At 29.4% G+C, this 975,175-nt stretch overlaps 3 protein-coding genes and 1 pseudogene across 3 annotated transcripts; all 4 read right to left on the bottom strand.

Annotated features, from left to right (window-relative positions):
• Positions 1–3,463: 3,463 nt before the first annotated feature.
• Positions 3,464–540,803, bottom strand: kek2 (leucine-rich repeat, immunoglobulin-like domain-containing kekkon 2 protein). Its single transcript, XM_075369227.1, has 5 exons — positions 540,765–540,803; positions 193,770–193,816; positions 94,985–95,089; positions 8,169–10,654; positions 3,464–4,633 (listed from the first exon to the last, which is right to left on the bottom strand). The coding sequence occupies exons 4-5, from the start codon at positions 10,052–10,054 to the stop codon at positions 4,177–4,179; spliced, it is 2,343 nt and encodes a 780-aa protein (XP_075225342.1). The 5' UTR covers positions 10,055–10,654; positions 94,985–95,089; positions 193,770–193,816; positions 540,765–540,803; the 3' UTR covers positions 3,464–4,176.
• A 62,768-nt stretch (positions 540,804–603,571) lies between these two features.
• LOC142326870 (pseudouridine-5'-phosphatase-like) lies at positions 603,572–604,261 on the bottom strand. The gene has a single exon (XM_075369603.1). It carries the CDS (start codon positions 604,259–604,261, stop codon positions 603,572–603,574), a length of 690 nt encoding a protein of 229 aa, XP_075225718.1.
• Positions 604,262–614,381: 10,120 nt separating this feature from the next.
• LOC142326869 (pseudouridine-5'-phosphatase pseudogene) lies at positions 614,382–615,071 on the bottom strand (annotated as a pseudogene).
• A 12,500-nt stretch (positions 615,072–627,571) lies between these two features.
• On the bottom strand, positions 627,572–628,261 carry LOC142326868 (pseudouridine-5'-phosphatase-like). The gene has a single exon (XM_075369602.1). It carries the CDS (start codon positions 628,259–628,261, stop codon positions 627,572–627,574), a length of 690 nt encoding a protein of 229 aa, XP_075225717.1.
• Positions 628,262–975,175: the final 346,914 nt, after the last annotated feature.

Raw genomic sequence — 975,175 nt, 5'->3', positions numbered from 1 at the left:
ATTAACTGAAACGATTTTTTTGTTTGATTCTTTGTGAGTAAACAACCAAATTTTATCCACTATTGTTAGTTAATCGATATCAGACAATACATAATAATCATCATTGATTAAAATTGTTACAATTTCAGATATTATTTTTAGACTATATATATTAATACGAAAGTACCTTGACATTGTAAAACAAATTTGAAATTTATCATCTCTGTGTAGACTGTTTCTAGTAGCGCCTTCATTTTCTTTTTATTACTAATGTTATCTTAGAGAATTTTTTAATTTTCATTTTAAAAACAATTCAAATCTTATCAGATAAACCCAAAAATTGAATTAAAATAAAAAAAAAAAAAATATTTTTTTTCAATAAACACCTAATTTTATGTGATGCAATCAAGTTGAAACGCTATTTTTTTTAAAAAATCTGTTAACTAATTTCTGAAATGACAGTATTTACAAAAATAAATTAAACATTTTTGTATTAAGAGAAAGGTTGTTTAATTTAAAAAAAAAAAAAATAAAGTTATAAAGGGCATTAGTAAAAAAATTAAATGTATATACTTTAAATCGTTAGTGAACTACACTTATAGTTGTAAACGTATAATATATTATAAAATTTGTTACTGCCTACATTGGAGGGTTACAGAACTAATTTTTACACTATCTACTTCAAACTTAATCATTACATAATGCAATCGTTCTCACGCAACTAAAATACGTTGCAAATTTCAAGTTTTAATTTATAATGAAAGGGAAATTTCATTATATAATGAAATTATATATATTTAGGAGAAAATTAATTTTTAGTATGTTTTATCGTGTAGTATAATATTAGAAAGTAGTTTTACATAAAAGTATAATTTAAGAGTTCTGTTGAAGATGTCTTGTCATTTACACCATCGTATAATTTAATAAAATATACTATTTATAAAATTATTCCGATTTACTCGGTTAAAGAAAAAATCAATTGGTTCAACACATTAAAGAAGTGGATTGTTATAAAAACTAAGAATAATTAATTTTTCTTGATATATCTATTATAGTAGTTAACTAAAGTTGAGTAAAGAATAAACTTTAACTTTCTTGAGTTAAGAAGAATAAACTTTATTGAAAAACAATTCATACAGAAATTACGATGATATTACAACATTTACGTAATTTATGCGTTTAATTATTATTTCTAATGTAATTTTCTACATCATAAAGGATCAATTATTTTGTTGCTTTCGTAATATATTCTAGTCTTTATTATATCTGTAATGAATATAGTATATCTTAGATACCAAAATTTTCCCATTGGCAGGTTAGAAATATTTTTATAAAGTGAATAGAGTTAAGGTATTGCAGGGCTGAATATCAGCTCAGTTTGAATGGGTTTCGCTTGCTGGTCTGCAACAATAAATTCATTTTAGTGAAAAAAGTAATGTGAAACAACTTCATTTCTCAAATTTTGTGTACGCATTGAATGTGATTGTTTCATTGTTGAGATGCTTATTCCGTTTTCAGGAGTTACTATTGATTATGTCAGTCATCTATTTACATTACAGTTGGTAAATAACTAACAACGTACTGTTTTTATATGTATACTGCAAGCATAAATAAAATATATTTTTTAAATTCATAATTATATTTACTTGATTCTTGTATTTTTTATTAAATTTTATACATATCAATTAACATTTTATTATTTTTAAAAGTCCTTTTTCATGAGTAACGAATCTAGCAATTTAATTAAAACAGCAAAGTTGAATTAATTAAAAATGGTAAAACTTACAAAAATTCAAACATTCAAACACAGTGCCGCATTTGAGTATTTACGTACTTGAAGCAACAAAAAATACTACGTAACTCATTGTGAATTTTCTGGGGTTGTTTCAATATGCTACACTATTTCTGGTTTGCAGATTTTTCCTTAGGAAAACTTAAGCCTCTTCTCTGGAGACTTATATCTTGAGAAAAAAACGTGTAGTGAGCATATATTTGAGTTAATTTATATAAAACTAGATTGAAACTAATATGTGCTGCTCTCATCTTGTGTAAAGGTACCCCAATCCCTAAGGAATTGTGGGTAGGATGGATACAGATGCCGGGAGACTGTAATGAAATGCTCTTTAATATGGGGCTATTTTATTTTCTTTTAAGGTCCTTCTTATTCATTCCTCCACTTTCTCACTAAATCAACCCTTTTCCTTATCATTTATCTTTTCGTCTGTAATAATGTTCTGTGGAGTTTAACAAAAAACACATTGGATGTGGCTTATGATGTGTTAATTTGTTTTACTTCGACTTTAATATTTACGAGCTTTGAAGGGAAGCGATTCCTAGAGAGCTATCTATGGTAACCAGTTTTCTAAACGATTGATAAGAAAGAGCTCCACCTAGTAGTGATTATGAGGTAAAGATGGTCCTTCTTACCGTACATACATACCATACTTACCATACATAGCGTGACTGGTTTATATTCATCGCAAATTGAATATAATCACGCACCACCTTTTGACTAAATATATGATCGTTAGGTTATGCCTCAGTAACGATCAATTTTAGATTGTATAAATAACTACTGAACTGATTTATTTTTCAATTCTTTTTTGTTTTATATTATGAAATTGTTTCAAAAATAAAATGAAAATTATGAATAAATTTCTTTAATTAATTCTTGTATTATGTGGTTCACCTCATTTTCTTCTTTTAGTATTTGTTTAACAGAATGTCCGGTCACAATAATACTTTTTTCAGCTAGGTTCTCTCTCAACTCTTAATTTTACTCTCTTCTTTCAAAGCGTGACGTTCCAACTGCCAAGTTGAAATTCGAATTTTCTGTTTGTGAGTAGAACAGCTCACCTAACTTTGCCTCAGTGTATTCAAAATATATATCTATTTTATTCTGTATGCTGTAAAACCTTTCTGTATTGTATTGTTTTTATGCTATTTTTTTTGTTGGGGAGTAATGTATTAATTAATTATAAATAATAATTTGTACATTTATCTCATAAAATCAACACAAAAAACCAGAATAAGAACATAATACTAGCTAAAATTATAGTACCATAGCTAGGATCTTCTGATAACCACAAATGATATCCAAATAAAGGAAACTTAATTAAAAAAAAAAAAAAAATTAAATAACCCAAAAATATCAGTAACATAATTCCTAATAACGTAGTTCATGTTGTTATAAAGATTCTTTAAAAATTCTTATGGCTGGGATTAAATAATTCAAAACTTTCAAAATATTTCATTAGACGTTATTAGGCCCTTTGATAAAGTCCTGATATTACTTGATCGACAATATCTTGTTTCAATAATTACAGATATTAGTCGTAGATAAAAATAAATGTATATATATGTATTATATATACATTTGTATTGGTTTGTTAGGCGTTGAAAAAAATCTTGAAAACAAGAGAAATATTTTTGTGCTACATGTAAGGCAATGAGGTATATATTGTTTAGAAGATTTTTACTTCGATACTAACTTAGGCCAAGAATTCGAAAGAAACCACCGTTAAATTAATCCTCAACAAACATACACAGTAATAAAATATTGCTTTTATTTATTTAAAACGTTACAACAAAATTGTGAAAATAAACTTATTGTTCAACATGTATAAATTTTGATCGAGTGTTTGATTGCATTTTGCCTGAGTACAGGGTTTAAAAGTTAAGCACAGAAAAAAAAAAAATATTTTTACAACAATACTGTTCTCTCAGTTAACAACTGGGTTTTAAATAAAATTAGAATTAATTAAAAAAATAAAAAATAAAAACAATTGTATTTTGCATGTATTTTTTGAAATTAATTAATCTGTGATAAAAATAAATAAAATAATCTAAACAAATACAGTTGTATATTCACTGAGATTATATTTCATGGATTTATATTGAATCTAAATAAAATTATCTTTATTTTTATTACACAGTTCATAAATGTAAAAAAAATCCGAGCTTTATTTTTCAGAGATTTCAGCTACACGTGATTACTAAAGCTCGTTTTACTGTTATTTTAATAATAATTATTTTATATAAAATGTTTAAAACATTTCAATTTAGTATTGTTCTTTACCCGAATCATCACTCTTTCATTTATTTTTTAAATTTTATAAGTCTGTATTATATTTTTACTGTTAAATAAACTTATTCGTTTGTGGATGTTGGTGAATCTTCGGGCTATTTCTGAATTCGTCAAATATCTGTCGAATCAGCTGTTTCTCCTTCATATCCTTCATCAGGACTCTCTGTAAGTACAGGTTGTAGCCGTAAAGAATTATGAGAAAGATTTTGATCACCAGTCTTAGTACTGCCTGTTGTAGAACTATTATGTTCATCGGTTGTTTGAGCCGCCGCGTTACAAATCGATATACCTCTGGGTGTATCTGGAGATGTTTCTGGCCATTGCGCTGATGCATCACGTGGAAGATTGCAAGTCGCTTCGCCTTTGTATTGGGCTGGCGGAGATGGTAGGTGATAAGGTGCTGCAGCGTCCGTAAAAGTATTATGAGGTTCGGAAGAAAACAACGACCCTGTCTGCGGTTGGGCACACGGGTATCCTTCTACTGTATATCTTACATCGGCAGGATTGAAATGTTCATAAGATGGTGGTTGAACCGATTTTGATAGAAATTCTGCTTCTCTGGAATACCTTAACAGAACAAAACAATGGAAATTATTTAATAAAATAACATAAAATTAACCGCGAGGTAAGAGGGGATATATAGTTAAAATTTTACTAAAACGTAGTAAAAATATTATAAATAAAAAAAAAAAAAAAACTAAATTAAGTGATCATACATTCTAAACAATTTACATTTTGTTTCATTAAAATTGTTTAGGGTATTTTTTCAGTTGAAAGGAGCTATGGACGTAAGACCATTTGAAGAAAATGAATAGTATTAGCACCTTACTTGAAGATATTGCGGAACCTTTATAGTTTGTAAGCCGATATAATATTTTATTTTTACTGCAACGTTTTTTAAATATTTCTCAAAAACTAAATATCGGTAAATTCAATATTGTTTATTTTCTTGACTAAGTGAATTTTATGAGTAAAAAGCTGAAAAAAGTTTCATTATTTTATTTTTCTGCCATAATTGATCATACAGCTTTTTCTATTAGTTTCTTCCCAAATATTTACCTCAAATATTTCTCACAAATATTTTCTGTACGTTTTTTTATCCTTTGTCATCGCTTACAAGTCTTTCCTTCATAGTAACAACACTTACTGACATACATATGATACATGATCAAACAATCTAGTTATATTTTTATTAAGAAATAACCTTACAGTTCTTTTACTAAAATTTATCTCAAAATTCTTCACTTCAAACATTATCTGAAAATGTTCAACACTTTTATGAAATTCATTTTTAAAACCTTCCATTTTCTGACTGTCTGGGCAAATTTTCTTTTGAGTATTTGACATCTCATTTTACACGCAAGTTGAAAAGCGGCAGAAATAAATTACTTACTCCTCAATTCATTAATTTCCTCATTCGCCTTTTTTGATCTTTTTTTTTATCACAAGTACATTATTTTTTAAGCAAAATATAAGTATAACTATAAATATAAGTAGAAACTTCATTCTCTTTATTTCAGTACTTTATTTTAACAACAACCTTTTCAAGATTTACAGAAGCTATTTAGAGTGCTTTTAAGATTAAACTTAGAATAAAATTCCTTTTTTTATAACCATGTGCTTTTCTATTTGAATGCGTTCAGAATGAGGCTTCTATTTCAAGTTTAATGGTGATATTTTCTTTCAATTATTATGTCAAATTGTCAAATTGTCAAATTATAAATTATAAATTATTATTATGTCAAATTATGAATGTCAAATTGATTTTGGGTTTTTACTTATTGTTATTTGTTTCAGCTGATAAATACCTGTCATTTTTTAAGATTTAACTTCTCTAGTTTTTTATGTTTTGGACAGTCTGTTTAATTCTACCTTTACCAAACAACATAGAAATTTAGATAGCGAGTCATCATCTACTCCTAGTGCCTTACTGTTTAGGTACATCAAAGCTTCTATGAAATTTCAATGATGGAGAAAGGTCTCTGCTGAACTCATGATTTCTTTATGACGTCTCGATATGTCATATTCGAATTTTTCTTTTTGTAATATTTTCACTTATAACCTTTTATTAGAATGGTTTTTTGATACAGATTCTTTTACATTTCATGTCTATGAAATAGTTCTCAATTTTCCTAAAACATTTATCTAATCATCAAACTATTTTCTTTTCTATATTACAATATATATCTTTCAACCCTTTATTTTTTGAAGCTTCAAATTTTCTGTTCGCTTTATTTCTAAAAACTACTAAAAAGTTTTGTACTTAAAGTACAAAACTTACAGTTTTGTTTAAGATACTGTTCGTCAGTTTGAGCAAATTCTTTTTTTTATTTAGGAGAAAATATCGAACTAGAAATAAATATTAAAATAATTCAAATTTCTTGTTCTAGTTAACAAATGCAATGTTTGTGTTTAAATAGAAACTTTGCAAATATGTTCGAGTAAAAAAAAAATATATATAAAAGTTCATGTAATTATGTATTTTTTAAATGTGAGACTTTTATTTATCTAAATCTATTTTATTTTTTCTTCCAGAAGTTATTGCCGTATTGAATTTTCAGTTCCTCATAACTTTTAATTAGGTAACTTTTCCTTATAATTTTTAGTTTTAAACTTTAAGTATCTTACTTTAAGTAAACAGTATCTGAATAAATCTAACAGAAGTTGTCAGAATAAATGAGAAAAAATTCTCTTGTACCCCATCATTTAAAATTAATTTTTTTTCTACATAGTTATACTTTACAACAGTAAATAAATAAATAGGTATTCCTAATAACAGAAAAGGTATAATGTTGTTGTAATTCATGCAATCTGTGTGTTCTAAATTGTGCACTAATAATAATATTAGTGTTTTATTTTTTCAGAATGTTTTTTACTTTTGTTAAATACGAATAATCCACGTGCATGTTGTGTACATCGAAAAATTTGGAAATGAAATGTAATATAAGTATGTACATAAACATATGAAAGTTTTGAATAGTTTTCTAACTGATTGAATACAAATTTCTTGCAACTAGTGTTTGAATTGATATTAAACAAAACGAGATAATGCTTTGTTTGTATGTTTATACTACTAGCACTTTTAAGTCATGTATTTATGAATTTTTAAACAATTTTAAACGCTTTGATGTTTTACATAAATACTGAAATTATCAATAGTCCGTTTGAAATAATTTTATGTTTAAGTGTAAACACTTCTGTCTGTACGTGTACTTGTTTGTTTACTAGTTGTCCTTTTTTTGTCTTTTATTTATTTTTATGAACTGTTCTAAAAGAAAATTAAAACCAACAATTTTGTATAAATATCTACTTTATTCCTCTTCTTTTTTTTTTTGTCTTCAGTCATTTGACTGGTTTGATGCAGCTCTCCAAGATTCCCTATCTAGTGCTAGTCGTTTCATTTCAGTATACCCTCTACATCCTACATCCCTAACAATTTGTTTTACATATTCCAAACGTGGCCTGCCTACACAATTTTTCCCTTCTACCTGTCCTTCCAAAATTAAAGCGACTATTCCAGGATGCCTTAGTATGTGGCCTATAAGTCTGTCTCTTCTTTTAAGTCCAAATGCTTCTTTCTTCATCTATTTGCCGCAATACCTCCTCATTTGTCACTTTATCCACCCATCTGATTTTTAACATTCTCCTATAGCACCACATTTCAAAAGCTTCTAACCTTTTCTTCTCAGATACTCCGATTGTCCAAGTTTCACTTCCATATAAAGCGACACTCCAAACATACACTTTCAAAAATCTTTTCCTGACATTTAAATTAATTTTTGATGTAAACAACTTATAAAAAAATTTATTCCTCATAAGAGATATATTTTTAACAACCTAATCAATTCTACACGCACGCGCGCACACACACACACACACTCGCGCGCGCGCGCGCGCGCGCGCGTTAATTTTTCTAAATTTATCCATAATTTGACTTTTTCTATGTAAGATACATATTTTAAATTACCTGCAAATGCAAGTAGTAATTGTTAAACTAGATTTTAATACGAGTTTTTGAATTGCCAACAAATTACAAATTCTTTACTATATGTAGGAAAGTATAATGCAAATTATAGGACTGAAAATAAGATAAATCGCTTACCTAGCACCAGGATTTGCTGCTGTGTGTCTTGATGACTTGTGTGGAAGAGTCCTGTAAAACGCTGCAGCGGGCACCATGACTGGAAAATGGGAACCTACTTTTGGCAGTCCATAATCCACCGGATAACCATCATTTCCGATGAATTTGCTAGGTGATAAATGAACATCTGCTGTGAGATGTTGCTGTTGATATATTTCCCTACTTCCTGTTACTCCTCTGGGCATGGCTACCATGTTTGTTTTGTAACGTTCATCTCTCCAACTCGGCTCTTCCATAATGCTTTCCATTGCTTCTTTACATTCTCCTGTAGCAGAATCTTTTTCTTCGCTTCTGGGTTTTACTGTTCTTCTTTCTTTGTTAACCGATTCCATGTCATTTATAAGATCAGGATTTTGTTCTAAAGGATAATTTCTAAGAGATGTCGGGCTGCCGTATGATGTACAACCGTGATTGTTTGGTAGTACTAATACACCTCCTCCCCCTGTAGAATATAAAAGCATTTCATGAGGCTGTCTCTCGGATATTACTATAGAACCATTTGCTTTTGCCGGTATCGTATTTGCCGCAGAAGTTCCCAGTCTTGTAATATGCTCTGAACTTTCACGAGAACCCGCCGACTTTGAAAATTGTTGAGGCATCTGAAGCGCCACTTCTTTACTCCTTTCTTTCTTCCTTCGTCTCTTTCTTTGTCTACGACACCTTATAAAACACAGAGCGATCGTCACAAAAATCATCAAAGCTAAGACCGATACAGCAGCGGAAATAATAATCACGTATTCGTATGGAAATACAGCAAGCCCTACGACCGGTTCTTCTTTGAGAACGATTCTGATAGTATAATTCGACTGTGATCTTCCAGCTGGATTTTCAGCAACGCATACAAACGTGCCGTTGTCTTCTATATTTGTATTAAAAATAAAAAGTTCACTCTTCTTTTCGGTTGTTCCTTCTTCAATATAATAATAAAGATGTAAACCCGGAGCTATCATTGAATCATTCTGAAGTACGTTACCTTGAAACCACCAAGATACTCTAGCTTCAGGTGTTGCTGATACACGGCAAATTAATGAAACATTCTTACCCTCAGCAATTTCTAAGTACAAAGTCGTAGGTGTAACGTCAGGTAAACAAGCCAGATCATCGATCTCAAGGCTACGAACCGTATAACCTTTTAATCTTTGTGGTCCATTACATTTAGGTTCTACAGTATGCGGTACATTATAATTCAGCAACCATGCTCGTAAATCAAGAAGCTTACAGTCACAATACCAAGGATTGTGATGTAAATCGATACCGTGTAATGTCTCTGGTAATATCTGATTACCTTCTATTCTTGTTATTTTATTATTATCAAGTTTTAACCATTCTAGATTATCTAGGCCAACAAACGCCCCATCTTCTATTCTTTCAATTTGGCAATTATTTAGATCAAGATTTGTTAAAAACGAAAGCGGTTGAAAAGCACCACTTTTTAATTCCTTTATAGAATTTCCATTTAACGTGAGCCTCATAAGCGATGGATAATCGTAAAATGTTTCTGTCGGTATTGTTGTTATAAGATTGTCTGACAGATCGAGATCTACTAAATTTGTTAATCCTTTAAAAGATCTATCATCTATTTGGATGATTCTGCATCTTGATAAAAATATTTTTTGTAAATTTATTAGACCCATCCTTTGAAATCTTTCTCGTGGTAGGTGTTGTAAATTGTTCCCTGAAAAGTCTAGTACTTGTGTACCTTGATCCATACCATCCGGTATTGTAATTAAACTTTTGTTCATACATTCTACCGTTTGTTTACCTCCTTTCCATTTACAGATACAGGATATCGGACAGGTTAGGGATCGCCCTATTACTCCTAACAATATTATTATACTCCACAGCATTATCGGCAATGATTAATTTTTAATTTCAATTTTTTTCGACAGTGTGTCCATAATAATTTAATTTTATTTTCATTCTAACATTCTCTTGCATTTTCTTTTCTGTCTATAAGAATTAAGAAATTATCGTATGTAGATTTCATAAAAACTGTAGTCTGTTTGTCAAAGAGATTTTAAAAGTTCAATTATGGATAACGAATCTACATCTTCTATCTCAGTGATGAATGAAAAAACTATGAACGAAGATCGTTATGTAAAAAAAAATAAAATAACTTTTTTTTTTCAATTTTCAATAGAAGTCATCTGATAAAAATCATGCTTTTCTTTCAATAGAATAAAAAAATTTATTAAAGGAATATTTCTCCGTCGACCAAATACTAATCAGTTAAACGATTCATCTTAATCATACAGAAACAATTCCAAGTTGTTTATTCCTTTTTTATTTTCTTGTTTAAATGTATTTCGTGTGTTTTTTTTTCTGCTTTAGTAGGCTGAAATCATTTGTCCTTGGAAGTCTAAGCTTCTTTCCGGCCAAAAATGAGCAGAATCGATCTTCACCAGGATTCACTTCACGAACCAAAAGCGTAACAAGCCAGGCACCGTCTGTAACAGACAAACAGAATTATGAGATGTTGTTTCTGCCAATAAATCCCTCTTTACGAGGTTTTACAGCTTTGTACTGGGACAGTAACTTTCTCATGTCAATCGACTTATTCCAAGTAAATTCAAATTGATTTCATCCTTCGCTTAGCAACTAAATAACACAATAAAAGCTAAACTCAATAATGAAACTTTATTTATGTTATACTATATATAAATATATTTTTAAAGGTTTAGTCATAATTACCACAATATTATTTTTATTATTACTCTTATAAAAAAAATTAATTGAAAGAATCATTTAGTGTATATTGCAGTTAATTGTAAATTTCCCGAGGTTTTAATAACATACATAGTTTTAAATTTTTCTTAGATGTCATCTAAAATTACAAATTTAAATAAATAACTCCCTTAAATAATATGTATATATATTTATATATAAAGAAAAAAGAAAAACATATAAAGATTTGAAGAAATTTTAAGTGGGAAATTACAATAATTTTTGTAATAAATTTTAATTTATCTCCATAAATTATTACACACTATACAAGAAACTTCTTATAAATTAACGAATGTAATAGTAAAAATAAGACAAATTTACCAATAATAAAACTGTTATAAATATAAGAAAATTATCGTCGTAAGATTAGTAGAGGTAATAAACGAAATTATTAATTTCCATTGAATAATATTATGTATTTGACTACAGTACAGAACTTTTATATTATATACTATTAACATCAATAATATTAATCCTCTTTTTTATTATGTATTTAAATAAATTAATTTTTGTACAATATTAAAAGAAATTACTGTACTCGTAAAAGCATATTTTTGTTTAACTTTTTCGTAAAAGTTGTTAGTCTGAAATCCTATATTACAATAAATTTTTTTTTGTAGTTATAATAGTTTTTCCGTTTAATTATATTTGCAATAATTACCTTTTAAAGTAAATCTGTTCTTAAAAAACTGTTGTCAAAATCTATATTAATTTTAAAAAAAATATTTCCTTTGTTTTTCTTTATGTCACATTCGAATCGAATAAAAAAATCCATTTATTCGGAAAAAACTGTCTTTCATTTTTCAACCATGAGGTTCTCTTTTGATCTGGACCTCAGTTCTATGAATATGCCGTATGAAATAGGAATATCAAAACTTCTCTGGATACTTGAAAAACTTGATTTACTCCTGTTTTTCAACTTAGCAGTCTTAGCTATCCTCTCATATTCAATCTTTTGAATACATCCTCATTTTTAAACTTGCATCTCAAATAATATTAAGCTGTCGTCAGTAGTAGACTGTTTAAGATTATATTATGTTAAACCAACAGGTGTATGTTCTTTAACCATGGTATGATGACACAGATAAAATTTTAGATGTTGAAATGTAAAAAATAAATTAATTGAACTCCCTGTTGTTGTAAGTAAAGCAACGTATTATTAAATCATAATTTACACACACACACACACACACACACACACACACACACACACACACACACACACACACACACACACACACACACACACACATACACACATACACACACACACACACACACACACACACACATACACACACACACACACACACACACACACACACACACGAGAGAGAGAGAGAGCGAGAGAGAGAAGCATCTAGCATCCCCCGTTGCGGCTCGCTTGAGCTACCTGTTTATTTGCACTTCCCGTTGCGGTTAATAATTTTTTATATTTTTAATCATGTAACCGTAGGCAGATGCAGCCAGTCGCGTCTCGGACAGTATTAGTGGCAGTGGCTGTGTTGGTTGAGACGATACGCTGTTCACCTTGGCACTCTAAAAATTTTAAATTAAAAAAATTTCGAAAATGTTTTTTAAATATATTTCAGAATAATGTTTGCTAGCCTGTAAAAATAGTACATTCCCATCCTGGCTTCGCCCATGCTTTACGGTTACTTGCGTTTTATAACCGTCGTGGTTAGGGGATATTTATGTAGTCTAGCTAGAGGGCTCTGCCTATTCGACATCACTTTGTTCATTAAACTCATATTTGTCAGAAAAATAATGTTAAATACAAATAAAGCCTGTTTAGTTTATAAAAAATATCAGTGTACTGTAATTTCTTCAGAGCAACTGTCTGGTAAATACAGGACCCAAAACTTTGAGCGAACTATGAATGTAGGTTTCAAAACAGTCATCCTCTATCTTAAAAATATTTAAACTGGTTACCTTACTTCCTACGAGTAAAAATGTATTTTACCCGGTTCTTAACGTACTCGACAAACACCAATACAGGGAACCGTAATTTGTTTGTTATTTTTTTTTAAGTTTTAATTTTTTTTTCTTGTCAAGTAACCGGAGGCAGTTGCAGCCAGTCATGTCACACGTACAGCAACAGTAGCTATTTTAGTTGAGCCGCCACTCCGTTATACCGTCGAACCACTAGATCTCGAAAAAAAACTGGAAAATAGTTTTAAATATTTACCTGAAAAGTATTTCCAAGCCCCAATCTAGTGAATACCTAGTTTAGTATTGTTGGAAATGGAAAAAATTAATTCATTATTCAATTTTTTTTTTTACCTTTCTTCACCCCCTTTCAAGATTGTATCTCGAAAAAGTCTAAAAACTGTTTGTTTTTTTTTTAGTTATTTATATGAAAATCATACACACCAAAAATTATGTTGATATCTTGATTTTTTAGTGAGAATTAATAAAAAAATAACTTGGTTTTAAAAATATTCAAAATCCATTTTAACCCTTTAAATTTGGAATTTTATAAATTCTTTAAATTGTTTTTTAAATTTTTACATAAAGATTACACACAAAAAATCCAAGTTGATTTCTTCATTTGTTACTGGGGGGAAAAAAGTAAATTTCATTGTACTCAGTTTTAATCCTTTTTAACTGGGAATTCAAAAAATATTTCTTTTTGTGTACTTACACCGTAAGAAGAACATGTATACAAATTTTCATAAATTTATCTTCAGTAGTTTTTGCTGGGCATTGATGAATTGGTTAGTCTGGGCAGGTTGCTTTATAGGTACAGATATGCATGTGTAAATCTACTTAAATTTCTGATAAAAATATCCGTACATTCTGATAATAAATAGTAAATTGGACAATTGGGTACTAACAAAAGACAGCAGTGTACGACGTTTGATTTACCGGAATGTAAATAATAAAAATAGTAACTTTAAGGAAATCGAAATTTTAAAGAAGATAATAATTTAAAAATTAAAGTAAATTATATTAACTGATGTAAAATCTAAACCATGGATGGATAAATGTCCCTTGCTGCTGTATCTTTCTTTTATCGGTCGGATCATTATTTTTTTAGTGGAGGTTATAGATTTTTATGTTTTATTTATGGACGAAGTTGGTTTATGCATTCCGGTCCTTTAGACCGATACGAATTAATTGACCGGGGCTGATCGTGGGAGACTAGGCGCATACGAACTTCGTACTCCCGGCGTAATTCTCCTTCAGTTCGTCCACTGAAGTCCTTTCGGTGCTAGCGCCTTTCGGCCTAACAGCGTCTTCCGGGGCCCTAGTATTTGGAGAAAGTAATGCGCTCCCTTCTCTGGAGGGAGTCACATGTGCTGACTGAAGTAAAATTGTGAGTTTGGAAACCTTTTAACCGTATAATAATATTTTATTTTTAATAAAATATTTAATTTTAAATAAATAAATGATATATGAATTCATGTGTCTAATAGTAATAATTTAATTTAAAATGATACAAAAACCTATTATGCAATACCTATTATTTTTTTCACAATAGCTTATTGATCGCAAAATAAGGGGAAAGTATTGTCCCTGTCTCATTATACCTTTAGTTATAACATCGTAATAAATTATGTGAGTAAAATCTAAAAATTTTGTTATACACTATCACAAATTTTTATCAATAGATGTTAAAAAAAGCCAACAATATTGGTTTACAGGTTTAACTAAATAATATCTTATAATTATAATATTTTATTATTATAAAATCAATAATTGATGTAATACTTGGAAAAAGTTATACTTATCAGAATGAACGCATATAAAACACTTTATTTCTAAAAATATTTCAGTTTAGCTAGGACTGTGGTCAGATGAGCAGAATCCATTATATGTTCTAAATATGAAGGCCTTATCAGCGAGATTAATCTGAATAATGGGTAGAATTAGTTTAATTTATCGTCACTAGAGCTCTATTCTGTCACTTATGGAAATTTTAGGTCAAGAAACTTCTCTGATCAGTTTAAGTCGGTGCAATAGTCTCTACGATGAACTACAGTTAGTTCGTCGTACAATGTATTAGAACTGTTTAACAAGTTTGATGTCATAAATTAATAAATCAGAAATATAAATTTCACAATGCTACAGTAAATTTTTTTTCTTAAATCATATTTTAAGTAGTTTAATCACTGTAATGACAACGATGTGCGTATTGAATATTTAATTTATTTATATTAAAAGGATATATCTTTTCAAATTCAATCAGTATATTTCTAAAAAAAAGATCAACCACTTATTAGCAACCCCCGGATGGCCAGGGGGCTCGCCTAGGTGCTTGCTTCGCCAAGATAGACGTTTAGGCATCGAACTCCGATTAGCTGAGATGGATGTATGGAAAACTCTGTGATTGAGTAGCGATATGGGATGGTCCCAAAAGCGGACCAGAGCAGAAAGAGATTGGGTATGTTTTGATTAGAGACTTACTAAATTTGTGAATCTTTTTCTTGATTCTTAAGTAAATCAAGACGACTTTAAGTAAATTGAATTGTAGGCCAAAATTGTCGTTATTGCGATCAACTTGTTTTTTTTTGGTGTGTGAATATTATTTTTGGTGTTTGAAGACTAAATCAAATGATAATCTGAATGCATAGTGTAACTGAAGTAAAATATATGAAATGTTTCTGTGTGAAATCTTTAAAATGATTATTATTTTTTATTACTTCCTTGTACGAAGTAAAGGAAGTATTGTGATCGTGATAAATTTCGGTTATCATATTTCAACGGAAATATCCATTTTTATGATTGCTGAATCCATTTTGACTGGTTTTGGCATGACGTCTGTACGTATGTATCTCGAATAACTCAAAAAAGATTGGCCGTAGGATGTTGAAATTTTGGATATAGGACAGTCAGTTGTAAAATCTAGTTGTGCACCTCCCATTTTCATTGCAATCGAGTTGATCAAAAGTGTCTAAAAAATTTGGATTTTGGACTTTTTCTTAAGTGCAGTAATAAGCCCTCATTTACAGCTTTTCAACGATATATCATAAGTGGTACTTATTTTCATTGGTTCCAGAATTATAGCCAAATAAAATTTTAATTAGTGAAATATTTGGATCATACGAGAGCAATGCACATCGGTTCAAATCTGACTTTGTCTCCTTTTTCTTTTTAACTTTATTTTTTTTTAGTTTAAATATATTGATTTATTAATTATTATTAACCTGTGATTAATAAAAAAAATAATATAAATAATAATTTATAACAATAAAAAAAAGAAAAAATATTAGAAGATATTAATGAAATAAAATTTTATGTACTTTTCTTTATAAAAAATGTGTATATGTATTTTAGTAAGCGTCTAAAAATCTATAAAATTAAATACTGCAATTTATAATTTATATTAAGTTATCTATTGTAAGGGAAGAATAAGTTACTTTTCTACCATAAAATACAAAGTAAGATGGATGAGAGTAAATCGAGAGAAAGCTTTAAATTTATAAAACCAAAAGGTATATATAAGGAATATTTATTTCCTATTTAAAGCTGCAAAATTAACTTGCATTATGATGGAATGCTCACGTTAGGATTGTGTATATTTCTGCACGGTTGGAAGTAATCTAGGGTAAGCTGTTAGCCGCACCTTAGGTAACAAAAGGTCTCCTAGAGCTAAGGGACTATTAGTCCTGCCCTTTAAAACCAACTGAAAATAAAAGCACAAAGAAGCAGCAACTTTCATTGCATCCTCATTCTGTGCTCTTGAGTCCATATCCAGTGGGAATAGAAGAGCAGAAGTTTTCATTTTTTCCCATGCCGCTCGATCTCGTTAGAGCCCACAGATCTCTCTTAGTTTATCGCTTCATCTCTTTTTATCTCATTCTAGAATTCTCTTTTCCAGTCCATCTCCCTTTCTCTTTTCGTACTCAACCTAGCAAAACTCTGTCCTATTCATCCTTGCAAATTCCTTAATTGGCAGCACAGCACAGTCTTCTCTTTATTTGCCTTTGAAATTAACATACCCTTATCTTCATAATATAACCAACCCGACCCGCCTTTATTAATAAAACTTGTGGTTTTAATTTAAAACTTCCTCTAGTTGATTTTACTTAGAAGGGTGCATTCTTTTAGCAATTTTGCCACCTTGCATTTATTTTATTCTCTTATTCTAAAATCTGTGCTTTACCACAAAAGATTTTTCTGAAAAAAAATTCTTATCAAATATTTTAATAATATCAACTGCAATTTTACATTAATACCACATCTAAAATTGTACAATATGCATTATTTTTTGTATAAACGACTTGTAAACGAAAGCATCTGATTTTTAATTAGTATTATTTAAAAATATTCTAATTCAAAGTGGTTAACAGAGCTGGTACTCTTTTGAGGATCTAATTTTAATTTTTAATCACACACAATAAATTTAAAATATGTAAAAGTATTTAGGTTAAAAAATGAAATGTCATAAAATTACACGATTATACAAGAATTGGATTCTTCAAGTAATACGTTTTCTTTAAAAAATGATGTATGTAAATTTTCAGAATAATTTTTTTTATATTGACAAATACTTTATGTATAGGCTAGTAAAACATAAATTTTAATTGAAAGAATTTAAACATATATCGGAAAATAAATTTATTTACTTGTCATTTATCTAACAGAAATAAACTAAATAAAAATTCATATTTAATTAGACGATTAATTTATTATAACGCCTATTCAATTTTTATTTTCATAGAAACTAACCTTATTTTTTAGGTTATGTGTTCGCGTGTGTGAGTATGTTTGAATATATATTTCGCTGAGATATAAAGCTTTAGATTCCTTCCTACAAAATAAAGATTGGAAAATCTTATAGTCTTATGTTTGCCTAAATTATCTGTGTTTATTTTTTTGTAAATTCATATCCTGAGAGTGCATTGAAATATTTTAATCATATTCAAACCGGATAAAGAAAATATAAATCTGAAAATATTTCGTTATCAAATTGAAAAATTGATTGCCGTATTGATTTGTAAATTTTCTTTTTTTTTATATAATTTTGTTTTATTGGAAGAAAATAAAAAAAAAATTATTTGAATAGAATGGTGTAATTTTTTTAATGCAATTAATCAACTTCGTTAAGACAAAAGATCTTACAATGAGTTACGAAAATTATGATCTACGTACATTTATATATATTTTAATCATGTAAAATATACATTTTTACACGTTAATTCAAGGTTTGAAGTAATATTTAGTTAAGGTTTTTAACTGTTTTAATAAATAAAATTTTCTGCTACAATCAGTTTGGTTTATTTAGTAATTTTCAATTTTTTTTTTTTTTTAACAACTCAAACTTTTAAACTGATTCAATAAAAATTCTAATATTTCCTTTTTATTTGTTCAACTGCAAAAGATTATCACTACTTTTTAACTTTACTATTCAACAGCGTTATTCATTCAGTTTTTTTTTTATATTCTATGTTTTTATTCAAGAAGTATTAGCCAAATATCTGGTTATAATAAAATTACTAAGGACAACCATCATATTTTTCACATATGTATTTCTAATAACATTCGAATTGTCAAATATAAAAAAAATGATCAGAATTTAATTGTAAACGGTTTGTTTCAAATTAAAGCACAACTAATATTTCGATTACTGGAATAAATAAAAGTGGACATTACTGTGATATCAGTTGAACATTGTTAAAGGCATTTGGCTGATCTATGTAGTTCAATAGAATACTTTCTCATATAATTCCGTGTATGGAGGGATTCTTTTACTCTGCTACTTGGGGTCGCTTAATCTGCGAGGTCCTTCATTCTGAGGATATTGAAAACTGTGCATACGTAGTATTATCTAATACGGTAGTTTGTGTACCGACTGAGTTATTTTGTTTTTTGTCCAGTGACTTTACAATATGCCTAATGACTGATAGACCTGTCGGGTAAAGCTGGGCCTTCTAATCTCCTAAAATATGAATTCAAATTCAAATATGGAATCCTGTCCTCAGTATTCTTACTGTATTTAGATGCAAATTCTCTAAAGGATAAAAATTAAAAAAAAACAAACTGTTCTCTTGGCGACATATATTTTAAATATATATATATATATATATATATATATATATATATATATATATATATATATAAATATATATATATTATTATTATTATTATTATTCTTGTCTTTAAAACATGACTGTTATTATTCTGCTAAGGAAGTAACTTTTGCGTCCTAAATCAGATTTTTTTAAAGTTTTTTTTTAAATTATAATTTATCGATAATTAACAGATTTAATTTTATTACTAGCTAATATATTAATATTACAAATTATGATGTATATTTTTGTTAAACAAGTTTGAATATTAAGTTGTATTGAAACATAGAGCAATCAATGTAAACTATTATAGAGCAACATTTTATTATGGTAAGTTGAAAAGAGAAAAGTAATGTTGTGTAACGATAAAATTATTAATGGTAGCAGCAAAAATATGAAAACAGAAATTGATGTTATATAACTTGAATATTTCCATTATCAAAATGAATGTTCAATTCTATTGAAAAGTAAAATAAATTGACGTTTTCTATTGAAAAACAGACAATCCTTCAGTAAACTAGTATTTCAACCAAGAGGCCATTCATTCGTTTCGAGTTGGAAAAGAGAGATATTAGAAAACAGAAGAGAAAGGGAGAACTAAAGTTGGAAAAGTAAAATAAGACTGTAGAAAAAAAAGATGAAGGCAACTGCCGAGTTACTTCAGTTTTGCAAAGATAGACGATTGAGGATGAGTAGGGTGGTTGAGTTTTCATAGATTGTTGTACGGTTTGAGTTTCACTTGATACATGAGTACAATGACATTCTATAACATGTTACGTACGTCAGTCTAAAATAGTGGAACAGTGAGATAGAGTGCGTATGAGTGATTTCAACATCCCAACTTTAAGAATTATTTTATCTATATATATATATATTTTTTTAAAAAGTTATCTAGGTCACCTAATAAAACTCAAGGTAATAATAACATATTTATTTATCCATAGAAAAACAACCATAATTATTAAAATGTTTTTTAGTAATAATAATAAAAAAATAGAAAAAAAAAATTATTACATAAATAAAAATAGGAAATCAATAAATAAATACATACATATACACAGTGATTCACGTAAAATGCAATAAACTTTCAGGACATGTTCGCTTTGTTAGCGAATTTCTGCTTGGGAAAAATTTCGCCTTGATCTCTTCGCCTTTGTAATTCTTGATTTCGCACTGTAATTCTTGGAATTTAAATTAAGTCATATATTTGGTGGTTTTATATGAAATCTGACCTAAAATATTGAAAACATAGACCCCTTAACAGTATTATAATAAATAGTTTTTGAGAACTTCAGTCTAAATGGTAAAATATTGGTTTGAAAAAAAACGTTCTTTTATGTTTGACGTAAAATAACTGTTAAATGGGTAAAAAAATCACGTAAAAATATTTAAAAAAATCTTATTTTTTAATTTTTAATTTGGTATATGCTAGTACAATTCAAAACTGCTGCTCTGAATTTCCACTTATATTATAAAATGATCACGAGACATTTAAAAGACAGATTTGATTAATAAAAACGGTTAGAAGGTTTAGACGCTTTTTTCCTTATAAATTTTGGAAAATCGATTACAGTAGAATATTTAAACATCAATAGTGGTAAAATATCTTTATCATATAATACGAAAAGTTTTATACCTTTCTTATATACATATACGATTTTATTGTGTAGATAAGAATGCAAGGGGGTTTGTTTCATTAGGTGTTTTACAAAAACTAATTCGGTAGTGTAAAAAAACTCATTAGCTCAGACCTTTTGACTGATTTAAATTTACTCCAAATTTTCTAAATTTTAGGGTTATTTTACTACTAGGAATGCTGAATATTTTGGTGCACTTCACTGGACGCTAGTGTTCGAAATGAGTATTACAATATCATTATTTTTAATTACCTTTTCCAAGAATGTGTGAGATTTAACATCTATTTATTTGTTCGTTTAGAAAAAAATACATTTGTTGCCTTCGTTTTTCTTATTTTATGTATTGCTTCAATTTTTGTGGAAGAGTTTTCCATTTTTATCCATATATAGGAAACAAAAATATTATTTGAAACTCTATAAAAATAAATGCATAAAAATTAAATAATAATAATAAATAGAAAATAAAATAAGGTGAAAAATAAAAAAGATAATTTCAAAAGTAATGTAAAAAAAAAACAATGGAAAAAATTAGAATACTCAGAGCAAAATAAAATCCTGAGTATCGATAATTCAAAATATTACTTGATGTTAGATCCCAAAAAATTACATTCAAACGATAAAGAGTTAACGATACGTATTTGACTGTTATGATGAGAAGGTTATTTATATGAATGAATATAGAACTTTCTCTTACTGTAAATAAAAATTAGAAGTATTTATGCAAACGGAATTTACCAAGCCAGCTTACAGAAGCAAGAACAATACATTCATTAAAAAACTCTTCTATCCTGTTTAGTTTTTTACCATCAATGTACGCAATTTGTTCTAATTAGATCCATTCAGTAGAGTAACTAATACTATAATTTTAACTGTAGTGTAATATACTACTATTGATACTAATAACAACAACGATAATAGTAATAATAATAAAATGGGTAATTTTTCTTTGAAGTTTTTGGGGAATGGACTGCTATGGTCATTAGTCCATTTCTACAACAAAAAAAGAAAAAAGAAAATTTTTCTTTCCATCCCGGATAAAAACATTTGCGACAGAGTTAGAAGCTTAGTCTTATCAAAAGAAATCTTCTAAAAATAGACTTGTCAAAGGCTATTGAAACCCCAATGAAAGCGCTAGATAGTTAACAAGGGTTAAAAGGGTGCTTGCCAATTAAAAATATATACTATTTAAAAGGAAATGTTGTCAGAAGAACTTCATTATCATACAAGAAATTAAATAAACACATATAGTAAAAATTCATAAACACAGATTGACAAGATTTTAAAGGGTTCTTGCTACTTAAAAATACACAGACATCTAGCAAAAAGTTGTGAAATCAACATAAGTTTTATTCAAAAATTAAAAGCACAAACTTTCATTAAAGTTTTGTCAAAATGAAACAAATAATATCTTTTTTTTCTATCTATCTTCTAAGATTTTATCCCCTAGGTTTGCCTTAGGCCATAATTTCGTTCTTATTTTTCCATCTTCCTGAAGATCGAATTTCAAGTTATGTGAGGCCTCGGAGATGGACTCTTCTGATCCTCCGCAGCAAATTAACGGAGGATGTCTAGCTGCCAACATCAGATGATATCGGCTTTGATGGTGCGGTTAGCAATGCGTCAGAGTCAGGACTCGACGGGTCTCCCGCTAAGACATGTGGGCTGGCTGAAATCCTTGCCCTCTCACCACAGGGATTTTGCGCTTTTTGAGGTTCTATTGTTGGCCGTTAGAGATCATCTTTTTCTAATATCTTTACGTCTGGTTTTTCAGGTCCGTGACTGGGGGTATTTTCGATCTGTACTTTAGCTTCAATCTTTTTAATTTTGGTTTCGCCTTTTGACTTGTCGAAGGCTCATTTCTCCGTTGTGTAACATCCTTTTGTGTTGAGACTTTTACTTTTTTCTGTGGCGCTTTGGATTATTTTCTCTAACAGTCTAACTGGTCAACTCTTTAATTTTTCATCAATGTTACATTCGCCCATGTTTGCTTCTGCTGATGCCAGTTTAGAGATGACGTTCTTTGGTTTGAAAGAGGCCGCCGGGGCGGTAGCAACCTGTGAAAAGGAAGTGATCTTTGGTGATGTAATAAGCACATTTTTTGTGGCTTCGAGGTATATGACCTTTTGAATGTTTTTTATTTCCTATATTGTCACTTCTTCCTTGTAATTCGGACAATTTCTTCATCCCGCCGTGTGACGTGTTACATTTGACACATATCGATAGAACCCTACATGGGTCATCCTGACGTAATGCGTCTCCGCAAGCCAAGACTTGTTTCTTCGTACATCGCGTTGCTGTATCTGTATACTGAACAGCTATCAGCTGTGGTGATTTGGGATACCAAATCACCGCATTTGAGTTGGGATGAAGGAACGAATATCTAATCTATGATAACCAGCCTTAATTTTCTCAGAACATTTGAGTTTATTAAAAGTCAAAACATGCGAAGCGAAGGATACAACTTCTCCGTTTCGTCGGGTGTTCAAATGTCGATAATGCAGCCTCCTTGATCTTGAAGCTCCAAGCCGATTTCTTTTTCTGAGTTGCAAGTCCGTGCACACAACAACATCCTTGGGGATGCTTAGCGCATCATATTTTACAACCTCAACGTCGTAGTCTTATCTTTTTAACTTTCAGTAGTCTTGATGACTAGGTCAGTGACGGTCTCAACTAAGAAATGGGTAGCAGTCTTCCTAGTCTCTCTCTTACAGGTGCTCCTGCAGCTTCCATCATCCCATGAGCAATCACAAAATGAAAGATTTTGGAAAAATTCTCTTCTTTCTTCTTTATCACAAGGTACTTTGAAATTGGTCCAAAGCTCTCAGGTCAACTTAGTTCGGTTCTTCTTCTCTGCTTCACTAAACTTGACGCTCTTTCTCTCTTTGTTTCCAAAGACAAAGGTTCTCCTACACGAGGGTTTAAACGTGGACATTTTACCACGGAAATTGTGGAAGGTGAAGTTTCCATTATTTCTAGATTCGTCAGTCAATATGTTACAAAATGGGGGCAGTGAGAATGTTGGGAGTGCCCCGGATCATTGATCATGCCTGGGTTTCCCCATTCAGCATACTCCCACAAATTTAACCCGGACCGGGAAGTCAGGTACTGCCCGACCCACTATACTGACATCCTAGTGCTCGTACGTAGAAGTAAGATCTCCAATACCCTTACCCATGGGACAATTCGTGCCGAGGGCTGAAGTGACTGACACATTGAGCGGCTCAAGACTTCGGCAGAGCTAAGCTCACAGCAGCCCACCCTCAACATGTCTCCTCAACTGGGAAGAGGGATGATTACTCCCCGTCCGCACGCACACCTTCCAGAGTTAGCAGAAACAGATTACGATCATGCCTCCATCCCAGCCACAAACAGCGAAACCGCAACCAGTTTGGATCGTTCGGCACCGCCAAACCCGTACTCCTCAGGCGGAGCTTCTGAGGAAACCCTGTTGGCCGACATATGCGAAAGTACCGAAGTACCATATCGTTGTCCGTCACGAACGTCTGCGTAGATGTTACTGCACGGACGTAGGGTTGTACTTTATCCGATGCAACAACAACAATAATAATTATTATTATATATTAAATTTTTTTTTTCTGTAAACATTTGTAACTACATTAAAAAAAAAAAAAAAAAAAAAACTTTCAGTGATTAAATTTAAATTGATATTAAATACTTGTTTTCATGTTACGACAAAATAGAATTTTTGTTTTATTCGCCAGATTTGATGAAAATTTTAATAACTAATACATTGAAGAAAGACATATATTATAATCATTTTTTTTAAATTCATCATAGGTCATAGGTCTCATCATTCTATTTAATTTGAATGAAAAGTTAATCGTGAATATAATCATTAAAATACAAAAACTGAATTTATTTTTTATCATTGGAAAAATAAATTAATTTTTTATCAACTAAAAAGATTTTTAATTGACGGGTTGTTTAATAATTTAAAAAAAAATGTTTCTTTTATCACAGATATTATTTTTTATAAAAATTTATTTAATTATTTGTCAACCGAAAATAGGTTAAAGTATTACAATGTCCAGTGGGTCTCAACAAGTCTACTTCTTGTATTTCTTGAATTTTATAATTATAAATGTTTCAATATTTCTTTAAAAACCTGTCTACAACATATTATTTCATGAAAAATTCAAAGAACCTTCATCAAAATTGCGGAATTTTAATAGAGCGCACACATTTCCTGTTTCCTTATTTCTTCCATATATCGATAACTTTCTTCCTTACATTAAAGAATAATTAAAAATTTTATCAAAACTATATTGAACATTATATGTAGTAGCTTCTCAATTTGTGATATACTATACTCATCATTTTATCATCACCTAGTTTAAATATTATTCTTAAGTAAAGATTTTCGATTTTTGTTTTCATACGCAGTGTTTAAGATGATTGTAATATAAGTTATAATAAATCGTTAAACCTAAGAACTTCAATGGCGATGATTGTTCTTTAGTATTGTTGCGTATCAGGACATTTATTATACACAAACATACAGCAGTAAAAACTATATTGACCACTTTTCGAAGAAAGATATCAAATGGAGTTTTAGGAATATTGAGTTTATATGTTTAAAAAAAATATGTATATAAAGAAAAAAATTAAAATATATATATATAAGGAAGATATCTAATTCTTCTTGTCAAATTTTTTTTAGAGATACTGCTTAAATTTAGATATAAAAATATTATATGAAAATCTTTCAAAATTGTTATGAAGAATTCCTTTACTAAAGATTATATGTTCGATGGTTCAGTTTCTTTTTTTATATAAAAGTAAAATATTTTATTTATTTCGGCAGATTAGATTATGGAGAAAATTTTTAAATGTTCAATACGATATTTTCCCTAAAAATGTGATTTCTTTTAACTTAATTTCTGTGTGATTTCTTTTAACTTAATTGTGATGGTTTATTATTTTTTTATTTATTTATATACAAATTTTCATTTATTACATTGAAATTCAATTTTTTTTCTAAATCTTTTTGGCCTTTACATATTTAGTGTTGAATAAGAAAATTCTTTAATACGTACTCTACACGTTGATCAATAAAAAAAACTTTACTATGTAGTATCTGTTCAAATATTTCTTACTATACGGGATTTTTGTAGTAAATATTAAATAAAAAAAAAAAAAATAGTCGTTTAATAAAAAATGTTCGACCATGTAATTATAAAATTTCTTTGTAGAATTTTTAAGTTACTTATTACTTAAAATATTTCATTTTAAATGTTTAAACAGATTCTAACAAAAATTATTTTTACATAAAGATACCTAAACAGTGGTTCTTTGTAGATTTACCTGAGTTTTTACTTTGAGAAATGTACGTGCCGACGATGTTGTCTGTTACTATACCAGACTACGCAAGGGTTGTAGCACATACACTCTGACTTCTTCAAGTGTTCTTCCTTTGTTTTATTTATTATCATAGAAAAGACAACTCGTACGGAAAATTCCCCCCTTTTAAACGAAAATGCTAAAATAGTGCTGAATTTATACATGAAAAGAATAAGTCTTACTTTTATCCTTTACATTGACGGGATATAAATTCTAATTTTAAGCAGTTTTGATACATAAATTAGATTTTGTTTAGTTAGCTATTTGCTGTATGTCAACATTGGATAAATATTAAAATTCCATAAATCTATCAACATAAATCTTTAATGAAAAGTTATATTTGGACATTTTAATTAATTAATAAACCAAAACTAGTGTTCATATTTTGACTACTCTATTTTAATTAATCAAATAGCCAAGTAAAATTTAATAAAATTCAAACGTTAATAAATAATTAATAAAAACAATATTATAAACCTCTTTTTATTTTTAAATGAGAATAAATTTTTAATTTTTATTTAGGTATTTTAGGTGGATTTCACAAGAACGCTACTTATTGTAATGGGTACCATGATTCGACTTCCGGAAAATTTCGATATATCTTCGCGTTTAACAGTTAACAGACCCCAAAACTACCGTCAGTACAAAAGTTAATATAAACATTTATATATATTTCACTTTTTTGTGGACACAGTAACTGCCGTTATTTTGCGCTAATCACTTTCAAATTGGTACATGAAATATAACGACCCAAAATTTCATTCGAGTTCGTTAATGGGCAAAATCGGACCATGGGGGTGGAAATAGGGGAGCTTTTTCGAAAAAAACAAAATACGTTATAACTTTCTTATTAAGTAAAATATTGAACTCGTTTAAAGTTCCTACTATTTCTTGGATAAGGGCCTAAAACTTATCAAAGTAAAGTCTTTTGATATCACCAATCGTTGGGCCCACAGAGATAGAAAAAAATGGGGTTTCGAAGACAAAAAAAATCATACTTCCCTTAATAGGCACAGTATCGAATCGGTGTAAAGTGGTTTTTAGTTCTCTACATTGCCTAAAACTTTGTCGGTAACAATTTTTGATATGACCAATCCTTACGGCAAGGGACTTCCAAAGTGTTGCTGGAATTGTAAGAAGATAGGGCTTGTCGTATGCTAAACATTTGAAACTTTTTTCACGTATATCCATTGTCGTATTGAGTAAATTTTAAGTTTTTCTTAACTTTAAGGTGGAAATATTTTTTATTCCCTACTTTTTTTTGACGATTTCCCGCCTCTTGGAGCTGGATTCGCAACTAAGCATAAATTCAGCTCCAAGGTGTGCCATCGCCTCAAACTACCTCGGAAGGGCGCAAGGCCCAGCCCAGGCAGTCGGGACTCGGTCTTCCTTACTTGCCATGCCTCAAATGAGGGGACCCAAAAGGTTCCTTTCACCGAGTCTTCGGTCTTAACGCCTCGCCCCTTAACAAGAAACCCCAAAGGGATACCTTTGGGGTTTCTTGTAAGAGAAGGCTTCTTGTAAGAGTGTAGTCCGCCGGGACTACACTCTTACTTTCCCTACAAGGGTACTGCAAGAAAGTTCCCACCCGATCATCGACGATGAGACGCCGGAAAGATGAGGCTGTCCCTTGAAGATACCACAGCGCAGCTAGGTACATATTCATGGCACTGGCGCAGGTGTGACCACCTTACATCCTTGACCTCCGGGTGCATGTCCGTACGTACTTTTTATCCCCAACTTAGCACACGTGAAGTCTACCTCCGCCTTCTGGCGTGCCGAAAGGGATTTAATTTATTTTTAGTTACAAATCAAATTAAAATTTATTTTGCCAAATATTTTAATTCTTTATTTCAGGTTTAAATATTATACCATAAAGTTAAGTTAAATAAAAGCAAGAAAGGTTTATAGTCAAAATATTATAAAATTTTAATCGGTTCAAATAATTTTCTTATTACAAAAATGTGTGGTCCAGTCAGGAATTAAATCATAATGATGATTAATAAATGCTGCTGTTCGGTTGTAGATTCCCAACATTTTCACCCTAGCATAAATATTTTATCTTAATTTAACTGAAATTTCGAACTAATAAGAATATTTTTCAGTAGCATTGTAAACCCTATAAAAAATTAAATAATAGATTTATAAAAAAAATGGCTAAATTTTATTTTAAAAATTGAACATACCGCTTGTAAAATTTGTGTAGCTTATATTTTTTATTACTAAACGAAAGAGAAAGAAAAAATACTTCTATTCTTTTATAATAACTTTTATATCTCCGCTTTTTTTTTGTGCGCTATCACCAGATACTATATTATTCTATACTCGATATTATACGATACTATATTCGGGGAAGAAGAATCACAAAAGCCATAGTTTATACCTAGATTTAAATTTTGTATCACCGTTTCTAATATAGGTTTGCTTAAATTTAACTAATGAAGTGGCATATAGTAGTTTACAAAATTTCTTTTCTGAATATTTTAAAATTCCGTTTATTTAAAAAGTAATCATTCCCTCTGTTTTATTGATTAGTATATTTTCTTCTATTTAAAATCTTTAGTTAAACTATACGGCCAAGGTAGATGAAATCCTTTCCATTTGATTAATTAAATATTAAAATTCTGTTTTGAAGTAATTTTTTCTTTTTTTGTTTTTCATTTACATAAAAATAGGAATATGGAAATGAGGGGTTTTATAGAATAATAAATTAAATGTTATAAAGGTAAACAAATTTAATAAGACTACCTTTTTAATATAAATAACTATCAGAAATTCTTGGTAAAAAGACTATAATAAAAATTCAGCTTGAAATATATCTACTCCAAAATATTTAATGGTTAAAATCAATTTCAATATTTAACAAAAAAACAATTACTACAACTAATAGAAATCATTCATGCTTAATAATAATAGTTAATAAAAGGTAAAATTTAACTAAAGAAATGGAAAAGACAAAATTATAATTTTCTTACGAAAATTATGAAATCGTTGAAGTAATACTTCCCAAACTTAAAAAAAAATTGTTTGTTTTTTATATTATTTCATTTTTATTGTCGCTTAAGTCACACATGCTTTCTTTTTCCTGTTTAGCCTCCAGAAACTACCGTTTAGATAATTCTTCAGAGGATGAATGAGGATGATATGTATGAGTGTAAATGAAGTGTTAGTCTTGTACATTCTCAGTTCGACCATTCCTGAGATGTGTGGTTAATTGAAACCCAACCACCAAAGAACACCGGTATCCACGATCTAGAAGTCACACATGCTAAAAGCACACATTGGTTTGGTCTACCACTTTGGATCGTTGTTATAATAGATATAATTCATGACTTACAGTAGTAAAAAAAAAAAGCTAAACTGGTATTATAATACAATGCAGAATATTATGAATGTTGATAAATAGATAAAAGTTTACTATATATATTTCCAGTTTTTGGCGTACATTGAGCTCTTTGTTCGTTTCGTCCGCTATTTTAATTAAAACTAATGAATCTATCCCACAGTATTTAATTGAAAGTAATCATGCTTATACTCTTTGTATATTATTATTTGGGAATTGTGGTAGAAAACCTTAAAAATTTACTCAAAATTTCGTAATTATTCGTCATATATAAGGTTATCTCATATATATGTATGTAAAAACACCAAAAATACAACTTTAAATTATGTATAATTATCAATTATAAATATTTTTATTGAATATCCCTCCAAAAGGGTAATAGTTTTCTTTTTTTTGCATGAAAAACAAATCGTTTCTACTCTTAATAATTTGTATTTTTTATCGTCTGTAGGATTCTGGTCTGTTTGTCCTTTCTTTTCCATGTGATTTTGTTTCATAAATTAATTATTATTCATATATGTAATACATTATTCTAGATGTTTTTATGTGGTACTTTTAGAAATTATTGTTTTATGTAAAATATTATAATTATTAAGTAATAAACTGTTCATATTCCAATTAATTAAAATGTTTATTACTTTCAGAGCTTCGTTAGTCTGAAGCGATTAATGGTACAGCAGATTATTAGTTACGAAAGATCTTTGAAAGTAATGGATCGATTTATCTGAAAATGAATCGTTTTAATATTTTAATCTTTTTAGTTTTAAAGTGGTTTCAACGTTCTGCGAAACGGACGAAAATATTTCTAAGCAAATTAGAGGTTTTTATTGGAAAAGATTGATTTAAATTAGTTTGGTTTATTTATTTATATAAAAGAATGATCAAAATTATAAAATGAAATATTTTTAACGACTATTGTTTCGTTTATAAGTACATAATATTTAGTTTTAAACCGTGAATTATTAAAACATGTTTTGCAATATATTGAATATTACCTATATTCTCGTGCGCGAATTGTAAACAAACAACTTTAGTGTATATAGTAGTTATTATCATACTCATAAATTCATTCGTATTTTATGTATGCTGGTTTTTTCTGTTTAACCATTTTATACTTCTTTCGTAAAAATTTATTGGAGTCGCTTTCATGTTATAGAGGCATTGAACAAACATACTACAAAATCCGTATTCGTATACAATTCCTCTCGTACGCTGTTAAAACAAGCTGATAAAGTTAAAAACTCTACACCAACTGATAAATAGAATTACTGATAATTAATATACATCATAGGATCATTTTTAGTGATATTTGTCAATAATAAATAATATATCATGGTCATAAATAATTGCACATTTATTTTTCATAGTCTGCAGGAAGTTGGATATACGTTACTTGTACTTTATAATAAAAGGAATAAACATTTTTTTGTATTACTTTATTTTTGGAACAAGTTATTACGCATTGCAGTATTTCAGTTCTAATGGATCTTTAAAAACAATTTAATACAAAATAAAAAAGCTCATATGCTACAATATTACAGTAGAAATTACTAGAAAATATTTAAGCAAAATGAAATTTCTTTTTAAGATGGTAAAGAAAAAGCAATAAATGTGAACGTTTTTCTGTATTTATATATACCAGCATGTATTCTCATCATCGCCATCCATCTCGTTTTCCCCCCCTCTTTTAATGTCTGTGACATTCGGAATAAGGTTACGTTTGATTTATGTGACAGAAAAAAGTACAAAATCTGTTCCTTAAAAAAATTGGTAATCTTTCAGTTGTAAAGTAGGTAGAACGATAGAAGGGGGTAAGGATGGAAAAAGGCGAGCTTTGAAAGGGAGAAGGCACACCTTGCTTTACCTTAATAATCTGGATATACGTATAGTGATGACTCAGCAATTCAAGTATAAAATTCGTTTTGATGCAATCTAATATCGTATTTCAAGTTAGTAAAATGATAACTTTTTATTTTATAATTGGTTTTTTTTTATAGAAATCTTGCGATTATTTTGTTCAATTACTGAACAATTTATTAAAATAAATTTAAAAATAATTATTTGTTTGATTTAACAATATATTTTCATTCGTTAAAATGTTTGTTAATTTTGTTAAATGACTAGATTATGTTTTTAAGTATAACCTTTAATATGTAAAGATTTTAAAATCGTCAAGAATGACAAAAATGTTTAAATCTCTAATAATTTAATGAGTTTAGTAGGCATTTTTCCCATACATGTTAACTAGTACTTAGCAGCTGCATGATCACAGAATAATATCTACTTTATTATTTCTCTTCTGAACTGAATGTATTTATTCTATTTTTATTTTATTATGAAGTCATCAGCCATTTTTTTAAATTTTAATCACCATTTCTTCTTTTTTGTTCCCATCTTTTAACTTTAATATTATTTAATACATTCTAAACTTATACGGACGTTTATACGTCCGTAGAAAATACAAGAGTGTTTTTGGACATATCACATGAAAATCCTTCCAATCTTCCCTTTCTCTATTTGAACAACAAAAGGATCAAACAGTAATGTTTGTTCATAATGGTTTATCTCTCTCTATGTTCAATACAGAGTTCTTCAGCACTTGGTTGACAATAGTAAAGTGTCCTTCGATATTGGCGCCTATCCTCCTCTACCCAGCACCAAGAACTTTAACTCCCAAAACTTGTCTTTACCATTTATTTATAGATCTATCAGCGAAAATCTACAGAAATTTGTGGTACAGCTATGTGGAAGGATTCTTATAAACCTTTTAAAAATATAAAGGTAAAGGTCTGGGGTTCTGAGTTTTACTAGTAGAATATCGAACTTTCATCGTTACATTATCTTCTTAATCATCCTATTACTTTCTAGTTTTGGATTTCATCAATCCAATAGATTTGATAAAGGGACTATTTTTTTCTAATTTTTTTTTTCTAGTATAATTTACATTTAATATCTCTCTCTTACTTCGTTCATTCTTTGTAGATTTGTCATTTGAAATATAGAGTTCTACAACATCTGGTGTATTTTGTATCCGTAATTTATTTTCCTCATTCAGATATATTCGCATAAGTATAAAATTTATAACCGTTATACGGTTTTAATGGGTATTACAGTCGTTTTTGTGTATGTTAGATGTAAAATTAAACGATTAAAATAAAGATCTTTGCCCTTGGTGAAATTAATCCATATCGGAAACTTATCAAAATATATGGACTTTTGTAAAATTTCCGATAAACAAAGATAAACAACTAATTTTGTGTATCGTTAAGATTTATATGATTTTATTTAACTGGTTAGATGGTAGTTCTTTCTACTTCAAATTAATTTGCTTGGTTCTTAAATTCCAAATAATTTAAAAAAAGTATTGGGTACTTGTTTCTGTTTGTGTTTTCACATGAAAAAAATTATCCTATATAAAATGAATAATAATTCAAAAATTGGAAGATGTGTAAAAAAAGCCTTTTTAAATAATAATTGAAAATTAAAAATTCTCTAATTCAAATATCGTAAATTTCAATTTTTTATTTGTTAAGTAAACATTTTTTGGAAAAAAAATTACCAATCCCAAAACAGAAACTTTTAATTTGTATTAGGCATATATTTGATTTTATTAATAGTCTAGCTTTTATAATCATAAAAAAATAATTGTGATAAACTTGAAAATTTTACCCATTTATGATGGGAGGAGTATAGTCAAAGATGAAGTTACATGTGCCCGTTACCACCATCAAATCAGGTCGGGAGAACAGCACACAAAACTTCACATAACTTCATTTTAAAATCCTGAATGTTACTTAACTATCATATTTCATTACGGTACATGCATAATAATTTTATTCACAGAAATCCTTACATTTCATGAATATATATAAGAATAATTATTGTGTAGTTATGTCAGAATTAGTGAAATAATAAACTATTTACTGATAACTAAAGGGATATAAGTATAAACTTCATCAAAATAAACACATATACCGTCAGTATATCATCATGAAAACAAATATTAAAATGGGATAGCATAATTATAACATAAATATGACAAATATAGAATTTACACTGTAATTTTTCTCCTGAAAGACATTTTTCTCCTGAAATATGATGGAAATTGAATTTTTGTAGCGTATGAAAAATGCCTTACGTAACCGAGATTTGAAGTCGGGGTCTCCGAATTTTTTAGCTCATAAAAAAAAAGTTTTATAGGCATAAAAATTTTCTTATTACTTATTTTTTTCTTTTTTTTTAACCTCCGGTTCCCACCGTTAGCCATACTTCAGAGGTTGAGATGAATGATTTACAGCGTGTGTAAAAATGCCATGCTTGACCTGGATTTGAAACCCGGGATCTGCGGATGAAAGGCCGAGACGCTACCACTCGCGCCACGGAGGCCGGTAATTGTTGCTAGGTATTATACGGTCACAAATGTTTAAATACCACTGCCAAGCTGAAAATTTTAATAGTAATAATAAGTGGAAAATAATTATATAATAAAAAATCTTTGAATAAAATTACTCTTTTATAACATCGATTACGGCTCTTTAATTTTTTGTTAAATTATCAATACAGACGCATTTTGCTGGTGTTTGAAAAAAAGATAAGATGACTGTATTTAAAAAAAGACAATTTGTTGGAATGAAACATAAATATGTCATGATGTACGATATTTTAAGGGAATATTTTAAGAAAAAGAAGTTTGTAAATTGATTTTAGATGAACTGTATAAGTTAATGATCTATGTTTTAATTGATCGCATTTAATTAAATTTACATTACGTGAAACCTCTGACAAAACGCTTAGAATCATATTTTATTTTCCTAGATAATAAATGTCTAGTTGTCATTAATTGTAGAAAACGCTCCATATAACAGTCTTTCTCTTTGTAACTGTTATTAGAATTTTGTTTAGTTTTGCGTGCATCTGTAGACGTACTAGCTTAATAATTATACTTCTTGTTCTTACATAACTTCTATATTACATTACAAAGCTGAACTAGTTACGTCTGGCTTAAAGTTATTACTCGAGACCGGTTAAAGCCCAGTTTAGGCACAAAGATAAACGCCTGGATTATAAGACAGCTTCATAGTTAAAGTTCTCAGCTAAGTTTTAAAGGGTGTTTGGTGAACAAAGCTGTAGACTATTGGCCAACTTTAATATTACTACATACTATGTTTGAAGGACACTACTCAAATACAACTCTACAACTCTTTTAACAGAGTCATCTCCATTTATTGAAATTATCATTAATTTTATATTAAAAATTGGTTTAAGTTGAATATTAGTATATATTGCGTTTAAACATAAAATTTCTCATTCCGGGTTTTCAAACGTTATGTATTTAATCGTATATAAAATACAACTTTTAAGTTCATCCAATATTTATAACTAATTATATTCACATCAGTAATAAATGTATTATTTGCATATTTTTCAGGCGAAATAAGATTTTTTCCAGAAATTTTGTTTAGTAACAAAAGTATTTAGTAAGATAGTTACTTTGTATTTAACAAGTTTAGGATAGAGTTCATAAAAACCATTATCATAATGATATAATCAGTAACACATTAACATAAAAATTTATTTGTGGGGTTATAGAAAAATGTAAAGAAAATTATTTAAAATACTATTTAAAAGTTGGTTCATTGCGTACCCAACTTGGGTCTACAATCCGGTCTAATCAAACGATAAGCAATATTAAAAAAACATCTACCACAACACATTTTGCGGACAGAATAATTTATTTTTATTTAAACAAATTCAATAAGATTTTGAGGGATCTGAATGATTTTATCAGTGCTAAATTAGGCTCAATTTAATTTAAACAAATTTCTACGTCTTTATAAATTCTAGTTCAGATTATTTGATCCCAAACTTTTTTTAGTTAGGTTGTTGATCTATACTTTACAACAAAGAATGTAATACAGATTTGGTCTATTCCCTTATTACAGCAACCAATAATCAGTGTTAAAAAGTGCTGTTAACTGAACCTCAACCACTAATATGAACTATACATAGGTAAGCAAACTCATACAGATCATTACGTTTTTGTAAGTTTACTCTTATATCTAAATCACTTGATTAAAATTAATAATAAATAAAAAGTGGTTTATAAAACAGTAGTTTCTATTTTATTTCAAATATAATGGTTAGGTTTGTCTATTAAAATTCTAGAAAGGATTATTTTTCTAGTATCTCTTTCTTGGGTGATTTACATTCTTTTTACTAAAAAGAGAACAGAGTATGATACTGTTAAAGTCATCCATTGTATTCACACTGCTCCTTATTTTTTTTTTTTAATTTACTATTTACTTTTCAGCAGTAAAATGGAAAAATAAATTACCTGTTTAGTTAAAAGATACCTTTTTTAAAGTACATTTTTCTTAAATATTTATTTAGCAATGTATTTTATAAAACCTACCTTTACATTATCTCTTAATATTTTTTTACATCTTTTCCGGAACTGTTTTATTTTAATATTTCCTAATAAAGTTTTATCATGGTTCTATTGTATAATATATTTATTTTTTTGTAATTTAGTTTTACCTGAAATTAGATATTTTTCGGCAGTACTATAGTATGTAGATTTTGTTTGTTAATTCAGTAAATTTTTATGTGAGGTGAAGTTTTCTTATGATATTGCATATTTTGTTAAAAGTATGTTAATAGGTATAAAGGTATTTCAATTAATGATATTGTCTCGGGTATAGTATGACCAGAGTTTGTAGCAGAATGTTTAACAAATGTTGTTTTAATTCTATCGAGTCTTAATACTGCATTATGTTTAATATATTATTTTAGTAGTATCAGAATATAACTTCTAGCACATTGTTATCTTTCTTCGGTCAACGCTGTAAAAAATTCGCTTCACAGTATTATAAAATCTAATCTTTTGTAAGACATTATTTAAAAATTCATGTTGTGTTTTAATTAGGGGCCAAAAATAAGGTTCCAAAACCCATAACTAATTATTTAAAATTAAGTTTATTTCTATTCCAGAAGATTCAATATTAAATATAAATATTTATCTCATAAAATAACTAACCTTTTCTTGTAAAATGTGTCTTAGAATTTTAAGAAATGTAGGATTTTCCCTAGATTACTAAATAATAAAATTCTCCCTAATCAATCTTTTACTAATATATCAATCTTTGTTTGAAAACAATACCTTCTACCTGTTTATTCTTAAAGATAAACATTCCATTTTTACATTTTCCTTTTGTTTGTTTTTTTATATGTACATCTTTACATAAATATAAATACTGCTACATTTCGGATTCAGAATCATCGAAATGATCTCCATAGAAGGTTAATAATAATTGTAATTTTTATCAAAAATGAAAAAAAAAATATGTTGAAAATGAATAATAAATAAATAATACGAGTAATAAACAAAATAAATTATGTGTAAGCACCCATTTTTTTTTTTAATTTTATTTAAAATTTTTTATTTAGTTTTTAGAAAAAATTCGGTATTATTATTATCTTTTATTACTTTTTTCTTTAATTAAAATAATTAAAAAATAATAATTTAATTCAAAATAATTAAGTAATAACTTACATTACGCGTCGACGTTTAGTGAACAGGAATTTTATGAGTGTATGTGTATGTATATATATTCTAATTTATCTTTGTGTTATACGATCTTATAATTATTATCCCTTAAACGTGTGAAAAGGCACATTTCATTAACTTCAGAAATTCTAAATTTAAACGACGTCATCCCTACCTACCTTTTTCGCTGAATCATCACTTCCTCTTCCTTTCTCTATGCTGTCGTGAGGATACTGTGTCACGTGTTAACATCTGTCGCTATTCGTATGGTACAGCAAACTTACTAGTACTGCTTATTCGCTTTCTCTCATCCTGTTATTTGTACTGAGAGAAACGTTTTTGACGTTTATCGTTCCCGAATCTCATTTGTTCTTTAATGATACAGATGTTAACTTTCATTAATAACGATTTTTTGCAAATAAATAATAAACAGCTAAAATCTTATCTTTTATTTAATTTTTTATTATTCTGTGTTTAAAATGAATTTAAATAACTACTGACAATGTCCGTATTGTCAGTTGATTAATATCTTATTTCAACAAACTATATAAATCAATACTTGTACAATCATATGTAACTAAAAATTCATCGTCTGTATGTAATTAATAATAAAAAACTTAAATTATATTAATAAAAAATGCAGAAAATAGTGATAAGCAATAATATTCATATATATATTTCCGATCTGATTTGTGTTTTCAATCAAATCACAATGATATGTTACGATCGATCATACCATAGTCAAAATTATAAATAAAAACTCCATTATTTAAGATACTGTGAATCCAAAAATTTCTGGAAAAAGACAATAATGAAGAAACTAAAGATATAAAATCTGATTTAAAATATTTCAATTTAATTTTTTAACTTTTGTTTCAAGTTCAATTTATGGTAAAATAAAATTATAATATTTGATTATTAATTTAATCTATTAAGTACAAAACGGGATCTAATTGAGTTATTTACATTGCATACAATTGTCGTGTTATTCAATTGAGTGTTGTGAAATGTTTCAATTTATTTTATTGCAATTATGGGTATCGACTGCCATGGTCATTTATTTAGTTCATGCATCAATAAAAAAAACATAAAAAGAAATGTAGCCTTTACTAGCGATATAATCAGAAGACTAGTCTTGCCAAACAGATCATCAACAAAACTTGTAGGATATTAAAATCCAAAAAAGAATACAAGTTGACAAAGGTATATAGAGATTTCCACTTAAAATCACACAATCCATTACTAAAGAAATATTGTCATATTTAACAAAAGAGTTGCATAGTCATGCAATTATTAAAAACTCATCTTTCAATTAAATATGTCAATCTTTGACATATTCAATGCTTTGGCTAACTTTGCTAACTTTGGCTACATTCAATGCTTTTATCGCTTAGATTTAACCTTAGACCATCATCTTTTATTCTTTCTTTCTTTCTGAGGCCTCCTCGTGAATTCGAAGTTGTGAGATGGAATTTGATTCTCTGCAGTAAATTATGAAGGATGATTTTTACTGTCATCAGATGATACCGGCTTAGATGGTGCGGTGAGCAATGCATCAGAGTCGGAGTCGATGCACTCCGCGCAAAAGCGGTTGCGGGGGGGGATGGGCGACTGAAGTACTCATCCTCTCTTATAGGTCAGTACATTTGGGTGCTCCATTGTAGGTCGTTCAAAATTCTCTCTTCTAACATTTCTACCTATCTTGCTTCACAGTTAACCGAATGGCGAATTTTTTTTCAATCTGAACTTCAACTTTTGCGGTTTCACTTTCTTTCAATTTAGTCCTCGAAGGAGAAGAACTCTTGTTTGTTCAGATCTTGGTCTATTTTATTTAGTTGGTTGTTTATTAGATTTCTCATCAATAATCCGCTCAACAATATTGGCTAAAGCCAATATTAGTAAGTTCTGAAATAACATCTTTCGGCTGAACAACGCAGGAGCCGCAGCAACCTGTGACATTACCTTCGATGATCTACTTTGAACAATTTTCTTCCCTTCGAAGTAACTGACCTTTGGATGGTCGTATTTCCTGATTTTCCCTCCTTATTCCTTGGACAGTTCCATAATCTTGCTAGGTGATGCCATGAAAATTTATACAAAAATTTGGATCCTTACCATAGAGTGTAGGAGTTCACGCCAAATGCAGTTCTGCTTTCTTGCACAACGTGCCGATATATGTACAAATCATTGACACCTAAAACACGGAAATGGGGTCGAGATAAACGGAACATCTAATCTACGGAATCTAGCCCGTTTTTTCTCCGGATACTGCGGTATATTGAAGGTTAGGATATGCGATGCAAAGAGTACAATAGATTCAATTCATCGTGTGTTTAATCGTCTACACGCAATAACTTGTTCATGTAGTCTCCGACCATTTTCACTTCGGTGCAGTCCATTAGGTCCTTGCAAACAGCAAGAACCTTTGAGGTTCTTAATGTGCTGTGCGAAGTAACCTCAATGTCAAATACTCTTAATTCTCTTCGTCTTGCGTAAACGTGAAGTTTGTAAATCGTTGTCGCTTTCAAAAATATTCCAATAGTCGCCTTTTTAAACTCCTTCACCTGTCTACCAGCAGCTTCCGTGATGCCTCGAGCTATACTGATGGATAAGTCCTGCCAAAATTTCCCTTCCTTTGATAACCAAATGTTTTCGAATCACTGCTCTGTCTTTCACTCAAAACTTGGTTCCATCTGTCCTTTCTACATACGTAATCTCTGCACCTTTTTTCGCCTCGCTTGCGAAGACAAAGGCTCTCCTAGAAAAAGATTTTTTGTGAACCGTCTACCACAAAACATGTGGATGTAGTAATTTCCGTTTAAGAAGATTGGCCAGTTAAGATGCCACATGGTGCGACCGTAGTCGCGGTTGGGAAAGCCCCGGTTCGGCTTTCCCAACCGGGCCTGGTTTTCCTAGTCAGCCGCCTACCACAGATTTAACATGGGCCGTGGTGTCTGCCTGACTCGCTGTTCCGTCATCACTGAGCTCGTCACGTAGTAGCAAGAACTTGTATACCTTTACCCGTGCGACAATCCCCGCCAAGAGCCAAAGGACTTGACTCACGTCCACCATCGGGAGGAGGGATAAGCACTTCCCGACCGCACACCACTCAATGTCAACAAAAAATATATCACGGTCATTCCTTCCAACCACCCTGCAAGCAGAAAAACTGAGAAGTACAACTCCGACCAGCTTAAGACGTACAACTCCGTCCTCTAGAGGAAATTTTTCTGAGCAGTAGAATCGCCCCGTTGTTGACATAAGTGAAGAAAACGAAGTACCTTGTCGTTGCCGCCTTGGACTAATAATGCATAGATGTAATTGCATGGACGTTCGGTTGGATTTTTCCGCAGTAATATTATTGTTGTTATTATTATACATAAAATTCACAAATAAATAAAATTTGAGGAACTAATTATTTCCAGTCACGTTCTGAAATTATTTCTCAAAAATTTACGTAAGGTAATTATATAAAGATATTTTAATGAAAAGTACAAAAACTGTTTTATAAAAAAACACGTTGTATACTTGTATTTATTTACGGTTAGCATCAATCAATAGTAGTATACTTGCGTGTTATGAATCCCGTGTTTGATTCCTATCTGAAAACTGGAAAAAGTTTCCACGATTCAACTTCAACATACTTATTAATAACAGGTATTTGGTGCAACTTGAAAACATACTTAAATACTTTTAATATTTTTTTCTTCAAATAAAATTATTTCATCATCATATGGTCTACCTTTAGGAAGGTCCTTTGCACCATTTTTCTAAATTCCAGCTAAAATGTTAAGATACAGTCAGTTCATATTTCCTTTAACATTGTCAGTAATCTTTTTCGATCGTCAAGATGTTTTAGCTGATCTGATGTTTTAGCTGTTTTAGATGATCTTTTAGCTTTGTTTTAATCAATCCTTCTCCTCTGTAAGTCATATTTCGTAATCTGAACTGTCCTATTTTGATTAAACATTTATTTTCGTTAGCTTTTCTAATCACTTTTTCTTTCTTTGCTGTCCATGTTTCTCATCAATACCCAAGTATATTCCTAACAACCGTCAACATACCGGTTCTTGAAATCCATCTTATTCCATAATAAGAGCTTTCATTTAAATTCATCCTTAGTCATTGTTATTCTTAGCTTTTATTTTTTTTTTCACTTCTACTTTTAACATGATACCTAGACCAATAATTGTGTAAACGAGTAAAAATTATGGTATGTGTACTGTTTAACTAGTTAAATTCTTTCTTTTATGCATACGTTGTCTTGTAGTCTCCTTTCCTCGTTACGTTACTTGTCCGAATATTCAGTTTCCTTCCATTTTCAGTCATATCATCATAAAATTTTGAACCATCTGTTGTATATCCATCCCAAAAAGAACCATACCATTTATGTGTCTTACAAAATTTTTTCTCCCATCTCCTACATTGATTTCATCTAAATTTACATCATTTCCAAACTAAATTTTAAAAGAATCTTTCTAAATTATGTTCATCATTAATTTATACTCTATGTTTGTGATAAAATATAAACGGTTCGTAGAATCATTAAACGGCGATATTTCATATCCTGCAATTTTAATATACGGAAGTTAAATGTATGAACTTAGTCTTACATCAGTAAATTTTGATCCAATATTTCCTAAAAGGTTATTAAAAAAAAAACAAATAGCTTAATTACTTGAGGATTATCCACAATTCCAGTACAGTTTACTGTGATATTGCAGTAGATGACAATAAATTGTCATATGTTAACAATGTTTAAAATGAAAATGGGATTCGTTGTTGTAAGGTTTATTACATTCGGCTTTTATTTAATTTTGGTGTTCTATTTCTAGTAATAATAAAAGTGAATAAGAGTTCGTATGCAGAAGTTGTAGCTGAAAAAGACGTTGCTATTTTGAATATATTATAAACAAACTTGTTTCTATTTTAATTCTTTGTAATAATAATCATTTTGTGCTTAGCATTTGAATTAAGAGAACAGATAAACAGATTTAATTCTTTTGCTTAATAATAACAAAATAAAAATGTTTCCATAGCTAAAGAAGTTTAAACAAACAAGGTTTGTTTTTTTAGAAATTTTAAATCTAGATTAATGTTTAATTAGTTTTGTTCACTCTTTAGTAAACGTTGTCGCATATTTCCTGATGTAATAATTTATTCCTTCTATTTTTCAGTGGATTAGGAATATCTTTCCCGTTTATTATCATATTAAAAAGTAGCTGCTAAAACTCATTTACTTATACGTAAAAAGGTACTTAGAAACAATTTTAGGAATGGCCAGGAATTAATTCTATGAAATTGCATAAATTACTATTTTGAACGTAAAAATTCCTCAGCTACAGTTTGTCACGGAGGAAACAGTTTTACAGAATTTTTACGATATTATTTTAAAAAGGGTATTTAATTTAAATATTCATAACTTTACCGTTTGGCAGTCACCCTTATTTATTATTAATAAATCAATTAGTAAAACTAGTCCACAATTATATATCAAAATATAAATCCATACGTTGACGTATCATTATTTTTGAGGAAAAATAAAGCTACCCACAATTTATTTAATAATTTTATGTAAACTTTTAATTTTTATTTTCATTATTTAGTTTTTGTTTAATTTTGACAATTATTTAAATTTTAATTCATCGTGTTTACGACAAAAATTTATTTTTCTATATTCTTCTCACACTGTGTGATGGCATTTTATCTTTTTACTTAAAATGCTTTCACTTAATGAATTTTTCTGTCCTGTACTACTTGCATGTCAGATAATTTTATTTATGAATACTTTGCGTTATTTATGTTTTATCTTTCCTGTTTTTAATACAGCGTATTTACACATTTTATAAAAAATTATTTTTAAAATTAAAAATCAGGATTAAATAATTTTAAAAATTTATAAATGTAAATAAGAGATTTTTAAAAGATTCTTTTCGTTGATATCATCTCACTGTAACAGTCCTCATAAATTAACGTCCCTTCTGAACATATACTATACATTACTTCTATACATTACAGCATGGAAATATTCTTTCTTTTTTTTCTTTTTCCTGTTTAGCCTCCGGTAACTACCGTTTAGATAATTCTTCAGAGGATGAATGAGGATGATATGTATGAGTGTAAATGAAGTGTAGTCTTGTACATTCTCAGTTCGACCATTCCTGAGATGTGTGGTTAATTGAAACCCAACCACCAAAGAACACCGGTATCCACGATCTAGTATTCAAATCCGTGTAAAAATAACTGGCTTTACTAGGAAATATTAGCATGGAAATATTACACATTCATAAACTTAAATAGTCATCTATGAGTAAAATGACAGTTTCTCCATTGATTTTTTTTTTTCTAAAACAGAAGTCGGTTTATTTATTTTAGTCTTTTTTTGTGCTAATATTTATTTTATCCTTTTTTGTGCTAATATTTTAACTCGTTTATTTACTCCATCCTACAGTCTCAAATAATTCCTTTTCCTTTTCAATATTAATTTCTTCAGTTTAACTAATGTGTAATTTCTCTGTTGCTAAATAACCAATTTTGTTTATCTCTTTAAAACATTCTGTTTCTTCTGCTTTAAAATATCTGTTCTCTTTTACTTAAACTGCAACCTCCTTATTCCTAATTTTATCAACTAATTCTCAACATCCTTTTTAACACTACACTTAAAGGCCTACATATTTTATTCTTACTTTTTTTATTACATCTTCATATTTCACAACCATAAAGTACTACAATACACGTAAATGTTTTAAAAAATTTATGAATCTAGAATTCATTTCCACATATATACGCTGAAAGATAACTTTGCTACATATAGCGATAGCTTTGTTACAGTTCGAATTTTATGTCTGCGTAACTTTGTCCGTCATTATTAACACAACAACATGCTTTCTTTTCTAATAGTTTTCCTGAATTAATCTTCAATTCCCATTGTCCTCCTTTCTGTTGAAAATTATTACCTTTAATTTAATCTTATTCATTTTCAAAGTTAATTTTTGTTCTACCAGTAAATCCATTTGACTCACCTGTTAGAATTCAAATCTGGTTATTATCATTACATGAAGTTTACAATGTAAGACCAACATATATTTTCTTTCAAATCTATCAAGGTATTTTCTTTTAAATTGTCTTTCGTGATCAAATGGTATTTTTTTTAAAGTTGATATAATTTATATCCTGAAGACGCAAAATTATTTTTGGTTTAATTAAAAATAAAAATATCTGTAAAGACTGTTTTTTAAAACTTGATTTTATCCACTTATTATTTTTTATCTCATTTTTATGAAATATATACTCAATTTCTTAAATAACGATTTTTCCGAAAGAGCTTTGTATATAATTTTTATTTTACCAAATAAAACTATAATATCAATAAAGATAAGATAAACTCATTTCTGCAGAAACGAGGCTTTCTTTTATTACTTTATTTGTTAAACTTTAAAAACGTAATTTACGTGCAGGGACGGAATGGATTGCTGAACTAGTTACTTAATATCTGTGACGTTCTGTTGTAGTACAATATCACAGTATACAGTACTATTTGGCGTTTCATTATTATTTAAAACATTCTAATAGACTTCTAAGCATCTATGTGCTTACGCTTTCTAAGGTTTGACAAGTTACACAACTTTAGAATTGTGTACTGTCTTACTGAATTGTGTCACTAAGTTTTACAGAGTACTGAGTTGTGTCACTGTGTTAATGGGATATGAACTTATAACTTTTAAATCAGTAAACCAAATCTTAATTTTTAAATTCTTGTGATTTGAAGTAACTATGAAATCAATTATAAAAGTTTATATAAAGGGTTTTTGTTCCATTACAATTATCATAATATTACTGAAAATCCGATTCAATATTTAAACAACAACATTAAAAAAAATAACAATAAAATATGTGAAAATTCAACAATTTACTTAGTAAACTGGTCAATATATCGCTTATATATTTTAGTAAAATGCCGTTTTGTTTCAGTAATATGAAGCAACATTTTATTAATAATATTACTAAAAGTTAGTTGACAGTTATTCAAGTAAAATGGTGTTCAGTGTAAATTTTATATCAATGCTATAGATAAATATTAGACATAAACCATAGAATTAAATTACAGAAGATTGTTCGCCAAACCAAAAAATTACAAAATTAGGCAGTTAAAAAGTTATTTAAAAATTAAGAGAAAACGTTATAATATTTAATTAAATTAGTTAACTAATATAATATAATTTAATTTACGATTAATTATGTTATTGCTAAATTAAATTTATAAAAGTAAATATTTTTTCTTTGTAAAATTTAAAATAAAATAATTCTATTAGTAATTAGCCCTGTCAAGCTTCACCCTGTTTGGGAAGGTGATAAAATTAACGAGATTCCGAAAAATCTTCAAATGAAACAAAGTTGTTACCTAATTCAGGAGTTTTCTCTGTCAGATATACCATCCATACTTAAAATATAAACATTAATTTACTCAAAATCAATTAATTGACCAACAAAAAATACTTTTTTGTAACTGGTGTTCTAAATAAATCTGGAACGAAGTAACAATTTGTAATAAAAATAATGTAATTTTATTATAATTCCACTGTATTTAATTAACTGAAATAGGATAAAAGCGGGCCTACGGCCCACCACAAAAATGTTATTAGGTTTATACTTCATTACACATGATTTTGTTAAATTCTTTTGCCAATTGTAACTAAATAACCTTCATGAATTTAGCGTACTAATAATAAAAAAACTTTAACAACTTTTTATCTGTTACTTGAGTTGTGATATTTAACACAGCTCTAACACAGAATATTATGTAGGTTTAATAATACTCAAAGACAATAATGAGGGGTATACCGTCTAATCATAAAATCTACTGGAAACAAGTTTAAATTTCCATATGTAGAAGAAATGATTATTTCTGAAGATTCTATGATTATTCTTTTAAACATTAACCCTCAAACAGCCTCTAGTTGATAAGAGAAATCATTATTTATTTTTTAAAGATTTTAGAAAATTTGAAAATCTAAGTTGAATATTGGTCAAACGGTGTTCTTTAATAGTTGGATTTAACTGTGTATATTTGTTTTTGGTTTTATTTAATTTATGTAACTCTTGGAAGAAAATGTTATTGATACTGGTTTTTTTTTTGTAATTTGTAATTTTGAGGAAGATAAAAATAAGTAAGTAAATAAAATAAATAATAGTTGTAGTGCAAGAGGTTTTTCCCAGTTAATTTTTAAAAATATATTTTTTTTTAATAAGAAAATGAATTTTAATTTTGAAGACCACAATATTCCTGTAATATTGCATGTATTAAAATATAGCTAATTTAAAAAAAAAATCAAGTTAAAAAATTTAAAATTAAAGCATTGAATCTGTTTTTTTTTCTGGAAAATGATCCGAATATTTGGTTATTATATAAAATTATATGTGATAATCAAATACGAAAATTTGTATAATAAATAGGCACTTTGAATTCAAATTTTATAGTAGATTTTAAATTTATTATCACTTATTTTAATAATTAACCACGTATAAAATATGTAATTAAGATTTATTAAAATCCATTTGCATATTTTAAAAGAAAAAATATACCAATGATATATTTCAGACTAATTAATGATGAATGGCAAAAAAATTAATTGATGAAAAAATACTAATATAAAGATAAATCTTAAGCTGGAATCAAATGCGTCATCTTCTTCAGAGTCTTCCATTTTTAATTATTTAAAAACAGTAAAACACTTATAAAAGTATTTAAAATATCAAATAATGTTTAAATGTAGCTTACGTTATAGAGAATAGAACAAAAACTCTCTTTGAAATATTGAAAGAGGAAATTGAGAAAGTTTTTATCCCCACTAAAAACAACGCTTTGAGTAGACAACAATCCACAGAACAGGAAGTTTCCTTGTCCACTTATCTTGCTCCAGGGAATACTAACGTATTGTCTGAATGCCTGCAACTGAATGGATATGAGTTGTAGTATACAGTACAAACACAACCACCATTGTCTAATACTGAATTGCAAGTTGTAAACTTTATCAGCTATGATATTAAACTTTTCAGCGTAACGTTTCCAAGGAAAAATGTCAAAAATGTCAAAAACGTTTAACATAAGAATCCTGATCTAAATTTTCAAAGGAATGATAAAAATAATTAATCAAATCGCATAGTGAAGGTGAACTGGAAAACAAAATTAATTAGTTTTATCGCTTTTACTTTCCTGGCATCAATTTTCTTTTATTTCTCAACCTTTCATGGCCCATGGGTCCCAAAAAATTAAAAAAAAAAACTTGGGGAGTAATGGTCGTTTGTTCACACCTATGTACGTGCGTTGGCTTGTTTAAAGCTTAGTAACTTTTGACTGGATTAAATGATTTTGATGAACGCTTGTACAGAGACTCGTGAATATGAGGTAGTTTGTTGGTAAAATTTTGGCCTTATTATTCTCAGTTGTTGGGGGAGTATTTGGTGGTCAATTTTCTCAAAATTTTGCAAATATAGTCCCACTTTATATTAACTGTGTATGTTTATCTTAGAATTTTTTCTTTAAATTTGCCCAAAAATTCTCCCCCTTCCAAATCATATTTTTTAATGACTTCCTAGGTATAGTAGGTGATCTAAAAAAAAAATATTTTGGAGCAATAATGGGGGTGACCAACCGAAAAAATTGTAAATTTTTTTTTTTATTTCTCAAGGCTTTTTATGGATTACCTAACTTTTTAATAACATTAAAATCTTTTATGTTATTAAAAATTTAAATATAATAAACTTTTAATAATAATATTACAATAAAACTTTGTCTTAATTCACCCCCACACCGCCAAAAAAATCTGAGGTAACCTTTTATTAATTGTATATATTTTAATCAAGTTTTTTAAATTTCTTCCATTTAACGAAGTAAAGGTACAAAATTTTTCTTGCTAGTTGATTTTGGTGGTCGGGGACTAGAAAAATGAAAAATATGCCGATTTTTTAAATTTGTTATGCTTTTTTGATTTACTTAAACATATAATGATAATTTTAGAATAAAAACTCATCATAAATTATATCCTACCCTAAGTTTCTTAGGAAACTTTTTTTATGTAATATTATTTTTCTAATATATAAGTATAAAAAAATATCGAATGACCGGCCGTGTAGATAACTAAACGATAGTGTAATGTAGAAGTGTGGAGCCCCTGAATTTCGAACCATTGCCATTTCATTGGTGAACGCGTTACGCCATTATGACTGAGTCCTCGAATATTACCCATCACAAAACGAACGTTTTGAATAAGATTATTAGGCTCAACACCATGTTAGCGTAAGCGACCACAAGCAGAAACATTTTGCTGAGCTTTATGTAACTCTACACTTGAGAGAGCGTAAAATATATATGCGTTGGTTTGTAATCTCCTTTCGTTACTCATTGTCCTTGATTTAAGTAAACAGTTGGAGTTATGGGCATTGATCAGTATTCTCTGTATCCTTCACTGCGGTCTGGAAACAGTCTGACCCGTGCCAATTCCTCTGCCCTTTGTTCACATATAACGCTAATGGGAGGAATTGCTTTACGCTTCAATTGATAAATTGGTATCGGACGGTCGCCGATAATATCAGGTAAAATAGAGTTCATATTTGGTATATTGGTATGAATTGGCATTATACTAGTGGTAATGATTTCACCGTCATACATATTATCAAGTAAATCTCCACATTCATTCTCTAATACTCATCATTTGCAACAACTTGCGCTTGCGTTTCAAACATTTCTCTTTAATGTAGGACAATTACTATTATAGGATAATTGATGAGCGAGCGGGTGACAATTTTGGTTGTAGTATTTGTATGTAGTATATTTTTTCAAATCATTAAAATTTATTTAAACTATACACACACACACACATATATATATATATATTTATATTAGACTATATATTTATATTTATCGTAGACTCTATATATATAGTTTACTACATTTCCGGTAACGTAACGATTCCAACGAGGGTCATACATCTAAATCAGTTCCAAGCAGCTTTGGTGGAACAAATATACCTACATAAACCCTAAATACATTACACTCGTTTTTGAGCAGCCGTGTAATAACTATTGCCAGAAAAGTATTACAGCTTTGAATTCGACTTTTTAATTACCCGCACTAAATGTTTGAATTCCTTATCTGAATTTTACGATTCTTTCTAAAAGAGGTAATTGAGTTTGTTTTATTTTAGACCTCATGTTAACTATTTAATCAGAAAAAAATTCCATCTTTTTTTTAATAGATCCTGTTGAATCCGGAAATTTAGATTAAAAATGAAAATTAATTTCATTTTATTGTTAGTGGTTTAATGTGTATCTATTTTAGTACAATTGTTACGTTTATCGTTTTACATTGTACTGCATATATAATACATCACCTTATAATCTACACAAGTATAGCAGGCGACGTATTGCTGTGCACGTAGGTTGACGTCTGGCTTACCACGCTATTAACTAGCCTGAACAACTCTGATAACGTACTGCATATCATGTAAGTATGCGGAGCTGTACGAGATGTTTTCGTAAAGGAATGACTATGTAACTGTTCCACCCGTCATATCGACCTATCTCTCTAGCACGCAATGTGAACAGCTATACGTCGCCTTCTATAATTTTATTCATGTACAAAGAAAATATGATAACTTGCGTTTTTCCATAATTCTGTATATTAAACGTATTATACATTCTGAATTATGAAACTGAAGGTAAAATAATTTGTAAATTAAAATTATTGAAGACATAAAGGGCATGTTACGTTGTTATACAGTAGAAACGTAAGCTCACATATTAATGTGAGAATAATTATGAGTAAAGTGCACATTAATGTTAGTTTCGCTCAAATTTAATGTAGGTTGTTATGTTTATAACCTCAGATATTCGAGGATAGCGATGTCGGTGGCAGCAAGAGGGTGGTTTAAGTAAAGAGAGATAGTGGATAAATAGAGTGAAAGGGTGGTAAAGTTTGTGGTGAAGTTTGACTGGTGAAATCTAGGTCGTGATGGATATCCCGCTGCCAACAGCTATCCCTTGAGAACCATTCTTGCCTATCTTATAAGAGAAATTGCTGCCCTCTGAACTTGCCAAAATAACAAGAATATATTATTTTTAAACCACAAATAATAAAAATATATGAAAATAATATAACAATAATGTTAACATTTCTCGTCTTTTTTCTTCTACGTGTGACCGTTAACAATATATTAAGCAAATATTAGATCCTACAAAATTCATAAATTGAAGTTGGTAGATGTAGTAAGGTATGGATCTTTAGTTACTAAAAAAATAATAAATTGAAAAAATATTTATTTATATAAATATTAATAGGTGGTTAGGGTTCGCTTAACTTGCCCTTCACGTCTAGCCAGGACTTCTGCTGTTTTCGTTATTCTCATGGTTGTGAGAATAATACTGATAAAAGTATTATTTAAATCGATTAAATTATAGACTTTAAAAATATCTGAAAAAGAAACTAAATTACAAAAGACAGAATAGCAATAACTAAAGTATACAGGTTTTTGATGAACAATTGCGTTTAAATTTATACAAGCTAGCTCATTCTACTAACTAATCATCACTTATATTTAGAATGGTAATTATTTTGCATTGTGTAAATTATATCATCTTTGGATCTACTTGAAAAAACACTTTCATCGTTCTTTTGAATATACGATTACGATGAATACTTGAAAAAAACGTATTGATAATTACATATTACCATGTATTTTTATTTATTAAGAAAATATTTTGGGTTATTGCCTCTAACTGAATGGAAAAAATTCCTGGTGTACAAAAAAACAAAGGAAATTGTCATTGAGAACGGAAATAGTATCGCGATGTGCAACTTGCCGTTGTACTGTTAACTTCCCTTAAAAATCAATCTAGAACAATATTAAATAATACAGCGCTTATCTCCTGTAAGTAAATAAATGCTCTTTGGCATATGTTATTTTTAACTTGGTTTATTAAAATTGGATATTAAAATCTGTGCCGTTAGCACTTCTCCATTTAAAATCACAAAAGGTTATACTAGATAAGGTGATTTATTGCTATTTTGATTTCAAAATATCCGGAGTTTTCTTCCGAAGTTCTAATTTATATATTTCATTAGGTTAATATTAATTTATCTTTTATTTCTCATGCTACTTTTTTTTGGTGAATTCTATTTTTAAATTCCCTATTTTATACTATTTACCAAATCTATCATTAACAGTGATCACACAAAATCGATAATTTTAGTATACTATTAGCAGTTATAATTATTATTATTAAACAAATTTATTTTAATTATTTGTCGGTTGTTGGGCTTGTAGAATACATGTTTAAATCACTATTTAACGTATACACGTGTTCAGTACAATGATAAATTATTTCGGTAGTGAACGAACATTTTCATTCTAGAGTAGAAAGCTTAACAATAGCTACGCAAATGTACTTTTCACATTAAAATATTTTTTATTTATTTTAAGAATTATTATTATTATTATTATCCCAGTTCATTAGTTCAGATGTGATTCTAATTTTAACAATAAAGTGGGAAAAAGTTCCCACTATAGACTCTTATCAAAGCTTTAATATCCCACAAGCCCTTATAGACTTGCGGAGTATTACGGCTATTATTTTTATTTTACAAATAAGGAAGAATAAACAACTCACTAAAATCCAAAATCAGCTGTCGAGTCCCTAATCTTCAAAATCAAGGTACTGTACTTAAAATGTATTATTTTATACGACAAGGTACTTTCTATTTATTACTGATTCATAAACAGGCTAATATAATTGAAGTCATTTAAAAATACAATCTATAAATAATTAAAATATGAAATTGTCACGGTAATAATAGTTAATTTCTATTAAAATATAAAAGAAGCTTTATTTTAATGAAAAATGATAAGGGAGGAAAATATTCAAATGCTTTGTTATTTCCATTTTTCTTTTAACTTGAAGAAAAAATGTTTAAATAAAACTCTGCCGCTAATAAGTTTTGAAAAACAAATTAATTATACTCATTAAGAGTTTTTTATATAATTTTACAATTCATTAAATTACATTTCAGAAAAAAAGATTCTTATTTATTTTTGGTGTAATGAATTTTATAATAATAACACATTTCAAGGGAATGGAATTAGTTTTGTTATAAAATGATTGAATAAACGATATCTTTTTATGTAAGTATACAATAAATAATAAAAGAGGATTATTTTCATTTTCTATAAATTTTTCATTTTTCTAAAATTTCCACAGTGCGTTGCTAATTACTTCCGTAATTCTTAGTAGTACAAAATTAAAAATATCAACTGTTTTAAACTTTAGTAATAGAAATTGTCGCCACTGTAGAAATCATCTCATAGCTGATTCATTAATATCTTTTTTTTTTAATCTTAATTCTTAACGCTACTGCTCAGTTTTTCTTTATACTATCTCTTTAAATATAGTAGAGTTTTCTTATCCATAATTTTTTATCTGAATGAAACAGTGATTATTAACGAAATCCGTTTCCATAATTTCAAGAGAAATGGAATAGGAAACATCTAAAAGTATTTTTACAAAAAAATATGATTTTTTTAAACTTTAATAAAAATAATTTAATGAATTAAATTATGTAAGTATTAGTAGCTCTATAAGTAGTTATAATATTTCCGAAAATCCCATTCTGAGTGTGTCTAAGTAGTCTGAAATTAGCGCCATATAAATGAACTGAACTGAATATTGTAGAATTAATCCTTCATAACAGCTCGACAGATTGGTGAATCATAGCTACTAATTCTACTGCCGTAATAGCTTTATATATTTCATTAATTGTAAATAATAAAAAAATAATATCTATTGTAATAATTTATATGTAAAGTTTATCCTCTGACTCGATTATTCTACTAAATCCGAAAAAAGTTGTAGTAATAATATTAATAGAATTAAATTGAACTTAACAAATAAATTCCGGATTAAATTTTCGATTAATATTGATTTTTTCCTTTGCAAAATATTTTAGAATTGTTATTTTCAGTCTTTTGGAGTAGAAACCAATCAGTTGACTGTGTTATAAATTTGCATTAATGTTGGAACGATAAAAATTCCAATCGTTTTATTTAATAAAGGAATCCAGTCTCAGAGTGACTTTAAATATTTTTATTTATTTGTTTTTTCATAATTAATCTTTTTGAAATATAATTTTTTGTATATTATGGGAAAGAAGATTCTGAAAAATTAAAAGCAAAAAATTATAACAAAACTGAATAAAGAATCCATTATAGTTATGCTTGCGTTAAAGATCTTATGTATTATTCTTTCCATAATGGGTTTCTAATTAAATTCAATAGCGCTTTTTGATTAACTTGAACCTCTTTCTGCGCTGAATTTCCGGTGTTTATATTTAGGATTATAAATATTAATCAACCTTCTGGTGATGTAAAATCAAAACACTTAGCGACACAAAATTAACAATACACATTGTAAATTATACTCGAGATAAAAATAAGTAATGAGTTAATTATCCGGTATAATACTTAAAGCATTATTTGTAGAAATTTTTTGGAATTAAATTTTTTTTATATATACAAAACACGCGAGCGCGCACACACACACAAACACAGAGGAAGAGAGAGAATCGTTTTTGTAAAAGTATCAGTTTTCATGCAAGAAAGTGTTTATTTTAAAAACAGATATTTTTATAATTTAATTTTGTATGATGACAAGTAATATCATGATAAATTAACACATGGTTATCTATGAGATCAAATTTTCCAAAAAAATAATGTTTTATTATAAAGAATTTTATTTTAAAAAACTTAAGAGGGTTGGTTTTTTTTAAGCTTAAGTAAGATATAAAGTGGTTCAGGTTAGGTACATGTTTTCTTAAAAGGAGAAGAAAAGAAATATCTAAAAGTATAGAAAGCTGCTAGGTTATACCACTTGGATGCGGAATAGCGATTACTCAGTGTGAAATGACCTCCTTTATCATAACATAATGCCAATAAATGTAGAAAATATTTCATAGTTTTATGTTTCCCTTGTTCACTCGAAAAAATTTAATAATTTACTTTTCTTTCAGATATTTTTCTGTTAGTTTTTCAAATATTTTATTGCCATATTGTTTTCGTAGACCTAAAGAAAAATATATTTATATAAATATTTTTATTATGAAATGCATATAGAGTAAAACGATAACTTATAGCTCTGTATTAATTTCAGTTGTAATTAATAATAAATACTTTTTCTTTATTGGTTATTATATAATTATTATTTGAGTAGATTATTTTTAAATGGAAAGTATTCTAATAGGTAAAAGATTTTGGGTGCCCAGTTTCTTCTTTCATTTCGGCGGTTGGGTATACCCTTGAGTGAAAAAGTCAAAAAGGAAGCTAACATATTTTTTTTTCGTGTTATGAAAAAATTCTACGTGTTAGAAGTTTTCTCTAGGGTCCAAAAATGAATCTGTGGAGAAGGGGTGATTTTTAATTTTTTGTACAATAATATCTTTGGCGAGATATGACTGGTGTAAGGACAGATTAACGAAAAAAAGGTTTGCAAATCAATACCTAGTCATGCAACAGGACAGTGTCCTCATGATGATTTTAGGAAGCTACAAAAAATTATAACATAGATCGGACAAAATATATTGCAGTATTTAGTGATGTGTAAAGATTATAACAGAAAAGAACAGCGGTTTTCTGAAAAAATAAAGGTTTGTCTTTTACCAATGGCGGAACGGACACACTGTTTCCTTCGCAGATATCCTTTGCCACAAAAAATTTGGTGAAAAATCTCAAACAAATTCTTTGCAAAGCTGTAAAAATGGTTAATTTTTTTAATAGTCGACCACTGCATAATAGACTGTTTGCTATACTGTGCGATAAAAAACTACGCGATGATCGGTCTAAAACAGAAAATCTCTTCTTTTCCATTCATTCTGACCCCCATAGGGAAAAACACAAGCCATGTGACGGTTACGTTCGCCACGCCACCCTTTCCGTTCCTAGCCTTGATGGGTTTTACTGGAGGTCATCATCAAAACCTAGGCAAAAGGCATATCTCAGCCTTGATCTTATCTCAGTTAGGATGGCACCGATGCGAATGCTACATATGACATTCCCGTCGGTGTACAGCTACCTAAGGAACTCATAAAAACAAACAAAACACATCTCATCAAGTTTTGAACAAGACTGATTTGACAATACCCGAAGGAACTGACCTATTCCCCCAGAGTATATTGGGCGAGTTCAACACGCAACAATAAACTATACTGAAAACAAAAATGTAAGCAAATCATAAAAACATAAAGCAGGGAATAATAAAGCAAAACCGCAGCAGGAAAAACCCAGGCAAACCCGTAGATCCCCTCCACAATCCTCTTCTTTGCAAAATAAACAAGAAATGTTTCCAAGATCGTCCATTCAGCCTGGTTTCACAAATTCACATGGAGATCCATCGTCTACCCGATGATATCGAGCCGACAAATAGTCTCGGTGCGCATTAATATTCATATTTATTGCATTCATACACCACGTGGAAGGCGTCGTCCAGTTGTCCACACTGGGAACACACACCAGAATCCACACCAGGCTGAATCGCTGCAGTCAGTCTCTGAAGGCACCATGCCCAGAAAGAAATTATGTCACATACTTATTTAGGATTCTCCAAGAGACGCCCCACAAAGGAACAACATCCGATACATGGGATATCGTCCTTCTGGCCTGCTATAAAGCATTACCATGTTGTTTAATTTCCTGAACGTTATCTGAAGTCAACTCTCCTAATCTCTTAGCAACATAACGCAGTTGCCTTTCTGACACAATCATGTCTATCGGTTTCACGCGTGGAATCATCAAGATTGCCTCTCGTAAAATAGTGCGTTAACCTCCTATTAATATTAAAAGTATAAGGCGTTGAACCCTTAGCAATATATCTCGACAGTTTTTGAATTTTAGCCTAGCCGTCCCAACGGGCGTCGCGCATAGCATAATTGCCTCGAAAACGCCCCTATACAAGATACACATGGTCTTAAAATTAAGAGCACAATCAGGATTGACCACACGTGGAATACCAAAGAAGGCACTGCAGCTCTTCTCCGCGACGTATTGAAGGTGCTAAATAAATTGCAGATTCTCATCAACAAACATTCCAAGGTAGTTTTGAATTTGAACACTTAATACGCCAGCCTGATATCGAAACACGTGCTTGAAACCTCACCGCCAAACGGCCTTCGAGGAGCATAAATCTTCTCCGGGCTGAAAGTCATCTTGTGTTGATAACCCTACAGCTCAAGTATCCTGCATGCTAGAATTCAGCCTCAGTCCGCGAATATCCTTCGACCGGCAGAAGCCCATCAGCATAAGCCACGATAGAACACCCGCTGACCAACCTCAGCCGCAGAGGAGAATCAAACTCCACCACCCACTACAAGGGATCCAACATGCTGCCCTGGGAAAAACCATTGTACAAAGCCTCACAGCCACACTTGTGGAGCAGCACATCTTGGTGACTGAAGTAACTTTGCACAAGTATCCGCTGTTTGGCTACAGAACTTTACTCAGTGTCCAAACCGACAACACTTGAAGCATCACTGTACGTCAGTATATTTCCTTACCCTGGAAGACGAATAAACTAAAAATAATCTGCCCTCAGCAACGAAACTCTTGAGGAGTGCCTGGCTTACCTGAAAACCCCCATGGTACTGCTCCACCTCTCGTCTATCCGTTTTGAATAACAGTCAACACTCTCCCTAAAAAGTCACCTCATCCATCTGAGTGTTTTTCTCTCGTAAAAGAGTCGAAACCTCCTCCTGAGACAGGTATCGATCTATATCATAGACGACAATTCTTGGGCGCCTCTCATGTCCCGTTTACCGACCTTTTAATCTTCCGTTATCACTTTAATATTGTCTTTGTCGTCAGTGATGACTACTAACACCGTTTTTATCCTTAATATTTTGAATCCTCAGGTTCGATCTTTTGCTTTTAAGGAAGACCTGAAACTCGTGCTTAATTTTTTAATAGATTTTGTTGTAGACCCTTCCTTCATATTCATAAAACAATATCTGGTTGCCGATAGGACTGATTGCCCTCTCCTTTCTCCCTGAACACTTCAGTCTACCGCTTCTGCTGTAGAAGCGCCACCTGAGAAATAGGAACAGTAACCGTCTTTGACCACCACCTCTATCACCACAACAGGCTTTGCAGCCAACTTCTCTTATCTCTCAGCCAGAGCACTTACGATCGACTTAAAATACTTTACCTGAGTAGTAACCTTAGTCCGTATTGTAAGTGAACTGCAGTTTGGATTGTTGAGGAATTAAATCCAAAACTCAAACCTTTTCTCAAAATTCCTAACCAATTAATTTGAATTTCCAGCCCTCCCAGGAACTTTTCAATTAAATCTTCTCTAACTGCAAGAGAAGTCTCAGAAGTCCCCGATCCTCACCAGAAGAGGTGGGAGAGTAATGAAATACAACCTTAGTCACAGTCCGAGAAACAGTTTGAAAGGGCCGTTTAGCCCGCCTGGGTTTACCCGCCCTTATACCTGCAGTATCTGACATGGTGAGTATGTAACCTATAAATAAATACCCTACAGGAAGAAAATAAAATATATGATTATATATTTGTTTACTCACTTTATAAATTTATTTACTTAATGTTTATATATTAAGCTTGTTGTTGTTTGTTTATAAACAAACCAAAGCATTTATTGGTCTTGACTAATAGCGTGCCATGTAAACAAATGACGTGGAGCCAATAGCATGCCTCGTATAAGACAAGATGGTTGCTATCAACAACTACAGCTTTTATTTGAAGTAGCTGTTATTTATAACAGCTACCTCAAATCTGAGGCGGTATATTAATAAAGAAATGTCAGATACTGAAATTCACAAAATACAAAAACTAAACAACGAAATAACACACTATAAAAACAAAAAAAAAAATGTAACTCCACCGGGAGAGTGGTTTGAAGGAAATCAAATCACCAACTAAATTAGGCTAGATAGCCGGTTAGGCTGCCTTTGCAATATAAACCAATAAACTATGTCCAAGGACCCTAAAACAACAATAAGAAGAAAAATTTAACCTTAAAAAACACAATTCAAAATGCTAACTTTAAATCAATTATGAAATACAATTAAAAAATAAAACAGCGGAACCTACAGAAACTCAACTTCCCTTGCTCGTGTTGCGTGATGGTTGTAACAGGGTAAAGTGTTGATCTTAGAACTACGAAATGAATTAATATTTTTCCAGGATAAATAAACGCCATTCTCAATGGTTTTTTTACAGAAAAATGAGTATATGTTTTTTTTTTGCTTACTTGACTTATATTTTCGCATTTAAAAGACTTAATGTGAATTTACAAGAACGTGATAAAAATATTTTATTAATAACAGATGAAGTTCCTGCTTTCATTAAGGAGCTTGATTATTCGCTTTCAAGGCAAAGATTTTGATATGTTACTACTCACTTACGATTATTCTGAGAAAACGTTTTATGAAGATAACCCTGTCATTCAACACAGTTTCGATAGGATGATGATGCATTTACGGGAGCGAAAAAATTCGGTTGGCGGAGTTTTTTTCAGAAATTAAAATTATTTTTCGAAAACATGGCTGCTGAATCCATTTAGTGAAAACTTTGTTGCAGTTGCTAAATTCCAAGTTGAGATTTAATACCAGCTCATCGAAATATCTGCCGATAATACGTTACAACTACAATTCATATCTGAAGATTTAGATAGATTTTAGCCTCTGTTCGTCGAAGTGTATATGGAAATTTAGTTATACAAGTTTTGAAAATATTATTCCCTTTCGCCAGATTTACTTCTGTGAAAAGGGTTTTTCGTCTATGGTTGCGCTAAAAACTAAATCCAAGAATCATCTTTTCTCAATTGAAAACAATTTTAGTTTTTGTGTTTCTAACATAGATCCACTTATGGGGAAACTGTTAAATGAAAAATTAGACTCTAAATTATCATCAGTTTATTTTCTTTACATGCTTACTAATTCATATAAGTAAATTGTTTATAATATTAATTTTTTTATCATAAAATAATGTTTATTTGTAACATTGTAGGGTAATTTGGTGATACACAAGTTGAGAAATGCTACTTTTAATATACTCATATATTACACTGTATATGTATATTTAATGTAATGTATATTTAATTAATAAATTAATTTAAATGTCAGGAAAAGATTTTTGAAAGTGTATGTTTGGAGTGTCGCTTTATATGGAAGTGAAACTTGGACAATCGGAGTATCTGAGATGAAAAGATTAGAAGCTTTTGAAATGTGGTGCTATAGGAGAATGTTGAAAATCAGATGGGTGGATAAAGTGACAAATGAAGAGGTATTGCGGCAAATAGATGAACAAAGAAGCATTTGGAAAAATATAGTTAAAAGAAGAGACAGACTTATAGGCCACATACTAAGGCATCCTGGAATAGTCGCTTTAATATTGGAAGGACAGGTAGAAGGGAAAAATTGTGTAGGCAGGCCACGTTTGGTATATGTAAAACAAATTGTTAGGGATGTAGGATGTAGAGGGTATATTGAAATGAAACGACTAGCACTAGATAGGGAATCTTGGAGAGCTGCATCAAACCAGTCACATGACTGAAGACAAAAAAAAAGTATATGTATATATAGTCAATCCATATACTTAGGTTATAAATATTTATAAACACATATTTTATAAATAATTGATCACTTTTCTGAAATATATGAAAAAACGGTAATATCTAGTGTGAAAAAATTAAATTAAATTTTTATTTTTTAATAAGTCATTCCTGCAGATAAATATTTTTTTATAACGCTTGAATTACGCGGCTGGAGCATAAATCATAATGAGGGTCCTATGAAACATTTGCATTATGATATAGATGTTCACCCAAACAAAAGGCTACTTTTTTCAAACAATGATAATCAGAAAAGGATATTCTTTAATGTATCTGCTTTTTTATACTTTAATTGTAATGCGAATTAATTGTTAGCAAGCAATGGTTAATTTGAAATTACACCAATAGTTAACTAAGCTTCTATATTACATCCCAGTCTAGTAGTGAACGCGTATCCCAAATCTGCTGATTTGGAAGTCGAGAGCTCCAACGTTCAAGTCCCAGTAAAATCAGTTATTCTTACACGCATTTGAATACTAGATCATGGATACCGGTGTTCTTTGGTGATGGTTGGGTTTTAAACCACACATTTCAGGAATGGTCGAACTGAGACTGTACAAGACTACACTTCATTTACACTCATACATATCATCCTCATTCTTCCTCTAAAGTATTATCTGAACGGTAGTTACCGGAGGCTAAAACGGGGAAAAGAAGATTCTACATTACAGTATTCTTTTGTTAATTATATCGGATTTTGAGGAAGGTGTCTTTAACATCAATTGATATTTAAGAAAATGTAAAACTTATAACCAATAACTTGTAACCTATTGCCACATATAACTTATAACCAATAACCTATCGCCACAGAAATGTATTGTTTAATTTAAAAAAATATGTATATTTCTTAAACAGTGTATTCTGCCATTGATTTAAATCATTATTCCCAATATTTTTTCGTAGTAAAAAATGCGTTGTGCAGCTCTTTATAATGGCCATTAACGATTTCTTGCAAAGTAAACAACAATCGCCAAGGCTTGTGACATAACTTATTTTGTAATGGTACATTAATGGCTATCATTATAGACTCGTTGCATAATGTACTATTTCTTCGTATAAAATTACCTTTTAAATAAGTGTTATTTTTAAATTTAATTTTAGACTGCATATTTTATTAATTTCTTTTATACGTGTAACATACATATGATCATATGAAAGTTTACATATGATGATTTAAAAATGTATGATATACCACTAACTCACACGTAAGTAGATGGAAATAAATAAACCTTGTACATTATTTATAGGTTATAAGTTGGCAGGTAGGTTATATTATGTTCTAAGTTTACGTAATACTATGATTATGTGTATCGTTAAGTTACGATAAAAATTTTTTTTTTGCGATGTGTTTGTTATTTCACCGTTTTCCACACTTTGTGTCAAAATTGGAAGGCACATTGCGTATGATATTCTAATTTTTTATAAGTACTTCTACTGTTTTTATATCTACTTACGCAACACAAGAACTTTGCTGGAGTTTCCATTCTGGGTAGGGTGATACCTTATAAAATGAAAGAATTTGTTTTTACTTGCGTAACAAGCACGTCATATATAGGACAACAATATATAACAACTACATTTTTAATAAAAAAAAAAAAAAAAAACACTAGAGGTGCTTCGATTTGAAATACTTTTTATAAATTTTTCTCTTTTTATCTCCTCATTCTCTCTTCCTCACTTCTATTTGTTTTTGTTGGATTGGATCAAAAACTTTTTGAACAAATTTCAAAAGAAACTTGAAAAGTTTCAAGATGCTTTTATCGTAAGTATTGTTTAATAATATGTTTATCATATCTTAATTTTTTCTCTTTTTAGTGGATCTTCCCTTTTCTCAGTGTGATAAAAAATAGCTGTTTATTATTGTTTTCCTTTAAAATGCGTTCCACAAAAACTTAAAAATAAATAAGTAACTTGAAAATTTGAATAATTTAAAACTGTTTTGACAGGACGTTTACTTATATATTGGTAAATTTTTGCTTAATTTACATAATATTTTTAAAAAATGTTGACATAAATATAAAAATTTATGGTTAAATTTGGATTGGACGTGTTACTAAATTCTTTTATATTTATTACGTAAAATGAGTCCACCATGAATGACCGTATGTATGACAGCTATATAGATATACTATCTATATCTATATACAATGATTATTTATTCATTTACGCTGGTGACCAATTACAATTGCCATACATTTGTTTTGGAGGAATGATGAATTATGTATTATCAATGTGCCAAGATTGACGGGCATTTAACCCAGAGCCTATATATATTGTATATAAATATATATATATTTTTTTTAATGAATTTGCAATTCAGTATCATAAGAATGTAATAATAAAAATCATACTTACTGCTTCTTGTTTTTTGTAATGTATGAGCGCTTTCGTAGTGTCACTACTTCATCAGATATTATAAAAAACATTTTTGTTAACAAAATATAATTGAAATTAAGTTTGTTTCATCTTCTAGATCAGTTAATTAAATGGCAATAATTTAAAAGATGAAACAAATTTCTTTTCTCTTTTTATTTTTAACACAAGGTTTTTTGTAATATCTGATGAATTTGTGATCACTACGAGAGCGCGCATACTTTACAAGAAAGCAGAAAGCAGTAAGTGTTATTTTAATTATAGATGCTTGATAATGTAGATTGATGCTTATAATATTAATCAATAGTGTGGATTAATTTTACCGAAGGCGCAGATGAAATCAGATCAAATTTTTTCGACAGCCGACACTCGCTAAAGAATCGTATCAGAACCTATTTTAATATGAACTTTATTTTCATCGTATCCTGAAAATTTGTTACATTCTTGGTAAACACTCTGTATGTCTACTCTTATAAATATATTTATATTAGAATATTTGTAAACGGATTTTAGAAAATAATTATTGTTTTTAATTATTTTTATATTCATATCTTTAATAAAAATGATTGAATTAGATGGCTTTATTTATTTATTTATTTAAAAATAAATCTTTAAGTTTATCTTGTTCTTATTATTTTTGAAGGGAAAACTTTTAATGGTTATGATAATTTAAAATTGTATTGTTCATCTATATTTTTTTAATGTTTTAGTGGAGTAAATTTATTTTTTTCTTTTCTATTATTAAATTAATCAGTCTTAATTTTCATTCAAATTAGGTTTTTTTTTGTATGTAACGTTATTATAGATAAAAGAACCATTTTTAATACATTTTTATTGATTTGGATGGGTTACTCATATAATGCTTACATCGATTGCTTGAAGTAACGCAATATATACAGAAGAAAGTAATTTTACAATTGCTGTAAAAGTTACACTAATTCTTTTTTAATCTATAAAGTGTAATTTTTAAAAATGTAAATATTATTTTACATAAAATAATAAAATGTAATATTTATACAAAAAATTTATTATTATTTTAATAAAATTTATCATATTCTTAGAACAATTTGTTGTGTGAACAAACATTGATGTTGGGTCATCTTATATTTGAAAAAAAATCTTTACAGAAAATCCTATACTTTTACTATAAAAATATAACGCTTTCGTAGAACATGGTTAGGGAGTAAAAGGTATTGGCAGGTAACATAGGTCATTCTATGTAAAGGACCAGAGAACTAAACGAGATTAGGTCAAGCTACTGTCAATAGTATTGCTCCGAATTTGGTATTACAATCGATTATTGGTAACCGCCAACTGCAGGGTAAAACATTTATATTTTTTGATAAGGTCTTTTTGTATTTTATTTTGTAAGGGATTGGACATTCCGTCTTTACCTGATAAATAAGCTAACCAATTAGACTTATTTCATAACCTCTGGTCAACGTACTTGAGCCCACGCACAGCTTCTAATTTATCCTCATCACGGTATAACCCAACTTCACGGTATATTGTATCTGCAATCTACTGACTAGATCGAGAACCTGGAATATACGGGATCCAAACACCGTGGAATGTATGGCATGGTCATCAGATTACACCAAAGTCCTTTAGGTCCGGTGATTTTTAATTTGGAATTAAGAGCATCAAATATTTACTCACAGATTCAGAAAACGGGAAAAGTGATTAAAGATAAAACAATAAAAGTGAATGGTAAGAGAAACAAATTTCGCTTGGAATTATAAAATAATTTCCAGCTAATGAACAACAAAAACTTTCCAGTAGAATACTCAACACCTTTCCAAGCAGTGGGCACTTTTAACATTCAGAATAACGGCAGAGATCTTGGCGTTTCTGTACTGATGAAAAAACATAACAGTTCATCGATTTTATTCGTTGAATAACTTGAATATATTCTCCGTTTAAAATTTTTTATCCGAATTAGTAGAACTTTCTGTGTTCACGTGTAGGATTTTAAAGGAAGAACAATGTACATCTTTACATTGTATAAGGTTTGGCATTTTCTAACTGGATCCTTTCTTTCACGCTAACGTAAAACACACCACTTTGACACGTGAGAAAAAAACTAATAAATAAACCAGCTGATTTTAGGAATCGAATCTTTACATGGAATTTTATAATTTTAGAATAAATTCATCTTACCGTATGTGTAATTAGGTGTTTTTTTGTTCCAGAAAAATTAAGATAGTTAAGTTATTTTAATAAAATATTTGTGGCATACGAAAATATTGATATTTTTGTAATATTAAAATTTTTTTTTTTTTTGATAGTATGATTTAAGATCGTCTTGTATATCTGCAATGTATAGTATTTATTTAAATAATTTATAATAAAACTTAGCGGTATCATACGTATAAATAAATAGATGACATAAAAAAACACAATCACGTAAAATGAATTTCATTTACAAACATGACGAAGTTGCAATTTATAAAGTGAAAAAACCTAAAAAACCTAGGTTTTTTAAGGAAAATGGAAAAATAAAAGATTGGATTGATGAAGAAACTGTAAGAAAGCTGGCAGTAAAGGAAGAGATGGGATATTGGAAGTAAGAATAGCATTAAGATAGGAATGAAGTATAGGGGTAGATGCTGCATCCATCACTTCTTTGTCAAGAGCTCTTGTCACTCTTTATCAGACCCTCTGTCTTTCACAACTTCGTCTCCTATAGCATAATAATGATTCCCCTCAAGACTACTTATTGAATCTATTTTTATCAGCTGCACAAAAAGTTGATTTTATAAATGGTTTACATTATTAAAATAAAAGTATTGTAAAAACTGTTATGAAATATTTATGTATTTTCTTTAAATTTATATATATATAATTTTTTCTAAAATTTGAAATCATTTATTATGATTTCCTAATTTTTTATTATATCTTGAGGTTCCCGGTTCGAATCCCGGTTAATTTTACACTCTACAAAATCCATTAACATCTACCATTGACTATTATTGGGTGTCAGGCTGTTGTTGCTGTATAAATAAATAATTTTATTATAATATTGCTGTTGAACGTAATTTACACAGTAGTTATCAATAGGATACTATTTATTTATTTTAATAATTTTATACAATAATTTACTTCCAATTATTTAGAATTTACCGTAGGAAAATTAAAATAGAAAAAGGTGTACTGTTATTTGGAACTTCCAATTTAATTAATTCTTTACTAGTTATATCTTCTTTTAAATAATTTCAACGAATGGTTTCCTACTATTTAAAAATCTTCATCATTTTGTAATAAGTTAAATTTAATATTTAATTATTTAGTTGACACACACGTATATAATGTTACAGAATTTTTTTTTATCGTAATGAAAATTAGAAGAATCAGTTGGACTTGTTAATTAAGTTCTTCCTAGTCATTGAAACTTGAATGAAGCTAAAAACTACCAACTGTAACAAAAATTTGTAAACCATATCAAAAATTTGTAATAATTAAATAATTTTATTTAAAATAATAAAATGGGTTGTACTAGAAACCACCCGTTTTTCTTTTCTGCGATAAAAATTAAGTGAGCTTGTGAAGTAAATTAATTAATATATGATAATATTGAACACCAATTTAAAATATTTTAAATAAACAATTTATATTTAATATTTTTTAACAAATATTAATTCTGATTCATTTATTAATAAATTTATGTACTTAATTTCTAGATCTTCTAAAATTTTTATTTATTGTTTGACAAGATTTGGATTCGAATTTGATGAGAGTATAACATAATTAAGGGTTGAAATATAACAACTTTTAATATTTTCAAAATACTCTGTGGCAAGATATAGTTTTGGTAGTGAGCACCTTCGGTGCTTAGCTTCGTCATAATTAAATCATATGTTAATGAGTTTCGAATTTATCCCATTTTCAAAACTCACTGTACTAGGCATAGTATAGTGAGTTTTAAAAACGGAGTATATTCCAAACGCGTCACCTTACGATTTAATTAAGACAAAGCTAAGAAAGGTATCTTACTTTAACGTGTAAAGTAATAGTTATGAGTTAAAATAATAATTACGGTAAAAAAACTTATAACTTATTATTAATATAAGTATTTTTTTCTACTAAGATCGTCATAAATTTTGTATTTCGTGCAATTGTACTCAATAATTGAGATTGATTTAAATTGGTTAAAAGGATACGATTTTAGTTATAAAATGTAGTACACATTCAATAAACTGTTAATAATACGATACAATCTTGCTAGAAAATCAAAACTCAAATAGAAATTCTGGAAATTTACTTGTTTTCAATTTCTGATTTTAAATATATATTTATAAGTGTGCATAAATGTACAGTATGGGGTGAAAAAATATCTGAAGGTCTTTAAGGTATTGTGTTTCATATAGTTAATATTTAAGTTTTGAGTAAATTCAAAAACCCACATGTAAATTTAATTAATTCATCTAGCAACTGAAACATTAATATTTTAATCAAATTTGGTTGTGGTGCAATAAAAATTGTGAAATTTCATAGTTAATAAGCTGAAAGTTTTAGGCCAAATATTTCAGGAAATTATATTGTGGTTAATGAATCCTATGAAATGTTTTGATATAATGGTGGTTCTAATATAGTATAATATAGTTACGAACAACTCCTAAACAAACTCTGTTTGACTCTCAGTGAGTTAATTAATATGTAATAGACAAGAAAAAGGGAAGTTAGACTATATTTGATACAAATGTTGTTTTGTTTTTTTTTTAATTTAATTAATTAAATTAGTTTTTTTTTTAAATAACATTTTATTTAATGGAAAAAAATTATTCAAGTTAAACTTTTAAAATTTAAAAATTTATGAAGGAAAAGTGTATTGGACGTTTACTGAAAAAAAAAAATCCTAAATTAACTTACAGTAGTTTTACTATATCGTACAATACTTTCGTTTTACTAGTGTGTGTGTGTATTTTTAGTACCTCTTAAAATCAATATTGTTTGCTCAACAGAAAGTGGATAATGAAACGTCTATAACTTTGTTATTAATAATGTTTTTCAATGGTTTTCTTATTTCGAAATCCTGTATAGATCAAATTTAGTAATTAAAATTTGACACTTCCCGTTATCCAATCAAGCTGAAATTTTGCACAAAGCTTTGGTTTTGATGACAATATTATATAGCATATTTAACACCGTTCTAAATCCAATCAGGCAGTCATTGTGAAAACATATTTCTTTGTTTACATACAGATGACAAATTATATGTGTTGGTAACTAAGGGTTTGTTGTGGCAGCGAAACGATTTTGTTACGATAAAATGGATTTGTTACTATAACCCATCGTTACTGTAACTTAGCTGATTTTGTTATGTCGACAAACCGATTTGTTATCTTAAGTAAATGAATTTTGTTTCTATAACAAAATCATTTGTCATCCCGTCTTTTGTTATTTAAAAAAAAAATCATTTTTCTTCGCGTGAGGATAGTAAAGATTCTCGTGAGAATAAAAAAATAAACCAAAGAATACAAAACAAAAAGAACCTGTAACACAACGTAAAAGATGGTTGGAGAAAACGTGTCAAAAATACCATGAAAAGCGAGCGAATGAAAGTGAAAAGGCGAAGCGGGCAAGAGTTTATGAGTTTATTTTTTTACTTTATTTTTTACGCAGCAGTAGTAGAGTTAGAATGAGAAAAAGTTTTAAACCAATGTGAGTGAATTGATGGGATCTCAATGAACTAGTACGGTCAGGAAACTAAAAAGTGAAAAATAAATTTAAAGAAAAACATTTTAAAACAATGGGTTTCCCTTTAAAACGAAATTGCTCTAAAAAGTAGAAAATATTTTTTCAGTGATTATAAGATAATTAAAATAATTTTCTACATTTGTAGAAAGAAAATCATTGTGCGTTCATAAAATATTACTGAACAATTCCAATAGTGTTCTATGAGAATTAATAAAGGTAATAATGTCACCATAAATTAAAAATGATTAGACAAATTAGTATTTTTTGAGCACACAATGATTTTATTTTTACAATTGTTGAAAATTATTTTGATTATCATATAACCACTGAAAATATTTTCTATTTTTTTAGAGCAATTTCGTTTTAAAATAAAACCATTATTTAAAATTAAAATTTAAAAAATATATTTATTTCATACTTGCTTCAGAAAAAAAAACTATCTTAGAAACATGTCGAATTTTGTAGAATGACAAACTTTTATTAATTACGGTACCAAATTTTATCACTTTTACTTAATTTTTTTTTTTGTTATAAATAGTTGTAATAAATTAGATATTCATCTAAATCTGAAAAAAGTGAATTATCGATCGACGATAGTGTGATATATCTATTAAATAAAGTTAAAATTGTTTTATTTCAATTTTTTTTTTAAATTCCGTGTTAGATAAAGAATTACCCTTACTAAAGAGTTTTTATTGCTTAGGTTAGTGCTTTCATTTTATTTTCTATTTGTTTTTATAAATATTAGTTGGTTAGACTGTAAAATGTAGAGTTTAGTATTTTTAATCTTGTAACAACAAAAAGTTGTTTGTATTCTTTAATTTGAATTCTGTGTACATAATTAATTTCATAAAAGAATATTACATAAAAAAAAAAGAATGGGTACAATAACTACTGTGTGAAAAAAGTTCCAAGGAGAGGGTTAATACCAAACCATCAGCGATCCTTTGTATTATTTACATCATGAAATGTACAGACAAGAGAATGTCTATGAAAAAAAAAATTGTAAGCATATTAAAAAAAGTTTACTAACTTCTTGAAAAAAAAATTTGCAACAAACAAATAAAACTAAATTGCACCATATGTAATTGTATTCAGAATAGAAATTTGAACTTGTTTTTTAATATATTTTAGTCTGAGGCTTATCCAGTGTATCTGACAACGGTATAGGGTTATTAAAAACATATTTGAAAAGGCCGTAGGTCTAGATGAACGCACGGTAATAGGTGCTTCTAACGTGAAAAGGTAATTCATTTTTCCTCTAAAAAAATTTTGAAAACTCTTTTATCATATTTAACACCATATAATTAAAATATCATATATTCTTTCACAAATTTAAACAAATGCGATAAAAACGTCTGATAATAATCATTCACTAGTTTTGAAGCCTGCAGCCTACAGAACAAATACGGGGAAAAGATAAATTCAAAAAATTAATAAACCGTGATACAAAAGCTACTAAAAAAAATTATTATTCTAAAATAAAATTTTATTATTCAAACAGCCTCTAGGTAATTAAACTGGTTTTACGTGTTATATATCCATACTTCAAATTTTTTCCGTATTATTATTATTATTTATATATGCATATATATGCATAAAGTATTATACGTACATATAATATATACAAACGTTAAAATATGTACAGGATAAAGCTCAGTATACATGAATGATTCAGGAGAAAACGGAAGTAATTTGTGAAGTAATTCTAGATCTAAGAATAAGGAATAACGAAAAATGCTGTATTCAAACACAACAACAACAACATTGGTAACAATAATACCAATAGTGTGTCCGAAAAAACCTTGTTATCAAGTTACGGCTAGCGAATAATTTCGTCCGGAATTCCCTCAGTTGAATGATCATACTGAAATTTTTAGGGCTTTATATAAAATTGTTGTTGGTTGTATAGGGTTGATGATTTCTTATGTTTTTACCTGAAAATCGAAAAATCAGGCCCTAGAACTGTGTAGTTCTAGGGCCTGAAATGATATTCAACTTAACAAAAGTTATATTCAACTTAGCAAAAGTTATGACGAGAATCATGTGTTTTTAGGTATGTTTTACAATAACTTTGTTAAATGACATACAAATTCGTAAATTTTGTTATCAAAATTTATAGTGAATTTTACTTTGAGAAAATTGATCTATTATTAAAGTCAGTAAAAAAAAAAAAAAAAAAAAAAAAAAAAAAACAGATTGAAAACAACAAAACTTCGCGAAGAAATAATTCCAGCTCTGGTGGAAGAATACCGCTGCAGGTATCTTGAAAGATTTACACGGATTTGAATACTAGATCGTGGATACCGGTGTTCTTTGGTGGTTGAGTTTCAATTAACCATTCATCTCAGGAATGGACGAATTGAGACTGTACAGGACTACACTTCATTTACACTCATACATATCATCTTCATTCATCCTCTGAAGTTTTATCTGAACGATAATTACTGTAGGCTAAACAGGAAAAAAAAGAAAGCTATCTTGGACTAGTAGTTCCAAACCGTAAAGTATATTTTAGAATTTTTAGTAATCTTTGTAGAATGGTAGCACTCATGATTCATCTAATCGTCAACCCGTTGTTGCTGATGAAAGGAAAAGTATTTTTCAGATGGTACTGCTTAGTTTTACAACAAACACGCTAAGAATTACTAATCAGCACAAAATTTCACAAATAATATGGACGAAATTACATACTCACGGATTGCGTCCTTATCATGTTCAGAAAGTTCCTCACCTTCAGCTTGGTGAAAGCTACAGTCATCCGCATGCCAGATGACTAACGTTTTGTCACTGGATTAACAATATATATAAGTTAATTAATTTTTAACAATTTTCGGACCAAGTTACTTTTACCAGTAATAAGATCAGAAAATCGACAAGATTTTGAATCAAATTTCCTGCAACGATTTTCGGTAAGCGTTTGCTGTGACATGATCGAAAATCAATTAATAAGATCTTTCATACTACAACAACATGTTACGGGGAAAAATAAGTTTTAAGGTTAACTGTTTACTAAGTCGATAAATTTTGACATTTTCTTATTTATTTTGAGTAGTTAAATTCCTTAGTTAGTCTGTAGTAAGGTTTTCCATATAAAATGAGATTTTTAAATGAAATTAATGTTGCCTACACAGACAATTAGGCAACATTTTACAAATTTGGTCATCATAATTGGTTTCTGTTAAATTGTTATAGCTTAATGATATGAGGTCATTCTGACATTTAAAGTATTTTGTTTGAAAATTCATGAAGATTAATTGCTAAACTTAGATTAAGTGTAAAATACATTTCCACAGTCCAACTCTGGACGGCTGGAATGCTTTTTCCTAACTGCTATAATATAACATTAAGTTTTCGAATTTTATTCTTATCCAGTTTTACTTTTTAATAATTTTCTGATTTGTGTCTCAGATCTTTGGAAAGTATAATCATTAATTCTCATTAAAATTATTAATTTATCATTTATTATTAATAAAAAGACTGACTTATTGTAACCTTAATTTTATTATATTATCCAAGCATTTAAAAAAAAGAATAATTATGAATATTTATGTATGAAATATTCATGTACTTTTAAAAATTTATTCTTTAAAGCTTACTAGTTAAAAAATTAACCACATTTTTTGTAAAAAAAGTTATTTGTTTTACTTGTAAAAAACTAAAATACAACTTTTTAAAATTAGGTATTATATCGTTTGATATGAACATTTTTACGAACCATTTCTTAATTATTGTAGAATAATGTTGTTTAGCTAGCTATTAATTCTAATATTATAATCATATTTACATGAAAATGTTAAATAAATATAGTAGAAAATTGTAAGAGAATTTATCTTTATTAAAATAAAATTCCTGTTATAGAAAAAAATAGAATTGGTAGCATTATGTATACAACGTTTTTCTTATTTTTATTTTTACATGTTTCTTATCGTTACGATAATATACAAATAAATATTATGAAGTATTTTTTTCATATTCTAATTTATATACAGAAAAATGAGATGCGATTATGTTTATAAATAACAAATATACTATAAAACTGACTTACAAATATTACAAGCCGTAAAGCGAACAAATTCGATTTTTAGTTATTCTTCTTTAAATTTCATTTTTCTCGGCATAAAATTAACGATTAATAACTTTTGTTTGTTGTTTTTAATTTTTTGTAGAATAAAATGTTAAAATTAAAAAAGTGTTAAAAATGAATTTTATTTTTAATTTCTCAAACGGGTTTTTGAAATTTGTAATTTTTTGTTTTTTTCTGATACTGTAATGTTATACAGTTTTACTACTCGTATGCGTATTATCTACCAATTAATATATATGCTATATACTATTTGTAACATATATAGTATTTTTTGAGTATATTTTGCTACTTGTAAAACTTTTACATTTTGTATTATTATTTTGTGATGTAAGTTCATTTTTTTTTCTATTGCTACCTAAATGCAGTATAAGAATTTCATTAATTTACTAAAATCATTTTAAAATCCATAACGAGATATAAATTTACGATGTAGTAGAAAATATATTTTATACACAAGATTCGTATTATTGTTTTAAATATAATTTAATGAACGACTATTTTTCGGAAAGTGTAATTATTAATTCTAATTAAAATGATTAATTTTCATTTATTATTAATAAAATGACTCTGACTTACTGTAACCTTAATTTTATTATATTTTCTAAGCAATTTAAAAAAAAAACGAATATTAATGTAGGTCAAAAAGAAACACAATATTCTTTTACAAAATAAATATAAATGCAAAATCTATGTAACTAAGCATTATTCTCATTAATTTGTTTTATAAAAATGTAGATTTTTAAAATAATGTTGATAATAATTTAATGAATAAACTTCAGTAAAAATTCAATAAATTGAAGAAGATCGTGTAGTCATGTAGAATAGCTATTCTTGTTAAAAACTGCTAACATTTCCTTTTATTACGATTTAGGTCAATAGCTGTTTTATTTGAGTAGAATATTTTAAATGTATTTTTCTCTAAACTAACATGTTCCAGTAACGCTTTGTTTTAGTAGTGTTTTGTTTTTGCGAGAAATTTCTTTTAAAACAGTAATTCTTGAGATTAATTCGGTTTTAAATACATAGATAAAAACATCATTAATTCAAGTTTTTATATTAAGTTAATTATTAATGCTACATTTTCTTTTATTTTTAACGGAATACTGATTAAAAAACTAATATTATTTTTGGTTAAATAATACAGTTTCATTAAGCCTTATGTTTATTTCTATCCGCTACATTAAAATTCTTGCTTACAATAAACCAACAAAAAATAGGGTGATTATAAAATGCATGAACAAATGACATAAAAGATGCGAGGAAATAGACCAATCAGCAACACTTCAGTGATAAATATTGAGAGCAACCTGTTAAAAAAACTTAACATTAAAAACCACTAATTTAATTAATGTAACTTTTAGAAAAATATTTTTTATAATTTAAAAAAAAAAGGAATATATTTATTGAAACTTTTAATATACAAGATCATTCTGATATCCATTTGGACGTATGCTATACGGTTATGGGATACGACGAGCAAGATTAACGTTGAGGTTATACAACGCTTCCAGGAAAAGTTGGCGGAAATTATTATAGAAGTGCTGTAGTTGCCCGGGACGAAGAAATTCATAACTATCTGGAACTTCCTTATGTCCGAAAGGAAATCATCAGTTTGGTTCACGCTAAAAACAACGGATAGGTAATCACGTGAGCTATCTAGTATCTCCTGAACTGAGGTGAATTTCCTAAACAACAGTGAAGATATTCGGTGACTCAAATACCTTCACGTGCTCGATCTGAAGGAGTCTTAGTGACTCGAGAGCTGGAACGACATTCCTCAGGTAATGAGCGTCTTCTCTGTTCCTGATGAACGGCGTAAATTCCTTTCATAAGCAAATTATGTTATTGTTTTTTTTTTCATTCCTTTGTCTTGTAATATTATTTGATTTTTTGTTCTTTGTTACGATTTTACAGACTTTTATACTTTTTATGAAGTGAATCTGTACAAATGCAATTATGTAAATGAATCTTTGTCTTATTTATGTATGTTTTATTGAGGGGATTCATTGGAAACCCCTCAAAAAGCGCTTGTAATTTTATTTACTTATGGCTTGCTTCTACTTGGAGCCAATTGTTAATAGACGAATTGTGATACAAAAAATATATATATTTATTAATTACTTATCTTATATTTTCGATATTTGTCCAACACATTTTTACTTTTTGTGGTGGATAACCAATTAATTATATTTTCTTTAATTATCTGACGAGTGAATTTTAGATCTCCATAATTTATCTTGAAATCTTTTGTAAAATTATTACTCTGTTGTTTTTAAGTAAAACATATTAGTAAAATTTGGTATATACGTATTCAACACGTGACATCTAAACGATTAGCAGAAAAAGAAGCTTATGAAGAGGGAGAAAATCAATACGGTTCTATTTCCAATAGTTATGTATGACCCTACCAAGTTTTGTCAAAATCGGCTACGAATTGCGTCCAGTTGCTATTTCTCCCTACAGATCGCAGAGCCTGGTCAATGTCCCTTCTTCTGCTGTATCTTTCTATAATTCGCTTGGTTATTTAGCGTTATTTAGTGGCGGTTGTTAATTTAAAGTTTTATTTATGACGGATTTGGTGATTGCGTTCCTATGAGTGATCGTGGGAGATTAGGCTTTTGAGCCTCGTTCTCCCGGCGTAATTGCCCTTCAGTCCGCTGAAGTCCTTTCGGTACTAGCACCTAACGGACTAGCAGAAATAGGCCTATCGGGGCCCTAGTTATTTTGAAGGAAGCAATGCACGATCTTCTCCGGAGGGAGTTGCATGTATTGACTGTTGTTAAATTATATAGTGGTTAAATCGTCGTCGTAAATCAGGTGATTTCGAATTAGAGAATTCTCATGTTTAAATCTTAATAAAGGTTTTAAAGTAAATTAACTTTTACTCGGATTTGAATACTAGGTCGTGGATACCGGTGTTCTCTGGTGGTTGGATTTCAATTAACCACACGTCTCAGAAATGGTTGGCTTGAGTTTGCTCAAGACCTACATATTTACCGGTACAATTACATTATATTTAAATTAAAAGCTTTAAACTTATTATGCTTATTTATTTGTTATTGTTTTTAAATTAGCAAGTTCCTATTATCTGTGACAGAAATACATCTATTAACGGGGGAAGGAAAGTCAACTATTTTTACAAGAATTTACTTTTATGTGGATTTGAAGACTAGATCGTGGATACCGGTGTTCTTTGGTTGCTGGGTTTCAATTAACCACACATTTCAGGAATGGTCGACCTGAGGTTGTACAAGACACTTAATTTCCATTCATGCATATCATCTGAAGTAATACCTTGTGATGGTTCCGGTGGCTAAACAGAAAAAAGAAAATTGTTAAGTCACTAATGACTTAATTATTGATGCTACTATAAATAAAATTAATAAAAAGAGAAAAACTGGTAAAAATTGCATATTGTGCATATATCATAACTTTACGTACAGCTTCTAATAAAGTATAAACGAATACGTTATCAAATTTTGAGCAAAATAATTAGAAAAAACTTGATAATGTAACAAGTTCATTTTAATGAACTTATCGCGACGAAGCCCAACTAATAAGACGATATCTACCAGCTTGATAAATGTCACCCTCCTGTGATAAATTGTGTACTTCCAGTTAATGATCTAAAAATCATTATATTTTAACCTTTAATTTAAGAGGAACATTTCAACAAAAAAAATCAGAATCGAATAAAGGAATAAAAATGTTATTGAAAGGCATCCTTGCCCCGTTAATAATTATATTTCTCAATGATAATAGAAACTTGCCAATTTAAAAATGAAATATAAATAAAAATACTAAGTTTAAACGTTTGAATTTACTGTTGTTTTCTTTTTCAACCGTATAACAATTTATGGGACAAAGAATTGTCGATAATAAGATGTTTTGTACATAAGAAATCATTTCTTTACTGGTTTTAAAAAAAAGAGTTGGTAGCAGTTTGGAGTTTTTGTACACTCGGATATTTTTGTTAGTTTTTAAAAACGTATTAGTTTTTTTTAATTTTAATATTATCATTCCAAAATGAAAAAAGATATTATTATTAAAATATTCTTCCATATATTCAACAATTCAAACCCTATAATTTCCATTTTCTGTTAAATTCTTTATTTAATTCTGATAAAATTCTCTCTAAAATGTCTTATATTTTATTAGTCATGAATTATTTAATTATTATATTTTAAAGTAATTTCTCAAAACTACATTTCTCGGTAACAAATATACATAGACATGCAACCACAACTTCATACCATTCTATTCAGTGAAGTGTTCATCTGTCATGATAAAAAACTGGGTTAAATTGTCTGTCTAATAAAAAAAAAGTTTAGTTAAATAAAAGAGTTTATTTGCAATTTTAAAATAAGTTATCTGCTAAATTCGAAAGTTTTTACAACTTTTTAACTTTAACTGAAACTAATGATTTACACCTGAATATACAAAACTTATATTTCACAAAAATTGGTGTATTATTTAATAGTTCAATAGATAAAATAATAATTATTTATTCTATTAAAATAAAATTTATGTAAATAAATTTGGAAATGTTATAAATAATTTTATTCGTCATAAAATAATTATATATATTACTATTGAAAATCGTTTCGGAACATTTCTAATTTTTTTTTTGGTGCAAAAATATGATAGTTTATAACAAATATGCTAAGTAGGTTAAACTAAACTACCACCCAATAGGGTTCTACCAGCCAATAGTAAAACGTGGATCCTGCTTAATGTCATAATATCACATTCACATTTCGAAATAGTACCAAAAAAAACTTAGTAACTTATAAGAAACTGAAAAAGGAAGAATAATTTTTAAATTTAACAAATTTTTAATTAAAAAAAAAAATTATTTTTAAGTGCAACATCGACCGGATGTACCTAGTTAGTAATAAATTAAATATTAAAATAGTTTCATATTTTAGTACTGATATAAAATTATATTTTCTATTTATCTCCTTTTTTTAAATTTTAGATTACTTTTTAACCATTTCTTTTACGTAAAGTAAGAACAAATTTTTAAAACGAAAAAGGTATCGATGGAGCTATGAAGCCAATTTTTAAGCATCGATAACTCGGTAACCAAGTAGAGGAATACGTAAACTGTTGATCAGTAAATTAATGTCGAAGCACTGACACGCATTAAGAAAAATAAAATTGCATTTAACGAATGGTTGTTGACGGTGAGGTATAAGGAAAAGAAAAGACAGCCGAAAAAAGACAAGATGATGTGATAAGAAAAGACAATGATGTGATAAAAAAAGGAAAGAGAAGGAAGAAGGTAATACAAGTAAAAGATGTGGAAGAGGAATGAAATTCTCATTAGCATTTTTACAGTTTATTTTACTTAGAACAAATCTATAATCTTTAATGCAAACGAAAATTGACAAAAATTAACACCTAGTAGTTATGTTTTATAGGAAAATGGTTAAATTTCGCTTCATATCCAATAAAATTTCCACTATCAGAACTAAAGTTACAATTGAAGTTACAAAGAAGGCGCATAAACTTTTCTCAAGGGATATCCGAAAACAAATAAAGAGAAACAAATTGAAATTTAAACATAAAACTAAGATACAGTATGTTCTTAGTGAAGAAATAATCGCCAGTCTATGTTGAGGTGTAAATGTAGCATGTAAATGTCCTGTTTACCGGTTGAATCTTCTTGTATTTTAACGACTATTTGTTCTTCGGTCTGGTCACGTTTAAATTAAACAGTCTAACTTTTTCACATTAAGAACTTCAGTTAACTTGCTGAATTTTCAATTTTATCTTATTTTAAATGCATTATTGAAGCTATAATTGTAAAAATAAGACTTTAATGAACCTACTAACAAATGTTTTAACACTGGCTGCATAGATTATTTTAAAAAAAAAAAAATGAATAAATTAGAATAATTTTATAAAAATTAAGAATTGTGAATATTATAATGTTATAAAAAGTATTTTACGTATAATTGTAAATATTTTCCTGCTAAAAATGTAATTATCTGTGTAACAAAACTTCAACCAAGAATTCTATGTGATGATAAACTATGACAAAAGTATTTTAAATGATGAAATAAACAAGTTTACGTTTTGAAGTGTTTTTAAATCAATGTTACAATACTATTTAACGTTTATTATTTTTTGTTAAATATGAAAGCATCAGTTATTTAAGTTATAGTAAATTGTCTACAATTAAAGAACATTTTTTTTTTAGAAAAGAAATAAGAGGTTTTAATTGAATTAGGAAATCGATTCTTCATAAAAAAAATCTACAATTTAAAAAAAAATGTGATTTCTATGATATATATTGGATAATAGTGAAAAATAATAATGATAAAGAAATAATTAAAATAAAACAGAAAAGCTTACGACAATATCACTTATGCAGGTTAATGTTTTTACTGAAAATTCAAAATCTTTTTCTTAATGAAGAAAAATGACAACAGAATGGTTTGGTTTATATAATTTTTTCTTCCTAATTATTTTTAAATTTGAAAATTCTATTTTGTTATTCAGAAAATTCAATTTTTATTTATTTATATATTACTATATAGTACACAACTTCTATTACATATAACTTTTGTAAGACTTTTTACTTTTGTATAATACTGGTATTATACGAGACATATTTTACTTAAAAATATTATCTTTAATTATCTCTTGTGTTAACCAATCAACTATACAATTTTTCTTTTATTTATAATTTTTTAAACACCTCCAACGCATCCGATCCCCCCCGATTAGACATAACTCGGTTGCCTTAGAGTGCCGTGGCAGCAGCCTGCCCCCCTAACTTGGCTCAACCCAGAGGCCACTCACCGGGGTCCCCGCTGGCTTGCAAAGACGCCCCGACTCCCTTTTCTGGGCAACAAAGATGTCCCCCTCCTCAGGAGGGCTACCCGTCCCCGTTGCTTTCCTAGTAGGATCCAGGCATGCATTCCGCATGCTCTTCCGCTTACTCGCGGGCTCTCACACCGCAAGGGTCTCCCATGCCATCATTAGAAGCACCCGGACTCCATCGCTCTTGGATGCAGGCGACCAAGTATGTCCTAGGCAAGAGGGCTGCCTACACGTCGCCACCTTTCGGATGGTTTTTTATTTTTTTTCCAATCTGGAAAAAATATTTTATCACCACCCTTGTTGTAATAGATCCTCTACTGATACATCTTATATTTAGATAATTATATTATCTCTTTATATAACATGATTGGTATTTCCTGTGTATTGAAATCTTTACAACGCACATATTTTTCTCAAAAATTACAAATATTAGACATTATTTTCCTTGAAACTAAATTTACAATATAAATATGAATTATTTTTATTATTGTTGCGATATTTTGAAATAAAGCAGGATCCATGTTTTACAGTTGGATGGTAGAGCTATGAATTTAGTTTATTACGAGGGTGTGGATAAAATATTGTTGTCTAGGATGAGTAGACCAGTTAATTTCTTAGTATGTAAGAGAATTTTGTATAATCTGTATATGAATGAGTATTGTCACCTGAGGAAGCTTAGAGAATTCTACGTGAAACGCAGTGAATTTAATTTATAAGTTTGTGTATTTGATTGGTTAATCCAATATATTTATAAAAATATTAATCTATTTAACTTAAAATTATTAAGTTAAATATGTCTTATTATATTTAATTCTATCCAATCAATAGAAAAATAAACTTAAAATAATTACATATTTATTAATATTCATTATTTATGTAATAAATAATTACTGGTCTAGTGGAAAACTATTCATGGCAAAATCACTTGTTAACAGTAGATTTTTTCAAAGTCAAAAGTTTTGAGGTACGAATTCTAGTAAATGTCTGTTCTATAATATGGATTTGAATACTAGACAGTGGATACCGGTTTATTGATTGTTGGGATTCATTTAACCACATAAATCAGGAATGTCGGCCTGAGTAGAGACTCAGGCCGACATTCAGGTGTAGTCTTGTAGAGACGAGACTATACCTCATTTACATGTCATACATATCATCTTGATCTCATTACGTCTTGAATGGAGTTGCTTATTTTTCACTAGCTTAACAAATTACAACATACACGTTTGGAATAATAATAAGTATAATGTAAAGTCTTATATAAAGAACTAGAATTTAAAACAGTTTCATATAAATTTTATTAATTTAATCAGAAATTTTTTGTTACGGTTAGAAAATATTTCGTACTGATATCTGGTTCAAGGGAAAATGAAGCTGTACCATAATTCTTGATACCCAAATGAAAAGACAAACATAAAAGTTTTGAAAGTATATTGACCTGAAAAATTGATTAAAATCAAAGTAGAATATGTACTTCCTAAGAAACCACTAAACATTTTCCTTTATTTGGGTCACATGAATTTCAGAATAGCCTAATTTTTTTCCATAGAAATAGAGATTAAGACAAAATATTTCATCAGCCGTAAAACGAAATCAAAGTATTTCCTGATCAACATAATTATATATTTTTTTACTCTGGAATCAAATATATGTGTGTATGTGAGCGGGCACGAGTTTGTATTTTTACACAACTTCTGAAACTAGAAAAATTACATCCCAAATTTGGTCAGTCTTAAGATACGTTTTACTTCTGCAATCTATGAGTCAGTGTTTATATATTTGTTATATTTATGACATTGGGAAGGTTCTTGTAAGTCAGAGAGAGACGTATTAAGTTGAAAATTGTTTAATACATTTAACTCTTGCTTTTAATTAATTCTCAGTAAAATTAACGAGTTAATGTAATTAATTAACGCTCCCAATTATTTAATAATTTAAAATTACATATATAAAATGAAATAATTCTGTAGAAAAATTTCTGATTAAAACTTTGCAACCTTATTCAAATTTATTTTTAAATTAAAAGATCCTGTAAATAACGGAGATTTTTAATATTACAAATTATTTTCAAGTAATTATACTATCACGCAGAAATTTAATTGTTAAAAGTAATTAATATATATATATTATTAAAAAATATATTTTACCACAAATTATTTCTAAGACAAAATAAACATGTGGTCGGGTGAAAATAGAGCGCTAATGAGAAGTCTCTAAAACCCTTTTGTGATAAGTTCGTGCTGTAACCATGGCAACCAAGGTAATGAGTCTTCTCTTCTTTCCCTCTTATTCTATCTGATTGTTTATCTCTCTTTCTTTTTCACTTGCACGTATCCTCGATCTTCCCAAGAGTTTTACGTAAAAATTAAGTTTAAGTTATTAATTTCTAAAATATATAACTTTCGGCCTATTATTTTATTAAAATTGACTCGTTTTTTTCAGATTTAGTTAACTAATTTAGTTCGTTTATATAATTTGATCTCTTACGTTAAGTTTTTAAGATTCATAATCGTATACAAGTCTGTGATTTTTTTCACTTAGACGAACAAATATATAATGTTTCTTGTAATGAATAATGCTACTTATTTAACTGAATATAGGTGCTAACCAACTAACGCAAATATAACATGAAAGAAAGAATTTTTCCGTTTAGGAAATATCAATTTTCTTTAATGAATATGACACTTATCGGAGCATCTTCAGGAGAAAAGTGGCGAGAAGAGAACTGAATAGTCGTCACCAACTATCAGAGAATTTCAGTAGCTTCTCTTCTCCCACTAGTGGAAAATGATTAGAAGGGACGAAGAAATAAAAAAATGTAATCTCTTCTAAATAAATAAAAAGGGGATATTTAGAACTATTCAAACGTTCACTCAAGGTATATACGTACAGAAAATGTACAACCTCTTTTTTGCTCAGGTCAATAGGTATTATATAATATTTTCATTAGATACATTGTAGGAATCAATATTTATTTTCTAATTTTCTCAGTTTAATCTCTCTTTCCCTCATCTACAGACTGATTAATGTCCATTTGAATAAAATGAATAATCATAATTTGAATCAAACGAATATGACCATTCTTTTATTAATTTCAGATAAAATTAATTATTTTACTAATTTTACTGATAAATGAGTTCAAATTTGTACTCAAATTTGTATAGTGATATATATATATATATATATATAAGTTTAATTAAAACGTTTTAGGATAAATGTTCTACATAGATTTCATTTTTCTTACTTCAATATTTTATTTAGCTTAGTTCGCGTATTTCAATATAAATCTGTTAGTTTTATATATTTATGATAAATTTATAACGTTTATTAATTTAAACGGACAAGATTATTCAATTTATCATAATACAGCTCACATTTCATTATGGTTTACCCTACAGTATGTATAGGTCTTTGTATGGTAGGTTCCAATACATGCACGAGTGGATGATGTGGGTTATTAATATTTACCTAGTAATTTCACTCTTGTACAACCTTATATGCTATTCTAATTTCAAAAGCCTGTTTAATATTTTACAAAACACTCTGTAACTAAAGCGGAGCCTCACTTTATATTTACTTGGCACGCGAACAAAGTGTACGTGTATTCCACGCACATTCGTATGAATTTTACACGCACGCTTTCTTACACAAACGAAAGGCTATACATAATTTTCTAAATTACTGCAATTTATAAGGAAATTTACTATTCCTATTATCAAAAAAAAAACTAGTAATATTAACAAAACTAATATTTTTTCCAAATAATTATTTGTTGTAGTCAATGAGAAATCAAACATGGTTTAAGTCTAAGTAGTAAATCGGATCGAATTAAGTTAACATAGTGTAACACCGCTATAACGCAATTATCGGGGGACTTACGTGACACCCGAATTATATGCTAACCGTAATATTTCAGGAAGTAATTTTTAAATCACAAAGGTGATCAATTAAACAAAAAATTAGGCAAAAACAAGCAATAATACTTTAATAGAAACATTCAATACAGTATAATGTGTACTTACATAGAAAAAAGTTAAGTGCGGAAACCCACCGGGTTGGTCTACTGGTGAACGCGTTTACGTAAATCAGCTGATTTCGAGGTCGAAAGTTCCAACATTCAAATCCTAGTAAAGACAGTGAATTTTTCAAGGATTTGAATACTAGATCTTGTATACTGGTGTTCTTTGGCGGTTGGGTTTCAATTAACCACACATTTCAGAAATTGTGGACCTGAGATTGTAAAATCACTTCACTTTCACTCATAAATTCTCTTAATCCTCTGAAGTAATACCTGACGGTGATTCCTGGAGGTTAAACAAAAATAAAAATTTAAGTGTGGAAGATAATATATTTTTTATTTGAATGTAAATTATTTGTTAAAGTAAGAAATTATTGATTTTTGTTTCGCGGTTGTATGTTTCTTCTTTATAATATATGACTTTACACTTTGTAAATGCAATAAATGGCGATCATCACTTCACTTTGTTGCTCCATTCACGTTATTACACTACTTATGTTTTCCAGAACGTCTTTTATTGAGGTTGTAGACATCTCCGTAACGGCGACCTCTGCAATCCCTTCACTCTTTTCCACCAATAAATTATCGTTAGGTTGTAGAACGGAGTTTACAATTGCTTCATCGGTCATGTAATGGGCAACGGATGTTGATTGTCTTCTTGAACCCAGTCATTGAGATCACTTACAGACAATACTTGCCCGGTTGAATTTGACAATTCTAGTGCGTTTTCGTCAGTAAAAATATGATATTTTCTTGTTTCAATGTACTCGTTATTACTCTGTGACAATACCGACCAAAATTCTTAATTGTTAATAGAATTTACGTTTCGCCATGCTGTTCCAACGCTATGTACAACACTTTTTAGAGACACAGTTTTAAGAAATTCTGTTACTTTTAATTATGAGTTAAGGATAGCGATCAATAGCTCTCGTCAGTAATAAGCTTTAAATGCTGGAATAACTCCTCGGTATAATTGTTTGATCAAAGATGTGGTGTTCTTGCGTAAAAATTTGCCATTATTTTCCCATCTTTAGATTTTAGCAAGTCAGTAGGCGGATAAGCAGGGCAATTGACAAGAAGTAATAACGCTTTTTTCTTCAAGTTTTTTTAATTCATTAATCATTTTTAACACCAGGCACAAATCCGTCGTTAAACCACGTTAAAAAAAATATTACACGTCATCTAAAGATGATTAATTTTTTAAAAATAACCGGTAATGAATTCATATGAACAAGTTTGAAGCAACGCGGGCTGGCATACTTGGCGATGAGCAACAGCTTCAATTTATGATTTCCTGACTTATTGGCACATAAAAGAAAAGTTTCTTCTTCTTTGTTCATTTTCATACCAGATTTATTTGGTGCCAGCTTCGCATCTAATGTCTTTGTTGGTAGTAGTTTATAAAACAAAGCATTTTCATCACAATTATACAAATGATCATCACTGAAGTTATTATCTTCTATAAATGATTGTAATATTGTTTGTGAAAAATATGCGGATGCCGTCACATCTGCTGAACGAGATTCTCCTTTGATATTTACTTGGCCTATGCCATGACGGATTTCCCATCGCGAGAACCACTGAATTCTTCTCCACTGTTAATTTTTTCATGACAATTTAGTGCCTGAGCATGAAATATTGGCCCTCATAGCGACACTCATTCTCTCCGTTTTTGCAAAAATCACAGGAAGATACACTCTTCTACAACATTAAAATCACCGAGTCTAATCTTTTGCGATCAAGTCCGAATCTTTCATCTGTCGAATCAATAAAAGAACGCAATTTCTCTTCTTCTTTTACCCAACCACGTATAGTACCTTCTAGTGTATCGAATTCCCGGGATGAGCTGGCTTTCGAACGACCTGCCTTAAACTTTTCAATTATTTTCTAATTTTTCCTTTACAGTATACTTTTTTCGTTTAGACGACATGTTAGGCAAATACAAACGAAAACAAACACTAAATAATCTAATAAATTAACCAACGTAATAAAAAACTTAACGGTACTAATAAACACAGTAAAAGCAGCTCTAAATAAATCACAATATTAATAACATTCAGATACCGTATATGTGCCTTGTACATTGATGGTCTTATCGGTGTTACAGGAAGTGAGTCATGTACAATATATCATAAGAATTTTTCCTATTATATATTTGAATCATGGCTTAGTTTTAATGAATCATGGGAATTCCAATGGTTTAAAATTGATCGTGATTAATTGGTACATCTTATATTAGAAGCGTATTGTTACTATTTCAAAGGACTGGTGGATTTTACACCGATATCGAATATACTGGTAGGGTGAGTAGTATTTGTTCATCCTATTTTATTTTTTCATATATTTTCGGGGGACAGGTTGTATCCGTATCCGTGGTATATAGATCCGTGTTACAGCGGGACTATACAGCAATTTTATTATATAAATAAAAAACTTAGAATAATAAACGTAATAATTTCCTCTACAATACATTAAAATGAATTTTTTTTTGTCTTTTATTAGTAATTTATGTTTTCAATAATTATTAACATTCATAATGGTTTACAAAAATTAATTTTTGTATTTTATTTTGTAACATAATTTAAAAAGATAAATTAATGCAACATTCTTTTACGTATTATTTTCTAACAGGACCACATCGGCAAAACATAAGTGTATGTGGTATAGTTATGTTGTACATATTAGTTTGTGATCAAAAATTCATTTTTATATTTCTAATATATTTTATCACTAAACAATGTCATCAACTACCCCAATACTGCATTTTACCTCAAATTCCATTTAGTAATCATAAATTTCTTTTGCGCTTTATTGATATCACAAAATCTCCTGTAGTATTCATTTATTTGAAGATATTATCAAATACTTTAATTTGTATATTAAATTTTTACCTTCGTTTTAGTTTTGAGATTGTTCCTTCCGAGGATGTGGCCTGTTTTGAAGCATGTACACGGCCATGCTTCAAAACGAAGGAAAATAAATAAAGGAAAATACGCTACTAGTCTGTCATGATTGATGGAAATATTAACATTTATGTGTATTTGTACAAACGTTTTCAAATTGATCCAGGTAGTATTTTATCAGTATTTGTTAAGAAATAAGAGACAAAAATAATCATTAGTCGAGTTTTATTTTTTAAGAAGGATAAATTTGTATTTACATAAAGGACTAACGAATTCGATAAATACAAAAAAAGGATGGAATGTTTCATATCACTAACCAATTCTTCTATCAACTTTATGTTTATTTAGAAAAAATACAATTGTTTCTTTATATTCTAAAAAAAGAAGAAATTTTATTATGCTTGGAATATTAAATAAAAAAATGTATTTTCTGAAAATAAGGGTTTACTGTTAAGCTGTCAAAATGAAAAAATAAAATTTTTTACTTGCTTTAATTGTTATTTTTTTGTTAATATAATCAGCTTATTTATGACAAAATACTTTAATTACAAGTAGCTCTTTACCAAAAACAGTTGAAGCTACTTTATCTCATTGTCGTCTTGTTATTCCATTAAATCATAAGCCTTCCACTTCGAGAATCATTAAATTATTTACTACAGCTCTAATTGTATGAAAAATTAATCCTCTAGTGGCATAAATTTTGCGCACAAAGGATAAGATCCAATTAAGTTGTGGTATTTTATAGCAATAAATTCGGGTTTATTTATCTGAAAATATGATTTTTTCTAATTTCTGCAGTGCTATTTTCAACTGTTAAAAAATTACCGACTATTTTGTTATATAATTTCGTTTAGTATTGTAATTTTTTTTTAATTAACATGTTTCTGGCGTATACGTTTTAAGTTAATATCGAGCTAATACTAACAAAATTTATGTTGTTGAACTTGACGATTTTTTTAGTGTATTGTTAATTTTATAGTTTTTTTCGAATAATAAATTCGTATTTCTCTTACGTCGCTTTTTATTTTTAAATAAACAAGCAAGGATGGAATTGTCTAGATAAGAAGAAAGCTTTTTTCTAGTAGTGAAAAAGTAGTTGAACAGAATGACACAGACCACTCCTTTATGTGTTCAATCACTTCCCCTAGCTCTCAACAGATCAAGCTGTGTAACAATTTGTCACTTGGTAGGGGCTCAGGTGGAATGTCTTACAGCTTTCATTTCTAAGCGATTCCTTCTCCACAGAAAAGATGGTTTCGCTGGTTCTTCGGAGCTCGCCAGTAAATTGTTTACAAAAAAATAGGATAAGAATAAACTATAAAAAACCTACATAAATGCCCGAGCACTTTATTTAAAAATACTTTTACGTATAAAAAATATTTGTTTAATGTTTTATTCATTTTTTCATTAACAATAATCTTTTCAGTTTTAAATTCCGTTGTTGTAGTAAAAAATATTATTCACAGTTATAGAAATATCAGTATAGTTGCAAAATTAACGGTTGAATTGAATGATAAAGTGTTAAGTTAAGTGATCAAAACATAAGTTAAGTGATCTTTCTACCACTGTTACGTTTTAAATAAGTTTATTTAGCTACATTTAAAAATCCTGCTTTGTGGTATAATCTATAAAGTAGAAATTTATGTCAGTTTTATAGAATTTTCTGTTATGAATTTAGACATTTTGTAATATTCCAAAAATAATAATTATACTAAATGAACATCGACTACTTACACCTAAACTTGTTATAAAGTTTTTTAAAAAATTATTGGAATATATTATTTTCTATATTTTTCCATAAATGTGATACATTGGCTAATAGCTGCTTTGAAGAATTGGTAAATAATTTGATAGATAGTGTTAGGCACTTTCATTAAAAAAGCTTGAAACCATTTAAGTGGAAGGCGAAAAATCCATTTATTTTTTTGGAAAAAAATTATAAAGTATTTTTCATACTCATCGACAAAAAATGAAGAGACTGTTATAAATCGCTTAATTCAATAATAGATATTTAAGTGTAAGAATTTAAATTATTTATCATGAATGCTTCACAAATTAGAGTGAATATTAAATTAATTTCCAGACCTATTTGCGTTATGTTCTTACTTTGTGTTTAACATAAATATTTGTTCAATCTGTTATAGAAGTTGTAGTTAAAGCTACAACTTCATCAATCCTACTTCCTAGTCTTGCGGAATTATCTTGAGGGGTGTTTTGCTCAGGTGAAATGTAATGACGAGTTTTCAAGGTTCTTTGAGATTGGATTGGGTGTCCCTCAGGCCTCTGTGCTGGGCTCTGTGTTGTATTCCACATTCCAGGACATTCCAGTCCTGGATGATTGCATCGTCGCCACGTTCGCTGATGACACTGCTATACTGGCCGTTAACGAAAACCCTGGCCTAGCCTCAGAACCTACAAATGGCGCTGGATCGTGTGTGCGTGTGGCAGAAAAAGTGGAGGATTAAGGTTATTCAAGGTAAGTCGAGGCACGTCACATTTGCCATGCGGAGAGGTGACTGTCCCGGTGTGTATTTCGATGGTGTTTTGATCCCGCAAACTGAGACTGTGCGGTGTCTGGGACTTCACCTGGATCGGCGTTTGACCTGGAAGTGTCACGTAAGGATGAAGAGGAAACAGCTAAACGCAAGGTACAGGAAACTTCATTGGCTGCTACGGAGGAACTCAGGCCTCACGTTATCCAGCAAGATCTTAATTTATAAGATTCTCCTGCGCACAATCTGGACGTACGGTGTGGAATTTTGGTGAACGGCTAGTACTAGTAATGTGGAAATTATACAACGATTTCAGAACAAAGTAGCGAGGGTATTTGCCGAAGCTCCGTGGTTCACGCGGAATGATGAGATTCAGGATTATCTGGAGCTCCCGTCTGTTCGTGAGATTGCGCGACAGCGCAATGTCAAATAGCTGTAGAGGCTTGAGAATCATGTAAACCACTTTGCAATTATTCTTCTCGATAACAGCAGAGACGTTCAACGGTTGAAACGAGCCCATGTACTCGACTTAGGGTCTGCATAACAGTTTGGAATCTAACACTGTCAAGTTTAGTGGTGTCATATCTAATTTCGTTTATTTCCCTTTCTTTTTCTTTTTTATTTGTTATTAATGTTTGTTTTGTAGACTATATGGTGCTGAAATTAATGGTTTGTGATTTTTTAATGACCTTGAAATTTCATATTTTACTTTAAGTTTGCTTGCAACTATTTATTTCCTTAAGGACCTTCTTATCTTTATTTCCTTAAGGGTTCCTTAAGGACCTTCTTATCACGTGCTTTTGTCAGGAAAATTTGTATGGCTCCGCTGTAGAGCCGATTGCAATTATAATTGTTATTGGGGAAAAAAAAAATTGGTTATAAAAATACATATGTACGTAAGTTTTTTTTTAACCTCCAGGACCACCCTTAGGTATTGCTTCGAGGATGAGATGAAATTATAATTTTCTTATCGTGTGAAAATGCGATGCCTGACCGGGATTCGAACCCGGGACCTCCGGATGAAAGGCCGAAACGCTATCACTCGCGCCACGGAGGCCGGCATGTAAGTATATACGTAATATTACATGTACACATCCCCGTTAAGGTACCAAATCTTATATTTAGTATATTTTTTTTAATTCATCAACAGAATTAAAAATAGTTAATATAAATTTTGTCAATTTTATATTTGACAATTTTTTATTAGCCGGCCTCCAAGCCGAGAATGGTAGCCTCTCGGCTTTTCACCCGGAGGTCCCGGGTTCGAATTCCGGTCGGCATGGCAATTTCACACACACTAAAAATCATCCTCTGAAGCAATACTTCAGACCCGCAGGTTAAAAAAAGAAAAAAAGGTTTATTAAAAACATAGCATATAATTATTATCTTTAACATATGTAAAAATTATCGGCAAAGCTAGTTTTGCTGAGTTGAAGGAAATTCGATTTGAGATATGATTTATTCTTAGTATTGTGTTTTTAAAAACTGTAAACTGTATAATTAGTTCCAAAAAGTCGTCTCGAAGAATAATTTTGATGTTTGGAGTCGTATATTTTATTATTAATTTAAAAGAGAATTTTTATTATTTAGTTTATCATAAATTCTCGGTAAAGTTAACTAACTTCATAGAACAAGTATTGTGTAACTTTCTTTTACAGTCAAATTTCAACTTTTTTTTTTAAACGGAAAAGTTAAAAATTTGTTGGAAATACTAGAAAAATTGGATTTATTAATTCCAAAAACTACTACACTTCATTTTTACCATAATTATAAATAACTAATTATAAGAAAGTTGTAAAATTCATCTTTGTTAAAAGATAATTGACAAAGATGGTTTTTATGCATTTCAAGAAACCGAGAGCCATTTCTATCCCAATATTATCATTCATATTTAAGCAGTTATTAAAAATTTGTTTTGCCAGAAACCTTTTACCTGCATTATAATTTTTGTTAACATTCGAGACTGTGATTAAAATGTATTAAAAATATTGAACTTATGTCCAGATGTAAATTGCTGCAAATGTTTTTATTTCAAATTTAACACACTTTAAAACAGTGGTATAGGTCTGGTATTGCTATCTTCACATTTCCCTAACAGACGAAAATCGTAATTAAAAGAAAGAAAAAAATAAATAGATTATTGTATTTTAAAGAATTTCTTTATCTTTTAGTTTATAGTTAGCTACCATAATCTAATTGTATTAAATTTTTTCTTGAAAATTGTACCTTAAAGTTGGAAAAGTTAAAATTTACTAAGTATTTGGCACCGATGGTATTAATACAATTGTATAAATTAAATTTCCACTTGCCAACAATTTAAAAAGTGCTAATCCTAGTACTTCCGAAGCTGTAACTTCATCTTCAGGGATTTTCAGGAATGTTAATTTAAATTCAACTCAATAATCAGTTTTAAATTAAACTGTTATTTTATAATAGTCGGTCGTCAAGAAAAAAATTAATTGGTATGTCCATAAGACAGTAACCTCATGTTTGTAAGATGTTTGCGACTATTATTCGACTCATAGTTACATAGTTAATCTTTTTTGCGACTCATAGTTACAAACATTACAGGTATGACGTTACTATGTTATTGACATACGAATTAATTTTCTTCTTGACGACCGACTATTATAAAAATAACAGCTTAATTTATAACCGATTATTTATTTGAATTTAAATTAACATCCCTGAAAGTCCTCTGAAGATGGAGTAACAGCTCCGGAAATACTTTAAATTGTTGGTAAGTGGAAATTTAATTTTTACTTAGTTAGAATTTCTTGAGAACTTTTTCATAAAAATGAAAAAAATAATAAAATTTATTTTACGGGAAATACACGAACAAATAATTTTATTTGTGTATTTCCCGTAAAAAAGGCTACTTTAGAGTAATAACGGAATAATTTCTGAAAAACGTTAACTAAAACGTAATAATGTGAAAGAGGTAGACTCTGCAGACAGAGTAGTGGCATTTTATTTGAAATTTCTTCTGTCGTACTAAAACGCTACAAAATGATACTCAAAGCGTGATAATATAATATTTACTAATGTACTACTGAAACAGTGAGGTTATATTCGTTGCAGATTAAATAAATGAACAAAAGCATGAAGGTTTACGGTTGATGACTCGTTTTTTCACTTATTTGTTGGTAACAGCGAATAATACGGCCTTTACAAATTCATAGACTTTACATTGAAGTGGACATAATGTTTTTGTCAGTTATGGAAGTTGTTTTCCTTTTAAAACAATTGCAAATTCCTACTACTATATTTCCAAAACACTTTTATTAAAAAAAAATTGTACATCAGATCTCTTTTATTTTACATTACTTTAATAATTGCAACTCATTTGACAAGAAATTTTAACAGTCGATTTTCCAAAATAGGTAGAAAACAAAATTTTTAATATATATAATAGTAAATTTATTTACCATTTATAGTTTCCAATACGTATAAATTTGATACTGCATATTTATCATATTTATATTCATTTAACACATATTAAAAAAATATTGCCTTTTATCTTTATCCATATTAAAATGTGAATAATATTAAAATTTAAATAATAAATATCGGTGGCAGTATTATTAAAAAAAAATCTCCATCTTCTGTAATCAGAATGTCTCTTTTTCTTTTTGTTCTTTTTTTTCTGTCAATTAACACTTTTTAGTCGAAAAATTGTCTCGATCTTTGCTGTTTAGAAATTATTCGTTAAATGATTTAGTGTACAACAGGTTCTTATTGTTCATGTCTAAATATATATATGTACAGAGTGATACACGAAGAATATAATTAACTTTCAAGACATGGAATTTTTTTAAACTTTTTTTATGAAAAGTTGTTTTACGCTAAATATAAATTAGTGTGTTATTCGACCGCAATAATTTGTATTTATTCAGTTTTCTCAAAAGTTCATAAAAATTGGGTTCTGGAACCTATTTTTATTTCAATTTTTCAGGTCATAAATTTATCCCTTAACTTGAATCAAAGAATTTCAGTTTGGTATAATTTTACAAAAGGCACAGGAATCAGCGCAAAATCGTTCTCCAGCCGACACTCGCTAACGAAGCGTTTCCAAATCTGTATATGTTTACATGAACTTTCTTCTTTATTTTCATCAGTAGAAAATGTCCTGAAAGTTTATTTCATTCTTGATTAATTACTCTGTATATTTTTATTTTTTTTATTTTTAATATGTCATTGCAAAAATTAACTGCACAAAAGTATTCTTTAGTTAGGCTATTTGCATACCTAAAGAAAATTATAAGAATAAATCTGTAATTATTTTACCCAGTGTTTTGTTTTTTATAAAAAACAAGTAAATTTTAATTAATATGTAGGTTCAGTTAATTTCAATTAGTTTTAAAATAGCAACAAATTCAAATTAATTTGGCTAATATTGTTTTATTTAATAATTCGATGGTAATTATTTTTATTCATTCGCTGTAAACCCAAAAATAAAGATTAAAAAAGCCGAGTTCATTTTAGAAATTAAAAACTATCCTGAAAAAAATTAATGAGGAGTTTACAAGACCAACCAGCTTACGAGACAGTAAATATAGAAAACAATTAATGCGACATAGATTAATTAATTATAATATTATTAACAATTAATCAATTTACCACTAGATAAGTATTCTGCTATTAAAAGTTATTTCCTGGATCATTATTAATATTTAGTTTCAGATATGTCTGTAGTTATCCAATCTACAAAATCCCAGTATCACTGATAGATTTCAATTTTGAAGCCCAGTTAACGCAACTGTCGGAGATATTAGCCTAATTCGGATAAAAATCTGCAAAACTGTAATCAATTTCACCACCAGAATTTTTATTTAAAAGGTCTAGTCAAAAGAAAATTTAAAAAAAACTTCTGGTTTTTATAGTAGGAATATCATTGATATTTTTTAATTAGTTAAGTAATTTGTAAAGAAGTTTGTTTTTAGTATTATAGCTGTAAATATGTTAGAGATGTATAGAACTATATTAAAGGAATATAAAACGTTACAATATATCTGAAAAATATGTATATGATACTAACTTTTTCTTAAATACAAAAGAAACATTAAACCTGCATTGAAAATCTCATTAAAAACTCATTAAAACTGTTATTTTCTTTTAAGAAATTACTGAATTATATCATATCTAAATAAAAGAGTAGAATGTTGGGCAATTTTAGTTTTTTATGATGATAAAATAATGTTAGATAAAATATATTTTACTACATTAAAATTTATATGACTTCATTTTAGTCTTCTTCCGTTTCTATTAAGAATATTCATTATTTTTTTCTAAATTTCTCTACTTAGAAAGGATGAAACTTTTTGCCTATCTTCAATTAAAAAAAGAAAATTATTTAATTACTGTAACACTTTATTTTTAATTTAAAATTAATGTAAGTAAGCTACAATACTATATTCTTTTTGACCAAAATTGTAAAACTATTCTGACTTTTTAAGTTTTTAAATTAATAGTTTTTTTTTTATCAAACTTTAAGAAGATTTTATTTATATCTCAATGTAGAAAATCATTTGTCATTAAAAGTTAAATTACAATTACATAACTTTTGTTATAATTATTAACTGGTGACTTGTAATCACCAATTTTTTGTTACAGTGTTAAAGAATAATTTTCAATATTATTTAATGCAAGAATTTAGCAGTCTCTAACATGTTTACTTTGGTATATACCGGGTGTTTATAAAATAGGTCATTATATATGAGTATTATATAAAAATGGAGTGATTTTCAGTAATTTTTATAAAAGTTTCAGATTCGCTAAATTTTAACATAATTATTATTCAATATGACATTAATTAAATGTACTAATATATTTTCCTCTTAGAATCAGATAAGTGTTTACATTTGTAAATGGTACATCCGTAACAGTTTTAAACGCTCTTATGTAAGTAATACTCCTGTAAACAAAATAAGAGTATTTGTAAGGAAAATTAAATTGATCACAAAACTGTTCTTTAAAGAATAAAATAATTATTAAAATTGTTCAGAAAGGAATTGCTGAAATATTACTTGAAGCGGATAACGCACAATCACACTCAGACTTTAACGTAAACGCATGAAAATAATTCTATGGATAAATTGTACCATAAAGAAAGCTGAACTAGGAAATATATTCAGAAAATACTAATAAAATATCCCAACATTACACGGAAATCCTTTTTGCCTATAAAATATAATCTTTTTATTTCAGTTAAATATCTTGCAAATAAGTAAATTCTTTTCTTATTTTTTCTTTTTCTAACTAAAATCAGTAGATCATTATGTTTGTTTCATCGGTTTTTTATTCTCCTTACGAATAAGTAAAAAGCCAACGCAATTCTTTTGATAAGAAGGTCCCTATATCAGATGTCCAACAAAAATATTTACTTTGTCTTCGTCATCAAACTCCACTTGAAGCAAATAATGTTGATTCACACGTTTCTTGGGCGGGAATGCGGCTTAGGCTTTGATTAGCACTTGGATATCCCATTTGTAGGTGAACAGCACTAATCCTATTTCGCTTTTCAATACAATAATTGGTAATCGGTCAGGATAGCCTTTGGCCTACAAAACTGACTACTACATTCATCAGTTTTGATACAAGAGTGTATAGGAGATCATACCCACGGCAGACGAAGATGGTGATGAAATAAAAAGGTAAATCGGTGATACCGTGAAAGAACCTGCACCTACTGTATCCATATTTTTCTAATGTTGCTCGAACGTGAGGAAAAGCGGAAAGATTCAATTGTGTTTTTCCAACCAGTGGAATTAATTTTATTTCTAAAAAAAAATGTTAAAAATGCGACAAAAATAATACCGTCAAAATAAATAAACAAGTAAAATACAAAATCTGATATGTTTGTCCGGAGACCAATATTTTCTTTTCTCACTTTTCATTTCTTCGGAGAACTTGTATAAGGAAGAATAATGAACAATACTAAGTATTTCTTCAGTTAAAAATTTCGCTTTTGTAATATTTAAGCCACTTAAAAATAATTGTTAATTCAGTCATAGAATAAATTATCAGTCGGATAAAAAGATAAGAATATAAAATAATGGCAAAGTCGTAATTTTAATGTAGATTACCTTTAGTTTAATGGTGTGACGAATTTTTTTCTTTAACGCTTTTTATTCTTCAGTGTTGTTTAAAAAGTCTTCTTGTATTCCTGCAATGAAGTAGAATCATTTTAACTGGAAAACAAAAGAAAATTAATTTATTAGCTATTTATGCAATTCTAATGGACTACAGATATGTAATTTACTGTGCTTCAGTAACTGAAAATATTCCATATAATGTATCTAACATCTTGTCTTAGCTACAAGATAGTGTTAGCGATGTTTATGATACATATATATATATATAAAACGTAATTATAAGTGTTTAATTTATTTAAATTATATTAATAATTCAATTCCTTGTGAAATTTAAAATATATTTATGTATAATTTATTCAGGATAATTTCAAATTATTTCGATTTTCAAACGATGAAAATAATTTTTAACAAATTTTGGTATATGTTGAAATTGTTATGATTCGTTATTTAGAAATGAATATATGATTTTATGGAATTTCATATTGGTATATAGTAACTGAGTTTGTACGGCAGTTCAACGGTGGAACCAGCAGGAATATTTCATGATGCCATGCGATAGTTTTGTTTTATATATATATATATATGTGTGTGTGTGTGTGGGGGGGGGGGGTTCTATAAAGTATTCATCAGTCGGTTAGTTAAAGCCATATTTGTGAGGTTTTCAACAAATGAAGACCGCATTAATATTTAATTAAAATATTGTTTGATCAACGGAAAAACATATTGTATAATATTTATCGTATAATATGCAAGGCATGAATTATTTCATACCTTTACATTAACATTATGTGTACGGAATTTACCTCTTTATTTATCTGACAACGTGGTATCCTAAATTATTAAAAAAGTGTGTTAATCTATATCTGTATATTTTACTCAGACAATTCAAATATATCTGTTTTTTAATGAAATTTTTCATTTCGTAAATATGAAATTTTTGTTGCCTGAAGTTTTTTCTGTTTGCCTTATTGTGCCTAAATATCACGCAAGAATGATAAAATCAATTTACGGAGACTCGCCTACTTTTTGACAATAAACAATCTTTTACCATTTGTTTTTCAGTATACATTTTAACGAAGAATGCACTTTGACATGAATTTTAACAGATGTACTATGATAATAACAAATATTATAAAGTTACTTGAAAAATATGTTTTGAAATTTTAACAAGCAATTCTACTATTTCATTGATGGAAACGTTTTTGGCAAATGTAATCTGTAGTGATATGAACCAGCAAGAGATTTCACAAAACACAATTGAAATAAAGGTATTGATTTATTTAAGTATGTTGCTAAGGAAGTAGCTAGAAACATCTTTTTTGCAGTGTACAGTTTTACAAACCGGTGTAGCTGAACAGTGTTTCCTTTTGAACCGTTTTGCTATATTTCCGTAGTTGGATATTACTTCGTATATAAAACTAAATTCTAGTTGCTTTTTGTAGTTCTAACCGTAAAAATTATAAGATTCTGTCCTGTACAGTACCAATACATACCCCAGATGATAAAACGCGGTCATACTTATGTATATTTACAATTAAATATTAGTAGGTTGATATGATGCATTTATATTGGGCCACACAACACAGAGTAACGGAAGTATGTTAAGAAGCTGAAAGTTTTGGTTGATAGACGGAAACCTCGTTTCATACATTTAAAGATTACGCAAAAAGTAGGTGATCCAGAAACATTCGTTGAAACAGTGGTTAATAAGCCAGGGAAATTCATAGGGAGAATAAAATTATTATGTTATTTCATGTACGTTATGTGAAGATCATAAATATAATGTCTGTCAAGGTAGTTTAATTTGTTCTTAGGTAAAATATTTCCAAAATTACATAGAATGCCCTCGGGAGAACAACCAGGCTTCTAGTATTAACGATAATTTGTTTAGATTAGCATTCAAATTTCGGCTTGTAGTCGGTAAAACATGATTTACTAATCACCACATAATTTAACTAATGTTTTTTTGACTGGATTAATAAGGTCTATGACCGAGCAGATTATTTGAGTAGAAAGGACTGCAGGTCGTATTTTTGAGAATAACCTTATTTGCTTATTTTATTTTATTGTGACAAGTACAGATTTAAATTTCTATTCAATCCCTGGTCTATTCTATTACTGGTCTGATCGACTTGAAGCCAAAAATATATGTATTTGTCAGGTTACAAAGGAGAGGTGTATTTATTATCAATCTATATAGAACAAGGAAAAAGATATTTCACTGAAATAGACGATAACCGTAATTTTCTATAGGCTAGATAAGGTATGAATTTTTGAGCTCCCACGTCCGAATCTATTCGCCACGGTGGACGCATTTGCCTTCTACAGATAGAAAAAAAGTCTTGAACTTTTTAAAGAAAAATTATACTATGGCTTCACTTTTATTTAAAGATGATTCATTATCTACAGTGTGATGAATTTTAAACAGAAATTACTGACACTAGTTCAATGTGTAGTACTTCTTTGAAATCATTTTTTTTTTTTACTTGTTTAAAAGTAATTAGGTAAAAAAGCAATTAAAACAATCTAAAATTACAATATTAAATTTTTGTACAACATTTTTAGGAAATTTTTCAAAACAAGATATAAAACTGTTACTGGCAGGAATAATGGACAATTAAGTTAGGATAAATTGTAGTTACATGATGGAAAATTATTTAGTACTCAAGCAAACACACATTAATTTCCTTTTCGATTTATTTAAAAAACCAGTACAATTATATTAAATTTTGTCATCTATTATTTTCTTTTGAGTGATTATGAAGTATTTATACTACTTTAAAAAAAATGTCGTATTCTTTATATTTTAGAAAATTGTTTATTTCTACGTGGGCTAAGGTTATTTTTTGCATAGTTTTTTGTAGCATAGTTATTAATTCTTATAGTTAAGGAAGATGCAAATTTTGCAGTAAAAGTTAGTGAAGTTAGTTCAGTTAAAGTTAGTTTTACTTATGTAATCGTAATATTTTCATTATTACTTAAATCATGACAGATTTAAGTATATAAGTCACGTTTAACCAACATTTCATCTAACTTCTCTGCGTCACTTCTATAATAGATGCTATTCATAAGAATATATATGAATGTAAAGTTCCTAACTTTTTGCAGAAATTTTAATTTTCAATTTCAATAAGTAAATTTTAGCTTGTTTTAAATTGAAACGCATTAAATGCATTTATCTCTCACTCTGTGTGTGTGTGTGTGTGTGTGTGTGTGTGTGTGTATGTTGTCTAAATGATAAGTTGACAGTTGTAATAGAAGTTTCTGTACGAACAGATGTAGTTCGGCGCTGATTCTTAAATAATTAAAGTCACAAGTTGTTACTATCAGTTCTTTATTATATTTGAAAATACTTTTGTATGCATAAATTGAATATTTAATTTACTTGAAATATTAAATAAATTATTTATATATGATTAAAATTTTATTATAATTGAATTATGAACTGGAACTCTTACTGAATGCGATTGTACAAGTATGCGATTGCGATTTGTAGGCGACGGGAAACTGAACGAGAGTGACGACTGAAGAATGAATAATGAATGACTGTAAACTTGCTTAAATAATGTTGCTGGAGTTGCTGCTTAGTCAGGAGCCGAGTGTATCTGAAAGGAGCCGTGTGAACTTCCAACCCCGTAGGGGAAGACACCCTCCTAGTGATGTTCCGGTCGCACTCCCCCTACGTTCCTTGCCCTGATGGGCTTTAATGGGAGTCGTCTATCACCCTCTTGCTTTTTACATCTCATAGTAATAAGCCTGGCCTCGTTGGGATGCCACCGATATAAATACCTCGGTAGAAATTTACATTGGTGATTTTTGCACTCAGCTATTGCCTTCGCTGTAGGCTTCGTCCGGACATATTGAATGTTCTACATCGTTTCCCTTTGAATTAGCTAACCGAGTTCGCGGAAGCAGGAGCCGTTTGAATTACCAAGAGCCGAGTGATGTCAGGGGTCGAATGCATCCGAAAGAAGCCGAATGACGTGTAAGGAGCCGCTGAATTGTCAGCAGCCGAATTCATACGAAAGGAGTCGAGGGTACTGTAAATATCCGAATGAATCCGACCGTAGCCGAAGACATTAAAATCTAAAAATTCTATTTAAAACATTAAAGCTCCAACACTTAAATGATAATAACAAAATATAAATATGTAAAGAGTATTTAAAAATTAAAGAAAGGACAGTATCTAAATTAATAATTAAAACATATACTAAATTAAAATTAAATCGTACACCGCGGATAAAATGATGAAAGGTTATTGGGAAAATTCCTTTTTTTATTTGAATCTTTACTGAAGGGGTATTAGATTTACAGGAAACTTTAGTTAAGCAAATTATTTAAGCATAACCTGTACATGAATATTTTTAGAAAACGTTTTCTTAGACTTTATTCCTCACTTCTAAAATATGTAAACTCTGTTTTTAACTCTTTTAATTTTTATTATTAATAGCCGGAAAAGTCATACTTAGTCATCTTTTTAACAATTTATATTATTTTTTTATATTACTAATTTTCGTCAAAGTACTTTTTTAATTTAAATACATGTTACCATGTGTATTAGATACCGGGTTAACTATGTTTTAGGATGAGAGCCATAACCTTTATATCAAGAAAGATAGTAGAGTTTCATGCTATATGACAAAGGAAAAAAAGGATTTTTTTACCCTTTCTGCTGTGCTCAATATACCTATATACCCTTTTTTACCTGATTAGCCTCTGGAAATTATCGTCAGGTAATTTCAGAGGATGAATGAAGTTGACATGTATGAATGGAAGTTAAGTCTTGTGCAGTCTCAGGTCGACCATTTCTGAGATGTGTGGTTAATTGAAACCCAACTACCAAAGAACACCGGTATCCACGATCTAGTATTCAAATCCGTATTAAAGTAACTGCCTTTACTAGGACTTGAACGCTGGAACTCTGGACTTACAGATCTGCTGATTTGCGAAGACGCGTTCACCACTAGACCAACCAGGTTGGTTTGTGCTCAGTATAGCCACTCCTACTAAAAGTAACCTACATTCAGTGTTAAAAGTGATAACTTCACTCTTTTCATTAGAATATCTGACCGATTATGAATATCACTTTTCTCAAATGTAGCAGCTCTGACTTTTATCCCTGAGCTTATGAATATTTGAAACTAAAATTACATTAGCAAATTTCCATCGCGACATTTGCAGCTGACAGGATATAGAATTAGTAAATTATTATCGCATAATTTTTTTCTGCATTTTTCAGCTTACAAGATTGTGGAAGTTGTACTCTTTGTATTTATTAAGTATAGGGTAAGTGACACAAAATCATTAAATTAATATTGGTATTGGTTTATTAGATTAGTATATTGAGAGTTCTATAGGCTCTGATAATAACAAATTGAAATATTTCATTGAAATTGATATGTATATACCCAGAAAAATCTTGGACCTTGTAAACTGTATTTTTGAAAATTTTAAATAACTTTTGTGATCATTAATAACTCCAAATTAATGTCAGTAAATTTTAATTTTATTTAAATTTGCCTAATGAGATAAAGTGTCAAATCTTTTATTGTAAATTAAACGACATTTCATTTGTTAAAATTAGTTGATGAATAGTCGAATTATGGTTCAAATTTTTTAATGTTGATCAAAAAAATAATGCAGCCTGAGAATATTAGGTCTGTTTTAATTTACTAATAATAAGAAATTATTGATAGGTAATTATTAATTTTAATTATACTAGACTAGGAGGAATAAGAAAGAAGGCTAACAATTAATTATGTAGTGGACTTAGAGAAGGATGACAAGGTGCAATGGGTCCAAGAGAAAGGATAAAGCGCATATTCGGTATAAAGTAAAGTGTAAATAAGACTAGTAAAAAGGATTATACTATTGTCATTAATATGTATGAATAAATTAGTGTTCTTTTCAAAAAATATATAATAATACAGTTAAAATTTAACGAGGGATAAATTATTATATTTCGGAAAATCCTAACCTGCAATTACAAAATTATGAGAAAGAAAAGTTGTAATGAAATAGCAATAACGAAAAATATATCTCTGGTATATATAAATATATATATATATATATATATATATATATATATATATATATATATATAGCTTGTTTATACATAATATAGGAAGGAGTAAATGTGAGTGTATTATATGAGAAGCTTTGCAGCAATTTTAAGAAAACCTCTATAAAGGAGAAAACTGATAGCACTAGAGGTATAGGTAAAGTTTTGGTGAGAGGGGAATGAGTAAGGTAGGTAGAGGTTTCAAGGTAGACTTTACATCTAAGAGCGGGTCGTCCATTATTCACAGCTTTTCCCTACGACTCCTCATCAACCATAAAGGACGCTCTATCCACTAATTCGTTTTATCTTTCACTTTGATCTCAAGTAAAAGTTCGAGATATACGATCTGTTTAATGAGACCGATCCGTATTACTTGAGAGGTAAGTGATCACTTACGTTATATGTTATACCTAATGAAATATTTCATTTGTTATCACTTCATTCAGTCAACCAAAATTATTTTATCCTTTTGAATTATTTAAAATATTATTTTGGAAAACTGAAGATATCTAGTTAGCTATACGATTCATGACGGTCTTTTTTCCACCTGTATCTTTACATTATTTACATCTGCCAAACATAATTAGCAAGGAAAACAACGGAGATCAGAAATACATTGCAGATCGTTCATGTTTATAAACTTTCCCTTTGAGTTTTCTCTTTTTCTATCTACAAGTTTCCTGAGCATTTATGTATATTCTTCAATTTATAAAAATTTTTAATAATGTTTTATCAAATTTTGATTTTAAGGTGATCATTAAGACTTATGTAGAATCTAATTTAATTTTTATAGTATCGTCTAATTTTATTCATTCTGAAGTCGTATTGTAAATCTATTTCTCCTTATAATTTATGAACGACTACCAACATTTTTTCTGTTATATATATTTAACTCCACTCTGAGTTTATTAGCTTCCTAGATAAATCTAAAAAATAATTTATATATTTTTTATTACTTCCTTGTACGAAGTAAACAAAGTATTGTAATAAAAAAAAAATGTCAGTATTCAAATTTCAATAGGAATATCTACATTCACCATCCCTAAATCCATTTTGATTAGTTTCGGCGTGACGTCTATACGTATGAATGTATGTATTTCGCATAACTCAAAGAAGATTAGCCGCAGAATGTTGAAATTTTGTATTTAGGACTGTTTAACATCTTGTTGTGCACCTCCCCTTTTGATTGTAGTCGACAGCGCTAAAAATGTGAATACAGTCAGAAGTATTCATACATCTAAATAAAACGTGGTTCAATTTTGAAACATTTGGGTTTTGGACTTTTTCTTAACTGTATTAATAAGCCGTCATTGAGAGATTTTCAACGATATATTATAAGCAGTACTTACTTTCATTTTTTCCAGAGTTACAGCCAAATAAAATTTTAATTAATGAAATATTTAGATCTTACACGGGTAATGCACATCGGTTCAAATCCGACTTCATATAGGTATATGTTTTTTAACTTTTTTTTTCATAATATTATTATGAAATTTTAAACGATTTTATATCTTTCTTGACTTTTTATAATTTGTTCATAGTTTATTTAGGTTAATACGGAAAATGTTTTCAGCAAGAACTGAAGGTTTCTAATGCTTATATTACAGTATCATCTAATGCTTTTAGTACAAGGGGAATAAGTAAACAATTACCCTCAATTTACAAATAAAAAATGTATGCACTTTATTCAAATCAATATATATAACTGTACATATAATAGATCATGGCAAGAATGTAATTGTGATTCTTTATTTGCGTCTGAGAGTGGTAGGTCTGCAGCGCCACTATTGTGGGAGAACTGCGCGGTCATCTGCGCGGTGGGAGTGATGCTTGTATCAGCGCGTCCGTATACTGTGCGCCAGCTCACATCGTTGCTGTCGTGGTTTGGCCGCCGATGTTAAATTAGGCATATATGTGATAACAATATATAAATATATATATTTATCTATACAAATTAATTTTAAATGTGTGAAAGAATATCTTTAAAAAGGTTTGACATTTGATTAAAACAGTATATTGAAGCGTTATAAGGTTCTTTTTCATAAATTGAAGTACTTAATTGTTGTATTTGATTTTCGATTAAGTACCTTAATCGAAACTACTTTCTGTTTTCTGGTATAATAAATGTGGTTATTGCCACTTTTAAGAGATAAAAGACTACTTTTTTCTAAATCGTATGATTGTAGGTAGACAGATCTTTTCTGGTAATTCTATTTCTTCTTTTTGCTTTATTAATATATTTATAAATGTAAAGTAACGGAAAAGTAAGACTTATTTATTTTGTAAATATTCGTTTATGAGATCATTGTTGTCATAGGCCATTATTTATCTTGAAAACTTGTTCTGATATTTTAAAATGCCTCGAATATTTTATATTATGATACAGCATGGAATACATATAATCATAATAAATATTTTATAATGGTCACTTTATATTTAAATTTTTCTTAATAACGCATTTTCTAAACGTCTGAAAAACCGTAAGCGAAAGGTAAGATTAGTTTTTTTTCAGATGAAATCAATTTAATTGTCTCATTACAATTAATTATTGGACAAGACATCTGATAAGTCCATTTTGTGGACAACGAAAATATTACCGATGAAACAAAAATATTTGTGAACATTATCAAGAACTACTGAATTTGAGAAAAAAAAAAATAATAGCAACTATCTACTGTATAAGCGATGATGAAACATTTTCATCCTGATAATTAATTATGTTTTGATATTAATGCTGTAATTTCATATAGAAAAAAAGATAACAACGAATGAAATGAAATGTTTAGAAAAATTAATAATATTTATAGAGAAAAATAAAGGGACAGGAATATTTCCTTGAGGTACACTAGGATAAGGATTTTTTGAATTAGGAACAAAATTTTGTCCTGTGGTGTTGTTGTCGATAAAAGACTTTTTTCAATCATCTGTTTAAAATAAAAGATATCATTTTAACAAGCAAAAATAGCAACCAATATTACTGTCGATTGGTCTTAACATTCGAATTCTTAATTAGTATGGCCTTGCACTGGTGTAATCAGCAATCATTTTGATTATATATTTTTTAATAATAATTAATCACAAACTGCAATTTTTTTTCTTCAATATAATGTGAAGGATTCCGCTCGGTCGATAGTTTCCTTATTTTTCCGTTAAACAAAATTTTATTTTCAGTCACGATATGGAGTAATTCAATATAACGCTGCGTTTGGAAATGAAAACAAAACTTTTAGCTCTTTTACGAATTCAGTTTAGGAAATTATTTTTTATTTTAAGTTTAATGTTTATTAACAATAAATTTAATAATGTAAATAACATTATCTATATAAGCATATTGACTACAACTTATCACCAAAAATTCAAAACATATTATTGTTCGAATTTGTGTAACTTTTCTTCGTTTTCAATTTATCTCCCAACATTTTGTTCAGAAATAAATTTTCTACAGGTTTTGTTTAATAGTTTTATGTGTTTACTTCCTATTTAACAGAGCTATTGTACGTGAAATATAAAAAGGTTTTTCCCCAGTTTATTGGATTTCACCACATTCTCAAAAATTACTGCAGATATGGATGTGCAGAAGTTTTTAATACGATCATGGAAACGTTTCTATGACTTATTATATTCAATTTTTGAGGTCAAAAATCACAAAAAATTACTAATTTTACCCCTTAATTAACGTCTTAAAAATTTCAGTACAACCTCATTTCACCGTAGTTGCTGGATCCGAGCAAAATTCTCACTAGCCGTAACTAGGAAACAAAATATTTTAGGATATGTGTTCATTTGAATGTTTCCATTACTTTTACACGTGTAAAACAGGTTATGAAAGTCCTGATCAAACGCAGTGATATATATATATATATATGTTATGAACGATCTCGATTGAATACCGTTAACACGTGGTAGATTTTAGAGCGAGGTTGGACTGTATTTTCGTAGGTGATGAATTGAAACAACGCCTTGTTACTTATTGAATTTTTCTTAATTACTTGTTGTCTTGACATTTCGATAATGTATAATTGACTATTTAACACATATGATTAAAATTTAATAACATATAACTTATACTAATACTAAGCGATAGAAGTTGCTACCTCAATGACCACTCCCTGCGGCATTATGATGTAGGACGTGGCATGATTATATCGCCTGACCAAACTTGCCGTGAGGCCTCTAGCCCCTGCTGGGTAGCAGAACCCGATGGCACAAGTGGAACGGAACTCAATGTATATATATATATATACAGAGCCTGTAAATATATCCTCTGGCTTTTGCTGGATCTGACATCGGGTGCCGCACCAGAAATGGGGTATGCTTGCCGAATAGGTGATCAGAGGGTACTGGGGAAATAAAATACCAGATTAGACAAAAGCCAGAACATCGGGTCAACGGCCTCAAAGGCGGAGGAGGAACGTTTATCCCAACGGTGACTTGTGCGAAGGAACCTAAGAGGCGGGTCTTTGAAAGAAACCGGGTCAGGTCCAGTGGTTCTAAGATGGCAGAACCACAACTGGTCTCACCTTACAAGACGCCAGAAATGTCTTTAGGGAAAATTTCTATTCTTTCGAAGTCGTTGATAAAGGAAGCCGGAATTAAGGAATTCAAAACTTGATAATGAAAAAGCTGGGGTGGGCACCATGAGACTTTATTGTACGCATATTAAATTACATATAAACATTTTTTTAAATTAAAAAGTACGTAAAAGTTTATTTCAATAATACATTTTGATATTTTTTCTTATTTTTTACTAAAATTATAATTATGAATTATTTATTATAAAAATGTTTTTAAAATCAGAGGTTAATAATTATTAATAAATTAATATATATAAGTTAAAAAGAAAGTTAAAAAAAGGAGATGTCTGATTCGAACCGATGTGCCTTCCACTTGGTAGAACCAAATATTTCATTAATTAAAAATTCATTTGGCTATAACTCTGGAACCAATAAATGTAAGTACCATTTATGATATATCGTTGAAAAGCTGTCAATGAAGGCTTATTACTGCATTTAAGAAAAATAGTCCAAAATCCGATTTTTTTAGATTTTGGGCTTTTTTGGACCCTTTTGGTTTAGTCAATTGCAGTCACTAAGGGAGGTCACAACTGGATATTTATACAGTCCTAAATCCAAAATTTCAACATGCTACGGCTAATCGTTTTTGATTTATGTGAGATCGAGATACATACGTACGTACAGACGTCACGCCGAAACTAGTCAAAATGGATTCAGGGATGGTCAAAATGGATATTTCCGTTGAAATCTGAAAACCGACATTTTTCGCAATTACAATACTTTCTTTACTTCGTTCAAGGAATTAAAAAGAGAAGAATTGTTGGAAAACGGATATATCTAGCCTGGCAGTTTGGAGAGTACACGGTTTAAATAATAAAGAGGTTTATGCGAGGTAAGGGCGTTTGAGAGTACTGCAGTGAATATTGTGGTAATACGTGAGACAAAAACGAAACAGAAAGGTTGTAAAAGAATATTATATTCATGTATATTGGAGTAGATATGGATAAACGGCTACTGAAGGAGTTACCGTTATGATAAACAAAAAAAATAATTATTGATTCGTATACTTTTATTGATGGGAGGATTGTTAGTGTTCATTTAAAGACATGGACGTAGTTTTTAACGATCTTTGGAATTTGTGCACCTAATGACGGGAAGAGGAATGAGTCGAAGTTATTTTATTATGTTCAGTTGGCAATGGTTGGGCTAAACTCCAATTACCTTCTAATTTCAGGTGACTTTAATATCCGAGTAGGCAAAAACGTGGTAAAGGGATTGATGGGAAGGCATGGAAAGGTGACAGTAAATGCTAAAGGGCAGATTATTTTGGATTTTGCATCGATAAGTTCTTTACAGATCATGAATACTTTTTTCTGCATAAGGATATACGTAAATACGCATGAGCTGCGCGAGAGATTAGTTCAACTATTGATTACGTCATAGTAAATTATAAACTATTTCCTCCCATTCAAGATACTAGGTTTTATCGCACGTATGATGTGACTATTGATCACTTATTTTTACGGTCAAAAACTGCAATATTTTGTTGTTGAAAAAGACCACAGTTATCACAACTGTTTCTTGAAGAAACATTTAGAGTTAATCTACTTGACGATTTAAGGGCAACGTCGATCCCTATCTAACACAATGTTAACAACGTTGGTACAATTTTCTCTTGAACCAAACAAGGTATATACCTAATATTTTATTTTATTTTAAAGGATAATATGTTTTACATATTTTGAATGTACAACTTTATATTTAGTGTAAAAATAATTTTTTTTTCTAAAACAATATTTAAGATTTTTTTAAATTGTAAATTCAGTTGAAAGAGCAAAGTGAGTTGCACATTCACAAAAAAATTTCAAGTTTCTATTTTTTATAGTAGCTGAGAAATGTGTACCTAAATACAAAAAAAGTAATTTTCTTCTGCTGAAATTCCTCTTCTGTCTACTCTTTTTCTCTAGTTATTGGATGTCTCGCTCACTATATCTCACACGTTCCTTATCTAGCTTTTTCATTGCATCAAGTAAATATTTGCCTGGATCTAATTTAATTTCTTGTAAAGCCAAAACGTTTGCTATATTGCCGTCATTAAACTTGCAAATATCATTCTGTATTCCAAAGTGAATAGTTTTTATACCAAAAAAATTTCTTTGGGTATTGTCGACCAAATCGTATTGTTTCATTGATATTTTTGGTTTTGCCAGATAAACATTTTTTCAGCAACACACTATCAGATAAATCCTTGAAAATTGGCTTAATTTCATCCTTTATTATTTCATTTAAATGGAAATGGAGTATTTTATTCTCTCAGCATTCGGGTACTTAGTTACTTCCCTCGACGTCGAAATTTTAGTGTTTCCTAAAGAGACAACAGGAGAAATGTTTTGGGTTGTTGGAGTCTTGGAATTGAACCTATCTTTTCGCTTTTGAAACCAAGTTTCAATCTCGGCATATTAGACAACTATTTACATATCACTTAATAATTGTATTGATTACAGTAGGAAATCTGTTATTGTGAAGAAGGAGATACGGAAATATAAAAGGCAGGTCTATACCTGCCTTTTATATTTCGTTCCTATGAACGATTTGTGAGTGATATTAAAAATAATAATGGAAAGCATATAAAATTTAAATCGGTTAAACTCAGGAAGTAAGGCTACTTTACAAGTAAATACAATATCAGAAGAGGGATAGTTAAATTATTTTCAAACTTTAAAGACTTCAGAAGAGGGTAATGTCACAAACTTGCAAAAGGATTCAAACATTGAAGTTCTGACGATGGACGAACTTAGAAATCCTGTAAAAATCTGCAGAAATAGGAAATCGCTAGGTCTATACAAAATAAATATGGAGCTATTAAATATGCATCATTGAGATTCAAGATAAGATTACTTTCCTTTTATAATGGTTGCAAGAAGTTGGGAAGTGTACTGGATTCTTGAAAGGAATCTCTTGTAATACCTGTTTTTACGAGGGGAAACAGAAAAAATTATGATAGTAATAAGGTTATATGCTTCTTGAATGAAGGATACGAAATTTATGCGCGAATATTAATGAATACATTAAAGGAACTACGTAATTGAACTTAGGAGAGGAATAACATGGATTTCACCTAGGACTATCTTTAACAGACTGTGTTTTTGCATTGGGACCTGATAGCAACGTGAGTTAAACGTTTTTAGCTTGTTTATAAGCTTGTTAACAACGTTTTTAGCTTTTATTGACATATACATAAATATTAGTTTTTTCTAATTATATTTTTTAAAAAATAACTGCACTTGATTATCAGAGTTGTCATCTTCTTTTGTAAATCAGAAGATGTTGAAAATAAGCTGCATAAATTTTAGAAGCTGCTAGATACCATGTAAAGGACTTTTATTGGCAAACTAACGAAGGAGACAGTTCTTATATTTTACAAATATATGGCGGTCCCGGCTTTTCCCTTTGCTTTTGAGACTTGGACACTTAGTTCACATTAATATCGAAGGAAATATGAAATTTTTGCGTAGAGTGTTGGGCGTTCATTGAAGGATCATATGAGTAGCGGTGCGATATGTCTGTCACCAGTTAGAAGGTAACAGTGTTGGAAGCATGATATAAAAAAGTAGGCAGCATTGGATGAGTCATATAGACAGGATGGATGGATTCCAAGTTTAATGTGGAATTATAGTGCGGATGATATAAAAAAAATAGGACGGCCGCGGAATAAATGGAGGGAGCAGTTGTGAGACTGAATGGTTGAGTTTATGGCCATAGAACAGACATATTATGTATACGAGTATATATATATATATATATATATATTGAAATGCAATGTCATTTAAGACAGGATCTTGATATAATAGAAATGTTGAAAGGAATTAGATACGTAAAGGTAAGCGTTGAGGAAAACCGACTCATGGAACGTAAATAAGATAAAGTGGTGTTGTGCAGCAAATTTCAGAAAGCGAATTGAGAGTTGTTTACACTGTTTACGATTAGGCGATGACCGGAAACTTCATCTTGAAATAGAGTAATTTAACTAGTTTCAATACCCTTATCTTGGGTGATTGAATAATCTTCCGTAATTAATCCTAACATTATAAAGTTCTTTATAAGCTATATTATAGAAAATTTCTAAATAGGGTAGCTTTATTGGAATATATTTAATTAATAATGTATTATTTCAAATGCTCATTTGAAGTCAAATTTTCCTTTAATTTTAAATGATTTTGATATCAAAATATTTCATTTAAACATTTATTTACCAAAATTATATATTTGAGTGTGTTGTCTACTTAATTTTTGCCAACGTTAAACCGTTTTTCGTTACTATCCAACCGCATTAAAAAAAGGTCTGCAGGTACTTTGTTTTCCAGCAGTCCTTTTCGTTTATTTCTATCGATAAGAATCACTTCGACTTAAGTCCAGACTCTATAGCGGTGACTAAAATTGTTGCATTTACATTTCTGCCAAACTTCGGGTCACAGTGACAGATTGTAGACAGATATTAACAAATAAAACTATAACGCTTTTTCAGCCATTCTCGTCGCTGAAATTTGGTAACGAGTCCTAAAATGCCAAATGATATACTGAAGGCTAGTTGAATAAGTGTTTTTCATTATAAAATGAAGACGTCCAACAGGACACGGCTTCTACTGTTGTATCAATATATATTTAAAGAAAAGGTTATAACAATAAATAACCTAATAAATCTTCTACTAAATGGTTTGATGTTAATAAGTCTCCTTATTAGCCCGACATAGTCGGGCCTGGTAACCCTACTTCGGGAATTAGAGCAGGCAATAAATTAAGATCCAAACGGCGAGCCGACCTGTCGTGCCGGACGTACTACCGGTAGACCTGAAGGCTCGTTACAGTGAAAGGACACTCCCTCGGACTGTCATGCGTCATTGTGGTATCCAGTCCGGTGGTGAAAGGGAAAAGAACGAATAAAAGGAGATAATGTACAAGAAGTAATTGTAGATTTCTCTGAACGTAGAGTCCTTCATTAAAGTCTAAACCTTATAGTGAATGTAGACGAAAATATTTCTTAAATGGATGATTTGAACTGTAATTGGTATAGTTATGTCGATAAACAAACAAAAATATATTCATCTCGGTGGAGAAGCCATCGTAAAACCACTTTATTATTCGCTTTTCCTGGTACAAGAATAACAGATTGAGATATGTTATTCTTGGGAGTGGTATATTCTATACCTTTTCTTGAGATCCATGTGAATTTCGTCATCTCATGTACGACAGTTACGTTATGCTTCTAGTTTTAAAACTGTTAATATTTATGTTTTATCAGTTCACAATGAAATACATGTGAATGTTTACTACATCGTCAGTTAAACATCGTGGTTTAATTTTTAAAAACTTTTAAATTGCAACTTTTGAATTTATGACCTGCAGTACAACGGTATTTTTTTCCTTCTGTTACGGACAATGTAATTAAAACTAAATAAACTGTTTTGTTATTATTTATATAATAAAAATATATCATGTATTTTTTTAACACTTTACAATATTAATCTATTTAAATCGCTGCTAAAAAAACAAAAAAAAACCGTAAATAATACTTTTCCTTTTACTTGTTTTAAAAATTTCATTAAAGTTTTATTGTTATTAATTGTATAAGATTTAACCGGTGTGTTTCAGGGGGTTAAACGACTGATTCATAAAAATTATTGAAAAAAGAAAAAATAATTAGAATTTTGTTTTTTGTAAATAACTTTTTGACATTATGTGAAGGTAATTTTGTAAGTAATAATTTTCTTTGTAAAAAAAAGAAATACTCTAATTTAATTAAGAAAAAATAATGTATGAATAATAAATTACCTAACGCGTGTAAAAACAACAAGGATATAAATTATAATGTAAAATTTAAAACAATTAAATTCGTAAATTAATATTAAGCTAAATTATTCTTATATTAGTGCAGTGATTCCTTTTTACGGTTTTCCATTTACTTTTGTTGGATTGTTAAGACCCATTATACATGTATCCTCGTACATTTAACACCATATTTGTAGCCAAACGTTCATACTGCCTAGTTTCATTTAAGTTGTGCCTTATGACGGAGAGGAGAAACATCCGGGGAGTACTCTACTACCCACTCCGTCATAGATACTCTTTTTATTTTTATACCTTGATTCTTGTATAATATTTACAGCCAGTTAAGTCAACATCTATCTTTCAATAGTATGCGTTATGAAAAATTCAGTTTTATGCAATCCTTGAAAAGAAAAATAATTTTATCTTTCTGTGGTGGGCACAAAATAGGAGTGTTCTTTTTATATGACTTTGATAAGGTATTTAGACTATGAAAAAAATTATGATTTTTATGTATAAAGCTGTGAAGTGTGATAATTAGTTTGTAGTTAACTACTAAATTTTTATTTCAAATTTTTATTAAACATACATAATACGCTGATTAAAGAAAAAGCTGACTGGACATCACATGACTTCCTTGCACGCCTATTATATTTTATATACACATATTTTTTTTTTAAATGAAAAGTACATAAAATTTTATTTCATTAATAACTTCTGATGTTATATCTTTTTTTTTTATTGTTATACTGAGTTGTTATTTATTTAATTTTTTTACAATCAGAGGTTTATAATTATTAATATACCAATATATTTAAATTAAAAAAAACTTAAAAAAAAAATGAGATGAAGTCTGATTCAAACCGATGTGCCTTCCAGTTCTAAGATCCAAATATTTCATTAATTAAAACTTTATTTGGCTATAACTCTGGAACCAACGAAAATAAGTACCACTATGATCTTTGAAAAGCTCTCAATGAGAGCTAAATACTGCAGTTCAGAAAAAATCCAAATCCAATTTTTGATTTTGGGCTTATTTTAGACACTTTTATTTTAGTCGATTGCAGTCATAAGGGAAGGTGCACAACTAGATGTTACAACGGTCCTAAATCCAAAATTTCATCACCCTACGGCAAATCGTTATTGACTTATACGAGATACATACGTACGTACAGACGTCAGACAGAAACTAGTCAAATTGGATTCAGGGATGCTCAAAATAGATATTTCCGTTGAAATCTGAAAACCGATCACAATACTTCCTTTACTTCATAAAAGGAAGTAAAAATGTATACTATTATTATGTAATATTATTGAATTATTCATAATTACTCTAATTTTAGTTATCATCAAAGAGCACAAAGGAACGTTTTGGTTGCGTAGCTTAATTCCTCCTGAACAAAAACCCTTTCTTGTTTTCAAGTTTGCTAAATCTGAATCTATCGTTACCGTTCAATGTGCGTTCCATAGATAGTTGGAATTGTTGTCATTTAATCGGCAATAATATTCGTGGATGGCACGTTGAAACGACCGGAGGTGTAAGTAAAGGAAAGAGTGCGAGGTAACCATGAGTGTTTGAAGAAACTGTTGAACTTGTTAGGAAGTCTTTTCAACGCAGTTTTAAAAAACCATTAGGAAAAATAAATGTGTCGAAAATTTAAACAAAATCATTATGTTTGCTTCCGTTTACAGCAGTTACAGAATTCAATCCTACCAACTACGTTATTTATACCGACTTCTGAATCGAAATCTTCCTGCTCAAAGATTACGACTTTCTTTGGGTTCTTTGGGATTGGGTTAATTGATAAGTAAATATTTCATCTCGGTGGAAATTTAATCCACATAGAGTCCAAATCTGGTGGTCAGAAATCCCTATAAACTCTTACAGAGCGAAAGGGACTTCCCAAAATTAAATGCTTTCTATGCGGATAAGCTTACAAGCCTTTCTTTTTCCCTGAACATGAGTAAAACAGGAGTTGCGTATTTGGATATTCTGCGTACATGGCTCTTTCCTCAACTGCAAACTGGACTAGTTAATTTTATTTGATAGCAAAATGATGTGTCGACTCAATGTCATAACTATGCATGGGGTTGGTTGAATAACTTTTTCCTTAACCACTGGATCGGTCCCATATTCCCTGTGATAAAGCTTGTTTGCGGCCTTCTTCAAGGTCAACCAATCTGACTTAATGTGTTTTTTCCTTTGGGATTTTTATAAGACTCTTGTGTGTTTACCTCCGCTACCTACCCATCTACCTGATTTGAGCCACAGAAGTGAAGCATCGTCATTTCCATTACTTCATATATTCTCTGACGAACTTTCCTATTAATCTGTGTGTAGTGCTTGAGCTAAGAAAGCTAATATTGAACACTTTTATTGAAAAATTCTAAGAGCTACTTTCTATTTTGTTTATGATTCATTGCGTAAGTAAAAATTAAGTATAGCTTAAACCCCCTATATATATATATATATTCTTTTTGGGAAAATATATTTCTACTTGCTATAAAAGTCGAGTAGCAATGCGTAGTTTTTGGTGCTTCAATACTTGGTACCGTTTGTTTGTTTTTGTTTTCAATGAATGCATAATTTCCGGATGTGTTATGATATCCTTTTTTCTTGAATAATTCAAAGCTTATAGACAATTCTGTCCTTTATTTTTGTAACGAATATGTTTATAGTTTGTTAATCTATTATTCATCTAACCACGTTTTGCTTTAACTAGATCCTAAAAAAGAAATATTTTGAGAATATTATTTAGAAATTTTTGAAATAAAATTTTAAGGCAAGTGGATTATTAAAATATTAAAAATGTGAAGAATGATTTCAGTGTAAAAAGATTTAGTAACATTTTATGTAAATGTTAGAATAAGTATACCTGACGAAGTGTGTAAAGGACATTCCTTGATTATCCAACTGGCATAAAGATGGGCGTTGATGATAAAATCAACAAAAAATATTTTAATGTTCTAAACCCAATCTCAAATTTTCTAAATTTATTTTTATTGGTGATATTTATAAATATTTTCATGGGAAAACTGTTTACCTTGATTTAGAATACCATAAGATTTGTCAGCATACCGTATATATAAAAATAAATGCAATTGAAATCAATGTTCTAATATTTTAAGCAACATTTTAATGGTTATAATTGTATCGATCCGATTGTTGATACCAGTGATAAAACATGGGTGTCGTATAGTAACAAAACACTGGGTATAATGTATTCTAGATACGATTGTCTCTCGTGAGTATAAGCAAAATATAGCTTTTATTACCATTTTCCAAAAAAAAAACTAATCAATTTATGATCAAAATTTTAAAAATATCCTGTAAATGACGGCATTTAATTAAAATAAAAAGATTTCTTATCCTTATGTTTTATTAATGTTAACAAGATATTATTATATAAATTTCGATTTGAATAGAAATCACAAGATTTGTTGAAAACAAAACGAATTTCTCAAAAATTGTTATGTGGTTTAACACAATTTTTAATGGAGTTTCTTAACATCCCTTGAAAATTTTATGAAATATATTTTAAATAGATAAATAGGTAATAAGGTTTTTAAACAGAGTTTTTTTAATGAAATTAGTAAATTTGTCGAATATGACAAGGTATAACGTTTCATGTCTGAGGAAATATCTGTATTCAGCAGTTGAATTGTAGAGAAAATTAAAAATATATTTTCGGTAATAAAATCAGTGAAATTGAATAACTGGTTTTGGAGTTAGAATGAAATTAATATAGGTTATTAGAAAAACATCCTGTAACGTGCATTCTAATAAATTTATCAATTTAATCATTGATTTTTTGAATGTTCTTTTTAATTCATCAACAGCATAAAACCAAACTGTTTACCTATATGACTTTTCACTATAATTTTAAACAAATTCATAATATTAATATTATGTTAATCCACTGAAAAATTGCCGAAAAATTACGGTTTATCTGGAAAATTACGTTCTTTCTTATTAAAGTAATAATTAATGTAATATCTCAATATAGAGAATTCATTTATTAATTTAAACACATAACTGAACAGAATGCAATATAATTTTTTAAAAGAAATTTAACTTGCATGGTTTTCAGGAAGTTTAATGATTACTTTTTGCTGCTGTAATATTTGTATGTCAATAGAAACCGTACTTTCCGTTGTGAAAAGTAATCTTCTCATAAAATACATAGTACTTGAGTATTGCATATATACCTACATCAGTAAACAATTTCTTCCGATATTTTAGAGTAACTAATATAAAAAAGACCATTTTAGTACATCAAATAGTAATAAACCTATTTAAATATAAAAATATAAAATAAACCTTTTTTTAGAATTTTTGATTTTCATAATAAAATCATTCATTTTTAAATGTTATATTACAACCGTAATGTAGAATTTATAAAGGAATAGCCGGTTCTAACAATGAAAATTATTAGCTAAATGAAAAATATGTCCTCAGCCTTATACTTTAAAATTTTCTACTAACAGAAATTGAGTATTTATTAAGAAAATTAGTATAGTTAATATTACTTGATTATTTATATTTATAATTTTATGAAGAAAGAATGCATTTTATATTATCAGTGAGATAAATTATGTACTTTTTTATGATAAATTGAGCCAGAGGTTTGGTGGGGTTACCCCCACATAAATTTAGGGTCGTTATTTTACAGTAAGTTATCAATTAACGTTGGAAGGCAGTTAGTATACCGTTTACATCGTACAATCACTCCCCATTCTCTTTATATCCTGTACTGCCAGTAACGGCCTCTACCATCCAATCTAAACTTAGTAATTTGACAGCGGCACTGTCAAGCTAATTCCTGTTAGGCTTAAACACAATTATTGAACTCAATATTGTTCGGTTTTACACTGACCTTTTTAATTACAATCGAATTTTCTCTTTACGTTTGTTTATTTTTAACTAAAAAATATGTGACATCTCTTTATTCTGGATTCGTTGTAATTTTCTTTGTAAATAATCTTCTAAAATATTAAAGTTCATATCGATTGTTTTTAATGGTTATTAAATGCGAGTAATAAAATAAAGATTGCTGATCCTTTGTTGAATATTTTAACATTTTTTCACTGTGTTTCATTCTTTCTCATTTCTATATTTTTATTAGGTATTAAAAAGTATTACTTATCCATACAACTAACATCGCGTTATTGTATGAATATTTGATGTATATTTTTTAGGTTTTTTTTTTATAAAACTGCCTTAACTATTACGTAAATAGACCTAAATAATTAACAAAAAAGTTAATAAAAAAATGTAAAAAAGAAAAACTTTTTCTATTATTATAATATGTTTATTACAAATAAGAGGAAATGTTCAAAGTTTAGTCATTCTCGAGTTTGCAACATCAGTGTTTGGTTGCTAAACTAAACTTATTTTTCCAGTATACATTATCCCAATTTAATAACCGAATAAAGTTTTTAATTGAAAGTTTAAAGCGATAGAGGTCATTTGTTTGAAGAAAATACCATGGTGTAGACGATTCCCCAAGATAAAACTTCAACATATAAAATCAGATAAATTTTTAAATGAGTCATCTCTTTCAAAAAATGTTTAAATGGGGGAGTCTGTAACATGAAGACCGCAATGAGAAGGTAACCAACCAAACATTCAATCAAATATAGGAATGATCAGTTTCAAACACTGGTTTTTTTAAATATTTCTAGGTGAAAAAAACCTGTTAATATCTGATAACATATATCTCCTGTTAAATTTCAGCCAGATAATAAGTTAAGGTCAACACGCTTTTTTCTGAACCAATACAAAGCACTAACTCCAGGTAAATTAAGTTATTTCTACATAATTACGTGTGGATTTTCATTAGACTATATTAAACGATCTGATGTCCATCATACACAAGTATGATGGTGTATTAGGTCATTCAATTCGAATCATGCTTCATCTGATCATATCGGTTAGCAATCGAAACAAAGTTCGGTTTCACAACGCATAAATTCGTCACCAAAGTCCAATCTTCTGTCAATAAAATTCACGATTTTCTGTCAAAGTCATTTCGTCGAGGTGCATGAAGATACCTTGGCGAACAACACTTAAACTTCAATTCTTAAAAAAAAAATTATTAAACTTGTTTTGGGTATTTCTAGTCTAACGTAAGTCTTGGTTGATGAATTAGTGCAATTTATCAAAATTTCTACCTGTTGTATTTTCTTTCAAAAATGTCTTAAATTCAAGGTATACCTGATATCTTGTAGCATTTCTAATGCCTTCAGTATTTTCTAATTTTATGTTTCCTTATGCAAATATTGAGTATTTGTATTGAATAATTAGGAAATTTTGCATGGAATTATGGAATTCTTCATTGACGACAGCAGTCTCAGTCCACCGATGATGAAGAATATGAAAACATGATTTGTATGTGCACTTAAACTCCGTTATTCTCAATACAGAAGCAAAAATAAACTAATAATTGAATGTCAATTATATCAGATGATTACTACCAACTGGAAATTAAAATTTAACCAAGTTACAGTGTGTTAAAAAAATATATTAATTTACATGTAGGGTTAACTGATTTTCAGTCAATTTATTTTATGTGTGTACGTTTTTTTGTGCGCGCTCGGATATATATATATTTTTTTCCATATGGCTAGTTGTTAAACGCATTATTCCCTACATTTAAAGTGTAATTCAGCTTCAAAAAAAGTTAAAAAAAAAATTATTCAAATAATATAAAATCTTTTATAACCTCTATTTAAAAATAATATAGATAGATTCAATATAACTTAACCTATCCAAATTTCTTGAACCCGGATGTTCTCATCATCGGAAAGATAAAGAATTTGAAAAATTATTAAAAACTCAAAAATATTTTTTTATCATTCATTTCTTGTAAATTTTAGAAGAGTAGAAATTTTTATAAAACATTATATAATTTATTTAGTTTTGTAAACAAACGAATAATTCAGATGTTATTCTGGGATTTACTATTTAGGTAATTTGCTGAAAATTACTAAAATATTATATACAATATATAATGAGTTGGAATCTATTAATATAAATAATTAAAACAGACGTGTAGTTTATATGTAAATATCATCAATCTAACAAGTTTGTATTAGCCTGTTGCAAAATGTTGACTCATAATATGTAGTAGGATAGAAATCCGAAATCCAGGTGGAAATTAAATTATTTGTCTGTTCATAAACAACTATTTTAAGTTTGAGTATGTTAGCAATTTGGTTTTGAAGTTTGTTAATTAATATTTTGTTGTGGATAAGTTTGTTTGTAATAAAGTTGCTCCTTTATTTTTGTGCGTTCAACTATTAATTAAAATGTGATGTCAAAACGAAGAAAAATAAAAGAAACAGGTAGATGGCATTGTAAGACTTGAAAATGAAAAGGTTGTGGTAATCAGTTAATAAAAATATTAATAAAAAATATAATAAATATTAACAAAAAAAATATAATAAAATTTTGAACATTGATTTTTAGTATCAGAATTAAATTCGAAGTCTGAAAATTCTGAAAGTGTCATTAACAAAGGTGAAAAGTACATGATTTTATATATGCAGTTGCTTGCGAGCGCGCGTGTATATTTGTGCAGTACTTGAAGCCAGTACATGTATAATGTAGCCATATTCGTTTTGTTTCATCAACGGAAAAACTCTCATTTCGTCTTGGCCTAATCGATTAGAAGAAAGGAGAAAGACTTTTGTAACAACGAAGAATATTTATAATGAGCTTTATAGTAGGTATAAATGGTTAGTCGACTGAAAATCTCAGCATCAGACAGTTTATTTACAAAAGCAAAAATTTAATGGAGAAACAATTATGTAAAGACATACCGTAAAATTGGTGTAATTTATATTTCTTTCTTAATAAATACTGTACGTTTACTAAATTTAATAAACCTTACTTTTCACTCCGTAATCGATTGTACTGCTCATATTATACCTTTATGAAAAATTTTATTGCCCATATATATATATATATATATACATATATATGTGTGTACATACATAAATACAAATATACACATGTAAACAAGTGCATATAAACTCATACGTTTAATAGAAAATCAGACATTTTTAAAAAAGAATCTAAGTAAAGGTTTTTTTAAAAAGAATTGTTTAACAAAAAAAAATTAAAAAAAACAATTATTTTTTCTATTAGTAATAATATTTCTAGCTATTTACAGATAACTTTTATATACTGAAGAAGCATTGCAATCAATTTGAAATATTGTATAATATAACGTGTTCTCAAAGTTACGATGTGTAGTTAAATTTTACCTAGAGATGTTTTACCAAGACATAATGAGCATTATTGGCAAAAACGAGTTTATGATGTTTGTATTAAATCACTAAAGAGGATATATTATTTTAATTACAGCATTCACTATCTGATTTAATCACAGGATTTAATCAAAATAAAGTTTACATCTAAAAAAATTAAATTTTAAATTAATAAAATAAATAAAAAAATTGAAAATATAGAAATTTAAAGATTAAAAATACACATTAAATTAACATTTTTCTTTTAGAAAATAGAGGCCTCTTTAAATTAAAAATAGTAATAATTCTATGATTTTGAAAAAATATAAAGATTCTAAAAATAGTTTTGGTTAAAATCTAATCAGTAGTTTTTAAACATAAAACAAGACTACGCTTTCTCTTAAACATGTAGATTCGTAAGCAGAATTTTAATTTTACGACTACTAAAAACAATGGAAACGTATAGTTCTGAAACTTCTTGGAATTTGTTTGAGATAAAAATGTAAGAAGAAAAACAAGTACGAGTAAAAAAAAAAAAAATTTCAATATTAGTTGCATTTATATTTTGGAGATATTATTTTACAGACTGGAAAACCACGCACTAATAATATTTTCTTAAAATTCACACTCTTTAAATTTAATATCCGCTCAATACTTTCCTCCCTTCCTTCTCGTTTGAGCTTTTATAAAATTTAATATAATCACTTCTTTTTAAATAAAAGTTATTGCTGCACATAGTAGATTAAACTTTTCATGATGTATAAAGTCAAATAAAAGCAACCAGATTTAAAGCTGCATGAACCCACAAATACCCTTATGCATACTACAAAATATTGCGACAAAGATTTTAATATAATAGTCGGGTAAATAATAAAATTATTATTTTATTTTTCTATAAGATTTTTTTTTATAAAAATGAGCAAATTTAAATATTTTCAAATTTTTATTAATAAAAGTATAAACTTTATAATAAAAAATAATTAATTTTCTAAAATAAATTAGTAATTATGTGAAAGAATTCCATACATTATATTCCAAATGCATACTCCGCATCTACCTTAGCTCGAAGCGTATAATGTGTATCTAAAGAAATCTTACAATATAACAAACAATATTATTATATTAGAATGTAAAGAAAGTAAAAATGGTTTATCACAACTTTGAATTAAGAATATTATTGAAAACTCTTCCAGAAAATATTTTAAAAGTTGGAAAAAGACGGTATTAATTTTGTAATTAAAATATATTTTACGTACTTTTCATCTAGTGTGAGTACAGTAACACAAATTCCGTAACGCAGTGATGAAAAATTATGCAGTTCTACATTTGAATTAGTCAATGTGAGTGTTACATTTCTATTGCTAATTGAAGGTCGGAAAATGAAATGATGACACAACCGTAGGAAGATTTATGAAGGTTTGTAGTAATGTTGAATTTGTGGAAATTTGAAGAGAGGTAGTTTCAAAAGCTGATCAAAGTCTGCTTATATCAAAGGATTAATTTACAGTACCAGATGAGCGTATTACTGCGGTATTCTGATCAAAGTTCTCCAATCCATTTCGTTGAATTACTTTGAAGTATTCTTTTTCGATTTGTAAAATAAGAAAAAACAAAATTAGTTAAATTTCATAACCGTACGTAAAATAAATCTTCTGAATTCTAAACTTGTTTGGCAGAAAATTTATTTACGTTCTATTAATTCTTTGATTTTTCTCATTATTAACTCACGTTCAATGTAATTCAAATTTTCTAATTCTCTAATTAATTCAAGTTGAAAAATTACAAGTGCATGACTTAAAATAATATTAAATATCTGATGTTAGTGACTACTTCCTTTATGAATAAAATAAAAATTATATGTTTCGAAAAGAAGATAATAGTAGTCGTTTAAGCGAGCCAAAAAGTTTTTATCTTATTAAAAGTTCAGAAACTTCTAAAATTATGCATAACGATAATATTATAAAAATAAAATTAACATGATAAAAATTTATTAACTTAACTAAAAAACGGATTCTTTCTGAATTTAAAAAATAGTTTAAATTGGTTAGTATTATATTGCAGTCATCACTATTAAAAATTAATAACAATAACTCCGTCATTAATTAAAATTATTCCTACACTGAGCGTAACACGATCAGTGATTTTTCAAGATTGCTAAGGACCAATATTCTTGGTTTGCCTTATGGTTTCAATCAGATGACTATGACCTGGCTATACGGAGTGCTCTTGTGTGTCATTCCTTTCATTTTGTTGTTATCGAGTATGTCTGTGACTACTTAATAGTAGTTTAAACATAGATCTTATTACTTATTATTCAATTATCTTGCTGAAAATATTGTAATGTAGCTGTGTCGTAATAATAAAAAAAAAAAAATTTCGTAAAGGCACAATCATTCATTACAATGTGAGTATGTACTAATTTCGTGATTATCACAAAAAAAAGATAAATAATATTTTCGTAAACATAGTTCTGTATTATAATAAAAGAATTTGTAAACATATTCCTCTTTTGACTAAAATAAAATTAGTAGAAATAGTTGCTTTTTTTATTTTTCAAAATGTTGAAGATGAAAATACGAAGAGCTAAACCTGAAAAGATCATTTTTTTATTTGCACCAATGTATATTTTTTATAGAAAACCAATTTATTCAACATTTTTACTTAAATGCCTGTGAAAGTGTAGTTAATTTCTATAAAATATTGAAATAAAAATTATATTTTATAAACAGGGAAAATCGGTATTATTTGGAAAAAGAACATTCGAAAATCAATCCTGAAGTACACATTTGTAAAACTGTACAGTTATTATAAAGTAGACATATATAAAGTCCATCGGGTTGGTCTAGTGGTTAACGCGTCATCCCAAATCATCTGATTTGGAAAGTCGAGAATTACAGCGTTCAAGTCCTAGTAAAGCCAGTTATTTTTACACGGATTTGAATACTAGATCGTGGATACCGATGTTCTTTGGTGGTTGGGTTTCAATTAACCACACATCTAAGGAATGGTCGAACTGAGAATGTACAAGACTACACTTCATTTACCTCATTATTCATCCTCTGAAGAATTATCTAAACGGTAGTTACCGGAGTCTAAACAGGAAAAAAGAGAGAGAGACATATATAAAATAATTACGTTTAAGTGTTATAAAGGTTTTTTACACATTTGAGACCGACCATTCAGATTCCCCATTACAGAAGGCTAAAAATAGTGTATCTACGAAACGAAAAAGAATCATACCGCTCTTTCGCGATTTACTACTTCATATACTGGTGCTAATTTTAATTAGAACATAGCAGTCATTCCCCACCGTTGAGTCTGATAACTCATACAAAACCTAAAGTATACAGCATCAGGTGTAATGATGATAATGAATATGGTTATACTTTTCCTATTCTACAGAAAAAAAAATGAAAAAGCTTACTTTTTTGTAACATATATTAATTCTCCTCCAACAAAGTAGCGACTGGAGAATGGCTTGATGCATCATTCTCAATGTATCGTAGAGTTTAAAATTAGCCTGATACGAGTGCCATTTTGCAAAGTAGAGTCTGCAGGAGGAAATATTCATCTTATTAAAATATTTTCTGCGACAGGCTTCCTGTTTTAAACAAATAAGTAAAAATTAAGTTCTCAAGTTGCATAACTTTCTCATCAGTATGTGTACCTTTGTTTTTCTAAACGCAATACAGTTTGTTAAAGGTATAGTCGATATCACCTGGTGACTTCCAAAATGTTTTTGTAGAATTTTTTATTTCCTAGAAAAAACATTTTCAGCAGATTCTCCACAATTCATGCGATTAATTAATAATTTACCCTCTAATATAAGCTTGAAGCTTGTATGTGGGATACGGAAATGGAATTTTGTAACTTGAAAAACGCCATGCCTGATCGGGATTTGAACTCTGGACTTCCGGGTGAAAGGCCGAGATTCTATCATTCCGCCACGGAGAGGAGCGGAGTAATTTTCTAATTACTGTACTTTTTCTAATTCCTAAGAAAGCTACAGCTTATCAGTCGCGGCTGAAGTAAAAAGCACATGATTTTTCAGCAGTTATGGAATGTTTTTGGAGAAGTGCAACATTTTAAACAGTTGGAGTATATAAAATTGGAAGGTACAGGCTTTCAGTGATTTTGTTAGCCCGACACGAAAATTTTAAATTATTTTTATAATTTGTAATACTGCAATTATATTATCTTAGTTTTTCATCCTTTCTTGAAAAAGTAATTTTCACTCTTTAAAAGTAATTTTATATAATTTTTTCAGCATATTTAAAAGAATTAATCATTATTTATATTTAAAGAAAAAACTTATTTTTTCTAAAAAGCTTTCTAATATCATTTAAAAGTTCTAATATAGAAAAGAATTTACTGATTTATTCCTGTATTCTGTAGTCAATGATTATACAACCGGATCATAAAGTAACATAAACGTAAGTTTCCTTGAGCAAATTAGAACTGAGTAGTCAGTGATTAATCATAAATGCAGTTTGAGAATAGTCATGCATGCCACCTGGATTTATTGATTACTCTGCTCCAAATTACCGGTTTGTTCTGTAACATTAAATTCTTTATGGTTTCATTTCGGTAAACTTTACAGTAATAATCTTTAAATTAACGTGCAAGATATCACTACTTGTATATTCTAGTTAAGTGATAAAATAAATTATTAGAGTATTAAGATATAAAAATTTTTTACATAAAAATAAACCTTTTTTATTACTATGTAATTGAAAATATTTTTCTTTCTTTCCATAACAATTTCATAAATTTTTAATAATGTTACTATTTTTTTTTCTTAACAAGAAATGTATGAATTATTTTCCCCATGTCAATAAAATTAAATATCAAATCAATAATTTACTGTTGTTAAGATAGAAATCCAAAGTTGTTTTAAAATTAAATCAGTAAACTACAGGCTCTTTTCCTGATCCTAACGTCCATTTGAGTGGAAAACAAGATTAAACTGTGTACATTCTCTTCTACAAATCAACCTCTGTGAATTTTAGCTACACATCATAGTCTATCACTAGCACAGTATTCCCATCCAAGAGATGCATGAATCACCCCTTGTCCTGTTGAGTGAGGATTCATCAAAAGTATTAATAGAAACGGATTTTGTCAGATTATAATTAATATTTATTGAAAAAAATAGCTTCTACTTTTGTGTTTAAATAAGTTTTTGTGATTGTTTAAGAACCAAATGTAATGAAGTAGCTTACTGATTTAAAAAAAAAAAAAAATTAAATATTCACAAATCATATAAAATAAATATTGATAAATTATAAAAATTATACTTAAAAACTTATAAAAAAAACTTAATGATTCCTCAAGCACTTTAAATTATTATTATTATTACAAAAAAAATATTACGACTGAAATTTATATCGATAAAATTTCAAAATCGAATTTTTCTTTATTTTGCAACGTGGAGTATATATTTTATTCATGATAAATAAACATATTTCTATTAAAAAAAATGAATAAGATTTTATAATATAAAAAAAATAAATAACGTTTTTAAGAAAGGTGAATTTTGGTAATAACAATGGAATGAAGATATATAACATATATATAGATCCAGATTTTGTGATTAACGATAGGAAAGGGTGCGCAATATTTTTAGCGGACTGTGTTTCCTCCGGAAGCTACAATGACATAAATCTTTGCTTCGAATCTACAGATTTACAGTACACCTAGTATTTACACTGTTTGAATGAGAACAAATGTAATATCCATTGGTTTTATTACAAAGCGATCGTACTTCATGACTTATTGTTATTAAGTTATAACAAATTATATTACAACTTTTTATTATTATTTTTTAAGTTAAACATTTTTAAATTTAAGGTTTTTTCACATTAATCTAGTTTCTAGTTCACTTATTATTATATTCCTTGGTTCCCCAGTTATAAAAAGAATTCCATTTCCTGGTAGGTCAAGTTTAGTACACTATGGTGTTTTTCACTGTCTTACAACGTTTATTTCAACATCTAAAAACACTTTTTTCCAAAATATCTAGAATAGGATTCACTCAGCTTTCCCTAGTTTAGATTATCTTCATGGGTATTGGGTGATTGAAATATTTTAACGCAAAAAATTCCAAAAGTTAACAATAAAAATTAAGTTTTATAAATTTATATTTTAAAACAGTTTCCATGTGATTATTAAAGTTAATCAATTTCATACAACTCAGTAAGTTATAGAATCTTATTTTATTTCCTTGTCAGTCTTGTAACTACAATTTGCTTACACTAATAACATTTTTATTACCTAAAAACATGAAAAACCAAACAAAAAAACCCTTATTTAATTTAATTTTATTTTTAGTTATGAAATAACTGTTGTTCTAATAGAAATTGTCAAACTAAATGCAGCTGTTAAAAATATGAGGACAGAAAAGCTCTAGAACCCGATGAAATTCCATCAGAATTATTTAAATATGCCAGTCAATCGATGCAATTTAGGGTGTTCCACTTTCTCAATTTGTGCTGATCCAGTGATGTTGTTTCTCAAGAATGGTTATATATTCCTCCGCGGGATATAAAATATATTCTAAAATCATAACATGAAGGTTGAAAATATTAATGGATTCATTAATTACAGAACAATGTGGATTTCGCAAAGGTTGCTCCTGTAATGATAGGATTTTTATACTGCAACAGTTAACAAAGAAAAAAAAAAAAACAAAACGAGAGATTCAACGAGAACCCCACTTGGCATTCGTGGATTTGGGTAAGGCCTTTGACCGTGTTGACAGAATAAAATTAGGCTAATTATTGAAGGCGATAGAAATTCCACAGCAAATGATCTTCGTAATTCAGAGTTTTTGTAGGGGCATGTGAGTGAAGGTTGTTGATGAAAGAAAATATATTGATGAGTATAGGTTAGACAAGGTCTAATAATATCGCCGATACTATTAAATTTGTATATCAAATCTAATTGTAGAATGGAAAAGACATGTATCTTTGGGCGTGCATGTTAATAATTTGTTTTATAAATTCCCTCTTGCTTCCTGATAATTTAGTTATTATTTTAGGTGAATCAGAAGATGAACTTCAGTAGCTTGTACAAATTTACTAAGAGCTAGATAATACAACTGTAATTTTCCACCACGAAAATCAAAATCATACCCATTATTGCCGACGAACCTATTCGATATAAAATTGTCATAAACGGTCAGATTTATAATAAGAAACTTATTTTATTTACTTAGGATATGAAATTGCTCACTTAAAAAGTAATGATGTAATATAAATAATAATAATAAATATATAATAAATCGATATAATTATATCGATTTCAACAAGATTGAGAAACTGTGGAAAGAATTTAAAAATAAAGCTCGCATTGATACCACTATGAACCTTTATAAAACATTAGCATTGCCTGCTCTTCTTGTGGGTGTGATACTTGGACGATATTAAAAAAGAAAAACAACATGTTAAGACAGCTGAAATGAAATTTTTAAGAAGAGTAAAGAGAATGTTATCTAGTCATTCTAGATTGGACAGATTCAGGAATGACAGAATTTGGTACGAATTTCGGATGATGACTGTCAATGAAACAATTAAATACCTCAAAGATAAGTAGTTGGTTCATGTTCAGAAAATGAAAGTTAGTAGGCTACCTAAACATGCGTTGGACTACATTCCAATTGGAAGTCGAAAGATTGCAAGACCGAGATTACGAAGATGGAACAGGTATAGAACCTAATCATTGGCCGCAGATGACAAAGAGTTATGAAATTACGCGTTACTTCTGCGCTGTAAAATAACGTAATTAATTTTTAACGATTTTTTTCAAAAACTTATTTAAATAATTTCTGCACCAGTATCTATATGATGTAAAAAAAAAATCTTTTTTAGATTGAAATTATGAATTAATTTATGACTAATTTGCCTCAGTAAGCCAGAAGATATGAGAAGATATGACTGTTTTTGCATGGAAAATAAGGAAAACCTGACCAGGATTAGGATGCAGAAGTTTCACAATGCATGACAAGGTATATCACACTGTTACAGAGGTTAGAATTTTGTTCGTGCTGTAAGTAATTAATAATCCTAATTTACTGTTAGCTAAGGGTCACCATACTTTTACTACGTATGATAAACTTACATTGTATCCATATAATTTGCTGCCAACCTCTTTAAATTACATTGTTGGCATTTGGTTCTTTGTATACGGTTACAATAAATGATTATTGATAAATTCTATTTAATTTACTCAGTCTAATAAATGAAAACATTTAATCAACGTATAAAAAAATTATATATATATAATCTTTCGTAAAGTTTGTGCTATATATTACAGGTAGGTCTATACTCATTAAAATAAATTTTATGTTACGGCTCGTAAGGTTTTGCCCAGAAATCTACTCCAAGGTCAAACAATCCTTTACTAGAATACTACGCAAACACATTATTAAGCAAATTTAGTGATTTCAGATGTAAAAAAACAAAACAGTGGGTTTCATAACTGTATAGTAACTTCCAATTTTTGTGATACCCAAAAAACTGAAGTAGAAAGAATAGATATTTGAAGGTTTTGGGTAACTTTGCTTTGTTTTATTCACAATAATCAAATCATTATAAAAATTAGATTTGATTTTAAGAGGCAATTCTTAAAATCTAGTTCTGAGATATTTGGAATACTTAAGTCAGTAAAAACCGAAAAAATCGATAAAATCAATTTCTATAGAAAAACTAAACAGCTGATAATCTTGGACTAAAAATGAATAAAACAAAACCTAAAACAAAGGGTTTCAGACCTTTGTTTTGTCTGATTATTCTTTTTTATAATGTGAGGAAAATTCCTGTAAATACGCAGAACCTTTCTGAAACACTATATATAAATATATATACGATTTTACATGTATATCGTATATATGTATATATATAAAACAAGAAGTATATTAGCAGTTGATTATAAATATATTATGAGCACTTATATAGTTTAATATTTATTTATGTGTTTAAATTGCACTGCAAAACTTTTCATCATATTTAACCAACTTTATTGAACGAGTGAAAAAGTTTACAACCTTTACATGAAGAAATTTAATAATCTCCTTTATTTGAATATATGTGTGTCTACGTCCTTGTTGACAATATAACAAATTATTTCCTATTATTATTTTTTTCACAATATTATATATTTCCGCTAGGATTATCATAATAGGTTTGAATGTTATTTTCTGCCTTTCCTAGCATTGTCGTTCTAATATTTGTAACTGACGCGTTTCGGAGTGTCTCCATTCTCAAAATTATTTTTAGCACTGAGTCTTCCTGATTTGAGATCAAATTGGATTTTCGATATATACCAAATTCTTGTTCTCCTGGCTTCCTTCTTATTTTAGATATTTTTATTATTAAATATATTTCTTATCTTTCTTATTTCTGTTTAAATTTGAAAATAACACTGAAGCCAATAGAACTAGCTAGAAGTTTGTATATGTAAAAAAATCCACATATATAGATAACATTATAAATGCGAAATCTAACCATCCAAGAAAACATAAATTAGCTGGGGTTTGACAATGCTTAATTGAGTAATCAGTTTATCGTTAAATAAAGTGGATTTAAAAAAAAAAACTCGATGTTATCTTTCATATAGGAGTGTACAATTATTATGAAAAAGAAATAATAAGGAAACCATTTCGAAAGTAAAAAAAGCAAAAAAGGAACGATAATAGTCAAAAGAGAAAGAAGAAAAACGAAAATAGAAAAATTTAGTCACAGGAAAAGAAATATATAAATTAATGGACCTTTTTTAAGAAGCATGAATGTAACATTTACCATAAATAATACCATCAGGAATAAATTTAGAAATAATATACAAGAAATAGATAATTAAAATTAAAATGAAGTAAACCAAATGTGATTGTAACGCAAAGTATGTAGGACAGACGGAGAAAAAATTTAAAACAAGATATAATGAACGTAAATGTCATATAAAAACGACAAAAGATTCAAATTTTGCAACATATTTAATAGAAAAAGAACATACCTAATGAGATAAAATATTACATTATGCAGAAAAATAAAAACGTTAAATATTCTAGAAAGCATGTAAATGTTTCAGCTAAAGATTAAAAGGACAGTTAATGAACAAATAAAACTCAATTTAATTTGAATGTTTTAGATACTTAAATATCCAATTTAATGTTTATAAATCTAAAATTGTTACAATAAAAATTTACAAAGATTAATTTTATTTACAAAATAATTTTATACCCGTTAGAGCGGGAGTGACGAAGCAAAAGAGGCCATGATAAAAGGGATGGTGGTTGGGAGGAGCTTAACACCGTTATTTATTCGATAATTCCAACTCAGGAAGACTTAGTGCTAAAAGTAGTTATGAAAATGGTGGCACTTCGGAACGTGTCAACTACGAATTTTAGAGACAATGCTCTTGGAAAGGCAGAAAATAACACTAAAATCAATTTTTTCTTGCGCTTAAAACTTCTTTACGTAAGAATTCGAAGTTTACGAAGAAGAAATAAAGTTTATACAAATAATTAGCGTTAAAAAAAATAATAAAAAAACGTTAAAAAGTAATTAATTATTTTTAAATTACGGTTACAGTTTGAAATCAGTGTTCTTGGGTTATTATATAATTTAAGGGAGTAAATTAAATTTATATAATAGAGTAAAAGTTAAGGCCTAACATCTTCTGCATTTTCTCGATTCGTCATGTACAAAAAATAATACTCTCAAATAAGTCGGATATGCATTCTTCGGCAAGATGTACATCATTTTGCAAAATGAAACGGTGACCTAATAGGACATACTAGGCGATTGAGAGAGCAAGTTTCATATGAATTTATCTATTGATTTTTATTTAGTATTTACTATATATTCAGACTGAGAGAGAGAAAGAAACAATATTTTATTATTCGGAGATGTATTTTTTTTTGCAACGGATGGTATAGAATAAACTGCTACGAATTTGTTATCTAATAATATCCTCTCCCATTTATTTGTATTATGGGTCGACTACCACCTCTACTATTTATTTTTACAAGGTAGTTTGATCGCAGTTCTGCCCCATTACCCTATTTTTATATTTATCTACGAAGTGGTGTCGCTGTATTACATTAATAGAAACACATCACTCCAGAAAAGGAAGGAATTTGTTTAAGCATAAAATAAGATAAAATTATTAGCGTAAAATGTTAATCTATGTACATTAATATTACAATACATACATACATTATCAATACAATATTACATTCATACATCATTATTATTACATACATACATTATCAATTTTAATCAAACTAAATGAAAACGTGATGGATCAGTTCAGTAATATGTTAAAAAAATTAACTGAAATAGTTGTTTTTTTTTAATTGGAATGGATATTTTTCTCTAGAGCTTCTATTATGTTAATATTTTAAAATTACTAACCAGCTGAATGACATATTACAACTTTTTTCCTTTCTTGTATGAAGTAAAGGAAGTATTGTGATCGCGAAAAATTTCGGTTTTCAGATTTCAATGGAAATATATACTTTGACCATCCCTGAATCCAGTTTGACTAGTTTAGGCATGACGGCTGTGCGTACGTATATACGTATATCGTATACCTCAAAAACGATTTGCAGTTGAAATTTGAAAATTGAATTGTTGAAATTTTGAATGTAGGATTATTGGAACATCTAATTATCCACTTCCCCTTTTGATTGCAATTAACTAAACCAAAAGTGTTCAAAAAAGCCGAAAATTCCAAAAACTTTGGATTTTGGACTTGTTCTTAACGGCAGTAATAAGCTCTCGTTGAGAGATTTTCAATGATAACATCATAAGTGACAATTATTTTCATTGGTTCCAGAGTTATAGCAAAATAAAATTTTAATTAATGAAATATTTGGATCTTACAAGGGAAGGCACATCGGTTCTGCTCCGATTTTATCTCCTTTTATTAATTTATTTAAAAAAAATTTTTAATTTAAATATATTGATTTAATTAATAACCCATGATTTTAAAAAAACGTTTACAATAAATAATTATTCAATAATAACAATAAAAAAATTTAAATCAGAAGTTATTAGTGAAATAAAATTTTTGTACTTTTAAAACGTGTGTTTGTAATTTAGTAGGCATTATTATAAATGTGTATATGTAATAGATTTGGTGAAGCATTTGATTATTTAATATTAATTGAAAATTATAATTTAGAATCGTATTATTTTTGGATTTTCTAGCTTAATTTCTGTGTAATTTTATTTAATTATTCTGGAATTTCTGTTTATATTTATCTACATTAAAGTTAACTACATAGTGACTGAAAAATAGACCCTTACAAGAACAACGTGTACACTGAATCATATATGCCCGATGTTTAATGAATTGCAAGAAATTATTATCTTTTAGTTCATTACTCCTCTGATATTGTCGGATAATACTCTCCCTAAGTCGGGATTGATCATCATTTTATTCATTTGTATTTTGTTGCCAATCGTTTAATCGTTCTTTGGTTTCATATAATTCTTCTGATCTTAATTTGTGTTTACGTTCTTTACTTTTCAAATTTTTCTCTCTTTATATTCACCATCATCTTAATCTTTTTATTCTTCCCGTGATCTTAACATTTTCCTCCTCTTCATATTCATCTTCTTATCGTTTTATTTATTGAGATATATTTTTTCTTGTTATCTTTATTTTTCCTTGATGATTGTTTCTTTTTCATTTTTGATCATTCACCAAATAATCCAATAATAAAAACTGAATATTTTACGGCGTAAGGTCAAAATTAACATTGTAACTAGAATACAGGAGTTCAATAAACGGAATTGTTTAATTAATTTTTAATTTATACGACACACCAGAAATCTAAAACCTTTGTTAATCAGCGTCTCACAAAGATACGAATAATCCTGATTTAGTAATACGAGTAATAAAGGGACTTTTATACTATCCTAATATTTCCTGTAAGATTGTTGATTTTATAATTGTACAAATCTTTCATGTTAATAAAAACTAATATTTAAGCAATTGTGTAACTGTCCACTTTACTAAAAAATTGGAGGATCGTTTCTCATTTTGAAATGAAACTAGTTTAAATGAAGTGCAATAAAAAAATGGAAACATGTAATTTAATAGGCCTACATGGAAGTCATGGGGTGTCCACATCAGATTTTTTTAGTGGTATAAATTAAAATATAGTAATTCCATGCCGAGCCGTAATCATCTTAAAATTATATGAACCATCTATAAAACTTATTTTTTAGTTAATTTAGAAAAAAAATAATTAGATAAAATATATACTATTCAAGGGAGTTAACCTGGCATTTTTTAGGTATAACTGTATTGAGTTTTCCCTGTGATAAATATTTGACTGCTGAACGAATTTTGATTACTATTTATTTATTTCCTTCAACTGCAGAAAGGAGAATGTACAGGGATTAGATAGAAAATTATCTAAATAACTGTGAGATTTTATTGTAATATAATCGTCAAATAGCTTCCCTAATTTTATACGTGATCTTATCTTCATTTTTGATGTAGTTTTTTGTAAAAATGATTTTTTTTTAAATTAAAAAGAAATTAATTTGCGTATATAAACAAACTTTGAGCTCTGTTTTACATAATAAATAGTCTTTAGCGTCAAATAATTCCGCTTTATTAGCTATTAATAGGTGGAAGAGAAGTCCGCTTTGTTGATAATATTACGAGCAGTGTTACTCGTTAGGTAGCATTTGGTAGTATAGTAATATTATTATTACTGAAAATGAAGCAAAAGGGTTGAAAGCTTCATTCAAATGGTACAGTAGGGCGTAATACCTATTTAAAACGGACTTACGTTCAAGTGATATTTAAACTTCAACCGTACGTTTAATTTATACTTGGAAGCATAACTCGCTTTGTATAACCTACGGTATAAATATAAACTAGTATTACGGGTTTTAAACCGTTTTGGCGTAATTTGTAAAAAATGCAATATTGCCGGAAATTAGCTATTAAGAAGAAGATTTTAAACAAAATGACAAAATTGGTATAACCTATTTACATCCATGTAAAAAGATCTTCTGAAAACATCGATTAAAGAAATGAATATTAGTTTAATTTCTTTAAAACTACACTTCAACAAACTTTTACAAAAATTGATTTAGCTTTATTCATGATGTAGATGTTTTCAATCATGTAGGGGCGCTTTTATAAAAACTAAAGAGGTTTCTTAAAAAACCGCGCTTTTAATATACAAATTTCAAGTAACTATCGAGAAATATACCAGAATCGCCGTGGTTTGCGAAAAACATTGTAATACACGATTATCTGGGATTATCAACCGTTGGAGAGGAAATACCCCGATTCGGTACAAGATACAAACTGAGACTGAATCATCATTGAACTAGTTCGTGGTTAACTTTCTAGATAATAGCGAGGACGTTAGGTGCCTAAAATGACTGCGTATATTATAATTGTAAGTTGAAGATTCGATGTAAATCAGCTACTCTAGGGTGTTGTGCATTGTCAAAACCCTTCATTTCGTTTCGCCACAAAGTTCTTTTGTTTCTTTAATTTTTTCTGTTTCTTTTTTATTAGTTATTATTTGTGCGATTGGTAAGAATATATTTTGATATTTTCTTTTTTTTATGTTCTTAACTGTGGATTTTGGTTTATGTACTTGGACTCATCTTTGTATGTTCTTATTTAGTACTGTAGTACTCTATAAGGTGTGTGTGTATGTATGCATAATATGCACATACATACACATACATACGTACACAGTTCTTTAACGGATGTCAATGAAAACCCCTTTCTGCGTGTTACTCTTTTTTACTTTTTAATTTGAGTACCACAAAAAACCCCTTTTTTGTGGTACTCAAATTTATTTATGGTTCTGGTAAATTGTAACCAATTCTAAATTAAACACTGCAGTGTAAAAGAAATAAATAATATACCAAATATCAGTTGATACAAGAATACATAATACCAAATTTTCCGAATTATTAGAATTAGTAAGTAAAAATAAAAAATTATTTTCTATATTAGGTACGTATAGGCATGTGCATTTTTAAATTATAATCTCTGCAATGTGTATATAAAAAAATTCTTTTGCCCTTAGCTAGCTCAGTAGATTAGTATTATTATCGTTGAATGAATAATACATCTTATCTCCTCGAAGCTTTCACATGAGAACATAGTAGGAAAAGTTTTTACCCTATGATAAATACCGAATAGAAATTTGAATCAGAAATTTTCCTGAGGAAAGATTTCAACCTACCATTCCACCAACATGGTAAAATATTTGAATAATGAATTGCTTAGGTAATAATAATAATAATTAATTTCCCAATTGCAGAAATTTCTAATTTGTCTTTTTTTCAGATTTTTTTTGCTACGTTTTCTTTTATTACGCTTACATTTAATTAGAACTGATTAAAAATACTGCTACGTTAATATTACCCAACACTTCTCGCACCAGTTAGTACATATTCTGTTAGAAAAATAAAGTGTTAGAAACTGTAACTCGTTTACGTAACATAAAAGTTCTCAAACTGAAATTTCGAAATTGACTGAATAAAAGAGTCATTATATGGTTATGTAATAAACTGTATAAATAATTAAATTATATAACAGCCGTAATTTAATAATTATAATTAATTGTACTACTAAAATTATTTTACAACTGATATCAAATAGGAATTTAACATTTGAAATAATGTTTTGATTTTTTTTAATACAAAAATTGCTACCTATATTATAATGTGTCTCGAAACTGTGGTTTTAATTTTTTGATTTTAATTATCTTATTATTTTTTTTTTTTTTTACTTCCATTTATTTGTAATATTATGGTACATCTGCGTATAATTTATTTTAAAATTTACTGTTAATTTTATTCACTGCAACTACTGGTGATGATAGTTCAACAATTAAAACAGTTATGTAATTAGAATCTTATTTTTAATTAATAATTCTACATCTGTATTTAAAATTATTTAAATAACCAGTTAATATAGTTTACTCTTGTATTATTGTGTAAATAAATTTAATATTTACTATAATTACTATTTGATATCTTTTCACACTCATGTGGGCGCGCGCACACACACAAAATATTAATTTTTTGAGTCAGTTTTTGTAATTAAAATAATATTTCTTGCAAAATTAATAATTTATTACGTTAAATGCATAAAACAAATTTGGTCGAAAAAATTGATGTTATTTTTGTTAATGTGCTGTGGTTTTTTTTTCATACCCGGTTGTCTACCGAGTCACAGTGGTGAGCGAGTTGTAACGTTTCGCTTGTTTGTAGGGTCTGCTGGCTAATCGAACTTTTGGAGTGCGTTATACTCTGAAAATCAGTGCGTTTCTGACTGCGAAATAATGAGTGCGTCAGAAACGAAAGGTTGGTTTTCTTCGCAAAACTGCGAAGAAGAGATTTTTATTATTATTTTAAAATCGCTCATTTGTCAATTTTCCTTGTATAATTTCTTTTTTCTAAATTACTGAATTAAATCTCTATTTTGTGATAAAACAATATATCTATTGTTTTAAAGAATACATGGTATTATTTTAAAAATCGATTAAATATTATTTTAAAGACTATATGGTATTATTTTTATTACTGTTTTTTTCCGCAAGGACAAGTAAATAAAAGTTATTTGTTATCTTTATAACTATTACACTCATTGAAAATTTTATTGTTTTTTTTTTTTAATTTATTAAATTAATTAATATTTAACTTTATAATATTATAAATAATATTTTTTTATGAGATGTTATTTAATTATTGTTTTATTCCTACGTTTGATGGTGTTACTAAAATTCAATCTAAAGATTGAAACTAATTTTAAATTTAAAAGATAAGCATCAATTCTATTTTACTAAAATAAATGAACATAAAATAAATAAAGGTAATAGTAGATAATAAATAAACAATAAATTTAGCAGGATCTTATAAAATATTTATTTGAAGCTGTGTGTATAAAACAAATTAAAAATTATACATCTTGTTACAGTTTAAATTAAAAGTGGGAACTTAATTTAAAAAAAAGGCTAACTCGTTTAGAACGCCCCACTTAAAAAGGTCATCGATGCCAAATCAGTGATAATTATGCAAGACAGGAATTTCAACTGTCATAGTAATTTTCCTTGGTTAAACACATTTTTCAAATTCAAACAGGCCGTTAATATAGGTCACCTAACGTTATTCAACAATCAGTTTACTCCATTATTATTAATAACGTATCTATATTTACCGATCACGATAAATTATTTTCAAACAGAGACAACATTTAATAAAAAATACATATAGTTGAAAAATTAGTCGGTAAAATATTTTTTTTTATGAATTCCCTCACAATCGGTGACAATTTGGCTATAATAAAAAAAAAACAGAATAACATTGGTTTTATATGGGATGAATTGATTATTAAAATGTTTAAAAATTATACAAACAAAATATATCAGAAAATAACTTGTTATAACAAAAGATACAAATATTTTCATATGAACAATTATTTAAATTATATATCAAAATTTAAAAATTAAACCTTTTTCCGTACTTTTTGTAATCAGTTATTTTTATTTTATTCATTAAAAAAATTAAAAATATTTAGCTTCATCTTGCTTTAATTCGTCTTTATTTCATTTATTTTTGCGATGAAAATTAATTAAACACATTAAATAGAATTATGTAATCTCGACCTCAAATTTTCATATAAAGTATAAAATAATGTTTTATTCCTCAGATTCACATACCGTGTTGACGCATACGCTACAATTCGACAATGTTTTTAACTAGATACTGAATTCTAAAGCGAAATTATTTCAAATCTATATTTCGTGTTTTGGAGTTCAGAATAATGATTAAATTTACTCGTAAATAACAGTTGATTTTTTTTTAATCGGAATTATAGTTAAGAAATTGGATACAGGCATTGATTAATCAGTATTTTAAATATTACAATTAAATATTTAATTGTGTAATATTTATGTAATATTAATTTTTGTAATTTAATTATGTAATATTTAAATATTACAATATTTTAGAACTGAGTATAATTACTCATATAATGTACCATTTAAAATGGAAGAATTCGCGAAAGCGTTGGAAAAAGCAGGTAACACAGCTGCTGGCCCGGATGAAATCCATTATAATAGGATCAGGCAGCTGAATACCACTGCAAAACGTAGATTATTAGAACTTTATAATAAAATATGGCGGGATGGAACGTACCCGCAGCAGTGGAAAAAAGCTCATGTTGTTCCAGTACCAAAGAAAAATAAAAATTTAACAGACCCCAATAGCTATCGTCCTATTTCTTTGACGTGTGCTATGGGAAAAATACTGGAAAAAGTGATTAATAATCGACTCGTCTTGGTTTTGGAAAACGAAAACCTGATATCACCGTTTCAAGCAGGTTTTCGGCAATACCATTCTACCACTGATCAAATGATCAGCTTAGAGGACGTTATATATAACAGCTTTATTACAAGGAAACATTGTGTCGGAATCTTTTTTGATCTTCAGAAGGCTTTCGATATGACCTGGCGCCATGGTATAATGCTCCAGATACATGAATGGGGCATTCGTGGCAATCTGCCTATACTGCTCACCAACTATATGAATGACCGTACCATCCAAGTACGCGTCAACAATGAATATTCATGTGAAAGAATCTTGGAAAATGGCATACCGCAGGGTTCGCCGTTGAGCGGTACCTTGTTTACCATTGCCATTAATAAATTGATATTAGCCATTCCAGTAGAAATCAGCAAAAGCGTCTATGTTGATGATCTGGCAATTTTGTATGCCAGCAACAAGACTGCTATGGTGAGGTACAAATTGCAACGAACGATCAATGCTGTAAATGAAGTTGTAAGGAATAACGGATTCCAATTCTCACCAGAAAAAAACGTGCTGTGTACACTTTTGCAGGAAGAAAATTCCTCATCAAAGTCCTGCGTTGACAATTGATGATAATCCAATACAATATAAAGACAGCGTAAGATATTTAGGACTAGTATTGGATAAATCCCTTATATGGGGATTACATATACAGGACTTGAGTGATAGATGCAAAAGAGCCCTAAACATTATAAAATGTTTATCGAACTTAAATTGGGGCTCAGACAAAGAGACATTATTGAGATTGTATAAAGGATTGGTTCAATCTAAACTAGACTACGGATGTATCGTATATTCATCCGCTAGAAAGTAGCACTTAAGAGAGTTAGACGTAGTTCATAACAGCGGAATAAGATATGCAACAGGCGCTTTCCGCATAAGTCTGGCGGTTAGTCTGATGTCTGAAGCCGGAATAATGCCACTACATTATAGAAGAGAGATCCTTTTGTTAAGATATGCAGCAAAGTATGGGCTTCCCCTGCTCATATAAATAATAAATTGTTTATGAATCATCCTATGACTGCAGTATATGAACATCGTGCTACCTATTCCAGAGCAGCCTGAATAAGGTACCACGAATTAAGAAATAAATATGAAATTGCCATTCCAGAGACACTAGCAATTTCTACTAGAGAAATACCGCCATGGCTCTTGCCAGCGGTAAATACAAGTTTGGATCTCTCTCAAGGAGAAATAAAAAAGAAACCAGCAGTGATCATCCAGCAGGAATTTTTGGCAACCGTCAGTAGTTACGAAGAACATATTAGAATTTATACTGACGGTTCTAAAACCGAACATGGTGTTGGATGCTCGATATATGTAAATGAAGAAGCCCACTTTTGGAAACTGCCAGATGTGGCCAGTGTCTACACGGCAGAACTCACTGCAATTCAGCAAGCTCTTCGCTACACTGAACACTATTGCGAAGAGAGTGCTAATATGTTCCGATTCATTAAGTGCACTTGTTGCAATTCGGAACAAGAACATTAAGGATGTCCTAATTGCAAACATCCTGTCCATTTTATACGTACTAAAACAACGAGGACAGCGATGCGTATTTGTATGGACTCCGGGGCACGCTGGTATTACAGGTAATGAAATCGCAGACGATGCTGCCAGAAAGGCAACAGTCTGCGATGATTTAGATGCATTTCCTGTAAGAGTGGCAGATGTTAAAAACCATCTAACAAACATAGTAAGAAACAAGTGGAACGCTGAATGGAGGAGTTTAAATACAAAATTAAACTCAGTTAAAACTTCTCCTTATAAATGGAAAAGCGACTTTAAGTTGACTTGCCGTGAACAAGTAGCGGTGACCAGACTTAGAATAGGTCACACGCGATTAACAAATTTATATTTGTTAACCGGCGAAGAGAGACCAATGTGCGGTGTTTGTAATAAAACACTGATAATCAAGCATCTAATAGAAGAGTTTACCATATATGATGACCTCAGAAAGAGGTTCCGTCTTACAAATAATATTAGTGCTGATCTGGATAATGGAAACGAAGAAAATATAGTTGCATTTTTACACGCCAGTGGACTTCTTAAAAGTCTATAAAATGGAAGTTTAAAGCTGTGATAAAAGATACTCTAAGCGGTAATTTTATATATATATATATATATATAAGGGAGTCTCGAAGCGTGGCACGCTTAGTGACGGGAGGTAGCCCTCTTGCCTAGGCCATTTTGGCTCACCTGCATTCAAGTGCAGTGAGTCGGGGTGTGTCTGATGATGGCATGGGGGACCCTCAAGGGTGGATTGAGGGCGCGAGGCTATGGATGTATGCCGTGCATGCCTATAGCCTGTTTATAAGAAGGATTCAACTGCCTAGGCACCCTGGCGCAACTGATATACTGCTCAACGGCGGTTCTGGTCGCCCCGAGGGTGCTTAAACAAACTATAAATGAGACTCGTAGAAGAAAGAAAGAAAGATATGGTATTGACAAGCTGAAATTTTAATTTTTATGGTCTTTTGAGAACCTATCCCAAATTTGAATATTGGGGCCCTTTACACCCCGTAAGTGTTTGTGATTGTCCTTGTCTTTTATGTCTTAATGTTTATTGTGAAGTTTGTCTTTTTAAATAAAATGTAAGGGCCCTTTACACCCTTACGTATGACGATCCTGATGGAGATAATAATTTCTTTTAAATAATGTGACGAAGGCAATGACCTTAGCAGTCGATGCCCGTAAAAATTAAAAAAGAAAAAAAAATTACAATACAGTATATTATTAGCAAATTCTAACATATTTATTTATTTAAACTTTTTTTTTATTTTGAAGTATTGTAAGTAAATATATCATTGAAGTTATATTTTACAAATTACACAAATGAAATTACCATATTTAAGATGAAATATAAGAAAAAGAAAATTTGTGGAGTAAAAGTAGCAAGATAAAAGAAAGAGAAAAATGGATGAGGGGAAAAAAGATTAGAAGTGAAGTGTATTAATGACGAAGAAACTGTCTCTCAGCTCTCAACATTGTCTGAAGTCACTACTCTCTCCTTCACCATCCTTTTTTATTTTGCACAAATTGGCCTCAGAGGTAACAGTAAGGTGGTACTAATTTTAGTGGTTTCCTTCAAGTAATGAAAGTAGGACAGCGTCATTTCTTATACTTGTATTTGTCGTACTTAAGTCTGTTGAAAAATGTTTTTTATGTGTTGTACGTTTCTAGATTTAAGAAAAGTCAAAAGAAATTCTATGTTCATTTAGTGCTTGTTTTGTACGATGATTCAGAACAAAAAGTTGTGTAAATTGAAATGAAAGAGTTCAATTTATTTTAAAAGTAAAAGAAAATATTTAACAGAATTTATTAACTGAAATTTTAATTTTTCTCGCTCTTCCATCATTTTATTTTTATCATCATATAAAAACGACTCTACTCTTCTTTACACGCAGTGCATATATGAGTACGGAAGACTACAGTACAAAATAATGTAAATTAATTCGAGAATAAATTTAATTGGATGCCGCATTCATAAGAAAGACAGACTGTGGTTAATATTAAGAGATAGCATGTTGGCAGTTACAACGTTATGAAAAGGAAAATTAAAAATTTATTCATTACAAAATCACGTTTACTACTTGTATAAAGGTATACTATCTTAATATAAATCTTACATTTTTTAATCCTAATTTATTTTGAAGAGAATCGATCCCAAAAAAAAGTACTAGAATATCTTGACCAATTTAACTATTTAAAAGACTATTAACTCTGAATTACTTAAAATAACGTTTTGTCAATATTGGGCCAATATTAAAAAAAACTGAAATAAGATTTTAATAATGTTTATTTTTACTACATTAGTAATAAAAATGTACCAGAATTCTTAAAACCAATTTTCCATCAATCAATTATTAAGAAAAATTAATAGATGAAGTCAAATTGTAGAAGGAAGAAATTAACTTTTCTCTCTTACTAGGGAAGGGATTTACGGTCCGTACTGTCAATAAATTAATAAAAAACAATTCCAAAAGTCAAAAGCAAAATAATAATAATAATTGGTTCCAAACAATAAAAAAACTATTTTTGGTGTCATATTTTATTACATAATCGCTTTTTTGTTAGCGTACAGCTCTCATTATATAATCTCTCATAATAAATTTTATCCTAAAAATAAAACTCTGAAAAGCAAACATTTTTGGCTGATTTTTAAATTAATTCGACGTTTGTGTGGTACTCGTTAAAAAAATGTATAAAAATCTTTTATTACACACTTAAAATATTTTATTTTTTATTCATGATTTTTGACTACATACGCGTTTTTAGATCAAAAGTTTTCAATTACTCATCTGAATTGTCAGGAATTTTTTAATTAATTTATTTACTCGCTGAATAGTAACAATAAACTGACATCCAACAATAATCGATGTAAAAGATGGTAATGGATTTTTTATCGTATGAAAGATGCCATGCCTTAACAGGACTCCAATCATAGAACTTCATGGGAGATGATACATATAAATAAAAATTTTCAGATTATGTATAAGTTTCTTTTCAGCAAGTTATGAATTTTGTTGTACAGTAATAAAGAAAGAGAAATTACTTCCGTGATGAAGTAAGTAATTAAAAAAAAAAAGTAATTAAAAATTTTTCGGGAACAATTTGCAGAAATATATCATGTTTATGAATATTTCATTGTTTTTTTTTTTTTTTTTTTTTTTTGGGCGGGGGAGGTAAAAACTTGTCATACTGTGTATTTTATGTTATTACGCAATCGTTAATGCATTCTTTTCTGTAGTCAAAGTATAGCAGTCATATTTTACTCTACCAAAAATTTAAAATATTTATCGCGCAGTATAAAATTATAATTTCTAAATGTACTAAATTATTAATTGAAGATAATATTAATAATAAATTATAAAATAATGTTTTGAAATGCCTTTTTTATACATTAGAATAATTTTGATGTTTTTTTTATTATTTTACATGTTTTCTTATTTAACTTGCAGATATTAAATCATTCCAGATTAAAAATAAAAAAAAAAACAATAATCATTCCTAAATGAGATAAGTGTTAACTAAAAAATTAGCTGATTGGTTCAAAAACGCACAAACAACGATTAATTATTGAAAAAAAAAACAGTTAGTATAACATATTTAGTGAAGTGAATAAAGTATAGCAACTACAAGCTAGCATCTAACAGATAGTTTTAGCTTTTACTCAAATTCAGTTGAATAAAAAAATGCTAGTTCTAGCTAGAAAGAACTAAGTTAGTTTAGATATATTCGGGAAAACTTAAGAAATTTCTTTGTTTCGCATTTGCTAAGCTTAGCTACAGCTAGGTTTTTGGCTTTCATGTCATAAATTGTCCTCACTCCTCTTTCTGTTATCTGCACACGGTGAATTGACGACCGGCTCACTCATATTGCCTCGTACTAATCCGGGCTGCAAAACGCTTGCTTTGCCTATTTTACTTGTTAATTGATCTTAGTAGCAGAAATGTCATCTAGTGATGAAACTATGGGAATGGAAGTATTTAAACAGATTACTATTTATTAAACTTTTAAGAGAACATCCAGTAGTATTTGAAAAATCCATGACTCCGACGCCAGTTAAAACCCAAAAAAGAGCTTGGAAAACTATTAAGTGAAGAGCTTTCCTCAGCTGTTGGTAAGGAAGTGACAACGGTACAACTAAATAAATTGCTGAGTAATATGAAGAGTAGTGACAAAAGAAATCCAACAAACTGCAACTGGCGAAAAGCCCACTTTTTTAGTTTGATAAACTAAAAAAGTGGGAAAAATAATTTTATGAAATTATCAGCCAAGATAATAATCCGGTATTTTCTAAATTGCCAAACAGTCTGTCTGTTGGAACGGGATGTAAGCCACTCCCTTCTGCTATAAATTCAGTCAGGGACAGTGATGCTGATCTTATCAGCAATTCGGAAGATCTTAATAATGATGCAAACCTGTTTGAAATTAAAGTATGAAAAAGTGCTAAAAAGGTTTCGGCTTATGAAACTGATGAGACGATTGATCTTTCGACACCGCAGATTCAGCGAGTTGTTTTATTGCAGTAAATGCAAATTAAAAAGATGAAACTTGAAAAAGAGAAAATTAAACTTGAAAGTATTAAGAAAACGTCAAATGTATCTACTACTCAAACTGAATTAAAAAGCTTTGTTGTTTACCAAAATTTGTAATAAAACAAATATATTTCCTTTAAAATCAATCCTTCTATCAATAAATAAAAAATAAAATTTAAAAACCAACATACTAATTGCAAGACGTAGACATACATGTCTGTCTCTATGCGTACGATAACGTGCATGTGTGCATGAGATTACTTATTTTTGTATTTCTATAATTTTACGTTTATTTTTTAATTTGTACATGAAAAAAATTATTACAGTAGTAATACAGTTCAATAAAATCTAAAGTAATACATTTACATAAAACAATTAAACAAAATATTTACAAAATACATATACAAAATACATATACAAAATATATATATTTCTGTTTTTTTTTTTTTCATTTAATCAAAAACATAATTTTTTGCGTTTCTGCTGACCCTGAAGAGTTGTGGCTGCATTTTCATATTGCTCATCTTCAATTTCCTCCTTACGAAAGACATTATTGTATTCAGAAACATCTTTAAGAAATTTTGCAATTCTGTGTAAAAACTACGCAACATAAAAGTTACCTTGGCCACTTTTTCCAAAGATACACGGACACAGTTTCCCAAAATTGGTAAAATATGTTTTTCAGCTGTCCGAAACACCTTTAAATGATTATACTTTTTCTGAAATGGTGCTTCGTTAGCAGCTGGTTTTAATGGTGTTATTAACCACGGAGATATTCCGTAGCCAGAGTTACCAAGTAGACATGCTCCATACCAAAACGTGACATAATTCTCCTAACAGGGCTTCTGCGCCATCTTTGTGCATCATGAACACTCCCTGGCCATTCTGTACCTACACTCGTAAATCTTTCGAGGGCGTCACAAATATGCTGGATGTTAATATTAACATATGACTTTCTATTTTTATGCTCTTCCCCGCGTAACTTGGGTTTTGTTATTTTCACGTGGGTGCAGTCCAGAGCACCTATTACATTCGGTAAAGGAAAATGTCTTTGGCAGAGGACTTTCGCTACATTTACTGCTTCTGCTGTTGTTGGAAATTATATCTATTTAGGTAATTATAGCTTATTTTATTTAAATAACTTATAGCTTTAAAAGCCGTAGATCTGTTTACACCAACATCTTTGGTAATTCCTGACTGAAATCCTGGGTCGGCAACAAAACGTAGAAATATCTCCATTGCTCTGTTTGAGAAAGAGCTCCTTCACGTGCGTCTGTCTCGTTTAAGAATTCAGCGGCTAAATAATCCACATTATCAGACGCGATCTTTAACAAATTTTACAAAATGATTCCTGGCGAACAGTCTACTCCATGCTGTTTTGTTTCTGCACGTGCATAAACTCCGCCATGAATCGAAGAAAACTAACGACTAGCTTGAAAGCTAACATGTTCTTGGCTTGACTTAACAATCCCTTAGAAACTGCTACAAATAAAATTTAGAAGTTTCTCTTTATTCATACCAATCTTTAAGCAACATCTAGAAGACCGGAAAAACCTAGAAATTAAAAATTAGAAAATTAAAATTAGAAAAGCCTAGTTACATCTAAGTTTTTTATTCACACAAAACTTAGCACTTTCTTAGAAAAAGGTAAGATTTAGCAAATGTTAGGTTTTATTCACATTACCAGTCAATTTCCATGTTGGATTAAACATAAATTCTTTTTAAAATTTAAAAGTAGTAAAATATTCAATTTTCCTTAGTTTATTTTAGCAGTAATGAAATTAAATACGTTTATAGAAAGGGATTGGATAGTAAAATAAGATAAAAGCAATTTTTATTAATAATTAGTCCCGATTGTTATGCTTTCCAACCTGACAAAGATATTACACAAATATAATATTAGTAAATTAGTATAAATACTTAAATGAATTATTGCTAAAATTTAATTTATTTCATAAAAAATAAAACCAACATAAAACCTCAAAGGAAATGGATGTTAATTAAAAATTATTATTAGTAGGTTCAATGTTGCATTAAGTGTCAAGTCGGCATTAAACCTACCACATGTTTTTAAGTATCATTTAAAAATATTTTTCAGCCATTAACTCAGTAGCCCGTTGTTAATTGTTGCATTGCCTAGCATTATGCTTTAATGACTTTATGAGCCGTTTTGGTAGTCATGGTTCATTAATCTTCATGAATTACATCATTCTGTAACGTGTTCTACAGAATAAAATGAGAATATTTAATTGAATTTACTGATAGACTGCTGACGTACATTTCCCTCCCAGGAAAATACTAATTATATTTATATTAATGTAATGTATAATCGTGCTATGCATGCACAATGAGTTACTAATACGTTATAAAGCATTTGTTAAAAATTACGTACATTATTTACCGTGTAAGAAGTGATTAAAAGTCAGTATTAAAGTCAGTGATTAAAAGAATAGAAATCTATAAAAGAAAATTTTAACAAAATTTACCTTTTTTTGTATTTTTAATTTTTTTTAATTTTTATTTAATTTTAAGTATTCGGGAAATTGTACAATTTTTTTTTTGAGATTTTTTATTTTCTGTGTGGGCCTATTTGCTGAATCAACGAAAAATTAACAGAAAATAAATTGTTAAGAAAGATATATAATATTTAGTTCAATTTATATATAGTTATACATTTTTTTTTTTTAATCTTATGGAAAAAAAGAAGTCTTCTGACAAAAATAATTAAAAATATTATATTATTGTAGGCCAGTTCACAAGTAAAATTAGTAAAAAAATTAGGCAAAAATTTAATTAAAGGAAGAAATTTCATAAATTCTGTTTTATAAATTTATAACTTAAAAATTGAATAAAGGTTTTTTAAACTGGGTCTCTATTTCTGTGTTCCTCAATCAGAAGATTGATTAGCATCAGCTCTCCAGTTATCTTTTATTAATAACTAGCTGTACCCGCAACGCTTCGCTGTGGCACATAGTAGTTGCATGGATGAGAAATGAGAAACAAAACAAAGCATACGTTTCATAGAAGTTTAATTTTGCAATACTTGTAGATATACAATATTTTTTTGTTTTTCCACTGTCTGCGTAGATATCGTAGATATCCACTGTCGGCTATCTGGTTTGCCGACTCGGGAACACGCACATACAGTTGTCCATGTGAGAAGCAATCCGCATCTAAATCTAAACCACACAATTCTACAGATTGACCTTGAGCTTTATTGATTGTGATTGCAAATGCCAATCGAATTGGGAATTGCAATCTTTTAAATTGAAATGGTGTTTCGGTCGAGATCATGGGTATTCGAGGAATGAGAACATCTTCACCTTTGAAAGGCCCCGTCAAAATCATTGCTTCCACTACGTTATTCATCAATTTCTTAACTGCAAGTCGCGTGCCGTTGCAGAGTTTTGGCTGATTAATATTCCGCAACAGGATAATTAGCATACCTATTTTCAATTTTAATATGTGTGATGGCATCACTGGCAGATTAAGTGAGTTTAAAAATTCCGTTGGATAATTAACTACTTCATCTGCTTCCACAACGGTGTCTATCGACTTATATGTAATTCCCTCACTTTGAATGCTGGATTGAATAACATTATTAAGTTAATAGACATCTTTACTCTTTGCAGCAAGGATAGCTCGTTCACTGAGCCAATCGTGATTTCTATAATTAATTTGAATACTTTATCGATCAGTTCTTCTTTTGATGTTACTAAATTACAAAAACTATCAGGAAATGATATTCGTCTAGACGTCTCATCGATTGGCAGCTGTCCGTTTCCAATGTCCAGTAACTGTCGTGAGAATACCTCAGCTGATGGATCATTCTGCAACTGGACACGCATTTTCGTAGTTAACTGCAATGTACGTACGTGTCGCCACAGTGTTGAATATTTCAGGCAAGCATTTATTTCGTCTGCTGGTGTCGGTCGAGAAATTACAGGCAATGTTTGCCTAAAATCTCCTGCGAGCAATGTCAAAGCATTCCCGAATGGTTGAACGTTTCCACGCAAATCTCGTAACGATCGATCAAGAGCTTTAAGCGATTTTTTATGTGCCATCGTGCATTCATCCCAAACAATGTGTTTTCATTTTTGTAATACTTTTCCCATACAGGATTCTTTGGAAATATTGCACGTGGGAGTCTCGATGATTTGCATGTTTAATGGCAACTTCAGAGCTGAATGCGCAGTCCTTCCACCTGGTAACAATGTCGCAGCTATTCCAGACGAAGCAAGAGCTAAGGCTATGTCATTTTTTGATCGAACCGTTGCTAGAATCAATCTAATGAAGAATGTTTTCCCAGTTCCTCCTGGCGCATCCAAGAAGAAGGTCCCCCCCAACTCTGTCATTTATCATTTGCATTATGCGATCATAAATGCCTTTCTGTTCACGCTTTAATGTGGGAATGTTTGATTGGACATATGACTGAAGATCACCAATGTTGTAACTCTGTTCACGGCGTAAATCCACTTCGAATGAAGCAATCGCAGCTCGGGTGGGTGCTGGCATTCCCAATTGACTAAGAACTTTATTTGCAATAGCTAAGCACTTGTCTTTAATATTTTTCAATGCTTCGTTGTAAATGCCTTCTGTAAATTCAGACAAAAGTGAATATTTAACCTAACGAAGGATTTGTTGGTCATTATGTAGGGATATTATTTTCTGTGTATTTGGTTATTTCGACTTTTTTTGTTTGCATAGTCTTAAGTCTATCTGGGCTATAAGAAAGTTGGGTGTTTTAATTTATTTACTGTAAGTCATCCTTCTTGGTGGCTTTTCTCTTTGTTTTGGTGTTTTTTTTTTTTTTTGGATAAAATACAGAAGTTTTAGCTGTTAAATATAATTCAAAGAAATTTGTTACTTAATCAGTTGTGATTTTGTTTACATTGGCAACGGCAATAGGGGCTCTTTGTGATTGGTCGTTGTGTTTGACAACGGCCATCTTGCATTGATCTGATTGGTTTTCCTTTGTTTAAATTTCCATCTGATTTATTAGCCTCTTATTTATTAAAAAAATGTACAATTTAAAAATAGACAGATAGATTTATTAAAAATAGATGAAAACAGTCTTTGATGCGGGTTATGTATCGTGCTAAAATTTGAGCTCAATCGGTGCAGAACTTTTGAGTTTTTAAAGCGTACACAAACGAACTTATAATTTTATATATATAGATTTCCCCTTAAATTCTTTTTAGCATTCACAGCATGTATTTTTCTTAAATTTTAAATATTTTAATTTCGGTTTCAATATTATATCTTTCGTTTAATGTATCCTACCTTTATTAGTTTTACTTTACTTTTAAGTCTGTAAAATTCGTTTTTCTTTTGTATTTTTAATAATACAGAAATAGTTTAATAAAATTTTTCGATTCATGTATAAAAATAATAATAATAATACTATATATATATATATATATATATATATATATAGAGTATAGGAGTTCTTAAATCTCCTTTTACAAAATTCAAAGTATCTTAATGCGCTTTTACTGGATCTATCATCTCCAGAGCTATTTATTTTATTTATAATTTTATATATATATATATATATATAATATTAATATATATAATTTATAATTATTATATATTATTATGTATATTCGAAAAATTTATACCATTTAGTCAGTTATATTACAACTTTTTTTTAGTAATTTTATTATAATTCCAAACATAAAAATAGTTTGTTTTTTTTTTAATTTAAAAGTTTTTTCGCAATTTACCTGTTCCAAATGATTTTTACAAAAAATTAAATTTGCTATCCAAAGTTTTCAAAATATTTATTTAGTATATGATACTACAAAAAAAGAAAAAAAAGTTGTATTTCATACGTAACGTAAATTAAAAAGCTTAATTCAGAATTACGATACAACTTTATTTTTATGGGTAACGTAAAATATAAAGTTAACAAGAAATCCTATTAGATGTATGATCGCTACAAAAAAAATAAATACACAGCCAGATTACAACATTCAACTTACGCAAACATATAACAACCAGCTTATCTCACTCTTAAACCAGCTTATCATTAACATTCGAAAAATGATCGATTACTCTTTCATGGTATGTGTTTTTCCGGTTTATTTTATGGGCAGCACTAAAAACGTTCCAAAACCCACCTCAATTGGTTGTTTATCATTGAGATAAGCTCTTTGAGCTGTAGAATGAGTAGCTTTACTAAAACATTTATTCAACTGAAAATCACAAACTAATACTTACTCTGTTTATTCACACACATTTTGTCTTATCTTTAAAAAAAGTATTCGGTTTTTGAATACCATAATAAATCACTTTTTTAACGTTTTCTATTTAATTATGTTAAGGAAACACAATTTGCAAACTATAATTTCATTAGCATCAAACAATAAAAATATGAATAACTAGTAGTTATTTAATAGAAGTAAAAAAAAAATTATCATTAAAATAAAATTACAAGAAAAATATTCTGACCGATGTTACAAAATGAAAAATGGATCCAAGAAATGCGTAGTGAGTCTAATATATATGGTTGTTATGAGTTGTAATAGGCACATCTTAAGAATCTCATATGAAAAAAGAAATCAGTGAAGGAAAAATCTAAGTGACTGAAAATCAGAAGAGTATTGCAGATTTAAATTAATGGACGAGTTAAAATATATATATAGAAAATTCATCTGACTAACAGGGACTGGTTGAGGCACTGTCGTTATCTAAAATCCTGCTGGGCTTCATTTATAATGCATTGAAATTAAATTAAATAAATAAATTTTATAAAGTAATTTTAACTTTAATGTGCTTTTTAAATTTTTTACTTGCAAGGATTAAATAATTAAACATAAAGCCTACTAGTTAAAATACGAAGTTTGTTGGTAAACCGTGTAGATATTCAAACACTGCAAATAATGTAGTATTGATTTGTCATCTCTCTTCCTGGTAATATTCTATGTTTTCACCTAATGTAGGTTCAAATTAAACATTATTAGAAACCATAAGATTTAAAGAAGCGATTAGGGCAAGTCGAAACTGAAATGGATCATAAATAACCAAATGTCGTAATTAATTCATTCATTCACTGGAAAGGATGAAATTAATTACTAATTGTTTAATACAATTAATTAATCAAAAAATTTAGTAAAAATGAATTTTAGTTAATTTTCAGTTAAAAAAAAATTAAATATAATAATTTTTTCACACGTTTAAAAAAAATTAATATCGAACTAATTTTTAAAAATATATTAGTTTATATATTTTTTAAACATTACTTATCACTCAATTCTTAACTTATTATTTAGTAATAATTTTTACTTCATTGTACGAAGTAAAGGGATCGCGAAAAATTTCGGTTTTCAGATTTCAATGGAAATATCCATTTTGACCATCCCTTAATCCATTTTGACTAATTTAGGCGTGACGTATGTACGTATCTCGCATAACTCAAAAACGATTTACAGTAGAATGTTAAAATTTTGGACTTAGGACTGTTGCAATATCTAGTTGTGCACGTCCCCTTTTGATTGCAATCGATTGAACCAAAAGTGTCCAAAAACGTCAAGAATAAAAAAAAAATTGATTTTGGCCTTTTTTTAACTGCAGTAATAAGCCGTCATTGAGAGCTTTTCAACGATATTTCATAAAGTGGTACTTATTTTCATTGGTTTCAGAGTTATAGCTAAATAAAATTTTAATTAACGAAATATTTAGATCTTACAACGGGAAACCATCGGACATTATCTTATTTTTTTATTTAACTTTTCTTTTTAATTTAAATACATTGATTTATTAATAATTAATAACCTGTGATTGTAAAAAGTTTTTACGATAAATAATAATAATAAAAAAAAAAATAAATAAATAAAAAAAATAAAAAATATATATATATATATATATATATATACACACAAATATATCAGAAGTATTTAATGTTATAAAATTTTATGTTCTTTTCATTTAAAAAAAAAATGTGTATATGTAAGTAATTTAATAGGCGTACAAGGAAATTATGTGGTGTCCACATCAGAGTTTTAATAATATATTTTCATGTTTATTTCTGTATTTATTTTTTGAGAATATAGATATAAAACTGGATAGTAAATATTATTAAAATATCTGTATCTATTCTTGAGATTACATTTATATTCCCTGAAAATAAAATTGCTAAACAGAAAACTAAGTTTTGAACATCAAACTCTTTTTTAGTATAGAAACATTTATTTATTTTTTATTTCAGTTTGGGGAATATGCTACTGCTTCTAATATTTGAGTCTTCTTACCTCAGGACCACCCTGAAGAATATATATATATATATATAATATTTATACATTTATATAATTATTAATTATTTTTATCAAGTTTATAATAATATATACCTTACACTATACCTCATTTCGGCACATCATTTATTCTTTAGATTTTTAATTTCTGTTAGCAAGATCAATTTTTCATCTATTCTTTGATCATTATAATATTACTCTCGGTAATGACTTGTTCAATATTAAAACTAAAGTCCAACTACGTTTTACAATTTCGAGCTCAAACAAATGAAGCATTTACACTTGTGTATCTGAAATGCTGGAAGAGTAGAATCGATTTACTCTCTTTGCAAAATGTATCGTCACCGTGGGCGTTAATACCTCCATTCCGCTTCATTTCACTCAACCAATGACTATTTTATTACATTCCCATTCTTTTGCTTAAAACCATTGTTCTATTTCTTATTTACTTTTTAAATTCTCTTTTTTTAATTTAGAAATTTTCCCTATATTTGTTCAATAGTAAACTTAGGCTTGTTTAAAATTTCAACATTTTAACTTAATTATTTTAATGTTTTAGTAATTTCAGTAAAGAATTTATTTAAAAATTAATTTATCCATTTTCAATTTCCCCAATGGAAAATGGGTATGGCAATGAAACTGTAATAAAAATCTGTAAAAAAAGAAAAAAAAAGGTTTATAAAATACAATAATGAATTTTTTACGAAAAATGTTTAATAAATGTCACTTATTATTAATTATATTTTAGAATGATTTTCGAATCAAGAGATTATGAAAATGACAGCTAAAAAATTAGTTCTGGCTAAAGACAGAATTATAACGATAAATAAAAATAAATTTTTTACTCTTTACAATTAGCATTGCAAAGAAATTAATGAGGTTTATGTTAATATTCATATTAAAAATTCATACAGTATCTATAAATATAATTATATAAATAAAACAAAATTTTGTGAGTCAATATAATCAACGGCCAGAAAAAACTTTAAAGGTAGATTTAAACAAATTTATATACAAGTTCTTCATAGCTAAGTGCATATAAACTAAGAATTTTTTGAATTTCCGAGTTAAAGTTTTACAACGGAGCCACAATGAAATTTACTATTTTTTTAATTTTTCGGTAACATCTGAACCGTGAACCTAAGCAACGTGATTTTTGGTGGGTTAATCTTCATGTATGAAAACTAATTACTAGATTTTTCGTAATTCGACCTTGAAAGGATGAAGAAAGCTAAATAAAAGTTAAATATGATTACAAATTTACCACATTTCCAACTTTAGTAAACGAGATATTCACTAGATTTGGACTTTCAAGTACTCATCAGATAAATATCTAAAATCCATTTGCGGTATTTTTTGAATTTCGATATTTTAAGATACGCAAGCTGCATGACGAGCGGTTCAACCGACCATTACCACTGTTATTGCATGTACTACGCGATTGGCCTGCTGTTACTTGACTAAAAACCATAAAAAAAGAAAACATTGACCGAGATGGGAAACGGAAATAACCATATAGGGAGAAGTAGTGACGGGGATGGTAGTATATATAATACTTATAAATTAAAAATATAATATTAAATATTTAACAATTTATGTAATTAAATTTTATGTGTAGAACAAAGGATAATGAAAATGAACGGGTAATTTTCTGATGAGGAAAATCGATTGTAAACTTCTGCGGTAACATCATACTAAAGATTAATTAATTAAACAAAAATAGAAGAATACACTTCTAAATAAAGAAAATGATAATATATTGTTGTTTCATAATTAATTTATTAACAGAAGATTAATGATAAATTGTTTTACAACCCATTAATTAATTTTGATTGATGTATTTAATTTAAAATGAACATTTAATTTATGAAATATCTTTAAAAAAAATTATCAAAGTTTATATACAATAGTGTACAGTTCAAATTTCATTTATTTTCTATTTTTAAACGCTTTAAATATCTAACATGGAATAGTTTGTTAGTTATATTTCTATTCGAATTTCTACTTTTATATTTAAATTATTTTAAAGTAAACGTTGTTTTAGTTTAATTTACTTTAACTGCAATTTTAGTTATTTAGTATTTTAGTTTGATTTCAGGAAAAGTATAGGGACAAGGGAAGCAATTTTAGGCCTTAGATTAATAGTAGAAGGAAGATTAAAGAAAAACAAACCAACATACTTGGCGTTTATAGACCTAGAAAAGGCATTCGATAACGTAGACTGGAATAAAATGTTCAGCATTTTAAAAAAATTAGGGTTCAAATACAGAGATAGAAAAACAATTGCTAACATGTACAGGAAACAAACAGCAACAGTAACAATTGAAGAACATAAGAAAGAAGCCGTAATAAGAAAGGGAGTCCGACAAGGATGTTCCATATCTCCGTTACTTTTTAATCTTTACATGGAACTAGCAGTTAATGATTAAGACAGGAAAAGATTTTTGAAAGTGTATGTTTGGAGTGTCGCTTTATATGGAAGTGAAACTTGGACGATCGGAGTATCTGAGAAGAAAAGATTAGAAGCTTTTGAAATGCGGTGCTATAGGAGAATGTTAAAAATCAGATGGGTGGATAAAGTGACAAATGAAGAGGTATTGCGGCAAATAGATGAAGAAAGAAGCATTTGGAAAAATATATTTAAAAGAAGAGACAGACTTATAGGTCACATACTAAGGCATCCTGGAATGGTCGCTTTAATATTGGAAGGACAGGTAGAAGGGAAAAATTGTGTAGGCAGGCCACGTTTCGAAAATGTAAAACAAATTGTTAGGGATGTAGGATGTAAAGGGTATACTGAAATGAAACGACTAGCACTAGATAGGGAATCTTGGAAAGCTGCGTCAAACCTGTCAAATGACTGAAGACAAAAAAAAAAGAAAGTATTTTAGTATTTATTAGTATTATTTTTGTATTTAGTATTTAGTTTTATGTTAGTATTTTAGTTTTTTAACTGTAATTTTATTTGTATAAAAATATCAAAGTAATCCTCTTACGTATAAACGAGGAAAAAACTACTCTATTCACAAATTAAATTTTTAAATCATAGTGTAGTTTATTATTTGTACTTTTATCTTATATTAATAACGCACTTGGCTTCAGTTGCATTCGTAGAAATTGAGATATGATTTCTTGAAATGTTTTAATCAATCGTACCTCAAAAATGTCTGTAAAAAACTGTTAAACTTTTGTCATTCGTTTTGAATAATAAAAATTGAAAAAAAAAAGAAAAGTTGATTAAAAGGCTGTATAATTGTATTATTTTAAGCATGCATGATTTTTTCAAATTTGAAAAACTTTTCTCCATTCACTTGTAAGAATTATTCAAATATTCTTTTAAGAATTATTATTAAAACTAATCAGAAAAGTTATGATGAAATGGATTATTAGAGATATTTAAATCAAGTTACTGAAAATTATAAAATATATATTACTAGTAGAACTAAGAAAAAAAAATGACTAGAATAAAAAGTAAAATACTTTTTCAATTCTTTTTATAAATTCCAATTTGAAAAATACAAAAGAATTATATACAACTTACAAAACCGTATTATATTGTCTATATTTAAAAATTATTATTTTTTACTTAATGAAAAATTCATCATATAAGCTCCATCAATGTGCTCTTACGAAGTAATAAGAAGCGGAGATTTTTTAGAATATGAAGAATTCTATGCTTGACATTAAAAGAAGAATTTTAAAGTATGGTAAAACATTTTAATTTTGTTACGATGTATCTAATTTGGTGTATTTCTTAAATTTTTTTTTAAAGTATGGTAAAACATTTTAATTTTGTTACGATGTATCTAATTTGGTGTATTTCTTAAATTTTTTTTTAAGTCTCAATTTTATTTAAAGTATAGATAAGTCTTCAAAAAAATGTTTATCATATGATAAAGAATTATTCGCAATAAAATGCAAATCAAGTAACCCTGAATATTAATTAATAAATGTAAGAAGGAAATTAACTCGGTGAAAAATCGTAAAGAAAAATTTTCTTTCCCCAATTAATTTTGTGTGCGACATTCATTGTTTCAAAAATTTTGAAAATTATAACTATGTAGCATAATAATTGTTATACATTTGCAGGAAGTTTTTACTGAATTATATTTTTCTGTGTAATCAGTGCAGTTTAAAAACAATTTATTATTAAAGCTATGCAATGTTGAGGGCAATCTGATGAACAGAGTTGTTCGTCAGCAAAGAATAGAGGAAGAAAAATAAAATAAAAAACAACTAAATCGTTCAGATATTACATCTATTCTTCATCCTATCAGATGATAGAACGAAGAATATTTACTGAATTCCAGATTAAGAAATAGAGAAGAAAGAACAATGTCTATCTGATTGATCGATGACTATATCAGGATGAAAAACGTTTTAAAGTTGTTAAAGAAATATATTTTTTCGTTCGTAATACTTATAATTAGACGTCATTGATATGCTTTTGAGTATAAATAAAGACACTGAAAAAAGGATAAAGACACTTAATCTTTGCGAGAAAAGGATTAACCCTTGATTTGCAATACGTTTCGGCTTTCTAAACGCCGAAACTTTTTGTATATTGCGAAACGTATTCTAAATGATTTAACTCTAAATATAAATATATTATTGTTCATAATTACAATTTTTCTTTTATGTATTGGTACATGCAGAACTTTTGTGCTCATTTTTAGATATCTTATCAACAAATTGATAGGAAAAAATTATTTCAATCTAGCTTTATACTTTACTGAACAAGAAATTGCTGTGAACGAATAAATTTATAAATTTGAAAGACTATATGTTTGTTACGTCAGATCGAATGCATCTAACATATTTGCCTGTAAACCAAATATATTGCTGAATGTTGGAATGAAACAGATTGGAAAAAGCTATCTTCCAGTGCGTTGATAGTTTGAGGACCGGCTGAACCAGTGAAAGTTTTGTATATCGACTCCTCTATACTGTATCCAGACACTTCTCTGTTGCTTAGTACTCATAACGTATATATCTTAGCCATACGATCCATTTATGTAAACAGCTACAGGTAAACTCATTAAAAGAAAATGGAATGCAATGTTCTAAACAAATACACAAACAAGAAATCTGCATTACTTCTAGAGAATGTAGGAAAATTAAAACAATCAGTCGTGTTCGTTAAACGGCTGATTTTGTTTTAAATGAAGCTGACATTCCAGAAAATTAAATTCTACAAAATAATGTAAATGTAATGTAAAATGGAAAAGGTCTATTCCCCCGAAAAAAGTGAACTCTAAAAAAGTGAACATTTATGCTAGTATTTAAAAAAATTTAGGTATTTCAGTTAATTATACACACATTTCTTGCAAAAACATTTAGAATAATTATTTTTAATCAATTTACAGTAGAGATATAAATAACATAAAACATCATTTAAAATTACTCTTTATGGATTTCAGTAAAGTTTTGAGGAAAGAAGCATGATCTAGACTAGTTATATATCTATTTTATAATTGTTTCTCTTAGGATGAATTTATAAAATATAAATATATCTCAAAAAGAAGAGGAAAACAAAAATTCACATTTTTTTTAAGATACAAGGCCTCCTCAAAAAAATTTAGAAGTGCTGTAAAGCCAAAACTTAATTATTATCTGTTTTGAATTTCATTAAAAATTAAAAAAAAAGGTGTTTTAGAAATCACGTTTCATGAACTTCAAGCACTGTTTTTAAAAACAGCAGTATTGCCAATAACAATATACTTGTACTAAAGCTAGATAAATTTGAAAAAAATACATAGTTACGTATTATTATTAAACGATTTGTATTTAATATTCTTCTCTATGTTCTATTAGATTTTAAAGTTTCATTACAACACAATACAGGTATATGTGCGCGTATATGTATATATATATATATATATATATATATATATAAATATGTATTATATACTGTATTACATACAGTGTGATGGAGAGAGAGAGAGAGTGAGAGAATGTGTGATTTTCAGGTATTAACCTATATTACGTTAAAAGACAGACATGTCGTTGGATAATAACAATAATAATAAGCTTCCCTATGATGTGATGAAGTGGTTTGTGCATGTGCTAGATTTTGATGGGAAAATTGTTGTAGGGGTGTGTCTGCGTAAATGTAGTTATGTTAAATAGCCTAGTGGATGGCACGGTTAGGGGGGATGTGAATCTATACCCGTTGTGGTGGTTAGGTGGGTGAGTACCAAAAGGGTTTGGGGGAATGAACATCCAGCAACTTATGTTAATTAGGTGGAGGTTGTCCTGTGATGGGTACTGCTTATGACAGGTTGTAAATCGGCCGCCAATGCTACCTGGTAAACAGACCGCAATCAACTACTGAACTGTAAACCCTCTGCAAACATCGTTAAACGTAATCACTAAATCATTTACTTCTCGTTATTGTATATATATATATATATATATATATATATATATATATATATATATATATAAAGTTTTTGTTTCGATTACATATTTTGTTTGTAAAATTTCCATTTGTTTACTGCATTTTATTATCAAACGGTAAAGATTTCTTATAAATATTTATGTATTCAGATTTGTTATGTCATGTACATACGCACAGGGATACGAACAAACCTAATGCGTATGGTGAGAAGAAATAATATTCAGATATTTCACTTTAACGGTTTATTTTTATTATTTATTGTGCATTCGTAAATATGTTTATCTCGTAGCACTGCTAAGTTTTACTTTTCGTACAGAATGCGATTAAATTATTTTATTCTGTACAATAACTATAGTTTTGTAATTCATTAATAATGATGTAAACGTTTAAACAAAGAAAATAATTTAAAAAATTGTCGGAAAATTGAATAAATTGGAATGAGTCACGTTATTGTAAGCGTAACGTATATTTTGAAATACGAATAGTAAATGTCATTATGTGGTTATATGCCTTGAGGCAGATCACTTATTCCATGTCTATTTCAATTCTCTTCTATTTCAAGCTAAACTTTTGAGTCTCTTGACAGCTCTATTTCCGTTTAAATCGTGTATAATTTTTCTCCTTCATTTCTGTTCTTTGCTCCCATCTTTTGTCATTTCACCCCAGTTTTAATCAATTTTTCTTCTCTTATGATGTGTTCCTATCATTACAATAAGTTTTCTTATTTTGGATTGTTCGTATTTGTTCACTTTTCTCGACTTTTTTTTTTAATTTTTCACTTTGTCTCTCCGTTTAATTTTCTTCAGTCTTGTCCATACCATTATTTAAAATGATTTCAGCTTTTATGTTTCCCTTTTTCTTTTGAATATTCTATATTCATGAAGAATTATATTCCAAACATAGCATTTCATGAAAAATGTTATTTTTATTAACGTTTGTTCAATTATTCTTATTCTAGTTTTTCTTTCCTTTTCTCTCTTCACATCTTCTTCTAACATATTTTATTAACTGTTATACTGTCCAAATTTTTCAATTTTCCCTTAATATTTTGTATTTGTTGGTTAATTTGTTTCTTTTTTAAGTAGATTAACTGTAGTTGTGCAAAATAAATTATTAAATATTTTCGCTTGGATTAATCTACATACATATATTCATTATCCAGATAATAACATTACGTAATTTTTTCTCTTCTATAGATCAGAAATTCAAACAAATATGTGTATATAATAGATCTGTTGTTCAAAAAATTATCTCAGTTGATAACTTATTTTCGCATATACAGCGTAATACTATGAGAAAAAAAACATTACTATAATTTATTTTTTAGTTCTAATAAAATATTCTACGATCAAAAACCTCTTAAGAAATTCTTTGTTGTAAATTTCCCTTTTCAGATTGAATATAGTTCTGTTGATATAAATATAAATAGTATATAAATAGCATATAAATAGTAAATATATAAACTTGAATTTTCTGTGTACTGTTTTTAATGTATACATAAGCACACTCAAATTATATTCGAATAACGCCAATAATATCTTTATTTTATTGTTGACGGATATATCTACATTTATTAACTTTGCATAGCAGGATGAACATAATAAATTTTTTATTTATAATGTAATAAAAATACTTCTTTTGGTACAGTTTTTATTTTTATGCATCAATTTTTTTTAACTATTTCTCTGTTTTATTTATTAATTGTTTACATTTAAATGCCACACAAATATAGTTTTACGCACAAATTGATCTTTCAAGAAAAATGATTCTCTTTTATTAGTTAATGGATTACCATTCCTAACATGACCTAGTTAGGTTCTGTATCACTGTATAAATTATTAAGTTATTAATGACTTATTTTTTGAGTGAGATAGGAAGTTTTTTTTTGTTTCACAATCTGTCGTACTATTTCTTATATTACAAGACATGTGATGTACAAGAGTAATCATCAGTTTGAATAGAAAAACCTGAAAAATTGGGAACAATCGTTGAATTTGTGTGAATTATAGAATTTTTCTTGAAGTGGATATAAACAGTAAAATTATAAAAAATTGTATGAGTCGAATTGTATTTACGGTTGTATATTGAAATTTGCTCAGTAAAGTCAAATTGAATTAAAGATTTTTAAAAGAATGAATATTTTCAGGAGTTGAACCTGGAATCAACTGATTTATAACCATATAAAATTCATTCATTTACTTCACTTATTATAAGCTAGTAATATATTTGACCGGAGATATGAAATTGTTATAAGTGTTACTGTTTTTACCGTAGCTATCATTGCAACAGGGGGATTTTTTTCTGTTATGAGGATTAAAGTTAAATATTGTAGCATGCAAAAATTCTAGAAACAGTATATGTGTTTGCATGTTTTTCTACTTTCAATACTTTGAAATGTAAAACTGAAACACGATTCGAATTCACTAACATCGGGGTAAATCAAAACATACTATCACTTTAGTACGGAATTTAGCCGCATTTATACATTTACAAACTATTTTGGGCTACCAGTTTAGTTACGGTTATCATACATAACTAAGGTTATGTATGTACCTTAGAAAGAATAGAACATTTTTGTAATTGAATTATTAAAAATCAAAAATTTTGATGCTTTTAAGGATGAAAATGCTTTTAAGTGAAGGAAGTATATTATGATCGCGAAAAGTTTCCGTTTCCAGATTTCAACGGAAATATTCATCTTGACCATCCCAGAATCCATTTTGACTTCAGCGTGACGTCTACACGTAAGTATGCATATATGTACGTATGTATGTATCTCACATAACTCAAAAACGATTAGCCTTAGGATGTTGAAATTTTGGATTTATGACTGTTGTAACATTTAGTTGTGCACCTTCCCTTTTGATTGGAATCGACTGAACCAAATGTTAAAAAAAAATGTGTATATGTAATTTAATAGGCATACAAGGAAATTATGTGTTGTTCACATCAGATTTTTTTTATTGTAAACTTAAAAAATAATGTTTTTGAAAGATTGATAAATATTTTTCTAAAATATGAATATAAAGATGAAAGATTTTATTTAAGATTCCTAAAAGAGGTAATAACTGTGTGCAATTGATGAGATGTTTAGAGCATTACACGGTAGAACAAGAAACACATCCTATCGTGCATAGAAACATTTCGTTCATGTAATCATAACTTTGTATAAAAAAATCCATAGTTGGAAAAAATTAAAATTTTATTCGATAATACAACTTTGCACGTCTACCATTAGATATTTTATTTAAATATTTGCATAGATATTTACTCGGTGGTGGGCTCCATCCCCTGGATACAAACGCGTTCGTTATTCTTTTGGTTGTGAGAACCTTTCGCATTTATATGCTCGATCAGCATCCAGGCGCTGATCTCTTTTCTTCTTGGTTTCTTGTTCAAGTGAAACCCGGCTATGCGTAGTGGCAATTGATGATCATCCTAGATTCTATTTCTTCTTAGAGTTCTTAGAGAGCATAATGAAGTAAATTGAAAAAAAAAATTATGAAAGGAAGAAGAAGAAAAATTAATAATGAATGCTAACATTATGTTCAAAAAAGGTAAGAGAAGAACGAAGGAAATACCTCTTTACAGATACTTAAAAAAAATTCGAAATTACAGAATAATAGTATATATAATATTGTGAATATTAAATATTTTATAAATATTCATTAAAGAAAAATGGAATACTTGTACATATTTTACTTCATTATATTTCTTTTGCCATGGTGGCACACATATAATGGAGTAAAAGGATTAATTTTTAATCTTTTTTTCTTTAATTAATTTCTATAATTAACACCTCCGACAAGTAGGCTAGGGTTCGGTCTATAACTTAAAATCTTCCCTGGGATACACAAATATATGCTGAAAATTTGAGAGCAATCGATCTGTTGGTTCTTGCGTGATGCTGTTGCAAACAACACAAACTTTCTCATTTATATATGAGATTGAAGTTAAATATACTGATTTTTTTTCTTCTTTTTTCTCCCCCTCCCACCGGAGCCGGATCCGCGACTAAGCATAAACTCAATTTAGAGGAGTGCCATTGCGTCGGGAACAAAGTTCCCGCCAGATAGCCGGGACTCGGTCTTTTTAGGCGCCATGCCTCTAATGAGGGGACCCCAAAGGATCCCCCAACAGGATCTGATCTTTATGCCTTGCCAATGATGGGGACCTCATAAAGGATCCCCCACCGGGACTAGGTCTTACCTTTCCCCTAACGGCACTGCAAGGAAGTCGTCACCCGATCATCGTAAGCAGGAGAGAAGCCTCCCACCCCTTCCAGGATTGAACTATCCCTCAGAGATACCATCATGTTTCTATAAAGAAGCAGTTCCAGATGCCAATGCAGGAATCTTACACTTCCAACTCCGGACGCATGATCATGCGACTTGCAGGATAAGTATCTAGGGTCGTGCATGCAGTCTTTGCGTAAATGGCCAGCCTTAAAACATGTAAAACTGTGGCCGCTTCTGTCTGCGCCAGAACAGAACTTGGCCCTGTGGCCTGGATTCCATCATTTGAAGGAAACGTCGTCGGATGTACACCGCACCACTCGGACAGTCCACCCACCCAATTCGAACTCGCCCATCAGAATGGGCGACACTGCCAGTGTAACCACCTGATTGGAGCCGTAAGCCGACCGCATTGATAGGACGTCAACAGTGACCAGCTTGCGAAGCTCCCGAAGAAATTCGTCCTGTGGCGTGAGATCTTTAACCAGGATGCCGCTATCAGCCAGGGCCGTAGTAGCATCCTCCACCTTTTCGGCAATATCCTTGCTGAGTTGGTCCGCCACTCCACTGTCTGCCCGATCCGAAGGTGGAGGTCCTCCCGTTGGCCCTGCCGGATGGAGAGGACTCAGGTTTTCCTTGGTGAAATGCCCCTTTTACCAAGCGGAGAAGATCTGCAAAGGCTCGACCCTCCGTCTTCATCACAACTGTACTAGTTGCCGGACCCGCATTTCGTTTCTTACTTGCCAGCATCGATGATGATGATGGACGAGAAGGCGTTTCCCCATCCTTCTCCTTGTGTACTCCACGGACCGCCGTAAGAGTTGTCCGACCCGCCCTTGTAAATCACAGAAGCACACCCGCCGATCTCGTCCATTCTCTAACACCCATGGGATTGACCTGCAAATAGCAGATGCCATCTCACGATGCCCCGCCTCAGAATCGATGACCAGAGCGTAATCTGGCCGTCCAAGTGCGATCTCACAGCTGCTATCCTCTTCGGAAAGGTTCCGAGTAATCGACTGCAAAAGGAGGACTTGGCCAGGCTTCAATCTGCCAGCAGTGGCCAAGTACCTAAGCCACGGAGCTTTCCAAAGTACTGTCATAAGCTGAAAATGCTCAATACCAACCACCATGTCAACAATCCAGGAGGATATACTAATTAAATCATTACTTTATTATGACGAGTTTCATAAATTGTTTTTTTTTTGTTTCTGCTTTATTCTGTCGTTGCGAGCTGCAGTGAACGTCAGTCCACTAATAATTAACCATTGTGTCTGGTTATATTAGTACAGTAAAAGAAAAATTATATTAGATCATGTCGAGTGCAAGTTAAAACTTTTATTTGTTTGTTAATCTACTCCAAACTTAAGATAAAAAGGTATACGTTGATTAAAAAAAATATTCTAATGGTGGTATGAGCATTAAATTTAATATTTTTTTTTAAAAACAGCAGTAAAAAATTACATAATTTAAAATTAAAACGTTTTAGAAAGTAGTTAAAATTATTTTAAGCGTTAATTTTTGAATTCAAGTGCACATGTTATTATCCCCAGTACGAAATTTGCAGTTTGTATCGTCAAAACATTAAACATTAAACTGCGCAAGGTTTGTCTAGTACGTAGAGTAAGTACAGCCAGAGAGCCTAGCAGGCTTACGGAGTATTTACTGGGTTTATATTGAATCTTCGGCTCAAAAAGTTGACATTATTTTACAAAGTTTAATATTATATTTACATAATTATATATATTTTTTTTTTTTTTTACATTTGCAAAGTTTGTATTACGTACAACAACTAATTCTAAATATTTGAATGAAGAGAGAAGTTAAACCTCTGCGCGGAAGTCATAATTTCAATCATAATTTTTTTAGTAATAATTATATTGATGTTTTTCTAAAATGTTTTTAATTTTACTAAAATACTACTACATCATTGTTTATCTAATCTTACATTTTTTTTACCCAGATATAATGGCAGCTGAATTTCTTAGTTTTTGTTGTAATTGGCAATTAATGATCGTGTAATTTAAGGAGGGCTTAATTTTGGTTATAATAAACTAACTTTCTTTATAAAAGTGAGAATAAAATTGTAAAGCTATGTAACGAAATTCCGTCTTACTTACATAATGGCATTAACTGAATCGTAGTTTAATAAGTGTTTACCACAGATATGAAGTCAGAGGGAATTCGATGTATCAACGAATAAAATTGCCCTTTGGAAGAATGGTTTTAAGGAAGGTATTGATCAAGTACATCCATGAATATATTCGGAATTAGAAAACCATCATTACTGTAGCAAAGTTATCGAAATCAAATTCACTTTTAAACATGAAAAAAACCTCGGAAATAATTTTTACCCATAACAATGAAATTTTAGAGCCTACGCTGAAATGAAATTTTGTTTTTAAATGTGAGTTCGTGGTCAGTTTTTTTGATAAATTAACTAAATATCATGCACAGAAAAAAATAAATTGTTTTCTATATGTAGAAGTAGTTCTTACATAGAATATTAAAAAATATAATCTCATTTCACGATAAATACTGTGGCATTTAGAACTCTTGAAAAATGTTGTTGATAGATCCGGAGTCAATTAAATAGAAAAGTGAAGTATACTAGGCAAAGAAAATATTCTTTATAATGTTTTTTCCTGAATTCTTGAGGTTATAAAACTTGGATCCTTCATTGGTCTCTAAAAGATTATTTATACGAAACGGTTGTATGCATAACATAAATTGATAGTAAAGTAACTTTAATAAACCTACATAATACAAATAATATACTTCATTTTAGGATACTTAGGTGCATTTGGGTGAAAAAATTAAAGATTTTACTTTCTTACAATGAAAAAATCTTATTATTAAAATTTACCTTAGCTGTATTGTTAATATAAAGTCATCCGATAAAATAATTTTCACAAAATCAACAAAACATAAAAAAATGGAAACATAAAGAAGAGAGGAAAAATGTTATAACACTCCTGTGAGAAAGAAAAACATTTTTTTAAATGATTAAAAAAAATATTCGCGAACAAAAAATAAGAAAAATTATGAAGTTTTCAATTTAGAGATATATTTTATTTTTTAATTTAAATAAGGTATTTATCATTATTTCTGTTTTATATTTTCCTTCATTTTACTTAACTTTTTATTTTTACTTAGCTATAAAAACTTTATTTAAGCTACATCGTTAACTAAACAATAGGATATAACATTTTAACGTTAATGTATATTTTGTATTTACCTCGGGGAAATGAAAATGAATTAAGGTTTATTCTGGTGATACATTACCAGTTTTACCCGTAAAACCTGTAGATATAAAACGATATCTGTAATATTCGCTCTAGATAATTCTTTCTTTATATCAAACTAACACATTAACCGTATATATTTTGATACGAGATTGTAGTATGTGATTAATTTATACTAAAAAAAGTGAATAAAAACAATAGCTAACTATAGCCTTCGCTTTTAAATTCCTGATGAACTCCATCTAGACACGTTAGCTTTTTATATTTTTGAATGTAGGTTTGCACATAACCTTGCGGTAATTAGAGAACAGCAATACAATAGTATCACTGGTTACTACCATTATCTGTCGGTAGTATCTGTCTTATATAAATATAAGAAAATTTATATTTAAATTACATGGAAAATTCCCAATCAATTACATCCTAGTCTTCTTACAGTTGTTAGAAAATGTATGAAATTATAGAAACGTTTTAAACAGTATCTATTGATTCAACAATTTTTACTTCCTTGTACAAAGTAAAGGAAGTATTGTAATCGCGAAAAATTTCGGTTTCCAGATTTAAACGGAAATATCCATTTTTTTACTATCCCTGAATCAATTTTGATTAGTTTAAAATCGACCCTGGCCACCACATCGCCGACTCTAAGTGTAATCCATTTAGTAATTTCCATTTCCATCTATCCATCTAACCACTAAGTCCATCTAATCCATCTAAGTCCATTTCCAAATCATTTTAAATATGCATAATCTGCAGGTGGTCGAAAAAATCCAATCCAACGAAGTGATCTAAAGGTGGAAGACAGGTCAAATAAAAGATCATATGTCCGAGGAAACTACCCCTTTAGCCAGCTACATGTTTTGTATGCATGTACAGCTGTTGCCGCCCTGAACGTGGAACGTAGGTGGTGTGTTCCGGACGTGAGGATTGTCTACCTTAGGGCATTATTATTATTTTATAAAGAAAATAATGTAATATTTTGATTCAATTGCAAAATTTAAATGACATTATATTTCTCTTTTTATTGCATACATTACTTTACTAAAAAAATGTATTTTTTATTTGAATGTATTGTTTCGTAAACTGATTTTTAGAAACAGTCTAACTTTTTTTGGATGATATTTTTCATTTACATATAAATTACATTTTTGTTTTTACGATGTTTTTGGGGCAGATACTTTAAATTTTGGTCCGTAGTTTTCTAAATCAATGTTACTGTTAAAAAACTTTGGCTCTCCTCTAATAATTTGAATCTAGAAACGCATTCAACTGTTTTCAAATTTTATCAATTAGTCGGCTCCTAATTCTGGAAAAAACCGCGATAAATGGCTATTGGAAAAAATTATTTATTTTTTCATCTATATTTTATCCGGATATTAATCAATTAATGTAAAAAATCTTTTTTTTAAAGGAGTTTACTATTTAGTTGATTGGATCACTTTTAAATGGAGATGTTTCATTACACCATAATGCGTTGTATACTTTTAACTGAAATGGCGGTTGTAAAAAACGGGTACTTTTTTCATCATTACTAGGAGGAGTGTGGGATAGGGTAGATTGTAATGACCAACATAAGTCTCTGTTTGATTGTGTTTTAGATAAGAGAAGGTAATTTTGTGGTAGATAGCATGCGGTGCTGGTAGCGGAGTAGAAATACTTGAAGCCGGGGGAGTTTTTAGTATATGGGTTAACCGGGCAATCACGTTTGGACAGCACGTTCTCGTTGGATCGTCCTCCCAAACAGTTAACTACGAAAAGGGAATCTCTTTTAACGGTACGTGCTATATACAGATAAAAAAAACCAACTGTTTCAGGCTCCCTATAAAATACACATGAGTGCTTTGCACAATGATGACAACACATTAAATATCTCTGCCTTAAATCTGTTTCATATTTCAGGAGTAACACCTCATAAAGGAGAATCTAGCGTTGTAAATATTATTTCTTGATTTACTGAGGCCACCGCTTTAACCCAACTTTCTTGACGACTTTATTGCAGCAGGAACACATTCTTTCTCTCCCTTTTTATTTTATCTTGTATCATACTTTTCTTGTTCAAATAAGTCATCCTGGCTGTTTTCTTTCTCATTCATTAAAAGACTTTTACTATCCGATTTTTTTTTTTAATAACTTCCCCGATAACATTTTTCGACTTGGAAATTTTCTAATTTTACTAGTTATTTTTAATAAGTAAATTAATAAACAAATAAAAACAGTTGTAGGATTTTCTTCTTTTCATTGTATTTTTCTTTTTCTTTACCAGTTAGTCGGTCATTTATTGCTTCAGGAAAAAATCATTTCAAAGAATAATTAGAAATAAACTCAATAAAGAAATTAATAACCCTTTTCTAAATTTTTTTTTTTTCGTTTTATGGAAACTTTTGACGGTAATAATTTTTAGGATTGTTACTGCAGAGGAATAGACATACCAAATGTATAAATTAGCATGAAGTTTATAGTGATTTTCATGGTTGGATTTTTATATAGGTCATTGTGTATTTGATAGCAAGCAAAAACTTAGGAATCAATTTTGAGAAGCATTTAATGAACTAAGGATTGTATTAACTAAGCAACTTAATTGTATCAAAACTTAATGATCCAATTGACTACAACTGAACTTTAATTTTTAATACAACTTCATTAATCTTTAAAAAGATTTTATGAAAACGCCTCACTTTTGTCTAGGAAAACGTACAACCAATTTGAATCCGCATATATTGATAGAAAGTAACTAAATATAAATGTTTAATACTTGTTTATACAATTGAAGATTTTGCTGAAGAGCTGATTTCATCAGATAATTTCTATGAAATTTCAGACCATCAATCAAGTATTATGGGAATATTTCGAGGGCTATAACCTTTTTCTGTTTTACAAAGATATAGCAATTACAATACTTACCCTGGTATTCTTGATTTTTTCAGAAATACAATAGTTTATTATGAGAAATAGTATATAGTAAGAAAATCATTAACAAAATTTACCAACAAAAGCTGCAACTATTGTTACGTAGCAATAATAGTTGCAGAGTGGAAATTTTTAAAATTTTGTTTTACGATTCTGATAAGTATTTCTATTATTAATACTTATGGGATTATAATATATTTTAAAATATTTTTTTTTTGTGTACACATTTATATAGTTACAACATGAACTCATAAATTGTTCATGGAAATACGACTTAAACTTACTTAACAGGGTAGTAGAGAGGTTACCATTCCATCACCGAAATCGAATTTGTTTTCTGCCTCTTTAAAGTAGTAAATTTTTTAATTTATTTACTGAAAAACAGATAATTTAATAAAGAGCTTAGTATATCGAAGAAAAAAAATAGACAAAAAGCTCAAGAACAACTAGCTAGCTGTTCTAGTTGCTATTGTTTTGAGCTCAAAATAATAACAATCCGTAAAAAATATACTGAAATCTGTATTTGCAATAGAATCTACGGAAGTGCCCTAACTAAAGTTTTTTTAGTATTATAGTAACGTAACGTTTTCCTTCTTACAGTAATAATCAGTCTTAAAAAAACGTATTTTTAAATACTTCCCGATTGACTGAAGATGGAAATTTGATAGCTAGATTTGAAGTCCAGTCACTTAAAAATATCAACGCGTAACTTGCCTGCGCATCAATGTCTCTTCTTTCAGATGATAATTGATAGTGGGAGAAATCCGCGAAATGTTAGCTAACAGTAGTCAGAAGATAGGTTAGAGAACCCATTTTACTTGGACCGTCTGCCATGGAAATTGTTGAAATTAAAGTTTCATAATACTATGTTTCACCAGTAAATATGTCATAAGGTGCTGGCGGAGAGATGGTTGGGATGGCACGGATCATTGATCCTGGCTGGGTTCCCCCAGTCAGCCGTCTCCCACAAATTTAACCCGGGCCGAGGAGTCAGATATTGCTGTCACACGATACCGACGTCCCAGGGCTCACACGTAGCAATAAGGTCTCCGATATCCTTACCCATGGGACAATCCCTACCAAGGACCAAAGTGACTGACTCGCACGGAACGGCGCAAGACTCCGATAGAGCAAGCTCACAGCAGCCCACCTTTAACCCGGCTGCACAACCGAAATGCGAGATGAGCACTCCCCATCCGCACACCGTCCAGCGTCGGCAATTCAGATCACGGTCATGCCTCCTGCCCTCGCTGCTAACAGCGATACCGAGAAGCACAACCGCAACCAACTCGGAAACACCAATGCTGTAGTCCACAGGGAGCTCCTGAGCAAGACCATTTCCCCGTTGGCCGACATAAGTGAAAGTAACGAAGTACCATAACGTTGCTCGCCCCGGACGTGTGCATAGATGTTATTGCATGGACATGAGCTTGGATTTATCCGGTGCATAATTATTAATATTATTTTATTTTTAATTATTATTATTAATATTGTAGCGTACAACCTACAGGAGGCCACGGGCAGGCGAAGACCGGGAGACCATCATCAAGGAGAAATGGACTCGTACGTTTATCGCATGGAAAGAGAACTGTGACCACGAAACCATAAGAAGATGAACCGCTTATTCTTCTCTGATCAGACCGTGAACGGAGTGGCGGTATGGAGAGTTGGTATATTACGTGACCCAGTTTTTAACGGGTCACGGGTACTTCCGCGCTTATCTGTATGTTATAGGGAAAGCGCCGTCCCCGACTGCTTCTATTGCCCCGGTGTACGGTATGATGCCGAGCACACCTTTTACTAATTTGCTTGGTGGGTGGCAGATCGAGAGACACTTGGGGGGGATCTCGTAGCAATGAGTCCCCACAACGTGGTTGCTGCGATGATGTTCTATTACCTGAGCAGCTGCGAAAGTGTGGTCGGATTCATTCTCAGTACCATAAAAGGTGACCTGTATAGTCATGAAAATTAAGTAACGCCCTTCTCAGGCTAGGATAGGAGGACTCAGCCTGAAGTAATTTCATAAACAGTTCCGGCTCGAGTCCTGTAGAAAGGGGAGAGGGGTTTACTCGGCAGTGTGCTTATGGCGGTTGGATAGTACCTCCAGCGGGAGCCCGACACTACGTGTGTATTATTTACACCTCCACCGCTCCAAAAAAAAAAAAAAATTGTATTTCGTCAGTTGTAATCGTACGTGCTTTATTGATTTCTTTGTTTTCGATTTGGAAATTTCAATTCAAATGTGAAGTATAATTTCTAATGATCTGTGTTTCTGTTCTACTCATAAATTCTTTGAAGAGGTCTCATAATTTGTATCTTTTCTATAAGAAAAAAAATTATTTTTTCTTATGTTATTAAGTCATCTTTATTTCCTGACGTCTAACTTTACATTAACTTTATATAAATTTTTACATCAACTTATAATTTTTATGTCATCTGTACAATAATAAACATTATATTAATAGATGTTAGTAGAATGTTTTAAAATTACTCAAGATAATTGCGAAAAATCTTTATAGAAAATGAATTGAGGAATATGTGACAAATTCTTACCTACTAATGGTGATTTTATTACATGTAGGGATTGTAGTACCAATCTTTGGTTGCTATAAAATAATGCTTTATAAAATAAACAATTTACAGCTCATAGACTAAAAGGCGAAATGGTGTAGCAGTTCCAGTAATTGTACAATTTTTCAAGACACGCGTGATGATGTAGTTGAAAAAGCAAAAAAGTGTAGACCTAAGATATCTCTGGTAGATAAATCCAACTCGGATAGGTCTATTTTCTTTAAAATCAGTTGAATTCCTACTTTTCAGTACTGTTTGCAAAAGCTAGAAAGCTTGGTAAAAATAAAAAGTATAAATTTATTTAAAAAGTATAAAGGTATAAATTTTTACATCAACTTATAATTTTTATGTCATCTGTACAATAATAAACATTATATTAATAGATGTTAGTAGAATGTTTTAAAATTACTCAAGATAATTGCGAAAAATCTTTATAGAAAATGAATTGAGGAATATGTGACAAATTCTTACCTACTAATGGTGATTTTATTACATGTAGGGATTGTAGTACCAATCTTTGGTTGCTATAAAATAATGCTTTATAAAATAAACAATTTACAGCTCATAGACTAAAAGGCGAAATGGTGTAGCAGTTCCAGTAATTGTACAATTTTTCAAGACACGCGTGATGATGTAGTTGAAAAAGCAAAAAAGTGTAGACCTAAGATATCTCTGGTAGATAAATCCAACTCGGATAGGTCTATTTTCTTTAAAATCAGTTGAATTCCTACTTTTCAGTACTGTTTGCAAAAGCTAGAAAGCTTGGTAAAAATAAAAAGTATAAATATCTACGAATTAATGACTTAACCATAATTGTAAAAAGAAGATACCAGCAGGTCCATTAAGATTAATAAAAATTTGAATTTAGATCTAGTCGCGTAATCCATCCTAAATCCTTAGATAATGTATTTGAATATTATATCATTATATATATATATATATATATATATTGTATTTCACATAATCTAATTCTCACCTAAATTACTCTTAATAATACAATTATAATTTCTGAATTTAATACTAAACTTAAACTAAAAGTAGTTAAAAGTTTGTAGCCTTTGTTTGAAGTTTAACTATTACTAAAATTGTTAACTGGTCTGAAAACTCTTATAACTACTAAAATATAAATACTTAATTAACTATTTTACAAACTTTGGTAACAGAATTATTTAGTAAAACAAGAAGAACTGAACTGTACTTAAACGGAATACTAAACGTTAAATAACTTTACAAAAATTTTTACATAATATCAATTAAACATTTAAAAACTTAAATACTAGCAATCTTATATTTACTGTAATATCATTAACTACACTTTATTTCTAATAATAAACCATTAAATATCTATATGCATCTAAATGACTTAGGTATACATTTAGATAGAAATTTTATTTCATTTAATTCTCTTGAATCCAGCTTGCAGTTATTAATTGCTGATGGTGTCATTAATATTATTTGTGTAAATATCAGAAGTATTAGGAAAACTGGGTCTTACCCTGATTTATATACAGGAAATTCCAACTCATATCCGTGTACTGATTCTGCTTGAAATTAATGTACCTAAAGGGAACATCTATTGCTTGTAGGAATTTCATTCATTTTCTTGTATAGATCAGTTGGTTGAGGGGGTTGCTATTATTTTCTATAGATATGATTTACAAATACATGAGCTCTCTATTCAATTTATCAATGCAGAATTGCTACTAATAAATTTTCAAATGAAAAATGAAAGCTTTTTTATTTTTATTTTTTAGGCCTCCAATTTCTATTGTTAATTTTTTAATGCAGAGTTTGAATCTTTATTATCTAATAATATTCTCAAAAATTAAAGGAATATAATACTGATTGGTGACATAAATATTCGTTATCTCTCAAACGCCTTTAGGTCATCAGAAGATACTAATATCCTGCATAATTATGATATTATTTATATATACTATAATAAAACCAACAAGAGTGGAATTAATAAAAAACAGATTAGTTTCTTCTTGTTAGATCATATAAATTAAAGAATTCATATAGATTATACTTCTTTTGTCATAGAATCTTATCCTACTGATCTTTATTTTATTGGTGTTTCATTAAAACTCAAACAGAGGTGTATTAAATCTAATTTAAGTGATGCTTTCCATAAGGAAATATTATGTGATAGATTGGTAAATGAAGGGATTCAAGCATGTAACTGGAAGCCGTTGTTGGATTTGAATAATTCAGAAGACATTTAATAATATTCAACGACACGTTGAAAATCCCTGGTTCAACAATAAAATAAAAATCATTGATTAGAGGAAAAGATAGGCTTTGGGGAAAATAAAGAAAGATAGAGGGAATATTCATTTAAGAAACAGATTTAAAAAAACTGAGAAATGAGTTAACTTCCCTGATTCGTAAAACAAAAAGAAACAATTACTTTAATAAATTTAATAGAGACACCAAAAAACCTGGTCAGTTGTTAACACTTTCCTTAATAAAAAGGTTAGGTCAACTGTGCAGGATGTTGTAAGGAAGAACTTTAATATTGAAACTTATGAGCAAATGCAGGATGTTTGCAATACTGTCAATGAATCATTTAATAACTCTGTAATATGAATACAGATACTAATAGAATCACTGTGCCCTCATTTCAATCTCACAGTACATACAGCGAACAGTCTGTATACTACAGGTAATTATGCCTTTATATATCTTAATAAAATAGATGAATATATTCTCCTATCAATCATTATTAAATTACTTCTCTCCTGGTCCAGATAGAATAAGAGTACGTGATACAAAAAATAGTTTTCCGTTCTTCAAACTACTTTTCATTCATCTCATAAATAAAATCTTTGGCACTGCACAGATCCCACATGCTTTAATGATGGATGACTTATCTTAGGCTTATCTGCAAAAAAAGGTGTTTAGCAGACTTTTGTAATTATAGGCCAATAGGTTTATTTTTTTCATCCTAACACATTTTGTCTAAAATATAATTAATAATATTCAATATGGTTTTGTTTCAAATAAATCTATTGTAGATTTTATTGGTAAACTAACAAATGATATTAATATTGCACATAATGATAAAAGATTTGTAGTTGCTCTGCCCTTGGATCTTTCAAAGGCCTTTGATGTGGTACAGTATGACATACTTATTGAGAAACTAACTCAGATAGGAATTGAAGAAAAATGATTAACACTTTTTAAAAATAATTTAAACAGAATAGTAAAACAGAAATGTGGGCTGATGCAGGGAAGTATTTTAGCACCTTTGCTTTATAATCTATATGTAAATGACTTAACACACATCAACTTTAGAAGAAAGATTTTGCAATATGCTGATGACACAATATTGATGTACACCAAGCAATAACACACACCTAACAAAGTTTAGATCTGGCTGTAAAATATTTTTTCAATATTCATATCACCCTTAACACAAATAAAACACAACTAATAGTTTCCAAAGGTAGAAGATCGGGTACCAATAAAAATAATTACACTAACGTAACACTCGCCATAATCACAATTGTTTTAAAACAGATCTTGGCTATAGATGTAAAAATCAAGTTTTGGTTGACAGTCTGAAGAACTTGGAAGTTTATTGGGATAGTAATATGAAATATAACACACATATTACTCATCTTTGTAATTTACTTATAGTACATGTATATAAATTTTTTTCAATTATCTGATTCTTTTCCAATTCAAATTAAACGTGTATTTTATTTTTCATTAATCGAAAGCATACTAAGATATGGAATCTCTTCTAATTCAACAGCTCCAAATAATATATTAGCTTCTCCAAAATCCCTCACATCCAGAATATTAAGACTTCTATTGTATGATATTCAGATTAGCTTCCTTGTGATATTGGTTTGTTTGGCATTTCTACCGCCACCTCACCATTTGGTCGCTCTAAAACATAAGACCGAATTTATGTGCCACAAACGACCTCCAAAACCTTAAAATTTATAATTTATGTTATTTTCAAAACTTCATTATATTACATATATATTTTACTACTATTATTTTCTTAAATATTATTTTTATTTCCTTTGTCTTGTTATTACAACAATAATAATAATAATAAAAAGACTGGTCCGAGTTGGATCGAAGTAAAATTTAGAACTTGTGATATTTTCTTTTTCTTTTGTATAATATAATTATTTTTGTTGTTATAATCATTATCATTTATTATTATTATTATTACTCCATTACAAATATTTAAGATATATAAATTGGTTTATGAAATTTCTATTTGTAACTTCTACTTTAATTAGCTAAATTTAGTTAGAATGAGAAAAATTCTGACATATGTAAAGTATGTTTAATTAAAAATATTGTAAAAATAAATAAAATTGTTATTTTTATTACTTTTATCTCAATTATTAATTCATTTCTAAAAAAATTATTTTACCTAACTTTCACTTAGGCTACATGCACCAAGTTAATAAAATATATTTATCTCGTGTTTTAGTGGTTTTATGGCTTTTTTTTTTGGTTATTAAAAATTTGGTTATTAGTCTTGCACTTTAATTAACAATATTAATATATTTTTTGCACCATTTTTATCAGATAATTTCAATAAATATTTAAACAAAAATTATATTATCTACACTTAGACGTTATGAAGTTATTTTGGTCACCATTGCGGTTGCATTAACATGTTGTAACATAAACGATAAATAATATAATGATACTCGGAAACTCGAAATATTTCTGGGGACAGTACACAAAAGTTAGCTGAAGAACTGTGGGTAAACAAAAACGTCTATTCCGCAAATTGGAGCGCCGTAGCTCTTTAGAAGTATCATTACGTCGTTTATTTGCATTTTTTCTCTGTTTTTTTCGATGATGCAGCATTATCGTTACTTTTTGTCTTATAAAAAGCTTTATTTTTAACAGTTAGGATAAAATCCATAAAAAGGGTGTAACTCAAAAAAAACTCTTGCGCAGTTCGGGGCAAGTAGACCGACTTTCGATTCCGACTTATTCACTATTTTGCAGTCAGAAACGCACTGATTTTCAGAGTACAACGAGCTATGTACGTTCGATTAATGAGGAGACCCTATACAAAAGCATAAAGTTTAAACTCGCTTATCTCTGTAACTTACTGCATAAACGCATATGAAGAATATACCAGTACAGAGTCAACATAACCTCAAATTGAGGTTATTTGTTGTCAACCTTAAACTCAGCGTAACTGAAGAATGATTCAACTAATCTTGGTCAAAATTTCACATACACAACTGTAGATATACTACTGTAGCAGAACTATATTTCAATGAAATTATTTTTGTAGCTTTGGAGTTTTTCGAGTCACAAAATTTTACACATGAATGCTATTTTCGTAATCCTCATACCTTAAAACGTAAAGAAAATTCAATTTTACCCCCAATTGAAACTTGCGAATGAAAAAATACCTCAAATGAGGTGATACGTGTTGTCGACCTTAAGTTCAACGTAACTCAGAAACGATTCGAACAATCTTCATCAAATTTTCACATGCACAACTTTAAATACACTTTACAGCATGTATAAATTTCAGTAAAATTAACCAAGTAGTTTTGAAAATTTTTGAGCAAAAATTTTATACACAGGGCTCTATATATATATATAAAAGGAAACTACATTTTAAGTGAGTGGTATTTTCATACTCCTCGAACATCAAAACGTTAAAGAAATACAACTTTATCCCCAAATCACACAGTGTGACCGAAATTAATAACGTACTTTTATTCAAAATGTTGGTAAACATAATAAAATTGAATTTAAAGCTGTAGAAAAGCATTTTTCTTCAATTAAAATTTTAAGTTAATAGTAAAGCGTTGGTAAATATCCTGACTTCTTGTTTTTGTGTTTTAGCATCAATTTCAGCGGTGGAAATTTTTAAGGAAAATATCTTATCGTGTATTTTTACTACAGTAAATTTAAATACGAATAGTTCGTATCTAAAAAGCCACCGGGTTGGTCTAGTGGTGAACGCGTCTTCCCAAATCAGCTGATTTGGAAGTCGAGAGTTCCAGCGTTCAAGTCCTAGTAAAGCCAGCTATTTTTACACGGATTTGAATACTAGATCGTGGATACCGGTATTCTTTGGTGGTTGGGTTTTCAATTAACCACATATCTCAGGTATGGTCGAACTGAGGATGTACAAGAGTGACTACACTTCATTCACACTCATACATATCATCTTCATTCATCCTCTGAAGTATTATCTAAACTGTAGTTACCGGAGGCTAAACAGAAAAAAAAAGTTATTTTTAAAATTCAACTAATAACAAAAATTTACTTTTTTTATCATCCTTTTTGCAATGTAACCACTGAGAGTGATATTAAGTTATTTATAAATTTAATTTTAAAATTAAAACATCATGGTAGTAACTATTTAATGTTTTTAATTAATTGTTTTTTTTTTTGTATTATTTATTTAATATTGGATGGACAATTTTCAAACCTTCAGTATTCAGTATATTTATGAATACATTTATATATTTATAAAATATTTGAGAGACTTATCATATTTTATTGTAGAATAAAATAAGTGAACGGTCTGTATTTAACCATAATATGTAGAATATGATATACTATATTGTGCGTAGCTTCTCAAAACGATACTTATAATTATAATGTAATGAAAAAAATCATTTAAAAAAAAATTATTGAGTACGGTGCGAAAAGACACATTTTAAGAACCCAGCATACATGCATGTATTGTCCGTATTAATATTGTACAAATAGTTGCAGACGGCTTGAAGCGTTACGCAGTGTAACTAACTAGTGAGCTAACAACGACAGATGCGCGCGCATTCTATAATCACTAATACCAGTCATCGTCAATTGCTTTGTATAGTCAGTTGTGCTCATGTTACCTGTTGATTTGTTAATTTCTTTATGTCTTTCTTTTCTTTTCCTTTTCTTTATGTCTATATGTCTTTCTTTAGTTTTTAAACAGTTTTATTTTTATGATACCGATTAGTGAACAAATTAATACTTTCAATTTATTGTTACTACACTTTGACTTCACATTTTTTAGTAAATTGGATTGAAATCATTTAGGTAAGCATACTGGTTTTGAACTATTTTAATTAACGTTGATAGACAGGTTATTACTGCATAAAGCAAATGTTAACCGATCTATTTCTTTTGCATACGTAGTTATTATGAAGGTAAATAGTATTTGCGTTTTCATTCTCCATATTTTCAGGATTTATTAATTAATAATTGTTATTATTATTAAATTTTACACTGCGAATATATCCAATATTAACATAACATGTTATTAACTATTTCCTTATATTATTAACAACAAGCTACACATGTGTTTGTTTAAGCAGTCATGTCTACTTATAATAATTATACTTTATAATTATTACTAGCTTTTACCCGCGGCTTCGCTCGCGGGTAACCATCTTGCCTACTGCACTTGTAGATGAATGTAATTTTCAGCTCGTAATTTCGTCTGGTTTATAGAAATGTAACGAAGGCGTTCGCTCTCTACTTTAATATACATATCTACCAAGAATTGATGAAAGAGTTGCCTTGACCGCGAAAGGAGATTGAAGTCGTGCTCTCGAAGCAACATGTGATATGCATAAAAATCCATGCAGGAAACATTTTTATTGGGAACTGGCTGTCTTGTTGTTGGATTAATGACTGGAATATTTAGATGATATCCTGGCTCACCTTTACTGAAAATTAACGGGTACTGCAAAGCATCATAAAATTGATGAGTATCGGCTACGCGTTTCAGCGTATTATCATGTGATATATTAACACTATATATCGTGGAGAGCATGGGTCACGAGTAACAAAAACTGCAACTTCACTGATCATTGGGGCATTATAACGCCTCTCATGTTCGCCACGTGGAGTCCGATCAGCATGAATGACCACTATGTAAATATCTGGAGGCCAGTTTTCTATTGCACTTTTAAAGGTATTTACTAACAAATTGTAGCTGTGTAACATTCGTTGAATTTTCAATACTGTATCTCTTTCGACTCCTTCAATATACTGACAACGACGGTTTATTTCATTTTCTTCATCACCCATAAAATACACCTGCAAAAATTTGTGCTGTTCATTATATGCTGGAAAAAGTGATCCAATTTGATGATATATCTGTCCTTGTACAATAAAAGTTGGTGAAAATCCGGGCATTCTTATCACTTTATCTACACTAAAGGATGTCATTTGGAAGCAAGAGTTATGCTTTCTGAAGCACTATACTGAATTGAATAATGATTTCACCGTCAGTATTACAGTGTTGGATTGGCACTTCATTTTATTTATTTACTGGAACGCCAGATGGCGTTGAATTTGGTCAGATTTTTTGTGGGACGATAATACCTACCAATATAAATTTTTTACCCTCCCGAAAAAATATTGTTTTTTTTTTTACTAAAAAGTGTACTTTGCAATACCTTTCAGAATACGTGTACGAAGTTTCATGATGATCGGTTGAGTAGTTTCTGCGTGAAAGCGTAACAAACAAACAAACTCATATTCACATTTATAATATTAGTAAGGATTATAATTATAATTATAAGAATATTTATTATACTTATAGTTATTATTATAATTATACTTTCTTTGTTCACGCTTATATAATGAATTTTTGTATGTTTGCTGTATTATTTTATAATGATTGATTAATCCTGACATTACTTTAGTAAACACTAGCCGCAAAGGCGTACCATAGGCACGCCCTCCACAACTAGACCCTATTGCCGGCAAGCGGGGAGGCCCTTTAGTGTCGCACGCCCCTGGACTGAGTCATGCTTGACTGCAGATCCGGTCCAGGGGTGTAGGAGGAAAAAATATGTTTATTTAACATTTTAAAAATTTTAGAATAAAATAAAGCTTCCCAAAAATGTAATATATCTCAATTTGCTAACCCTATATCTTTAATTAATACTGCATTGTTGACCCGGTATTCTGTACGGTGTTGGCCTGTATTTTGTACCCGTTTTCATGCAATAAAAAAAAAAAGTAAATAAATAAATCTATACATAAAGTAAGAAACCGTGAGTCGTTCGTAACCAATGCCCAACAAAACTACTAAAGATAAATTTATGAAAATTTGTATGTACGTTCTGCTTAAGATTTAAATGCTCACTAGGAAAGGATTTTTTTTAATTCCTAGTTTAAAGGGTTAAAATGGAGTAACAATGAAATATAATATTTTTTTTAGTTTCTCAGAAACAAATGTAAATAGCAATTTGACTTCTAATGTGTGTAATCTATATATAATAGCTAAAAACCGATTTTTTTTTTTAAATTCCCAGTTTGAAGGCTTAAAATTAATTTTTAAATTTTGTTTGAAACCCGGCTATTTTTTGAATTTCTCGGTAACAAATGAAGATATCAATTACATTTTTGGTGTGTGTAATCTTCATGTGAGTATTAAAAACCATTTTCTAAATTTTTTTGAAATTCGACCGTGAAAGAGGTGAGGAAAAGTAAAAAAAAACTTTGAAGATTATTCCAAATTTTCCCCGTTTCCATAAATGAGATATTTACTCGATTTGGGCTTACAAATACACTTCAGAAAAATATCTAAATACCATTTTTGGTTTTTTAAAAAAATGTTTTAAGGGGTGCGACGGTATAGACCGCTACGGCTCAACCAACACAGCCACTGCCACTGTAACTGCGTGTGATGCGGCTGGCTGTACCTGCCTGCAGTTAGTTGACTAAAAAACGTAAAATAAAAAAAAAAAAATAACCGCGACGGGATACGCTGCGTCGGGGATGCTAGTATTTTATATATATATATATATATATATATATATATCTTTAGCGTAAGATGCACTGTACAATTTTAAAAGCCATAAGATATTTATTGTAATTTGAAAATTTTCATTAGCTTTCCTGTTTATTGTTAGGTAATTGTTAATACCATCTAAATGTTAGATATAAAACATACAACGATCTATTGGTGTCTTCAGTTAAGTATTATATAGCATTAAGTTCCTTTCACATAAACAGATTATTAAATTAGGTGTTATATGGTATTAAGAAGTTACTTTTCTATTTCTAAAATATTCATTAACATACTGCATTATCTAGCTAACATAAGCAATCTACTTAATTGTTAAAGTTCTTATAGCGTATGTAAATTTATATTTAAAGATCACGTATCAGTAACTGAAAAATATCTTCGTTTATCCTACATTTGTGTGAATGTTTTTTTTTTTTTTTAATTATGAATTATTTTATAGTAAGCTAATAATTAATCAATTTTAACATGATAAAACTAACTGTTCGTATTTGAAGAAGATTTCTCATTATACTTAACTATCGAAATGTAATCATATTTTTTATATGGCCGAATCGGTTTTTATAAGCATCTATTTTCAATTTTCAATTTTAGTTGAAAAATTATTTTCTTACATTTTTGGGGGAAAACACACACACCAGATATATATATATATTTCGAATCTGTCTCATTATTTTTATTGTAAACATAAGATTCAAAATATAAATTTTACTTTAAAAAATAACTATTTCCTTAAAATAGAAAATAATAAATTTCTGACAGGAAATGGTTGGATTACAACTGAGTATATGTTGGGGAATTTGGCAACCTACAAACCGACTAAAAGCAAATCCTTGTAGAGAAACAAAACCATGTTTGGAGAAAATGAGATATCAACAGTAGTCTTACCGTCTATAAACTCAAATCTCTTAATGATTATATAAATAATAATAATAATAATCCATATGACATTAATGTGTTATTTATAACTCTTATTCATGGATATCCTAAAGCCTATTTTATGTGCTTTAAAAATTGTTGGATGAAATAATATCTAATTTGATGGCAAATAGAATAATAATTAATGATTTTAGTGAATAAATTATCATATATTATCTGTTTTAATGATGATTTAAATTTGCAGCTTAATAAGAAAATGATTAAAAAATTTGAATAACTTCAAATGTTGTTGTACGTATATTGATATTATGTTTTACAAGTCATTTGCAAAATTTTGTAAGATAGTTTTGTCTAGGATAAACTAAAACAACATAAGGGAGTTCAGAAAACTCATGTGAAAATGCGTGCCCTTTTATATATAAAAAGGCACGAGTATAATATATACACGTATAATCCATTTTAAAATTACCAAGGTTAGCTAAGGTTTTTTAAATTCCTAGTACAAAGCAATTTATGCTGCAATTTATATTTCAAGAGATTAGTTCAAAATATTTGATTAAAAATGAGTTACACCCAATCTACCTAAAAATCCTGAATTATCGGTCATCTGAATTATTGTGTACAGGATAGTCACCATCTATCTAAAGAAGCTTTGTGATATTTTTAGTTAAGAGTTTATATGCTGAGATTCCTTTACGTATAGATGGCTTACTTTAGATTCCTAGGGGTAGATTGGACTCTTCTACATCCATAGTTAAAGGACTTGTGTACAATCAGATCGACTATGATCAAGGGAGAAGCTTGCTGTGAACCAATCATAGACTTCCGTTTCTCACTGGTTACTGCAAAATAAGACTAATGACTGATGAATCTAATGACAATGTCAAACTCCCGTCCCCTGCTAAATATTAAAGTAATACACTCCCATATTCCCAAAGAGAAGGTCTGTATTCGCTCGTTATTTCACTTCTTAGAAACAGATTTAATACAGTGGTATCAATATGGAATAGTTTTGAACTGTTAGACATGGAATGAGAATTTATAGTACTTATATTAAAGTTCTGTTTACTCAGATATAATTTTCTTATTTGGAATATATTTATGTAACATTCATATCTTAGTGCACTACAAATGGCACAAGATTTATGCAAATTGTTTCTTAATTTAATAAATTAGTCCGCAATTAATTAAAAAGAAATAAAATAAAAAAAATGTAAAAACATGTTTTTTAAAAAAAAATCAAATTTTTAATTCAGTGAAAAGAGAGAACCTCATTATAATTTGACGTATTTACAGGAAGTTTGTTGTTGCCAGATTTTTTCTTTGTATTTTGTGTGCTATATTTATTCAAAGGTATAGTATTATACAATTAAAAAAAAAAGAAAACTATCATTCTTTTAACTTAAAGTTTATTTGAGAATTTCTATGTATAATGATAACATTTTCTTTATAATCCAGTTCACATGTAAATTACAATTGCAGATCTAAAGTTACAAAAAATTACAATTTTGTTTCTTTAAATAATTCTTGAGAATAATAATAATGCTAGTTTTTAGTAATTTATAATCCAGATGAATATACTTTGTATAGTAACAGTAAAATTATAATTGTATAATAACAGTAAAACTACTTATTCGTACAGGTTAATCGACAAAACTGTATTTTATAGTTTACCCACCGTGTTGTTCTAATGGTTAATATATCGTCATCGTAAATCAACTGATTTCGAAGCCGAGAGTTCTAAGGTTCAAATTCAGGGCAAATTCAAAGGCAGTTACTTTTACATACGGATTTGAACACTAGATCGCGGATACCGGTGTGCTTTGGTGGTTGGATTTTCAATTAACCACACATTTCAGGAATGTTCGACCTGAGACTAAACAAAACTACACTTCATTTACATTCACATACACCATCCTTACTTATCCTTTGAAGTAATACTTTGCAGTGGATTCGGAGGCTAAACAGGAAAAGAGAATGTATTTTATAGGTTGGGTATGAGGATGTTTTAAAAACGATAACGTAACAGCTGTTTAATGTAAAAAATTCATCTTAATTTTTTACATGGATTTTTTTTACATTTTTAATTTTTTTTTTTACAAGAAATGTGTTTCGATTAGAAACAAATTTCTTTGAAGCTCAGATCGATGGATCTAAGCTTCAAATCCTTGTAAAAATCAGTTGCTTTTATACGGATTTGAATAATAATCGGTGGATACCGTACTTTGGTGGTTAAAATTATATTAACTAATTAATTAATATTTGATGCAATAAATTATACATCAGACTCAGAAATGATCAGCTGAAAAGTCTGTACAAGACTATATCTCATGTACATGTGACATATTCTCATCTCATTAGGCCGAGGAAGGTTACTTATTGTTTGCCAGTGGAACTCATTGAAATGTACAAATTAGGTAAGAATAATTTCACGTATGAAGTCTCTTTGTTTTTTAATTGTATAATTTTTTTTCATTTATGCACATAAAATTCTCTTACAAATATATAAAAAAATGTGATTTATGTATATTTTTAAATGAATTTAGCGACGGAGAATCTATTGATCTGGGCAAGAATGAAATTAAAATCACTCTAATAATGTTATTAGTTTTATATATTTTCTAAAACAAACTCCAGGTATTTACCAGAAAATATTATTATATGCATATAATAATAGTAAGTAAAGATGCCAAGGAATTTTTACATGTAGAAAAATAAAAATTTTTATACATTTTTGCTCTAGGGATCCAATACAAAGCGACTACCTACGAGATTAATTATTTTTTTATTTAAATATTCTGAAAATAGCAGTAATCATGAAAGAATGTGCAATAAAAATTTACCTTACTTTTTACATTTCTTCTCAATAAATTTTAAATCTGATTCTAAAAAGTTTCTTTTGCATATTATTATTAATATATTAAAACAGTCATTTTTCAATAAAATTTAATGCAGATTTTTTAAATTATACAGTATTAATAAGTTATATTTATATCCAAAAATTTGTAAACTAGTGATAAATCCAACAAAGAGACATGCCAATGCAGAACTTTATTACTACCGCTTGTTAGTAATAGCCAACAGTATTCTATATCCAAATCCGTAGCCACTGAGACTTAAAACACTTAAATCGTTTAGTAATTTACCATAACTGAATAAATATGCAGTGAATTATACAGATAATTCACTTTGGGTGGAAGTGACTATCTAATACGAATTAATCACAAAATGTATGCATTGCATACGATCGATCGGAAGCGTCCATTAAATGCAATGGTTTATAATATGTGTGCATAGTGCGCTTTAGAGAGGGTTTTCAGTGTCTTGACAATTATCAATTAACAGGAGAAACATTTCCACGTTATACGTATGTATATATATATATATATATATATATATATATATATTTATGCGCGCGTGCGCGTATGTGTGTGTAGATCAGGAAACTCCTTGAAATAAAGGTGTTTTTAGTGAAAAAACAACCATGAAAGGCTGTAATTAAATTTAATTAGTATATTTAGATTGTAACGAATCACATTTTTTAGTTCTTTACTATTATTATTATTTTTTTTTCTTGATTTTAAATTATATTATAACCTACAAGTTGAAAAGAAATAAAAATAATACCATTTTAAAAACTTAACGATAAAAATTACCAAAAAAAAAACTGTTGTAACAAAGTATTCAATAAAATTTCAAACAGTTTTCGAATAGGTCGAGTTGGAGAGAAAAAAGGTAAAACCGACCAAAAAATCCTTTTGATTCTAACAATTAAGGTTAGGAATTGTTTGCATTTAATTTTGTTTTTCTTTCACTTACGGTCTACTCTTTTTAACTAGTTACCGTTTTACATTTTTGATGTGTGACTTTATCATCTATCTATTCACGTTTATTTTTAGTTACTGATTTATCTTTTAAAGTAAATAGCATTTTTATGGAAATGTTCGATGTTTCTGTTATAAAAAAATAATTGCTAGTTGCTCTTATAATAAAAAAAAAAATACGTTTGAATTTAATTCAATTTAATAATAGATTAAAAAAAATATTATCCTGTGATAAATGTGGTAAATCAAAAATTGAATTGCATTTTGTTTTTGTATAGTTATTAAAATATTGCTTATAAATAATGGGATAACGTTAAATTTAATATTCCTTAATTTTTTTTAATGCAGAGGTGATAAGTAAAAAAATATTACTGACTACTAGCAAAATATAATCCAACATAATTTCAGTTATACCATTATGCAACGATAATGAACCTCCAACCTTATATATGATTGTCATACTTATAAATGCTTATAACTAGACAAAATTGCCCTGCGTTGATCCTTATGTAATGGGCCAATTTATTATGTAAAAATACTGAAATATTATTAAAAATTTATAAACAGAAAATTACAGCAATATTGAATACTACAATAGCCAGAACACCGATAAATATAAGATGCTGTCCGTTCTCGTCAGAGATTAGTAAAATCATCATTAAATTCGTCTTTACAAACATCACCCTTGGAGAACAGATTTATCTGTTCTCTAAGGGGGTTCTCTGACTTATTCAGAGAACGCAATTAATTGGCAAGCTATGGAACAGTCTAACCACCGTAGAAAAACTAACTATAATCCTTATCCTCCGGAATTTAGCAATAACATTTAAATCAAATTCATACTTCCCTAAAACAATTTGCGATTATTACGCAATATATTTTAACTTTTTATTTTGTATATTATTTATTAACATCTTATTTTGTGAATATTAATTAGCTTATACTACTATGAATTATTTTTTTTAATTTAATACATAAGTCTAATTAATCTATTACAAGGTCATCATTATAAGTAACGAAAGTAATTCCTTATGGTTTTATATTCCGCGTTGAAGCTCAAAATTTATTTCAAGAGGGAAATCGACTTTTAAAAATATGTTATAGTTTTTAATTATATGAAATATTTATTTTATTTTTAATGCATTTCGCACATATTTTTAACTAGTATAAACAAACTATTCTAGAGTAAGACCGGATCAGTAAAATCGTTTCTACTGTGACCAACCGAGTCTGTACGTATCGTCTTTACTTCGAAATAACCAGACGTCAACCTCGATAAACAGAGAAGATAATCGACTTATTTTACATATGTTAGCCGGTCGAGGTTCGCTTCAATCGCCCGACCATAGCCAGGGGTTGTATAACAAGGGGTCCTCTCTCCTTGGACTTCCAGACACCAGGTCAGCTGAGGGAGCCGACTCTGGACTCCTCGAAGCCAACCACAGGACTTACCCAAAGGCCGCACAGCTCTTTTTGCTCTTCCCATTCCCGTCTTTCAAGAGGACTCCCCTCTCTTCGTCGCCAGCAGTGATCTTTACACGTTACTTTCATGGTTGTGAAAGTAATACTGATCAATAACAACAATTAAAATAGTCAGGCTATACAGAAACCTGAAAAAAAAACTAAATTACAAAAGACAGACGGTTTAGTGACCAAAAAAACATTACTAAAATATATACCTTTTGATGACGAAAGATTCTTAATTTGTTGCTGTTGTCACGGTAACACAAATTGTGAACTAAAATTACTAATCTTTTTTTTCTCTAATGGATATCTTGAATTCACAATTTCATCATCCCCAAGGGGCCTAGAACCTTAGTCTATAGCTTAAAACTTTCCCTGGGATAACAACACCACATTTCTGCAAATTTAAAAGCAATCGGTCGGTTGGTTTTTGCGTGATGCCAGAATAAACAGACAAACAAACTTTCGGCTATATATATAAATTAATAAATATATTGATAAATTGGCATATATCGCGGTAAACCTTTTTTACTGTTACACGGAATTGAATGCTAGATCGTGGATACCGGTGTTCTTTGATGGTTGGGTTTCAATTAACCACACATCTCAGGAATAGTCGAAGTGAGATTGTACAAGACTACACTTCATTTTCACTCATACATATCATCCTCATCCAAACCCGTGACGTATTATCTGAAAGGTAATTACCGGAGGCTAAACAGGAAAAAGAAAACATTTTCGCTGAGCTCAAAAACACAACCCATCGCTATTAGATTGAAGCGTTCGTTATATAAATAAAAACATAAACCGGTTGCCGTCAAAGAATTTCAATCTTTAATTTTAATATATGTTTACTTAATTAGCCTCAATAACCAAAATATAAAAAAAGTATACATAAACATTATGGAAAGCATATCCATTTTTCTTTTTAAGAAAAATATAGATATGCTGAAATTAATAATGGGAATTTGTCCTTTCACAATTTCAGATTTCATATTTCCGGGAAGGCATTTAAATCTTGTAATTTTGGTTTAAATTTTTTCTTACGAAATAACAATATTACTCGTATTATACAAAAATAGTTTTCTAAATAAAAACAGTATTTTGTATTTTATGATTATATTTACTGTTATTGTCGATTAATCAAACCATTAAAGTATTTAATGGTTTATGTAATGTTTTAAATAATTTACGTTATATGGATTATACATTTACCTATTACAATATAATTAGCCATACTGCTATTGAACATGGAATATAAAATTAGATATGGTATGAGTAAAAAAAGGTTTTGCAATGAAAGTACGAAAAGATCCTAATGATATAAAATCCCAATAAAATGTTGGGTTTTACTTTTCAATAATATAGGTTGTTTTGTACATTACAATGAAGCCTTTGTTGGATATAATTTGCGTTTGTAGGAATAACTCAGTTTATTAATTTAACTTTTATTTAGTAATTTTATTTTTTTATTTATTTAAGTATTTGAATTTATTATTTAATCGGTCTTACTCGGTGATTCCCAAACTGTGCGCCGCGGCGCCCCGGGAATCTGCGGCGTCTTCTGAGGGGCGCCGGGAAATATTGTAAAAACTTTTATAATTAATTCAAGGAAAAATTTATAATTATTAATTTAATGTTAATAAGGTAAAAAAGATAATGAAGAAACACGAGTTTTATTAATTTTTATCTCTTACTTACGTGTAGTCATACTTTTACTTAGGGTAGGGCGCCATGGAAACATTTTAATTGAAAAAGGGTACCGCGACTCGGTTAAGTTTGGGAACCACTGGTCTAACCATTTTCATTCTGAATTCCAACTTAATTAAATTTTTTATTTATCTTATTATTTATTATTCATAAACTTACAATGTAGAATCCTTAAAAACCGAATCTTAGGATTGAAATAAGCATTGCGCATTTTGTAGGTCTAAATTTAGTATGTAATTTATATTAAAGTATAATATTAAAGTTAACAGAGATCAATCATAACGGAAATTGGGTTTTCTTCCAATAAACAATACAGGGATGAGTTTCTTGCCTGTGGATTTAATACCATTTTTTTATGTTTTATTTTTTTATTGACAAAACAGCTTTTATTTTTTAAATAACAAAAATAGATATTTAAAAAAAAATATATATAAAAATTGATTTAAAAAACAGAATACTTAAAAATGCGATAAGGTTACTTTTAGGGAAATTAATAGGAGATTTTTTAAATAGTCAAGAAAAGTATTTTTTTTTCTTTAAATATTTTGATGATTTGATTAATTAAGAAAATTTCTCTTCAATGAAATGGAATTATTTACGTTATCCAAAAAGTCATTTTGGGATTAATAAGGATGAAACATTCTAGGATTTTTCATCTTCTTATTTATTATTATTGTTATAAACCGTTGTTATTAAATTTCAAATCTATACACTAGTAATAATGTTGTTTGTATACCAGTTTGTATTTTCAAGTTTGGTTAAATGAAGTTCATTATACGGGTATGGCACGTACTCATTTTTCTTTCAGCGTAAAACGAAATATTTAACATAACACATTACTCGCGTGCGCGAGCACAATATACTATGTATTGTGACTAGTAAAATCTAAAAGTTGAAGGAACTATAAAAAAATACGATGCTCTCAGTTATGATGGAATATATTTTTGTATTTTTAGGAAAATTTATATTAGTCACGTACAAAGAATATAATCAGGCCTTAAGCCTGTTACATTAATATATCCTTGTTACCAGCAGCAATATATGAAAATCTATAATTAATAAGTATATACTAGTTACCATTATTCAAGATTCAGTTAGGAATTTTTTTTCTTAAATCATGTAATGTATTTTATAATTGTTTTGTTTTTTTCATTTTCAATTATTATTTATTTTTCTATTGTTCAGGATAGTACTAAAGTTGAAATCTAACAATTATTTTGTCTGCAAATTAGATCAAGTGTGATTCTTTAAATATGCACATGTTTCTTGAATATTTCTAGATACAGATGAAAAATTTTACATAAAAATCCTCTGCCCATTTAATTATTGTATTTTATTTTATTTTCTTGTACGCAGTAAAGGTATTGTGATGGTGAAAAATGTCGGTTTCCAGATTTCAACGGAAATATCTTTTTTGACCATCCCTAAATCCGTTTTGACTAGTTTCGGCGTGACGTCTGTACGTATGTATGAATGTATGTATGTACGTACGTGTGTATCTCGCATAATTAAAAACGATTCGTCGTAGGATTTTGAAATTTTGGATTTACGATGTTGTACCATCTAATTGTGCACCTCCCCTTTTGATTGCAATCAACAGAACTAAATGTGTTAAAAAAAGCCCGTAATCCAATAAAATTTGGATTTTGGACGTTTTACTAACTGCAATAATAAACCCTGATTGAGAGCTTTTCAACTATATATCATAAGTGGTAGTTATTTTCATTGGTTCCAGAGTTATAGCCAAATAAAATTTTAATTAATGAAATATTTGGATCTTACGGGAAGGCACATCGGTTGGAATCAGACTTCATCTTATTTTTTTATTTTTTATTTATTTAAATATATTGATTTATATTATTAGAAAAATTATGTGAAGATTTTAATGAAATAAAATTGTCTGTACTTTTCATTTAAAAAAAAAAGTGTGTAAATGTAATTTAATAGGCGTATAAGGAAGTTATGTGTTCACATCTGATTTTTGTAGGATATTTCACAGAATAAGATAATGTGAATATATATACTGAGGTAAAGAATAAAACATACCGATTTATCGTAGATTCCATTGATTTGCAACAATAACTACTGTTGCAAATCAATGAAATTGTTTTCAATGCTTCACTATTTTCCGCCAGTTTCTTTATTTCGTAACAATAATAATACCAAATATCTTATATGATTACTGAATTTGGTCTACCTCTTTAATTCTTTTTTCAGTTACTATTTGCAGTATCGTTTGAAGTAAACTCTAAATCACCGTGTGTTTTTTCCTTTCTTTCATCATGTCTTCTTTTTAAATCCTATCACAGAGGCTTTTCATATAGGTTTTCGTCTCCTCGTTTTTTGTTTCACAGGAAATTTTCATATTCTTAAAGACTCTTCTTCTGCATCACATCTCAAATACCCTTTGGAACTTAATAATTTTTTTTTTATAGTAGTAATAACAATTTATAATTATACTAATGCGTTAAAGTTTAATATATTCTTTAATTATTTTTTTGGGTGACTAAAATTAAAAACAAAATATTTAAATTATTTTAAAACTTTGATATAAACTTAAATTATAGTATTTGCAATAAGGTCTGGAATCCCTTGCTGTAAGATATATAAGTAAGATGTAAGTAGTTACGTTAATACTAAGAATAAATGTGTTGATGTTTAAAATATGTCTACGGATGAAAGAAGTTCTACGTGTATATCAAAACTACGCGTATGATTTTTCTGTGGGTATACGTTTTTAGTTTTAAAGTGACTAGATAAATGTGCTTCTCTCAGGATTTAATCCGTAATTTAAGTAGATGGGTATAAACAAATCTTATCGCCTTTGATGACATGGTTATCTAGGGAAAAACCACATCCTGCATTTTAATTTACAGCATCGTTTACCATTGTTTATCTTAAAATTGATTTTTAGATCCTTAAATGAAGTTTTTTAGCATTTTAATAGCAGCTCATAGCATTTTTTACAGCTTTTTAAGAATACCCTTTTTCTTTTGAAAATATAATTGATTTTATCATTATAATGGTGTCATAATTATGAAAACAGAGATATGTTTTTATATATATTATTTTGTTATGATAAATGCCAATATCAATTAAACAATTTAGTTTTGTATTCTATTAAATATTGCATAAAAAATAAATGTTAAAACTGTGAACTCTTATGGAAATATAAAATAATATAAGTATTTAGGAATGTAGGAATATGCAAAAATCTGCAAACAATACCATTTATAAAACGCCGCAAAGTAATGACTAATTAAGCGAAACAAATTCACTCTAGCATTACTAAGCTTTCCTGGTGAACAGTTTGAGTTGTATTTAACAGGATTTCTTCTATATTTTCTCGACTTTGAGATGTCAACACTAAAATTTAACAGCACCTATGCCTCATTTATAAAAGGCACTTGTAGTGGTAATCTAAATTTTTGTCCAGCAAACCCAACTTAAGAAAATTATATCCCAACGCATTCGCTGGCACACATATAAACAAACAGGTAGAACTTTATCAGTTATTCCGATGTTTCATGACGCCTTGTGTCTAAAAAAAACCTAAAAAATATTGGAAAGGTAATATTTTTAAGATATCATTTACTACTATTACTACTATTATTACTACTATTATTACTACTATTACTACTATAGTAGTAATTACTATTATACTATTACTACTATAGTATTACTACTATTATTATTACTACTATTACTACTACTACTATTACTACTACTACTACTACTACTACTACTACTACTACAATATATCTATCAGCAACGTTAACAGCATTTATTTTCAAGTTAATTCTTTGTTTACAATTTCATTCTTCCTGTTTTATAACACGAGCTACAGAGTAAATTAGTGGTTTTTCGGCAAAGATTTGTCTAAAAATAATTATTAAAAATATTTAAAAACTAAATAATTATTTAAAAATAGAAATTATTATTTGGTTATACATAAATTAATAAATAATAAGAAAGTGTGTTGGTCATATGTGTACGCGTGCGCACATGTATATATATATATATATATATATATAAATGCGTGTTTGTGTGTAACACTGTTTTTTATATCTTTTAACCTCATTCCTTTACATAATGATAAGTGATATTTATAACTTTGAAAAAAAAACCTGAAGTTTATAAGGAAAATGTACTTTAAAATTCGAATTAAAATCACTTCATTAAACAGAAGGAAAATTACAAGCTAGATCCATGTTGTACCTAGAAATTTTGGGCGGAGTTTTTAGACGTGTTTTATGCTGAATAGAATACGCACTAGTACAAGATTTCGTAGATTAGATTATAGTACCCTGTTTCTTGCTTGCACTGATGTACATTTTACGTAGAATTTTATATCATTAAAATAAAAATATTTTAAAGAATATTATTTTAGTATATGTTTTTTAAAACTTTGTAAATAGTCAACAATAAAAAATTTATTAAATAATATAGCTTAAATATTTATAGCTTACTCAATAGAATGGTGTCACATAAATACACATCTTCAGGTTATCCATTCCTGAAACAAAATAACATATCCAGACATTAGTATTATTGTTTTTTTTTTTTATGAAAATAACAAACAACTTTGTCATTTTAATTTATTTTAATTACAAATAAATGGATTCTGTTTAACCTTATTCCTTTATAATCCGATTAATATTCTGAGGCTTTACTGTTTATATTTATTTATTACCTTTTTTTTAGGTAAAAATTGATGTTTTTCGTGTTTAATTTCATTAGAATGTAATTATTTTCGAAGTTTTAAAAACGTAAGCTTTTAATCCAGCTTTTTACCGTTACTTTAGTTAATATAGCTACACGCATTAGAAGAATCTATATTATGTACATTACAATTTGCATTATATTAACGAATTTTTTTTTTGTGCAGTCATTATTATTCCCATTTAACGTTGAAAATAATAGTACTTTTTTTCTATTCAGTTAGTGATTTCTCTCCGTCGCTCTTCTTTTAATGTTTTATCCTCGCATCTTTTAATAGTTTATTTTTAAATATCAAAACGTAGTTATTAGATTTAATACACAAATATTTTTCTAAAAAAAACTAAAATTCTATTCTCATAACTGAAAAGTGGAACGAAGTAAGATCTGGAACGTTGGATTGTATTACCAAAGCAATTCCTTTTTTCAGTTCCACTCCATTTAAAAGTTTAAGGCGTGTAACAAGTACCGTATTAAAATGTTACAAAAAGTTTTCTCTACCGCATTTAAGGAAATTCTTTTTATTTTTGTTGTAATGTAGTATTTTAAAACCATAAAATTAAAAATTTTATTTCCTAAAAAAAAAATCATTAACATAATTTATATATAAAACATATGTAGAGTGTTTCAGGAGGGAAAAGGGAAATAATTTGGGAACAGATTCTAGAACCTGAAAAAGGCAAAAGAGATTGATACTAACAAACGTTCGAAAAAGTTTTATCGAGTTACGGCTAGCGAAAAATTTCGCCCAATTTCAGTTCTGCCCGTGAAATGAGGTCTTACGTCTTTCTAAAATTGTTAAGGCTATTTTACGTTAGATATCATGAAAATTACTAGAGATACAGTCTTGGGACTTATTTTATTCGTTTTGTCAGGCCAAGAAACATAAGAAACCATCAAATTTACTCTTTATATAATATATTGAATATAATATTCTGAATTAGTGGTATTCTACCGTAAAACTTTCCGTGGTTTGGGTTGAATATATCATCGTTTTGATTACGCATCTTTTCTCTTGTTTTAATGAAAGTTTGATTCTCAGTTTACCAAAATCATTTACATAATTTTGTTTTATTTGTTGTAAACTTTCAGGAATTTAAGATACGTATGTAATGGTCATACACATTACTTCCTGCATCACGTTTAAGAAAGAGCTCATTTTTCTCTCTGATACTGTTTTTCCGGATTATTCTTTCATCACCCGATATGATCTTTATTACATAAATTTCACGTAAATTTTAAAGTTTAATCGTGGATTATTTATAATTTTAATGGAAAAATTAATTAAAAGTACAATTTTTTATGTTTAAACAAATATTTTTTGGACTTTTATCTTTCAAATTTAACGTTATTTATAATCTCTAATTATTTTGTTTCCAGGATATCTTTATACGAGGTTATTATTAGTAATTCAGAAAACTCGTCCGTAGTAACATTAAACATAACACTGTTACTTGGGACAGTTTATGACGTTTGAATTAGATAGTGCGGTATCCTATAATGTAATACATTCGACATTAGTGCATTTGTCAAATAATAAACACCCACTTCTCTTATTAGATTTCAGCGTTCTTTAAAGCCAGTATATCCGAGATTTATGCTGAATATTCGTTTTTTTTGATAGTAAATACAAAGCTAATTCGTGTTAAAAATGGATCCTTGTAATTAAAATACCATTTTCATATACGTCAAAGTTAAATTTTATTTATTTTATGTTAAGCCTCTGCCATCCGAAAAAAAAAATCTAAATTTCCCTAAGTCATATATTAAATATATGAGTCTGTATAAAGACTACACCTCATTTACATGTTACATACGAGTATATCATCCTCATTTTATTAATCCGTGGGGGAAGTTGCTTGTTATTCACTAGTTGAACTGATTGAATAATGTACACATTAGGAATAAATTATTATTCCTAAGGTGTACATTGCAAACATTGCAGAAGCATATAATTATTTATGTTTTATATGATTAATGAAGTGATATAGAACAATGAAACTTAGAAAAAAATACTGAAATTTAAAAAAAATCCTAACCTGATGGGCATTTCAAAAAGGTTAAACAATCATTATCATAAATAAGCAGAGTTATAAAACGTGAATTTTAGCACTAATTAAAATGGATTTTATAGTACATATAATTAGTGCTAACTATATGAAAACATTACAACATAACAAAGCTCAACAGAGAGATTAACAAATTAAAAAAGGTCAGGTTTTATTTTCTTTTCATTATTGTAATTTGTAATTTACTCTTATTATTTTTAACCGATAAAGTTAAAACTACTCATTTTTTTGTATTTGATAGGTATTAAGTTTTTTACAGATTTAAATAAAAGGAGGAGATTCTCAGTTTAATCAATATCTATTTATTTTTATGATAAGTTGCCTTTATGGGCACCAAATTCAGCGACTTTTGACGATTCCTTTTTTATCGTTCAGATAGTTTCTTTGGTAGTCGCGTTTATAAGTATTTTTACATAAAATGATAGGTATACTTCTTGAAAATTCATTCAGTAATCTAAATTTTAATTTAAATACAAGAAAACTATTTGGAGAGTCAGTGTAATAAAATAAATATTGTATAATTTCGCATTTCAGAAAAAGTTAGCTCACGGTTGTTGGCATTCTCTTTACACTTTGTATTAGCATTTCTTCCCTTACCTTTTCACATGATCGCGAAAAATTTCGGTTTCCAGATTTCAACGGAAATTCCGACCATCCCTGAATCCATTTTGACTAGTTTTGGCGTGACGTCTCTATGTACGTACGTATGTATCTCGCACGACTCAAAAACGATTAGCCTTAGGATATTGAAATTTTGGATTTAGGACTGTTATAACATGAAGTTGTGTACTTTCCCTTTTGATTGCAATCGATTGAACCGAAAGTGTCCAAAAAAATTCAAAATCAAAAAAACAAATTTAATTTTGAATCATTTTTAACTGCAGTAATAAACCCTCATGGAGACATAAGTGGTACTTATTTTTATTGGTTCCAGAGTTATAGTCAAATAAAATTTATTTATTAACGAAATACTTGGATCTTACAAGGAAAGGCACATCGGTTCGATCAGACATATCTCCTTTTTTTTCAACTTTTCTTTTGTTTAAATATATTGATTTATTAATAATTGAAAACTTCCTCATTGTAAAAAAAAATAGTTACGATGAATAATAACAAAAAGAAAAAATACATGAAAAAATATCAGAGGTTCTTAATTAAATAGAATTTTATGAACTTTTCATTTTGAAAAAATGTGTAAATGTAATTTAATAGGCGTACAAGGAAGTTATGTGTTCCATATCAGAATTTTTGTTCAATACAGAATGCTTTTTATTATAATGTGAATCTAATTCTTCTTTATATTAACTTTTTGTAGTTGGCACCAAGATAATAAGGTAAGTGAACTATCGATTTTTAATTTTTTAATTTGAAGTTACTTCTAAAACGAATAAATTAAAGGAAAAATTAAAAAAAATTACTTTTTGCACATTTTTTAAATGACTTTCATAATTACTATTTTTATTAAAAATTTTTTTTTGCGGTTAGGCCAGCTACGAACCACTAAAATATAATTTCTTCTGGTTTATTTTCCTACCTCCTAATATTTTTTCACTCTTTCTGCTGTTTGGTCTTTCTCTCTTCGGACCATTTAATTTTGGTGTGGTTCATTACCCTCCTCACCTTTACAAAACTTAACTTCGTGAAAATTTGTACGAATAACTTTCTATATTTCATTTCTTGTTCTTTGATTCTTAGGTCTCGTAATTCATTCTTCATTTGTTGTGGGAGGCCTTAGTTGATCTTTTGTTCCCGGAGGTTAATGAACATTTGTGTATTTTATCTCTGTTCATGTATTCTGTACACATGGCCCAGGAATCTAAGTCTCCTTCTTCTTATCACGTTTTCAATATCCTGTATTTCTTCAAACAGTCTTTCTTGTATTTCGGTCAATATCCTGCTGTTGTTTTCTTAGTTGTTTTTCCTGGAATTGTTCTCAGTATTCTTCACTTTATTCTTTTTAACTTTTGTAGTTTGGTAAGATGTAATGTTTAAATTGATTTTATATATTTATTTACATTTATGTAACCTAAAGTAATTAACTAATTTTATTGCTGACAAATCCAAATGCACATCTTAATTTGTATATTTCTTTTTAATGATTCTTGATCGTTATAAATTATTGATATTATATTCTACAAATCTTTAATTAAACTAAATTATTTTTGTGATTAAGCTCCTTTTCAAATTAAAAGCAAGCTCATTTCATACTCTGCAGAGAAATATTTTTGTATTGTTCAAGTATTTATGGGGTGTTTTGGGTATTTTTATTATCAAATAAAAAATGATGATGTTTATAACAGAAGATTCTAGTTCACTACCATATCAGTAGTTTTTCATCCTCTCCTGAAACACCTTTACTATTTATAAAAATAATCTAACTTGGGTTATGATATATCTAAATGTTGAATTTTAAATAACGGGATGAAAAATAAGGAATTTTTTTTATTTATATTTTAGGTGCTTTATATTTTTATTTTAAACTTTAAAAAATGTTAATACCTTAAAAAAGAATTATTTTTTTTACTTTTTATCATACAATATTCTACTGCTTAAGTGAAAAGTCATTGTTTTGATTTCTATTTGTTACTGTTTAAAATATAAAATTTTCTTACTTAATAATTCATCGCACATACGTATATCAATATTTTTAATCCGTCTTTCATTAGAATGTACAGTGAAATCATTTGAAAATGGGCTAAAGTTATTTCATGACATGTCTCCTGTGACGTAATTTGACATTCACGTCATATCAGCGGTTATATTGCCAGATCGTTTATTTAGAATTGAACTGTTACAGTTTTTGTCATTGAATAGAGTAAATGGGATTTATATACCTGCATAATTTGCATATTTCATAGAATTTAAAATTTAGTAACGTAGAAAAAGTATTCAAAAAAATTTTTACGTCAGGTACAGAATGTTATAAATAAAATTTCACAATCTGTTAAATGTTTACGCCTAATTCACGTAAAATATAATGAACATTTACAAATCTAAACGTGCAGTGTATCATAAAATGAGCATCATTTGAATAAAAATAAATTGTTATGTAAATGAAGCTTTGGAAAGACAAGATTTGCATTTAACTATTATTTATTTAGGGTACCGTAATCTGCATTAAAGTCTCATGCGATTTAATTTTTTCCATTTTGGGGATGCAATAACCAAATAAAAATTTGCATAAATTACTAATTATTTTAATAATTAAAACAACGAAATCACCCAAATATCTCTTTAAAGTTCGGCATCTTAGATTTAGAGGAAAGTAGAAACTGTTGATTAAATATAATCCTATCAAATCGGCAAGTAGGTTTGTTATTATATACTCAGATTTATAAATAAAAGATACAGTGATGGAATTTCAAAAAGCAGGCTTCTCTTATAAATCTTTACTTATTGGTGCACGAATAGAAGTAACAAAACATCAGATAACTTTTACTTGAATTTTGATTGGCCCATGCAAGGATTTTTCATGTGGGCTTTCCCTACCTAAATATTCAGAAACAGAAATTAAACAATCTATTTTTTTTTAAATTATTATTCTGGTGAAAATGTGATTAATAACGAAAAATAAAAGTGAACAAACTGTACAGTTAAAATCATTTTTAATTTCGTTTACTGAATACTGAAATTTAATGTAGGTAGATAATGCTTGAAAACTGTTAAGAAAGAATTTTGGGAATGATCTGAAAGATTTTAAGGAGTTTAAATACCTTTAGAAGAAAAATGAAATACCCTAGACTTACACTTTTTTAAGAACATATTTTTAGGATTTTGTAATTTTTCTAGATATTTATACTTTGGAACAAGGAATTTGAGTAGATTCTTTCCTGATCAAAAGCCTTCAATTATCAATCACGGTCTTTGTTTCGTGATAGCCAAAATAAGTAATCCTCAAATTTTTGGTTTTTGGTTATCTCATCATCTTATAACGAAGGAAAGACAAACAATTAACACTCAATAATATGTTTAATAGATTGAAAGGTTATCTCTAGTTATTATCTTTCTTATATAAATAATCTTATTAGTTACAAAAACACTGATTTTACTCATTAAGAAAGGTGACAAAATCTTAAAATTATTATTAAATAAATGAAAAATAAATCATGATTTTCTTTTAAAACAAAATTTTGATTTTTTATTATGAATTTTTTGACTTTTGTGATTTTTAATGCGGGCGGGAGACTAAAATATAAAAAATAAATAAATAAAATATTTTAAAACGAAATTGCTATAAGTAGATAATAATTTTTCAGTGATTATAAAATTAGCAAATATTTTCAACATTTGTGAAAATAAAACCATTTTGCGCTCATAAAATATTGCTTTGTCTAATAATTTTAATTTCTGTTCACATTTTTCCCTTTATTAATTCTCACAGAACACCAATTTGAATTCTTTAGTAATATTTTTTGAGCGAACACTGGTTTTCTTTTTACAGATGTTGAAAATTATTTTGATTATATTATAATCACTGAAAAATTATTTTTTACTTTATACAGCAATTTCGTTTTAAAAGAAAACCATTTGTAACTCTTTTTTTATTTATTTTTTTACTTTTCGTCTCTCAACCGTACTAAAAATCGCAAAAGTCAAAAAATTCAAAATTTATAATCACAAAATTAAAATTCATTTACTTAACATATCGGTTTGTCGTCGTAACAAAATCAAATAACTTACAGTAAAAAATCCATTTTGTTGTAATAAAATCGTTTCGCTGCCACAAAAAACCCTTAGTTATCGAAACATATTATTTTTTATTTGTATTTAAACAAAGAAATATATGTTCTCAATGTCCGCCATATTGGATTTACAACGGAATTAAATATTTTATATTATATTGTCATCAGAACCAAAGCTGTGTGCAAAATTGGAGCCTGATTGGATAACGGGAAGTGTATCAAATTTCAATTATTAAATTTGAACTGTGCAGGATTTCAAACATAAGAAAACATTGAAAAAAAAGACTTATATTTATTTAGATTAATGAAAATTTTTTAGAAAATTTTCTTTCATTGTAAATTATCAGTAGGTTTTGCAGTAGACTATCCGGTATATTGTCCTATACGGTACTCGTTTATAAAGACATATACGTTTTATTTGACATATCTTACATTAAACAACAAATACAACAGACATCGAATAAATTATATATTGACAGGTTTTCTTAATCGATATAAGATGACGCCATTAAGTACAATTGCAATATATTACAAAATACTGAAAGAAATAATAATATATTTTGGAAAGTATTTAAAAAAAAACGTCTTTCAAGTTGGAGATGATACAAATATCAATTACTTCATTATTTCTAAATTGCAAAAAATAAAATAAAATGCACATGTGGCGGATTGGTATTCGACAAAGTTGTGGATAACGATAATAATTTGAAAGTGTATATCATAACTGTAGATTTCTGTCTATACATTTTTCCATTTCAACCTACGCCCTCATTGAAATATTTTCTTGCAATTATGAAGTAAAAACCTGTCTTTACAATGCTGCTACATGTTTTGGCATCAAACTAAAATTTGAGAGTCGTTTAAATCAATTGGAAAGATAATCATAAATTATCCTAATTATTAACCTTAAAGGGATTTAAATTGTATAAAATTCTGAGTAATAAAATTATTTTATTATCTTTTTCCCAATCTGGTATTTAATAATTTTGTTATTCCAGAAGAAATAATGGATAATTTATTTTTTTAATTATTTTCATTAATGAATTACAACATAATTTTACTTAGTATGTTTGCCGAATATACGTGATTATTTTATAAGAAGGACCATTGAACTAGTTAAATTTTGAACATCCTACTTGATAAGGGTCTCAACAGATTTCAACTCCAAATAAATTGTCGATTTAAAATTTTATAATTAAACAATTAAGGCCACACGTTTTATCTTTCGGTAGATATTTCTTAAAAAACACATTGCGACATTAAGTAAATTTATATCCGCTAACTATTCCTAAGAAGTAAACATTGGGTTGATCAACAAATTCACACACTGTTGGCGTTAAATCTAACGCCTTATAAAATAAAATTGACTCCAGTCAAAATTATACGTTTTTGTCAACTAGTGCGGAAGACAGGTGACTCAAAAAAACTTTGAGCTTAATATTTAGGTTTTTATATTACAGCCAAATAGTATAATATTTTATCTTTCTTTTGTTTAATTTTTTTAAGTTTGCAATAAATATAAATTGTGCTGGAAAAATTGTATATCTAAGAAATCTCTATTTTTATTTAATTAAACCACTTACTCTTTCTTTATTCATTATTTGATCGAAGATAGAAAATGTTAGTTGTATATTTAAAGTCCGTAGAAATGCACTGCAATTTTACTAGTTACGTGTAAATTGCATAAAGTTTATTAGAATTCATATTTAATGACTTTTAAAGATTCACATGAAGAATAGTGTTAAATAAAAGAATAGCAAAAAAGAAAGAAAGAAAAAATCTATCTCTTATTCAAAGTTAATAATATCTTCTTACCCCGAAGAATATAAAAAATTAAATAGTACTAGGTTAAAGTTTTTTTTTCCACGGTCTCCTAATCTCTTGTATGTTAAAGAGAAAGCAGGAGCAAATTTAGTAATCCTTATTACGACTATTTCCGTTCTTCTTTTCCATTGAATAAAACATGAAAATCTTTCTTTACGCTCATTGGTTATTTTTTTTTTCTTAAAATCTTAAGGTAATCTATAAAGCGTAAGACGTGAAAAATTAATCTGACAATGAAGAATGAATTCTTATCTGTAAGGAATTATAACCAAATTCATGAATTATACTTTTATACAAAATAAAATTTAATCAAATATTATACATTAAATTCAGTTTAATTTTGTGAAAAATTCTTTCTCAGTGTTGGAAATTATTTTAAATGTAAAGAAGATTTTAATCAGAGAACAGAACATATCTTTTATCTTTACAAGAGTAGGAAACATTTCAAGTATTTATCTTACATTAAAATCTAATTTTACTCCTTATTTGAATTAAATTATACAGTTTTCATATATTAATGCGATTTTTTGTATAATATTTTTAGCTTTCTACTTTTCGATTACACTAATAATGCAGGCATACATTTAACTGAACACAGGGAGTTAAATTTACGATATAATACCTAACTACTTAGAGAGCTTACCTTTACCGTAAAAGAAGTTTATTTAAATATCATTCAATTCATACTTAAATTACATTTTTATTATTCTTTAAAGGTTTTATTATTATAGTTATCAATACTATTACTTCTATTGCTATTATTATCATAAAATCATTGTAATTTTTTTTACATTATTTAAGTATAATAATTAAATGAAATAAATAAAAAAAATTAATTAGACTGAAAGCAGTTAACGAAGTTATTTAATAAACGATTATTATTTTTAAAAATAATATCTTAAACTTAACAGCTTAAAATATAAAAGCAATATACCTCTTACCAACAAAGAGGTAAGTGGTTATACTTTGAGTTAACCAACGTAAAACTCAAGGCCTTTCGGGTTTTATATATCATAGCGGATATAAAAATGACATTATTGTTTTCCTTTTCTAAGGTTTCCGGGCGCTTTCATCAAAATAAATAGTGAATAAAATTAAAGTAGAAATTGAAATGTTAAAAACATTAGGCTGATATTTATTAGCGCCCATATTTTTAACAATGATTGGACTTCTAGCATCCCATTACATACAACAGCGCACTAGATTAATTTAGTGAATTAATGGATTTTTTTAATAGCTGGTTCCACTGCACGGCGTTGTCTTTTTTTTTACACATTGCAGGCTTTGGAGAAAAACGGATAAGAATTTTATGCAGCCAGAAATGTTTCGTCATATTGCTGTTACGAGTATATCCCTTCATGGAAATTGAGAAAGTATTTTCTTTTTTTAAATTACACATTATAAGTTATATTGGGTAATTTTTTATTTGAGGTTCCTCACCCCGAAATCATAAAAAATATCAAATTCATTAAAAATTAATATTTATGAATTTAATGATGTCTTTGGGTGTCGGAAAATAGAAAATAATTTAAATTTACATAGTGATATAAATAACACACGTGTAACATTTTTTTTATCTAATTTTGTGCGCTTATAATTTGCCATAAATGGTGAAATCGTGTTTTATAATCACAATACTTCCTTTTAAATAAAAATTCGGCTCTATGTCCGTGGAAATGGTGTTTGGAATTTTCATAACGCGGCACATTGCTTCTTAGTTCCCTCCAAAGACGTTCGATTGTCTGCAGGGTGCCTCATCTCGAAATCATTAAAAAAAAAAAAATCTCAAAACCGTTGTAAAATCTTTTAAAATGTATTTTATGATGGAATGTATTTTATGTCCGAAAAGTCCGAAAAGATAAAAGTGTCCGAAAAGATATTTGAATACACTCGATAATGCAGATTCACACACATATGGTGTGTAATATCCTTGCTAGTCAAGGTTAGCGAGCGAAGCGAGCGTAGGTTAAGTTTGGTTAAATTTGCCGAAACGTTACCGATATAATTTAACTAGACTTAACCTACGCTTGCTCCTTGACTAGCAAGGTTTTTATACACCCTATATGTGTGCATATCGAGTGTATCAATATTCAAATATCTACTTTTCCGGCATTTCGTTTCCATCATAAAATACATTTCAAAAGATTTTACAACGATTTGAGATGCTTTTTTTTGAGATTTCGGGGTGAGGCACCCCGCAGACAATCGAACGTCTTTGGAGGGAACTAAGAAGTAATGTGCCGCGTTAAAATTAGAATGGAAACTGACCTTTCGTTAGCGGCGAGGTATTAAAGCCGTACTGTCAGACTTTTGGGAGCTCCTCGGAGAAGCATTTTCGACCAAGTATAAACTGGGGTAGCTTCAGTTCTTCTGCAAAAATTACTTATATTACATATGGATATACATTCGCTAACTGTCGTAAGCGATTATTCAACTACCTTACATTGTAATATAATTACAAAATATATTTTTCCTTGTAAATTTCGTCACTTGATGTCCGTAATTTTTTTTTTTATTTATTGATAATGTACCAATTGATTGAATTCTTACGTGATTTTGGTATTTCTGCTTAAATTAAAGCTTTTTACCATCATGTATTTATATGAAATAGAATCCATTAAATTTCCAGCTAGGGTCAATCTACAATTACGGAGAAAGCAAATCCTTCATAATAAGAAAGACATTATGCTCATTGCTAATTGATAGCTGTTTTACGATTAAATTTAATGCTACAATGCACTATCAAAATGAAAATTGACTTTTATATAGTCACATCAAGAAACTTCACTGAAAATCCCAATGCCGGAATAACCAACGTTTTTAGTCATTAAACCGTCAATTGTGTAACAACTCTTTGGATAGCTCTAAATTTAGGTGGTAGTATATAATTAAAATTATACCATCTTTACTTCTTTATATACTGCTGATTTCTAAATTGTTTCAAATAAATTAAGTTTTGATGGTTATAAAAAGGCAAGAAGGATAGTAAGGAAGTGCTGAAGAAACTCATTACATGATATTCTTTAGAGAGGATATTTATCGAAAATTCCAAGAGAATGAAATACTGGTGAAACACGGTTGTTAATACTGGATACCGCTATGGTTTCAAATTTTGTTTTTCACCTTAAATTGTCCTGAAGACAAAAAATTAATTCTTCGTTTTAAAATGATTGCAGAATTTAAAAGTTTTACCTAATGTAAAAATGTATTTAATTTTATGTTAGATTTTGGTTCAATAGCCATTAAACCACTTGAGTGAAAGTTTTTTTAGGTTCTCTTCAACAGTGGGAATTTTGACAATTACTTAAAGACATTGGCTAAGAGGTTGATGAATTTTGTGTATTCTGAGGGTTAATCCGATCATGCTGTTCATGAAGGGGGATAATAGAGACCGTTTCATTCAGAAAATTCAAAATTAGAATGGAAACTGACCTTTCGTTAGCGGCGGGGCGTTAAAGCCGTATTGTCAGACTTTTGGGAGCTCCTCGGAGAAGCTTTTTCGACCAAGTATAAAAGATGAAACTGGGGTAGCTTCGGTTCTTCTGTAAAAATTACTAAAATTACATATGGATATACATTCGCTAACTGTCGTAAGCGATTATTTAATTAAAAGATGACTTAGTTAGTTGCGACCAGGTCAAACCGCACAAATCGGAAAGTTCACCGCCAAGTAATTATATATTTAAATATTCCTTTTTTATTTAATATGATCTCTATGAGCTAGTAGTTTTAACATTTTAAGTTAGAACAGAATTGAGTATTAGGGCTTGGTTAGCTGTATCTACTTTGTAACTTACTTTATAACTTTAGGTAGGGTAAGTTTTAGTTTAGTTTTGATTAATAATTAAATAGTTATTAACAAATGTTATATTAGTAACAGTTTCTATAAACAGACTTTGGATGTATTCTGTAAGGTAAAACTGGGAGAGATAGTTGAAAAAATGCCACTAAACCAGTCGGACTAGAGCTTTCTATCACTTCATTAGTGTTTTTGACAAAACGTGTTTTTGTATATAGGCGACATAAGTGTCTGTAAATACGCCATTAGATGTAAGAGGTATTACGTATAAATGGTAAGTTTTACGTATTAAGTGTTTATGTGCAATCTGTATATTGATAGATTACCGCTAGTTGCAAGTAGGCTACTACCTGTAAAAATATTGAAAAATGCAGATGGAAAAATTACTCTTTGTTTTTTCTTACGTTCATTTTAAACAAGACTTCGGTTATGGGAACTTTTATTAATATATCATATTTAATTATTAAGATAAAAAGTAATAGTTTTAAAAAAACTTAATTTTTTGTTTATTTAACATGATTATGATTCTGATTATTATGATTATTATATTATTATGATTATTATTTACATGATTATTTGTTTTCATATAAGTTTATTCTTTAGTCAATGATTTCTGTACTATGTTTGTTATTTTAAGATGTCTTATAGTTTGTTTTAAAGTTTTATAATATTAAAACTGTTCAAAATAAAAATAAATAAAAAATAAAAATAAATATTCACTATTTTATGTTCAAAGGCACGAAAGCCGTTGTTTTTAATTGTATGAATAATGTAATAGTACAATTAAGGGAGAAGAAAAAACAGTGAAGTTTTAGAGAAATATTAGATCAAAATATGATGCATATCTTTTACATTATTTAATACAACAGCTTACCTCACTATATTTTGAGTAACTTTCAGGCTATAAAAAAAAGTAATATTTTACCAGTTATTTATCTTTAAATACAATAAAATTAATTTTATCTCCACAAAAATTTATCATTTATAAAAAAGAGATTTATTATACTTCTTTGTAAATTATATCATTACTAAAGTATCCCTTTTATTACCTTTTTAATAATTAATTGAAACAAGCATTGTTTATTTATCATTCAATTTTTTTTCGCAGCGCCCGTTTATAACTACGTATATCTGCAGTTATAATATTTTGTCTATCTATACCATTTATAGTTATAATAATATATTTCTATCTATATATATATACTCCTATATAATTTGTATGTAAAAATATCTTGTACAATATAATTATATGAAAAATATAATTATATGAATTATTGATTTTCTGTAATCGTTATAATGTAGCATTATTTATATTTAATTTATTCATGGTTATTACAATAGATGACAGGAATAAGTTAGGATTCGTTAAATTACGGTTACAGAACGGAAACCTACCCGTTCATTTCCTTTTTAAACACCAATAAGTGAATGAAAAGCCCGAAAGCTCAGACTTCCGGGCTTCTTTTTCTGTTTAGCTTCCGGAACCATGTAAGGTATTATTTCAGAGGATGAATGAGGATGATATGTATCCTATGTAAATGAAGTGTAGTATTGTACCGACTCAGGTCAACCGTTGCTGAGCTGTATGGTTAATTGCAATCCAACCACCAAAGAATAACGGTATTTACGATTTAGTATTCATATCGTTTTAAAAGTAACTGAAAGTAGTTCTTCCCTCGAGTTATCATTGGATAATATTCTGTAAAGCATTGGATGATGATTGGCTTTAAATGTATTGGTGGCTTATTGCTACTATTACTATCACCAGGGACAAACTATCAGACTAATGCGGACTCAAATAACTGGAGTTAAAATATGGTTGGTAAAAATCTACAGCAAAAGATTTAGAGTTACAATACAATTATAAATGATACTTATTATTTTCATTATACATAGTAAATAAATTAAAAATTTATCAGGTTTCATATTAAAATTTACAATGATGAAAGTAAAATTATCGTAATATTTAATCATTAATATAGTGATGTATTGAAAATCTGAAACGAAATCAATCTAAATATCTGATAAAAGAAATGAAAAAAAAGATTCAGTAGTAGTAGATTACGTCAATAGAAAGATTATCACAGATATAATAGTAATTTTAATTCAGTAAACATATAAGGCAGAATAAGAATTTGGTAGAATGATATAATTTTTTAAATGCTTTTTAGATAAATTAACGTTGCTGACAAAATCTTTGATATTGTGAGCAGATCACAGTACACTTTTCGGAAAATTATTTATAAAAATTATTTGTTTAAAGCTACAAGTTAATTTTTCTATGCTTTGCTTCAAATAAATACATATTTGGAAATTGTTTATTCGTTTATGAATAATTTTATAACATTATTTTAATAAAGACAATGAAAATTATAAGTTTTACAGTCAGCTTATTGTGTACTCTTTTAAGAGCTAATTAATTGTTTTAATTTTATGTGAAAATGTTGGATGAAATTTAAATACACCGAAAACTGTTGGTAGGATTCTTCTATTTATATTTAATTACAGGGGTAATATTTCTACCTGATTGTTTATATTATAATCTTTTGCAAACTTTATGTTTAACCGCTATATTACGGAAATGATTTTTTTGTTAAATTGATTCTGAAATGGCTGTAAAAGTAAAGGCTCTGAGATTAATATTAAAGGGAATGTTATGCTGAAAATTCTTGATATAAAATAATGTGCTAATTAATTTTTTCCATAATGGAATTTCATAATTGTTATTACTACCATCCTATTATTAATTTATTTTTTAAGATTTATTATTTAAAAAAATCTGTATTCCTTTCGACTTTTTTTTTTTTTTTAAACTCTAACCAGTAGTATACTTGATGTAGAACAGTTATCCAATCCTTAAGATTAAAACTCACTAGAAACATGGGCATCCAATTATTAAAAGCGACTAAATGTTTTTTTTTTTAAACCAGATGCTGATAAGTAGCATAAATAAAACCAATTCTTACTTGTGTTGTGTGTGGGGAATTAATATCTTAAAACATAATATGCATTGTAACTTGCCACACGAATGGTAACCATATAAATTTACGGGCTTCTCTCACTACATAATTTATAAGCTACCGCAAGACATGGTGGGTGTCTAACAGTTGTCATGGTAATCTCAACAATTTTGTCCAGCTTAATTATCTAGAATGAGCATTAATTTTGGATTCGATTCGCTCGTCCTTCTCATCAAGCCACACTATGTTCTTTATCCTTATGTTTATGGAAAAAATACTTGTAAATAATAATTAAAAGCTGAAAATCTCTTTTTCTTTTACCCTTACTCATTTTCTTCACATAGAAACTCTGATACGTTGCTGCTCTAGACGAATATATCCGTTATATATATTTTACCCTTTCCATTACTCTAGAATATCATATATCACGGAAAGAAGTCAAGGTAGGATGCTGCAAATCGGATATGTTGTAAAATGCACATTATATTATTTTTACGTCTTAAAACGAAGTCACAAACGGTATTAGGTCATCAAGAGGAGATATTCAGAACCTCAGGGGGCTTGAGCCTCAAGTTATGGCACAGAATTTCCTTTACATAACACGAATGCATCCTGAAAATTTGAAAGCTATTTAATTTATATATATATATATATATATATATATATATATATAATTTTTATACATTTTAATTTTAGATAACAATATCTTGCATATTATTTGAATGAGAGAAGAGAGGTCAAATGTTTCTTATATCTACTTACGAGAAAAACCAGATATTTACAGTATTATCGATGATAATATTTTTGCAAACCGCACAACTAATATGGTAGATTAACGCTCCTGATTTTCCTCGGCAAGCAACCTGCTGTAATATCTTAAGGTACCATCTGACAAAGCCTATACATGATAAAGTTTTTAAGAAAAATTAACTGTGTGAATGTCGATAGGGCATTTAAAAAATATTTTGATTTAATTAATAGGTATGGAAATGGAGGGTACAATATTAAACTTTTGTTAAAGAAGTAAAATATTAGTGGAGGTATGTCTCAAGATTTCATCAGAAAATTGGGCGTAATTCTGTAATTCTATATAGTATTTCTGCAATTGAAGTACAAATGATAAAATTAGACGAAATCAATAAGTAATTTTGCGCGTTTCGAATATATTTTTTGATTGCTTAATTTATAAACATATATATTTTCCTACGATGAGATTGCATTTTTTTCTTTCCCAAAATTTAATCAGAATTTGCCTTTGATTAATGAAGAAGGATTGTAATTGTAATTTTGTACAATCTGTTTACCGATGCGTTCGTTACATGTCTGTGAAGTTAATGATACAAACGATAGCAGTCATTTAATTTTCTCTGACATTTTTTTACGATCTCAGCAAGTTCATCCTTTCTACGATATAAGTAATGTAATCCCAGTAGTTTGTTAAAAGAGTTATCTCATGATTAATAAATACCATTTTAAAATTTGGGACGAAGAAAATTCTAAAAGTAAAGTCAATAAAAAATAGTTTATAAAATTATTGGTACACATGTAAATAAACTCTTATGCTATAAGTTTTATTATGATTAAAATGTATGTTAATACAATGAGATTACCCTGCAGAATTGAACTGTAAAAAAAAATAAATTAGGAAAAAATGAAGTTAAATATAGCCTGCAATATATTGGATATTTTATTATTAGATTAATGGAAAAGGAAATCAAAAAAAGACTACAAAGTAGTATAATGCAGAATATGAAAATTGGGTTTATCTACTTAAAAGAAAGAAAGAAAATATTATGGTAGAATAAAGGCCATCTCATTTCGTTCAGTTTTACTTACTGCAGTCTATGTAGTTTATAAATTTATGTAGTCGTTTTTATTATGTTTAATATATGAGTAGCAGTTCTCCATATTCATTTTCATTCGTTATACATTATCAGCACTCTATTATTTTAATTAATCATTTAGTTTTCTTGTAACTTTTTTTACAACAGAAACAGCTGGTAGCTTGCGCAGGGAAATTAGTTATAAATTTAAAGCCGGATTCAGGCGTGTTTATTCTTTTATGCTGGATTTATACATTTTTTTTTCTCACAAATCGTGTATTTACAGTCGGTTTGGATTAAGGAACCACAACTATATTGTATTGCAAAAACCACGTTAAGAGGGATTTCCAGCAAACATCCTGAACAAAGCATATATATATATCAATTACACGTACGTAATCATTTATATAAACGCACGTATTAATTGGCATTACAAAGATTCAAGAGATAACAATAGTCAAGTGAAAAAAATCAGGCATAAATTTAATTAAATTTTATTTTTGACATGGAAGAAAAGCAAATTATTAATTAAAATAACAGAGTTCTGATAATTAGTTTTATGAAAATGGAGGAGTGCTATTCATATATTAAATTTAGTGAAAACCACTCCATCAGATTATAAACCAAATAAACTACTGCAAAGAAAACTGAATGAATTGAGATTGCCGTTGTTCTAATATAATTTTTTTTTTCATTCCCGTATAGATAGATATACTCAATTTTCATACTCAGCATTATTCTATTTTTAAGGTTATTTTTGTTTCTTTTCCCATTTAATAGTAAAATATTCAACAAAGTGCAGGCTTTTTTAACATAATCTTTTATGTTTATTTTTTTTATAATTTAATTCTGTATGATAATTCAGGAGATGATGTAATAATAATAATGCCTAAATTTTAATAAAATTTTGATTTGAAGTCAAATAAATAAAATTAATAAAATTTAGAGGAATCTTATTTAAAAACGTTTTCTTTAATTTCATCTTCATATAGGATGAATTGTTCTATTGATATAAGTATCTGTGAGCACAGTATTTTGTGTGATTATAGCATTTATAGAACACTTTTTTTTTATTGTTTTAAACAATTATTCCACATTTGATAATCAAAAAAAATTCTACTTGTAAAAGTTAAACTCCTACTCTGATATCCAAAATCTGAAATAATAAAAAAAACAGAGTATTTCATAAATTTATATTACGATTCAGGCATGAATGTTATGCATCGTTATTTTTTATATGAGAAATTTGTAATGATTTATATGGAAAAAAATCCGAAGTGTCTAATTCATCTTTGTAGACGATTAGGGGACCGTAGATAGCTGTGTTCCTTAACTGTGTGAAAATTTGAATCGGCAAGAAAGAATTTGTCATTAACGTGAAATAAGCAGTAAAATAGTAGCTAATACACTAACTAACATTATGATCTATTGTACGATAATAATCCGGGCGAATCTGTTAAAGAAGTCTGTCTCTTGGCTCTCAAAATTTCTACGTACCTCACAGAAAGAAAAATAATTTTAGTAAAGATAAAGATAATTTTACATTAATTTTTTAAGTTTTTTTTGTGTTTTCGTTTAAAAATCATGCTTCTTGCAATTAAATAAGATAATTAAAAAAAAACATCAATAAAATAAAAAAAATATAGAATACAATGTAACAAATATTCTTTTAAAAACTCTCCCTTGATTAAGTTTATAGATATTTTCAGCTAAAATTTATGTTTTGGATAATACATTTTTTTTTTGATTCAGCATTTTTAAAGCGTGTGAAAATACCATTCCTGACCGGGATTCGAATTCGGGACATCCGGATGAAAGGCCCTGATTCTACCATTGGCTCAAATATTTTTTTATTATTATAGAAAAAAAAGAATACCAGTTCACATACAGCTTAATTTCCAATAAAATGGTAAAAATATTAAAATGAACCCCACGTTCCGCTGACAGTTTTACACCGATTTATGAAAGTGAAAAAAAAGTTGTTTAAATAACTTTCATTTTATCATAATTATATATTTATTCAGTAGAACTGAAAATACGTATAATGGATAATTTTCATCTACTATAAAAGTCATTTTTTATAACTCATATTATATGAATCGGTAAATTCATTACTCAAAAAAGCAAGATGAAGTAACATGAGAGCCATAAAAGAAAAGTTATTAAGTCGCTGAGCACGGGGTAAGAAAGAGTTTTCCTTTGCGAAATGATTATGAAATATTAATGGGGAAAATCGCTGGTGTTGCACTACGTTATGGAATGAAACTTCTAAATGTAGCGAAAATTGCTAGCGAAATTAGTTTGAAGAACTTTTTACCTTGGTTTTATAAACGGCTGCTCTGTTCATTGTGGAAATTTAAAAATAATGACTAACAACGAGCTCAAACTTTCAACTCGGAAACTGAAGACATTTGGAATGCATGACCTGAGTTATAGCTTCTATACTGTTCCACAAATCGCAGTTACTCCTCTTTTCTAAAAACCCCCTTCCAAAACATGACTGTTTTCCACTAGCACAGTTCCGAGTTCATTGGCGAAATAATGAGGCGGTTCCAACTGTTACCACCCTTTTTTACAGCTCCAAACAGCAATTTAGATTCCTTTCTACTGCCCGAAATTTAACACACATTCACTACAATAAAACAGTAGTAAAATAAAAAAATACCAGCACTAATGTTACAGCATTATTTTTATTTTACAGAATGAAAATAAATTACAACATACAAATATATAAATGATAAAACAATACAACGAAAGATTGAATATTATTATTTTTTTAAATAACTCTTTATCCATACAATTATATGTATGAATAAATTTGAATATTACCATATTTGTATTTGACGGTATAAAAGAAACATGTATTATAATGTTCTTTTAAACATTTCAAAGGACCTTCATTGTTTAACATAGCGAAAAAGTTACATGAATTTAAAAGAAATTTAACAGCAGTGTTTACAGAAGACTAATACATCGCACAAATATTATATTAAACAATCATCATATTAATTTCGGATCAAGAGGTTTATATGTCACTTCTTGAGTGTGTGTTTGTGCGCGCGCGCGCGTATGTACACGCGCTCGTTCATGTCTTGTTTTAATGTAAAGAGAAAGATAGCAAAATACATTCTGTAATTATTTTCATATTTACTGTTTAATTTTATTTCAAACAGAAAAGAAAGGAAATATTTTATGAAATAGACTTGGTTTCTTAGAATACTAATGGATTCTTTTTTCTGTTTTTAGTAAAAAAAAATTCCTTATTTAAAAAGTTCAAACGGTAAGAAACATATTCTAATTTTCTTATTTTCTTAACTCTATCTACTTTTTTTCATCTATTATTGTCATATTGGTCAAAATAGGTTAAACTAAAAGGTACCAACTTGGTTATATAACCACTCTGCTTGCTATGCTTTGATGAAAGGGATGCTTGGTTTGGGTGCTGTATCATGACATAAATATATTTAATTTATTATAAATAAACATTCAAAACGTAAAATATTCTTATAATAATAAAATTAAGATGCCGCCCTTCGTGACGCGAGTGGTAGCGTCTCGGCCTTTCATCCGGAGATCCCGGGTTCGAATCACGGTCAGTCACGGCATTTTCACACACGCTACAAATTATTCATCTCATCCTCTGAAGAATGCCTAACGTTGGATCCGGAGATTAAAAAGAAATTAAGATAAATATTTATCTTAAAGGTCGTATTATTAACACAACATTTTAACCAAAAGTAATTTAAATGTTTCAAAATATTGTGAAAATAAGAAAAGAAAATAAACAAAAAAATAAATACTACAAAAAAAAAATCCCTTTTGGCACGCCGTAAGGCGGAGGTAGATTTCACCAGTGCTAAGTAGGAGATAAAAAAGATTTCCATCTTAAAGTTAAGAATAACTTCAAATTATCTCAATACGACAATGGCTGCATGTGAAAAAAAGTTTCATATGTTTTCATACGACAAGCCCCATCTTTTTAACATTCCAGCAACATTTTGGTCATATTTTGCCTTAAGAGTTGGTCGTATCAAAAATTGTTTCAGACAGAAGTTTTAGGTAATGTTTAGAGAAATAACGATCACTTTAAACCAATTCGAAACTGTGCCTATTATGGGAGGTATGATATTCTTTTTATCTTCGAAACCCCATTTTTTCAACCCCCTGGGCCAATGGTTGTTGATACCAAAAAAATTTACTTAATAGGTTTTAGGCCTTTATCTAAACAATTCTAGGAAGTTTAAACGAATTTGATATTTTACTTAATAACAAAGTTATAGCGATGTTTTGTTTTTTCGAAAAAGTCACCCGCATGGTCCGATATTGGCCGTTAACAAACTCGACCGAGATTTTGGGTCGAGTTATTTTGTAACAATCTGAAAGTGATTAGCGCAAAATTACGGCAGTTATCCTGTTCACAAGAAAGTGAAATATATATATATATCTTGAGTGATATGATATAGCAAATACCAGTTCATATGTTTTTTATTTCTAATTAGCGTCTATTATTACGATGCAATTTGAACTAGTTTTAATTCTAGATATTGTGTTCAAATGTCTGCCAGCGGGAAGCGTGGGAGTCATCTTATGTTACGTTTTACACATCGGAATTACATGTTTCATCGGAAACATATCCACATAATATTGGATATGTTACACATGGATGTAATTTATACCGGAATTTCGATTTAAAGTACGATTTTATTGTAAGAAGAAATGTTTCCAAATATACAATAACGGTGTTGTGATGCACAGCTAATTGATGAGGTCTATTGAATTTTTAAATCGAAATAAAACTTAAATTACTAAATAAACGTAGTTAGTAGAATCAATAATATACACATGTATATGTATTATCTGTGATGTGTAAGGATTGATCTGTATTTGTTATTGGTTTATTTTTATCGGCTTTGCTTTGGGAGGACTAAAAAGTGTTTGGGTTATATTTTCTTTTTATTACGCACGTTACGTGAATTTTATAAAAGGATAAATGTTAAATAAATTGTTTTTTATTATTAAAGTCAGTTGATTGTCAGAATCTTAAGTTTTTACAAATTCTTACATTAACCTCTGTCATAAAATTTCATACAAAAATTAATAAATTTGTACGCATTCATTTTTACGGTAAAATTGAATTGGATTGTACTTGCATTTGAAAACTAAAATGAAATTTTTATCGTGAAACATTACCTGTTTGAAATTAAAAAAGGATGAATATTTACTGTGGAATTTAATTAATTTGTAAAACTTTTATACAAATATTACACCGCTTTATTTCATATTATTATTTTCCAAATATACCATTCAAGTCACGTTTATTTTGAATTTATAAAACATATCAAATTTGTAAAGTGATTTGTCGTGATTAAATAGAAATTTTCCAAGTTGTGTTTCTGTATTATCAAAGATATTCATGTGGAATAATTAATAAATTAGTTATATTAGTTCGTATTATACATAAATAGCACAAAATTTTTATGTTTCTTTGTAAGTGGACACACAGATGTTGGCTTAAATCTTCTGCGATGTGATTTATTCTTTCATGAAAATCATCACTAAAATTTTCTGATGCGTTTCGCCATTAAGTCATTCTGGTTCCAGTTCTATATAGGATATAACAGAACACAAAAAGAAAATGAAAGTTGTATTACAGCAAGATATTCTCTAAAACAAAGAAAAATTGCAAATAAAAAGAGAATAAAAAATTAGAATATAATCATAGAAATTCGTATTAAAAATAATATTTTTACCGTGGAAAAATATATACAGAGCGTTTCATAATATTCTTAGGAGATACAAAAATTCAGTACCAAATAAGTATTTCACGTACCTAAATGAAAGTTGTACGAGGTGATGCACGGACTCAAACAGTTTTTTTCAAAATCTATAATGTTCAGTATGTGCTCCTCTGGTGACACGGCAGACATCAACACGAAAGTCTAGCTCTTGCCAAACTCGTTCTAACATGTCATTTTCGATACAGTTGATTGCATTGATTATGCGATCCTTTAGCTCAGAGGTATTGGTGGGATAAACACCTTATCTTTCACGTAACCTCAGAGAAAGAAATCACATGGCGTGACGTCTGGTGATCTTGGTGGCCACAGCATGTGTTCTTCAGATGCACATCCTATCCAGCGCCGAGGTAATGTTATGTTGTGTTAAGGTACTGTCGAACCTCGTTATGAAAATGGGCAGAAGAACCATCTTGCTGGAAAATGAAGTCGTTGAGTAGCTGAGGCATAAGCCATAATTGTAACATATCCGGGTATATCATGCCGGTTACTGACGTTTCCATAAAGAAGAACGGCTCATACACTGCCTCACGAGAGATCGCACAAAAAACGTTTACTTTGGGAGAATCCCGAATGTGTTCCATATAAGTATGTAGGTTTTCAGTTCCCCAAACTCGGGCGTTATGACAGTTTACTTTGCCGCTAATATGGAAAGTAGCTTCATCGCTGAAAATTATCTTGTTCAGATAACGTTCAACTAACAACATCTTTTCCTGTAACTGTAAACAAAAATCGAGCCTACGTGTTTTATCTCCATCAGAAAGATACGCTGGATTAATTGAAGATGGTAAGGTTTGCATAATAAACGTTCACGGAGAACTCTTTACACTATTGTTTTCGGAATTCCTAATTCTCTGCGTGCAGCCACATTCAATTTTGACGGGCTGCGAATGAAACTTGCACGCACACGTTCGACATTGACTTCTGAAGTTGATGGACGACTAGTTGATTTTCGCTTGCACAAGCAACCACTTCCACTGAATTGTTTATACCATGCACGAATTGAATTTTCACTTGGTGGCTCCTTATGAAATTTCAACCGAAACGCACGTTGCACAGAAATTTTTCAGTAATTCTGTTTAATTCAGAATTCCACTTGTCAAAGTCAGTTACAAGTGAAATTCTAATACACAAAACGACTTCTCGCTACCCGTGGCAGCTATTTTCTCTACTGTCGACGCCTAGCGAGCAAATGGTTTACTAACTACCTAGTATATGTAAAAAAAAAACTATTTGAAGGACTCTTTCGTACAGTACTTGTTTTATTCTTATGAGTGAAATAGTTTGTTTTTAATGAATTTTCAAAACTCCGAAGAACATTATGAAACTTCCTGTATATTAAAACATTTATTTACTGCGCTGTTGACAATTTACCTGCTCGAAGTACATTATCATTTTCTATTAGTCACTAGAAAAACGTAAATTAATATTCTAGTAGCGAATGACGTACAAATATTTTTTTTTCAAATTCATAATTAAAAATTTAGTGTTGTAAGAAAACGTAAAATATAAGATAAGAGTATCGTTATTATAATTGAATTGTAACCGATCGATTAGTAAGTAAGCCTGTTTTTCAACCTGTGCGTCCTATTTTATAAACGTACCAAAACTAGCGGTTACTCAGTCGGGCTATGTTGCAACGTCAACGCGATATTTCCATTGTCTCTTCTGTACCTCTCGCGATTCTTTAGTAAAAGATAAACACTCCGTCGTATCGTGTAAAATTTTTAACATTAATTAATTTGTGACATGACCTCGTGTATTGACCAACTTCCCTTTCCAGGAACAATACAAATTAAACAACCAGTATATGTCGTTAGGTTTTTATGATTCGTTATATAAATATGCGATATGAATACTAAATTTGCAAATTTAATTCCCAATTCCAAGAAGATACCTATTCCGTCGATTTCTATATTTATATCGCTGTTGCTTTTAAAATTACATAAAAATTAATTTGAAAATAATACAGTAATACAAAATTATCGCCTAAAAAAAATTCCCTGTTTGCATTTGTCAAAATTTTAGATCTGCGTTATTACATCGGTTTACCTATTAAATTGAAATCATAAATATAGGAATACCGTTGATTTTATATATTTCTATAAATATTGCGTAATAAATGGATTTGGAATAATTAAAAAATATTTTTCTTATTCTTGTCAGATAAAATAATGGTGACGATAATTCATTCTCTTGTGTTTGTTCGTAATTAAATTTTGTCTGGATGGTTCTCATTTAAGTTTCTGATAAAATATAAAATTTTTTAATGGTATTTGTTATAGTGTTAAAGACTTTAATATACCTCACTAGATAATAAAATTTATATTTCTAATAATTCATTTAATAACAAAGTAGAAACGGCAAATAAGTATGTTTTGAAAATACAATTTTCACATTTCATTATATATATATATATATATATATATATATATAAACAGGGCCTACAGCAAAAAAGCTATAACATGGCTTTATCTGATGTTATTTCAAAGACACGAACTCTAACTCACCCCTTTTCAAAACTTAATTGGAATATGTTACTAATCGATATATCAAATCTCTTGCTTAAAAAAATTCTGTTACATATTTTATGAATGCTTATGGTCTGTTTATTGTGTCCTTTACTTCAAATTTTTCAAAATGAAACAATAATTACAATTTTCATATTATTATAAATTATTTTTTTAGTTTAAATATTTTTTATTTGTAGTCACATTATTAATTAAAGTATTAATAATTATTTATCACTGTAATATTGACTTATCAGTGTAGTCTAACTGTATCGGTAAATGTTTAGTCTTGAATAAACTCAAACCAACCGTTTCTGAGACGTGTGGTTAATTGAAACTCAACCGCCAAAGAACACCGGTATCCACGATCTAATATACAAATATTAGCAGCTTATTAGGATTATAATCTGCGAACTCTCGACTTCGATATGAGTTGATTAACGACGACGAGTTTACCATTAGTCCAACCCGGTGGGTGTTAAAAATCTGTTTTACTATCAAAAACAAGTTGATTTGAAAAATTCTGTTACTTTTGTTTTATAAATTTGTGTTTTGGTCATTTAGAAGGGGTTCAGTTTAATAGAAATTTTTTATGGCAGGTTTATACAAATTTTCACGTTCATCGATAATAAATTTCATTAATTATAAGTCAAAATAAGCAATGAGTTGGAGTTTCTATCACATTTAAATTATTTAAAACATAAAAATGTTAATAAATAACAATAAAAACTTACCTGAAAATCAGATTTTCTTGTTATTATGCTACTATATATAGTTTACGAGCATCTTATTATTTAAAGAATAATATTTATTTGAGGGTTAAAAAAGGTATAATAATAATTGTCCATATTATTTTTTTGCATTAAAGTAATAATAATTAATTTTAAAGCAAATGGACTGATTTAAATAAATAAAATCTTCAGAAGTAGAGCTTTTAATGAAATTAAGTTTATTTGCGTATTTTTCTCATACAGCATATAAATATATTTAAGAAGTTTAACTTAATGTCTATATAAACAAATTTTGTGCGGTGATATGCATCAGTGCAATCGAATACCTTTTTATCCGACTACCTAAATAGGAGGACTGATAATTTGTTTTAATTATTATGTATATTTTTTCCTTCTGCAGCTTCACAGATCAAACCAATTATAACCAATCTTTAGGTAGTAACAGTTCTTCCGTTTTGAAGTAACATAGATTATATTAATTTATCTCAACCAAAAAGAAAGTTGAGTAGTGGTTGCGGATGGGGAAAGCGTGTGTTGTGACTAAATATTTTATCGACCAAAATACCGTTGGTATCCTCGACATTACGTTTTTTTGCAAATGATACATGGTTTCATCTGGGAGGGTATATTAATTTGCATATTATACAACTGCGGTAGTTAACGAACATCCATGAATTACACAAACAATCCCTACTTACATTAGCTAAAGAAGCTAAAATTGGAGTCGAGTCTAGGTCGGTGCGAGTAGAATGGGCATTGTGAGTCCAATTTTTTTGAAAACATGGTTTATTGTGATCGTTATTTAGCTGTTTTAACAAACTTAATTAGTCAGTTACCAGAAATAGAAGTCAATCACGGATAGTTTCAGCAAGACGACGTCACAGTGAACACAGGTAACAGGTCAATAACATATTTACGAAATGTAGGTGAACGAATTATTTCTGAGTTGCGGCCTGCACAATCGATCAATCTGACACTCACAGATTACCTTCTATGAGGGGCAGCGAAACTACTGTATTGCAATATTGCAAGATAGTTGAACTAAAAATTGCAATAACGGCATACGTACGAGATTTTCTATTACATCAGCTGGTTAAAGAGTTAGAAAACAAATCGAGACGTATGCAGTATTGTATTGATGTTGGAGGAGGTCATTTTCAACACCTTTATAAACTATTCCTGTTATTGTAATATCCGTTTCAATTAAATAATTAAATAGAAATAGAAACTAATAATTAAGAAATTTTCGTAATTTCACTTCCATAATTACACTGCTCAACAATTTTCCGAACGATGTATGTTATACATAATCAGCATTATCTATTTTTTCCCTTCAATTCCTAATTACAGTTATTATAATATTTTAACTTCATTTGCTTGCAGTATTTATTTTATACATTTTAGGAATTTCCGACGTTCTTTTTGTTCTAAAAACCAAACCGATTTTAGCTGGGATTTAACCTATTTTTAACCATTTAAAGAAAATTCACAAAAAGAATGACACGATTTCAAACAGATATAATTCATTAAAAAAAATGAATTACAAGACAACATTTTTCAAAAATTTTTTAAATGTCACTTAATAAGTTATAAATGTTCTTGCTTCGTTGAAAAACCTCTTGTATTCGTTGTACATTTTCATTTGAAGTAGGTGATCGCCCTGGACTCTTCTTCTTTTCATAAACACCACCCTGATTTCAAATTGTTTATACTAGTGACAAATGTTCTTAACCGATGGGAGATCAATCCTGAAACGCTGAAAAAAGCACGCTAAAACTTATTACGGACTCTGTCTTGCTAAATAATAGAACGCAAAACGCTTTCTGCTGTGTAGATACCATAATGTTTACGAATGATATTAGCCTACGATTGGGAAGTATAATAGTGCAATATGTTAGAGGGTGGTATTTTAAACTTTAGGGTGCACACTTTCAAATGATTATCCGTTTTGATACACGCTTATTTTATTTAAACAACAAACCAGGCTTAAAAAAGGATTATTTTGTTGTATTGTTGTATTTGTGTACATTTTATTTAAAACTTTAAATGCGAATTGAAATTTATCAATTTTGAATAAAACAGTTATAAAAAATTATTCGTTTTAATATTTTCCCAATAGAGGTAGTACTTCTAATAAAATAAAATAATGTTGAAAAAGTAATTTAAGTTAATTGTGCTATTTTTTTTTCTCTTCAGTCATTTAAATGGTTTGATGCAACTTTCAAAGATTCCCTATCAAGTGCGAGTCGTTTCATTTCGGTATACCCCCTACATCGTACATCCCTAACAATTTGTTTTAAATATTCCAAACGTTGCCTGCCTCACAATTTTTCCTTTCTACCTGTCCCTTCAATATTAAAGCGATTATTCCAGGATGCCTCTTAATATGTGGCCTATAAGTCTGTCTCTTATTATAACTATATTTTTTCAAATGCTTCTTTCCTAATCAATTTGACGCAACATTATGTGCTATAAGATTACCACAACGAAGCACTGAAATCTTGAAAATTATTTGTGAAATTAAAATTTTTATTTGTAAGAGGTTAAGAGCCTTACTGTTTTTGATATATATACTCGTATTTTTATATCTTCAAAATATTTATAAAAGTGGTTTTTCTTTTGAAAATAAAGTGAGGGGTATAGTTTTATATATCTTATTTACTTGAAAATATGTCTTCCACAGCCTGCATAAAAAGTTATTTACTTATTATTTTAATAGTCTTTTATCAAGTAATCATTATTAATAGAAAAAAATATATTAATGAATTGTTTAGATTTTTTTAAATTCATTACAATATACTATCTAAATACTGATTTACTTTAAAATAAATAATAAAATTTAATAACGAAAAGTTAAATGAAACTAAGACAATAAGATGGAGCAACTAATAATCGAAATTTTTCAATATTTACATCCGTTAAATAATAAATTGTCAGTTATAAAACATTTTATTCATTTTTGAAGCGATGCTTCTTAACGCAGACTTCAGGATCGGGAGTCAGTTAAAAAACGAGCGTCACGAAAAAGCGTCATCCGCTTTGATAATACATCTGACTAGATAGTAGAGAAAACACGTGCTCCAACTTTTTGTTTTCAACTGACCTCGGTCATTATAAAGCATTTTACAATAGTTAGAGTACAAAAGATAGATTCAGAAGTCCTCTCGAGTAACAGAAATCCATTAATTATTCATTATCCTAAATAGTCATCGTACAGTACTCAAGAGATCGAAAAGCCATCAATCATTATTCCTTATCATTTAACTGTCAAATAAGATTTTATTTCCTCCACCAATAGACCTCTGCACTATCTCTAGGCTACCCTGTATGCCACATACAGTATCATGCATATTCTGTAGTTGCCACAACTACCTGCCCGACACATCATCAGGTGCCCATCGCGCCCTGATCAAACTAACATTAGCCACTAATTTAGTTTGCAGTTACGACTACACACTGATGCATGTGCGAAAAATAAAAATGCCAGGTCCACGACCTGCTGCCAGCCATTAGTGCATTGCCTCATTGGTGGTCTCTTTTTAAACCATAGTCCCTGTTTCAGGACCAACATCAACAGTCTCCTCGGCACAACTTTCATTGTCCGAGGAAACATCCAACTCATTAGGAATATAATTCTCAGGCATTTCTCTCAACTTATCATGACTATACTTATAACTTCTACTACTACTTAAAGATTTTAGTGTGTACCTGTCGTTATAAAATAATTCTGTTACTACGAATGGACCTCTAAATTTCTTATCGAGTTTCGTTTGATTACGTTCTTCGTTCTTAATCAAAACGTGATCTCCTATTTTAAACTTATTAACCTGTTTTGGTAAATCGGACAAAGGGTTTCGAGAGAAGAAATCCGCGTGCGACATACGTTTGCCTTCTCTATAAACTATATCGAACTGAAAAGCCTGTAAATAAGCCCACCACCTATGGACTCTATCATTAAGATCAATCTTATTTTGAGAAGATTTCAATGAATTACAATCAGTTACAACAGTAAATTGTCGTCCATGCAAGTAATGCCGAAATTGTTTAATAGATTTAACAACGGCCATAGTTTCGAGTTCGTAAGAATGATACCTGGACTCGGCTGGGCTTGTCCTTTTACTAAAGTATTCAATAACTTTATTTTTACCGTCTACTTTATGCATGAGTATTGCTTCGTACCCATCGGAACTAGCGTCGGTATGCAGTTCTATAGGATAATCCGGGTCAAAGATAATTAAGACTGGTTCGTTGGTCAAAGTATGAATTACTTTTTGTCGGGCGTTTTCATGTGTCTCAGTCCACTCAATATATTTTTTACCTGAGGTAAGAGCGTATAATGGTTTCATGATTTGTGAAAACTTAGGGACAAACCGTCGGAAATAAGATGCAAGGCCAATAAACTGTCTAAGCTGAGTAACGGTCCTTGGAGCGGGTACCATTGTTAAAGAGTTTATTTTACGAGGGTTGGGACGAACTTGTCCTTCTTGAATCTCGTACCCAAGGTATGAAACAGATGTTTTGAAAAAAGAACATTTTGAAAAATTAAATGAGAATCCCGCATCTATAAGAATTTTTAATACCACTCGAAGTCTTTCAAACGCTTCTTCTATCGTATCTGCAATTATCAAAATTTATAATTTCGAATTTACTACATTCATTTACTACTTTAGATTTACAGATTTTAAAATTATTTTGAGAAATATTTACTTCAAAACCCAAGCTCAAAATTTCTCGACCAATTAAAATATTATAACTCAAATATTCATCTGGGACAACGTGAAAAAGAATCTCTAATGTAAACAAATCCATAATTACAATAGATAAAATTTGCATGCTACAATTTACTACAACAATTCCGATGCCTTTCAAAATTATTAATTCATTAATCCTACGTCCAGAAAACTTAATCGCTATCGATTCCTTTATTAATGAGCATTCCGCTCCTGAATCAAAACAATATGGAAACGACTCACCAAGATGGTTTAGAATACCAATAGGAGCTGCAACTGTGCAAAGATTCACACGGCGTTCGACGCTACCATTCTCCTTGTTGTTCCCTGGACCGCTACGGCTGCTACCTGGAGCCGTACAGTTTGGCGCAATATGACCAGCTACCCCACATTTGAAACACGTCACATTGCGCGATGAAGAGGATTTTCTAATAGACACAGTTCTGCTGCAGAGCACCAAGCAACAGAATCCGATCCCGCACTCTCTGGATTAAATCGTGGTAACGCAACACTTTTCTTTGTCGATAATGGTTTTTGCATACAACACTTCATAAACTCAAACAATGTATTCCACTGATCAGGTGATGGACCAGATGGAGACGATCCCACTTCTGATGTCGGAGAGCCGAGGAGATTTGTCAGGGATTCAACGTTTTGTGTTTCACTCATTTTTATTATTACAAGTGGAGAATATATGAGATTATAATAAAGTTCAATTAATAAAAATGAGTAGATAACTCGTACAATGAAATAATTACAAATGATAATTATCACTTATCAATAACTCAGTAGTACACGAATTATAATATAAGATTAATTTAATTTAGAATTCAAATAATATTAAAACAACTTGCGATAGACCGAGGCTCAGGGAAATAACGAATTCGCGATCACCAGGACGTCTGTTCGATCTGGGTTCCAAAGCAAGACTACCTTTTCTCAATATTCTCAAATAATATACCTACTGCATATTTCCTTTTCCTTATTAATTTTATGATACCCCTATCGTCCTGGGATCCCGACTACGTTGACAACCATGTGCCTACCTAGGCCTAAGCCTACCGCAATAAAACAATTTAAACCTTATTTTACAAAACATTACAAGTAATAGTACATTTCTTAAAACTACTAAAAATACAGATATTCTAAAGAATATTCTCATCGTTTTGTCGGAAGATACTCCACTGTACTTTATTCTTCGACATATATATATATATATATATATATATATATATATATATATATATATTTATTCTGAATATCGGGCAAGTATAATGTATTACTGTAATTATATGGTGAATAACATTACTAGAGCTGATAATGCGGTATTAATATATCACTTAATTATAGTATTTAGTTAATAATTAGGTGTTAAATAATTAATTAATAGATACTTAAGTAATTTCATAAACAGACTTAATTTGTTATTTATTTCAATCGCCTAATAATTAAAATAATTAAATGTTCAGTACTAACATTTATATGAGATTATATATATCATAATACCGATTATATTAAAAAAATGTATATTTGGTAAAATAATTTTATTAATTAAACTGCGAGGTTATTTATGTGCATCAATTTTTAAATATTATATTTTAAATATCTTTTTCATTTTTTTTTTAATAAAAAATATTAACAAGTTGTCCTTTTTTCTGTTGAAGAAGAAAGTTAGCATCTATTTATTCTAAGAGTAAAAGTATTTTAAAATTTTCATATACAAAATAAATATTAAGTTACTTTTTGTGAAAACAGAACTGAATGTTCTTTTCTTGTCTTAGAACTAAAAGATGAGTCAATTACCTATGAACCGTACGATATTTCATTTTACATAATTGAATATTATAAATAAATATTAAAAATTACAAAAAATAACTGATTTTGAAGAATAAAAAATATGAAGAATCGCTTATCGTTGATATTTAAAACAATCATTTTTTTTTAAGCTAAGTAAACAATTAAAATGAATACGTAAGGAGTTGTACTAAAACGCGGATTTTTTATTTTATTTTATTTTTTTAATAATTGCTTTTTTTTTGTCTTCAGTCATTTGACTGGTTTGATGCAGCTCTCCAAGATTCCCTATCTAGTGCTAGTCGTTTCCTTTCAGTATACCCTCTACATCCTACATCCCTAAAAATTTGTTTTACATATTCCAAACGTGGCCTGCCTACACAATTTTTCCCTTCTACCTGTCCTTCCAAAATTAAAGCGACTATTCCAGGATGCCTTAGTATGTGGCCTATAAGTCTGTCTCTTCTTTTATCTATATTTTTCCAAATGCTTCTTTCTTCATCTATTTGCCGCAATACCTCCTCATTTGTCACTTTATCCACCCATCTGATTTTTAACATTCTCCTATAGCACCACATTTCAAAAGCTTCTAACCTTTTCTTCTCAGATACTCCGATTGTCCAAGTTTAATAAAGCGACACTCCAAACATACACTTTCAAAAATCTTTTCCTGACATTTAAATTAATTTTTGATGTAAACAACTTATATTTCTTACTGAAGGCTCGTTTCGCTTGTGCTATTCGGCATTTTATATCGCTCCTGCTTCGCCCATCTTTAGTAATTCTACTTCCCAAATAACAAAATTCTTCTACCTCCATAATCTTTTCTCCTCCTATTTTCACATTCAGTGGTCCATCTTTGTTATTTCTACTACATTTCATTACTTTTGTTTTGTTCTTGTTTATTTTCATGCGATAGTTCTTGCGTAGGACTTCATCTATGCCGTTCAATGTTTCTTCTAAATCCTTTTTACTCTCGGCTAGAATTACTATATCATCAGCAAATCGTAGCATCTTTATCTTTTCACCTTGTACTGTTACTCCGAATCTAAATTGTTCTTTAACGTCATTAACTGCTAGTTCCATGTAAAGATTAAAAAGTAACGGAGACAGGGAACACCCTTGTCGGACTCCCTTTCTTATTACGGCTTCTTTCTTATGTTCTTCAATTGCTACTCTTGCTGTTTGGTTCCTGTACATGTTAGCAATTGTTCTTCTATCTCTGTATTTGAACCCTAATTTTTTTTAAAATGCTGAACATTTTATTCCAGTCTACGTTATCGAATGCCTTTTCTAGGTCTATAAACGCCAAGTATGTTGGTTTGTTTTTCTTTAATCTCCCTTCTACTATTAATCTGAGGCCTAAAATTACTTCCCTTGTCCCTATACTTTTCCTGAAACCAAATTGGTCTTCTCCTAACACTTCCTCCACTCTCCTCTCAATTCTTCTGTATAGAATTCTAGTTAAGATTTTTGATGCATGACTAGTTAAACTAATTGTTCTGTATTCTTCACATTTATCTGCCCCTGCTTTCTTTGGTATCATTACTATAACACTTTTTTTGAAGTCTGACGGAAATTCCCCTTTTTCATAAATATTACACACCAGTTTGTATAATCTATCAATCGCTTCCTCACCTGCACTGCGCAGTAATTCTACAGGTATTCCGTCTATTCTAGGAGCCTTTCTGCCATTTAATCTTTTAATACTCTCTTAAATTCAGATCTCAGTATTGTTTCTCCCATTTCATCCTCCTCTACTTCCTCTATAAAACCATTTTCTAATTCATTTCCTCCGTATAACTCTTCAATATATTCCACCCATCTATCGACTTTACCTTTCGTATTATATATAGGTGTACCATCTTTGTTTAACGCATTATTAGATTTTAATTTATGAACCCCAAAATTTTCCTTAACTTTCCTGTATGCTCCGTTTATTTTACCAATGTTCATTTCTCTTTCCACTTCTGAACACTTTTCTTTAATCCACTCTTCTTTCGCCAGTTTGCACTTCCTGTTTATAGCATTTCTTAATTGCCGATAGTTCCTTTTACTTTCTTCATCACTAGCATTCTTATATTTTCTACGTTCATCCATCAGCTGCAATATATCGTCTGAAACCCAAGGTTCTCTACCAGTTCTCTTTATTCCGCCTAAGTTTGCTTCTGCTGATTTAAGAATTTCCTTTTTAACATTCTCCCATTCTTCTTCTACATTTTCTACCTTATCTTTTTTACTCAGACCTCTTGCGATGTCCTCCTCAAAAATCTTCTTTACCTCCTCTTCCTCAAGCTTCTCTAAATTCCACCGATTCATCTGACACCTTTTCTTCAGGTTTTTAAACCCCAATCTACATTTCATTATCACCAAATTATGGTCGCTATCAATGTCTGCTCCAGGGTAAGTTTTGCAGTCAACGAGTTGATTTCTAAATCTTCGCTTAACCATGATATAATCTATCTGATACCTTGCAGTATCGCCTGGCCTTTTCCAAGTGTATATTCTTCTATTATGATTTTTAAATTGGGTGTTGGCAATTACTAAATTATACTTCGTGCAAAACTCTATAAGTCGGTCCCCTCTTTCATTCCTTTTGCCCAGCCCGTATTCACCCACTATATTTTCTTCCTTGTTATTGCTATGTAATGAATTTTTTTGATTTTTTTTTAAAGAATAATTTATGTATGTTATTGTTATTATCAAACTTTTATTTTTACCGAATTGAAAAAAAAAATGAATATCCCAAGCTGCAGTATATCTATTTTTTTTTGTACGATTAAATTTTATTGTTCAGAGAATAGTATATCAGGAAAAATTTGATGATCTTTTTTTATTTCATAGAGGAAGTTACTCTTGTATCCGTATTACGTTTCTTCTCAACAACTTAAAAATGTAATCTTTTAAAGAAAAATTTCATTATCTACATAGACAGTTTAAGGTTATTACAATTTTTTTTTCTTCATTTATATTTATTTATAATAGATTATTATATGTAAATATATTCGGTCTAATTAAGATTCTGATTTTAAAAATATTTCATATTACATTATCCTTATTATTTTATTTGTTTATTATTATTTTTTTTTTGTTTAACCTCCTGGTCCCTGTTAAGCAATTTATTTTCCGCAGATGATGAGAATGCTTTGTAGCGTGTGTGAAAAATGTAATGCCTCACCGGGATTCGAACCTAGGTCCTCCGGGTGAAAGGCCGAAACGCTACAATATTACCTTATTCTAAAATTATTTATAGTTCTACCTTATCATTTATATGTCATCTTGTTATCTATCTTTTGCTAAATTATTGTTTCTTAAGGTGTGACGTTTACAAGAGAATAACAAGATATTTATTCATCACTTTTAAATAAAAATTTTAAATACGTTACTGTGCAGGTAGTCTAAAAATAATACGTTATTTTTTTCGAAAAATAAATAGCGATAAAAGCATAGAAAATAGTTTTTCTATTATTATTTTTTTTTTTTGCTGAATATTTTTTTAACTTACAGTTAACCTCTACAATAAAGTTTTAAGCATGTCGTTTGATTGGCCATCACACGAAAGAGAATCACCCAATGATAATCCCTATGTAATAAAAATACATTAGCATAACGTAACAAAAAACAGTGGTGTTAAATTAAATAATATCACATTTGATAGTACCTTTAAATATCAATTTGAATGTCCAGTCAACATTAACAATGAAACAACAAAATAAATAACTTTATATAGAACTGTAAACGAAACAGTAACTGTGAAACAGCCAAAACACAATAATTGTGAGCACAAAGCCGCCAAACCGGATCATCATAACGGGCTATCAACAACATCAAGCACACGGAGCCTTTTTAGTCTCCTAACGTACACGGTATTGTGTACAGATTCAAAGCGAGATGATTAATATGCTTATCCAAGCTGGTCTTCTACCTTGAAACTAGTCGTCCAAGTTCCTCTAGAACGTATGACATTCCATTTCTTACCACAATCGCAGTACCTCATGCGCCCTTCCATCGGGGTGGTTGGTTGTACACTGAACAGCTCCTAATTCTCAAATAGTTCGTATCAGCAAAATGAGTTTCGGAGATAAGAACGACATCTAGCAGCTCGCTGAAGATAAGCGTCTTCAGTTTCTCCCTGCGATTTATTACACCATTGATGTTCCATACAATGAGTTTCAGGTAATTCCTCATCAGCAAAGTTTAGAAATTACCTTCCTTAGTAGAATCAAGAGGTTCCTAACCTGTTGAACCAGAAACTCAACGTTACTCGCTAGCTTCTCAAATCTATCCGGTGCTACCGAAGTCTTTATATCTGTTCCCACCACTGCCTCAGCGAAGATGCAAAGTCCAATAGATATTGCCAGTGGCGCAGTTAATATTATCCGCATTACTACTGTTCCGTTGACTAAAGACGGGAAATCATGAAATAGGTGGTATAATTTGCCTCTCAGACCCTGAGTCCTCGCAGAAGCGTGCTTTGGAGCATAACTCATCCTCCTCTTCTCTTTCCTTTCAAGGATTTCCTTATAGACCTTACGACTAGCACTAATCGGCGGTGTGCTCCTATCTACCTTCTGGCAATCGGCGGTCCTGTGTTCCCATGTACACTTCACACAGCGGTACAGCTTCATGCCATTATTTTTAGTGTGATCGTACTATTGACATCTCATACACTGCACCAATCCTAGAGTTCTCTTTGGTGTTTATTTCATGACGTCTTCAAACGTTTGTTTCAATCGTCTTTGAGTGAAATGAGGATCGACTTAAAGGTATATCCAAATATATTATTCTTTTAGTAGATTTAATGCAGATATTTTTAAGAATTACTTTTATTTTTCAATTTATTTGGTACTAGCAGAATTTATTTCTAAATAAATGCTTCCTTATTTGGATCTGTTTTTTTTTTTTTAATTTCGTTGTAAGGAATTCTCTCCTTTTTAAATAAAACATTTAAAGTTTTGTAAAATTTTCCATTAAACTTAATATTTAATTCCTAATTATCCATTAATTATTACTGCTTTATTAATATTTATTATTTTTACAGATTTAGTTTGACTGCATTCAATAAATCTGTCATTCTTTATCTCGTTAAAATTATTTTTTTTTTTTTTAAATTTTCAAAATAGTTAACAGCTTTATCTCTTTTCATATTAACAAAATTACCTGATTTTTGTAGAAATCTAGTTTTCTTCTCTTTCTTATTTTACGTGACCCGATTTTCCTTATTGCTTTAAATATTAAACTATAAAATATGTTCTCTAGATTTTCAATAAGTGGTTTAATCTTCTTTAGCTTCCATTCTGTGAATGATGTGAGGGTTAAATATTCCTATAGTATTTCTGTTTTCAAGTCGTATATATTTTACCGTATATCCTATAATTGATTGTATTGTAATTGATTTCATTTTTTACACAATCAGATTTAGAATCCAATCGTTTAATGTATAGCTTATGTTTCATGAAATTAAATTACGGGCTTTTTTTATAGAAATAAAATTTCGACAATAAACATTTTTAGGAAATCCGTATTATAATCACCATCACAAATACAGTAATTAATTTTGTTATAAACCTCTTTGATCTGTGAGTTCATTTAAATTAATATTTATTGGCTTTATAAGAGACGTCCTTCATTCGTTTAATTTATGTATTATTATAATTCAGTTACACACATAATTATTTGGAATTAGTAACTTAATTGGCATTTTGTGGTTTTTAAATGTTTTAATACTACGTCATATGAAAGTGATTATGTTACTGTGGTTATTGATTTCAATTAAAACTAAAATGTGGAAATTTAATTCCTATTGTTATTTACAATGTTGTTTTTTGCATCCCTCCATATAAAATTAATTATCATTCATGATTTTCCTCTCATGCATGTAGAAATCAGTATTTTTTTTTCTTACATTTATTCACTTAGAAAAGAAAATAGTGTAAGTTAGCAGGTTGGTTGCCCATCAAGTGACTGAAAAAACGACAACATTGAATTTTTTAAACTAAATAAACGCAGCAGACGTTATCAATGATCTTGTTCTATTATATATAAATTCCATGATAGCAGGGTTTACAAATGGTTTCTGGGTCTTGCTGTAAATGGATTTTCAACCCTGCCGCTGATACCAAGTGAGCCATCAAATATAAATCAAATGATAACTTTTATCTATCCAATTAATATTTTACTTTTCTAGTGTTGTGCTGAATATTTTTTAAGTAATATAAATTGTTTATGAAAACGTATAAATTTTATATATAAGTTTCATATTTTAAGAAACAGTGGCCTATGGATATGTATTGATCAATATAGAATAATCATTTTAACTTTCTTTACTATGTCTTAATATAGTAAATATCTAAAAGTAATATGTCGATTTTTAAATCTATCATGTATAAGCATTTCAGAATACAACTTTCATAAATATTGGCAGTTTAGAAAGTTGCATGGAGTTTTATCCTCACTTTATTCAATTTCCAAAAAAACTGACAGCTTATTAAGTGAAATTTAAGTAAATTTTATTACCCAGACCTATTTGTGGATCTACGAGTACATCAGATTTCCATCAGCAGCTTGGTTTGTATTATACACAACGTAAAATCAATTCATTTATATTCACATACACCACGGATTTCTATATATATATTTAGAAATACGTGGTGTATGTGAATATAAATGAATATATATACGTGTGTGTGTATATATATATATATATATATATATATATATATATATGTATATATAATGAGTTCAACAGGCGCAACCCAGAGAGACGACCGATTTCGCATACCACTGTTGCATGTCTCATATCCAAATTCAAGCAAAATGGAAATGTGTCGACAGGCAACGTAGTGGTCGTCCCAGATCATCGACTGATGAGGCAACCTTAGCGATGGTTGCCTTTGCGAAGACCCCACAACGCAGCACTCGACGTCTTGCGAGTGAAATTGGTGTTAGTCGTTCCTCCATTCTGCGTATTCTTCCTAGTAACATTGCATATATATATATGCAACACTGATTACATAAATACATATAATATATACTCGTATTTTAATTACAAAGATAGTAAGTTAAGATATTTTATTTTGTTAAACAGAACTTTTATTTATTATTAAATTGCTGTAAGTTAAGAGGGATTACACTGATAGTTGACCTTTCTTCCTTATTAAAGATATTTACTTAATATTCTATTTCAGCACATTCGGAAAGTTGCTGTGCACTGGAATTACGGAAATTTAATGAAACTTTATTAATTATTACTTTGTACTTTTATTTCACTATTTTATAGAAACGGGTATTACCGCAACAGGAATAGTTTATAAATGCCCAATTTTTTCTTCGTAAAAGATTTTTAGTGTAATTCAACAGTTTTTTTTTAATTTTCATTTTTTTTGGTGAGGAGGGGAAATACCAGTTACGTACGTCCCATAAAGGGCAGTGTCGGACTCACCACAGGTTCCGCAAGATGTTAATGAAAGTGTGTGTGTTCCTGCGCCCTACCAACTAAACCTAAATTCCCACACTAACTACCCCGTCCAGGGCCAGACAGGCATTGAATCATTACTACGGCTCCGGCGGGAAGCTTCGTACTCAGGGGATTCAGAGTCCCCGTACGTCATCGCCGTCAAAGATCCACGCAAGCGCAGACCAGCGACAGCTCAGCAGAGAGCTGTCCTTCACCTATTCGTTATTCTGTCGTGCTTTTCTGCTTCTCTCAGAGGACTTTTCCCAGTAACTATCATTCCGCTGGCAGCCCTGTAGATATCCTATCGAGTACCCGGCTCAGTCAGCTAGCATTACAGTTATCTCTACTACTTCCTTTGTACTGAGAATATTTGCTACCAAACTTGATACCAGCTCCCATTGTATAGTTTCTTTCAACATAAATTTTCATTTGTCAAGCTGGCTAGTTCAGGCGAGACCCTAAAAGCATTCCTTCTGTCACAAAGGAAGAATACATGTTCCGGAGTATCTTCCGGTCCACAATATATAGTCAGGTGAGGATCTTCTTTTGAACCTATTTAGGTATGCCCCAAATCCCCCGTGGCCCGAGAGGAACTGTGGGGGGATATATGACACCCCCTACACCCCTCCGGACCCAGGGCTCAAGTCGGGGAATCAGACGCCTGGTTCACACTCCTTTAGTTGTGGCTTCCCAAGACGCCTGTTTTTCTTCCACCATTATTTCGTTTTCCTTTTTCTTGGGAACTCCATCGTGAATTCTGCAAATCAAATTAATTCTGAGGCTGATCGGTGGCACACCGGCTATTACTCCGACCGCTGCCCCGGATACTTTTCGGTACACTGTACCTAACGTGATCGCCAGTCTACGCAGGAATGACTAAAATCCCACAGATCCTCTTATCTCTCGAACTCACTTCCCAGCCGGGCCGAATATAACAGTACAGATGTTGCTACTGATAAAATAAGCTTCCTAACACCAGCTCTGGGTCCAGACTTTGTCGGCATCAGTTTCCTTAGAGCAATCATGTTCCTCTTAGCTTTTTCAACAGCCACCCTGGCGTGAGTAGTAAATTTCCTGGATCTCTCCAAGTATACCCCTAAATATTTAATACCTTATTCTCCTTTATTTTTTGTCCATCTACTACAACAGCCATATCCCTCAATTTCCGTTGGCCAAACATCGGCAACACCGTCGTCTTATTGGGAGCCAGCTCCATCCTCCTTGCTCTGAGCCAGTCACTGACTCTCCTTATAGCTTCGTTGGCCAAATCTTCAACTCGGTCCTCTGCATTTGCGGCCACCAACCGGATCAAATCGTCGGCGTACGCAACCAGCTCGGAGCTCCTTCCCGGTAACTCTATGCACAGAAGGCTGTCGTACGCCGCATTTCAAATTATTGGCCCGAGGACCGATCCCTGTGGGATGCCAGCGAACAAATGAAAGTTTCCCCTTCCTTCCTCTGTATCCACCAGTAGAGTTCGTTCATGCAGATAACTGTTGATGACTGCCAACAAGTATCTGCTCACACCATTTGCTCGCAGCGCATCCAACACCACACACCACGGAAAGCTGTTAAATGCGTTCCGTCTGTCCAGGAAAATTAGCAGGGGAATTTGTTTCTTTCTCCTTGTTCCAGCGGCCTTGCGGCCGAAGGTAGCCAAAAGGAAAAAGGGAAACGTAGCACTCTTACTAAAAGAAGCAAATAAAATTAAATAAACCAAAAATATAAAATAATTTTCAGTCCATCGCATCACGTAGTTAATAGCATCGACAGTTTAGCGCCCCTAGATGAAGCCGTACTGATTGTCTGAGAAACCACCGGAGATCTCCCAGTATCGGTTTAGCAATTATCCTTTCCTACAGTTTTCCTTTTGAATTAATAAGACATATAGGTCTATAATTCTTATTCTCTTGCATCTGTTTTCCAAGTTTAGGGACCAGGACTAACCTTGCAACTTTTCCGTTGTAGGAGAAATCTCCCCTTTCAAGAGTCACGTTCAGCACCTCCAACAAGGCCCAGGGATGCCATTCTGCAAATCTGATCCGACACTGGAACGGACCTGGGCTTTTCATTGATTTTTTCGTCGCCAACTGTAATTCCCCTAGAGAGAACCAGTGTACCTCATCACTGAAAATCTCAGTCCACTCCTTTTCCATCACACAGATTCATGGATGTTGCTGTCTGCGACAGTCGTGTATTACGTGAATTAATATACCCTCCCAGATGAAACCACGTTTAATCTGTAAAAAACCCTAATGTAGAGGCTACCTACGGAATCTTGGTCAATAAAACGTTTAAACCATCGACAATAATTTAGTCTTTTGGCATGATTTGTAGTTTTCAGTTCTTGAACTAACATTACTTTGTAGGGAAGAAGTTTCAGTTCTTTTCTTACAGTTTTATGTATTGTAGGAAGACTATCTTGCTGTTATGCTACCTTTCGCAAAGGCTTTGATGAAATTCGGGCCATAGCATCCGAAATATCAAGAAGTTTCTATTCGTTTAGTTTAGATGCTTTTCCACTTCAATTAGCGTCTCAACAGAGACTGTTGCCCAAATATTTTCGGTAAGAGTTCGAACTACATTACAATGAGGAAACAAAACAACACGAAACGAAATGAAGCACGTTCAATCACAACTCAACAACTAAGTCTTGGTTTATTACTGAGCAACACCCAACGAATCCACAAGGCAACCAACCTAACGTTGAAAGAATAGAATTTACCAAATAATTCTAAAACATACTACGCAGCGGCTTTCTGAATGTAGTTTGAATAGATTGTAATCAAAATGGTAATATTACAAACTCGAGCAATTGTTTGTGGATCCAATCAGATTGCATTGAGAAATAACTATTCCGGTTTTTTTTATGTACAAATGTACTTCATATATTATATATATCTCAATATATTTGACTGTAAAGTAAATGCTTTGCATATCACTGGACCTCCAACTATGGTATTTTAACTATTTTAATTTCCTGTGCTTCTTAGTAATATCTTTGTTGATGTCAGCAGTGTGTTCTACTTAGAGTATATAGGGGTATACCAATTTTTTTATGGATTTTGTAAATTGTTCGTATTTTATCTTAGGTTAACTATACTAGTTCAACACTCAGCGAAATCGATTCTTCTGTAATTACGGATTTCAATATGATTTTCAAAGGAACATACTGATCTTTTAGTCTAGGTTTTAACTTTTCCAAATTCTTCATATTCTTTCATTCTCTGGCTTTATATTCTATCTTTTTTATTATGTCTGTTGGTTATTAAGGATATGGATTTTTGTTTGTTTTCAAATACCTTGAAAATCTATCGTATTTTCTTGTTTGATATATATCTTCAATATTTTCACTATAGATTTCATTTAGATCTTTTTGGACTTCCTAATCTACTGGTTTCCAATTTTCTTGTTTAGATATTTAAAAAAAAATTATTTTGATTAATCTTTTAGAATTCGTAATTATTCTCTATCTTTATGTTACTTAAAACTTCTTCTTTATACAAACAGAGACTTTGGATTCTTACAAAATCTATTTGCAAATTTATTTCTTTGAATTATTTGAAAATTTCCTCCGGTGCGGCAAACTACTTCTAAAACCATTAAAACTTTTAATATGACGTAAAAATGGTTTATACAGTTTCATTATCAAAAGTGTTTATTCGTACATCATCACAAATTTTTAATTGAAATAAGAAAAGCTATGCATATTTTATATTAATTTTACTAACTCGACTTATTAAATAAAATTTGGTTCCTATGTTAGGTTCGTTCTCTTAAATTATGAGAGGGGTTTTTAGCCTTGCTACAATGTTACCCATTAAAAAACTTGTAAATTGGTTCTTGTCCTAATACCCAAGAGAAGTTTTCTACCTGTAACCTAGAGATTATAAATTTTACATAAATATATTACCTTTTATACTAAAGAAATCAAAGATTCTGAAAATACTCCTGAATTAATAAATCAACTTATGTACTGTTTCCTAGACGTAGGTCTAAGCTAAAGCCGGTCTCCTTGGCGCGAACTGTAGCGTTTCGGCCTTTCATCCGGAGGTCCCGGGTTCAAGTCCCGGCCAGGCATGGCATTTTTAAATGTTAGAAAAATTGTCATTCATCTCATCTTTTGAAGTAATACGTACCGGTGATCCCGGGGATAAAAAAAAGCTCTAAGCTCAAATGATTTTTGTGATTATCAATAAAATATAATTACATTAGAAAATTTTAAATAGAAATAGGCTCAAAAATAACATTCCTGGTTTTAAATAGTGTTTTATTAAAGAAATTAATTTATACAACATGTTAACAAAGAAGAAAATTAGACATTTTTAATAGTTGGTTAATATTCACGAAGAATTAAAAAATTCCATCAATTTTTAACTAAAATTTAAAAAAATTTAATTCATGAATTAAAATTTCCAATCTTTATAATTCATTTTAAAATATAAATCATTATTCATTAAACTCTGTTAAATAAAGGTTAAAAAGATATCTAGATTTAATTTAGAACTTTTAGTAAGATTTATTAAACGTTGGTTTAATTACATTAACTAATTTAGTGGAAAAGTCAGATTAATTTGGACAAACGAATTGCATTGGCTAACCGCGTTCACTGTTTCTGATCTTGTTCACTGAATATTTTGTAGTTATTTTACTTTGTATTTTACATCTTTTCATTTAAAAAAAATTTGCTTTGTTTAAAAGTAACTATGACTTCATTAACACTTTTGTTTCCATCTATTAACTTAATATAGGCTTACTATTCACATTTTAACAATTCTGAATGAATAATGTTCTTACTCTTTCATATAAATAATGAAAGTAAAGATTTTTATTTTATCTTTAAGAATTATCTTTAATTTTATTCGATAGGTTACCTGTTTTTCATGATGTTTTTCATGATGTTTACGTTACATCTTTTCAACTAGTGAACAATAAGCAACACCACCCGCGACTCAATGAGATGAACATGACATGTACATCTAAATTATATGTAGTCTGTTACAAACTCAAGCTGACCAATTCTGAGATGTGTGATTAATTGAACCCTAACCACCAAAATACACCTATATCCACTGGCTAGTACTCAGATCCGTATGAAAGCAACTATCTTTTATTAGGATTCTAACCTCACAAACTTCGACTTTAAAAATCAGCTATTAAATAAATGATTTGCGACGATGAGTTAAAGAGTAGATCAGTCCGATGGGCTACCAAGTAGTAAATAAAATACAATTTTTTAAATACATAGAAGAACATCAATTCTTTATACTTCAAAAGTAAGTATATATTTACGATTACTACTTTATATAGGTAAATATATTATTTTCTCTAAAGTATACTCTCATATTAAAGAGAAATATTTATATTTAAATAAACTTATATTTAACTTTTTAAGGACTTTCACCAGATAACATCCTTGACAAATGATATTTAAATATAATGTACAAAGTTTTTCTTTGTTATTCTGATAATAATATTTAAGATGACACTTGCAAAATGTTATCTGTTAGAAGAAGGTATAGTTTAAACTGCCGTAGGACAAAATGTTGTTTGTTTACTGAAGAGAAGATAAGAGGACAGGTATAGGAAACTTCTAACATTGCTTTAAGGCTTGCTTATAATTCAGAAATAGTGGCAGTTTAGTGGCAAAACGGTCTGTTATGGAAAACAGGCGGCAGTGAAGCAGGAATTGCATAGCCAAGAATTTTTGTACGAGTAAATTCTTGAAATAGTAAAAGATGGGCACTTGTTACCTAAATCGAATGGTCTTTAAAATTATTTAAAAATTACAACAGTGTAAGTCTACTGTTTTGTTGTTAATTAAGAGAAATGTTACGTGTATATATATAAATATACATTTAATATGATGACAAATTGATTAATATGATTAAGTAGAATTTATAATTTTTGTTACATGATTGGCATTTTCATTAACCTAGATTAAATTTGACTCCAGAATTTAGGATGTTGAAACTACTGGTAATTAGTAATCCTTTCAGGTTAATAATATATATACATACCAGCAGTTTCACCATCTTAAATTCTGGAGATTAATCAAAATGCCAATCATGTAACTTAATAATATTAATCAACTTTGTCATCATATTAAATTTATATCAACACCACCATCATCATCCATGGTAAATAAATAAAAACGGGAGAATTAAAAATACATATTTTTTACTTATTTATTATTTTTTGTATACCTTTTCATGTTATAATAATAATAATATATCTTAATGATTTCAGTTTATCTGCATTTATACACATTACGTACAAGATAAATTTATCAATTTCTCAAAACAAATTAACGAGCCATCTATTCGACCCATTCAATATCTTAATCCTTAACACACCATAAACAAATACAAGGCGATTTTGTAACGATAAATATATAACATGAATTTGGTTTGTAACATAAATTTTTTATCTAATTTATTTAAAATATACTCAATTTCGTAGTGTTCTAAGAAAGAACCAATTTTATTACTCCAAACCAAGTGTCATATATTATCAGAATATCACAAGTTAAGGAACGAATGTACGATTATAATATTTATTAAAATAAATTTTAAATTTAATAAAATGTTATAACATCAAATATACACATAACATGAACTAGTGCTGATGTTTTTGTTATTTCTGAGAAACTTATAAATACTCTATATATTTCCTGATTAAAGTACCTCCATCTTGAGTATTTTTACATAAATACATATATAGAATTAATTTAAGAACGAATAATTCTAAAATATCGTTTATTATACTCACATTAATAATGATTTTAATTTTATGACTGTAAATGACTGAATTTGTAAGTTCACTAAAATGAATATAGGTTATTGAAATGTAGATTTTTAGAAGAAAGTTTAATAATAATTTTGAGCATAGAATTCAGAATGTATATAGAATTAAATTATTAAATTCTTAAAATTTTAGGTAAGGTAATTAATTAGGACGTTTAATTGTTTTTTTTTTTTTTTAATTTAAATACTTCATATATATACATATATATATTTGTGTGATGAGAAGTGACCCTTTAAATATAGTTTTTTTGTCTTCTACTTGAGGAAAAGATAAATTGAAAACGTAATCCCGGAAATAGAAGAATATCTTTGTTGAAAAAAATCTGAACAATGGTTCCTCCCCCATTTCGAAGAAGTCTTTTTTTAAAAGAGCAATGGGTGAAATAAAAGGAAGATATTTTATGGGGGTTGGTAAATTAATTAAGAATGAATTAATTTGCTTTAATTTTCGGACTAGTTAAAACATAATTTTTTTTAAGTGGTCACTGAAATATACTTGGAATGTTTGTTTATTTATTAATATTTATGCAAATTATTTATAATTAAATCCTATTAGTTCCCTTCATCGTAATTGTCTATTTTACTCTAATTATTGGAAAGCTGCACAGACTAGTCTTTTTTTAATACAGCCCCACCTTTCTATATCTGATAGAACACCCAAATTATACCTCTTGACAAAATACTTTTTTTAAATCCAAATGTTTTAATGCAGAATAATGTTAGAAATTAATGTAAAGTAAAATATATAATTATACAAAATAAATCATAATCGTCATCCTTAAGCAATAACTAGGACGTACAGGTATATCCTGTTCCATCTAAGCGATCTAGAGTTTTATCAATCTTTTCCCGTGTAATATGCAGTAATTTGGAAATACTTTCATTGAACATTCATTCATTTTAACATTTACCTCAATTTAAGTGTAATAATTTTTTCTAGGTTATTTCTTTATTGCTTCCGTAACGTGGTTTTCTTTAATAATTATGGGGTAATAGTTGATGGTACAGATTACCAATTTCCAAAAAAAGTTTCATGAATTCCATTATGTAATTTCTCTGTTTACTGGCAAAGTTCTTACACGCTGACAAATTATTTTTGACACTTTCTCAGAAAAATGAAAAAAATTAACCAAATTAAATTCTTTTCCATATGCGAACAATTTGTTTAACGATAAAGAACAAGGTTAATAAGGAAACTTGATTTATTTTTTATCATATAAATATCATAAAATTTACATAAATGTAATTTTTATATTTTTTATTTATTTACTCAAACGCCATCGATAACTGTTCTGTTTATTTATCGCTCCCTTACAAAATTTTGAAAAGGATCATTTCAAGACAAAATTTTTTGTCAATATTATTTTTGACGAAATAAAATTTTAAAATTATTTTACAAAATAATTTTTGTAAAATTATTTTTCGTATCAAGAATTTTTACTTATTGAAATCCATTTTTTACGTTTCAGTAATGATAAAATTGTATCGCTTCATTCTTCAATCTTTTAAGATGTTATTTTGTTGTTCTTATGCTGCTGATTTATTGATACAACTTTAATTGAAAATATTTTAATTAATACCAATTTTTTTTTTATTGTAAAATTATTATTTTTTTTTAATACATCGAATTTAAATCACAGGAAGGTTCCGCAACATTTTTAGGTAATTATGTAATATTCTGACTTTGATTCTAAAAATATAATTAGGCTTACTTTCTTACCGGACGCATTGGAAGAAAAAAATTAGAAATATTATTGAATAGTATTTCACAAGAAAACGTTTCGCAAATCTTTTTGAAGTGGGGATCACATTATAAGTCAGACAGTTCTGCGGCCACCTTACTATTGTTCCCGTCGAAAGTAAACTTATCATTTTCTTAGCAAATTATTATATCAGTATATTTTTACTTTAACGTAGAAGTAGTTTATTAAAATAATTTATTTTAATTAATTTTATTTTAGTTTTAAGTTATTAAATTGATAAAAAAGAAAAATCGTATTCCTTTTTAATTATTAAAGGCTATTAGAGTTTGGAATCTTTAACGTATTAACTCAAAAAATAAAAAATAATGTTGGTACTCACATTAATGTGATGGATATGCCCACCGATTTTTACACAGTGGCCCTATATTTAGATGTATGCTGGTAAGCTTAAGTTGTATGTCGTCAGATAGACTGAGTTGATTTCAGTACTTTTATTTGAGTTAGTGATTAAAACTCTTCTTCACACAAATACGTAGAAGGAAAATGAATTACAATCTTTAAAGCACGATTGCACAGTTCATTATATTCTCTTTTCACTGGTGATAAAGTCCAAACATTTACCATACCTTCTGCTTGGAATTTCATTTTAAGACCCGTGTCGTCGGTGAATTTAATTAACTGTTCTCTTCCATTCAATTAAAGATTCTTACTTTCAATATCGAAATTGAAATTATCGTAAACCCGTGAAAATTCGGGTTTATTACTGATACGATTAGCTTCAATTAGATTTGAAAACTCCGTTTTACTTATTTACTTTGGTTATTGAGTTCAATTAATGGAACTCATTCAGTCCTTTTTTACCACATATTACAGTTGAACACAATTTTCCTCATAACATGTTTTAATAAATAATAGTATTCAAGCAATAAATATTAAGAAATAAGTTATATTAATATATGAGGTTTGCATAAATTCATTTTATGAAAAGAGTGATAATAAATAGGAAGATGAATTGTTCCAGATTTGATATAATCATTATAATCTTACACATAGTCAGGTTATTTCTTTACTGATAACTGTGAAACATAATAAATCATTTCCTAATAATACCGGTGTACCAAAAAATACTTCCAAATTTAATTGCCTATAAAAATTTTTATTGATAACTTACTGATTCGGTTGAGTTTCAGTTCATAGCAACATACATCAAGTTCTGACTCGCGTAGTACATTAATACTGAATTCGGTCACCTGCACTATCATCAGTGTTGTTAAAAATGGATTCATTTACTGGTGGAGTAAGTAATTTTTACTGATGAGTGAACGTTTCATCACTAGCAAGGTGAAACCAATAACTGTTGTGTATAGGTAGCAAAAACCTCATGAAACTTTGCAGTATATTTTTGATAGCCCTAAAATCAATGTTTTTTGTTGCCTAAGCAAACAATGACCGTACGGCCCGTTCTTCTTCCAGGTAGCTACCGTAAATGGTATCATGTTTCTGGATATGTTTCAACATTATCTAATTCCTCAGACTATGATGATCAAGATGGATGCTATTATTATCAACAAGACAAGGCACCACGTCACTGCTGCGTAGAAACCCAAGATTTTCTTCATATTAAGTTTCCAATTCGGTGGATGTCAATAAATTTTTATCTGCTTTTAAAGGTGGGAAATCCTATTTGAATCACCCGGTATAAAAGAATGACAATTTTATACTACCAAAACTAGAAAATTTAATTTTTTTTAATATTGTACGTACAAGGATGTATTGTAATCGCAAGTTATTTTAGTTTTCAGATTTCAACAGAAATATCCATTTTGACCTTCCCTGAATCCATTTTGAGTAGGTTCGGTGTGACGTCTGTACATATGTATCTCGCATAACTCAATAACGATTAGCCGTAGAATGTTAAAATTTTGGATTTAGGACTTTTGTAACATCTAGTTGTGAACCACCCATTTTCATTGCAATCGACTGAACTGAGAGTTTTTCAAAAAGTCCATAATCCAATATTTTTGAATTTTGAACTTTTTCTTAACTGCAGTAGTAAGCCCTCATTGAGAACTTTTCAACTACATTTGATAAGTGGTACTTATTTCATTGGTTCCAGAGTTATAGCCAAATAAAATCTTTATTAATAAAATATTTGTATCTTACAAGGGGAAAGCACATCGGTTCGAATCCGACTTTATTTTCTGTTTTTTTTTTTTAATTTAAATATATCGTTTATTAATTATTTATTATATATATATATATATATAATATCATTTATTAACCTCCAATTGAACAAAAAAAATTACTATTAATAATAATTCAATTATAACAATAAAAAAAATATATATAAAAAAAATCATAAGTTATTAGTGAAATAAAATTTTATTTGCTTTAAAAAAATGTGTGTATGTATTTTATTAGGCGTACAAGGATGTCGTTCGTGTAGTGCTCACATGAGATTTTTAATGTATATTGATTTATCAACCAAATTAGGTGAAAAATGCACTGTAGGATAACGTAGTTGGTATGTAATAGGATGTTTTTAAAATAGTTTGAGTTTTAAATAAAGAAATGAATCGAGGTACACTAAAAAATAATGAAACGGGTATTTTTATTTACTTTTTTAGTAAAAATAATTAAATAATTTAAACAAATTTTAGTTTTAATGAAATAAAATTGACCAATATTTAGACGTTTGATAAAGTATTATTTTTCCACACACATTGGAAACTATAAAAAGCTACAAGTACTTTAGGATTTCAAGCTATTGCGCAATATTACATATATATTTTAAAATAATTTATGAGATGCATTACTCACTTGAAAGTAGATAATGCGATACCATGCACATTTATTATAATTATTTATATTGTTTAATAATTAATAATATAAAATTAGGTTTAGTGAAATACGTGTGATATATTAAAATTTATGCCATTAAAATAGAATACAGATTGATTAGAAATATGATTTTACTACTTTTTTTTATCAACGTTCCTTCATGTTACACAATTAGTTTAACATTATATGATCTCAGTTTATGTTTAATGGCTCTTCTGTGGCTATCCCAAGGGGATTATAATGGAAGGGGACTGTTTGAGATAAGGTATGCTTTTACTAGTGATTTATGAAAATTCTGGAATTCTGCACCAGTTTTTCTCTTCGTAGAGCCAAGCAAAGGGGGAAAAGTTTGAACATAAATGGATCTCGGTTATCATACTGACTCAGAGGAAACATTTAAAAATGAATTTTTACGTCAATTTATTTTCATATCCTTTTTTCTGTTTTAATAATATAAAAATATATTTATTACAAATAATCATTTAATTTGTTAAAAATAAAAATAAATTTCATTACGTAATTTATTTTGTTGAATTAAAATAAATATAAATTTTATCGTATTATTGTACTTAAAAAATTAACATGTGTTTATTAATTAGTTATTTTGCCCAATTTATGTATTTTAAAGTAAAACTCTGTTGCAAAAGTACTAAAATTTTGAAATGTCCTAAATCCATGTAGTAAAAGTAAATATTAACGAATTAAATTGGGCTGTTATTTGGTGTTAAGTGATTAAGTTGCATCTCATTTATTATTTTGATTTACGTTTCACAAAAGTAGAATGAGCAAATAAACGTAACCAAAATATCCATAAAATACGATTGAAAGTTAATAAATTGAAATAATTTTGTGTTGTTTATAAGGTACATTGTTAATCAATGATAAATAATTTCAAACATAGATATATAATACTAATAATTGATATTTGTGTATTTATTACCCAAGATAGGTATAAAACAAAACAATTAGCCAACTAACATTAATCAATAAATAATGAATAATAATTTAACGATAAATAATGATAAATAATTTCAAACATAGATATATAATACTAATAATTGATATTTGTGTATTTATTACCCAAGATAGGTATAAAACAAAACAATTAGCCAACTAACATTAATCAATAAATAATGATAACAATAAATAATGAATAATAATTTAACGATAAATAATGATAAATAATTTCAAACATAGATATATAATACTAATAAATGATATTTGTGTATTTATTACCCAAGATAGGTATAAAACAAAACAATTAGCCAACTAACATTAATCATTAAATAATGATAACAAACAGTCATTATGTTTTATAGGTATGTCCCATATAAAACGCAACCCAACCTTATATTGGTAGGTATTAAAATAATAAAAAGGCATGTGTAAATGTAAATGTACCATCCATTACCTTACATTTAGAGTAAATGTTGGAAATGGCCGCCATCTTCTTGAATACAAGCTTCAATTCTTTTAAAGCGTTTCCTGCAACTTTTTTCAAAGTTTGTGGCTGGATATTTAATATAGCTTGTTCAGTATTGACTTTCAATCGTTCAAGTGTTCGTGGTTTGTTTCTGTAGGCTTTTTCTTTGATGTAACCCCATAGAAAAAAATCTGCCACACTCAAATCTGGAGATCTTGGTGGCCACAAGCCTCGACCGATAACACGATTACCAAAGAATTCCTCAACGAAATCAGAAGTTGAACCTGCGTAGAGCGATGTCGCACCGTCATGTTGTAGCCAGCAGTGTCTGTCTTCCTCTTCCAAGAGTGCAATGAACTGAAATAAGATATCCTGATATTGTTCTGCATTAATGGTGTACTCGAAAAAAAAAGGACCGATTTCTTTCTTCGCGATTTCGCGCACCACACGTCCAACTTCTGCGGGTGTAATTGATTTTCGTGATAAACGTGGGGATTTTCAGCGCTCCAAATTCTACTGTTTTGGCTATTTACGTAGCCATCCAAATGAAACCGTGCTTCATCTGTGAAAAATAACGATTCCATAACATTAATTCCCTCGCGCAAAAATCGACGGAACCATTGACAATATTGTAGCCGTTTTTCTTTGTCGGGCTTAACAAGTTGATGAACCGTTTGAATGCGTTAAGGTCGTAATTGTTTGTAATTGTTTGTTCGCCCGATGAACAGTTGAATTAGACAAATTAATTTCAGCAGACAAAAGTCTGATCGATTTATTTAGCTAGGCGTGTAATCGGTCTTTGATTTCAGTGGCTGTATCTGTAATCAACATTGAGGCAGAACTTTAGTGTTCCTTGTTATTAACAGAACAGTCTCTCTAAATTTTGCAACTAACCTTAATACTGATGTTTTGTTAGGAGCCGGTTTATCTGGGTACTTATGGCGAAAAAAATCTTGCACTGCGTCCACTGATTTCGTACTGAAGTACGACTCAACAATGAAAACACGTTCATCTAGCGAAAACACAATCTTGTCCCTAGCAATACACTGATCGTTATGATTGCATTGTTACTATCGGTAGTGTTCTACTGCATCGCCGCGATGTTCAGATGTTGGACGAGTCCATTTCAGTAACGAGTAGTGGAGTAGGCTTGACTTTTTAAATTTCATGGATGAGTGATTGATGGGTTGCGTTTTATATGGGACACCCCTATATACCTTCGAATTCCGAACGGGTTTGGCGTTTTTTCTTGTACACCATAATTAACCTGTCAACGTAGGAAACCGTAATTTTGTTCAAGCACCTTTAGTAGCTAGTTATATAAACATACGTAATGTTGTAGCAATAATAAAATATTACAATTATATATTCTGCCTCATTCTGAAAAAAACTAAAACTATACAAAGGCGATATAAAAGACTGTGTATTTTGTAGTGTAATCAGTTCATTAAGTCGATATTGATTTACCTAGGCTACAGGTTATTTACGTATTTGAACGTTGGGTGATGTATACATCCATAGTAGTATTGTGTAAGATCAAAGCACTTTTATTTTATAAAAAAATATATAGTAAATATATTTATTTACTTTTAATTTTTGTTTCTTCATTAATAATATCCCTTACTGCCAATTACACCTATTTTGATTTTTTTTATATATGTTTGATAAGTACGGTACACGTATCGTTTAAAATTAACCTGAATCAGTCACAAGTTACTCCTAAAGTGATTCAATCATCTTTAAGAATAACAAGTAATCCATGCCAGGTGTAGTGGGAAATTGCGAGATGTAAAGAGGTATCCTATTTACTCCTTTACTGAGCTTAATATACGACAGTATATCAGCGTACTAAGCCCATCAAAATGCTAGTGATATTCAGCCTTATTAATCATACAATTATTCTGTGTCTATCGAAGAAATTTGAGTGCGTAGTAAGTATAGGTCTTAGAGAAGCATGTGTAATTAATTCATGGATCACAGCCATATAAAAGATTTAAATAGGTCAAAAAACAGATTACTATACCTCTCTATACATTGAAAAAATGCTTTATATACTCGTACACTGCTTCAGTTAAGCAGGAGAAATTTTAATTTTAATTTCTTTTATGTAAAAAAATACATGCCTGATTTCGGATTTCAAATCTGTCATACCGGTTAGTATGTATTTTATCTTCCGGATGTATGGCAGTCACTACAACTTCATCCAGAAGGTTGGCGAACCATGTATATATGTGATAGTTTTAAGTGGAATCTCTTATTCAGGTTTTTATAGGCAATATTGTGATTGACTCTTCTCGCAGTTTTTGATCCTAGTAAGATGTTGAAGCCAAAATATTCACCGCGGTACTACCGAGGTGGTCTCCGATTTATTTTGTCCAGCCTTAATTTTTACTCCATCTAGTTTTATTTTCAAATTTTTAAGAATTAGATTCTTCATTTTAATCAATAATTTTGTGGGAATTACTAAAGTTAAATGAGGAATTTGAATAAACTAATTTATTCATTGAATTTGTAATATGGTAGATTAAAAATTTATTCTTAAATGCCTAATTAACATCTGAAGATAAAGCATATAATTTTCCATAAAATATAAGTAGAAAGTTGATGTAAAATTATTGAAAAATTGTGTTCTAATCCTATAAAAAAAGCCACGGAGAAAGTGTGGAGAGTATTTGTAAATTATAAGGAACTTGAAGAATTTTCATGTAGAATTTGTTCTCTTTTTTTTACAGTTTTCTGTGGATATAACTTTCTAATCGCATTAGTCACTTTCCCTTTTTTGTTAATTCATCTTGTATAATTTGGTTATATTGGATAAATGTGGTCAAACTTACTATAACAAGACATTACTTTACCGATTTCCTAGAGACCATGAAAAGATACTAATAAAAACAAGGTTCTATTACTATAGCTAGGTTAGAATCTATTTTTAAACATTCCGTATGGTTTGTTTTATACGAGTTTTAAACGCTATGAAATAATAATGTTCATTCTAGTAAACATTTCCGGTAATAAAACTTTTTATTCAGTTAATTTATTAATTTTTTTTTTCTATTTGCAGCTTATTTTACATAACACTGTATGTTTATTATATCTTATAAGTACATAAGGTTTAATTTTATTTGAAGATAAATATTCTTTTTTTTTTAGATATTTTAAATAGTATCATGTTAGGAAGGTAAAGTTCTTAGACTGGTTTTTATCTCTTTTATTGTCTACTCTACCATATATTGAGAAAATTCAGTGTCAAAAAAGATTAGACTTTCTTGGATTCAAGTTTGCAAGATTAGTAAAGTCTTTAAAACAAGTTGATGTGGAACAAGTTTCTTTTCCCATGTTACAACTTTAGAACTAATGAAAACTGCTTTTAGAGCAATCAAGCGAATGGTCGACCAATTAAAAGAGCTCTCATGTGTGACTCCCTTTAATGGAGGTCGAATCAACATTTCAAACTCTACCTTCATCTCTTTCTAGATATATATCCTCTTTCTCTCATAGATTTACTCACAAATACTCAAATATCCCAAAGGATATAAATAGCGTGTATGTATAAATATGTATAATAAAGTATTATATAATGCATGCTATTCAAAGAGAACTGTTTTATGGTTAAAAAAAATATATAAGCAAAATAAATATAAACTGAAATGTATTCAAATAACAAAAATAATATAGTGAATGAAAAAAAAAAACATTCATTATATAAAAAAATATGAAATTTTTTATTCGTTAGAAGAACAAACTATAACGAACAACTAAAAACAAAAAAAGTAGTACGGCTTTGTTCAAATACTTTCACATCTCTTTTTCAATTATAGAAAAGGCTCATAAAATTCTTTTCTCTTTTATTTTCATGACCACTGCCATGCTTAATATTATTGTAATGTAAACAACCTCTAGTTATTTATTTTTATTAATGAAAATTGGAGAGATTCTCAACAACTGAATACACAATTATACCTATCATTCATTATTAGCTGATATGATGTACCCTCAACACGCAACCTTATCACGCAGAATTCAGTACAAATTTTGCTGGAAAAGTTGTTAAATTCGGTTTGATTGTCATTTCAAGCTAATGTCTCTTATTGTATATTAAATTTTTTCTTAATTGATCTCAACCATTAAGTATTTTCAGAATATTTGATTGAAGGCATTTCAAAAGTTTTTACAATTTATTTAAAATAACTATTTTAGTTTTAATTTTTCATATATCCTAAATTTTATTCCAAATCAAATAAAAATCTAGACACTAAAATTTAAAATCTAAATGAGGTTATAGGTAATAAAAAAACAAAAATCATTAACGATGTACATGACATATAACACTGTAACTGTCTATATAATAATCGTAAACAAGAAATCCTAAATAAATAAAATATAAAGAAATGTTTTTCAATATTAAATATTTCGAAGAAAAAATTATTCATTATAAATTCGGACAAATATTAATCATATATATTCTTATTTTATAGAATATAGATAAGGAAATATTCCTAATTTGCCTAAAAAATATTTACATTACTTCATATTGGTTTATACAAAAATATAATCAATAAAACATTAGAAAATGTCATAAATACGTACTTTATATATTCTAAAATTTCCACGGTTTAACATAAGTCAGGAATCAATAAATCATTATATACGACAGTAAGAAATAAATAGAAAGTTAGGAAGGGTTACGGAGTTATTTTTTGTGAAGAGTAATTTTACCTTAAAATTACCGTTCAGTCTAGTAATGCATCTATTTGATTATAGTATTCTGAACTTTACTCAAATACTTTTAAAGTTTTCTTTAAAATTTTAAGATATTATAACCCATTTAACAAAGTTATGTTACGACAAAATATTACAATGTGTTTCGAACCCAATTTTTTGTTTTTACCACAGATTTGTCAAAGACTACTTAAAATACAGCATGTAATCTATTTGTAATTTTTCACGTCAAATTTCATATAAAACTACTAAATTTACGTCTTATTTTGGTCTCAAGAATTATAGTCTGGTTTAATTTTACCGAAGGCGCAAAAATCAGATCGAAATGATTCCCCAGCCGACACTAGCAAACGAAGCGTTTCCGAACCTTATAAACAAAGGTTCAGAAACGTTTCGTTTGCGAACCAAAACTTTCTTTTTGGTTTTTTGGCCTAATTCTAGAACTATGCTGCAAAAAGGAAAGTATGGTAATCTATCAATAATTGGGGTATGGGGATTTTTGTATTTCTTCATGTTTCATGACCCAGGACCCAAAAAAAAGTAGTGGTGGTAATGTACGTACTATGTTCGTGTGTGTTTGAAGTTTAATATCATTTAAGATATTAAGTCTAATCACAGGGGTGAGTGAGTTAAATTTAATGCTTATGTATAAGTTCATCTCATTAATCGAACGTATGTGGTGCGTTGTACTCTGGAAAAGTGCGTTTATGACTTCGAAATCACCATTTTCTATGCTGTCACGGGCAACGGAAACGAAAATTTAGTTTTCTTGTGCAGAATTGAGCAATAATTTTCGGTTTTACTAGTAAAACTCGTTATAAATATGTTTTAAATACTTCGTGAATCATCTACACACGCACACACACACAGACACACACACACACACACACACACACACACACACACACACACACACACACACACACAAGTGCGCGCACATATACAAAATATATATATTTACAAATTGGAAATCTGTTATGAATTTTTTAATTTGAGTTGTTTAGGCTTTCAAACTCAATTTTTTTTAAATATTATACTTTTTAACTTTTATTGTTTTCTGGTAATTTTTATTTTATTTTCTTCTTCAATAAATTGCAATAGCCTCTGCGCAGTTCATACAACTTTTGTCATTTACAGTATTAAGCTAAGTTATTCGTTTTCCCACCGACTTGTATTATTGACAAAAATTTGGAGAACGAAAAACTTTTTCGTTCTTATATGTAGTAATAACAAAAGTACTGCTTTCTGTTTATTGTAATCTATTCGGAACAAAATTTACTAACATTATATAGCGAATCCAAGAAAATGGAAAAATTTCTACCCATGTTCTCATCTGCATTATTATATTCAAGTAAACTTCAGTTCTAGTATTTGTTCTTCAAATTTAAAATAAGCAACATTGCTGCTTTATACATTAGGCCATGTTTTATTAAAATAACATGTTTTTATGATTCTAAATTAAATTTCAGAGGTTTTATGTGTAAACTAGGAATTTAAATTACAGTTAAAATTAATAACTTCATACACTTAAAAGTAACCTCCATTAAAACATCTTAAATTTTATAAAGCACTTTAAAAGAAAAATTTAATCTTCCTTTATTGTTGTACATAAATAATTATACAAAATATGAAAGCTGTCTCATATATATGTATAAATTAAATATATATTTGTTCATATGTATAAATTTATTATTATAAAGTATTATTCTTATAATAGCATGCAAAAAGTATATTAAATGTCAGCTTTAGTGTTATTTTCAACTTATTTTATGACATCAAATGAGAAATTATTACCACAGGGGTTTTGTAAGGTTATTGTTTAATTATAATTAATTCCTTTTAATGTATGTTAATTATATATTTTGTTATCCTAGGAATATTATTATTATTATATCTAAAATAATTAGTTGCATTACGTTTGTCTTCTCCAATTTTATTACATAATTATATAATATATGCTTATCAGATAGTATATCTTTCGATTCATTAAGGTTATCTGTTCCATTAAGGATTAGAGCCGGGCCTGGTGATCCTACTCTAGGGGTTTCAAGTGGGCGCAAAGTATGATCCGATCGGGATTATACTCCGACGGGCCGAGACGTGGAGGCCCGTCAGAGTATAAAACACTCCCCTGGGCTGTGTATACCTAACTGCAGCATTCGGCCCAGGGGAGATGGTGAAAAAAAAAAATATTCATATATATGTAAGGACATATTAATTCATATTTATGTGTATAAAAAATATCCCATAATTTAATAAAATAATATAAAATTGCTAAAATGATTGTAATTAATTTTTACGTAATATAAGAAATAAAATGTTTTTATTTTTTGTAAAGTTACTGTTTTTCCCAGTAAGTTGATATAAACTTTTAGTATATATAGATTTTAACCTTGTTGGTTCTGTATCAAAAGATGTAACCAGAGTTATACGAAGTATAACAAAACACAATGCGTACGTGTTATGTAAGCATTACAACTTCCCAACAACTCCGCTAATAAACCTCACAACTATTCCAGCAAATATAAACCTACTTTACTTGCATTAGATTACTCTGTATTGTGTCTTATTTCTTATTAATTGTATTTTATACACGTTTCAATTTTGTAGAATTTATTCATACATTACTTTCCCTTTCCTTCTTTACTTTGAAAACTTTGAAAATTTTTGTATGTAGTTTTATAAAAGCACGTATATATATATTTGTGTATGTATGTATTTGAGTCTATTCTACGCTTAATTTTTAATATTACTCAGGTGATCACCAATTATTGTACGTTATCAGTCATTTTAAAAGTGTTAAAAGATGTTAAAATTGTTATTTTTTTCTTATCTAAAAGTTCTGTTACACAAAACTAATTATTTTAGAATTGATATATTATTTTTTTTAATATATAGTTTATTTGTAATTTAATACTTAAGTATTATAAAATTTAAATTACAAATTTCTAATTAACTGAAGTCCCAGTTATATTTCACAAAAAAATTCCATAAAAATATTCCATAATTTTAAACTAAAACCAAGTATTCCAAGAAATTTTTGTTTTTGAAAATGTCTAAATATTTTGGGAATTTAAAAAACCTAATATTTATAATAAAATATAACAGTTAAAAAGACTTTTTTGAATAAAAATATCTTGCTGAAGAACTTGACCGATTTCATGTATCTTACAGATTATGTTTCAAAATATTCTAAGAAAGATAGACCATGAAATCCAAGAAATCCATGTAATATGGATTTAATTGAAAACATCGAATTGGAAGGTGGTTTTATTTGGCCTTATTCTACAATAAGTTATATCAAATAATTTTTTTTTAGTGTTTCTTTTGTATTTAATAAGTTCCACAGTGCCTAATCTTAGCTATTGCTAAGATTATGTAGTAAAAGCCATCTTCATAAAACTCAATTTTAGTGCACAATTACGCAGGGAAATTTCTAACAATATTGTTTTCCCCTTTAATAAAATTTTTATTTTAAAATTACTTCGTACACGACACAAAACATTTTAATATTCAATTTGCGATATTAACAGGTAAACTTGATTTTTTCAAGAACACATTTAAATGTCAACCAAAATATCAATAAATCAGGTCACCTGGTAATCGAAGTAACAAAAATTCAGATTCAGGTTTACCAGAAAAAAGTAAACCTATAAAACAAAATAAATCTTTCTTGAAAAATCAAGGAATTATTAGAAAATCTAGTAATAAGATATTTGCGAACATTCTGTACAAACATTAAATTAATCAAATAATTTATTCAGTTTTATACTCCTGCGGGAAAAATAATTAATATATTTTTTTTTTACCACTAAAATTTCACCAAATTTAGTAAAAAAGACCAGTAAAATAAACTTTGTTTCCTTATTCAGTTATAGATAATTAGCGCAATTAAATACTTAAAATGTATGGATTGATTAAATATTACTATTCCGTTCCATGTTGAGAAGGTTGGTGCTGCACTTTAGCATCTACTAGAGCTGGCCGGCGAGTTAGTCTCGTACGAGCACTCCAGTCGAGAATGCTGCCGGGTGCGGTCATGTATATTCTAAGGTGAATAACCCACCGGGTTGGTCTAATGTTTAACGCGTCTTCCCAAATCAGCTGATTTGGAAGTCGAGAGTTACAGCGTTCAAGTCCTAGTAAAGCCAGTTATTTTTACATGGATTTGAATACTGATCCTGGATACCGGTGTTCTTTGGTGGTTGGGTTGAAATTAACCTCACATCTCAGGAATGGTCGAACTGAGAATGTACAAGACTACACTTCATACATATCATCCTCATTCATCCTCTGAAGAATTATCTAAACGGTAGTTACCGGAGGCTAAACAGGAAAAAGAAAGGTATAAGTCTAAGGTTAGTGACTGACTGATGGGTCTAATGTGACCATTCCAGTCGAGAATCCCGCTTGGAGCTGTCATGATTTGTTTAATGTAGCATTTCAGTCTAGTGCAGAATAGTTTTATTTTGTAGTCTAAAGTCTAATGTAGCTTATAGTGTTTATTGATAATGTTCAATTGTATAATTAAGACTAATGTGTCATTTATTCATCGGTCTAATGTGACTTGTATAAAATTTTAATGGCGTGTAATGTGACAAATTAAAATTTAACGATTCAAGGAGATTGTGTTTTAATTCATTTCATCCTGTCAACCATCATTTCAAAATACAGTCCATACTCGCACTACAACTTAACAATTACAAATGATTTGTTAAAAAAAAGTAGGATTAAAAAATTACTTTAATTTGAAAAATTAAAAAAAGATGTTTAATTGATGAAGTATATTTTTTTAAAAATATTTATTGAACTATACATAAATTGAAAGCACCTCATTTGAGCAGTAAACGATAGCATAATTTTAAAAATTATTTTAATTTAAAAAAAAATTAAAATCTGTTTTGTGCAGCTGGTTTGAATGTTAATTTTGACAACAATAACTCTGTTTTTTCTTAGAAAAAATAAACTTACGCATTATTATTCAAAGTTAAAGATAAAAAATTTTACTCAGTTTGCTGAGTTACCAAAATGATATTTTATGTCAAACTGACCGTATTTTGGACATGCAATGAATAGGAGCTTATTACTTAACTGCGTATAATTTAATTGTAAATATTACTTTTGACTTATTTAATTTAAAAAAAAAAAAATATTTATTTACATTTTTTAACATGAATTGTAAAACTGATTAATGCTATTTCAAAACTATGTGAAAATATACGGTAGAAACATTTTAATATTACTTTTTTAAATACATTTAAAAAATACAACCTTTACTTACGAAAGAATTACAATGGAAAATTGCATTGATTTGGTCAATTTTAAAAATTTAACTGTCTTTGAACATCTGATCAGCCAGACTAATTTAACTGCATCGATATTTCTAACTTAAAACTCCTGTCCCAATCGCCACTAAATTAGACGTTTCCAGTAATCTTTACAGTTTTGCCATTTGTGGCGAGTTTATTCTCCATTTGAGAGCTCTTTTCATTGGACGTTGAGCCAGATAGGCTTGAGTGGATAGTACCAGAGTTGCGAGATCATCGGCATTCCGATATTTCCATTTCTCCTCATTGGCTCTACATTTTGGTACGTAAACCCTTCCTCTATTTAGGGTCCACCGTCATCTATAGCGCAGGTTACAGTAGGTTCCTGTTTTTTCCTTGGGTTAAACCAGTGCTCATTGTTCTTGTTTCTCTAAAGCTCCAACCTAAACTTCTCAGGAGCAGAATAAATTTGCTTCCCTTTTATTAGAAATCTATGATTAAATTTAAATCTTGTTGGAGCGGGTAAATAATCAAGAGATAATGGCATAATTTTATGAAATGATTTTCCAGTCCAGTTATGAATTAAAAAATCTCTTCACTACACTCGTTCTAAGGTGTAAAACAACTGCGTGATCATTTAAAATTAAAATAATTAATTATCTTTTGTTTACCCAAAAAGACATTTTGGAAACTTGAAATTTTTTCAGGTGTAACCCCAATTTTAAAAAATCAATTTTTAATGCAAAAATAGGTTATAGCAAACTGCCCAATCTCAGTTTTCAAAATAATGAATAGGTTTACATTTCCACGTACATAAATTACCATACAAATTTTGTTATTGTAAATTGATCGGTCCAGAGATATTAAGGGAAATAAATGCCAAAACGTTTGTAATACATTCACGTTCATAAGTACAGAATAGAGCCTAAGATTTTTTTTTCTATTTTTGGACTGAAATCGGAGAAAATGTCGACAATTGTATAAAAGCATATATATTAAACATTTTTAGTAACAATTTTTTCCTTTATTATTATTCTGCATATTATTATAATCTTCAGAAAAATTAAAATTTCTGAAAGATTTATTCCATGAATTAAGTATTTTACTCACCGTTATCTCGTCTTTCTCTCTCTCTCTCTATATACATATCTTTCACCTGCGTATGAAGTTGAGTCAAATTTGCAAAAAAGTTAAAACGTTGGCTTATATTTTGGGTAATAAACTTATTCGTTATTTCGATTTTCAAAAAAGATTAGTAACAACTTTGCAACATATATTCGATTATACCTATTATCATATATATATTATGTTCACCTATACCAGATATATTACATAAAATCGTCAACAGTAGTATTAAATATAAGTATATAACGCTAATGTATAATGTACGTAAATAAGATTAATGTATTAGGAAACTTCAAACTGTTGAAAAATGCTAGCAACCAATAACCATTTACGTAATATTGTAACTGAAAAAAAGTATTACATGAACATTTTCAGCAATTTTATACTGACAAACAATTCAATTCAATTGACATTAATTTTTTAAATTCAATCAACCGATGACCTGTTTATTTTCGTAAATAATGTTCAGAATAAACACGTGTACGTTATATGTGTTCGTTCCTAATTACATCTAAGTAACAATGATGACAGAATCTAATATTATCGTTGTATAATTGCAATTTTATAATTCTGTATTGTAAAAAAACAAAATCCAATTATTTTGCATAATGGATTAAATTAAACTTTTCCAGTTATTGTTCTATTCCATATTAAGATTACATATGTGGTATTCGATTTGATAACTGTCAAGGAAGACAATGTGTTCTCTCAAGGTATCAAGGGAATTCGATGGGAATGATATACGGGCACCAGTGTATAGGTTTCCTAGCAGAAATACCATATTGAACCTAAATTTGTAACGTTCATCAGAATACATTCACAGAGTATCTGTGGTAAATCAGGAAATTTTAGCACTATGCTTACAATGCGGCCACATACTTTAGAGAGTATAGTGACAAGATATCTTAGTGAAAAGCTACGATAGGTATTTAAATTTCTGATTACTGAAGAGAGAAACCTTAGTTTATTAATTATCAAAAATTCTGTGTCTAGATTTATGCACTTTATTTAAGTATAAAAATTCTGTATTTAATACATATTTTTTCATTAAAAAGGTTTCGTATTTTAGTTAATGTAAATTTAAAAAAAATGTAAACGTGTTTACTGATAAATTAGTTAATTGCTCACATTAGTTATTAATACTTCAATTAAACGCAGTTTAAGAGTTCCAAAAGAAAAATACAGTCTTCCAATTTGTATTAGGTCAATTATTGTGTCTCATAAAAAGCTCAGATTTTAAATTTGGTGTCTATCAATTGTTATTCATTAATTTGTTTCCTTTAATTCGTGTTAGTTTCAAATTGAAGGTACTTTTACCAATCAAATCATCCTGAATTTCTTAATGTAAAATTATGGGATAGGGGAATTATTCTCATTTATCTCGAGATATGCAATAACATCACTTATTTGAATAGGTGGATGATGTAATTATTGTAAATCCCGTTTTCGTGACGTAAATCTGTTTCCTTATTTATTATTCTCATTCTTAACTGTTCGCTATCCTGTCATTATTTCTGATTAGGTAAATAATTCTTACAAAATAAAAACCGATAGATGTTTGGTTAAAATATGTTTTTTTTAGAACTATGTAGAATGAAACACCTGAAGGGAAACTTCTGAATGGTTTTCTTTGAGAGTATAGATTACTATTATGCAAAAATTCTTTGTTGAACAGAGTAAAGGTGTCCGTTGTATGACTGAATATCGCTTCATGTTAGAGTGGCTTGACTTATTGTGTAACAGTATTTTATGATAATAATAAAGAAAATATAAAAATATATTTTCCATATTTTTCCTGTTAAACATGGCAAACAGTTTTTCGTTTATAATTGTTTAGTAGTTTATAATTGCACGCCATCAAAGAGATTTAAAATTTCTGTAATGAAATCATGTAATTTAGAATCAATTTAATATTGTACTAAGTTTTTGATAATAAATCATCACAAAGTTTATATTTAATCATCAGTGGTTTTTTCTTTATTTTTCCTGTTTAGCCTCCAGGCATTAGCGTTCAGGTATTACTTCAGTGAATGAATGAAAATGACATGTATGAGTGTAAATGAAGTGTAGTATTGTACAGTCTCAGTTAGACCATTCCTTAGGTGGGTTTAATTAAAACCCAACCACCAAAGAACACTGGTATCCACGATTTAGTATTCAAATCTGTATAAAAGTACCTGCCTTTATTAGGAACGCTGGAACTCTCGACTTGCAAATCAGCTGATTTGGAAGATGCGTTTACCATTAGACCAACCCGGTGGGTTAATCATTAGTGGTCTATACATTATAATCATTACGTTACATCATATTTGTAATTTATTGAGAGCAGTTCAAGTATAGGAAAAATAAAATAGCTTTTATTGAAAAAATAAATAGAGAAATGAATTATTTCCATAAATTCATCTGTATTTTAATCTTTAATTTTCATATTTTAATGAATTATTTTGTCAAGTTCATTAATTAAGCTATAAAAAATTTTATTTTTATTTTTAATTTATTAGTTCATTACGCATGTTATAAATTTTCTTACACCGTCACTGCAATTAAAGTGTAGAATATAACTTGTTATACATAAGAATGAATATGGTAATGGCGTGACTAAGTTGAAGGCCCGACTTGCCAATGAGTTCTGGTGTCGTAAGCAACACTTCCCACGGGAGATAAAGGAGTTGAGATATTGCAACACATTCCCTTGGGATTGAATGAACGTTAGTAAGGCAAAAGCAGTTGTTTATACATTGTACTCGTAGCATTGTTTGTTAACAGTAACTTATCATAGCTAGAAGTATTCATACATGCCTAGCCTGTTTATACTAATTATAATATACGAAATCTTCGTTGTATTTATAATTTGTGTATTCCCTCTAGTTTATTATTAAATCTATAATATTTGACAAAATTTCTATTAAAAATAAAAATAAATTAAAAATTTTATATTTTTTTTTAAATTCATGAATTTTTTAACAGTAGTATAAAATGTAGTGCATTTCTTGCATGCAAAAACTTGAATTGAACAATTACATAATACGAATCCAATTGCTGAAAAAAATATTTAGTCTTACATGATGTTAATAAATTTTCTATAAAATTCTTTTTTACATTTTTATTGCTGTAATCTTCAATAAATTTAAAGAAAATCTAGCGGAAAAAGGACGAATTAAACCTTATAATAACACAATTTATGGTTTCAAATTGAAAGAAGCTTGTATAAAAAATTATCTTTAAGTATTCTATTTTAAACTATTTTTCATATTAGATTTTAATATAGCTTCAACAAATGTAAGGAATATTTTTACTTTGAAATTTGTCTTTTAACCGTGCGCGCGCGTATATGTATGAAACGATTAGTCACCGATGTAATTTAGGGGTACAAAATAATTTTCTCGGAACCAAACTAACAAAGGACAATAATCAAAAAATATTCCTGTAATACTTTATTGCTTTCTTAATTTATAATGTATTGTTTTACATTTTCATTTTCCTGTCAAATACATAAACAATTTTCGAATGGCACATGTAGATCTAGAATCTTGTTATGTTTTATCTTCATTATGGATTATGGAACCGTTTTCTCCAGAATTTTCTTTTCTTTGGTAAAGTACAACGAATTCAGAAGAATTCATAACTGTGTGTCTTTTCTGATGCCAGCAAATGTAGACACCTAATTCTTGACCTCTTATTTCTTTCTTCTAAGAAAAGGGGACATTATGAGTTACTGTGTTTATACAATAAAACAAGGTACAGACTGATGCGGGGAAATGGGAAATTTTTACACTTAAATATTCTTATAAAAAAATTATATTAAATAAAATTAGTTTTAACATTTAAATAGAAAAAAAAACTATGCCATGTAGGAATACATCTACACAGTTTATTTTTGAAGAAAAGATCTTGTAGGTGTGCTCAGTTTCTGAGAATACATTTCTACAGTCTTGTACTGAAACACTGCATGGTACGATAACCTTTCAATCAGAATTCCAGTAATTACGGTTCCTGGATTCTTGTAGCAGGTTGACTACTCTACTCTTTGTTTTTAAGGCGACCACACAAATAGAAATTGCACACTGACACATCAAGAGACCTTTGAGGCCACAGAATGTCTCGAAATTAAAAACTTGACAAGCAGTTGGCGTACAGCAGCAATTGATAATCGTTCTATGTGTGATGCTAATAAATTTTCCAATAATTTGTAAAAATGTCTGCAGTTTTTGCGCAACAAAGTTTTTCATCATCGTTTTCAAAAAAATAAGCGCAATTTTATGCTGCTATACACAGCACATCTCACGGTAAACTCACATAACCATCACGGTATGGGATGACATAGCACACCTCACGGTAACCTTGTGCAGCTGGTTTGACTGTGTAGGATTCTCCCGAGGCCAAAAACGAAACGTTTTTTATTAACAAATCTATTAATGTTAAAATCGATTTCATCCGACATCTACGGTTTATTAACAAAGTCATTATCATCATTTATCTTAACCATGCGTTCGCAGAATTGATGGTACATGTTGTGATCATTTGGTTTTAGTATCAGGATGATCTAAAACTTGTACGAATGGTAAAGTAAGTCATGCAAAGGTATTTTTCGAACACTTAAACTATGCAACTGTAAAGATAATGGATGGCGATGAATTGAACGGTTTAAGCTTCTTATAGCAGCAACGCGAACTAATAGTCTGGCCTAAAAAGCTCTGCACAGCGCCTAGAGATTTCTTTTTCGTTGGTGAACCTATTTCCTTAAAATTATTTATCCATGTGTTAACTCCATATGCTGGCGGTACATGATCGTATAGTCCTAAATTAACTGGCGAGAAATTCTCTACGCTCAGTCTCTACACTGTCATTACTTTCATAAATAATTTTGATAGCAAAAACACGTTGCACACCACTTCAACGATATTTCAATCGCAAAATGACGTGAGTTATTAAGTGATGACACACGCCCAGGGCAATAAAATAAAATTAAAATAGTCCCGTTTCCCTGAATCACTCTGTGTATAAAAAAAAATTGATTTAGGAAATAGATGCTCACAACAATTTTAATCTTACAAGTTTTATTGATTATTAATCAAACTTGTTTTTTCTACTTCTATATCATTGAAAACAGCAGTAAGTATATATACAAGTACGTATTTTTAAGATTTAAATTGAACTTACCGAATCTGTACCTAATCATACAAAAATCACCATCAAAATTTATTTCTGTATAATCCTAGATTTACCTAATTAAAAAATGTATATGCAGTATTAAAAAAATAATATTAAGATGTAATAACATGAACGATAATTTTTTTTTTTTATTACTGTGGGGGGAATTCCAGTTAGTACGCTCCAGAAGGGGCAGTGTCAGACTCGCAGCAGGTTTCGCTAGATGTTTTTAAAAGAGCGTATGTGTTCCTGCGCCTTACCGACTAAACCTAACCAACTCCCCCCCCCCCCCCCCTTAGGTCCTGACCCGCAATGAAGCATTACTCGGCCCCGTGGAGTGCTTTTGAGATCGGGGGATCAGGAGTCCCTGCCTCTTCGCCATCCTCTACCCATCCAAGCGCGGACCAAGAACGGGTTCACAGGAGGCTGTCCATCCCCCCTCAATCACCAGTCTCGGTCTTCACCTATTTCGTTTCTTGAGGTCTTTATAAAGGCTGTTCCTGGAAATCCAATCCTGATCTTTCTACTTGTCGAAAATCGCCATCTACTATGTTAGGTTTGAACCCCAAATCCAACTTCTTCCTTGGTTTTGAGTATTTCCATCACCAACCTCACCACTGCGGACTGTTCATGCTGTCCCCGCAACATAAACTCCGTAATGTTTGTAGGGGTCAGCCCTTCAAGATTAACCCATCGGGTTGGTCTAGTGGTAAACGCGTCTTCTCAAATCAGCTGATTTGGAAGTACAGAGTTCTAGCGTTTAAGTCCTAATAAAGCCAGTTATTTTTACACGGATTTGAATACTAGATCGTGAATACCGGTGTTCTTTGGTGGTTGGGTTTCAATTAACCACACATCTCAGGAATGGTCGAACTGAGAATGTACAGGATTACACTTCATTTACACTCATACATATCATCCTCTGAAGAATTATCTAAACGGTAGTGACCGGATGGTAAACAGGAAAAAGAAAGAAAGCCCTTCAAGATTGGCTCCTATCCATGCTCCGTTTCACATAGGACAACCAAACGACTGTGTATGTACATGTAAATAACTGATCAGTATCGGCATCAGCATTATCTGATATAATTAAATCCAAATAACTATCCTTAAATTCTTTATCGGAATAAAAATCGTACTCGTATGTAAATTTTATATAAATTAATATTATTTTCACATTATTTAATTACAATAAAAATGATTGAAAGAAAAATTACGATGGGAACAAATAAATACATTATAAAACGACTAAGTAACAATTATCGTAAATCGATGTAACAGTGAAGTAAAATTTGAATTCACTCAAGCATATTAATAGCAAATCTGTCGAAAATATCGATTTCAATTTAAAAATTCGCCATTACACTTTATGCAGACGTGTGTTATTAAAGCGAAAAACTGTTAGAATCCTGTTTTAGATTCGCTAAATTATTTTTATCTATTCAGATTATTGGAAAATTCAGCATTCGCACAAGTCACATTTTGATTATTTTTCGATAAATCAAATAACTTTCTGATTCACACTAGCTCACAATTTAAAAAATAAAAATCAATATTACTTTTGTAGTAAATCATTCAGTGTAATTATTCCAGTAAAATTTACTTTAGTTGAAATAATATTACTATTAATTTACATCAGTAGATGATTATAAATAAAGAGCTGTAACAAATAAAATAAATTTGAAAATAAGAAAAGCTGAAAAACCGTTAGCAAAAATCTTACTTATAACCTTAACATCAGCCTCTCTAGTTTTCTTACACGTTAAAAATTATGCTATAGCTCAGAACTAACAGGAAATTGGCTACAAAATTACTTTAATAGAAATGAGAGTCTTAAAAATGTACGTAATAAAGAGAAATTAGATACTAAATTGTGTTTCTTATCAGTAATGATGTGGAAATTTCATCGTTATACAATAATGAGGAATATCTTTTAGAGTCTTCTGGAGTTTTAATTTTACTTTTTGTGAAATATTTCAATCGTAATAATTATTTTTACCCATTCTAAAAATTTTATTAATGAAAGAATATATCTCTTTGATTGGTTTAAGGTTTATGGCATCTCTATTTTCTAGAGATAAATTTTTATAATTCAACTTATATAGCTTTTTGTAGTTTTTATTTTTATCTAAAGATACTATTAAAAATAATAGTCTTGTTTAGTTTATTTATCAATTAATATGATTGTAATTTATTATAATTATTACATATCAATATAATAATTAGTAATATTAAAATAAATTTACAAATTAATAGAAATTAATTTTGTTAATTTATCAGTTATTGTATTTTATTATTTTTTATGTTTTTTTTTTCATTTATTTTTAATATATCTTACTTCCCTATTGGTTTCATGTGTTTTATTGTTTTGTAATTCATTATTTAGTATAAAAATATTAAATTTATTTTAAAAATATTAATATATTTATTTATTATTTCTGTAAGTTCAGACGAAAAAAAAATGCATATTAATAAAATCAGTAATTAAAAAATAAAAATAGAAATTGTTCTATTGTTAATAGAAATTGGTAAAATTTTCTTATTACCTTCAAAAATCTAATTGAAATTTATTAATTCATTTGAAGAATTATCATTTCAAATATCCCTAACATTCAAACTATGTATTATTGCAATATTATCAGTTTCAGGTCCAATATATTTGGAAATATACAAGTATCGGGAAATAAAATCTCATTGTAATAAAAATTGTAAAAACGATTTTTTTTTATGCGTCAGTTTCACAAATATTTTTTCCTTTTATGATCTTCTATCTCCTGGGATCTAAACTTATTACTATTAATCACCTCATAGCAAGAAAATTTTATGAAAAATTTTCAACTTTATTATTATTTATTGTAACATTGATTAAATTTATATATATTTCGTTAACTTAGCAAAGTATAGGAAAAAAAAATATTTTTGAACCAGAATTACGAATTCCTATTGTTTTGCGTTTAGTATTATTTAAGATATTTAGGATACTGTGATTGGCTTTAGAGGTTTGTCAATTTTTAGGATATTCTATGTCGTTTTTATATATTTTACATGTTGCCGATATTTTTTTGATTAGTTTATGGACCAACCGTCTATAAATTAGATATCTATATTAATTTTTATAAATGAATTAAATCTTTGCTTTGGAAGTTTTTAATTTTCATAATTATTTATATAAAATCTATAAGTTTTAAAGGTTTACACTTGAAACTTTTGCTGCCACAGGATGTAAGTAATAAACAAAAAAGCTGCCTAAGTGTTACATGACTTTCTCAGCAGAAAAACTTGGAAAAAATCATTTATCAAATAGTGATTCCCCACAAAAAATTACCTTTCTAAAAGAAAATTGTTTAAAAGTATTTAAAAAATAAAGTATAATTTATATGAAAGTAATGAAAAATTTACTTTTCATTTTGAGTCCAGAATATAATACAGAAACCAAGCTACTTAAATTTTAACAGCCGTGATTAAAATTAAATATGTTGAAATAAATGTAAATTTATATATAACATTTGTAAGTTTAATTTTAAATAAAGTGATGAAGAATAGTTGTTCATCATAAAATCATATATTTTTTAATAATAAAAATTTTAAGAAAATAGTGCCAAAATACAAAAAAAAACAAAAACAGAATATACAATTTTAGAGGTGGGAAATAAATTTTTGGAAAAGGTTTTTTAAAAAATATTTATATACTTGTATAGGATAAGTTAACAAACCTGCTTTAATGAAGTCTTTTCTAAATATAATACTCCCTTTAATAACGTATAGAATAGAAAAAATAAAATTTTTAGAAATCATTTCTATATTTCGGGTCCAGGCTCTACAATTTTAAAAAATTGAAAACATTTCTCTATAGCTCCTTGTATGAAATATAAACTTAAAAAAATTGTTAGTATAATATTTAAAACAAAGGGAGATAAAGTGAAACAACAAAAGATATATGTTTCAGTTTTAAGAGGTGGAGTTTAATTTTTCGAAAATAAATTTTGGATTCATTATTTATGCATTGTAGATAAGAAATTTTATTTAATAAAGTTTTCTGTATAATGTCTCAGAAAATAATCAAAATTGGTTTTCTCGCGATATCTCCCCTCTTTATCGAATGCTACAAAAAGATTAATATATCTATGCCCCATATATAGAAATATTTGAGCCCACTTTAAAGAAAATCGGTTTGGCCAATACTGAGATATAAGAAAAAATGCAGTCCGGCCCACTAAGTGCATACATACATAATACGTATGGTTGTTTGGCCTAAATGAACTAGTGAGCCCTATAATCTAAAGACCTGTAAACGACCCAATACACCATTTTTTACATAATCATTGTATTTTCCCCTTTAATTAATATTATTTAATACGCCAGGAAAGTAAAAGTACAAAAAATTCGAAATGTTAATCAAATGAGAACTTACTCGGTGATGTTTTCCAAGTATTACACATATGAGTAAGTGATTCATTCACTTATTTCTGTTCATTTAAGTACGGAATCACTTAAATACTGACGCTGTAATTACATGTTTCCTTAATTTTCTAATTTTTAAAGAACAATTTTATATCCTAAATTATTAAGAAAGGAAATATATTAGGATTTTAACTAATAATGATTTTTGTTTTATTAGTTAAGGTTATACAAAACGTTTCCTCTGAAATAACGTTGAATTTATAAAGTTTTCCTCCATCATGTCAAAGAGAATATTTTAAATAAATATATTATACCTTTACCGATTTAAATTTAATCTTTTATTTTTCTTCTTTCATTTATTTATATAGATAAATGATACAAGGTTTACATCTTAATAATTTACGTAAAATATCATAAAGTTCAAAATCTTACTTAAAGAAATATTACATATTTAGAATAAATAACATAAATAAATTTATGTATACATAAATATCATAGCTTTTCGGTTCAGAAAAGTGGTTTCCTTTTAATGTATTTTTCTAGAGTAAATAAATAAACCTCTTTTCTACGCGAAATATATCTCTCTATTTAAAAGATATTATACGTTAGGAATATGTGTGAAACATAAATCCCGAATCTCATTATAACAGAAAAATGAAACTCGATGGTTATTTTGCTTTAAGATTCCATCTGCTAAAAGAAATTCTGTAAAAAGAAAAGGAATATAATTCTTTCTGGGCAGATCTTCTGTCTTGTTTTGTGCGTTGTGAAAATTAATGTAATGTAATTATGTAAAATAACCTTTATTTATTATTATTTACAATATTTATTATTTTTTCATGTTGAAAAAAACTAATACGTAGATTTTTGTCTATTTGGAGTTTTTATTCGATTTCACAATCTTTTAAAAATATTCTCTAATTTTCAGATGCAATTTCTTTTACGGCAATTAAAACTAAAACTTAAAACTTAAACGATGTATTCTGGGTTTAAAATAATATAAATATTTTTTATAATGATCAGTTTTAATACTTAACATCTCTTTATATTTCTCTTCAATTAATACTTTTTAAATTATCTACATTAAACTTCCGAGTCCTTCCCTTAATTACGTAAGAACGAAGGACATAGAGGGCAATAATATCTTAATTTTATTTGCAGAGGAGTTTTCGAGAATAATATATCCTCAACAAAGATTCCTGGTAGAAATTAGTAAACTATTTATCTATAAGGTTTTATAAATTAAAAAAAGAAAAAGTTAATTACATAGAAAATGTTAATTTTATTGTAACAAATGGAACTAAACCCCCACAATTTCTATTAGTTCATTTAATGGTCAACAATTTTGATTTAATTTTTAATAAAAATAGAAGGTTATGTACAAAGATAAATAAAAAAATTAAAGACAAAAAAAGCTGTGGAAGCAAAACAGTTGGTAAAAGGGTTGTGTTCTTTTAGTATAGTATATTAATAATCCTGTGATAACTTTTGACTAGCTGTTTAGTATAATTGTTTTTCTTTAAAATCTCATTTTAGGTAGCATTTTAGACCTCTTAAAATTTTCGAATTATTTAAACAGCGCGCAGTGATCCGTTTTTTGCTGACCGAAAGTGAAAAACTGATAAATTATTATGTGATCCAAACAATAGGAGAAAGTTGCAAGAACCGCAAAAGTTTTACAAGCTGGTAGAAAAATTTTAAATGTGTTGAATTTCAGTGATTGACGAACACCGTTCTGGACGTTCAGTTGAAGTTTAAACAAAAGTGCTTGAAACTCGCATAGACTCTCTCATCAAGAAGACCGATAGATTACAGTTGAGATTTTCGCTGAAAATTTACAAACAAGTATCGGTACAGTTCATGACATCACCGACTAGTACCATAAAACAAGCGGAATATTGGTTTCAAGAGAGTCAATGCGCAACTTGAGACGATTTTGCATCCACACAGATTTAAAAGAACTGTACCAGCATTAAGAAAATGCTTTATTGCATAGTATTCTAACATGTAATGAGAGATGGAGTCATCATTATGAACAGGAATCAAAAAGACGGAGCATGGAAGCGCCCGCGTTAACCTGTCAAGAGAAAATTCCCAACCCGACAATCAACAGGAAAAATCTTGGTGACAGTTTTTTGGGGTATAAAAGACCCGGTTTTTGTCGATTTTCTAGAAGATCAGAGAATATGCTTATTGATAAAGTGAAGACAGCAATTTTGAAAGACGACCTGGATCTCAACGCAAAGCCATCACATTCTGCTTCACGATAACGTCCGGCTTTACACAGCAAAGGAAACTCGAAAAACCATCAACAAATCAACCCCCATCGATTCTGACTTGACTCCATCAGATTTCCACTTCATCAAATTTCACTCAAGCAGACTCTACGTGATAAGAAGTATAATAGCAATGACGACGTCAAAGAAAATGTGCTAAATTGGCTTTGAAATTAAAACAAAAATTTCTTTGCAGTAAGTATACACAATCTGATTAAATGGTGGGACAAGTATATTAATGTTGTTGGAGATTATATTGAAAAGATTATATTATATTTAATTATAGAATGGCTCTCGTATTTTTAACACGGGGAAAATATCGTTGATTAAACCAAAAATAAAAAAAATTCTTGTATATTTTAGGTTTTTTATATAAAAATACGAGTAAAAGAGTTAGGGACAGTATTTTCAAAAGTGTTTCTAATAATTAACGGTAGCCCGTTTTAATGATTTTAAAAATGTTTAATGGTAGAATAAAATTACGGATAAGAAATACTGCTTGTTTTAAACGTAGTTTATTTAAATATACTACTATTATATATATATATATATATATATATATATATATATATATATATATATATATATATGTGTGTGTGTGTGTGTGTGTGTGTGTGTGTGCGTTCGTTCGTGTGAGAGTGCGCGTATGTATGTGCGTCCGCACACGCGCGTGTGTGTGTAATTTGTATTTATACAAAAATAATTTCAGAAAAATTGATTTACAGAAAAATTTAAATAACTAATTCAGAAATAAAGTTATTTCCGTATTAAAATATAATAGACTGAATACAAAGACAAGACAAAAATTACATAGATTAGTTTCAGATTAATTATGTCATGATATAATTATGTGCAATCTTTATTAAGTAAAAAACAAAATAGCTTGTTTGTAACAATTTTAGTTTCATTGCGCATTATTAGACTGTGGAAGAAATATAATTGTCTGCTGATTAATTTCAGCTACAAAAATTAGATTTCTAGTTAAGCTATTGTTAAACGTTATTAAAACAAACTTTTTTTTTTAAAACATTTCTATTTGCCTTTAAGGCATTATTATGTTTTACAAGTTAAATAACGTTATATTTTGTCCGTAGAAGCCTTTCCTGAAGATTATAATGGGAAAAATAATATAATTTTCTATGGAAATTAAAAGCGTAATATTCCCACAGTTTTCACTACCCGCTGAGTTAACGTGCTTGAGCTTTAGGAAATTTACGTGGGTATAACGCTAGCCAAAAATTAAATTCGCCAATTATTTACGTAACTTTACCAACCTAAATTACGTACGCATGGACACCCCATTTAAGATTTTTTTCGTACCCTTTCATGTACTTTTTTAACAATTTTTTTTTAAATAGACTAAAGCGTTTACATAAATCTTCTGGTACTGGTTTTTCATAAAAAATAATTCCTGACAGATATATTAAGTTAAAAATAAAAACGTAAAATCATACAAGGTTAAACGGATTCATAATTTTCACCGTTTTGTTTAACTTGTGCATGTTTATATAGCTTTGTTTTTTTGAAAAAAAAATAACATAAGATTTAAAAAAAGTCTTTTTATGTATTATTTGTAAACACGTTATGTCTGAACATCATTGATTTTGAATAAAAACTTTAGTAACAATATTTTGAACATGATAAAAAATGAGAGGAATTGTTATAAATTTTATGTTACGTAATTGTACGATTTGTCTATCGACGAGTTTGAAACTTAATTATTTGATTTATTCACTGATACTTTAGTCACCAATAAATTTTGCCCGATTAATCTTTACAAAACTGAAAAAAAATTAAAGAACTTTATTTTAATTACATTTTAGCCTTCGCATTTGATGCATATGTGATAAAAAATCTAAAAGCATGTCCTCTTTCCAATTGTTCTTTATCTTTACTTATTTTTCTCATGAAACCTGAATGGCTTCCTACCATATGTCACAAAGATAAAAAAATATCGTCGGTCGTTATTCCAGTAATACTTACTTAAATCAAGAAAATGTATTTTTTTTAATTAAAAAATTTATTTGTTGATTTTAATCAGCTAAATAAAATATAGTTATGTTTGTTAGGCGAAACGACCTTTCACTGTGAAATATAATTTGTTTACACCAAAAATTAATTTAAACGTCAGGAAAACATTTTTGAAAGTAAGTGATTGGAGCGTTGCTTTATATAGTAGTGAAACTTGGACGATCGGAGTAGCTGAGAAGAAAATATTAGAAGCTTTTGAAATGTGGTACTACAGGAAAATATTAAAAAACAGATAGGTGGATAAAATGACAAATGAAGAGATGTTGCGGCAAACTGTTCAAGAAAGAAGCATTCGGAAAAATAGAGTTAACAGAATACAGATTTACAGATCACATATTAATACATCCTGTAATAGTCGCTTTGATATTGGGGAGACAGGTGGATGGGAAAAATTACGCAGGCAGGCGACGTTTGGTATATGTAAAACAAATTGTTAGGAATGTAGAATGTAGGTGTATACCGAAATGAAGCAAATGACACTAGATAGGGAATCTTGGGGAGCTGAATCAAACAAGTCAAATGACTGAGGGCAAAAAAAAATTAATAAAAGTAACCCTTTTTTTACGATAAAGACAAGGTGGTTTTTGGAAAGAAAAAATCTTTAAATAACTGCTGCATGAACTTACAATCATCACTTACATTAACCGATACTAGATAGGTCCTACAGAGAAAACAATGTGAAAGGTAACAAGTAATTTTGTAGCGGAAGTTACATCAACCTCATTCAGGTAATTAAAAAAAATTACGAGTTTGAAAAGATATTGAAATATTTATTAGAATCGATCAACGTTACAAAAGAATATAAATATCTGTAGTTGTGCTCGAGCTCTCAGTTGTGATCGTTAGTAAATAATTATCAATTTATCTGCTACGTAATAGTTATTTTTATTTTCATTATTATACACATATTTCGTTTATTTTTCAAAACAAACCCAGACATTTTTTTTTAATTCCTGAATTAAATAGCTGTGATATAAAAAAATACCGAAATCCCAAGATTTAGATACGTCAAAATGAATGAGGTCAATGAGAAAATATTAAATATTAAGAAGTTACGAACTTTTTTTTTTAATTTTAAACGGTGTTTAACAGGTGAGGAAAACTAAAGTACTCTTTTTTTTTTTATTGATCATTCATTGAGTAAACAAATTCCCTTAATGAAATATGCAATTTTACAGAAAATTAATGGCGAATAAAAATGAAATACTACAATCTTATTAGAAAAGAATTAAACTACAATTATTTTCAGTCAATTCTGTGCTCGATATAACTACTACGTGTAACAGTGCCTCTGGTTTTGGGATTGGTCAAAATTCTTACCATTCATTTTAAATTATTGGCAAAACAAGGATAAAAATAAAAATTCCTTTATACTATATTATAGGATTTTTTAAAAATATTTACGTAGTTTACCTAATATTTTTCTGTTCATTTCATGAGATTTTTTTTCTTCTAACATTTTTTATCTTTTATGGTAAAAAATATTTAATAATTTCTGAATAAATTCTTTCTATACAAGTTATTTAATAAGAAGTTTATAATATTTATAGGCTACCAGTAAATATTTTATTATCAATACTGATTACATGAAGTGAATTAAATGTGTATATGAGGAAGGTTTGAGGAAAAAAAAAATGGTTTGTTTTAAAACACATATCAACCTTCAAAACAAATATTCACATTATTTTATATTAAAAACATTTACGAATTATTTAATTATACATCCATAAGTAATTTTTGCTAAACAGAGTTTAATAGAACTATATTTTCCTCTTCAAAAAGAAAATTTAAAAATTTCAGCAGAAAAACACGTATAATGAAGAAGCACACGAGTATATCACATTGTGACATACACGTATTATGATATTGTGATAAGCTCTGTAAATAAAATAATGCGACTTGTTCTGAAAACCGTTTTATTTACAATCCAATTATACATGGACTCACCTTCGAAATAGTTCCCTTGGGAAGCCACGCAACGCTTCAAACGGTTTACCCACTCTTCACAGTGTTGAAACTCAGAAACCGGAATATCCTTCACATGGTCGGTTACATTTTTTTAAAAATGTTTTCTACTATTCCAAAATGGTGTCCTTTGAAGCGTTTTTTTTAAGTCGGTAACAGGAAAAAGTCGCAGGGACTCAACTCAGGTGAATAAGGTGGTTTAGAAATTACAGGAATGTTTTTATTTGCCAAAAACTCATTAATTGAGAGTGCAATGTTACAAGGTGCATTGTCATGATGCAGCATCCAGTTGTCTTTGATGGTTGGTATCACGCGGGCAACTCTTTGTCACAGTCTTTCAAGAATTTTTCGGTAAACATATTGATTTACAGTCTGTCCTTTAGGCAAAAACTCCTTATGAACAATGCTATTACTAACGAAGAAACAAATTAGAAATGTTTTGATTTGCTCATTTTTGCTTTTTTGGGACGTGATGAGTTCTAAGTGTGCCATTCCTTACTCTGGCGTTTTGCTTCTGGGTCGTACTCAAATATCAAAGATTCATCATCAGTAATAACATTTTTTACGTGTAGAAAATCAGGATCATCTTTAATTCGCCTTAGAAGATCGTAGCACACTTCCACCCTTCTGTTTTTCTGTTCAACAGTGAAGTTTTTTGGGACCAATTTTGCACAAAAGTTTCATGTTCAATTCGTTTGGAAAACTTTAATGGACTGTGGCACGGTTCAAATTCAATTGTTCTGCAATCATTCTGACAGTTAATCGCCAGTCGTACCGTATCAAGTCTCTAATTCGCTCAACATTGTCGTTATTCTTTGTTGTTAACAGTCTTCCACAGCGTAGATCGTCCGCAACTGATCCCCGGCCATCTGAAAATCCTTTAAACCACCTTAAATCTTAGGCTCGTGACAGCGCGTCATCTCCATATGTCCTTTTCAATTTTTAAAAAGTTTCAGTACCATTATCACTGAATTTAACACAAAACATGATTGCATAACGTTGTTCATAATTAGTATCACTCATTTTTTAACGCACAAAAAAAACTCGTTTTACGAAAAGTTTGTTTACGTTTCACATGGCAACAAAAGATCAAAAATATTAATACCTAATATAAATCAGCTGTTCATATAACCATATGTTTTCTAGTAACAGTGTTGCTACTTTGGCTGCCACAAAAAAAAACTAGTGTAATTACTTTATTTACAGACCTCATATATATATATATAATTATCCCATACTGATACATTTATCAAGGTTGCATGACTTATTTAATTATTCTTTTGTAATTTTATTCTTGATCAAAGAATTAAAAAGTACCAACTTTTATATACACTCTGTTTATATATTTATGCATAGCTTACAACTATCCTGCTGAGTTGTAAAATTCGTTATTTAAAAAGTGGAACTTACGTAATAAGAACTTATAAAAAAGTATTCGAATATTACCTATTTCAATATTTTATGTACTATAAAAAAACGGGTAAATTCTTAGAATTTTATTAAAATCCACGTTGTACCAATTGCTACAATGGTAAATTCTGAAGAGTAATGATGTAACGTCATTTTAAATTTACTTAAGAAAATTATACAAGTAAATACAAAGATGAGGCCAATAAACATCGATCAAGTTTAGAACATAAAAGCAAAGAAAACAACAAAATATAGTATTATAAATACATGGAGAACATCAAATCTTGGAGAAAATACAGATCTAATACGTGTATGCAGTCGCTTTAGGCGCTAACGTCTTGTAAACCTGCGAGCCGGTTTACATGTTTGTTCACTCATTTTGTATATTGTACTGAATCGCCGAATCTCCTCTCGAACGGTTGGCGAACATAGTCATATATTTCAGTGTTTTTCGCAAATCACGTCGTTTCTGTTAAGATTCTTAACAAAATGTTTTGGAATTGCTGTACAACTTCGGTGTTACTCTCACTTGTTGTAGGTCACAGTTAGAATCCGTGGGTCCATATTGATTTCAAAACCGCTGAGTACAGCAAATACTTGTTAGAAAATAATAGTTGCGACCTCCTGCCTAGCATCACTACATCCCTGAACTTAATTTTAAGCTACGTACTTTCCTACTTGATATGAATTCTCCTCGTCAGACGGCTATATCAGATGCAGTCCTAATTATCGCATGCTGTTAGCAAAAGGGATGAATACGCTATTAAGTTGAACTCGCGAACAGTCACCCATTTTCATTGCAAACATAAGATTTGATTTTTTTTACTTATAATATTTTGTAAAAATATATGCAACTTTTTTTTACGTATCAGTTTGATAAATTTTAAAACAGTTTAAAAATAAACTAAATAACTCGTAATTAATATTTTGTTAATGAAATTAAAATTAATCTTATATTCGAAAACATATTTGTGTATAAATATTAACAAAGCCGTAATAATAAAATGTACTGAGATATATTTATAAAAATATTTTCTTTATCAGATGATTGGTTCATACTCGAAGGAAAATACTAATTTTATAAACCCAATTTAATGTATTATTTCTTTGCAATATATATTAATTAACAATATGCTTTGTGTTATTTTCTGTTATACACTAAAAAACATCTTGAACTGACATTAAACTCAAATAATTTTACTGGTTTTGGTTGTTTTTATTCATTTAACATTAAACTTTAACGGTTCGTAGATTTTAAGAAATTGAAAAATGTTTCAATATATTAAATTTATGAAATTTTGCGTTTATAAAATATTTGTTTCATCGTTATTTTTTCATAAAGGCATTATTATTTATGGAATAAATTAGTTTTTATCTATCGTAATATTCATGTAATTATTTTTATTAAAAAAAAACGTAAAAAAAGTTGAGTATGATGAACAATATTTACGATGTAACAATTAGTTCTAACTCACGTATGAATATTTATAATAAATATTTAATTTATGTAATATTATACAATAAAATGTTAATAAAATTGAAATTTATTGTGAAAAAGAGAGTAAAAAACTTCTAAATGTAAAATGCTTCATATTGTTTCACAAAAAAAGAAATAATTATATTGAATACTAATAAGCAAATTAATATTATTTTTTATTACAGAAAACGTTAAAAAAAAACTGTAGAAAATATTTTAAATTCATTCATAATTCAAGAATCTGTTGATGAAAAAGAAAATGGAATTCATCACTAAATTCCATAATAAACAATCCTAAAAAATTTGTTACGTATTCTTAATAGTTTCGTTACCCCTCTCTCCTAAAATTATGTTATACTCTAATTATAGATCGTTTTATTATTCTTCTCATCTCCCCATGCTGCAATACCCAATTAATATTCAAATTACAGCTTGTTTATTATTATTAAAATGTGCATGTTACTTGTTTAAGGCTTAAAATTTACTCTTATTGTTTAGAGAAATAGCAGACAGTTAGTTTAATGTGTTAGTTCAAACAAAAAGTTATGGATTCTTCTCGATAAGTTGCGTTTTTTTACGTAGTATAAAATTATTATTAATAAATTCAAGTTTTTATCAAAAGAATTAAAGTAAAAACCGACAACTCAAATGTTTTCTACTATCAAGCCATCACTAGGACTTATTAAAAAAACAAATTTATCTAGTCATACTCAAACTTTTATTTTGGTATTTATAAAAATATTTAACATAAACTTTTTCTAAAAAACATTTTTTTTTTAATTTCAAAAATTACTTTTTTTTAAATCTTAGCCCAAAAAATTGAGTTTATTATTATTATTATTATTATTATTATTCCTACTGATTGTATGTACATTTTTTTTCGGATTGCTAATTAAAATGTTTTACAATCCAGCTTCAGCTAATTCCTGAAAATGATCTACTCGGACTGCAACTAACTGACTTGTCAGATGAACTAATTTTTTTATTTTTCTATTTAACAAAATTACACAATCGTTGGAGTCATATTTCTCATTTGTTTATCATGTATTTAGATTATATTTCCGAAGTAATGAATTACCAAAAAAGAATAAAACATCATACGTTTGCATCGCTTAATTTAGCCGAATAGCTGGCAGCAGTATCTTAGTGGTAAATTGCAGTTTAGTTAAACGTACTTTAGCATGTAAGTTACAACAAAACTGTACCTTAGTTTATCTTAATTTAGAATTAGAGTTTTTTAGTATTGTGCGAAACCAAACTGACAAAACATTTAAACATATTTTAACGTAACGAGCGAAAAAGACCGAGCCCAGGGGGATGCGCAACTCGGGGTGTCTCCGTTAGAGGCATTGGCATAAAGAACGAGTCCCGACTCCTGTAGTGGGGATCCAGGGACGGCATAGCCGGGCTTGGTGTATCCTACTGGGAGTTTGAGGCAGGCGCAAAGTGAGATCCGACCGGCGGACCGAGACGTGGAGGCCCGTTAGAGTAAAGGACACTCCTCTGGACTGTGTAATACTTAACTGGAGGATCCGGCGGGGGTTGAAGAAGAAGTAAAAAAAAAATAAGAAAACACAAACATAACTAGCATAACTTAACTTAAATTTCAGTATGAACCCATATTTAAACTGATGTTTTAATTTAAGATCGAAGACAATATGATAAAGATTAGTCGAGTGTGGATACTGGGCCTGAGTGGACGTGTATTTCCAGTTCTGCGTTTTATGCGTTTTTAGTGACTGTTTTAGTTTATAGCAGGGCTGGGCGGACAGCTCCGTTGCTGAGGGCTCACATGCCCTCGTGTGTTGGTTCCTCTGATGGGGCGGGGACTCCTGGGGTCCGTTAGGTGTGGATTAATGAAAAGACCGAGATCCGGCCGGAGGTGTGGGTTTCCGGATACGCTTCGCCGGCTTCGGAACCTGCGCCGTCGCTTTGAGGCTAGAAAAAGAAAAAACCGAGACCCGGTCTTCGGCGGGGGAGCTGGGAACGGCTTAGCCGGGCCTGTTTTCTTCCATCGGAGATTCGAGGGAGGCAATAGGCAATTAAAAAATCCGGAACCCATAATGGCGGGGGGCGGCTGACCTGCTGTGCCGGTTTGATAACAAGTGAGTGGGGAAGCCCGCTTAGAGTCGCAAGGCCACATCCCCGAGCCGAGTATATTCGGATGTCCGGCTCGGGGATTTAGGGGGAAAAATGATAAGGTTACTGGAATTCGGTGATTTATAAAAAATATATATATATATATGTTATACTCGTTTAAATTTGAAAAATAATTTTTTCAATTATTTTTATTTAATTAATAAAGAATGATCGACATCGAGTATTTTTTTCATCATTAATAAAATTTAGAGAAAATTTAACTTTTTCTAAAAACAAATTTTCCTTAATAAGAGTATAAAACTTGACGTCACAATTGATCGCCGATATTTGAATTATAATTGGATTTTCTACTCTTTTAATTAATCTAAAAATAATACTCAATCGCAATCTAATGATCAACAGTAAATGAGGAGGTAGCTTTTAGCTCATTTACTCTAACAGAAAACTGTAATAAACAAATAGTAATATGTAAAACATATATGTTTCAAATTACCTAACAAAAGAACTCATGGTGATTTATTTGTCTCTATAAACTAACGTAATATTGTATTACTTTATTTAAAAGTAACATGATGAATTTACGATGTGAAATCAGTAGTTTTCTTTAGCTGACATTTACTTTATTCAATATTTTATCGTCAACGAAATACATACCAATTTACATTGTTATTGTAGATTATTTCATTTTGTGTAGATTCAGTAGAATATTATTGTAAATTTAAAATCCGTTTATTTCCACTTCGTAACATAAAATATGATATATTGATTGAATATCATGATTTTTATTTTACGTCCTAGTTTTTGTTGGTTTAGCGGAAGGAATTTTTTTGTTGAATTTCTTGCAGGTCGTGACGTATACAAGCAAATAGATTTCAGTAACATCGAATTCAGGAATATAAATTAATCTTATATTTATATATAAACTGATGTTTTATAACGATTAATCTTTTATTGTAATGAATAACGCCTTTAAAATCAAATTTATGATGATTATTTTTGTATACATTTTTCAGATTCACTTTTGTTAATTTACCCTCAAAATTTGTTACTTTTATATGTTTTAAAATAAATTTTCTTGAAATTTTAAAGAAAATGCTTATGAAATATATATATATTATTATTTTATGAAAATGCAATATTTTATATTATTTGACATTAATAATATTTTATATTTATTTTAATATTAATTATATTTATATTCATATACTATGCATCAACTTCAATCTACAAAATAAAAAAAATCTAAATATAAAATTAATATTACCAGGTGAAGTCCTTGAGAATTACTTTTCAACTAATCTTTGTTTTGATTAAGTAAAAAAATGTCCAATCTCTGCCAAGTTTTAAGACAAACTATTAATTACCCAGAAAATAAATATTCCGTAATACATTTCCTGAACATTATTATTAGTTGAATAGACTCAATATCAGTGGAATTTAGTATTTATCCAATTTTTTTACGTTAAGGATACAGATAATTACACTAATGGATACAGTCAAAGGGATAGATTACACAGATTGTTTTCATTTCATTAAGAAAAGAGTAGTATATTTTTCAGTCTTTTCAAAGTATTTTTGTCGTACATTGTAGTAATTCTTAATAGATATGTCAAACAAGCATGTTATAAAAACGTTTTCTCTATTTAAACTATTCCTGCACCATTTGCAAGAATCATCCAATCAGTTGTACATCCAGGAGATTTATGCTATCCCAATAAATCTGCGGCTTTTGTTTTCCAAGGCAGTTAATAATTTATAGGTTTATCACGAAACTTACATTTTAATAAAATGTATCAAAATTTAAATATGAAACATGTGGTTGATAATTTGAATCAGCAAGAGATAAATAAAATAATCTTCGCAACGTGTATAAATGTTTGATTACGTAATACGTTCAAATATATCAGTTGATAGTAACATTTATGGTTTAATCTCTGATTATGAAAATTCCGAAGCAAACGGTGAAGATTGCCAAAAAATTATAGTGGCAAAAGATTGTGTAATCTATAAATGTGTTCCTTATTAGTTGCCAGCTGTAGATCTATATAATATTTTTGCTAATATTATTTTATTTTTTTGAAATTCAAATGATTGCAAATTAGCAAAAGAATCTGACTTGAAGTGTCAGTTAAATTTAGTTTTTTTTTTTAAAGTCGTACAGAATTTTTTTTTCTACTTTTATTAGTTTATTAATTATCCGGACGATTTAATGATCTTTTGGTATACATCTTCTTTTGCAGACCATCCCCTGCTGTAGAGGAATATAAACGCTGTTCTCCAATGGTCTCAAAGTAATTTTACACCTTTATATTTTCATAAGTTTTTTTCTATTTTCAAAAAAGAGAAATATCACTTGTTTGGATATTCATTTTTTGAATAATCTTTGCTGATCAGATTATGCATTATGACTCCCGTAATGGAAGACACCATACGGAGATGCTTACTTTGCCGTAATAGGCATTTTGGCATCAAGCCCCCTGGTTACCAGGGATATTCGCTATCAGGATGAGAATAAATGTGTTGAGAATTCTGTGATAGAGCAGCCGATGCAAACACCTCGGTAGACATTTCTATCAGGGTATTTACACATATGGTCTACGTATGGCTTCTTCCAACCACTACCACATACCGTAAATTGAAACTCTCAATTTTAATTACATATTGATTAGTATATTTAATCAATATGTAATAACTGTTTTCTTATAATTTTCCTTAGTAATGCAATAATAAATTTCTTGATATTTTCGTGGGTAATCATATTATATTTCAGGTAATTTATGACTCAGATCAGGTTTCCTACAATCGTTACGGTTATAACATATAACAAACATGTGAACGTGTTTTTCATTTTGAACAAATGATGGAAAAACTTATTACAAAAGATAAACAACACAACTTTCTTAACGATATACCATACCAAAAAAATTTAACTTATATTAAATAATAATGTCATTACAATGAACCAGTGAATCTATTTATATCATTTAGAGTTTTTGGTTTAGTAGTTAATGGTTTTAATTTAAATATTTTACCTAAAGGTTTGCATCGAACAAACGTTCTGGATGTTTAAATGTTGAGTTTGAATGTATTTCATGAACAGTTATTAACAGAGAAAAGCTTTACATACAACTATGATTCTTTTTTTCCAAGTACTGTTGTTTTTTTATTAATTCGTGTTATAAAGTCAATGAAATATTATTTAAAAATAATTTTCTTATCATCGTGCAACTTCAGTATTTTTTGTGAAAATTAAAATACGTAAATCATATTTATAATTAGTCATATAAATATGTACTTTTATTTAATTTTTTTTTCATAAATAATGAAATAGAATAAATAACTTTTTACTTAGTTTAATGTGAGAATTTATCATTTAATTTTATAAAATTTTAAATTATCTGATGTTAACAAAATATTATAACACAGATACGTCATGTTTTTATTATTATATTTTAACTTAACCTTAATAATTCGAAAACACAGAGCAGTAAACAAAACTGTTTACATTAATTATAATTTGTATGAGTATTTAAAACATTGTATTTATATTGTGTATAATAAAAACGTTTTTATTGTAATAACAGCGTGAAATGTTCATGTAAAATTATTTGTTGTGTTATAAAATTATAAATCTATCTTCAATTTGTAGTTATTTATTTATTATATACCTCTAGTCTATTTTTTAAAAACTGTTATTATCGGGTAAAAAAAATATTCATTAAATTATTAATATATAAAGCAATTTAAATTGTTTAAAACCAGACAATATTCCACGAAGAAAACAGTAAATAACGTATAATTAAAGTTTACGACAATGATAACAAAAAAAAGCCTTAAAAACCAAACAGAATAGTAAAAATATTATTTTTATTAACTACTTTTTAAATGTATGGCACTTTGATTGTTTTCAATTACATGAATACTCATATTACAAAGAAAACTCAAAATGTAATTGATATCCAATGAGACATTTAGCTGACTAAACAAAACGAAAACTGAACCTAACTTGTTATAAATTTGCTCACGACTGTTATCAAAATTGTATTTGATTACATAATAAATTAATAAATGCATTAAAACTTGTTCTATTATATTTAATTGATAAAACTTTAGAAAATATAAGAATAAAAATATTATTTTGTTAGTAGGATTTATATTTCTGTATATTCACAGAAAAACTCCTTTTAACTTACTATTTAAACATAATTTTTAATTAGAAAAGGACCTTTTAATTAAAGGTTAATGATGAATTTACTTTAATGTCATCAACAGTCTCAAAACGGCGTTCTTTCATCACATATTTTAATTTTGGAAATAAGAAAAAATCGCAAGAAGCAAGATCTGGCTATTACGAAGACTGAGAAAGGACAGTCATCTGATTTTTGGCACGAAACTAACGAATTGAGAAGCCTGATTGTGTTGGCACATTGTCGTGGTGAAGGAACCATGAGTTATCTCGCCACATATGTGGTCGCTTTTTGCGGATTTTTTGACGTAACAGTTGTATAGTAAGCACGTTCACCTTGAGACAAGATTTCAAAATGTACAATTCCGTTAATATCAAAAAACAGAAGGGATCACTTTGACATTGGATCGAGACAGACTTCCTTTCTTGGGGCATGGAAATCCTTTGCCAATCCATTGTGATAATTGAACTTTTGTCTTAATCTAGCAGCCGTAAACCCAGCTTTAGTCTCCCACTTTGATCCTTTGCATGAATATTTCATCGTCAGCGACTTGTTGAAGAATTTGCCGAAAAACGTCCACTCGATATTCTTATCACTGTTTGGTCGAAAAACGAGGAACAAACTTTGCTGTAACTCGATGCATGTTCAATTTTTTAGTCAAAATGTCAAGACATGATCCAATTAAGATGATAACCTCTTCTTCAAGTTCTCTAACAGTCGATCGGTGATTTTCTGAATCGGCCTTCCTGGTCGAGGATCATCTTCAATTGACTGACGACCACTTTAAACCGTGAAAACCGTTCATAACATTGAGTAAGAACCAGAGGGTCATCTCCCTAAGCTTTCAAAAGTTGAAACGTTTCTGTGAAAGTTTTCCCCATTTTCACGCAAAAGTTTTCGTTGCATCATTGCGGTAAATCTGGCATTACAAAAATCGCTACTAACGCTTAAACACGTTGCACTCAAATAACAATAACACGAAAACTAAACAAGATATAAATAATCTAAGAACATATGGTTGCAGAGGAGGTTATGCGAAACACAGTGTTGCTAACCGCACATCACTAAATATCTTCGTTGGCGCGTAATTAAAAATGTTTGGTTATTTTCTGAACAGACCTCGTATACTGAATTTTATTAATATAGTTAATTGTATTTTTTATTTTTATACGATACGATTTTTATAATATACTCGTGTATTTATCTATATATATCAAATAATAACTAAAATTCTATTCTTTGGTTAGACAAGTATAAAAAAACTATTAAAGTTAGAAAATTATCCGAAATAATAGAAAATTTTTTAATGCAATTCATTAGGTCAACAACCAAACAAACAAACACAACAAAAGCAAAACCAGAAAACCTCGACGTTTCGTCCAAGATGTAGGACTTTATTGTCGATAAATTAGAAAACTTTCTGTAATTTTGGATATTTTCTAACTTATTTAGTTTATATATATATTGTTAATAGCGGAAAAATCAGTAAAACTCTTACAAATGTGAATCTCAGAAAATAATAATTGTGATGCATTACATAGATTTTTATTGAAATAAAATTTTAGTTTATAATGAAATTCATAATTTTGGAAATTATTTTTGTAATAAAAGGTTAAACCAAGATTTATTTGTGAAAACTGTTGTTTTTATTAAACATTTTCCGCCCCAAAACTACTATAAGACTATAAAATTAATTAAATATTAAATATTATTTAATAATATTAAATAATATTTAAATATTCTTATATAAATTATTAAATATTATTATATATTATTACATTAAAATAAAAAATTATAAATTTTTTTTTGCTAGCTATGAATGATAAAATGTATATATAGAAAATAAAAAAGTTACTTATTTTGCCTGTTGAATTAACGGTTATTACTTAAATAAAAAATTAATTAAACAATTAAAAAAAAAAAGAATTTTTTGCTGTGTAACCAAAATTTACAAAAAAAATTGGCTTTTTTACTGCAGTATGCATTGTTATTTTTAAATCACATCAGTCCTCGTCTCGTTTATTTAAAATCCTTTAGAAGTATAGAATGTTAATATCTGTGTAACTTAAATTGTGTTTACTGATACTAATAAGGAATGTTTCATTAACTCTTGTCATTCCTATTCATTTAACTCTAATATGTTTGATTAACTTTCAGCAATTAAAAAATAATTTTTTTCTTTTGCATAAACAGTATTCTTAATATTGTGAAAAAAATTATATAGTTTAATATTAAATTAACCAATTAAACTAATTTACCTATAATTAAATTATACTTTGATTCAAACTTGTATAAGCAACATTCTTGTTATTCTCGTACATGTTAAAAACAGTTTTCTATTCACACAGTGTTTTGTTTTTTATGAAAACTTTTATGTTTTGTAGTTAAAATCAAGGCAACTCGAGTAATATGATTTTAATATCTGAAATTATACCTTTCTAGTTATTATTAAACCGTTAATGTGGCTTTTATTTATATAAAATAAAAATGTTGTGACGTAGTAGTATTATTTCAAATGTTTCAAGACATTTAAAGGTTCTGTAAACTTCAACAATAACGGCAATGTTAGCTGAACGTTTTTTTTCAAATTCAGCTTCCCAGATTCTGTAGGATTTTAATAACACTTCACTCTAACATAATTAAAACCACCTTTTGAGATATTGATATGTTATAGTCATTACTAATGCACAATTCAACGAGCATGTTAGGAAAAATAATCAAATTTAAGGTTTAGATTTCCATGCATTTTGGAATTTTTTATTTACCACTGTCATTTACCACTTGAAGTATTAATTTAAACTGCATTTCTTAACGAATATCCAAAGATGTCTGTCATAATTTACGAAACGTTAGTTGGCATTTATAAATGGCAGGATAGGCATGGAAATATATTTTATCATCTCCTACTAACCAATTTGAATTCCTTTTGTTTTTTTTTAATTCCCCTGCTTCCATCAGCTGGGTACGTATTAAAGTATCACACAAAACCAATTTGCTTAATATGTATTTTTATAACTTAGCGATATTTTATTCTGTGACCGTGAGCCGTGAGCAACCGAACTTACATTCTACTAATACACAAGATAAGGTAAAGAAAAAATTATTTTTCTGATTTGTAGATCGGAAAAAACGTTTTTAAAATTAATTTTTTTTTTTCCATTTATTTTTACTTAACTAATTTTTATTTCCAAAGTAGTTTATTAGTAATTATTCAAAAATCGGATGATATCAATACATGAATACTTAAATCCACATATTCTCTTGAAATAATTTTCAAAGCAATTTTTTTGCAAGAATAGATTTAAAAAAAAATCAATTGTATGTCCAATATAAGACCGGTATTATTAAAATAATCTCTTTATAAAAAGGAAAATTAATGTAAAAAAAAGAAATTTCAAACTCGGATAAGGCAAGGAAGACCAATAAATAAACTGTATCTGCACTTTTCAATGGGTATGCAATTAAATGACAATTTTTTAATTGAAAATCTAATGATTGTTGAATAATATATAATACACAATTTATAGATTACATTATTTATTACATAAAATATAATATTTTCTGAGAAAAAATGTTATTAAAAAATAATTTTTCCAAAATACATTTATATTTATTCTTCAAAAATAAAATTAATTCCCAAAATGATAATCTTTATTATAAATTAAGATTTTATTTTAATAAATATCAAACTAGTGCACTGTCTTATTAGTCTTTTTTTTTGTAATCTCAAAAATACAATTCTGAGTAGAGAGTAAAAGATTATAGTTTTATTTTCCCACTAATAAATTATACTATTCCATGTGTACTATGAAAGGATTCTCAGATTTAAGTATTTTTGACTGCTTTTGATTTCATACTTTAACACGTAACCAAGAAAAATAGCCTCGTAACTCTAAGGTTACTGTTTTAAGAAAAAATCAGTTGAAATGTTAGAAACTGAAAATAAAACACTCAATTTCAATAATATTTCGTAAGATAAATATACATTATGACAGCAATTTTTCGGGAAAGAGTAGAAATTTCTGAATCATTTGAAGTCATGAAAATATGATTTACGCTATTTTATTGGGTGTGCTATTTTACTCATAACAGCTGCCATTTAGAAAGCATATAAATCCATACAAATCCAAAATTGTACTGTACATTATCAGTCTGAATTGATCAGCTTATCAGGACAATCTCCTATTTACCTTAAAAAAGATTTCCGACCCTGTATGAATTACTTTAAAATAAAAAAGTCAAAACGTTTCTCTTAGATCAACTCTTTATTTTTGGGTTTTCTTACTATCTATTTGTATAGTACATCAGTAGGAAATTAAGTTGAAGTTCCGTGTAGTAATGGGTAATTAAAAAAAAATTACTCCCTTACACAAGCAATAGTAGAAATATATTTAATGATACACAATCGTTGTAGAAGAATAATGCTGTGGAGTATAATAAATTATGATTTTTGTAAAACTCTAATTTATTATATAATCTCTTTTCAATCATAAATTTGATATATAAAATTCTTTATACGTAACCCCTACATGACAAATTGTTACTTTTTTTCATTCAGTCAGTAATATAATGGTGCGGTGGGACATAATTTGTATATGATATCAGTAGAGAATAAAAAGTCACTTTTCATTGGCTCGGTGTTTTTTTTTTTTATTTTTAGCAATTTAACAAGAAAAGTTAAATGCAAAATTCAGTTATTAGTAAATTCTATTACTGTGAATTTTAATTTTCTAAATTACTGGTCATATAATTGTTTAGAAACTGTAATTTTCAAGATAACGTTATTCTGTACACAGTACTACCTGTACTCATGAATATACGTATTAGTATTCATGGTACTATTAAATTTAATAGTGTTCCTGAATATTAAATATCTATCCTGGTATTAATTATTTTATTATATTAATTTTCTTACTAGTTGTTAGAAGTATATTTTCTATGTAACTAAAACGTAATAATATAGTAGCATTATATGTAACACAAAACCATTAAAAAAATGACGCAATAAATAGTACCTTTATAATAAAAAAATGTTATTATTCTATTGGTGCAAGTCATAAGACATTGATATTATTATTTAGGCAGTTACGTTTATACGGATTTGAATATTAGTCGGGTATACCGATGTTCGTTGTTGGTTGGGTTTCAATTAACCACACAACTCAGGAATAGTCGAACTGAGACTATGATTGGTCCTGGATGATTGCATCGTCGCCACGTTCGCTGATGACACTGCTTTCCTGGCCGTTAACGAAAACCCTGGCCTAGCCTCGCAGAACCTAGAAATGGGCTGGATCGTGTGTGCGTGTGGCAGAAAAAGTGGAGATTAAGGTATATCAAGGTAAGTCGAGGCATGTCACATTTGCCATGCGGAGAGGTGACTGTCCCGGTGTGTACTTCGATGGTGTTTTGATCCCGCAAACGGAGACTGTGCGGTATCTGGGACTTCATCTGGAACGGCGTTTGACCTGGAAGTGTCACCTGAGGATGAAGAGGAAACAGCAAAACGCAAAGTACAGGGAACTTCATTGGCTGCTGCGGAGGAACTCACGCCTCACCTTATCCAACAAGATCTTAATTTACAAGGTTATCCTGCGCCCAATATGGACGTACGGTGTAGAATTGTGGGGAACGGTTTGTACTAGTAATGTAGAAATTATACAACGATTTCAGAACAAAGTAGCGAGGGTAATTGCTGAAGCTCCGTGGTTCATGCGGAATGATGAGATTCACGATTACCTGGAGCTCCCATCGGTTCGTGAGATTACACAACGCAATGTCAAATGCCTGCAGAGGCTTGTGAATCATGTAAACCACTTGCAATTATTCTACTCGATAAGAGACGTCCGACGGTTGAAACAAGCCCATGTACTCCACTTAGGGTCTGCGTAACAGTTTGGAATCTAACACCGTTAAGTTTAGTGGTGTTGTATCTAATTTCTTGTTACTTCTCTTCCTTTTTTATTTGTTATTAATGTTTGTTTTGTGGATTATATTGTGCTAAAATTAATGGTTTGTGACTTATGACTGAGCTTGAAATTTCATATTTTAAGTTTGTTTGCAACTGTTTTTTGTGTATTATTTATTTTGTGGGTTCCTTAAGGACCTTCTTATCACGTGCTTTTGTCAGGAAACTTTCTTATGGCTCCGAAGGAGAGCCGATTGTAATTATAATTGTTATTGAGCAAAAAAAAAAAAAAAAATACATTCGTTCGTATCATCCTCATTCATCCTGTGAAGTAATACCTGAACGGTAATTCCCGAAGGCTAAACAGGGAAAGAAGAAGATATAATTATTATTTAAGACTTGTTCAGAGTTTCAAATTTTTGATCACCTTGGTACGCGACTCTAGCGGCTATTTTATGCATTCTCTAACGGGACTAAAACAATAACTCCATAGACTAATTAAAATAATTTTTTATAAAATTTCAAAGTTTTTATTTTACATATTATTCTAAACAGTTTACGTTTTTCCAATGTGTTTAAAGCTTAATATATTAATGTAAACAAAAAATCAAGAGTTTACTTATTTTATTTATTCTTCATTAATTTTTATCTCTACGAAATATTATATTATCAATCGAAAAGTGGAAAATTAATTAAAGAATATCGGGTTTGAATCGTTTTTAACTAATTTAAAAATTCCTATCATTATCTTTTCAAATATGCCCTTTTTTTAATAAAATTTCTTGTAGCAGGCCGTTTTTCAAGTAGTAGATCTATTATAAAAAAAAGGATAGAAAATATGTTACTTTATTCCACGTCAGTAAAGTCCAGTCTATTAATGTAAATATTACTTCAGTTAAAGTAAGTTTTACTCTGCCAAACACTATGAAGGTGAGATGACATCTTTTAATTCGGAAACTGTTTTCCCGTGCACAAGCATTAATCTTATACTATGATAGTTTTGTTTCAAACTCATGTATGTTATATTTGATCCGAATGTATGTCATGAAATATTAAAACGTTTTAATTCATTTAAGTGGATCTATATTTTAATTGTTTATTAATTATTAATAAAATATTGTTAAACGGATTATATTTTTATTAGACGATTAGTGAAAGTTCTTTTAATGTTCGTGAAACGTATCTAAGTAATAAGAAATTACTAATAACAATTTTTTTTTTTTTTGAAAATTTTCCTGTTGAATTCTATTTTGATAGACCAGACATGCTTTAAGATCTAATATATTTAGCCCATTAAAAAAGGCAGGAAAATTACTTTAATTCTAATTTATCTAGCAAACCTGGGATGCTTGCATTTCTTGTAAATAGCTTTGTCATTTTCAGGTTATCTCAACCAGTTACGTAAATTTAAATAGCGTTTACTATTCAAATATAAAAATTTTAAAAAACTATAATTGGATTAGGGAACAACATAGAAAATGTTCGGTGTTATGTATGAACTATTCGAATAAATATACAAAAATATATACCATCCCGGATGGCTATGTGATATCAACCCTTAATTTTAATTTTAATTAAAAATGAAATAATTTTTATAATTAAGTAACTAAGTAAGACCCACTAGTCATACCCGATTGAGTACCGTAGTGTCATTATAAGCGTCTTCTAAAATATAGTTATTGAAACTGTGGTTAGAGGGATGATCATATTAATCTACATTATAGTGGAAGTAAATTTTTTTCTTAATTTATTAGATCCTTACAGTGTAAAACTGAAACGTAGTAGTAATACAATGATATTTCCTATAAAGAGAGATTTTTTATGTTATAAATTTTAAGGAACAATTTTTTCAGATTCACTGCGATACTAAGATCAAAACGTAATTGAATTCTAATTGATGAAATAATCTGAAAATGTTTAAAATCAGGTATTAATGATAGACGGTTGTTTATATTCGGTTCTTTTACATACCAGTAGATTAACATATACATATATGTATATTTACTTTGGCTACAATAAACCTCAATCTTGTTTGTAGGCTAGTTTGTTTGTTCTAGTGATTATGTATAACCCTTACAGTAAGCTTCCTCCATCATAAAAAGATTCTGTGTCTTCACTATCCAATCATCTCCAAGGTTCCTCTGATCTTTTCCGTCCACCCGAATCTGAATCTTCCTCTTCTCCCTTTACAGGTACTTTTTCCTGTTTAGATAATTACCTTTCAGGTAATATTTCAGAGGATGAATTAGGATGACATGTATGAGTGTAAATGAAGTGTAGTTTTGTACAGTCTCAGTTCGACCATTCTTGAGATGTGTGATTAATTGAAACCCAACCACCAAAGAACACCGTTATCCACGATCTAGTATTCAAATCTGTGTTAAAATAACTGACTTTACCAGGACTTGAACGTTGGAACTCTCGAGTTCCAAATCAGCTGATTTGGGAAGACGCGTTCACCACTAGACCAACCCAGTGGGTTTCCCTTTACAGGTTATAAAAAAAACAAAAAAAAAAAACTAATATATTTGTCTTCTCCTGTTTTCCCCACTTCCCCTTTCTACTTTACTTCTCTTTCTGTAATGTTATATATTTAACGGATTTTGTAGTAAGCGTATGGGTCGTAGTTTTCGGTTATTTTATATTACCCGTTTACCGGTTGTCTCCAGTTTGCTGGTTTTTTCTACAGTTTTCACTTTTCCTTTGTCAGTTTAATATATATTTGTTTTTATTTTTTTTTGTAAACTTTCAGAGACGGCTGTTCTATTTCATGTATGTGTAATTTATTTTCCTATGAATAAGATTATAATACAATGATACTCACTTATGTTCTGAGGAATGTTTTTTCTATTTACAAAATTTCATTATTATCATTAAAAACGTACAAAATAAATTTAAAAAAAAAAACTTTTATGTTCCTAAAAATTGGCTAACCAGAATTAATCAGTTATAGAATATTTTATTTGCCCATAGTTTTACAAATTAATAAGGTTTTCTTATTATTATTAGTTTTTACTTGAATAATAATGGTAATATTGTGCTATTGTAAACATGTGTAGTGTCCTATATATATACAACTATAACTATAAGAATAGTTTCGAGAACGGAATCCTGCAGTTTTAAGTTCAGTTTATAAATAAAAATAAATTATTTATTTTATTGTGTTTTTCAGCTCTTACATTTTAGATATTTATTATTAAGCCCTTTTAATATTAATAGTAATTATATTTATTTTAATGGAGAAAAATTTAATTTACATATATATATAAAGGCTCTTTCGTTTTCAGCACAAAAATTAAAGTTTCAATGAAACGAAGAGTATTTGTAATACCAAACAATTTTTTTATTTATTTTGATTCTTATAACATTACCTTATGTTCGAAAAAAATATCATTCATATGGCCTCAACAGCTTTGCAAAGTCTTTCAACAAAGTTATTCGTGACCCTTTTATACAAATCTGCTTTAATTCCACTAATAACGGGTCGAACAGTAGGGTTCAAGTCATCATCAATCGTTAGTAGTTTGTCACTATATTTATAACCTAACCTAACCCCGGAAAAAATGTCTAAGGGTGTCTAATCACACGATCTTGGTGGCCACGATCTGTTGGCCGCACGATTTTGATTGACATTACCATTTAGTGAAATTTTTGAATCGCCAAACTTTTGACACATAAACTGAATAGTTTCAGCAGTTGTGTGGTATGTGTCATCACCTTGTTGAAACCGTATCTTATTCAAATGAAAATGTTTCAACTTTTCAAATAAAAAATTATGAATCATAGTTCTATAGCGATAATTATTTACTTTAGCAGCATCTCCTTGCTCATTTTCGAAAAAAAATGTTCAATGATGCTACCAGCACATAGTTCCATACTGGAGATATTTTCGAATGGAATTTTCGCTCTTGAATCATCTGTGAGTTGGAATCATCCCAAATAAGACAATTTTTCTTGTTTGGGAAGCCATCTATCCAGAGATTACTTTCATTAGAAAAGATGATTTTTTTTAATGAAAATTTGTACCAATTCGAGCTACGTTAGATTCCAAACAGCAAACCGACTTTGCAAAGAATGATCATGTGGCTTTAATTCTTGAACTAGTTCAATCTTATATCGGTGCAGACCAAGATCTTGCGCAAATAAGCCATGCTGATATTGAAAAACGGCCCAATACTTAAAAACAATGTGAAACCGATAAATTTCAATTTTTACGGACTCTTTCACTTACAACAGCAGTATTTTCTTGGCACCATGCATTTCTTTGGTGAATTGATGTTTCAGCAAGATATAGAGAAACCTTTCTTTGAATATATTAACCAATCGATAAATTGTGCTTTTGTTTGGCCAATTATGCACACCATAAACATCGCTAAGTGAACAACATTATCTTACGTCACGATTCTATATTTCAATAATAAATTTTTATGATTTGTAAATATTGTTGAGGCGTGTAGCGTTCCATGATGATTCTTCATAAACTACTGAAAACAACTGACGCTTGAAAAATTAAAAAAAAACTTTACGTTGCCACTACATTCTGCCAATTTTTGGACTCAATTTGAAAGACCCCTTACACTTAGAGTATGAATAGATATACATACTCTGAATCTTTTTTGAATCGCGTAAAATATTCAGTAAAAATATTTAATTAAAGTTGAAATATTTTCTATTTAAATTCCTATTTAAAATTCCCTATTTCACAGAGAAATTCCATTATCTGAATAGCATGCTTTAATTAATTTAGTTACTAACCGACCACAGATACAGTATAATTAGTAAATACGTATTATGATGTTTCATTTAATAATAGTTCTGTTTGAGAGAATTCAGATTAAACGGTAATAACCATTATGTAAATTTTGCGCACATATTAAATAAAACTGGGGAAAAACCAAATAGATTAGCATCTGAATTATTTTGGTCGAACCACACATAAACTGCAGCATGGAAATTTAAACAACAGTAACTCTAAAGGGTCAATAAAAGTATATCATATAGCCCGCTCTTTGTGGTTAAACATCAAATTAATAATGATGACATTAAGCCAACATCATCGGTAACATCAAAACGTTTGTTTATAATAAATACATATTAAGCTTAAATATAATTTTCAATAATTTAATACTTTTATTTACTTTTTCATTTAAGTTATTTTAAAATTTTTATTAATTTATTTGTAATGGTTTTCTTACTGCGTTTTCTTTCCAGCATTTGAATCTTATAAATACTTAAATCATCATGCATATGCAACACCAAGGAAATTTAAATCAACTGGTAAGTGATTGAAATCATTTATTTTAATTTTTAATTTTACTTAATTGTAAATGCTATGATCAGTTAGCTGAAAGTAAAAATTGCTATACAATTAGTTACGCATCCACTGGAAATTACATTGAAAGCTGAATACAAGTTCCGGCCATTGGTAATTTATCAATTTTCACTTTTCTCAGAACTTAAAATTTTATTTATCTCTCTTAGATACTCGTATTCTAGAGATTTTTTACTAACAGTTTGATTTATTCTATTCAGATTATTCTATTTATTTATTTGCTCTATTTTATTCATATTGATTTATTTCTTTGATTTATATCTCGTGATTTTCAGTGACTTTACAGAAACGTAGTTAAATAATTCTCTCTGACATGATGACTTTTATAGTGACTCCTTAATGAAGGCGAAGAAACTGATTTATTATTTTTTCCTTACAGGTTAACCTTCTGATTTTACATTATTGTTTTTTGTGTTAATTAAATTATAGATATATGAAGTTATGATAGTGGAAAAATATTTTTGGTTTTACTACAACTGTTATGAAAAATAGTAATCAATAGATATTAAGATTTTAATCTTGCTAGAAAAATGGGGTACGTTCCACTGTAGATTAGAATCACGGGTAATCGTGTATTGCTATTAATTTGATGATAAACTGGGTGTTTCAAATGAATCTGTAATAAAACCAAAATCCGTGCGTGAACTTATTATCATCAAAACCGTTACTCCATGACATCTGTTATGCGAAAATAAAAAAAAAACCTTATTTAATAGGCAGATATAAAGTTTAAATTACGCTACTGACAAGAAAATGCAACAAAAGGACAAAAATTAAATTTCTATTATTCATATTTAATACTACTACAATTATCTGTTGAATACTCCAAAGATTATGATAAAATATAATTTATTAATTAATTTTTATTATTATTACTATTATTTTTTATAACAGAATTATAAATTTATGATACACTTTGACAAATTATTTAATTTTTTCCATCTGTCGTTTTCTTTCGTTCGCTTCTGTCTCCCACTTGCTCTTAAACACGAGAGCAATTTATTAGCTACGGGAAAATTGTTAGAGAAAGATAAACCATTATGTGATCATTTGGCGTTACTATGCCAAGAAGGGAAATGGTGGTAACTTATTACTGCTATAACTACCATCAATGTTGAAAAACATCTATGCGGGATAAGTACTCCATCTTCCAGCAAGAGATGTAGCAATAAATCCTAAGTCTAATAGTAAAAACTTTCTATTTTTTAAAATACGGTAATTTTACATCTAAAAAATACTATTATTATGTTACTATATACACAACCAAATTAATTTTATATCTATCTTTATTATTTGCACAAGTTCTATTAGAAAGTATGATTTATTTGTATAAATTTATTAAATAAACACTTTTATTGGGTGTTAATACAGGCAGAATTTTATTTAATTTATAGTAAGAAATTAATATTTTAACAAGAAAATGTTTTTGAATACGTAAACATTATTACTTTCTTGTTATATTATTGATTCAGTTTAGAACTTACATTAAATAAACATTACTGTTTCAAATTGCATGTAGTTTTACTTTTTTATCCTACGTGTGTTTTCGAAGTGGTGTTACTCACAAAAAAGTGGTAATCTCAGTAATTTTTTTACTATAGCAATAATCGACCAGATCTTTAAAAATAAAATGTTGAAGATAATAAAAAATAAATGGATAAAGACATTTTTATTATTTTTATATTTTTCCAAATTTATCACCAAAAATTAATTAATTATAGTATTTTTAAAAATTCATATAAAAAAATCGAAAAAAAAAATATTTGGTCAGTCTATTTTAAACCGGATAGATTTTAAAATGAAAAATACATTTTTCCGTAATTCATTTTAACTAATCAAACCAAAATCCTACAAAAAAATAAAATGTTTACTGCCAGCAAAAATGACTGCTCAACTAAAAATCCTTTAAAGGGAAAATAATTTTCAGTATAATATGGTGAAACATTTATTTATTACTGTTTTTTTTTACACAAAAATGTAATAATTGTTTTTGGTTTGTGCTTCCAAAAGTAATAGTGAAAAACATAACGAAGCTTAACAACATGTAAAAAAAAAAAAATATTACTTTATTTGCTAGAAATACTCGGTTTATATTATAGAATAAAAATACTCCAACTAAAATGTTGATTCTCGGAATGCTTGTATGAACTGAAGTTTTAATATATTGACCTCTCTTCTGAAGTTGTGCATCATAAAATATTTAGTTTATGATCATTTATGTTTCTACGGTTATTTGTTCCTAAGTTACTATTTTTCTTGTTAGGTTGTGGTTTTATTCGTAGTACTGTACATTATTATAAATTCTATTTCATTACTGGAAAGACTATCAATGTTACCTTTGATTCACAATTGATGTCTAAAATGTTTTTAATTAAGATGTTTCAAGGGAAGTTTCTTAAAAACTTGATTATTGTGATGAAATGTACTTATAGTTTTTAATCTATGAAACCGATTGTAAATACAACTTGAGCTACAAGAAGTGTGTGTGTGTGCGCGCGCATGAATTTTATATATATATATATATATAGAGTGTGTGTTTAAGCCGTTCTCTTCACCATATATATTGATTTTCATTGTTATCCTTTTATTTTGTAAGTGAATTTTAGTCATAAGTTTTCTCAGATAACCTGAATGGAAGGTTTTTAAAGTATAAATTTGCATTGGTTACAAAGAAAATTGATAGATTCTTTAAAATTTTTGTTTGTAACTAGTACTACCCACGTACTTGACGTGTAACTTTAGCACTAAGACACTCATTTCTTTGAATTTCAGTCACGGCTGCTCTGGTTGCAGCTTGAAGTTCAATTTGCGGTTTTTTCTGCTTGTATGTTTTTCTATACTGAAGTAAGATAATAAAAATGATTTACTGAAATCGGTTCAGTAATTTTTGCGGGACTAAGTAACAAAAAAACAAAGAAACAAACTTTCAGTTTTATTTATTAGAATTACATTACTTAAAACTGGATTTTAAAAGCGGAGTAGTGACAAATTTTATCATTCTTATATTCAAAGATATTTAAAAAAGAAAAAGATGCTAAAACATGTACGATAGAAAAATTTCAGAAATGATATACCCGAATTCTATAAATTGTTAACTTACGCTCGATTAAAATTTTCTTTGGTTAATTTTTCTGGATTTTTTTCTTTCATTTTTATCAATGCTCCTGTATATAATCTTTGCGGTTTTTGTAAAGATTTTTTTATACTGACGGTAATCTTCAGAGGAGTATCCATATTATAAATAGTAATAAAATTATAAAACAAATTAATAATATAAATTTTTAAATGAAGTAACTAATAATTATAATAAAACATATATTTCTTTTACAAAATCATTTTTCATACTTTTTTAACTTCTCAAATAGAGGCAAACATAATGATTAAAAAGTTGTTAATAGTGATTTGTTTAGATTTGGCTCGATTTTTTATAAAGAAATTAAAGTATTACAATAGAATAATTTTTAATACGTTCTGTTTAAATCGTTTTAACTTTCATTTATTTTCTACTTATGTAAGAAAAGTAATTTATTAGTTTAAATTGTTTTTAGTTTTAACAGTAGCAGTATCGTTTAGAATCATTAAATTGTCATTTTCAGCAATCTTTCTGTTAAGAAAGGGAAAAGTTATTTATATTTCGTTTAATAATTTAACAAAAACTGTATTATTCAAACGTTAATTCTAATTACCAGATAATTCAAATAATACGTAAATTAATGTTACATATAAATCATATTTATTCTACAGTTAACTGTTTCCCATGAAAATGGTTATATTACTAATTTCTCTTAAAGGTAACTATACTGATGTTACAACCTATTCGCTAATGCTCAGCAATTTAGTAAAGGATTTAGTAAAGGGTGTGAGCAAAAGTCGGTTTGAACTATTAACGCTGTAAATTGACAGGTTTAAATGAGTAGGTGGGGGATATTTTAGGTCATAATAAGCTATCATCAGGAAGCAAGTTTAGGGATATTCCCTCCCAAGTTCTGGTGATTTAAACAGTAGCGGGTTACCGACTAGCCAGCACATCTAACTTTTACTGCAAAAACCCATTCAGACCATTCCGTTGTACCACTTTCATTAGAAAGAGATAGAGTGATGATATACAATATGAATGGATATACTGTACAAAAGTGAAAGAGTGAGATAGAGAACGGATATAATATGTGCACTCAGTCTTGAATAATCTCTGCTCCAAGGCTTAAATAACACTTGATAAACTGCTTAGTTTATCCACATGAGCACAAAATAATCTGCGTTATTATTTTAATTCTTCTAATTATCATTTAATATAATATACATCAAATCGGGTTTTTTGAAACTTTTTTGTAAAAGTAAACCGTTCGATCCTTCTGTCAATAACGGGATTCTTTTTGTTCGATAAGCACTCAAAAATTTTCGAAATTTTTTTATAACGGCGTCTGCAGTTTGCATAGCTAGTTGTACTGTATTTATGTAATGGGTTTATGTGTAATCCCCCATTACACATATGTATATGTAGAAAAACAAACTTAAATTTTTAAAAATAAATAAATATATTTAAATTATTAGATAACTAACTGCTTTTACTCAAAACTCTGAATAAGATACATGATTTTTTTAAACCTTTTTAAACTGTTGTAGGGAGAATTTTGTTTTTTACATTACAAAACTTCGAAAACAAATAGTATTAAATATTTGACAATTTAAAATTTATTTCAGTATTAGTTTATATGAGTAATTTAAAGAAGTAAAAATGATTAGTTACGAAACCTTAAAAATACTAATTACAAAAGTATATAATTTTAATTTTCCGAGTAAAATAACCCCTGCACACGGGTAAATGATAATGCGGGAAAAATAAGCAATTTTTTTTTAAATTATTTTTTTATGTTAAAATATTAATTTAATGTGTGAAGATAGATCCCTCTGTATCTGATGGTAATACCCTTATTTATATTATTGAATATTCTGACAATATATTTTTAATCAAAACTAAACAAAAGTATAAAAGTGTAAAATAAGTAAACAAACAAACTAAGGAAGTTCTAATGTAAAAGATGACTATGAATTATGAAATGATCTAATAAGATCAAAATATTCGTATGTGTAATGGCAGGGTATTTTTGAGAAAAATAACTGAGAAACAGGTTGCAAATAAATACCAAATATTCACAGATAAAATTGATCCATTTAAACATACACAAATATCGTGAAACGTAAATTAAATTCTTTTTATTGACGTCAAACTTATATTGTTGAACACATTGAATATTTGAAAATAAAATTGGCAGAATTAAATCGTGTAATAATAGTGACGGTAAATGTAGTGTAACTAAACGACAAATCTTTTTTCCGATGTTTGCAAAAATATATATTTTTCTTTGAATATATTACATATTTTTATACAAGAAACTTTGTGATAAAAATAAATTTTAACATTATTAAGTGATTGAACTGTTACCCTTTGTACAAAATGAAAGTAATAATGTAACCCGAGTGAAGAGGATGTAGTATGAGGTATTCCAGGGTTAGAACCATTTTGTAGTTTCCTCTCTTATAAAAGAGCTTTCCATTCACGGTATGGTATGAGTCAATGGTTTGGGTTTAGAAATAGACGGTATCTGTCGGGGGAAAGGGGTTGGGTTAAAAGTTCTGTTCTGTTGTAGGAAGAACAGTACCGACCAAACCGCATTGCGTGTCCCTTTGTGTCAGACGTGCTGCACGCTAACCTATTCGCCATGGTTTTCTATACCACAATCGAGCTTGAATTACGCCTTTATTGATAAACCTAAATTATATTTTTCTAACGTATTATTATTTTTATTTATTTATCTTCTATTTTAAACTGATTATATTATATTTTTCTAAGGACCTTTTTTTAAAGTTTATTAATCTGATAGAAGTGTTAGTTGATTTAATCAAAAGAGTCTGGCTAATATTAAATATAAGTTATTTCGAAATAATTTTATGTACTTAATTATAAAGTATTTCTGTTTTTGCATTAGAATAAACTGTTAAATTCTATGACACGGAAATCACGCAATTCAAAACCCCCGATAAAAAAAATAGCTATTAGACTAATTGTTGGGTAAAGTTAACAAAAATAGAAGAAAACACAGCTCGTATTTGCCAAAAGAAATTGGACTTTAATTAGAAAGAAAACAAATGAGCATAAGTTAAATCATAACCTTAAAAAATAAAAATAAATTATGAAATTAACAAAACTTAATGATACTTAATAAATATCGGCTGAATCAATATATGAATAATGAAATTAAATGAGAAAATACATCAATATACATTTTTCAGATACACATTTTGAAAATCTACAAATTAACAAAGCCTGACAACAACAGAACATAAAACACCTTATTTACAATTATATACTTAGAAAAACATAACATCAATAAACATAGTATGACTGGAAAACTATTGCATTACTGACATATTCTGTAATATTGAAAAAATAGCAATGAACAAATGTCATTAACTTAGAAAAATAAATTACAATAATTTCAGTATAAAGAAGAGTTAATTACAATATAATCACATTAAAAATAAGTAATAATATATAAACAGAGTTCATTTTGGTAAATAAGCAAGTCTTAAACCATAACTGCACATCAGGAGTAATTTACTTTAGGTTAATTTACGAGAAGTATTATGAATACAGTTCATGAGTAGAAAAGGAATTATCTCGGCGATTAACAAGTTACAAGGTTAAATTATAGAGATAATTACCATAACAACAAATTGTAATAATAGAGCACGTAAAATAGGTTCCAGCTGAACAATGACACAACCTTATATAAGTCACCTGCCGTGACTGCCCTTAAGTGAATAAATGGTTTTTTAAACTAAACTTGAAATCGAAAGGAATAAGGTATGATGAACTGAATGTTCCACAAATTTTAATGATAAAATAACTGTTTAACGTAATAAATAATGAAAATTGAACTTGCCTCTAGCACACAAATATTAGCAAGAGACGAACTCGTGAATGAAGGTAAATGAAAACATACAGTAACCCTGGGCGTAGCCTGCAGTGGTGTATCAGGAATGCAGGGGTGATACGTGGTTTAGAGGCTGAGCAGGACGTGGCGTCTCAAAAATGTAGCAACGAGTTTGGAGAAATTCTGCATCAATGTAAATGTAATCAGCAGCTCGAGAAGAATTCGGCGTCGATAGAATTGGCAGTTTGTAGTGATTGAAACACTTTCCACAGAGACGTAATATAGAATTTGAAGAATAACTTAACAAAGAAACGAGGCAAAACAAAACATAGAGATCGGAGAAATTCCGAGACACTGCCGAGTAGAGCTAGAGAATGTTTCGACGGAGAAATACCACAACGTTTATGCGAGTATGAATGCGATGAAAATATTACCATAAAGTTTGAGAGAGAAAAGTCAAGTCGACTGTACAGGATGAATGTTGGATCTACTATGCCGAAAAAATGGCGTGAGTGAAAGGAGGGGGAAACCACACCTAGGCAGACCTAAGAGAGTGTGTGTTGGCAACAAGAGTAGTGTCTTAGTGTTAGTTTGAGAACGATTAGAGAAAACGTGTGGAATTTGAGAACGAAGACATAACAAAAATAATTTACAAGCAAGCAGACCACTAAAGAATTACGTAAGGCTGATAAAATAAATTCTGAATACGCAAGTTGAAGAATCTACCTATTTTAAAAATACACGTAGATAAGCCTTACAAAAATGCAAATAAAATTACCAAGCCTGTAAACAACAAGACTCGACCATAACCATGAATTCATTGGAATAAAACAACTTTACGCGTTGGTGTAAACACTAATCAACTAATACATCAGCCATGCACACAAATCGGGAAAAAATACTTAATAATAATTAAGTAATATGCTAACATTTGAATTTTATTAATATATAAGGAACAAAAATAATTGATCAAGTGTCGATATACATTACTACATAATTCTACTCTTTAGTTATTCTAAATAATTTACACTTATAGCAGTGACGTCGAGATAATATCTCAATTCCAAAACAAATTACTGAGGAGCATAACAGAGGCGCTTTGGTTCGTAGAAACAGTGAGATCCACAAATATACGTTTACGTATGTTTTGAGTAGAAGTACAGCGATTCGGTACAAAGTATAAACTGCGGCTAAACAACCACTTGAATTATTTAGCTATAACCATCTAGATCACTAATTCCCAAACTGTCGTCGTGGCGCCTCAGGAAGCCACGGCCTCTTCACACGATCGCCGCGAAATATTGAAAAAGCTTCACAATTAATTTAACCAAGACATTTATAATTATTAATTTAATGTTAGTTAAGTAAAAAAACTAACGAAGATACACGAGTTTTATTCATTTTTATCTCTTACTTACGAGTAGTCATACTTTTACTTAAGGTAGGGCGCCATGAAAAAATTTTAATTGAAAAAGGGCACCGCGACTCGGAAAATTTTGGGAAAAGTCCTAGAGAATAGTGAAAATTTTAGAAGGCTAAAGCTTCTCCACGTGTTGGACCTTGGTGACTTTATGTGATTTGAGTTGGAGCTGCATCAGTTGAATGTTATCCACCAATTCATTACTTCACTTCGTTCTATTATATTTATTATTCGTTCGTTATTAATTTTAGTTTTATTTTCATTTTTTCTATCAGCGTTGCATCCTTTCTCTTGTTTACTAATCCGTATGGTTGTTTTTGTTTTTTGTTGAGCTACCAGTGGTAATGTTCTCTGACTAATTGTGTGTACTTATATTGAATGTTCTAATAGGAATATTAGTATGTAATTTTTAAGGCGTTTTGATGGAAGGCACTTTGCTTTTGATTGTATGTGATCATATTAATTTATGGTTTCTTTAATATTGTAACCGATTTTAAATTTTATTTTAGGACAAAAAAAAATTAAAGTTACACTTTTAAATATTTATTTATTGTTCAATTTTTATCGTTATACTTTCATGTTTTCTTTAATTATTATAAAAATCTTAGTAAATTTTTACTATAGTAATAAAAAGATTAAAAAATAAATAAACACATCATTGCAGAAGAATGAAAATCATACCTCAGGTCTATTTTTTTTTTTAAATCTTCTCAAAATATAATATCATTTAAATTACAAAGAAATTTCATTAACAATCTTATGACGAAATATTAAATAAAAACTTCAATGTTAATAGGATGACGCTGTAACAGTCCAGTCATGCCAAATTCAAATTGAGTCTGATCTGGTTGGTTTCGTTTTCCCCACAAATCCACAACTAATTATGTATTTGTGTTATCAATGGAATTCCTTTTCGTGTATAATCATATAACATTTATATAAAATTATATAAACACAGTAAAAAAGTGAAAACATACGAAACGTAATGAATACTACTGTTGTAAGAATCTTATCTTATGAATAAAACATTCGATTCATATGAGTAGCTGCCGATTCACCTTAAATGCAAATTAATCCAATACTGGTTTCTAGAAGGAAACTTCTGAAATACTAGCCAATCAAATACTTTTTACGCACCAGTTTATAGCATAGCCAATTTTTTATTTTTTTGCCATGAATAACTCTAAACCAGGCATACTCGATAGATTCTGCTCGATAAAATGAGAATTATATTTCAATTCAAATAAAAGCTGAATTTTTTTATTGATATCCAACAGCTATTTGAAAAAAGTTGTTAAACATTGATAATATTGTTTCGTGACTAATTATTTTGTTGTATTATCCGGCAAAATACAGCAGATATTTATGTGGTTAAGACGTTATATTTTTAATTCTCCAATTAATAAATAATGTATAAACATATAATAAATAATGTATCGAATTAAATGTATATTTGTATAAAAAAAAGGCGCAAATATGGTTTCTTGTAGGACTCCTTACTCAACCGTTTCATAAGCTGATATAGTACACAAGTATTATGTTACTGCAACACAACTAAAAATCATGTCAAGATTCTCCTTTGAAAATATCTCAAACATATACAGAGATAATAATATCCACGTGCTTATTTTATATTTACCACATACTCTTGAAAGTAAGTAACAAATTTAGACATAGATCAGATAGAGAGAAATTGATAAGTCAGTTACTAAATAGGTTTTCAGTAATTTAAAGACAATCACCACTATCTAAAACAACATATGCATACCATTTCTAAAGAATCTGTACTGCAGTTTGGAAAATATCAAGTACAAAAAGATATTTCCAGCAGTTTAGAAAGTTAATTTTTTTAATCCCTTTTAGAAGAAATGTTAAATTTAAAAATGAAGAATACCTTATTAAAATGTTATTATTTTTTTTAACATTTAAGTTTATTAAAAATATACTTAAAAAATAGGATTTTAAAATGAAAAACGAGTTACAGCTAATCATTAGTATGGTAGATTTTAGTTAAGCATAATCAGATTTTTTAATTTTCACCGATTATGATAATGTTAAATTAGATTTTCTTATGCTTGCAATGAAGACCGAACGAACCACCTAAATGTTCTTTTCTGAAGAAAAGAAAAATATTATATTATTAACGGAAAAAAAATGTTTTATATAATTTTCTACATAAAAGTTCTAATTACTAAAGTAATATCGCAACTCAGGATCTGTGGTGAAAAAAATTTCTATTTAAAATTCATGACAGCGGAATTTTAAGTTTTTAGTTACTTAGTTTCAATTTAACTAGACTGTTCTTTTTTTGAATTATTTCATCCCAGCTAGACAAAGAATAAAGACAAATCAACATTTCTTTTGGTTGAATAAAATAAAAGGAAGAAGGAAATATGGTTTAAGGCTTGATTACATAAAAGAAAAATGGCAAATGAAAACTAAATATTTGTACATCTCTACTTGAAATTTATTCATTGTTTGTTGAAGCATTGAGACAAAGATTTTGATACGTTTATCGCGAAAATTCTTGCTTTTTACATTTAGGATTAATTAAATTAATTTTTTTTTCTTCTGTTAAACAAGAACTAGAATTTCATTCTTTATATAAGGTGTTCATCTTATAAACGTGTCAGAAATTAGTTCCAGATTTTGTTATAAGATTTACATTTATATATTTATTTATTTTTTCCTTCAATTACATGATTGGCTGAAAGTGATATTGTCTTTCCTTCTGAAGTTAGAAAATAAATTACCCCGTAGTTATAGATTTTATGATAAATAAAAATGATTAGTTTTCTTTAAAATGTTTATTAGTACTTTTGGTAATGAATTAAACATACTAGTATTCTGTTTTATTGGACGTCAAATTGTTAATATTGAGTCAAAATTTTCTAAAATTCTTTAGGAAAATTTCAGATGTATGTTGGTATGTTGACATTTACTATATATTAGAACCAATTTAACGTAAAATTAGAAGTGAAATAACTAGAAATATTAACATGAATTTCTACATTTACCCTATTGTAAATTATATTATAATCTACATTCATTCTAAATATTAAAATTATTATAAAAAGTAGCAAATTAAATTTGGAGAGTTATTAAGTTTGGAATTGTCTGGCATATAAAGATTTAAGAGTGCAGGAATAAATGAAAATTTTACGCATGTTTATTTCTGAGGTTATTAAATATCAGTATCTGATCTATAATAATATTGAAGTTACAGTGTTTTGAGAAATGTTCGATAAACAATATTTCTTAAAATATCTCCTTTAGAAAATTAATTATTATAATAATAAATTTATCTTTTCACAGGCAATTTTTGTCTTTTCACCCTACTGAATATTTTATAAGAAAGCTACATATTGTAATGAGCACTACCATTCGACTTCCAGAAAATTTCAACATATCTTCGCGTTTCACATCCCTCAGAGCCCAAAAACACCGTCAATTCAAAAGTTTATATATATATATATATATATATATATATATGTAAAACTAAAAAAAATGTAAAATGTAATTTTGCACCAATTACTTTCAAATCGGTTTCTAAAAATAACTCGATTCAAAATCTCGGTCCAGTTCGTAAACGGCCTAAATAGGACCATGGGGGTGGAAATGGAGTGTTTTAAAAAAAAAAAATCAGTATATCGCTAAACATTCTTTTTAAGTAAAATATCGAATTCGTTTAAAGTTCTTACTATTCTTTGGATAAGGGCCAAAAATGTATACAAGTATAGTTTTTTAATATAACCAACCATTGGCCTAGGAGGTGGAAAAATGGGGTTTCGAAGACAATTAAAACCGTATCTACCTTAATAGGCACAATATCGAATTGGTTTAAGGTGGTCGTTAGTCCTTTAAACATTACCTAAAACCTTTTTCTGAGAAAAAATTTTGATATGACCAAGATATTGCTGGAATTGTAAGATGGGGCTTGTATGCTAAACATGTGAAACTATTTTTTCACATGCAACCATTGTCGTATTGAGTAAAAGTGAATTTTTTCTTAACTTGAAGGTGGACATTTTTTTTATCCCCACTTAGCACCGGTGAAATCTACCTCCGCCTTCCGGCGTGCCGAAAGGGATTTTTTTAATTTTTTACTTTTTTTAAATTAAACATATGATTGAGATTAATTGTTTAAAAACAGCGGTTTTTTTCAACCTCACATTATTGCTCGGCTTCTAGCTCCGAGAAATAAAAAGGGGTGTAGTGACTCATTATTGTGATAGCCGAGTACATTTATTTGGTGACATTTTTCTAGAGCTGGCCTTTTGATGCTACTAATCATAGGTACTATATGAAACTACATGAAATTCGTTTGTGTTTGTGTTTTTAATCAAAAGATGACTGTTTGTAATATTAGAAGATTTTTAATACTGGTAATCATGCGCTTCTATATACCACACGTCTCATTCATGCTGCAACTGAACAGGGTTTAGGTTTATGCAGTAGAAAGCTGTTTAATACAAAATAGAAAATGCAGAAAATCAACGTAACTTAAAATTTATTTGTAAAAAAAAATAAAGAAATATCATCATGAATAGATTAATGAACAGATTAATAGAAAACCAACCGTATAACAAAAAAATTCTCTGACCAACTCCCAGTTATATAAAGAATGTTTACAATAATTCATATAAACCTTAAAAATTATTATTTTATAGATTTTTGTGATTTAATTAATTATTTCTATAATTTAAACATTCGACTAGAAATTATTTTTTTATTGTTAATGTTATAAATTACTAAAAATATTATATATATATTATTGGGATATAAAAAAATATCCCAAGTTATAATAAGATAAAAACACTACATAAACAATTAAACTTCTTCTTTTTTTGAGCTTTAAGTGAGCGTAACTAAAGAACGACTCAAGCAATCTTCATTAACGTTTTGCATGTTTAACTGCAGATACACCACTTTTTTCTTTCAGCCTCCGGGACTACCTCTCCGGATTAAAAGCCAAGACGCTACCACACTACTACAGCATATCTAAACTTCAGTAAAAATGATTTAGAAATTTTTGAGATTTTCAAGCCACAAAAAATTCATGTGAATATAATTTTCGTTCTCCTCATACCTCAAAACGTAAAGAATATTCGTTTTCATCCTCCAATCCAACCAAGCGATTTAAAGTAATACCGTACTTTCTTTGAAAAGTCATTAAAAAAAAATTCGATTAAGAAAATTGTGTTATTTTTTTAACGATTTAACGTAAAAAAACTTTTATTTCAATAAAGTGGCAGCAAAATACTGTAGATTTTCAGAATTTATTTTTATTTTATTTTACACTTTATTCTCAGTTGAACTGTTATTGATTTCTTATTTTTAATTTATTAAATTTTAAACAAATCATTGTCAAGAAAAAATTATTTTATGAATTAATATTGTAGCTGAATGAATAAGTACAAATTACGTGAAATTACCTAAAAGTAAATTATTTTATTATTACTTTTAACGGACTTGTTATATTATTTTGATTAACCTACACAAAAAAAATGTGTAAAACGGGAAACAAACGCGCTAAAAAAAAAAAAAAAAAAAAATAGACTAATACATTATACATTAGTAGTACACATTTTACGTAAAATGCTATCTACATAACAACGTAGTCACTCGTTCAATATGCGAGATAAAGCAGGCCTACAAATGCGCCGGTTAAGCCATTACGGCGATGAAGATATATTGCGTAATTAGATTGGCCTCACAGCTGTACGGATTTTCTCGCTCACCTTAAAGGATTTATGTTGGTTATTTTTTTACAAAGTCCCAAATAAAAATACAATTTCGAAATTTCTAGAATCAAATCTACCCACTATATTTTTAAAATATAAATTTTCGTGATAAAAAAATTGCGAGTTGTATGAAATATGTTCTGTAGATATATAAATTTGAGTTTTAATTTTACGTTCATATTCACATTAAGAGATAAACTTGAGTATTCTACAATAGATAACCTTAACATTTTCAGACCCTTCTTTGTTGAAACAATTCTATTAATTAACCCCTCTTAAACTTTAATGACCGAATTTTACAGTGTATTCAAATACGGATGTGGAATGTTTATTCATACAAACAAATTTAATTAAAAGTACAAAATCCTTACCTGAATTTAATTATGAGTCACAATTGTATTACAGAGTATAATAAAGCATATTTATATACACATAGATAGAAAAAAAAAGTACTATTTAGATATACATAGATAGTATCTTCTTTCTGCTTCAGTTTCCCCGCCACTTAGAGCCGGATTCGCGACTAAGCATAAGCTCAGCCGCAAGCGGTGCCATCGCCTCAAACTACCTTAGAAAGGCATTAGGCCCACCCAGGCAACCGGGACTCGGTCTTCCTTGCTTGTCATGCCTCAATTGAGGATCCTAAAAATATCGATAGTATTAGAGAACAAATTTTCTTTCTTTAATGCAGTAACAGTTTTGTAACCCTTAAACCAACGTAAGAAATATCTATTTTTTAAAAGTTCTATTTAGATAGTTTTTTATTAAGATTAATATTTTTACTTTCAGAGTTTTAATAATTAAGTGTTAAGGGTACCTAATTTATTCTATTTTTCTTCGTAACAGAAAATAATAATCCAAAGAATTTCACAATATTTTCTTGGAAGTTAAACAAAATATTTTATATTTACATTATGCTTATACAAAACTGTAATATTAATTTTAATTCATTAAAAACTGTAAATGAGTTTGATTATTGTACGTTAATAAAAAAAAAAAACAATAAATTAGAGTTAAAATGGGTAAAAGTAAATAAAAATTTTGAATGCGTAAAATAATATTAGTTACATTGTTCACACAAAGTTCACTAAATTTTATGAAAACAAACACTCGTTAAAATCCAGTTAGCAACGGAAATTAACTAACTATCCACAATGTTTTCTCTACAAAAAAAAAAAAAAAAAAAACTGCGTATCTCACAGTTGTATTTTTATTATATTTATGCTACTGTAGTCCAGCTTACTCGTGGGAATTAATTTTATTTACCTTCATAATTTCATAGTACACTCCATATTTTTAATAATAAAAAAACTCATAATTCTGTTCAAAATAATATTTTTTATAAATTCTCTATAAATAAATATTTATTTTATTTAGTTAATGAGGAGAAAATAAATGAGAAAACCATTAAAGCTGTTCATAAATTTAACTTTCACATCGCAAATATTAAATTTAACAAATATATTAAGTAATTTCAAGAAAAAATTGGATTAAATTTTAAATATATATATTTTTTCTTCTATAGATTTAATCTGATAGTAAAATTATTATCAAACATGTTTTATCCAACGATATAAATATTTTAAAAGAAATATCGGTATATACAGCCAATATATACTTTTCTTTCACTACATTTTCTGAAATTTCTTGTTTTGCGTACCGGAATTTCATAGCAACAAAGTTTTTTTATGTTTTGCGTGAAAGAATCTTGCAAGGGGGTTGCTTTCTTCTGTTGTATTATTTCAACAGCCTGGTTCTTTTAACTTTACTGGGTTCAGAAAATGGTATTTCTAATGTACCATGGTATTCTTATATCGGTATTCCACTACAACAGTTGTAATAAGAGATTTTTCTCCTCAATTGAGTGAATACTTTATAAAAATCTCGCATTTATTTTTTTTCTTTTTATGTTTTCTTTTACTGAGAACAGTGAAAAAGAAGCTTGTAAAAGTGATAAATAAGGTACATATTGAACGGGTTGGAGATAGATTGTTAGCTCATCATATTTGATTGAAGAACGTGAATTTGGTGTGAATTTAATTCTTAGTAGTTTTAATTATTTATGCTAATAATTCTGATGAAATTTACTTCATTCTAGAAATATTTCCTAAAGAAGTTGTTATGAACTTTTTTTTAGCGGACAGTAAATTAAATAGGAATTACAATATTTTCCATTTGCTTCATTTTTCAGCATTGAAAAATTCATAGATTAAATTATACAATTTTTAAAATTTAAATAAATGAAATGAAAGGTATTTCAGGTGATAATGATCACGAAACCAAGGAAGCGAATACACATGGTTTCTTCTTACAAGCCAATTAGACTCTTACTGGTTATATCTAAATTACTTAAAAAGCTACTACTTGGCAGGTTTAGGCTAGTTTTGGAGGGTGAGGAGGTAATTCCGAACCACCAATTTGGGTTTAGGTACGACCACTCCACCATCGAACAATCCCATACAGTCATCAGTGAATGTTTTGAGGAAAGAAAATTCTGCTCAGCGGCATTCTTAGATATTCTATAGGTTTTTGACAAGGTATGGATGCCTGGTTTGCTTTATAAATTAAAATTAAAACTTCCTCAACCCTGTTACCATGTCCTAGGGAAATTATATTGAGGGACATTTCTCTCAGGTAAGATGTAATGATGAGTTATCGAGATTCTTCGTCATTAGATCGGGTGTCCCTCAGGGCCATTTTTGTTCAAATATATATTTACTTTTTTGTTAAATATTTTTTGTTCTATTTTAAGTAGTTTTGTTCTGTGTGTGATTAGCTATCGCTTGATAATTTGTTTGTTTTTTATATTGATTGAATATTGGTTTTTATTCGTTGTTTGTTGTTATGGACTACGAAATGATGACATATGTATTCACTATAATGAACTTTATGATTATTGCTTACTGATAACTTATTATGGCTGACTTATTACGGGAGTTCCTCAAGAACCCCCTATCATGTACTTATTATTACAGTATTTAATTTTTTTTTTAAATAATCTAGTTGGTGAAAAAAAATAGTTTTGGAATTTAATTTTTGAACAGGGCTATTCAGTTTTACATGATTTAAGAATTTGGATCTTAAATTTAAATATAAAAGTAGTATACGATTATTAGTTATTACAATATTTCATGCACTATGCAAAAATATTTCCTTACCAGTGCTTTTAATAAAGGAAATCAAAACAATCATAATATTTTCTGAAAGTTTTTTTACAATTAAACTTTTGCTTTTGAAATATATATATATATAATTCTATTCATTAATAATAATAATAATAATAATACAATTTTCTACTATAGGCAAAACGGTTCTAATAATTTTACATATTTGCTGCTAATTTAATAATTTTTTAAATAACAGTGTAATGATTTTTTTTCCATCAGTACAACTTTGTAGGATAGTAAAAAATACAATTTTGGAAGAATTTAATTCTCAACCTTAACGAGAACAATCTTTTTACTTTAAGTTTAATCACGATAAGCAATTCCGTTGCCTCTAATAAGCCACTCCGGTGTTTACTTGTATGGTGCCATCTGTACGAGTATACTAACGGCTTTTTTCTTTCTTGTACGAAGTAATGGAAGTATTGTGATCGCAAGAAATTTCGATTTTCAGATTTCAAAGGAAATATTCATTTTGACTATCTCTGAATCCATTTTAACTAGTTTTGGAGTGACGAATGTACGTAAACTTGTACAATCTCGCATAACTAAAAAACGATTAGGCGTAGGATGTTAAAATTTTGGATTTAGGACTGTTGTAACATCTAATTGTGCACCTCCTCTTTTAATTGCAATGGACTGAACCAAAAGTGTCCAAAAAAGCCCAAAATCCAAATAAAGTTTCATTTTGGACTTTTTCTTAACTACAGTAATAAGTCCTCATTGAGCGCTTTTCAACGATATATCATAAGTATTACTTATTTTCAATGGTTCAGAGTTATATCCAAAAAAAAAAAAAATATTAATTAATCTTGCAAGGGAAAGCACATCGGTTCGAATCAGATTAATCTCCCTTTTTTGACTTTTTTTTTCATATAAATATATTGATTTATTAGTAATTGTTAACCTCTGATTGTAAAAACAATTGTATATGTAACTTAACAAGCGTACAAGGAATCATGCGGTCTCCATATCAGATTTTTTCGTGTTATCCCTACGGATATTTATACATATTCAATAATTTTAATTTTAAAAATGTGATGAAGGAAGTTACAGTTTAAAAAATTCCAACGTCGTCGCCAGGATATGAATCCGATATTAATCGAATTTTTATCACAACAAAATTAAATAAATATTATAAAACTTAAATTTAGAAAACCTTGTATTAATTGTTTCTTAGATTAAAAGAAGAAAGAATGTGTTTATTTAATATATTCTATTACACATTTGAATTCTATAAAAGGAAAAGACGTAATATACGGATGAGTCATTTTTATCTAGTTATTTAGTGAGCGTCCTTGTCCTGGTCAGAAACTAAATGCTCCGTTAATTATGAACTAGATTGCTAGTTCACCCTAATTTGTCTCATCTAAATGCTTGAACCCTTCCCTGTGAGTTAATATGGCTAGAGATTCAACCAAATAATTATTGGTAAATGCAATTTGATGGTTCAAGGACTGCAAACCTCAAGTAAGTTTGGTTAATGTCCAGCAATCGCCAAACGATTTGTCACTTCATTTCCCTTTTGAACGTATGATACAGATATTTGATTGCGTTCACTGATGATATTGCGGAAATATTATCATGCAAATGTATAAAATTATATTTAAGTGATTCAATATAATTGAATTTAAAATTAATATTTATCAGACCAGTTTTATAGAATAATTCTATTAAAAAAATTATTCAAACGTAATAACTAAGTAAGTTTTTGAAATGAAAATTTATCATAGGATTATATCTTAATTTTAAATAAGTTTTGTAACGTTTATTTATGATTTTTCTATTGACTTCGATGAAGGAAGTGATAAAGTTAATTAACAAATTTTATCACTTGGTTAATAATTTTCTTTTTTTAACAATTTTTTTAGACTAGTTCAAAACATACTTTTCACAAAAAAAAAATTGATTATAATTTTTGTTATGGACTGTACTTGAAAGGCTGGCCTGAAGACGTTTTCCAACCTTCTAAATTAGTAAAGTACATTACTGATTGGCGGAAGGGAGTAGGGTCCGCGTGGATTTCGGAGTCTGCTGGTCTCGATCACTTGCGACATGTGCCGATTTATCGCAAGTTCTCGTGGAACCGCGACTTGGCTCGCTGAAGGCGGCCCAAGTCCTGAAGGGCTGAAGGTGGGTCAAGTCCTGGCTGTGCTCACTTAACTAAATAACAGAGAATAAAAATACGATAAGAGAAAATGTGAGTACCTATTTTCTTTTCTCTGTCATATTTTTAGTATATACATATTTTCATCGTATACACGTGTATACGGAGATTTACAACTACTATAGAGCTTTATTACAGATTTCTGTTTGGACGCACACTTACAAAAGAACACTGAAATTTCTATGGAAATTTACTCATTAGTATTATTTTATTTTAAATATTCATCATTTTTATTTATTTTTTTTTTGGATTTGAAGCGTTTAGAATGTGTTGATATTAAAGAAAAATTGTTAAGAATAATTTGTAAAAATGTCTTGTCTTGCAAATGCTTATGTTAATAATGAATTTGTTTTATTTACTCATATAATTATTTTGTACTTCTTTTTAGCTAAAATTTTTTTATGAAATTATAATTTTTTTTGAGGTATGAAAGGCTTAATAAGAAAATAAATACATCATTACATTTTGGTTTTTATAAGAAAATTTGGTAGGCGTTTACCTACCTAATGTACAGATTTAATTAATTCATAAACTCTTCCAGGAAAGTAAAGTATAAAGACAAGCTCGTAGGCAGTGTAAAACGAAAACTTTTCTATAGAAACCTTCGGATATCATAATAATAAAATTCCTTATGTTTAAGAGTAAAATTTTATTTTTTGACAAAAAAAAATTGATATTATATTACTTTTTTCCGTGGTTTATTCTCTTAAACATTTTATAATTCAATGTAAATTAACTACTTACTCTTATATTAATAAGATAATATTTATAAAATATTCTACCATTAGCTTATATAGATTAAATAGAATATTTTATTTATGTGTTTATAATAAGCTGATTAATACAAGAATTTTCTTTTATTATAATGATTAAAATAATTTAAATTATAGATTTACTAAATGACAAAGCCAAATAACAGACTGGTGGTTTTTACAAGCGAATGTTTGTACAAAATTTGAAACTGTAGTATATGCAAAAGTATGCAAAGGTATTGTATCATAACGATACAATACCATGCTGTCAAAATTAACTCATTCTCTTCAATATTCGCATCACTCTCAGATTGCCTTATGTCTCAAGCGGTAAAGAATAAATAATACCGTATTTATAAAATACGCCAGCTACTGTCATTGGATATAATATTGCGTCAGTAAATCTGATTACGTACGTGCTAGCAGGAAGAGCGACCGGCTCAATAAAATAAACAACTAGCAAATGCCCCCTGAAACATTCTTTTCGCTATACATATGTGTAATTTAAAATTATTACAATACACCTGGGTAGATTATTTGTTAAACAGTACTTTTTTAAGTCTTGCACGTGTCTGTCATAGTACAGGTCGGTGATACATTTGCTACAAACGCTATTCTGAGCACGTGCATTATTACTAAACTTCGCCTACCTCTCCTGATCCAAAATCTTTAGTAGATTCCATGTAATATTATTATTAATAGACTATAAAAAAAGAGATAATGCATTACTGCCTACTCATCTCACTATCACGAATGATACAATAAAAAATTAATACTCATATAAATATTTTTTTATTTGGTCATTATAATAATAATCGCATATTTGGATGAATTCATACATAAAAATAATAAATTAATTAAATATATGTTTACTTTAAATTTATCATAAATACTTCTAGATAATTATTTATTATATATTTAGTTATACTGTGTTTTTGTTTTAAAAATATATTATTTACTTTATAATAAATAAATGAAACGATTAAATTTATTCATTAATTTATTGAAAACTATATTTTAAAATGTTTATGATCTGTCATTGTTTACACGTTACAAAATTATGAGTAATATAAATTAATTACTTGTGTAATTTTTAAACTTGATGTAATTTCTTTATCATATCCGAACTTGAGATATAAATTTTTATATAAAAATAACAAAATGGCGGACAGCGTGACAGGGGGAGAACGAAGGAGAAATTGTCTTTTTTCTAAGGATTTTTGTTTAGTTTTACAAGTAGAATTCGATAAAGTATAACAAGCCCACCATTTTACAAACACCTTTATATATATATATATATATATATATATATATATATATATAGTTGTAAATTATAATAATTTTTTTAGTGATATCTTATTTGTATTATGAGTTGTTAAGTTTAGCTTTTTATCTTATAAAAACCTATAAGGTTTATAGGTTTTATAAACCTAGGTTTATAAAACTAAATCGAGGTTTAGTTTTTCATGTTAATTTTTTAGTCTTCCAGTTATCGAAGTTGAGCGATTTTAAAATCCTCTTGGACTTTATTAAATTCGTTTATTTTTTGTTAAATTTTTCGTTTTTGGTTTACGGCCGTGATATTAGTTTTAAATGTTTTTTAAAAATAAATTTTAGCTGTGTTATTAGGTGTAGGTTTTTAGTTAATTTGTTTTTAGTTTTTAACGTAGTTTTTATTTTTTTTTAGCTATTTAATTTTTTCTTGTACAAAATTTTGTTCCGAGCGATGATAACGCCAAAGCGTTTTTCGCCCGCTTCCCAAAAAAAAAAACTCATGTCTTTCGGCGATCTATATGGATTATTAGGTGCTTTTCTCGTTCAGATTGAGTATTTTCCAGTTGTATTTAAGGATCTGAGAAGATGCTTCTAAATATATGTAATATTTTTTTAATCGGTGTCAATAATTATGGTTTATCACAAAATTTCAATTTACGTTAAATAGTCCTAAAGTCTACTGGCGGAATTAAGTGGTATATTTTTTCTAACGTTGCAACTATGTAGCATTTCATAAGATATGTATAGTGTAAGTAAAATAGAATAAGGAAGCTGTAATCCAGATTTTAATTGATGAACTGGAGTACAAACGTTTAAAATATAACTTTAAAATATCTGTTTTTCAAAAAAGATTGCAGTATAAAGATTTAATAATGAGATAGTTTGATTTCCATTTTATGAATATTGATTTTGTACTTGCATCTCCACTTTAGACTGATTTTGGCTTTTAAAAGTTGATGAAAACCTAAGATCTGTCTTTCACCATCTGGATATGTATTAATTTCCCTAAAAAAATGTAATTTCAGGCTAAAAAAGTTGTATAAATACTAAATAGTTCATGTTCATACAAAATTTTGTTCTTACCCCTGGAATAATATTGATCTTTTTTATTAAAAACTAGAGATTGAAAAAAACGAACAAACATTTGTTACTTCTTTAATTTTGTTGAAATATTTTCAAAAAATATTTTTATCTTACAAAATTGATTTCGTTTCAAAAAGTTAATACTCCATAGACTATTTGTGTAAAAATGAACGATATATAATACTATAGTTTAAAAAGATTAATTGTGAACTAAAATGAAAAAAAGAAAAAGAAAAATAAGAACTATTACGAAATACTTTTGTAAAAATGACTGTCATTTTAAAAAGCTACTACCATTTTCTACCTCTATTTATAGCTACTGGAATCTTACTAACCTTTTCCACTTTTTATTGTTACCAGCATTCCTTACTTATTTGACAGATAAAAAACATCCACTAGAGTGTTGAGACTAGATGACAAAAAGTAGAAATACACAGTGGTAGAAAAAGAAAAGGTTAAATAAATGTGAGCGCTTATAAAGAAGGGGAAAGTAAATTGAGATAAAGAAAATGACTAGAAAAGAAAAAAAGAAGGGAAAAACTGTTGAGACAAAAGTCCATTGCGTTTATGGTAGTAAAAGAAATAGGCGGGTGAAGGTCACAGTTTAGTCTTCATGACATTATTACAAACTGTTCGAAAAACATTATTGTAACTTCTACAACATAAATCACTTAAAGTGATTCATATTAATTATTAATCCTTAACGATTAATATCAATATTAACTTCCCTGTGAAACCCAGTATTTAAGATAACTGGATAATGTTTCAATATATGATACTTAGATAACATTAATAATTCAATAGCTGGTCAGGGCTCGCTTTGTTTGCCCGATCGTCTCTCTAGAGGGCTTTGCCCCCCGGGGTCCTCAACGCGTTCGTATACTCATGTTTGTAAGAATATTAAGTATTTTACAGAAATATTTTAAGAAAAGGAATATTATTGTGGAAATAAATATTTTCTGAACATTTGGTGTTTTTATTTTTAATATAGGATTAAGGCGTGAGTAGATACAGAATTTAATGGTTTTTAATATAAATATGTTTACCGCCAGCCATATTGATAACAAGGAGTTAGCTTGGGGACGCTGTCTTCGTTTATTCTTGTGTGTGTTCGTGTGAGGTTGTGTTAGTTGCCATTCCAGCAGCAGCTGCTTTTGGCGCAGAGAGGACCACGTGTGCGCCGGCAAGATGCGCGCAAAAGACTCTCTGTCGCTAAGTAGAGACTCCTTTTTCTTACTACTAAATATTAATTAATAATCTTTTTATTTTATTAATAAAATTAATAAATAAATAAAAGTAAAACTATAAAATATAAATAAAAATAATCTACGCTAGAAATTAAATTAAATAATCAACAAATTAATTGACAACGGACTGCTTTTAGCGAGAGAGAGACGCCGTGCGCAGCTTCCCGGCGCACAACCATTGGTCCGATGTGCGCCAATAGCAACTAAAATAAAATTCTGAGCACATACGAAAAACAAACACAAACAAACCCACGCACCACCCGTTTTATGGGAAAGTTAATTAAAAGTCTTTAATGTTCTTATTTATTAAAGGGTTTTTTCTCAAAACTTATTTCGTGTCCGTTTAGGAGTTCTACTGAACAGATTTCATCAAGCGTCATCGGACACCAAACTTGATTCTCCTCTAAGATGTACTCATTTATTCCTTAATATAGCAATCTTCCAGGTTATTACACTAAGGAAAATCGCTGTGAAGGTCCACCAAAGCTTGATGTCATATCTGCGGGCCATTCCGTTCAGAATAAAAAAAAATTAGCTCGATCCATTCTGTAGAAAGTTTGGAGATAACGAAAACAGGTTTTAAGCACGAATTTTACCAATAGTAGGAAAGAAAAGTGAAAAACAAGGGGGTGGGAGGTGAAACGTATTGTAAATGGAATAGAATTATAGCTTTTTTATAGAATATTTAACATTACTTTGTAATAATAATGTTTGGGGAACAGTATGAGTTCATTCTGTATTTGGCTGATTTAAAAAAAAATATACTACATTACTTTGTAATATAACGCTGAAGACCAGCAAGGGGCCATTAATACAAAATTATTTTACTGATAATTTCATCATTTTAGTTATAGCCATGAATTCTATTTTTCACTTTTTCATAAGATTCGGATAATGGTAGTTTCCACAATAATCACTCAGAGAATGGACAAATGTATCTCAAAGGCAAATATTATTAATTTTATATAACAAAATATTAAATTTGTCTGTTGCTTGGTTTCTATCTTTTCAAGCAACAGATTTCTTTGAACTGGTCATATTTAATGAGAATAAAATTGTTTCGTAGACCTTTTAGTAAATTAAGTTCCGTGCAATGAAATATTACAACTGGAACCAGATTAAAATTTAACTTCTTGAATATTTTTTTTCAGTATTTGGACAGTATTTCTTCATTCTTTAATGTAAAATAAAATTCTGAATTATATACTTCAGTAATCTTAATTTTTTTTTGTACCTCTTTTTATCTTCTATTGAACTAAATTGCACCTTAAATCTTGTGTGTCCTGATAACTAATATCGTTGACCCACTAAACATTTCCTTCTTTTTCGAAAATTTGTCTTATAACATCATTATTTCATACTCCATTAAAAAATCTTATTTTTGGAAAAGTTAACTTTTTTCTGTACTATTGGTACATGAAGTAGGATGTTTTAATTATTTTATTTTAATTTTCAATAAAATAATAAATTATCATTCAATACGGATGTATTATTTTGAATATGGATTTATTATGTTAAATAAATTAACATAGACTTGAGATTATGAAAAAAAAAATGCATTTACCAGTTCATCAAGTACGGTACTGTAGAAGAAAATAATGTAGCAAAATTCAGAAAAAGATTTCAATTTTAATGAAAAAGATGACGTCTCATATGAAAGAACAGTGTTATATACATGTATAATTACAATACTTAATTCTATTTAACAATTCATAGAAAGAACGTCATGTATGAAAACCAGTACTTTAAATTGCAGGTAATTTTTTACAAAAAAATAATATTCTGTTTAAAATTGATTGTCAGAGGTAGTAAATAAAAAGAGAGAAAAAATTAAATTGAATGTCAATATGTCAGCTGGCGTAGTCGTATTACAATTTTCCCTTTTACATATAAAATAGCTTATACCATATATTTCTTTAGTGATATATCGCAAATTGTGGCTGTTTATACCTAGACATATATCTAAAAGTGATAAAAAAAATAACATTTCATAACATTTATTATAAAATAAGTAATTCAACGCTGGTATGTCGATTATTTTATGTTTTTTAATTACTTCATAGAGAAATTGAAATTAAATTCAACTACAATTTTTTTGTAATTACGTTATGAAATTTTTAGTTATGGAATTTTATAATGAAATGAGTTAAATATTGAGACAACCATTTTACCTTTATATCAAACTTCTGGACGTTGAAAATAAAAATTTATAGAGTAAGGTTCAATTAGTTACAATTTTATATATATATATATTTATTCATTTGTTTTATGACACTTTGTATCAAGATATCAAACTTAGAAAAACGTTATATTTGAGGAAATTTTGGTAATTTTTATTTAGTTCAACAAAAATATTTTCTTTTTATTGATTTTATTATTTTTTAATTTAAAAATAGTGTTATGCTAAACTATCCCTGAAATAAATTGAGAAACAAGATTTCACTCCAATATGTTTACGAATAATTTTACATAAAATTAAACCTACATGAACATTTCGATTGTTTATAGTCATCGACAATAGATACTAGAAATAAAAGTATGCATTAAAATATATGTAAAAAAGTAATAACTATTACATAATCATTTTGTGAAAACAAATAACTTTGAGACGGAATCGCGCTTTAAATTTATAACATATTATAATATTGTAATATATAAATATTAAATTTATTCATATTTGTGGTTTCATTCAAGAACCTAAATAAGTATTTCTAATAATTTGTCAGATTCTGAAGAGAAATTCATGCTAATTATTTGTAATCTGGTAATCATGAAGTTATATTGCTTCCCAAAAATACATAAAACTGATAATAAAAAAATGAAAATTATAATTTTTGGAATAAATCCTCCGATTAACGATTTAGGAAAATTTATATTAAAGGAATTTAGGAAATTATAGCAACCACCATATTTTCTAATTATAAATAACTTTGATCTAAGAAAAATGTTAAAAAGTTTTCTAGTTTGTGTAAGTAACAACATTGAATCCCAGCATTCCATCAAGGTAATTTTGAAGGGTTCGTCGATCACTCAATTTAATGATACTTAATAGTATATAAGGTTTACAAGTTTATGTATGAAGAAAATACTTTTCAATTTAATAAAGATTTTTATAAACAATTGGAACTAAAATAGATGACCCATTTTCTGGAATTGTAGTTAGTTATTAGAACCTAAAGAACATTGAATTTATCTATGAAGCTGGAAATAAACAGATATTAATATTTTTTGGGTTTAAAAGAGAAAAAGTCACTACAGAAAAATTCGGACATTAGTAGATTATCACAAACAATTTTTTCATATTATTAAGCATGAAATGGTTCCTTGTAATGCGTATGATTGTTTATTAATTTTTATAACATAAAGGTTTGAGTTTTTTGAGGTGTAATTATTGTTTTCCTATTTATTATTTTTAAGAAAGTAAAATAACACATGTGTCTAGAAAAAAACATTTATCAATTTTAATGAAGTGTTAAAATTCATTTAACTTATAAAAGTTATTGACATCTTCACAGCATCGTTGGCAAATTTTTTAAAATTATTAATTACTTTTATGGTCTACGTAATATTAAAATTAAATTAGTTTTATAAATAAGAGTTTGTTTTATTGTATCTTGCCATGGGATTACAGTCCTAAAATTTGTAGTCTATGTAATAAATTTCATCATAATAATATTATATCTTTTAGTATCAAGAATTACAATTGTGATAAAACGTTGTTTCTTATTTATAGTCACTAAAAACATACGTACCTTTTCGTTCAAAAATAAATAAATTTTTACAACCAACCAATCAATTTTATCGAAACCGTTCATTCTTGTTAAGAGCTCTAGGATAGTGAAGTTTCTAAAAAGGTATTTACTTAAGAAAAAAAACCTATGTACAATTTATTCTCTTTGAAATACGAAGAGACTAACAGTTAGACGATTTACGGATGGGGGAAATCGAGTATGCCGTTAAAGGCAGGATTCTGCTGAGGAATAAGTTTAAGAATACGACATAGTTTAGAGTGGCGTATTTTATGAGATAAGAGAACACACATCGCTTTTTTCCAATCGTTTTCCATATCTTTCTCTTTAAGAACTTTTTTTTTTCAAAGAAGGAAATTATCTTTTAGAGTAGCTTAGTTTCATCCAAGTTTGTATGGCACATAAACATATAAAGTTTTAAAGTTTGGTAACAAGATTAATAATGTTATATTTTGTAGATTTTTTTTTTATTTTCTTTAATAGCATTTTTTCTTAAACTTATTTAATATATAATATCAATTACAGACGTAAAAATCTATCTACTCAGATCTTTTAAATTTAAATTGTATAATGTACATTTAAGTAATGTATATATGTGTGTGTTTGTATGCTCGGAAACTAGTTAGAAACTTAGTGATTTAGTGTATAATGAGGGTAAAATATCAATTCAGTTTTGGAATTTTTAATTTTTTGATTAAATAACAACTGTTGCACTGAAAAAATCGGAAAAAACTATCAACGAAAAAAGTCAGTTTAATATATATTAATATTAAGCTAACGTCACTTCCAAAACGAATTTGAATTACACGTTATCTGTCTGAACAAGTTTATTAGCCATAATACCGATTAGATTTATTATAATCATTAAATACAAATACAGAAGTATCCAAAAGACCATTTGAAATCAGAATTTGCTGAGCTTTCTCATATCAGAATTATCATTCTGTCTGACTAGTTTTATAGATAATTGGTTAAACTGGTTTGATGATACTTAACAGAGTCCTTTAAGAAAATTTTGTTTTTAATTAATTTTATTTTATGCAATTGACATCAAGAACTAAGTATCAATTTATACAATAATGAACTTTAATGATCAATTGCATGCAATTTGAAGCATTAATTTTGTACTTATAATCTTTTTAAAAAACCATTAAAGATAAATGATGATTCAAAAGCAAAATTATAGAAATGTATGACATTACTTTTACGGCATAAAATCACTTTGGCCATGTTTTAAAACACTCGTTCATTGGAGCAGTCTGCTGGAAAACAAATTGTGTTATGGTTGTTTTGGAAAACAAAACAGCAGCATTATGTTAGTAGCATATTAAAATTATTTCATCTTTTAATGTATCGTTTTTCCCTCTATTAAACGAGTGTATTGTGTATAATTAATAAATATATTAATGTATTACAAATAATATTTTGTATTCTTTGCAATTTAGGTAATTTTTGAGCATTTTTTCCGATTTTTAAATATTTTTTATTGGTATAAAAATATTAATTAGTTTATGATTATAAAAAATATTAGATTAGGTAAGTTTTGTTCAGCAAAATTTAAGTGAATCAACTTATAAATAATGTGATTTAACACTAATATTAACAAGTACTTTGTGTTACTGTAGTTCACTGTATTATATGTGCTGCGTCGTACTATTTATCGGTACAATTGTTTACTTTAGTAAAAACACAACTGTGTCCTTGTATATCAATTAGAATATTTTTCTTATTATTACGGCTAAATTTATTTCTAAATATATAAACTTTAGATATTTACTATATATATATAATATCTAATATAACTTTAAATATAAATATCAGGTTTGCGTAACTATAGTTGGAACTCGATTTCTGTTTATTTTTGTGACTGCTTATTTATAAATGAAGAAATTTTCTTCAATGAAAAAAATGTTTTAAAGCAAAATTAATAAGCGTTTAGTCAATCCCATCTTCTTCCTTCCAGCTAGTACCCATTTACAAAAATTTTAAGATTATTATGTAATAACAGATAAATGGCAAACAGAAATAAAAATAAAAAAAATTTATTCTGTCAGGAAAATGTTCATGTTAAATATGTAGATTAACATGTTAAAAATTCATGCCAAGTAACTGGAATAACAAAAATAGATGAATGACTTATTTATACCTCAAGAAAAAGATATAGAGAAAGAAAGTGCTTGATTATTTCATCGTCATTCTTCGCTCACATCAAGTGTGAACGAAGCTCACATCATAAGTGGTGAAAAGAAGTGAAAAGTTGTCATAATATGTTATCTTTATATCATTCCAACCCTTTTGAGGTGAACTTCTATTCTGCCACGTTTACAAATCAGCAACATTTTTGCATAATCTGTGTCAGGATACTTCGGTTCGTGTTCAAAAATTTTAAAAAGAAAGTGTTTTAATACTGCTTTAGTATAACTCTAAAATAAATATTAACTTCTGTATCTCTACTTAAAAATAGTTATCCTTTAAAAAAAATTAATCATCTAGTATTTCAGATAATAAATATGAATTATCGAATAAATATACTAATTTTTCTACTTACAGTTTTTGTAAATTAAATATGTATATTATGCTTTTCATACCTGAAAAAAAAAAGTCGTTAATTGTCACATAAAATAATTGTATTCATTTATTTTCAATATTTTAATACCACTTTCTCTCTCTCTCTCTCTCTCCCCCTCTCTATATATATGTACATATATCTACTTACAGATGGATAAGAATATATCATATTCTTATCCATCTGTAAGTACTCTAAGTCTCATTGTTACAAGTTAACATCATTTACGTGTACTACATTTTTATAATTAGATTATGTATTACATACTTAATTATTAATATTGTTACATAAATTGTGAGCATTTTTCACTTAAATATACTGTTAGGAGTTTGAGTAATTGTAACCATGGGAATCTTAGCTAGATCTGTTTATCTCCAACTTATAAACATAGCCTGTAACTAGAGTTTCACTTCAAGGATCCAATAAGTACTTCAAAACGAACATATATATACTTCATCAAATCAGCTCAAACATTTGTTTTCTCTTAGTACTAGCTAAATTTTACGAACTTCTCGTTAAAAGATCATTACAGATTTAGCTATAAAATGTCAGATTGTACAAATTCTAAGGAAGATTAATTTTTCTTTTTTTTAATTGGAATTAGATTAGATTATGGATATACAAATAAGTTTATTTTAATTTTTCTTTTTTTAATTTCCCAACATGGAAATTATAGCAACAATGAAATAAATATTCTACACACTTACTTTTGGAATACAAAAAGGAAAAAAAATGCATTTTTCTGGTATCTATTTAGGTAGATTATGATTTGATATGGCTGATTCACTTGATTAATGTATAAAAGAGGCTATAAACATCAGAAGATTAAAAATGCACTCAAAGCCATTTTAGTTTTACGAGATCCGATTAGCCATAATTTTAAATGAAATATTTACTAGAAGACCCGTGCTGTTCGCAAAATCATAAATAAATTAACTATTAATAAATAAATAAATAAATAAAGATAATTTATTTTATGGTTCATAAGACTTCCTTCAGACATTAGCTGTACGTCGACCTCTAGGTTTCATCTCCTATTTTTCATTTTTAAAAGATTTTGCACGTAATAGTGCAACATACAAAGTTTTCCATGACTAAAAAGTGGTAGATAGATTCCTACTCGGTCCAAAATTTGTCCTTGCGTCTTTTTGATGGTCATGCAAAATGTTAGCCGTACAGGAATTTATCTTCGTTTAAAGGAAAATAAAATATATGAAGCAAATGACTTGGTGAGTGTTTTAAGACCCATACGAATTATGCATCTGAATTAGTTGCTGAGATATCTTGATTTGAATGCCATTGAGGTAGGGCTTTAAGTATGAAAAATGCTATGTTCTCTTAAAACTACTCTTATAATTAAATTAGCGTAATTGATGCATGCATGCATCTATAGCCTAATGTAATAATGTTTTAATATCCCAACGAAATATTAAATTAGTTACCGAGTAACTGCAGAAAAACTACATTTTTTTTAATATACACATTTGTTAATTGATTCTTCTTACGTTAATCATTCATTGGTTAATTAGTAGATCTTACGAAAATAAGGATTTTTATTTTTATATGTAAAATATAATCTTTCAACGACATAATAGTTTATTTCAAATATAAAGTTGATTATTTTATTTCAATGAGTATTTTAAATTCTCACTAACTTAGAAAATTAAGTAAAAAAGTAATTAACATTACTTAAAGTAACCTTTGAAATATAATGTTAAACATTTATTTATCTTTAAAGGAAACATATTTTTACAGATTATAATTTTATATTTATATACATTCTGCACATCCTGGTAATGAATATAGTCAAAATTATTCATTACATTGCTCTCACTTATCATTTATTGCAACATATTTCCTGATCACTTGGAAAAATTTCAGATGTTTACGTTATTTCTTTTATTAAAATATTAATGTACAAATAAATTCTTTTCTTCCATAAATTAAAATTAATTTATTTAATAAAACTTTAATTGTTATTATTTTACTATAAATTTATTAAAAATTGTGGAAAAAACCTTATCTAATTTTATGAAAATAATTTTTCTAGCCTTATTTTATAACAAAGTAATAAAATTTTGACCGCAATACTGGTCAAAATACGGGACCAGTATTTTGTGGTCACGTATTTAAAAGAATGTATAAAAATGTTTCAACATTACAACTTTTGTTATACATGTATATCCCCATCCCAAAAAAAGAATTACATTAATTTAGTACGTTAATAAAACTACTTCTATTTTTACGGCTGTAAAAATAATAAAAAAATAGCATCTGATGGAAATCTTATAAATGCATCTCATAGCATCTGAAATACAAGTTATATATATTCCTATCTTTTTGAATAATGGTTATTATTATACAGCTAGTCCCTACGGTGAACTTTTTATTTTAGTAAAAAATTCAACTACGGTTTTCCACAGTTTTTGTGGTAAACGAGGATTAAATTGCTTGTTATTCCGTAGAATGGGTATAACATTTTCAGTAGTGACTTTTTATCTTATCAGAACGCTAAAAATTGTAAAAGTGTGACAACGAATAATATTTACCGTAATTTGAAGATATCATAAAATAGTATGTTTCTGAACTTTTGACAGGATGAAATTACACGTAATCAGAGTACAAATTCATAAAGTTTTTTGAATACCTCACAGATGTCATATGTATTGTGCGCAATAGTCGCCTATAACGATAAGTGATGATACATAAATTATTCAATGAAAGTCAGTTCATTAAACAGAAAATGTTTATTTTTATTATTGCCAAGTTTATTTAAATAATAATAATATTCAAAATTCCCTGCAAGAAGAAAAAAATGTTTGAAATTTAATAGTAAAAGAATGTAATAATCTGGAAGCGATCAAGTTTCATACGATTCAGGGCTTTAACATAACCAGCTCTTTCTCAACATCCCAAAAGACACATTTATGCCGTAAGGGAAGTTTTAGGGGAGCGCATCCAATGGCATTTCGCTGTGAATTTCTATATCTTATATAAGCCGGATGTGATAACTCATTCTCGCATCTCACTCATCATATTTCCGTTTGCCGAGTGTTACATTGGCAAAGGGGAGACAGATATAGTACGGTAATGATTTTCTTTATCTCTTTGAAGGTACGACTGGTTTATAAGGTGGAAAAATACGTGCCTTTAATAACGCCTTTTTGGTAATCATATAAATATAAATTAAGAACATGATTACTAGCTAATATGATTACCGTTTTAACTTAATTGTTTTGTATCATGCAGTTTTTTAAACAAGGCGTATTGAATTTCTTTTTGTTTTTTATTTTTTTAATACTTGCAATTTGTATCATAAAATAGAAAATTAGTTTGAAACTAAATTTTGTATACAATGATGAAGTTACGCAAAATTGTAAATTAGCAATAAAGGATCTGAAAAAATAAATAACTGCTGAATAATGAAAAGGATTTTTTAATGAAAAAAATTGAATTTTATTAAATTAACAAAAAAAAAAACCATTTTTATTACAATAGTGAACAATAAGCAACTTCAGAGCCCAATGAGATGATAATTATATGCATGACGTGTCTGGATAGTCTTGAACTGATGAGACCGACCAGTCCTAAGATGTGTAATCCCAGCCAGCTAAAAAGACCGGTGTCCACTGTTGTTTAAAAACTTACTAGGGTTTGAACCCCAGAACCTTAGACTTCTTATTTAATTATGCAATCTCTTTTTATTCAATTATGATAAATATTAGTTAGAAAAAATTTATTAGTATATCTAATTGAAAGATATTTTCTTCTACGAATATAAAAATTCATTTTACTAACTATTACTGAAATAATGAACTTTCATGGACAAGAGAATATTCAGATGAGAATTTAAACAAGGGAATCGTGTTTGTTAGATGGATATGAAATAATTGTGTTATTAAAAATTAAAATTACAAAGAATGTATCGTGGAAGAAAGCCACTAAAAGTAGGTAATCCATAAAGAAGAAGAACTTTTTGTCGAAACTAAACATGCTTTAAAAGGCATCTTTAAGAAATTTATTTTAAAAAATTGAGTTCGAAAAGACATATAATGTGATAATAATTTTTCTATATTAATGGGATTGAAATGAGTGTAAAATGATTTCTAAATGAATGAAATAATCTAAAAAGTGTAACTGAAAAAAAAAATCTGTTTTCAAAATTAAATAAGTGAAGTTTGCAATTTTGTGTTAAAGTTTAATTATTGAAATATTTTTATAACTATCTATCATGAAAAAATCTCCTTTTTAAAAGTTATACAAAGATTTTACTTTTGTTGTACATTCAAACGACATTTTACGTTATAATTAAATGAATAATTTTTCTTAGTTAATCTCTATTCAAAAACTTCTTGTAAAAATTATGTTTGATTACTCGTGCACCTTTTTCCAACGCTGTTTTCCTAGTAGTCTAGTCTAATAAGCCATAAATTTGTCATTGTTTATTTTCAAAATTAGCGTGAACGTAATCTTTATTGCGGAACTGAGTTTTATGTGTCATTTAAATATAACTATTTTCAATTGGTTGGCTTCAGTTGGATAGAGTATATTATCATTATATCACTTTATATACGATATGAAAAATCATTTTAAAGGAAAGAATGATTTCAATTAAATTTAGTAGGAATCTTGACTCTTTTTTTCAGTAAACTTCATTGATTTCTTCTTTTTTTTCCTGTTTAGCCTCCGGTAATTACCTTTCAGATAATACTTCGGAGGATGAATGAGGATGATATGTATAAGTGTAAATGAAGTGTAGTCTTGTACAGTCTCAGTTCGACCATTCCTGAGATGTGTAGTTAATTGAAACCCAACCACCAAAGAACACCGGTATCCACGATCTAATATTCAAATCTGTGTAAAAATACTTTACTAGGATTTGAACGCTGTAACTCTCGACTTTCCAAATCAGCTGATTTGGGAAGACGCGTTCACCACTAGACCAACCCGTTGGGTTTAACTTTATTGACTTGGCTGCGAAACATCTTTACGGACAAATAAAGCATCTACTTCCTAGTTTTATATTCATAAATTATTGATGAAACTTTTGTATAAATCGAGTATAAATTTCTCTTCGGTCTAGTTTAGTTTGGTTTTTTTTTTAATTTTTTGCCAATTCTTTTTTACTGGAAATGTTATTGACGGGTAACAAGATACAGCAATCTCAATGAAGGTCTGTACTGATCTTATTCATTTAAATTATGGAATATAGTCTCCTTTCAAATCATCCAACAATCATATCCTCCTTCTTCCTCTTCCACACACCCTTAATCTTTTCTTCAATTATTACTTTTTGAATACAATCATTTCCTTAGGATGTAGCCTATAAAATTAGCTTTTCTTCTTTCTATTATTATCTTAATTAATTATTCACCTACTCTCATTTATATTTGTCAAAGTGATTAGTTACTCTCTTACACCAGTTGATACGTGGTATTTTCCTCCATAACCACATTTCAAAACTTTACAAATATAATTTTTTTTTTCTTTATTGTCCATATTTCTGCACCATGTAACACCATAATCCAAACGCGTTTGGAGGGTGGTGTTATATGTTATAAATCACTTTCTCAGATTAATAGGTATACTTTTTGTTGTAAGAAGATTTCTAACCTTGCTGGTAGCCATTAAAAGCCGTAATTTTGCTTCTAATTTCCTCAGTGAAACTTCCATCAAACTTTATTGGGCTTCCAAAGTATTTAAAACTACCAACATGTTCTAATTGATTTTATTCTCATTCCGTATTTTCTTCCCACCTTGCTTATTCTATTCATCATTTTTTTCCCTTTAGTACTCTATAAAAGACCCCACTCCCCAAAAAAAAGAAAAGAATAAAATAATCTTCTTTTTGTTTAATTATCCAATACAGTAAAAATTTCTTACTACGAGAGTACATAAGTCTTCGGTGGTACAGTCAGATTGGTGTTATCGCATTCAGAGTTGGATAATTTATATATATTTTTTTAAATAGAAAGCATGAAATAGAAAATTTAAGTCTAAAGAATTATACCATATAAAAAAGGTTAATAAAAAGAGTTTGAAGGAAAAAAATACCTATTAGTTGATTTTTAATTTTGTTAAAAATAAAGTTGCGAAGTTATTTTTGGCCCAGGTTGTATGAAGAGGAACGTTTGTATGTTTAGAATCTCAAGAACTGCTAAACTAATCGCTACCAATGTTTAACAGTCGCTTTATTATGTAATCCGGAGTGCCATAGGGTATGTTATGATGAAAAACTATTTATTAAAACGTGTAAATAATAAATAATACGTTACGATGCTGCCTTCTCATTCGGATCACTAGGGGGAGAGCCGTAAACCCACTGGGCTGGTGAAGTGGTTAAACTCGTCATCACAAATCATCGGATTTTAAAGACTAGACTTCTAAGGTTCAAATCTTGTAAAGGCAGTTATTTTTATACGGATTTGAATGTTAGGTTGTGGATACCGATATTCTTTGGTGGTTGGGTTTCAATTAACCGCACATCTCAGGAATGGTCGACCTGAGACTGTAGAAGACTACACTTCATTTAGATTCATACATATCATTCTCACTCATTCTTTGAAGTAATACTTTACGGTGGTTCCCGAGGCTAAACAGAAAAAGAGTGGTAGAGACCGCTAAATTCTCGTGTTCCTTTTGTATAGCGAGCAGCACCCAAGATATTTTTCAGAGATTTTTTCAATACAGGTCTCATTGAAATTGAAGACAAGGTTGTAACTCTTTTTCAAAAGTATGCAAGTAATTTCGGTTTACCAACACCAACTTGTGATGTACAAGTTAATGAAAACCCCTATGATAAAATGTGTAAATTCTTTTACACATTTGATCATTCTTTTAATACCAATTGACTTGAGTACATAAATATTAACCATTCTAAATCAGTTCCAGATCAGCGCTAAGTATATGCTTCCATCATTCACAATATCCATAATGACAGAAAAAAGTATACTTTTTACATGCTTCTGGAGGCACTGGGAAAACGTTTTTGATTAATCTACTTCTCCCAAGTAGATTAGCTACCAAGGTAGCTTCGGTTCTCGCTGTAGCATTGTCAGGAATCGCTGCAACGCTATTCCCTCGTGATAGGATTGCTCATTCAATTCTTAAATTGCCATTAAAGTATCATGTGGACAAATAAATTTGTTCTATATGTAAAAATAGTCCTTAAGGTAAAATTTTTGAAGATACCAAACTTATTGTAGAAGAAGAATGAACCACGATTCATCGAGGTCATGTGGTCGCATTTACCGTACTCTCAGCAAACTTAGGTCATGTGATAAGTTGAAGGAAGGCATAACTTTTGTTTTTGTTGGAGATTTTCGGAAAAATTTGCTAGTGCGGGTAAAGCCACGATGAGGGATGTTTGTTAATAATAATTAGAGTTCGAAAAACCCTATGCAGTCTAAATAAACTTTGACTAAATAATATTATTTAAAGTTAATAATTATAAAAGAAATTAGAAATAATATAATAATATTTATTTAATTACAATGAATAACATTTTCAGAGTATACTGGTAGAGTTAAAAATAAATAAATGAGATTTTAAGGATGGTATTATTATTATTGTTATTGTTGTTGTTATTATTATTAGAACAACCTGCAATTGATATTTCCTACCACGTTTCCAATGCCATGATAATTATGTTTTTAACGCTGGTTACGTTTAAAAGTGGCCTTTTACAGTTTGAAAATATTAGGCTGATTGGACTTTCCCCTGCATTTATCGACTAGATTAAACAACAAAGCATGAGTTACAGAGTTATCGAAACGAAACGCTGTAGTGTACAATTTGAACTCGTATGGTCGTATTTAACATCATTTGCTACGATAAAGTTTTATATTTAATCATACGATGTGAAAATCCTGCCAACTAATTTATATGAAAATTATACGATCGGTTTGAAAAAATATATGTATTTCATTATTTAAATTCATTATTTAATTTCATCTAAATCTATGTATTTCCTGTTTTTTATTAATCACTTTCTATCCAAAAATATCATTTTATATTTGTTACAACAAATTAACTAAATACATGATATGTAGAGAAATAACAGTACACGGTTAACCTTTTATTTGTACTGGCACATCCATTTATTCAAATGATCCATCAGTTGTTGAAAGGTTTTAGTGGCTCAATTCATTTCATTACTCAATAAATTATTACATATTGTTTAGTTGATACTTACAGGATACTTTTATCTTTAGTCTGATAGTATAACGAACTTACAGGTACGGGTTTTGGGATTTTAATATCAGATATACATTATAACGGAATAGTACTCGTCGCGTTTCATCTTTGCTAATGACTTTAAAACACTACAACTACTTCTAATAATGGAAAAAAAAATCGAGGATGGGGTTATTTTATTCTCCAGTCACGTATCTGTTTAACTCTACGAGATTTTGTTCGCTTTAAAAATTTTTTTTGTAAAAACTAAAAGAAAATTACCATTTAAAAGTAGTTTAACTTTAGACCAATATGACACGAGTTAAAATTATAATAAAAAGTTTTATTTAGTAGTACCGATATTTTAAAAAGTATTCCTGATCATACATTCATTGATCTCAATAAATATTAAATTTTGCTTACTTAATGTTTTGGGATTTATGTTATTACATAGGCGTTGTACGTTAACTTTGGCTTAAAGATGATTCTCGCTCAAATGATATTGTAAGCCTTAGTGTTAGAAACGAAGTCTCATAACATTCTAGCACTAATTTTTAAATAATTGGTTATTCCAAATGTAACTTAGTCGTTGATAGTAAGAATGGTCATTTTCAATTGTCATGCACGTTTCCTTATTCAGCTTATTAAAACAGAAAAGTAAACACTTTCAATTTTTAGATAACGATTACTTATTGAAACGGCAATCAGTTTAGTAATAGCCGATAGGTTAGAATCAGCTAGACCAATAAAAGTCATATTGAAATGTATAATTAGTTAATAATTAAAATGGAATAGTTTTAGAATATTTTAGAGTGTTTAATTTGGAAGTAAACTCGATTTTAAAAAGGTAGTCTTCATTTTTCCTTCAGTATTTTTAAGAAATATTTTAAAAATATAATAAAATTGCATTTTGGAATAGATTAATGATTAATTTAATTAATTATTAAGATTTAGACATCAAACAAAAGATAATTATTTTAAATTAAAAAGTACGACTGCCAAAAAAGTATTATTGACAAATGTTGCTGTTTAATACAGAGTAATTACAAATATAGTATAATTAGAGTACGGGTGACAATTTTGTTCATAGTATAATTTTTTTCTAATTTTCTAAATTTATTAAACATATATATACTTATACAGCCTATGACACTCCAGTTAACCTAAGGATTCCAACGCGGGGTTATATATTTAAATCGGTTCATCTGTTGAATTGCTACTGTAGAACAAACTTACGTACGTACACCCTAAATACATTTAGGGTATACTCCTTTATACTCCTTTTTGGGCAGTCGTGTAAAAATATATTACTAGTAGTAATTTTTTCCCTTAAATACTGTTGTTTCAATATAAATATAACAACTATTCTGTTTGATTTTTTTGGAATAGACTAACAATGGCGAAAAGAAGAAATGTAAAGATAAGTATTAACTACATCCCTGTATATTTAAATAGGACAAATCAATAAATTTAAATATATAATATTTATTCGTTGACTGTTCTTTTTATATTATTGCATATTTAAACACTTTTTTACATTTTAAATTATAAGGCCACTAACAACTTTTTTTTTTTAACATCCGAGACCACCGTTAAGTATTGCTTCAGAGGATGAGACGAATGACAAGTAGCGTGTGAAAATGTCATTCCTGACCCGGATTCGAAACCGGGACCTCCGGATGAAAGGCCGAAACACTATCATTTGCGCCACGCAGGCCGGCGAAAGACACTTACAACTAAACAATTACATCCATTGTACTCTACCGAAGAGCATTTGTGTGTGTGTGTCCTTCCCCCTTAGCTTCGCATCGGAATGTACTGATCACTAGCGGAAAATACCGAATCGTTAGTACATTACTCGTGGTGGTCAGGTGTATACTTGTTATATTATTATATATCGATATATATTATATATGTCAATTTATCAATATATATATTTGCAAAATATATATCTATATAAATAAAAATGTAAATGTTCGCCTGTTTAAAATCTTAAATCTTCGAAAGTTCTCACCGATTGCTTTAAAATTTTGACACAACATTGCATTCGAATACGCACGTTTTTATATAACTCCTATTTATAAATTAAGATCTCAAACCCTGTGACAGGTACAAAGATGTGTTTTTTTTTGTTTTTTTTTTTTTTTTTAAACAGCGCAATTTGTTAGACGTAAAAGCAACCCATACTATACTAAATATTTTACCATTCCATTTCAGTGTTTCCGATATGTGCGTCCGCGATATAAACTAAAAAACTACTGGACAGATTTACGCGCGGGGAAAAAAGTGAGAAAGTGAAAAATTGGTAAAGGAAAATAGGGAAAAATCGAAGAAGGTAAAAAGGGGAAAATGGAAAAAAGGAAAAGAGGAGAAAACGGGGAAAAGGAAAAACGGGAAAAGAAAATGGAAAAGGGAAGGGGAAAGTAAAGGTAAAAATTTAAATAATCTAAATAAGAACAGGGGAAGGAATGTGAAGGGGAGGAAAAGGGGAAATGGAAGGAAAATAAAGGGGGAGGGGTTAAGGGACTGTAAATATAGTAAAAATGAAAATGCGAAAAGTATATGGGGGCAAAGGGGAAAAGGAAGGTTCATTTAATATATATATTAAATGAACACAGTTTAAATATATATATATATATATATATATATATATACTCGAATCTAGCAATATCGAAGCATTGTTGGGTCTGCTAGTTAATAATAAATTTTTCTATTTACGTCATTGTTTTTCTTCATAACATAATGAACTATAACTAAAAAGTAGTCACAGGAATGCACCGTTCACAATGGGAAAATACCGATTCGTTATTATCAATTACTAGAGTTAAATTACTAATTTAACTTTCGTTATATCAATCTTCATCATTCAAAAAAAAAATATTTTTCTAGAAGAGTTAATCAATTTTGGACACTTAGTAATCACATTCCGAGACTTCGCCCACGAGGGCAACTCGCCCGGAGGGCCTAGCTACGGAGGGCGTGCCTATGGCACGCCTCTCCAGCTAGCATAAGACTAAGGTAATAAAATAAAATTACTTATTTGATTACATTTAATTTTCTTTTTTGATACCAAAGATGCTCAACAAAATAAAGTAACATCCAAAATTTTTAATAATATTATATTAGTTTTAAAATTTCGAAAAAATGTTTTCGACTTTTTGGAAATTTGGAGATTAATCCATCATTTTAATGATTAAAATTTCCACTAAAATTGATTTTAAATAAATTTTAACAACATTTTAGTACTTTTTTTTTAAATTTGGAAGTTCTCCCATTATGGAAGGAGTATTAATTTATTTTAGTGACTTTATTTTTAAACAAAATACTCTTTTAACAATAAAAATCTGAAATTGCAAAAAAAACTTTTCATTTTATAAAATTGTTTAAAGAATACAAAGATACAGTGATAATTTTAATTAAGCAAAGTTTTAATTTTTTAGGAAGGGAGTGCAAATTTTTAGTTAATATTTATTTTTCAAAAAATACTAAAGAGAAAGGACTATCAAATAATTCAGATTTTTACATTTTATATGTAGTGGGTAACTTGTGAGTTGGATTTAAATTTATTATAACTTTAAAAAACTTATTTAAGAATTAAATAAATATTCTTTGTTACCGTAAACCATTGGAGTTGGACGGACATAAGATTTTTATAGTGGTTATTAGTGGTTTTATAGTGAATTTTATAGTGGCCTGTTGATTTAAAGATACAGATTCAAAATACTTTCAATTTTCTGAAGCAAGTTATTTGTCTTTTTATATTAAGAAAGATATAAAAAGTCATTTTTGGGAGAGGGTGTGAATATTAAACAAAAACTTTTGATAATTTTTGATTTTGATAAAAAAACTTTAACATTTTTAAGAAACGTTTTTATTAAATTTTCCTAATAAAGATTTGTAATTCTATTTCGGCCAAAACATCCCATTCTATTTTGTCAATTTTTACAAAAATTTAATACATTCTTTCCGCCGACTGTAATATCTGTCTACTAAATTTTTAAGAAAATCAGTCCAGATTATAAGATCAAATACATTCTAACATATATGTATGTACATACATACGCACAAACAACTGTGTGATAAAAGTAGAATTTTTGGTTTCTGGAGAAAAGGAATAACAAAATTTTGCCAATTATTTTCAATTTATTTTAATACAAATTTTTTTATGGCGAACAAAAACTTAAAAGAAGACCAATATATAAATATTTTTTTGACCGATCTATATATTTCCCCATAATAGCTATAGCAGCAAATATCCCTATATCTGGAACATAAAAACACATTTAACACTAATGTATTAAAATTTTATAATCTTATACAATTTTGTTTTGGATGGAAATTGTCCTCCAGAATTTGAAATTGTAGGATGTATTTATTTACCCTGAAGAAAAAAAAATTTATCTTTGTTAGAGAATTCTGTTGGAATATATTTATATTCCAATTAAAAAAAAATAATAATTTTTAAAATATCAAGTACAGTTTAAACTAAATTATGATTTAGTACATTAACTTAAACAAATGTTTCTGAAATATTTAATACTTTGTAAAACGATTTATTGAATACGGTTGAAATTCTTTTGAAAAGAATTTAAATCCAACCATTAAAAGTTTTATCAAAAATTTTATTCATCTGATTTTTTACTGTTTTAAACAATTAATTTTTTTTTTAAATTAATTTTCTCTTAGTGAGCAGTACGCAACGTTAACGATAAAACAAATTTTTTCATTCTTATTCCGTAATTCTCCAGAAAAATAAATAATTGCGTCGTGCATTTTAATAAATTTATTATTATTTTATAAGCCATGGTTCGTCAAAATGGACGTAGTTTGCGTCCATTTAATGCACCCTTATCTTTATATAAGGGTGCATTTTCTTTTTAAATTGATTTAAAAAATATGAAAAAAAATAGCTCAAATATTACAATTTATATATCAGTTACTACGCTGTAATAACTATAAATTTTGATATCATATAACAGAATATCTTAAGAAAAAATTAAATATGATTTTAGTTTTATACCTTTTTACTGGTTAAAAAAAAATAAAAACACTACAACTTGGTTATAATAGTTTGATATCAAAATAAGTAAAAAAAATAATTATTCATTTATAGTATTCTTTCGGCATTAACAGGTTTACCATATTACAGCCGCTTTATGATAGATTAAAATTTGTAGCGTATGAAAAGTTTCAAGTCTAATCGTAATTCGAACAAAGAAGAACCTTTCAGAGACAGATGAAAAGCAGACACCACTAGAAATGATAATACTAAGAATAATAATAATAATAATAAAGGAAGAAGAAGAAGAATATTAATTCTTATATCATAAGTGTTAAAAATAATTTTCAAGATTATCTCTGGCGGAAGGGTTAAATGCGACCCTTTAAATATTGACTAACCTTTGCATATATTAAACTATAAAAATTATATGGTTTTTGAGAAAATTCATTGACATTGTTATTTTTGCAGTGTTAGGTTTTTTCTTTTTTAAGGAAAAAAACTTACAATAGAAAAACCTGTATTTTACTCAATAAATGGGTTACTCTATTTTCGGATTGATATTTTTAATTGTGGTGGTGGTTAAAAAAATTCTGTTATAGTTTCAGAAGAGCGTAACTTTTAGGAGTATGTGTGAATTTGTACACATTTTACGCTTACACTTAATTTTTCACACTTAATTTCGGTACTTTGAATAGAAAGTCTAATAATATTTAGGAAGAATTCACTCGAAACTTAGTTAAATTTTGAATGTTCACGCTAAAAAAAGGATTGTTGTAATTATATTGTTCTAAATATATTTGAGTTAAATAATTTTATTAATTTTCGTCGGTTCAGATGGCTGTCTTTTATTATTTATATATATTGATTTAAATATTCATTTATATTTTAATAACTTTTATTATTTATTTGTCCTTTATAAAATAAATTATGTAAAACTCTGCTTATTTTAATTGTTATTTAAATAAAGTTATTCTTAATTTGAAGAAAGGTGATTTAAATTTACTTCCTGTGAAAAAAGATTCGTGTAAATAAAACGAGATTATATGTTAAAGAAATAGCTAAAAAAGAGTCGTACCGTTTCCTGTTAGGTGGAGGATTGTAGAGACGATGTGACGTAAAGTAAAGCATTTGAGAGTCAGTGATGCTGTGGGCTATTGTGTCCAGGATTAGTTAGGAAAAGTTGCGTGCGGAAGGAGAACGATGCTTGCTTCAAAATAATCGGGTGAGTTTTAACACATGAAACATCCACTTCATCGTCGCTCCGTATCTTTTCAGGTGGAACAGTTTCATTTCTTTCTCCAACAAGATATATATAAGCTTATAATAAAGATATGTTAATCCTAAAAAATAAAACTGTCAACTTTACTTGTAAGTGTAAAAGCCTGTCATAAAATAAATCCAAGTTTGTAATAACTCCCATAAAGTTGGATCTTAACTTCTTCTCAAGCGTTGAGACAAGCATTTCATAAACGTGCAGTGGAAGTAACTTCTTTGTCATATGACGTAATTTTACTCGGTTCATCCTAAATGTGAATTAAAACAATTTATTAGTCAGATTTTAAACGCAGGTCACGTTTTTAAAAAGCATCACTCAATTTATATTGGGAGTATTATTTATTATATATATATATATATATATATATATATATATATATATATTTATAATTGTTTAGAAAAGAAATCCTGTGTTAAAGTTGGTTTTGTGAACCAAAGAAAAAACAAACAAAATTACTATTGAGAATTATAAAATGTTGATATAAGTAAAAGTATCTTTCTAATTAAAAACTTACAACCTACATTTTGCTTATTAGAAAATTACAAATGTGTTTCATAACTTTTTAAAACAAGATAAAAACTTCTTAGTAACCCACTTTACAAATAAGTTTGCACGAAAACATTAAATCAATCCGTCAGTGAAAATCATTTAATAATAATAATAATAATAACATAAATATATCACACTAAATTATTGAAAAATATGTTATTAAAATCACTTATACGGAGAAGAGCAAGGTACATAAGAAAATAAAATATTATATTAAACAAAAATATTAAATAAATGTTTCATTTAGAACAAGAGAAACAAATAACCATCAGTCGTACAACATACTTGTGAAAAACCATATCTTAACCATGTCGTAGATTTTAGTCAATTATTTAACTCAAAAATAAACTTAACAGAATGGAATAAACATAACTGATGGTGTACGACTGAATACGCTATGAAATGATACCGATGTTCATATCAGATTTTTAAAGGAGGAAAAAAGTTGCGTTGATGTATAGTATTTATTGAATTATCTTGAAAGTAAGCATGGTTCGTTTTATTTATTTTATGATTTACATTAATATTAATAACTATTTATGAATTTAATATATTATCGTTACGGGATATAAGTGTTTATAGATAATTAATGTTTGTTGGCATAACCAAATTGTTTCAGGCAACGTGACATGAGACAAGTTACTCAATAATAATAATAATAGTAATTTTATTACACTATTACAAACACATTGTAATGTAAACAATTGTAATCACTTATGTAATAATTACATAGTGTAATTAAAATTATAGAACAAATGAAGATAATTGAATTGATTACTGGGGTTAGAATAACTTAATATTTTCCATTATATTAATATTAAAGTCTTCAAATTATTCCTTTAAAATATATATTTAATTAATATGTCTTTCGGAGTATTTATGTTAGAATTTTTGTCTAAACGTCACTCTCGATGTTATTCCATTCATTTGTAGGTGCAGAGTTAAGTGCAGTTCTTTTCCTCTCAAAAGAGTGAATCATTCAAACGATTTTTCACGGTTTTTTCCCAAAAATCTCTATAAAAAATTTCTTGTATTTGTATTTTTATCTTCAACATTATCTACACTTTGAAAAAAAATTGAGAATGGTTTTCACTCTAGAAGATTTTATGAAATTGTTTAATCTTGGTTTTCTTTTTATTAGTTGAGATTTGACTTCTGTAATATGAGGGTTTTTCTTACGTGATGTATATTTTACGTAATATATAATATATGATGGGTAATGAATATTTTTTCACCAAGTAAACGTACAATATGCTTGTACTAAGGCATAACAACAATAGAAGGAAATAATATTATCAATAAAAATAGTATTAAATCATAACATACAAATTAAAATACCAAAAAAGTATTTTTTTTTTATACAAAACCAGTTGTTGAAATAAATTTGTAATTCTAGTTTACATTATGTTTTTAAGTTTTGAAATTCGTTACACTTTTCTAGTATTAATATCTTTTCTTAAGATCTTTGATTGAAATCTGAATTTAAGTATATTGTTCTGTCGTTAAAGATACCCATCTATCACTTGATAACTTGAAACTTCGAAACGTCTGCTACGTCTTGACAAGAAAATCAAGACCTAGTAAATAAGTAAATAAGTAAGTATTCTTCTTCTTTTATAAATAGTATGAGATGTTTTGATTAACGTACAAAGTTTCCTTTTTTGATTACATCAAAGAATTGATTTTATCCTTATGTTTTCAAAAATCTTCACCCAACGCTTTGGTATTTTATTCATGACTTTTTATCAATCAATTCAAAACTTTTGTAAAATTTCGATTAGAAATGAGTAAAAGCTGAAAAATCTATTATTAAAAAATTAAGCGTTTATTTTTTTAATTATATTTTCTTAATATTGACTTTCGAATTAGCGTAAATTTCCCAATTTCACAGGAATGTGACATGATTTTCCCCTATATTAACTTTTTTATAGAATCAGACACAACACATTTTATGTTTAAACGAATTATATTAAATAGAAATAAGGTTAGAAGTGTTGTATAATGAAAAATTTTGAAAGTCGATTTGTGGTCGTAGGAACTTACAGTTACGTTATGGTATAATTGCATATATATATATATATATATATATATATATATATATGTGTGTGTGTGTGTGTGTGTGTGTGTGTGTGTGTGTGTGTAAACAATCTAGTAGTTTCTGTGAGTCTGTTTCTATTTCACGTAAAAACTGCTCAACCGATTGAGGTGAAATTTTGCATGACAAAATTTTTGTACCTGGAATGAACAAAGAACTCTTTTCGTTATAAAATTTTTCACCGTTGTATTAATGGAAGATTATATTCTTGCCGATTTCAATTTTATTATAGTCATACCATGGTCAAATCGTATTTGGAGATCATTTAAAGTATTTTAAAATAAATTAAAAAAGTTATCTGTCTTTCTCGATATCTCTTTAGGTTATCCAGAAAATCAGCATTAAATTTGCGACAGTGTTCAGCGTACATTCTTTTAGATTTCTCCTTCACTTTCAACTGCCTCCAGTTTCCACTTAAGTTGTTTTATTCGATGGCAATAAATAAGTCACAAGGGTAGACGCTTCAAATGGCTGATCTCCGTTATAGGAGGTAATGCTTTTTGCATGGGCAACTAATTGCATGTGGCTTGCCGCAGAATCTCCTGAGGGAACAGTCTGTAAATATACATTCCAATAGAAGAGTCGTAGATAATGTATATAAGTCCATTCTTTAAATTACGTTGTTCATAAAATCTTCCACAATAAAAATCAAAAACAAAACTAAAAAAAAAAAAAAAAACGTAAAAATATTGAGAAAGGAAGTCACTTCGTGTTGTTTGTCGGGTAACGATAAGAATTGTGCAAAATACATTTTTACTCGTCCTTCGTACAGGTAATAGCTCTATTACTTTTAATATAACTATTATTTTTAATATAAGAGCCGGCTATTCTGAAACCCCATACTTCAAAACGTTTCGGGTCCTCTAATAAGCTAACTATTGCTCTGAAGAAATTACATTGCATGGATAGTTTTTATAAATTGAAAAGGTTTTAATTGTTATATATCAGTGTTATCCTTACAAGCATGAGGGTAATGAACACAGTGAGGATTCACAGAGCTAGCTAGATAGTTCATCATACTTTTACTTAGGCAGACCAAGTTTTAGTACAATAATTTGAATCCTAACTATATAGGTATTCGTGATAATACAGGGTTCAATTTAAAATGAATGTTTACCTTTATTTGTAAATTATAATCAGTAAACATGATTGGTTACTAATTCAAAAATAAAACGCATTAAGGAGTTAAAGTTCTTGTAAAAATATAACAAAAAAAAATTATACAATGATCTTAAAATAGTTGCATTATCCATTTATTTCCAGTTGAAATATACTTTTGTCTACGTTATAATATGAAACTATTTAAAAGAGCTAAGATTCAGAGCACAATTCAGAACTCGGAACAAAATTTTGAATCGAATCTTTATTACATGTGGATTAAATTATTTAATAAATTGTTACTATGGAAGAATTAGGTTATGGTATTGTTGTTAGAAAGCAGAAACGGAATTACTGTCATTTTATTCATATATTTTACAGCTGAAAGAAGTTTTTGAATAGATACGAGTATAAATGATGAAGAAGGGTAGAAGTTGTATACGGTTTGTTATAAATTAAGCTAGATAATTGTATTATTTTCTTGATATTGTTACATTTTACTGTTTCATTTTATTTGTTGTCGTTTTAGGGCTCGGTCGTAATATATTTGTTTTGTTGCAGCATTTTGTTATTATTTTTAGCATAGTATAGGCTGCTTATAATTTTTCAAATATACTAAATACAATAAGCTTTCCATATAATAGGAGTACAAATACGTTTATAATTTTAAATTTATATCTTCTGATGTTTAAAGATTACATTTTACTGTTTCCGTTTTTAAAAAAAGAGAGATGAATATTTTTAGTTGTTTTATTGTATTATATTTAAATTCCATTATGATAACTGCATTTTTTTCAGTAAAAGAAAAATTTACTTTTATTTTTGAAGAGGAATGAAAATATAATAGTATTCCGCTGTCCTTATTTGTGCATGCAAAACAAAAGAAAGGAAATATATATATTTATTAAGAGCTATATCTTTAATTACAACGAGCCAATTTTAATGCTAAAATTATTATAAACAATGAAAGAATTATGCCATGTATAATATACTAATATGCACTCAACCTTTAGAAGAATAAGAACTAACCCATCGGTTTGATCTATCGTAAACTCGTCGTCATAAGTCAGCTGATTTCAAAGTCGAAGTTCTCAGGTTCAAATCCTAATAAAGGTAGTTACTTTATTCGGATTTGAATACTAGATCGTGCAAACCGGTGTTCTTTGAAGGTTGGATTTCAACTAACCACACGTCTCAAAAATGGTCGGCCTGAGTTTGTTCAAGACTACACATTTACTGGTACATTGCACTGATAAGTCACGCTAATACCTTTAATTGTTGATGCGACAGTAAATGAAAGTAACAAAAAAAAAACAAAAGAAAGTAAAAACCAGGAATTTTTAATCATATTTAATTGTTTTATATTATTATTCTATTTTATTAAAATAAATGACATTCAATTGAGAAAATAACAATAAACCTTACTTGACCAAAATGCGGTTGAACTAAGCTTACTTTTAATTTTTAAATGCTACATATGCCACGATACTTGAGACAGAACCGAGAACAATTAATTTTCTTTTACATAAAAAAAATAATACCCTTCATAAGAAACTGACTTAATTCCATTTTTATAAACAGAAATTTTTCTTGCTTTACTAAAAATTATATTTACATGTAAAATAATTGATGTTATTTTTTCTACTTACAACCAAATTTAACCTACTCTAGAAGGCAGTGTATTTTATATATTTCTTTTGACATTACTAATCGAAACCAAAATAATAAGTAAGGCGTTTATAATTAAATTATTTCTTCAGGTAATAAAAGTAACAACTTTTATTAGTAACTTTTCTCTTCACAACAGTATATAGTTATACATAAAATAAATATTAAAAAACTGGAAGAACAAAGAATTATTTAAATTAAATAACCAAAAGATATAATAGAAGTTGACCTAGTTTGTTGACTTTTAGATAACATTAAAATATATCATAATTTTCGTTTGGTAAAAAAATAATTAAATAAAATAAAGGAAAGAAAAATTTAGTTATAAGAAACTACATATTTAATTTATTGTTGTTTGACGATAGCTTAATATATATGTAATCTTCCATTTCACATAAAATAGCATACAGTAAATGGAAGTTTAGAGTCTTTCAAACAGGTTTCATATTTCAAAGAAATTGGGTACACGGTTAAAACCTTTATGCCCTATATTGGACTTCAATGGACATTACGTATTTTACCAAGTAACTTTTTCAACTTCTAAAACAGAGATTTGTAACAAACTATACTACCAGTCATTTTTAAAAACCACTTTCTTAGGTACTTCCTTTATATTATCAATATTTCTTTTTCGTTGATTTCTATCCAATTCTAGCAGATTTTTTACTACATTTTACGTAACAGCTAAAAATAAAATCATAAAGTTATTTTTTGTATACATCAATAAAAAAAAACTTTTGCCTTAAAACACTGATTTATTTTTCAATTTACGTTGTACATATATGAAACACATTCATTCTTTAGTAGCTATAATAATTTTTTAAAAGTAGTATTCTATAAAGGTCGAATTTTGTTAGCTGTTAACCATAAATAGTGATAAAATTTCGGGTAAATGTACGTGTTCTTTTACAACATAAAGTCATTTATTTTTATATTTTATAACTTACTAATTTTTATTGTTTTCGACTATTTTGAGATAACATTTACAACTTATTGAAATCCTTTAGATTATATTATATTCTTAAATAATGAAATTACCCTGTTATAATTATTATATGTTCTTTTAATAAATGATTTTATCATCTCAGTTAGCATTATCATACATTTGTAATTTCTATTTCCTATAAAAATAAAATTAAAAATGTTAAAAACCCACCATGAAAAAACCTTAAAGATATGAAATAAATAACTGTATTTTTACCTTACAGTTCTCTGAGACATAATGATCTTTTTTAAAGGAATAATATTTAAAAATTTTATTAACCGTCGTGATTGACTATGATGATAAAGCTACCTATGCAGTCTACGGGTCATACATGACGGTTAATCATAATCTTAAATGTTATTGTCTTAAAAACAATATCACAATATTTCAGAGGATTATAAGGTAAAAATCCAATTAGATAATTATTTCACGTTTTTAATGGCTTTTTCGTCGTGAATTAAAAAAAAAAAATGTATTTTTTATTTATTACTTTTAAGGTTGGTAGGCCTGTACCCAACAGTGGAACATTTATAGGCTGATGATGTTGATGATGAAATTTTAGTATTCTTGACCAGCGCAAATTATTAAATAATCCACAAAATTTCCTTGCGGAGTTACAAAGACTTAGAAACATTCCAAAGCCGTTTTGAAGAAATATATGTACTGCAGCGCCTCCTTACGGCTTATAACCCTAAAACTAATTTAAAACTTGATCAGAGGTGATACCTACATAATGAAAAAAACCGCATTAATATCGGCCCAGCCGTTTTAGAGACACACATCTTTTGAAGCGTTCCCTGATGGCCTATAACCGAAAAACATGTATAAGTACCTGCCCTAAAGTGATACCTATGTAATACAAAAACCCGCATCTAAATCATTCCAGTGGAAAACGTGTATTGCAGCCAGTAGATATACGAATTGGAGACTATAATATTGAGGAAGTAACAGTATTAAAATATCTTGGAGTCATCTTACAGAAAACTGCAGATTTACTGAGCAGGTACTAAGTGTCTGTCAGAGTGCGGAGAAACTGACTAAATGCCTAAATATAATTTTGTCAAAGCAGAGCGCTCCTCGGGCATCAAAAAGAAGAGTTTTAGCGACAACCGTAGTGTCAACAATGATGTATGCCGTGCCGGCATGGAGTTGTGCTCTCACTATTAGCAGAAATAGAGACAGGTTGAAGAGAGCACACAGGGGGATACTACTAGGAGTAGTATCTGCCTATAGAACTGTTTCTTACGAGGCCCTCTGTGTGCTCTCGGGAATGTTACCGATTGACCTTATCGCCAGATATAGAACTGAGAGGTTTTTAGTAAGAGCGGAAAATGAAGTCAGGGAAAACATACATAGAATCTGGCAGGAGAGATGGGCGGAGGCTGGAGTGGCTAGATGGACAAGAACCTTAATTCCAGAATTAACAGGATGGATAAACAGGCGGCATGGAGAAACTGACTATTGGATCACCCAGTTCCTGACGGGACATGGGTGTTTCAATGGTTATCTCCATTAGGTGGGAAGAAGGAATGAACCCACGTGCATGTACTGCGAACAGGACGATGATTCTGAGCATACGTTTTTAGTATGTAATAAATGGATAAGACTAAGACACGACGCGGGTATTCTTGGTAAAACTCCGAAGGAAACCATGGATTTCATGCTCAGCAGTAAGGAGAACTGTAGGAAGGTCGCTGATTATATAAAGACAGTACTAAAACAAAAGAATGAAGATGAAAGAAGTATGGGTTTCTAGTATGTTAGGTCGGGTGGACAGCCTCAGCGGTGAGAGCCAGCATGCTTAGGTGTGCTGGTTTCAATGATCCACTGAGGACTCCTTGGGGTGTGCTGTAGGGACAAGAGAGTATTATGAAAGATCGGGGGTCACATCACGACTTGTAGGTATGATGTGGTTCCATAGAGGACATTATAGGGAATAAAAAATCTCAAAAGAGCCACCGGTAGGCCTGACCTGCCATGCCGGTAGGCGGGGTGGGCCTATTAGAGTAACGGACACTCCCCTGGGTGGTGTAATACCATCAAGTCGGTCTGGCCCAGGGGAGTAGAGAAAAAAAAAATCATTCCAGTAGTTTTTGAGGAAAATGTTAACAGACATACACATACACACACAACCTCTTAGCCAAAACGCATACAATTATACCTTCTCCGTTCTGTCGTAAAAAAGGGTAAAAAATGGGCTCTATAATTTTCAGTGCAAAAGCCAAAATGCATTAAAACAAAGTTGATTTGTAATACCAACTAATTTTTGCTTTTAAGTTGATGTTTACAACTTCATATTATGCTTGAAAAACAATATCATTCATATGGCATCATCTACGGCTTTGCTTGCCACAGCTAAGTGTTATCAACAAACCTTTGCGTGACTCTTTCTCATAAATCAGCTCGAATTCCATTAATAATGCGTCAAATATTTGCTTTCAAGTCATTGTTCATTCATGGTTTGTTGCTATAGACTTGTGACAACATAACATCACAGAAAAAAGTCTAAGATAGTCAAATTACAAAATCCTCGGAATCAATTCACATTACCAATTTCGTGGAATTATCGAATTACCAAAGTTCCGTCGACGCAGTAACTGAATTTTTTCAGCAACTGTGTGGCATGTGGTATCATCCTGTTGAAACCATATCTTATTCATATCAAAATTTTTCAAATTTGTAAACAAAAAATCAGAATCTTAGCTTGATAGCCAGAAGTCCATAATTCACAACGACTGTGTTTTTTCAATTAGAATGGTCGCTGTTAATTCATTTGTGAGTTGGAATCACGACAAATAAAGCAAATTTGCTTGTTTATAAACCAATCAAGCCAAAAATGAGCTTCACTGAAAAGATTATTTGATTAAAATTTGAGTCCACCAAGCTCCTGTGTAGTCTAGTTAGCAAACCGCCGATACAAAGAATGATCCTCTGGTTTTGTTTCTTCACTTAATTGAATCTTTTATGGATGTAGAAAGAAATTTTTGTTCAATATTCACCATGATGTTTCCACTTCACTGTGGATGTCTCCACTGTGAAAAATGTGAAATCGACAAGTTTTGATTTTTACAACACTTGCAGTAAACAAGTGTTTGGTATGAAAATCTCGCCTGAAAAATCAAAAATCATGGCTTTTAAAGGTAAATGGTCAGTACGCTCGAAAATAATCTTGGAAGGATAGATCACAGAACAAGTACGAGTTTTTATCTATGTTTGTTGTGATCTATCATAGGACAGAAATACAGATGTCGATTAGAAGCTGAGCCAATTTCGGAGAGTAAAATCGGCTCTGTCCTCTTTGGGATATAGGCCAGACAGGAGACTCAGTTAAGATACTACAAAAAAATGTTCATGCCTATTTTTACTTACGGGAGTGAAGTGTGGGATTTGAGGAGTTGGGATGAATCACGTGTTCAGGCTCCTAAGATGAGGTTTTGAAGAGCGGTCAAAGGATGTATTCGAGTAGATCGAATAAGAAATTAGGAGATAAGAAGGTATGTGTGATATTGGGTACATTAAAGGAATATCGTAAAAGATGGAGTGATCATTTGATGCCTATTCCGCTTTGTATACCTCCTTCTCAATATGGAGCCGAGCGGAAGAATAGATATTGGACGACAAAGAAAGCGATGGATGCCGGAACAGGCCAGTGAGCCTAATCCATAATGGATGATGACGACGATGATGATGACAAATCACTTGCACTTAAAGCAACAATATTATCTTGACTTCTTGATCTATCTTAGTGTACAGGTGTTTAACATCAAGAACAGAAAAATTCTCTTCGAAATTTTAAATCAAACGATGAATTGTGGTTTTGTTTGGCCGATTGTGCACACCATAAATACTGCGAAGCGCACGATAGTTAGCTATAAGCTCCATATTAGCTCCCTATTTCGATAAGAAATCTTTACAATTGTAAACGTTGTTGAGGCGTGTAGCGTTCCATGATGTGTCATAAGTTACTACGTGACACTTGAGAAATTTAACAAAAAAACAATCGACGATACGATCAAAATCTGTCAACTTTTTGCGCTCAATTTTAAGGATTCTTTATAATAGCTAACGCGTACGAGTAAGTACTATCATCAGTGCTAGCGGACGATTGATACCAATTATCGCATTTTCTTTTAAGTGAAAATCCAGATCAACATTTTTTAACCTGTAGTCAATTAAATTTTCCAGTTCTTTTTCTAAGATTATACCCCAGTGCTGAACTAATAAAAAAAAAAAATATTAACTCTTGATGTTATGCCTTAAGAATGTAAAGTTGTCTTTCATTTTGAATCAAGTTGCTGGAAGTGATACATAATCTTCTACGAAAAGAGGTTTCAACAGTTAAAAGTTATATACAAGTAAATAAAGTTAATTTTTACAGTTCAATAAACATTGTTTTTGTTTTTCCGGGTCTTAATATTTGTTCTATTAAATTGCAATTTTATTCTATAATCAAATTATTGATTTAATACAAAACGTGCTCGCTAGACTGACAAATTTGTTTTTATGTTAATACATTTGTAAATGGGACTAAATTGGTAATTTGCTACTTTTTATATATGTTCTCTAACATATAGATACCTAAATTTTAAAATATTTAAAAAAATAATCAATTGTTATATGGTAATTTAAATTTAATACTGTATTTCTAGGTTAGAATAAGGGATTTCTTTTTAGTCTATTCACGTGATATTTCCCCGTATGTTAATTTTAAATTAAAACCTCTCTTTATTAAATAAGTCGCCACTCCACCGATCTCCCTGGTGAAATGGTAGCGGCACAGTCTTACATCTGGAAGGGTCCGTATCCAAAACCTGGTCAAATATCGCAGTTTTGTAAGCATAAATATTTCCATTACACACTCCTATGTGTAATACTCAAGCTTATTTGTTGGATTAAAAAAAAAAAGTTAAAAATCCAGGTGTTTAAATTTTGGTTTGAGCTACTAGCATGATTAAAAAATGGATGTTTATAATCTCTCTCTAACTTATTAAATTTATTGATAATTTTTTATAATTATGATATTCGGACTAATTTAAAAATCTCTATTCAGCTTTTAATATACTTCTGTACTTCTATATTCTAAAATTTGAAATTATTTTTTCCTATGATTTTTTTTAACTTCCCGGACCACTATTAGGCATTGCTACATAGGATGAGATGAATGACAAGTAGCGTGTGAAAATGCCATGCCTGTCCGGGATTCGAACCCGGGACCTCCGGATCAAGGACCGAAAAGCTACCACTTTGCCAAGGAGGCCTATGATTCACTTTGATGTTAAATTTCCACAAAATATTGAAAAGTTATTATATATACTAATGTATTTTTTAACAGTAAAACAAGTAAACATTTTTTAAAAAGTCTTTATATTAAAAGAAAAGTATTACTCATAGAAGCCCAATTTTTCGCAACTAAAAATCTCTAAGCTAGATAATATAATCTCTACGCTTTTAATTGAATAAAATATTCAATAGTAATGAGAAATTTTTCAGTAAACAATGTGATAGTTTCATATGGAAATAGATAAAATTTTTAAAATAATGCTATACTTTGTAACGCGTAGCTAAATGCATCTTGTATCATTAGAAGATGATAGAAGATGCATTATTATTATTATTTTATCACGAGAATTTATTATATTTTAACATAATATTACTTAAAGGAAAACTTACTCCCGTAATTAAATATTAATAAGAAATAAATATATCATTGATCAGAGTTATTAAATTTTTTATTCAAACCAGGCTAATTATGTTTACTTGACCTGTTTTAATTGACTCAATTGGATTTTTATTTTTTTTAAAAGTAAATTTTGATCAGTAATTATAACTAAAATTTATGGATAAAAACTTTAATTAATGCAATGTTATTTAATGTGGTATTATAATTAATATAACATAAATTAAAATTTTGCACAGTTTTATCGATTATAAAATTCATTATCATACATTTTGTGTCTGGATTAATAATATAATTATTATTTATTTTGAATCGATAAAAAAAAAAATATTTCCGTATATCATATTTATTTATTTATGAACTAAATACAGTTAATTTATTACTATAAAAAGTTATAAATTCATACTATAGCAGAGCATTGGTTTAACTGAAAACAGAAATTCCACTAATCTTTTCTCTTAAAATTTTTTTATTCCATTTAGCTAATAACAATATTTTATATAACGGATATGTAAAAAAGAAATCCAACTGCAAGAAAAAAATCTTATTTATGGCATAAAATATTATGAGTTGTTAATTATTAATTTAAATTAAATACTTTAACTGAAAATCACAAACGGGAATTAACCAAAAATATAAATCGTCGCCGAAAATTATTTATTAGTTTACTAAAACATATGTTAAATTAGTTTCTTTTAGTTATATTTAATTAAACAAAAACTTATTTATATAAGAATGTACATTCGTATAAAAAGTTATCGTAAAATTCTACAATGTACTTAACAAATATTCTTGTTCATTCTTAACACAACCGGGCAAACCTGTAGAAGATATATCTTCGTATATACCTATCAGCCTTTGGGCGAATCTGTTTAAAATCTTTGAGATGCTTTTCCTTCGATAAATTAGACCTATTTTAGTAGGTGGGAGTCGTTATTCCCGACCACCAATTTGGTTTCTAGAATTGGCACTCCAGCACTGTACAGATTTAAAAAATTTTTGACGTCATTAGCGATTGTTTAGAAAGAAGGAATACTCTTTGGTGTTTTTTTTTTTATTTTTTATCCAACAGGCTTTCGATTAGGTATTCGGAAAAATTCACTCTTGCGTCCTTTGCCAATAACACAACGATTATAGAGGTTGAAATTGACCAAGAGTAGCATCGGGAAAATTGCAATCGTTAGACTTTCATTGGATATACTTTTTCAGAAAATGGCTAGCTAAATGGAAGATACATGCTAATTCTTCAAAGTCGAGTCACCGACTTTGCGATGAGGAGGGGAATCTGCCGACGAGTCTGTGACCAGATGGAGTTCACATCCCTCATCTGGACAACGTACTAGGACTTCATTTGGATCGTCACCTAACATGGAAATATCACGTAAGAGAAAAGAGAAAGCAATTAAATATCAAGGTAATGCGGTTGAGCTAGTTACTATGATGGAGGGCCGTGTTTCCGTTATGCAACAAACTGTTGTTTAAGTCGTTTTTAAAACTATTATGGGACTACCAGATACAATTTTGGGGTACAGCAAGCAAATATTAACATCATTCAGAGGTTCCAGATCAAAGTGCTAAGGAACGCATCGAAGGCAAAATAGTTGTTGAAGAACAAAGAGATCTACGATTACATAGCGATGCCATTTATTCTTGAAAAAATTCACCGGTTAAGCTCAAAGTATATAATTAAGCTTATCACGCATGAAAACCATTTAGCTGTTAACCTATTTGATAACAGTGAGGATATGAGACGATTAAAAAGGCTACATATATTGGACCTTGAGACTGTTCGGTGAATATTATTTATTCTTTATTTTATTAGCAATTTAACTGTTGTGTTGACCTGTTTCATTACTTGTTGATGTATATGTATTTTGTTGCGGACTTTTTCGTGTAGACTACTAGTTATAATTTATTCGTTGTGTTGTTAATTGTTAGTCTTTATTCAGACTTTTATTGTCTTGTCTTGGGAGATTCCACTGGATACTTTGCTTTCACATCATTGTTAATTTATACGATTTACTTAAAGTTTCGTTATTTAGTTATTTGAAAAACTAATTTTAAATAAAATAACTTAACAAAAAAAAAAAAAAAACAATTTTTAATACGGTGTTAGGAAGAAACATTCCTTAATGTAATGCTTCGGTTATTTTTCTCTCAATTTTTTTATGCGGGATAAATATAAAAAAATAACAATAAAAATATTTAAGTAAAATTCTTAAGAATATGATTAAGCGACGGTTATTAACTAGACTTAGTTTTCAATAAAAACAAAAATTAAATGAGTAATCAAATTAATAATAAACAGTGGTAAAATAACAAATTTAATTTATTTATAGTAGTTACGCAGTATTATTACTCTGAGGCTAATAATCATTATAAGAGCCTAACAAAAAAATATATTCTACTAAGATGAAATAATGAATTTAACGGCACTGTTTTACAACAGGAAGTAGTAAGTAAATTTATTACTTTAAATTATCTCTCCCAGTTTTTTCTTTGTTTTAAATTTTGCAAAAATCTGAAATCCATGAGGTGTGAGACAGACTACGTACTGAGAAGATATTACTTTAGGATTGAATATCACTAGCGTTTCAAGAGGTTTTTCATGCTGCTGTAAAACAGGACAATTGTTTATAAAGAAATAACAGAAAACTACTTCGTAAGAGCAATGGTGATATGTACTACAGTGTAAAACGATATTTAAAAAGTTTGAAATGGTAGCTTACACTTGTGTGTTTGTATTTTTAAGTGCGTTATATTTTTCTAAAAAAATAATCACTTCTTAAAAAATCACATCACTTCCACCAAACTAAATTGTTCTTGTGAAATCCAACAGAATGCTTTTCTTATGAGAAAGGACTTTATTATGCATCTGTTCCAATATTTAATAAATTACTGAAGCATTTATAAAATTTTTGACCACGTTATTTAAAATACAATTAAAATAGTTTCTTTTACGTAAACAAGAATACACTGTTAATGAAATTTTAAATAATAATTAAAAGAAAATACAGAACTTTCTCCATTCAGTTCAACGTGTAGTAAAATATCAAATAACTTTCTTTAGCACCTGAATGGTAAATTATTTTGTTATTTTTTTATATAATATTATCATTTGTGTACCTTGTAATTATTTTATTTTATTTTTGTTTATTAATTTTATTTTAAATAATTTATTTAGACATTATTCAGATCTATTTGTTCTTATAATTAATTATGCGTTTTTTGATTGTTCAACCCTATTCAACAACCCTTAATACCATGTTCAACCTTTTACCACGATCCATGAACCATCTAGACATACTTACCCATTTTTACGTTGGTTTATACAACATATTATACACCGTGATAATAATTATTTTATTTTTAAATGTTAATTAATTAGATCTTTCGTTTAATAACTAAGTGGTTAAAATAATATAATTAAACACTGAATAGATAAACATAGCAATCATATATAAATATACGTTTTCCATTAAATATTTTCAAGTTGGAGTTATAAAATTTTTAGTCATTTTTGAGAAAACAGAAGTTTCTTTCTGTTAATGAATTTTCAATGCACGTTATCAACAAGTATCTTTCTATATCGTGTGTTTTAATGAAAGGCTTAAAAATTAATATTTTAATAGGTACTCTTTTTGTTTATAATAATCAATATTCATTTTACTGTTGAACTATTACGCTTCTGAATACTCGTTATTGTGATAAAGGTTGTTTGATACAAAGGTGCGGTATATCTTTTGAGTCTGTTGACTGCCAAGGGCATTCCAGTCTAAACGAGGTTTCAAGGGTTTTCGTTAATCACACAGGAAACTCTCAATCCCCACTCTGATACTCTCTGCTTATTCTATGCCAGGAAATTGCCTTTCAAACGCCTCTCTATACCCCTTCTACCACAAGTACTAACTCAGCCTCGTTTAGTTTTTCTCCATTATCTTTATAGCCTGAAGTTAAAACAAACAAAACATTTTTTTGAATTGAACCTTACACGATTCATTCGTTAAATTTTTATAAAAAGTTACTTTAATAATCTGTTACTTATTATTAATGAATAATGTACAATCAGAGGATTATAATAACAATATTATCAATGGATGGGATAGAGGAGTAAAGTGTGTTATTTATTAGTTGCATTTTATACTTTATTCGGTGAAAATAATGCATTATTTATCACATAACAGTACAACAGTACATATATTTGTTACTTTATTTTTTCTAATCGAACCTTTCTTGTTACTGTATCATATCTAAAGCAACTAAATTCGTCGCGGCGGCAGCACAAGTAGGAGTTGCTTTCGCTAAGAAACCCACAACTGCAAAATAATGAATAAAATAAAAATAAGAAAGCAAGTAACAAATAATTTTTTTTCTCAACTAAATGTATTTATAGAATCACCTAATATCAGAAAGAAAAAATATGTGTCTTCCTTCAGTTTTACTTAACTGTATTTTAAACTGGGATATAAAATTGAATTAACTTTTATTAAGTTTTTATATTCTCTGATCTACTTCCATTATACTTACAAAAATTAGAATTAAAAACATATTCCAATGGTAGATTGGCTGACCATTAGTATAATTCAGCTAGGTATTTCCGCAAGTAGTTTTGTAATTATGTGTGGATCTAGTTTTGTGTGTATGTGCCTTGCTGTTTGCTTTGTTGTCTGAATGTATGTGCAGGCGCTTACTCCCCTTCTGAAGTAATGCTTTAACAGCTATTCCTTAACAGTAGTAAGTATGGGATGGGTCGCCAGGAGTGGAGGTTTTTAGTCAGTAGTGCGCAGCAACCGACTACAGCACAGCCGACTACTACATGTGTTGCGAGTGCAACACATATGCCTTTTTTACTATCTTCCGGAACCTGGTCTGCCAGTGCTTCGGCGACCGTAAATGGAGTTTCTCCATCTCTTAAAAAAAGAAAATTGTACTTCCACATGTGAGTCAATTCTGGGGATTTGCTTTTCTTTTTCTTTTTAGCCTCCGAAATCATCGTAAAGTATTACTTCAGAGGATGAATGAGGATGATATGTATGAATATAAATGAAGTGTAGTTTTGTACAGTCTCAGATCGACGATTCCTGTGGTTAATTGAAGCCCAACCAACGAAGAACACCGGTATCCAAGATTTAGTAATCAAATTCGTATAAACTGGGGATTAGCTATGGTTACAAGGAAGCTGAAATCTCCTTTGAAATAATTCATTATTAAGTTAAGAAAATTATTTTGTCACAGTACATATTCGAGCCGGTCAACATAAACTGCTGATCAGTGATATTCTACTTCTTTTTTAGATAAAAGGAATTTGTTTTTCCGAGGAGTATTATTATAGATGGATGTCAATTGACTGAAATAATCCGTTGAGTTAGATCTTTTATCTAACTTCAAGTAATCTTTAAATCACATTTAAAGACATTTTGAAATTTAGGGGCAGTCTGATTTTATAAAGCAGGGATTCTATTTTCTATGTAGTGACTGAAACTGAATCTTAATTTAATCAGCCTTCCCTCAAATCTAGTCTCATGTGTTTAGTAGTCGATTGAAAGTGGGAGTAAACATTTAAAATCTAAATATCGATTTAACTATAATTTTAATTCTTACGAAATTAACTAGAATAATGCAATTGAATAATATGATATATAATAATATCATATAATAATAATAATATATATATATATAATTTTAATAGTTAAGAAATTAACTACACTAATTTAAATGAATAATATGATATATATTTATTTATTGGAGAAACTATTTAATATTGCATCGTGCTGGTTATTGGATCTACCAATTTTTTTCCTTCTACATTTATAAAAGACGTTGACAGTTTAAGCAACACATGTTTATCATATTCTTATTTTAATTTCCCCTCATTTTTTTACTTCAAGTTTTTCTTACTGCTGAAATAATAATTAAATTTTTAATTGAAGAAGCCGAATTATCATTTATAATAAATTTCTAAAAAAGTCTACTGAACTGAAAATCTTTTCAAGCAGTATAGTAATTTAACTAAAGAAAAAAAATATTTAAATAATCAGGCATAGAGTTTTATCAACCTAATTTGCAGTAGTTTAATATAAATAAGCCTGATTGATATGTTAGGATTTAATTTTTTTTAAATCCTTAAATCTCACATTGCTATTTTAGACAGATTTTTTAGGAACGATTGGTAGCTAGGTTATATGATATGATAGTAATTAAATTTTAATAATAGATTATCTCTGGATGATAGAACCGTGAAGTCAATATAATTAAAATTAACTTACTAGAAATGGATCTGTTGACTACCACACGGAAAGTCAAATTTGTCATTCTGGAACCTTTGGGCCTGCTTAAAATAATTAACTGATTTACTCACGTCAAGTATATTTTTACTATTGCAAATATGTCCCGGTATTTAGAAATTAATTATCAAAGTAGAGGTTTAATCGACCAGTAATCACACTTTCATAAACACAATTTTTCTCTCATTAAGGAAGAGTACTTTAAGTATTATTGGATGATTATTGATAAATTACTAGAAAATGAGGTTAATAATTCCAAAAGTTGTATATTTGTTAAAAATTAGTTCTTTACTTTGACAAAAATTTTAAGCAAATCTTAATTCATAATTACATCTTTCTGGTAAAATTAAAGTACATAAAATATAAAAAATAAATACAATAACTTTGGTTAATTTTTTTAAACGAGTATTTTCTTCATTTAATTTTATCCGACTTAATTCTAAGAAATATAAAGTATTAGTACTATAGAGAACTAAAATGAAAGTTGATATGTTGCTGTCAATGTCTTTTGTTGTTCTTACAACCAAGTTGTAAGAGCAGTACAGCAGTCAATAAAGGTGAATTGTGTTGAAAGTTTCAATGAATATAACTTTTGTACTTTATAACTTCGATAAAGTGAGATTTGTTTTCAGTAAAACACAATACAGAGTAATATTTCCTGTGAATGGCTTTTTCTTCCTACATGAAGACATTCTCGTAATTCTAAACACCATGTAACATACATGTAGTACATAATATACATAAGGTTTTCATTATACATTAACTTTTTTGGGGGGGGGAGGGTGGGAGATCTTCGTCTACTTTGGTTCGATTCTGCTTTAAAATCTCTACAATATTTAATCTCAACATATTTACTGCTTTTCCTTAGATTTTAGATTTTATGTTATTTTTATAAAGATAATAAATATTTCTTCACGTTTTTACTGTATTACCAAAGAACCAACTCTATGGTTGGATTCAGGGAATTTTTTCTTATTTTTAGATAATTTTATTCCAAAATCGGTTGTCTAGAATTTTGCTTTAAAACTTTTTATTTTTAAATTACTAAATCTTGGAAATTAAAGTTTTTTGTTTGAAATATAAAATAATTTTTTTTCTGGATTGCTGACTTTTGTAATTAATTAAGTCTAATATAAATATATTTTAATTATTATTTTAAATTTATACTTGTTTCTAATAGAATTGAAAGGTCTCATTTCGTATGCTAAGTCTTCTTTTGATATCGTGTAAAACTTCTTCCATCTTCTTGTGATTTATTATCTAAATAACCTAAATAAATACTAAAACTTATTGTTTGTTTTATATCCTGAAATCTAGTTAGTTTATTTATGTCAAGTAAACATTTGCGTTAATTTTCTAGTTTTTTTTAAAAAAAGAGTTACTTTTATTATTTACAAATCGATTTATTATAAACATATTATAGTATATCTTCTCAAATATTATAAAATTCGTTATACATCTTCCATTATTACCAACGTGATTTTAAAATAAATTTAAAATTGCAGCAGTATTTTCTTTGTAAAGTGATATAATTAGGTTTTTACCTAATAAATCATCACTTCATTTTGGTTCATATATTCCTGTAAGTAAATTTTATTCCAAAATACTTTCTTGTTTTTCTGTTTATATCTATTATTCGTATGATCATTTTCTTCTCTACTACATCTTCCATCAACCATTTCTGTACTGCTACGTAGTCTGTTACTTATATTTCATAACTAATAACGAATAGCTTAGGTAAATAAAAATTTCGTCGTAGCTATTTCGTCATCTTTAGAGATTTTGTGCCGTCTGCATTATTCCTAGGCTATTCTAGGGTTTGTCTCTTGTTGAAAATATGAATACAATGAGAGTGACTTTCAACTGCATGTCCGGCTGTTGATACTATTTGCAAAAACTTACAAAAGAGTTTCTAATAAACGGAGGTAGCTCTTAGATTTTAAGTGACGTGAAAATAACATCAAAACGTTCTCTATGTTAGCCGATTGGGGTTTGACTCGAAGATGTCGTTATATAATGATGGAATTTTTCGTATGATGGAGAGCATGGATTGTTATAATTTCAAAAACTGGAGCGGGTTGTGTGATGCTGGAATTGCCTCATGTGAATTTTGAATTGGGAGGATCTGCCTCGGTAATGTATTTTTATTTAGGCACCATTCCCCGTTTAGAAATGTCCTAGGTTGGTGTTTGTAATGTTATAATAAGGATAAGAATTAAGACATATACCTCAATAGAGACAAATATATTTGGTGGGTGGTGTTTGTCGTCCTTCATATCTTCGTCGTACTGTCATTACACGGAAAATTATTAGTAAATAATTTTCAAACAAATTATTATTATTTCGTTGTTTTCTAATGACTTTATTCATTATTATCAATATCTTGAGTATTTCTATGTAGCTAATGATTTATCTTCTAACCTTTTTATTCCTTTTATAGGTTTCCAAGACTATTTGTCGCTATAATTATTTTTTCATTAAAATTTAGCGACCTGCCCCTATGGTATCTTTAAATTAAAATAATTTCAAGCTTACAGAATAGATTATTTTAGTTTCTTCTTCTCATTTCTCCTATCAGTTAGCTTATGTTATTGAAAATATGTTTACTGGTGTCATATCTAGGATATTTACTGCCAACGGGCAACTCCTTCATTCTTATTCACATCTGAGTCATTTTTATCTTATAAATGAAAGACTTTTGCGCGAAATTTACAGTTGATAGGTATTTTTGTTTAGTTGAGAGGTTTGTAGCTTAAAAATGTTATAAAAACTGCATCATTTCTTTCTCAGAAATCTAGATTATTATTTTCAAAATTAGTTTACAGAATTCTTGCTTCTTTAGAGACAGTGTAAAATATTTACTACACTTAGAAGATATTCGTATTAAATGCTGATATACAGACATACTTATAAGATATTGGTATTGCCACAATAATTTCTAATCGTTGTCGTGATACTTCTTACTTAAAATCTATTAACCTTCAACAAATTTTGTTGAGATAATTTTTAAAATAAACTGGATTTATTACCGTTTCTTATTTTTTAACTTAATTAAAATGTTTTCGAGAAATATTCTCAAGTAATTTTTTTTTAAGGTCTATATCGTATTTCAGAGTGATCATTAGGGAAGAAAGTTTTCGTTACATAGAATAAAAACACAGTAGAAGGGGTATGGAAAAATGTAAACGAGAAAACTTGAGTTCTTGTATACTTGTATAATTAAAGAAAAAAGAAGTCATTCTTTAAAGTTGCAGTAACTTCATCCTCTATAGAAAAATTATGTATTTCACTTTATTGCTGTGGATTTTCCTTTAAACTATGTTTTCAAAAAAAACTAATTCAAATAAAATTAAAATTATCATTAAAAAGTTTACATAAATAAATGAACCTAACTTATATTAGCCAAAAAAAAAAAAAAATTATATTATTAATTCCGTAATAATGAAAGAATTCTGAGTAAAAATTCACAATAAGCCCTTTAAAAATATCAGATTTGTTCAAGTCAAAGGTTACAGATTTCTCTAGAGAATAGTCGATGTTGTTTGCTTTCATGGTCCAGTGAAACAACATTTAGTTCCAACTATAAAGAAAAAAAGATGTGTAAAAGACGTGTAAAAAAGATTGTGTTATTTTTTTTTGGGAAAATCTGGGATTGTAACTTGTCGATTAACACAATTTTTTCATGTATGTGTGTGTATATAAATATATATATATTAAAGAAGATTAGTTATGTTTTGGCTTTTTCAGATGACATTACGATTTTGTAAAGTGTAGATAATATGCTTCAAGAAATAAATTAAAAAAAATTGGAGAAAGTTTTTTTCCTCTTGAGTTAGTTTTGTTAATTTTTTTGTTTGTGCTCTCTTTTCTTATCCGAGACATAACAATCTTTTGTTTTTAAGTATTCACTTTTATTTCTAATAATACAGTTTTATACATTGAAAATCCAGTGTGTAACATACAGCAATTTAACAATTAAGAAAGTATTAATTCATGAGTACTAGTACAGGAAACGTTATTTTAAGTGAATTGCAAAATGTTATAAAATTATTCTAAATTCCATATCCTTATATATATATATATATATATATATATATATATATATATATATATATATATATAATAAATAAACAATTAACAATTATAATAAATGTGTTCATTTATTTGGTTTGAATTATATAATTTATTTAAAAATTGTTTGTCTCGTATAGAAAACAAAAATTAACTTTGAATTTTAATATACCAGTACTTTATTTATTTAAAGACTTATTACTTTCCCGTTTAATGCTATAGCAGAGCTGTATCATGGAAAGTATTGTAATCGGTCTAATCTCGGCAAATGCGGTTTTCACAGGATATTTGGACAACTGAGGAACAGAAAAAAAACACAAAAAACTGGATGGAAATTTCCCGGATGTCCGTATGTACGTGTGTATGTTCAGTGTCTCATACCTTATATCTCCACAACTACAGGACCGATTTTGACTAAAATTAAATTACTTTTGTATATGGGGCATTGATGCCATTAAATTTTGAACTTAAAAGGTAAGGATATAGAGTAAGGATATAGATACCCTCAGTATCTCAAGATTTCACCTAATTTAAGGTCTTATTTTTCTTCTGCTCATTTGTTAACAATTAAAAAAAAATATTTGCAAAAAAACGTTTTTTAAATCTCACTTCTCTCCCAATAAATGCTCTTAACTAGTGACTAAATAGGTATAATGCGTCATTAACATCCCCTGTCATCACAAGGAGTGCTAGTGTAGCACTGACTACAGCTTATATAGTCGTCTGCTGTGTTTAAGTAAAATTATAAATATTTTAAATTAAGTTTTGTGTGGAAGCCATGGATCACAAAAAAGCTACGTGACGCAAAAGTTCTTCAACTGTGTTGTCAGTTTTTTATCATTAGTTTCATAGCATTCAATGGCTAAAATTAAAGTTATTTTACAGTTACTGGTTTTGGTTTGATAAATATTTGGTAAAAGTTGTATTGCTAGGTTATTCAATTTTTATTCGTAATGATTATTGTAATTGATTTAGCATCAAGTTAAACTAGTTATAATTTATTTTATAATTATAATTCTGGTGAATGTCGGAACATAATTTTTTTTACAGATTACACGTAGATCTCATTTCTATGCAATTTATAAATATTTACCCCATAAATAATAGTCTAATAATAAACAGCTGACTATAATATTTTGAACTTTCTCAGAAAAGTATAGTGCATAAATAAAACCCATAAATGAGAAAGTTCTGAATAAATTTTGAGATTATGGTTATTTAAGTAAGAATAATAAAATAACCCAAATAGATTAATTTTTTGTACATTAAATCGTACTCTAATTAGAAATTAAAACCCCGCGAAACGAACTTTTTTTTATATAATAGTAGCATTTTGTAGTTACATAATTAATTAGAAGATAATAAAATGCATTGATAAATAAAACACCTACCAAATGTTTAACGGTTTAAAAAAAAATATGTATTAAAATCAAAAGTGGAAGGGTTTAAATCAAAACCTATTTTTATATTAGTTTAGAACCAGTATATTACAAGAGTAAGAAAGTATGTAATCCTTTTACAAAAATTACAGTGTTGTGTAGACTATATAAAAATATAAAGTATGATAAATAAAGCAGTAAAACAATGACATTATTAAAATAGTCATAAGTGAATAAAGTGTAAAACACTTTACTAGAATGTTAAAAAACTAGGTAACAAATTTTATGAAAACTGACACGTATTTTCATCGAATTTTTGTACTCGTGAAATTCCAGCGTGAAATACAGTTTTGTAACTGTTATTCGTGCTGGAATTTACTCTAAGCAGCTAGCTTTAGAAACATAGTATCACTGTATTTGTCAGTCAACGTAATCTAACACTTATTTTGTTGAGATTTACGTAATAAAAAATTCACAGAATGAAACTTTCTGAATATAAAAATATAAAAATACTCGACAAGTTTGAGTATTTTTATATTTTTCTTACTCGTTAATATTTACTAAAATAAAATATTAATAATTACAATTTTTTTTTTAAGTTCATATTATCTCTTCAAATACAATTCAAAAATCAAAAATTCAAATTTCTGTAGAAAAAATAAAAAATTAATTGGAGATTACGCCCAAAAACCAATCTCAAAAATTTTGTTTAAAGTATAAGCCAATATGGTTATTATTTTTAAATAAATTTGTTATATTTTTACAGTGAATATTAAATTAAGTAAACCTTACTTGTGAAGAAACCTTATCAATACACATCCATGAACTGCACGACTACGCATTTGACGTACATACAAAACCCAATTTTAGAATTTACAACATCAAATAAAAGAATTTTTCGCTAATATTATAGAATAAAAAACATCTGATATGGACACGATATGACTTCCTACTAAATCACATATACATATTTTTTTTTTTTTTAATGAAAAGTACATAACACGTTTTTCATTAATAACTTCTGATATTGATATTATTTAATAATTTTTTTTTTACGGTTGAAATATTATTCATTGTTAACAGTTTTTTTACAATCAGAAAATCTTAATTATTAATAAATCATATTTAAATTAAAAAAAGAAACTTAAAACAAGCAAATGAAGTCGGATTCAAACCGATATGCCTTCTCCTTGTAAGATCCAAATATTTCATTAATTACATTTTTATTTGACTATAACTCTGGAACCAATGATAATAAATACCATTTATGATGTATCATTGAAATCTCTCAATGAGGGCTTATTATTGTCGTTAAGAAAAATTTCAAAATCCAAATTTTTGGGATTTTGGGCTTTTTTGGACACTTTTGGTTCAGTTTATTGCAGTCAAATAAACTTGACAGGTGCCCAACTCGATGTTACAAGAGTTCTAAATCTAAAATTTCAACATCCTACGGCTAATCGTTTTTAGTTATGCCAGATACATACGTTCGTACAGATGTGATGCCGAAACTACTCAAAATGGATTCAGGGATGGTCCGAAATGTTTCTCGAACACAGTATTTCCTTTACTTCATACAAGGAAGTAAAAAAGTAAAGTAGAAGAATAATAAAATAAAAAAAGGGTAAATTCTCTTTAAAAATATATAAACCATTAAAACTGTTAATTCTGACTTTATATCATTACTACTTGTATTGCTTACACCTTCAGTAAGGTGGGTAGATAAACTTATCGATAAAGAGAGCATGAATTTAAAAACTAATCAGATATCCAAGCCCATAAAAAAAAAATTTATATGATGGTATAACACTTTAATAGTCTTCTTATGAAAAAAAGCCCAAAGCAGTTTTAAAAATTTGAAATTCTACGAGGTTGTTCATTAATAATGAGTTTGCATCATTATTGGTTAAGTAATTTTCAGAAATATCTCATTTCTGTTTTTTTGCGTACATTTTTTCAAAACAAAAAGCATCATTTTTAAAAAATTAATTTTTTGTAACATTTTCCACAAAATACTGGGCTACAGTTAATTTCTTTGATTTTATATTTACAAATCAAATTGTATTTTATACCAGTTGCTGTTGTCGGTTAACAAATCAATTTATAAATGCCTACCCTTGCGATATGTTTAGTTTTGTATATTTACATTCTCGTTTCCGAGAATAGACAGATTTCCTAGACGTATCCATTTTAATGTTAATATTGTGATTTTTATTTATCTTAAAATTCTCTCTTTTTCTTAAATAAAGATGTTTGTTCGAATTTTTTTAAATATTTTACCGTTTATATCGCAGTTAATTTTTCAAACCAACGGTTTCAGCTGAATACAGCTAATTTCAATAGCTTTATTTGCATTATTATTGAAAAAATGAATGAAACGGTAAACATAAAAAAAAATATTAAATATTTAATATGTATTTAATACGTAAATTAAATAAAAGTGAAGAAATTACAATAAACGTTAATTTTGAATTAAAAAAAATTGTTTTTGCATTATTTAAAAATAAAACAACAGAATACCAGTTTTTTGCTATAATTAAAGATTTTTTTATAAATTGATAAGAACTTTTGGAAAACATGAGTTTACGCTGAAACTCAGAAAAACGTTTGTATCAGTAACTAACAGTAACTCTCTAAATGTTGATAAAAAGTTTAACCATTTTATTCTCAGGTAGATGTAACTTTAGACTAATAATATGAATGGTATTCCCAATGACAAAGGTATTTCTCTATTACCCGGTGTAAAATGTCTGGACGTGGTGTTCATGATAAGTTTACATAAAATAAAACAATTCTATTTACAAGATAATTACTGTTTTGGTGAAATACAAACGGGAAACGCTAATCCTGTTCAATTATTGTAATTAATATTAACTGCATACGTTGTACACAATTTTTCCATAAAAAATGAATTATCAGATATGATTTGTATCCGTTAAATTCGAAAAAACTATTCATTTCCTCTTAAATTATTACACTATTCACTTTCAAACCAGACAACAGAAATATTATTGCGTTACAAATTTTAAAAATTTGACGTAGAGCCCTTATTTATTCTGCTTCTTTGCCTTTAAATTTAATTATTTAAATAGCTTAAAACATATTCTATCCGTTTTATGCAAAACTATACGTAATTAAAATACTTTCTTTTGTAGAAATAATATTACTCAAGCGAATTCTAATATTACTCTGGTTACCTCTGTGCAAGAATAGCAGCATCATTATCTATTATCCGTAAGGTTTTGGGATTGACTTGCAGTCAGGCTTTGAATTTTTAATATACTAGAAAATCATGCCATCTTATCATAATATGCGATTGTAATTGGTCGTGGGTCTGTTGTTACCAGAATATTAAAGGAATAAATAACAAAACAATATCAATTAGCAAATAATTTTTCTGTATTGTCAATTTTAGTTTAGTATGTACTTAAGTATTACTCTAAAATAATTACCTTAAAAATATTTGTTTCATTTAACAAAGATATTACCAATCAACATGACCGTCCGTGGATCAACTAATCGGCCCTTCATATCTCGGAATAGTTCTGGATAAGAACTGGCCCAAGAGCTTAAAGGAGAGGACTTCATCAATATCAATCAACAATGGACGTAGAAGATGTAATTTACCTTATAAACAAATGAAATAGGTGTGGTGAGCAATTCCAAATTGTTAACTATCTAATTAACTATGCAAGTATAAAACGGTAATAGACAAGATGAATATCGCGTTACCCAACTTAGTCTCTAATGGCTGAAAAAACTGTATTTTAATTTGTAGCTGTATTGAAATTTGTGTTTGTACAGTAGAAATATTAAAGATACATTTACTATTTATTATAGTTGTTTGAATGTGTATTTTTAACAAGTTGGACACAACGTATTCGTCTTGTCATGTAAATCTACCCTACCTCAATCTATTTACTTACGTCATCTACCTTATTGCAATCGATAAAATAGATTAAATAAACATATCTACGTCCTTTTTTATACATTTTTGTACAATATGCAATAGATATCAGTATTATTTCATATAATTATTAATTTTGTTTAATATTTAGTAAATATGTCTTAATTGTTTTCATAAATGATTTACTTTTTAATGCTTCTTTGATCAAGGTTTTTCCCTGCGGTTTTCTTTTATGCTTGTAAATAATTTGTATAGAGGTTACTTTTTGTTATTAATGTAGTAGCATACTTACTACAGTGACTTTCATAATTTTTAATAATGTTCTCTTCTGAAATCGTGTTTATTTAACTCTAGCACTAATGAATTTTAAATTACAACCGAATATCGTCCATCGTCCATGTTTTACTATTATAAATATTAAGTTGCTGATAATTTAAAAAATAAAATTATTCGGCTATTAGTTTTATTTCGAAAAATTTTCAATAGACATATTATTTTGTAATAGCATCCTTCAATTTAAAATTATATTTAAATATTACATTTATATATTTCTTAAAATTTATCGCCTTACTTTTCTCTCTCATTCTGTCTCTTTTTCTCTTTGATAAAAATATTTAAGGATGGAAATTAAATTTTGGCTACACTAAAGGAAAAGCAAGTCCATTCACTTCTTTGATATTTTAAATTAATATTTTCATCTAAGAAGAATATTAATTAATGCTAATAATTTTATACAAGGTTTAAAAAATTTTATTTATTAATGGAATAAAATAGTTAAAATTTTCTCTATCGATTTTTTTTATTTATTTCAGTAACGTTGACAAATATATGAAACTGACTAGTATGTTTGGTTTTAAGAATTTTAAATCTGTTGTCAGTAGCTAGTTGTAACATTAATTAATATACACTTCTTCACTAAAATTTTCATAGGTTTTTCTATTATTGTCTCAATTGAGTTTATTTTCTTGAAATGATTAACTTCGGAAAATTTCATCAGCTTTTGGAAATATAATTAAATACTTTCGAGCTCAGGTCAGATTTGGAGTTTTTCACGCGATAAAAAATGTATTTCATCACATTAGTTATTAAGCGTCAGCGTCTTGTTAATAAATAAATAAAACAGTCAATAACAAGTTTCCGTAGTTTTAAATATAAAAAATATCTGAAATATTGATTACGGCTCAATAATTATTAAAGCTCAGATTGTGTTCTATTCATTAATATACTGGTTTTCATGTTCGCTTATACCGAGTAAATAAGATATATGTGTTTTACATATTAAAACTTTCATTTTTATTATTTTTAAAATAATTTTATCAATAATAATTAATTGCATTCATAAGTAATGTTTAAACAACGTAAAAATTAATTAATAGAATAGCATATTGATTACATTAAAAGATACGTATATCTGAAATTAGTAATAATGAAATAATTATATTACTATGAAAAATTATTTTATGAAATAAAAATCTCTACAATACTACAAAAAAATAAAATATAAATTTCTGAACTAAAAAAAAAACCGCTGTGACCAATTAAGCAATAAACAAAGGATAAGTTTATAAAACAGTCTGTATCTCATTTTCTCGATATCTGAATTGGTGAAAGTAACTACTGCTTAAGGAAAAAAAAATAATAATTTTTTTTTTGTAGAGTCGTAGGTATTCAAAAAAAAAGAAAATTAAAAACTCCAGTTTTTAATTATTTATTTTTTAATTTCATTTATGGTTACTTTACGTATCTGGTAAATATTTAGCTTTGTTATTCTGTCAACAAAACGTTTGATTGCCCTGGAGATGGTTTGAAGAGAAAAACAAATAATATAGTTTTCTCGGTTCTTATTAAAAACAGAGTTAAATTATTTTACCACAACGTTTCAGATCGTATTGTAATTTTCATAAAAACTTAACTTTAATTAAACAGTAACAATAAGTTGAACATTTAATAATAATTTGGAAATAATTTATAATAACTACACAATCTGCTTAATAAAAATTATCCTAAACTTTATATAATTAATTTAAATTAAAATTTAAAATTAACAACTTTAGTTTAATTAACATCTTTAAATTTTTAACTATACGTAGACTTTTAGGTATTTTAGTAATATATTGGTTGGGATTGAATAACAAAATAAACACTTGAAAAGAAACACAAATTTTAGTTTGAAATTTTATATTTGTAAAAGAGTTCACTGTTACGCTTAAAAAAAACTTAAATAACATTAACGCCGTAATTAAGTTTAAAATACTGCTTAACCCTCTGAAATAATTATTTTCTATGTCAAGTCAATGTACCACAGTTTTCACTAACTTTTAAGAATTCATCAGGAACTAAGTTTCTTTGATAAATGCATGGAAACTTATTAATTGTTTAATAAATATTTAATGATGAAAATAATTAATTTTCAGTACTTCATTGATGTTAGCTCTAAACATTCAATAAAATTTAATTAAATTTAATATGCCTTATCTGAAAAATCTTTTAAATGTATAATATAAATGAGGTTTTCCGAGCTCTACGTCTCATAATTAATATTAAATATTTTCAAATTAATTTGGAAATATTTAAATTGAGATTTTCTCACTTATATATATATATATATATATATATATATATATATAATGTTATACATTATTATTATTTACTTATTATTATTATATCTTAATCATTTTTCTTTGCAAAAGAATCATTCTAATCTTTGTTCAATATAATTTTGGTTCGGTTTTTGAAATGCATATACGTATTACAATTCTCTCATGGAGACATCAGAAATCAATTGTATGAGTTCATAAAATGCTCTTTATTACGTTTGTAAGTCAATAGTTTTTGGCGTGAATACACTCCCGTAAAATTCATACAAACTGACTTTACTACATTAACTACATAACTACATAAACTACATTAACGCTTAGAATTAAATGTAATTTCAGCGGAATATAATAATTTCCATATTATTAAATATTTTATTATTTGTATTAAGCAGTTAACTTATTTTGCGATGTAAAAGCGCAAAATAAAATTTATTTAATGTTGAATTTTCCTGTATGTATATTAATTACTAGATAGCGGGAAGAGAATAACATTTGTACAATAACGATAGGCATCTGCCAAATGTAATCTCTAAAACAGCGTGCTTTTGTGTAGCCTCGTTCAGTAGTACGTTCCAAATTCACCGCTTCCAATAACAATTGTTGGAGTTACAAGCGACAACACAACCAACTGAGCACTATTTATTTACTTCAATTAACAGGTCAGAGTAAGTAGTATTAGGATGCATAATTATTAAATTGATATAATATATATCGCATTAAATTATATTTGTATATTCCAGTTATATGATATCCAATTTGTTCTTCTTTAATCAACCTTTATTTTTTCGTAATAGTTAAAGATTATTAATTATCATCCTTTCCTGCATTCTTCCTACAAAATGTAGCTGATCCAAGACATCGTAAGTCAAGAGCCACAGAAATGAGATTGTTTTTATTTGACAAGAGCAAAACAATAATTTTCTTTCTCCAATCTGTCTTCAAACTTCTTAATTTTTAACGCAGTAACACTGACTCGGTCGGTTCTATCCTGACTTACTTTCTCAAAGTCTTTACTTATAAAAATGCCGTTGTTGCTTGTGTTATGTGTCTAATATACAGTTGCTAGGTTTGTCATCTTAATTTTTACTTTCCCGTCTATGTAGCAGCTATAGCTATAAAGAAGGGAATGTATGATGATCGGTCAAAATTGGGCATATCGGGTTTTCACCAAATCTTGACGAAGTGACCCCTAAGGACCCTATAAAATCGAAAAATGGCATCGAAATTTCAGTAACAAAATGTGCGTACGTATGTGTGTATGTAAATCCTCGTATGTATTGCTCGGCTTGTAAATTGCTTTATGTCTCCAGAACTAACGATTTTCACCAAAATTTGCTATAATATTTCTGTAGTAGGGGCATTGATGCTATAAAATTTTCAATTCAAAAGGTCATTTGGTGGGGATGCGAAAAACGAAATCGTCTCCAGATTTTGCATAATTAAGGTTATAATTTTTTTGATAATTTTGTGAATATTATAATAAAGTAAACAACTTAATTTAAAAAAAATGTTTTGCTAAATTTGCCCCACCTAAAAAATGGTTTTTATTTTTAAGAGTTATAGAAGGCAGTACAAGGAGTGTGATTTTCATTGCAGCTTTTTCTACTGGCTTCTCATTGTGCCCAAAAACTGAAGAAAAAACAGCGCATTTTTAAATTAAGTAGTTGTTTTTCTGTTGATTTATAAATTTAACTGAAGGGACATAACGGTTTTATTTTTTCTTAGATTTTTGCCTCCAATTAGCAATCAACGAATGTAATCCTTGTAAAAAGAGGAGGAGAATACCTGAGGATGCTCTTTATAGATTATATTCCGATTACTATCATATAGTATGAAGGTATAAATAATCAGCTCCTTCAGCTTTTGAAGTTTGGACATCTGGCACAGCTCGTCTTTTTAATTTTGTCTTGTTTTCTATTCCTACTCGACCTCACATTTATTTCTGTGGTTGCTTGTCTTTTCACGATTTTTTAACTTAGTTTTTGTTATGGTAAATAATAAATACGATTTTTACGTGTTACCTTTTAATAATGATAAATTGCTAAAAAAAAATATATATCTATATATAAATGAGAGACAGTCTGACAATAGTAAATTTATTATTAAACATAAATGTTTATTCTGCACTTTATATGCCCGTTTATGTATACGAATAAAATGTTTTTATATTTGGATAAAATATGAAAGCAGAAATATTAAACACAAAAATAGTCCTACTTGTTAAATTGGCTTACACTCTGAAGCATTATTACACTACAGTCAGTATATATACACAAAACCATCTTGGAAAATAAAGGAAAGAGATGCACAACAAAGCCGGCTGGCAGACTGGCAACACACAGCTTGCATACACTATCAATTTTTTTCTCGAGGGAGCTCTTATTCGCTTTAGAAAAGAGAAATATTTAGTCACGCAATGTACAGTTGAGCGAGCTAAATTATATGACAAAGGGGAGAAAATATTTTGTTTCTTTAGATCCTTACGCGATACGACACACGAATTTCTTCCATAAAAGGAAAAGAGAAGAACAGTGTCTAAACAATATAAAATATTTTAGAAGTTATTTTTTTGTTTTTGCAGCAGCTTTGATACTTTGATAGGTTGTTCACATATATTCTGGTAAAATTTAAAATCTTGAACGAACCAATTTCACTATACATTATTATAACTATGAGAAAACAAGGGGAAATTCATATAAAATACAAAGGTTTTAATGCATTATTTTACGAAAATTGTTTTGATAAAATTCGCTTATTTTGTCGGAAAACGAACGTTTTTCTTTACAGACATAACAGAGCACGTGAACATGCTTACTGAATATAATATACAACCATAAACAGTTTTAACAGAGTATTTTGGTAATTTTATGTCTATTGAATTTTTCCAATCAATTTCCTAAATTTTATAATGCTTGAATTTGATTTCTGAAGCACTACCTTAAAAATATACAATAATCCCTAATATCTAACTAAATATAATATCGTTTAATAGCTTTTACAAAAAGATTAAACCTCTTTATAATTCGAAAAAAATAGTGCGTTTTAGCTTTCTTTACATCGGTTAATATTAACTTGGTATGTCATCCGTAAGGATTTTAAATGTAATAGTTATAATTTGGAAATAATTTATTTATAACACTTATTAATCTAAAATAATATGATTGAAAATATTGTAACTGTAATTTAACCTGATAAAGTGATGTCATTTTTGATGAAATGTATTTCTATTACATTATATATTTCTTCAAAATTGCTCCAGAGCATACACCAAATAAAAATTGACAACTTTATCCTTTACAAAAACTTGTATCCTTAATGTAACTTCTATACTATTTTACAATACGTACAATATCTTTCTTTCTTTTTCCTGTTTAGCCTCCGGTAATTTAGAACACCGGTATCCACGATTTAGCAGTCAAATCCGTGTAAAAATAACTGACTTTACTAGGACTTGAACCCTGGAACTCTCGACTTCCAAATTAGCTGATTTGAGAATACGTGTTCACCACTAGACCAACCTGGTGGGTTAATACCTACAATATCGAAAATGAAGTAAACTAACATGTCTTCACAGTAACGTCATGGTGTCTTTGAGGGCCTGCTCCACCTGGGAGAGGTAGGTAACACCTTCAGTCATTGGATGGGGACTCCTTTGAGATGTCATCGGGAGAATATAAAACCATAACCCCGGTGGGGGATCCCTTTGGGGATTCCTGGAGTCCTGATTGCGGGGGACCGGAGTCCCGATGTGGAGTTCCCTTTTGGAAACTCCTCATTTGAGGCATGGCACGCAAAAGACCGAGTCCCGGCTGTCTGGGCGAGGCCTTTCGTCCTTCGGAGGTAGTTTGAGGCAAAGGCACCCAGAGCTGAAGTTATGCTTAATTCAGTGTCCGGCTCCGGGGGTGCGGGAAAACTACAGATGTATAATAATAAATAAAAAGAAGTAAACTGACATCTTTAATAACAAAAATGGAAAAATTATTTTCTTTTTAGTTACTATGTGTGTACTATATCTATGATAAATATTCCTTCTGGATGATGCGAATTTTTAATCTAACTCTAAACATTAAATTTTAATGCTAATATTTTTCATTTCTTCCGATGATGATTTTCCAGTGTTTCTGATTTAGTAACATGTTCTGTCCAGACAATCCTAGAGAATAAAAAAATTAAACGAACACTTTATCACGGATAGAAGACATGTAGCAGCGTAAGAATTCCGATTATATAATGGTGAACCAGATGTCTAGTTTATCAGTTGACATTAATTGTTGCTAAAAAAATGTTGCAAGCATAAAATCCTAATCAAGTTTTATTTATTTAAAGAACAGAAATTATCCTTTTGTTACCTACAGTTCATTAAAGAATCACATGCCGTCTAAAAATATCCTAATTTTTCGTGTAGTACTAGGACTTTGACAGAAAAACTACTATCTATAATAATAATGGATATTGAGAAAATGGTATGAATTCATAGAAAATGTTTGTTTGATTAGGAACCAAAATGTTTTAAGTACACGTTTTATTATTACAAGATATTCTACTAATCAAACTTTTTACTTATCATGGCGCTTTAGTCCGTCGTGGATCGTTTCCTTCTCTGCAATCTGCCTCGAGATCATTGGTTAGCTTTGCAAAAATATTTTGTTTTACAGCTTGGAGCTATCAAATCAATGCCTATTCCCCAACCTGGAGGTTAAGAGTTTCTATCGGGGTTTCCTTCCCTTAGTCATTTAAGTTACCGGACATTCATCATTACTTTAGTCTCAAAAGATAGTTTCCTAATTGTGACAGATTTTATTCCGAGCTGTTCTCAGAATTTACTATTAACAAGAGATTGGTAACAGTGTTATTTCTGAGAAAATCATTCAGCTATTTTAAATACTTTATAGCCTTAGTAATTTTAGACTGCTACTAGAAATACTAGCTGTAAGGATCCATCAGGTTATAGGGAAATTGAGTTTTCTCTCTTAATCGTAAGCAAATCACACTGCTTATCTAATGGAAAATAATATTGCCTATTCAATAAAATAGCCGAAAAGAAATTATTATTTAATAATTTTTAAAGAAATGTTTTTGTTGTATTTATTTTTTTTTGAGTGTTGTGATATTAAAAAACACGATACCCCACAATATGATTTTAGAAATGATCTAAACAATACAAATTTAATGATGATAATAATGAAATGAATATGTATTGGTAAAGGAATTTATAATATTTTCAATTAATTTCCACAAAATGTCCAACTTTACCAGATTTAGAATATGACAGATCGTTACTTTTAAAATATGTTGGATGCATTCCAAATATTACAAAAGCAGTAAAAATATACCGTGACATATTTCTCTTTAATGAAAACCAGGACGCATACATATCCCTAGGGTAAAACACCCCTCTATCTTATATTCTACTTCGAATAACAAGCACCAATGACATGATCTGAATATGTTCGCATACTAGTACGTATAAAGAACAACATTAATATTAATGTGTGAAGTATAAAATAATTCCGTTGTAATTCTGTGATACACAAAAAAAAATTCTAGGTCTCTGTCAAATATTACAGATGACAAGCACAGCAAACATCGTTAAAATTGTATAATTTTATTTTTACTTTGTTGTTTTACATTAGTATTCATATCGTCACCATCAGATGATAACAAAAACAAATCACTCTAATTTTAAAATCGGTGCAGTATTTTTGTTTACTGGGAATACTGCTTGCCTCCGTTTTAAAATAATGAATTTATAATTTATTATTTGTTTACTTATTCATCGGTACACAACTTAATAAATCCATAAAATCCGCTTGCAGTCCACCTACGCATATACATATACAATCATAATAATATAATCCTGTATTTAATTTATAACGACTAACTAAAATTACTTTATCTTGTCTTAGATCAGTGAACATAGGTTTTTCATCAAATAACAGCATTTCTTGATAAAAACTGAAAAAAAAATTCTTTACAATAATACACTGAAATTTTGCTCCGTATAACATGTTGATTTAATCTTTGATAGAATTTAGAGTTCGTGTTAAAAAATTCATTCATATTACAGTCAAAAATGTTTATTTCTACACAGATTACATTGAAGTTTTTCATCATAAATAATAATGGTTAATATATGTATTGTAAGATATGAACTCTAGGCGTCGAATTGAATATTTTCATAGAATACATTTTGATAACAGGGACATATAAATATAATTTTCTTAATAGAAAGGAGTTATCCGTAAATCCGTTAATATTTTTAAGCAAATAAATTAAACCTGATAGATTTATCCCATACTGTAAAGGATGTATTCAAATAAAAATATTTTAAAAGTAGGTAAAGAATTATTTGTAAAATTATAAATTATCGTTTATTTCTTAAAAAAAAAAAAAATCAAAATATTTGCTGTAGTGTTCATTCAATAAAACATAAAATCATTTTGTTTTATTAAAAATAGAATGTTATAAGGGTTATCAACAGCAAATTATTTAAATTTCCGTTAAAAAATTATCATTAGAATTATTTTTCTGTAGTTATAGAAAAATCTTTACTGAATTAGTAACATTTAATGAGTTTCGAATTTCACTAAAAAAATACGAACTGTTTATTAAAGTTAATGTTATTTTTAAATTAACGAAGATCAAAATATATTTAAAAATTTGATTTTCATATTTTCTGTTTTAATAACAAAGCAAAAAAATTCATACCAACTGGGTTGGTCTAGGTAATCTGGGTTGTGACAAAATCGTCGTTATAAATCAGCCGAAGTTCTCAGTTTCAAATCCTAATAAAGGTAATAATTTTATTCGGATTTGAATACAAGATCGTGGAGGGTTCTTTGATGGTTTTTTTCTTGTTTAACCTCCCGGATCACCGTTAGGCTGCTTCAGAGGATGAGGTGAATTATTTGAGGCGTGCGTAAAAATGCTATGCCTAACCGGGATTCAAACCCGGGACCTCCTAATGAAAGGTCGAGACGTTATTACTCGCGCCACGGAGGCCGGCAAATGTTCTTTGATTGTTGGGTTTCAGTTAACCACACGTCTTACGAGTAATCGATTTGAGTTTGTTTATGACTACAAATTTACCGGTACAGTAACATTGCACTGGTAAGTCGCTAATGACTTTAATTTTTGATGCGACTATAAAAAGAAAGAAATTATAATAATTCGTACTTTCTCCTAGTCCTGCATTAATAGGAGAATAGGATTTCCTGCATGTATTAGTAATCAGTATGAGGTTTTGTTGGAAATATTATAATTTTTGACGTCGTAAATACTGTTTAGAGTACCAATACTATTTTGAACATATTAGTCTATTTCGATTTAAATTTTAATTGTTTTTGATTTGGTTATATTGTTACCTTAAAAGATTACAGTGTTTTGGCAATTCAATTTGATTCCTTACGATTATTCTGTTCTAGTTATAATTAATAGGAAATGAGGTTTTTCTTGATATCATGGTAGGGGATTCATAAAAATAATTTTATATTATTTTTTATTATATAAATATGTGTCATTAAACATCCGTTATTTTTTCAATTTTTATGTTAGTAACCATCATCCAGATGTTGTATTGAATAATATATATTGGAAAATATGAAAAGATTCAAATTCGTTAAAAATAGAAAGAATTTTGGGATCTAGTTAGTCATTTACTTTTATTCGTTTTCTAAAACAAAGGCAGTTTATTTTACTCGAAGGTTTCTTTTATTTTTTATATATCTTCTCAAGTTTTATTCTTAATTAGTTGGACCGATTTGAATTTTTATATTTTTATGTTTTAAAGTTTCGTATAGAAAAGTTTTTTCGGTGGTTTCATTGAAAGTTTTATTCAAATAATTTAAATAAAAAGATTTTTTAAATTAAAACTTATTTTACTTGCATCGACGATAGAAAATTATTTTTGATTTTCGTAATTATCTTTGTTTAGAACTGGATTAATTGTTACAGTTTATCCGTTTTTTTATTTGATTAAGAAACAACTTTCCCTTCTTTGAACAGAGCTATTTTCCACACAAGTAGAAATTTTTGTTGGTGTATCTTAATTTTTAATTGAAAGTGTTGTGCAGTTCTTAGCAACAAAATCGGCTTTTCGTTAATTTAATTTGGTTTTAGTATTTTAATATATTTTAATTTGGTTTAATATAGACACCGCAGATGATGAAACGATAATATTCCAACCTGCATTACCACAATGGAGTAAGCTTCTAAGTTGTTTGCTCAAATGTTTTTGAATTTAAATTAAGCGTAACTCAAGAACGACTCAACCAAACTTCATCAAATTTTGACATGCACATCTAATATAGATTACTGTAGCATATCTAAATTTAAATGAAACTAATATAATAGTTTTGGAGATATTCGACCCACGAAATTTTTTACATTGACCTATAAAATATATATCTATATAAGAAAACATCAATTTAAGTAAATGCTATTTTCGTACTCCTTATACCTTAAAAAGTAGAGAAAATTCATTTTCTCTTCCCGCTCCTACTATGCGATCGAAAGTAATAACGTAAAGTCGGTAAAAAAATTTTATAAAAAAGATTAAATAAATAATCTTAAAATAGAGTTAGTAAAATTGAACCAAATAAAAATAAAAGAATCTCTTTAATGAATAAAATATTTTACGTTTAAAATTTTTTGGTTGGTTTGATCTTCAAAATCTCCATCTAAATACGATTGAAAAAGAAAATGATCTGCAATTATTCTTCAAAATCATTTTTATTATTTTTCAAATCTGTATTTTATTTGATCGTTGGTTACGCTATAAAAAGACTAATTAAAGTAATAAATTATACTAATTAGTAGTAACTATTTAAAAATTATATATTTATTTTGTCTATTATATTTGCCACAGAATTTACGACTTTCACCAAAAAAGCAAGATGTTTATACTGTATGCTACATCGTGGTTCTGTAATGCACTTGAAATATAAATATATAGTAAGAAAACAGATGTTCTTGTTTTGCAAGTATAACGTACTTGATCTTCCAACATCATAATAGCAGTACAACTGCCACACATTGTCAAATATTATGTTTGTATTTTCCCTTGCTTCAACTTATCTTGTTTTACTCTTTTTTTATTTTTATTGTCATACTACTACTTTAGAATTTAATAAAAATAAAAGTTTCGTTAAATTATGAAAATATTTTTATTTACGTCTATTTTTATAAAATATTGAAATACACCTTTCTTTCGGATTTTATTTTACGAAATCAGTGAAGTAGATTTAATCCAAATTATTATATTATTCTTGTTCTGAAACTTTTAAATTTAATAATCAGGAACGAAAGATTTTTGTTACTATTTACTTAATACGGAATTTATTCTTTAGATGTTAAAAAATATAAAAAAAACTTCAGTAAGTATTTAGAGTTTTTTTTAAATTTAAATTTTTAACAGTCACATGAAAAATAGGAACATATAATATCAAGCAAACTACTCAATGCATCTCTATAAATAAAAATTTTATTTTTTAATAATCGTTTTTTTTTCGACAAAATTCCATCTAAAATTTTTTAAATTGAAAAAAATAGAATTAACAAATATTTTGAAATTTTATTTTATTTTACCAATTAAATATGTGCATAATTTTGATCAGTATTTTAGTATAGAAAAATAATTATTTTGGTATGTCTAATATGTCCATAATTAATATTATTAGCACACATTTCTTTCAGTAAAGTTGTTTTTATTTACAATCAATTCCACTTAACCGAAACCATAAATAAGTTAGATTACAAAAATTAAATGACATGCAATTAGAGTTTTCCTAACTAACTGCTAGACCTCCCATTGTTTAATAAATTGACCAGTAAACGACGTTTTCAAGAATTTTGGAAAATACAAGGTTGGACTTGCCTTTAAAATTACTTGCTGATGCGGATTATGCAGTACACGAATTGACCAAATTAATTAAGTCAGCTTCGTGGGCCTCCACTCCTAATTTGGATTCTGCACCCCCCCCCCCACAATCAAGCTAATAATACACATCCGATCCTCATCAGAGTAAAGATAGAAGAACGTCGTAGCTATTACGCGTATGGCAATACTCACGTACCCTACTGATAAGGGAAGATATAACAGCGCTTCTCAAGAATTAACAAGATTAATTCATATGTTTAAAAACATTTCTTTTCAGTCTTATATTGAGTATATTTCTGATAGGCAGACTGCTGTATATACATTATGGAAAGGTACAAAGACGTTCAAGAGACCCTAACAGTCTATTCCTCCTTACCGTAAAAATAAGAGAACATGGGAAAGAAGTTTTCAAGAGAAAGCGAATTTATTTGCTGAGGACTTCCCGACGTCTTCCAGCCCAATAATATCTTAACTGGTCCAAATGAAATTAGGAAAATTTCCGAGTATTTGTTTTCTCCTTTTCAAATGTCCTTACCAAATTAATTAAACGCTTTACAATTCTTGAGGTTTCTTCATTGATTAACAACGAAGTACATCCAATAAAGGCGCCGGGATAAGATTTAATCACCGGTCAGGTTCTTCAAGGATTACCTTGACAAGGGATAGGTTTAGTCACACTAAATTTTAATGCTGTTATTTGAATTGGTCATTTTCCTGGTCCGTGGAAAATTTCACAAATAACTTTTATACCGATATCGGGTAAAGAACTAACAGATATTAAATCGTATAGGCCTGTCAGTCTGCTTCCAGTGCTCTCTAAAGTGTTTGAAAAGCTCTTTTTAAAATGAATAAGGCAGTTTGTAAATGATTAAATTCCAAATCAGGAATTTTGGTTTATGGAGAAACATGCTACTGTGGGTTAAGCAAATCGTTAACATTAAAAAATAATGTTGTTAACAACCAAAATTACTGTTCAGCGGTTTTTCTCGATGTCAGTCAAGCTCAAGTTTTTACAAAGTTTGGCACGTAGGATTTCTCTATAAATTAAAAAAGGTTATCTATGTAGTGCTAAAATCTTACCTAGAATAAAGATATTTTCAAGTTAAACATAAAGATGTTTTAGCGCATTTATTCCTAATAAAAATGAGGGGTACCTCAAGGAAGCGTTCTCGGACCTATCGTATACGTTATGTTTACTTCTAAATTGCCAGTTACGGTAGATACAACTGTTGTAACGGTTGCTGACGATTCTGCAATTCTTGCTGTCCATGAAAATTCAGCTACTGCATCGCATTATATTCAAGATTGTATCACTTTTCTCAAAACCTGGCTTACAAATTGGAAAATAAAGATAAATGAAACGAAGTCGAAGCACGTTACTTTCACCCTTCGAAAGGAAAAATGCCCAACTCTTTCTACCTTTAATATTCCAATTCCAAATTTTCAAGAATGTAAATATATAGGTTTTCATCTTGACCGGCGACTTACTTGGTCAAAACTTATCAAATCTAAGCGAATGCAGTTAGATGTAAAGTTTAAAAACATGTACTGGCTTACTGGCTAATAGGACACAAATCTCGGCTGTTAGGACAAAAAAAAAAAATTGATTTATTAATCTATCTTTAAAACAATTTGGATTTATGAGCTTGAATTGTGGGTACAACAAGGAATTCCAATATTGACATACTTGAACGTTATCAACAAAAAAAAAAACTACTGAGGAAAATGTTAGACATACCTTGGTATATAAGCAATAATCTCATATATAATGATTTTTAAATTACGAACCGTTAGGCAAGAAATCTCTCTGATCAGTCAACGATATCAAAATCGTTTGGATCGGCATCCAAATTATTTGGCAATCAGTTTATTGGATAACACTATCAGAGATTTTTTAAGATTAGTCAGAAGCAATATTCCTGATTTGGTGTATCGATTTAATTAGTGGTTTTATAAACCAGCATTACGAAGTCTACTTCAATTTCATTTCTTTTCGTTGTTACCTTTTAAGTTACTAACCACCGGGTCTATAACTTCTTAATGTTCATTCCAAAATTAGCTTATTTACGTATTGTTAAATTTTAATTCTGAACAGATTGTAATGTTACAGTAACGTTATAATAAAAAACAATTAAAAAATTACAACTTGTCAATTAATATAAATGTATATAAGAATATAATTTTTTGAGTTAAATGCTTTTAACCACGAAAACGAAAATGAGACATTGGTATCTTGATAGATACAAAAATAGGACTTATTTTTAGTTGCAGATAACATTTTTAGAAATTCGAACAATAAATAGATTTATTCAAATGATGTTTTGCATAATTTAACTAAAATATTTATCATTTTTTTGGAAAAAATAACTGTAAGAGAGTTCTAGCTGATCTTAATTTAACTTTTACAATTTTTTTTAAGGAATTAAAATTTTTAATTTTTTAAAAGATTTTTTAAAAGAATTTCATTTTTTAAAAGATCAGTTCAAATATATATATTAACAAACAAAATTTTATGTAACATTTTTGGCAGTTAAGATTCAGTAATATTTTTTTTTAAATGTTGATAAAATTTCCTGGTAAGCATACATATAAAACTGTAACTTTGAATGAAAATTAATAAAAATAAATTTAATGCTACAGTTTTTATACAGATTTAATCAATTTAATACAAATTAATTTATTGTTATTTATCACGGGTGTTTGACTTCCATGTAACGGTGGAAATCGGCTAAATATCTTTTATAGCCGAGAATACAAAGTCTTCAACGCTATTGTTTATGTAAATTAAAACAAGTTAAACCGTAATTTATTTTAAATAGGAATAATTGCGTGACATCCTTAGTTGCTGTTTGTTTGCTTCCCTCGATTTTGAAATATATATGCTATTATATCACAGTATCTCCCCTGTTATTATTCGGCTACGGTACTTGGTGGGACCTCCCACATGATAGAAATGTTCCCCGCGTGACTAACTCTTTGAATAAATCCATACAAATTCAACAACAGTAGTAATGCACGCTCTTCGAAGCAAATTTGTGTTTGTGCGTTTCCATGGGTTCGTATAAAGGTTTTGGATAGGTAATACGCTCAATGAAATTTATATTCTAATTCGTGTAACGGTATTACTTTTAGTTCTGCAAATGAATACATCTTTTAAATGAGTAAAAAATTTAAATTAATTGAGATAATTAAAGTTTAATTTAATAAATAATTTGGTAAAAATATAGAAAAATATCGTCGTTTTATTAACAAGAGTTAATACTTATTACGATAATTTAAATTAATCAATTTTATCGTGAAATGATAAGAAAAGCAGCATATCAAATGAACTTCGAATGCTTGTGATGGAATTTTTTTCCTTTTTATTAATATTCTATCAGTCAAATGTAAAGAGTTTTTAATATCTCGTATATAAAAATTTAAACTCTTAAGCGTTTTGAAATTAAAATTCAAATTATTTTGTTTTGTTAATGTACTATTATCATCAAAGGGATTTGATGATAATGTGGACTACTAACGAGTAATATAAATTACAACTTCTAAACACATTCGGGAATGATATATATTTTTTTTAATCAGAATTTGTAACGTGTAATAACTTTTAAATCCACTTTCAGATTATGTACTTGTTTTTTTTTAGTCTTACTTGAGTTTAAAACATTTTTTTTTTCAGTCGTAGAAAATGGAATTGGAAATTTTATATCTCAGGTTTTAAAGTTTTAAAGAATTTCAAGTTTTAAAGAACAAAAAATGTTTATAGCAAACTAATAATTTTTCTCAATTTCTGAAAGTTAATTTAAAATACTATAAAACCTTTTCCAGGCGTTATAATTACAATTTTTGTTATATTCAATTTAAATACAAATTGTTGTAAAACAAAAATCTCTTTACTTTTTTAACTATCGTATTTCTACTAAACATTTTTTATTTAGTAGAAATGTAATATATATATTATTTAAAATTAGAAATTAGATATTTTATTTGTTTGTTTATTCTTTATTTTACGATGTAAAATGTATTTCAGACATTTTTATCAAAAGTACTTAAATTCCATATCGTTTATCTCAAAAACGTTTTATATACGGTAGTACTGCTTTTTAGTGCTAAACGAAAGGGCTTCATTTTCATTTACTTATGAAGATCAGTGAAAAATTTGTGGGTATAAAAGTTTATACTACTGATAATATATTATTATTGATAGAAATAGGAATTTATAGAATCTGTAGAATGACAACGTTAATTATAATTAGATTGAATCTAATGATCAGATAAACTGATTGCAATATAATATTAATTATTGAATTCTATGTTATACTCCTGATTACAGAAAAGCTTTAATTTAAACGTATTTTTAATTTTTCGTGGAAGAAGAAAATGCTAATTTTAATTTAATAAACTTTAATCAACATGTACACAAACGCGTCATATGTCAGGGATTTCATTTATAATAAATTTTAAGCATTGAAAATAGAAAGAGATATATTAAACTTTAAAACCTGATTTATTGAAATTTTTTCAGTAAAACACAGATTTCAAATAATTGTACTACATCTTTAACTGTGACGTGTTGGAATTAAATATCTTTCAGTTATTAAAAAGTAATACATTAGTTGTGTTATTTTTTTAGACCAATCTCCTGATAAGTTAAACTATTTATTTTAATTGCGTCTAATTTTATTATTTTTGATATCACGCAATCTTAGAGTGAAATTTATTTAATGTTAAGTCATATTAAAACGAATTTTCAATATGGCTCTGTGTGAGGCAATCTGCCATTAAATTAAAAAAAAAACTTTTGTATGAAAAGTTACATTAGTTAGAAATTGAAATATTCACAAAATTGATTATAAATATGTCCTATTCAAAGTAAAGTTTTGTTAATTTTTTCAAATAAGATAAAAAAATATTTTAAAAACCCTCAAGAGAATAAAAAAAGGTAGAGAAGGGGTGTACGAAGAGATTTTTTATTACGGATAGTAAAGCATATCACTGTCATTGCCACCGTTACTTTTTCTCTCCACTATTGAAGAATAAAAACATTACCCTGTTCTGAGAGTGGCAATCTTTACTTTGGTATAAATTTTAAATAAACCATTAACTTGATTCAAAGAAAAGTATTTGAAATTGTATTTCTTTTGTGGAATCTATTTAATAATATATTCTACTTAAGTATTAAACTTTAAATTCTCATAATATATTATATTACACTTGCTTGTTTTATTTTTATTTATTTACTTTTTGAGCTGGGCATAAATTGCTTTGGTCATTTTTCCCAGTGAATATTGACATTTTTGTGTATGAAAAATTCCATTCCTGACTGTGATTCAACACAAGACCACCGGATGAAAAACCGAGACGCTACTACCACTACGGTGGCGGAGCACTCTTTAAAAGTGTAATTCCATTACTTTGTTAAATAACGCCATTCAGTGAACTGTGTGTTTTAAAATTATTTTAAACTATGTGATGGAGTTTTCAAACTTAAATAAAAGTTATGTATATAAATAAAAATGTATTGCTCGTTTGTTTAAAATCTTAAATCTCCTAAAGTTCTTAACCAATTGCTTTGAAATTTTGATACAACGTAGCATCCGAATACGCTCGTATTTTTATATACCTACTATTTAAATACCTAAGATGTCACACCGGTGACAGATAAAAACATTCTTTTTTTAAAAACAGCATTATCTGTTGGACGTAAAAGTAACACACTCTATACTAACTATTTTACGATGCAGTTTCAATGTTTCCGATATGTGTGTCCGCTAGAGACTAAAAACTATTGGACCGATTTACGCGTGGGGAAAAGGAAGACAGGGTAAAATCGGAAATGGGGAATCAAATGAGGTAAAAGGGAAGAAGCTAAAAAGTGAAGAAAGGGAAAATGGAAAAAATAAAAAGGAGAAAAATGGGAAGGAAATGGAAAGGAGAAAAAAGAAATTGGGATGGGGAAAAGAAATAAGGGAAATAAAAATTAGAGAAGGAATTGGAAAAGGCTGGTAATGAAAGAAATTTGGAAATAGAAAGGGAGAAATGGTGACAGGGAATATGATAAAAATGAAAATGGAAAAAAGGAAAATGGGATAACGGAAAGGGGTGAAAGGGAAGAGAATGAGAGTGTAAAGGGAAAGGTTAAATTTTGTGAAGTTCCATAATGTTCATTTTCTTAATGTTTTATCAAACTTTCCGTTGTGTTCGTTTAATCTATATATATATATATATATACTCAAATCTAGCAATAGCGAAGCATTGCCAGGTCTGCTAGTATATATATATATTATATTCATGAAATAAATAGGTTTTACCATACTTTTTTCATGAATATATATGTATATATTTTTTATTTCATATATAATTTAATTATTTCATGACATAACTAGATATTCCATGAATTAAACGACGATGTTTGTTAGTTTCGAAGAAATATACTACTTAAAACTTTGCGTAGGTATTCCATGAAATAATTAATTAGTTCTTTTATAAATTAACTGATGATAAATAGTTAAAGTCTTATAAAATAACATTTATTATTGCTGCTAGATTAGTTAAACTGCAATAAAAAAAAGAAACAAAATGGTTGTTTTTAACTGAAATGTAATAGTTCTGTTTAACAGAATTAAAAAATTTAAAACTTATGATTATATAGAAAAATTAAGTTACTTATGCCCGCTGTTGTAAAACTTACGCTGCTGCTTAAAAAAGTATTACAAAAATTTTATCCAAAACGAAAAATATAAGATGTTAATTTTAAGCTTTATGAAATACAATATTTTATTTATAGTTTTTAATTATAACAAGAATTCCTCTGAGGGCATTTGGAATTAATATTGTGTTTTATTGTTGATACAAATTCCACGTAAAAATTAACTATCGACAAAATAGAGGGGACTCCGAGTGACGGACTAAAAGGGAAACAGCATACATCATACGGATTAAAAAACAGCCATAACCGTTCCAAACAGCGTTCACATACCATCTTTAAAACGGTAACAATAAAGTAATTATTATTCTGTAAAGTAACTAGTTTAATTGAAGAATGCAATAATATTATACACTTTAATTGATCCAGTCAGGTAATTTTAGAAATACTTATTATTTTATGATATAATGATTTCCACATGGTAACATATATAAATTTAAAAATTGTTACAATATTATTTACCAATTTTTTTTTTATTAAAAGAAATATATTGTTTTCGTTTTAATTTTATAAAATAAGTTTATTTATAGTTTATTCGATTTATCAGAAACAACTATAGAATCATAATCCACTCTCAAAATATTTACGGTCGACTTAATTAATATGAATATAGTTAGATTCGTTAATAACAATGGTCGAAATTTATCCATTTTGCACACATATTTGTATAAAATATCTGTATTTTTGGATTTCATTTTATGAATTAAACAAAAAAATAAATTTAACGTTATGCAAACAATTTAACTTAATTATTCTTAATTAAAATTATTTCCACAAACACTGTGTAATCTACACAACGTTTCATTCCGTAGACTGAAACATTTATACATTGAAACTACATTGAACATTGAAACTATTCATTAGTCTCATTCTACAAAAAAAAAAAAAAAAAACCGGTTATGATACTAAACCCTTCACATCAATTTACTAATAAATTTGCTTGACAAAAGTGAAGAATTATCAATTAAAACACTATAAACATTTAAATGTGTATGATATGTAGTAAACATCTCTGTACAAGAATTTTATTTATTTAGTGTGAAAGTATGAATATTATAATAAAATTTCGGAATATTTTATAAAATTCTAAAGAGTAACAAATTTAAGAATGAGAATATTCAAAATTGAATATTTTCATGGTATAATGTAAATAACTGTAGTACAATAGCAAGTATAAATAATTAATGAATGTATTTCGTACATCATTTCTTTCGGGTATTAGTTGCCAGTTTTTCAAGTTTCTCATAAGAAGTAGAATCAACACGGATTTTACCCCTTGTTGCTTCTGCAAACGACCTGGGATGAATGTTACAGAGCGTATTGAATGGTTATCCAAACTTGTCCGGCCTGGTCAGAGGTTTCGAAAGACTCATCGGTAGATGATCGTAACGATTAATAAGAGATAAGACATCGCTAACATTACCTCGTGATGCTTTTAGTGTGGGGAAAACTAATTACCACTAAGAAGTCACTGTACGAAGGTCCAGACGTCCAACTCAAATCCACTATCACTCCCTGAGATTCCAATTATGTAGTCAACGGTCTTATCCCTGATCAGTTTACGTCGGGTAACTTTTCTGGGATCACTTCTGGAATAATTTAAAGACAGGCGTTTTCTTGAACTTGTTGAAAAAGAGTTCACATACGCCGTTTTACAGTTGGTATACGAACCAGTTCAAAACCGTTTCATAGTAACGTGCTAGGCAATAGGTTATGTGGCTCAATAAGGTTCAGTCAAATAATAAAAAGGAAGAACTTGGCTGACATACATATCTTAAATCTTTCTTTTACAAATCAATTGCTAGTTTAAATCTATTGGATTAGTTTAAATTGAACTTATCAAAATTATTTCAATCATCTAAAGTAGTTTTAAAAAAGCAAAAAATAATTAAGTTACTAATCAATAATAATAATAAATAATTTTCATAATAATGACAAATTTTATGAGTTTTTCCTAGTTCTGGACTTACTTCAAAATCTGTTTACAGTAACATTTTTTGGAAATACATAATAAATCTAAAAAATATATGAAAACAGACCGACAAATGCGTATGAAATTATTTTTTAATGTTCAATTGTGCTATATTCATTATTATTTACGCTAGTTCTGGTCTGTACATCGATTTCGTAATGTATTAATTCCTATATTAATGCTAATAATATTGTATATTGCTTATTAATATATTAATGTTAATGAGAGGATGTAATTGTTAGTGCAATATTCAAATAATATTAATATATTCCTACTAATTATAATTGGATCACTTATTACCAATTGAGTATTAAGCTTTAAGTCTGCCTCTCTTTCCATATGTTTCTCACTCATTCTCTCTCTCTTTCTGTCTCTGTCTCTCTCTCTCTCTCTCTTTGTTTCTCGTATTTTATTTTCCTATTTATAAAATTTTCACATCAAAATAATTTTAGGGACACTGGTTGTTTTAATTCAATGATTATTCATTGAACGTAAAAGTAGAAAATACGTGGCAGAATTACAGTTATATGTAAAAGTTGAAAGTTAATTTAGTCAGTTGTTTTTTAACCATGTTATCCACTTTTTGTAATAATATTAAAATTTAAAAAGATACATCAATACTTAAAACACCATAGTAATTTTTTTTCTAAATCCTGAGGCTTGCAAAGTAGTTGCAGCCACGTAAGCCAGGAAGCCATGGCTTCTGAGATTGAATGTGATTTTATGAGCATTATAAACAGCATCAGATATAGCTACTTTTTATTTATTTTATTACTATCATTTAAATGAATATTAGAATATACAGCTCAATTACTGTAGGGGATTCACTTTTTACTTTGCGACTCACGGGCAGCAAAGAAGCACTTTATTCTGAGGAACATATTCTCTAGTCAAAACTATCTGTCTATAAGTCGCTAAAAATAAGTGTCTATTTTGATTAGTCTAAAATATTTCAGTTGTTAAGAAATCTAGAATTTTTCAGAAGTTCCCAGCGTTACATTTTAAAACTTCGACTAATAATTAGACTCCGACTCGGCTTCATTTAGTTCGAAAACAATAAACATTATGTGAAATATATTTGTAAGTAGAAATTTTACATGCATATGTGTTTTATTTACATATATATGGAATAAACAAAAGCCGTGATTAGTTAACATATAATAGAAAGGGGTGTGAGTTCCGTGGTTTTGAAAAAGTGGAAAACTTCGGCAATCGAACTAACATTTCTTTCACTCGTGTCATGTTGAAAATGTAAACGAATGAATGAAGTGCTGTGCTCTTCGCTATAAATAAGTAAACTGCAAAATCAGTTTATACAGAGAGAATGTGTTCAAAGAATTACTACACTATAGAATACACTCAGTCATACAGAAATTAACTTGGTATCTTTAGTAAAGCTAGTCCTCTCTGATCTTTATAAAATTTTCTCCACATCGTTTCATAAGATCTCGTTTAAGATAGAAAATTAATTAAATTCACGAAGAATTTATTTTTTATATGCTGTAATTAAATTTCTTTCCTCTTGAAGGATCCAAATATTTTATTAATTAAAGTTCTATTTGGCTCTAACTCTGGAACCAATGAAAGTAGGTACCAGTTATGAAATATCGTTGAAAAGTTCACAATGAAGGCTTGATTACTGCAGTTATGAAATATTCAAAACCCTAAATCTTCTGAATTTTGGGCTTTTTTTTTATATTTTTGGTCAATCCGATTGCAATCAAAAGAGGGGGGTGCACAGCTACATGTTATAACAGTACTAAATCTAAAATTTCAACATCCTACTGCTAATAGTTTTTGAGGTATGCGAGATACATACGCACGTACGTACGTAGTTATGTCAAAATAATTAAAAAGGGTTCAGGGATGGTCAAAATGATTGTTTCTGTTGAAATCTGAAAACTGAAATTTTTCGCTATCATAATAACTCCTTTACTTCGTACAAGGAAGTAAAAAAGGCAACAAATTATAAAGAGTTATAATTAAGTTAAAAGTTATTAAATTTAAGAGGTAAATCACGAAATTTTTTCAAGATGAAGCTCTTCATCCATTCAATTTTACACTGCGCCTGAGTAATTTTATTTATTCCAATTCTGATTAAAAACATTTGAAAGTATTAAGATTAAATAATTTATTTGAATATTCCTTTTTTTTATTAAATTGTAAATGGTTTTTTTTTTGTTTAAAAAAGTTGATTATAAGTAAAAATCTAGTGCAAGTCTTAGGTTTCTTGCCTTTATTTCAAAGAAAATATTAAAAAATGAATTCTATTAAAGTAGTCAGAATATACCATTATTTTATATTTCAACAATAAAAATTATTCACTCTGAATTATGTAAAGAGATTTTACTTAAAAAAAGTATAGATTAGAAAATATAAAACGATAAAAAAGCATCTACAAAAATTTAATAAGAAAATCTTAAATTAGTTCTCCAATTCAAAAATAAAAAAATATATTGCATCCGGGAAACGTGGTCAAAACCAGAGAATGATCATCTTCTGAGGAAAATACCGGTAAAAGAAAAATTATATAATTCCAAATAAAACTACATTCCTTAAACGTTTACTTGATTAGTTCTGTGGCCAAGATCGGATTATTTAATCCATGGCAAATGATCTAGTGGAGGCGACTGTAGTAGAGTTTTAATTTCTGGATGATTATGAGGAGTGGAGATTGGAGATAAATGAGCAGAAGTCACAGTATTTGGTATTGGTGTGAACGAATCGCATTATACGCTGATCGACATATTATTAAGAATGTTTGTGAAAGTTGAAAGCTGATGGAAAGGATGAGAATGATGTTTCCACAATAAAATAATAGAGGAAGGATTTTGATAAGGAAAACCTTCTTAGGAATTAGTTAAGGAACCCTTTTGATGAATTAGGAAATTTTGAATAAAGTTAAGCGGTAGATTTATGAATCTATTGTGGAAAGTTGTGCAGCTTACGAAGCAGAAGTGTGGATATTAAATGATGGAATCAAAAGGATATGTCGATGGAAATGAGTTTTTGGAGGCGTTGTAGTCAGATTGAATTAAAGGATAGAATAAAAAATGAAAATATACGGAAAAAATGAATACTGAACGAACGGTGCTGGATGCCATCGAGAGGAAGCAGTTGCAACGGTATGGGCATCTAAGAAGAGTGGATTCCGATTGGTTACCTCTACAAATATATGAGTGGGTTCCAGATGAGAGAAGAAAATATGGAAGACCGAGAAAGTGATATTACCAGGATGAATTTGAGGCTATGGACAGAAGAGTCATGTAGGAGAACATTTGGGTTGACCAGAAGGATGGGCTTTAGAGTACGGAAGATGGCCGTTCGTAAATATATAACCGCGTATAAGATATAAGAAAAGGAATTCTCCTACATTATATGGATTGGTTATCCGCGGTCTAGTCAAGCGCAAGTCGCTAGAAATCAGTTTTTGCGATTTAACGTTTTTGTTATTTCTTTTAGTAAAATGAAACAAGTGATTGAGTAATGTTGGTTCAAAATATAAGACTACATAATTAAGCCAAACCTCTTTCATTTCTGTTCTATCTGTCGAAATGTAAATATCAATCAATAAAACACCATCAGTTTTAAAAGATTATTTTTCATAATAAGCGCTTGTATAGATTTACTTCAATAATTTACCGTTTGTAAAAAAATATATTTATTGTGAATTTTTATAAAAAAATTAGCTTTTCTAGGAATAACCAAGCTAAAATTGAGGGGAAGTAACATTTTACATTATTCTAATAGGGTATATTATTATAATATTCCCTATACATACTTTATATAGTACATATATATATGGTTACCTAATACTTTAATATTTATCCGTAGGAGTTTTATTTTTATGTCGTTTACGGATAAGGGGAAATTGGAAAGGAGGAGTGAAAAGTGTGTGACAGCATAAATTGTAGGAATAACTACAGGTGATACTTGTTTTGCCTCTGGATTAGATTTCAATTAATTTTCAAAACTGGTATAGTAAAAAATCAATACTATAAAACCTAGAACCCTAGTCAACTGATTTATGAGTATATAAAAATGAATTTTCAATAACTGCTAAGATTATTCGAATTTTAAATTAACTATTTATCTTATAAAATTCTACAAATATCCCATTAAAAAGAATTTCATGTCAAATAAATGACATCTCTTTCTTATTCGTCTTTCAGGGTTTTCTTGGAAATATCGATATGATAATAAAATAAAGACAAATACTATTAAAATCTTTCCTTTTGATTATTATTATTATTGTTTGAAAAGAATTATAAAAGTTTAATATTTGTTTTTTTTTTTACCATAATTGGTAATATATAACCATAATGACATCATAATAATCTCTTTCTTAAAGAAAGAACAGTCATCAACAGTCTATTTGGTTTTTTATGTCTATATGGTTTATTAATAGCATTCTCCTTTAGGTCAAATAAAAAATAGAATTTTTGTGGTATTAACAGAAAGTAATTTTTTGTATTATAGTTTTTGCACATTTATTTTATCTTTTATATTTTTTTTTTTTTTTTTTTTGTCTTCAGTCATTTGACTGGTTTGATGCAGCTCTCCAAGATTCCCTATCTAGTGCTAGTCGTTTCATTTCAGTATACCCTCTACATCCTACATCCCCAACAATTTGTTTTACATACTCCAAACGTGGCCTGCCTACACAATTTTTCCCTTCTACCTGTCCTTCCAATATTAAAGCGACTATTCCAGGATGCCTTAGTATGTGGCCTATAAGTCTGTCTCTTCTTTTAACTATATTTTTCCAAATGCTTCTTTCTTCATCTATTTGCCGCAATACCTCTTCATTTGTCACTTTATCCACCCATCTGATTTTTAACATTCTCCTATAGCACCACATTTCAAAAGCTTCTAATCTTTTCTTCTCAGATACTCCGATCGTCCAAGTTTCACTTCCATATAAAGCGACACTCCAAACATACACTTTCAAAAATCTTTTCCTGAGATTTAAATTAATTTTTGATGTAAACAAATTATATTTCTTACTGAAGGCTCGTTTAGCTTGTGCTATTCGGCATTTTATATCGCTTCTGCTTCGTCCATCTTTAGTAATTTTACTTCCCAAATAACAAAATTCTTCTACCTCTATAATCTTTTCTCCTCCTATTTTCACATTCAGCGGTCCATCTTTGTTATTTCTACTACATTTCATTACTTTTGTTTTGTTCTTGTTTATTTTCATGCGATAGTTCTTGCGTAGGACTTCATCTATGCCGTTCATTGTTTCTTCTAAATCCTTTTTACTCTCGGCTAGAATTACTATATCATCAGCAAATCGTAGCATCTTTATCTTTTCACCTTGTACTGTTACTCCGAATCTAAATTGTTCTTTAACATCATTAACTGCTAGTTCCATGTAAAGATTAAAAAGTAACGGAGATAGGGAACATCCTTGTCGGACTCCCTTTCTTATTAGGGCTTCTTTCTTACGTTCTTCAATTGTTATTGTTGCTGTTTGGTTCCTGTACATGTTAGCAATTGTTCTTCTATCTCTGTATTTGAACCCTAATTTTTTTAAAATGCTGAACATTTTATTCCAATCTACGTTATCGAAAGCCTTTTCTAGGTCTATAAACGCCAAGTATGTTGGTTTGTTTTTCTTTAATCTTCCTTCTACTATTAATCTGAGGCCTAAAATTGCTTCCCTTGTCCCTATACTTTTCCTGAAACCAAATTGGTCTTCTCCTAACACTTCTTCCACTCTCCTCTCAATTCTTCTGTATAAAATTCTAGTTAAGATTTTTGATGCATGACTAGTTAAACTAATTGTTCTATATTCTTCACATTTATCTGCCCCTGCTTTCTTTGGTATCATAACTATAACACTTTTTTTGAAGTCTGACGGAAATTCCCCTTTTTCATAAATATTACACACCAGTTTGTATAATCTATCAATCGCTTCCTCACCTGCACTGCGCAGTAATTCTACAGGTATTCCGTCTATTCCAGGAGCCTTTCTGCCATTTAAATCTTTTAATGCTCTCTTAAATTCAGATCTCAGTATTGTTTCTCCCATTTCATCCTCCTCAACTTCCTCTTCTTCCTCTATAACACCGTTTTCTAATTCATTTCCTCCGTATAACTCTTCAATATATTCCACCCATCTATCGACTACCTTTCGTATTACATATTGGTGTACCATCTTTGTTAATTTACACATTATTAGATCACATTATTAGATTTTAATTTATGTACCCCAAAATTTTCCTTAACTTTCCTGTATGCTCCGTCTATTTTACCAATGTTCATTTCTCTTTCCACTTCTGAACACTTTTCTTTAATCCACTCTTCTTTCGCCAGTTTGCACTTCCTATTTATAGCATTTCTTAATTGCCGATCTTTTATATAATAAATACATATTACAGCATTACTCCCCGTGCAGAATATATTCTGTTTATGAAAATATATATTTCATTACCCACAAAAACGTACAATTTAATTTGTTCATACAGGATACCCTACAGATTGTATACACATATATTGTATTTTTTTGTACGAGAGAAAACTACTCAAACGAACAACTCCTCACTGGTTTTTCGTAGTGGGTTTTCATTTACTTCAAGTTAATGTAGAAGTAAACAGTCTGATGTTTGAGACTTTGAGTGGATAAACGTGACTGAGAGTAAAGTTCATGGAATTGGGATTCTTGTATGGCCTACATAAAGGTTTGTTATCAGTATTTCTTTTTACTATTATTATTATTATTGTTGTTGTTGTTGTTACTGGTGTATTTTAAATTGAAAACTTTGGTCATTTATCATCTTTCTTCGTATGGTTTTATGTTATGAGGTAAATGAGTGAGTAAGTGAGTATGAAAAAAAATATTTTTCAAGATTTATATCTAAATAAATCTTTGGATAAAGAAATACACCCTACCTAAGTATAGTTATTTTTTCTGTCGTTTGTTTTAGACACGTTTTATTTAAAAAAAAAAAAAAAAAAAAAAAATGGAATTATAAAAAATGCTTCATAAATAATCCTTTGTATTTTTACCATTTTTCCTGGTTTTACAATTTTAAAGTTCTACGATTCGTTATAACTTATTTACAAACTGAAATCGTTTTACAAGAATGTACTACTTATTATATTTTAAATATAGAGTTTTACCCGTACTTCATGAATCATATTTAAATAAATTGTTTCCATTGAAAGAATTTTTAACGACAGAACTTTAATATTATTTTCACCCTTACGGTGGAGTACAGTTTTATCGTGAACTATATACTGGAATTATAAAAATATCAAAGAAGAACGGGTTGAGGAGGATTATTTACGTGAAAAGAGGCTTATTTACGTGAGAGCAAATATCTGAATATCTCTAATGCAAGTTATATATATATAATACTTAATGAATGATACAAAACAGTGATTTTTTTATCTTTTTTTATCAATGAAGAGACTTTTGTTTAGTTAATCCATAAAAATACTACGACTAACGCTCCTGTAAACAGGGAATTACGAAAAGAGTATACGAGGTACATCTTTCATTATCGTTAGTTTATATCTTGAAATTATTTTTTTTTTTGTATTTCTAGTGATAGTGATTAGCTTAAAAAAGGAAAAGTTTGTAAACTTTTCTGTGGCAAATGTTAAAAAAAATTATTTTATTCAAATATTTAGGATAATTCAAATATTTAATTAACATGGTTAAAAAAGAATTTACTTTTTTTTTAAATATAAAAGAATGATGTTATTTCTGTACGTTATCAGTAAATTCTACACAAAAAAGTTTAGAAACACATACGTGCGCGCCCGCGCGCCCACACACACTATGCTAAAATCTGCATCAGTAACAGTAAGGTGTTACTGATGCACATACAATGTATATATTTTCTTTATCTTATGTGACAAGAGAAGAAACCTGTGGAACTAAACATAAAAAAGTAATGAGAAGTAATTGAAGTGGGTAAAGGAATAAAATATAAGTAAAATACTAAAATGTATTCTAAAATATATACTCCATTATACTAAAATGTAAGATGCAGCAAGCAGTTATAGAAATAAAGAACAAAAAATCGTCTTGAGTACATAAACTTTCCATAAGATTTCGTAAATCCTTAAAGAACGAAGGAGAAGAAGAAATAATTTAACTGTGCAGTAGGATATACAGTACATGAGAATCTCTTGAAGACTTGTAAAACCAATAATGATACCTATTCTAAATAAAACTGTTATCAGAAAATGTACAGAATACCGACCATTAAGTTTAATAGCCCGAGGTGCTAAAAGTTTTCTAGAGTCCTAAATCTGAGACTGGTAAAAGTAATGGAAGGAAATTCAGGAGAGGACTTTTGAATTCAGGAAAGGGAAAGAAAACAGGAATGCCACCGAGTCACAGATGATTTTTCAGTGAGATATAGACTGAAGAAGGGAAATGAGTCTGTGTTTCATAGATTTAGAAAAGGTATAGAGACAAATTGAAAAAAGAATCGAGATTCTTAAAAATAATAAAGTGGAATGGAAAGACAGAATGTTAATCAAAGAATAATATATGAGAAAAACAGCAGTAATGAAATTAAATATGAATATGTCTGACAGAGTATCTAGGTCAAGGGATTAGAAAAGGATACTTCCTCTCACCGATACTATAAAAAAATTACATTAAAGATACGAAAAAAGATGCTTTAGAAGAAAGTGAAGCAGGAATAAGAATATTAGGACAATAATTATAATCAATAAATTTCCTAATGATACGGTAGCTATTTTTAGCTGATGGCTCACGCGTACTTCAAAGATTTTTCTATAAGGATATGAAATAAAAATAAAATAGCATAAATAAAAGTAATGCAAATAAATAACAAAGATGATTTATTGGTCAGGACAACTGAAAGAAAACTAGATAAAGTAAAGAATTATATTATTCGGGTATTATGATGATACAAGACTGGAAGAATTGAATAGAAATAAAAGAAAGGATTCAATGGAAAAGGACTCGCAGGAGGAGGAAGGAATTACGTAATAAATGTTTAGACTTATAGTTAAGGAAGAGGTAGCTAAATTGTATGTACGGAGTATCCAATTATATGGAAGTGAATCATACACGACAAAAAAGAAGAAAAGTGACCGGATTAAGGCTTGTGAAGTATGAATGTGAAGGAGGATAGAGAAAATAAAATGGACGGATAATGTGAGAATAAGGGAATAACGAAGAGGATAAAAGAAGAAAGAACACTTATGTGAGAACTATAGTAAGAAAAAACTGGTTAAGGAATTTAAACAACTTTATTAGAAGTTGTTATTTAGGTCAACTTCTAAATAAACTAAATTGAGTTGTTTAGGGCAGCTTTATTAGAAGGGTTAGGAGAAGGAGTAATGAAATGACAAAGATGAAGGACAAAGTTAATAGATAAGGTGAAGATTGAAAGTTACAATGGAACAAAGAAGAATGCTCTTGGAACAGAAATGGATGGAGATAGAGATGTAGAGATGGCGTAAGGGACCAACCCCGTGGCAGAACACCAATGTTTAAATAAATTAACCTACAGTGTTTTTCTGTTTTAATTTTTTAAGGAATTTATATTTCCGCTCTCAGTCATGATAGTAATTTTTTTTGAACAAAAATGAATTTGTGAAACAGTTTTACTGTACATACGTATTTTGAAATTTTTATAAAAAAATGGATTACGAAATGAACTTGTGAATGAAATGTAAATTGATTTTTAGTGTAAATTTCTCGTCAAATTCTGTTTTTCCTTAGAAAACGAGTATGGCCGATTGACAGTGATCTGCAGTGTAACTCAAAAATTTAAAGAATATTTAATGCCTACACTGAATTCTACTCTGGTAATTCCTATATGTTTTATTCAAATATCTTTACTTTTATCAGTATCTTTTACTGTAATGTTAATTAACATTATATCACAACTATGGTATGCCGGCTCCTGTGGCGCAGTGGTGTAGTTATGTGCTATGAGATTCTCGGAAAATTGATCAGGTATGTAATTTTTTCATTCGCTAAAAATAATTTCATTATTATCCATCGGCAGGTATAAGAGAATTATAGTTAGAATAAAAGGAGAATAGAGTTTATTGCTTTCTTTCGTTTCTCTACTCGAAATCAATTATAAAACTATTCACCAATGTAATCATTGTTAAGAGGGTATAGCTTTTAGGTATTTAATTGTAACAAAACTAAATATATGATATAAAACATTTTTTTTTCCTTTAATAATTTCTAAGTTATAATTCTTTAAACGGAAGATTTTTGTTTCGGGACGATTACTACAAGAAATAGGATTCATTATTAAATCAAAACATTCTCAATATTTAAAAAAATATATTTCGTATTTACAATATTTAACCGTAGTAGTACTTTCAAGTTTAATATTCTGTTACGTTCCAAACATAAATAAGAATTTCTTGTAATATGTTGAATTGTTTTTAATTCTATACAATTATTACTTGTTGTTGGATGCAACACAGATGTCTTCATTTATATTGCAGTCTTAGATTTTCAAGTCATAAAAATATAAATTTATCTAGAAATGTCTTGATTCAACAAGCTGTCTGCTTCTTAATATATTTTTTATTTTATAGTGTAAATTATTAATTTTTTAAACACTTTTTAATTGAAATACAATGAGGCAATCTCATCACCATTTTTTTGTAATTTTTTTGTAATTTAATACGAGGTGTGTGAGAAAAGTAATGAGACTGTCTTTTTACTTACCAAATTTTTTATTTTTTTCAAACAACAATATTATCCCCTTCAAAGTAGTTCCCTTGGGCAGCTATACACCGACGGAGTCGTCGTTTCCACTACTGTTAGCAGCGCTGAAAAGCTTCAACTGGTAGGGCTTTTAAATGGTCGGTCACAGTCTTTTGAATGTTCTCCAGAGTTGCAAAATGACGTCCTTTTAAGACATGATTCAATTTCGGGAATACGAAAAAGTCACAAGGGCTGAAATCAGGTAAAATGGGGTTGAGGAACGTAGCAATGCGTTTTGAGGTCAAAAATTTCCTGATGGAAATGGCCGTGTGACACGGGGCATTGTTATGATGAAGCATCCACTTGTCTACAATGTCTGGTCTCACGCGATTAACTCTTTTCCTGAGTCTTTCAAGGACACTTTTAAAAAAACATTTGATTGACAGTTTGTCCTGGAGGAACAAATTATTTATGCACGATACCCCTACTGTCAAAAAAGCAAATTAGCATGGTTTTGACCGACATTTTTTCGGTCGAGGAGATGACGGAGTGTACCACTCTTCGCTTTGTCGCTTTCTTTCAGGATCGTACTCAAATATCCAGGATTCATCACCTTTGATCACACGATTGAAGAATTCTTGGTCATTGTCAATCCTCTCAAAAAGATCAACGCCCACGTTTCTTTGATTGTCCTTCTGTTCCGTTGTGAGGTTTTTCGGCACCAATTTTGCACAGACCTTTCGCATGTCCAAATCGTCTGTAAAAATTTGATGTACGGTGAAAGTATTTAAATTTAACTGTTCATTCATCATCCTTATTATTAAACGACGGTCTAATCTCACAAGAACCCTCACACGCTCAACGTTTTCGTCAGATTTTGAAGTTGAAGGTCTCCCTGAGCGAGGTTGATCATCAACGTGTTCTGGGCGTTCCAAAAATGATCTGTGCCAGCGGAAAACTTATACTCTTGATAAACAATGTTCTCCATAGGCCGGTTTCAACTTTTCAAAGGTCACATTAGCGGATTTCCCAAGTTTAACACAAAACTTGATTGCACAACGTTGCTATAAATTCTGATGCTCCATTTTCGTAACACACAACGAAAACAAAACTTCACTGTCAACAAACTTGGCGCTGCCAAAAATATTGTGTTGGCTAAACGGTGTTGACACTCATACTGAGCGTGTGGAAGGGATGAACAAACCGATCTAGCATAGACCTGTAGTAGATACAGCGTTGCCAGATCGCCCGCAGTGTTAAATTATAAGAAATGTTAAAAGTAAAAGATTATTATGCATTAGTTTTGTGTATACGAGGAATGTGTGACAAAAGTAATGAGATTCGTAACAAACGTTTTCCTTAAAATAAAAGTGTGTACATGTACACACACTACTGTGTGCACTAAAAAACGACTCATTCCAGCATCTACTTGAATTGTATCTGAAGAGATAAAGGAAATGGTAACTTGATAAATAACTACATAAATAGTGTTTCTATCAAGAAAATAGTTTTATAATGAAACAGGATTATTTACTTTTAGCACTGATCAACTACCACTTTATAAAATTTCAGTAATCTTCTTTCTACTTAAGTAACCTGTATATTAAACAGTTTTTTGTAAATTTATTTTTACTGCTACTAATTATTATTAATATTATTGCGATCTTGAAATTTATAAGTGTATTTAACGAGGAAGATAAGGTAAACGAAATGATATGTCACAAGAAGCCTGACACTTACTGGGAATCAAATATGAAACCTCTAGATCAGAAACCAGCTTTCTGAAACCAGGGGATAAACTTTCTGTAGAATTCTTTAGAGATAAATGCTGTGGGTTACGAATTCTTTTATGTACCCTTACCTAAAAGAATTCGTATTTACAAATTTAAAGAACTTGATCAACCAAAATGTAGAGGAATAAAGTAGGATGACCCTTACCTTATTTTATCATTTACACAAAAACGTTTTCGCGAATTTCTCGCATTTTCAGTTGTGATAATTGTTTTTTAATATCCATTTTTCCCCATTTTTTTTAATTTGACCTGAAAATTTATACAAATTTAAAAAAATGGATTCCAACTGAAGATGCGAAAAATTCGCAAAAACGTTTGTTTATATATGATGATATAAGGTAAGTGTAATCCTACTTTATTTATTGTTCTGTACTTAGGTTGATCAACTCCTTTAAATTTATATACTAGTATAGAGGAATATGATTCTTGAAAGAATTGAATTTAGAAAAAAACAAATACATATATATATATATATATATATATATATATATAAATTGGTCACTATAATTAATACAATTATCTATCTTTGATTGCAAAAATAGAAAGTTCTACAATTTTAATTACACTTTTAGGAGAAATTTAAAGAGATACAATACTAATCAAAACTTGGCCAAAGTTTTTGAACTCCATACATACAATTTCTGAGTAAGACTGGAGAGCTACGGATGCACGTTAGGGACAGAAATATATCAATTATTTTTGTTTATTTGGATTATAAGAAACTAGAAACTAAACGTTATAAACAGAATAAATTAGTAAAACATGGCCCACTGGTCTGTTCTAATGATAAACTCGTCAACGTAAGATCATTTGTTTTAACAGCTGATTTCCGTAGTCAAAGATTCTGAAGTTTGAATTCTACTAAATGTTTGTTGCTTTTATACGGATTTGAATAGAATACACTGGAATCGGTAAACTTTGGTGGTTGGGGTTCAGTTAACCACACACTCAGAAATTGTTGGCCTGAACCAATACAAGAATATTTAAACGTCATATATATCATCCTCATCTCGGGCAATGAGGGGGGGTTGCTTATTGTTCACTAGTTGAACAGACTGCAACGTACATATTAAGAATAATCAATAAAACATTTTAAAAGAATATATATATATAAAAAGAAGGTAATTCATTTGTTAAAAGAATATATATAAAAATTTTATTCTGATTCCATATAAATTAAATATTTTCCATTTTTTAAAAACTGAATTTTTCCCGTAAATAATAGCCTACATATAAAATAATTTTTTTTTTCAGAAATCTATTTTTCAATTTCTCTTCTACTTTATTTATTTATAACATAACTAAGAATCAACATTTCATGAATAAATAGTATATTTCCCTGAAAGCTTTATTTAATACTAACAAGAGCGTTAAAGCCGAATGCTTCTTTCAAACTGTGAGATTAGATATCATCCAAAATAAGCTAAGTATATTTTATATATAACAGAAAAATTCTGTATGTTTTTTCAACCGGCAATGAAACGGATCAACGATTTATCTATAAAAAAATTACGGATGATTAAACGCAGAGCTTGATAATATTTTATTTTACCTCACATACAAGCAGTTGATATATGTATTTTATTAACATTTTATGGGAAATACTGAGGACGACTTCTCTATTTAAAAAAAAAATATGGCATCTGAAATTTTAAAAATTGCATATGTTAAATACTTTTGTTGTTTTTTTTATTAATTAGCTTGTGAGCCTGATACATTCAATTTTTTTTTTGCTCAATAACAATTATAATTACAATCGGCTCTTCTGCGGATCCATAAGTAAGTTTCCTGACAAAAGCACGTGTTAAGAAGGTCCTTAAGGAACCCCAAAATAAATAATGCTCAATAAACAGTTGCAAGCAAACTTAAAGTCAAATATGAAATCAAGCTCAGTCATAAATCATGAACAATTAATTTCCGCACCATATAGTCCAAAAAACAAACATTAATAACAAATAAAAAATAAAAAGAAAGAGAAGTAACAAGAAATATGATACGACACCACTAAACTTGACGGCGTTAGATTCCAAACTGTTACGCAGACCCTAAGTCGAGTACATGGGCTCGTTTCAACCGTCGTACGTCTCTGCTGTTATCGAGTAGATTGATTGCAAAGTGGCTTACATGATTCTCAGCGTTCTGCAGGTACTTGACATTTGGCTGTTGTGCAATCTCACGAACCGATGGGAGCTCCAGATAATCCTGAATCTCATCATTCAGCGTGAACCACGGAGCTTCGGCAATTACCCTCGCTACTTTGTTCTGAAATCCTTGTATAATTTCCACATTACTATTACTAGCCGTTCCCAACAATTCTACACAGTACGTCCAGATTGGGCGCAGAATAGCCTTGTAAATTAAGATCTTGTTGCTAACGTGAGGCCTGAGTTCCTCCGTAGTAGCCAATGAAGTTCCCTGTACCTTGCGTTTTGCTGTTTCCTCTTCATCCCCACGTGACACTTCCAGGTCAAACGCCGATCCAGGTGAAGTCCCAGGTACTGCACAGTCTCCGTTTACGGGATCAAAACACCATCGAAGTACACACCGGGACAGTCACCGCTCCGCATGGCAAATGTGACGTGCCTCGACTTACCTTGATTAACCTTAATCCTCCACTTTTTCTGCCACACGCACACACATGTTTCATTCAAATGTAATTTTTTTATATATATACGTATGTGTATTAAATATTTAATAATTGTTTCTAATCTTTTTATTTTTATTCTAACAAAATAGTTTATAAAACAGGATACAAACAATGATGAACTTAATATTTCATCATAATGGAAGTCCGCAATTACTTTGTCTTTCTCAGGTGAGAAATTAATTGGGAAAACAGCAATAATAATAATTTTCATGTTATTAAGTGGATAAAAATTAAAGGTAAAATGAATGAAAAATACTAAGACGTAGAACTAAAGTAAAACGGGAGGAAAGTAAGCCATTTTAAAAAAATATACTGTTAGGGAAGAGTGAAAAAAAAATTCTGATTTATATAGATGTAATATGTCTATTGCAGTTAAATAAAATCTTTATTTGTTGTATTTTTACTTCTTTGTACGAAGTAAAGAAAGTATTGTGATAGAAAAAAATTTCGGTTTATGATTTCAACGGAAATCTTTTTTTACTTTAAATATATTGCTTTATTAATAATTTTTAACTTGTGATTGTTAAAAAAAAATTACATTAAATAATAATTCAATAATAACCATAAAAATAAATATGAAAAAAAATCCATGGAGTGAAATAAATTTTTATGTATTTTTAAAAATGTGTATATGTAATTTAATAGGCGTACAAAGAAGTCATGTAGTGTCCACATCCGATTTTTTTACAATAAAACTAGAAAAAAATAAATTCTGACTAAACATTGCTCTCATAAAATTAAATATTAAATGTTATAAAAATGTTAATTTAATTTACATAAATATAAAAATGTAATTATTAAATTTTGAAATTACGTTCACCATTTTTTAGTAAACAAATTTTATATTAATATAAGTTTAAATAATACTACCAAAATTATTTAGATCTATATCTGCAAATTATTGAACGTTTTCTTTATACATTAAACAAATTGTTCAGATGCTAACAATAAATAGCCTACATCATGAAACCTTATCTTCAAATATATTACTTCCTATAATGTCCAATTATTTGTTATTTAGTTATTTCGGAAATCATTAAAACTTTTTATTACGGTTGTTAACATAATTTACAAACAATTGAAAACAAGTTATTTATTTATAGTTAAATTTTTTTTTTATTATAAAATATAGGTTCACCATTATATTATACGTCAGTGTATTCGTATATTTATAATCATCTTTCAGTTTTATTGGATTTTTTGTAAGTTTAAAAGTATTTATAGCTTCAATGGAGTAATAAATTTTTAATTTTATTTTCCTTATAATATATATTATATATAAATATATTTTATTTTCATATATATTAGTATATCTATTATGTACCATTGGCATAGATTTTAAATTACTATTGATGTAAAGTTTAAATGGTGTTGAAGCAGCATATATCTCCTATACCTTTTCAGTGAGTTTGAAGTTCAATAATGCGGAAAAATCAAAGCTATTTATTTTTTTACTTGTTAATAACTATGAAATTATAAAAAAAATTATTTCCTTTCTGATTGTTATTTTTATTTATTTTTTAAATATGATTTACTACTCCTAACATGTTCAAACCGCTAATGAAATGAAAATTGAGGGAAAATCATAAATCCGCCTAGTGATGTTTACGATGGGAGAGGTGATGGTCCAAGTGTCTACCTGAATGGCGTCTATACCTCTCACACGGACTGGGTACGGTACCTTGACCCAAACTCGGATCTTCGCCTATCGTGGAAGGACCGCGTGATAGAAAAGGGGAAACAGTTTAACATAAGTATTGGGAATAAACTGGTTGCTGGATAGAAACCCATATTTATCCTTATCTAATAAACTGTTGATCTACAGAGTTCTTAAAATTATCTGGTCGTATAGGGTCCAACTATTAGGTATGATTAGTAACAGCAATGCTAATATAATTCAAAGATTCAAAAATAAATTTGTGAAGAACATAACAGAAGCGCCGTAGTTTATTAGGGGTAGAGATATTCATGACTACGTAGGATTATCTTCTGTTTACAAAAAAATACATAAAACATTTGTTCGCGGTATAAGCAGAGATTAGAAAAACATGTAAATTATCTGGCACTAAGTCTATTGAATAACAGCGATGAAATCAGGCGACTAAAATGTTTTCATTTGCTGGACCTGGGAGATGTAACCATAGGTGTACGTACCGGGTGAGGGAACCTAGGAATCGGAATACAAAATGTGTCTCTGTCACTTTAACGGACGTCACTTTAACAGTTTACAAATTACAACTACTTCTATCACTGACGAATATTTGTTTTATTCATAGTGTTGTTTTCATATATTGGTACTGATTACATTGTTATTATTTTTCTTTCTATTCTTTTTAACTGAGTTTTGTTTCTGCTAATATGATGGGAATTGAGCTTTACATGAACCACTTATACCAGTGATTTTCCTATGTGGTGTTGAACTTTTCATGCTTTAATGTGAAGTTTCGTCGGGGACCTTTCTTCTCTCTTCACATGATTATCATTAATCAAATTTACTTATGGTCTCCTTTGAGGTACCGATTTTAAGTAATAACAGATACAAAGAAAGAGAAAGAAAACTTAGATTTATTTCAATAATATCAGTTGGCCTTTGTAATAACAGTAGTAGTTGCTTTTTTTATTCAACTAATAAATCAAACATACTAATTAATTTTGTTTGTTGTTTTTTTTTTTCAAGTAATTACATTTGATTCAATCAGTTATTTCTTGAAAAGAGATCAAATTCTGGTAATCGTTTTCAAGAAACGCCTGAAATTGATGAGAATAACACAAGTTTAGTTTCTACAAAGTTCATTGATGATATTTTTGATTTTTTTTTGGTATGTTTCATGTTACTGTAAATACGAGGTTGATTAATATGTAATGAAAAAAAATTATATGTTTGTCTAGTTTAATTCTTTAAAGAAAATGTTCAAAAATGAAATTATATTTTTATATTTAGCTAAAAACAAGAAGGGAAACACGTTAACTAACAGAGAATTTTATCCTAATTATGAAACAAATTATTCCATAATATTAATAGAAAAAATACAACATGCCAAGTCTATTTACATGTATAAAGTTTTGAAAAAAAAGTATATATATATATATATATATATATATATATATATATGTATGTATATATACACGAGGATTTACATATTTTACGATGCAAATATTTTAATAATTTAATTCTTATTCATATTTACACTAAACATCCGTTTTTAAACTTATTTAAAGTTTTAGATACATTAAAAAGCACTTAAGTAGTTTTAAATTATCCGTAGTATTTTTTTTAAATATCCAGTTTTTAAGCAAAAATATATTTTTTTTCCGTAGCGGGAGGAAAGAGCTCTGCCAGCCGCCGCTGCCAGACCCGCTCTAATGGCAGTGCGGGGCTCTCACCCGTAAAATCCTCCCCCTCTAGTGACACAGGGTCCGGAACCAATCCGGACCCATGGATGCATGGAGTTATGGATGCACGGAGATACGTACTCAGCCTCTGCGTGATCACCCGGGCTTTCTTCTATCCAATTCGAAACTACCCCATGGTGTCTCCTGGGAGTGATTAATGAACCGCGACTCTGGAGAAACCCCGCCGCCAGAGGCGATTCCACGATCATTCTTCTTCAGACTCCGTGCTTCGGTTCATTCGTTATTTCATATTCTGTTGAATTCTCTCTTCATGGGCCTTTCCACGTGTCATGGTGGAAACCACTATCATTACTTTATCATACTTGTCCTTGCTGTTAACAATTACTCTTATCATACTGCTTGCGTCCACTAATCCTTGCCCCACCACTCCGACTCTCAAATTTCGCCATCTTAGGCAGGGGAACAACACATGTCCGCGGCGACCTGTTCCCGCAATCATGACATTGGTTTGTGATGCTCCTACCCATCCTTTGTAAATAATCACGAAAACACCCGTAGCCAAACAGGAATTGGGTAAACTCGAAGTCTTACCTCCATGGTTCCTCTCTGCCCAACTTCTGGCATCCTGATGAGCTCGTATGTCCATCTACCCTTGGGTGTCGTTTGCCACCTTCTGTTCTACTTCCTGTACAGCTCATCTACTGCTGACCTTCTGTCTCTACCGTTCACAATGAGGATCCTCATTCTAGTTTTCAAATCCTACTGAGGAATTCCCGCCATCACCGATGCCGCCTCTATGCTTATGGCGCTGTATCCAGCGATTATCCGGTGTTAAGTCTAAGTAGCCTTTATCGCGCAATTCGTATCAATCGTAGCATTGATCGAGCAATATTTCAAGCTCTGGAAAGAATTTCCTGTCAAACCTCTCCGGAATCCTCTGCTCATCTTCAGATTTTCCTAATAACACCAGGGCCAAATCGTCAGCACCGGTGTGGCGCCCTCCGGTGCACCCCGGCAAAAGGTCCACAGAGTAGGACCTAATACCAAGCTCTGTGGCAAACCTATCTCCACAGTGAACTTCACCTCACCATCCTCACAGTTGCCTACTACAGATCTGTCCTTAAAGTATTCTTGGATTACTCTTATCAAATATGACGGGATTTGTTTATCCCTGAGTTCGCGGAAAATTACTCCCATGGGATCTGGTTGAATGAATTACGTATATCTATAAGCATAACAGCAGCTACCTTCCTCGTCCTCCGGTACCTAGGTCTGGAATCCGGACTATGTTCATTACACGCTCCAATGCGTCTTAACACTGAACGACCGGCCCGAAAGCCGTATTGATCCTCGTGAAACACGCCTGTCAACCCCACTCTTTCATTTATTAGTTTGAGAAGCAGATTCTCGAATAATATCGCCATGCACCTCAATAAGCAAAGCGGTCTCTACTTTGTCGAGTGCTCCATTAATCCGTCCTTCTATAACAATACCAGCTTCTCACACTTCCATCCCTCGGGTATTCTATCATCATGTTCATGGCTCGCAATACTACACCTGGCGCCACCTCAGCCATAATTCTAATGACTTCCAGGGGGACTTCATCCGGTCCTGGACTCTTACCCCCTTTGGTCATCTTAGCTGCGCTACACATGTCCTACAGCGTGAAAGGAACTACTACTGAAGGCAACTACTTCCTCCCTCAAAAAATCCTTTCTCCTCCAGAACAGCTCTTCTACACTGTCCACCAATTCTTCTCTTGTTAGTAGTGGGACGAAGAAGTTCCTACAGAACTTCGAAACTATCCGAAAGGCGTCATCCCACGAATTTTCGTCCACTGCCCACTGCCTCACAAAACGGCTTCCGCTTACGGATTTTGGCTACAACAATTTCTTTTCTATACTCCCTTCTTGGCATTCGCAAACGATGAAGCTCTTCTGCAACGTCATCACCCCGTCGATGGGCTCTTTGAAGGCATTGTCTACTGGTCACAAAGATTTTCCTTAGCTCCGCGAGTTCATTGGTCTACCAGTAAACTCCTTTACGTTCCGCGACCACTAAAACATATTACGGTTAAAAAGATATTAAGATAATTTAAATTAACTTTATAATATAAACGTAACTTATATGCCGGAATTTTATTTAATTCTTAACTATTTTAGAGAATAGCTTTATAATTTTTAAGTTGAGTTCATTGGTATAATAGAAAATTTATAGATTTCTAATTTATGTTTGGTTGATTTATTGTGTATCAGTATTTTCGTTTAAAAGGATTACTGTTAACTTTTCTGATTTTCTAATTCTGGGTTTTTAATAAAGGTTGTTTGATTTAATGTAATGTAATTTAGTGAAATACTTTCAATTTAATCCCGGTTTATTACATTTATATAATCTTTTGAAATTTAAAGAAATTTTATCCGTGGAAATTTTATCATACACTGTTGTACGAAAATATTGTAAAATTAGCTGGTTATACCTGCTTAATAATTACAGAAATCTATATGAAATTGATGGTTTATTTCTACAGTATTTTTAATTTTTGTTTTCATTTCGTTTTGACTGATAATAATTAATATTACAAGTTGCATTTTCAAAGTTCATCATACGCGTAACTTATTCTATGTTATGTTTTTATGTTTGATGATGCATATAGTGAATGACAAACAATGATTTAAATGTTTAATAAAAAAATTACAGGAAAGTTGATTAAAAGCTTATTTATGGTTTTAATTAATATAATGTAAAAGGATTTGAATTTGATTTACTAGATGAATGAAATTCAATATATATACATATTTAATGAATGAAGTAGTCTACTGCACGAACAGAATGTTGTTACGTTTAAGTCTTCTTCATACATTTATTAAAGTTTATAAACTTAAATAATGCGTTTAACTTCATACACTATTTTACGTTATTAACTATTAAAACCGTTTGTTTCGAACAAACTTTGGAAATTAGATTTCATATAACTTATTTATTAATAATGAATAGGCCTAAGCTTTTGACGATTTATGTAGATATTCTCTCTCTTTTAGTAATCTTATATATAATACTACAAACAAACTGTTTAAAACTGTATTGAAATATACAACACAGATATACAAAGCACAAGAGTAACATTTCGTAACGTTAATATTACGGTCAACATGAGTGGTATATTTTTTTTGATATGTTGTAATTTAACCAACAAAGATTGTTTACTATCGAATTTTTCTTAGCTTATCGTTTTATTCATCGTAAAAAAAATTACTGAATGGTTTTATACCTTTTTGTTTATTTTTTTAAATATTAAAATTTTATTTAAAAAACAAGAATTAGGCATCGTTTCCAAACAAACAATATTGTGATATAAATTACAAATGTTGTTATATCTCTCATAGAAATAATTTTTGGAACTAAGAATAAAAGATGAAATGAATAAAATAATTCTTTTTAAAATTTCTTTATAAATCGTATTCGAATTTTACAGAGGATTTAAAAAAATCCAGTTACTAATGAAACAAAAAAAAAACTGATATAATTACTGGAAATTTATATAATTTTTTCAAAATTCAGTTATCACCAAAATAATTATTGAACCATCCTACAATTTGATTATGGTAATAATAAAAGTTCGTATTTTAACACATTTCATCGAAATACTTCGTAGAATTCTTTTATTACAATTATGAGGCTATAATATTATGAGTTTAAAAAAAATTAAATAAAAAATCATATATTCCTGCCATAGTTTTGAAGTATAAAAGACAGTTTTCTTGCTGTTTAAATAAATTCTTCACAATAAAGAATTCATAATGGAAGGGGCATAAATTTGGATATAATTTTATTTTTATAACTATGAATAATAAAATAATACTGCTTAAATTTTACTTATGGTTTTTCATTAGTTGGTCTGTAGTTTACATATTTCATGCCTTCATTGTAAAATTAAAAATAATATTTTTTAATGATTAAAACTCGTTTTTTTTGTTTTTGATTATTCTTAAATAAATTTAGGCTTTTTTGAATGTGATCAAATAAAACTCTTAATTAATAAAATAATTCTTTGTCCAATCTGGTCTTCGAATATAGTACCTTTACCATACCGGCTGTTTACTCTTCTAACTCATTTACCTACAGTTTGACAGAACAATGTTTACGCTATTACAAAATATTGATATTATTTTTATTGTTATAATATAATTAATATTTTAATCATGTAAATATAAACTGTTTAAATCCAAATTAAAAGAAGAAAATTATCCGAGGAAATGTTTTTGTGGGTATATAGTTTGTACGTACCAATTAAGTAATAAACATAAAAGTCAATTTTAATTCACTTTTTAAAATACATATTTATTGAAAGTATAATTATTTTTGATTTGCTATTTGGTTTCTTCGACAAAAAAAATATTTAATTTGCTCAATTATTGTTTTAGTTATTTATTAATTTTTTTTTTAAGGAATCGATTGAAGTGAAATTGGAAACGTAAAACTAATTTAGGCATTATAAAATGGATTACGGTTAACATTCACAGTATCCATCAAAATAGATTTCCGTTTTTATTAATTTTCTTTTCATCGTTTCATCTAACGGCTAAATGGAATTGTTAATTATAGATGTGATTTACTTTATGCAATGACAGATTTAACAAATATTTGTGTAAGCTGGAATTGACATCATGTTTTATTCGGATATTAAACCACTAACTATATAGAACTTCATTAACAAGAAGTCAAAGGATATAAACTTCAAATTTATTTTTTAATTATTTCTTTTATCTTAGTTATAATGTTAAAAATAAAATAATAAGTAACCAGTAATGAAGTTATTATTATCGTCAAATGACAAAGCCAAATTCAGTTCATTTTAACTCTGCAATACATCTACATAAATAATTAATAATATTTATTAAAAAAGGGAAAGAAGACGTAAACCAATAATTAATTTCAATAATTGTAATTTCTAGCTTAGAATTAGAATTGGATAGATGAGCTTTATAAAGAATAAATAATATATTAAATTAATTTTTTTTTTAATACAACGCGAATGTCACGTATGTTGCTGATCAGAAACGTAGTGATTTAATTCATAAAATTTAAATGAGGTTTTTTTATAGTTTTATTATCATCAATATTTTCATAAAGTACGTTTATTATTTTTATGATACTTTATAAAAATATGATGTCATTTTTTGTTGTTTCTTCTTTATTTACTTTTTTTTTTATTGTACAACATTTTAATTTATTTATATATATATATTTTTTTTTTTTGTGTCCGTGGGTGCGTGTTTATGTTTGTGTGAACGCAAATGCTACTGTATTTGTGAATCTATTTACTTTTAATTTACAGTGATTAAATATGAACTGATTTCATACCATATTCTCATATTAACATACAATTATATTAATTTTTAATAATTTGAACTAATTCAAATAATTTTATTAGTTCATTTATATATATATATATATATATATATATATATATATTTATATATATATATTTGGAGTTAACAGTGCTTTCTAAAAACACGGTAAAACTGTTAAAAATGTTTATTTTGAAATAATAAAACATAAATACTATACAATATAACATAAATATTTTTATGAAACAAAGATATTTTAGCTCACAGAGTTAAAATATTTTATAAGAAATAAAAACAGGTCTAGTGGTGATCTATGGTTTATGGTTTAGTAGAAAGCTGGTCTAGTAGTTAACCCGTCGTCACAAATCGTTTAACAGCTGTTTTTCAATCTCGATGGTTCTGAGGTTTAAACCCTAGTAAAAGTTAGCTTTCTTATGTGTATTTGAATACTAGGAAGTGGATACCGATGTACCGGTGTAATTTCGTGGGTTTTTTCCCGTCCTACCCCCCGGGACGAGTCCACAACAAAGTAAAGCACACCCCAGGGGTAGTCTACTCAAAGGAGGCCTCCCAGACCGCCGGCCATAAGTCTAGTCCGAAAGGTCAGCCCGTCGGTTAGATCATTTCCTTTCCTGCCTCTAACCCCTAGGGCGATGTATCCAAGCCCGACTGTGTCGTCCCTGGACCCCACCCCAGAAGCCGGGACTCGGTCGAGACGCCAATGTCATTAGTGAAAGCATCCTATGTAGGGCACTCACACCGGGTCTCTGTCTTTTTCGTGAAGAGATGAGGGAGTTCCACTGCCGCCATCCGTGCAAGCACAGACGAACGGAAGCTCTTCAGTGGGCTGTCCACTGTCAGTCCCTCGCTCCCCACCGTCACTGGTTTTGTGCTGGAGTATCTGTGTTACAAAGTCAGTTACCACAGGAAAGGCCTACCTGCCTCTGATAATATAGTCTATGATTGTGTCAACTGTAAGTGGCCCAGTCACCAACTCACAGCAAAGACGTTCAGCAGCCCACGTCCGGCAGTCGAACACGACGTGCTCCGTGTATCGAGTTCTCCGCATGAAAGGCAAAAATGGTCAACAGCTCTCCTCCTGGCATGCAAGTATACCCGAAACACGCCGTGGCCAGATAAAAAGTGGCCAGATCAAAGTTGCAAGTAGGTAACTTCACCAAAGCTGCGGTTGACCCAAGGCTCGATCTGCCGGATCAGATTATGTGTCCATCGCTTCGTGGAGAACAGGTTCCAAGAGTCGAGTTTGGATAATCATACTGTGAGGACGTCTTATTATTGCTGCGCGTTTTGTCGCTTTTTTTATAGGTTTTTTCGATATTTTCATTGATTTGTTAATTGGATGTTAAAGTGTTATGGTTAATGGAGTAGATCTGAAAATTTCAAGAGTTTTGGACACGGAATTACTATTTTATTAGTGTTTTTTAGTTTTCAAACTATTCAGTGAATTTTTAGTGAATTAAAATAGCTATAATTTACTTTTTATAAGGTGTTGAAGTGATTTAAGTTATCAATAGTGAAGAAGTATAAACTGAGTTTACATACAATTCAGAAGAGTGAGTAGAAGATACTTTTTTAGAGTGTTTCATTATATACTATTGAGGTTATAATAGTATAATATTATAATATTTCTTAGCGAAATTTTTCTAAGTTAATACACAGGCTCATACAGGCGTGTTTATTGTAGTAAACACGCCTGTAAACACGATGTAAATTTACATCTATCCTGACGGACAAGGCTGCCGACCTTCAAGTTGATATAAAAAGCAGAGCTGGTAGGAGAACTGTTGTGCACATCCGAGATGTCGAGCATGACACACCAGAGCAAGAGGTTATGGCTGCCATTATAAAACGCGTGAGTTCTAGCGAGGAAGTCAAGATAACATCCATGAGGAAAGGTTTTGGCGAGACACAAAATATTACGGTCATGACCTCTTATAGAGCGGCATGCAAACTGGTCGAGGAAAGAATAAGAATCGGATGGATTAGTTGCCGGGCGTACATCCGGGAAGATGAAGACAGGTGCTACCGTTGTTGGGGCACGGGCCATAGAAGGCACGAATGTAAGGGCCCAGATAGGCTCGATTTGTGCTTCAACTGCGGTAGCAGAGGTCACAAGATAGCGGATTGTCTTGAACCTAAGCAATGCCTCGATTGTAAGAGCGGTGAACACAGGACTGGAGCATGGCAATGTAAGAAAAAATTGCATGATTAGGACTATGTTAGCGAATGCCAATAAGGAGTATTCTCGCTCACGACTTAATTAGTCGTGTTGTTGCAGACAAGAACGTAGACCTCTTTGTGGTCACCGAACCCAATAAATATGAAGCTGCCAAACTTGGATGGACTGTTGATATGTCGGGAGATGTTGCCATTATGGACGCAAGTCATAGTATACAATGGAATTTCAAGTTTAGAGTTAGTGGCGTGGTGTCTGTTGAGACCGAAACAACTCTATTCGTGGGTGTGTATATTTCGCCCAACATTGCGATCGCGGACTTTACTAACTTCATCGACACTTTACAAGGTGTGATTACCAATTCAACCAAGAGGATCGTAATGTTGGGTGATTTTAACAGCAAAATGGTGGCGGCTGGCAGTCGACACACCAACAGGAGGGGACAGATCCTTGCCGATCTCCTGGAAACTGCCGGCTGCATCTGCATTAATGACGATACGCCCACGTACGTAGCGAGAGGTCATCGGTCGGTGCTTGACCTCACCATCCTGGACTGTAGGTGGAAGAGGAATCAGTACCAGTGGATGGTTCTCTCAGAAGATATAGCGAGCGATCACCGCGCCTCTATCTTGGATCTGAAAGACGTAGATTTCAGGCGTGAAGTGCACTCCCCCCCGTCGAGATTCTCATCAGGACAAATAGAGCAAATCGTCGACAGGACTGCAAGTAGACTGTCTGATAGACATCAACAATCACCTGAGGCTTTATCTAATATAATAAAGCAGGAAATGGACAGAATGGCAGCTAAAAATACAAGGAGGCGCTCCGTATATTGGTGGACTGCTGAAATTGAAGCAATGAGACAAGAGCTCCAGTCCCTTAGGAGAAGGAAACAACGTATTCTTAGAAATAACAGAGAAGGGTACCGGAAATAGCCAACAGATACCTCGAGGCAAGAAGAACGCTCAATAAGGCTATTAAGAGACGTAAAAAGGATTGCTGGATCAGGCTCTGCGAAGAGCTTGACAGCAATCCCTGGAGCCAGGCATATCGTATTGTGACCAAAAAGTTCGGGAGACGTATGCCTATCCTCAATAAGACCAGTGTTGCAAGGGAGGTAGCCAGGTTGTTCCCGCATACAGTGCCTGATATCGTGAGATCCACACCTTGCGACAATAGAAGATTCACCATGGAAGAGCTACAACTTGCGGCGAGGAGTTTGGCAACCAAAAAGAGCCCTGGCCCTGGCAAGATTCCCGCGGCAGTGATCAAGTGGCTGGTTCAGAAGGCTCCCTGGGAGATGCTCGAGATTGCCAGCCATGGCATGGAGAACGGAGACTTCCCCGACTGCTGGAAGGAGGCCAGAGTGGTATTCCTACCTAAAGGCACCTCGTCGGAGGAAGATATAACCTATAGACCCCTGAGCCTCCTTAACATGATGGGGAAGCTAGTAGAATAGATGCTGGCTCACCGCATCATCAAAGAACTAGAAGAGGGAGCCGGAATCAGTCCTAACCAGTACGGGTTTATGCGGGGGCGATCCACCGTGCAGGCTATCTGCCGAATTTCGGGATGGGATCTCTTCACGAGGTGAAGAGAGGCACTTGGCGAACCAGGAGAATTCCACTGATGCTATCACTAGACATAAAAAACGCGTTCGGGGCTATTGGTTGGGGTCATATTAATGACGCAATTGCGGCAAGGGGCCTCAGCCCGTACCTGCGTAGGCAAATTGAATGTTACTTGTCCAACAGAGGATGTCTGGTGGAAGCACAGGAAGAAAGATTACATTTTCAAATGCACGGTGGAGTTCCGCAGGGCTCTGTTCTGGGGCCGTTGTTTTGGCTAGTGATTATAGATGAACTCCTTCAGAAGGAGTTTCCTGTCGGCGTCCAGGTCCTGGCTTATGCAGATGACCTTGCAGTCCTCGTAGAGGGAAAGACGGTCTTGGAGGTGCGGGAGAGGTGTATGCGGCCATCGACACTATTCAGGAGTGGTTGAGGTCCAGGGGTCTGCAACTGTCTACGGAAAAATGCCGGTGTATTGCCTTTACGGGTAGAAGAGTGCTAGAACCGTTCAATATTTCCATCAACGGTCATGCTATAGAAGAAGCGAATAACATCAAGTACTTAGGAGTTATCCTCCAGAAAAACGGTAGATACACCGAGCACATAGTCAATGTATGCAACAAGGCAGAAAGGATGATAAAAAGTCTAAACATCATTATGTCATCGCAGAATGCCCCTCGGGCCTCAAGGCGCCGTTTACTGGCGACCACCGTCGTGTCTTCGCTTACGTATGCCGTTCCGGCCTGGTGGCGCTCTATCGCCATCAGGCGCAACAAAGAGAGACTGGCGAGGACGCACAGGTGTGTGCTCCTAGGTGTTGTGTCCGCGCCGGCCTCCGTGGCGCGAGTGGTAGCGTCTCGGCCTTTCACCCGGAGGTCCTGGGTTCAAATCCCGGTCAGGCATGGCATTTTTCACACACGCTACAAATCATTCATCTCATCCTCTGCGGAATGAGTGCGGACCCGGAGGTAAAACAAACCAAAAAAAAAAAAAAAAAAAGGTGTTGTGTCCGCATACAGGACAGTGTCTCCTATGCCGCCCTGTGCGTGTTATCGGGTACACCTCCTATTGACCTAATCGCAAAAAAAGAGGGTGGAGAGGGCACAGGGCAAGCCAGAACAAGAGGTCAGGGATGCCGTTTATAATATCTGGCAGGAAAGATGGTCGCAGGAAGCTGTGGGTCGATGGACGAGAACCCTCATCCCCAACATCAAGCCATGGTTGTCGAGAAGATTTGGTGAGGTTGATCATCACCTATCGCAGTTTTTTACAGGACATGGTTCCTTCAATAACTACCTGCACAAAATAGGCAAGAGAGAAGAGCCAATTTGAAACTACTGCAACGAGATAGATGAGCACACCTTTTTTGAGTGCAATAGGTGGGACACACTTAGACATAGTAAGGCACTCACAGGTATAACTCCAGAGACAACAATAGACTACATGCTAAGAAGCGAGTCAAACTGGAATAATTTTGCTAGTTTTGTTAGACAAGTTGTTCTACAGAAATACTCCGATGAGAGAAGACAAGGTGTTGGCTAGAATAGGACTGGGTGGACAGCCTTGCTGGTGAGGTCCAGCATGCTGCGGTGAGTTGGCACTGATGAGCCACCAAGGACTCCACGGGTAACAGTCAGGCAACAGCACACTGAATACTGAAGGGAGCCGGTACCGCGTCGCGGCGAACTGGGTTTGGCGTGCTGTAATAATGTGGTGTATTAGTATTGCTCTTTTGGGTCCCCAAGGGGGCAATATTGATAAAGAACTATCAAAAAGAGCTAACCGGTAGGCCGACCTGCCTTGCCGGTATATAGCCGGTAGGTGGGGAGGCCTATTTGAGTTTAAAGACACTCCCCTGGGCGGCGTAATACCAACAAGTCGGTCCAGGGGAGCTGAGAGGAAAAAAAAAAAAAGGTTCCAACGAACCTTCCATTTTCGGAACAACCGCCTGTGCAATAATCCTGCAATAATCGCAGTCCTCATCCCGGCTAGTTGTTTAAATGGAGGGATACCGCAATCACTAACACTGCCTCAAACGAAACTAAAGAATATACCGAAACGATTCGGAGGCCAATCCGCCTCTGCACACCCTCCTGTACCCGCCAATTTCGATCACATTCCAGAGCTTTCAACCAAACAATGACCCCATATTGCAGTACAGAATTGATAACATGACCGTACAACTTCCTTTTGGATAACCGTAGGCCGGCCACGTTGCCCAGGAGCCTACTCAGTGTCCACACCAAGGCTCCTGCACGATCAGATGTCTCTCGCTCGTGTACGGAAAACATACCCCGTTGGTTCAGCCATACCCTCAAATATATCACCGACTTCACCTGGAGTACTAAGGCTCCACCAACTGTGATCTGGTTTGGAGAAAAAGAACACCTGTCAGCTAGACGGATGAAGATGTTTTCTCAGGAGACAACGTTAGCCTCCTGTCACTCAACTAATGCTGTACTAGATTAGTAGCTTCATTGGCCGCTGTCTTTACGTCGCCTACAACACCGCCCATAATACGAATGCATGATCGTCATCAAAGGCCACCGGTACAATACCTCTAGGATACTTAGCCGGAGCACCCTATCAAACACCAGGTTCCATTACATCGGACTAAGTACTGACCCCTGAGATACCCCACACGTGACCGGAAAAGAGAGCTGTGTGTCGGTTGAAATGTAAAACAGACGTCATTATTGTAACCAACTTTGAAGAAACCGTACACCGTCGTTTTCCTGCTTATCCGATAGGGCCTCGAACACGGCGCCTCAGCGCAACGAATTAAAAGCATTCTTTACATCAAGCATCAAAACCACGATTATGTTTCTCGTGCGTCAGGTGCCAGCAGCCGCCGTCTCTACCGGCTGACACACATACACATTTTACCGCATCAGCGGCGGACCTCCCCTTACGAAAAGCATACTGGTTCCCGGAGAATCCACCATTATCCTCAATTTCTCGCTTCAGTCTAACACCAAGCATCTTTCGTACTTTCGTACATCTAGCATCAAGTACTTTCGTGGTTGGGGTTCAATTACAACACGTCTCAAGAGTGGTCGGATTACCCTGATTAATTAATTAATCGTCTGTTACTTTGTGATGTACCATTGATGACTGATTTTGGGTGTATTCTGGGTTGTGTTTTTGTGCGGCTGTATTGTGATAATGCTAAACCGCTGTTCAAACAGTTTGTTAATTATGTTTACCATCTGTAAGTGCATTTATTTTATAGTTATTATTTTGTTTATCTAATGATTTCCTAAATATTAATTTTTATAGTTTTTTGTTATATTAATTTTTTTTTTTGCTTTCGGACGCAGAATTTTATTATTAATATTAAATACATATGTTTTTATTTTTATCTTATAACTGGAAAATTGAACTTTTTATTCGATTTATGTTCCTTTTTTAATTTGTTTTATACATTATTTCATTATAATAAATACATTTTAATTTGCGATCAATATAATATTTTGTAAGCGCAAAAATATGATTTGAAATTTTCACCTTTTTGAAGTACATTACATTCAGTTTTGATCATCGGGTGATTTATCAGCTTGTAGTCTAGGAAATAAAATATAATAAATGTGTATATTTGTGTATTATTTAATTTGAAATTCACTGATATCAGTATTATATTCCCATTTGCCACTTGATATATACAGGTATATATCTAAAGTTAGTTTCAAAAATTATCTTGTACTTGAAATTAATTCCGTTTTTAAAACGGATCGTATTATACGTTTTTTCCTTAATCGATGCAGTCATTCTGAAATAAAATCGGTAAAATAAAACTTTATCATTCCAACACACTATTCTCCTAGTGTAATCGAGAATAAAAAAATATACCCTACTTATTTTCATGAAAGTTAGTAAAATTTCCGCACTGTCTTTTTTAAGAATAAAAAAGGAATAACAAAGAAGAATATAAAGGAAAAAAGGCGTCGTATTTTAACTTTAAATTATCCTTTTTCTCTGAACTATTGTTTTGTTATATTTTTTTGTAATCAGTAGGGATACGGATGTCCACAAGCTTACATAGAAGGCCTATTTCATTGGGTCGGCTAATTTGAACAACTCTTTGTTGTCAGTTTGTTCATTATTATAAAATTTTTTTTGTCTATAGTTCTTCTTTTAGGAAAATAATAGCTTGAAAACATGCTTTTATTTTACATAAATAATGCTTAGAACGTTTTGATTATTTTTTAGAAATCGCTGAACAGTTCTACAGTATTAATCACTGGAAAAAAAAGCAGTCTAGGTTATTTAATCATAACAGAAACATGGTGTTGGACATCGTTGGAAAAGTAAATTGCTAGGAAAGAATTTTTTTTTATCGTTTCAAAAATAGACATTGATTTATTAATGAAACTACTCGGGAAAAGACGTTAAGAAATTTAAAAACTATCTAATTTGATCAAATACGGAGTAGTTTTGAAGTAATTAGAAAATATTTACTTTGACTGAGATTCTGCTTGTATTATAAAAAAAAAAAATTATTTCATTTATTTATGTGTAATTTATTCTATGTTCAAATCAATTTTTATTTTATAGAAACTCCATTAAGGTTTTGGTTTTGTTTTTTCAATTAGTTATAATTTCACTATGTTTCTATTTTTATAAGGATAAGTGTGACGTATAATCGAATGACAAGTTAAGAAGTAAGTTGTTATTAGTACAGTTGATTAAGAAACTTAATACGACATGCCCTTATAATTACTACTAACTGAGCAGTCGACAATAATGTAAAATTTGGAGTCTTTTTCTGTGCCTGGCCATAGATTTTTAAGTGCGAGGACACTGTATCAAGTTTAACGATGAGACAAAAATCTTCAGTTTCTTAGCAGTTACGAGAGTATTTTATTATAATCGCTAGTTACATTTGCTGTAAGGTATTGCTGACATATGGATTAAATATATCCTTATGGGACATTTAAAAACTTTTGTTGGCCAATATTTGTTGTACTATTATTGGAGACTTTATGAGAGGTATATTTTTTTGAGATTTGAAGGTTAAAATTATAATTTGTAACCTGAATATAATTTTTTCATAGGTGATGTATCTTTACCAGTTTCAGATGAACTATATTCCCTAAATTTTAATGACTATTAGTATATGCGTCGATACAAGTATTTCATTACCAGTTGTTAGAAACATGGTTAAGCTCTTTAAAGGCAGGAAACACTTGGAACGTTTTCCTACTTAATCATTATTTTAAATAATAATTTCCAATAATTTGCTCTTATAAACTCATGAAAAACGCCTCGATTTTTACGTATTGATAATCTTTGAATTTGTCATAACTACTGTATTATCTTATATATTTTTGTTTAAAATAAATTTATTTATAGGATTTCTTGGGTTCCATGTTTATCATTTTTTTTATATATTAATTGTCAGTTGAAAGTCAGTGCACTGGAACAACAGATTAGATTCTTGTAAGAAATAATACCACTCTTGCATAATAATCAAATATACACTTTAATAACTGTAAATCTGTCTTTAGTATTATGATTAGCTTAAAATGAATTAAAGTAAAAAATAAAGTTAGTAATTCAAAATTCCAAATGTGATTTGCGTAATTCATGTAAAAGAGGGCATGTGTTTGTGTGTAAACGATTAATTTTTTTACTGTGAAGTTAAAAATTTGATTATTATTTAAAACTTTATTTCTCACGTAAGGAAATATCTTAAACGGAAGTTGGAGATTAATTTATTAAAAGTGATAAAACCGGTAACCTATACTAATTTTTGTATTAACATTTTTTTTGAGGTAAAATAAACTTAGTTTTTAGAACAAGTAAAAAGATAGAGTTTTCGAATATTTTAATAAAATGGCTTATTATTATATTACGATTTCTAGTAATATAATTACATTTTAAAAATGATACTGTACATTAAAATTTATTAGGGTTAATTCAAATTTCTTCAACTACTTTTCATAAAGGCTTCTGATAAAAGAATTAACATCGGAATTTTTTAGTTAAAACTGATAAACGTTTTGCAGCTCTATTAAGGTTTATATAAAAAAAAAATTAATAAAATAATTGTTTGAGATTTAATACATGCAAATAACAGAAATTAAGAAATTGCATTAATTTTTTAGTTGTAGTAGAGTTATTTATCTCTTGACTGTAGATTTTGATTTGGGATTAGAAACAGTTCTCAGCCTGATAACGTTTTATTTAGAAAAGTGAAATAAAAATAAAAATCTATAATGATATAATATTTATAACGATAATGTCGGAGATTATCATTAAAAGATCCACACAGACACAGGATTCTGAAATTCAGTTGGTGATATTTCTTTTTTATTTATTTAACAGAATCATAATTTCCGTTTGTAAATTAATGCAACATATTTCATTTGTAAGTAAACGTATTGCACACGGATATGTTTGTTACAAAATATTTTTATATATTTACCAAGAATTTAGTATTTGAACTATAGAAACAACAAAGATGAGAAATTCAGCGATCTCTGGGTAAACCTGTTTTTGGCCGATAACAATAACTTCCTTCTGCTATATAATCTGAAAACAAGGAAAATAAAAACGATAAAATATTAATATAGCTAGTAGAAATAATAGTAACGTAATAAACACTGAAATTTTCGCACAGGATTATAGTATAAATTTGTGTTTGCGCGTACTAGTATTTTGAAAGTGGGCGTGTATAAGTTTCGAACAGCAAATACTGATATCCTGCGGTAATATATAGTTTCAGTGGTTAGGAACATTATATACTACTATACCTACTTCAGTTAAACCCATAGCAAACTTGTGACAACAGCAGGCTCCGTTCAGAGCCAATAAAGTAAGCGATGAGATTATTGGCTCGGCAGTGACCCTTCCCTAACATTCAATAATGCTCCTAGAAGCGTAACGCCGTCGCTACTGCTAGCCACCACCTCTTCTTATACCGACCGACAGCGCGGCCAAAACACTCAAGTTGAGAATTCAAGGCACGAGTCTCATCAATATTCCCTAGCACTACACTTAGTGCTTAATTTTATCTGCGCCCAAGTCAAGACTTCTCTAATATATGATCCACTAAACTGCCCCAATTTCAAAGAGTGCTCCTTTGATAGTCAAAATAAAGATCATGGTTGAATTATACAGACGACCACTAAGAGCTGTAAAACTATGAAAATGAAATTTTTCAAAAGAAATTTCCTATCAAAGTAGGAAAATATCTAAGAAAATAATGAATAGATGTAATTGTATTAACCTTCAGCCTTAACTTCAGTTATTGTAGATTTTTTTAAATTAAAAATAACATTTAGTTTTCTAATTACGTCTCTATCAATGCACCTGTCTTTTTTATACTGAGTAAAACCGTGATTTCACGGGAGAGAAAACATTTATACGTAATATCTTCGTCAGTACTTCGAACCTGATGGGAAATTTAGATTTTAGCATACAAAATGTTTAGCTTGGAGAGTATGTTCTCGTTTCATAAAACAAAATACTAGAAATATTTTTTTAATAAATCTACAAAGTAGGTGTTTATTAAAGGAAATTTGTTTTTGTGCATATATAATGTAATTTGGAAAAAGTTTACAAGTAATCTTCAATTACAATTTTTTTTCCAATCAAATAACGATTCTGTTCCTTCTTATTTTTCGTAGGAGATATGTTTTCAGATAATAAATAATATATGTAACTGGAATGAATAGAGCAGCTATGAATTCACTGAACAATGTTTCCTGATAGAATTAATAAAATAAAGTATTTTAAAATAAATACCAAGAGTATTTTCACAAGTTATATATTCACAAGTTTTTTTTTGTTGATATATTATCAAGTAATACCTTAAAAGGTCCCATTTCATAAAATTGTTTGAAAGTATATTTTGAACTAAGAAAAAATGGGAAAAAAATACAAAATAAGATTGGGCGAAAAAAATATGTATAGTTGATCGTTGTTTGGATATTCATTTATATGTAATCTTTAATTCAGAAATTTCAAATTATGCTAACTAAACTCCTTTTTACTGTTACTGATAGTATTTATTTAATTTTATATTTAAATTGTTTTCAATTAATTTTAATTTTTTTTCAATGTATCCCTTATTATTTTCTTTTTATATGTTTTTAAATTGATAATTGATAAAAACCTAATTTTATTTCATTTTCTCTTTAAAAAATATCAGAAAATATGAATTGGGTGGAAATAGCCTGGAAGTTTTGTAAATTTGATTACATATATTTATATATCTAAGCATTTCCTGCCGCGGCTTCGTTCCCAAAATGTATAATTAGAATTACAAACATAAGTTACCATCATAATGTTACCAAATCTCATAAAATTTGATTCGATAGTGGTAGCATAAAACGGAAAAATAAAAAACTATTTATGTTTATTTTTTTCTTCGTAGAGTATTAAAATTCAAAAAACCTAAAAATGGTTTTTAGATACTAATCTGAAGAGTATTTGCAAGCTCAAACCGAGTGAATACCTCGTATAGTACAGTCGTGAATGGGTGGAAATTTGTAATAATTTTCGAAACTTTTATATAACTTTATGCCTTTAAGGTCGAATTTAAAAAAAAAATTAGAGATTGGTTATTAGATATTCACATAAAGATTATGTATAGTAAAAATTAATTTGTTATCTTCATTTCTACTAAAAAATAATAAAATTTCAGCCTTTTAAAAAAGAAATTTCAAAAAATATAGAAATAAGTTTTTAGATATTAACATACAGAAGACACACGAAAAATCAAGTTTTCATTCCTTAGTGAGATCAAAAAAAAAAAAAAATTATTACCTTATCTTCACACTTAAACTCAGAATTTCAAAAAAATACTTTCTTAGTGTGCATTTGTACCGTATGAAGTGTGTATACAAATTTTCATAAATTTATCTTCGGTAGTCTTTGCTGGGCGTTGATTATCTGGACATGCTGTTTTTCATATATATATAGATATAGTCAAATATTTATCTTCATTTGAAATCATTAAAAATTGTTTTTAACGTGTTTCAGTGGCTCTTAACTTTTTTTTTAATACAATTTCAGTTTTCTAATCAAAATGCAGTAATTATTTAACGGTAATTTTCATTAAATTTTCTTCAATATTTTCGGTTTGATATATTTCCTGAGGTGTTTGAGAAACTCTTTTTGAAAAGACTGAAGCAGTTCGTGGGTGATCAAATTCCAGCTCACCAATTTGGGTTTAGGGAAAAACATGCTCCTGTGGAGCAGGCAAACAGGATTGTTAACTTTATAAATCATGCTCTAGACGAGAAACAGTTCTGTTCGGCAGTTTCCCTCGATGTCATTTAGGCTTTTGACAAAGTTTGAAATGTATGGTTGCTCAATAAACTGAAAAATGTTTTACTGTATGTTTTCTATGTAGTGTTAAAATCTTACCTAGAACACAGGTGTTTTCAGGTTAAACATGGTAGGGTTTAACGGATTTGTTCCTTATTCAATTAGGGGTACCTCAAGGAAGCGTTCTCGGACCCGTCTTGTACGTTTTGTTTACCGCTGACTTGCCATTTACGGCAGATACCACAATTGCAAGGTTTGCTGAAGGTACTGCAATTCTTGCTGTCCACGAAGATCCGGTTACTGCGTCTCGTTTTATTCCATAGTATATTACTCTCCTTGAATCGTGGCTTACATATTGGAAAATAAATATAAACGAAACAAAATCAAAGCACGTCACGTACATCTTTTGTAGGGAACACTGTCCTCCTGTTTCTATCTTTAATGTTCCGATTCCGAGATCTCAGGACTGTTAATATTTGGGTTTTCATCTTGACCGACGAATTACTTGGGTGAAACATATCAAATCTAAGCAAAAACAGTTGGATCTGAAGTTTAAAAACATGTACTGGCTGATAGGACATAGATCTCGGCTTTCAGTAGAAAGTAAATTATTGATTTATAAATCATTTTTGAGCCTGTTTAGACTTAGGGACTTGAATTGTGGGGTGCGGCCTGCAATTCCAGTATTGACATATTTAAAAAATACCAGACAAAAACATTGCAAAAAATGCTAAACATACCCTGGTACATAAGAAATAGCGTCATGTATAATATAATATAATACATATGATATTATACAGGATATCTCTCTGGTCAGCCTACGTTATCAAAATAGTTTCGATCGGCACCCGAATTATTTGGCGATCAATTTACATTACACGATCAGTAATTTTTCAAGATTACTGAGGAGCAATATTCTTGGTTTGCCTTATCGTTTCAATTAGGTGACTTTATGGTCTGGCTGTATGGAGTGTTCTCTTTCATTACTTTCATTTCATTCTTATCGTTAAGTCACCAGTCTCTTGGTCTAATCTGCTTAATTCTAGTTCAAATAAATCTTATTTACTTATTGTTCTGAACAGATTGTAAAGTTGCTGTGTATTTATAATAAAAAAAAATTCGGTTTAATTATTAAAGGGATGAAAACGCTTACATAACAAAAAGATAAACAGTCGAATATTGCCATTTGAATTTTACTTTTTATATTCTCTCATGAACCAAGTTATTAAACTTAGTCAATGGTAAAGTAACGCGCCTAGTAAACTATAACCTAAACCAGTTAGAAAAGCAATGCCTTTTATAAATTTATGTCATTTTCTTTATTATGTTTCTTTATTTGCATTTAAGGGGCCAAGTTTCTTTTAGTTTAATTACTTCCATTTTTTTCAGATATTTCATTGTGGTTTATTTATTTAAGTAACTTAAATGTATTTATAAAATCTCTTATCTTCATTATAGATTATTACTTTTAATTACATTCTATTGTAATAGTTTGTAAATTAAAAATAGATTCTATATCATAATTATTTTTAATATAAATAGATTTCAATATTATATTATATTTAATTTTAAAAATACTTTTATGTTGTTAACAATAAAGACATTCATATTAATAAATTAATGTTTTAATAATTCTGCAATCAAAGCATTTCTAAATAAGAATAAACTTATAATTTAATTACCAGTCTTTACTTTCATAATTCTATTGGGAACCAAATAAAAAGAATACTTGACTAATTTGAAAAAATAATTAAAAATTACTTAATTTTCTACTTTTAATTATTTATTATTTCTTAGAATTTTCTATTTTAGATTGATTTTATAAGGTAATTAGATTGTGGAAAAAGAGCGTTTTAATATTTACAGAGTTAATTTTATTTGCATATATTTACGGAATTAGAAAATAAGAGTATTCTTATATGTAATTAATTATATAATATTCACAGAATTCAAAAGAGGAGCTTTTCACTTCAAATCTTACGACCTTTTTTTCATGTATTTCAGCCTAATTCACAAATAAATAAGCGAAATTTGGTGAATTTTTGTTTTATTTTGAAGATAAAGGGTCTCTAGTTTCTCGTTCTAACAAATTTTTTCTTAATTTAGGAAATGTTATAACAAAATACGTAATATGTCAGAGAATCGTAAATATTTTTTATTTACTCACTATTGTTTAGTATTAAACTGTCGAAGCGTAATATCATATAGCTTGATTTAATAATAATATTAAAATATTTTAGCAAGAAAATCTATTTGGAGAAAATAAATATTAAAAAAAAAAATATTTTGTTCGGAATTCTAAACACCCTTACCTCTACTCGTTAAAATTTCTTTCACTCATTTTATTATTTTATCAAACGCAGATATTTTCCTTTTTTGCGTTTTATGAAAACGTTTTTTTTCTTCATACAGTTAATTTTTTTTTGTATTCACACTTTAAATAATGTGACTGAAAAGAGATATAAGGTAATATAAATGCAAGTAAACCACAATCAAAATAAAAAATAATAAAATTTTGTTTAAATTTCGACTTTTTGTAGTCAGTAAAACCAGTAGTAAAAAATTAACTAGCATATTATGGATTTTTTTTTTTACTTTCTTTTAAGTTATTGAACGTTTATTTTATTAAGGTTTTTCTTTTATCCAAAGTGAAGTAAACTCAAAGTTCACTTATATATTCCCACTTTCATGACCTACAGTACTTTCAGAAAAATGTCTAGAGCAACTATTTATGTGCCTCGTGGTAAGTTATTATTGTCCACAAATTCTTGATATAAACATGGCATTTAAGAGAGGTAGGAACAGCCATTTTCAAACGGAAAACTGTATGAAAAATGTTTACGTATATGTCTTTCTGCTTAATAATAATAAACTTTGCCGCAAAATTTAATAACATTGGTGAACGGATTTGGACAAAACTGTGCCAAACATAAGAGATGAAGTCCTAAAAAGTCGAGTTAATATTATTTAGCTGAAGGGGAACAAGGATGGCTAAAAGGAAGCTAAAAATGGTGGCGGTGAACTCAGTGGTTATGTATACGATACCAGCCTGGTGTGAGGCACTGGATCGTAAAAAGAATGAGAGCCGGTTGCCCTCCTTCCAAGAAAGAGCGGCGCTCAACATACTGACTGCATATAGAAATGTGTCTGCGGAAACGACGGCGGCATTGGCTGGAGTTCTGCCAATCGGTCTGCGAGCCTTGCATCTGAAGAGAACATACGAAGGGATGCAGAAGTCTGACTCGGCTTCCCTTCTCTTGCAGAAATGGCAGGAGAGGTGGAATACGGCAAAAACGGGTGCGTGGACCCGTCGACTAATTCCATACCTGGAAGCATGGATACGTAAAATATTACGTCTGACAACTACTCTCTAGTCATGACGAGTTGAGGTTCTACCATCACCGGTTTCGGAGGAGGGAGTTCCCAAACTGTATCTACTGTGGTCTTGCAGACACCTTAGAGCACACGTTCTACGAGTGTCCCAGGTGGAAGAGACCTCAAGGCAAGGGACGGATTAGGGAGATTAACGCCGGAGGACACAGTCATATTAATGCTTAGTGGAACCGAGGAATGGAGGGCGGTATAGGGACTAGCCGCGGCGATACTTAAGAAAAAAAAGGAAGCTGAGTATCACGGCGGACTAATCCAACTATGCAGGAGGTAGCAATGACCCCTTAGACGGCTACAGTGTGTGCGGCTACGAAGTCATTAGGTTGAAAGATTGAGATGCTGATCGAAGGGATAACGACCGGTCTTTCCGCTTCATACATCCGGAACTAGACTTTAGGATTAATTTTATTTTACTTATTATTTTTATATTAGTTGTTGTCGTATAATGTCTTCATGTAGTTGACGGATGTGCAATGTGAATTTTCTCGATATGCAAGCGTATTTGTGTTAAGTCTGTCTTCAACCTCAGTTTGTGTGGTATTTCATCGCATCCTGTAGAATTATTGTTATGTGTAATATAGAGTATTTTATATGTCTTGTTATATATCGTTGCGAGGGAATCGGCTGACGATGACAGCTGGGAATGGAAATGGAGGGCTATATAGTCGCTGAATACCTTGTAATGCATCCTAAATCTGTTATAGATTTAGAATTACAGAATTACTATTCATGTCAAGTTACTGTATTTCATAATCATAGCCCATTTTCTTGCAGAATGTCTTGTTATGTAGTATTGTGCATATTGTGTCATCTTACGTGTTACTGTTGCTGTAACTACTGTAATCTGGTCGTCTGGTGGTGGGTGTTGACGTGGCTGGAAACATGGAAACACCGGGTTTAAAAGTAAAAAAAAACTACGCAAGGCGTAAAAAATACTGATGTCTGGGGACGAATCGTGGTTACGTTTAGGGCCAGGGTGGTAGCCTTAAGGGCTTCTTGGCTCAACCACATGCAAGAGTAGCTGGTCGAAACTCTTCCGATGAGGCATCAAGGACTCTCTGAGTGGAACGGAGTCAGGGTGGGCAGTCTACTCCCACGTCACTCCGAGCAATCGAGCTAATACCGAAAGTCGGATTTCGGTTGCTCCTGGGGTGTTTAAAAATATTGTATAAAAAAAGCATATATATAGCTAAATAATATATATATACCTGAGCTTATATTATTATGATAAAATTAAGGAAATTTCTTTAAACCCAGATTTTATACGTCCCACGGGGATAGAAAGTTTATTATAGTGTATTTTACTAGTTTTACTATTATCTTATTATCTTCGGTTTACCACATTGTTTTATTTTTGGTTATATATAATGTTTTTTTTTTTTCAAGAAATTCATATATATATTTTTTTTATGTAACGTTATGTTGTATTCAATTCATTTTTAATATTATAGAGAGAAGGAATTTTATGAATATTTTTATTAAAGATACACAATTCGAGTACACTCGTGTGCAGTATAAAAAAAAAATAAATAAATAAAATATAACTTTAGGTAAAAATTTGATTAATTAAAATGATTAAAAAATCCAGTTTAGACAGATCTTTAAAAAAATACACACATACGTTTCGAATTCGCGAGAATTTTAAAGGTATGAAACTACGAATTATGGAACTCGTACATATAATATAATTTCATTAATGCGAAGTCTATTTTGGTCATCACCGAATGACATATGCAGTTATTTGGGGCAGTTATCAGTTTATTACGATTCCAGGTTCAGTATTTAGCTGACAGGCTAAACTCAATTACATTTGCTATGTGAAAACACGTTTTCCATTTTCCGCCATGTTAGTTAGCCTTGTACAGATCCGTAATTTGAATTGATATTAATCAGATTTCTATAGGCATTTCATACACGAATATTTATTCCCTAAAAGTGGTCCTTATTGAATATAAAATATCCGACTTTACCTTTTATATCAGAAACACATTTCCCACATTGTTCTGTACAAAATTCAAATGAAGCTGAATAATTATTCACTGAAAAAGTATTTAAATACTTATATAATTAATGCTAATTTGCAGTATTTCACTCACCCATATCGAATTATCTTAGGTAATTTGATACTGGCATTTTAATAAATGACGAAAAATAATGAAGAAAGGAATGACTTTCATAACAACGAATGTCCAATTATGTGTTTTTTTTTTACAATTATTTTCGCTTCAAAACTAAAAACTGCTCAGCCGATAGAAATGACCGTCTTGCAGATATTTTTATTGATATTTGATGTTCGTTGTAGACATAAATTTATACACATAACACCATTATTAGGTAAGTAGTAAATTTTAAACACAGAAGCTATCGTATTTTACAGCAAACATTTTCTGAACAGAATGGTACATCAGGGGATGTTTTATCCGCCTACTTTTTTGTAAATGCTACTCATTTGTTTCTTACTGCTACATTATTAGGTAGTTAATTTTTACTAACAAATTTATTTGTTTTTAAAGTGGACGGAATTTTGTGTAGTGTTGTGATCTTGTTAGATCATGGAGCTTTGAAAATTTTTACTTAGGTTTATCTTTGGGAGAACTACAAAATCTTTCCCCGGCATAATTCCCCATTCAGTCCTTCCTCTGAAGATCTTCGGTTGTTAGTACTTTCTGCTAGCAAGAAATGTGCTTGATGCGACCCTAGTTGATGGTGATTACCGGATTTTATTAAATCCGGTAATCATTTTTTGAGGTATCAGTAATTTTTAGGGAATTTTTTTTATTCCACGATTTTTGGTAATTATGTGCGTGATGTAATTTTTTTAGCAAGCGCAATTAATTACTTAATCTATTTTAATTAAGCAGCAAGTTAATGTTTTAACTAATTATTATACTAACGAAAGATGAATGAATATATTTTAACAAACGACAAATGAAACGGTTGATTGACATACAAAAGCTGAACCAGATTTGGATGAAAGGCAGAAGCATAGTAATTTTGTTATTTATTTAAGGGGGTCTAGAATTCATTAAACTGTGACTTGAAACAATTTTTGAACTAGACTTCTTTTTTTTTTATTTTAGACAGAGATTTGCTTACGGATAACAACAAATAATATCCATTGTGCGGAGAAAAACAAGAAAGTTTACATAAAAAAATAAATTAATAATAGTTCACTAGAAATGAATTTGAAAAATTATAAAAACTCATTCAAAAATTGTATTTTCTTTTCGTACTTAAAGTGAAAGATATATTGTTTCATTTTTTTGGATTTCAAAATGTTATTAACATTTATGATTATTTTAAAAAATATACATATATTTTTCACATATGATACAATATTTTAAATTAAAATGTGTAGGCTGTAATGTTTATTAATTTGCGATATACAGTATAATATATTTCAGTTAATGTTATTTAAATTTAAAATATTATTTCTTACTAAAGATTCATTTCGTAATTTTTTTTTAATAGTGAAAAAATTTGTACGAAACATTGTAAATTTAAAAATAATCACTAAACATATTATTATTATTTTCTTTATATACAGTTTAAATCTTTTTGTTATTCGTTAATATCAATTTTGTCATTGATAAATCACTTACTTAAGAAGGGAGTACATTTTCCCAATTGTTGACCATAATAAACCAGTTATCAATGTAAAGTCTTGTAAGATCCCAAATGAACATTTATTCATATATAGAAGCCTATGTATAAAATTTGTGGCTGAAAAGTTTCCAAAAAAAACTCTATTAATTTCATTAGAATTTATATGAAGTGGAATAACTTACCTGAAGTTGTACGTGTAATAATTTGAAGATAATTGGTTGAGTCGCTCTTCATTTACGCTTAACTGTTCCAAAAAAATTGAAAATCTTGTGCTTCGAAAATTACTCCAAAACTACTAAATCAATGTTATTGAAATTTAAATATGTTGTAGCAGTGTATATATAATTGTGGATGTGAAAATTTGGTGAGGATTGGTTGAATGTTTCTTCAGTTGCGCTTAATTTAAAATTGAAAACGGAAAACATAACCTCGATTTTAGGTTATATAACCAAACCTAAACCGTAAACAAAACCTACACTTCTGTGTAAGTTATTTTCTGGTTTTAAATGTAAGTAGATGACAAAAGTTACGAATAGTAGATAATTAAAATGGATCGTTTATTATTTTTTTACGTATTCTGATTTATTTATAATTAAAATTGTTTATTATGTGTAGTAAATCAATTAAATATATAATTTTTATGAGATTAGGAATGCACACTTATTTTGTCTTTTTGTGCAGAAAAAAAAATTTAAGTAGATCATGCTTTTAAATATAAATTTTAATTATAGTAAAAGATAATTTGAAAGCGATTTTATAAAATAAATACTATTGGCGGTAGTAAATTTCACCAATTTATATTTTACAGGTTATTTAATTTTTAATAACTTTTCTCCACAACAAAGAGTAGCCTTTTGTAGCAGATTTACATTTAAAGAAAGAAAATAACTGTAGAATAAAGCTAAACTTAAGAGAAGAGATTTATTTTACAATATGAAGTAATAACCAATCTAATTTTTAGTTATAGGAATCTTGAATTATTTATTTTCCCTCCACTTGTAATTTAATTACGTCACTTATCTGAGTATAGTAAAGATAGGTAATAAAACCTTTTGTAATTAAATGCATCTAAACTCTAACTTAAAGATCACAAAATTTATATTAAAATCATTATTTATGTTATAATTTCATTCTAAATAAATATTTAGTGACTTATATGAATAAAAAAAACTTCTGTGCAACAAATATTATTGTTGGTATTGGCTATACTTAATAATGGTTAAAAAAAAAAAACAATTTTTATAGGAAAGCCTTTCAAATTCATTTTTATGTATATTAAAAGTGTACAATTTCTAGTGATATTAAAACCCAGGTCCATTAAGCGAAGCGTTTTTAGTCTCAGATACTCCCTTTACCGTCCAGTAAAGTCAAACCAAATTTATTAGTATGCGAATTCAGTCGGAATATGTATTTCGCGACCCGACACCAATCTTCTCATGGACAAACGGATATCTATATGCCCATGATTCTCACTATTCACTGAGTGGATTTTTTTAAGATTAGTATCTACGACTTAATTTATTATTAGTTAATTACGTATTATCTATTATCACTTTTACTTTCTCTTTAATCTTTTTAATTTAGTCTTCGAATGATACTCTATCATGCCATAGTGCATCGTATGATTTACTTATGGTTCTATTTGGGGAAACTGATTGCAAATGAAGATTTAAAAAAATATTTGTTTCAACATAGAATTTTTTGAAGTATAACGGGATAGATGCAACAAGGGAACTGGAAGTTTGGTAAACAAAAGCTTGTTTGAATAAATCATAAAACTGTAATAAATACTTTATATAACATTTTTATGGAATAAATAGATCACTTAAGAATGTTTATTTTGTGATGCAATTCAGAATTTTACATTGTTTATTATGGAAAATTTATTGTTATTTTCAAAAATAAACGTATTAGTTAAATTCTGAATAATTTTAATATTAATAATTTGTAATCATGTTCTTTTATAACACAACGTAAAATGCTATTATTATGAATAGTAGGAAGTTAACATCATCATAAAAATTAAAAAAAAAGTATATCAGTTTAGCGTATAAATAAATCTTACTTAACATACTTAGATTATATTTATAGTAACAATGTTGATTGTATGTAATATGTAATAATTATCGAAAATGACGTTATCGTAAACGTACAGCAAATGTAACTGAACCACTCTTTATAAAACAATATGCCTCTTCAAAATATACGACACTCTTTTTATTTAGTTATAAATAAATACAATTTATGTTTTGTTTCAAACATCTGTTTTGTTTTATATTTTCTTTTACATATAACATATGAATAAAAATATGTACATAAAATCAGAACAATTACAATCCAACAATTAAGGAAAAGAATGACTTCAAAAATCATTGAAATTTACGTTATATGCGTTTTAATAAATATTTTTATACGTTTATAAAGTATAATAAATAAGATTTTAATCAAGAATGGATAAAAAGAAAATTTCTCAAACGTTATTAATTTCTAATAAGCAACTATTAAAATAAATATCATAAAGTAGTTTGACAATCAACTTTTTAAATATATTAGTTGTATTTTTATTTACATTTAGAGTAATTATGTGAATTTTTCACGAAATATTTAAGTAAAAATAAAGGTCTAAAATTCATATAGAAAAAACGAAATCATGTAAGAATAACAACCTAAATGTTGTTAATCGAATGTTAATCGTGTAATACATTTAAATATTAGTTAATACTCGTTATTATTACTTTGTTTTCATTTAACATGAAATTATATTACCATATATTTATGTAACTAAATAATGGAAAATGCTAGATGAAATTCCTCATCAGTATATTATCTTATTTTACATAGAATTTTGTTTTGTTTTGAAGTTTAGCTGAAAAGGGATATAATTGGAATTGGTGAATATAAACAAAGAAAGTTTGCTTTATTCCTAAACTCGCATTGCACCATACTATTTTTTACATGAAGCCATATTCTGAACGAAGAACTCTTACACAAAATTACCTGAACGACTCTTGAGGAAACCTCAGTGGTGATCGACACGCATTATTGTACCCGCTCATTTCATTTCATTTAATCCCTTGGCACCAGTTTTTCGAAAATAAGATTTTTCTAGGGTTTGGCGTAATTTTTTAAAATGATTAAGAGTTAAATCTTACTCTTGAGGTTCACTTTACGAATACTATTTCTGGAAGATTATTTCTATTAAATGATTCTAGATTTAATTTTAATTATGATACTGTCATTGAAAGAGTAAACTAAATGAAACGACTTGCAGGGGTATTTTTCTGAGTTCTTTTATCAACGCAAATTTTCTTGAAACATAAAAATGCTCCATTTTGACAAATTTTTATTTAAATGAATTGGTGTAATCAATTTCGGGAAGTGGTTTTAAATTAAAATAAAGTGTAGAATGTCACATATTTTGAAAAATTTCAGTTATCTTAAATAGGCTTAATTATTTATTGGAAAGTAGGTAATACAAGATTACTAATTCAGAAAATAAAAACTAAGAAAGAAAGTATATCTACATTATTTAGGAGGTATGTTTTCTGAGAATCGAACAAAAAATTTAATCATGTTTATTATAATTTCATCCATATATGTGTTAACGAAAGTTATACGTAACATTTTTTTTTTCTTTTGATGAACCAAAGAAATTCATTTCGAAGTTGTATCAAAGTTCTTTTCATTTTCCGCAATATCTTAAAATTAGGATATTGAATATTTGTCTTGAATTATTAGAACAAATGTTTAAGTTTATCAAGTTTCAATTAAAAATCAGAAGGTAAAAACCAAAAAAAAAAAAAGTTATTGATAAGTCTACTGGACAAGAATTGAGTTTGTTAATTTTATTTTTATATATTAGTGAATGAATCGTGTTTTAACATGCATTTGTGTGTGTTACATATTTAGATGAGCTTTCTACATATGATCTTCTAGAGTTGTGATTTAGGAAAATTGTAATTTAAAAAGTTGATCATCCTTCAAAAACGTAAGGATGGAATATGTGATTTAGAATGATTTGAGTGAGTATAAAAACCCGTCATTGTTGATTTTCTTTATAGTATGCTAGAGGTTGTTTTTTAAATTTTTTTGAAGTCAAAAAAAGATATTTTTATCATTCTGGTATTCAAATGTTAAATATAAATTGCTTTGTTTCTTCTGATTTACACATACACGCAACAATAAAAACATTTAAAAGCTAATAAAAGTTTTGAGCACATCTCAAATTCTTGTTATATTATCTTATTAAAACGACTGGCAATAACAATAGTTCTTGTGAGAGTAAAAGAACAACGCCCTTACTAGAGCTTGTTATGGTGCTGCACTTTCGGCAAAAGTTAAAGGGTTGTGATGACAATTCTTTTTCTTTAATTTATTTAAAATTAGATTTGGTAGTTTTTCTCATTAGAAATCAATAATTTTTAATAACTTCAAAGAAAATGTTAAACTGTAATTAATATATATTTCAATAAATATGCATTTTAGGATTCGTTTAAAGTGTTGATTTTTGTTTAATTAATTCGTATAAATTTTGTTCCTTTTTTAAATAGAATATTATTTTTTTATTTCCAATTCATAAATAAATAGAAAATTTGGAGATTTATTAGTTAGCAATATATTATTTTATAGTTATTTAACATATAATTTAATTACACGCATGTAGTTTTTAATTGAAATCTTGAATTAGACAGGTAGGATTAAATTGAATAATATTGAATTTAGGTTTTGTGCAAATGAGTACAATGCTTCGGTACGCTGTATGCGCGTTAACTTAAATCAGATACATTTAATCTAAATCTGTGTGTACGCACAAAAGGCGGATAAATTAAGCGCACGAATCAGATCGTTAATCGTATTGGAACATTTCCTTTCATACTGCACGTCGTCAGTGGTTGTGTGGCGGTTGTGGTGCCGGTTTTGGGCGGGAAGTGGTTTGAGGGATTGAGAAAGAGCGTATGAGCAGAATTGTGAAGATGGAGTGTTGTTGAAAGGGAAGACAAGAGTTGGCGAGGGGATTGGAGAGGTGGTAATGCTGTATTCGTTCATTGAAGCAGGACAACGTTCTATGAATGCTTAACACCCCTTTTAACACTTCATTCACATTTAAGTCATGGTTGTCTGTTGAGATTTGTCCACGTATCAAATTGTTTAAAGCAGATGCTTTATATTTCGCTCGTAAATTGTAATATAGTACGTAATGATTTGTGTAAAATTGTGGCAAAGACAGAATGTGTATTGCAATATATCTTGTGAGCGTTATTAAAATATTCATTTTTGATGATTTACACTTGTTTTCAATACCTGTAAATGATTTTCACGTATTCTAGAATGCGCAGGTGGTGACGATAGAGAAAAAAATATGGAAGAGATGGAGAGAGAGAGAGAGTGGGAGTGATAAAGGGAGGAGAAAGGAGATTGGACGAGTCATAGATCGATAGATAAATTCGATTTTTATTTTCATTCAACCTGATTTGATTTTATTTAGGTTACAACTTAAGTAGTTTTCTGGTTGTACGTGTAAATAATTTTGAATTTCACGCACTATGTCAACATTAAATAACTAATGCTCTCTAACTATTGTTATGTGCAACAATATTTTATTTAGTAGTTTATTTTTAGTCTATACTTTTATTTAAACATTCGTCAGTATACAAGAAACCAAAGTTTAGGATTTCATGCAGCTCTCGTTATCATTCTGTAAAATTACCTTATGTTATTGCTCTGAGGTTCTCACTAATTTCATTTACTTTATTTTTATTTTGTTGTCGGACCTTATCCAAAAAGATTCAATTATTAATATATGAGATATATATAAATATTATGGTAAATAAATGTTTTTTCGTTAATTATTATAATCTATATCCTAGTTAAACCAAACAGAAAATAATTAACTTTTTATGAGATAGTTTTTTTTTTTTAAGAAATATTGAAATTTCTAGCTACAAAAATTTTAATTATAATAAATCATTTTAAAAATCATTCAATATAAACATCTTTTTCTTTCCTGACATCATAGCTCTAGAGCTGTGATGCAAGAAGGTAAGGTTAGAAAATAGAGAACACGATTTTTTTTTGCATTTCTTGACGTTTCATGACCGAGAGACCCCAAGAAATAAAAAAAGGAATAATGATTGTACTAATGTACGTATGTCGGGGTAATTGAAGCTTAATAACTTTTGACTGAATAATCTTTTTGATGAAGAATAAACGGGGTGTAGAGGATTTTTGGGGGTCAAATATTTCAAAATTTTGCAAAAAGAACTCTCCTTTATATTAATATCAATACATAATTGCATGTTTATCTTATCATTTAAAAAAATATATTCCCCAACATTTTTTCTTCGCCAGAAAACAAATAGTTTTAAATCTTTTCATTTATTGCTGATTTTATAATCGAATATTTTATTTCTTCTTAGGCATACGAGTAGTGCAAGCGACACAAAAAATGTAATTTCGGAGTAAATTGTGGTGGGGAAGCCAATCGAAGTTTAAAAAAAAGAATTTTTTAATTTTTCAGAACTTTTTTTTGATTTATTATCACTTTTGATGTTATTAAAAGTTTAAGTAATAATATTCTAATAAAGTCTCATAATAATTCACGTCTCACCACCAAAATTATTATCATCATACATTGCATGACATTAATTAGTAGGTTAATTTGGATTTCAAAAGATAACATCATATATTGAAATTTCTAATACATTTATAAAATATTTTGGAAACTTTTTATTGCTATAAAATAAATTCTACTAAATATGTACATTTAGTAGAATTTATTTTAGTTCTTTCATATAACAAATTAAACATAGAAAAATCAAGAATTTTCTTGCAAGATGATTTTGAAGGTAGGAGAGCAGAAAAAATAAAAAAATACTAAAGTTTGGAATTTTTAAAAACATTTTTGTTTTATTTGAATATATAATGACAACTATAAAATAAAATTTCATCATAATTCTTAGGTAACTTTTTCATGTATAATTATTTTCCACTACATAAGAATAAATTACCAGGGACAGGAAAGTATTACATCTTTGTTGTTTTCTTTTTTGTATTGTAAATTTAATTTAATTTATGAATTTCTATCGTTTTAAAAATGTAGGTTAATTAATAATAATAATAATAATTTAGTAATTAATAATTAAAATTTAATTTAATCATAATTTTTTTAACATTTAGTAAATAAGCAGTTGCTGAAACGTTATATGTCAGAGGATTTAATATTACTATTAACTATTTTTACTTTAAATATAAATTTCTGTATCAATAAATCGAAAAAAAATTATATAATCTTTTATTTTTAGTTTTAATGACTTATTATCAAACGTGTTCAGCCGGATTTTAGACCATTTTATGGTGGGTGACTCTCTCACCCAAGTATTAGATCATTATCCTGACCTAATACCAGGGAAACCTCTAAGATTTTTTGCGAAAAAATCAGGATAATTTTGTCCTTAATTTAACATACTTCCTGACATTGCTGATTGATAAACTTTTTGACAGTTACTAAGGTCGGGTGACAGTACAATATCCCACCGTTACTTTTGCAAATATCTCCTCGTACGGTGATAAATTAGGAATACGGGTGTAAAAAATTAATAACTCTCCAATGTGGCTATGCGGGTTTTCGGGGTTACAGATGAAAATTTCGATAGCCGGTTGACATAAACAAATGACAAAAACTTGGTATCGGGTGTTTTCGTTGTTTCGAATTTGACAACATTTCGTTACCACTTATATATATATAATCTGTATATATATATATATATATACAGATTTTTTATATTTTATAAATGTATTAGAAATTTCAATAAAAGATATTATCTTTTGAAAACCAAATTAACCTACTCATTAATCGCATGCAATGTATGATAATAATTTGATTAAAGTATGTCTAAAAAATATAATGCAAGTTTTTACAAATTTTGGAAATTTTTGTAATATTATTCTGTAATAAAGTGATAACCGTTGTTGAACATATTTTTTATACTTTCTACCCTATTTTTTACGTAGAATGATCTTAAAAAGTTTTCTAAAGTTATTGACACACATATTTGTGGCTAAGAAATTTCGTTGAATTAATGAGGGCTAAAATAAAGTTACTATAAGTTGTACTTGTTTATAGGCAATTAATTTTACGTTGATGTATCGTTCAGTAGCCGTACTTACAATTGCACTTGAATTTTTTCCTTAAATTATTTAAGTTTACATTTTTTAAATTAATTTTTAATAAGTTACTTTTTTATATAATCAGAGTTACTAATAATATTATGTCGTAAAGTTTTATTCATTAATTTTGTATATTTGAAAGCTTACTTGCAAAAATGTAGATTTACAGATCTGCTAATTCCTGTTAGTTATATTTATTATTAATATATCAGTAAATAAATACATTTCTTTTTTTTATCTTTATGGATTCGATTAATTACTATTCCAAAAATAAATAATAGAGGAACAAAATTTCGTTAACCAGATGTTATGTTAACGATCGTTAACCATCTGATAAATTAACCAGATGTATTTAATAGACTTAGTCTTAGAACAGAATAATACAAAAAGAGCAACTTCAATGAATTTATAATGTTTTTTTTTTTTTTTTCAGTTAAATGAAAGTAAACAGTAAAATAGAGAATTTCTATAAATTATATTGTGCTTTGAATCCTGTATTGATATTGGAAACCGTACTAGACAAAAATTGACCAGGATTTAATCAATTAAAAATAAGTTTTCCAGAATTTTGTGGTGTTAAGCTCAAGTAGGGTATAAATTTTGTTGATTTAAATGAATTTTAAATGAATTCATATAAATAATATATTTTTTTAAATATTTATTTCACAATGATTAAATAAATCGTATGTATCTAAAACCGTAAACCTATTACAGAAATTTTGATAATAGTTTTAAAGTCAGCATACCAAAATTTGTTAAAATCACCATTTAAGATTCCAGGTATACAATTTTTTTTTTTTTTTTTTGTTGACTAGTGTAAATAATACACTTTACTATTTTAACATAATAAAATTAATTCCGTCAATAATTTGATAAATAATCAAATGCGCAGTTGTATGTGTATTATATAAATATTTTTAATTTTAGTTTTTTTTTATTAGATTAATACCGTACGAAATGCATTATAAAAAAACAAAATTAATATCATATATAAAGTAATAAAGCCCAAAAAAATAAGTTGAAATTAAGCTAAATTACAATTTACACATCTTGTAAATTTAAATATTATTTTAAGTTGAAATGTTATGCGTAAATATATTATATATATATATATATATATATATATATATATATATATATATATATATATACATATACATATACATATACATATATATCAAGTTTTTATAGATATAACACAACAGACAACGGAAGGGCTTATCTTGAAGAAATTACTATATATATATATATATATATATATATATATACTTATTACTCTCATACTCTGAGTAAACTTTGTTATACAGTCTCTTACCTAAGACACTATTAGTTTCGTATTCACTATTGATTACTGAATTATAGAATCGTTTTGTTGTAAGTTACTACGTAACGTTGAATCCGAAAAATCTTATTTCACACTTATAGATTTTATTCTGATAAAATAATAGTTAGTTTTAACTAATTTTCTATCCAGCTCATTTCTGTTTAGACATTTGGATACATTCACCACTCAAATATAATCTTAAAAGAGTGAATCTTTTGAAAAAAGAATTCTTGAGAAAATTATCCTTCATAGAAATCGATTTTCATAGAACTTCAGCAGAACTACATTTTCGTTCCATGTAAAATGTGTACCTATATGTTAGAACAATACAGAAGTATATTAAATACTGCATCAAAATATTTACTTTTATAATTTTGAAATAATTATCAACACATAGTAATGATTCCATCAGTAGTTCTTGAATAATGAAATTTATTCTACACTACATTTTTTATATCTGCGTGTAAGTAAAACATTCCTTCAATAACAAACAAAATAAAAGTTTTAAAATCCAGTATTTAGAATGGATGGAGTCGACTTATAGTTATTAAAACAATTTTTTTTATCAGATACTTGTTTAAACTTCGTATTATTGAAAATAGTTAAGGTTGGCTTTTATATTTAAAGTATTTTATAATTTCTGTTGATGACTATTTAAGAATTGAAATGCGCTTTTAAGAACAAAATTGCACTGCGTTTAAACATTTTCTTAAATGCATTTTTTGCCATTTTTAAGTATATCTTATTTAATTATAAAAAAAAAAAAAACTAAAATAATAATAACAAAAAAGCGTTTCATATGTTTGTTAAACATACTTTATTGCTTGATTTATTCATTTTTTTTAATTGCATTTATATTTTTTTAAATTCCTTTAATATTTTTTAATTACTATTTAAATTTATTTTTTAATAGCTTTTTAATTAAATTAGTTTTGTTTTGAGATTGTTTTCATTTCATTATTCCCCACTTTTCTAAATTTTAATATATTTTATACTAAACATGTGAACCATACTTAATATAATAAAAAATATATTCAACAGGAGTAGTAGGAGTGGGTAATACTAGTCCTGATGAGTTGTATGATTGATTCTGTTTCCATGGTAACCATCATATTAGTTTAAACCGCAAAAGCAATTCCACAATCGAAAAGAGCTTTAAACGAAAAAGCGGTTTTAAATGCCTGAACAAATTATAATAAAAACAAAAATTGAATATACATTATATAAAATATTAATCCCATTTTCTGAGCTAGGAAAATTGAATTAAGTTTTAGTGGTCTTAATTTAAAAGATTTTTGTTTTTTTTTAATTTTCTAAAGTTAAATTTCGAGTAAGTTAGTTAGTTTTTGCTACTTTTTTTATTAACTCATTATGAGATTGCAGCCTTAATACAATTTAATTCTAAATAAAATACCATACAAAGACATTCATGTTTTGTTAATGAATAGACTAGAATCTTAATTTAATTAAAAATATATTTTTTTTAAATTATAACTAAAACAAGTTTAATTTTTATTAAAACTGATTTTATTAATTCAACATTTAAATGCAGTGATTATAGTTTAATTTGCTCTTTATGTTTTACAAAATTAATTTTTAAATAAAAAACTAGTTGATTACTGCAATTAGACATAGGTGTATTAGTCCAATTATATAATCGACAAAATTAGTAAAATATCTTTATGGATTTATAATATATATATAGTATTTTTTATATCTACTAAATTAATTGGTCATTAATTTCCCATCTCGCCAGCCCCCTGGCCGCTCTATCTTTACTATGCTGATGAGAATAAAATTCATAAATATAAATTCAAGTCTTTTCAATATATAAAGACTATCAGTGTATTGTAATTTCTTCAAAGAAACAGTTTGGTTTCGCGAATAAAACCTTTGGGTGATCTGAAATATGCGGATTTCAAAATAGTCGGACTCCATCTTAAAATTAGGAAATTTCGCTGGTCATCCGTCCTTCGTACGGGAAAAATAGGATTTTACACGATTCTAATCGTTAACCGAAAAATATCACGAGAAGGTCACCGTACTAAATCTTATTTTTTTATTATTTTTTGTTTGTGTTTAGTTTTGTATTTTTATTTATTTTTTTGAACAGTTTGTGAATAACATAATATAAATAATACACCTGTATTAACAGCTTTACTCTCCGGAGTGTATTCAAACAGACTCTTCCAACAGGAGATTCTGGAACTAGCCACATACTGTTCCCCATTCAAAAAGCCTGGAGGCCGTTGAAAATTAAAGGTAAGTGTGAATGAATGTACACTGTACATCGTTCCACCATTCAAGTTACTTTTCTCGATGACCGAAAGAGAAATTGATAAATAAAAAAAAGTCTAATGTTTGTTTTTTTCGTAGAAAATATAATTATATGGCAAGTGGTCTGCAAGTTCGATTTAAACAACGGTTTGGTGAAAGTAAAGTTGAATATCGGCAATGAACATAGTCCGGTTGTTACCGCAAGCCGATAAAACAGCCAACATCTTGAAACGGTAAAACATTTCGTTACGGCTACAGTACTATGTTCTTTCCAAATGTAAAAAGTAATTTCAGCACAAAGGTAACAGACTCATTCAGCACTATTTCAGACAGAGTGAAAGATAACAGACTCAGAGACACCACTAGATTTGTATATGGGTAAAAATGATGATATTTAAAATACAATTTTCTACTAATTAAGAAAAAATAAATTTTGACAAAGGTATAATAATCACAAAAAACCACCGGAATTCAAGATATTCATTTTTATAAATTTACAACTATATGTTAATATTACTGGTATTACAAATAAATAACAGTGATAGAAATATTATTGTTAAAGAGAAATTTCATACTTAGAAAGAAATAACATTTTTTTAATATTAACTTTGCATAAAATTATTTTTTTATTCCCTCAGAAATTTATTTTTTCAAGTTGTTCATGAACAAATGTGAGTGTAATTTTTACCCAAAACAGTGATTAAACTTTATCAAATACAACAGAATTCAGTAGAACTAATAAAAAATAAATGGGAAAATATTATAGATTTCAATAATATAAAAATTAACAAGACCCCTCCATTTGGAAATTTAAAAATAATATGTTCATTTATTCATGTATATTTAATTCAATTCTAGTTAAACTGTACATTAAAATCATATTCGTAGAAACTAATGAAATTCTTAATAAAGCTGAATAGATAATTTTTTTTATTGATGATTTATAATCTTTATGAGATGGTTACAGATGATATAATTTTAATGATATTTTGTTTTACCTTATTTAATAGAGTAAATTGATTAATAAATTATGACAAGGTTGTAAGTTTAAATATGAACTGTTAACGGGTAAATATTTTACCCATATTTTTTTATAAATCTATTCCTCTTTTCTTATTCATTATTGAGAACTAAATTTAATTCAGCTACTGAAATTAACTAATTTAAAATATTAGTTTTATTTGATTTATTTAATCTGTACCTTAATTAAAAGCCAATTTGATTTAAAAAGAATTTTATTATTGTTTAATTTTGTTTTTGTTTCAACATATTCAAATAAGTAAATAATTTAATATCAAGAAAAATAAAAAAAATTAGATAATATTCTGCTTTGGAACCTCGCCAATTTAAGTTCAGTTTTATCACGATCTTACTTATCTCGTAACAATTATTGAATTTTAGTTATGGATTAAACTTCCACATCATTATGCTGTTCATTGGTAAATAACAAAATTTATTTCATTTTAACTAAGGTACTGTTTTTTTCGAATGTATTGTTAAAAATAAGTTCTTAAATAGATATTTATGTCTCTTCAGGATAATCAATAAATTTACGTTAAAATCATTGAAAAATAGTATAGTCAATGAATTTTTTAAGAGTTGACAAATTTTAGGTAAGTAAAGAGATGTTTCCTATTTTTTCACTTGTTTTCGTATTTTCAAATTGTTAATTGTAGTGTGTTTTTTATTGACCGTGTTGTGGAAGTCGGCTTTTAACTTGATATAGGTTAATAAGAGCTATATCAATAAGAGCTATAGGTTAATAAGAGCTACCCACCGGGTTGGTCTAGCGGTGAACACGTCTTCCCAAATCAGCTGATTTGGAAGTCAATAGTTCCAACGTTCAAGACCTAGTAAAGCCAGCTATTTTTACACGGATTTGAATACTAGATCGTGGATACCGGTGTTTTTTGGTGGTTGGGTTTCAATTAACCACACATCTAAGGAATTGTCGAACTGAGAATGTAAAAGACTACACTTCATTTACACTTATACATATCAATCCTTATTCATCCTAAAGTATTAACAGGAAAATAAAAATAAAAAGGTTAATAAGAGCTGATCATCAACTCCACTTGAATTATTTTGTATTTATATACATACTTACTAAAAAATCTAAATTAAAAAATAAATTGTAAAGAAAATGGTTGTATAAAATATTATAAAACCGACTTTTTGTACAAAACGTTGTTTTAATTTAACTTTTTCTATTTAATGGAAAATATGAATGTCGTTTAATAATTACACAAATAAAAATGGTACAGAGAAAATCTAATTAATAAAAATAATCAGAAACCGCCGGAGGTTCAAATTGGTACGCCTGGTATAGAAAATAGGTTCCTAAAAATATTCTCTGTTATAACTTCATTTGTTTATTTCAAAATGTTGACGTAGTTTGAAAGTTGTACCTTTTAAGAACAACATGGTGTGAGATTTATATCTCCTGAAGGTATAAAACCAGACGAAATTCGCTTGCAGATGATAAAATAGAATAATAAAATGTGTATTCACTGTAAAAATTGTTTTAACTAAATTGTACAGTTTAAATTGTGCAGAAAAAGTGTTCACCGATTTTCATCGTAGCGAAAGACTGGTGGATGTTTCTACTGACGCATTGCAAAATCTTATTAATGATTAATTAAGCATACAAATTAGAAATGCTGTACAAGAATAGCCTTAAACATCGATTTGATGAATTCTTTACTATTGGAATAAGAAAGCTGACAAAAGGTTGGTCAAGTGCCTAAATGTAACCGGGAATAGTGTTGAAAAGTAGCTTTAGTTTCATTGCCTTTGAATGAGTAATAATTTTTGTACAGTCGTTTGTATGTTTGTTAAACCCTCGTATATTTGCTGGCGGTTTCAGATATTTTAAAAGGATTTTTATTTTTTGAGCTCTTACTCAATATCAAGCGGTGTACAGGTTCTAACATATAATTGAGTTTATATTACTTCAAATATGAAAAACGGTTAAAATCTAATTGATTAATTAGTACTTTTATTTAAATAACGTATGCACATTCTGTTATTTTTTTTAAATCAATAAAAATTAAATGTATTTTGGTAAATTGCGTTTTAAAATTTTATTTTTTGAACTATGCTTATTATTTATAAATTAATTTTGTAAAATTAGTATGGTTTTTATGTTGTAAATTTTTTTGTTTAACAGTAAAAACACGTGTATAAAATATTATCTAGAACAGCAGTAGGGGTGAAAATTACATTACAGAACGAGATATTTTATGATTCAATTAATTTTCTAAATAAGTCGGTTTTAGAAGTTACCAGGCAAAGTTAGAGTGTAATAGTACAGAGGGACAGTTTTATCCAGGGACTAAATCGCTTGATAAATGTAGTAATCAAGAACAGATTTCAACCGCGCGGCGTTAGTCCGAACACAACGAGAAAGATATTAAATTCTCTGGTCGAATTTGAAACAGATTAATGCAGCAAGAGTTCTGAGAAGATCAGTGAGTTCCATTCAAAATGGAATATTACGACAACTTCTCTTGATATTATGTTCAATTGTAGAGTATTTAACAAACAGTCACATTTGGTGGCTGTAGTTAAAGATTAACCGTAATCTATTTATTTATTTTTTTGTATTGTTTAATATATATAATACAGAAAATTAAATACATTCATTTTGGACTTCACTGCATGATAATTAAAATTTAAACATTAGTATATAGATATATTTTGTAAGTATAATTCTTTTTTACGTAATGTATACGTTGCAATCTGTTCAACTAGAAAACAATAACCAACCACCCCGTACAGCTTAATGTGATGAGGATGAAATATAAATGAGGTGTAGTCTTGTACGGACTGAGGCCGATCATTCATGTGATATATGGTTAATTGAATCCCAACCACCAAAGTACACTGGTAACTACTGTAGCACACAAATCCGTATAAAAGTAACTAAACTTTACTAGGATTTAAACCTCAAAACCTTCGACTTCGAAAATTAGCAGATTAACAATTTATTTGCAACGACGAGTTAACCATTTGACCAACTCGATAGCCTTAAGTATACGTATTTGAACAAACAAATATAAAATTTAGGAATCATGAATTCCTGATATTGTTTTCAACATAAATAATTGATTTCTTCTAATCGGTATCTGCTTATATTAACAGTATTTTTATAATGAAAATTTCAGCTGATAAAAATATGGCATATTTTTGTCATAACAGCCGCAAGAGTTGAACACTGCCTGTTATAAAGCAAGCATATTTTTTCATATACGATCACTTTACCTGTTTGTAACAAACGAAACTCAAAAGAGAAAATTGAGAGAGTTTTCATAAGACAATAAATGAATAAAAAATCGAAATTTCTCAATGTTTATTTAAAATTGACTGCTTCAGGTTTTGCTCAGTAGTATATTTTTAGTGTTAGAAATCCCCAGCTATCAGTTTTTTAAAAACAAATTTTGCTAAGTTTATATTGATTCTCATCTCACTGGTTCTGGGAGGGGATTAGTTTTTGTTCATTAGTTGAACAGATTAAGTCGTACACATTAGGAAAATAAAATATTATTAAAAGTTTATATATAAACACAGATTAAAAATATATAGCTTAGGAAGACGTTAAGCAAGCAATTTTAAATACGTATGTTCTCTATTATTTTCCATAATAACAATTTTATAAAAAAAAAGTTGTTTTATTTAATTTTATTCACAACATCTATTGTTTATAAATTAAAAATTATTTTGACACTTGCTAGTCTTTTTTTATAAATTACGACTAACAATTCCGTTTTGACTTTATTTTAATTATTATTTAGTTATTTTAATCAATCACTTTGGGAGCTCGATATTTTAAATTCAGTACAAAATTAGTGAGATCTATTCTTCACACAACCTTTAGGTAAGAATATATTTTATAAATTCATTATTAGATATATATATATATATATATATATATATTTCAGTCTCACGTAAATAGGTGTGATTAGTCATTAGAACAATACATCTGTAAGTTTATTTTTAATGGTATTTTTTTTAATTCAATAGTTTAAATATTGCATAAAAATTAATATATTTTTGTATTAAATTTGCTTTGTTCCTTTAGAAACAGAGTATTTTAATTTTTATATTTACTTAATCGTAATATTTGAATATTATATTTTCAATGCGGTACAGTTCACACATTGTATATTTTTTTTACCTTTTTATTTTTTTTTTACCAGTTTTTATGTATTTTTACCGCGTTTATCAACAAAAAGGAAATTCTGTTTTGACCTTTTGAGTATTTTGTTTATTTGTTTGTTTGTATACCTATGATTCAAATACAAGCAAGGGCTTGCGTTTTATAATTTTAATAAAAATGTTTCTGCTGTTTGCTAATAAGCAAACCGATAAATGGTGAAAAGATTTTTTATAAAATTGTTGTTTTCAATATGGTAATCTGTAGAGCTTATAGAATATTATTCCTCTTTTATAATTAATTGTCACTAATAATAGTAATATCTTTTTAAAATAAAATGTATAATACGTTAATTCCTGAGGCTATAAACTATGCAATTACTGTACATAATCTTAAATTGATTAATTCAGCTCATATTCTTCATATTTGCATAAAAACTTTACCACTTAGACGAGGAAAAAAGAAAAGAAATCTAGCCACTACTAGTAACAGTTAAAATAGTCATCTAAACCATTACTGTTTATCCATCCTTGGGTAGTATAGTCATTAACCATGTAGCGTAGTTTTTTGCCTCAACTGCCGAATTACCATGCAGTAATTTAGGTATGACTGACGTCTATCCCCTCTAAACTCTCTCTTCTTCCTTTAAAAAAGTATAATAGTTAACAGTTACATTATTGGATCTCCGTCCTCCATATTTCACTACTTCTTCCATCATATTTCTGTATGACGATATTTAAAATTTATTCTTTTAACTGTATGTTGTATGAGAAACATTGTAGAATAAGTTTTTAGAGAAATATTGTTCACGATTTGTATTCTGTAGATTAAAGATTATATGGATTTATGAATGATGTTTAATTTTTCAACAAATAATAAAAATGTCCACTTGGAAATAATTTTAAATAAATAGGCTACAATTCACATTCAGGGAAGCGAGTTGTTTCAACATTCTTTGTAAATATTTTTGGAATATCTAATATCGAGATACTTGTTTAGTTCAAAAATGAAATCTTGTTAGGGCACTTAGCATGGAAATAATGAGTTGCACTGTAAATTGTTTAATGGAAAATAACGTAGTGCAATAAATATTGATCCATTTGAAATTAATAATTATCAATTATTTACATTTTTTCTCATTTAAAAATCATGTTTACTGAATTAAAAACATGATTTATAAAATCTCTAAAGCTTTTAATTTTAATCAGTTAATATATATATATATATATTTTTTTTTTTATTATTATAATTTTTTATGCTTAAAATTAATCATATTATTTATTAACGTCTTTAAACTGAGTGCACTTGTCTTTCAGATTAAAATTACAGAAGATTTCACACTCTACTACTCCATTTATATATATATAAATGTATATATATATATATAATGTATATATATATATATATATATATATATACATCCTCCATGTATATATATATATATACATGGAGGCGATCGTTACGTACATAGTGCATGATACTTAGATTAGAGTGTGGAAGTAGGGGTTTCTCCATTAAGCAATTAATTATTCACGAAGCCCTAAGTGGATATCACCAAGAGAAGCCGAGCAAAAACTATGGCCTTCTTAAGGAAAAAACTTTCTATTCCCTCGGTACCCACTTGTCAAAAATGTTATGGCACTCTCATTCATCATTCCTTTATATTGCAGAGGAGATGATTCCAGATCTGTCATTAAATTTTAATCTTTCCACCATTTAAAAATCTTTACCCTTACACTGTCTGATAAAAATTTTGTTTCATTAATTTTTAAATATTTATTATAAACTCACATTATGCTAACATGTTTATTCAAAAGAACTCAACGCGCACGCGTACACAAAGAATTTTATATTTACGTGATCGTTTACAATCGTGACCATACGGATATATTTTTTTAAAGTTAATTTATCTTTTTATCGCAATTTAAACTAACTGCCATTCAAACTCAGCTCAATACCTACATGCGGCAATATCGTCAGCTGAACACATCTTTAAAGTACAAATACAACAAACAATTACGAGAAATGTCCTACCAACCATTAAATACAAAGCTATTGTAGGTGGCACGTATATTTTACTACATAATGCTTAACTGGGTTTTATGTGAATAAAAAACAAACTTTTATTATCATTATTTCTCTAAAATTTGTGTTATTTAACGTTTTTTCCTCCTCTATGAATCATGAGACCTTGCCGTTGGTGAGGGGGCTTGAGTGCTTAGGGATACAGAGTAGCTGGACCGAAGGTGCAACCATATCGGAGAGGTATCTGTTGAGAGCCAGACTAAGGAATGATTCCTGAAAGAGGGCAGCAGCTCTTTCAGTAGTTGTTAGGGGCGTGAGTCACAATGACTTAAACGGCCGTATCAACATCACTCAGTCCTCTGAGTACTGCGCAGCTGAAAGCAATGGAAAACTACAGCTGCTTTTTTTCCAAGAAAATGTGGCTCTCTGCATTTTCACATAGCAACAATGGAGGCGCCTTCCTTGGTAAAATATTCCGGAGGTAAAATAGTCCCCCGTTCGGATCTCCGGGTGGGGACTACTAAGGAAGGGGTCACCAGAAAATTAAAAAATAACATTCTACGAGTCGGAGCGTGGAATGTTAGAAGCTTAAAAAAGGTTGGTAGGCTAGAAAATTTAAAAAGGGAAATGGATAGGGTGAATGTGGATATAGTAGGAATTAGTGAGGTTCGGTGGGAAGAGGAAGGCGACTTTTGGTCAGGTGATTTTAGAGTAATTAACTCAGCGTCAAATAATGGGCAGGCAGGAGTAGGTTTCGTGATGAACAAGAAGATAGGGAGGAGAGTGGAGTATTTCAAAACGCATAGCGATAGAATCATTGTAATAAGGATAAAATCAAAACCTAAACCGACAACGATTGTTAACGTTTATATGCCTACAAGCGCCCATGATGATGATGAGGTAGAGTGTGTATACGAAGAGATTGATGAAGCAATTAAACACGTAAAGGGAGATGAAAATTTAATAATAGTTGGAGATTGGAATGCAAGCATTGGAAAAGGCAAGGAAGGAAATATAGTGGGTGAATACGGGCTGGGCAAAAGGAATGAAAGAGGGGACCGACTTATAGAGTTTTGCACGAAGTATAATTTAGTAATTGCCAACACCCAATTTAAAAATCATAATAGAAGAATATACACTTGGAAAAAGCCAGGCGATACTGGAAGGTATCAGATAGATTATATCATGGTTAAGCAAAGATTTAGAAATCAACTCGTTGACTGCAAAACTTACCCTGGAGCAGACATTGATAGCGACCATAATTTGGTGATAATGAAATGTAGATTGGGGTTTAAAAACCTGAAGAAAAGTTGTCAGATGAATCGGTGGAATTTAGAGAAGCTTGAGGAAGAGGAGGTAAAGAAGATTTTTGAGGAGGACATCGCAAGAGGTCTGAGTAAAAAAGATATGGTAGAAAATGTAGAAGAAGAATGGGAGAATGTTAAAAAGGAAATTCCTAAATCAGCAGAAGCAAACTTAGGCGGAATAAAGAGAACTGGTAGAAAACCTTGGGTTTCAGACGATATATTGCAGCTGATGGATGAACGTAGAAAATATAAGAATGCTAATGATGAAGAAAGTAAAAGGAACTATCGGCAATTAAGAAATGCTATAAATAGGAAATGCAAACTGGCGAAAGAAGAGTGGATTAAAGAAAAGTGTTCAGAAGTGGAAAGAGAAATGAACATTGGTAAAATTGACGGAGCATACAGGAAAGTTAAGGAAAATTTTGGGGTAAATAAATTAAAATCTAATAATGTGTTAAACAAAGATGGTACACCAATATATAATACGAAAGGTAAAGTCGATAGATGGGTGGAATATATTGAAGAGTTATACGGAGGAAATGAATTAGAAAATGGTGTTATAGAGGAAGAAGAGGAAGTTGAGGAGGATGAAATGGGAGAAACAATACTGAGATCTGAATTTAAGAGAGCATTAAAAGATTTAAATGGCAGAAAGGCTCCTGGAATAGACGGAATACCTGTAGAATTACTGCGCAGTGCAGGTGAGGAAGCGATTGATAGATTATACAAACTGGTGTGTAATATTTATGAAAAAGGGGAATTTCCGTCAGACTTCAAAAAAAGTGTTATAGTTATGATACCAAAGAAAGCAGGGGCAGATAAATGTGAAGAATACAGAACAATTAGTTTAACTAGTCATGCATCAAAAATCTTAACTAGAATTTTATACAGAAGAATTGAGAGGAGAGTGGAAGAAGTGTTAGGAGAAGACCAATTTGGTTTCAGGAAAAGTATAGGGACAAGGGAAGCAATTTTAGGCCTCAGATTAATAGTAGAAGGAAGATTAAAGAAAAACAAACCAACATACTTGGCGTTTATAGACCTAGAAAAGGCTTTCGATAACGTAGATTGGAATAAAATGTTCAGCATTTTAAAAAAATTAGGGTTCAAATACAGAGATAGAAGAACAATTGCTAACATGTACAGGAACCAAACAGCAACAATAACAATTGAAGAACATAAGAAAGAAGCCCTAATAAGAAAGGGAGTCCGACAAGGATGTTCCCTATCTCCGTTACTTTTTAATCTTTACATGGAACTAGCAGTTAATGATGTTAAAGAACAATTTAGATTCGGAGTAACAGTACAAGGTGAAAAGATAAAGATGCTACGATTTGCTGATGATATAGTAATTCTAGCCGAGAGTAAAAAGGATTTAGAAGAAACAATGAACGGCATAGATGAAGTCCTACGCAAGAACTATCGCATGAAAATAAACAAGAACAAAACAAAAGTAATGAAATGTAGTAGAAATAACAAAGATGGACCACTGAATGTGAAAATAGGAGGAGAAAAGATTATGGAGGTAGAAGAATTTTGTTATTTGGGAAGTAAAATTACTAAAGATGGACGAAGCAGGAGCGATATAAAATGCCGAATAGCACAAGCTAAACGAGCCTTCAGTAAGAAATATAATTTGTTTACATCAAAAATTAATTTAAATCTCAGGAAAAGATTTTTGAAAGTGTATGTTTGGAGTGTCGCTTTATATGGAAGTGAAACTTGGACAATCGGAGTATCTGAGAAGAAAAGATTAGAAGCTTTTGAAATGTGGTGCTATAGGAGAATGTTAAAAATCAGATGGGTGGATAAAGTGACAAATGAAGAGGTATTGCGGCAAATAGATGAAGAAAGAAGCATTTGGAAGAATATAGTTAAAAGAAGAGACAGACTTATAGGCCACATACTAAGGCATCCTGGAATAGTCGCTTTAATATTGGAAGGACAGGTAGAAGGGAAAAATTGTGTAGGCAGGCCACGTTTGGAGTATGTAAAACAAATTGTTGGGGATGTAGGATGTAGAGGGTATACTGAAATGAAACGACTAGCACTAGATAGGGAATCTTGGAGAGCTGCATCAAACCAGTCAAATGACTGAAGACAAAAAAAAAAAAAAAAAAAAAAAACGTTTTTTTCTTTCGGATACATTGGTAAATTTTACCTATAAAACACTAAAACTAAATCTTAATTGATGACCTTCCACGGCATTACATAACATCCGGGTGAATGTGCTCGAAAAACCTCTTTCTTTCTCAGAGCAACAGAAGAGACCAAGTCATCTTAACACGGCTAAGGATTGGACACACCAGGCTTACCTAAGCTCATCTACTTGGCTCGCCTCAGAAGTTGTGTGAGGCTTGCAAGATCCAACGGTCCGTGCACCATCTGCTCTTTGATTGCCCAGTCTTTGGAACCATCTGAAAAACGTATACCTAGGTTCGGATATGAAATTTCTATTAAACCAGAATGAAGATGTAAAACGTCTGTTGCGGTTCCTCTCCTACAGTGGAATGAAGAATACGATTTATTGATTTTTGTATGATTTATGTGTTTTATTTTGTATTTAATGTCTATGTTTATTCTTTATTGTTCCTGTTTCTTCATTGTTTATGATTGTTGTTGTATTATATAATACTACATGATACTATTACTTTAGTCGCTAATGACGATAATTGTTGATGCGACTGTAAATAAAAACATAAAAAAAAAAAAATACCTAATACCAGATTCCAATAAAACTAAAGCAGAGAAGTTACAAAAATATAACTGTAATTTGTAAGACTTGCAATAAAAAAAATTATTGATAATTGGGCGGAAGAAAGCCGATCTCCATGGCGGAGTGGTCGCGTCTCGGCCTTTCATTCAGGATTTCTCGGGATCGAATCCCTTGCTGGCATTGCATTTTTTGTAGTCTACAAAATTACACTTCCATATTCTCGCATACAATCTTCTCAAAAGCTTATATCATAACGAATTATAGTGATAACTTTACCCCTCTGTTTTTGGCCATGGCAGTAAACGACAATGAGTAATTACCATAAAATTCAAATTGCTAATTAAGTAAGAAATTTTATGATTTTGAAGAATTTAATTTTTTTAAATAATTTTTGCATCGTAACTTAAATATAAGAGGGATTTACTTCTTATTTTCAGAATGCAATTTCCAGTTTAAAAATAAAATATAATTTCAATTGAAAATATCCATCGATCATTATGATTAAAATTATCTATTATTATTTTTTATATATATATATTTTTTTGTTTGTTTTATGCTAGGGTCATTAGCCCTCGTCACATTCTTTAAAAGAGGTTAGTATCACCATCAGAGTCGTCAGAAGTAAGTTTGTAAAAGGCCCTTACATTTTATTTAAATGCACAAACTCCACAAAACATCAGACACAAACAACAAAGACAAAAACAACACTAACGCGGTGTAAAGGGCACCGATCTTAAAATTTGAGATAAAATTCTCAAAGAACATGAAATTAAAAAAATACAAGCCTACACAATACCATTATTTCCTTCTACCTGTGCCGTTTATTTGTTAATGTAGCACCCTCGGGGCGACCACAACCGCCGTTAAGCAGTATATCAGTCGCGCCAGGATGCCGTGGCAGTTGACTCCCCCTATAAACAGGCTACAGGCATGCATTGCGCCCACCCATAGCCTCACGCCCTCTGTTCACCCTTGAGAATGGTTCAGCGTTTATTAACACTTAACTAAACATTTCTCAAGGATATTTACACTAGATTCCGCTGAGTTTATTTGTCGTTTTATAATAGTAGAAACATGAAAAATAGATCCATAAATAAAAGCCAGATACCAAACAGTAACACACACAGTGGCTTGGAGTAGGTTAAAATGCACCAGAGAAAGCGAAAACGATTCCATCAGCAAGAAAAAACATGGATACTCTTTTTGGGTAACTTATGAGGTGGTGTTATCGACTACCTGTGAAAAGGCAGGACTAATCACCGGGGAGTATTACGATTCACTGCTTGATCGATTAGAGGAGATTATTTGGGCTAAACGTTTACAGCTGACAAAAAAGAAACGGTTCTTTTACCACAATACTGCAAATACGTTTCAAGTTGTTACTACAAATCTTTATGATCAACGCTTTGAAGTGATTTCACATGCACCGTATTTTCCAGATTTGTCTCCAGCAATAACTACTTCTTTTCAAACGTAAAAAAAATAGCTCGTTGGTCAAAGATTCCCTTAAACTGATGACATCAAAGCTGAGAAAACTGCTTGTTTTGCAGATTTGTACGAATCGCATTATAGTGAGGATATTAAAATGTTGAAAAGTCGTTGATCTAAATATATTGTATTGCAAGGAAATTGATTTTATTATTTCGTTGTATTCGTTATTATCATTGTAAATTAGGTTAGTCTAAATAGATTGAATTCCAGTGTAATCAGATTGAGAAATAAAAAAAATAATATTGAAACATCGTACTTTTTGTCAGGCGGAGAATGCTTTGAAACATCCTCGATCGTAATAAAATTGAATTTTATTAGTGTCTCAGTTCGTTCTAGAGATAAGAAATTTATATTGCTTAAACACAAAATGACGCTAAGTTTTCAGTCTTTTGACTGAATTCCAGCATTTCCAGGCAGATAATTACGTAAACTTATATTTTATTTATTATTTTCATATGCTGAATCTACTACTGAAATCTTTGTCCTTGAATTTCAGGGATATTAGGGATATTTTCCTTAATTATTATATTAAAATTATGATTTTATGAAAAAATACAAGTCAAATTAAACTGTAGTATGTTAATAATAAAGTAATTACATTAAAAAAAATGTGAATACTATTCAGTAATTAAAAATATAAATTAAAATCTTGGTGTCAATTTCTTTTAGAATGTTCATGTTATGTATACTATACTACATTTTCTGTTATATGCCTACGTTTTTAGAAATCCTATTTTACGTCTAAAAAAGCAACCGCATTCTAATGATATCATTCTGACATATTAAATTTATGATTCAGAGAATAACATGTGACGCCTCTTTTCGACATTATTATAGAGCAATCTTGTAATTGCTTTAGTGGTACGTAAAGTCATGAATGTTGGTTGTCAACTCTTAAGGAAAATCATTTTAACTCTGCTTATCAGATCAGAAGTGACATTAATTTTTTTTATTTTATGTGTAGTACGCGTAAATTATCATATTCATGCTATTTTACATAATAAAGCACAGTAAATTTGAAATATTGAGAATAAATTGCTGTAAAAGACAAAATAGTATGAAAAAAGAACATAAATAAAAAAGAAACTAAAAAACCCTTTAAATTAATTTATTTTTTATCTGTGAAAAATGTTATTATTTCTGGTTTCTATTTCCTATATTTTTTTTCTATTTTTGACTATACTAATTTCAGCTCTAGAATGGCTGCTCCAATTTTATTGAATTAAACAAAAAATAATTAGATTAAATTATAAAAGCAACATAATAAACTATTATATGTATATGATATATATATATATATATATATAATATATAATATATAAGTAATATACAACTAATATAAAGTGCAGATATGATTATTTCAGTGATGTAAATTGGAGAACAGTAGATTTCATTTAATTAAATCAAAAGAGAAAAAATTATTTGACAGTAATTGAATGCAGAATAAGTGCTTGAAAATGGGATTTCCCTTTATATACTACGATTACTTAATAATATGTTCTATTTTTAATATGTAATCTGTTCAACTAGATATAATAAAAATCAAACCCTCTCACGGCCCAATGAGGTGAGGGTGATATATATCACTTGAAATTGAGGTAGTCTCGTAAAGACTCAGGCTGACCATTCCTGAGATGTATGGCTAATTGAAACCCAACCACCAAAGTACACTGGTATCTACCGTAGAATTCAAATCCGTACAGAAGTAACCAACGTTTACTAGGATTTGAACCTCAGAATCTTCGAAAAAAAATCACCTGATAAACAAGTGATTTGCGACGACGAGTTTAACACTAAGACAGCTCAATGGGTCCTCAATAATATCATGGTTAAAATAAGTTACGGACGTAAACATACGGAAGTAAGCGTATGTATATTTACCAAGAAATAGAAATATTAATTTTAAAAGTAATATTCCAACATAATGTCATCTGTTTTTATTGTATTAGTTTAACTGAAATCTTATGTATGAATCTTATTACATTCGTTTAATATCTGTAGTTTAAAGGTAGTAATAAAGTTCTATAGTTTAATACCTTTGCGACATTTCTACCGTTGTTGTTATACAGTATTTGTTATATTTTTACCTTTTTGTTGTAATAATTTTACCTTTAAGCTGATTTTTTTTATACGTAGGTGATTTAACATCATATTAAAAAAAAAAATCAATTGAATATTACCTAATCTATTTTTATTATAAATTCACAGAAAGTAGCAAGTTAATAAATATTTAATTCAAAATCAAACAACATTAACATTTTTTAAAGACATTTATATCATTTTTGCATATAAATAAATTTTCATCAATTTCATTTTTGAAATAACTTTAGTTGAATCAATCTTAACGTGTATCTTTATTAAAAACGATTATAAACTCTCTCTCCCTCTATCTCTCTCTTATTTACCAAAAGGAGAATAAATGTTAGTTGCTTACTTCTCTTTTATAACTTACATAGATGTTAGTACTTAACAACTTTCTTATTATAATTTACGTTAAGAGAAGTATAAATGTACCAAAATAGAAGTTATTCAGGTTTTTCTTTTAAAAAACCTATTATCATACCTTATAACATCTTAAAATTGATTTTATTGTGTTGATAAAAATTAAAAAAAAATATTTTAATTTATTTTAGTAGATTTTTACTTCATAATTTTTTCTTTAAATAAAAGCAATATTAGCAACAATAATCATCAATAATTAGTTACTGAGAGTACGGTTAAAATGTATGCTCACAGGCAATGGTGTGTACCAACCACTAAATCGTGGATACCGGCATTCTTTGGTGGTTGGGTTTCAATTAACCACACATCTCAGAAATAGCCGACCTGAGACTGTACAAGACTAAACTTCACTTACACTCATACATATCATCCTCTGAAATAATACCCGACGGTAATTACCAGAGTCTAAACAGGAAAAAGCAATGGTGTGGTAGTTTAGGAAATTTTTATATTTATTTTATTAATGTAATAATGATAATGCTTTTTAATGAAGTAAAATGATGTTCCAAACAAACGTTAAAATTTGTATATTTGTATAATCCTATTTTATTTAAATATATTCAGTATTAACAATCGCAAATATTGCATGCTTCTATGATTGAAAGAGGGATGAATGGATGATTGGGTAGATTATCAAACAGTTAAGTATCAATCGACAATCGATTTCGCGTATAATACAAATTTCGTTATCGGCAAACCATTGCAAATTATTTCTATTATTATCAGGAAAGCAATTTTAAATACATAAAATAGTTTAATATATATATATATATATATATATATATATATATATACAATTTTTTTTATTTTTTTACTAGAATAATGAAATTACTCCTAGAAATTAGAATACTCCCAGTTTAACGAACTTTGTAAATGCGGATGCATTGACAATCCATGTGAGTCCAAATTGCAATTGTGATGTTTTACGTGATCCGAGGTCATGATTAGGTATAGTAGGAAGCAGAAACTCTGAATGATACTATACAAAGGTTATTAACCTATTATTCTATTTCTCTGTAATACTGTTCTGGTATAAACAAACCCAGAGAGAATTTCATATGATTTCATTTCTAATAAAGACACAGAAATTTACTAAATATTAGTTCTTAGGCTTATGCGTAATTTTCAAGTAAAACATGAATCAATCTTTATTACATCAGGAGAGTGTTTATTTCATTAGAAAAAAAATATTTTTTGTAATGTTTTATCTCAATTATATACTGAATTTTTTTTTATAGTACTCATTATTTGTTGTAAAAATTCTCAAAGAAATTGTTTACAACAAATAATGAATTAAATGAATTGAATTTAATGATTTTAACTGTCTCTCTTAATATTTCAAAAGACTTTTTGTATATTTTGGAAGGCACTTTATTTTTATTTTATATTTTATAAAAGGTAATCAATTAACAATTATGTAATAAGTATATGATACGATAATAATTACCTCATGGACATTTAATTATCTGTTTTCTATTAATTTTTATTATGTATACTTTGCTGATATTCAAATCTAGCAGAAGTGAAAAGTTTATCTATTCAAAACGAAACAACATCAGCAGACAAGTTGTTTATAAAATAGATAAGAAGTAGAGACTTTATATTACTTATTCCTGTGCAGTTTAGGTGATTTATAATTCAATAAAAATATTTCTTAAATAGTTATCTAAGTTATTTTTTTATTTGTTTATTTTTTTCTTTTTTTAATTATATTTCTATTGTTAACTCTTAATTCATTTTATCTGAATGAGATGTTATTAGGCTGAAAAATGTCCAATCTTGATTTCTGCGTTATCTTAAGTGATAGATTTTAAATAGGCATTTGCAGAAACGTAAAAAAAGCTCAGTTTCAAATTACTGACCAGTTAAATCCTTAAACAGGCATTATTAGAGTAAAAATAATTTTTTCCCCATTTTTTCATCCAGTAAGGTAAAGAGAAAAATAGTGATGACAAAATTGATTAGTTACAAGGGTTTTATGAACGTTTTATCTGACGTTAAGACAGAGTACTCTATATATATATATATAATTTTTTTTTGCCAGTAAGAAGTCTAAGAATAATATAACTTCCAATTTAGTTCAATCATTGGTAGAATAGTTAAATTTAAAATTTTACGCAAATCGTATGAAGTTCAATAATATTTTACTCAACATTTTTTGTTAAATTTATATTTATTTTATAATATATGTATTAATATCAAATTATTAAACAAGCAATATATTTTTTGGTTTATATGAAATATTAATATGCTATAAAACTATGACTCATAATATTCTTTATTTAGCATTCAGCGTATCTAAGATTTATCCAAGGATCTTGTTTGTAAAAGAGAAAAATATTAATACTTTCGTCATTCAAATTAATAAAAAATTCAATGAAAAAACTGAATATGTGAAGAACTAAATTGTTTGTATGAATCTAAAAGTAAGTAAGAGGATAGTTTTTCCTAACGAAGTAGAAACTTATAAAATTTGATGTTTGATTATTTTTAGTCCTACTCCGTAATTATAAGTAATTGTTAGGTTATATTTGATGTGTTTTATCAACATTTTGGAGAAAATTACGGTATTACTTTTAACACCATGGTGGGAGTGGATGAATTTTCTTTACATTTTGATGTATGAGAAGTGTGTGAAAATACCATTCACTTAAATTTGGGTTTCCAATTTAGTTAATGGTATTTTCACTTAAAGCCCTATTAAGTGAAAATTCCATTCTTGTTTATCTTCTTGATTGTGTGGATGTTATTGGTGATGGTATTTTTTTAATTATAAGTAAAGACATCGACTATTCCTGTTATATATGGGTAATTTTCTTATAGTATATTAAATAAATACTGAATTTTCTGTTTCTTTTATACATTTCTATAGTTATTATTTTTGAGCAAGACATTAAGGTTTTAACTGTTCTTCCCACTTCCTCACTATCTAAATGACTTACCAGAATTTAATTTTTAGTGAATGGTAGTGGATTTCTGTAAGGGGAGTTATGGAGGTCAAAATATAAAATCTGAAGAAAAAATAATGTTATACTTTCTGGGAATTGGTTTTTATTTATTCTTATATAGTGAAAAAATATTAATACATGAAAAATTTAAAAAAAATAACAAAAATCTACATTTTTTAATTGATATTTTTAAACTTTTATCGGCCCCTGCCCGATATATTGTCACCAAAGTATTTTTTTGGGCCACTTGCACTAATACTTCGCTTAGGAAAATATAAAAATGAAGATTAAAAAGTATACTATAAATAAAAAGGTAGTTTTTCCCATTTTCGGGTAAGAGGGAGAATTAGAGAGAATTTTTTTTTAATGTTAAGATGTACGAATTTACTGTGCTTAAGATAGATAAATTGCAAACGTTTTGAGAAAATTGACCTCAAAGAAATTTTTTACCCCACCTACTGGGTGATATTGACCCCAAAATGTTACCAATAAGTCGCACCGAGTACACGAATCAGTGTCAAATTTCATCATCGTTTTATTAAGTCAAAAGTTATAAAAGCTTCAAACACGCCAACAAATGTCTGTACGAATATTACCCTACTTTTTGAGGTTTCCGGGTTATAAAGTGTCGAGAAGTGTAAAATAAACCATACCCAATTTTGTTGGCTGATTACCATACGTTCTATCTTGCATTTAGGTAGTTATAATGCCAGGAAAGTAATATGACACGAATTTTTATATATAATTTCAATCTAAAGTTTAACTTTATTTTAAATCGCTAATAAACTTTTTTTTTTTTTTTAGAATAAATTTTGTACTTTATAATTTGTAATATAATATAATTCTTTTCTGATCCCCGTAACTCAATAGTATCGACAGTTTCAGAAAGGTCTGTGTTTGAATCCCGGCTTAGTTTACTATATTTTAGATGCTGTAAAATTCATCATATCACTATACGTATAAATAATAAAATGATTGTAACTGCTAGCAGTGAGCTTCACTATAATTGAGAAAAGCTTTCCCCAATTGAAAAAAAAAGTTATGTGACTGTGTACGGAATAAAAGAGAATATTTCACTGTTAACAAGACTATCTCTAGTTTGCAGAACGTTAATACTGTCTACGGTTGCTTTCTCAAATAGATAAAATTTTTACTATTAATGTTATAATATAAAAATATTAAATTATAAAATCCGTTTTTAATATATTGACTAAAATTATAATTATGATTATTTTGTTTTTAATTCTATTAGATCGTGACGCACAACTTGATATTTGAATTTATCAATATTTGAACTTAGAAGTTTGGATGTTATTGTTTAACTTAATGCAATCAACATTAAGTCGTTAACAATATTACCCATGTTTTATCAATGCAGTCAGTTCTACCAAACAACCAGTGCTCTAATTCTAAGATGTGTGTTTTGGTTTATAAGTTTTAGTATTTTTTGAATAGAGCAATTTGCATATTAAAATAAAATGTGTAAACTTTATTAGTTCTACCTTTTAAGACATGTATAATGTTATCCTTGTAAGCATTAAAGAGAAAGGGGAAAATTACTTAAGTAAAATAATACTTAAATATTGTAGTACTTTTAAGTAATGGGTCATTATGTTACCCCTTTTATTACATTCGATGTAGTACCCGGTTTTTATTAATCAGCGTACGAGCAAAAAATAAGAATGCACTGTCCTTTTTATAGGTTCTTACGGTTATCTTTTATAAGGGTTTAGTTTTCTTAGAAAATTTCTGGTGGTTTTATCGTTCACGTAATATTTTAACTGAAATACAGTAGTTAAAAAAAATTAATGACATATTTCTTTGTAATAAAACTGATCTTCTTTTTTATACCAAGAAGAGATAAGCAAAACAAATTTTGTCTCTTGAAACTGAATAAATTAAGTCACTTAATTACACGAAAGTGATACATTTGTAAATCAGACGAGAATGTAAAACAAGAACATTTTGGATTTTATTTTTCTTGTTACATCGTTATACTAGTAATATTATTCACCGGAAAAGACAACCCTGATGTTTTCAGTCCAACTAATTACAGTGATAAATAACCATAAATCTTAACAGTTTTTCTGTACCACGATCTACCCTTATTTAATATAGATTGCATCATTTTTTAACCTCTCTCTACGACCTTATTCTATCTAATAAACTTTCGACGGCTTAGTGCCAGAAAACCACAGTGAGTTCTCTCTCTCTCCTTTAATAATGAAATATAACCTTACATGAATTTATTTTTTATAACGGTTAGTTACAAGTTGTTCTTTTTTCACTTTAACTCCCCTACTTTTCATCTTGCATGTATTTCGTTTTCATTTTAAACTTTACGCATAATAACTTACTTTCTATGTTCTGTTATTGTGTGAAATATATTACACGCTGTCTCGGAAAAATCTGTGTATAATTTCATACAAAGCGTACTTAATATAAAAATTAATGAATAAAACATTTCGTTACAGTTATGTACCCTTATATAAAAAAAAATATTACAACGGAAAAACAAATTAACACTACTAAATTTAAAAATGAGATATTACGAAAAGAATCGCAATACGTTATCTATTTTACATTATTATTAAATTTTAATTGTAACTATAAATTATAGTTGATACTAGACTTTTACAGAGAGAAGATGAGAGGAGTATGGCTGGAGTGCCAGCCATATAACTTCTTTGTGTTCTGTCAACTATAAAATTGGAAAGTTCAACCAGGCTTACCGGTTAACCTCAACGTATGGCATACACTTTGATTTAGTTTATACCTTTAAATTTAAATATTATTATTATTAGTTGCTCTAAAATTGATATTGTAATTAAATTAAATGAAAAATTGTCTCCTAGTACCACATATCTGCTAATTACAGCATGATATCAGCGAAAACTATATGCATCTGTATCATGAAGAAAATTTTTAGCTTTCACTATTACAAAATAGGATTCGATAGAAAGCAATCTAGGTACTTATTTGGTTCTATCATTTTTATAGTTTATAAGGGAATTTTGTTATAAAACACAATGACAATAAACAGTACTTCCAACCAATTTTTTTTTAATACAAAATATCTATTATATGCAAGAATTTAAACGCAATATCCATCCATTATGATTCCCAACCGCATCTATAAATAACTGCCAAATATAAAAAAAATCCCAGCTAGCAGGAACTTAAATCTATAAGCTTGAGTCCTTGATATCCTTAACCATCTAGTGTTCTCAACTAACATCTATTACGCACAACAAAAATTCCACCTAATGATGTCTGAGTGTACAAAATGTGTACAATATGAAAAACTTTTATGTTGATCTATCATTCAAATTTTTATAAATATAAATTATGAGAAATAACCTAAACTAAAATATTAAAAATATAAATAAATAAACAGATCCTGTAAGAATCTGAAATCCCGCTAGGAGCTCCTGCTTGGCCTAATACGTAATAAACTAGTCAGAATTTTACTGTGAGTAATTTTAATTTGGAGCACCTGTTATTGTATGAATACTTTTACTTTCCCGCCTAGCGCTATAGCAGAGAAAGTACATAGCTCAAGAAAGGGAAAGTATTGTTATTGGTCCAGTTTGGGCATTTGCGGTTTTCATCGGATCTTGACTTTTGACATCTAAAGAACCTAAATCCGGATGGAAATTTTCCGGATGTCCAAATGTTCATATGTAGGTGTGTGTGTTCGTTGTCGCCCTCTAAATCACCTTAAATGTCCAGAAATACTGGGCCGATTTTGACCAAACTTGGTTAGACTACGTCTGTCTATATATTGGGCATTGATGCCATTAAATTTTCAACTTAAAATGTCAGGGAGGTGAGGATGTAAAGCAAGATCACCCTCAGTATTTCGAGATTTCGCCTAATTAATATCATATTTTTCGTAAGCAAATTTCTTAAAAAATAACAGTATTTGCATTAAATATTTTTTTGCAAAATTGCCGCCTCCGCCTCTATAAAATGCTGTAAACTAGTGGCTAAGTGGCCATACTGCGTCAACAGTACCCCTTGCCACCAGAAGGAGCGCTCGTGTAGCACTGACGTACAGCTGTTGTAGTGCTATCTTTTGATGTCACAGGTGAGCGGTAGAATTAAATAAATGAATATTTAAAATGTAATAAAGTAATTCGGTCTGGCTGCGTCTCAAACTCGAACGCCCGGTTGACTCGGTATCTGGTGCGTCAAGCCTTGTGGTTATACCTTTCTGCCTATCACGCAAGCGATATCTGTTCTATGCGAGTTGTAAAATTACGTTAGTTTAGTTAGTGCCGACTGTCGCCGTTACTATTACCTCAACTGCGCGAATGATTTACGGCATGCACGCGCGCTTTAATTAGAATCATTGAATTAAATAACCGAAAAAATATTATATTTTTATAAAACGATAAATATCTTTAATTAAGTTTTGTGTGTATGCCGTCCATAAGAAACAGCCCACAATTGCACGACATTCCCGGAAAGTGGCTGTAGGAAGTAGGTGCGTGACGGAAAAGACCTACAACTGTGTAGGGAATACATTAATTTTTAGGTTAATATTTAATCAAAAAAAATATATATATTTCTATGCTTCCTCTGAAAAGTAAAATTTTTACCCGAATTAAAACGTAAGGATTTAAAGACACAAGTTAATTTTGAATGCGTTAAGTTAATTTTGAATATTTACAAATATTGTTACAGTAAAAAACCTTAATAGAGCTATTGCTCTGTTTCGTATTAAGGTTTTTTGAAGTAAACTGAAGTAACAATGAAAAAATAATAACTTTTTCCTTGTTAATTTTTTTAAAAAATTGGATTTTAAAATAAAAATTAAGCTATTGAAAAATTAAATTGGATCTAATTAGTAATTATTTTGTAAAATCTATTGTTACACAAATATTCTATAAGACAATTTTTATACCTAAAAATTTGATATCGTGAGCGACTGAAAAAAATTTATTTGGAAAATAAGTATTTTTGTTTGTTACAATGAATGATTGATGTATTTACTCAGAATGTTAATTCACAGAAATATTATTATCAGGTAATTCTGATGCATAATTTAAAAATAATAATTATTAATCTTATGGAACAATACAAATTGGTTACAGACTAACAAAATCTAATTTACTTTCAAATAAGATGAAATTGTAATGTATTTTCTGCAATACAGAATTAGTATAAAGCAGAGAATTGTCTTAGCTTCCTTACAACTCCGCAATTCCTCAACCTGTAGACATTCATTAGCAATGAAATAGTCTAAAGTTGACTGAACGAGACTTGATTTCAACGTCGGTGTGTTAATATCTAAATCTAATTGCTTTCACCTACGTGAACCGCATTTCAACGATTTTAATTTAATAAATTCAATACGTTAATGGTGTTAACGTTATAAAATTCTTAGATTTATTATTAAAATGATGTTAAAGGATTATGATAATTTTTATTAGAATTATATTTCAGTACTTTAATAAAATTAATAACTATTAATAATAATAAATTCAGTTCAATAAAAAATTCTAATAATAAAAAATATACATATTTTTTTTACTATTCCATCAAAAGTTTAATTGAAATGAGCAAAAAGGGTGATTAATTAATTAGGGAAGTGAAAAAGTGATTAGAAATAATGTTTTTAGGAAAAACAATAGTAAAAATTAAAATAAATTATTAAATATTATAATATCTGCTGAACGGTTGAGATTTAGTTATAAGTAAAAGCTACATTACTATAACTGTTTGTACTACACGTAATTCGATAAAGGAAGCAACAAAAAGTGTACATATGCATAAAAATTTACAGTTTTTAACACTAAAAAATAATTTATCTTTAGGTTTCACAATTTTAAAGGTTTTATTTTTGAACAACATTAATTTATATTTATTTTGTGATAAAAAGAAAACTACAAATGCCATAGAATCGTAAAGTAAAATGCAAAACAACTGTAAGGCTTTTCATTTTAAATTTTAATTAAAATAAAAAATATATATATGTATTAAGAATTTTTTTTTTTTTTTTTCATTAATATTACTACTCTTAAAGAAATCTATTACACATTTTTATCATTCTTTATTTATATATAACAAATTTTAATTTATGTAAGAAATTTGATGACCATAATAACCAAAGCCATTGAATAATGACAGAATTTTATGAAAAACATTTGGCCCAGAAGAAGTAGACCTAAAGCCTCTTTATAACGTTCAGAGTATCAATTTTTGAATTTGCTTGTAATAATGGAATTACTGCAGAATTCCTTTTATCCTGCTTTATTGTTATTCTATGATAGTGTAGAAATTATAGGATGGCGAAAAAGATTATAATGCGATGAAATTTCTCGAAATTTATTTAAACTATAAAGCAAAAACCTAGTGTGTAATGTGCTAAGGAAGAAATAAATCGTGGTAAAGTAAATTTTAATATAATATTTGCGGCCAGTTCGGAAACCTCTCATTCTGGCGAGAAAACAAAATTTTTAGAAATTTTTTTTTTCACCCTTGTCTCCTTTGCAAATTCAATAACTCCATATTAACGACATTCCAAAATTTTAATACAATCTGTGTAACATGATATATCCAACTCTCCAAAATAATCGCTTGTCTCAGATATGACTACATTATTTCAAATAAATCTTCTTCCGACGAGCTATTTTTTCCGGTTTGGGAAGAGCAAGTAATTGCTAGATGATAAATTGGAAGCACTGTGAAGAGGTAGGTCATGCAGATTTTTAATTACAACCCGAAATGTACGGACAGGTGCATTATGGTGACGAAAGAGCACTTTCTTATTGGTCAGACGTGGACGCTTAGCCTGAATAGCACACTTCAATCGGTCTAGTAGTAAAGCTTAATGCTCCTCCGCGATGAACCTGCCTTTTTCCAGGCAATTTATGAGCATTACACCACGAGAATCTTAAAAAAGCTGTATTAATGACTTTTGTTGCTTGTAGAACCATTTCCTCTTTCTTTGGAGCTCTTTTCTCTATTCCCAAAAATACTATTATGTATTATTATATCCTGATATTTAATCATAAAATACTCAGTGAATTTATTATTTTAGGTTTTACGTAAAAGTAAAGGCTCTTACTTGCGCTTGATTCTTGTGGAACTTGTACTTTGCAGCTAACACACTTTGTTTTATTTTAAATTTAATTTATTTCTGTTAAATTATGATACGATATACAGCCTTTTAATATTGTGACAAATCACCTTGCTTAATAATCAATTAGGATAATCCACAATTTCTTACAACAGGGAGTTTATTAATTTGTTCCTTTTTACTGTATGTCGCAGCATATATAATATATACTAAATGGAGTTCGTGTCAACGATCTGAGACTAATAATATTTATTAAACAGTTATTCACTATACAGAACAGAGATATCAAATAAAGATATCAGTTGTAGAAGTTAACATAATCGGTATTTATGAAAGCTATATGCTATATGCTACAAAAGATCCACTAGTGATGAAAGAAACAAATAACACTCCCTTACAAAATCGCAGGTATAAAAAAGTTTAACCAATTGAAAACCATCAAACTCACTTTATTTCAATCAATCACAGGTCCTCATTTAGTAAAAAATCACAGCCTGGAAAAACCTGACCAACCGGAACACACTAAATTTAAACCAATCACAGTTGTTTATTTAGTTACCAATCGCAGCCCGGTAAGAAATTGACCAATCGGAACGCACTCTTTTTTTCTTTTGTCTTTTGAACCTATTTTTCCTGAGTTTTTCTGTTGTTTGGTGGCATTAAAAACGAAAAAAAATTATTTAAAACGTTATTTCAAGTAAAAAGGTTTTTAACATAAGAATTATTTTATTTATTTTGTTCAACATTGTTAAATTTGAATAAAATACAATTCACCTTCATTTTTGTAATCCTCTACTAGTGTGAGAACAATGGATTTATATCCATTGTAATGTATGACGTTATTTGTAAATTGAAGTACTAACTTTTATTATAAATTATTTATAATATTTATAAAAAAACAGCTACTTAATGTTATTTAAATAAATTTAAAAATGTAGAAAATATTTTTTAAACGTTTTTTTATTAAATAAAAGTTTTTTTTAATTCTTAAGCAATCATTATTAGAGTAGCCTACATACAGGAAAATCTGTAAGACTAAAAACAAGTTATTACACATTGTTTATAAATAGTGCAACATTCAGCATATTTTTGAATGTACGTTTTTTGTATTAAAAATAATAATAAAATATATCTTCTTTCTTGAAATAGAAATAGATATCGCCTAATAAATAATCAATTAAGACATTACTGAGGTGTATTGAAAATTAACACAAATATTCTTTAGTCGTTTGATATTTATGAGAACGTGTTGTTCTAGCAACAGGAAATCCAAATTATACCAATTTAATTTTTACTTTACGCAAGTATTAAGCCTCTCTTAGACACTTGATAAATATTATCTTTAAGCATAATAATATGTATTTTTCATTTTTTTTATATTACTACTCATTGCTCATAGTTTATGATGAATGACATTTTAAAGAGTTCTATGTATTTTTCTGCAAAACCTCTTTACAACATGATGGCTGTTACGGTGGACGTACAATAAAAAAGGTTGAAAATATTATTCAAATGTAATATCAAGTAAAAACCTAATACCGGATTTAATTATGACTGTTTGTTTAACTAAATCCTATACAGTTTAGCTGAATTTAGTTCATTACGTGATAACAGCTCTATCAGTATTTAAATAAGGAGAAAATGTAAAGAATATATTGTTCAGGAATTATTTTGCAGCTTTAAATATTTGTATTGCAGTCCGGAATAATGTCGTTATTCATAAATTCATATATATATAAATATATATTTTAGTTCGGTTCAAATGTGAGATGAGAAAAAATATCGACTTTTGACCTATTTAATTAATAGTAAATTTATTTACTATTTATTTATTGACCCCGAGGGCCAAATGCATCGGGGTTTCGATAGACAAGGGCCGTTCATTTGGACCTCATTAGAGGAAGCAATAAAGAAGGCAGAACAACAGCTGAGGGCTATCTCGAGGCTGATGGCGAACACATTAGGGCCAGGAGAGAAACGTCGACGAGTCATAGCTGCAACCGTGACATCAGTCCTATTATATGCGGCCCCCGCATGGAAAAGGGCAGTGGCAGTTCAGAAGTAAAGGAGGAAGCTGGAGGCCACTCATAGGAGGCTGTTTCTGCGGGTGGCATGTGCCTACAGGACGGTCTCCAATGACGCGATCTGCGTCATTGCGGGAACGCTGCCAGTAGAGCTATTGGTTGAGAAACGATGGTTGCGGTTTGAAGGTGTAAGCAAAGTGAATGCAAGGGCGCCATCTGGCAGCAACGGTGGGAGGCGAGCCAGGTAGGACGGTGGACTATGCGTCTGATTCCGGACGTGAGTGCTTGGGTGGGACGTAAGCATGGTGAAGTTGGATACTGCCTCACTCAACTACTTTCGGGCCATGGGAACTTTGATAGCTATCTGCATCGCTTCAAGAGGAGGAGAACAGCGGGTTGCAGGTACTGTGCGACAGCTGACACAGCCGAACACACCTGGTTCGACTGTGTCAGGTGGGAGAACGAGAGACTCAGATTCCGGTGGCCTTAACACCAGATAACGTCGTCAGACACATGCTCCAGAGTGAGAACGGATGGAGGGTGGTAGAGAGAGTGGCTCTTACTAACAGCGAAGTGGCAGGAGGAACCCCCTTGACGTGCACACGGCCCTCAATGTCAAAAGAGGCGTCGAAATGTGTTTTATTTTTGTAGTTGTTAATGTACGTTGCTAGGTTAGGAATTTATGATTGTATTATATGTCTTTGCTCATGTTGTTGGATTATGCTGCCGGATATACTGATGGACATGGAGTGGGGGAATATTGAGTGCGGTGCTCTACCGCTGACGCCGAGGGAGACGTGCCACAACAAGTAATGAGGGGTCATGGGAATACGTGGGGGATCGAGGACAAATACAAGTCAATCTTGATGCGTGTAGGGGCCAGGGAGGCAGCCTCTATGCCTAGGGTGTACGGGCCTACTCACGCGCTAGAGTGGGTGGGTCGGAGCTCCCCGATGATGGCATGGTGGACCCTCGAGGTGTGCATGGGGGGACGCGTAATTGTGAAGGGCAAACGAAATGTGTGTCTTGACCAGGTACAATAGGGACTGGAAGGTTGCTCTCCTGCGGAGAAGAATTCTGATCACCGGAAGAGGTGTTTAGTATGTTTTCGAGGAGGCACGGGAACCTCGATGGGATGTCCGAGTTCGGACGAGCTAGGGAGGGCAGACTGCGCTCCCATGAAACCCTGAGGCGACTGTGTTAAGCTTTTTAGTGTGGGCTGGTCGTCTTGAGAGAGTTTATAAAAAAAAATAATAATAGTAAATTAATGTTTGTATGTTACTTATCGTTTATAATACCTTGCTTTCGCTTAAATGTAATAATTAACTGCTCTCTCTCTCTCTCTCTATATATATATACATATATATATATATATATATATATATATGTATATATATACATATATATGTATATATATATATATATATATATATATATATATATATATACTTCTGGAATAGGAAGTATTTGTTAGTGTTAATGAACAACAGATTTACCTTATGAGGAATTGTAACCACCTAAACTCTTAACTACAATAAACTGAATGTATGAAAATAGAAGTTTTTGTAATTATGATAATGATTTTACAAAAATAATTATTTTAGGTTAAGAATATTGAAAAACATATTTGTTACGAATAATCTAATTTTATAAAACTTAAAAAGGGTTTATCTTTAATAATTCTGATCATGAAAATAATATTATAGGATTTTAAAAATTTCTTTAAACAGAATGTAAAAAAATATATATTTTATTTATTATACCTAACTGCAAAAAGGTTATTTTTCATAACTTGGATGAAATAACTATATTAATGAATTTCAAGGAATTATTAAAAAAGGTTAGTTATCGTGTTGGTTATTTTAACTTGGAAAATACCGAGCCCCATGAATTTCATGTAGTAAACTGGTATTTATAGAGAAAGCTAAGATATAAATTTAAAATATTCAAGCACTGAGATTTTGTTTTTTACAGAGGTTTATTTTCTTCATTATATTTTCAGACTTTTTTTTTTTGGTAATCTGTATGGAGGAAAAAGCTTTCTTCCTCTCAAAAATTAAAAGAAACAAAATGAAACCAGTTGTTATGAAAGAAGATATCACTTCATTTATTCATCATAAATAGTAGGAGAACATATCTGAAATCTTTAGTATATTCAATCATAAGGCTAGGTTTTTTTGAGTTGATAGAATCAAGACGTCAGATTTATTTTTTCATTACGTATCCATATTATAGATTTTAACTAATTGTGCTCACCAGAAAATTTTTTTCACTCAAGAAAGAATTATTCAAAGACTATATATATATATATATATATATAGTCTATATATAACTACATAAAATGAAATGATAAATGAAAAATGATAATGGAAGTAATTGATATAAGAAGTCCAGTACATAGATATCTTTTTTAAATTTAAGAAACATTTTAAGATGTTAATGTGAATGTTAATGTGATGTTAACCTGAATACGGTTTGAGGTCTTGACTGAAACTTTTATATAAAAAAAGAATTTAGGTTACCAATAATAAATAATTGGTAGATAAAGCCTTCCTTTGATGAAAATTTATCATAAAAAAACGAAAATGAAAACGAAATATGTTTTTGATTTTCACAAAATTTTATTTAAATAATGACACCATTTCGATACATAGTACCTTCTTCAGATATTACATATAGAATGCAAAATTAGATACAGAATTAAAGAATGTCAAAAATTATGATACAAAGAAATAGGTAAATACATAAAACTAAAAGAGATAAACTACATAAATAGCAACAATAGCAAGTGCACACATGTATCAGTAATATATAAATTTGACAGTAAATACGATTGTTCAATTCACAAAAAGAGGCTGTACTTATAACATACAAAGACGATCACACATTTATAATTTAAATAGCGGTGAATTATTTAAATATAATCGATCATTTAAAAGGAAATTAAATTTTTTATTTTATTTATTTCCAATGACACCAAAAAGTGCAGTTTCAAACATTTGTTCTCAACACGAATTAATTTGAAATTACCATTAAAAACATGATTTTCATCAATTAAATGACAAGCATAATTAGTAAACTTTTTTTTTTTTTTGGAAGAACTATATTTCTGGTCCTTTATAGAAGTTCAAAAGATTTATCAGTATGTCAAAAATTTAACAGAATGGTTTTTGTATTCTATACGTATCATCTGAGAAAAGTACTTTGTTCCGAAAAAGCTTTAATTTTATCTGAAATTTGTTGAAAATCAAAAAAACATATTTCGTTTAATTTTCCGTTTTGTTACCATATTAGTCTAAAATACCAGATAGTAAGTTTCACTAATTCTATTAATTTAGAAATTTTAATTTATTAACAGAGTCCCGTTATGAATTAATTTATTGTTCAACGTTCAAAGTTTAAAATTGGTAACTGGAAAGTGGAATAACTTAGAAAGTAAATTTAATTCAATTAACTTAGTCATGGCAGTGGTTACCAGCAAATAAATAAAAGGAAAATTAAATTAATATAAAACCATCAGGAACTATGTTTTCATTAGGTAAATCAGAGTATGTTAGAAAATTGTATAACTTTAAATTGTTTGATGAATAACAAAATGGAAATATTTACTTAAACTATTGTAGCACGAACTACACATTTCATGTAAAATTCTGTTGGGAGCGGTTCCATAGATGACGAAGAGAGGAACCTTCTGATAGGTGGTTAACGTCAAACTTTTGGTAGGTTGCCAATTAGCTCTAGGTTTGTATCGTATCATATTAAGCGAGTGAGGTTGCTGTTTGCATATAAACAGATACACACAGACACACAATACATATATATATATATATATATATTGTGTGTGTATTGTGTATGTATATATTTATGTATGTGTGTGTGCGTGTATATGTATGTATATACGACGTACTGCTCACGCATGCACTAACACACCAGTAAGTAATTAAATTATGTGATATTAATGGTCAACCACTATAAATGCCTCTCTCAACTGTTGGACAATATTAGACTTGTGGTGTCCCCTAGCGCATTCTATAGATCTTCACTAAAATTAACATTTCGTATAATCGGCAAATATTGGATTTATTATTAATTAAGTACGAATATAAAGCATGATTGTTAAAAACACCAGTTTTATTTTTTTTTAAATTTATTTGAATGGACTCTACACATATAATAATAATAATAATAATAATAATTATTATTATTATTATTATTATTATTATTATTATTTTGATACACATAAGAACATGGAAATTTCATATTTAGAATTATAAATATATGTTAATTTACCGTGCTAGTTTCACTAACGAGTGGTTGTAGGTTTTAAAGCTTATAAAACCATTAAAAATTCAAATCTCGAAAAAAATTCTAGTTCCAAGCGAATTCTGGAAAAGAACCGATTTATTTATTGTACAGTTGATATGATAGAATATTTTTATTAAAAGTAATAGAATTATGAGATGTCAACTTACATTTATTTCACGTTATTCAGATTTTAATGAAGATAACATTGTAATCAGTTTTTTCTGGCCTAGTTTTTCAAAGTAGATGAAAAATACTGTTGTAAATATTATTGTTATTTAATATGTTCCATGTACTTAATGGTAGTGATGGGCAAAAGGCAAAAATAAATACGATTAATTTAAGAGTACTTTAAAAATATATAATCCCATCCTTCTTTATTTCTTTTTGGGCTAATAAAAGTTGATTGTTTTTGAATTTGTTTGAAATACATCTTCATAGATTATTTTAGTAATATGATTTTTTGATAAATAGAATTAACCCAAATATGGCAATATACAATATTTCAATATAGAAGTATCAGTTATAATTGCGTCTGGTTTTTGGAATTATCCAATATACTCAGTAAAGTAAGAAAATTAATTTAATAAACCTTTTTAAACCTAAAATCGTTTTATTAACCTGCATTAGACTTTTAAATGTGTAAGAAAATGTTGAAACACTTAAATAAATTTCTTATCCAAATAATAATGTTCAGATTTACTTATAAGAAAGAGTTGGGATATTCCAAACTACTGACATTTTGTGATTATTTCGCATAAATTGTATTAAAATTCTGCAGAATCAACTGTCAATCAAAAAAAATGACTGTTAATATTTACTTCCTAAATATGGCAATATATAAGGAATACATTATAAAAAAGAGAAACAAAAATTATAATTTATGCTGGTAGTCAATTCTGAAAAATTAAAACATTTCTCTTCAAATTATCGTAAGAACCTTTTATAATATTGTACTTTAACGATCGCGGATGACATGTTCAAAACAGAAGAAAAGTGTTAAATTTAAAAAAAGAAGATTTACACACACACACACACACACACCCACACACATACATACAACCCGAAAGGGGAGAGAGAGAGAGAGAGAGTGAGAGAGAAAAATAACATGTGTAAACGTAGTTTATGATTCTATTTTTTGTAAATAACAAAATTAAAAGGATACAAAAAACATATTTAATAAATGACATATGCCATAAAAACAATATAAAAAATAAATCGTAGCGAGTCTGCATAAAAAATCAATGATTGCGAATTTTTTAGTTACTTAAATTAAAATACCTTCAGAAATACAAACAATAATAAATAATAAATTTTATTAATAGATATTGAAGGTACACATTACACGTACAGTTGATTTTAATTTTGTTTAATGCCTATAAACCAGTCTCGTTTCATAAAACCAAAATAAAATATACGTAGAACAGAAGCAGTATCAAAAAGAAATATATATATATTTTTCCCAGTTCAAATAGATCAAATAATTTAAGTAAAAATGAATTTTCCTCAACGGCATATCACTTCAAGATTAAATTTATTATTTAAGGTGTTATCTGTTAATGTTTCGACAGTTTTAACTTACTGCAAGTTGTACTGATAAAACAACTTGCATTTTTTTAATTTTTACGTCATGTATATGTTTTTTCTTATCTCCACAAGATTAAATTTTAACCGTATATTTGGCAAAATGTAATTAGCTGTTAGAGATTAACAGCTAATTAATTAATAATCAAATTCTTAATAAATAAATAAATAATTATTAATTATTTAATTGTTAGAGATTATCAGTTGTTAGAAATTTTGCTGTTTGTTAATGTAATTAGGGTCAGAGATCTTGCAGTCAGGGAGGGTCTGGGGTTACCACGCAGGAAGTTCTGTCTGACAGGAATGGTGGTGAGAGTATTGAAGAAATGGTTATAACTGAGAATCGACGTGCCGATCGCTTTCTTTCAAGAAGTAAGTCGAAGAAGACTGGAGAAGCTTCGGTTCAACGCCAGAAGAGGGTTGTTGGCTTGTCTGGTTCGTCCACTAGGGACTACAAAATAGATTTTCCCTGATGCCGATCTTGAAAGGCTGGTCTTTAGGGGCTGGCCGAAGGACATCTTCCGGTACGCCACCCTTGGTGAGGGTACTGACAGTATGGTAAAAGGAAATGGTTCCGCCTGGATTGTTTTCATGGTTAGAAATGAGCATTTTCAGCATATGAGAGTCCTTCGGAAAGCGCCGTGGCTTAAGGACTTGGCCACTGCTGGTAGATTAAGCGTGGCTATGTCCTCCTCTTGCAGTTCACTACTTTGGACCTCTCCGAAGAGAATGACACCTGTGAGGTTGCATTTGGATGGACTGGTTACGATTTGGCCTCTGCTGTTCGCAGGTCCATTCCACGGTGGTTAGAGAATGGAAGATCGGCGGGTGTGCTTCTATGGTCGAAAAAGGCGGGTCGGTAAAGTCTTACGACGGTCCGTCCGGTACACACGGAGAAGGCTGGCGAAAAGCCTTCTCTTTCATCTAACACGGGCATAACCATCATCAATGTTAGCAGGTAAGAAGCGACCAGCGGGTCCTCCGACACTATAGTTGTGGTCAAGGCGGAGGGGCGGACCTTTGATAATTCATGGTCATGCGCCTGGGGGTCGGAGAAGTGAGATGGCTCCATCGGCATCTGGAAATGCTTCTTCGTAGGAACACCATGGTATCACTGAGGTACAGCCCCATCTTGAAGGAGGTGGTATTCCTCGGTCTCCCTCCTACGATAATCGGGTGAGCCTCATTAGAGGCATGGCGCCTAAAAGCTCGAGTCCCCGGCTATCTGGCGGGAACTTTGTTCCCGACGAGGTAGTTAGAGGTTATGCCACCCCTCGGATCCGAGTTTATGTTTAGTTGTGGATCCGGCTTCAGGGGTAAGAAAAAAAAATGAAAAAAATGTAGCTGTTAAATGGAAATTTTGATGTCTCTTCGCAAGCAATTAAACTGGTATAGTTTTTTTTTTCTACATTTTATCATAAATCAATTCTTCAGTAAAATCAATTTAATTTTGTGGTTTATTGTAATATTGATTTAACATTTATCTATATAATTAAAATTATGAATCTGAAAATCTAATTTTTTATGAAAAACTGTATCGGTGACTCAAATCTCAGAATCACCGCGTACACCAATTTAGTTTATTTCTTTATATAATTTCCCATAAAAGTTGTTATATTTACATAACATATTTTTCCCACAAAATTTTAATCATTATGAAAAAAAGGAAAAACCATAATCGTTGTAAGGGCGTAAAATTTTACTGCATATGGACATTATTTTGTTCTTGGTATTTTTTAATTTTAAGTTTTATAAAATAATTATAATATTAATAATATAATATTAAAAAAATATCTATAGCACTTTTACTTTTATCATTTTAAAAATAAAAATAAATAAAGAATCAGATTTAAGAGGTCATCGGGCTGGTTTAGTTGTTAACTCGTAGTCGCAAATCAGTTATTTAACAACTGATTTTTTAAGTAGAAGATTCTGAGATTCAAATCCTAGTAAAAGATAGTTGCTTTTATACGGATTTGAGTACTAGAAAGTAAATAGCGGTGTACTCTGGTGGTTGTGGTTCAATTAACCCTAAGTTTCGGTAATAGTCGGCCTTAGTTTGTAAAAGACATTACAAGATATCTCATTTACATATCATCCTCGTCTCATTTGATTGGGGATGGGTGGGTTCACTAGTAAACAGATTGCAACGTATATATTTGGAAAATAGAAAATTACTATTTCCTAAATTTTTAAACAGTTTTTGTTAAATATTTATTAATTTAAATTAAATATGTTGATTTAAATAGTCTAAAAATTGGAGTCACCACTAATATACACGTGCGAACAAATAAAGATAATACAATGATTACGAGTACCTTGGATAATGGAAAAAAAAAAAACAGTAGCATTTTAATTACTTTACTCTTCTACTGAACTTAATGTACTATAAAATGTTATTGTTTACAATAGATTAAATTTCAGTTACTGAGATAGGAAGGATTAGATTTTTATTTAGTTACTTGATTTGTTTTTAATCTTAGAACTTTTAAGTCGATAACCTTAAAATAAAAAGATTTTTTTTTTACAATTTTCTGATGAAACATCGTAAAACTTGTATTCGTGTTCCAGGTTTATTATTAACTGTTAGGTCAGTGAGATAATCTATGTTAGGTTTAGTAAGATAAGCTTAAATAGTGAAGAATGTAATAAATTATAACAATACGTATGGCAATATTAAACACCTTCTCGTAAGATGTTTGGTCAAACTGGTATCAAAACGACCACATCTAGAGAGAAAGAAACTGCACAACATTTTCATTTTATGTGAAAAAGAGCCTTGTCAGTCATATTCAACGGGTAAGTTCGAGTTCGATTCTGACTACTATTAAGGTTATGTTATCGTTTAGTTTGCATTTGAAACACTTATGTTGATCTTCTGGTTTTCTGTAGTTTATTTGCCAGAGATGGCTTTTTAAAAAGCTAGATAACAATCCCTCTGATGCAGAGAGAAACCTAGTAGACAACCTAGTAGAGAAAGATAAACTATAATTGTATTTGTACCGTTGAGGGAGTACAATACTTCTTTAATTTTATTTAAACAACAACGTACTTAAAAAAAACTATTGAAAGGAGTATAAATTTCCTATAACGGTAGGGTAGATTCTAGGAGAGCAGAAATATAATAATAACAAAATTGAATTGAATAGTTTTTTTTTATTTTCCTTTTTTCCCCTGCCTCTCAGGGCCCGGTTCCGTATTTTAACTTAAGCACGGCCCTGGAAGATGCCGTCTATATGCCACAGAGAAGGAGAAGCACCAGACCCGGCTACGCCATTTCCAGTCACCCCAACCCAGTAGCCGGAACCCGGTCCTCTGATGTCTGGCCTCTAATGAGGCTCCTCCGCCGGCACTCGATCTTCTCAAGCTGGGGGGTCAGGACCCCTACTTCCTCACCACTAACCATCTGAGCAAGCCCAGCCGAACGACTTCACAGAGTGATGTCCTTTACCCCCTCGCTCTCCGAAATTTCTGATGAATCACCCCTGCTAAGTATTGGGAGATCAAAGTTACCAACGCTCGCTCGTCAGCATCTTGCCTATGATGTTCTCCACACTCAGCGGCGCCACCAGCCGTTCACATACCTGACGGCCATGATTCCACCTGCCGCACTGGAAGACCATGTGTTCAGGGGTGTCCCTGCCTCCGCAGTACGGGCAGTCCTCTTCGTCTGCCCTCCTTCTCCCAAACAGGTATATCTTAAAAGTCCCGTGGCCGGTCAGAAATTGCGTGAGTATCAGATCAGCTCAATAAATTTCTTCCCGAACCACAGCCTTATGTCCATGAAGAGTCAGTTGGTTCATCGCCCTTTAGCAGCAGCGTCCCACCGAATCTGCCATTCAACGATTATTGCCCAAAACGAGACCTTCCAATCACCTCCCTCGAAGACCCTCTCCCTTCATAGGGCCAACTGTTACAGTGAGATGACACCGCCATACACCATGACTGCCTCTATGGACACGGACCTATACGCCGCCGCCACCCGAAGCGCGACCCGGCGCTGAAATCCCCCCCCCCCCAACCTAACAAGCGCCGGTTTCGCCCCACTTCCATTGCCGTGTGCCGTACTGGGACTCCGTACAGGACCAACGATTTTTCTCACATGCGCATACAGGCAACGCTTTGAAGTACATGGAGCCTCTACTCTCTCCATCAGCTTGCTCAGACAAGTCACTATCCGGTCTGCCTTCTGGCTTGCTTCCGTTACATGGGTTGTAAATGATCACCGGTGGTCCATCCATATGCTGAGGTATATGATCGACTCTCGAAAACCTACCAAGTGACCCCCCCACCCGAAAATTAATTGGTGTTAACCTCCTCCTCACCGCCTGAACCACCACCCTCGCCTTCTCCGGAGCCAAGTGCAGGGCCTTCTGCTCTAACCAGCACCGCACTTGTTCAATGGCTTCATTTGCGGCCAGTACCAAATTAATCAGCAGGGCAAGGTCATCGGTAAAAGACTCGGAGGTAACGCCCTCCGGGATGTCTATGCGGAGCATAGTATCTTACACTAGATTCCACAATACAGGGCCCAAAATTGACCCCTGTGGAACCCCATACGTAACTGGGAACTCGCTTCCATCACGTAGGTCAGGGACCTGTCCGATAATATTTCTTGATAAGACGCCTCAAGGAGCCACTTGTACCTCTGCTCTGCCCTTTGATACCTGGAATATCGCCTCTCACCGCAGCGAGTTAAAAGCGTTCTTGATGTCCAGAGTAATAAGTACCGAAATCTGTCTGGTTTGCCAGGTTTCAGCTGCAACTGATTCGGCCTTCATAATTATCTCCTTCGCTGCGTCCACCGTTGACCTCTTCTTCCGGAAGCCAAATTGAAGTTTGCTGAATCCTCCGGTGGCATGTGTATCTTCCTGAAGTCGGGTCACCATCATTCGTTTTAGCAGTTTATTGAAGTTATTCAACAGACACATGGGTCGATACGACTCCAGCAATTGTGCGGTTCAAGAATTTTGCAGAAGCACCATCCTTGCCTCCTTCCAGGATGGACGGGTGTGACCTTCTAGTAACATAATATTCATCATGCCAAATACCGGAACCACCTCAACCATTATCTTGACCACCGGTCAGATAATGGAAGACCGCCCGGGCATGGGCTCTTCTGTACCCTCATCCGTGATTATGCCGCTATCAGCTCGTCCATCGTTGGAGCAATCGCCTCAGTCACTATAGTTTCTCTTCCCAGATCCGGGGACATCGGAAATAGGGCCATCGATCTCTGTTATTAGGTCCCGCCATTTGGCCTTCTTGGCTTCCTTCGCACGATATAAGTTCCTGGCCACCAAATATAGCTTATGTGATAAAATTCTGGCTGTTGGATCGAGTTTCCCAGGCCCGCCGTCGGAGTATTCCCAGTTCCACCAACCACCAATACGCGTGCCTTTTCTCCGGGCAGCCGGCCACCACCCAGAACTTCAAACACTCGTCCTGAACTATTGTTATGAAGTCTTCTGGCGTAATACCATCCAACTCCCTCCTCCAAATCGCCATCGAGAATCATCTGCAACCCACCTTCGATGTCATTTTTCGCACCCCATATCTTCGATCCACACAATCAGACCCGTCAAAAATTATAAATCGGTGCTTCAACAAGCTGTCCTTTTTTATCTGCCAGCCTTAATACCAACCAGCCATCGTGTTCAGATGTGATAAAGGCTAAATCCAAGACAGAGAGGGACTGATCCCGTTAAAAATTGACTTCTTCACCATTTATACAGACCAGTCCCTAGAAGTTAATCCGGTCTACCAGGTGGATTCCTCGAATGGTACGCACATCATCCCCCGAACTCTGGGGCTTGGCGTTAAAGTCCTTAGACTCGCACGTTCCGGCCCCGGTATCATTGAATCACCTCGCCCAAGGAGTCTTAGGGAGGAGATAAATTCCATAACGCTGGCTACGGGGAAGTTAACAGGAAAATATCACTATGTCCGCTAAGTCGTCCCATACAAATCCGACTTTCGCACCGCTGTTGACCATCGGGACCGCCGCTACCGGGAAGCCAATAGCCGCCCTGTCCACCTATCACGTGTGCTGGACACTGATCTAACGTGCGATTTAGTCAATAGGAGCACCTCCACCTGGTGAGGCAGAGCCATCTCCCAGCATAGGTCGACGGACCACCTGGATTATTGGTTTTTAATTGAATGAATCTCGTTTTGGGGTCCTACAATTTGCGGTCCTGTGGCTTTTCCTTACCACAAATGGCATATGGCAGCGACTCCTTGCATTGAGATCACTAAATTGAATAGTTTTTCAATTATAACTGTACGGAATTTATCTTTAGTTTTGAAATTTTCGTAACGTAAACGAAAAAATTATTTAAGATTATTAATATTTCTAATTTAAAAATTTATGCAATCTAATTATACTAACCATAAAATAAAAGATATATTTTCCGTAATTAGAAGTTATAATTTTTTAATGAATTTCGAACTGTTTAATAGTTTTTTGTTGTTTTTTTTTTCTAATACTCTGTTACCTATATTTTAACTAATGCTGTTGAAATTAATCCATCTTTTTATTTTAATTTAATTCATTATTTTTCTGCTTTCTATTATGTTTTCTCTTTGTAGAATGAAAAATTTTCAATTAACTTACTGGAAGAGGAAAGTTTTATTATTTATATAGTTTTATGTGCGAAATATAAATTTATTATTATGTTTATTTCATAATTAAATCAGCTAACCATTCATACCATCTTTGATAATAAGTATTTTCTGTCTAATTAACATTTTTTGATATTTCAAAATATTGTATATATTTTTCTCCTGAATGAAGAATTTTATTATCATTATTAATAATATTATTATTACTATTCTTATTTTTTAATTAATTTTTGTTTAAAGTTCTAAGAATGAATAAAAAAAAATTATTAATTTAACCCACTTTTCGCCATAGACAACCGTGCTGATATTGTATCGCTATCAGTTGATATTAAAGTATTTTTATTCAATTTAAAGTATACTATATACGACGTATAAAGTACACATCATAACTTGATAATATTTCTGTTTAGTTTCGACTGATTTTCCTGATGTTTTTTTTTTTGTTTAAAATTATATGCTATGACGATGATTTACAAACAACTTTACATCTACAAAAAATTTATAAATCAATGAATGTATACCAGTATAAACTGGTATTGCTAATATTTTATATTTATTTTTACATGTTGATTTTCGGACAATAATTCATCTTAAGAAAACTATTGTTTTCTAATGAAGTCTGTATGACATAACTGCAAGAATGTACATATATATATATATGAATGTACATAATTTATATTTTGGTATTTATTGGTATATTATAAATATATATACATATTGTACATACATGGTAACGATCTTACTTTCAAGAATTGAATTTAAGTCCAGTGGCAGATAATCTTAAAGAAAAAAAATTTTCATAATAGCTCTTCTTCATAATTCATCATTGTTAATAATGTTTTAAATAATTGAAAATTAATATTTATCATTTTCCAATCAAACGGATTAATTTATTTCAAATGCTTCCAGTTCTGATTATTTATTATAGAGATTCAAGATTAATATATCTTAATAAAAAAAAAATACAAAAACCACCAAACTTAAAATAATTCAGAAAAAATGAAATATAACTATAAATAGTTACAGAAAATTGTACTACATATGTTATAGCTTTTGCTGTGTTTTCAAATTTTCTTTCTTACTTTCAAAAATAGGCAAGGAAAATAGATAAATGTGCTCTTGATAGGTTGTGGTTGCCAATAGAAATTTTGCGCTTAAATGGGCCTTTGCTTTATTATTTACCTTGAAAGAACAAAGTATTAATTAAAAATTCTCATTCTCTACCTCAAAATCTACCAAATTTATTGGACTATTATGTAACACACATATGATGAAAGAATAACGAGTCACCAAAGAAAATGTTCAACACCAATTAAAAAAACCTTTACATTTTCTCCGAAATTATTTTTCGGGTATCCTGTTGAACGGTGCCCGGTCAACCAGACCCTTCTGAAGGGTTACCTTCTGCATATTTTAGTAACAATATCCCGAGTACATGTGTGTTATGTATGTAAATATACATATATATATATTTTGTGTTTAAATAATTATTTTAATATTCTGTTCTGATGTATTGTGAAAATTCTTTTACACTTTTAATCTTCGTGTAATCTTAATTGTAATTATCAATTTAAGTTTTTATATAGATAACAAAATATTTTTGTTAATAATAGTTTTTTCAAAGACCAAATTTTAATTTTCCCTACAGGATAAACGACAACGTAATTTACGGTAAGAATTTAGCTTACGTATTTATAAAAAGAATAATTGATAAAATACCGAAAAGTATTTCATGTTCGGTCCGAATTAATTTTTTTATTTCTTTAACATAAATTTGTTGATTTATGCGAAATCTTCAACAATGTATATAAAGGTTACTAACAATTTGCACGATACTGTCACAATATAATTGCCTATATGACCTAGGGACAAGTTATGCACGCACTAGTGTACCTAAGTTAATAACGGAAGTAATTACAGCAGGCCTGGATGACATACTGAGGGGGTTAGAGCTTTAGTTAGTTTTAACTGTGCTACGTTGTGACAGGATCCTATGATGGGTTACTGTATATTGATTGCTAAACGTCTCTACGGAGTTTACCGCATCCATCAGACGGCAGCGCAGTGAACATAAAAAAAAACCCAAAAAAACCTTTGGAAAAAATCACACGTTCATCTTAACTTACTCCTATATATCACCGTCTATTCTTTTTAACTTTCTCTTTAGTTTTAACGTATATCAAGAAAAACAAACTTTTCCTGTTAAAAATAGATAAATAGTAGAATTTCATTTGGAAATGTAAATTTTACTAATGCAACTTGGTGCGTTTTGTTTTTCATTTTTACCTTGAGCTAAATAAATAAAAAGAACTTCAAAATTAAATTAAATTCATCTAATAATAATAATTTTGTAGCATAAAATTACAATTGGCAAAGTTTATATATGATTTTATTTCTACTACTCGTAATTAGGAATAAACCATAAATATAAACATTTTTAAAGATCAATTTTATAGAATATGTTACTGTTTAATACATATATAATCTACTTAATTTATTCTTTCTTTCTATTAAATATCACATCAATCCATTTTTAGAAAATATTTTATGTTATTTAATAATGAAGCAACAGATGTAATTCTGAATTTATTAAATAGGGATAATTCAGTAATAAATGTTATTTTCTCTTAAGTGAATAAATATTTAATAATACACCGATCAATTTTATTGCCATAATAAAAGGTAAAGATGTTACGTGTTAATTTGTAAAAATGCCTCATTGTCTACCGTCTGTCTTGATGCACAGGAACCAGGAACTACCTTTCAACATCAGAATCATCCTAAACTTCATCGTCGAAAGCATCAAATTGTGAATCTCTTTAAAATCGAGTTGGAATTCAGCCACAATAAATGACTCTATTGACTAGAGGAAACGTTCGAACTGATATCATACTGAATGGTGTTTTATGAATGAATGGAATGGAATGCAAAGTTGGCAGGAGTCTATTACTCCCTACTTTATCGCAGAACCTGGACAGAGTCCCTTGCTGCTGGATCATTCTAATCGGGCTTGTTTTTAAAAGGGTTATTTTTTTTTAATCTCGGATCTAATTTTTCAAGTTTTGTCTATTATTATTTTAGTGAATTTAAGACGGATTTAATTGCATTCCAATCCGTTGTTAAACCAGCGTTATCGAACCCATTTCATGGGCCGACCGCGGAAGGCTAGGCTTATAAAGCCTGTCCTCCCGACGTAATTCCCCTTCAGACCGTCCACTGAAGTCCTTTCGGTGCTAACTCTTTAATAGGCTAGCAGGAATACGCCACAACGGGGCACTAGCTATAAGGAGAGAGCAATGCGTCCCCTTTTCCGGAGGAGTCGCAATTGCTGGGATATTTTGTCTTACTGTAAGTTTTTTTTTTAAATTTAGACCGCGTTTTTGTTTTATGCGCGACTTACCGTGTTTGACGTCTTCAAACTATATAACTCGCGAAAACTTTTCACTCGCGACCCCGGAAACGCGTCTGACGCACTATTCCGTTTATGGCTCATGCGATATGGAGGCCCCTAAGCCTGGTTTGTCGATTTTCGGCTACCGCACCGCACCATCACGGTGGTTCGTCCAGTACGGCGTGAGGCCGCTTCCTTACAACTGTCGGAGTTGGGTCCTCTCGGCAGATGTCCCGAAGATGACTGTGTTCGGACACAGCCGCTCTCCCGAACAGTCTGCGCGCCTGCGCCACCCCCACCTCGGACACGGATTGAAATCTCGCATCAGATCGGAGAGTGGCGTTCCTGACGAACCACGGAGCTCCAAAGATCGTCCGCAACGCGATGTTTTGGACGGCCTCGATCTTCTTTTGAAGCGAGGAGCTCAACACTGCCCCCCATGCCGGGTAAGCATATGTTAGAATCGGCAGTACGTACAGCCGAAAAATGAGGAGCTTAGTTGCCAGTGGGTACGGGCTGGCACTGTTCAGCACTGGGTATAGCGAGGCTCTGGCGGCCTTAGCCCTCCGGGTCGCATAATTTACATGTTCGCCGAAGGTAAGCCGCCTGTCCAACACCACCCCCAGGTACTTAACTGTTTTCTCAAAAGGGATTTTCTCCCCTGAGATTTCCAGCTCTCTGGTCGGTTTACGTGTCTTGCATGTGAACATCACGGCCACCGATTTTTCACCGTTGACCCTGATTCTCCACATGTCGAGCCACGGTTCCACTAAGTCCAGCTGCCTTTGGAGCCTCCGGACCGCGTAATCCACATTTGCGGATTCGTAGAAATATGCCGTGTCGTCTGCGTAAAGGGCCGTTTTGACCCCTTCCGACAGCGGCATATCGTTCACGTACAAGGTGTACAAGAACGGGGAAAGTACTGCTCCTTGGGGAACCCCAGAGGCTATTTCTCTGGTAGAGGAAATCGTTTCCCCTACGCGCACGACAAAATGTCGGTCTAGCAGATATGACCGCATCAGTCTGACATAGCGGTACGGGATCGCCGATCGCGCTAGCTTATAAAGCAGCCCGCTATGCCAAACTTTGTCAAAGGCCTTGGCCACATCCAGAAAAACGGCTGCAGTCACCCGTTTCCTGTTCAGGCCTCCGACAAGGTCGTCTATTATTTTTACCAGTTGGAGGGTGGTTGAGTGACCCTCCCTGAACCCAAATTGCTCGGGCCGCACTTCTCCCTCCATGTATCGCCTCAGTTTTTCGAGAAAAATCCTCTCGAACAACTTAGACAATACCGGTAACAGGGAGATTGGCCTATAATTCCGTGGGAAAAGTAAACTTTTCCCCGGTTTGGGTAAACATACGACTTTGGCCGTTTTCCAACAATTCGGGAAATATCCAACGTACAAAATGGACGTGAATATCACCGAAATTGCTGTAATCACGGAGGCCGGTATGTTCCGGAATGCACGGGCGCTGATCCCGTCGACACCCGGGGCCTTGTCGGGGCTTGTGGCCTTAATGGCTGCGGAAACTTCCGCTTCAGTGACTTGGTCAATCTCTAGAGGGGCGTCCTCCACCTGTGAGAAATAATCTACAAGAAAGGATTCCACCTCGGTTGTGTGCTCGTCGTTCGGGGAGGGAGGGGGGTTTGGAGTGAACTGCTCCTCCAAGGTATCGGCGAATACCTCGGCCCTCTCCGCCTCCGAGTATGCAAGAAAACCTCGCTGCCCCACAACCGGATGGCAAGGCTTCTTCCCTTCTCGCAGTCTCCTGTTCAACCTGAACACCGAGGAGATGTCGTCAGAGACCGAGGCGAGGTATTCGTTCCACGAATCCTCTCGATGGCTTGTCAGCAGTTGTTTTACCCTGTCCGTTTGATTATAAAAGGCCCGCTTATCAGCGGGGGACAGGGTGATTCGATATCTCCTCCTCAGTCGTCGTTTCTCCGTTATGGCTTCGGAGATATGAGGAGGGAGGTCGTTTCGAACAACTGCTCGAGTTTTGGCCGATGAGCTGCCTGCCAGGGCCTCGGTCATTGACGACGTGACGCGCCCGACAGTGTCGTCGATTTCCTCCGGGGTGTTCAGGAGCTCAGGATTTACCGGCCTGTACTCCCGCTGGAGGGTCTCGTAGAACCTTTTCCAGTTGACTGACCTTCGGGGTATAGGCGGGGGATCTCGGCCACCCCCTGCCTGACCTAGTTCCAACAGGACAGGGGAATGGTCCGAGCTGAGGTCTTCTATCGTTTCAATCATGAATGGGAGGGTACCCCCCTTCATGACTGCGATATCCAGCACGTCAGGCCTAGATCTGCCTGAGCGATGCACGAACGTGGGCACCTCAGGGCCTACGACGACCAAGCGGCGGGCTCTCGCCCTTTCGTACAGCAATCTGCCATTCGGATTTGTCAGAATGCTGTTCCATGACACGTGTTTGGCATTGAGGTCGCCCATGAGTATCACGGGCCCATCCCAATTTTCCAGCACGGCATCCAGATCTGCGCCGGTTACCGCGTCGTTCGGCTTGCTATAAGCCGAAACCAGCCGATACACCGTGCCCAGATGCTCCACATGCACACACGTTTGCTCCATCACGTTTGTATGAAGAACAACGCGCGTATGCATGTGGCGTCTGTGGACTAAAACCGCAGTTCCACCAGAGGTGCGAGATCCGGGTCGAACTGGCCTATCCGTCCTATATGTAAAATAGTTCCGAAGGGTCAGTTGCTTGTTTGGGTTCAAGCACGTCTCAGACAACAGTATCACGTCTATCAGTAGATCCTCGGCCAGACGGCATAGTTCCTCCGTCCGGCCTACTACTGAGTTGGCGTTCCACTGCAAGAGTCTGAGGGTGGGCCTAACCATACCTTGACAGTACAGCCATGAGGCACTCTATTAAGGACTGAATACAGTCCTTGAGAGATTTTGCCTGGAGCAGGCGTGGCAAAACCATCATGATATCTGGCAGGATATCCTTCACTGTCATCTGCGACAGGAAGTCCATGCCAGTGGTCTCCAACGGGGTAGCCGGTTTCGGATTGCCGCTGGGGGTGCCTTTTGGCGCGGCCGCCCTTTTGGTGGGGCGCGGGGCCACAGGGGCCGCGGTGTTTTTAACAGCCTGCTTGGCCTTCCCAGCCGGAGCAGGCTTTGCCTTTCCCGTCGAGGAAGGCTTGGCCTTCTTCGCCGGGGCCGGCTTTGCCTTTCCCGTCGAGGAAGGCTTGGCCTTCTTCGCCGGGGCCGGCTTTGTCGCCGCCTTTTGTTTTACCACCTTCTTGGTGGTTGCCGCCGGTTTTGGCTTGGCGGGTGTTGGGGAGGTTACCTCCCCTTTTTTCACGACCGCTTTGGCCACGGGTGCCGGCACCTCCGGTTTGGGGACTGTTTTTCCCCCACCGGCAACACGGGCCCAGCTGCGGCCGTCCAAAGTCGCGGGCTTTTTAAGTCCCTTGACTTTGTTTGTCTGCTCCTTATAATAGGGGCAGCCCCTGTAATTGGCCGGATGTGGCCCCTTACAGTTGACGCATGAGGCTGGTTCCTCACGCGGCTTGACGCAGGCAGAAGTGTCGTGGTTTCCACCACACTTTACGCATTGCTGGGCCCTCTGGCAGTAATTGGACGAGTGTCCAAATTTCTGGCATCTGTGGCACTGGGGTGGCCCCCCTCGTGACACAAATGCAGTCACTGCGACCTTGCAGTAAAAAATACTGCCAAGGTCATAAATGGCCCGGGCCAAAGGGGTCCTCTTAAGGGCCACTAGGCAGGTCGGGGTTTCCCGACCGTCCCTTGTGAGGAGCTTCTTAACCGAAACCACCTCATAGCCAAGGGAGGTCAGTTCCTCCCTTACTTCCTCCGGGGCAGCCCCATAGGGGATCCCCCGTATAACCACCTTCAGTTCCCTGTCCTTCGGGAGCTGAAAGGAGTGAAAGGCGATTCCCTTCGAGTGCAGAAAACTCTGCACCGCCCGGTAATCCGCCTCGCTGCCCAGCTGCAGCCTTATCGAGAGCCCGGTGCTTTTAGCCACCAGGCGCCCCCCAATCCTCGACTTTATGTCCCTCGCCAATGCTGGCCACTCTTTCGGGCAGTCCAGCATTATCGGCGGGATTTTCTCCCGCCTGACGGTAGCAGGCTGTGATGGGGCCCCATCATCAGCCTGCGAGTTGGCGGCTGCTGCAGCCTTGCTACAGCCCGCTACGGGCTCCGCCTCCATAGGAGGCGCGGAGTCCCGGCGTTTCTGGCGCTTCCTAGCGCCAGACCCGCTTTCCTCTCCACCGTCGGACAGTTCCGTGGTGGGAGAACGGGGTGGAGGAGGCCTTATTTTTCCTTCCATTGAGGAAAATAAGGAAGAAAAATTTAAAAATTAAAATTAAACTTAAATTACACTTCTTAATCTACACTTGCTGTAAAATCAAATCACTGACAAGAAAATCAATTAAAAAATAAAATTATTTTAAAAGTAGCACAATAGTCCTATAATAATAGGCTATTTACTTAACGTATTCACAATGACTACAAGAGTTCACTTTACATTATTAGAAATATTGAATAGTATAAAAGTAAAATTAAGAAAAGGATTATCCTTTTCTTAATGTGACTGGCCTGTAGTCCAGGTAGCTGGCCGCCCGGCTGATGTCCTAGCAGACCCTTCTCACATTGTCTGGCGACGCAGGTAGAAGAACTGTTGAACACCTGGCTGGACTGGTTACAACTGACAATTCACAGAGCACAACAAAACACAACCTTTCACTACAAGAGCCAAGGATAAACTCCTTTATGAATGAATGTTGTTTGTTGTATGTATGTTAATACTTTTTTGTATTTCCATTGGTTTAAAAATCGTAACTTATAGAGAAAGACTATGTTAGGTAAAACTAGATTATGCATATATATATATATATATATACATATATATTTAAAAAATAAAAACCTTATTAAAATAACTTGATCCACCATGTACTGAATAAAATTAAATTAGGTAGGATGACACTTATATTATTATATATACACAAAAGCACATTTAGTAAGATTTTCTGGCATCTTCAGTTGATCCAATTTTTTTAATTGTTCACGTAAAAGTACATAATATATATTAATTTATATATAAATATAAATAATTTACAATACAAAATAATATACAGAAAAAAAATTGTAATATGAAATATAATTTGTGTTTATAATTTTATGTTACTTTTTAATAAATTTGCATAGATATTTTCCTGAAGTAGTATTAAAATATCTGAATCGGATGAAATTAATATCGTTTGAAATATTTTAATAGTGTTAAAATATAGGTTGAAATATCATGATTTATGAAGCATAATATTTATGAAACGTAGGTGAGATATATAGTTTCAAAGTAAACTTTCAAAAACTTCTACTAAGAAAGTTAAGAATTAAGTTGGAATAACAGCGCACCTGGAAGCAATAAATTTCTTATAGAATCATTTACCCTTCCATAACATAATTTAAACTAATATTATCCTTCGAATTATTTTTTTTTTTTTAAATATGAAACTTTTGTAATATTTTACGTATAGCTATCATAGGTTTATAGCCAAACTTTTCATATTTAATTCATCAAATAATAACTGAGTAAGCTTATCTTTCGTTATGGTTATAAGCTTAGAGTAATTGTCTTATTTATTTAAATTACTGCATATTCCAACTTAATCCACTATTTAAACCGCTAAAATTATTTAATTTTCAAATAATAAAATCTGTTACTTTGTTAAACTAAAAGTTACAGATACAAAAGATACATTTTTGTTTTATATCTTTTATTAATTTTATCAACGATTAATAACAATTCCTTTTTTTGATGAAAAAAATCAAAGCATGACATATTTACGTATTTTTCTATTACTATTAAAATAAATTTAGTTACCTTAAAAAAATTTAAGTTAAACTTATTATATACATTTTTAAAAGGTGTTTATCGAATTAAAATAATATTTTAAGAAAATTGTAAAGAGAAACTGCTCCCTAACGTTAATAAAATATAGATATAATAATAGTTATAGGTAATTTTTCTTTTTCAATTATGAAAAGAAGGAAAATGGAAAATTTAAGATCGTTATATAAAAAGGAATTGTTAAAAATATTTATATTTATATATACTGAAGATATTATTTTTATTTTGTTATATTTTATTTTCTTTATATACTTATCTTTGTTTATTTTCTTAATAAAAATAAGTAAATACACAGTATCATTAAAAGAAATTGATACAATACCGCTTTAGGCAGCATATATCGATTTCTGCGAGAATGAAAATTTCTGCAGGAACCTTTCGATATTTCCAGGAAATTACATTTTGATAAATCAAATAATTAAAAATAAAAAATTACAAAAAACAAATAAATATATAAAATAATTATTAATTATAATTCATAATAATTTTGTTTAAATATCGCCTTTGATTATTAAAAGTAAAATTTTTATTTTATTTTTTAATCGACAGTTTAGATTATTTTCATTTTTTTTATGCAATTAGTGGTTCTCTCTGTCCATAAAATATTTAGGAATATATTTTTTTTCTTAATTCCTTTTTTCCGAATCTTAATAAAATTGCTAAAAAAATCAAAACAAGTATTTAGAGCTTTCTTTTTGTTTTAATTCTTTGTTTGTAAAGATTAATTTCTTTGTCTCTGGTAGAGTAAGATAATGTAAAAAATTAAAAAAAATGGAAATTGAGCTTTCAGTTATATAAAAAAAAATAATTGTTTTATTAAAAATATTGTAATGACTTTAGTTAAAAATTGTACAACTTTACTGATAAAATAAATCAGATTTGTACGTTTCTTTTTTCTAGATTGGATCTCTTATATATCTTGCATACATAGACTTTTCCAAAATTCTTTCATTCTTTCCCTAACTTTTTTCTCGTTTGATTGATATATTTAATTTATTTGCTGTATTTCTCTAGAATTTTCTCCCGTTTAAATAGGTTAAATTATTATTGAAGCTTAACACTAAAAACATTACTATGATTTTTATCTTTTAAATAGATATTTTTTAATAGTTATAACCTTAAATAGATTTATCCACTAATTTTTGAATGGTTCTCTATCAAAGATTATTTCTTTAGGAACATTTAAAAAAATTCAGGTTCTTTTATTTTCAATCACTTTCAACCAATTTATTTTGGTTTTCCTTTTCTCGAAAAAAATCAAGTATTGTTAATCTAGTTTCATCCATCCATTCTGTTCAAGTATCCATCAAATTTAAATCTTCTTTTCTCGTTGTATGGAAAAATTTAGATATTTTATTCTAGTCTTCTTAATTTATAATATTACTTTCACATTTTGGGTAGTGGATTTTCTTAAATTTTTTTTCAAACTTTTACTAGATTTTTCTAAAAAAATCTGTAGGCATTTCGCTTTTTAACGCTGCCGTTAAAAAACGGTTTTATAGTATTTTAATTTCGTTCTTTTTTAATAAGGACTTTTATTGTAAATGTTACTTGTAAGATGATATGCCACTTACATTTTTTGTGTTCTGGTTTTTGTTTTAATTTTTTTTTTACATTTGGGTAATTATTTTACCTAAATATTAAATGTTTTACATTTTTGATTGATTCTCCTTCTGAAATTTTCATTGATTTGATTCTACTTATTTTTTGGAAAACCATTTTGTTTTTATATGAAATTTGTAAACCAATTATTTTTGTAAATTTTTCTAATTTTCGAGTATGATTCTTCACCGCTCTAAAATCTTTGCCAAAATTGCCAGATCGTCAGCAAATGATGAAAAATTTACATTTAACGATTTAGACTTTGTCCTCATTTTTATATTTATTTATAAATAAATTTTTTGTCCTCATTTTTGTCTATCCTTACTATATAGATTTTCCAAAAAGTGCATCCATTATTGCTATTTTTTTGTAATTTAGGATAAAATAATATCTAAATTTATCCTAAGGTTAAAAAAATGTCCTTGAATATTCTATTTGAAGTTGGATTCACCGAGTCGTTTTTACGTAAAGGTATACGTTCTTCTCACACACACAGTAAGATTTCACATCCATAGAGATAACCGTAGTGAAAAAAATTGTTTTAGATAAATAGCTCTTCTCATATAAAAAGTACTCTTATTTTGCAAACATAATATATTTGCTTCTGAATAATTCAATTGATGATTTAGTGTTATTTCTGCTTAAATAATTGTTTATTTTCATCATCCTTTATACAAACAAAACTGTTTCATATTCTGGTTATTATACAGCCTACTGTTAATGACAGCGATAAACTACTGTCAAAAGATAACAAATAGTTCTAGGTTCACACACAAATAATAATGGTAATAACAATAATAAAACGTACAACAGCGAACAAATATGTTTTGCATTTACAGTTACAGTCGTATTAGTTAATGTAAAGGGATTGTGTTGAATTATTGATTTAGTGAAAAGCATGTAAATAACTATAGCCTATGTTTAATGAGGTGTATATTGTAACTAGTATATAGTGTAACGCACAGTATTAATACGATGTCACCGTTTATATAACACTACATTTAGTTCGTACTTTGAAACATCAATATAATGGTCCACCAGGGTGTATTATATATTATTTTACGGTTTTATCAACATCATATATCTATTAATATATTATTTTCACGTGAAACAATAACGTGTAAGTTGGTCTTAAAATTTGGTAAATTATTATTATTATTACCAGTTTCCATTTTCTCTCACTATTAATTCATATATTTTCCAGTAAAGATACTTTTAAAAATATGCAGTCCACGAGACAAATTAATTATTGTAATAATATTGACAATTTTACTACACTAAAACTGCACATAACATGAAGTAGTAGGATAAAAGCAAATGTAAATAAAACAATTTCTATTAATTTTAGCTATTCTTTATCTAACTAAAAATAAGTATTATTATTTATATTGCAATACTTATAAAAATATTTAAAGTGATTAAAATGCGTCTATTTTACTGCTGTATTATTAAATTAAATAATTCTTAAAATGTAGGATTTTTAAAGAAAGATTCAGAAAAAAATTTCACTGTTATCTTCAGGTTATTCCATGTAATTTTTGGTTGTGATCTTAAACTAAAAATTATACTATTTTATATAAATACAGAGCGTGAGAGAAAAGTTTTGAAAACTGCAAGGTATTGAAGCTGTCTTAGAGCTGAAAAGCTTTCAAGAGAGTTTTTGTTAATAAATCATCTGATATATCGAGTTGCAAAACACAACGTTATGGGCCTCAGAAGATATAATCAGAAATTATAAATGCTATAGCACTCATATATTGACACATTATATTGCGTTTTTAGTAAAAACAAAAAAAATGCAAAAGTAAAGAAAGAGAAAAATGTAATGAAATGGTTGCTAGAAATTTAATAGTTCAAAAATTTGGAGAGCAATGTTAAAAATTTTCTGAAAATTCTGCTAAAAAAAATTAATATTTTAAAACATTTCATAAATAATGTTGTTATAATCTCTGTATCTTCAATTAAAAAACTTATTCAGATTTTTTTTCTCGTTTGCTTGGCAATGTGGTAGCCAAGTATAAACGGATACTGCGTTTTTAATTTTTCCTGACTAATATTTAAGATTTCTTCTAGAATTTTATTTTTAAATCAGATTATTTTATTAAGGTTGTAGTTCTTAAAATATTTTTCATTAAAATCTACAAGTAATCTAAATATGATAAACCTGATGTTCTTGCCTTCTATTTTATTTAGCAATTTTTACCAACCTATCTTCATGGAAGTACTGCAACCAAAATCTAGGTCAAATGTCAGATAAATTGAAGCAGCGCTATATTTTTTTTAATTTCTATTTACATCTATCACCTTTCTGGTGTTAAGGAGTCGTTAAAAATATGGTGTAATGCAGTGGGTGCTGTTATTACAAATTTTACATTCATCTCTCGGAAGACTTCACTTAATAAATAGAGAATATATAAATAAGAAATAAATATCCTGAACGTTTAATGAATCTTCTTCCTGAAACCATTTCATTTTAAAACTGGGGATTACAATACTTTTGTATCATTCTGTATAGGAAAAAATGTTTTATATTCTTGTACAAAACCCTTTTCTTTGTTTTTTTTATTAATTTTAATTCTGTTTATCGACTGTTGAAAGTCTTAGTATAAACTGGAACCTCGCGCATTTTTAACAACTATAAAATCAAGTAATGAACTTAATTTTAAAAGAATCAGATTTTTTTATTAGTTTTCTAAAAATTGCCGAGAAAGAGCTAAAATTTACACGATAAAATTTAGTATTCCTCGCAAGATAAAATATACAAAACCTCGTTTTGTTTGAAAAATTAAGCCATAAATTCATCATATTTGCTAAGATACACCAAATACATCTTTCTTTGAATATTCAAAGAAAGATTTGAAAATTAAAAATGATGAAAAAAATAATCCAGTTAAATTTAATAAATTACAACTTTATTTATAAAAAGAAATGAAATATTTTTAATTAAATTATACTAGCTATCTGAATATACAAGCTATATATATATATATATATATATATATTGTGTATGTGTGTTAGAATTAAAATTGTTATACTACTTTTAAATTAAAGAAAATTTACAGTGTGCAAGAATGAATGAAAGAAGTAATTTCTCATAGTAGTTTTCTGATAAATTTATTAAAGTGCATAAGATATAAGAAATTTATTGTTTCAGGTAATCTTGAATTTATTATAATTTTAATACAATCCTTTCAACCATTTGATAAATTTAACTTTTAGATTAAACACGATAAGGATATTAACATTTTTATTACAATTCTAACAGGTACATTCATTTCAACAGTTTGTTGCATTATTATAAAACTTTCTGATCATGACGCTTGTTTTATTTTTTAACTGAAATTTAATCATAATATAAATTAAACATTTTGAAAATTATAATTTTTTTTAATGAAAATATAGTAAGTAATTTTTTTTTAATTTTCTTAATTTTAAACGTGCAACAACAAGGTCAAACTTCGGAAATATTGACCAGGGGAAAATTCCAGGAAATATAAATCTAAAAATTCTGTTCCCACTTGTTTTCTTAAAAAAAAAAATAATAATAAAAATATATAAACAAAACATTTTCATTACAAATGTGGATATTAAATCCGAATTTAGTTCGTACATCTTTCCTGGTGAAGTTTGAAACAATATATGAAATTAAAAATAAGCGTATTTAAAATTTGTAACCCATTAGACAATTAATTTGAATTCAAAAAATTATTAGATACATCAGTTTCACAACTGCAAGCCACTTTTAAAGATTACCCGAAGAGTAATTGTGAATAAATGTAAATTTAAAATTTTAATTTTCTACCAAAGATTTGAGCTAATCTTGGTGTACCGATGCATTATTACATTCGGGTTAGTGAAAAAACAAAAACCCAGTTAATTTTAGTTCAAAGATAAATGATGTTTTTCATTTTGCTCATATAAAGTAACATTTATCTCATTTCATGTCCGCTGTAACTGCTAAATAATTTACACCGTTACCCAAAAAAAATCACGTGGAGGTGACCATACTTACTTACTCAGTTTTTACTTTATTGTTCTTTTTTATTTTTCATTTATGTTTTTTTTTTTAATTTTCTGATTTTAATTTTTTTGTTTTTTAGAACAGTTTGATAATAACGTAATCTAAAGAATAGACTAGTGTGCAGTTTTTTTTAAACTTTTTTCTGTGGAGTGCAAATGTACAGATTGTTCTCTCAGGATAAATTGGAGCAAGCTATACACAGTTGCGTATGCGAGAGCATTTGACTCTAGAAGTGAAAACAATTTGGAAAATCTCCATCAACTGGATACCAGCCACTAGAATTATCAGCCCATACGACTTATTTACTGACATTGAAAAATCATCTTTAAATGGATGCGCTGGTATATGATGGGTAAGTGTCAAAAGATATATGTGGTAGAAATCAACCCATCGGGTTGGTCTAGTGGTGAACGCGTCTTCGGAAATCAGTTGATTTCGAAATCGAGATTTTGAACGTTCAAATCCTAGTGAAGGCCTTCATACGAATTTGAGTACAAGATCCTGGATACCGATGTGTATTTTGGTGGTTGGGTTTCATAGATAATATAATTTCCAATACTGTAAGTGGTCTCAAAATTCTATTTGACCAACGGTTTGTATATAATAAACTTGAAAATCGGCAAAAACATCTGGTTGTTACCGCAAGCCATTAAAAAGGCCACAATCTTGAAACTGTGAAACATAACATAACAGCAATAGTCCTACATTTTTACCGTTATAGAGACCATGTTTAAGCAAACGTTTACCTCAATCGATTGAATAGTTTTTTAAATGAATAACAGACTCGCAGAAACCACTAGATTTATATATATATATATATATATATATATATATATATATATATATATATCAGATAAAACACAATAGAAGAGGTAAGTAATTTTATTTTAACATAAATTTTATAATGCATTTCTAATTTTTAAGTATAAATAATGACTGAGAAAATTATGTTGTTTAATAATAGGGTTACATATAATTGTAAGAATAATTATTATCCTGTATGGATTAATACCCGGTTTCTTGCGTAATTATTAAAGTAAAATAGCATATAATAGAGAATTTTAAGACATATTTTATTTTTTTTACATTTTTTAGATTATTAATAACAAATAATCTTTTGTAAAACAAAAAAAAAGTAGTACTGTTCATTAATAATTTGTATAAAAAATTCGTTAAATGTATACCTGGAGATACATCTTTCTTACCACGCATTAAGAATCCCTTTTAAAATAAGTCAGCGCTTTCTATTCTCGGTGAAATGTCTTGGAGGTTTCCTTAACAAAGTTTTAATTGAAAGTTCGTTCACTAAAGGATTTGAATGGAAATTCAATTTTTAATGAAAACAGGGGTAATTAAACTTTGTATTTTGTTGAATGTAGACTATAGAGTGCTAAAATCTAGGTTGAGGGGTTTTTAATTATTAACTTATTAACCATTGTTGATAAAACCTATAATGAATGCCGTATACTAATATTTATAACTTTAGATAAAATATATAATTTGTAGACAATTAAATTATATTTCTGGAAGGTCTTTGTTAATTTCAACAGTTTCTTTTTATAAAAGAAATAACGTATTTATTTCATTATTTTGATTTCTCCAGATGTCGCCTATCATAATAACATTAATCCTTTAATCATGTTTTTTTTCATTTCCTTTGTAAAGTATTCAGAAAAGTAAAATGATGGTAAAGTTTGAAAAGACAAATTTTAAATTATAATAATCTTCAATCAGACAAAATGTTTAAATATGTATTCTACTTAACTGAATAGGCTTCTCTCTTTTTTTTTTGTGAGTAGTCTTGCAGTTCAAATGATGATTCTAATAAATTAATCACTTGCTTTTAGTATGGTTGTTAAGAATAGTATGGTTGTTTAGTACCATTTATTAAGAATAAATTATTGATGGATTTATTAAAAAAAATTTCAGAAAAATTTGTAAAAAAATATATTTTTATAAGGTTCATTTTACAAAAGTATAATACGAAGAAAACCAGCAGATATTAAGATAATTAAAATGAGATGAAGTGAAACACTTTGTGGAATCAATAGCGGTAATGTTATGGCAAAGTGGCTGAAGAAGATTATAATGAAAATTATATAATTATAACAATCTGAAAAATAATTTATTAAGCTTTTTAAATGGAAATTGATTTTATCAGTTACCCATCTTTTTACAATTTATTTAAGTTTTTTTTACGCTTCAATACACATTTTCTATTCTGAAGAAGTATCAATAAGTAACAAGATGTAGGTTGATTACATTTTTAGACAGAACAACTTTTGGCAGTTCCTTAAATAAGGCTATAATGGGCGAAATTATATTTATTATATCATTTTAAAAAATTTGTTGTAACATTTGACGACGAAAATAAGAGTCGATAGTTGGTTTTTGATCTCCTTCAATGATGTAGAGAACGTTGACGAATATTTGTTTTTATCAAATTATTAATATCATCAATATTGTTATTGTTGGTAATACTTTTGAGATTAAAATAATCGTTCAGTCTGCTTTCATCACTAAAATTATTAGAGGAACTTTGTAACAAATGGCGGTAGATCTAAAAAGGATAATAGTAAGTTGTATTCTTATTAAGAGAATAAGAAGTAAAGTAAAAATGTAATTGGCCCGATTAGTTTTTGGCTTACATTGAAGACTTCCATTCAAGATATTATTTGGTGTGCCATGTCGCTAATGCTCCAGTTCCTATTAGATATTTGAACTGTGGTACTTGGTAGCCTATACACAGTTCAGAAGTGACTTTTTCAAATTTATACATCATTAAAATCCTTACATAAAAAAGAATTAATGGATAGAAAAGACTGACTAATTTGTTTGGGAGTCTTTGAAGTTTTGGCGTTCTATATACTGATTAATTCTCCTTACTTCAAAAATATTAAGCATTTTCTAGTAATTTTATTAATTTCCTCAATACTGAATCTTTAAAGTCCTGGAAAATCATTAGAACGGAAATTTTATATCGATGTTTTATTAACAATATTTATCATTATGAATTCAATTCTTTTTTAAGTTCATTTCTTATTCTTTTAATTAAAGTACGCATAAGTAATGCCTTCTGAATTTCTTCTCTTTAATATTACGTGCTTATGTCTCTCCTAAATCCTTTCCAATTTCTGTAATCTACTCCAGATTCAGCAAAGTTGTTGACTTTTCTAGTTTACATTTCTTCAATATTGCTTTGTTTCTGGTCGGTATGTTTTGACCACTTTCAACCCACGTGTAATTTTTCGCATTTATGAATGTTTCTTTTAGTATTTCAGAGTCAACTTAATTTATTTTCATTCATCTGCTTGTGATTTTGATAAAGAGCCTTCTTTTATGTGTTTTTTTTTAAACTAAGCATTAACTAAGATAATTTTTTCATATTAGTTTTTTTATATTTACGTCTTTACTTAATATTCTTCTAGTTCTTCAAATCATACAACATTAACATTTTCGCAAAATTATTTTACTGTTTAATTTCAATTTTTATAAATTTCTCTTCTTTATTCATGCAAAATTATTTTAGTTACATGATATTCATATCAATTGCTTGTCATAAATATTTATAATAAATTCAAGTCCATTGAATTCATTCCTATCCAGACAACAATTATTTTTATCCTACTATTAGTAAAAATTGCATTTTTAAATAAGTTTTACTTCTTAATTAAGAATAATTCATGGGCTATTTCTTCCGATTTTTATAATAAATACAGGATAACATCAGATAAATACCAGATAATGATAATATCTTCTAATAAATGCTGTTTCACCGTCTCACTTTATTTTTCACCTACTGGCATTATAATCATTCTTTTAACTTTCATTTCTCCTTTTATGGTTTCTTTGCTGCTTGTAGACTTGTTCTTATGTTCCACGTATCTATCTGTATCTTCTTTTTTTTATTTTGATCACTCTTTTCTACAGTTAATTGCCATAACCTGTCATGTTGCTTCTCCCGGAGATCTAAATAGGAAGTGAATTTAACTCATTATAATTTACTAAAAGAAGCATGTCGCCTTCTGTTAACAGTTGGAGAATCATTGGTCGGTGGTATACCGTTTCCTTCTGTCTATAAATCAGATAATTCTAAAATGAAGAAAAGAAGTTTTTGTAAACTATTTCTTAGACTGGTTTCTCTGCTTAAACCTGTCCGGCTTGAGATATCCTACCAATCATTAAGCTATTGTCAAAATACATCTCAGGGCGAACAGAGTTCCAAGCTCTACCACCAAAATGAAGGTACTACACTTCGAGGAAGGGGATTGTCAGCTTTAATGAATTAAAATATTTTCGATTTTCAGTGTAATTACAATATAAAAACTACAAATTTACATGCTATCAGCAGATTAATAAACATTGTGTATAAAAAACTAATCTGATAAAAAAAACAACATTCTAGTCACTTTTTTTACGGATGTATTATAAACCTCAAGATCTACTTATAAAGAGTAAATTGTAAATAGAAAATTATTAAGATAGAACAGAATTTTAAATTAAACCTGTTTATGTGGTGTGGAGCTGTATTTAAAGAAAAACTGTTACAGTTCAACCCCCTCCCCCCTTTTTTAGGGAGAAAGAAAAGGAAATTGAATATTTACTACATAAAATGTCATTAAATCAGATATGTAGTTGATAAATGGAACTGTGCTGTAATTTGTAAGACTCTGATTTTATATGATCAATAAAATGAGGTAAAAAGATTTAATATTTGTGAAAAAACTTGATTCTATACTTTAAGGATTCACTCTCTATGTGAATCATAAGAGACGACTTCTTACTTCTTTTATAATATACAGAAAGAGAGAGAGAGTGATTGAATGTGTATAACCGACTGACAAAACGTTTTTTTATCTTCCTCAACCAATTCATCGAAAAATGTAAGACGTTTTCTTTTAATCAGATAAATAGAAATTAAAGAGAAAAAAATTTTATATTTATGAAAGATACGAGTATATTGATAATCCTTGTGATTGTATGATTTTTATTATTATTAAGCAGAATGTAATCTATTATAATCAAAAAAAGCTCTCGGCTCTCACAGGCTAATTTTTCACATGCCACAAAACAATTATTTAGTTACCGTTAAAAAAGAAAAATGTATAATTTTATTACTTACTCTCTTTTGCATTAATAGTCATAAAATCGTAAACTTTTCTTCAGAAATTTCCTGTATTTCATTTTTTGATAAAATATTATTCTATAATTTGACTTTAGTTGGTTTTCAGTCTTTTTTTTCATTGCCACGATACTCTATCAATTTAATACGACTAATGAATTATGATTTAGTAGTGTATTATGTACAATAATATAATTTGTAACTATTTAATGATTTTTGTTTCATTTAATTATGGTACTATGGTACACCATACAAAAAAGGTACTTAAAATTTTCGGTTGGAAATCCTTTTTTTGTTGGAATTAATGTGAGGGAGGAAATAATAAACTCTTAACTTCTTCGTTACGGTTCTTATCTATTACTGCAAACAAATATTCTAATATGTATAATCATTAATTTTATAGTTAACTATGTTTTATGTCTTTATTCGAAGTAGCAAATATTATTTATGTTATGACAAGACAACAGTGTATAATGTATTACTGCAGTTTGCATGTTTTGTGACAATAAATTGTAACAAACATAAATTAATAACCTATATAATTTGTCTATCCATCTAAGTACAGATTACCTTTCCATAATAAATCATTTTTTAAACTCATTTAAGATTATTATACAAACAGCACTTAAAAAAAAAATGATCATGTAAAACAGATATTTTTTCGTATTTGTCGTTTAAATTCGTATGCGTGAAGTTAATAAAATATTTTTACATGTTTAAAATATTTACTTATTCAATCATTTCTGATTCTAAACAAAATTTGGATATTGGGCCGTCATTTTAAATGGGGAGGAAATTACCATTTATGGTGGTACCAAGGTAGTTAAACAAGAAGTTGGTTTTTATAATTTTCACAGTCGTACATAATCATTTTATTAATAAGTTCATGTCTATTAGCCCTCTTTATTAATACATCAGGTTGAGTTTGATTTATTGAAGAGGAATAAATTGAGTGTAAGAAAATTTAAAAATTTAAACGAATGGAAAAAAATTAAGTGAAAACTACTTAGACCACTCTTCAAAAAACATAAAACAAAAAAAAAACAATTACATTAGAAAAATAACGAAAATATTTGCAGACAAATTTAACTGAAGATTATGTGAAAATATCTTGGAATGGAATTTGTTTTCTAACCTTATAAAAAAATGTAGAATTAAAATATAGAGTGATAGAGATCAGTTATAAAATATATTTTTGTGGAAGAATACTTTACACATTAAAATTTGTTAATATTAAAAATTCCCTTTCGGCACGCCAGAAGACGGAGGTAGATTTTACCGGTGCTAAGTAGGGGGATAAAAAAGAGTTCCACCTTAAAGTTAAGAAAAAATTCAAATTTACTCAATACGATAATGGTTACATGTGGAAAAAATGTTTCATATATTTACCATAAGACAACACTTCTTACAATTCTACCAATATTTTGGTCACTCCTTGCGGTAAGGGCTAGTCATATCAAAAATTATTTCAGACAATAGTTTAGGTAATCTTTGGAGGACTAACTACCACTTTAAACCCATTCGATACTGTGCCTCTTAAGGGAGATATGTTTGTTCGTCTTCGAAACACCAATTTTTTCTACCCGCTGGGTCAATGGTTGGTGATATCAAAAACCTTTACTTAGATAAGTTTTAGTCCTTTTAATCCAAAGAATAGTAGGAACTTTAAACGAATTCGATATTTTTATTATTATAAAAGTCATAGCGATTTTTTTTCGAAAAAGCCCCCCATTTCCACTTTCATAGTCCGAAATTACCCATTAACGAACTCAGCCGAGATTTTGTGTCGTTATATTTTATGTATCAATTTGAAAGTGATTGGCGCAAAATTACGGTAATTATTGTAACCACAAGAAAGTGAAATATATATATATATATATATATAAACGTATATATAACCTTTTGAAATGACGGTGGTTTTGGGCTCTGGGAAATGCGAAACGCGAAGATATGTAAAAATTTTCCGGAAGTTGAATAATGGTATCCATTACAATAGGTAGCTTTCTTCAGAAATCTACTAGTAAGGTTAATATTGATCATTATTATTTTATTATTTTCAATATTTAATATTAGTGATATTTTACTAGTAAAATATTTTGATGTCCTACATAATTAAAAGGGAGATGAGGGTGGTTCTTGTTCATAAAACACAACAGAATTTACAGTCCCGATAAAAATATTTCAACAGTTAGGAAACCCAAGTAAATTAAATGACCATGTTAGCAAAATTTATTGAAAAAAGTATTATGTTAGAACCCAGTAATTGTTTTTCATATTAATAAAACCATACAAGTATATTAAATAAATATGACCAAGGTTATACTTATCGTCACTGTTACATGGTCGCTCCAGGAGCAATATTCATAACGTTAGTAAAAGTGTTTTTTGTTACTTTTATTCTGAAAACGGTAAAGTTTTTGAAAATATTTATGTAAATAAATCTTGAAGAAAGAATATTCCTTTAAGCAAAAACCTTCTGTTAGTATTTGTTTACCTTTAACGGTTCAAATATTACCTACCCAAGAAATAAATACCGGGGAAAATAAAAGTATAAAATAATGATTTCATGCCTTGCGCATACCAGATAAATATTTTACTTTTGGTTCCTTCTTATGGGAATGTTATTTTATAAAGCGGTTTTTTTTATATCTCATTAATTTGTTATCCGTTTACAGTGAATTATTATAAAAGTATGTATTCTTTAAGTACTTTCCTCCCTACCACATTAATTGGTACAACAATTTATTTACTAACAGAAAATAATCGAGAAATTTCTTGGTAAACTATCTATATTTTTTTTGTGAAAACGAAACTGTAGTTTAAATTATTTTCAAATGTTTCCTGATAGGATTAGGTTAATGAAGACTTTAATTTAAAATAATTTAATTTAAATGATTATCAACATTTTTTATGGTTTTAAATAACAATTTTTATATATATATATATATATTCCTATAATCTCTACATAGTATTTTTGTAACACGTACTGATTTCATAAAACCTTCACTGCAAGAATCTCTACCAGTTTCAAGAAATTCCATTGATAAAATCTAATTAAAAAAAAAAAATATATATATATATATATATATTATTTATTATAATTTGTTTTTACTTTTTATTTATGAAATTTATTTACTAAACTTCTTTTTTAGATCAATTTAATTTATATATTAATTTCGGCTAGCTATATCAATTTTGCAGGTGACCTACGATCAATCTGAGACGGCATAAAGATTTAATATTATTTGTTGCACATGTTTAGCTTCGTATTCATCTGTTAGACGTTAGTCGCTTTTGTAATTTAATGTATTTTTCAGGGTAACGACAGGAATTTTCTGTTTAATGTTTTCAAAAGATAGCTGAGTCTACTGCTAGTACTTAGCTTTCTACATTTTTGTAACGTATAAAGAAAGTTGTTCTGACTGACTGAATCATCAGTGCTCAGTAAAAACTACTAAAGATAAATTGATGAAAATTTTCATTCATGGTCTTCTTACGGTTTTAATGCCGGCCAAGAAAGAAGTTTTTGAAATTTCCAGTTTATAGGATTAAAATGGAGTAACATAAATCTCTTGGTAACAAATCAAGATATCAACTTGACGTTCTGTGTGTGTAATCTTCATATTAATACCTAAAAAGCACATTTAGAGATTTTAATTTCCCAGTTTATAGGGTTAAAATGGATTTTGAATTTTTTTTTTTAATTAAATTATTTTTTTTTATTGCTCTCCCGTTATTTTCTTACGTTATATTTTTTATTTTCAACAAACAAATGAAGACATAAACTTGATTTTTAGTGTGTGTAATTATCATATAAATCTCCAACAAGCAATTTCTAGATTTTTTGAAATTGAAAGGAGTAACGAAAGGTAAAAAAAAACTGAATAATGATTGCAAATTTTTCCCATTTCCTATTATACAAAACGAAATTTTTCATTAAATTGGGGATTAAAAATACTTTTCAGATAAATATCTGAAAACCATTTTTGGGTTTTTTGTTTTTTGTATTTTTAAAGGGTGCGACGTTATACGGCGCGTCGGATCAACCAACATAGTCGCTGACAGTAGATGCGACTGGCTGCACCTACCTCCGGTTACTTGACAAAAAACATAATATGTAAAAAAAAATTGACTGCGAAGAGAAAACCATATAAATATGGTTATATAACCATATAAATCCGGCACAGCCGCGTAGGGGCTGCTAGTATTTATATAGTATTGCTAGTCTATATATATTATCCAATAATTTGATTATATAATAATAATTATTAAATTATTTTTTTAGGAATTATTTCATGTCGTTACGCCTAGAAATGTTTAAAGAAATCTTATTTCAACTTTAGAAGTTATTCAGTAAAAGCGTAACATACATATCTGACTAAATGCAAATCAACGCCGATCTAAACGTTTTTTAAAACAAAAAATTACATTAATATAAATGTCCCTGGAGAAAAGCAAGCATAGGAGAGGAAAGTAACCGTAATAAAATACTGTGTAATTTGTTAAAATTTCGTAGAATGTGTTTTTATTTTAATTTTCTAGCGTAAAACTCTTTTTTTAATGAAAAAAATACACCGCAGTTCAAATCTTTTAGGTTTAATTTACCGCATACGTTCAAAAGTGTATGATAATAAAAGATTTGTAGTGTCTAAAAAAAATACCACAAACCAAAGACTTCCGGATGAAAGTCTGAGACGGGGTCATTGATATTAGAGTTTCGGAATTGTATAATAATAATACCATATATAATGATAAAAATATAATTTATTTCTATTCTGTCATACATTACACCTAACAGTTTCAGTATTGTTGTTTAGTTTTATGAAAGAAGTGCTATTTTTAATAAGTATTATCACATTCTTTTCAATTACAAAGTTTCTTAAATTTTTATCAAATATTCTGTGCTATTTCACGAATATAAATTTCTTAATTAGTAAACATGATAAAAAGCTACTTTTTAAGCATTTAAAATATATCTCTTTAATTACTCTACAAATTATTATATTAAGTATGAACGATCTATTCATAATTGTGTATTACTAGTTAATTGCAGAATCATCTTACGTAAAATTACAGATAAGAGTATAACTAAGAAATTATAATTTTTTACAGAAAACTGCTCTTATTAGACATTTTTTTGCTCCTTTCATGCTAGCCTGTAATTAAAAATGTAATTGTTTTACATTGACGTAAAATGCAAATTTTGCTTTCCAATTTTATAAAATTTCAGGAAATAAGGGAATGACTGTAGATGAATAAATAAAAATTCTTTTCCAGTACACTGAAATTTCTTTAGGTAGATTTCATAAGAAAGCTACCTATTGTAATAGGCACCATGATTGGACTTCCGGAAAATTTCGACTTATCTTCGTGTTTCACATCTCCGAGATCCCAAAACTACCATCAGTTCAGAAGTTTATGTGTATGTAATTCATTTTCTTGTGGACACGATAACTGCCGTACTTTTTCGCCATTCACTTTCAAATTGGTACATAAAATATATCGACCCAAAATCTTGGTCAAGTTTGTTAATGGGCAATATCGGACCATGGCGATGGAAATGGGGGAGGTTTTTCGAAAAAATAAAATATCGCTATAAATTTCTTATTAATTAAAATATAGAATTATTTTAAAGTTCCTACTATTCTTTGGTAAGGGCCCAAAACTTATGTAAGTAATTTTTTTTATCCCCAGCCATTCATTGGCCCAGAGGGTAGAAAAAATGGGGTTTTGAAGACAAAACAATCATACCTCTCTTAATAGGCGCAGTATCGAATCGTTTTAAAGTGGTTGTTAGTCCTCTAAATATTACTTAAAACTTTTCTCTGAAACAATTTTTGATATGAGCAATCCTAACGGCAAGGAATGACCAAAATATTGTTGGAATTGTAAGAAGATGGAGCTTGTCGTATGCTAAACATGTGAAACAATTTTCACATACAACTATTGTCGTATTGAGTAAATTTGAAGTTTTTCTTACTTGAAGGTGGAATTTCTTTATCCCTTACTTAGCACCGGTAAAATATACCTTCGCCTTCCGGCATGCTGAAAGGAATTTTTAGTTGGAGAGAAAAATTTCAAGGAAAATGTTGTAATAACATTCTTTAAGTGTAGTACATACAAGTACTTATAAAAATAAATATAATTTAAAAATAATTCTTAATTTTTAAATCTTTCTATCATTTCCTTATTTTATAATTCTTTAATTTCTAATTTTTCAAAATATCTTTAATTTTCTAAAATTTTTGCAAACAAATTTTATTGATTAAAAAAAAAAGCAATGCATAGGTTATCAAATATATTTCAGGATAATAATGCAAGATTGTTCTCAGTTTTTCTAGTTTTTATGAAGCGAGTTTATTAATTTCGTTTCATTGAAACGGTGACTAGCTTGCAGGAGCAAGTAAGAAATTTCTTCAAATACTAATACATTCTGAGGAAAGTTTGTCAAGATATTCAAATGCGGTTATACGATTGGTCGTACGTATAATTTTTAAATTATATTTATTTTAATATGTACCACATTAAAAAAAAATGTTATTACATTTTCCTTCAAATTTCTCTTTAAAAAAATGTACAGTTACTGGAAAATAATTTTTATTTATTCATCTAATAAGAGAACATTCGTTCTCTTATTTCCTGAGATTTTATAAAATTACAAAGCAAAATTTGCATTTTACGTCAATATAAAACAACTATTCATTGTAATCTAACTGGTCGTAAGCAACCCTTTCAGCTGTGCCATAGAATGGGACTTGTTTTAAAGTATTTAACCCTTTCTCAAAACTAAATCCACTTCTATCAACCGTGTAGTGTAAATACACGTTCATTCATTCATTTATACTCTTTTGTAATTAATTTTTTTTTTTACATGTATTGAAACGAACCGTAAAATACACTACTATTTTAATAAAAACTTTAATCATTAAATTTTATTCTACATCCCATTTAATTCATAGCATAATAAATATTTTACAGCAATTTTATAGGTTAATTTTTATTTTTACTTTCTTAATTTTCTATCCATGCATGAAATTAAAAAACTACTTTTTATTTTAAAAAATTTAAACTCTTTTTGCGAATAAATATACATGTATTATTACATTTACTAGATTTAGGAACGGTCTTTATAACAACTCGAGTTGTACTCACTTCAAAACGTTGTGAAGCAATTGAAAACCAAATTATCAAAACGATATTTAGAGAGTATGGTTTTGAATTATTCCTAACTTTTAGAATAAAATATAAAAAAGAATTTGTCAATAAGATTTAAACGACTCATTACGTTGACAAGTTGTATTATTCACGAGAAAAACTATGAAATTATCATTGGCATGAAGCAAATTTATCTCAAAAGTAATAAAAATATGCTGTATAAAAAGTTGTTTACTTTCATCAATGAATTTGACAATAAAACGGAATAGTTCTGCAAATTTAGCTACTTAGTTCAATATAAAAACTCTTAATAAAATTTTAGTAGTATAAATATGGTAATGTTCTGCGTCTCCTCCTTTGCTTTATAGAATTCGATTTTATGTTGCGTTTGAGGTTGCCATGTGGTTGTCGTGTCATCGCTTATTATGATGACGCGCTGTTGCTGATTGAAGGGGATTCGTGTGACGAAGTAGATTTCCGAGCTGCTCATGCTTGTGAGACACTCCGGCTTTAGAGTCTGCAACATAAAATGATTTTCAGCCCAGAGAATACCACAGTGATGTTGTTTAAGGGTCGATTGGCTGCTTTCCGACGAATCCGGGTTCGGCATAGCTTCGTTCCACCGGAGGTGGTCCCTGATTGTGACTTGGTAATGCCGTGCGAGACTCCATGGTGTGACCGGGTGGGAGTGTGACGTTTGTTCCCGACTCCTGCGTGGACCGGAATAAGGTTACTTTCCCCTTGAACTAATTTATTCGGGTTATTAGGTGACCTAATTTGGTCGACTTATTGGATGTAGGTCTGAATTTCTATGTTGCGTAAAACATAAATTTGATTGGTATGAGTGTAGCAATGATTTAACTCGTTCGTTTTCTGAGGCCTTCGCAGTCACGAACGGTGTGGTCAAAATTAGTCTAGACGCAGGGTCTGCGCTTCCGCGGTTTCTGTTAGTTAGTTTGTGGGAATCATGTTAAGTTGGATGTTAAGATGTGCGTTTGAGGCCTACGTGAAGGCAAAATTTTATTTATATTTTACTGATGCAAATGTCTGCCGAGGTATTTACATCGGTGGAATCCCGACCGAGGTATGGCGGCTGATGACTGTGAGATGTAATCTGAATGGAGGGGGTGGCATGGCGACTGGTAAAGTTACAAGGTGGGTCTTTCCCTACGGGGTTGGGATGTGAATAAAGCCCCGAAGTTTCTATGGTGTCACGGTGGAGTTCCGTCTCCGTTCTTTGAGAATTTGCGGTGGTACTTTGACTAGAATTTTTTATAAAATGCTCCTTCCTTGTTATTTCCCTGTTTGCTGTAAAAATGGTCTTCTAAAATTTTGGTTTAGTAAATAGGACACTACTGTGAGTTCCTCTTATAGGCCTCTAACGCTCCTGCCAGTCATTTTAAAGATTTTTGAGAAGGGATTCTATCTTCATATTAATGATAGATTGAATTCTAGAATGTTGTTGATGGATGAGCGGTGTGGTTTTCGCCCGGACATGGAAATGGAAGATGCTTTTCTTAATGTAATGAACATTGTTTCTTCTAGTGAGTATGAGTATAGCCTAGATATTTTTTTGGAGATGTCAGTGGCATTTAGTAATTTGTGATTGCTCTCTAGCCTGTTTCAGCTGCAGAAGCGTGGTACGCAGAATGAGCTGAATGTGTTATATAGTTATTTCTGCTATCGAAACACTGTTCTTCGAGACGGCGTCTCAGGAGTAGGAAAAACGTTATCTAAAGATTGTGTGTAGGATAGAATTTTAGGACCCCCCGCTCTGGCTTGTTGAATTCGAGTCTTTGATGCGATTGGGGTTATCTAGTAATTACAGCGTCATTGCATATGTGGATGATGGATTTTTGATGGTTAAAATTTGAGGAATAAGATCGAATTCAGGGCAGCCCAGGTTTGCAAGATAATCTAGTTGTGGAGTTTGCAACATAAAATGGTGTTTAGCCCATTTAGCACAGAGAAAAGAATGATGATGTTGCTGAAGCGTAACCTAGTTCTTACACGACGACCTTGTACATAAATGGCAGGTCATCGAATTACCAATATCCCACTGCAGAAGTATTTAGCTTAGTTTCATCTTAATTTTCATCTTTGATGAAAATTTTCGATTCAAGAAGCACTTTCAATATGCTGCCAATAAAGCGTTTTCTGCTTTTTTCGGTATTCGAAAAGCAGTTCATCCCGATTGAGAGCTTAAGTTCAGAAACATGCGTGTTCTATATAAGGGAGTATACGAAGCTTTAATGCTTCTTGCTGCATCTATGTGGGCTCATCGAATGAGATACAAATGTTATAGGAATATTTTGTTGAGAGGCCAGAGTCTCCTACTGTTATCTTTGATTAGTGCCTTAGTGCCTTTAGGATTGTCTCTCGAGAGGTGATCCCTGCTATTTCTTGTATTAACCCCATTAGTATCCTTGCAACTAAACGCCCGTTAATTTATAATGCTAAGAAGGTTCTGGATGCAACTTACCTCAACTTACCTCTGGATGCATAAAAGAAATACAAGAACGGGGGCAGTTCAGGTGGACTAAATCGCCTGATTGACGTTACTTGCAATGAATTCTTACTGATGTGAGAAGTATATCTATAGTTTCCTCAAATTCACTGCAAAGTGAATTTCCTCAAATTCACAAATTATCAGTTTTTCACGACGTGGTGCTTTTCGAAATATGTTGTCCAGATTTGGTTTGATTAATTCAGAACTGTAGGTCATGTAGGTCTACAGGACTGATGTACGCCATGCCCATGTATGAAGCTGAACGTACCAAAGTAGCTAGAGAGCTTGCAAGGATCAATTGTGGTTTTGATCTGCATGTTAATTGCAAAAGCTGAAAGGGAATGGATCATAGCTGTTGGCTTCCTGAGATTCTTAGCATTGCAAAGGTTACTGTTGTAGATGTATAGACGGAATAACAACTCCCGTGTGGCTAGGGGCCCGCCTGCTTTCTTACTTTGCCAAGATAGGCGTTTTGGCATCGACCCCCAGTTAGCTTAGATATTCGCTGTTAGGATGAGAATGGATATGTGGAGAACCCTGCGATAGTGCTGCGGTGCGGAAGGGTGTGGACATTGGACTTTATTCCCGAATGTGGAGCAGTGCAGAGTGTGATAGGGTTTGTTTTCATTAGAAGCGTATTAAATTTGTGAATTTATTTCTTGATTTTTAAGTATATCAAGAGGACTTATACAGGATCTATTAAGAAGACCTATATAGTATATCAAGAAGACCTATCAACAGTGAATTGAATTGTAGGAGAAAATTGTCGTTGTTGCAATCAATACTTGTTTTGTTGGTAAGAGGATAGTACTTTTGGTGTTCAAAGACTCGATAAAGTAATATTCTGAGTTTATAGTCAAATTGAAGTTAGATGCAGAAGAATTTTTGTGTGAAAGCTTTGGTGTTAGAGGAAGGTGCGGGAACTGCGCTTCCGCTAATCGATTAATTTAATACTTGAATGTTGTATGTTGTAAGTTGTCATAGGTGATCGTTTGGATCCATCGCATGGAAACATATAAATACAGCACTGGTAGAGAAAGGAATTAGTCCATACTTGCGGAGACAGGTAGAGGAGTATCTCAGAGATCGAAGGTGTGCAGTTAGTGCACAAGAAGAAGAGGTACTTTTTAGCATGTGCGGTGGTGTGCCACAAGGCTCAGTGCTCGGTCCACTGTTATGGGTCCTGGCCTTTGATGGAGTCCTCCAGCAGACATACCCTGAAGGGGTTCAGCTTTTGGCTTACGCTGACGACTTGGCAGTACTCATTCAGGCCAAAACAATCGATAAGGTAAAGCACTCGGTAAGGGGCATCTCGACAAGGAACAACCGATAAGGCCAATTCAGCACTCGAAATAGTCGGTAGATGGCTTCATTCAAGAGGACTACAGTTCTCGGTGGATAAGTGCAAATATATCAAATTTACCGGTAGAAGGGTGTTGGAACCAGTAGATAAATATACGTGGATATATAAGTTCAGATATTGAGATACTTTGGAGTTACTCTGCAAAGAAATTGTCGTTTCACTGAACATGTGTTGAACGTCTGTCATAGCGCAGAGAAAACGATTAAAAGCTTGAACGTTATTATGTCAAAGCACAGAGCTCCTAGGGTATCGAAAAGGAGACTACTTGCGACAACCGTAGTCTCATCGATTTTGTATGCGGTTCCTTCATGGTGGCCCGCTATGACTATTAACAGGAACAAGGACAGATAAAACAAGATACACAGGAGGGTATTGCTTGGAGTAGCATCCGCTTACAGAACGGTCTCGTATGAGGCTCTCTGTGTGCTTTCTGGTGTGCCCCCTATTGATCTCATTGCTAGATACAGGGTTGAGAGGTTTTTAGGACGTGTGGATAATGAAGTCAGACAAGATATTAATAATATATGGCAGGAAAGATGGCTGCAGGCTGGGGTAGCCAGATGGACCAGATCCTTGATCCCTGATATAGTTAGATGGACAGGCAGACGCCACGGAGAAATAGATTAACACGTCACACAGTTTTTAACTGATCATGGGTGCTTTAATGAATTCCTCCACAAAGTTGGCAAAAGAGATCATCCTACGTGCATGTATTGTAATGAACGTCTCGATGTAGAGCATACTTTCCTAAATTGCCAAAAATGGCAAATGTTAAGATACAATGCTGGTATTGACGGAAAGACTCCGAGAGAGATAATAGATCGTAAGGTCAGTCCTTAAACAAAAAATTATAGATGGAAGGATTTTTAGATTGTAGTTTGGGTGGGTGCCATGCTGAGGTGTGCTGGTTTCGATGAGCCGCTGAGGACTCCTTGGGCTAAGTTAAAAAAGGGAAAAAATCTCAAAAGAGCCAACCGGTAGGCCTGACCTGCCATGCCGGTATATAGCTGGTAGGTGGGGAGGGCCTATTAGAATAACGGACACTCCCCTGGGTGGCGTAATACCATCAAGTCGGTTCGGGGAGTAGAGAAGTTGAAAAAAAAAGAAATTTGTATCGCTGACAACCTGACAGAGTTCAAACTGACTCTGTTGTGTTGTCAAGTTTTGAAGGTCTAAAAGACGACTTCCGGTAAAACCTATCAGGACTAGGAACGGAGGGGTGGTATGGCGACTAGCATTGTCACAAGGCGGGTTACTTTTCCTACGAGAGAAAAGAAATTTCTGATCTTCGACATTATGGAATCTTGCAAAAATAAAATTACTTTCTTGTAATAAGTCTATTTATAAATACAACGTTCCTGAAATGTTCGACATTCATATTTCGCCATCCTCTCTAAGGGGATTATAATATAATACTAATCATTACGTTTTTAAAATAAAGGAATAATCCGAGTTGAGACAATCCTACAAAACACTTGATTTTTTTTTAGAATTTCCTATTAATTTTTATTTCCACAGTCCAAAGTTTTATATATTGAATTAATTGAATGAATTCGTTACTTGGTGTAAGGTGAATAAAATAATCTTCGCAACAATTTCGGAGGTAATCCATAATCCGATTCTTAATTTGTAACGCTGATTTCATATATTTATGGAAAACTTAAATTTTCTTAATAACTTTATGATCATCTTTCCGAAAAACTTTCCGAAGATTTTTTTTTGTATTGAGAATTTTATTTATATGAATGTCGGTACACGTTAAAGAATATAGATTGAATGTTTGGTAGAAAGTAAAAAAAAGTTTTCTTAATGAAATAAAAGTTAAATTTCAGTATAAAAAATAAGGTTTCAGTTTATATAAATTCTTTTTTGTTAAATTTTAAAAATAAGGTTGAAAACTCTAAACTTTACTTTTTGTTACCAATTAATTATTTTTCACTTACCTTTATAATTAAAGAAAATGAAAGCTCATTCTTGAAAGAAAAATATGTTTTGTAATTTCTTACTTCAGTGTTAATGTACAAAGTTACAGATTTCAATGCATAATTCTTCACTTATAGGAAGTAATACTTGTTGTTATATGAATTTTTTTACATAGAAAATATTCTTGCTATTTGGTAATGGTAACATATGAAATATCGTTTAAAAAATGGTTTATAATCACTAAAGAACAGACAGAATTGATACATATAATTTTCATAAAAAATAGGTATAAATACGTATAAAAATCTCAAAATTTTAATACGAATTTCAAACTGGAATTTTCAAGCTGGAATATAGAAATAAACATGTCATAAAAAACACTTTTTAGGTAAAAACAAAAACAAATTAAAAATTAGTTTACGGTCTTTTAGAATTAAATTATAAGATAAATTAATCTTACGGTAGAATAAGTAAATTTAATTACAAATTAATGGGTTCAATAATTTTCTGTGAAAGATACCTTTCAAAGATTTTTTTTTAATTTTTATTGAGGGTATTATTTATATGAATGTCCGTTTCATAAATGAACATAAGAGAAGTCAATAGATGATATTCTGAGAGTCGGCATGAACTCAAATAAATATTAATTAGGAAGAGAAATAAGACACATATTATTTCACGTTTGATCCAGTTCGTTTGTTTTATTTGTGTTTTACAGCGGGTTGCTTTACGATTTTAATTGTAATTTGTTTAGCAACAATACATTTATTTATATACTTTATGATATATTTATAATCAGGTAACAAAATGTTTATTACAAAAGTTTTCCAATATGAAGTAGCTTTTTACAATTAATTGAAAAAATGTATCCAGAGATTTAATTTAATTCCTTAAACGCTTACTCAAACCCATATATGTATTTTTTTTTTGTCTTCAGTCATTTGACTGGTTTGATGCAGCTCTCCAGGATTCCCTATCTAGTGCTATATACATATATGTATATAGAAAAATAATTAATCAGATTTTATATATATATATGTATATAAATATCATCTGATTTATTATTTTTCTTAAACCATCCTTTCTCTGAACCAAGTAGATAATATTCTGATGTTATAAAACATGGATTTTGTCAAAAATAATATATTTAACATACGAAATAAAACAAAATATATTTTAATGAATAACAAATAGAGATCATGAAATTTTTTATGAAGGACCCAATAAGATGAATATTTGCTTTAAATTAAATTATAACTTGCTTAAAATTACGAAGTTTTATCGTTTACATAATTCATAATTCATGAATAGAAAAATATATTTATTTTTATCTCTTTATCTGATTAGATAAGACAAGAAGCAAAATCTAATAAAAACTTTTGTACAGGAATCGGAAAAATTATTGTTCTACAAAATTGTTGGTATTATCCCAATCATATTCTTATTTTAAAATTTATTTTTTGAAAAATAATCTTAGATTTCGTCTAAGAATTTATGATATAAAAAATTAGTTCGTAGAAAATGTTTATGTCACAGCCAAGTGAGGTTGTAATCACTTAGCTGTTAATAAAAAGTTAATGTATTTAAAAAAAAAAAAATATTGGACTTTTCGTACAGTGTCAAAAATGGGGTACCTAAATGATGTAGCCCAGCATATATCTAATCAATCTCAGACGGTTAGCCAATATTAAGGTTATTAGGCACATTATAAAATGTGATACTTTGCTTTTCATGTATATTGAAGCTAAGTCAAATAAATGCAAAACTAATACGAGTCTGTAACGTATATAAACAAGACATTCATAACAAAACGTATTCATTTAATCAGTTCAACTTTCTTAAGTTAATTATTTCTAGTATATGTATAAGTATATGTTGAAAGGTAAAGAGGAATGGCTGACAACAAAGAGATTCGTGGCTGAGGTTGTACGTGCAAAAGAAGTGGATTACAAGAAGTGGGAGGAGTTACTTTAGAAAAAAAAAATAAAAGACCGAGACCCAGCTACTGGGGCAGGAGAACGGTGGGAGTGGTATGTCGACCGGTAATGTCACAAGGCGGTTGTCTTCCCCCTACGGGGTTGGGATACTGAGGCAGGGCCCGGGAACGGCACAGTCGGGCCCGGTGTCCCTGGCCTAGGCGGTTAGAGACAAGATGAAAATAAGGAAAAGATCCGGAACCGGTGGGCCGACCTGCCATGCCGGACGTACTGCTGGTAGGTGGGAGGCTCATTAGAATCACAAGGACAATCTCCTGGGCTGAGTAATATTTGATTGTTGAGCCCAGGGTCCAGGGGAGTAGAACAAAAGTTAAAAAAAAAAAAAAACACAAGGGTTGATCAAGTAGTAAACTCGTCATCGTAAATAACCTAATTTTGAAGCTTAAGTTCTCAGGTTCAAATCCTAATAAAGGGAGTTACTATTATTCGGATTTGAATACAAGATCGTGGGTACTGGTGTCCTTTGGTGGTTGGGTTTCAATTATCTATACGTCTCAGGAGTAGTCGGCCTGAGTTTGTTCGAGACTACAAACTTACCGGTAGAATTACATTTCAATGATAAGTTGCTAATGACTTTAATTGTTGATGTCACTATAAATGAAAGTATTTAGAAAAAAACAATTTTATTATTTTTAACTTAGTGAATTTATTACATTTATTTTTTATGTTTAAACTGAATATATTTATAATTCATTTTATAATAATTTTCAGTTACTTAAAGTATGTTTGTGGTAAACAATAATCTGTTAATAAATGAAGAATTTTTCAATTAGTTCGTTGTCGTTTCAGGAACAAGTTTAGTGATTTGAAAACTTTCATCAGTGATTAAAAGGTTATTTCTATCTGGATTATAAAGTCCCCCGTCTTGACATTCCAAATTTCTCCTCTTATTACTGGTTTGTAGCAATCAGATTAATAGAATTTAAATATAAAGTAGCTCAACTTTCAGAGAATTATCCATCATGTTTATCAATATTGGTATATTTCGGCTCCAGAAAGGGATCATTGCCAGGTTACGTAATTATGCAGGTTTTTTTTTTACCCTACATCCCTGGGCCAGACATCCAATTAAGTATACTCGGCCCAGGGACGTGTCCTTCCGACTCTAAGGAGGTCTCCCCATCCACCGGCTTAACATCCGGCACAACAGGTCAACCCCTTCGGTTCTGGATCTTTTGTGCCTGCCTTTAATCTCCGGCGGGGGAAAGAGGGCCCGGCTATGCCGTTCCCCGCCCCCCACCAGGAACCGGGTCTCAGTCATTATGCCTTGCATCAAACCAAAGGTGGCAACACTAAGGGCGCAAGCACCTCCAGAAAACCAACACCCTCGGCCGGGTCTCGGTCTTAACTTAACCCCTCGCGAAGGCTTTCCCGTGGAGTCCCCGTTCCCTCACAGGAACCCGTACACCTAAGCAAACGGGTCCTCCGAGACGGGGCTGCCCATCCTTCCCTATACTTAGCACTCTAGTAACCCCGGCGTCGATATTCATCCACCTTTGTACGGAGAACTCCTCTCGCGAAGTTTGTGAACCATTTCCAGTTATTTTCAGAGGACAACATCCACTCCACAAGATTTCCCGTCACAATGCGTTCATATACTAATCGTTGGCGGTGTTGCGCCCATCTATGGCACTCGAACAGCGTATGTTCGGCGTCATCTACGCCCTGACAATATTCACAAACAGGCGATTCCTTCTTACCAATTCTATTCAGGTAGGTGCTGAAACAGCCATTGCCAGACATTAATTGGGTAATGTGGTAATCCATATCACTGTGACGCCGGTCCAGCCAACTGACTGTACCGGAATTAGATAACTATCTAATTCATGTATTAGTCGCCTGGTCCACTCTGCTACTGATGACTGGTCCAGACCGTCTTCTACTCATTCCTGACCACTTCTTCTGCTTCAGTTTTATTATGACCAGCCGCCCTTAGCCTCCTACCTTTGACTTGTAGGTCAATTGGCGGAACTGATGCCAAAACGCATAACGCGTTGTACGACATTGTACGGTAACCTGCCACTACTCCTAATAGCGCCGCCCGATGCATACTAGTCAGTTTTGTCTGTTTCTTTGTATATTTACGGCATCAGCCCATATTGATGCCGCGTATAGTACAGATGACACCATCGCAGACGTGATGAGCCTCCTTCTTGATGTTCTAGGTACTGTGTGTCCAGGAAACAGCCCCCTGATGGCTATTACTGTCGACGAAGCCCTCTTGCATACCATTTCTATATGCCTGCCAAACTTTAGTTTCTTATCTAGCACAACACCCAGATATTTTGTGCTACTAACTTCAGTAATATCCTCTTCACTGATCGCAATATTCACACCGCGAAGTCTCCGTCTACCCGTGAAGAGGATACACCACCAATGATGCAGGTTAGATGATAAGAGGGTCACTGAAACGAAATCTTGTAATCTCCGGAAACCTTTTCTTAGGTTGATACATATCCACCGTTTTCTTTTATGAAAATTTCTTCTTCAGTCGTATAAAGTTTAAGAAACAAACTGTTGAAAGGTACTGTAAATTTATTGAAAAATTAGAATTCCCAAAATTCAAGTCTTACTTTACAAAAATAAATAAATCTAGCTTTTTTGAAACATAGTGTTGTACTAGTTTTTGTGTTTTTTTTTAATGGGGTTAATATTTAATGGATCTGTAAGTTATGATATTGTGACCAACACCAAATGTTGGTCACCAAATTATTGTGGTGTTTAAAAAGTAATTATTCGGTTTTTAAAAGGAAAAAAATGAAATTTTAGTAACTTCGTAAAATTTTATTTTTACGAATTTTATTTTATGGGGCAATGTAAAAATATATTAGTAGTTTTTGCTGTTTTTTCTATCTAAAAATGGTATATATACGTTTACTTATGCAGCTTGTAGAAGATTTAGATAAATGTAACAATTGTGTCGAGAATTCTAATATAAATAGATGTTCTTTTTTTTATGTAATTGGCTAAAATTTAAGCATTTAATAAAGCTAACTATGAGTAGCATTGCAGGATAATACTATTTCTTATTGCGATATTTCCAGTGGCAAGAAGCCAAATATATCGCCTCATGCTTAATATTGGAATTATGCCAAAATCCATCCTCTCTCATGCTTAGCTAATCTAATGAAAATGCATTTAATAGCGTTACCATTGAGAAATTATATATATATATTTTTTTTAATAAATAAAAACCCCAGTGATAGACGATTCACTATCAATTTAACAAATCCTTTCTGTTCAAGCACTGGGTATACTTATATTAACTGATAGTGGAAATATATATATATATATATATATATATATAGTGTGTGTGTGTGTGTGTGCGCGCGCGCGCGCGCGTACATAATCACTCTTAAATACAAAACCTTAAAAAAATGTGAATAAATAATTAGTTACATTTATTAAATTACATTTTTGGGTTACATTTTCTCAATTTCATATTTTAAAGGATGTGAAGGCTCGCAATTAATAAAATTGTTTAACTTGATGACCTTTATTGTTTTCTGTTCTACTCCAAACTGAACAAACTTTTTACATTTTTAATTCCTTATTATTTGTTTTATAAATACATTTCATCTTCCTTTATGGTTTTTATTTTCTAAGTTTTTCTAAAACAAAGTTTACTTACCCAGAGTACATTAATTTATGGCACACAAACGTTCTTCATTTGTAAAGATTCTGTTATAAATTAGTTTCTTCTGTAATTCGGATTATATCATTTCATTCAGTTCAGTGCTCATATTTTGAACTACCTCATGTAACACAATTTTCCCTGAACTCGCTGACATAAAGCTCTAACACTTTTAATTTTTTTTTTCCAAAATCAATATTTTATGCCAGAAGATTTCTTATCTGCCTAAAAACTTTCATAGTTTGTGTCATCTTGTTTTTACAGCTTCTTCACTTCACCCATCCTATTTAATTTTACTATGTCTAAGTGAATAATTCCAGAAAGATTTGTTTCATTTCATTTCATTATCTTTGTTGTTTCTATTTCCACTTTCAAACTGAATTATTTTCATTGAAGTGAATCAATACTATTCATTACTTCTATATTTCATGAATTGTTTCAGTCAAAATAAAAATATTATTAAGCGAACATATGATATATTTTCATTGCACTTCTATGAATAATTCAGGCTACTGCCGATTTAATTTAATACAGTAAGTAGTAAGTGATAAATATTAATTTTATATTGGTTTAAATTGATAATTTATATAAATAATATAGAAATAAAGTGAATGTTAATGTACTGTAAAGTATAATGGTCTCTTTTATGTAATTAAAAAAAAAATTAAATAAAACATTTTTTTAAAAATAGATCAATACATTTTGATTTTTATCAGCACAACTGTTTTTTTTACTTTTATTCGGTATTGAAAACACTGTAAAACTACATTAATATGTAAATTAAGTAAAAAATTTAATTCCATTGACATAGTGGATATTCCTATTACTACGTTTCTTAAGTAAAACTATTTTCGACAAACTGACGATAGTGTGGGAAGTAAAAGGGGTAAATATTTCTAACACCCGCGCGTACGGATCGCAAAGAGAGAGAGAGTCTCTTTCTATGTGCGCGCGTGCGCGTATGTGTGTACAAAAATTTTGTAAAATTGATAAAGTAATTTAGTATAAAATTGAAATTCATAATATATAACGTTCATGGTAAATAATGTGATTTTCTGATCGAAAATCAGTAAGGCAGATTCAGATTAATCCGTTATCTTCTTTGGACAAAGTAATGGAGATAACGTTAAATCTAAAGTTCTGAGTATCACATGTGTGCGTTTGTGTGTGTTGATGCACGCGCACGCGCGCATGCGTGTGTTTATTAGAAGAGAGAGAGAGAGGGAAAGAAGGTTTTTTTTTTATCTGAAAGAAGAGATTGATATTATTTCTGATCTGAGAAGATTAATTCCCTATCAAAATTACAAACCCTTTTAAAAGGAGTTCTCAAATTTTTCAACACAAAATATTGGCTGATAAATTTCGTTTTATTATTTCTAACTTTGTTATATTCCATTTTTTTGCTTTACGTTCATTTCATAAATGTTGTTTCTTAGTATTCATTTTATTGTAGTATTCCGGTATACAACAATGTAATTAATAAATTACATTAAATGTAAATAATAATATTTATTTTTTTACTGCAATTAGAAGAAAAAAAATCGGTAATCACAGTAATTACATCAACAACTACAGACATATTAAATTTTTTTTTAAGAAGATTTATCTTAATTCTATAATTTAAAATACTCAGTTGAATAAAATTTTGAACTAAAATCAGTACACATTTCTTTCGTAAATTTTCTCTAGTGTTGTTATCTCGAATACTGGTTGAACAGTAGTTACAGTTTCTGAAAGGCTTTGTCCAGGTTGTTTAATTGTAGATTTTCCTTGTTTACGTTGGTTAAATACCGTTGTTATCTCAATTTAGCCTCATTTAGTTAAGTAACTGAATTTATGTTACACTAAAATCACTTCATGTAATTCAATAAATGTATTCCTAATTTGAAAGATTTGAATTTTTTTTAAATATATTATTTATAATTTGTTTTTATTTAGGTCCGAATAAAATTTTTTAATAAAATATATTCACCAATTTAGTTTAATAAAGGACAAACGATTATTATAGAGATATTTAATTAATACGTAAATCAAAATAACTGGTCTCTCATTTATACAAAGATTAATATGAAAATAATAAAATTTCGTTTTACGAAGTTTACAAATTTCTTTTTGAATATTTCCTTGATAAAACGTAACTAAACGCGTTTTACTTTTATCATAAAATTTTATAAAGAAGAAACGTGTCTGCTTTAAAATTCCAGTTTTTTTTTTATTTCTCATAGGTTTTTTTTTACAAAATATAAGATTATTCAAAGGTAATCAAGTACACTTTTTACTATGTATTTATAAAGTTAAATTTTCCAGAACAGCGTGTGTAGTACTTCATATTGTTGACGGAATTTTAGAAACGAACCAAATTTTTTAGGTACTATTTAGTTATGCTGAAATATTTATTATCAAAAATAAATGACACAAATTTACTGATTGCAATTTAATTAAAACTTTACTGTTGAGTAAATAAAATAATTAGTTTAAAAAATTATCTCTGGACAAAAAGAGAAATGTGCTTTTATTTATTTTTATCCTATAAATAAGCGTAATAGTAATGATAACCTGAATTGTAGTGTGCTTGACACCGTGACGTACAAAAATACATTTGCTTCAATGAAAAACGCAGAGGGAAAATCGTTCATTTCATTAATTTCTTTTGTAATCCTAGTTTGTTGAGAATAACTAAGCTATTTTCTCCAGTAATTTGATATTTTTTATATCACCTACAACCATTTATTTTTAGGATTTATCATAATTATTCATAAAAAGCACACTTTTTAAATTATTTTTCATCGTAATATTTTTGTTAGACTATACGATAGTATAGTCTAGCAAATGTGCTTTCCATAGCTGATTTCTATGGACCAGTTACAAGCTGTTACTCCTAGTAATGGTGAATCATCGCATGTAAACAATAACCTACTATCTCATGTAAACTCTATCCTACAAGTAATAGAATACGTAAGCTTCGAAAGTGGTCTGACAGGGACCCTCGGAAATTGGCGAGGCGTAATTTAATTAGAGACGACATTAGCGATAACATGAATGACTTTTTAGGAGCAGAGTGAAAGTGGTATTATGGATTTTAGTAAGGCAAACCCCCCATGCCAACCAATACCAGTATTGCGCATGCAAAAATGTCAGTTGGCAGAACGATGAAATTTCAGTGGCAAAAAAATTCCAACGCATAAATTATACTGAATTCGCGTACAATCAGCTAGTCCATCTAAGTTTGGTCTTCCTACGTCAAATAAATTGTCTTCTTGAAAAAATTGTTGACAATGAAGGTTCTCATGCAAAAACATTAAAACCTGAGCCTATTTTTGTAACAGGCGTTAAGGCAATAACTGAATTGAGAAATTTTTTGTCACTATTATTTCCTACGTGTAATGTTATTAAATACAAATTGACGACAATGAAATCGGGCAACACGGTAAAAATTCTGTCAGTTGATATTGGAAGAGGAGATGTTCGTGTAACTTACTCGAGTAACAATGATTTTCATAATTAAAATATTAGTAATGTTAGTGATAACGCCTCCTCTATGAATCATGAGACCTTGCCGTTGGTGAGGGGGCTTGAGTGCTCAGGGATACAGAGTAGCTGGACCGAAGGTGCAACCATATCGGAGAGGTATCTGTTGAGAGCCAGACTAAGGAATGATTCCTGAAAGAGGGCAGCAGCTCTTTCAGTAGTTGTTAGGGGTGTGAGTCACAATGACTTAAACGGCCGTATCAACATCACTCAGTCCTCTGAGTACTGCGCAGCTGAAAGCAATGGAAAACTACAGCTGCTTTTTTTCCAAGAAAATGTGGCTCTCTGCATTTTCACATAGCAACAATGGAGGCGCCTTCCTTGGTAAAATATTCCGGAGGTAAAATAGTCCCCCGTTCGGATCTCCGGGTGGGGACTACTAAGGAAGGGGTCACCAGAAAATTAAAAAATAACATTCTACGAGTCGGAGCGTGGAATGTTAGAAGCTTAAAAAAGGTTGGTAGGCTAGAAAATTTAAAAAGGGAAATGGATAGGGTGAATGTGGATATAGTAGGAATTAGTGAGGTTCGGTGGGAAGAGGAAGGCGACTTTTGGTCAGGTGATTTTAGAGTAATTAACTCAGCGTCAAATAATGGGCAGGCAGGAGTAGGTTTCGTGATGAACAAGAAGATAGGGAGGAGAGTGGAGTATTTCAAAACGCATAGCGATAGAATCATTGTAATAAGGATAAAATCAAAACCTAAACCGACAACGATTGTTAACGTTTATATGCCTACAAGCGCCCATGATGATGATGAGGTAGAGTGTGTATACGAAGAGATTGATGAAGCAATTAAACACGTAAAGGGAGATGAAAATTTAATAATAGTTGGAGATTGGAATGCAAGCATTGGAAAAGGCAAGGAAGGAAATATAGTGGGTGAATATGGGCTGGGCAAAAGGAATGAAAGAGGGGACCGACTTATAGAATTTTGCACGAAGTATAATTTAGTAATTGCCAACACCCAATTTAAAAATCATAATAGAAGAATATACACTTGGAAAAAGCCAGGCGATACTGGAAGGTATAAGATAGATTATATCATGGTTAAGCAAAGATTTAGAAATCAACTCGTTGACTGCAAAACTTACCCTGGAGCAGACATTGATAGCGACCATAATTTGGTGATAATGAAATGTAGATTGGGGTTTAAAAACCTGAAGAAAAGTTGTCAGATGAATCGGTGGAATTTAGAGAAGCTTGAGGAAGAGGAGGTAAAGAAGATTTTTGAGGAGGACATCGCAAGAGGTCTGAGTAAAAAAGATATGGTAGAAAATGTAGAAGAAGAATGGGAGAATGTTAAAAAGGAAATTCTTAAATCAGCTGAAGCAAACTTAGGCGGAATAAAGAGAACTGGTAGAAAACCTTGGGTTTCAGACGATATATTGCAGTTGATGGATGAACGTAGAAAATATAAGAATGCTAATGATGAAGAAAGTAAAAGGAACTATCGGCAATTAAGAAATGCTATAAATAGGAAATGCAAACTGGCGAAAGAAGAGTGGATTAAAGAAAAGTGTTCAGAAGTGGAAAGAGAAATGAACATTGGTAAAATTGACGGAGCATACAGGAAAGTTAAGGAAAATTTTGGGGTACATAAATTAAAATCTAATAATGTGTTAAACAAAGATGGTACACCAATATATAATACGAAAGGTAAAGTCGATAGATGGGTGGAATATATTGAAGAGTTATACGGAGGAAATGAATTAGAAAATGGTGTTATAGAGGAAGAAGAGGAAGTTGAGGAGGATGAAATGGGAGAAACAATACTGAGATCTGAATTTAAGAGAGCATTAAAAGATTTAAATGGCAGAAAGGCTCCTGGAATAGACGGAATACCTGTAGAATTACTGCGCAGTGCAGGTGAGGAAGCGATTGATAGATTATACAAACTGGTGTGTAATATTTATGAAAAAGGGGAATTTCCGTCAGACTTCAAAAAAAGTGTTATAGTTACGATACCAAAGAAAGCAGGGGCAGATAAATGTGAAGAATACAGAACAATTAGTTTAACTAGTCATGCATCAAAAATCTTAACTAGAATTTTATACAGAAGAATTGAGAGGAGAGTGGAAGAAGTGTTAGGAGAAGACCAATTTGGTTTCAGGAAAAGTATAGGGACAAGGGAAGCAATTTTAGGCCTCAGATTAATAGTAGAAGGAAGATTAAAGAAAAACAAACCAACATACTTGGCGTTTATAGACCTAGAAAAGGCTTTCGATAACGTAGATTGGAATAAAATGTTCAGCATTTTAAAAAAATTAGGGTTCAAACACAGAGATAGAAGAACAATTGCTAACATGTACAGGAACCAAACAGCAACAATAACAATTGAAGAACATAAGAAAGAAGCCCTAATAAGAAAGGGAGTCCGACAAGGATGTTCCCTATCTCCGTTACTTTTTAATCTTTACATGGAACTAGCAGTTAATGATATTAAAGAACAATTTAGATTCGGAGTAACAGTACAAGGTGAAAAGATAAAGATGCTACGATTTGCTGATGATATAGTAATTCTAGCCGAGAGTAAAAAGGATTTAGAAGAAACAATGAATGGCATAGATGAAGTCCTACGCAAGAACTATCGCATGAAAATAAACAAGAACAAAACAAAAGTAATGAAATGTAGTAGAAATAACAAAGATGGACCCCTGAATGTGAAAATAGGAGGAGAAAAGATTATGGAGGTAGAAGAATTTTGTTATTTGGGAAGTAAAATTACTAAAGATGGACGAAGCAGGAGCGATATAAAATGCCGAATAGCACAAGCTAAACGAGCCTTCAGTAAGAAATATAATTTGTTTACATCAAAAATGAATTTAAATGTCAGGAAAAGATTTTTGAAAGTGTATGTTTGGAGTGTCGCTTTATATGGAAGTGAAACTTGGACAATCGGAGTATCTGAGAAGAAAAGATTAGAAGCTTTTGAAATGTGGTGCTATAGGAGAATGTTAAAAATCAGATGGGTGGATAAAGTGACAAATGAAGAGGTATTGCGGCAAATAGATGAAGAAAGAAGCATTTGGAAGAATATAGTTAAAAGAAGAGACAGACTTATAGGCCACATACTAAGGCATCCTGGAATAGTCGCTTTAATATTGGAAGGACAGGTAGAAGGGAAAAATTGTGTAGGCAGGCCACGTTTGGAGTATGTAAAACAAATTGTTGGGGATGTAGGATGTAGAGGGTATACTGAAATGAAACGACTAGCACTAGATAGGGAATCTTGGAGAGCTGCATCAAACCAGTCAAATGACTGAAGACAAAAAAAAAAAAAAAAGTGATAACAATAATGATTAACAAATTTATATATGTTAACCGGCGAAGTGAGACCAATGTGCGGTGTTTGTAATAAAACACTGACAATCAAGCATCTAATAGAAGAGTGTACCATATATGAGGACCTCAGAAAGAGGTTCCGTCTTACAAATAATATTAGTGCTGATCTGGATAATGGAAATGAAGAAAATATAGTTGCATTTCTACACGCCAGTGGACTTCTTAAAAGTCTATAAAATGGAAGTTAAAGCTGTGATAAAAGATACTCTAAGCGGTAGTTTTATATATATATATATATATATATAAGGGAGTCTCGAAGCGTGGCACGTATAGTGACGGGAGGTATCCCTCTTGCCTAGGCCATTTTAGCTCACCTGCATTCAAGAGCAGTGAGTCGGGGTGTGTTTGATGATGGTATGGGGGACCCTCAAGGGTGGATTGAGGGCGCGAGGCTATGGATGTATGCCGTGCATGCCTATAGCCTGTTTATAAGAAGGATTCAACTGCCCCGGCACCCTGGCGCGACTGATATATTGCTCAACGGCGGTTCTGGTCGCCCTGAGGGTGCTTAAACAAACTATAAATGAGACTCGTAGAAGAAAGAAAGAAAGATATGGTATTGATAAGCTGAAATTTTAATTTTTATGGTCTTTTGAGAACCTATCTCAAATTTTAATATTGGGGCCCTTTACACCCCGTAAGTGTTTGTGATTGTCCTTGTCTTTTATGTTTTAATGTTTATTGTGAAGTTTGTGTTTTTAAATAAAATTTGAGGGCCCTGTACACCCTTACATATGACGATCCTGATGGAGATAATAATTTCTTTTAAAGAATGTGACGAGGGCTAATTTTAAAAATTAAAAAAAAAAAAAAAAAAAAAAAAAAAAAAATAGTAGGCTGAATATTTCTGGTCCTATTTACGCTGAGAAGGTTAAAATGAGTTCTCCGTATGATAAACAAATTTATTGATAACCAAAATTTTCAAGGGCTCCTGAATGTCGTAAACCATATATTTCAAAGATTTGACCGAATGCTTGAAAATATGATGGACAGAAATATTGGACTATTCACGAAACATCTTGAGAAAAAATGAACAACTGTCCCAGATTAGCAATTTGAAATGCTAACGGGTTGTCTGATATAAAATTAGAATTAGAAGCTTTTTTAAATATTAATAATATAATACTTATATCTGAAACATTTACTATATCTGAAACGTTTACTGATAGAAATTTTGTCAGGTTTCATGGTTATACAATATACTGCACATCCATCAGGGAATGTACACGGCGGTACTACTGTTATTATTAAAAGTATTTTTATTACTTGAACACAAAAATCGTTTTACAAGCCTCTACCGTGATTGTCCACGATGAACGATTACAATTTTTTGTCTCTTCTGTTTATTGCCCACGAAGTCATGTTGTGAAGGCGGAGCAGTTTACATACATCATTCTTTAGACCTGTGGGTCCGAGATTCATCTGTGGTGGAGATTAGAATTCTGAGTACCTACAATGGGGATCGCGACTAATATTACCAAATGGCAGGCAACTTTTCAAATGAATGACTGACAATAATTTTGAGTGTTTGTCTTCTGGAGAACAAACGTACTGGCCTACAGATCTTAATAAAATACCAGATCTGGATTTTTCCATTTTCAATGGTATTTCTAAAAAAAATCTTTTTGTCGAACCACATTTTGACTTGTTATTAGATCACACACATATTTTGTGCTTACGATATCTTTTGACGTTATGCTAACTGCTCGATCTCCTACTCTGTTTAATAAATTGACCAGTAAACGATGATTTCAAGACTTTAGAGGAAAATACAAGATTGGACGTGGGTTGAAAATCACCGGCCAATGTGGATAATGAAGTACACGACTTGACCAAATTGATTCAGTAAGCGTCGTGAGCCTCCAGTTCCAATTTGGATTCTGCTCGCCAGCTGAAAATACATATCCGGTCTTCATCAGACAAAAGAAAGAAGAACGCCGGAGACTACGACGTATATGGCAGAGAACTCGTTACCCTGCTGATAAGGGAAAATTTAACAGGGTATCTCAAAAATTAAAAAGATATATTACGTTTAGAAACATTTCGTTTCAGTATTATATTGAAGGTATCTCTGATAAGGAGTCTGCTGAGTATACTTTATGGAAAGCTACAGTCGTTCAATAGACCCCAGATGTTTTTCCTCATTTCCGTAAAAATAACAGAACATGGGCGAGATGTTTTCAAGAAGACGAACTTATTTGCTGAGCACTTTTCCTACGTCTTCCAGCCCAACAATATCGAAGCTTTACAATACATGAGGTTTCTTCAGTGATTAACAACGAAGTACATCCAACAAAGGCGCCGGGATATGACTTAATCACCGGACAAGTTCTTCAAGCATTACCTCGACAAGCGATATGTTTAGTTACTACAATCTTTGTTATTCGAACTGGTCATTTTTCTGGGCCGTGCGAAATTTCACAAATAATTCTTATACCAAAACCGAGTAAAGAATCAACAAATTTACGATCTTATAGGCCAACAGCCTGCTTCCACAGCTTGCTAAAGTGTTTGAAAAGGTCTTTTTCAAAAGCGTGAAGCAGTTCGAAAATGATCAAATTTCATACCACCAATTTAGCTATAGAGAGAAACATGCTACTGTGGAGCAAACAAACAGAATTGGTAACGTTATAAATCATGCTCTAGACAATAAAAAATACTATTCAGCGGTTTTATTCGACGTCAGCCCAGCTTTTGACACAGTTAGGAACGTAGGGTTGCTCTATAAATTAAAAAAAAAGGTGTTACCGCATGTTCTGTATGTATTGCTAAAATCTTACCTAGCGTATAATTATTTTCCAGTTAAACATAACGACGTTCTAATGGATTTGTTCCTAATTAAGTCAGAGGTGCCTCAAGAATCGTTCTCGGTCCCAAGTTATTTGTTTACTGCCGACTTGCCAATTACGGCAGATGCAACCGTTGCAACGTTTGCTGACGATACTGCAATTATTACTATCCATGAAAATTCAGCTATTGCAGCTCATTACATTCAAGTTTATCTCACTCTTCTCGAATCCTGACTTACAAGTTGAACAATAAAGATAAATAAAACAAAGTTGAAGCACATCACATTCACCCTTTTGAATGTGAAAGAAAAGAAAAGAAAAGCTCTCCAACTGTTTCTATCTTTTATATTTCAATTCCAAGTTCTCTAGAATGTAAATATTTAGGTTTTCATCTTGACCGGTGCCTTATTTGCGTAAAACAAATCAAATCTAAGCAAATGCAGTTAGACTTAAAGTTTAGAAACATGTACTGGCTTACTGGCTAATAGGAAACAGATCTCTTAAGTAGAATAAAAAATTTGATTTATATATCTATCTTTGAACCAATTTGGACTTATGGGCTTGAACTATTGGGAACAGCAAGCAATTCCAACATTGACATACTTGAACGTTGGCAGACAAAAAACCCCGAAAAATTTAAACACAATACTTGGTATATAAGCAATAACCTCAAACATTGTCTATGAGACTTATTACGTACATTTTCTTTTTCCTGTTTAGCCTCTAGTAATTACCGTTAAGAAGATAAAACTTCAGAGGATGAATGAGGATGTTATGTATGAATATAATTGAACAGTCTCAGTTCAACCATTCCTGAGATATTTGGTTAATTGAAACCCAACCACCAAAGAATACCCGTATCCACGATCTAGTAATCAAATCCGTATAAAAGCAACTGCCTTTACTAGGACTTGAACGCTGGAACTATCGACTTCCGAATCACCTGATTTGGGAAGACGCGTTCACCCGTAATAAAATCCGGAGGGTTTTATTACTTATCTAATCCTTCATTAAATTCTGATTTAAATATTTCTTTCATAGAAGATGATATAGAAAAATTATCTTCAAAAATTTACTGTAAATTTAACGTTTACGAGCACTAGTTTCTCAGAAAATCCGTAAAATTTGATTACAAATTGAAAAGATGATGGAGAAAGACTATTTTTCATTATGTTTTTAAAATATTTTTCGTTATTAAATAACTATTTCAGTATGTTCTGATATACCCTCTGTTCTTTTTAAACAGTATTTCCCTAAAACAATACTATTAAATGTTGCTTTTATAATCTTTCTAGTTCGGGTTTATAATTAATAGTTTGTTATATAATATTCATGTTGTATAAAGCTCGAATTAGAATAGATGCTAAAAATAAATAATTCGATGAAGACGCCTATCCTGGGAAATTTGGATGAAGCCGCATGTAAAGCCGGTTTACATGTAAAATTATAGACTCTTTTGTATCAATTTATCTTGTAATTTTTTTTTAAAGTACGAAAAAATTATATACGTTATTTAATCTTTATTTATAAAGCTTATTTTATTTTGAGATAGGTGTCTGTGGTATATAGTTGAACGTTGTTAATTACAGGGACAGGCAAATGGATGTGAATTAGTGGTAAGGGGTCACGATACTGCTTTCCACCCCTACTATGTACGCCCTTTACTCGTAATAACCCGGTTGTCATCTCTATTAATGACAAGGCATTTGCGGTAATGTAACTATATTACGTAAGTAAGAAATAGCCAACGGAAATTCCCCATAATATTCTAGCACATTCATTTCCTTTTCCACTTAAAATTAAGTATACATCGTTTAATTTTTAATTCACGCAGCTTATAATTGAAATATTAATGTACAGTTATTAGTATTATTTCTTGTTTCATTTAATAGACCTTATATTTAATATATTTATCTTACTGTCATATATTTATAAGACTTAATTTTGCTCATGTACACATCCAGTGTGGAATTTTATCGTATACCATAACCTAATTATCTTGTTATATAATTAAATAAGATAACATTACCTTCTAATGTTGAGATTTTATCGTGAAGTGAAATAAGGATTACATAAAAAGAATATAATCATCATTTTATAGTCACCGGGCTCTTTCTTTTTCCTGTTTAGCCTCCGGTAATTACCTTTCAGATAATACTTCAGAGGATGAATGAGGACGATATGTGAATGTAAATGAAGTTGTAGTCTTGTACAGTCTGAGTTCGACCATTACTGAGATGTGTTGTTAATTGAAACCCAACCACCTAAGAACACCGGTATCCACGATCTAGTATTCAAATTCGTGCAAAAACAACTGACTTTACTAGGACTTGAACGCTAGAATTCTCGCTGGACTTTCAAATCAGCTAATTTGGGAAAACGCGTTCACCACTAGACCAACCCGGTGGGTTTATAATCACCTGGAAGGAGGTGATATGTTGTTACTTACTTCGCAATACTTTTTTGTTAAAACAACAATCTAGTAATTAAATTATAAAGTGGGGTACACGCTTTAGAAACATTTTATCATTAAACAATTTTACTAGAATAAGATATTTTTCGAAACTTGAATCTATGAGCTTTAGACTAGAAAACTATGATTGTTACTCCCATTTATGTAGAAAATATATAAGTTTGTTTTCTTTGCATTAATAATTTTTTTTTTTTAAATTTAATAATCATGTTATATATCTATAGGTGAGTGTGAAGTTTAATAAAAATAAGGGTAAAAATCCAAAGACGGGTTTCTTTTTTTTATTGGTTCCGATTTCAGTTTTCTGTTAGCCTTATGAAATTTCATTTATATTAACAAGTGAAAATTCTATATTTTCAAAATTAGAAGAAAATAACTTTTTTTATTATTTTGTAACGTTGTACAAATTTACGAACAATGGAAAATAGTAATATACACATATTTCCGAATTTACGAACAATGTAAATATATATCCTATTAGCTGCCTAATAACAAATAATTTCACTGATGAAAAATACAGTTCTCAAAACCGAAATAAAAGTCAATATAATAATCGTTGAAACGACGTATCTGTTTTATGTGAAACAATGAAGTATTCCGACGTAAATGCATACAAATAAATTAATTATGTTGCACACAGATTCCATAAGTTCGTAATGCGTGTTACAGATTCGTTCTTAGACGATCCCCTTAACAAAAAAAAAAAAAATTAAATTAAAAAATGAAAATATATTTCCTGCTTAAAGTAACAAAATGTGGCAATAATATTCCAATTTTAAAAATAAAATTACTTATAGATTTATTAAAATAAGAATTATGATTCATTTTTAACCGAATTCAAAAAAAAAATGAGGAGGTTCTAAAATTTCTATTTAAATGGGTTTTTGTTCTCAAGACTCACTTTTCACGCAACAGTCAGAATTAAGATGATTCTTTTCTCTTTTCAGAAAATTCATTTAGTAGTATTGTCTAATTTTTCCGAAAAAAATGTTTTTAATTATTTTCCGCCATCATTGTCATCATTTCTTACTACAAGAATTTTTTTAATAAATATACTAGAATACTTTATATGACTCCTATGAGTTATGTTCCAGTCAAGCTGAACCAGTGATACATAAATTTCTCCGTTCATCATTATGTTATTAAGTTTTAAATTAACAATACATTCTTGCTTCAAGATTCATTGATGCAAATATAATGAGGTATACTTATTACACGAACAACTGATGCAGCCACCTAAATGGAGCAAGGCGTAAACGAAGTCGTGCAAATATATCGAGATATTCGGAATATAATAATAATAACAAAAAAAGCAATACTAAAATAGGATTTTTATTGCTAATGATGTAAGATTTATTTTACTTAAAAATGTAATGTACTGTCATGCAAAATTTGAACAAGATGTATTGGTGAACGTGTTGAAAAAGTAATACGTACGCTATCATTCCAGAGCGATTAGTTCTTCCATCATCGGTTACAGTATAATTATTTTGTAATCCTCGTCACTTTTAATTGGTGACACATTTCTTGATAAGGGTTGTATTCAAAAAGATAATTATTTTCGTATGTTAACCCGTAATTTATAAAAAAAATAGCCTATTAACGTGAATTATAACGTTATTAAAAAAAAAAAAATGACACCGAAACCAAATAACCGGCAACAAAACATGAAAAATCATCTTTTTTTTCATATTTCTTTAATTTTTTATTTTAATATTTTTATAAACTTAAAGTCAATTTCATTATTTCTTTAATGATGTTTTTATTTATTTTAAGTAAGTATGTAATTTTTAATGCATTATAGTCGTAACAAAAATAATAATAAATCTCAGAAAATATTTCTAGCAAATTAATTTGAAAAGTGTGTCTTTAAAGAATTATGAATAATGTCATGAACACTGTTGTAATTATGGTTCTTAGGCAGTTTGAAGCATTTTATTTAAAATCACATTAAGTTCGTATTTCGCAGAATAACTTTACTATTAATTAATTACAAGAGTTTTTTCCTAATTTAAGTATTATTTTAGCTACGGTTTCATATATGATGTTAAAAATTAATAACCTATATTTAGTCATAATCACGTTACTTTCTACAAACCTTTAATCAATAAACTTAAGTAAATGCTATAATCTATAAAATATTAAACAGTAGAATTGTGGGTATAATGTAGATCTTAAGTGCGTAAATGACACATTACCGTCGCAAGAAACCCATCAGTATCACGTAAGATAAACCCACATATTACGTATATATTCTGACTGTCATCGGCATGTTAGCATGAACTAACACCCTCATTTTCAGCAACTGATTATACTGTTTGTATTAACATTCCTAAAGCTCCATAGGAATCTAGTTACCTGATAAATTACTTGGCTAGAGTTAATCAATAATTAGTATTACAGAAACACTAATAATCATACAAAATAAAACTAAAATGATGTTTTTTTTTCTGCCAGTTGAAATTAAACCAAAGATTATATTATTAAACTAATAATAAAAATCTAAGAATAGAGCAATTCGAATTTTGATATATAACTTTATTTTTACCATTTGATGACCGCAGCACCTGAATATGTCATTTTATTAATTTTTTAATTACCTTTTCGAATCGCACCGCTACATAGCAGTACTTGATGATATTAGGTAGTGTACAAAAACTTGATAATGTACTTAAAATAATAAAATTTAAAAGAAACTATACTACAGCTTGTTTTAATAGTAAATGAAAGTACTGAAGATGAAACAATTTTTTTAATTCCCGTCACATCTTTAAAAAAAAAAATTTGCTTTTTTTTTGTCTTCAGTTATTTGACTGGTTTGATGAAGCTCTCCAAGATTCCCTATCTAAAGCTAGTCGTTTCATTTCAGTATACCCTCTACATCCTACATCCCTAACAATTTGCTTTACATATTCCAAACGTGGCCTGCCTACACAATTTTTCCCTTCTACCTGTCCTTCCAAAATTAAAGCGACTATTCCAGGATGCCTTAGTATGTGGTCTATAAGTCTGTCTCTTCTTTTAACTATATTTTTCCAAATGATTCTTTCTTCATCTATTTGCCGCAATACCTCTTCATTTGTCAGTTTATCCACCCGTCTGATTTTTAACATTCTCCTATAGCACCGCATTTCAAAAGCTTCTAATCTTTTCTTCTCAGATACTCCGATCGTCCAAGTTTCACTCCCATATAAAGCGACACTCCAAACATACACTTTCGAAAATCTTTTCCTGACATTTAAATTAATTTTTGATGTAAACAAATTATATTTCATACTGAAGGCTCGTTTAGCTTGTGCTATTCGGCATTTTATATCGCTTCTGCTTCGTCCATCTTTAGTAATTCTACTTCCCAAATAACAAAATTCTTCTACCTCCTTAATCTTTTCTCCTCCTATTTTCACATCCATCTTTGTTATTTCTACTACATTTCATTACTTTTGTTTTGTTCTTGTTTATTTTCACGCGATAGTTCTTGCGTAGGACTTCATCTATGCCGTTCATTGTTTCTTCTAAATCCTTTTTACTCTCGGCTAGAATTACTATATCATCAGCAAATCGTAGCATTTTTATATTTTCAGCTTGTGCTGTTACTCCGAATCTAAATTGTTCTTTAACATCATTAACTGCTATTTCCATGTAAATATTAAAAAGTTAGGGAACATCCTTGTCGGACTCCCTTTCTTATTACGGCTTCTTTCTTATGTTCTTCAATTGTTACTGTTGCTGTTTGGTTCCTGTACATATTAGCAATTGTTCTTCTATCTCTGTATTTGAACCCTCATTTTTTTTAAAATGCTGAACATTTTATTCCAGTCTACGTTATCGAATGCCTTTTCTAGGTCTATAACCGCCAAGTATGTTGGTTTGTTTTTCTTTAATCTTCCTTCTACTATTAATCTGAGGCCTAAAATTGCTTCCCTTGTCCCTATACTTTTCCTGAAACTAAATTGGTCTTCTCCTAACACTTCTTCCACTCTCCTCTCAATTCTTCTGTAAAAAATTCTAGTTAAGATTTTTGATGCATGACTAGTTAAACTAATTGTTCTGTATTCTTCACATTTATCTGCCCCTGCTTTCTGTGGTATCATAACTATAACACTTTTTTTGAAGTCTGACGGAAATTCCCCTTTTTCATAAATATTACACACCAGTTTGCATAATCTATCAATCGCTTCCTCACCTGCACTGCGCAGTAATTCTACAGGTATGCCGTCTATTCCAGGAGCCTTTCTGCCATTTAAATCTTTTAATGCTCTCTTAAATTCAGATCTCAGTATTGTTTCTTCCATTTCATCCTCCTCAACTTCCTCTTCTTCCTCTATAACACCATTTTCTAATTCATTTCCTTCGTATAACTGTTCAATATATTCCACCCATCTATCGACTTTACCTTGCGTATTATATATTGGTGTACCATCTTTGTTTAACACATTATTAGATTTTAATTTATGTACCCCAAAATTTTCCTTAACTTTCCTGTATGCTCCGTCTATTTTACCAATGTTCATTTCTCTTTCCACTTCTGAACACTTTTCTTTAATCCACTCTTCTTTCGCCAGTTTGCACTTCCTGTTTATAGCATTTCTTAATTGCCGGTAGTTCCTTTTACTTTCTTCATCACTAGCATTCTTATATTTTCTACGTTCATCCATCAGCTGCAATATATCGTCTGAAACCCAAGGTTTTCTACCAGTTCTCTTTATTCCGCCTATGTTTGCTTCTGCTGATTTAAGAATTTCCTTTTTAACATTCTCTCATTCTTCTTCTACATTTTCTACCTTATCTTTTTTACTCAGACCTCTCGCGATGTCCTCCTCAAAAATCTTCTTTACCTCCTCTTCCTCAAGCTTCTCTAAATTCCACCGATTCATCTGACACCTTTTCTTCAGGTTTTTAAACCCCAATCTACATTTCATTATCACCAAATTATGGTCGCTATCAATGTCTGCTCCAGGGTAAGTTTTGTAGTCAACGAGTTGATTTCTAAATCTTTACTTAACCATGATATAATCTATCTTATACCTTCCAGTATCGCCTGGCTTTTTGCAAGTGTATATTCTTCTATTATGATTTTTAAATTGGGTGTTGGCAATTACTAAATTATACTTCGTGCAAAACTCTATAAGTCGGTCCCCTCTTTCATTCTTTTCCCCAGCCCGTATTCACCCACTCTATTTCCTTCCTTGCCTTTTTCAATGCTTGCATTCCAATCTCCTTCTATTATTAAATTTTCATCTCCTTTTACGTGTTTAATTGCTTCATCAATCTCTTCGTATACACACTCTACCTCATCATCATCATGTCATCATCATCAAATAACCGTTATCTGTCAAAATAGTTAACGTGAATCTTAATCAGCATTTATATTTAATGTATGTGCTACAGTTTCCAAAACAGTTGTCACTTATTCTTAAAAAATATATAATAAAACATTACTCACACTTATCAAACCAAACAATATGAATGTTTAAGAATTCAGTACCTTGTACTGTTATAAACTACCAAAATAAACTGATTGGTAAAGCATTGCAAATAATTCATTGATAGAAGAACTGACAAACTAAAAATGCATCTTTTGAAAATAATTATTTCAAATATCTGCTCTGTTTATTTAACAAACTGACTATCTCACAATGAGAAAAAAATTGGCATTGAAGTAACTAGAGATTATTTCATTTTAAAAGATGAAATTATTTTTAAATAGTTGGAAATATTAAAACTTGTTAATTAACTATTAAAGGATTTATAATATCGACATTATTTGAAAGGCAAATAAAAATATTATTCAATCTGAGTATATCAATTTTAAATTCTTTTGATAAATGGCCACAACAAAACACTTTCAAGATTTTCTAGAGTGAATTTACAAATATGGAATTTCTTTGACCAATGGAATATTCAAAAAAATCATTTCATTATAATCTAGGAAGCAATCATCACCTTATTTAAGTGTTGAAAATTAAAGGAACTGAAAATGCTTGGACGAATTTAATTCTCGTGTTTTAAAATCTCTAACAAGAGTTTACCCTTTTGGGAACACTAGATCTGTAAGACTCACATATTATACATAAATAGATATTTAGTTGATAATAATAAATGAGAAATATATAAAAAATCATATAATTTATCGGCTATTTAAATGATTTGATGCATTTACCATACCATCTCTTCTTCTAAAATCACCTCACCTATACATCCATTCTCCATTTTCATCTTGTAATAGCAATACATTATTATTATTATGTACTTCTAAGAGTATTTTTTATAAATAGTCTTCTATTCTAATAGTATTTAAGCTTCGTTGTTTCTAAAATTCTTACTGATCCTCGCGATTTTTAACATATCACCAAAGAATATAATCAGTTTAAAATTTTCTTTTTTACTGTTATATTTAAAAATTTATTTCTTTAATATCACTTAATCTTCAACATTTTTTGTAAAATTACACGTAAACTATTTCCTCATTCAATTTTTGTATGAAATCTGTGTGTTTTCCTACGTAATTACTACGATCCTTTAAATATTTAAAAATATGTCATACCAATTTGTAAATTTATATTTGTTATAAATATATGTCTTTTCTCTACTAAGGGGATTTCATTAATTATATCAGTTTAAATATGGTTTATTTCTTGCTATATTCATATCTTTTTATTATAAAATGTTTTTAATAAAATACAATATTGTAAAAGTAAAGATTTTGCAAATTAATCAATATATGACATTCTAATAAATTATTGTTTTCAAACTGACATAAATTATTAGATTTAAAATGCGTAAACACACACACACACACACACACACACACGCACATAATACACTCGTTAGTCAATTATCCTAAATTCGATTTTCGTACGTTAAATTACATTGTAGTAAGTGTAAAAATTTAAAAAACTTACCATTAATATTCATCGTAACTTTTGTTTTCCATCTGAAAAAAGAAAAATTATTTTAATCAATGTATGTTCAAAAGAAATTATAATAAAATAATTTTTTTTCTGTTTATGAATTGTTTACTTTTTTACAATAGAAACGCGGTTTACAATCGGATCATTTTGAAGATTAAATGAAATTATTATATTTTATTATAACGACACAGCAAAGTTACAATCTGTTCAGCAAGATAATTGAACAATAAGTAAATAAGATCTATATATTTGAACTAACATTAAGTAGTCGCAGACCCAGCGGCTGGTGACTTAACGATAACAATGAAATGAACTAGAAGAACACTCCGTACAACCAGACCATAAAGTCGCCTAATTGAAACGATAAGGCAAACCAAGAATATTGAACCTTAGTAATCTTGAAAAATCACTGATCGTGTTATCCAATAAATTGACCGCCAAATTATTCGGGTGCCGATCCAAACGATTTTGATACCGTAGGCTGACCTGAGAGATTTCCTTCCGAACGGTTTGCAACTTAAGATCATTATTTATGAGGCTATTGTTTATGTACCAGGGTATGTTTAGCATTTATCGCAATGTTTTTGTCTGATCGCGTTCAAGTATATCAATACTAGAGTTACACCGTGTACCCCACAATTCAAGCCCGTAAGTCCAAACGGCTTCAAAACTGATTTATAAATAAATAATTTACTTTCTACTGAAAGCCGAGACCTATGTCCTATCATATCAGTCAGTACATCTTTTTAAACTTGAGATCCAACTGTAACTAAAATTTTATAGACTACTATGACATTTATAACAATTAATATAAAGTATGATAATAACATACTTTATGATAATATAATATAACAATTAATGTACCATATCATCTTTTGACTCTCCTTGAAATTTATTTTGAAAAGTCCTTGAAAATTTCTGGATTAGTTATCAAATTACAAAATAAGTAGTTGCATATACTTTTGACCTCCTATACGGATGGATTATGTCTGCAGTCATTTAATCCATTTATATAAAGAAAAAAAACACATTCCGTCTCTATCAAATGACACAAAACAAATTTTTAAGAATACATTACCTAGAGGTTATAAACTACTAAACCAATTAAAAATATCTTCTCATCAAAATAAAATTTGTTTCAATATTTTCAAAAAAAAAAACAAAATATTAATAATTCTCAAATAATTTTCATTAACGTCATTTAAATTGTGATTTATTTTGTATCATTCTATACATTTAGTGTCTTTACATACTTAAGTTATTGTTATTTAGTATTTTATATTTTAATATATGTGTGTAATTATTTATTTTTTTCATTTTCTAAAAGTACATTTAATTTATTACTGTCATCAAGATCTAACAACAATTTAACTTGATGCATCGAAGAAAATATTGGGGTAGTTTCTTTTTTTTAGCAGTGCGGTACCATTCATGTAATCTACATAATGTGTGATAAAATTGTCTGAAGTAATCTATGTATATTGATAAAAATGGAAGATTTATTTAATAAAACCAAAAATATTCCGCGAATGATGTACCTGATAAATTATCCTTATTTATGAGAAAATAATATTTTAAAAATATATTTATATTAAAATAAATGATGTTTAAATTTATTTATTTTATTTTTATATTCCAAGTAAATTTTTAGCGATTTTCAATGATTAGGCGTGTATTCGCTAGACAGAACAGTACTTTCAAAATTTCGTGCTGAGATGGATGAAGGTGTAATGTTTACGGTTTGACACCTTTTTTCAGCCTTTGGGACCACTGTTTGATATTGCTTAAGAGGATGAGATGAATTCATAATTTTGTAGCTTGTGAATACGCCATACCTGACCGGGATTCGAACCCGGGACATCTGGTTGAAAGGCCGAGGTTCGAGACCTGCTCGTACCAATAAAATTTTACATTAATAATACGGTAGGTTTTATTTGGTTTCCATATGTTTATTTAGAATCCAGCTGCATTTATAATCAATTAATATTAATAAATTTATATTAAAAGTCTCTTGAACCCGAAAATCGTACATAAAAAGTGCTTCTTGAAAGTAATTGTGTATACAACTTTCAATTATGTTAAGTAATTTTTAATTGGTACAGTTTGTCCCCAATTTTTCAATATTTACGCCTCTTCCATATGTTTATAATACTTCAAAATGTCGGTTTGAATTACAAAATAAATTCCACAATATAATTTATAATATTTTAGATCTCGAAAGCTTTCATTTTCTCGGGTTCTGATACTTTGTGAATTATCTTGTACAATATAGGAACAAAAAAATATATTAAATACTGATGTATAAGAAAAAAGGAAAACCTTCCAACGTCGTAAATTTTACTTAACAACTTTAAATTTTGATAATTGTCAAAATAGATATGATTAAAATAAATTATTATAATGGTACATGGAATTATGTTTACAATAGATGCTTTTACTGTCTGGACATGAATTAATTTCCAAAGACGATGGATATAAAGATTTACTAAATTCCTCTTTCGATCTGATTATCATAATTCATTACTGTTCAATAAATACTGCTAAATTATTAAATAATTTCCATAATATTTCAATTTAATATGTTTTTTACAGTAATTTGTTAAAGTTGAACCTTTTATTACAATTTTGATAACAACGTTCAATTATTTATTCAGAAAATTTTTTATTCTCATTGATTTATGCGGTAGATTTACAGAAAAAAAAAATTTATATTCTCTATTCATTAGTTATTCTTTGCTGCTCTTTCTTACTTCCTGTATTACTTACTGGTAGTGAATTCGATATTTAAGATAATTCAGTAACTTAAGTTTTCATCTAAATCACTCGAACCTTTTCACTGTTCTATTTAATGCTATCTGAAATTAAGTTCTCCTTTCCTATCGAGTCTACTTTCCGCAACACTTGATACATACCAATCATTTGACCGCTTAATTTTCTCTATTGTCCTTCGTACCGCACATTTAATACCATTTACGATTATCCACCTTTGCCGTTGCTCTAAAACTAATTTTCATTCAAAACTGCAGAATTCCCATTTGATACTATACTTCTTATAAGAATTAAATTAATTTTTTTCATATATACACACATATATGTATGTTTATTTATTTGGGTGTTTTATATTATAGCAACGTAACAATTAATTATATTTACATAATTAAATATAGCAATTTTGCTATTATACTATTGTATGCTAAAACTGTAATGCTTGGATTTGATTACTCAATTTTTACACATTGATTTTTACTGGAGTATGTAACAACAGAGTAAAAGCCTAATTTGTTTATATGAAAATCGTATATATTTCAGTAATCAATGCGTATTAATTTGTGACTTTATATCTCAGTAAGAATAATACGGGAAATCACTTTATGCAATATATTTTTTATTAAGCGTAATTTTATACTGTTTGTTATGCTTAAAAAAAAAGTGCGAAATTTAATTAAAATTTATGTGTTAAGAAAATATATTTTGAGTAGTCAACTTTAGTAATTAATTATAAATATTTTTAATTAGATAACTATTTTCTGAATTTAGCTATCAAGTTGTTTAATTAGATTTTTCCTTTTTTATTTTTTTTTTTGTATTTATTTTTAACGTAATTTTATGTATTTAAACTAAAAAATTATGTTTCAAAAACATAACATTAATTTAAATTCTCCATTTGTAGAATTTATTATTTAATTTAACTTTTATTAATTTTTTAATTTAATTTTGGAATTTACATTCCACCATAAGTAAATTATTTAAAATTTTGAATCAATATTTTCTAAAAAAAAATAAAATAATAACAATTCTGTTAGATTTTGGATTTGATTCCCATAAATTATCATAACTATAATTGTAGTTTGCGTTGTGCTTAATTGATTGTTTCGTATGTATTATTAATTAACTGGCCTCAAGCAAACTACACTTGAAGTGACCTATTTTAATATTCTATTATTAGATTTGATTTATCGTTACGTTAAATAAATTCCATTTATTGCTTTGTTAACGGTTGTTATAATATTGTTCTTGATACTAAACAAGATATGCATGAATTGAATGTAATTCCAGTATCAATGAATATTCCGTGATGAGTAGAAGTTAATGCTTTTTTTTTCTTTTTTTTTGCAACCACGTCGTTCTAGCTAATTATTATAGTTTATAAGACTCATATAAAAACAATAATTTATCAACATTAATAAATAAAAAATTGTTGAGGAGATTAGTTGTAGTATATTTAAGGAACATTTTTTTAATTTTCTTTAATGACTATGAAAAATTTTGTATAATTTGTGTTAAATTGATATCTAGATTATTGAATTGGTCGCTTTTCCTTATCATATATTTATTTACTTTCTGTAATACAGATACTATAAAAAATGAAAATTAAATTAAAATATTTCATAAAATTTCGATCAATTATCGCTTTTGATTGTTATTCGTCATCAGCAGTACTCATAGAAGTAATATTGCGAAAATTGTAAAAAATTATAAAACAAAAGACAAAATTAGAAAAAATTATGATAAAATCCATACTAGTAGATCGGAGAATATATATTAAACAGAAAATAAATATTATTCCCATGTCGAGTATCCATGTATGGTTAATTGTTTTTTAAAAACACAACAATCTTCAAGAGACGTAAATGGTGATATTGAAAATAAATGACAAGAAAAATTTTGTATGAAAATTTTTATTTGTGTAAGTATTAAAAAATAAAATTTTTAAAAGAACATAAACAGATAAAATCTAATTATATAGTATCCCTAGATAAGTTATATGAAATTATTTAGTTTTGAATGGCTGTTGTATGACAACACGTCTTAGATGTGATTTTAAATTACTTTTATTATCTAAAAAAAACGTTTTTAGTAACTCTTGCACAGTGCTGCGCAGGAAGACTGACTTTTCGTTTCCTATGCATGCTCTCACTATTTGGCAGTCAGAAACGCACTAAATTCCAACGTACAACGCATTATTTGCTGTACGTTCAATTAACCAGTAGACTCTTACACCCAAGTATCAAGTTTAAACTTACTTCCACTGTAGCTCGCTCTGACATTATATATTGCATTTATACTTTACGCCACAAAACTAATGCTTGAATTTGATTACTCAAACTTTACATATTGATTTTCAACAAGTTTTCCAACTGATTGATTTTCCAACATTCAGTCTATGTGTATAGCTGGAGATAAATTGAAGCCCTGAATGGGTAGTTTAGGGAACAATCTCCAATAAAAAAATGTCTTTAGAATTATTAGCTGTACCCAAAAATATTATCAAATTGAAGTTTTCATTTAAAAAATGAAGTTACCGCTGCCATATTGGAAAAATGGTTGAGATTTGAAACATGCCAATAATATATTATTAATGCAGTCAAAAATTGAGAAAATGTTCTCCAGTTCTTCATAGCTTTCTTATTTACCAAATCCACAGATTTTCCGTACATTCACAGATTGATGCGAGAGCGCGCTAGCTGAAGCGATATCAGATTTAACATAATAAATTAGGCCGTATGTTAACGGTATGGTATTTACCGAATTGATTCATGAATCATACTTACTTCGTGAAACCCTGCTTTAAAAAGAAAATTCATTTTATATGGTGCAGAATGGTTTTAATCGTATTACACAAAAACCTGACTCTAATGGGATGAATACGATTGAATAAACAGTCAAGAATGATATGAATCTTGCAGTAAGGGAATCTTTAAATTTTCTTCTATAACTAAACTAAGATCTTTTATACTTTTTTTTCGTGTTAGTATTATACTCTATATTAAACTAAAGTTGTTCCTTGAGTTATTTCGTTTACATAAATTTATGCTGGTATCTTTATTTGTGACTTCTGCTGGTATAGGATTACACTTAAGTGACATAACTTGTGGTCAGGAATTTGAAAAATGAACTTATTTTAATTACACATAGAAGTATACTAAATGAAATCTTGACTCTTCTGCTACTTTGCTATGCTAAATATTTACTAGTAGGTCAACAACTTTTGATAAAATAAAAATTTTTGGAAAAATCACCAAAAATGCTCTTAAAAAGTCAAAAAGAAACACGATTTTTTTTTATTCACAACCTCGTGGTGAACCAAAAAAAAAAAGAAATAAAAAAAAAATTGTATATAACTTTTACTGAAACATTTTTTTCAATTGTGGATTCCTATTTCCTTTTGGTTGATCTCCGTTATCACCCCAATTTATTTTTTGCATATTTCTGGTAGAAAATTGCACTTGCATTGGGAAAAAAGTATTTTAAAAGTTTTTAGATGATTACTTTTCAGTTTCAAAAAACAATAATTTAATGTTCAAATAAATAAATATGTAAAAAGGCAATTTATTTTTGAAATATTAAAAAAAAAATCAGATTGAAATGATTAAATTGAAATTAATGTTAGCTGAAACTAAGGTAATAATATCATGCCTTTGATTAAGTAGTTAATATTCTGGTAAAATACCGAAACGTTGAAACAAACTATCTCAGTTCATTTTATCTTTTGATAAAACAGACGATTTAAAAACCTTTCGAGGAAAATCTATAATCATGCCGAATTGTAATTACTACAACAGTGACTACAACAGTACAACATTGCTTGAATTAGTACCATGTACAGATGTAGTTATAATAATAAACATCAAACGATCCATGTAACAGTACTCGAAATATGATGTTGTAATCAGACAAGAATCAATATTATTTCTAAAGCCTAACCTTATAAACATAATTACACCAACCTCTTGATGGGGACTATAGTAAAGTTAGACAGGAATGAACATGAAATTATTTTTTGAGCAATGAAGACATGAACTTGTTTTATAAATTTCGTAAATATAACCTTTTATTCGTTAAACAAAACGCTTAAATCTAATACAAATAGTCGAGTAATGACGTTTGACAAATAAGATAGTTGGGTGGGGGTGAGACACGTTTTACACAGATTAATGTTTTGATTTATTAAATTTTGATTTCAGATTTTTTTGATTTGAAAATATGTTAATCAATTTTAATAAACAGTTTCACGGAAGGTAAATTAAAGCAATTACAATTTGAAAAAAAATTTCGTAGAAATATTTATTTTTGAAATCTTTACTCATGGTTTTCTTTCTCCTGGAAGAGGACTATTTAGGTTTAATTACCTAAAATAAATAAAAAATCTATTACAAAAAAGAACACCAGTAATAGCTTCCTAGATAATTTTCATTTATTTTATTCTATACCGGAAGGTTAAAATAGTTAATTAATGTAACAACATCAAATTAAAGTTCAATTAATTTAATATTTACTTTGAAAATTATTTTCTATGAAACATAATGTTGCATATAAAAGGATAGTTAAATGTAAACTAATTCCAGATCGTTAAAAATTCAATTGCATTCAATAATATAACTACACAATAATAATAATCTCTAATTTAATGCAACGAACGTTTTTTTTTAGAATAATAAAGGTTTCTGAAAAAAAATAATACTGAACATTATCGCAATAAATATTTAGTTGGGTAGTGAAGGTTTTACAATCTAATTTCAGTTTACTCATTTAAACTTTGATCATTTTTGCTTTTATTTCGTATTAAAAAATAAATTATATGTTAATCAAACTTTAAGCTAATTAACATTTATTTGATTTATTATATTCCATAAGTATGTTTTTATATTTGATGATTATTTTAATTATAGAATTTTATTTGTAACAAACTCAGTATTAATTAAACTCAATATTATTTTTTATTATAGAATACAGCTATTTCAAAATCATACTGTGTTGCTGGTGCTTTGAATCTATTGTTCACGAATATATTATTTCTATTATAGTTCCCCACACCAGGCAGGACTTTCTTTCTCTTAACTTTAAATTCTTGTAATGCATTTATGTGAGTAGTGTTCTTAGCAACAAATATTGTCTTTTATGATAACTGCTTATTGTTTCACTCTTACTAGTAAATATTAAATACAAAGTAACTTAAATGTATCACGAAAATATTTCAAATGAAGATGTTATAAAATTTACCTTAATTTTACCTACATTGTGGTATGTTTAGTAAACATTGCGGTAATCTAGTAATTTAGTAAAAATAGACCAAAAGAAAAGGTTGCGAAAAGTTAACTATTGAATGTAAATCTGCTACGGGAAAAGCTAGATGCCAGATTGCACCTCTTATCACCGATATTATTATTATTTTCGTTTAGTTTTTTCTCCTTTATTAATTGTTATTTGTTACAGTGCTACAGTTACAGTGCGTACGATGAAAATAAAAGCTTGCTCGCACGAGGCAGACAGTTACAGGGCACGGCATTATACTACCATTTTCTCATAACATTAGGCTCATTCAAACACTGAGTATTCTGCAATATAGTGTGTAACTATTTTCATAAATAGAAAAAAAATCATTCCACAATTAAAATTTATCATTTTGTTTAATTTCAGAAAATACCCTCTTTAAAGATGTTAATTTATATATAAATATTTCCTACTGTATACAGGACAAAAACAATAGTTTATACTTGTACGTATTATAAGATCAATTTTACAATACCTCCATCAAGAGAGTCGTAAAATAAATGACCATTTTATACGAATAAAGTTATAAAAATATTTCATTTGCGTTATATTTATATGCACTTGTTGTAATAGGCTTGTACCCTACAAATTATAATAATCTAATTAAATAAATTACGTGAAGAACTTTAAAAAAATTCAATATAATGGTTCTAGAACTTAGTTTCTTAGTTGTCTGGCTCCCTTCAGAGGGTGGATGAAGGAGTTTGATGCTCTAATAGTTACAGTTGCAAATCGGGTGGTTAGAGTCCCGCCTGAGCACATATTTCACGAAGATAAGCGTTTTGACATCGAGATTCGTTTAGTTTAGCTGTCGTTTCATTTTTCTGTGATGGAGCTGTGTATGGAAAGGTGAAACCATTGATTTCGATTTCAAGGGCAAAGCAGATCGAAGAAAGAATGTGTCACAAAACTCAGTGATGGAACAGCAATGTAAGAGGGTGAACCTCCCTCCCGAAGGCGGATGATATTGAGTAAATTAGTGTTTGCTTCTTCGTGAAATTGTTCTTAATTGTTTTTGATGAACTAAGAAATGTATCTGGGGTATTTATAGTAAAAAATGTTTATTGTTGCGATCAACAATTTAAGAAGGATGAGAATAGAATCTTAGATGTTTTTAATAGTCAAATTTATTTTTTACATTACTACAACGGTTGCATTACTTTAGTACAGTTTTGAAATTTATTTAATGAATGATTATTCTATATCCTGCGGTGTTACAGTGAGGTGGGGGCATCGCGCTTCCGTAAAACGGTTCGACTGTTGAGAGAGGGTACAAATTAGAGTAGCGAGCCTAAACAGTTGGGAGAAGCCTACAGCGAAGTTGAGGAAAATATCGATGGCAATATCTGCCAAGGCATTTGCATCGATGGCATCCTGACGGAGGCCAAACTGATGACAGTGATATATAATCGGAATTTGAGAGTCAATAAGTCGATCTCCGGTAAAGCTCATCACGCTAATGGGAAGGTGGATGATCACTGGAATTGTCATGAGTTTTATTTCTTCCCCTACGGGAGTCAGGATGTATATTTTGTCTTTACATAAAATAAGTAATTTTTTCGGGAAGAATCATCATTTTTTCAATTTTTTCATAATAAATAGTTAATTTAATGTAATATAAATTAAAAATTTCTGCATCATAATATGTGATTATAGTTTTTTTTTTGCAAAACTACATCCTGCAGTAACATTTAGACTAACGTAATATCTACAACGTGATATTATATTTTTAGACAAGTCAAAAAAATTCAGTTTCCATATTTTTGGTTGGTTGATAATTAATTCATCACATAACCCAAAGCTTGTACGTGGTAAATCAGAATGAAAGCTTTGTAGCGTCATAAAAATTTACTGCATGTCCGGGATTCAAATTTCTATATTTTTTTTCATAATTATGACCAATTTACAATCAATTTTTAATAAAATAATTAAATATTTTCATACAAAATTAAAAAAAAAAAAAAACAAAACATCAAATAGCTTTGTTCTTTTAGATTGCAATAGTTACTGTATTGCTTCTATGTTAAAAAAAATTCATGTATCGGTTAATAACAAATATCAAATCACAAGACAACTCAAACTTTGCAGTAACAATAACAACAATTTTCAATTTTTATGTACTTTTATGTCGATCAAGGAAATCAAAATATAAAACGACAATTGATTAGTTATGTGCTTTGTTGCATAATCTAATAATAATAAAATTGACTCAATCGATTTTATTAAGCGAGAAAGGAAAAAAATTTTAAATCCGAACGCAGAATTAAAATTTTTTAATGCGCGAGTGATCTTTAGAGTGTAGTTTATATCTCTTCTAGTCTTAATTTAAAAGCTGTGAGCACAGCTTTTATCATCCCCTCTTTAAAATGAAGGAGTATCTCTTCAGCCTTTTAGACATTTAGTTGCATCTTTACACTTATAAACTGATAGTTATAAAATATATATATATGTGTGTGCTCAAAACTTTCCCGGAGGAAATTATGAGCAATATGCTCATAATGACGGTAATGCTAATCATAACTCCAATGACAGTTACAGTCGTTGTTCTCGCTTGTTCCAGAAAGTACTGTTCAAAAAATGGAAGAAGAGGAACCAAGGCAGGGTACTGTTCAGTCCGTGAGTCGTGGTGGCGGGCCAGTCCTCGGGGATTGGTAGCGGGGTTTAGACAGGATTGTCGCTGCTGGGTGCCCTCGGGGAACGCTTGAAGCCGCTGCTTAGGACGAAACATGTAGAACCTGAGACACTCGTTGGGATGATGTGTGCCTGCTTAGGTGATCCCATTTCCATGCTGTGTGAGGGGGATGGATTTTATGCGGTCCCTGCTTCGGCAGGAAACCCCATACACCCAGTAGTATGGGCTGCTGGGCATCTGGTTGCAGATTTTCCCACCTCCGACGTAAAAAAAAAAAAATAATATTAGTAAACAAGAGGTAACATGTATTAACAGGGAGTGAATGAATCATCTGACATACAGGTAGTTTCTGAGATGTATGTTGTAACTTTTATTTATTCAGGCCGAAATAATATTTGTGAAATAAAATTAAGTAATTAACGTTTTTTTATCTTGGATTTCCTGGAAAAAATGTCGTTTAAATTAGAAAGTAAAATAAAAAATTTGTGACCAGGAAGCAGTAATGAGTTACTAATTTTATCTAAATGGGAAAATTTACCTCGTTCCTTACCATCTATAACATATTAATATAAGTTTATTAAGTTATAAGTTTATTATGTTTTCGGTAATTTTGCTCTAATCTAAAATAAATGATCTCCCGTATTTAAAAAAATGATGCCTTATTTTTTTTAAATATTATTGCGACAATAAAATAGTAAAACATAAATATTGATTAGAGGAGTAATTTGCCTTAATAATTGATATGATATCGTTATTAATGTTGTTCTACTGGGAAATATTAGAACATAAAATATTGGAAGCTATTTGTACTGAGTTCGTTTAGAAAATTGATTTTCTGTTAGTATGTGGCAACTAAAATAATTACTATTAAAAATATAATAATTTAAATTTTTTCTTTAAACAGTTTGAACATTTTTCGCTTAGATTTTATGCTATTATAATTAAGATTATTTTTAAATAAAGTTTATAAATTTTCGTTTAGTAGAATTTTGAATAATATATGCTCTATCCAGTATAGAATTACATTTTATGTCTTTTCAATGATTAATGTGTATAAAACATTCGAAGATCATTCATTAAATTAAAAGAATCAATAAAAGATATCGTTCATTAATTGAGTATTTAATAGTCATTAAAATGTTTGTAAAATAATTTATATTATCAGCTCGGGTTACTTAACCGATAAATAATTTCTGAAAACAGCACAGAATGCAAAGTAGAGCACAGTTATTTCAGAAAATAAAGAAGTTAATTTCTATTAAGAGAACGCTAGTAGAGAACAATAGAAACGGAGAATTAATAGTGTAATCAAAATAAATAAAATTAAATAGAAATAGGAATTACTTTTTCGCTGCTTATTATTAAAATTTCAGCGGTAGTAGTGGGGAGTTACTCGAGACATAGTAATTGACCTTAATTATTTTAATTTTCATGAAAGTAGGTCAAGAAAACTTCCCTTTAACGTCCAAATAGTAAATGAATCTCTAACAGGTAATCATCCAGTATTATAGAAATATCTTGTAACGGATTGTTCTTTGATAAATACGAACGAACGTTTTATTTTTTTAATAAAATGGTATTTAAACCAATACTGGTAGTATGTACATTCATCAAAATAAAATGCAATACTTCGTATACAAAAACGGGTAATTTTATGCGATTTGCTTCTTTTTTTTTTTTTTTGAGAAAGAGAGTTCAGGGAATATTATTTTTTCTTCTTAAACGCTTAAACAAACTATTGATGTGACATTGTATAACAAATTATGTTAATTAAATTGTAAGGATTATAACTGTAATTTCTTTTTTCGTTATTCACTAAGAGTATTATAATATCTATCAAAAACTGTTATGTAAAAATGTTTGAAAAATTATATTTAAGCCAGTTGTCATAAAAAAAAAATTGTAGAAACATACACTTGAAGGTGGAATCTGCAAATAACGACAAAAATTCAATGCATTGCTTATAAGAAATAAACAATAATATGTAAATCTGAATTTTCAGAAACAAATAGACAACGTTCAATTTTTTTCAACAATAAGTAATAAAATAATTCGTAAAATTCCTATTTTTACATGAATTATGAGCCAGTTTTAAATAATCGGTAAGTGAGTAAGTTAATATAAACATTTTTTTTCTGTTTAATTGCGATTTTGGGAAATCGTGTGAACTATTGTGTTTATATTCATGAAAAACTCCGATTGAAAATTTTCCATGATTTTTGTTGATTGTTTCACACAAAGATTTTTTTTTTTGCAGCTGTTATTTTACAGCATGAATTTATCTAAATATTCTATATTTATGTACAGATATGAATAAAATATTTCCGTTTATGAATTAGCCTTGTGTGTGTGTGTGTGTGTGTGTGTATATATACACACACATGTACCTGCACACCCACCACAAACACACACACACACACACACAAAGGCTATATATATATATTTTTTTTTTTGAATGGTTGGGATTATATATTTTATTGTATAATAACAGATTCAGATAAAATATGGAAGTTCTCTTCTGTTTCAGTATGATCTGTATTTTAGACAGTGCCATTAATTTAAACTATACTACCAGAATTGCATCAATATAACTGGATTTAGAATATCATTTTAAAATATTTATTCCAAATTCTGTATTCTGCAGTATAAAAACAAGTATTATTTTTTTTATATATTCTATGTAAAATTTAATAGTATTTCACAAAAAAAAATAGTTATGCTTATAATAGAAGAGTAAGAATATAATAACAACTTATGTATGACATCTTACATTAAATAATAACATTTTATTATTATATTTAACTGTATTACAACTACTTATGTAACTTATCTTTGAATAATTGCGTAACTCAGCTTTGTTTTAACAGTTAATTCTTGTTTTTTATACGGCAGTTGTTTATGCTGTTTCCATCAATTTCATTCATTTTAAGTGCTATTGTGGAATTTTCTGATTAGTTTCTTTTCTTCTCAATCGCCTGTATTTTTTTTCTTTATTTAATCACTTTTAGCAAGTTTGAAATTCCAGATACATCAATAGGGATAGTTAATTAAATTTCAAAACTGATATTTTATCAAAAGATCATTTATATTACTAGATTAATAATACACTTTTATCCTTAGATTAATTTAAATAGAATATAATTTAATATGGTATCTTATTGTTACACTATTCTAAAACGTTTGATCGTTTAACCAAATTTTATTACTTTTATGCAGAAACTTTCAAATTTGTAAATTGAAATTAGATTTTTATTAATTTATGTAATATCTTTTAAGATATTAGAAAAACCACTTTCTAAGATTTTTTTTTTTTTGAGGGGGGAGATATATGGGCATCGACTTCTACGGTCATTAGTCCTCGTCACATTCTATAAAAAAGATTTAAACCACCGTCAGGTTTGTCATATGTAAGGAAAGAAGGGACCTTACATTTTATTTAAAAAACCAAAATTATCATCAACGTTTAAGCACAACACTGAAAGCACTTACAGTTTGTAAAGGGCCCTGTTATTAAAATGAAACAACAAATAAAATGCAAAAAATAAAATGAAAAACGAGTCCATATCCACAGAATTCTTTTCCTTCCCTTCTTTTTTTTAAACAACCCCGAGCCAACCGGAACCGCCTTTAAGCATCACATCAACCGCCCACCATTCTGTGGCAATTTACTGCCCCCCTATAAATTGTACCGTAGAACTTAACCCATCGGGGTCCCCGGCGTCATAAGAGCAAATCGACCACCTGTTGAGGACGGCCAAAGAACACCTCGGCGAGGAGGCTGCCCTTCCCGGTCCTAACCAATCTGGGTCCAAGCATACCTTGCACATACCCTTTGCCCCGTGCCCTCGTCCACCTTCCGTCCTCCATGTCATACAGGAATTCTCTCCAGGTTATCAAAGACTGCTGCTGATCTGGAAGCTTCATCTGCGCTAAACACTTGCCATTTCTGGCAGCTTCCAAGAATGGGCACATACATATATGGAGCATTCATCACCGTGTTCGGTTTCAGAACCGTCAGTATAAATTTTAATGAATTCTTAGTAATTATTGACGGTTGATAAATAATCCTGTTGGTTGATTACTTCTGGTTTCTCTTTTATTTTTTCAAAGGAGAGATTCAATCTTGTATATACTGCTGGTAAGAGCCATGGCGGTATTTCTCTTGTAGAAATTGCTAATGTCTCAGGAAGAGCAATTTCGTATTTTCTTATTAATTCAAGATACCTTATTCCGGCTGATCAGGAATAGGACCGAGGCCAGCTGATGAATGTGAGATGTGATCAGTTTGAGGACAAGAAAATGTCCTCTGATTAAGTCAACGATGGCTAGGAACGGAGGAGGTTGGTGTGGTAACCGGACATAAGGTGGGTGCTCTTCTCCCTCAGTAGGAATTGTGATGGTGTGGTAACCGGACATGTCATAAGGTGGGTGCTCTTCTCCCTCAGTAGGAATTGTGATGGTGTGGTAACCGGACATGTCATAAGGTGGGTGCTCTTCTCCCTCAGGAGGAATTGTGATGGTGTGAAATAGGTGAGCAAGACGTCCGGGAGAAGGGATCTAGGTGTGAGATCCCTTCTCACCTAGAAGGGATCTTCTAGGTGTGAGAAGATCCCTCACACTTAGAGGGATCTTAATATGAGTCTATCACTGTTTATTGAACATCACTTTGATAGTCTAAAATTACACCTATTTCTATTACCGACAAATATTTGTAATGTTGTTTTCGTAAATTTATTGATATTTAATTTATTGATAATTTGTTTTTATGTATATTCTTATAGAGCTGTAATTTATTTCTAGTGCTATGTTAATTATTGAACACCGGACCACTTATATAAGTGCTTTTTCTGTCTATGAGGTTTTGAATCTTTATATACTTTTGTGAGATTTTCGCTGGGGACATTTCTTCACAGAATTATTATTAATCAAATTTATTAATGATCTTCTTGAGGTAATTATTATAAATAGTAACAGATAAACAAAAGAAATTAAGTTAATTTGAGTTAATAAAATTTCTATTTTATAAGTATTATAAAATATAAATTTATTGGTCAAATTAATAATAAGTCCTTTCGTATCAATTTACACAGGACCTCTTTTTGATGATTTGTTTATTTTTTATATTTTCAGCATTTTTTTTTTTTTAATATATAGATATGGCATATTTATCAAACGGCACACTTGATAAATATGTCAAGCAGTGACGTATTGTTAAGTTGCTCAACAAGAAAATTTGTATGCTAATTGACACTAAGTACAAGTTACACCACAATATGCTTATCATACTGAAAATAATACGTACCCCTTGCGAGGCAAGGAAATAAGAGATGAAGAATGGTACCAAAAATTGGTTATCCATGTTACGTAAGTTATTGCGTACCGACATGGCAGGCCTACTGAAATAAAGAAGACATATATTTGTTCAGATGATAATTCCATTCAACCACAGTATTTGACTGAATAGTGAACACCAAATATCTTCAGAGAAATACACCCTAGAGAGTCTTATATTCATTACAGCCATGAAAATACTGAGATAAATAGTGTTAAATAGTAGATTAATGAACCCCTTTTGTTAAGAAATAATGTACTACACTCGCGGTATATTTCCTTACATAAAAAATGCAATAGACACTTCCATTTTGTTTTATTTAAAAAATATCATTTCCAATTTATAAAAATAATAAATAATTAGTAAAATTTTAAAAATATGCTTTTATGAACATTCTTATAACCTTATATAATACATTACATAATACTTATGTAATACCGTTTGTTCAAATGAAACTTGTTTATTTGCCAGTGTATAAAAAATTATATAAATTAATACAATAAAGATATTTTGCAATAAAAATTGGCTACAGTTTTTTCGTATAAAACCAGAACTGTTTAAAAATTAAATATAAATAAAAACGTAAACATTGTATCTACAAATATTTTAATTTATGGTGAATTTTTTTACTATTCATTTAAACTCAGACTCAGAAAACAGTTTTCGTAATAATTTTTACTATTTTTTTGATTCACCTAACATTATATGTGTTTATAATAAGTGTGGACGTATATATATAAATATATATATATATTATTATCAATATCCATTATTTAGTTTGTACGTATTTGTACGAGTACTTAATTCATAATTTCACCTGCTTATCATTGTAAAAAATATTCATATGTTAACAACAGATTTGTTGTGCAGTAAACAGTGAGAATAAAATACTTTTCACCAGAAAATACTAAATAAACTGGTGTTTAAAGAAAATATAATTATTCTAAACTGTTAGTACGTACAGTTGCATTTGTAACGACACATTAAATTTGGCTTATTCATTATTTAGTTAACGAACTTAAAGCCGTAATTTTGTAAACTTACTACATTCCTTCGTAAATGAACGTCGTCTAAAATTCGAGCCTAAATAATTTATTTCTTTTGTTTTTGTTGCTTTTGTGCCTTTAGGATTTTAGACAGTTTATTCAAAATTATTTTATACATAGTGAAATATAAAAAAAGTTGGAGTAAGAATTAAGAAAACCAATGTACTCAAGTTACCCTAAACAAAGCAATTAAAATAAACTGTCATGTCATTTCAGTATCATTTAAACCTCATTTCAGTATCTTTAAAACCTTAGTTTTTATTGGCTATGTCGTTTACAAAACATGAACCAGTATTTACTGGATTATCTCCTTTTAAATATATTATCTTTTATGTTATTTTAAATGTAATATCGAAAAAAAAGTTTCAGTTAAAACTTTTCTCAGTCTGAAGTAATCTGTAATTAAAACTATTATGTTTGATACCTAATATTTTATAAGTCTAGGAGATAAAACGAAGATAGTTCAGACCAACCATCATCATTAAACATGAAAGTTCTTGAAGAAGAGATATAATATAAATTTTTTCTCTCTCACTGAAATCATTTTTGAAATCTATTTTCACAGTAAGAATATCACCAGCTACTGCTATCAAGGCTTCATAATATTTAGACTGGAATCTTACCCATTAGCTTAGCTTATGATTTGAATAACCTAGATTATCAAGAAATTTTTCATTTTTTTGGTACTTTTGGTCTATTATACAACAAAATGAGATTGAGATACTCGATCAACGTGACTTAATATTGAATTATTTTATACGATTTTAGAATGTGAAGTCCTCGTAATTTTCAAAAAGACTCATAATACCTACAAAAATCGTTATTTGGTATTCAATCACCCGCCGTCGCATATTAGGTTTTTTATTTATTCTTTTTTTTTTGGTTGTTTGATGACATCACCACAATAAGCTTGGAGCCTGTGCATGGAATATGGAAATGTAGCGTATGAAAAAATGCCATGCCTGACCGGGATTCGAACCCAGGACCTCCGGGTGAAAGGCCGAGACGCTACCACTCGCGCCACGGAGGCCGGCGCGATATTTATTTATTTAAATATTTATTCATAAATTTTTGTTGCTGGTGTTATGACTTAATCCAAAAGTTCATTTTATTATCAGAGAAAAAGAATAATATTAAAATTTCTTTCCGAGAGATAACCATTATTTTTGTGAAAGATTTTAATAGCCATGGTATAAAAGTTTTTTTGATAAAATAATTATTTGATCGTAAAAAGGTTTTAGGGCACTAACATCTTCAGAACTTCTTCTACTAAAATTGGGGCAAATAAAATAAATCAAGCATCCATGTTAGGAGATTTCAATTTCGATTTGGATTTTGCGAAAAAAAATTATATATTATTTTTAATATTTATTACTTGAATCTTGTATGAAAAATAAAAATTTACTAATCAGCACACTGTCCATTTGATTCTAAACAACGTAATTGTAAATTTATTACCACAGTTTCTTTTGTTTTTTGTTTTTTTAATTTCTATTATTGATTTATGTACTTTCAAAGTAAAAAATAAGTTTTTTAAATTGCAATAACTTCTTTTCATTGATGTAATTTATATTTTTATGGCTGAATAAAAGATTTCAATATTACATGCTGATATCACATATAGATAGTCTTAACACGGTCATTCATCCTCTGTCATTTAATAACGGATATTAACGAAATAGTGCTGTAATAGGAATATTTTTGTAATAAAGCTGATGCATCCTATTTGATGCAATTTTAACAATATGATATCAATACGTGTAAGAATAAGTGCTGGTTTAGCAAGATATGAAAGTTTTATGGGAATTATATACACTCTGCTGCCCACTATCGGGGGCCCTTATCGTACACAGCGCTCAGTATGAATATATAACAAATTATGTAACTTATATACTTTTATCTTCTGTGGAGGATTTTTATAAACTAGGTTCATGCAGGATATTCATTTTTACCTAACTTATAATGGCCATTTTTTTCTTCATTATATACTACAATGGATATTGAATAAGCAGTTAATTTTTTTTCAGAAGTAGTGTATTATTTACACTTTTGATTTTAAATTTCAGAAAATTTTGCTTCTCAAACTATCCTGAAAAATCTATATTTTAGTTCAGTTAAACAATAAGTTTTATTTCTTGTCAGTACAATGAAAAGAAAACTATTAAATATTTTGCATTATGTTTATCTATTTAATTAAATAATATGTATAAATTATTTGCTTGCACTTACCATTATTGCATCATCCAATTTCGTATAAAAAAACGTGAAAAAGTTACATTTTTAGACATATAAAAATTCTATTCCATATTACGTTGAAACTAGTATTTAGTATGCATTTAAGTAGACATTTTTTATAGTGAACAGCCAAGTAATTTATTAACAAAAGAATTACATCCATTTGATCAGGGAAACTGTCTAATTAAAATAAGATTACATTTAATAGCAAAACAACCTCAAAATATAATCACAAACATAATACAAATGATTGTTATTAAAGTCATTAAAAAAAATCTGAAAAATTGCAGTAAGAAACTTGACCAATGAAAACAAAAAAACATATTTTACATTGAAAAAACTGATATCTCAAATTAAATTTTTTCATCATCAAAACGATTGATTTTATGCCTATGCCTTTCATTAAAACATTATTTAATAATCTAATGATTTAGCGAAATTACTGTTAAAATTGCCTGATTAAAAAAAAAAAATGAATGAAATTACATATTGCTTGCATTTAAGAAAATAAAATACTGTGATTGGCCTGTATAAGCAGTTTAACTGTCCTAATTTATTTTTAAACTGTTGAAAATGAATCTTTTTTTTAATCTGTACTACTACTTAACTATATATAGTAGTGAAATGAAGTATGTAGGTTTCTAACACGAAAACTTTTGATGGAATTAATGAATGCAGTATTCCATATATGATAAAAAAATTACTTTGCGAGTAACGATTTTCAATTAAATCAATCACTTCTAACAGCATGAAATGCTGTTTTAAAAAAGATTGCTTTTTGTAAAAGAATATCTATAGTTAAAAAAAGTAAAAAAAGGGAAGACATTATATTTCTATTATCAAAATCTGTTACTAATTATAATTTTCTCTTAAAAAAATAAATGGTAAATATATATAATAGACAATAGATATATAATAATAGATAATAAACAATGTTCAAACGTTGCACAGAATACGGAAAAAAAAAGATAAATTTGTTACAAAACTTACCGGCCAGATTTCATTTATTAAACAATGAATAATAATAATAACAATTGCTTTACTTCTGTAAATGTGATATGAATTTATTATTCGTTGTTTAACAAATGAAATCGGGCCGGTAAGAATTTTGTAACAAATTTTTCTTTTACCAGTTGAATTTTGATTTTACCAGTTGAATTTATTTCTATTAATTTATTCTTTTTTTAATAAAACTAGTAGAATTGCTTGTAAACTAATATTTTTTTTTCAAAGAAGTGACGGGAATTAAAAATATTGTTTCATCTTTAGTATTTTCATTTACTTAATATCATTTACTGTTAAAACAAGTTGTAGTATATTTTCTTTTAAATTTTATTATTTCAAGTACATTATCAAATTTTTGTAGCTACCTAGTACTATCAAGTACTGCTATCTAGCGGCGTGATTTGTAAAGGTAGATTCAAAAATAAAATAAAATGATATATTCCAGTCCCGCGGTTCGTCAAATGGTAAAAAACACTTCCTAACAAAATTCGAGGTATTTTTTGGAATTATTCTTTATTACAAATCTAATTGAACGGAAATATAATGTTTTCACCCTTATTTTATTTTTTCTCCCCATTTTCATTTCATTGTTAGGTTAGGTCATATTTAGAACTGTAAACGTAGTTCGTTGTCTTCGTCGCCTCTTACCGACGATTTTCTAACGAACTCCGTGATAAGAGTTTTAATTATTCCAACATTAAAATATAACATTAGTATAATTATTAATTATTGATATTAAAAATACAACATTAGTTTAAAATATTGTCAAAAAAAGTAAAATAAAAGTGTTTCACAAAAGATGTTCATCGATCGATTACCGGTGGGGAAAAGGTTCTTTGACTAACAATCTGCTTTCAAAAGGAGTCTTTAATTCAAAGAATTTAAAGCAATTTAGTTCTTACTAACCGAGAATATGAAATAAAATTATTGAAAATATAGCATAAATAAGTTCGTTGTTTATTTTTCATTTTACAAAAATTTAAGTAATGTTTTTTATAGATTTTTTATTTTAAAACGTTAAAAATTTGTAAAGAAATATTTAGTTAAAGGTAATTTTTTCCCGTTTCATTTGTAATTAATTATTTTAGGATTACGATATGATGTAAATGTAAAAAAATTTAATTATTATTAAATTTTATATAAATATAAATTATAAATAATAAACGTCTACTTATTAATTTATACCAGGTTATGATAATTACAGTTCATAATTTTTATTCCATAATTTAAAATTAACAATACAGAAATAGTTAATGGCGCTGGATCGTGTGTGCGTGTGGCAGAAAAAGTAAAGGATTAAGGTTAATCAAAGTAAGTCGAGGCACGTCACATTTACCATGCGGAGAGGTGACTGTCCCGGTGTGTACTTCGATGGTGTTTTGATCCCGCAAGCGGTGACTGTGCGGTATCTGGGACTTCACCTGGATTGAGGGGTTTGACCTGGAAGTGTCACGTGAGGATGAAGACGAAACAGCTAAACGCAAGGTACAGGAAACTTCACTGGATGCTACGGAGGAACTCAGGCCTCACGTTATCCAACAAAATCTTAATTTATAAGGCTATCCTGCGCCAATCCGGACGTACGGTGAAGAATTGTGAGGAACGGCTAGTACTACTAATGTGGAAATTATACAACAGTTTCAGAACAAAGTAGCGAGGGTAATTGCCGAAGCTCCGTCGTTCACGCGGAATGATGAGATTCACGATTATCTGGAGCTCCCATCGGTTCGTGAGATTGCACAACAGCGCAATACCTGCAGTGGCTTGAGAATCATGTAAGCCACTTTGCAATTATTCTACTCGATAACACGGTTGAAACGAGCCCATGTACTCGACTTAGGGTCTGCGTAACAGTTTGGAATCTAACACCGTCAAGTTTAGTGGTGTCGTATCCAATTTCTTGTTACTTCTCTTTATTTTTCTTTTTTATTTGTTATTAATGTTTGTTTTGTGGACTATATGGTGCTGAAAATAATGGTTTGTGATTTATGACCGAGCTTGAAATTTCATATTTGACTTTAAGTTTGCTTGCAACTATTTAGTGTGTATTATTTATTTTCGGAGTTCCTTAAGAAGGACCTTCTTATCACGTGATTTTGTCAGGAAACTTACTTATGGCTCCGCAGAAGAGCCGATTGTAATTATAATAAAAAAAAAAAAAAAAAAAAAAAAAAAATAGCTAACGCAGGCTGGAAAAATGTTTAGGTGAAATACGGGCCAGTACTCTTTTACATTACATTTTACTATTGAAATAAATAATAAGTAAATAAATCCAAAGGAAAATAAAATTTTTAATTACATTTTCGTATTTCAAAGGTTTTAATTTAAAAGTTGTAATGATATAAACGCTAACTAGGCCCTACTAAAGTTTAAAAGTTAGTAGACATCTTTAGATAATGAAAAAATCTAATTTTCTAGTTTATTTTATTCTCAGTTTCTTTTTAAAAAGGTCGATTATTTGAAGCATAAAAGAAAATTCTCTTAGTAAACTTTGTTTAATTTACTTTACAGAAAAAAGTGTTTTTTTCTTTTGACTAAAAAACTGTAAAAGAGCTCTGTCTTAATAAAGGGGATTTTAGAATTAGTTATGATAAAAGTTAACATATTTTTAAACAATTTTTCTGTAAAAGAGTTTTTCTTATTTTTCAAATATTTCCGTTGGTAATTAGAAGTCGTTTTTATTGATAGAACGTTTTTATAATTTATAGGTTGAGCATATGTATGATTTGATTTTTTTGGTTAGATGGAGTATTTCAAATATTTAGTTTAAGATTATTTTAGCGAATTTCCAAAGAATTTGTAAAAATCGCAACTGTGCACGATCAGATTTTCTTAGGGGTTGTTGTGTGAAGGGTAAACCAACTATTCTTTATGATACGTATTAGTTATACCTATATGATCGTAATATTAATTCTAGCGTACCATGATGCCTTTTCATAACCTGACAACTACTTCTTTTGTGTAGAAAAAACATTGTTTTAAGGATAATTAAGTTCTACTCAATTGATTTGTTTTACTTTTTATTTAAAAAATCATTTTCACTACAATAACATTTACGTCTCGATCAAATAACGTAAACATTTTCCACTTATGTCGGTTATTTTTGAACAAGTGAAATTTTGAAACAAGTATAAAAGTATAAAAGAATGATCTACCTCTCTCCGATAAAAATTCGCCTTTTCCATATGTTGCATTAATTCAGTTAATTAATTTTTATTGTTTATTATCCATTACTTTATACCTTTTAAAGAAAATAATATTTTTTTTTTGTTTTTTTAACTTTGAGCTTGGAGCGGTAATGTTAATTAATAATTTCATCACGAGATTTCTATCCATTTCACCATTATTATTTTCTATAATTTTAATTTATTTCTTATTTAGATATTACCCCGCTTGTGATCATATTCATTTTGTGCTTGTAATCAAGATTTATTATGTTCTCAATTAAAATAGTTACGTTTCTACCAATTCTCTTTATTTTGATCTGAAAAATGCTAATTTATATACATAAACGTATTCCAACGTTATCCTGTCGCGGCTTAGCGCGTGATATGAATACGGCTTCATCCGTAACATTTTTTTAACGTTAAATTTATTTATTTATGAATAAAAATTATTTAATCAAGAATATAAAGTTTTCATTAAATACTGATAAAACTATAAATATAATTTTTTATTAAAAATTCAGAAGGGATAAACAACGAACAAAAGCCGATTTATAATGTAGCATTGTAAAAAGCTGTTTGAAATATTTTTAATTCGGGACTTCCTTAATAACTGCATTGGCAATTTTTTGAGGTGCTAAATAAGCTGCTTTATTTTGCGTAGCATCTGTGTATCTCACCCTTCGTTTAGTAGTTGTTGCCCTGATAACAAATGACGCTTTGAAATGTTAATGATCAGTAAACAGAAAGGGTTCGTATGCCTCAAAATTACTAGGACAGAATTCAATTATTTCATATACTTAGATCTTCAGTAGCTGTATATAGTACATAAGATGAGAAAGAGATCGAAAAAGACACGCACGATCTCCTACAATGGGTATAATTGTATGACGTAATAATTTCTCTATTAACATTTCGCATATTCTAAGCCAAATTTTGTGAATTAAATTAACTAACTTTGATGAGCTTCTGGCATCCCCGTCGTGACTTCACTATGGTATGTGGTTACTTGCATTTTTCATCGCGATCAAGCTATATTTAACTAGTCATGGCTCATTTCGCTTGTCCATTCCGTCTTGTTAATTAAACTCATGCTTGTGAGAATGATGATGATAAATAGAAATTCAAGCTTATTCATTTTATAAAAAAAATATCAGTGTAATTTCTTCAGAACAAACGTTTGCCAGTATTGGTCCGGAACCTTGAGTGAACAAATAATGATAAATTAAAGTTTTCGTGATTTAATAAAAAATATCAATATATTGTAATTTCTTAGAGCAACAATTTGTCAGTACAGACAAGAATACTTGAGTGAACTAAGAATGTAGGTTTCAAAATAGTCGGCCTCCATCTCAAAAATATTATTTGAAAGTGGTGACCCGTACGAATTACGGGTAAAATGTATGCTGGTTCTTAGCGTTACCTGACAAACACCATTAGATGGTGAGCGTACTTCGGTTCTCATTTTTTTTAAATTTATTTTGTAATTATTTTATGTTTTTTAGTCAAATAACCGGAGGAATGTGTAGCCAGTCGCATCGCATATACAATAAAATTAGGTGTGTTGGTTGAACCACCGCGCTGAATGCCGTAGTTCCACTTAAAAAATCGAAATTAAAAAAAACCCGGAATTGGTTTTTAGATAATTATCTGAAAGTATTTGCAAGCTCCATTCTAATGAATATATAGTTTAATACAGTCGGAAATGGGAAAAAAATTGCAATTATCGTTCAAATTTTACACTTCTTCACCCCTTTCAAGGTCGAATTTCGAAAAATTTAAAATTTGGTTTTTAGATATTTACATAAAAATTACACACACCAAAAATCAATGTGATATCATCATTCGTTAACGGGAAATAAAAAAAAAAATAATTAGTTTTATTGTTACTTTTTTTAACCCTTTTAACTCGGAATTACAAAAAAATCCTTTCTTAGCGTGGACATACATTGTAAGAAGAACATGCAAATAAATTATCTTCAGTAGTTTTTGCTGTGCATTGATGAACCAATCAGTCAGGACAAATTGCTTTATAGGTACCAATATTGTGTGTGTGCGCGCGGGGGGGGGGGTGGTTTTGCTTGTGAGCGTGCGTACGAAAATATATTTATATAAACATTTTACCTTAAACATGGAACGTTTTTCACATAAACTGATTAAAAACATTCATTTCATAATTTATTTATTTATTTTTTTGAACAATTATTCATATCGTTATGTCCATAATACTTTTATTTATTTTTTGTATTTGTTAACTTCCTTGAAACTATTACATAAAACTGATGGGGCATATAATTTCTAGTTCATAATAAACTATTTACGAAAAAAAATTATTTAAATGAAACTAATTAAATAATCTACTTTATACAAAATATATATATATATATATATAAGTCTCAAATGTTTTATTAAATATATTAATAAAAAAACAAGGTAAATTATACCACCATTATGTTTTATAATTAATTTTGTTTTGTTTATTTGAATGATATTTCCTAATGAAATAATAACAGCGTAATCGAATAACTGTTTATATAAATTTAATAAAATTTTAATAAATTTCAGCGTAATCGAATAACTGTTTGTGCTAGAATAATTATAAAACAAAACTGTCATTACTCAATTATTTAATCTAATGAAGTTAATATAATAATAATGAACGAATGCACATAGAACGTAATTTAAGTTTCCATATCAATTAAAAATATTGAAAATTAATTACTCTATTTTTTAATTATTTAAAAAATGTCTTTTACCTAAAAAATTTGAATTTGTTTATTACTTTTGAACTATTTATTTTGTAAATCAAACGTTGCTTTTAAACTAATTATACTAAATCGCGTTGGCTATATTAATTTTTTTAATAAAGCCCCGTTCCGTTTATTTTGATATATTTCGTTAAATGAATATTACAAAAATTTACGTATTATAGTTTCCTTATAAAATTAAAAATAATATGTAATTTTAAAAAGTAATTACAATTAAATGGCGAGTGAAACGCATTCCAATTACAAATTTATCCTAATAAAATATATCAGAGTAGAAATATATAAATACAAAGCTTTATAATGTACTTCCTTAGTAGGTACGAGGTTCAAGGGATTTAAAGTAGCCTATACTCGTATTTAGAAGCAATTATTAAGCAGTGTTCATTTACAAATTTACATAAATGTACACGGTCGACAAGTATTAGAGAAACGAAGGAAATAATACATGAACAAGATTCTCAGCTTGAGAATTTCAATGTTAATATTTCGTGTATATATATATATATATATATATACATACACGTGTATCTCAAGCAAACTACTAATAAACACTTCTACAAACTCACACTCAGTTTTTGCCTCTATACAAACATCTGTCTCACTTCTACTTTACCTATTTCATATAACTACGCATTTACACATTCACACAAGTTTTATATATATATATATATATTTGAAAGTTACAGAATTGGTTGCTGGTAAAGATGTGATTTTGTGAGTACAGAATTTCCAGTATCGTTTAGCTGGGTCAGCGTTTCCTTCTCGTTTTCTCGCTGTCATATACGTATTAGTGAGATAACATTCGACCTCCTTACCTCTTTTATTATGCTTACTACTAGTACTATTATTACTACTTCGTAATAACATGAATGGAAATGGATTCTCATATTATAGTGGTAATTCCATTTACTTTTAGCCCTTATCCCCCTTTTAACTTAAAACATTGTACGTATACAGTGTTTTACATATACATATATATATATATATATACTTTTTTCTTACAATATAATACGAATTATATATATATATATATATATATATATATATATATATATATTTATATATATGAAAAAAAATCTACAGAATACTAAAAAAAAAAATCGTCCAAATCTCACTAAAGATATTTTACGTAAATTTTGTTGTAATTTGTATGATTTTAAAGTTACAGATAACTTATACTGAAAGTACATTAATTATTAGGTTATGCAAAACCTATTATTTACTTTTAAAAAATAATAACAATAAAAAAAAATAAACAGACTTATGATACGTTAATTTCTGGATCACCAAAACAAAAAAATGTCTGTTGAGAACCTGCGGTTTTAGAAGGTACTTTAGCCTTGTGACTATATACAGATTTATTACAGGTATAAGCGTATGTCTGTAAAAGTTAATGTTTTAATGAAATTTTTTAGTACTAATTTCAGACTAAATCTTAATTATACCAAGCAGCAAGCTCTTGAAAATAACAAAAAGCAACTTTTTTTTTTTTTTTTTGAATAATTTGTGAAAATATCATCCACGTACTAAAACCGTTTATAAATCTAAATCTTTCGTTTAAATAGAAAACAAATATATTGAAACATTCTCAGTTTCATCATCCATTTTCAAAGAATTTATATTTAAATTTTATTATTTTAAAAATGAATAATTTTTTAAAAATTGTTTTAAATTGTTAAAAGAGTCTGTACAACTGTAGTATTCTACATGATATATGTTATAATTTTATCACAATATGGTATACTATCATATTTCTTTTATATACTAGATTTAGAGAAATTCAGTTTCGCATAGTATGATTATATAGATCAAATAATAATTAGCAGCTCTTACGTTGTGCTTGGTCTGAATTTTTCACGAAAGGTGTATTTGTATTTATGAGACAGCAACTACCTTAAATTTGTTTAATGTTATTAAATCTGATTAATTTCATTCTATAGTTCACTGCATTTTAAAAATTAATATCTAAAAAAAGCAATAAAAATAATAAGTAAATACTGAAGGAATAAATGATTAATGAATGTTTCATTGATATCATAAGTCAGAAAATAATAGAAAAACAAAAATGAGTTGTTTTTTTTTAACTGAGGGTCCCTGCTTTAATTTCCCGTATTATTTTTATTAGCAGAAAGAGAAAAATATTTAAGTTTTTCTTGAGAAACCGATACAAAGGTCAAAGAGAACAGAATTTTCTATTTCTTTTTTTCTGGCAAAAACGAAAATAAAATAACTTTTAAGGTTTTTTTTTTTTTAATATTAATATTACTATCAGATTTAATTATTTTTTAGTCAACACAATAGACATATTTGCATTGGTGTATTTTTTATAAATTTTAATTTAATTAAATGTCATACAATATACTCAATTATTAAATCATTCATCTATAAATAACTCAGTTTTGAAATATTACTACATCGTCGATCTCAAAAACAAAATTATTAAATTCATATGTCTTGACCTTGTTAAATCACGATAATTATGTTTGACAGACGATGGCAATTCTATATCTGAACATGGTTGACAATACTCTAAGACGAAATGTATGCAATATTGAAATTTCTATTATGTTTGTGCATACTTAAATATAAATTACTAATTACGTATTATATAAATATCATCATTTATAAATTTCATATGAAATTTTATGTATTACTATTCACTATCCTATTGATAAAAAAAAATCTGATGTGGACAACATATCACTTCCTTGTACGTTTATTATATTACATACACACATATTTTGCTGCACTTCATTTAAACTTATTTCATTTGAAAGTAAGATACGATCCTCTTCAATTCTTTAATAAAGTGGACAGTTACATAATTCCTAAAATATTAGTTTTTATTAAAATCAACTATTTATACAATTATTAGTTCAACAATCTTACCTGAAATATTAGGATAGAGTATATTATATATATATATATATAATATACTTTAATATAAAATCCTTTTATATATATATATATATATATATATATATATATATATATATAAAAGGATTTTAAGTGAATTTTATTTTCATACTCCTCACACCTCAAAACTTAAAAAAATTCAATTAACCCTTCCCAAATCCATCGTGCAGCCGAAAGTAATGCCGTAATTTTCTTCAAAAAGTCGGTAAAAAAACTGCAATACTATGAAATGCAATTCCATTTAAAGATATATAATAAAATAAACGCACGACGTCCAGTTTAATATATTTCATTTTTCCATTCACTTTTTCCTCATTGCAACTAAGTTGCAATATATTTTTATAAATTATTTAGGCTTACTGTTAAAAACAATCGAAAATTAAATAATAAAAGTTAATATTTGTAGCTGACAAAAAAAAATTATTCTAAATTACAAAAACTGAAATAAAGTTTTTAACGTTTTACTTTTATCATTTTTATTCTGAAAAAGCTACTAAAAGAAATAACGAATGGGAAAGCAAAAAAACATTATAGATATTGTTCAGCCTTTTATAAGTTTGCGGTATATCGTAAGCACTATTCATTCTTTTTCATTAGAGCTTGTGGTGGACAAAGCTGCGAAATATCTCACTTTGTTGAATTTCCCGTGAGTTGTGGGATGTTGCATCCTGTAACATTGTCTTTCATTTCCATGATTTATTATATTTTTCCTGCAGATCACCTCAACGTAAATTAAGAAAATACCAAGTACAAGATGCTTGATGGTGTAGCTAAATAATTTTCAAAATAATTGTTATTTGACCTCAAACCCATTTAGAGAAAAATAAAACCCCCTTAAATGGTTTTCTTAACGAGAAAACTACAATAAAAAAAAACACCTGCTCGTTGAAAGAACAGCTATTTGTTACGGTCAGCCGCTAATGATTGCAGCAAAAGTAGATTGAACACACTCGACCTATTTTTTGACTTACATCTCTTACCTTGCGTTTCTCTTGATCTTTTTACTAAACATGATTCGCAACGGAGTAAATATTTTTAGAACTCAATTACGTTTTATTAAGTTTTCTTGATGTTTTAATTAAACTTATTTTGTAGATGTTATTCTCAATAAGTTTTTTAACTGTTTAAAAAGTAAAGATAATTAATTATTAGGGCTATGTATTGTTATCCATCACCACCAAATTTATTTACTGTGTTATGAAATATCAATTTTATTTATTTATGAACGAGGAAAAACGGGAAACTTTTTAAAATTCGAGTTAAACTCTGATTTTTGCTGCGTAGGAGAATAATCTATCCAATAATGTGAAATAATGAGTCTCAGTCGTCACAAAAACTGAGTCCCTCTATAGACTGGTGTTTTTCAAACATCTGAAATATCCCTGTAAGTACCAGGTAATAAAGATAATAAAGAAACGTAGGAATGATGGCAAGGAAAGATGGAAGCATACTCAGCATTTCCTTTTCCATGTTGCTGCATTGTTGTACTGATACTTCACACAGGGGAATTTGAAATAATGCAAATCCTCAAAATGAACCGGAATTTAATGGGAAAAAGAAATTGAATTTCTAGAAGAGATACAAACAGGCTTTTCCGACGTTATGATAGCTCGAGGTAAAAAACAAGAAAGGTAAAATCTAAAACAATGAAATTGGTAGATGATTTTTTAAACAAATATTTTTTTTTTCTAATCATGACAAGATCCATTAGAATTAGTATATAATTTATAAAGTAGAAAATTGTCACATTTCATATTACTAAATACTTACTTTAATAAAGTAAGAAAACTTTATTCAATGTCATTCCAAAAGTAATTTTTTTCTTTATCCAAAATACATTATCTTTCATATTGGTCATTAAAAATTCAAGATACCAAAACAGAACGTTGAAAATAATAAACAAAAATATAAGAATTTCTCTCTCAAGGATAAAAATATATTAATTTTAATTAAACTTTTCGGCAATCTTTCAGACAAATTAAAAAAAAATTATTATAATTACAAAAATTAATTTTACCTGTTTCTACATAATTTATTCCTCAATATTTAAAAATATGTTATTGTACCTTTAATGAAAAACTTTTTATAGATAAATTTAAAAATAACCCCCAAATTAGAAATCTTTATTTTTGTTAATAAATATTTAGAATATAAGCTATAGGATTATATTCCATTTTAATCTAAGAGAAAAATTATATCAGAATACTAAGTTCACAAAATCTGTCATATAAAAAAAAAATTAGAGTAATTACTTTGATAAAACAACGAACTAATAAACTTTTAATAAATTAATTACCAATATTTTATTAATTTAATTTTTTTTTAATGATAGATTCTATAGAAGATTCGCGCAGAATATTGAAGCTTCTCATGTGAAAATTTGATAAAAATTTTGAAAAAATTTTATTTTATGTAAAATGCCAAGCTTGACACCATATTTGGACTCTTCAGAGTGAAACGTTAAGATATGCCAAATTTAATATTAGTATTATTAATATGTGTTAATTTGAATAATTATAAATTAATTAGTATTATGTTGAACATAATCTGCGGTGACAGTTTTAAAATTTAAATTTTCTTCGATAAAAAGAAATTCCTGATTAATTTGTTCAAAAACCTTTCTACGAATGAAAAATATAATAAAATATTTTTTAATGCAGAAATACCCACTATTCTTTGGATTCCAATCAAGTCCTGTCAAAATTAAGTCGCATAAAAAAATCATTATATTATATTGATTTTATTATATTATATTATAAACCAATTAAAAAAATTTCTTAATTATTTATGTACTTTTGGTTTAATTACATATTATGTATTCATAAAAACTGAATCCTGATGTTATGAAGTTAATATTAGAAATAAAATAATTTGTTAAATTTTATGGAAGATCAGATTTTATCACAAAATAAAGATTTTATTCCAGTGAATCTCTATCAAACCTGATAGACTCTGAAACCTGGAAATACTCGCAGACTATTATTTTTTTTCAATTTTATTTTTATTTCTGAAAAATAATTCACCTTTTAACTAGAAAAAGAAATAAGAAATTCGTCATTTATTTTCGTAACGGAACCAAGAAAACTGATAAAGTAAAATAACACAAATTGATCTCTTAGTTTAATAAAAATTTATTCAAATTTAAATCAGTTTATAGGAATAAAAAAACGTCTGCCACTTACCTTTATATAACTACAGCGAGATTAGATGTCCTCAAGAAAACAGCAGGAAAAGAAGGTTAAATATTTCATTTTCAAAAACATAATGTAATGTCTGATGATTAAAATGCACTAGAAGTATTCAAAGAAAATTATGGAAAAATTAATAAAACTGATAATTTTAAATACCGGGCTCAGTGCTCCGAGATCCGCCTCTGGTGTCCCTCGATCTTCCGCCCACCGAGCACATTTGAAAAAGGTGTGCTCAGCATTTTCCCGCACACCGGAACAATAGAGGCAGTCGGGGGGCGGCGCTGTCCCTATGTCATAGAGGTAAGCGCGAAAGTACCCGTGACTCGTTAAAAATTGGGTCAAGTAGTACTCCAACTCTCCATGCCGTCGCTCCGTCGACGGTCTGACCAGAGGGATAAGCCTTGCGGTCCATCGTCCTCTGGTCTCGTGGTCCCAGGTCTCTTGCCATGCGAGTGCGTTCCTCGTTGGCAATGGTCTCCCGGGCTTCGCCTGCTCGTTGCCTCCTGTAGATCACCTAGCGCTCCCTTGCTAAAATAGCAGTGGGTATGATGCCGGCGACCACAAGTACTGCAGGCTCGGAGACTGTCCAATACGCGGAAGCGACTTGCAAGGCTGCGGTACGTTGCACCTGCGCGAGCCGCTTTCGGTTTCTTGCAACTCTTAATGCCTTTCTTTCTATTTCCTGTTTAGCCTCCGGTAACTACCGTTTAGATAATTCTTCAGAGGATGAATGAGGATGATAGGAATGGTCGAACTGAGAATGTACAAGACTACACTTCATTTACACTCATTCATTTACACTCATATTTACACTATTTACACTCATATGTATGAGTGTAAATGAAGTGTAGTCTTGTACATTCTCAGTTCGACCATTCCTGAGATGTGTGGTTAATTGAAACACAACCACCAAAGAACACCGGTATCCAAGATCTAGTATTCAAATCCGTGTAAAAATAACTAGCTTTACTAGGACTTGAACGCTGTAACTCTCGACTTCCACATCAGCTGATTTGGGAAGACGCGTTAACCACTAGACCAACCCGGTGGGTTAAATGTTAATGCCTGGTTCCACACTTCCGACCCGTATAACAGGATTGAATGCACTGTGGACATCAGCAATCGCCGTCTACTGGCCTTCGGTCCGCCGACATTCGCCATGAGCCGGCTGAGAACTACTACGGCTCTCGTAGCTTTGTCAGCGGCTCTATGAAGCTGCTCAGCAAACCTGAGTTTCCGGTCAATTTTCATGCCGCGGTACTTTATGGCCGGCTTGGTCTCGGTAACCTCTACCCCGACCCGCAGGGAGAGAAGGGTGCGATACGCTTCTTCGGTAGAACCATGATCTCCGTTTTGCTGAGAGCTAGAGACAGTACATGGTCGTCCAGCCAAGCTCTGACTCTGTTCATGGCTCGGCTGAGCCTCAGGTGGGTCGCTCCAGTCGTGGTTTGCGACAAGTAGCGCAACGTCGTCAGCGTACCAAGCCAGCACAAATTCTTCAGGCTTCTCCAGCCTCAGCAATAATAATGATAATAATAATAATATTAATAATAATAATCATGATGATTATGATAATGACAGTTTTTCTAGATTATATAATTGTAGCTACGAACTTAGCAGATAAAATGAATTTCATAATTTGATTAACGAACATAACTGGTGAATACTTTATCACATAACACTTATTCTCTTTGAATGTTCATCCACGCACATTCATATATGCATATATTCTAGCATCCACAGACATATACAATTTTTGTGTGACAAATCACTTTTATTTATAGTCATTCATTTGTATCTCTTTTTAGACAAGTGACATTATTTCAGGTAAGATAAAATAATTAACGTCCTTTAATTTTATTTAATGTTTTATTTTGTGATTCTAACAAAACAGTACTCTTGTATTATGCAAATTCACTATTCTGACGGGAATTAAAAATAATAAATCTTTTCTTTCAACCTTCACTAGTCATTTTGCGAATACAAAAATATATATATATATATAGTGAGCAGAACTTTCAAGTGGGACGAAGGGAAAACGCCCTCGTTATTCGAAATTGATGGTCTCTCATTGTATAATTGCGGGTAGAAGGGTTAGATAAAATAAAAAAATGAAAGGAAAAAAAATGTATGGAATCACAAAAATATAATCCCTACAGTATCAGTAATATATTCAAGTAGTTACTCCTATTTTTTTATTTTATTTTATTCTTTAATATTGTTCTAGTGACATAAATCGATTCCCAGGATAAAAAACCAGGATCATCACATCAATTAATGTACTTTTATTGGTATACATATATTCTATGTAATTGGATAATTGACTGATGAACAAAATTTGATTATACTATTTTTTTTTTAACATTTCCTTTGGTACATTTTATTCTTTTGGGATTTGTAAAATACAATTAATACCAAATTTTTTCTTATTATACAGATAGGGTGTCAAATATTTTATCTTCTTTTATTCAATTTGGGCCAAACTTTAGGCTGCACCCTAACTAACCTTCCTTAATTTTACAATATTTTTTCAAAGAGAAAACTCTGTACTAAAATGATAAAAAAATTTCTGTAATTATTTAGCTAAATGAATTCAGTTTGAACAAGGTATTTTTTATTTAAATTAATTTAAAATTAAGAAATTTTATAATACTATTTTTGATGACGAATTCCAGATATGAATTACTTTGCCTCAAGAATTCTATCATAAAATAATCATAATTTAACGGTTTTATTAGTAAAAAGATTGTTTAAGAATGTATTTCACAGAATATGAACCGGTATTCCACATTAATTAACGACTGTATATTTAACCCAGCTTTAAGATAAATATTTTATCGTAAGTTTTTCCTAGGCAATTAAAACATCAATTGTTTACCTGTGCGAATAATTGCTTATTATGTACTCAGTTAATTACATTTCCGTTTACCTGAAAGTAAAAACAAACATATTTAAAAAAAGTATCTATAAGAACGTAGTCTTCATGTAAAAAGGAATGTTTTGTGTTGTTTCATTATCATTAACGATAAAAACCACGCAACGTGTCTCACGAAGGAACGGGATAACTTTCAGTGCATGTTTTGATGGTTAAATTAATGATAAAAGATTGTATAAATATAGGTCTGGAAACGGTTTTATCGAGTAACGGTTTGTGAAAGATTATGCCCGGATTTCAGCTCGTCTAATAAAAAGAAGCTCTTCTGTATTTTTTGGAGTCCAAATTAAGTAGTAAAGTTGGTGGTGTCTTATTTAATTTTGTTGGTAAATAGGATAAGCACCAGGACCAGAACTGTAACTCCAGTATTTTTTAAGATATCCGATGTACAACACAAAATTCGGTGTTGAAAAATAAGTTTTTTATTAGGTTTGTAATACAAATAGCTCTGTTAAATAGTTAATAGTTGCGGATGATTTACAACAAAACTTATAGCAAATATAATTCTGAGAAAACTATTATAAACACAGTGAACAAAAAGCAAATAAAAATCGGTTTTATATTGAAGCAAAATAGATGAAAAATAGGCAGAAAATCGTATTATTCTTTTGGCCCTAATAAACATTCTTTTTTAACATTCTTCGGAGTGAACATTTAAAAACGAAGGGTCATTACCAACGTGTTCTTTTTCAGACAAACGCTTAGTAATTAATTGTGATATTGATGAACATCGTGTGATTCAGCATATTCAGCGTAGCCCAGGCACTAGCACAAGGAGAAATCGCGCTGGTTTATCAAAAAACAGTTTGGCGCATCCTGTGCAATGAAAATCTTTATCCTTTCCGCCTGCAGAAGGTTTAAAATTTACAGCCAACATTATTACCCCCGGCGGTTAAACTTTAGTCATTGGCTTCTAGACGCTAATAAGGTAAATTAAATTGTATTTAGTGATGAACCTACCTTTACGAGGAAGATAATAGTTATTTATGGAGCGAAAAAAGTTCACATATTACTGAGGAAACTAGTAGATTTCACATTTTTGTTGTAACATTATTTTAGACAAAATTCTGAGACCATTTGTTTTCAATGAAAACCGTAAGGGTGATGCATACGTTCATTTCTTGAAAAATAACTGGCCGGTTAGTGTGGAGGGTGTATCTTTACAAACTGGATTGAAAATAATTTTCCAATACTGTGGTACTACGCCACATATTTCTTTAGTAGCTAGAAATCACTTAAATGATAATTTCTTCAATTGGATTGGACGCGTTGGACCAATTAATTGGCCAAAACGACCTTCTGACTTAATGCAACCAGATTTCTTTATTTGCGACCATATGAAAACGATAATATACCAACAAAACGTTAATACTAAGAGGTATTCGTTAAAATACGAAATGCTACTGAATTTATACGAAACGATCCTGAAATGATCGATCTGCTATTCGAGAGATAGGATCTAGAGATGATTCGATTAAGTCATCGTAAATATTTTACTTCGGACAGAATGCTGTGTTAACTGTGAAGGAGGGAATTTCAAATAATAACTGTAACTGAGGTTTATTTTTTGTTACCATTTATTACTTCATATATTTTATTTTTTTGTTTTGCTATATGAAGATTAATGTTTAACAGGCTCAGAAAGAAAAATACGATTTTTTGTCTATTTACGTCTTTTTTTCTTCAATAAAAAAAAACGGTTTTAAAAAGTTATTCGAAGTTGTCTATATTTTATCTTTATCAACATAACAAATAGTCATACAAGTGTCTATTCTAGTTTGTTAATAGTGTTATTCTAAACGTGATATAAGTCTATCTATATCTTTCATTTTGTTATCCTTTATTTCTGACAAATACCTCAAAATATTACAATACCGGATAAAATTACAATTTTAGTTTTTTTTCATTAATATGCAGTTTCAGTAGTCTATATAACCTTAGTGTAAATATGATATAAGTATATGAGCGATCAATATGTCTGTGGTAAAATTAGTTGGCATAATCTATTTTATAAACTTATTAGTAATAATAAGATCCTAATTCTTACAAGAAAAAAAAAATTACATATGTATATTATATTCTAGAAATTAGGGACAGATACGTTTAGGAAGAAGATCCAAGTTTGTGATGGTCAGAACGGAACCAGAAAAAATGTAGTAGTAAAACTGGTCCCAGGAAAGGATTGAACAACATAATTTTAAAACGAAGGAGAGTTGGAAGAAAAGGAAATCAGCCGGGAATTAACTGTTAAACTTCGTCCTATAGTGGCCGGTGATGAGAGCAAAAAAAATTATACGTAACATAAATTGCTTTTGACTACACTACCGTCGTTACAAGGTATAAAAAATAAAGTAGCTTGATGATATCGCCACACAAGCTTGAAGCTTGTGCAGGGATATGGAAATGGAATTTTCTAGTTAATGAAAAATGCCATGCCTGACTGAGATCTCCCGGTGAAAGCTCGAGACGCTACCACTCCGTCACGGAGATGGAAAATATATTAATTAATATAATTAATTTTTATACTTTGATTAGAAGCTACTAATTAGGTTTTTGTTGATGAGAGTGGATTTTTATTGTTAACAATAGGTTACGTAACATACCGGGTTGGTCTAGTGGTGACTACGTCATCGCAAATCAGCTGCTTTCGAAGTCGAGAGTTATAAGTTTCAAATCCTAGTAAATGCAGTTAATTTTATACAGATTTGTATACTTGATAGTGGATACCGGTGTTCTTTGATCGTTGTGTCTCAATTAACCACACTTCTCAGGAGAGGTCGACGTGGAACTGTACAAGACTACACTTCATTTACATTTATACACGTAATCCTCTAAAGTAATACCTTACGGTGGTTCCGGAAGTTAAAGAGAAAAAAAAAATATGTTATGTAATATATTAAACAGATTATTGACTATATTTGGTATAATAGTGATTTATTTAATAATAAAATAGCATTTACTTTAACTTTTTCTTCTCAAGAAAACTGGCTTCCGGTAGGGGTCATATAATCAATATATATATATATATATATATATATATATATATATATACACATATATATGACAGAACGTATAATGTAAACGTATTTATTCCTATTTACAGCAGATATATTGTTAAAAACAGATAATAATTTGGTTGAAACCAAATCATAAACCGTTTCGGTATGAAATATCAATAAGTTGATCACAGTGAAAATAAGGATACCGTAGCTGAGCAAATATCTTGTGAAATTCCGTTTTTTTTTTTTTAGTCTAACAACGTATAAAATAAAAAAAAGAAAGTAAAAACATGTACATTGTGTCATTTGTATTGAAAATAATATTGACTCTAAATAAACATAACCAATTATTTAAAGGGCTTTTAACTTAAGAACAAAATATGTAAACTGAAAGGCAGAATATTTGTTTATTTTTGTGATGATGTAAAATCACGTAACATCCCTCACAAACGCCTCTTCAAAATCACTCATTTATAAATTTCCACATTTATCTGTGTAGATATATTTCCTACATTCATCCTACGCATTACATAGCTGTTTTTCTTAAGATCTCGACAAACACGCTCGCTCCATAGAATATAATAAACATTTCAAGTGTTTACAGTCTTATTAAATCTGTATTAAGTATCATCAGTTAGTGTAAATCACTCACCAATCCGGAAAAAATATTAGATAGAGCTGAAATAATCATACAACATATATATTGCCAAAAATAATACGTGATATTTAATTTAAAGCAACTTATGAAATGAATAAAAAATCAAAACTAATGCATATCTGTTTTGCTTTAAAGAGTTTCTTTCTTTATTAAGTCATGATACCGTAAAGAAGATTCAGTCACTTTCCCAACTATTAATAAAAGATATCATTCCCTCTTTTGTATTTTTTTTTTCATTACAAAGTTCAATTTTTAAGATCGCATAGCTCATGCAATTTTCTACGTAAAGTTTTTCTATCTGAAACCACCTTTCCACATATATTGTTGTGTTTGCTTTAAGCCTTATTATTTCTGAACTTTAGAAATTATAGAAGTTTTTAAATAAAAGATTTTTCATGTTTCCAAGGCGCATAAGGAGAAAATGATTTCAATATTGTTATTATGGAAGTAAGAAGGAAATAAATTACTTACTTATTTAATTAATTTAATAAATTAAAATGAAATTTAAGAAATTATTTATTTAAGAAATTAATTATTTTTGGAATATTAACGAAATTTTTGTGCATATTACGTAAAAGAATTCGACGAAAACAATATTTAAAACACAAATGTATTTAATTTGTGACTGCACAACTGTGAGAAAAGTGATTTTAATATCAGTTTTCATCTTTTGTTTCGATTTTAGCTTCCCACTTTTATATAATCACGTACAATATTTTCCTTATCGGCATATTACGTTAATATTTTTGTTATTAAAATAGTAATAAATTCTATTAAGGATTACATTTTTGACGATATGTTTTGTCCATAGTTCTATGAAGTGAAAATTTATATCTGTTTATAAATTCAATTTCTCATATAAATATGCTTATGTAGACACTAATGCTTTTAGTTAAAAACATTGTTTAGTTACAAACAAAACAAATGTTACACTGAATATGTATCCTGCAAAACAGTTTACAAATAATATAAGTGCGTCAGTGATGTTAATTATAAACTGTACTGACATTTCAGGATGAAATAGCGGTAATGGACTAACCCAACCCACAATTATGATAGATTTTCGCTCAAATTCTATCTGACAGCAATGTTGGCAGGGAGATGCTTTAGCAAAGTTGTATCCTTATTAGAATGTTAGTTGAATAACGTAGCTGTATTAAAATACAAGTTTGGCCTGCTGAGAATCAAATTTTTGTATTATCTTTGATCATAATACAGAATTGAAACTGAATGAGACCAGTGCATTATTGTTATCTATTTACGCATATTTTTCTGCATTAGTTTCTGATTTATTCATTTTTTATTCTTATTTACGTGTAATTACATTAATATAACCTAAATTTTTGCTTGTTTTTACTTGTTTTACTTCAACAAATATAATTTTTTGAGGCTTCTGTATAAGCTTAATTTTGTATAGTAAAACCTCACGAATTTATTTACTTTTTTTTTCTAGATAATGATGACGAAAACATATTCATAATTATAAGAATTGTTAAATAGACGAACATATTTTTAATAATTAAAAATACGTGAGCCAAATGGATATTTGATTGAAAACCAGATTTAAGAAGTTTGCGATATAATGTCGGACAGAAATCTTGGCCTAGATCGTACAGTTTTCCTTTCAGACCCTCGGACTTCGTAGAAGCGCTTCAGGGGATAAGTTATTCTCCTCTTCTCTTTCCTTTCAAGGATCTCCTTATAAACCCTAAAACTTTTATAATTTGCAGGATGGTCCTCAAGGCATTAAGCATAAATGGTGTGCTCCTATCTACCTTTTCGCAATCGGCGGTCCTGTGTCTCCTTCACACTTCACACAGCGATACGGCTTCATGCAATTATTTTTAGTGTGACCGTACTGTTGACACATCATACATTGCACCAACCCTGGAGTTCTATTTGGTGTTTCAAACCTAACGCAACTGTTTACTATATACTTATTCCGAACACCTCCATATTATTGTCCTTAGGTTTCAGATTTACGAAAAAAGTCACCAACGGCTCATTCGTTACTCGGTGGCGTCCGTTTAAAATGATCCGAACCTTGTGCCCGTGACTCTCAATCTTCTGCTGTATAACTGCAACTTTGATTGAATTGTGAAGATTCTTGAGCACCACTCTAAACGTCCTTTCATCACGCCTCGTGAAGGTATGCCGTATTAGATTATTTTCGCGAAAAACACGAAATATTTTTTTGTAGCTTTCAATATCCTTCGACAGCAGCCGAAGTTGTTTATTGTTTATTATTCTCACGGTGTATTCCGCTTTGTTCAACACCAATTCCAACAACTCCTACAGCTTCGTGATATCCGAAATACCATACAATACTATGGGATGCGGCTTAACCTCTTCCATTTACGGAGCAGCACAGTCTGTTTCCTCTATCAGCAGACCATCAAATCTATTCGAGATATATATGTCAATCCCAGAAGTCGTGTCAGCTACCGACAACGTGCGTAAAACCAGCACCGTGTGCCATGTTTGGGACCAGAATCAAGTCCGTAATATCTGAGTTACTACTTTTACTCGTAGAACCAATTATATTTTCAATGATCTCATCCTTTATTAATTTTTTCCGCGACGACTTTCGTGCATCCCAGTTGGAGTAACTTATTGGTTTTAGACCACGTATTCTATTCACAAAAGTGTTGTTGTTTACCGCCTCGAAGCTGTCGTCTGCTGAGTGGTTGCTATGTGGAACAGCCTGATACTGGCCCATAGCAACGCCAGGGCCACTAGGTTATGTAGCCTAACTTAGGCTTATAACTAAAATATAAGACTTCTTAATAAAGATAAACACAAATCTGAGGAAAACAAACACAACACAACTAACTGAACAAAATAAACTCAAACTAACACCTACAGAAAAAAAAATTAAAATAATTTAACTCTATTGAGGAGCGACTTATGAGATAAATCCAACATATGATTCTATATTAATGCCATTTAAAAAATTAAAGTAGTTTGTTAGAAAATTCTACATTGGCAACATTATTTTACTGTTCGTCTACATAAAAAAAATCACAAAATACCAACTATCTTAAAGTTAAAAAAAGTTGGTGTTTTTCAGCGACTATTGGAAAAATCACCTCATTATAATTAAATGATTACTTTCAGAAAATTCTGTAAGATATACATTACTTGTTAATCGGAGGCTTATTGATAAGACTCTCCATAGGATCATTCTCTGTTTTATAAATAAAAAGTTGGGTTATAATGAAATATTCTAGAAAATATCTAATTAGAGAAATTTTCTTATAAAGGGACATTACTCAGCTTCCTAATAAATAAAAAAATGGTATATGGCCATTAAAAAACAAACAAACAAAAAACCGACTAAAGATAAAAAAAAAAATAATTTTTCCCATTGCTTAAAGGACGTAGAAATTAAGTATTGAGAAAATATTCGCTATTATTTTGAATATGCATTTTAAAAATTACGACAAATAAAACCTCTTTTAAACTTCAATATTTTAAAGAGTATATACCATTATACAAACAATTAGAATTTTTTTGGAAAAAAATTCGTTTTTATTTGGCTATGCATTCAAAATATTTTAGTATGAATTGAGTTCTTATTTTAGTATTTTCTTATAGTTCATTTTACAAACGCAATAAAGTACGAAATTTAAATATTAACATCCTGTTGTAACAGTAATATGTTTTTATAACATACAATATAGGTATATATCATTAATTTATTAATTTTCTTTACTGTGTTTGTGAGCTTGCTTGCTTGCTGGTTTGTTTGTTTGTTTGTGGGCTTGTATGGGTGAGTGTGCGCGCGCTATGTTTAAAATTGAGAATAAAACAATATAGGGCAATCAAATTTGATATTTATAACTTTTATTGCAATTGTTAAGACGAGCTACCTTAATGTAACGTTGAAGATATTCATTATATAAACCATTAAATACCAACCATCTAATTTTATAGATCGTTTTGTTTTACTTTAGAATAATGTATAAAAAATAGAACTTATAAAATATTAATGCGCTTTTATTATTGCTTTTTTTCACATATTGAGATAAAATAAATATATTACTTTGTTTACTAAACGTGTTTTAGAAAATAAAGTACATATAAAATATTCCTAGAATTGAAAGCAACCTTTTCTAATAGCACGTGTTTTACTATTTATAAATAAATATATATGAAACTTTTAATGAATAAATGTACAAACAGAATAACGTTGTTAATGATAAACAAAATGTATAACTGAAATAATCTAATTAATTTTTACTTGTATAGTTTGAAGAGAAATTTTTGAAATTTCAGTTTTCAAATTTCAACAGAAATATCAATTTTGACCTTCCCTGAATTTTTTTTTGGTTGAAGAGAATAGAAAATTGAAATTCTTAAATAAACTTGATTCAAAATCTACGATATATAAAACGTTGTTTACTTCTAATCTGATAATTTTCTGTTTAATTGATACATTTATTCATTTTTATTTTTTATAATGTTAGTTCCACCGTTTCTCCCTCTCAGTGGAATTTTAATTAATTATTTTCGTTTTTTAAATTTCTAATTATTTATTAATCTTTTGTAGTACACAATTAAGGAAAATGGCTTTTATTTAAGAAAATATTGTGAAACAAAATTGTATTTCTATAAAAAAGCATGAATAATAATATTTTCAAAAATGGAACCTAACTGATGTGCTTGTATTCTTTCATACTGATGAAAAAATTTAACTTAAATTAAGAGTTATTTTGTTAAATTTTGTTTCTTCTCGAGTATAACATATTTTTAACTCGTTTTCCTTTTATCAGATTAGCAGAGTGAAACAACGGTTTTTATTCTGTGTAAGTTATAAACGTTTAATTGACTTTTTAAATGTAAAATATGATAACGATTTGCAAATATTAGTTTTCAGTGTTGTTAGCAATTAATTTAAGCCAAATATGAAATCGAAATAGAGAAACTAGCGCGATGTAAGTTTAAATATGTGATCCTTTCAATAGTTTCCCTTAAGTTCTGTTGTTAAGTATATCTTACTAAAACAATCTCTTTTTCAACATCGGATTGAGAAATTGTGATCAAAAATCTCTACAGTGGATGAAAAGAAATCAACATATTGGAAATTTCTCCAAATTTCTTCCACAGACTATCATCATCATTTTGTAAATTGAGAAAAACGACTAAGGTCTCTCCATATCATAAACAAAATATGACGAAACTGACATTACCAATTGAAACTTAACGTAAGATTTCACCTGAATCTCTACATCCATGTAGACAATATAAAAAAAAAACTCTATGAAAATTGAATAACCCGGAAAATGATATTAATAAAGAAATTATTTATTAGCATAAAAATCCAATTTAATACTGCATTAATTTCTTTTATCTCTATTATTTGCAGTTGAATAATAAAATGAAAAGAGCAATGAGCTCGGCTGAAATGAACTGAGCGAAACATACAATTGTGACGTGCCTTATAACCCTCTCACTCCCATCCATTGCAAGAGGCAATCGTACTGGCAATAATACTGTTACTAGGCAGTTTCCTAGCGGCTGATTAGGCAAAGCTGTATTTGTATGAGCGGAGCTGGGTGACTAATAACTACGACCACGGTTAATATCGTCAAAGAAACTAATGTAGGGGAAGTAATCCACCATTTAATAAAATCTAACCTTCCATTTAAATAACATAAATCATAAATTTTAATTTATGGTTTACTTCTGAAATAATAACAAAACGAAAAGTCTAATTAATTTTATTTTATTTTTTTTTGATTTGTTATTTAAAGGCGTTTTGTGATTAAAGTTTTTATGTTTTGTAATCATTATTTTCACAGTGAAAATATAATTATGAGAGATGCTATATGTTATCTTGAAAATATATTAACGTATCATAAAATGGGAAAAATTTAAACGTTATTATACAAGGCTATATGTTTTTAAATGAAGAACAAAAATTGATATTCAATTGCAAATTCAATAAGTTGTTAAATTCTATTTTCTGTATTTCTATTCTTAATTTATCGTAGTTTTATTATTACAAACTTATCTTACGAAAACAAAATTAAACATTAATTGCATAAAATTAATTCTTTACAAAATAGGTCATTTTGAGAAAATGATTAATTTACATTAATACTTATCGTATTAATATAATTAATACGATAAGAGATATCTGAAAAATTACGAAGTATAGGTCAGCTTAAATATAAATTTATTTTATAAAAAAGGAAATAGGCCTACGTCTATAATGCAAAACATGCTAATACTAATGTGTATTTAAACGCATCTAGACTAAAAGAAAAATAAGCAAATATCTTTTCTCATTTTAAATTGCCTAAAGACATTTCATACTAGGTTTAACATACATGTATAAATATATATATATATATATATATATTGAATTTTTTACTGTAAGATAGTTTATTGAAATTAATTTTAATTTTATTGAAAAATATTTTCAGGATATATATATCTTTTTTACTTAAGAAATATCCTGTTTTAATGTTACTTATAAATGATTTACATGTATGTATTTAAAACTGCCAAATTATTACAGATATTTTAAAACGTACAATTCAATTCGTGATTTTGTTTCTGTATTATGTGTATCACAAACAATTAATTTTAAATTTTAACGGACACCGAATTTCTTACAAGGAATTAGAATGTAAAATATAGACCTACTTTGATCAAAATATAAGTTCTCATCAGCACAGGGTGTACATTAGACATTACTGAAGACTTTGTTAACAAAGTTAAAACGGAGTAACGATATAGTCGTAATAAAAACTTACATGAAATTACCCTTGTTAACTCAGTACCACTTAAAACACACATTTTTGGTGAGTGTATTGTTCCACAATTACCAAATAAAGCGGTTATATATTCTACAAACAACCACGCACTGTGCGTTTACCAGAAAGTGCTTGTTTTAAATATTTCATTGGTAACATTTATATTAAGTGTAAATTTACTCTATACTCTAGTATACATACATATATATATTTTTTTCTTTTTTTCACCTTCATAATCACATTCTACTAATAATTAATCTAAATAACCACATCTAAAAATTTGAGTTTTTTATAAATAATAAATATCATTAGACGTATGTAAAAAATTTACAAAAGAGATTTAAATCACGGTATTTTTACCCGGTATTTAAAAAATAACTGTTATTGTGTATGAGTAATCAATCATACATCATATGTTCTTAATATATCTGCTAAATATGTCTGTTATTGATCGTCATTCTTGTCTTCATTTTTTTTTTTTTTAATTATTATTTTAGCTTATCCTAGATTGCTGATTATGATCGATTTACTTTTTTTGAACTTTGGGAAAAATATCAAAATTTGTTGATCTTCAAAATTTAAAAAAAAAATATTACTTAGTTGAACCTTAGTTAACTTTTCCTTTTTTAAAATCAAAATTCCTACATATATTCTCTGTTATCATGGCAGTCTGTTTGTTGGAATTTTTTTCGATTAATTATAATAATACGCGCGCGCGAACGAAAGCTGCCCAGAAAGAAACTTACGTTTTGAAATAAGAAAACAGCCAATTAAAAACAAAAATTGTATTATATACATTTGAAAGGGACAATCTTAAATTATTTTTCTACATAGTCGCCATTTAAATTGAGGCGCTTATCATAACAATGCATAAGCTTTTCAGTTCCTTCTCTGTAGAAATCTGCCACCTTAAATTTTTGGCACCATCTTGCACAAAACTTCTGATAACCAAGCTTTCTTTATACAATTTCATGCAGTAAACTTCTTGGACTTTGGGGGAAATGAAGCGAGAGTTCCGTAATAGGAATCCGATTTTTCATGAATTTTATAGTAGATTTTCATCAGTCACAAGGCTAGGCTGACAACTGCGGTCCTCATCATGAACACTGGTGCGGCCACTTTTAAACTGAATACACCACTGCCTCACTCCCAACATCATCACTCGTTATTCCATCTCCATACACCTCACAAAGTTGCCGATGAATTTCAGTTGGTTTGAGGGTTTTTGCCAGTAAAAACCTAATCACTGAATGCACCTCATAACTCGTGGGACTTTTTATTTAAGCGTACATTTCAAAAATTCACAACGAACAAAGTAGAAAAATCACAGTCCACATCCTATGACAGTTTGATGCGTACTGAGTGTAGATACGTTTTGATGCCAAGATGGCAGCTCTAGCTCCACCCATCTCTAGGCTAGGAACAAACGTAAGTTACTTTCTGGACCGTCCTCGTACATATTCTTCATTTTTTGTTTAAAAGTAAGATAATGATTTTCTTTCAACAATTTTAATAATAATTTGTTGATGAAAAATATCAAATTATATTATAAATGTTATAACGTTTAATATTATTAATTTTTTTATTTTTATATTTCCTTTATTATTTCCTTTATTTTTTATATTTCCAGTTTTTATAATAAATCAATTATTTTTATTTCAAATTTAGAATATCCCTTCATTTATTTTATAATAGTGAAACATCTCATATAAATTAATATTCGTAATCTTTTATAAATTAAATCAGCGCAGTGGATATAATATTGTTATAGGTTTTTGTTATGTTATGGTTTATTTTAGGGAAAATAAATTGATATTGACAATTGGCTCCTCTGAAAAATACATTGTTTTTCCTCCATTTTAAATTCTGTCGGTTATCCACGTGTAGCAGCAGTATTTACTCATTTGTTGGACTTCAGTGTAAAATGAATTGTGATAAATTTTCTTTTTTCGTTGGTAATACAAGTTATGTATTTATAAGCACAAAAAAGAAGAAAATAGGTTGTTTTTTTTATTATATAATAAATATCAGTTTTTAAAAGTATTAATTGCTTTATGAATTAATTATTTTAAGATATTTGAATCAGAAAATATGAAAGAGTTAAATATTATTTGTTTTTTTCTTGCACAAAATTAATTATTAAAAGAAAATAATAATAATTTAATTATATTGTAAGAGGTTTAAATTACAAGCAGTATGATGTTAACGTAAACATACGAGGAACCATTTTCTACATCCAATTCGCATACATGACGAAGATAATGTTGGAAGGGAGAACGTGTTAGAGAAGATATGAACATCAGAGGCCGTTCCATATGTGAGTGAACGCTAATTCGTGTTTCTCTCGCGTGCATCACTTTAACTATACAAGCGTAATAGAAATTAATTTGCAACACAACACAACGTATAAAGCTAACACTTCACTTAAGTACGCTTTTGTGCTGCTCCTTGACGATCCATGCATGACTTCTGCTGTAATAATAAACAAACCACTTTACCTGATATATTTTGCTTCAAAAACTGAAATTACATATAACACAACAATTGTGATAATTATTTATTTATTTTTAACACAATATTCGTTTTTCTTGTTTTACAATTGATTAGGTTTTTTAAATTAAAAAAATTAGATTCTTATCATTTAAACAAGTAATGTAGAAACAATATTATAAATTGTTATGGATTCAGAGTACCCTTTAATTAATACCAACGTAAAGCCAACCTTAAAATAAATCTAATAATGTACAACTTTAGATAAAAGAGCTCAGTACAAAATGTTTTTACGTTCGTTATTAATATGTGAATAGTTCATTTAAATAGCATACATCTTCATAAAACTGAAGAATTTTATAAATACTTAAAATCATAAGTATTTAATATGTAGTTTTTAATCAAAAATAAAATAAAAGTAAAAATAATTAGCCCCATAGGAAAAAGAAAATTTGTAATTGGAAGAGGTGTATTCACTTCTTCCAAGTAGAATTATTCTACTAATATTATTACAGAATAATAATATTAGAATTATTCTTCCTTACTATTATTTTTATGCAGTAAAACAATTTAATGAAGTCTGGCATGAGCTTAGATGTAACGTAATCTAAAATAAGAGTTGTCTTATTCCTGTTCCATTTTTTAAATGACGAGACTTTGAATCATATTGTTATAGATTACGATTTATTTGTAGAATTTTTTCAAGCCAATTTTGAATATGAACAAATATTTTTATAAAAATTAACGTCATATAAATCTGCTCAAAAAGTTCCGTTGCTTCTTAAATGTATTTTCAAACGTTATACTTACTGTATTATACATTGAAATTTGTTTTAACGTTGTAGCACATGTTTTGAAAATAGATGCTGACCTTTGATTCGAGGTTGGCTAAAACTTTTTTAGCCAACCTCGAGTCAAAGATGAGTTATTAACACGTAGGAGTCTAACATTTATGTAATAACAGAATTGTTGTTGGAATTTTTTTTTACTATTCTCCTTTTAAAGGACAGAATGAGTAAATTTAAATCAATTTTTAATATTTATTTTTCCCAAAAATATATGTCAATCATTTAATGACTATTAAATATTGTCAGAAATATTTAACTTGTGTATAAAAATTTGTGAAAAAACAAATTTTATTTTATATTTTTAGTTAAAATTGAGTGAATTATATTTGTAGTACTATTTTATGAAAAAAAAATTATTTAATAATGATAGTAAAGAAAGGTTTTTATGATCATCAAACGTCCAAATAATGCTACAAGCTCGGCAACTAAAATCAACTAAAGTTTGAGTAACTCAATTACTGATCAAGAGGAGAGAGAGAGATAGTTTCTACTGCGAAACATTTACTACGGATGATGAAAAATGTGAGTAGTGTAGATAAGAAATTCTACTCGCGATACAAGAATTAAACCTGCTATTTACTTGTTACCGTTGGACAAAAATATTTTGGAGAAAATAAAAGCCAATTTTTTTGAGTTAAATTTTTTTAACCTGAAATAAAAAATTTACACTATTACAGAACCATAAGTAATTATGATCACATGCAATCACAAGAAGAGCAATTTGATGAAACAAAATGGAATAATTTATATTTTATTTTAACGTGGCCTTATTTCAGAAGTTAGTTTGGAGTTGCTCCAATATTACTGTGCCAAGGGAGAGACTTCATTCCAATAGTCCTAACTTGGAAGTCAGTACTACTTCGTTTAAAGTTTTGAAATTAACATAAACACTGTCTGCATCATCATAATAAGCCCTTATTTGTTCATATTATCAAATTTTCCTTAATTCCAGTACCAGCCGCTCTAATTCGGTTAGGTCGCTTAAAAATTCATTGTGTTATTAAGAAGTTATAAGCTTATTGACTGAAATAAAGCTACCGCCCACGATTCATCATCAAAACGTGATTGTTGCCTACATTGCTACATTGCTATTTTACAGTAAACATTTCTGTTTTTAGTTATTATTATTAAGGTAAGTTTTATCAGCAGGTTTCCGTACTAACATAATTTGATTACAAGTTATTAAAAAAGTACAACACACAAAACTTACAATGAAAAATATACTTATGTATATCCTTAGATAATAGCTAAAATTTTAGCAAATACTTAATTAAGATGACGTCAAAAAGTAAAACAAAATTAATAAAATGTTATTTATGTAAATAGAGATTACTTTTAAAAATTAAATAGATTTTAGTAAAGAAAAAAAGAAAAATAAATTTAAGTTAAGGAAACTTTTAAAACATGAATATATCTAAATTAGGCCGATCTTGCATATTTAAATTACATATTACAATATACACAGTGTATCACAAATTTCTCTAATGTAACCAGGACTTTCATAATCTATTTGACTCGTGAAAATAACGGAAGAAGTTCGTATAAATATAGCTCTAAGATGTTTTGTTTGCAAGTTACGGATAGTGATAGATTTCGCTCAGATTTCAGCTATCGCAGTGAAATGTGCTCATATTAAAATTTTTAGAAGGTTAAATAAGGGGCAGAATTAATGACTTTTTTATGTTTTTTAATCTGAAAAATTGAATGATATATCTTCCGTATTTGTTTAGAAATATGGGGTGAAAACCAATAAATTGGTGTAATAATCCCTGATTTTTATGTTTGACTACAATAGTTTTGTTAAATGGGTATTAAACAAATAAAATTTTTAAACACAACTTTTAGAAAATTTAATTTTGAACAAAATTATTTAAAATAAGTTGGATAAAACTAAGAAATATTAGAAGAATTAGAATTTTATTTAGAAACAGTACAATAGACCAAAGTGCATTATTCCTACCAGTTTATGAATGTTCAAAAACAAATAATATAATATGTCTTTGTTTTATCTTACATCATTTTATTCAAAACAAAATTCACTATAAGTTTTGTTTATATTTTTTTTGTGTTTATTAACCATTTAACAAAGTTATTGTACGTCAAACATAAAATACAGGGTTTTTTACCCCAATTTATTAGTTTTTGTCCCAGATTTCTCAAAAGATTTTTCAAGTCAAATACAATAAGAATTCACCAATTATGCCCTTAAGTAACGTCCAAAAAATTTCTGTACGACTTTATTTCAATGGCGTAGCTGAAATCCGAGCGAAATCTTTCATTAGTAACTCACAAACAAAGAATTTTAAGACCGTATGTTTATATGGTTTTTTTTGCATTATATTCACGAGTCTAATAGGTTATGAAAGTCTCGGGAGAACTCGTGATATATTCTGTATAAATTAGAAAAAGAAGAAAAATTATACATAGAACATATATTTTATAATAAAAAAAGAATACAAGGATTATAATTTATAAAATTCAAATAATAATTAATATATATTACACAAACAAAGTATTTTATAACAAAAGAATGAAAAACAATTCTGCTAAAATATTTCAGCTAATATACGTATAATAATTTGGTACAAAATAATTTAATAATTTGTTACTATGTTTACCGTGAATACAATTATTCTCTCGTTCGCAAGTAAAGGAGTATATTATATTTTTACTAGGTATTTATTATTCACAAAAAAATAATTTACAATGTGAGAAAAATGGAAATCTAATTAGTAAACGTATTACAATGTATGTAAAGATTTAATTTTGGATCGTTTAAAAAATTCCTGAAATTACTTTAAGTGTTTTTTTTTTAAGTTAGTTATAATTTTTAAATACAAGTCAGCTGCCAAAACCCTTACCTCTATACCAATTCTTATTAAATATTCCATTAGAGCATAGTTTTTTTTTTTAATGAGTGTATTACTATGAATCCATGTTAAAAATTTAACTGAAATCACTCTTGCAATAAAAGATTCTGCTACATGAAGGTCTTAGTGTGCAATACTAATTATGTGAGAAGCATTTTAGCTGCTCCAACACTTTAGTGGAGAGCGTTTTGTCTCTATTCTGATTCAACACTTACCGCTGTTATCTGACAATATTATATGAAGGAAGCAAAATTTTCTCCGTGATTTACATTGGAGGATCGGAACACTCCATCTCCATGGGTTCAGAGCCCCTGGAATTGGAGGTGGAGGCCGTTAATAAAAGGAAGAAGGAGGCAAAAAAGGATGATCCAAGGGTAAACCTAGGCGATAGATCAATGTAGTTATTTTTTTATAAATTTTCTAATGAATTTTTATTAAGGATGATTTTTTAAGAATTGCAGGATTATTACACCCGTTTTTGATAGATATGACAACATTTTTTTTTAGAAATGGATTTATATTTCTATGTTTCAAGGGCCTACCCTTGTCATCTTGTGTTTTTTTTTTGGGGGGTTTTAGGGTTTTCTTTTTGCTCTATGACAACCCTATTTCTGGATGATCTGTCTGACAAGACTAGTTTGTTAATTAGGTCGCTAGTTTTTATTATTAGAACGGAAAAGTTAGTTGACATTCTTTTTTCATTGAGACAAGGACTAATGACCATACCAATCAATGTCCATAATCTCAAAATAATATTATAATATTAAAATATTTTAAAAATTAACAGCTTTAATTATTTTATTATACTGTAAAGTATATTTATATTATGGATTTAGCAATTTATTCAGTTTCGCATTATAAAAGTCTATTCATTTTGATTGAATTAGCTCAAAAAACATTTAATCACTAATTAATTTTGCTTTTAATTATTATTAAACATTGGCACTTCAACTGAATAAAACTTATTAATTTCATTAAAATATTTACTGACCTATAACTAATTAATTTCTTTCAACATATTGTTGAAATTAATCATAATCACTTTAAATTACGTAATTAAATTAGGGGAATACTCTATTATACACATTTAACCAATATATATGTATAATAAAATTGCGGTTTCAACATGAAAATTTATGAAACTGAAATTTTTAGATATTTAAAAAATATTGATATAATTAAAAATAAATATTAACATCCAAAACCTTACAGCAAATATACCGTGTATAAGACAGTGTGAATATTACCAAATCAGTTTTTATGTTACCTGTACTATTTTCTCAACTAAGTAAAAGCTAAGATTTTATCTAAACTCGCTGCAGATCTTATAATAACCGTTTTTTATGAACTGTAAGCATTTCCGTGCAAATTTTTCCTCGTTAGTAAAATTGGGTAACCAAGTTATAAAATATATTTAAGATTTTATTAAAATTATAATGGAACTAACAGTTACTAAAATATTGATGCTATTAATCGGTCATCTTCACACAATATTTATTCTGTCAATTATTTGACTCGTGCAGTGTGGTGGTCTATTAATATAAAACTGATAATCTATAGCGTAATTTATTAATATGTTTTCAGTAAGTTTTTAAAAAGGTTTTGATAAATCTATAGCAGGATATATACGTTCTTGCTATCACCAGGTTTTTAAGAAAAAAAGAACAATAATATAAATGAATGCTAAGTGAAAAATTCTCAAGGATGATCAATAATTTTTGTTTAAACCATTACAGTAATTTTTTTACATAGCCACTACCTGTTATTTTAAAAACAAACTCTGTGATGCCACGTGGCATTTTAATTAAAAATAAAACTTTTAAATGTTGGCATTGAATACATTGTTATTAATTCTATAAGAACTATAAAAATAAATTTAATTTTTTTTTTGGTTTCGGCTAAGCGGAAGAATCAAACTTCAATTATCAGTACAATTCTAATTTTAATAAAACATCTGAAGACCTACTATATACTTGAGTATTTTGATTAACATTGAAGATTATAACGTAATCATTACGTTTAACTGAATGTAGACTTAGGATTAAGTAGGACAGAAATGTACCCACCGAGTTGGTCTAGTAGTGAACTCACACAAATCAACTGATTTCAAAGTCGACAGTTCTAAGGTTCAAATCCTAGTAAAGGCTTTTATACAGATTTGAATACTAGATCGTGGATACCGGTGTTCTTTGGTGGCTATGTTTCAATTAACCACACACCTCAGGAATGGTTGACCTGAAAATGTACAAGGATGCACTTCATTTACATTCATACATATTATCCTCCCTCATCCTCTGAAAGATGAAAGAACACCTTACACCTGCCGGACACCTTACGGTGTTTCCGGAGGCTAAACAGAAAAAACGAGAGGATATAAATGGAATATATCTACAGGTAGTTCATTAAATTAATTCCTTAATTCTGTCTTTCATAAAATATTTAATTATATATTTAAATATAGTATCTACAGTAGAGTTAGTAGGTACAGATTGACGGCTATGAAAGATATGCCGTGACACTGATTTTTTTTTTTTTCATATATTAATGATTTAATATCTTTTATATTTTATGAGTGCAGTTGAAGGAAATGAAAAAATTATATTCATTTTGAATAACTTTACTTAATTTCTATAGAATTTTAAAAATCTTATTTCTATAAAATTAATAATTGTTTATCTAAAAAGCACTTTCTTAAATGTATAATATATAACCAAGTTTGATAATTTCATTAAAGATTTTACTTCAAGAAGAATTTGTACATTTTTTTAATCGACAGTTTTTAAAATATTAAATTTTATATTTTAAATATAAAATATGTTTTAATATATAAATTAATATATAATAATTATGAAATACGATACATCCATATTTTATTTGATATTCAACGAGTTTATGCAATTGGTACTTCATGGAATGTTTTCAAGAAGTGTAAAATATAAATTATAATGAAATGTTATACCTAGATTCGATAGATGATTTTATTACAAATTTATAAACAATTTATTTAATTGAAATTTTTCATCATGCATGTAGGTTATATCAATTTCATCATTAAATTTAATATCAAAGAACCCTTCATTAAGTTGGTATATAGTTGTTGTTAGATTCAACGTAAACAATTAGTTCTAAATTCATTATTTGAGGTTATTTTGGAATAATTTGGTTATCCACGGAGTAGTAATTGGGGATGGTGTGCTGTGTGCTTAATAATAATAATAAAAATAATATTAACAATAATAATAAAATAATTTTAATTGTACGCCTACGGTATAAATATAATAAATGCAAAGTTATTCACGAACACTACCACCCCTGTTGTTATCTGTTGCCATAATTGACAGAATATTAATCGGTTTGCAATCAGCGAGCCAATTATTTGCAAAAGTTCTGATGCATACATTATGCTTTGAATTAATCTGCATCGGATTAGCATAATGTTCGTATACTCGGCATATGTCCCTCGTTCCGACCCCGATCCCCTACATTCTCTAAATATTATCACTTCATCGTGAAAACATCTTGCTTAAATTAATGCCCCTCATACAACACTGCCGCTAAAAGCGTAATTATTCAACTTTGTAAGCTACTGAAATACATTATAATAAATTATTTACTATAAAGTCTGCCTAGTATGAAAACACTAAAAGTCAATTTCGTTTCGATCAAAAAAATATTTTCGCCAAGTTTCTGATATAACTTAGAATTTTAAAAGTTTTATTTGATTATTCAATGACTTTTATAAATTTATTATTTAATATTTGTTATTCTTGATAACAATAAAATTCGTTGTGATAAATCAAAGTTACATCTATTGTTTTGATAAACCTCTCATTGTTTTGTTTCATATTAATCATTTTTACTTTAATTTTTATTAGAGGGTCGTTTTTTAGCTTCTGAGATCACCGTTATGTATTGCTTGGATGAGGATGATATGAAATGGCGATTTTATAGCGTGTGAAAATGCCATGCCTGACCAGGATTCGTACCCGGAATTTCCGTTTTATTGGAGAACCTATCCCCAGTTGAAAAGTCACTAATTTTCGTCTTATTTCTTTTATTCTGTACATTTTTCATTGAACTCAAATAATACTTAAAAGACATCGGTTAACTTTGATTTCAAAACTTATTAACGTTTTTATTTGATGAACTTTCAGGTAAATCTCACAGAAGCTGTATTAGTTTCTTTTTGCTTATTAACAGTAGTTAAAAATAATCAGTCGACGTACTAAAATGAAAATCTAAGTTTTCTTTCTTTTATTTATAATTTAAAATCATATTTTATTATATAATTTAACTTAAATTTCAGTTATTTGGTTTAATGTTGAACGAATTATTTTATTAAAAAAAAGAAAAGGAAAAGTTACTGGCATTAAAAATCATCTCATAGAATAATTTTTTTTTTTTCTTTTAATTGAAGTCTCTGTATATAATCTACACTTTCCTCAGTAAAAGAGTACAGAATTAGTTTCGGTTCATTATCTAGACCAGCGTTTTTATAGGTATGAATAAACTGTTGTCCTACAAGAACGAGTCGAAGTTGCGCTCTCCGAAATTGGTGGTGATATTATTACAAATGTAGAGTCCTTTTGGTCGTGTATACGTAAATTAATTCTGAATCTTATCCGCAGCTCGGTGGACTTGGTAATATTACACAGCGAAGAAGCTAATGGGAAGTAATTTCTTTATTTTTGCTATAGGTTACGTATTATTATGAAAAATAATAAAAAATAAACAGTACTAATTTCATTAGGACTGTTACAACAGTCCTAAATCTAAATTTTCAACATCCTACGGCTAATCGTTTTTGAGTTACGTGAGATGCATACGTACATACGTACGTACAGACGTCATGCCGAAACTAGTCAAATGGATTCAGGGATGATGAAAATGGATATTTTTGATGAAATCTAAAAATCGAAATTTTTTTTGCAATCGCAATACTTCCTTTACTTGGTACAAGGAAGTAAAAATAGTGAATGCTGATAACTTGTTGTTTTATTTATTCTCACACTATCTTATCCCAAAATAAATATTCACTTACATAAGTTATTATATATGTGTGTATTTTTACGATTTCCGGCTTATGTTCTCTCGCGTTCAAAAAATAAAATGACATATAGCAAAATTTTAAACAGACTGAATGTATGACATGAAATTTCGTTAAATATAACAATTTCTTATAAAAATTATTCCTTCACTTTTTTCAGATTGTACCTAACAGAATATTGTGCCCAATTTTACAATGAGTTTGTTTTGAATATAATAATTATAACATGGTTTAATTTTTTTAAATAAAAATTTATGAGGTTTTTTTATCGTTACAAGTTATCCTTGAGTGTTAATCAATAAAACAATAATATTTGTTCGTATTCATATATAAAAAAAAACGGAATGTAGGTGTTTATGTCGTTATTACATGTACATATATATATTTTTTTTCTTAAAGCAAAATTTCGACTTCTGCTATCAGTCTAAATTTTTTACGAAAAGATCACAAACATTTTCTGATGTATTTAGTGTTTAATGTATTCAGATTCTACAGTAATTATAAAGATGTAGGAGCGAAATAGAGAGAGCGAGTATTATTTTACAGCTTGCTGTTTTTGGAGTAATGTATCAGGGCGATATTCTCATTGAGATAATATCATTATAAAATGCTATCTTCAGAACGAGATTTTAACAAGATCTTAGCTTGTATTACTGACGACGTCAGGAATAAGGATGAGGAGGCCAGAAGGCTGAACCTTGCATAGAAGATCCGGATTATCATGAAGAATTTGTGAAGATCCGTGTAATGAAGAACGACGTCGTGGGACCGATGGACGCAGAGGTGAGGTCAGCCTGACAACGGAACCGTCGTCTATCTGCACAAGCGCGGGTGGACGGAGGAAGAGACTCTCCTGGGACAGCAGATTCTCCCTCCATGAGTACCCATGACCTTTTATGTTTAGTACAATAGTAATCTATTATTTTTCTCCAGGGTTTCTGGAGCGTTACGAGCACGAAGACGCCTGAAGAGAAGAGCCGATCGGGAGTACGTGCATGCCCTTCTTAGGTAAATCCGGCTCCCGGACGTGATCAGGAACAGGAACGGAGTGAGAGAGGTTTTTTGGTGGATTCAATCCCGCTGGCCAGCGGTATCAAACATTATTCGGATCAGTTTTGCCCACCGGTTCCCGACAACGAGACGGTGCTTTGCTGGATTGTTTAAGTCTGAAGTTTTCCTTCACTTCGTCCGAAAAAATCTTATTCAGATATATACTATTGTATTTAATATGTTACAATAATGACTGTATTTGTTAAAAAATTATTTTATTTAAATCTGTGTTCTACGTTTGATGTGTCAGTTAATAAATACCGTATTTTTGCACTTTTCTCTTAAGTCTACAAGTTAGGAATTTGTTTTAGCAATTCATATAAGCCGTGTAATTAAAGTCTCAGAGATAAATTTTTTTTAAAGCAGTTTTTGTGAGCATGTTATTTGCTGTTGGTAGATGTAAAATTAATTGTAATATTTTTCATTTCAATGATAATAACGGTAGAAGTAAAATGAGTTGTAGTACTAAGTCAATCAACAATGAACAATACGAATAAAAAATGTCACCATGCATTTACTGGAAACTGGAAAATCAGTTTGTTTAAATGAATCTATAATCCCTTTACTAGGAAGGCTGATATTTAGACAGTGTATTCCAAGTTAACGATTTAAATACGGTATATAGCTTTATAAACTCTGTACTTCTTCCTGCTGGTTGTACTTTCTGTTACAATCATATTGCCCATTCTACATTGATCATTTGTATAGATATGTATATCTTGCAAATCATTTGATGGACAAAAAAACCATCTTCCGAGAATAATGCATAGCCGTAGGGAGTACAGTCCAACAGGCATTCAGGAACGTACTCTTAAAAAGGAGGAATGTGTGTTTTGTGAAGCAATACAAATATAATAGTTGTTATATGGAGAGACAAAATGGATTTTCTGTTTTTGTGTAAAAAAAACATACATCTAAATCTCATGACGTTGAAACTAGAAATGGAACAATAACAACCACATGTAATTGTAGAATATAATAACAGTAAAAACTGTATTAGTTTATATGATAAAAAAAAATTCATATTAATCACTAGTAGAGAAAATATCAAATGGTACCAAAAGTAAGCATACCACTGATATTGAACACAGCAATTATCAATGCACACTTTCTTTTCGAAAGTTACAAATTGTAAAATGAGTATCATCAAATTCCGCGAATTTCTAACAACTGCTCTACTCAAACTTGCTAATAATCCATTAAAAAACATTTAGTTATCTAATCACACATTACTGGACTGAGCTATGACTATTGCACTAGCCCAATGCAATGATTTGTTATTCTACAATTTTTAAAAACTCTGGTTGTCCGTAAGCTCTGAAGAAAACAAGTTTAATTGAAATATGTAGGGGGTACGGAAACTTTATGTGTACGAAATACTTCTTTTACCTTCATAATGTAACAAAAATTATTTTTTTATTTTCATTTACCAAAATATTTACGAAGGTATTTTGTTATATTTAATAATTTTTTAACTTGACATTTTTGTACTATTACTTTATATTTTATATCATTCATTATACATAATTTATCTTGTATATTTAGTTCTGCTAATTATCTTGCTTACATAATAAAAATCTCATTTTCAATCATTGTTGTAATTTATATTTTTTACGCAATTGTTTATCAGTCTGATACTAACGACCAATAATAAACATAATTTTTACCTTGTGATTGACACTGGCCGTACTATATAGAAACAAGTAATCTCCTAAGAAGAATAAAAATAAATTGAAAAGCAGAGGCAATGGAAATACGAGGGTTATTTTTTTTCAAGGTCCAATCGGTCGTGAAATAAAACCCCGCGCAAAAATCGGAAGAACCTTTGAGCATATGTGTTACCAACGGCTCTAGTGTAGCCTTCAATCACGCCGCGTCACTTCGTTTAGTTCGGAACACGCAACTAGCACGTAAACATGTCTACAACAATAGCATCTCCCGCCAAGGGTGAAGTGCATGCGGTAATTCGATTTCTTCCGGCTGAGGAGTGTAATGCAGCTGAAATTTATTGACGAATAAGTAATGTGTACGGTGAACCTTCAGTGAGTGACACCAAAGTGCGACAATGGTGCAGGAACTTTTAAGCAGGACGTGCAGATGTTCATAATGCAGGCGGTCAGGGAAGGAAGCGAGTGTCAACCGATGATCTCGTTGAGCGAGTGGATGAGGCAATTCAGAAAATCGTCGGTTCACAATTTCTGTATTGAGTGATTCGTTTCCTGAAATTTCAAGGTCAGCTCTCTACATCATTGTGAGTGAGAGACTTCAGTACCGCAAACTGTGTGCGAGATGGATTCCCAAGATGCTGACCGACCATCACAAAACAATGAGAATGGACGCCTCCCTAACGTTTCTCCAGCGCCACCACAATGAAGGAGAGGATTTTTTGAACAAAATTGTTATAGGGGACGAGACATGGGTCCATTTCGAATCTGAAGAAACAAAAGAACAATCCAAACAGTGAGTGCATTCTCATTCTCCCAGTAAACCAAAAAATTTCAAGTGAACCTTCTCCAACAGAAAATGTATGGCTACTGTGTTCTGGGACCGGAATGGAGTTCTCTTGGTGGAATTCATGGAACGTGGTACGACCATATCTGCAGCCTCATACTGCGTGACTCTTCAACGTCTACTAAGGGCAATTCAGAATAAGCGGAGAGAAATGTTATCATCAGGCATTTACTTTCTCTATGACAATGCTCGGCCGCACACTGCAGCTGTAACAAAGAAGCTCATGCAGCGTTTTCGTTGAGAAGTGTTTCGTCACCCACCATACAGCCCGGACTTGGCTCCTTCCGATTTTCACCTCTTTGCTAACATGAAACGCTGGCTAGGAGGACAACATTTTGGCACAAACATCGAGCTGCAGACCTGCGTAGAAACATGGCTGAAAACACAGGCGGTTTCGTTCTATGACGAGGGTATTGGAAAGTTGGTACCACGCTACGACAAACGTCTAAATCGGAGTGGCGACTATGTAGATAAATAGCGTAACTATGTAAGTACTTGTTACAAATAAAAAATTTTTTATTTTCACTATGGTTTTAATTTCGTGACCGATCGGACCTTGAAAAAAAATAACCCTCGTAATATAACATTTAACAAATTTTTAACCAAAATCATAGAGCTGTCGTTATTTGAAAAACAGGCCCGGCGTTCAAAGTGTTAACAGACATGTATTATGTTGATATCACTGCCATTAATAATTATGTACGAATTTAATAATCCTCATCTGACTAAATAATAATTTCTTCATTCTTAAAAAAAATCTTTAATAATTAATTTTAATATTTGGCAAACGTAAATCTTACAATTAGTTCAAAATTTCCAAGTGATGAGGGTAATATCATAGAATGAAAAGGATAATTTTCTTTCATATTCAGTAAAATGGAATAAACCTTTATTTTTGTATAAATTACTGAGTAAAGTTTGTATTTCGCAATAATATTCCTCCCTAATATATATAATAGAATTAGTAGCAGTTATAAGGTTTGTATTACATGACAAATTTATTAAGAAAATATATCTTATTGTGTAACAAAAGGATTAGTTTTAACAAAGTGGTTAAAATTAAATAATTAAAAAAATATAACGAAGAAATAAACCAAATCAATGGTTTGAAAAAATTAATATTTAGATCTTTTCTGTGAAATTCATTGATGGTAACTTGACTCCATTACATTAGTTCGACAGAGATAGTTTTGGTTAAATTTGTGTTTTAAGACTATATTTTTTTCAGTCTTCTATATAAAACTTTTATCTTCTTTGTTTATCACTTGGTGAAATTAATTTACGAGTACTTGCAGAGCTACTATGAAAAGTTTTTTTTTATTTTTAAAAAGTACGTTTTCCAAACCCAATACGATTTTCCTTTATTTCGTTCGTCTCGCATGTTACTTATATTGTTTTAAACAAATTTAAATTACGATTCCATCTCTTATAAATTACAATAAATTACGTAGCTCAAAAATTAGTTCATCATAACTTGCTGAATTTACTGGGAAAAAAAACAAGACTCAGAAAAATATTTCTATCAAAACAAATTTTTCATCGCAAAATACACTTGCTTACTTCTGAAAAACCATTACCTATAAAACATTCATTATTGTTTTTTAGAAACCTCTAATTTGATTTATTTGTATTTCTGGCTTAATATCGATTTCTGATTAATCATTATTTCCAAATTAATCGTAAGAAAACTATAAATCTTATTGATTTAATAGATTAGAAAAAACCCAGCACTTACCTGAATTTGGATCAAGCGACACCCTTAAAAACACATTGATAAAAACTGTGCTAATTGTTTTTATTTTTTTTAATACAAAAAATAAGTAAATGAAAAAGTGCGTATTTGTGTGGTTATTGTTCATGTTAATGAATTATACTCATAAATTAATATTAGGTACGTAAATACCGGTGAGCAAAAATCGTAAAGTGAGCAAATAATCGGAAAAATATATATAATTAGTTAGATATGGAAGATTAATGTATTCTAAGTATGAGAAGTCTAAGAAATATCCATCTTTTAAATGATCAGCTTAAAATTAATTAAAAACGATACCCTTATATTTCGTAAATAAATATGTTTTTTAACTATGCTTAATCAAAATACTTGTTGAAAATATATTGTAAATTTATGAAATATTTGAGAATTTTTTTTACTTAATGTTATAATAATGTTGTTATTTTGGTAGTTAAATAAACACTTTCGAAAAGTTATATAAAAATATAAAAATTACTTTATTTTAAAATCTTTATGTATAACATTTTTTTTATTTTTACAAAAAAAAAATACATTAGTTTGGAAATGGTGGTAAACCAAACAATTCTGGTTTAAAATCAGAAATCGATTTTAAAACAATCGTTGCATCTTTGGTGAGTTCTTCACTAATCTCAGGATATGGAACCATAACGACTTGCATACCTGCACTAGCAGCGGACTGTACACCACTTGGAGCATCTTCGATTGCTAAACAATCTTTTGGATTAGGTTTATCAGAGAATTTTGACGCGCAAATAATATAAATATCTGGTGCCGGTTTTGGATTCTTAACTTCTGGATCATCTGCAGCCATAACATGACTGAATTTTTTATAAAATGTTTGATGGTGTTTAAATTTCTTCGCGATTGAATCATACTTACTACTTGTTGCCATTGCCATCGGTATGTTGTGTTCTTTTAAATGTAATACTAAGTTTTCTATTCCCGGCATAAAATTAGGTATAGGATTAGCTTCTTTTAATGTATTCTTTTTCATTGTTATACATTCCCGGGCACAGTCTGGTAAACCGAGTTCAGTAATAAATATTGAATTTGCATCTTTCTCTGTTCTGCCTAATAATTTTGAATTGAGTTCTAATGTAAGGGTTTTACCAAAAATTTTTGCAACCTCTCGATATGCATGCTGAGTTAAAGATTGAGTATCAAAGATTGTTCCATCAACATCAAAAATAACATGTGTTACTTGACTGAATATTCGTGACATTACGTGATTTAGTGTGATATTTGTTTTATGTAACAAGTGTAATTTAAAGTCCGATGTTAACTGATATGTTTGTTTTATTTTCAAAATGTTACTGTGGAAACTAATTATTAATTATCCAATTAAAAAAAATGTAGAAAATTAATTTAATTATTTTATTAGAATAGATTTAATTCCTACTATATTACTCCGTGAAATTTTTTCTTGGGCACATAACGAAGTATCGTTATCAGGGCACGTACACAATTTTACTATAGAAACAGTCTTAACAGCAAATTAAAAAATTAAATACCACTCAAAAAATAAAACCAACAAAGAAAATGCACATTAACATAACCATAAATATTCCTCTTAACGATAAATATTATACAGTAAAGTACTGACATAAAGTGCCTAAACCGCATGCGATAGGCAAAATAAAACAAAATTATATACAATATTAAACATCTAACACAAATATGGCATACGCCAATCGGCATAAATATACGAAAAATAATTATTAGGATATAGATGTATGCTGTTAAGAAACAGTGAGACATTTGATAACGTCGTAATATTGTTCCCTAAAATATTTTGGATGTTAGACCCTAATTTAAATTTCTGACGCAATGCCGCACAACACAGGATGTGGTGCACCGTTAATTGGCAGTAATATCAAATTCAAACGGGTTCATCGGTCTCAGTCATAAGATCAGTCCTTTCCATCTGTGAGATATTTTAGTGTGTGCAAACGGTAAATAAACCACCTCTCGATGGTTATTCCTGCTTGAAGAGCTATATGGTGACACAGTGTTCTTAACTGAAGAAAGTTTATTGTTGATGGATCGTTTGATACATCATTTGATGCCAGATCAAATTAATTCATTAGAGACTACAAATTAGAACAGAATTTTGAGCTGGAAAATTATTGAGGAGGCGTTTGGGTCATAATATAAATCGTCGGCCTGGATTATCTTCTGCAAGAGAAGACCGCTTGCTTACCCTCTCCATCGTTCCCATATAAAAATTACTCTAAAACATTTAGTTACTTTAACATTTTATTTAATAATTAAAAAACGCTAAATAAATGTAATCCAGTGCCTTTCTGATTAAAAAAATACAAACGATTTGTTGAATTTAACAATACAATTCTTTAGTACATTATATAACATGTGTTTTTCGTTCCATATACCATGCCGGTTAGTAAATATTTGAACAAGCTGAGTAGCAGAAGCAGCATTTTAAATTTAATATTTACAAAATTATATGTAGATATTGTTTCTATGGTATCTGATAACATTTTTTTTCAAGGAATATTAAGGTTCATGAGTAATTAAAATTTTACCTCGCAGTAAAATTTTAACTAAATTTTTAAAATTTTACTTTTTATTTTTAAATTTTCAATTACTTAAGTAAGTAATTAAAAAATTCTTAATCCGTTAGTGTTTTAATATTATTCTTCAATATCTTTTTATAAAATGTAGATTCTTATTTAAAGAAAGATATCATCTTTATAATGTAAATAATATAAAATAATGATAATCTGTCATTTTTTTAACTATGCAAACTAATATATAAAATATACTCCTTCTTCTTCATCATATACATAACTTTTTTGATCACTGTATAATTACTATAAACTAACTTAAATTATTAAGGTATTATGTGACAAGCCAAACAATTCACAAGTTACAGTTTTATTATTTTTCCGTTCTTTAAAAAACTGTTTATTAAGAATATAAGATGTGTAGTTTAGATCAAATTATTTTTTTAAGAATTAGGTAAAAACCAAGTCAAAAGGTAAAAAAAAAAAACGCATTTAAACCAAATTGCCGTATGATTATTGATTGTTTATCTTATCGGATTTCAAATTTTTTTTTGCAGGAAATTGTTAACGATTTCAATTTAAAAAAAAACATTACGTTTTAACGTATGTTAAATTTCCTGAAGAAAATGTGTTATCATGACACATTTTTCAGAAGGTGTGTAAATGAAAATTTGTAAAATTAAAGAGGTGATGTAATAAGAAGATTGTATCCAACGATTCTTGCATCATTAGTTGCGGTTAAGGTTGTTCTACAATTTTTCTTATGCATATCTCTTAAATTAAAAAAAAAGAATTCACCAAAAATGTTTTGCTATTAAAGTTCAACTGTAACAATTTATATTAACATGGAGTAATTATTTTCATCAGTAAATATGGTTAAATGTTTAAAAAAAAAACAAAAAAAACATAATTACATGTAAGGAAAAAATTCACTGTTGGCTATCTTCTTGGATAGGTTTGTTAGTATGTTATTATCGGGAACGAATTGGGTATAATATATCAAGTAGTCTAAGATGAAAATGAATCTGAATAATAATTATGAGTTACAGTTTTCTGTTCTTTAATGTGTAATAGAAGTTCTGTAACTCTAGAGATGAAGATATACCTATATATATATATTTTTTTTTTTTATTCCCATATTTTTTAAATTTATTATCTTTATTATTTTATTCTGTATCACAAATTAGTGTTTTGAGTTACTTAAAATAAAGAAATAATTTATTTCTAGGTTATAAGTTTTAAAATTAAGGTTCACATCCACATCCTCCTCTCATTGTCAAACACCACATGCTCATGCTCTTTCTCACTTTTTCATTCCTTCACGTATTGTATTCACTCATCAGACACCTCCTATAGTTCCAAGCCTCCCTTAAATATCAAATTAATCTCTTCCAGTCTTCCTCAATTAATATATTGATTACTTGCTGTTTAGTGATATTGCTGCTATCAGAATTTGGCCCTCCGTAACTATTCTGGACACCTTCCTATAAAATCTTGAATATATATTCTCACTTTCCCACGGTTGCACATGAAACAAAGCAATTTCTGTTATCTTATAGTAAATGAGAAAGTAAGATAAGATTTAGAAATGTAGGATATTTATATATTTTTTTATGGAATTAATAATTTTTTTATCGTTAATGATCATCGTACTAATCCTTAACATACGGTACGGTATAATTCTAATTTATAAGCAATGGTTAGTCATTAAAGTTGATATTCAAATTATGTTTTAAACTAGAATCTGAATTGTATATTTCTAATGAAATTTGTTTTTTTTTTATGATTGGTGAACTAGTACATTAAATTAATATTCTATTATTTATTTTAATTAAAGTATTTATATTTTAACATGAATTAATAATTATTTTTTATATTTTCTCAACCATCATAGTAATTTGAATCGTTTATTAATATAAATCGTAATATTTTTGTTTCTGTATAAAATTAAATAATTGATTTATTCTCAAAGAGTTACATACGTGTATCTTAACAGGCATAATTGAATGCAATTAAATTTATTGAATTTCCCCTATGACTTAAGACTCTACAGCTAGTGTTACGAGGAGAACTAGTAATTTAGAGAAATGAAGGTTTACGGGTTAACTATCTACCACAGCATCTCAATGTAATAGCAGTTTCATTATAGATAGCTGAAGGCAATAATGCTTTTAATGCTGACATAATTATCATACTGGGTTGGGTATAAAACATGAAATGTTCATTGTTCAAAATATATGCGACAACTAACTGCAAAATTGCATGATTATTAAATTGACAATGGAATCTCAATTGATATTATATCATTTATTGTTTGAATTGCCAGTTATAGTAACTATTATTACTAATAATTATGCGCATAAAATATCAATATAAATTGCATTTCAAACGGAAGTATAATATATTACACGGAATTGTCATGAATAATCAGCCACCCCATTAATATAAAGTAAAATAATCTGTATTTTTAACCTTTAGTGTTTGCTTTTAAAAACTTATATTGGTAGCTGTAATAAGTTCCAAGATTTCATTTTGAATTAGTTAATTATAAAAAGTTTCATAAAAACCTTCACAGAATCTAGCCTCCAACTGCAAGACCGATTTCACCAAATGATTATTTTTAAGTGAAAGATTATAACCCTAGATACGTTATCAATGGTTATCTAAATTGTGGTCGGAAGGGAGCACCCTTCCGACCACAATTTTTGAGAGGTATTGCAAAAACACAACTTTACTGTATATTTTTTTGGGGAATGTTAATAATTAAAAATAAATTAAAATTATAAATATTCAATATGATTCATAAATCTATTGATATATGATATAAAATTTGATAAATAAGATTTCAAGAAAAAATAAGTGCTTTTGTTTTATAATTTCACGGCTAGGATGACATTACTAAAGTCCATTCTAGTATCATTTTATAATTTTATATGAAGTGTCACAAATTCATTGGGACGTTGGTCAAATATTAGGAAAAATATGTTTTTCTTACGTCTACTAACGAGGGTCTTCAAAATATATATTTTTTGCCGCAGTATTTAATTTACGATCGGTTTGAATTCACCAAAACCATAAGTAAGTTTGAATACAAAAAAGAATAGTATACGGAGAGGAATTGTCAAATCCCTCAAAGAATTGTATATGAATACATTTGTGTACATATCTTATACAGTAAACCTAAATATATAAAAAACGTAAAAAGTACATAAAAAAACGTGAGTTCAAAGAACATTGGTCAAGATCAGAAAATAAAACGCAAAGAAGATACAAAAAAAATACTCTTATCAATCACACAAAATAAGCCAACAAAGAAATAGCGAAATAAATCAAAGAACAAACAGATATAAGTGGCGAAACGAATAAAGGATTTTCACGGTGCACATCACCCTACCGTAGCTGATTCACTTCAAATATTGGAAAAATTACAGTTCTAATATAGACCGTCTCTTTAGATGCCTAACGTTCTAGCTGTTATACAGGAGATTAATCGCGAGCCAGTTCACACATTTGCTCAGTCTTATTTTGTATCTTATACCGAATCGCCACATCTCCTGTCGAACGGTTGGCACCTCAGATAATCGTGTATTTCAGTGTAAAACACAAAAAAAGAAAAACAACTTTTATATTTTTTCTTTTAGGTTGGCAGTTTATTCAGTAAAATTTCATCTTATCAATTTTTTCATAATGTCTACCCATAATCATAAATTTTCACCCACCACTTTACAAAATATTTAATACCAGTAAAAAAAGGTTTGTTTTAATGTCTGAACAATATGTTTTATATTTGTTCTTCCTTTATTATTATAAAATTTGATTCCATATAATGAATGCTGAGAAACTCCATACAAAAAAATTCTGGTTTGTAAGTCGGTATAATAGAAGACTGCAGGTTGATTTTTTGTGGTTTAAAATATTGATTTTATATTGCATAATATATTATATTTATATATATATATATTACATAAGATAATATTGTAGCACTCTTTTGTATTTTTTTTAAATTAAAATCAGCTTAAATTTTCAGGCAGATTTTATACTAAACAGAAATTTAAAAACAAAAATCATATAATTATGGATTTTTTTTTAAACCCAAAAGATTAACTTCAGTATCTGATTAGTCTAGTAATTTTCCTTGGCACTAAAATTAAAATCTTTCTAATCCATCTTCGCTAATTGGATTACAGCTCAAGTGACAGATCCATGTATTACACCAATTTATTTATATTAAAAAATTTATCTCCTGCTATCAAACGTCATTGTTCAAGTTAACTGTACATGAATTTCAATATGTCTACAATTATTGGTACATGCCTTGTAAACATATCTCCAATATATGTGTTACTAATTCATATTGTTACGAATAACTGAATGAACTATACAAATCCTTAAATTACAATTTTCAGCTTATTTTTATTAATTTTTTTTGACTAAACCGTCTTCTCATATTACTTCTTCAATAAAAAATTGCAGGGCTACTGCTGAAGATTTGTTTGGTCATCTCTCATATTGATTGTATCAATAACAGCTATTGACTGTTTTTGAAATGTTAAAGCAAATTTTAACACTGTTTCATTTTGTATTTTATTTATCATCCAGGAATTCCATCAATTTCACATGGTTTTATACGCTCCGATATGAGAAATATTGTTATTGAATGTTGATAATTATAATTGCACTCAACAATTAAACATAGTATTGTAGAATGATTAATGTAGTTTTATATAATTATACATATATATATATGAAAGAGGTAACAATTAATTAGACGTTTACCAAGTTTTAATTAGATTGTTTATTTACTGTAGATGTTTCTCTGTAATTATTAAATGTCATAATATTATTTAATTCTAAATTCCGTTTTATTTCCAATTTGGGCTTAAATGTGTTATAAAGGTTTGCTTTTTCTATCCCCAGCATCAGGTATTTTAACCTGGTTTTTCCAATCTAAAGTAATTCTAAGTTTACGCCTCCTGAATAAAAAAAAAAAACAATCGGTGCACATTTCACTAAATGAAATTTATCTATTCGATTTCTTCTTATCTGTTGGTTTTGATACATCCTTATCTTATCCGTTTCTCTCTTTCACATGTTCTGATACTTTAAGCGATTCCATCCTTCTCATATCCATTCTCTAATTTCTTTGTAAAATTTCTGTACTTATTAGAGCAGTTGTTTTTACGTGTAGCATAAACTAAAATAAGCGCATCACATACGGTTTGTATTTTGTTACAGTTACGCTTAAATACTCTTAACTTTCTTTACCGTGTTGGTTTCAGCAGTTTGAGGTGTAAAAAACTAAACAACTGAAATCATCTAGATATGTGTTTATTATCTTCAAACTGTCAAATTGTTTACCGTGAAGTAATATCTAATTTATTACATTGTCCACATTTAAGTATTTTTGTGGTTTTTTTTTTAAAGATGAAATTATCTGCAATATTCGGTTAAGTAATTAATTCGCTTGTTATTATTGCAATAAAAAGATTTTGTTATTTTAAAAAATTCCCAATTTTACGTTTTAGTGTTTTATGCAGTATAATTTCCAGGATTTTTGGTTCTCGGTCTAAACCAAAGCGAGTATTTCTCAACGGCATAGAAAGTAGATAATGAAACACGGTAAAAGGAGCTGTATTTAATATTTAATAAAAAGAGAAATATGAAAATTAACAAGTTACAAAATAGAAAAAATATCAATTTTAAATTATAAATAATCATCTGCATAATTTTAACAAATTCATATTTCTTTTAGTTTTCTCACTTCATTTAATTTGATTTTTATTATTATTATTATTATTATTATTATTATAATTACATTAATAATTAACAGAATTAAATTAAGCCCATGTCTTACATGAAACATGTCTTAGAAGAAAAAAATGATTTTAATTAAATTATGTGTATTTGTGAAAAGAAACAACTCAGTTTCTTTTAATTGTTATATTGGTCATTTTAATTATTATTTTTAGCATGCACCATTAACATAAAATACTGAATTTTAAATACGACTTTTTGTTTAAATATTTTGTTTTCTTTATATATATATAATTTTTATTCATCCGACTAGGGAACAAGTATTCCTTTCGGAATCTAAAAGCCAAGGATATTATTGGTAAATTTACTTATCACCTTATCATAGAAAAAATAACAAATTTAAATGTTTATTTTCTTTAAGTGAGATAATAATGTCTTCAATAAGAAGGAATGCATTTGCTAATATATTACACATCCAATATATATTTTTATTTCAGTTAATTTTTTCTACAAATTTTGTTTTTTGTTATAATCAAATTATTAAATTTGTAATCAATCGTTCAGTTTTATTTTGGTTTTAATTTTTTTAATGAATAATTTCTGATTAACATCTGATGATTAGACTGTTAAAAGAGCAGTGTTACCTAGCAAGACTAAAAAAAAATTATAATTACAAAATTATTGATTAAAATTTAGTATTTTATGTTAATGGTGCATGCTAAAAATAATAATTTAAATTAAATTAAACCAATAAAACAAGGAAAATATCTGAACGGTTCTGTTCAAATTTTATTCTATTCTATTCTCATTCCATTAAAACTATCATATTCTATTATTTTTGCTGGAAAACAAATGTTATTTTAAAATTAATTCGATCTAAATTCTGTAAGTTATTTATGTAATAATTACAAAAAAATAACTAAAATTAACCGAAAAAACTTAACAAAAAGATGTAGATATGTTAACATCTGGGAAAATTTGAATATAACAGACACAAATTAAACATGATTATTACCTTGGAAAGTTTTACTAGAAATATATTTTTCATTAAAACAGCTGTTTTGTGAAAATAAGAGATATTAATTTAAGTTCTCCTGATATAATTTTATATTTTTTTAAAAAGAAATAGTGTGTTGAAAATAGGTGGTTGTTATGTGGAACGTGTAGATCCAGAGTATTGTATTATAAATAATACGTTTATTTTTTTCTTAAGACATTGTAGACATTGTTTTTTCATTCAGTTACTTAAAGGTAACCTATAACCGATTGTGTGATACGTAGTTATAGGTTAGCTATCAGGTGATAGTGGTTACAACAGTAAAACGACTTACTTCGGTTAACAGAGTATTAGGAAGCGAGGGTTTCTTAACTCATCAAATGGAGTTGTAAGAAAAATGTCGCGCCGTAGGTTGAATAGAAATAGTATTGTCAATAGTTAGGTATTTCCGGGAGTGTGACTGATAGCATATCACGGATATCCAAAAGGCAACTTGTCGTAGAAAAACTGCACCGATTTTACGTAAACAGAAAGTGTGATGTAATTCTTTCAATAATGACTTACTACTATTTAATCGATTTGATAGAGGACACTTGTGACGAAACAAATCAGTCTGTTCGGCCTTAGCCCACTGTTCATTTACACTGAAATTAAATTTTCCTCAACCAGTTTATTTGATTCTGCATAACTACAAGTGGAGTTGATAACTGTGATTAAACACAATCAGCAATTAAACCAGTTTTTAGACATCTAGTCTTCTGGTGTATCTCAAGTCTCTGTTTTGGGATCGATTTTGTACTCTACCTATACTGCAGACCTTCCAACTAACGTTGATGTCACTGTTGCTTCATTTGTTAATGGCACCTAGATTTTGGCAGTGGGCAATGAACAAACGCTCACTTCAGATAAATTACAATCTGAGCTGTGTCTTGTCAATAGACGGCTAACAAGTGGAAATAAAATTTAATCCATACTCATGTTACGATTACAATGGGGAAAGAAGACTGCCTACGAGTTTAATTGGATGACATTTTTATCCCGCATGTTGACCAAAATAAAGTTTAACTTATTCAGCCTGGTTCCATAATAATTAGAAGCCTAAAAGAGGCGCCAGTTTTGTTAGTAATAGAGAGTACCATGAGTATTTATCTGGGATTCAGATTCAACGATTTAGTTCGAAATATAAATTACTGATTAACAATGATGGAAAATATCTGGATGTGTACTTTTTTGGGGATTTCTTGGATCTAGGAGATATATGATATCCATATCTAGTGCAGAAATTTTTCTCTTAATTATTTTTTGTTATTTCATTTTTGTTTCTTTTTCTTTCATAGCGTTCTATTTTTAACTTTTATCACTGGTGTTGATGGTTATACAAGAAACGTGTACTACTGATTGTACGGGTCTTAAGAGGTTTTATTGGAGAATGTCACGGCATTGATTTCTCATATTATCTACTTGTAGTTTTTAAAAATATAACTGATTGTAAATAAAACTTTGTAGCAATAAAAAATGTTCTACTTATTTTTATATTTTTGTTTGTTTACGTTTTACGTTAAGCAGTGGTATTGAATTATTAAATTTTTTTTTTACTCTGTTTATTTACTGCTAAAGTCCGGTTAAAATTATTTTCATGAATTTTCCATGTAAATTGGAATTAATATTTAACTTGATCTTTTTTTTTTTGTAACAAAATATATTTTTAATGAACGAAATTTTTTTTAAGAGTTCATTAATTTTTGTTTAGATTACTTATGAGAAATATTTTACTGTTAAGAGGACCAAAGGTAATTAATATATTAATAAAAAGTAAATAGTATCTAACATTCTACTATTAAAATATTTCCCATTATTGTAAACAATTATAATATGTAAGAAAAAAATGAAATTATGCTTACTCGATTGAAATGAAGATTAATTAGGTTGTAAAATATTAATTAAAACGCAACTTATACTAAGAACAAAATAATCAGTCCAGTTTTAGAAAAAAAAAGCAAAACCGTGTATTTCTCAATATCATTTTACAGTTAATTTTTGTTTAGTGTACATAAATCAAACAATATTTATTTTGGATATGGTGGTAAACCAAACTGTTCCGGTCTAAAATCAGCCAAAGAATTTAATACCACTGTTGCAGCTTTAGTATATTCCCTATCCAGAGTTTCATCAGGTACCATAACGACATGCATTCCAGCACTAAGAGCTGCTTCTACACCGTACGGATCATCTTCAATAACTAAGCAATGTTTTGCTTCTGGAATAGTACGAAATCTTGATGCGCACACAATGAATATATCAGGTGCTGGTTTTGGACGTTTAACAGCAAAGCGTTCTGAAGCGGTTAAAGTATGACTGAAGCATCTACGGAATGTTCGATGGCTATTCAATTTTAAATCGAGCAGCGAATAATCATTACTTGATGCCATAGCAATCGGTATATTGTGTTTTCTTAAATGAGAGACAAGTTTCTCAACTCCTGGCCTAAGATTTACTTTTAATAGCGGTTCTCTTTCCAATTTCCTCTTAAGCTTTTTACATTCTTCAGAACTTATTGGTAGATTGAGTTCTTTAACAAACGTGTTATTCGCTTCTTCTTCGGATTTACCAATTAATGTCGAATTAAAATCAGGTGGCAGCTGTTTACCAAATTTATGTGCTATGTTTTGATACACTTTTTTGTTGATCGTTCTTGTTTCGAAAACTGTTCCATCAACATCAAATATTACATGTGTTATCCTAATTTTGTGCGGCATAACTATTTTTTTCTATATATTTCTTGTGTAATATGTGTAGGTGTTTGTGTGTGTATGTGTAGGTGTATGTGTGTGTGTGTATGTGTAGGTGTTTGTGTAAGTGTGTGTGTCTGTGGTGTGTGTGTGTGTGTATAATGAGAAAAAAATTAATATTTGTATCATAAACAGTTGCTATGGAAACGGATTTTATTCTTTTAATTCTTGCTGTTTAAATTCAGAATTGATTAAATACAATTATAACTAGTTTTTAGTAAGGAATTAAATTAGATATTTCGTTATCCGAAATTCTGAACAGTATTTTGAACAATATGTTTATTTTCATTAATAAGGAATTATTAGCGGTTGTGTACGATGGTCCTGAAATGATTATATAAATGTTAAATGAAATTCCAAGATAAATTGTTAAAAAGTATCCATTATATATTTATATATTTATGTTACTAATTGAAAATTTTCAGCGTACCTATTTAAACCGTATCTTCAACAACTCCGTTTCTGGTCACACCTATCATTGCTGTCTCCGTTTTTTTTTTTTCATTTTTAACTAAATTGATTATTTTTAATAACTAATTATTTTATCGTCTATAATTAAAAATGTTTTATCAGCTTCTCTTCTTGTTACAAAAGACAAGATGACAGAAAAATTGGGAGGCACTTTACACCCTATTTTCATCAGCATATTTTTATTGCCATTTATTGCATCATAAGTTTTTAAGAATTCATAAAAGGAGGTTATGTATTCCACCCGTATATTGTTTTTTATGTTTGCGCATAATTTTTTTCCTATTAATTCAGTTGAAATAAATCTTTTTGCAATCGACGCAGCTGCTTTTCGCTGTGATACCATGATGTTGAAAATGTTTTTAGCCTTAAAAAAATGGATGTGAAAATTGACAAAAGTTTTTTGCCATTCGGCGGGTAGGTAGCGACAGTGCGAATCATGATATCCTATATGTATGCGTCAGTTAGATGTTATATTGTATTCTGCACAATTTAGTATTCTGTTATAATGTGAGTTTCTGCACAAGATTTGTAACACCGTTAATAAAATCATCAAAAATCTAGATGTCTCGTCTTACATCTTTTAGACCGAAAATACATTATATATATATATATATATAATATTCATCAAAGCTTTTTGTGTTAAAAGTTATTGTTACTTCATTTTTATGTTACAAGTAAAGATAAGTGTTTTTTCCCGTAAGGATTGCGCTGAATAAAATTAGAATCATCATATTATGTTTGGTTTGAAGCACGGTTTTGTGATACAAGGAATAGAGTACATACCTTAAGTACCCATACCTTACCAGTACCATACTTTACCATTTTTATGAATTCCCCATTATTATGAACCATCAGTTTATGTACATCGTTATTATTTACGATGGAAAATTTTAATGAAATTGATAAACTGCATTATAAGAGTTAAACCAACATGCTGAACTGAGCTGAGTTTCAGTATTGTACTTTACCTAACTTTTTACGTATACAATTTCTTTTTTGTTGTCTACTTATAATATTGTTGTTTATCTCATAATATTATTGTTTGAATTAAAACCTCTGTACGTCGATTTATACAACAGAGTAATCTTAGTTAGTTTATTATGAATTAAATGTAGGATTATATTATTATTTTTATATATGTACATATATGCGTAAAGGTGTACTGTTAAGTCCATTTGTTTTGCTGTGTACCAAAGAGTAATAAATATTATTTCTTTATTTTTAAATTATTTTACAAATTTTTATATATTTAAATTTAATTACAGTTTTTAACGATTACTTGGAGTATAAGCGTAATATTTTGTTCCAGATTATCCCAATAACCGATAAATTGGGCTTTTTATGTGTAATTTTATATATTGGGATTCTTTTTATTTTTGTAATAAATTACATTGCCTATTATTAAAAAAAGTCATATACTTGTACTAAGGCACACAAATTGTTATGAAAGTACACCATACATTTATTTGGAGTAGGTTCCACAACACATTCTTCGTAAATTCTAAATAGAATCTTCGTAATAGTTTTTTAATCAGTCGAGAGGTTCGTTATCAATAAATATTAAGTCTATTTTGTCTTTTTGTTTTACCAGAAAAGATGTTTCTTTATACATTCAGTGTTGATACTCTTATTATCTAAATTAACATAATAATAAACATTTCTTGTGCCTCATTTATTCGATAAAACTTTTGATAAAATTTTAGAAGCTGCCTGATGAAGGTGAAGAATTTATGACCATAAAAATTGTAACTTTTATTTTAGAAACGTATGCAGTATAATGGCTGCAGTATCTACATTTAATGGTAATCTAACAAGTTATTCTTATCAAGCATATGATTATAAATAAGATCGTATAGGAAAATAAATGGGTTTTAGTAATTTGGATCTCGTGTAATAGTATAATAGGCCGGAATATTTCATAAACAGACATAATGTTCGAATTATAGAAATTTACTGCACCGTTATTTAATTATTATTTTTTTTTAAATAATAGAATTTATGTTTCACTGTAAGACAAGCAAATACAACGTATGTCATTAATGTAATTGAAAATACGCAAATCTACCACATTTTTATCAAAAACTAGCAGACCCGGCAATACTTCGCTATTGCTAGATTTGAGTATATATGTATATATAGATTAAATGAACACAATTGAAAGTTTGATAAAACATTAACAAAATGAACATTACGGAACTTCACAAAATTTAATATTTCCTTTTCCCCATTTGCTTTTCCCTTTCCTTTCCCCCTTTCAATTTACTTTTCCCATTTCCATTTTCCCCTTTTCAATATCACACTCCCCCATTTTTCTTTCTTTTCCAAATTTCCCCTTTTCCACCCCTTTTGATTTTTCGTTATCCCTACCTCGTTTCTCTTTCATTTATTTCCATTTCCCCCTTACTCTTCCCCTTTCTACTTTTTTTTTCTCCTTTCCCCTTTAGATTTTCTTTTTCCGTATTTTTTTCCACGTTTTCCCCTTTTTTCTTTTTTCTATTTTCCTCTTCTTTCCTTTTACTTATTTCGATTATTCCCATTTCCGATTTGTCCCTTTTTATCCGCGCGTAATTCGGTCCAGTAGTTTTTTAGTTTATAGCGGACACTCATATCGGAAAAACTGATATGGAATACTAAAATATTTAGCATATTGTGTGTTCCTCTTAGGTCCAACAGATAGCGCTGTTTTTCAAAAAAAGCATGTTTTTACTTGTCATAGGTGTGACATCTGAGGTATATAAAAACATGCGCGTATTCGAATGCAACGTTGTGTCAAAATTTCAAAGCAATCTCTTAAGAACTTTTGGAGATTTAAGATTTTGAACAAACGAACTTTTAAATTTTTATTTATATAGATTTGTACCTGAAATTAAAAAATAAGAGTTGAACGTTCACCAGAGATCTGTATGTAAAACATACCGGATTTCATATTTAAAATTTTAAAAGTAACTTGAATTTAAGATAGAATAGTTGTAAATATTTAATAAAATAAAAATAAATATTTTATTACAAAAATGCACAACTCCCCTTGGCGGGATAGTAGGGTCTCTTTCATCCGGGTGTCAAGGGTTTGACGTGCATGGCAGTTTTCAAACGTAAAAAAATCTCCGTAATTCCTAGATTTCCTAAGTACAAACATCTAGGTAGTCAATGACATAATGTTAAATTTCTGATTATTATTTTACTGCAATTCTAAATTTTATGAAATCCAATTCCAATTCTGTTTATAATTGACGTAAACTAATTTCTGGAAAAGATTTAATAACTTTTCAGTTAGTTTTACGTTGCTTTGAATGTAGAGAGTATTGTTGATTGAAATAAATTAAGCATATTATCGTTTAATCTGGCTTTAAAAATTAACTATTATTGATTCTGTACATGTTAAAATTAACAGAAAAGTTTAATTTTTGTAGTTTTACTTTTAAAATAATACACTTTAATTTCACTTAATTTTTTTTTTTCTTTGTGGGAGACAAAAAACTAAATTATTCCTCATGAATCATAACGCACAGGACGTTTTCCAATCAATGATTAACATGTTTACGTATAAACTTTTTAAAATTCAACAAAAGAGTTAGGGGTTATAAGGAAACCCAGCTTGTAATATGAATTAAAACAATAAATTTGTAATAATAATTTTTTTATTTATTAATATAAAAAAATTATGACTAAAAAATAATAATTACAAAAGAAACGTGCCGGCCTCCGTGGCGCGAGTGGTAACGACTCGGCCTTTTATCCGGAGGTCCCGGGTTCGAATCCCGGTCAGGCATGGAATTTTCTCACGTTACATTGTTATCAATCTTATCCTCAGAACCAATACCTAACGGCGGTCCCTGAGGTTAAAACCGATAACTTACATTTACCTGTAATTGCAAGTTATCGATTTTTTAAATTATTTTTAAGTTATTTTTTTTTTAAATTTAACCTTATCATAAAGATGAGTGTGTAGTTGAATAATCAAACAAAATTGCAAGACAACTGCGTAAAATGAAGCTCATTAGTTTATTTTTTTTTTTATAATAATGTTTGTAAGGAGGTTACATCTGGTTGATGAGTGCTTCATTCTCAACATACAGGAGGAAAATTAAGTGAACCATTAAATTATGAAAGTATTCGCAAGTAATTAATGTAATGCCAATTAACAAATAATATCTACTCATCTTCATGGCGGAGTGGTAGAATCAACTACCAGTGGAACAAAAACAATCAAAACCAGACATTATTATCTTTCAACCGTAAATAAAATTGCCCAACTACATAATCAAAGTTATATGGAGTAAAATCATCTAATTAGTCAAATTATACGTTCTAGGAGAAAATATATTTCCAGAAGCAACATAAAAGAAAAATAGGATCTTTTACCTCCACCTCTTCATGAGGTTAGAATTTTACACCAAAAACCATCAGAATCTTATCAACCTAATTGGTTATGTGAAAAAATTAACCTATATTTTCAATAAAATTTTGAAACATGAGTTCTAAAAAGTCCTTATTATATTTTTTTCCGTTGAACAGATGTGATTAAATTTAACTTTAATGATCTAAATATATAAATCAAAGTGCCAAATTTCATCTAAATCGGTCAGTTTAGTCAGTAAATAACTTGTAAAAAAACAAGTTTTACTTGTGCGTGTATTGGAATCATTCAATTCCAAAATTGTTTTTTACTGTATAGGAGCATCATGGACTTGTACATATTTATGATTGTTAGTTATATCACAAAAATTATTAATGTAGTTACAAAAAAAAATCCTATATTTATATAGGAAATCTAAATGGGATAATACTGTCCTATATACATAAGATTTACAACACAAATACTACGTAAACTAAAATACTTCAAGTAAATTGTTAAACGACGTAAAATTAGCAATAGGTTAACGAAAAATCTAAAACTGGGGAAAAGTTGAAAATTTTGAAAAAAAACGTTTTTGAATTTGGAATGTTTTATATTAGAGAAAAACTTTCTCGTTTATTGCAAGTAAAAGTTTGATGAATCCCATTTCGAAACTTTTATGACCACCAAAATCTTCTGTTACTCCCACCAGTTTGAGACCCTTACTTCAGATTTTAATATTATGAATCGCTCATTTATAGTTAATTCCTTGGAGTTAATTCCTAACTCCAAGACTGTTATAGTTAAGACTGTGTGCCTAGTGATTGTTTTTTTTTTCTGAATTTTTATGGGCATCGACTGCTAAGGTCATTAGCCCTCGTCACAATCTTTAAAAGAAACTACTATCACCATCTGGATCGTCATATGTAAGGGTGTAAAGGGCCCTTACATTTTATTTAAAAGCACAAACTACACAAAACATTTAAGACATAAAGACAAGGACAATCACAAAACACTTATGGGGTGTAATGGGCCCCAATTATAAAATTTGAGATAGGTTCCCAAAAGACCATTAAATTAAAATTAAAATTAAAACTTATCCTACCATATCATTCTTTCTTTCTTCTACGAGTCTCATTTATAGTTTGTTTAAGCACCCTTGGGGCGACCAGAACCGCCGTTGAGCAGTATATCAGTCGCGCCAGGGTGCCGTGGCAGTTGAATCCTTCTTATAAACAGGCTATAGGCATGCACAGCGTACACTCACAGCCTCGCGCCCTCAATCCACCCTTGAGGGTCCCCCATGCCATCATCGGACACACCCCGACTCACTGCTCTTGAATGCAGGTGAGCCAAAATGGCCTAGGCAAGAGGGATACCTCCCGTCACTATACGTGCCACGATTCGAGACTCCCTTATGTATATATGCATACATTTAAAATTAAAATTAAACTTATCAATACCATTTTTTCTTTATATATAAGCTACCGCTTAGAGTTTCTTTTGTCACAGCTTTAAACGTTCATTTTTATAGACTTTTAAGAAGTCCACTGGCGTGTAAAAATGCAACTATATTTTGTTCATTTCCATTATCCATATCAGCAGTAATATTATTTCTAAAACGGAACCTCTTTCTGAGGTCCTCATATATGGTACACTCTTATATAAGATGCTTGATTGTCAGTGTTTTATTACAAACACCGCACATTGGTCAAACTTCGCCGGTTAACAAATATAAATTTGTTAATCGCGTGTGACCGATTCTAAGTCTGGTCACCGCTACTTGTTCACGGCGAGTCAACTTATAGTCGCTTTTCCATTTATAAGGAGAAGATTTTACTGTGTTTAATTTTGTATTTAATCTCCTCCATTCAGCATTCCACTTGTTTTTTACTATGTTTGTTAGACGGTTTTTAACATCTGCCACTCTTACAGGAAATGCATCCAAAACATCGCAGTCTGTTGCCTTTCTGGCAGCTTCGTCTGCGATTTCATTACCTGTAATACCAGCATGCCCCGGAGTCCATACAAATACGCATCGCTGTCCTCGTTGTTTTAGTACGTATAAAATGGTTAGGAAGTTTGCAATTTGGACATCCTTAATGTTCTTGTTCCGAATTGCGACGAGTGCACTTAATGAATCGGAACATATTAGCACTCTCTCTTCACAATAGTGTTCAGTGTAGCGAAGAGCTTGCTGAATTGCAGTGAGTTCTGCCGTGTAGACACTGGCCACATCTGGCAGTCTCCAAAAGTGGGCTTCTTCATTTACATATATCGAGCATCCAACACCATGTTCGGTTTTAGAACCGTCAGTATAAATTCTAATATGTTCTTCGTAACTACTGACGGTTGCCAAAAATTCCTGCTGGATGATCACTGTTGGTTTCTTTTTTATTTCTCCTTGAGAGAGATCCAAACTTGTATTAACCGCTGGCAAGAGCCATGGCGGTATTTCTCTAGTAGAAATTGCCAATGTATCTGGAATGGCAATTTCATATTTATTTCGTAATTCGTGGTACCTAATTCCGGCTGGTCTGGAATAGGTAGCACGACGTTCGTATAATGCAGCCATGGGATGATTCGTAAACAATTTATTATTTATATTAGCAGGGAAAGCCCATATATTTGCTGCATATCTTAACAAGAGGATCTCTCTTCTATAAGGTAGTGGCATTATTCCGGCTTCAGACATCAGACTAGCCGCCGGACTTGTGCGGAAAGCACCTGTTGCCTATCTTATTCCGCTATTATGAACTACGTCTAACTTTCTTAAGTGCGACTTTCTAGCGGATGAATATACGATACATCCGTAGTCTAGTTTAGATTGAACCAATGCTTTATACAATCTCAATAATGTCTCATTTCTGAGCCCCAATTTAAGTTCGATACACATTTTATAATGTTTAGGGCTCTTTTGCATCTATCACTCAAGTCCTGTATATGTAATCCCCATGTAAGGGATTTATCCAATACTAGTCCTAAATACCTTACGCTGTCTTTATATAGTAGTGGATTATCATCAATTGTCAACGCAGGACTTTGATGAGGAATTCTTTTCCTACAAAAGTGTACACAGCACCTTTTTTCTGGTGAGAATTGGAATCCATTATTCCTTGCAACTTCATTTAGAGCATTGATCGCTCGTTGCAATTTGTACCTCACCATAGCAGTCTTGTTGCTGGCATATACGATTGTCAGATCATCAACATAGACGCTTTTGCTGATTTCTACTGGAATGGCTAATATCAATTTATTAAAGGCAATGGTAAACAAGGTACCGCTCAACGGCAAACCTTGCGGTATGTCATTTTCCAAGATTCTTTCACATGAATATTCATTGTTGACGCGTACTTGGAAGGTACGGTCATTCATGTAGTTGCTGAGCAGTAAAGGCAGATTGCCACGAATGCCCCATTCATGTATCTGGAGCATTATACCATGACGCCAGGTCATATCAAAAGCCTTCTGAAGATCAAAGAAGACTCCGACACAATGTTTCCTTGTAATAAAGCTGTTATATATAATGTCCTCTAAGCTGATCATTTGATCAGTGGTAGAATGGTATTGCCGAAAACCTGCTTGATACGGTGATATCAGGTTTTCTTTTTCCAAAACCCAGACGAGTCGATTATTAATCATTTTTCCCAGTATTTTTCCCATAGCACACGTCAGAGAAATAGAACGGTAGCTATTGGGGTCTGTTAAATTTTTATTTTTCTTTGGTACTGGAACAACATGAGCTTTTTTCCACTGCTGCGGGTACGTTCCATCCCGCCATATTTTATTATAAAGTTCTAATAATCTACGCTTTGCAGTGGTATTCAGCTGCCTGATCATATTATAGTGGATTTCATCCGGACCAGCAGCTGTGTTACCTGATTTTTCCAACGCTTTCGCGAATTCTTCCATTTTAAATGGTACATTATATGAGTAATTATACTCAGTTCTAAAATTTAGTAGACCTTCGAGTTCTTGTTTTTTGGTTCGAAAACCTTCCTCGTAGTTGGCCGTTTTGCTGGCCTTTTCGAAGTGATTGGATAACAACTCTGCAATTTCATATGGAGTATCTTTTATTTCATCTTCATCTTGAAGGCTAGTTATGGGAGCAAAATCATTACGCCCACAAATCGCCTTCACTTTCATCCAAACATCTGATGCAGTAGTAGTTTTGTCGATGGATGACACGTATTGCTGCCAGGATCGTTTTTTCGAATCTATCTTAAGACGTTTTGCATACGCCCTGTATTTCTTAAAGGCAACAAGATTTTCTATACTAGGACGCTTCTTAAAGGCGTTATACGCCCTTTTCTTTCTTATTATAGCTTCACTTATTTCATCGTTCCACCATGGAACGGGTTTCTTTGTAAGTTTCCCAGATGTTTTGGGAATATATCTCGATGCCGACTGAATTATTGCATTTGTTATGGCGTCGACATCGTCTCCGACAACTCCAGTTGTTTCTGGGAGTATCGTTCTAGCTGTGAAGCTCGTCCAGTCTGCCTTATCAAATAACCATCTTTTAGAGATGGGATATGTTTTTCTTGTAACATCATTTACAATTTGCACCGGGAAATGATCGCTTCCATGCAGATCGTCTATGACATGGAAGCTGTACCTCGGATCTGTCGATCCGCTTATAAGTGCAAGATCTATACAGGACGTCGATCCATCTCTGGCATTGAAAAAGGTTCCTGATCCGTCGTTTAAAATAATAAGTTTTGAATTCATCAGGAACCCTTCCAGTTCTCTTCCACGGGGATCTACTGGATCCGATCCCCAGAGAGAATTATGAGCGTTTAATTCACCCACCAGTAAAACAGGTGGGGGAAGCTCGGAAATTAGTCTTTCTATGTCATCCTTATTCCAATCGTAATTCGGTAAGTATATGCTGCACACAGTGATCTTAAGCGGTCGCTTCATTCTAACGGCGACCGCTGGTAGGTTGGTGTTTAGAACAACCGCTTCGGTGGTAGCTCTAGTCGATGTAAATATAGCTACTCCACCTCTAACTCTTACATCTGGCGGTTGATCTCGCCGAAATATATCGAAACCTTTTAATTTAAAATTTTAATTTCGGCGGAAATGCGTTTCTTGCAGACATATACAAATCGGGCCTACATCATGCACCAAGCGTTGGAGCTCATGGATGTTTGAAAAACATCCATTGATGTTCCATTGTACAATCGACTCGCTAATTTTTTATTAAATTATGACCTTGGTTTTCCTTTCTGCCATCCTTTTTTTCTCTTCTTTTCCATATTGCGAATGGCATCATGTTCGCGGAGAACATCGTCGCCGGTGTAGCTTCCGGTCTCCAAATCGGAGACCACCGAAGCCGCCGACGACGACGGGCATGGATCGGCGCCGGTTTCAGGCGCCGATTGAGAGGCAGCAACCTGGCCACTCCCCGACACGGGGGGCGCACCGGTCACCGCCCGTGGAAGGGAGGACACTCGTCCCCCCTGTGAAATTTTTTGTGGCCTCTGAGGCTTAGAGGCCACTTCAGTTACAGGAGGCTTGGGAGCCTCCATAACAGACTCTGTAGCTGTCACTTTCTTATCTTCAACTAAAATCTCGCTAAGACGGACTTGGATATCAGGTTTAGTGTCCGTTTTCTTCTGTGCTGGTGCGACTTTTTGTTTTACAGATGTGTCTTCAGGAGGCTGTACAATTATTCTTGGCTTAACAGGTTCTTCAGTGCTGAGAGGCTTCATTTTGTTTTCGATTATCCTCTCAATTAAGCCAGCCAAGGTAGGTGCGAGTTTGTTGATGATTACACTCTCATCAACAGCAACTGGAGCAGGAGCAGGAACAGCAGCCGCAGCCTGAGCATATGTTGTTATTTCTCTAGGTCTGCGGGTGTTTACAATCTTTTTTGCTTCAAAGTAGCTGACTTTTTGCAGGGTTTTTACTTCCTGCACAGCCACTTCGTCTTTGTAAACAGGACAGTTCCTGGATCTACAGGAATGCTGTCCTCTGCAGTTTATACAGGTAGGAGGCTCCTTACACGGCTCTCCTTCTTGAACTGCATCACCGCACACGCATATTTGCGGCCTCTCACACCTAACAGCGGTGTGTCCAAAGCGTTGGCATTTCAAACATCGCATTGGCTGTGGGACAAATGCCCGCACATCCAACCGATGTATGCCCGCTCTTATCTTCTCCGGTAAAGTAGGCCGGTTAAATCTAAGAACATGGGATGCAGAAGGAAGGACTTCGCCATTCCTTCTGATATTCAACCTCCGACATTCTAATACTCCTTGCGGCGCTAATTCTTCTACAATTTCCTGCTCCGTACAGTTAAGAAGATCCCGACAGACCACAACACCCCTTGAGGTGTTGAGCGTGCCGTGGGGATCAACACGTACAGCTAGCTCTCCAATTTTCTTTAGTCCTAGAATCTTCTGAGACTGTATATCATTAACAGTCTCTACATGAAGTCCCGTGAAAGTTTTTCTTATTTCTTTAACAGGGCCTCCAGCACATTTGTTTATTTCCCGAGCGATGAGAAAAGGACTCACCTTCGAGAAATTACTTTCTTCCTTCGTGATAACTTAGGTTTTGGGATGCTGCTCTTAAAAAAAGCTTTCTGCTAGCTTTTTCTAGCCTCAATCTCAATCCTCTTAATCTCCGTACTCTTTCGGCGTTTCGCCTCAGGCGAAACAGCCGGTTCTAAACGAGGGTGTTTACGTGCACCCTCTGCCACGTTTAATTGTTCAACTTGCATGAACAATAAATCCCTTCTGTAGTAAGGCTAGCCGCCGGGGTACACCCCCACTCCAGGGCTACCAACCCTGGAGGTCCGTTCCGGTACCCCGGTGGAACCGGCATATGTCCTGGCAGAGAGCGGATGCGCAGTCTCTGCACTGACTCCAGGCCCCTACACACCGAAGCTTTCAGCGCTCCCATGCTCCGAACATGGGCACCTTAACTAAATGCTTGCCATCGCGGGGGGCATGTGGACGACGAAAGGTCTCCGTTACACCTGCAAATAACTTTGACCGTGGCCGCCACATCGCCAGCTCTAAAGGCGGTATTAATCCATTTCCGTAATCGTTAATAATGTCTTATCTGCAGGTGGCCGTAAAGTCCAGTCCTGTAATTCGGCCTATAGATGTAAATCGACCGAAAAAAGCATATCCGAGAAACAGCACTCGGAACACCGTTAGCCAGCTATATGTAATGTACTTGAGTACAGCTGTTGCCGCCCTGGACGTGGAACGTAGATGTTGTGTTCCGGACGTGGGGAATATCTACCTCAGGTCGCTAGTGATTGTTATTATGGTCAGTAACTAACTTATTGTCACCAATAAATTAGTTATTTACCCAAATAAATAAGCAGGTGCAACTACAAACACATGAACGAATATACGCTCCTATTATTTTAATTTCTAGAATTTTCCTTAATCCGAAAATTTTCAAGATAAGTTTAACCGCAATTATTCAACCGTTTCCCTTTTACTATTCTACAGCCGCCGGCATAGCCAACGTTTTTAGCATTACTTAAGGCGACACTAAATAAAATCAATTACTTTAGGGATTATATTAATTTATAATTTGGTTGGTCTTGGTACAGTTTTTTATCCTGATTTTATTTTTGATAAATAAAACAAAAATTTTAAAGGTAAATGTTTTTATTCTTATTTAAAAAAAAAAATTAAACACAAAATTTTGGTAAACCAAATAATTCTGGTTTAAAATTATTTAGCGATTCTAATACTAATGTGGCTTCTTTTGTTAATTCTTTTTTAGTATTACAATCGGGCACCATAACAACTTGCATGCAAGCAGAAATACCTGCTTTAACACCAGCTGGAGAATCTTCAAATACTAAACAATTTTTCGGTTCCGGTTTATCACAAAACATTGACGCACAGACTAAAAATATATCCGGCGCAGGTTTAGGATTTTTTACTTTAGGATCTTCTCCAGATAAAAGATGAGTAAATATTTTTTTAAAGTCTTGATGTTTTCTGAATTTTAATTCAAGTGATTTGTATGAACTACTGGAAGCCATTGCCATCGGTATATTATTTTTACTTAAATGACAAACCAACCTTTTTACTCCTGGCATTAACGTAACGTTTTTAAGGTATTCTTCTTCCATTTCATTTTTTATTTTCATAGCGTCTTCAACAGTTGCGGGAATATTGAGTTCGGTTATTATAATTTCAAGGGATTCAGCCTCTGATCTTCCCATAGCTTTCTGTCTCACCTCAAGAGGTAAATTACTTTTACCGTATTTCTCAATCATTTTTTGATATATTTCAGTGTATATAGTCTCAGTATCTATTAATGTCCCGTCAACATCAAAAATTACGTGTGTAACTGGATTAAAAGAACACATTTTCTGAAACCTAATTAAAAATTTATTAAAAAAGAAATGTTTTGCTTTACAGAAATACATTTATACGTTTATAAATTTCACATTAATTTTTTTTAGAGAAAAAGTTTTATGTCTACACGTTTCTGTAGCAACTAATAAATTAGGAAACATGAGGTAAATTAATTCTACAACAATAAATTAATTATAATATAATTTTAACAATATTGTGTAAGCAAGGAGAGCACTCATGGAAACAATAATTTAGCAAAACAAAGATAAAGGAATAATTTAAAATAATTTTTAGAAATATTTTTATAGATTTGAGAGATTTAACGTCCAAAAGAAGAAAAAGTTAATAATTTAAAAGTTATTTTAAATTGAACTTCAACTTCAGCTAAGTTTTCTGAGTGAAATGAGACGTAAAACATTAAAATCGGTTGAGAACTCTTAAAGTAAATAATGTTTAAAGATTTCAGTATAAGAACACGTGGTGTTTATAAGCAAGGTAACTTTTGATATCTTATATTAAATTAAATAGGTCATTTAAAATAGTCTGTTAATTTAAAAACAATAATGTCAAAGGTGTATATTAAGTTTTTAATATTAGTATACACTTTTAGTTTAGTTTAAGTAGTTAAATTAGCTTAAAGAAGTGTTAGGTTGACATAACCTAAAAACGTCCGTCAACTCTAGGCTACGGACACAGCTAGGTTTAACATCTAGTGTTGAAATTAAGTTAGCAATAGATTTTGTTGAACTAGATTTCAACCTCACTGGAATCTAGCGCGACTTTTGAGCGTCAGAAAAATTTTATTTATTTTTTTTTTCGGGGAGGCAAAATACGACTACCCCAAAAGTGTCAAGGGATTTCTGAAGGCATACATGAAACCAGAAAAGACAAATAAAATTGTTAAGAACTGTAAGACCTCGTCGGGTGACTCGGATGTGGAACTAAAAAACCTGAGTTCCAGACTATCCACGAGAAAACAGAAAAGAAAACAGAAGCAAACAACACTGAATTAAAGAAAAAATCAGGGAAGGTGACACACAAAGAAGAGAAATACACGGTGTCGCTAGCATCATCGTCAGAGGAGGATCAACTCGATGTGCGGGACAGATGGGACGTTGACATGGAGTGTACGGCAACTAGCTCCAAAACAAACCTGAAGAGACAGAAGAAACCATCGTCGCCGACAGTACTGTCCCCCGCTGTAAGACGGATACATATCTCCGAACAGACAAAGGGAGACAAAACGGGAAAAGAGTGTGAAGAGAAAACAGAAAACAGTCAGGAACTGACATCAGAGGACTTTATGAAGATGCTAAGGGAGCTCTGTTCAGAGGTGGAAAACCTTGACTCCCTTCTACAACCTCATAAAATCATTAATGAGGGTGTAAGGCAGGCATCTGCGGGCTTACTGACTACAGCCAACCAAGTAAAAGACATTATATCGACCGGGAGAGTCGATCAAATCATATCGAAGATGAGAAGGGAGAATAATACGGACATGGCAACGCAGGCATCAGGCAAAGATAGTGACAGCTACAGTGATATAATGCAGAGGTCTCTTAATGATGAAGAGTTACTCGAGGCCGTTAGCTCACATTGGCCAAATCATGTTATGGCACAGATTGAGCGAGTCAGCGAGCCAGTGACAGGGAGTGGAGACATATGCCGCTTTGTTGATATGTCTAAGAAGAGGACGTAAGGGGATAAGCACAACACATACACGGAGGTTACAGCAGGCGACGTAGTGGAGTGCAGCGCCAAATTACTCGGGAAATCAAACTGCCCGACGAGCAGTAGGCAACTCTCCATATACTTCGATACTACACAAGGTGAAATGGAAACCTTGCGTAAGATGTTGGCAGCGTTAATGAAGATTAAGGGAGAATCAATGCACCCAGTATTCATATTACCAGGTGAAAGGCTAGGACAGTGTGTGGAGAGGATGACACTCTATGTCTTTGGAAGACAAGGAAAACGTGTCAAAACGGTGAGGCTGACGACTGACAAGTTACGAGGGAAGAACCCACAGAACACAGACCACTCCACTCCTGCAGTAGTGGGAAGTGGAACGGTAGTAGTCAAAGCTACAGGGAAGTCGTATGCTGACCTACTAAGGGCAGTTAAACAATCCGTAAGCAAAGAGGAAGTCGGAGAAGTTCTCTCCCTTCGCAAAGGGGCAGGAGAAGAATTACAAATATGGGTGCAAGGCAACGACAAAGCAGCCACACTTCGAACAGTCCTGAAGGAAAAGATATCAGAGGCTCAAGTGGATGTCCGGACGAGAGGAAGACGAACTATAGTACACCTGCAGGACATCGAAGGCGACCCTGAAATGGTGGACATAGAAACAGCAGTACGAGGAGTACTAGGAGAAACGGCAAGCTTTCAAGTGACTTCCCTACGACCAGCGTATGGAGCGACACAGAACGCAACCGTGGTGACAAACTATGTGGCTGCCAAAAAACTAGCGGCAGCTAGAATCAAGATAGGCTGGGTGCATTGCCTGCCCAGGATGCGAGTGCCGGAAAAATGGTGTTACCGCTGCTGGGGACATGGATACACTTCCTCAGCTTGAAACGGGACACACAGGACGGCTTTGTGTTTTAACTGTGGGAAAACAGGACACAAGAAAGCACAGTGTGTGAATCAACAGCATTGCTCAATATGTGTCAAGGAGGACCACCAGACCAGAGAATACTTAATCCGGAAATGAAATTTTTACAACTTAACACGTGCAGGAGCAGAAGAGCTCTGGACAGCTGCTGGGAGGTAGCGCTCAATTCGCACTCGGATGTGATTATCATGTCAGAACCGCCTGCAGCGATCTTGTCCAGCACTACATGGCACGTAGATGACAACAGAGACGTGGCGATAGGCTTCCCCAGGGCCGGTATCCCACTCGTTGCAAGTGGTTCGGGAAACGGATTTGTGTGGGAGAATACTGGCCTAGTGACAGTATTCTCCTGTTAATGTTCCCCGAACTCTGGAATGGAGGTATATGAAAACTTTCTGGATGGTCTCTTTCTTGAACTGGCCAGGCACCGAGGCAGCAACCTAATAGTCGCTGGAGATTTTAATGCGAAATCCTCAGAATTCGCTGGTGAGGTGGACAGTGTTGGAGGACAGCATCTCCGAGAGAAGGTTGCGGCCATGGGGCTCCTTTGTATAAACGACACCAGCTCCATGACGTGGACGAGAGGTTCCTCAGCCTCCGCTCTTGACCTTACCTTTGTTCGGGCGGAAAGGGTTAATGAGTTTGCTGACTGGTCAGTACTAAATGAGGAGTCCTTGTCGGACCACCTGTTTGTAGAGTTCTGCACCAGAGCACCTGTTGGGATATTACGGAGAGACAGGAACATGGTCTCCAAGAAAGGATGTATTAAGTTTGGAGAAAACATAGCAGCCCGTCTGGTTGAACCGCTACGACCGAGGGAATTCATGTTAGTGGTGCAGGACGAGTGTGTGGCGTCCGGAGTTTACACCAAACGACCACCGACTCGCCATGCCTATTGGTGGACTCCCCATATTGAACACCTACGGAAAACAGCATGGGCGGCCAGGCGGACATATCAACGGGTCTCCAGACGAACACCGCAGGAGCAAATAACAGACATCCATATCAGATTCAAGGCAACAAGGGCTTCCTATAAGGCAGCCATCAAAATTGCGAAGAACGTCTGTTGGAGGGAACTGTGCGATAAGGTGGATCAGGATTCTTGGGGGAAGGGATACCGTACCGTCTGCAGGAAGTTAGGAAGGAGAGCCCCAGTACTAACATTAAAGCAAGTACATGACTCTGTAGTGACGCTGTTTTCGGAGAGGGCAGAATTTTTTTGAGAAGAAATAGTCGTAGAATATCTAGCCCTGTTTACCATGGAGGAATTGAAAACAGCCGGAAAGAGTCTTAAGCCGCGGACAAGCCCTGGACCGGACGGCATACCGGCGGAGGTGGTACGGATACTGGTGGAAAAAGCACCAGCTGAACTACTTCACGTAATGAAGATCATTCTCTTGGAGGATCACATACCTCAGGAGTGGAAGGAGTCGCGTCTGGTGCTTTGAGTACCACCTACCGCCCGATATGCTTGACAAACACACTCTGCAAGCTATTAGAGAAGATGCTTGACGCCAGACTGAAACAAAACATAGAAGACAGTAGCGGTTTCTCCAATAACCAATACGGCTTTCGGAAACGCAGGTCGGCCCCGGATGCGGTGAAACACGTCTTCGACCTGGCGTCTGAGGCGGTAGCTGTTACTTGGCGCACGAGTAGAATACCAGTGGTCGTATTATTATATGTCAAAAACGCCTTCAACTCGTTGCGCTGAGAGGCCGTCTTCCAAGCTCTCAGGAACAGAAGAATCGATGACGGAATAAGACGGATAATACAAAGGTACCTGGAAGAACGGTACCTACTATATGAAACAAATGACCAACTGATCCGCTTCTCAGTCACGTGCGGGGTCCCACAGGGGTCTGTTCTGGGCCCCACACTGTGGAATATCGTGTTTGACGAAGTACTCCGTCTCCAACTCCCTGAGGGTGTTACTCCTGTAGCATTTGCAGATGACCTTGCTCTGGTGGTAGTTGATGAAGTAGCGACGTCAGCGACTGAATCTATCAGGACAGTTCAAGAGGGGCTGACCAACAAGGGGCTGGCTCTCTCCGGGGATAAAACAACGTTTGTTTGTCTAGCAGGTAGACGACCGCTCCCAGCAGTCCCAGTGAAGATAGACGGCACACTAGTCTCACAGGTGAAAACAGCCAAATACCTAGGCATTTGGCTAGACCACAGGAGGTCCTTCGCAGTTCATGTTAAGAAGACCGCAGAAAAAGCTGGAGAGACAGTACGAGCACTCAGCAGGCTGCTGGGAAACGTCACTGGCCCTAGAACCTGTAAAAAGAGGTTATATGGGCATGTTATAAACTCTATACTTTTGTATGGAGTTTCAGTGTGAGGGACTGCCCTGGAATTTGGAAACCATTGCCGCAGAATGGAAGGGGTGCAACGGAGGATAGCGCTGCGCATCATTTCTGCTTACTCGTCGGTTTCTACCGAAGCAGCCCTAGTGTTAGCAGGCATTCCCCCTCTCACCATGATTGCTCGCCTGAGTGGAGGAAGGGGAAGACCGTATAGTGGCACGTAGACGGCTGTTCCAGGAGTGGCAGGAACGGTGGGACCAATCGACGACTAGAAGATGGACCCACCAATTAATAAGAGAGGTCGAACCATGGGTCAACCGCAAGTTCGAAGACTTGAACTACTGATTGACCCAACTACTGACGGGCCATGGCTTGTTCCGAACCTACCTCTATGGTAGGAGAAGAGCAGATGACGATCTATGTCGATACTGCGGAGAGACCGATACCCCAGAGCACGTCATGTTCGAATGTAGGCACTGGGAAGTTGAACGGCGCAGATGCGTCAACGTCACCGGACCTATAATAACTGATGCGATAACACAGGTGATGTTAAGCAGCAGAGATAAATTTAACACTGTGGTGAGATACGTAACACATGTATTCACAACCAAAAGCAGAAAGGACGGAATGACAAGAGATGAGGGATAACCTCCACAAACAGCGTCAATGTGTAACTACTGATGGTTAGGAAGACCACAAGACGTAAACTAAACAGAGAGCGAAGGGGTGAAGGACAGCCCTCTGCAGAGCCATCACTCGTCTGCATCTGTGCGGGTGCTGGTGATGAGTCATGAGGACTCTTGACTCCCTGAGCCCAAAAGACACCCCCGAGGTTGTGCTATGCTTGACAGTTGATCCGGCCTCGGGTGGAGAGATACGGTGAAATAGGAGTTTTAGTCGATAGGGTACGGGCACACATAGGTTCTGATAACAACATCTAGCCGAACCTGTACGAGTCCGACACTCCCCCCGTAAATGGTATTTCTCCGCAACACTGTAAAAAAACTATATATTCAACTATATATATTATTAGTCATATTAAACCAAGTTAAAAAGTATATTAAAATCAAATTTAATTAACAAAAATTCAGTCTTGGGCATAATTGAGCAGGAGTTTTTTTTTTTAAATTAAACTGCAGGAAAGCTAAAAGAGGAAGATTGCTTTACTTAATACGTAAATTTTTCATTTGTAATTAATTAAAAGCTTTTTTTAAATTTACGTGTAAATTAGAATTTAAAAAAAAAGCACAAACAAATTATCTATATTCATAAGCATGCACAATAGTTATTAATTTGACATTTTTATAAAAACTGATTGGTCACACAATTAACATTACATTACCCTCAGTGTAAAACTTTCCAGTAAACATCACATACTCATTTTAATGAGTACTCTATTGACTACGATTGCGAGTATTAACTTCAAATGTATGTAATATTGAAATAGATATTAAACAAAGTAATAGTAATGATAAATATGAAGTTATTCAATTTTACAAACATATTCAGTGTACATGTTCTGGTTATAATACAGCATTCAATATTAATTTTAGTTCATTTACTAAGACTGAATATTTTCATTTGGTGAATATTTTTCTAATCATATGTACAGACATAGAAATTCTAACAATATCCAGATCATTTGAATCGTAAAACTGGACGATATTTTCGATGGGCACTTACGGAACACGCTACAAATTCAAACAAGAAATCAGGGTTTGCAAATTATTTTGTATAAAAAAGTAAGCTAAAGAATGTAAATTTTAAACGTTACACAAAATAAAAACAACATAGAAAACGAATTTTCTTTATAACTTTTAAAATTGAAAACCGTCCCGATTTTAAAACTAATTATTGTATTTATTACGTACTACTAAGTACGTAATTTTGTACTGCGCTCAATTTATTTGGTGTGCTAACTCACTTGATCTCCTCGCACTGTGTGTGATTAGAGAATACAGTCAATCGGCTGGCACTTGCAGCTATCAGCCAGACACACGCATTAATTCATCAGTTATGTACTCATGTATCTATTCAATTATTAATATACCTATACATTATATATTTACCTATAAATAAATGTTCAGAAATGTATAATATTATTCGGTTCATTATATGTTTTGCAGTAAACTAAAGATTTGAAATTAATTAAAATCTATATGAATTTTTCTAAAAATACTTGTATACTATTCACTGAAGACTTGGGACTTAACCCTATATTATTGATTAAGTATAACAAAGGTTAGGTACAAGTAGATAATAGGTTCATGTATAATAGACTGGTACACTAACACCCTAAAAATATCACTAGAGTATTAATTTTTAAAAGATTTTTCAAATTATTTTATTTTATTCTCTGTAGTTTCTAATAGAAATGAATGAATGTTAATATTTTTGTGTTAATAGATATACATAATAAATACTAAGCTACGAGACGGTCAAGACTGTAAAATAAATCATTGGAGAGTAAAAATTAAAGAAAAATAATTATATTAATTAATAAATTATTTATCTATAACATATTTGATGGTTTTCTTTGCAAAAATAGGTAAATAGTCATTTGTCCTCATTACAATTGTTAACCTCATTTTTACTTTAGATTAACATTTAACTTACATCATCATATCGACATTAATAATTTAATCGCTTTATATGGTAAAATTAAGATTCTTTTCTCTTGGGAACATTATCATCCAAGTTTCTAAATAATTTTATGTAATCGAAGAGTATAATTGTTTATTTTTTTCCATATGGTAAAAGTAGGTTTTTTTTTGTCTTCAGTCATTTGACTGGTTTGATGCAGCTCTCCAAGATTCCCTATCTAGTGCTAGTCGTTTCATTTCAGTATACCCTCTACATCCTAGATCCCTAACAATTTGTTTTACATATTCCAAACGTGGCCTGCCTACACAATTTTTCCCTTCTACTGTCCTTCCAATATTAAAGCGACTATTCCAGGATGCCTTAGTATGTGGCCTGTCTCTTCTTTTAACTATAATTTTCCAAATGCTTCTTTCTTCATCTATTTGCCGCAATACCTCTTCATTTGTCACTTTATCCACCCATCTGATTTTTAACATTCTCCTATAGCACCACATTTCAAAAGCTTCTAATCTTTTCTTCTCAGATACTCCGATCGTCCAAGTTCCATATAAAGCGACACTCCAAACATACACTTTCAAAAATCTTTTCCTGGCATTTAAATTAATTTTTGATGTAAACAAATTATATTTCTTACTGAAGGCTCGTTTACATTGTGCTATTCGGCATTTTATATCGCTCTTCAATTGTTACTGTTGCTGTTTGGTTCCTGTACATGTTAGCAATTGTTCTTCTATCTCTGTATTTGAACCCTAATTTTTTTAAAATGCTGAAATTTTATTCCAGTCTACGTTATCGAATGCCTTTTCTAGGTCTATAAACGCCAAGTATGTTGGTTTGTTTTTCTTTAATCTTCCTTCTACTATTAATCTGAGGCCTAAAATTGCTTCCCTTGTTCCTATACTTTTCCTGAAACCAAATTGCTCTTCTCCGAACACTTCTTCCACTGTCCTCTCAATTCTTCTGTATAGAATTCTAGTTAAGATTTTTGATGAAGAATACAGAACTAATTGTTCTGTATTCTTCACATTTATCTGCCCCTGCTTTCTTTGGTATCATTACTATAACACTTTTTTTGAAGTCTGACGGAAATTCCCCTTTTTCACAAATATTACACACCAGTTTGTATAATCTATCAATCGCTTCCTCACCTGCACTGCGCAGTAATTTTACAGGTATTCCGTCTACTGCAGGAGCCTTTCTGCCATTTAAATCTTTTAATGCTCTCTTAAATTCAGATCTCAGTATTGTTTCTCCCATTTCATCCTCCTCAACTTCCTCTTCTTCCTCTATAACACCATTTTCTAATTCATTTCCTCCGTATAACTCTTCAATATATTCTACCCATCTATCGACTTTACCTTGCGTATTATATATTGGTGTACCATCTTTGTTTAACACATTATTAGATTTTAATTTATGTACCCCAAAATTTTCCTTAACTTTCCTGTATGCTCTGTCTATATTACCAATGTTCATTTCTCTTTCCACTTCTGAACACTTTGCTTTAATCCACTCTTCTTTCGCCAGTTTGCACTTCCTGTTTATAGCATTTCTTAATTGCCGATAGTTCCTTTTACTTTCTTCATCACTAGCATTCTTATATTTTCTTATATTTAAAAGGTGGTTAACGCTTTAATTGTTTCTTTAACTAGGACATCTTTGTTTGTTAACTATAGTAGATATTTTTATTTTTCATTTTAAAACTGAAAAGAAGACTGTTAAATATATTATAAAGATTTATATGCTTCTAATAATTAAAATTTTCTCTTAGGAAAGTTTTAATAAAATTACTAGTCAAAAATATATACACAAATAAAATTAAACATTGAGTTTTATTTGATTGTAATAAAAACATATTTTATTTTATTAAAAATATTGTAAAATTTCCGGGTTTTATTTTTTTGTTAGATAAAGTATAACAATGGTTGTAATGTAGTGAATTTGTTGCTTATAAATTTATGATACTAGATAAATATAATTTAAAATTATAGTGATTATTTGTTACTGTTAGTTTCTTTTTTATTTTTTGGTAATTCTAGGATAGGAAACCATAAAAAAATTCCATAAAATGATAGATATATTTAACGTCACCAGCTGGAATTTATTGTTTTTTCATTTTTTCCGGTTCCGTTTTTTTAGAAAAATAATAGGCCTAAAATAAACCTTTTTTCATTTTGGTTTGATTTTTCTTTCAGCATTTTCCCTAGGGAAAATGATTAAAACCTTAGCAAATGTTGTAAATTGTTTATGATTTTTACATTTTATTTCAAAATTTAATAAATATAATCTATTTTCTTCCCTCATATAATTAATTGGGATACAAATATCTCTGAATAATATTTCTCCTACTCAACTCGTTTGTTTTCTTGTACTCTAATTTAAATGTTGTGTAAAAATATTATATGTATCTTTTTCCAAAAACGTACGGGGTAACCTCAATTTTTTTTCTTACTTACGATGTTATTTCTATTGGCGTGTACCTGTTAGCCTGTTTAGTCACGATTTTTTTTTAATACCATTGTTCCTAAAATAACATATGTTAATTCAAAACATATTCTGCGTGTTTCAACTAATTCATATAATTTTATTAAACGTTTACCGATATGCTTTGTTTACTTTTAATTTGGAATGCTCTGCAGAATTAAATACCACTTTTGAGATTCATTAGCTTCAGTTCCCTAATCAAACGAAGGTTTATCTTATAGCAAACATAGGTTTTGGTTTAATTAATTTCTGGTAAATATTTTATATTTATGTGTATAATGAAAGTTTGTTCAATTTATTAACCTGTGTGTGTATGTGTGTGTGTATATATATATATATATATATATATATCCAATATAACAATTTAAAAGAAGAAATATTTATATATTTTTTATTTAGGTTTCTCCTGATTTTGTTCGCTGAGGAAATAAAATCTAATGAATATTTTATACAGTATTGTATAAATTTATAAAAAACTGTATTCTATTTTAAGATTTTATCTACACCACTCTCTTCATAATAAGGATGGAGTAATATATGCCTGAATGGATACTACGTTAGAGGTACATTAGTTGCTATAGCGAATAATGAGACCATAGATCAATGAAAAATTACAAATATCCACTACACACGTACAACCAAATATCCAGTTATTATCTTCATGGCAAGAATATTACACTTTACATTGCTAATTGATAATTTTATAGATTTTAATAACACGTTTTATCAGTTTTGAATAGTCTAAGTCTGAATTGAACACGTAGTTGTAAAATTTAATCCCTGAAGTTCCAGATTTCGTCACATAATACAGTACAGCTTATTAAAATTTATTGCTTTTTTTCTGTTTATTTAAACAAACTTTTTACGCTTTTTACTATTTTATTATATAAATATATCGACCAGGAAGATATATTTTATGTTATAGAATATTTTTTTCAAAAACGTTAAAGTTAATAAAAAATATATACAACAAGGCTTGCTCTGTTGCTAACTACCTACTAAATATAGCAATGAAATTGAATAAATCCACATTCAAAATATTTTTGCTAGGGCATTATATATTACCAATATAAAATCATTTTAAGATGCAATTATGCAATTTACACGAAATACGTAAATTTATCTTGCAGAATAGCCCTTGTATTTTAACTGCAAAAATTTCTTTAAAAAATATTGAAATCAATAGTATCTTTGTAAAATAGTGTTGAATGTGTAAAAAAAAAATTTTAATTCAATGTGAAATTAGCGTAAATTTTATAAAAATATTACGAGGTGGACACCAGTTTGTATCAATGATAATAGATAATTCACAATGTAATGATATTCACCGTTTATTAATCTTATATTATGTACGTAAATTTTTACCATTTATAACTAGGAATTCTTTTGGTAGAAAATAATGATTTCCCGATATTAAAAATGAAATTAATATTTTACTCATTTAAATAAAATGATATTTTCAACAAAAGTTGAAGGAAAAAAATAAGATATTATCCCGTATCTCAAAGTAATTACAATTCTCAATTTTATTTTACATTTAAAGCAATATTTCAAAATAACATTTCTCTAACTGTTAATTTACGTCAATTAAAATCTATAATAATTAGATGTAATTGATTTATCTTTAGATAGAACGTACCTTTCAAGTTACAAAATTTAATATACAAATAACCATACAAAATAAATCAATTTATAAAATTTTATTGGAGAAATAATTCACATTTCTCCAAATAATTTGACAAAATATTTTTTCCTGTTCTGTTGTTTGAATTGGTAAAAAATAACATTGAAAAATGTATATTCCAGAATAAATGGCAGTTTTTTGTTATATAATTTATAGTTGAAGGACAGTATTTTTTGTTTTATAATACAAAAAGATATTGGATAGAAATTTCTTTAATTGTGTTTGACGAGATTTTATAATTTATGAAATTTCGTCCGTATCATATAAATAAATTTGAAGTAATTAAATTTTTAAATTCAATACCTCTTAGAGGTACATACGAGTGAATTAGCAATACTAGCAACCCCCCGTCACGGCTTTGCCCGCGCTATTTGGTTACTTGCATTTCACGTCGCGATCAATATGTATTTTATTTTATATGTCTTAGCAAGTAATCTGAGCAGGGTGCAGCCAGTCGCGACTCACAGACAGTAACATTGGCAGCTACTCTGTTGATTGAACCACCGCGCCGTACAACATCATACCCCCTTAAAAAATCGAAAGTGGTTTTTAAATATATATCTGAAGAATACTTGGTTTCCCGTTGCGATCAGGGGATATTTAGCACTCTTGAGTTGCGTTCTTCGAGTTTTCGCGTAGTATTTTATTTCCGTTCTTTATTTTCGTGTTATAATTAAAATAGGATTATCTTATGGTAAGATGGTTGTGTGCCTTATTGTTTGGTTTTGTTTTGTGTTCGTTTCCCGTTCATCGTATTTTCGCGTAGTGTTTAATTTCTTATCAAAGAAATAAGATTAGTTTGTATGATCGTTGTTTGCCTTATTGGCTAGTTTTCGTGTCATGCTCGTCGCTTTCATTGTGTTTCGGGAAAGGTTATTGCCCGTATTGTGTTCATCTCGAGCATTCGCAAGGTTTGTTAATACGAGTGTTTTTTTAATTAGGCCTGCACATCCTGAAGTTATGCCTCTGGTGGTTCCGGGGTGCGTAGATTAAAGGGTAGGTGGGTTTAGGCGGTAGTCTGCTGATGACAGATAAGACCACCAATGGGAGCCCGATACTCCGTCTAGAAATGCATTTCCAGGAGATATTTAGCCGGTCATTGCTCGCTTTGCTCACTCTTTCCCTTTAGCCAGAGGATTCTATCTCTTGGATCCTGCTGAGTTCATTACACTCATACTTGTGAGAACAATAATGATAAATAAAATTTAAAACCTGTTTAATTTATAAAAAAATACCAGTGTATCGTAATTTCTTTAGAACAGCAGTTTGATCAGTACTGGATTCGAAACTTTGAGAGATCTAAGAATGTGGGTTTAAAAGAGTCGGCCTCTGTCCTAAAAATATTAGTTACTGGTTACCCGTATTAGTGGAAAAATGCATTTTTCCCGGGTTTTAGTTTCATCTGAGAAACACCACCAGGTGAACCACACTTGGTTCTCCTTTTTTTAATTTTTTAATTACTTTTATGTTGTTTATTTAAATAACGTAGGCAGGTAACCAGTGCGTTGCACGTACAATAACAACGGCTGTGTTGGTTGATCCGCCGCGTCGTATACCGTCGTATCTCGTAATAATACGAAATTCAAAAAACGCAACAATGGTTGTTAGGTATTTATCGGAAGAGTATTTGCAAGATCCAGTATAATGAATATCGCATTTAGTATACATCGAGAAATGACGAAGATTTATAATCATTGTTCAATGTTATATTAACTTTCTTCACCTTTTCAAAGTCGAATCTCGAAAAATCTATAAAATAGTATTTAGATATTTTCATGAAAATTACTCGCACCAAAATTCAAGTTGATATCTTCATTTGTTATCGATAAATGGAAAAAAAATAGAAAATTTCATTGTTACTCCATTTTAACACTTTAAATTAGGAATTAAAAAAAATTCTCTCTTACTGTGTACTTACACCGTAAGAAGAATATGTATAATATTTTCTTCTATTAATCCTAAATAGTTTTTTCTGGAGGTTGAAGCTGTCAATCAGGACAAATATTGCTTTATAGGTATATATGTTTTTCAAAATCATTTCTAAAATTAATTGTGAGTAAAAAAAATTAAATTAAAAATTAAATGTGAAATAAAATTATTTTACATAAAGAAGTTTTTTACAATTTTACTTTTTCTTTTTTTATCCAACATCACCTCGAAGTTTTATAAATGTATTTGTTGAGTCACATGAAGTTTGGTTTATGTTGTCAAAAATTTAATATTTTATTGTAAAGAAAGCGTTATCTAAAACCATATTTGATCCACATAATCTAAGTCTAACTTTTAGTAGAAAAAAATTGTGCATTTTCATTATTTTTATCACTTTTCGTTCACTATTTTTTGTCAATCAGTACTCTATGGAGTGTATATAGGAATCAGCAGAGTGATGAAAACCGAAAATGATAAGAAGAAATAGGTTATAATATGATGTGATAAGAAAAGTAGTAATCGAACTGTCAGTGATATTGGCTGTGTATTTTATATATATATATATATATATATATATATATATATCAATATTATGATGACAGTACGTATTGGTTTCATCGCACACAGCAAACGGGTTCGATAGATAAAATCAGCCTAGCACAAGAAATAGAAGAAGGAATAGAAGATAGGGAAAGAGGTAAAATTCCAGTGAGGTTTATTTTTAATATCCCGGGATTGGTCCGCCTGTCGCTAGCAGATGCTTCTTAGACACGCCCGATCCAAATATACTGTATACCAACTTCACGTCCTCTTTTCTAATGAGAAATTCAAGTCTTTCTTATTTTAGTTCCGTATTCCTATAAAATACTCCTTTTTTAATACCGTTTTCTTTATTTTATTGAACAATATTTTATGTTATTAATATAGGTTTTAACCCTTTTCATTGTTAGTTAATACCATAATTGATTACTATTTCAAGATTACCTTTAATTCATTTTTGAACTTAGGAATTATGTTTATTAAAAAGACATCAATAAACATCATAACAAACTCAAAATAAATTATGTTAATATGGGTGAAGTTTACGAAAAACTCACTAGAAAATTTCGTTGTAGGTTTTAAAACTATTGTGTATTAGATTGTTTATAATAGAAGAATAGTCGAAAGTAGTAATGGAAGAATATTCTTCTGAAGTATTATTTATTACTTTTTTTTTTTTTAATAAAATTTTATTTAAAAGTTATAAAAAATGTTTAAAAACGTTTCTACATGGGGACAATTATTACAGTTACATCATTACATGGGGACAATTACATGGGGAGCGAACTTTATTATTTATGTTTAAATATGAGTAGCCCTGACTATGTTATCTATTACAATTGATTCTTTTATCAGTCCCCTACGAGATTTTTGAATGAAATTATTCCATTTCTCTATTACTTATCTACTAGTTAACTACGAGCGATGGTAATTTAAACTGATTACGTCTACACGTAAGTAATGAACAAGTTACTTTGAAATATGTCTTTTTTCTAATTTTGAAAGAAAGAAAGGAGTATATCCTACGGTTCATGTGCAATATATCATTTTTTTTTTTTTTTTTTTAGATCGGGCTGCAACAGTGGCCTCAAATTAACACACTCTCTCCACAGTTTCTCTTCAAAATTCTTTTTCACTTCTCTTAATTTTTTTTAAACAATCCAACATCTTTTTGTTGTTCTTCCAAATATTCTTCCTATCATGATAAATTAAAATTTTTTCTACTATTTAACTTCATGTTTTACTTACTTATTTTTTTTTTTTTTTATATGAGGATTTTGCTATAGAATTTCATTCAATTATTATTTCTATAGGGGTTTGAATAAAAGAACCAACGTGACTATAGCCAACTTCCAAATTACTGCTTCTAAATAAATAATTAAATTAATAGATAAATATTAATTAATATAATATTAAATATTAACAAATAAATGATTTACAAATAATTACTGCAGCTAAATAAATAGTTATTTATTTAGTTTACCAGACTGTTTTTAAAATAAAAAATATTTTAAAAAAATTAAATGAAAAAATACATATTTGTTAAAAATGTTAAGTTGCTGAGAAACATTATCCAAAAACATTTGATTTAAGGAGATTATGAGAAAATAATAATATTATGCAATAATAAAAAGTTGTATATATATATTTTTTTTTTTTTTTTATTGCACGTTTTACATTCATGACAATTTCGGTATTAATAAGCAGTGTTAAAGGATACATTTCTTTAATTTCCCTTTAACTTTTACGGAAAGTTTTTAATACCCTTTCGTTCATCGAGCAGGCTCACAAAATTATGAGGGTGCCTAGAAATAAAGTAATACGGTTCGGCAGCCTTCCTAGACATTCGACAAAATTTAGCTCATCGGTTTCATTTTCAAACTAAAGTCAAGCCTACCTCAACCGGTGTATCTTGCGTTGAATAGTTATCTAGGTGAACGGTTTTCTCAAGTCAAATACAACAGGAATTAGATATTGTCCACAAGTACAGCATATTTCAGGAATTACGCTGAAATTTTAAAATTGAATTTTAGGTCCAATCCTATATTTTATATATACTGCAGATCTTCCCGTACAGAAAATGACACGGTTATGTCCTTCCAGTCGATTCAGAAATTTTGGCGGTAGGTGGTTACTCCGTACTGTCCTCGGGCAAACTGCAAGCTGCACTCGACCTTATCGACAAATGGCTGCGTAGGTAAAAAGTGAATGCCAGTCTTGCAAATCGAGTCACGTGATATTTACCCTGAGAAGAGCCCTCCGGTTCAACTGGACAATACTGTCATTCCTGACGCGAACACGGTACAATACCTAGATCGTCAATTAACCTGGAAAAGTAAATCAGAGGGAAGAGAAGACAACTGCATGCTAAACTTGTTCGAATGTACTGGCTCCTTGGTAGACGTACTCTTTTGTCCTTAACGAATAAATTGTTCATGTACAAGCTTATGCTGAAACCTGTATGGAGATATGGTGAACAAGTATAGGGGACTACTTGTGGTAGTAAGTTGAGACATCATTCAGCGGTTTCAAAACAAGATTTGGAGGATGGTATCAGGGGTTCCATGGTTCCCTACACACGATGAGGTGTACGTGTAACTTGGATTCCATGTGTTCGTGAGAAGATACGGAGAACCATTGGGTGGAATACATATCAAAGTTGACAAGCATGGAAATCATTTAGCGCTAAATATACTTGACAATGGTGAAGAAGTAAGACGATTTGAGGAGGCTGCATGTACTGAAACACGTTGATTTTGGAATGCATGAATGTTCATTTTAGTGCATGTAATTATACTGTGGTTATTATATTAAATATGGTTTAAACGTTTAGAATCCACGTTATTTTTACCTGTGTTTATCTGCCTTTAATGTTTATGACTTTAATTGTGTGCCTAAAGTTTTGTGTCTTTATTATTTTTATCTCCTTTTTATGACTTTATTATTTGTTATCTTTATTTTTTACTATTGCTACCTTTGTGATGCATATTATCAATATTGTATTTGATGTGGGCTATTTTTGGATGGACTCCCTACACGTTTCTCTTAGTCATACAATTTTACATATGTTGGCAATTTTTTTTTTGTGACCGATTGTAAAAAAATTAATTCCTAAAAAAATAAATGAAAAGTAATTAAAATATATTTAGCCGATCTCCATGGCTGAGCAGATAGAGTTTTGACATTTCCATCTATTGAACCGTATCGTTCCGGGTTCGAATCCCGATCAGGCATAGAAACTTTCATACGCTACCAATTTCCACCGGTCTAATGATCATTGTTGTTGCTCGCTCTTTCTTAATAAAAAAAACATATATTTATAAATTCAATAAATAGAATAAAATCATTATTTTATTTTAACTCTAAAGAGGTCGAGATTTTAATTCTTTGGCAATGATATAATAAGATTAACAATATAACATGGTTTGTTAAAACGCAATAATTAAATATCATTATTATAATATCAGCCACAGTATGAGAGTCGGATATATTTTAAGATTGTTTTTTTTATATGGCACATTGATATGTTTGCAAACAGTAACGTGAAGCTGTTCACACAAGTAGGAAGGAATTTTATTGTTTTGTAGATTAATTCCAACATTTTACTGCGTCTCTTAAAATATATTGTAAATCAAACTCCTTATATCAGGTTTCGAATGTTTGGATCTGGTATAGTACATTTTCTATTGTATTTATTTAGTACAAATGGTTGATTTAACAAATCGATTTAGCTGGAGTTCTTTCAGATTGTTTTTTTTCCTTTATGTGTGGTCATTTTCACGTTTCCACTATTTTTGTTATTTCATTTTTCTTCCGATTTGTCATTTCATTAAATTTTTGAATTTTTAGTCAACCTTTGATAAACTTACTTTTTTACTCAATTTATTTATTTTTATTCATGTTAATAAAATATCTGATGTGGATACCCCATGACTTCCTTGTACGCCTATTAAATTATATATACACATCTTTAAAGTAAATAAAATTTTACTTCATTAATAAGTTCTGATATGATATTTTTTTATACTCTTTTCTTGTTATTATTGAATTATTATTTGTCGTAATTTTTGTTTACAATCTGAGCTTAATAATTATTACTAAATCCATATAATTAAATTTAAAAAAAGTTAAAAAACCGATGTGCCTTCCTCTTGTATGATCCAAATATTTAATTAATTAATAATTTATTTGGCTACAACTCTGGAACCAATGAAAATAAGTACCACTTACGATATATCGTTGAAAAGATCTCAATTAGGGCTTATTACTTCAGTTAATAAAAAAAATCCATTTTTTTGGATTTTGAGCTTTTTTGGACATTTTTTGTCCAGTTGATTGCAATCAAAAGGAAAGAAGAGGAGCTGCACAACTAGATGTTACAACAGGCCAATTCTAAAATTTCAACATCCTACGGCTAATAGTTTTTGAGTTGTGCGACATAACGAACATACGTACGTCACGCCGAAACTAATCAAATGGATTCTGGGTTGGTCAAAATGAGTATTTCTGTTGAAATCTAAATACCGAAATTTTTCGCCATCACAATACTTCCTTTACTTCTTACAAAGAATTAAAAATAAAAGATTTTTTTTCATTTGGTTAATTTACAATAAAAATTATAGTATAATTTTATACATTTTTTCTATTATCATTGTTTTTAAACTATTTTATAATATCTTTGATTATTTAATTATTAATTAAGGATAGTAAACTAATTTACTAATTTGAAATGAATAAAGAAAAGCTATTTTTAACCTAAAATGTAATATTTACATAAATAATAATTAAAAATATTTAAAGAATTCTTTATTCCCATTCTCTTACTTTGGTATTGCTTTTGGTTTTAAATATTACGTGTAATATTATAAAAAATATAAATTTAAAAAAAATGATAAAATCAAGCAATTTTAGTTTGGTGTTAGGCTTCATCTTCATATGCAACGTATATAATGTATTTTTGGTTACATAACTAAAGTTTATTATTTTTTAATAAGTTGAAAAAAGTCTTTATTCATATTAATTTTAATAATCCCCTAGGATAAAGGATCCTGCTAATTCCATGTAAATTACAAACAGCTACCTGATTTTCATTATGATTAATTTTTCTATCTACTTAATTACTTTCTTTTAAAAATTCTGTCCTAAAAGCATTTTCTATCATCAGCTTTACTAAGCAGTATAATTGCCTTTCTTATTATATTTTTAAGTGCATAATTAATTGTTCTCAGAACGTAGAGGATGACGTAAATAGGTTTAATTTATTTATTTCAACAGAAAAAAATGGTAGGATTCTTTCTCAATTATTAAACCATAAAGTATTAAACTACATAGATAAATATTTATATTGCAACTTTTAATACAAAAAAATGCAGATAATAATGATTTATTATGAAATAAACAAGTACAACTATGAACTTTTGTAATTCTGGGGTTAAACTATTATACATATAGAATGATTTACCTTACATCATCATTAATAATACATATTTTTAATTTTCAATTCCATATTGAATATATATATATATATATATATATATATATATATATATATATATTTTTAATTTCCGACAAATTTCTATTAATGTGTAGTATGGTCGAATTACATTTAAGCTTAGTCATCCAGACAAATTGTAACTTACAGTAGCACTAATACTAATTGTATATTGGGTCGCGGAATAGTGAGGGAAGCTTAAAAATGGAGGTTAATGATTGTGGAAGCAGTGATTCGCATTGTTGATTCGTAATGATGATTCCAATTGCCCCATTGGGGAGCCATCGAACCTCTTGCTTCATTCAAAAAATTACAGTATTTTACGTCGTGTACATGTTTGTCCTTCGTATGTGAATTCAAGAAGTCTGATGTTTGCATTTTCAAATATTAGGTATTCCTTTCTGTTAGGGTTACCATAAAATAACAAAGAAAATTGGTATTAGGAACCAGTGCATTTATTTATTTCAAACAGGGTTTTGTATTTCTTTGTAATCTCTCAATCAAAAACTCATCATCGTAAATATCATAAATACTCCACTTTTACATAATTAATTATTCACCTCGAAAATATTGATCATGAAGTCTTTCAGTTGTTTTTGATTCATATTTTATGGTATTGTAACAACGTACAACAAATGTTTTTGACAACGTAGACATTCCTCTATTAAATGTTTCCCTTTGGTTAATTTTATTTTCTTTCGGTAGTTTTTTTATTTTGATAAAACTTCCTTCATTGATCCCATTCCTGTACCTTTCGAAAACGTTTTCAAACTATAAACAGATATTTTTGAAACCTTTGTTTGCCGGGTTTTATATTTAAAGGTTTATACAGTACGATGACTCCTCTATAAAGCGGCCATCTGCAGACAGCAGTTATTACCGCGTTATAGGAAACGTATTATTTCAGAGATAAAGTGATAAATGAAAAAAACAGTAATGTAAACTTTAACATAATACCAAAAATTACGATTAAAAATGAAGCTATTATGAAAATATGATTTAGAAAAATATATAGACAACAGCGAGTATATATTGTGCAGTATTTATATTTTTGTAGTTTGATTCATTTTCATATCGTTTTAAGCACTTTCACTTACAGCCTAACTGAAAATGTAATACCTTAGTAACTGATTTGAATTTAAAATACCGTAAAGCAATACACAACATTATTTTATTAGATCATATTACTATATTACAATAACACATTTTAAAGTATATTAATTACCACTTAGATTTACGACAGTTGTTTGAAACAGTGGGAAGTTATATTTCTTTTCTTAAAGTTCATATAGTTTTTTTTTTTACAGCTACCTGTAATTTGGCAGAAATAAATGTAATTTAGCTCTACTTTTCGACTTTTTGAAAAAAGTACGCTATAAAAAGTACGGTTGGTCGCACGGTTTAAGTGGGAGGTTGAAATGAATTTTCTTTACGTTTTGAGGTATGAGAAGTAGAAAAATATCATTTATTTAAATTAAACTTAAAGTATAAACTTCTGTGGCTCAAGAATTTCGAAACTACAAAATCAATTTCATTGAAATTTAGATACACTGTAGTAGCGTGTTTGAGCTTTTGTACGAGTATATGACAATTTCATAAAGAATGAAGTTGTCGTTCTTGAGTTACACTCAATTTAAGGTCGAAAAATCATCAACTCCTTATCAGTAACTTAATTATAGCAATAAGAGGACCGTTACTATGTTTTTTTCTTTAGAAATAATCTCATAAACGTTTGATTGAAATACGTTTAAAGTGAGCTCTTACCAATTTTAGAAAAAGATCGCGCGACACAACGTGTTTGGAAAAAAGCCTTATTAAAAGTTTTTATCTACCCGAATAAATGGATTACAAATACTGTTTATTGGGTTAAGAAACTATTAATCTAACTGACAATCACTTCAAGAATTATCTGGTTTTCTAGTATATTCCTAATCCTAGTTTTGTACTAAAAAAGTTACTGTTATTTGAGGTATGGGAATAATAAATCAAAATTAGTAGTTTCAGTATTTCTACTAAGGGCTAATACTATCTATATCCATGCTTTTAATTTTTAGAGGAAGGATGAACCGTAAATATGTGACTTACCCCCAAAAACACCTACCTTTATCATGATAGTAAATTGAGAAACTAACTTAATCAACACATACATCACAGCAAATGCCTTACGTAAATTTATTTTTAGTTTGGTTGTTACGTTAGATATATCATCACAACTGGCAAAGAAGTATACATTTTATTAAAATAGCATTTATTTAAAATTAGCAAACTCCTAACTCTTCTTAATTCTAAATGAATTAACAGTGGAAAATAATCCAAAATTAAAAGAAGTTCAAACACTAATGTTTACAGATACTAACTCAATCATCCCTAACAAGAATTATCGGAATTAAAATTTACTTGCAATAAACCGTTATACAGTTATTTATTACTCTAATTGAATCTGTAGTTTTTTTTTTTTTTAAATGAGTGTTTTAATTATAATTTTAAATTACGGCCGTCCACCTTTTTTCAACCTCAGTTATTTCAAAAGTAATTAATTTAAATTCATCTCGTTTGTTTTATTTTAACTGTTATAAAAAATGTAAAAATATTTACAATACTGAATAAAAGAATTTTTTAGGAAGATTAAAATTATATTGAGTTATATACTTTTATATTAAATGTTCGTCAGAGTTTTTCGTATTTGTTAAAATGTTTCGTAATCGTTAGCCTAAGGATTTAATGATAATCTATAAAATGGTTCAAAGAGAAACTTCTCAATTGTAGCCTGAATTTCTGACTGACCACAGTTTTCATAAAATCATCCTTGTACGAATTTCTCTACTGCTCACTCCTAACTTTCCTTTTGTTCAAATATTTTATATTGTATTGGAAAAAAAATATATAAATATATATTTCAACTTTATTTTGAGGTTTTTTCAAAAGGAAATATTATTGTCGCTATAACTTTTCCAGTATACGTTAAAAATACGGCGTATATGGTTATAAATAATATTCATTGTTATTCGATAGTAATGTCATAAATAAATTTAATTAAAAAATATCTTTCAGTATCATCAAAACAAATTTGGTTTGAATTGCATAGCAAACACAGCATATTTTTAACATAAATACTTTTAAAAAGTATGAAATATTAAAAAGTAAAACAATTTTTAAATTGTCAAACAGTCAAAAGCAGAATTTATCTAAAAAATATTATCCTATCATATCAAACGTGACAAAATATTTAACATTATTCCTTTTTATTTTTTTACAAAATTAACTGATTTTTTTTTACATTTTTTTAATTTATATTTTTAATCTGGTAGTTAACATAAATACAATACAACTTGCAGAAAGATATACATTTTCCTAATATAGCATTTAAATAAAATTGTCAAACTATTTTTTCTTAATCCTGAGTGCGTTAACACTGGAAAATAATCCATTACTATTAATAGTATTACTTCCGGTAACAATTTAAAGGTTATTACTTTCCGTTGCATGGTGAAAGTAAGGAAGAAAATGAATTTTCTTTATCTTTTGAGGTATGCGGTACGAAAATATATTTCACTTAAATTGTGACTCCCTTTATTTATATATTTCCTTTATAAATGTGTATAAAGATTTGTAGCTCAAAAATCTCCAAAACTACTGGGTCAATTTCATTAAAATTTAGATATGTATTGTATCTGAAGTTGAGCACAGAAAATTTTAATAAGATTGGTTGAGTTGTTCTTGAGTTACGCTCAATTAAAGATCGAAAAAATTTCTGCAGTGCAAGTTAGAAGCGTGGTTCGTTATGGTAGTGCAAGTTTTATAAAGTTGGCAGTTTTTTATCTGAGATATCTATTGTTAAATATGAAAAATATTTTTTATAAAAGTTTAGATTAGAATGAGTTGATACTGTTTCAAAATGAAACAAAATAATAAATAACAAGTTGGTCTTCTTACGAAGAACTGCAAAAGAATTTTTCAAAAATTATTCTGTTTTGTCAAAAGAGTGGTATCACAAACTGAAGTTGTATAACGGGTAGCAGTATACATTAGAAAAAAAAGTTTAATTTCAATATTTCGATTATTAAGTTAACTGGAATTAAAAAAAAAAAGTTATTTTGAAAACATTACTTAATTTAAAAAAAAAAAAAATTAATATATTAATTTCAGTTTATATTACTAATTTCGCAAAATAATTAATCATAGTTACCTGGTTATTACCTGTAACTCTAGTTTTTAAATTTTATTTATTAATCTCTTCTCTCAAAGGTTATTATGTTGGTTAAGGCTTTGGAAATTTTCTATTATATGAAAAACCGCTGTGTTTGACTGGAATTCTAACCCATATATTTCCGGATGGAAAGCTAAAACCATTACCGACACAGAGGATGGCTGTGAACTTCAATGACTGAAAATAAAATCAATATATCACACTTTGAAAATTATTATTTTTTTTATTATATTTATTTAAAATGTTAACACTCTTAACAATCGTATTTTTATATTACACACAATATTTTTTTTTTTTTTTTTTTTTTTTTTTTTTTTTTTTTTTTTTTAAAGAAAAGTTCAAAAAAGAGATCGGAATATCACTTACCGTTTGAAAATATAATGAAATTAGGTAGATTAGACATCACCAGGATTTTATTATAAAGATTTCGAATCTGACTTTTAAAAAGGCATGAAAATGATAAAATTACCACGTTTCCCTTCTTGGCATAGCGAATTAAATTTTAACTGTTTACCATATTCTTAGTTTAATCGAAATTTTGTTTCTATTTTAAAAAACAGTAGTTTAATAAAATTTTAATTGTTATTGTAACCATTAATTATACACAATTTAAAACTGATCACTTTAACATTAACAAAAGTTAAATATGTAGATATATTTTAATATAAATATAATTTAATGATAGAATAATTTATCAATTACATTCGTTTTAGTTGAACGAAGATTTTGAATGCAAGTGCTTTACTATGAATTATATAGAATTATACTGCAATCTGTTAAATTTAAACAGAAAACAATTTCAATTCATGTTAATGTTTAAATAATTAATACTAATACCAACAAAATATATGGTTTTGTAATCCATATAACTTAATCAAAACATTGGTATTTGTCAACAGCATAATTTTAAATATAAATTATTCTCGTTTGTTTAACTTCATCCATTTGTATAGAGTATACTCCGCTTACTAATGGATCGATATAAATTCATTTCCCAAAACTAATTAAGTATTTTTTTGATACTATTTTCTACTTCAGTTAAGCACAGTTTAAAATGTTCTTTTATTGGAGGACTGGTGAAAGGAAATAAGAAAAAAATTACGTCATAAAAAATGTATAAAAAGGAAAAGCGGAAGAAGGAGTAACGTAAGGGAAATAATTTGAAACGAAATTACAGACTGGAGGAGGTTGAAATTATACGAGAAAGAAGTCACGTGGAAAGAGGGTCGGTTGGTAGTATGGTTGTAGTGGCACAGTGGAATAGAAGCTAACAGTTCAGTTAACTTATTTTTAACAGACAACAAAGTTTTCGTTTGATTTGATATTCTTTCGTTTACGTACAAGTTTGTACACTTAAATCATACCTTTTGAAAAAAGGTATTCTTAGTGATTTGAGTAGGTTACACATATAATAACAGAAATAATCTACTTATTTATATTTCCCTTCAGTTTATTATTGATTTCTATTAGGCAATTATTAAAAGAAGGTAAAAAATATATATATAAAAAGACCCTCTAGTTTTTTAACCACCTAATACAGCCCCCAGAGTTTAAATGCTTACTGCTAGAAGAAAACTGATTATCGTTTACGAATAGATTTTTAAGTTTTAATTTTGAGAATCGGTAATTATTATAAAAGGCTTTTTCAATGTAATTAGATCTCTGTTCATAGTCTAGTACAGTACTATATTTGCTTCCTTAGTCATAGGGATGAATATTTTAAAAGTAAATAAAATAAATAACAGACTAATTTATATTACCGAATAAAAATATTTTTTTATAAAAGTTTCTTATTTAAACGGATAGGTGATTATTTTTTGTAACAGAGATAAATGTTTTTTTTTTTTTTTGATTTGAGTATTTAAATGTAAATATTCTTAAAATAAAAAAATAAATAATCGTTTACTTTGTGCTGGGATATAAATATTAACAGTCAAAAAGAACGAAATCAAAGATAACAAATACGATGTTTTCTAAATATCGGGAAAACAGTTCACCCTCATTGATAATATATTCTAGTACAGAAGTAACATGTAACATGTTTGTTCGTTAGCGAAGATTTTAGTAGGAATATTACTGTAGTAGGGGTATTTAGGCTCTAGATGCGTACTGTGTGTTATGTATACAGAACAAAATCCGTCCAATGATCCGTTGGTAGTTGCGCCTCTATGCAAGTACCCTTATCACTTCGATGCAGATAAATACAACTAAATACAAGTTGGTCTGTTTACACTATCAACGTTGGACACAGCTTGCGCTAAAGTGCTTACAAATGTGTTGCAATTGCCATGGCCTAACAAAATCGCACTGCCAGATTTACGTTGTTCTCCCTTCTATCTCACTCTTACATAAACACTAACTAAACACATATAAAGAGAGAACAGGAACACTGATAGAGAGAGAATGATTTAGAAGAGTAGTCCTTCATAACACTTACCCTAAATAGGATTCCTATCGTGCTTTCTCTTTGCAATACTACGTTATTATAAGAATTGGAAGCGTAAATCTAATTATATGTAAAATTATGTTATCTTTGTATTCCTAATATCTAAACTTTGTATATTTCAATTAAAATGCAATGTGATAGACATGTATATATTTTTCTTTTTCAATGTATGACGTTTTTAAATTGGAAGTAATACAAAGTAATTTATCGTTGTTAATCAATAATTTTATACTATAAATATTTTACTCTTTTCTATACCAAAATTAATTTATTAAAAATATTCTTTATTAAGCCATATTAATTTACGATTAACGCTCCTCTCCTTTAAATGTATTTTCTTATACGCTTTTTTTAAATCCTAACTTGATTTGATATGGTAAATTTATTATCTGTATTTAACATATATAAATAATATTAAATTGGTAACCTTTCTTAGAACTTACGTCATTCATCTGTTATGAGATAACCTTACCGATCAAACATATAAATAAAAAAAATTGAAAATACTTTTTGGAAAATAATTTTCTTACATAAGTTTAATGAACTGGAAAAATTTCCAATAAAAATTAAAATAGTTGATATTTTAGGCAGAATTTTTTAAAAAATTTAAAGTTAATTTCTTTTTTAATTATGATATGAAAAGTAAGGCAAACAATCTTTTCCTTCAGTTTCGTTAAGTTTCTATTCTTAATTTATTAAAAGATATAATAAATCTTGTTTCTAAAATGATTTTGAAAAATTAAAGTGATTCAATGATTAATAATTTAAATGTTTTTGATTACATATTAATTTGAATTTAATAGACTGTTTTGATGTTTACCATGTTAACATGTTAACATTCTCTAAGTTATCATGGTTTAAATTGAAAGAGTATTAGATTTCTTCAAAGTAAAGCTAAATTATTCTTGCCGAACTAAACTATTTTATTTTTTTACATTAATATACTCATACTAAATTACCTACTAACTGTTAACTATCAGAATCGGCTGAATATTAAATTTGAAATTAATACCTAAATAAATTTCTTATTTTGAAAAAATAATTGTTATAATGATATTAGATTAAATATTATCTTAATAATAATGTTTTAATTTGGATTTAATTTTTTTTATGTAAGAGTTTCTCTATTATTATTTCACCAGCAGAAACTTTTCCTATTTATTTCAACCAATTGTAGAAGTAAATATACGATCATTAATTTGATAAATTTTGTTTAAAAAAATATTTCTGACCTTATTTTTAATTAACATAGAATGTCATAAACACAAGCTTATGATGTAAAGCGATGACTTCTCTTTATAGATAAGCTTCTTTCGTTAACGTAATCTATCATTGCTTGAACAACCATATGAACAGTATATCTCTCGTTCAACATTTACCTAATTTCACAATTTAAGCTTTACAACTGAAATGAAAATTAAGTGAAGTACGATGGTAATAAGTGAAATTTTCTACTATAACTGATTCCTTCAAAATTCTGTTTATGTCAAAAATAGATTACTGCGTTCGCAATATTGAAGGCAGTATTTTACGACCACCAGACAGCACTTGTTTTGTGAATTTATAAAACTCTAATCTATATTTTTTGTACGAAGGGAAAACGATAGTGCATTTAGTAGCGTATTGCATATCGCACGGTGCTGCACCGCAATAGCAGAATTGGATTCAGGTATAAAGATTAGGCGTTCAAATGGAATAACACTTGAATGAGTGATTATTATACTCTTCTGTTCCTGTTATACTTTTCATTTAACTTTGTCTTCAAGAAAAACTTTACCAGATTCAGCAACTTGTATCATGACGTCAGATTCAATTCATATTTTCATTCTCAGTTTAAGTTTTTCAATTATACAATAATGTTATATTTTCATCGACATATAAATTACCGCTGAGAAGCAGACCAGAAATGAATGATAAGTTATTAGTCTTTTCAGATGATAGGGAAAGAGGAGATATCAATTATTGTGGCTTAAAGTTCAAACTTCCTCTCCACTTATTTCTTCATCCTACCACACAAACAGATGAAATACTTACTAAAAAAATTATTAATTTACCTTGATTATCAATTATCTGTGTAAACTATATCTCAGTCTAGATGTTTATATATATTGTATAATACATTGCAGTGGTTAATCGGATGATATATTTCACAAATCTTTTTAGGGACGCAGTGTTCATTCAGTCGAATTACGATCAATATGAAGATCGATTATTGGCTACCGAACTCTCTATACCATTTGGTTTATTTAAGTTTGTTTAATGAATTTTCTAAGTAACAGTGCTAAAAATAGCTCGACATTTACTACTCGATGTGTTACTTAATGGAATAGTTGTACGTAAAATTCTTGTAGCAAAATTACAATTGTATTCCTTTATAAATTTATTGTTGTTGGAAAATCCGGTGAACTGGAACTAGATTAAAATATTTTTTTTTAAAGAAAGGGAAATGCAGAGAGAATGTTGCTTCAGGATGGATATTTTTGAGTAGAGAATTAATATTTGTAAAGTGTTTCCTAGTATTTGCTTTGAAACAGAGATCGTATTCTTGTGCCCCTGCTTAACAGACATGTAAATAAACTTTTATTGATGATAAACTATCTTGAGTTTGGTTTCTTCATTTCTTTCGATACTTGGAAAGGCTGCATTACATCGAACGATGGGAAGATGCAAATCTAACAATTTCAGGTGAGTTATCGGGTACAATAACGCGAACGCTGGGTTTAAGAAGTATGTGAGTTCTGGAAAGCATTATGGGGGTCAGCTGATTAGCTGAAAAAAAATATTTTTTAAATATAAATATCCAACTTAAATTTACATTCCAATTAAGATTAATATAACACACTTTTATAATATAAAATATTTGTGTTCTTTTATCATGTACTTCCTGATAAAATTTATAGAAAATTATTTGATGATTTATAGAATTAAGAACATGAAAAGGATTAAATTACAGTAATTTTTATCGTAACGTAATCCATTTAGTGGTTATAAACAATTGTTCCATTAATAAATTAAAAATTATTTCGTTCAGATATTTCACTGAATTTTCTTTAAATTGTCTAAGTAAACCTTTTTATAAAATTTTACAAATAGATCATTTGCTACTAGATTAGCTAGGTTCATTCAGTAAAATAGATTTATAGATAAAATGGAAATAAAATTTTTGGAATTATATTAGATAAATTAAAAATATTTTTTTTAAGTGCACTAAGAAAGGAATTTTTGACATTCTAAGTTTAAAAAGTTGAAAATGAATTACAGTGAATTTTACCATTATTTTATTTCGGTAACAAATGACTTTTGGTATCCGTAATAATTTTATAACTTTTAAAGTTTTTTGTGGTTTTTAGAAATTCAACCTTGGAAGAGGTGAAAAAATAATCTGATGCGGACATCCCATAACTTCCGTACGCCTATTAAATTACATATACATATTATTTTAAAATGGAAAGTACATAAAATTTTATTTAATTAATAACTTTTGATGTTTATTCATATAATAAGAGGTTAATTAATTAATAAATCAGTACATTTAAATTAAAAAACAAAAAAAAGTTAAAAAAAAAAGGAGATGAAGTCTGATTTGAAAAGGCACATCCTTCTCCTTTTAAGATCAAAGTATTCATTAATTAAAGTTTTATTTGACTTTAATTCTGGAACCAATGAAAATAAGTACCACTTATGATATATCGTTGAAAAGTTCTCAATGAAGGCTTATTACTGCAGTTAAGAGAAAGTGCAAAAACCAACTTTTTTCAATTTGGGTTTTTTGGGACACTTTCAAATCCAAACTTTCAACATCCAACGGCTAATCGTTATTGAATTATGCGAGATACATCCGTACGTACAGACATCATGCCTAGTCAAAATGGAATCAGGGATGGTCATAATAGATATTTCCGTTGAAATCTGAAAACTGAAATTTTTCGCGATTTAAATACCCTCTTTACTTTGTACAAGGAAGTAAAAACATAAAATAAATTTAATTAAAATATGATGAAACGTAAAATAAATTAAAAATTAAAGAAATGAAAAACGAAATACGTTTGCCATCTAGTGGTGTTTGTCGCGTAACGCAAAGAACTGGAAGTGTTTAACCCCCACTTCGTACGTTTCACCAGTTATAAATAATATTTTTAACATGGAGGACAACCACTTTGAAATTCGCATGTTTCTGATCACTCAAAACTTTCAAGTCCTGTACTGACCAAACTGTACTTGAAAACTGTTTTATAACATGGCTATCGTGATAGAACTAAATGTTTCCGACTGACAAGGATGAATACACGCATTAAAAATTCATGACCTAGATAAGAGAGCTTAATGTTGTGATGTCTGTTTATACGGCTGTCCATGGATGTTGAAACTGATATAACGAGCATTGATTATAGGGTGTCCATGTGTCTAACAGAGGATTTAATTTATTTGGTTGTATCCAATAATACAGTTGGCCTATTACATTGGCGAAATGTTTTGAAACAAGTAATATATTCTACAAAACAGTTGAATCTTTCTTAATAATGTTGGTGTCTTCAAGAAGAGGGAAAAATCTTTGATCACTGATTCAGAACTATTATCGGATAATTAATTATAAGGAAGGGAGTTAACAATTAATGGAACCTTTAGGTGTTTCTTGATAATGGTTTACGTAGATCAATTTAATTACGTAAAGAATTGTAAGAGTATGTTAAGGGTATTGTTATTGTTTTATTATATAGGAGAATATGTTAAAATATTGCAACTGTTCTCTTATTCCAAAATCAAATAAAATTATTATTATTAATTATTGTAATACAAGTCTTTCTTTGGTCTTTATTACGTATTTACTTGTTTCTATTAATGATTCATTTTTTCTTTACTGCGCTAACATCTTTCGTGTACATTAATATTTTCTCTTGTTGTTATTATCTCCTGTATATTATCTCTTTGTTTATTAAAATGAGTGAAATAAATTTTACTGTTAAATTTGTAAATTGAGATAAAATTTATGAAAGAAAAAATCGATCGGTTTTGAAAATCATTAGATTTTGATAACAAAAATATGTGAGGAACGTATAGCCAACTGCAAATTAAGTATCCTTGTTGCAAGTTTAGAATGTAAAAATGGAGAAAACATTATTGTTAAAATATTAGTCTAAAATCCGTTGGAGACTTTTTTTTCATTTAGCACTCTACAAAAAATGAAAAACGTTAAAAAAACCGGCCACAGAACTTAGCAGATATTTTTATAAGGATGTAGTAAGAAGGACGGTAAATGAATTTCATAAAGTATATAAACATCTAGTAACAGTGAGAAAACTGCATTCGACGACTACGGATTTGATTTATTTTTCTGGAAGTGGAACAATTTAAGAAGGCATTAAAATATTTAAGGATTTTAATGGGGGAAAACTGAGATAAATAGGAAAAACCTTATTGAAAAACGCAATGAAAGATTCAAACGAATTAAATACTAAAGAGCAAATAAAGAATTTAGGAAGAGAAAAAAATAGATAGTATGTACACACACCAATCATTGTTTTATTTAGACGCTTTTCTAATAGATTTAGAAGTAGAAATTCTGGGTGTGGAATAAAAATTACAATTTTAACAGGCAACAGACTAATTATCATACGTGCTGGAGAGAAATGGGTTTTATACGAACAACTTTATATGGTAAATGATTCCAAAAAGTTGTTTACTAACATGAATAATGAGCAAAAAAAAAAATACTTACTTAAAATATTCCCCAAAAAATTATTTAATTAATCTATTCAAAAATACTTTAATTATCACTGACAACGCACTTATCACAATAACCAACAGCAAAACATCCTTGTCAAAGATGGAATAAAATAGAAACTGGTTAACCAAAAGCATCCAATTTTATTTAATTTTCAACAGATATTAATATGTCGTACTTATAAGAAATAATTAAAGTAAATGGAGAAAATTACATGGTGTACTTTTTGGATGAACTTTTAAAAGAATAAAAGGATGACCTATGATTACCACCTTATCAATCAGATTTCAATCCTACAGAAATGATATGATTTGAAATAAAGAATTGTGTTGGTAGCATTAATGTTACTTTTGACTTTTGACGTCAGGAAGTTCAAACATTATGCATATTATTATTATTATAGTGTATCTTAAATTATTAAATAATTAAGATAACATCACAAAAAACGTTCTAATCCAACTGGAAGCCTTATGATAATAAAGTTTATAAAATACTAGTTTATTAAAGGACAGAACGGCAATGAACAGAGCGGCCCGGAGATTGAAAGTACTACTGCGTCTGCACACGAATGACTCATTCAAAAGTATGTTGAGAGTCTGTCACCTCTGAAGAGAAACGACAATTCTTTGTGGAGAGTGACAAGGAAAATCAAGCGGCCGCCAATCTCTTTCTCGCCGTTGAAGACGGCTGATGGGTAGGCCTATGACAACAGCCAAAAGGCCAAGTTGTCCGCACTTATGGAAGGTGTTTCGTCCGAATGAGTTGCACGGTAGTATCGAGAAGGAAGTTAGTGAGCTCTTAACTAGCCCAATTTCTTGCTATCTCCCTGAGGCCCTTCTCGAAGGTGGTGATAGCACAAGAGATGAAGAGGATGGAGTGCGTGCGGAAGGCTCCAGGGTTTGACTGCATTACGCATAACATGATATCTTTATCCATCTACCGTCTAGGGTTGCTTCTTACATACGGGAACTCTTTAATGCGATGCTTAGGACAACTCACTACTCTTCGGAATGGAAGAAGGTATAGCAAATAATAATGGTCTTGAAACCTGAGGACCCTTCGCAGGTGTGTTTGTATAGGCCTATAAGCCTGCTACCAGCTTTATCCAAGATCTTTGAGAAGTTGTTTCTTCTGTGCAGATTGTGGCCAGTGTTGGAAAGTGAACGAGTTATGATACCCGGCCATCAATTCGGCTTTAGGGATGATTACTCGACTGTGGAACAAGCTCACAGAATTACTGGTGTTACACTCAAGTGTTTGGAAGAGAAACGGTATTATTTTCCAGCTGTTTAGAGTATAGAGAAGGCATTTGACAAAGTTTGCATACCAGGTCTTCTTTTCAAACTGAAATCGTGTCTACCACAATCGTACTTTTTAATTCTGCGCAGCTATCTAGGTGCTCACTTCTCGCGCGTTAATTACAATCAAGAGTTATCAGCGTTTTTCGATAACTCGGGGGTTCTGAAGAGCCCAGTTCTGGAGCCGGTTCTGTTCCTGATCTACACTTCTGACCTGCCTGCTCCAGCCAATATCACGGTTGCGTCGTACGTGGATGATACGGCAATCTTGGCGGTTGACGACAGCCCGGCTACTGCCTCGGAGAAATTGCAATCGACAGTGGATGCCATTAGCGTTTGGTTGCGTATATGGAGGATGAAGGTTAATCCAGCAATGTTCAGCCACGTGACGTTCACGGTGAGGAGGGAAGATTGCCCTGCGATTCGGTTAAACGATGTCAGGATGCCTCAATTCAGTACGGTACGGTACGTGGGCTTTTACCTTGATCGCCGTTTGACATAGAGGGATCATATCAGGGAGAAGAGGAAATTGCTTGAAATTAAGCTTATGAAGATGTACTGATTGTTGGATAAGAGGTTACACCTTTATTTGTTTAACAAGGCTTTCTTGAAATCGATATGGGCGTACGGATTGAATTCTCGGTAACGGCCAGTAACACCAACGTGGAGGTCATTCTACGATTTCACAACAAACTTATACGAAATATACCCACGCGTCGTAGTTTGCGAGGAATGTTGGGATCCACAACTAAGTAGGCATTCCATACGTTCGAGACGAAGTTGGACGTCTAGTTTCAAGAAGTATGTGTCCAGGTTAGATAAGCATAATAGTCATATCGCTTTGAATCTGCAGACAACCCCGAGGACGTTAGGAGACTAAAAAAGGTCCATGTGCTTGATCTTGCTGATGGCCCCTTACGATGATCCGGTTTGGCGACTTGGTGCTTACTTTTATTGTTTCTTGGCTGTTTCAAATTTACAGTTTCGTTTAATATTCTATTTAAAGTTATCTAATCTACGTTGCTGTTTTAATCGTAGTGTTGATTGGATATTCGAATAGACATTGGTAGGCACTATAAAATGTTATATTATTTATGTTATACTATTGTTTGTTATATTATGCAAATTTTTTTGTGGATTTTGTGGATTATCATTGGCTGGTCCTCTTTCATGTGTTGGTTTGTCATACGACTTACTTATAGCCGAATTGTTGAAGCTGATTGTAAGTAAATAAAGAAATTCAGCAAAAAAAAAATCTATAATAAATAACTAATATTAGTGTTATTTAATTTATTTTAATGAATATGTGTAACAACGAATTGAAAAAATCCAATGGAATACTACTAGACGTGGTAAATATAATTTTCGTTTACAAAATTACAAAAACAAAGAATTTAGAAAATATATAAATTACAAGATAGATGTTATACGTGTAAGTATATGTGTAATTAATAGGCTTTTAAAATGTAAAAAAAAATAATAATTACAATTTCATAAAACATAATAGTAAATAAAGCAATCAAACTTTTTATAATCTTGGTCATATGAACTAAAATTACACTAAAGGGGTAATACAATAAGCACTGTCGCTAATCTATGCTCTTCAGCAGCAAGGCAAAATATTGGTGGCATGGCCTATACCTGTGTCAATAAAATCAAAAGATTCCTAATTTTTATTACTTTTTTATGCAGTTTTGCTACCAACATTATAATGTAATTTTTCAGGAGAAACTACTACCATACATTATCTTTGCACGTTAATAAACTTAAAATATTTTAGATGGTAAGGGATTATAGTAATTATAACAAAAAATTTTTAACTTTTATTTATTTAGATTATATAATTGACAGAATAGTACTGAAAAACCTAATAGACATTTTGCGGACTTGTTCAGGAACACAATCACTTTTTTAATTCTTAAATTTTATAGCCTAATACACGATGATGAGATATCGGAGAATTATAAAAAAAATCTTTTACATTTTTATCCATATTTTATTTATAAAAATAATTTTGTAATTTTTCATTTGTAAAATATTGTTAAAATCTTTCACAAATATTGACTGCATGATTTATAATATTATTGATTTAAGTAATAGTTTATCATTTATAATAAGTTATAAAATGATAAATGTTCCATGAAGATCAATGTATAATTAATGGATTCTATAGATAATTACATCAAAAACAGGTAGGTTTGTTTCTTTATGAATAAAAAAAGGACTATTCTCAGCATTTACCAGGACGAATCAAGGAAGAGCTTGATGATATCTAAACCAGAGTGACATCACAAAATGCACAGCCATTAAAAGAAAAAAAATAGAAATAGTTAAAACCGACATAATAGTACAATTACTATCTCAAAATATTAAATAACTAAAATAAGAAATGCTAAAAGTTACTAATTTAGAACGGAAATTAGATTTATTAAATTCAACTAAGATGCAATATGTTCATATCCTCGTTGTAGATCTTCATATTAATTCTGTAAAGGAAAATACGGTATTTTAATTTTAGTTCAAATAAATACTTTCGAAAATCTCTTAAATGGATGGTTAAGTAAAACATGACAATGCCAGCGTAAGTGTTTTCCTCATGCTAAAGTTTAGTGAGTTAGAATAAAGCAGTTCTAGTAAACTACCGATATAGATATACGGATTTGAACACTACATTGTGAATACCGGTGTTGTTTGGTGGTTGGGTTTCAATTAACCACACATCTCAGTAATGGTTGACCTGAGGCTGTAAAAGACTACTTTCGTTTACATTCATTCATATCATACTCATTTATTCTCTCAAGTAATACCTTACGGTGGTTCTGTGGCTAAAGAGAAAAATAAAAATGTTTCTTTCACATAAAGCAGTGCTGCCAACTGTATATGCCTGACACTACGCATTTCATTCATTCTCTAAAGGGAGGCTAAACAGAAAAAAGGGAGTTCTAGTAGACTAACCCACCGGGTTGGTCTAGTGGTCTCTTCATCGCAAATCAGCTGATTTTCCGTCAGCTGAAAATTGAGTCGAGAGTTGTAAGGTTCAAGTTCTAAAAAAGGCAGTTACTTTTATACGGATTTCAATACTAGATCGTGGAACGGGTGTTATTTGGTGATTGGGTTTCAAGTAACCACATATCTTAGGAATGGTTGGTCTGAAACTGTACAAGACTACACTTCATTTAAGTAGATACATCCTCATTGATGTAATAATACCTTATAGTGGTTCCGGAGGCTAAACAGAAAAAGAGAGAATTCTCGTAGACTGATTTGATACAAAGAAAAAATTATTAAAGAATTATTTGCTGGTAAGGTGGATTTTTCACTTTTTACTTATTTTTTTAAAATATATCAGCGGAAGCCATGTTTAAGAAATTTAACAAAAAAAATTAATTGAAATATTTTATTTCGGTAAAAGGTTATTGAAATATATGAAAGTACAAAATGTTCAAAAACTGTTTACATGTTTTTTGAGTTTTTTTTTTTTGTTTCTATTTGTTTTAAGAAAGGTGGTGTTATTAATTTAGAGTGATAGAATAAATAACCTGTATTTCTGCAGTATGTATGACTACACTGTTGACTGTAATATTATTTCAGGGATAAATATTATTTTTTTTAAATTTATTTAAGTGAAATAACTGTTAGGATATACTGTGATAAACATAACACGAATATATAAAACAGCCTGAAGAATTTTCTTTAAAAGGTATTTCAAAGAAATGCCAGTGAACATCTTTCGTAACTAAAGTAATTCAGATGGGAAGATACACTATAAAAGATCAAAGGGACAAAACTACCATACAGTAATATAGAAAGAAGTTTACTTATTTTTTTTTTATCTCTATGTCAATCAATGTTTTTTGCGACGTGAAAGTGCTGTTCTAGTTTTTTTTAAAAACACACCGCACCATTATTTTTTTTTTATGATTGAAATATTAAATTTTTATAAATATGGTACTTTTTATGAATATGAAAAGAAATATTTTTTCTTTTTAAAAGTCAAACACCGTTAACGGTTAGTATATTTTACCGAAATAAATAAGGTACGATATTTATTGCTTTTGGTCACATGGTTGGAATGGTATTAAATTTTATATTGTGATAATATCTAACTTATTCTGAAAGTACTTACAGAATAAGATAAAACACAGCAGTTAAATATATATATATATATATATATATATATATATACACATACACTAGCTCTACCCGCCACGCTTTGCTGTGGCACATTGTGGTTGCATAGATGAGAATAGAGAAACAAAACAAAGCATACGTTTCATAGAAGTTTAATTTTGCAATACTTGTGGGTGTACAATATTTTTTATTTTCCATTGTCTGCGCAGATATAAAGGCTAACTGGTGTGCCGACTCCGGAACACGCAACACAGTTGCCCATGTGAGAAGCAATCCGCATCTAAATCTAAATCACACAAAATCTTTATTGATTGTGATTGCAAATGCCAATCGAATTGGGAATTGCAATCTTTTAAATTAAAATGGTGTATCAGTCGGGATAATGGGTATTCGAGGAATGTGTACATCTTCACCTTTGAAAGGCACCGTTAAAATCGTTGCTTCCACTACGTCTCACTACGTAACTGCAAGTCGCGTGCCGTTGCAGAGTTTTGGCTGATTAATATTCCGCAACAGGATAATTGTCATTTTTTGATCGAACCGTTGCTAGAATCAATCTAATGAGGAATGTTTTCCCAGTTCCTCCTGGCGCATCCAAGAAGAAGGTCCCCCGAACTCCGTCATTTATCATTTGCATTATGCGATCATAAATGCCTTTCTGTTCACGCGTTAATTTGGGAATGTTTGATTGGACATATGACTGAAGATCACCAATGTTGTAACTCTGTTCACGGCGTAAATCCACATCAAATGAAGCAATCGCAGCTAGGGTGGGTGATGGCATTCCGACTTGACTAAGAACATCATTTGCAACAGCTAAGCACTTGTCTTCAATATTTATCAATGCTTCGTTGTAAATGCCTTCTGTAAATTCCATGGTCATATTGGTATTTTCTAGGCGTACCCTATGCAAAATATCCTCAGCCATATGCGATCGATATCTTTCCCATAACTCTGTGGGAGATGAAGGGAAGCAAGCGGTCAATATAATTGCGAATATTGCGCGAATTTGGTTTGGATATGCAGTGTTGCACGCGTCATTAATACATATATCGTTAGTCGTTTTCTAATAAATTCAGAGCTTGGTGAAAGGCGCAGCTCAACCACGACACGATCACACAAAAGTACCTCGATTAAAGTGAATATTTAATTCAGATTGTATAATAATCTGAATCAAATGCAAGTGGATACGTTTTTTTTTTTTTTGTTAATAAACAATGGAATTGGGAACAGGTATTGTTTCACATGTGACTGCGGTTGTCGTTAGCTAGTATGGCGAGTGTTCCCCTCGCTTCCAGCAGATGGCGCGGTCACTGGTACACAGCTGACCGTTTTCTCGCGGTCGCGGGTATGTGACTGATGCGAAAGATAGATAAAAACAATCTTTGATGCAGATTATATATCGCAAAAAAATTTGAGCTCAATCGGTGCAGAACATTTTGAGTTTTTGAAGCGTACACAAACGAACTTAACATTTTTATATATAATGATTTGTGGGCTGCGAAAAAAAGCCCTTAAGTCGTGCGAAAAAACACATCATTTTAAATGCTTACAAAAGCAGAGTAATGCTTACAAATTACAGAATAATCAAACAGCGTTGATTTCAGATGTTAATAAACTGCTAACGTAAGTAGAAATTGTGCTGCTTCAGTGTACAACGTGATTCTCGAGTATGAATCTACTAATGAATTACAGTCTCCAAAAAAAACAAAACCCCGCAGGTCAATTGAGAAAAAGGTGAGATTTTGATAAAAACGAGATTCGTAAAAAAATTACACGAATTTGAATTATTTAGGAATAGTTTAGCGGTGTATTATGTCCTTTGGAAGAGAATTCGGTTATTGTCTTCGACAACGCTTCTTATCATTAAACGAAAAGAATTCATGCCGTGTTATAGAAAAACAATGATATCAAAATGTGGCTTAGTTCAAAAGAAATAATTTTTGAAGAGGTTTAAGTTAATGTTCAATCATTGCAAAGGGTTTCGCGGATTAAAAGTAATTATAGTCCGTATAAAATTGGTTTGACACAAAACGCCATATTGGTAAGTCGTGTTTTTATTCGGATCCTAACAAATATGTTTGCCGGCCTCCGTGGCGCGAGTGGTAACGTCTCGGACTTTAATCCGGTGGTTCCGAATTGGAATCCCGGTCAGGCATGGCATTTTCATACGCTATAAATCATTCATATCATCATTTGAAGCAATGCATAACGGTGGTTTCGGAGGTTAGAAAAAACAAAAAAAAAACGAATACTTTGTTATGTGGTTTCAGTGTTACTATTTGTGAATTTTGTTCTTTGCTTTTACATAGCAAAGAACGCTAAATGACCACAAAACGATTGTTTGGTCATATATATGTAAAAAAATAATCTAACAAAGGATTTTTTGGTCATTATGTAGGGATATAATTTTCTGTGTATTTGGTTATTTCGACTTTTTTTGTTTGCATAGTCTTAAGTCTATCTGGGCTATAAGAAAGTTGGTTGTTTTAATTTATTTACTGTAAGTCATCCTTCTTGGTGGCTTTTCTTTTTGTTTTTCTGTTTTTTTTTGTTTTTTTTTTTTTTGTTTTTTTTAGTAAAATACAGATGTTTTAGCTGTTAAATATAATTCAAAGAAATTTGGTCGTTGTGTTTGACAGCGGCCATATTGCATTGATCTGATTGGTTTTCCTTTGTTTAAATTTTCAAATTAAAAATGTACAAGTTAACCTTTGCAAAAACATGCACTTTTAACCTTGCAAAAAGTGTAATAATGCATAAGTTAAGTACCTATAGAAAAGTGTAGCTGTAAAACAATTTGGTTAATAGAAAAATATGTGAAAATAAGTATAAATAATTACAGATTTAAAAAAAAATTAAGTGGAAACGTTTCTGCACTATGACTTATTTAATTACCATTTCTATATTTATTGTGGAAACCAAATATCAGTGTTTGTTAGTCAAGCAAATTATTTGTGTAAGTTCGGTTAAAGTTCATTAAACTGGATGATCATATACAATTTTTTTTTTTTTTTTTTACTAATATAATTTTGTAATCATTTTCTTTGTTTTGAACTATCACGTTTACCGAACATACTTTACTGAAGTGCATAGAAGTTTCAACAGACTAGTAGTATCTCAAACTTAGTTGGAGAAATGTGGTATAATTGTAATCATGGCCACCTGTCATAAACTATGACTGTACGCTTAGGTGCTTAGGGACTCTATATCGATCAAACTTTACCAGTAATTAATTGCTATGAGAAAATCAATAATCCCATGTTGTGGTTTCTACTTATACTTAATGTATATTAAATTCCTTTTCTTTTATCTTTTCTTTATCTTTGGATGTTTGACTATAAACTGCGAAAATTATTCATTGAAATACATTTATTTTTGTGTCGGCAAATGGTTTACATGCTTTTAAAATAATTATTTTTATATATTTCCTGATGGTTTTACTTTCAAAACGGAATCAAAAATCATTTCTCCTTATTTTATATGACGAATAAAAGAATCTATTCATATTTAAAGGCTGAATAAAAATTCAGTAATTGATAAGATTTTATTATGATTTCTCTAATTATTCCTTCACAACCAATTCACAACAGTTTTTTCATTCGTGTTGTATTCTTTTAAGGAATAAATTGCCTCTTTTTTGTGATTTTATGATGACATATGTAAAAGAAATTAATGTTATAACGTTCAAAATATATAATGGATTATCTTAAAGTAAAAATTCTTTGCAATCTTGCGCAGGAAGACCGATTTTTCGTTATTTTATTTCCTTTAGAAAAGGTGCCAACTCATTTAATACAAGAAAATCCATAAAAAATTCTAACTCTTCAAAGACTCACTACAGTAAATAATAAAAATTTCAGTACTTGGAATTTACCTCTAGTTACAGATTTAATCTCCTAAAATTTTTCATTATTTAATTTATTTATTTATTTTTCCCCAAGGCAAAACATAGTTCAAAAAATATAGAACACAAAAATTTGAACTTTATTTTCTTCATAAAATAAAATATTTCTATTTTTTTGGTTTTTATGGTTGAAAATAACTGTTGTTGCTTTTATGATAATAAGGAAAAAAAATTATCTTGGTTACCAACCCAGTCTACTAGACTTACTAAAAAAAGAAAATTTTATAAAAATGCAAACAGAGTAATTACATTACATTATTAAATAGGATCTAAATATTATTTTCGTATTTTTTTTTATTTTATTTTCGTAGGTTTCAACAATCGAATTCATACTATGCAAGACGAATAATATAATTATAATTATATTAAAATATAATTAAAATAACTTAAAATATAATCGTCGAGTATAAAAATGAATTTTGAATACTTTTTACGGATACATTATTCCGTTATGCTTCGATTAATATCGGCAATTTTAATGTATATTTTATGTAGTTTTTTTTTTAAACACTGTTAATCCATATCATTCACTAAGTAACTTCTTTATTTTTATGTAATACAATGAAAACAGTGTACAATAACAACCGCTAGTATAAAACCAAGTATAAAAAAATAATAACCAAGTATAAAAAAATAAATAAATTATGAGGAAGTATTTTTTTTAATTTTATTGCTTTTGCATATGAATTAAATAAATGATATTATAATGGTCACAATAAAACATATATACAGTATTACATATGCTTCTAACAGTGTGTATGAAGTAATTCATTATCTCATACTGTATTTTGTAAAATTACTTGAAAATGACTAAAGATTATTTCTTCGGAAGGGCGTACACAGGTGCTGGATAACCGATATGCATTCTCAGACCAACACTCTTAAGTAATTCAACCAACCTATAAATGAATTTTTGTTTAATCATCCCTCAGGTGTATTTACGAAATTTACCTAACCACAGACCTATGTTACAAGTTAATCTCAAAAGAGATGTAGATTTGTAAAATAAAACTTTGATATTTAGTCATGAAAACATGCATGATTAAAAGATTCTTAGGACCGATTGCTACGATGCTTTTAAAAAAGTACCCATATACACAAATATATCTGAATGTTTTAGCTAGGATATATACTATTCTATTAATTTCTTCTATAAGATTGGTTGGTTGCAAGTTTTTGGTATTCGGTTTATGTATACCAAGTATTGTAAATTTCGTATTGAAATAAAAAAAAAACTCATGTCTCTTAAATTTTTTTATTAATGTATTTTTAAAGACACTCATACGTGTAATAAAATTACTAACACTTATAGATGTATCTTCTTTTATAATGACAAAAAGTGACTTCTCAATTATTGATGTTCAAATTTTTAAGCATATTTATCTTTGTGGGGTTAACTAACTAACAGGTGAGTCTGTGTAATATGTGCTCTATCTACCTAATTTTTCTGTTGGTAAAATTAGCTTCGATATTTTTGATTAATCATAATTTTTAAATTTATTCGGTCACAATTTTTTTTTTAACTTTTCTATAACAACAATAAATTATTAAAGTTACTATTCTTAATAAATCAAATAAATTTATCATCTGGCATTCAATTCAAAACTGCTGCTTTATGGACAAAAAACCATTAGATTGCGTTGTTTTTAAACTTTCAAATTGAATACTAGGTAAAAAATATTACTTTATTGAAGTAAGGAAAAGAAATGACTTCTAATGGAAAATAGTTTAAAAATCAAATGTCAGGCCGTACGTAAATAAATGAATTTCCAATACGTAATTAATATAATATTATTCTACAAGCTACGTTGGTAGGTTTTGATGAACATCCAAAATTCAAAACAGTTTACATTTTATTTGCAATAGTTTATATAAATTATAAAAAATAGTTTTCATATTCACTGAACGTCTTTAATTAGAATTCTTCATAAAATAAATTATATTGTCACGAAGATTTAAATTAGTTTTAATTGTTAAATAAAGTTTATAAAAATAAAATATTAAAATTTTATAAATAAAAACAAGGCAAAAAATATGCTAACGGTAATACATTAATCTATAATTTTCAGTGACTATTCTTTTAAAGTAAAGTACGAATTTAATATTACATTAATTTTAATGGAGCTTAACTACCGTTTATCTTTTTAACAGTGTAAAATATTTATTTATTAAAACTTCTAATTAATAACTAATTTTAATTATTTTCTAGTATAAATAAATTTAAAACGATAGAATTGAATGTAATATATATATATATATATATATATATATATATATATAAACTTTTTTCTTTCTTTGTTACACTTTTCTTAGAAATTAAGCTCCCTGAATAAAATAAAGCAATATAGAAAACTTAGCCGTACTGCTTAAAAAGATTTGATTATAAAGTTATTGTCAACCCTGTCATCATTTCAAACATCATCCTATCATCAGTGCGACCCTACCCTCCTCTCCAACTTCTTTTGTTCTTTTACTTCGTCTTTAAGAAAAAGAAAATAATAAATTTATTTCCAGTTTTATTCTATTTAACTGATATTTTTTTTATCCTTACATCAGTAAGCTTTTCCATTGTTTTCAATTTCTATTTATAAAAGTTAAAATACTAAATATAAATTTTTAATTGTAACCGTTTTATATTTTATTCAATTTGTTATAATTGTAATTAAACAATGCTAAAAAATGTTATTTTCATGAACAATAAAATGTTATCAGCTTAACAGCTCAATTTTATAAAATATAATTATTTATCTTCGCTTTTCTGTTCCATTTAAAAATATTGTATATTGTTTCCTTTACATTGAAAAAAACTACGTCTTCTTCTTTTGTCTGAAATTATAATTTATCTTGTAGCACCCTACACAAATTATTTAAAATTTCAGTAATATTTTAGTAATGTAATAATTTTTTTCATTTATTTATTTTTATGTGGATAACATTGGAACTAATTTATATATTATTACAATATGAATATATAAGAGAAGCATATAGTTTATAAGAAACCCTTTATAAGAAAATACAGTTAATTATAATTTGCAATCACCCCGGTCTTATTAATTCAAAATACAAGATTACTTATATAGGAGGTGAATTAAGCTTTAGCGACTGTCACCTCACATTTACATTCAAAATCACATTAATCAAACATAATCACTAACAGTTATAATTAAGCATGCCTAATTAAACGCATCCCCAAGGAGAGGTTTATATCCCTATTGACATTATTATTTTTTTAATACATATCACACTGATACGAGAATAGTAAATAATATTAATGTTTTATAAAAGAATTTATTTTTATAATCTTGATAAATTTTATAATAAAAATAATTTATAAAATAAATTCAAAGTTATCGTTTTTGTCCAGTATTAAAATTTATTTTTTTAAATAACTCAAAAATTAAGATTTCACGTGTCAGCATGTTGACAAGGAGTATGAAAAAGGCATCTACTAAAAAATTTGTTATTTCATAAAAGTTTATAACTACATATTATATCTCTGAATATTTTTACCGTTATTGTAATTCATAAAATATAAATTTAATGAAAGGATAAACCTGGAAACCGGTATATGTAATAAAAAATTATACTTACAATTATTTATAATAAACACATTTTTTATTTGTTAATTTTGAATATATGCCAAGCTGCAATATATTTCTAGAATAAAGAGTCTCCTAGTTTATCAGAAATCATATAATGAATGTGCTTATCAGACACATGCGGTATACCTCAGTATCTACTAATTTCTACTTCACTGTACCAAGTAAAAGCAGAATCGCGATTGCGAAAGATTTCGGTTTTCAGATTTCAACGGAAATATCCATTTTGAACATCCCTGAATCCATTTTTCCTACTTTCGGCGTGACGTGTGTATGTACGTATGTATCTCGCATAACTCAAAAACGATTAGCTGTAGGATGTTCAAAATTTTTCTTTAGGACTGTTAAAACATCTAGTTGTGCACCTCTTCTTTTGATTGCAATGGACTGGACCAAAAGCGTCCAAAAAAAGCCCAAAATCCAACTTTTTTGGACTTTGTACTTTTCTTAACTACAGTAATAAACCCTCATTGAGTGATTTTCAACGATATATATAAGTGGTACTTATTTTAGTTGGTTCCAGAGTTATAGCCAAATGAAATTTTAATTAATGAAATATTTGGATCTTACAAGGGGAAGGCACGGCGGTTCAAATCTGACTTCATCACCTTTTTTTAACTTTTTTTTTTTTTAATTTAAATATATTGATTTACTATTAATTATTAACCTCTGTTTGTAAAAACAATTTTACAATAAATAATAAATTCAATTACGTAAAATAAAGTATGAAAAAATATCAAAAATTATTAATGAAATAAAATTTAATGTAAAGAATATTGACACTATGTTCATGATATAGTGTACAAAAGTTTGATATGAAAGATTGATTTTATTTTAATTATTTTTAACAAATTTTCTGCAGACCAAATCAACATATTTTACAAAATCACAAATTCTTATAATTATAAATAGGCTTATCAGATGAGAGATTTAAAAACGGATCAATTATCTCTATCTGCGAGACACTTATTAAATCATACAAGATTGTTGTAAAATCTTAATTTATTTTTTTAGATGAAAAAAGATACATGATAGGGCATCAATTGATTGCAATTCGTGTTGTGGCCAATACCTTGAAATTAGTTTTGTAAATTACCAGATTGTTTTGTTTTTTCTTAAAATTTTTTGAAAAATAAAAGTTAAATAATGTTCAGGAACGGTCCTTAAGTGACGTTTACATTATTTTTTTATGTACATAAAAATAATGTAAACGTGATTAAAATAATGTATTGTGATTAAATAGATTATTTATTTATGGGTCATGTTGGCTAAATTTTTTCTGGGTCTGTTAGTTATGGAATGCGATATAACGGAATAGTCATTTTGAAATTCTACAAAAAAATATAACACATGAGTAAGAATAAACTGGAAATTAGTGTTATTAAAATATGTTTAGTATCATTAAAGTGAAATATTTAAATGAAATCAGCAAGTTACTTATTTTATTTTTAATATATATATTTTATTGTACTCAATCTTTATAATTTTACCAAAAATATAAAAACAGAAGAGAAAATATATAACGTTATAAAAAATAAACAATAACAATATAAATTTAACCTATCATATGCAGTAGGTCAGGCGCGAATAATCCTATACCATAGCTCACAATTACTATAATTTAAACAGTGTTTTCGACAGTTCATTGTTACCACCCTCTCAGTGTGAACATTAGTTATTCTGTGAAAATTATGCATTGATGCATAATGTAATTGATTAATTTAAAAAGAATAATAATTTTTAATAATTAAATTTAAATTAAAACATTAATTTTTGCGCTAATATACATTTCAGCAAATACAAGTAAAGTTTTGTTTTTATTTATTATTTCTACTCATTTTATGAATATTATAAATGTTTAATTAATTTCTAAACAATAGTAAATAAAAATTGTACACAAAGGGAAATTAATTTCCCTTTGTGTACAATTGTACACATTTGTATTTGAAAATAAAATTAATATTTGCAATTCATTTTTTCTATTTGCTTTCATATATATTTCATATATATATATATATATATATATATCATTACGTAAAAGTTTTATCATTATTTTAAAATTCTGTTTGTAAAACTTTCAGTTAAAAGTTTTTTTTATGCAAAACTACAAACCTTTTTTATCTACTTTTTTAATTTTAATTCCGCCTCCCAGAGCCGGACCCGTACTTTAGCATAAACACAGCCCCGGGGGGGGGGGCATTGCCTTAAAGAGCTTGGGCAGTAATCCTGGGCCCGGCTATGTCGTTCCCAAGGCCCCAGTCAGGCAGGCGGGATTCGATCTTTATTTTTGTCATGCCTCAAACAAGAGACCCCCGAGGATGTCCCATCACCAGGACTCTCTTTCCGTGTCAACCTCAAATAAGAAGTCCCCACACCGGTCTTCAAGATACCACACGCCTCAAATGGGGAACGCTCGAAGGGATCACCCACCGGTACTAGAGTCTTAACTTTCCCCCCAGTGGCTCCGGAAGGAGTTCCTAGATGATCATCGAAAGTGAGACGTCGGAACATCCCATCCCTCCCGGAGAGGGTTGGCCCACGAGAACCAACTAACAGCTAGGCGTAGAAACAGCCAAAGCTCACGTCACACAGCTCAAATCCGTTCCGCAGGTGAACTTCGAAGAGGTCCTGCAGCCAAGACCCCAAACGAATGTCCCCACGCTTTTCAAGGGGGATACCTAGCCTCTTTCTTGCAGTCCTTACGCTGGTAGCCTGCTTCCCCACAATTAAAGCATTTTTTCCTTCTATCTGACCCGCTGCAGGACCCCGCATGGTGCCCTACTTTCCAGCATCGAAAACAGCGTTGCTCTTGCGACCGCCGCGTCACTCGGCAGGCCACCGCATTCAATACGGTTGCGAACTTCCGTCAACAACACACCCGTCATGATGGGTGGCACAGCGACCGTCACCACCTGCGTCGTCCCATATTCCAGACGCATGGAGAGCACGTCGACGGTCACAGACTCCCCAGCCAACAGGTGCAGATCACGGACCAGTTTCTCCTCAGACGTGAGGACGTCAATGTGTAACCCGTAGGTGAACCTGCACGGCACCATCGCCGGTCGATAGCTTGGCAGTATTGTCCCCTACTTCACGCACCCTGATAAGATAGTCCTACGCAAAGATTAATTACATTTTATTAGTAACGCGGAGATTTACTAAACGAATAGAAATAATAATACATTGCATCCATAAATAAACTTTACAATTTTTTTATGTAACTTATATTAATTAAGAACGTGGTTATTAAGTGATAGGATAGATTTTATGGGCGTATTTATTGAGTTATTCAGTATCTAAACTGCTATAGCATGAGCGGTAAAAGGAATTCTGATGGAAAAAGTAGATGTCGTTTTCAGATCCTCCTATATAGAAAAATAATATTTTTAATAATTTGTCACGATAACTGCTTCTAATTTTATTTCTCCTTATACAGACTGATTTATAATTATCAGTTCATAGCTTCTTATCACTCTTGAGTGAAAGGTCGGGGGTTTAACCTAAAACATTATTAAAAAATTCTTTTTTTATAAAAATGTGAGTAGTATATAGATATACCACTCACATTTTTATAACAAATTTAGTAGTTTATACCTCTATTACTACTCATATTTTTATAAAAAAGAAAAAAAAATTCTGTAGTACAAGCATCTATTTCTAACACTTTTTATAGAAAAATCCAAATATTCTTTTATAAAATAAAATAGAATAGCAATAATGCATATAACTAGGTTTTCTAATGAATTAATAAAATCTATTTTAGATTAGAAAATAACGGACTACCAAACTATATAATAAATAAAAACTGTGCCACATATTGAAAAAGCAATATATAAACAACTGCTGTACTACCCAGTAATAAAATGCTCTAATTATATCAATGAGTGAGAATTCTCATTATTACTCGTTTTTAAATATTATTGGAGGGATTTTACGACTTTGAATAATTCGTTATATCTGAGTTTGAAAGATATTTGAGATAAAAAATCCCTATGTACACCTACACGATTATCGAATCACACTAAAGATACTCCGATTTTAGATATCTTTTGATTTCAGATCTGCATAATAGTGACAGATAAGTACCAATAGAACTAAAAGTGGTGAAGAGGTAATCCAGATTTTGTAACAAGGATGTTTTAACATTCTTGTAGAACCTGCTAGCTCCAAAGAAACCGCATTAAAAGACGTACGTTCATTCAGAAAAATATCAAGATTCCTTCCAGGCAGCAGGCAGACACTGAATCAGGAAATTTTAATCCAGATAGAAACAGAAAATTTCATACAAATATTTTACATATTTTATATTACCAGTTTAATTATACTGTGACAGAAAACAGTTTTTCCTTCATAAATTGAAGAGACATACAGGAAGGGATAGGATTCGTGAAAGAACAGCGTAGTCCATCAGAGTAATGGCCAGGATGTAAACTGCCTACCTAGACAATAATTTTTTAGCAAAATCCCCATTTGAGAACTATTGTGCACGTTAATAAATGAAATTAACTATAAAAATGAAGTACAATTACTTGTATGCATATTATCTGTATTGTATTTTTTTAACTTCCCCGTAACTGTCAGTTCCTATTGTATTAATTCAATGATAATACTCTGCGTAGATACAATCAATTTCTATTAATTTATTTATAATTCTTACATAAACATGTTGCACTGCGTCTGTAAATTGTACATATGTTGATATACGGTTGTTTTAACCCTCTCCCAATATTGCATAAATAAACACAAATTAATCTCAAATTTTATACTATTATGTAACCTTTTGGATTCTCTAATGTATCTGTTAAACCATCAGAAAAAAATTCTTTCAAAACGAAAAATTTTTACCAGATTTGTTTATTTTAATGGATTTTGACAAGAAATTTTGCTATGGAAATTAAAAAGTATTTTGAAGAGTTTCATTCAGTAACTTCCCTCTCAATAAACTCTAAACAAACTTAAAATTTTTATGAAACACAAAAGATTATTAATGCTTTTGAGATTTACGGTAATGTTAACAAAGGATGAATCTCAAAATTTTGGGAGTAACTTAAAAGTTTTTTATTAATTTTTACATAATTATTTTAAATTATTTTCACATTTTATCGACTAAAAAATGTATTTGTATCACGTAATATTGTATATATATTATTTTCTGTTTTTATAATAATATCCCAGTTATTAATATTTTTAATTACCGTTATTTATTTGGTTATAAACCGGAATAAAATTGTTTTAACAATTCACAGTTGCATTCTACATAAATCATTGTGGAGTTGCCTTACAAAAAGCTGTTTATGGAAAATGTACTTCTAACTACGTAAGATTTTAACAGAGTTGTACAGTAAGATTAAATGGTTGCATGTTTCTGTAACCAGTTCCCTAAACCATTTAGCATGAGTCAACAGAATAACCTAGATTTTGTATAGCACAAAATAAATTCTATCAGTATCTATGACAATGGTCTATAAAGATAAATTTATTTTCTTCTTTTGTGTTTATCCTAAAACTGTATTTCATAAAAATCCGCTGAAACGTTTGAAATCGTTTAATCTTATGTTAAAATAAATAAATAAAAAAATAATTAAAGCTAGATTTATGAATTTGATTTTAATTACTCCTGCATTAGGTAAATTTATTAGCAAATTTCATCATTGAACTTCAGACAGTATTTTCTGTCAATAAGTGATAATAATATTAAACTTGAATAATATTAAAGTGGCCCTGAGGTAGATAATCCCCACGTCCGGAACACAACATCTATGTTCCACGTCCAGGGCGGCAACAGCTGTACCTTTGTACATCACACATAGCTGGCTAACGGGGTTCCGAGTAAATTCCTCGGTTATGCTTTGTTAAGTTTGACCTGGTTCCAACTTCAGGTCACTAAACGGACTGGATTTTTGGCTACATGCAGGAAATGGAATAACAAACAATTTTGGAAATGGATTTATACCACTCTTAGAGCTGGCGATGTGGCGGCCAGGGTCAATGTTATTGCAGGTGTAACGGAGACCCTTCCGTTGTCCACATGCCCCCTGCGATGGCAAGCATGTAGCAATGGTGCCCATGTATGTCGGTGCATGGGAGCTCTGAAAGCTTCGGTGAGTAGGAGCCTGGAGTCAGTGCAGACACTGCGCATCCGCTCTCTGCCAGGACATATGCCGGTTCCACCGGAGTACCGGATCGGACCTCCAAGGTTAGTAGCCCTGGAGTGGGGGTGTACCCCGGCGGCTAGCCTTGCTACAGAAGGGATCAATGTTCATGAATTTTCCTGAACCAACTAACGTGGCAGAGGGTGCACGTAAACACCCTCGTTTAGAAACCGCCGATTCGCCACAAGCGAAGAGGAAAAAAGTAAGGAGAGTGATAAGATTAGAAAAGATGCTGATAAAATCAGTAAAGATTTAAGAAAAGCTTTGTTTGGAAATAATGTTCCCATACCAAGATTTTTGGTCATTAGAAAAGAGAATGGTAACTTCCAAAAGGTAAGCCCATTCTTAATTGCGAGAGAGATTACAAATTGTGCTGGTGGTCCTGTCAAGGGAATCCGTAAGACGTTTAACGGATTACATGTCGAAACTATAAACGACATGCAAAGCCAGAAAGTCCAGGTGTTGAAGAAGATCGGTGAATTTGCGGTTACTGTCCAACCGCATAGTACACTTAATTCATCTAGAGGAGTTGTTGTTTGCCGTGATCTTCTTAACTGTACTGAAGAAGAAATAGTGCAGGAAATGTCTAGTCAGGGAGTGACACATTGTCGCAGACTTTCTATGAGACGAAATGGTGAGATTCTTCCTTCGGCCTCTCATGTTTTGACATTCAATAGGCCAAGTCTTCCTGAAAAGGTACGAGCTGGCATCCATCGGCTTGATGTACGGGCATTTATTCCGCAGCCGATGAGATGTTTTAGATGTCAACGTTTCGGACACACTGCAGCTAGATGTGAAGCGCAGGAAATTTGTATATGCGGAATGAAGATACATGAGGGTGATCCATGTAAAGACCCTCCAGTCTGCATTAATTGTAAAGGGCACCATAACTGTCGATCCAGGAACTGCCCAGTATACAAATCAGAAACAGCCATTCAGGAGGTTAAAACGCTTCAAAAAGTCAGCTATCCTGAAGCGAAGAAGTTTGTAAACCTACGTACACCTAGACCATCGACTACATACGCAGAAGCAGCTGCTGCTCCCCCCACACCTAAAATCAACGTGGAGCAGTTGCTTAATACGATGGCACCAAGTCTCGCGACAATGATAGAAAGAATCATTGATTCCATGATCGAGTCGACTCATCAGATACAACAAAGTAAACATGAGAAGGCTCATTCCCGGACTGACGTCGCCGACAGAAGACCCGTACCAGCGCAGTTTAAAAAACCGGCAAAATCTTCGATTATAACTCCAGCAATAGACGTCATGAAGAAAAATCTTGATTTATCCGACAAAGATCTAAAGATCACCCGGACGACGAGTCATATAGCTAAGGATACTGTGACAAGAGTACAGGAAAAATCTGCGTCAACCAAAGTGGAGGTGCAAGTAACTATCGAAAAAGCACCAGACACAGACGATATTAAAACCGTACCTACAGAGGCCCCAAAAGCTCAGAGAACAACTGTGGCGAGAGCATCTGTATCAGCCGGCCCAAGCACAGCCTTAGACATTGAATCAAGTTCATCAGCCGCCGAAAGTGCATCGGTTGCAAGTTTAGACTCAATTGCAACGATGCTCACAGCACCATTGAAGCTTTCATCACCTGATGTAAGCCGGCGAACAGAAACCTGATGTCATTGGCGTCAGAAAGAGAAGACGATGCCATGTCCGAAGCCTCAGACACTCTGTCGTCGGAAGTTGAGGCCGTTCGCAGAATGGAAAAACGTAAGAAAGGATGGCCGAAAGGAAAGCCTAGGCGGTAATTTGTTGGATTTTAAATTAGAAGATTGAAATTTTGATCACTTATTTTCTTCATGGAAATATGAATTAAAGAACCTTTTTTTTTTCTTTTTTTTTGAAGTGGGATGGGGCTAATGACCAAAGTAGTCGATGCCCCTAAAAGCCTCAAAAAAAAAAAAAAAAAAAAAAAAATATTAAAGTGGTATTGTCTTGAACACTCAATCAGTATAAGAGAAAACGATTTTTTGTTTGTTTCTAGTATTGAAATCTATGTTGAACCTAATACTCCTTACTATTAATGAAACTATTTAAATAAACATTTTTTTTTTTTTTTTTTACTAAATATTTATGAACCAAAATGCAATATTTTTATAAAAAATAAATAAAAAAATATTAAGTTTCTGTTCAATAAAATGAAGAATGAACTAAAGAAAATATAATTAGAAATAATTATTATACTTATAAATGATAAAAATAAAATTTGCAGTGAAAAGAAGAAAAAAGGTTTTTTCTTCTTTATTAGAAACAGAATAAGAAGTATTCATTTATTCATACTTATATTTATTTGAAGAACGTTATAACAATATTGATAAATGGTAATATGTATTGACTACATTAATTGGCATAACTTCAATTACGTTTACAATTTTATATCACAAATAATAAAAGCGTGGGCGCCATGATAAAATGAACTAAACTATTCCTCTGAAAAGTAGTACTCTTTTCATATTTTAAACCAATCATACTCCACAACATTAATAAATATTATTTATTTTTTTGGCACTAATACCCAAATGTTTGATTAAATGATGCGATTTTCATATTTATCACTTCATAACAAATTATATTCTGTTACATGAAAGCACATAACATTATTTTGTTATGTTAAGATACATTATTCATTGTCGAACAAAATTAAATATCGCATGCTTCTTAGGTAAAACATAATAAGAAAGCAAATTGCAATATACATTAACATTTTGTTAAAAAGTTTTTCTTTGCATGTTCCTAATTATTTAAGAAACAAATATGAAATCAGTTTTAACAGAAAAGAAAAGGCAGAATTAAAATGCGTTTTCTTAATCAAATAATTTAATGAATGTACTCCATAAAATATCCCATTTATTATCGGAAACACGCGAAATGTACATTCCATTTTCTTTCATGACTTTCATCTTCAATTTTATTTTTAATTTCATTCCATTTTCTTTTATGCCTTGAACAATTCCCGTAACACTTCTTCTGGGAATAATATCAGGCTCAGTATGTTATCTCACCTTTCCCGGTTTTTCTTCATTACGTCTTTTGTTTATCAATAATAGAATATTTTCTGACCGGGTTAATTGAGATTCTTAGTCAGAAGCATTGGTGAACCCCGTATTGAAACCTGGTAAAGATAATTCATGCTCCTCAAGTTACCGTCATATCTCCTTAAGCAGTACCCAGTGCAACATGGAACGAATGGTAAACCGTCGTCTAGTATAATACCTGGAGAGTACTTACTACCGAAGAATGCAGTTTACGCCAAGGTATATCGTCTATCGATCATGTAGTTGCTCTTGAAGTTGTCATTCAAAACTCCTTCCTACTCCGTACTCGCCTCATTGCTGTATTTTTCGATATGCAGAAGGCGTATGACACAGCTTGGATGAGAGAAATCCTAAATAAACTGCATGAATGGAGTATAAAAGAAAATCTGCTGGCATTTATCAGCGGTTTCCTCAGTATTCGGTCCTTTCAAGTTCAATTTGGAACGATGGTATCCGAAAATTTTACATTTAAAAACGGAGTACCACAGGGAAGTGTTACTTTGTTTGCCGTAACGGAAAATACTACATCAACTGCAAAAACCCGTTATGTATTCTTTATTTGTAGACGATTTTTCAATTTACTTAGCATCTAGAACTGTGATTACTGTTCAGAGGCTACTCCAAAACATAAATCCGTTTAGAATCGTGGTGTAAAAGGTCTGGATTCTTTTTTTCTCCGGAATAAACGAAATGCATCTGCTTTTCATTTTTGAAGCAACATGTTTTTTGGTTGTGAAACAGTTAACCATGCACACGGGTAAAGTTTTTAGGACTGTGTTTTGACCAACTACTAACCTGAGTTACTCATTAAAGGAGGTGAAGGTAAAACGTTTAAAAATGCTAGATATGCCGAGAGTTTTATGTAATACTCGTTGGGGAGCTGAATGAGTATGCACATTCCGCTTCTACCGAGCTTTGGTACGTTCCCAATTAGACTACAGCTGCGTGGCTTATTCTTCCACTCAGTCCATCGCTCTTAGAATGTTCTACGCAGTCCATCATTTATTCATCCGTCTAGTTACGGATAAGATTATTTCAATCGCTCTGGTAATTCTATTTGTGAACAGTAGTGAGTCATCCCTTTGGAATAGACGAAACTAAATGATTTACTCTTACGTAGCTCGTATTAAAGAAACCAAATCATCCAACTTTTGATGCGGTGTTCTCTAACCCGCATTTTAATCAATATTAGGAAAAGCAGAGATCTACAGCTTTGCTAGACGTCAGAGCTCAGCACCTTTTCATAGCTATAAATATACAATTATATCCAGTACCTCCTATTACTCTACACCATTCCTCACCTCATGGTGGCCCCCTCTCATGAATTGTTTCTTTAGACTTGGACAATATAGAAAATAGGGCAAGAATCCGATTATCTTACGAAAAATTTTTTAATGTTATAGCGTGAATGCATATGCTATTTTGGTTGGTAATAGGAGATACATGTTTATCCTTCCCAGTATCGCCAGTGTTTTCGTCGTGGATTTTTGGCAATTAACAAGACCTTATATATCCTTAGCCCAACATTCCAACACGTACTTGTCTTCTCAGATTCCAGAGGGGCCTTGCAAGCCTTATATAATATGTACTCTAGACACCCTTTTGTCTGTGAAATTATCATCGTAAATTATTATCTTTGAAATTAATCACCGTAATAAAACTGTGAGCTTCTGCAGGATCCCCAGCCATATTGGAATTTCAGGCACTGAACGCGCTCATCCAGTGACAAAAGAGGCTTGTTTGCAGCCTCCTTTCACTAACCGCGTTGTTTGAATGTTTTTGTCTGTTTTCTGATGAGTATGGTTCCTGATCAGTAGTAGGGTGAATGGACACTGTCACCCTAGAGCACTTTATATAGGAATAACTGTCGTGATGAGATTATTTGCCATTTGCGAATATAGCACACTAGGCTCATACATGGATATGTATCTAACATGGATTAAGTAATCAGGTGACTCAATCTGATGCACCCGTTTGTGTTTGCTGTGACAGCAAACTGATGGTACAACACATACTTCTTCAATGTGTCTGTTTGCAGCATTGCGTCGGAAATTTAAATTTGGGGCTAACATATGAATTATTTTGGGGAACAATATCAGTACGTTCCTGATTATCTACGACTTCTTAAGGCCGTATATCTGGATTCAAAAATTTGATTATTCATACTATTTATGCCATTTGACTTATGCAAGAATTGTCATTTTATTTCGCTTTTTACAACAAGCATTTTCCATCTATACTGTGTTTATATATTATTTTTGTATAATTTTCAGGTTACTCTTTTAAATTTAATTTTCATTATTTAAAGATCGTGTTGGGATTCTAATGTCGACACTTCGTTTTGCCCCTGGAAAAAAATACTATGATTTTATTTCTCTTTTAACATACGAAATTGACTTTTTGCATCTATAGTCTTTTTTTATATTACTGTTTAGGTTTTTAAATTAATTTTTGTTTCTTTTTTATATTTGTATGTTTATATAATAAACATACCTTGTTTATTATATAAACATACAAAATTTCATGGAAAAATATTGTAGCAAATATTATAGCTCCGAGATAATATTTTTATTTATAAACTGAATTTCAGGCTTTTTTTTATGGAAGTATACTTCTATCATAAAAATGTTTCAATATATATATATACCAATGCACATAAATACATAAAGTTCCCATAGCATTTTCATATTTACTGTTCACCCTTTCTCGACTGTTACATTTCCAATAGATGACGATTTGGTTAAAGTAGTTGTGAAGTCACTCTGGGCTGATTCATCATGAACCCACAATACAAAATTAATAACAATATCTTAGTAATAAAAACACTAACTTGGTACTATCGATTGGTATACGTGAAATATCTATGAGTCAGACAGAAATTAAGTAGAATTAATAATTTACTATAATCAAACGTTAATGCTAAATAATTGTAAAATGCACTTGTCTTTTTTTTTTTTGAAAAGAGTATGTGTTTCCTTTGCACAACCATCAGCAGCTAAAGCTTTGCCTTTTACGTTAGGGCCACGTTTGTCCCTACGTGTTGAGTACAGATTTTAACCGTGCATATTTTATGTTATTAAATACATTTTTTTTTTCATTTCTTACACTTTTTTTTCCTTTTAACAGGGCTGTTGTTGACTTCCATAGATCACAACAAGAAAAACTTAAATATTCACTTCAAATTTTAAGAATATTCTGATTAATGTTCTGGACTGAACACTCGATTAAATTAACTAATTTGAGTTATTACAATTACTATTTATTACAGAAAAATACTAAACCAAGCATAAATTACGACCTTATTTCAATAAAACATATAATTTTTAATTGTTTTTTCTTAGTGCAAGATAGGAGGGAAAAGATATTTCGATCAGCTGACACAGTAATAATTTTATTGAAAATAGAAAGGACTTCAATCATATGACACAAATAAATAAGTTAGGAAACTTTGTTTAAAAAATATTTTTTTCATGAAATTTCTTTGTACTACGTTACATTGACTTTGAGAACGACTTTAAGTGAACTATTTGAGCTTGATAGCATGTCATAAATAGTTAAAAAAATCGATCACAAAATTATTAATGTAGAGACAGACATGTCATAAAAGAGTTAAATAAAAGCGTATAAAAATGTATGCTCGACTTCTGTTAATATAGTAGATGTTGTAGGAGTATTTAAAGTTGCCTTGTAGGTGACGTTAAATATTGATATTGAATATAGCTGGAAGTGTTTTACTTTTAGGCACCGGTATAAATTTATACTGAAAAAAAATCGACCAATGATTGACAAAAAAGAATACTGACTCAACGAGTAGAGAAATTAAACGTTTTCTGTTAGCCTCATGAGTATATTTAGTAATATATTTTAGTTATGAGTATAATTTAGTATAGTATAGAATATAGTTTTTCGAGTATTACCTTTAGTACAAGGATTACAGCGGGAGATTTTTCTGATAGTCTGTAAAAATTACGACCGGAAATCCTCTGTATTTTTAAGCTATTCCAAATCGTAATCTATATAAATAAAAATGAGAATGTTTGTTTGTTCAAAATCTTAAATCTACGAAAGTTCTTCAACGATTGCTTTGAAATTTGAAACAACGTTGCATTTGAATAACGCGCGTGTTTTTATGTACCTACTATTTATATACCCAAGATTTCACACCAGCGACAGGTAAAAACATGCTTTTACGTCAAACACTATCTGTTAGATGTAAAAGCAACACACTCTAAATATTTTATCTCTATTTAAATTTTTGTGATTTATATGTCCCCATAAACTAAAAAACTAGCGCACCGATTTACGCGCTTAGAAAAGGGAGAAAGGGAAAAATCGAATAAGGGAAATAAGGTAAAAAGATAAGAAGGGGGGAATGCAGAAAAGAAAAAAATGTGCAAACGAGGAAAAGGAAAAACGGGAATAGGAAATGGAAAGGGGAAAGGAGAAAAAGAGAATATGAAGGGGGAAATAGGAGGGGGAAATGGAAATGAGGAAAGAGAAGCGGGTAAAGGAAGGGCAAGGAGAATAAAATGGGGGAAAGGTTAAGGGACATGGTAAATTGAAAATGGAAAAAGGGAGAGAGGAACGGGGAAAATGGAAAAAGGGAAAGGTTACATTTTGTGAAGTTCCGGTAATGCTTATTTTGTTAATGTTTTATCAAACTTTCAATTGGGTTCATTTAATCTATATATATACTTATATATAGTGTAAGTATATATATATATATATATACTTATACTGAAATCTAGCAGCATTAACGAAGCATTGCCGGATCTGCTAGTAAATAATAAAATTATTCCAAAGTAAATATTCGAGTTTAATTTTACAGCATTTCTTATCGAATATACTTTTTTTTTCTAGTAATGTTCTAGTTTTTTTTAAAGTGCTGTACAAAAGATTCATAATAGTAGCCACCCAACTGGTTAAGTTTGTTTAGAGAGCGTAATTCAGATTCTCATCGATCTACCTGGAAAATGAACATTATTAAAACGTTACCGAAAACATTTTCGTTTAAATTATTATCCTTTTAAATATTTTTATAAAATACCATTTCTAGTTAATCTTAAAAATTATTTGCGTCATAGGAGTAAAGACATTTTTTTTAAATATTACTGAGAAAATATATTCAAATTCTATTTTATCTTATCATAATTTTTTTAACATTAAAGTGGTTTTACTAAAATGAAAATTATAGCATCCAGATCGAATAACGTAGTGTACCTTTTATATTGGATTCAGGTCGGAATTCCACTCAGAACTTCAGTAATTTTCAAATTAATTAAATTTTACGTAAGTTCCTATTTGTCCTTTTATATTTTCGGCGAAGGATATCCTAAGAAAGTAAATTAAAATTACAAATGGAATTTCAATAACATTCAAAAACAAAAATGGTTTCTTTAACTTAACTTTCTTAACCAGTAGACGTATTATTTTTTATCTTTGCTTACGGTGTAAAAACAACGAAAGTTAAGCGCATTATGTTTTCGTATATTAGTTTACGCTAATACTATAACCCTTTGTCGTTATTTCAAGATCTCAGTATTAAAGAATGCTTTATTTTTACTTCAGCCATTCTAGTTTGATAATGTGTAGTTACTAGTACGTATGCTTTGTTGGAAAATTAATTTTCTTTTTTAATAATGCTGTTGAATTTTTAGATCAGCAAAGGATTTGTTAATATAAATTATATATTTAAAAAGGGAAGCTAAAATACATTTTATTTTTTAAATTATCTCTAATTAACCTCCTATTGGCCTCAAGATTGTAATTTCAAGATGTTTTAATATTATAAGCATACAAAAAAAATAATAATATGTGAATAGAGCAAAGAAATAATACTAATAATAATATAATAATCGTGCTTCTTTTGAAGTTTTGTTAAAATCTCCATTTTAATAATATAACATTAAAATCAATTACATTTCTTTAAAATCAAATTCTTCTCATTGGACTAATTTACAACAAGCGCCTCTAGAACCATTTTCTTTCTGTTTTATAATTTAATGAAGTTGTATACATTAAACTTCTTTGAGTAGGTTAAATTTACATTTTGGTTAATCTGTTTAGTTTCACTATCCAATACAAACTCATCGAACATTTTGGATGAAGTAAGTTGAAACTAGCGAGAAGGTTTTACTCCGTTGCAGATGCTACTACTGTTAACGTTCCAGTTGATCAAACAGCGACAAGCAAACAGGCCTTCATCTGTTCTAACAATCTCCTCTCGTCACACTATTACACATACACTACGATGGACTAAACTCTCCTATATCACATCACACTACTGCTGTATCAGTAAACACTTTTAATGTTCCACTTGTTATTGTTCAGATAATGGCTAACAAATAATGGTGGGATTCTATTTTGGTGTATTTCTCCCGTCAGTTGATAGATAAGAAATATCTTTTACCCTACTTTACAATAAACACCACTTTTTTTCTTACATGTGTTAAACTGGATTTTATTTCAAGAAAAACAGTTATTTCTCTATATGAAGTCTACATCTTAATCTATTGGAGAGTACTTAATACAAAAATTTTAAACCATTACGTATGTTTACTGTTTAAACAAAATTTCTGTTAACCTGTAATGTAATTGAAGATTAAGTGATTTATATTTTATTCTTATAGAATATCCACAGAATTTTCCTTTTGTTCTTTTTGTAAAACGGTTTACATTTTAAATGTATCTGTTTAGTTTTTTCTATCAAACACCAAAACCAAATTTTTGTAATTCTAAATTTACCTAATGTTCGGGTACAATTTGCATGATAGATATACGGATTTGATATTATATAATCATACGATTATTTATATTTTATTTCACAATATTTTTAAAGTAACTTAAACAGACGCAAGTTTTTATTTTATACTTTTATTTGTAGTCATATTAACAATTAAAGTCATTAGTTATTAGTTAATGTAATATAACTGTACAGGTAAATTTTGTACTCTTGAACAAACTCAGGTCGACTACTCCTGAAACGTGTGATTAATTGAAACCCAACCATCAAAGAACACCGGTATCCACATCCACCATCCGAATAAAAGTAATTTTAGGATTTTTCGAACTTTATTAGGATTTGAACCTGAGAACTTTGATTTCAAAATCATCTGATTTACAACGACGAATTTATCACTAGACCACCCCGGTGAGTAGACACAAGTTTATCTTTCTAATTATTTGTTAAATATTCAACCAATATAATTATAAAAATAACTGATCAATAATAAAAATTCTCATTTGTTGACGTATTATTGATACATTACTTATTTGAAGTTGTTAAAAATTAAAAAAAAAAATAAAATGCAAATAACTTTAAAAATATTAGAGAAGACTTAATTTTATTAGCGTAATAGAAAATTTATGTCTAAAATTGGTTTAACATACTAGTGAGAGAAAAGTTCACAAATTCAATCCAGTCGTTGATTGAATATGGTTTTTAATTTATAATGTAAACAGGTTTTATTTTATTAAATAAAAGCCTAAAAAAATATACCAAATATTACATTGTTTTTATATATTGGTAATAAAATTATTTAAAAAAAAAAATGATTTAAAACCAGACTTTTATTAGCAACATTATAAGGAACTTTCAAGAAATAAACAACTTTGCTAGTAAAATTGCTATTAAATTTAAATATAGAAATGAAAATATATTTTTATACATATATTTCTGTAAACCGCGTTCCAATAGTGAAATACAGCGGCAGAAAATGCTGAATTATATTGATAATCAATACCATTACAGGAAAATTCTAAACATGTAGTTAGAAGACAGTTAGTCGAGAAAAATACCCAAACTGGTCACATACTATAAAAAACAATAAATATTAGGAAATTATATTAGTAATAAGGACAAATCTGTTGTTTTTTCAGAATGTGACAGAAAGAAGAAATTAAAGTTAGAATAAAAAGTTGTTAATAATTATGTGACTTTACCTAAACTTGGATTTTCATTAACGAAATGAAGTTTTACGGATTTATCGTTAATAGAACGCAAGTTATAACCAATAAATTTATTATCTTTAATATTCAGTGATTGTTATCCTTTAATAATTAGAATTTGGGCAGAAATTACAAAATAAAGTCTTATTTGTTAATTAGTTTTATATATTTATTTGAATTATTTACTGAATTTTAAACCTAAAAGTCTTGAGAGAAAGCAATTATTTTACTTTATACTCATTTAATTAGAAAATTATTAATTAAGTTCAGGTACTTATTGTCACTTAAATAAATGTTAAAATATTACTTAATTATGAATTACAAAGTATATCCATAGATTCAGAGAATTATCCTGTTAATATTTCTGTTTTGTGATGTAATAATTTAAAATGATATTTATGTATGTTTACGTAAGTCATCAAATTAGATTTCCCTCCAGTGAATACGAAATTAATTAACATATGTGTTTTCTTTACTTCATTATAAGTCGCAACGCTAACGAATGTCTTCTCATTTTATTATCAAGATAATTATATATATATATATATATATATATATATATATATACACACAAGCAAAAAAATTTGTAAAACAAATTCGTAATAATTATTCATTGAATATAATTTGATTACAAATAAAAGCAAAACATTAGTAAAACAAAAAAGATTACATAAGAGGAAAAATTTCTATAATTAAGATATTAAGGTAAAAATTCCATCCTTCCACATTTATTGGATCAATATATATACATAAACATATGCAACAATTCGGTATTAAAATTCCTACCTATAGAATCACAGGAATTGTAACCTATTAACTGGACGGCAACAGTAAACCTTATTTTTTGCTTCTTTCACAATCACTTTTGTGCTGGTATAAGAGGGTGTTAGTGAGTGCACCACTATTAACGAGCATACCAAACGTAAACTGTTTGTTGTTGGAAAGGCAATACCTAAATATACACTGAAGGGAACGTAAGCCTTTAATGAGGAGTATCTCTCAAAATTTCATTCAAATTGTAAATATTTCTACAGAGCAAGTTACAATATTTTTAGTATAAATGCACCCATTGTGATCTACAAATGCGTAAAAAACACTTACTGGTAACTGAACAGATTAATTTTATTTTCAGCTCTATTTCAATGATTTACGAAATTAATTTCTTTTGGAATAATTAAAACAATTTATTTTGGCTACTTTTTTTTTGCTGTAGAACAAAAATCTACTATCTGTTTCTCTAAATCATAAACAAATAATATGCTTAAAATGTTACTAGAGAGAGGGCCAACCAATGATGGCCCTCACGAAAACAAAAAGTTAAAGATTATAATAACATAAACGACCATATTATTAAACTTTTTTATTAGAAGAAGTAATAAGATCCATCAAATAGTTATCTCAAATGCGCCATCATCACCGATTCTGTAACTTGTACATGGACAAAATTATCCACCACGTTCAGTTCTTACGCGATTCCTTTTATTAAATAGAAGACATACAAAGGTAGATAAACAAATGAATGAATAAAAACGTTATCAGTAACAGCGTAAACTAAAAAAAAAAAAATGTTTACAATAGTAAACAAAAACTTTAAAAAAATAATTACAAAAATATTACCGAAAAGAAAAATGAAAATAGAGTATCTTCAACGACCATCACCTAAGTCCAGCACGTGGACCCTTTTTAATCGTCTACTGTATCATCATTGTTGTCTAGCAGATTCAAAGCCAGGTGATTGACGTGTTTATTTAGCCTAACCATGTACTTAGAATTGAAATCGACAATCTCATCCCGAAGTTCTGAATCTCCAGGTATTCATGTATTTTAGAATTTCTGATGAACCAATGGGGATGGGTCACTTTCCTCAGTATTTTGTTCTGTGATCTTTGGATCACTTTAATGTTTCTGTCACTAGTCATCACCCAAAATTGAATCCCATACATCCATATAGGTTTCAAGAATGTCGTAGAATGAGCTTTTTAGAGAGAGAAAAATGAGAATCCTTACCCTTCAACCAATGCATATGCTTGAATTTCTGGTCAGTATTTTTCTTCTTCTCCAGTAATTCACATCATGTAATTAAGACGAATTCTTCGAATATTATTAAAATTTTTATCACAAATTATGTACCTAAATGTTTAATTCGTTTCAAATAAAAAAGATTGTCATAAATAAAACAATTATTAACAATTATTTTATTTTACATATGTCATTAATTTAAATTATTATTTAAAGTTCATTGAAAATGTATATGGAATATTTTAGTAGCCTATAAACAATACTGAATGAAAACTAGATTTTTTTGTTTTCAGGAAATGTAAAAGATTTAGTCATTTACAATCGGCAAGTAAGACATGTGGTTTCCAATTTTCTTTAGATTGGTATTGTATTTTTTGTAGGATTCGGTGATAATTAAAAAAAAAAAACCGATTTAAAAATTAATTCTTTACCTAAAAATTATAACAGAAGATTAAATGTTAAATAAAATAATATTTGTTTTATATCAGATCAGAAGTAAATGAAATGTGAACGTTAACAATATTTATGGAAACAATAGGATTTCATTTGTTAAACACACGGTGGATATATGCTACATAATATCATTTTGCTTTCACTGACCGAAATGATGGTTTGTATTATACTTTTTAAAATATTTTTTAAATTATTAATTTTTATGATGTGGTTTATGTTTAAATTTATTTTTAATTTTTATAATATCGATTTTAATTATCTCAGGCCAATTTATCATTAAGTTCATTGCAATTTATCATTAACTCATATTAAATTATTATTTATTTTCTTTTGGAATATCATCAAAATTATTTTAAAAATGCCGTATTCTTTTTTATGTTGCTGAATCGTAAAAAAAAACTTTTTGTAACAATTTAAATCAGGGAAATTTATGTATAAAACAATCTATCCTATTATATAAAGAGGATGAGGGTTTCTGTTTGTTCGAAATAAACAAAAAAAACTACTCCATCAATTCCAACCAAATTTTTACCCTGTTTCATGGCATAAACTGAGAAGGATTTTTAGATATATTTCATGTTGATAATAAACATATATGTGCATTAGTGGAGATTTCCCGGTTGAAGCAGAAATTTTATTAAATAGAATTAATAAACTGTGAACTGTGAGTCTCCCTATCACTGTGGAAGTTGAGTTTGAACTGAGTGATTTGAATCAATAAAATGAATAATATTACAAAAATAATAGAATTAAATTTTACGTTAAATAAAATAATATTAAATCAATAAAAAAAAAATTCTGTTTAACAATGGGCTTCCCGTGGGGACTGCGTGTGAGGCTAGAATGGTGAGGTGTGTGAGCACCTCTTGGGAGGCTAGACCAATCATCACAATCAACTGGTAACAACCGAGGTACGCCTGGGGACGGTGTTTTGTGAGGTGCAACTGGATGCTCTTATAATAACTCTGCAAACAAACGTCCGATTTTCAAAATTTAAACGGGATATTTGTTAGTAAGTTGAACTTTTGCATGCATCAGGTACACTCTCGATCTAGCAGATTGTTGTTATTCAGAAATGTTATCTAAAAATGAAAAATTGTTTAATAAAACGTGTAAACAATAAATAATCCGTTACGGTACTGAAATTCTCATTCGGGCCGCTGGGTATTGAGCCGCTAAATTCTCATGCTCCTTTCTTACATCGAGCCGCTTCCAAGATATTTTTCTGTAGATATTTTCAATAGAGGTCTATTGAAATTGAACACATCGTGAGTGATTCATAATTAACGCAAAATAAAAACTACTGAAGATAAATTGATAAAAATTCGTATACATGTTTTTCTTACGGTGTAAGTGCACACTATGAAAGGATTTTTGAAATTCCTAGTTTAAAGGGGTGGTAAAGTGGAGTAACAATAAAATTTACTAATTTTTTTAATTTCTTAGTAACGAATGAAGATAGCAGCTTGATTTTTTGTCTGTGTAATCTTCATGTAAATATGTAAAATTCATTTTCTAGATTTTTTGAAATTCCAAGATTCAAGAGTTAAATTGGGGTTTTGAATTTTTTTGAAACTTTGCTTTTTTATTTTAATTTCTTGGTTTTTATTTTTCAATCTGATTTTTGGTGAGTGTAATCTTCATGTGAATAAACAAATTTCTAGATTTTTGAAATTCGATCTTGAAAGAGAATGAAGAAAGATAAAAATATTTTTAAGAATGTTTGCAAATTTTCCCGATTTCCGATTGTACTAAAGAGACATTCAATAGATTTGGGCTTGCAAATTCTCTTCAGATAAATATTTAAAAACAGTTTTAGGTTTTTTTTTAATTCCGATTTTTTAAAGGGTTGCGAATGTAGCTAAACCAACACAGTCACTGCCACCATTACTGTATGTGTGACAGTCTCCTCTGCCTCCAGTTACTTGACTAAAAAACATAAAATAAAAAGATTGACTGCTTCAGAAAACGCAAGTAATCATATCATTGCATGGGTGAAGCTGTGACGGGCTGCTAGTTGTATAATAAAATGAATTAGGAAGATAAAATTTTGGATTTAATTTCAAATTGTTTTGAAATTAAATCCAATTTAATTTACTTAGATGAAACTGGAAATACGATAAAAACAAATCAATGACTGTTATTTGTTTAAAAAATAATAACAATACTTTTTTAAAATGTAAAAAAAAATTCAGGTGGGTGTAAATAACATTTAAATATTATCCGGAGTACGTAGGTGTTAAGTTTAATCTTGTCTGCAACCGGCTTTTAGAAATACATATATTTGTAACTTTTTTCTTTTTAATCTCTGAAAAAAATAATTCAGGAATGTTTTATATGGATAAATCATAACAGAAATATGTATATATATATATTTTTTTTTTAATCAAAAAAATTACTATATGATCATATTTTTAAAAAAATTAAGTAAATTGATGAAAAACCATAACCCAAAATAAAATATAATGTGATAAAAAGCAAAATAGGCGAGTGGGTTGTTATAAATCCAATAGAAATTAACAAATCTATTTATGAATCAGTTAAAATAATTTTTGTCTGGTACATTATAACTTTAATTAAAAATCGTATTGTAACACTTTTTTCGAACCATAACATGTTATTTACAATAATAAATCTGAATGTAAATTCAAGCATTATTCATCAAAGTTTAGAAAGTGTAAATAAATAGAATTTCAGTAGTAGTTATCTAATATCTATAATAATATCAAATCTGTATCTAATATAAAATGCATTTCATTTATGATAGCCTCAAGTCAAAAGGTACACTTAAATAAAAAATTTGATGTGGATATCACATTATTTACTGGTACGCCTGTTAAATTATATATTCACATTTTTTATAAATGAAAAGTATATAAAATTTTGTTTCATTTTTTCTGAAATTTTTTCATTTTTTTTATTGTTATTATTGAATTATATTTTTCGTAAAAATTATTTTACCATCAGAGGCTAATAATTGTTATAAATCAATATATTTAAATTGAAAAAAGTTAATAAAAAAGAGTTAAAATCTGATTCCAACCGATGTGCCATCCCCTTGTAAGATCCAGATATTTAATTAATTAAAGTTTCATTTGACTATAACTCTGGAACCAATATAAATAAGTACTACTTCTGATATATCGTTGAAAAGCTCTAAATGAGGGCTTATTATTGCAGTTATGAAAAAAAACAAAATACATTTTTTTTTTGGACTCTAGACTTTTTTTTGGATACTTTCGGTAAAATCGATTTCAAACAATAAGGGAGGTGCAAACTATATGTTACAGCAGTCCTAAATCCAAACTTTCAACATCCTATGGCTAATCAATTTTGTGTTATGTGAGATACATACGTACGTACGCGAAGTACATATGTATTAAATATATTGATTTATTAATAAAAAACCTGTCATTTTAACAATTTTTTACAGTGAATCAATAATTCAATAACAAAAAAAAGAAAAAAATATCGGGTGTTTTAATGAAATAAATTTTATGTACTTTTATAAAAATGTGTAATTTTAATATATTAGGCGAACGCGGAAGTCATCTGTTGTCTACATCAGATTTTTTTAAATGGGAAAAGTAATCATTTAAAATTCAGTTAGTTTTCGCGTATCAATTTAATTGCATTTTTCCACTAATTTTTCAATCGGAAATTAGTAAATTATAACCGGAATTAACATATAATCTAATAATAGCCTGTTTATTTGTTTCTTTCCGCAATAAATGGGTTGTTTTCATTGTATTTTATGCATAAATTTATTATTTATTCTACAAAAATTAAAATTTAAACTAATTTATAGTCTGAATTATATTACCATGTTCTTTTTCTATATGAAAAACAAATAAAAAATTATTAGTTTAAAAATGTCATACGTGCATAATTCAATGTGTTTTATTTGTAGAAAACTAAGAATGCTTACTTTAAAAATATTGACCAAATTATTTTCGAAATAAATAAATTAAAAATCATGATAATCTGACAAGTAAGTTATTTACGAAACAAATCCTTTTTATAAAAATTCTAACATTAAAACTTTTAATTTAAGTAAACTAAGGAAACCTAATCTATAAAAACCGTTATATTTTTACATGGAATCTGTATGGAAAATGCAGTATATTTTCAAAATATTTAATTTTGTTATATTAAATTTAGTAAATTTTCAGTTACCAATTTTTCTAATAATTAATGTTTACTTTCTTTGCTTAAAACTGCTGTATTACCATTTACATATTTTTCCACAAAAATATTTCTCTTGCAGTTAACTTTTTCTTTTTTTAGATGTTTAATTAAAATAGGAAACTTTTTAACTGATTATATTCATTGCGTAATATAAAATGACTATGTTTAAAAGTTAAGCCATATTTTCTCATCGGAGGGGTTCACCTTTTTCTCGCTTAGGATGTAACTGAATTTCTACATCAGCGCTATGTACCACGTAACGAACGTAACCGTACCATACTTCTACCAGCCGAAAATTTATAGCTCAATTTTAAACTCCCAGGTTAGAGGCTGTATTTATGAACACCGTAATTCAACATAGACTGAATTATGGTTCACGTCGATTTTGTCAGCGTATTCGATTGGAGTACCTAGTGTACTGTTTTAACTCTGTGTGTGTGTATGTGTTCGTTTTTGTAACGTATGAAATAATACTGTAACGTAAACGTACAGTAATTTGCCAGTGTTTGCACGTTTTTACTACAATTCATGCGTACCTTTAACACATATTTACCACCTAATCTTGTACTACCAAGTCGTAACGGAAATGGCCAATTACAAACTACAATAACTTTTTCTAGTACGTCTTTAGAAAGAGAAATTCATACCATAAAATAAATCTGATTACCTAGTTATTTTGTAGTTTAAATGTCTAAATTTATTACAATCAAGAATTTTATTTATTTATACTCAGGAACAAACAAGTGGCGCTTCTTGTTCTTTTCATTCAAAAGAAACTGATATTTATAAAAACATAATTACCTATTTTTATTTTTATATATTACAATTCATTTTCTTTATTATTGTGCAGATTAAATTCATCTCAATAAGAGAAACCTTATGATCTTATATATAATTTACAGAGTCGTTGAAAAAACTTACTTTATATATATTTTTAAATCTTACTTTAATAATAAAAAAAAATGATACAGGCTAGCCACGAAAAAAATTCTTTAATTTTTTTTTTTTTTAGATTAATCGATACAAATTTTGTTTTCACTATTTTTTTATGAAATCATAAACAAATAACTGTAAAATAAGTAAAAGATTAGATTTGGTTACATCAGTTAGAATAAAGAGTTAATTATTTTAGCTTTACTTGAACATTCATATTATCTCTTTATTTTGAAAATAATGTAATTTTCAGGTATGAATCAGAATCTTTCGATCTAAAGCTTGACCAAACAAATATTAAAAGTCAAGTTTGGAGTTTTGCCTGGTTAAAAAATTAGCCAAAGAAGTAGTATTGTTGATAAAACTTAATTTCTACGCCTGTATTATTATTCCTTCTTCGTCTAAAAACATTCTAACGTAATCAACAGTCTAAAATTAATTTATGTTACATTTTAAGTTAAAAGATTATTTTTCAATCGGTACAAATTTATGCAGCCTTGTTTTACTTCAAATTGTTTATTTAAATTATAATACTCTTCTACCTAAACTTGGATCCCTAGTTTTCAAGCCTTTCCTAAAAGAAAATTAATTTTTAACTAGTAAACGTTGTACTTCTCATTTTATTTTTCATTAAATTATTCCATTTTATAATTATGAAACTCAAAATTTAATATTATTAATAGAGCTTAGATTTTCCATTTATTTCTTCTCTTTTCTTTCATATATTGACTACAATATATCTATTGATATTTGTGAATACTTACCTAGCATAAAAAAAATCTTTTTCCAAATGTATGGAAGCTACTCAGTTCTATTTCAAACAATATTATAACAACATGAGCCTATTAATGTATAATACGAGATATCTTCTCTGTTAATCTGTTGGTTAACCTTTCATGTTTTGATTTCTTGGTGAAGATCAATATTTTCTGAATTTATGTTATACACTTTTAAAATACGTTTAAATATAAATTTTTAATATATGTTAATATACTACTTATATACTATTTATATGGCAATAAATTTTTAAATTTCAGGTCTAGTTTCTTTCACTAAAACCGAATTTTACCTTTAAATGCTGATTATATCATTTTATATTATGTCCAGCGTTACATCACAATGAACGATAATAGGTTTCACACTTTTATTTATTTTAGTCTACTTTTTTTCTTTTTAGGGAATAAATTGGTTGATATAAATTACTTTTCGGTAAAATTATTTTTCAAACTTTTAAATATACAAAAACTAGACAATCAACTTGTTAAAAAGTTACACGTTTAAAAATAAATGTAATCCTTGAATAACTAAATACATCAGTTAAAAATAAATTGCATAATCGTTAAACCAACTAGTCGGTTAGCGAGCTTCACCCCCTGGCCACCGGCTGCGTTCGTTTTCCTCATGGTTCTGAGATAATACTGATAAATAAAAACTAAAGCCCGAAAAGCTCTTTTCTTCAGTGTTTTCCTCGTTCTTGACGTAGAAAGTCTAATAAGCTCCTGATGTAGACGAAGCTAGAGCTCGAGTCTGGGCGTAGCGCTCTCAGTCACCAACTAATCGGGTATCACCCACGACAGCTGTTTCAGTGGACTGAGATACTTTCATCTTTTAGCAGACGTTGAATAATAAGAAAGAGTACTTCTTTAACTTGAAAACATAGTTTTTTTACCTTTGACAATGCAATATCAACAACCAAAAGGCAAGGACAAATTGTTTTATAGATATAGATTGATATATTTAAACATAATTTTGATTGTATTATTTTTATTTAATTTTAGTGACTCAAATAATTTATTTAAAGATAGACATTTTATAAAATTAAATTACTTTTATGTACTTTTAAATATAAGAATCGCATTTTGTTTAATATTCCTATGAACCGGATTATTGAAGCATTACATAAATATAATACTTCTTTAAAATTTCCTTCACTATTTAATCAAAGGAAAATATTAATTCAAATATTTCATTAGATTTTTTCAATATTTAATGATAATATTACTGTAGAATTAATACAATAAACGGGTTGTTACGCAACGTGATTCATTTTTAATGATATTGTTGTGTTTTTAAAAACTTTATTGTAAATTTTTAAAAACTTTACAAATAGAGCAGGGTTTCACTTTCATTTCATCTCATAGATGTGTGTGTTTTTAATATACGTCTAAACTTAATTTATGACCAATTTTTATTATTATTATTTTATAGAGAAAAAACTTTTTGATTACATTGTAGGATGTTTCTTCCAGATAACGCCTGACAAAGATTTAAAAAAAAAAAATTTTTAAATTCAAGTTAAATATCGTTAAAACTGAAAATACATTTTTTCCTTATTGTACTTAAAATACAAATATTATATAGTAATAATACAGCCGAAAGTAATTATGATACCTAAACTGTTTTCAAATGTAACTTGAAGATTATTTTTTAAAAAATTTCATAATTTAATATTCTAAACAATTTTAGCTAACGCTGTGTCAGCAATTAATCATGTTATCTATAAAATTAAAAATTTCAGCCTTTTTTTTATCTATCAAGATGACTTTTATATTTTCGTGTACGAATTTTCTCAAATCTGTTGTGTATTCATCGGTTTTTCATATTTTATTATTTTTCTAACTTTTCAGAGTTATATACAATCCTTTTTCGTTAAATTTAGATTAGAATGATAGCTTGTCTATCGTTTTTTGTAGAAAAGCTGATTAGTCTGGCTTGTGCCTCATCAAACTCACCCTCTCTCAATCACTCACTGTGTTAGAATATTTTGTTTAATTCCAGAAATTCCATTGAATTGCCAATATTAATTTAATTAGCATAGATATAATTATCTTATAATATGCAGATATAATCAGACATGATTATACCTCTTAAATAAAAGAATTGTATATTGCTATTTTTTTGTTATCTTATCATTATTATTTTTATTAAATTTTTTTTATAGGAATTTTCCATTAGGGAAGAAGGACTAAAAATTACCAAACGGTGACAAAACAAAAACTATTACAGAATAGGTACTTCTTGTATTTTTTTATATTATACAGCTATTTGCTGTGCAAGAATGATGAGCTAATTATTCCGTGTTTTGGATAGGAATGAATCGTCACTACAAAGAGTCTTTAATGAACACTATTTTCATTAACTATTTTCCAAAAACTATACTACTAATTATGAGACTTAGTAGGTATCTCTAATATATTTCGGAAGTAGTAAAAAATATATATATATTTTATTGTTAATTTTTAATTTTACATAGAAATTTTAACATGTATTTTATTCATGAAAAACTTTTATAATGATTAGTGTAACCTACGTTTTTCATTTTGATATAGTTTCGAGGTTTTAGTGAATAATTTAGTTACTTATAAAATACAAGACTTATATTACTTCCGATTTAACTATAGCATGGAAAGGTTATAAAAAATAAATGTTATTTTTTAAATAGAGAAAAATATGTTTACTTCTTGAAGAGAGACTGAAAAATAAAGAAAAAAAAGTAGCCTATAGAATAAAATAGAAGAAAATATTCAAGAGGATTTAGTCGTAAAATGGAACGTCTTATCTGTCTGGGTAACCATGTTCTTCAGGAAAATCCTTTTTTACCTCGTTTTTCTTCTTCTTTTCTTTAGTATTATACTAAACCGTTAATCCTAGATATGAATTGGAACACATTTATTAGGCTACAACATTTGTAAATACTATACGATTTAAATTATTTTATTTTACACTTTCTTAAGCAGCTTTAAATTGCAAATTCGACGCTAAAATGTAAAGTTAAAAGTAATCTTCTAATATTAAACTTCAAAAATAAAAATTTGGAGGAAAAAATAATTATTTTTTATAAGAAAAAAAAAATATATATATAAATGTATGTGTGTGTGTCTGTCTGTCTCTCTCTCTCTCTCTCCGCCCGCGCGCGAGTGTGTGTTTGCGTGTGCATGCGTGTGTGTGTGAGCGGGCAGACTCTATTCATAGATTCTGATAAGGGCAAATGACGACAATTGCCTTTACGTGGTGCCGCTGGATAAGTTAGACTAGTGTCTTATGAACAAAACATGGATAATTTTGAATCGATTTCAGATCTTAACTTGGAATTCATTTCTACCTTTCACTACTTACAATTTCAACTGCAGAATGGAAAGTATGCTGAAAGAAAACACTCTAACTCAAATGAGGATCTACCATTGCTTCATGTAATGCATCGGGACCTAGAGTTTAGGGGAGTCCTAAAATATTTTTTCTTTCCTTTTTCTATTTTAGTCTTACGAACCACCGTAAGGTATTACTTCAGGATAATATGTTTAATAGGGATTACTTGAGGATAATATGTATGAATGAAGTATAGTCTTTTACAATCTCAGGTCGACAATTCCTGAGATGTGTGGTTAGTTGAAACAAACCATAAAGCAACCAATGAAAACCCGTATTCACAATCTAGGGATAACGAGTATCCCGGGATGCGGGATACTACACTTCCGACAGGCGTCAGGATGGCCGCCGGGTGGGAGACGTTGGGTTGGGTATTGGTGGCGCGTTGAGTGGGGGAAGTGGCTCATCCAAAGTGTTCTATGAGTCCCAACATCTGCTGTCAGGATGAGTCGGAGCAACCATGGAATCTTTTAAGATTAAAATTTAAAAGGAGATTTTTCTTTGGTCCATTAAATGTCAATTGCTTTTTAAAAGTTGGCATATATAGAGAATTAAAAATACTTTTACAAAAAAATCAGATCCAAAATTTATCATTTTAAAAAACCAGGTTTTTAGATGAAAATGTAACGGATACGAAAAATTATAGAATTTTTAAGAGTAAACTGGAAAATATTATGAAATGATACCAAAATTACCGTTCGAAACAAAATTAAATCATTATTAGGTACCGATTTTTAACGTAAAATATATTAGTGTAACAGAATTCAAATCCAGTCGGAAAAGCTTTTCTACTTACAATTAAATGCAAAAAGAACCGTTTCCTAAATAAAGTAAATAGAAAATATCCATTAAAATATAAGAATTCTGACATATTGTAGAAGAAGAAATGTCTAAAATTTCCAAGTTACATATTAAAATACTCTTGCATGACTTCAATGCATAAACAAGCAAAGAAAGAAATTTTAGAAATGTAGTTATTGAATATCCAGGATATAATAGAACAAATAAAAATGGTATAAAGTTTATTAATCTCTGAAAAACGTATCAGCTTAATGTATTATCAACATTCTTTAAAAAACATCCAAGGAAAGCTGAAACATGAATATATTCAAATCTTCAAAAATATTCAAATCAAATGAACTTTTGAAATGGTCGTAACTTACTTTTATACTTTTTGAGGTATGGGAAACAGAAATGATCTCAGAATATGGAAAAGTGGCTCTATCACAATCGCTCTACAAGAATTGTGGTAGGAAAATTGTCAATAATTTCAGAGGGATATTTAACTGCAGTTGCCTACAAAGTATTTTCTAAAATTTTTACTGAATAAAGTTGAAGAATTTTTAGATAAGCATTTAAGTGTATTTCAAGGTGGATTCTGAAAGGGCAGATCCTGATCAACATTAAAACAGATAATAACCCTAAAATTAATAACATGACACAGAATGTTGAACTCTAAATCATAATTATAATATTTGTGAATTAAAAAAAAAGTGATTGCTGATAGAGAATCATTAGACTAAATAATTTGAGAAGTTGGTAATAAAGCAGAATTAGCTAACCTAATACGTGACACTTTCATAAACACAAAGTTGAAAGTTAAATTCGTGGGAGAAAGTACTAAACCCCTTATAATAAAAGTAGGTGTTAAGCAGGATGATGATTTATCACAGCTTCTGTTTAATTGTGTTTAAAAAAATAGTAAGAATTCGGAATCAATGACGAAAAAAATACAAAATTTTATCAATAAAATTGTGGAGAAAGAATACATCTACTGAAGAAACTATCTGGAATTTAAAGACGATTTTTCCAAACTTTTCGAAAATGTAGCACTAGTCTGTAGAAGAAATAGCTAATAAAACAGATATTAGAATTTCTTAGAAAAAACTAAATTCGTTTCCAATATTAAGAGTACACCAAGATTTCAGTTAACAAATATCGGTCACCTAGAAAAATTTAAAAGTTTGTCTACGAAAGATAATCCAAAACAAATGGATTAAATTAATCCGTCATAGATTATAGGATCTATAAAATGAAAAACTCTATTGTGGGCATCACATGACTTACTTGTACGCCTATTTAATTACATACACACATTTTTTTTGTTAAATGAAAAGTACATAAAATTTTACTTCATTAATAACTTCAGATATTTTTTTTTATATATTTTTTTCTATTATTATTGAATATTATTTATCGTAAAAATCTGTTTACAATCAGAGGTTAATAATTATTATTAAATCAACAACATATTTAAATTAAAAAAAAGAGATAAAAAAAGAAAAGGTGAAGGCTGATTCGATACGATGTGGCTTCCCAATCTAACCAAATATTTCGTTATTAAAATTTCATTCGGCTATAACTCTGGAACCAATGAAAATAAGTACCACTTATAAAAAATATATCATTGAGAAGCTCTCAATGAGGGCATTTTACAGCAGTTAAGAAAAAATCCAAAATCCAAATTGTTTTAAATCAATAAGTGTCCATACAACATATACACAAAAGTTTATATTTTATAACAGTCCTAAATCCAAAATTTTAACATCCTACAGCTAATCATTTTTTGAGTTATGTGAGATAAATACGTACGTACAGACGTCAAGCCGAGACTAGTCAAAATATTTCTGTTGAAATCTGAAAACCGAAATTTTTCGCGATCGCAATACTTTCTTTACTTCAAACAAGGAAGTAAAAAGCTGACTACTAATATCTATAATAAAAATTTCTTATCAAAAATGTAGAAATACCGCATTTTAATACTGTAATTAAAACACCATATGATTGTGAATGCTTATCAATTAATAATTAATTATAAATTAGTTAAACTTCTGTTACAGAAAATAACTGTTAAGAAAATATTGGGTCCACTAAATCCAGTGATGGCTGGAAAATAAGAAGTATCGGTGACGTATATAAAAACGTACAAAAAATTTCGGAAAAAATTAAAAAAGAAGATTGATTTTCTTTGGGTACTTATATAAAATGAATAACAACAAGTTATCGAAACAGATTTTCAAATACCATTGGGAAAAAATGTTTGATCCATGAAGTAAAAGAAGATTTAGAAAGAAATAATATAAAAGAAGACAAAGTAACAGAAAAGATGTTTCGTCAGAATGTAAAAATAAAAGAAGGATTCCAAGATAGGAACGATAAGAGAACCGGAACAAAGTGCTCCGAGGAAAGGAAAAAAACCGCAGAGCAAAAAGATGAATGAGTACTGGATGATAAGGAAACAACAAAATAAAAAGAAATCAAATTGTTTTGTGGACCTTAGGCTGCCATAATGAAAGCAATATATATATATATATATATATATATATATATATACTTTTATTGACACTTCAAATGTATATAAATATCTAGGATGATAATGATAAAGGCAGTAAAGCAAAGGAAATTTCTTTTTATCAGTTATGACCAAATTATTTCTCAGTTACCTTTTCAGTACGGTGAACTCGGTTACAATTTGAATATAGTTGTTCTAATAGAATGTAAAAGGAAAACGGATTTCCTTTTAAATTGAACAGGTAGTCTGTATGAAGAAAGGAATCAAGGAAAACGTACGACGTTTTGTTGACATAAGTTCTTAACCTTCAACTCTATATATATAAATTCGTTTTTGTATTATTGCCAAAAGTAAGAAAATATACAAAGTTATATATTAGGATAATATTTTAACCTAGTGACTGAACGTAACATAAAAACTTTCTTAAATAAACTTGAAATCTCTTCAAAGAAATTCATGTATACTTTATTCATAAACCAGATACTTTTTCTCTATTATTTAGTACTGTATGTATACTTATTTAAAAAAGAAATATTGATAGCTTAGCTAGTACTTGTACTATAGCTTTATGAATCCTCAGTGTAGTAAAATGAAAACTCCGACTAGAATTTTTCCAAATAAATGTTTTTCGTTTTTCGTTTTACATTGTATATTCAAGTTCATAGAATAATATTCTTTAAAAAAATTTCCACATACAGATTCATATGCATTCGTGTTTCATCCATTACGGTATGAAATAAATTAACCAGAAAAATAATAATTAAAATTTGAGTTCAAAGTTACATCAAATTTTAAAATTTTGTTTTGTTAAAGATTACAGTTTTAATTAGTACTTTTCAATGATACTTATAGAAGCTCATAAAATGAAGCTTTTAGCATTTTCTAATGAAAAACATAAATAATACTCTTATATACCTACATGTCATTTTTTCGACAAAAACTGAGAAGTTTCATTGAAATTTTTATTTATACAATAGTTTATTTAAATTTCTCCAATAGTAACAAACTCTAGAATGTTTCGTAACTTATATCTACCCTCTTCCTGTTTTCTAACTTTAAATTGTAACAGATTTGTTACATCCAGTGTCATTTGTTAATCTTTCAATATATATTTTTTCTCTTCATTTCTTTCTGTTGTATATGATATTTTATTAAAAATATGATCCATCAAACTGGTAACTGATTTATTGGCATTACGCCTAGCACCTTCCCTTTGGGACAGCTAACGAAATTGATCCTAAACTCTAATCTTAGTAAGAATTCGAATGAAATTTTTCAAATTAAAATGATTTTGTTATTAAAAATATTTTGCAACATAACTGGTTAGTGAGACAACAATTAATTAGTTTGCATTAACGGCGATTGCATGTTTTCTATCACAACAATTGAATTTGATATAAAGTAAAAAAAATATGAAATATGATGTAAAGTACGAGAATCGTTTGGGAAGTTATTTGTCTGACAAAGAAAACATACGTTTTTCAGAAATTTTTTTTTAATATTTCTGAATCACCTAACTATTCGATACATTTAGACCAACGACTTTTAAACTTTTTAATACCCTCATTGTAATGAGGTTTGTCTAATTCTGCAAAATAAGCAGTTATCATAACTTTGAACGCATCATTCATTTGAAGTCAATCTTCATTTATCGAGCATTTTCTTCAGGATTTTGGAAGAAGTAATTGCTGAGAGACAAATCCGGCACATGGGAAAGTACCTTAAAACGTCAATGGAGTTTTGCAACAACGTTTTTATAAGCCAATTATCATGGTGAAAGAACACTTTCTTTTTGGTCGGATGTTAACATTTAGCCAGAGTATCTTCCTTTAGTCATCCATTAGTGAAGCCAAATACTCCCCGGGGATGGTTTTGCCTTTTTCCAGATAGCCTACGATGAACATCACATCACGAGAATTCCAAAAAGAAAAGAATTTTCTGCAGATGAAACCGTTTTCGCGTGGTTTGGGGCGCCTTCCCCTATTCCCACCCATTGGTGGGACAGTTTGAACAACTGTGAATCTACGATTCATCTAATGTTATAAAACATCATAAAAACTCATCGAAATTGCGTTAAATAAATTTAAACATACTTACCAAGTGTTCAATAGAGTTTTTTTGTTGACTGTTAACAAACGCGGTACTCAACGAGAAAAAAACTTTTTTTTAACATTGTGTAATTATTATGTAAAATGTAGAGGAAACGGTCAATACAAATAAATGTTTGCAATATTAACAATTTCTCATACCTTCAATCAGTGATTAATTAATACGTCATTTTAATTGGGCCGATTACGCCCGTAATCAGTAAAACGGGTTTAGGGTGTTCGTTTATTACCTTCAGTAGATATTCAACTATATTTTAATTCAGCAATTCATATTTTCACTGCCGAAAACAAAGGGGAAAATCTTTTAATGTGGAACTCTTTTTTACTCTGTTTTCATCGTTTTGCCAACGATGAAATCAAAGTACCTAAAGCTGGTTATTTACAATTGGAAATATACTAGTATTTATTTAACATGAAAAAAATCGACAATGCCAAAAATATTTATTCTTAGTTTTTTATTTGTGTGCTCTACAAATGGAAAATTTCAACTACGATATTAATAAACTGTTAAAATAGTATACACGGTCATCATCAATAGTATGCAATGGTCATCAACCATTGTAATAATAAAGGGTTACTGCTAAAGTACTAGAGAAAACAATTAATATTAGTAAAAATATTACAATTCTTGTTGCTGCATAAACGTTTGGGAAATGATAGCTGTTCTTACGGGTAAAATTTTCTAAATATTTTAGAATAACCTCAACAGTGAAAAACGACAAATTTTTTGTTTGAGATCAATCAAGTATCTGATTTTTTAATATTTCTACATTGCTTTACACATTGTGACTATTTTAGTTCAATATATAACTTAAATCCGACATTCTTAATTATTTTGTAAATATAATATTTGCTCCTTAAATTGTTTTGTTCTTTATAATTTATTGTAACACCAAACTCATTTATATTCGTTGCCTAATACATTGTCCACCTACCTTTTCTTTTTAAAATATTTTAACTCAATTGATTTTGTCATGAAGTTCAACTTAAAACCTATTTATTTCATAATAATTCTTTTAAATTAAATCTCTGAAGCATGAAATCTTTGCTTTTCATAATTTTCCAAATTCACACGATTCGCTTTCGTGAAGTTTAATCTTTTTAAAAATATTTTAAATATATTCTTTTCAATTCATAAATCTATTTTTGTTGTAAGCAGATTTTTATTTTTATTAACTTGGTAAATCAATAAAGCCATTTTGAAGTAGTTCTATGATTTTACAACGATAGCACACCTACAAACTACCAACTGAAACTTCAGTTTTTGGTAGATGGTTTTATCCTTCCTTAATCTTTCTCATTATCCTAAACCAATAATTTATCCAACCATTCATTTATCGTAAACCTTCTCATTATCCTTTTACTTCACACATTATTCGGCTTTATATTCGAATATAATAAATCCCATACCTTAATTATTTCTTATTAATTTCTAGTTTCAGCTAAAATAACAACTAATCTCAACTTTTCATTTTTAACCATCATCCCTTCGTCAGCTCACAAGTTTTTTCTTCCTATTGCTTCCCCCAAAATTAAAAACTTTATCTCACTTCTTGCTGAACTACAGTTGCCTTTCCTGCATTTATACTTGTATTGCAATAGTTAAATTTTTGTAATTATTATTTATCTTGGTTTTTCTTTATAGGTTTTACTTGCTTTTCTTACTGAAATGTATTATAAAACAGGTGAAGTGATAAAATTTCAAAATGAAACAGTAAATATGAAATTACAAAACTATGAAATTTTTATAGACTTAGTACGGAAAAGATTTATCGACCATGTTTTAAGACATTAATTTAGGTATAGAGAGAATTACAAAAAATAAAATTTTAATTAAATAAATTACAAATTATTAAGATGAATAAAGATCTAAGTTTAAATAAAAAAAATTTAGCACATTCAACAAATTAATTCGGAACTGAATTATCAAGTTTTTAAATAATTGATGATATTTTATACATGTTATATTAAATTTGGAACCTAGTTTCACTTTAACGAATAAAAAATGTTATTGGGAAATTTTAATTTCCACAGCATAAGTAATTTAAATGTAACCTTACCTTATCTTTTAAATATAGATGTAAGTAAATTGCATCCTATTATACATTTTTGTACTATATGAACCACCAATAAAATACAGTACCTGAAAACAAAAAAAAAAAAACAAATTTTAGATTATATTTGTTTTTATTACAGTAATTATTAATTTAACAAAAAGGTTTTTATTTAAGAGTTGTATTTGTTACTGATCGCCCACGAATTGTTTCACCAATCTTTTAACTAACGTTATATATAACTAATCGATTTAAATTCATTGTAATTAATTAATAAAACAGAACCAGTTAACATTGAACGTAAAAAATCACCTACTAAATACTGAATGTGGAATATAAGTTCATAATTTAACATGTGAAGACTACCACATTAAATTTTCATGTTCTTGAATATGCATGTACGCTTATTTTTAATAATAATTAGAATGATATGGATAAAAATGTTACAGAAAATTTGTTAAATACCTGTTGAGAATGGAATTATATATTCGCGGACTGCTAGCATCGTTGGTTTTTTTGTAATAACCTTGTCGGTAATATGGAAATGAAATCTACGAAAATATATACTAATTGTCTTTTAATTTAAAGTAAGTACCTATTACTATATGGAAATGCAAGATAAGGTATGACTTACTGATGAAGTGGTAGTCGATACAGTAAAGGTTCACGTCTTAATCCGCTGTGACAGAGTTCGTGGTAATATTTATTGGTTTCAGAATTCAAACAACAGGTTTGTTTTCGTTCAATTTTATTACCATACCACCCACTTGCTGCAACGTTTTTTCTTAAATATCGTGACAATTCGTAACATTAGGTTAAACACGATAAAACCGACCGGGTTGGTCTAGTGGTGAACGCGTCTTCGCAAATAATCTGATTTCAAAGTCGAGAGATCCAACGTTCAAATCCTAGTAAAGGCAGTTTATTTTATACGGATTTGAATACTGGATCACGGATACCGGTGTTCTTTGGTGATAAGGTTTCAATTAATTAAGCATACGTTTCAGAAATGGTTGACCTGAGACTGTACAAGAGTACACTTCACTAACAGTCATATATATCATCCTCATTCATCCTCTGAAGTAATACCTGACGATGGTTCCCGATGGCTAAACAGGAAAAAAAGTAGATCACACACGAAAAATGTCTCTGTCACCTTTTTTCATTTTAAATTTGCTATTGCTATTACCGTTGAATCACAAAAATCTTTTGAAAACTCCTGATGTTATTTTTATATTTAAGTTATAAAAACGTAGTTCTTCTAATATATGATAATTTCATTGAATTATAGTTCGCTAAGGAAGAAGATATCTTAGTTTGAGTTGTTACAGTTATATATAAAAAAAAGGTAGTAAAATGTCATAATATAAAATTTAATCTGTTTTAATTATATTATTAAAATTCTACTTAAGTGGTCTTTAGTATACACCCATCCTGAGGTATATTTTCGTTTTATTTTAACATTTATTCGTTTACAATCTGTGATTTATTTTTTGCCATCCCTCTAAATTAACATTTTTAATTGTTTTGTATAATGATAACTGTTCTGTTGAGAAACGGATAAACTACTTATATTTAAAGGCCTATTGTAAATTAAATGTAATTAAATATTTAAGTATTGTAGCAGCTGGTTTTAATATGTTACCAGTCTAGAAGAAAAAATCCATCAAGGAAAATCGACTTTTTTCACCATTGGACGTAAAGGGAACTTGTCACGATAACACAACAGAATATTTAAACTCTGACCAATACATTGTGCTGAGCAATTTAATCACAATTCTTCCACCAGTGAAGAACCACGCCTGTCCGGCCACACAAGATCACATGCTACTTCCTTCTCAAAAGCAGTGCATTGTACCCTCAAAAAATTAGAACAATCTGGCGCATTCCTACAAGACCGAGAGGCACTAGCACCGAAAGGCCTTCAGTGGATGGACTGAAGTAGAATCGCCATGTAAGAACAGAAATATTAAACTAAATTTCCAAGTAAACTACTTCAAAACAATATCCGCTAAGCATCGGAACGCAATTCTCAAACTCCGTTCATATTAAATTAAAACAAATACACAACCACTCCAAAAATTAGATACTCGCCCTACAAAGTTAAAGATCCAAGGCATTTTTCTATTAAGCAGGACAGGAGTGATGTCCATGCTCTGCAATGAATAGGGGATGGGAGAATCACAGCTAACGTCGACGGGATACGTTGTCTGCATAGGAGCTCTGTGATTATAAGTTATATTTTGGTATTTTTCGTTGTTAGTTATGGTTTTGGATTTCTTAAGGTTCTTGTTTGAGTATTCATGTTTGTGTTAGGTTGTTTTAGTTTTTAATTTAGTTGTTCTGCTTTGTTGGTTTAGAATAATTTTTTTTTGCAATTTTGAACTTAGCCAAGCGTTGCTAGGGAATTGTTTGTACAGCTGTTAGTTTGTTTACATTTGTAAGTTTGTTTACATAGGGTTATTTACAAATGTATATAGAAAATTTTACTGTTGTCAACCTGGCAGGCCCGCATCAATCCAAGAAGATGGCCCCACCAGATGAGGAGGGTCTGTCGTTGAGTGTAATGAAAATATATTTTCTTTTTCTTTTTAAAGATTTATGTTAGGTCAAGATGCAGTTATAAGAAGGTTATTATGGGTTACATTAATTTTTGTTTTTTGATTTTTTAATTTGATTAAATCTGAATTTGGATTTAATAGTAATTTTTTTAAATAAATTTTTTGAATTTTGCTCTTAATTATGTACATATCGCCCGTCACTCTCATAAATTCACTGCTATCTCTGATAGCAGAGTTTCGCTGATATGGTTGTGAAAGAGTTACGGCTGGCGGACCGTTTAATCTCAAGGTTTTCTGGAAAGGAGGCGGGAGATAATTCAATTCGGCTGCGGCGGAAGACTGTTAATCCGATAGTGTCGACGAGTGGAGACCTTGGGGAAGGTTTTCTGTCTCTTCCGACTACGTCCGATAGCAGTGAGGGTGAACAGCGACATTCCTTTACAACTTCGGGGAAGCGACAGCTGCGTGGCTTCCCGCCTACTGGTGAAGAGATGAAAAAATATAAGGCTGGTGGTTGGAGTGATCTTTCTTTGTCGGGTGACCCCCTTAACTTGGAAGGGTATGAATCCTTCACGGACGTCACTCACATGGAGGAGGATGTACCAGAAGGGGAAATTGGCGCTGTAGGACCCATAGGAACGTTTCGTCACGGAAGAGATGCTTTCAACATAATCTGATGTTTCTCTTACGTGACGTTAAGAAGTTGAGCAGTTTGATTAAGCAACATACGACTACCAAGGTAGAAATAAAAGAGTGCTCTTTCCGAATGGACAGAAGTGCACTATGAACTTCATAGTGCAGAAGTTCACATGTTGAACTTATTTGAAAGGGTTTTGGATGCAGTACTTCCGAAATCACAGGCGGGACTTTGTTTTCGGTGCTGGGGTGTGGGACAAAGGGGCCAAGTTTTGTCTTGGTCCAGACCGAAGTGGTCACTGTTTTTCTTACGCTATGGCCAGCCATGTGAGCAGGGACTGCACACAGAAACCGCGCTGTCTGTTATGTAGATCGCACAGACATTCACCCGGAGGTCGAGAATGTAAGGTAGCCTCACCTGCGCTAGCACCGTGAATATGTACACAGCTGTGCTGTGGTATCTGCAAGAGACAGCCTCATCTGGAAGGGATGCGAGGCTCCGGCGTCCATCTTCGATGTTTGGTTGGGGACTCCCTTGCAGTGCCGTTGAGGGGAAAGTAAGACCGTAATCCCGGCGGGGGATCCCTTGGGATTCCCCAAAAGGAATCCCAAAATTATAGTCGAGGCGTTAAGACAGGAGTCCCGTTGAGGGGAACCGTTTTAGATCCCCTCATTTGAGGCATGGCAAGCAAGGAAGACCAAGTCACGGCTGCCTGGGCGGGGCCTTGTGCTCTTCAGAGATAGGTTGAAGCGATGGCACCCCTTGGAGATGAGCTTATGCTTTGTCGCGAATCCGGCTCCAAGGAGTCGGGAAATCGACAGAGAAAAAAAATGAATTGGGGAATTAAATATCTCCCATTATCCTTCTGTTCCATTCCTGCCAAACAAGAACAACCTTAAGGAGAGAACCAAGTGTATTCCTGAAAGTCGAAGAAAAAGCCCACCGCCTTATTCAGTCTTCCGACTATAGCCAAAGGATAGGGACCCAAGAAACTTATTTCATAAATATCCGAAGTTTAAACTTCCAGGCTTATCAACTACCCCAAAGATAAACTCTAGAAACTACGTAAGACCAATATGACTTTTTTCAAAACGAACCTATTTATATGAATGCCTACTCTGGTTGTCAATTAATTACTGGCCTTTTAAGACTATCGAGATCTAGCCTTCGAAACCGCTCTTTTCAGAGACAGATTATTTAAAGATGCTTTTTTTCACTGTCTTGCGACAGAAGATAATAATATATCCATATTTTAAGACATTAAATTGTAAATTTTTGTAATATTTTGCTAAAAGTTTTAGAATTTTAAAACACAAAGTAGTTCTAAAGACTGTTTTCTTCTCCGTTTAAAAAAAAAAAAATATATAAAATGAGCCTATTTTCTCAATGAAATTTTTTCCTCAATGGAATAGCTGCAAATTTTCAGCTAGAATAACTTCACAAGTGATACAACATGTTATGTTTTGTAGTTAGAACCTTTTCAAGACTAAATTTGGTAAAAAGTTGCAAGGTTGTAAATGTCAGTAGAATTTTGTCAAATTATTATTTTTTAAATCAAAAGATGTAAGAAAATAAAATAACATACAAGTTAATTCTGACATATTTAAATAATTACGAAAATGTTTTTAAGTTTTATAATATTTAATTTTTATAATGTCTTTTATGTTATTAACATAAAAAAAAAGAAACTTAAAGACTACTTAAACTTAGCTTAAAGACAAACTGTAAGAACAAACAATAAAATACATGATTCATCACACGTATGTAACAATGTTATCTTAATATTAATTATTACTTCTTTGTACGAAGAAAAGGAAGTGCTGTGATAGTGAAAAATTTCGATTTTCAGATTTCAACGGAAATGTCCTTTTTACTATCTCTGAATCTACTTTGACTAGTTTTGGCGTGACGTTTGTACTTACGTATCTATCTCGCATAACTCAAAAACGATTAAATGTAGGATGTTGAAAGTTTTTGATTTAGGACTGTTGTAACATCTAGTTGTTCACTTCCTCTTTTGATTGCAATTGACTTAACCACTGTCCAAAAAAAGCCCAAAATCCAAAAATCTGGATTTTGGAGTTTTTCCTAACTGCAGTAATAAGCCCTCATTGAAAAATTTTCAACGATATATCATAAGTGGTACTTATTTTCATTAGTTCCAGAATTATAGCCAAATAAAACAATGAAATATTTGGATCTTTGAAGGGGAAGGCTCATCTGTTCGAATCAGACTTTATTACCTTTCTTATTTATTTTTTTTTTTAATTTAAATATATTGAATTATTAATAATTATTAACCTCTAAATTGTAAAAACAATTTCCGAATAAATAATAATCCAATAATAACAATAAAAAAATAATTAAATCTGAAGTTAATAGTGAAATAAAATTAGATGTAGTTATAAAAATGTGTATATGTAATTTAATAGGCGTACAAGGAAGTAATGTGGTTTCCAATTCAGATTTTTTATGTTTAATTAAACATGTACGTATATATTCTATTTATTTATATAGCCTGTGACACACACAGTAACGTAAGAATTCCAAAGCGGGATCATACTTTTAAATTGGTTCAGCCGTTGAGCTGCTGCGGTGTAACATACATACATATATACAGCCTAAAGAAATTACACTCTTTTTTGGCCTGTGGTGTAATAGAAAGGAAAAGTAATAGATTTCAAATTAATTTTTGGAAATACGACCTATAAACTATCACCACTTACTTGAATAATAATAAAAACCAGATTAGGTTAATCTGAGATTATTTTTTATTCCAGTTAACATCTATAATAACATTAAAATTGTGTAGGCGTTAAAATAAGTCAAGGAAAGAGGATTGGCACTAGATACTGGATGGCAGACTAATACTATTATGTACACCTGTCTGGCTTCCTAGTTCGAACGTAAAACCTAACATCACGTAATAGGAAGGAACGACAGAAACGGGTCTTGCATTGTATTCAATCTCATGTCTCACTTAATCCTTATTATTTGCGAATTATATTGTCTTTCTCTTTCTTTTACCGGTCTCCTTTTCGAAAAACTTCTCCATTCAATTTCTACTTAGGCACAAATATTCAGAATACTTCTCTGTGTACTTCATTATAACACAATACAAACAATGTCTTTCGAACACGGTTTAATGAAGACAGTTAAGTTTATAAATGAACGTGAAATTTACTCTCTCCTTCTACTTTTATAGAGCTTATTTGCTTATTTTACATTTTCTCCTTTTATTTCTCTTTCTGCGCTTCTTTATTGCAATTTTGTTCTTTTATAAAATTAATTTTATTCTCAGTCGTAAGTAGGTAATGAATTTTATAAACCACAAAATTCTTTGCATAATTTTAAATGATCTATTAAGGCATTATTTCTGTGATTAGTTAAGAGAAAATACAAAGTTTTATTAAATAAATGACGGTATTATGTTATTTGTGATGCTATTTAAATACTCTAATTTAAAATAATAATCAGTTGAACAAATAATGCTCGTACATTGTAATTGGATTAATGCAAATCAAATTACATCTATATATATATATATATATATATATATATATGTTGAAAATAATTAATTATAAAGCTTATCTCTAATTAGCTTAAATTATAAACAGAATCACCAGGTAGATAATACAACAACCGTAAATTGCCTATAATTACCTTTAATTTACCTATACCACAATTTATAAGAGAACCAAATCTTATTAGTATGAATTTTCATTATGAACCGGTAGTATGAGGCTATTGTTCATAATACATCTATTTGAACATTTAATGAATTACGTAATCTGTGTGTTAGCTGTCTAATTTTTCCGCTGAATAGAAGAGATATTAATACTTAGGAAATACGTAAATAGGATTTATTTTCTCAGTATCAAGTTTTGATCCTTTTGTATTTATGCAATCTGACTGGTAGCGCGACTTTATCAATATATTTTTTTAAACGGTATAATGCAATTCTTACGTGGAAATTAATGTTAAATTATTTTTCTTATTCTTGAAATATTTCATACAAATAAAATAAAACTAATAAAAACTATCCTAAACTTATTGAAGACTGTTTAAAATGTTACAAAATTATACAGACGTTATTCTAAATTGAAATATCGTAGCTAAATTTGTAAATTAGCTATGACTTGTTAACCTCAGTTAAAAAAAAATTAACTTTACAGGAATGGACAAAATGGAACTAAAATAAATCCATTATTATTTATGGTTGATTTGTTAACAAAGTGTTTTATCAACAAAAAATAAATTAACCTAAATAAACACTAAATTTCTGCTATTTTCTGGTGAGTATCTTACTATACTTCACCTGTTCGATTTTGGCAACTCAATTTTAGACAGACATCCGGCGCGAAGCTACGGACAGTTTGCTTTAAAGCTTTGGTTAGAATTAAGCAATAGTAGCGCATGCGCATTTAATTTCGTAACTGGGTTCGTGCTGTCAACATCAGTGCGTGTACAGTCAGCAAAAGAAGTGAAACGCGAAATACCGTGCAATTGAGTATATATTGGGTATTTACATTAACCCACCGGGTTTGTCTAGTGATGAACACGTCTTCCCAAATCCGTTGATTTGGAATTCGAGAGTTCCAGCGTTCGTTCTAGTAAAGCAAGTTATTTTAACAAGAATTTGAATACTAGATCGTGGATACCGGTGTTCGTTGGTGGTTGGGTTTCAATTAACCTCATGAATGGTCGAACTGAGACTGACAAGACTACACTTCATTTACACACATACATATCATCCTCTGAAGTATTATCTGAACGGTAATTACCGGAGGCTAAACAGGAAAAAAGGAAGGGTATTTACATTGTGTTAGTATTATATACCCCCTCAAAAATAATGCAACTGAAGCTCTATTCAATTATTCTGAATATGACTGTACCTTTCTGCAGCTGAGTTTTATCCTTGGTGAAAACCCATGCGTACTCCTCGATTTTGAGAGGTAATTTTACGATTTAAACAGCTTGTCCACTTGCCAATAATAAACGGCCGAAGTATATGAATGTATGCAGTTTAGAAAGCAAATCACATATATATTTCACAAAAATCTTATATATTCTTTTCATAATTAAATTTAAAGTGATAAAAAATTCTAGAAATTGTTATTTATCGTTGTATTTTACAATACCATAATGTGTTATACAAGATATGAAACTGCTGTTTAGTCTTTACTCGCCTTGTACATATACCTGAGTGTTGCAGCAACACACTGATAGTTAAGAGATATTATTTTTTATTAGACAGAGGTTTAATGAAGACAGAATATCAGTTAACTAGGTTTTAACTGTAAATTTTTTTTTAACATAGGTATACCTAAAAATATAACTCTGGTTATGCAGAGCTTTTGCTATGCAGTTAGTAATTATTTTTAAAGTTAGAGGATGTAGTTTTAAAAAGATGACTCAAAAGGTCAAGCCGGAATGTCTTTTACACCTTCTCTTATGAATTTATGTGTTGATAACGCCATAAAGGGGAATGAGTGAAGATTCTAAAATATGTTAAAATGTTCGAAGTTAAAATATTCTTAAAAGAAACATATTGTTTCCCATGAACTAATACTAATGATTCCAATTTAAAGCATGCCATGTTAACTCTAAGCAAAATAATTTAAGGGTATAATTTGATTTCCAGTTGTTAAAACAAAGGGGGTTTGATAGCTGAGAGACCAGCTTTTTGAAGAAAATATAAATGCACGTAATTGTATTTTGGAATAAGATTTTAATCACTCTTTATGTTCAAGTTCTCTGATGTTGAGTACAAATTACATAAATTTCAAAGATATACTTAGGAACAATGTGTAGACCATTAACCGAAAGATTCCGAAAATATACACTTTTCAAAGTTTTGATGAACGATGGCTATGACTTTGTTATTGAATAGTCAAAAACATGAAATTTTCATTCTCTCTTCGCATTAGTACCAGTAACTGGAATCAACTGAGATGAGATTTTGGTGTATAATTATAGTATTTATTTAACGGGCCATAGAAATGAGAGAATACCTCTATGGATAAAAAAAAATATTCATTTAATTCATATTCATAAAGAAGAATAAGCCAAACGATAAGTAAATAATAAATACTGAAAAAAAGTCAACAAGTCGTTTATTAAGTTAAAAACAAAGTCGAATGAAAAACAATGAAAGGCACTTTCTAAAAAATGATATAATCAATTCGTATACATTTTTTTTCAGATTAATTAAAAGGTTATTGAAGCTTAGCTTTAATTGGTTATTAATTGAATAAAATTAGTTGTATTTATTAATGATGATTTAAGTACTAATTTTTAACTGAATACAAAGATAGAAAACAATAATACGAGTAGATCCTTCAATAGTAAAACAATGTAATATTTGCAATTTTTATAAGTTTATTACACTGATTTTTATTTTTTATGTAATTTTATGTAAGAATTTCAAAAATAATTTCATTCAATGCTATTGTCGTATATTGGATACATTTTTAAACATTTAAATGATATATAAAGATAAAATCAAAAATATAAAACGTTTTTATTTAATATATATATATATATATATATATATATATATATATATATATGTATACTCATATATATACTGCAGTCTTTCTTTGTCTTCAACGATAGATTTTGATCTCTTTAAGGGTTGGATATAACGAAATATTTAAAAAAAAAGATTTATTTGGTAATGTAAATATTATTTTAGCTTATATACCTTAAAAAATACTTCATACTGTTAGTGCACTGATCTCAATATTTTATTTTCTGTTTGTAATCTTGTTGGAATTCTGTTGGTGTGAAAGAGTATGATCCCGTAACAAATTGTCTTTGTTCTCTTCAGTTATTTTAAAACATTTCAAATTAATTATAATTTTGTAAAAAAAAGAAGAACATAGTAGTAATAAAAAAATTGCAGGTATTTTGACCAACACTTACTTACCGATGGGGGTGGCACAACATCATGAAGTTACTGATTTATGGGCGAAGCACCCATGAATTATTGACACGTGTCTCTGATTGCATATTTCTTACTTCTCTCTTGTATTACATTATTGTTAAACAAAATTCTTTGTTATCTACTGTGTTTGAACATTTCTGAACAGGAAAATAAAGAGAATCAACCTTTATGTTATTCAGTTACTAGTTATTAAACTGATAATTCTGCAGTTAAATTTTTTTTAAATATAAGAAACGAAGTACGGTCACCTCCTAGTGATGCTTGTCGGATAACGATAAGAAACGCGCAAAATACTTTTTTACTCGTACAAGGATGGGTAGTCAGTTATAACTAATATTTTTAAGATAGATAGGTTACTGTTTTGAAGGCTGCATTCTTCAAAACACTCAGAGTTTTGGGTCTGTACTGCCAAAACTGCTGCTCTGAAGAAATTACAATACAATGATATTTTTTATAAATTGAATAATATTTCATTTTATTCTCACTAGCGTGAGTTTAATGAACTCAGAGTGGTCCTGGCTAGACAAGAAAGTTGAATGAAGTGAGCCCTCACCTTTTAAATATCACCTGACCGCTAAAGAAAACGCTAGTAACCATACAGAGCGGTTGAAGCCGATACGCAGCTGCTAATATATTTATATATAAGCAGGTAATTCACGAAGAATGTAATTAACTTCCTACTACTGAAAATAAAGAAAAAAAATCATATAAACCTAAGTTCGGAAACGCTTCGTTAGTGAGTGTCGGCTAGCGAAGATTTCGCCCTGACTTCTGCGCCTACGATAAAATTGAAACTAACTGTAATTCTTGGGAACCAAATGAAGAGGTAAATTTATTGATTTTTATATGAATCTGATCTGTAAAACTGAAAAAAGATAAGTCCCAGAACTTTTAGTACTTTTTGAGAAATTTGGGGTAAAACAAAAGATTACAATCGAAAAACACATTAATTTATTTTTGTGTAAGATAATTTTGTTAAACTGATAATAAAAATGTCATTTTTAAACAAAACTTGTAGAGAATTTGATTTTTATTAAAATGGTATGAATAAAGTCCACTTATATAAAAAAATAAAGTGCACTTACGTACTTAGGAAAATATAGTTATCTTGTTATGTTACGCCAAAAATCAGTTCAAACATTCATAACTGATAGCGGTCAAATAGACAGCAAATAGAAAATATAAGTTAACAAACAAAACGGTCTAATTATGTTTCAAATTTATACAAAAGACAAAATTTATTGTGCACAAAACAAAAACAAAACTTCAATTATATAAACAGCGGAAAACGTTTAACGCGAAGGGAAGAATTACGGTTACCAGTTATTTTTTTCTGTTGAAAAAAAATCCTCATACCAAATGTTGGTTTTGTATTAAATGGAAGATGAATGAAAATAGGTTGTTTCTCATTATATGTTGTGTGCAGTATTTTGTCGTATTTGTACCCATCCTAAAATTTTTTAACTTCAAACTATTTCATTTGAACTTTCGCTTTTTCTTTTGTAATCATTATGTACGAGGAATTTTTGATGTTCAGTTTAAAAAAAAATTGTTATTCTCATGTGCAATCGCTCATACTTCTGTATCTTTATCATATTTTATATATTACCCACCTTATAGAATAGTTAACATATCTTCAACATTTCGGATGCTGTACTGACCAAATTGTTAATCTGAAGAAATTACAAAAGACTTACATTTTTTTATAAATTGAACAGGCATTAAAATTTTTGTTTATCATTATTATTCTCACAAGCAAGAGTTTAATGAACACTGGTGCGTCAAAGAGACAGAGTTCTTGACCGACTAGTTAACTTATAATTAATAATCTGTTAATGTTCAATTTATCATAAAAAATGTTCTGAAATGTCAATATGTAAACTGGATGTATGTATCATCAAGTTTGTAAAAAAAAAAAAAATACAAAAAAGGATTTTTATATTTACAATTGTACGTACATTAACGTAAGGAATGTAAAAGAATGATTTCTTTTTTTTACACTTATTTACTTTTGTTTTACGATCAAGCTGAAGACAACAAAAATAGTATTGTATTAAGTATTTTTTTACTAAATACTGCTACAATATGTATATCTAATTGTTTTTAAACGACTGTTTAAAAAGACAAATGCATTTATAAGAAAGTTTTGATGATATCAATAGTATGAGAATTACCTATTTTTCTTCTCTAAGTATTTGAAAACTAATGTATTTAATGAATTAACAATCCTCATAATTCAGTAATTGGAACATTGAATACAACTAGAAATTACCTGAATTCTATGGAAATGCTGTAAAAGAGTAACAAGGGACAAGGGAACACAGCAGATTTACATTTACAATTTACAATTTGTTACAAATGCCTGTAACAAAATTGTTGTTACCTAAAGAATTATAATATTTAAGAAAAAGATTTTATCAATGTAGTTGAAGTGTTTTTATAAATAAAATTTTTTTTTCGTAATTTAAAACGTTTCAAAATTATCTGATTCACTGAAACATTATGTGTTAATAACTACAATAAAAATAACAAAATTTATAGATTTTGAAAATTTTATTGAAACAGATGGTTTAGATTTACTACAAATAGTTTTACACTGGATTTAAAGATATACATTCATTCTCATTAGTTTACATTTTTGCAAAAACATTTACAAAAACCACTTACTACACCAAACGTTCTCAATTGTCTATTTTACGTATATTAAATAAATTACTGAAAAGTAAATGAAGATTTTGCTAAAAATTTATAATGAATTTAATTTAAAAAAATATTGGTATAAAAATAATATAAGTAGACATGCCAAAGTACCAAATAATTTTAATTTATAATAAAAAAAAAAAAAATAATATAGACTAAAAATTCTACTTATACCGTTGCATAAAGCATTAATTTTTATTAATCTTAAACTAATGTTATATAATTAGTATTTCAGCTATCTTCATGTATGGAGAAGAAATTTTCGTAATAAACGTTTTGTTGATAAAAGTTATATTAAGTTGCCTTTCCCTTATCTACCGCAAATGTTTCTTATGTCTGTAACGTAAGTATCGCAGTTCATGTGTCAATAGAGTTGTTTACGCAGAGCTGTTTACGCTGGAGAAATTCTTTTTCTGTACCATCTATTCCTGTTTTCTTAGATTGAAGGTGCACATGTATTGCTGAATATCATTTGCATTTTAGTGGGCTTAATGTACCAATGTTTACGGTATTTGTTAGATTAATTGTAGTAAGTGAAGAAAGTAACGGTAAAGTACTTTACGTCTTTCTTAATAACCACAGGATGCCTATTATTTTAAGAATGGCGGCACCTTATGTTAGATCACCCAGAACATTTGAGTACTACATATACGTAAATTTTCAAATTAATGTGAGAGCGCGTGTGTGTGAATGAAGCCTAAAAGTAACTGAATGAACAAAATTATGAAATATTATGTTGATTTTTCGATTAATTAGAAATAATGAGAGTATTAAACGAAATTTTTATGCAAATTTAAAGAAGCTGTCTATATAATTTCGACAAACGGGAAGGATCACGTTACAATAAGTTTAAATAGGTCTTCATTGGAACGGCAAATTTCTAAACAGACAATTTCACTAACTTCTTGGATTCTAAAGCGATTACCTTCCTATTTGGATTATAGAATTATTAGAATTATAGGATTATAGAATTTCTATTTGGATTATAAGGTAGCATGAAAAAATGCTAATTTTTTTGTGTGTGTCAAGAAAATTGTAAAAACTATCCTTCTGTAAATAAATATCATCGTAAATTATATATTTTTCTTTAATAAATTTTCACCACATTCTACTTTGCTTAACTAAAACAAAAAAAAATCTCTAACTTGAACTCACATTAAACATACTAATTAATACTAAGAAAGGATCTTCAAAATGTTATCTGAAGAAGGACAATAATGTAATTTTGAATTTTAATAAAAATAACTGGTAATTGTTAACTATTCCACCTGCCTCTAAAATATTTATATTGAAATAATGAAATGGTTTGTAAACGATAAGAAAAGCGTTCTCAAGAATCGCAAATGTATTGGGTGGAATTTATTATTTCTTCCTTGAAGTAACCGGCCATGTCAAGTCTGAAATTCAACGCTCGAGGATCGTATAATTCAGTTGCAGTTACGCCTTCTTTATGTTCATATCATCAAGAATTTTCGTGCAGAAATGTGAGTTTATTATTTCACACAGTTTATTGCTTTATCGGAAGATAATGAAATCTTTTCTTAGTTTATTTTAAGTCGACAGTATTTAAGTAAAATCTAAGAAATATCTAGATTATGAAAATGAAATGACATTAAATAAGAAAACGTAATATTTCTTTGTCACAAAAGAAGTAATACGGTCCGTGAAAATGTTACAAAATTGTGAGCTAAAAATTCTTGTAAAATAAAAATATAATTTAACTAAAACATAGGACTGTCGATTTATTGAACTATTGGAGTACACTAAAACCACCCCGTAAAGATTGATTGGGTAATGAGATTGGCATATCTTGTCGAACTTGTGTGGACTAGAATTTATATCTTCGTGATGTTTGTTTGCACGCTGAATTCCAGGATGTTTCAGTGAATAGTTGTGTAGGAGTAACTCTAGATGAAGCAAAAATAATCAAAAATATACAACAGACGTAGGATGTTTGCAGGTAATTAAATCTTTGGAAGTATTGATTTTGACAGTAAAAATCAATAAAATAAAAAATAATATAAATCAATAAAAGTCTTTCACTTTTGCGAAAGTGAAAGACTGTCACCAATAAATACATTTTACTTGACACCTCCAATCATTTCTGACTGTTGGAGGTTTTATAACTGTTTGCATTTTGAAAATTACAACCACTTAACAGTTAACCATTTGGCAAACTTTGTCGGTTTGGACACTATACAATAAATGATAGTAAGATTGTTACATGAAGTTCGGACAAATGTTTTTAGGTACGGTACCCGAAAGCAAGATTAATCAGCTATTTATTCGACCTCATGTTTCCCCGAGTCAGTCACAATTACACCGCGAATCCACGCCCTATTTAAAGCAATAAGGCAGGTTTCCAACAGTTCTGTGCACTAGTAGCAGCCAGACGCACAGCCTTTGACAGAGGTTTCTGAATCTTCTGAAGACGACTCTTAAATGGATGATATGGATGTTTTTATAAGTATTAGACTTAAAGCAAATATTTTTCAATTGTTTATCTTCTATCTACAAGAATATATCTCAATATCAAAGAGTTTAGAAAAGAGGAGATATTGTAAACAATTAACAAAATGTTATCACATTTATCATGAAAGTTATACGATAATCAATATTTGATTTATGAGCATACTAAAATTAGATTATAAGTAACACATTATACAGTACCTATATTATATATTTATCATTATAGGAAATTCGATTTAGTGATATAAAAGAATTCCAAAATCTTTGTTGTTATTTTTATTAAGTATTCTTAGATATAAATTTATTAAAAATAAAAAAAAAAAGGTTTTGTGTTTGGTTGCGATGTAAAATTTAGTTCAGAATCCTGAATGATAACAACAAGGTATCGTGTTTGGTTTTCATTCTATTTTTTTGGATTACTTTGCGATTAGTTTAAAAATGAGGTTTTGTGACTTAATAAATGGATTTATAATCTGAAAATCACTTGTAAAAATCAGATTATGATTATATAGCTCTTTCTAGTTTTCATACATAAAGAATAGAATAAAGTTTTCATACTAGACCAAAAAGAATCTTTCTCATCATTTTAAAAATAAAATCAATACACATGAGTAGATTTATAGTTAGAACATAACAAACGCTATTTCATATTTCATCTGTGTGTCAAAATTAAAAACAGTATGAATTTCTTATTTGATAATGTAAAATATTTTGTTGTTATTGATCAACTGTATATAAAATAATAATAATTTTTTCATATTGTGTTTGAGGTTATTTGAATTATTGGGAATAAATAAAAATTCATTTATGAACCTTTCCAACAACCTCGCTACCATGTTAAGGTATTATTGAAAAAAAACGCATATATACATTCTCTCTCTCCCTCTCACCCTCTCACTCTCTCTCACTCTCTCTCCCTCTCACCCTCTCTCTCTCTCTCTCTCTCTCTCTCTCTCTCTCTCTCTCTCTCTCTCTCTCTCTCTCTCTCTCTCTGTGTGTGTGTGTGTGTGTGTGTGTGTGTGTGTGTGTGTGTGTGTGTGTGTGTGTGTGTGTGTGTGTGTGTGTGTGTGCTTATTTATTTATTTATGTGAATACAATTTTTCAGAATTTATTTGAGATTTTTTTTATGATAATGGTTTTTTATACTTTTTAGGTAAATGTATTTTTCATGCCACTTGTTTTATATACTTAAAAAAAATTCTGAACCTTTAACTCCAATTCGATTCACTTCACTTTAGAGATTTCACTGCAAAACAGGGAATGGTCCTTCCATGGATAATGTATCGGTGTAAATGCAGGAAACAGATATCCAAGTCCATGACAGGTGATTTATACCGTAGTCTCATGGTCATACATAAGTAAAAGAGACTGCAAGCAACGTAAGTCCCACAGAGGTTTACTGCCTATTCTAGTACTACAACCGACCAAACGTCATCAGAGATGAACGTATACGTACCTAACCAAGCTACCTCTTCTCTCCTATCTAGAAAGCTATAAAAAAATTTTATTGTGCAGTAGTACTATACATAACCGTCTCAAACAGACCACCAGCACCTCCTAGAAGTCTAAATAAATGTTATTCCGACAAAAATCCTTGTAGAATTAAACGACCTCAAAACATTTACATCTAATGCATATTTATTAAAGTTAAAACCTCTGGCAAAATCATCTCAGGCATATTCTTTAAAATATTTAAAAAAATTATATTTCTTATAGTAAATTAATGAAATGAACAAATGAATCACTAATATTTTTAATTAAAAAACAAGATAGTAACTTCATCGAAATTTTTTTAAACATTTTTTTTGTTTTTTAAGTTATTGTAAATTAATTGTGTAAATTGATAAAATCAATAATTCATTTTAAAGTAATTCATTTAATTATAGCTAACTCTTTTAAAACATTTTATTTATCTTTCTTAAATTCATAAGTTCTCTATAAATACAAATCTTAAAACAATTTTGAGAAAAAACTCCTCTTACGCTCTGAAATAGAACACATTTTTATCAAAACTTTCCTTTACACTGAATTAACTGATGTTTAATACCAACATTCAAACAAACTATGGAATGGTAATTAGTTTGAAAGTTAATTTCTGTTACTTTTATTAAAAAAAATTTGTATATTTCCATTGAATTAATGTTCTTTCATAAAGTGTAATAGTCTGTAAAAATAAAGTGATCTTTCGACACTTTTTTCTTTTGCATTTAAAAAAAAAACTGAAAGCTAGATTTCATAAATATCGTACTTGAAACATGGTTATTTAATTGAATTAACTCTTATTAATTGTAGAAGTATGAGAGCAAACGTAGTTGAACTAATCAAAATTAACACTTCATGACACTAATGTTTATTATAAATAAAATATATGATCTTAAAATATAAATATAAAAAAATACGGCTAAAAGTATCATTATTAATATTACTTTTTTTAATTGGTAACAATTTCTATACGACCCGAAATATGGCTCTGTCACCCTGTTTCCTGACTACTTTGAGAATCTGGTTTGTGATCAGTACATCATGTGAAGAAGTGACCATAATATTTTTTTTTAAATAAGCGATCCAATCCGACAACAATTAGAGTTCCAAGATAAAAAAAAAAATAGAAGCCAAGATAAACGTTCCCAAACATGCGCAGGCGTTACCTTCCTACATAGATGAAACGCGACCTTATCACTGAATATCAAACGTGAAAAAAGGGTCGTCTTCTTCCTGCTTGTCAATGATGAATTCACAAAACTCCACACATTGTTGGTATCGCTTCTGTGAAGGTTTGAACCAGTTGCATCCTCCATGGTTTAAACATTGTTGTAAAATAGACCAGATAGTTATATAAGGGATGGCAGGCATGACCATTAGACTTTCCTGGGCTACGTAAAAATCGCTGTAGAATGCGGTTAAAGTCTTCGTCCGGTGACCTGTGAGTTTTTCTTTACACAAACAAACTGTTTAAGGAAACTATTGGTATAAACATCGAAGCTCTGAGCGATAGGAGGTGCAGTAACAGGGTACTTTCCACAAAAATCACGTTGGACAGTTGACATTCATTCACAGTTTTGAAGCGGAGAACTCAGAATATTTTTTATTACGGGGTCGGCATCTTGATGCAGACTGTAAGGCGAACGAGGTAAGGACGTAACAACGAAATGTACCAGCCAGCAACCAAGTAAAATGATAAAATTTCCTCGTTTATTTGCTAAATAGCTCGTTGGTAAGTGGAGAATCCTCACATTGTTAAAGACGGATAAACTTTTTTGATGTACTAAGTATATTGGAAATAAGACAAAGATTTGAGGTTCAACTTTAATCTTTTAATTTAAATTGGTTAACATAACAAAGAATTTATGCTGAAATTAGCATATTAGTAGAAACTATACGAATATATAACAAATTTCTCTATAATAAATTAAAAAGTACTAATCTACTTTACCAACAATTATAGAGTTATTAAACAGTATAATAAACAATAAACCTGAAAACTCTAACTTCGCTAAACAGATATTAGATAAAGGTCATTCACAAACCAAATACTTTTATGAAAATTTAAAATATATCTTAAAATGTTTATAATAATACATCTAATTTAGAAAAATATCACATTTACAGTAAAAAAAAATCTACTTAATGAGAAAAAATCTTTTAAAGTTGATAAGTTATTTAAACACGCCCTAAATATAGATATAAAGAGATCAAATAAAATATCATTCGTACAACATGGTTCAGGTAGATTTTATTTTATTCCACCAGATTACAATGTAAATTTCAATCAGTATACTGATAACTAGCAATCAATCATGACTGCCTAATATTTAAATTTTTTTACTTTATTTTATAATAAATTTTAACCTCCTGACGATGGTCTAAGGACTGAAAGATCTTGAGAAGTTCAAAATTAATTGCTGGTAAGGTGGATTTGTACTTTTAAATAACATTTAAGAATATATAATAATTATATACTATACTCTCGATAATATTTCAACTATTTTCTTACCAATTTAACAATAGTAGTAGTATCAATACTACTTTGCAATGAATCACTTTTAAAGTAAAAATAATTTTATATATTGAAAAATACTAAATGTTTGGCTTAAGGGGAAGGTTCAAGTAAATTATAAACATATAATATAAGGGAGTTAAAAAATATGTTACTTATTTAATACACTATTCTTGCAATCATGAGTTAATAAGTTTTAAAGAATATATGTATAAATTAAGTTTGTATATATATATATATATATATATATATATATATATATATATATAATTATATTAATTTTTATATATACACTGGGATCCGGTTAATGGACCACCTATGGTTATTCGGGGAAGCTGTTTAACTGGTGCATTTTTTGTTAAAACAGAAACATATTGTATAATTCATGTAAAATTACGCCGGTTAACGGTCCAAAATTCCACTTACAAGGCCCACTAGCTCGTTCGTTTCTTCCTTTTACTTCTAAAATATCACAATTTTATTAATGATTTAAATCGCGTGAATGTTATATTGAGGGAGGTAACTTCCTTCTATCACTGGTCTGCATAGTACGTAGTGCGTAGCAACACAGATGCAGTTATGACGAAGCAGATGTTTCTATTTTCTTCATTGTGAGTCCGTTGTTCATTTTATATGGAGTTGTTGTTATCGTTTTTCCGTAATTTTTTTTAAAAACTTTTGCTTATCTTTTTACTTTCGTTAATCATTTAATTTTTTTAATCACTTTTATTTTTTTTACTATGTTGTGTCAGTTTAGTTAAATCTCGGTGTTCATAATTCATCCAATTCGTCGACAAGCCGCGTAAAGACGTGATATTGGCAGAAAGAATTGCTTTGCTAGACAAAATTAAAATTTTTCCACCAAACACTGATCAGCGTAAACTTGTAGATCTATTGACAGCATCAAAAACTACAATAGCTCGGATTTTACAACAAGAAGAAACTCTTCGCATTGAATGATCTAAGAAACGTAAAAGAAAGGACCCGTTCGTTAAGAAATCTTTAAATGAATAGTTTTCTGCCGTTACTAGTCGAAGAATAAGTGTTCGTGGTCGTATGCTAAAACAAAAAGCCGAAGACCTTACAAAAAAATGTCGACACTGTGATTTCAGAGCAACAGACGGTTGATTGTCGCGCTGGAAATGAAAACGTAAAATAAAATTTAAAAACCTCTCTCAGTGAATAGGCAAGTATTGATAGTGACAGTGGGGAATCATGGAAGAGTTCTAAACTATCTGAAGTAATGAAGAAATATTCACCTGATGATATCTACAACGCAGACGGAACGGGCCTCTTTTATCGCACGCCGGATGAGTCTTTCTGTTACAAACACATCGCATTATCTGGCTCAAAGAAACAAATGGATCAAATTCCTGCACGAATATGTCTGAAAATGACAAATTAAAACTTCTTGTTTTCGGTAAAACAGGTAAACCACGATGTTTTAAGCAGATTAGAATGTTGAGTTAACCTGTGTACTATTATTTTAATAAAAAAGCCTGGATGACTAATTTAATTCAATTTTTTTGTGATTGGCTGTGTGCTTAGAACAACGAGTTACAGAAAAAAATCAGGAAAAATTTCCCTATTTATTTATGACTGTGCTGCCCATCCTAATGTAGTTTTACGAAACATTCGAATTGAATTTCTGTCACCGAATACATCAAACTTAATTCGACCTCTTGACATGGAAATAACAAAAAATTAAAAATTTATTTACTGATAAGTAATTTAAACTAATAAGTTACCTTTTACAAGAAATTGAAGAAAATACGTTTAGTTTTTCAGCTACGACTAAAGATGGTAGTGAACGTGTAAATTTTTTGCAGGCAATTCAGTTCGTAGCTGACAATTGGGATGAAATGAAAAGTACCACTATCAGAAATTGCTTTTCCAAAAGTGGCTTAAAAGTCAACGCCAACGATGACACTGAAACAATCGATTCTGATAACAATGATTACGTTTTTTGCAGCACCAGGTTCAAAATTTTGAAGATTTTTCAAATATAGACGAAAAAATACAATGCTATGGTGAGAATGAAATGGATGATGAAGAAATAATTAAAAACATTTCTGGTACTCAACATCTGGACGAGATTGAAGAAGATGTTAAACGGGTATCTACACAAGATGCAAGAAAATTCATTGACAGAGATCAGTAGTAGTATTTTGCATAAAAAGGCAGAGAAGGAGCCCGTTGGAAGGACTACGAGTCTGTGCGAAATTTTTAGAACTCAAAGTATTAAAAGGGAGACGACAATGCAAAATAAAATAATTTTTTTCAGAGTTTAAATAAGTAAGTGACATTAAAGTTTTTATTTTTTTATTTTACTAATCATAAATAGCAATCATTACTGAATTTTGTACCGCTATTTTATTTATGAATCTTTTTTTTTTAATTATGTAAGATTACAAAAACTATTCATTAATGCATTGTACCAGAACAGTAGTTCTTTTTAAATGTTATAGGTCTTTTTTGTATTTAGCTATGTAATGTAAAAATATAGTAAATAATGTATTTTATTAGACACGTGTTGTACGGTGGAGTATTAAGATTTTTATTATGTTGTACTTCATAATATTGTTCATGTAATCCTAATATTAGAAATGAAATTCAGAACAGTAAATCGTTAATTCCAGTTTAATAAACAGAATACACCCGAACACCGTTTTTGTTCAAAGCTATATATTTTTCGTTAATATCGCTTAATAAGGACAGCCGTTTAATAGGTCTATTTAACTGCGGTCCCGAAGTGGTCCGATTATCCAGAATATACTGTATTATAAATTTTATATATAATATATTTTATAAATTTATTTTAATTACAATACAAAAAACTTGATAAAATTAAAATTTACAAGAAATATTAAGAATTTATTTACTTTCTTTTTGTAGCTGTATTAAAATTATTTTATTATATACGACGTAATATTCTGGTCAGTCAGTACGTACACTATACAATTGTACCAGTCAGTACTGCTACTGTTGTGTGTTGCGTTGAACAGACTATGCGCGCGCAGCCACGATTAGTAGCATAGATCTCTTACTGTCCAGCCGAACGTCGCGTCGTATCTTTTCGAATTGCGTCTGTTGTATTGTGTAGTAGTCTGCTTGATAACATGTTACTGCGTGTTCTAACTCAAACAGTATCATTTTTTTTTTCAGGTAAACAACTCGTCGCAGTGTCTTTTGCTCCAGGTAATCAGGTAAAATATTATTGTAATTTATTATTTTCCTTAAATTTATTGCTAATGTTAATGTGTAGTTCTTAATTATTACTGGTTCCGTTATTCATAAACGGCGTTTGGGTTTTAATAAAACATTCATATACATCCATATCGAGTTTTCCCAAATTAACTGAAAACCGCGTTTTGTTTTAAAACTTAATAATACTTTTGGTAGTACTTTTTCGAAATTCACAAACAAAAAATTAAAAAAATATATTTCTTTTTAATCAGGAAAATAACATGTACTTAAATAAATCAGTAAGGTTAAGTTAGAGAAGTGACGGTAAAATAAAAATTACCTATTATTCATAACTACTACTAAATACATAATTACACAAAAAAATATACAAAATATACCATACAGGGTTATTTTATGTTACTTTGGTAACTAACGATCTGTGTATTGAACTTTGTACGATAACAGATAACCTTTCTTTTTTCTGTTTAGCCTCCTGAACCATCGTAAGGTATTACTTCAGAGGATGAATGAGGATGATATGTATGAATGTAAGTGATGTAAGTCTTATCGAACAGTCTCGAATGGTCGACAGTCTCAAGTCGACCATTCCTGTAATGTTTGGTTAATTAAAACCCAATAACCAAAGAACACCGGTATCCACGATCTAGTATTCAAATCCGTATAAATGTAACTGCCTTTACTAGGATTTGAACCGTAGAACTGTCGACTTCGAAATCAGCTGATTTGTGAAGACACGTTCACCAGTAGTTCAATCCAGTGGGTTGTATCACATAACCGTTTTTTATTTTTATTTTCTTAAATTCTGAGACCACCGATAGCAATTGCTTCAGAGAATGAGATGAATAATTTGAAGCGTGAGTGAAAATGCCGTGTCGCACTGGGATTCGAAATCGGGACCTCTGGATAAAAGGCCGAGACGCTACCACTCGCGCCACGGAAGCCGACAGGCACATATAACCTCTCTTTTTCCTGTTTTGCCTTCGGGAATTACCGTTTAGCTATTACTTCAGAGAATGAATGAGGATGATATGTATGAGTGTAAATGAAGTGTAGTCTTGTAAAGTCTCAGTTCGATAACTCCTGAGACGTGTGGTTAATTGAAACCCAACCACCAAAGTATCCACCGGGTTGGTCTAGTGGTGAACGCGTCTTCCCAAATCAGCTGACTTGGAAAGCCGAGAGTTCCAGCGTTCAAGTCCTAGTAAAGCCAGTTATTTTTACACGGATTTGAATACTAGATTTTTACACGGTGGATACCGGTGTTCTTTGGTGGTTGGGTTTTCAATTAACCACACATCTCAGGAATAGTCGAACTGAGAATGTACAAGATTAAACTTCAATTACACTCATACATATCATCCTCATTCATTCTCTGAAGTAATAGCTGAACGGTAGTTACCGGACGCTAAACAGGAAAAGACAGAGACAACCACCAAAGTACACCGGTATCCGCGATCTAGTATTCAAATCCGTATCAAAGTAACTGTCTTTACTAGGACTTGAACGTTGGAACCCTCGACTTCCAAATCAGCTGATTTGGGGAGACGCGTTCACCACTAGTTCAACCCGGTGGGTTAGGCACACATAACCTTATTTTTAGGTGGGCGTTCTTCCAACTGAACCCTGGAGGCACACATAACCTAACCAAACAGAACCTAACTTGCTTTGCTCGCAAATATAATCTAAATACCTTAATAAAATTTTGTGTGTGAAATTCCGAAAATAAACCCTTTTATTAATTTGTTTGTCCAGTTTTTACATCTAAAGTTCCCGATATTAAAATCAAGATCTTTTGTATTGAAGTAGTTTTAATTTTCTGTGTTGATACATAAAAAATCTTTTTTTTTTGAAACTGAATTAATATCCTTTTCATATCATTAGACCCCAATCAGGGATAGATGTTAACAACAGGTAAAATGAACGACTGCTTAGTTTTAATGACCTTCAGTATATTTTCACTGTGGTATTATACTGTATGTTATTAAGTATTTGTATAATTAATACAAAATATAAAATTTACTTTCAACTAATCATTTTCTGGGAGAGCAAAGATGAAAAATATAATGAGTTTTGAGCTTTAATTTGATAAAAACGTTTGGGAGTTAATTCCATGTAGAGCATTACATGAAGATTATAATAATTCTTATAATATACTATATATGCTTCAATCAATTAATACACAGCATTAAATACTATTGGTATTATCAAAAAATGTTTCATAAAATTAAAAATTTCAATACATATTTAGACGTCATTAGTATTTCAAAACTGCAAGATATCTTTCAGTAAACGAGATATTTTATAGGTTTAAATTTGAATTAAATTAAACTATTTTATGTTAAAAAATGTTCAATACAGGTGAATAATTGTTTATTAGAAATATGTTCAGAAACTACCATGAAAAATAGCTTTGTGGCTTCAATTAAGTTTTTAGTGCTTTTACATTTTTAATAAGGTAATTTTTCAACAGTTGAAATTTTTTTTTAATCTTGTCATATTGTGATCTTAATTTTAATAATGGGTTTTGTTTCTTTGGCTCAGTATTAGCCAATATTAATAAGAAGGCAAAGACATTTGACATGTACCTTTAGAGTATTGAAGAATTTACTAGTGTTGTGTAATTTTAAATTTACTCAAGGGAAAAGCACAGGAACTTTATTCGTATATAAATTATTTATCTGCTATATGTCAGCACAGAGTAATGTTTCATGTAACGTGTAATAACATATTTAAATCATTTAAAACAGTTTTCCGTAATTTGTAAACTGTCAATTGTAGAACAAGATAAAATGTTCCTTCAATTATTTATTTCCATAAAATTTAAATCACCACTTATGAACGTTACATAAAAACAAATTGAAAAAGTTTAATCATTAAAACTATTTTTTTTTTTTTTTTTTTAATTTCAGTAACATTTATTTTGGAATTTTTTAATAATTTTTAAACCTGACGTGCATTAAAGTAATCGAGCGTGGTTTTAAAATACTTTTATTATTTCTTTTTTTTTTTAAATATGAATAATAAAAATTCTAGAAACCCACCGGGTTGTTCTAGTGGTAAACTCGTCATCGCAAATCAGCTGATATCTAAGTCGAGATTTCTCAGGTTCAAATACAAATAAAGGTTATTGCTTTTATTCGGATTTAAATACAAGATCGTGCATTCCGGTGTTCTTTGGTGGTTCGGTTTTAATTAACCACACGTTTAAGGAATGGTTGACCTGAAATTGTTCAAGACTACCCACATTTACAGGTACATAATCAGTTATATTACACTGATAAGTCGCTAATGACTTTAATTGTTGATGCGACTAGAAATAAAAATATTAAAATTAAAAAAATTCGAAAAAAAATTGTTTCCTTGTATTTACTGGTTATAAAAAAAACCTAATTAAACAATATTTTTTCTGTTACTTAGGACCCACGTATTAATAATATTCCTCTATCCCGAATCAGCATTACGAAATATATCTTTATTAAAAATCTGTCAATTTCGCAGAGTCGAACTTTCATTAGGCAATGTTATGCACGTGACAAAAGATAAAAGGTTGTTGAATTTTGAAATCATTCAATTGTAATTTCAATTAATTACATACGGTAAGCGTTAAATAATTTTTCTTATATTTTACGCATTTTGACCAAAAAACTGTTTTACCTAATAATGGAGTATTCAGCATTTACGAATGAAAAATAAGTAAAAATATTAATTTTTTTTCTTTTTCTTTGTATTTGGTATGGTATCGAAAATTTCGTCTCGGGAAAATTAAATATGGTGCAAACATTTTTATTTCAGGTTGAATTTTTTCATAGTTTTGAGAACTGATCGTTTGTTCATTTTAGGAATTTCTACTTTTAGTTGATTGTTTGTAATTATATAAAAACATATATAGTTTCATTTAAATTTAAATGCTTATAATTTTAACTAATAAAAATATTATTTTAATTAAAATTTCTGTTTTAAGGTGTTATTATTTAAGGACTTATTTGGACGCTGTTCGAAAATTTTAAAACATGAAATTAATATATTTATTTTAATTTCTGAGATTATAGAATTGAGCGATGTTTTATCCCAATAAAGTCGGATTTAACATTTCGTAACATTTGTCAACAATGACAAATCCACAAACGTAATTGACTAATAAAGCTGCATCCCACCAGCTTTCAGATTAATTACACCATTTATTTTTTGGTTCCTTTTTACAGAGTTTATTTCTTATCATAATATTTAGGGGGTAACACTAACTATATGTACATATATATTTCTTTTCTCAATAACAATAATTACAATCAGCTCTCCTGCGGAGCCGTAAGTAATTTTCCTGACAAAAGCTCGTAATAAGGAGGTCATTAAGAACCCCCAAAATAAGTAATACACAATAAATACTTGCAAGTAAACATTAAGTCCAATATGAAATTTCAAGCAAAGTCAAATCACAAAACATTAATTTCACCGCCATATAGCCTATAAGAACAAACATTAATAACAAAGAATAAAAAGAAAGAGAATTAAAAAAAAAAAAAATTAGGTACGACACCGCTAAACTTGACGTTGTTGGATTTCAAACTGTTACGCAGACCCTAAGTCGAGTACACGGACACTCTCAACCGCCGGACGTCCTGCTGGTCGAGTAGATTAATTGCGAAGTGGTTCGCATGATTCTCAAGCCTCTGCAGGTATTTGCTACTTTGTTCTGAAAACGTTGTATAATTTCCACATTATTAGTACTAGCTGTTCCTCACAATTCTACACCGTACGTCCAGATTGGGCTCAGGATAGCCTTATAAATTAAGTTCTTGTTGGATAACGTGAGGCCTGAGTTCTTACGTAGCAGCCAAAAAAGTTCCCTGTACCTAGCGTTCAGCTGTTTCCTCTTATCCTCACGTGACACTTCCAGGCCAAACGCCGATCCAGGTGAAGTTCCAGGTACCGCACAGTTTCTGTTTGCGGGATCAAGACACCATTGAAGTACACACCGGTACAGTCACTCCTCCGCATTGCAAATGTGACTTGCCTCGTCTTACCTTGATTAACCTCAACCCTCCACTTTTTTGCCACGCGCAGACACGGTCCTGCAAGGCTAGATCAGGGTCTTCGTTAACGGCCAGGATAGCAGTGTCATCGGAAAACACGGCGACGGTTCAATCATCCAGGGCTGTAATGTCCGTAGCGTATATGGAATATAACAAAGGGCCCATCACAGAACCCTGAGGGACACCTGACCCAATCTCAAAGAATTCTGAAACTCGTCATTACATTTCACTTGAGCAAAACGCCCTTCAAGATAATTCCGTAAGGTTAGGAAGTAGGGTTGAGAAATATGTAGCTTTAACTTCTAGAGCAAGCCAGATATCCATACCATACACTAACTATATTTTAAGGTAAGAATTTATTTTACGTATTTGAATGACAACGGAAGGTCAAACTAAGCATTTATAATATTGTATAAAGAGGAAGACGGTTTTTGTTTGTTCGGGTTGAACAAAAAACTGCTCAATCAATCAAAACCAAATTTTTACCCAAGTTTTTTGGCATAATTTCAAAGGTTTATAGATATATTTCATCTCGAAAAAAAAAATATATATATACACATTTTGTAGTACCGATTTGCCGGTTGAAGCACAAAATTTAATGAATTGAATTAATAAACTGTTAACTGTGAGTCTGTATCACTCTGAACTGGGTTTGAACTGAATGATTCAAATAAATAGAATGAAAAATCTACAAAAATAACAGAATTATATTTACCTTAAATAAAATAATATTAAATAAATTTAAACAATTTTTATTTAATAATTACGGGCTTCCCGTAGGGACTGTCTTTGGGACTTGAGTGGTAACGTATGCGAGTACCTCGTGGAACGCTATACCAATCATATCCATCACCTGGTAACAAACGGGGTGCCCCTGGGGTACTGTTTTACGAGGTACAATGGGGTGCTCTGCAAACAATCGTCTGATTTTCAAAATTCAAACGTGGTATTTGTTACTAGGTTGAAGACTAACTTAATACTCTCAATCTAGCAGATCACTATTATTCGGAAATGTATGTATATATATAAAGTTTTTCAGTTTGTTTGTTATCATATCATTCCAGAACCAACCAACCAATCGGTTGATTGGATTGACACTTTCAAATTCAGGATACATTCGTGTTATTCCAAGAAAGGTTTTAAGCTGTCGACCGAGTCCCTAGCTATTACACAAAATATGAATACTTTTTTAATGAGAAATATAATTCCGATTTATTATTAAAAAGAGACTTTTTGAATTGTCTAAAATAAAATTTGTGTTCAAATAATATAGTGCAAAATCACTGCGCTATATGCTAATAATCGCACAAGTGTTCATAAATGTTTTAAAATAAGTAAAAACCTCATTTGATTTAAACTTATTTAATTTTACCAGTAAATATTAATCATTTACTATAGATACTATAGATTATAATCATTTTTCTATAGATTTTTGTTTACCAAAAAATGCAAATGAGTATATAAAACTAATTTTTACAAATTTATATATATATATATATATATACAGACACTTATTTTAAATCGCATGCAATCTAAAAAAAAAACAACCATGTTTAGAAATTTATATATTGTTGTTGAAAAGAAATATTCTGGTTAGGGTAATTTTTTGCAAGATAAATCACTTACAGACTCAATCTGCATTTGATGAAAATCAAAAACGTTCATTTGGCTCTTAGAGTGCTTTAATTCGTTTTAGAACGTGCTAGACTATTTCCTATCTTCATTAAAACTTTTAACATTAAACACAGAGAACTTTTTAATGACTCTTCTTTGCAGAAAAAAAAACAAATAAAAACCGAAAATTCGTTTCTGTCAATTCATTGTTCTCATAACCATTTAATTATGGTCAAAAAAGTTTCTTAATAGCGTTTTGTATTGTTCTCTGTATAAAAAGCTTAAAGATACAATTTTTTCCCATTTTCCCTATAGAGAGGGACGTAGTAAAACTAGAAATATAAATGTATGTTTAAGAGTGTATTAAAAAAAAGAAATATTGAATAATAATTTTTGTATAAATATTTTCTTGTATTATGAAATATATTATTAATGTAACGGTATAATTTTTTTTTTATAGGTGCAGTTCATATAAAATATTTCAGGTTAGTAACGTAAAATTATTTTTGTTTTCGTATGGTTTTTTCTGTTCTCATAATAATAATAATAATAATAATAATAATATTCATCTTTAATTTTAAGTATTAACAATGTACGTTAAGTAATGTTAATTAACAAGACATTCAATTTTAAACCTTTTATATCATCAATTTAAAAAAAAAAATTTGTTGAAATAGTTTTTAGACTATGTGTTAGTTTATGTCATACCCTGAATTGGATAGTTACTTTTTGAAAACTGTATTTTAATTACGGTTTCTATCCCAAAATTTCACGTTTTTTACTAAAGTTTTATTACCAAATATAATATAGATTGATAGCTGTCTATAAAAACGTATTTTTCGAAAATATAGTCTTGTATTTTTTAATGTATGAGACTAAATGCAATACTTTATACAAATAAATTTTTGAGACCAAGTAAAGCTATTTTGAATTTGTCGTAGTATCCAAATATCTTATTAAAACTGATTATTAGAAACGTTTCATACGACTTAAAACGTATTTTAAAGTAAATTTTTAATTATAATTTACTGTAAACCTATGATAACTCGTTAAAGTATATTTTATCCAAATGTAAAAATATGAAAGTACGTCAAAAGTTGATAAGCTGTTTATCTGATCTTTTTTAATAATTTGTAAATAGAAAGCGCATAAAATTAATTTGAATATAAAAATATATGTGCATTGATTTCAGAAACAATTACAAAACTTTACAAAAAATTATTTTAACCTGTATTTATAAAATTTTGAAATAAACTATACTTGAACGTAGATATTATATACAATCTTGGCAGGCTAAGATGAAGGTTGGTGCAAACAATTTGAACCTCTCAATCTACGTTTCACAAACAGATACCCGCACATTAATAAAGGTTGGATTGGAGATTAAGCGGTTTAGACTGTTGATATTGACTTCCCTAATTTGAATAATAATTCATTACAAGATACCGCATAAGTCACCGGTTAATTTACTTTTCTTTAACGAACTAAGGTATATATATATTTTTTTTTTTTTGTATTGTTCTGTATATTATTTATTTCCTGGTGCTATATATATTACAGCTTTTTGGTTTGACAATTCTTCTTTTATTTTTTTTTTAAAGCGGTTTAGACTGTTGATATTGACTTCCCTAATTTGAATAATAATTCATTACAAGATACCGCATAAGTCACCGGTTAATTTACTTTTCTTTAACGAACTAAGGTATATATATTTTTTTTTTTTTTTGTATTGTTCTGTATATTATTTATTTCCTGGTGCTATATATATTACAGCTTTTTGGTTTGACAATTCTTCTTTTATTTTTTTTTCGTTTACCTTTCCTATTTTATTTTATTTTTTTTTTTACCTGGTGATAATTATTGTTTTAACAGCCGCAAAGTGCATGTGGTTTAATATTTATGTTTGTTTGTAAAAGGATTTTAGAGCACTTACTTTTCACAATCTTATTTTATAACAATTTAATTAATTTTTGTTTTGTTGTTTTAATGTTACTTTTATGATTTAATAATATCTTTGTGATTGTCTTCTGTTGTTTTCATTGCTCTTCCCAACTTTCCTTGATTCTCATGTGCTGGTTAGGGCCCCATCTAGCAAACATTTTGTAGATCATTTTCACTCCTTTAGAATGTAAAAATGTGTGAAATAATAGATAGATCGAGAATGTAGTAGAGATTGAAGTAACGGATGAATTTAACATTTATTTCTATCAGTTTTCCCTTCGCTCCAACGAAATTTTTTGTTAGTTTTTTATAAAATATTTTTAAATAAAACGAAATAATTTAGTATGAATAATATATTCCGCTTTAATCTGTAGTCGGTTTATCACTAAGATATTTTTGTAGTAAATTATTTAAACATTAAAAACAAACTTTTAATTTTGAATTTATCACAATATTAATTTATAAAAGAAAAGTAATAAGTACAAACTGGCTAATGATAATAATAATAATCTTCCTAATTAAATGTTTCTAAAAGCACAGTTATATAAACGTTACAGCTAGTCTTTATTTGCAAACAAATGGAAATTATAAGAAGCTGTTACATGCTGAATTCTCTTTGTATTTTATAATAAACTTAATGAGTATGACACCAAGTTTTAAACAGCTTAGCTGCTTGAAAATATCAGGCCAACTCAGAGTAGAAATAATTTCTCTTTTCTTGTCCAAGGCTCTAGATAATGGAGTACGGTTATATTTTTGGTCGATGACTACAGCGAGAAATATATTTGCGTAGAAGTGGAAAATTTAGACAGTTTGGCAGGGGAGACAGATGCGCGTAACTCATAATCCTCTTTTTTTTAGAAGTAACAAGTTTCTATTTTTATATAAAAACTGTTTAATTAGTAAAAATTATTCATCAAAAAAAGTTCCACTTGTATTAGTACTATATACACAGCTGTAATTTTATTATTTTAGCTTATTATTAACAAAAAAAAAAGAAAAAAAACAATATATACGTTGCAATTTTTTAACTAATCTCTAGAAATACTGTAAGAATAATCATCTTCACTTTTAATTTCATTTCTTTATTGATTGTTTTTTACATTAACGATTTATAGTTGCAAAATCTAATTCTTAAATGTGATACCTTACTGGACATTTGAATTAGTCTGAAACTGTGCTCACTGAACGGCCCTGTACGGGCTACATCTTTTTTCTATGCGTTAATACATTGGATCCAAATTTCTTATTATTTTATTAAATTTAGACTAAAATAAATGATGTATTAACAAAGTTATTGTATTTCAAATCTAAAAAAAAACTGTATTCAGACAACAAAAGTTTAAGTTTTACTTCGGATATCATGAAAACTACTGGAGCATACTTTGTATGTGCCTTTGTGTGCGCGCGCGTGTATATACGTAAACGTACAGTTCAATATGTTCATCTTTTACTTTTTATTGTAACAGATAATAATATAAATTTATTTTACCTGGTAACAAACAGATAATTCCTTCGATAATTTGAAAATTTCAGCTTGAAAGCTTGTATACTTGCGTCTGCAAACACATTTTGATAGCTTGGCTTTATTCTTATTTTTTAATTATTGTTATTTTTCAGACCATTTTTAGATTAGATAATTTTGCTTCCATTTAAATTGTTCACCAACCTTTGTGTGTGTTGTGTTTTTTTTTCTATAATAATGCAAAATTTCAATCCCACTGCCGAAGTTCATTCTTTTGAGAAATTTCATTGTTATATTGACTTCAAAAATAGAAATTTTTCATTTTTATCGACTGGAAAATTTCAATGATTTTTAGAATTTTTTTTTTGTTTTTTGGACGATTTTCTTTGCTAGTCCCCTCCCATTCCAGTATTTTTTCACATTGCTTAAGGAAAATATATTAATTAACCTGTAACTACTTTAGTTTTCATAGTTGATTTTAATTATTTTTTCATCATATTTTTTAACATCATGTCGCGTAGCGTTTGATTTTTGCTTAATAAAAAATCTAATGAGGACAACACATGACTTCCTTGTACGCCTATTAAATTAAATATATTTTTATTAATTTTTTTTTATTGAATTAGTATTTATTGTATTTTTTTTTTACTATCATAAGTTAATAATTTAAATAAATTTAAAATTAAGTTAAAAAAAAGAAAATGAAGTCGCGTTCAAACCGATATGCCTTCCCCATGTAAGATCCAAAAATATCTTTAATTAAAATTTGATTGAGCTATAACTTGGAACCAATGAAAATAAGTACCACTTGTGATACATCGTTGAAAAGCTCTCATTGAGAGCTAATTACTGCAGTTAAGAAAAAGTAAAAAATCAACTGATTTTGATTTTCGGGTTTTTTTGACACTTCATTCGATTGCAATCAAAATAGGAGGTGTACAACTAAATGTTACAACAGTCCTAAATCCAAAATTTCAATATTCTACGGCTAATCGTTTTTGAGTTATGCGAGATTCATACGTACATAATACAGACGTCACGCAGAAACTAGTCAAAATGTATATTTCCATTTAAATCTGAAAACCGAAATTTTTCGCGATTAAAATACTTCCTTGCGTACAAGGAAGTTAAAACTGTTTGAGTTCATTTTAACAATTTTCAAGGAAATTGAAAAAAAAAACTTAAAACATAAATTTTAATTTTTTTCGTGTACTGATTTCAAAGGTAATAAAAAAATACTTATAATAAAACATAAATGTAATCTGTAGAATTTAGTAGAAACTTAAAATTTAATGAAATAGTAGAAAAACTAATTTAAAAAAAATTCTTGTTATTTTATATGTACAATTTTAATTTACTATTGTAATTTATGGTTTAATTTTTAGTGTAAATATTCATAATCCCCTCCACCCAAGAGAAAGAGAGTGAGAGAGTGTGTGTGTGTAAATATAGATACATAATGGTGCTTATCTCACTGGCCTTGCAGGATAACGTAGAAATGTAATATCTTTACACCTGATATCATCGTCTATCATATTACAGTATCACATATACATAATAAAATAAGTAACCTACTTTAAGAATAGTTCGACCGAATGAGATCAATTTCAGGAAAAACTAGATCCGTCCTTACTTCATAGAAAAATAAACCATGTTATGTGGTTTATACAAAGTTTAATTAAATTTTAACTTATATTACTACGTGTTTCCGAAAGTTACTTTATTTAGTTAGACATAAAAATACACCTACTTTAAAGGCTAATAAAGGTACATTATTATTATAAAATTGGCTTTAATTAATTTTCACCAGAATAAAATTTCATTAAAAGTGAAATTTTTAAACGGGATTTTGTAACTTACTTAATCAAATTGAAGACAATTATTTATGTTCATTAATGGCTGGTGACCTACATATAGATAATAATTTATGACACTTGGATAAATTAACTTATTATGTGATAAATTTTCAGACACCTTTAGTAGTTTTTTAAAACGTTTTATAACAATATATATATAGGCTACTATATCTGACTCGTATTAAAAATACAAGTATTATGCAACCTGAATCTTTTATCATTCCGTTTACTCATTCTTTGGAAATATAATACCTAACATTATGCTCTTCATCTTATAATGCAATTTATCGTGCGAGGCCAAGCGCTGAGCTAAAAAGAAAAAAGTAATAATAATAAACGTCAAGGGAAAAATATGAAAAAAGTTTTGTTAGATACTGAGTTGTTTAAGGTTTATTTCATTTTATTCTCTTCTTAAGTTAAGTGAAAAATTACAGTCTATTAAGTAAGGTAGGTAGAATTAACGTAAAACCCGTCAACCAAAAATTAATATATAACTTCAGGTTTCTCTTTCCTTTTTTTTTTAATAGTTATTAAGCTTTATTAGTAGAATGTTTAAACTTTTTGCAAGTGTTTTCCACAGAGACTTAATACTTCATTCTTTAATGATGTCACTCTTTGCACTTGTTAAGCTGCATTTTAAAATAAAACTATAATCAGCATATTCTTTTTTATTTCATTTAGGTGGTCTATATGGTGAATTTATTTTTTTATAGTTTTATCTCTATGTTGGTATAAAGTATAAAACTAAAACCATTATTCCATTCAACAACTTCAAAAACGGGTTCTGTCGTTCACAATGCAAGCATGGAAACGAACTATAAATAAATAACCAGTTAATTGATAAAAATGCACTGATCTGTATCTGTATTATTGCGCTGATTTTTTAATGTTTATTTACGGTTCAGAAGCCTTTTAAAAAATTTAATCATATTTCGATTTTATTTTGGTCTTTATACCTGTTTATTAATTAATATTTTATTTACCTAAATAAAAAACATAATTTATTTGATTAAAAAAACTTGCAAAATTTTATTAAATGTTAAGCAATCTAGTATTTTTAATAAATCTGTTCTTGGGCAGTCAATATTAGTGATGCTAACATTGTCACAGCATCCAAAATAATTGAAAAAAAATCTGATGTGGCTTGTACACATAACTTCCTTGTACGCCTATGTAATTACATATACACATATTTTTAAAATGAAAAGTGCATAAAATTTAATTTCATTAATAACTTCTAATATTTTTTATATTTTATTATTATTATTTTTGTTATTATTCTTGTATTATTTATTGTAAAACGTTTTTACTATCAGAGGTTAATAATTATTAATAATTCTTTATATTTAAGTTAAAAAAAAAAAAAAAATGAAGTCTGATTCGAACCGATGTGCCTTCCCCTTCTAAGATCCAGATATTTCATTAATTAAACATTCATATGCCTATAACTCTATTTTTTCTTTCTTTTTTTGGTTGTTTAACATCTGGGTCTGCATTCAAGCAATTCTTTCCGCAGAGGATGATATGAGTGTTTTGTAGCGTGTGTGAAAAATGCCATGCCTAACCGGGATTCGAACCCAGGACTTTCATGCCTATAACTCAGGAACCAATGAAAATAAGTACCCTTAAGATATATAGTTTAAATGCTCTCAATGAGGGCTTATTACAGTAGTTAAGACAAAGTAAAAAATCAAAACATTTTAGAATTTTGGCTTTATTGGACAGCTTTGGTTCAGTCGATTGCAACGAAAAGGAGAGGTGCACAACTAGATGTTACAACAGTCCTAAATCCAAAATTTCAACATTCTACGCCTAATCGTTTTTGAGTTATGTAAGATATATACGTACATACATACGTACGTACGTACAGACGTCGCACCGAAACTAATGAAAATGGATTCGGGGATGGTCAAAATTGGGTATTTCCATTGAAATCTGATAACTGAAATTTGTACGATCAAAATACTTCCTTTATTTCGTTTAAGGAAGTAAATAGGATTACATTTTTTTTTTTGCCTATCAGTTAACATATGGAATCGTTACCATTTATGGTTACCATTTATGGAATCGTTACCATAAATGGTAACGATTCCATATGATGAGAGGTTTCAACTGATGAGAGGTTCCCGACGAGACCCCTCACTAAAGCATAGATAGGTACAACACCTCATATATAGAAAAATCATTTGTATAAAGTGATCCAAGTAAAGTTCGGTACTTTTATAACACCGTAAATTAATCTTATAAAAGAATAAAAATATGAAAACAACGTTATCAGTACCAATATATGAAAACACTATAAATAAAACAAATATTCGTCGATAATAGAAATAGTTGTAATTTACAGACTATCAAAGTGAAGTTCACTACAAAATGACAGATATCCTTTTTTCCCATTCCTAGGTTCATTCTTTCGGCCACTTCTCTGGTTACATCTCCCAGGTCCAGTCCATTAAATAAGTAATGAAAACATTTCATAAAAAATTAGTTTTTTTACAATTAAAAAAAATTACCGTTATCGTGCTGAATTAGAATAATAAATAAAGGTAATACCTTAATTTTTATGATGTTCAAAAAACATTTACTACCATTTGCCAATAAGAAACACTACAGTTCTTCCTTCTTTTTAATTAAATTTCAATAGTAGGTTTATATTTTATTTATCATATATTATTTTATAATTATTAAAATCTTATTATTTTTTGAATTTAAATATGTAAGTTAAACTGTAATTGGATTTTAAGTAATTGTATAACTAAAATTTATAGTTTAAAATAATATATTGCATATCTGACCTAAATTTTCAATATTAAACATCGTAAACTATGGTTGTAAATATTTATTGCCCCAGCACTATGTAATGGTATACTATGCTTTGATTTGAATACTCTATACAAAATTAATTTTATAAAACATTTAACATTGTCCCCTTAGACAAGTAAACAGGAATTTAATTTTCTTTATTGCTTATAACAACTAGTGTACAATACTGATGTAAAATTAATTACATGAGTAAAGATTCGAAGAAAATATATTTAAAAATTAAACTTTGTATGTTTTATGTTTTATTTATTATTCAGAATTAGTGGAAGTAATGAAAGGTAATTAATTAATGCCATTAAAAATTAAGAATAAAAATATGAATAAAAGTTATATTTGAATCGATGTATACGTTTTTCAGTTTTATTTTTTAACACTTTTTAGAATAATGATATTTAAAGGAGATTTAAACTTGTGCGTAGGTTGGTATATGAGAATATGTAATATTATATGACGTTCAATATTCAGTTTAAATAAATATAATTCTATTTACTTTATAAATAGCCTACACAGTATATCAATATTTACAACAAAGTCGCCAGTTTAATGCATTTTATTATCCTACTATTAAGAAAAATTTTCTTCTAATAAATCATATATTTATTTCACTATTTAGTTTGAACCATTAGTTTTTCTTTACACAGGATGTTATGTTTTTGAACTGATTTTAATTTGATTCCATAAAAATAAAATAAACATGATTTAGCGCATCACAAAAAGGAAATATTGTGTACTACATTTATTTTGTATTAAAGTTGCAGAAAAATTAGGTAATATTTTAAGTAGGAATGCTAAAGGACTTACTGAAAACTCCGTGAGTAATCCGATTGATTTATATTACATTTTGATACTCTCCTGATGATTTATTTTGTAGATGCAGCGATGTCTTGAGTACCGATTACATCTAGTACAGCTTATTGCATCATTAGATCATCTGGTCAGGATTTGTTTTTAATTAGAATCAACAAAAGGATGGTGAACATCATAGAATACCGTTAAAAATAAAATATGAATTATTAAGTTAATTCTGAATCAATTAGTCTTTCCCATTTGATAAGCCACTATAATATTCACAAAGATCCAGTGTACAATAAACTACAAAAAAATTAAATACGAGTTATACCGGCAATTTCTTTTCAAATTTTTGTACATCTATTTGTTAGTATGCACATATATCAGTAAATTATATTATGAGTTCTCCGTCTTACTTAAGAAAATTAAGATAAATGTATTTTAAATATATATTCCTGGAAAGATATTACTAACTTTAAAGATTTGTAAAATTTTTAATTCAAAAACCGTTTACTACGATCGTATTTCAGTAAATTTTCTCATAAAAGTATATGAACTGAACAAAAGAAAAAGAAATGAAGTAAAGAAAAAAGAGTATATTTTATTTTTAAGGTTTATTTAAAAGTTGTGCGTTGGTTCTTGAAGCATTCCATTAGTTTTGTTTTTCGCCCGATAACGGAAGATTTATTTATTTACAAATCCATATAAGTAGAAATATGATTCATTTCCTATTAGCTTAACTTGAACAACATCTTTTTTAACGGTTTAAATTCAAAAGTTTGAGTGAAAAATCCATTCGTCGCTAATCAATGCGTTCGATACTTTAATATATATGGATACATACCTAAATTCTTATGAAGACTCCTTAAGAGAGTGAAACCAAGTAAATTAATATAACCAAGTAAAACTGAGTTACATCTGACAGATCGTTGGTAACTTCATAGATGTTTGCGTGTATATTTTTAGTTGTACGTATACTATTTATATGACCAAATGTTCAACAGCTTCATATTCAGTGGTCGGTCAGGTTTTTTAAATAATCTTTCAAAGAAAATTTAGGTTTGCCATTAACCACAGAATTCCGATGGATTTTAAATTGATATCAAAACAAGTGATTTGCAGTCATAAAACTATTGCTAGATTTGTAGAATCCTTTAGTCACAAACATCTTTACTCATCCGACATTCCACCATAACCAAGAACTATATAAAGAAAAATTCACTATTATCAAACATACCAGAATATTACCAGAAAATAATATATGTTTATTTTATCTGATTCGTTGGTTCTTCCATAATCACGACCTATTTTAACTAAAAACATATTTATAGCTAACCAATAATTTATTTACTATTTAAATGTAAAACATTTATTACTTACTGCAGAATATATTTAACAAAATTTCAATTACTCTTTTTTACTCTAATAAAACTTGATTTCCTCTGGTGACGCTTGGGATGATTTGAGTTGTGTTTAAAGACAATAGAGTTATGTGTTTAGCTTCATAAGTTTACATATTAAAATTTCTATTATTATTCTATTTTTAAATCATGTACAGGATAAAATATGTTGGGTCAATTACATATTATGTCACAGCTACAAGATGAAACTTTATTATGTTCTATGAAATAAATTAATTTCAGTTATTATAAAGTTTTACTTCATTTATATCATTTAAAAATTAAAAAACCTGTTGAAAAAAAATGTGACTGAAACCCACAGGTTTTAACCGTTTATTAATATGCCTTGTTCTCTTCTTGTTGAATATTTATTTATTATGAAACCTAATAAACTATAAAATTCATGATAAATTATTGGAGTGAATGACACGTACCTCTAATATTGATCTGATACTTAGTAATGGATGATCTATTGAGTTATGGATGTGGGATTACAATTTTTAATGACAATGTATTTTTGTTTATGAAAACCTAGTTTAAAATATTTATTTTTATAATTAATTTTTTAATTCTTATATTCAAATATGTCAATTAAAGGTGCGTTGCTAATCACCATATTTTTTTATTCCGCGTTTTAACGTCAACTTATTTAATAAATCCTCAGTAAGTTTTTGTTATAATTTTTTCTATTGTTTGTTTACCCTATACAAGTGATTCTATTATCAGATCAGCTAAACCTCGATAGCTTGTTATGTAACCTTATTCGTCTTTACAGAAAAATTTCTCTGTTTCTTTCTTCTATTATTCGTGTTAAAATTTATTCATTATCAAGCCGCATAATTTTCAGAATCAACTTCAAAGTTTCCTCCTACTTTTCCATTTTTATTTACCTATTGTCTATTTTACTCCTACTATAAAAGGTTAAACTTCTAAAATGTTTTTAAGAATTACTTTAATTTACATTTAATATTAGCAGACTTCGTATTTGTATGAAAGTAGGTTTATTTTTATTTTTTTGTACAAGTCTACCTTTTATGTCTTTTAATTTATCCATCCTTGCAAATTTTCTACATAGATAAGAAAACTACAACTTCTTGTACATCGTTCTCGTAACAAATTTTTTTCTTGATAATATCGCCACAGCTTAAAATTTACGTATAGGATATGGAAATATAACTTTGTGGCATATGGAAAGTAACTTTGTGGCGTGTGGATATTCCTTAAGTAAAGGAATTTCAACAAATCCTTTCTTAGTGTGCACATTCACCTAAAGAGGGACTCGTGTGTGTGTGTGTGTGTGTGTGTGTGTGTGTGTGTGTGTGTGTGTGTGTGTGTGTGTGTGTGTGTGTATTATAAAATCGATATAATTACTCTATCAACTGTCCAATAACGGGTTTATTTGTTCATTTTTTGTAATAATTATTCGTAATGTAATTTTTTTTGCTTGGTTTGCATTTTTATTATAAATTAATTTTATTTCACAGCTGTAATACTTCTTTAAAAAGTTTGAGTAATTAAGAATGCATGAAAAATAACATTTTATTTTGAGTTTTGTTTTAATAAAAAACATTGGATAATTCAAGAAGAGATCAGAGTTAATGGCGTATTAAAACAATATATAAAGTGTAATTACTAAACTAATTATTATTACTACTAATATATTACTTTGAAAAATAACTTTATTATAGTTAACTTTTATTATCAACTTTTACGATTTATTTTTATAGATTGCTTTATAAAGTTTATAACAAATATTTTCTTTTATAAAAAAAATTCCAGTAAACTGAAAAAGAAAAGACTTGTTACAAGCAATCAATCTTCTAGACATATTCCTTTAAGAAAAATCGCATCCGTTGAATAAGACGTTTTATATATATATTTTTATCACAAAGTCATACATTATTAAAGTAACCTATTTTTAGTTTTGTAAAATATTTCCTCTCATTAATATGTATAATTCAATGAATTAGATTGTTTTTAATTATCATTTCATTAAGTTAAAATTTATCGTATATATATATATATATATATATATATATATATATATATATATATACACGCTGTATATATTAATACGCAGTATATATTACTTATAAAATAATTTATATTTCCCTGGCTGCTTATTTTAATTTATTAGTTGCATTTATCTTAAGATAAACGAGGTATTTTTTGTACTATATGAAAATGTAATTTTGTTATTAAAATTATTTTGCAATATTACGATGGATTAGTAGGTCGGGGTATCTGATAAGCACGTCACGAACCGGTTGGATGGCAACGTCCTTTTCAAACCACATAAATACCAAGAATGCTGTAACTTAAAGCGATCGTAATATTCTTAAAATTTATCCAACGGGTATGAGACATAGACTAATAGAAAGCCACCTGAAGAGAATGAAATGCTAAAAGACTATACAGTCATTAAGTATACATTCGGAGAGAGCCTGCAAAACGAGTGAAACAGCTATATACTTCGGTTTTCTCAAGAGCATAAGTATCAATCAAGCCTAAACCTCTCGAATGATATGAATATATATACCTGGATAGGGGAAAGCGTTTTTGACCAACGTCATTGACTAGATCGGCTGAAAATATATGCTAAAACCCGACACTATCACCCCGACAAACATTGTTAAGAAAAAATCATCATCCCTGGGATTTTAAGGTAAAAATTTGTCCCACAGAAATATATAAACCGTTCGTTCAGATCCCTTCAAGAATGCGAATCCGGACCTGGGTGGCAGGGGAAAAAATTAAAATAAAAACATTTTTAAAGTCGTATAAACATAATTAATATTTATTTGTTGATCCCATCAACAAGTTTATTTATTCGTTTGTTGAATATTCAAATAAACGAAATAAGTATATTTCCGCTTTATACCATTAAAGATTTCATATTTATTTTGCTAAAATGTTAAAATTCTTTACAAAATAATCGGTTTAATGATTAATAGGATAATAAATTAATATTGATGTTCTTAGGTTTATCGGAAAATATATAAATTACATCATCAATACATTGTTTTACAAATCATCATGGAAAGTGTTTCATTATCGTAATCTTTCCTAATCTATAATCTAGATGGGAAGATGTTCCACTGTACGGAATATTTCCAACCGTATTCCAACCACGTCTACCGTATCTAGGTAGGCCATCATGACAATCATCTTCTTTTTGAAAACATATTTTTCTTGTAATTTTAAGCCTCGTATTATAGGTACAGATAAATTATTCGGTTTGTAAGGAGATAAACATTTGAAATTGATCCCCACAAGGCTGATAGAAATGTATTAATCAAATAAGGGCGTCAAGTGGAATTCCAATATCAAAAATAAATACAAAACAGAAGCTTAATGTTATATTGATAAGCTTAAAACAGTTTTCTTGACTATTTTAATTACGACCAATCCTTTATTCTCAGTTAACACCAGGTCCGAAAAACTGCAAAAAAGTTTATTAAAATTATATGGCTGCAAATTTTAGGCCTTCATTACTTGATCTTTGGTATGTTTCCACATCCATTTATATTTCTTCTGTTTCTTCAGTTGAATATAAAACGTCTAAATTCTTTTTTTTTTGGTTTATAATAATGTCTACAGAAACGAGAAATCATTCCTTAACAATGTTAATTGTAGTTAATCTAGAAAATCAACTTTTATTTCGTATTATAAAAATACAATTGAATATCAGGAGAAGCAATTGTTGAATCATTTAATAATTTATTTAAAAATTTTCAAATATATTCAGTAAATATATTCCGAAATTTATCAAAAGTTTAAATAAGAATAAAAAACTAACCTTTTTGTATTTTTTGGATAAATATTTGTAAAGCATTTTCTTATAATCATTGTACTTAAAATATACTTTCTTTGTTAATATTACGTCAGGATTTGGGCTGATTAAATTAATATGTTTCAACCATAAATTTAGATAGAACGAGCTCAGGTTCATTGTTTAGCCCACAGTCGAGTTGAATAGTTATCGTTTTCTTAAAAAATTATGAAGTTGAGGTAGTAATATATTTAATCTATTCAAATATATAATTTATCAATCCGTAAAAAACAATTTTTATGCATAAGAGACTGGATACCACTGTCTAAACATTTTTAATGCTTATTTATTGCAAGGGATAATGAACTTAAATCATTCCTTAATAATATTAATTGTAGTTAAAATACGAATATAATTTTTTTTTGTAATCATTAGCCTTTTTTTGGATGTGGATATTATAAATGAAGAAAAAAAATACATACAACGGTTGGATTTTTTAAAGAAGGTTCTCAGTCAATAACAAACGGTTAATGATGATCATGATTTACAAAGTATAAGAAAAAGGATGAAGCACTTTGCTTATTAATTTTTCTTCTTCATGTAGATCTATAGGATAATTTGTTTAAAACTATGATGCTGAATAATGATATCATACATAAAAGATAGAACAGTATTTTAATGCTGTAATACTGGAGAGCAGCGATTTTAGGGTAGCTCTTAAGTTGAAGTAATGAGAATGCATTCAATTTATGCAACTTAAAAAAGTGGATAGAATTAGAGTAGATGTAGGATAAGTATTTCTAGTTTTAACCTTACCATTCTTATTTATACTTCTGTATAATAAAATAAGTACACTATTCATAATATTTCATAGAATATTTTATTTCTGTAACTTATCTAAAAGCTGAGTAATTTCCTCTCATTATTTATAAGAATTATATGTCTTGTATAAATTAATGAAATGTTTCATAATTGCTTATAAAACTACTCCACTGCAGCCAAACAATGTATATCCCAACATTATAAAAATAAGTAATTTGTTACATCCATACGTAAAATATTTGAAATATAAATGAAAGACCCAAAAATCAGTGTTTCATAAATTTTAAACACATTGGAATTTGCCTTAATTCAAAAACCAATCTAAATTATTTAATTTTTAAACTTAAATGTGAAGCCATTTCTAAAATAACATTATGAGAAGCAATTAAAATGTGGAATTATAAACAAATTCCTGGTTAAAAAGATAATTGGTAAATTCTTAAAGGACCCCTTAGTTCACTTAGCATAATTAATTTGTTTTTTCATTTTTATGTTTTTTTTTCAAATAATAAAAAATAATAATACGGTCTTTTATTAAAAAAAAGGTAGAACAACTTTATTAAACCTATTTAATTACCTTTCATTAAAAAAAAAAATAATAATTTACACTGGCGTTACTAGAAAAGTTATAAAAGTAAATTTATTTGTTTTTTTTCTTCTTTCAGGAAGAGATTTGACTAAGAAAGTTGACTTCATTATCATTTATTTTTCATTTTTATTTTGTATAAAATAACTAATCATTTAATTACCCGGTTTTAGTTCCACTGTAACAATTTCTCCATAAATTGTACTATTGAATTTAAAAAAAAAAACAAAAAAATACACTGATTTATCATTTAACACAGTTAAAAAATTTAAAGTGATTAATTTAAAAAGATCTTATCTTAAATACATGGTTTCCTTTCATTATGTAATGATGTTGTACCCGATTTGCCCCTAAATTTTAATGCAGAATGAATTCAGTTATGTGTGACGCAAGTATAACATTTAATGGCTACAAGAAATACCAATGATAGTTTTTTTTTGAAATAATTATCTTCAGTTTAAAATCAGTCCCGGTAATTAGAAAAGTTAAGGTATAACTTTTAGAACAGAATCTCAACTCTATTCTTATACCATGTTGCTATGAACTATGATATAAACTGTATATACTTAGTAAAAAAAAGATTGGGATTTTAAACTATTTTTTTCCTTTATATCCCTGGCATAAGATTCTTGTTGTTCGTGAAAGTATTTATATAATTTTCAGGAATAACTTGAGATTCATTACAGGTTCCTCTACAGCTATGTTTAGAGTACAACATATGCACACACCCGACTACGATACATGAAGATTAATATGTTTTGGCACATTATTTTTGTTTTTCTGCCTCTGTAACTTAGAACTGCTGGACCGATTTTCATTATGCATTTTAATCACGCAAATAATTCTTGATCTATGATATAATTTGAATAAAAAAGTTTAGTCATTTGATTCTCTTTTTTTCCAATCAAATAGTCAAAATTATTGCTGGTTTGAAGAAAATTTTCGAAAAAAAGAATTTCAAAACATATATTTATTATGAATTGTTGAATTTTCTGCTGACAGTTGATACATTTTCTTGTTTTATTAAAAAAAAACCATTTAAAAAAATTTTTTTTTTTAATCAGGTTTAAATAACTTTTTTCCCGTGGAATTTTCATTTTTTGTGTAATGAAAGCTAATCAATATAATAAAAGTAGTCTCTGTAAATGTATGTGTATGTTTGTGCGAGCGAGCGCGCGTGTGTTTTTTGTCGATTAGTTACTGATAGAAATTCAAAGTAAATATTTTGTACTTAAAGGATTATTCAACTGTTCAAAAATTTAAGATGAGTTAAATTTAAATCAACGGGGATAAAACCAGTTTAGAGCTGGTTAAATGAGACACGTAACCGGATACATATATGTAAGTACAAAATATTTACTTTGAATTTCTATCACAAACTTTCAGGAAAAAGAAAGTTTTGTCTCTTTTGATTGATTGTAAGATATACTAAAACAAATTTTTATATTGCATATAGAATTTTTTTCTTTTCCATTTGCATATGATTCATTTGGTTTTTTATATATACTTTAACGGGGCTAATGAAACGGTTTTCATCCAGAAAGAACAAAAAGAGAGAAAATAAAGATAGAAAAATCGAAAAGGAACCAATACGGATTCTTTTTAGAATAAAAATTCCGTTAAAATTTTTAACTCAAAATATATATAATGGCATCTCCGAAAGCTGCTGTTTGACCATAAGGATTATCGGACCGGAAAAAAAAATTATAGAAAAACGTATAGGCGCGGACAGAAAATTATAACGGGAGAACAATTAGAAACAGGATCGGGTACTGATTCTGTAGACCAGAAGGTATAAATACTGCAGGAAACTAGTGGACACAGACAGTAGTTTTGCAAGGCCGAGTTTAGCGTACTGTGCGAAAACAGTAATCGAGTAGAAACCACGACTGAAGTGTGCGTCACGATTATTCCATTTCGGACAGTGGTTGAAAACAAGCCAATCGGCGAGTTATTTGTAATTAGGACTGAAGTAGACAGTAGACAGTACTTTCTATTAGTATTTATACATTTTTTAGTAAATCACGCTGTATTTTGTATGCATAATTTTATTGTTAATTTTTTTTTCTTTTATTTGAATTACAATTTTGTATATTATATACTCGTATATTTATTATTATTATTATTATTATATCTATTATTTAAATATGGTAAGTATGGTGATTATTTCAAAAAATAGGGGTAACTTAGTTTTTTTTTTGTTTTTTTTTACAAATCTTTACGTTTTAACTTGTTCTGGACCAAAAAAAAAAGAAGAAACAAACTATATTTATAGTACTATATTTATAGTTCTATGTCTTAATGGATAATGATTTTTACCCACTATGAGACAGGAGTAAAAGTTTATTTAGGGATTAGTAAAACAATACTACCGTCTTACGTATGTGTGTCACAACAGTTTAGACCTATATCTCAGGATTACCTAAGACGATTTTCTTCAAATTTGACTCAAATATTTCTATGTATGGGGCATTAATACTATTAATCTTTTTCGAAATTCATTAAGGAGGTTGTCGCGAAAAAAACAATCTACATTTTCTTCAAAGTTAATTTAAAGAAAAACCTATTAAAGAAAATTTGTTTCCGACAATGCATATATAAAATAATTAAAAAAATTCCAGAAATTAAACCAACCTCTTAAAATTGAAACGTATGTTTTTGGTCTTTTTATCTATCTACTTCAGATTTAAATATAATTAAAAAACATTTTTTTGTCAGTGTATATTTCATACATAGTGGTATTATTACTACCTTATTTTAACCTACATTATTAAAGAACGGGTTAAATTTAGAACAAACCTTTTAACTAAACAATTTTTTGTAAACTTAACCTATACATGCATATTTAGAAAGCACGTTCTATTTCCTCCATTTGGGATAAACCAATCTAAGCGACTTAAGTTGAGTTGACAAGTTGGCTTGGACCACTAAGGCTCTCTGCATACTGCCTCTCTTGCCGAGGGACAAAACTGCTCTTAAGAGATCTTAACGAAACATTTATGAACAATGTCAAAGGGTTACCCTCCTTAGGTGAAGGTGAACATTCGTTGTGGATGGCTACGAGAAGTTTCAAAAGGCCGCTGGTGCCATCTCCACCTAAAGGTTACCTAACAGATGGGCTTGCAGCAACATACAAAAGGCGGAACTGTCTATGCAATGTATTCAAGATTATGAAGATGTTGATGAAGAAATCTTTTAGTTCTTGGAGAACCCGCGTCATTAGTGCTTCCAGTTGAGACCCGTTGCCTGCGGAAGTAGGCGTAACATGTACTGGACCTCGCTGTTCTTTGAGGATATGGAGTGTATGGCCCGTGGGGTGATTTTGTTCTGATGATTGCTTGACCCGTGGTTATTATGTTAAAAGATGGTTTAAACTTTAAGAATATATAGTATTTTTATCGGTGTTTATTTTTATTTTTTATTTTTTTTGCTTGACGAAATTGACTGACACTTCAAGCTTGTGCGTAGGAATATAAAATTCTATTCTGTAGAATATGAAAAATGCAATGGCTGGCCAAAATTCGAACCCGGGACCTCCGGATGAAAGGCCGAGTTATCTGATATCATTGATTTTAACTAACTGATACATTTTTATCATGAGAGTGGATACGAAATATTAATATTTTATTTCAGGTGATTTATTTTTGATTGGTTTCCTGACACGTTACTCTCAGCCAAAGATATTATTTATGGTCTCAATCCTTTTGGCGACTGATTGTGAAAGTAGATTGTTAAAAAAAACTTGTATTTTTCTTCATCAATTGAAAGACTGTAAGAATTAAAGTACTTTTTTATGTTTACACGTAATTTGATCTCTTCAGACGCTTCATTTAAATAAAACTTCAAAAGTATTTACGCAATTCATTACACAAACGTGTAAATAACTTCAGTTTCAATTCTCATGGACTAAATATCGTTTGTAGAAACAAACTGTAATTGTTATTAAAAATTTAAGATTAATTTAAGATAATCAGAATTTATATTTTAATATTTCTTTTACTTTACTCTTTTACTTTATTTACTCTTTTGTTTTACAGTTTTTCAAATGAATGTACAGTTAGTCCAGCAAAAATTTTATTTTTTAACGTAGAAAAAATTTGCCACTAAATTTTTAATTCCAAAAAATTTAACTAAATAATGATTCGTTCTACAGGTTAATTTACTAAAGATAAAAAAATAAACACTATAAATTTGTTTATTTCTTATTTTTTAACAAAAAAAAAAAACAAAAAAACAAATAATGAATGGGATGTAATCCAAGAACTTTATATACTACATCAAAGTTTCACAATAAGCTTTAATTTAAAATAAATTCGTTGGTCAATTTAATCTTACCCATATTTTTGAGACAGACGCTAATAATCAACTCATTAAGTACAGTAAATCGGTAAAATAGTATTAAAATCTATTTAAATGTAAGTAATGGTAAATCCCAATAAAATAAGTAAATCCAATAGAAAATTGCAGCGATAATTAAAAGTAATTAATTCTGTTTAAATTAGATGTAAAGTACAATAAATAAGATTGGTATAATATTATTTAAATGCTTTTAGAAACCATATTGATGTCTACAATAGACACTAGAATAACCAGCTTATCGTTTGAAATCCGAACAACTATGAGTCGTGGTCTTGTAACTCTGATACCAAATAATCCGCTTATGGCAACAGCTTTCAAGTAAGGTCAGTAGGTTAAAACTTAAGTAAACCTATACGTTAACAATAAGCGTTACGACAAATTAGTATAGATAATAGTTCTCATTGACAAACCAAAATTATATAATAATATTTGAAACAATAGGCCTATTATTTAATTTAAATTTTATTAAATTTAAAATTAATTTAAAATTGATAATGTAAATATTTTCGTATAAAAACTGCGCTTTTAGGTAGATTTCATAAGAAAGCTTCCTACTGTAATGGGTACCATGATTCGACTTCCGGAAAAATTTCTGACATATCTTCACGTTTCACATATCCACCAGACCCCAAAACCACCGTCAGCTCAATATATATATATATATATTTCACTTTCTTGTGGACACGATAACTGCCGTAATTTTGCGCCAGTCACTTTCAAATTGTTTCTTATAAATAATTCGTCAGAAAATCTCGGTCGAGAACGTTAACGGCCAAAATCGGACCATGGGAATGGAAATGGTGGGGAGGGTTTTTTTCTAAAGAACAAAATATCGCTATTACTTTCTTATTAAGTAAAACATCGAATTAATTTAAAGTTGCTACTATTTTCTGGATAAGGGTCTAAAAGTTATATAAGGAAAGTTTTTTGATATCACCAACCATTGGCTCAGGGGGTGTAAAAAATGGGGTTTTGAAGATAAAAAATCATATCTCTCTTAAAAGGCACAGTACCGGAATCTGTTTAACAGTGGTAGTTAGTTCTCGAAACATGACTTAAAATCTTTGAAACAATTTTTGATATGACCAACCCTTACGGCAAGGGATGACCAAACGTTTGCTGGAATTGTAGAAAGTTGGACTTACCGTATGCTTAACATGTGAAACTTTTTTCCACATGCAGCCATTGTCGTATTGAGTAAATTTGAAATTTTTCTTAATTTTAAGGCGGAAATCGTTTTTATCTTCTACCTAGCACCAGTGAAATCTATCTCCACGTTCCGGCGTGCCGAAAGGAATTTTTTTATAGTATAATTAGGTTAATTGGTTTAGGTAAGCTAATGATGTGTTTTAAGTTGGCCTAGAAATAAACGGGCCAAAGAATGATTAAAGTGATAGATGATTATAGTAGAAAAATAATTTTCAAAAAATAGTAATGTGTCAGGATCAAGTGGTAGATTAATAATGATCATGAAAAATTAAACAAAAAATAGTATAATATAGTCACGAAATATATATCTGTAAGACATAAAACTATAGTTTTTTCTGTCATACAGTTCAACAGCAGTAGTATTGCGACAGTAGACATAAAATTATTGACGTTTAACAAGCAATTAGGTTTAAATTTCTGTAGGTAAAAGTGAATGGCTGATTTTCTTTATCCAGCGAATCATTCGTAAGGGAGTAGTAGTAATTCGCGCAATATTTAGAAACATTTTTGTATAACTGGACCATTTGTTATTAGCGATTCTAAGTTTTCTTGGCATTCGGTTGTGTGACTGATAAAACAAAAGCAATTCGTAAGGAAAGTTAATTTTTGTGGTACTATACGTCATTGTATATATGTCAATCACTCCCACGATTTAGTAAATAGATTTAATAAATTCACTTTCATAATTATATAAAACCAAAATATTAATTTATTTGTATAAGTAAATGTGGTAATGATTTTTGTTTTTGCCACAGTTAAAAAAAAAAAATATATATATATATTTATAAGTCTTCAAAGTTAGTTTTGCTTAAAATAATTTCGGTTTTAATAAAATATAAGTAGTATTTTACATAAATTTCAGATACAACGTTAAACATTTTTGAAATGCGTGGTTTATAGACAGATTTATGCAGTATTTTTAAATAGAATAACCTGGTTTGGATTGATTAAAGCAATGTTTGTACTTGCAAATGAAAAATAAAACTTTTAGAATTGATACAAAAATTAGCTTAGTTACATTTAGCAATAGTAAAATTGTAATATCGAGTTAAGATAGATCTCTTTAAGTTACATTTAAAGTGAAATAAATTACACTAATTATTTGTGTTACAAATTGATAACAATTTTCCTTAAATTTCTTAAGAGATAAGTAGTAATTGATAAGGTTTTAATGCGATTGTTTAGAGAAGATATCAGACAACATTGAGAACGCTAAAGTTAATTAGTAACTAATGAAATTATTTACCCAAAACTTCATAAGTAGTAAACTAGTTGCTTTACTACCTCACTATTAGCTACTAAAATAGTTAATCTAGTGATATAATTTTCAAGATGTTTGTGTCTCTACTTCAGTATTATTTAAATTCTTTAACTTAAAAGTATTTTGTTACATAAGGATATTGTTACATTTTTGTAACTTAATTTATACATCTCTGATGTAAATTTTAGAAAAATCTTTTCTTAAAACATTTTTTAAAAATAATATTTTAGATAAGGCATATATTTTTTTAAATTCAATCCTAAATATATATATTTCGTACTAATTTTTCATTTCAGGAAATTTAGAAATAAAAATTGTAGGATCCTAAAAGTATTTAATTCCACCGTATAACGATTCATTATAAACTCTTGGAGGATTTTCTTTTGGGAAGTTTATATTTCTATTGGGTAAACAAATTTTATATTTGTTTAATTGGCAGTTTAGCAATAAAATCTATTATATTTGTACAATAAAGGGGAGAAAATTGAATCTCCTAAAAAAACTTATGTAGATTTACGTGGACTTCATAACGTCCACGTCTTAGGAATCTATTTAGAGCCTAATCTTTTAACCTGAAACCCTAAACCGAAGAAGAATTAATAACAGGTTAAAGGCATAAAAGACGATAATAGTTGGTCCTTGCAAAGAAACCATAAAAACTAAACTCAACAAGATCATTTCCTTAAAATTTTTAAACTAGAGGATACCATCATCTTGCGCCCAGTATTCTTAGAAGATCAGAGAATTTTTATCAAGAATCAGAATAGTGAAACTGTGATCAACAAAGTTTACATTGTTTAGTTATTTAAACAAAGTTTTTTTCTTCAGAAATTAAAAATAAATCCATCTGAAATGATCTCAAACATTCATAAAGAACATCTTCTTTAAATTCGGATCACCTATTGGTGCAGAGTATAGTTACAAAACCTTAATTCTATGTTCACTAACAGTTCTATGCTCAGTATTACATTATTACGTAACAATTTATTTTAAAAAAAACGAAAAATTTGGATAGAAAATAAAGTTCATGCATAATAAAATATATTCTGTTGAATGTATGATACTGAGAAAATCTGTGTATATAACATAACTGCAAAAAACATAAGCACAATGAGTGTTTTTAATTATAGTAACATAAACATTAAACTGTTTTTTTTTTTAATATTATTTTGTATTCATTCATGTTTGAATACACTTAATTTACAAATTAGTAATTGAAAATCATTTATTAAAATAATTTTTTTGGTATTTCAAGAATTTATTGATTATTATCCTCGTTTCTATTCATTAAAAAAGACATAAAAAAATTTTGCATTGTTATAAATTTTTGCATACGATACAAAGAAACAAAGTTGTAATTATTTTTTGTACTTTTTTTTCTACTTACGTATTTTCAAGTGGATACTGAAAAATTGGGCTACGTTGGACATAAGTACCTCTTTTTAATGAGGAAACAACACTTTACGCTGTGGGAAAAGTTACCTCCATTGCAGTAGTGAGCCAGAGTAGCTTGTATTATGTAGGTCAGACAAGAATGATGTGAAGCATTCTACAAGAAATATAACCATGAAAATAGCCCTAACATTGAAATATCAAATGTACACCAATAAATCTACACAAAAGAAAGTCTACTGCGAGTGAATTGCATAGCCTATATATAAGGAATAAGTTCATTATTTTGTTAAAAAAAACATTCTGTTTCTTTATGTGTATAAAAAAAAAAAAAACATAGTAGAAATAACAAATCCTGAATAATTAGATTAATTATGAAAAATAATAATAGTAAAACGGAGATTTGTTGCATTTTATACGGTTACTAAAAATTTCATAGCTTCCATTAAAACCAGGAGTAATTTTTTCTTAATAAAAATATTTTTTATTGTTAACATTTTCTTAAGTTCATCAACGTGTTTTTTAATTCGTAATCGCCAATCCAGATTTTTATTTTATAAATCTCAGGTATTATATTATTGTCTAGCTTTATTTTTTTAATCTTTTATTTATGTTAATGAATATAAAATTAGGGCAATTATCGGTTGTAATAAATTTATATGCTTAATTACAATTAATTAATTAATTCAGTTATAATTAAAATTTTAACGCCGAATTATTAGGTAATGTTCCTTTATTATTAATTTTTGTTTTATAAATATTTAGCCTGCATAAGGCAAATACAATAAATTACAAATACAATACTCACAATTGTTGGTAAGTGGATACTTTATTTTTATATAAAACAAAAAAATGTTTAAAAATTGATAAAATACGTGCTTTTAACATATAGTTTATGTTTAGTGAAAAAAATTTATTTCAATCTTTAAATAAATTTTTAAATTGTTTTTATTTTACTCTTTTTTGTGCAAGAAAGAGGTTAATATATAAATTCTCTGTTAAAATAAATAAATTCTAACTAAAAAAAAAAGATTTCAACACGATCATTTGTTTGTGAAACGAATAAACTGAATTTGTTTTGTGAAAAGAAATAAAATCTGTTGATTGGAATGGATTCAGTTGTTTCATTGAAAATTATATTTAAATAATATAGTAAAAATATATATCATAAATGTACTAATACTAATATACAACTGGCTATTCCGGTTGTATTATTAAATCATGAATTTGAAAAAAAAAAATTATTCTATATCTGAAATAAATATCGGGTTAATTTTAAATATTATTTATACATATCGACAAACTCAATGCCCCGTAAATTTAGACTTGGGGAAATACTATTCACAGGGAAAATACTAAGCCTGACCAACACAAACATACACCTTTCACGTAAAAATCACGGTTACAAATATGAACGCACAGTCATCATCCACACACCAGTAAAGGTTCGTACACATCCTCATGTGTGCTTGACTCTTATATTTATAAAAAAGTATCCAAAATTTACAATTATAGCATGTATATATTCGTATTTGTGTGAAAAATCTTTTGGGTTTTTTAAATTATAAAGTAAATTATAATTAAATAAACGGAATCATTAGGTAGAATGGAGTCCGAATGTGATTCGTATATCATTCGTAATACAGGGTTATCATAAAAGAATGGTGCGGTTTTGAACATGGTTTAAATTAAAACAGAATTACTTAGAGTTTATGTTTTTTTTATTTTTCATATTTGTCGTCTCAAACATTTTTTTTTACATAATTAATAAATTTCAATATGTGCGCCCTTAGTCGCTCGACAAATGTCCAAACGATACTCTACTTCTCTCCAATCATTAGTTAAAATTTCTTCGTTAATGGTTTTCATTGCTTCATTAATCCTGTTTTTTAAGCGGTTTAGGTCGCGAATTTTTTGTGTATAAACAACGCTTTTGGTGTACCCCCACAAGAAAAAATCGCAAGGTGTCAGGTCTGGACTCCTTGGAGGCCAAAGTACGGGTCCTTGCCGGCCTATCCATCGATCTCCAAATTTTTCGTTCAAAGCGTCCGTGACCAATGCATTGAAGTGCGGGGGAGCACCATCTTGTTGGAAATGAAGTTGATGAATGTTTTCGAGATCATCCGGCTGAAGAAAGCAATAACTGGTTAACACGTCAAGATACACAACTCCATTAATTGTTTTTTCAGGAAAGAAGTAAGGCCCTATTACACGATTTTTCATCACACCACACCAAACATTAACTTTAGGCGAATCGCGTTGTTTCTCAATAATTGCGTGTGGGTTTTCAGAGCCCCATATTCGTGAATTGTGTCTGTTAACACATCCATTCACATGGAATGTAGCTTCGTCTGTAAAAATTATATCATCTAAAAATGATTCGTTTTCACTTATTCTGTCCGACATTTCAACAGCGAAATTGTAACGTTTTACACCATCATCGGGTTTCAATTACTGCAGTATCTGGATTTTATAAGCGTGTAATTTCAGTTTTTTATGTAAAACTTTGTGAACTGTTGATTTTGGAATACCTAATTTGACGCTTCGACGGGGGATGGACCTCCCAGGACTTCTAATTGCCGATTGTCTAATTAGTTCAACCGTTTCGTCTGGTACACTTGGTCTGCCGGTTGATTTCTGCTTCTTAACTGATCCAGTTTCTTCAAATTGTTTGAACCAACGTGTTATGTTATTTTTGTGTGGTGGATCTCTTCCAAATTCACGTCGAAACGCACGTTGAACTAAAATTACGGATTTTAATTCAGCCATCAATAAAACACACTTTGCTTTGTCTTTATCCGAGAACATAGTAACTCACTAACCTCACCGCAACAACAATACAAGAACTGACGTTGCGGTTACAACTGCTGATAACAAACTGTTGGGTTGGAGGCTTTCAGGGATATCAGTATAACATCTAGAAATTTCCCTACAATCTTCCTATGAATTACTGAAACCGCACCATTCTTTTATGATAATCCTGTATAATAGTTATAGCTTTCACTGCCTAATAATAATTTTTCCCTAAACATTACACATTTTGTTATTTAGAATCAGACCTTGCATCAGATTAATAAATCCATACTGTCTATCTTAGTTTACTAAAAAAAGTAATTGCATACATCGGTTCCAAATTTATTGTTTTTAAGTGTGCTACATGTAGATATAGTTAAATTTTATTTACTTCCTATAAAACAAAAATAATAAACAGAGATATATTATTATTTTATTACACGTAAAATTATGTGCTTTAAATTCCCTGGTCCTCTTAGAAAATGTTTTCCTTTAAAGTGAAAATTTATTGATATGAAATATTAATTAGGTTGAATGATATTACTTTCCTGGCATCATACCTCTCATTATACATTTATGCTGCAAGAAGTAAGGAATACTTCAAGTACGGTAATCATTCAAAAAGTGAAGTATAGGTTCTTTGGCATTTCTTTACATTTAATGACCCAGTCACCGCAAAAACAAAAAAAGTGGGTGGTAATGTTTGTCCGTATGTAAGTATGTTGGCGTGTTTGAAGCCTAATAATTTTCGACTGGATAAACCGATTTTTATGAAATTTGGCACCAAGATTCGTGTGTACAGGAAGATTAGTTGTTAAAATTTTTGGGTTAATATCTCCAAGCGGTTAAGGAGATAATTTTTTGGAATAGATTTTCTCAATAATTTAGGAAATATAACGCTAATTTATATTAATCTTAGAACATATGTGCATTCTTATCTTACGATTTAAAACAATTGCCCTAAAATTTTCCCTTCTTCAAAAATCAGAAAAGGTATCTTCTTATTTATTACATATATTTTAATACAGTTTTTTTTGTCTTCCTAGGCATAGTAGTGGTGCAAGTGACCCAATACTTTGGGATAATATTGTGGGAGGGGAAGCCGACTAAACTAAAATTATCAACTTTTGGAAATTTTTATTTTATTTTCATGTATTATTATTTTTACACTGTATAGAAATAAATAACCAGTGTTAGGAAAGTACTAAAACTTTGTTGTCAGCTTTTTTTATACAAAATCATACACTAATATATTTCGTTTTAAATATCTGTCAGAATACTAATAAAAAAATTGAAATTAATGAATAGATTAAATACAATTAACTAAAATGTTGTGTAATTAATTACGAAAATAAAAGCTGGGTGTATCACTGTCGAAAAAAAATTACGAAATCATTTAATACATTATGAAAATTAATCATAAAAAGAATAGAGAGGTATATATAATTATTATTTTAAGAACTAATGGTTACATCTAATTACTTCTAAGGAAGTATAATAGTTATTATAATGCAAAGAATGAAACAAAATAATTACTCAATTTTTGTTCAGTTTATTTTATGCGATAGAGTTAAAGCCATTTTCATTTTAAGGATATGTCGCTTTACCCCGAAGTAAAGCTTCGCTCAGACCTTTAACTGTTCAGGGCCATTTCAAAGAATCTTTAAGCCAGATTTCTGGATTTACCCTCAACTTAAGACTCATGTCACCATGATATCTAAAGCCAGGATTAATTAGTACCGTATAAAAGCGCTTTGTTCTTTCCAAAACTGCATTATATTTGTACCGTCCATCACCTCTATCAGTCTATTGTCCAAATTTATATCTGTAGAACCGGATTCTTCTACGGCTGCGGGGATTATAGCTAAACCTACATCTCCCGAGAGATTACATTGTGCGGTATAAAATACACCAAGATCACAAAAGGCATTCGCTTTCATTTGCATAAGTCTTTGAAAACAAGATACTCAAATGGGCATTCATGTTCTACGGATGGATGTACTCCTCGAGGATAGACCCAAAGAGTAAGATCGTGAATGAGACCAGATCGTCCGTGTCACCTGGATGGAGTAGCTGTACCTGTAGTTTTCATAGTAAATGCCAAACGGATTGCCCTTTTCGATTATTTTTTCGGTAAACTAATTATTATAATATAGAAGATAAAACTAGTAGACTATAATTTTTAACTCGGTTTATTCTGTAAAAAACAAAATTATAATACACATAGTGTAGTAGTGGTTATTAAGTATTTTCAAATTATTATAGTATTTTAAAGTTTAGGATCAAAATATATGGAATTAATTAATAAATAAATATTTATTATTTTCTTCTTTTTTTGTTTATTTTTAATCCAAATTACATGTTTGGTCTACTAGTTCGTGTAACAAAATTTTACTTTGTTGTATTTTGAAGAACAATAATTGTTTTGGTATTTTTATTCCGACTTTTTTTTTTTTTTTTTTTTTTGTCTTCAGTCATTTGACTGGTTTGATGCAGCTCTCCAAGATTCCCTATCTAGTGCTAGTCGTTTCATTTCAGTATACCCTCTACATCCTACATCCCCAACAATTTGTTTTACATACTCCAAACGTGGCCTGCCTACACAATTTTTCCCTTCTACCTGTCCTTCCAATATTAAAGCGACTATTCCAGGATGCCTTAGTATGTGGCCTATAAGTCTGTTTCTTCTTTTAACTATATTTTTCCAAATGCTACTTTCTTCATCAATTTGCCGCAATACCTCTTCATTTGTCACTTTATCCACTCATCTGATTTTTAACATTCTCCTATAGCACCGCATTTCAAAAGCTTCTAATCTTTTCTTCTCAGATACTCCGATTGTCCAAGCTTCACTTCCATATAAAGCGACACTCCAAACATACACTTTCAAAAATCTTTTCCTGACATTTAAATTCATTTTTGATGTAAACAAATTATATTTCTTACTGAAGGCTCGTTTAGCTTGTGCTATTCGGCATTTTATATCGCTCCTGCTTCGTCCATCTTTAGTAATTTTACTTACCAAATAACAAAATTCTTCTACCTCCATAATCTTTTCTCCTCCTATTTTCACATTCAGTGGTCCATCTTTGTTATTTCTACTACATTTCATTACTTTTGTTTTGTTCTTGTTTATTTTCATGCGATAGTTTTTGCGTAGGACTTCATCTATGCCGTTCATTGTTTCTTCTAAATCCTTTTTACTCTCGGCTAGAATTACTATATCATCAGCAAATCGTAGCATCTTTATCTTTTCACGTTGTTCTGTTACTCCGAATCTAAATTGTTCTTTAACATCATTAACTGCTAGTTTCATGTAAAGATTAAAAAGTAACGGCGATAGGGAACATCCTTGTCGGACTCCCTTTCTTATTAGGGCTTCTTTCTTATGTTCTTCAATTGTTATTGTTGCTGTTTGGTTCCTGTACATGTTAGCAATTGTTCTTCTATCTCTGTATTTGAACCCTAATTTTTTTAAAATGCTGAACGTTTTATTCCAGTCTACGTTATCGAAAGCCTTTTCTAGGTCTATAAACGCCAAGTATGTTGGTTTGTTTTTCTTTAATCTTCCTTCTACTATTAATCTGAGGCCTAAAATTGCTTCCCTTGTCCCTATACTTTTCCTGAAACCAAATTGGTCTTCTCCTAACACTTCTTCCACTGTCCTCTCAATTCTTCTGTATAGAATTCTAGTTAAGATTTTTGATGCATGACTAGTTAAACTAATTGTTCTGTATTCTTCACATTTATCTGCCCCTGCTTTCTTTGATATCATGACTATAACACTTTTTTTGAAGTCTGACGGAAATTCCCCTTTTTCATAAATATTACACACCAGTTTGTATAATCTATCAATCGCTTCCTCACCTGCACTGCGCAGTAACTCTATAGGTATTCCGTCTATTCCAGGAGCCTTTCTGCCATTTAAATCTTTTAATGCTCTCTTAAATTCAGATCTCAGTATTGTTTCTCCCATTTCATCCTCCTCAACTTCCTCTTCTTCCACTATAACACCATTTTCTAATTCATTTCCTCCGTCTAACTCTTCAATATATTCCACCCATCTATCGACTTTACCTTTCGTATTATATATCGGTGTACCATCTTTGTTTAACACATTATTACATTTTAATTTATGTACCCCAAAAGTTTCCTTAACTTTCCTGTATGCTCCGTCTATTTTACCAATGTTCATTTCTCTTTCCACTTCTGAACACTTTTCTTTAATCCACTCTTCTTTCACCAGTTTGCACTTCCTGTTTATAGCATTTCTTAATTGCCGATAGTTCCTTTTACTTTCCTCATCACTAGCATTCTTATATTTTCTACGTTCATCCATCAGCTGCAATATATCGTCTGAAACCCAAGGTTTTCTACCAGTTCTCTTTATTCCGCCTAAGTTTGCTTCTGCTGATTTAAGAATTTCCTTTTTAACATTCTCCCATTCTTCTTCTACATTTTCTACCTTATCTTTTTTACTCAGACCTCTTGCGATGTCCTCCTCAAAAATCTTCTTTACCTCCTCTTCCTCAAGCTTCTCTAAATTCCACCGATTCATCTGACACCTTTTCTTCAGGTTTTTAAACCCCAATCTACATTTCATTATCACCAAATTATGGTCGCTATCAATGTCTGCTCCAGGGTAAGTTTTGCAGTCAACGAGTTGATTTCTAAATCTTTGCTTAACCATGATATAATCTATCTGATACCTTGCAGTATCGCCTGGCTTTTTCCAAGTGTATATTCTTCTATTATGATTTTTAAATTGGGTGTTGGCAATTACTAAATTATACTTCGTGCAAAACTCTATAAGTCGGTCCCCTCTTTCATTCCTTTTGCCCAGCCCGTATTCACCCACTATATTTCCTTCCTTGCCTTCTCCAATGCTTGCATTCCAATCTCCAACTATTATTAAATTTTCATCTCCTTTTACGTGTTTAATTGCTTCATCAATCTCTTCGTATACACACTCTACCTCATCATCATCATGGGCGCTTGTAGGCATATAAACGTTAACAATCGTTGTCGGTTTAGGTTTTGATTTTATCCTTATTACAATGATTCTATCGCTATGCGTTTTGAAATACTCCACTCTCCTCCCTATCTTCTTGTTCATCACGAAACCTACTCCTGCCTGCCCATTATTTGACGCGAGATAATTACTCTAAAATCACCTGACCAAAAGTCGCCATCCTCTTCCCACCGAACCTCACTAATTCCTACTATATCCACATTTGTCCTACCCATTTCCCTTTTTAAATCTTCTAGCCTACCAACCTTTTTTAAGCTTCTAACATTCCACGCTCCGACTCGTAGAATGTTATTTTTTAATTTTCTGGTGACCCCTTCCTTAGTAGTCCCCACCCGGAGATCCGAACGGGGGACTATTTTACCTCCGGAATATTTTACCAAGGAAGGCGCCTCCATTATTGCTATGTGAAAATGCAGAGAGCCACATTTTCTTGGAAAAAAAGCAGCTGTAGTTTTCCATTGCTTTCAGCTGCGCAGTAGTCAGAGGACTGAGTGATGTTGATACGGCCGTTTAAGTCGTCCTGACTCACGCCCCTAACAACTACTGAAAGAGCTGCTGCCCTCTTTCAGGAATCATTCCTTAGTCTGGCTCTCAACAGATACCTCTCCGATATGGTTGCACCTTCGGTCCAGCTACTCTGTATCCCTGAGCACTCAAGCCCCCTCACCAACGGCAAGGTCTCATGATTCATAGAGGAGGGACTTTTTTTTAACAGAACGAAATTTAAAATTAATTATTTTACTAAACACCAAGTAGTAGAAATTGGTGTGCCGGACTAGAGTAGGAGCCAACACAAAAGTATTGGAACCCTTCTCCAAACACACGTATTTTCAAACAAACAACCCGCGAATAGTCTTTTATTAAAATGAATTGGAAGGGAAGTAATGTATCACCGCTGATCTAATTTGATCTTCATTCTTCTATCAAACGTATCGATGTGTAATCATTTTTGATACAAATATCAACGTTTGTACAATATCGTTAGCCTCAACCGCAGTGTACATCACTTCTAATATTCTAGAGTAGAAAGATCTATTAGCTTACTACTAACAAGAAACACTAATTACCCGTATTGTGACAAATTCGAGACACATTTATCGATTTGTTTATATATAGACACAAATATTATAACAAATTTTCAAAGAAATTTTTAGTAATTAGAATTTAAATTGAGTATATATTTTTTATTTTCCCAATACCTTTTAAAAATGCAAAATAGGTTTTTTTTTATAAATATAAAGAACGAGAAGAAATACATCCTTAAAATTAAAATAGTTAAAATAGAGTTATTAGGAATATTTTTTTATATTATCTCTTAAGGTGTTATTACATGATCTAGTATTTACGTAAATGAGTCTAAATGAACATAAACAACAAAAAATTATTATTATTTATAATTCTGAAAATATGAATTAAAAAAAGTATTCAAAAAGAGAAACTAAAATATCATTTCGAGAAATTTCATAAATTACAAAAGTCTATAACTTTTGGTTATAACTTTCCTAGAAGGCTTAAATGTAACGACGAGTTATTTCGTCTAATAATCCGGGCTAATTATTAGAGTTTGCACAAAAGAAGAAAAAATTGGTCTAATAAAACATAACTTCAATACTAACAGAAGAATGCATACTTAAGAAGGAATATAAACAAGAATAGCAATGGAAAAGGATGGATTTTGCAAAACAGATTTACATTACGAAGATGAAGTTAAAATCTGAATAAGCTTTTTGTGACGTATTACGTTTTACGTTATCTTCGCTAAGATGTGAAACATGGACAATAATAAAAAGGAGAGTGGAGGTATTTGTAATGCGTACATTGAACAGATTAAATGTGTAGAGAAAGTAAAATATAAAGAAGTCATGAGAAAAGTTGATGAGAATGGAATGGAATTGTCATGAGAGAAAAAGAATCGATTAGAATGGTGCTAGAAGGATGACTAGTAGGTGAAACAAAGAAGGTGTAAAAGAGAAATTATGTTTGATCAAAAGGAAGAGAGATTTGTAAATAACTTAATATTTTAGTTGGGTTTATTATGTGAATGAGGGCGATCATGTTGTTCTGTACTTGGTACAGGGCAGATAACCATATGTAGGTGAATATGGGCTACGTTCGTTCGATCCCAGTTTTAATTTCAATTATAATTTTGACTTTTTTCTGTATTTTTCAAATATTTGTGATTAGAAATTCAACCTAGAGGATAGTTCTGCGGAAAATCAATAATCCCCTCCCGTAATTAAATAAATATCTTTTCTTATATAGTTTAATTATTTGATAGCACAAGTAAAAAGTTTTTAGCTCGTGTAAAATGTATTTATTATTTACGAGAATATATTTTAAAGTAACTTACGTTAATGTGTTACGATAATTAGATAAAATTTTACTTAGTAATAGAAATACATTTTTTCTCAAAAATTAATTAATTTTATAGAAATTACTACTATATATACAATCGTAATAGCTTGCTTTCGATCATATTTGTTCAAACATTATGCTTATAGGAGTATTAATATTTGAGAAATTTATGTCCAGTATTTTACAACGCTTTGTAACTTCGTAATACCATTAAATACTTTAAAGAGAATCAAAAACTCTTATCGTTGAAACGCAGAAGAATTTGAATTCTGCTAACAGCTTTATAGTTTACATAGGTGCTTAGAAATGAATTAACCGGGTAAATTAATTCTTTTTCGTTTATGTTGACCTTAAGTGTTTTTTCAGTAAAAATAATTAAATAAATAAAAAAATATAGTCTAATTAAAAAAGAAGCCATGCCTAACAGGGTTTCGAACCCGAGACCAGTGGATGAAAAGCCGAGACGCTACCACTCGCGCCACGGATGCGGGCGAGTTATTTTAAAACTAATAATTTAATTTTCATTTATCTTTTATTAAAATAAACTCAAAAGACGCTTAGGATAATTATCTTTCCTAAATATTTCAGTTCATAAGTAATGTTAATAAATTTATGATTCATCTTTGTTGTAATTCACTTTCATTACTACTTACACTATTAGGAATGTCGAATGATATGTTTTTCTATAAAATATTTATAATATCCTTGAAATGATTCCTTACAAATGGGAACACATTTATTACTTGGCCGAAGATTGTCCTTCGTATCACAAAAGACGAATTTGCATAAACTGTAGTCGTGCCTATAAAAATTTTTCATTTTTCCGATCGTAGGTGTGGTAAATAGGTTTGGCGGATTGGCGGATACTTAAACCCGTTCGATCTTGACATCAGCAATATTTTACTCTTAGACAAATTCGTACGCAATAACTGCAAAATCGAAACGTCTTTTGGCTTTTAAGCAAAGGTATCAGTTTAATAGTCAGTGTATTCAAGTCTATTTGAAAACAGGCCTGTCAAAAACATCACTCGCGTGTCCGAATTCAGTAGTAATAACGTTTAGTGAATGTGCTTTGTAGCTAACTCCCACGTTTTGCTGAAATCGATTGGTCGAAACACTTGCTATGTCGGGCGTACTTCCTTGCACAACTCAACTAAAGTATTTACTTCTATCTCCAACACGTAATTTTTGAAGTTATCTCCTTTTGTCCACTCCCATACAAACATCAACAGAAGCAGATGTACATGGTTGCGAGTCGATGGTACTTGTTTGCGGCGTGCGACGCTCAGCTGATTATAACTTATCATTCAGATGTTGTCGATAAACCCTCTGATATTCAACATTAGTCATATTACGTTTTTTTTGGATTTGCTATGTTCTGGTTCACTCTACGGTAGGCATTTGCGATACGTTTGAGAACACCCATATGCCGTAATATTTTTCGTAAACAGTTAACTTTTACAAATTTCATTACGATTATTAGAACTTTTAACATTATTATTACTATTGTAGTATATACTATAGTTACTATTCGATGACAAAATTATCCAACGCCTTGCTTAACGTTCTATTATGTCGAAGTCTGAAGATAAAAAAATTTTAATGTGCACCGAGTGGCGCGCATCATGCGCCGCTCAGTGCGCATTTGTTCCTTCATTTTTCAAATGATACATCGTATAATCATGGATTTTTTCTTCTTTAGATGATATCGCATTTTCAAAAGTTAAATGAAAACATAACGGTCAGTTTTCTAGTTGGGAGCCTACTGCCAGCCTGAAAGGTAAGATTATTACCGTCAAAAATAATCCGTCAAACGAATAATGAAAAAAAAAAAATAACTATATTAATACAAACCCTCCTTTTTTTGTATATTTTTAATATAAATTCACATTAATAATTATATTAATATTTTTAGTTATATTTAAGATATAATAATGTATTTTCCTGACATAAAAATACAGAAACTAAGGTGACGAGTAAAACCCTTTCGCTAATACTGTTACCCTAAAAAAAAAATTACTGAATTTCAAATAAAACTTAACAAAATAAAATATTATTGCATACAAGTCGAACAAAAATTAAGTTAAAAAAAACTGATAAACAATTAATGGCATACGAAGAGTAATACTTAAATCAAAGTAGTCGCTTGCAAAAACATAAAAAATTATTATTTTTTACCTAAAGATTAAATAACGTTTAAAAAATTTTAATTTTCTTAAAGAAATTTTGTCACCAATTCTAAAAAAATCAATCTAAATTAGTGTCAAGGATATATGTTTAAAACAATTTTTTTTTCGAAAACATTAATTTGTACGCACGAAATGATCCAACATATTTCATTTTGTTAAAATGATATTTATTTGAATCGCAATACAGAAAAGTTAAATACAACGTGTTTACTATATACCTGGAGATTATGGCCGACTTATCACGTAATTTATTATGACCACTATCACGTTTAGCAACTTCTTCAACACGAACTCCTGTTTGTTAATAACTCGACGACACATATCCTAGGTTATCTCGTTGCACGTCTCAATGACCAGCACTCACATTTCCATCACTCTACGAGGATGTTAATGGAAAATCTCTTCCCTTAGAAATCTACAAAGAAAATAATCACACAAATTCAAATCAGAACTGTTCGGTGGCAAGTTCTGTCCTCAAGCAACACGATTAGTTTGAAATGACGTTAAAAGTTTCATACAGAAAGTTTAAAACAAGATTAGCTGTGTGCGGTTTAGTTAAATCCTGTATGAACCATTCGCTTTCAAACTGAAACCCTTTTGCAAGAAGTTGAGGAACAAAATTATTACGCAGCATAATGTTTACTGTTCACTGTCTGTTCAAAAAAGAATGGCTCTATTACCGCATGACTTGAGAAAGCGGTCCGTACCGTAATTCTTGGAGCGTGATGCACCCTTTCATTAAGCGCGTGTGGATTTTCGGAAGGCCAAAAACACACATTTTGTTTATTAACGACCGCGTCTAGGTGAAAATGTGCCTCTCCTGGAAACCAAACATCGTTAACCAATACGTCTGGGTTCACAGCCTGTTCACCGAATGCCGTTCTTTGATGTTCGCTGCACAGATCGCCTAGAAAGCCCAAATTGTGCTGCTGCTTTTCTCGTTGATTTTCCCGGGCTCCTCAGCAACACTGCTCTGACGGCTTTGACATTCTGTGTAGAACGAACATCGGCAGGCTGTTAGCGCTTACTCTCAAATATTGAACCGTCACTATTAAATTTTTCGTAAAGTCTTCGTATTGTTTGAAAATGGTTGACCACCTAGTTTGAAAATGTGCACGAAACCGTCTTTGAGTAAGCACTACGCTTTTCGTTTCATTACAAAGTACAGTCTTTGTAGTCGTGCTGTTCAACGTCAGTCTTTGTTTGTCACCCATCTTGGAATGATACACAAAGAGCGCACTTGGAAAGAGAAGAAACTAATATTCATGAACTGTTGTCACTTCTGCCAAAATAAAATATTTTAATATTTATTAACCTAAACGATTATTGCCAAAATAAATGTTGGATCATCTTGTGCGCCATCCGGTATATTTATAAAAACATTGATAACAAAATAGAAAAAAAATATAAGAAAGTAGAAATTAACTGTGTATCTGTAACTGATTGTTTCATTGAGTTTTTTTTAATAATTGTTACTAACCTAAAAAGTTGAAATTCTATCTTTATTAAAAGAATAATATTTCATCTATTAATTATAATTTCAAATAACTCAGTTATAATAAAATTCGTTACTGCAAACGATAAAATTTTAAAACGGAAAAATTATTTAAGTCTAAAGAAATAATGCTGTGCCTGTATTCTAAGATTTTAAAGAGTACATCCTTTGAGTGCTGTGCATAAAACTTTGTGTTAGGAATAATAAATTATACAATATTTTATTACATGCAATATTTATGTACGTAAGTTGTTACTGTTTGAAATTATTTACCTAATTAATTAACCGTATCACATCCTTTTAAATCAATTAATTATCTGTTATTTAGAAGATTATTTTCATTCTTATAATTTAATTCAGTTACATTATTTTAAATTTTTAACATTGTTCGCGTGTATTATTAGCAATAACTTGATTAGATATGAAACGCCTGTAAAAAAATATTCCTGAGAATTTTTTTAATATAACTTCAAAATTTTAAGAGAAAAAATCCTTCATGCGATATGTAATTTGAAATGATGAACTACACCTATAAGTAGGACTAAAGAATATCAGGTGATACTAATTTATTACCATTTTAAATTAATCCTAATTAATTATTTCCTATGTATTTAATTTTATTTGAGTAGCATTTAAATTAATATAAGATCGGATTTTAATATATTTCTTAAGTTCCGGGCCTAAAGTGTCGTTGTTGGCTTTTCCTACCATCATTTATGAACAGCTAAAAGAGATGTATGTGGATGAGCCTTCAAGCTAAAAAATTTCTGGCTACTACTTGATACTGAATGTCTAAATTATGCTTGAAAACCGCACAAAGAATTTGATCGTTGTGATAAAATAAGTGGATTTGTTGTCGATGGGAAGAGGGGTGATACCGTTATGTACATTTGAAGTAATAATGGTTCTGTTATAGAGTGGGTGTAATTCTGTAGAATAGATTACAATATTTTTATTAGATTAGTTTTTTTAAATTATAATAGGGTTTTTAATTTATTTTTTCCTAATTGAAATGAAAGAAAATAGTAATATCACAATTGGAAACAAGTAATGTAGTGCTGGATTTCTAAAGTTGGACTTTTTTTGTCATAAGCGTTGATCCACATTCATACCTCTATTTTGAGACTACTATTTATCATTTCAATACAAAGATGAAGTTCGATTATTCTACTTCGAAAATTGAAATTCTTTATGTGCAAGAATTTAAGAAATTGGTGAGTTTTTCGGTAAATTTTACAAAAAGAAACTTTTCAGGATTAGAAGGTTGTTAATATTTTTAACTACGCAATATTTTAAGTAAACTATGTATATGAGCTTAATCTAACTCTGCTATCAATATTATTATACCCTCATTGTTTGCAAACTATGCCGTCATTGAAAATGATTCGTCAAAGTTACGACAATCGACTGCCTAATGAGATGCAATCTGCAATGATTTAGATTATTATACGCTGGTCAAACAAATCTGGACCAATAACTTGCATATTATATACTCGAGATAAAGTACAGTTCCAATATTCGAGGTAATAAAAGTTGCCAGTGATGATGTCATTGTGACGTTTCATCTTAGATTATTAATATTTGTCTTTGCAAAGGAAGTTTGAACAATAAATCAAACAGTACAGACAACTATCTTTTCGGAAAATTCATAATCCATTTGAAAGACCTAACAATATCCTAAATATACGTTAGAATTAATAAATCAATAGCATTTTCCCATGTACCACGAACCGATGTAGAATCTTTTTTTATTCTCGTCGTTTTTTTACGAGGATCTATATGGTATGGCCAGAATAAATACTGGTTAATTGAGAAAGTTTTATCGTCATTACACCTAAAGATCAGAAGAATGTGGAAATGCTTACGGCATGGAAGTCTATCTGCCATCTCTTTCTCTATTCTCTGATCAACTTCTGACGTGCTAAAAATACTTTCTGACATGATTTTCCAAATCTACCAACGATGATAATAATAAATTTATAGTTTTCTTGTTCAAAACCAAGTAAAATTATGGAAAACATTTTAATTTATTAACGGTAAAATGAAATTTACTTTTTTTTTACTAACCCTAAAAACTGAAACAAATAATAGATATATTTTTTTTTAGTTGTATTAATTTTTTCCCCATTTCTTGTAAGTATACATAATCTGCAAGCAACGAATATTATTTAATACCATAATCACAAAAATGTCTACATAAAGAAACAATACAATATGAGCATAATTATTTTTATGCAATTTGAATCAGTTGACGGCAATCTAGTAAAGTGCGCTATACTTACGGTACTCTACGTATTATAAAGTGAAATGTGCGATTGCGGTCGAGATGCATTAACAATACAGTGAGCGATCAGAAGTGTTTATGCAAATCTATCTTAGATATATCAAAAGCATTAAAAGAAATTAGCACTTTATTAGGTATCTAATACAACCTCTACGGGTATTGTAAAATTACTATTGCGTTGAAAATAATAAATGAGTTTCATATTTACCTATTGCTACATACAATGTGTACTTGTATAATTTCATTTTGTATTAAGCCAGCGGGAATAAGTAATTAAGTAGATAAATTCGGACTTAATTGTTTCTTACAGCATAATAATAATTTTTACTGACAAAATTGTAAGTTTGTAGACAATATGGCCGGACTAGATCAAGGTAATAATTGTCGATGTGTAATTTTTTCCTCATCGGGTATATGGGGAAAAAATTCATCCTACTAATTTGTCTCTTGAGAAAGTATTTTGTGTTTTGGTTTAATATGTTCTCACAAAGTTGGTCATAATTCATTTGTAGTTCTCAATACTAAATTCTTAATAATAAACCTTTCTGTTCTACATTCATTATTATTATGTAGCGTAGAAATTATTAAATATCTTTTAGATACGTAATAAACATGACTGTATTTATGTATAATACATACATTTCATGTATTCACTAATTTTCCAATAAGGATTATTTTAAAATAAAAATAAACATTTTATCATTTTATAAAAAGCCTTATGATGTAAAAAAAAGGAATTCTTATATAAATCAGCCTTTTACAATCTTATGCTAGATTGTTAATCTTCTGTGTAAAATAAATGTATAAAGTATATATATATATATATATATATATATATATATATATGTGTGTATATATAAAATATAGAGTAAGTTTAAGATACATTTTATAGGAGAAATATAATTTAAATTTTTTAATAGTATACTTTTTAAAAATACTTAATCTAATTTTATTGTTGCTTATAATTTTTTTTTAAGTAAGAACAATTTAAATATTAAATCTTCTATAAATGTGTGAGTTAACAGTTATATATGTGTATATAAATCTTATTGAACCGGAGGAAATAAACTATCTAATACAACGCTATTCTTCCTGGTACACTTCTATGTTATTAAGTTAAACTACGGCTTTGGTCTTACTTGTTTTCCACGCTTGTTAGAGGAAGGAAATAATTTATGTTCCTAGAGTACGAGTTGAGGAATTCCGCCCCTGTAGTCGCCGTTATAAAGAGGCTCAAAATGGTTCCATATTTTACCAGTGCTTACCTAATTAGACTCTATTTTTCCACGTCACCAGCTTCAAAGTATTTAAGAATAAAAAAAATAAACGTTTAAGAGGCTTTTTTCTTACAAAAAAAAAGAATGTGTAATAAATTTTAATTCCAAAAGAAATATTCACGTAGAGATAATTAAGTTTGGGAAAGATTAAAACCTTTGTAATAAAGCTTGTCTGATTTTAAATTTCTAACATATTTAAATATTCTACGCCCCTCCAATTTTAATATAAAATTTCATGGATTATGAATAATTTTGGATAAAATAAAAAGTGTCTAAGAAAAGTTTGCTTGTTTTATTTATTTAATTGTAGTCAAAATATGCCTGCTATGTAGTGTAGTTATAAAATATCTGAATAAATTTAGTAATCATTATCATTATTAGAATAGAAAAATGTATCGTATAAATAGTAATTTAGTAAAACATCAGTATTTTATATGATTATAACCAAATTTACGATTGATATCCATAACAAAGGGAAATCATTCTTGTTGAAAATTTAAATTCTTTATTTACAGAACATTGACAAATTTGTGAATTTTTTAAGTTAATTTTATAAAAGAAATTGCTTTTCAACTTAAAAGTTCGTATTTTCAACTACGCAAGATTTAAAAGAAATTTTGGGTATGAGATTAAGTATTTAAATTTCTTAAGACTATGATTTGATTAAAATTTTTTTTGAACGCTAATAGTTTATACAATAGCAGGTATAAATGTGTTTTTTTTTTCTTTTCTTAACCTCCGGAACCACGTTAGATACTGCTTCAAAGGATGAGATGAATGATTTGTAGCGTCTGTGAAAATGCCATATCTGACCAAGATTCGAACCCGGGACCTCCGAATGAAAGGCCGAGAAGCGACCACTTGCGCCATGGAGACAAGTTATACAGAATGAGCAACATAAAACCGAACCATAACGTAACCGCTGCAGAATCGGTAGGTTATGTTGGAATAAAATTTTATGAATGATACGGATAAATTAAATAAGAAAAACATGAATCGTAATTTAAGTGTTGCATTTATTTACCTTATTGTTACAAAAGATGTTCAAAATGAAAACCCTGGGAATCGATGCATTTTTGTGCTAGACTGATCATATTGACAGTTATCTGACGCAAAACGTTGTTGTCAAATGCGTTGATTTCTTGATGAATGTTTACCTTCAGTTCATCAATATTGTGGGGATTAGATGGATAAACTCTCTCCTGTAAGTAGCCCCAAAGGAAAATATCGCAAGTAGGCAATTCTGTGAAAGATGGAGGCGACCTTCCTCTGCTGACTGCTAGTTGTCGGTCTCCTTCAGTTGTTGCACAGTTGCAACACGTTATGGTTTCAGTTTTAATTCATGAAGAATTTTACAAGATGTGTATTTAACTCCAGATTGTTAGGATAACTTGGGTAGTAATTTTTTTGGACTGGCAGTAATTCTCCTTTCAATATCGGCCTTCCGAAACAAAGGTCACCTATTTCGTTTTCTTTTGAAACCGAACCTATTCAACGTCATTTCTTTAACTAATTCGTGTATGCTACTTTTTGCTGGGATACAGGCATTCGGAAATATTTTTACGAATTCTTGATGGGTGATTCTTCAAACGATCCAGAACGAATATAGACCTCTACTGTAGCTATCCTCTCCGGACTGAACAAGACATTTTACACAAACACAAATGCACTGCAAAAAAACATGTACTGCACTGACACGTAACCACCTGACAAATGGCAGCAACAATCAGTAGTAAATATTCATCCACTAGTCGCGCTAGTTATGGAAGTGGCTTTCATAAATAGTATTGAGTAACGGCTTTATTATGGGATCGGTTTTATGTTGCTCACTAGAATATGGATAAAAGAGTTTTACTTGAAACATGATATTCTTGCAATTATATACCAAACGTTTAATTGTTAGTCATTTTTGGGGTTAAAAATAAATCTTCATAAGCTAAATTTAATTTGATAAAATTTAAAAATTCAATAATAATTAAAAGTCACCCTTATTATGACGAGAATAAAAACGTATTAGAAATTTTTAATTTCCTTGTACAGCTCTACACAAGAAGACAAGACTTTTCAATATTTTATTTTGCATAATTATTTTGAATAATTTTTGGCGCAGTATACAAAATATAATTTAAATGAGAAAAATAAAAATAGGTATAATATTTTTATTCGTTTAATATTAAATTATATTTTGTGTTTGTAAGAGAATTAAATTATTATAACCGGGATTTGATGGAATAATTAAATATAACCAGTAGACCCTACAAACAAAAATCAATTTTAAACTCACACTCGCCACTGTGACTCACTCCATAATCACGTATGAAAAATACTCCAATACAAAGACGATATAATCTCAAATTTGAGGTTTAACTTTGACCTTTAATTTAGTTTAACTGAAGAAAGATTCAACCATCTTCATCAAATTCTCACATGCACAACTTCAGTTAAATTACTACAGTATATCTAGAATTCAGTGAAATTGATCTAGTGGTTTTGAAGATTTCTAAGCCACACAATTTTATTATATTTGAATGATTTTTTTGAGATTTTTAGTAATAAAATTTTATACATGAATGGTATTTTCGTACTCCTCATACCTAAAAAGTAAAGAAAATTTATTTACACCTTCCAATCGAACCATACTACCGAAAAAATATCGTAATTTGAGCTTATGTTGTTTGTTTTTGACAATTTGCATGACTCAGAAACGACTCGCCAGTCTTCATCAGATTTTCACATGCACTTTGAAAAGATTACTACAGCATATCTAAATTTCAGTGAAATTGATCTAGCAGTTTTGGAGATTTTTTACAAATCTTATGCACAGGCCCTTATATATATATATATATGAGAGAGAGAGAGAGAGAGAGAGAGAGAGAGAGAGAAAGAGAGAGAGAGAGAGAATAACATTTTAAGTGAATGATGGACTCCTCCCACTTCAAAATATAAAGGAAATTCAATTTCACCCCCCAGTCATACCATGTGACCGATATCTCGCTAAAAACGTTTATTGACACTAATACATTAACATTTTTGTAAATAAAACTGCTTTGTTCATTGAGAATAAACATATCACGTAGTTGATACTGATTACTGTTGCTTACAACGTTTCTTGCAAAATTCATAAGATTTTGAGCATAAAAATCTGCATTACGTGACTCCCATGTACGCCTATTAAATTACGTATACACATTTTTTTTAAAAATGAAAAATATATAAAATTTTATTTCAATAATGTCTAATATTTTTTATTATTATTGTTGATTTATTATTTACCGTAATTTTTTTTTATAATCAGAAGTTAATAATTACTAATAAATCAGTATGTTTATATTAAAAAAAAAGTTTAAAATAAGGAGATGAATTCTGATAAGAATCGATGTGCCTTCCCCTTGTAAGATCCAATATTTCATTAATTATGGTTTTATTTAGATATAACTCTGGAACCATTGAAAATAAATACCGGTTATGATATATCGTTGAAAACTCTCAATGAGGGCTTATTACTGCAGTCCAAAATCCAAATTTCTTTAGAATTTTGGATTTTTTGGGACACTTTGTCTCAGTCGATTGCAATCAAAAAGGGTGGTGCACAAGTAGATGCTACAACAGTTCTAAATCCAAAATTTGTAGATACTACGGCTAATAGTTTTTGATTATGTGAGATACATAAGTACGTTTGAAATTCAACTTGGAAATTCACACTTGACTATTATTCAAGAAATGATTAGTTTATTATTTTACTCACTGAAAAAAAAATTGGATGGTAACTAAATCTAGTTTCACAAGATTATTTAATAATTGTTTACTATTATTATTTTACTTCTATTTTATATTGTTTGGTTTTATGTCCACTAAGCTTATGTATTAAGAATTTTTAACTGTAAATAATTTTATTTTCACTTGTTATCTGTTTATTTTGTGGAATAAAGGTTATTATTATTATTTTGCTTATATGCGTACACATATACAAATATAGTAGGTACGTACAGGCATCACGCCAAAACTAGTCAAAATGGATTCAGGGATGATCAAAATGGATATTTCCGTTGAAATCTGAAAACCGAAATTTTTCGCGATCACAATACTTCCTTTAATTCGTACAAGGAAGTAAAAATCACTTCAAATAGTACGTAATAATACTTGTTTTAATTACGATAGTTCTACATATTTTCTAACTCAGCTTATTTAGTGAATATACTAGATGTTATCTTTTCTAAGTAATCATTCCTTACTAAAATAATTATTAATTTAGAAATGGTCAATAATTAAAACACTAGTAAAGTTATTTTTTGAAAATAAAAACAATTGAGGTAATTAAATAATCTTTAATAAGTTAAGTAGAAAGGGGATTTGAAAATAAGACAAGATACCCTGAAGCTTTTAACCATTATTACAAATCAAATTATTAGTCGACATAAAACGACTACTGCAGTAATGCTTCGTTTTGCTTTATTTTCCTATTATTAAAAGTGGTGCAATAAATCTTATTCTTACGTAGCACCAACTTCAATAGTACACTAAAGGGAGTAGTTAGACTTCTTTATAAGTTTATTAATGTATTTCCAGTATATTTATATTTATGTATAATTTTTTATTAATAAACGAATTGATATACGAGTATTGCTAGAGTTACCTTATCTCGCTAAATTATTTAACCATTTAATAAAATCTCTTAGTAAGATTGCTACCTAAAGAGGGTTCTAGAACTTTTCTATCTTGCGGGAATTGTTTGTCAGAGAAAATTCTGAAAAATAATTTATTTTGAAAAATTTTTTTATAATTCTTCTCTGTTATATATTTTCATAAAATGCATCCCCAGTCTAAAAAATAAAAAATGGTTTGTTTTCTCAAAAAGTTACTAATACAAATTCTTTTTAACCATTTAAAATATTTTTTCTCATATTATTATAACTAGAAAGAGTTTTCTTGACTATATTTAGCAAGTACATCAAAAAAAAATATTGCAAAAGAGACAACAGAACCCTTCATTTAAATATGTAAAATGTATTTCCAGACAAAGTCAATTGAAATTTTATTGTTTTTTTATTTCTGTTGAAGTATATTACAAAGAAACAGTGAAACAAATCAAAGAACTCGAAAAACATAAGTGACGAAACGAAATGAATAATTCTCATTAGGGTTGCTACTTCACCTCAAATACCGGAGAATTTATAGGTACAGAAATAGTTTTAGGCTCCTAACGTCCTCTCTGTTATCCAGGACATAAATCGCAAACCAGTTCACATATCTGTTCAGTCACATTTTTTTATCATGTACCGATTCGCTCACTGTTGATCCTCTCGAAATGTTGGAAATCCCAGATAATCGTGTATTTCAGTGTTTTCGTAAACACTTCTATTATGTTTCTCAATTATTCGTTCTGGAAATGCTGTATGAATTCGATGTTACTCTCATTTGTCATGCACCGTACTTGGATTCCGTAGGTCCAGATTGGTTTCAGGACTGCTGAGTACAACAATTTGCTTTTTAGATAATGATAGTTTCGACCCTCTGCCTAGCAAGTGCATCTTCCTGATCTTAATGTTAAGCTGCGTCCTTTTCTGCCTGACATGACTGTTTGATTAGCTGTTCTTTGGGTAATTGATAATTGGATTAGTAAATTTTGACTATTATATATTTATGTATACTGTATACGAATTGTATGCATAGACAAATCTTTATGTGATTTCTTTGGAAACCACTCTCAGCAAGTCTTTTTTTCCCTGTAAATTGGAACCAATTGTAATTTTTTTATTTTTTTATTTTTTCACTGCGGCTAAAGAATTATTTTACAAAACTTTATCCTAAACATGTAAATAACAAAACAGAAAACTTTTTAACCAAAAAAAAAAAAATTATCTTCGAAAGTTTATAAAATAATATTATCCTAACTTTTAGCGATTGTTTTCTTATGTTTTTTATTCTTCGTGAAAATTACTAAATAAACTTTTCCGCTAAAAAAAAAAAAAATAGTCGTTTTACATATTGATAAAATAATGAATATACAACTACTTAAAAAATTTTTTTCTATACAAATTTTGTGAACATTAATCTTTTCCATTTTAATTTACTTTTTTTAATTTAATTGAATCCTAAGGAAGGAAAGGAGAAATTCATTGTTATCAAAACAAAGGGAGTTTTTCTCGTAGAATAAGTTTGCTTAAGATGTTTAGCCAAGAGAATTTACTTAAGTCTAGTCAGGGTTAATCCTGAGAATTTCACTAAAATCGATTTTTACGTTCTTGTATAATGCTCATACAAACAAGGAAAATCATATTGAAATAAATGATTGTAAAAGTAATAGAATAGAAAAACGATTCATCATAAATAGGTAAAAATGACTAAAAGCACTGAATTTGATGTAATTTTGAAAACATTGAACTGAACTCTTAAAACTGTTCACTATTCCAAAGTGAAATTTTTTATACATATTAATTATTTTTTCTGTCACTAATTTTCTCTCATACATTTCCCTCTCACTCCCACTCACTTTCTCTCACTCTCTCCCTCTCTAACTTATAAGCTTATATAAAATAAAATTATATGTGTGTGTGTGTGTGTGTGTGTGTGTGTGTGTGTGTGTGTGTGTGTGTGTGTGTGTGTGTGTGTGTGTGTGTTGTTAGAGAAATTAATTTTTCCTTAGTAATCACCAATTACTTTTTTTTTTCTTTTTCAAGATCATAGAAAACAGAATGAATAAAAATATGTATGTGAACTATCATAATTACTGTTTATTTTGACTGGAGTAACTTTTAATAAACCCCCAATATGTTTATTCAAGCTAATTAATTACACTTAAAAACACTTTTATTTTTCTTATAAATTTAATAAATACTGCTAAATGTAGAAACATATATTTATTTAAATGAATGGAGAATTAAAAATTAATGCAATCTGAAATTATATTCCCTCATTTTAAGTTTTCTTATAAACATTAATTTCTTCCTTTTTTAATAAAAATAGGAGTTAATGGTTGCGTTAAAAATATGAAAAAGCCATGGCTGAATGAATAAAAGATAATTAATGGACGTGTGGGTAATTAGCATATTGAGGCGCCAGCTAGCGTAACGTAACCTACTGAGCGTTGGTGAGGAGGTTGGTTTGTTTTGGATATCGTTGGTGTTATTCGAGACCCTGGTTTTGGTTCGGCGCCAGAACAACAGCTTGTTTTTATCTTTTCAACTCTTCTGTTCAATTTCTTTCCAGTCGTGAAATTACCAAAGTCCAAAGAAAATTCTAAAGGAAATTAGCCGGAATACGCAAATTACTTCAGATTATTTTATTGTCATAATATAAATCTCATAGGGAACAGGAATAACTTTTTTTGTTTAACAAAACTTCAGATGAAAAATTTTGTCATCCTTATTATTTTTAATTAAAATACTAATCTTCTATGTGACTTTCTATTAATAAACAAAAATTTTATGTATTCGTCTATCTACTTGAGTGCAAAAGACCCTCAAATCGAGATAAATTGATGCGGTTTAGGTTACCATTTTTTATTGAATTCAACATTTTTTTGCAAAATCCACAATTATTTTTCACTTATACTTTATCTAATTTCTTTTTAATTATATGCTGTTTTATATTTCTCTTATTATTTTATTTTTATTTTTCAGCATCGAAACTAAAATAGCTAATGATAGTGAAATACAGAAATTAAAAAAAAAAAATTATTCTCGAAATTTAACTCAAATTGTCAAATTATTGATCTGATTTTGTTGTTAAACATTTTTGTTTAATTTTCATTTCATCTTTCAGAAATAAAATGATTTTTAATATTCTATTTTGAAACAGAATTTGAATATTTTAAAGCTCATTATATAATAAGGAACCTTGGTTTGATTGTTTTAGTTATGAGAAGAAGTTTAAGGACTAAAAAAATATATGGAATATTATAACAAGAGAAAACAGTAATTAATAGCGTTTAATCTATAAATTATTAGTTTTAGTTTTCGAATTTAGAAGTACTATTTATGCTGTTTTATCTTAAAGTATAAATAAAATTTGTGCTGACTTAATTCCTTTAGATTTCTATATTTTAACCGGAACTGAACTCATGGACAAAATTATAAAAACGTTTTCAAACGAAATTAAAAATACATTTTTTTGTTAAATCATCTATAAAATTTTTATTTTTATTTCAATAATTCATCCTTCACTAGTAAATTTAAATAAAAACCATTTTAAACTTTTAGATAATATTCATTTGAAATTACTTAAAATATTTATTTTCTTTTAAGCTTTCTACTTAAATTTTTCTGTAAAGTACATCCACGAGGAATAAATAATAAAAGAGGTATTAAAGAAGGAAGAAGTATTTTAGTTAAAAACAAATTTTCGATGAAATTTTTCCACATTTTATTATTACTTTTAATGCAATACATTTAAATATTTTTCTAGAATGATTCCATTGTTTGTAATTCCTACAAAATATATATATATACATGTAAAACAGAACGAAACGGTAGGAACTGACCAAACTTAAATAGTTTATTCAAACTATCAGAATAAACAAAAAAGTTAATCTGGCTAATACCTTATCTCCCCTCATTTTTTCTCTCCAAATAATTTTTTTTTTCAGTAAAACTTCTATTGAATTTAAACAAGATCTTATATAAAACAAGTAATTTGAAAATTCCAAAATAATACCCAATTTTTAAAAATGTATTATGGCGTAAATGTTTGTTATCGAATCGTGTTTCAATAAACAAAATTTTAACCTTTCATTGTTAAAAAAAAAATAAACTTTTTGTCTCTAAATTGATTAATTTAAGTTGAAATATGACTGAAATTGTTGGATTGGATTGCATAAATTATTAAGTTTGATAATTGCGTGCCTATTTTTGTTTACTTTACTAATTAAATTAATAATAGTTTCCTGAAATATAACTTTAAAAAAAAAAAATGATGGAAAAAGGGAAAATGAATGGGAATATATGGTATTTATCCGCAAGACCGTTGTTGTTTATTATTTTACTTTTAATCGGATACTTAAATTTGACCTAAAATTCCAGAGATAATCTTTTTTATTAACGTAATTTTTTTATTAAAATTCCCCAAAAAATAAATCAGATATATTTAAATTTATTTGTAACTCATTAATATTAATTGTAAATGCGCCCTGAGGGAATAGATTAGAAAAATATATAAGTTTTTAACGAGAGCGGGACGGCACTCTTTCAAATGTGTTCCAAAAAATAAAATGAGTAAATGAAAAATAATTAAAATAATTTCATCCATGAACTGTAATTTTATTTTTGTGTTATGTATCATGAACAAATTAAACCAAAATAATTTAAGGTAAATTTTTTCCAGTTTTATTCATAAATCAAACATGAATAATGCGGTATTCATGTTTGACCTGTTATCATCGACTATTTTTTTTTAAAGGACCGGAAAGGCATTTCTGTGATTGATTATTACCCATGAGGAGAAATCATCAACAAAGAAAGCTAGTACGAAATCTTGAGAAGGTTACGCCATACTACAAAGAACCATCGAAATGGCTAGCTCACTGAGTTATATATTTACACCTTTAACGATAAAACGCGTTTTAAGTTGGCTCAAAAGAAAGCAGAAGAGTTAAAATGTTTTGATGTGAGGTACTGGACCATTTTCCGTGCAGTTCTGATCTATATCATCTGTATTTAAACAAAAATTTAACGATGTTTTGAGCGAAATCACATACAAACCGATAATGACACCGATTGCCTTTACAGATTTAAAAAAAAAATCATGGTAAAAGATAAGCATCCAGGTCTTGCGTCATTATGCACGACTGTTATACTTTCTTTAAATAACAGTCACAATTTATATACACGTATACTCTTTCACATTCATCAGCTGATTAATAAAGAGAGACGGAAGAATTATTTAAAGAAGGGGACCATTAATCTCTTCTCTTGGTTTCAAAATTCTCAATTCGAATTATACTGACATCATTTTAGGATATCATTTTATTTTAAAATTAATGGTTTTGGATTAAAACAAATTATTATCAATTTGTGAAAAAAATTACTTTAGAATAACCGTATTATTTGTTTTATTTTTTATTTTTTAAGTTATTTATTAATTAATATTACTAATTACAAAAAATCTTGGATGCTTTTACGTGGATCACGTAAAAATCGTCACATTTGAATCGTGTGGAAATCGTCTTGTCTTATCTGATTAAAAATTTGGAACCTTCTGGAAAAGAGGAATAAACTCTTCCGTTCCACGATAAAAAAGTTTATAAAATGAAAAACTTTTGCAGTACAATTTAATCCAAATTAAAACTTACAAATTTCACCTCAGTCCTTCGAAACGATTGTACAAAAGATTTATTAGTGAAAAACATTGGAAATTACTTTTAATTCCATTTATTTTTAACAATATTACTGATTTTTATTCATGCTCTATTTGTTATTATCTATGTTACATAATTTAATAACTTGATACTTACTGAACTTAAAAGCTTATTTACGTAGAGGAAGATGAATTGTTTTCATACTGATAAAGTAAATTTACTCATCTTATTTATTATTTCCATACTAAAATCAGTTTCAATCATTGTAATTGCTATGTGCTGTGTATTTTGTGCTAAAATGAATTTACCCTTAACCTAAATACATATAGACGGTTGCAAATACTGCTATACACATAATAGAATGTTGGAATATCGTGATGTATATTTGTGTATCTATGATATATTCTTGTTTATTTAACTTTAATAATAGCCTACCATATAAATAATGCCAAAATGTAGATATCTGTCAACTACTCTAGTCTAAATATCTTTTTTAATTGTGATTAACTTTTTCCATAAGACCTTTGTTCTTAATGTTATAAAATTGAAATTATCAGTCATATCAAAAAATCAAATAAATACCAGTTGTATGATTTTTAAGACCTTTGGCCAGTATATATATATATAATATACTCATTATTATTGTTGGAAAGCACTGGTTATATATTTTGAAAAAGATTCGAATTTAGGTAAAGTTATTTGTTAAAATCAACTAGATACTAAAGTATGGTATTCAAAATATTTTAGGTAATTTAAAAATTTAATGTTGGATAAAAGTAGTAGCCAATTTTTCCATTTATTTATATATTTTTTTGTTTTATAAAGTATTATTGATTTAATCAATCCCCGTGAAAGCAGATGTATCCTGTGCATACTTCTTTAAATTGGAAGTTCAATGTTCAAATTGTAGTAAACCATGGCATTTTTCTCACGATAAGCTTTTTTTATATCTGAATTCTGCAATGTCATCATGGAAGGATAATCGGTCACAACATTTTACCAAACCCAACTCCGTCGAACTGTAGTGAAAAGATTAACTGAAAAAGAGAAATTTATTTTTAATTCTGGATACGTATTATATTTTAAAATCTATTATTTATTTTTTTTAAGAAAAGAATCATGTAGGTTGCAAACGTCTATCTATTATTCTATTTCCAAATCATATATCAATTAAATATGATAGAAGATGTTATACGGTTTATAATATATATATATATATTTCATTATATGATTTATAGATATTATATGATTTAGGTAAATAAATGTTCACTGTTAGAAATTTTTAATCGTTACAAATCACTAATTATTTTTTTTATAAAATATACAAAAATATCGTTCAGTAGAAATAAAAGTTCTTTCTATTTAGAATAGGTTCAAATCTACCTTCCCATGTGGATAAGAATTTGTGTATAATAATTGATTATTTCTCAATATAATGGAGTATAAAAATTATTGCTATGTAACAACCTAAGTTTTTCTCATTACCGTGAAACATATGAAAGTCGTAACGCAAAGAAAGTTACCAAACCCTTTTCTTACGGTTTATTATGCCGTGAGATGCTGTGGCAAGTAAAATTAATACACCGCTTACATTTTTCTGGACCAGGAATATTAATACATAGTAATATACTTGGGTTTAGTGATGAAAGCGACGGAAAAACATTCCACTCCTTAATTTTCCTTTATTATCCTGAATGAGATATGAGTTATTCTTAGGAAAGAAAAATTGTTTTGGAAATTCTTGTGTCACATGTGAGATCCACTACAACCATTTTATTATAGTTTTTATACATACATACATCATATATATATATATATGATTGATTTTTTACGAATAGACATTAAATCAAAAGATATTTTACGATGGTAAATGACCCTTAAATTAATCACCCAGGAAATACTAAATAAAAAAAGGGTAATGAAGTCGGATTCTAACCGATGTGCTTTCCTCTTGTGAGATCAATATATTTTATTAATTAAAATTTTATTTGGGTATAACTCTGGAAATAATGAAAATAAGTACTACTTATGACGTCATTGAAGAGCTCTCAATGAGGTCTTATTACTGCATTTAAGAAAACGTCCAAAAATTTTATTTTTTTTATTTTGGGCTTTTTTGGACATTTTTGTTCAAGTCAATTGCAATCAAAAAGGGAGGTGCACAACGAAATGTTACAGCAGTCCTAAATCCAAAATTTCAACATTCCACGGCTAATCGTTTTTGAGTTATGCGAGAAACGTATGTACGACGAACGTACAGACGACTGCCGAAAATAGTCAAAATGGATTCCAGGATGGTCAAAATGGATATTTCCATTGATATCTGAAAACCGAAATCTTTCGCGATCACAGTACTTCCTTTTTTTACTTCCTTCTTACAAGGAAGTAAAAAGGATTTTTTTTAACGTTATTTGTATACAAATATAAAATACAAAGAGCGGTAGATTATAAAATTAAAAATAGCGTTACAGGCCGTTTCAATCATAGTATAAATTTCATAGGAGGGGATTTCTATTTGATTGGTATAAGGTTCAGTTACCACAATCTTTCTTGAAATAAATTTATATCTTATACCACTCTACGTAAAAGAGTGCGCATTAGGAATTTATAGGCACTCCTTATAAGATTGCCTGTCATTAATGAAGTATGATTTAGTGGTTATATTGTTAATAAGAGGTTCCATTTGGATCGCCTAAAGCGATACTTCATTTTTGTCATAACATTGTTAGTGTTTTTACATTTATTTTATAAATCCTGTTAGGAGTTCTTGCTTTTTATTGTTTCGTAAAAATTGTTTATATCCTAATTTATTGGTAATTAAAATTCCCCACATAAGCTTCGAGTTTTTCGTGAGAAATTCAGTGGTAATCTTGTAGTGAGTAAAAAAAAATGTTATGACTGATGGGGATTAGAACTGCGATCTTCAAAATGAAAGGCCGAGACATTACCACTCTACTAAGGAATCGGCGTGCATATTTTTTCATTTTTCTTTTATGTATATTTTTATTTATTATTTTTTGAGTATCTAATGATGATGTTTAACAATCAGAATGGAAATTATTTTCTTTTAGTATATATTATTAGTTTTGAATTTATGAAATGAATGATAAAAATATTGTCCATTTTCATTTATTACATTGTTCCAAATTCAGCATTTTATCTAAATCAAATTTTTTATTTCTTGTGAAACTTTATTACTCTTTTAATCATATTACTTTGTTTCACATCATAAAAGGAAAGAATTTAAAGTTACTAGTTTTATAGAACTTCAAATTGCTTTATTAGAAACTGTTTTAATAAAGTTATCTCATAATTTCAAAGTGATTTTCAAACACACTTAATATTGTTAAACTGTTTGTAATGAATTTTCCAATTGTCAAAATTAATTTATGTTAATCAATAATCACATCACATTAATCAATAATATGGAATATATTATTGCTCTAATTAAAACCCAATATATACTTAACTCTAAAAGGAAAGCAATGGTGTCATTGTTACTTAAAAAGAGCTTTATCAATTTGCTTAAATCCATTTAAATTTTTTATACTTTTATTGCATTAAGTAAATTATTGGGAATTATAATTTTATTTTTCTCACTATAGATTTATCCATTTACTTATTTATATATTAAGGGTTAACAAAATTATTAATCTTAGGCAATACGTATTTGATTAATATTACATAACATTTTATCATAATTTTTTTACTTATAATTTTTGAATTTGCCTAAGAAATTGGAATTTGTACACCATAAATGAGTTACGTTGTCTTTATTAAATGTAAAACTTTATAAAATAATAAAATATGCACTTTAAAATAATCTTTATTCATAAAAGTATAATAGAACCAGGAATAAAGTTTGTAATCCACTAGTGGTGAACGCGTCTTCCCAAATCAGCTGATTTAGAAGTTCCAGCGTTCACGTCCTAGTAAAGTCAGTTATTTTAACACGGATTTGAATACTAGATCGTGGTTACCGGTGTTCTTTGGTGGTTGGGTCTCAATTAACCGCACATCTCAGTAATGGTCAAACAGGCTGTACAAGACTACACTTCATTTACACATACATGTCATCCTCATTCATTTCTGAAGTATTATTGGAAAGGTAATTACCAGAGGCTAAACAGGAAAAATAAAGAAAGGAATAAAGTTTTTAAATTTAGATGAAAATATTTGAAAAACACCTTACACACATCAATATCTCTCTGTATGTCTCTTCAGTACACACATGAATATTTGTGTATTTATGTGATTTATACATTCATTCTTAAAATGGTTCGTTTTGACAACAAGATTCTTTCCGATGGATATTTATGACATTTCATTCTAAGAAGTTACATAAACCTAAAATAATCACTTTCATTCATAAAAAAAGTCAGAAAAAATTGAAGACTTTCAGCAAAAAATTTTCTGAGACTCCTGAATACAAATTCAATAAATTAGTAATTATACAATAATAATCATAATTAAAATATTATAATGAAGACCATGCAAACAGGTTTTTTTTTTGTAACTGTCTGTATATTTTCTAATTAGAAAATATCCGGAATTTGTTAATATTAAGACTAAACGGTTTTTTTTAGTAACATGAAATGAAATGTTTTATCAGAATTTTCCACTTTTGCAGTATTGCAGTAACAACACATTTTCTTAGAAATTAAATTGTTTCTAAAAAGGTGGTATAGAAACAACTTTTTTTTTTTGATTGTGTTAAAGATTTTTTTTTAATTTTCCAAATTTTTACTTTATTTTATTTATGTTTTCATTTTTTGTTTTAATTTATTTTTGTTTTAATTTCTTCTGTTCACAATGAATGTCACAATAAAGTAAACAGGTTAAAATTTATTCACTTCACTGTAACACAATGTAATTATTTACTAGCAAAATACATTCATTAAAAAATGATAGAATTTTATATTCTGTTAGAATAAACAAAAGGAACAGTATGACAAAGAAATCATGTACATTGTTATTTATCCCCTTAAATTGAACCATAATAAGTAAATATTTTCCATCTTTTAAATTATCGTAATGAAAAATTAATTTTTAGTCGCAAAGTGGAAAAAATTACATGTATAAAAACGTATAATAAACCCATCATTGATTATAAATTTACTTAAAATTAATTAGCTGAAAATTTCATTTTGAATAAATTATAAATACGTAGAATAAATACGAAATAAACAACAGTGCTATTTAAATAGTTTAATCTGCATATGTTAGTACAAAAAAACATAGTGGTTGCACGTGATGTGACACGAATCAAAAATTAAAAAAAAGAAATTGCAATTTTCAAGAGTGAAAAGTATCTCAATCCAGGTTTAAAAGAGCAATAAAACATCAAGCCTTACAACTGAATAAAAAGTATCTCAGTCCAGGCTTAAAAGGCCAATAAAGCGTCAAGCCTTACAACTGACATCATCGTTCTGTTCACACTAGGAACTGGCTGTATAAAGAACATCATTGCTTTCATTAGAAGCAAATTCGCTAATAGTTATTTTTGTTTAAAAATTATATTCGTGTGGAGAATTATGAGTAATAAGAAAGACTTAAATATGAAACAATTTTCCGATCTTCGCGGCGGAGTGGTAGCATCTCGGCCTTTCATTCGGAGGTCCCAGTTACAAATCTCGATCAGTATGGAATTTTTCATATTCCTATGCACAACCTTCGAGCGTATATAGTGAGTTAACTATCTAAAAAAAAATTCAGTGGTTTTTGTTTGATAACTTCATTGTCTATATTCCTAGAAAATAATCCACTCACCATTACTGACGACTTTGAAGGTTCGAATAGTGATCTGTTAAATTAGTAATTATAAATTTCTACTATAATTAAAAATAGGTGATATACTTTATAGTTCATCACCTATTTGTTTGGAGTTTATATTTATATAAAATCCGCTGCTAGATAGTCTTTTGCTATGTAAGAAACATGTTCTTTTTTCTTTCATGAAAATGCTTTTTTCTTTCAGTTACAATGCATTCGTCTAATTTTCAACTGTATTTTAAATAAAAAATGAATACTTAGATTTAACTTTAACGAATTGCTGATTTTTAATAAAATTTTATATTAATTCAATTTCATGTTATATTTTTCTACTCTTTTTTTGAAGTAATAGGAAACATGTAATCTAAAGGAATATTTTTCATAATGAAAGTTTAAAGATTGAATTCTAAGAAATAAATGTAAAATACAGAGCTTTAAAAGTATTATAAGGACTGAAAATGTGAGATTTTTATTATTATTTTTCTTTTAATTGAAATTAAAATCATTGCTAATGAAAGGTAGTGTGAAAAGAAAAAAAAATTACGAAAAACTATCCCTTTAAAAGGAAGTTAAAGAGAAAAATACTGTAAATGTGTAGAATGGAAATAGCGTGATAATTTGACCCTTTAGACGCTACATAACCCATTGTTGCAGTACCTGTTAGGTTTTGTTTTGTTAATGGAATCTTCATTTGTTTAGAGTAGTTTATTCACATTGCATTGGTTATAACCTGTTATTATTCTACATTCTGTTTTGCAAATAAATGCAATTACGGATGGAGTATAATTTAAAAGTTTTAGATAAATTATTATTTGAGTATTATTTATTATGCGTATCAAATATATGTATAACAAAATATACGTAAAATATGGGTAACTCAATAAAATAAATGTAGAATGTTAATTAACTGATATATAATTAAATCTAGTGAAATATATTTCATTTGTATTTTTAAAATAATTTTTTTTGTGATTATCATGTATTTCTCAAAAAGTTTTTTTCTAATTGATTATTTTAATGTTTAATTGGCAGGCATTTTTCTGGAAAATTCATAGGTAAAAGAGAGAAATAAATTAAAAGTTTTTATTCATTATTTTTTTCATCTTAAAAATTTATTTTTTCCTTTTAATATTACTCCAAATTTTCCAATATCAATATCAACATTCTGGTATTATTAAATAAAACATATAAGGAGTAGTTAGAATTTTCTAACCGATAAAAAACATGTATGAGAATATAACTTAATTTATGTTTGATTATCTAACTTTATTATTTCACCTAATGACTTATTGTTTAATAGGTTATAGATTTTGTTTAATTTTTTATTATTAATGTGATTTTTTTTGTACTCCTTTGATTTCCCCGCCTTCTGGAGCCGGAACCGCGACCAAGCATAAATTCAGCTCCAAGGAGTGTCACTGGCTCAAACTACCTCAGAAGGGCACAAGGCCACGCCGAGGCAGCCAGGACTCGGTCTTCCTTGCTTGCCATGCCTCAAATGAGGGGATCCCAAAGGGTTCTCCTCACCGGGTATCCGGTCTTAACGCCTTGTCTCTTATGAGGAACCCCAAAAGAATCCGCCACTGGGACTACGGTCTTATTTTCCTCCCAATGCAACTGTAAGAGAGTCCCCACCCGATCATCGAAGATAAGACGCCAAAGCTTCCCGTCTCTCCTGGATTAGGCTGTGCCTTGCAGATACCACGGCGTAGCTGTGCACATGTTCATGGCGCTGGTGCAGGTGGGACCATTTTACATCCTCGATTCCTGAGTGCATGTCTGTGCGATCTACATGAGACAGAGGGGTTCCCGTTTGCAGTCCCTCCTTATGTGACCGGCCATACCGTAGGTAAAATAATGACCACTTCGGTCTGGGTTCAACAACGAAACCAAAGATCATCTGAGATACGTCGAGTCACCCGGCAAGCCACCTAGCCAATGCGAATACGCCTGTCAGATAGTAGCTTTTCCTCAAGAAGAGGCGGCACTGCCAAAGTTACCAGGTATTTTAACCCGTAGGCCGGCCGCATAGATAGAATTTCAACGGACACTGACTCCCCATTGATCTTACGGAGCTCCTTCATGAACTCATCCTCGTTGTAAGTACGTCTAAGTCCTTGACAACAACATGAGTTCTCCTGCTACCCTTCCCAGTTAATGCCGCTGTGGTTTCTTTGAGCTTCTCCACAATGTCTCTGCTGAGATGTTCTGCAACACCACTGTCAGCACGCACCTCTCCCTAACCCCACCATGCGGATAGGGCTCCTGTCTCCCCTGGCGACACCGCATTCTTTATGGAACGGAGGAGATCCTCATTGGTCTTCCCCTCTGCTTTAACTACAATCGTGGTAGTCGGTAGACCCGGCGATGTCTTCTTGCTTTTAGATGGCTGCGCTGCCGTCAAACTGAAGAGATGAACGAAGTTCTTCGTCTTCATCCACCTGCATACATACTCTACAGAGCCGTAAGATCTGCTCGGCTCTCCCCGAAAATCCAGAAAAAATGGCGGGAGTGATCTCGTACCTCCTTCAACACATGTGGAACTGATCTGCATAATACCGAAGCAATCCCACGGTCACCAACCGCCATATTAATCACTATAGTGTAGTCCGTCTGGCCACAATCAGTTGTACCGCTTCTGTCTTCCTCAGATAAATTACGGCAAGAAGACTGCACAGTTAGGATCTGACCTTCTTTCAGCCTTCCCGAACGAGCGAAGTCCCGTCAATGGAGCCTTGCGATAAATCGGCACATATTGAGAGTGATCGTCACCAGCTACCACATCTATAATACACGCGGATCCCACTCCCTCCTCCAAATTAGTAAGTCCTACTGATATATTAATGTAGAAGATTGGACAATTTTTTGCGATCATAAAACTTCTTTAATTCGTACAAGAAAGTAAAAAATATTTTTCTTCTAACTAAAATTATCATCAATGAATAGGATTTGAGTAACATTATAAAACCAGACAATTTTGTATTGACCAAGTAATATTTTTAATTTTTTCGGTATTTGGGTCTTCATTTATTACATAAATAAAATCAAACATAAACTCTAAATTATTTTCATTTTCAAACATTTTTTTAAATCTCTTGAAAGCAATTTGGTGATTTAAAACATGATAATATTTTAATTTAAATATCTATTCTATTTATAAAATCTATAGGTCTATTTGACATATAAATGACATTATATTATGTAATTTTATCTGTATCATACGTAACACGTATATTATTAAGTTAAAACTATTACTTAAAACAATCAGAAATTTTTTAAAGGATTTATATTTCTAAGCATTAACTTTTTTACTACTAACGTAACTGAAAACAGTACCTTCCTTTGTCAACGTTAAATCAAATGAAATAATATAAATTTCTAAAAGCAAACGAACAAAAAAAAGTTAAAAGAGCACCACTGTTCTTTTGGGAAGAAAGGATTTCAGTTTACTGAGAATTGAGAATAACAGCAATTCTACAAAATGAGAAAAGATTTTTTGACAAGTACATATCGGGTAGGTTTCTTCCCTTTAAACGTACTACGTCTACGTTTGGGAACATTTATTTATTCACCCTTCATTCCTATAGAACCTCAGAAGCCTACAAGGATTATTATAAAAGAAAAGGGATTTCCTTAAAGGATATTTTAAACTGAGCATTCTACCTTTTTTTTAAAAAATACAATTAATTCAGTTGAACTATCACGGCAACCAATAAATTAGGTATTCAAATACGAACGTCATTCTCCGTACGTGCATCAGTATTTCTTCTGCTTGAAATACAGTTAAAGTAAGTTTATTATTATCTGTAAAATAGATATAAGTTTACGCGTTTTCATTTCTCTTTTCAATGGTTTTTTTGTTGTTAAATATTTTATATAGTTCAAAAACTATTTTTTTTCCAGTCATTTGTTATAAGGTGCTCTGTTCTCATTTTTCTATTAAAACTGAAATCTTTTCTAATCTTGATTGATTAGTATTCTTAATGGTTCGAAAACTTCCGACAAAAATATCTCTGCTTTATAAATTTGAATAATTCGCCATTGTTTGGTAGAGAAATTTTCTAAAAAAAAAAATTGATTATATTATTGCATCCGATTATTAATTTACTGTTTATAAAACGTTTATAGATATTTTCCCAAGTATTTCCTTTGAACAATAGTATTTTTGTGATTTTGCATTGGAAGAATCATATGAATAATTCTCTTATTGAACTCCTACTAGCCCATACTACTGAAACCAAGTCGGTTTTCCCTAGTCTGGTTATTAATTAATATGTACTATTATTTCTTCATCTTTTTCTTCAATTTTTCATTATTTGTCCGTTTTATATTGAACAGCCGAACAATTTCTAGTTAATAGGATGAAATTTTAATTTTAATTTGGTTATAGGGTTTCAATGATTAATATAAATATAAAATTTAAAAAAATTTTCTTTGTTTATCCTCTGCAATCTTTTAAGGTTTCCTTTCATTTTTTAAAATTTCTTTCTAATTTATTTATTTCTTTTTTTAAATTATTTGATATAAACATAAAAAATAAAAATTAAAGAAATATTACCGGCAGTTATGTTTTTGTTTTTCGTTTTCCAATTGATTAATCTTTCAACAGATAATTTATATAATTCACAATACTTAAATTTTTTAAATTAATATTTTAATAGTAAATACAAAAAAGAGTTATGAAAAAAGTTTTTTTAAATTTACATGAAGATAAAAGACTATTTAAACTAAAGGCCTATTTTAAATCTTAAATAAAAAACAATTTCAATTGTTATACCATTATTTTATGTAGATATTGATGAAATAATATATAAAAAGTAAATTACCTTTAAAATTCATTTAATAAAAGAAATATATTAAAAAAGTAACTGTAAGTATTAATTAATAAGTAAACAGTAATTATAAAATGTATATATTGTATTTCTAACAGAATTTATATAATAAAATTAACAATTAGTAATATTCTTGACACCAACCAATAAAAAGTATGTTTTTAGGCAATCACGATCGAAAGTGTAAAATTAGATTAAAACAGCCCATTCTACTGAAATCAACTAGGTTATCCCAAATAATGGTTATTTGATAACTAATATATATTTTCTTTCTTCGTTATTAAATATAATTTTTTTTTTGTATATGTATATTTTTTAATAAAATTTATATATATGCTTAGTATCTGTTAATTATGACTGTTTAGTTATTTAATTTAGGTGGCCATATTTTTTTGCTCCTTAAAATTGTTGTATTTGCTTTTTTTTGAAACTAAAATTGTAACTTAACGTTAAAAAAAGATTTACTTTTTATATACGGCTTTTTAAGTCCTGATAAGTTACTACTTACATTAATATAATATCTTAGTTATTTTTTAGTAAAGTCGGTAAATCTTATCATGTTATCTGTTTTTGTTCTGTAATCCACTTTTCTATCATAGATGAAATAAAATAAGCGAAAAGATTATTTTCTAGTAAGTAATTGATTTGTAGAAAAATAATCTCCACTAACCTCTTTTTTATGTACAATTTCGTTTTCCTGTTGTCTCTGCTTTTACAAATAAAAATAATTGATGTTTTCAGAAAAGTAACCGTTGGTTAATTACTTAAATCATTACAAAAACAGGGGGAAAAGCTCTACACTTATTTAATTAAATTTCGAGTACTACAAAATTATTTACTGAACACAATTCCGTTGTATTCCAGCCCAATAATGTCGAGACAGATCCAGAGGAGATCGGGAAAATCTCCAATTATTTGGCTTCTCCTTTTTAATGTCCTTACCAATTACGCGCTTTACAGGACACGATCAGATACAGTCATCGTACTGATCATTACCGATGAGATACATCCAGCGAAGGCGTCGGGGTATGATTTGATCACCGGTCGGGTTTTCCAGGCACTACCTTGGCATGCGATACGTTTGGTTACTTTGATTTTTAATGATATTGTCCGAATTGGTCCGCGGAATTTTCCTTGGCGGATGAATTTTCTTGGTCCACGGAAAATTTCACAGATAATTGTAGTAGCAAAACCGGATAAAGACCCGACATATGTAAAGTCTTATAGGCCCGGCCTATCAGCCTGCTTCCTACGCTCTCTAACGTGTTTGAGAAGCTCTTTTTGAGAAGACTGAAGTAGTTCGTGAACGATCAAATTCCGTCTCAGCAATTTGGATTTAGGGAGCAACTTGCTGCTGCGGAGCAGGAAAAAAGGATTTTTAACGTTATAAATTAGGCTCTAGAGGAGAAACAATACTGTTCGGCGGTTTTCCTCGATGTCAGTCAGGATTTTGACAAGGTTTGGCATGTAGGGTTGCTCTATAAACTGAAAATGTTTTTATCGCATGTTTTCTACGTAGTGCTGAAATTTTATCTAAAACACAGGTGTTTTCAGGTTTAAAATGGAGAGGTTTTGACGGATTTGTTCCTTTTTCAATCAGAGGTAACACAAGGAAGCGTTCTCGGACCCATCTTGTATGTCCTGTTTACGGCTGACTTGCCAATTCCGGCAGATACCACAATTGCAACGTTTTCTGACGATACTGTAGTTCTTGCATCCACGAAGATCCAGATGCTGCGTCTCGTTTTATGCAATGTTATATTACTCTCCCTGATTCATGGCTAACATGTTGGAAAATAAAAATAAACGAAATAAAATCAAAGCACTAACGTACATCCTTTGTAGGGAACACTGTCCTCTTATTTCTATCTCCAATGTTCCGATTCCGAAATCTCAGGATTGTAAATATTTGGATTTTAATCTTAACGACGGCTTTCTTGGTCGAAATATATCAAATCTAAGTGGAAACAGTTGGATCTCAAGTTTAAAAACATGTACTGGTTGATAGGAAATAGATCTCGGATTTCAGTAGAAAGTCAATTTTTAATTTATAAATCAGTTTTGAAGCCTGTTTGGATTTATGGGCTTGAATTTTGGAGTACAGCATCCAGTTCCAATATTGACATACTTGAACGCTACCAGACAAAAACGCTGCGAAAAGTGCTACACATATCCTGGTATATAAGCAATCCCCTCATGTATAATAATCTTAAGTTGAAAACGGTTCGCAGGAAATATCTCTGGTCAGACTATGTTTGGATATGCACCCGAATTATTTGGCGGTCATTTTATTGGATAACACCGTCAGTGATTTTTCAAGATTGCTGAAGAACAATATTCTTGGTTTATCTTATCGTTTCGGTTAGGTGACGTTTCAGTTAGCACTGTACGGAGTGCTTTTCTATTTCTTTTCTTTCATTTCGTTGTTATGGTTAAGTCACCAGCTGCTGTCTGTCACCAGCCGCTTAATGTTAGTTCAAATAGATCTTTTTTACTTATTGATCAATTATCTTGCTGATCAGATTGTAAAATTGCTGTGTCGTTATAATAAAAAAAGTAAAATGATCATTACACTGTGCTGTGAAATAACTTTCAATTAACTACTGGAGTAGAGTTATCTGCAAATTATTTTTCTCAATTTAATTTTTCCACCGCGTGAACAATACTACAATACTACTATACAATTTTATGAAAATTTTAACAAATCCATCCAAACCCAAACATATTGTAATTAAACTTCAGAGAAAATTATAAAAATATTTTTTTTTTAATAAAAATATTCTTTATAATACCACTAAAAGAGATCAAACATGTTTCTATTCTATTCATCGCACAGAATTTAGTAATATTTTTGTAGGGTTACTCGCTTTCTTTAGTTATGTGTAATCTTAGAATTAAAATGTACAAATACTCTTTGAGATGTAATTCGATTTAGTGGATCATTTCATATGATTTTACAAAGCTTTCAGTTATTTTAACTATATATTGATTGGAGTAAAACATAAAACAAACTGATAATCATAAATGCACTGATATATATTACAAAAAAATAATTCGCACAAACTGATCCATATTTCCGTCAGTAATATTTATCCTGAATCAAGCCAATAGTTAAAAGACAAACAAACAAATTATTCCAATCTATTAGTTATTCGCCTATCTCACTCCAAATTTTCTGAAAATGTTTTTAGTAGGTTGAACTGACAGTGGTGTAGGTATCTTTTAAGATAAAAAAATAATAAATATTCATTCGCAGCAATTAGCTAATTAAAAATGTATTCACATAGAGAAATCCTACCATCTACTGAATATATTTCTCCCCTCACATCAGCTAAACGAATGTTGTATAATTTATTAGCAGTATATTCATAATTTTTTTAAAAATTATGTACAGTATCATTAAAATAATTTTAAAAATATTTAAATAATTGATGTGTTGAATATGTTTGGCTTTATGTAAATGAAAAATGTAATATATTTATTTATTTTTTATGAATATCTTAATAAGTATTGTAAATTTTTATATATTTTATTTGAAGTAAATCTAGAATTCTGAATATATTGTACCTTTAATTTATTTTTGTAATTTGAAAATACTTTTACACATCCTCGTATATGCGTACGCAGTCTTTATCTTTATTAAATTAGTCGTTCTTTCTTATTATGCCTTGTTGAAAATTCACAAAATAAGTGTGTTATAAATATCAAATTTAATAATATAGAATAAAATAAATTTATAGAAAAACGGTATGAACATGTGTAAAAGATGTTATAAAGAAAATGGCAGAACGGTTCAACATAGCACCACCAGTGTTATGACGAAGGAATGTTAGCTAGAGGGTAAAATGCCAGATAGTGTTGGAACTCCTACACGATTGAGTTTCTACTACCACCGACGTGGTCTGTTCGTGCATCATTCCAAAGCAGAAATACGGTTAAAATGAACCACGAACAGACAGCCTCTAGCTAAACCAGACAATTGCGCTTTTCCAGACTCGTTCTCTTTCTTATAACGGTTTCATCCCTCTCTCACGTTCACTCTTTCTCTCTTACCCTCTCACAATTTCATCCTTACTAGCTTCCTTTGGTAGTTATAAAATATCCTATATATTCTAGTCACGCACTCTCTATCTTACTAACTGGTGATATGCATTCATTATGAGGTCATTATGTACAGAGTTACCGTTCCTTGACTTAATTCAACCACAATCATATACATAAAATCAGTGAAACAATTGTACTTTTTTTTAATATAACATTTAAAAAATATTATTTTTCAATTGGAATAATTTTTTTAAATTTAATACGTTTGTTTATGCATGTTTATTATTTTGCCTGTGCTCTTTAAACAATTCAACAGTACTAATTGTAATTCAAAATTGAAATATTTTTTTTAAATTCGAATCTTTTTCTTGATAACTTGTAGCCTTAACAACCATAATTACTAATAATCGTTATGATATGGAATACATTAGTAGCATGATAAGGGAAAATACACGTGGATTAATAAACCAGGAGACTTCTTCATAAAATCAAATCCTAAATTATTTAAATTGTTTTAAAACGTTTTCTGCTTTGTTTCGTTGTTTTTGTAAAACCATCCTAATGGTTTAGATAACAAATAAAATTTAGGGTAATGTACTACATCTCAGTTCAGAATTTTTTATCACCCCTTACCCATAACATTTTTGCAGTCACAATATATATTTCTTTATCTGTTAGATTTACCCTTCTTAGATATCCTTTCTTTCTTTTCCTATTTAGCCTCCGGAAATTTTCGTTCAAATATTACTTCAGAGGATGAGTGAGGATGCTATTCTTTTTGTTGTCCTCATCACATCATCGTAAGTGCTATTTTTATTAAATATTTAACTTTATAATCAATCATCTTTTTAAATTACAATTCATTCTACTTAATACCCGCCAGAACATTAATTAAGACGAATATTGAAAAACAATTCTAGCTGGTAAAAACTTCAAATTTATCTAACTTGACCTTTTTCATAGTAGTAGAAAAATTAATTGTGTTAATAATTTAAGAAGAAAATATATAGTTTTTATTGTGAAATTTAGCAATCTTGTTCCAAAAATGATTTGAAAAAGGTAAGTAGTGTTTAAAAATGATAATGTACTATAAATGGAAAATTGGTTAAAAATATAACTTAAGATTTAAAACTCGACTATAGCTTATAAAAAAAACTTTAGTTTTTCTTAAATTTCTTTCTACCTTTTGATAGGCTACTGTTTTAGTTCTTTTTTTTTTTTTTTTTTAATTCTTTTTCTGTTCTTTTGTCATCAATTTTTCCTTATTAAATTATGTTGTTCAATCGTAGATAGACTGTGTGTACCAGCTATAATACTATAGATTTTTATAATATCCTACAATTTAAAAAGTATTAAAATTAAACTCTATTAATTCAAAAAAGAGATAATACAATTATTATAAAATAAATCAATTACAATCTCTTATAGCTTGCACAGGCACACGAGTATAACATGTACGTAGAAGTAATATTAAATTTCACATCGCAGACTAACTTATGCTAAAAAATGTCTGTAAGGAAAGAAAGAAAAAACTATTTAACGATTTTTTCTTCGTTTTCATAATTATTTCAAATAGATTTTTACAATTATTGGTCAGGTTTTCTATCTTTTAATAATTATATTATTTTCCACGTTTTGTTGTTTCTATAAGTTTATCATTCAATATACCCATAGTAGTCATCTAAATACGATACTGGTATAAGTTTTTTTTTTATAGAAACGTTGCTCTATTTATGTAGAAATTTTAATGGTAATCAATGAGGGTGTGCGCGTGTAACATGAACACAGTATGTATCGATTTATTAAAATTATTATTTTAATTAAATTCAATATCTGACGAGAGAGTAGGGATATTCCAGAGGTTCTAACTTATCGTATAATGATAATAGGTAGAGATATCTCACACAGATTCTGACCTGTCATACGTACGATGCATGTTAATGATGATACTCCATCATTAACAGCAATGCAATGCAACGCATGCCGGCATCATAACAGTGCGCAGGCGGGCGCCAGCCGCGAAACATTCCTTCCTGCTTCCTTTTAGTAAGCATATTTTTCTCTTATATCTAGAGAATAATGAACTTTTCAAAAAATTCATAGGAGGGAAAAAGTGTTTCTTTTTTATTGTTTTATGAAAAACCATCATTAAACCTGGAAAATACCGTAATTCCATATTTTGTCCCCCGACGTAGCGCTTCCCTTTCATAAGACAATTTAAGATAGCCTATCATATTTCCAGACCAAAGATCTGTTACTACTCAAAAGTTGGTTATAATTGATTGGGTCGGGAAAGCTACAGAAGGGTACAAACAAATACACATAGTTAAATACATTACACTCCTTCTATGGTGTAGTCGGGTAAAAGTATTAATTTATATTTTAATATGAAAATAAATAAAAAAATCTTATGTGGTTACCCTATGACTTCTTTGTACGCCTTTTAAATTACATATTCACATATTTTTAATTTATTTCTTTTGAAACTGAGATACGATCCTACAATTCTTTAATAAAGTGGACAGTTACACATTGCTGAAATATTAGTTTTTATTAACATCAAATGTTAATGCAGTTATTAATTCAACCATATTACATGAAATATTAGGATAGAATAAAAATTCCTTTATAACTCGTATTACTTGATCAGTATTATTCGTATCTTTGTGAGTTGCTGATTAACAATTTTTTTTAGATTTTTGGTGTGTCGTATAAATAAAAGTTAATAATAATTCAAATTTTCCGTTTAGTGAACTCCTGTATGCTGGTTACAAATTTTAATTTTGACCTTAAGGTTTAAAATATTCAGTTATTATTGGATTAATTGTTGAATAATCAAAAATTAATAAATAAACGTTCATACAGGAAAAAGAAACATAACCACAAAAAAACGACAAAAAGATGAATATGAAGAGGAAGAAAATGTTAAGAACCACGGAAGAATAAAAAAATTAAGAACAAATGATAGAATAAAGAGGAAGAAATTGTAAAAACCAAAGAAAGAATGAATATATAAAGAGAAGATTATAAATATAGAGAGGAAGAAAACGTTAAGACCAAGTAAAAAATAAAAAAAAATAAGAGAGGATGATGAATACAAAGGGCGAAAAGATTTGAAAACTAGAGAATGTGTACACAAATTAAGATTACAAGAATTATAAAAAAAAAAATTATATTAAAAATCGATTAAATGATTGACAGAAAAAAAAACAAACTGAATGATGATCAACTCCGTTTTAGGGAGAATATTTTCCGACAATATCAGAAGTGTAATGAACTAAATTACAAGAATTTTTTGCAATTTATTAAAGCTCAGGAAGGTAAGTATGTCTCAGTGTACATGTTGTTGTTGTGAGGGTCTATTTTTAAGTCACTCTATAGGTAACTTTAATTTAGATAAAGTTAAGCAGAAATTCCTGAATAATTAAAACAATTAAACAGAAATTAAATTATAAAATCCAAAAATAATACTAAATTCTAGATTCTAAATTAATTTTCAATTAATATTAAATAATATGATATTTCAACAAATCCGTTATATACACACATATGTATTAATTCCTATTAAATTACATATACACATTTTTAAAAGTACATCAAATTTTATTTCATTTATAACTTCAGATTTTTTTCATGTTAATTTATTTTTTTAATTAATATTATAAAATAATTATTTATTGTATATTTATTTTTTTTTTTTACAATCACGGTTAATAACTCATAGTTAAATAAATCAATATATTTAATTAAAAAAAAAAAATTAAACATAAAAGGAGATGAAGTCTGACTCGTGAAACGATGTGCCTTACAGTTCCAAATATTTCATTCATTAAAATTTCATTTGGCTATAACTCTTGAACCAATGAAAATAAGTACCACTTATGGTACATTGTTGAAAAGCTCTCAATAAGGGATTATTACTGAAGTTAAGAAAAAGATCAAAATCCAAGTTTTTTTTTTTTAATTTAGGCTTTTTTGGATACTTACGGTTCAGTTGATTGTCATCAAAGCGGGGAAGTGCACAACTAAGTGTTACAACATTCCTAAATCCAAAATTTCAGCATCCTACGACTAATCCTTTTTGAGTTATGTGAGATACGTACGTACATAGAGGCGTCAAGCCGAAACTTGTCAAAATGGATTCAGGGATGGTCAAAAAAAAAATTTCCGTTGAAATTTTAAAACCGAAATTTTTCGCGATCATAATATTTTCTTTACTTTGTACAAGGAAGTAAAAAGTTTTACTTAAATTTATTTTATTCTAAATTCCCGTTAAACGCTTAAAAATTAAAATGTTTCCATAAAATTATTTTTTATATATTGTTTATGGATGATTTTATCCATAAATTTAAGGGAAAATAATAGCGTATAATGAATGGACTGACTACAACGATTATTAATTTCGTAGTTAAATTATTAAGTTATTAAATTTTCACGATTATTTGTAGTTTGATCACTAACGCACTGGTATTATGTTGAATAGTAAAAATAAATATTTTTCTATATAAAAACAAAATAAATGACATAAGAAAATTGTATTTTTTCAAATTAGAAATTTAGTTTTGGCGAAAGGATGACAAAAGATTATAGAGAATACCATAAGGATTAAAATTAATATCTAAAGTTTTAAAATTTTTCTATTCTTTTTACTTTAATAGCAAAACGATTCTGTTTTACCCATTTAAGGATTTCGGTATTTATAATTTCCTTTAAGATATTTCTCTTAGAGCAGTAGCCACAATTCACAAGGGTTATCGTATCGCAGTGTGGTGGTACTATTCAATTAATATTAATATTATTATTAAATGTAATACTACTGTTTTTCCTCAAAATAATAGTAACATAAACCTGTTTTGAACCGCGATCACCAACCTTCGCCTATCCGCCAAAAATTGTTGTTCATGTTCTTCTTGTAATCTATAATATAAAAATAAACGTAAATTTCAATTTAAAAAAAAAACAAACGTAAGAATAAGGGTATGAAATAAATATTTACATTTAATTAAAAACAGAAATAAGATTATAACCACTTTTCTTAGGCGTATAATAAACGTTTTCTGATATGGTAATAGTTATAGAAATATGTTTAGAAATAAAATCTTCAAAAAGTCTTTAAAAAATGCAAGCCATAAATAAAATATCATTTTTTAAAAAAATAAAGCCATACGGCATTAAATATTATATTAAGATCTTGAAATTTTTAAATAAAATAATGTGTGGAGTATGTAATAAATTGTAATTGAGCCAAAAAAAGAATAATTTATATTCAGAAGTTCTCGCTTTGGAATTTTTCATTTGCTATAAACCTTTTCAAACACAAATTTCCAACTTCTGAATAAAATAACTTATCATAGAAAGTACCTTTTATATGAAGATCTACATTATTTAATTTACTCAACTAGTACCGTTATAAAATAGTTTTGTTTTAAAGTTTTATATATATTATTTTATACAGTTAATAATTTGCAATATAAGCTATTTAATTATAAATATACTATGACGAATGAAGGAAGTCATGATAACTTTTTAATTAGTATCTGCAGTAGCTTAATAAAAAATAAAATACTCTTAAAACAAATGGTAATTTTAACTAAATTTTAAACTTTAACAAAATAAAATAATTAAATAAGTTGAGAAAATATCATACAAAATACTATATTATGTTACTCTGTAAATGTTAGCAGCAAAGATAAATTAAAACAGTGTTACATGAAATAAAACTAAAAGTTGTTTAATTTTCAGTTTAATGGAAATAATGTGTTTAAGTGCCATTGTTATCATTTAAACGTAAATACTTTTTTCGTTGAATTAAGTAGCGATCTACTAATAGCGTAATTTGATACTAGTTACGATACTTAAGTCACAGTAGTCACAAAAGTTATCAACAAACTTCTCTATTCTAACTGTGGCTGTCTTTTCTTACTGATAACAAGAACTGAACTGTTCAGCTTGCTTAGTTTTAATTTTAAATAAATTTATATTCAAAAGAGTCATTTAGTTGATAAATCATTATATCAAATTTAATAGAAAATTTATTTAATATAATTTTATTGAATTTTTTTTCACTGCTTAGAATAACTAATTATTTTATTATGACTCCCAAACTTTTGATGGATTGATTTGTGAATTCCAGAAATTTTCAAACAACTAAAATTGTTACAATTAAGTTCTATAAATTTTCTTTAAATTATTTTTACCATTTGTTAATATTATTATTTTTAAATTTTGTTACAATTAAACCTATATTTTTGTCTGTAAATTACATAATGGTTTTGACAGTTTATTCTTGATTAACTTCTGTTGTTGAAGAGAACTAATATACTTATTTTTCACGAGTAAATTCTCTACAATCTAAAATGATATTAAAGTTTTAATTACATCAATTATTTTGCAAAGTACTTGGATGTGTTTTTTTATAAAAGTAAAATTTTTTTAATAAATCTATTAAATTATATAATAATTAATACTTTTTATCTTAACTTTAACGAACTGATAAAATCAAATACAGTTGGTGTGATAATACACCGTCTGACATTTAAAATAGGCATTTATCACGTATCGCCTTTGATAAGTCGTCTGTTGTTATCAGTAAAGGATTATATTCTCATAAAAACGTATTTTGCCAATTTCCGCGACGGAATGGAAGACTTCCATGTAGACGGTTACAGAACTAATCTAAATATCAGGATTGGGATTTATATAAAGTTAAAATATTTACAAATTATTTACTGATTGTCATTTTAGCTTGTAGATTATCTGATTTCAGGTTCAATTCTTGGTGAGTGTCAATATTTTCTTTCCTGTCATGCCGAGTAGCATGTAAGAATAAAATATTCGTCCACTTCCGAACGAAACATTGTTTAATGGCAATTTAGTTTTCTCTTTCAATTACATGGATAGATATGATTTTTGTTTCCTAACATGCTATACATGATTTTAATATTTTTTTGATGCTGAAAACGAATATGAACTAAGAATCTTTATATCACCCACCATTTTTTTTTTAATTTAAATTTTAATTAAAGAATTTTTTCATTTTTCAACATATAGGTAGCATTTTAAGCTCCTATATTGTATTTTGTTAGCTCATTATTTATTGTTGAACTTTGTTAACATAATTTGTAAGCTATAAATAAACAATACTAGACAAAAAATTAAATAATATCATAGTCACATATTATGAATATATATCTAATACTGAAAAATGAGCCTTTATGTTCAAGAATAATTCATGTCTGTGCAGGTTAAAATATGTAGCTGAAAACACAACTGTGTTGTTTGTATTAAGCACTGAATTTAGGAATGAATTAATTTTGTTCAGTCTTATTGCTGTCTTAACTTTGGTAACAATGGAGTGTCAGAAGCCTCTAAATTGTGTAAATGATTGGATGCCTTTTGTTATATATGTAGTGAACTTACCGTAAAATTAAATAGAAAAACATTACACCTTTAATGAAATAGTTATTAAGGTAAAAGGAATGCTAACATGGTAGCCGATTACTCTTGGACATTAATTTGGAATGTACTTCAGGCTATTTATAAAACAAAATCATTAGCGAAACCCTTATAACACATGTAAGCCCATGAAAAATTATAAATTTTGCAGACTTTAACTATATTTTCCTTAATTTTTCTTGAAGCGTAATTTATTTAAAACTAAGGGTGATACAGATCTGTAATGTACGTAAAAAATCAATTCAATAAAGGGTATCACATTTAGAGAAACATTAAAAAAACTTTTGTTGTCTATCAGTGGTTTTATTATTATAAAAGAACAGTTTTTATAGGCTAAATAGGCGTCATCCTATTTTTGTAATATTAATATAAAAAATAAAATCAATTTTTGGATTACTAATTCTCCCTGCTTTCCCAAAAAAAATCACAATAGGAAAAATAACTTCACTAACTTAAAAATACACGCGTATTACTCTCTTCCACACAATTTACACAAACACACACACACACACACACACACACACACACACACACACACATTCATTCAAGTTTAAGCTTCTAAAATGAATAAGTTTAAATTTCTTTCAAGAGAGATCAGTTTAAACCCTTGTAATTGTTCTTTAAATTTCCGTTGTAACGAATTACAGAAATTTATTAATTTATTGAAAATTCCTAAATTTAGAGGGTTCATAACTATTATAATGAATTTGATGTCTAAAAGGACGTTACTTAACCAGCTAAAATAGTTTAGGCTGTATAGAGTATTGTTAATGCGCAGTAAGTGTTAATATACAATGTGAGATCGCTCTTAAAACTGGTTATAGAATCGCGTGATTGGAACGCCTTGACGAGTAAACAATTACCAAGGATAGAGAACTGCTAAGCCCTGAGGGTAAATCCTCCCAATGTAACAAGAAACTTTACAAGTACAGTGTCATCAATCACCGTTTGTTTATTGAAGACAATACAGAGTGATACCCAATTTGATACAATGGGTGTTAGTGGTGTAAAAGAAAATTTGCCATAAATCATAAACCTTTGCTAAAGACAAATGCAGTATCTCTTTTATCGAGCAAACATATTTATTTCTAGAGAAGTTTATAAATTAGTGAATATGAAATTAAACCTGCAATAATTTAATAATTGTGATGGTTTTTAAATAATCGTTACTGTCCCGGGTTTTAAGAAGAAGAAATAGTTATAGTAATAAAATCTGTTCAAAATTTACATATATGTATATATATTTATATGTACATGAGTATAATATATATATATATATATATATATATATATATATACATGTCTGTGTGCAAGTGTGGGTGCGCGCGCATGTATTGGTTTATTTGAAATTATATTTTAATACCAATCTAATCTAGGATTGTGAAATTTTTTATGTAATAATATGTTGAAGAGAAGGCTTATACAAAATCAGAGAATGAGGCGATAAGAATTTTTAAGTAAGAAAAAAAAAACAAATTTTAAATAATGACACTGAGAATATTTAAATACACACATTTTAAAACATTGGTAATAATTTACCACGAAATTTTTTTTTATTCTTATTTTCCTTTAAATGTGTCGATGTTTGATTAAAAAATGTTTAATTTTTTTAGATTTTACAGTTGTTAGTCCTCCCAATATTAAAAAAAAAAAAAAAACAAGTTGGAGTTGTTTTAAACTAATATATTACACAATGCCGCATAAAACAACTTTGTCGATGATGATTTGGTACAAATATATTATTTTTTTTGATAATTGAAAAAATATATTTATTTTTACTCTAATGCTTTCCATTTCTTTTTTTTACAAATCCCAATTAAAATGTTTATTTTGGCATTTTACGTGATTAAATTTCAAATTTTATTAAAAAAAATATGAATAGGGATTTCATTGGGGATGGTATTCTGCTGGCCTTGGTTACCTTATAGAATTACAAAATTAACAATACATGTAGAAAAAAAATTCTGAAAAGTAGCATGATTTACTCGTATACGTAGAAACACGGTCATCAGTATGCGAAATATGCATAAATCTATGTAGTAATTTCGGTTAAGATGTGATTAACAAAATTTAAAAATACATTCAATAATAAAATTTGGTATTATCATTATTCCATATAGCCAAGTATGACAATATCACGCCCACGTTGTAATTTTCACAGATGCACATTGGATATAAGACGAATTGAATTTTAACATGTACCACTAGTTCAAGATCTTCTTTTCTGCGTGTAAAAACAGAAGTCGAAGAAATATTTGAATTTTGTGTAACAAACTTATATATTACAATAATCCTTACAATGGCAATGATACAAAGAAATATTTAAAACATGGAAATAAAATGAAAACGTAATATAAATAACACATCAATATTTCTTTATCTTACGCTGATTTAGATGTTTTAATTATTTTCTCAAGAGGGTTTAAACTTCTTTTCCTTGATTTACGTCCTTCGAAAATTCCGTCTCTTTTTTTAACATAAAATAGTAGTCGGCCTTCATATTAAAATTCCACCTTCCTCTTTTACATGTCTTTGATATCCTGATGGAAACATTCTCCTTTTATCGCTGCCCCCCCCCCCCGAAGTTCTCAGGTAAAAATTTGATGTGAGAACGTAGAAAAAAGCATTAGACTCATTCTACAGCATAATTTCCTGAAACTTTTCAAAATTATTTTAATCCCATGGCTTTGTAGTTCGGATTTTACTTGTTACCCAAAATATTTGCCACAATTTCTTTAAATAAACCCAACAACTTTTTCCTACTGGATTCATTGTAGCTTCAGACGATCTATCTTTTATTAAATTCCTGATCTGCTGCCCCCCGGGATGATCCCTTCTTAAAGTCTTTTAATACATATTTTTTTAAAACTTTGTTACCATATTCTGGAATTATTCCAGAATTTAGTGACAAAAAGACCCACCATCTTTTGTAAATGCTTTAATAAGACACTGTTAGATTAAACCAAACTTTATATGTAGAGGAGGTAATATTCTTGTCTGATTGAACGATTTGTTCACTTATATTCTTTAAACCGGATTTGAGTTTTTCTTTTTTGGGCCATTTTGTTACATTCCAGTGCTTGTCTTTGGTCTGATTGTCCCATTCAAAAATGAAACATGGAATTTTCGTTTAGCCGGATTGTTGACCTACCAGCATATCAATGATATTCAAATCGCCACAGATTGTCCAAGAATGTTTTTAAAGTTGACTGTTTTTAACATAGATTTAAGATTTTCATAAAACTCCTTAAGATGCACCAAATGAACGACATGGATTGTACCTAAATAATCGTTGTGTGTACAAGTAATCCCTTCATACTTCGTTTTGACGAGTCTATAAACAGTCTTCCCTGACTTGAAACATAAGTGATATTAAAAAAGAATCATTAAATCATCCATTGCCACAAGAAAATCACACAGCATTCTTCTTTAAAGAATTGCAATATAGTATATTCTCTGTTTTTTACCAATGGAACGAACGATATTGAGGGTAGTAAAAGATTTTTTGTTTTCAGTCTTGATCCTAGCAATTCAACGGCATCTTTTATCAGATTCAAGTACGAGTTCAGTCGTAAGGTTCATCTTGGCTGAACAATTTAAATGTATTATTTTCTTTTTGCTTGTATTCATCATCATCATCATCATCGGTTTCATTTTCTAAGCTGCACTGAATAACTTCTTACACGTCTTCAAGAGTTGTTACAATAACATTACAATACAAAGTGATTCGTAATGGTCAACCAGTTTTGTAGCAGAAGGAATTTTTTGGATACAATGAATTTTTCTTAATTTTAGCGTTATGACCTACAAGGTTTTAATCGTACAAAAAATAGCAGTCATGTCTACTTATTTATGGCTCCTCCAAATCATGGGAACTGCAAAAGGCATTTATATTTTTTGTCATTTTTCCACAGTCTCAGAATCTCTACATACGTACGGCTTAATTTATGGGGAGCCCAGCTTTTGTCTTTTTCTCCGAGCTTTATTCCAAAGAAAACATTATACACATTTTTCACAAAGTAAGTCATATATACTATTATCTTGACTGTACTTTGCAGTTATACTCGTATAACTATCACAACCATACCAGAAAACATTTGCGTTATTCAAACACTTTACACAATAAAAGATCACAGCACAAACATAACTCAAGTAACTATAGCAATTCATCAGTAACTGTTTGACGCCTTCCCAGCTGAGTGTAACAAGAGCTACCAATTGCTCTCTTTTAGAAAAAACACATTTTCTTTCTCCGTGAAAACTTATCCAAACCCCATTTTAGGGAATATAGTACTAATTTTATTTGCAAAAGCTTTACGTGATAGAAAAAAAAAATACTAAATTCGAAATCAGCACAAAAAATAGTTCAGTAACACCTAAAATTATATGATCATCAAAACTCACGCAGTATTGTTTTATTATTTAATGACTGATTCCAGATTTTTTTAAAAATAAAGTGATTTTATGGTTTAATATTCTTTGAAACTTAGGACTGTTATCGGTGATGCTACTATAAACAAACGATAAAAAAAAAAGTAATAATTATATGAAATATTTAGAAATGTGCATTTCTATGTTAACCCGAATGAGAAAATCTCAGCAAGATATTTTAGAACGTTTTCTATAGATTTGTATTCTTAAAAAAAATTATAATAAAATAAATAAAGACATATTCAAAAACATAGCGGGTAACAAACTTATGAAGAGCTGATAGTTTTAGAAGAGTTGACATATAATGTCGACCTTGGTGGCGAATTGAATCTTCACCAGATTCAATGGGTACTTGGTGTATAAAATATATGATTTGAAAAAACCAGTAACACTATCTTATGATTTGGCCCTTAATCATCTGAAAGTTGGGGAAGAAAATTAAAATTATAAATCAGCTGACCATTTAGCAAGGGAGTTGAGGATGAAACTAATTTTCCCAACTTGAAATAGACTTTTTATAAATCACTGTTGAAGGCCAGAGATCTTCAATGATTTTATTATCATAGACTAAAAAAAGTGAAGATAACAATACTCTTCAACTTGGTTATGTATTTATTATAGTGACTTGTTCCTCATATCCGGTTGCATAATTTTAAAGATTCAATTATGATATTTAAACTAGTTAGATATTTAACATAGTTTCGAAATGATTGTGGTGTTTTCATAAGCAATATGATTATTTAATATGTATTAATATGTAATATTAATTACATGTTGTATATGTATATATGTTAATTTAATATGCATTATTTATGATTTAAAATGTTAAAATATATACAGAGTTACTAATAGAATATATAAGAAGATACTTCATTTGATTTATGAAAACACTTTTTATTTTAAATTCAAATTTTGACATTTATGTATATTGATTTAACTTATAAAAATCGAAATTCGTTAGCAATTAATCTAGCAGGCAATAGTTAAGATAATTATACATAAAAATACACTAATAAATAATTCATTTCACATAGTTATTAAATAAAACTACAAAAAAATATTCCTTCATAATCAGTGTAATTATATGTAGACATCATTGGATGTGATTGATTAAATACAAAAAATTATGAAGGGCATTAATAGGATTTTATTTTACAAAAATCAAACATTCATCACAGTTTCAGAACGTTAATGAAAATAAAATACATACGAATGTATATATATATATATATATATATATATCAATTAATTTTATCCGATTTTAAAATATGTGTGTTGTCGCTCTTCATATGCATGTACTGATTTAAAAGAAAAACAATGGTTGATTGATTGTAGATTCATATAAATTGAATTAAATTATATATATATATATATATATATATATATATAATTGTATATATATTATACACACACACATTGTATATATTATTTACACACACACACACACACACACACACACACACACACACACACACACACACACACACACACACACACACCCACACACACACACACACACACACACACACACACACACACACACACACACACAATTATAAATTTATTTTAGCAATAAGTGGGAAATTGCAACCAGCGTCAAACAAGAAAAAAAAAAGAAAAAATAGTATTTATATTAAATTAATATTTTAGAAAATCGCTTTACCAAAATTTTATTTGTTATCTTACTCGATTGCTGTAAAATAATCATGATTTACTAGATTGAAGGAAGTAATTATACATTCCATCAAATATTTTTTTTCTTTTAAATCGATATGTGCACATGAATGTTAGTATAGATCTAGAACAATACAAATATTAAGTCAGATAATTAACTATCATATACGTGTAGATTAACGTGCAAGTTAATCTTGGTCATTTTCAAGGGAATTTTCTTTTTGCTACCAATCAATGCTTCAGCTTTGAGCATAACACACTTTAGACGGTATTTAATATTTAATTTTATTGCTAGAAAAGTTGAATTTTAATAATTGTCATTAGTAAATCAACATTTTTTTCAGAACAGTTTTGAGAAATAATAGTTTTTTGAGATATATAAATAAAATACAAAAAATTATATTTTCAAGAAATTGTAAACAGGAAAATAAATACCTTTCATGCTATATATTTTATATTATTTATAGTTATATATTTTTTATTATTATAGAGTTATATATTTTTTTATTATTTTAATTTAATACTGTCAATATTTCTTTTGTTTCACAAATCGTGCATTTACAGTCGGTTCTGATTAAGGAACTACAAGTAAATTATACTAAGAAAAGCACATGAAGAGAGATTTCTAGTAACAGTCAATGAAGCGTACATACATAAATAAATAAATATAAATATATATATATATATATATATATATATATATGTGTGTGTGTGTGTGTGTGTGTGTGTGTGTGTGTACTAGCCGGTCAGGGCTCGCTTTAGGGGCTCTGCTCTCGACGCGTTCTTATCCTCACGTTTGTGAGAATATTAAGTATTTTACAGCAAAATTTTAAGAGAAGAAGTATTATTGCGTAGAGAATATTTTTCTCTATGTGCATTGAACATTTTAGTGCTTTTATATTTAAAATAGGCTGAAGGAGTGATTAAGTGATTAAGTATAAAATTTAATAGTTATTAATAGAAATTTAATGTTTAACGCTAATCATATTGATAACAAGGAGATAGCTTCCTCATTTAATATTTTCTGTGTGTTCGTGTAAGGTTGTGTTAGTTGCCGGTTCAGGTGGTGGTATTGGCGCATAATGGATCACGTGATACGCCGGCCGGATACGCGTCAACCACACTTCTTGCCAAATAAAAAATCCTTTTATTTACTGCTAAATATTAAATAGTTATCTCTTTCTTTTTTATTAATAAAATTAAATAAATGAAGTTAATAAATAAAAATACAAATATAAATTATAGGTAAAAATAATCTACGCTTAGAAATTAAATTAAATACTCTGTAGATTAAATGACAACGGTCTGCTTCTAGCTAGAGAGGTCGAATGAGAGAGTCGCCGTGCAAAGCCGCCCGGCGCATCACCATTGGTCCGTTCTGCGTCAATAGCAGCTTAAATAAATACGTGAGCACCTGCGATAAACAAACAAACCCGTGCACCATTATTTTTATAGAGAAAAATAATATGATCCTCGTCATTTTACATGCGGTATTTGAAGCAAACATTTCAATTTATATACACCATTTTCAATTTAAGATGTAGGTTTTAGTTAAGACAAGTAAGCACCTGACCACCACGAGACTTGTACTAACTAATTGAGATTTCTGCTAGTGATCCGTACATTCCGGTGTCAAGCTAAGGGGGACGGACACACACACACACACACACACTTACACACACACTTACACACACAACAACACACACAGTCATACAAATGCCCTTAAGTAGAATAGGATGTATATATAATACATCAACAAAAAAGTTTATATAAACAAACACACTTGCATTAATTCAGATCAAAAAGATTCAAGAGATCACCATTGTCTAGTTCACGGAAAGAAATAGAAGGGCGCTAGGCTCCTCACTAAAGACGTTACAAAAGGCGTTTATCTCATGCACTAGTTTAAGTGTTTATGCCGAACCTGTTGAAGTGTCACTTAGATGTTCCAAGTCCAGCATGTGCCGGCTTTTCAGACTCCAACAACTTTATTATTGTCTAAGGGATTAACTGCAACAAAGTTCACATGACTGTCTAATCGCAGTTTGTAACTTAAACCGAATCGTTTGATTTCGTCACGAATTTAAGAGAACCTAAGGTGGTCGTGAATTCATCGTTTCGAATAAACCACGATGCCTCTGCAATGGATCTCGTTATGAAAACGTTCTTGTTCTAAAACATTGTGCAATCTTAACGTTACTTTCACACGTCATACACCATATCTATATGACACATGTCTAAACCGGTTTTAGAATCACCTTGCAGATCAAATGTATTGAAAACGATAGGTGCGAATATTACCTTACAACCAATAAAGTATTATATGTTTGGTGTTAAGTCGCTTCCTTTCCTCCTTCACGTTGCACTGCCACTTCTAAACAACGATCAAGATGGAGATCAAGGACTGCCAGCAGGACCCTAGATGCTTATCTTGCAAGTCACATGGTCATGCACCTGTGAGTAGGGGTTGTGATGACTCCATCGGCATCTGGAACTGTTTCTTCGTAGAAAAATCATGATTTCTCTGAGGGGCAGTCCCATCCGGGAGGGGGTGGAAGGCCTCGATCTTCCGTTTACGATGATCGGGTGGGGATTCTCTTACAGTACCATTGGGGGAAAAGTAAGCCCTAGTTCCGGTGGGGGGATCATTTCAGGGGTTCCCCATTAGAGTAACGGCATAAAGATAGAGTCCCGGTGGGGGGATCTTTTGGGATCCCCTCATTAGAGGCATGGCGCCTAAACGACCGGGTCCCGTCTATCTGGCGGAAACTTCCCGGCTATGACACCCCTCGGAGCCGAGTTTATGTTTAGTTGCGGATCCTACTCCGGGGTACGGGGGAAAAAGGATAAAAAAATCCATGTTCAAAAAGTCAATTATCATTAAAACTAATTGGTAGGTCTATAATAAAAATGTTTGCTTTACTTATTCTTTAGTATTAATATCACTTTTAATTTATAAATGTTTCAGAGTTAGAAATGGTAGCAGTTTAGCTTTTAGAAATATTTTTTAATTATATATATATATATATCACGGATTATTTGTGTTTTAATTGTAATAAACAATAATCTCCATTTTAAAAAAATATAATTTTTAACAACCTCAGGTTAATATTCAATTACAGAAAATTACGAGACATAAATATTGTAATATGAAAAAAAGGCCACGTATGACCGGGAATCAAACCTCGGAACTTCCAGATTAATATTTGAAAGCTATCAGTACATCATGCGATTAGAATTATAATCAAATATTTATGTTAAAATCATAAGTATTTCCTTTTTAAAATATGTATAATTGTTTAAAAAACAAAAATAAACTTAAGCATGTACACCGCCTAATTTTGTTATTTACGCACAACTTAGTTACGAAAACGCTTAAGTTAAATAATATTTCTTTCTCCACTCATAACAATCCGTTACATTGTGACGATCCATACTAGACAAATACATGGAGGGTTGATCATTTGTACTATTCAATGTTCCATTTAAAACCATTTGAACAGGTTCATGTGGAAACGCGTGATATACGGGTATTATCTTTGATGACATACTAGGAGAGTATAAATAGTTGAGTAATTTATATTGGTTTAGATTGTTAAAAATGTTTGTAAATTACACCTTACAGGAGTAAGCTTTTACATTTTCAGGTTAGAGCTGTTTTTGTTAGTATTTCTTAGAAATTTCATGGCAGTGAATTTTTGAAAATCTTTGGAATTTATGTAATTTTTTTTTAAATATTCTTGTAAATGAAACCTGATTTTCAACTTTTAAAAGAGCCTAACATTTCATTACCGAAGCATTATTATTCTACTTTCTGCAATTATTAAAATAAAAAGTATAAATTTTTTGTTGTAATTTAAAAAACTATTAAGTTTATTTTGATTGACTAACTCCCTGATTTTTTTGTTTTTACTCTTTTTTCGATTTATTTTTCACCAATATTTTCAAACATTTATTTCTCCATTTAATTTTTCGTTGCTTATATTTTTTGAAATCCTGAATTATTTTTATAGATATGTAATTAAATATTTTTTTATTTCTTTCTTCTTATAAAAATATAATTTTTATATTTCTTTCATATATCACATACGAAATAGAGATATAATTTTATGAAAAGAATTTTTAATAAACGATTTAAAAAAAAATGGTATCATTCTTTATTGTGATCCATATAAAAATATTTTCAGATAAATTTAAAAATATTGTGCTCATAATATTGAATAAAATCTATTACCGTCGTCATTAATTAGTTTTTTTTTTAATGAATGAACTTTGTCTATATTTACAATAAATTTAAGTATTAATATTATATTTAAAAGACGGAAGTTATATTAAATGATAAACTAATATAGTTAAAAAATTATCATTATAGATATCTGCTTAAACATATGTAATTTAAATTGTTCTATAATTATATTGTGAGACTATGAATTTTTTTTATGAAATAACAATTTCTTTTCATCCAGATACACATTATTATTAGTTTTCGTGGTTTACCTTGCAGGTATGTTTCGCTTTATTTAATTTTAAATAAAATAACTTGTTAAATAAAACAATTCTCCGTAAATTAATTTATAATTGTTTCTATTAAAATACATAAGTTTTAACTTTACATATGATACCAGCTGATTAAACAGTACTTTGTACATCTTTTCGTAATTAATTGCTAATTATTTTTTCCAATTACTCAGATATACATTTTATGGAAAATACTAATAGGCATGTACGCACACATTTACACCGACTATCGCACGCCCAAACGAACACATAATTGTAAGCAAAAGTTAATTAAATGCGCGTAAGCAAATATTTCTAATTACACAGAAACAAAACTCGCGCGCACAGGCTTCGTATATGATTATTGTACGTACAAACATGTGTATCTGTATAATGTTGACTTTATATTGAACTAGCTTATCTAAGTAACAGAGATATATCGTGTAGGGTGTTTCAAGTGCAAAATGTCCAGCCTATTAAATCTTGATTTCAGGACCGCTCTAGAGGAAACATCTACAAAACGCAAAATCCAACTAGAAACATTCATTCGCATTAGTACACACAGTATAAAAAAACGGTCATCCTTTATTTTGAAGGCTGTTTTTTTTTTATCATTATTAAAAAGATGTCATAAAATTTCAGACCACAGATTTTTTTCCTTTCGCCTGTGGTGTGTCTTAGCTGAAACAATAGAGGATGATTGAATCGGGTGCGTGGATATTTTCTACCAGCGCATTCATTTGTTTCGAAAATTTTCGAAACATCGATAACCTTATCGATATCTGATTCCAATTCAGTCATGGATCTAATTTATTAATATTTTTATATTTGCAGTTCATGTAATCATATAAATTACCTTGATAGTTTCCTTGGTAGATGACTGCGTGGATTTTTATTTTCTTTTTTAGCTTTTTTCCCTACACCCTGGGCTGAATTCACCGTGAAGCATAGCACAACCTAGGGGATTGTCCACCTTAAAGGATCGTTTCAGTGCCTACCTCTAACCCCTAGGATAAGGTATTCAGACTCGTTCCTGAACCCCACCCTAGGGGCCGGAACTTGGTCTCGATGCCTTGCCTACAATGTGAGTACCCCATAAAGGGGGCCCGCACCGGGTCTCGATCTTTCAACACCTGCCTGCCTCTAACCGGATCCCCGCATCCGGATTTCTGTCTTAACAGCTCGAGGACGACAAAGTCCTCGTGTCTCATCGTCGCCGCTCATCCTGGGAAGCCTGGACGAACGACGACTTTATAGGAGGCTGTCCTTCCTCCCCCCTACTTCGTCTTCCCAGCCTTTTGTGCTGTAGTATCATTGATACATATTCTGACACAGCCCTGAATTTCTCGACTCCAGATAGCATTGTCGGTACAATCGTGTCTACATCGAGGGGTCCAGTTCGTTGTTCGCAGATGCCTCTGTCGACCATCCACCGTCGACAACTGAACACAACATGTTCAGGGGAGTCATAGTCTCCACAATACAGGTACTCGGAAGTGATAGCCCTCTTCCTCCCGAAAAGATATGACCTGAAGACCCCGTGCCCCTTTAAGAACTGGGTTAGCCAGAAATTGAGTGGATGTTTTTTCATACTGTTTGCAGCACTTATCTTACATTCACGATATTTTTTTTAGGTATATTTTAATTAAAAAAGAAAATAAAACAATAATAAACCACTTTCAAAATAAATTAAAAAACTGTTAGAAAAATTAGAAAATAATTGCTGTAAAATTAATTTTTAATTAAAAGAATTCGTTCATAAGAAAGGCGAAGACGAAAAAATTTTATTGATAAAATATAAAAAAAGAAATACTGGGAGATTACTGACCTGAAGGAAGTATTTTTACACAAAATTTTCTAATAATCTTTCTTAAATTTTTATACGAGAGTACTTTAAATAACAAACTGATGTATTTTACATATGCAGTGATAGGAATTTAGTAATATAATATAATAATATAATAAAATCCTTCAATAAAATATTAATTGAAATACATAATTTCAATATTACAATAAAATACAACCATAAAATTATAATGAAATAGTTTCTGTAGTTAAGACATTTTTCTGTTAAAAAACTATATATTAAATTAGATGGGGAAACTCTTGACGTGACGACTAAGGATTTTTTCCAACAATTTACAAAAGAGCCATCGAAATATGTTCATATGGAGAAGAATAAGATTTTAACATTCATAGAAATATTTACACGAATCGCACAGAAATATCTTTTCTTTTTTTTTAATTAGGTTTAATACATTAATTTTATGTATAATTTTATTTATTTTTTGTAAATTTATTAAAACTATTTGTAACTCAATCCTTTTTTTTTATCTTAGACTTCAATATTCATAATTTTGTTAAAAAAATGGATACCAAATTTTTATATTATATTCATATACATGGATGTAAATTCAAGCGGAAATAATACTCGTATAATAGAAATAAATATTCATTATATATAATGAATAATAGAATAGATTGAAATATTTTAATTAGGTTAAATGTATTAATTAATTAATTGATTCATATGTAAATCCTCAAAATGAAATTCTAAGAATTTACGTTTGCGATTTTCGATGTTTTTTAACAGTGACAGTCCTGCATACACGGCGTTTATAAGTACACATGCTAGTGAGATTAGATCTTATTACAACAATTAAATATTACGAAATGTAATATTATTATGAAAAAAATAATATAAATAAAATATCTACTAACAAGGCACTAAAGAGCAAACCATCTAAAACTTCTGTAAACCAATTAGAAATGATGTTAAATGATAGCTATACCAGAAAAATAATCTGTGCTGGGGATTGTAACTGTGCACAAATATTACGAAACGTACAAAATACATTCTACTCTAATCTACAAGGATGGTTGGATACGGGATTTAGCTAACACTGGATTACATTTTAATACTGGGTTAATCAACTCGCTAGGCATTTTTAAGATGAACATCGAAAGAGCTTTTCTGTAGTATCTTTGTTAAATGGCACACAGTACGTAGACTAGGCACAGTAGGTAAAAATGCTAAATCGGTTATTTTATGAACATCTATGTATGTATGCATTTTCATTCTTTTTTTTAAAATTAACTTTTCCTTTTTTTTAAACTTTAAGTAGATCAAGGTTTTCTTTTTAGATTATCTATTTTTTTTAACCATTAATTAAGTAAATAGTGTACACAGATTTTTATTTTTTATATGGTTTATAATTCTTGTCATTTAACTGGATTATAAAAAACTAAGTTTATTATGTGTACATATTTGTACAAGTTCACCTATTTAGAACCAAGGGTTTTCATAATTTTTTTCCACTAGTAAATATATATATATATATATATATACATATATATTAAAAATAAACTCTACATATAAATATAAAATAACACATCTACAATTTAAATATAAGTAAACAAGAGATAAATATTAAAAATTAAAAAAACACGACTGCCGAAAATGCTTTTCTACCAAATATTGCTTTATTGTTCTGGTTTGGTTCAATCGTGATTTTGTATTAATTAGGAAATATTCCGTTTGAATTTTTAAAATTTTAAAATTTTTTGCGAAGATATTACAACATTTCCGAATAACTATGATCTAATAGATCCGGGAGTGTACCTGCTGCGTGCAAAAAAAAAAGCCTTTAACCTACTAATGTATCCCCCTTTTAATATTGAAAATCAGGCGATTGTCTGCAGAGACATTATAAAAGCACCCCATTGCACCTGCCAAAATAATTTAATTTATTTAATATATTTTATCTTATTTAACGTAAATTTAATTCTATTACTTTTTATAATTTTATTCATTCGATTCAAATCCAGATAACACAGTGCAAGAGGCTCACAGTTCACAGGTCATTAATTCAATTCATTAAATTTGAGCTTCAACTGAAAAATGTCCACTACTAAATATATTTTTTATAAATATATATATATATATATATATATATATATATATGTATATATATATATATATAGAGCCTATGACACTCCCCTAACGTAAAGATTCTAATGCGTGGTCATACGTCTAAATCGGTTCAACCGTTGAGTTGATGCGGTGGAACAAACATACATCCACCCTAAAAACATTACACTCCTTTTAAGACAGTCGTGTAAATACATAAATTGATAAAAACAGACTAAATTAAATGCAGTGTAAATCTTAATGAACATCCGATAGCTCCACGTTAATAAAAATTGAAGATTGACAGTAAGATAGAACAAAATAAGAAAAATTAAACACTAAATTTATGAAAGAAGATATAAAAGGTTAATAGCTATCCGTAGTTTCCTACATATAATAATTTTTTGCTAGTTAAAAATTAAATCTTATACATCGCTACAATGGTAAAGAAAGTAGAAATCAAAACTCTCAAGTAATACAAAAAGTGCATCAAATAAATAAATATATATATATATATATATATTACTACAATTAATCCGGTAAAAAAAATATTTCTAAGTTTCGTTAATATGGTAATATAACACAATTTTGTTTTTATTCCTATTGTGAATTACTTTTTAACATAATAAATATCATTTAATTTGCGTAAATTTTTTTTTCATACAAAAATAAAATTTGAAAAAATTAAGAAAATTGCTTTAAAGTGTTGATTTACATTTGGATTTATTTAAATCCAAAAATTTAATTATTATTTTTAAAACATCAAATTTTTTTTAGTTACGTCGAAAAATTTTTAAATAGAGTTTCATTATATTGAAGAAGTGCTTTGAATATTAGTCATGCATATATAATCATGTGACCAGTAGTTTACAATTTACTCAACAGCATCTTTAATTAAGTTTTATTTGCTTATAAACGAGGACATTTTTCCATAAATCAAGTTTTCAAATTTAGCGTATGCTTTTTCCCTGAAGAAGTATATTATTCTGTAATTTCTTTTATCTAAAAATTTTAAAAATAAGTAAATGTAATATCAATGATTGTATTATTAAATTTACATGTAATTTCCTGCCCTCACTATATTGAAAGCAATTCTTCCACATCGCGGAACTCTGTTAAAAAGTTTGTGATAACTAAAAAAATTCTGCTATATTATTTGTCGTGGTTGTTCTTTAATAATATCGGTTATTAATATAATTTGTATCTCTGATTTTCGTCGATAACTAAATAACTATAAAATAATAAAAGATGGGTTTACATTTGGGAGTTTATATTTGTTTTTCTAAGTTTATTTTGTACTTGAATGAACTAAAAAAAATAGGTAAAATAAATAAGCCTTAAGTGGTTTATATTAGTTGTATTGATTAAATTTAAACGAATAAAATTAAAGTATATGATAAACATTATTGCTTATTGAGTACGCATTAATTAGTTCGTATGAACGCGTAACATTTTTTGGAATATGATTCATCTTTAACTAAATGAATCGAATAACCAATTTTCGTCCAATTATCAGTACTTGTGAAAGAAACCCCGTTGGCCACAATATAGTTCTAAAATATAATTTAATTTTAACTTTTTTTTATATAAAAAAAATTTTGAAAAAAATTATATTTTTTTTTAGTTTACTTAAATCGTTATCTAAATAGATTATGCATCCAAAGCTTTTACTCTACTCAAATTACACATTCATTTTATAAATTTTAAAATTCATACATTTTATATAAGCTACAATTTTGTTTACGCTAAAATATAGCTAATTTATTCGGATTATATATCTATTTTGTTAGTGTACGTCTGCAATTAAAAAGACTACGAATTTCGAAAAAAACAAGTACACATGTATACTAAAACTACCTTTGATAATTGATCATTTTTTAGCTATTTACACAGCGATCGTTTTTTACTTATTTACCAGGGGAAGTATATTTTATCGCCACAAAATTATAAGTAAAAAGTAATAACGTAAATTTTTGCACAACAGGTTTAAAAAATATATTTAAGTGACGTCACCAGATACATATATATATATATATATATATATATATATATATATATATATATATATATACACATAGATATTTTTTATTTATTTAAGATTTATTTATTTTTAAGAAATTCAAAAATGTTATTGAAAAATAAATTTATATAACTTCAAAGTTTGGTCAACCCCTTAAAAAAAAATTTGGTATATTTATATGTATGTATTTCAAACGGCGGCTCAGACACATTTTAATATAAATGTATCATTTACTAATCAGGGTTAAAAATTTGTAGATTTTTAGTAACAAGAAAAAAATAATTATAATTTATAGCAAAATTGATGGCCCATTTTTTACTTGTTTTTAACCTTACAGTATTTTAGAAAATAAAAACACTAATGAAAGCTTCTTTTTTATTAAATTATCATTTATTAATAGTTTTTTAGGGTTTTTCATTTGTAAAAAAATTACGTGTTGTAAAATAATTATCCTAAAATCATTCATTTTTCTTTAAAATGATATCTTTGTTTTTAATAATAACTTAACATGTTAGTAATTTAAATTTGAACAGGTAACTCTTCCATTTCTTTATGCAATGGAATAAGTAAAGAACAAAGAATACTAAATTACACTAAAAAACAATTTACTGTAAGATGCAAAAATTAATTAGTATTTATGATATTTAATGAGCTGTATTTTCTGTTATTCTTCCTTTGTTAAATCACAGTGAATTGTACTTTATAATGTTATTGTAATAGCATGCTGTATATTATGAATTTACAAAGATAAAAGACAAAATTGTTGGAAAATTAAATATAATTTTCTTAACAATGCCTGTATAACGAAGGGTGGTATTTAATTATGAAATAATTTTTGCCTTATTTGTATAACGAGCATTTTTTTAATTAATTAATTCTGTTATAAATAATTGAGTATTTTTTTCATTCAAACTAAAATAAAAAGTAATAATAATATTAATAAAAATAAATTAATGAAAGCAATTTATTCATTGTTGAATTTTAATTAGGGAAAATCAATAATATATATATTTTTTTACTTCTTTTTGTTTTTTAATTACAAATGAACAATAAAAATGGGTTAAATAATTTTTTTTTCATCTATTACGATGCTGATATAAAATATCAGTTATAGGTTGTATATATATTTTAAATTATAAACAATACTTTTAGAAATTAGAAAAAATGACTTATATTTATTATTATTAATTTACATTAATAACAACACTAGCTATTTAAGAAGACCATTTTTCATAACCGTAGTGTTTAATATTTAAATCTAACTTTGTAAATTTATTTTTATTCTGAATATGAGGTAATTTTTTTATATTTAATGAAACACTAGAAATTAAAATGACTGTTTGACATCAACTTTTAGATATTGTTTAATGTCAATTTTTTTTTTAAAACTGTAAACGTCAAGAACCATTAGATAAACGTGTACATTAATTCTACAACAGGCTACATCAGTGGTTGTTTAGATCTGGTGTTCTTTGGGAAGCATTATCCTTCCTTTACTAGAGATTTTTTTATGATTTTTTCGGATATATTCTTAAAATATTACTTTACTATTTAAGAAAGATAGGTATACCCTTTGTGTTCAATAAAATTTGACAAAACGTTTTAGGGCTTAGTTACTGTTCTTTATGAAATATTATTTTGGGCATGTAAAACTATACTACAATAAAAATTAAGTTTTTAATAATAGAGCTCTCAAAATTTTGCTTGGAATTTCATTACAAAATTTACTTATATTATCTTTGATAGAATACCTCTACCATTTTCTGTTTAACGTAAATTTCATATTACATATTCAATAAATTCAGTTCATCTAAAAGTCTTCATTTATAATATGAATTAAAGTCTATTTCGGAAGTACGAATATTTCGAGGACACGTTTTACTAAAAACTGATTGGAATGTACTTAAAGTTTTACTCAAAATGTTTCAATGAATAATTTTTTCATGATAATCTATGTTTTCATTCAAGACTGATCATGTTAGACCCTTAAATTTAAATGGTATTTATTGAAACAAACTGAGAAAAATAGACAGAAAGTTGCATTATTCCTCCTGTACCTTATCAATAGTCTTTTGAAAATATTCTTTTTCAACATTCTTCAGTGTATGAGCATTTCCGAACGAAAATGTAATTTTCAACGAGTTTCTTTTCTGTTGAACGCCAAGTAAATCATTGTTTTACTGATGTAATTCGCGTGATTTAGCATATTCAAAGTATCCCAGGCACTAGCACCAAAGAATTTCATGTGGCACTGATTTGTCAAAAAACAAAGTGTGGCGCATCCTATGAAAGAAAAATCTTTCTCATTTCCATCTACAGAAGGTTGAAAATTCACGGCCTACAGATTACCCCCAGGAATTAAACTTGTATCATTGGCTTCTTGACAACGCTGATAAGGTAAATTCAATTTAATTTCCTGATGAAGCCACTTTTACGAGAAAGGAATGTTCTGTTATGAAAATAGTCATATACGGAGCAAGGACAATCCACATGATACTGTGAAAATTAGTTTCCATTATGGATTTCACATTAATGTTTGGTGTAGCATTAAAACAAAATTCTTGGACCATTTGTTTTCAATGAAAATCTTATGGGAGATGCATACGTTCATTTTTTGATAATAATTTGCCAGCTCAGTTGGACGGTGTACCTTTGCAAACTAGATTGCAAATGATTTTCAAGCACGATGGTGCAACGCCACATTTTTTCTTAGTAGCTAGAAATCACTTGAATGTTAATTTCTTAAACTGGATTGGATGTGGTGGACCAATTGATCGGACACCACGATCACCTGACTTAACGCCACTAGATTATTTTATTTGGGGCAATATGAAAAACGATAGTATACCAACAAATAATTAATACTAAAGAAGAGTTACACATTAAAATACGAAATGCTACTGAATTTATATTACATACTGAAATATTTTACATCGGGCAGAGTGCCGTGTAGGCTACATTGTGAAGGGAATTTTGAACAATTACTCTTAACTAAGTTTTGTTATTTTGTTTCCATCTATCATTTCATGTATTTTACTTATTTATGTTTTTGTTGTATTGAATAATGCTGATTAGAGTAACATTAATGCTGATTACAGAAAGAATAATACGATTTTCTGTCTATTTTCCGTCTGTTTTGCTTCGATAAAAAACAGATTTTTTTAAAGTTTTTATCGGCTGTACTTACATTTACTTTTCTCAGAATTAGACTCTCTACATATTTTTTACTAAATTTTTCACGTTAATTATTAGTCATTTAAAAAAATGATTATACTACAAACTTAAAAAAAACAACATATTTTTCGACGCCGAAATTTGGTTTTACGTCGGTTATCTTAAAAACTACCGGAGATACAATTCTGGTACCTGTTTCGTAATATTTACCAGCTTAAATTACATAAGAAGCCACCAATTTTTTACTCCTTAATTTTGGTCCCAAAAATTACAGTAGGAATATTTTTTTAGAACAACTGAAATCGGGCGAAATATTTCGCTAGCCATAACTTTAAAACAAATTGTTTCCATAACTATGTTTGTATGAAACTTTTTCATTATTTTTACCAGTAAAAAATGTCCTGAAAGTTTCTCCGTTTCTTTTTGGGCATCCTGGGTTTTTTTATATATATATATATATATATATATATATATATATATAAAACTCGTATTTAATAAAATATGTTTTTGATAAAAAGATTAATTTTTGTATAACACTATCAGACTTTTAATGAGATAATTGTATTCGGCCAAACAACTTTGATATAGATCACATCTCGATTAATTTTTATAATAGACTTTATAAATTTATACCATATTTCCACTACTCTCCGTAAAAATTACGCAAATTTTCTTTAATAATTCCATCTAAAACAACTTATCAGATATAAAACAATTTATAATAATGATAATACAGAAAATATGTTTAACTTACAAGAAAATTATCTCAGACGTTGAAAATTGTTTAATCTGCCTCAGAAGATATCTCACCTGAAAAATAATAATAATAATACTTAATAAACGAAACAATCAATAATTATTAAATTCTATAAAGCTTACTTGGTTACCTAATTGCACCTGGAACTCTCTGAAAATTTGAAAATACGTATTTACATGCATGACTGGATATGTTAGGAAAATTAATAAATTCAATTACTAATTTTACTCTATCTTCATGATTCAAGTGAGTTAATTAACGAGTATGATAATTAAATTTATTGCAGATGTACATAAATTCCTTAAATACTGAATTATATTTAAAATTTTAATTTGAAATTCCAATTAAAAAAAAAGATCACTTTTGGCCCGCCGTAAGGCGGAGGTACATGTCACCGGTGCTAAGTAGGAGATAAAAAGATTTCTAACTTAAAGTTATGAATAACTTTAAATTTGCATCATACTTCAATGTTGCATGTGAAAAAAAAGTTTCACATGCTTAGCATACAACATCTTAAAATTCCAGCAGTATTTTTGTCGTTCCTTGCTGTAAGGGTTTGTCACATCAAAATTTCTTTTGCACAAAATTTTAGGTAATGTTTAGAGGACTCACGATCAATTTAAACCAATTCGATGCTGTGGCTATTAAGGAAGGTATGATTTTTTTGTCTTCGAAGCCCAATTTTTCCATCCCCTGGACCAGTGGTTGGGGATAACTTTATCTAAGTAAATTTTTTGAAATTTTACTTAGATAAATTTTGGGCCCTTATCCAAAGAATAGTAGTAACTTTAAACGAATTCCTTATCCTACTTAATAAGAATGTTATAGCGATACTTTTTTTTTAAAAAGCCCTCGATGGTCCGATTTTGTCCCATTAACAAACTAGACCGAGATTTTGGCTCGTTATATCTTATATATCAATTTGAAAGTGAAATATATATATATATATATATATATATATATATATATATTGAAACTTTTGAAGTGACGGTGATTTTGGGATCTGGGGGTTGTAAAAGGCAAAGATAAGTCGAAATTTTCCGGAATTCAAATCATGGAACCCATTTCAATAGGTAGCTTTCTTATGAAATCTACCTAAAAACAAAAGTAAAAATTATATTTAGTAAAGTTTTATATATTTTTAATCGTGGAAACTAATTTTTCATGCTGAAGTTAGTAGAAATACATAAATTTCATGAAATCTCATTTAATATTAATTAGCTAATTAATAATAAAAATGTAGAAGTAGTTTCTAATAAATCAACAAATATACATATATTAAACAAATATGCATGTAATAATATTGAAATTTTTATTTCAGAATTTGATTAGTAGTAATTTATATGAACTAATTGACAGTAATACGTTCTCTATTTTAGAATAAAACTTAGATTTTTCATATTCTGATATTTTAGTATTAAATGTAACCTGAAGTCTTAATTTTAATTAGTATGTGAATTCAATAGATCTCACATGAGTTTATACTACTTGTAAAAAAGGTGTTGGGTTGTGTTTCCCGGTCAGGCATGGCATTTTCACACACATTACAAATCATTCATCCTCTGAAGCATTACCTAACAGTGGTCTCGGAGTTAAAACAAAGAAAGTATTTTGGAAAACTTACTCTTTACTTTTGTGCTTCATACTAAGAAAGACGTACTTAAAAAATATTTATTTTTACATTAGTTAACATAATACCACAAAGAATTTCATTTATAAACATAAATAAATTCTGTAGTCTGATTGTTATAGTGAAAATTATTTCCTATTATTACATATATATTTTTCATTATAAAATCTTATGGATTGAAGGCCAACTATGAGATGATGAAAAGATATCGACTTTTTTAAAGAAGTAAAAACAAAAGAGAATTTTTCAATATTATTGAGAGATGAATTTATTTCAAGAGGATATATATAAATTTAAAAAAAAACTTTTTTTTTATATAACAATACTATATTTTTTAATAATATTAATAATAATAAATTAATTTTAGTACAATAAATTTGATGTTAAGATGTGGTTTCAGTAGTTGGTGCAATTTATTACAAATATTTTGTGTTTTATATATTTTTTTTTTTTAAATGTTGAGTTGTAAAGAGAAAAAACCTTTTTTTTCAATAAGAAATTAAATTTCCATTTTGAATTATATAGTTACGTACATGGTATTTTCTTCTAATAATAATTGTATTTTTAAAAATTAAAAGTTTAGAGTATTGAGTAAACGGCCTGTATAAATATTTTTAACAACATGTTTATTCTGCTTCCTTGATGAAGCTTAAATTACACTGCCACAATTTCTAAAATAATATTATATGATGATTGGAAATATAACATAAAAAACAAATCCAATCTCACAAAAATTTCTCATCATTTTCATAAAAATGTTACTAAACGTAGAGTACGGCAGCTTAGAATTCTGATCAAACATTATATGGCAATGATAATGTTGAATATTGTAATTTAAGATCTATTGCTAAAAGTTTTCTTTCGCCATTTTGAAGTTTTGAAACGATTTTATAAATTTTTTTTTTTTAGTTATTTGATTTTTAATAAAATATATGTTTATATATTCTGTAATTACATTTAATATGCATCATTGTAACTTATATAAACGTGTACTTAGAAGAGAAAATAGAAAAAAAAATACATAATAAATTTCATTTTTCTATAAATTATTCAAAAACGTTTTCAGCAAAAAATCGCCTTTTTCGACCTTCGAATGTAGAAATATATATATGCAGAAAAAATGTAAAAGAATATTTCAAGAGAAATATAAATATTAAAATTAGTAATACGATGGTTTATAAATTGATGGGTAAAACAAACAGCACTAATTATTTATCATGATACATAGTTGTAAACAATCGTTTCATATAAATGATACATAAAAACTTTTTTTAAATTCTATAATTAAAATCTTCTTGTTTCATTTTATGAATTCTTCTTTAGAATAAAATAAATTTTGATGAAATGATAAATTTTTAAAAATACATTTTGTACCTAATTACATTAAATTTTGAAAATTGAGTAGTAATCTCTTGGACTTGTTCATTGTTTTGATTATTAATTGTTAGAATGAAGTTATAATATTTTTTTAGGATACGTTTTGATGAAGGAACAGCTGAACGATTTGATAAACCACATAAATTCTACGAAATAGGTAAGGTATATAAGCTTCTAGATAAAAACATTCTACTAAATAGACTTCTAGGTAAAAAGAAATGTACTTAATCATTCTAAATCTAACAATTCAAAAAAATTTCATATTTTTAAATAACAACGGAATATTCTATAAAAATCAAATAATAATAGTATTAATTTATTTTTATTCGCGTAAAATTTTCGTAGTATAGATGATTATTACGAGAAATATTACTTGGTATCGCTGAATTTGAAGTGTAACTGCTTTTATTCATAAAACTACATAAGCGAATTTAAATTTTAACGATACGAATTCGATAACGAAATCTAACGATTCTATGGATTGAAGTACTGAAATTGAAGAATAATCAAATTATTTTCAGCTGCATGTGTAGTAATAGATTAAACTTGATATCCTGAAATGAAAATTTGTATTGGAACGTAGTAAATTAAAGGCGCCTGTACCATGAAACATTTCTCCCGTCGCTTTGTTTCTAGTTGGGAAATGAAGGTCCATATTGCGTTCAGTGGTTTCCCTAACACAACGGTCGGTTGTACTGTATATGAATAATGGTGTAGGTTAAGCGAATGTAGGTCTTGCCTGACAGCTTTGCAGGAACTGTAAACAATGAACATTGGCCGGTTTCCGGTTACTCGCGGGAAAACCGATCCCCATCTATTTTCGTCTACTACCTATTTATAATAAAAGATTTCCTTTCTATTATAGAACAGATGGTGTGTCAGTTACTGTTAATTTAAAACTTCAATAATTTCTTTAAATATTCCTTAAATTATTTTATTTAATTTAAAGTAAAATTTCATCTATATTACTTAAGTTACAAAAGAAATTTCTTTTTTCTTTTTTTACAAAACCCAGAGTGCTTTTTGGTATATTGTTCGGATCAGCATCCTATTTCATAAATAATCCGTTTTCAATTTCAGTATCCGAAATTTTTTATCATTTACTCTTTACTCAAATATTTCATTTGCCTTTTTTTCACATTAAAATTCGATAGCAAATTCCTTTCAGAAGTGATGGGCAAACGTGTTCTAGAAAGAAATAATAATTAATTTAAATTTAAACAATTACATTAATTGGTTAACTAAAAAGTCGCTATTGTCAAAACAACCTATTATATATTACAAATGTGATAATTGAGATAACTCACGTTTTTGGTAAATAATAAGGACAAACAAATTTAACAGAATTAGATATTGAGTATAATTCATTGTATCAAATAAAAACGAGTATTAATTTTTGCTTTAAATTATGTGTACCGTACTTTCTTATAATTATGTTTTATAATAATTAGGAAAATAGCGGCAAAGTCGTTGATCTTTTTAAGTAATTATGTTTATATTATTGAATACATACAGTTAACACAAGACTTCTCTTGTAGATTTATATATCGGATACATTTTGGTTGTATCGACAAGTTGATATGAAACAATTTATTCGTCTTGGTGAAGAAGGAAAAGGGAATTACATTGCTCCTATTTCCTTCTTATAAGCTCGGTATCGAATGAAAGTAGTTCTTTGGTTTGGAATTTTTCAGGTACGACTTTTTCATGTCCAATCACCTTAAATCACTTCGTTTTCACAACTTAGTATATATATTTTCAATATAATGTATATAAATTTTGTAGCCTGACGAATTCGGCAAATATAACATGTGTATTTTTTAAATAAGTTTTTTAATGTATAGATTACAAAAAGATGTTACAATGAATTGAAAATAAACAAGGACCTGACTAAAAATTTTAAGAAATTAAGGCTAAAATTGTATATAAATATATATATATATATATATATATACTAAAACTGTGTTGGATGGAAGATCAAAGTGCAAATTCGGTTATGAGAAACAGAATTTTAAATTTAAATTTTAACGCTAAACAGAATCGTATAAAGACGTCTTGTAATTTAAGTTACTTATTACCATTTATGTAAAAAGATCTCTTTTTATTGTTATTATTATAGATTAATCAGCCCAAACTTTATTTACTCTATTTACTTGTACCTCTATAAAAGTAGATAACTTATTTTAAAATTCCTGAAGTTCTCATTTATCCATTGTTTGCAAACCTCACTTTGCTATGACTTTGGTGATTTGCTCTGCTTCCATTTCCTTAAGGTATCCGATTCTATGATCTAATGGACAATCTATCCTATTCCTATCGCTTCTTATGATAGTACCTCTCTGACTACCTCATGTTTTATATGGTCACCATGTTATATACGGTAACTACGACTTATAAATCCATTTTCTCCACCTAGAAAACCTTTTTTAGACTTAGTAATATTTCATTATAACTAACTTATCTGTATATATTGTAGCAATCATTTCATTTTCGCTCGTTATATGTAATATGATTTCGCGAGTTATATGTAATTAATTATACTACTCTTAAATATGAAGTTAATGAATAAAAATTTTTAATCAAAATTTATCTCGTACTTTAGCGATATCATTAAAAAAAATAGATAACTACAAAGAGATCACTGTATTAAAATAGAAGGCGTGGGATTTAAAAGAAGAATCCATTGTTTAATAGAATCAAACCCTCAAGTTAAATTTCACCAGATTAAAATGTAATAGAAAGATTTATATGAATTCAGAGCAGAAAAATTTGCTAATTTATTCATTTATTTTTATTTTCTGTTTAGGTAATATTACTGGCTACTAGAAACATTTTGTACTTTTAATGAAAATCAACTTTCCTTTAAAATCATTTCATAAAATAAAATAATTTAAAGAAAAATAATTACATCAACGTGGTTTAGAAAGATGTTCCGTTGTTTATATTAATTATTATAAAATAAATTTAAAAGTAAATTTACAATTAAGAACTACGTGTTATCCATTAAAATAAATTTATAAAGTATTTATACAGTCTATCTTCAAAATTTAGTTCATAAAGGTTATGGCCGAAAGTAAATAAAATTTATTTTTGAAAATAATTTTATTTAATAGATCATCCGAATTTGATGAAACTGTAGAATAATTTCATCTTATCCCTTAATTTTTGTATAATATTGTTAGGTTATACTGCGCTGTAAAATATAACATTTATTTATGAATATTAAACCGCCTAATCCTATATCATACATCATTTTAAAAAAATATTTAATAGAAAAAATATTATTCACCATAAAATAACAAATTTTGTGTAAAACTTATTTCTGATTATCATTACCATTTAAAGGGAATGATCATTCCCTTTAAATGGTAATCTGTTTCACCCACATACCGACATATAATCCCATACAAAGTATAACGGTGCAGTAAATACATGCATATAGAAACACACCAGAAAAATAATATTAATATATATATATATTTTTTTTTTTTTTTTATTTCTTATAAGTGCAACCAACGTTACGTTGGTTGTTCTAGATTATCCATGTTATTTTACACGGATTTGAATACAAGATCGTGGATACCGGAGTTCTTTGATGGTTGGGTTTCAATTAACCACACATCTCAGGAATGGTCGAACTGAGACTGTACAAGACTACAATTCATCTACACTCATACATATCGTCTTCATTCATCCTCTGAACGGTAATTACCGGAGGCTAAACAGGAAAAAAAAAGAAAGATTATCGATGTTACACAATATGATACACAACTATTTATTTTAAATTTTTAAACTTTCTTAAGTGACAATACAACAGCACAATTAGTAAACATAGACTGATCACGATTAATTTCAAACTTTCCTGTTTTAAAAACATTTTTTTTTATTCTTACTACACTTTCTAACGCCACAACTACCTTCTGCTAAATAATAATTACTATTTACATTATAAAATTCCATTTCTAATTTCCCGGTGAATATAACTGTAACAGCCATATTAAAGGCGAAATCATGATGATCATGTTAAAAATGAGGTATCGGGTTTTTTTGCAAATCTTTACGTTTTACGGTCAAACTAGTTCATCTAGACATAAAACACATATTTATATATGTATGTGCATACATATACACGTATATGTGTCCCACTGTTTTTGGCCTTATATCTTAGGATTGACCAGACCAAAGTTTTCTCCAAACTGTACTCAAATATTTCTATTATTTTATATAAAAAAAGATAAAATATATTCATTAGTTAAAGAATAAAAAATATTTCTTTTTTTTTTTAATTTTAAATAAAGGAGAAGATTCTGAATTTGATCTGTATGGATATGTTCTTATACTCTTATAATGTAATTTTAACGCTAATTTTTTTTTTTAACAATTTTTTCTTACTGTTGAGGATCATTGATCATACTCATTTTTTTTTTAAATCCGATAGGCCTTGCAATGGGCAATTCAATAATTCAATGACTGAAACGATCATCAAAGAAATCTTCGACTTCTTTATGATAGTGTGGTGTTACACCGTCTTGTTGGAAATGCGAAATAAAAATTTAAAAAAAATACAATAAGAATTTTTTTAGCATACCCAGTAACACCAATATTTTTTCTATTTTTAATTAAAAAAGAACATGCAGTTTCATCATTGTGATGAACACTAAAACATTTACTTTTGGCCGAACACGAACCACACTTCAAATGTTAACATAAATTTTTACTGTTCCATATCCTGCCAGTTAGTATAATCCCATACAAAGTAGAAAATAATAAAAAAAATAATATTAAAATATATATATACACATATTTTATTTCTTCTAAGTGCAACCAACGTTACGTTGGATATTCTAGATATTGGATATTAACACTTGAAAGTGTTATAAACACTTTCAACAGTTATCTCTAAAAATTTATGTTTTCCAAGAACGCCTCGTTTCCTATTTAATATTTTTATACAGAATTAATAATGAACCATCGTATCTGGATCAGAAATTTTTTGCACAATTTAAATGCTTTCATATTCGATACATTTATTTAACCCAAGCCAAACAGTCGTTTGTGGAATGCGTGTTTCAGGAGAAGCACGTCATATTTCTTTATGAGTATTCTATTTTCTCGCTAATCTTCTCAAAATATCACCAGAAACATGCGAGTGAACTTTTTGAATTTTCAATTTAAGTAGAAAAATCCGGTCTTAATACAGTTTCGGTGAAAAAAAGAAATATATATATAACTCAACACACATACTTCTGTACATCCAAAATTTTAAACTTTGAAACTTCTCTACAAAAAAATTAATTTAAAAATATAATTAATAAGTAAATTAGTAATTTTAAAATTTGAAACTTCTGTACATCCAAAATTTTAAGCCTTTTTTATTCATCCGAATTAAATTATATTTTAACATATTAGTTTCTAATTTTGCTGTTCATGGTTTTAAAATTATATTTGCTTTATAATTATTTTCGTTAATTATTATTGAACAATAACTGATTATTATTATTATTATTATTATTATTATTTTATTTTATTTTATATATAAATATGTAAATTAAACTTTAAATGATTAAATTATTGAACAACGCTAGCATTCGTGTTGGAAAAATTTGTAATACGATACTTTGTGAATCAATATATTATATAAATTTAATATAATTTGCTACAAAATACCTCAACCGATTCTGTAAGCATTACTATTACTAATAACTATAATACTAATAGCATTAATACTAATCGTATTTGTAATACTAATAGCATTACCTTTACTAATAAACTTCTGTACATCCAAAATTTTAAAGCTCTTTATTATTCATCCGAGTTAAATTATATTAAAACATATTAGTTTGTAATTTTGCTTGATTTTTATTTTATTTATAAATACATAATTTAAGCTTTACGAAAAGTTAATTTAAGTTTGGTATATAATAAATATATTCATACGACAGTATTATAATTAAATTATTTAACGTTTTATTAATTCTAACCATTGTACAGTAAAAGGGAGTATTATTATCATAATAATAATCATTGCAATATCATGATGATAATAATAATAATAATGGAATTATCCTAAATTATTACGAGCTTTATCATTAAATATTATACATTAACTGTTTCTGTGTTCATATTATTCGTATGCAAATTCTGTACTATAGTGTATGAGTTGAAATGGGGTAAGTGAGTGGGTTTGCTTGAATATTGTTCGACTTGGAATTTAGCGTGATGAATGACGTATACAGCGTGCACTTAATGGATAAATTAATGGTAATTTTGGTCTACCAGAATTCTCCATTAGTTAGAACCGCGCCAAGTAATCGCTATTGTAATAGAAGGTAATATTACATAATAAATGTAAGAAGAAATTTTGTATAGCCTATACACACTCCGCGTAATAATCACATTTTTATTATATAGACTTATTATTCAGAATGTCCCATAGTTCCCATACATAGAAAAAAAAACATTTTTTTATAAACCCATTTCTAATTACATAATATACTCTACGCAACTACCATTGTTATGAAAACACATTGCAATGCTTGTCCTCCTTTGCTGAAGAAGACGAATAAGCACAGCTGGTATTATGCTTGTAATAACAATAATAAATAAAAATTATTTTCATTAAAAAAATGTTTTTCCTAGTTATGGAGAAAATTAATGAGCTACTCTGTATATATTATAAAAAGCATAATATAAAAGTTTATTGGTTAGCAGTAATGCTCTGATTTAAATCACTTTAAATTCTTCTTTATTACATCTCATCATTTCGTTCATGGTTTTAAAATTATATTTGCTTTATAATTATTTTCGTTAATTATTATTGAACAATAACTGATTATTATTATTACTATTATTGTTATTATTCTTTCCAATAAAAAGGGATGGCGGGTGGATTTATTTGTCTGCTTGATGTATCTGCTCACATTTTTATTTTAGCTGCTATCGGCACAGAATGGACTACGTGGTGTGCCAGGCTGCTGGGCAGCTGTGCGCAGCGCACGAACGATTCATTCATTTAAACGATTTATACTTCTTTATACGAACGATTTATCTAAAATTATAATTGTGTTTTGTAGATAAAAAAGGAAAAATTTGGGGAGCTGTGTTAAAAAATCACAACTCAAGAAACAACTAACAATATTCAGGATTTTGAAACCTTTGATTGTAAAAGTTTTTGTTGTTAGTACGCTAAATTTGATAACGTTATTTAGTTACTGTTGGCAAAAAAATTTGCCAAAATCATGTGTAATAAAATATCAACCGTGTACCGTTTCACGGCAGGCCAGAGGCCCGCCTTTTTTCTAGATTTTCTCATAAAAAAGGATTGTGCGTGGTTTTGTTGGTTTGTTTGTCGTACAGTAAGTGCTCACATTTTTATTTAACTGTTTTTGGCGTAGAGCGGACCAACGGTGGTGTGTCGGGGGCTGCACATGGCGACAGCCAACTTTCACATCTTTCAGCCAACTCTCTCCCACCAGAAGCAGTCCGTTGTCAGTTAATTTACAGATTATTTTGTTTAACTTCTAAGAGTAGATTACTTTTATTTTAATTTTATATTTTCAGTTTTATTTATTTATTGTATTTATTAATAAAAGAAGGGGATAATTAGTTAATATTTAGCAGTAAAAGAAAGAATTCTTTATTTAGCGGGAGAGAGTCGTTGGTTACGCATCCGGCCGGCACATCACGTGGTACACTGCGTCATTAGCAGCAGCTATACTCACAAAAACAACTAAACTACCTCACACACACGCGCGCGCGCAGGTACACGCACACAGAGAGAGAGAGATGAGAGGGACATACACACCCCACGCATATTTATGTATAAAAAACATTATTATAATGCCAACTACTGTGTACCAACAGAGGTAATTGGAGTTTCTGCAAAAAGGCATTTTAACAGGCTACGTAAATATAATCCTTATACGTATTAGTTCTAATGTGTATTTTTAAAAATTAAATTTTTATTTAAAAAATTATATATTTTCCATGTATTTATTGTAGAGAAATATTTATAAACAAATAAAGTGTGATAAAGCAAAAGATACTTCAGGCTTTAAAACGTCTTGAAGGAGATCGAATTTACTTAGAGGTGATATTTAACTTCTAAAAATTAAAATATAACTATATTTAAATGATTTATTTTTAATTTTCGTAAATAACAATAATAAAATATAAATTTAATTTTTATAAATTTCGGATATGAAACAATTTACTTAATGTTTTTTCCAATATTTCTAGAAATTCTTAAGTTTATATAAATCAAAATATATTCCGATATTATAAAGTTATGTAAAACATGCGTAACTACTATGCAAGTAATATAATTTTCTCAAGTCCAGTACTGTTTGAATAATATAAATAAAAATCAGACATTTTACTAGAAACTCGAAAATTACAGTTACGTTATATATTATACTCAACCAGCAACTACAGTAAGCACAAAGAATAATCTATTCTACCATATTATGTTTGAAATTTGTATTTTATAATTTAAAAAATTTTTATTTTTATTAGAATTGTTTATTGTTATACGTAACAAATTGTTTTACCATTTTATTGTTAATTGTTTACCAAACGGAAACAATATAAAAAGGAATATATTTAATATAAGTACAGCCTTAGTACGCATAATTTTTTTCAATATTTAAAAAAATTATAAGTTAAAAAATTTTTAATAGATTTCCTTAATCTAGCCAGAACTAGTTTTGTCTAGTCTAGCCAGAACCTGGACCCTCGGAGTTCATATCAACTCAGACAAATCCCGGAGCCAACACTGAGGTTCCTCGGGGCCTCCAGGAGCTAAGCTAATGGCCGCAGAGCTGGCTTCACTATTCTCAATTTTCCGACACCCGCAGAGCTTGCGTCGGTCGCCATTCCCATCTACCCAGAGGGCTCCACCACCTGGACCGCCACAGTATACATTATCCTAATGGTTGTAAGAATAATATTAATAAATATTATTTATAGTATTCAAGATTTATAAAGAAACCTGAAAAGGAAACTAAATTACAAAAGATAAGATTATTATATTAATTATGGTAACTTAGATAAACAAATTTTTGCCGACGAAAAATTCATAACTTATTTCTTTGCCGTGGTGGCAGAAATATAATAATGAAGTAAAAGGATTAATTTAATTTTTCTTAATAAATATTTTTAATTCACAACTTCATCCTCCTTGGAGATGAAAAAATAATGATTATTTTTAATATCCTAAACTTCAAGGGAGCTAGGGCCTCGATCGATGGTTTAATACCTTCCCTGGGATAACACGAATGTATTCTGCAACTTTCAAAGTAATCGGTTGGTTGATTTTTGCTTGATGTGATAAGAGACAAACGGACAAACATTATATATATAAATTTTCCTAGTAAATGCAAAAGTTAGTCTTCAACCTACCAACAATTTCCCCGTTAGAAGTTTGAAAATTGGACGATTAATATATTATAAGAGAACCCTATTGCACCTCCGAAAACAGTGCCCCAGGGTACCCCGTATATTACCAGTTTATGGTGAAGGTTAGTCTAGCCTTCCACTTAAATCACAAATATCACGCTCATTCTAGCCTCCCACGCAGTCCCCACGAAAGCACATTATTTTTAAACAGAGATTTTTTAAATTTATTGAATATTATTTTATTTAACGTAAATTAAATTCTATTATTTTCGTAATATTATTCATTCGATTAATTCTGTTCAGACCCAGCTCACACACTGATAGAGACTCTCAGTTCATAGTTCATTAATTCAATTCATTAAACTTTGTATTCAACCGACCAATGTCCATTACTACTTTCGAGATGAAATATGTTAAAATCCTCTCATTTGCGCCAAAAAAAATTTTTGTATGTAAAACTTTTTTTCAATTGATCAAGTGTTTATTTTTTGTTCATCCCGAACAAACAAAAATCCTCTTCCTCTTTATATAACAGTATAGAATAGAGATTATTTTATAATTTAATTAAAGAGATAGATTTGTAGAATGTTTTGTTATAGAACTCCAAATTCTATTTTTATTTATAACATAGAAAAAAAGCTTACCACAAAGCTGTTACACTTTCCTGCCATTGGTTATTTATTCTTATATAGTGGAAAAATGATGACGCACGAAAAAAGTTTAAAACTTTTTTTTATAAAATCGATATTTTTTTTACTTTTTTCTGCTCCCTCACATCCAAAATCACCTCCCAAGAAAATATTTGATTTGTCTACGCTTACTATGTTAAATGGAAAAAACTAAAATAAATTTTACTGAAAAATGTACAACCAGTAAAAGATGTCACAGATTTTTAAAGCTTCTTGGCGGAGTGATAACGTGTCCGTCATTCATCCGAAGGTTCGCATTCGAATCCCGATCTGGCATGGCATGTTCAAACGTTACAAAATTTTACATTTCTATATTCCACTTATAAGCTTCAAGTTTATGTGGCGATAACAAGCAATAAAATTTTAAAAAATTGGTGGGGAGGTGAATTGTGATTAGATTTTATTAAAATATTATTTTTATTAAAAGTTTACATAAACCAAAAATGTTTCAAAAGATTCAAAGAATCAATATTTTTAGACTTTGATCAGCTCCCCCTACCATATTTCCCCAATTTTTTTTTGGACTACTTGCAATAAAATTATGCTTAGAAAGACATAAAAAAATCAGTTAAAAAGTAAGTCATAAATAAATACATTTTTCTCAGATTTTGTGGAAAAGGAGAATTAGAGGATAAGATTCCTTTTTAAAATGGTAAGATAAGCATGTACTGTACACATGCTCTAAGCTTAATATAAAGTAGGGTTATTTCTTTCTTTTTTTGTTTAGCCTCCGGAACCACAATAAATTTATATTTCAGAGAATGAATGAGGATGATATGTATGAATCTGAATGAAGTGTAGCCTTATACAGTCTCTGGTCGATCATTCCAGAGACGTTTGGTTTATTGAAACCTACCACCAAAGAACTCTGCGGAGCAGCCGTTTGCACGTGCTTGCACGAGTGGGCAGTAGCGATGAGGCTCGGGGACTCTCGCACCCCCGAGCGAAAAAGACCGAGTCCCGGCGGGTATGCCACACTCGGAGTGTCCCCTTAGAGGAATTGGCATAAAGAGCGAGTCCCGGCTCCCGGAGTGGGGTCCTAGGAACGTCATAGCTGGGCCTGGTTGATCCTATTCTGGGGATTTGAGGCGGGCACAAAGTGAGATCAGACCGGCGAGCCGAGACGTGGTGGCCCGTTAGAATAAAAGACACTTCCCTGGGGTGTGTAATACTTAACTGCAGGATCCGGCCAAGGGGAGAAGAAAAAATATAAAAAAAAGAGAAGAAAAAACCACCTAAGAACACCGGTATCCACGATCTAGTATTCAAATCAGTTTAAAAGTAACCGTGTAACCACTGCCTTTACTAGGATTTGAACCTTGGAACTCCCGAGTTCGAAATCAGCTGATTTGCGATGACGAGTTCACCCGATTAGGAAAATTGACCTAAAACACTACCTACACTTGGAGATATTCATCCTAAATGTTTACTAATTTTCCGGTATACACAAATATCTAGTCTCTGTGCAAAATTTCATCAAAATTGGTTACCCAGTCAGAAGTTATACCTAGTCAGATAACATAAGTACATTCGTACAAAAATTACCACCAATTTTTTTTATTTATCCTTTTTTTTAATTTTTTTTTACGGGGTTATGAAAATGAAACCTATTATCCAGTTTTTGCTAATTATCAAATTTTCCTTCTTGCAGCGTACATGTAGAGCTATGATTCCAAGAAAGAAATATATTGTTTGCTTCTATTTTCTGTAAGCTATAAATCAGTACTATTCTAGTAAAAAAAATAATAAAAATCCTAATAGCAGGAGATTAATTTTTATTGTAAAATGTTGGATATCCTAATCAATTTCTCATATATCTTTTAACGTTGCAGAACCAACTTGAAAAAAGGATGCTGTAATGAGGATATGCTTTGAATAATTAAATATTTTATAGACTGTTCATTTATTTTATTTATTTTTTTTTAAAAGGGGTAAAAAGGAAATTAAATTAATTTCTATAGGTATTCATGTGAATATTATTCTAGTTGATGAAACTGAAATGATTATTCTTGTAATTATTGTTATTAGGAATATTATTTTTGACAAATTTTTTTTATTAAAAAGAGAATTTATTCATCGATGGGGAATGAAGCCATTAGCTTAGGTTAGCTTATCTTTTTGTAGAAGGATGTGTGATGCATAAAGAATTTTGATTTCTTTAGTTTCAGTTTAATTCTGGATTTTACAATTTTAGCATGAGTGAGTTTTCACTTAATATAATTAATTCACTTAAGATACTTCATCAAAGTAATCCTTTATTCAGGCATCTTGCTTAAGTATAAAAATCCATTGTATTTTTCCTTTTTATTTATTTTTTATAATTTTTTTTAGGTACTTTGTTTTGTTTATTTGATTTTTTCCAATTTTTTTGCAATTAATTTTTTTTTTTTCAAATCCATAGATTTATATTGTTGGCGTCTTTTTGGGGTGATATAAATTGAACGAAATATCATGGAAATTATTCATGTATAATGGGTAAATACATATTTATTTAATAATAAATCTTTTTAAGAACCGGAATCGAGATTTTTTGAAGGGTTCAACCAATAATTTAAGTGAAACGTAAAATTTTAACTCATATTAATCTCAATTCATATATTTAAATTTTGTCAGTCCTAAAAAGTTTTTAAGTTAACAAAATGTTTTTACTACTTTAAAAACCCTAGCAAATTATTCCTTGACTTTCAGTAGGTCTAGTCATGATTACGCAAAATATGATTTAAATATAAATTTTCCCAAATTTTGACAGAAAAATTTTGATTTTATGGAATTCCTTAATCTGTAAGAAAATTTTGTTGTTGTAAGAAAGTTTATTTTGAAAGAAGTAACGCATAACAAAAAAAAAAAAAAAAATAATATAAGGGAATGGTTTTAAAGTATACAAAAATCTTTTGTTGTAATGTATTTTAATAAAATAATATTTTGCAATAATCGTGAGTTCGGTACCTAGGTTTATATCTAGATCGTCGATGAACTTGAAAGAAAGAGAAGGGAGAAGTGAAAACAACTGAATTCTATACTTGCACGAATATACTTTCTCCTTGGTAGACGGTCTCGTTTGTCCTTGGTGAATAAATTGTTATCATATAAGGTATTTCTGAAACAAGTATGGAGATATAGTGTACATGTATGGGGAGATACTTGTATTTTTAACATTACAATCATCCAACGATTTCAAAAATAAGTTCTCAGTATGCTGTCAGGGTCTCCATTATTTGCTAGAAACGACGAGATGCATGGATGTATTGGGGTGCCATATGTTCGTAAGGAAATATGAACAACTGGTAGGGACAACATATCGTTGCACAAGCATGTAAGTCATGCTTGTCAAGCATGAATATACTTGACAATGTTGAGGAAGTAAAGCGAATGCGGAGGCTACATTATTGGACCTCTCTGATCTTTGAAGGCATAGATGATAATTAGAATGCGTGTCCCTTAATTACACTGTGGTTATTATGTTAAATATAGTTTAAACTTTTCGAAATTTTACTAAATTTATGTGACTTTTCTTGGATTAATTTAATGTTGTGACATTATTATTGTTATTATTTGCTTTAACTGACTTAATTACTTGTTATCTGTTACTTTTATTGTCTGATATTTCTGATTTTGTAACTAATTGATTTGCTTGTGTTATGAGAGCTGATGAATATTATTAATATTCTATTTGCGATCGGCTATCATTGAATGATGTACTGAAATAGTACTTTTAGGCGCACAATATTACTTATGGTTGCCATACGTTTCGCGACCGATTTAAAAAATAAATTGCTCAAAAAAAAAAAAAGATTTGGGTCAGGAATATAATATAGGTACTAACGCTACTTTAATTTTAATAGCCCTTTAAGTGATAAAGAAAATTCAAAAAAAAATTAATAAAAATTAAAAGACTAATAGTTAAAAAAAAAACCACAAAACCAGAATATTTTTTTAGAGGGAATAGATTTTAAGAAAGTTTTATAAAAATATTAATATATATTATAAGCTTAACAAGTTGCTTATGTAATGTTTTCTCTAACAATCCGATTAATGAATGCTAAGACAGGAGAAAACATATTCAAAAACCTTTCTGCATATTAGATCCGGAGTCTATAACTTTAAAAAACTTAGACATTTTTTGATAGCTCTATATACTAATTAAAAATTTTCAAAAAATGTTTGAAAAATTATTAACCAAAGGAAGATAGATCAAAATAACAAAAATTATATATCTCAGTTTGAGGAAGTGGGAGTTGATTAAAAAAAAAATTGTATTATTTGTACGTGCATGGTAGGTAATAAAAATTTCTTTAATAAAGTTTTCTCTAAAATACTTCTGAAGAAGATCAAAATTAGTTTTTAGAGATATCCTCCGCTTCACGAATTTTGAAAAAAATATGGTGAATGTACCTATATAGAAATATTTGAGCCAAATTACAAAAAAAATATTTGGTTTCGTCTGTCGTGAAATATGAGGCTAAAAGCAGTGCGACACTCATGCACATATCTACCCATATACATACCTACCTATGTATTTTTCAAATAATTGGGCCCTAGAACGTAAAGATTTGCAAAAAACCAATAACCCACCTTTTACATGATCATTATACTTTCCTTTTAATATACATATTCTACAGAGTGATTTTTAGTCCTGTTACCCAATTGTTAATGTCTGGTAATTTTTTTCTAAGAAAGGGAAATTTTGTTTTGTGCACGAAGTTGGTAGCGCTACTCAACCGGTATAGATACGGTAGTGTTCTTGAGCTGTGTAAAATTTTGTGCCCCTTTCCGGTCGTGTTAGGAACTGAATATCTTTTGCCATAGAACAACGAGTTTTCATTCTTCAGCAATATTTCCTACGAAATCGTACGCGAGTGTAAAAGAATCATTTCAAATTAAATTTATTAGTGTTCCTCTGCCAGAAAAAATGTCAATTTCTAGGCTAGCAAACCGATTTCGAGAGACAGGTGTTTGCGACAGAAAACGTAGTGGTCGACCAGCTCGCTTGACAGATGACGTTTTAGAGAATGTGAAAACAAGATTGCTTAATCCTCCACGGAAAAGTTTACGAAAACGTTCTACGCAAGTTGGTTTGTCATATTCGAGTGTTCAGAAAGCCGCTAAAAAATTGAAATTGTATCCGTATCGCGTAGGATTAGTCCAAGAGCCTTCGCCTCCAGATTTAAACAAGCGATTTCAATATTTCCGTTGGTTTAGGTCTCTCGTAAATGATAACAGAATCGAATTTTTAAACACAGTGTTCTTTAGTAATGAAGCTTGGATCCATCTCGATGGTTATGTGAACAGTCAAAACTGTCGAATTTGGGCGGTTGAAAATCCTAACGCTTTACAAGACAAATCATTGCATTCTGAAAAAATTGGTGTGTGGTTAGCGATATTTCGTCATCGTATAGTCGGACCCATATTCTTCGAACAGACAGTAAATGTTGAAGTATACAGTAATATTGTGCGCCAATTTGTGTCCCTCCTGGAACCTCAAGAACGGTATTGCTGTTTTTAGAAATTATATAACACACGTCTGTAGAAACCATGGATTTTCTGCAAGAGTTCTTTGATGATCGAATAATAAGCAAGGGCTTATGGCCTCCAAGATTCCCAGACCTCACATCTCCTGACTACTTTTTGTGGAGCTATATTAAGTCCGTGGCCTTCAAAAACAATCCTCACACTATTGATGAACTAAAAGTCAATATTACAGGGATAATCTCGAATATTTCCAATACAACTCTTAAAAAGGTTTCTGCTAGTATGCTGAAAAGAGTCCGTGCGTGTATAACTGCAAGGGGTGGGCATTTCGAGCATATTCTTTAACAATTATGTAAGTAATAGCTTTTTATTAAATCTCTTTTGTAAGTAACAAATACATTTTTTTATTCCACCTAAATTTTCCTTTCTTAAATTACATTAAAATTTGGGTAAGAGGACTAAAAACTCACTCTGTAGCTATATTCGCCTGCCGTGTAATAACTAATCAAACCATATTCACCGGGAAAGTAAAATTATTGAAGTTAAATGAGCTCCTTGAATTCATTGTCAAGGCGGAAATAATGTTTTTCCTGTTATTTTTATCGTACAGAATGTTAAACAATTTATAATAATGGGTAAGATCTTGTTGCTCATTATTTTTATATGGTGCATGCATGCACGTTTAGAAGGAATACATGTTTTTTGTGCGCATAAATGTAAAAGTAATTTAATAATATAATATTGGGATTAGTAAATGAGAGACTTATGTAATTGAGCATAAATCTGCAGTGAAATTTTTTATGAAAATCAAACAACCAAGGTTAGATTTTTATAAAAATTCAATTCATAACAATGATAACATATATTTTAGTGATTTTATAAAATCAAAACTAAATTTTCAACATTTTAAATATTAGACCTTATAAAAAAAGATCTAAAAAATAATCTATTTCAAATATCAGGTAATTTTTATGAAAATGATAAAAATAAATGAATAATAGTTATTTTACCAGACAATAGAATATATTATTTGATAAAAAAGTGAATAACAAGAGTACGAAGTACTCAAATTACTACTTGTTCCCTTGTGCTATAAATTTATTGCTATTTCCATATTTCACATAGAAAAGCAACTTGATTTCCTATTCTATCGTAAGATAATCTTATCTCCTTTCATTTTATCTTCGAAATTAAATTTAGCGAGACAATTTCTCGCACCATTTTATAACTATTGTGCTCTTTTCTTTAAAAAAACGAATGATAATACTTTCAGATATTTTATTTTTGTTATTCGTGGTATATTTTACTTACACAATATTATTGCTTATTTTTAAAATTTAAACTACGTACAGTATGAGTGTAATATTTGTCTTATTGTAAAATACATGGGCTAAAAGTATGTTTGTGTGCAGGCACTTGTGATTCTGCGTAATTTTTTTTATAATAAAGATTTAAACACTATCCGTTAACTTGATCTGTATTATTTTTTAATTATTATATTAATGAGTAATAGACTGGTACCGTAATATTTTTCTTTTCTTTTGCTGTAAGTTTAATAATTTTGCTTGCATTTTTACTCACCCTGATCATTAGATAATTATTATTAACGCCGTTTCTCTTTTTTATAACTTGGTTTTCAACGCTCATCAGAAGTCAGAAATGAATAATTTGTACACTTTTTTATTCTAGTTAACCGTTAGATTTATACTCTATATAAGGTTTCTCATTGTTTATATTTATTAAAGTATTTAATATATTAGCCGAAGACACCATTTTTGAATTAGAGATCACCGTTTTAGGCATAGAGATCTATTTAGCTGGTTAGGGAATGTTAATAAAATATAAACCCCTGAAGAAAAGGTGTCAGATAAATTGTGGAATTTAGAGAAGCTTGTGGGTGAGGAGATAAAAAATATTTTTGAGGAGGACATCGCTAAAGGTCTGTGTAACAAAAGTAACTTAGAAAATATAGAAGAAGAATGGGAGAATGTTAAAAAGGAGATTCTTAAATCAGCAGAAGCGAACTTAGGTGGAACAAAAATATCTAGTAGAAAACCCTGGATATCAAAAGACATATTGCAGCGAATGGATGAACGTAGAAAGTATAAGAATGCTAGTGATGACAAAGATATAAGGAACTATTGACAATTAAGAAATGCGATAAACAAGAAGTGCAAATTAGCGAAGAGGAATGGATAAAAGAAAAGTGCTCAGAAGCGGAAAGAGAAATGATCATTGGTAAAGTAGACGGTACACAGGAATGTTAAGGAGAATTTTGTGGTACATAAATTAAAATCTAATAATGTTCTGAACAAAGATGGTAAACCGATTTATATTACGAAAAAAATGTCAATAGGTGGGTGTTATATATTGATGAGTTACACGGAGGAAATTAATTAATTATTGTAACTGGCGTTAGAGAGTAAGAAAAGGAATTCTAAAACGATGAAAAGGGAGATACAATACTGAGATCAGAATTTAAGAGAGAATTAAAAGATTTGAATGGCAGAAAGGCTCCTGGAATAGACGTAATACATGCAGAATTACTGCGCAGTGCAGATGAGGATGCGATAGATTATACTAACCGGTGTGTAATATTTACGAAAAAGGGGAAGTTAAGTCAGACTTCAAAAAGAGTGTAATTGTCATGATACCAAAGAAAGCAGGAGCAGATAAATATGAAGAATATAGAACATTAGTTTAACAGCTCATGCGTCAAAAATGTTAACTAAAATTCTGTGTAAAAGAGTTGTGAGAGTGGAATAAGTGTTAACATCATGAAGACCAATGTAGTTTGAGGAAAAGTATTACAAAGGAAGCAATTTTAGCAATCAGATTAATAGTAGAAGGAAGATTAAAGGAAAACAAACTAGCATACATGGCATCCATAGACTTAAAAAATGCATTTGATAACGTAGACTGGAATAAAATGCTCGGCATTTTAAAAAAATTTAGTGTTCAAGTATAGGATAGAAAAACAATTGCTAACATTTACAGGAACCAAAATGCAACCGTAATAATTGAAGAACACAAGAAACAAGCCGTAATAAAAAAGGGAGTCCGACAAAGATGTTCGCTATTCCTGTTACTTTTTAATTTTACATGGAACAAGCAGTTAATGATGTTAAAAAACAATTTAGATCCAGAGTAACAGTGCGAGATGAAAAGATAAAGATGCTACGATTTGCTAATGATAACTTCTTGGTGAGAGTAAATAAGATTTAGAAGAAACACTCAGTGGCGTGGATGAAGTCCTACGTAAGAACTATCAAATTAAAATAAACAAGAACAAAACGAAAGTAATGAAATGTAGTAGAAATAACGTAGATTGACCATTCAATATAAAAATAAGAAATAAGAAAGATTACCGAGGTAGAAGGATTTTGTTATTTGGGACGTCGAATTACTAAAGATGGACGAGGCAGGAGCGATATAAAATTACGAATAACACAGGCGAAACGATATTTCAGTCAGAAATATAATTTCTTACATAAAAAGTTAATTTAAACGTCAGGAAAACATTTATGAAAGTATATGTTTGGAGCGTAGCTTTATATGGAAGTGAAACTTGGATAATCGGAGTATCTGAGAATAAAAGATTAGAAGCTTATGAAATGTGGTGCTACAGAAGATGTTAAAAATCAGATGGCTGGATATAGTGGCATTTAAAGAGATGTTGAGGCAAATTGATGAAGAAAGAAACATTTGGAAAAATATAGCTAAAAGAAGTGACAGACTTATAGGCTACATATTAAGGCATCCTGGAATAGTCGCTTTAATGTTTGAGGAACATGTAGAAGGTAAAAATGGTGGAGGCAGACAAAGTTTGAAATATGTAAAACAAATTGATAGGGATGTAGGATGTACGGGGTATATCGGAATGAAACGACTGGCACTAGACAGGGAATCTTGGAGAGCTGTATCAAACCAGTCAAATGACTGAAGACAAAAAAATCAAATTTAATTTTTTAAATATTTTTGTTAATCATTTTTTGCAGGTGACTTTTAGAATATTTATAACAAATTAATAGTTTTTATTCAGTAAATGAAAGAATTTTCAAACGGTAACTTTCGGTATGTGCATAAACAGAAAATTAGGATCTTCGTACTTTGTCTTCAACCTTATGAAAAAAAATGCTGATTTTTTTCTTTCGGTTAAGTTTGTCCAGAAAATTTTTTTTTTTTCATTTTCATGATCGAACGTTATAAACAACAAAGTTTTCCAACATAGTTATTTTCGAGGTAATTAAATAATTAATTAAAACAAAAACTTCGGGGTTCCTCACACGTTACCGAACAAATTAATTGAGGAAAGTTTTAGAGGTTTCCCTCTAAGCCATTATATTGTAAGTTTGGTAAAGGTGAAAATAGGAAATCTGGAAAGAGAATATTGGCCGGCTTTAATCAATATTATCTAATTTCCAGATCTTTTCTTTCTTATCAGAAAGATATTAATACTTATAATCATGTTATTCAAAATACAAAAATCACACTGATATTTCATGCAATGAAGACGGTGTAATACAAAAATAATTTCTAGATTGTTTAAATACAAATATTTAAAAATACAATTCAATACAAACTGAGAAAATTACATATTTTCTTTTATTTAAGGATTTTAATCGCTTTCAGTACAAAATCAGTTTCACTAAAAATGTGAATAATTAAGCTATATTTTTAAAAAAAATTTTTATGATAAATAATTTGGTCTTGTTCGTTATTTTCTTTCCCGGTAAACGAATCATCTGAAATCAATAGTAATCTTGTCTCATCTCAGTGTTTACCGCCGATTATTTCGAAACAAAGTCATTACATTATTCATAATTTGTTTAATTTCCATTATAAAAACATAACTATTATTATACTTCGTTAATTATTTAATCGTACTATATCGTTCAGTTGGTTATGGCAGTATACGTATAATGTGTGGAGAAAAACTAAGATTAATAGTGTATTATAAAATAACTATAACTATTAATTATTTATTATTAAACTGTAGTTTAAATATCTCTTAATTAAAAATATTTATTAAAAAATCAAATGAGTTATATAATTTTTTTTAACAAGAGCCATACAATAAGTTCCAGGTTGTCTGAATATTCCTCTACTCTCAAATGAGGAGATAAACAAATAAACCTTAACGTTTTGAAAATTGTAAATGGCTAGAAAGAAATAATGAATTATTTACAAGAAATATCGTTTTTTCAATACTTATTATGACTCCTGGTACAAATTGATCAGTAAAAAAGCAGATCTTAATCCGCAGTTTAAAACTTAACGACAGTAAAACCCATTCAGTGAGATTCTCTATTCAAACAGCTGAGTGCTATTTTATTACTTTACTCGCCATCTACCATACTCCGGATTGAAAAGAATAAAACATTTATAGCTTTATTTCATTGAATTCAAGAATTTAAGAGATTGACCTTCCATGTAAACTGAAAGAAGATTAATTCGTAATTGGGAAAAATAAATCTATTATATTTTATAAGTTACTGGAGAATCTTCTACCCACAGTAAAATAAGAGGTTTAAGTATTTTTATCTTTTTTTTTTTAAATTTGCTTTAAGACGGTTTATGAAAGAAAGAGAAACTTATATATATATTTTTTTTTAATTAACGGTTAAAAATTATGAAATTTTTTAATTTCTCCTCTCATAATTATTTTCGGTGTTAAACATTTCTGATCGTTTTTAAATATTACCCTAATTTATTTTCTTTTAGATTACTCAATTTTTTAACACTACTCTTCGTCGGAAATGGTTTAAAAAAAAATTAAATGTATATTTAAAGAGTATATATATATATAAATATACAGAGTGACAAAGGGGTGTTTACTTATTTTTGAATGAACATTGTACAGATAATTACATACCAAATTTTATTACTTTGGTTTAAATAGGTTTAGGAAAGGGATTTCCATATTCCATAAAGCAATTTTTAAGTCGAGAGGTGAAGCTGCCCCGCACGGTCACCAGTGTCTCCTAAATGATTTGCTACATTTCTCTACGAAGAGCTTCACTTTGTCTAATAAACAGCGTTTATGGATGTAAATTCCCTCTTTTAAGTACCCCTACGGAAGGAAATCGCACATTCTGAGATCGAGAGATCGAAAAGGCCAAGGCACATCCTCGGACTTGGAAATCAGATGACCAGGAAGCAATCCCCGTAAGATGTTCCAACTTGAGGAGGAACTTCAACTTAGCAGGATGTTCCAACTTAAGAGGTAGCTCCAACTTGCTGGAGCCACACATCTTGTTCAAGTTCAAGATCTGTAGTTCTGGTAGAAAAAAGATGTTTGTTATATGCGTGTAAGAACTAGAATTCACTGAAATCGTTACACCCTCCTCTTCAAAAAATTAAGCTATAATAATGTTACCCTTTTTTTTGTTCTTTCTTTTTTTCTTTTCTCCTCTCCCCTAAGCCGGACCCACAGTTAAGCATTACTCGGCCCAGCAGAGTATCCAAGTACTAAAACAGACCCCTCGACTACCGGCATAACAGGTTGGCCCGCCGGTCTGATCTTTTGTTTTATGCCTGCCTCAAACCTTGGGTAGGGAAATCAGGCCCGACTGTATCGTCCCTGGGCCCCATCTAAGAAGCCGGGACTCGGTCTTTATGCCTATGCCTTTATCCGAAGGGGATCCCCGCTGGGACTCGGTCTTAAAAGCTTCGGGGTGATAGAGTCCCCGTGTCTCATCGTCGTCGCCTACCCAGGCAAGCCTAGACGAACTACGATTCCACAGGAGGCTATACATCACCCCATTCGCTACCCAATCATCCCTATCCTTGCGTTGCAATATCTGTATCCCGTAACGAGACACTACCTTGAACTTATCAGCTCCGTACAGCATACACGATATAATAGTATCTGCATCGTGTGGCCCAGTTACGTGTTCGCAGAGGTTCCGTTCTATCGTCCACTGCCGACACGTAAACAACATGATGACTCATAATCCCAGCAATACAAGCACACGGAGTTTGATGCTCTTCTCCTTCCGAAAAGATATGAATAGATGACCCCGTGTCCCGTGAAAAACTGTGTCAGCCAGTAATTAACCTGTCCGAATCTACGGTCAATCTGCGGCGCAACGTTCTTGATTAGTCGGTGTGTCCAACAAGATTTGGTGTGCTCTGTTGAAGATTGATCTCACCTTTGCCATTCTCGGAACATATCTTGTCGTGCAGTTTCCCTGTCTTCACCTCGAATGATTTCACATTACCTAATATTACGCTTGGATTTTGCATACCACACGAGGTGAGTGTACGGGCTGAAATAAAATAAAATAAATGGGATATTTTACACACGTTTTACAAGAAAAATAATTAAGTTTGGTGTTAAAGTAACTGTACAATGCTCATTAAAAAATGAGTACTCTCTTGTGTCAATCTTATTACAAATTAAAATATAGCTTACAAAATAAAAATATAGATAAAAAAGATAATATTAAAAATTATGAATACTCATAAATAAATGTCATGGGGTGCTGCATGAATAGTGAACTCGTTTATAGCTAACTCCGTTACTATTGTCAAGGAGGATCAAATTTTTAAGCTTACTAAGCAATTCACCTCTTGTGTGGTTTACATTTATTTCAATATTATGTTATTCTTGCGAATTAGTGATTATGTAGTTAACCTGTTAACTATATATAACTATACTGTAACTGTAACTATATACTATAACTGTTTACTATATAAATCTCTTATGTGAAGTTGGGTCATATATTATATATGTGGGTCTTAAATATTAAAAAAAAGGGAGGGGTAAAAAAAGAAAAGTACCAAATTATGATATATGTAATTTTAATTAAATTCTCACCTACCGGCGTTAATAATTTCTTTAGTATATAAATATATAAATTACAAAGAAGGGAGGGTCAGGATATTAGTTATATTCAATTTTAAAATATATATTCATTAATAAAGAAAATGAATAAATATTAACCATTTTGTATATAGACGATTAAAAGAATTTTTTATGGCCGTTACTGCCAGTTATTTGAAATTTGATATAATTAAAATTATAGGTTGATTTCATTCTAACATTCAAAAAGTTTTTGCACAAAATTTATGCATAGCTGAAGAACTTTGATAGAAAATAAAACACATTTGTGTATTCCAAAGTGCCTTAAATTATGCGTGTTGTATAATTCTCGTTAGTAATTTCTCTACATTCCTTTCCATATTTTATAAAGAGGCATTTTATTTCTTTGAAACGGTTTTAATTCATTTTGACAGGGTGGTTTTTTAGCTATTAAACTTTAAAAACCACTGAATTAAAAAATTCCTCATTTAAAGTTATAAAATAATATACAAACGTTTTCATATTTCAGCCCTTTAAATATAGCGCTGAAATAACAGTTAGTATAAATAACACCAGTATTTTTAATTTCGTAATAACTTATGAATTAAGAATGTAAAAGCTTAACAAAAAAATTATTTTTATTTATGTTGATCTTTTTAAAAGTTTGTTTTGTTTATTTATTTTTCAGTTTATTTTCCTTTTATTATGAGAATTCATTTTAGAAGTCAAAAGTTTATTTTATCGTTGTTTTTTCTTAATACATGCACAATTTCGTTTAATTTTATAGACAAAGCCTGATATTTTGTTTAAAAAAAAGTAGTCGTGCAAAACCGCGTGCTTCTTCTTCAATCATTGTCAGTTTATGCAGAGTCGTATATATAACCATTTATTAGGTATTTGTACCATGTATTAGACTTTAGTTTCTTCAAAGAATAAAATTCCATGAGAAATAATAGTTTTACTTATTTTTTTATTTGATAGTTTCGGCGTTAATATAACAACATAAATAATAATTTTATAAATATTTCATTTCAATTTCTAATTTTTTGAATGATTAATTTACGTTTGTAGTTGAATTTGAGTTACTCTTATATTTTTAATATTATTTTAATTTAAAATTTATCACAATTTAATAATCAATAATAGTAATTTTATTTATTTGTTTTTTATCTATTGATATACATATCGCTCGGAAAAGTGTATGTTTTTTCTGTATGTGTATGTATACGCGCGCGCGTACACACACAGACATACATACATAACTTGTTTTTTATAGACATAGCTTGTTGCACAGACATACATAGCTTGTTTTAGTAAGTGATACGCTGTTCAAGGTAACTCAGTGGGTAAATTATTTGTTATATTCGGTGTTCTGTTAATCTAGTATAGATAAATTATTTTACTATTGAAGAGAAGAGGCTTCTAGCGGTGGGCGTTGGACAGCCTCAGCTGTGAAGAATGATACGCCTTGTTGTGTCAGCTCAGATGATCAGTTGGGGATTCCGTACATGACGTGAGCCGCTATGACAGTTCCCTGTTGTGATGAAGATCTTCAGAATCCGTCATCCACTAGGGGATATTAAGACCAGAGTTCCGGTGGGAGATCTTCTTGGGGACCCATCATTTGAGGTATAAGACACAGACAAGACAGAGACCCGTCCTTGGGCGTGAGGATAAAAGTTGCAGCTTAGCTGGATCCGGAGTCTTCTCGCTGAAGGTTAGAGACTGACACAATAAAAAAGTTGTAACTGCCGGGCCGACCTTCCTTGCCGGACGTACAGCTGGTGGGCGGGAAGGCCGGTTAGAGTTAAAGGACACTCCCCTGGGCTGAGTTATACTTAGCTGTGGGCCCAGCTCACGGGAGGGGAAAAAAGTATAAATAATTTTGATAATTTTCATTTACTGTAGGATGTTTAAAAATTTTCCTTTGAGTACTCCTGATTTTTAAAATTATTTATGCTTCTAATAATAATAAAACCAGGGTGTCCTGTAATGTTTTTTAATACAATTTTTAACATTTTTTTTCATTGCAATTGTAACAGTCAAAATATTTATTTTCGGTAAAGTTAGAAATGTACAATAATATGATGATGATTCGATTGAAACGAAAATCTTTTTTTCTGTAATTTTTTATTTTTAATATAATCAAAATATAATTATTATTTATTTAGTCTCTTATAATTGCAACGGACCTTTCTGATTATTATAAATTTTTCTTAATTATATTTTTAGAAATATTTTTGATTTCTTCACAAATCAGTTCATGCAGCTTTTTTTTTTTTAATAATCTGATCATTTTTCTTAATTTTTTCTTCTTCAACATTCGTTAAATAGAACAGTGTGGCAAATCCATTTTATTGAAGCCTTTATAAAGTCTTTTCATCGTTAAAGTAATGTTTATGTTTAAGATATCATGTTCGTATAGGACGAACGTTATTTTAAAGAAAGAAAATTGTAGAATATGGATCGCATTGCGGTTTTCATAATTGACGGACTTAGAAAAGAAGACTGTAAATCATATTCCTGTAGATTTTTAAATATACTTTTATGGTCTTAAAACACACCAAATGACTGATTTGGGAAATTTTTTTTTATTTTGTAGGGAACCCTAATTGATAATACTGTTATAAGTTTTGTTTGGCACCGAAATAAGATCTTTTAACAATTAAATTGTATACATACCATTTGTAGATATATCTATTCTCATCATAATTGTTTAATATTGAATCAGTATATTGTAATAATACATTTTCTTACGTTACTCTGAATATATTTTTACGAAAATTCAAGAAAATTGGTTTTTCATTGTGGCAGCATTTGTCAGTCATATTCATAAAATAAATAATAATAATAAAATACGTATTTTTATATTTCTTATCAAACTTCATTCATATTTTTAATAGTTCATTAAATATATACTTTTTATAGTCACCACCAAGAAGATCAGCATTTTGGCAAGTAATTTTAGTTAAGTAAAAGTAAAGCCGTTTAACTTTTTTTAATAATTTGTTGCCGGCTTCGAAACTCAAAATTTAAAGAACTGGTTGTTAACTATCTTTTATTTTTTAAGGCAATATTTTATTGGTTTAATTCTTTTGAAAACAATAGATTAATTTATTTTAAAAATAATAAATAACGAATACATTTTTGAGATACAAGAGAATTAATATAATTCACAGCCTTTATGAATTTTACACTTTGATCTCAACCGATGATGGAATTACATTTTTGTTTATTTGGACAGAAATTACTATGTTACCAATAATACTAGGTTTGTTCGACTTATTAGTAAATTTTGAAGTTTTCATCAACTGTGATGAACAGTTCATAATATTAAAAAAAATTCGTCATTCTTTCAAAAAGTTAAGTTTTGGCTACTAAATACTTTTCTTCTACTTTGGTGATTGGAGGCCCCGTTGTAAATGTATTTTCTTGTTCTGTAATTACATTTACAATTTTCTGAACATTAATTTTCGATTCAATAACAATCTTTTTGCCAACGTACTTGATTAATCTCATTTATATTTTGTAGATTGTCAATTTCAACTTATATACACTCTAAAAAATGAAATCTAACTTACTATAAAATGATAAAAATTAATTTCTAAACTGTACTTGAAGACAAGTAACAATATGGTGCTTGATAACACAATTAAACAAAAATGCCATGATTGTTTGTTGAGCAAAAGCATTACTAGACACTTTTTGTTTGTCACATGGTAAAAGGAACAGTGTTAATGAAGTGGAATACTATTTGAGAGTTTGGTTAATTCTGAATGAGTCACATGACATTAAAAAAATACAAGAAGGAAGAGATGATATCTTGATTAAATTTGAAGTACCACAAAAATATGTAATTATATACTTATTTTTAACAAAGCATTTATATACATATTGCGTCATATTTTTTTCAAAATTCTTACGTCATTTTGATATAAAATTCAAAAGAAAAATTTCATATCATTGTTTAAATATTAAAGGGAATCTTTGTTTTTTTATCCCTTATTTTTCGTTATCTACGAAAATAAAAAGGATTTATCCACAACCTCATTCAAACATTCTATATTAACAACATAAATCTAAACTATAAGCATTTTATTTTTCTTTAACGTTGTACGTCATTATTTGATTGAATATATTAGCAAAACAGAAAATAATTTTGTAATTTCAGACAATTGAATGTGTACATTTTTTTCTATTTCAAGTTTTCAATCTCATCTACCATAATATTTAAAATACTGACTTAATTAAAACTTTCAGTTGTAAAGTAGAATGAAGAAACATTAAGATTCAAAAGAGAAGCCAACAGATTTACGCGGTTGTCCATGCAAATGTCCGTGTAGAAATAATTCAATTGAAATTTAAATTACTTCTCAACAACTCTATGCTGTATATATATATATATATATATATATATATTAATATATATATATATATGTATATACGATTTGAGTACGAACTGTTAATATTTTAATTTATGCAATATTCATCAAAACTCCCCTTTAAGGTATGCAGTACATTACTGTACATCATTTACTTGTTGGTTTTTTCTAACATAATCAGATTATAAATTTTAGTGTTCATATATATTTTAAATCTATTTTATAACTTCAAATTTTAAAATATTCCGTAATTAGATTTTTTTTTTGTATTGTATATTTGCTTTCTTTGTTCTTAATTAAGTACTGTGCAATGTTATTAAAATGCATGCACTGTATTCAATTTGAATTTCTGATTAAAATGTGGTAATTTTAACTTCTACGTAATAATAATGCCAGCCGTCGAGGAATTTAACATAAAGGTAATTACAAGGTATACTAAACTCTTCTACCTCAGGCTTTGTCGTATTATTTTGATAAACCAATACCCAATTTTTTTTAAAGTATAATCCACTGTAAATCAAGGTTTTAATAGAATTTAGTATTTTTTGTTGCAGTCCTTCGTTTAACAGGTGTTGTAGTGAAATTCAAATCAGAAATATAGAACAAGCTGTTTTATAAGCTGTGAAATATCATAAGTAAATGATATTTCACATTTATAATGTGATATACCATGACATATACCACATTATAAATTTAATAATAATAATAATAATAATAGATTATTACTATTATTAAGGGTCTTCCGACAACTTTAGGTTAGCTCATTTTTTCTTTCTTTCTGGATTTTTTAAATCCTAAGATTCTTTTCCTAAGGACCTTTCTGTCTTTTAAATCCGTCACGCTTATGTTTGCTACCCTTAAGCCCTCTTTCACTTGCTTAAACCATTTAACGTTTGTCTTGTCACCATTAAACTTATCAAATATTCTCTTCAGTATCTTTGAATCCATTCTTGTGAGATGTTCGTAGAAATCCAGGATTTGCATCCGTACTGCTTCCGCGAATTAATCTACCTCCCGGTAAAATTCCTCATTCTTTCTTAACTTCCAATCATCTTAGCTTTTCTGGGCTCTAGTGTCGATCTTTTACAATTTCTAGGTTATTTAATTCGCCTTGGTTCAGAGCAAAGCATTCAGCCACGTGTACTAATAATATTAGTATATTACGTATTCTTGATGTATAGTTTTTTAGCGCTTGGAAGAACTGCCATTGATCAATGAATATTCAGTATGTACAGCAGTTATGTGAAAAAATAAAGTATTTAAAATAATTTAAAATCATTTTTCTATCCTGGCCTGGGAACCTACTAGGTGGGTATTTTTAAGTGGGTTCCACTTGTAAGAACCAAATATTTCATGAATTAAATTTTTATTGCGTATAATTCTGGAATCAGTGAAAATAAGTACTACTTATGATTATTGTTAAATAGCTCGGAATGAGGGCTTATTGCAATTAAGAAAAAAATCAAAAATCCAGATTTTTTGGGATTTTTGGCTTTTTGGATACTTTTGGGTCAGCCGATTACAATGAAAATGGGAGGTGCACAATTAGAAGTAACAGCAGTCCTAAATCCAAAAATTTAACATTCCAGAATTTTTGAGTTATGCGAGACGTACTTTCGTCCATAAATCACGTCGAACTAGTAAAAATGGATTCAGTGGTGATCAAAATGGATATTTCCGTAGAAAACTGAAAACCGAAATTTTTCGCGATCAGAATACATCCTTTACTTCGTACAAAGAAGTAAAAACAAAATGGTTTTTGAATAACGAAAGAATAAAATTAGAAATATTAAAATTACCAAAAACAAACAATTAAATAGAGTCAAAATATGTAAATATCTGAGAGAAATCATTATATCTCAAATGTAATTGAAAAAAGTGGATGTAATTGAGAACCATCATACAGAAATTGAAATTGACTATCATCTTAGGAAAATTATTACAACAAAAAATGCCGGTATATAACTCAAAATTAAGGCATTATAAAACTCTGTGCTACCAGAACCGCTGTATGATACAGCCTGATTACAGTGTTTTTCACAATAGGAAATAACAAAAGTAGTGAAAAGAATTCTAAGAAAAATGTACGACTTTTATGAAAATTTATACAGAATGGGCAACAACAGATTGACAAGGCAAATATTTGATTTTTACGAAACAGTACCGCAAAAACCACATGGTTTATAGAAAAAAGAAAAGATTTAAAAATATTAAAAATTTCTGAAGATTTCTTTGAAGGCAGAAATGAATCTGGAAAATTGATGCAAGTATTTAAATTTTCAGAAAGAAAAAGTACACATAAATAGAAGCATGAATAAAGAAAATAAAAACTGAACGAAAGATAAACGACCTTTAGGAAAAAGAAAATAAGTTCAAACTATATAAACGTGATCCTTAATGCCCAGAACTAAAGAAAGGTTAGTGATTCAGTTTTTCGATTGAATATTCTTATTGTAAAATCGGGAAGTCACCACGATAATTAATGGCACCAATAAAAATTTGCATTGGTGACAAATTATCGATAGATTTATAAATGTTTAGATTTAAAACATTTACCATTAAAACCATTTAAATTTTGAAAGAAAACATTTTTCCTTTATATTGTAGCCGGGGAGGGTCTTTCGGTAAATAAATTATTTCCAAGTTTTAAAATTCAAAACAATTTTTCAAAGATTTTTTCAAATATTAATTTAGGTATTGTCAAATATAATTTTGACAAGAGGATTAATAGTAACAAAGATATGCGAATATCAGTTTCAATAAATGTCGATTAATCGGTAAAGGAAGAAATGAGAATTTTATGAAAAATATTAATGAATAAATTGAAATTCTTTTAGCCATGTATAAAAAAACTACTCTCAAATAGCTACGCTTTGAAAAATCTCGCACAGTTACGTCTAAGATAATAAAAAATACGATATTAAATTTTAAAGAAACTTTAGTAACAAAATTTTAATTTTGCAACGTTTGTTGTAGACTTTATATTTCTAAAATAGAAAAAGTAATATTAATTTTACGGAAAAAGGATATAAATATGAATAACACCTTACTTAATGTAAATTTTATTCATTTATCAAAATATCATAGAATTTTAATGAGTTATTGAATGATGATTACACCTACAATTTGGTTCTTACTGATACCATATATCTAGAACCGAAAGAAGTTTTATCCTTTATCTAAATCGATGATCTGTACGGGTGATACTTTTTCAACACTTTCAATTCTACCAAAAATCAAATTAAATCTAAACATGTATAAACCTGTCACTAATTTGACACTATAAAAAGATTTTTATTGCCATAAAATTTCATTGTAACTTCCTAATTTTACAATATGAATATTCAATCCAAAATTTGAATAACTATTTTTTATTCTGACTGCTAAGGATCGCGTTTACAATTTAGACTTTTTCTTTTTCCCAAAAGGTCTTTATTCTTTCGCTCAGTGGTTTTATGTCTTCGTCCATCTATTCATGTATGTCGCTTTCTCGTTTCTCTTTTGAAACATACATTCTTGTACCAGTTTTCTAAATTCATCTGTCTTTAAACAGATCTATAGAGATCTTCATGATTAAAAAATCAAGTTTTTTTTTTTTAATCTGTTTGTTATTCATTCTCTATATATGTCTGTAAACTTAATCTAGTTTTGATATTACTTCTCTACAACATATTCTGAAAAATTCACACCTTATCACGAATTTTGTTGTAAAAGCAAATGGCAGTAAAAATAACACTTGTGTAATTTGCATTTTCAATTAGCCTAGTTTGTTTTTATGTTTTAAAACTGTAAGGTATCAAATACTTTAGTATTTGTTAATCCGTCTTAGTTACGATATTAAATAACTGCATCAACTGGAAATTGATCAGACAGATTATAATTTTGTAAATAATTATAAATTGAAGTTATCCTTAAAAAATTAAATAGTACTCATGTAAAACTTCATAATTGTTTTTTTTTTCTTAGAGTGGTTTATTATTTTTAAGTACTTAACAAGAATTTTCGATGATGTTTTGTGAGGACATAGTAGATTTAATATTTTTATCCACAACGTCCCAAATTAAAATTCCAGTCATGCAATGAATTTTTCATACACTAAAACTGTCCAATCCATTTAATGACGCACAAGCTTCGAGCTTATGTTGTGGGATTAGTTACCAACCAACCCCCCTCCACAAAATAATTGACGTTTTCTAATTTATTTATCATTTATTCCATTCCATTCCGATCATTCATTCCATTTTTTTCTTTATCTATAAATAGGTATAATGATTTGTCCATGGCCCAATGTGTTCAGACATCTTGTCAAAATCTTTTCTCGTAGTAAAATTTGAGCAAAGTTCGCAAATTAATTTTTAAATTAAAAATAAACAGTATAAACAAAACGAAATGTTAATATGCTCGTGTATATATATATATACACACACACACACACACACACACACACACACACGAAATACACGTGTATATATAAATTAGTTACTCTCCCGTCTAGAGAGCGCTGTTGCAGAGTTATAGCTCTAGACGGAAAAGTATTGTAATCGGTAAAATTTGGGGATATGCGGTTTTCACCAGATCTTGCAGATCTTGACGTTTAGATACCTAAGGGTCCCTAAAAAACGGATGGAAATTTTCTGGATGTTAATGTTTGTATGTACTAGTATTCGGTGTTGGTCGCTAAATCATCTTATATCTTCAGAACTACTGGAACAAATTTGACCAAACTTGTTCAGATTACTTCTATACATGGGGAATTGTTGCTATTAAATTTTCAACTCTAAAGGTCAAAGGGATGAGGCTGTAGAGCAAGGTCATCTTTAGTATCTCGAGATTTCGCCTAACTTAGGGTGATATTTTTCTTAGACCAGTTTGTTACAATAAAAAATAACGGTATTTGTAAACAAATATTTTTTGCAAAATATTATTTTGCAAAAAATGCTCTAAACTACTACTACCATTATGTTGTAACGTCACAGATGAGCCGTAATTATTAAATAAGTTAATAATATTTAAAGTTTAAAAGAATAACTCGATCAGCCTGGCTTTCGAACTCAATCGCCCGGTCGATTCGGTTCCTGGTGCGTTAAGCCTCGCGGTTACACCATTCTGCTGATTGTAAAAGCAAACTTTGTTCTATGTAAGTTGTGGAATTACATTAGTTTAGTTAGTGCCGACTGTCGCCGCTAGCACCGCCACACCTGTGCGAATTAAATACTGTATGCGCGCTCTCTTTAGTTAGGATCATTGAATTAAATAAACAAAAAAATATTATATTTAAATAAAATTATAAATATTTTAAATTAAGTTGTGTGTGTAAACCGTGCACCAGAAACAGCTCAGAGTTTTCAGCTTTTTAAAGTAATTAGTTCAGTAAGACGAGCAAAGCGTATATCAATATTCAATTCGGGCATTGTATGTTACTTTTGTCTATTATTATTATTTATATATCAGCCAAATTCTGTTATTTTTATAAATGACGAATTTTACATTTTATAAATTTTTACTCCTGATGTGTTATGTATTTTTTTTTAAACAACTATGAATATTTCTTCATCATACCTTCGTTATATTTTGAAGCTTATATATATCGATTTCCTTCCATTTCTCATCAAGTATACTGTATTATTATGACCCTTTTCATCAAAATAAGGGGACTGTTTTATTATTTTGAATTCCCCTTCGACACGTAATATTTTCATAACAGCCCGTTGATGTAGGGCTTGAACGACATTGCTCCGTTTTTGTGTAGTCTATGATATATATCAATGAATAAATATTGAGTGCAAAAACTTTTCTGAATATTGCATTTTTACTGTTTCATTTTCTGACGAAGCAGAAAAAAGGACTTAGAATTATCAAGATTGTGATTCTGTTGAAAGCAATATTTCAAATAACACATTATTTATAATTTGAATATATTATTTCATTAATAATCTTTTTTTTCAGCAGGGTTATAATAGAAAGAAGTATGTTTCATTTATATTACGTAACAGATTATTAAGTTACACATTTTTACTTCAGACACACACATTTTTACTTAAGTTACACAAAGATTTTATTTAAAGATTATTGATTGACTGAATCTTAATGTTATTTGAAATACTTCGTTTAAATAAAGTCGATATACAAACTACTTACTTCGGGAGTAACATAGAACATGTAACTCTATTATAACTAAATTTTGCCTGACAAGGATTTGTTGTTAAATAGAATCTAACAATATCCGTTGATTGAGGAATCAATAAAATTTGATTAATGTGGTTTGATCTAAGACTAATGCCAAAACAAAATAATTTTTTTTTCGCGTTTTCCAAATACTAACACTAGTATATTAATATACAGATTATTTCATTACATTAATTAGTCTTAACTTATTGTAGTTTTGTTGTTTTACCAAATTTATTTTACTTGATATTTAGGTGCGTATTAGTAGAGAAAAATACTATTAACGAAGTTCTTGTACAAAGGAGGAGCTGGTAGGCTGTATATTAATGCATCCAGAAAATTTGAATTTATTTTTAAAATAAAGTGTCCACATAGAAAATTTCAGATTACTAGAAGTTCATATTAAACAGATAATTTAGAATAGGGTGTAATAGATTTATAAATGCTACGAAATTAGCATAGAATTGAAATGAATAGTAGGGATTCACATTAGAGATATCATTAAACGTAAAAATAAATTTAATTATTTTATATTTCTTACGGTCTGTTGCTATTAACTAAGCATTCAATGAAAGAAGGAGATGTAAAATTATGTCTCTTTATTAATTAAAAATTTACATAGCCACTTTATTATATTTTATCCAAACATTTATTTAATATTTCAATTATTGGGCTGAAACCAGCAGTTTAAATTATATAATAAAAATAACTGATATGATGTGTACTCTTAAATTTTTAATAAAATTTTGTACATAATATCACACGTTTTAAATTTGTATCGCATTATAATAAATACAAACTATACAGGTACATGAATAAAGGAAAATTATTTAAATTTAAACCTCTTATTGAAAAGGGTTAAAAGTAATATTTGTTGAAAGCACGAGACGTAATGAAAATGAATATAATACAATTAGCTGCAGTGAATTTTATGTCACTGACTTGCTTACATTGTTTTAAAATAAATAATATTTATTTTATTGCCTTTTTTTATCAGATACAGCATTAAATATACATAGCGTTATAAAGGTGTACGTTATTGAAGCGTATTCACAATGTAAAATTACACTTTGTCGACGCGACGCACGTTGAGTTTTAATTATTTACTATAAAACAGTCGTTTTATTTGTTTTGTTTAAAAATAAATCATTATATATATATATATATATATATATTAGACTATAATAGTCTAATATAAATTATTTCCCACAGGTTTATATTTAGGTGGAAAATTTGAAGTAGATATTGCACGAATGATGTTAGGTCGATGTGACAAACCTATAGTCACAAAGAAAATAGAATTATTCTGATTTATTTGCAGAATTTAGTAATCCCCAGTGTTAGCCGACTAATGTTATAATATTTCTTACACAAAATAGAATAATGTGTAATGGGAGTTGGCATTTTTGTTAAATATTCATGAAAGCATAAAGTTTTAAATTAAAGTTTCGTTAAAATATGTTTATAGTTTATACATAACTGTATAATTAAAGTTTCGCTTAAAATATATGACAAATTTAAAAAAAATTGAATTAAAAAAATTTTATAAATTCTATCTTGCGTTACTATTTTCATTGATTATTATTATTATCGTTTACTTTAAAATAACCTATATTTTGTAACTGAGGCTAGAAAAGATTTTTAAAGTAATATTTTTTAAATTTAAAAACACATCAGTTATTATCGGCCATTAAAAGGGACGTAACAGAATGAACTAATATGGGGCGATAGATCAATGGATAGAGAATATCAGAGTCGGTAGATGTTGGAAGAGAGAGCTGAAATGTCAACAGAACGACTGACAGTATGGAGAGACGTTCTAGCTTAAAGCTCGGAACAAACATTGGCCTTGGGTCAAAGGTTGTATGCCTCTAATCTCTCATAGTATGGGCACCTGCGTCTTTTCAAGCATCACTACCTTTGTTCTATCAGAATGTTTACCGATCCACTAAAACTTCAGTAACCTACATCAGAGAATTTCACCTTTTCTACTGACAGATTATATTCTGTAAAATCACTGATTTTGTTCCTTTTTTCCTTTAATGAAAAAATAAAATTCTTTTCTTTGAAAATGAAAATTGAAAATTTTAATATAATTTTATAAGGTAAACATAGCAAGAATAATCTATCTTAATGACTTAATGTAATCTCCATCTCATTTATATTTTGCACATATAAACTTTCTAATCGGTAATTAAAAAAAAAAAATGATTATATTCATGAAGCTAAAAATTGAAAACGGCTTTACATTAGTCTCTACTATGAGGATAAGAAAGTTTATTCAGGAATAGAAAGTAATTTCAAACATGAAAGTATTATTAGAATTTTTTTCACCAAATACCTAAAATGCCAAAGAGTATAAGTTGTACTGGTTGTTATATACTCATATAGGATTAAAATAAAAAATCGGTTCAAAACTCTTCGGGGCGAAAATATATAAGTTTGTAGTCAACATTTTAATTCTGTCTCTATTTTGCTCAGATTTTACACATTTAATCCCGGCAGTTTCAATTGTATTTGATCTGTAGCAGTCTTTTTTGTAAATCTTAAGGCTGCATTATGTACAAATTAAACAAAACTCCCTTTTGTTAATAAAAAAATACATTGTTATATTAAATATTGATGAATTGTAAATAAAATTTGTAATGCAATTACACGGGTTTTTTTAAAGAATTAATTCACCGTAGAAGGTTATAGAGAAACTTGTTCGTGGGAATATGGAAATGTATTTTTTATTGTATGCTGAAGTATGAAAAATATTATTCCTGTCCGAGATACAACCGGATGAAAAGCCAAAATGCTATTACTTTGCCACTGTGATCAGAAAATATTTACAAAAATTATTTTATTTAAAAATTTAATTATTTTTGCCGAAAACAGATATATTACTATTTAGTATATTTATCACTGTAATTTATTTTTCGTTAATTTTATTAAGGATCTGCTTAATGTAATAACGTTATAATAAAAATTTAGTTTATATTATAACGAAATTTACCGTTCGGATTACGTTTTCTTATTACGTGTTAATTACTTAATATTTAATAATTATATGACCATTGGTATCTATTTCTTTCACCAAGAAAAGGTGTTAATTCTTGTCTGAATTCTCAAGAAGGTTTAAAATAAAACCCCAGTTATATAACGCAGTCCTGAATTGTTAGCTTCTTAAACCGGCTACTGATATCAATGCACCAAAAACATAGGCTACCAATTTTTTATGCTAACTTCAATTAAAATCTCTCCTTTCTGAATGTGTATATGAGTTGAAATAATATAACAATGGATAATATGAGTTTGGTATCAGATCCTAGGTAATAAATACTTCTGCCACGTGTGATTCTTTAATTTTAGCTTTCTTTCCAAATACTTTGCTAAGAGAAACCAGATTTATTTATATATATATATACATAAATTTTGTGGTTAAAAAAAATTCCATTTTATGAAATATTTGTAAAAATTAAGTACGGTATCGATTATTATTAATTTAAAATTTTATGTGATAAAAATTAATTCGAAATAAAATAATTTTTTAGTAAAATTGTAGACTGGATAAGAACTAGAGAACACTTTTTTTTCTTCAAAGTAATTAATATAATTGCAAAAAAAAAAAAATTAGGAAGTAAGTAATTATTCATTATTCATGAATAATTTATTTTCGAAAAAAAATCTTTTCCTTTAGTTTTAGTGGCGTCTAACGAAAGATTGGTAATCTTCTTTTGAAACTCATTTTAGCCTTGGAGCGAGACGAATTAGTATTGCTACGTCTCTTTATTCCAAACCACTGCCTCAAGTTTTTCAGCCAGAAAATTTTCATCTGCCTACTTCTTTTTATGTTCTTCTTTGTAGTAGCAATATATGCATGTCACTTTTTGAAAAATCATTCTTAGTCCTATTAAAAGTAACTTTTCTTTGAACTATCTTTAAGCCTAAAGGCAATCCCGGAAATTTATGTTACAAAAATACAACAGTAGAGGAAAATATTATGGGACAACAAAGAGTTTCTTTAGCAAATACATATGTTATTTTTATTCATGATACATACAAGCCTATATTCATACAGGATGTCACACTTTTGTGTGAGTATAGTATTGTAGAAAAATGAAAAAAAGTTTTTGTTAGCTTACATTTTTGTTTAATCCAAAAAAAAAATCAGCTGAAGACTGATTAAGAATTTTTTATTTGCTCTGTAAATAAAGCAGTCCTTTTTTAATATATAATTGAAAAATTATCCTTTGAGTGCTGCGAACTAATTTTAATAATCCAAGCTTCATTTTTTTTATGAAATAATGATTGGCTGACTATAATAATGTAGCCACATTTTTGCACTTTAATTAAAAGTTGTTAACTAAGTTTAGGTTTCCTATCAGATTTTATCAGCACAGTGTATTTATAAAAATGTAATATATTTATAACTGGCAATATTCTCGGCAATATTTTATTTAGTAACTTGTTTTTTTTCTTTCACTAAAACCTATTTATTATCATCCACCATGCAGAAATTTTTATTCTCTTCTATACTGTTTTAATAGAACTACAAATTAACCATCCGTAGATTAAATTTACTTATTTACCATGTTTAATTAGTACGATCAGATTATTTCGTTTTTAAAATTTTTAATCTAAATATTCAAGAATAGTGAAATAGGGATTAGTCTGTAAACACTAAACACACTTAAATTCATTAAATTTTAATTTATTTCGCCAAAATAATGACGTTGTTGAAAAATATATAATTTATTTACATTTTGGTGTAAATTTTAAACAAGTAGTTTTTTTCCTGTTATGCATCTATTTATCAGAGAATTAAAACACACAAAGAAAAATTCAAAAAAGTGTGAGTAATATGTATTTATGAAAAAATAATAATAATAAAAGTAAAGAAATATGTTGTGGGTACCACATCACTTTTTTATAGGCCTATTAAATTACATGTACACATGCTTTTTAAATGAAACGTGCGTAAAATTTTATTTCATTAATAACTTCTGATTTTTTTTTTTGTTAATATTGAATGATTATTTATCGTAAAACAACTTTTACAACCAGAGGTTAATAACTATTAATAAATCAATATATTTAAGTTAAAAAAAAAGTTAAGAAAAAAAAAAGGTGATGAAGTCTGATTCGAACCAATGTGCCTTCCCCTTGATCCAAATTAATTATATATATATATATATAAAATATTTCATTAATTAAACTTTTATTTGGCTATAACTCTGGAACCAATGAAAATAAGTGACACTTATGATATATTGTTGAAAAGCTCTCCGTAAGGACTTTATTGCAAAAAGTTCAAAATCCAATTTTTGGGGGATTATGGGCTTTCATGGAGTTAAACGATTATGGCAAAATCGTTTTTGAGTGATGCGAGAAACGTACATACGTACGTATAGACGTCACGCCGAAACTAGTCAAAAAGGATTCAGGGATGGTCAGAATGGATATTTCCGTTGAAATATGAAAACCAAAATTTTATGCGATCACAATTCTTTCTTTACTTCGTACAAGAAAGAAAATATTGTGAGGAAAAGAGGCCTGGAATTAACCATAATATCTTATTATTATTTTCAAAGAAAAAAAGAGCAGTGCAGGATTAAAAGGATAAAATGATTGCATAAAATTATATATTACTTTATTCAAGTAATAAATTATTAAGATATGCAGAAATGCAAATCAACTACCTATCATTGATAACAAGTTAATACCAATTCGACTAAGACAGATTAAATTTATAATATTATATTTGAGGATATTAGCAGTTATTCTTGGTCAAATAAATAACTTTTGGTCGGTGATTCCTTTTCTGTCCATAAAATAATATAAATGTTTTAGTGAAACCACTATTTTTATACAATCAGTAAGTAAAAAGTGAAAAATAAATAAAACAATAAAAAACTGAACAAATATTTTCTAAATTTTTTCTCTTTATGTAGACTTACACTTTTTTGATGTATTTCCTTAAGTTTTCTCTTGTGCAAATCTTTTAATATTTGTTTTTAAGTCACAGATTTGTTCGTATTAAGTCTATTAAGATATAATTTCGTTTAACGTCGTGATAACCGAACAGCTACCTGAATAAATACTTCATATTTTATTAAATAAATCTTTAAAATTTGTCTTGTATGTAAGAAATGTAATTAAGAAAATTTTTTAAATTATTGGTATGACTCATCCAATAAGAGATAAAATGTATCCTTTACTCTTTATTTCTGCAGTTTAGGACTGCTACAGATTTTTGAAGTTCCGTGTTTTTCAAACTTAGGCCTCTATTATGATGCAATGTTATCCTAGTATCATCATCATCTTTGGTCGATTTTTAAGAAAATTTAGGTGAAGTTTTAGTTTTACGCACTACGATAGGAAAATCCAGTGTTACGTGCTGATAATTTATTAAAATCAACAACTATTCTTATTATCAATGTTGTGTGACGATAAAAAGGTAAGACAAAATTTCTTCAATATCCTGCTCTTATGAGTGCAAAATAGATTTTTTTTAAATTCTATTCTTCACTACAAAAAATCTAATTCGTTATTTCTTCACTAACATTAAGTTCAAATTAAATACGTTTTGAAACGCACAATAGCCGGCTTTAAATTAATTATCTTACTTGAACAAAAAAAAAAAAATTCGGTAATTTACAGTAGTACTTAGCTTATTTTACCACTTAATTTCAGGTAACAAAACAAGTAAGCCTGTTAATTTATGAAATCAATTCAGGTTGTTTGTTTTATGTCAGTGAATTTAAACAATTGATACCCGATGAGTCTGCCTGTTTAACTGTATTCGATCTAGGACTTTATTAGAAGGTGTAATGAATGGCCTAGCGTGCCTTAGCTCCCATGAGACTGAGTGTAGCATCTGTGCTTGCCTGTTTAAGCCCAGTTGATCACTTAACATGCGATGTACCCTACAATGTTGTTCACTAGGATATTTTAGCGTATAGTGTAGAGACTTACTGCAGACTACGTCTTAAGCCGGTTTTAGATCTTGTATTAAGTTTAACAACTTATGTGACAGGTGTAGATCCTTTTGATTATTATCTTTACACTAAAATTTTCGAAGATTATAGTGCAGGGCTTATTGTTACAGTTTTTCATTAAGTTTTTAATATTTTTTTTTATCGTTGGTATGAATAATTGCTCTGTTAACACAGTGTTAAATGAGTATGTAATGCAACAAATAATTATTAAAAATTTCTTGCCGAGTATGAATTTATATTTTAGTTTTTGCTAAAATATATACGATAATTATATTCAATGATGATACAAAAAACTACCTTTGTTGATTATTTTTGTTTAATTTGAAAATGAGTGAAATAACATTGTTTATGCTAAGGAAATAAGTATGTTGTTAAATGAATTCGTTCAAACGATGAATAATTTCGTTATTATTGTTACTACCCGCTAGCATAATGGTTTAGAAATTGTAGCGTAAATAACATACGGAAAAAAAACAAACGGAGCTGGAATCGCTAGTAAAAGGGAAATATTCGAGCGATATGCTCACAGTGACTAATCGGAAATAAAAAAAAAAAAAAATTAATGTTGGAGTGTACCTAGAGGCTAGTTTATTAAATAAAATAAATAAATAAATAAACGAACGCTTTAAACTTTTTGTTATTCTATTTAATGAGGTTATCAAAGAGAGTTCAAGGTTGCCTTAACTGACCATCATTCTTATTTATTTGTCTAAGATATGAACCAGTCTGTCAATGTCAAATGAAAATTTTGACAGAGTTTTTAAAAGCATTTAATTAACCTGTTGGGTTTATTAAAAAAAGTCATTGTTCTTATGAATCATTCGATGGAATTTCATGGGATGTATTGTAATTCGTTATTACAATTATTTTTCATTATAGTAATCATAAAAATTTATCCATTTTTTTATCATTTATTGTAACTATAACTCTGGTAATAGATCATAATAATTGGTATCATAATTAACATTATTATTTGGGAATAGATAAGCCTATTATAAATAGTCATAAATTATCTTTCATAATAAACAAGAATCAACTGACAAATAACTGAATTGACGAGGTATAAGAGAAAAGTAATGAGATTGGTAACACTGTGAGCGATCTGGCAACGCTGTGTCTACCCGTCTGTGCTAGACCGGTTTGTTCATCCTTCCACGTGATCAGTACTAGTTTCAACTCCGTTCAGGTAACACATTATTTCTGACAGCGCCATCAGCGCTGTTTTACGAGAATGGAGCATCGAAATTTAGAGCGACCTTGTGCGATCAAGTTTTGTGTTAAACTTGTGGAATCCGTGAGTGAGTTGAAAAGTTAAAACAGGGAACACTGCTTATCACGAGCACAAGTTTTCCACCGGCACAAATCGTTTTAGGAAGGCCGACAACACGTTGAAGATCAACCTCGTTCAGGGAGGTTTCAACTTCAAAATCTGACGATAACGCCGAGCGTGTGAGGGTTCTTGTGAGATCAGACTGTCATTTCACAATAAGGATGATGAGTTAACAATTAAATTTAAATACTTTTACCGTACATCAAATTTTGACAGACGATCTGGATATGCGAGGTTTGTGACAGTTTCATGATAATTCCCGTGTCACACGGCCATTACCATCACGGAATTTTTGACCTCAAAATGCATTCCTACGGTTCCTCAACCCCCCTATTCCTCTAATTTGAGTCCTTGTGACTTTTTCCTTTTCCTGAAATTGAAACATGTCATAAAATGACGTCATTTTGGAACTCTGGAAAATATTCAAAAGACTATGACCGACCAGTTAAATGCCCTACCAGTTGAAGCCTTCCAGCGCTGCGACCAGGAGTGGGAACAACGACTCCGCCGGTGTATAGCTGCCCAGGATAACTACTTTCAAGGGGGTAATATTGTTGTTTGAAAAAAAATAAAAACTTTGATAATTAAAAAGTCAGTCTCATTACTTTTCTCACACACCTCGTATTTAAAATTTTTGCTTTATTCAAAAGTGTTAAAAAACGAGAAAGGAACGTGCTGTTTTTAAAACGAAAATTTCCGTAGATAAAATTTGAATAGATTCACAAAAAATTACGTGTTTAGTTTTGAAAATAAACTAAAAAATCTTTTTCTAACATTCATATTGCATAACTCTTAAATTATATTAACATAATATACTGCTTAAAATATGATGTCTTTGGAAAAATTGGTTACTATAAATATTCGAAAACTAAATTTCATTAAAATCCAATAAATACATTTAAATTTAAATTTTATTACTTACATTTTTAATTCAATCTATTAAATTTACTTGCATACTAAATAAGATAGACCTACTTTTCACAGTACCACTACTATTAAGATTCGGAAAATGTACAAATAACCGAATGTTAAGTAAAAATTTTAATTTGTCTCAAAATAATTTTTTTTTATTTTAAAATGTACAGTTTGTCATAAAGCTCTCCCAAGACTTTCATAACCTATCTACCTCGTGAATATAATAATAAACGTTCGTATAAATACACATGTCCTAATGCTTCGTTTACGACTTACGACTAGTGAAATATTTCGCTTGTATTTCAGCTATCCCGGTGAAGTGAGGTCGTACTTAAATTTTTAAGACGTTAATAAAAAGGCAGAAATAGTGAGTGATCTCTTATAGTTTTTGATCTGAAAGATTGAATAAAGTAGGTTTCAGAACCATATATGCAGTAGTTTTTTAGAAATCCATGAAAATCAATAGATTGAGGTAAAAACCCCTGTTTTTTACGTTTAAAGTACAGTAACTTTGGTAAATGGGTAATAAATAATTACAACTTTTAAAAAAATTGGAAAAATTTAACTTGAACAAAATTTTGTTAGATAAGTTTAAAAAAAAAGTTAGAAAAATTGGAATTTTATTCAGAAACAATACATTGCTATTATATTTATCAAAAAAGTTTAATGTAAACAAAAACCAAATTCTTTTTCAATGATGTGAAGAATTTGTAAAAAAAGTTTATCGTTAAATATATTGCTATTAAAAAATAAAAAAAATTGGATATTTACACAATTGTAAAATAAAAATAAATAAATAAAGATTAATTAGATAATACTTTTTTTTTTATTAATGATAGAAATTATTTGACAAAAATATTATTACAAAGTTGGCAATAAAATAAAGACAGCTGATCAACAATGTGCAATACACTGTATTAGTATTAAAATCATTCTGTAAGGTACATTAAGTATATCGAGTGGAGTGAACTTTGCTGTCGTTAGCAAAGGTTTTCTGTGAATATTAGTTTGAACGTGATCGGTTTACCGTTGAAGTAATGCCGTACTTATTTATAAAAGAGGAATACGGTGGTATTCATTTCGGGTATGTGATGGTAATTTCACAGCTGCTTCAGTAGAATATGAAATACGTTTTCTGAATCGCAGGATTCTAGATCCCAAAACAATTAGCGCGACTTAACACAGTCTTCCAAAAAGAGGTATTCGCATTTGTTTGAATTTTGTTCATCCAAAACAACCCCAATTTTTCCAACTTTTGCAGTATTTTAATACACCTTTGCTTTTATTAAAAATCATCGTCTACCAATTTTGTAGAAAATCTGTCAGTGGGATCTAGAATTATAACATCAAATATACACCAACATACATAACGTACGTACAAAAGTTCTTTGATGAAAATAAATTTTTTTGTGTTGAGAACATTAGAGTATACAAATTTTTTCGCAAAGATAGGTAGACAATGAGGCATGTTTATTAACTAGTTGATTTTTAATGATATTTTTAAATTTATTTATAATGCTTTATAAATGTTACAAAATTTTTTAAATAAATAAAAAGATTTATTATCTAAAACAACGTCCATAAACTTCATTTAATATTAATTTTTAACGATTCATTTTTAACCCTATTTCTATAAATTTACACTACTATGTGTATTTTTGGATGTATTGTCTTAATGATTATACTGATAAAACATAAATATAAAAGTATAATTATGTTTTTTTTCTAAACGTAACTTTTATTAAAAAAAATTGTTCACAATGAGTGGAAAAAACCACTATAAATGCAAATTATACGTACTTAAAAGTGTATGCTATCTCAACTAGCATGAAAAGTTCTCTCGGTGAATTTATTTCCTGTTGATAGAACTATAGTTTTTTTTTACATTAGAATTTTCTCTCTTTTTATGGAAATTTTACGCTCACAGATCAACAAAGATTAATAAGGAATTTTATTAGGTTTTTTAATTAAGGTAAAAAATTAGTGATTGTATCAATTTTTATATTCCTTACAATTTTTAATATGTTAATTTTTTTTTAATACTTAAAACACCTTATAAGGTTGTAAATATCTTCAACCATTAAATTTATTTAATAATTTTAACAAAAAACATATAAATTCATATACTTTTATTATTCTATTAAACAAATTTGTGGTGATAATAATAATAATGATACATTTGTAAAGTTTACAGTTTTTAAGTTTATAAATGATATCTATTGACCTTAACTAATTTTTTTTAAATTAGTACATACAATAACTGTTAAACTCGGATTATTTCATTTCAATATAAAATTTTTATTTATGTAATACTAACAGACCTGGCAATGCTTCGCTATTGCTAGATTTGAGTATATATAGATTAAATGAACACAATTGAAAGTTTGGAAAACATTAACAAAATGAACATTACGGAACTTCACAAAATTTAACCTTTCCCCTTTTCCGTTTTACCCTTTATCCATTTCCCCTTTCCATTTTCACATTCCCCCTTCTTTTCCCCCTTTTTCCATTTTATTTTTACCGTTTCCCTTTCCCTAATTTCCCTTCTTCATTTCCTCTTTTCCTCGTCCTTTCCCTTTCATTTCCCCATTTCTCTCTCCCTTATTTCCTTTTCTCTCGTCCTCTTACCCCTTCTTTTTTTCTCCTTGCCCTTTTCCCTTTTTACTTTTTTCCATTTTCCCCTTCTTCCTTTTACATTTTTCGATTTTTCCCTGTTTCCCTTTTCCAATTTTTTCTGCGCGTAAATCGGTTCAGTAGTTTTTTATTCTATAGCAGACACACATATCGGAAACATTGAAATGGAATCGTAAAATATTTAGTATAGCGTGTGTTGTTTTTACGTCAACAGATAGCGCTGTCTTTTTAAAAAAAGCATGTTTTTACCTGTCACAGGTGTGACATCTTAGATATATAAATAGTAAATATGTAAAAACACGCGCGTATTCGAATGTAACGTTCTGTCAAAATTCCAAAGCAACCGGTGAACAACTTTCGAAGATTTAAGATTTTGAACAAATGAACATTTGTTACATTTTTATTTATGTAGATTACCTCCCTCGTGTTCAAATATACTTGCAATTTTACTAAAAAAAATATTAATTTTTTAAACATATTTATAAATCTACTCTATTTATAAAAAAAATATATATATGTAATAAATAAATATATATTTTTTTTTTTTACGGAAGAATTGCATATCCAACCTTATAAAATAAGTAGTAGATTCATGATACAATTTTTTAAACATTGATAGAAGGTATGTATCGAGGAAATGAAGTGGAAAAATTAAAGATGCAGATACGCACACAGAGACCAAGAAATGAGACAAATAACCTTATCCGAAAAAAATGCTTGTATATATTTGCAGGCATGGAACAACCATCTAGCTTTTAATTCTTCGAAGATCGTGGTATGATTAAAATGGCAGAAACATCAAACTATAAATAACCGCTTAATATAGATAGTCAGCTCAAATATATGCTGCTGCAATTATTTTTCCTCCACCTAATAAACAGCTACCTAAGGGTAGGTGAAATTACCAAAGTAAATCTCTCGGGTCACCCTATTACGTAGATTTCATAAGAAAACTACCTTGTTATGGGTACCATGATTCGACTTCCAAAAAAATTTTGACATATCTTTCCATTTCATATCCCCCAGACCTCAAAACTACCGTCAGTTCAGAAGTTTATATACATATATATATACACATATATATTACACTTTCTTGTGGACGCGATAAAAGTGCCGTAATGTTGTGCCAATCACCTTCAAATTAATACATAAAATATAACGACCCAAAATCTCGGTCGAGTTCGTTAATGGGAAAAATCGATCCACGGGGGTGGAAATGGGGGGCTTTTTCGAAAAAATAAAATTTCGCTATAACTTTGTTATTAAGTAAAATATCGAATTCGTTTAAAGTACCTACTATTCTTTGGATGAGAGCCTAAAACATATCTAAGTAAAGTTATTTGATATCACCAACCATTGGCTAAGGGCTGTAAAAAATGGGGTTTTGAAGATAAAAAAATATACCTTCCTTAATAGGCACAGTATCGAATCGATTTAAAGTGGTCGTTAGTCCTCTAAACATTACCTAAAACTTTTTTCTGAAACAAGTTTTGATATGACCAATCCTTACGGCAAGAGGTGACCAAAAAATTGCTGGATTTATAAGAATACAATTTGTCATATGATAAATATGTGAAACTTTTTTCACATGCAACCTTTGTCGTACTGAATAAATTTGAATTTTTTTTTAACTTTAAGGTGGAAATATTTTTTATCCCCTACTTAGCACCGGTGAAATCTACCTCCGCCTTCCGCCATGCCGAAAGGGATTTTTATTTTATTTTCATCACAACTCTATATGATCATGTAATACTGATAAACATGGAGTATGACAAAAAAAAAATGAAAAGATGGTAAAGTTAAAACGTAATGGAATTTTCGTACAAATTCAAATCGAGACAACGAAACCACGATATGTGGCTTTCTGAGAATGTTCTGCAAGATTTCGCAGCGTTTTGATAACTTTCGAATTAAAATTAGTGTTATTAAAGGTTATAAATTTAATTCAACAAATTATTAAAATAATCTTTTTTCAAAAAATTTTGTTAGTTAAATATTTAAAGAAAAGTTTTATGTGTAAGATCGTAAAAAATCGGATTGTAGATAAAATTTATTCCTAAAAAATTACACTCACAACCACTTTCAACATAAAAATTCCTTTTTTCGCGTTTAGCCACCAGAAATTACCGTCAGGTATTACTTCAGAGGATGAATGAGGATGATATGTATGAGTGTAAATGAAGCGTAGTCTTGTACAGTCTCAGGTCAACCATTTCTGACCCACCGGGTTGGTCTAGTGGTGAACGCGTCTTCCCAAATCAACTGATTTGGAAGGCGAGAGTTCCAGCGTTCAAGTCCTAGTAAAGCCAGTTATTTTTACACGGATTTGAATACTAGATCGTGGATACCGGTGTTCTTTGGTGGTTGGGTTTCAATTAACCACACATCTCAGGAATGGTCGAACTGAGAATGTACAAGACTACAGTTCATTTACACTCATTCATATCATCCTCATTCATCCTCTGAAGTATTATCTAAACGGTAGTTACCGGAGGCTAAACAGGAAAAGAAAAAAAAAAGAAGAGAAGGTCAACCATTTCTGAGATTTGTTCAACATAGAAATTCGAACTGAATGAGAATGTTTATTCGTTGTCCTTTTGCTATATCGAACTTACTTTTGCGTACCAGTTTGCTAAGTCCAATGAAATAGTGAGGGTATATAAAAGTTTGCCAATGATTTCATCGCTTCATTCATCACAGTGACTAACTGTTTATTAAATATTATTACTTCAGACTAAAAAAGGTAATTCTGATTAGCATCTCTTGTATTTTAGATGCTTTATTTCATAGTTTATAAGATTTGAACGAAAGATTTATATACTACTCTTTATAGAAATAATGTTATTATACAAGTAAATACGAGTATAATGTCTGAACTCAGGCAAGTGTGTTTTGACAGCTCCCTTGATTTTAACTGGCAATTACTGACAGGACCCTTATCTAAAAACATACCAATACACGTGTATGAGTTCGCATAAACGTACAAATATTTACGCATAAAATTTTTGATGTGTGTGTTTAATTTAAAAATTTAATTAATATTTTAATACTTAGCATTTTTTGATTGTTTGTTATAATTGAACTGGATAGAACTGAACATATTTTTTTAATCATGATTTTTATGCGTAAAGCTCGAGGTACGCAGAATACAAAGTAAAACGTTTCAGAATATTTTGATAAATCAAGCCATAGGTTTTTTTTACCGATATGTAAGTTGGTATTGTTAATTAGACTAAGTATTTCTGGAAGTACAGAGCGTACACGTCATCCACGAGGAACAAAGTAGTAAGTTGACGCCAGTACATATTTCAAATACAAGTACATATTTTATAGTTCAATACGTAAGTCATAGTATAAGTTGACGCCAGTATACTGCTGTTCCTTAAAAGTTATCACATTAATAATAGCCAATCGAGGATAAAAACTGGAAAAAGAAGAAATATTAATGTAAGAACAAAAATGTACAAAAAAAAATTGGTATGAAATATTCTCAGTTCAATTTAAATTTACTAAACTATGAGTTAACTCTCATTGATCTCTTGGTCTGAATTGTTTTCTCAACTCCCCTCATTTTTGAGACCCACAATTTGGAAATCATTTAAATAGTTTAAAAATATATATTTACGTAATAAAATAATAAAAAAATTAATAATTTTTAAAACATCGATATCAAATTTAATTTAAAAAAAAAATGTAATATTTGTAAATTTATTTTATAATTTAAAAAATTTACAAAATTTAATCTAGAAAGCAAAAATGTTAAAAAAAGTTCTTGAAAGCAATCTATTTTTGCAATTTTACATTTACATTTTTTTTATACTTTTATACAATTACTATATTATGTTTATTTTAAAAATAAATAATACTGAATTTAATTAACTAAAAATCAGGTCATAAATTTCAGAATTTTTAATATTTAAATAGCAAACATAGTGATTAATTTTAATACTGGTACTTATTTTACAATTTATGTACCATTTAAGATAATATAATTATCTTTTATTTAAAAATAAATTATGCTCGTGCTTTCTCTACAGGTTGATTATTTATGTACTACAACTGAGTGATAGCAATTACAAACAGTGATGTTTGAAATTCAACAGAATCGTTAACACTGCATACATAATAATTCATTGTCGCTTTATCATAGCATAGAGAAGCAGGGAATATGATTAATTTCAATCGTTACACGTAAAATGAATTTAAAATAAATTATTAATTTTATTAAAAATTTTGATCTATCTTTTAATTTAATTATTATTTTTAATATTATAAATTTTTTATCTTTGAATTAGTCACGAAATTCATTTAATTCATGTATGTACATAACATACCAGTTGCATATTAATTATTTTATCCCCATTATCATATAATTCAGCCTGGTTGTCCGTTAATCCGGTTCGGAACACTAGTATTAAATATGCGGATAAATGTAGCCCAAACCCATTTACCAGCATTTCTATGACGCAATCAGTGTACTCTGCTCTGGAATATTGTTTATGATGAGTATAATCAACCAATGTATACCTTGCACTAATTATACACTTTGATCTCTCAAGTTGATTCCATGTATTCAGGAATATTATGCATACATAATATCAGTTTCTGCCATATCCATTTTCAATTTCATGGTACTATGAGAATTAGAAGATACTACATGTCACAGCTTGTTTAGAAATAATTATTGTTTACAAGAGTACGTAAGAAGTTATCTTCAAAATAAAAATTAAAATATTTTAATTTTTTTTTTTTAAATATATTATTTTTGTTAATCAATTATCGAACTTTATTTAATTTAGGAAAGGTTTCCTAATCGTTACTTTCCGTACTAATAAACGATTCCGAGATGTTAACGAATCTTTAGTACACTGAGTAGCTCTTTTTTTTTTAACTGGGTTATAATTTGATAATTAACATAGATCAGAAATGAAGTGCAATTCAATCCCACCTAAAAAGTTGTGGTACATTTTTAGCTTTAATTTTGGACTATTTGAAGTTGAAATAACAAATTAAAGGGGAAATAATATTTTTCATACATTTCAAATAGTAAAAAAATCTTTTTCTGCTCATTTAAAAAAAAAGTAATAATCATAAAAAACAATGTGAAATAAACAACGTAACATGACTTAGTTGCAAGGAAATTATTTTTTTAAGACCGTGAAAATTTCTTACCTTTCTAAAAATATTTTCTTGTTTCTTTTTAATCATCATTAAAAAAAGTATGACTTCTCAAAAACAAGTAGTATTTATCGATTTTTTTTTTTAATCTACTTTTTCTACGTTTTAGGAATCATCAAATGGACTGCAATGTAGATTTTCAGGATATTTTTTTCTTTATGTATTAAGTTTTTGTTGCCGCTTTAAATAGTTTTTTTTTTTTTTTAATAATTTAAGTGGATGATTTAATAAAAATACTTTGACAGACAGATGATTTAAAAATATTAAGTTACTTTGCTTTTTTCAGTGTTCTTTATTGTTAAGTTGTTGTAGCTTAATGATATAAAATCTTTCGTAATTTTTATGTAGAATTTTTACTCAAGAAAAATGAAGAAAGTTAGTGTACAACCTTATAGTAAATAAATAACGTATATTCCCGCATTACAGAGAGCGTTAGGAATGTTTCAACAGCAGTCTCATTACCTCGTTTCTCTGAATTATTTTTCTTCCTTTTTATCAAGACGAAGGTTTTGCTTTTCTTGTAAGCGTTTCTTTTATTCTTTAAAATTAACTGAAAATATAATTTTTAATTTTTTTTTTAATTTCCTATATATAAAAAATGAAGGTTGCGCCAAATAATATGTTGGCTAGTTTTTTTTCCCCACTTATTTCAAACAGAAAATTAAATAGAAAAATGTATTTTTATTTTGTACAGCGTTTTATGTATTCTATTAGTTCTATTTTTATTGGAGTTTATTGCAGTTTTTTTTCTTTTTATTTGTCTTAAAACTTATTAATAATTAAGCCTTAATAATTACGTACACAAACACACAGACGCATATATAGAGTTCCATTTTAATCACCCCAGTTGATTTTATCGTAAACTACGCACAATACAAAAAAAAAACAGAAACAAAAGAGATTGGAGACACATCTCATGCTGATCTCGAACTGACGTTGACCGTTATTTCAAGGTTAACACGATATATTCAAATGGAATGACCTATTTTTGACCCCACCAATGAAAATAGAAAAAATCTACTTTGGAATATGTGGTCACACATATGACCTTGGACCTATTTTGAAGGTCATACGGCTAACCATCAGAGATAGTGATATGGAGATAGTGTTATACGAGTTAAAAGTTTTTGATGCTCATAAAATGTTCCTGGAATATTTATAATCCAGGCAATTATCACACAAACTAAGGGAAAGAGCATAAATATTTCTTTACATTATTGTATTATGCTATCTCAATTGGTTAGCAGTATGACCTTCAAAAAAGATCCAAGATCATATGTCTGATCACATTTTCTAATGCAAAATTTTTTATTATTTTCATTGTGGGGTTTTACCCCATTTTCCGACTATACTAAACGAGTTACACGAGTTGGTCTTACAAATACTCTTCGGACAAATATCTAAAAATTATTTTCGTGTTTTTTGAATTTTAATATTTTAAGGCGTATAGAACCATAAATTGTTTTTTCGTATTTGGTCATTTATGCTACCGCTATTGAATCAATCTTTACAAGATTTGGTAACATTATGACTATACTTACGTTTGTGATTCTGATTATGTATTTCGCGAGGGAAGTCAAAGCGGGAAATCTAAAAAGCAGTTAGTGGTTTTGTACTGATTAACCTGTGGAACTGAAAAAATTACAATACATTTGTAGTTTTTACTAAATGAACGGGCGTTAATTCTAGCCACGGAACAGAGCTTGCTGGCTAGATGGGAAGGTCAGTTAAACATTCCCTGACCGCAAGGGGAAACAGAAGTAACCATATAACGCGAGCGAAGCTGCGACTGGGTTGCTAATATATATATAAAATATAATCTTTATCATCACCTTCATTTTGAAGTACGAGTATTATGTGATACAACAATATTTAAAATATATATATATACTTAAAACAACACTTGTTATTTTTTTTTTCAATTTTACATAATTTACTCGTGTATACAGTATAAATTTTCTGAATTAAATTTATACATGTAAGTACAAGGAAAATAATCCCCATTTGGATTTTTGAATTTCTACATACATTGCAGAGAAGTACAGAAGTTTAAATTTTCTCAAATGTTACGTAATTTTGTAGACATAGCTATGAGTTGGTGTATAACTCAAGAAGAATTAAGTTTATAATCACGATGTTTGATGTGATAATTATTGCAGGAGACGAATTAATTTTAAATAATTGTTTGGAAAAGATATGATGACAAATGGAGAAATGTTTTAGTGAATGAGTCACGCGAGCTCCCTATTTATTATGGTAGACGATGTGGATCAAAATGTAAACTTCTGGATGTCCCAAGAATCAGAGTAAGTGTTGATGTAGATCTCCCCAGTTCGTTAGTATCTCTTAATGGTTTATTAATTTCTATAATACTCTTATACAATATAATGTCCATCCAAAAGTGAACGATTGGTGACAAAGTTTTTACTAATCCTACTCGCTGTCCACAGATGCAAGATAAGTATATTTTATATATATATATTTCTTAAGGTTCGTGTTCAAATCCTTGATCTGATGTGTGATTTTCTTTTACACTACAAAATTCATTTATTTTTTAGTAAAAAAAAATTATGGCAATTATGATTAGGCTTCAACCTATAATTATCTCAGTTAAATAAATGCTATCAGCACCATTTCGATACTCTTATGTCATTGAAAAACGTTTTACTCATCTTCACTTTAGTGAAGTTAGTCACTTCACCATTAAAACATTTTTATTATAAGAATTGCATCATGAAACTGAAGAGAAGAAACGTGAAAAAAGTGTGTCTGAAATGACTTTCTCGTAATTCCATGAATGGAATGAAAATTTAAGACGCTGGGTAATTTCACGGTTATTCTTGCTGGTGGTCTAATTGGTGTACATTGCGTGTCAGATAAATATTACATAGAAAGTTATAGTAAATAGAACTCTATTGATTTTTTTCTTACTTTATCACATTAAAATATACTCGTTGAAAATATATATGTGTATATATAAATGTTTAATATATCCTAACAAAAACCGTATCCAAATTTAACGCATTAAATAATAAATCTTATTGCATTGGAAAGATCAAAAGATTATATGTGATTGATATTTTGACTAATAAATTCGGTTTGAAAAGTTCTTTGTTTACGTTTTTCAAATTATTATTAAATAATGTTTCTCAACATACCGCAGAAGATTGTAAAAAAAATCACGTTATCATAATTGTATTATAAAAAAAAAAAAAAATTAATAAAACATTTTCTTCATTTATTTGCCGGTTGCTACTTTAATGAGTTGAATAATGAACTGTGAACCTCTATCACTATGTGAGCTAGATTTGAACAGAGTGAATCGAATCAATGTAGTGAATAATATTACAAAAATCATAAAATTAAATTTACGATAAACAAAATAATATAATACTAAACAATTTTTTTTTTAAATTATGTTTAATGAGCTTCCTCTGGGAACTTCATGTGAGGATAGAGTGGTAATTTGATGAAAGCACCACATGCAAGGCTAGACCAATACGACTATTGGACTGGTATTTCATCATATATCAACTGGTAACAAACGGAGTGCCCCTGGGGCGCTATTTGGGGGGTGCAATGGACGTTAATATTTCTGCAAACAACAGTCCGGTTTACAAAATTGAAACTGGTATTTGTTAGTAGGTTGAAAGATAACATATGCATGCATTAGATTCACTCTATTTAACAGATCTTGGTTTTTCGGAAATGTTGTTATATCTTTGCAAACATTCTTCCGACAAAATCATTATGGAACCAAACTAGTACAAAGATTAACTGGATACTCTCAGAAATGGACCTTATTACACAACTACCCATAAAGGTATGTATGTAAGGTATTTTATACGTATATATACACCGTTCCACCGTAGCAGCTCAACGGCTGAACCAATTTAGATGTGTCACCCCGCGTTCGAATCGATACGTTAGCTTTGAGTAGAGGGAGGTCATAGGCTATATATTATATGTTAAAATAAATTAAAAAAATTTGAAATAGTTATACTGCATAAAAATACTATATACAAAATTGGCACCTGCATTCTCTTTATTATCCTATATTAAAAGCAATGTTTGTCAGCAATGATTTTTTTTTGGCAGTCGTGTTTTGCTTTAATTTCTAAATCTTATCTCTTATTTATTTATTTAACTGTGTATCAAAAAGTTGAAAAAAATATTTTTATCTGGTATACTTACAAATTTTAAGTAATTCCCAAAATTCTGTAATTAATTAATAAAAGAAAATTTAACGTTTAAATTATTACCAGTTGAAGGTTATTCTAATCTTAACCAGCATTTATTGGGCTGTGTTCGTAATTAAAGTAGATCCGAACCAAAGCAGAAGTAATATGTAAAAAAATACGCACTACAGAGTCTATTATAGTTCAATTATTTTTTTTGTTGAAAGACTTTTAAACGAGAACAGTATTAGAATTTCAAATTCCCTACTTTGTTTTAAATTTTGTCTAATTCTAAATGTAAGTGGCCTATCGTGAACTTAGAAAAGGTCTCTTGTGCGACCGCATACAGAAGTATATAACATTTATAGCAAGTACAAGCACTGATAATGCAATGTATTCGTATGTAATTATCATATATATTGGTATAAAAGCAGTTGTGCTTTCTTTCATATCCTATCTAAATGACATCATTTCTTTGTCTTTTTAAGATAAAAATTACCAAACAAGTAATTCTTAAGCTATATAGGTTTAATTTAAAGTTAAATTGTTGTAATAAAGTGAATAGAAAGAAATTAGTGGAGTGTAAAACGGTAGTCTGACCGAATAGGTCAGGCGAGCGCCTGACCTATTCATTATCTTGGACGGTGTAGCGAAGTTGCACCCGTTAAATTCATCCAAAAGTGAAAGACTGGCGGCGTAATTTTTACTTATCCTATTCACTGTTTACAGAGGCAAGAAGAAATTACATAGAATTTCTAACTCGGAAACCATCGGACGGATTTTTCATTTCGTTACATTTAAATTGTACTTGTCCATACTCTCTATACTATTTGCTCATTCTCCAAAGATGGTAAATACCTTAGTGGACTAAAAACTATATCTGCAAATGTAAGATATTCTTCATTAACTGTTATTCAAGTTCTGTTTGTGATCTAGATGTTTTAAATCTTTATTTTGTATTTTAATTACATGAAATATATCTTTATACGTATCCTGGAAAATATGAGTAACGAATAAATCAAATTATTTATATTAAAAAATGAATTTGTACACATTAACAAGTTAGTATATTTTTTAAATTAATTATTATTCATCTGTTTATAAAGGATAAAAAGCTATTATGAATGATCCACGGTAATTATTAACTGCTATTATTAATTTTTCATTCTATACTGGAAATTTTTAGTAATACTCTTTAGTCGTTTGTGTTTATCGGTTTATAAAAGTACTTTCAATTTTACAAAAGAAAGCAATGTGTAATATAGTCTAAAATAATCATTTTATTTTACCGATCGTAGAAAAGTACGACATTTTTAAATCAAAACGTACATATTTTCTGCTTTTTTATTTCCTTGTACGAAGTAAAGGAAGTATTATATTCGCGAAAAATGTCTGATTTCAGATTTCAGCGGAAATATTCATTTTGACCATCCCTGAATCCATTTTTACTAATTTCAGCGTGACGTCTGTACGTACATATGTATCTCGCATAATTCAAAAACGATTAGCCCTGGAATATTGAGATTTTGGATTTAGAACTGTTGTAACATCTAGTTGTGCACCTCCGATTTTGATTGCAATTGACTTCACCAAAATGTCCAAAAAAGCTCGAAATCAAAAAAAAAATATGGATTTTGAACTTTTTCTTAACTGCAGTAATAAGCCCTTGTTGAGAGATTTTCAGCGATATCTCATAAGCTGTACTTATTTTCATTGGTTCCAGAGTTACACGCAAATAAAATTTTAATTAATGAAATATTCGGATCTTACAAGGCACATCGGTTCAAATCAGACTTCATTCCAAAAAAAGTTAAAAAATATAAAATAATTTATTTTAACGTTCTTTTTTCAATTTAAATATATTTATTTATAATTAATTATTTACCTCGGATTATAAAACAAATTACAATGAATAATAATTCAGTAACAATAAAAAAAAAAATATGAAAAAATATCAGTAGTTATGAATGAAATAAAATTTAATAGGCGTACAAGGAAATTATGTGGTTCCACTTCAGATTTTTTTTAACATGTATTATGTCTTACTCTTTACCAAATTAAATGTTTATATAATTCTTTGTGTATTATAGGAAAAGATTCTCTCGTGATTCTTTAGTAAATTTCTTCCTGACATTATCATATGAGAACTTTTTCAAGAAAAATTACATAATTACTTAAACTTCTTGAAAATAGTAATTTTTTTGTTGGGAGATCTCATTTCACAGTATTAAGTTCTTTTGGGGTAATATTCTTAGCTTATATTTTTTAGAATTACATGCATAATTTCTTTTGAATTTTTTTAAAAATATTTTATAAAGATAAATAATTATTTCATCTTTTTTTTTTTGTTAACAAATTTATTCGTAAGAACGGGGTTTTTCAGAGGGTACCAATTTATTAAAGTAAAGAACTTCAAAATTCGCAAAAATAAACATACAAAATAAAAATTTGTAGAATTTTGTAGAAAATAAAAATTATAATACAATTCTTTATATTTCAACTTTTTGATTTCAATTAAGAGTTTGTACGTTTTATTCTTTGGGTTTTTAATTCTTCCACCTACTTCAAAAAGATGATTTATTTGCTTTGCGATAAGTTTTCATAGTTTCAATCAGTTCAACACGTACATAATTACATTCATTCACGAGTGAGGAAAAATTTGGCTTTGAATAGGAAAAGCCATTTCGTTTAATAAAAGCCATTCTAGCTCTACAATTGCTCATTCAGAAAAACTTGGAGAAAAAAACTAGTTCATTACGTTTGTAGACTTAGAAAAGCATTTGACAAAGTCAATTGGGACAAATGTGTTTGCTGTGCTGATGAAACGAAGAATTTGGAAAGATAGCAGAAACATTTGGAACTTGTAAAAGGACGAGACAGTAATCATTAGCCAAACATCTTCAAGAAATTATACAAGGCCTGTCAGTAAAAGTAGTGATTTACTTCCATGTTACTAAGCGTAATATACAATCGCATAACAGAATTGCAGATACTATCGAATGCAGCATCTGATTCTTACCCTAGCGTTAAAACATTTACTCTCCAGAGTATAGAGAACGGTATTGAATATAGTGAGCATCAGTAGTGACAGAGAAAGCAACTCTTGTGATTCCTGTATATTAGTTAATTGATATCTTGTGAACTTTGTGTCCAGCAACAAATTAAGGTATCCATCCCTTTTTGTATACAGTTCTAGAGTATCGTGTTCATATTCACTAAAAAAGTTATTTTTACTTTTTATTTTCAAATATTTCTAAGACTTACTTTGTATTCGTACCGCGTATTTTGATATAGAAAGGCTATTTTTTTATGGAAACATAATAATTATTAAGTTATTAAAATTCTAAAAGTTTTAATGTAAAATTATTTGCACAGAAAAAGCATTTGAATGCAGTTTATAATATGCCTACATATTTTGATTAAAATTTAATTTTAGCTGTGTTTTCTTAGAAATGATGATAAACTAAAAAGAAATGGTTTTCTAATTATGTTTTGAGAACTTTTATTACTTTAATTTACAAACAATTAATCTAATAAAGGAATAAATTAGTAAGTAGGCAAGCAGCTGAACATATTTTGAGCTAAGAGAAAAAACTGTTGTAGTTGGTTGAAGCAAGAAACAAACTAACCATTTACTTTATTGTCATCGCTCTTATTCGCTTTATCCCAAAACTACTTCTCATTTCTATTATCTCTTCCTTTCTATAGCATACACACATACACACACGCGCGCGCGCACACACACCCAAACACCCACCCACACACACACTCATACATACCACACCCTCTTTCAAACCCTTCCCTGTTTACTAGCTTTATATATACATATAATGGTGCTTCATAATAGGGCGTCACATAGACAAGTGTAAATGGGCCATTCTCCTTTCAGCTGTCGAGCGTTCATTGCTATGCCATCAAGGAGTGATTACACACATTCACTTCCCAAACTACAAAACGAAGTAACGCCTCCTTCTTAGTTTGTAATTGCCAATAATCCACCCTTTCTTCACTCCTGACACATCTCTTATAATCTATCTACAGTGGAAGGTAATTTTCAAAATACAAGAACGGGAATATGTGTACAATAGTATATCTATTTCGGCGCGTACATGCTTGAAATATCGTTGCAGGATTTCCTAACAATTTACGTTCTTTATTTTACTCCATATGCTGTTATCTTCCAATATTAATCTATTGTAGTTCGTTTCTTTCTTTCTTCCTTTTAATTTTAATGTACAAATTAGTACAACCGTGTGTTTTCTTCCTTATTTTTTATAGATATTGGATTAAAACTGAAGAATTCGTTATCATTGTTAATGATATCATATCATTATCATATTGATATCATATTATCGTTGTTATCATCGTTATCATTTGTTAATCATTGTTTTATTACAGTATTTACTAACTTTTGAGGAAGATTTTAGAATAATAATCATATCTTGTTAATTGTATTAGTAGATTAGAAGAAATTAAACCGTCTCTTTCTGTTACATATGGCTGTATAAATCTCCCAAATTCAAGTTTAAAATTTCTTAAGAATTTTTTTAATAATAATAAAAATTGTTATTAACTTTTTTTTAATCACACGATATAAAATACATAACCCGTTATAATATATAGAGAGACGATGCATAAATATTACTGATAAAATATTTCGATGAAACTTACTGAGAATGTGTTATTTTTTTTGGATTCGAGAGTTACAGCGTTCGAGTACTAGTAAAGGCAACTACTAGTAAAGGTACAAAAAGTAGTACAAAAGTACAAAAGCAGTTACTTTACTAGTACTAGTAAAGTAACTACTTTTTTACGGATTTGAATACTAGATCGTGGATACCAGTGTTCTTTGGTGGTTGGGTTTCAATTAAACACACATCTGAGGAATGGTCGAACTGAGACTGTACAAGACCACGCTTCATTTACATTCATTCCATATCATTCACATTCATCCTCTGAAGTAATACCTGAACGGTAATTCCCGGAGGCTAAACAGGAAAAAGAAAAAGATGGATTTAAACTGTATAATTTTACCGTACATATAGGTAATATTAAAATGGTCCTTTATCTGAAAAGAATATTAAAGTTATGTTTATAATTTTAGTATCCAACCTGAATATTAATAATAATCGATTAAATATAATTACAGTAGATTACTATCATTACTTATATTATTAATATTTATTGCATAAATCTCACATTATAGCTTATCATTTAGCTAGTAATGGCCAATTTAGATAACTATGATGGTTACTTAATTGAGTTGGATGGAGATTTTAATTATATTAGAGTAAACTTAATTATTTAATATTAAATTAAATTAATTGGTAATTGTAAATATTCTTAATTTTCATTTCATGACTTTATGAACAACCAATTAAAAATTTTCATAGCGGATTAAGGATAAATCGCACGTTGCTATTAATATTTGTAGGCCTAATTATTACAACTCATTTGCAATTTTTTTTTAAATTTTATTACATTAATTATATATGAGCTGAATGAGAAATTTCAAAGGAAAATAAAATGAATAAGTAAATTATCAACATTCCTTTAGTTATAATGAAGGATGGCTAGATTACTAAAAGATATCAATTACATAACTTTTTTTTTTAGTTGCAGAAATTGTATGATAGTTATTGCGGATATAAATGTCTGATCAATGGATTCATGTTATCATGAAACAGCTACTAAATATTACTATTGTTTAATTACTGTTTTTTTCCTAATGTATACGTTTCGATCTGTTCAACTAATGAACAATAAGCAACTCCCCCTATGGCCCAATGACATGTAAATTATATACATGACATGTAAATGAGGTGTAGACTTACAAAGACTCAGGTTAACCATTCTTGAGACGTGTGGTGAATTGAACCCTAACCACTAGTGTACCCACCAAGTAACCACCAAAGTTTTTGACAGCCTTCAGTAGAGCCGTCGTCTGTCCGTGCTTGCGCGGGTGGGCGGTGATGGTGAAGCTGTGGGACTGCTGGGTCTCCCTGCTTTGGCACCCCCGGGGTTGTTATATACTTGATTGCAAACCCTGCCATGGATGGTGAGGAACGGTGAAGTAGGAGTTTTAGTCAGTAGGGTGCGGGCGCACATAGACTCTAATAATATTTAGCCGTACCAGTGCGAGTCCGACACTTTCCCACTTGTGAGGGGTACGTAAATGGTATTTCTCCGTAACACCGATAAAAAAAAATGTCCATACTTCTATCCAGTTTTATTTAGTTTGTGCGTCTTGTTCGTAAAAGTATGTTCTAACAATTATCTTGTAACCTTGGTTTACAACTGACCAGATATATTACTAAATTTTGTTAACGGTAAATACGAATAAAATTGTTAGAGCAATTTAGAATTGTGTATAAAATTATTATAGCAATATTAAAACGATAGCTTGCATATATGCTGTTATAATTTAACTACATTTCATAAACACATAATTGAGTAAAGAAATGAACTCAAAGAGAAATAATTTTTCTGGACTGGACAATTGTCAATTTTGTTTGTGTATCTAGTAGATAGCATTTACAATCGTTACTTGATAGGGCCAAGTAAATAAATTTGATTCATGGTAATCACGTGAGGTAGGTCCCCAACGAAACTCCTTATTAAAGCATAAAACCGTTCAACATTTCGTTTATAGGAGAAGCACTTTATAGGATAAGTGGTCCAAGTAAATTTCGAAAATTAATATAGTATTAGAAACAATTCACAGGAAGAAAAATATAAAAAGTAAAAATAATGTCTTAAATTTAAATATATGAAAACAACATTATAGATAAAATAAATATTAGTCGGTAAATACAAATAGTTGTTATACGTAAACTGTCAAAGTGACATTCAATACGTAGAGACAGTCATACTGTATTCCTAGGCCAAGGTCCCACCTTCAGGACATTGTCGGATTACATCTTCCAAGTCCAGTAGCTGAAAACGTTTTAGTCGCCGTGTGGTCTGTTAGATATACTGCTAGATAATTTATATATTTGTCTAACCTCTGTTTGTATCGCGAGCTAATTTTTGGATCTTTTCGGAAACAGAAGGTAATCCTAGACAGTCGTGACTTTCTCTCTATATTTATTTATAGTTATATTTATTTAAATTTATTTTGGAATCTTTGAATTATCCTTATATTGCTGTTAGTTATTTTACCTCATATCTGGATCCCATACGTCCAGATAGGATTAAGGATAACTAACTCTGTAGTTCAATACTTTATTAGGTAACGGTAACCGTGAGTTTCTACCCAGCAACCAGTTTAGTTTAATTTTATATGATGTTGTTTCCTCTTTTCTACCACGTGGTCCTTAAATAACAGGCAGCAATCCAATTATAGGCCAAGGTACCATACGTGATCCGTGTGAGGGATGTAGACGTCATTCCGGTGACCCATGGACCATCACCCCTTCTCATCGTAAATGTCATACGGCTCGATTTGTTCTAATTCACTCTCGTTTTCCATTTCGTCAGCCACGCGCTGATCTCGTCTAACTCTGATTGTAGTTTAGCAGAGGTTTGCTTCGGATTTTAATCATCAGCTAGGATTTCCATGTCTTCTGCAAACGATGCGATAGTGACGTAATCCGGAGCCGGAAGATCTGATGTAAAAACCGAAAACGAAAAAGTCCCCAGAACCGATCCCTGATTACATCGAACTTCGTATCGAAGAATCCAGATAATTTCTGATTGAACATAACCTGGAAAAAGCATCCATCAAGGTAATTCCGTAGGATTAAGTAAATTGGCTAAGGAAGACTCTATTGTAGCTTATACATCCGACCAGGCATCCAGACCTTATTAAAAACCTGCTCAACACCCAAAATTCTACTGAGCAGAACTTCTTCTGCTGAGCAGAAACTTTAATTCTGCTGAGCAGTACTTCTTCTTCAAGTATCTGGTTTGATACAAACAACTCCACAAGTCTGTTCAATAGTATTCCTGAAGCCAAACTGATGATCTTGTATAATTTCCTCTCACTCCAAGGTAGACTACAGCCTACGGAGAAACAGCTTTTAAACGAATTGGATAGTAAATTAAATTTTACGTTTAATTAAATTAAATTTTAATATCATTTAGAATATAACTTTATGAATTAAATTACTTGTTAGTTAAATTACTTGTTATTAAAATATTTGTTAGAAAACAAATATTATGTAGCAAATGTTATATATTAACAAATATTATGTTACAAAACCTAACATTTCTTTGTAAAAAATTGCCATAAAAAAATCCCGGTTTATTATGCTTCCTTTCACTACCGGTTTGATAAATTATTTAACTCTTCAGTATATTTTCCGACAACTTTATTTGTTAAGTAAACCTTAAGTTTAAACCTTAGTTTTTTACTTCCATTTTTAGTGTAACAGCTTATATAATAAAATATTTTACTAAGAATAATAATAATAATAACAATAATATAAATAATAATGAACTGTAACTATTAGAACTAAGAACTATTAGTTTCCTTGTGAATTATTATATTTAGTATTTTGTAACTTTTTATACATATTTTCATCATTATTGTTTTATGTAATTATTTTTTAATATTTATGTGAACGTGAACTGAACGCTTGTTTCCGTTTTTTAAATTTACATTTTGTAATGCTGTACGATGAAGTTTTCCCCACACAATTTTTATTAATCATTTAATCATAAATATTTTCATTACTTTTAATTTAAAAATTTAATAATTATTACATTTATTTATTTTTTGTTTATTGGTTATTTAATAGATATTTATATAATTTATTTTTTAATTTTCAGTGCATTTTTATATTTGTTAATATATTACATATATTTTTTTTTAAATTGTCAAGTTGACTTAATTCTTATTTTTTTACTTTTTAGAGGGTTTTTCTAATTTGTTTCCTTTTTTTATTAATGTTAATATTAATATTAGTTAAATAAAACCTTTTTAAAAAATAATTTTTTATATGTAATCAAATATATTTTTGTAATTGTTTTTGTATTTTTTTTAAGACTAAAAAAAAGTAAAAATATTTATTTTTACACATCGAAATTACATACGTGTACCAAATTTCAATCATTTTCATACGATAGTTCATGAGAAATAAAAATTTTCAACTAAATGCATGAATTTAGCTAAGGGGTAGCGCGTGTTGGCGTGGGGGTGGGTCATATCAAATTCCGATACCGTAGTGCTGTATTGTCATCGAAGTTACATAGGTGTACCAAATTTAATTGATTTTCATAGATAGATCAAAAGATATAGCAGTTGCAAGATTTGATTATTCCTAAAGCGAGTTAAATAAAAGCTTTTAATAAGGAAGTAAAAAAATTTACGATATGAAGTCGGATTCGAACCGATGTGTGCATGGTTACGGATTCAACACGTTCACACTTCCATTACATAACTACTAAAACTACATGACACAAAATTAATATATAAACTAATATAAAATGCTGTTAGACCACAAAAATTGTGATGTAATTTGATGTCTAACAAAATGCAATTGTGTCACTTTGTCCACGTTATTAAAGAATTTGAAGATCGTATCTCATTTTCAAATGAAATAAGTTTAAATGAAGTGAAGAAAAAACTGTATATATGTAATTTAATAGGTATACAAGGAAGTCATGTGGTGTCAACATCAGATTTTTTTATAAATTACCCGTTAATTAGTTCGTAATTTTACAAAAATTTATGAAATATTTTTTTTTTTTCGTTAAAAGCATTACTAATTTTTGTATTTATGCTAATTTCTCAGCACATACTTATTTATACTACTGATTCTAAATACAATCATGTTAATTATTAAAAAAATAAGAAACAAAACTCATAATTACTTAAACAAATACCCCTTTACAGATAATAGTCTTAAGAAACACGTGCATGCATACGCACTCACTCATATTTAATTTATATATAAATTAATATTTTATTATAAATTTTTTTATTAAAACCAAGAAAAATTATTGTTAATGATCCATCATAATGTTAACGATTAAAATAAAACACTAATTATTTCCAGTACAAATAGCCAGACAAAACTGATTCTCTGGCTGATAACCGTTGTAACTGGTTAAGAATGGATAGAATTTTGTAAAATTGCTGAAAACATCTGCTGGACAGCAGCCTATGTTTATTATCAACTTCTCCCAATAAATTATAATAGACCGACATACGTCGGTCTATTATCGGAATAGACAGACGTAAAAATATAATGTAAACCTGTCTTATTTTATCCAATTCGTAGAAATGAAGATACTTTTGTCCACTCGTAGAAATAATCAGATATAAGAAGATGAGGTATTTTATTTTAGAGAAAAATACGTAAAACATTTACGCTGCATATGCTGAGTGTTATGTAGGCAAACCTATGCTTTAAAATGTGTTATTAGACATAAGGTGTCAGTTGTTGAATTCCTGTACAAAATTGCTATAGCTTGAACGTATAGTAGACTAAACATAGAATTTTACTATTTAAAACTTTATTGTCCAAAGTATTCCTAAACCTCCTTTATTAATCATTAATTTCCATTAGTTTACACTTTACAACACCGAAAATATAAAAATATATTTCGTCGTTGTTACACAGTGATCGGTTATTGTGCTAATATCCAACCGGGCTATATTATTTAGTTGAATCATGGTACTCTAGACTTAAAGTAATAATAATAATAATAATAAAAATTCCATTTGTTCCTTTATTTTTAATGACTTCACGTCCACATACTTATATTCAATATCCGAAATATGAAAATGTGCCCTACAGAACTGTTCCATCACTTATACATATGTTAATGTACAGGTCCATTGCCTATATAGTAACACATTTCCACTTTCTTACATAATTCTTATAAAATTTATCTATCATCTCAATACATTTATTATCATCTCTGCAGGCTCAACAATAGACATATTAACAATACTGTAGTGGCTCAACAATAGTGTATTCATTCTTTAATCTCCACTATTTATGAATCAAAAGATAAAATCTCTTCCGAAACCTTTTTTTCTGGAAAATTAAAGAGTTTTAAGATGTTATTGAATTTGCTGTTCGAAAAATCAAATTCCAATTTTTTATAAATTTAATACAGAGGTTATTTTACACTTAGGTAAAGCAAACAATTTTTTATTAACACATTTTTTGAAAAAAAATTTAAACTCTAAAACCAGAGGCATATATTAAATGAAAATTGTATTCGGAGGGTTAAAAAAATATAATTTCATTGAAACAGACACGTAATTGTTTAAAATCAATTTTTATTTATCTCTGTTAAAGCATATTTATCTGTTATGCACTTTATATTTTTAAAATAGTTCTAAATGACGAATAATACATCTGAATAGATATACTCGTTTAAAATAATTATTTCTTCTCCCTATATTTTCACTTTTCCGATTTAATTAGTCTTCAACTGTACTTGAAATCAGTGCTTTAAAGTTTGTCGTATTAATTATTAAATTACGTCTGTTACAATAAGCGTGTAAATTGTCTATTACCCTCTGTAACACTAACACGTAATCCGCTAAAATTACCACATTATCTGCATACACAAGTGGATTAATATTATAATCAGAATAGTTAGATCCCCACAATCAATTCTAAGGTTTCAGAAATAAATAAGAAGGAAAAATAAATAAAATGAAAAATTATAGTGAAAATAGTTTCCTTCGTTTTATTCATCTCCTAAAAAAAATTAGAACTGGTTAAAACTAACGCAGTATTTTTATTATCATAAAGCCTTTTTTGTATAATTAAAAGTTACTGAAAATTCTCTATTTCATGAAGATAAGAAATTAGTCTTTTTTTTTCACATTGTCAAAGGCGACGCTTAAAATTCTCAGGAAAGTTGTTTTATTTATTACTTTCTTGCACGAAGTAAAGGAAGTATTGTGATTGCGAAAAATTTCGGTTTTCAGATTTCAACGGAAATATCCATTTGACCATCCATGAATCCATTTTGACTAGTTTCGGCATGATGTCTGTACTTACGTATCTCGCATCTCGAAAAAATAAGCCGTAGGATGTTTAAATTTTGGATTTATGATTGTTGTAACGTCTAGTTGTGCACCTCTCTTTTTTATTGCAATCGACTAAACCAAAAGTGTCCAAAAAAGCCCACAATTCAAAAAAAATTAGATTTTGGACTTCTTAACTGCAGTAGAGCCCTCATTGATAGTTGTTCAACAATATATTATAAGTGGTATTTATTTTCATTGGCTACAGAGTTATATCCAAATGAAATTTTAATTAACGAAATATTTGTATCTTACAAGGGAAAAGCACATCCGTTCGAATCCGACTTCATATATATATTTTTTTTAACTTTTTTTTAAATATATTGATTTATTATTAATTATTAACCTCTGCTTGTAAAATAATTCTTACAATAAATAATAATTCAATAATAACAATAAAAAAAAATAAGAAAAAAACAGAAGTTAGTAGTGAAAAAAAATGTTATGTACTTATAAAAATGTGTATATGTAATTTAATAGGCATTATTACACACGTGTACGTGTGATGGATTTGGTGAAACATCTGATTTTTTAATATTAGTTGAAAATTATAATTTAGAATCTTTGTATTTTCCAGTTTAATTTCATTTAATTATTCTGGAATTTCTGTTTAATTTTATCTACATTAAAATTAACTACAGAATGACTGAAAAATTGACTCTCACAAGAACTACATATACACTAAAGCATACATGCCCGAACTTAATAAACTGCAAAAAATTCTTATGTGTTAGTTCATTACTTCTCTGATATTGTCGGACAGTATTCACCGTACGTCGGAGTTGATCATCATTTCGTTTATTATTTTTTTTTTTTTGTTGCCAATCATTTAATCGCTCGTTGCGTTGATATAATTCTTAGATCTTAATTTGTGTACACGTTCTCTAGTTTTCAAATTTTTTCTCTCTTTATATTCATCATCCTCTCCTAAGATTTTTTTTATTCTTTCCTTGGTCTTAACGTTTACTTCCTCTTCATATTAATCATCTTATCTTAATCTTTTTATTCTTTCTTTAGTTTTAACCTTTTCTTCCTCTACATATTCATCTTCTTGTCATTTTTTTGAGATATATTTTTTCATATTATTTTTCTTTTTCCTGTATGATTGTTTCTTTTTTATATTTGATTATTCACCAATTAATCCAGTAATAAAACTGAATATTTTAACACAGTAACATCAAATTTAACATTTGTAACCAGTATAAAGGAGTTCACAGTAAACGAATAGTTTAATTATTATTAACTTTTATATATACAACACACCAGAAAACTGAAACTTTTGTTAATCAGCAACTCACGAAGATACGAATAATACTGATTTTGTAATGCGAGAAATAAAGGAACTTTTACTCTATCCTAATATTTTATGTAAGATTGTTGAATTAATAATTGTATAAATATTTGATGTTAATATAACTAATGGGTAACTGTCCTCTTTATTAAAGAATTAGAGGATCGTATCTCACTTTCAATTGAAATAAGTTTAAGGGAAGTGCGGAAAAAAATGTGTATATGTAATTTAATAGGTGTGCAAGGAAGTCATGTGGTGTCCGCATCATATCTTTTATATTTAAATTACTTAATTATGAAAAATGATATAGATGTGAAATAGAATTATAAACAACTTTTTTTAAACAATTAATCTGGCTACTATATTAACTATATTAATAGTTTATATTGTGTTAATATTTTTATGTAATTGCGTACCAGTCGAAATACGTACAAAATGAACTCATATAATTACTAATGAAAACACTATAATTCTCTACGGAACCGATAGTTATTTTTATTTGTTTAAGCAAATCTTTAACTTATGTTTTTAATAATGAAAGATTTATTTATTAAAAAATTATTCAAATATTATTATTCTCCATGACATTCAGACGGAAAAATTAAGAATGATTAATACTTTTAAGATATTGTATAATAAAATTATTGATAGAGGTACTGACAACTGTAAATATAATGAAAGTGAATAATAAGTTAAAGGTGCCTGTACTATACGTTTCATATAAAAAGCGGTTTTGAATATAAAACATTCCTTTCTATAAGGACTGAGTTATCCTATTTTATTACACACAGTTACCTAACTAGGGTGCAGCAGTATAGTCTCGCTTCAGTCCTCCCCTTTTGCTTCCGATATGAAATGTTCCAATGAATTGGCCTCCACAAAGTATGGACTCTTCCAAGCTTTTCGAAGATAATAGATTTATTTTAAATTTACCAAATGTTAAAAAAACGGTAACACTAATGCTTTTATTTATTTTTTTTATATTTAAAATATGTTGCAAGTGATTTTAAAATTAATCCTCGTATGTTTGCTGTATTCTTTTTTTAACTAAACAAACTTTTTATATCGCGTTGGTTTCTGTATTAAAGATATACGAGAATGCATACTTCTGTGGATACGAAAGTAATAAAATAGAAATGAAAAAGATGTGAATATATAAAATAAGATACTGATAGCATTTTTTAATTCATTAGAACTTTCATTTTAGAAAGAAAAGAATGAAACACCGCATTCTATCTGAAAGTTTTTGAAGTGACATAAAGAAAGAATCATTATAAACATTTAGTATTTTTATTATATTCTTTTTAATGAAGAGAGATTTTAAAACACTGTGAACATTTTTAATTTTTAATAAAAGAAAACGTTCCTTGGTGGTCTTTGATCTACAAGTACTTTATTTAATTATAAAAAGATAAAAACACGATTCCTAATTACTTTCAATTAAATAAAATATAATAATAAATAAAATCATTTTTTAACACTCTTTTTTATTGTTATTTACATTCAACATGAAACATCTTAAAATTAAAAATTTTATTTGGATGTAATCATATTTTTATTACAATCATAATAATGATGAGAATAATTCCTCAAAATAAAATACCGAAAAATGGAAAAAAAAAAATTTATGCTTTCAATAACTTTCAGTACGAGACGAAAATTAGTGAATTTAATATTTTTAATTGAATTTAGTTCTATAAGGCAGGAGAAATTTATTACAGATAATTTTCTGAAGTTTAACTATTTTGCAATCAATTAACTTTTTTTTTAAATTAATGCATGACATTTATACACCCTAACTTTTCTTTTTAATGTTATTGATTCATCGGAATTTACTGTCATAATGCGATTTTTACTTGTATACGTTTTACTCTACTATAGGTTTTAAGAAGATACTGGCAATAATATTCCAAATAATAATATTACATAAACATACGTTATTTAACTTGTAGAATATCGTTACAAAGGGTGTAAAGCTTAATAATTTGCTTTGTAATAGTACCAAATGATTATTAGTGGCCTTATTTTAGTTCGCCATCGGTTTTCTGAAATTTTTTTTCAAAAATCTGATACAATAACCACCATTCTGACTCATTTTTACCGTAAAAAAAAATCGGCTCGTGAAAAGGTGCAATATTTTTACTAGTCTATTAACTTCCAAATATTCTCTCTTTAGGTCACATTAATTAAAGTCGCTATCAGTTATTTTAATTAATATAGACATATTAATAATTAAAAACATTTTAACAAAAAAGTATGAATAAAAATTATATATAAGTACAAAAAGTAAAAATATATAAGTAATATAAATATAAGTAAAAATATTGAGCGCTTTCGTGTATTTACTCTATCGTCATTAGTATGTGGTAATTAAAAATTAACAACTTATATCAACGATGAACAACAATTTATCATTTCAAACCAACAATGATTTGTTTAAAATATTTAGAAATTATTGAATATACCTATTTTACTAATTTTAATTATCTATTAATGGCAGGAATAGCCAAAGTGACGAAGAATCGGAATTTTTATTCTTTATGGGTAAAAAAATGAGTTAGTTATTATTAATAAATTTGTTTTTCATTTTCCTTATTAAATATACCCATTTTCGACCGGTTTCGGTTATCAGTCATGTTTCATTTTACTATTCTTATAAAGTAATAAATATTTATTTTGATAAAAAAAATTAGTATCTTTGTTTCAAAAATTTAACAGTTTTATATTTAGTAATTAGAAAAAAATAAGTTGTTTTTGATTATTTAGTTATTTATTTTAGGTATTTAGTTATTCTAAATGGTAAAATAAACCATTATTACGATTGGAATAATCTGTGTTCTTTTAATATAAATGCTTCTTCAATTGCTGCGAGGATAAATTTTATTGCAGTATCACGTAATCATATTAATTAAAAATTACTTTTATAAGATGCTTTTCACGACTCAATTTGTCTTTTAATCATTTTAATGGGAAATTAAAATGTCTAGCATTCACAAATATACTAATTTTTTTTATTGTTAAGAATACAAAAAATAAGAGAATTTTTTCTTTTAGCTCTATTTTCTCACACAAAAAAAATGTGGTATTTTTTATATTTATCCAAATCTGGGATGAGTTTGTTGATTTTATTTTCGACGATGACCACTGTTGAGTGAGTGAATGGTTTATGGTTTAGTAATGGTTAAACGTAACCACTGAAACTATTACGAATGAAAGCTGTCAGTAATGGGAGATGCCTTTATTTAAACTTGTTACACCGAGTAATACAAAGTAATACACTGCTAACAACTATTAGCATATAAATGAATGATACATATGCAACGTTAATTTGTGTTTTAAATATAATACATATATGCCTTTAAATATTAAAAATCAGTTAGTATGGTGGAAATTTAGGTAATTTTAAACTTTATATAAATACATTTTATGGGTTCTTCATCATCTTCATTTGTGTTAAGGGTTAATGACTGGATTCATATTACAAAAGAACGTTTGATATTGTGCTCCTCTCAAGTGCTAAAGATGATTATGTTAAGTATTATTGTCAGATATTTTGTTAATTAACTATACATTTCTTTCAGCATCAAATTATTGGTAATAACCGGATTAAATCTAATTAAACAATAGAATATCTTTGGTTCGTGCGTTAAGTTTGCTTTTATTTACTTCAAAAAAATAAAATAATTTAATTTTTATTTTTCCTTAGATTTGTGATATTATTTATTTTACTTTTATAAAGTAGGGGAAAAAATTGCAATTAAGTTGAATGCATCCATCGAAAAATTTTATAATAAGAATTATGATAGTGACATATTGACCTATTGACATAGGACCGGAGGTCCTGGGTTAGAATCCCGGTCAGGCATGGCATTCTCACACGCTGCATATCATTCATCTCATTCTCTGAAGCAATACTTAACGGTGATCCCAGAGTTTAAACAAAAAAAAAAGAAACACAAAAAAGTTGTTATCAATATTAATGTTTGGATGGAGACAGTTTAGGCATCTTGATAACTGAGAAGGAGTCTACGCGTATAGTCTGATATGTGAATACTGCCATTTAGAATATATAGATATGACTAACCATTCTTTTTCTATTAGAGCCAAAGAACACATTAACAATATAAAGATAGAATACTTGGATAAATCAAATTACGTTAGACGCATAAAAATAAATACAACTACAATCCCGATAATTTTATTAAAATATTAGATAAATCGAGCGACTTATATAAAACCAGTATCCTCGAAAAATTTGATATATAATAATAAATTAATTAATGAACAGATCAGAGATTCGAGGACGATATTTTATTTTAAAAAAATAATAATTCCAACCACTAATATTCATAACAACTGCGACATTCTTACATAACAGACATGACCAACTTCATACTATGACGACCAGTTGTGATTTTAAATTTACTTTTTAAATAATTTAATTTCAATGATATAAATTGAAGAATGAATAACTTTTCCTGAGGATTGTCGAATGACCGATAGTACTAGAAAGGAAACTGCGGACCAATTGTTGGTAAGGTTGTATTTCATTTATTTATATATAAAAAATAATTTTTCAATTTGTGTTAGACGATTTTCTACCAGGAATATTTTTTTATTTATCTGAGAAGAAAATACTTTCATCTTTTTAAGTCCGGTGATTCATCATCAACATCTGGCCAAATTGTTATAAAATTGTTAAAAATCAAAACGAACACATAAAATGACGCTTATTGAGAAACGTAAACAATTAATTATGTTTATATAATTTTTAAATTTGCTAAAAAAATTTAATTTAAGATCAATAAGTACAAAAACCGTATAACATAAAAATAAAAAACTTTTAAGAACATGGATCAATTCCCCTTTTAAATTAGAATAAAAAATAATAATTTTCAATGGCTTTAAAAGGGATTAAAAAGTTTAGTAAAGAATGAAAAAATAAATTCTACTTAAAATCATTACTTGTAGAATATGGCACCAAATTATGAGTACTAAGTAGGGAGTCGTTTGCTTTACAAGCCCACTTAAAAAATTGTAAATTTAATGGATTACTTTTTTCCAACTTTTTCTTTTTTAAATAGGTATTTGTTTAATTTTACTGTATTTATATAAATAAATTTCATTAAATAAACTTTATATTCATAAATAAATATTTACATATTGGCTCGGTGTAATTATTTTATTTAATATTTTAACTTATAATTTATAATTGGGAAATTAATTAAATGTTTTTCATCAGAAAATATATTTATTTATAAATAAATGTTTTTAGTAGATAAATAAAATGAAAGATGATAATAATAAACACTTTGAAAATCCATTTAAATCTTTTTTAATTAAACTGAAAGGAGACTAAAGGAATAATGTTGTATTTCATTGTGGTGAAACTAGTCATTGTAACGCTACTAGTGAAGAAAACGTATAACTCTAATAAAGTACTTTAATAAACTACATTTTAAAATGAAGTAAGTAAAGTAGCCTCAAACAACTCTGTATTATACCTAAAACTACTATTTCTTGTTGTATTGTTATAGAATTAAATTTATCCAGTGACAATTTTAAAACTCTTATATAAAATTAGATTCTGAAATTCTAATAGGAAATATATTACTGTACCACTAAAAGTTTAAATTGTTATTAGAAGCTTTATAAGATTATATATCAAATTTTAAAAGGTCAGTTTTAAAGGGAACAAGAATTTCAGGATATATCCTCATTTTTAAAGATACATCTGATTAATTTCATTATCAACTATTAGAAAAGTATTATGTTATGTAAGTGTATGTTCTAATTGATTTAGAACACAATACGTATTTTTAAGCAATTATGAACTTCCAAAAATAACGGTCACATTCCCAAGGGTTACGGGTACTTTAATGATTTACAGGACGATAGAAAGATTATTTGTTGTAAACATTTTCTGAGATAGTTATTAAAGTAGGTAAATCTAGTTTCATATGAATCTACAACAGTGTTTTTTATTTTTCTATCTAAATAGTGTTCTATCAGAGCTATAGATCTAGAGAGGAAACCAACCGGGTTGGTCTAGTGGTGAACCCGTCTTCCCAAATCCGTTGATTTGGAATTCGAGAGTTCCAGCGTTCAAGTTCTAGTAAAGCCAGTTATTTTTACACGAATTTGAATACTAGATCGTGGATACCGGTGTTCTTTGGTGGTTGGGTTTCAGTTAACCACACATCCCAGGAATGGTCGAACTGAGTCTGTACAAGACTATACTTCATTTACATACACACATATCATCCTCATTCATCCTCTGAAGTATTATTATCTAAACGGTAGTTACCGGAGGCTAAACTGGAAATAGAAAGAAAAAAGCTGTACAGGGGAAAGAATTGCAATCGATCCAATTTGGGGATGTGCGGTTTTCACCGGATCTTGATATTTTGGCACATAAGGATCCTAAAAAACAGAATGGAAATTTTCCGGATGTTAATGGTCGTATGTACACCGAACGTGTGTTCGGTGTTGACCTCTAAATCACCTTATATCTCCAGAACTACTAGAACGATTTTGACATGGTCAGATTACTTCTTTATATAAGACATTATACTGATTTATTGAAGCACAAGTTTTCTTAAAGCTTTCCAAATAATTCTGTTTCGAATCTGAATGCAGTTCAAACTCTTATAGAAAAATCTCGAGTAACATGTTCTGTTGAAGACGCTGATCGAAGCGAAAGACCACTTAAACTAAACAAACAGAACCTGATATATGTTACGGATGCTTTCACCTAAAGTCCATCATAGTCAATGCGTAAGGTGGCATAGCAGCAAGATATCGGACTTGCGAACACACATATAAAGCTGTAAGAAAAGAACTGAAACTTTTCCCTTACAAAGTAATGAGTGTTAAAGCACTAAAAAACTGCAGATCATGAAGAAGACTAAATTATTACAATATTTTTAAACGGTTTACTGATCACAATTCCGTAGGTATTTCAACAACATGTTTTTTTACAGATAAAGTATAGTTTCATCTGGGAAAGTATATTAATTTAAAGGAAAATAAAATAACAATAATAATTAAAAAAAAAAAAAAATACAATACTGTGGTCGACAATTCAGCCCCGTCGATGACATGAACAATTTTTACACAAAGCGAAAATTTGAGTCCGAGTCAGTGGGAGTTGAATGCGCATTGTGGGTCAACTTTTTTTTTGAAAATACAGTAAACAATGATCGGTACTGTGTGTGTTTTAACAAACATCATTATTTAGTTGACAAAAGAGGAAATCTCGGCTGACTCCAACAAGATAGTGCCACAGCGCACACAGTTAACAGATCGATAAATGTTTTACGAAATGTCTTTGGTGAACGAATCATTTTGAGATGTTTGTGGGCTGCACGATCGCCCGGTCTGACTTCCGCAGACTACTTTTTATGGGGATGCAGCGAAACAAGTAATGAATCGCAACAGACCACGCACGATTGATCAACTAAAAACTACACTAACGGCGTACGTACGAGACATTCCAGTACGTATATCAGCTGGTTAAAGTATTTTTAAACAAATTGACAGGTGTACAATGTTGTATTAATCTTGGAGGAGGACATTTTCAACACTTTTAATAAAGTATTTCAGTTATTGTGATATCCATTTCTATAAAATAATGAAATAAAAATACAGAGTAATTATTAAGAAAGTTTCGTCATTACACTTCCACAATTCCATTCCACAGCAACATTCCGAACACTCTGTACAACTCAGTATAGTACGTCGCCTTATGAGACAGTGATTTGTTTTGCTTAAAGTTGACCTTTTTAATGAATTGCCGAACGTTTTGAAAAATCTTCCATTTGATTATTTAAAATATAATTAAAAGAGTCTGTTTTACGGAAAAAATATTGCTCTGTAATGAAATTTTTAAATAATAATAATAATTAAAAACAAAACAAAAAACATAAGATTTATCTACATCCTGTTCCACGTGTATGTAAATATGTTCTAAAATAATTTTAAATAGCGGCACTGAAATGTAAATTATTTTATGAAAATGTTTTTATCTACTCGTTTTAATTAAAAAAAGAAAATGAAACCCAATATAATTTTTTTTTGTGGGAAAATATTCAAATGTTTTTTTAATTTTTTTTTCGAATACATAAAAAAATGATTTAAAATGTTACTATACATGAAAGGTGACGTTATTATAACAGCACGCGATCTCGTTCACGCGGCTTTGGTCAGCCAATTCTAGAAATATATCGTTAAGCTCCTAAAGGCTTTTGAAAAATGTAAAATATACAAAAAAAAATTAGGATGGATCGACAGTTCTTTTCGTACGAACATCGGTAAAATAAAAATAATATTAAAATTTAGTTCGTATAATTCATTATATACAACTAAACTAAAAGTAATCATTTTCCTCAAATAACTGAAATCAGTTGTTTAAATTACGTAACATGTGAACTACATTTTTTTTGCTCTTTATACAGGTATAAAATACGTATAAGTATTAATTTTTTCTCATATCTACTACAACATATGTTACAAATACTAAAATTTCTTTTTCATATAAGTGTGATAATTATACAAATTTTCATTTGTTTGCTCAGAAAGTGATAAAGCTTTTCCGAATATACGGGAAATGAAAATAACAATGGTAGTTCTATTGTTACAAAGGTATAAAAAAAGTTATGTATGTAAACTCTGCACAAATAAATAACGTTTTTATAAGAACGTAATATATTACCAAAAAAAAAAAAAAATCAATTATACTGTGTAGGTTACAAGTTTTTTTTTCTATCTTTTGAAAGATCAACACCATTTATGTTCTTATTTTTTCTACCATTTACCAGGTTTCCATATTTTTCCCCCATATGTGGTACCTTATTGTAATACTGTATAATCAGAAATTTTTTTTATCCAGTGAAAAGTAACTGCATTCATACCTTTTTTAATCCGTACCCCTATTTTTTCTCTATTACTGTCTTTACTAAGCTTCCACTCATTTTTATTACACGGTTTTCCCTTGCATATGAAAAATTGAAATGCAGCTTTAAACCTTTAATACAATTAAATATATTAATTTCAGATTTTATTTTCAATTTTACTCTAATTCTTTTAAGTTCTGCTTTCTTGAGGTTTAATTTAAGAAATACTGTTTTTTTTTATTGAAATTAAGGAAAGAAAATGAAAATTATTAAAAAAAAAAAAATATATATATATACAACCATCATGAACAAGAATATAACGCTTACGAGCGGTCATTGACAACCCACACCGGGTTGGTCTAGTGGTGAACACGTCTTCCCAAATCAGCTGATTTGGAAGTCGAGAGTTCCAGCGTTCAAGTCCTAGAAAAAGTCAGTTATTTTTACGGGTATTTGAATACTAGTCGTGGATATCGGGTTACTTTGGTGGTTGGGTTTCAATTAACCACACATCTCAGGAACGGTAAAACTGAGACTGTACAAGACTATACTTCATTTACACTCATACATATGATCCTCATTCATCCTCTGAAGTATTATCTGAACGGTAATTACCGGAGGCTAAACAGGAAAAAGAAAGAGAGCGGTCATTGACAGTATTACTGTTTTCAGTACTGCATTGCTATCGGCCATTAACCTAAAGGTTAGGTTAACCTAACCTTGGTTAGGATGGTTTAGATGCAACATATTTATTTTAAACTTTGCCTAATCATTTAAACTAATTTTAATAAAACCGGTTTCATATATCATTTGTTTCCTGCTATTCATTTTATAGACAAAAGCAACGAATCATTGTTTTGTTTGTTTCACTTAGAATTAAGAATTATAAAGGACACAAAATATTAATTTTGTAAGGTGGACAAGAAAATTATTTAAAAGGAGATAGAAACAGATATATGGGTTCATATTAGAAATTATAATGCCAGTGACCCCATGAGATAGATATAGAAACAGTTTATCTTAATGCTTTTATCACACCTTACATGTAACTTTAGTGAAAAATAGAAGCTACAAACATCTCCTAAGAAGTATTTAAAGGAGAACGTAAACAAAAAATCACAAAGATATATTGAAACATTTAATGAAAGCTCTAAATAATTAAAAATAAAAATGTTTTTACGTCAATAAAATATATTTTGACTTCTTGTTTAAATACATTATAGTATGTGAAGTTGTATAAAAATAATAAAATTCATTTAGTTATTTCCAAAATTCGTAATATGTAATTCGAAATTGGTATATTAAATTATATAATTTATTAAACGATAACATTAATAAAAATATTCCAGTTGAGATCTTGTTGCTTTATATAATTTTATTTTGGAGGAAATTTAAACTCACTCACTTCAAGATTTTTGCCATAACTTTGTTATTCAAAACGGATTTGATGAAATAAGTTATCACTCTCTTTGTAATAAACCCTTAACATTTTTTTTTTTTTTTTTTTAAATAACATAACCTTTAAATAAACCAGCGGTTAGAAGATATTAACAACTAAAACGTTTACGTGGCTGCCATTTTGAAATAGATCGAAAGATAAGGTTTATTATTTTTATACAAGTAAACCTTTAAGTACCCTAGCAGTATATAAAATTTCAGTTCGATACGATTAACCATTCCTGAGAAATGAATTTTTTATGTTAAAAATATAAAATGGTGGATAAAATTTATTTGGTGGAAGCTAATTAAAACGTTATTTAGTATCGTAAACTTTTGTATTCTTTGCTTAGGATATTTTATATTTTCGATAAAGAAAAGAATATCTCCATGAGTTTACTTATTAAATTACATTCTTTTTGAGTAAGGAAAATATTAAATTCTTAGATTATTTAATTAATGTTTATCTAGCTTCATATTTATCAGAATAATTAAGTATAATATTAGAGTTTAAAAATTTATGAATTTTGTTGGAAAGTTATAATCCATTTATCTTTTTGATATGAAAACCAAATTATTTAGAAATATATTTTCAAATGATATTCGTTAAACGATTTCATATTAACTCTTGTAATACTGATAATTTAATAAATCTAAAATAAATTAAAAGGGGTCACATATAAATGTAAGAACATAAAAAGTTTTTTTGTTATTGGGTTTAATCAATATTGCAGGATATTAATATCCTATAATATTAAAGGATACTATAATATTGTAGGATAAGCGGATCTACTTGTTCGGTAAAATTGAATAACGATCCTTAAATCTAAGCTTCATATACAAATTACACTTGTGAGTAATTAGTATTTTCAAATTATGACTAATATATATATATTGTTTAATATACAAACTTTTGTTTTATTCTATCATTAAAATTTTGTTTATGGTTTTGACAATTAACAAAACTGATGTATTAAAATGAATCGTTGAAACATCTTTCTCTGCAGTTAAAATGTTCACTATGTGAAATAAGGAAAGATGTCACTCATTAGTTCTGTATAATTACTTTTTTGTTAGCTTATCATCCTGATCTATGGGAGTATATTTTAATCAGTGAATGCAACGGGAAATCATTCTACTCCTCTTTTATGCTTTAATGCATGGCATGAACACTTTTCGTTCTTCGAAATGCTATATTATTTTCAGAAATAGTCGATACATCATATTATGTAACCCGTAATCTTTACACTTATGGCCTTTACATGCAATTGTGATAATGCTTAATAATTTCGTTTATATGAATTAGTTTATAAATAGATTTTAGCCATACTTTGGTATGGCTAATTTTTTGACGATAATCTTTAAGCGAATAGAGAACTATTTGTTTTTCTTTTATTTGTGAGTATAAAGTAAGGTGAATACTTTACATCAATAATTTTACACGTCGCTTTGAATGCTTAGGCATTTTTGTTACAGACCACATAATAGGAAATAAAGCAGTAAAAATAACAATTTTTTTTTGTTTTTTTTTTTTAAAGCATATAATAATAAATTAGTTTTAAAATAGTCAAATAATAATTTTATTTGTCATTCTAAAATTACATCAAATTTAATTACGTTTTTGAAATATTAATCGCTTACCATGTATATTTTTTTATTACTTAACTTATACGAAATTCCCGTTATATATGCAGATACTTAATGCGTACGTTAAATATACGTTTTTCGAGTTACATTGCGGACCGGGCAGTGGGATTTAAGACCGGACGTCCTTCCTGTTGACCTCGGACTAAAAGCAGATTAGAAAGTTGCTGTATTTTTCCTCGTTTCTCTATCTCCCACAAAGAATACGGAAAAAGTAAGAGCTATCCGGTTGACTCAAACGCTCACTGCCTGCATGAGAAGCCGATATACTATCACTGAATGAATTGAGATTTCACTAATATATATTTTTTTATTTCTTTCAAAATATTCTCTTATCTTGAAACTGATCAGCCTCTACTGGAGTAGAGATTTATAGAACTATTCATTTTTAAGATTTAGTTTAATACTGTACTGGTTTTAGAAACGTAGTTTTATTGTTTAAATTTAAAATAAAATGCAATTTTTTATAATCTATGTTTAGTTTTTATTTGTATATTTTAATACCTACCCGCCGGGTAGGTCTAGAGGTTAAGCTTATCATCGCAAAATCAGGTGGTTTTCAAAGTTGAGAGTTATAAGGTTCGAGTCCTTGTAAAGTCAATTGCTTTTGTATGAATTTTAATGTTAGACTCTGGATACCAGTATTCTTTGATGATAGGGTTTCAATTAATCATACATCTCAGGAGTGGTTAGCCTGAGCCTGTTCAAGACTACTGTAAAGTTTTAATATCATGTTTTCTTCTTATTTAAAATATTGTAATGGCAGCCTTGATTGTTGTAATTCTTTTCCTCAACGCTAAAGCTCAGCTGATTCGATTCTAGACTCAATACACAAGATGATATGTAGTGGGACGGTAACATACAATGCATTAAGCAATTCAATCAATCATTTACATTAATTCTATTCAATATACTTCAAATACTCAAAATCGTATATGTATTATTAATATTCAATGTGTTATTACTAAACTGAAATCAAATTACAACAAACAAGACTAACAAATATATCTTATCAAAAATGTATTCTACAATTGAATAAACACTACATAAACTCAATATGGATTCGTCTACTTATTCAGACTTTAACTAATCAACAACTACATAATTACCCGTACATTTACAATTACACGCCAGTCTGCGCCCAGATTCCTTGTCATCTCTACACAGTACTGATTACATCATGTCATTGTGCTGTTACTCTGTAATCTGGTATACATAAATAAGTGAATATTTCCAAATTATATTCTACTTGAGTAGAACAAAAGTTAAAATATACAATATAATATTGAAACAGCTACATAACCTGTTATTGATGACTATACATAAAAGTTTAAAAAAAGAGAAAAATATAATCAATATACGTCAATAATTTATTTATACTTTCATAAATTATAGATGAAGAGAAAGTTTAATTATTATTTCATTATGGTGGTGCAGTTAGAAGTGAAAGCACGTCGGTTGGGAGCAGAAATAAGAACGTTAGAGACCAAGCTAAGATTAATGTCTGCAATTTGGTCCGACGATAAGGAATCATCATTTTTCACCCTGGTGGGAAAAACAAAACGGTAACGACCGGGAGATGTCGAAAAACCTGACCGGCTCCAACTGACTTTACGAATTCAGTCGAGGTGTGAATTTTATTCTATTGAGCGTTCTCGAACTAATGGTCTTCGGCAGCCATAAATAACTTCTTATGTTACTGTAAAAATATAAAATATCATCTTTATTGCTTTTTTTTATTTATTTACTTTATTCTGTAATTTTCATTAGAAAATATAATTATCTAATTTTTTCTCCAGTATCATTCAATTAATAATTTTAAGATATTCTATTTTAATTAATTATTTTAATTTTCAAGTATTTTTCTATTACTGTATAACTACTGTAGATAATGCAGATCAAGAGATAATACATACCGGCTGCTTAGAAATAGAAAAAGGTAATTTTTTCAGTTACCAAATTACTGCTTAAGAAAAATAAATTTTATATATTTTTATTTTTTTTAATTTAAAAAATGCTGAGTATTTAATTGTATGGAGTAATTATAAAATACTCTTTTGCAAACACAGTAGAAGATTACCAAATACTAGGACTAGTATAAGTTATTCTATCCGACACTTTTTTTACTATAAAATATAAAATTTATTTCTCGATTGTTTTCCGATTTTCCAGTTTTTCATTGGAGCGTAATAATACTTGTTCTTTATTCCATCTATTTTCCGTATTGTACAATTTCTACTCTTCCCGTAACGCCTTCAATCATTTTCTTTTATTGCTGTATATCTTTTACCAAACATTTTCTTCTTACACAAAACCCTATCCCGTCTTCTTATACTTTATTTGAAGAGTTCAACAGTTTTCTTTACTTTTCTTTCTCTCCGTATGAAATTACAAATCATCTTTTTTATTTTTTTCCAATAAGCTTCTTCAGAACAAATTTGAACACGTTATATATATTTGGTATTGAAATTTTCATGAAATAACTCCTTGTTAGTTTAGGTAATAATCTAAGCTATCCTTAAATTTTAGCGTTAATTAATTCAATAATAATATTTATAAATATAACTATTTTATTGTTTTTATGTTGTTTTTTAACAAAAATGTTTGGTTTTTTCATTTGTTTTTTAATAACTTATTTATACGGTATAAACTATCCGGATAAACATTATTTTTAATTCTTTTTCAATTTACCTTTTTTTTTTTTTTAATAACGGTTTATTGTATTAAAAGAAAACTATTGTAAGCGAAACTAAAAGAAATCCTAAATTAAGGAATTTCTAAATTTTCTAATATTATGAATTAAAATACTTCTTAATCGATTACGTAAACAGTTTACTAAGATCAATTTTCTAATGTTTAATAAACGAAAGTTATTAAGATAAGACTACAAAAAACGTATTGTTTTCCTTGCAAACCAGTTTCACCTAAATTTTATCCTGATTTCAGCTAGTTTACCTTTAGCAAAAAAAAAAAAAAATATATATATATATATATATATAATTTTTTTTTTATGTTCAATGTTAGAGCAAGGTGAATCCAATCTTTTTATCTGTTAATATTTTTTTATTAATGTACATAGATTTAATAATAACGAAAAAATCTTTTAAAGTCTCTCTTTGCGTGTTAGTAAGATATGATGCACTTTTCTTAAGGATATATTTACAAACAGCTATTCATATTTAAATTTAGCAATCAATTAATATTAGTAACAGTTGTATAAGTAATTTGTTTATGATACCATGCAGTTAAATTAGAAGTGTTATTTTTTCACAGATAAATTTAGTGATTTTAACAATTTGTAAGTATGAAAGTGGAATTTATTTTTTTTGTTTTTAATTTGATTATTTTTCATTTGAACTTTGGACTTGAATGAATATTTAGTATTGGAAAATGGACTTCTTTTGTTCATTAAAAGATATAAGAAATAATCAATTTTATTTAATTATTTAATGAAATAAATGATACTCATTAATAAAACTTTTAGTTTTACAATTTATTAAATTAATCATGACCCAAGTCCGTTAAAGATTCAATTACTTTTTCACTGAATTTCCTAATCAGATTTATAGAATTGGATATTATTTAGTTTTGTTTGTTGATTCGTTTATATGACTTACGATATCTCTCAAGCCTTTCAAAACGTTCAATTCTTTGTCATCTTTGTTCTACTCAATATCATTCAGAAAATTGTTTGTTTGGGTCCCGGTCCCCGTTACTTATTACCCTTTAACGTATTTATTTATTATCGTATAATTAATTCGTACTATAAAAAAACCCCAAAAATATCATGCATAATACACAAACATCTTAAAATTATCTATCAGCTAATCTATGATTAATACGTAGTAATTTTGCTCACACTTATTAAGATGTTGGTAATAGTAAAAAAAATTATTGCGTCAAGTTAAAAGTGATAAATAAATAAATGCGATAAATGAATAAAAGATGGTAATTTAATAATAAATAATATCAACAGAGTAAGTTTTATTTAAAAAAGGGTAGCATCTTTTAGAAGCAAAAATAATGTTTAATATTGAAGTGTTTAATATTTAAATTTAATTAATATTCTAGTTCAAATAAATGTCTAGGTTACTTAAAGGCCAGTTTTAGAAGTGGATAAAATGAAAACTACAATTAGGTATATATTTTTTGTTTTAGTATAAATTTTAAATATATTCTTAAAATTAATCTTCCTTTCCCTAATTCTGGAAATAAAAAATGGGAAACTGCTTGACCTAAAATGTATTAACATTATTAAGTATAGTCTGTTCAGATAATGAAGGTTCTTTTAAAAATATAGTAATTTAAATTCATTTAAACAAAAAATTTGGAAATATATTAATTTTTTGTTATTATAATAAACGAATTTGTATAGTGATTTAAGTATGATTTAAATTCAACGAATATCATGTACTGTAATTATTTGATAAAGGTTTAGAAAAAAAACCGTTGTTTTCATGGGAAATTAATTTAAGAAGAAATATTTATCATTTCTTTGTTTTTTTTTTGTTGTGAAAAAGACGATATAAAAGGGGGCTTATTATAAATCATGATTTAAAAAAAAAATTTAAATACTAATTTTTACAAATTGAATTACGTTTTTAAGAAATTTTTTATAGAAGTAATCTTATAGAAAAAATGTATTAGCCTGCTAAATGTAACATTTAACAAATTTTAATTGCAGTAAGGAACTTTTTTCAGTTATTTACAGCTAGTCATATTTTATAAGTAGAATAATTAATTCTAATTTATTCGGGCTATCCATTTAAACATCTATCAGTGTGTGTGTGTGTGTGTGTGTGTGTGTGTGTGTGTGTGTGTGTGTGTGTGTGTGTGTGTGTGTGTGTGTGTGTGTGTGTGTGTGTGTGTGTGTGTGTGTGTGTGTGTGTGTGTGTGTGTGCAATGAAACTGGAAACCTCCTCAAAATAGTACGGTATTCCAAGTTGCGATATATTTTTATAGAAATTAATATCTTCAAGATGGAAAACTGCGCAATACGGAAACGGGGAAAGGAAACATAATTTGCTTTTAATTTTACGTGTTAATCTTGTCCCATAAGACGGAAAGGAAATTAAAAAAAAAATTTGTACATTCCCACGATTTGCAAATTATAAATCCAGTACATAATTATTATTATTATTATTATTGCTCAAACGAATCAAATAAACAAATTATTATTGTTACAATACAGTACTGTAATTGTTGTTTATCTAATTATACACCGTTACATTCTTGGCTCCAGACTTCCGGCATATAAGCCGACGGTCATTACTAAAATTTGATAGCGGGCGGCAGCTTATGTAAACAATCCATGTACAGTTCTGAGAATAATTTTATTCAGTGCCTTGAACACCGTGGTACGCAGCGTATAGTTTTCATTTTGTCGTAGAATAAATTGTTATAGTTTCACGTACTGTTTGTTATCTGTTAAGAGTTTAAACACAGTTCATACGTGCCTTTATGTTGAGTTTAACACTTTAAAAGATGTAAATTATTTTAGCTTTAGTTAGTGCATTTTTCTTCTTTTAAAATTATGCTATAAATTATGCCGAGAAAAATATTTTACGTTTAAAGGACAAAATAGAGGTGTATACTTTAATTTCTAAAACGTACGTTAAAGAACTTAATGAAAAGTTTGATGGTGGAAAAACAAGAAGAATGGTTGAAGGGTGAAAGGAATGCTAATTGTAGACGGCAAACTAAACGAGAAAAAGCAAAAACGACGAAATAAATCCACTTTTATTTAAATAGTTCACACATACAAGATCAAAAGAGCTTCTTTTTTCGGAGCCTATCCTGCAAGAGGCGAAAGAAATTGCTACTAAGTTAGGAGTTATTACATTTAGCCCTTCTAATGGATGGCTTGAAAAAACTTTTCTAGCCAATGTATCTTTCAATCAAATTTCAAGTGAGGCTGATGATGTGGACAAAGGAATAGTTATCGACTGGAAAACTAAAATTAAAGAAATGAACGAACGATACGAAACAAAAAATATCGGAAATTGCGATGAAACCGGTTTATTTTTTCGATCTTTACCGAAAAAAAACGCTGTCTTTCAAAAATGAAAAGGTTGTTAGAGGCAAACAATCCGAAGAAAGACTGACTGTTCTTTTTGAAGATGCCACGTTACTTAAACCGTTGGTGATAGGTAAATCTTGGAAGCTTCGCTGTTTCAAAAATGTCGTTCAATTACTACTGGAATGGTACGCAAATAAAGAGTCTTGGATGACATCAAACGTAATGGAAAAATGGTGAGTGAAAATTGAAATATTCTACGTTTTTACACAATGAGTCGTGTCACCCTCATTGAAATTATTCTATCATAAAACTTGTGTTCGTTCCTCCAAACACAACTAGTGTAACTCAACTAATGAATCAGAGGGTTATTAAAAACATAAAAATCCATTATCAGAAACACATTCTGCAGTCGCTATTCACCAATATGGATTCATGTTCATCTATTTTCAATCCCTGACGCATAAAGTTACTGTTCTGGATGCACTAAGGTGGTTCTCTTCATCGTACAAACAAATTAGAAATAACTGTGTTAAAAATGCGTTTAAAGAAGTTGGTTTGTGCACAGAAACCAGTAATGATTATGTTCTTGATACATGTACTTTACGCAATACAACAATATTGCGTGAAGTTGAATTTCTGTTGCAAGAAATTGGTCAAACATCGGTCCATACTGAAGACTACGTGGGTATTTATACTGATTTGGTAACCGAAGAAAGATTTCAGACTAGATGAAATTATTTTGTCTGAAAGAGCAAGATTAACGAAAGGTAAGAAGAAGAAAGACAAGGAAAGAACACAGAAAACAAAATTAACAGTTTCGGAGAAGCATTGGGTATGTTTGCTCAGCTGGAGGAATTCGCGATTAGTATAAACAGCGATGATTTACGACAGAGTATGTTAATCGCTAGAAATATTATTGAAAACGAAAATTCCAAGAGTTTCTTTATGAAATAGAAAACTCTACTTGACTATTCTTGAAAATGTTTTTTTTTTAGAATTAGAAATAGACCATGTTGTGTTTTGGACTAAGTATATTTCTTCTAATAAAACGTAAATTTTAAATTAAAAATTACTAACTTGTAAAAATAATAAAAAACCTATGTTAGTGTAACTGAACAATTTTTGAAAAATTAGTAGTTAATGTTTTTTATATGCAGTATAATTTCTAGATTATTCCAAACGTTATTTTGTAACTTCATTTTACATTTTTATAATGCATAGCGCAGGACCTCACAATAAATTAGCTCGATTTTTTAAAACAACCTCTTTAAACGGAATTCTTACTCGGTCCCGTCAAATTCCGTTCATTATTATATAGGGAGGTTTATTATATATATATATATATATGTATAGTAGTGTGCAAGTGGAAACTTACATACTAAGAAAGAAAGCGGTGGAAAGAGGTGTGATTGTAAATAAATCAACGTTATTGGGTATGTTAATATTGTTATTATTATTAGGCCAATATATATATATATATATATATATATATACATTTAATTCCTTTCTGTAGCATTTGTTTTGTTTAGTGCAGACTGAACAATACTGCCTCATAAATGAGAGTTTCTTACATTTAAGACAATACACAAAATGTTTTAGTCTGAATTCATTGTATATGACATTAACAGACAATAAAATGCATTAAACTTAGCGAGTTCTATATTGTAACCAAACTACATAAACTTTTCTTGTTTTGGAATGCATCCAGATGTATAATATTAAGTTGTATTTTATATTCGAGGAGTTAAATTCGCATATAAAAGTGCATTCATAAATGGTTCTTTTACACTACAAAATATTTTCACGGCTCTTGAAAAGATATGACCTGAAAACTAAGAGGAGTTTCGATTTATTATATTCTAAAAAAATTGTGACTTAGATGCTATTCTCGACGTTTTACTTATTTCCCGAGAAAAATGTAACCTGTTATGTCCAAGAAAAATTTTTACGACTAGCATAACACATATTTTTTAATACCTCCGTCATAACATCCGCTATTCTTATTGAACTTTTACCACACACAATATAATTTTATTGTTCTCATAGATTATTTTTGTTGTACAAAATTGACAGGATTAAAGAATTTATACTACAGATCATAAAATTTTGAATTTTCAATGCCGCATACATATAAGTACGTGCCATAAAATAATTCAATGGCTGGAGTTCTGTATCACAAGGAATAAATTACTTTTCAGACTTAATACCGTAAATTTATGTAACATCCAAACTGGATTAAAATGCATAAATATTTAAAGGCAAATCTAGATAAAGTTTTTTAAAAATAATATTGACTTAATTTTTGTTTTTTGTACATAATCTTATAAACTTTAGGAACTTTTAAGCTCAGAAGAAATGTACTATAATTTCTAGTTTCAGAAATAATTCTTTGAGTTTATATTATGCTTAGTTTAAAAAGTTTTGGGATTTATATTTTTAATTTTGCGTTTATCGAGACTATAAATTATATTTGCAACATTCATGTTTGTGCATTATGCAACATGCCTACAGCCATTACTGCACGAGTATAAAGTTTATAAGCCTTGACGAGAGTCGTAATCTTCGCAAGATTGGATTAATGGCCATTATAGAAAGCTGCATACCGTAATTTTCTTGTGACAGAAAATATTATCGATTTAATTCAGTTATAGAATACATTGTTTAGGGAATATCTTTAATTTTTTTTTCAAAAAATACATTAAACAATACATTTCTGTGGCAATAGATTATTAGCAATAAATTCTACGTCTTCTTTAATATTGATCGGTGTTATAAGAAATGTGTTCCTTACATTCCAACATAATTAACAAAAGAATAAAGAGTGTAATATAGAAATTTAGTTAAAGATTCTTTCACTTTCAATTTAACGTCTGCTTGCTCACTACTAAATCGGATTATAATCAAATAAAAAACAGCTGATACATTAAACAATACCCGCTTCTGATTGGTAAATGGTTGAAAAGAGTAAGCTTTTGATTGTTTGAACACCTGTATCAAATGAAAATATGTTTCATAATGACCCTCATTATGGTACTGGTTCTTAATTCAAAATAAAGTCGTAAAAAAAATTATATTGGTATATTGGTTATAGATGAGTAAAATGTTATAATTAAACTAGTCGACATTTTGTAGTTTGTTTTAATAATAGGTAAAACCGAAGGAAAAAGTGTCTATTATAGGAATTAGTCAAATGTTCCTTTTTCTTTAAATATATGAAAGCACTTTTAACGTCATATTTAGTTTTTTTATTTACTTTCAATACATTAAAAAACATGAGTGTTTTTTTTATATATTACATATATAATTTTTTTACATATTTATAATTTTTTAATACATAAATAGTTACATAAATTGACATTACTGATTAGAAATCACATTCCGTTTCAACAAAAACTTGTACAGAAAATATAATACGTTTCATAAAATAAAATTATTTTTTCTTTAATATATGGAATATTCTTTATAAAAAAATTGAATGTATTCAAGATTATATCAAGTCTGATTTTTTTATAGTTTTAATTTATTTAAATAAAACTTGTAATATTCGTCAAAAAGGTCATTTCATTTTTTACTTATTCTAATGGAGGCACAATTTTAGGGTACCATAAAATCATTACTATATTACATTTAAATATATTTAAAAAATAAATTTTTATGTTTCATTTAAGTAATTTTAATTTAAAAATTCTCATTTTTTTGTTTTGTTTTTTTGTTTTAATAAGATACTTACTTAACTGTTTTGTTAAAATTGCTATTCTGGTTATCGGTGTAGATGGAAAGTATACTATACCCTAAACTAGTGAGCATTTAACAAAAATATTATGGTCTATAAGTATATAATTTGAAACAATGGAAGAGTAAAACGAAAAATATTTTTTATTGAAGTAAGAATCTTGATCGTCTGTTACAAAAAGAAGAATTGCTTCACGTAACCGTACAGTATTATAAAGGAATTGTACTCGTATTTATATGTCTGTTTAGTTGTTTTACTGGAGTGTACTGTTAAGCGATTGTACCCGTGAAACTTATACTCATTTTACTAATGTAACTTGTACTGTTACTGCAGAATTTTAATGAATATTTTTCATATCTTAACAACACCTTTATTCTTTTACAATTATGAAAAATTTAGGTACCCTCTATAATATTTTTGCTAATAAAAAAAGCATAATTACTGCAGAAAAAATATATTTTTTTAACGGTACCCATAATGAAAACTAGAAATGGAAAAAATTAAGCGGTAGTTAAAATTTTGTTTCAAAATATACTTAAAAATAGGTTTTTCTATATAATTTAATCTATTCATATGTATATATATATATATATATATATATATATATATATAATCTATTCACAAAATATGCTGAAATTAATCTACTGGAGAAATCAAGTAAGAAACTAGGTTTAGGTTTTGCAACAACGAGGTTGTTGCATTATTTCATCCGGAGGTCCCGGGTTAGGATCCCGGTCAGGCATGGCATTTTCGTACGCTACAAATCGTTCATCTCATCCTCTGAAGCAATACATAACGGTGGTCGCGGAGGTAAAAAAAAAACCAAAAAAACAACAAAATTTAATATGGTATTAATAGATTTTCAAGATATAATTCTTTAAAAAGGCTTTTTATAAAGCGTATTTTATTGAACTATCCTTTAAAGCATGTTCTATTTTTTCTCAGCAAGGAAATAATTTTCTTACATTATTATTGCGAAAAAATTTACAATACTATTCTTTTACACAAAGATATTTTCGAATGAACCAAAAATTTCAGTATATTTACACAGCTATGAATTCCAGATATTTCTTGAATATACGTGTATTAAACAACACCACATGTACTAAGTTTTAGCATAGTCAGATGAGTATAAGAAAACAAATTTGACATAGGTTTTTTAAACAAATACTATGTAGGCAGATAATGACATTTTTATTTTGTAATTAATTCCTGTGTAAAAATAATGAATAATTTACGTTTACATAAAAATAAAAAAATAAATCTATAAATTATTTTAAGAATTAATAGAATGAAAAATTTCTAAAATTTTTAGGCAGTAAAACAGAGCGGAATTTTCGCTTGCGGCTTTTTCATCGTAGTTATTTTATACTGCTGAAGTAGTAATTTTATATATGCATTGCACAATTTTATACAGAACATAATAAGCATGACTATTTCACGGAACTACATGCTATATATTTAATATTAGTATAAGATCACCGTCTTATAATTTTTGTATCTAAGTATGTAAAATTCGGTCAGTTATTATAATTTGCCGGTTTGAAGAAAGAGAGAGAGAGTGAGTGAGAGGGAGAGAGTGAGAGAGAGAGATTGAAAAATCATATGGTATATAAGTTCAAAATAATACGAGTTTAATTTTAAATAAATCAGAAATATAATTTTATAAAAGAGAAAATTGGTATATAATTTAAATAATAGTCTTTTTTCTTAACAAAATATAATGCTAGCAGATTTTTTACCTTATTTCCAAAAATTTGAGTTTTAAATTAAACAGTTCTATTTTTTATATACAGGAAAATTTATATACTTTTATCATGAGTTTAAATGCCGAATAGCACAGGCGAAACTTGCCTTCAGTCAGAAATATAATTTGTTTACATCAAAAATTAATTTAAACGTCAGGAAAAGATTATTGAAAGTATATGTTTGGAGCGTAGCTTTATATGGAAGTGAAACAGACGATCGGAGTACCTGAGAAGAAAAGATTAGAAGCTTTTGATATGTGGTGCTATAGGATAATGTTAAAAATCAAATGCGTGGATAAAGTGACAAATGAAGAGGTGTTGCGGCAAATAGATGCAGAAAGAAACATTTGGAAAAATATAGTTAAAAGAAGAGACAGACTTGTATGCCGTATATTAAGGCGTCCTGGAATAGTGCCTTTAATATTGGAGGGGATAGATAGAAGGAAAAGATTGTGCAGGCAGGCAACGTTTGGAGTATGTAACACAAATTTTTAGGGATGTAAGGAGTACACCAAAATGAAACGACTAGCACTTGATAGGAAATTTTGGAGAGCTGCATCAAACCAGTCAAATGACTGATGACAAACAAATAATGAGTTTGTAAGTCATTATTTAGTTAAGATTATTTAAGGTTGTTTATTTATACAATATACTGGAGAGATTACTATATCTCTTAACAAAAAAGAATTTCAAAAATTATTGTAGCAATCTATGCTATTGGATTTTTTCGGCTCTTTTTTACTCTTTAAAATACATAGACTCTTTAAGTTAAAAATGATAAATAATAACAATAATAGTAAAACTTTGATAATATTGTTATATAATAAAAAATAAACAAAAACAATGAAAATTTTTGCAATTGTCAATTGAATTATTGTATTAATTTAATCTTATTTACATATCGACTTCTGGTATGAAATATATTAATATTACCACACAAATACCAACATTAAATTACTCATCAAAAAACTACTTCCCCAGCAAATTGTATAAAATTATTTCCAGCTGATTTCAGTTGTTTCAGCTTGCTATTTGTTAAAATAAGAGATAAGCTTACCAATATTTTTAATTTTCCTGCAGTTATAGTTAGAAATTTGTGTTCATCCTTGTAAATCTCTTCATAAATATAGAAAATCTATTCAGTAATAATAAAAATAATTTTCAATTCAGTAATAATTATAATAATGAGTAATTAATATTAGTTATTGTAACGTAATACCTAATATACAAATCTATCATTTTTATATTTTAATTTTCATTTTATATTTTATCAATCATTTTATATTTTTTTGGAGGTTGTTCAATGATTTATGGTTTGCTTGAAAGTACTCGTAATTACAAGAAATAGATGCAGACGTTATTAGGTAGATTTCATAAGAAAGCTACCTAATATCTTTGTGTTTCACATCCCCCAGACCCCAAAACTACCATCAGCTCAAAAGTTTATATATATTTCACTTTCTGTAGACGCGATAACGGCCGTATTTTTGCGCCAATTGCCACTCTCAAATTGTTCCTTAGAAATAACTCGTCTCTAAATCTTGGTCTAGCATGTTAACAACCATTGGGGGGGGGGGGGGGGGTATGTCCGACCATGGGGGTGAAAATACGAAGGCTTTTTTTGGAAAAACAAAATATTTCTGTAACTTTCTTATTAAGTAAAATATAGAATTTGTTTAAAGTTCTTACTACTCATTGGATAAGGGTTTGAAAAAATGGAGTTTCGAAGACAAAAAAGAATCATACTTCCCTTAATAGGCACAGTATTGAATCGGTTTAAAGTGGTCGTTAGTCCTTTAAACATTACCTAAAACTTTCATCTGTAACAATTTTTTATATGACCAACCCTTACGGCAAGGAATGACCAAAATATTGCTGGAATTGTAAGAAGATGGAGCTTGTCGTATGCTAAACAAGTGAAACGTTTATATGCCACCATTGTCGTACTGAGTAAATTTGAAGTTTTTTTAACTATAAGGTGGAGATCTTTTTTATCCCCTACATCGCATCTGTGAAATCTACCTTCGCCTTCCGGCGTGCTGAAAGGGATTTTTTTTTTATCAGTTTTTTTATAAATTATTGAACTTAATTTTATTACTAATATTTGTCTTCAAAAAAATGATAGAACCTGAAGAAAAGTACCCTTTTATTAAAAATCTTTTCCCTTACCGATTAACCGTCATCGTAAAGAGGTTTACAAATTCGAAAAATATATAAAATTAAATCTTCAGATGATTAAAATTTTTCTTTGGAATTTACGCTTTCCTAGTCAAACAGTTTTTCAATTATTGGTTACTATTATAGCCATTCCTATATCAAAATTATAATTATTTAGAGACTATTTATTTATAACAGTGTGGCTATTTTTATAGCCACAATTATTCAGAAATAATTTTTTTATTTTATTAAAAATTGGTCAATCTATTAATGAAGTGATTAACATGCTAGTTCCTAGAAGAGTTAATCCAGGGTTTGATTCCCTGCAAAGGTAATTTTTTCATCTATTACTTTTCTGTTAAAATAAATGTGTTGCATGAAAGAAGAAAACAAAAACAAAAAATTTGTTTGAAAAAAGAAATGTATATTTTTCTAGATAAACAAAATAACAAAATGTCTGTAGTAATGAAAGTAAATATCATTACACCGGGTATGAAGAGGTAGTTAAAAAAACATTATTTTAAAATAATCGCAACATTTATCGTCGCAAAAAGAAAAAAGTGTAATTTAAAGGTCAAAATAATTTAGACTACAATGTAGGCTCCTGCTAATAAGACAACGAGCGGATAATTATTTTGTTGCGTGAGTTATTGAACATAACAGCACGGGTTCAAATTATTAATTATACCCTTTATTATATTAAAATAATAAAAGGTCATTTGCAAAGTATTAATGAATGTTTTTTTTTTTATTTCAGTATTATTTACATTTTGTTATGCAGGTAATAAAAACATGAGTTTTTTAATTTAAAACTAATAGATAGACCTGATAGAAATAGTTATTACTTGCTAATTGCCGATCACTAAATACTGTTGGATATACAACCATTAAATTTCACTACTATAAATGAAAAACGAGTTAAAAAAGTCATTTAGCTGAACATATATTTCAATGATTTTTGCATGTTTCACACAAAACTAAAGATGTGTTCAGTTAAAAAATAAAATGAATAATTTAATTTAATTTTCCTCACTTTTTTAATTTTTTTTAAACTGTAATTATGAATAGAAATTACATAAGCCAAAGTAAATCTCGTTGAAAAACCAACAGGATTATTAATCAAAAATTTTATCGGCAAAGATGAATTATATCTTATGTTGATAAATATAATTGTTTTTTCACTGCGTTCCCGGTTATTTACTTATGATTCAAATTTTTTTTTTTTTTTTGTATTTCATACGAAGATGTTTTCAATTAAATAGACTTTCTTTAAGATCAATAAGTATTCATTCAGTGTTGGATTGTACGTTTGTGGATTATTATTAATTTTAAAGAAGGTTATGTAGTACAAAATCTACCAAAAAAAAGGAATGTATTTTAGATACATATTTTTATTTTATACATTTATTTATAATTGTTAGTATAGAAATTTATCATGTAAGAAATTAGATCTATCAACAATTAAAATATCATTTCCATTATCGATTTCAACAATAATTCATTATAGTTTAAGAGATGCTACTATCTGTAGATTTTTTTTTTTTTTTTTTTGTCTTCAGTCATTTGACTGGTTTGATGCAGCTCTCCAAGATCCCCTATCTAGTGCTAGTCGTTTCATTTCAGTATACCCTCTACATCCTACATCCCCAACAATTTGTTTTACATACTCCAAACGTGGCCTGCCTACACAATTTTTCCCTTCTACCTGTCCTTCCAATATTAAAGCGACTATTCCAGGATGCCTTAGTATGTGGCCTATAAGTCTGTCTCTTCTTTTAACTATATTCTTCCAAATGCTTCTTTCTTCATCTATTTGCCGCAATACCTCTTCATTTGTCACTTTATCCACCCATCTGATTTTTAACATTCTCCTATAGCACCACATTTCAAAAGCTTCTAATCTTTTCTTCTCAGATACTCCGATTGTCCAAGTTTCACTTCCATATAAAGCGACACTCCAAACATACACTTTCAAAAATCTTTTCCTGACATTTAAATTAATTTTTGATGTAAACAAATTATATTTCTTACTGAAGGCTCGTTTAGCTTGTGCTATTCGGCATTTTATATCGCTCCTGCTTCGTCCATCTTTAGTAATTTTACTTCCCAAATAACAAAATTCTTCTACCTCCATAATCTTTTCTCCTCCTATTTTCACATTCAGTGGTCCATCTTTGTTATTTCTACTACATTTCATTACTTTTGTTTTGTTCTTGTTTATTTTCATGCGATAGTTCTTGCGTAGGACTTCATCTATGCCGTTCATTGTTTCTTCTAAATCCTTTTTACTCTCGGCTAGAATTACTATATCATCAGCAAATCGTAGCATCTTTATCTTTTCACCTTGTACTGTTACTCCGAATCTAAATTGTTCTTTAACATCATTAACTGCTAGTTCCATGTAAAGATTAAAAAGTAACGGAGATAGGGAACATCCTTGTCGGACTCCCTTTCTTATTAGGGCTTCTTTCTTATGTTCTTCAATTGTTATTGTTGCTGTTTGGTTCCTGTACATGTTAGCAATTGTTCTTCTATCTCTGTATTTGAACCCTAATTTTTTTAAAATGCTGAACATTTTATTCCAATCTACGTTATCGAAAGCCTTTTCTAGGTCTATAAACGCCAAGTATGTTGGTTTGTTTTTCTTTAATCTTCCTTCTACTATTAATCTGAGGCCTAAAATTGCTTCCCTTGTCCCTATACTTTTCCTGAAACCAAATTGGTCTTTTCCTAACACTTCTTCCACTCTCCTCTCAATTCTTCTGTATAAAATTCTAGTTAAGATTTTTGATGCATGACTAGTTAAACTAATTGTTCTGTATTCTTCACATTTATCTGCCCCTGCTTTCTTTGGTATCATAACTATAACACTTTTTTTGAAGTCTGACGGAAATTCCCCTTTTTCATAAATATTACACACCAGTTTGTATAATCTATCAATCGCTTCCTCACCTGCACTGCGCAGTAATTCTACAGGTATTCCGTCTATTCCAGGAGCCTTTCTGCCATTTAAATCTTTTAATGCTCTCTTAAATTCAGATCTCAGTATTGTTTCTCCCATTTCATCCTCCTCAACTTCTTCTTCTTCCTCTATAACACCATTTTCTAATTCATTTCCTCCGTATAACTCTTCAATATATTCCACCCATCTATCGACTTTACCTTTCGTATTATATATTGGTATACCATCTTTGTTTAACACATTATTAGATTTTAATTTATGTACCCCAAAATTTTCCTTAACTTTCCTGTATGCTCCGTCAATTTTACCAATGTTCATTTCTCTTTCCACTTCTGAACACTTTTCTTTAATCCACTCTTCTTTCGCCAGTTTGCATTTCCTATTTATAGCATTTCTTAATTGCCGATAGTTCTTTTTACTTTCTTCATCATTAGCATTCTTATATTTTCTACGTTCATCCATCAGCTGCAATATATCGTCTGAAACCCAAGGTTTTCTACCAGTTCTCTTTATTCCGCCTAAGTTTGCTTCTGCTGATTTAAGAATTTCCTTTTTAACATTCTCCCATTCTTCTTCTACATTTTCTACCATATCTTTTTTACTCAGACCTCTTGCGATGTCCTCCTCAAAAATCTTCTTTACCTCCTCTTCCTCAAGCTTCTCTAAATTCCACCGATTCATCTGACAACTTTTCTTCAGGTTTTTAAACCCCAATCTACATTTCATTATCACCAAATTATGGTCGCTATCAATGTCTGCTCCAGGGTAAGTTTTGCAGTCAACGAGTTGATTTCTAAATCTTTGCTTAACCATGATATAATCTATCTGATACCTTCCAGTATCGCCTGGCTTTTTCCAAGTGTATATTCTTCTATTATGATTTTTAAATTGGGTGTTGGCAATTACTAAATTATACTTCGTGCAAAACTCTATAAGTCGGTCCCCTCTTTCATTCCTTTTGCCCAGCCCGTATTCACCCACTATATTTCCTTCCTTGCCTTTTCCAATGCTTGCATTCCAATCTCCAACTATTATTAAATTTTCATCTCCTTTTACGTGTTTAATTGCTTCATCAATCTCTTCGTATACACACTCTACCTCATCATCATCATGGGCGCTTGTAGGCATATAAACGTTAACAATCGTTGTCGGTTTAGGTTTTGATTTTATCCTTATTACAATGATTCTATCGCTATGCGTTTTGAAATACTCCACTCTCCTCCCTATCTTCTTGTTCATCACGAAACCTACTCCTGCCTGCCCATTATTTGACGCTGAGTTAATTACTCTAAAATCACCTGACCAAAAGTCGCCTTCCTCTTCCCACCGAACCTCACTAATTCCTACTATATCCACATTCACCCTATCCATTTCCCTTTTTAAATTTTCTAGCCTACCAACCTTTTTTAAGCTTCTAACATTCCACGCTCCGACTCGTAGAATGTTATTTTTTAATTTTCTGGTGACCCCTTCCTTAGTAGTCCCCACCCGGAGATCCGAACGGGGGACTATTTTACCTCCGGAATATTTTACCTCCATTGTTGCTATGTGAAAATGCAGAGAGCCACATTTTCTTGGAAAAAAAGCAGCTGTAGTTTTCCATTGCTTTCAGCTGCGCAGTACTCAGAGGACTGAGTGATGTTGATATGGCCGTTTAAGTCATTGTGACTCACGCCCCTAACAACTACTGAAAGAGCTGCTGCCCTCTTTCAGGAATCATTCCTTAGTCTGGCTCTCAACAGATACCTCTCCGATATGGTTGCACCTTCGGTCCAGCTACTCTGTATCCCTGAGCACTCAAGCCCCCTCACCAACGGCAAGGTCTCATGATTCATAGAGGAGGATTATTATCTGTAGATAATAATTAAATTTCATGAACGGATTTGTTAACATGTGAATGTGTTTGTAAAACAGTAAATCTGTATCTCCTTGGATAATCAGTATTTTTTTCTGACGATTTTTTAAACTCACATGGTGCGGCCGGCATTCGCCTAAAAGACGTTACCTCAGCCGCACTTATGAGTCGTGGGGCTCACCCATGTTTGGAGCCCTATCAGGCCCCCAATCGGGATCCCCCTTAGATCACCAGAGTATCCTGACCTTCCACTTCTGGAAAGCCCCTCCCCAACAGGGCTACCTTTCCCTTTCCTACTTCTACTCAGGATCTGGTTATGTTCCCCACGCATGCCCCCGTCTAGCGCGCCCTTCCCGCATACCTTGAGGCTCCTTAATGCTTCATCGAACGCCCCGACTCAAACCACTCTTGCGTGTTATTTAAGCCAAGCCGCCCTCGGCAATAAGGCTGCCCCTAGCCTACACAATTCCTCGTTTCATCGTCCTGGCAATCTTACTTTTTTCGTGGATATTAAATCTACCTATTCATATCCACACTAGTCAATAATACACACACTCACTAGTCATATCCACACTCACTACTTTGAAACAAATAATCAAAATATATGTAAACAAAGTAAAATATAATCCTTTTTTTTAATAAAATGAAAACTGGCACAAATTATTTTTATAAATATCCGTCATAATTGAGTTATAATAAAGCAAGTTATTTAACTAATGATATGAATGCGTTGTTTTTTTTTCAAATTTAAAACATAAAAAGTGTTTGTAATCTATTGATATTTTAAAGAGATATGATAAATCAAATATATTAAACCAGAGATATTTTTAAACCAAATTTCATTAAAATATGTCAGTTTGAGGTAAGAAATTATGCGAAAAAATACAAACATGTAAAACAAAACAAAGAAATTTAAAAAATCGAAACTATTTTCAAAAAAGAGTTTCAGGGAATTGACAATCCATGAACATTCCAACCCCCGTATGGGAAGAACCCGCCTTCTGAGGATTCCGGTCGCCACAACCCCCTCAACATTAATTAATGGAGGTCGTCTTAGACCCTCTAACTGATTACATATCACAATCACTAGCCAGGCCTCAGTTGGGATGCCACCGATGTAAATGCTTCGGTAGACAGTTACATCAGTGAGTTTTGACTCAGTCTTTGCCTTTGCTGTAGGCTTCATTCGGATATCTCTGCTTACATCGTTGCCCTCTGAACTAAATAATCGAGTTCGCGGAAGACGAACCCCGCGCCTAGTTTAATACTTAAAGAAGCTGTGAGTGATTTTCTTATTGATACGAGTCTATTTCAATAAAACACACCATAAGAAATGTTTTTTGCAACAACGAAATTTAAACCTAGTTCCCTTAGCGATCTCAATGATCAATTTTAAGCATTTAACTTAAATTACAGCTACGGACTCCGGTCTGGTCTACCAGGGAGAAAAGGATAGACCTCCTACTCCCAATCAGCTCCATCGCAGGGTCCACATTTCGTAAAGACATTTTTCAGAGTTTATTCACATGAATTACACAGTTCAAATAGTTCCCAACTAAATTTTTGTAGTCGATCCAAGTAGCGACATGTCTCAGACAATCAGGAAACTATATAGTACGATGTCTGACGAGTGTATGTACAAAATTTTAACACGTTTCGTCACTCCAGTCTCGAGTTATATTCGGCCGCGTACGTTGTGTTCATGTGACCTTGTTCGAGCTCGCGACATAGAAGAGAGAAGCGCGATAGAATTTTGTGTTCTACTTCAAAAATCTTTCGTTGAAACTTATTCTATGATACAGCAAGCATTCGGTGATGAAGCCGCATCGCGAGTGGTGGAAGCGGTTTACAGACGGTAGAGAGTCGTTGGATAAACGAAGCGGGAGGTTGTCAGCAGCTGTTCACGACGAAAACGTTGCGAAAGTGCGTGCGCTCCTACTCGATCAACTTCACTTTACCCTTTGAGCCATAGCAGAAGAGCTAAACGTCGGTAAATATGCGGTACGTACAATTCTAACAGAAAAAATTAACCGCCGAAAGGTGTGCTCTCGTTTCATTCCACACTTCTTGACTAAAGAGCAAAAACAGGTGCATCTTTCTTGAGCTTAAGACTTCGTTGAAACTGCCGATAGCAACCTGAATTATTTTTAGACAATTGTAACTGGGGAAGAAAGATTGTGCTTCATGTATGATCCCCAAACGAAGCGTCAATTCGATATTTGGTTGAGTCCTAGAGCACAAAGACCGGCGAAAGTCAAGCCAAAAAATCAAGAGTGAAATGATGTTGATTGCATTTTTCAGCTCAAAGGGCCTGATCCATAATTAAGTTGTCCCAACTGGTCAAACCGTGAATTCTAAATTATATTTGAAAGTAATGAAACGCCTGATGCGTCGCATTCACCGAATCCGGCCGAGTACCTGGAAACGGGCAGTTGGACTCTTGCACGACAATGCCCCGACACACATGGCAACAGTTTTGACACGTTATTACGCCGCAAACCAAATATTGTCTTATCCCAACCGTCATATTCACCCGACTTGGCTCCAGCAGACCATTTTCTCTTCACGAAACTCAAGTTGAACATGAAAGGCCGCTTTTTCGATGAAATTCCGACAATTCAAAGGGCTTGTATGAAGCTGTTGAAGGCGATCCCACAAATTGATTTTTCCAGAGTGCTTGACGAGCTCTACCCCTACACGAGTGTATGAATAGAGAAGGTTACTATGTAGAGGGCTGATGTGAGTAAATTCGTTTATCTTTAAATCTGAATTTTTATTTTATTTAATTCGGGAACTTTTCAGACATAACACTATATGAAAATTAGAAACATAGTTTGCAATGCATAAAATACATACGAATGTATATTACTTTTATGGTTTTTAAAAATATGTACTGTTGTATATATAAAAGCATTTTAATTTGTGGTTTCAGCATTGAATTGCAACTAATTATAGTTGCATTAGGTTTCTTATAGAAGTTTTAATTATAGTAAAGTATGTGTAATCTTTTCAATCATATTACAAAGTCTTTATTTACCTGTAATCCAATAAAGTGACTAAGTTTCTAATTTCAACATACTATTTATTTTAAATGTGGAAAAAATAATTTTAATAAATTCAGCTGATTTTTATCATTTAAAAAAGTTATGTTATAATCAAATAAAAAATTGTTAGGTAAAATAAATTAAAAGGAAAATATAAAAAAATTCTGATATCAGTAAAAAATGTTGAAATTACGTTTTATTCAAGTAGTAAATATTGAAGTTAAAATTTTATTATATCATAAAAAACATGTTTTGACCTAAATATTTGTGTGACACCAATGTAATGAAACAATATTTCTACATGAACTTAAAATGCAAAGTTATTATATTTTATATATTTATATGCTACTTCCTACCCAAGCTTATAAAAGTTTACTTTAAATATTATACTTTAGAATTGCATATAGTAAAATTTTATCGTAGATTATCATATTACATTAGTTTTATTTCATACAAAGGATCGCATATTTTAGAAAGTAACTATTTTTCATTAGATTTTTTTTTGTTTAATGAAATAGTCAACAGTTATAAATTTAAAATAATTACCTTCTTCATATTTTGCTACCGGTTATTAAAGTTTTAATCATTCAATTTATAAACTGTAATATTCTTACTTCTTACTGGAAGTAAGAAGTTAATATATCAACAGTTGTAGTTTCTTAGAATTAAAATATAATATTTACATTTTATTTTTCTAACTTGTACGTTGCAATCTGTTCAACTAGTGAAAAATAAACAACCCTCTCAAGGCCCAGTGAGGTAAGGATGATAACATGTGAATGAAATATGTAATCTTGTAGAGACTCAGGCCACCCATTCCTAAGATATGTGGTTAATATTGATATCAAACCATGAATAGCCGGCCTCTATGGCGCAAGTGATTGGTCTCGGCCTTTCATCCAGAGGTCCCGGGTTCGAATCCCGGTTGGGCATGGCATTTTCACACACGCTACAAATCATCCTCTAAAGCAATATCTAACGGTGGTCCCGGAGGTTAAACAAACAAACAAAAAGTCATGAATATACCCACCGGGTTGGTCTAGTGGTGAACTCGTATTCGTAAATCAACTGATTTCGAAGTCGAGAGTTCCAACGATCAAATACTAGAAAAGGGATACTTTAATACGGATTTGAATACTAGATACTAGATACCGGTGTTCTTTGGTGGTTGGGTTTCAATTAACCACAAATCTGAGAAATGGTCGACCTGAGAGTGAGCAAGACTGCACTTCACTTACACTCATGCATATCATCCTCATTCATCCTCTGAAGTAATACCTGACGGTGATTCCCGTAGAATAAACAGGAAAAAAAATAAAAACATGAATATGATACCGGTATCCACTGTATAGTATTGAAATCCGTATAAAATCAATTAACTTTTACTAGAAATTGAACCTCAGAACCTTCGACTTTGAAAATCAGCTGTTAAACAATTGATTTGTGACAAATTAACCACTAGTCAAGTTCGGTGGTATAAAATATATTATGAATGATTATATTATCTCATTCTACTCAGAATAAACTTTAGTATATAACTTAAATTTTCTTTATCAGGTCCTATTCAGGGCCACCTTCTCCATCACGACCAATTAATCTGACATACTCGTATATACACAAAACATTGTTTACTGTATTTTTCCAGCAATTCGCTTCCATGATACTGAGTTTTAATAGTTCCCCTATACCTTACTTACAGTAAATGTAATCACTAGTGCAGTGAAAACTCCTTATTCAAGGTTTCGTTATTTTCGTTGTAAAATTTTGCCATGTCTTTTCTATAATTGCGGCAAAAATATTCCGCATTCGCGTACATTACATTATGTAGTGACATTAAAAAATAAAATCTTAAAAGATTTAATTGCCCAGGTAGAGTATGAACGTGAAGAGGTAGAAGATACGATCCCTAGGAAACAGTTAAATGTCAAAACGATTACCGAAGGTATTATAATCTATCCCATGATCTTATCCAGTTTTTATAAATGCTGATCTATCTTTGAATAGAAGCTTATCTTTAAGCGAAAAATTGAAGATTCCATGCAAGAATAATAGATGACTGTTGAAGAAATAGCCTACTTCCAGTATGTCCTTTTAAATGTTTTTACTTCCTTTTACGAAGTATTATACAACTAGTATAACACAAGAACAGGAAGTAGACATCTAGTTATATACCTCCCCTTTTGATTTGAAGCGACTTGACCAAAAGTGTCCAAAAAAGCCCAAAATCCAAATAATTTGTATTTTGGACTTTTTCTTAACTGCTATAATCAGCCCTCATTGAGAACTTTTCAACGATATATTATAAGTTATTTTCATTGTTTCCAGAGTTATAACCAAATAAAATTTTAATTAATAAAATATTTGGATCTTACAAGGGGAAGGCACATCGGTTCGAATCCGACTTCATTTCCTTTTTTTTAACTTTTTTTTTTAGTTAAATATATTGATGTATGACTAATTATTAAACTGTGATTAAAAAAAAGTGAAAAATTCAGAAGTTATACTAAAATAAAAATGTAAAATTTAAATAAAATAAAATGAAATTGTGTACATGAAGTCGGATTCGAACCGATGTTTGCATGGTTACTGATCCCAAACGTTCTCACTTAAACCACATAACTACTTGACCGTCGTGAAAAAAAATTAATATATAAACTAATACAGAATTTTGATTTAGAACCACAAAAAGATGTGATGCAATGTGGTCTCCACCACAATGCAATTGTGTAACTGTCTACTTTATTAAAGAGTTGGAGGATGGTATCTTACTTTCAAATGAAATAAGTTTAAATGAAGTGCGACAAAAAATGTGTGTATGTAAATTAATAGGCGTAGAAGGAATTGTGTGGTGTCCACATCACATTATTTTATTTTTATCAAATCGTTTACAACTACCAAATATACATAAAAAAAATACTGCAAAGTTAATATTTATAAATCTTATACTTTTACAAAAAACTTTTGTCATATAGCGACTGTCTGTGAGCAGTCATATCTTTCTACCCAATAGTTAATCTGACCGGCATTTTTAAATTGACAGTATTTATGAAATGTCGTTACACGTGTGTACTGAATAGAAAGAAATTTTAGTGCAAAATCTTAAAAATAAAAAAAAACATATTTTAATTGCAAATGTAGAAAGACAAAATGTTAGAAGGGTAAGTAATATTCTATTTGCATAATCAAAATTTGTTTGAATAGTTATCCTGTTACATTATTAATAGATTAAGGAATGAAAATAAGTGCAGTTTTAAACCTGTAAAAAAAATTGCAGACGATGTTGGTTATTTCAGTGTTTCTTTAGGTGATGTAGAACTAAACTAATTTAGTTCTATTTAGAGATAACTTTATTTTTTTTATACTTTAATCATGAATCTAATTTTTAAAAATGGCTTGTGAGGAAGGTGTTATTCTAGAATTCAAAGCCATGATATATGAAACTTGTTTTTAATAAAGTAAAAAAAAATGAAATAAAAAAATTTTGGAATGCATTATTAGAATTTAATTTTGTTCTAAGATTATAGCTTTTGTTTGTACAGAAAAAGCAAACAAGAAAAAATAAATTATTCCAGCGTACTTTTCTTTTGTAAACACAAATTGTGTATTTTGCACGTCTTTTGTTCCTTCTTGTGTTAGACAGAAAATAAATAAGATGTATTTCCAGAAAAGGATAAAAAATATAAAATTACAGTATATATTTTTCCGATCCCGTGCACAAAAATGTGTATAAATTAGAATTATAAGCGACGGAGGGTTAAATGCAATATTATCATGATTATCAAGCCCCAGAAAATGTAAAATGTATAATGTAAGGGAGTAAATTTCTCAATAATTAAAATATCATTGCCATTATTGTTTTCATAAATAATTAATGATAGTTTATGAGAAGTAACTATCTGTAGATAATAGTTTAATTTGATGAGAAGGTTAGTTAACGTGTGAAATAAAATATAGAAATCTTAATTAGATTATTTTAGCTATACCTACAAAAACGACAAACTTAGTTATGGAAAATAAAAAGAGAAATCTATAAATTTCTTATGACACTATAATTCAGCTCGAATAAAGATGTAATAATTGTATTACGAAATACTGTTATTTTTAAATCGTTAAAGAATTTTGACGATGCAGAACATTTCAGGGTAGTTGATTCACCTCAAATCTTGGAGAACTTACAGATCTAATATATGCAGTCGCTAAAACGACTGCATATACAAGATCTGGATAATAACGTCCACGCTGTTATTCAGGAAGTTAACTCCAAAACAAATCACATGTTTGTTCAGTCTCGTTTTGTATCTTGTACTGAATCGCCCTATCGAACGTTTTCCAATTCCGGATAATCGTGTAAGTCAGTGTTTTTCACAAACCACGGCTTTTCTGTTATATTTCTCAATGGTTTGTTCTGGAATCGCTGTACGACTTCGATGTTACTCTCGCTTGTCGTAACCCACAGTTGGATTCCGTTGGACCAAATCGATTTCAGGATCGCTGTGATCCTGGATAATTATATAATTGTTGATTAGATAATAATAGTTACAACTCCCTGCCTAGTAACCAGCACATCTCCCTGAACTTAATGTTAAACTGCGTCCTTTTCTTCCTGACATGACTCCTCCACGACAGATGACGAACTGGATGAAGTCCTAGGTGTTCAACGCCGTTAGCAAGCGGGATGAAATCGCGTGTATGCTGAACTCATCAATATTCTTCATTTCGTCTTGCCACTAACTTTTGTTGGTTGTTTGATTTGTTTTACTCTATCTTTGTTTGATTGATAAGACTTTTTTTGGTGTTTTCTTTGCCTTTTATGTTCTGAATTTTGGAATTTGATCTATGGGTTTTAGAAATTATCTTTGTATGTACTTATTTATGTTTACTGTGTGTATGTATGTGTGTGCGTGTGTGTGTGTGTGTGTGTGTGGGTATACTGCATAGATGTGTATACCCATATACACTTTTCTTATATCCATATAAATAGTATTGAGGTGTTTAAATTAGAATTAATTTTAAATTTTCTGTCTTATTATAAGTTTATATACAAATATATATTTTTTATCGTATCTGTTTTAATTCATGTCAATTTAAAATATTAACACTAAAATAAATTCAGAACGTTTGGGTATTTTTATGCCTTTTTTCAGACCGTAGTTGGCACTCAATCTCAGGTGAAGTAATCTCTGCTTCAGTGAATCAGAAAAAATTCTCTTCCACCTGTGTCAAAAAAAGGGTAACACATATTATTTTTTATTTAAAAAATATATTAATACCTAATTTGAATACGTCATGTATTTTCTCAAATCGTCATACATTCATTTGATACTTGAGTAATTAAAATTACCTGTTTGGTAAATACTATATTACAAACAAGAATTCATCCAAGTTTTTCAGAAGTAGTTTAGATAATGCTACATAGAGGAGAAGCTCTTAGTAAATACTATTAAGAATAGAAAAGAGAAAATCTTCCATTGTATTATTCTAATGATATTTTATAAAATATGATGTGGACAATACATGAATTCCTTGTACACGCAATATTGTATTATGTTCAAGGAAAATGGCCCTAACAATTTCCTTACCATTTTATATTAGTTTATATAGATATTAATTTTATTTCTTGTCGCTCAAGTAGATATGTGGGGTAAGTAAGAACGTGTCGGATCCGAAGTAATGCACACATCGGTTCAAATCCGACTTCATATACATATATTTTTTTTAACTTTTTTTAAAATTTAATTATATTGCTCTATTAATAATTTAACTTCTGATTATAAAGATGCCTGAATTAAAATGAAAAGTTGATAAAATTTTATTTCATGATATCATCCGATTTCTTTTCATAATTTTTTTTTTATATTGATATTATTGCATTATTATTTATTGTTAAGAACTTTTTTTTGCAATCAGAGGTTAATAATTATTAATAATAAATATTTTAAATTTAAAAAAATAAAGTTAAAAAAAATATATATATACATGAAGTTGAATTCGAACCGATGTGCCATCCGCTTGTAAGATCCAAATATTTCATTAATTAAAACCTTATTTGGTTGTAACTCTGGAACAAATGAAAATAAGTACCACTATGATATATCGTTGAAATGCTCTCAACGAGAGCTTATTACTACAGTTAAAAAAGTCCAAAATCCTAAAGATTCAAAAATCTCGCTACACATTTTTAGCCCAGTAGATTGCAATCAGAAATAGAAGTGCACTACTTAATGTTACAACAGTCCTAAAGACAAAACTTAAACATTCTATGGCTAATCGTTTTGAGTTACGCGAGATATATACGTACGTACAGACGTCACGCCGAAACTAGTCAAAATGGATTCAGGGATGGTCAAAATGGATATTTCCATTGAAATCTGAACACTGAAATTATTCGCGATTACAATACTTCCTTTACTTACAAGGAAGTAAAAATCACTAGATAAATATAATTTATTTTCAATTAAGTAATTGTCATTTTATATAATTGTCTTAATTATGTAATTACTTGCAGTTATTTTTCAACACTTTCATTATAAATTTAAATTTTAAAAAGTTTGTAAGTAGAATTAATTTGTTTCAATTGATAAAGCAACAATTAGATTAATAACTATATAAATCATAGTTAAAAAAAAGAAAGTTAATTGAAAACATTCTCTGTTTGTTTATCTTTTTAAATTTTAAACTTGAAAGTAGGACAACTTCGATCAATGGATTAAAGGTCACCAATCACTTTTAAGTACAAATCTACTGAAAAAGAATTAAGTTTTTTTTCTGTGAACATTCAGTTACAATTAGCCACTTGGGCCCAATTAATAGAGCTTTCGAGGAAGTTACAGTCCTGAAATAAATCAGGTAACAAGGACAACACACATTCGAAAAAAATTATCTCTCAATTCTTCTTTATTACTTTTTCTGAATTCGTTTATTAAATATTTTAGTTTTACTTAAAAGTAATTATTTTCTATAATATGTTTTATTTTATATTATTTGTCTTTTTCTAATAATCTATTCAGCCTTACTTTCGATTTTTTATATGTTAAGGGATGTTTTTTCTTCTATTTTGGTATGGTATTTCTTTGGTTTGACAATGCAAGAAATCATTGCAAATAAATATTGCTATTGAAGGATTTCAAATCCATGAGAAGAAAAACAGAAAATTATTATTTTAAAATTTTAATTTGAAGTTAAACAAAAATTATTTTGTCAAAAAATGTGTAAGTTAATTATAAAATATTAATCTATTATTTAAGAATATCAGTTACTTTAAGATGATAACTTTGTTAAAAATATTCAAGATAGAGAATTATAAAAACTTCTGAAATATTTATATAAGAAAAGTAGAATATTCGAAATTAAATATTTATGTATTTAATTTGCAAACCAATTCTCTCTTAAAAAGCAGATAACGAGTACATTCACCTCAAGTAAACTACTTGTAGTACCGGGTTAATCTTAGCTACGTTTCACCACATCCACGTGAAATGGCGGTTGGGAAATGAGCTTCCACGGAAGGCAAGCTCAAAGCTGTCTGTGACTTTAATCCCAGAGGGTGTTAAGGCCAAGTGGGTTGAAACGCTCAGAAATGGTTAGTTAAGGGAGGGTCACCATTTATTCCTCGATATTGTACAACCCTTAATGCTATACAGATTAGGTTTCTCGCAGTCATACAGTGAGAATAAGCTAGCGTAGAGAAAATGTTATCCCTAAAATTTAACCTAAATCTTAACATGAAAATCTCTTTATAATATTATGCATATCCATTGCCAGTTTACGGTAGATAGATGATTTAAATGTTTCTCAATAACCATAGAAAGACATATAAACACTCCCTACCGTACTATGATAAGCATACATACATTATTTTCAGGTCGCATTTAATTAAATGTATATATCCGCATGCTAAGCACGCGCATGCACGTACGCGCTTAGATCTTTGAACTACCTGCGTGGAATTTAACGAAATTATACGTCTCGGATTCGTTAAATTTGTACTGTTTAATTAATCAGATGTTATTGTATTGTCATTTAAAATAAATAAACAAAATTGAGATGAAGTAACACTTTAAATCATTACATAAAACTTGTACTGAAAATTTTACCCAATTATTTAATATATTACTTCTTCTAAAAAGGAAACATTAATCTGCACTTTGTCAAAATTACTTTTGCAAGTGTAACTATGTTTAAAACATCTGAGATCAGATACAAGTGGTAATAATCAGTTATATTTTTTTTTAAATAATGACGTTTAATACGAAGCTAGTCTCTGTGATAAAGTGAAGATTTTATATGAAAGTTTAATTACCACATTTCGAAGGACTTGGTATGATAATATTTATTAAGTTATTCGGTTTTGGAAGATAATAACGGAAAGTTTTAACGAAAAAAAAAGAGAAATATTAAATTATGACTGATTATAATAGTTTGTTTTTACGATGGAATATAAGTCATTAAAAAATAATACCTTTTTCAATTAATGAATATATTTTAACGTCTTTCTTAGTAGCTGACATAATACGGTTATTCAAATATTCAAATACATACAGAAATACCGTATATGATAAAGGAAGATATTCTTTAGCCTTTTTTATTATAATTTTATCACTGGAGAAAAGGTTTAAATAAAATTCATAGTTTTATTCAGCATTAATGGGTATAATTTTGTGCCTAGTTTTTTTTTTCTGAAAAATTGCTTTATCTAAATTTTGAACGAAAATTATATACATAGTAATAATATTACGTTTTGTATTTATATACAAAATAAAAATGAGATTGTATGTTTTTAAGATTTTTCAATTATTATATTTAACTCACTTTATTTTGCAGTCTGTCAAAGAATTCATATTCTATTATATTTTTATAGAAAGGTTATTTGCAAAAACGGTTCTACAAAAAGATTTTTAATCTTATAATAGTTTGCTTTTTAGTAAAATTACTTTTTAATAATTATAATACATGTAACTCTCACAAACTGTTATTACTTTACTGATTTCTATTATTTATTTGTTTGTTATTTCTTATGTTACCCAATTCGCTACTAACATTAAATGATATCACCTATTTAGTTCAAGTTTTTTAAATGAATACCTATCAAAAATTTGTTTTACTAATTTATAATTTCGTTTCTTTAACTATAATGTAAGTTAAATTAAGATACTGTTAAACCCGGTGACAGTTCTTATCATAAAATGGAAATAAACATTACCGCTGTAAATCCGGTCGTATCTAGGGAGAAGGTAAATTTTACCTTCACATACTTTAGAATGTTTAGAATTTAGTGGGGAAATTTTTTCTAAGAAAATAACGGTGGAAATTTGATTTATTGCCTGACACTTAATCTATATTAACACAAGATATATATGTTTGTATATTTTCTGCTTTTCCTTTCATGATAAACAGATTTGGAAAAATGAATCGTGAATAATTTTTTCGTAAAAGATATATGAAATATTTTAAAAATTGTATTACAAACATAAAAGAGAACTTTAAATATTTTCTTTGGCCGGTTTCTTTGATTTACAAAGGTCTTTTATCTGATAAACAGATTGGCTTTAAACATTCAGACATTTACGTACGTACTGTTAAAAAAGATAAATGCATCGCCCATCAGTTTAATATCTTCATTTAGAAGAGTTTTTAAAGCTAACGCATTATTTGAAGATAAATATTAATATTTTATTTGTTTATTCATTAAAATCTGTTTGAAAGTACATTTCCTTTAAAAAATGTCCTACGTAGAGTTTGGATAAACAGAATAATCCTTAGCCAACATATTTTCAGAAAAGTCAGGTATTATTTTACAGATTAATTACCTAATTATTACTGCAAGGAAGTAAAATATATATAAAAAAATACTTATTGAAAAAAGTTAAAATTTCTGAAGCTGAATTGTGATGTACGTAGATTCAAAACTAAACGAAAAATACACAGTTTAATTAAAATTAAAAATTTTATTTTTATCAAAATGGACTGTCAAGTAAAGGTTAGCGGTTTATTTTAATGGAAAGTCCAGCATAGAGAAACACTTTTTTTTAACATAAAACAAACTTCTAAAAGCCGCGCTGAGAATAAAAAAGATCAATACTTCTTTACAAGAGGTCATATTAAATTTGGCGATGAATTAAAATAACTACCAAATATAACTACGAATTAGGAGTTATCGTCAAAATATGAAATTTAATAATATATTAAAAATTGTTATTATTATTATTATTTTACTTATAGTAGGAATCGTTGAAGACTTTTTTTTTTTTTTTTTTTACTTAATTGTTTTGTTTGTTTTTTTTTGTTATTTTACATCTATTATGTACATATATAATGAATTAGTTTACAAGAAACAATAACTAACAGAAACCATTCACAAGAAAATTAAATGCGACATGTCGAACATCATAATAAAAATAAAAAACGGAACGCAGCGAAATAATAGACTGCCTTCTAATGTAACATAAAATTCTAGAGTGGAAATATATAAATTTTTTTTAATAAGTTTTTCAACAAATCCTCTATATTTTGGCGAAAAAATATTTTATAGATCTAACTGACTGAGTACTTTTCTATAAAGTCAACTCCTAAAAAATGATCACTTTAAAAATATGAAATATCCTCAGCTTCTAACTGCAAATATACATTTGTTTCGTTTAAAAACTCTTGCAATTAATTTTTGAAATAATTTTACAACAGGATAACCAACTTCTTTATAAAAAAAACAAGAAAATTAGAGTTTCAATCTCTTGTTAACAGAATTGTTTAATAATATTCTCATATTGGTATGTTACTTTTGAATTTATTTGTTTGATTTTTATAATACACATTGTTTAGACTAAATTTAATATATGTTATTGAAATAAAAAATAATTTATCATTAATTTTTATACTTCGTTTGATCAATCCTAAAATCACAAGAATTTCTGCAATAGGGAACTACTTATATTTAACTGTAGTATAAGATTTAAAATAAACATAAAAATTAAAAGATAGAACGAAACGATCTATAGTACCTATAATCAATATTTTTAGCTATTTTTCTTCAAGAAACTCGAATCGAAAAATGTTTTCATTTGCAGCTTACAACATAGATAGATCAAATAAATATCATATTGTAATATTTTTTAGTACTAAGCGCTACCGTGTTCTATACGTTATTTGAGTATCGGTCTAGGTTAGTACGGCAATCTATCCGGAGTTACCATCCGAATTCGAATCCCAAACTGGCATGGCATTTTCGCACACTAAAATATTATCATTTCATCTCATCCTCTGACGCAATCCCTAACGGTGGTCCCGGAGACTTAAAAATAAGTTACTAAGGCGAAACATCCAATAAGCCCTACTATACTTTCTACGAGTTACTATCTCTCTTAATAAACTATCGAAACAGTGAATTAACCAATGAAAAGTAGAAAGTAACAGTTATAACTCTTTCGCGTGCTTTGAGTAGTTAGGCATATCAACGCAATATTAAAATTTCATATATAATCTTCAGTTCTAATTTCACGGAATTCAAAAGAGAAGGAAGGTTCCTCTTGTTTTGATACTAATAAGTGTACATATGTTCTCTCAATGATTGGGTGGGGAATTCTTTGAGATTGTCACTTAGGGGGGGGGGTGGTGATGTAAGACCGTTGTTCCGGTGGGGGAGTCGCTTGGGTGTTCCGTTCTTGATGCCATTAGTGGCGAGGCATCAAGACCGGAATCCCGGTGGGTGATTCCCTTTTGGCAGCTACTCATTAGAGGCATGGTAAACAAGAAAAGACCGAGTCCCGGCTACTTGGGCGGGTTCTTGTACCCTTCCAAGGTAGTTTGAGGCGCTGGCACCCCTTGGATCTAAGTTTATGCTTAGTTGCGGATTCTGATACGAGGGACGGGTAAAAATAAAATTTAAAAAAATGTATTTTATTATGTTTTAAGTTGTCTAGAGAGTACAGTCGCAGTGTAAAGGAGATTTGACAGGTAACAAGTGTTTGACGTACTGCCTGTACTTCAACTACTGATATGACAAATATTAGTCAAATTTGTTTAGCAACATTGAATATAATTCTGTCGGTTGACTATTTAACTAATTTAATCGGATTAATTATACCTACCTCTGTTAAGACAGTTTCAGTAAAGCATTACTATTATAAACCATTCCATCATTACTATAATCAATCAGGTAATCCATCCAGCTATTCATAGCTTAAAAGAATTCGTAACCCATGCGAATTAAATATTTAAAATATATGAATGAGGCGTGCATAATTAATAGCTAGTTTTTCAACTGTTCTTAGACATTTCCTATTTTGTGTCAGTCCATATTGTTAAATTACGTTTTGATTTCACAAATGTTTTACAAATCTATTTTACATAATATATCTTGGACAACCGGAATACCTGAGAAGAAAAGTTAGAAGCTTTTGAAATGTGGTGCTATAGGAGAATGTTAAAAATCAGATGGTTGGATAAAGTGACAAATGAAGAGGTGTTGCGGCAAATTGATGAAGAAAGAAGCATTTGGAAAAATATAGTTAAAAGAAGAGACAGACTTATAGCCCACATATAAGCCATCCTGGAATAGTCGCTTTGATATTGGAGGACAGGTAGAAAGGAAAAATTGTGCAGGCAGGCAACGTTTGGAATATATAAATTAAATTGTTAGGGATGTAGGATGCAAGTGGGTATACCGAAATGAAACGACTGGCACTAGATAAGGAATCTTGGAGAGCTGCATCAAACCAGTAAAATGACTGAAGAAAAAAAAATTGTTTGTAACTATCCCCCTCAGCCACCTCACTGTATATTGTTTTTTTCTCCTTCTGCCAGGAAAAAAATGTGCTATTGTAAAAATACATATATGTAATTTAACATCCAAACAAGAACGATGTAATATACCGGACTTAGACAGATTTTTACTCAATAAAAAAGAAAAATATTTACCTTGTTTTAAATTTTTTAACATTAAAAAACAAAACTAAGGTAATCTAAACATTTAAAATATGAAATACAATTTCAATGCAGTAAACCTAATACAGTAAGAATAAATAGAATATTTATAACTAAACGTGCAGTCAAGTTTTTTTTTATTTTTAGAATCATCCCCGGTAGGAATACCTTCAGTTAAGTAGCCAGCCACTCGTGTAAAATATTCAAGAGACAAAACAAAAATGACGGTTTTCGTGTACATACAATTTTTAAAAGAACCGAGCAGGATTACTTTTATTATGTTTTTAGAATCGTATACATTTTAGTATTTATAAAATCCATTCCAATTCAAATAAACTAATACAAGGGAAAGCAACAGAGATTTTAATTAAAATTTAGGTAAGAATTTATTTTTAAGTATCCAACATGTTTAAAATAATTTAGCATACGTAAAAGATTTTTTTGTGATCATCTTTACGAGATCTCCATACCTGTCTTTCCCCGTTTATCTTTTATTAATAGAAAACAATTACTTTTAAAATAAATTTCTTATTTCTGTTTAAGTGCGTCATAAATTATCTTACTTATTGACGTCGATTGTTTTTAAGAATTAATTTTATTTAATTATTATAATCGTGAATTAATTAAACGTATTATTACTTAATATAATTAAAAACATAAAAATATAAAGAACTTAATATAATATTTTTAATTCTTAGTTTCCCACTCTTAAAATGTGCTAACTGTAAAAGTAGGCTATTCATGATAGGTTATGAACCACTGTAATATTACTAGCTAATGTTATGATATGACTGAAGACCGAAGATAGTATTGGTGAAAACTAGTTTATTACTTTCCTTCATATATCTCTATTTATAAAGGAAAAGTCATTGATGCGTTGCTGGAAATAAATGTTTTCAAATACAAACTGACTCACTCTATCTCTCTTTCTCTTTTCTTTCTTATTATGCTGAATGTCACATTCAAAAGCGACAAAAAACATTTCTGATTGCTAAGGTTTTGATATTTATTTTTTGATTTAATTAATTGAATTTATTCAGTTTTTTAATTAATTTTTTGATATGTTCTACTTCTGATTTGGAGTAAGTATGAAACAAAATAAAAATCACATTCATAAAACATATTGAGGTATCAAGAATTCATTCATGTAAGGTAAAATCTATCAACGATGTTTATAACTAAAGAATATCATGGATAGGCAGAATATTAAGGTATGGAAGTAGTCCTCAATCAAATTCAATACCCTGGCTAATAGTAGGAATTTGATTGGAGGTAACTTTTCCTTATGTTGCAAGCCAATGGGGTCAGTCTATAATGCTTTTAGTAACACACTTTACCATAAGTACACTCATTTAGTTTCTATAACTACAATTAGTAATCCGTGTAATAAAAATTCAAGATTCTTTCCAACAGGAACGGTTCATGAAATACTTGACGGTTGAAACTGCATGTTAGTATATTATTAATTTTGTCTTTCTTCTCGCATAAAAATTCTTTAAGAATTTTTTACTTTTTTGGAGAAGTTTTGAAACGTTTATTACATTTATTCAAAAACTTTTTTATCAACTCTTATCTTCGAACTTTTTTTTTACTAATATAAACTGTTTTATTGAAGAAAATCAGTGAACTAATATGTTGTACAAATGTGTAAACTTTTTGTATTTTTTTGTCTTAATTGAAAATCTACCTTTAAAAGTATTAAAAAATAATTAAATAAAAATTCATTATAATTTTTTTTCTAATGTGTACGTTACAATCTGATCAATTAATGTACAATAAACAACCCCCCCCCCGCAAACCAAGGATAATTAGATGAGGATAATATATATGAGGTGAAGTCTTTGTAGAGACTCAAGTCGAATCCTCCTGAGACGTGTAATTATTTTAAATTGCAACCATCAAAGTTCACCGGGATTCACTATTTAATATTCAAATCCGTATAAAAGCAACTAACTTTTAATAGGATTTGAACTTCAGAATTTTCAGTTTCAAAAATCAGCTGATTTGCGACGACGAGTTAACCACTACACCATGTGGGCCATTTATATAATAAAAAAATTACACTATTCTTTAAAACCTCTGTTATTTTTAGATAAGAAAGATAGTTAATTTTATTCATGAAAAATTTCTCTCTATAATTAGGTTTCAACCATTTTGTTAAAAGTTTTCCATTTTACAAAATACTTTGATTTAGTTTTCACATTTCCTTATAAATTCATAGTTTTTCAAAGCAGCGTATTTTTCTTGTTTTACATCATCAATGATCACTTTGATATACTATATTTTTGGTTCCTTTTTATATTTCTTTTGTTTATTCTGCTTCAGTTATAAATTTTCATATTCCTTTATAATGTATTTTATATTCTGTTGCAGTAGGTTTTTTATCTTCAATAGCACTTTTCCTAATTTTTTTACTTTATTATGTTAATAAAATTCTTTGGTTATAAATTACCAAACAACTTTCTCCCAGTAATCAAATTTAATTTCTTAAAAGAATTTTTATTTGCTTTCTAACGTCTTTGTAATAATTTAGTTTTTTTAACCCTTAAAATAAAAGTTTGTCCTCGGTAAATTTTTTTTTAGTTTCTTGACCATACTAGGTCTGTAAATAAAGTAATGAGACTGATTCAGAAAATCTTTTTATTTTGAATCCAATTATACATGGACTCTATCACCTTCAAAATAGTTCATTCTGGAAGCCACGCAACGCTTCAAACGGATTTCCTACTCTTCCTAACACTGTTGGAACTCAGAAACCGGAACATCTTTCAGATGATCGGTTACATTTTTTTAATGTTTTCTACTGTTCCAAAATGATGTCCTTTGAAGTGTTTTTTTTTTTTTTGAAGTCGGGAACAGGATATACTTGCAGGGAATCAAGTCAGGTGAATAAGGTGGTTGAGGAACTACAAGAATGTTTTTCTTTGCCAAAATCTCATTAATTGAGAATCCAGTGTGAGAAGGTGCATTAATGCAGCATCCAATTGTCTTTGATGGCTGGTATCACGTGGGCAACTCTTTTTCGTAGATTTTCAAGAATTTCTAGGTAAACATATTGATTTACAGTCAAAAACCTCTTATGGACAATGCCATTACTATCAAAGAAATAAATTACCATGGTTTTGATTTACTAATTTTTGCTTTTTTGGGACGTGGTGAGTTTGAAATATGCCACTCCTTGCTCTGGGTCGAACTTAAATATCCAAGAGTTATCACTTTTTAGAAAATCAGATCAGTTTCAATTCGCCCTAGAAGATCGCGGTACACTTCCAGTCTGTTGTTTTTCTGTTCAACAGTGAGGTTTTTTAGAACCAATTTTGCACAAACTTTTTTCATGTACAGTTCGTTTATCAATATTTTATGGTCTGTGGTTCGGTTCAAATTCAATTGTTCTGCAATCATCCTGACAGGTAATTGCCAGTCGTACCGTATCAAGTCTCTCATTCGTTGATCACTGACGTCAGTTTTTGTTGTTTGTTAACGGTCTTCCAAAGCGTGGATCGTCCGCAGCTGATTCCCGGCCATTTGAAAATGCCTTAAACCACCTAAAAAGTTGGAGTCGTGACAGAACGTCATCTCCATACGGCCTTTTTAATTTTGAAAAAGTTTCAAAATTAGCATTCTCGTCGAGATTAACACAAATTGATTGGACAACGTTTCTCATAATTAGTATCACTCGTTATTGTAATGCACAACAAAAACTCGTTTCATGAAAAGTTTGTTGACGTCTCACGTGGAAACAATACACTATAAATAATAATGCCTAATATAAATCAGCTGTTTATACAACCATATGTTTACTAGTAACTTTATAGTGTTATCACTTTGGTTGCCAAAAAAAGCGTTAGTCTCATTACTTTATTTACAGACCTCGTAGTACTTAATAAACAGCAAAACGTTGTACTGTATTTTAGTAACATAATGGAAGTTTATTTAACATATTACTTTTCTTGTACGATGACAGAAAAAAAACAGTAAATTTCAGGAATTAATATTGTAATAATGATGAAAATAATAATGCAAAAAATATATAAAATATTTATTTTATAATAGAATTAATGCTCATAATAAAACGTAATTTAAATATATTTAACTCACGTGAACGTGGAAAGATACAACGTAATAAGGCGTTTTCCGGTTGAATGTAAAATAGTGTTTGTAATAAAATTAACGAGTATTATTTTTATTTTATTACTAATTTATTAAAAAAAAATTACTATACATGTTATTTCGTAGAATAACATGCTCGATTTCTTTTTAATGCATATTTATTTTTACGATAAGTAATTACTTTTAATTAAAAATTATTTTATAGGTTTTTTATATGTTATAAAATTTAATTTCGTTGAATAATAATTACACTTATATTGAATATAATACGTTTCTTGGAAAATTGAATTAGAAAAACTAGATAGTAGAGCAATTGTATAAATCAGAATTTTTAATGAAATTCTCAATGCAATGAACTGTAAAAAAATTATAACGAATGAAATAAAATCAGCATAAAATATAAAAAGAATTTACTGTTATTAAACAAATAACAATAAAAGATAAAAACACAACCAATTCATAAATTAAACAATACTTATATTTGATGTTTCATAAATAAAATCAATAAAAATTTTCATTTACAATGAAAAGGTTTTATTGAAATCCTAAAAACATTATATAAATATATTTAAAAAACGACAATTTTGTCACAGTATACTTATCTCTTTATACAAAATATTATTGTAACTGATATATATATATATATTTCTTTTTGACTTCATGAATATAGTACTCAATTTTCAAAATTATATTCAGATAATACGGAAATTTTATACATTAAAATTTGTACTCCATATGTAAATATTTTTTCTACTTACGTAAATATACTTTTATTAACAGCCAGATCTTATTACCTGAAATCACAAAAAATACTTTTATTATTTAAAGAAAAATTTATTATTAGATATAGTATTACAAATCGATAGTTTGATGTTTACATTATTAGATAATTTTAATTATGATATTGTAATTAAATTTTATAATTAATAAAAGATGAGCAGAGCAATAGTTTTATATTCTATACTTAATTATATGGCTGCGAGATGTGAAGCAAAACTCATTCACGTTAGACTTCTCCCAAGCCAGCAAATATTTGAAAAAAAATTACGTTATTAGTATTTTGCGGATTTTTATATCAAGAAAAGTTACCGTCTAAAATTAATTATTTATTGATTTAAAAATTAGTACAGTGCAATTGGAAAGTTGCTACACACTGGAATTATGAAGTGTAATAGCGAATCTTTTTTAATTATTACTTTGTACGTTTATTTCATTATTTTATAGAAACGGATATTAGAATAACTGTAATAGTTTATAAAAGGTGTTAAAAATGACCTCCTCCAAAATCAATACATCTCTGTACACATTTCAATTTGCTTTCAACGAATTTAACCAGCTGATATACTAGAATGTCACGAACGTATGGCGTTTTATGCAGGTTTTTAGTCGGTTAGTCGTGCGTGGTCTGTTGCAATACACGGCTTATTTTGCTGACCCTATAAAAAATAATCTGTAGGGGATCAGTTCGAGCGATTATGCAGGCCACAAATCCCTTGAAATGATTCGTTCACCAAAGATATTTCGTAAAAAAGTCAATGACTTGTTAGTTGTGTGAGCTGTGGAGCCATCTTATTAGAACCAAAGGTGATTCATTTCAACTTCTGTTAACTGACAAATGAAGTTTGATAAAACAGCACAATAATGATCACTACTAACTGTATTTTAAAAAATTACTTTGCAGGGAAATATTTTTAGTTCTTTTCTTATCGCTTTATGTGAGACAGCATGTCCGATATCTTGCTGCTGTGCTAATTTAGGCATTGACTTTAATAAACTTTGTGCAATAACATCCGAAATATCAAGCAGCTTCTGTTCGTTTAGTTTAGATGGTCTTCCACTTCGATCAGCGTCTTCAACGGAGCCTTGTCGAAATGTTTCGACAAGAATTCGAACTGCATTGCGATGAGGAACAGGAGTATTTGTAACTGTTTTAAAAAACTTGTGCTTCACTAAATCAGTATACCTGCCACCTTCACAAAAGACGTGTTCGACAAGAAAAATGCGTTCCTCTACCGAAAAACCATTATGTATCTCGCAAATATTGACTCCGATAAATGAAACAACACTAAACAAAACGAAGCACGTTAAATCACAACTCAACAATTGACATCTTGGTTTATTACCGAGCAACTTCCAACGAACCCGCAGGGAAACTAACTTAAGGCCGAAAGAACAGAATGCAACACATAATCCTAAAGCATACTGCACATCAACTTTCCGAACGCAAAGTATATCTGTTACCAAGGAGAGAAATTTCATTTGTTAAAACAATATTGTTTTCAAAATTAATAAAATATTTTGAGGAATTTGGATGAATAAGTCACTAGTTCTTGTTTTGTTTTATTGTTCTATTACTTTTTTATTTCATCTTTATCAAAATTACAACAACAAAAAAAATTTGATAGGGATTTGCATCGTTTAAGATACCCGCGCGTTTCCACACGCCAACGTTTATAACGTTTATGATTGTTGTAGAAATTTTCGAGTTTATAAATCTCTAATACAACGTGTAAAATATTTCTTATTGGATTTTATGTCCAAAATATGAAGTTTTGTCATTTAATGCTGATTTTACTCATCGGAGAATTAATATTTAATATTTGATAACTTTTAGATATTTATAAACATGCAGTAACACGATTCATATAAATAGAGAGATAAATGAAATTTTCATTTATGTAGAATAATGAAAATAATGAATTTATATATATTTTTAGACCAGCATCTCGTTATAAACTACATTTTGGTTCTTCCGTTATTACAGCAAATTAATTATAGCTCGCTGCTCTTGCTTACTCGAGAACATGCCACTTACAAATGCCTACGAGAAACCCTATCAGCTCGTAAATCTAAACCAGCTGTACGTAAAGTTTGACCTTGTGAATTATTGTTGGACGTTGCAAAATATAAAAATATATATTAACTGGAACTGAACTCTTTTAGATTGAAACGAAAAGTTATTAGGTATGATTGTAGATACAAATAAAGTTTCTACTTTGCGACAGCCTGTTGTAATAGCCGTTTCAATGATATGACTTAACTTTCAATCAAGTTCCATTACATAACTTCGGTGGCTTCAGATTCTCATGAATATTATTTGAACACCTACTTTTTAATGAGTGAGCTGGTAATCCTCATACTATTAAAGAATTTTAAAACTCAGTTAGATAAAGAACTACGTCCTCTTCACTCAAAACTTATTAATGGAGTAGTATGTATTGTTGTCTCCTGGTAATTCTTGTAGTAAGTAGCTATTTATGGCATTTACTTCTTCACTTCTTGGAGCGAGTATCACACGTTCAAATAATCACGCATCATCTGTAAATGTATACACTCAGTGATTCCATAAACCTTTTCAATGAACTTCGCAATTGAAGAAGCTGTACTACATAATGATGGCGACACAGGGGCGGAGCGAGTAATGTGGTTCAATGTGGCTAGCTTTTGGACGTATCAAAAAGGTAAATGGACAGAATTTGTAATAACTGGTATTTTTTTTAACATATTTATACCAGACTAAAGAGAAACTCTTCTGCTCAGCGTCTGCTAAAAGCCTGCAAAGTTTCATTGAAATCGGTTCACTAGATTCTGAGATTAATGTGGACAAAAACCAAAATTTTTCTTCGTATAATAAACTAATAAAAAGTATTCAATAAATCGGTGATAAATGTACATTAAATTATTTAGATTATTATAAGAATAAAACCATATTTCTGAAAATTTAAATTAAATTTTATATTAAAAAGAATCAATTTATGACTTTTTTCACATACAAATAAAATTACTGTAATTTTCATGGTTAAATAAATTAATAAACACATTTTATTTCCGATTTCGTAATTTATTTTCATTAAAACTTTTATGTAAATAACTAATATTTAGGAATTAGTTTATTAAATCAAATAATTAGAAATGAAATTAAATTCTAAATTAAAAATTTATTCAAACTAAATTATTTCGTGGTGACAACAAACTGTTTTTTGAAAGTATCAAAATAAATAATTGAAGAAACAAAATAAATGTTAAACGTTTACGTCAGACCTACGTCAATTATGATGCACGATCGATATCATATCAATGACAGTAAGTCAATTCTTTATTTATATGCCCATATAAAAATAATTTTTATATCATTAAGCCCGTGTAGTAGAAGAAGTAGTAAAGAATCGATAAAGTAACTGGAAGTGATAAAAGATAACGGGACTCTAGGGTAAACAACAGCATACACGAGTTAAATATTATTTAATACGGTAAGTGACATAAAATATATATATCGTTGATATATATTTCCACTCAAGTTCTTCTGCATTAATGATGATGGGATAAGAGGTGGATACAAACACCAAGCATATAACATTTTCGATGGAGCATCCACTAGTGGATATTGAATATCCAATATCAGCAACATCGTTACCGCTGCATCTATATTATCGATACCAACGCCAAGAGAAATATTAGACCTCTAAAATAATTTACCTAGATTACAGTCGATGGGTAAATTGGAAATGGACTTATTTACGTTAAGAGTAACAGTAAGAGAATGCGAATCATACAGCGTTAAAATATCAAAAAAACTAGGAAAAGAGGCAAAACTTACACCGAAGAAAGAAAGTTAAAAATTGTGAGAAATAAACGAATGTGCAGTTAAAAAACGCTTCTTGTTCATAATATCGAGTATATTCTTTTGTGAAAGCATATATCAATAAACAGTAACAATTTCAATTTATTGAAGAAACAGAAACTGCTTAAAAAGATCACCTAAATTAATTAAAAATCAGGAAAATTTAATTCTAATTAAAAACGTATAATTATGTGCAATGTTTTAATAATTCTTCTAAATTTGGCATCGAAGAAAAAACTTTACAATGAGAAATTGGCTAAATTAAAATTACGTCTACATTCATCCCGATACCAGTCCGTTAATCTTATACTGAAAAATAATTGTTTTAATTTTTAATCAAATAATACTAACCGATTCAAGATTTGATTAATGAACTTAAAACAAAAATTTGAATATTACCATACAATTGAACATCGTCCCTTGCCTAATATAGATTTTCGTGGGAAAGTTAATAGACATTTCTATTTAATTGTTCTTCAGTTTTATGCAAACTAAAACAGCAAGACAAAATAAACAGTATGATATATATTTTCTTATATTTTGATGAATTTTCTAAGTGGATATTGAATGTTTCTTGACCAAGGTATCTTGTTTAAAGTTTACCAGCTACAACTGATGAAAATATTAAAATATTTAGAAAATTCACTAAGACTAGTCCATAACATATCTAATTACTCATGATAAAATAGATACGCAGTTTTCTTTAATATGTTATACCACGTATATAAATACACTTCTTTTAACCGATAAAAATCATAACATACGTCTAATATATTATTAGATTATTAATATTTGGTTATTATTTAATTTTATTATTTCTTATTCTAATGCAATTGTATTTCTTAAGCTTATGAAATTTCTTCTTTTTTTTCAAAACAAGCAGTATTAACAAATAAAAAAAATCCGGAGATTTCACTGCGTTGCGTGCTGATAGTTAGTTCCCGAAAGGCATTGCAAAAATATGTCCGATTAGTTTAAAGTTGATTCGTTTAACTGTTTACGTAGTCCCGTTCTTATATTTTGTCTATGATAACTTCAGTGATGGATGAAATAGTTCATTTTTATAGCTGCGTTAGCGTAGTTAATAATCATAATTTCTTAATTTTTCTCATTAACTTATTACTTTCTTGTACGAAATAAAGGAAATATTGTGATCGTGAAAAATTTCGTTTTTCAGATTTCAACGGAAATAGATATTTTGACCATCCCTGAATCCATTTGACTAGTTTCGATGATACATCTATTCGTATGTACGTATGTATCTCGCATATTTCAAAGGATTAGCTGTACGAAGTTGAAATTTTGGATTTATAACTGTTGTAACATCTAGTTGTGACCCTCCTCTTTTGATTGCAATGGACTAGCTCATAAGTGTCCAAAAAAAGCCCAAAATCCAAAACAATTTGGATTTTTGACTTTTTTTTAACTTCAGTAATAAGACCTCACTGAGAGATTTTCAACGATATATCGTAAACGGTACTTATTCTCCTTGGTTCCAGAGTTATAGCCCAATCAATTTTAAATAATTAAATATTTGGATCTTACAAGGGGAAGGTACATTGTCTCGAATCCGGCTTCACTTCCTTTTTTTAATTTAAATATATTGATTTATTAATAATTATTAACCTCTGATTTAAAAAAAAAAAAATTACAATAAATAATAATTCAATAATAACAAAAAAATGAAAAAAATATATATGTATAAAAATGATGTGTTATAAAATTGGCATACAAGGAAGTTATGTGGTATCCACATCAGATTTTTGTAGAATTTATTCTTGGAAATTTTTCAGACAATAATTTCAATGTACTAAGCTTTATAAAGGTCTCTTTTGAGAAAGTAAATAAATAATTTTAAATACAAAGGAAGTATTATTTAATTTTTATTAATAAAGTCTTTTCAGAGTACTATACCTCATAAAAATATAATAACATAAACTTTTGTTAAGCATTAGATAAAAGTATTATGATATTTAATTTTTAAATAAAGTCTCTTATATATACCTATAAAGTTTTTCAGTTATTATCTTTGTTGCATTATGAAGTAGGAAAAATGGAGATAATTTCAGTTTTCATTATAAATTGAGATCCTGTGTGCTTAATAAATCCAAACAAAAATAGATGAAGGACATTATTTTTCATATTCTACTCTTGGGCCGAGTGAGTTTTTCAATAAAAGCACGAAAAAGAGTGGCGAAATGAAACAGGGTAAAATTGTGATGTGACACCGGTAGAAACGAAAGAGAAAGTGAGAAAGATGATAGAATAAAAAAAGAGAACAAGAGTTGCTTAATAATTCTACCTTGAAATATTAAACATTTTTAATAACGACGTTCTTCAGAATCTTCGTTCTTAGATTGTTTAGCGTGTCAGTCTGCGGTTATTAAAGCGATGAAAACATTGAGTCTGGAAGTTTTTGTCTCACACCATTGAATTTTATTATCTTTTTATTTGTGTAAACTTAACTATGTCTCTGCCTTGATCTATATTTCTTATGGTTTCTCCTTATCTTAATTACTCTTCTCGTAGATAAATTCATAAGATAAATTTAAAAGATACGTAATAATTTTATTTTGTGGTCTATTTTTTTTTTTTTTTTTTTTAATAAAATATCTTTTAACAGAGTTAAAAATCGTAAAACATACTTAAAAAAAAAATTGTTAGCATGAAAATTGCAAACAAAATAATATAATAAAAAAAAAAAAAATAGCATAAAACAGTTTATGCTATTTTTACTATAAAAGTACCATATCGTTAGTTGATTATAAACGTATTTATTCATAAATATACAAGCAAGATATTATTAAAATAACAAAAAATTATTGATCAGTTTCAGTTTTCTTGATCTTACAATTTTCTATAACGGTGTTCCAGAATAATGGAGGGAACATGTCGAAAGGAATCTAAAAAAGAATATATGTATTTGTAGATTATTTCTTAAATATAATGATTAAAATATTTTTTCAGAATTAAAAATATTTTTGGATATTTTTATGACAATCGTGGAGGAAAATTTCAGATAATTATAATTTTTACTTTCCTGACATCATAGCTGTAGAGCCATTCTGCAAGGAAAGTATGGTAATCCGTCAAAAAATGAAGTATTGTTTTTTATATTTCTCGACGTTTTATGACCAAAAAAAAGTGGGGAAAATATTCGTTCGTTCATATGTAAGAATGTAGTTGGCGTGTTTGAAGCTTAATAAATGTTAACACACACGTTGCTTGTTGGCCCTGGCCTTGGTCAGGTTGGTCTGTGGATGATCGGGCGTTGTGCTATCCTAAGAGGACTCGGCACAGTTGGTTCACCGGAGTTTGCAAAAGGATATATTCCGCCGTACAGAGAGAGCTTCTGACTGATGTCGATGGGTATGATGAGGTTCCTCAGACGTGGGTGTTGTAGTTGGGGATAGATTTTGGTCACCCTCGCCACTCACGCGTCCTGAGTTGGGTGCCTTGGTCGAGCACCTGCCACGTGATGGCTGACTTCAAGCAGGTCGTAAAATCAAGCACAACCGATTTATCCGGTGAGTCTATTACTGTTGGGCGACCCGGTTATGTTGTAGTCATAGATTCGGCTAAGGTAGTGGATGGATGATTTGCAGCTTTATGAAGATCACCCCTAAAGTCGTTGCGGTGGATCGTGGCGTTTGTTTCTGCGGGACCGCTTGGCAAGTCGGTCGGTATTTATATCGCTTAGAAGAATTCATTGCCAGGAAGTGGGCTGCGAAGCTACTGGTTTACCTCATTGACGCTACGTCGGCTGATTAACTGAGGATGGGTGCACCGGAGAAGAGATCGGCGGAACCGTCCACGGTCACGGTCGTGGTGAAAGTGGTGGGAAGGTCCTATGCGGACCTCCTCCGGCAGATCAAGAGCAGTATGTCACCAAGAGAGACTGCGGTTCTCTCGGCTCGTCGGTGCAGGGGGAGGACCTCCATATTCGGATGCCGGCTGAAGGGGGCGCCGCTGAAAAACTCAGTCGAGAAATTTTGGAGACCGTTGAGGGGGTCACAACGGCGCTGGCGCGGAGGGGTGGTCGGCCAGTTCACATCGTGGTAAAGGATGTGGATGCAGTCACTTCTCAAGAGTAATTTGTAACAGACCTTCGTCGGGTGACTGGGGAGACGAAGGATGGGTGGCCTGCAGAGTAGTGCGGCGATCCCTGGTGGACCGCTACTGGTGTCCGAGGCACAGGAAAAAACCGTGTAGTGACCTGGAATGTACCGGCCGCTGTTTTAATTGTGGGGAGGCTGGCCACGTCAAGAATGACTGTCGCCGAGAGGACAGATGCTCTTCCTGTAATGCGAATGGACACGCTCCTAAAAGCCGGGGTTGCGAAATTGCCCATACGCCATGAGGATCGGCTGCAGCTGCACCTGGATACCACGCCACTCCGGTCCTAGAACAGCTCCGTCCGGGAGGGGCTGGATGCTCCGTGTCTCACTTTCGGTGATTGGGCGGGGACTCCTTCTGGACCCGCCGGGGGAAAAATTAAGACTCTAGTCCCGATTGGGGATTCCCATCCGGGATTGCCCATTTGAGCCGAGGCAACTTAAAGACCGCAGTGAGGGTACCCCCACGGGGGTTTCCTTCTTTGAGTCATGGTTGAAGGCATGAAGGAGTCCCGGCTACCTGGGTGGGGCCTTGGGAACGGCATAGCCGGGTCCAGGGTAATTGCTCAGATGGTTTGAGGCAATGGCACCCTCAAGAGCTGAGTTTCTGTTTGAGTGCACGCCCGGCTCTGGGAGTCGAAGCAAATGAAGTAAAAACTGGACAAACCCATTTTAATGTTATTTTTTAGAGGGTCGTGAATATGGAGCAAATTTAAGTCAAATTTTGGGGACAATATCCTCAGAGCGGTTATTTTGGGGTCAATTTTTAAAAATTTTGCCGACATAATTCCTTGTGCATGATTAAACCTTATGCATGTTAATCGTACCATATTTTTTTTTTTTAAATTCTGCAAAATTCTTCCTACCACAAAAATCTAAAAAAGTAATCTTTTTTATTTCTTGTACATTTTTAATCTAATTTTTTTAATGATTTCGTAGGCATATTATTAGTGCAAGCGACACCAAAAAATACTTTTGATGAGTATTTGGGGTGGGGAGCAGATAAAAATTTACAAATATTTATTTTTGTAATTTTTAAAAAAATCTTTTTTGGTTTTATTTAAACTCTTTAATAGCATTTAATGTTTAAATAACGTGTTTTAGTAATAATATTACAAAAACATTTCATCTTAATTCACCCCCCACAAACAAAAAAGAAATTTTGAGTTACCTTTTTTATTGGTTGTACCTTTTTCAGTGAGATCTTATTTTATTTTTTCCATTTGACATCGTAAACATAGAAAAATCTTAGAAAGTGATTTTGGAGGTGGAAGAACCAAAAATAAATAAAGAAATCCTATTTTATGAATTTTTAAAACTTTTTTGGTTTACTTAAATATGTAATGACCATTTTACTATAAAACATCATCAAAAATTACCACCACCACAAAACAAAATCATAAGTAACATTTTCAATATATAATTATGTACTTTTAATCAGTTTCCGTATCGTCTTTAGCTGCTGACCTGATGAAGATGTGTAGTTTAAGGTAAACTCGTCCTCAAAACATTACTGAAAAATAACGCTGAATAAATTTAGTATTTAGTTACAATTTTTAGAAGTCATTTAGATCAAGGCAACGATTGCCGTTAGTTGCGAATCCCGATTTTTCATTTCTCATCGGCAACGAAATAAAGAATATCGAAAAACAAAACAGTGTTGCTCCATGTTGCTTTGCCCAACACGTTGAGTGGGAAACCTGAGGCAACATAATTGTCGTTTATTTGTTCGTAGCATAATTGGCGCCTACTTTTTGGAGTTAATTTTTGAGTATTTTTCTTATGAAGTAGTTGAACTAAGACATTCTAGAATTCATATCGTAATATCACGGCAATAAAATATTATGAGACATCAGAGAAGTAAATTCAGAAATAATAATAAACAGTTATTTGCTCAAAGATATTTAATGAAAAAGTACAATTTAATTACTGATGAATTTTAAAATGCAGTAAAAATTTATGAACATGTTTCTATGGAGAACGAAAAAAAATTATAACAAATCGGTTCATCAGGCCAAAAAAAAGGTTATTTCGAATATTTCAGAATTTTTATAAGAAATTGATATGACCTTAAAGATTTAACATAGATGACAACTAAAGATTATTGAAGCAATAGATACTGGTATTTTAATGTTATTTATGTCGAACGTAACAAAAGTTTTAAAATAATCCATCGTCGTCAGGAAATAATTCACGAAATAAAATGGATTTTGTTCATCTTTTATTAAACCCACGTTTTCTTTTTTATTTTATGTGCAACTACAAACTGGGACAATAATTGGACCTATTTGTAAAGACATTAGCGTACAAAATTCATGGGATTCACAAATATATAATATACTAAAACAAATATTCAAGCTAAACAACTGTAGATCTCGTTTATCTTGGTATGCCTTAACATATACAACGACGCATCAGTCGTCCGTCTAAACGAATAGGTAAATAAATAGAAATTTACTTCAGTTTTTGGTTATATAAACTGTAAATAATAAATTTGCTTTTAAACTGAATCTGCTGAGATTTTCTAGGTTAATTTTTTTAATTTTGTAAACAAATGAATGGGTTCAAGATTGAAAAATATTAAATTGTATTTGTTCTAAACGGATTTCTTCAATTTGGTTTCTAAAAAAAAGAAAAACAAAAAAAAACAATTATTAATTAAAAATTTAATTCATTTCTAAATAAGTCGCATAAAGGAAAGTTTATGAGTGTTTTGTGGGCACTTTCACCAGCTAATGTAAAGTTTCAGTTTAATTAAAAGTTTCACTACAGCTATGAAAAATATAATGGGTAATAAGTGAAACCTATTATGTATTTTACAGACTCATTTTGTAAATAACGGTTATGGTTCTTTATTTTAGACTTCTTATATAAACAACATTGAAATATTTTAAAACTTACGAATCATATAATAATCAAGCGATAAAAAATTTATTAGCAAAAATATTATTTTCTACTATATATTTCTAAATAATAAATAAAATGTATTTTGTTTTGGTATATTAAAAATTAAACATTTTATTACTGCATATAAAATTACATAAGACAAAAAAAAGAATCACGTCACTTTATATAACTTTAATATAAAAGTTATAACTTGCTCTTGTGTAATAATAAATAATGTTTTGGAATAAAATTTACATTTATTCTGAAAATCGATTTTTTTTTTTTTTTTAATGAATATTATACTTATTAACGTATAGCTTATAGTTTATTAATATATAGCTTAATAGCATTTCTCCATTACGTTTCAGTGTTTAATAAGTTGAAATATATTAAAATATTACATATTAATAGTGAATAATAAAATATATTAATTAAATTGACTGTATTTGCTAATTATTAAAGATAAATAAAACAAAGTAATAAAATAAATCTACAAAAAATAATAAATAAATAAAAAATGACAACACAAAATAATTTGATCGATTTTTAATTTTTTTAAATTAATTAAAAACAACATCCAACAACTTACTACCCCTATAAACATGGTGATTAAACTTCTAAACGTTGAAGTTTAAAGAATAATTGATAAATTATCATTCTTTTAAGTTTATATACATAATTTTTTTAATTTTTTTCACTTTTGTTTTATTTAATATTTTAAGTTCTAAAATAGTAGGTAACATTTTTTTCCTAATTAACTACGTGTTTTAATAGCTTCATTTAGATTCGTACATAATTTCATAATTTTTAATTTAACAACGGAAGGAAAAAAAGGAAAAAAATTTCCATTAAAACGGCCGTAAACCTTCACCGTAAGAAAAGCGTTTACAAAAAGGATACGGAATTAATTTAGTAAGCATGGAATATAATCTTGTCATTTCGCTTTTCTGAACTGCTACTTTGCTTTAAAGCTCTGAGAAGCGACTATCAGTGAATGTTATCTATCAGTGTTAGATTGCCAGATATTTCAACAAAAATTCTTAATTGTTTCATACATTTTTCTTAAATCTCGTTTTCTTATTGAAATTATGTACATCTCATAATAATATTTTTTAAATAGGCAAACGTAGTTCCGTGGAGAAAATTTATCTTTATCTTAATTAACTTTACAGAGATCAACGTTTTAATTTTATGTAAAACTGAGATGTCGAAACAAGCGGTTAATAAGCGTTTCCTGTTTATAAGGAAAAAATAGTTGTTAAAACTTGAGCAGATGTGTGTGCAATAGATAAGCAGGTCTAAACATGATTGTGCGGTTATTTAGCGTTTTGATAAGGAAAATAATAACGATTTATATCTACTTGTTCGTTGACGTAATTGTTATAGTGTTTATTAAATTTGTATATTTATATTTTAAAAAGTTTTATTATTTTACCGGGATTTGAACCCGGGACATCCGGATGAAAGGCTGAAACGCTACCACTCGCGCCACGGAGACCTCGCACGGGGATGTTAGTAGCTCGCTGGGGCAATTTTGGGCAATTACAGGGGCAATTTCGGCGTTTTCTACGGTGTAGTACACCTCGGCGTATATACTGGCTTCAACGCCGCTCATAAATCTGCTAGTTTATGAACGAAACAAATAGGCATAACGACTTAAGGAAAAAAAAAGCAAAACAGGCTCTTGGGTGGCCTGGAGCGCAAGATGGAGGTCAGGAGTGTCGGCGTGGACGAAGAAATTGATTAATTTATTAATTAGAGTCTTGACAGGGGCTTGGCGAAACGAATATTGTCTGTCACAAATATTTACCGGGAATGGAAATTTCAAGTCGTTTCTACATATAATCTGAAGGCGGGAGATTCCGATATGCATGTATTGCCCGTCGGAGGACGCGGCTTAGCACACGCTTCTGTACTGCCCAGAATGGGCATCCAAGGGAAAGGCAGTCCGGTATTGAAGGCCTTAGGCCTGATGAAGTAATTACAAATATGTTGGTATCGGAAATTAATTGGCGAAGGGAGGATACATTTGCGTTCACCGTATTGAACGGAAAAGATATCGAGGGAAGGATACGAGGGTATTAGAGTAGGGTGTAGTGGATAGCCCCGGACGCGAGGTCCTGTACGCTTAGGTGTGTCGGTTCCAGTGAATGGCCGGTGACTACGGGAGCATAGGAACTGAGGAAAAAAGAAAAGACCGAGACCTGGCCACCTGGTTGGGGTGCTGGGATCGGCATAGTTTCCTAGTTTCCCTTTTCGGCGGTTTGAGGTAGGTAAAATAATGAACGAGACCCGGTTACCTCCCCCCACTTGGAGATTAAAGGCAGGCACTAAGAAAGATCCAACCGAGGGGGGCTGATCTGCCGTGCTGCACTTACTGTCGGTGGATAAAGAGGCTCCCTTAGAATTAAGAGGACACTCTCCTGAGCTGAGTAATGCTTCACTCTTTATCAGGCTCAGGAGAGAAGGTATGAAAAAAATCTTAAAAACATAAATTGACAATATTTTACCCTTCATGCAATCTATTTCACAAGCGTAAGAACAATTTTTTGTTAAATTCAAGTGATTCATTATCACCTCAATTTTATATTCTGCTTAACGCCTAGTCTCCAAATTTTTACTAGTTAAATGGAGACCAAACGGTCATAAACGGTAAAATAAATTTATTATGGTAGTTATTCTCTTCACACCTGTATTTTCTACAAATTTTTGTAAAAATGTAACTGTTTTTTTTCTTTTTTTTATAGTTACGAAGGTAATATGATTTTAAATCTCGAAATACATCATTATTCATTTATTTTGATATAAATCTAAGAAATCGTAAATTTTTAAGATTCTTAATTATTAATTTTTAATTTTTTTTATTACAATAAAGCTTAGCCTAAAAAATTAATCTAAAACTTTATATTTTTAATTATTTACTTTATAGATTATATATTTTAAAGAGATCTGTTATTAACATGATGATATTTATTATAAAAGAGAAGTTCAATTTAATTTGTATTTACGTTAAATATAAAGTAATTATTTCGTAGAAGTACTAGGAAACAATTGTAACAGAGTCTACGAAGCAATTACAGAAGTGAACCGTAGTTCTTATTGCGGGTATAGTGGCAAACATCCACAAATAAGATTCAGTTTTCAACTGTTAAATGTCTGTTATGGTAATATAAGCTTGTTTATTGCTCATATAATTGTTAACATTTTGTGCTTGTTGTTCTTACTTTATATAATCTCATTATTGTTATAATCTTAAAATCCTGATAACTAGTGTTATTTCAGACATTAAATGTTTGATATAGTATATTTTTATGAATCGTAATTATGTTAAATTCTAAAGAATATTTTGTTGTTGTTCATAATATCATACCAAATTTAAAAAAATTAAAAATAACTAGTATGTATAGAATAGAAAAGTAATTATATTAAAAACAGTAAGGAAGAAGAGTAAAAATTGATTTCTCAATTGTGAGAAAAAAAAACTTTTTTAAAAGTAGTTCTTGATGGAATTGCATGAAAAGACTAAATGGAGGATGCAGTCGATTTGTAACAGCATTACCGATTGTGACGTTTTAAGTGAAAAAAGAAATGGTGTGCAACGGATATAGATGAAAGGTTGAAGTTTGTTACATTGATCACCGGTAGAATGCTAGGAAATTAATGATAAAGACTAGTAGTATTTCTAGCGGTTGGTTTCTCAACATATCACTGATTGAAATATTTGTAAAACTTCCAATAAATATAATACTTTCCAATCTCTACTGATAGAAAATATATTGATTGATGTAATATTTTAGGTATTATATGTTCGTACTCTTTGTTTATAAGTCAACGATTCAATACAAATTTAAGGAAGGGACTTATCCAATTGTTGAAGTTGGTGCTTCCCTACCTGCAGTTAAACTCTCCCGTCTCGAACAGTTTGCAACCAGTAAACCGTTTCATCTACTTTCAAGATGTCATTTCATTGTTATCATAATTGCTATTATCATTGCTACGTCTCAATTTCAGACTCACATTAACTATGACCTGATAAATTTTCTTGTCAGTTTAAAGCCCATGTTGAAGATAATCTTATATCTCATTTTATTTGATCGTAACAATTATTTTTTATTCTTCACGGTAATTTTCAAAACGTTTAAGATTTAATTTTGTTCTCTTTGAAAGAAAAACCGAAGGTTTTTTTGTGCTGCTTAACGTTTTATTTCAACCCAAAAGTGTACATTTGTGACTCTTGACACCGAACTGCCTGTCACCGAATTTCAAAGTATCATGTCTGCGACGTGATTTTTTTTGCATCTAAAAATGCTGAATACTTGTGCTTTTCTTCCAGAGTTGTGCTTTTAAGTTGTGCTTTTCTTCTTCAGAAAGTTTGTTTGACTAACAGTTACATTACGTAATACGTCTACAGAAACAGCCTTCCTTTAAATCGATTCCTGAAAACTTTGAGGCTTGTCCTTGAGACATATTCATTGTAACTGCAAAACAAACCTTAAGGGGAAGTTGCAACTGTTTGAACTCGAAAGGATATTCTAATGACATAGACTGTGTACGAGGTGGTACTCTCTTCGATCACACCAAGTATTCACAGTAGCTTCTATCACGTTATTTTGAAAGTTTTGAAGGGACTTCACTTGAAGTCTATTGTACAATTTAAGTAGCTTTGTCCGCCCTGTATTGATACTTGTGTTTCACGTCGAGGTCAAATTTTTTAATGTTTTTTAATCAAGTAACTGGTGATAGGTCAGCCCGTCGTGTCGCACACACAGTAAAAGTGACAGTAGATATGTTGGTTGATCTGCCGGGCATAATATGATCGCACACCTAAAAAAAAAATTGTATTTGCAAGCCCAAATCTAGGAAATATGTCATTTAGAATAGTAGGAATTGGGAAAAATTTACAATCTTCTATAAAATTTTAACTTCCTTCACCTCATTCAAGGTTGAATTTCAAAATATTTAGGTTTTTAGATATTCACATAATGATTACAAACGCCAAAAATCAAGTTTACATCTTCATTTTTACCTAATAATTAAAAAAATAGCAAAAAAATCTCTATTATCCATTTTAACCCTTAAAACTCCGAATTTCAAAAATCCTTTCATGGTTGTAATTTTTCTGTAAAAAGATAAAAATTTTCATCAAGTTATCTTCAGTTGTTTTTGGGCGTTTATTATGAATCGCTCACAAAATATTATTTAATATACAGTTACTATTACAATTATTACTATACAATTATTATCTTAATATTTATAATAAATTAATTAATAATAAAATATTACATATAAATATAATATATATATATATATTTGTTTTTTAAATAATTTTTATCAACGGCATAAATTATTTTTTTATGTTATTTTGTTACAGTTTTTCATGCATAAATAATGCAGTAATTAAAAAACCATCGTTTTGCCAGATTTATATTGTTTTCAGATAAAAATAGTTGTATCTTATAAAGCCTAAACAGGCACCCGACAATAACATAAAATGTAGAAATAATATTAAATTTCACGTCGCTGACAAATTTTCAGTATCCTAAAAATATGCCTGAAAAAAAAGAAAGAAAAATTTGTTTTATTATTTTTTGAACGTATTTTATAATTTCTCTAGGTAGTTGTGTACAATTAGTAGCCGAGTATTATGTTTTTTTTTACTTCCTTGTACGAAGTAAAGAAAGTACTGTGATCGCGAAAAATTTCGATTTTCATATTTCAACGGAAATACCGATTTTGACCATCCTAAATCCATTTTGACTAGTTTCGGCGTGACGTATGTACGTACGTACGTATTATCTCGTATAACTCAATAAAATTTAGCCGTAGAACGTTGAAATTTTGGATTTAGGACTGTTGTATCTAGTAGTGCACCTCCTCTTTTGATTGCAATCAACTGGACCAAAATTATCCAAAAAAGCCCCCCCCCCCAAAAAAAAAACCTCTGGATTTTGGACTTTTTTTTACTGCAGTTATAAGCTTTCATTGAGAGATTTTCAACGATATATCTTAAGTGTTACTTATTTTAATTGGTTCCACAGTTATAGCCAAAATTTTAATTAATTAAATATCTGGCTCTTACAAGGCCAAGGCACGTCGGTTTGAATCCGACTTCATCTCCTTTTTTTTACCTTCGTTTTTTACTTTAACTATATTGATTTATTAATAATTATTAACCTCTTATTGTAAAGAAATTTTTACTATAATAACTCAATAGTAACAATAAAAAAGAAATATCAGAATTTATTAATGAAATAAAATATTATGTACTTTTCCTTCTTAAAAAAAATATGTGTATATATTATTTAACAGGCGTACAAGGAAGTCATGTGGGGACCACATCAGATTTTTAATAATAATTGCATTTACCGCTTATGTGCTGTTTTCATAACCTTTTGCTATTAGTGTTAGAAACTTTGTACTATTTAAATAGGAATTTGAATGATAATGAATGATAATGTGCATATGTTTAATGCATCTATGTGCTAGCCGCGATGCATTCCTGCTTCCATTTGCTGAGCATATTTTTTTTTTTTGTCTCTAGACAGATGAATTGAAATTTCTACATTGAAACGCACAAATATTATTTATTTCTGATTTAGAATTCATTTAAAGGAATTCAATTATTATTATTATTGTTATTATTATTTTTATTATTATTATTATTATTATTATTATTATTATTATTATTATTATTATTATTATTATTATTATTATTATTATTATTATTATTATTATTTTTATTATTACTACTACTTTTTTCTTTCTGAACTTTGATTCAGTTTTCAATATCCAATTCTTTGATTCGAATGCTAGTGAGTATATTGCTAGTGAGTATATTGAGTGGTATCTCATATACAGTCCTCTAATTGAGATATAACATTTTTAGAATCTATTTTCACAATTTACAGTATCTTATTTTTCAGGTTATAATTTTATTCTTTTGATTTTTGAAATAATATATATTTGTAAAGTGTTCTCTACACTTAATAAAACGTGTCCTATCATCTATATATTTATATAAAATGTTTAGACCTGTAAATTTTTAGACCTATAAAGGCAAACAGTGATTGTAGGTTTGGAAATACGAATTTCAAGTATAAATATATTAAATTTTTGTTAATACCATAAATAGGCAAATTTTACAAATTAATTTTTATGATTTATCTTAGTCAACAATTTGTTTTATTGTTCATAAATTGCAGTCTATTGTAATTAACCAAGAACATTCGAGTATTTTTAAGAAACAATAATAGAATATCAAAGAAATTTCAAGGATATTCACGTGAGAGATATGAAGTGGTTGGATGAAATTGGACCACGCCTCTTCTTGAAATTCTGGATCCAGCACCTATTAAAGATTCTATCGTTTTGCGCTTTTTGGTGTACCTTTTGGTATTCTATGATTTTTGATGATTCAGAAATTTACAGCTAAGTATTTCTTCGAGTAATAAATGCACGTTATATTATCATAAATTAATAAAGAGCAAGACTATCAGTATTCAGTGTTATTTTTGGGTTGTTGTTTGTGTATTATAATAAATTACCGAAAGATCTGAGTTTAGGTAACTATACAACTGATATAACAGATGCAGGTTTGCGATATTTTCCTTTCTGTAAGAAATTAGATTAGCACATTTAAGAAAACTGAATTATAAAATTTAATTTCGTTTTAATAGAGGATATTATTAATTTTTCTTATTTTAATCAGTTTATATTTTTAAATTAATATTTGATTATTATTTTTTGGGTATAATTTATTACAATGCTTTTAGGGAGAATGTTTTGTTTTGAGGGCTTCATAAATATTTTTGTAATATATATACTGTATCAAATTTATTACTGCGGCCCGGAGAATAACTTAGTAATGGCAAAATATTTGTGTAACCACTGCAGCAGAGAAACCATTTTAAATACATTGCTTACTTTATGTACTCAAGCTTAAGCTTCAACTACATAACATAGCGGATTATTTTATTAGAAATTATATATTCTAAAATAATAAGAAATCTTTATCAAGCAGTTATTTCAGCTGATATTAATTTTGACTTATAAAATAAATCATAATCTACACGTTCTAACCCGACCACGTAAACAAATTTCAACTGGAAGCATAATAACCAAAAAAGGTAAATATTTTAAATTTTAATGAAAAACATAAAACTTTGATTTTTTCTTGCGCTTATCGTTACAGTTGTGCAGTGTATAGTAATGAATAGAGACCGAATTATATGCATTTACATAATAAGCCCATTCTCACCGGTTACTGCATATTTTCCTTAAAATCTAGTGATGATGCATATTTTCGCTATATTTACAATAGATTTTGGTAGGGTACCTTGCTATTAAATGAAATCTTACGTTGTAGCCGGCCAAACTTATTTATTAGCTGTACGGTTTTTAGAGAGTACTTAGCAGCCGCGGAACAATACCTCTGATTGTTTATGTTTACAAAAGTAACAAGATGTTACATAATTTTTGGTTATCGAATTTATCGATACGTTATTCAACTACTTACTAATTGTACACTGATTTTGAAATAAAAAAAAGCTAAAAATTACTATTTTTTTATTATTTAAAGTTGTATATTTTGACACTTTTCATGCATATGTCAAACTTTTTATGTTTTATATAATCGGGTCTCTAGTAATGAATTACGTAATATGTATTTTTATAAACATTCTAATAGTCATAACGTTTGTTAACAATAGAAATGAGATTCATTGACTTTTCACTTAGCAGTAATTTTTAACTAATTAAAATATTTTCTTAATCAGACACGTATTATAATTTATTCCTTTTCTGCCAAACAATGTACATTTTAAAATTATTTTTGGTTTTGGAAAAAATTAAGTATATGAAATTCACCCTCTTAGTTTGAGTTTAGTGACGAAATTACTTCGGTAATGTTTAAAACCCAATACTAGGTTTT

Source organism: Lycorma delicatula, chromosome 6 (assembly GCF_047948215.1).
Source record: "Lycorma delicatula isolate Av1 chromosome 6, ASM4794821v1, whole genome shotgun sequence".
Lineage (NCBI taxonomy): Eukaryota > Metazoa > Arthropoda > Insecta > Hemiptera > Fulgoridae > Lycorma > Lycorma delicatula.
This window is presented reverse-complemented; position numbering and strand designations above follow the sequence as displayed.

Bases quoted from the DNA above. Each gene is read 5' to 3' on its own strand.
- kek2 (XM_075369227.1), bottom strand. From the start codon at position 10,054: ATGCTGTGGAGTATAATAATATTGTTAGGAGTAATAGGGCGATCCCTA. The intron at 4,634-8,168 runs GTAAGCGATTTA...TGTTCTGTTAAG, and splicing joins GCAGCAAATCCTGGTGCTAG to GTATTCCAGAGAAGCAGAAT.
- LOC142326868 (XM_075369602.1), bottom strand. From the start codon at position 628,261: ATGTGTTCTTTTAATCCAGTTACACACGTAATTTTTGATGTTGACGGG.
- LOC142326870 (XM_075369603.1), bottom strand. From the start codon at position 604,261: ATGTCACGAATATTCAGTCAAGTAACACATGTTATTTTTGATGTTGAT.